Here is a 1,153,433-nt window from a genome sequence, read left to right on the forward strand (position 1 = left end):
CTCACAGCTGCAAGGGAAAAGAGACAGTTAGAGCGCTTGCATTTACTTACGCATTTCCAAGCGCTTCATTCCAAGGCTCTGGCTCCAACTTCGGCTCTCTTCACACCATCTCCTATCTCAAGAGCCCTGCAAGACAAATAGGAAAAAGCATTATACAGAGTCCTGTTCTATATTAACGTGCCCACACACCTATAGACTATAAGGACTAAAATGGTGTCCGGAAACTCACCGCTCGTGCAGTTAACGACGGTAGCGATCCTCTGATGTCAAGAGGCCTATGTTTCACCAGTGAAGGAACTGGCAACGGCACCCTGCACCAGACGCAGATGGAGAGTCCAGCATTCCCCTATCTAAGGTGAGCACGTTGACCTGGGGGCTCTACGGAGAAGCTAGGAAGAGAGAGAGAGAGAGGGACATTCAACAACCCAGATCATTAACCCCCATATTCTTTCACCTGCAGAAATCTCACTCTTCGAGTTCGACACACAGTGCGAAGAGGTTCGGCCCCAGAAGCAAATCGAGTCCTGCACATCACTTTTCGGGTCACAGACACTTTCCTGCCAAGACCAGCGTCTCCGTGGGAATCAGGTGAGCGTTACAGGGATGTCGCGAGTAATTATGAAATTCAGTTATTCTCCTTCTAGGGGGGGGGTCTTGATCGGTTGTTGACTTCCGATTTGGCATAGGACCCTTCGGTAAACGTTCTGGATCCATATTGCTTAGTTTTTCGTTGTGTCGAGTTTTCGTGTTGTTTGCAGGGCTTTTGTGCCATTGTTGAGATCTGGATGATTCATCTGGTGAGTCGAGTCTATCCTTGTAGCTGGTAACTCTTCTCTCATCCCTAACAGATTCCTTTCCGTAGTGGATGGCGAGTGGCCTCCTTTCGTCAGTATCCTGTGTTCTGGTTTCTGGATGGATTTTATGAGATGTATAATGTGGGATTTGGTGACGCGTAGGCCCGTCCGAGTGACTCTCGAGCAGCCTCCTTTCATCCAAATCGTGTGCTCTAACTCCTGAGTATGTTTTTAGGGGTTCGTAATGTGATGCTCGAGATCTTGCAGAGCTTTCTGTCTTATCAGTGGGAACGGGTTCCTTGCTTGGTATGTGATCTCTCACTTTTGATCCTTGGCGAGAGTTCTCCTTACCACTGCTTTTTTCTTCCAGGTAGTAACCTAGGTCTCTAGGGGCTCTGGACTCGGCCTTGAGCTTCCGTCTCGTGCTTGATGAAGATATGTGGATGTATACACTGTCTATGGAGTGAGGACTCGATAAATTCAATGACATCGAGATGGTCTGATGTTATTGATCTGAGAGACGAAACTTGATGAGGTAGGTCCATTTTATTACGGATCTATTTAGAACCTGGTTGCTCTTTGATTTGTAACTAGGTTGCAAGAAGACAGAGCGGGTGTCGGTTGTTCTATTGAGTCTCGTTAGACAAGTACGTTTCCATTCTCTATCAGAATACTTTGGCGGCGGCGTCCAGTTGAGTTCCCTTTTTTGATAGTGGTCCCTGGATTCTCTTTTTTGTTGCGTAATAGCTCTGGATTTCCACCTGTTTGAAGTGTTTTTCTGGTTGTTAGGTTTGTCCGTTTTTTGATGCTAGAAGCGTGTCTTTGTTTTGACCAAGGGGAGGTCTTTCGTTCTGAGTCATCACCCACATGGAACGGTGTAGTTTTAGGCTCTAGGAGTCTGATTTTTTTAGGAGGTGTATCATTAATCTGGTTCCGATCGAAGGAGACAGTTTTTCTTTTAGATTGGCAGTTGATATCAGATTTTGGGTCTTTGGCCAGCCATTGAGAAGAGAGTTCCAGGGCGTTTTCCATTAGGTCACTTTCAGTGGGAGAGAGAGATCTGTTGCTGTTCAATTTGACATGGTTGTTTTGAGTTGCGTTCTGTTTCAATGATTTCATTGAGATTTTAATGTACTTTCGTTTAGTTGAAAGTGAAGAGTTTTGCGAGGCCTTGACATGGTCTGTTGCCAATTTGGGCTGCACATTTATCCCGGTCTTTGGCTTCGTGGCTAGTGCTGAAGATGTGGATGGACCATCAGCAGAAATTCTGAGCTCTAGGTCTTTATTGTTAATTATGCAGCGGTTGACTGCCTTTGTCTTGCTCGGTGGCAGTGTTAAGAAGTTGAGAGTGGTTTGATTTCCGTGGGTTTGGCCTTCATGGATTTGGTTTGTCGATTCTGATGTGAGGCTTAGCAGAGAAAGACTTAAGTTCCGCTTGTCCGGCGTCACGGTCGTTCGGGAACTCTTGGCTGATACAGCCGGACGAGAGTTGCTTTTTTTGTCAGTGGTTCCTGCTTTGAAGTGAAATGTTTTCTCTGGTGGGAATTCGACTTGGGATTGTACAGATTTTGTTTCCAGGTGTTGTTGGTCCCTTGTTTGTGTACTGACTTCTTTGGTGATCTTTCTGTTTTCTATTTTTGAAGTAATGAATACTTCTAAAAAGGTTAATTTTGTCTGTGCAGAAGCTGCCAATGTTACTTGGTCCTTTACAGAGTCGTTGAGTGATTCGTACAGTTTAGTGAACGGAGCTAGGGCTATAGTGATAGCTGACATTATTACCAGTAGATCCGTTTTTTTGTTTGGTGTTTCTTTACCAGGGTCTCCAATGATTTCACTTTGTCTCCTGTTCTTTGGCGGTGTACTTGGCGTGGATTAATTCGCGATTTGAACTTCTTGCAATTGGTTGGTCATTGGCGTTTTGGACAGCGTCAAATGTTCCTGGTGTGGAATAACCTGCGTAAGTTTTGAGGGCAAAAGTTGCGTTGTAGGTCTCTCAAATTTTGAGTTTGATGGGTCCAGTTTCTTGAGTGCTGGACAGGAGTTTAGTGTCTTGCTAGATAGAGCTGTTGGTTCTAGCACCCCATCATGTAGCAGATTTTCATTAGGCATGTTTAGCTTATTAAGGCTGTGCATTGGTGAAGGGTACTGTGAGAAGTTTCCTGGAGTGTTAAGTTCCAGGTCCCTTGATGCTGGAGGCTTCCCAAAATGCCATCTTTTATTAGTAAGTAGTTGAGGGCTCTAAGCATTTGGGTTGGGAGAGTTTATGTTGAAGTCTAGTCTCATTGGAATGGCGGGGGAGTCAGTGTGATCGTTTTCTTCTAGAGTCCCTTCCAGAAGTTCTGCATTAGAAATCTCACATTTCCCTGTAAAGACCTTTTTTCCTTGTTTACTGAAAAGATTATCAAAGGTGCCCACTGATGGCTTCTGGGCCTCTTTATTCCGATTTTCTGGGGCAGACTGCAAGTTGTTTGTTGGTTGTCTGCACATGAGAGGTTTAGTTTTGCCTGGTTTTGTTCTTTCTTCCTTCGTAGGCGAGTGTTTGGCCTTCGTTGGGATTACGTTTTTAGGTGACGTTTTGTTAGTTTTGAATGGAGGGTCCTTCTCAATGGCCCCCAATGGTGCTGCCTTTAAGGTTGTTAAGGGGGGCGTTGGATCATGGTTTTTGGAGCTGTCACTTTCTGAATCCTCAATTGTTGAGTAAGAGCAATCTCCTGACCAAACAGTCTCCAGGTTTCCCATGCTAGGTGGGGGACTGGCTAAGTCCTCCCTGGCCACCACCGGATGGATCTCAATATCAATTTTTTTTCCCCCGTAACTGGAGGCGTCGTTGTTGCTCAATTTTATGGAGTCACTGGCCGTGTTAATGGTAGGTATGGTGGGACGTGTAGAGTTCCCCACCGAGTCTGTAGACGTCGTGGGATCTGGCAAGGAGTTTTCTCCGTCCGATTCGGGGAGAGGCACTCCTATGCCTGCTCCCGTCAAGCCGAGCTGCGCTGGTGAGCTCCCTCCCCCTCTCACTCTGTCTGCTGCTTCCGGGCCAGGAGGGCCGTGCGGAGGCAGACCACCCTCGAGGTGGAGCTCCTCACCACAGGCGGCCCCCTCCCCGAGAGGAGCCCCAGCCGCATCCGCTGCAGGCAACAGAGAACGCGAGGAGCGCCCCGTGGGAGAGTCGTGAGCGCTTGGCTGAACGCCGTCCAGGAGAGGTTGAGCCAGAGCTCCCAGACCAGACAGTGAGTGTGGGTTTGTCAGGGTAGCCGAGCGATCCTTGTTGCGATTGCGTTCACAGGTCACTGCAGCTGGCAGTGGCGCTGACACTCCCAAACCCGTCGTTGAGGTAGGCTCAGCCTGCGTGCTCGAGGCTGCCTCTGCAGTCTCCGTACCTGGCTCCTTGTCTCCCAGCGGTCGAGCCAGCACTCCCAGACCAGCCGGGGGGTGGAGGGGAGCCGGGGGTCTTGAGTTGACGCCATCCTGGGCTCCCTCCTGTTCCTCCGTTCCTGGGGGTCGAGCCGACCTCCCAGACCTGCCAGAGCTTGTAGGTGTAACGCTCACCTGATTCCCGTAGAGGCGTCGGTCTTGACTGGGCGTATACCGTATCTTCAAAGGTGATGTGTAACACACGGCTGGCTCTTTGGGCTGGACCTCTGTGCACTGTATGTTTGACTCGAAGGGTAAGATGTCTGCAGATAGAAAATATGGGATTAATGAACTGGGTTATTGAATGTCTCTCTCTTCTTCCCTTTCTCTTCTCCTGTAGAACCCCGAAGGTTAACGCTCTCACCTTAGGTAAGTGAACGCCGTGCTCTCCATCTGCCTCGGGCCAGGGTGCTGTAACCAGTTTCTTCACTGGATAAGGGGAGCAGGCCTCTTGACTTCAGAGGACTGCTGTCCGTCGTTTACTGCACGAACGGTAAGTTTCGAGTAATTCTAATGTCTTTAAAGTCTTTAGTAATGATGTCTCTTGTTTTGCAGGGTTCCGGCGATGGTGGATGACGGGCTGAAGTGAGTTGAAGATGGAGCCCGTGTGATGAATAGAAGCGCCTGGAAGCACGTAAGTAAGCGCTTGTTTCCTGCTTCACGATGCGCTCTAACTGTCTTTTTATTTTGCAGGTACAAGTTCGGAGCGGCTGCAGGGTGCCGGAATACCCACTGGGTTAGATGTGGAAAGGAGTAATGGCACGTGAGTATTAAAGTTCCCCAATGTCTTTAAACGCACCTTGTTTTGTCTTTCAGATGCGGGATGCAGCACCGAAGGCCTCCGGAGCGTGCGAAGAGTTGGTAAGCTTTTGTCTTTCAGATGCCGGAATGCAGTGTGAAGACCTCCGGAGCGCACGAAGAGTAGGTAAGCCTTTGTCTTTCAGAATGCAGCGCGAGGCGTTGGTGACAGCCGATGGCCCAGGTAAGTGAAGAGCTGTCACTGAAGACCGTAATGCTAACCTGTTCTTTCTTGTCTTTATAGGTGTTGCTGAAGACTGGATTCAGGATGGTAAGCCTTTTTCCTTAGGCCCAGGATCAGATGCAGAAGACACGATGAGCGTTCTGCTGCAGAGGATGCAGAATAATGCAAAGCAAGATTCATCCATCGGGTGTGGTTTAAATAGCCTCCTGTAGTCCTTAGGTGTCTCCTTCCACAGCCACGCCTAGGTAAGAAAAGAGTTCCTGCTTTCCAGAAGCGTTCCAGTGTTCTGAACCTAGGGAGTGGCTCCTGCCCCACCCAACAGGAAAAGTAGTTCCAAACAGAAGAGGATCAGAGGCTCAACTGGCAGGCAAGTAAGCAGCATGGTCTGCTGCAGGTAAGTCCACCCAAGCATTATGAGCCCGTCGCTTCCAGCGCTGGGACTGGGCATATTTATGAGCCTGGTGCCACTGGCGCCAGGACTGGGTCCAAAAGGTCCCAATTGGGACTGGTTGGCACTCAGAACCTGGGTTATGAATCTGCTTCCAAGGGAGTTGGGAAAACCCTGACCTTTTGGAAGCAGAGATCATGACAGTAGGGGAGCCTGGCGTGTCAGATCCTCGTGGGTGATGGTGGCTACCTGACCCGGTGTTGTTGAAGGTCGAGCTAGCGCTCCCAGACCTGCCAGGGGGTGAAGGGAAGCCCGGGATGGCTTAGCTGTCCCGGCATTGTTGTCCTTCCGCCGCGTCGCCCCTAGTTGGTGGGGAGATATTCCCGATCTCCCAAAAAGAGAGGCGCGACTTGCGGCCGCGGGGTCACGGGGAGCTGAGTATCCTCTGCTTTTCGTCCCTCTGTTGGTCGAGCCGATGATCCCAGACTTCCTTGACTTTGGGGATTTGGCAGAGGTTTGTGAGTTTGTTGAGAGGCGATGAGTGGTCTTGCAACTTGTAGTTTCTTGCTTCTTGAAAGGTTTTTGTGGGGGCTGCGGTGCTCCAGCCCGCTGTCTTCGCTGCGGGTTCTATGGCTTCTTAGCCAGTGCACCTCCTCTTCAGGAGTGGGAATGGCACGGTTCATGTTGCCAGTATCAGTGCTAGAGTTGTAAGGGCAGTCCCGGCGGTCCTGGCTCGGACTGCCACGGACTGCCTTGACTCTGCAGCCTTGACTCCGCGGATATATGGGTGTTTTATGGACACACCTTCACTAGTAAACGGCACTGTAGAAAGACTGCCACGGACTGCCTTGACTCTGCGGCCTTGACTCCTCCATCTCTATTTATGTATTTCCTAAAGGGGTGGGTATGCTGAACTATACTAAGCACACACCCTCGGTATTCTATTGGTTAGGGTATTTCTTCTCCCTTGATTTGAGAAGAAAACGGAGTGTCATCATGACGATGTGTTTTATGATCCAGGGAAAACCTCCCCTTTGTCTTTGCATATGAAATCTATTTTTCCCATAATGCATGTTTACAATTTTCGAAACTTGTTAGCAATAACATCTTTATATCACAGATTTTGTGGAGCAAGAATTCATCCAAGCCCCGTCGCGGTGAGAGCTCGGGTCTAGATTTGGAAATTCTTTGCACTTTTGGTCTGGTACACAATGTCCGATGTGTCCACAATTTGTGCACATGATATCTGGGCATAATCATATGAAGTTTCAAGTTTCTGGCATTAATACAATTGCTACAAAACCACAATTTCTGCAGTCATGTCCCTGAACACGGAGTACTTTTAAAATGTGACCAAAAATTTCACATTAACAATACTGTAATTTTACAATTTTTACAAATTCGCACAGTCCTTTGTCAGTCCTTTTCAAAAATATACTTTTCTGTGCTTTAAGATCAAACAAAACTGTCTGTTCATGCCCCCAAAGTTTCTGGTGGCTCAGGAGCAATCTCTGCCTCTTTCCTCTGGCAGGGGATTTTGTTAACACTTGCATCTGCATATCTTTTCATTCAAGGAAGTCCTTTGTCTCTCCCAGGAGCAGCAGCCCAAATCACCTCCCCTCTTCATTAACACCTGACTGTGAGTTCCTGGGCCAGAGAGCAGAAGGGAGGTGCCTTTTGTTGGGGCCAGCTGTGGAATTGGCTTTGTAGTTCTTTGGCTGGCATCAGGTTTACATAAAAATCACTTTGTTTACATTTTTTTTTTATGAAATAAGCTTACATTTTCAAAACAGGCAAACAGAAGTCTAATTCCAGTCTTTTAAAACATAGAGATTAATTAGTTGAAAACTATATTGCCTTTGATAGCAAGTCACTTAATTCCAACCATTTGATTTTAACTGCACAAGTTTAAGTTTCCAATTTAATTAAATGACAGCTGTCATACAGACGGCCGGTGGTATCGCGCCCATATTTTGACAGATTTTCACAGACATGCACACTTTTTAATTTGGGTATTCTGATGATGGATTCTGATTTTCCTGACATTGTGTGCTCATGTGGATTCCTTAAATAAGGTGATGGGTAATACCCAGCAAGTATGTTGGATATTGTCTGATGTTTGGAACCATTATTTTGTAATTTCAGCAACCAAGGAAAAGGGGATTTCAGAGCACTTCTGGGTTTCCTTGCAATAAAGCACTGCCTTTCATGTAGTTTACATTTTCACTCTATGGGCAGCCCAGTGACTGGTTTCACCAGTGTGGTCTCCTGTTCCACCATGTGGGATGTTTTACCCATGCATCCAAGCCCTAGCATAAAACTGTGCAGTACTGGCATGGAAAACATCATGATGGCCAGAACTCCCCAGAGAGTGCACAGGGAAAACATGAAGAATAGGCTGCCACCCATTTTTGCCTACGTTGTGAGCACAGGAGGGCACTGCCTAAAACCACCATTGGGCTACACACACAGTAGCCTGAAACTATTGGGAATGGTAATGCTGATTGCCAAAAAGCAACTCAGAACTGTGGGGAATTCATTTTCTTAATCCCAAAAATGGTTGCAATACCGGTACTCACCACTATCAGAAAGCCGGCGTTTTAAAACCACCAGACTTTTGTGTAAAACTGAACAAAGGAACCAAAACCAGGCCAAGGAAAGACTTGCTAAGAGGTGGACACAATGTAAAACTATATTCTGAAATGACTTGAAGGAAGTAATTATTTAATGTATATGTAAAAATTGTAAGTTTTGATTTAAACTGGGAACTAAAGTGACATTTAGCTGAATTCTGCCTGACAACTACCCCCAACAGGAGTTGAAACTTGATCAAACTGCATTCCCAGGCCTGGCTGCCTCCCGCTTCCCCGCCAAAAGGAGATCACACCTCCCTGATTGAATTAAGGGAGGGGACCTGCAGACTGCCGGAGGTTGAACAAAGCCTTGTCCTGGACTCAGGCAAATGTTATGTTGTGGGGGCCGTAAAGTGGCTTCCTCTTGGGAGAACTGGGAGGGGCAGTGCCTCTGCTAGCAGCTGAGCTTGGGGGAAGTTGATAAACCAGTTATTCCACCCTGTGATGTGGGAAGCCACACCCCTTTTTGACCAGGGCATAATTTAAAAAAAAGATGGATAATTCATAGTACGGACTTGTCAGAATTATATAAATAATATCATTATTCTTGTGATTTTTCTGTGCACGTTTTAAGAGGTGTTAGGACCCTGTGGTGTATTCTGGGGGGTTGCTAGCGGAAAATAGGGTCTTACTCCAAATGTCTGCATGTTTAAAATCTGACACTTTATCATCTGAAACCCATCTCCCTGGTGCACATTTGTGTAAAATCTGGAAAGGTTTAGAGGTCGTTATCTGGATGAAAAGGGGAGAATTCTGTCATCAGTGGACACGACATCGTACAAAGACAGGGATCGGATGGTTTGGTGTTACAGAAAATATGTTAACTGGACCTATAATACTAGAAAAATGGTACATAGATAAATATGTATTTGGGTCAGAAATAGATTTTTGTGCAAATTGACCAGGGGAGGATCCTCTGACCCGTAAACAGACCTCATCATGATGACAATCCATTTCCTTCTCCCAATCATGGGAGAGGGGAGAATTGGGCCAATGACAAGTAGAGAGGGGCAGGCTTGGCTAGGCCCAGGCACACACCCATTTTCAAAACACATAAAAAGAGACTGCTGGGACAGGTAGAGACATTCAATTCCATTTGCTGCGGAGCATGCTGACCGACGACTTCACATCCAGAGATCCAACACTTAGACTTCAAAGCTAAACATAGACTACAGAACTTTGAACTTAGAAGGCCCACTGCAAGCAAAAGTATTCTCAGCAGGCCTTCAGAATCCAGCAAACCTAACCAAACTATTCAACAGCCGGGCGGGCTGTTTGAATTCTGTGCCAAGAACTTTTGTCAGTACCCAGAAAGCAGTGTTACATCCAGAATCCACTTGATCCGGACCGGAAGCAGACTAGAGATCCAGAGAGACCCAGACTGCTGTGAGCAGAACCAGAGATCCGGATCGCTGTGAGCAGAACCGGTGCCTGATTGACCCGCCGAGCAGAGAGAACCGAAGTCCAGTCCAGTTGACCAGATCCGTGACGAGGCCCATTCATTTCAAAATTAGGAGTGACGAGGCCCATTCATTTCAAAATTAGGAGTGAGTATCCGCCAGAACTGTGCAGAAGCTAATCTCTTAGTTAAAATAATCAAATTCAAGCTATTTTAACCTAATTAGAACAGCCTCCTAGAAATCGTGTCATCTGTCATTTTTAAAGCTGCACAACTGTCACCTGTCAATTTTGAGTTTTACTTTAAATCCGAAAATCTACCTTTATTAAATTGTCCGTATCTCTTGAACCGTTTGGGCTAGGAACGAAATTTAACTTACATCTGAAATCTTTGAATCTATGCTTTCTACTCCCTATACTTTTCCCGTAATCGCGAGTACGCACTCGCAAAATTTACCGCGATTTGCGATTTGGCCCGATTTCTTCATCTGTAGAAATCAGCAGCTTTTTGCTTCTCTTTGCTAAAATTCGTTTGCAATCTGCTAATCATTCATAGAGTATTGTTAAAGTGAGCCTGAGCTAATATAAAGTAGCCATCACCTACCCTGAACCTCTAGAGGGAATTAAAAGTAATTTTAGCACCTTTTCACTTCCTTGCAAACCACATTAAAGTAATTTGCCTGTGTTTAAAACTCATCCCTGTTTTCTCTAAGCTTGCTGGGGGAACTGGGACTGTGTATTGCATTATAAAGTGTGATTTGTTGGGATTCTTGAAGACTGTGTTCTCTCCTTCCATTTCTTGTATTGCATTGGTGGGAGTGAATTGTCAATGAAAAAGTGATCATATTACCTTTTGCTAAAATCATACCAAGTTATTTCTGTACTGCATTTTATTCCACCTTGCATTTCCTTGAAACCATCAAGCATTTTCAGCTACCTCATCCTCTACACTACTCCTAAGTAACCAAATCAGTGTACCCCTGTAATATTATCCATTGTTGATCACGGTCATATTCTGAAGTGTGATATCAGTTATCAATTTATTTATAAAGTGTGATAGATATATATATTGTTGAATTGTCCAAATCAACCTTTTAATTTGCAAAACAAACCTACTTCTTGGCTCAGTGGGGTCAGGGGGATTCTAAGAGGGGGGTGTTATACAAGGGTTGTCATCCAGAGTACTGAACTGGATATAAAAATACATCAATAAGGGTTTTCCTCAGCATCCCAGACTAGGCATTGACTTAGCTGTAGTGTTGATTGAATATCGCTTACAACCACTGACACAGGCAAAGTAGATTGGCAGATATCTTTTCTGATTTCATAGCGCAATTTTCATAGGTTTAGCGCGGATAGGGATTTTTGCAGCCATTTTGCTGGTTCTGGTGCCACCAGCACACAGTGATGTCATAGGGCTGAGACTAGTGGGTCAGTACATCCCACAGTTCACAGACCCATGGGTTACCCCTATGGCACCCATAGGTGGGGGTACAACCCTGTGCCCCTAGTGTATGTTTTTGGGTACCTGTATTGTCGGACGGTAAATCATATTGTGCCTCCTATACTGTGTGAATATATGTATATTGACCTACGCCAAGTCGCTTTGCGAAGAAATTCGCGTTACAAGGTCTTGACCTTAGATCAGTGTAAACCGCCATTTTAGGTCCATCCGCCTTTTTAGATTCTCTCTCTAAAGTCACCCTGTGTTCTAAGATGGTGGACAGTGTCATCCCGAATGTAAACATGGCCGTCTTGACCTCTGTGTACAAGCTAATATGTAGCTTGCCTGCAGGCCACATGTTGGGGTCATGAACTGAGACCTTGGGCCTCATTACGACCCGGGCGGTAAGGGAACAACCATGCCGGTAAAGGATTACCGGCATCGCTTACCGCTCCGGACGATCATGACCCGCCAATCCGCTATTAGCGGCACTGTAATTAACGGTGCCTCTAATAGTGGCATGGGTGCGGGCACGCGACCCTCCATGTCGGCAATACCGGCCTGGCATAAACAGGAGGACATCACAAGTCAGGCGGCCATGCAAATAACGGGCCACTGAAGGCCGAAAAGTACCTTACCGGCATGGAGCAAATACCGGCATCGCGGCCCACCCATAAACGGCCATGTGCAGTGTTCCCAACTGCCACAGGTGCACACAATCAGCACAGGTGTAGGAAATATAGACTGGGTCAGCACAAAAGGAGCACACCCCACCCCTTCCCACAGCCAGTCACACACCAAAATTATTCCCATACTACTAGCAATGCTGGGGCTGGAGGACATGATTGCAGTGGAACTCCAGCTACAACAACAACAACAACAACAACAACAACAACAACAACAACAACAGGCAGCCCAGAGGAGATGCAGGAGGAGAATGAAGGTTAGGCAGGCCCAGCATGCACCACCAGTGCAACCAGTGGTACCACGCAGGCAGCCCCCAATCCCTCGCATCAGAGCCAGTCCATACAACCTAACCCATGAGCAGATCCACACCCTGTACCGTCTGGACCGGGACTCACCACCATTGTGGACATGATACATGACGACATTGTCATCCTGGTTGAAACATGCACTGCCATCCCACCCCTACTGAAGGTAGTGTCTGTGCTCCACTTCCTGGCCACAGGCACCTACCAGCACACAGTGGAGCACATGCATGGCATATCACAACCATTATTCTCACGTACGCTGAACCAAGTGCTTGATGCCCTCCGGAAGCACACAGCCGACCACATTTACTTACCACGGACTGCCCAGGAGATCTCAAACACCAAAGTTGGTTTCCATTCACTGGCCGGCATCCCTGGTTGCATTGGCACCATCGACTGCACCCATGTGGAATTGGTGGTCCCACATGCCATGGAGGTAGCGTACCGCAACCGTAAATTATACCACTCCATCAACGTGCAAATGGCATGTGACTCAAACAAGATCATCACACATTGTTGTGCCCGATTCCCTGGATCAACCAGGGAATTCAATGGTCCTGCGTAACTCCACGATACCACGCTACATGGAGCAACATGCAGGGCAGAGATCCTGGCTTCTCAGTGAGTTGCATGTTAGGCCCATGGAAATGCGATGTGGGTAGGTGATTGGGGGAGAGATGCATACTTCACCTGGCTGAGATGGGGGGGAGAGATGCATACTTCATCTGGCTGAGATGGGGGGGAGATGCATACTTCACCTGGCTGAGATGGGGGGAGAGATGCATACTTCACCTGGCTGAGATGGGGGGGAGAGATGCATACTTCACCTGGCTGAGATGGGGGGAGAAATGCATACTTCACCTGGCTGAGATGGGGGGGGATGCATACTTCACCTGGCTGAGATGGGGGGAGAGATGCATACTTCACCTGGCTGAGATGGGGGGATGCCTACTTCACCTGGCTGAGATGGGAGGGGAGAGATGCATACTTCACCTGGCTGAGATGGGGGGAGAGATGCATACTTCACCTGGCTGAGATGTTTATGAGATGTAAAAATGTTTTTATTGAGGGATTAGGGATTCATTTGTGTATAATGTGGGACAGATTAAACAATACAGATCTCCCACAAGGGTTGAGGGATCTGAACACCTTAACATACTCTAGAGACACTGTGGAGAAAGGACAAGAGCATTTTGAGAGGGTATTTGAGTATAGAAAGGAGCTGGAAAGGTTACAGAATGAGGATGAAGATGAAGATAATTTGGACATTATGTGTGTACAGAAGCGATTTTTCCCTTGTCGTAAATCGATATATGAGGAAATGTGTATTTGCATGAAGGACACGGTTAGATGGATCTCAGATTCGTCGATAACTCCAGTTGAAGTATATGACACGTATAGTCAGTATATGCCAGAAATCCAGAGGAAAGTGATACAGGTAATGGTAGAGTACCTACAGGATGAGTGTGTAAAAAGAAAGATTAGTTGTCCCACAGAGTTATTAAGTATTTATAAGAGAGCTTTTTCACTTGACACTTCTTTGGCTGCTTTAGCGCTCGATTTGCCTCTGTTGCTTAGTAAGCGTTCGGAGTTGCCTACTTCTCAGTTGCCTATGAGTGAGGTTCCTCCGACACTTGTCCCAAAAGTCGGGGTTCCGGCGGATGTTGGAACAGGTGCGCAGGCCTATGAAATTCCTGCACATTATGTGTCACGGTTTGTTCGCGTCCCGTTTTCGAGACAGGAGGTGAACACTATTAGACAATCTATTCCCGACATTAGGAAAAATCCGACAGGGTTCTATAAAGAAATAGAGTCTGTTCTGCAATCCTCAGTATTCACTTTAAGTGATATTGATTTGTTATTTCCTGTACTCCTGACCGTAGATTTGTGGAAACAGGTTAAGACTATAGATGATGTAGCAGGGTTAGGAGATACATGGGCTAACATAATTAGACTTGATGGAGAAAGGCCAGCTGGCAAGAGAACGCCTCAGGTGATATTAACTTTACCTGACAGAATTGTTGCGAAATTGAAAACTATAATTCCCGACAAGAGAATTATTTGGGACAAGCTTACGGCCTGTGTCCAAGGGAAGTCTGAGGGTGCTACCGAGTTCTTTAATCGGTTCGAACAGGTATTCTCAGAATTCAGTGAACAAGACTTTAGCACAGAGTCTGGGAAAAGGTTATTCATAGACAAATTTGTGCATGGATTGTTGCCTGACATCCAGTCGCAAATGATGTCTTCAGAGAGCGCTTGGCAGGCGAAGTCTCAATCAGAAGTACTGCACATGGCCCAGTACTATGAGAATCATGTCAATAATGAAAAGGAAAGAGTTGAAAAGAGAAAAGGTGATTTGAAGACAAAAGTATTATTACAAGAAATTGTTAGGGGCCCTAGAGGGGGTAATTCGTAAATTAGAGGTCAGTATGTTCCACAAGGAAATGTGCCCTTGGGTCCTGTAAACATTAACCAGTGTGCCTATTGTAGGCAAGAGGGTCATTGGCGTGCACAATGCCCGGTCCTCCGACAGAGGTCAAATACCACATTTGGAAATATGGGTAGACGACCTAGAGGTCGCCCGGGGGTATGGGGCCCTGCTAGAGGTCAGTTTGCACAGGATCCACAGCAACCTTTTTCGCAGGATAATCAGGCACCGAGTGTGGATACTAGAAACATATTTGATCATCCTTCTGCCGCTTACCTCTCTGAAGAACTTCCTTTCAATGATATTTTGTTTCGTTAGGATTGCCCTAAGTAGGGATTGGAACCTACGCCTATTCCCGTAAATCAGAAAGGTCCCTACATTGAAATGTTAGTGGGAAATAGGAAACATCTATTTTTGATAGATACAGGGGCACAGAAGTGTTCCATTGATCATTCTTGGGTTCCAAACATTCCACTGTCAGGGCAAACCAATGTTTCTGTAGGGTTTTCTGGCACACCAGTTGTCAGTCCAGTTTCTTCACCAGTACCTATCTCTTTGGGTCAGTTTACGGACCACTGTCCATTCCTTTTGACTTCGAATTGTGGAGAGAATTTGCTGGGGTTGAATCTGTTGAAGGAATTAAATGCAGTAATTCATTGTTCTTCGTATGGAGTGCGTTTGACGATTTCACCACAGCAACTTTCTGTCTCTCAAATCTTGACCAGACCTTTGCTGCCAGAATTTAGTGATGTTCCGGAGTGTTTGTGGGCAATTGATGACAATGATGTCAGTGTTTTGCGAATTGAGCCTGTTAAAATTGTCTTGAAACATGGAGTAAAACTGCCACGTATTCCACAGTATAAGATTTCAGTTGAGGGTGATAAAGCTTTGAAATGCATTGTCTCCGATTTTGTTCATCGAGGGGTGATTGAGGAAATTGCAGGTAGTTTGTGCAATAGTCTGATTTTGCCTGTGTACAAAAAAGGAGATAATGCGATTCCTTTTCATTTCACAATTGATTTACGTGCCATCAATAAGATCGTTGCTCCACAATTTCCAATTGTGCCTGATGTGACGACGATATTAACTATGATCCCGGCTTCAGCTACTTACTTTAGTTTTGCGGATCTGAAGAATGCTTTCTTTAGTATTCCTATACACAAGGACAGTAGATACCTGTTCGCGTTCACTTTAGGGGGACGTTCGTTCACCTTTACCTGTGCACTGCAAGGTTACACGGAAAGTCCTAGCATCGATAGCAGGGCTTTGAAAGAACAGCTTGATACTCTTGAATTGCCCTCTACCTGCACAATGCTTCAATATGTTGATGACCTGCTCTTAGCTGCCGACTCAGAGAGCTCTTGTAAGGAGGGTACTGTGTTGTTGCTTATTCATCTCGCTAAACATGGTCACAAAGCTTTGCTTAAAAAGTTTCAATATTGTTGCCAGGAGGTTGCCTATTTAGGCTATCTCCTGTCAAAGGAGGGAAGAAGATTGACACCTGAATGGATAAAACTAATTTCTAGCATGTCTGTCCCAAATACACAGAAGGAAGTTAGAGCCTTGATAGGTATGGCTTCTTACTGTAGGCAGTGGATCCCCAATTTCTCGTTAACGATTAAGCCGATGTTGGCTCTGACGAAGAAGGGAATTTCTTCGCCATTGCTGTGGAACATGGAGCACCAGCTTGCATTTGATTTGCTCAAGACTGCATTGTGCTAGGCACCGGTTTTGGGCACACCAAACTATGAAAAGGCCTTTGTGTTGTTTGTGCATGAATGTGATGGATGTGCTTTGGCAGTGTTAACGCAGGAACACGGAGGGCAGAATAGGCCATGCGGTTATTTTTCTTCCGCCTTTGATCCTGTAGCATGCGCTTTGCCAAGATATTTGCGAGCTGTCGCTGCTGCTGCTGCGTCTGTAAAACAGAGTGAGGAATGGTCCTAGGCCATGGTTTAACCCTGATGGTACCTCACTTTGTGGATGTTCCACTGAATAGAACTGAAACGCAACACATCACTTCCGCACGGTTGACAAGATATAAATTGATCTTGTTTGCTCCACACATACAAATTTAGAGGTGTTGTGTTCTTAATCCGGCTGAACTCTTACCTTTCCCGCAAGGTGCTTGCAGTGACGACAAGTCACATGACTGCCTTTACACTACCGAACAAGAGACAAAGGGTAGAATCGATCTAAAAGATGCTCGTTTGAACAATCCACAAGGGGAGCTGTTTTGCAATGGCTCCTGCTTCAAACTTCCAGATGGTATATCCACAGTTGCTTATGCAATCACTACATTGAGCATGGTCGTGGAAACCAAGAGAATCATGCATAACTCTGCGCAGGCCGCAGAGATTATAGCATTGACCCGAGCTTGTGAACTTTCCGAAGGGCTTACTGTGAATGTATACACTGACAGTCAGTATGCCTTTGGGGTGGTTCACAACTTTGGGAGCCTTTGGTCAGAAAAAGGATTCTTAACTTCACATGGTACAAAGATCCAGCATGGCTCCCTAATAGTACAACTGCTCTCAGCGCTTGCACTCCCTACTCAGTTAGCTGTCTTAAAATGTGCAACACATCAAAAGATTGTTGATGATATAGGAAAAGGGAACACTTTTGCTGATCAGATAGCTAAACAGACTGCCACTGATCTCTCTGCAGACATGTACACTTCAAAGGAGACTGTAAATGCCTATGCAATGGATGAGGGTGTTGACTCTGTAAGGGATATCCAAGCCGATGCCACATTAGAAGAGTCCAAGAAATGGGCTGAGGGCTTGGGGAAACTCGATGATGATGGGTGTTGGGTGGACATAGTTGAAGGGAAATGGTTACTTCCTGATGCATACATCATGATGATGGTCGTCATGGCTCGTGGCCCTACACATATATGTGCCTGCAAGATTACAAAAATGTTGGAGAAAGTTTGGGCAAATGACAAAATCTCTAAAATAGCTGAGTGCTATGTTCAGGACTGTATGATCTGTTTACAGCATAATGTGGGAAAGGGTACATCAACTCCTAGGGGAAGCTTTGGTCCACCTTCTGTCCCCTTCGAGGTCATACACTTTGATTTTATCGAAATGGAACTGTGCAATAATTTGAAATACGTGTTAGTTGTCATCTGTACTTTTAGCAAATGGGTTGAGGCTTTTCCTGTTAAAGATGCTATTGCCATGACTACTGCAAAAACTATGTTAAAGGAATATTTTCCTAGGTTCGGGCTACCAAGAGTCATCTGGTCGGACAATGGTCCACATTTTCTCACTGCTGTAATTCTGCAGCTATGCACGGGATTACAGATCGACAAACGGTTCCATTCGGCCAGACACGCTCAGAGTACCAGACTAGTAGAAAGACACAACAGCATTATCAAGAACATGCTCGCTAAGACATGTGCCGGCACCAAACTAAAATGGCCGTACGCCTTACCGATCGTGTTGTTATCTATGAGGACACCCCCTCAAACTAAGACTGGGCTCGCTCCCTTTGAGGTGGTAATGGGGAGACCTGCTAATATCTGGAACCTTCCAAAATGTCATTCTTTGAGAAATGTTGAAAATGTACTTCTTTCAGATTACTGTAGACGGTTGACTAAAAACTTGTATTTGATTTATCACCAGGTGCAAGAGGCTTTACCTGTACGATACGTGGGCCCAAGTCATAGCATTCGGCCCGGTGACTGGGTTTTGAAAAAGGCATTTGAGCGATCTTCTTGCCTTGCACCTTGGTTGCGGGGCCCCTTCCAAGTTCTGCTGGTCACACAGACTGCGGTGCGGATCGCAGGCCGGAAAAACTGGATCCACGCGACACACGTCAAGAGGATTCCACAACCAGTGTCATATGATACAGAAGAAACAGAACCCCTCACCAGTACTGCAACCAACGATCCCGAAGCAGTAAACAGCATTGAGAGTGCATCGGAGTCTCTCTCTGAGCCCATGAGGCATGGGGAAGCAGCCATTTTGTCTCCACACTCTCCAAAAGTTTTGTTTCCAGAAGCTATTGTTCCGGATCTTCCATCTTCACTTGCTCTTCATACGTCGCTTGCAACGGGAAGTGACGACACGCTGTTCTTGGATCAATCAGTTCCAGGGACAACGAGGTATAATCTGCATCCAAGGAAATAGACTTACGGCACGGTTCGGCTGTGCATTCGGGGAAGAAAAGAAAAATCATCAAGGGCTTGCTTTTTGCCAAAGTAATTGTTTGAAAAAGGGGATTCCGTTGACTAGGGTTTGTGGAAGGACTTAGAAGTTGCTCAGCCTGGAGGTTACCAGCAAAGTAACATTGGCGTGTACGTTTGAAGATTACAATGGCTGCAACCGCTACCGCTCGCACAGGACTGATAAATGGACGTGTGACCAGCTGTGAAAATGGACAAACTGTTTGGGCCCCGAAAATGTACTGCTGTTTTTTTATAATGTTAATTGGTTTTATAATAGTCATTGTTTTAGGCTTCGGGTATCTAGAAGAAGTGCATCCACTCGAAACCTTGTTACCGACTGAAAATGTACCCACTGTTTCTACTCCTTTTGTGCATTTGCATACTCTATCTCATAGGGACTCTCAGCATAGACAGAGATACCACAATAATACACTATTACTCATCATGAATGCTACACATGCTATTTTTAATAAGTCCAACTGTTGGTTCTGTTCATATTTACCGCAACACGGGGATAAGGGGCTAGGCTGGTATATTCACCCGTTACCTTTGACAACTGCTTGTTATGCCTCCCTTAGAGTACTGTTCTTTGGCCGATGGAACGATAGCATCTTGGGGAATTTTGACGGTACTAATTTGAATAATTATGAGAAACGCGCTCTTACTACCCTGGGATGCTCACTTTTTGCAAATAGGAGAAAGCTTAATGTTGCTTCTATTAGGCCTTCTGATAGACTGTCTCGTCCTTTCCAATCTTTGATTTCTTTCAAGATGGCTCCTATAAGGAATAACAATGCCACGCTTCCTTCTTACGCTTTTAACCATAGCCCCGATTCAGTTTCTTTCTGCATACAGAGGAATGGTACTCAGTCAATGGAAGATTTTAAAGGTTGCACCAACGTTGCGAATTTGACTGGGGAAGACAGACCTTTGTATGTAGGCGAAACTGTCTACTTTGTTTGCGGTAATGTAGCATTTCCATGACTGCCCAGGGAGTGGCAGTGAACTTGTTATTTAGGGATCCTGTTACCAGGGGTATTCATAACCAGTACTGTAGAGGTTTCAAAGGCTCGTCCGCGACAGGACGAGGATAGTGATACTCCAGAACAAGATTTTGGAGATGTAGCAAAATCCTTTGTGCCATTTTGGTGACAAATAATGAACTCTGAAGATATCAGGAGACTAGCGAGAGTAGGAGAGAACCATCAACCGGACCACTGACATAGGGCCTCATTACACGTTGTGCGCTAAAAAACGCAAATTACCGGCATGGCGCCCTTAACGTGTCTGCCCTCGCATGAGGGCGCTAATAGCGTGCCATTACGAGTACGCGGACACGAGCATCGCGCCATGCCGGTAATGCCCCTACTGCCATGCCGCTAAACTCCCCCAATAGTCCCTTACCGGCTTCGACGACAGTGCAGATAGCATCTCCGCCTTGACGCAGCATCCAAATAGCGGTCACCGCTAGTAGCGGTGACCGTTAAATAGCGGAACCCGGAAACAGGGTCATCGCACAGGAACGGGAAAGAGCACGGCGGCCATCTTTAAAAACACAATCCATTGCCATCCTCTGCACCCTGGACCTGTTTGTAGTACTTTGCTGCTGGAAATTATCTGGAACACCCTTACCATGCCCAAGGCTCTCGAAAAAACAACTGACCGCTAGCGGAAATAAATGTTTTCGACTGAGGAGCTACTAATGCTGACACAGACCCTATCTGAAAATGCTGCAGTGGTCTTCGCAAACGATATGCGTCGGGAGACACTCCTAAAAAAAAAAGCAATCTGGGAGGAGGTGGCACTGAAAGTAAGTACTGTGGGCACCAGCACCCGCAATGTACGTGAGTGCCGGAAAAGATGGGATGACCTTAGACTCCGGGTCAGAATGATCTTGGCAGAAAATCACAACATTGCCACAGCAGGTGGATCGGGGTCACCAATTAAACTAAAAGAATGGGAGGAGACATGTGCCAACCTCATAGGAGTTGAATGCATCGAGGGAGTCGGGAGGATGGAGCATGTCGTGGCAGGCACTTCGGATGGAGGTAAGTGTACCAATGAAAGCATGAAATGTGAATCTACTGGTCCCCGCAAATGTCAGCCCAGAATCACCTCATGGATAGCCAAACAGCCACACATGCATCCCACCCTGTCCATGTCAGTGCCAGACCAAAACACACACACATGCACACATCAACAGAGCCAAGTGCCACACACAACACTGCATGAATGAGCCACTGAACTGACACATAACCTGCATCCTTCACAATGAAGTCCAAATGCCCACAACTGCATTGATCATGTATCCTGCATTAAGTACAATCGAACCGTAACCAATGCCATCCCCCTTCTTATCCCCGACAGGGTCACATACAGACAGTGACGATGGTGGGAATGCATCCCAGGCACCCCCTGCGCAGAAGAAAAAAAGGCCACAGCCCACAGAGGACACCCCCACAACATCCAGGGGAAAAGGCACAAGGCTCCATTTGCAGAGTCTCAAACATCGTCGAGCGCCACTGCCAAGGCCACACCAAAGCCAACTGCCCCACCTCCGGAGGTCCACTCACCACACCGATCACAGCTACCGAGGGACCACCATCAGCTGCAGCCAGTTCGGCAGGAGAGGCGGCAGCCACTGCTCCATTATCTGATGTGGAGGACCCAACAGAATTCGACCTGGGCATGCACACCCCAAGCCCCCCTGGAATCCCCCAGCCATCACCACCGCACACACCTGGCTCCAACGTCACTGGTGATGAGACCATGGGAGCTTTCAGGCCAGCATCAGCCAGCGTCAACAGGGTCTCACTGTGCTGGTTGGGCAGTACCTGGAGGAGGCTGCCCGTCTGAGGGAGGAGATTGCGGAGACATCAAGGCAGTCCAGGGAGGGAATGGAGGCATGCACAGACAGGCTGTGTGGGGAGTGACGGGACTGTTGTGGGGGGTGGGAGGGAAGGGTGGTGGGATGTTTGGGGACATACACATTTTCCTGTTTAAGTTCATAAATACACTGGTGTTTGAGCAAAACACAGGCCTGGACTCCTTCATTGTGTATGTGTACTTTATTGACGCCAGGGTCCATTGTGAGCTCACAAACAGACACCAGTGCATTACTAGCCATATCCAGGTGACAGTACGAGAACATGTTACTCAGAATATTTGGTAGATCAGAGGCTGTCGCACGTCCCTCCGGCCATCCCCTCTTGCATGACCTGCCTCCCCTTCACCTCCATCCTCATCACCATCATCATCCTCATCAGGTGCTTCTATTTCAATGTCAGGGGGCAGTGGCACATTCTGTCTGATACACATGACACATGCCATGGTGATCTTGGCCACCTTGTCATGGCCATACAGGAGAGGCCACCAGACCTGCTAATGCACCTAAACCGTGACTTCAAAAGTCCAAAAGTCTGCTTGATCACAATGCGGGTACGGGTGTGTGCATGATTGTATTCCTCTTCGTGCCTGTTCTGTGGGTTCCGTACAGGTGTGAGGATAGCCGGCATCACCTATATGGGGGAAGGAATGGGGTCCTGTTACTGTTCACCTCAAGTGTGGCCTGTTCATTTCACAAACATTGACTTGGCATTGAGTTTCAAATACACAATTAACAGCATACATGCAAATGGTCTGTGTAACTGCAATGTGCAAAGGTGGGCTCAACCCTGCAAGTAGACATGCCCCATTAATGCCTCCAACAGTAATTGACATGTCCTGTGTGAGGCCAGGTTTTAGTTGTCCCTGTGCCCAGGCAGATTTGGTACCACACTGGTGGTGTACTGCCCTTCCAACATTGACGTTGCCATGCTGAGAGGCATCACTTCAGTGGTGCTATGGGTTCGTGGTGCATTGCTATGGCTAGGGGGTATCCCTTAGCATGCATTGAAGGGCACATTGCATTATTGATGTCGTGCTGGACGAATTCAGCATGACTATGTTGACGGCATGGATGACATTTGTGTATTTTGTGGCGTGGAATGTTGTGCAGTGTGGATGTGGTTTGATGTTTGATGTTTCTAGACTTGGATTGTCATCTGTGTTGTGTAGCATATACTTGCATGTCCGTTCATCTCAAGTACGCTGCGGCCCTCCCAGATGGACATTGGCTTACATCTGTATGTGCATTTGGACAACAGACTACAGGCTACACCCAGTTGGAGTATCTATCCCCCCCCAAAAAGGGGCCCCTAGGGGAACCTGATGTAACGCTCACCTGAATCCCTCGGAGGCGCAGGTCCGGGCTGGGAGAGTTCAGTGTCTTCTAGGGTCACGCGCAGGCCTCTGGTAACACCCTGGATGGGCCCTCTCCTCACCGTAATTTTGACCTGGAGGGTGAGGTGTCTGCAAGTAGGAGAACAAGGGGTTAATGTATGTCTGATTGGCCAATCTGACTTTCCCCTTTCTGGACTCCCCACGTTATTCGTAGGCTGAATGTGCTCACCTTAGATAGGTGAAAGCGGAGCTCTCCATCCTGCGTCTGTGCAGGGGCGCTAATGCCAGTTGCTTCACTGGTTAATAGCCCAGCCTCTTGCAGAGGATGAAGTCGGGGAGCAAGGCCGTCGTTAGCCGCACGAACGGTAATTGCTTGAATATGGAGTTTTATTTATATGTCCACTTAAATGTCTCTTGCCTTTGCAGGTCCGGTATGCAGATAAGGTAAGCGAGAAGAATGCCAGAGCTTGTGAAGGCACGTAAGCAAAAGAATGTTATTCGAAGTTAAATGCACTTCTTAATGTCTCTTTTCCCTTTTTCAGGTAGCTGTAGCAGCCGGCGTTGGAGATGGACGCCGAGGTACGTGCCGGAGTATGGGCAAGCAGATTACAGCTAGAAGGCACGTGAGTAGTGATGGGTACAGTGCCCCTAATGATGTCCTTCTTGTTTTTGCAGGTGCGGTTAAACAGCGCTTGGCGGAGATCGAGGCGTACGTGGCACAGGTAAGCAAAATTATCACGGAGGTTCACTAACCAATGTTCTTTGTTTCAGCAGGGTTGCCGGAATATGAAGAGTGCGGTACGCGGCCTCGGAATGCACCGATGGACGAGGCAAGTGCAGCGCTGGTTTTGCCTTGTCCTAACCTGGTGTCCTTGTTCTCTTTCAGACGCTGCTGAAGACTGAAGACTGGTTTTCCGGGAGGTAAGACTGAAGATTTCTTGTTCACAGATGCAGAAGCTGAAGATTCTCTGGAGCTGACACGGTGAGCGTCCTGCTGCTAGTGCAGAATAACGCGAAGCATGTTGCACTGATCGGGTGTGGTTTAAATAGGCCACTTGAGTGCTTAGGTGTCTCCTTCCACAGCCTCGCCCAGGCAAGAAAGAAGTTCCAGCTTCCAGAACAGTTCCAGTATCCAGTCCCAGGGAGTGGTGCTGGCCACACCCAGAAGGTAAGTAGTTCCAGCCAGGAATGGATGAGGATATCATCCTACAGGTAAGTGAGCAGCATGGTCTGCAGCAGGTAGGTCCACCCAAGCACCATTCCTCTCAATATGAGCCCGGCGCTTCCTGTGCCGGGACTGGGTTCCCTTATGAGCCTGGCGCCACTGGCGCCAGGACAAGGTCCAAAAGGCCCCTGTGGGGACCGACTGGTGCCTGGAATGGAAGTTGTGACCCTGCTTCCAAGGATGTTGGGCTGGATCTGACTCTTTGGAGGCAGCGGTCACGACAGCACCCCTCTCAAGGCCCCTCCCAAGCTTGTCTTCTCCGGAGGCTTTGGCTTGTTGGGAAAAGTCTGATGAAACTTCCTGACTAGACGAGGTGCATGGACATATTCTGAAGGCTCCCAAGATCTCTCCTGGGGGCCAAATCCCTTCCAATCAATCAGATAGTACAGTTTCGATTTGGAAATTTTGGAATCCAAGATGTTTCGAATTTCAAATTCGAGTTCTCCATCAACCTGGATTGGCTCTGGAGGTTTAGTCAAACGGGTTCCGGGTTGTATAGGTTTTAGGAGAGAAACATGGAAAACGGGATGTATCTTCATCCGAGTAGGTAGTTCCAATTTCACAGCCACCGGATTTATCACAGCCGTGATCGTGTAGGGTCCTAAATACCTTGGGTTGAAGGTGCGTGGTCCTTTTAGGGATAAATGCTTAGTGGACAGCCAGACTTGATCTCCTACTTGGTATTGAGGGGCCTCTTTTCGATGTTGATCCGCTCCTTTCTTATACATTTCCTTGGCTCGTTGAAGGTGGGCTGTGGCTTCCTTAAATGCTTGAGTTATTGTCGCATGCAGATGGTCTACAGCGGGCGTTCCGAGAGCTTGAGGTGGATCCAAATTAGAGGTTCGAGGATGAATCCCATACAGCAGAAAAAAAGGGGTTTTTCCAGTTCCTGAATGGATTGAATTGTTGTAGGCGTATTCAGCAATCCAAAGGACATCCTTCCAAGTGCCCTCCGATTGTTGCAACATGCAGCGTAGATATTGTTCCAGAGTTTGGTTAGTCCTCTCAGTCTGCCCGTCAGTTTGGGGGTGATGGCTGGTGGAAAGTCGTACATCAATTTGCGCTAAACGACAACAACTTCGCCAAAAATGGGAAATAAATTGGCTCCCTCGATCGGAGATTAACACTGAAGGGAAACCGTGCAACCGGACGATGTTTTCAAGGAATTCTCGGGCCAAAACGGGAGCTGTGGGTAAACCTTTCAGTGGAATAAAATGAGCCATTTTTGAAAAAAGGTCCACGATTACTAGAATTGTGTTGTATCCGGAGCAGGGGGGGTAAATTTGTGATAAAATCCATTGAGAGAGTATGCCAAGGGCATGGTGGAATGTCTATTGGATGTAGCAGACCTGCTGGTCTTTCCTTCTGACTCTTGTTTTGTGCGCAGATGCCGCAAGAATCCACAAAATCTTTTAATATCTTTCCTCCAAGAGGGCCACCAATAATGTCTTTTGATTTTCTCTAAGGTTTTGGCAACTCCCGGATGTCCTTCTATTAGAGAATCATGGTAGCAGGTGATGACCTGCTTCTGTAAGTCAACACATGGCAAATATAGTCTTCCTTGGAAATACAATAGATTCTGATCTATCGTAAAATCTTTTCCTTTCAGTTGCCAATTCAATGAATCTTCAGGAGTTATTAGTTGACTGACTTTCGCTTCAATATCTTCAAGGGATAGCGTGTTGATTACTCCCAGTATCTTTTGTTCGGGGATTATTGGTACCGGCTCTGGATTAGCTGTGTGTTCATCTACCCCTATTCGGGAAAGGGCTCTGCTTTTCCGTTCTTATTTCCTGGCCGATACGTGATCACAAAATCAAATTCCGCGAAGAATAATGCCCAGCGGAGTTGTCTCGAAAGATTGGGCATTGGCTGACTTTGGATACTGGAGGTTACGATGATCAGTGATTACAGTGACAGTGTGCCGGGCTCCCAGGAGATAATGCCGCCAGGCCTTAAAGGCGGACTTAATTGCCAGAAGTTCTTTGTCCGTAATTGTATAGTTGATTTCGGGGGCCGAAAATTTGCGGGACCAAAATGCCACAGGGTTTAATTGGTGTGTTTCGGGATCTCTTTGTGATAGCGCAGCCCCCATTGCGAGGCTGGATGCGTCTGTCTCGACGATATAAGGAAGTTCTGGACGAGGATGCTTTAAGACTGGAGCGTAGATAAATTTGGCTTTCAATTCTTGGAAGGCTTGTTCGGCCTCTGGAGTCCACTCGAATTTTTTATTCTTTTTCAGAAGGGCCGTGATGGGTTGAACTACTCGAGAGAATTCTGGAATGAAACTCCGGTAAAAATTAGCGAAGCCCAACATGCTCTGTGCTCCTTTCACGGAAGTTGGGGACGGCCATTTGGTGATAGCGTCCACCTTTCTTGAGTCCATGTGAACTCCATTGGGTGACAAGATGAACTCCAAGAATTCGACTTCCTTTACGTGAAAAGTACACTTTTCCAATTTAGCAAACAAACGGTGTTGGCGAAGTCTCTGTAGAACCGCTGTGACATGTCTTCGGTGATCAGCTTCTGAGGATGAGTATACCAGGATGTCATCGATATAAACAATTACAAATACATCAATAAGTTCTCGGAAAACGTCATTCATAAAGAACTGGAAGGCGGCCGGAGCGTTACATAGTCCAAAGGGCATTACTTGATACTCAAACAATCCGTATTTAGTGCGAAAGGCCGTCTTCCATTCGTCACCCTCCTTAATGCGTACCAAGTGGTAAGCTCCTCTGAGATCTAGCTTGGTGTATTTGCATGCACCTTTAACTTGGTCCAATAATTCGGGAATCAGAGGCAAAGGATATCTGTTTTTGACTGTAATCTGGTTCAGGGCGCGATAGTCGATACATGTTCTCAGGTCACCTTCTTTTTTCGGAACGAAGAACAAAGCTGAAGAAACTGGAGATTTCGAGGGACGAATGAATCCGTTAGCCAGATACTGGTCCAAGTATTGTCTGAGATGGAGATTTTCTGGCTCAGTGAGAGCATAAATTCTACTGCAAGGAGGAGTAGATCCAGGTATTAGGTCGATCTGGCAGTCGTATGACCGATGCGGGGCAAGTGGTTGGCCTGCTCTTTCTGGAAGACGTCGCGGAACTCTTGGTATTCTGGAGGCAATTGGGGGCTCTCGGAAGCGATGGCTGCTAGCCTGATATCGGGTCGAGGATAGCAAGTTGGGGCGCATTCTGGAAACCGGATTACCTTGGCTCGCCAGTCTATCTGAGGATTGTGCTTTTCCAACCAAGGAATTCCCAGGATTACTTGAAACTGCGGGGCCTTGATTACATCAATTACAATCTTCTCCCGATGTCCATCTTGGCATAGCAACGTCACTTCCATGGTGGTGTGAGAAACCGGTCCGGAAGCTATTTCTGTACCATCCACTGTAGTGATTACGTCTTTAACCATCTTAGAACATAGAGTCAGATTCATCCTGGTTGCCATATCTTGATCTACATAGTTACCGATCGCTCCGCTATCAATGTATGCTTTAATAGCATGCATGCGATCTGGTCGATCTGGACTTATGAGGACCATAGGCATTACCAAATGCGAGGTCAAGGAACTGGTTTTAACGCTCGGCAAGCGGACCTCTACACTTGTCGGGCGAGGTCGTTTCCCGATTCTAGTTTTCCAGCATTCTTATCGGAAGCTCCTACAGCCTTCTTGACCGGTTTCACTGAACAATCACGAAGGAAATGTCTGGAATTCCCACAGTAGAGGCACAGCTGTAATTGTCTTCTCCTTTCCCGTTCCTTTTGGGTTAATGGTCCTTTAACAACCCCTATCTGCATGGGCTCCACGGAATCTTTTCCTTTAGCGGAGCTCTGAGGTCTTGAAAATATTTGGGTTCCAAATCTGGAACGATCGGTCTTCCTGTTCTGTAGCCGGTGATCTAATTGGACTACTAGGTCGATATAATCGGAACAATCTTGCGGAGGATTCACCACCTGTGCTAAGACATCTTTAAGTTCTCCACGCAGCCCTCTGTAGAAAAGCGTGATTCTCTTATCCTCAGGCCACCTAGTCTCAACCACCAGTCTGTTAAAAGATGCTATGTATGCCAGGAGATCCTGATTCCCTTGTCTTAGTGATAGGAGTTCATTGTCCAAGGCCTGCCCCTGTGAGTGTCTTGCGAACAACTTTTCCATACTGGTCTGGAAATCTTGAAAGTTATGGAGGATCGGATCATCCTGTGTCACAAGAGGAATGGACCAATCTGCAGCACTACCGCTAAGATACGAAAGTACGAACGCTACTTTGGTTTGGTCAGTTGGGAATGCGGCGGGTCTACACAGAAAGTGCAAGCGCATTGATTGATGAATACTGCAAACCGTTTTGGATCACCTGAAAAACGTTCGGGCGGGGCCAAAGGCACATTCACTGGCAGATTAATTTGCACCGGATTATTTGAGGTTGTAGGAGTGTAGCTCCCTCCCGAGGCAGGCAGAGGCGCTTGTCCCGCTTGTGTTTGTAACAATTGCCTGGCCAGATCATCCGTTCGCTCTTTGGAAGCGATCAACTCCCTTCGTAAAGCATTTGTCTCTTGGCGGGATGCCTGTACTTCAGCTCTCAGTGCCCCAAGCAATTGGGCCAATTGATCTGTGTCCGAGGTTTCCATTGCGCCTGGGTGGGAAAGGTGCGGTAGGCTTCGCGTTCTGTAACGCTCACCTGAATCCCTCGGAGGCGCAGGTCCGGGCTGGGAGAGTTCAGTGTCTTCTAGGGTCACGCGCAGGCCTCTGGTAACACCCTGGATGGGCCCTCTCCTCACCGTAATTTTGACCTGGAGGGTGAGGTGTCTGCAAGTAGGAGAACAAGGGGTTAATGTATGTCTGATTGGCCAATCTGACTTTCCCCTTTCTGGACTCCCCACGTTATTCGTAGGCTGAATGTGCTCACCTTAGATAGGTGAAAGCGGAGCTCTCCATCCTGCGTCTGTGCAGGGGCGCTAATGCCAGTTGCTTCACTGGTTAATAGCCAGCCTCTTGATTGCAGAGGATGAAGTCGGGGAGCAAGGCCGTCGTTAGCCGCACGAACAGTAATTGCTTGAATATGGAGTTTTATTTATATGTCCACTTAAATGTCTCTTGCCTTTGCAGGTCCGGTATGCAGATAAGGTAAGCGAGAAGAATGCCGGAGCTCGTGAAGGCACTTAAGCAAAAGAATGTTATTCGAAGTTAAATGCACTTCTTAATGTCTCTTTTCCCTTTTTCAGGTAGCCGTAGCAGCCGGCGTTGGAGATGGACGCCGAGGTACGTGCCGGAGTATGGGCAAGCAGATTACAGCTAGAAGGCACATGAGTAGTGATGGCGTACAGTGCCCCTAATGATGTCCTTCTTGTTTTTGCAGGTGAGGTTAAACAGCGCTTGGCGGAGATCGAGGCGTACGTGGCACAGGTAAGCAAAATTATCACGGAGGTTCACTAACCAATGTTCTTTGTTTCCGCAGGGTTGCCTGAGTATGAAGAGTGCGGTACGCGGCCTCGGAATGCACCGATGGACGAGGCAAGTGCAGCGCTGGTTTTGCCTTGTCCTAACCTGGTGTCCTTGTTCTCTTTCAGACGCTGCTGAAGACTGAAGACTGGTTTTCCGGGAGGTAAGACTGAAGATTTCTTGTTCACAGATGCAGAAGCTGAAGATTCTCTGGAGCTGACACGGTGAGTGTCCTGCTGCTAGTGCAGAATAACGCGAAGCACGTTGCACTGATCGGTGTGGTTTAAATAGGCCAATGGAGTGCTTAGGTGTCTCCTTCCACAGCCTCGCCTAGGCAAGAAAGAAGTTCCAGCTTCCAGAACAGTTCCAGTATCCAGTCCCAGGGAGTGGTGCTGGCCACACCCAGAAGGTAAGTAGTTCCAGCCAGGAATGGATGAGGATATCATCTTACAGGTAAGTGAGCAGCATGGTCTGCAGCAGGTAGGTCCACCCAAGCACCATTCCTCTCAATATGAGCCCGGCGCTTCCTGTGCCGGGACTGGGTTCCCTTATGAGCCTGGCGCCACTGGCGCCAGGACAAGGTCCAAAAGGCCCCTGTGGGGACCGACTGGTGCCTGGAATGGAAGTTGTGACCCTGCTTCCAAGGATGTTGGGCTGGATCTGACTCTTTGGAGGCAGCGGTCATGACACCTGACGTCTATGGAAACAAGGCGAGTCACCTCACACGATAGAGACTCCAGACACAAGGTTGTATTACCAAAGCTAGGGTTTTATTGCAAAGCAAAAGTCTCAGTTGGCCAACTCGGTCTCAACGCCCCGCGACGTGTATCTCTAGACGTTGAGGGACGCAAGAGAGCGAATTAGGTACATCAGTTACATATATACAAAATGCATATCAAACAATCAGCTATGTCATGGTTAACACCCCTCTTCATTGGGTTTCTTTGAACTTGGTGTGACGATGGACATCTCTGGCCACTATGACACCTTCAAACATCTATTCTAGTAACAATTTGCAATTTGTGAGTGCTTAGGCATCTTTCGGTTATTGAATAGAACATGGCGCTTCTGTTCTTGGAAGCGAGCTACGTGCAGAGGGGGTTGCATTCCGGACCTTACTATCTATCAGGTGCTATTCGCGTCCTGGGAGCCGACCTGTTCTTAGCGGGCTCAGCAAAGGGGGGCCGTTAGAAAAGCATAATTCAAGCCTTTAGCGGTATTATTCTAACATATTCTACCATATAACCAGACTGGCTGGCAGCTGTTAAATGATTAAATGGCCTGCGGCTCTGCTTCAAGGCTACATTAAGTAGGGAGCTGGGCATTCTTCCTGGCGCTGCCTACGTTTGTGTTTCAGCGAAACTCTTGTTATCTTCTCGGCCCTGTGACCTTGTCCTTTTCATATACAGACAGCAATGGTCCACAGTCGAGCAGTGTAAGCGGAAAATATACTGCGAAGCAATAGGAACAGAAAGCAATGAGCAATGGTTAGAAAACAAAATGGCGATTCTTGTTACATTAAAATGGCTGTTCATTAGAACACTCGAAAACCTATATTCTGTCGTATCGTGCATGAGACGGTTGGCCCACGGCCACCAAAATACGTTTGCGGTCTCGAATTAGATTTCTAGACTGACAAACCCTCCTTTGGCCGTATGCCAAACGTCTCATCTATTTATTGAAACCTCCTCTAGTGATGATGAATCTGAAGTACTTATGTCAGAGTCTCGCATGTAATCGTGGACATCGCTGCCTTCAGTAATATCTATTGCCATCAACTCTTTCATTACTCTCATCTCATTTGGGTCTGGGCTAGTTCGATCATGAGGTTGTTTTTTCTTTGTTATCATTTGCATGCATCTTTCCGTACATCCCTCAGTTACCTCTGCACAAACTATGGGTAAACAATGGATACAACAACAACATGTTAGGAATATTCCGAACACCACTACTAGTATCGAGATCAGCTTCCATCCCCAAGATCGTAGTATTCCCCAAAACCAAGATCCTATTTCCCAGCTCCCTTCTCCCGTGGGGAGTTCAGAGCTTAGAACGTGCATTTTCTTTATTGCTTCAAAGATCGTGGGGGAATAGTCATCGATATAAACGCGACATGCTGATCCCACTATTTTGCAAATTCCTCCACGATCAACCAGGATCACATTGAGAGCCATTCTATTTTGCAGCGTCATTAACCTGATTCCTCTTTCTTCCAACGTCATGTTGAATAATATATCTGTTGTTGTGTTTATTGTATTCTTTAGGATTCTGGACAATTGCCTTATATTATAGAAGTTCACTATCTGTCCTAAGAATGGAACGAATGATTTTGCTACATCAGTTGCTATTAAAACACCTTTGTCAGTCCTTTTGACTCTAGTTCTGGATAATTTGACCATGGCTGCTGTTTCCAAGAGGAATACTCCTGGGAACAATAGCCCGAGATAACATGTACCTCCCCAGTTTCTGGGCAACCAAGGGTATGCTTTCTCTCCACATATAAAATAAACTGGTTCACCCACGTATACTGGTTCTATTTCCCATTTTAGTACCACAGTATTCATACAACCAGTATATGTTCCGACCGAAAAAGATCCTTTCTTTTTCAGGCAAAACGGGACAGTTCTTGGGCTATAATTCACTGTGTAAGATGGGGGAATCGCATCTTTGTTCCCTTCTGTTCTTACACGAAACGTCATTACAGATGTTTTTTTCTGGCGGGGACAATCTATCTCGTCTATTTTGTCGTGTTATTTAACGTGTGCTTTTCTTCGTTGGCTCTGGGGTTATTACTTGTGCTTTATGGAAAATGGAACAACCCACAGGCTTCATTATTATCTCCTCAAACTCATTCATGTTGGTTCTGTCTAATTGACCCGTATTACTCTTATTCCACTTCCCATAGAACATTGCACCTAAAGATGTACTTCATGCAGAACTTAATGGTAACGGCTGCACATATCACCCTATTCCTTTCCCAGCATGCTGCGGTAAATGGGCACATACCCAGCAGTTTGTTTTCTTCAGGATTGCATGTGTCATGTTCATGATTAATAATAATGTATTATTCCCAAAACCTTCCCTGTGTTTTTCTTCCATTGGGGGTAGGGTATAAGTGATCACCTGAACCGGGCTTTCAGTGGTGGATATATTAATTATTGGTAAAAACATTTCTAATGGGTATATTGTTTCTACCCACCATTATATTAGGGCTGTCGATATTGGTGCTATCACGCTAATAAAGCATATCAGTGTCAGCATACAATTTGTTTTACCATGCGTTTTTCTTAAAGTTATAGTCTTTATAACTGACTCATTTTCAGCAGTGCTGGTGCAGGAGGAGGCTGGGACTGGTCCCGGCATTTTTCTCGTCGTCCTTCTTCTTCCTTATCACAGTTCGTTGTGGATATCTCTCTTCGTCGCGTTTGCTCTGATGTCTATGAGTTCAATGAAATTCTCCCAGTTCAGTTTTGCCTGTCCTTTTTTTTTAGCCTGGATTCGATTATTCATTTTTAGGTGAGATCACTTGTCCCTTTTTATACTGCTCAGAGGACCTTTGATCAGTTTTTGACTCAGTATCATGCGCGCCCAGCTTGTCCGCTCTGGTTCCGGACACATGTACTGTTAATTAATTATCTCACTTGCCATAGTACCATGTGCGCCCAGCTTGTCCGCTCTGGTTCCGGACACATGTACTTTTATGATCGCACCGAGGAGCCGCGAGTCTTGAATTGTCCGACTTGCACAATTCTTACGCTTCTCTCCTCTACACCCCTGGTTCCTTCTCCGTCCATGAGCTGAACCAGAGGTTGACATAAACACCAAAAGAAAAAGAATGCAGATCACTTTGTCTTCTGAGGCCGCAGGTTGTATCGCCTTGCTCCTGGTATCGTATGATCCGTGAACAGTGCCGGTGCACTTTCAGATTCAGGCTTGAAGTCAGCCTGCAGCGCTTCTGCAGGTGCTGGTGTGCGCCGCGCCAATAATGCAGATTCGGTCTTTGGCGTGCTGGCAAGTGTTGGTGGGCGCCAAAGGGGTACACGATTTGTTTCTGCTGGTATTTGCAAGGCAGATTTCACGTCAGTCAGCAGTGATGTCGATTCTGCTGGGCAACGTTGGGGCACTCTTTGCCCTTCCCCCTCTTTGGCAATCGTCTCAGGCTTTGTTTCGAGTTTCACTTCATGTTTTGGCAGATCAGGTGGCTGCACACTGGCAACCGTTTCTTTTGTCTCTGCGACCACTGTCTCTTTCTAGTCATCGGTGTCAGGCAAGACTTTCAGTGCAGTTGGAATCTTCTTGGCATGGGTGGCATGGATCCACGACTTCCTTCCATTCACCCGGATTGCCGTTTGCGTTGCCAAAAGTACTTGATAGGGCCCGCGCCACCTGGGTGCTAATGATGACTTTCTTTCGAAGTTTTTTTGCAGCACCCAGTCTCCTGGCTCCAGCACGTGCCCCGGTCCGGTATACCGCACGGGTAATGCCTCCTTACCTGCTGATAAATCAAACGCAATTTCTGCATTAAAAGGCCACAATAAGTACTAAGCACAGGATGTTCTATCTCACTGAGCCGTTTTTGCTGAGGTGCGCACAATACATTTGCCGGCCTCCCCATTATGATCTTGTATGGGGAGAGCCCAGTTTTAGCCTGTACAGACGTACGCATGCATAATAGTGCTATTGGTAATGCATCCACCCAACTCAACTTGCTTCCCGCACAAATCTTGCTAATCTTTGATTTAAGTATCCCGTTGTGCCTCTCCACAAGACCGGCAGAACTCGGATGCCTTGAACTGTGGAATCTCTTATTAATCTGGAGACCTGCACATATCTGTAACACCACTGCACCCACAAAATGTGGTCCATTATCAGACCATAGGACACGGGGCAAGCCAAATCTGGAAAAATACTCCTTCAACATTACTTTTGCTGTACTCATCGCTGTGCAGTCTTTTAAAGGATATGCCTCCACCCACTTACTGAATGCACAGATTACCACCAAGACGTACTTTAAGTTTTGTCATCTTTCCATCTCTATGAAATCAAAACGACTACCTCAAACGTCATGGAGGGCAGGCCAAAACTTCCTGTTGGTGTCACTGTTCCCTTTCCTACATTGTGTTGTAAACACGTGATACAGTTCTGCACCAACCTTTCTGCATTCTTTTTTATGTTTGCATTCTGCCATACTGTAGACAGGTGCTGTATCATTTTCTTGGCACAGATGTGCGTAGGACTGTGGGCCATTGTGACCATTGCAGTCAAATATGAATTTGACAACATCCAGTTTCTAGTTTCCTTGTCCACCCAACAACCCTCCAAATCCAACTCAGCAGATCCCTCTGCCCATCCCTGTATTTCATTGGCCGTAGCCTCGGCCTGCATTTCTTTGACAGTCACAACTCCATCTTCTATCATACAGGGTACTTCCTCTGTCTGAACCGTCATCATCTTGGTATTTAAATCAGTGGCAGTTTGTTTCGCAATCCTGTCTGCAAACGCGTTTCCCTCTCCTATTTTGCATGTTACTTTTTTATGTGCCTCGCATTTCACTATTGCTAGGCGGTTTGGAAACGTGAGTGCAGACAGAAATCGTACAATCAAAGGGCCATGTTGAATTCTGGCACCATGTGATGTCAGAAACCCACTCTCAGCCCAGAGTCGTCCAAAGTTATGAACCACTCCAAATGTGTACTGACTGTCAGTATATATATTCACATTCACATTTTCAGAAATCTCGCAGGCTCTGGTTACTGCTATTATTTCTGCAGCTTGTGCTGAATTATAGGGGATTCTTTTACTTTCTACAACACTCTGTAGGGTAGTAATAGCGTATGCGGCAGTTGTCGTGCCATCTGGTAATTTAAAACATGAGCCGTCACAATATAACTCTCCTTCCGGCTCTTTCTGTGGAATATCACTTAAATCAGCTCTCCCCTTGGATTCTTCCTCAGTGACCATTAAGCAATCGTGGGGGGGTGATTCATTCTTCCCAATTTCTGTTATGGTTAATGGCATTAATTCTGCAGGATTCAAAGCGCTACACCTTATAATTTGGATATGGGGCGCAAACAAGATAATCTCATATCTTGTCAATCTAGCAGGGGTGAGATGCTGCATCTGTGTCCTATTTAATAGAACGTCTATGGCATGTGGCACCATCAGAATTAAAGTTTGCCCCAATACCATCCCTTCCGTTTGTTTCACTGATGCAGCAGCCGCCGCGACAGATCGCAAACATCGTGGTAGTGCGCGCGCTACAGGGTCCAGCACAGATGAAAAATAGCCGCACGGCCTATTTCTTCCACCTTGTTCCTGTGTCAAAACCGCCAATGCACATCCTTCACTTTCACACACAAATAGTCTGAACATTTTCTTATAGTTCGGCGTACCCAAAACTGGAGCCGAGCATAATGCAGTTTTCAATCCATCAAATGTTCTCTGACATTCCTCATCCCACTGCAAAGGCATAACCGCATCCTTTCTGGTCAAATTCACTGATGGTTTCACAATCAACGCAAAATTACCAATCCATTGTCGGCAATATGAAGCCATGCCTATTATGGCTCTGACATCTTTTTGTGTCTTTGGAATAGGCATACAAGAAATACTTTCTATGCGTTCTGGCGTTAGTCTTCTCCCTCCTTTCGAAAGTAGGCAGCCCAAATAAACTACCTCCTTTCGATTATACTGAAATTTCTTCAAACTAGCTTTATGGCCATGTGGCGCTAGGTGTGACAGTAGTAATACAGTGCTTTCTTTACAAATCTCCTCTGTGTCTGCAGCTAGCAATAAATTGTCTATGTATTGCAAAAGTACACAACCCACGGGTAATTCCAGCATGTCTAGCTGCTCTTTTAATGCTCTACTGTAAATACTTGGACTTTCCGTGTAACCTTGTGGAATCTGTGTAAATGTAAATGATCGTCCTCCTAATGTGAACGCGAACAAGTATCTACTGTCCTTGTCGACTGGAATACTAAAGAATGCGTTCTTCAAATCTACTACACTAAAATATTCTGCTGAAACAGGTATCATTGTCAATATTGCAGTGACGTCTGGCACTAAAGGAAATTGCGGATGTACTACCTTGTTTAATGCGCGTAGATCAATTATGAAACCGTATGGTCCCTAATTACCTCCTTTTTTATACACCGGAAATATCGGGCAGTTACATGTACTGCCTGTAATTTCCTCTATTACCCCTAATTTCACCAAATCGGTAACAATACTCTTCAGTCCTTTCTCACCTTCAACCAAAATTTTGTATTGGGGTATTTCGTGGTAGGGTAACACCTTCTTTTAAAATAATCTTTACTGGCTCTATCTGTAAACATCCCACATCGTTGTCATGCATTGCCCATATACAGGTTGGTACTTTACTTAGTTCCCCTGGTAATGCTTCGGACATGAATTCTGACACAGGGACATCGTGTGGCCATATCATTAGAAACACTCCGTCTGCGGTGCTATGTATAACAGAACCTAGTTTTTTCAACAAATTCAATCCCAACAAATTTTCTCCACAATTTTCTGTTAGAAGGAAAGGACAATGTTCAGTGAATGGTCCTATGGTAACTGGGACTGGTTTGGACACTGGGTTTATGACTGGTGTACCTGCGAACCTACAGAAATATTCTTTTGCCCTGACAGTGGTATTTTCGGAACCAAGTGATGGTCTATTGAACACTTCTGTGCTCCTGTATCTACAAGAAAGCGGTTCTCCTCATTCCCGACTCTCATTTCTACGTAGGGTCCTCTCTGATTCACGGGAATAGACACTGGTTCCGACCCCTGTCCTGGGATGTCCTATTGGGGAAATAACACATCGTCCGGTGTGTAATCATTACTATTACTGTAATACGTGTTTGGCTGTGTATCGAGAACATTTGCACTCTTCCCTCTATTTCCCCCACTCTGATTTCCATATTGTTGATTTTGCTGTCCCTGACTCTGGTTTGGGGCATTTTGGTTTTGGCCTTGGTTTTGATTACCTCCATTATTATGATGCTGCTGCATACTATTCCTATTTGGTCCATTCGCTCCTGGGTGTCCTCTATGCTGTCTCCGTTGACCAGACCCATTTCTGCTCTGTAAATGCGGGCATTGCGCTCTCGAAAAATGTCCTTCCTCTTTACAATATGAACACTGATTCGGCCCCACTGTTCCCCCAAACATATTCGAACTACTCCTCACTTGTGCGTTCCCTCGCCCTCTATCATGTCCTACTACTTGCTGCATTAATACCCGTGTCTTTAGATTTACCCTATCCCTCTCTTCTTTTTCTTTTCCTGCAGTCACTCTGCACTCATAATATTGGGCCATATGCAGTACTTTGCCCAACGTTTTTGCTTGCCATGCACTCTCTGATGTCATTATTAGATCCTGAATTGGAAGTCTTAACCCTCTCACATATTTGTCAACAAATAACCTCTTCCCTGCTTCTGAAACCACATCCTGCCCGCTGAAGTCTGTGAATATTTCTTCAAATCTATTAAAATAATCTGTAGCCAACTCATCTTTGCCTTGTACACATGCAGTCAGTTTGTCCCATTGGATTCTTTTCTCTGGAACAATTGTTTTTAACTTCTGTACTATACGTGCTGGTAATGCCACCAGGTTCAGTCCTGGTGTTCCTCCAACCGCTTTATTCCTATCCTCTATCATCAAATCCGCCCATGTGGTGCCAAAGGCAGTTGTGTCCTCTACCTTCCTTATTTGTTTCCATATATCTGCTGGCAGGATCACCGGGAATATTAGGTCTATATCACCCATGGTAAGCACGGATGACTGTAGGCAGGACTCCACTACCTTGTAAAACCCTGCAGGATTCTTTCTTATATCCGGAATCGTCTGCTTTATGTTGTTCACCTCTTGTCTGGAAAAGGGAACATGCACGTATTGGGCGGTGTAATGGGCTGGTTTTACCTGCGCCGCTACATTGCCCGCTGCAGGAACCTCCACTTTGGGCACAAAGGTAGGTAGGATCTCTCTCATAGGGAATGCCCCACTTACCGTCCCTCCCCCTTCTCTTAGATGCAACAATATTCCCAGATCCAATGATAGGGCTGTTTCTCCTGTTCCTCGTTCTAATGCTCTCCTATATACTGCCATTATTTCAGGCGGGTTGGCCTTATCGTTTTTTATATCTTTATCTAATAAGTGTTCAACCATCGATTGTAGCGCTTTTCTTTTCATAGGCATGGGATATTCATCAAATATCTCGTGTATCTCCATTGTGGGAATACTAGGACCTGACATCCATCTAGGCGCTTCTCGCATACATACTTTTAACTTGTCGCCCCTTTGTACTGATGACATCGAATGTCGTCGCTGTATATATGGCTCTACAGTTTCCTTTCTATTCCTCCCAATATCTTTACTCCTATGTCCGGGTGCAGTAAACATTTCGGCATAGTCATTATCTAATTCATCCTTTAACTCAAAAAGTCTATACACATGTTCTCTTACTTCTTCATACCTCTCCCTACAGCTTGCTAATGCATTCAGATCTAACAATCGCTGCGGTGGTAATTTCCCTATTAGCTGTTTTCATCTCTCCACCAAATATTCACCCATGCATTCCAACACTACCTGTCTTTCGTTGCTTCTACGAAAGTCATATATCAATATTGCCGTCCCATCATTCCCGTCTATATACATCTCTGCCTGTTGCTGCAATTCCACCTTCCTCTCCTTGCTGATTGCGCTGCGGGTTAGCCTTGTGCACTGCCGTTGTTCAGTCCCGCCTCCTGCCCCCGTGGTTTCAACTTCAACCCCGGGAGGAACGGACGGTACAGAGTCTGTGTCTAAGGCGGGAGGTGCGGATGGGACAATGGGAACAGCGAGTGTCTGTTGTGGGCTTGGTTGGCTAGTAGGAAGTGTTACGTGCGCGGTCTGTGGCTGTGGGAGGGCTTGAGCTACCAGAGGGGGAGCTTGAGCTACGGGCAGGGTCTGGACAATAGTTACTAACGTGTCTGGTCTTTCTTCTGATCTTGGGCCTTGTTTTGTATGAGTCAATATATTTTCTATCAATTCATCTGTCATGTGTAATTCTCGTTGTGGGTATATTTTTTCTATATTCAACTGGTCACGTCTGCCTGCCCTTCTTAGACTCTCAGTCCACTCCTCCTCTTCTTTTTCTTTCGCTACCTCACCTTTCGATTTATGCCTGCGCGCATGCTTTGCTCTGCTTTTAAATCGGAGCATTGCTTCCTTTCTCCAGTCTTTAATAGTTTCAAATGCCGCAGGATGCCCTTTCTTATCAACACCCTTTCCAAGTTATCTATCCTCGCCATCTTAAAACTACCAATAATCGGCCATTGGTGGTCTTGTTGCTTTCTGGTTTGCCTATGCCAAGTTTCACAGAATATTACCGCACCCACTCCATACTTCACATACATCTCATACGCCGGCGTTCCCACAGGTGGTACAATTTGGCCATCTTCCAAAGATTGTCTACCACAGCGGAAAATCCCTGCTAAGGTGGACAATACCCCAGGCATGTTTCAACCTTTCCCTTGGTTAATCAACCTAACCTTACCTAAGGCTTTTGATTTTGCTAAGTCAACTCTCAACCAATATCAGGATGCTATGAATCGGGGAATGACTCACCTGATAAATCAAGTCGTCTGTATACTGACGCACCAAAGGACGTCGTGTCTGCGTTTCTTGGCTTCCACCTCGTTTCGGGACCCTCGCCTCCTTTTTCTCTAGCCAGACACGTCGATCAGGGATCAGATGTGTGCAGATCTGCAAAGGAGTCTCTCATCACTTTTACAGGGCGCCCCGAACACCTCTTGATCCCGGATCGATCGTCCCGTCCTCGCCGTTCTTTGCCTTTCTCAATTACAACGTTACGCAAAGGAACAAGTGGGGGAGTGTCCCTATTCAGGCGCCATCTTGAAAGAGGCCCCTAAGGGACCCTTACGTCTATGGAAACAAGGTGAGTCACCACACACGATGGAGACGCCAGACACGTGGTTGTATTCCCAAAGCTAAGGTTTCATTGCAAAGCAAAAGTCTCAGTTGGCCAACTCGTTCTCAACGCCCCGCAACGTGTATCTCTAGATCTCGAGGGACGCAAGAGAGCGAATTACGTACATCAGTTACATATATACAAAATGCATATCAAACAATCAGCTATGTCATGGTTAACACCCCTCTTCATTGGGTTTCTTTGAACTTGGTGTGACGATGGACATCTCCGGCCACTACAACGCCTTCAAACATCTATTCTAGTAACAATTTGCAATTTGTGAGTGCGTAGGCATCTTTCGGTTATTGAATAGAACATGGCGCTTCTGTTCTTGGAAGCGAGCTACATGCAGAGGGGGCTGCATTCCGGACCTTGCTATCTATCAGGTGCTATTCGCATCCTGGGAGCCGACATTCTCTTAGCAGGCTCAGCAAAGGTGGGCAGTTACAAAAGCATAATTCAAGCCTTTAGAGGTATTATTCTAACATATTCTACCATATAACGAGACTGGCTGGCAGCTGTGAAATGATTAAATGCCCTGCGGCTCTGCTTCAAGGCTACATTAAGGAGGGAGCCGGGCATTCTTCCTGACGCTGCCTACGGTTGTGTTTCAGCGAAACTCTTGTTATCCTCTCGGCCCTGTGGCCTTGTCCTTTTCATATACAGACAGCAATGTTCCACAGTCGAGCAGTGTAAGCGGAAAATATACTGCAAAGCAATAGGAACAGAAAGCAATGAGCAATGGTTAGAAAACAAAATGGCGATTCTTGTTACATCAAAATGGCTGTTCATTAGAACACTCGAAACCCTATATTCTGTCGTATCGTGCATGAGATGGTTGCAACTTGGGATGCCTGCCAGTGAATAGAAACCGACTTTGGTGTTTGCAATCTCCTGGGCAGTCCGTGGCATGTATATGTGTTCAGGTGCATGCTTCAGGTGGGCATCGAGTACCTGGTTCAGTGTGCATGAGAATACTGGTTGGGAGATGCCATGCATCTGCCCCACTGTATGCTGGTAGGTGCCTGTGGCCAGGAAGTGGAGCACAGTCACCACCTTCAGTAGAGGGGGGATGGCAGTTCTGATGTCTATGAGGCTCACAATGTCGTGGTGTATCATGTCCACGATGCTGGTGATGGTCTCCCGGTCCAGACGGTACAGAGTGTGTATCTGCTCAGGTGTTAGGTTAAATGGACTGGCTCTGATCCTGGGAATTGGTGGGTGCCTCTGTGATATGGATAGGTGCCGTGGTGGTGCTTGCTGTGCCTGTCTTGCCCTCCTCCTGTTCCTGCGTCTCCTCTGTGCTGCCTGTTGTTGTTGCAGCTGCGCTGCAATCAGGTCCTCCAGGCCATGTAATGCTGTCAGTATTGGAACCATCTTGGTGTGGGAAGGGGTGTGGTGTGCTCCTTTTGAGCAGCCACAGTCTCCATTGCCTCCACCTGTGCTGATTGTGGCCACATGTGGAAGGTGGTAACACTGCACAGTTCTTTTAACGGGTGGTTCGCGATGGCGGTATTAGCGCCATGCCGGTAAGGGGTTTTGGGTGTTTTTCCATGCCGCTATTGGCACGTCCCCCTGGCTTGTGATGATATGCTAATAGCGGCATGGCGTAAATTACGGACGCGAGGGTCGCGCGCCCACGGACTGGCCGCTATTAGTGGCACCGTACTTAGCGGTGCTGCAAATAGCGGTGAGCAAGGTCATAATTTGGATGGGGATTTAGCGTTACCGGTATTCCATTACCGGTAACATTAAATCCCTACCGCCTACCGTGTAATGAGGCCCATACTCTATAATATAACTCTAGAACACAAAGCAATAAGGTTAGTAGCACTTCAGAACCGGATGGCATTAGATGTCATTCTGGCTGAACGTGGTGGAGTGTGTAAGTTAGTGGGGTCCGCTTGCTGTGTTTTCGTGCCAGATTCCTCCCCAACTATCTTTAAGGCAATACAAAATCTGCACGTCCTTAGTTCAGAAATGCACGTTCCCGAGGGAAATTGGGATCTTAGCGCTTGGTTCTGGGACTTCTTGCGATCTTGGGTTTGGAAGGTGCTTTCGGTCTTGCTGATCATTTTGGGAATTCTGTTGTTCCTTTGTTGCTGTATACAGTGTCTACCTAGTATATGTTCGATGCTAGGGGGATGTTGCGCACAGGTGCTGGGTACATTAGGACACAAGGTACACGTCCCAGACAAGAACTCCAATGAATATGTTTTGAAGGAAATTCTGGTAACTAATCTAATGGCGATTGATATTTCCGATGGTGATTCAGGGTGTGTGGACATTGAGACGTGGAAATATTCGTAAAGTGATTAGAAGTAGTTTAGCGCATTGGCATAGGCCAAAAGGAGGGTTTGTCACACGGGAAATCATATTGTGCCTCCTATACTGTGTCAATACATGTATATTGACCTATGCCAAGTTGCCTTGCGAAGAAATCCGTGTTACAAGGTCTAGATCAGTGTAAACCGCCATTTTAGGTCATTCCGCCATTTTAGATTCTCTCTCTAAAGTCACCTTGTGTTCTAAGGTGGTGGACAGTGTCATCCCAAACGTAAACATGGCCGTCTTGATCTCTGTGTACAAGCTAATATGTAACTTGCCTGCAGGCCACATGTTGGGGTCATGAACTGAGACCTTGTCCTTCATTGACCTGTGTATAGAGGATTACCTATGCCAATGAAGCTAATCCGCGAGCACAGGTTAATCATAATATATTCAAATACTGAAATATGAACACTTGTTTAACTGCATTGTATAGAAATGAATGAGAAGGTTAACGAGTAATCCAAAGACATAATGTTGCCATTGTAACTTGTTGGTGAATGTATTAATGGTAGACCCTAAATGTATATATGTATGAACTCTGCATGAACCATAGATCCGTGATGTATTAACTTGTAGGTGGGCTAGACATCATGTTCTGGACTGTATAAAAGGTGCGACTATTCTAATGTACAGTCCCACTCACTAAGCACACCGAACAGGGCTGGAGTTGGCTGTGTTGTACTGAGGGCCGATAGTTATCTGTTGCTTTGTCCTTTGGAACTGTTCAGTATAGAATAAAGATCTTTGTATCTTACTTTGTATCCCGCGTTTGGTGTATTTCCTTTTGGGGTACTCAGCCTCGATATCTTCTTTTTGATTTCACAGTGTGTGGCCCACAGAGCAGGGTATGGGCTGGTGGCAGCTCCATGCTGAATTTGACAGGTGCTCTGAGTATCCTCCATTTTGGGATACCCAGGCCCTGGCATTGGAATCAGTTGATTCCTGATAGGAAACAAGATGGCCCCTGTGGCCTCTTACTTTCTATTGCCGGTTACCTTGTTTTCCCAAAGTCCTGGGAAGCCCTGACTCTGTCCATTTCCCTGACTGGCTGTTGGGTGGAAGTTCCATATATGGTGTTCTTATGAAGTCCAGGCCAGACTGGCTGGAGCCTTCCCAGTGACTGTATGTTGTGGGTACACCCTGTGGGTGGGACCTGGGTGAATGGAGTGTGTGACGAATGCGCAGTCTGTTGGGGATGTCTAGTATCTGGTGTCTGAGACAGCCCTGCCCGAAACTGTTATGTATGCAGTGTGGAGCGTTGAATGGCCGGGTACTTGTCCCAATACACATAACTTATTGTTAGTGTCTGGGGAGAAGTGAATGGCCTGAATGCACTATGCACCTGATTGGCTGCCTGCCTGCATGAATGCCCTTCTGACCGATTGGTTGCCTGAGTGTGACCCAGCAGAATGAATGGAAGATCAGCTAGTATATCTGGGGGCCTCTCACTGCTAGAATTTGTGTTCAGAAGCTGAAGAGAAACTGGAGTTGAAACTGAAGCTTAACCTTGAAGCCCTGCTGGAAGAGAAGTCTTGCTGCTGCTCTACTTCATCAATCTGAAAGCTGCTGTGTCTCCAAGGACTGACCCAGAGAGGACCTGGTAAGGCGGCCTTTTCCCGAGCTAATAGGGACCATCGTGCACCAGCTGATCATTTCCAAAGCTCCCTGGTAGACAGACCTATGACAGGCTGCCGACCGGAGACGGGTCTGCCGCGGAATCCCAAAGAGAAGTGCCCGGACTATTGTCCGCCACCGTCAACGACTACCGTCACTGACCCAAGCACCTGTGCTCCTGTTGCCTAAGAAAGTTCGATTCCCAGACGCGTTCATCAGCACCGTCGCCCGCCTTATCCCCCTGGACAAGGCCAGGCCATCGACGTGCTGCAGAGCATCCGCCGGTGGGTTTCCCGCCACCTAACAACCACAGAGATGCCGGACGACTCGACACCCTTGCTGGGCCACAGTTCTTCAAACTCTTTGCGGTCCTGAACTATCGACATCGAGATGCCCTGCACGCCTCTTCCTTGCAGGACGTCTACGCTCCATCGTCGACGAGCACCTCTAGGAACAAAGCTACCACTTCACCGCCGTAGTTCACCCTGTTCCTCGCCGGACGTTCGACAACCCATGGCTCCTGCCTTAAAGGGAGTGCACTCAAGAAGGGCCGTCGATTTTCTGACGAGGAACTCTACAACACCAGGTACTTTGGGGTTGCTGAACTATTGGAAAGATTCTTGTGAACAATATATGTACTGTGCTTGTGATATATCTTTATTTTACAGGTTGCCCAGGTGGGGGATCTCCACACAGAACTGTGTCTAGGTAAACAGGGCCAGTATACTGACTATTGTTCTAACCAACTGCTTGCCTCTTATATCTATTGTTGGCTTCCTTTACAAACTGATTTGTGTGACATCTAACCATACAGTTGATGCACCTTAATGAGATCTAATAGTAATAGTGGTACCACATAGAACTATATATTTGCTATTGTAGATAACCAAGTACAAAGTGAGTTATCCTGGATATTGTACATAACCGTGAACATTAATTATATAAAGACTGTGCTTTAACTAATACAGTGTGTGGACATTCCTTTGTGGGGGTTTGGGGACTACACTGTACTTAAGAACCAGCCTGCATCACCTCCTAGAAGCTAGGCCTTGATTGCTCGTCCATTTCTACCTTATAGAGATACTTGGCTTGGGTCCTCTGTGCCTCTCCTCTACCATAAAGAGAGCAGAAGCACAGACTCCCCCCTCCCCCTCCAGTCTTTACAGTGTGAGGCTTCCCCCGTCTAGCTCTAGAGAGGCTCATATCACTGCAGCCTGTAACATGGTATTTGCTAAAAGTGCTTAAGAAAATCCTTCCTTTCTTACCTACGGACTGCCAGGCGAAGGTAGTTACCTCATTGATCATGTGATTGCTAGATTACTGTAATGGTATCTACCTTGGGCAACTGGCGTATCAGATTCAGCACTTACAAGTCCTTCAGAATTCATCATCACGGCTTGCTTTAGATGCACCAAGACTCACTCCTCATCTATCCATGTACGGCAGCTTCATTGGCTGCCTTTTAAAGCACGAGTTAAGTTTAAAATTCAATGCATTTTCCATCTGGTAATTCATAATACAAAGGTGGCTTATCTTCAAACTAAACTGGCGTGCTATCAACCCGCTAGGTGTCTTCGCTTAGCGTCTCAAATGTCATAAAGATTGCCATGCTATCAGAGAGCTCGGCTAGGGGGCTGTTCCTTCTTGGTTCTTGCCCCTATTTTATGGAATGCGTTGCCATCTTCCAAGCGCGAGATTGAAGGTTATTTCCATTTTTGGAAAGCGCTGAAAACACATCTTTTTCAGTCATATCCTATGGCTTTGTAGCCCACCAGGTTGTTCTTCATCAGTGCCTAGATGCTCTTGGGCCTTAATGTGTGCTCTACATATACTGCACTTTACATTACATTACTTTCAGGGAATCCATTCAGTGCTTTGTGGCTTTCCCGTATCAGCACCAAAGTAGGGTTCCTGGTGCATGGCTAAATTTCCTCTGCTAGACATAGTAGGCACTGGCAATGGCCTAAGGCCAACCCCAGTTGCTCCACCAGGAGATTGTGTGGTCCCCGGGTCAGAAACAAAGGTCTTGCCATAGTCAAAGTAGCCACTACTTTCCATGGCCAGAGGACATTCCCAGTGGGCGATTTGGTCTCTTTGTGGGCCCTCAGCATGACTGAATCACAGTTCAGTGTTCCAGTGGACACAATGGGTGACTTCGGGATGTGCCCGCAGTTGAGTACTCTTTATAGTAAAATGTACTAAAGGCCATGTGTCAGTGAATGATGCCAGTGAACGAGGGCACTGGCAATGTATGCTGACCATGCCCAGTTTCCACTTTGGGTGAATTGGTTGTCTCTAAGCATGGCTGTATGTCCATCCCAGGCAATGTGACCACAGCCCATTGTCTCTGGTAAATGTGGGTACATTGGGAGTCAGAACAGAGACTTCAGCCCCTTCAGGTGGCTTAGGTGGTTCTGAACACCACCACAGTACTTGCCTAAGCAAAGTGCTCACTGGCCATGGGCCTACACTATGCCCAGTGAGCCCAACAAGGGAATCAGCTCATAAAGGATGCACAGTGGCCACAGGGCATTGGCACAAGGCATGGTTAATGAGTCCATTGGGTTGCTTGGTGGTGCCCAGAACATGGGTGAATCCCCTTCCCCACACAAAGAGGACACAGTCCATGACCACGGGCAACTTGAATACCTTGTGTGGCAATGGCATGGCATTTAAGGCCATTAGGTGCCTTAGGGGTGTACAGACCTGCCCAAAGGTACTGTCCTGGTAGGGATCAAGTGGTTCTGGGTGCACACTGGTGACTGGGCATGGCTATAAGCCATCGAAAACCACTGGTCCATTGGGTAACTTTGCAGTGCCAGTTGCGTGGTCAAAGTCCATTCTCTGGGCAAAATTATCCACAGGATGTGCCAAGTGAATAGTGTAGGTTAGCTCGTGCATATCATGAACAATATTTAAATTTGGTGAAATTATATTATGGTTACATATTTTAAGGGTCAAGTACCAGATAATGGTGTCAAGCTAAGCCCATTGGCCACTTTGAGTGAGCTAGGGGCTCTGGACATGGCTGAAGCACACAGCAAGTGGCCTCTGTGATTGGCTTCACATTTCCCATAGCTAAATACCCATCCCAAGTAGCCACATTCCATGGCATGGTTGGGTGCGTTGGGGGCCATGGCATAGCCTACAGCCCTTTGGATCACTTATGGTGCCCAGAGCTGGACACAGGCCATGCTCTAGAAATGTGCCACCAGGCATGGCCCAAGGCCATGCCTAGTTAGACCATTGGGAGGCTCAGGTTCTGGGGCAGTGTGGCCCCTGGGCATCGTCATAGAACATGGAAAATGGTTTAATTGAGTGGCTTGCGGATGCCCAGGCTATGGTGAAAGGCCACACTCAGGCCAAAGGACCTACTCGACATGCCCACATGCCATGCTAATTGGATAATATAGGTAAATTATGGTTATTATTATAAAGCATTCAAGCTCAATCAAAAACCTTTCTTACACTAATGGTATGGGTGCATAACAAAGCATGTAAACCACATTAAGTTGTCTTTTGACATTCTGATATCGGCTCTATCTCAGCCACTAACATATTATAACTTTCATTCGCTCATTGTGATGCCACCCATGCCAATTGTGAGAAACCTGAGGGCACCCTCATATTTTCTCCCCTTGGATCCTCTGCCGAGGTGGCCAGGGAAAGGCCATCACTGTTGGATCCCAATCCTGGTTGTGGACAAGCAAGGAAGGATCACCTGGGTGGAGGGTCCTTGGGGATTGGGGAGAGGGTGCCAGATGGTTAGAGATGGTATACCCCTTTCACTTTCGAAAGTCAACCCAACCTCCCCCCAAGGCTTCATGGACTATTACAAATCATCTCTTTTCATTTCCCCACCTTTGTCCTTTAACAGTACTGTGACAAGGAAGAGGCAACTAGGAGTAGTGACCACTAACCATGTTCACTTTAACACTGGGACGAGGAAGCTGCCTGCTGAACGCTATGGGGGCAGGCATGTCCTCCTAATCAAAGTCAGGCAGAATTGAACAATGGTACACATCTGAAGCATATTGAAGGACCACCGGTGTATACATTAAGAAACCAAGAAGTGAACAGAGAGAGAGACCTGGGGAACTGTCGAGGTAGAGAGCACCAGGAAACCCCTGAAGACTGGAGGCAGCCATGGTGGGACCCAAAGTTGAGACGGGATGCCGGGCCACCGGCCAACATCCCGAAACTGTGAGGAGCTTCTGAGAAGAAGTGGGAGCAAATAGAGCTGTTGTGCAGCCAGATCAAAGAGGATGCCCTGTCCATCCTCATAGAGGCTGGGAAGCTGCCTGCGCCAGCCAAACTCCAGTCAACAGGCAAGCGTGGCTCACAGAAACAGAAGCTGAAAATGGAGCAGAGACGAAAAGAAGCTAGAGCCACCGGAGGAGGATGCTGGCGACCAGTGAGTGCTGGGGAAGCCACTCAGAGACCGGGGCACTCTGCACGGCTGCAAAAGTGTAGAACAGTGCCAAAGGAATGTATGCTTTACTTACAGATGGTTCTGTAATACTAAGTGAATGCAAGAAAGGCAAGTTGACAAGGCACAGTAATTCCCAATATTGATTAACAAACTGAAAGAAAGTAACAAATCAAGTCAACTTAAGGACAGGTTTGAAGTCAAGTCTGAGAAACTATTTGTTTGTTGAATAAGCAAACCGATGGAACCCTAACACTATGCTTAAAGGACAATAACCTGCATATTTGAAAGAAGCCAAGCACGAAGGGGGGAAAAGGATCACCTAAAGTGAAGTGTGAATAAGACCCTGAGATACAGTGAGACATGGAATGATTACCAAACAAAGATACCAACGGCGGGCTCAGAGATATGCGTTACTCTACGGAAAACCTAAAAGCCTGACACAAGGAATCTAAGCTAAGGAAACTCAAACAGAGAGGCAAAATACCTAGGAGTCTATCTCTGAGCAGGAGACCTAAGGCTTTCTGGTTGTGTGAGCTTTAATGGGTGGAATGTGTGGTCTAACAACTGCGCCCAGACCAGAGAACCCCAACATGTTGAGAAAGGTCAAGATAAATATGCAAAGTCTCAAGAAGGAATACTACAATTGCTGCATTCAAACCTTGGAGAAAGGGAACCCTGAGCTGTGAAGAATTGTTGGAAATTACTTTGAGGACAGAGCCTCAAGACCATTTCTTTTGTGATTACCCAAGACCTTCTGTGATGAGACTGCATTGAACCTGGAGAAGGGAACCCAGAGAAAGGTGTGGAGCTGTATTGCCCTGAGTTCAAGAGAAGGTAACTTGAAAACTATTGTGAACTTGTGTGTACTTGGGGAAGGGGATCTTAAGAAAGAGCACCAAGCCGCAAATAGCTCAGAACTTTACTTTTGGAGCACTGTTCAGTTTATGGTTGACATCCCTACACATTCTTTTGCTTTAGGTGTGAGGAAAAGCCTAGGTTTTGAACACAGACAGACTTTTAAGTTGAACTTACTGACACAGACGTTCCTTAGTTTCGTTAGACACAGACTATCCTTAGTTTCGTTAGGTAGGTAAATCCCACTTTAGCATAGGGCAAGTTAGGCCTTACACCATCCTGACATTTAAGTTAATAAAAGTATTTTTACTAAATAATGAATCTGTTGTCTTTGTTGTACTTCATAATGCCTTCACACAATACAAATACCTATCATTTACCTACAGTTTGTGTATGACATGAGCAACAAATAAAGCTAAGAAAAATGTAGTAGTATCTTAAACTGGGTAGGATACTTTGTATCAGATATGTAGGCCAACACCAAAGGAAATGTTAAACATTAGTTTGAAGACCTTACTTTGCATGTCCCTCAGAATCATGAGAGGTGTCATGAGCATGGTGGTGGCAAGTAAAGCTTGCCGTGCCAGTAGAGCTATGGCTGTTTTAAGAACCATGACTGGTGAATTTGTATGGACTTTAACCCTGTGACTATAATGTCCTTTTAACTAAAGTTTATATGTAAATTAAAGGGTCGGCAATAGCGACTCTGTAGTTATGGTTACGTTGGCTTTCCCATAGGAAAGCAGATTTGGTTCCTTTTAACGTGCGTGTATTTGAGGAATCCACCAGACAGTTGTAAGGGTGCCCAGAATCTCTGAAATTCGGACAGATGGGAAAAAACTGAATGGGAACAATGTTTGCTCAAAGCTACAGCCGGAATCACCAAACGTGCATGAGAAGTGGGGGCCTGTTCCCAAAAGCGTGTTTTTACAAATGTGGTGTTAATCCACCCATTTTTATTTTATTTAAATGTGGAAAAAATAGATAAAATGAAATGTGTGATGTGTTATGTTATGGTAATGCATTTGTAATGCGGAAACACGGGCCCGGAGGCATAGAGGCGCAGTAGAATGGAAAGAAGAAAGGAAATGAGGGAGGGCAGAAGTATCACTGATAGTAGACAGCACAAGGGATTCATCTAAACAGTTTTGCAGTTTCATGTTGGTTCCGATGATTATAAGTTCTATTTTCTCATCGTTTAACGTAAGACCATTCCTAACCATCCAAACCTGGATAGTATTATATACAAAATTAATAGTTTTAACATCCTTTTAGTAATTACCACATGGAGGAATCATACACTGTGTGTCATCTGCGTAATTCGTGAATACCAAGCCTTTCTCCTCTAGCAAGTGAAAAGGATGTTATATAAGGACGGCAATAAACAGGCGCCTTACGGTACACCGTAGTGTGGTTGCACAGGAATAGTTTAGGCATTTTTAATGCTGATTCTCATGAACCGGTTTTCTAAAAATGACTTAACCCGGTCTGCCACTTCCTAAGAAAACGTAGCCATTGTATACAATCTTTCGATTAGTGTAGGATGTTTGACTAAATTGAAAGAGGCAGATAGGTCTAATAACATGATGAGTACTAACTGACCTCTATCCGTTTGCTGACACATTCTGGATTTGAGGTTTAATAACACAGACTCCATTCCAAACCCTGGTCTGAAACCAGATTCACATTTGTTCAAAATTTGATTATTAACCAGATGATTTGAAACTTGTTTGGAAGCAACTCTCTCTAAAATGTGTAAAAGAAATGGGGTATTTGTGATTGGTCGATAATTCAGGGGAGTAAAAGGATCGAACCCTGGCTTTTTAAACAAAGGAGTGACCCATTAACATTTCGGGCGCATAAGATTCTCTAAAAGATAAATTCACAAACATAGTAATGGGGGCTAGGAGGGAAGGAAGACGCGCTTTAATTGTCATAGTTGGACATGTGTTGCATTTACAACTTGTGAGTTTAAGTTTGGTTTTAAGATCAGAAATCTCACTCTGCGTTACAGTTTTGAATTTAAAAGGCGGAGGAGTTTCCCTTTCGGGAAGACTCATTCCTGTCCTTATTTCTTCCATGTTCAACACCTGGGCCTTGGTCCTTATCTTCTGTTTAATATCATCCAATTTAATAGCACGGCTTCTTGAATTGTAGCACACCATGCTTCGTCTTCTATCAGTCCCTTTTTTATCTTTAGGGCATAGGTTTTCCAATTCCTTTAAAATTTAAAATATTTACTTGGAGTCATGTTCAGCATTCAATATTCTGTTATCATGCATTATTCTTTATGCACCCAGTAGGGCTAATTTATATGCTTTAGCAGCCCTATTATAATCTGATGTATCTTTCTTGGAACACGTTTGATTCCATTTTTTATAACTTTTGTTTTTGTCGACTTTGAGTTTTTGATGTTCAACTGTGTACCACATATTGGGCTTTTTACATGGCAGCAATCCGGTCTGCATAGGTGCAATGGTATTCATAGCCTTCTTAAGAGTTTCTCGGTAAGTATTAGCTATATTGGTGGCAAATTACATCTTGATAACTGATTTAGTTACTGGAAGGGTCCAGTTCTCAATTGGCTCTGAGGTGACTTTACGTAAGTTACGTGAAGCAATCCAATGTCTGGGGTTGTTTTTTCTAACTACTGTGTTAGAGCATAAGAAATCAAAGAAATAAAGGAGTGATCAGACCATGGGCACAGCGATACATCAATCCTATTTTTTTATTACTAGATTATGAATGGCAACTCAATCTAGTAAATTACCTTTAATATGAGTAGCACTGGTGATGAGCTGGTTAAGTTCCAAATCCTTGAATAATGTTCTTAGATCAGAAACTTTGGGATATAAAGTCAGATCCCAGTGCCAGTTAAAATCTTCTAAAAGGACATGTTTGGTAGAGACCTTAAGAATTGGCAATTTGGCATTTGCCAATTGATTTCTAAAGTCTGGCATGGAGTATGGTGGTCTATAAATAACAAAAATGTTAATTGTGGTATTGGCATCTGTATAAACTTTCATATGTAGGGTCTTGCAGCCTGTTGGACAAACTATTTCAGCTTCCCAGGCTTCGAGTTCAAATTTATGAATAAAAGCAATCCCCTTTCCATGCAGTCTGCCCATGCGCAATATTTTATAGGCATGTGGCACAGCCAAGGATAATGAAGGCCCAACCATCATGTAACTATGTCTCTGTAATAACGCAAATGTCCAAATCCTCTTGGAGTATCAGGCATGCCACTTCATAGACATGTTTTACTAGTGACCTAGTGTTCAGAACCAGCATTTTTACATTTTCATTTTGTGATTATCTTTATTTGAGGTAAAGGTATTAAACTCCAGTGAGGAATATGACTCTTCCTCTAATGTTTTCATTGTATCGGGGTTATTTCCAATACCTCATATTCCCTCTTCTCTTTCAAAATGGGTTCTGGCCCTACTCCTTTTAACTGATTTGTAAAGAAGGAGGCACTAGGTAATGGGCTGTCTACATACTCTAATACTACTTGTTGCATTTGTTTATTTCTATCTTCCATACTTGTACCACTAACATCTACACTGGATGTATTAGTGGATGATATACTCTCTATAGAGGTAGTTGGGCCTTGATCAAACTACTTGCCATATAATGTGCAACAATATTGGCTTGTTGTTGCTTAACATCGTCTGAAAAACCAATTTTCCAATATCTTGGTCCAGTCCGTGGACTCACTTCCGGATTCAGTGCTCGCTGATGCCTCTGGACCAATCAGGGAGCTACGTAACGTCAGCAAACATCAGACAAGGGAGTGGATTGGTAAAGTAAGAAATGTGACGTGCGTCAACATATTTTCAAACCAGTAGTTTATGCTGTTTTTCTGCATACACAATATTTAGAAAATGCACATTTAGACTTCTGTTGGTCATTAAAGCAGATGTGGGGAGATTACGGGTGGGTAGGAATGCCCAGAATATATGTGTTTTGGGCAAAAAAGAACTTTATGTTTTTTGTGGTGTTCTCTGTCTCGGTTTCATGGTCACAGTGTAATATGTGTGAGGAATATCTTGCTGTTCGTGGACAGCAACACATTTACTATGGTGAGAGTATTATTCCACATTTATTGTGACCTATTATTCTATAGTGATTTTTGTAGGTTGGGATGGGCTTTATTATGTTACACATAGTGAAAGGTGAGTGTGCATCCTAGTTTTGTTAATGAGGCGCAAAGATGACTTGCGGACATGACAAGTTGCTATATTGTTTGGGGGACAGGAGCGTGGTTTACAATTGGTCTCTTGGTATGGCTAGTGGTCTAGTCATGGCCATGAGGGATGATATAGGGGACTGAAGTTGTCAGTTGGGCTTGGCATGATGCAATGGATAATGTGTACTTTGAGATGATTAGTGGGATGTGCTATCTGTGGGGCTAATATTGGCACTGGAACTGGCATGCTGCATGGGCAATGTTTACTTTGAGATTCTAGGTGGTGTTTGCAAAATGGCTGATGGCATGCATCAGGGACTGTAGACAGTGGGCATGTCTGTAAGCTAGCCAGACAGAATGTGGAGACTGTCCATGGGTGCAAGATATGGGAAGTGGAAAAATGTCCCTGTGCCACAGAAATGGAAAGGTGAGTGTGCCAGATTGTTTGGGTATGGTAAGGGGGTGGACAATTAGTCTTCAGTCCTTGCCAGTGGCATGATTAATCTGGGTGCATAGCCAGTAGGTAGATTGTTTGGTGAATGTGAAGGGGGTGCAAGTTGGAATGTGAGTATGGCTGGTGGCATGCCCCAAAAAATCTGGCAACTGGCCATGTCCATGAGGGGTGATATATTGGATTGAGGTTGGCAGTGTACTGGCCCTTGCAAAGGGAGAGATCAGAAGGCCTGCACTACAGTCTGGAAGTCCTCTGGCAGGATGAAGGGTTTAATTTTTGCAAAGGGTGGAGATTCAGAGCCAGGCTGTTTGGGCCTTGTTGGCTACGTGTTTCTGGAAGGCCAGGCTGGTGTCAATGGTGACGCCTAATGAATTTGCTGAGTCCAAGAGCAGTGGATTAAATCTTTTTAGGTGCATATCATTGAGGCATTGTTGGACAAGTTGTGGTTTAGTGGGTGGACTGATGATTATTAATTCAGTCTTGGATGGGTTTAGTTTGAGTAGGCAGTCATCATCCGTGATTGGATGATGGCTAGGTAATCGCAGATATGTATTAGTAGTAGAGAATGACATCGAAAATATGCATACATTAACTTTTTTTGACCCCCTTATGTAGTACATTGTATGTGCTATGTTTTGCACAACACTTTGTTGTTGTATTAATATATTTCTGACCATACGGTCAAAAATCTAAAATGGACTGAAAAAAAACATTTTACTTTCAGTTTTAGTCAAGTATTTGATAATGTCAGCCATATTGGTAGCTTACTATGAGCTTACACTGTTCATATGTGTGCATTAACCAGTGCTACTACCACTTCTAGTTATTCTTTTAATTTTGTCCAACTGTTTCTGCTTTTTTTAGTCGGCAACTTTTATGGAAAGGGAGGACACTGTAGATAGTGTATCCCTGGTCCTTTCCATTTCTTCCATTCATTTTCAGATTCGGGACCTGAGGAGGATAAAGCAGTTTTAGCAGCAACCACAATCATGGCAGCAGTGGTGGATGTTCCTCTCCTTCTTGGGCCACCACCACCTCCCGAACCAGGCCTTGGAGGACATGGGGGTGGGAATAATAGGGGCAATAGGGCACATCACAGTGCCTGCTTTAGCACTTAGAAGTGGGCATTGAAGGTTTACACCTTATGTGTACACCTTATGTTAGCACTAATATTTGTACAACATTTATGTGTAGTACACAGTTGTTGTATTAACATATTTCTTATAATTGGGTCATGGGAAACAAACAGAGGGAGATTGAACAAATCTGTATTTTCATATTTGATAATGATAGCTATGTATTTTGTACTATGTTTAAAGTAGTTAGATACCAGATGGCGTATTTTGTTATTAAGAAATATATTTTGTAATTATAGGTTACCCTTTTTGTTTGATATGCAATTGTACTGGTTTCTTTGTTCTATCTATTGCTTTAGGTTTTAAAGTAGTTAGATATGCATTGCTGTATTCCAACCGTATCATAATAGCAGGTACAAATACAAAGTATACACTAATGATTGAATTTTCATTTAAGGAATATTAAGTGGGCATTCTGTAGATCTGCTGGTAATCATTATTTTTGTATAACTGAAGTGTCATTTAATTGAAATCAACCACTTATTCGTTTGACATGTGCAGTACAGTTGTCAAAGTGGGTGTGAGCGGTGCTCCTCTACTTTTTTTTATTACGTTTTACTGTTCCTATACTTTTATTTTAAAAAGAAACCATTCCACAATGGTTTTCTTTTAAAATACATACATAGGAAGCCGTTGAAATGTGCACATCAGTGCACTGCACTGAATGTTCCCTTAAATAATAGGCACATTTGTTTGGGTGCCTGTATTGTGCATGGGAGGGGTTGCGGTGATAGAGTTTGTGGGGAGTGGGGTAGGCCAGCAGGTACAATTTTCCACTACTTCTTTTCACACATTTCGACCACTTGTGCAGTATAGTGTCCTGAAGTTGTTTTGTCACCACAGTGGTCTATAATTCCTACAGTGGTGAATGCTTTTACACCAAGAGATTAGTGCATATGTAAAGTTGGTGAATTTACAGTTATTTTTTTGTTCCATCTGCTTTGTGTCTTAAAAATATCAATATAACATATTTGGTATGGTATCTGTTTTTATTGTTGAAAGATTGTCTGAATTGCAAAATGAGTACAACATGCCATGATTTGCATTATATAGAGGTTGCTGAAATGGTATAGTATCACGATTTGGTATAGATACATACACACATCATTCATTGGGAACATGGTCTCGTGAAACATGGTTGAGGAAACTGCGTGTATGTTTCTATGTGTATGGAATCTGTAGAATTGCATTTATATATATGGTTTCTCTCTATAGTCCTTCTACTAAGCCCATGACAAATTATGGGGTATCCTTTTATGTATTAATGGTGAATTTAACAGTTCCTGCACATTGTTCCATTACCTGTCCTTTACCTGATACTGATTAGTGGCAGTATTTTTTTGTCGGTGGCATTTCTCTGCAGCATGAAAAATTGTAAACGTGTGGTACTTATCCAAGTGTGGCGTATACCATGCACATAGTATGTTATATTCAAGGATTAAAGGGATGTCTGTTTTGACTTTTCTTGCATCAGAGTTAAGTAAAAGTAGACCTGTAACGAGTGCTATGCAACTTACACCTTCTTTGAAGGCTGTGCTGCCAATGTCTACAAGTGCATGGTAGAGGGTTAGACCTTGTCACCTGTGAATTGTTACGGTATATGCTAGAGAAAGACAGAATTGTTCTGTGTGTGTGTGTATACATACTTTTAAAAAGAAGGAAACAAGCTGTAGTGCAGGGGGTTGCATTCGTTCCTTCAAGTGTGATAAACTGTATTTCTTTTCATTTGGATATGTTCGTAAGCAAGCCACTGTTACCATTGCTCCATTAACTAAACCATAACCTACATCAATGTTGCATCTTATTATTACTCTGTAGTTGAGGTAGAGAGTTCATACTTTTTTCCAGTCCAGCTGTCCTTCATGCACAGTTTTCAAGGATGTTTAGGTATGCTTTGGCCTGTTGACATATAGGGAGTGCCATGTCATGGACTTCTAATTTGTCTATACAGCAGATGAGGACTATGGGTTGACCTTTGCTTTTGGGCACCTTAAATTGGGCATACTTGGCAAGGGTTTACTTTACATTCACACGTTGTTGATGTTGCTTTGTTAATTGTTCCATTACTTTGAGCCTGATGTGTTTTGTCCATACAGTTAATTTAAAAGACAACTTTTTAAGGATCCTTTTGAGTGTAAGGTAAGTTCACCAATTCATATGTTCTTTAGAATATGAGCATATGTTGCATTTGCTGACTGACGCATATTTTGTATAGGTTCTCTGTAGCATCCAGCATAGTTAGAGTCCAATAAGCCTTCTCAGGTAAGGTCAAGCTAGCCTGCACTAAGATCAACAACAGTTTAAGTATGGAAGGGCAATTCGAACAACTGGAGAGGACCACAAGTAAACAACCAAAATTTCAGTTCAATCCTATCGCTATGCCAGAGATGGAGAGAACTCTTAAAAACATGCGCCCCACCTGCTGCCTGGTTTATGTATTTCCATCTAAAGGCATCTTTGGATATATAAAGTCTTTTAGCCTTTTCCTTGTAAGATTTATTAACGCTTCCTTTGCACATAAATATGTCCCGACACTATCAAGGAAGTCAGGGTAAACCCATAGATACAAAAAACAAGCCTAAATCCTAAAGAGCTTTAAAATGAAAAATCCACACAATGTTAGCGCTTTGGTTCAAAGTGAAATTTGATTGTTATTGTAATTTAAACCCAAATGATTCATTCATACATCTAAGTACTTGCAAAGATTCCCATAACTAATTAACAGCAAAAATTACCAAATGGGCTAAATCAAAAACACAGTGTATTCCAAAGTCCTAGTACACATACCTAATAAAACAGAAATGAATAATTGCACAGCAATTGATATTGTAATTTGGTTCAAAATTATTCAATCATACATCTGAGTAGTATCAAAATGCTCACATCTAATTAATAGCACAAACAGTCAAATGACCTCCATTAACTCATTAGCGAGCATGTACTAATGTTTCACCCATCAGAGCTTTGTCCAGGTAGTATTTGTATCTATACATCAATAAACACATAAAGTGTAGTAACACACTGCTGTTACAGTTCCATCCCTACAATTCTTTGACAATTCCACTTGATCCTACATTCCTCCTGTTAGCACATGTATATAATTATAAACAATTGCACATTATATTTTTTATCAATCCAAAATCCTTTTATGGTAATATATATAAAGAAAGGGTAGAGAATAACAAATAGTTTTATGAGAAAAGAAAAAGAATAAAAGAAGGTAAGCAATAGGTTCTTAATTGGAAGAACAATGTCAAACCTATCCACACATGTCCAGAAATATTTTGGGAAAACTCAAAAATATACCTTGTTAAATTCACTTGAGGGTCAAACCATCACCACTGTCCTACAGCTCCCAAATGTGGACAGCATGCCTTATTGTATATTGACTTGTTACCCCTTGAAAATTGTGTAATCTTTCTGGTCCTGTTATCCTCTTTCTGAAATCTTACTCTAGGTGTTAACAACATACCTCTATCCACATTATCAGCTATTTTCTTGGCCTCATCCATGACATTTGTAGAGTATCCCCTTTCCATAAATCTCTTTATGATCAATAATTTTTCAGTGTTATAATCTCTCATTCTGCTACAATTCTGTTTGGCACGTAACATTCACCTTTTGGTATGTTATTTATCACACATTTCTTGCTACAGCTTGTAGAGTGTAGGATTGAGTTCACTTCAGTTTTGTTTCTAAAGGTCTGTGTATATAACTTGGCATCTTCAATATTAATTTGTAAAGCCAAAAAAGTGATATGATGAGTGATCATTTCCACAGGCAATTCTATACAAAACTGATTAGTAATGAGATATCAGTTGAATATTATTAGTTCATCCTCACTACCCCTCCATATTAACACAATATCATCAATGTATTTAGCCCAAATAAGTACTTTATTGGTCAATTCTTGTCAACATTCAAGAAGTCCCCCTCAAGTGAATCTTCCTCTGTAGATGATTCAAGTAATTCTTCCTGAGAAACAGGGGTCTTCTTCTTCTGGGTAGATCTCTGATCTTTATTGAGGTAGGGCCAGTGTCAAGGAGTAGTCACTATGCCCACCAAGAACACAAGCTAAGTCAAGAGACCACTGCCCAAAAGAACAGCAATGGAAGAGAAAAATCCAAATGGCTGTAAAAAAAACTTCAAACCTTTTGTAGAGCAAGTGCACAGGTAGTAGAGATGAAAGTCTCAGTATGTGACAAATGTATGTCTCAAATGTGACTCCACATGTGTCCACCACCATTGGAAAATCAGCGCTGTGCAACTCTTCTACCACCCCAGTGTAACCACGCCCACCTCTGCACCCACTCTCCCCATGGACCCCCCCTTAGCCGTTACAGAACCCCATCTCAAATGCGCCATGATCAACGCTAGATCCATCAACGCCCACGCTCTGGACATCCATGACCTCATCACCACCCATGACCTCGATCTACTCATGATCTCAGAAACTTGGCTTCACGAGGCCTCTGGCCCCACGCTCTCCCTTGCACTGCCCTCTGGTTACTCCATCACTAGACAGGATCGACTCTCTAAAGGGGGAGGTGTAGCAATCATTGCCAAAGATGCCCTTTCGATTAGAAAGGTAGAGAAATCCCTACACAACAACAGCCACTACCTCCAAGTCAAAATCAACATCTCTCCCCATTGTACCATTACTATTCACACTGTCTATCGCCCTCCAGGCCCAACAGGAGACTTTCAAGCTTCTCTCACCCACCTCCTCTCCGACAACCTCAAAAAACACTCAAAAGCCATTCTCCTTGGGGACGTCAACCTAGGCCTCCTGGACAGCAAGGATTCAGCAGCCAAATCCCTTGACTCAGCCCTCAGGGCACTAGGATACAAAAACACCATCTTCTGCCCAACTCACAACCAGGGCAGAACCCTCGACTGGGTCGCACAGCATAACTGCCCACTCATCATCACTGGAAACACTCCCACCCCCTGGTCTGACCACCACATCATCACCTTTAGCATCCTTACCACCAGCCCCTCCACTCCCGCACCACAACCCCTGCCTCCCTCCCTCGCAAGAAGCTCCCATCAGCTCACTAAGGAAAGGCTACTGCCCTTCCTCCAAGGCCCAGCCTTCAGCCACCTTTTTCCACAGACCCAGAAAGCCTCGCAACAGCCTTTGATGTTGCCATCAAAGCAGCTATCAACTCCATTGCACCACTCAAACCCCGGAAATCCAAACCAACTACCCACTCCAACTCCTGGTTCACCCCGGACCTTCTCATACTCCGCAATGAGAAAAAGGCTGCACTTACGCAGTGGCAAACATCCCACTCCGACAAAGATAAGCTGATCTTTAAAACCCGCTCCACCATATACAAAAAGGCAATCACCCTAGCAAAGTCCAAATCCTTTGAATCCAGAATCTCGGAAGCCCAATCTAGCTCAAAAAAAATCTTCGCCATCTTCAGGGAGCTAGAGACACCTACTCCCGCCCCCCAGAACTTCACCAAAGACAAAGCCTGGTGCGATGAAATACAAACGGCCATGCAAACCAAATTGAGGACTCTCCAAAGCAAAATACTGGCTACCAAACTAGCCCTGCCTAATACACACATCCCTGTCCCACCACCAGCCTCAGACCCCCCCCCCAACCTTTTTCCTTCAAACCCATACAGGAAAAAGATATCATCAACATAATGAGGAATATCAAACCCTCTAACTGTAAATGTGATGCATGCCCAGCCACCATTATCAAGGACTGTACTGAAGCGCTGGCTCCCTTCCTGACAGCCTTTGTCAATGCATCCTTTGCTACAGGGAAAGTCCCCGCCTCCCTCAAGGAAGCCTGGGTCCGCCCTCTCTTAAAAAAAACAACTCTTGACCCAACATCCCATAACAACTACAGACCTATCACCACTGTCCCTTTCCTCCTCAAAATATTGGACAAAGCAGCCTACCTGCAGGTCCAGCACTTCATTGAAGAGAACAAACTCCTGGGACTCCGTCAATCTGGCTTCCGCCCCAGACACGGGACTGAAACCGCCCTACTTGACCTGAAAAACCAGATGGACGATGCCAGAGACATGGGCAAACCAACACTTCTCCTACTTCTTGACTTATCCGCGGCTTTCGATCTTGTAGATCACGACGTCCTATGCCACCACCTCTCCTCCACTGCCAAGTTCTCCCCTGATGCCACTGCATGGATCACTTCCTTCCTACAAGACAGAACCATGCAAGTATTCTCTGACCTAGCCTCCGCCTCACCCTCCTTCATACTCTGTGGTGTGCCCCAAGGCTCCTGTCTCTCTCCCACCCTGTACAACATCTTCACACTGCCCCTCTTCCTCATCCTCGATGCTATGGGTATCTCGTACACTAACTACGCTGACGATACCCAGATCTTCCTTACCCTCACTGGCAACTACGACACTGACTCCTTGACCCTTAACAACCTTCTCAACACCATCCAAGCCTGGATGGCAGTCAATAGACTATGCCTCAATTCCGATAAGACCGAACTCCTCCTGATAGGTTCCACCGACACACTAAGAAATCTAGACTCCCAATTCAGTCACTTCACCGTCAAAATACCTGTCTCAGACTCAGTCAAAACCCTTGGAGTCTATTTGGATTCCAACCTATCCATGGACAGACAAGTCAATGCAATAGCCTCCTCAGCTGCATATCACGCTAAACTAATCAACACAGTCAGGCCCTTTCTCTCCAAAGAGAACTGCACAAACATAGCCAGAGCCATCACTGGCTCCAGGCTAGACTACTGCAATGTACTCTTTCTAGGAACCTCCAACAAAAATCTGGAAAGGCTACAAGTCATACAGAATAGTGCTCTCCAGGCCGCCCAAGGCATTGCTAAAAGAGAACACATCTTGGAGGCTAGAAAACTAACCCACTGGCTCCCAATTAAGGAAAGAATCGTCTTCAAAGCTCTTACACTGACCCACAAGTGCATTCACCTCACTGCTCCCGTTTACCTCTCGGAAAGGATCCACCCTGTCTCCTCCACAAGGCCAACCAGATCACCCTATAGCAACATGCTCTATGTGCCACTAGTAAAAAGAGCCAGAAGCGGGTGGTTCCAGCTTCCCATATCTTGCACCCACACACTGGAATGCCCTACCTCCCACTATCCGAGGTGAGGCCTCCCTCATCGCCTTCCGTAAAGCTATGAAAACCATCCTCTTCACATAAGGTCCCTCGCATCAGCATGAATACTATACATATGACCCACTGCATAAGCTGGAATGTAATGACCAATTACATAAGCTGTAAGTATTGTATTATGTCTGTAATATTTATAATGTACCAACGACTGCTACCATTCCTGTACCTCTGTAACTAAGCTCTCACAAGTAACAGCGCCTCAATGCCCTTGGGCTGCTTGCGCGCTACATAAATTTAAATAAATAAATAAATAAATAAATAAATAAATGTTTCCACAAAGTCTGTCCAGTGAAACAGATTCCTACTGCCGAGGTTGACTAGCACAGATAATCACAGTACTGGTGGAGGGTAATACAAACGGCAACGGGAAGCAAGAGAAAGATGGCAGCGTGAGGCAAAGACACACCAGGGCTAAACTGGAGTGTAGGGCAGCAGAATGCAGGAAAGCAGGAAGAAGGCAATGAAGGCTCAGGAAAGTACAAGCAGAGAAGCAGAGATGAGAGATCCACTTGAGGAGCATCAGATCCAGGCAGAGAAATGAAGAGTAGCAAGGCTGTGGAAAGAGCAAAGGAAATGTGAAAGGAAACATATTCTTACCCGAAAGCAAGGAGGCTTGGTTGCAACGTGCCACACTCAGTCCAGAGACTGCAATTGTAGAAAGGGGGCAGCGCCATCTTGGATGAAAACACAAGAGCGAGAAAGTGCATACAGGGGGAATGTGATGGCAAGCTAACATGCTCCCATCACCACGCACATGGTGTGTTTATACAGGGTATTGTCAAAAAGAAAAATATTATGATCCAAGGTAAAGGCCACAGATTCTTTAATCATTGTTACATGTTTCAGAAAGGAGGAAGATTTACTGTTAAAAAAGTAATTGATCGTTTTCAAAGCCAATTGATGATCTGTGGACGTGTAAAGCGCCTTTACATCCATTGCAGCACACATTAGTCGTTCATTCCATTCAATGTCCTTCCTTTAGGATATCTAAAACCTGCATGGTGTCTCTTACATATGAATCCAGTTTCAAAACTTCAGGTCTCAACATAATATCTATGAATTTGGACATATTTTCAGTTATCCAACCAATACCACTAACGATGGACGTACATTAGGCAGATCCACATACACCTTTTGAACCTTAGGGAGAAAATATTAATGCAAGGATTCTTACACATAAGAATGCCCACCTCATCATTTGTAATCAGTTGTATTTCATGCAACTTAACAATAAGCTCTTTATATACAAAAATGGTTCTTTTCACAAATTCTTGATGAATTTTTTTATAACAACAAGGTTGCTGCAGATGCATTTCAGCCATTTTAAGAAAGTCACTCTTGTTAAGAATGACTATATTTCTCCCTTTGCTTCTTTTATGATCAAATCATCATAGCTATGCAATTTCTTAGTGGCTGCTGTTTCCGCATGATCTAGATTGAAACCAAATGGGTTTCCGCTCTTCTGTTTGTTGTCTATAAGTTTGTGAATGTCATTAATTACGGCTGGATTAAATGTGTCAATTAGACAACTTTGTTGCATTGGTGGCATACATTTAGATTTTGGTTTAGGATTGGTCTTAATCATTACTGTGCTCTCAATTGGTAAATCATCCAAGATCAAATCTGGTATTGGTTCAGTATTATCTATCAAAGGCACTGTCAATGCAGTATTCTGTACACCCTTCATTGTAAGTGTGCTTAGTTCTGGATGACGACATTTATCTTTGTGCTTCCAAACTGAATTGTAAAATGTTCTTTGAGTTTGAGTTTTCTAATAAATGTATAAGTGTCAATTTGTGTATTAATATAATCACAATTCTTTGTTAGTGCGAAAAACAGACCTCGATTAAGAACCCTGAGTTCTATTTCAATAAGAGACCGACTTGACAAATTGAGGACCACAATGACCTCTTCCCTTATCTGTGTATTGTTCTGTCCTTATTGGCTTCTGAACTAGTTGTCATACCCAACCTGTTTCCTGGTTGACTTGTTAAGTCTTCTTCCTCCTCGTTTGTTCCTCAAGTGGGTCTTATTGTTGTAATATCTGTATGTACTGGATCCTGGAAACATACTTGTTTGAAGAGTGTACTGTTGCCTTTGTGATAACGTCTTATTTGATCTAAAAAACAATTTGTTGATAACTTTAAACTCTAAGAAGTTCAAAGCAGAATCAGTATCATGCTAATAAAGATTTGCGTCTTCTCATTGGATAAAGAACTAACATTGACCACTCAGAATTTTGTAGATAAATTAGTGTAATGGATTTATAATACAATTCTATTTATGAACAGCTGAGACCATTTGGTAGCTAGGTAACTATTTGAGCACTAAATTGGAGCACAATAATGGGTGGAGGTGTACAGTACCTTTTGAAATGTGTGGGGTTAAGCCATTTGGTAGTGAAAGGAACTCATGGTGGCAATCCTAGTGGCGTTGTATGAAAGTAAAAGGACCTATACTATACTATACTATATTATACTATAGTATACTATGAAACTCCTATTGCCAGTTCTTATGCTAAATACAAAAGGAAGTGTGTGATATGGTTTCCAATAAAGAAAGAAGTGTTTTCAAATAATAAGTCAGGATGTGATTGCCAGGGGTCTCCCTTCCCCATGTTTTCAGTATGGGACAAGGTGGGTTTCCTGAGCACAGCACACACTGGGGCTTTCCCAAGCATGAGCTGACAGTTTTGCTCCAGCTATCAAGCTCTCTGAAGTTTAAGTATCCTTCAATAAAAGTCTCTTGCTTTCGAGGCCTTTTACAACAAACAAACACAAAGTTCTACTCCATGTATGGCTTCAGGTGATAGCTTTATCAGTGGGTCTCCCTCTTCGGGTGCAGACCTCTTACAGTCATACTCGACTGCTCAACCAGTTCCATTCTCAATGAACTATGGATGGTGGTTTTTCACCCCTGGATCTCCCTCGGTTGGGCTCGGATCCCCAATTGACAAGCGGGACAGGTTACCTCTCTTTGTCTTACAATACTTCTTAATTCATGACTTTTAATGTCCTTTTGAAATCTGCAGGGTTTATTCCTGTTAGTCGGCGTCCCTCTTCTGGGTACACTCTGGCCACCTTTTGCACAATGTTTCCCTGTAGTTGTCCCTCAGTAGGTTCATTCCTATCAGTATACCATTCACAGGGACCTCAAGCCTCGCCCCTTCTCATTAGCATCCCTCTGACAGGTTCACTCTCACCAGCCTTCATGACACACAGTTCATGTGTTCACTTTACCAAGTGGGATTCACTTCCTTTTCTCTTCACGCTCATCTGTTCGTCACAGACTCTCGATCGTACAGAGGATTTTGCAAGATCCCTGTATGACCACTTTGACCCTATTATGCCTTCTTCCATGGCCTTCTGGTTATCATTGTTTTCTTCTTTCGGGTAATTACCCAGAGTCTGTTGAGTGAGCACCCACATGATGCCAGACTCCTCTGCTCCTGGTTTTTCCAGTTCTTATAACAGTTCTTTGTATTTCAAAGTTCAATTAACACTTCTGTTCAGCACAGTTCAGTTTCTTTATCGGTTCTCCCCTCCACTCACTGATTGTGATGAATGACTTTACTTTTCTGCCTATAGAGTCAAGGCCAGTATCATGGGGCCATGTGTATCTCCCTGGCTGTGAGCAGAGGAGGCGCCAGGGTACCATTGACATCTGCCGCAAGACACGCAGGCTACTGTTCAGAACCTTCTGATTCCTTCTTTTGAGGCTTTATGGGTCTCTGTCGATAAGGGCGAAGGTCACTTCTCGCCCTTGTCTCCTCTCGACTCTCGCTGTCTTTCGCCTCCTTTTGAACTGCTGGGTGGAACTGGCTCTCACGTCGTGCTGTCTGACTTGCTTGTTCTGTGCTCCAGTGCTCCACCTTTTATCCCTGTGGGGAAGGGAAAGGGCTGTCAGGTGTGTGTGATTCTGGTCAATTGATTGACCTTGCCTGACCCTTGTATTGGGACATATCCGGTAACCGGCTTTGGTGTTAGTCCGTTGTCTTCCGCGTTGTGCAATAGTGTTTGTGTACAGAAAGGGGGGTGGGCAGTGTTTTGAAATGTCCTACGTGGTAGGCTGGGGAAAAGGTGTTGGAAGGAGGGGGATACCATGTCTCACCTGTCGGTGTCCCACTCCCCAAGAAACCCTCATCCAGGTGATCTTCCCTCACCAGTCCACCCCAGGAACTGAATCCAATAGCGATGGCTGTGTCCTGGCCACCCGGATGACAGATCCCCAGGGAATAGCTAGGGAGACACTGTCAGGTCTCTCACATATCCTTGCCCTATGTGAGGTGGTTATACCTGATTTTTGGTTGGATTTTCTATCTTTAAGACTGGCCAAATAACAGGGTTGAGAGATGTCCAGGCACTCTCGCATATTCCACTGATTGGTGTTAACGGGTGGAGGTGAAGTTATTTTATCTGCCTCTCTACAGTAACATATGAATTGGGTTTCAGAGACTGTCTTTCTTGGGTGTTATGGGTTTTGAGTTCTCCCAGTCCCATACTGGAGAGTTCTGGGAATCGTGACCTTCCTGCCAAGATCTCTGTTGCAGAAAGTCTTAAAGTGGGGTGTGGTTTTTTTGCAAAAGATTAGAGAACATGTGGTCATCTCACCCCAGAACAACTTCTTCAGGTAGTCCTGGAATTATGGCTGATGGTATTTCACATATCTTGGCCCGTATTTTTATGTGCACTGGTATCTTAGGGTTGATTTTGCTGTCCCCATGTACACATGTTATTCGGACTAGGGTTACATGGTTTAGGTCATGAGGTGAAATTAAATCAGCCCGTATAGTGGTCTGCTTACTTCCTGAGTTGATTAAGGCCCTTACCTGTTTCCCATTTACCCAAGCCTTTTCATAGGTGAATTTGGTAGGGGTTTGACATAAGCAGATGCTAAAAGTTTTTAGTTCTTCTTCAGCTTCTTCCCACTCTTCACCCTTTAAGCAGCCTATTTCCAAAGGTTTTTCTTTTATATTCTTTGGACAGTGTCTAGCTAGATGTCCGATCTCTCTACAGGAAAAACAGACCAGAGGAGATGGTTTGGTTCCTTTTACTTCCCCCCTTCTGCCTTCATCTTTAGGTCTTGGATACATTTTCTTGACCTCTACTCTTTCCCGCAGTATTCACTCCCTGTCTCTGTATGCCCCCCCTTGTTTATCTATTCCCTGGGCTGGAGGGCGATGGATAGGTTTATGATCTCTTCAATCTTCCCATCAATGGTCATGGCTGGAAGTATTTGGCTGCATTTGCGTGGTTTGGTGCAGTTTCAATGGCCATAGCTAGTGTAGGCCGATTTAATTGAAGGACAGATTTTTGCAAAAAAGCGGATAAGGAATTTAGAAGTTTTTCTAAGGTAATCATCTCGTTTAATTCTTCTAGGGTTTTATTACTGGTCCATAGGATCAGCATGTTTTTGAATCGTTTGACCATTTCTAAAGAAGTTTCTCCCGGGTTCAACCTAATGGCTCGTAATATCTGTCGATAAAAATTGCAGGTTTGACCTACTCTTTTCAACAAACCTTCCTTGTTGAAGGCCCAGAGTGTGCTGGGGTAATGCCACTTCCGAATCGGCACAAATACACTGTGGGGTGCTGCAGGGTGCATGTTTATCCCCAGCCCTGTTTAATGTTTACATCAGAACCCTTTGTGACCAGCTGGAACACATGGGGATACAAATAACCAACTTTGTGGACAAAATTCAACTGTTGATATAGTTGAGTGGGAACTACGTGAAAGACTCAAAAAAATGGACTAATACCAAAACAGAAATTATTATTTATGGACATAGGCAAGTCAGAGCTAAAATTACACTTGAGTACACAGACTTTGAGGTGGAAGGCTGTTGTATTCCTGTGCCGGTTAAAGTGAAGATTTTAGTTGTCTTCTTGGAGGCTGATGCACATGTCGATGAACCCATAAAAACATCTACCACTTGAGAATACTAAAACAGATGAAACCCCTGCTAATAGGTAGGAATTGCAAACCCCTTGTTAAGGCTATTATTATGCCAAGACGGGACTATTGCAATGCAATACTCAGTGGTGCTAGCAAAGAATCCATCCAAAAGCTCCAAGTGAGGCAATCAGTATTGTCAGTACCAGGCCAAGAAGAGAACATATAGTTAGCACAAGGAAAGAATTCCACTGGCTGCCAGTGACTGCGAGGGTGCGTTTCAAGGTAATCACACTGACCCAGAAGTGCTTTTATGGGAAAGCAACACTGTAAATTAAACAGAACTTGGTACAATAGGAACTAAGTAGACCCTAACGTTCTAGGACCACCCAACCCCTAGCCAACCCGAGAGTTAAAATAACAAGGGGTAACAGCTGATATTTCCCTGTGCAAGCAGCTCAGGTTTGGAACACTCTGCCCGTGGACCTACGCCAGGAAAAAAATCTATTGATTTTTTGAAAATACCTAAAAACCCTACTATTTGAATAATTAATTAGTACTGGAGTTGACATATATGTCGTGTCTTGTTTCACTGAAATGACCATGTGTAGATATGCGGCCTGATGCATACGGGCTTTGGCGTGTAATAAATAAATAAATAAATAAATAAAACATAGTGAAATTGACTCCATAAATTAACTTTCCCTGTGCTGTACAGTGTGGTATATTTGTATACCTCATATTTGGCATATGGGTGGGCCTTTGACTTGTGTTAATTGTAGGAGATCACCAAACACCATGATATGTTTTCCTCTAAGCAGTATTTTGTATTAATTCTTAAGGACTTCTTGCATTTCATAGGTGAATTAAGGCATGACTTTGGTTAGACACCATGCTTCTTCATCTATTAGAAGAATCTTTTCATTTGCTCTAGACTTCTGCATACTTCAAATGCAGCTCTGCTGACAATTTGTGTTATTTGTGAGAAACCAAAGGGTGTCTCACTTGCTAGTCCCCGGGGATCTCTCTCTCTCAGGTGGCCAAGGCATGGCCATCGTTGTTGGATACAGACCCTGGCAGTGGACCAATGCGGTAGGATCACCTGGGTGGGGGGTCTTCGGAAGTGACGGTGAGGCAACCGATGGTGGGACGTGGTATTTCTCCCCTTTCCCGTACCCATACCCAATTCTATTTTGATAGGATTCTCCAACATCCCAACTCTTCCCTTTTCTTCACAAACCCTGAGCCGAGGAAGAAGGCGACTGATGGTAAAAAGGCTATCACTTGCATATGTCCCGCTAATCAGGTCATGCAAAGTCAGGCACTTGACTTCCATCACATACATCTGATGCCCATTAACTCTCTCCACATGGATAAAAGGCAGAAGATAGGGGCACACTCTGAGCAAGGTGGAACATGAGAAGGAACAGATCTTCAGGGTCGATGGCAAACTCACTGGAGCAGGACGACCGATCGAGGGACTGGAACAAAGGGTAGGGAAAGCCTGAAGATCCCTGCAGGAGGTTGTTGCCTCTGGGAAACTGTGACAGATATGAAGAGAAAGCCAAATCCCAGACAAGAACAAATCTGCATTGTTTTTCAAGGGCGCCTGAGACCCTACCGGGTGAATGACAGAGTTGGGGAGGCAAGGCCAAGCCTGTGGTATTGACCTTGACTCATGATTCAAAGCCGCAGAGACAAGAAAGGAATGCACAAGACATGAAAGGCCTGTTTGTGTCATGGAAAGATTGAATCCCCAAAAGTGTATCTCACAATTGAAGGTTGCGTGCTTGCTGATGAGATGTGAAAGAAAGCAAACCAGTAGCATTTAAGTTACCAATAACTGTGAATCCAGTGATACAGATTAGCAGAGTGGTCCGGTGAAAGGAAGTAGGTCGCTCAAAAGTCTCAGAAACATGTTTGATGTCTTGTTATGAAGCAGCAAAGTGAATGAACTCTGAAATGCGCAATGGTCAAGATGAATCCCAGCAAATGGGGAAGTGAAAAGGTGAATGCTTTAAGAGGACGATTTCTTTTAACTTTTGTGCTACTGGGGTATGGAACTACCAAGACCAAGAGACACTGGGCCAAATAAAATAAAGGGGGAGCTGAAGTGAAAGTCAAAGTGGTCCTACGGAGGTCTAGTAAAAGCCTCACACATTCGAAAGTCTTCGATATCAGTGAAAGATCCGAGCCCGACTGAGGGAGACATGGAATATGAAATAAGTTAGGGGAAGGGAACCCCTAATGAATGTGAATGAAGCCTGGGGAGGGGAACCCCTGCAAGTGCTTTGATTGTGAGGTCTATGCTAGACTGAGGGAGACTACGTTGAATCAGGTACATTTTGGTTGAAAGGTCTGAGCCCGAATGAGGGAGAGCTATGTGAACTGTTGATGCCTTGATAGGTCCGAGCTGATAGAGGGAGACCTATGTGAACTTTTGTTGAACAGTGAAATAACTTTTGGAAAGCTGGAATAAGTGACTTTAGCATGGAAGGCCAATCGGGCCATTACCCATCTTTTGAACTGCCTTTTGTTGATAACCTGAGCCAGAGTGTGTCACCCTGTTTACGGGGGCGGCCTTCCTACATGCTGTCGAACGTGGGGAGGAGAGCTGACTGAGCCACATTGATCCTTTAATGTTACAACACTGATTTTCCTTTGCACAAATATTCCCAATTACACACTTTTTGTATAAGAGATAGGGCAGGCATTAGGTTTTGTTAGTATAGGCCACTTTGTTTTGACAAAGACTGACTAGGACTGTGTTTTCCTTATTATTCGATGGTGGAGTCTACTTCCATCATAGCTATAGGGCAAAGTAGGAGTTTTTCCAAACCCGTAAAATTTAATAATGGTTTTGAAATGTGTAACTCTTGTGTCAGTGTCATACTTGTGATACCATGCCTCCCGTACATATTCTAATTTGTTCTGGTGCTGAACTGAGAGGAGCATTAATCGGTGTAAAGTAACACCTCAAATTGTGCCTGTTTATTCTTCTAAAAGTGTACAAATAGATTTAATTAGAAACTTTTTGCCCAAGCTAGCTTCACCACTAGAGCCGATGTGTGTAATTATTGGAATTGCTATATCTGTTTATCTTCTATATCTGCTTAATTTTGAATGATTGGTTCTACGAGTGATTCTTGGCTACCTACAAAAGATGGTTGACTCGCTTAGGGAGTTTCTTTACCAATGGCTCATTCATCTCTTCTTTATGCTAGACGTCCAGCTCTAGAATTACAAATATCAATGACACTGCTAACTGGAATAGCGCAAGACATCCTAGAACAAAAAAATTACATGCAAAATAAATATTTTGGTACTGAAGTAGAAAACGAAGTAGTGACCGACAATTCTTAAAAGGTAGCCTTCTTTCCAAAGCATACACAAAAGAAATACCAAAGTTTCAAAGTACCTCACCTAATTTATGTCGGTTGCCATAGACATTTCTACAATGTCAAAAACAGTAGACATGTCCCACAAATTGAAGTCAAAGAGGAAATCACAATGGTTCCTATTGGTCAGTTTGAATGAGTTGAACCAAGATGGACAAAATGCTTGACCACTACACAATCCATCCACTATCGTCAAGAGATACCATGGAAGATTCATTAGAAACATACCAAATGTGTCAAGGGTCACCAATGAATGTATGGGAAAAGAGTTCAGCAGCATGCTGTTTCCTATACTCTTCGCTGCAGGAAAAAGAGGAAGACATTATGAAAGACCTATTGAAATAAAAAATAATTGCACCAGACTATTGTTGTCTTAGAATGTATTCTGAAGATCCAAGATACCATAAAAACATGTTTCCATCTTTTTGTTTGAAAGTGAAACAATAGCTACTAAGTGCCTAGGAGTTGCACACAAACGAGACTAGAACCCATTTTACAAATATGTCAGCTAGTGAACTATTTCAAAATATAATAGACAAAGATCAAGTGTTAGAGCCAGGTATCTTGGCAATACTGATTCGGACATCATGCTGACATTCACTGCATGTTAAAGAACCTAGATCCCCCCACATGGTGTGTTTAAGTTGTGCAGAATATGCATGGGATGATTTGCATGACTTCTTGTGCACGGAAAATGAAAATAAAGGATATATAATAAGTACTAGATATAAAAAGCACAGGGGATCTCTGTTCCCTTCATTCTGTAAAAGTTTCACAATTCTTCCACCACTGTTTTGTTGCCATGTTACAATTTAACTGCCACATAAAATTCCCTCTACTTGGGGAAGTAGAAAACTACTTTTGGAGAAATGAATATCAGTCTAGAAAAGCACAACTTATTTACATGATTCTGTGGAGAACAATGCTCCCAAATGTGGCCATGACAATGATGATACTTTTTACAATTTATTGAAAAATACATTACGTGTAACATCCCTATAGAAGAGTCAAGAATGGACTGGTTTCAGTCAACAAACTTGTCACACTGTATATTTTATTTCATGCATATTGTTAGGAAATGTTAGAACCCAGATTGCACTTGTGTAAAGATTTGTGAGGTTGGTATGCATATGTGCAACACATTTCATATCAACACCTTCTTCTAGTAAAATGTATGGAAGGGCACTCCCTATTATTATATATCATTCTTCTCGATACACAGAAAAGGGAAAAGATTATTCCACCACCATTCAAATTCTCCTCCCTGTGTATTGACAGTCACCAGACTAATATGAATTATGACCAGGGATTGTGTTGCTTCCTGAGGTTTAATCAAAACATCAAATATATACAACAACAAACAAATATGTTGACAATCTGTGTTTTGTCCTTCTTTCGGGAAGAGGTTACTGAACTTCCTTAGTCTTTGATGTCCTTCATCAGGACACTTTTACAGGCCTCCTTTCTCATTACTTGTTGTGCTTCTATCACCATAAGTGAGCAAATACATCTCACTATGAAATGGGCATACTCGTCCTTTGTGATATCTTCACCTTATTCTTCTCTCCACCCTTCATTATTTTCAATTCTGAGCGAGTGTACGAGTGTACGACCAGATGCAGGGAATTGAGAAATTAACAGAGGCCTGTGTCACGTGTTGACAGGGCCTTAATAAGAAAGTGGGTATTCCCCTCTTGATGTTGGTACATACCTACAGAAAACAAACAATGACATACAAGCTCACATCTATAATATAGATGTTGAAAATATTGCAGAAGTTGATATAGCAACAAAGGGAAATATTTCACCAAATGTTGTTTTTGGAATCGCTAGAAAGGTTTGTACTAATGGTCACATAAATATGTTTATGTTTATTGGGTTTATATAGCGCTTTACACCAAAGCGCTTTACAATATAACAACAACAATACATGAGAAAGAAGCATATTTACACACTTGAAACAAGCCAGTGGTACAGTACATAGAACAATTTACTCAAAGGGAGAACAATTTACTCAAAAGGGGGGAGGGGTGTTCCAGGTGGTCATGACACTCACGGGTAGTTACAGCGGCCAATAAAAAGGCATCGGGAGGAGGGTGAGGGACGGGGTGGAAGGAGGAGGGGTCATGGGGGGAAGAGGTAGGGAAGGATAGTGAGGGGGCAGAGTGGAGAAGAAGGGCATTCATGGAGGAGCGGAAAGATGGGTATGTGGGTGAGGAGCGGATGGGGAGAGGTAGGGAGTTCCTGTGGAGGGGGGCCAAGAGTTGGAAGGACCGGAAGCGTGAGGAGGCACAAGGTGCAGGGGGTACAGTGAGAAGGTAAAGGTCAGCTGAGCGGAGAGAGCGGGAGGGTGAGTAGAATGAGATGAGTGAGGAAAGATGGGGGGTGAGGTCATAGAGAAATTTGTAGACAAGGCAGAGGAAGTGGAATTTCAGTTGTGAGAGGAATGGGAGCCAGCCGAGATGGGAGAGTGAGGTAGATATAGAGTCTCGAGGGCCGAGGAGGCATAGAGTACGGATGGAGGAGTGGTAGATGGATTTTAAGGGGACAGGTGTAAATAGTTTCATGTATGCAGTTAGACACATCTTGAATGACAAGTCTACAAAAACAAATATGACAATAAAAGAGACCTACATTAATGTATGTATTTTATTTATTTATTTCATTTGTTGGCAGGGCTCAGATGCTGAGGTATCACGGCACAAGTACTTCCTTGGAAGGATAAAGTTACTAGGAGTTGATGGATACAATGTTTGTAGGAGTCTTACAGAGTCTTGTCTGGCATTCTTAATTGTATTTGTTGAACAGCCATGTTTTTAGTCTTTTTCTGAACGCAAAGTAGGAGGGTTCTTCTTGGATGCCAAGGCGAAGGGTGTTGCATAGTGTGGGGGCTGTGACAGTGAAGCTAGTACCCTCTGCCCACTTTCTGGAGTATCTGGGTGTGGCTAAGGCCAGGGCTGCTGAAGAGCGCTGGCAGCGTGGTTTAGGCCTTTACGGTAATGCACTGGTTAAGGAAGGCTGGAGCAGTTTTATGAGTTATTAACACAATTTGAACTTAATACAGGGTTTGACTGGCAGCCAGTGGACCTCCCATCTTGCTTGAGACATGTGGTCAGTTTGCTTCATGCCCCAGGCATATTTCTGGATCAGTTGGAGGTTGGAGGAGGCGCTTAAGAGAATGGCATTACAGTAGTCTAACTTGCTACCAATGATGGCCTTGGCAAGGGTGAGAAAGTTGTCAGGGACACACATGTTCTGCTAAGGTTGATGAGTCTGGTGGTATAGACAACAGATGATGGAATGGCCTTGACATGTTTCTGCAAAGATAACTATGCATCAAGGTGGACGCCCAGTCTTTTAAGGAGGTGGAGTTGGTGATACTATTGTCATTGATGGTGAAGGAGCCAAATGCAGAATCAAGGTGTTTGAGCCAATGTGGGGAAAAAGCAATGAGGGGCTTGGTCTTGTCATAATTCAGGCCTAGATGGTGTTCCGATATCCAAGCCTGCATGATGCTGTATACTTGGTTGATTTTGGCAGTCTAGAGAGTGGTTAACGGTGAGTTTGAGTAGCATTTGTGTATCGTTGGCAAAGTTGCTGTAGGGGATTTCGAGATTGTCCAGGTAATCAAAAAGGGGTTTTGTGTAAATGTTGTACATAGTGGTGTGAGGGGTCAAAAATGTGAGGCAGACAACTTTGTGAAGATTTCTCAACAAACGCCATTTTATTATAAGATACAGTTGGTTGAACGCCTCACTATCCCTACCCTGATGATGATTTCCCAGCCTAAAATAAACTAAAGGAAAAAATCTGTCTCTCACACTTATACATACAGAAAACAAACAAGGAAATGTATAGCAATTCTCAACAAACAATAATTATTGAATATGTAATGTCACCAGACACTGGGCCTCATGACCGGCCCGGTGGTAACACTGCAGGTGCTACAGGTGAGTCGCCGCAGGACCAGTAACTATTTACTGGTACCTGGCTTCCCAGTGCCACCGGCTCATTATGATTCTGGCGGCCGGGAAGTCAGGTAAATTTGTTAATCCCCATTCCCCTTCAAGGTCTCTATGGGAATGGGGACACGGAAGCACCTGCACCATGATGGCTTTGCTTACTGTGACCGTTGCGCCTGGCAGGGTCAGAACTGTCGGGCACAGCAGCTCCGTCAGGCAAACACGTAGTTTGCTGGTCCGGAAACAAGAGTGCCAGTGAGCTTGCCAGCACCCTTATTTCAGGGTTGGCAAATTTGTCATGAGGCCCACTCTGTTTTTAACATTGGCGTATTCCACTTCTCCAAGTTTAAACATGATTCTTTTTCACGGTTCTAGAAAAGAGAACAACGAAATCCTGATCTTCAATAATGTTCAACCATAGTTTGTTTTCACTTCAATTCATCAATATAAATTTCAATTCAGTTTGAGATAGTTCCACTTTGTCAACAAAAGTTCCAACTCCACTTGGTATAAATTCAATTTGTCAACAGAAATTCCAAATTAGAAAATAGAAGGTTCCTTTCCTGCTTTGAACAATTCTTCAGTTCATCAACAGTTCTTTGCTATAGACCTCAGGGCCCCGTTATCTCTTTCCTATGGGGCTTGATATTTATCTTGGAACAGAAACACTACATCATTCTAATACAATTGTTTTGGGTGATTTTAATATATGGTGCAGTGAACCTGATAACTTGGAATATATACATTTTAAGGATATTATGCAATCCCATAAACTTTGGCTGAGCGACCATCTCATGTAGGGGGCCATTGTTTGGATGCAATAATGTTTAGAGGGAAAACTTTGTGCCATCAGGAGACCATTACCAGTCACATGGTCAGATCACTATGTGGTAACTTGTGTCATACCAGTGGGAATGACCCAACATGGAAACACCTTAGATGGCAACATCCAATTGGCACGCAGTAATAATGGATACCATTACACGTTCTCAATTCATTAATGGTTTGATTGTTCCCTCATCTTACTTAAAATGCTCAGAATTATACCAGACATTTATGTCTTGTTTACAAAATAACTGCAACATTTTTGAGCCTATAAAAACTATTAATAAACCTGGAAGTAGGAATATTCAATGGTATAATGAATCATTAAGAATTCTTAAAAAAAGATTATTGCAGGAGGGAAATGTTATGGTTAAAGACAAGGACACCTACAGATCGATAAGAGGATTGTTTCAGCTAAAGCCTCATGTCTTCAAAAACAGATTGATCTTGCTCAGAATAGACCAAAAGAACTGTTCGCAGCTGTAAAACATTTTGCATCCCCGGTATGTGCCAACTCCCAGCTTTTCTCTTCTTTGGCAAACACATTTTATGGGGTTTTTTGAAGAAAAAATGTATCAGATTAGGGCAAACATTGGGCCTCATTACGAGGCTGCCGCCGGTCATTTTTTTTTCCGGTGCCCAGAAATTGCCAATCACCCGGTCATTATGGCCTTGCCGGACCCGGTATTTGCCCATTCCTGGGCGGCGGAAAAAATTCTTCGCCATTCCCATTGAACCACATAGGGCTCAATGGGAATGGGGAAGCCGGATGCACCGGCACCGTTGTAAAAGGTGCCGGTGCATCCGACATGCCCTGCTCGCGGGTGCCGTTAAGGTTGCCAGGTCAGATCTGGCTGCCGCAATGGCACCTGCAAGCAGACCTCGTAGTTTGCCGGTCCGGGAACTACGGTACTGGCATGCTTACCGGTACCGTAGTTGCTGGACTGCCAACCTTATAATGAGCCCATTGACTCTCAGCTCTCTACCCAACAAGGGATTATGTCAAATACTAAGATAATTGTGAAGAAAGTTATGACGTGCCTGATGTTTGCACTTATGCCTGTGAATTTGGAAACAGTTTCCAATCTCTTGCTCAAACCCACCAATCATAACTATGATTCCCATCCTGCTTATTTAGTCAAGCAGCATGTGGTGGCCTTAAGCAGGCCTATCATGTCTGTTATAAATGCTTCCATGACACAGGGATTTTTCACTAAAGATTTGATAAAAACAATACCTTAAGCCACGTTTGAAGAAAAATACACTGGATCATAAGGTATTGTTTAATTATCACCCAATTGCAGGCTTGTCTTGGCCGTCTAAAATCCTGGAAAAGATTGTTACAGTGCATTTTTCCATCAGGATTTAGGCCAGGACATGGCACTGAGACAGCACTTGTGCCAGTTTGGGACAACATTTTGAAGCCTTTGATAAGGTTGATTTTGAGATTCTTATCCAAGACTTTCTACGGATGCTCGGGTGTCAAAAGAAACTTTGACATGGTATACTTCTTTTTTAATCAATTGAACACAGCAAGTCAAGTTGGGTTCACATACCTCTGATTCCTTACCTGTTAAATGTGGAGTTCCTCAGGGTTCTTCTCTGTCCCCTCTGCTATTTATCAGAAGTTTCCCTGGATTATCACTCATATGCCGATGAAACACCAATCTACGTTCGGCTAAAAGAACCTATGGAAGCTATGGACAGAGTGCTATCCTTTGCCAGTAAAATAAGAAGTTGGATGTTGGATTATAAACTCAAACTAAATCCATCAAAAACCGAGATCATAATCTTTGGGTCTAAAATAAACTGGCTAACATCTCACAGTGTGTCTACAGTCCAGACGTTTCGAGGTCCCAATACCATTCTCATCTAAGGTAAAAGACCTTGGCTGTATCTGGCAGGCACATTTAAATTGTAATTTGCAGCTAAGTGAAATTGTCAGAGCTGTTTGTTTTCAGCTTACATTTTTGAAATCACCTTTGCTACCACTTATCTCAGATAAAGAAATCTCAACGGTAGTCAGTGAGTTAGTCAACTCCAGGTTGGACTATTGCAATGCTCTGCTCATGGGCATTCCAAAGGGCCAAATACAGCATCTGCAGGTTGCTCAAAATGCAGCCGTTGGGCTTGTCTATTCGTTGCCTAGACGCTCGGCTATCTCTCAGTTTCGGAGAAATCTCCACTGCTTACCAGTACAGCAGAGGGTCTTGCTTAGCATTCTCTGTCTAATATTAAAAGTAACAAAAGACAAATGGTCTCCTAATTTAGGAAGCCCGCGTCCCCTGCACACTATCTGTGAGGCCAAAGCCTGTATGTATTTTAGTATCAGAGGTAGGGTCTGTAGTACTGTACTCCACAAAGAGAGTTGTGGTCCAGACCTTTCCTCTTGGTTTATAGACAATTACTTAAACAGTTCTCAAAATAGTTTTTAACCTTCTTATACCAAGGGGATTTTCAGAGATAGCACAATTAGTATATGACAATCCAGGTTGGATCTAAAACAAGTTTTTATTCATGTTAAAAAACACATTTTCAATTTGACTGGCCCAACGTATTTCGCCTTTACTTGTACTCTTCATCAGGGGCAAACATTATTTTTCTTACAAAAAAGTTCTATGAAGGAAAAAAAGTATATTTGAATATTAATTTACATAATTCAATAGATATTGTATTCATACATATATACATCTAAGCATCATTCAAAGGCAAATGAAAATGCAGTTGGAGTCCAGTGACTCACAGGCCGCTGTGCATGCATCCTCATCGACTTGAGTTGTTTGCTGGGGGGCCAGAGTTTCCCTTGGTCTGACCTGTTTGGCCGGTGTGTCTTTTTTGCAAGTGTGCCTTTATGGCACCGATTTGTTTGGGCTGGGGCTCCTGGCTATCTGTCATAGCGGGCTGCTCATCCTGTTCTCCGGCCTGTGCGCTCTGTTGGTGACTGGTCTGTGGTCTTGGAGTGCTGTTTTTTTTTTGGGCCAGCCCTAGACGTCAAAGGCCTAGTGGTGTCATTGTGCCTTCTGCCCAAGAGTTTAGGTGTTTTCTTCAGTGATGCGGCGTGGTCTGCATCACTGTCTGAATCCGTGCTTGTGGGGTATGAAGGGGCAGGGCATCAGTGATGGCTGAACTGACATCCTGCATACATCGATGTTGGTACAATTTCAGACATGTGCATTGTTTTATGCATATTGGAGGGGCGGCCATGGTACTTGCAGGAGTTGGGGGGGGTTCTTGTTTGGCATCCTTCTGGTGCAGCCATGATGTCCATGATGTCTGTTGGGTGGCCTATAGGTGTGTCGTGCCTTATGTGCTGTAGCCATGTAGCAGGGACTGTGTGGCATGTGCTGTTTGGTGGTGTCTCCAGTGTGTAATCGGTAGTGGATATGTGTGCACCATGCATTGAAATGGGACAGTGGTGAGGCTGGCATCTCGACGGTGATGTGTGTGTGTGTGCATGCATATGTTGTTTGTGTGTACAATTGTGGGCTCATGCGGTTAGTGGCATTGGGGTTTGTTGCGTGTTTTAGTGGCAGACATGTGGCATTACTATTAGGGCTGACCACAGGTGGGGCTGATGGGCCATGCATTTGCTTTCATCTACTTGCCATTTGGAATACATCATTGTACTTGGGACATCAGGTGTGTGTGGTGGCTTTTGTGTTGCGCAAAGGGTCACTCACCGTTATCGGCCGAGGATGGGACTCCTGTCTCCGCCTGCCCGACTCCCTCTATAGCCTCCATGTGGATCCTGGAGTTACAGGTCTCCTTCCACCATGCCAACTTGATGGGTGAGGAGGACCCTCCACCTGTTGCTTGGCCCTGGCTGCGGTTGGCAGATAAGATGTTATGCACACACAGCCGCAGATCGTCCCAACTCTTGAGGCAGTCTTTCACACTGCACTCTTGAGGCAGTCTTTCACACTGAATGGGGTTGTCCCCACTGCAGACACCTTCTGGGCCTCCTCCTCCCAGATGTTCTTCTTCTTGATTTGTGCTGCACGCTGCAGGTCAGAGCAAAAGACTACATCGGCATGCTTAACAAGGATGTCAGCAAGCATGTTTAGTTCCTCGTCACTAAACCAGGGCTTGCGCAGGTGAGGTGCACCTTTTGGGGTGGCCTTCTACATGGTCTACATGGCGGTGTACAGAGCTCTCAGATCCCGGTGCTGTAAGCAGAGGATTGCAATGGATTGTGTTTTTCAAAATGGCCGCCAGTGCAAATCCTGTTCCGGAGCGATCACGTTACTTCCGGTTCCGGTATTAGCGGTACCAGTATTGGCGGTGCCAGTGTGATTGGTGCCGGTGTGAACGGTGCCCGTCATAGCGGTATCAGCGATGCCGCCGGTGGTGTCTGCGCATTTGATGATGCTGCTATCAGGGGGATTGAGACCCTTACCGGATGCTGCTGTGGCCGTTACCGGCATGCCGGAATGCGCGTGCATGCTGACTCGGGATCTACCCTAGATTCCGGCAGCAATGCTACGCGGACACGGTAGCACCGGCATGCCGGTAATGATGGTTTCTTACAGCCAAACTCGTAACGAGGCCCATGGTATCGTTTGTTTGTTATATGTTTTGTATTATGTTTTTATTGACTACAAATGAGTTTATAAGTGTTTTTAATAATCATATAAATTTAAATGTATGTTTGTTAAGTGTTGTATAATTATTGTATTGTTGTAATATGTACTGTGAAAAGTTCTATGAACTGAAACACATTGAAATAAAAAATATTTTTTTTAAAAACTACTAATGGCCTGCACCTGAGGGTGTCTTTTAATCTTCTGAGTCGCTCAGTCGCCTTCGGGTGTGGGTAATCTGCATTAGTGAACTGACAAGTCCTATAATACTGCACCTCTTCAGTCATCTTCCTCATCCAAGTGCTTGAAGTCCTTTATGACAAAGTTAGTTTTTTTGTGAGTGTCTTTACCTTTCTTTGTAAGTGGACTGCGTCTCATTCCATGGAATCATCTCATTCCCCTGAGCCTTTTCTCCTCCCAGGTGATCCTCCCGCAGAACACCATCCTCAAGGACAGGATTAGAAAGCATCTGCCTTTCCCAGGCCACCTGGGAGGACACTTCAGGCATGACTTTAGTGTTGGATCCCTAGGATTAATCACAGTGGGCGAGATGCAAGAGACCTGAGGGACCCCGTATGGTATAGGGTTGGTGTTGGCCGCTTCAGGCCAGCAAAGACTCTTGATGAGTGCCAGCTAAGAAAGGCCATGACCCAGTTGGCCACCTCCATGGAGAAGTTGAATTTGGTGGTGAGGTGTTGACAGAGGATGTCATGATCAACAAGATCGAAAGCTGCAGAGAGGTCAAGAAAGAGGAGGATGGCGAGTTCTCAGGAGTTACATATACTATCGAGCTGGATCTTAAGGTCAAGGAGGGCGGGCTCCATACTGTGTCTGGCTCAGAAGCTGGAGTGGCGTGAGCCAAGAAGGCTATGGTTTTCCAGGTGAGCCTGGAGTTGCGAATATCAGGAGCGTCATATGGGGTTTGCCATGGGTCACTCTTGCAACCCATGAGGTCTCCTTTGCTTCTTTGTTGTCTCCCTTGCAACCCCTACAAAATAAACAATTTTAAAAAAACTTTTTTTTAAATTGAAGCTACTGGGATGTGGCTAGCACCATGTGATGTGGCTCTTTTTTCTGGAGTGGCTGGCTTTCTTGTTCAGGCCTCTTTAAATAAACGGGGGGTTCTACAAGTGCAGTAACTCTAAATAAGAAAGAATAGGGATAACAAATAATTTGTCTTTCTGGAATTCTATACAATAATTGCTAGATTTATTTCTTGCACACTTCTGGGGGTGAGTCACTGATTTAGTCTGTTCTTAAACCCTAACATTCACAATGCAGACAAAAACGTCCACAATGCATTTAGAGTAGAATAAGCATCAATTTCGGACTATGTATTTTCTTTTCACAAGTTGTAGTTTTAGCCTGTTTTTGTTGACGATGTCTCTTTTACGATCATCACAAGACATTCCATCTCAGTGTCTTTGATAAAATCCTTGTGCCTGAAACCTTGTGTACAGTGTAGAATTGTTTGACCATAGCACATGAAGTGGCCCTTGATTTAATTGTGCCACAATGAATGCTTTGTTGTAATGTGTCTATTTTTCCAATTCGCCATTGCATCCTGTTCAGGATGCTTGCATGCATGCCTGAGGTAACGGGTGCACAGAGTACGGGATGCCGTGTCAGTGCGCTGCTTTCCCTGCACTACTCTAAAATTCTTTAATACACAGTTATGAACCCTCTCAATGTTGACAGCTGTCGTTGATGAATTTGGTGATGATGAGTGTTTGGGGTTGGCAGACATTTTAAAATATGTGAGGGGTTGATGTCGCCTTTGTAGTTTGACGGTTTGAGGAATACAATCCTCTCATTGCATCCATTTGCAATGCTAATACAGTGAATTAATACATTTCAGACAATTCAGTTGCAGTTGCAATGTGTTCCACAGCCTTTCTTTACATTTGTATGTGTTTAAAACTAATATGAATATTTGTATTTTAGTTTGAATGCACTGTCAATTTTGTGTGACTGAGACTAGTTTTCTTTTGTAATTCACAAGTGAGGAGCATGACTTTTCAGATTTTTTATGAGATAGGTTAGAAATCTAAGAGGGAATAGTTTTTGCAAAATGGATTTTTTTACTGGGACTACATTAACAATTGCAGATATGATGTCCAGGTTTGTTGTGTTTGTTTGGGGGCTCATCTTTTCTTTAAAGTATTTTAGGATGTAATTGATTACCTTACTTTTTTGATGGAGCTGGAGGAATGGCAGTAATTCTGGTGATTTGTCTGGTTGAAATCTGCAAGTGAAGAGTTACTTCATCTCGTGTGTACATTTTCTATTAACTATTTTATTGGAGGATGAGTGTTTGATTATCCCTTGTTTGTACCTGCTCTAAGTTTTATTTTTTTTATACTGAGTTGAGTTTTAGATTGCATTGTTTTGTATCTGTTTGAGAAAAGAATATTTAAATCAAATACCAATCGAGTATGTGGATTTGAATGCTGTTAGATTTTGTTAGTATTTGGGAAGACATGGCTTTTCGTAAGATCAATTTTAATGATGAAGTTTGGGAGGAGGGTTGTACTTCCTTGTATTGGATAGTATGTTAACACATTTCAGAATAAAGAGTAGTGGGGTTTTACTTATCTGAGAGTGCTTGCTTTGGGGCCTTTTAAAAGTTACGGAAGCTGAATTACTAATAGGGCACTGGGATAATTAAGAGAGAGGTTGAGTCATGGAGTAGTGTGATGAGGATGATGAAGGCAATGATAGTGTAAAAGATCAGTAATAAGGTACCGGGATGAGGAAGAAGAAGGTGGGGTTAATGTAACATATTAATAGTTGAGTAGAGCGATGAAGAAAAGGGAGGATTTGGAAATGGCACAGATTACAAAGAAGGTAATGGGATGAGTAAGAGGGAGGTGGGAGTTCTGTAATCAATTTAGGAAGCAAGAGTGTTCCGGTTTGGAGTGCTGCAATGTGGTAAAGGGAGGTGATGATAATGAACAGATTAGTAATGGGATAATGGGATGAGGAAAATAAGGTAAAGGAAATGTAACAGATTTCTAATATGGTTCTGGGATGCGGAAGTGGGCAGTGGCTTTAATGTATGAGTAGTTTGGTAATGGGATGAGGAAGAGAGAGGTTGTGAGAATGCCAGAGATTACATATGTGCTACTTGGATGAGAAAGAGGAAGTATGCTTGATGTATAATTGTTAATGGGATAGAGGCATGAGGAAGAGGGAGGTTGTGAGAATGCAACAGACCACTATTGGTGTACTGTGTTGAAGAATACAGAGGTAGACGTTAGTGTAGAATACTATTTGGGTAATGGCACAAGGAAGAGGGAGCTGAAGGTAATGCCATAGATTACTATTGGATTATGGAGCGTGGAAGATGGAGATGGGGCTAATGCTACAGAATAGTGATGGAGCACTGGGACGAGGAAGAGGGGGTTAGAGTTTTGTAATGGATTTCTAATGGTGTAGCAGGATGAAGAAGAGTTTGAGTCTTGGAGTACTGTGATGAGTGCGTAGATCCTTCAGATGACATCACTTCTTCCCACAGGGGAGCCCCTCTCCATGAGGCTAGGGAGGTCAGGGCACTAACGATAGTCCCCCTAGGGGTGTTAACAGACAGAAGGAGCTCATGGGGAGGGTCTCCCCTCCTGGGACAAGGGCAGGGACATCATTGTACCAAAATCCCAGGGGTAGTGGAAGTGACATTACAATGCCATGCCCCAAGAGTGACATCACAGGAAATGATGCAATTTGACCATGCCCCATGTGATATCACAGGAAGTGATGTCATTTGCCCACACCCTCATATGACATCACAGGAAGTGGCATCATACATCCTTATCCCTCAGTACACTAAGAAAAATATTGTTACAATATCACTGTATTGTGACATTTCATACAAGAATGAACATCACATGTAGCAGTGTGTCAAATCCCATGTTGCCATGGGAAGTGTATGAACCCAAATCCCCTCTTTATGTCGATCCGACCTGTTATCTCAACAGAACTACAGCACAAAATCACATTCTGGGGAGACAGGGGCAGATAGGCGGGTATAGGGATAGGGGAAAGCCAGGATAAAAGGGGTGAGGCAGACTATTTCACCAGACAACATGTATTCTTCTAGTCGATGGCATCCACAGTTTTCAATGTTTTTGGCACTTACCCCTTTTTCTTCTGATTCGACACGTTACCTTCAGTGATGTGGTGTACTGTTTGCAGTTGTTTCATGTACTTCATCACTCCTGCACAAAACAGCCAGACGTCTCTGATTTTCAGCTCCTTCAGAACATAGAGCTAAGTTTAAAATTGGTTTTATTAGTGAATTGAAAAATACTGCTACCTGAACATATTCCTCTATCTCTTTAAAGTGCTTGCATAACTCAAGAGGAAAAAACATTTCAAGTGTTTGTTTCTATACACTACTACCATCACACTCTCACACTTTCAAAACAAGTATAATTTGTTTGTTTCAGGTACACATTCTACCATAAAAGGTCTGCAGAAGTTTGGTGCATTACAAAACCTGATTACAACATTGAAACCTGTTATTCAGTTTATGCATTGCTTCTGCATTGCCATTCTACTGCTGCATCCTTACGCAAAATCTGAAAAGGAGAGTACTTGGAGTAGTCTGCATGCAAACATGCCGTGTCCATCACACATTTCAAGGATGGGTAGGTATTATACTCACATCCAGAAAACAGATCAAGACTCCATCTTCCTCCTTGTACTACGCAAGCACCCATTTCAAGGCCAACCTCACAGCAAAACAAACAAGCACTCTAAAGGTTGGGAGCATAGGTCAGAGCCATTGCACATGCCTTGAGAACATGACGGTGGAACACGACATGGGTTTGCTTAAAAGATAGAGGGGTCTGGCATAAAGTGCTATATACACACCACTAATAATCAGGATAAAGCCAACAGCTTTGGCTTCTGTGTAGGCATGAAGTAGCCATTTTCCTGGCACTGCCTTAATGGTACGATGTGGCCGAAAGATGGCAAAAGGTGTTAGTACCTGGGCATATTAAGGCAGTGCCTGCCAAATGCCTATTCAGGTGTCAAGACTGTTGGTTTTGCCAAAGCTTGTTTTTAACAGGAAATCTGTGCGTGGAACAGATGAATGGACACACAATGCTTATAAGTAAAGCACTTGTTTAAAACGTTTTTATCAGACCATGTTCTGGTTTACAGCTGTACTATAGCCATTACAATCAGAAGACTGCTTAGAAAGAAAATTGGCATCCTCTTGAAAGCACAGCACTAGCTCAAAGTGATCCTGGTTTGGAGTTTTAGGCAGGTAGGGACTAACAGTGGGTCGGAAAAGCCACTGGAACTAGCATGGGCATGGTTGATCAAATAGTAAAGTCAAACAACACCAAGGTACTTTGTCACGCCTCACATCCCATCTCTCTCCTATCGTCACAGTACTTCCCATGCCAAAAGTGTTGGCTTCTCGGTAGTGCTTACAGTGCCATCGAAAAACAAAACTAAAAATATGCTTTGCTTAGAGAGGTGTGAGAAAGAAGAAATGTTAGAGCATAATCGATTTGACGACTTAAACTGTGGGCCACATTTGCAATGGTGGCAAGGCACTGAACGAAAAGCAGCCCTGGTAAAAATATACTAGCTCCTTTTTTCCCCACGCTTCAGATCAAGCGAAGCCAGTCCAGCACCAGGGGCCGAGGATTCCAGGGAAACAGAATTAGTGGACCTGGAGGCCATCACTTAGGAGATGGTGGGGTGGAGGCCATCACAGGGGTCTGTGGGGGGTGTGCTTTTATGCAGGAGAGGTGCCTGCAGGCCATCACACAGGAGAAGAGGGCTGGAGGCCATCATGCAGAAGAGAGGCCGGAAGGCCATCACGCAGGACTAGGCCATCAAGTAGGAGAGGCGTGCTGGAGGCCATCCCACAGAAAAGGGGCACTGGAAGCCATCACGCAAGAGAGATGGGCCTTAAGCCATCATGCTGGAGAGTGATCGGGATGCCATCACTCTGGACAAGGAGGCAGGAGGCAATCGTGTAGGAGAGGGGCTGCAGGCAATCCCACAGGAGAGAGGGGTTAGAGGACACCACTCCAAAGAGGGGATGTCATCACACAGAAGAAGGAGGATGAGGGGTGTTCTGTCCCTGGTGGATCTCCTCATGCCCCAGACTGTAACCGCTCTCCACACCATTCAAGAAGAGGTGGACAGCGGAGGTGGGGTGCAACACAACTTTAGATTTGCACAACTTCATGGGAACTGACCTTTCCTTTCCCCTGCTTGCTCCTCCCCTTCCCTCTGCCCCGGGGCCCTCCCCACGTGACATGAGGTGGTGACGACACCACAAGGGGCATAACACATCGTGGAGAGAAAGGGATCTGGAGGCTAGCATGCAGGAGCGGGGTGGAGGCCATCACGTAGAAGAGCAGGGCTTGAGGCCATTGCACCAAAGAGGTAAATGGAGGCAAACACATAATAAAGAAGCACTCCCAATCATAACTTAGTGGAAACATTGGATGGAGTGGAGCTGTAACCACACCGACACAGTCCTGTGAGTATCAAGGGTATTTCAGCGCTCACAAAGAAGAGAGCTTGGGGTGTGTGGTTTGGGTCGTAGATATGGGCAGGTGCACGGCAGAGGAGGATTTGCACACTCTGGCGTATAAAGCCAGTCCAGCAGCAGGGGCCGAGGATTCCAGGGAAACAGAATTAGTGGACCTGGAGGCCATCACTTAGGAGATGGTGGGGTGGAGGCCATCACAGGGGTTTGTGGGGGGTGGGCTTTTATGCAGGAGAGGGGCCTGCAGGCCATCACACAGGAGAAGAGGGCTGGAGGCCATCATGCAGAAGAGAGGCCGGAAGGCCATCAAGTAGGAGAGGCGTGCTGGAGGCCATCCCACAGAAAAGGGGCACTGGAAGCCAAAACTGCACGCAATGCACCACATCTTCCGAATTTACACCTGTCTTCCATTTGGTTGTGAAAACACCACAGTACCATACCACGAGTTAAGTGATTACGCGCAGAGGGAATGCAGAATTTGAAACACCGCGCACAAGGTCGCGCTAATAAATGGTCGAGGGAGAGGATACATCACGGGGTGGGGACGAGGGTATTTTACAGCGTTTCCGTTCATTTTTAGTTAACAAGCGATCATTTCATGCAGACACCCTCATGATACGTGTTGCACCCAGATGCTGTGAGCAATCACTGGGGTCACGAAAGAACCTCCCATTGAGACTGCGCCCAGGGGTGCACTGGCCTATAGGGAACTCTGGAGATTTCCTGGTAGCCTCCCCCCCCCCCCGGCCTGGGCCTCTTGTGTGGTATTTCCAAAAGCTTCCATAGGAAAAGGGTAGGGCTTGCTGAAAATGTGTAATATGGGGCCACTTTGAAAACGAAATATTTCCAGGGCCTCTTTAGGGTCCCAGTCCACTCCTGGCACCGCCTGCCAGATCGGAGGGCTCGCTCTAAAAATAGGAATGCAATTGGTTCCGATAATTCCCTACACCTATTTTTAGAGCAGGTCTAACTTAAGCACTTCGCTCTCTCTCTCTTTGTCCTCTAGCCCCCCTCCCTTCGCTTCCCCCCTCTCTCCACTTGCCTCCTTCATTCTCTCTCCGCTGGTCTCCAAGCGTGACTACCTCTTCACTCACAGGGTCCACATCTGATCGTTTGTGCCAAGGCAGCAGTTACCGATGCTGACCCCCAGTCTCCATTTCAGAATGCCGTGCCACGGCTTCCGGAGACGTCGCTGGCCAGGTTTGTTCATGCACAATATAGCATGCAATGAGGACGAGGAGGCTCCTTACACAGATGTACATGTGGGTCAGTACTCTTGTGCCTGTTTGTGTATGCGTGCATGGATGCAAGTGAGTGCTTATTTCAGTGTTACGTGTGTTTGTGTGTATGTGTAAGTGTATGCGCGGTAATGTACGGGCATGCTATGTTGGTTGCTTGAATAGCGCTTTATGCCACTGCCAGGCCTTCTCAAAGAGCTCTGGAGAGAGGGGAGGAAGGGCTAGTAGTGCAGTATGCAGCGCCATGGTGCCAACACGTCTGTTCCTGAGGGCTGTGGGGGCTGAACACCCACAAATGTCCAGCTCTAAAGGAGGGATACCTAGGTAATCCCGAACCCGTTTTCTGGTGATGGAGGCCTGCATACTATAGATTCCTTCTTGAGAATACAGCACCGAGGCTGCTGCCACCCCTTTTCCAACCATACGGCTTATGCTGTAGCCACAGGGCATCCTGCTCTTTGTAAAGCAGGATGCCCTGTGGCTACATCACGAGCTGCTGTGCCAACAGAATTTCTGGGTTTGTAGACAAATAACTGGTTTGGTGTTAGTGAAGTGCGCGCCCCCAGTTTGCGTGTGCCTGCTTAGGTGTCGGCTTGTGTGTACTAGGGGGGCTGAGGATAGCTATGTAACGCTTGGAATTAGGAGGGGATTCTCAGCCTTGAGAAATTTCCAGATATGCTGAAAAGAGGAGGGACACGCTCAGCCGGGCCAAGTGGGACAGAAAGAAAGGCAGGGTTGTTGTACAAAGCACCTGTATGTTTGCGCCTAGTTTGGGCATCTTTAAATTGCATTGGCATGCAGATATATTACACCTTTACAATTAAGTTCTACCTTAAAATCATAAAGGAAGGGTGGGCGCACATGAAGAATTGTTTACCCAATGCGGGTGTGGTTTTGTGTGCACATCGAAGAGTGCCTCCTGCTCAGGGGTGGACTGGCCTACGGGGAACTCTGGAGGTTTCCCCGTAGGCATCTGCACCCTGGGCCTCTTTTATGTAGTATTTTCACATTTTCTCATGGGAAAGGAGTTGGGCTTGCTGAAAATGTGTAATTTGAGGCCACTTTGAAAAGTATTTCCTGGGCCTCTTTTGGTTCCCAGTCCACCCCTGCTCCTGCTTGTGTATGTGCATGCTTGTGTGCGTGTGTGTGTGTGTGTGAGAGACAGAGAATGTGTCTATGATGGGAGAATCTGGGCGTATGGTGCACATATCTGGGCATATAACAACAACGTCCTGCATATGAAGTAAGTACCTGGACTTCCAGGATTGCTATTCATTGACGGTTACTGCCGACACCTATGCAGTTACAGTCACACATGTCAGCCGCAGAACTCGCCTGCAGCCGCGGCACACCCAGGCTGACCTGTGTGCTTCACTTCACCAACTGAACTCCCCTGCCGCGAGTTCAGTTGGTGAAGTGAAGCACAAGACAGCCTGGGACCTGCGGCAGCGCCGCGGCCGCAGGTGAGTCAGTGAATTTGCACACCCGACCTCAGCCTGGGCCTGCGGCGGCAGCTGCAGAGTTCAGTTGGTGTGGAATAGTGTGCACACAAGTCAGCCTGGGGCCTGCGGTGGCGCCACAGCCGCAGGCGAGTCAGTGAAACACACATGCATATGCGACCTCAGCCTGGGCTTGTGGTAGCGCCGGGGCCCGCAGGCGGGTTCAGTTGGGCAACACGCAGCAACTTATTAACAATATCACCAACCCCAACCCAGCAGTTCCTTACCCTAACCTCAGTCAGACTGCACACACTGACCCGACCTCAGGCTCACCATGTTTTTGGAAGTTGGCCTTGAACAGTAGCGCCACGCATGCAACAGAAACCACACCTGCTCCTACGGCCATGCCCCCTCCTCCGATTGGTGGAAATAAATGCCAGAGGTCGCAAGAGATTGACAGAGGTTGCTGGCCAATCAGCGGAGGTCACTCTTGCGACCTCTGGCGACCCCTAATGACATCCCTGGACAAGGACATGAGACTGGCCCCAGGACCTTTACGTCCATTTCTCACAGGGTAATAACAACACTCAACCCTTCCCTACACACTCTGAAGTCTAAGACTTTGGGGACTGTAATGTGGCAGTCTCACTATGATAGGTACTGGGATGAAGAAGAACTCAAGAATGCTACAGTGAAACATAAAAAGTGTTCCATCAGCTGTTGTCAATGAAACTGATGTTACCCTGGGGCAGGCCCAGCTACTTAAGCTAAACAGTAAAGAAGGGCAAGGAGCGCGACATCCAGAAGAAGAAGCCAGCGAGCTACAAGGCTGGCAAAAAGCCTGTGAGTTGGAAACAAGGCATTAAAAGGCTGTGCCAAAGCAGCAGTGTGAAGCAACGAGAAGGAACTGAGGGACGCAAGGAAAGCATCTTGTCAGTTGGTTGGGAGCCGACAACCTTGAAGCTGAGAGTCAGTGTCATGGAGGCGTGACCTGTGGTTGGTGGACCATGCGCTCCAAGAACTGTGCAGAGAGCACCAACACTAGCCTACTTTAGAGCCGCGTAAGCAATGAGGAACTGTGGTGGTTACGCAACCTGTAACAGGTGGACTGTTTGGTCTGAAACTTGCACCCAGACCGCCAATGAAAATGGACTGCAAACTCAAGCAGGCCAAAGAAGAGCAGGAGCAGAAAGAGGAAGGACAAACCTGCGATTTGTGGTGAAACTGGTAAATAGTTCACTGAGAGAAGGTAGCAGGAACAGTAATAAGTCTGGGAGGAGGCAGGCAAAACTTGAGAAGCACCTGCGAGTTATCGCCAACCTCGTAATGAGGCCAAAAATTGTCTTTAATTTGTACTTTAAAGAAAGTGCTTTCTTGCAGTCACATGTTATAGTTTTGATGCGATTAATTTTGCATACAGTAAACACGTACAAGTGTACTTTATTATTTATTTTAAATTTATCTGCTATATTGTTTTTTTCATACTTCTTTACTATGAAAATTCAAATATATCTATAGGCTATCTTGTTAGATGTTGACAGCTGTAGATCCTAGTCAGAGAAATCTGTAAAAGGTTGAAAAGTACCTTGTGATAGATAAGTGTCTTAAACACAGCACAAATGCACTCTCAGAGTTGCAAGGTACATCAAAACCCTTGTGCTGAGTTGAGAAGATTAGATGGGGGTTTAGTGAATGTGATTTGTGGTAAAAAGAGAAGAAGGAATGCTGTGTGCCCCTTGCTCAATGTCCGCAGACATATGCAGTTATTTGAGAACATATAACATGTGAAATTCTGGCACTTTTTCATGCCCTGCAGGGAAGAAGGACTGCAGTGCTCATGAAAAATATGGCTATCCACAGACATTGAAAGGCTCAGCCAATCAAGCTGTTAGTTTGTGGAGAATGAGTTGGTCTGCATGCACATGCTACATTTGTTTTTTCCATTGCTGAAAGTATGGAGCTCAACAGGATTACTGTTTGGATCATTGGCAATGCAATTCCCAGGTGTATTGGCTGGAGATGGATGCAAAGCAGCTTGGTTTCTCCTATAATTTTGATTTTAAAAATGTGGAGATGCAATGATTTTGAGTTTGTAGTCTGAAGTGGAATCTAGCCTTACCTGTATGCCAGAACATGTGAATTGCAAACACCCATAAATGATTATTGTTTATTGTGGAGGTAATAGTTTAGGGTATGTTACTGGAATATATTTGCAGATGGCCATGGGGGTTTGATGACTCTTTTTCCACAAAGCAGTTTTATTTTTTCTCGAATTACGCAAAGACAAGTGTGGTAAAGGCAAAACTATTTTGTCCACAAATTACAAATGCCAGTCATAATTTGAATAAAGCTGTCTGCATTCCTGTAAGATTGTGGTATAGCACCTTTTGAGAGCACCAACATTTGGCATGATGCACTGGCTATTTTATAAAAAGATGGAGAACATCTTACATATCAAGGACATTACCATTTTCTGTGAAATTTTCAGTATGCAGTGCATTTTATTATGTGAAAATCATATGTACAATAACCAATATACAGTGTCAAGGTCTAAATGTCGAACTTGCACTTGTAGATATTCGTAATACACTATTACAATACCCAAAAAGGCTATTTTAAGAGCCACCATTAAAGAGTTAAAAAGGAAATGTGTTGATATGGCTTCCATTCTCTGTTTTTTGATCATCTAGTCTGCAGACATTTCTGGGTGTCCCCGGACACTATAGAGGAGTACAGAGGAGGTTGCATTATTTGAGTAAGTCTGCTAACAATAAAAGGTGTTTCCTATTGGAATTCTTCTTCTTTTTCTTTTTATATTTTTTGTATACTTTCTTTTTTTGAGAGAAACTCAACCCATCAAAAAAGGAAGAGAAGGACAGAAGGAGGAGGGATGAATTGGGGTGCGTGTGATCTTAAAATATGGGAGGGTTCAATTCTTCTGTGTGCCTTCCCTGCCACCGAAAAGGCAGTACGAAATTGCTCCCCTAGCAAATGTACACATCACAATATATACAAAGGACAGTTATCCGTTGTATGTTTGGGTCAACTGCCTGTGGTATACGCTCTGAAGCTGCAGGAGTCACTCTATGCCCAACTGAGATGTTGCGAGTGTGGGTAGAGGTGGAAGGTGATGGCGATGTACATGAAGTCTGACTTCCCGTGAAAGGAATAGACTTTTTAAAGGCAGCCTGTTGGAATGTGTGGGTTTGGTAGCACATGGAAATTTTACAAAAAGATTACTGCCCTTTTTGCCCATGATTAAATGTGGTTTCACACTCATTGCAGTGCATACAGGAAACCTGAGCTTTTGCACGCCATCAACTGTCATGAAAAACGGCCAATCCCAAGATTCCTGCCATCTCAGGGACTTCTTCTACATCTTCATCATCCTCCACCTACTGTGGCTAATTTGCCCCAGTGGCCCTTTCGTTCCCTCCTCCATCTCTTTCAGGCAGCGGTGGTTATGGTGGCTGGTGAGGGGAAGGAACGGCCATGACAGCTGCCATCTCTCCTCAAGTTTAAAAGGTGCTCATGGGGTGTACAGTGGTCCTGGAAGTGCGGTCCGTGTTCACTGTACGTGGCTTTTTGAGGCTGGAAAAGGGCAGGAACAATTAAACAAAGTGGAGATAACAGCTAGAAATGTTAGAAACACCTATGCATGGGCACAGATTGAACTTTAAAATTAGTAGGAAGCGAGTAAGATGGCTTTATATGTGTCTGTAAACAACGGGAACTGATCTTGGACATAATCCTCATGACGGCAGCAACCACATCATAGTGTTCTTGGATGTAAGCATGCTCAGAATGACCTCAACTGCATGCGTCAATGTGATTACTGCTCCATGTTGGTATGCGCAGACTAATTAAAAGTTTGTCACAGGGCGCCGGACATTTGTGGCCATGCTCACTGTGGACATTGGAATATTGTAGAGGGGAATAGGTTGTGAACATTTTGTGGTGAAAATTTAAGAAAAATTGTCCAAGATTTGACTTTTTCAGTCACTTATTACTATTAGTCAATTTTAGTGTGGATTTGTTTACATGAATTTTCTATACTTTTACTATTTGCATTTGCACGTATGCCTTTTTCTCTTGCATTCGTGGACTACATATATTGTCCGTGGACATAAATCAGTGTTTAAAAAAAATATGCATATATTATATTAATGCATATAAATATTATTTTAAAAAAAGATTACAAAAGAATTAAAGATAAATCAACAAACCTTAAGTCTATAACAAAAAAAAAAATCATAACATTAAGGTAACATCATAAAAAATATATTATCAATACATTTAAAAATATGTTATTTATTTATTTTATTTTTTACATTTATAGCAGCATGCCAAACCATCGGGTATCAGAGCGCTAGTTACAGCATGACAAATATACATTCTTAAAAGTGCGATACCACTTAAGCGGTTGCAGCATGCAAGTGGATTCTTAATCGCATAATCTGGCATAGCCGCACCTCATGCTGCAACATCAGGTACAGTACAGTCTGGCAAAGCCATGCCTCATGGTGCATGGGGCTACTTCAGGTAACAGACAGAACCAGGTACGGTGGAGTCTGGCAAAGCCACGCCTCATAGTGCAGGGGGCTACATCAGGTATATACTAATAGGCAAAATCAGTTACAGTACAGTCTCGCAAAGAAATGCCTCATGGTTCGGGGGGCTACTTGAGGTATACCAACAGGCAAAATCAGGTACAGTACACTCTGGCAAAGCCACGCCTCATGTGCAGGGGGCTATTCTAGGAATGCTAACTGGCGAAATCTGGTACAGTACAGTCTGGCGAAGCCACGCCTCATGGTGTATCAGGGATACTAGCAGGTAGCAGTCAAGAGCAGGTAGGTCATGCCAGGTGAAATGCATACATATTAATAGTAGAGCATTGATGCAGAAGTTTTGGATAACATAACTGGCACTGGTGAGTATGCTGATGAGATGTTATGAAGTAAGTGCAGCGCTAAACGTGAAGCAAGACCAGCAGTTAATAATGAAAAAGAATGGCAGGCATGTTAGGGTGGATTAACTAGATAAGGTGGTGAGTGTGGAGGACTGTCGGAAGCGGCCTTACAGAGCTGTGCGTGCGTGACGGCTCTTGCGAAGTGCGGCTTGACGGTCTCTTTGGAATTACTCTAACCGGAAACTCGACGAGGGACGAGGGAATCAGAGGCTTAACGGCCGCAAGGACGCGAGCGGCGGAGAGTGAGCGGCTGCAACGGACGGCCAGCACAGCGGGTGGTCAGACCCCCGCGGATTCCCGCGGATAGTGACGGACTGCACGGACAGGGGCTGATTGCCGCGCTGGCCGTACGACGTGCAAGTCTCCCGTGGATTCCCGCGGATCGTGACTGATTGCACGGACAGGGGCTGATTGCCGTGCTGGCCGTACGACATGCAAGTCACCCGTGGATGTCCGCAGATTTCCGCGGATTCAGGGACACAGTGATATAGCGACACGGTAAGCCTGTTCTAATCGGGAGTGCTGGGGCACAGTGTACATTGCACAAACGGAGGGTGTGGTGGAAAAGTGGCCCCCTGTACAACCACCTTCGATTCTGCATAGAGGGGAGGCGCTACCTGCAGCTTAAACTGATAAAATACGCAATAAATATACATAGAGGCCCAAGGTCCAGTGAGCCTTTATGTGAGCGGTCCGTTAGTGGGCTTTCTTCCCCGAATATTGCACAGTACATGCGCATAGGTGTGAGTGCTGAGAGACACCGGCGGGGGAGACTGCTGGGGGGACAAAATCCCCTTGGATCCCTTCTGACCCAGTAAGCACCTTGGTGCACATTGCTGGGGGGTGTCCAGCCAAGCCTATCCCTTTCTGCCCAGTGTGAGCTTACTGGAAGAGGCCGTTGTAGGCATCCCGCTTTCATTGAAAAAGCGAGGGGTGTTTTGTGTTGGGACCCAGATAACTGGAGTGGAGCTTAGCCGTAATAATGCAACGAGGGAAAAGAGCTCCCCACTCCATCTATAACCTTTGGAAAATTAAGGTAAAACCTGTGAAGGAAAATCAAGAGACCAAAAAGAAAGGAGATAAGACCAAGAAGAACAATGGGGCACAAGGAGCGATCACTGATTTCTTTGTAGCAAATCCTCCCCCTGAAATAAACTCAACTATTAACGAGGAAACGGTGGTATCTGTGCCAATTAGTAATATTACCCTAAACTCTACTAACTTTGATGACATAGACAACAACTCGCTGCTTGACCTCTGTCTAGACATACAGAGAGGTATGCTTCTCAGATCCCCCCAAAGGTATCTAGCAGCATAACATCTCCCAAGGCTAACCCTAATACACATACAGAGAAACAAACACCCGAGGGTAATATCAGTCGTTTGTCCGCTTCTCCAAACCTAGCGATGGCATCTATGGAGGACGAACCTGAAAACGAGGTTGAAGATGATAAAAATTTACATCCAAGCATAACTGCGATAGCCGAGCTACAATCTTCGGTGGTCTCCCTCCAATTTGCGCTTAAAATACTACTGCAAATGTCAGGACGTATCCTGACAAACACTAACACAATCACCTGGGCGTTAGAACACAAGGATCCTCCTTACGAAGATTCAGAGAAAAATCTTTCTGACGCTGTACATTTTGTAGAAGAATCTGAAGAGCCTGAAGTCCCGCCTGAGGAAGTTGGGGAAGTCGACACGCCTTACGGGAATATCCCGGAGGGGGACATACCCTCAGCATCCGCTAAGGAACTGGAACCCAACACAAAGCCCCTGGCTACCTCATTTCTTACTCGGAAACAACGCAGACTGGCCAAGAAGGCACTTAAAAACAAGAAAGCAACTAAGAGTGACTTTATTCCTACTATAGAGCCATTGATGGCCCTGGAAACTCGCTCTAAAAAAACTAGGAAAAGACAAGCACGAGCAGGAGCCCGAGCGGCAGAAACTAAGGGTTCGCTCGCCGGATGGTTAGTACCGGGAGAGAAATCCATAGTGGTGGAGCCAGAAGATACCTTACTGGGGGACCCTGAGTTGGATCCTGACTCTAGCTTCCACGTATGCCCCGAAGAATTGTCGGAAATAGGAGCAGTAGTAGAACCATCTGAGCCTATACGGCATGCCCTAAAAAGTACGGTGGAGGAGAGCAACAAGAACCGCATCTGCTTCATCAAGAATCTGTATCCTAGTGGCAAAAACCCCTGGCTGTCACGCTCGGAGTTCCTAACTAGACTTCATTACATACCTCAACTCAGAGTTTTGAAATCTGATGACTTCTTGTTCATTGAACCATTACAGGTGCCTAACTCACACGTCTCGGCCATACACTGCACCTTTCTGGCCTCTGTGCAGCTAATTAGAAACTTTAAGGAAGAATTGAGGGCGGTAGACATTGCATAGACGTGGATCCCCAGGAGAGGGACCCTCATGACGATTCTGAGGTTACGGTTACACCGGCACCAGCTGCTATCGAAGCCAAGTCTGTAGCAGTAGAAAGCTCTGCCTTGGCTGAAATTCAGCTTGCACTCCAATCACTTCTGACATCCCTCCCTCGAGTACTTCAGAATCATTGATGTTTTTCTTTAATTTCTTGGAACTGTCGAGGTTTTACGCATCTCTTGAGGCCCGAGGGTTCAGTTGCGTTACTGTCCAAACATAGTTGCATCTGCCTTCAGGAAACTTGGTCCTCTGACCCCCTACTCCTCGACGGTTTTGTTACATATCAGTCATCTGCCAAAAGGGGTGACAAGGGCCGCCCATTTGGGGGTTTACTTACAGGGGTGGTGAACACAGTGACATCACGAAAGATAAAGTGTAAAGCTGAAGACTACCTATTAGCGGTAGAGATTGATTTTGTAAATGAAGGCGAGTTGGGTAGATTCTTACTGTTAAATCTCTATAACCCACCAGGTGCCGTGGTAAGAGAATCCTTACAAGAAGCAATTCAGGAGGTATTGTCCTATTGGGCACTCAGGCCCGGAAATACTGCAGTAGTGGTGATGGGGGATTTCAATTGCCATATGACAGGCGACCTCCTATTATCCCCTAATCCTGAACTCAGTGAAAGATGTGTGATGACGCATGGAAGAAGGGAGGGGGAAGGTTTAGGCTGGTTGCAATTGTTCGACTCTTGGGACCTTAGTATGATCAATGGTCGCACACTGGGAGACCGGCCCGGGAAACATACTTGGACTAATGGCAAAGTGTGTAGCACACTGGACTACATCTTCATGTGCCCTGAGATGCAGTCTAGAGTTGTTCTCTCCGTCTCCCTACTTCCTCTATCCCTCACTCTAATATCGAAAGCATACATACCAACTGCTCTGGTACCAGAATAATTTGGTCAGAGAAGAACATAAAGAAGGCTTCTGAAGCTCTTAAATCAGCTGACGTATGGGACCTTCCTCACTTCGAGCATATGACAGCGAATGATATAGAGGATTGGATTCAGGGTTTTACTGGCCTATATGCTACAACAAAAACTGGGTGCATGTTAAAGCCTAAGGGAAGAATTCCCTATTATAACAAGGGAATCCGGTATGCTAAGAGAGGATATAGAGCCGAAATAAGGGGGCTCAGGAGCATGAACATAGTGGGAGAGGAATATTATGAGAAAGTTAGAAGAGCAAAATGCAGATATAGAGCCTGTGTTAAGAGCATAAAAATGCCAGAAGGGAACAATAGACATCAAAGGCTCATACAAACTATCTGTACTAGAAATTCTCGTAATATATGGTCACTCCTAAACAAGAACAGAGAGAAGGTTAAGGGACCACTAGCTAATCCAATAGGCAAAGAAACATGGATAAAATCTTTATTAGGGCGTAATTCGGGAGAGGTTGAGACCACTAGGATAACACTAGAGAAGGTTCCCTTTCCCCCGCCTTTTGATGTCTCTTCCGAGGCCATCTATAATAAACTGGTTACCCTTAAGGCCTCCAGAGCCCCCGGCCCTAACGGGTTGGCTAATGTAGTTATAAAGAACTACCCTGCATTCTGGGCTCACCTCTTTTCCATTCTCTTTAATAAGATCCTAGCTCAGGGGACCATCCCCCGCTCTTGGCAAACGGCTATTCTGATACCTGTGTTCAAAAAAGGTAGCCGTACAGACCCCAACAACTATAGGCTCCTTTCTATGTTGGACATCACTGGCAAACTTTTTGCGGCACTATTGCTCAATGAGCTGCAGAAATGGGTGGAACAAACTAACATCCTCAGTAGGTTCCAATGTGGTTTCCGGCGAGACTATTCCACCTCCCATAACCTCTGGGTGATGGACATGCTTCGCACACGTGCACTGAGCAAGGGACAGCCCCCGCTATATGCGTTATATATAGATTTTAGGGCTGCTTTCGACACTATACCTAGAGCAAAGTTATGGGTGAAGTTGGAAAAAATGGGTTGTCCGCCGGGCCTCTTATATTACCTTAGACAATTACATCACAACACTTCTGCCTGCTTCAGATTAAATCAGGAAGGCAGTATGACTACACAGGTAACCCAGAATAGGGGGGTAAAGCAGGGATGCGTAACTGCACCCCTCATTTACAATCTATATGTTTACGACATCCCTGCAGCATTGGCGGAGACAAATAATTGCCCTCCAAAAATCGGTGAGGTTCCCTGTAGTGTCTTAGCATATGCTGATGACCTGGTCATATTTGACAACACCATAGCCGGACTGAGGCGTTCCGCGGTCACTTTGTGGGATTACGCTAAGAATAACGGCTTGTCTATAAATTTAGATAAAACAAAGGTACTCAGATTTACCAGGAGAAGAGCTTCCAGAGTGAACTGATGGGTATACAACAATCACATACTCTATGCTCCATCCTATAGATATCCTGGAGTAGATATTGAGCCACTAGGTGACTACTCCTTGTGCAGGCAAGGGCGTATAACCAGGGCTATGCAAGTAATAGCATTAATATCATCTTTCACAAAGAAGCAGGGTGGCTTTACCTTGTGGGGGACAAGACATCTATATTTACAAGTGTTCACACCCATGATTATCTATGGCCTGGAGACTCTTCTCACTACTGACCTCGCCTGGCTGCAAGTGATAGAGGGCAAATTCTGGCGCCAGATACTCGGCTTACCCTCTAGTGTCCCTATGGCCTTGATTAGGCTTGAACTGGGCCTGCCCTCTCTTAAAGCATTAGTACTCAAGAGGAGAGCAGGATTCTATCTTAAAATGAAGGATGGTACTTCCAACCAATTATTGGCTGTGATCCATCAAGAAGTGAGCAAAAAACATTCCACTTCCCCCCCTTCTGAAAGATATGACCAAACTTCTTGCGATCATAGGCTGGACGCATAGAGGAGAAACAGTCTCTAAGGAGGTGCTAACAGCACTTGGTAAAAAGGTGGATTTGTGGGACTGGCTAGAGAATTTTTCACACTTAAGCAGCCTAAACTCCTACCACTTTATTAAATATAGATTATATACCTTAATGCAACCACAAGCATATCTACATCTCTGCCCCACCAAAAGGCTTAGACGGTTCATTATTTTGTTCCGAATGGAGCAACTACCAACCCTGTATAACACAGGAGTCAGAGAAAAAATTCCTGCTAGTGATCGAGTTTGCCGTGTATGTAAATACCCTGAATGCGTGGAAACAGCGAAACATTTGTTAACTGAATGTATGATGTTGGAACAGCCTATACTTAAATATCTCAGGGATTCGTACACGACCCGTTTAACATACGTGGAACCTCTTTCTGGCGCTATTGCACTAATACTAGCAATATGCACCTGTTTATTGCATTGTACAATGTGTGGCAACAGATCGAAAAACACCTGGGTTCTTTACTCTGATCTGAAACGTCTGATTATGGTGGGGTAAAGATTGCCGGTGTTGTTTGAACTGGTTAGGTATGCCACATTTAAGGCACCCTTATTTTCTGGAATTCTACATCTACGGTACCCTGATCTACGTACTCTGGTTAGGATAGCAGTGGGGGAGAGATGCAATGCTCATACTTACGGCGCTGATTTTGTCAATATAATGGACAAAGAATTGTTTTAATGGAAGTCTTAAAATTTTATTTTACTATTAAAGAAACTTTGTTTGATGTCCTATTATATTTTCACACATATTCTCATAAATATTTTCATATATATGTTGTTGTTAGATTGATACTTGTATATGATATATGATATATTTGATGATCTTATTGTTATGTATGTAATTTATACTATGTGTAAAGTTTGAATTTATTTTCAAATCTATATCACATTAAAGTTATTATTATTATTAACTAGATATAACAGGAGAGTAGATGGCAGAGTAGCTAGAAATCAATATTGTGTAGTGTCAGTTATAGGAAAGAGAGCCAAGTCTGATGTGAGGGCAATTGTGTTTGCTTCAGGTAAGTGTCCAGCTGAAAACAGTAGATGGGGGTTAAAAGTGGCAACAGGATGGTAAGGTAGGAGAATGGGTCATAGGCAAGCCGGTAAAGCCTCCCTCCACAAGGCGGGGGCTACGTCAGTCATGTCGAGTAGGCTCAGAAGTGATCAAACCGGTGAGGGTCGGCAGGCCATGGTGCGGTTGTTAAGATGGGTAAAAAGTTGACTGAAGAAGCCATATGGGAATAGGGTGTCACAAGGTACGAGCGGGGTGGTTGGGCAAAGTGAATAAGGGACTAGGGTAACAAAGAGGCGGTAAGAGAAGGCAAGGTGTACACAGGTTCATACCCGAGGATCAGGATATCTGCCAGGCCCAGACAGGCACAGACATGAGTCATCCTTGTCCATGGTCCTTTGCTCATGGGATGCCGGCTCTGCCTGCCGGCAGTGTGTTGTTCCTTTATAGTGAAGCTGGCTTTGGCAGCCATCTTAACGAGTGCTTCTGCCCTGGTATGCTGATCACAAAGGCCACTTGAAAGGCCTTTACTGAGTGCACACTGGAGTCGCCCAGTGAAAAAAGGGGCTGCAGGATGATATTCAGTCACCTCGAGGATGGCGCAGACAGGTGCCATCCTTGCCCAAGGTCCTTGATGGTAGGATTCTGGATCTGCCTGCCAGGAATGCGGTTGTTCCAGTATAAATCCTACTGCAGCCACCCAATCAGGGTCTGCAGATGGAGGGAAGGTCGCAAGTGAATCGGCTTCCTGGATAGTGATGCTGGCAGTGACGGCCATCTTAACATAGGCTTTCAGCCGGTTATGCCGATCAAAAAGTCCACTTGGCAGGCCTTTACTAAGTGCACACGGTAGGAGCCCAATGAAGAAAGAGGCTACAGGATGATGTTCAGTCAGCTCAAATGTGGCACAGACCGGTGCCATCCTTGTCTGTGGTCCTTGCTCGTGGGATGCTGGCTCTGCATCTTGTAAGAAAGATTTGATTTTAATAAATATTTACTATTTAAAAGCATGCCTTGAATTGTTCCTAATTGAATTTTTGCAGTCAAGTAGCTACATGTGTTTCTCATACTGCAATTATTGTTCCACATTTCAAGCAAATTTAAAAAGAATACGCTTATTCTGCATCAATATTTGGTACATGTATTAGTGACACACATTCACCAACATAATGTTTTCAAACTTTGTTATTTCATTTTTCTATGTGTTTCTAAGAAGGGTAGTGGTTGAACGATTTTCGATATTTTTGTCTAAGTTACTTGTGTTTTGTAATTCTATTTCAGTTCCAAAATATTTACTTTGTCTTCAATTTCTCTTATCACTTCTGTCATATTTAGGGGCCTGTCATTGAGTTTTTATAGTACAGGAGTGGGACTTTTATCTTAGCACAGTATAATTTATGCACACGATTAGGCATGGTAGAATGGTGTATTGCTAATATTTTGACATGATGAAAGGTGCTATTATGAGATGCTTCTGAAATGCAGGCTAATGAATGTCCTGTTAGTCTAGTATGAATGCGCACTGAACAGGCGGTCCATGTTTTGTAAAATGTTGATTCTACTTTTGTATTTTATTTTAATGTATTGATTTAAAAATGTTTATGCCCACTGCATATTGAGCTGCACATCCATTTGTACCCTGGAAGAGCTGTGTGCACATGAGGAACATTTGGTTAAACATGTGTTGTGGAAGAATTTTCAGTTAAGGTCTGTTTTGTCATAATGGTATCTCCTACTATTTCATAGCACTTCCATCAGTATATATGACAATTGAGTTTTTGTTGTTGATTTATGCTTATTCATTGAAGTACTGCTCTGTGTTGCTAGTTTGACATCATTCACATGTGCAGAAGATGAAACAATTATCTATTTTAACATTGTGCATGTTTTAAAGTTTTGTTTGTAGTTTTAGTATTAATTTCGTGGTTTTCCTCTGTTTAAAACTAATATAAATAGTTTTGTTTTTAGTTTGAATGTGCTGTCAATCAGTGCTTCAAGTAACAGTTTTCTTTGGAAGTTTTCAAGTAAGGAATGTGACTTTTCACATTTCTTTATGAGATTGCTAAGGACTCTGTGACGGAACATATTTTGAAAAATCTATTTCTTTGAATGTTTTATTGTTGCTACAATAACATTGCTAGATATAGTTTGGGGATCATTTTCAGTTGGAAATGTTGTATTTTTTAAATGTTAAATACTGGAATAAGGAAGTTGGATGTTGCGATAAGGAAACAGATTTCTGTTGAGTATTAGGATTATGAAGATGATTGTGAAGGTAATCATTTGGATAGGCATTATTGTACTGGTATGAGGAAGAGTGGTGTATGAATAATGATTTGCATTGATATTGGGACATGGAAGAGTGGTGTTGGGGTGATGATATGGATTGAAAGTGAGAAGTGCTATGAGGAAGAGGGATGTATTGGTAATGGTAGCTGTGGGGCAAAACATTTGTAGAGTCACAAGTTGTAGACCCCGGGTCAACTAGGACGAGGAAGAGGAATATGGAGATATTGATATAGACTTGTCCCATGTGTGCCATAAGCGATGAAACAATACCCCATTTTATGTTCTTCTGCTCCGAATTATAAATTCTAAGATCATTTTACCTGAAGCCGATGTTCAGGGCAACTGGTATTTTAAATAATGTTGCATACAAACGGTTTGACTTCATATGGCACCTTTATTATCTTTAAGATGGGTATCTACAACCTCTAACATGGCCGGCCCAATCTCTTTCCTCTAGCCAACTGCTGAATGCTGGAACATACAGTACCATAGCATTTTCCCACCAATACTCCACAATCCACATTCTATCACCACCTTCTGAATCCATCCTCATCCAGCCACATGTAAGAGTATTAAATCTGATTCAGATGATTTAGACTATTTCAGAAGTTCATCGGCCCGGTGGTGAATCTGGTATCTACATATGTACATTGTGCCTTTTTATGAAGGTCCAGTATGGTAAAAGAGTACAACTCACTTGGTTTGTATGCAACATTTTATTAGGATGTGAGCAAGTAGCAACATGAACTATATTTTATATTAATCTTGAACCCTTGTGGGTGCTTTGTTTTCAAAAAGTTCAAGGATGCCTGCACTGATGTACAGGGATTTTATGAATTGTGTGGTTTTATGGATAATGTGTTTCTATTATTAATGAACTGTTATGTAATTGTAATAATGTATTTTTAACACACATCTGTATCGATTGTTTCACTTATGCTGAATAAAACAATATGAACTGAACTGATATAGATTATAATTGGGATGTAGGATGTGGAAGAGGAATGTATAGGTAATGGGAGCTGCAGACTAACACATTTTTAGAGTAAGAGATTGTAGACCTCAGGTGTAGTGGCATGTGAAAGAGAAGTGTTGGTGTAATAACAAAAGTGTGATGTATAAGGAAGGGAGAAATACAGCAATGAGTGGATTGCTGTTAGTATAGCGAGATGAGGAAAACCAGTGTAAGCACAATGCTATCGATTAGTGTTGGGTACAGAGGTGAGAAGGAAGGCTGTTGGGAAAATGTTATACATAGCATTTGGTAAGTATCATGAGGCTATGTATAGGAAATAGGAGTAACACCTTGTAGAACTCTGGTGTACTGGGGTGAGGAAGAGGGGTGTTGGGTTATTGTATGGATTGCAATTGGGAAGTGGTATGTAGAAGAGAAATGTATAGGCAATGGGGGATGTGTGTTAAAACATGTGTAATGTTATAGGTTGCAGAGTCAGAGTGGTAGTGTTACAGGATGAGGAAGAGCAGTGTGGTTGTGATAGAAAAGAGTGTAATTGCAGTAATGGGATGAGGAAGTGTGAAATATGACACAGTACAGTATTAATTGATAGTTTTATTAGGGTAATAAACAGTATAGTTACACTGCTACAATTGTAATGACATATGTACTACATTAATGTACTTACTTTTCAGAAAAGAAAGTGCCCACTTTGTTGAGTAGGTTTCTTTGGTAATGTTTCTGGAAATGTCAAGAAAGAATATCTGCAACTTTGCAAAATGTAAATGAGTGTATAGTAAATACATATTTTTGTATAGTCATAATGTGTACTGCAGGGAATTATGGTTTGCAAAAACAAAACAAGGTGTATTTGGTCAGACAAAGTTGTATATATTGCATTGTTAAATAAAGGTACGTTGTTTTGGGAGGAGGCAGTGCATTTATTAAACAAATCATAATTTTTTAAAACATTTTTTATTTACTTTGCTTATAATTGCTTTAGCAAGTTTTTACAAAACTGTTGCTGCTCATCTAGGCAGAGCCACATAAATGGAGAAAACCAGATGAAAGACAAACTAAAAGCAAGCAGACAAGGCGGACTTATAGTCGACCGAGCATGCATCCAGTTTATCGTGCCGGAGAGCGTTCCACTGCATGTCGGAGAGCGTACCACTGCGTGACTCTTTAATGGAGACCCTCTCACGTCAAGGTCTTAAAGAGCGAACGCCGTTGAAGAGCGAAGGGTGATCATTTCGAACGCGCTCTCCAGGATTTTTACAGTCGCTATAGTCCATCTCGTTTTCTCCCCTGACATCAGCCTGTTCCACCATGTTCAGTCTTCCTCTTCTAGAAATCCTGAATAATCTGTGCGAAGGTTGGTCAGGTATGTGGCTCTTACGTTTCTTAGCTCCGGGTATTTGAGGAGAAGATGTTTTATTGTTTCTGCCTTGGAAGGTTCCGAACAGAGACGACATGTATTGATATTTGATTGCGTCCTGATCGCCATAATTTCGCGCGTCGGAAGGCGATTGAAACACCCTCTCATATATAATTTCCTTAGCTGTTGGTTGGGGAATTTGGTACAGTATGGGATGGGTTCCTTTAGTCTGTTGAAGTTTGGCGGCAGATCTTTAGTCAGCTTATTTGTTTGTGCTTTGTCCAGAGTCTCTATCCAGTCTTGTGCCTCGAGTTTCAATTTCACTCTTACTGGGTTTGTTTTTAGATCCTCTTCTGTGCAAGCAATGTCAGTAAGCTTTTCTTTGAGCCTGTCCGTCCATTTGTTCAGTATGGTTAATTGACGGTTTGTTATTTCCTCGGCTATGATCTTATATACAGAAGGACTGTCTGGAATTAAAGTATTTCTAAACAGTTGCATTGCATTTTGGGCCACGGTCGCTTCCAGTGAGAGCAAGCCCAACTCTCTTCTGATGATATCCATCGAGGTTGAATTAGGCAGTCCAAGGACCGTCTTCCAAATCAGGCTCTCTAATTTCCGCCTGATGTCATTTGGCATGCTCAATGTTGCCCCCATGCCATAGGTTAGGGTTGGCACCACTTTCCCTTTGTAAAAGGATATTGTTGGGATTAAGGAGAATTTGCCGTATTTTCTGTCGATGATTTTCATTTGGGCGGCGAGATTTTTCGCTTTTGCCCATAGCACATTTTACATCGTTGATTCTTTTGCTGAGTGGTCAGTATAAACTCCTAGATATTTGAAGCTAGAGACCACTTCGATTTCAACTTTATCCAGTGCCCAAGAAAATCGTGCTTTGGTCTTCTTTGCACTTTTACCCAGGATCACTATTTTCGTTTTAGATTTGTTTATTTTCAGGTTGTTCAGTTCCATGTATTGCGCCAGGTTTGTAAGTTGGCGTTGAAGGCCAATTTGGGTTAGGATCAAATCATCTGTGTAAGGAAGACGCAATAGGTTTACCTTGCCCAGCTTGGGTGGAAACGCTTTGACTGAGTGTTCCGAGTCTTTCATGTCTCCTAGGAAAGCAATGAAAAGTGCCGGGGCCAGTGGGCAACCCTGATTCACTCCTCGCTCCGCTGGTATCTCTCGTGACAGTAGGCCTTGATTGTTTAGGCAAATTCTTAGTTTAGTATTGGTGTGAAGAGCCATCACGGGATCCAGTATTTCCATTGGGCAGTGCCATTTTTTCAGTTTGCTCCACAGCATTTGCCTGTCAACTCTGTCAAAGGCCTGAGATAGGTCTACAAATGTGAAAAATACAGTTGGTGAACCCTGCTTGACCTTCGCCTTTAGCAGATTGAGCATTAGGATGTTTACTGACGTACTCCCATTCTTCAGGAATCCCATTGACTGTCCCGGGATTTCCACTCTATACAGTTCCCTTCTTTCGTGGGGAGAACCCCCATACCCTGATCGTTCAGCCTTTTGTTTTTCCCTGGCTTCAGGTTCTGACCGTCTGTATCTTTCATTTCTTGCGTCCCGCTTTTCCCAATCATGGTCTCTGTGGTTTTCCTGTTCCACGCGATCATTAGGGACTTGCCTTTTTCTATTGTAGAGATCTTTTGTTCTGGATGTGTAATGCCGTTTGTGGTCCGCTCCCTCCTTTGACATCTTCGGCTTTTCATCAGTCTTCTGCATGTATATTTCCATCAAGGTGAAACCTGCTTGTTTTAGGTCCGTGTATGCTTCATCCGGAACCCCTTTTAGTGCCTTAGTTTGAATATGGAGATAGGGCTTTGCCTTTTGGTCTCGGTGGTCGGGTTCTATTAGTACGAAATCTTCAGATTCCAAATGTTTTAAACAATTTATTTTGCTTAGTATTTGCAGTACCGTTTTCCTGTTAAGTATCATATATTTGCTTTTACATGACGTTTGCTCTAATTTGAACACTCTCAAGTCTTTATGGGAACTGGACCGGTTTTTGGTTGTCTCTGAATTTCGTTTGTGTGGGTTTTCCCTCTTTACCCACTCTGATCTTGTACTTGTTTTTTCTTCGTAATGTTGTTGAGATCTTTGCTTCAACGGGGTTGGGCTTCGACTAGAGATCGTCATATCACATGCCTGATCTTTTTCCTTTTCAGCTTTTGCCATTGGATTGGTTAAAGTCCTGACTTTGCTTGGTTCCTTCCTGATCTCTGGGGTAGAGTTGGTTTCCTTTATTGTGTACTCATCTCCTCGGACGACAGAGTCTAGGTGTACTGATATGTCCATCAATGCGCTTATGCTCATAAATTCATTCCCTGTTCTTGGCGATTTTTCTATCAGGAGTTGGCTTTTTGGCATGTCTGTAGATTTGTGACCAGGAATTTTGGGACTGTAAGTTAGATTGATTATTTCCTCTTCTTTTTTAGCATAAGCGGACTCTGGTTTTGATTTATTAAGATGCCCAAGGGAGTTTTCACTTGTCAGCCGTAGGGCCACTTTTCTTTTGTTGTTTATCAGTGGGAGTATAGTCTGAGGTTGTGGTTCATGAGGGTCGCTCGGATTTTTCAGTTTTTGTTTGCTAAAAATTGGTTCCAATTCTCCAGTATCAATCTTCTCCGTTGTTTGGCATGCTCTGTCCATGTATTTTTTAGCCATCTTTTTTGGCGCTGCTGCTACTTTTTATTCGGTCTCTAGACTGAGCCATTTCTCTTCCCATGCTGCCCCCTGCTTGTTGTGTCTTGCTTCTGCGGCTGTGATGTAGCCTTCCAGAAAGTCTAGCTTGGATTGCATCTTGCACAGTAGCGTGGTGTTGTCTTTGGCCGAATCACTTATCGTTTCGTATCATTTGCAAAAAGGTGCAAGGGCAATTTTTAGTGCCGACATGATTGACGTCTTATCCTGTTTTTTGTTTGGTGATGGTTTTTGAGAGTCCATCACAATTTCACTGTGCCTTCTGTGCTTAGCGGGCATATTCTGATAATCTCTGCCGGGGCCAATGTCCGGTTGATGTACAGAGATATCAGCTGTTCCTATAGATGCTTCAGAACAGTCTAACAATGTTTTAGAAGCATTTGGATTTGGTGTGATTCCATCTTTGATTTGGCTCAGTGTTTTTTCTCCTCTTTCTGTATGTTGGAGGTGAATCTTTGACCACGATTGGTCGCTCATGTGTGCCCTTGAGCCAGGAATTTGCTCTTGGTGTCTTCATCCCTCCATATTTGTTCTGCCTCTTGCCTGGGTTTCAGGTCTTAAATTGTTTCTGGAGCTGTCAACGAGCTCTTGATGGGCCACCTGGTCTTTCCTTGGGATATCACATGATAGTAGACTGGGCGGCTTCATGTTGTTTGGTTGCGCACATACCTCTTCCTGATATATCTGTTTGTTGCGCCCGGTATTCATTGTTGTTTCAGACCTAGGTGGCGGAACTTCGATTTGTTTCGGACTCTCCACCAGGGAGATGATTTCCCTCCTGTCAGGGCTCGGGCAGAGCCTCGCTTCTTCAAGCCCCATTTGCTGTTTGCGGTGGTTATCGTTGGTTTTCGGCAATGTCTTGGATCGATCAGCCACCTTCCTTGGGGTGTCTGATATGAGGTTTGTTTCCCCTGGGGCTGTGTTAGAGTTAATGGGATCCGTCAGCAGAACTTTTTCTGCAATCTTCTTGGGAGCCTGAGTCGCCCTTTCTTTAGGGATGTCGTCGTTTGTCTGACTTATTGCGCCTGTGTTTGCTTCATTTTGGTCAGAATTTCTTGGGCTGTCCGTCCGCTTATCCGATGCCCTTTGCCCCTTTTCACTGTGAACGATTATAGGTTTGTTGGTTGTGTCCGTTATTTTAGCTTTTGTTGCCGGAAATGACCCCTCAATCACTTCTAAGATTTCTGCATCAGTGATTTCGTCATCTGCTTCCAATTTGCGTTTTTTTTATTGCGTCTTGAAGTAGGTAAACAGGGCATTCGAAATTCAGGGTTTTAAAGTCGTACAAGATCCTGCTGCCGATTTTTTCCCTGTCGCAGAATTTGGTTTGGTTGTGTCTTTAATAGCTAAGTTTTTCTGTTTATTAGTAAGTACTCTGTCGTCTAGATGACTTTGATTTTCAAATAGACTTGACGTTGTTGTTTTTCCTTTTTGTTTCCTGATATATTGTTGTTTAGTGCTGCCAGGTTTGGAGCTCTTTTTTGGCCCTGTGGTGGTTACATGGACTGGGGTCCCCAGATCTGCCCAATCTCCTGTGTCATTGTTCGAGCCATTTGACACTTGGTCAGTCGACACGGCCCTGGTCTCCATGGTCATACTCTCCTCTAATGACCTTGTTGGTTCGTTATTTAAATGGTGATTAGTCAAATCCTGTCTGGGGCTAGGTTCCCCTGTAAGATTGTACGGCTCATTCTTCGGATCAGCCGCCACCTGTATCGCCTTGGAGATGTGGACAAAGGCACTAGTTGAGGACACCGGCTTTTCTGTTAACAGTGGGGGCTCTGAATCTGTTAACTTTCTCTCTCCCGGCCTCATGTCTACTGAGCCTTCTGGTGAGGGCTCTGTGTAGCTGTTTGGTGGACGGCTGGATTCCGTTGAGTTCTTTTTTTCCCCAAATGTCAGACTGGTTTCCTTTTCCCCTTCCGTGATCCCTCGGGGGTACAGGCAGGAGGTCTTGTCTATGGACCTGTTCCCATGTGAGCCCCAGAGCAGACTTTCCCTGACCTCCAGGTCGTTCTGTGCCTCTGGTCGCCCCCCTCGGCGGTTGGTGCACAGGGCCAGAGCTGTAAGCGATATTCAATCAACACTACAGCCAAGTCAATGCCTAGTCTAGGATGCTGAGGAAAACCCTTATTAATGTATTTGTATGTCTAGTTCAGTACTCTGGGTGACCACCCTTGTATAACACCCCCCTCTTAGAATCCCCCTGACCCCACTGAGCCCAGAAGTATGTTTGTTTTGCAAATTAAAAGGTTTATTTGAGAATTTAAACAATATATATATATATCACACTTTATAATAAATTAATATCTGATAGTACACATAGACATATGATGTTGATCAACAATGGGTAATCTGGCACTAGCACACTTCTTTACAATCAATGAGGAGTTAGTATAGGATGGATAAAGTAGCAAAAATACTTTTATGATTTCAAGGGAAAAGCAATGAGGAATAAAATGCAGTACAGAAATACTTGATATGATTTTAGCAAAAGATAAGATAATCACTTTTTCTCTGGCAATTCACCCCCCTCCCCTATGCAATGTAAGAAATGGAAGGAGATGGAAAGAGGAGCACACAGTTCTCAGGAATGCAATCAAATACAATACGAAATTCAGTCCCCCCCCAGCAAGCTTAGAGGAAACAGGTAGGAGTTTGAAACACAGGCCCAAAATGCTTTGAAATGTGATGGCAATGGATGGGAAAATGTGCCAACTGATTTTAATTCCCACTAGAGATTCAGGGTGAGTGGGAGATGCGTGTTGGTATTAGTTCAGGCTCACTTTAGCAATGCTCTATGAGTTATTACCAAGTTGCAACGGATTTTAACAAAAGAAAGAATGGAGCTGCTATTTTGACAAGTGGAGAAATTGAGCCAAAATCGCAAATCGCGGTAAATTTCGCGAGTGTGTAAATCGTGATTGCAGTAAAAGTAAAAGGAGTAGGAAGTCTAGGCTTGTTGGACAGATTAGATTCCAAGCTTTCAGATGAGAGTTAAATTTCGTTCCTAGCCCAAACGGTTCCAGAGATACGGACGATTAAATAAAGGTAGATTTTCGGATTTAAAGTAAAACTCAAAATGACAGGTGACAGCTTGCAGCTTCAGAATTGACAGGTGACAGGTGTGCAGCTTTACAAATGACAGATGACACGATTTCTAGGAGGCTGTTCTACTTAGGTTAAAATAGTTTGGATTAGATTATTTTAACTAAGAGATTGGTTCTGCACAGTTCTGCTAGGTACTCACAATATAAATTTGAAATAGGCCTCGTCACGGATCTGGTCAACACGTCCGGCTGCGGTTCTGTCTGCTCGGCGGGTCAATCAGGCACCGGTTCTGCTCACAGCGATCTGGGTCAGCTCTGCTCTGCTGGTCTAGCCGCTCTGGATTCAGCGGCCTCTGGTTCTGGATACTGCTCTGCTTTCCGGTCCGGATCAAGTGGATTCTGGATGTAACACTGCTTTCTGGGTACTGGCAAGAGTTCTTGGCAAAAGAATTCAGACAGCTCGCCCGGCTGTGGAATAGTTTGCAAATGATTTTGAGGCCTGCTGACAAATACATTTGCTTGCAGTGGGCCTTCTTGGTTCAAAGTTCTGTAGTCTCTGTTTAGCTTGGAAGTCTAAGTGTTGGATCTGTGGATGTGAAGTCGTCGGTCAGCATGCTCCGCAGCAAATGGAATTGAATGTCTCTACCTGTCCCAGCAGTCTCTTTTTATTTGTTTTGAAAATGGGTGTGTGCCTGGGCCTAGCTAAGCCTGCCCCTCTCTACTTGTCATTGGCCCAATTCTCCCCTCTCCCATGATTGGGGGAAGGAAATGGATTGTCATCATGATGAGGTCTGTTTATGGGTCAGAGGATCCTCCCCTGGTCAGTTTGCCCACAAATCTATATTTGATTCAAATACATCTTTCCCAGATATACAATTTGTTGAAATTACATGTGCACATTATATATTCCTTATGGTCCATGCTTGTCCGCCTCTGATCTTCCTGGGTGCTTGCATTTAAAAATGACAACATTTTGCGCTTTTTAACTGGTTTTGCAATATCGGACATTTACCCAAAATTACACACATGTGCGCAAGGAGTATGGACATTAATTGATGAAGTGTCAGATTTTTAACATGCAGACATTTGGAGTGAGACCCTATTTTCTGCTAGCAACCCCCCAGAATACACCACAGGGTCCTAACGCCTCTCAAAATGTTCACAGAAAAATCACAAAAATAATGATATTACTTATATCATTCTGACAAGTCCGCACTATGAGTTATCTACCTTTTTAAAATTATGCCCTGGTCAAAAAGGGGTGTGGCTTCCCACATCACAGGGTGGAATAACTGGTTTATCCACTTCCCCCAAGCTCAGCTGCTAGCAGAGGCACTGCCCCTCCCAGTTTCCCCTAAGAGGAAGCCACTTTACGACACCCCCAATATAACATTTGCCTGAGTCAAGGGAGTTGCATTGTTCTGTTCCTTCCAGTTCCCAGCTGCTCCACCCCTAATCTAATCAGAGAGGTGACAACTCCTTTTGGCAAGGGGCAGCAGGATGCAGCTAGGCCTGGGAAGAGTGGCTGAACAGGTTTCTCCTGTCGGGGGTAGTTGTCAGGCAGAATCCAGTTTCACTAAGCCAGGTTTCAGCTAAATGTCACTTTTTGTTCCCAGTTTTCTACATTCAAATCAAACTGACAATGTGTACCTATACATTAAATAATTACTTCCTTCAAGTCATTTCAGAATATGGTTTTACATTCTTCTACCTCTTAGCAAGTCTTTCCTTGGTCTGGTTTTGTTTCATTTGTTCAGCTTTACACAAAAGTCTGGTTCTGAGTTGCTTTTTTGGCAATCAGCATTGCCATTCCCAATGGTTTCAGGCTACTGTGTGTGTAACCCAATGGTGTTTTTAGGCAGTGCCCTCCTGTGCTCACAACATAGGCAAAAATGGGTGGCAGCCTATTCTTCATGTTTTCCCTGTGCACTCTCTGGGGAGTTCTGGCCATCATGATGTTTTCCATGCCAGTAATGCACAGTTTTATTGTAGGGCTTGGATGCATGGGTAAAAACATCCCACAGAGCAAGGTCCAAGTCGGTCCACCCTCCGGTAGCCCAAGCTGGTGAACCTCTCGCTGAAGCGGTGCTCTGGTCCTGTGTGGGTTTCACACTATCCATAATGTCCGTGGTGTTATGCGGGATGGTGGCGGGCATCTGAGGGGACACTTTTTCATTTTCAGAAATGTTTTTTCCCATGGCTGTAGTCCGGAGTATATCCACACCCCTCCCATCAGCTCCTTTATGATGGAATTGAGCTGCGGGAGTGGTGGATTTCAAATATTTCGAGTCTGATGCGAGGGGCACAGTCGCCTTACCTCTTCTCCCCGGCGACCTTCGCTCTCCTTGGGGGAGTGTCTTGGAGTTCCTCCGCAGAGTTCTGTGTGGCTCCAGCGGCTCCGGCGGTTCCAACAGTTGCAGGGGATCTGCCTCCGGGTGGTGCTGAAGGTCACTCTCGGGCGTGCCAGGAACTCCTGCTCCCTACATTATTTCGCAGGTCTGCAGGAGGTCTGTGAATCGTGTACCGCAGAGTTCCTGGCAGCTTTTACAAGTGGGGGGGTTTCCCTCTTCCCCCCAAACCACCTGGCTCCGGGCTGCCCGGGACCACCAGGGAACACAGGAAACACTCGACACACTCCGCTACGCTCCGCTCTGCGTAGCAGGGTTTTTGAAGGCAAACTCCTCCTCTTCCTAGACGTGTCGCTTACTTTCACTAAAACATTCTCAGTTCCATCAATTTGCTCAGATGGCACAGCTCCTATTTGAAATTGCAGATTTTGTAAAGTATTGCCGATAACAGGTATTGTTGTATTATTTACAGTATTTGAATCTTCAGATTTAAGAACACTACTTTTAAAAATATTATATTCAAAACTTGACTTCCCTGCACACCATTCTTTTTTATGGCACTTTGTTGTTGCTTCTTGAGGGCATTTCACAAAAAAGCTGTAAAAAAAGAAACTCGGATGGTGAAGGTCAGTCATTGTGTTTTTTTATGTTTTCAATATATAACAAGAATTGTTCTTTATATAAAATGTATTCAGTATATTTAGGTTTGTAATTTAATACACTTTATAGGTTTTCCTTGGAAAGTGGGGTTTTCCATATTTAATGTCAGTGTATTTTGAAGAGGGTTCAAGCAGTAGCACATGTTATGCTATAGTTATGTATGAAAAAAAATACATTTCTCATATCAAATGTCCTTCCTTCTCTCTCTATACGTATGACATGGCATCTCTTATCATCATTCCTAAAACTGTAAAACAAATGGTCACTATCACCTGTACAATTACCTCAGGTTTCATGCAGTCTTACCATCTTGAAAATGTACTGTTCCAACAACAAAGGCATCACAAACTGAGAAACTCAGTTACCATCCATTCAGACTCTACTTTGCTCATTTTATGTACACTACATGCAATCTTTCACACATTTTCTCCAATCATATGAGGCCTATCTACAAACGGTATGTCAGCCTACTAGACAAAAGACATTCCTTCTTCTCTCTCTACATTAATTGATCACAGTATAAAGTGCGCATTTTAGGCCTGAGCACAGTAAAGATGGGATAAATTAGCATCATTTCTTAATTCACATTCTCCTCAAGGTGTTGCACGATAATCTGATACACCTCTTTGCTTTGATATACCACTGCCACTTAGTTACTCCACCCAGCTCCAGTGTTCACGCCTCACAAGCCTCTACTTAACAACTGTAGGCAACCTCCAGGCAGACAGCATTCAGTATTCTGCTGGTCACATTACTGGGCCCTGCCACAACCTTGCCCCTCCCACCACCCATTTAATCAGTCCTCCTTAGGCGTCCTCATCAAAGAGCATGCAAAGTCAAGCACCCCACCTGTTTGCTCTTATTCAAGCATCATGGGGGCAAAGGCATGACTCGCAATACTGCACTTCTTCTACAAACCAATCACTACTACTGCTATTCAGCAAAAGGCATAAGCATATATGTCCTCCCTCCACTACCCATCCCCCTCTTACTAGGGTTTGAATGGCCAAGTGCCCTGGGCAGCCCCAGAAAGCTACCCTAGCAAACCTCTTCTATAATACCCTTGCCCACATCCCACTAAACATTTCTTCAATAATACCTGATATACTGTAACCATAACCTCAGAGTACAATTCCCAAACCAAATCTAAAGAGAAGAAATGTTCACTGGAATCTTACCAATTAAAATTAACTTTCCCTGTAACATGGCATAATCCATGAATTGCCACAAATAAAATAAATAACATTAAACATCAAAACCAAGTTAGCATTTATCAGCTGCACTCCATCATAAGACTTGTCATATTTAAGGCCACATTCAACATCATTCACACATCTAACCCAACAGTAGTCACAAATATGGGATCATAGTGAATATCTTGCTATCCAACTTCAAAGCACAAACACAGCAGCAATTTATTTCAAGGGAAGAGGCATGCTGCTTGTTTAATGAAGCAAATTACTATGCACCCCTATTCATTTTACATCTCCCTATGTCAGTGAATTGTGTAAGAACATATGAGATTACATAGCATGAAACCCAAACAGGTTCCTGCCCTTCTAAAGCATACCATTTCCAAGCAAATTGTGAAACTGCCAAATGTGGTTGCTGGTTATCATTGCTAAATTGCTACCAACAATTAGATGCAAGTGTAAATACTGCTGTATTAAAGAATGCCCCATATATCTCTCTCCTATAAGTGGTTGAGTAATGTGGGATGCTATTCAGCAGCTCATTTAGAGTAAAAGAGATGAGAAAACTAGAGTTTCACTAGGTGGGCATCAGGTTTGTTGGGGTTGTGATATATCTGTGGTTGGCACAGTACATTTTTTTAATGATGAGCCTAAATGAAAAGTGAGCTAATCGTATATGCCAGAGTACCCATTTATTTCATTACCTAACAATTTCTGGTAAAACATGCACATATTAAGAGGAATATATGCATAAACCATGTTGTTTGCAAGCGCATACCCAAACATAAAGAGTCAAACACATCTCTGGTGTGTCCTTAATTCATGAGGAAGGTGATAAGAGAAGAGAGCTGCAAGATAATTTACTGCCAACTAGTTGCTCCACCCAGCTGCAGTTTTTACGCTTTACCAGCCTCTACTTAAGAACTATAGGCCACCTCCAAGTACACAGTATTGAGTATACTGCTGGTCACATGCCTGGGCCCTGCCACACTTGTTTAGTTTAGCTGAAATTAATTTTTAAATTAATGTGTGTGTGATAGTCGTTTGTTTTTAAACTCTTGTGTGTATTTCTGCTCCCTAAATCTTCCGTGCTTTCTTGGGTGACTATTCTGTTCACAGCATTTTATTATTATTAAACGTAGTTCTTGTACGCAGGGAGACCAGAGTCTCTCTTTCATTTCTGCACTTCTTGTGGTCACCTGACTGGTTCGTCACAGCATTTAGCTGTCGCTGCTGAGCAGGTCAGTTGTTTAGCTGCTACTTACGATTTTGCTGAAATTAATTTTTTAATTAATGTGTGTGTGATTCTCGTTTGTTTTCAAATGCTTGTGTGTATTCATGCTCCCAAAATCTCCTGTGCTCTGTTGGGTGACTATTCTGATCACAGCATTTTATTATAATTAAGCGTAGTTCTTGCGCGCGGGGAGACCAGAGTCCCTCTTCCCTTTCCGCCTGCCTGTGTGGGACACGGCTGGGTGGCAGGGACAGAAGTCCTGGTCCTTTATTAATGACCCAGCTGTGGCTCTGAAAAAACGTGATTCAATAATCACGTAAGGCCCTACAGTGACTTGATGGCCCCCTGGATTTATACTTAAATCTGCTGAAACTGTGCATGCAGAAGTGGGTAATTTGGATTGTTTGAACTGCCTATTGTGCAATGTGAGGTCCTTAACCGCTCATGTGGCTGATTGTTTTGATCTACTCTTCGATTTCAAGCCTGATTGTTTGCTTGTCAGCGAAACTTGCCTCTCTCCTTCGTCTGGACCAGCCATAGTTGCTATGCTCCCGGGTGGTTATGATATTCTCAGTGCAGATCATGCAGCTAGCCATCCTGGTGGTGGCACTGCCTTTATATACAAGTCTTCATGTGTTTCTACTCTATTTTACCTCTACCTCCCCTTTGTAGGCCGGAAGCACTTTTAGTGCGCATGACATTGTCTGGCTCTCATACCATTCATTTTCTCACATTTTACACCCCCCCTGGATATGTCATACATTTTGTTGACTCTTTTACAGACCTTTTGGCATCCCTCCAGCTAGATATGGGGATCTGATTGTTGCAGGTGACTTCAATTACAAGTGCAATGATCCCTTGGACAAAGCTGCCGCTAAATTCATTACTCCTATGGATGATCTCCTTCTGACGCAGTTTTTTACTGAACGGACCCATATTTTGGGTAATCAGCTTGATCTAGTCTTTGTAAAGTATGACTCCTTGACAGTTTCTTCCCCGATATGTATCACCTGGTCTGATCACTTTGTCATTCCTTTCAAACTGAATTGCACTGTTCACCCTCTACTTTTGATAAACCCAAAGTCAAGAAGCGCAACTGGCGTGCGGTTGATACGTCTATGATTGCTGCACTTAGTAATACCAGTTGCAGTGCTTTAACCTCTTTGGATTTTGATAATTTATCTCAAGTTTTCACCACTACGGCTGATTCACTCGCTCCTTTGCTGAAGATTCAAGCTCGTAGGCGGCCCTCTAAACCTTGGTTTAACGAAAATTTAAAAACCTTCCGCCGTAAACGCAGGCAAACAGAACGCAAATGGCGCAAAACGCAATGACGCAAACTGCTTTCTGTGCTACTACCTCTCTATACCATTTGGCCATTAAGCAAGTAAAACAAAAGGTTTTCACCTTTCAAATTGAAAATTTGATCACAGCCTAAAGTGCTTTTTATGGAGGTTTGCACTTTGTCGGCTAGAGAACCCACTGTTGATGTTATTCCTGCATCTCAAGATTGTTGTGATTCCTTGGCTAAATTTCTTATTTGCAAGATCGACAAACTCAGGGATCACATCTCGTCTGATTGCAATCTCTTGGTCGGCATGCCTGTTTCTCATGATGCTATCCCTTCGGGAACTGTGCCCTCTACCGCTGCATTGTGGGACTTTTTCTGTCTTTTACAGATAGTGATTTTATTACTGCGGTCACTAGCATGAAATCTGCTTCCCCTGCAGATGCTCTTTCGCTGTTTGTGTTGAAGGATATTCTCCCCAGGTTCTGCCTCACCTGACATCTGCAGTGAATCTTTCCTGCTCATCAGGGTTTATTCCTCCTGTGCGCAAATGCGTGACTGTGATCCCTCTTTTAAAGATGCCGGCTCTCGACCCTCTAGTCGGTACTCATTTCTGCCCCATTTCTCTTCTGCCTTTTGGTATGAAGTTACTTGAATCTTTGGTGTCCCCACTGTTGGTGAGGTTCTGTGAGTCTACATCTTTGCTTGATGATTTCCAGTCGGGCTTTAGACCTGGCCAGGGCATCGAGACTGTCCTGGTCTCGGTGCTTGACAATCTTATGCTTATTGCTTATCAGGGTGGTGTAGCGGCTCTGATCTTGTTAGATCTGTCAGTAGCTTTTCATACTATCGACCACTCCATCCTGATCAGTCAGTTAGCTGCTGCAGGCATGGCATGCCCGGTCCTAGCCTGGTTTCAGTCTTTTCTGTCTGATCGCTCACAGCGTCTTTTGCTCCAACCTTTTCTCTCTGCATTCTCTGCTCTGATGTGTGGTGATCCGCAGGGTTCGGCCCTGTCCTCCCCTCTTTTCAATAATTACATTCAGCCTCTGATCCCTCTCATCTGTGCCCATGGCTTTAGATGCTACTGGTATGCTGACTATATGCAGATCTTGGTTAGGCTGGATCTCCTTTATCCAGCTCATGCCACTCAGCTGCAAGACTGCTTATCGGCCGTGGGTTGCTGGATGACAGAAAATTGCCTTAAACTAAATGGAGACAAGACCAAGGTTTTGTTTGCGAGTTCTTCATCTGCCTCTTCTTCTTGGACTCCTGCTTTTTGGCCTTCTTCTTTTGGTCCCTTCCCCACTGCGGACCCAGTGGTCATGAACTTAGGTGTTAAACTCTCTGCCTCTCTGTCCATTGCTCCTCAGGTTGGTGCGGTCTGCCAAGCAGGGCATTTTCAATCGAAAATTCTTAGGAAGGTTCTCCAATTTATTCCTGACTGATAAGACTGGAGGGGGGTGTCTGTACTTCTGCTCTCTATATGGTAATGGAGAGGCATAGAGGACCCTAGCCAAGATTCTCTATTATTGGTACGTGGTCAAGCAATCAAGGCCTAGCTTCTCAGGAGGTGATGCAGGCTGGTTCTTAAGTACAGTGTAGTCTCCAAGCACCCACAAAGGAATGTCCACACACTGTATTAGTTAAAACACAGTCTTTATATAATTATTATTCAAGGTTATGTACAATATCACGATAACTCACTTTGTACTCGGTTATCTATAATGGCAAATATACAGTTCTATGTGGTACCACTCTTACTATCAGATCTCATCAAAGTGAATCAACTGTACGGTTAAATGTCACACAAATCAGTTTGTAAAGGAAACCAACAATAGATATAAGAGGAAAGCAGTTGGTTAGCACAATTGGAAGAATACTGGCCCTGCTACCTAGACACAGCTCTGTGTGGAGATCCCCCACCTGGGCAACCTGTAAATTAAAGATATATCACAAACCATGTCCATATATTGTTCACAAGAGACTTTACAATAGTTCTGCAACCCCAAAGTACCTGGTGTTGTAGCGTTCCTTGTCTGAGAAACGACGGCCCTTCTTGAGTGCCCTCCATTTAAGGCAGGAGTCACGGGTCGAGCTACGACAGTGAAGTGGCAGCTTCTTTCCCAGCGGTGCTCGTCAGCTACGGACCGTAGACATCCTGCAAGGAGGAGGCGTGCGGGGCACCTCGGTGTCGATAGTTTAGGACTGCAAAGAGTTTGAAGAATTGTAGCCCAGCAAGGGCGTTGAGTTGTCGGCATCTCTGTGATCTTTGGGTGGTGGAAAACCCACTGTTGGATGCTCCTCGGTGCGTCTACGGCCTGGCCTTCTCCGATGGGATAAGGGGGGCAGCGGTGTGGACGAGCGCGTCCGTGAATCGAAGGTTCTTAGGCAACAGGAGCACAGCGGCTCCGGCCGGCGACGGCGGTCGTCAACAGTGGCAGACGACAGTCCGGGCGCTTCTCTTTGGGATTCCACGGCAGTCCTCGTCTCCGGTCGGCAGCCTGTCATAGGTCTGTCTACCAGGGAGCTTTGGCAAAGATCAGCTGGTGCAAGATGGTCCCTCGTAGCTCGGGAAGAGGGCACCTTAATAGGTCATCTCTGGGTCAGTCCTTGGAGACACAGCAGCGTTCAGATTGATGAAGAAGGGCAACAGCAATGGTTGCTGGTTATCATTGCTAAATTATTACCAACAATTAGATGCAAGTGTAAATACTGCTGTATAAAAGAATGCCCCACATATACCTCTCCTATAAGTGCTTGAGTAATGTGGGATGATATTCAGCAGCTCATTTAGAGTAAAAGAGATGAGAAAACTAGAGTTTCACTAGGTGGGCATTAGTGTTGTTGGGGTTGAGATATATCTGTGGTTGGCACAGTACATTTTTTTTAATGATGAGCCTAAATGAAAAGCGAGCTAATATGCCAGAGTACCCATTTATTTAATTACCTAACAATTTATGGTAAGACATGCACATATTAAGAGAAATATATGCATAAACCATGTCGTTTGCAAGCGCATACCTAAACATTGAGGGGCCGATTCATGGAACAAACGTGTGCCGAAAATCCATGCGCAAGCAGGCGCAAGGAAGCGCCAGCGCGAGAAACGCAGCGCACGTGCACGTGTGCGATTCAAGGAAGACGCTGCGCGTGTTTCCCGCTGTCCGTGCGCCCAATCCAGCCATGGCGCACGCAGGCATACACGGCGTGCGCTACGCGCACAGCAAAAGCGCACATAGCGTGGCGCACACAACCAAAGGGGGCGGAACAGTGGGCGTAACACGCGGAATGGGGAATAACGCGTGAAAAAGAAGGCGTAACTGGGGAAGTACTGCAGGGAACTACACGGAACGCCCACACGCACGCGAACAACCCGTATTCATGGATCCGAATACGGGAAACCCGCGCACGGCAAAAGACGCACACAGGCGTCAACGCGTCCGCCACACGAAGGCAGGCGGAAGCATCCCCGCGCACAGTATAAAAGTGCGCGCAAACAACAAACACGTATATACAGCTACGATGAATGCCCCATTTGTCGCAGAACTGATCGTGGGACACCGCAGGAGGAGGAGAATAGCCAGGGCACGCATTTTCGCACCACGGACAAGCCTTTTTGGGATGCCTGACGACCAGGTCTATGGCAGGTATAGGTTTCCACCCCACATCATCCTAGACCTGGTCAGGGAGTGGGAAGATGACCTTACATCCCCCACCCTTTGCTCCCAAGCATTGAGCCCCTTGGAGAAGCTGTTCAATGTCCTGCATTTTTTGGCCACTGGGTCATTTCAGCGGACTACTCCCATAGTGGGGGGGATCTCACAGGCGACACCGTCACGCTGCCTACAACAGGTACTGGCAATCATGACAGCGCGCCCCTCAATCCACAGGCACATATACATGCCCAGAACAGCCGCAGAAAGGCAGGCCGTTGTCCTGGATTTTTTCAGGGTGGCACACTTCCCCAAAGTGCTCGGTGCCATAGATTGCACCCATGTGGCCCTACGTCCACCTAGGGCCACTGAGCACATCTACCGAAACCGCAAGCACTGGCATTCCATCAATGTACAGGTGGTATGCGATGCAAAGGGAATCATCACCTCTGTCTATGCAAACTACCCTGGCTCCACCCATGACAGTTTCATATACAGAATGTCCGCCCTGAGCCGGGCCCTGGAAGCTGGGCAGCATGGCGACACATGGCTCCTAGGTGAGTACAAATGCCCTTGCACATGCATGCTTGTCACACACACACCCACACACAAATAAACAAACCACAATAATCACAACCATTTACACCTCCCCAGGGGACAGTGCCTACCCTCTGAGCAACCACATGATGACGCCAATCCGGAACCCCACCACACCACCCCAGGTAAGATACAACGCCGCCCATATTGCAACCAGGGCCATAGTGGAGCGCACATTCGGAGTGCTCAAGTCACGTTTCCACTCCCTTGATCGCTCTGGCGGGCAGCTACTCTATGCACCACCAGTAGTGTGCAGGATCATTGTGGCAGCATGTGTCCTGCACAATGTTGCAACACGGCAGGGCGTCCCGGTGGACATGGTGGTGCCCCCACATCCCCAACCACAGGCACAGGCGCTGCCCATGGGAGGGGACAGGGCACGTGGCGAGGAAGCTCGAACCCAGCTTGTGGCCACATTTTTCACCTAAACTCCCACCCCTGCGGAGTGCACACAGGCCTGGCACATACCAGGTGACAATCGATGATGACAAAGAGACAGTCAACTGTCACAACCCTACCACCCTGAGATAGTTGCCATGGAAGTGCCACATTGTCTGCATCCCTAGCTACTTAAACACAAACTCTCCTGTGTGACCAAAAGGCACACATATGACATGACATGATATGGCCTATACACAAGAATTTCAAGGTGTGATGAGGCAGGGAGGGGGGAACAAGGGAAGACAGACAATGGTACAACTAGGCCAGGTGTCATTTAGATTGTGCAAGTGCAGGGGTAGGGGGAAGGGAAAGGTGCAAGGGGAAGGGGAGGGGGGGAGTGCAGTACAGGGGAAGTAGACCAAAAAACAAATACATAGGCCAGCTGGTGGCAACTGCAAAGGTAAGTGCAGACAAGTGATGGATAGGGGGGGCTGTAGGGATAGAGAGACAGTACCGCAGTGCAGGGGTTGCCAGGGAGGCAGTGCAAGTGGAGAGTGGCTGGGCCAGGGACCGAGGTCGGTGAGAGTGGCCCAGTTGCAGATCCAGTGCAGTTCCAGTGAAGAATTTTGCAAGGGAGAGGCAGAGAGAAAGCAGAAGCAAAGAGGAAGGTCTTGAGGTGCTTCCCGAACCGGAGATGGTTCCCCTCAAGTTCCGGTGAGGCAGGAAGGCTGTTCCAGAGGGAGGGCCCTGCCGCGGAGAGAGATCTACCCCCAGCTAGTTGCTCTGAGAAGCGGATGACCCTGACATGCAAGGTGTGCATCACACACACCTGCAAAACAGGCCATGGCCATCACTGTTATGTCACTCAAACCCTCCCAAACCACAACATGACATGGCAAGCAATACCCATACACCAACACAGTAACAATAAGGTACACATTGCCATGTCCAAAATGTACAGTGGCATCAGACAATGATGCCTGACCTGGAATCAGATGAAATGACAGACCAACAACCTCTCACCCAAAATAAGTAATTTCCAAATGCATTACAAGAGTTGTAGACGTAACATAACAATGAATGCCTGTCTACATGCACATTGTGCATTGCAAAATCAGCACTGCAGCTTCTGTGTGCTGTGTCCTACTCCTGCAACACACTGCTCAGCGCACATCACAGTGAACAGCCATTGTGTGTGATGCACACCCTGAGCATCACATCTAAGCGACAGACCACATCAAAAAGCAAATTAGGCATGTATAGGATCCATAATTGGTCACAGAACATGTGCTGCAGGACACAGTGGGCACCAGAAGGCAAACAGTGTACACATGGATATGCAAGGGTGGGAGTACATGTAGTGCATCAGAGTGCAAGTGTGTGGTTCTGCAAGGACATGCACTCAACATATGCATGTGCAATCAAGTGACCATCAGTGTTCTCTACACATCACATGTGAACATTCACCATGTGTACACCCCAGCATGTCAAACCATAACTATTCCCTTGCACCTGAAAGGTAAACACAACACATGAACAGGCATTGATCAGCAGAACACAACATGTACATAGGATACCACCATTACAATGTCAGGGTTCCCATTACACTGCAGGGCAAGGCAACTATCAACAACAACCCCCCCCCCCTCCCTCACAAATGACCATGACCCACTGAACAACTGCACCTGGGTCATAGAGCCTTCAACCCTCAATTCCACCAGGCCACAGGCTCACCTTTACCCTTCGTCACCATCTCCCACCTTGTGTGTAAAAAGGTGCCTGCACCCTCAGAATCCACACTCATTTCCAAAATCACAAAATCCAAGGCATAAAAACGAACCAGAACACCCTCCAGTAGATGACTTGACGTAGCAGTACCTCACAAAGTACAAGTACTACCACAATGATGCAACAATCAAGGTAGCACAGTAAAACAATGTCACAACAGGATGTGAACCATGTGTGGTACATAACATAGGATGATGCACCATGAACGGATGTGTACTGTCACAGGTCCCGTGTACAGGCGTGGGAGTGTCACGAAACAACCACCCCCACTGTGTCCCGGGTGCCTGCAAGGTCAAACTCAGATAGGCCCCTGAGACCCTGGTGGGGAAGGAGGTTCAGGGATATGCAGTCGGGACAGGTGTTGGCACACTGGATAACTGGAATGAGTGGCAGGAGAGGGGAGGAGGAATGACACATGAAAGTAGGGAATGCACGAAAATGTACTACCTGCATGAACACATACACAATCCAAACAAACTTGGACATCATTGTCATGGCCTTCTGTAGTCCAGGCTTAGGAGTGGTACGAACCAACCACCCCCTCTAGGGTTTTGGCGCCTGCAAGTTCGGGGCTTACACAGGCATCCGCAACCCCAGCGGGGAAAGAGGGTCAGGGAATGTTGCTTGGATAGGTACGGGAAGCAGGAACACCGGGTAGAGGGTACAGGGTTCAAAATTGCATAGGATTCCTTGTAATTAGGGGGAAAAAAACATACCAAATCGAATCACACATACATCCATGCATTAGTGCACCCCCCAGCAAGTCTATGCAGAGCAGTTTGAAAGAAAAACAACAAGACACTTAGCTCTGGTTTTGAGTGCTGGCCTCCTGCCTGCGTACTCTCAGGTCCGGTTACAGGAGCACTGCAATGCTGCAAAGAGAGCCACAGTCAACAACCTGTATGTGCCAATTACACAAAAACACACCACCAAAGATGCCCCATAGCATCAAACTACTCTACAAACAGACAATCTGGTGTAGATGCTTCATACCCATATATAACATTACCCCTGTGACGGGTCATACACAGTCAATGCAGTAAGTCAGCCACCGGTGGGTGCGTGGCAAATGGAACACCAATGTGTCACAATTCACACAACATGCAATGTTCCCTGGGTAAGCAGACAGACCCATATAGCAAGCCATGACTTCAGAGCAAGTTGCGTACCACCATGACCGAAACAAAGTTGGCAGTGCATTCATCATAAAGTACATGGAAATGAAATGCACTGCACCCGAGTATGTCCCTTGCTGTATGTCCCTGTGAGCTGCCCCTTTCCATGCCTCGGAAGGCTACATGGTCGATACAAGTGCCTCAATGGACCTTGGTGTACCGGAGGGTATGTGCCACTGCCCCTGCAGGTGTCCCAGACAACCTTACAATCAACAGCCATCAGTCCACCAACACATCTGAGCTGCATTGTGTGCTTCAACACCCATATTCGTCCAAGCTCACCCTCAGTGCTGTGACTAAGCCTGCATGTGCAACTCGCCTGGTGCATGCTTTGCTGTGTTGTGGCCCTCCTGTGCTGCTCACCTTGCCTGGAGTTCCTTGGAACACGTCAGCAGTTCTAGGATGTAGGTCTGCAATCCCTGTGCCTCTGCTTGTGCACAAATGTGCATGTGGGCACCAACAAACGTGTCCAGAATTCTGTCGTCCAATGGGCCATGTCTGCTGGCAAAGGTGCTCTGGAGGCTCATCCCCCTGCAGAAAGGGCATGAAACACATGATTAATGCTTCAAAGTCATCTGTGTGTGTCTCTTCAGGCATCTCATTACTTGACCATGTCAGAGAGTCACATCATAAATCACACCATCAGTCCGTCTTTCACATCCAAAGTGTGGAACACTATCTACAGCATGAATTGCAACAAGCACGTGTACAGTAAAGATAAGAAACATACTACACAATACATAGCAATTAATGTACACATTAATCATGAAACACCCCATCTAGCAAAAGCTGAACAGTGGACAATAACACCAAAATCATCCCCACTAGGGGTGTAAACACAAGTCACACAGCACCAGACATGCCACAGATATGACAGTCCAAAGCCCTTGTGTAAAAGTTTGTGACACCGAACCATCCTTGCAAGCCCATGGATAAGGGAGGCAGGAGTGGCATATGTGAGTCAAGGACCCCAAGCAGCAAACACATACACAAGACAAGCCTGAAGGGCCCAGCTGGAACAGACAGTGGATGCCTTCAAAAGCCACAAAGCACCGCAGCGTTACATGAAAGCACAATAGACAAGCAATTTTAAACTATATTAACTAATTACACCAACTATGGAAAACCTACATTACCTAATTAAACTAACTATCAAACAGAAACTTAACTAACTAAACTAAAAGAAAAATCAAAAATGGCCACATACTACCCGGAGGGGGGAGGTGAGGCACCCAGGAGGGGGGGGGGGGCGGTACAGGGTGCTGCTCAACATCCACATGCGATGATGCTGAGCCAAAAAAAAACCCTCCATGGGCTCAATGCCTGCACAGCCCGACCTATGTGGGAGATAGATGGTCGTCCGAGTCTGGCTCATCCTGTAAAGGAGGACGTGGCACAGTAGCCTGGCCACGCCTAGCCACAGCTTGCCCCTCGTCAGCAGCAAGTCTGCCGGACGGGTGAGCCTGGTTCTGTGTGGCGATGTGACATAGGTCTGCATGCAGAACCTCACGTGATACACGTGCTTCCTCTTGCAATGTAGTACGTGTAACACGGAGTTCCTCCTGCAAGGCCTGGCTGGACAACCGCTGCACCTCCCGGCAAGCCTGTAGCTCAGCCGAGATGGTACGCTCAAGCTGTGCAAACCTCTCCTCTGCCTGCTGCCTCTGGGACATCATAAGGACACCCAGAGTGGATCTGAGGGAAGCATACTCCTCCCTCAGGGCATTCATGTGCGCCTCTGCGTGAGCAGCAATTGCTTGACGCAGAGACGAAATTTCAGCCTGGCGTGCCCTGTCTGAGGCCGCCATGCCCAGCCTGAGCGAGCGGGCCGTGGACTGTTCCGTCTGCTGCTGGAGAAGCACCTGCCTAGCAGGGGGGAGCACAGATCGGGCCACACGCTCCATGCTCTCAGCGATGTTCTCCATTGCTGCCCCCTGCCGTTCTGAATTGGCAGTCATGTCTTGCTCCCACTCAGTATACTGCGGTTGCGCGCGGTGACGCGTTGCCGGGCTTGACCCCTGCGGGACCTAAGGACCGGGGGTCCTCGCTGTGTTGGCACCGCCCGCGGCTGCACGACTACATGCCCCGTCGACGTGATGTCCCAGGCACATCAGTGACTGGTGTGGAGGGTGACCCTGCGTCCTGATCCACCACGGGCGGAGCAACCAAGACTGTCTGATCCCTCAGTGCAGGTGTCGCAGACAGAGGAGTGTCCACATCAGAATTACTCACCCCTGACACATGGACTTGATGCTCATCCAACTCAACATGGACGTCAGAGTCGTCATCAAGGCTGGACTCATAGGCAGCCAGAGACAAGATGGACTGTAGCACTTGGGGGTTTTTGTGGCCTACCACCCCACGACCCCCACTAGTGCCGGGTTGATGTAGTGGTAACAACCCTGTGTCTGGCATGACAACACCATCCTCTGCCTCCATTGCGTCATCACCTGAAAAATAGAGAGAAAAAAGGTCACTACACGTGTCAGAAGCACACATCACACACACACACCGACAGCAAACGCATCAGGCAGACATGTGACACACAACATATAACCTGAAGAAAGTTGTGGGGCTTATTTGCAAAGTTGCTCACGCAGGCGACTCCTTACAATCCCTGTTGTTTACCACGTGTTAATATAGTAGATTCACTGATTCCTATTTACTTGTCGCTGGTCACCGGATTCAGACGGGTATTAAGCCCATACCGTCCAAACACATCAGAAAAACCACAAAAGATTCCAGGACTCAGCGCCAATAGTAAGGGTTGTTTATTAGCATAAGCCCTCTACTTGATAATGCATTTCGGCTCCCACGAGTATTGTCAAATCAGGGCCAACGTAATTCTGAAAAGATCCGTAGGACTGTTGTCCGATATACAGTAATAGGGACAAATCCCAAAGACACAAACTCTGGAAGAGGGAGGCTCTGCGGTGCTCAGCAGACAGGAACTGGTGAAAAAAAGGTTATATAACATATAACCTGGCATGCATGCTGGGTCAACTTTGAATTGCTTTTGTGATCAGACCTGTTGAAAGGTGGCAGTTTCCATGGAAGTGGGTCTATGCAGTGCAGAAAATGTGTACGCCACTCACTACCTACATGTACAAGGACTCCATGGTGTGTGCCAGGAAATGTGAAGGCAGTGCAATGTCAAATTCAGACATCACGTGCATTGTGCATTCAATGTGTACCATATCTAGAAGCCAAGCACCCCTCCACCCCAGTACCAAAGCAGGGATGCCTAGCATGGTATCAAAAGGCTGACCATACACCTGTGTATTGACAGGCAGTGTTGACTTAATGTGATTCAAGTGACAACACTGCAAATGATGCTGGGACAGTAAGCAGGACACATGATGAAAACTCTGGATTCCGCCCATGTGTGAAGAAGACACAACAACAGTTGGACAGAGTCATTGGCCATTGAACAGGCTGAGGCCTGTGAGCCACACAGATTGTCAGACCCTAAACATGTGTGCAACGCAGGACTGAGCCACAGTTGACATGGGAAGGCTGATGAGATGGCAGGCAATGTATGTAACCAAGGACTTGTATTACAGTGATCATCCAGTCAAGGACACATAGGGGCATGCGTGCAATGCACATGGAGCATAAATGGGCACTCATGTCCCTGCGGGACATCTGACCTATGCACAGTACAAGTGAGATACCCTGCATCCAGTACTAAGGCTGTACCACACAGCATATGTTTGGCAGATTCTACGCTGGAAGTTAGCATCTACACAGGACGCATGAACAAGAAAGTACACATTGGCAAGATTGAAGAACACCAGTGCAAAGGTGGAACTGGGGTGCAGAGTGGCAGAGGAGGGGCAAGGGAGCATGCCTACATGGAGTCCCCGCATGCAGGCAGAGGAGACATGCATGACGGAAGCATTGCATTACTTACACATCAAAACCATGTACACGTCACATGTAGCGGCAATCATGCACAACACATCCCACAAGTGAAACACACACGTCCTCAACAAACACGCATCAACACTCACTGGACTGGGCATCAAAGTCCAGCATCTCTCCCACTCCTTCGACCAATTCAGGTGGTATGAACTCTGCAACGAGTGCCTCATGCGGAGTGAGCTCTTCCTCCTCTGGTGCAGGCCCACCGCCCGTCACCAGAGTCAAGTTGTAATTAGAGGCACGCTTAGCCTTAGTGCTGTCATTCCAAAGCTTTCTGCACTCTTGCGCCGTGCGCACCTCATGGCCGAATGAACTGACATGTTCCGCAACATGCTTCCAGTGGGTGTCACGTTAGGCAGCCGTAGTCTGACTATTGGCACCCACTAGCATGTCACGGCTGTGGCCCCGCACGTAGTCCACGAGGAAGTCCAGTTCCTGCTTACAGAAAGGCTTCTTCCTCGACGTGCAGGAGGTCGTGGCTGTGTGTGGGGTCCAAGCCTGTGCTGCAGGTGCAACCTTCCTCCTCTTGGACTGTGGCGCAGACCCTGGCTGGTTAATGCCGCCCTGACCAGTATGGCCAGTGGGTTCGGTGGATTGAGCCAAGGGATTGGCAGGTGGAGGGATGACCAAAGGCCTGACTTGTGTCAGTGGCAGCTGGGTGCCCACTAATGGACCCTGCGCAGCAACATCAGCTGTGGAAGGGTCATTGACGGCAATGGTCCTGGTTGGCAGACTCACAACCGGGATGCTGTTGGGTGCATCTGCCCCTGCACTTGCCAACACCCGGCTGTTCGGGGCAGCAGATGACATGACTGCCCCAAGGACACGTGTCTTGGTCTGAGCAGCCCGGCCTGCCCCTATGGTTTCCCTCCTGGCCTGTTGGAGATCTACCAAGGGCTCCTCAAGTGCCAACGCAGCCTGCGCTGGCAGACCCCGAGCCTGGGTGGCGGTGTCCACAGCTGCACCTGCAGCTATCACTGCCCTTGGGCCCGTGGCAGTCGATGGAACGGACTGCCGGGTCACACGGGCGCCAGTGCCAGATGCAGAAGCTGCATCCCCCGGAAGCACACGGGGTGGTGGCATGACTGCACCGACACATGGCACAACATTGTGCTCAAGTGGCACACCCCTGCCTCTTCCCCCTCTGTGGCCACCCTGGACACCCTGGAGTCCCCCTACTCCCTGGTCACCACAGCCACGATCCCGACCATGACCGCCAAAAGGAGGATGCCCAGCTGAGGCGTCCCTCAGCTTTGGTGGACTCCCAACCATGGCACAGATGTAGTAGTGCCTGCACAGATGGAGTGGTGCCAATGGGAGGTGTACACCACAAGTGACCTGGGCAATTGGGGTGAAGGGGGTGGGAAGCAAGATGTTAACAGCCCCCCTGCACCTGCAAGGCTGTATATGACCCCGGTGATGTAGTGATGGGTCACGCAACGCTCAGGCACCCCAAAACTGCAGTAAAACCGTGCACGCAATCCTGCAGCCTATGTGCGTGGATTCAACCTCCCGCAGTACGCGGTGGCACCCAGTAACACGAATAACGCGTACGCGTGGGACACGCAGGCTACTATGACATCGAAAATGGGTGCGATACACAGGGGCTCCCGCAGTGGGAAAAAGAGCGTGTGCGACTCACCGTCTGACTAGCACGATGCAGAAAAACACGTGTAGCCAATACCCCCGCCAAAAGAAGAGATACGTCCTTGATAGCTGTGAAGTTGTCATGGCGCGCGAAACAACAGGAAGCTGCAACACACGTCGGTCTCCACGAAAGGCACGTACAGCGAACTGCTGGGCCCGCTCACCTTTAACCCGTGCTGAGGGAAACGCACGTGCGCGTCACATCACATACGCGCATGGGCCCTTTCCTCGTATTACACGCGGACGTGCAGTTTTTCACGCGCGCTGAAATGCCCATGCACGCCTGTGCGCGTCACGTCACAGGGGCGCTTGCGCTTGAGGGGCCTTCTGTCCAATGAAATTGCGTATGCATGCAGACGCGCTTACGTGCTAAGGGCCTTTCCTCGAATTACACGCTGACATGCAGAATTTTCACGTGCCAAATCACTCCGTATCAAGCTGGCCACGCGTAAGTACACGGAAGACCACGCTCCTGCCCAGAAGGCCGAATTACTGCCCCCCGAACCCTGAGCACGCTCCCACCTGCCATCTGCTGCTGCCTGACTGCCTGCTGCCCACATGCCCTGCCATTTGCTGCCTGCACATCAGCCAGGGGTGCTGTTGCTGTGACCACCCCTGCTGGAGCCGAAGACTCCCGACTGGGATTCCATCGCTCCACAGCCCAGCCCCAGGACCCAGTTGCCCACCCACTCCTGCCTCTGGGGTTGTCATGTTGGGCACTGCAACATCTGGCACCACTGACAACCCCCGGCCAGAGAGGCAGGGGGGCACCAGCTTCAGTGCCAGGGAAGTTGGTGTCCTGGTGGAGCAAGCCTTGGGGCAGTATGATGCTCTCTTTGGAAGTTCCCGCGCCGACAAGGAAGGACGGACTCGGATCTGGACTGACATCGTGACTGCCATCAACATGGAGGGGGTGGCAGTCCGCGACTTACAACATGTCAAGAAGCACTGGGAGGACTTCAGGTCCAGGATCCTGAACAAGGCCCGGCGCCTCTTGAAGGCAGCGGATGCTAAGGGGCGCCGGGGCCACTTGTCGGAAGATCAGATGAGGGTCCTGGAACGCATATCCCCAGCGCTCCACGTCCAGGTCCTTGAGAGGCAGACCCGTCTGGAGTCGAGCAGTAAGTGTACATGCATCATGATTGTGAGCTGTGCGTGTGGTGATGTTTCAGTAGTGTGCAGGTTGCACATCTATTTGTATGGGGTCGAGTATGGGTGGGGGTGTACAGGGCCGTGAGGCTAACACATGCGAGGGCTGTAATGTTGAAACATGGATGGTGCTTGTGTGTGCAGGCTTGCATGCCAAATGCAGTTGTGTGGGCACACATGTTTGGATGAATGTGTATGTAAGTAGACATATTCGTGATGTCACACATGTATGTTGTTTTCAGCTGCATGTATCAGCAATGTGTACATGTGCATTTGTGTGTATTTGACAAGGGTGCAACAGTGATGCAACATGGATGCATGTGACAGCGGGATGTGGAAGCCTGATTGGCAGATGTGACATGGATGCCCATCTGAACACTGAGACACTTGGCAGAGGTGTACACATGCATGCAAGTGTGGTGGTGTGTGTACATGTGTAGTGCACTTCCTGTGTTGCATGTGATGTCTGGCTCAGCTTTGCCTGCTCATGCTGTTGTATGTGTATGGATGGTGCTGGCAGTTGCGATATGGCTGTGGTATGGCTCATGTGTGCGAGTTGAAATGACATGTGTGTTGGGGATTGCGATGGCATGTCTGAGGTTTGCCAATGCCACTCATGTATAACTGTCATGTGTGTATGTGTCCATTGTACAGTGCCCTGATGCCTGTGTTTTATTTCTCCCTGTCTGCAGCGTCAACTGATGAAGAGGGCGGAGAAGGTGCTGTGGAGCACAGCGGCGGGGATCCCACCGCCAGCCGGAGACGCAAGGCCCAGCTCCCCTCCCATGTTGTGATCTCGTCGGGGAGTGAGGAGTCCGGTGACGCGTCCCAGGCCGCAGCTGCCGGAGGAGGTCCAAGAGGCGGAGGTTGGAGTTGGACTCCTCGGCAGCAGAAGGGGCATCTAGGACCCCACAGGGCCCAACGGTGGAAGATGGCACGGAGTTATCCAGGTTGGTGGGGGGTTTGGTGGAGGAGGAGGCCGTGCAAGCAACAGAGACGGGGTCTGGAGGTGGGGATCCCACTGGTGCTAGTGGTGCAGTGCAGGACCAGGGACAGGAGGCAGCACAGGCCGCCGCGGAGGTGCCTGTGTGCAATCCTGTCCCTGATCCTGTCCCTGCATCATCTTGCACCAGCAGGGATGCCTATGTCCAGACCCGTTTTCAGGCAGGGGATGAGCTAACGACAACTGGCCTTCCTCTGCCTGCGGATGTGGCTATCCGGGTCCGGGTTGAGCCTGTCCTGACTGGTGTTGCGTTGCGTCAACGGGCCATGCGAGGTGACCTGCAGTCTTTTCATGAGGAGACTGCACGTCATCTCGAATGGCTCGTTGACCGCGTCGGCCTACTGGGACAGGTCACCCAGGGCGGATTCCTCCGTTGGATGGGGCTTGCTACGACCCCCTCCTCAACTGAACCCCCTATGCGCCAGTCGTCCTCCGTGCCATCTTCCCACCCATCAGTCATCTGGGTGCCCTGTGGAGCTGCCTCTGAAGGTGCGGCCAGGCTGGTGGAGGAGGCATCCCTGCCACAGTCGGGAGTTGGACGTCCAGCAGGGGTGGCCACATCAACGACTGCACCCCAGCCGGTGGAGGATGTGCAGGCAGCAGGAGGCAGTGCACGGGCAGAGGCACAGCAGCAGCAGCAACGTGGTGGCAGCCATGAAGGCTCGGGGTCTTCAACATCGGAGGGGCAGGCATCGGCCGGAGGGCAGGAGGACCCAGGACAGAGAGTGTCTTCCGTGTGGCAGCGGTTGGGCCACGCCATAGATGCGGAGCGGCAGCGGGCGGAAGAGGCACGGCTCACAATGGTCAGGGCGGAGAACTCCATGCAGAGGGCCCTGAGGCGGGCCGAGTGCCTCGAGGCAATCCGCAGGGGGTTGGAGGTGGACACGTCGGCGGCTCTGCGGACCCTCGGGGCCATGGAGGAGGACCGCCTCCGGGACATTGAGCAGGAGTTTGATGATGCCCTGGCCCGGGACATCCAAAAGTGAGCCGTCAGACTAGCCCGCTGCCCTTTTACACAGTTATGTAGTTAGTGTTAGGTTTCCTTTGTTTTTGAATTTATTTTGGACCTTTTGGACAATGGGCCACATTTGTGTATATAGTTTTTTTTATTAGTTAGTGTTGTTAGATAGGTTTCATTTCTTTTGTTGGGATAATGGACTCTGGCTTGTTCGTCTGTACATAGTTCACTGTTGGATTTTCTTTTTCTTTCACAATTTACCCATGGAGCAATGGCTTTCAATTATAATTTTCCATTGGATTTTCTTTTGTGGACTGTGACTTTGGACACCATTCCTTTGGATTATGATTTTTGGTTTTGCTTTTTTTCACGGAAATATTTATTTTCATTTTTGTACATTCCCATTTCTGTTTCTTTATTTTTGATTCAATTTATGTTTCCTTTAATACATATTTTTTGATCGAACTTCAATGTGTAGTATCATCTCATTGGTTTAATGCATATCATGATATGGGTTTTGAGATTCACTGACACCTATTGGGTGTATGTGAGGGACATGTGTTTGTTTCCAAACTTGAAATTGGTGTTCTGTCATGTTATTGCCATTTCTGAGTGGGTGGATGCAATACTCGGATGGGTGTTTTGCATTTGGAGGCTGACCATAGGGACCAGGGATCTAGATTGTGATGACATGTTGGCTGGGGAACATGAGTTGGGGCCTGGTGGAGGCTGCCCCTGCACTGCTGGGGCGTGGGGGTGCAGGGGAACATTAGTTGGACATGGATGGGGGCCTGGTGGAGGCTGCCCCTGGTGGCTGGGGGGTGGGGGTGATAGGGGACATGAGTGGGGGCCTGGTGGAGGCTGCCCCTGGTGGCTGAGGGGTGGGGGTGATAGGGGACAGGAGTGGGGGCCTGCTGGCAGGTGCCCCACAGTGCTGGGGGGTGGGGGTGCAGGGGAACATGAGTTGCACATGAGTGGGGGCCTGCTGGCAGGTGCCCCACAGTGCTGGGGGGTGGGGGTGCAGGGGAACATGAGTTGGACATGGGTGGGGGCCTGGTGGAGGCTGCAACTGGTGGCTTGGTGGTGGGGGTGATAGGGGACATAAGTGGGGGCCAGGTGGAGGCTGCCCCTGGTGGCTGGGGGTGGGGGTGATAGGGGACAGGAGTGGGGGCCTGCTGGCAGGTGCCCCACAGTGCTGGGGGGTGGGGGTGCAGGGGAACATGAGTTGGACATGAGTGGGGGCCTGCTGGCAGGTGCCCCACAGTGCTGGGGGGTGGGGGTGCAGGGGAACATGAGTTGGACATGAGTGGGGGCCTGCTGGCAGGTGCCCCACAGTGCTTGGGGGTGGGGGTGCAGGGGAACATGAGTTGGACATGAGTGGGGGCTTGCTGGCAGGTGCCCCACAGTGCTGGGGGGTGGGGGAGCAGGGGAACATGAGTTGGACATGGGTGGGGGCCTGGTGGAGGCTGCTCCTGGTGGCTGGGGGGTGGGGATGATAGGGGACAGGAGTGGGGGCCTGCTGGCAGGTGCCCCACAGTGCTGGGGGGTGGGGGTGCAGGGGAACATGAGTTGGACATGGGTGGGGGCCTGGTGGAGGCTGCCCCTGGTGGCTGGGGGGTGGGGGTGGTGGGAGACATGGGTGGGGGCCTGGTGGAGGCTGCCCCTAGTGGCTGGGGGGTGGGGGTGATAGGGGACATGAGTGGGGGCCTGGTGGAGGCTGCCCCTGCACTGCTGGGGGTGGGGGTGCAGTGGAACATGAGTTGGACATGGGTGGGGGCCTGGTGGAGGCTGCCCCTGGTGGCTGGGGGTGGGGGTGATAGGGGACATGAGTGGGGGCCTGGTGGAGGCTGCCCCTGCACTGCTGGGGGGTGGGGGTGCAGGGGAACATGAGTTGGACATGGGTGGGGGCCTGGTGGAGGCTGCCCCTGGTGGCTGGGGGATGGGGGTGGTGGGAGACATGGGTGGGGGCCTGGTGGAGGCTGCCCCTGGTGGCTGGGGGGTGGGGGTGATAGGGGACATGAGTGGGGGCCTTGTGGAGGCTGCCCCTGGTGGCTGGGGGGTGGGGGTGATTGGGGACAGGAGTGGGGGCCTGCTGGCAGGTGCCCCACAGTGCTGGGGGTTGGGGGTGCAGGGGAACATGAGTTGGACATGAGTGGGGGCCTGCTGGCAGGTGCCCCACAGTGCTGGGGGCTGGGGGTGCAGGGGAACATGAGTTGGACATGGGTGGGGGCCTGGTGGAGGCTGCCCCTGGTGGCTGGGGGATGGGGGTGATAGGGGACATGAGTGGGGGCCTGGTGGAGGCTGCCCCTGGTGGCTGGGGGGTGGGGGTGATAGGGGACAGGAGTGGGGGCCTGCTGGCAGGTGCCCCACAGTGCTGGGGGGTGGGGGTGCAGGGGAACATGAGTTGGACATGAGTGGGGGCCTGCTGGCAGGTGCCCCACAGTGCTGGGGGGTGGGGATGCAGGGGAACATGAGTTGGACATGAGTGGGGGCCTGCTGGCAGGTGCCCCACAGTGCTGGGGGGTGGGGGTGCAGGGGAACATGAGTTGGACATGTGTGGGGGCCTGGTGGAGGCTGCCCCTGGTGGCTGGGGGGTGGGGGTGATAGGGGATAGGAGTGGGGGCCTGCTGGCAGGTGCCCCACAGTGCTGGGGGGTGGGGGTGCAGGGGAACATGAGTTGGACATGGGTGGGGCCTGGTGGAGGCTGCCCCTGGTGGCTGGGGGTGGGGGTGGTGGGAGACATGGGTGGGGGCCTGGTGGAGGCTGCCCCTAGTGACTGGGGAGCGGGGGTGATAGGGGACATGAGTGGGGGCCTGGTGGAGGCTGCCCCTGGTGGCTGGGGGGTGGGGGTGATAGGGGACAGGAGTGGGGGCCTGCTGGCAGGTGCCCCACAGTGCTGGGGGGTGGGGGTGCAGTGGAACATGAGTTGGACATGGGTGGGGGCCTGGTGGAGGCTGCACCTGGTGGCTGGGGGTGGGGGTGATAGGGGACATGAGTGGGGGCCTGGTGGAGGCTGACCCTGCACTGCTGGGGGGTAGGGGTGCAGGGGAACATGAGTTGGACATGGGTGGGGGCCTGGTGGAGGCTGCCCCTGGTGGCTGGGGGGTGGGGGTGATAGGGGACATGAGTGGGGGCCTTGTGGAGGCTGCCCCTGGTGGCTGGGGGGTGGGGGTGATTGGGGACAGGAGTGGGGGCCTGCTGGCAGGTGCCCCACAGTGCTGGGGGTTGGGGGTGCAGGGGAACATGAGTTGGACATGAGTGGGGGCCTGCTGGCAGGTGCCCCACAGTGCTGGGGGCTGGGGGTGCAGGGGAACATGAGTTGGACATGGGTGGGGGCCTGGTGGAGGCTGCCCCTGGTGGCTGGGGGATGGGGGTGATAGGGGACATGAGTGGGGGCCTGGTGGAGGCTGCCCCTGGTGGCTGGGGGGTGGGGGTGATAGGGGACATGAGTGGGGGCCTTGTGGAGGCTGCCCCTGGTGGCTGGGGGGTGGGGGTGATTGGGGACAGGAGTGGGGGCCTGCTGGCAGGTGCCACACAGTGCTGGGGGTTGGGGGTGCAGGGGAACATGAGTTGGACATGAGTGGGGGCCTGCTGGCAGGTGCCCCACAGTGCTGGGGGCTGGGGGTGCAGGGGAACATGAGTTGGACATGGGTGGGGGCCTGGTGGAGGCTGCCCCTGGTGGCTGGGGGATGGGGGTGATAGGGGACATGAGTGGGGGCCTGGTGGAGGCTGCCCCTGGTGGCTGGGGGGTGGGGGTGATAGGGGACAGGAGTGGGGGCCTGCTGGCAGGTGCCCCACAGTGCTGGGGGGTGGGGGTGCAGGGGAACATGAGTTGGACATGAGTGGGGGCCTGCTGGCAGGTGCCCCACAGTGCTGGGGGGTGGGGATGCATGGGAACATGAGTTGGACATGAGTGGGGGCCTGCTGGCAGGTGCCCCACAGTGCTGGGGGGTGGGGGTGCAGTGGAACATCAGTTGGACATGGTTGGGGGCCTGGTGGAGGCTGCCCCTGGTGGCTGGGGGGTGGGGGTGATGGGGGACAGGAGTGGGGGCCTGCTGGCAGGTGCCCCGCAGTGCTGGGGGGTGGGGATGCAGGGGAACATGAGTTGGACATGAATGGGGGCCTGCTGGCAGGTGCCCCACAGTGCTGGGGGGTGGGGGTGCAGGGGAACATGAGTTGGACATGGGTGGGGGCCTGCTGGCAGGTGCCCGACAGTGCTGGGGGGTGGGGGTGCAGGGGAACATGAGTTGGACATGAGTGGGGGCCTGCTGGCAGGTGCCCCACAGTGCTGGGGGGTGGGGGTGCAGGGGAACATGAGTTGGACATGAGTGGGGGCCTGCTGGCAGGTGCCCCACAGTGCTGGGGGGTGGGGGAGCAGGGGAACATGAGTTGGACATGGGTGGGGGCCTGGTGGAGGCTGCCCCTGGTGGCTGGGGGGTGGGGGTGATAGGGGACAGGAGTGGGGGCCTGCTGGCAGGTGCCCCACAGTGCTGGGGGGTGGGGGTGCAGGGGAACATGAGTTGGACATGGGTGGGGGCCTGGTGGAGGCTGCCCCTGGTGGCTGGGGGGTGGGGGTGGTGGGAGACATGGGTGGGGGCCTGGTGGAGGCTGCCCCTGGTGGCTGGGGGGTGGGGGTGATAGGGGACATGAGTGGGGGCCTGGTGGAGGCTGCCCCTGCACTGCTGAGGGGTGGGGGTGCAGGGGAACATGAGTTGGACATGGGTGGGGGCCTGGTGGAGGCTGCCCCTGGTGGCTGGGGGGTGGGAGTGGTGGGAGACATGGGTGGGGGCCTGGTGGAGGCTGCTCCTGGTGGCTGGGGGGTGGGGGTGATAGGGGACATGAGTGGGGGCCTGGTGGTGGCTGCCCCTGGTCGCTGGGGGGTGGGGGTGATAGGGGACAGGAGTGGGGGCCTGCTGGCAGGTGCCCCACAGTGCTGGGGTTGGGGGTGCAGGGGAACATGAATTGGACATGAGTGGGGGCCTGCTGGCAGGTGCCCCACAGTGCTGGGGGGTGGGGGTGCAGGGGAACATGAGTTGGACATGAGTGGGGGCCTGCTGACAGGTGCCCCACAGTGCTGGGGGGTGGGGGTGCAGGGGAACATGAGTTGGACATGGGTGGGGTCCTGGTGGAGGCTGCCGCTGGTGGCTGGGGGTTGGGGTGATAGGGGACAGGAGTGGGGGCCTGCTGGCAGGTGCCCCACAGTGCTGGGGGGTGGGGGTGCAGGGGAACATGAGTTGGACATGGGTGGGGCCTGGTGGAGGCTGCCCCTGGTGGCTGGGGGGTGGGGGTGGTGGGAGACATGGGTGGGGGCCTGGTGGAGGCTGCCCCTCGTGGCTGGGGGGTGGGGGTGATAGGGGACATGAGTCGGGGCCTGGTGGAGGCTGCCCCTGCTGGGGGGTGGGGCTGCAGGGGAACATGAGTTGGACATGGGTGGGGGCCTGGTGGAGGCTGCCCCTGGTGACTGGGGGGTGGGGGTGGTGGGAGACATGGGTGGGGGCCTGGTGGAGGCTGCCCCTCATGGCTGGGGGGTGGGGGTGATAGGGGACATGAGTCGGGGCCTGGTGGAGGCTGCCCCTGCACTGCTGGGGGGTGGGGCTGCAGGGTAACATGAGTTGGACATGGGTGGGGGCCTCGTGGAGGCTGCCCCTGGTGGCTGTGGGGTGGGGTGGTGGGAGACATGGGTGGGGGCCTGGTGGAGGCTGCCCCTGGTGGCTGGGGGGTGGGGGTGATAGGGGACATGAGTGGGGGCCTGGTGGAGGCTGCCCCTGGTGGCTGGGGGGTGGGGGTGATAGGGGACAGGAGTGGGGGCCTGCTGGCAGGTGCCCCACAGTGCTGGGGGGTGGGGGTGCAGGGGAACATGAGTTGGACATGAGTGGGGGCCTGCTGGCAGGGGCCCCACAGTGCTGGGGGGTGGGGGTGCAGGGGAACATCAGTTGGACATGGGTGGGGGCCTGGTGGAGGCTGCCCCTGGTGGCTGGGGGGTGTGGGTGATAGGGGACATGAGTGGGGGCCTGGTGGAGGCTGCCCCTGGTGGCTGGGGGGTGGGGGTGATAGGGGACAGGAGTGGGGGCCTGCTGGCAGGTGCCCCGCAGTGCCGGGGGGTTGGGGTGCAGGGGAACATGAGTTGGACATGAGTGGGGGCCTGCTGGCAGGTGCCCCACAGTGCTGGGGGTGCAGGGGAACATGAGTTGGACATGGGTGGGGGCCTGCTGGCAGGTGTTCCACAGTGCTGGGGGGTGGGGGTGCAGGGGAACATGAGTTGGACATGAGTGGGGGCCTGCTGGCAGGTGCCCCACAGTGCTGGGGGGTGGGGGTGCAGGGGAACATGAGTTATACATGAGGGGGGCCTGCTAGCAGGTGCCCCACAGTGCTGGGGGTGGGGGTGCAGGGGAACATGAGTTGGACATGGGTGGGGGCCTGGTGGAGGCTGCCCCTGGTGGCTGTGGGGTGGGGTGGTGGGAGACATGGGTGGGGGCCTGGTGGAGGCTGCCCCTGGTGGCTGGGGGGTGGGAGTGATAGGGGACATGAGTGGGGGCCTGGTGGAGGCTGCCCCTGCACTGCTGGGGGGTGGGGCTGCAGGGGAACATGAGTTGGACATGGGTGGGACCTGGTGGAGGCTGCCCCTGGTGGCTGGGGGGTGGGAGTGATAGGGGACATGAGTGGGGGCCTGGTGGAGGCTGCCCCAGCACTGCTGGGGGGTGGGGGTACAGGGGAACATGAGTTGGACATGGGTGGGGGCCTGGTGGAGGCTGCCCCTGGTGGCTGGGGGGTGGGGGTGATAGGGGACATGAGTGGGGGCCTGGTGGAGGCTGCCCCTGCACTGCTGGGGGGTGGGGGTACAGGGGAACATGAGTTGGACATGAGTGGGGGCCTGGTGGAGGCTGCCCATGGTGGCTGTGGGGTGGGGCGGTGGGAGACATGGGTGGGGGCCTGGTGGAGGCTGCCCCTGGTGGCTGGGGGGTGGGGGTGATAGGGGACATGAGTGGGGGCCTGGTGGAGGCTGCCCCTGGTGGCTGGGGGTTGGGGGTGATAGGGGACAGGAGTGGGGGCCTGCTGGCAGGTGCCCCACAGTGCTGGGGGGTGGGGGTGCAGGGGAACATGAGTTGGACATGAGTGGGGGCCTGCTGGCAGGGGCCCCACAGTGCTGGGGGGTGGGGGTGCAAGGGAACATCAGTTGGACCTGGGTGGGGGCCTGGTGGAGGCTGCCCCTGGTGGCTGGAAGGTGGGGGTGATAGGGGACATGAGTGGGGGCCTGGTGGAGTCTGCCCCTGGTGGCTGGGGGGTGGGGGTGATAGCGGACAGGAGTGGGGGCCTGCTGGCAGGTGCCCCGCAGTGCTGGGGGGTGGGGATGCATGGGAACATGAGTTGGACATGAGTGGGGGCCTGCTGGCAGGTGCCCCACAGTGCTGGGGGGTGGGGGTGCAGGGGAACATGAGTTGGACATGGGTGGGGGCCTGCTGGCAGGTGCCCCACAGTGCTGGGGGGTGGGGGTGCAGGGGAACATGAGTTGGACATGAGTGGGGGCCTGCTGGCAGGTGCCCCACAGTGCTGGGGGGTGGGGGTGCAGGGGAACATGAGTTGGACATGAGTGGGGGCCTGCTGGCAGGTGCCCCACAGTGCTGGGGGGTGGGGGAGCAGGGGAACATGAGTTGGACATGGGTGGGGGCCTGGTGGAGGCTGCCCCTGGTGGCTGGGGGTAGGGGTGATATGGGACAGGAGTGGGGGCCTGCTGGCAGGTGCCCCACAGTGCTGGGGGGTGGGGGTGCAGGGGACATGAGTTGGACATGGGTGGGGGCCTGGTGGAGGCTGCCCCTGGTGGCTGGGGGTGGGGGTGGTGGGAGACATGGGTGGGGGCCTGGTGGAGGCTGCCCCTGGTGGGTGGGGGTTGGGGGTGATAGGGGACATGAGTGGGGGCCTGGTGGAGGCTGCCCCTGCACTGCTGGGGGGTGGGGGTTCAGGGGAACATGAGTTGGACATGGGTGGGGGCCTGGTGGAGGCTGCCCCTGGTGGCTGGGGGGTGGGAGTGGTGGGAGACATGGGTGGGGGCCTGGTGGAGGCTGCCCCTGGTGGCTGGGGGGTGAGGGTGATAGGGGACATGAGTGGGGGCCTGGTGGTGACTGCCCCTGGTCGCTGGGGGGTGGGGGTGATAGGGGACAGGAGTGGGGGCCTGCTGGCAGGTGCCCCACAGTGCTGGGGGGTGGGGGTGCAGGGGAACATGAATTGGACATGAGTGGGGGCCTGCTGGCAGGTGCCCCACAGTGCTGGGGGGTGGGGGTGCAGGGGAACATGAGTTGGACTTGAGTGGGGGCCTGCTGACAGGTGCCCCACAGTGCTGGGGGGTGTGGGTGCAGGGGAACATGAGTTGGACATGGGTGGGGGCCTGGTGGAGGCTGCCCCTGTTGGCTGGGGGTTGGGGGTGATAGGGGACAGGAGTGGGGGCTGCTGGCAGGTGCCCCACAGTGCTGGGGGGTGGGGGTGCAGGGGAACATGAGTTGGACATGGGTGGGGCCTGGTGGAGGCTGCCCCTGGTGGCTGGGGGATGGGGGTGGTGGGAGACATGGGTGGGGGCCTGGTGGAGGCTGCCCCTGGTGGCTGGGGGGTGGGGGTGATAGGGGACATGAGTCGGGGCCTGGTGGAGGCTGCCCCTGCACTGCTGGAGGGTGGGGCTGCAGGGGAACATGAGTTGGACATGGGTGGGGGCCTGGTGGAGGCTGCCCCTGGTGGCTGGGGGGTGGGGGTGATAGGGGACATGAGTGGGGCCTGGTGGAGGCTGACCCTGCACTGCTGGGGGGTGGGGGTACAGGGGAACATGAGTTGGACATGGGTGGAGGCCTGGTGGAGGCTGCCCCTGGTGGCTGTGGGGTGGGTGGTGGGAGACATGGGTGGGGGCCTGGTGGAGGCTGCCCCTGGTGGCTGGGGGTGGGGGTGATAGGGGACATGAGTGGGGCCTGGTGGAGGCTGCCCCTGGTGGCGGGGGGTGGGGGTGATAGGGGACAGGAGTGGGGGCCTGCTGGCAGGTGCCCCACAGTGCTGGGGGGTGGGGGTGCAGGGGAACATGAGTTGGACATGAGTGGGGGCCTGCTGGCAGGGGCCCCACAGTGCTGGGGGTGGGGGTGCAGGGGAACATCAGTTGGACATGGGTGGGGCCTGGTGGAGGCTGCCCCTGGTGGCTGGGGGGTGGGGGTGATAGGGGACAGGAGTGGGGGCCTGCTGGCAGGTGCCCCGCAGTGCTGGGGGGTGGGGGTGCAGGGGAACATGAGTTGGACATGAGTGGGGGCCTGCTGGCAGGTGCCCCACAGTGCTGGGGGGTACAGGGGAACATGAGTTGGACATGGGTGGGGGCCTGGTGGAGGCTGCCCCTGGTGGCTGTGGGGTGGGGTGGTGGGAGACATGGGTGGGGGCCTGGTGGAGGCTGCCCCTGGTGGCTGGGGGTGGGGGTGATAGGGGACATGAGTGGGGCCTGGTGGAGGCTGCCCCTGGTGGCGGGGGGTGGGGGTAATAGGGGACAGGAGTGGGGGCCTGCTGGCAGGTGCCCCACAGTGCTGGGGGGTGGGGGTGCAGGGGAACATGAGTTGGACATGAGTGGGGGCCTGCTGGCAGGGGCCCCACAGTGCTGGGGGGTGGGGGTGCAGGGGAACATCAGTTGGACATGGGTGGGGCCTGGTGGAGGCTGCCCCTGGTGGCTGGGGGGTGGGGGTGATAGGGGACAGGAGTGGGGGCCTGCTGGCAGGTGCCCCGCAGTGCTGGGGGGTGGGGGTGCAGGGGAACATGAGTTGGACATGAGTGGGGGCCTGCTGGCAGGTGCCCCACAGTGCTGGGGGGTGCAGGGGAACATGAGTTGGACATGGGTGGGGGCCTGCTGGCAGGTGCCCCACAGTGCTGGGGGGTGGGGGTGCAGGGGAACATGAGTTGGACATGAGTGGGGGCCTGCTGGCAGGTGCCCCACAGTGCTGGGGGGTGGGGGTGCAGGGGAACATGAGTTGGACATGAGTGGGGGCCTGCTGGCAGGTGCCCCACAGTGCTGGGGGGTGGGGGTGCAGGGGAACATGAGTTGGACATGGGTGGGGGCCTGGTGGAGGCTGCCCCTGGGGGGTGGGGGTGGTGGGAGACATGGGTGGGGGCCTGGTGGAGGCTGCCCCTGGTGGCTGGGGGGTGGGGGTGATAGGGGACATGAGTGGGGGCCTGGTGGAGGCTGCCCCTGCACTGCTAGGGGGTAGGGGTGTGGGGGAACATGAGTTGGACATGGGTGGGGGCCTGGTGGAGGCTGCCCTTCGTGGCTGGGGCGTGGGAGTGGTGGGAGACATAGGTGGGGGCCTGGTGGAGGCTGCCCCTGGTGGCTGGGGGGTTGGGGGTGATAGGGGACATGAGTGGGGGCCTGGTGGAGGCTGCCCCTGGTGGCTGGGGGGTGGGGGTGGTAGGGGACAGGAGTGGGGGCCTGCTGGCAGGTGCCCCACAGTGCTGGGGGGTGGGGGTGCAGGGGAACATTAATTGGACATGAGTGGGGGCCTGCTGGCAGGTGCCCCACAGTGCTGGGGGGTGGGGGTGCAGGGGAACATGAGTTGGACATGAGTGGGGCCTGTTGACAGGTGCCCCACAGTGCTGGGGGTTGGGGGTGCAGGGGAACATGAGTTGGACATGGGTGGGGGCCTGGTGGAGGCTGCCCCTGGTGGCTGGGGGGTGGGGGTGATAGGGGAACATGAGTTGGACATGAGTGGGGGCCTGCTGGCAGGTGCCCCACAGTGCTGGGGGGTACAGGGGAACATGAGTTGGACATGGGTGGGGGCCTGATGGAGGCTGCCCCTGGTGGCTGTGGGGTGGGGTGGTGGGAGACATGGGTGGGGGCCTGGTGGAGGCTGCCCCTGGTGGCTGGGGGTGGGGGTGATAGGGGACATGAGTGGGGCCTGGTGGAGGCTGCCCCTGGTGGCGGGGGGTGGGGGTAATAGGGGACAGGAGTGGGGGCCTGCTGGCAGGTGCCCCACAGTGCTGGGGGGTGGGGGTGCAGGGGAACATGAGTTGGACATGAGTGGGGGCCTGCTGGCAGGGGCCCCACAGTGCTGGGGGGTGGGGGTGCAGGGGAACATCAGTTGGACATGGGTGGGGCCTGGTGGAGGCTGCCCCTGGTGGCTGGGGGGTGGGGGTGATAGGGGACAGGAGTGGGGGCCTGCTGGCAGGTGCCCCGCAGTGCTGGGGGGTGGGGGTGCAGGGGAACATGAGTTGGACATGAGTGGGGGCCTGCTGGCAGGTGCCCCACAGTGCTGGGGGGTGCAGGGGAACATGAGTTGGACATGGGTGGGGGCCTGCTGGCAGGTGCCCCACAGTGCTGGGGGGTGGGGGTGCAGGGGAACATGAGTTGGACATGAGTGGGGGCCTGCTGGCAGGTGCCCCACAGTGCTGGGGGGTGGGGGTGCAGGGGAACATGAGTTGGACATGAGTGGGGGCCTGCTGGCAGGTGCCCCACAGTGCTGGGGGGTGGGGGTGCAGGGGAACATGAGTTGGACATGGGTGGGGGCCTGGTGGAGGCTGCCCCTGGGGGGTGGGGGTGGTGGGAGACATGGGTGGGGGCCTGGTGGAGGCTGCCCCTGGTGGCTGGGGGGTGGGGGTGATAGGGGACATGAGTGGGGGCCTGGTGGAGGCTGCCCCTGCACTGCTAGGGGGTAGGGGTGTGGGGGAACATGAGTTGGACATGGGTGGGGGCCTGGTGGAGGCTGCCCTTCGTGGCTGGGGCGTGGGAGTGGTGGGAGACATAGGTGGGGGCCTGGTGGAGGCTGCCCCTGGTGGCTGGGGGGTTGGGGGTGATAGGGGACATGAGTGGGGGCCTGGTGGAGGCTGCCCCTGGTGGCTGGGGGGTGGGAGTGGTAGGGGACAGGAGTGGGGGCCTGCTGGCAGGTGCCCCACAGTGCTGGGGGGTGGGGGTGCAGGGGAACATTAATTGGACATGAGTGGGGGCCTGCTGGCAGGTGCCCCACAGTGCTGGGGGGTGGGGGTGCAGGGGAACATGAGTTGGACATGAGTGGGGCCTGTTGACAGGTGCCCCACAGTGCTGGGGGTTGGGGGTGCAGGAGAACATGAGTTGGACATGGGTGGGGGCCTGGTGGAGGCTGCCCCTGGTGGCTGGGGGGTGGGGGTGATAGGGGACAGGAGTGGGGGCCTGGTGGAGGCTGCCCCTGCACTGCTGGGGGGTGGGGGTGGTGGGAGACATGGGTGGGGGCCTGGTGGAGGCTGCCCCTTGTGGGTGGGGGTGCAGGGGGACATGTGTTGGTGGGCAGTAGTGCAAGTTGACATGTGGGTTGGCTGGGGGGCATGGCCATGGTGGATGGGGTGCCTGCAGGACATGTGCAGGGTAGGCCCCTGTGGTGTGGGCCACCTGCAGGGGCCATGGAGGGTGTAGAGGGATCACCTGGGAGGACCCACACGTGCAATTCATGTGTGGTGCTCCCCGCGCACCCCTGTAATACACGTACCCTGCTGATATCGCATGTGAAACTTCCCACGCACCCCGAAACACACGTAGCCAGGACATTCGCGTGTGTAACTTCCCGCGCACCCCTGATATACATGTACCCTGCTGATTTCGCGTGTGAAACTTCCCGCGCACCCCAAGATACACGTAGCCAGGACATTTGCGTGTGTAACTTCCCGCGCACCCCGAAATAACGTAGCCAGGACATTCGTGTGTGGAACTTCCCGCGCACCCCTGATATACATGTACCCTGCTGATATCGCGTGTGAAAGTTCCCGCGCACCCCAAGATACACGTAGCGAAGACATTCGCGTGTGGAACTTCCAGCGCACCCCTGGAATACACGTACCCTGCTGATATCGCGTGTGGAACTTCCCGCACACCCCGAAATACACGTAGCCAGGATATTCGCGTGTGGAACTTCCCGCGCACCACTGATATACACGTACCCTGCTGAATTCACGTGTGAAAATTCCCGCGCACCCCTGATGTACACGTACCCTGATGGAATCGCATGTGGAACTTCAAGCGCACCCCTGAAATACACGTACCCAGCTGAAATGACATGAGGTACTTCCCGTGCACCCCAGTGATACACGTAGCCCGCTTGCCGTGCTGGTACAGGGTTAGTGCAGCCCTTTGCGCTGGGTTGGGGATTTTGATGCTTTTCCCTGCGCGAGAGGCGTTCTTGGGGGCGTAACTGGCGCTGCTGCAGGGTCGCTGCGCCACTGTGTGCCACGGCTGGTTTTGGTAGCTGGAATCCATGAATACGCTGTGCGCGGAAATGGGTTTTGGCGCACGCGGCTGGCGCAGGGATTCGCACGCAAATTCAAACACATCTCTATTGTGCCCTTAATTCATGAGGAAGATGATAAGAGAAGAGAGCTGCAAGATAATGTACTGCCAACTAGTTGCTCCACCCAGCTGCAGTTTTTACGCTTTACCAGCCTCTACTTAAGAACTATAGGCCACCTCCAAGTACACAGTATTGAGTATACTGCTGGTCACATGCCTGGGCCCTGCCACACTTGTTTAGTTTAGCTGAAATTAATGTTCAAATTAATGTGTGGGTGATAGTCATTTGTTTTTAAACTCTTGTGTGTATTCCTGCTCCCTAAATCTTCCGTGCTCTGTTGGGTGACTATTCTGTTCACAGCATTTTATTATTATTAAGCATAGTTCTTGTACGCAGGGAGACCAGAGTCTCTCTTTCATTTCCGCACTTCTTGTGGTCACCTGGCTGGTTCGTCACAGCATTTAGCTGCCGCTGCTGAGCAGGTCAGTTGTTTAGCTGCTACTTACGATTTTGCTGAAATTAATTTTTTAATTAATGTGTGTGTGATTCTCGTTTGTTTTCAAATGCTTGTGTGTATTCATGCTCCCAAAATCTCCTGTGCTCTGTTGGGTGACTATTCTGATCACAGCATTTTATTATTATTAAGCGTAGTTCTTGCGCGCGGGGAGACCGGAGTCCCTCTTCCCTTTCTGCCCGCCTGTGTGGGACACAGCTGGGTGGCAGGGACAGAAGTCTTTGTCCTTCATTAATGACCAAGCTGTGGCTCTGAAAAAACGTGATTCAATAATCACGTAAGGCCCTACAGTGACTTGTTGGCCCCCTGGATTTATATTTAAATCTGCTGAAACTCTGAATGCAGAAGTGGCTAATTTGGATTGTTTGAACTGCCTATTGTGCAATGTGAGGTCCTTAACGACTCATGCGGCTGATTGTTTTGATCTACTCTTTGATTTCAAGCCTGATTGTTTGCTTGTCAGCGAAACTTGCCTCTCTCCTTCATCTGGACCAGCCGTAGTTGCTATGCTCCCGGCTGGTTATGATATTCTCAGTGCAGATCATGCAGCTGGCCATCCTGGTGGTGGCACTCTCTTTATATACAAGTCTTCATGTGTTTCTACTCTATTTTACCTCTACCTCCCCTTTGTAGGCCGGAAGCACTTTTAGTGCGCATGACATTGTTTGGCTCTTATACCATTAATTTTCTCACATTTTACCGCCCCCCTGGATATATCGTACATTTTGTTGACTCTTTTACAGACCTTTTGGCATCCCTCCAGCTACAATATGGGGATCTGATTGTTGCAGGTGACTTCAATTACAAGTGCAACGATCCCTTGGACAAAGTTGCCGCTAAATTCATTACTGCTATGGATGATCTCCTTCTGATGCAGTTTGTTACTGAACGGACCCATATTTTGGGTAAGCAGCTTGATCTAGTCTTTGTAAAGTATGACTCCTTGACAGTTTCTTCCCCGATATGTATCACCTGGTCTGATCACTTTGTCATTCCTTTCAAACTGAATTGCACTGTTCACCCTCTACTTTTGATAAACCCAAAGTCAAGAAGCGCAACTGGCGTGCGGTTGATACTTCTATGATTGCTGCACTTATTAATACCAGTTGCAGTGCTTTACCCTCTTGTTACGCTCACCTGGTGTCCACGGGGGAGTTGATCTGAACCGGCCTGATGTTACTTCTTCCAGTGATACACGGAGCGCCGAGATGATGGAGTGGACCGGGCCACCCAGCTTGGTCTGTGTGGCTCGTATGAATACTCTTCTGTAATGCAGAAAGGGGGAATTAACCACCTGTGAGGTTTAAGCTTAACCCCACCTTCTCCCCATGAATTACTTTGGGACTCCTTTAGATTCTCACTTGATAATCTGGAAAGATGAACTCTCCATCCTGCTTCAAGTGCAGGGGTGCGTAGATGACCAGTTGCCTCACTGGTGTGGGAAGTTGTCGAGTTGCAGACGGTGTTGACTTCGTAGAGGTAATAGTTATAAAGAGTTCAAAACGTCTGGAATTCACTCTGTCCAATTCCCCTAGGTTGCCCTTATGGATCTGGAAAGAGTTCACGTGGCAACCAGAGATGCGCAGGTAAGTGTTTATAAAAGCTGTTTCGGAATAAAGAGGGAAGCTTGCTCTAACCTGTGGTCTTTTCCTTTTCAGGCATCCATTCGGAGGAAGATCCGTGGATTGAAGCGTTTACCGCAACCGGGTAAGTCTGTAGCGGAATGTTTCCCCATAGGGGCCGGGGTGCGGCGGAGATGCGGAGGAGGTCGCGCCAACCAGAGATTAGGTGAGTATCCCCGGTGATCTCAAGTAAGTCTTAATATTTGCCTTTGTTGTCTTAGATAACTCTCTGTTGCTCACCTTATTGTTATTATGTCCATAGGTGATGAAGAGCGGCCGCGAACTGAAGATGCGCGTGATGGAATGCTGAAAATGGCAACAGGTGAGTTCAGCGCGGCGTTGCAGGAGGTGCGGCAAGAGCGTCTAATGGATTCTTTCTTCCAGGTCCAAGTCGGGAAGATGCAGGATTCAGGTGAGTATGAATAAAACTCTTGCTCTAACCTTTCCTTCTGCTTTCCTTGCAGGGTTCAGGAGCTCCGGAGTGTAGACGGGCGTGCCTGAAGACTAGAAGCTGCTGCAGGCACGGTGAGCGTTACGCTGCTACTGCAGAATAACGCGAAGCACGTGTGGCTGTCCCGGCGTGGCTTAAATAGCTTTGGAAGAAGTCCCAGGTAAGTATTCGTCCACTGCCCCACCCAGGTAAGAAAATAGTCCCTGCATTAAAATAGTCCCTCCTAAGCCTCATTTGGCTTAGGTCTTCATGCAGCATGGTCTGCATCAGGTGAGTTAGCAGCATGGTCTGCTTTAGGTAATTTATCATTAATGAGCCTGGCGCCTATGGCGCCAGGACTGACTTTGTCCTTATGAGCCTGGCGCCAAAGGCGCCAGGACTGCACCCAAACAGCCCCTAACTGGTGCTTTTGGGCATGCTCCAAATGGCGTGATGCCTGCTTCCGGGGCTGCTGGGCCTGGTCTGGTTTCCCGGGGGCAGGCATCATGACAGCACTCCCCCTCAAGGCCCCTCCCAAAGTCGTTCCTCTCCTTGGCCGTGGTTTGTCTGGAAATTCCCGGTGGAACCTCTTCACCAAACGAGGTGCATGCACGTGGTCACTAGGTTCCCAAGACCTTTCCTGCGGACCATAACCTTTCCAGTCAATTAGGTAAAAGAGTTTATATCTCACTCTTTTTGAGTCCAAAATATTCTTGATTTCGTATTCGGGTTCTCCGTCTATGAGGATAGGTTCAGGTGGGTCGGTTAGCCTAGTTCCCGGTTGCACTGGTTTCAAAAGAGACACGTGGAAGACGGGATGGATTCGCATATGAGCAGGTAGTTCCAACTCGACAGCCACCGGGTTAATAATGGCCTTGATGGAGTAAGGCCCCAAATACCTGGGATTAAAGGTCCGTTTTCCTTTGAGAGGAATGTGCTTAGTAGATAACCACACTTGGTCCCCTATCTGGTAGTGTGGTGCTTCTCTTCTAAGCTGATCAGCATTTTTCTTATATTTTTCCTTGGCTTTTCGTAAATGTTCTGTTGCTTCCTTAAAGGTTTGAGTAATGACTGTGTGAAGATGATCTACTGCGGGCATCTCTAAATGCTAGGGTGAATTCAAATCTGAGGTTCGAGGATGATGTCCGTATATGGTAAAAAAGGGACTGTGCCCAATTCCTGAGTGTACTGAATTATTGTACGCATATTCAGCGATCCATAGGGTGTCCTTCCAATTGCCTTCAGACTGATGTAGCATACAACGTAAATATTGTTCGAGAGTCTGATTTTTTCTGGTCAGGGATTATGGGTACAGGTTCCAGAGTCACTTCAGTCTCTCCCATTCCTATTCGGGATAAGGCATGCACTTTAGCATTTTTACAACCGTGCCGATAAGTTATTACAAAATCAAATTCGGCAAAAAACAATGCCCAACAGAGTTGACGTGAAGACTGGGCTTTGGCTGTTTTTAGATATTGTAAATTTCGATGATCGGTGATAACCGTGATGGTGTGCCTGGCTCCGAGTAGATAGTGTTGCCAAGCTTTGAAGGCAGACTTGATAGCTAACAGCTCCTTATCAGTAATGGCATAGTTTGATTCAGGAGTCGAGAACTTTTTTGACCAAAAGGCAACTGGGTGAATCTGGTTTGTTTCGGGATCTTTTTGAGAAAGGACGGCTCCCATTGCTAAACTGGATGCATCAGTCTCCACTATGTACGGGAGATCAGGACGTGGGTGTCTTAGGATCGGTGCAGATGTGATTTTGGCCTTTAATTCTTGAAAGGCGCTTTCAGCTTCGTCTGTCCCTATAAAGCGTTTGTTTTTTCTCAAGAGTGTTGTGATGGGATGAACAATCTGCGAAAAGTCTGGAATAAACCTGCAGTAGAAGTTGGAAAAACCAAGCATGCTTTGTACCCCTTTGACAGAGCTTGGCGAAGGCCATTTGAGAATTGCGTCCACTTTTTGTGTATCCATCCTGATTCCTCCCGGGGTTAAAATGAATCCTAGAAATTCCACTTCAGTGGTGTGGAAAACGCATTTCTCCAATTTGGCATATAGTTTGTACTGGCATAGCTTTTCTAACACTGCTCGGACGTGCTTGATATGATCAGATTCTGATGAGGAGTATACTAAGATGTCATCAATATAAACGACGACACAAACATCGATAAGTTCTCTGAGGACATCGTTCATGAAGAACTGGAAGGCTGCCGGCGCGTTGCATAATCCAAAATGCATCACTTGGTACTCAAATAATCCATACTTCGTGCGAAAAGCAGTTTTCCACTCGTCGCCTTCTTTGACACGTACCAAATGATACGCCCCCCGGAGGTCTAGTTTAGTATATATGCGGGCTTCTTTTACTTGGTCAAGTAATTCCGGAATTAAAGGCAATGGATACCGATTCTTAATGGTTATTTGGTTCAGTGCGTGATAGTCTATGCACGTTCTGAGGTCGCCTTCCTTTTTTGGCACGAAGAACAAAGCAGAAGATGCTGGGGATTTAGATGGGCGAATAAAACCGTTAGCAAGGTATTGGTCCAGGTATTGACGTAAATGAAGATTTTCGGGCTCCGTAAGGGCATAGATCCTGCTGCAGGGAGGTTGTGCGCCTGGTATGAGGTCTATTTGACAGTCATATGATCTGTGTGGGGGCAAGGTATTTGCCTGTTCATTTTGGAAGACGTCTTGAAACTCCAGATACTCTGTAGTTAGTTGTATGGTAGCTGGAGTTACTGAAGCCAGGACCATGTTCTGAGATTTTCTTGGGTAACAGTTGTGCGCACATTCTGGGAAGGTAATTCTCTTCTCTCGCCAATCGATACTATGATTATGTTTTTCCAACCAAGGTATCCCCAGTATTACTTGAAACTGCGGAGCCTTGATTAAATCAAACACCAAAGTCTCTCGGTGCCCATCCTGCACCAGCAATGTCATTTCTGTGGTGGAGTGAGTTACGGGGCCTGAGGCAATTTCCGTTCCATCAACTGTGGTAATGACATCTAGAGTGGGTTTCTGGGCGAGAGGCAGGTTCATCCTGGAAGCCAGTTCACTGTCCACGTAGTTTCCTATGGCTCCGCTATCTACGTACGCTTTTACCGCGTGCATCCGAGATGGCTGTTCCGGATCTACGAGGATCATTGGAATGGTGAAATGCGAGGTCTGAGTGTCCTTCTTCGAGCTCGGCAAGAGGACCTCTACGCTTGTCGGGCGGGACCGTTTCCCGAGTCAGAGTTTTTATCCGCAGCCCCCACCACCTTTTTGGGCAGTTTTATGGGGCAGTTCAGCAAAAAATGACCGGAATTCCCGCAATATAGGCATAGCTGCATTTGTCGCCTTCTATCTCTTTCTTTCTGAGTTAAGGGTCCTCTCATCCCTCCGATTTGCATGGGTTCTGAAGTCTCTGCCCCCTTGGGTCTGATATGAGTTCTGACCAAGACTCTGTTTTCAAACCTGGCTTTATCGGCCTTCCTATTTTGAAGTCTATGATCAAGTTGGACCACCAAATTTATATATTCGGTACAATCTTGAGGCGGGTTCACGATCTGGGCCAAGACATCTTTGAGTTCTCCTCGAAGCCCTCGATGGAACAATGTGATTCTTTTTACTTCTGGCCATTCAGTTTCCACTATTAATCTGTTAAAGGTTGCAATGTAGGAAAGAAGATCCTGATTCCCCTGTCGTAGGGATAAGAGTTCGTTATCCACGGCCTGACCCTGGGAGTGTCGAGCAAATAGTCTTTCCATGTTTGTTTGAAATCCCTGGAAATCCCGAAGAACTGGGTCATCTTGTTTAACTAGAGGAATGGACCAGTCTGCTGCGCTGTCGCTGAGGTATGACAGCACAAAGGCTACCTTGGCTTCATCATTCGGAAAGGCTGCAGGTCTGCATAAGAAGTGTAAGCGGCACTGATTCATGAATACGGCAAACTTTTTTGGGTCTCCGGTAAAACGTTCGGGTGGAGCCAATGGAACAGCCCCTGGTAAGTGTATTTGAACAGGGTTGCTCGATGACACAGGAGCTGGACCTGCCCCGAGGCCAGGCAGTGGCGTTTGCCCAGCTTGGTTTTGCAATAACTGTCTGGCTAGATCATCTGTTCATTCTTTCGAAACTATCAGCTCCCTCCTAAGGGCATTAGTTTCCTGGCGGGCGGCATGCACTTCAGCCCTTAGCTCCCCTAATAATTGGGCTAATTGATCCGTCTCTGAGGTCTCCATAAGGCCCAGGTGGCTCGTTGTGGGTAGGCTTCGCGTTCTGTTACGCTCACCTGGTGTCCACGGGGACGTAGATCTGAACCGGCCTGATGTTACTTCTTCCAGTGATACACGGAGTGCCGAGATGACGGAGTGGACCGGGCCACCCAGCTTGGTCTGTGTGGCTCGTATGAATACTCTTCTGTAATGCAGAAAGGGGGAATTAACCACCTGTGAGGTTTAAGCTTAACCCCACCTTCTCCCCATGAATTACTTTGGGACTCCTTTAGATTCTCACCTGATAATCTGGAAAGATGAACTCTCCATCCTGCTTCAAGTGCAGGGGCGCGTAGATGACCAGTTGCCTCACTGGTGTGGGAAGTTGGCGAGTTGCAGACGGTGTTGAATCCGTAGAGGTAATAGTTATAAAGAGTTCAAAACGTCTGGAATTCACTCTGTCCAATTCCCCTAGGTTGCCCTTATGGATCTGGAAAGAGTTCACGTGGCAACCAGAGATGCACAGGTAAGTGTTTATAAAAGCTGTTTCGGAATAAAGAGGGAAGCTTGCTCTAACCTGTGGTCTTTTCCTTTTCAGGCATCCATTCGGAGGAAGATCCGTGGATTGAAGCGTTTACCGCAACCGGGTAAGTCTGTAGCGGAATGTTTCCCCATAGGGGCCGGGGTGCGGCGGAGATGCGGAGGAGGTCGCGCCAACCAGAGATTAGGTGAGTATCCCCGGTGATCTCAAGTAAGTCTTAATATTTGCCTTTGTTGTCTTAGAACTGAAGATGCGCGTGATGGAATGCTGAAAATGGCAACAGGTGAGTTCAGCGCGGCGTTGCAGTAGGCGCGGCAAGAGCGTCTAATGGATTCTTTCTTCCAGGTCCAAGTCGGGAAGATGCAGGATTCAGGTGAGTATGAATAAAACTCTTGCTCTAACCTTTCCTTCTGCTTTCCTTGCAGGGTTCAGGAACTCCGGAGTGTAGACGGGCGTGGCTGAAGACTGGAAGCTGCTGCAGGCACGGTGAGCGTTACGCTGCTACTGCAGAATAACGCGAAGCACATGTGGCTGTCCGGGCGTGGCTTAAATAGCTTTGGAAGAAGTCCCAGGTAAGTATTCTTCCACTGCCCCACCCAGGTAAGAAAATAGTCCCTGCATTAAAATAGTCCCTCCTAAGCCTCATTTGGCTTAGGTCTTCATGCAGCATGGTCTGCATCAGTTGAGTAAGCAGCATGGTCTGCTTTAGGCAAGTTATCATTAATGAGCCTGGCGCCTATGGCGCCAGGACTGACTTTGTCCTTATGAGCCTGGCGCCAAAGGCGCCAGGACTGCACCCAAACAGCCCCTAACTGGGGCTTTTGGGCATGCTCCAAATGGCGTGATGCCTGCTTCCGGGGCTGCTGGGCCTGGTCTGGTTTCCCGGGGGCAGGCATCATGACACCTCTTTGGATTTTGATAATTTATCTCAAGTTTTCACTACTACAGCTGATTCACTCGCTTCTTTGCTGGAGATTCAAGCTCGTAGGCGGCCCTCTCAACCTTGGTTTAACGAAAATTTTAAAACTTTCCGCCGTAAACCCAGTGGTTATGAACTTAGGTGTTAAACTCTCTGCCTCTCTGTCCATTGCTCCTCAGGTTGGTGCAGTCTGCCAAGCAGGACATTTTCAATTGAAAATTCTTAGGTAGGTCCTCCAATTTATTCCTGACTGATAAGACCGGAGGGGAGTGTCTGTACTTCTGCTCTCTATATGGTAGCGGAGAGGCATAGAGGACCTCAGCCAAGATTCTTGGTGTCGATAGGGGCACCTCGGTGTCGATAGTTTAGGACCGCAAAGAGTTCGAAGAACTGTAGCCCAGCAAGGGCATTGAGTCGTCGGCGTCTCTGTGATCTTTGGGTGGTGGAAAACCCACCGGTGATGATGCTTGGCGCATCTACGGCCTGGCCTTCTCCGATGGGATAAGGGGGGGGGCAGTGCGGACGAGCGCATCCGTGAATCGAAATTTCTTAGGCAACAGGAGCACAGCGGCTCCGGTCGGCGACGGCGGTCGTCAACAGTGGCAGACAAAAGTCCGGGCGCTTCTCTTTGGGATTCCGCGGCAGTCCTCGTCTCCGGTCGGCAGCCTGTCATAGGTCTGTCTACCAGGGAGCTTTTGCAAAGATCAGCTGGTGCACGATGGTCCCTCGTAGTTCGGAAAGAGGGCACCTTACTAGGTCCTCTCTGGGTCAGTCCTTGGAGACAAAGCAGCTTTCAGATTGGTGAAGAAGGGCAACAGCAATTCTTCTCTTCCAGCAGGGCTTCAAGGTTAAGCTTCAGTTTCACTCCAGTTACCCTTCGTAGTTTGGACTTCAGCATCTGAACACAAATTCTAGCAGTGAGAGGTCCCCAGATATACTATTTGTTCTCCCATTCATTCTGCTGGGTCACACTCAGGCAACCAATCGGTCAGAAGGGCATTCATGCAGGCAGGCAGCCAATCAGGTGCATAGTGCATTCAGGCCATTCACTTCTCTCCAGACACTCACAACAAGTTATGTGTATTGGGACAAGTACCCAGCCATTCAACACTCCACACTGCATTCATGCCAGTTTCGGGCAGGGCTGTCTCATTCATTGTGTCAAACACCAGATACTAGACATCCACAACACAGAATGCGTATTCGTCATGCACTCCATTCACCCAGGTCCCACCCACAGATGTCTGGCCTGGACTTCTAACAACACCATATATGGAACTTCCACCCAACAGCCAGTCAGGGGGAAGGGACAGAGTCAGGGCTTCCCAGGACTTTGGGAGAACAAGGTAACAGGCAATAGAAAGAAAGAGGCCACATCGGCCATCTTGTTTCCTATCATGAATCAATTGATTCCAATGGCAGGGCCTGGGTATCCCAAAATGGAGGATACCCAGAGCACCTGTCAAATTCAGCATGGAGCTGCCACCAGCCCATACCCTGCTCTGTGGGCCACACACAGGTGACCAAAAACATACACTAGGGGCACAGGGTTGTACCCCCACCCATGGGTGCCATAAGGGTATCCCATGTGCCTGTTCAACAAAACCAAAAAAGAGAGCTGCACCGCCAGTAGTCCCACATGAACTCCTGCACAGAAAACACAACAGAACACACGATAAAAGGCAGTAAAGAACAAGGATATAAAGCATTTCCAGCATAACACTGACCATCTGCATGCTCCAGTGGTCTCTGCTTTAGTTCTCAGCAAGATTGACTACTGTAACTCCTTTTATCTGGCTATATCAGATTACCTGATACAGCGCCTGCAGGTTCTCCAGAACGCTGATGCCCGCCTCACCATTAGCACCCCTTATCAGGAATATATTTTTCCAGTTCTGAGATCCCTCCATTGGTTGCTGGTGGCCAGACGTGTTAATTTTAAGTCTTTATGCCGGGTGCACATGGCGTTCTATGGTGTAGGCCCGGAGTACTTACAGAAAAATTCCAGTCATATATTCCTGTCTGCACACTACGATCTGGGGGCCGCTCTCTTCTGGCTTGCCCTAGGGTTCATCGTGCGAAAACTGGAGACCGCTCTTTCTCGGTCAGAGCTTCTGCTCTTAGGGATGCTCTTCCTGCCACCCTGCATATGGTATCTGCCCATCTTCATTTCTGGAAGGCTCTTAAAACTTTACTGCTCTAAGCCGTTTCTTACTTTTTCTCGTGATCCTTGGTTTCAGCTTTAGCACCAGGTTGCCTTTTGGTGTTGGTTGCGCTACACCCTCTGGGGTGTGAAAAACCATAACATAACATAACTTTTTTTTTTTTATTTTTATTTAAAGTGCATATTGGTTAATTAAAACCTAATACACTAACAAAAATAATTACATCAATAACAAGGAGCATACATTAATTTCATATTATCCATACATAAGAAGAGATGTTGCATTAACATAACATAACAACATAATACACTCTTGCTTTTCCCACCACACATTTAATCATTGCTCCTTAGTCGTCCTCATCAAAGAACATGCAAAGTCTAGCACCTCACATGTTTCCACCTTTTGAAGCATCATAGGGCCAATGACCTGACCCACTATCCTGCATTTCACCTACAAACTAATCGCTACTACTGCAACTCAACACATGATATCAACATGTATGTCCTCCCTCCACTGCCCACTCTCACTACGTTTTGAATGGCCAAGTGCCCTGGGCAGCCCCAGAAAGCTACCCTAGCGAACCTCATCAATAATATCGTTGCCCCATCCCACTGAATATTTCTTCAGTAATATCTGTGTAACCATAACTTCAGAGTACAAGTCCCAAACCACTTCTAAAGAGAGGAAATGTTCACTGGAAAAAACATGGGATAAATTAACATAATTTCTTAATTCACATTCAGGTGCTGCAAGATAAACTGTTACAGATCTTTGTTTTGATGTACCAACCTACCATTCATGCAACTCTGGTGTGTCCTTAATTCATGAGAAAGGTGATGAGAGAAGGGAGCTTAAAGATAATGCACTGCCACTGAGTTCCTGCACCCAGTTCCAGTTTTCATGTCTTACAAGCCTCTGCTTAAGAACTGTAGGTCAACTCCAGGCAGAGAACATTCTGTATATTGCTGGTCACATAACTGGCCCTGCCCCACCCTTGCTTCTCCCACCACCCATTTAATCAGTCCTCTCTAAGCGTCATCATCAAAGAACATGCAAAGTCGAGCACCTCACCTGTTTGCACCTATACAAGCACCCTAGGGCCAATGGCCTGACCCGCTATCCTGCATTTCTCCTACAAACTAATCACTACTACTGCTACTCAACAAAGTATATCCGCATCTATGTCCTCCCTCCACTGCCCATCTCCTCGCTCACTAGGATTTGAATGGCAAAGGCCCTGGGCCAGCCCCATAAAGCTACCCTATCGAACCTCATCTATAATACCCTGCCCCCCATCCCACTAAAGATTTCTTCAGTAATACCTGACATACTGTAAGCGTAACTTCAATTCCCAAACCATTGTAAAGAGAAGACACGTTCACTGGAGGAAACTTATCAATTGAAAGTTACTTCCCTGTAACATGGCATAATCTATGAATTACCACAAATAAACAAAGTAACATTTGCCGTCATCACAATCAAGTTAGCATTTATCAGCTGCAATCATAAGACGTCATATTTAATGCAACATACAAAATCATCCACAAATCTAACACAAAAGGAGTTAAAAATATGGGATCGTAGTGAAGAGCTTTCTCCAACTTCAAAGCCCAAACACAGCAGCAAATGTTGAAGGGGAAGAGGTATGCTGCTTGTTTAATTATACAAATTACTATGCACCCCTATACATTTTACATCTACCTATGTCAGTGCATTGTGTAACAACATATGTGATTACATAGCATGAACCCCAAATAGGTCCTTGCCCTTCCAAAGCACACCATTTCGAAGGAAATCGCGAAACTGACAAATATGGTTTCTGGTTATTATTGCTAAATTACTAGCAACAATTAGATGGGAGTAGAAATACTGCAGTACAAAAGAGTGTTCCATGTATACCTCTCCTCTAAGTGTTTGAGTAATGTGGGATGCTATTCAGGAGCTCATATAGCATGAATAAGATGGGAAAAGTAGAGTTTCACTAGGTGGGCATTACGTGTGTTGGGTTGTGATATATCTATGGTTGGCACAGTACATTTTTGAGTGATATGCCTACATGAAATGTGAGCTAATGTTATACGCCACAGTGCCCATTTCTTTCATAACCTAACAATTCATGGTAAAGCATGCACATGTTAAGAGATATGTATGCATACACCATGTCATTTGCAAGCTCATACCTATATAGAAAGAGTCAAACTAATTTGATATATTACTGCATAAAAGCTGAAATGCAAACTGTAAGACCCTACCGTCTTAGCCACTATGAATTCACCTTCTTCACTTTGCTTCATCATTTCTCAGAAACCGTTTACCTTGTGTATTTTCCCTGAAATGCAAAAAGATTTTCATAATACCTGGCCTACTCTAGCCATAACTTCACAGTACAATTCCCAAACCACTTCTCAAGAGAAACAATTTTAATTCCTAATTTACCCGTTCAAATTAACTTTCCCAATAATCTAGCAGAATCCACAAATCTCCACAAAGAAGCCAAAGAATATCGTCGAACATCATAACCAAGTTTGCATTCGTCAGGTGCACTGCCTCATACAACCTCTCAAATTTAAAGGCACATTCACACACTTCCACAATTCTAACAGAGTAGAAAACGATCAACATAGGGTCACAGAAAATACCTTAATATCCAACACACACACAGCTGCATTATTTGTCACGGTTGGGGTAATGCTGCTTGGTTGACAGTAGGGTTTCTTATGCACCCCCCATTCATATCACATCTTCCAATGTCAGAGAGCACAACTGACTACTTTCAAATATATTTCTTGTCACCCATAGCCATAGCATAACATGTGATACCTCTTCATCACTCTCCTAAAAAACACTGAACTAAAATATGAAAAACCCTACTTTCCATACAATAGTTATAAACTTGACTAAATCAGACACATAAACATACTTAATTTATCTTAGAAATACAATTCATAATAAACATAAAATATAGAAAAACACACAATCAGTCACCTTCAGCTCCTCCAAATAATCAATAGATCTTCACAATAGCCAAACACAGAACACAAATGTCGAAAATTCACAAAAAGGTCACTTTCATAGCTTTCAGAAATCAATAGGACAAAAAGGACTGCAGAAAGCAAACAAGTAAAATGCCCAAAACATTTTTATCACAACCTGTAACCATCCATAAACCTCAACACAATCCTTCCAAAGAATACATTGTACAGTATGTGCAAACACAATTAAATAAAACATATTGTTCTTAATTTAACAAATTACTTAACTACACCTGTAACCCTGGATTCCACGGTGAGGACCCTCCTATAGACGTGTTTGCAAGTACACTTTTCAAATGCACTGGAAAACACATATTGCAAAGGTTTCAAATTTAAATCACACATGCCTTCAGGTGAAAACATCCAAACAGAAACATACAAATCTGTGCTAAAATATCCATGAAATCATATGATCACTGCCCCAAAATACAAACACCCATAACCGAGGGTACAATGAGCAGGTTTATGCCTGCGGCTACCAAAGCCTGCCACAGTACGACATATGATTGGAGCATTCATAGCCACGGATTGAGTCAACCGCCAATAGTCATGGCTACCCATAACATCTTTGCAGATTCAAAAAGCCATATTAACAAGGTGCAACAATTCAAACAACATAAAGGTACAAATGAGGGCATAGAATCAGGAACACACGTAAAATTGTGTAGTGTAAAATCAGTGATATAACATAACATGATTAATGCACAGAAATTGATATTGCCATACATGCAGCGAAGGCGATAGTCATAGACGTGGCTACACTGCCAAAAATGCATGATGTCCAATTGGCTTAGTGTACCTTGCGGCTATAATCCATCTGACAGGGCACAGCATTTCATTAGCTACTATCGTAACTGTGGTTATTAAAAAAGACATCAAAGGTATTAACCTTTTCCAATATACTTAAAAGGTTCTCTAGGTGGCTCTTTAAAGAGCCTTTGGGCTCTTTTACATATATATAACCAAACAATCTATTTTCAATCAGAGAAACACTCTTCATCTCTATTACAATTAATGAAATCATGGAACATTTCTCTGTGCTCTTCCTTTAGATGGAACATTAATTGTCTTTTCCCGAAGAGAAATAAACTTGTGCTTCCTATCAAAAATAGTTCTCCACCACTGCAGCATAAACCTCTCATTTCAAACACACTGTCTGAAATATTATTATAGAAGCAAAACAACTTTGTAAATCAATGCTTTGACAACACACAACCTCTGTCTTCAACATCACTATGAACTCCATTCTCAAAATTCTCAATTCTCAAATTCTTCATAGTCTTCTGGACAATAAAAATCATCTTCTTATAAAATTGGCTGCACTTTTGAAATATCAACTCCAACAAAACATATACCCAAAAAATAGCACAATCTCCTAAAACTACACCTCATTCTCAAGTAATAAAAATGTACTATGTAGAAACACTCTTAATACAAAGAAACAATATAATCTACAGTTTTATTGGCATATATAAACATCACGCAAAATATTACATTCTCACATAGGTTTGTCAATTCAACTGCATCTGAGGTACTTGACATCCTATTGGCAGCCACCCACCACACAGACAATGAACAACCAATCAGAAAGTGAATACAAACATTCCACCTTTTTTCCTCACATACTCTTCCTCCATTGCTAATTCTAATATCTGAGTTGACAAGCAGGTTTTCTTTCTACCACACTAAAATGGAAAAGAACATTCTATGGCTGGTGGACAATTATCCTACAGAGGAAGACATGAAAAAAGGAGATGCTAAAGAAAATACACCAGAAGAAAATACACCACATTCAGGATTCTGTAAGTTCATTCTTTATATTTATGTAAAATGAGACCAACAAAAATATTTTAAGGAACAAATATCAGTCACCGCACAGATATACTTTATCTACCTACTATCAAATGTCTATACAACCAACACAAATATTTTTAACCTGTTTTATCTTCAATTGTTTACAAATGTTTAAAATATTTTCAAACAGTTGAAGAAGTCATTCAAGTATGAAGAAGAAACAAGCAGAAAAGCACCACAAGAACTACCCATAAAACTAATCATGCATCCATTAAAATAATTTAAACAACAATTAATGTTCAAAAAGAAATACAAACAATGAAAAAGGACATTGAAGATTTAAGACATATGATGGACAGTAAAAATCCAGATAATTAGGCTAAAGAATCATGTGTCATGTGTTCCAACTAAAAGAAAAAAAAACACACCCCTATCCCCCTAAATAAACACGTTTTTTTAAACAGAACTTGTTTATTTATATACCTTTTTCAAGTATGTACACTTATATGTATTTCAAATGTTAAAATAATTGTTTACAAACACTACACTCAATGCCGGCCACATGTAATTTTTTTCCCAAACATTTTCCATAGCCATGGCTACACAACCCAGCACATATACCAATGGCGCTCCATTTGTAGTAACAGTAAAAAGACTAAATAAAAAGAGTTATGTAAAGTACATAATAACTCATCAATCATAGCCGCGGCTAGATTTTATTGACTTTCTTCTAGCCGCGGTTACAATATGAAACTTTACAGGGTAAGTCACATAGACTTTTTATTGTTAATATATACATAATAGATCAGTTTTAGAAAGGACTGTTCTGGGTATAAACAGCCTACTCTTTCACACATTGAGGCCTATAGCTCTGGGTATAATCCAGCAAACTCGTGGCTACGACCCTCTCCAGTCGTTGCTGTGATTAACCGTGCCTCCACAATTCAATTGGGCTACAACGTAGCTGCAGTCATTCATCTATATATAAGATACTAAATTTGTGCATGTAACACTGTTGTTCTCTTTTTCTCTTTGCACATACTTTTCTGGCCCCTTTCTCACTTGAAGCTAAGCAGGTCAGTCCTGGTTACTGCATGGCTGGGAGACATTCCACAGTCTGGAATGCTGTGTGTTTTCCGAGTTTTAAATACATAACACACAGCATCCGCATCATTTTTTTTCAAACCGAGCTACTGTCAGTCCTTGAAAGTTTTGCACTCATAGCCCATTTCTTTTCCTTTTGCTAAATTGCTTTCTGGCATTTGTAGTGTCCCAGTCAAGATGGGGGGATTGATGCCAAAATTGTACACTTTTTTCCTAACATAGTTTTATAAGGATTTATATACTTGAGTGACACTAAGGTATGTGTAATGTTCACGTTATCTTTATAAAGCAGAGTATTATTGAAAGCCAGACATGGGGGTGAGGAGGGGGAAGGATGAGAAGCCAAGTAAGTCATGAGTATTTGCCCACGATTTTGCAAGAAAGTTTGCAAACCTGGATAATGGTGCGGTTATTTTCCCCTGATTGTGGCTGCTTTTCAGGGCACCAGTCAAGGGCACATGTGGGTGGGCAGCATAACCTTTCTTCAGATGGTGGACGCAAACCCTATTTATTTATTTTATACGTCAAGCTTGCTTAAGTATTTGGATACCAGGATTGTATTCAGGTTGTCATGTTCCCAGTGCAGATGCATACTCACAAGATCACAAGCACAAGCACTTGTTTCATACTGGGATTGTTTTCCAGGGAATATTTCATGACAGATTGCTGGGTTTAAAATGTGAGCACCTTTTATACTTTGCCTGTATATTAATTGGAACATTTCCTCTCTCAGGCTATTTTTCTGGTGTCACAACTTGCTATTTTGTCTTGTGCACATTAATCTAAGGAGTAGGTCTATTGAACAACTTTTGTATATTTCACTTTAAGATATATGTTCACTTACTGTCCATATATTCATGGGTGTCAGCATTTGATTTACGCTATTGGGGCAAAGTACTTGGGCATATGTTATTCTTGCACCCTTTTATCTGCTGCTTAAATGTGGTTAGTTGGGGTTGTGAGATGTATCACAGCGATCACCAAGAGACCGGCCATAAAACAAGGCACTTGTAGCACGCTGCTTAAACAAGGTGTGCGATTCTTGGCAAATAATTTAATTTCTCAGGGCCGTCACTAAAAACATTGGGAGTTCTCAAAGCCTGAAATCTTTTATACAAAATTAAATATATATTTTTACAGTACCAGTCACATCGGGGGTGAAAGATCACTGCTGACCCGGTTCTTCCATCAATACAGTAACCAGTATGAACCCCGCTTAGCTTCAAAGTGAAGAAAAGGCCAGTCCCCTGGTCCCTTATAACTGAGACAACGTTACAAGACCACTTAGAGCAACACAGCCTGAGAGGGCCGCCACCTTCTTCACTTTGGAACTAAGCAGGGTTGGTCCCGGTTACTGCATGGATGGGAGACATTCAACAGTCTGGTGCTGTGTGTTTTCTTCGTTTTAAATATCTCATGACACAAATACATCACATTTGTTTCTTTTTTTTTAAACTGTGCTACTGTCAGTCCTTGAAAGTATTGCACTCAGAGACGATTTTTTTGCTAATTGCTGAATTGCATTGTGGTATTTGTAGTCTGCCAGTCAAGAAGGGGTAGTGGGATAATGGCGCACTTGTACACTATTTGCCTAACATAGTTCAATAAGGATGTATATATTTGAGTGACACTATGGAATGTGTACTTTTCAAGTTATCTTTATAAAGCAGAGTATTGTTGAAAGCCAGACATGAGGGTGAGGAGAGTGAGGAGGGGAAATGATGAGAGGGTGTTAGGCGGAAACCTGTGCAGTTCCCTCTGGGACCACTGCAAAAGATTTAGGAGTACAGGTGTTTGGCGGTGAACCCACTTGGTAGCAGTCTGTACCACACAGATTCACTTGGTAGCTGTGGCTGAGCAGTCAGACTCCCCTCAAGAAGAGTTGAGCAGTATGTGGAGTATACAAGATAGGGCAATTCTTCCCAGCAAGACAAGCAAACACGCAACGAGGCTTAGTGTAAAGATATTAAGGCATTTATTTATAACGAAACATCTATGAAAAACACCATGACACTTTCACGGCAAACAAATAAAAAACAATTACTCTACGAAGAAGAAACGATCAATCACCCTAACAATATCTCGACAAGTCTAGGTTCTACGGGCACCACTTATTTACAGACAGAGGTGTATACCTCAACCTAGATGGCACTCGAATATTAGTTAGGACGGGAGAGAAAAAGATAGGCAGGTTACAAAATCAACACAGTTCAATACTTCACGGGCAAAATGTATGGTAAGAAGGCAAGAACCACAATAGATCATAAAGTTCAGAGGCCAGGCCCACTCGGAGAGAGGCAAGGCGATATGTCCCAAAAAGTCTCTAGTGGAGATGCATTCAAGTCTTTGTAGCAAATTGTTATTGGCAGATTGAACCAGTTCAGAACAATAAATGAGAAAAGCTTGGAGGCGACCCAACGGAAAGGAGAGGTTTAAGACACCTCACTGAAACCGATCAAAAGGGAAGCCAGTTGGACACGGTACCTTGTTGTGGAGGGCAGCTCCGGCGGGGGCAGTTGTTCCTGGTGGTGGATGCACGTTGGGTCTTTGCCAAGAGTAGAGAGGTTCTCGAAGTCGAAGAAAAGTAAAGTCCAGTGCACCACCAGGGAAGAGACCAGCCGCAGAGTGCTCCGTCACAAGGCACCACCTTTTGGTCGCAGTACAGGGGTAGTGGCTATCCGGTTGCCGAGGTGCGCTGCACGGGCAATTCGACCCCTGCGTCCTAAGTCGAATAAAAAGCAAAGGGGACTGGTTGCTCCCACCAGTCAGGGGAAGAGACTCTCCGGCAGGGAGATCTCCTCTGTCGTCGGGAAGTGGTGAGTCGGCTCAGCAGGGCTCCACCGGAGGTGTCGCCATTGCAGGTCGGCTCAGCGTTACCCTCGTCGGATTATTAGGTCCTGTGGCGACTTCTGAAGATCCAGTCCCAAAAGCCCTGCTTTTATGCAGAAAACCCCGATTCATTCAGCCTAGCTGTCAATCAACACATGCTATGTGGTGATTGGGGAGGCTCACCACTTGGGCCAATCACTCCAGAGTGCGACCGGAGTTGGCAAGGCAACTCGGTCCAGGGTGCCTAAACCCCCTCCCACACCCCTGTGGTAACCCAGACAGAATGGCACCACGTTGGAGGGTCTCTGTACAGAGCCCGCCAAAAGTGGAACAAAGGGCTCAACCTTTGGTTTAGGAGTCACAGAGACAAACAGACGCCATTTTACAAACCGAGTTCTGGCAGAAAATACCATCCGATAAACCTATTTAAGATAAGTAGATCGGTGGTACATTAGAGATTAACCCGAAAAAGTATCAATCTCCAACAATGGGACGAATCTCATAGGGTTAGGTTCGGGGTCGAACATGACAAGTAGTTTCCACTGCCAAAAGCCAAAACTCGACGAGGGGGGACGGGACAGTGCCCCCTCGAGTAACAGATCCAGGAGTAATCGAATTACCCCTACTAGTACGTCCACAATAAGATGGTTTCTACTAGTCCTGTTAGTAAATTTAGGTCTAGTAAAGCCAATGGTGACTTTACATGCCCGGGGAGACAGTAGTCAGCCCCCGGGTATGGAGTCTATGGTGGGGGTCCGCTAGGACGCCCCAGTGCTACGGCACATTGGTATCAGCCAACGGGGGTAGAAAATGCAGTTTTCTCCTTGGCATGGTCTGTCAGGGCTATTATAATAGCCTGACGTCAAGTCAAATGTGCTGAGGAACTTGGCGGCGCCAAGTTTATCCACCAACTCATCTGTTCTTGGCAAAGGGTGGGCATCAGTCTTGGTGACTGCATTAAGAGCTCTATAATCCACGCAGAATCTAAGTTCTTTAGATCCGGCGTTTGGTACTAACACAACTGGGCTAGACCATGGACTAGTAGAGGGCTCTATTACCCCGAGATCAAGCATCTTGCTGACCTCACCTTTGATGTGGGTTTGTACGTTTTCTGACATGCGGAATCCTCTTCTTTTGACTGGCAGACAGTCACCAGTGAGTATGTCGTGCTGGCCCCAAGGGGTCAAGCCTGGTGAAAGCGAGAACAGAGAGGCAAACTGATTCAACATAGATTTGCACTCTTCTTGTTGCTCGGGTGTCAGATTGGAGGAGAGATTTACTCAATTTTTTCATCTAAAGGTAAGCCTCTGAGGAGATCCGGAAGAGCTTCACTCTCTTCTTCTTCCTCGGATGACGCTAGAAGCAACGCTCCTACATCAGGTCGCGAGACATACGCTTTAAGTCGGTTGGTGTGAAAGACTGTCAGAGCCTCCTTGGGATTGCCCAAGTCCACCAGATAGTTAACCTCTCCGAGTTTACCCACGACTCGGAAGGGTCCCATCCACTTATCTTGCAAGGCCCTCTGCCTTGCTGGGATCATAACGAGAACAAGCTGGTCTTGAGCGAACTCAACCATGTTAGCCTTTTGATCGTGCCAGTGCTTGACCAATGCTTGTCCAGCTTTCAAGTTATTGCTTGCTTCCGTCATCATTTGCGACATTCTCCTCCGGAGACCTATCACGTAGTCAGTCACTCTGACTGGCTTGGGGGAAGGAGCACTCTCCAACCCCTCCTTAATCAGGGCCAATGGACCTCTGACGGGATGACCATAGAGTAGTTCGAAGGGCGAGTAACCTACGCCTTCCTGAGGGACTTCTCTATAAGCAAAGAGAAGGCATGGCAGTAGAAGGTCCCACTTACGCTTAAGGGGTTCCTCTAATGCACCTATCATGCTCTTCATGGTTCGGTTGAACCGTTCTACCAACCCATTGGTTTGTGGGTGGTAAGCTGTTGAGAACTTGTAAGTAACTCCACAGGTTTTCCACATGGCTTTCATGTAGTTGGACATAAAGTTTGACCCCCTGTCAGAGATTACTTCCTTAGGAAACCCGAACCTAGTAAAAATACCAAGGAGGGCCTTAGCCACAGCCGGAGCTGTAACAGACCTCATAGGAATTGCCTCAGGATACCTAGTAGCATGGTCTACTACAACAAGTATAAACCTGTTGCCTGAGGAGGTTGGAGGATCAAGGGGACCAACAATGCCAATCCCTACTCTCTCAAATGGGACTCCCACAACTGGGAGAGGCACTAAAGGTGCCACATTCTTGGTGCCAACCTCACCAGAGATCTGGCAGATGTGGCAGCTCCTGCAGTGTTTTTCTACTTCGGCCCCCATCTTCGGCCAATAGAAGTAGAGAGAGAGCCTTTCCTTAGTCTTCTTGAAACTCAAGTGACCAGCCAAAGGAATCTCGCGGGCTAACTGCTAGAACTGTGGTCTGTTCTCTTGGGGTACTACGAGTCGTTTGTAGTCTCCAGGTGCAGACTCGGTCGGTTCACTGTAGAAGAGGCCATCTTCCCAGTGCAACCTGTATTTCCCAGGCTCTTGCCCTTCAGCCTGAGCTTCTGCCTGGTGGCGAAGACCTTCCAGAGTTGGACATTCTCTCTGTCCCTTACTGAAGTCTGCCCTGCTGGGTCCACCTTCTGCCAGTAAAGACTGCAGCTCAGGATGGTCAACAGGATCCAGATCTCCATGAGTTCCTGGCCCTCCATTAGCTCTTCCTCAGTGTCTAATTCTACCACACAGGGTTGTACCTCCCTCTCAGCCTCGGCTGGAGGTGGAGTTACGGGTGTAACTTTGGACAACCGTGGGGAAGTCCGTGCTAGCTGCACTGGAATGCTGGCTGCTGGTTTCGGGATAGAAGCCTTAGGTTTTCCTTTCGCTTCTGATTACTTGGAGACAGCGGCCGACAATTCCAGTGGAGCAGGAGTGATTTCTTTCTTCATCATCTCCTTGCGAGTACTGCGCATGGTCCTCTCTCTTGCAGGTCTGGTTAGCTCCTGTAACCGTTTACTAGGAGGTCTGGGAGTATGCGATACAACTCCGAGAGTTTTCAAATCGTTACCCAACAGTACGCGTCCTGGTACCTCACTCTGTATGCTGACAGGTATCTTCACAGTCATGTCGTTACACTGGATGAGAACTGGTAATTGGGGAAGCATCTGCACAGGCCCTCCAGCTAACTTGGTGAGGCGTTTGGGTGCCTTAGCAACATCCTCAGCCTGAAAAAACGATTTATCCACCACAGTTATGCTGGCCCCAGGAGTCTCCTGACCATTCACCTGGACACTGTCCTTATAATACTCTTTAGTATTATAGGGGATAGAATTATAGACATCTAAATTCTGTTGTTCCCACAACCCCAGAGATACTAAAGAAACGCTGGCTGAGACTCCAATGGGTTCGTCAGCTAGCAGTAGAAAGTTTCCACTTGCCATTTGGACTTCCTCCTCTGGAGCGAAGGCTAAGGAGACAAGCTGGACCCCTGAAGGTTTACCCTTACATCTGGGATCTCCTTTCATGTGATCAGTCTAACCACAAACAAAGCATTTACCAAATGCTTTCTGGAATGGTGGCTTGTTCTGACCTCCTAGGGTCCATAGGGTGCGGTGTAACACACATAGAAAAACATATGAGACCCTATGGAGTAAAAGACCCCATAGCCCATAGAACACATTGACATTCAAAGGAATTACACACATACAGGTCCAAGAGTGGGAGGAAAAGAGTCTCACTGTTGGCAGGATGGAAAAAAACAAACTCCTGAAATCCAGCAAAGCTGCTGGGGGACTCACTAGGTTAGGAAATTCAGCCCAAACAGAGAATTCTCCCTAACAGAGGGCAAGTAATTAATGAGTATCTTCCCATTATGTGGCAAGAGAGTTTGTAATCCTGGAAATTGGTGCAGTTATGCTCCCATGATTGTGGCTGTATTTCAGGGAACAACTAAAGGACACATGTGGGTGAAGAGCGCAACTTTTTTTCAGAGGTCGGATGAAACACATGGGTTTTTTTGAGGTTGGCAAGCTTGCTCAAGAATTTGGCTACCAGAATTTTACTCAGATTGTCATGTTCTCAGTGTAGATGCTTACCTACAAGACCACAAGCACTTGCACTTGTATTGGGATTTAGTTTACCAGGGAATAGCTCATGACAGATTGCTGAGTTTAGAAGCTGAACACCTTGTATACTTTGCCATCATATGTATTTGAATATTTCCTCTCTCAGGTAATTTTTCTGGAGTTCATTACTTTTTTTAAAAAAAGCCCAGTGCTATTTTGTCTTCCGCACTTTCTTCTAAGGGGAAGATCAAATGAACTACATTTGTATATTTCACTTTAAGGTACACTTACTGTAGTATATTCATGGCTGCCAGCTTTTCACTATGGGTGCAGAAAGTACCTGGTCATGTATTTCCCATTTAAGTGTTGCTTAAATGTGGTTAGTTGCAATTGTGTAATGTATCACAAGTCACTAAGAGACCGGCCATAAACCAAGGGAATTGGAGCATGCTGCTTACCAAAGAGTGTGGTCCATGACAAATGATTTAATCTACCTGCGCTTTGCCTAAAAACATTGTGAGTTCTCAAAGCCTGCAATCTTTTATACATAACAATACCACTGTCAAAACAGGACAAAATCAGTTTGTGATTGATGAACATCTTTGAGGCATGGGGCCTCATTACTGGTCCGGCAGTAACCATGCCAGTGCTATGGGTGAATTACTGGCAGCTGAATTCCCGGTGCCACTGGGCTATTCCAAGTACAGTGGCCGGGAAGTCAGGCGCTGGTAATTTCATGAATCCCCATTCCCACAGAGTGCCATAGGACTTTATGGGAGTGGGGACACAGAAGCACCGGCACCGTTGTTAACAGTGCCGGTGCTTCCGTGAAGGCTGTGCCCGCCATGACCGATGTGCCCGGCAGGGTCAGACCTTTTGAGCACAGCGGCTTCGGCAGGCAAAACTGTAGTTTGCCGGTGCGGAAACAAGGGTGCCAGTGAGTTTACCGACACCCTTATTTCCTGACTGGCAAACTTGTAATGAAGCCCATGGTTTGAAAGTGTTTTAAAATATAGAGTGGCCATCCCCACCGGCCATGGCCGAAGGTCATGACTAGTAGTTTGGTACTGTTCAGCCGTGCCCCTCAACCATGGGCAAAGACCATGGCTAGTGGTCTGGTATAATTTTAAAGAAAATGCAAGTGATCTGGAAGCATTCTAAAAATCTATGGAATGACAAAACCCTTGTAATTCAAAGAAACAACTTTAGTTGCACGGACATTAAGGTGAGCAATACAGTGTAACAAAACCTTTGAAATTCCAGAAAAAACTTTAGGTGCAGGGACGTTAAGGTGAGAACCTAACACAACTAAACCCCTGAAATCCAGCTAAGGCCACCTTAACTATGCACCCCCTGTTGCGCAGCCTATGACCACAATGATGACATCACAGATCACATCACTGATGACCTCACTAATTACATGTTGTGTGAGAACACTGATGAAATTATGTATCACATTACTGATGCCGTCACTGGTGACACCACTAATTACATTGTATATAACTGATTACATCAATTATGGAATTAGACATAAGATCATTTATAGGTTAGCTCATGAAAACTTGTTTACCTGAATAACAATTTAGACCATGCACTTGGTCCTGACAAAGGCTGTGGTCACTGGCTGGCATCAAAGGTTATAGCTAGTGGTCGGTTAGTGTTCAAGAATACCAATGTGCATGGTTAAAAGCCATGTCTAGTAGCCTATTACTGTTTTCAAATATACACTGGGCAACGTTGAAAGCTGTAGTCAGTGGCCATAGCTAAAGGCCATAGCTATTTCCCATTAATATGTGAGAATATACAGTGGGCACAGCCAAAGGCCATTGCTAGTGGCTGGTTAGTGCTGTATAATACGCAGTGGGCACAGCAGAGGTTTATCCCAAGGGGTTGTGTTTACAATATTGGTAATAAGATGTCAGGGGTGATCAGGAGACCAATCATGAAGTACTTAATGGATTAAAGAAGGTACTCATCTAAACAAAATATTATGTTGGAGTGTTGTTGTTAATACAGGAACCCATTCATACATACACATAAGCAATGGCTGCAGCTTGCACCATAGAAGTGAAATATTTTTAAACTGGTAATTGTGGCTAGTAAAATATTAAATGCTACGTTATAAGAGTTTTGAGTAATGTCAAACATGGAACAAATAGCTAATAATTGAAGACTGACTACATACTTGTGTTAGTATAAACAATACATATAAAGGCCCACAATGCATACACATTAGAGGCACATACAGGAAGAAAGAACCAACATCACCAGAAAATGTCCATAACATTAAAGTTCATCATCATGTATGTAAATAACGTGTTTGAGGCCTGGTTATTGCCCCATATATCAGCTGAGACCAAACCGTAAGGGAAGTACCTTAAGAACATACAAGAAGATTAACGTCTAGATATATAGCACTGTTTAAATTTTCATATGTTGACTGTCAGTGAACAAAACCGCATGGCTTACATATGTCAGTGTAGAAAATAAGTGGCTCAGATTTGTGATGTCATCAGTGATGTCATCAATGACATTTGTGATGTCATCTTTGATGTCCTGGGTGTTAGTCCTAGCAGTACATGGTGCTGGCACGAGTTATGGTTGCTTAGCTTACCATAAATTGTGAATTTGTGTGGTTTTTCGGTTTTACTTGTAACGATAAAATCCCTTTAGCAATGTTTTTTCACAGAATGGCATAGGTTTTTATTTGTGCAACTTAACCATAACATCCCTTTAACAACGTTTTTTCACTGAATTTTAAGGGTTTTTACCAGTGTACCCTAATTTGCTATGACTTCCTGATATCATACTTACCCCCAATATAGCATCATTTTTGGTCGATGTAGAAAGTTTGATCTTAAAACTATGCGCTTTCCCATCTGCTTTCCCATAGCTTATCTAGGAAGCTTCAAGCTGAACATTTACCCTTGCACAGCTTCTAGATCTATTTTTACTCATTATCCATTTGCAATCTAGGACAGAGCACATGTTTGAAAGAATATTAGCAGAACTGCTGTTTATCTTCAAAAATGACATCAGCTACTGACATCCCTTCTCCCCACGAGCTACCACCACCACCAGCTCAAGGGCCTACACAACAGAAGAAGAGCAAACATGCAGAAAACAATCAAGAGCACCAGGAAGATAAAGTAGAGGAAATGGCTAACTCTAGCACCCAGAGAGAAGCCTGGGTGTAGCAGTTCATTACCACCGTTAGGGGTGTATCAAAGACTAAGGCTGTCAAGGTGAAATGCACTGGGTGTACCAAGTCACAGACAAGCTGGACAGTATTCCTTTGGGACCACCACCATGTACCACCACACTAAATCCAACTGCTGAAATGCTGTTAGAAGGGCTGTTCCTTTCTCAGGAAGTAGTACGCTGTCTTCCTCTACCTCATCTTCCTAAACCAATACGACCAACACACAGGCTACTTGTGTGGGGCAGAAAATCCCACCAGCTACTTTGCAAGCCATAAAATAATCTGTTGATCCATATCTTCCCAATACAACAGTATTGTGCATATACTTCAACACAGCACTTTGCAGAGGGGAGCAGTTTTGAAGTGCTTTCGAGGCTGCAATCAAGGAGCATGAGAAACACTGTCCGCTACCGTAAAATGAACGCACACCCAACATCTTCCCCTGTCAACCAGCCCCTCTATATCTGTGGTTGATGTCCCTTCCCTTATTTCCCTCCCCCCAACTTACTTCCTAACCTCTCATGCAAAAATAAAAGCAAAAAAAAACTAAATCCAAAAACACAAATAAAGGTTCCTTTAGGCCACCTTTCACAGTTTAAAAATTGAAGTAAAAAAATAAGCTTATAGAGTCCATCTACTTTACATTTTTCAGTAAAGTAGTTAGACTCAATAAGATACTCCAACATTCCCATTAGCATTTTTATAATATACTATTGGAAATAAAGGACAATTGTATAGTAGAGAAAAAGAAAAAAGGACAGAAACAATTATCAGTCCCAAATATTTTTCTCTAGCATACAATAAAGACCATAATCCATGGCCATCTATGACTATCTGCAGTCTCTGCAGTCCCCTCTCTAGGCCATGCATTATTAAAACCCCAGATTGCATGTGCCCACCATCGAACAAAGCAGTCCTTCTACCATTTTTAATGTTTTATTTGTAGCACTCCCTCATTGCCTGTTTTGAAACACTCAGACATATATCCACCAATAAGTTAAAAAACTCTACATATAACCCTATCAACATGTTAAACTTGCACACAACGACTGCCACTTAGAAATATTCTACAAATCTGTTGCATTTGCATTTCCCTTGTTATTCAAAAAGTAAAAGAAGTGCATACATGGAAAGAGGAGTAGGGATTACCAAGTGCTCAGAGGAGCCCAGAAGTAAAGTGCAAAGGGATGCCGAGATGGGAGGCTACTAGGTTCTAGCTATGTGCTGGGGCATCCTTGTGCAAAGGGGGGGGGGGTACACAGCCGCTAGTTGGTAGACCATCAAGGGCAGTGCTGAAGGGAGTGGGTGTACTGGTGTCAACTAGATATAGGGCCTGCAACCTGTAAGGTTCATGAAGGACCAGGCCACCAGTTCAGTGGTAGGGGTATGAGTTAGCATGGAAGGGATTAAGTAAAACAGGAAGCAACATTTTCATAAGTCTCCAGAACTTCAGGAACTCTAGCTCAAGTATAAGAGGAGCAGGAAAGCTGTTTGAAAGAGAGGCACCAGCCTAAGACAGAGACATGCCTCACGCTCTTTGTTTCAAAAAGCGTTTGACAATCACAATATGGGCGTTATTGCAGCAGAGGGCTCTAGCACGGCAGTATTTAGGCAAACAAAGTTAGACATATTGCAGTCCATGTAATTAGCAGAAGCCAATGTACACATTGTAGAGCTAAAGCGATACTTTATGGATCGCCATCTAGAGGAGTTTAGATACCCTCAAGGTACTGCACAGAATAGGGAGTGGGGAGGAACTTCTGGGGAGCCTTCCTCAAAGGTGTTAAGACTGGCTAGCTCTCAGCCCAGCAATTCCACTCAGTCTTCACTACACCACACACTCGAGATCCCCTCACAAGATCTATATATTCTTTACCTTTCTGACCTGCAGGATCGCATGATGACCAGTACAATCAAAGTCAAGGTAAATTTTATGATGATGACAACCCTAACAATTACATCATGCCGTCCCTGGATGACCAAGATCAACCTAGCCGTTTTATTTTATTACCTATCAGGACCCAATATTTCACCACTGATGGATATAGGGAATTTTAAACAGAGGCAGGCGGGATTGTGTAAATCTAGGAATGTCCAAATGTCTTTGTCTCTACTAGTTTAAGACTAAGGAAGACATCCATGCCAGTGATTAGAGATGAGAACATAAGAGATTTTGCAGTGGACCACAGGAACTTTATCATTACCAACATTTCAAGCCATGTGGTAAAGAACCGAGAGTCACTTTAAGGAATAAAGTTTTAGTCTGGCTCCGTCAAAGAACTGGGCCGGGAGGTGTTAGAAATTCAGACTTGAAGATCCAAAGAACTCTTGAGATTGTCGATTGGTGCACATTGAGAAGCTGGGACTGATTTGTGCTAGGATGTGTGGCTAGTAACCTGCATTTTTTTCTTAGTCGTTGTAATTACTTGCCCAAGGGCTCTTAGAATTTAAACCTTATTGTGGATTAGGTCTCTGACTGTATACTTGTGCCTTGGGTTTTAACCACGCTTAATTGCAACCATGTTGGCCATGTTTTTTATGTTTGGTTTCTGTTGTATGGTTCTTGGTGCTCAACTTATTGCATGTACTTTTTCCTTTAAGTTTTCTCTTGTACAGCACTATGATGCCTGCAGGCTGTCAGCGCTATATAAATAAATATATACATAAATAAATACAAATCCCTGTGCTTTAGGCCAAGGTTAAGTCTTGCAGCCCTATTCTAGATTAGCCAAAGGGCGCATAGCCATCAAAGGGGGAAGTTAAGGAAGATGCTGTAATCAACCCTACACAGTACCAGGGATTTACATACGTTCATCTTCTGGGGTAAGGTGAGGAATAGTACAATGCCTGTAAGGAGGGAGAACTAAAAGCATGGGCTTTTTTACAATCTGCAAAATGTAAATAGTAAAGGAGAGAAAGGACTTAAAGATGACCACACGGTTTTTGGCCTCTCAGGGTGGTGAGAGTAGAGAGCTCAAAGATAGCGGCCAGAGGATAGGAGAAAAATATGGCACCAGCATCAAAATAAGAAAGATCTCTGCCTTACTGGTGTTGAGAGTGAGATTGTTAGCGACTCACAATGCCTTGATGGCGATCAAACAATCAGGGGTAAAAAAATGAGGATAACAAATCAGTTCAGTGAAGTTTAAGGAATGCTGTGTGTTATTAACATAACACTGGAAATGAGAAAACAAGAAATAAATCAGGTGAACCAGAGGAACAAAATAGATATGGAAGTGCCACAATTAAAGGATGAAACCCTTGAATACTCTACTGGTTCACAGTGAGCTGGTGCAGTACAAACAGCCCAGTTGCAGTTGGGAAGGGCAGTTAGTGTGGAAAACAAATCAACCAGTCCTGTGCCTGAAATCAACCAGTCCTGTGCCCGGTCCATGATGCTAAAGGTATCATGATGATACAATAGTTCACGGTGTGAAAGGTGGAGGAGACATCAAGGACAATATCCTCAATTGTACTATAATCATAAATACCATATACACTTTAATTATATTATTTCACCATAATACAAATACTGTATACTCCCCCTAGAGTACCTATAATTACTATACACATGTTACTATACTACGTGTTGCCAGTGGCCAGATCTGAAAAATATGACGCACCTCACGCTTTTCACCATGCAATCAGCAGGCATGTGTGATTTCTGCGGACATCACGTCTACCCCGGATTGGTCCAGAGCGGTGTCTGTGGACCAAATAGGGAAGTGAGTTTGTGGACCAGACCTAGATATCACTAATGCTTTTTACCTACTTTTTTGGCAGTTTTTAAAACAATTACTGGACAGATTTACACCAAATTTACAAAAACACGCTTTCGGGACCAACCCGCCGCTCAAGGCGCAAATTTGGTGAAAACCTGTCCAGCGGTTTGGGCTGTAGGTGTGAGTAATTTCCTGTGCCCATTGCGTCTATGAGGATTTCCAAAAATGTTTGTACCACCCTATAACCTTGCCCACTCCTTTGACAAATCCACACCAAACATTGCAGCACTGTTGCACAGGGCCATATACTTTTTTGCAAAGTTTGGTGAGGATTCATCCGGGGGTGGGTGGCAAAGTTATAAGCCACCTAAAAAGTGCTCTTTCTATGAGTTCAGCAACTTAACCATAACTACAGGGGTGCAACTGGAGGCCCTTTTATATGCCCCAATATGGTTTAAAGATCTTCTGCATTCCCAGTGCTCTGTGCGACAATTTATTTTCCTTTTGCTGAATTGCGTTGTGATATTCATAGTCTCCCAGTCAAGATGGGAAATGATGAGAGGAAAAGTAAGTCATGAGTATTTGGCCAATATGTAGCAAGAGAGGTTGCAATCCTGGATACTGGTGCAGTAATTTTTCCCTGATTGTGGACTTTTCAGGGCACAAGAAAAGGACACACGAGGGTGGGCAGTGCAACTTTTTTCAGAGGGTGGACTCAACCCCTTATTTTTCTTTAGGTTGGAAAGCTTGCTCAAGTATTTGGCTACCAGGATTTTACTCAGGCTGTCATACTCCGATTGCCAGAGCTTACCAAAAATACCACGTGCACTTGTCGCATATTGGGATTTAGTTTTCATGGGAATATTTCACTATAGATGGCTGGGTTTAAAAGGTGAACACATTTAATGCTTTACCAGCATGTTTATTTGAACATTTCCTCTCTCAAGTTATTTTTCTGGTGTTCATTACTTTTTCTTGAACATTTTCGTTTGAAGAATTATGTTTTGGGAATACATGTGAAATTGTTATTAACAACTCCATAGCTAATGGACTGGACGGAGTTGCAAATAGAATATTCAAAGATGATACTGTGCTATGAGCAGATATTCTATTCAAACTCTTATCACACATTGCTGCCGGAGGACACTGTCCCAGCTCCTGGCAGAGAGCCCTATGGGTACCCATATTCAAAAGAGGCGATAGAGCTGATCCATCAAGCTATCTTCCAATTGATTCATCACCAGAAATCATTGCCAAACTAGCATTAAAAGACTTAATTACCTGGGCTGAATCTACTAAGTGACTTAGTCCACTACAACAGGGTTCAGGAAGGGCGTTGGGACCCTAATGAGTGCCTTAGCAATTTGTACATGCACTTCTGACATAGATGGGAATTTTGGCAAATCTGTAAAAACGTGGCTGCGATTGGTTTATCAACCGCGTTGATTACATTGATATTACCAACCTCTGGCGGAAACTAACTAAGTGGGGCATCATCTTGGGCCTCCTGCATATGATTCGGTTACTATACACTGGAAACTCTATGAAAGTCAGATTGAACATTTTAGGAGACCTGGTCAGGGACATTTCATTAACAAAAGGAGAACATCAGGTTGAGTTTTAGCTCCCACCCTCTTTAATCTTTATTTGGCGGACCAATGGGATTAAAGTAAACTTGGAAGAGTTGTGCCCCAAAATGGTCAGTTCTTATGGTGAACATCATAGCCTACACTGACAATCTTGTACTGCTGGATTATACTCCAGCAGGACTGCAACGGCTCCTAGATGGTGTCGAAAACTATCTGAGGGATAATCAGCTGACGATTAACTCCTCAAAATCTTATGTAATGACATGCACCACTGGGTTAAAAAAAAAAAAAAAAAAGTGTTTGTTTGGATATTGAATACGATCCCCGTTACAAGGGTACATTCAACTGAGTTACTTGGGCTTCGCTATATCAACAAAAGCCCATTTTAAAATCCAATAAGAGATAATGGTGCGAAAAATGTAATCTTACATTTCACTAATGAAGGTGCTAAAATGTAAATTGTGTGCCTATTCTCTGGCTCCTTTAATAGAGTTCTATAGCCTAAAGGAAATTGCAATGATCTTGTACAGGTACAAATTGATTGAATTTAAGAACAGGACATTCTTGGATTGTTGAAGGTGGTCATTCCCCAAAATATAAACATATACTCATAATAAAAGGCCACACCCCAGTAGGGAATGAGACCAAGAGAAAGGTTGTAAGTAAAACAAAGATTTATAAAGATAATGCATGCAGAGGACTCTGCTGCCTCGAGAGTGCTCTGCCAAACAATACAAGAACAGTACATTATAAGCTTTGGAAACGTCACTAGTGATGTGTCCCTATAGGTACATCAAGATGCAGTGGAATTGGTAGAAGACATAGATACAGTATGGCAGTATATGGGCCGGCTCCACATGATTGGCTGGTGCAGGATTGTTACTCCGAGCGGCACTTAGTGAGATGGGCTCATCTGGGTGGTGTGAAGGTCAAGTCTTTTCCACAAGGAGAGGTCACTCTGTCTAATCTAAGCTACATACTATCTCCAGACATGCATTGAATAATGCAGGATATAAACTATGTACTAGAATGTGGGGGCACCTCTAAATCGTAGACACTTATTTAGACATTCCTGCCTTGGGTCTTTGTAGAAAAGAGTGAGATGAGGGTATTGCCCTCCAGGTGCTTTATCAGTGGGTTTGATCTGGGATTTATTTGCTATGGCGCTCCAGTGCCTGAGTGAGTGGATTGATAGGTGTTGGTTTGAGGCGGGATATATGATGACATGAGACAAGTTGTATTGAGGGCACTCTAGGGTGGAGGTCACACTTTTGTTACATCAAAGAAACCATCGAGGGGCAAAAGGTTATACCAGCAATAACGTCCAATGGTCTGGGTGAGAGGAGCAGGAGCAGATTTATGAGGACGGTTGGCCCACAAGTTGAAATTCACTCCTGGTCACACACCGAGCAATGAGCTGAGAGGAAGGATAAAAGAATACAGCTTCTGTTTGCAACAATTCACGCCAGTGCTTCCGTGGGAAATGAGCCTGGATGGCACAGACACGGGAGGAGGAGGTGGGGGCTGACAGTGTGCATGGTGTGCGGCCCTGCATAGGGGAGAGAAGCCTTCTCAGAGCTTGGAGTGGGGTCTAGTCCGCAAATGGAGTCTGGAAGTACACAAAATGGAATTCTAATGTGTCTTGCAGTAGCCCCTCTTCCGCTATAGGAGGACATCTCCCCACTATTGCATGAGTATTAAGTCTCCTTTATGTCGAATGTATGGGGGGGCAAAATTACCCTTCCTCCCTTATATTGTCTGGAAGGGAAAATCTAGAAATCAGTTCTGTGTCTTCCTAAATCCATCCCAATCAGCATGATTAGACTCAAATTGGGCATGACACCTTGGTGGGCACAATACAAAAAAGAAGCATGTCCTATCTAAATGAACTAATGCAGTCTGAAAAACCCACTTTGGATATCTAATTGTATGACTTTCTAATAGAAAGGCCTGATTTGAGTGCCTTTCTTACTCAATTCCATAAAAGATGTCAAATTTTTCAACAAATGATTGTCCTGGACTTATTGAACTCTGAATATATAACGAAAAGGAAAATAAAGCATTAGGACGAGAGGATGGATTTCTAAAGGATCTGGAAAGGCTAAAGCTGTTCAGAGAGAAAAATAACTTCTTCCTGCCTGCAGACAAGCTCAGATCCTATCTATCCAAATTTCCATCCCAGAAACACAGGTTGTGGTGTCTGAAATGTAATCTTAACTGTCTTCCTACGCAAGAGGTCATTGGTCCCAAAATAGGTCTGCCTAATGACAGTTTATTCACTCAATTTCTCAGCTCCTGACCAACTGTCTATGGGGTAACCTGATGTTAACCTCCAACCAAGCTCTGATCTTAGCCCTGACCCAACTATTGTTAAGGATTTTTTCAGAGCTTAACAGGGCAATGCAACAGGGGGATGGTGATTGGTGTTTGGTTTGGGAGGACTACGTTTATAGTAATGTGTTTATGGTAGTCCCCTCATGTATGTAACCTGATTATTTTAGCTGAATTTGTGGCGGTTGCCAGCCTTCGCTATCTGATATGAAATAGTAGAGCCAGTGGGATAAATCTCTGATTAGGACCGATATGATTGTTTTCTTATTTTACGTATCTGCTTTTTTCTTTTGTATAAACCATATAATTGTTTATGTTTTATGTGTTTGACAAATGAGTGTAAAATGTTTCAATGTACACTGAAAACACTATTTCTTTTAAGAAAAAAAAGTTTTTACTTTTGGAAGACCATCTGTACATTTCTGCTACCACAAAATTACAGGGGCTCTGCACTGAAGTTCATAGGTGTCCAAAACAATACATAGGTTGTGCTTATCTGAAAATATGTGATGGTTTCAAATTGCTCGAGAAACATTTGCATTTAGGAATGGCCTTAGAAATTGCACCTGGCACAACAAATGTTCACAATTATTTCAAATAATGTATTTGTCAGATGCTGTCTCAATAACAGCCCCACCTTAGAAATATTTTAAAGCAGCACTCGGATAATAATTATGGCTTGCAGCTCCCTCCTGCTCATTCTTCTTAAACTGCGTACAATTGGTGACAAATAATGTCTTTTTGACAGCTGTTTATTAAGTGCTTTCTATATTGAATACTTTAAAACCAGGAACAAGTATGAAACTGTTCATTAAATGTTTACACGCTCACAGTATTTTAATGATGCTCTGCAGAAAGAATCTTGGAGTTCTCCTTTTGACCTCTCTTGGCAGCATATGATTTGGGAAAGAGGTATCACATGAAGCTGGTTGTTTCAAATGTACTCGACTTTCTGGTGTTAAAATAATGCTAAGTCCTCATTTAGTCTTTATTAATGTTTCTGTCTGTTTCTCTTTGCAGTCATTCTGTGTCCTGTCAAAAAGATTCAAAGATCAGTACATGTTTCGGCTCAGCTGCAAGAAGTCTCTATTTCTCTTAGGACATGAAAATATTATTAGAAAACTGGCGGTGAAGACAATGACAAATCAATATCCTTTAATAATCAGAATATCAGACTAGAATATCTACCATGTTTGCTTATGATACAAAATGTAACAATAATATATTGTGCTCTTGTGTTCTTATAACTGTACTATTTCTTTAGATATGGATGAATCATGTATACATATATAGCAGGCTAATGCATAGCAAGTTAAGGCTAAGAGTTCAGACACATTGTTTAGGACGTTTCAGAAAATATCATTAACGGTTTCCTGCAAGTCTGTTTGTCGGCTACAGCTTTATAATGTAGGTTTTCTGAATATTTTACATATCGGTACATTTCGTCACAACTGAGTTTGATGTTAGTTTTTCTATGAGTAGTATAGGTTGTACACTACTTTTTACTATGCAAGTCTGTTAATTGCTTTTGACAGGTGGTTTCCTAAGGCATAGGGGATGGCAATGTGTCAGGGGTCCATATAAGAATGTACGTGGTCCATATAAGATGATAAGCTTTCTATATGTAATGTTATGTTACATGGCATTTTTACAGCATCTAATGCTGTTGGTATGGCCTTAAAGCCCTGTGGGTGAAAGCACTTGGAGGAACTTGATATGAAATTGTATGAAGATTTTAGAATACATGTGTGCATTTTAGCCAGTACGAAGGTAGGTAGGGGCGGCAAAGTCCCTGCTAGCGAATCACTCTGTTCCCTGCTTCCACCAGTGTACTGCAGCATGGAATGGGACATTTCACTTTGCTGGATTTGCGCAGCAAACTTTCTCTTTTTTAAAGTTTCACGTACTCGTACTGCTGGTATGCAGGTGAGAGACAAGGTTCAATGTAACCAGTGTCCCACCCATCCCACCCCCCCAAACACTAATGCTTGGCCACCCATCTGCACTGCGAACGGCTTCCTGTGGCACTCCTCCATAATACTGCCACCGAAATGGTACCGTATATGTGTGCCACTTTAACGCACATTTAAAAGCGTAGGAGTGCCACAAGAATAAATGGCAGGTAATGAATGTGGGGGTTGTTAGGTTGGTTTCCCACCCATCCTACCAACCACCACATATATTCCAAAAGTGGCACATTCCTACCGATTTCGGAAGAATGCGTCATCTTCTGAATAGGTCTTATGTACTGAAAAGGTCGTTAACGGTTTTTACAACCTTTTCACAACCTTTTCCGTCCCAAAACACCACTGATTTACTATAGCAAGGATGTGAGCTAACTAATATTTAAAGCTCCTTTTGCTACCATCTTAGAAGGTTATGTCTGTGCCCCATGTAAGTGTCAGCCTACGCTCTCTCAGGTTGCACTGCTGGACAACGTTCCATGTCAACTAAGCCAAACTCTGGGACAGCAGGAAAGTCATAATTATACCAGTGTATTAGATTGTGCTGCACTAGAAAGCAATGCAGATTTGCTTGGATCAAATAGTAGGAGTTCCTACAACACGTTATTCCTAGGTAGAGCCTAACTGTGGCACATGTGTATTGAAAAGTATTGATTTCATCTAGATTTCAGAATTTTTTAGGACAACATGAGTTTGCAATGTGTTTAAATGTGAAACATTTCACAACTAAACAAATGCCCACGTGGAGGCCTAGCGTATTTATTGTGAACAGACCCGAAACCCGGCATGGAATTAATGATTGTAAATCACCTATCATGGTGCAAGATCTCAGTACGCTTCCCTGGCCCTGTCTGCTTTTTTAGGACATCAGATTTCCCTTGGACCTCTAATATGTAGTCCCTTTACTTTAGTCTATGTTTCAATGCCATGTACACTTCGCCACACGTATCTAGTTGTACTCATTTAAATCGTAGGTTAAAAAAAAATGCGTGCTAAATTCAGAAAGAACTGTATATTTCCTTAAGTAAATCCTACAGCATTTGATCTTTTTATTGTTATGACAATTTTCATAAACATGCTTTTATTGGCAGCAAACATAGGTTCCATTGTTACAGAGTAAGTTTGTCAATCTTTTATGATTTTCTTCTTCCTTACACACGTATGCATATTTTTATTTGGGGCACATGAAAGCACGAATGTGGATCAATATTTATTAATGCTAACATTGAAAATAGCCTATTTTTACTCCAATGACAGTGCTGTATGCTGAATGAGCGACAAACTCCAAAAAGGCTCGTGGACTTGCCTTACTCCCTCGAACTAACACCTTCTATACGCTGTGATGTGTGGAATGCTATGCTATAGAGGTGCTGTAAGAGCACTGCAATATTTGTGTATATAACTGATTGATTATTCGATAGTAAGCCTGACTGTTAATTCATTTTTTTCTTTATTGTTTTATAGCCGATAAATCGACTTTGACAATATTTTTTAGTGTAGAAAAATACAAACACAGACTTCTTGCATATAATTTGTTACGCCTCAACATGCATACACATTTAAAGCCAAGACACATTTCGCACACAGCATCAAAATAGAATCATTCTCCTCTCTCGTTCTTCAGAATCATCACATCTGACTAGACTAATCAATTATACAAACTCATGCGTTTTCAGAACCCTTGTAATCTGGGTTGTCAGGAATACGTCTTCGTCTGTGATCAGGCTTTCCTATAACAATTCAGAGGTGAGCCTATCTAGGTCGTCAACAAGGATTGTTGGTTGTCAAAATCATACAACAGGCATGTCAGGATTTACCAATGTAAAACGTAATCAGTGGAATTATTGAGAATTTGCAATATGAGACATACAACTTCTTCATTTGACATGAGAGATGTAGCGCTCTATTCTTCAATTCCCCTAAAAATGCTGTCACTGTGGGGGATGCATATATAGTGAAGCCTGAATACTTGACCTCTTTTACCAAGGCTAGAGAATGACCTTCCAATTGCCATTTCAATTTGGCTGCTCTCTTCCCAGGGTTCTTAAAATACATCATTTTGGTCTTACACAGGTTTCTCAAGAGCTTGTTGTCTGCCGCATACACACTCATTGCAGTCAGCGATCTTTGCTGTCCCACCGCGGTATGGTCCATAAGGACTATACCATCGGCATATGCAATCCAAGTCCATGAGCATGTGCCAATCTTGGAACTACCCAAAGGATGAGGAGACAGAGCCATACCAAGGTCATCCATGTAGAGATTAAAGTGGATTGGGGCTAACATACACCCCCGTTAGACCCCTCTCTCAACTTCAAGCTGATTTGATAAGTGGCCCTGTGAATTGAGTCTAACTCGTACTACCGTATTTTCGTGCAATGCTATTAGAGTTGCCAATAATTCTCTGGGAAATCCCCCAAACCTGGAGTTTGGCCCGAACTCTGTCCCTGTTAAATGAACCAAAGTCCCTTGACAGATCTATCCACACCCCGAACAAGACTGGCCACCCCCTCTTGCCAGAATTCTTACTAACCACCAACATTGGCAATCCATTCAGGCCCGTCGACAGACTCCTGTTGGGAATTTAGATAGACTATTGTTTTGGAATGTCCCTAAATACAGCTCCAGTAGAGATCTTGCTTTCTACATCAAGAAGGGAGATCGGGCGATAGTTGCTTGATCCGCCCGGTCACCTCACGTGTAAATTAGGACTACCATAGAGGACTTCCATGAAAAGAGGAATTGACCTAGGTCTTAATGTCCCTTTTAAGAGTGCTTCGTACTATGTTTCCCTTTAGAGATTGATTGGCCAGGCCATTTGGGACTGCAGCTCTGGATGAGGAGCTCTTCACTATGAAGTCAAGTCTGACACCAGATGTTCTGATAATGTCACATGCCATGTTAATGAGTTATTTGGGGGTGTGATGACATTCGTCTCTTTACCATATATTTCTTTGAAGTGGACTTGCCATGCTTCTTCTGATACAATACACTGTATGCTTAATTGGGATTCTTGCTGATGGTTTATTATGTCCTAAAAGCTCAGTGAAGACTTGTTCCTCAAGGCCTCTAGCATACAATCTCCACTTCTCTGATGGTGAAGAAATCTATGGCTGCAGAACCAATTCGTATTAGCTTGTTTCAAGGTATTTCTCTGGAAATTATTTTTTTCTAACCTTGTAGCTTTCCTTAATTCACTCTTTTTCTCCTGGACAGCAGAGTCAAAGGGATATTTATGCAAGCCCTTTGGCCACATATGGGCCTGTGGCCAAAGGGCCTAGCCTCTCTAAATTCCACAATTGGGAAAAACCTTCTGGAGTGCCGATATCTACAAAGTTTTGATCTGGCATAGTATCCCTCAGATTCTGCAACGCTTCAGTCAATTTAGCTCCCCCCTTCTAAATGTAACAACTCAATTTTTGACAGTATTTATCAATAGGGCGGTACATGTATCATCAGAGATCACATGAGAATTCCAAGAATAAAGACCCACCACCGGGTAGTGTTCACTTCCCTTAATTTTAGTTATGGAGAAGTGAGCACAACGTACTAACAGGTCCTGTGACATAAAGAGATAGCCAATTATTGTGGACACGTACTCCCTTCCCCAAGTTGACCTCGGAGGAATATCTCCCTTCACATTTCCATTTGCCATAAATAGGTTCAAGCTTCTCATGAACAAGAGCCACTGGATTCCATCGGCTGAATTCTATCTTGGTCGACTAACTCTCAGTGCAGTTTGTGGTAATACATGAGGAATTTAGATCTCCTGCCACCATCTTACTATGTGGGGCTAGCAATAGACGACTCTGCAGAAATATATCAGACAATGCTTCACAGAAGGAGGCCGAAGATATCCAAACTGGATTCCAGTACACACTCACTAACATCATGGGTAGAGTAGAACCTCCATTTGTATAATATTGCTATATCACCTTGGCGTAACAATACAGTGTAGCTGTGAACTATTGCATCGGAACATTTTCTATAAAGATATATTGTTCTATATGTTAAACATTCAGTTGATAGTATATGCATTGCAGGTAAAAGCAATATAAACAATCATTGGCAAAGCCAACAGTTTGGGATTTTGCATAGGCATGGAATTGGCATTTTCCAGGAACTGCAATAATGGTACTAGCTGCTTATATGTTCACATCAAATGGCATATAGAGTTTAAACAAGGACATATTCTTCCAGTTAATAACCCTGACCACAGTCTCCCAGTGCCGCAATAAATATTTACGTTTATGAAACTTTACACTAGATTAAATATATTCCAAAAAGAATAAATTGCCCATTCATTACACACAAATAAATGCATAAATAGGAACAGAGAAGGTGTAACACATTATTTCTAGCTTTTTAGTATGGTTAACAGTAAACTTAACAAACAAAAATTCAATAGATGAATATTCACAGTGTTTAGTCAGTTGATTCTTGCAAATATGATGGCAAAACAAAAGCCCTTTTGATAATCTGATCCAAATAAAACAGAAAATAATCTTCTCATTAGGTTGATCCCTTTAAATGTTTACAGTTGTGATCTCCGGACCACAGGACTTAAGCGCGTCAAAAAAAACAAAAGAGAGTCGTGGATAGGCCACTGCACACACTGCGTCGCTCTTCAGCCTTGTGTGGTAGGATCTGTGATTGGTAGAGATGCGAAGGCCCTGAAGATAAGCTGAGGGAGCACTGGTATGCTGGGGGAGAGGACAGGTAATGGCAGTGCAGGGCCACGTAGTTGGGAGAGGAGTCGGGGACCTCACCAAAAATGACCAGAGGAATCGGGGAAAAAACAAGTGGCCTTGTGGGGGGTGACTTTTACTGGGTAAACTTCTGCAACATCACTCTTTAATGTGCAAAATTGAGACTTAGATCTGATGTTTAATTAATGACTCAATGCGTTCCAAACCAATTCCTGTCCATCTTGAGAAGTAATTTCCTGTAGACAAAATGAATGTTTTTAATATATGCTATATTCTGGCTAATTAATGAAAATCTCAATCCCAAAATATAAACAGAAGCCATTAACCTTAGAATGCTGGTATTGTAAAAGGTGGTCACAAGAATAACCTACTCAATCATTGTGCATCTAGGTTCACTGGGCGTAGTTGTATGATGAAATTACACAAAGAGTTTAACACTCAATCTTCAATAAGAAACCATAATAAATTGTTAGTGTTTAGCCAAAAAATTACTTAATAACCTAGACATAGTTAGGTATTAGCATTAACTTAGTACCACACTTTTAAAAACAATATCCAGCTTGTCACATACCTAATTCTTGCTGTCTCGAGAGTAATGATCAGGAAAACGCTTGTTTAATCTTTCATCTGTTTGGGTAGTTCAGGCTGGACTGCCCCTTCCTTGGTGGGACCAAGCTTGATTTGCATATGGTTTTTCCTCTTTCTGTAATGGCTCAGCAGGCATAGAACAATGTTCGGGAGGGTCAGCCAGAGCGATGGCAGAGGTTAAGATTACTTCTAAATCTTCCAGCTATCACCGCTTTTGTTTTGCTTTAAACTTTGATATGATACTGAAATGTACCCAGCAGGAGTGGTAAATAAGGTACTCCTTAAATCTACAAGAAATAAAAGGGCAAGCTATCCATTAAAACATTTTAGCTTCCCATTTAACATTAAATGGCAATAATGTAAATTATGCCCTTGTTCAAATGTTCTGACCCCTGATGTTTTGCATCTCCATCAGTGTCTTCCAAAAGGTTGTTACTGAGTCCTTCTCTGCACTCTCCTTTTAAGGATAGAAACTGGTCACGTACCAGGTCACACAATCGCCTAAAAGAGCGAATATGTTATCTTTATCTATGGGCTATTATCCTTTACCAGCGGGCATGTTGGTTTTGTCAAAGTTGCAACTTTACCTTTTAAGCTCAAAACTGTTTGTTTCACCAATAATTGTGGATGGTTAGGGATTGTGAATTGTGGGTGAAATGGGCGGTAAAAGTCATGTGAATTTACTATGCCGAGGAGGATGCCAAAGCACTGGGAACCTCACATGAACTTAGAAGGCATAGGAGGAGGCCAAAGCACTTAGAACCCCATATGCATTTACTAGTCATAGGAGAAGGCCAACGTCCAGAGAACCCCAAATGCATTTATTAGACATAGGCAAAGGCTAAAGCACTAGCCCTCCATTCATCTACTAGGTGTAGTAGAGGCCCAACAAGCTGAAAATCTGAAGGGAATTTACTTTGGGGAGAAGGCCAAAAGCACTGAGCCAACCATGTGCATTTACTAGATAATGGAAAAGGCCAAAGCACTTGGAACCCCATGTGCACTTCTTGAAGGGAAGTTTCTATTATGTCTACTTGTCTTAATTCACTGCAGGAACTAAACATGGTAGTAGATGGGGTAAGGATGGCGGAATATATGTCTGTTTGTTTATTTATTCACCTGCTGCTGTTTGCAACAAACATGTCCAGATGATACTTGGGTCTATAAGCTGGATTTGCCGGTCAGTAGCCACAGATCTCTTCCTCTGCAAAGAACAGAAGTATCTGTCTGAGACGAATCTGGTGAATCTGGAATAAATGTAATTTTGTGTGCAGTGCATTTGTACATGCATCAGGTGACGGAGGATGAGGTTTGGGAGGAGAAGTTAAGCCAACACCAAGTGTGATATGCTATGCCACCAATTTAGCAACAAAGACAGCAATCTAAGACAGAGGAGGAAGAGGCAATTCCTGAAAATTCCCGACCTCTGATCCCCTTGGAAACAGATGACAATGGAGAACATGACAAAGATTAAGCTCCATCCCACTTCTACTTTGAGGAGACACCAATAGTGAGGGTGCAAGCATTGAAGAACCCATACAATTAAGTGCAAGCACTGTACAAAGGAGGTAAGCTTCAGACACTCCCTTTGCGCCATTGCAGTCTTTTCCAAAAATGATCCAGAAAATCCATGCTAGTGGTAGTACAACTTTGCAGTCAGTCACATTAACAGCACTAACTCCTCAGTTGCATACACCTACAAAGCATACAATGCAAAGCACACCAAGCACACTCCAATAAGGAGGACCCATCTCAGACCTTCCAAAATCAGGAGTGTGGACTTATTTCACAGTGGAAGAGACAAATACATCTGCAGTTAAGGGGATAAACTTTAGATGAGAGGGATGTATACAACTAAAATATTTGAGTTGAGGGAAACAGAAAATTTAAATAGTTGAATAACAGGTAGAACATGGAAATAAGATTTAGTTGAGCACCTGGTTGAATGTTGAGGGATAGGTAGGCACTATAAAACTGAAATAGAAAAAGCCACTACCGAATTACTCTATTACATCCCAGTGATCACCTTCCATTACATAAACCTACATGATAAGTCTAGACAATGGGCCTCATCACGACTTTGGCGGTAACCCTTAAATCCGGCGGTAGCGCTATTACCGCCGGATTTAAGGGTCTGCCAAAGCAGGACTTCGGCGGATTTCTCCCCAGCTCTGAGCTGGTGGGAAATCCGCCGAAAATTCGCGCTATTACTGCCGGCGGGAAATCCGCCGGCGGTATTAGCGCAAAATTTCCCCCATTGAGCCCAATGGGGAATGGGGCATTCCCGAATGGGCTCAATGGGGAATGGGGATTGACATTACCGCCGAACTCGTGATCCGGCGCTATTAGCGCCGGGGAGTTTGGCGGTAGGGCTAATACCGCCCGCGCTAATAGCGTTACCGTTACCGCCCAAGTCGTGATGAGGCCCAATGTAAGAACCCTCCCCGTTTTATACGTGCAATAAGGATAAATGAGACACACCCCAGACGGGGAATGAGGCTAAGAGGACAGGTTGCGAGAGTTCAAAATCTTTTATATGGATTTGGCATCCAAACAACTCTGCTGCCCGAGAGTGCTCTGGCAAACATTTCATTTACACAGCATTATGAAGCGACAAATCATCATAGATGACACAATCAACATAGGGTACTAAGTCAGTGCAGGATTGGATAGACATTATAAGACTATATATTTGTGGAGGCACTGTCTCATCCGGATTGGTTGCTCCTTTGGCGGGAGAGTGAGCATCACGTGGTCCGGCTGTCAGCGTCCAGGAGGGGTGAAGGTCAGGTCACTGCGAAGCGGGGGTGGCCACTAACTAAGCTAACATAATACATCTTAGTGAAGCATGCACTAAATAATGATCATTGCAACTCTTTTGAACAAATCATTGTAAACCTATAACCTTCATTCGTCTATTTACATCATTACTGCGCCCTGTTACCCCCCGGGTATGACACACATTATAAATAATAAACAAACAAACAAACAAACACACTTATTGAGGCCAATATGATAACATTGATTGAAGCGAGGATCTGGACTTGTAAAGAATCTAAGAAGGTTGGTGTTTGTTAGTAGTGAGAGACAATATACTGCAACAGAGGTTTACTGTTAGCTGGGGGCCCGTTAGGTGAGCATCATGGCGAGGCCACATATCTAGTACATCAAGTGAATACCTTACAGGGGCACAGGGTTACACTGGCAGTAATTTTCCAATAGCGAGAGTGAGGGGTCATGAACAAATTTGTGAAGATGGATGACCTACAGGGCCTGGCTCAAGCCGATTCACATGCGGGGCAGTGATCTCAGAGGAAGAGTGAGATGTTACATTTGTTCTTTGTTGCAATTACCTCCGGCTTGAGCGTGAGAATGGAGCCGCAGAGTTTTCCAGACACAGTGAGAGAAAAGGTGGGGGCCATGTGTACGGTGTGCACAGTGCTGCAAAGGGGAGAGAAGCCTTTTTGTATTATTGCAGTGAGGCCCAGTTACCAAGATGGAGTCAAGGGGGCTCAAAATGGATGCCACATGTCCTGCACAACAGCCCCATCTATGTAAATTCCAGCCAATGCTGTTATTATATAAGGACAACAGGGGCACTCCCCACCATTGGGGCACATGGTCCAAGTCTGTACGGAAGGAAAGGAGGGATGGGGGGCATACTGGCCCCTCACTCCCACACAACAGTTCCAGGAGAAAAGCACCACAATAAAAATTGTTACATTTGTTGGGAGGCAGAATGAGATTCTATTCAGCATCTTTAGCTGAGTAACGTGTCTTTTAGTGAACACAGCAAATACTAGTTTCAGGGAAAAGATTTTATATGACTTATATGTCTTAGTAGGCAGAAGAAGAATATATCGATTGACTTTGGTCATACCAATTACTGGTTACAGAGAAAAGGTCTTACATTGCTTGGTATGCAGTTCAGATAATATCTGGTTGATGTGAATGAGTCAGTTGTCTTGTATTGGCCTGACCATATCAAACTCTAGTTGCAAAGGAACATTCTTACATTTCTTGGAAGGCTGGACGAAATTATGTTGGGTGTCTTTGATTGAGGGTAATGGCTTTAAGCGGCTATACCAAATACAAGTTTCAGAGAAAGTGGCTTAACTTTATTGGTAGGCATGAGGGTATTATATTCAGTGCCTGCAACAAAATGGTCTTGAAGTGACCATATCACATATATTTCTTATTAGTCAAGAGTAAGTTACATTCAGCGGTTGTACTGAATTGTCTCAGCTTTTAAAGGCCAGACAAAATACATGCCATGATTTGTCAATAATACATCTTAGAATCCTTTAGAGGCAACATAAAGCATTTAGTGTTATTGTCTTGTCTGTTCATGGCCATGCAAAATACACGTTTCTAATTAAAAGTCTTATAAATCGGCATGGGAGGGCTGTGAGCCATGCACGATGGCAGACACTCAATATTTGAGCTCTGAAATACATTGAACCACATCATGGAAAGAAGTGTCTCTGCTACTCCTTACCTGCTGGCAACTGCAACCACTGGCTGCAGGAGGCATGACGATCTGTGTGGTGCCATTAGTTGAGGCTCTGGCGTGCCCTCCATGGCAACTGAAGAACTGAGCTGCTTTTGCCTGCAAACCGGTCTGGGTCTGTTGCTAGGGGTAGGAGGAGCCATTGGCATCCCTGACTGGGCTGGAGTTGCTGGGCCCTGCTGATTGTTCCCACTGGGTGGTGGAATCTATGGGGGGGTTGTACTCTACATCCTGCGGGTCCCCCTAGGATGGATGAGTTCTTCTGTCATCTCATGTTCTGTCCTGCATCTCCCAGTTGGGGGGACCATGCCAGCTCCCCTTGGTGGCTAGGCACCAGGCTGGTGCGTTTTCCCTGCTGGGCGCAGAACATCCACAGTGGCTCTGTGCTTAGGGGGCTCACTTGGCCTTGGAGGCCCCCAGTGGGACTATACACTTACTTTACCCTGCCTGGAGAACTTGGCTGTGCACCCAGAGAGGCGATCAGAGCTAGATGCAGGCCGTGCCCTGCCCTGACTCTGAACCTCTATAGCGCCTGATGCCTACTGGCTGGTATTGGGAGGGGGCGTGCAGTACTATGAAGCCTCATACTTGACTGATGGAGAAGAGGCAGGTTGGTGCCAGAGGTTATTCCAACCTGCTAACCACACTCTGAAACCCATCTTTGTTCCACCATTCCCCATCTGACATTGGACTGCCAGCACAAGTGTGAGTGAAGCACTTGTGGTATGGCTTGTTTATAGCTGGTGCTGCATGGGCCCTTTGTTCTCCTTGGTTGTCGCTGGGGAAGCTGACACTGGAAAAGATGTGTAGCGCAGGTAAGAAGTAGGGCAGGCTTGATGCATTTGTAAGAACCATGCCTAAACCGCTGTTGCACCTCAACCTCCATGACATGATTTGAGCTCTGACTCGCCCCCTGAGGATCCTGCCTCATCCTCCCTCAGGCAGATATTTCAGAACAAGCAGGAGGGTTTATCAGTAAATAACTCTAAGGTTGATGGCATAACCACCAACATAAGCTCGCGCTGATAGCTAGGATGGAGAAGGAGGGCAAGTGCATAAATGGGTTGAGAGCCACATTGCGCAAATAGAGGATGACTGCAAGCTCATATGACATTTTATGACATCTGTCCTCAAGGAACTCAAAGTGGCTCTAGCCAAATGTGATGAGCTGGAGTTCTGTTCAAGAAGAAACAATATACAAATAGTAGGGGTACCCAAGAGCACACAAATTGGCAAATTGGAGAAGTTTGAGGTGGGTCTCTGTCACAGTGGAGCACTGAAGCCCAATGAGGCACCTCACCATGTCCCATTATCGCACGGCTCCTGAATTATAGGGATTGGGATGCCCTGCTGAAGCAAGCTAGGGATAAAGGCAAACTGCAGTTTGAATACAGCAGAATATGTATGTACCCTGACGTCTCCACTGTGGGGCAGTGTAACGCTCACCTGATTCTCGCAGAGGCGCCGGTCTTGACTGGGCGACTACCGTATCTTCAAAGGTGATGTGTAGCACCCGGTTGGCTCTTTGGGCTGGACCTCTGTGCACTGTATGCCTGACGTGTAGAGTAAGATGTCTGCAGATAGAAAATATGGGGTTAATGAACTGGGGTTATTGGGGTGTCCCTATCTCTTTCCTCTTCTCCTCTCCTGTAGACCCCCAAAGGTTAACGCTCTCACCTTAGGTAAGTGAATGCCAAGCTCTCCATCTGCCTCGGGGCAGGGTGCTGTAGCCAGTTTCTTCACTGGATAGGTAGCACAGGCCTCTTGACTTCAGAGGACTGCTGTCCGTCGTTTACTGCACGAACGGTAAGTTTCGAGTCATTCAAATGTCTTTTTAAAGTCTTTAGTAATGATGTCTCTTGTTTTGCAGGGTTCCGGCGATGGCGGATGACGGGCTGAAGTGAGTTGAAGATGGAGCCCGTGTGATGAATAGAAGCGCCTGGAAGCACGTGAGTAAGCGCTTGTTGCCTGTCTCACGATTCGCTCTAACTGTCTTTTTATTTTGCAGGTACGAGTTCGGAGCGGCTGCAGGGTGCCGGAGTACCCACTGGATTAGATGTGGAAAGGAGTAATGGCACGTGAGTATTAAAGTTCCCCAATGTCTTTAAACACACCTTGTTTTGTCTTTCAGATGCGGATGCAGCGCCGAAGGCCTCCGGAGCGTGCGAAGAGTTGGTAAGCTTTTGTCTTTCAGATGCCGGAATGCAGTATGAAGACCTCCGGAGCGCACGAAGAGTAGGTAAGCCTTTGCCTTTCAGATGCCGGAATGCTAACCTGTTCTTTCTTGTCTTTATAGGTGTTGCTGAAGACTGGATTCAGGATGGTAAGCCTTTTTCCTTAGGCCCAGGACTGGATGCAGAAGACACGATGAGCGTCCTGCTGCAGAGGGTGCAGAATAACGCAAAGCAAGATTCATCCACCGGGTGTGGTTTAAATAGCCTCCTGTAGTGCTTAGGTGTCTCCTTCCACAGCCACGCCTAAGTAAGAAAAGAGTTCCTGGTAAGAAAAGAGTTCCTGCCTTCCAGAAGAGTTCCAGTGTTCTAAATCTAGGGAGTGGCTCCAGCCCCACCCAACAGGAAAAGTAGTTCCAAACAGAAGAGGATCAGAGGCTCAACTGGCAGGCAAGTAAGCAGCATGGTCTGCTGCAGGTAAGTCCACCCAAGCATTATGACCCCGGCGCTTCCAGCGCTGGGACTGGGCATATTTATGAGCCTGGTGCCACTGGCGCCAGGACTGGGTCCAAAAGGTCCCAATTGGGACTGGTTGGCACTCGGAACCTGGGTTATGGATCTGCTTCCAAGGGAGTTGGGAAAACCCTGACCTTTTGGAAGCAGAGATCATGACAGTACCCCCCCTCAAGGCCCCTCCCGAACCGGGCTTCTCCGGGGGTTTTGGCTTGTCAGGAAATGTTCGGTGAAATCTTTTGATTAGGCGAGGAGCATGGACATATTCAGCAGGTTCCCAGGATCTCTCTTGGGGGCCGTAACCTTTCCAGTCAATTAGGTAGAATAGTTTAGATTTGGAGATCTTGGAGTCCAGAATGCTTTTGACTTCAAACTCGAGTTCTCCATCCACTATGATAGGTTTTGGAGATTTGGTTAGTCGGGTTTGAGGTTGCACGGGTTTTAATAGAGAGACGTGGAAGACCGGATGTATCTTCATGTGCGGGGGCAAGTCCAACTTGACCGCTACTGGGTTTACTATGGTAGTGATGGAATAGGGACCAAGGTATCTTGGGTTGAATGTGCGTGGCCCTTTTAGAGATAGATATTTGGTGGATAACCAGACTTGATCCCCTACGTGATAGTGAGGGGCTTCCTTCCGATGTTGATCTGCTCCTTTCTTGTATTGTTCTTTAGCCCTTTGAAGGTGAGAAACAGCTTCCTTAAAGGCTTGGGTGATTGTAGAATGCAGGTAGTCTACTGCTGGTATTTCAAGATCTTGGAGGGGATCCAACTCCGAGGTTCGAGGGTGACTGCCGTACAAAAGAAAAAACGGGGTTTTCCCAGTTCCCGAATGGACAGAGTTATTGTAGGCATACTCGGCTATCCAAAGGATATCTTTCCAAGTTTTTTCAGTTTGTTGCAGCATGCAGCGTAAATACTGTTCCAGAGTTTGATTGGTCCTCTCGGTTTGTCCGTCGGTCTGAGGGTGGTGACTGGTCGATAGTCTCACATCAATTTGAGCCGACCGACAGCAACTTTGCCAAAAATGAGAAATAAATTGACTACCTCGATCCGAAATTAGAACCGAAGGAAAACCGTGCAGTCGGACGATGTTTTCGAGAAATTCTCGGGCCAGAGTTGCTGCTGTTGGCAAGCCTTTGAGCGGAATGAAATGCGCCATCTTGGAGAATAAGTCCACGATTACTAGAATCGTATTGTATCCGGAGCATGGAGGTAGATCGGTGATGAAGTCCATAGAAAGCGTATGCCAAGGGCGAGGTGGGATGTCAATAGGGCGAAAGAGGCCTGCTGGTCTTTCCTTTTGACTCTTGTTTTGGGCGCACACTCCACAGGACATTATAAAGTCTCTGATATCTTTTTTCCAAGACGGCCACCAGAAGTAGCGCTTGATCTTTTCTGAGGTCTTGGCTATACCGGGATGACCTTCCATTAAAGAGTTGTGATAACAAGAGATTACTTTTTTCTGTAAATCTGTGCTGGGTAGGTATAATCGTTCTTGGAAATACAATAAGTTGTCCTTTACTGCAAAGTCCTTTCCCTGCAGATGCCAATTCTGTATATCTGCTGGAGTTACAAGTTGCCTGGCTTTATCCTTAACTTCCTCTATGGATTCTGTGGCGATTACACCCAGAATTCTTTGTTCGGGAATGATTGGTACAGGTTTAGGGTTGATCAAGTGTTCTTCCACTCCCATCCGAGAAAGGGCATCGGCTTTACCGTTCTTTGTACCAGGTCGATAGGTAATTATGAAGTCAAACTCGGCAAAGAATAATGCCCAACGGAGTTGTCTAGAGGATTGGGCTTTTGCGGTTTTCAAATATTGCAGGTTTCGGTGATCCGTAATCACAGTAACGGTGTGTCGGGCCCCCAGCAGATAATGCCGCCAAGCCTTAAAGGCAGACTTGATAGCCAGAAGTTCCTTGTCAGTAATCGTGTAATTGACTTCAGGAGGCGAGAATTTGCGGGACCAAAATGCCACGGGATGCAACTGATTGGTTACCGGGTCCTTTTGTGATAGAACTGCCCCCATGGCAAGGCTTGAAGCATCAGTTTCCACGATGTAGGGGAGTTCGGGGCGAGGGTGTTTTAAGATTGGTGCAGAGATAAATTTAGTCTTCAAATCCTGGAAAGCTTGTTCTGCCTCGGTAGACCATTCAAAACGTTTGTTTTTCTTTAACAAGGCAGTGATGGGCTGGACTATTCGAGAGAACTCGGGGATAAACCTGCGGTAAAAGTTAGCGAAGCCTAACATGCTTTGCACACCTTTTACGGAGGATGGTGATGGCCATTTGAGAACTGCATCGACCTTCTTTGAATCCATACGCACTCCGCCAGGTGATAATATGAATCCCAAGAATTCAACTTCAGTCACGTTGAAAACACATTTTTCCAACTTAGCGAAAAGTTTGTGTTGACGCAATCTTTCGAGGACCATTTTCACGTGTTTCCGATGTTCAGATTCCGATGAAGAATAAACGAGGATGTCGTCAATGTAAACAACAACACATACATCTATGAGCTCTCTGAGGACATGGTTCATAAAATATTGAAAGGCGGCCGGGGCATTGCAAAGTCCGAAGGGCATGACCTGATATTCAAATAGCCCATACTTGGTGCGGAAGGCCGTCTTCCATTCATCGCCCTCTTTTACTGGTACCAAGTGGTAAGCTCCTCTAAGATCCAGCTTTGTATATATGCATGCTTTTCTGACTTGGTCCAGGAGTTCAGGGATCAAAGGTAACGGATATCTATTCTTAACGGTGATCTGGTTCAGGGAGCGATAATCGATACAAGTTCTAAGGTCTCCTTCCTTTTTTGGAACGAAGAACAAAGCTGAAGAAGCAGGGGACTTGGAAGGACGAATAAACCCATTTGCCAGGTATTGATCCAGATATTGTCGAAGGTGAAGGTTCTCAGGCTCGATGAGGGCATAAATTCTACTACAAGGAGGAGTAGATCCAGGTATCAGGTCTATCTGGCAGTCATAAGACCTATGAGGAGGTAGAGAGTTAGCCTGATCCTTCCGGAAAACATCTTGGTATTCTAGGTATTCGGGAGGTAACTGGGGAGTCTCTGAAGAAATTGCGGCCAGTGCAACACCAGGTGGAGGGTGACAAGTAGAGACACATTCTGGAAACTGGACCGTTCTTGCTCGCCAATCGATCAGAGGATTGTGTTTCTCTAACCAAGGTATTCCTAGAATAATCTGAAACTGAGGGGCCTTGATCACATCGAACACGATCTTCTCATGGTGTCCATCTTGACTTACTAGCGTCACTTCTTGAGTGGTATGCGTTACTGGCCCGGAGGCTATCTCCGTACCATCCACCGTAGTAATGACGTCCTTTACAGCCTTGGGACAAAGAGTTAGATGCATCCTCAAAACCATTTCATGATCCACATAATTGCCGATGGCACCGCTGTCGACGTAAGCTTCAATTGCATGTAATCGATCTGGATTATCAGGGCTAATGAGGACCATAGGTATCACGAAATGTCACGGAACTGGTTTTTACGCTCGGCAAGAGGACCTCTATTCTTGTCGGACGAGGTCGTTTCCCTGCTCAGAGTTTGTAACTTTGGTAACTGCAGCTCCTACTGCCTTCTTGGCAGGTTTCACCGGACAGTCTCGAAGAAAGTGCCCTGAGTTTCCGCAATATAGGCATAATTGCAACTGTTTCCTCCTTTCCCGCTCCCGTTGTGTTAGAGGACCTTTCAGACCCCCTATTTGCATGGGTTCCCCGGAGTCTACTCCTTTGGAAGGAGTTGGCGGTTTGGAAAATACTCGAGCATCAAACTTGGAACGATCGGCCTTCCTGTTCTGCAGCCTGTGATCTATTTGAACGACCAAGTCTATGTAATCCGAACAGTCTTGTGGGGGATTCACTACTTGGGCTAAAACGTCTTTGAGCTCTCCACGTAGACCTCTATAAAACAGCGTAATCCTTTTGTCCTCAGGCCATTGAGTTTCCACTATTAGTCTATTGAAAGATGCAATATAAGCCAAAAGGTCTTGATTACCCTGTCGCAACGAAAGAAGCTCATTGTCCAAGGCCTGCCCCTGTGAATGTCTTGCGAACAGTTTTTCCATACTAAGCTGAAAGGCTTGAAAATCATGGAGAACCGGATCATCTTGATGAACTAGAGGGATCGACCAGTCTGCCGCATTGCCACTAAGGTACGAAAGTACAAAAGCTACTTTAGCTTGATCAGTTGGAAAGGCTGCTGGCCGGCATAAGAAGTGCAACCGGCACTGATTGATAAATACTGCAAACCTCTTTGGGTCACCAGAAAATCGCTCGGGCGGGGCCAGAGGTACATTCCCAGGTAGGTTGATCTGCACTGGATTCATAGAGGATTTCGAAGGAAGATTTGCCCCTGATGCGGGTAACGGGGTCTGTCCGGCTTGTGACTGTAGCACTTGTCTAGCAAGATTGTCTGTTCTCTCCTTGGAAATAATTAGTTCCCTTCTTAGAGCATTCGTTTCCTGACGAGTTGCATGCACTTCTGCCCTTAGTTCCCCAAGTAACCGGGCTAGGGGGTCAGTATCTGAGGTTTCCATAGCGCCTGGGCGAGAGTTTTGCGGTAGGCTTTGCGTTCTGTAACGCTCACCTGATTCTCGCAGAGGCGCCGGTCTTGACTGGGCGACTACCGTATCTTCAAAGGTGATGTGTAGCACCCGGTTGGCTCTTTGGGCTGGACCTCTGTGCACTGTATGCCTGACGTGTAGAGTAAGATGTCTGCAGATAGAAAATATGGGGTTAATGAACTGGGGTTATTGGGGTGTCCCTATCTCTTTCCTCTTCTCCTCTCCTGTAGACCCCCAAAGGTTAACGCTCTCACCTTAGGTAAGTGAATGCCGAGCTCTCCATCTGCCTCGGGGCAGGGTGCTGTAGCCAGTTTCTTCACTGGATAGGTAGCACAGGCCTCTTGACTTCAGAGGACTGCTGTCCGTCGTTTACTGCACGAACAGTAAGTTTCGAGTCATTCAAATGTCTTTTTAAAGTCTTTAGTAATGATGTCTCTTGTTTTGCAGGGTTCCGGCGATGGCGGATGACGGGCTGAAGTGAGTTGAAGATGGAGCCCGTGTGATGAATAGAAGCGCCTGGAAGCACGTGAGTAAGCGCTTGTTGCCTGTCTCACGATTCGCTCTAACTGTCTTTTTATTTTGCAGGTACGAGTTCGGAGCGGCTGCAGGGTGCCGGAATACCCACTGGATTAGATGTGGAAAGGAGTAATGGCACGTGAGTATTAAAGTTCCCCAATGTCTTTAAACACACCTTGTTTTGTCTTTCAGATGCGGATGCAGCGCCGAAGGCCTCCGGAGCGTGCGAAGAGTTGGTAAGCTTTTGTCTTTCAGATGCCGGAATGCAGTATGAAGACCTCCGGAGCGCACGAAGAGTAGGTAAGCCTTTGCCTTTCAGATGCCGGAATGCTAACCTGTTCTTTCTTGTCTTTATAGGTGTTGCTGAAGACTGGATTCAGGATGGTAAGCCTTTTTCCTTAGGCCCAGGACTGGATGCAGAAGACACGATGAGCGTCCTGCTGCAGAGGGTGCAGAATAACGCAAAGCAAGATTCATCCACCGGGTGTGGTTTAAATAGCCTCCTGTAGTGCTTAGGTGTCTCCTTCCACAGCCACGCCTAAGTAAGAAAAGAGTTCCTGGTAAGAAAAGAGTTCCTGCCTTCCAGAAGAGTTCCAGTGTTCTAAATCTAGGGAGTGGCTCCAGCCCCACCCAACAGGAAAAGTAGTTCCAAACAGAAGAGGATCAGAGGCTCAACTGGCAGGCAAGTAAGCAGCATCGTCTGCTGCAGGTAAGTCCACCCAAGCATTATGAGCCCGGCGCTTCCAGCGCTGGGACTGGGCATATTTATGAGCCTGGTGCCACTGGCGCCAGGACTGGGTCCAAAAGGTCCCAATTGGGACTGGTTGGCACTCGGAACCTGGGTTATGGATCTGCTTCCAAGGGAGTTGGGAAAACCCTGACCTTTTGGAAGCAGAGATCATGACAGGCAGAATGAGCACAAGGGATTCCTTGGAGTCAAAAAACTGCTGCAGACTGAAGCATCCCAGGCCAAGCTGAGGTTTCAGTTCAATGAAAAGAGTTATTTCTTCAATAATCCATCTAAGGATGCAATCTTCATCAAAAGCAGTATACCAATAGCTTCCCATTAGACGTGCTGGGACTGAGACAGCTGCTCTGCAGGGATTTTTCTCCAAGTTGCTGAAGCTGCGCTTCTTTCTGTATGTGATTAACCTTTCGCCACTCGTCAATCTAGGCTGTTCTCTCTTTAGATCTTGATGAACTTGTCAGCTGCTTTTGACACTGTCAACCACACTCTTCTTCTCCACTCCGTTTCGCATCTCGGTTTCCGCGGTTCTGTTCTAAACTGTGTTCAATCCAATCTTGCCGACCGTACTTATTCAGTCTGAAGGGCTGGCTCAATCTCTCCCGTTCTCCCTCTTCACTACTGTGTCCCTCAGAACTCTGTCCTCAGTCCCCTCCTCTTTTCTTCATACACCACTCCTCTTGCCTCTCTGGTTTCTTCTTTTGGTCTTCCTTGTCACTTTTACGCTGATTATACACAGCTCTTCCTTACTTTTTCTTCATTCTCCCCTTCTAGTCATGTGACTCTTTCCTCCTACCTTCTTGCTCTTCAGTCTTGGATGACAACTCACTATCTCCATCTAAATCCTTCCAAGACTGAAGTTGTTTTCTTTCCTGTCTCTACTTCCCCACTGCCTATGCCTCCCCTTCTATTATCCCCTACTCTTCTCTTCCTATTTCCTTCTCCACCAGAAATGGTGTTATTCTTGACTCTTCTTGACTCTTCCTTATCATTCTCTTCCCGCAGCTCTGCTGTTGCCCGCTCCTCTCACTTCCATCTCATCTTCATAACATTTGTAAGGCTAGACATTTTCTTTCTTTTAATGCATCTAAAATTCTTGTCTCTTCATTGATTTTCTCTCATCTGTTCTACATTTTTGATGTTATCTTTGATGTCCTGGGGGTTAGTCTTAGCAGTGCACAGTGGTGGTGTGAGTTATCGTTGCTTAGCTTACCATTGGCACATTTCTGGGGGTTTTCATTTTTTTTTTTTTTAAACACCAGCTCAGTGAACCTTGAAAGCAAGCTAACAGGATGGCGAACATTTGATACGACAGATTCTCCTGACCTATTTCCTCTTTCACAAACAGGTTGGTCAGCAAGCCATAAAAATTAATGAGGCTACAAAAGACCCCATTACCATAGCATAAATTAAGTTAGGAACATTTGTTGCACCCAACAATTTTGTTTTAGTTCTAGGGAATCCACAAGAGTTCACGTTAATATTCATTTTGAGGCAACATTTTCATTTAGATGTAAAGAATCCAGGAAGTCCACTATTGCACAGGTTAGTTTAACATTGTGACTCACAATGGCGTATGAGCACCAGCTCCGATTGTCGGATTCCACGGGTCGGAAACCTCCTAGGTGGCACATTCGCTGTGATGTTATTGCGGGACATCCAGTTATTAAGTGTTCTAAGATTTCAATTTCGACATTGTAAAAGCGACAGAGATCGTCGTTTACTTCCTTGAAATGCCGGCGAAATTTCATCTCCCTGGTCTTCAAAGCATTTAGGCGTAGCCTCAAAAATTGGTCACGATGATGTTGCGATGGACAATTTTTTAAATAGCAACACTGGACATTGAGCTTGTGTTCACTGATGCCCGATTTTAATGTAGATGGCATCATTTGTCGCAAATCGCAATTCTGAATCCAGCCCCAGGACTCAAACTTCTTTTTAACATATTGGGGTTGTGAAATCAGATCGGCTAGATTTATAGTAGCATTGGCTAAGACTCCCTTTAACGACGATCGCCAATCGTCTAGGAGACGTGGACTCCCACGACCTGGAATTTGTTCAAAGATTCGATACAACAGGGTCAAGGGATTCAGTTTCATCTTTCTCATCACCATCAATGATTTCCACATAACACAGATATGCATGGAGTTTAATGAAAGTCCATAACGGATTGAGCTCATCAAGATGTACAGTGGCAGCCTCAGTACCCAGCGCCAGAATATGCCTTCTAGCTTTTACCAAAACTGGGGTTCGATGTTCCAACCCGATTCAGACCCAAAGGTAATTGCCGGAAGAACCTTTTGGACATAAAAAATTAGAACTGGGGCGAGCGTGAATTTTCCGTAAGACTTGTTTATTTTCAGGGTTTGGATACTGAATTGCATCATTCGATTGACGAGGTCAATCTTCCAATAGTGTTCTCTGAGAGATATATTGAACTTGATGCCGAGATATCTGATGGAATTTACCAAACTTAGAGGAGTTCCATTGATTTTCCACTGGAAGATGTTAGACTTTTTGGTTCCTGTCTGCGTAAGGTCCATTAAGACGAGATCATCGGCATAAGTTATACAATGAATTTCCATGTTGTCGATTTTTGGCGGAAAGCAACAAACAGATTGTAATTGTATCGGGAAATCCGAGATGAACAGTTTGAAAAGTTCAGCAGCCAATCGGCAACCCTGCTTCACTCCTTTTTCTGTGGGTATTTTCTCTGATAGGTCACCCTGATTGTTTAGGCGTATCCGTATAACGGTTTTGGAGTGTAGAGCTTTTATTGGTTGCAGCAGGTTTTGAGGGCAGTTCCAGTTTGACATTTTCTGCCACAGCTTAGCTCGGTTGAGGCTGTCAGGTCGATGAATGCTAAGTATAGTTTTCTTTTTTAAAATTTTTTTTGCCTTCAAGGTTTCAAGTTTCAATGAGTTTAGTATCAGTAAGTTAACTTCTACTCCGACTCCCTTAGTAAATCCAGTTTGACAGACATCGTAGATCTGTTCTTGCGTAGACCATCGAACCAATTTGTGGCATAAAAAGGAAGCAAAGATCTTTCCAATGGTATCCAGCAAGGTAATCAGGCGATATTTGTTAGGATCAGCCTGATTGCCTTTCTTGTATATAGGAACGATGATTGCTTCACGCCAGGACTCGGGAACCAACATTGAAGAGGACAATAAAGAGCACAGAGCTTCGTTGAAGACTGACCATTGACCGATGTTTTGTTTTAACATCATATTTGATATCATATCAGGGCCTGTGGCGTGCAAGCTTTTCAATGGTCGTATTGCAATCATGATGTCATCACAGGGATTTGCAAGTCCCACAAAATTTGTTTGCTTTGTGGATCAGATGTTGGTTTGTTCTGAGGAGTGCTAAAGATGTTCCTGAAATGCGCCTCCCATTTGACTGCTTCAATTTCGTTTGACAAAAACGCAGCGTGTCGTGAGTTTCCTGCATTCAAGAATGCCCATATTTCACGTGTGTTCTTTTGAATCAGTTGTTTAATTATGGATTCAGCTTTGTCCTGTTCAATTATAATTTTTTGGGATTTCAACCAATTCCTGTAGTTTTGTCACCGTGATTGGATTGCAGCATTGAGATCAGAGCCACTCATCTTTGTAGACGAAGACTTTTTCAAGGCTCTTATGTCTCGTTGCATTAATCTCTTTTCATTTGTTATCAATGTAGACGAAAGACAATGTAGACGAAAGATGCCTGTGAGAGATGCCCATCACGCTGTCGGCCATTGTGATGGTGATAAATTCGACAAGAAGAGGAGCGTAATCAAGAGATGGGACTGCTTTTTGATTGAATAGTTGTCGGCTCATAGTATGGATTTGCGAGCCATTGATCCGCAGTCGATTGCCCCCTGCATTGACCAGTAGCGGGGTTGCATAAGTCGTTGTGTAATGTGTCCATTCAAGCCTACAGGAGAAACGCAAGAGGTCATGGTCGCTATTTGTCATCTTACATACTACCAGATTCGAATCCTGGCAGGAAAGGTTTTCAGATACCCAAAAATAGTCAATTATCGACCATGATTTTGAGTTTGCGCAGGGTGGTTGATCTCCATTCACGTTGTCATTGACCATTTTGCAATTTCGATTTTGCAGTGCAAGACTCCATGACTGACCTCTTGCATTTACCTCTTCGGTTCGTAGTGGCATAAAGCACTGAGTTGAGAGATCAATTTTGAACCATGAACAGTTCAGATCACCACAGCAAATTATAGAGATGTTCGTGCATGTCGTCAAAACCTTGTCGATCAACTGTGTGATGGAAATTAAGAAAGTCTTTGTACTAATTTTATCAGGATTCCAATATCCGTTTAGAATTAGTAGATGATTCCTTGAAGCTATATTATTGTCTCCGGTCCGCAACAGAACACCTTGAACAAAAGGGTTAGGACAGCAGGTATTCACAATTGACCACCAGGGATTAATTTTTATGAGTTTCAGGAGACTCCCTTTTGAGCTTTTAATGGCTGGGTTTAATAAGGAGACATAGCCATCTCTTGATGGGGCTTCAATTAACCAGATTTCCTGGAGACAGATCACAAAGAGTCTTTCCAAAGAAACATCAAAGTTGTTGAATAAATGAGAGTATCCTCTGGTATTCCAGGATATAAATTAACACAGTTGGTCACTTACAACCGATCGTGGCTAATTATAATTAACTGGATTCATTGGGTTGTCATAGGCATGAGTGAATCGCCTTTGAGTATTAATTTTTCGGTTTTACTTAGAACCATAACATTCCTTTAACAACGTTTTTTTCATTGACTTTAATAGGTTTTTATTAGTGCAACTTAATCATAACATCCCTTTAACGTTTTTTCAGTGAATTTCATGGGTTTTTACCAGTGCACCCTAATTTGCTACAACTTCCTAATATTATACTTACCCCAATATAGAAGAGATTTGTAGGTCCTGAGTTACAGTATTTACCAAAAAAGGATCGTAATGCATTCAGTTGTGAGCTCAATTTCAACCTTTACTAGTTAGAAATATGTGCTTGAAACAAAAAAACAAGACAAAATAAAGTTCCTTGTGTTCACTGATGAACCTCTTTAAAGTTCCAATAGTCTAGGTGTCTGGACCTCGACACGTGTTTCCCCGCCTTGCTGTCAGGCGGTTCTTCAGGAGCTGCAGTGAAAAAAATAATGCGGTGTCCCTCTATTTATTTATCACATTATGAGTAGGTTCATTCTTCATTTGTTTGTATATTAATTCCTTTCTCAAAACCATAAATGATGAACCTATAAACCAAGTCAAAACAATGTTGTGGGGCCACACTACTTATAGTAGTTTAAAAAGAAATAATCAAATTGGTAAGAAATGTATTACAAATGTTGCTTGCTTAGAATACAGAGGATGGTGTTTGTTGCCGAATAAGTAATCCTGTTGATGTATGAGTACATATATTTGCTTGTCCTGCAATAAACCACTTATTGGGTATCTTAAAATAATGGTAAAGTATGCTTCATAATGGATATTTGTTAGTTAAAAAGTAGCCTGGTTTAGTTATGTGAATTATGCCGCATTAATGCACTTACCTACAAGTATTAAAGGTGTAGCTCTGCGAGCATTTCTCGAATGGTGCGGTTGGCATTGCACTAGGCCTAAAATGGCTGTTATTTATGTACCCCAATATAGCAAAATTTGTATGCAATTTACAAAGTTTCACCTTAAAACTCTATACACTTTTTGCGTATTATTCCACTGATTTGCATTCGGAAACATCCGCGAACGTCTGATGTCATCGCATACTTTCTGGACAATGTCATGTGACCACGCACTCACACGTGGCGTGAATGCGTCCGCACTTCGGGATCCGGACTGTGCTCTGCGGACAGTTCAGGACTGCATTTTCTGCTGATCTAGAATCTAAGCTCAAAACGTACCCTTGCACAGCTCCTACACCTATTCGTACTCATTATCCACTAACAATCTAGAACAGAGCACATACTTGGAATATTAGCAAAACAGCTATTTATCTTAAACATTTCATCTGCTATTGACATCCCCCCTCCCCAAGAGCCCTCATGACAATGAGGAGGACCAAGAAGATGAGGTAGAGGAAGTGCCTACCTCTAGCACCCATAGAGAATCATGAGTGTTGCAGTTCCTTACCACTATTAGGAATGTACCAAAGGCTAAAGCTACCGAAGTAAAATGCACTGAGTGCAATGTTGTACTCAGTCATGAACTACCTGGACAGCACTCCTATGGAACCACCTCCATGCGCCGCCACACCAAATCTAACCACCACAATGCTCTCCGAAACGTTGTTCCTTTCTTAACAAGTAGTAGGCTCTCCTGCTCCACCTCAACTTCCTAAACCAGTGCTGTAACCATACAGCCTACTTCAGTGGGACAAAAATTCCCACCAGCTACCTTGCAAGTGAAAAAGGAAGCTATTGATCCATATCTTTCGAAGACAAAAGTCCTCAGTATGTGCTGCAACACGCCGCACTGCAGGGAGGAGCAATTTCAAAGTATGTTTAATGCTGTGATCAAGGAGCATGAGAAACAATGCTCCTACCTTAGATGCAAGACACATGCAACATCTTCCCCTGTCCGCCTGCCCCTTCATATTATTAGTTGGTGCTTATTCCCTCATTTCCATCTCCACCTTACTTTCTGACCACTATTGCAAAAAAAGGTTCCTTTAGTAGCCATCTTTCACAGTTTAAAAAGAGAAATAAAAAAAATAATCTTATAGACTAGATCTACATTACATTTCTCAATGAAGTAGATAGACTCAATAAGATTCTCCAACATTTCCATTAGCATTTTACGTTATGTTAATGGGAATAATGTGGCGGTCATTCCATGTTTCAGGGGCTGGAATAGGGGATAACGGCCCGGCAGTCCAGGGTACCGGTTCAAGCAAAGCGAGGGTGGATAGCAAGGGCTCAGAGATGTTATCCCCCGTTCTAGCCCCTGCAACAGGGCATGAAGGTCATTAGCACCACAGGTTTCCAAAGCAGAAAACCGGGGTGCTAAAAAAAGATTTTCCTTCCAAAAGCGAAATGCCTCTGCCGCCAAAATAAGGTAAATAGGGCGGCCTCGAGCACAGACTTGTGCAACAATTTTCTGTCCCAAATACTTTTCTCTAGCATACAATAAGGACCATAATCTATACCTTTATAACTATCCACGGTCACCACCGTACACGTTCCAGTCCATGGATCAATAAAAGACCCAAATAGCATGTGCACACCATTGCACAGGGCACCCCTTCTACCCTTTTTAATTTTATATTTGTAACACTCGCTCTATGTCTGCTTTCAAACAGTCACACATCCATCCACCAATCACTTCCAAAAACTGTTCAAATAACCGTATGACCATACTAAGCTTCCACAAATCATTTGCATCTGCATTTCCCTTACTTACACAAACAAATTGTACACAGTGCTCTTATAAATACACCTATGCATTGTGCAATGAGAGAAGTGCATAAACAGTATGGGCAGTATGAATGGGCAAGTGCTCATGAGAACCTAGGAGGCAAATGCCAAGGTGGGACGCCACTGGCTAAATACTGGAGCAGAGGAGTCTCAAGGGGGACATGCATTTTAACCGTACCATCATTATAACAAAGTTTTTTCTGTCAACTTAATAGGTTTTTATAAGTCAAAATGTTTCATGGTGTTACATCACTGTATATAAGTTATTAATATTTCCTCTTTTCCTATATATAAAAGAACTATAAACCTTCTTTAAGAAACATATTCTTTGCAACACATACTTCTTTCTGTCGTTATCGGCAGCGAATGCTGTGGATAGAAATCACCTTTTAATTACCTACGGCATAAGGCTCCACCACAATCCCAAACAAACCATACCACCCCTATCATTCACTGCACCTACCCTGTATCCTAGCTCAGTGTCCACTATACCCTTATAATGTAACCAATGGCCAGTGCTCATGGCTTGCAGCTGAACTGGGGTTACTCCCAGCCCTTTAACATGGGTTAGCAATACTTAGAGATGCACGGTGGATGCAGGGTTTACTCAGACATCAATGATAGAAACAACTCAGGTAGTTGGCAAAATGTACTGTTTTAATATCAATTATCTAATACAGGGAATACAATGGACATCAACAGGCATCCCTCATAATGATCTCTTTTGAAAAATCTCAAAGCATTTAATAAAAAATCACATTCTTATAGTAAAAATTCATCATGGGTGACGTTCAACCTGCTTATTACAAACGTCATCCTACATGGCAAATTACAAAAACCTAATGGTGAGTGTGATAGGTTCTACCAGGATCATCTAGGTGTACGCTCCATAATCGTTTAGGGCAGTGGAAGAAAATGATTCATTTCGTAACATCAGGTGGGGCAACTAAGCCCTTCCCCAAAGATGTGTCACTATGAACGTCACTAAATATACAATGTCTAATTGACTACACAGCTATAGAACCCTTGATCATGCGGTCCTCTATCATTGGTTACTTTCCAACCTCCGTCAGTCCCTTCCCAACCTACATTGGCAGTACGCAGGCTGAGAGTCTAGGTGCTGATGAGCTAGTCTTAACCATAACTTCCCACCAATTAGCATATCCATCCATCATCCCCTTCACTGTCAATTTGGTCTTTGGACTCAGAATTGAACATGTTCTTTGCTCCGGGGAATTCAGGGGAGTGAAGACACACTCTGCCCTCGTGCATAGGTATGACCATCATGCTCATCCAATTTCTTCTTCCCACGTGACTAAAGACCATGAAATGGAGCTTTCAGTGTATTAAAACACTATTCTTTAATAGACCTCTGACATCTTCTTGTTTTTGTCCATGCCTCTGAACAGGAGCTTCGTTCTTTCATACGATTCGTATCCAATGTCAGCTCACCCCAGTCTGATATGGCCTTGGCTTCTTGGCTCACCCAACTTTTCACCTGTAATTCACTTGTTTTCTAACTGCGACAAAATGAAAAACGGCCTTCCTTCTTTTGCTCAGCATTGCTATCATACGTAGTACGAACATCCATCCTTTATGACTCCATATTGACTATATGCGCCAACATATATATATGTTGGCGCATGCCAAAATCTATTCACCATAAAAGCTAATCTTTAAGGATACTGCTTGCGTTTCTCTGCATGTGTATACATATGAAAATAGCTTGATCTCTTCATTATGTCTGCAGCATAAGTTTATTCATCTTGATCTCAAGATGTCCTTTTATCTTGATACTTTCTTGATGCCTTATAGAATTGTGTGCATTCTCTGGTCTCTGCATCCCTTCTCTACACGCCAACTTTGTTCTGTATGACGGTGGTGGTGGTGATGACATCACCATTCTTTTTCATCATCCAGCCGTCCTGTTACTTCCGGGATTTAATTCAGATGACCATTGTATTGTCTTGTGTGCAGGTATGGTTTCCTGAGTGGGAACCTTGCTTCCCAGATTCTCCTAGGTATCAGTATCTTCACCAGTACCGCATGTGTTTCACACTATGGCATCCAACGTACAGGTGCTGTGAGCGAGATGGTTGAGGTGGGGTTATTTAGCTCCTTCTCTACACCACCATGGCCAATCTCCAAATCCGTGGAGCACAGGCTTCGACCATGCTGCGTTCACCAATAAGCAAATCAGAGTACACATTTGCGTTTCACGAGGGCCAGTCCCACTACCCACAAACCAAATGTATCACTAGTTTTTCTATTTACATTCTTAAACTGTTGAAAAACAAAACACGCCATATCTCCAAAAACATTAACTTGCAGGCTGTAACCACAAGCAGAATATTGTTTCCCATTCAAACCTACCGCTTCGGCCATGCTGCATGCCCCAATAAGTAAATTACAGTACATATTTCTCCATGCTAAAAGCCAGGCCCTTTACCCAGACACAAATGTTTTATCACTGTGTTGTGTACTTACATTTTACACTTTTGAAAAAAAATAAAACACGGGACATTTTTGCAAAACCATGCTTTCAAGTTCTTGCTGACCCTCCTTGTGCATATTTCTGCAATCCCATCCAGCACTTCAACCTATACCCACAAGCAGATTCTTTTTCCCCATTCAGACCTATCCCAATTTCGAAAAATGTAACCACATAGCTGGTCCCTGGTGGCCATTCCCACTGTTACCCCATTACTGGTCCCTCGTGGTCATTGCCAGTAGCCAGATTGTCTGGGTAATGGCCTTTGCCATGCTCCAGACAATCTGTCCACTGCCCTTGCCACCCGGCTATACCTCAATCACCAAAGGTATATCACTATTTTGTATGCCTACATTATGACACTTTTCAAAAAATAAAACATCGACAAATTTGGAAAACCATGCTGCAGGTCCGTTCAATGCTCCTTACACGAGTTTTCTGCAAATCTGCCCATGTTTTATCTTCAAAATGTACATACATAAAATATTCATATAACTTAGACCCCACTTGACAAAATCCATTCAGAGTTTGCACAAACATTCAAGGTTGGATCTATAATCTTTCTGAAAATATTTTGTCCACATTCATCAAACAGCAATAAAGTTATAAGCCATCGAAAAATGTAAATGTATGCCCCTCCTGACAAAATCCCACCAGACTTTGCAAAAACATTCATATGTTTCCTATCTAGCTCTACAGTCTTTTTGCAAACTGATGTGCAGATTTGTCAAATGGCACCACATTTATAAGCCTTTAACTATTTTAGGACCCCCCCTCTAATTTTGTTCCCTCTTTACAAAAAAGCGCCACACTTTGCAAAACCATTCAAGTCATGTCATGCAATTCCAATGAGTGGCACCAGAGTTAGAAGCCATCCCAAAACTGAAATACAACAATCCTTTAATGCGGAACTAGGAATAGGTGCCCCTGAACATCTCAGATGTTCGTCAACATCACAGGACTGCCCCAGAAATCTGGACTGTTTGGGATGTCTTGAGTTGAAAAAACACACATTTTTGGGGCTTTTTAAGGCCATATCCCATTGATCCTCATCACCCCTCAACTCCTCATAGATTGTTTCATTAGTTTGACAAATGCAATGTTGTGTTTTTTAATATGTTAACTGCCGCTGTCCATGAATCCAACATGGCAGGCGTTTCCAAAAAATCTGACACTCCTTGCGCTTTTCACCATCCAATCAGCCAGCGTGTCTGATGTCCCCGGACCTCACATTGCCCTTTGAGCAAATTGAGGCCCGTCCGCAGACCAAAGTGAGTCTGCAGACTGAACCCAAATATCATACATTTATTTTACCTACTTTTTGACAATGAAAAAAAAAATGAGTGGTCGGATTTACACCAAATTTACAAAAGCACGCTTTCAGGATCAAGCAGACGCTCCTGCCGCAAATGAATGAAAATCCGTCCAGCGGTTTGGTCTGTAAGCGTGAGCAATTTTTTTTTCCCATGAACTTTATGGGAAAAACACACATTTTGGTACCCCCCTATAACTTTGCCCCCCTTAACGAAACCTCACCAAACTTCGCAGAATCAATCTGATGGGACCATTTACTTGAACTGGAAAGTTTTGTGAGGATTTGGCTGGGGGGCGAAGCTATAAGCTGCCCATAAAGTGCTCTTCCTATGGGTTGAGCAACTTAACCATAACTACAGGGCCGCTACTGTACTATATATATAGCCTGAATACTGATGTACCTGATTAATTTCATGCACTACTTGCAATTTGCCACAAATCCCAAGATATTCCTATGGTATGTGGGGGGGACCTAAACATGGACCTAAACATGATTCTGGGCACCGAACTTGACTGCTCCAGCACCAGAGATTGCCAGCTAACTAAAGCCTCCATGCCGTCTTCATATGCATGTCGGATTGGGGCCTGGTTGATGCATGTAGGAGGCTGCATGCGGTGGACTGGGAGTGTATGTTATACTCCTCAGTACACCATGCTCTCCAGGATTGACAATTGGATATTGGCCTGCCCAATCATCCCAAATATAGCAGACTGTGCTATTTTCCTGTGCACCTTCTCTGCCAATTCCCAATCCCCCTGAAGCTGACATTTTCTGATGGGGCCAGAATTAGCCCTGCATGCGGTTTAAGCCCTCTGCGCTCTCCGATACAGTGTTTGAGCTAAACCTCCTAAAGCATATACACATTTATTTGAAAACTAATGCTGGATCAGTGGGCACATTGTGGCAGGCATTAAGGTCTATATCAGAGGGATAGCTATGAGCATGGAGTCTGGAGTGTTGAGGAACATATGCAAGGAATTGAGCACATCAGAGACTAAACGTAATGCCTTAGAACAACAGTAAGGGCGGCCTCAGCACATGGAAATTATAGCTACTATTAGTGAGGAGTTGGATAGATTCTGGGGTATAGTAAATAAGGAAATAAAATATTTTTCAGTACCTGCCCTGGCGAGGCTTTATAGGGAAGCAGTTATACGAAGGACGGCGCTATCAAAGTTCATCTGCAATGAATGTGGCCTGATACTGTGCTCTCCAATAGAGACAACGTTGGAGCAGTCGACACCAATCAAGCTGCTATCCTTATGGCAATTCCACAAACATGTATACACCTTTCACCCTGGCAGGACCAAAGCAGAGAATCTTAGGTATGGAAGAGCTTCCATTGTATATAGTTATATCTGTATTCTGGGATGTAACTGAAATCTCCAGTGGCGGTGGTGGAGATAATTGGAGCAATTAGTTATCTGCCCAACAATAATTCCCCTGGCCCTGGTGGCCTATTAGCTGATTTTTTATAAGCAGTGCATCAAATACCAGCCCCATAATTCGCTACAGGTGATCATTGGAAGAAGGGTACCACCCCCTCACGCAGAGAGAGTCTGTCATCACTCTGCTGTTGGAAATGGGCAAGCCACCAGTAGAACCGAGGTGATACCACCCCCTCTTTTTGTTGACTGTTGATACAAAGATATTTGCATGAGAACTGGCAACTAGACTATAGCCGCTCATGCTGTGTCTAATACACCCGACTCAGTCCGGGTTCTTCCCATGACATTCCACAGCATTAAACTTGAGGTGTCTCTTTAATGCCATAGTCCAGATTGATCCTAAACCATCTGCGGTGGCGGTTGCACTGGACCCAGAGATGACCTGTCACTATGTCTCCTTGGAGTTCCTATTTAACAATATGGAGGTTTATGGGTTTGGCCACTATTTTAGGCCATACATCAAGCTGCTTACACCCAACCGATAGCATGAATCAAAGTGGATCATGCACTGTCAGAGGCATTTCAGTTAGGGAGGGGCACCAGACAGGGTTGCCCCTCTACCACATACTATATTCTCTTTTATTGACGAACCATTTGTGGAAGCACTGAGAACGAGGCACAGCAGAAGGGGAATCTGGTTGAATGATTCTCCAGTACTGATATGGCTATAGGCTGATGACTTGTTGCTGTACATCAGGGAACCAAATGCCAATCTGGCACCAGTTATGGCTGATATTGGCAATTTCAACTCACTACCCTGTCACCACTTTTTTGCTATATTCTATAACATGGTCTAGGAAAATAAGCAAAACCCGCCAACTAATGCATGGGTCAAGTGGAAGATCAGCCTTGGTAGTACAATGGATGATGATAAATTGCGTAGAGCATGTTCACTTTACAGGGGAATTTTTGCTGAATTCGAAGTTCATATTGTGTGGGAAACCTGAGGGCTTCCTCACTTCTTTTCCTCATATTTCCTCCTCTCGGGTGTGCAGGGAAAGGACATTGCTCTTGGATCCTGAACCTATGGTGGATATTTCTTTATTTTTTATTCATTTAATTAATTTTTACTTGCGCCTAATACTGTACGTGAGTTCGGTTTCTAAGCGCTTGTCTGGGATTTGAACCTCTGTTGCTCTGCATGGTCTTGCTTCCAAGACCAGCACATTGCCCCTGTGCTATCCTCCTTTCATGCGAGGGAGGATCTGACTTGGGGAGTTGGGATGAGTTACCCTTAGGTGAGACATGGTATCCCCCATTTCACTTTCACAATGAGTCTTCTGTCACTCAAGCATTAATAGGCTCAAACCTTTGCCTGCTTTTCCCCAAAAACATTCCACAAGAAACACCTGTTTGATACTGGAATGAGGAAGAGACCAACTAGAGAAACCATGAGAGGAGAACTGGCATGACCAGGTGAAGCAGTTATATGAGTCCTTAGCTGCAGGAGAAGCATTGCTAGGTGAGCAAAGCCACAGAGAGCCGCTTGGAGACTAGGAAAGGCACTGCACGAGAGTTAGAGCGTGTGGCAGGAGGCCTTATGGAAAAGCCATAAGCTGCGACCGCTGAGTCTATCAAGCAGGGAGAATACTGGGATGGCAGGAAAGCATGCAAAGCTAGCAAGGTAGCGCGATATGAATGAAAGCAAGTATTTCTTTGAATACTGATCTGAGTGAAAGCAAGTTTAAGAACTTTTGAATACCGATCGGGGTGAAAGCAATTTTGTGAAACTTCCTGATAAAAGGAACTGTATTATATGAGAAAACAAGCTTTGGCAAAGGCCAAGAGAATACAATTAACTGTATGATATGAGAAAACAAACATTGACAAGAGCCACAAGAAACATTGGTGAACAAGTATTGGCAAGAGCCAAGAAAATTTAAGGAACTGTATGATATGAGAAAACTATCATTGGCAAGAGCCAGGAGAATATAAGAAAATGCAACAAGTGCATGATGGCAAAACAGGCCACGATACAATGTCAAGAGGTTATGATTTGCAAATCAATCAAGCACCACTGTCATGCTCGAGGAGTGGCAACATCCTGTTGGAAAAGAAGCAAGTAATGTGTATTGGTTGCGTGACGTGTAATGGGTTGACCGTATCGTCGACCTAGACAGAGTGCACCCCTCACCTATCCGGTCAAGTGACACAGCGAGTAGAGAGCTCGCTTTGACATCCGTGCAGAGCTTGCTAACGCAGGTTCGAATCCCGGCGGGGCCAATCTCGGCCTTTCATCCTTCGGAGGTCGATAAATGAGCACCACACACCGTGGGTAATAATAAGCAGTGCTCAGATACCTGAGGGTTCGTAGTGCTATGTAAAATGCCAAATTATTATTATTTATATTATATGAAAAGCCACTGAAATCGTTCGTAAATAAGCTTGTGTTTGAATTGCAAGGAACTGTTATGTGATTTGTAGTCAAGGAACTGAACTATATATATGAATTGGTGAAATGTAACCATATCAGAAGAGCTGGGAAGTGTCCCATGGAATTGTGTTGTTTCGGAAAGGGAACCCCTGTGCCTTGTGAAATTGAACTTGGGGAAGGGAAATCTGGTTACAAGCCAGGAGCTGGAAGAAGCTTTGAACTTTTATTTGAACACTACTTATTTTAATGCTGACATCCCTACACATTGTATACATTTAGATGTGAGAGCAAGTATAGGTTTTGGACACAGACAGACATTTGCTGCTTTGAACTTCATGAAAATGACTGTTTAGTTTTCTTTAGGTAGGGAAATCCCACCTTAGCACAGGGCAAGTTAGGCCATATTCCATCTTGCATTTTTAGTTAATGAAAGGTTATAGATCAAACTTGAATCTGTTGTCTGTGTCTGCTTGATGAAGCCTTCACAACTGCTGCAATGCAAGATCTTGCATATGTTGCCTTATCCCGCGGCTGGTTTACAGAGATTTGGCATTGAGTCAGATGATGGCTGCCCTAGGTGCAATAATGCACAGGCAGAATACTTACACATGATGTGGTCATGCCCTGCTCTCCATAAATTCTGTGTGGACCTATGTACTGATTTTTCAGTCAGGGTGGATGTAGTCATCCCTACGGACCCCACATAGGCCCTTCTGGGATGTTATGATAAAATGCCCGGATTGAAATGGAGATTTTTACACATTGGCTTGCTCATAGCTTAAAGGATCTTACTGCTGCACTTGGAGCGGTGGGACTCTCCTACACTTGCAGATTGGCTAAAGAATCTAACGTGGCCCAACAGCAATGAATATGTCTACATATTGCTCTGAGTCTTACGCCCTGCTAGCTGTCTAAAGGACATCCGTTTGTACCTTAAAGGGCATCTGCTACAGAAGTCGAAAGCTCAAGAGGATACTGCACATCTTAATGGCTGAACGGGGAGGTATACAGTTAACCTTTGTGCTGATGCTATAACAAGTGTGGAAACAGAATGAAAATGCCATCTAAACACTTGTCTAATGATATCACAAGTGTGCCACATTGTAAGTGTCAAGTGAATAAAATAAAATGTTATCATTCTTGCAAAGCAGCAGGTAATTATACTCAGTGGCTGTAACTGACCTCGAAATGTGCCATCTCGTTGTGGCTATGGAGAAGTGAAAATTTTGAGTGCCAACATAATTACTATTATTATTATGAAACATAATGATATTATTAGATTATTTATTGAGTGCAGATCTATCTTCGGGAAGCAAAGGAATGGAACATAATTGAAGATCCTAAAAGTGTCAAGTGGAAAGGTAGGCATACTGAAGAGTTTCAGCCCACTGTGTCTGGGGCTAAAGGTGAAGCAGATTTACAGAATGGGACTACTGAACAGCATGCATTAAGTAGTGCAGCGGTGCAGGCTGTGTAATGATCCTAGTCCAGCCCGCCCACATACAATGATGATGCACCTGAGGATTATGATGCTGATGACCAAGATAAAGGTAGAGTCATAGGCCCCAAAATACATGAGTTATACAATTAATGATACAGAAGAGAAGGAGGAAGATATTGACACATCTATAGAGGTAAGAGGGAAGGTCAACACTGTTATTTTATGTTTGTGCACAGTCTTTCCAAAACAGAGTCTTAGCATTTGCAAATTACCATGCCGGTCTCCAATTCTGGGGAGGCCTCTGTCACTGCTGTTCCCATTCTACATTTAATTTTTTTAAAACTGCCCAGTCACCCCACCCAAATGCAATGTCTGGTGTAGCTCTAGTAAAGGTGCACCAGTAAACGTGACTCTCGCCCACAGAAAAAGAGAAAGGCATAGACATAGAGTGAGAAAGAGTGAGAGCCTTAAGCCAAGGGACCGCATATCTCCTGCCCTAAAAAGTCTTTACTGGCTCCCGGTTGCTGCGCGGTTCAAATCAAAATCCCTCTGCATCACCCTAAAGGCTACCTGCGGCTGGGGACCACACTATCTGCAACTCTCCCTTACAAAATACTCTCCTTCTAGACCTCTACGTTCCTCTGCACCAACTTCTGCTGTGTAAAGCATTTTGCTAAACAGAGAGCAGGAGGTTGTTCGCGTTCCTCTGTTGGATCCCTCCCTTGGAACAGCCTCCCCTACCTCTACGTCTTCAGCAGGACCTTCTAAAATTCCAAAAACACCTCAAGACATTTTCTCTTTGTCTCCTCTTTCACTTGTTCCCTCTTCTGCTAATCTCACAGTTGCTGTGATTGGTGTCTTGGACCCTTATGCATCCCCTGGGCCCCTGACCCATCACACCCAATCTTCCCTGCTTCTGTCTACCTTCAGCACTTGCCTCAGGACACTCTCCACTATGGAGATGTGCACTTTTCCACCCTATGCGACTCCAGGCCATATAGCACTGACCATACATCATACTTGAACTTCATCTGTGTCTCGCCCATGAGCACAGACACCCCCGCACCTACCCCACTGCTCTTTTCCTTGGAGCACTTGCACGTTCTGAATACTCACAAGGCATAGCAGATTTGTTTGTTCCTTACCCACTGTTATATTTGTGTTTTTTAATGTACTTCAATCACATCCCCCCCAACCCCCCCTTGACCGGTGGGCACTTTGAAAAAGAATGAATTTGCTGTATAAGCGCTTAACAAGCAAACGCATACTACATAAATAAATAAATAAATAAAGAGAGAGAGAGCAGAGACAGCAGAGATTAGAGGGACAGAGTGTAAGCGCTAGACAGGTGTAAGGGATTGCCATCTGGCAAGGGTGAAGAAGGCCTGGCTTTTTAATGTTGTATTAATTCATAAAATGATGTGGGTAATTAATTCTCAAAAAGGGTGATGTGATGAATCCTATGGACTCCTCACTAAACCCCTGCCTAAAGTCTCCTCCCAGGCAGCCAGGGAAAGGCAGAAGCTTTCTGATCCTGGCATTGGGGGTGGTGTTCTGCAGGAGGATCACCTGGGAGGAGAAAAGGCCCAGGGGAATGAGAAGACACTGTGGGTTGAGACACAGTACTTGTCCAGCTACAGGGAGGACATTTTCTCAAATCCAAAATATTTAATGGTTTGTTCCCATAATAATGTGCCTATCCCACAAGTTGACCATCTTAATGTGAGTAAAAATCATCAGAAGCCCTTTTTCATTAAGAGAAACAAAAAACCTCTAAAAACCAGGAAACGCATAAAGCTTGAAGCGCCTCTACCTCCCAAAGGTGTAGTAAAGGGAGGTCCATGAATAATAATGGTTTAAAACCTGAAGAACTTAGTTACTCTTTTCAATTGAATTTGGTGACTAATTCTTATTCTATTTCCTTAAAGGAAATTACAGGGGACAGAAATAAGTTTAAGAAGGAACATTCAACCAGAAAAACAAACTTTTTCATTTTGGACTTCAAGTCCCATAAGTCCCTTACTACTGGGACAAACAAGAGGGCTAAAGAGAAACAATGTTGCAAGAGTGTTGAGATTATTAATGTAAATGACACACACCTAAGAGAGACTGGGAGGCTTAAAAGACCCCCTCTGGTGTAGGCCAAGAGAGAGCAGATGGAGCAGAAGCAGCAGGCAGAGGAGAGCATGCAGCCGATGCAGAAGCTGGAGGAGGGAGGTGACACTGGGACCACTATTAAGGAGAAGACAGCAGCGGTTCCTGAGAGGGTCTGTGTCTCCAGAAATCGAGAGTGCAGAGGCTGTATTGCCGGAAGCGAAAGCAAGGTAAGCTTTCTTAACCAGGAGGCTGTCTCCAGTGACTAGCGTGCGCCCGGAAGCCTCAGGAGCAAAGAAGGCTCCATTTCTGAGTGGTGCAGGCGGCGGACCAGAGGTAGCTGTTTGGTGGGTCACGAGAAGCCACAGTAGCAGAACACCTGAGAAAAGTGTGGGAATCGGACAGGCACGCCTTACCCAGTGGGTTCAACAGCTTACAATGACCCCATAGTGCTCTGAGACCGCTCATTACCCATATTTTGAGAAACATATAATCACTGCTGGTATAAACACACATTGCCAAAGCCAAGGAAGAAACAGAATAAGACCCTATCCATGTCAATATTTGGTTACTGTGAATTGGGGAAACGAGAGTGCCAAAAAGACTGCCCTTCTTCAAAAGGTTATTCAGAAGGAGAGGAGCATAATTTGTAGAGGAGTATTGAAGAGCACCAATGTGAAATGTTGTTTTCACTGAAGAGTTGCTAAAGGTTTAATGCTGCAAAACACTGAGCATTGTGAAGCTGTTGCAGAGATATTCTAAGTTGTTCTTTACCACAGAAGCACTTACTATTTGTAAAAAGCTGTCCAGGCAAGGGAGTATACCTGGATTGCAAACCCTTGAAGTAGAAGCCTGGTATCAGAGCAAACCAGGTGTGATTGAGGTAGTAAGCCTGGTATGGAAGTATACTAGGTAGACGTTGATGACATGCTGTAAAGTGATCCTGACAAATGCAATGCTTATTGTTTGTGGTGCTGAAGAAAGAACTGCATACAAATGCTGTAGGGAAATTGCATTCCAAGCAGACTACTCATTGTGGCAAATAATCCTGACAAAGGCAATTGTTGTGATCTTTGATGAACTACGAAACTATCCAACATGTGCAGAGGATAATTCTGAGGTTTGTTCTTGCTCAAGAAAAAGAACAAATCTTTGTTTTCTTTTTTCTTTGTTGAATCACTGGAGTGCTGGTACTTTCTGTTGTCAATATCTATATTGGAAATTTCTTGTAAACCAGGATTTCTTCAATTCTTTTTGGAACTGTGGATCAGAACCCTACTTGAATCTGGGGAAGTGGAACTCACACAGATTATAAGTAAAGACTATTGTTATATTACTAATTCAAATGTAATAGCTATATCTTTTTGTTACCTTTTGAACTGCCATCTATCACATTATTGATGGATTGTATCTATAAGTGTGAGGGACAGATATCCATTGTTAGAGTGCTTCCTTTAGTTTATTTTAGACAGGGACATTCTCATCAAGGTAGGGATAGTGAGTCGTTCAGCCAACCTTTTTATTTCACAAAGTTGTCCACCTCACATTTCTCACTACTCACGGTGATATGCTAACTAGATCTCTTTCATTAGCTCCACACCAAAAGCATTATGTACACTTGTGCCCTGCTGAATCAGTACCCTGATCTACAGTGACAGCTCTCCAGTGGCACATAAGATGTCCAGGGGTCACAGGTGTCCATTTGACATCTGCTGTGACAGCCAAGTCTCATCAGCACAGAATCTGCATTTAAAGTCTGCAACTCTGTTGAAATAAACAAATAGTCGCATCAGATTGATATCATGCACGTGTCAGCACTGTGAGCCCAGGGCAGCTCTGGAAGTATTCTGTATATTCTGGTCAGACAGTCTGTCCCTGGCACAGAGTAGGAGACCCTTTGTGAGGTCTTTTAACAATTCCCTCCAGCAGGACAGCCTCCCAGCATGAGCTGTCTTGAGAAACAGGAATCAAAGGACATACCGATTCCAAACAGACTAGCCTGACACCAGAAGCTGCATACCAAAGGGGCCTTTGATGCTATTAACAATGGAAGAGTGCAGCATTAGTGTAGAAAATGGGAGCTCAGTGTAGGTGGGGGAAGATTCCATCATCTTGTTTCTCTCCATATCTCTCTGTCGTTCCTGTCCCCTCCACTTCCTTTAGAACAATCCACTTTGGGTATGATGTCCAAATGCAAAGATCACTTGTCTCAAGGACATGGACTGGACCCCTTAAAGCAGGCTTGCTTTAGTCCAACCACCTCTGGGTTTTGACTATAAAAGATTGAGTGTTCCTCTCTTTGATTCATTCTTGAACAAACACCTAGGATGAATTAATTGGAAATCTGTTGGGAGAGTTGAATTTCCAAATCCCTCTGCCAGAGGTAAAGACTGAGTATCCAAGGCAGAGACTAACCATTCCCAGGGAAAATTGTAGTGACTATTACTAGTTAAAGCCATGCCTCTCTGACAGCCACACTGTCATCCAGGTGCCCACTGGGCTGAAGGTCTACAGGTGTGTGGCAGCCTCATACATGTTTGGAGCCAAAGAAAAAGGACACATCTTTTGCTTGAGTCCCTCGGTTGGGACCCACAACAACCTGAGAGCCAACAAAGCCAAGATCCCTTTGTTTTCTCTGTTGAACCGCTGCAAGCTGTGATTTTAGCCTTTTTGATCACATCAAACCAACATGACCCCTCAGATCTGCCATTGGCACTTAACTGCTCTCCTAGCCAGTGTACTGCCCTTTCAAACCAGTTTGCTCATCAGGCCATCTGAGTTTACCATGGCACCCACTACCTTCATACCTCTTTTCGAACTGCCAGCATCTTTGTTGCTGATTTTCATCTACAGTTAAATAGATCCTGAGGGCTTCATCGAACTGTGACCTTTGAAGGCTGCATCAGACCACCCTACTCGAAGTGTGAATCCAGTCACACGATTTTCATTGTTGGTCTGAGTGTTGAACTGACCCTGGTGACCCTCATGACCCGCACTTCATTGAATGCTGCTTCAAACTGCTTTTTGAACCACCAGCATCGTCATTACTGATTTTCATTTTCAGTCGAACTAACCTGCGTGGCCTCATCTGACCGTGACCCTCAAATGCCACATCGGACTGCCCAACTCGAACTGCACTTCAAATCACTGACATCTTGATTGTCAAAATGACTGTCGACGTGACCCTAGTGGCCTCCATGATCTACGTTTCTTTGACCTGAAATTAAGTAAAGCTCGACCTCAGCTGAACACCTGCTCCCTGTCTGGAACAATGTGACCACCACATTCAAGCCTGATTCAAAACACACAAACAGTTCGGAGAAGCCTGGTCCAACGCTGAACAGCAAAAGGCATTACTTACTGATAACTGTTCCCTAGGTCCATCATTGGCCCTAGAGACTGGTTTGGTCACCTGAATACCATTTGCAGACAAGAAAATATTCTTTTTAAGAACATTTCGGTTTTGTATTGCCTCTCACCCCTATTTTTCACTACTTAGCGGGCTACATCAGTCTATCTTTGCATATTCTTTGTTATTTCCTCAAAGGTGGGTTTTGTGCAGTGTTATTTCTAGTTAGTTATTATTGCAGATGGTGTGTTTACAATGAAATATACAACAACAATTGTTCTCAGTTTATTTCGGAAAGAATAAACAGACTTTCCATAAAAACACACATTAAAACACATATTATAAGACACAGACACAGAATGCAAGACAATCATTAACCACAACATCATAATTACAGTTAAAAGCAATCATGTGACTCCATGGATAAATTGGCTAAAAAGTTAAATACCACTTAAATAACAACAATGACCCTAGTGTATGGGACTATTTAAATGCTAGTAGAGTTTTTCTTTTACACCATGCACTTTTTAAATGCATTAGAGGTGCCCCTTTAGGAGAATCTGCCCAGAGTATATTATAGCATGGCGATATTGTGTAAGGTCTCTTAATATAGGTTTCAAAGGCGACTTCCTGACATTTTATATTCCAGGCACTAGAACAGGAAGTTGGCCAAGTCCTCTACTGCAGCTTGGCACAGTAGATATGCCTGTTCAGTACTATTGTTTCCTTACCTTTTCAAAGTTATAGCCCTGAGTGGTAAACAATTGAACCGTGTCCTGCTTACAAGTATTCTCTGGTTTTGATTGAAGACGCATAATAAGTATTTTTGGACGTTAAGTTCCATAATGATGGCATGTCTGCGGGTAGTTGGATGTGAGCATTCTAAAAGCACTCATCTGTCCTTGGCATCAGTTATTAATCTCCTTTTTAAAGTGCCAGCCACCAATTGGCTCAAAGTGTCTGGTGCATAAAATATAAAAGTGCATTCATTTCACAAAGCTTCGATTTTATATCGTTTAACCCAGGTATGCTTGCTGAGTTATCCTTTACCATTATCAAATTAATGATATCCAAGGTAAATTCTGCCTTACTATTATTCACTAATCGCAACCAGTGAAGCACTGGTTCCATGGACAACACATCCTTAATTTACATACAGCCTAATTCCATATGTACACTATAGTTCTAGCTGTACATATGTATTTATAGAACAAAATTGGACATTCCCTTTATTTTGGATTGTTAAACTTTGATGTTTGTTTTGCTACTGGATCACAATCACATCCCTCTTGAGAGCAGATCCTTCCCTCAGCTCACGTTACCACAACAAGAGAAGACAGTATATCACTTATCTGTGCCTGTTTCATCTTTAGGATTGGGATCACTCTTGTTTTGTAGCAGTGTGAGGACAGAGTAGGCACTTTAGCCATTATTCATTCTTTTACTCCTGCAGCGCATAAGTAATTTCATCACAATAGGTGTAGAATACACTGGGGATAGCTACTATAATTTGAAACAAGTGCTTCTGTCAGGCCATGATTAGTAATGTAATGGTCTCAATGTAATGTATCACTTTTCCATGATTTGAGAGATACCAGCAGATATGTTTGTAGAGGTTAGAACGGATAATGATTTGATAGTGCCAGGACATGGATGTGAATGCCATTCCACAGGGAAGGGACCCCAATCGAGACAGCCCAGCCACTCATGCACCATCGTTTCAAGGTCAGTACGATTTGGGTGTGGTGAGTTCGAGCACATATTGGCAGTTCTGCTGAGATGAACATACCAAAATTACTAACAGGCCAGTGGGTGATACATGGCACCTTGAAATTGAATTGTTACTCCACTAAAAGTGAATTGATGCATGCATCAACGTCATGCTATGAAGATTTCTGATTGTATTATGTTAAGTCCGTTTATTTATGTATTTGAGAGCAATTTTCAGAGTACCCACAATGTTGTTATTTATAATTTATTATTACTTATTTATATATAACTTTTAGCGTAAGTGCTTTACATAGAAAATGTTCATATACGATTATTATTACTCGATTCAGAGTGCTACTCATTTTATCGCCCTCGGAAGGATGATAGGCTGAATTGACCTTGCCAGGATTTAAACCTGCGACCTGCAAACACACTGATTGCAGCAGTGAGCGCCCAACTTGCTGAGCTATCTTACCAGCTTTTTATTAATAAGTTATTGGCAGATCCTATAGTAGGGCTATGTTAACTTTTTATAGACCATCCGTTATCTTTGTAAAGATTTATTGCATCATGTGGTGTAATGTGTGCAAATGTACAGCAACTATGCTGCACTATTGCAGCTATTGATTAATAAATGTTCTTGCCTTTTCAGTTATGTCTTCACGGCGATCTACTCACTGGAGATGATTATCAAGATTCTTTCCAGAGGTTTTGCTTTTCACACATTTTCGTACCTTCGGATCTCTTGGAACTGGTTGGACTTCTTGGTCATGTTGTTAGCGTAAGTGTTCAAGATTCTGACTATGACAAGAAAACAAATCCATCTGCAATGGCATAAAGAGAGCATTGATCACCAATGAGAGCTATAGCTCACCTACATTGTATTCTTTTCGCTGGCTACCATAAATACTCCGTTATATTTAGAAGAAACTGAAATATACTCACCCATCATGCTTATCTCAGATGGTCAGCAATTGTATCCAGAGGAACCAAGAGGCTTTGTACATTTCAAATGTTGTGCTTTATGAATGATGTACAACTTAATATAACACGTAACATTAAAGGTCACAAGATCATAAGATGGATCCTCTTTTATAATGCATTCGAATGCTCATTTATGGCAGACATGGGATGCACACACTATGGCACTATATTATCTGTAATTACCAAGGAAAGCAAAGAAATTATTATATCAAAATTGCACACATGGGCCACACCGCTAACACGTACACGTCTGGGGTCCTCTGAGGCACTTTTGATGAAGACATGGACATCGGGCCACTCCCAGGTTTCCATGTCTTTTTACACTCCTTCCCACAAACAGTCATTAATGCCACCCACCAAGTACATGCACTGCAGGGCCATCAACGTGAATCCCTGAGGATTTCATTTGGCTTTTGTAGGTTCAAAAAACGTTCGGAATGTATAGTGATTCCAGCCACTCCGCCGCCACGAGAAATCACGGAGATGGATTTGCAGCACAACGCTGCCGGGAAAGCAGGAAGCGGACTTCTGATTGACTGGCACAGAGCTAGTGAGTGCCCACCTGTACATGACCTCCCTACCCTTTCACCAGGCATGTATAGTTAGCCGCTCTGTTTACTATTCATGCTTGCACATTCTCCAAGCATCCACTAATGCAACACCGAGGGGCAGTGATACTGCGGTAGCCAAGAACATGCGTTAGATAGCCAAGAATATGCGTTAGATAGCCAAGTACATGCGTTAGAAGACAAGAACATGCGTTAGATAATGCCGTTTTTATGATGAAATATCTGGCACAATGTGTTATGTTCTAAATGATATGTCTTTGCATATACTTCATGTTACCGAATGGCTACATTGTCCTAATGATGTAAGAACGTTTCCTCTGCCACTTCCTTTTTTCAGTTACCTGACCCTGGCCTTCCCCTTCTTACCTGGACTCTCTGCATTGAGGGCTTTCCGAGCCTTGAAAATCATTTCCCTCGTCCCAGGTACGCTATTTATTCAGAGCAGAGGTGCTCATGTTTCTTTTCTTTGTGCTAAGAGTTCCTTGGGCTACCATGTACATTATATCCGATTCAGAGGGCCTGAAAGTGGAGCGGGAAAGTGAATGCCTAAATCATCACCGAGAGGTAGGTCCATGTGCTAATGTCATTCAATGGGATGTCTCAAGGCATCTCCAGCTTTGTTTGCATTGTTGGCGGCTTTCCGATGCAGGCATAAGTTACAAGGGGCAAATCTTAGCTGGCCATCAGCTTTGCCTCGTTTCCCCCAGGGCACACATTTGAGAATTCAATCTAGAGGTTCTGATCCACGAACGTTTTCTGTGCACATTGCACACACAGGTGCCACAAAACCTGCACACGGCCAGTTTGTGGTTTTCAACACTGCGACAGGCAACTATATTTGCATATTGCAGTTGCAGTTTTCTGAATGATGGCCCCAAACATGTGGCGACCTGCAGGAGAGGGTGTGTTCCACCAGCACCTGAAAGGGCACATGCATGCCTACTATGCAGCTCTTTGCAATGTGTCCATGATCCCTTATCAAGTCATAGGCACAGGAGACAGCACAGTGTGATCCAGGTGAATAATAGACTCCTGACAGAATTCGCCTTCACTGCATAAAAAAGCTCATGCTTGGCCTGCTTGAACGCTTTATTCTGGGTGGTTCAGGTGTGTGCAGTGAATAATCTGAATTACTCTGTAACACCAAGGAAACGCTGCACTTCTCTGCAGATAAGAGTAGGTGCAGTGGCCATTAACTGCTTTGGCACTACTAACGTTAACAGAAATGCTTCATATGAGATTTTTTGCTTTTCCTTTGTGTGAAATAGTATTTCAGATGTTTAATTCTATGCATCTGCGGTGCCCAGATTGAAGGTGAAAATAGTAGACCTGACGAAGGTGAAAATAGTAGACCTGACGAAGGTGAACATAGTAGACCTGACGAAGGTGAACATAGTAGACCTGATGAAGGTGAAAATAGTAGACCTGACGAAGGTGAACATAGTAGACCTGATGAAGGTGAAAATAGTAGACCTGACGAAGGTGAACATAGTAGACCTGAAGGCCGTTTGCAAATTGTGTGAGTCAAAGGTGACAGCTCCCATTTTGATGAACACTACACAGGACTTCAATTGGGTGCAATATACATTATCCATGTTCACAGTGCATAAGGATGGACATAGGGAAAACACTTAGACCCATGCAGATACAATTAGTAGTTCTCACATGTTTACCGCAGAGAGATATATACTCCTTTTGAGAGAAATACAATTGGACATTTGATCTCTTCCTACTGTGTGAAAAAATCTTGGCGAGGATAAACCATTTTAAGAACATATTTCCTAAATGCCAAGTTCAGAATCTTGGGTCGGGTAACACAATCATGTTCAATTGTATTAGTTCCACGATCTGTTCTTAGTAGATTTTCGAACATATCAATAAGTTAAACTGTTTAACACTGTTTGCAAATGGCCTCCCATGGTTATTTCAGAAAGCTATAGTCACACTTTGGCTTTTCGTTCATGCTTAGTTTACAGTGTTAAAACAACATTGGTGATGCGTTACTCCAGGTTTAAAATCACATAAGATGAGTGTTTTGATACCTTGAATTGAAGGAACTGAAAATACCACATAGAGACAGAGCAGTGCATTAGCTCTCAAAATCCCACATCCCTCTTCCTCAGATGTTGCAGAAACCCTTAGCGTGGAACTCTGCAACATCTGATGAAGACGTCTATGCGTCCCAGAAAGCTAACTTTTAGATTTATCTCTGCATAGTATTCTCCTTAATCCAATATAAGGTATTGCAAGGTATCAAAACGTGCATCTTTGTTGCTTAATTTACAGATAGGTTAAATGACTGCCATGATGCACTCTCCTGGATTATCTGTCCGAAAACACATCTAACTAACCCAAATTCAGTTTAAGAACTGCTACATGTGTTCACTTACCAATAGCTCCTTCATAGAGATGAGTGATTGATGTAGGGGGAACGTTGTACCTGTCTCTTCACAATCTCACATATTCATGGAGCATTTACAACTATGGTAACTCTGTGCCTGTTTGGAAAACCACAACAAAACCGCCTGGTAAATAGTCTGATAGACCCCCCTGCGTGCAGGCAGGATTTAAGAACTGATGTAATTGATCTACACCTTCACAGTTCATTGTCTTGGGAGGATAGCTCACCGGCAACGTGCTCGCCTTGGAAGCAAGATGACACGGAGCAACACAGGTTAAGCGCATTATAAATACCTATCTTATCATATCATTTACATATATGACCAGGACGTTCAGCATCCCATTTGCCAGGTTTCTGCATTGAAATGAGGGAAGCAAATGAAGTGGGAAGAAACATTATGGGGGAGGGATGTGAGACAGAGGGAATGTGTGATGGAAGGGGGGGGAAGGGAAAGGACGCGACAGGAAGGAAAGGCACATTTTTTAAATTTGCCCAAGAACAATGTGAAAAGCTGATTCGATACGTTTGTAGCATTACTTTGTGACAGTCCGACTTTACACATGCCAACATTTGCTAAACCCAAAACTGATGACTGCTTTTTGTTATGGTTAATAGCTTTTTATTTACATATGTTATATTTAATGACGCTGCACACTAACTGAAGGAGGAGATATATGTAACTCTAGAACATTCGCTCAGCCAACATTTACACAATTGATTCACAGACATTTGACGAGATGACCATTCAAAAACTAACTGTGCATCAAGATTACATATTTGGTCTAGTGTTGCCGTGTGCATGTGGCGGGACACACCCACAAACACACTTGAATGAGAGAATTGACAACCTAGAGGAATGTGCCCTCTTTTATCAGTGATTAGTCTATGCCTGTCAATATTTCATTCACAGGTCTCAAAACGATTGTCACCACCCTCTTCAAATCCTCAAAGCTGCTCTTGGACGTCCTCCTACTCATGCTGTTTGTGCTGGTCATCGTGGCATTGCTGGGGATTCAGATTTTTAAAGGAGATCTACGGCGCAAATGTGTTTATAACATAAATCCTACACTTAATGTAACGAGTAGAGAATGGGACTTATATGTTCGCAACTCATGTAAGTACGAAACAGACGTATGCTTTCTAATGTGGAGATGTTTCACACATAATGCATGTCTGTAGTAGAAAATAATATATTTCACTATGCTAGATAATTGTGGTTTTATTTAGCAAGTTGCATGCAAAAAAACTGATTTTAAAAGTTATAATCACAGTTTGATAAAAGAACAGTACAAAGGTGCATTTCTTTAATTCAAACATAATGGTTGTGGATTACAGGAATTTAGCCCAGGTGCGACTAAGCCCATAATTTGTATTCTACCACTTATGTAGAAATTGTAGAATCTTTTGTGGGTTCAATTATAGATATCACTAAACTGTATCCACTAATTTAACACCCCCTGCTACAGAATCCCACCATAGCATTCTCGGACGAGAAAAAGGCTGTATTTGGAGTTAAAATGTGCATTTATCTAAATAAAAGAGCACCAAATGTGGCCACCATACGTTTTGCTGGGAAAATACCACAGTAATATATATGTACATACCAGTTTATAAAAATAAGAATGGGCCTGCCTGTGAAAATCTTGGTTAAAGGAATAGTGCGCACATGTTATTGTCCCGAGTGTTCGAGCATGTGGTTTAAAGCAATCTGTGATCGATCGTAAAAACATTTCCTATGCACTTTACCTTAGTTTTCCTCATTTTTACACGTGCGAAATCAAGCATTGAGGCGCAGCCATCTTGTGCTAATCTTATCCGTTGCCACAGCGCCCTAAATTGAATTGCCCTCTCTGCACTAAATCATATCCCCTGCCCCTGAAGCTAACAGCAATATTCCTAGCGATATTCTCCGCCTATTTTCATGACGTTAGTGGGCAGCATAGCCAAACGTGCCCAGTCATCACCTACGTATAAATGTCAGTTGACGCAGAAACCGGAATATCAACACACACACATCCTCTCACAGCACATCCCAAATCGGAATAGAAAATAACATTTTTAAAGGAAACACCAATACTCCTCAATTTATAATGTGCTTTTGTTTCACAATAAATGCTCCGAGAACATCTGCCAATTTCGATTATCAATCACATTTTTAATTTTGTTCTGTTCGAGCATCAAATCTTTATCATGAGGCACACAGTGTTCCTTTCAGTAGAAGAAGCGCATTTGACGCACCTTGAATCGCAAGGCTTTGGCAACAGCTTCTTGCTAGACAACCGTAAAAGATGATAGGTTGCTCCTTGTTGCTGGTACTGCCAAAGGGCATATGGGTCCCGGGCGATCGTCCCACATCAGCGTAATAGTGATCCATCCGTTTAGGTGTATCTGCCACTGTCTGTTGAAGAAACCATCACTCTGTATCTGGAAACGATGACATTCTCAGAAAGGCAGAATGTAGCTGTGTAGAAAACATAACAAAAATATATTTCAGTAGCCTTTCTTTATTCAAATGTATCCATTTACCCTTTAATTCTGCACCGGGTGAAACCTAATAATGAACACAAACCAAAAACAATGGAAACATAGAGAATACATTGTGGAAAGTTGGAGTCTATGATGTGCTTGTGAGATTAGTGCTTTGGGGTATGTTTAGCTCGCAATGGGATGCGGAAGCTGACAGAAGAATTCAAACAACACATAGAAGGCATTATAACAGAATATTAGCAACGAACTTGGGGTTTTGGTGGAACCTGGGGGAACCCATATGTGGCCTGCCTGCTCACTGTGCTCAGAGAGGAACAGCTCCACCTCACTGATGAGGCACAACAAGGCTGAAACACGTGTATGGGGTTGCTGTATGTACTCTAGTTCAGAATGGTATTGCAATAGCATTTCGGTGTGGGACTGCTCATGTGCCCGGGACAAAGAAAAATACATACAGGTTTGTGTTTGCGTGTCATCATAATGTGCCCCAACCAACAACCCATTACAATGTAAGCAAGCAATACCGGTCAGAAAATGAAACTTTGACTTGTTTGTCTATAAACTCGTCTTCAGTAAAACCTGCATGATATTTGGTAGTTCCATTCTCTTGGCGTAGTAGAGTGTCCGCTCAGATCAACGGTTTTCATGAAATGAAATTACATGCTCCTTTGTCCAGTTTTATAATGGTGAACCTTATAATTTTGGCAGGTATTACACACCTCCCATCCTTCAATCCATAGCGAAACCTCCCTTTCTTCCAAGGACGAACAACAATTGAACCTTCTTTGAAGTGCCTATGCTAAGATTCATTTTGGTGAAGGAAAGCCACAAATCAAAAACATACTGTACAAGATGCGTCGGTGTGAACTCCCCACAAGCAACATCAAACACAGTGACCTTCACTCTGTGGGAGCGATTAGCCCATTCGACCAACGTGGCATTTGAAATATGTTCGAAAAACAAACAAATTGTTTGCTGGCATCCACCAATGCCGCACTATCGTGAATTCTTTCTCTTCTATATTGATAGTTATTTAGTTATTTTATGACAACAGTTCCAGTTAGGGTCCTCCCCATTGTTACGTTTGTGTGTGCCCTGTTTTCATGGAGGAATGTGCTCTTTGGACAACGTGAGACACTGATAAATCCTAAATCCAAGTGCCCTTCCATCTCCACTGAACTTCCCGTTCACTAACATATGTCAGAGGAGAGGTGCTGTATCCCGCCCCCTGCACCATTCTCGTACCAGGTAAATGATGTATAAGGTAAAGGGGGAGACATCTCCACCCCTCCTGTACCTATTTGCATCACCCATGTTTCATATAAGTGTATTAATGCTGTGCTAATGTGTATACTTTGAACTCCATTTTGTGTCCTTCAAAACGCCATCTTTTTCTAGGCCCTATGCCCCTCTGGTCAAATGTTCACTCTCTCTCTCTCCCAGCACCGCACACAGCAAGCTCCCACCTCCTCTGTCCTCTGTCAGCTCAGTGCGTCTCCTGTTCTCATGGACATGCTGCTATTCATTTTTGCATGTAGCGAGTATCGAGCCTGACTAAATATGCTCATCCAAGAATGTGAGACCAAGGCCTGCTCCAACCTTAGTGCCCCATCCATCTCTGCTGACCAACACATGCCCTCTCCACCCCCTCCCTGGCAGGTTGTGGTCCCCTGAACCCATGCCCCCTATTCCCTTTTAACGCATCTGGTCACCAGACCCTACCCCTGCACCACCTCCAGTTCACCTACCATAAACCTAATATAGAGTGCTCATATATTTTAGTAATAGTAACAACTATCCCCACTGTGTTTGAAATCGTAAGACTCCAACGACCCCTAGCACATGCCCCCATAAAAATATAGGTCAAAATGTACCTATTTCACACCAACAGCCCCCTTTCATGCAGTGTTTTGTTTACAGTCATTAGTTCATTTATGCCAAGTTTGGTATTTAGCTTAGTACTTCATCTCTATGGAACTTTGCTCGACCTTCACCCCACCAAGAGGAGCCCAGCTGACCCACGTGCTGCCTGCCGGATCACCAAGACACCAGCCAATCCTGTGAAGCCAGTCCCTATATCTCTATACTGTATCCATGTCTTCCTCCAATCCTGATGTAACATTATGCACCTATAGGGAAATGTCAGTAGTGACGTTTCGAGAACTTATAATGTACAGTTCTTGTAATGTTCGGCAGAGAACTCTCAGGTAGCAGAGTCCTTTGCTCCATTTATTTGCTAATATAAAATGTGGTTCCTTGCTATTACTCTCCTGGTCTCATTCCCTAGTGGGACGCGTATTTATTCTGTCTTTTTGGACCTTGCAGTTGTTTTCATGCTGATATCTATCTGACCCTCCCATGCCCTGATCAGTGAAGGACCCACAAGAGCTGGCCGAAAGCGGTAAGGGGGAAAAGACAGAGTTACACTGTATGGCAACCTCTAACAGGCACTTCTTGCAAAAAAAGTTGACAAAGAGGATACATTTGAAAAGACAATTTGGACGCTATGGCCACCTATGTTGAGCTTTACAGGCAACAAGCAACCACAGACATGCATGTTATCATTGGAGATATAAATTAATAATTCATAAACCGGATTAAATGTGCATAATTAAATACTTCTTAATACTTTTAATAGCTTTGAAAATCAAGTTAAATAGCATTCCATTGTTCATGTACAATGTACAAACATTGTGGAACATACACCCCACTGCTATTCATTTATACCAGGAAGTCAACTGTTCAATGAGGTCCGCTTTTGGTGGACAGGGCTAGGAACAAAATCAGGATCGACTCCATGAGTATGCATGGCCAACACAGTCAAAGTGAGATCTTTCACACAATCAAATTCCATTTCCTGGTATATTGGCTTGGCAACCCATTTTTTGCTTTGTTTAGCAAAGACCATTGGGTAACGAAGCATTCCAAAGTTTCCTACAGTTCTCGGTTAGTCTCTGCCTAGATGCTCGTTATGCGCTAATACGGCTAGTATTGCTCTAGATTGCATACTGTCTATGCTGAAATGCAACCTTTTGGGTCTGTACTTTAGGCACATATTGTGAAACACCTCCAAATCTCCAGTGTGACAGAATTCTGTGAGTCCCTTCAGTTCTCTTGAAAGAGTTTTATCAATCATGATCCTCTCAAGAGCTATATGTGGAGGTGAAGATGCAACCTGCTCCTCCGATAAAGGTCCATGTGCATATTCATGAAAATGTTGGTTTTCTGTCCATGAATGAACATTGGAACAGTGGTGCATCAATGATCACCATATTTCAAGTAGAAATTCCACAGACCCATCACAAGTTTTGGAGCTCCACCAAAGATGCTTGCTGAGAGACTGAGACCACTGTAAAATATTTTCCAAACCCTTTTTTTTAACCAGCAGCTGTTCTTTTTTTATTGGCTGATTTAGCAATGGGCCATACATCAAATTGATGGAAACTGCTCTTGCATGGCCATGGCTATTAAAACATGTCTGTCAGTGGCTATGAGGTCTATTTGCATTCCCCTCGATTGAAGATGTTTGAGGGACTTTATGAAACCATGCTTCTCCATGGCCACTGAGGATTTGCATTGGGACACCTGCACAACTTCTGATCTCACAATTTCTTTAGTTTCCATGTCCTGAAAGCAGTATGTGCAGTACTCTGCTGAAAATCCGGGGCTGTCACACTGTCCGTCGCCAGCTAGCCTGAACCGTTTGCCTGAGAATGTGCTTTCAATTGACATTTGTTCAATTTTCCAGGCTTGACTAATAGCAGGGAATAAGATTTCTCTTTGATATTTGTAGTACTTCATTTTTGCAAGGAACTGAAATCCCACAAATTGACAGAAACTTGACAACTTACTAAAAGTCGAGCCACTGAAAAGTAAAGCTGCTGAACACTCAACTCAACTGTGGTGGACAAATCGGTCAAATTAGACAAACTGTAGTCGAGATCTTTGGCAAGTTCCTCGGTCAATTGCATTGAAGCTTCAGTCTCTGTTAGTTCAGCTTGTGTTATTTGCATGCGAATTGGAGAAAGAATCAACGTCGATTGTTTATTGGGTGGACCTTTTTGTTGCAGGTGTAAATTGTGTCAAGTGGTCAGTGAGGAATTCAAAAGCATCTTCATCATATTCAGTTTGAACTTGTCGAGTTCTCGCATTGTAGCAACAGTCCAACATCACTTTGCTGGCTTCGCCGGTCACATTCAATTCAGTTTCTGGCCATTGGACATAAGCATTTTGAGTCTGCTTATTGAATGGACTACGATGTGCCTCAAATAGTAGTTGCTCCATGAAATCCGTGAAATCTGTTTGGCAAGCAGCATCTAGGGTTTCATTTGTTGTCTGTTGCTTTATACTTCTTTTCCTTCTGGGCCTCTGGGAGATGGGTTGTAACAACATGTTCAATGTAAATCACACACACTGAAGATAGCACTTTCAATAAAAAAACATGCTATGGAGAAAACACCAGCCCAAAACACTTCTAGAAAACAAAATTGTTTGTTACCTACCCTTGTTTTCTTGATTTTCTGTGAAACTGTGGTCTTCTCTGTAACGACTTCACCAGCAAACTGGTCCACCACCTCTGATCCATGTGCCACCTCTTCTAATTTGACACCCTGTATACATTCCTTGAATAGAATATTCATTAAAAAAACTCAAACGTATTTGAAATTCAAATCTTTCATTGCACACATCGCTTACATACATACCCTCGTAAACAGCGTACGTCATTTAGCCAAAATATACATTTCGAATTTCACCTGATTGATGGCAAGTGTACTCGATCAGAGATCAGCGTGCGCAAAACGTACTGATTGTAATTTTGCCCTCAAACATTTTGCAATGCATTCTGCATTAGGGAGGAATTGTAACATTAGGACTGAAATCATAATAGTTTGAAACACTGCACGTTTATATGAATGTCACTGTCTAATAGTATCCTATGTAGGATTTACTTTCTTTCATTCAAGGGGACTAACAGTATGCATACCTCATACTCTGGACCAGCTCCAAAGGATGATGTGATTGTAGTCGAAGAACCAGCATCCCCCTATAACACAGTACTTGTTTTAGTATGGATGAAAACAGCAAAATGGAACAGAGACAATGGGATGCAGACAATGGCACATATAAAGAGTAACCCATAAATGACACATAGTGTAAACAACAGACAGGATACATAAACAATTTCATGTTATTTTAAATTCCAAGCATAATACATTCTTATAATTGAAAAGTGAAATAATATTACCTGATAGGCGCTTGAAGTTGTTGTTGACTCCGGAAAAGAAATGGATGCAGAATATTGCTTCTTCATTTTCAGTGCATTGTCACAAAGTGGTTAAAGGATAAATTAGATTTGCATTAGATATGAGGCAAGATCCAACTGTCGATAATATGAACTTGTGCAAGTCTGTAGAGCTAACCATTGGTATACTGCATATGTCAGTGGTTTCTTCACTTGCAAGGGTCTGTGCTTCCGTCAGTATGCTCTCCTAAAAAAATGGACATGTCAAGCAACCGATTTCGAAAACATTATGATTCTTGTGAAGGGCACTATGGAATTGGTTTCCATGGTCATTACTACTTCATTTGAGGCTCCATAAACCAGGGACAGATGTATAGTAAAATGTGGTATAGTTAAAATGTAATACAATCTGGTAAATATGCAAACTTTAGTAAGACACATTTACACCGAAAGCACCAATCCGTTCATGGAGTTACCTGTTCAGTACCCCACCGCCTAGAGCTAATTCATAACCCGGGTCACACCTGAGGCAGCATGCGCATCAATAGAGTTGGAATTGCATTTGGAAGCAATTAACAAAACATTCTGGGTCGACCCTTTTTTGTGCTCGTCGATTGGTCGTACATATCCTGGCTAAAGTGCATTCTGCAGATGCGGAATAGATTGGCCCTCAAGTCTCCAAAGACAGGCTGGGCTCTACTTTCAATCTCTTTCCACCGCCTAAACCACAATGTCAAACCCATCTTCTTATTAAATGAATATCCTCGGGAATGTATGTATGATTGTGCCCTGACTTTTGACATGGCTCCTAGAACTTCAACCCAAAACCATACAAACAGGCATTCTTGTAAAGTCAATAAGATATGTATAAAAAAAGTATAAACAATTACAAAAACATGTTACTGAATCCATGAGATTGATGGAATTATATCACAGTTTTCTATCCCATGTGTGTTTTGTTCAAAGAAGCAAAACCTGTATAGCGTAGTTAAATACTACATACATACAGAGTTGAAATACATACAGAATTGATTGATATGGCGCTAATTGTAGCATGTTACTCGTCCGTTGAATGTACTTTCATGCATCAAAAGGAAACATTCTAAAAGACATGGTCGGAGAAAGATGTGATTCTATTACAATTGACATAGATAATTTACTATATATCGAGATCAAAACACTTGAAACAATAGACAATGGTAAAGTCATTGCAATGAATGAACATTACATTACTGAGTACATTCGGTCGAAATAGATAGAAATTGTGTGATCAGAAAGAGATGAATATAGTGAAGTTAAAAGATGACTTGCCATTACTTTGACTAACAAACAATTAGATTCAGCAAGCAGGGGAGTTAGTAGCAGGAGAACAGGTAGCACAATCAAGAGTTGACTTCCAGTGCTCACAGATGTTCACATGTAGCACGATCAAGAGTTGACTTCCAGTGTTCCAAGAGGCTCTGCAGATAAAAATAAAGGGGTTTATAAAAGATTAGAAAAGTGGGTGTGTATGTGCATGTTTGACATGTTTCTGATGTGGGCTGCTTCTAGGGAGCCTGGAGACACAGGGTCTGGGGAGACTGTGTGTTCAATGGCCCCTGTGCGGAAGATACCTTTGAAGTGTACATGGTTGTTTGGCTCCTTGGCCGTTCCCAACCTGCTAGTCCCATTGGGAGGGCAGGGCCATAGGTGCGAACTGCCATTGATAGTGGAGGGGGGATGAATGGGGAAGAGGTGGGCAGACAAGGCCTGGAACAATGCTGAAGGGAGACACACTTATGTGGATTGCAAGGGCGTGGTATGCCTCAGGGGAGCCTGGAGACACAGGGTCTGGGGAGGCTGTGTGTACAATGGCCCTTGTGTGGAAGATACCTTTGAAGTGTAGATGGTGTTTGGCACCTTGGCCTTTCCCACCCTGCCATGCCAGCCCCCTTGGGAGGGCAGGGACACATTTGCAAACTGCCATTGATAGTGGAGCGGGGATGGATGGGCAAGAGGCGTGCAGATAAGGCCCGGAACACTGCTGAAAGGAGACACACTTATGTGGATTACAGGGGCACGGTCTGCAAGAGGGGAGCCTGAAGACACTGGGTTTGGCACCTTGGCCATTTATAATGGAGGCGGGATGGATTTCTGCAGAGGAGGTGAGCATAAAAGGGAACCAACCACTGTTGCACGTCACTCATAGATAAGTGAGCGTGTCCCTGATTCAATGAAAAATTGAAACAACTAATGGTAAAAGATCATTTGTATTTTATTTTGTTGCTGACGTTGATGGCACAAATGTACTACACATTGTATACTTTGGGTGCGAAAATCCCCTGTACTGTCAGCTGTCACTGGGGAATTTGGCGCGAATGGCTCCAACGACACAGGCGGGTATTACTCGTTGAACGCGGTATCCAAGCCTCCCACGAAGCTACCATGTAAACGAAGGATAGGCCACCAGCCTTTACCACCTGTGGAAGAGAAACATACATACTGTATTTAAATGAACTTGATAAGTGTACACACCTTAGTTGAAAATGCATCCTGTATCCTATGGCATAGTTGCCTGAACAAATGTTACTTCATGGATCAATCAACTTGGGGTTTAAAGTGTAAACACATTACAAAAGTCAACACCCATGCAATCCATAATGTTTGGGGGACAGAGAAATATTGTTTCTTAGTTGAAATTGAAAGACACATAAGATGACCACTATGATCTCCCCAAAGTGCGAGAGATGTTTTGAATTGCCAGACTACATTCATTTGGCAGTGATAGATGAAAGTTACGACAATATAGGAGACAAACAAGAAATGTTAGTGGCCTCAGTGGTTAAAGTCACATCAAATCTAGAGTACACTTACTTGGATTGCGAGGGTGAACTGTTGCGCAAAGTTCATGCATAAGCACCATCATAATCCTCAACATGGACCGTGTGAGGCAGGCTGCCCTGAAGTCATGCAGCTCAGTAACGCATAGCGGCATTGTCTCTTCTTCTGATATGTAGGCCAAGCATCCAGAGTTTTCTCTGCAGTAGCAGTTCTCCTCTTCAGTTGGCATGTCCTCACACTGACTGCAGGTACACCAGGTGGAAATGTCTTTCATGTGACTAGGCGCTGGCTCAGGATCCAGTGATTCGTCTTCCCAACTGTCGTCCAATGCACCATCATTTCTGCATCTTTCTCTATCAACTAATTCCACCTCGGAATACTCTGGCTCGTACTGGTAGGGCTGTATTGTTGCCATTATATGACAAAATTAAAATCGATAGTAATGCTAGTACAAGGATCTGTTTGCACAGGCTCTGAGCAATGAAGATAGCTGAACAGAGCAGAAATGAGTCAGTCAAAGGCTATACAAAAAAAACAGTGAAATGATTGAAAAGCAACTTTGATGTTGTCTGTTGAGAAGCGGTCTGTTTATACTTATTGAGAAAAGATCACAAGCCTCAGATCTTTGCCTAGTTTGTCCAGCCAAACAGATCCCTCTCTGGGTGATTCTGATAGGAAGTTTGACCCCCCTGTTTGAGGCCTGGCTCATTTCTTCTTCCTTTGTGGGTTGTTCCAGGCTATGTGTACACAGAACATGATCACACTTGGAGGGTGTTTGGAAGGTGTTGAGTGCAGGCTTGCAGATTGTCTTTTCTTGAAGTTTGGTGTGTTTTCTGGTGTATGGTTGGTTTCCTTTGTTTTAGCGTTTGTTCAGTATATTTCTCATGATGTTCTCACAAACATTTCTCAATCAGCTTTGCAAATCCCATTTAAGGTTACTTGGCACACAATCCACATTGAGAGGGTAAGGGAAGAAGATTGCACAGGAGACAGAGGAGGAGGATCTACATATCTCCTCTTAGGAGGAGTATTCTCACATGGTTCCTCCATGATGTATGAGGCGAGAGAACCTCATACCTTTTTGTGGGTGCCAGCACACAAGCTCTAGACATGCATCTTTTCCAACTTGATGGAGAAATCTGAGGTACTTGGGGCCTCAGGAAAAGGAGTGGTAGATGAGGCAGGACATTGGAGGACGGCTTGAATACTAGCATAAAGTCTGGAGCGGCAGGGTATCTTGTCTATGCTTCTAAGGATGAAGAGTTTCTAGTGCATACAGCCATAGCGGTAGGGCAAGTGGAGGAGGAGGAGGTGTGCATGTTTCTCCTGTGGGGGTGGAGGCTACAGCAAGAATCCTGGAGGTGAGTATAAGGTGTCTCTTGTCTAGGTGGAAGGCATTGAGAAGAATCACCTCCATTTCACTTGGCCAGGGTGCTGCTGAGGAAAAGGTGGAGGTCAACCAGAAAATGTCTTAGGCTGTTGTAGTCTTCAAAAGGTGGGGCTCACCCACACAGGGGTACCTGGAAGAAGTCCCCCTTCCTCTCTACCTTTTTCTTCCAGTGCTTGTAATCTGGGCATAATCTTGACTCCTCCCTTTGCTTTTCTTTACATATTTCTTCTACTGCTCGATCCTGTCCTCTCGGGAGGATAGCTTAGGGGCAACATGCTCGCCTTGAAAGCAAGACGACATGGAGCAACAAAGGTTTGATCACCGGGTCCGCGCTTAGAGACCTCTGGGTAATAAGTGCTTTATAAATAACCTATCATATCATATCATGCTCTTTTTAATATTCATCGTGCTCGAGCCTATCTTTCTTTCCATGCCACTAAGTTTCTCCTCTCCTGCTTGCTTTTCTCCCATATCGATTATTGCTCATCCCTCCTCTTTGGTCTTCCTGCCCCTCATCTTCTTCTCCTTTGATCCATCTATAATTCTTCTGTTGGTCTACTTTTCTCTCTTTCTCCTAGATCTTTCATCACACCTTCTTTACTTCCTATATCGCTTCTTCCTTTTGAGTCTTGTCTCCTTTATGAGTTTGTCTTGATTGTCTTTAATTGTATTCATGGTCTCACCCCTCTTTATCTTTCTTCACTTATTTCACTATGCTCCCCTTACTGGCCTCTCCATTCCCAGAATCAGCTTTTTCTTTGTGTCCCTAAACCTCCATGTGCTCCTTCTTATTTTCAGACTTTCGCCCTTCTTGCGCCCAAACACTAGAACTCCCTTTCATTTTCTATTAGTTATTCTCCCTCTATTTGTATTTTTCAGTCTAATCTTAAAACAATATGTTGTGCCGGGAGAATAGCTTTGGGTCAACGTGCTCACCTTCTATGCAAGATGTCGCGGAGCAACACTGGTTTGATCCCCAGGTCCGTGCTTACAAACTTCTGGGTATTAAGCGTGTTATAAATAGCCTTTTATAATTATTATAATTATCTGCTCTTCCTAATAACTGAATATCTGTCTTCTGCCCTCCTCTGATTTTTTATCTGAAAATGTATTATTCACGCTGATTGTACTGTTGTTATTTTTATTTGTACCAGCACCTTTGCCAAAAAGCACTATATAAATTCATTACAATACAAATAAAAATACCACCAAAATCAAGTTAGAATCTACTCCCACAAACTGCCCTGAGGGATTCTTGACTTCTCTTCCTCCTCCTACCAGGTGTCACCTGATGGCTCGTAGGCCATCCACTTACTTATAGAGACAGAGATTGGCTGGTCTATCACCCCCAACCCCTGGACTCGAAGGCAGATTATTCTTTGCATGGAGCGTCTTCTGCCTGCAGTTGTCTGCTAGCTGCTGGGTGTTTACATTCTGGCTGTTTAATTATTTTCAGCTCCCACTGTCTTCTTTCCAGACCATCATGAATAGCTGGAGTGCATTATTGTACCAAGGTAGTTTAAGCTGCTGATTGGGCTTTCCCCTTTCCCATTGCGTGCGTTTGTAGGTGTTAGTTTATTCTTGTTTTCCCTATCCATCTTTCTACTCAACTCATCTAACTCCCCTCAAGTGTATTGAACCTTCCCTAAATGTCCTAAGTCGGCCTCCAGCAATGGGCACCTTTACGAGTCCAAGCCATGTACCAACCTTTAAGCCATGAGGTTGAATTTAGACCGAACCTTTCAAAATGTTTGTATGAAGTTTGAACTGTTTGAATTGAATCTCCTGACATTTGGGAAATGTGAGGTTTGTGTGGGAAAGTTCATCCATGTCTGATAATGATTTTGGATTCCTGTACTAAATAAATTTCCAATGACGAATGAAACACTAAAGACGAAGCACTAGGGGTTATAAAGCAACAATGTACATAAGGACCTCTAGTGTTTGTATTAGAGATGAACCAAAGTTTGAAAATCTGAAAATGCACTGTTTCACCCCAAAAGCAAAATGAATGTGGCAACAGAAGGAAATCAGGAAAAAGCTGACACATTTTGTTTGATTATTGAGTTATTTTCTCAGGTGTTCACGTTGTGATGATGAAACGTTTTGTGGTTAGCAGTTCGCACGATCAGCAAAGATTGATCCAAAAACCACCCGAAATATAACTTAATAACATGAATTCTTTTCAAATGTGGAACATGATAGATTTATCAGTGTTTATCCTGGAAAAAATGTCATCCATTAAAGGCCCACTTCATTTTCATTTGGAATGTGGTGAGCACTGATGTAGACCACTGTTCTATGAATTCATGTATAGCAGAATTTGATATATTTTTTAAAGGAATTCCTGTCGGGCTTTGTGAAAAATATTGAAGCATACATAGAGAAGTCAGCATTAACGGTGAGCATTTACTCTATTGGTTGGAGTCATTCAATGGTTCTGTGAAATCAGCATTGCCATTGTATCCTGACAACAGTCTTATTCGAATGTATCTGTACTCAAATAAGACTAGCATGTAGGATAAACTGCACAGGCAATCTATACTGATACTGACCATTATTATGTATTTGAATACAGTGTGACAAGGACAAGTCGGTAAGAACCCATTTCAGCAGGAGGCTGAATGGTGAGGGAGAAATCAAGAAGCAGCCTTAACCCTGAGAGTGGGAGAAACTGAGAGAGCCCCAATTCCTGCCACCCCCGTGCCAACATGTATCCTGCCAGTACAAATGGGTCTCACAACAGGCCTCTCATTTCTCTCAGCCCTACAATGGAATCCACGATCCAAGAATCAGTAGACCAGATCTGCTGCAGTGAAAACAACCCACCCACTTCTACTGGAGCAGCAGGCTGGAAGAATGAGACAGCATGAGAAGCAAACAAGCCGGTACAACTAACACTACACAGTGGCACCTGGAGCAGCACAGAGCTCCAACGGTTCGGTATCAACATACCTCCACCGACAGTGATTATACTAGACCATCAGAGACCACCAAAAGGGGTAGAGACCCCCACCAAAGATGGAATTACCTCAGGGGTGCCAAGTATCTGACCCCCTAACATGAACTGGGATAATCAGCTCCACAAGCCACCATCATTATTCCATGGCAGGTCCAACTAAGCACTTGCTGATGGTGACACCTCCAGGGTGGGAAAGACAGGGCTGAATTGGCACGAGGGGTGGGAGCATAAAAGAGCTGGCAGGACGCAGAAAGGTTTGGGTTAGGTCAGAGGAGGTAGAGGTGGAAATTGTGGCCTGCTATCCTCGGGCAAACACATCACTCAAAATAGTGCTTTTAAACACCCTCTCCTTAGTTGGTCACGCCACTGTGGTAGCAGATTACATTTTGTCAGCTTAAGTGGATATAATGCTCCTTACTGAGACCTGGTTGTCTGAGGCGAATCTACATGCCCTACTGCTTGCTACTCCTGTGGGCTTCAGAGCCCTGCATACGGCCCACAGTGGACAAAAGGGCGGGGGTGTTTCCATAATTTTTAAACATACTCTTAATTTCTTTTCGTTGAGTATACCATCACTGGATGCTTGTAGGGGTCTTTTAGTTAAACTTTATCTTAACCATACAACTGCCCTCAGCCTTCTTCTCCTCTGTCATCCCCCAGCCACTTTGTCAGATTTTCATGAAGAATACTTGGCATTTCTGGACCCTTACATTAAACCACTGTCCCCATTCATAGTAGGGGAGATTTTAATCTGTGGGCTAATAATGGCACTGATTTAGAGGCAGGATCCTTGTTGAACCTGCTAGAAAAAATGGGCTTTAAACAATGTGTTGCTGTCTCCACCCATCAAGGGGACAATACATGAGATTGAATATTGTCACGAAATCAAGTTATTTCACCTATAGATGTTGAAGTGTGTTGCTGGTTCGACCACCACTTCATTTCCTTTTCGATCTTCACACCAGATCTTATTGTGAGGAATGCTTGTGTATGTGTTAAACCTGTTCTATGCAAATGTACTCGTAATGCTGCTCAAGAGTTTTTTATTTCTATTATCTCTGCCTTAGTTTCAGTGATTGAGGAAACCAGCCCTCTAGATTCCTACACAGTTCATCTGCATAATATTTTAAATCAGGCTTTTGATAAGATATCACCAGTTAAAGCCAGTTATGGAAAAAACAAAGACACTTGCTCGAGTGTTAGTCAGTGGTTCTCCCCGATCGTCCCAGCAGCTCGACGGCTCAAACAAGCAGCTTAAAGAGGATGGCGTAAGTTCCCCAACAAAAACACGCTGGCCCTCTATAAAGAGGGAGCCGAACATTACAAGGATGTCCTAATAGGAGCAAAAAAAGCAAAGTTGGAGGAGGGTATCCTGGGAGCTAAATCCTGTACCAAAGAGCTAATTAGCATCTTAAGAGAGTTAGGGGGGAAGCCCCAGAAGCCTCCAATACTCATGAATGATGCATGATGTCAAAAAAATCCACAATAGCTTCATGCTGAAGGTCAAACAGCATCAAGGGATAATAATGCCAATCTGCTCTGATCACCATGCAGTTTGCACATCATCTGGTGTAGAAGCTTTGATTGCCAGCAGTGGTGAGATAAATAAGGACAAGGTATTTTCTTTCAGACAGGTTTCAGTCGAGGAAATGTCTTCAATTGTTGAAAATCTTAAAACCACCTCGTGTAAGGGTGATCTATTCCTCGCAACAATGTTAAAAAAATATTTTTCTAGCATAGCTAAATCGCTCCTTTTATGAAGGGGTAGTTCCTGAAGGTATTAAGGAGGCTTGGATCACCTCCTTCTTAAAAAAGGAAGAGCTAGATCCACAGGACCCCTTAAATTACCGCACCATAACCAATGTGCCCTTTCTCCTTAAGATCATGGATAAAATTGATTTCACACAATATGACACTTTTATCGAGGAGAATGGCATTTTATCCAGTGGTCATTCCGGTTTTCAAAAAAGCCACTCTACAGAGACAGCACTCATCGATGTTAAATCTATGCTAACTGGCATTGTAGATTAAGGCAGAGTAGCCATGCTACTGTTGTTGGACCTGTCCTCCGCATTCGATCTTGTCGATCATGATAGGTTGGCAGACAGGCTCCTTGAGGTAGGCAAATGTTCTAAACCAGCTGTTAACTGGTTCAGATGTTTTTTGGGACATAGGAGGGTTAGGGTAGCCCAAGAAGAGTTTAGGTCAGAGGTGGCTTTCCTTGATTGTGGAGTGTCTCCACTACTTTACAATATCTATTCTAAGCTCTTTTTTGACCTCCTGGACGGCCTGTGTGTCATTTATGCAAATTAGACATATAACACACAGATCGTCCTGGAACTAACAGGTTCCTATGAGGCTGATTACATGTTGGTCTCCAGAGTCTTTGATGCCATTAAGACCTGGATGAGAGACAACGTACTGGCAATTAACGAGAAAAAAACAGAGATCTTGATCGTGGGCAGTGCAGCCAAATGTAAGTCTCTCGAATCCCAATATGGAGCATTTCAAGTCAGAGGGGCCACTGTTCAAGTCTCTAGTCATGTCAAGATGCTGGAGTGGTCTTTGACTGTAACCTCAATTTTGATAAACACGTTGCTCACATAAGCTCCTGCTGTCGTTATATAACTCATCTGCTATGGCAAATTCGGCCCTACCATTCAGAGGCAAATCAAGCCTTAATAGCTACAGCGACTGTTAACTCAAAGCTGGATTATTGTAACGGATTTCTGGCTTGTACTACATTGACAAAAAGAAAGAAATTACAATCAGTTGAGAATGGAGCGGTCAGGGCTGTCTGTGGCATAGGATGAAGGGATCATGTCTCCAATTCCCAGAGGAAGCTGCACTGGCTCCCTGTCTCTCAAAGGAACCAGTTTGAAGCTTTGTGCTCGGTTTATAAGTGCCTTGCTGGCACAGCACCCAGGTACTGACAAGCTCGCATTAAGAGACTGCCAAACAGATGTGCCCTCCGCTCTAAAGAAAAGGACCTTTTCTTACAACCATGTTTCAAATTAAAGCCATATGGTGACTTGAGTTTTAACGCCTGGGGCCCAAGGGTCTGGAATGACTTTCCACTTTCCATTAGGCAACTGCCGTCTTATGCTCAATTTAGAAGGGTTATCAAAACCCACCTGTTTTATGGTGGTGGCAACTAGATTGATCTCATTTAATTTTCTTCCTATAAACTACAGATCTGGCTGCATTATATGTTCCTTCTCCCTCTCTTGCCTATTGGTTGTCCAACTGTTTATTTGTTTGTATTGTCTGTGAGCACTCTGAGGCCTGCGGGCGAGTCAGCGCTTTACAAAAATTGAATAGAATAGAATAGAATAGAATAGAATAGAATAGAACAGACCAGGGACAAGCAGGAGGAAGGACGGCATTGCTGTTTGTGTAAGTGTTCTATGGAAAAGGTTATGTATTGGATGGTGAGTGCAATTTGCACTGCGATGTGAGTGTGCGTGATAATATGGCAAGTGTGGTCAAGTGAGTTAGCCAAGAGGGTATCTGTGAAGTGGATGATACTGGGTGAAAGTTTGGTGTGTTAGTAGTTATAAGGATTATAAGTAGTTATAGTGTGGAGCATTGTGTGTCATGGGAAGCGGGTGTAGTTGTGTGAAATATGGAGTAGTAGCACAGAAGAGGGAATACTAGTGTGGAGTAGGGTGCAATGGTGTGGAGAAGGGTGTAGTAGTACAGAGAAGGGACTAATATTATGGAGGAATGAGCCATAGAGCAGAGAAGGCAGAAGTAGTGTGGAGGAGAGAATAATAGTTTAAAGTGGAGAGAGTAATAACATCAAGGGGAAGGTCAAGTTTAGAAGGATAGAGTGACGTTGGAGGGAGAAAGTGAAGAAAGGAGAACTGCGGTAGTTGGAAAAAATAGCGATGTAGTGGGAAGACAGGAAAGGGAAAAGAGACAGTGAACGTGGCTGATTACAACAGGGTGTCTAACAATGGAATAGTGTAGGGACAGTTAGAAAGTCACTCAGGGAGCCTTTCCAGACAACCTTTATGGTGCCACCTGGAGCACAAGACAGTCTTTAGAAGTAGGGGGTCAATATTCAGTAGCACTAACCCATGGCTCAGGATGCCAGGGCTATGGATGAGGTTTGTAACAAGACTAGAGAGGGAGGGATAGCGCTATGCCCCATTCAACATTCAATAAAAACCCTTGAACCATCTCAGAGATTTATAGTGTTTTTGTGCCATATGTCACACCAGGCATCAATGTTGCTTAATGAAATGTCCTTAACAATTATGCAGTTTTTTTTTAAAAAACCAATTATATTTCAAACAGATAGTGAAGGAAGGAATCGGCGGTGTAGAGTTCACAAGAGTTTTGTTTGTACTGTTAAAGTGGTCATCACAAATGTAAAGGTAAATCAACTTTTATACTGTACTATCTACTGATGTAATTCTCTATAAGCACTAATGCCTGCCCTCCAGGTCGGCAATTAATGCACACCTCTGTGGCACCCAGACTGGAATCTGAGGGAGGTTGGATTGAAGAAGGAGAAAGTAGGAGAGAAAAATAGGAGCAGCTATAGACAAACAGAGCATGAATTATTGATAGACTTGAAGGTAGGGGAATTCTTGTTTAAACTAACATGTGATGATTCAAGCCTTGGGTCAGGAGGAATATGCCAATACGTCCTTATCAATGCTATAGCTGACTTTAGCAGGGTGCAAGAATAGTGGCAATCAAATAGCACATACTGTTAGTGGGGGAGGGGCTGTTTGTTGGGCTCTAGATGTGATTGAACACTTGTTTGGTATAGGAGTGGATATTATTATTATTATCATTATTATTATCACTAATAATGATGATAATAATAATAATAGTAATATTATTGTAATATTTATTGATTAAGGACCAAGCTTCTGGAAGCAATACAGAGAGCTTTACAAGTCATAGAGCAGAGGAAACAGTGAGCGATGCAGACATACAAGGGAGCCGGAGCTAACAATGGGTGAGGGGGTGGGTGGTCAGTTTGGCAGTAAGGGAGGAAATTGGGTTGGAGCAGATCACTCAGTCTCAGGTTTGTAGGAGAGTGGTATAGAACAGCATTAAAGTAATCCTGAGGGTTCAGAGCCTTCGGCTGTAAGAGAGGATTGTGTCAAGTGGTGACAGAGTAGAAAGGTGAGTATGGAAGGGTGTGAGAGGAATAGGGAAGTCTAAGTATGATTATTTAGTTATTTATTTGTTGGTCACTTGTTAGGCGCTTATGCAATTAGCAAAACTGTTTCAAAGCACCCACAGAGCTACAAGGTGGGGACAGGAGATGGCAGTCAATGCATTACAACAAAGATTAATAATTGAATTAATAGTACAAACAAATAATGAGAATAATAGGGAGGGGTGACAAATCTACTATGCCTTGTGAGTGTTCAGAAAGTGCAAGTGTAGAAGGGAGGGGGTAAGGGATAGGTGCTTTGGTGCTCATGAAGAAGTGCTCAGGGTGAAGTGCTGTGAAGAGAAGAATATAAGTGCCACCTCTCTCGGGGAGGGTGAGCCTAAGTAAGTGCAGTAAATAGACAGCAGCTGGGATGAGAGATGTGGGTTGTCAGAGCTCCAAGGATACATAAAGGCCCTGTACATCAGTCACGCTACTGTATGATTAGCAGGGAAGAGAGGAGGAGAAAGAAGAAGTAAAGAGAAAGGTCTTACAGCTTTTTCGAACTTAAAATGGTCCTGCTCAGTACACAGAGGGAGAGGGAGGCTATTCCAAAGGATAGTGCCCACAGATGAAAGTGATTGACCCCGAGCTCTCTGTTTAGTAAAGCGCTTCACACGCAGAGAGTTGGTGCCAGAGGAGCGCAGGAGTCTAGGAAGGGAGTATTTGCTAAGGAAATGTTGACACTAGAGTGATTCCAGGCCCCAGAAAGTCTTGTGGATGACAGAGGGATTTGAATTGAATCTGTGCTGAGACTGGGAGCCAGTGAAGGCTTTGTAGGGCAGGAGAGATGCAGTCCCTGGGCTTGAGGCCAAGGATAAGTCTTGCTGCCCTATTCTGGGTTAGCTGGAGGGGTCTCAGGGTGGACGAAGGAAGATTAAGGAGGAGGCTATTGCAGTAGTCTAGCCTGGAGAAAACCAGAGCATGGGTAACATTGAGTCTCTGCTGGAAGTTGATGAATGGTAGAGTTCCTTTGAGAAGGAGAATAAGGTGCTGGGAGCCCAAATCTGCATACCAAACCCCCTTGGATACCATTGGAATACAGATTGTTTATGTTATGTTATGTCATGCCATGACATTTTACTTTTTATGTTATGTTACATAACATTTTCATCTTATATTATGTTTTGATATGTTGTGTTATGTTATTTTATGGTATGCTCTATGATTGGGAGTTATGCCGTGGCCTTCTTCCATGTGCATGCATCCGAACACTCATCTGGAAGAGAGAGGGGAGGGCTAGGCTATTGAGGATATAGGCAAAATAGCTTTTATCTCATGTTGATGCATGGAGACTCAAAGACCCTGAGATCTCCGTGTGGGTCTGTTTCTAAGTGTTTTGTTTCACAGGCATATAAGATACCCGAGCCCATCGGCGAGCCTTGTTTTCTCTTAGTGTAAATATGAAATGGTTGAGACTGTGATACATAAGTTGGGTGGAGAGGTGTAGCATTCTTATGTTTTATGTTTATTGAGAGAGGAATTCAATTTGTGAGGGTGGTTTAGTTGTTATGCGTATTATATTTTGGAATGTGGAAACGGAGCATGTTAGTGCATGAAGCAGTCACTTTAGACCCTGTTGGGCATCTGGGCATCCATACGGTGTGATCCTGCCAATTCCCTGATAGTAGGGAACCTCTGATAGGAGTAATTGTGAGGCAGGATGCTGTGGCATCTTGGAATGGACCTGTTTTCCTAGCAGTTAACTGCTTCTAGGGCTGGTTACTAAATCACATTGGGGGAGACATATGGGAGGAAGTAGCAATGGGTATAACATCAACAGTTAAGAGAACTTGCTCCAGGGAAAGATCTGTGTTGAGAGTGCCAGAATGCAATGTATTATTTTTAAGATTGTATGCTTAAACTTTAGATATATGCATGGCTGGGCAATGGCTTATCTCAATGCCATATTTCACTGCTACCATCCTTCAAGGTTACAGTGCTTGACCAATCTACATCTACTGACTATTAACATGCCATCTTGACCAAGGCAGATAATGGTCAGAGTGCTTATTAATTATGTTGTACCTCGGTGTGGCCTTTGACACTATACATTGTGTCATCTTACTGTCTTGGCTCCATAGTCTAATAGGCTACATTCTCTTTACTCCCACCACCCCAACCTGCACTCTCTCTCCAACCACCCAGCCTACCCCCACTCTATCTACCCCACTGTCTCTACTCCCACCCTCCCCCTACCTTCCCTCTCTCCAACCCCACCCACCCTACTGAAGGCATGCCCACAAACACTCACATCAGAAAAATACAATCAGCTACGGAAAAAAGGGCAAGAGATTCTAGCAAGCGTAACAAGTTATAATTACTCCCTGCCTATGCCTCAGTAAAATCTATTAGACATGAGCTTGGCCTCGACTCCCTATATACAACAATGCTATGGAGATCAATCAGTATTGTAAGGAAAACAGATTTAACCGATTCAGCACCAGCCTATAAGATTTTGTCTGCTCCAATGCAACGACCTCATGAAGGGCTGCTGAGCTGTTGGATCAACAAAATAAAGCAAATTGTTGATGCTGCCGACATCAAGTGGGAAACAGTGATGGCCACTCCACAAATAGCCAAACTAAAACTATGGCAATGGAGTTGGATACAGAACTCAGAAAACCGAGCTGGCTTGAAGACCACGTTGGATTTAGGACTAGCAGAGAACAGCTTAGATCATTTGCCTAAATATCTAAAGCAATTACCCTCCAGATTCCACTGAAACTAATTCCTGTGTCTACGGCTAAATATATATCATACAAAAGATGTGCTGTGGGTTAGACACAATGAAAAAACAAGTGACAATACTTGTAGATTTTGTCAAGTGTCAGTAGAATCCTTAAAACACTTAATAATGGAATGTGAGGAGTTGGTAGAAGCTTGTTCACTGTTTTTAGGAAAGTAAGCTCCTGTAAATGATAATGTTGATGATTGGTGGTATAGGATGTTGCCTAGCATCAATGTTCAGTTAACATGTGCGGTGATTAATTTCTTGGAAAAGATTATACCAAATGAAATAATGAAACCATCATCAGAATAGGAAAACATTGTGTTGCTGCATCATAATTATCTGTCTTTTTTTTCCTTTCCTTTCCTTTCCTTTCCTTTTTTCTGAGTTCTGTGTTTCGTGTTGCGTGTTTTTTAATAAAAGTTTGAATAAACTGCAAATTACAAATACATTTTTTTTTTAAAAATTACCCAAATCTTAAGAGTATGCCTGCAAATAACTCTGCTGCTCAATAACGTTCTGCCGAAACATAGTACAAGCAATGTTATAAGGAAACAGATCGCCATCAGTGACGTAATCATATACAGTAAAAACCTGCGTGGTTGGTTGGTGAGACCTTACACATGGTCAGCCTGCTCTATAGGAAATGCAGGCCTTTGGCCCCAGACCCGTCCATCCATCTTCCATCACGTGGAGTCTGCTGGGCTCATCATCTCCAGGGAACCAAGGTCGAGTTTGCAATTAGTTACTGTGTAAGACAATGGTACTCTATCGTTATGGTGTGCACCTGGGAGGCTGAGGGACTGTCACAGGAGGAGGCTTAGGATCGAGCTGACCCATACATTCGCTCATTCAGTATCAGACTATCCGCACCCAAGGCTTCCACCCTCGCTATGGACTATAATATGTTCCACCCTGTACCTCACATTACAAATCTTGTCATTTATGAAATAAGATGGAATGGTCATGTTCTATTAGATCTTGCATGGCCAGTGGTTTTATGGTTGGTGGTCTGACGTCACCTACTACCATGGAATTCAGTGGTCTTGGACTAGGACAGTTGTGGGTGTCATAACTCAGGGTTTTTTGGCTGGGGGACGGAGGCCTGCTTTGGCCTGGCTGTGATAAACATGCACTGTGAGGTGCCTGCTACTGTCTCGCAGCCTTGCAGGGCACATTCCTTCTTGGGATAACATGAATTGGCAACAGTTGTGGAACATAAAAAATTTCTCTGGAGGCCAGCAGCGTGGGTCTCTTTATCATCAGCGCTTGGGACTATTCAGGTTTCTTCGTTAGATTTGTGGTCACTGTCTAGTGCGCACCCATGCAGGCCCAAATGTTTCTACCATAACTACAAAATGGCACCTGTTTATATGTCCACACTAAGTCTAATCATCTACATTTCGAATAGTATTGTGTTGGTGCAGGGTTTCTTAATACACCCCATCCTCCCTAGCACATCACAGGTGTATTTATGGGATTCACCTTACTCTAGAATGCCTAGGGGGTGGGATAGGTTAATCTCCATCCCCACATCCCCCCCTTTTGTTACTTCTACAGTAACAAATTCCCTTGCATACATGAGTTCATTTTCCCTCCTCACTGCGGCCTCATATGATGTTGTTCCCTTTATTGGCATCCATGCTTTACATACTGGCCTAAGCCCCGCCCACCTGGTGCCTTCCTGCCTGACACTATTTTTCACCACTTAGCAATCCCCACCCAATTGGTGCCTTCCTGCTTGCCGCTCTTTTTCACCACTTAGCAAGCCCTGCCCACTGGTGCCTTCCTGCTTCCCACTCTTTTTCACCACATAGCAAGCCATGCCCACCTGGTGCCTTCCTGCTTGCCGCTCTGTTTCCCTACGTAAGGAGCCCTCCAGCTTCTTTTCCTTTGCAGATGGGGAGCAGATGCAAGTGGATCTAGGTCACCTGGCCTAAGCACTGCCCACCTGGTACCTTCCTGCCTGTTGCTCTTTTTCACCACTTAGCAAGCCCCACACACCTGGTACCTTCCTGCTTCCTGCTCTTTTTTACCACTTAGCAAGCCCTGCCCACCAGGTGCCTTCCTGCTTCCCGCTCTTTTTTTACCACTTAGCAAGCCATGGCCACCTGGTGCCTTCCTGCTTGCCGCTCTGTTTCCCTACTTAAGGAGCCCTCCAGCTTCCTTCACCATCACTGTCTTGTGGCCAATACTGGATTTGACTTTTATGGACTTCATTCATTCACAGTGTGTCACTCTTTCTCAACTCTCATGCTGGACTTCCTTTGCATCTTGTACTCATGGTGGCCCTGAATCATGCTATTCCCATCTTCATCTTGTATCCTGGCTTTCAATATTATCTGTTACTACTGACTTCTGGAATTGTATTTGCTCTCCACTCTTGCTTCTTGTAACGCTCACCTGATTCCCACGGAGGCGCTGGTCTTGGCAGGGTGGTAACTGTATCTTGAAAAGTGAAGTGCAGGACTCGATTGGCTTCCGGGGCTGGGCCTCTTCGCACTGTGTGTCTAACTCGAAGAGTAAGATGTCTGCAGGTGAAAGAATATGGGGTTAATGACCTTTGATTGTCGGGTGTCTCTCTCTCCCCTCTCACTTTTCCGTGGAGCCCCAAGGTCAACGTGCTCACCTTAGATAGGTTAATGCTGGACTCTCCATCTGCGTCTAGTGCAGTTTCAACCCAGTTCCTTCACTGGGTTGAAACGTAGGCCTCTTGACTTCAGAGGATTGCTAACCTTCGTTAATTGCACGAACGGTGAGTTTCCGGGCACCTTTAATGTCCTTACAGTCTTTAGGTGCGTGGGCACGTTAGTATGGAATAGGGCTCTGTATAATGTTCTTTTCAAATGGTGCCTTTTGTCTTGCAGGGCTCTTGAGGCGGAAGATGGTGGTTTGAAGAGAGCCGGAGTTCGAGCCAGCGCATAGGAATGAAGCGCTTGGGAGTGCGTAAGTAAGTGCCTGTTGCCTGCTTTCGAAATGCACTCCAACTGTCTCTTTTCTTTTGCAGGTTTGAGTTCGGATGCTGAAGAGACTCTGGAAAACGCCGGGGTATTTGCAGGCGCCTAATTGTGGAGGGCGCGATGGCGCATGAGTAAATAGCCTGCCTAATGTCTCTCCTTTTCTCTTTCAGGTGCAGGAATGCAGCGTTGATGAAAACCGGAATTCGAGGGGTGCCGGTAAGTAAATTCCCCACAGGAATAATTATGCTTTTCTCTTCACAGGCTTTTATAATGGCGGTGAGGAAAGCGCTGCAAGTGAAGGTTGCTGTGCTAACCTGTTGTTTCTTTGTCTTTGCAGGTGCTTCTGAAGGCTGGATACAAGAAAGGTAAGCTTTTGTTCTCACAGGTTCAGGATCGGAAGAATGAAGACTGGAACCGACACGGTGAGCGTTCTGCTGCAGATGCACAATAACGCAAAGCACGTTGCATCAATCGGGTGTGGTTTAAATAGCCTTGGAGTGATGAGGCGTCTTCTTCCACTGCCTCGCCCAGGAAAGAAAAGAGTTCCTGTTCTAGAAGAGTTCCAGTGTTGTATCCAGGGAGTGGAGCCTGCCCCACCCAGGTAAGAAACTAGTCCCGGCTCGTAGAGGATTCCCATATGGCTGGTAAGTAAGCAGCATGGTCTGCTGCAGGTAAGTCCACCCAAGCATCTTTATACATGTTATGAACCCGGCGCTTCCAGTGCCGGGACCAGTGATTTTGATGAGCCTGGTGCCACCGGCGCCAGGACAAGGTCCAAAAGGTCCCAATGGGGACCGGCTGGTGCCTAGGGTGAAGGTTAGAGGCCTACTTCCAAGGACGTTGGGCTGGTCCTAGCCCCTTGGAAGCAGTGATCATGACACTTCTCCACTCTTTTTGACTGCTTACTCTCTTTTCACTCCTCCTTGCCTTTCTCCCTTTTCCTATCTCCTCCCCTTACTTTCTTCTATGCACTTACTCTATCAGAATTGTCACTGGACCTAATATGATAGCAACCTCGTCTGTTTCCTCCACCCTCCCATTACTGTTTTTTCCTCCCCACCATCCCTCCAGCACTATCTGAAATGTCGTCAGGCCTAGTATGATAGTCGCTTGTTTTGTTCCTCCCCTCCCTTTCTGCACCCCTCTCCCTCACCTTTTGTTTTTCTCCAGCTCTACCAGAAATGTCGTCAGGCCTAGTACGGTAGACGCCTGTTGTTTCCATTTCCTTCCCACTCTCCCCCTCCCTTCCTTATCTATGTCTTAGCTCTTGCACTATCTGAAATGTCATCAGGCCGAGTACGATAGTTAATTTCACATCCTTACTGTTCATGGCCTGTAAGAATGTGGTTGTATTTTCCCTTGTTCCCTCCCTTGCCTTGAAGCGCTTTGAAACACATTGTGTATAGGCGCTATATAAATAAACAATCATATCATATCATACTGACCGCAAACCTCCTCCTGCTTGTGCATATTCTTCGGGTGTGCATGTCATATAAATACATCCCCATCTCCTGCTAGATCTACCCATACTTCCTCTTAGTTTTCAGGGTCGGGGATAGGACAATGATGGTGTGGTACAGGTGGTCTACTTCATCTCCTTAGTAAATAGGCACCATTCAAGGGATGGGGTGGTCGGTTTGTATTTCAATCTCTTTTGTATTGTGAGGTACTTTTGAAACACCTTTTGATACCATCATCATTAAGCTACTAGGCACGGCTTTGGCACAACAACAGAGTCCAATTTGGCAGGTGTATAAGATGTCAAGATGCACATGCTGACATGTACCAGCATCTTTACAATCACTCCTAACCCAGTAGGGGCCCAATCAACGACCAGATCAAACCAATCTACCCCCTGTATTCCTCCTTCTTTCTTCATGCAAACTTCCAATCAATGCACTGCTGCTATTATATGAGATAGTGACCCATTCTCTGCATCTTATTGGGGCACGAATGTGCAGCAAGAATCACCAATATTTCAGCAAAGACCTCCTTCCATCACCATCAGCATGTCGAGCACATACCTATTCTTCATCGTCATCAGTCTTAGTGCTCTTAGTTCGACTTTTATGACATTGAATCCATGTTCAGTGACATTTGCCAGCTGGACAAGTTCCCAGTACACAATTTGCAACCAATTGGCATTGGTTGCTGCTTGTAAACTGGGTAGCAGGAGCGAAGCAAAGAATCTCTCTGCTGAACTGAAAAGTCTGTATTGATCTGGTATCTCGGCGAGCAATGCAGATGAGTCTTTGGATAAATAGTTTGTCCTCTTTCTTCTATTTAGTTTCTCTTACTGCCCCCTTCTGGATAGGATACAGACTTCAGACGACAGTAGTGGGTTTTATGCTTCAAATGTTGGAAGTATGGTTGTGGCGGTATCTATGATCGGCCCCCCTTTCAGGTGTGCTTCTCAGACTACTAATTGCGCTGAGTGCAGCTTGGCCAGCGAACAATAGCTGCTCCATGATGGTGGGATGTGTAAGTATGCTTGTTGGCCACAGACCCGGTAATTGTCAATAACTGTAGCTGTGCCCCTTTTCAAGTTTGGAATCAACAATGCTCTGTTACACCGTTCGTTAGAGCAGCTGAAGAGCGTTCCCTCACTGTAGAAACAGCTCATAAATCTCTTCTCTGGCACTTTTACTGGCTTTTCCATTGTCACAATCCATGTCAGTTTTGTAATGTGTTCTGTCCATATTTGTGCACAGGTTTTTCCCACTGAAGCCACTACTTCTTTCTCGTACTGCAAAAGGCCTTCCGCTAGGCAGCTGAGCATTGTTTCTTGCCACTTGTTATTTACGTATTTCTGTTTGTCAATACCTAAATATGGTTGCTGTAAGCAATTGAGGTGTCTTGGTTTGTTGTTGCATTGCAGGTGATCTGGATCCACAAGATCAAGTGGCACACTGTGTGCCTGCAATGTGCCTTTTATTCTACATAGTGCAAGATGAAACAGGCATTATGCCTCTATAATTGGAAATTCCTGTGGTACTAAAATCTTGGTAGCCCCGATGTACGTGTTATTAATGAGCATACATAGCAACTGCCATTAGTTGTTTGTCTTCCTACTGCACTCATGTCAGTATACCAACTGTTGGATAGCTCAGGCTGCCTAATATCTTTAATAGCATCCAGGCCTAGGTCATGGTGTTCATCATATGTGGGCCTACCCAATTGCCTTTTCATTCTATCATGCCTTGATATATATCTTTTTGCTAGTGTACTACTGATAACATTGCTGCTGTTATTTGTGTTGCAAAAAATGTTTCTGAACATTGTAGGAAATAAAGTTTCTAATATTTTACTCACGCTCACACTCATCCATACAGATACATTTGCTTGTGTGTTAATACTGTTATTGCTCTCATACAAAATGTTATACATATGTACAGTGGCATTGCTTGATCTGTTTAGCAGTACAATTCCCGTTATGCCACCCCCCTTTTAGATGGATTTCCCAAATAAATCATGTACCCCAATACATTCCTAACATAAACATCAATATAGTAAATAGGAAGGAGCTACAATGTAATCCACAGGTGTAAGAATATAACTATCTAGAATTAGAATTACATGTAGTTAATTTGTTATTATACAATGATTAATTTTATGTCAAGGTTTCCATTTACTTTGCTCCTGTAGAGGAATCAAAAAGAGGGGTGGTGTGAAGAGGAAAAGAGAGAGAGATAGAGAGAGAGAGAGAGAGAGAGAGAGAGAGAGAGAGAGATTTTATTTTATAAAGTGCTGATGCTTTAATTGCTTCGAACATGTAGTTAATGTTATTAACTTTGAGGTAGACAGATAACATGTCTAGGGCAATTGTGAGGTATTTGGGGATGCTCTATGGACATCTGAGAGGTGAATCCAATATCGAAGCCCTTTCACTTTTACAGTGAGAGGGGTGGAAAACACTACTTCACAGGGGCTATGGAATCTGGGGTTATTCCATTTATGCACAAAGCTTATGACAAATTTTAGTTCTCCTGGCATCAGCGGGTGGGTGGCCGTGAGATCCATGGTTGGTTGCTCTGCAGTGTTCGGTGTGTCCTTTCGCCGGGATGGTGCAATCTGTCAGGACACATGTTTAATTCCACATATTAGGTTTGTCAAACAATCTTTGAATTCTTCCCCTAAAACAGCTACAGCCCTATGGGCATCTGATGCACTTTTAACTGGGGAGATGGGCGTATGCATGCGTCTGCCAGTTACTATTTTGTGGGGTGACAGTTTGTGCTCTTTGCTTGTTTGTGTGTGTAAGCTGGAGAGGGCCAAAGACAAGCAGTGCAGCCAGTTTTTCTTTAATGTGGTGCAGAACATGAAGAGTGTGTCTTTAAGGAGGTTGTTGATTCTCTCAACAATGTTGTTTGCTTAGGGGAGGTAAATTGAGCACATTTGGTGTTTAATGCCAAGTAGAGCTGCGATCTCCTTGAAGAGCTCATTGAAGAAATGGGTGCCATTGTTGAACTTCAATACATCACATATGCCCCATCGAGGGAGCACTTTGCGCACCAAAATATTAGCAGCGTATTTGGCATCCGGGGGTGCAAAATGGCCAGCCTCAACCCATCGTGAAAAGGGCATACTACTATGATCAGGTGTCAGGAACCATTGCATCTTTCCCCCATGTCTGCATAGTCTATGTGTAGCTCATGGAATGGCACAATGGGGCGGGGCATAGTGCCGTCTAATGTCCTGAGTGTCATGCCATTGACAGTTTGGCAGGTGGTGCAGTGTATAAGCATGTTTGAGAGATGTTCTTGAAAGTTTGATATAAACATATTTTCTTATATGCCTGCTGCAATGTGCTGCTTGGAGCTGTTGTATGGGTGGTGTAGCTGATTGAATGCAAGTGCTAAGAGTTCCACAGGCATAACTGCCCTGCCAGTGCATTCTTGTTGCCATAGTAGGTCAGTAGGGGATTTTTTACACCCTCTCTTTGACAAGGTTCTTTTTCTTCGTTTGGTACCTTGCCCTGCAGCTCGATGAGCAGTGTAAAGGGTAGCACTGTGTATGGTGTGTTTTGTTGATCATGTGATGGTGTAGCTATGACATACTCTAATATTACTGGGACAGGCAGATAGGCTGCCATTTTAGCTGCAACATCATCCGCATCATTCCCCAATGACATGTTGTCAATGTTAATGGGGTGAGTGGTACATTTAACGAGCACTACCAAAGAGGGTTGTGACAGTATGGAAATCAGTGTATCTAGTAGTGCAGGGTGTTGTACTGGGGAACCGTCTGCTCTGCGGAAGCCCCTTCTATTCCTTTGTGACAACCCGGCATGAACTGTTGTAGTGATGTATGCTGAGTCAGAATAAATGGTCACGTGGCATCCTTGTGATGCATGTAGCACCTCGATAAGCACCACAAGCTCTGCCGCTTGTGCTGAATAGTGCATGGGTAATCTCTTCATCACTAGTGTTTCATAGTCACCTCTCTCGAGGAGCACAGCTGCTGCACCCGTATGCCTTTGTCCTGTGTCTTGATCAATTGTCGCTGAACCGTCAACAAAGAGTACTTCTCCTTCCTCTAATAGGCTTTCTTTTGCTTTGGGGATGTCATCCTCATCCCCTTATTATGTGGCACAGACGTGCCATTGCAAGTCCTTGTCTGTACACACTTCACTTAGGAACGTGGCAGGATTTACTGTTTTGCATTGTACAACATGAATGTTTGAACTTGAGATGATAATCTCTCATGCCGATGCTCTGTGTGTGCTCAGGATAGACTTTGATCTTTCTAATATGGCGAATACAGAATGCTCCACGTACACCATTACAATTGTGGAGCTCTTTTAAATTGCAAAGGCATCTGCAGCAAGTGCTTGTTTGTATGATAACTGTCTTTGCATAACTGAATCAAGTGTACCGCTGTAATAAGCCAATGGCTTGTGGCTCATTTTACTCTTTGGGGTCAGTATGGTGGTCATAAGTGTGCCGTTTGAATGTGAGAATATGCAGAATTATTGTGTGTAGCTTGGGGTGGCGAGAACTGGGGCTGTGGATATCACTTCTTTCAAATCATTGAAATGTTGTACCATGTCTGCTGTCCATTTGAGGTTGTGATTGCTTTTCTGTGCTTCTTTGAGACACTGTAGAAGGGGCCTTGTGTGTTCTGCAAAATCTAGAATCCATGCTCTGCAGTAATTGCAGAGCCCTAGGAACTTTTCATGTCTTTCACTGTCACAGTTCTGGGCGTGGTGCACACAGACGCTGCTCTGTCTGGTATTATTCGCTTGGCATTTTCTGATACCAACTGCCCCAAGTACAGTACTTGCAGTTGGCAATAGTGGAGTATGGCTCTGTCAACCGTGTACCCCTTACGGTCCAAAGGTTGTAGAAGAGTAATGGAGTCTCTTTGTCAGCCCTGCTCACTGTCACTACAAAGAAGCAAGTTGTCCACGTACTGGATGACCATGCTGGGTACTTGGATTTTACCCAGGTCGGTGTGTAGTATTCTGCTAAAGCTGCTTGGGCTCTCGCAGTACCCTTGGGGCAAACAAGTGTATTCATAGTGCTCCCGCCATGGGTAAAGGTGGTGAGCTATTGTGAGTCAGGGTGCAAAGGAATGGAAAAAAAGGCGTTCTTTAAGCTGACCACCATGAAGTGGGTCGCTTCTTTTGGGATATTACACAAAATGGTGGCCGGATTTGGAACTGATGGACATTCTTTCTGTACGACATCATTTAGAGGGCGTAAATCCTGGATTATTCTCCAATTGCCCCCCATGGCATTTTTGAGAGGGTAGATCACAGTATTGCACAGTGAGGTGGAGGGCACTATTATCCCTTGATAAAGTAAGGCCTGTATCGTGTCTTTTATTTCCTCTTCTGCTTCCCTTGATAGTGGGTCATTTTTCACTCGGGGTAATACTGCTCCAATCTTTAGTGTAATGTGTACTGCGGTCGCTTCTTTTAGAAGCTCTACGTCATGTGGGTTGGTCCTCCATAGTTGTGCGGGTCCATACACCAAGTCTGCCTCAATGAAAAGAGGTGATGCGACAACAGCCATCAGTGGGCACTGCACCCTTCTATGCTGTACCCAAATCTCACAGGGGGTGCAGATCGCTAAGATGATTTCTCCGTCATTGTCATTGTTTTGTATCTGTTACTTCTTTTACAGGTATAGTGGGATTGATGCACAGCACAGTATGCCATTCACACCCTTGCCTGTCTGTTCGGAGGAAAACCACTCTGTTTGCAGATACCACTAATCCTTGCAGGTCCACAGATAAGATTGTACCTTCCACCAATTCTGGGGACAATACAGGGCGGAAAATAAAATCAGTTGGCACCCACCAGCAGGCCTTAGCAATTTGTGGCACTGCTTCCACTAGTACTGTTATGTCATAGATAAACATGCCTTTAGATCCAGCCCCTTGGGATGGACCAATGCTGGAGGATCACCTGGGTGAGGGGTCTTCTGTGAGTGGGGGTGAGACAGCCGATGGTGAGATGCGGTATTCCCACCTTTTTTTGTTCATCGACCCAATCCTATTTTGGAGTATTGTCCGAAGTCCCACTCCCCCCCTTTTTAACATACACTGTGCCGAGCAAGAGGGTGACTGAGAGTAACCAGACTAACTCTCTCACATCGTACTGGGCATGTTCCGTTAATTGGGTCAAACTCATGCACTTTACACTAAGTGCATGCACCCGATACCAGTTAGCTCTCCTCATACGAATAAAAGGCAACTCCTAAAGACACACACTGAGCAAGGCAGAACACAAGTATGATCCCAACTTCCGGGACAAAGGCACACCTACTGGAGCAGAGCAACGGACCAAGGGATGTCAGTAGTGGGCCGAAAACCCCAAGGGTTCCCTATTGGAGGTCATTGCCTCCGACAGACCACAAAAGATTGGTGCAGAAGGCCAGATCCCACAAGTGAAGATTGCATTTTGTTTGAAGGATGTCATCGACCCTCCCGGGTGAATACCAGAGTTGGGGAGGCAAGGCCAAGCCTGTGGTACTAACCTTGACTCGTGAATTGGAAATAGCAAAACAAGAAAGAAGCGACCCGAGAGACCATTGTGTGTTAAAGCAAATGCTGCCTGTGTTCATATGAGATGCAAAAAAATGCAGACCTGTGAATGAACTTTGAAGTAAAAGGCAGCTGTGAGATCAGCAATACTAAATATCAGAGTGGTCTGGTGAAAGGAAGTAGCCCATTTGAAAGTCTCTGGGAAAGGTACATTGTTTGAAGTTATAAAGTGTGCAAACAGCAAATGTGAATTAAGCGAGAGTAAATGTGAACTTTGAGTCTTTGAGTCGAAGTGGTCCTGCAGTAGTCTATAAAGAGAACCATGCACAATGGAAAGTCGTCGGCATTCGAAAGGGCTCCGAGCCCGATTGAGGGAGACCCAAAGTACAATAAGCTCAGAGAAGGGAGCCCCAAGGCTAGTTTGTGTTGAACTGTGACATGAGACATTAGACGTGAGAGGTCTAATCCTGACAGAGGGGCACTTACGTGAACTGTGTGTTTGTAAGGTCTGAGCCCGGCAGAGGTGGACCTTTGTGAACTTTACGTTGGAATACAATTTTGAAAGTCAAGAAAGAGACTTTAACGTTGAAAGCCAGGCAGGCCTCAATCCACAGTTTGGAACTGCTTAAAGTGTCAGAAACCGAGCCAGAGTGTGTCATCCTGCCTATGAGGACAGCCTTACTTTATGATTTTTCCTTTGCATACATTTCTCCTTTTTACATTTTCTGTACAAGAGATAGGGCAGGCATTAGGTTTTTGTTAGAATAGGCCATTTTGATTTGACGGACCCCACTAGGATTGTTTTGTTTATCGTTTGAAGGTCGAGACTAATCCCATCTTAGTTATAAGGCAAAATAGGAGTTTCTCTGGCACCAACATTTTCAATAAAGGTTTTACAAATTGTACCCATTGTGTCAGTGTCATACTTGTGATACCACGCCATCCCTGGTGTGGCACAGACAATGTCGTGATCAGCAAATGAGATCATCATGTTCAACTTGCTAAGCAGATCCCTGCCGAGCAGGTTGACAGGAGAGCTCTCAGAGTACAATAGGGGAGCTCACACCACATTCATCCTCACTTTCACATCTAAATCTTTAGTATACGTAACCATAGCAATAGCCTCAGAGAATCCCTGCATGTCGAGAGTTTTGCCAGATAATGGGAAGTCCTCTTCACTGATGCATGATTTCTCAGCGCCTGAGTCAACCATAAAAATGAATTGATTGCTTCCTATCTCTCCCCCGACCAAAGGTTCCTCTTTAGGGTTAAGGGTCATCGACAGGACCAGACATGCAAGTGCTCTGTGTGGATATCCTAATCAGGGTATGTATTTGTCCCCTGGAAAAGAGAAGGGGTTTACCCCGACCACGGTTGCGCCTTGGAATGGGGCAACCATAAAAATAAAAAAATAAATAATAATTTGGCATTTATATAGCGCTACGAACCCTCAGGTATCTGAGCGCTGCTTATTATTACCCACGGTGTGTGGTGCTCATTTATCGACCTTGGAAGGATGAAAGGCTGAGTTTGGCCCCGCCAGGATTCAAACTTGCGTTAGCAGACTCTGCACGGATGTCAAAGCGAGCGCTCTACTCGCTGTGCCACTTGGGCGCTCCGTTAAAGGGGTTCATGTTACCTGTCTGCTGGATAGAGTTGTGGGGCAGTTATTGTTGCATCTTTTGCTGTGGTTGCTGCTGTGAGGGAGGGCCTGGTATCTGCGGGGGCAACTGTGTGTAGGCTTGTTGTATTTCGTGGGTATGAAGCTCATTCAGGGAGTCAGCCCTTGAGGGGCTCCTTGAGGCAGCGTACCCTAATTTTGCTGACCATACAGTAACCCATCCCCTGTCTGCCTCTACACTCTCTTGAAAAATGCCCCCATTTTCCACAGATGCATCATAGTGATGCCCCATTCCTCCTCCCCTGGGACCCATTCCTCCAAATCCTGCTCCCCATTGTCCTCAGAACCCACTTCTTCCTTGCTGTTTTCCTACTTGCCACTCCGGGCCGGGGTACTGTGTGTTCACGCCCCACTGTCCTTGTCCTACTTCTAACCACACCACAGCTATTCCGGCATTCACAAACCTAGGGGTGTATCCTGCCACTTCTCTCTGTGTTGGCATTGATACTGATGCATCCACAGTGACCTCAGGTAGTTTATTTTGTACTAGTTTCACTTCCTCTGCTTGTCATGCTCCTCTACTCGTCTGTAATGGTGTACTATTATGCTCTGTATTTCAGGCTACCCCTTTGCCTCAACCCCCACAATTTTGTCTAGTGCCTTCTGCACCTCTTTGGGCAGGCCCTGTTTAATAATGGGTTATCCGTTTCTGCTATCCAAATCCAAATATCCTGAACTTTAAGAATTAATTGAGCAGCGTCTTCATCATTGGCCCGTAGAACATTGCATGATCGACTGTAAGTCGGATGCGTCAGGAAATGATCTCCACAGCACATCCCATATTTTCACTGAAGTCTTATTAAAGGATGCTCCATCATGTGTATCATTTCGCAGAGTTACTCATGGGTACCCCACTTTTACCCACACATCAGCAACCTGATCTCTGATAGTATCTACCAATAAGCTTTTGATGTCTCCTGCTAGTGACACTCCCGCCGTCTGTTTTTCAAATGCATAGATTCACTTCCCCACACCCGGCATAAGGTCCGGGAGCGCTTTTATTAGATTATTTGTGCCCATCTGTGCCCATGGCCCTAGGATTTTGTTTGGGTGCCTGTTCTGCCTCCTCATCCTCCTCATCCTCAAACTCATCGAATGTACTCCACTCGTCAGCATTGTCATATCCTTGGCTGACCACCCGTTCACTTCCCTCTCCCTCATTTTGTACATGACAATTTGTTATGGGTGTATTATCTATCCTGAATAGCAACTCTCCTGCTTTCCATCCATCTGGTGCCTGTTCTTCCTGTCTGCTTTCACTTCGTTTTGCACTGTTCGCAGTCTATTATATGCTGCTGTTGCTGAGGCCACTGCTACCTATAAATCACTCTTATTGACATTGGGATGCCCTGGGGCATCTGGAGGGGACACATATTGGGGCGGTGGGGCTGTCACTGCTGTCGCTGCTGTGGACACATATGTAGGGTTAGTATAGCCCGCAGTGGGGTGGGCTGTAAACGGGTATGCCTCTGTGCTCTTTCATTGCCCCACCCTCTTGTCCTCGGCAATCACCCTTGGTACCATCCTGTCCATCTTCCCCCTTACATTATTGTGTGTCTTTGAACATCTTCCGAAGGCCTAATATCTCCTTCTTCTTTGTAATGTTTCCCTTCGATTTAGCTGTTGGGTATATGGACATATGCTCTAGCATACCCTTATTGTGGGAGCCCTGCTCTGGCCATGAGTGGGGCATAACCCCTCTTGTTTCTGTCACCCACTGAATATGGTACTTCTCAAGTCGGTCTTGGTACAGCAGTCCTGGGCCTCCACCGTACACAATGAAAACACCAATAAAACAAGCTAAAATAACAAGCCAAAATAACAACAACTACTGTTCCTGAGCCCTCGAATTCTGAGGGACTCCTATATATTTCCTTTTTCCTCAGTTACACAGTATGAGTGGTGCCACCTTCTCCGCTCACTCGGAGAGGCTCCCTACTATTACATTTTTCTTTCCTTAATATTTGCCTCAAAAAATGAATAATACCAAAAACAAAAGGATCCACATACATGCTACACCCACAATTACAATATCTGCATGTTCACACTGTTCACACTCTCCCATACATCCATCCCTACTTATTATCCCTTGCAAGGCTATACTCACATGAGCCTGTTCACCCAAACTCCTTAAACAACACTGGCTTGCACTTCTCCTCGGAACCGTGCCCCACTCCAAATAGCAGACAGGAATTCTGCAAAGACGGCTCCTGCAAGGCCTCTGGGAAATATGCATTTTTTGGGACTGGTCGCTGTAGGCGGGCGCTGTCCCTCAGCAGGTACGGGGGAGGGAGGGTGATGGACTCACATCAGGGTCACCAAATGAAGGTAGGCCCACAAACACTCACGCCAAAAAAAATACAACCCGCTAGGGAAAAAAGGCCAAGAGATTCTTACAAGGATAATCACACAAAAATAAGTATACCAACAAAGAACTCTGCTGCTCAAGAACGTTCTGCCGAAAAATGGTACAAGCAGAATGTTATAAGGAAACACATTATCATCAGTGACGTAAACATATATAGTAAAAACATAAATGGCTGGTTGGTGAGCCCTTACTGTTAGGAAGAATCACATGAAGTACCCTTTGGGAACACTATATGAAATTAAGACTACAAGTGTCAGCACAATTTCACCTTTGGTACAAGCCTGTACTACACAGTTATGTGGCAGCAGTGGCTGAGCAGCCAGGCTTATCTCAAGAGCTTAGTGAGCAGTAGAACAAGTTACACAAAGGACCAACAATCACCTTGGTTCAAACAAACGCTTACTCAAGGTTTCTTGGTAAAAGAATATACATTTATTTACACAGTCAGTTGGAAAACATTCCACTAGCAAAAGCAGCTCAATACATACACTAATACACTACAATACACAACCAATAAGTTACTGAACATGTTCAGATCCCCTGAAGTGGGAGCAAAATGACACTTTAGTTACTTTAAAAAGAGGTAAAAAGACAAGGTTATAAGAAATGAAGCAGAAATATTTTCATAGGCAGGGCAAATGGTTTCAGTGAACTACAACCAACAATTCAGACTGTAGGCCTGGGCCAAAGTCAATGGGTCAGAGTCTTTGTATAGGATAGCACAGTTCTGGTAGTAAACGGTTATGTCTTTGCCATGGATTTTAGAAGAATTTGGCTAGGCGAAAAGTTTGAGGAATGTTTAGGGAAGGACAAGCCTTCAAAGAGGGGAAGGTTTCACAAACTTTCTCCGGGGTCGAAAAGATTTCCAGATCGCGTTTGCATAGTACCTTTAAAGTGAAGAAGAGCTGTAGCTGACGCAGTTGTTCCTCGCAGTTCGAGCAGATCTTGCTGTTCCTGAGCTTCAGTCGTGGGGACAAGAAGGAGGACGTCGAGAGGTTCCTGCACTGCCCAGGGAAGAGACTACAAGCTTGGAAAAATGTCAGTTTAAGGTGTGAGTGCCTTAAAGACCACAAACTGGTATCCTTCCCACTGGCTATCTGGTTTTCCACAGCACTCTGCAGAAACTTCGACCAGGAGGGGGCGGTGTCCAGGCAGCTTGTGAGTTGGTTGGTCACACCAAACTCAAGGAAATAAGTTAACCTTGAAGGGCTTCTCTGTCAATGGAGTTTCAGGCAATTTGGACCTGCAGCAGGGCTTCACTGGTCGTCCAGGAGTTGCAGCAGTCCCCTTCCTTCAACTCGTCTTCGGTTCTTTCGTTCCAGTGGTCGACTCTGCTTTCCAAGTCCCAGAGACCTGCTTTTAAGCAGTTTTCTCCCATTCATTCTAGCCTGGCTGTCCCTCACACAGCAGGGTGGCTGTCCTTGCCGGACAGCCAGCCAGCCAATCACACCAGAGTGCATTCAGGTCTCCTAGGAGACTAAGCATAGGGAGTTGCGGGCACCTCCCTCACATCCTGTCCACCCCAGACACTCAGGCACCAGAGGAGGGTTCAGCACTGAAGCCCGTCGAAGGCCAACAAACAAAGGGACCAAACCTAGTTAAACACAAGAAGGACCTCTCCTAAAAGAAATGGCGAAAAAAGTCAACCGGAGTGTGTTTTTACAGAGAGGTCTTGGGCACCATCATGAAAAACATGGCTGACCCGATTTTTAGCTACCGTTGTTCGCGGTAGGGAAAAGTCATGGTAGTTTGATCTAAACCACTGCCACCAGCCATTTAAAGTAGGAAAAGGTAACATTTGACTGTGACATGAGTGTTTTGACTCAGGGGAGGCTAGGCAACCCCTCCAGCACTCTATAGTAAGAGTGTGCTGGGTCTGTATATTTAAAGAACTGGTAAAGTCAATTTAACTTAACATACTCTGGGAGACAATAGTCAGTCCCAGAGAAGGTGGGTAAGCCTTGGGGGGTCTGAAAGACACCCGTGTGCCACAGCACCGAAGGTGCTGTGTGACACACAGAAAAAGATAATGCCTATGGAGCGGTTTTAAAACTCCATCACCAAAGAACACAAAAGTTAAACACCCATCGAAATACATGGAGGAGTGGCAAAAAAAGGCTCACACTCTTCCCAGGTAAAAATCAAATCCTAGAAATCCAGCAAAGTTGCTGGGGGTCTCAAAAGGTAAGGTAAATTAGCACATTTTGAGAATTCTCCCTAACACTCGTCCCCCCCAGACTAAACGACAGAAGGATTTATCCTGGGATTTGTCCCGGGAGGATAGCTCCGCGGCAACGTGCGCGCCTTGGAAGCAAGACGACATGAAGCAACACAGGTTTGATCCCCAGGTCCGCGCTTAGAAACCTGTGGGGGTTTAGGCGCGTAATAAATATGCAACTAAGACAAAAAAAAACAATTACGCAAAAAAAACTATTCCTGTAACCGCGCCTCGATGCCCGCGGGCTGTGTGAGCGCCTTAAAGATGTAAATATATAAATAAATACAAATTCCACTCCTGGATGAATCTCCTTACTCCAGTCGGTCAAACATCCTGGAGAGACCATCAGCATTTTGGTGGTGACAACCAGACCTGTGTTCAATGGTGAAATCAATCCCTTGCAGGATGATTGACCATCTCAGTAGTTTAGGATGTTCCCCTTTCATTTGCATCAACCATCTCAAGGATTGGTGGTCAGTCTGACTCACAAAAGTAGATCCATACAACTATGGTCTAAACTTCTTCAGTGACCACACAATAGCAAAACATTCTATTTCAATGGTTGCCCACCTTGTATCATGTTCCTTCAGCTTCCTGCTGATGAAGCAAATGGGGTGCTCCTTACCTTTCTCATCCAGCTGACTCAGAACTGCACCTATACCTGTATTTGAAGCGTCTGTTTGCACAATGAAGCTTTGGTTGTAGTCAGGAGCTCTTAGGACTGGAGCTTGACAAAGGGCTTTCTTTAGGCCTTCCAATGCTTGAGTGCATTCCTCATTCCACCCAACCTTTTTAGGGAATTTTGGAGAGGAGACTGCATTCAAGGGGGAAGCTATGGTCCCATAGTTCTGTATGAAGTTTCTATAGTAACCAGTGAGGCCTAGGAAGGCTCTCATCTGGGTTTGAGTAGTAGTGGTGTCCCAGTTTTGTGCAGCTTGTACTTTGCTAGGCAATTGCCCGATTTCATCTCCTCCTACCTCATGTACAAGGTAGACCACTCTGCTCTGACCAATTTCACATTTACTTGCCTTTATGGTCAGATGGGTCTGCTCAAGAGCCTGCAAAACATAACCTCAGTAGTCAACATGTTCTTTCCAAGTAGGGCTGAACACTGCAATGTCATCCTCTCTGACCGACCCTCCCAGGTCCAACTTGGATTCTTTTGTCTGTACTATCTTTTTCTGTACCTGTGGTGTTCCCTAGGGGTCTAACCTCCCTGGCTGTTCAACCAATACCTGGCACTCCTTGCCCACCACATTGCCACTCTCTGCCCCAACCTTCAGTGCTATGTGGATGACACTCAGCTCATTTTCAGGCTACCTTCGGCCACCTCTTCCCCATCACTCATCTCTGACTGTCTGTCTTCTATCCAGGAGTGGTGTGTCGCCAATGACCACTGCCTTAATGCTACTAAAACTTAGATTCTCCTCATCGGCACACCCACTCCCTCCTTTCCTGTAGCTCTCTGGCCGGCCTCTGTTGGCCCTCTTCCTGCTCCCACCTGCAAGGCTAAAAACCTGGGGTTCATCTTTGACTCCACACACTCTTTCTCACCTCACATCTCTGACGTCTCTAAGAAGTCACACTACCAGCTGCACCTCCTCAGAGGTATTCTTCCTCTCCTCTCCTTCCCCCAGAAGCTTACTGTCTCCAGAGCCCTGGTTCTCTCCAGGCTGGACTATTGCAACAGCCTCTTTTGAAATCTGACTGCTTCTACTCTATGCCCTCTGCAACTCATCCAGAACAAGACTGCGAGACTTGTCCTTGGCCTCAAGCCCTGGAATCTTATCTCTCCAGGACTGAAATCTCTGCACTGGCTCCCAGTGGCTGCTAGGATGAAGATCAAAACCCTCTGCATCGTCCACAAGGCCTTCTGAGGCATGGGGCCTCAATACCTTCAACTCTCTCTTCCTAAATATCTTCCCTCTCGAGCTCTTCACTCATCCACCTCCAACTCCCTCAGTGTCAGTCGCTTCTCCAAGCAATGAGTTGGTGGTAGATCTCTCGCTTCGGCAGGGGCCTCCCTCTGGAACAGCCTCCCTGAAACTTGAGGAGAACCACCTTCGGTACCGGAAGCACCTAAAAACCTTCCTCTTTGCTTCTGCTTTCACTCCCCGTCTCCCCTGCTGAATTCCATGCTGATAATGTGACTGCATGGGTTACCTGGCCAACCGGCTGATCTCTGGCTCTAGCCTTGCCAGTTGCACGCTTGCGCTTCACAACCCCTGCACCTGGGGACTGTTTTCTATATCCCTACAGTCCCCAAATCAGCACTTATGTCTGCACTCACCCTGCACTTGCCACCAGCTAGCCGTTCTTATTTATATTATGTTATTATTTATTATCCCATGTACTGCACTTTCGCCCCTGCACCCCTGCACTTTTCTTCCCCTTTCCCTTGTGCGATCTGAATGACACCTGGCCTAGTAAGATCGTTGTCTGTCTTCCCTCTGTTCCCCTCCCTTGACTTGTTGCGCCTTGAATCACTTGTGTATAGGCACGTTATAAATGTCATATCATGTCATATGATATCCAAGTATGCCATGCAGAAGTCCTCAACCCCATTCACAACCTGGTTAACCATCCTTTGGAATGTAGCAGGTGCATTCTTTAGTCCAAAAGGCGTTACCTTAAACAGGTAGAGGCCTGTTGGGGTTGAGAATGCAGTTTTCTCCTTGGCATGGTCTGTCAGGGCTATTTGCCAATAACCTGAAGTGAGATCAAATGTACTGAGGTACTTGTCCATGCAGTAATTATGTATGAGGTTAAGCTTGATATTTTGGATTGGTTGGGTGCTTTTGAATATAACCATGGGAATCAAGACGTTACACCAAATCAGCTGATTCCTTTGCTTTCTTCTAGGCTACCCCCTGTTGCAACTGATGTGGTAATGGAGTTGGGCTATATAGACAGAAAGGAGTATGAAAGTGTAAAACTAGCTTTGATAGCTAGGTTTGGGAAGACCCCTTCCCAGTATTTTAAGAGGTTTACAACCCCCAAAAAGCATGATGGTACCCCTTGGGCTACCTGGGTGACTGAATGTTTGAAACACTTAGATGGATGGGTTAAGGGTTACAGAGTTAACACTTATGAAGGTATGAGAAATCTGTTTATGTTGGAGTCTATTTATGATGCCTGCTCTCCTGAGCTGAAACAGCACTTGGCTGACTCTAAGGAAATTGACCCAAAGAAGTTAGCAAGGGCTGCTGACTTGTCGGTTGCCAACAGTGCTGCTCACAGGGATTATGGGGTAACTCAGAAGAAGGAAGGGGGAAAGCAGCACAAGAAAGATAACAAAGAGAATTCCAATACCACCACTCCAAAAGACGGACACAAACATAACAAGGGTAAGACACAAGGGAAACTGAATCAGGCTAGTGTACCTCCTGGTGCTAAACCAGAAGTAGGTCAGAACAAACCCCCATTCATAAAGACATTTTGAAAATGCTATGCTTGTGGGTCAACTGAACATGTGAAAGGGGATCCCAGATGTAAGGGTAAACCTTCAGGTATCCACACTGTCTCCTTAGCCTTCTCCGCAGAGGATGAAGTACCAATGGCAAGTGGAAACTTTCACTTACTAGCTGAGGAACCCATCTTTCTTGTGCTGCTTTCCCCCTTCCTTCTTCTGAGTTACCCCATAATCCCTGTAAGCAGCACTGTTGGCAACCGACAAGTCAGCAGCCCTTGCTAACTTCTTTGGATCAATTTCCTTAGAGTCAGCCAAGTGCTGTCTCAGCTCAGGAGAGCAGGCATCATAAATAGATTCCAACATAAACAGATTTCTCATACCTTCATAAGTGTTAACTCTGTAACCCTTAACCCTTCCATCTAAGTGTTTCAAACATTCAGTCACCCAGGTAGCCCAAGGGGTACCATCATGCTTTTTGGGGGTTGTAAACCTCTTAAGATACTGGGAAGGGGTCTTCCCAAACCTAGCTATCAAAGCTAGTTTTGCACTTTCATACTCCTTTCTGTCTATATAGCCCAACTCCATTACCACATCAGTTGCAACAGGGGGTAGCCTAGAAGAAAGCAACGGAATCAGCTGATTTGTTGTAACATCTTGATTCCCATGGTTATATTCAAAAGCAGCCAACCAATCCAAAATATCAAGCTTAACCTCATGCATAATTACTGCATGTTGGGGCATGCAAGACCTCTTAGGACTGGAAGACCTAGAGGACTCTGAGAGAGAACCAGTTTCAAGAGACAACTTTTTCATTTCAAGTGCATGATTCAACTCCATTTCTCTGAGTTTAAGTTCTTGATGTTTGCTTTCAGATTGTGCTTGTATTCTTTTAAACTCCAATTCTAGTCTTGTTATTTCCAGAGAGACAAATTCAGGACTTAGTGTTGGACCTGATGGGGTCCCTGTGGTCAAAAGTTAAGGCCTATGAGCAGGTAGAGGTAAAACAGGGCCTACATTTTGAGACTCTTCTGTCTCATCTAACTAATATATCACATTTGAGCTGGGCTCTGAAACATTATCATCCTCATCAATATTTTCCACATTTGATGCAGGGGTAGGGGTTCCAGACCCACTCCTCAGACTTTGATATTCCAACAACTTTTCTATCAGTTCAACCTTTTTGCCTTTTACAGTGAGATTGCTAGCGTTACACATATCTCTCAATTGATCAACTGTTAAAGTGACTGGGATCTCCTGTCTGTAGCTTTCCATATCAGGCATAATAAAACAATTGCTTCTCTAGTGTTGCTTAGCCTTGTGAGGGTTATTTGAACAAATGTAAGAGCAGCACTCTCAATGTAACAAGTATACTTTTACCCTCACCACTGTACACCAGTGTTAGGCAGAATCACATGCAGTATACATGTGATTCTGCCTAACACAAGTCTACAAGTGTCAGTACATGAAATTGTACTGACACTTGTAGACTTAATTGCATATAGTGTTCCCTTTGGTATAGGTGTACAATTTCACCTTTGGTATATGCCTGTACTATGCAGTTACGTGGTAGCAGTGGCTGAGCAGCCAGACTTTTCTCAAGAGCTTAGTGAGCAGTAGAACAAGTTACACAAAGGACCAGCAATCACTGTGGTTCAAACAAACACTTACTCAAGGTTGCTTGGTAAAAGAATATACATTTATTTACACAGTCAGTTGGAACACATTCAACTAGCAACATCAGCTCAATATCTTACACTAATACATTACAATACACAACCAATAAGTTACTGAACAAGTTCTGCCCCCCCAAAGTGAGAGCAAAATGGCACTTCAGTTACTTTAAAAAGGGGTAAAAATACAAGGTTATAAGAAATGAAGCACAAATACTTTCATGGGCAGGGCAAAGGGTTTCAGCGAACTACAACCAGCAATTCAGTTCATAGGCCTGGGCCAAGGTGAATGGTTCAGAGTCTTTGTATAGGATAGCACAGTTCTGGTAGTAAACGGTTCAGTCTTTGCCAAGGATTTTAGAAGAATTTGGCTTGGTGAAAAGTTATAGGAATGTTTAGGGAAGGACAAGCCTTCAAAGAGGGGAATGTTTCACAAACTTTCTCCGTGGCTGAAAAGATTTCCTGATCGTGTTTGCACAGTACCTTTAAAGTGCAGAAGAGCTATAGCGGAGGCAATTGTTCCTGGCAGTTCGAGCAGATCTCGCTGTTCCTGAGCTTCAGTCGTGGGGACAACAAGGAGGACGTCGGCAGGTTCCTGCACTGCCCAGGGAAGAGACCACAAGCTTGGCAAAATATCAGTTTAAGGTGTGAGTGCCTTAACGACCACAAACTGGTATCCGTCCCACTGGCTATCCGGATTACCACAGCACTCTGCAGAAAATTCAACCAGGAGGGGGCGGTGTCCAGGCGGCTTGTAAATTGGTTGGTCCCACCAAACTCAAGGGAAGAAGTTGACCATGAAGGGCTTCTCTGTCGATGGAGTTTAAGGCAATTCGGACCTGCAGCAAGGCTTCACCGGTTGTCCAGGAGTTGCAGCAGTCCTCTTCCTTCAGCTCATCTTCGGTTGTTTCGTTGCAGTGGTCGACTCTGCTTTCCAAGTCCCAGAGACCTGCTTTTCAACAGTTTTCCCCCATTCATTCCAGCTTGGCTGTCACTCACACAGCAGGGTGGCTGTCCTTGCCGGACAGCCAGCCTGCCAATCACGCCAGAGTGCATTCAAGTCTCCTAGGAGACTAAGCACAGGGGGTTTCAGGCACCTCCCTCACATCCTGCCCACCCCAGACACTCAGGTGCCAGAGGAGGGCTTCAGCATTGAAGCCCGCCAAAGGCCAACGAACAAACGGACCAAACCCGGTTTGGCACACAGAGTTAAACACAAGAAGGACCTAAAAGAAACAGCGAAAAAAGTCGACCAGAGTCTGTTTTTACAAATAGGACTTGGGTACCTTCTTGAAAAACATGGCGACCCGATTTTTAGCTACTGTAGTTTGCGGTCGGGAAAAATCATGGTAGTTTGATCTAAACCACTGCCACCGGTCATTTAAAGTAGGAAGGGGTAACATTTGACTGTTACATGAGTGTTTTGACTCAGGGGAAACTCAGCAACCCCTCCAACACTCTATAGTAAGATAGTGTGTGCTGGGTCTGTAAATTTAAAGAGACTACTAAAGTCAATTTAACTTTACATGCTCTGGGAGACAGTAGTCCATCCCAGAGAAGGTGTTTAAACCTTGGGGAGTCTGAAAGATACCCCTGTGCCATGCCACTGCACTGAAGGTGCTGTGTGACACACAGAAAAAGTTGATGCCTATGGAGTTGTTTTAAAACTCCTTAACCAAAAGAACACAAAAGTAAAACACGCATCAAAATACATGGACGAGTGGGAAAAAAAGGCTCACACTCTTCCCAGGTAAAAAATCTAATCCTAGAAATCCAGCAAAGTTGCTGGGGGTCTCAAAAGGTAATGGAAAATAGCACATTTTGAGAATTCTGCCTAACACTTACACATGGTCAGCCTGCTCCATAGGAGATGCCAGGCCATTGGCCCTAGCACTGTCCATCCATCTTCCATCATGTGGGGTCTGCTGGGCTCCCCATCCCCAGGGTACCAAGGTTGAGTTTGCAATCAGTTACTGTGTAAGACAATGCTACTCTGTCATTATGGTGTGCACCTGGGAGTCTGGGGGAATAGCACAGGGGGATGCTTAAGACCGAGCTGATCCACACATTCTTCACTCATTCAGTATTGTACTATCCGCACCCAAGGCTTCCACCCTCATTTTGGACTATAATTTATTCCACCCTGTAGCTCGCATTTCAAATCTTGTCATTTATGAAAAAGGTGGAATAGTTGTATTCTTGTAGATCTTTTATGGCCAGTGGGTTTATGGTTGGTGGTCTGAGGTCACCTACTATCGTGGTATTCAGGGATCTTGGACTGGGACAGTTGTGGGTGTCATAACTCATGGTTGGCTGGGTGGGTGTTGGATGCCTGCTTTGGTCTGGCTGCGATAAACGTGTACTGTGAGGTGCCTGGTACTGTCTCGCAGCCTTGCAGGGCACATTCCTTCTTGGGATAACACGCATTTGCAACAGTTGTGGAACAAAGGACCTTTTCTATGGAGGCTAACAGTGTGGGTTTCCTTATCATCAGCGCTTAGGCCTGTTCAGCTTTCTTCATTAGATTTGTAGTCTGTGTGTAGGCGCAGCCATGCAGGCCCAAATGTTTCTACCATAACTAAAAAATTGTGCCTATTTATATGTGTGCACTAAGGGCCTCATCATGAGATGAGCTGTAGCCCTTGAATGCGGTGGTAATGGTAGTACCGCTGCATTTAAGGGCTGGCCCTATCACAAGTTGGGCGCTAAATCGACTGCTTTACCTCCAGCTTTTTTCTGGAGGTGAAAATCCCTGTTTTTGGCTGTATTACAGCCGACTGTATTAGCCCACAGTATTAGCACTGAACATTCCCCATTGGATCCAATGGACCCAATCAGGAATATGGATTTACCGTTAAGGCCCAAACCCTGATCCAGTAGTAATACAACCGGACCGGTCGGTGCTAGGGCTATTACAGTCGGCGATATTACAGCCGGAAATACAGCCTAACTTGTGATGAGGCCCTAAGTATAAGAATCTACATTTCACATATTATTGTGTTTGTGCACGGTCTCTTAATACATCCCCCTCCCTCCTGGCACATCACAGGTGTATTTATGGGATACGCCTTACTCTAAAGTTCCTGGGGTGTGGGATAGGTTCATCTGCTTCCCAACACTTCCTCCACTCTCTCTAACCCAACCAACCATACCTCCACTCTCTCTAAGGCCACCCACCCTACCTCCACTCTCTGTACCCACACACATCCACTTTATTTCCACTATCTCGACCCCACCCTACCACACTAGCTCCACTCTCTCTACCCTCACCCACCCACCCTCACTACACTTTGTCTAACCCACCCATCCACCCTACCACCAGTCTGTCTACCCCCACCCACTCTACCTCCACTCCCTCTATTCCACCCACCCAGCCAACCTCCACACTCTCTAGCCTCACCCACCCTACCAACACTCCTTTTACACCCACCCACTCTACACCACTCTCTCTACTAAGCCAATCACCCACCAGCCCTTCCCCCACTCTCACTACCCCTCCCACACAGCCTACCTCTACTCTCTCTACCTCACCCACCCTACCGCCACTCTCCCCTCCCCTACTCACCCCCTTTACTGCCACTCTCTCTACTCCCACCCAGCCTTACCCTATGCTTGCTACTATCTCCCACCCACCCCAACCCCAGTCTCTCTACCCCGCCTACCCCTACGCTCTCTGCCCTCATCCACCATACCCCCACTCTCTACCCTCACCCACTCTACCCCACTCTCTTTCCCCAAACAACTAACACCACTCCCACCCACCCCAACCCATGCTCTCTTCCCACCAACCTTACCACCACTCTCTCTACCCACACCCACCCACCCTACTCCTACTCTCTCTACCTCAACCTCCACCCTACCACCAGTCTGTCTACCCCCACCCACTCTACCTCCACTCCCTCTATTCCACCCACCCAGCCAACCTCCACACTCTCTAGCCTCACCCACCCTACCAACACTCCTTTTACACCCACCCACTCTACACCACTCTCTCTACTAAGCCAATCACCCACCAGCCCTTCCCCCACTCTCACTACCCCTCCCACACAGCCTACCTCTACTCTCTCTACCTCACCCACCCTACCGCCACTCTCCCCTCCCCTACTCACCCCCTTTACTGCCACTCTCTCTACTCCCACCCAGCCTTACCCTATGCTTGCTACTATCTCCCACCCACCCCAACCCCAGTCTCTCTACCCCGCCTACCCCTACGCTCTCTGCCCTCATCCACCATACCCCCACTCTCTACCCTCACCCACTCTACCCCACTCTCTTTCCCCAAACAACTAACACCACTCCCACCCACCCCAACCCATGCTCTCTTCCCACCAACCTTACCACCACTCTCTCTACCCACACCCACCCACCCTACTCCTACTCTCTCTACCTCAACCTCCACCCTACCTCCACTCTCTGTAGCCCCATCTACCAACCCTACCTCTACACTCTCTACCCCCACCCACCCTACCCCCACTCTCTCTATCCCTACCAACCTCTCTCAACCCCATCTACCCACCCTACCCACACCCGTTACCCCTTCTCATACTTCCTCTCACACGCTCACATTATTTCTTACCCTCTCACTCTCAACCTTTCTCGCTCATATTTCCTCTTGCTCATCATCGATGGCACCTCTCTCAATCGATTCCTCCCTTATTCTACTCTCCTTCCTCTCATTCTCTTGCAGACTGACACCCCTTATGACATTTTCTTTGAAACTGTGCACTCTCCTCCTTACACCCTGGTGCCTATGAATGTAAAATGCAAAGAACAGCACTAAACACCAAAATTATTGGCTTTGCCAATGCTTGTTCTTTTACTGCCAGCTGATTTCTTGGCTGGCAGATTTGTTCTGAGTATTCTGGCTGCCATTATGCTGTTCCCTGTTCCGTTTATTCAAGATGTCCGTCACAAGTCTCTTTTAGGCAATGCATACTTGAGCCGTATGGTTGTTTTTCGTCTGCCACTGACCACAACCTGAGCAGGCCGATGCTTCTTGAATGTCTGAAATACGTTTGTCCTTAATTTGCCTGAACTGCTCACTAGATTCAAACCTGTATGCAAGCACACAACCTTTATTGCTGCTGCGCTGCCACAGAAAAAAAGACACAATTTACACGAGATATCAGAAGAATAAATACATCGGCTGTGTATTGACCTTTTGTCAAAGAATTCAATGCGTTATGAACATTATTATAAAACATCTTCATTTTACAAACCATTTAGTTTTCTGGTGCTTTGTGGTTAACAACAGTAGTGCCTAAATTAATAAGGCAGGTCAAACAAACAGTTCCTGGGGTAGTCTTGTACGAACAGACGCCATGGTGGACAAGACCGTTTGCTTTATTACAGTATTTTATTTAGCATTTCTATTTTATTAATGTATATAGTGCTCTCCTTATAGCGCTGCATAAAAACACATGGCACAAAACTTAAGGACAGAAAAAAGGAGAATTAAAAAAAATGTAAATACAATTGTGAGAGTGTAGAAGAGGATCTAATATCAAGAGGTAAAGAAATAAATGAGATGAGGAACAAAAGGGCATGCAAACTGCAAGAAGAAACTGATCTTTTGAACGCACAGAACACGAAGGGGCACATTGAGTGATCAGTGGGGAGAGATAATTAGGGCCAAGTACATGGATTCATTTAAAATAAGTGGATTAGACGATGAGAATCAAAAGGAAGCCAAGAAAGGTGTGGGGAGTCAGTCAGCAGGACATACGAATGGAAGAATTACATGCTGAGCAGAGGGTGTAGGGTAGAACGATAGGCAAGGGGTTCAATCTGGAAGACAGTCTAGACGAGAGAGAACCAGTGAGGAAAAAAGCTGTTTGGGAGAAGGGGAAAAGGGAAAGCATGTGCTTTGAGAATGTTGAAGAGTTGAAAATGATAAGAGCAAGCTATGTTTGAGATGTGTGCGGTAAATGAGAAAGATTGGGAGTGGGGGCAATGAAAGAGAGATTAGACAGGGGAAACGAAAAACGAGTGGGGATAGCAAAGGTAGTGGCAGGTAGGAAAACAAATCTCGGTTTTTGAGGCGTTGAGGTGTAAAAAGTGATCATGCATGCAGGGTTGTATCGCTAGAGGCAGGAAACAGAGTGCTATGTAGAGTCTGAACAAGAAGAGAAAGAAACATAGATTTGGGAATCATCAGCATAGAAATGAGAGAATTGCCGCCAAATTAGGAGACAACAGAGGAAAGAGGAGAGCTATACAGAGTACGTTAGTAGATCATTTATCAGTCCTGGAAATGGTAAAATAGAAGTTGGAACCACTGGTGTCCAGTACCAGAGAGACCCAGTGAGGAGAGCATGCAAAGGAGTATAAGGTTATAGACCATGTCAGAAGCAGCTGAAAGATCTCAAAGAATAAGAATGGAGGAAAGTTATGAATGTCAATCAGTTAGAAGGGAGTTGGTGGGCCATCTTAGTGGAAAGGTTAGTACAGAAACCAGATTGGTGCGTAAGAAGTAAAGAATTAATATCAAGACAGGATGCAATCCAAGAGTAGACAGCATGTTCAAGAATCTTAAAAGGGGTAGAAGAGATATGGTGCAGAAAGTAGCAGGAAGGGAAGGCCCAAGAGGGGGCTTTTATAGAATCAGCAATGGTAGATTTAAGAGATCAGATGTCAAGCAACTGATCAAGGAGAAAAACACTAGAATGAGAAGGAAGTAGATAAACAGCTGTTTCAGGAACGCAAAGAGGGACAACAATAGAGATGGAGTAGGAGACTGAGGCAGACAGAAACTCAGTGCAGTTGGGACTCGAGAAAAGAGAGGACCATAGATGAATGATTTGATTGGAAAAATAGTTAGCAATGTCAGAGGGAGAGAAGCAAGAGGAAAAGGAACAGTCAGGAGTGGGTGGTGAAAGTATGCAATTAAGTAGCTGAAACAGTGGCAGGCATAAGAACAATGAAAGAGAATCAGCTCAGAAAAATGTTGTTTTTTGCATTAACTTACAAACAATCAAAAGATTATAGAGGGTGGCAAGATATGTAGATGAATGGTGAGCCAAACAGGTGCGAACTCCGGGTGAGATGGTTTGCGTGATGGGTGACCGGGATGAACTGGAATGAGAGTGATGATGGTAGAGGTTGTAACAGTAAAGGCAGAAAGAGTGTAGTTGACTAAGGGAAGGGAACATTCCGAGAGGGGGGTGAGAGGCAAAACGATAGGAGGGAAAAAGAGAACAGATTGAAGGACGAAAGAGTACAGCGAGTGAAGGTGTTGTGGAGAATTAACAGGATGGGAAAGTGTGGCAACAGAAGATTAAATCGATAGTAAGAGGTGGTCTGAGGAAGGGAAAGTGTGGCAACAGAAGATTAAATCGATAGTAAGAGGTGGTCTGAGGAAGGGAAAGTGTGGCAACAGAAGATTAAATCGATAGTAAGAGGTGGTCTGAGGAAGGAAAGGGAACTGCAGAAATGGAGGCAATAGACAGAATGCAAGAGAGCATTATGGTCAGAGATGAACCGTATTTATGGTATTGGGTAGATGCATATTGAAATTGATGGCACGAGTCTAGTAGTGAGAGAAGAGGATAACACGCATATATAGTAAGAAGTGTAGATTAAACTCTTAAAGAAGAAGGAAAGGGGAGGACGAAGGAAAGAAAGCAGAATGAAGAGAATCAAGACCATTATAAAAGGAGGAGAGTGGTCCAGGTGGACGATACACAATCAAAAAGGAAATGGGATAAGGGCTGGACTAAGAGGAAAGATGAATTTCAAAAAGAAGAATGTGAGAGGAGAGATGTTTGTTGTGGATTTAAAGAGTAGGCGGTGTGATAGTCTATACCAGTGCCTGCACCTCTACCTGATTGGTGATGTGAATGAACAAAAATGTAAAAAAGTGTTGTAAAAGAGACAGGAGTTGCAGTGTCGATGGGAGAGATGCATGTCTCTATGCTAAACAAATGAAGATGAAGATAAACATAGGTATTGACAGCCATATGGGAATTGTTGAAGATCAATCACGGATTAAGAAGGCTAACGGGAATGATGGGGAAGGGGAGATACTAGTTGGAAATTATGTCAGCAAGATTGCATTCGTGGGAAGTAGGGACTTGGCGACATGTGCAACCACGTGGTTGCTAGGAGTGCATTTCACTGGCCTGTCTCAGTGCAATGACAAAAAGAGCATTTCCATCCCCGTTTGGGGGATAGGAATGCTAGTGTGACAGCCACAGTTTAAACCGCAACTGTCACACTTCAAAAATAAAATCATGGCAGGCACATGTGGAAGACTAATGTCTGCGCATTTTAAAGCGCACATCGTTTGAGAATTTGCAATGCTCTTTAAAATGTGCATAAACGCCCCCTTCTCCATGCAAATGCACACAGAGGGACAAAGAGAATATGAATGAGCAAATGCCCTTTGTGAATTGGCTGCCATTTTATTTTCGCACATGAAGAGATGCGTATTGAGGCGCAGAACCACAAAGCTGCCAGTGAGTACTTTATTTAAAGGCCTGCAGAGATATAGGAAGACACTCCCAGCTCAGGACCCTGCTCACAACCTACACGCTGACAAGAGACAAGCGTTCCTAAGCGGACGTGGCTCTGGCTCATGCAGAACACAACAATGCGCGAGCAAAAGAAATTGGAGGGTAGAACGAACTATGCCGCTCACCATTTCCCAAGGTCACTGGGCCACTAATTTTCGCTTCTAATGAACCCCAGGGCATCTTCAGATCTCTCTTTGGCAAACCAGAGGTCACGTTAGTATCCCCATTCCTGTTAGAGACTCATTTGAGTCTTGGAGATATTTTCCAATCTAAGGTCATTCACAGATGGCCTCAAGAACAAACTAACTCTCGAAGACAGTTAAAACGTTTTTTTTAAATGTTTGAATCGGGTCTCACTACTGCCATCCCTCTTTCTTGTCTCTCATGGGGTTTTCCCTTCCAAGCATCCCTAAAACCCAAGGTGGTAATGGGAGATCTGTATCCCCTACTATCTAGAATCTGGCTGGCTACTAGTAAGGGCCCAACGACAATCACATTATCTAGCTGCCCCCTCCCGCCTTCTGGGAATTTCTAGCTAGATTCTAACCTGAGCTCTCACAAAAATCAAAGATCTGAAGCAGTGGTGCCTTTCAATCACCCAGGTCAAATTTAGTTTGTACCTCGCACATGCATGTCCTTCTCGCCATGATGTTCTCTCATTCCTTTCTCTTGCTTGTATTTTGATGTTCTCTCATTCCTTTCTCTTGCTTGTATTTTCTTCCCTACGGTTTCTCCAGCTCTCTTCTTTCTCTTCCTCTCTGTTCCTCTCTTTGTCCCTCTGATGTTTTTGTGTAGGCTGCTACTCTCCTTCACTCTCTACGACTCTCTACTCAGACACTCTCCACTCTACTCTCTCCTCTTCACTTGACTACTCTCCCGTCTCTACTCTACTTCTCTCCTCTCCCCTTCTACTCTGAGACTACACTCCACTCCACCCCTCCTTCTCTCACAATCACCCTTCTTTCACTCTCTCATACTCCTGGTTCACTCACTCTCTCATACACCCCATAGTATTACATTTAATCTCAGTCACTCTCTTCACTCACCATACCTGCACTCGTACATGCCATACCACTTTCTACCAACAACCAATATCTCACTTTGCACATGTCCTTAATAATCCTCCTCAATGCTCTTCTGCAACGTCTTTCCTCCACTTGGTCTCTCTCGGTCTCCCATCTCCCCTATTGACATCACCCAAATGACTTTCACTGCTCTGTTTCCTATGTCCCCTTTTATGCTCCTCCTCCCCGTCCCATTGGTCTGGGTGGCCCCCTGTTCTCCCAGGCAAATTGGTAGCGTGTTATTCCCACAGGGTCCTGTCATGCATTTAAAATGCCTCTGAAACCCCATTCCCTATTCAAATGCAGCTCCGTCAGAGTTCTGCAATGGTGAATAGCTACACACATAGTCACTCTCGGGGTTCTTGTGTGGGTGGTCTTCAAATATGGGTTGCCAGAGATCCCCAGTGGTGGCCCACAAGAAACACAATCAGTCCCAAAGTGATTATGAGCCTGTTTTGAAGATTCCTGGTTGCCAGTCACTAGTCACTGCTGTCTAGCTTGCTGTTGCTGAGGTAAAAGGTACAGAGACTGGGGCCCTCACAAGTCCTGCACTCTGGAGCAGGAGTGGCTCTGGCAAACACCCTGGTAGGCTTCCTGCCCCACATAGAGAGAGGTCCCCATCCCATTTTGAGTGTATTAATCACCTTCAGGATCTTAAATGGCCTGCTAAATCTGTGGTCAAGTTTAGGGTAGTAGAGTAAACTAAGGTAATAACCTTGAAATTGCAGATATTTGGTTTATACCCATACTTCTTATACTAGCTTGAAAAACAAAAAAGAAATGTGTTTCTTATATTGCACTTCATGCCAGACTCCAGCCTCTAAGCACAGTACTGTGACTTGGTACCAAAACTGTGCTGCTCAAAGTAGTCTTGTTTACAAGACCCGATCACTGCCCCTGGCCTATATGTTGGGCATTGCACGGTAAAGCAAGAGCCTCCTGTGTCTTTTTGTTATTTGTACCACATGGTTTATTTTCCTTTCAGGCACGGATAACGTTCCCTGCCAAGGCGCGTGACTGGGAGCCGGTTACTCTGCACTCATGCTAATTTTTCTGAAGAGCTTAAGAAGGCTCATTTGGAGCTAAAGCAAGCTGAACGCAAGTGGCATTCATTTTATAAACCTAGGGCGAAAGCAATCTTTGGAACGCTTTCTAGCAATTATCATGGGGGGATTCAGTCAGAAAAACAGAATGTCTTCGCACTCATGGTTCAAACTGCCATACATTGCTCTAAGGAGCTAGTAGTCTCCTCTACTGCACGGTTTATATCGGTAGTAGCCCCATCTCAGCTACTCTGCGGCAGGTTAGATCACATCCATCTGGGTCATTCGAACATCACTTTCGTGTCAGGTAATCTGGATCAGCAGGCAGCCTCTAGCTGGTCAGCTTTTCCAGTGTTCTCGGATGAAGGTGTTTCTGCTGCCATATGAATGTGAAATCCGCGGCCCCTTCCAATCCTATCGTGCTGAGTGTCCTTAAGGACATTCTACCGGGTATGATCTCTTCGGTTACGCAAACTGTAAATCTATCCTGCCAGTCAGGACGTATTCCACGAGAACTTAAACAGGCCCTTGTGGTCCTTATTTTTTTTTAAAAACGTCACTGGATGATTCTGTTCTGGCGAATTTCTTACCTATCTCTCTACTCCCCTTTTTCATGAAACCTTTACAGTCTCTGGTAGCTAGACTTATTTCTTCATTTCTTCAGAATCTCTGCTTTTGCTTGATCCCTTTCAGTCTGGTTAGTGTCATGGTGTCTGTGGTGGATGGCTTGCCCAGTGTGGTTGATAAGGGAGGAGTAGGGGCACTGATATTGTTTGATCTGTCATCGGTCTTCAACACTGTCAAGCACTCTATACTTCTGTCCCGCCTGGCCTCTGCCGGCATCCTGGGTCTTGTCCTGGCTTGGTTTACCTCCTTTTAGTCTGACAGTGGCCAATCACTGTTTGTTCACTGTGGGGTACATTAGGCCCTTGCAGAAATCCCCTTCACACAAAAATCGCATGGAAATAATACAAAAAAACGGCTGCACTCTTCCTTCCATGGCGCATATGTGTGGCAAGCACTAAACACAAGAATGCCACCAAAACAAGTGCTCTGCATTGTTTTACCTCCATTTGAAATCATCTGAAAATGTCCTGCATGCAGAACAGCACCACATTTGCTGTTCTGTTTTCTGTATACTAAAGCTGCACACATGATGTCGGGGGGAAATTCTGCCGGGGTCGGCCGGACCGTCCGCAGATCTCCGGGCAGGGAGGACCCAACTCCTCCCGTATATCCCAAAAGAGATAGAGTATGAGACACACGCAAGAAGCAAGGTGACTCTGCTGTTTATTAGACAAAACGGCAGGGATGGGTCAAGGAGCGTACGCATCCGTCCTGACACACACACAATCGTGGGGCTCGCAGGCCCTTTTTACCTTAGTATGACGCGCTACTTGCGTCATCTTACAAAGTTTAGTAAAAAACCTATTTCCACTCTGGATTGGTTACTCGAGTGGTAGGGTTAGTATAGCATACATATAGAGAACGGTGTCAGTGGCTGAGGGTTAGTCAGGTGGTATACCTGGGCTGTCCCTTCAATTTGATACATGAAAATTGTTACATGAAGACCTCTGAGGATTGGTCAATGTTAATGGCGTCAGTGATAAGAGCCCCATGTTCTGATTGGTCCACTCGCGAGCCTCCCAGTCTGGGACTATCGCTGTTCCCAGCTCGCGGTGCACCTGTCATTTGCAACAATGTTTTAATATGGGTAGGTGTAAACAATGTGAGGATTTATTCATATGTTGGGAGGTCGACTACTCCCACTGCTGCAGATGTCCAATTAGTCTTTTAATTGTATCTGCCTGTGTCTTGAAACGTGGGATTCAGGCGTATCCTTTCTCCTAGGCTTGGCATCTTGTCAGGTTTGGCTTTGTCACGTGAGGTGGGACCGTGTTTGAGGCAAAATTCAACATAATTAATATTGTTTTTCCTACTGTGTGCCTGGTTTATCTTGCAGGTGCGACCTTGACGTTGGCTTGCAGCGTGCGAGACTGCAACATCGTGCCCTTGGCGTTGTGCTTTCGCTGGGCTCATTTTGCAGGGTCAGCAACCCAGTTCTTGCTCATTCAATGTTCATGGAAGCTTTTGCTTGCGGCCTACTTGGGCCTGGTGCATAGGTGGAACCGTTTGATGCAGAGCGCTTTAGGTTACGGTATCATATTGCTTTATCCTCAGTATCGTGTCCCCGTTATATTCTTCATTATGGTACATGGCTCTTAGAAGAAGCGTGAGCAAGCCTTTTTAGATAAATTCATGATGCGTCTTGCGTTTCTGCATTTTGAGAGCCTATGTGGAAAATAATAAAGATGCACGTCCGTGAGTATGTCTGTCGCCTACGTCATAGCACTGAGTATATTCTTCGAATGGATTGGTGTGGGAGTGTCCAGTGTGTATATTTGCACAGGAGTGCTGACCGTTGGCTAGGTCGTCATGTCATCTCTAACGACGTGTAGGTTTAGTCGAGTTGATCCGTGCCGCAGGTGTCGGCATGGACAGGGCGGGCTGCTGGGCAGGTAGATGGGCACATCCGTATGTTCCTGTACCATCACTTTCGTGTCAGGTAATCTGGATCAGCAGGCAGCCAATACCCTGTACCAGGGTATTTGATCGTCTGGTAGATAGGCAAACTCCTCTCGTGGCGGGTGTCTAGGCCGTGATCCTCTAGGCCAAGCGCGAGGGGGGAAGGGCGGGAGCCTGGTCTTCCATTCTCCCACTTCAATGACCTCCAAGATGACTTTGTAATTTGCTCTTGATTTCAATTTAAAACATCACGAAGATGTGCTCTTCTTGAAAACCCATCCTGGCCTGCTTTACTCCTGCTGAGTACTAAGAATTGAGGGAAAAATTTCAAGCACAGCTGATGTACTGGGAAATTACATGAAAGGCAAAGAATTTGGTTTTCCACTTAATCACGGCAGTGTTTTCTTTTTCTATAAGCCATCACATGCAAACTGCAGTAAATGAGAGAAATAACGCAGTTTTTCTTTTTCTCATGTCAATTTCAAAGCAATGCTTGGCAGTATATCTCTTTGTGTCCAGAAACTGACCATATCTGTAAAAGCACTCCAGAAAGTTAATTAATAAGAAACTGTGTGCTGCAGAAACTGCATTGGAAATATCAAAATGAACTGAAATAAACACACATGTGAATTTGCTCTTCTGAAAATCTGGAAAAATGTCATTTAAAGTTAAATGTCAAATACTTCACTATTGGACGCACAAGAAATATTATTGTACTTGGTGGTGGGAGAGCTGCATGTACATTATGCTTTTTACTCCAACAAAGACTTAAAGCAGCCTGGCTGAGGCCCAGGAATTGCCGTCAAACTAGTTTGGCAGGAAAGCTTGCCTCCCACTTTTTCTCACCTACCAGTGAACTGATGCTGCCAGTATATGTGCTCTGTTCTTAGTGGGCTGAAGGTGGGATAAATACTGGCTTTACCAGACTGGCCGGCAGGACTACCATCAAATACAAAGGAGGGGAGTGAAGACCTGTATTTAGCATAAAGGTGTGATTTCTTCAAGCACCCTCTCCCAGCAGGTCCATTGTGCAAGCCAAACCTGGCAGAAACATTTGGCTGTGGGGGTTGGAGGACCGCCCACATCTGTAACAAATCCAGTCCATTGACTTTAAGGAACATTTTATATTATGACTTTTTATTTCAGCACCCTAAATAAGAAACAAGTCGATGTTATGCCAGTATTTTATGTGATTTTTAAACAAGCAAAATGAGACCCAAGGCATGGTGCTAGCACCTGGAGAACTGAAATGGCAGGAAAAATGTTTTTCTGGGTGAAGTATAAATGATACAGGCATGAAACTTAGTAAAAATAGGCAAAATAGTAAGGGGCATATGTGTAGCCATATGCAGAAGATTATGGTTCACCTAAAAATGGCACAATTGTGACAAAGGCTGGTGCAACATCACATAGAGTTGGCGATCGGATTGTCCAATTCCCGGTGAAATACGGGATCTGCATATCGCTTTTTATGATGGTGACTAGTGCCAATATGAGGTTTTGTTCCATAACTCATTTTTGTAAAAATGTAGGTTTATGAGACAAAGGGAGTCATACAATGCAAACATATAAAATTAGGTCACTTCCCCTGAACCAATCACCACAGAGGGGGGTGGGAGGACCTATAGGCTAGCCTATCCTAGGATAGGACCAATTCCTGGGTACTCCCCCCAGATTGTAAAATTCTATGATGTCACTCTGGCTATTTAACAGGGAGACATGGAGACACAAGGGACATTCAACATTCAACATTAAAGATTCCAAGACTCCCAAACCAGATCCAGAAGCAATTGATCCAGATTCAGGCAGGACCACCCAGATCCAGGGAGAACCTCCCATCTAGATCCAGGCATACCCAATAATCCAGGGAGAAAAGAGGAGAGGCAGCTGATCACCTTTAGGAGAATCCAGTTGCCAGACCCATTGCCCGCTGACCCATACCCATCCCGCTGTCCACAGTGACCAGACCTTGTCCATCTGTTCCCATCCACGAGAGCCCAGCTGTACCCATCCAGGAGATCCTGCTGTCCAGAGACCTTGCTGGCTGTCCAAATTGCCAAACTCAAGTGAACCTTGTAAGTATCACATCACCCAGTAACTGCATATCCCGCTCTTTTAACCTTGCATCCTATTCAAATCCTTTAACAATCCCATTAAAATCCCACTCATATCCCAATCGCCAGTGTCCTTTGTTCACCCATTCCCTAGAAAAATATGTGTTAGTCCATATCTGTTATCATATTCCTTTTATAATTATTTCAGTTATCTGTGTAAGTCCTTAGTACCATTTTGAGATAAATTAATTAATTCCCCTATAAGGATGTATGCAGTGCTGATTGAAATTCGAAATAAACCCCCTTCCGTGCAGTGTCTCTCATTAAGAATATAGTCATTAAAATATAGCATCAGTAGAACCTGTCATTGTGCAACCAAAACCAGAATTGCCCATGTATTTTGCTTTTCCCAAAAAAAAATCGATTTCTGATTTTGAATGCTAAGCCCATTATCTTAGCTGTTTGCCTGTTTAAAGCATGTGTAAAATAAGGAATTGCAATTCTGCCATGTGTGTTTTCTGCTGTTTTCCTTCCCAAAATCGATTTTCTCACCTGTGTTCACGTTGCTTTAGTGCCCTCCTCAGTAGCCTGTAAGTTTCCTTGTCTCTTTAGAGCAGCCACCCAAATTTCGGTCCTAGCTATCCTACCACAAGTGTAAACTAATCTATAAGTAACCTGTAAAATCCGAGTGTGCCATTTTGCTCATTTTGAGGATTTTCATTTCATTTTTGACTTCCCATTCTGGGGCGGTGGGCTGAATTTTCAATCCAAATGTTCCCTCTTCTTTCTGACTCCTTGCCACTGTTTTCCATCTACACAGAATTTAGTCAGCAGGTGTTTGGGGGAAGTGGTGCAGGGGGAGTGACAAACCTATGTGCCTTATGTGATTGTGAAGAAAAGTGATTTTGTTTCCATTTCTATTAAAGGTGTATGCACTTAGTGTTAGAAGTTGAATTAACTGTGTTATAAGGTTTTGCATTTGTATTGCCACACCGTGATGGTTGCTGCCCTAAATTTTGTTTTGCTTTATTTTTCATTTGAATTCTAAAAATAAATAAATATTTCCTTGTTACACACTGCCTTGGTTCATGGTCCAGCGACACAGGGTATTTTTTAAGGAGGGTTTGAGATGGGTTGGGTGCCTTCTCAAGAAAGAACCCAGGGTTCAAATACAAATAAAAAGGCATTTTTTATTGTGAGCCACCTTCAGTGTTAGTGGAAGAAGTCCCTGGCTGGAGTGTGCCATGTCATAAAACGCATTGCATATTGGGGGATTGTGCCGTGATTGAAGTAAGTGTTTTCACCCATGGCAGCTTAACACAGCAGGCTAACTCAGCAAAATTAGTGATACTTTTACTGGTTAGAAAACTGTGTTACACTGTAAAAGCGCCATCCCAAAATGTATACCCTAGGTATCAGGCTTATGTGTAAGAATAAAGTAAACTTAACCCTAAACTAGTCAAAAGCAGAGTACAGATTTTTCCTTGCATAGATAATTAAATAAACGAAGAACACTCTGTAGAAATTAATATAGCTAGGCAGCACCTTCTGTCCAAGCTATTCGTTAGAGGGGAATGGGCAGAACAGGAGCAAGGAGCCTGGCTATCCAGCATGATGCAACGGCTTACCTCCATGAACATGGATGTGTGGCAAGACAGTGGCCTGTTACATCAAGCATTGTCTGAGTTTTACCTGACTCAGAATATTAAAGAAGAGCAGCTTAAAATGGACCGAATTACTGCCTACATATACCTCCACATGGTGGTTATGGAGGAAAAACATCAAGAAAGTATAACCCTGGTGTAAGAGAAAAACCAGTCTGAGCTCTTAAACCAAATCCAGAGTGAATTAAAACAGGGAGAAGAAAAATTGCAAAAGAGCCACAATTCTGAGGTAGAATTTGAAAACCACATCAAACAGTTAAAAGAGGAGTTGGTAGTACAGCAACAAACCAACTCAGAACAAGAGGCCAAGTAGCTAGATTAAAATAAGAGTGTCAGCAAAAGGTTGATTCCCTGAAAGAGTCACAACACAAATGAAATCAACAAATAACATATAATAGAGTCTGCTTAGAGGACATGGACCCTCTACAAAAACAGATTGAGAAATTGGAAAAGGAGAAAAATAAATTAATAATTGAAACAGCTCATTCCCAAACAGAATTTGACCAAGAATGCCAGAAGTTAGGCACTATAAAGCAACAGAGGGATAATCTGACTGAACAGATGGGTCCCCTGTAACAGGAAAAGGATGCCCTGGGCCAGGAGGTTTGCCAAATAGAAATAGTCCTACAGAAAAGAGAGTCAGACCTCCAGGAACTGATTGACCTAAAAACTGAATATGAAATGTATTGGGGCACATGAGACAAGTAGAAGGTGCTCTAGAAGAGACCACCCAAACCAAAAATGTGCACAGTTAGGAGATGTATCTCCTGCAACAAAAATGGTACCAGTGTTCCCGGGCAATGTAAGAAGCACAAAAAGACAATGAGGCCCTTTGTGATGAGAACAGGGGACTCCAGAACCAGGTAACAGCCCAAGGGAAGGTAATAGAGTCAAGCCAATCCGTGGTAGCAGAGTAAAAGGCTCAGGCCTTTGCCTACTATCAAGAGGTAGGGTCTGAGAAGGAAAAACTTGGGAAGTTAGAGAAATAATGTGCTAGGTTGAATCAAAACTTGAGGGACCCCAAACAGGTAGAGAGTGGCAGGGCAACTCCTGATCACAGTGTGATACACTCTGTGCCAAGGGCCTCAAACCCATTTACCACCTCGTATGCACAAGGCACTGCTGACTTCATGTCCACAGGTTCACATGAACCAGAAACCATGAGGCAGCTAGACATACATAGGCTTAACATGATTGAGCTGGCAGGTCAGCATCCATCAGAGACTGATGAGCCGGCATCCATGTTCAGATTCAAAAATGTCATAACTGATGGATCTGACCAGGAAAGCTCCTATGAGGAGAAAATCAGAAACATCACCCACAAAAGAACCACTTAATTTGCTTTGCAGAGAAACAGGAGTCTGAATTGAGGCCCCAAAAGAGTATTCTGAAAACCTACACCCAATCAGGCAAGTGGGGAGGGGGGATCTCCACCAACCGTGGAAGTAGGGAAGCGTCAGAAGACTACTCTCCTGTATGAAAGGGGGAATACAAAGGGAGTGACCTAGAGAGCGCAAGGCACAACAAGGGAGATGAGACTAGGTCCCATCATTCAGGGAGAAACTCACAAGCTCAAAGAATTAGGGAGCGCCTAGAGCAGGGGTCTCCAACCTTTGAGTTAGCTAGAGCTACTTGTAGTGGAGGCCAACAGTGGAGAACTACTAGCGTGCAATATCGGGGTGGGGATATTTATAAACCTCTGAATTTTTACAATTTTTTTTGCCCCAATTATTTCCTCTCTATAAACAGATGGAATAACATATGCCTTCACGATTATATTAAGAACTTCAAAAACCTCTTTGTTGCATTATTATTTATTAGTAGCTGTCTCAAAAAGACAGATATTTGTTGTAAATATCCTGTAATTTTTGTGCCCTTCCTTTGCATTTTATGCAGGCTTTCTACATGCTAGGCACACTATTGTTTTCCAAATGTGCATTTCACACTTCCATAAAAAAACAAAAGTAATTTCCAAATTGTAAAAATGCTGCTTGCGTTCACTAGTTTTCTTTGAGAAGTTTTTTTTGTCAGACACCACACATACTCTATTATTTGTGTGTCCCACTGTGTTTTAGCACAGGTTATATTTATGAAGATGTTATATGCTTGTCAAACTGGTTAATCACAAATAAATGCTTCTGTTGTACTGACATCAGTTTTTAGGAAATTAAACAGTGGGTTCATGAGTACCAACTTTTGATTTTCACTACAGGGGCAGAAATATCCCCACCTCCATCCTGAATATAAGCAAGCAACCAGCCCAACCCATACCCTGGCCAAACACATTTTATAGCACGTGTTCTATGATTCCAGTGCTATGCGGACGACACTCAGCTCATTTTCAGGCTACCCTCAGCTGCCTCTTCTCTCTCCCTCATCTCTGACTGCCTGTCCGCCACCCAGGAGTGGTGTGCCGCCAATGATCTCTACCTTAATGCCAGTCAGACCGAGATTCTCCTCATTTGAACACCTGCTCCCTCCTTTCCTGTCACTCTCTGGCTGGCCTTGCTTGGCCCTCCTCCTGCTCCCACCTGTGACGCTAAAAACCTCTGGGTCATCTTCGACTCCACACTCTCCTTCTCTCCTCACATCTCTAACATCTCTTAGAAGTCACACTACAAGCTGCACCTCCTCAGAGGCATTCTTCCTTTCCTCTCCTTCCCCCAGGTGCTCAATGTCTCCAGAGCTCTGGTTCTCTCTAGGCTGGACTATTGCAACAGCCTCTTTCTAAATCTGCCTGCTTCTACTCTCCACCCTCTGCAACTCATCCAGAACAGGACTGTGAGACTTGTCCTTGGCCTCAAGCCCAGGGATCGTATCTCTCCAGGACTGAAATCTCTGCACTGGCTCCCAGTGGCTGCGAGGATTAAGTTCAAAACCCTCTGTATGGTCCACAAGGCCTTCTGGGGCCTGGGGCCTCAATACCTTCAGCTCTCTCTTCCAAAATATCTTCCTTCTCGAGCTCTTCACTTATCCGCCTCCAACTCCCTCAGGGTCAGTCGCTTCTCCAAGCAACGAGATGGTGGTAGATCTCTTTCCTCGGCTCGGGCCTCCCTCTGGAAAAGCCTCCCTGAAACTTGTGAAGAATCATCTCTGGTTCCGGAAGCACCTCAAAACGTTTATCTTTGCTTCTGCCTTTTCTCCTCCTCTCCCCTGCTGACTTCCTCGCCGATACTGAAACTGCACTGGTCACCTGCACTGGTCACCTGGCAACCCCCCCAGCTCTCAAGCACAGCCCCCCCCCCAGTCACACACCTAGACTGCCTTCCTGGCAACCCCCTGCACTTAGAGACTGTTCTGTACCCCTACAGTTCCACCACTAGCACTTGACACCTGATGTCTGCACTACCCTTGCACTTGCCACAAGCTGGCCGGACGCTACTGATTGTTATTTATTATCCCATGTACTGCACTGTCCCCTTCCCCTCACCCCCGCACTTTCCTCCTTCCCCCTTCCCATGCACTTGTGCGATCTGAATGACACCTAGCCTAGTAGGATCATTGTCTGTCTTCTCTCTATTCCCCCTCCCTTGCCTCGTCGCGCCTTGAAACACTTATGATATGATATGATACCGCATTTAGTTTTGAATGTATAACATCTCAGCATTGGTCTGTCAACCTGCTGAGCTACCCTGGTAGGCTTCTACTGTACAGCGTGTCTATGGATCGCTTAATGTACTAAAAGTGGGTGTACCTGTGTCATGGAAGTGATTTAAAGTGGAAATGTACAGTGTGGAGTATGGAAAGAAGCCACATGAAAGAAATTGCACCATTTTTAAAATATTATTTTGAACATTTCCAGGAGAGCAGCAGTGCTACTGTGATATTTTCATTGCCTGGTCACAATGATCCCGCTCCTGCCCCAACCTCTCTGACATCTCTGGCAAACAAGAGCAGCTTGGTTAAGCAAGACAGTGTCGTGAGCGCACAAGGCCAACTCTGCTACTGCAGGCGGCCTGCAGAAGCAGATTGTGATACTGACATCTGTCAGGTAATTTACAAGCAGCTCCATGTGGCACAGCAGTCAAGCTCCCCGCCTGCAATTGGGACGTACAGGGTTCGGATGCTGGTCAAGGAAAATAACTGCAAAAACACAGCATTGAAATATTTAACTTAAAAAAGTGTTTCTTTTCAGTATTTCCAGCGTGGGCGACTGAAGAGGCTCAGGCGAGCTACTAGACGCCCGCGATCGACCGTTTGGTGACCCCTGGCCCAGAGGATAATGAGGGAACCTCAAATAGCAGGAGCTCTGAGTCTGAGGGTGAATGGACCAAGGTACAAACGCAAAAGAAGGCTAACAAGCAAAAGAAAGCTGTGGTGAAAGACCCCATTAAACAGATTAAAGCAATTAGGAGTTTCATGACCTTGTACAACAAGAATGCCAAATGTTCTGTCTGGGAGCATCTGGAGCTATATGAACAGATGATGACCTCTTTTGACATTAAAAATAACCAGAATTCCATAGAATTTGCAAAATGGACGTTCTCTCCAGAGTACTCCAGCTTCTTTGCTGGGCTGGAAGACCAGAACCATTCCAAGTGGTCCACCTACAAGGTGGCCATCTTGAAGCACTTCTCCACACATAGATACCCCCATGATGCCCGCAAGGCAGCCTATAATCTGCACTGTGGAGAGGATCAGGCCCAAGAGAATTAAAGCAGGAATTTGCATAGACTACTAGGCGGGTGTGCACGAATAGTAGGGAATTTATAAATACCTATTTTCATGCACTTCCAAAATATATAATGACACAGCTGGTAAGAGGTTTCCATGATGACAGGACCCTGGACTGGGTAATAGAGCAAGCTGCCCGGATCTGCGAAGTCCAAAAGCCTGTAGAAAACAAAAATCCAACCAAAAGCCCAAACCAACGAACACCCCAGCAGCTGCCAAGGTGGCGGAGGTGAAGGTTGACCCCATTTTGGACCTAGAAATGGGGGGGGCTAAAAATACACCTTCCCAAAACCAACTAAATCAGAGGCAAAGAAGACCCTCTGATCAATCACAAGCAGGTGGAAGTCAGGTAGGGTACCCCACAAATATGCCCACTAACTCTGCCAATTACATCAGCCCTATGTACAAGGGCAATAGATCCATCTTGGGGTACATGTGGACTCACCCGGCCCAAGGGGGGATCCAATCAGGTAAGTATGGCCCCAGGAAACTTATCTCCAAACTGCCCTCAGGAGGGCAGTCATTTCCCAAACTCTGGTTTGTTTTTTTCCCCTACGTACCCTCAAAACCCCTACATCCAGGACAACCCTTTTTACTCTCCCCGCTTTCAGGAGTCCAGATCACCAAACCCGGGAGAGCGGAGGCCAAGGGTGGAGGGTTACCAGGGAAACCCCCAATACACAGGTTACTCCGGGAAAAGGGATAGTTACCCTTCCTGAGAGATACCCAGAGTTGATTCCAGAACTCCGCACCAGCCGGAGCGGGTGTCCCAACTGCAGCGCCAGGTCCCGAACCTAACTCAAGATCTGAGTCGCATATTGAGGGCTCAGTATAACCCTCAGACGAACATGGCGGCTCAGAATAACGCAAACCAAGGGTCTGGCAACCTGGAATAATGACGGGGAGAGAACCCTGACAACCAGCTGGGTCCAGAGGAGGAGACACGGGAGGAAGAGGGGTGCAAATCCCTAGAGGAAGCTTCCTTCCTCACCTGTGAATAGTCCCTTAATACCCCAGAATTGGAACTTAAATCTCCTGCCCCTGAAAATCTGCTACCCAGGGAATAGAGGGTGGGGAGGAGAAACAAAGAAAAGAATAAGGCCCATTTTGTGGAGGAAGTCAGTGTCCTCCAGTTTGAAGGGGAAGAATCCTTAAAGGATTCTGGGAAAAATGTCTTCTCCTTCAAGGATGGGGCAATTCCTCCCAAAGAAAAATGGGTCCCAAAAGACCACAATCTAGACTGGGTAGGTGTGGGGACTGATTCAGAATCGCCCATCCCTGCACCCCAGAATTGTCATCCAGAGAACATAACGATCAGTGAGGGATCCTCCCCGGAAACTGGTTCTAGTGTCTGCAAGTAAAGGGGTACAGCACAGAGCTAAAGGAAAAAGGGGATTCCGAAATCCTGCATATTTCAGGATGCCAAATGTTCTTTATAGATTCCCAAACTCCGACACAGAAAACTGTCCGAAACCCCACAGTGTCAGAGCCCAAATTAAAGAAACTAACCACCCAGCTTTCCCAAAATGCCCATATCCTTTGCCCCTTGGAGGAGAAAGAAGGTAGGTTCTATGCCACCATCCGAGTGCAAGGGCAATGTGCATTTTTAGCACTGGGGGACACTGGATCCCAAGTCACTCTTCTGTCCAAAAGGGTCTTTGAGCAGCTAAATTCAGGAAGGAGGGAGAGACACTAGATCCCTCTCACCCCTCTTCATAGACAACTCCAGAACTTTGGAATTCACTAGAGAATTAAATTCCTGTCGAGGGCACTGCGATTCTGGAGATGAAAATTGGGTGACACAACATGAAGCACCCGGTAATAGTCGTGACTCCAGAGGGAACCCTCTGTCTATTAGGAAATGACCTCCTTCGGAGGTTGTCTCCCCTGATAGACTGTGTGAACAAGGTCCTCTGGACTCAGGCTAACCGGCCAATAAAATAAAAACAAAGCATCAACTATGTCAGTTTCAATGGCACATGCCACATGGTTGAACAACAATCTGACCAAATTGAGTTCCATTTTCAAATCAATCAAATACCGCATATTACAGTAATTGCTGCAGGACAATAAACTGGTGATGGGAACTCCTCTCCATTCCTGAAAATCAAGTTACTTCCAGTTTCAAGTGGCATTCCACACTGCAAGGGAATACCTTTAAATGTTATACCAATCCCCAATTTGAAAATGCAAGTCCTGTAGTAAAAAGTGATGAAGAGCCAGCTCAAAGCTTGGCTGATGTTCAGAAAATGGGTGAACAGCTGTTCCTCTCTATTCAGTTAAACAAGAAGAGGGAGCCTGTTCTCGCCATAGTGTGCCTGAATAATGGAAAAAGCTTCATCAGGAAACTCCCAAAAGATCCCACCGTTCCCACATTTAAATTGATTGATAAGCAGGAAATGGGCTTGGAAACTCCCAATTCAAATCATCTCCTGCCTAGCAGGTGTATGCTCAAACTTTCCATAGGTGATAAAAGCATAGAGCATAATTGTTGGGTCGTGCGAGATGTCCCCTCTGCATTCTATTTAAGCAGTGACATTCTCAATCGGTTCACAATTAATTTGGACCGCATGAATTACAAAGCGTGGTCTCGATTAGGGGGCACCCCTGTGGGCTTTTATAATTCTGAAAAGGCGTTTCGGTCAGCTCAATTTCTACCGTATGCAGTTGAAATTCAAATTAGAGAGGATGTCACCATCCCAGGACGGATCTGACAATTCCCGCTTTACTTAAAAATTAAGAGAGGACAGAAACTCCAAAATCTGGATGCTTATGTACACCTCAATTCCCATCTCCAACAGCAGGGGTTGAAGTTAAACCCAACACCATTAGTTGATTTAGAGCACAACACCATTCCAATATTGGTGGATAACAGCAACCCTCTGGGGGCAGACACCTTTATTGAAATGGTGGTTGATGACCAGCATTTTTCCATGGACTTAGGAAAGGAAATCATAGGACCAATCCCCAATGACTGCTATGACTGTGACAATGACATACCACCAGAAAGGATCTTCACCCAACAAGGGGGGAATTTCCTGGTGTACTCTTCCTTCCCTTACGGGGGGGAGGTGACCTGTGACATCAGGAAGGACAAGGTGATATTCCAGGTCCACAATGACGACCTCTTCTACCTGAAACCCTCTGTCCAGGTCAACACCCTCGCCGGAGATCTCTCCACATAGCTGTAGGAGGCCACTGAGATTGTGAAACCCGGGGTCTTCCCAGGCTTCACACAGATGGTTAAGGAACGTTAATGCCTGTGAGACTGAGGAACAAAAGCAAAAGTTGAAACAGTTGTTTTTGGATTTTCAAGATTTCTTTGCTGTGGACTCATACGACTGCGGTCGCACCGAGATACATTCTACCTCAATTCCAATGCACCCTGGAATGACTCTTGTATTTGTGAGGCAATATCATTTGCCACTAGTGTCTATGGAGTGCCTTATAGATATAATCAAAAACCTAAAGTCCCATGGGATAATTCGTCAAGTCCTCAGTACCTTTAGTAATCCGGTACTGGGGATTTTAAAACCAAGTGGCCAAAGGAGACTTTGCACAGACCTTAGGGAGCTGAACAAACAGGTCCACATGTCCCGATGGCCTCTTCACTACATTGATCAGGGACTGGCCCAGATCCAGGTGTCAAAGGTGTACACTGCCCAATGGATACTGGACAGTACCTTCAGTAGGGAGGACCAGTACAAGCTGGCCTTCACCTTCGGGGGCAGCAGTACACAGGGATCCGGACTCCCTTTGGATACATAAACTCTGGCAATTAATTCAACATCTTTCTACACAAGGCACAAGGCCATGCCCGACTAGGGTGAAAGGGGTAACCTGGCCTATTTGGATGATGTCCTGATTGAATGCTCAACTGTGGAGGAACACATAGTGGAAATCAAGTTTGTTCTGACCCAGTTGAGGGTTGCCGGAGCAAAACTGTACTTCCAGAAGGCACAGTGATGTAGGACCCATGTAAACGTCTTGGGACAATAAATCAACCCTGAGCATCTGTCCGCAGGCAAAGAAAGTCGAAGCACTACTAAAACTAAAAGAAGCTACAACTCTGCGTGACCTAGGCACTCCGCCCAATGGTGTGGACATTGAAAAATGACGGGCCGTTCATCCAGGGGGAGCACATCATTTTGGAGACTCCACACCAGCCTTTGCAATACCTCCAAAGTGACAGAATCCGGGCAGGAAATGTAAGTAATTCCAGAAGTACTTCCTGGATTTGGTCCATGCAATGCTTTCCTGTGGAGGTCAGATGTGATAAAAACAAGAAGAGTCCCTTCGTGCAAGGTTTGGCTGACTTGCATGATTGTGCGAGAGAAAACTGTCTCGAGGACAAAAGTCTCAAATCCCAAAACAACATGGAGGCATACCTGAATTCCCTGCACAAAGTCTATGAAGAAGACACGTGCCAGGGGATGCCCACAGTTTATGTGGACGGCTGCTCCTACCATGTTGACAACAACGGGGAAAAGGAACTGGTAGCCGGCATTGGGAATGCCCGGCTGGATGATGCCCCATAAACCTCCGCTGGGTACAAATTCGGTCCCTGCAGTAGTCTGGTGGCGGAGTTGGGAGCAGTTCACCAGGCCATCCTCACTGATGTGAAATACCAACTCCACAAACTGGTCATAATCACTGATTCAGATTTTGTCTGGAATGGGTTCGTGGAGCACCTGATCAGTTGGAAAACCAGAGGCATGCTGTGTGCAAATAATAAACAACTCAAGCATGTCAAACTCATACAAAATGTTGATGATTTGGTCACATCTAATGGGATGACCATCTAGTGGAAAACGATTAAGGGTCATTCCAGAACAAAGGGACCAGACAAAACTGGAAATGACCTGGCTGATCAGTTGGCCAAAACCGAAGCCATCCAGAGGGATCTCTTTGAGATCGAGTCCCTGTTGGGGGAAATCCAGGTCACTGCTGCCACCAGGTCCCAGACACTTGCTCACAATGAACTCTCAACTGCCCAGTGGAGTAAGGAGACCCCATATGCTAACTTAATTACGGCACAAAAAAGGGGATCTGATTATTGTCAAATTTTATTAACACATTGAGGACCCCATGAACTTTCCTCTGACAGAAACTGATTACATTGGGAAAGAGGATCTCAGGGTGTTGATAAAGTTTCCCAAAATGTTCCGGATCCAAGACGGTTTGTTGGTAAGGAGAGCCATCTCTGGATTTGATAAGTGGGTGGTACCTACCTCATTCCAAAGCCTGATGCTAAGTAACGCCAATGACGCAGCCACAGCCGGCCATCAGGGGTTTCACACTACTTTAGAAATCTTGCGGGAGGTTGCATACTGGCCACACATGGGGCAGGACCTCGACCAATATTTGAAGGTGTGTCTTGTATGTGCACAATTTCAGCCAAGTTCACTCACACACAAAGATCCCCTCCAGAAGAGGGGAATGCCACTGCACTGGTCAGATTTACAAGTTGATTTCATTGGGCCCATGATTCGCTCCTCTAGGTGGAACAAGTACATGTTAACAGTAACTGGTACGCTCACCTGGTCTCTGCGGAGGCGTTGGGGCACAGTTGAAGCCCTCACTGAACTTGAATCACCCCCTTCAGGCCTCTCCATCAGTAGAAAAGCTGTGAGTGGTGGTACATGGTGATATTGCCCCTGCATGAAGATAAGAGTGTGTGGGTGCGTCAATCTGTGATTGTTGTACCTCTCGAACCCTTCACCCCAAAGTATGGTTTCTGTGAGCATACGCCAGCCCATAAAGCTCACCTGTGAATTATGGAAGATAAGCTCTCCGTCCTCCTACTTCTGGCAGGGGCGCGTCGAATTGGATCTAGTTCCTTCACTGATCCCTGATAAGGATTAGTCCAGTCCAGCTGCAACTAAGCTTCTCCTTATGATTGGTAAGTCTTTCTTGATCTCTTGTGATGCTGTTCCTCTGTTTCATGTCTTTATATGTTGCTCCTATTTATGCCCGCAATAATGTCTCTCTTCTGTTTTCTTCCCTTAGATGGAAATGCGGCCTCAATGCAGGTGTGAGATGCAAGACGCGGCCGGATGGAAGATGGATGCTACCGCAATGTTCGGCACCAGGTAAGTGATAGTTTAAGGAAAAGCACGAAGTATGGTAAAGCACAACTTCAAACTGACTGTTTTTTCGATGTCTAACCTTGTCTTCTGTTTTTCCTTGCAGGAACTGCTGTCGACGATGGAGCGTGTCATGCTGTAGTGCCAAGATGAAGATGTTGGCGTTCTGGAAAGTGTAAAGATGAATACTTGGTTCGCCGAAGAGATGTACAGGTAAGAACAGTTTCGCCCAGTTGGTAAGTATGCTGGCAGGAAGCAGGATGTCCAGGAAGCAGGATCTTCAAAGGTAAGTCTGACCTCATGCGATGGTGAGCGTTATGCTGCTTGCAAGTGCAGAATAACACGAAGCGTCTGTCTTGAGGATTGAGGCAGTTTACATAGCTGAGATCGTGGGCACGCCCATTTGGGCCGGCTTACCAGTCACACCCTGCCACTCCTAGAGATTGAGCATGTGTGAAGGCAATCCATTAGCAGCCACACCCAAGAATGCACTTGGGGCTGCTTAATGGATGGAATGTTCAAGGTTAATGCATCTGAAGTGCTATGTCCATAATAAAAGCTTTTTGGTGTTAAATGGATGTTCTTGTTTAAATTTGTTCATGAGCCTGGTGCCAAAGGTTTCAGGACAGTGTCCACCCAGGTCTCCTGTGCATGCAACCCCTGCATACCTGTGCCCCTAACTTCATGACCATGACAGTAACATGCTTGTTTACCAAATGGGTGGAATGTCTCCCGGCCCCAAATTGCAAGACAGAAACAGCAGCTGCCCTGATTATCAACCACATCTCGCATTTTGGCCTTCCCCAAAGGACTGAGGAAGTCACTTCACCAGCGAAGTGATGACAACGATCTGGAAGACACTTGGGGTAAAAAGGAAACTTCATATTGTGTACTGCCCATCCTCTAGTGGGGGCGTTAGGAGGTACGATAAAACCATACTGAGCATTCTTAGGTTTGTGGAACACTGTGGGCCTTGTTGGGACATCCGATTACCGCTTGTCCTAATGGCCATCAGATCTAAACCATCTTCTACAACCAAAATGGTTCCATTAGAGCTAATGACTGGACAAAGAATGGTGCTACCCCAGCATCTGCTCTATAGAACTCAAGAGTAACCATTGATAAATGCCTCCACAACACATGAATATGTTGAGAATCTAAGAAAACACCTTCAGCATGCTTATGCGTCCGCTCAGCAGAATCTGGAGAAATCGGCAGAGGGGATGAAACCCACTATGACTTAAAACCAACTAAAAAAGAATACCAAGTAGGAGGCAGGGTCTACTTGTACAATTTTCAGAAGAACCAGACTAAGGAGAGAAAATTCATCCCGTCCTGGTGCAGTCCATTTCAAATTGTAGACAAAATGTCACCTGTCACCTACAGGATCCACATCCCCGAAGGAGAGCTGTCAGAAGAGAAATGGGTCCACATCAATCAGTTAAAAAGTTGTCACCCCAGACACACTTTGCAGCTGGTTGATAGGCCAAAGGAAAAATGCGAAGAATGCGAAGAAAAGAAAAGAAAAAAAAAAGAGGGAAGTATTTAGATGCATTTGTGTATCTATATAGCAGGGAGTATTTTTTGCGTTATTGTGAAAAAAAATATGTGAATAGAAAAATGTTATAAAAGTTAAGTTGCTGTTCATGTTTTTTAAATAATTTACCTGGTGATTGTAAAAAGTGAGAGAGATTTGGTTCACAGGAAATTGTAAAACTGCAAATCATTGTTCCGTTGTTGTAAATGTTCCGGGAATATCATCCATAAAATGTACTAAAACTAGTTTTTATCTATCTTCTATTAGATAATTAACTCCATTACCTCCTAGCTTGATGTGGACCACCGTGAGGACCGGGAAGAAAAGGAAGGAAAGAGGTTGAAGCGCCATACCCTTCAACATAAAGAAAGCAGAGTATCTGTGTGTGCTGCTTCCTAATGAAGAACTGTACCAAATGAACCCCAATCCTTTCTACTCTCCCTCAACCGAAAAGTCACGGGAGAGCAGGGGGGATTCTGTGGGGTACATTTAGGCCCTTGCAGAAATCCCCTTCAAACAAAAACCGTGGGGCTGCAAAGCCATGTACATTATGCTTTTCTCCCCACGAAGACTTCAAGCAGCCTGGCTGAGGCCCATGAATTGCAGTCAAACCAGTTTGGCTGGAACGCTTGTCTCCCACTTTTTCACACCTACAAGTGAACTGAGGCTGCCAGAACATGTGCTCTGTTCTTAGTGGGCTGAGGGTGTGATAATTACTTGCTTTACCAGACTTTACCAGACTGGCCAGCAGGACTGCCATCAAATACAAAGGAGGGGAGTGAAGCCCAGTGTTTGACATAAAGGTGCAATTTCCTTCAAGCACCCTCTCCAAGGAGGTCCTTTGTGCAAGCCAAAAGTGGCAGAAAAATTTGGCTGTGGGGGTTAGAGGACCACCCACATCTGTGACAAATCCAGCCCATTGACTTTAAGGAACTTTTTATATTATGACATTTATTTCAGCACCCTAAATAAGCAACTATTTGATATAATGCCAGTATTTTATGTGATTTTTAAAAAAGCAAAATGAGACCCAGTGCATGGTGCTAGCGCCTGGAGAACTGGACTGGCAGAACAAATGTATTTCTGGGTGAAGTATAAATGATACAGGCATGAATCTTAGTAAAATATGCAAAATAGTAAGGGACATATGTGTAGACATATGCAGAATTTTAAAGATTATAGTTCTCCTAAAAATGGCAAAATTGTGCCAAAGGGCGATGCAACATCACATAGAGTTGGCAATTGGATTGTCCAGTTCCAGGTGAAATACAGGATCTGCATATTTGCATTTTATAACGGTGACTAGTGTAAATATGAAGTTTTGTTCCATAACTCATTTAAACAAAAATAGGCTTGTGAGACAAAGGGAGTCATAAAATGCACACACATAAAATGAGGTCACTTCTCCTGAACCAATCACCCCAGAAGGGTGATGAAGGACCGATAGGCTGGCCTATCCTAGGATAGGACTAATACCTGGGTACCCCCCCCCCCAGATTATAAAATTCTATGATGTCAGTCTGGATATTTAAGGAGGAGACAGGGAGACACAAGGGACATTCAGCCTTCCAAGACTCCCAAACCACATCCAGAAGCAACTGATCCAGATCCAGGCAGGAGCATCCAGATCCAGGCACCCCATCTAGATCGAGGCATACCCAATAATCCAGGGAGAAAAGAGGAGAGGCAGCTGATTCCCTTTAGGGGAAACCAGTGGCCAGACCCTTTGCCCAGCTGACCCATCCCACTGTCCACAGTGACCAGACCTTGCCCAGCTGTTCCCATCCACGAGATCCCACTGACCAGAGACCTTGCTGGCTGTCCAAATTACCAAACTCAAGTGTACCTTGTAAGTATCACATCACCCAGTACCTAAAAACTGCATATCCCGCTCTTTTACCCATGCATCATATTCGTATAACAATCCCATTAAAATTCCACTCATATCCCAAATTGCTAGTACCCGTTGTTCACCCTTTCCTTTCCCTAGAAAAATCTGTGGTAATCCATATATGTTAGCGTATTCCTTTTATAATTATTTCAGTTATCTGTGTAAGTCCTTAATACCATTTTGAGATAAATTAATGAATTCCCCTATAAGGATGTACGTAGTGCAAGCTAGTTGAAATTCGAAATTAACCCCCTTGCGCGCAGTGTCTCTCATTAAGAATATAGTCATTAAATATAGCATCAGTAGAACCTGTCATTGTGCAACTAAAACCGAATTTGCCTGTGTATTTAGGTTTTCTAAAAAAACGATCTGATTTGCATTTCCCATAGAAACCCCATACTATAATCCTATAAAGAGTCATCCTTTCCCCTCAGTATCCCATCTGTTCTGTGCCTTTGTTTCTCATCCGAAACACTGATTTCCGATTTTGACTGCTAAGCCCATTTTCTTAGCTGTTTGCCTGTTCAAAGCTGTGTAAAATAAGGAATTGTAATTGTGCCACGTTTGATTTCTGCTGCATTGTTTTCCTTCCCAAAATCAATTTTCTCACCTGTGTTCATGTTGCTTTAGTGCACTGCTCAGTAGCCTGTAAGTTCCCTTGTTTCTTTAGTGGAGCCACCCAAATTTCTGTCCTAGCTATCCTACCGCAAGTGTGAACCGAGTGTGCCATTTCGCTCATTTTGAGGGTTTTTATTTAGTTTTTGGTCTCCCATTCTGGGGTGATGGGCTGAATTTTCAATCCAATTTTTCCCTCTTCTTTCTGACTCCTTACCACTGCTTTCCATCCACACAGAATTTAGTGATCAGGTGTTTGGTGGAAGTGTTGCAGGGGAAGTGTATAACCTATGTGCCATCTATGATTGTGAAGAAAAGTGATTTTGTTTCAATTTCTATTAAATGTGTATGTATTTAGTGTTAGAAGTTGAATTAACTGTGTTATAAGGTTTTCCATTTGTAATGCCATCCTGTGGTGGCTGCTGCCCTAAATTTTGTTTTGCTCTAATTTTTCATTTGAATTCTAAAAATAAATAAATATTTCCTTCTTACACACCGGCCTGGTCATGGTTCATTGCGACAAAGGGTATTTGTTAAGGTGGGTGTGAGATGGGTTGTGTGCCTTCTCAAGAAAGAAACCAGGGTTCATATAAAAATAAAAAGGCGTTTTGTATTGTGCACCACCTTTGGTGTCAGTGGAAGAAGTCCCTGGCTGGAGTGTGCTGTGTCATAAAATCTGTTACATCCTCCCTTTCTCTCATCTCCTTGCCTGCTCTCCGGCAGGGTTCCCCGGGGCTCTGCCTTGTCCCCGATTTTATTTAACATCTATGTTCAGCCCCTCCCATGAATTCAGGTGTTAGTCTTATGTGGACGAACCTCAAATCTTGGTCCATTTGGATCTTGACCAGGGTGAGTCAATGTGTCTTCCCATCTGCATGAGTGCCTGGTGGCTGTGAGGGGCTGGATGAGTGACAACTGTTATAACAACAGGGACAAGACTGAGGTCTTTGTGGTGGGTGCTTCTTCTGATCTGGGCTCTTGGTCTTCCTCTTTCTGGCCAGTCTCACTGGGTGATTTCCCTATTCCAGTGACGGTAGTGAATGATATTGGTGTCTATCTCTCTTCTTCTCTTTCTATGGCTCCTCAGGTGAGCGCAGTATGTTACACAGGACACTTCTTGCTGAAGGTTGTTCGCAAGGCTCTGCCTTTCCTGCCTGCTCACCAACATTCAGCAGTAGTTGCCTCACTTGTTACCAGCCCCCTAGATTATTGTAATGCTCTGTATTTGGCCCCACCCATTGGTCTGATTCATCGCCTCCAACTATTGCAGAACATGGCAGCACGGTTAGCTAATGTCACCCCTTATGGTTCTCACAATAGCCCGGTTTTGAAATCCCTTCATTGGCTCCCAGTGAAAAAGAGGATAGTTTTTAAATGTCTGTGCGTGGTCCATCAGGCCTACTAACAGGTAGGAGCAGATTTTTTTCAGGAGATATGTCTGCCTTATATTCCTGGTAGAGTGCTCAATTCCAGTAATGAGTGTCTGTTCGTGGTCCCTAGATTCCGTCTCCTCATGGTGGGGTGGGGGTGGTCTTTTGCAGTGGCTGCGAGCAAGTTTTGGAATGACCTACCAGCTTGTTTGAGGCATACTAGGAATCACTTGCAGTTCCGCCGTCAGCTTAAAACCTTGTTATTCTAAAAGCTTGTGTTTGCTATTTTTTTTTCTGTCTATTCTCGCACCAAGATGTCTTTGGGTGGACGTGCACGCTATAAATGCATATATACTCTCCATACTTGCTCTTCTTGCATGCCTCATCTCCTTTTTCTCCTCCAACTTCCAGTGTTACGCAGATGGCACACAGCTCTTCTTCAGACTCCCTGCTGACCCTCTTGCAACCTCTATCATCCCTGACTGCCTTTCTGCCATCCAGTCATGGTGTGCCTCCAACGATCTTTGCCTCAATGCCTGTAAAACTAAAATCCTTCCCATTGGGACCCCTGCTCCCCCTTCTTCCCTTCCATCTGGCCATCATCTTTGGGCTCTCCCCTTGCACCTTCAACTGAAGTCAGAAACCTTGGAGTCATCTTTGACTCCTACCTTTCCTTCCTCCCTCACACTCAGGACATTGCCAAGAAGTCCAACTATCAGCTCTTCCTTCTCAAAGGAATTCTACCTTTTCTCACTTTCCCTTAGAGGCTCATTGTTACTCAAGCCCTTGTTCTCTCTATACTTGACTACTGTAACAACCTCCTCCTGAACCTCCCTTCTTTGACCCCTGCAGCTTATCCAGAAAAGGGCAGCGGGATTTATCCTTGACCTCAAGCCCAGAGATCGCATCTCTCCTGCACTCAAATGTTTTCACTGGCTCCCGGGTGCTGCACAGATTAAATTCAAATCCCTGTGCAACATCCACAAGGCTGCCTGACCCCAGGGACCATACTATCTTCAACCTTATCTCTATAAATACTCTTCCCCTAGACCACTTTGCTCCTCTGGCACCAACTCTTTGTGTGTAAAGAGTTTTGCTAAGCAGAGGACAGGGGGTCGTTCACTTTATTATCTGGGCTCCCTCCTCTGGAATAGCCTTGCCCTGCACCTTGAACAGGATCTTCTCAAATTCTGGACGCTCCTTAATACTTTGCTCTTTTCCTCTTTCTTCCCTCCACTAATATCACAATTGCTGAATCGATGTACTTGGACCTTATGCATCGCCGGGCCGTGACCTACCACACCAATTCTTCCCTGCTACTTGCTTTCCATAGCACTTTGCATCATTATACCCTCCACTCTGAAGACTTGCACTTACACCTCCCTTAGCCAAGGCTTTTCACCACTCAACATTCAAGCACTTCGGCCATAGACCACCCATGGGCTTTGACCCCCCAGCACTTACCCCCTATTCCCTCTTCCTTTCTGCACTGCACGTTCTGAATTACTCACAGGGCATAGTAGGCTGTCCCACTACCTCTCCCCCCTCTTATATATTTAGGGAGTCCGATTTTCAGGGATTACTGATTTTCCCCAATATCTATACCCCGTTAATATTTATTTATTACTCTGGGGACTCCGATAAACCTTGGTAATTCATTCGAAGCTGTGATATCTTGTATTCAAGACACAAGTGTTGCCAGTGAGCTAACCTAGCAGCTCTATGAAAGAGTTGTATTTAATGCCTTAAGTGATTATGCACCATTGCCACCTTGTGGCCGAATGGTGAATTGAGTGCATTTTTGCAAACTGCTTTTTTTTTCCTCTGTCAGTTAGTCCCTTATTGTTGCGCTTATTTCTTCATAAGCGCAACAATAAGGGCACTTCAGTTTCCCTGCAGCTAATATCAGCCCCTCCCATCACAATGCTGGCAGGAAACTGCTAATGATGGGCCATTAGTCACTGAATGGTTTTGTGCCAGTGTTGTAATGGGAGCGGAGGTGCAGTGGGGTGTGGGGAGCGGGCGTGCATTGTAGGCAGCTTTGCCTCTCTGCAGGTGTGCAAGTGGCATGCCATGGCCAGAGGCAGTTACAGGCCTCAGCCATGGCCCTGTTTATTTATTTATTTGGACAATGTTTGTCTGATCCGTAGATCAGATTAATTTATTTATTTTTGCAATGTTGGTCCCGACCAACATTGTGGAAATAAATAAATTAATCGGGTCCATGGACCCGAAAAACATTGTCTAAATAAATAAATAAATAAGGCCGTGGCAGAGGAGCAGGATTTGGGCAGGACTGTTACAGCCTCTGTGGCCTTTGCAAGGGGGCACCAGAGGCAGTGACAGGCCTCTGCCACGACCTTGTTTATTTATTTATTTGGACAATGTTTGTCAGGTGTGTGGATCCGATTCATTTATTTATTTCTGCAATGTTGGTCCCGACCAACATCGTGGAAATAAATTAATTAATCAAGTCCACGGACCCGAAAAACATTGTCCAAATAAATAAATAAATAAGGCTGTGGCAGAGGAGCAGGATGTGGGCAGGACTGTTACTGCCTCTGGTGTCCCCTGTAAGGGGGCACCAGAGTGGTACACCCCCTTTTTGCGTGGCCATTTTGCCACGGGCCAGTTTGGCACGGCCAGTTGGCAGCAGCGGCCAGTTCGGCACGCCCATTTTGGCACGGGAGCCTTTCTGGCACCGCCGATTTGGCACGAGGGATGTTAGGACGTGGCTGACATTGCAGCCACGTCTAAATTCCCTCACGCCAAATTCCAAAGAATAATTCTTTTCAAATGCAGCACGTTGGCAGGAAATGTTATTGTGTTGCATTCAAAAAGAATTGTGGCTTTGGATTGATGTAAACAGCAACGCCAAAAGAGGGTGTACGACTCTTTCTGCTTATATTTCTGTCTTATATATATTTTTTTTTTATCAGGCTGTTGCATCATTATGGTTAAATATGTTATTTTGCTGCCTCAGGCACAAGGGCACTTTGGTCTTGCGGTTAAGTTCCAAGCCTCACAATCTTGCAGGCCATGGTTCGTGGGGACTGTTTCTGTATCCCTACAGTCCCCCTACCGGCCCTTGTCACGTGATGTCTGCACTTACCCATGAACTTGCCACATGCTGGCCGTTACTTATTGTTGTTATCTTTTCCCATGTACTGCGCTGTCCCGTCCCCCTCCCACACACTTGCGCGATCTGAATGACACCTGGCCTAGTAGGGTCGTTGTCTGCCCTCCCTTGTTCCCCCTCCCTTGCCTCATCGCACCTTGAAACACTTGTGTATAGGCACGTTGTAAATGCCATATCATATCATATCATACTGAAATCTTGCCCCAGGGCTGTAAGTGGGCCGGGGCCAGCCTGGGCTGGCCCCCTGCAGGCTCCGAAATTTCGTTTTGAGGCGGGGCCCTGCCAGGGCCCACTAATCTCCCCTGGCAGCCCCGGCCACTACACGAAAAGGCATTTTTTTCTACAGCCTGAAGCTCTCGCTCGTGTGCGAGAGCTTCAGACTTAAGAAAAACATGCCTTTTAGCCATAGTGGTGGTGCCGCACCTGCGAGACATCTCTTTAAGCAAGAGCACCATAATGGAGAAAACATGAGGCCACTGGAAGCAGAGGTCTCGTTTTCCTAATTCTGAAACTCCTGCGCATTCGCGGGAGTTTCAGTCCTCGGGAAAACGGCCTCAGCTTCCAGTGGCCTCACCCTTTCAGCCTTAATGGTGATGCTGCCCCTGCCCAGCTGGCGAGGGACAGCACCACCATTAAGGCTGAATAGGCGAGGGCTGACCCTGCCAGGCAAGCCGTTTGAACATAGAAGCAGAGATCAGCACCCTCTCCGCCATGGGGAGAGGGTGCTGATCTCTACAAACGGCTGCCTGGCAGGGGTGCCAGTAGCCCATTGAGCCGGACCCCCTCTGTTAGGCCACGCCCCCTCAATGAGCCCCGGCTCATTTTGTAGTGCCACTTAAGGCACTGTCTTGCCTTCATTTGCGCGCCCCCACAGTCACTGACACTTTTGGGTTGCACAAAATACTGACTTCCATCACTGCACGCAAGCAGAGCGGGGGTTGTGGGTGTGTCCCCTGCTCTCCTTCGGCGCAGTAACAGGAGTCGGGGGTTGCAGTGGTGTCCCCGGCTTACCATAAGCGGGAGAAATTAAAGTAAAAAAAAGGAAAGAGAAGAAAAGCACCCTGTGGATCAGCTCTGACCCACGTTAGTGGAAGGAACTGATGCCGCAGGGACAGCAGGCATAGGCGGCACACACGGAAGTGTGCTGCCATAAAGGTAAGTGGGTGGGTGGTGTGGGGGTCAGGAAGGAGAATGCAGGCTGGTGGATGCTGGCAAAGTGATCTATCCGATCACTGCACCACGACGTAAATGACATCGACATTTTTGTCAGCGCAGTTATGGGTGGCACAGTGATCACATAGATTCTAATGCTTAATGTATTTCCCTCTCTCCTTCTCTCCCTGCCCTGTGGGCACTTCGAAACAGTATGTTTGTATTGTATAAGCGCCTAACAAGCAAACAATACGCAAATAAATAAATAAATAAATAAATAAATAAATAAATAAATAAATAAGATAAGATAACATAACATAACATGGCATTCCTTCTCTATCTGCAAATCTTAACTTTTAATACATGCTTTATTACTTTCCTCATTGATTCCTGTATCCTTTTGAGATAGGAATCGAGCTCTGCGACCTCAGGTTGCCAATTGTTAACATTTTAGGATTGTTTTCAAAGGTACCAAACAATGGCGATAACTTCATAGAGATGTGTCTCAGGTTATTATATGACAATTCCACAAGAGGTGCAGAACATGCCCAATCATGCTGTACTTCTAATACAAAACAACAGAAAATGTGCCCCATACTTGTTTCACCCTTTCCATCTGATCATCCGACACGGGATGATAGCTAGATGATTTATTGGTCACAGCATGACATAGCGCTTTTCAATATATTGGCACAACCTGCGCCCACTGTCCAAGACTATTATTTCTGGTAGTCCATGCCAGCGTACTATCTCTGGCACAAAATCCTCTGTTAATTGAAGTGCCAAAGGCAATTTGCGAAGGCAACACAAATGTGCCAACTTGATAAGTGTATCCATTACCAGTTACATTTTTGTGAACTCTTGCGTCTCTGGTAACTCTACCACAATCTTCATTTATATTTGTTGCCATGGTGTTGTAATAAGAGTGGGAAGTGGGTACAATAGTTTTGCCCTGTCCTAAAACCATACATGTTGTTACATATTGTTTGGTACAGGAAAAATACCTCACCACCAATTCCTACATCCTAGCAACCCCCAGATGGGCCGATAAAGCTTCATTGTGACATAACTCCAATGCCCATGTCCTCAACAATACACCAGGCAAAACAGTGAGCCTCATTACAACTGACCCGGTATGGAAACAACGGTGGTGGTAAACCCGCCGCCACCATTGTTTCCATGCCGGGTGATCAAAACTCCTGCAGGTGGAGGCGTCAAACCCGCCAGGTCTGACACACCGCCCACCTGCAGGCGGACGAGGAAACACCGACACCATCACGTGATGGTGCCGGTGTTTCCAAGATCCCCGTTCCCATTGAGTCCTCTGGGACTCAATGGGAACAGGGATTAACGCCATTCTGCCTCCGGAACTCCTGGGACACCAGGGTCGTAATGCTGTGGTATTTCTGGGAGTCACGGAGGCGGAATGGTAATACGAGTCCGGCGGTAATCAGGCAGTTTTACCACCTCAGTTACCGCCAGACTCGTAATGAGGCCCAGTGTCTTTTCTCGAAATCGGATACCACCTTATCTTTTTTAATTTTGACTCCACAGTAAGTCATTCTTTCTCAATTATGCTGTGTAATCATTTAATGACCTCTGCAATTTGTACCTGATGAAAATCTACCTTCTGGCAATACCTTGAAGTCCCATTCCCCAGTGATGTTCTCCTCTGTCCTAATTCAGAATAAGGCCGAGGCATCCACCTTATTATGTTTGTTCCCCGACCTAAAACGTATTACACAACCAAACAGGAAAAAACAGCACCCACTGTGCATGCCAAAATTTGGTGTACCTCATTGTTTCCAGAAATCCGAAATTTCGTGGCCAATCCACACTTAGACATTGTCAACTGAATCCTCCAAGTAATGGCACACGTTACTAAATGCGTCCTATATTGCCTGTAGTTCTCCAACATAGATCGCATAATGTTGTTAATCCATAGACAAGATCTGTGAAGAAATGACAGTGACTGTATTTCTCCTTATGATTGTGTCTTCTGGGACAACATGGCTGCAATAGCTTCTGCCAATGCATTTGCCTTCACAATGAATGACAATGTTAAATACATGAGCCTTAACATCTGACCAATGTGAAGGCTTTCTTAAGAGTGTTGAAAGCACTTTGTCGAGTCATACCTACCTGAATTTAATATCCTTTTTGGTTAACTGAACAATTGGTGCTATTACTTCAGAGAAATCCTGAATGAACGGTCTACAACAGTTGAAGAATCCCCAAAATCTCTTATTATCTTTCACTGACATACTAATGAGCCATGTCAGCTCTGCTTCGATTTTCTTAAGACTCATCTTAATCCCTTTTGTAGACACTATAAACCCCACAATGTCAATTGGAGATGTTTTAAACTCACATTTCTTTTAGCTTAGCATAATAAATGATATTCTTGAAGTGGCCCAATTCTTTTTTTCATGTGTGTCAGTGTTCTATCAAATTTTCATAAAATACCAAGATCTCATCAAGATTTACTATCATGAAGGTTTCTAATAAATCCATGAAGTCGTCATTGAGTGATTAACAGAAGCAGGAGCATTGCATAGCCAGAAAGGCATCACCAGGTACCCAAAATGTCGTTAACTGTGTTAAATATTCTTCTCCATTCATCACCTTCTCTTATCGTCACTAAATTAAACACTCCTGGAGAGCCAATTTTGCAAAATGTTTTTTTGCTGCTCTTAGCTCATCCAACAATACTTATGTTTGGTGAGGGAAATCTATTCTTAACTGTGATTAAATTTAAATGTCAGAAGTTCGCACAGGACCCTAATTTTAATCCTGGTTTGGGTATCAAATTATTGGCCCCCTTACAGGAGAAGTGGAGTTTAGTTTAAAACTCTTTCATGTATGTTCTTGTAAATATTTACATAGTTCTTCATCTTCTTTTAACGTAAATGCACACATGCATCCATGTGGATTCTTGGATAATCGTATATGCAATGCAGAGGTAATTGCTCTGCCTCTTTCTCAGAAAATAGGTCAAAGAACTCCTTATATCGTGGCGGTGTCTCTCTTTTTATCTTTTACATAAACATCACATAGAGTTGGCAATTGGATTGTCCAGTTCCAGGTGAAATACAGGATCTGCATATTTGCATTTTATAACGGTGACTAGTGTAAATATGAAGTTTTGTTCCATAACTCATTTAAACAAAAATAGGCTTGTGAGACAAAGGGAGTCATAAAATGCACACACATAAAATGAGGTCACTTCTCCTGAACCAATCACCCCAGAAGGGTGATGAAGGACCGATAGGCTGGCCTATCCTAGGATAGGACTAATACCTGGGTACCCCCCCCCAGATTATAAAATTCTATGATGTCAGTCTGGATATTTAAGGAGGAGACAGGGAGACACAAGGGACATTCAGCCTTCCAAGACTCCCAAACCACATCCAGAAGCAACTGATCCAGATCCAGGCAGGAGCATCCAGATCCAGGCACCCCATCTAGATCGAGGCATACCCAATAATCCAGGGAGAAAAGAGGAGAGGCAGCTGATTCCCTTTAGGGGAAACCAGTGGCCAGACCCTTTGCCCAGCTGACCCATCCCACTGTCCACAGTGACCAGACCTTGCCCAGCTGTCCCCATCCACGAGATCCCACTGACCAGAGACCTTGCTGGCTGTCCAAATTACCAAACTCAAGTGTACCTTGTAAGTATCACATCACCCAGTACCTAAAAACTGCATATCCCGCTCTTTTACCCATGCATCCTATTCCTATAACAATCCCATTAAAATTCCACTCATATCCCAAATTGCTAGTACCCGTTGTTCACCCTTTCCTTTCCCTAGAAAAATCTGTGGTAATCCATATATGTTAGCGTATTCCTTTTATAATTATTTCAGTTATCTGTGTAAGTCCTTAATACCATTTTGAGATAAATTAATGAATTCCCCTATAAGGATGTACGTAGTGCAAGCTAGTTGAAATTCGAAATTAACCCCCTTGCGCGCAGTGTCTCTCATTAAGAATATAGTCATTAAATATAGCATCAGTAGAACCTGTCATTGTGCAACTAAAACCGAATTTGCCTGTGTATTTAGGTTTTCTAAAAAAACGATCTGATTTGCATTTCCCATAGAAAACCCCATACTATAATCCTATAAAGAGTCATCCTTTCCCCTCAGTATCCCATCTGTTCTGTGCCTTTGTTTCTCATCCGAAACACTGATTTCCGATTTTGACTGCTAAGCCCATTTTCTTAGCTGTTTGCCTGTTCAAAGCCGTGTAAAATAAGGAATTGTAATTGTGCCACGTTTGATTTCTGCTGCATTGTTTTCCTTCCCAAAATCAATTTTCTCACCTGTGTTCATGTTGCTTTAGTGCACTGCTCAGTAGCCTGTAAGTTCCCTTGTTTCTTTAGTGGAGCCACCCAAATTTCTGTCCTAGCTATCCTACCGCAAGTGTGAACCGAGTGTGCCATTTCGCTCATTTTGAGGGTTTTTATTTAGTTTTTGGTCTCCCATTCTGGGGTGATGGGCTGAATTTTCAATCCAATTTTTCCCTCTTCTTTCTGACTCCTTACCACTGCTTTCCATCCACACAGAATTTAGTGATCAGGTGTTTGGTGGAAGTGTTGCAGGGGAAGTGTATAACCTATGTGCCATCTATGATTGTGAAGAAAAGTGATTTTGTTTCAATTTCTATTAAATGTGTATGTATTTAGTGTTAGAAGTTGAATTAACTGTGTTATAAGGTTTTTCATTTGTAATGCCATCCCGTGGTGGCTGCTGCCCTAAATTTTGTTTTGCTCTAATTTTTCATTTGAATTCTAAAAATAAATAAATATTTCCTTCTTACACACCGGCCTGGTCATGGTTCATTGCGACAAAGGGTATTTGTTAAGGTGGGTGTGAGATGGGTTGTGTGCCTTCTCAAGAAAGAAACCAGGGTTCATATAAAAATAAAAAGGCGTTTTGTATTGTGCACCACCTTTGGTGTCAGTGGAAGAAGTCCCTGGCTGGAGTGTGCTGTGTCATAAAATCTGTTACATCCGCCCTTTCTCTCATCTCCTTGCCTGCTCTCCGGCAGGGTTCCCCGGGGCTCTGCCTTGTCCCCGATTTTATTTAACATCTATGTTCAGCCCCTCCCATGAATTCAGGTGTTAGTCTTATGTGGACGAACCTCAAATCTTGGTCCATTTGGATCTTGACCAGGGTGAGTCAATGTGTCTTCCCATCTGCATGAGTGCCTGGTGGCTGTGAGGGGCTGGATGAGTGACAACTGTTATAACAACAGGGACAAGACTGAGGTCTTTGTGGTGGGTGCTTCTTCTGATCTGGGCTCTTGGTCTTCCTCTTTCTGGCCAGTCTCACTGGGTGATTTCCCTATTCCAGTGACGGTAGTGAATGATATTGGTGTCTATCTCTCTTCTTCTCTTTCTATGGCTCCTCAGGTGAGCGCAGTATGTTACAAAGGACACTTCTTGCTGAAGGTTGTTCGCAAGGCTCTGCCTTTCCTGCCTGCTCACCAACATTCAGCAGTAGTTGCCTCACTTGTTACCAGCCCCCTAGATTATTGTAATGCTCTGTATTTGGCCCCACCCATTGGTCTGATTCATTGCCTCCAACTATTGCAGAACATGGCAGCACGGTTAGCTAATGTCACCCCTTATGGTTCTCACAATAGCCCGGTTTTGAAATCCCTTCATTGGCTCCCAGTGAAAAAGAGGATCGTTTTTAAATGTCTGTGCGTGGTCCATCAGGCCTACTAACAGGTAGGAGCAGATTTTTTTCAGGAGATATGTCTGCCTTATATTCCTGGTAGAGTGCTCAATTCCAGTAATGAGTGTCTGTTCGTGGTCCCTAGATTCCGTCTCCTCATGGTGGGGTGGGGGTGGTCTTTTGCAGTGGCTGCGAGCAAGTTTTGGAATGACCTACCAGCTTGTTTGAGGCATACTAGGAATCACTTGCAGTTCCGCCGTCAGCTTAAAACCTTGTTATTCTAAAAGCTTGTGTTTGCTATTTTTTTTTCTGTCTATTCTCGCACCAAGATGTCTTTGGGTGGACGTGCACGCTATAAATGCATATATACTCTCCATACTTGCTCTTCTTGCATGCCTCATCTCCTTTTTCTCCTCCAACTTCCAGTGTTACGCAGATGGCACACAGCTCTTCTTCAGACTCCCTGCTGACCCTCTTGCAACCTCTATCATCCCTGACTGCCTTTCTGCCATCCAGTCATGGTGTGCCTCCAACGATCTTTGCCTCAATGCCTGTAAAACTAAAATCCTTCCCATTGGGACCCCTGCTCCCCCTTCTTCCCTTCCATCTGGCCATCATCTTTGGGCTCTCCCCTTGCACCTTCAACTGAAGTCAGAAACCTTGGAGTCATCTTTGACTCCTACCTTTCCTTCCTCCCTCACACTCAGGACATTGCCAAGAAGTCCAACTATCAGCTCTTCCTTCTCAAAGGAATTCTACCTTTTCTCACTTTCCCTTAGAGGCTCATTGTTACTCAAGCCCTTGTTCTCTCTATACTTGACTACTGTAACAACCTCCTCCTGAACCTCCCTTCTTTGACCCCTGCAGCTTATCCAGAAAAGGGCAGCGGGATTTATCCTTGACCTCAAGCCCAGAGATCGCATCTCTCCTGCACTCAAATGTTTTCACTGGCTCCCGGGTGCTGCACAGATTAAATTCAAATCCCTGTGCAACATCCACAAGGCTGCCTGACCCCAGGGACCATACTATCTTCAACCTTATCTCTATAAATACTCTTCCCCTAGACCACTTTGCTCCTCTGGCACCAACTCTTTGTGTGTAAAGAGTTTTGCTAAGCAGAGGACAGGGGGTCGTTCACTTTATTATCTGGGCTCCCTCCTCTGGAATAGCCTTGCCCTGCACCTTGAACAGGATCTTCTCAAATTCTGGACGCTCCTTAATACTTTGCTCTTTTCCTCTTTCTTCCCTCCACTAATATCACAATTGCTGAATCGATGTACTTGGTCCTTATGCATCGCCGGGCCGTGACCTACCACACCAATTCATCCCTGCTACTTGCTTTCCATAGCACTTTGCATCATTATACCCTCCACTCTGAAGACTTGCACTTACACCTCCCTTAGCCAAGGCTTTTCACCACTCAACATTCAAGCACTTCGGCCATAGACCACCCATGGGCTTTGACCCCCCAGCACTTACCCCCTATTCCCTCTTCCTTTCTGCACTGCACGTTCTGAATTACTCACAGGGCATAGTAGGCTGTCCCACTACCTCTCCCCCCTCTTATATATTTAGGGAGTCCGATTTTCAGGGATTACTGATTTTCCCCAATATCTATACCCCGTTAATATTTATTTATTACTCTGGGGACTCCGATAAACCTTGGTAATTCATTCGAAGCTGTGATATCTTGTATTCAAGACACAAGTGTTGCCAGTGAGCTAACCTAGCAGCTCTATGAAAGAGTTGTATTTAATGCCTTAAGTGATTATGCACCATTGCCACCTTGTGGCCGAATGGTGAATTGAGTGCATTTTTGCAAACTGCTTTTTTTTTCCTCTGTCAGTTAGTCCCTTATTGTTGCGCTTATTTCTTCATAAGCGCAACAATAAGGGCACTTCAGTTTCCCTGCAGCTAATATCAGCCCCTCCCATCACAATGCTGGCAGGAAACTGCTAATGATGGGCCATTAGTCACTGAATGGTTTTGTGCCAGTGTTGTAATGGGAGCGGAGGTGCAGTGGGGTGTGGGGAGCGGGCGTGCATTGTAGGCAGCTTTGCCTCTCTGCAGGTGTGCAAGTGGCATGCCATGGCCAGAGGCAGTTACAGGCCTCAGCCATGGCCCTGTTTATTTATTTATTTGGACAATGTTTGTCTGATCCGTAGATCAGATTAATTTATTTATTTTTGCAATGTTGGTCCCGACCAACATTGTGGAAATAAATAAATTAATCGGGTCCATGGACCCGAAAAACATTGTCTAAATAAATAAATAAGTAAGGCCGTGGCAGAGGAGCAGGATTTGGGCAGGACTGTTACAGCCTCTGTGGCCTTTGCAAGGGGGCACCAGAGGCAGTGACAGGCCTCTGCCACGACCTTGTTTATTTATTTATTTGGACAATGTTTGTCAGGTGTGTGGATCCGATTCATTTATTTATTTCTGCAATGTTGGTCCCGACCAACATCGTGGAAATAAATTAATTAATCAAGTCCACGGACCCGAAAAACATTGTCCAAATAAATAAATAAATAAGGCTGTGGCAGAGGAGCAGGATGTGGGCAGGACTGTTACTGCCTCTGGTGTCCCCTGTAAGGGGGCACCAGAGTGGTACACCCCCTTTTTGCGTGGCCATTTTGCCACGGGCCAGTTTGGCACGGCCAGTTGGCAGCAGCGGCCAGTTCGGCACGCCCATTTTGGCACGGGAGCCTTTCTGGCACCGCCGATTTGGCACGAGGGATGTTAGGACGTGGCTGACATTGCAGCCACGTCTAAATTCCCTCACGCCAAATTCCAAAGAATAATTCTTTTCAAATGCAGCACGTTGGCAGGAAATGTTATTGTGTTGCATTCAAAAAGAATTGTGGCTTTGGATTGATGTAAACAGCAACGCCAAAAGAGGGTGTACGACTCTTTCTGCTTATATTTCTGTCTTATATATATTTTTTTTTTATCAGGCTGTTGCATCATTATGGTTAAATATGTTATTTTGCTGCCTCAGGCACAAGGGCACTTTGGTCTTGCGGTTAAGTTCCAAGCCTCACAATCTTGCAGGCCATGGTTCGTGGGGACTGTTTCTGTATCCCTACAGTCCCCCTACCGGCCCTTGTCACGTGATGTCTGCACTTACCCATGAACTTGCCACATGCTGGCCGTTACTTATTGTTGTTATCTTTTCCCATGTACTGCGCTGTCCCGTCCCCCTCCCACACACTTGCGCGATCTGAATGACACCTGGCCTAGTAGGGTCGTTGTCTGCCCTCCCTTGTTCCCCCTCCCTTGCCTCATCGCACCTTGAAACACTTGTGTATAGGCACGTTGTAAATGCCATATCATATCATATCATACTGAAATCTTGCCCCAGGGCTGTAAGTGGGCCGGGGCCAGCCTGGGCTGGCCCCCTGCAGGCTCCGAAATTTCGTTTTGAGGCGGGGCCCTGCCAGGGCCCACTAATCTCCCCTGGCAGCCCCGGCCACTACACGAAAAGGCATTTTTTTCTACAGCCTGAAGCTCTCGCTCGTGTGCGAGAGCTTCAGACTTAAGAAAAACATGCCTTTTAGCCATAATGGTGGTGCCGCACCTGCGAGACATCTCTTTAAGCAAGAGCACCATAATGGAGAAAACATGAGGCCACTGGAAGCAGAGGTCTCGTTTTCCTAATTCTGAAACTCCTGCGCATTCGCGGGAGTTTCAGTCCTCGGGAAAACGGCCTCAGCTTCCAGTGGCCTCACCCTTTCAGCCTTAATGGTGATGCTGCCCCTGCCCAGCTGGCGAGGGACAGCACCACCATTAAGGCTGAATAGGCGAGGGCTGACCCTGCCAGGCAAGCCGTTTGAACATAGAAGCAGAGATCAGCACCCTCTCCGCCATGGGGAGAGGGTGCTGATCTCTACAAACGGCTGCCTGGAAGGGGTGCCAGTAGCCCATTGAGCCGGACCCCCGCTGTTAGGCCACGCCCCCTCAATGAGCCCCGGCTCATTTTGTAGTGCCACTTAAGGCACTGTCTTGCCTTCATTTGCGCGCCCCCACAGTCACTGACACTTTTGGGTTGCACAAAATACTGACTTCCATCACTGCACGCAAGCAGAGCGGGGGTTGTGGGTGTGTCCCCTGCTCTCCTTCGGCGCAGTAACAGGAGTCGGGGGTTGCAGTGGTGTCCCCCGCTTACCATAAGCGGGAGAAATTAAAGTAAAAAAAAGGAAAGAGAAGAAAAGCACCCTGTGGATCAGCTCTGACCCACGTTAGTGGAAGGAACTGATGCCGCAGGGACAGCAGGCATAGGCGGCACACACGGAAGTGTGCTGCCATAAAGGTAAGTGGGTGGGTGGTGTGGGGGTCAGGAAGGAGAATGCAGGCTGGTGGATGCTGGCAAAGTGATCTATCCGATCACTGCACCACGACGTAAATGACATCGACATTTTTGTCAGCGCAGTTATGGGTGGCACAGTGATCACATAGATTCTAATGCTTAATGTATTTCCCTCTCTCCTTCTCTCCCTGCCCTGTGGGCACTTCGAAACAGTATGTTTGTATTGTATAAGCGCCTAACAAGCAAACAATACGCAAATAAATAAATAAATAAATAAATAAATAAATAAATAAATAAGATAAGATAACATAACATAACATGGCATTCCTTCTCTATCTGCAAATCTTAACTTTTAATACATGCTTTATTACTTTCCTCATTGATTCCTGTATCCTTTTGAGATAGGAATCGAGCTCTGCGACCTCAGGTTGCCAATTGTTAACATTTTAGGATTGTTTTCAAAGGTACCAAACAATGGCGATAACTTCATAGAGATGTGTCTCAGGTTATTATATGACAATTCCACAAGAGGTGCAGAACATGCCCAATCATGCTGTACTTCTAATACAAAACAACAGAAAATGTGCCCCATACTTGTTTCACCCTTTCCATCTGATCATCCGACACGGGATGATAGCTAGATGATTTATTGGTCACAGCATGACATAGCGCTTTTCAATATATTGGCACAACCTGCGCCCACTGTCCAAGACTATTATTTCTGGTAGTCCATGCCAGCGTACTATCTCTGGCACAAAATCCTCTGTTAATTGAAGTGCCAAAGGCAATTTGCGAAGGCAACACAAATGTGCCAACTTGATAAGTGTATCCATTACCAGTTACATTTTTGTGAACTCTTGCGTCTCTGGTAACTCTACCACAATCTTTATTTATATTTGTTGCCATGGTGTTGTAATAAGAGTGGGAAGTGGGTACAATAGTTTTGCCCTGTCCTAAAACCATACATGTTGTTACATATTGTTTGGTACAGGAAAAATACCTCACCACCAATTCCTACATCCTAGCAACCCCCAGATGGGCCGATAAAGCTTCATTGTGACATAACTCCAATGCCCATGTCCTCAACAATACACCAGGCAAAACAGTGAGCCTCATTACAACTGACCCGGTATGGAAACAACGGTGGTGGTAAACCCGCCGCCACCATTGTTTCCATGCCGGGTGATCAAAACTCCTGCAGGTGGAGGCGTCAAACCCGCCAGGTCTGACACACCGCCCACCTGCAGGCGGACGAGGAAACACCGACACCATCACGTGATGGTGCCGGTGTTTCCAAGATCCCCGTTCCCATTGAGTCCTCTGGGACTCAATGGGAACAGGGATTAACGCCATTCTGCCTCCGGAACTCCTGGGACACCAGGGTCGTAATGCTGTGGTATTTCTGGGAGTCACGGAGGCGGAATGGTAATACGAGTCCGGCGGTAATCAGGCAGTTTTACCACCTCAGTTACCGCCAGACTCGTAATGAGGCCCAGTGTCTTTTCTCGAAATCGGATACCACCTTATCTTTTTTAATTTTGACTCCACAGTAAGTCATTCTTTCTCAATTATGCTGTGTAATCATTTAATGACCTCTGCAATTTGTACCTGATGAAAATCTACCTTCTGGCAATACCTTGAAGTCCCATTCCCCAGTGATGTTCTCCTCTGTCCTAATTCAGAATAAAGCCGAGGCATCCACCTTATTATGTTTGTTCCCCGACCTAAAACGTATTACACAACCAAACAGGAAAAAACAGCACCCACTGTGCATGCCAAAATTTGGTGTACCTCATTGTTTCCAGAAATCCGAAATTTCGTGGCCAATCCACACTTAGACATTGTCAACTGAATCCTCCAAGTAATGGCACACGTTACTAAATGCGTCCTATATTGCCTGTAGTTCTCCAACATAGATCGCATAATGTTGTTAATCCATAGACAAGATCTGTGAAGAAATGACAGTGACTGTATTTCTCCTTATGATTGTGTCTTCTGGGACAACATGGCTGCAATAGCTTCTGCCAATGCATTTGCCTTCACAATGAATGACAATGTTAAATACATGAGCCTTAACATCTGACCAATGTGAAGGCTTTCTTAAGAGTGTTGAAAGCACTTTGTCGAGTCATACCTACCTGAATTTAATATCCTTTTTGGTTAACTGAACAATTGGTGCTATTACTTCAGAGAAATCCTGAATGAACGGTCTACAACAGTTGAAGAATCCCCAAAATCTCTTATTATCTTTCACTGACATACTAATGAGCCATGTCAGCTCTGCTTCGATTTTCTTAATACTCATCTTAATCCCTTTTGTAGACACTATAAACCCCACAATGTCAATTGGAGATGTTTTAAACTCACATTTCTTTTAGCTTAGCATAATAAATGATATTCTTGAAGTGGCCCAATTCTTTTTTTCATGTGTGTCAGTGTTCTATCAAATTTTCATAAAATACCAAGATCTCATCAAGATTTACTATCATGAAGGTTTCTAATAAATCCATGAAGTCGTCATTGAGTGATTAACAGAAGCAGGAGCATTGCATAGCCAGAAAGGCATCACCAGGTACCCAAAATGTCGTTAACTGTGTTAAATATTCTTCTCCATTCATCACCTTCTCTTATCGTCACTAAATTAAACACTCCTGGAGAGCCAATTTTGCAAAATGTTTTTTTGCTGCTCTTAGCTCATCCAACAATACTTATGTTTGGTGAGGGAAATCTATTCTTAACTGTGATTAAATTTAAATGTCAGAAGTTCGCACAGGACCCTAATTTTAATCCTGGTTTGGGTATCAAATTATTGGCCCCCTTACAGGAGAAGTGGAGTTTAGTTTAAAACTCTTTCATGTATGTTCTTGTAAATATTTACATAGTTCTTCATCTTCTTTTAACGTAAATGCACACATGCATCCATGTGGATTCTTGGATAATCGTATATGCAATGCAGAGGTAATTGCTCTGCCTCTTTCTCAGAAAATAGGTCAAAGAACTCCTTATATCGTGGCAGTGTCTCTCTTTTTATCTTTTACATAAAAATAGAGACCTTTCCTGATGGAAAGTCTTTAGGTGTGCAGGTTGTTTTTTGAGATTTGACAACAGTGGGACGATTGTTTAGATGGTTTGTGTGGCTAAAATGGGTACTCTCTCAATGAAAAGGCTGCCACAGTATTGCAAGTGGATGACTACCTGGGTCTGTAGGAGGGTTTAGGTGGAGAAAAATGTGAGGAGGTGCTGTATTTTTCAGATATTGAGCAGGTTGGCACCTGGCTGAAGTTTAAATAGAAGTAATGTAGCGGTGGATGTTAAGGTCGCTTTCAGAAAAGATCTGAAGGTTGTTTGCCTTATGGGAGGGGAGAGTAAGTCATGCACACGTGAGATGGGTGAGGTGGAGAATGATGTGTTCGGGGGTTGGGGAGGTCAATAGTGAGGTTACATGTGGAGAGCAAGGATGAGAGGAGGACAATGTTAAGAGCGTTTCCTTGAGTGAGTGGGTAGATTGTGGCATGAGGTATGGGAGTGGACCACAAAGGTCTCAAGTTTGGTGGGCGTAACATATTTTGGGGCAATTACATCCATGAGTACTATAGGGGGTTTCTGTAGGAATGGAATCAAGAATGATGTCCAGATTTGAGAAGAGGGATTTGGGGATATTGAAAGGGGTGGGTTGGGATAGTTGTGGAGCAGAGAATTAAATAAAGATCTCATAGAAATTTCAAGGGTGGAAGAGGGTTGAATGATGGGCCTTGTAGATCATGAGCTCAACCCCACATCCTCTTTTAAAGGAACAGGGAGTGTGAGAGAAGTCACCAGAGTTGATGTGTAAGGCTGCAGAGCTGACAGAGTCAAGAATGGTCAACCAACTCTTGTTGATGCCCCGGACTGTCAAGGGGGGGTCATGAAAATAACCCTAATTAAACATGAAGAAAGTTGGGTTACAAAAATATGTGCATTCCAAAACTCAGGTGTTAGGGTAGTGGAAGTGAGAGCAGGGATTGAATGCGTTCTAACACTGACGACTGTAACTAAATACGCAATAACAGAATGGTACTGTACCTGCATCTAATGACTCCTGCATGTAACTTGTTTTTGCTCCACTGTTACCGAAGAGGATTTTTCTGTACCCCAAACAGACTGTCTTGTAACTGCGCCACGATGCCTCAGGGCTGCTGTGCGCTATAACAATTTTAATAGATAAATAAATAAATAAATGTGTTCTAAAGGAAGCTGAGAATGATAGATAGGATTACACAGAGTAGGGCACCATGGAGGCTTTTGCGGGTGTTGCTAAGGGCTGTGACATGAGAGGAAGAGGGGGATAATATAATGGAAGAGATGAGAAGGATGGGCAATTTGGAGTTCATTGTTTACACTTTCTTCCTCAAGACACCACCTCCTCCTTGATCTCCTCTACTGCCACTACCTTCTCCTGTCTATGCTACCACCCTGTTGTTATCATTTCCTCTTTGATCTGGTTGACTGTGTAAATCTCTCTCAAAATGTGATGGGAAGTCCTGGAAAAGTGGTGCAAGGACTCTGTAAAGAAACACAGTTGTCAACCAGTGGACACCACATAGCAGTTGCCATTACAATTCAGTGTGCTACATGCTAGGTCAACATACAGACATGGAAAGCTACACAGCAGAATCACAGAACAATTGCAAGGTTTAGAAAAGCTGAGGAAATCTGCATCTCAGTGATTTGGAGATCTCAGACATCAAAATTGACTTAACTGAACGAATCCTGGATCATTGAAAGGTCCAAGATGTGTTAACTTTACTAGAACAGAACAAGGTTAGGAGTGAGCATATGAGACAGTCCTTAAGGCACAGGGGTGGGCGGACAAACAAGAATAATGGAACAATTAGATAGAGTAAAAAGGTTGAAGGTAGAAATGCATAAAGCAACTGGTTTGGCATCCTAACATTCTGGTAATGGGTCTGGATTCCCCATCTCAGGCGAGATTCTCCAAGGCTATGTTGAATGTGTATGATGTGATAAAGGATATCATTGCTTTTGATTCTGCTTGTTATTAAGGTGAGTGCTGATGATCAGGTACCCTTGTTTATCAGTAGGCTTCCCCAGAGTGGGTGAAATTTCCTTATGAAATTGGATGTGAATGATAGGAAAGATTATGCCAAATTGAACTGAAATGTAGAGAAGGCTAAAAGAAGATAATGTGTTGTGCGTTACTTTTGTCAGTGACTCACTGTATATATGTATAAGTGGGCTGTTGCCCTAATGGAACACCTTTTCAAGACGTAATCCATTTTGTCATGCTACAGCATATTTTGACTCATGTACCCAGGGATAGACTGGGAGCCAAAAGAAGCCCTGGAAATAATTTACGAAGTGGCCCCATATTACCCATTTTCAGCAAGCCCAACACGTTTCCTTTGAGAAGAATTTGGAAATACCACACACAAGAGGTCCAGAGTGCAGAGGACTACTAGGAAATCTGCAGAGTTCCCTATAGGCCAGTCAACCTATGCATGTACCTAGAGTAAACAAAGTACTTGGCTGATACCAAGGTGATAGATCTCATAATGTTATGAGTAGCTGCAGACTTGTGTGTGTCCAATTGGGTATTCCACAAGGATAAAAGAACTTCTCACAAATGTGAGGATGGAAGGTACTAAAAAGAGAAGGTAGGTAATACATATTACTCAAAAATGGCCCACAGATTTAGTGAGAGTGGAAAATTACATGTGCACAATAGTAGTGGTAGTGGGACTCTTGGTGCCAAAGACAAGTCTAGTCATAATAAGCCTCCATCCTTTAAGTAATATGGCACTTTTGTAACTTCTGGAACTAGTGACTATGTGAGAGGGGCCACAGATATCAGGGCAAGTCCTTGGGTGTCCACTCCGGGAACCTCTATACACAAGGGAAACCCGTAACTCAATTTGAAATTCTGCAATGCAATACAAAACAAGTAGTGTTTTTATCGGTATGCTAAAAACTAGTTAATGTCCATTCCAAAAACAGAGATTGGTTATTAAACATATTACACTTATATTCTTGGTCTCAAACTCAAATATTATTAATAATATGATTACATGTAAACACTGATCATAGTTAACTTATTCTCAATTTAAGGATTATAGTTGTGAGCAAAATCATTTATTGAAATGTCATAGCTATCATCATTTTTAAAGACAAATCAATTAAATTATTTAATCAAATGATATACATTTACAGAAATACAACATACAGAACTGGCAATTAATTACATACAACGGCAAATACTAAACAAAGAAAAATTACGTATATGACAGAAACACACTAATGTATAAACACACAATTATGTCATCTCAGCATCTACAACGTTTGACAGAAGCTACATCTTCAAAAAACAAGATATCAGATGTCTGTTCGCCCAATAGCTCCTTAATATCTTTGAGTGCAAATTAAATATGCATGCTCATTGATGTTATTAAAAGCCCTCAAGTACCTATTAAATGTCAGCAGATGTTCAACAGGTGTCTGCAGTAATGTCTCCTTGATAGCATCAAGATAATAGTAAAATGCAATATTCATTGATGTTATAAGGTGTCCTCAAGTATTTATTGAATGTTGATCAAACTCGGGCAGGTGTCCAAATGTCTATAGATGTTCCACAGGTGTCTATGTATGCTAATGATAGCTTATTATGTTTTGGCCTGGAAGAAATTACAAGCCTTCCTCGGCCAATATGTTGAACTTAACATAACACCTATTTAAATGTAAAATAGATATATGAGATACTATAGAAATTAATCTACAGCGCGATCTAATTAGAATTAATGTATTGAGCTACACGTTGCAAATTGGAACATTCTTATTGTAATGTTTTAGGTAAAGTGACACCTTAAAATTCGCAGTGTAGCAGAAGCATGTCGCAATTACTCGAGAGAATGTTGAAAATTACAAACAAATGCCACATACCTCATTCTTCTATGGGACATGAAATGGCCAATATGGCAAACATGCAAAAGCTAAGTATTAAGTATTCATTTAGAGAGTATAGTTTGTGGGTCTGCAAAATAAAAATAACTTGGGATGGGATGTATCTTGTATACAGTGTTAAGCAGGGTTTGTGTTCATAAAAAAACCTCTTAAAAGCAAAATTTGCCACATAGTGTTTATGTAGAAGGATTGTCAGTCCCAGAGTTGATTCAATATTGCAGAAATGAGTGATTCAGATGTAAAACATAAGTGGAACAGTTCAAAAAGCAGGCGTGTTTATCTAACCAGTCAAATAAGTTATGCTACCAGCCAACACGCTTACCAGTTATTAACAGGCTGTAACTTAATAGTCTGAGCTCCACCATGACACCACGCCTGACCATGAGTGGTCCGTTATTTTAGTTATGCTCATATAATTGCATGATGACGTCAATGCATTTCATGAGCGTTAAAACTTTTAATGCCAAAAATAGGATATGGTTGCCAATGACAACCAGCTCATAATGACAACCAGCTCAGTGAGATAAATATATCTGTAATTTGATCTCATAATAAAAGGACATCTTATGCTTTAGTAACACAAGATAAAATGATTCATATAACATCAAGTCATATAAAGAGCTAATGAGAAATCACCTAGTTTTCTGACTTAGCATTATTAGTAGAACATCGAATGGTAAAGTGCTGACTAAAATACTAATCACAGTGTATGGTTGACCATGCCATTGGATGGATGATGACAGCAGTTAATGTCATTCCAACACTTGCCATTCAAATTGGTTATAAAGCCACTGAACATAGGCCAACATCAATTGTTGCTCCTTCATCAATGTTTAGAATCTCAGTACGTATCAGTAATAGCAGCATGCACTGGCCACTAGAATTTATCATCCTCAAGGTTTTTATATTCCAACATAGTTTTAAAAAGTGGAGCCTCAATATTCTGACAGTATGTTCAGTAATTCTAATATTGGAAGATCTCAAATTTTGCCACTATATCTTTTTTTTTAACGTAGTGTATTACTGCCAATTAAGGATTTTTTTACATAGTACTAAAACAACTCATCCATTGAATAAGCATGTTCACACAATAGCCAAACCATGATTTAAAATATTAAAATAGCTAAAAAAGTGTTTAATGACATACCAAAATGTCGTAATAAGATATATGATCAGTGTATAATTGCCTCCAAAGTAGTGTTCCGATAGAAGTTCATGGGGGCATGTGTCACCAAGCAAAAAATAACTTTCCCTGTATCATGGCAAAAATCTCACAGTCCAGAAGTAGGTGGTTAACTGTCCAAATAATATTATTGCCACATGCCTATATGAGCGAGAATTGCTATTAATTCCGTTTCTAACACCCATGACTTCCAATGTTTCCGCCACATATATTCACCAGTGAGCCAGTTATTAGGAAACTCAATTAATCAACTCTGAGTCTTTCTGTGTTTTCAACATTGTTGTACATATTCACTACTTAACGATGTACTGGCCAGATTGACTATAGTTTGTTCAGCGTCAAACTCAAAGACCCCTCTTTTGGTTAAAGTAGTAAACCGAAAGTGAGAAAAGGCAATCAATGGTAGCACGCTGCCACCAACCACTGCCTGCACTTACCAGTCGCATCAAGCAGTTTTTTCTAAGACCATAGGAAACAGGCGTGATCTCAGGCCACTGCCCCCCACTAAGCAGTCCTTCTTATGCATACACGTATTCAATCTGTAGACTACAAGGAAGCTTAGTCAGTGATCTAAGACAAACGGTTTCCGGCCTCCTAAATTGCATGGAGTATTTGGGACTTATTAAGGGAATAGCCACCATATTTCCTGGAAAAGTCTCTGATTGCTCTGTGCTGTTGATGCACAGTGGCGTTGGTTTTGTCCATTTGAGCTCTCCAGGGTAGTTAATCATTCATGGTCACTCCCAAATGATCAAAATGGTAGAGAATATCCAAGGCAAAAACATCGGTTGGCAGAGAAAGTCACAAATCCACAGCACTTGTGTGTCTCAAAAATGGAGGGATAGTACAACAAGGTAGCAGGTATCTGGGAGGTGTGGTTGTACTGCCAGTACAAGACCACTGATAAAGTCCAAGAAAGACACGAGTGGGTCCCATTCTCTCTGCGCCAAGAAGATGTACAGATTGAGGAGTGATTTCCAATGAATTTATTTGAAGCATAGAAAAGAAAGCCTGACACATTTTTCGAGCCTGAGACAGCTCTTCATTTGAGGCTTAGATTCAGCTAAAGGACTTCACAGTGTAAAGTGGGACAATGCAAGAAAGTGATTCTCAAATGACCTCGCAGTTGCGGAAAGGCTGAGCGACCGTGGAATTGTGTCTACTGGGATTCCAGTGTATATCCAATGCATGCTTATTTAATTTCCTTTTGTTTTTTTTTCTGATCAGGATAAAAGGCATAGTTTTCGTTTTTATAGTAAGGCAATTTTTCCTAAAATAAGAGACAAAGATGTCAAGTTGATGTTACAGACATTTCTGTGTGCAATCTAAAGGAATTAAATCATCTACATATCTAAACCACTGTATGCATGAGACACATAGTTTAGGGGATAGGCGTTGTCTTTAATTAAATTTCTAGATAGTTCAGTAAGGTAAATGTTGAACAAAATGGGAGCTAGAATGCACACCTCAATGGGACCTTCAAAGGCTTGTATAGAATTAACAAGGGCAGATAAAGAAAGTCTTACTTTAACTTTAGTGCCCATTGTAAGGCAATGCTCATCCTAAGGAAACTGTGAGTAATGCCCCAATGAGACAGATCCTGCCACAGAATCTCACGATGTAGAGTGTTAAATGCAGAGCTATAATCCATAAAAGCAACATATATGGGTTGTCAATACAACCGCCATGCTGATTCGATGATGGTAAGTAAAGCCAAAACATAGGTGATTGTGCCAGTGCCCTTAGAGAAGCAAATCTGGTATATATGGAAGGATTTTATTTTCCTGTGCCCAAGTGTTCAACTCCATTAGTAAATATGGGCAAAGATCTTGGCTGGTGCATCAAGCATGGCCAAGAGTCAGTAGCTTTTGGGAATATTGTGCAGCTGCCTTTTATAGACAGGGACAATGATACTTTCTCACCACATCTTAGGAATTATACCTGAAATACTAACTGTACAGAACAATTCATCCAGCAGATTGGCCCACCTTACAGGAATCATACTGATAAGAGCATTACATAACCCATTCCGGCCCGGGGCATGAGAGTTCTTGATGGAATTTTATTATCAAGCTAAGATCCTGAACTCCCGCCTCTCTCCTCCCCACCACTCTCTCTCTCTCTCTGCCCCTCGGTATCATACCCCCGCTGTATATCTGTTCTGCTGTTACCTCTGTAAAGCGCTCTGTCATGCATCTGTACTGTTGAATACCTCAGTAAAGCGCTCTGTTATGTATCGGAATTGTTGTAGAGCTCTGTTGTTTCTCAAAGTTAGGTCTGTTCTCAATAATAATAATAATAATAATAATAATAATACTAATAATAATAATAATAATAATAATAATAATAATAATAATAATAGTGATAGCACTAAAATGGGGGACCATATTATATTGTCTAGTTGAGTCCCCATGACAACGTCCAGTCATCATGAGGAGTCTGTAGGAACTTAGCAATTTAGCCTACATTTTTCCACTAGAATCATGAGAGAAGATTATGGAACCCCTCCATAAGAAGAAAGATCAACGGGTATCTGCACATTAAATCACCCAGAACTAAAATAGGTAACCTACCATGGTAACTGTCCAGTAGGTCTCTAACCATTTCTGTGAGATAACAGTGTATAATGCAGCCAGTGGGATCATATATATTAATGATCAAAGGGGAGCATGGAGAACCCGTAGGAGAGTCCCATTTCATTAAATTCCAAAGGACCTGGTCAGATGGTACATCTAAATTATCCAAAAAGAAAGAGATGTTTACACTAAGTAATGGTCACACTTGGGACAACCCTCACTACCCTTAATGGCCGCCTTCACAAAAAGTGCATCTAACATCTATCTCAGGTGCTTCTACTAACCAAGCCTTCTCTAAGGCAACAATACTAAATACATTAAAACAATTAAAACAACCCATCCTCCCCAAATAGATGAATCCTTGTTTATTCCAGGTTGTAATCTAACAGCAAATGTTAAGGTCTATTCACATTGTTAGACTGGAGATGTGAGGGCAGCCACAGACAACTAGCACTGTCAATGAGACTAAGTCCTGCAACCTCATTCGCAAAACGCACTGTCCTATCCCCATTCGTTTCAGTCACAATCATGATATTATCTTTACTTAATAGAGGTGAACGTGCACCAGAAGCCTATCACAATATTTTCATTGCAGTAAGAGGCGACCTTGGTAAACCTTGCAAGAGGCAGGCAGAGTATAATGTCTTGCAGTCAGCAGATTTATGATTCAACACAACATCCACAACATCAAGGGAGCAATCATAACACAGACATCCCAATTCGTGGACAAAATATAATACAAAGTGCCAGAAGATATGTATTCTTGCCATCTTTAGTCATTAGTTAGTAGCAGAGTTTGGACAGTGGACATTTGATTTGGACTTTTGACGAACAACAAGCAACCTTAGTTAGTTTGGTCAGGTAGGGATCCTGGCCTTAGCGATCAGGCGAGTTAGATATTTTGTTATAATTTCAATAAGCAGCCCAGGAAATGTCCCACATGTGTCCAACTCCTTCTGGTCTGCCACAGTGGCCACTATGGACCATGCTGATGATAAATAGGCATCTAAATACATTTATACTTTGCCACAGGTAAACCTAACTGCATTAATGCACATGCAACAATGACTATCCACAACGATTAGCAGAACAAAACCGTTTTGGGGGATTTACAATATATAAATTAGTCTTTCTCCAGATTCAAAGAAAGGGAAAGGGAATTTCAAAGGTGGGGGCAGGCACCCTTTGGAGGAACAACCTTCTTCCCTCCAAATAGAAACCACCCTGCTACACATAAATAATTGTGGAACTTGCTGAAGAATTACCCATACTCATCCATATGAGCTAGACCAGGCTAGGCCAACTTCATAGTGTTTAACCTGCTGCCATGCTTCATCTGCCTCCTGATGTAAATATCTGACACATGATTGTGCTAGTAGCAATTTAAACAGAAATACAGCCCACCAATCCTTGTTGACTTCCTCCTCAGGTCCCTGATGAAGCAAGTGGGATAAGCAGTCTGCTACAACATCCTTTAGTCCGGGCATGTATATCACCTTCAAGGTCTATCACTACAGCCCTAAGGCCTCCTGGTGAATGCCAGTGAAGTTGCACTACCCTCCCTTGACAGAGTAGGGAGGCATGTGGGGCAGTTTTGATCTTGAAATTTCCTCTTTCTCACTCATGGAGAAATTCATGTCTGTGCCAAAAAGCAGCTCAAAGTGAAAGCCACCATAATGGTCCGCCACTGCATGAGAGCTACCCCCAGTCCAAAATGACTGGAATCGATGTTCAACATAGTATATTTATGGGGGTTAAAAATGAAGGTGTTGCTGCTGTGCAATATCCCTCTTATTAATAGAAAAGACAGCATCACACATTGCAGATCACACAAACCTCTTACGGTTTGTTCAAATATGCCAGCAGAGTTCTATTCCACTAAGCTTAAGAAGGCTTGCAGTTCATTTTCTTTTAGGATGTGTGCCTCCCTGACCATCTCAGGCTTGCTTTCAGTTGGATCCTACCTACCCTAAAGATGTTATGTTATGTTACCTTGGTCCACCTAAATGTACCCTTTTCATGTCTATTTGTCAATGCTCAACACATGTGTGAGAACAGCATAGGGCTGCTTAGTGTCCTTGACAAAGATAAGGATGCAGTCTAAAAACATCTGACATGCGTATCTCCTTAATTAATTCCTCCATACACTGCTGGAGCATGCCTGAAGTGAAAGGTAGCCCAAAAAGCCTGCCCTTAAACATGTATCCTCCCAGCAGTGTTATGATGGAGGTGAGAGCTCTTTATACAGGGCATGACTCTACCTGGTGGTAAATATTTGCTAAGACCAAGCATGAAAAATACCTGGAATCTTCCAACAAGGCCACATTTCCAGTACTCTGGGCAGGGGATACATGTCATTGAGGGACCTGAGATCTTGTCGGAGGAGCAGCTCGGGGCTCTGAGTTGCTGGGGGCTCTTAATTGCTGGGGGCTCTGTATAGTATGGGCTTATTAGTTTAGCACTTCCAAGTCGTTGTAGTGCAGGTCTTATACAGAAATACAGAAATGCTCAAGGCACATGATTGCCAATGCATTTTATTCCTGTAGTATAGTAAAAAAAAATGCTCACCACTATACCACAGGAATACGATAATTCTGTAAATACCGCAAGGTAAGATACCACTAAAATTACTGCCAATACAAGCTAACAAGATATGGTCCCTAAAATAGTGTGATACCAAACCCACCTTAAATGTAAGACTAGTTTACTGCCAAATTACCGCCAATATTTTTACTGTAAGAAAATACTGCCAAATCCCGAATTTAACCCAATAAGAAAAAATCTCCTACAAAATATGGTGCGTTGGCCGGGAGTATAGACTGTAGAGCATCTACTGAGCATGGCAGGTGTGTCTAACACTACCATATGTGCATTAAGGGGAGCTCATGTTATGAGAGCAGTGTGACACTGGAAGTGAATCTGAGAATGTCTCAAATGGAGGCCACATTCCCAGAGTTGGTGCAATATCTGGAGGCAAAATTATATGCACATGGAACATGGTCATCAAATAACGCCACAGAGTGGCATGACCGTATCTATGGGGAAGTTCAGAAAGAACCATTGGACAACATTTTTGAAGAAGGTAGCATAATTCAGGTCTGCCTTCTGAGATTATTAAATGCTGCTGATAAACATGCAGAGAAAGATTGGCTGATACGGCTATGTGACAAAACATGGTTAATTTTAAATAGGTCCCTGCGAATGCAAGAAAATGATGCCAAGCTGATTGGCAGACTAAAAGTTGAATTAGATGGAGCTAGTGAACAGGATGAAAAGTTAAGAGCTGAACTGGAGGTATGTCAAAAGGACATGCAATCAAAGTGTAAAGAAATCGACACATTGTCCAAAAGGAAGAAACAGTTTGAGGATAGAGAGCAAGAATTAAAACACTTGAAATGATTGGTAGGTCATAATAGACAAGATAAAGATGAGGTTATTTTGGAAATACAAATTTTACAAAAGAACATTTTCGAGAAAGAAGGTGATCTTCAGAATGCTGAACAAGAGATAGCTAAAGTTTTTCAAGAAAGAGACAAGCGAGACAAAGAGTTTAATGAATGCCAAATGCAAATGAGCGATATGCAAAATGTGATTAATAAGATGGGTGATGAAAACAATTACTTGCGTAAAGAGTCAGATCTTTTCCTTAAAAAGTGCAAGGATTTGGAACAGCAAATATGCACTTTCAGGTCCCATGATAAACGACAGGACACCACATTGAATGGAATTGATTTGAATTCCATTTCTACACGGGGAGATCGTGCCCCAGTGGCTGTGCCGGTGTCTGAGTTTGATTGCAGCGCCTTTGGGGGGTTTGACACACCCACTGGGGGTCGCCACCAATCCCATACACCTGAGAGAAGGGTTGGACCACAAAGTAGTGCAATCCCAAATATAGCACCAAGTAGTCCTATCAAGATAATGAAATCAATCAAGGCTCTGATCAAACCATTCAAAAAAGGAGGGGAGTGCTGTATAGGGGAGCACTTAGAAGCAGTGCTTCTAAGTGGTTATTTAAAGACCTCCATATACCTAAGGAACAATATAGACAATACTTTAATTTAACTCTGGATGCTCCCACAGCGAGCATCATCAGAGGATTAAATGAACAGTAGAACATGACATGGCCAGAATTTGAAAAAGAGATTAGATGTAATTTTTCTCCATTCCAGTCATTACAGGAGGCAAAAAAGGTTGCATACACGATTACAGCTGGGCCAAATATGTCCCCTCACCAATTTTTGCAAGACTTAAAAATAGATTTCTCTCGTTTTGATGTATCTTTTTATCCCAATTCCAATTAGTTTAAAACTGCCTATTTCTATGGTTTGCAGAAAGACATTATATCACAGTTAGTCCACAAATTTGATCGTGAGAAGACCCTTGAATGGATTGTGCACCAAAGTACAAAACTGTATGAAGTGCTCTACTGTCAGGGTAGAGAGAGTAATAAAATGAAAGATACCAGATCGAAATCTAAAGACTCCTCATCAACAGTAATGGAGATCAGGTCAGCTAAAATGGCAATTGAGTCCGCTCAAAGTCCAGGCAAAAATAATGTGAGGCCCGAACAAAGAGGTATTCCACAGAGGTTGCCGCCCTCTGCACCAATGTTTCAGTCACATGATCCTAGTAATAGGGAGAGCTACATTAGACCTAGATACTTAGGAGACAGGCCCCGGGCAGGATATCGATCAAACATGTCAGGTATGAATAATAATCAGAGACAAAAGTAAGACCAAAGAAGTAATGGTCCCTACCAGACATTGGGGACACAGATCAGATTCGACCCCCAACACCATGATATATGGTAATCAGGACAGACCCCGGTATGTGGATCGATTTACTAAAAATGGGAATCAGCATAGGGGACAATACTCACAAAATGAGAGACAGGACATGAGACAGAGTATGAATTATGCTCCACATCAATACAATCAATCACCGCCACCAGGGGATTACAACCAAAGAATAGGTACAGCCCGCTCCCCGCCCCACATGAATCAAGAGTTCAGAAATAACTCCAATAGGAATCACTCTCCTGAGAGATACCAGAATAGATTTAATCAGGGGGAAAATAACCAATATCGGCATAGGCCACAAAGAAAAGATTCTAGAGCGATGGAAAGATTCCAGTGTCTCGAGGCCCAAGTAATTATGTTGGCTGAACAAATAGGAAAGCTCTGTACGGCTCAAAAACAGTAATCAAAGGACGGGGCAGAAGGCCATAGTAGTGACCGGATGGCTTCCGATAATAAGTAACTAAATATTCATGACACCTGCAATGATAAAAATACAGATTTCCCTGATCTGATTTTGCATAATGACTCTGAGCTGTTTAATGATTTAAAAACGAAAATACATGCAAATGAACATGAGGAAGAAATTGCAAATACATCTAAAAAAGAGTTTTGGCGTAAACTGGAGTTGAAACAAATTTTTGAAACTTGCACAAATGAAAAAGGAAAACGAGAAAAACATGAAATTCCAAAAGAACAAAGAGACACATTTAAGAAAGACAACTCATGCATGGATACAATAATTGATCAGGGAGTAAGTGTGGATGTTAACACACCCTCCCTAGACAATCAAGATGCTAATAAAATACAGGCAGGAAGAATAAGTACTAAAAAGGAGGGTACAGATCAATCGCCTGAAGTGTTCTTTGAGCCACAGATTTTTGAGGAAGTTAAAAAGATTGGTACCATACCAAAAACCCACAAATGTCCAAAATTAGAAAATGACAACTTATCAGATGATGTTTATACGCATATTCAGTTGGAGGATTGTAGTGTGAACTCTGATGTTCGCCAGATGTAAGGGCGAACAGTGGCCACACTCCAAAGGACCTTTGAATATGGGGAGATGAGTAAGGTTTCTCAAATGGAAATGGACAGAAAGGAGGGAAAGATGTCCTTTCATCTACCGATGTGCTCAGCCAAGAGTGAGAAGAGTCTCAGAAAGGTGAATCCTGAAATCAGTAGGAATTCACACTTTTTGTGTGTATTAGAAGAAGTTGAAGACATGTATCATGCTCCCATTACTGTGGAAAAGAAGTGCAATACATTTGCAATGATTGACACGTGCACAAGCCACAATTATGTCTAAAGAATTGGTAAAAAGTATAAATGAAGGGAGATCTCCACAGAATCAGATTAAAGTGAGGCCGAGTGAAGGCCTGGCACATAATTTTAATGGTGAGGAGGTGCCTATCGAGGGTGCCACCGAGGTTGACATAAAGATAGGAAAACACAGAATGAAACAGGAAGTATTGATCACATCTATTTGTGAAATTCCATTCTTGATGGGGACAGATTGCCTGAAAAGATTGTCTCCTCTCATTAATGGGGTAAATGGAGTGCTGTGGTCTTTAACAAAAAAAACATTAAGGCCTAAGAAAATAAAGTCACAAAAGAGCAGTGTAAGAAATTGCCATACTGTTGCCAAATCAAATGATGCAGTGAAGGTGTACCTACAGAATAGCTGTGTGCCTAGTGTCACCGTTATTTTGATATGTCAGGACAAAACGCAAAATGAAAGGGAAAAACAACCCATGCAGATTTATTTGGACCCTGGCAAGAAATGGCAAACTGAAATAGATGAACACACGTTGCGCTTCTATTTAAAAGAGAAAAAGTGCAAACAGAACACTATTCCTGAAGCAGACACAGAAAAACACATCACCACCCTTGCTGAAATACACATGGAAGATGAGCAACCATGGATTCACATTGGTATACATTACCATTCTAAAATGATAAAAGCCACTTTGGCGCTTGAACAGGAAAGGAGTTTTATTAATGAGAAACTACTGCAGAGAATAAAAGAAAAGGGAGGAGATCCCGAAATTTAGAATTAAAAACCAATATATCTCTGGTTTGGAATAGCCAGATTTTGAAAATAGAATTGCAGGAAGGTCCATGCTAAAGATTAATGTTGGGCATAAAACTATCTACCACAATGTGTGGATAGTGAGTAGAACACAAAATGATTTTTATCTGGGCAATGATATCATGCACAGAATGTGCATGGTGTTAGATTTCCTTAACCAAAAAATATGGTCCCGGCTAGATGGGCCTGTGCCCAAATTTGAAGACAAGAGAAAGGCTTATCATTGTGCACAATTGGTCCCATATGCAATTGCATTACAGGTGAAGAAGGATATTACTATCCCTGCATTCACCAAACAGGTTGCTATAACACTAAAGTGCAAGAAGGGACAGCAAATGAAGGATTCTGGTGCATTTGTGTGCTTGAATGAATATATGAAACAGCAAGGGCTGGATTATGAATATACCCCATTGACAGATATTGGGGAGGGGTCCGTGAAAATGATGGTGGATAATAAATGATGTCAGGATATTAATTTAGAAGAGAATTCCTTATTAGGAATGGCCATACAAAAATCACATTATACTGCCGATTTCAATAACATGGTGATTGGAAATATCCCTGAGAGATATGTAGATTTGCAGGGTGTGTTGCCAGAGTATCTGGATTCTCAGCCCAAAGGGATCTTCAAAATTCAATCAGTGTACCCTTATGATTCTAATGAGACAGTGTGCTGTCACCGGGAGAATTGTATAGTATTTGACTTAAATAAAAATTAAACAGAAAATCAGCACATCCAAATGGAAGCTGATATGCCAAAATATTTAAAAGTGGCAGCGTTACTGAGAGATACAGCCACACAATTGGAAGAAAGCACAGAGGTTCCGCCACTGGAGGATTTCCCAGAATTTTCAAAAATGGTAGAGGAGCAGATTCTGTTAGCAGATGCATGTGATAGTGAAAAGGATAAGAATGAATTGAGAAAAATATTTATGGAATTTAAAGATTTTTTTGCCAAAGATGCATATGATTGAGGCCTAACTAATTTACATGTTGCCACATTACCGGAGGGGTGTGGTAGAAATCCAGTATTCATGCGCCAGTATCGATTGCCACTGGCATGCTTAGAGTCACTGACAGAGATAATTAAAAATTTGGAGTCGAGGGGAATTATCAGACCCATTCATAGTACCTCCAACACTCCTATTTTAGGTGTATTAAAGCCAAATGGTCAATGGCATCTGTGTGCAGACCGAGGGAATTAAATAAAAGAGTGCCAGTGTCTAGATGGCCACTTCCATTCATTGATCAAGGCCTTGCTTAAGTGCATGGGTCAAAGGTGTTAGATCTTACATTTGGATACCGGTGTGTGCCTTTGGCAGAGGACATTCAGAATTTATTTGCATTTTCATTTGATAAAATGCAATACGCTTGGTCTAGAACACCATTTGGGTATGTCAGTACTGGGAGTGAATTTGGCATATTTTTGAGAACGGCTATGCCAGATGCAGCGAAAAAGAGGAACCATAGTTTATGCAGATGATGTCCTGATAAAAAATGAAAACTTAAAAAGTCACTCTGATGATATTACAATGTACTTGACCAAATGCAAAAGGCAGGTGCCAAAGTATCTTTACACAAAGCCCAATAGTGCAAGAAAAAGGTGAACTTCCTGGGCCATGAGGTAACTGAGCATGGGCCAAATCCACAAAAGAAGAAAAGTGAGGAGAGTTGGCAGTTCATGCTGGGTTCAGGAGACAGACGTATGGGGCTATCTCAGAGGGTCGAGCGCTGACTTTGAATCTAATCAGTTGGCACTCCCCACACACGTACGGAGGATTTTCGCACTGAGAGTGAGACTGCGAAACACAACGAGGTCGTGCAGGGACTTCAAAATTACTGGCCTTGGTAAGATAAGTGCCAAGTGAAGAACAGATAGCATGCCGTACGTGTGTGGCTACGATTCATTGCAGTGCAGGGAGGTTAGAAATCATTGTATGTTTATTTGTCTCTCTCTATATTCAAAGTGTAGTAATGTAAATTCATAATTGCAAAATACATGTTTGTTTCTGCTGTTGTTTCATATTTTGCAGGTGATGCTGTAAATATCATGTGGTAAAATTCTGTGGTGTCTAACTATATTGTAATACAACTTGCAGATATAAAAAACCTGAGATTTTGGTGTCATTCATGCATCTGTGAATTTTTTATATAGGAGGCACAAAAGTGATGTTTATACCAGTGCAGTAGTGTATTTACGAATTTATCACTGTAGCTAAAACAGCAAACAATAGAAAGTCACTAATAGACATTTACAAAGTAGAAAGTTGTGTGCAATGTGATGTGTGATTCCTTCCTTGCATGCTGATGGGAAGGAGTGCCTAATCCGGCACATAGATTAATGGATGTACATAAACCAGTAACATCAGCCACAAACTATAGGTGGCGCCATGAATAAACTCTTTGGGTTCTCATTGGGTTCTCTGAAGTGTTCTAAGTGTTCTAAGTCTGGAGATTTCTACAGGCGACTAGAAGGCATTCTAATAGAAAAGAAAGGTTTGTTTTATGATGGGGTTATAGTAAGAAAAATGCTCCCCACTATAAGACAATTCTGAAAATACCGCAATGTAAGATATGTTGGGTATTTTGTGTAGATTTGGGGCCTGGCGGTATTTTCTTACCGCCAAAAATAATAATTTAGTAACGATCACTCCCTACATTCAGATTGGGCATGTACAACAATAACACAGTGGATATGCATTATTTCAGCACACAGACCTATTTAGATGGTATGCGCAGTTGGTATGCGTGGTTGGTTTGCGTGGTTGGTTGGTATGGTGGTGAGCATAATTCCTTTGGTTTATTTGTGGCCCCAATATCCAGAACCCCTTGTTTATGTTTAGTTTGTTCTTGTGATCACTAGAGAGACCTCAGGCCTACATTTCAGAAAATACCACATTTTCATTTTTAGTGTGCCACCATGGGCAATTCTCACTGAATTATCTACAACAATGAGCTACATGTGGTATTTTTCACCAACTTATATACGATAGTGAACTATGTCCCGGGCCTCCCTTTCTGCCGACTCATAGACCTCCGGCAGACTACAACACACACAGTTATTTATAATTGCTCATACTGAATGACATGCACACAGCTGCAGCCAAATCTTATTTTTAGCTACCTTAAAAATGACAATTGCACTGTCTAAACATCTCCCCACATCATCAGCACTGTATTGGTAAATATAAAACACACCACCCATCTGCTTTCAGATATTTTTGTGTATTATAAAAGTTGCATTTAAACTCGATCTCACTCTTTACAGAAATAAATGAAATAGCACAGTAACAACATTATTTGTGATACACTGAAAAGAGAGTGGCAGGGAACAAGAATTCAATTTGCAACATTAAACATGTGGGTAAAGCACAGAAATATCCTTTCCTACACTGACTGAATATTTCCGTACACACTCAGCCCCAACACCTCATCGAGATAATTACCAGGCTTTTTCAGCATGTAACTTCTTTGGCTGTTCGCCTTTTGGAGGGGTTCACCCAGCAAGGACAAGCATTTACTGTCACTCAAACTGGGACTTGTTGACTGGAAATCCCAGTCTCTGCAACCAAGTTGAATCTGCTTTAGGAATCAGGCATCCCCAGCTATCAACCCAGTCCTTCTTCGAGCTGTGTCAAGATGTCTCTCCCCTGCTCCTTCCTCGAGATTCTACAAGAAAACTCTGGTTACCTCTTACCAAAGGATCCTAACCAATAAAATTCTATCATGCCCTAACCACCCTCTGCACACAATGGCTTGGCCTATACAGTTGCAACTGTAATCAAACTGAATTCCTGCTTATTTGAGGTCTTTGCTTCCTGCAGTTACTGTGGACAGAACAGCAGAGCAAAAAGAAAAGAAAACTGAATGTGCATTTAAATAATGACTTTCAGAGCCTGTCATTTTCCATTCATGTTGCACTGAAGAACACATTATTATTAGTGGGTTATGATCAGGTTAGTTGTTAATGAGGTTAGTTTATTAATTTTCAAATGTGTCTCTTGCAACATAGGCATTTCAGGTGAAAAATAGTGCGCATTTTGAATGTACAAATGTGTGCTTTTAACTGTGAAAAAAAATGATTTGCTTTTTATATGTAAAAATCGTTTTTGACTGAATAACCTGCCCTCACTTATATGTCCATGTTACACTGCCAACACATAGCTTGAAACAATTGCATCATAGCAATGCATCAAACCCATGCAGTGCATAAAAAAAAAATCTTGCTACACATTGATCCTGTGCAGTAGTGCTGTACTCTGTGTTGTAACATGCTAAATAACCTTACATACCCTCCTTTTTTTTTAGAACTTGGCTACGATCCAAGCCAATTTTTAAAAAACAAGTTTGCACCCCATCCTTCTTTTAAAATGTATGTGTATTGGGATATCTTTCTCTTCCTGACGTAGCTACCAAAATCATCATCATTTTCAATATTACTGATAGCACAATCAACCAACCACCCATGATTAGCACCAGGACAGCCAAACCCACTATTGAGCGTTCCCCCCAGGTTCCCCAATTAAATCGTTCCACTTCTATTATCCCCAGATTACTAACTGTAATATTGTTTTTTCTCAGATACATTTTTATAACATGTTTATCTTTGTGATTCAATAAAAACTCCACATCCGGATCTATTGGAAAAGTGTCCCTTTGAAAAAAATAGATATTTTCCACTTGGCTTTCCCAAATATCGTTTGTTACATGAAACAATGCTAACCCTCCAATTGACACAATTGTATCCTTTGGAACCTGTAAATAAAAAACATTATATTTCACCTGTTTAACCACGTATGTTCCATGGTTCAAATGTACTACTGTCATGTTCTTTAAGCAGGTGCTGACCAACCATTTACCTCTGACCATCTTAGCCTGTGCCAGTTCCTCACTCCCCATATTGCTAATAATCACCTCACATCCTTCTGATATACTTGGGTCAGATTTCAAACCACAAATAGCATCTGTGGCATCAGGAACAAATGGTTTACCTGGACACATATAATTTTGTTCTTTAAATTTGACACATGTTTCCAAATTTGGTATTAAATAAACTTCAGGCTCCCATGACTGAAATGCCACCACTTCTGGAGTCTTAATCTTAATAAATTTGTCCTCTTGCCAAAACCCTACGTTGTGTACCCACTTCGTTTGATAAATAAGTTCAGGAGCTACATATGGTATGCATAGTAGAAATCCAATTTCCAACCTTTCCAGGTCCACATATAATGGCATCGCATTACCCATTTCAAATGCAATTTTTACATGTACTACATCAATTTCCCTCCTGGTCAGTCTTTCTATCATTTGATGAACAATATCCTGCGAAACAAAATACAAGGGGATATGTCCTTGAATCAATTATAAAACTGCAGTTTGAACTTCTCTCATATAATTCGTTAATAGTCTATCAACAGGACTCATTATGTTCAATATTTCATTTAAAGTTCTGTCATGCTTAATAATTAGCTTCGTTGCCCGTTGCATCACATCCGCTTGTTCATTTAGAATGATTGCAGTTTCATTTATGAATCTTACTTGTTCATCCAGTCCCCCTCTAATCCCATCTAATGTTTTTTGTATTATTTCTAGGTCAATACTCAGTTGTTGTGCTTTAGTACTCAGTGTTCCTACCGAATTGTGGTACCTATTATGGCTCCAACTATAGACATTACCAATGATATCGCAAGCATCACCGCACCTCTCTTTCCTCTCCTCTTCTTAATGTCTGCTGAATTCACAAATGTTTTCTCCAATTGCATCAATATATCTCTTATCGACTGCTTAGCGTCCACTTTTCTTATTTCCAGCCACTCTTCAGTCTGTTCAATTTTAATGCCGGTATTGTTCAAATGTTTTTCAATCAAAATCTCAGGATTCAATGGTATGTAGATATTTTGGAAAATCATCCTTCTATCACTCATGATGAATTCTGGTGCCTCTTCCACCGCGATACCAGATGCTGTTCCAGGTTCAATGACAACCTGTGCTTCTGAATTCTTGAAGATCCCTCCAAATAATATCATCATTAAACATATTGTTGGTGTCATCTTCAATGCTGATCGCTTTGCAGCCTTGGTCTTCGCCCCCCCTCAGGGCTTTCCCGGAATCCGTCCACGTGGGCTCCAGGATGCATCCTCTCCCGTGGCCTCCGGTATAAATAGTTAATGTTCTAAACCAAAATAGAAAAGAAACAGATTAAGTATATAGCACAATACTAACTTCACCCTTTTGCCAAAAATCAAACATTTTTTTTCTGAAATTAAACACAGGTTAAAAAGAAAATAAGCATACATGAAACAACATTTTTAATTCAATGCATTTTCATTCTGCACACCGACCATGAGCTTCCATTATATATATATATATATATATATTTTTATATTTTATATATATTTACATATATTACAGTGTTTATGTGCCATTATAATAATCAACTTTTTAACTTCTCTGTCACTGCCTCCTGACTGTACCCATGTATTTTATCTTTTTGTGTTCAAGGGACTTTCTGTTGTATTGTGTGCATCAGTGGGCAGTAGCCCCAGGGCTTTCTGTTTCTACATGCTCAAGCCGCCTGATCTCGTGTCTGGGATGGCATGGCTTGATCTGATTTACATGGACAAACTGCTCTATCGCTGTTTCACCTTCATTCTTCAAAATTTTATACACTACAGGAGAGATCTTATCTATAATTCGAAATGGCCCCTGCCAGGCTGCTAGAAATTTAGAATTTTTCTGTTTACTTTTTCCAAAATGAAACTTGTACACCTGCTCCCCTACACTGTATTCTCTCACTGATGTTCTTTTATCATAGTATGTCTTAGCACTGTCAGCAGCCCTTTCCAGATTTCTCTGCACAAAAGCAAATGCATGTTGCAAATGCTTCCTCAGTTCATCAATGTACTCATGAACTGTGGATGCACTCACAAGTGTCTGCTCATGTGTTCTGTACAACAGGTCAAGACCTCATGGGGGCTAACACCTGTTGCTTTGGCAGGAGTTGATCTGATTGCCATCAAAACCAACAGTAAACGTAAATCCCAGCTGGGACCTGCTTCTGCCACAAATTTCTTTAAAATATCCACAACAGACCTATTGCTCTGTTCAACTCCACCTGAAGAGGCTGCCCGATATGCGATATGTAGTTTCCTTTTCACACCCAGTATTTGCCATACCTTACTTATTAGAGTACTTGTGAAATGACTTCCTCTGTCTGACTCAATTCTTTGTGGCAACCCAAACCTTGAGAACACATGGTTCACCAGCAATGTGGCTGCTGTTTGCGCACTACAATCTAGTGCAGGAATACATTCAATCCACTTCGACATCAAACATATCACCTCTGCTCGACCTTTTTAAAGGGCCTACATAAGTCTATTTGCAAATCTGACCATGGGAGAGTTAGGCCTCTTTTCATCAATGGGGCTCTATGCATTGGTGAAGCAGGTTTAAATTGGGTGCATACTAGACACCCTCTAGTATATAATTCCACATCTTGGGACATATGTGGCCAGTAAGCAGTAAGCCAGTAAGCATAATCTTTTAGTATTTCCAATGTTTTTTGTGAACCTCTGTGGCCTGCAGTTATTGCATCATGTGCATGTTGTAGCATTAGCCCTCTGAATGAAAGGGGTACCACCCACTGTATCTGTCCTGTTATGGACTCTCTAATCATGAGTCCATCTTGTAATCTAATTCATTTTTTATTCTTTAATAGTACCCTCAACTCTTCTTTTCCCATACAATCATTTTCTGTTAAAGGGTTTTGTTCAGGATCTATCAAATGATTATAATAGATTCCCAAAATTCGATCATTCTTTTGTGCCTCAATCATATCTTGGTCTGGCGTGTCATGGCCCCATTGCACCACTGGTTGATCTACCTCCTTTGGTGCTTTAGAACGTGTTACTGCATCATTTTGTATTTCACCCAGTAAATCATCAATAGGTAGCAATTCTCCCATCACAGCCCCAATTTTAGCCAGTTGGTCTGCCTTATCATTTCCCTCCTTATCCTCTCCTGGTGTTTTTAAATGTCCACAAATTTTTCTCCAGTATATTGTCAAATCATTTTCTGACACCTATTTGTCTATGGCTTGTATCATTTTTCCATGTTTAAGTGGCTTTTTGCTGTATGTAACCATGCCTCTTACTTTCCAGCCAGGTAAATACTCCACAAAGCTATTTCGTGCATAGTCAGAATCAGTCACCAGGACAATTTCACTGAATTTATTATCAACTGCAGTAGCAATTGCTTTATAAATGGCCACCAATTCCGCCACTTGACTGCTTCTAGCTCCAATCCTCATCCCTACACTGGGGACGCCTTCACATTTCAACCAGACATTGCCTATTCCTGACACTAATTGTTTATTACTGTCATTTTCAATGTGAAAAGCACAACCATCCACATATACAGTTGGCAGATCCTTGCATGTTTTTTCATCAAAAGCTTTGTGTGGTGATTGTTCAAATTCCTGCAAACTAGGTTCCACTTCCATTTCGTTTGATACTTGTTCAGCTGCACAGTCATGTAAGTCAGCTAACCCTTGAGCAATTGGGCTCTTTTTATTTTGTCCATATCTCACTTCTACAGGAAAACCTTGTAATGCCAGCGTCCATGAAGTGATTCTGGACTGCGCTAGATTACCTGACCTAATTCCTTTACTCTCTAAAAACTGCAAAGGTTGATGATTTGTTTCAATAATCACCTTTTCTCCCTGAACAATAGGGCGGAAATGTTGTAGCGCCCACACAGTGGTTAATAGGGCCTTTTCACATTCATTGAATTTCATTTCAACTTGGGAAAATGCTTTACTTGCATATGCAATAGTTTTGTGATTCACATCATGTTTTTGTGATAACACTGCTGACATACAATGTTCAGAGAACCCTATTTCTACAAAGAAATCCCTACCCTTTATGGGATATGCTAAACATGGTGCCTTTACAAGACATTCCTTCAATTTAGCTACTGCCTCAGACTGCTCTTTTTCCCATATCCAGGGTGTATTCAGTTTAAGCAGTTTAGTCAATGGTTGAGTAATTTCAGCATAATTTTCAATGAACTTTCTGTTATAGCCTGTCATCCCTAATAAACTTTTTACCTCTTTCTCATTTTTAGGGTCCTTTAGTTTTTGTATGGCCTCTATTTTTTTCTTTTGTGGATTTAGCCCATGTTCAGTCACTTCATGGCCTAGAAAGTTCACTTTTTTCTTGCACCATTGTGCTTTTTGTAAAGACACGTTGGCGCCTGCTTTCTGCAAGTGGCCAAGCACATGTCTTATTTCATCAAAATGGCTTTTCAGGCTTTCATTTTTTATCAGGACATCATCCACATAAACTATGGTTCCTCTTTCCGCTGCAGCTGGCATGGCCTTTCTCAAAAATATGCCAAATTCACTCCCACTATTGATGTACCCGAACCGAGCTCTAAGCCAGGCGTATTGAGTCCTGTCAAATGTAAAGGAAAATAAATTCTGTATCTCCTCTGCCAATGGCACGCACCAATATCCAGAGGTGATATCTAATGTGGTAAACACTTTTGAACCATGTACCTGAGCTAAGCCCTGATCAATGAATGGTAGTGGCCATCTGGATACTGGCACTCTTTTATTTAACTCCCTCAAGTCTGCACATAGCCGCCATTGACCATTTGGCTTTAACACACCTAAAATAGGTGTATTGGATGTGCTATGAATGGGCCTGATGATTCCCCGAGCTTCCAAATTATTTATAATCTCTGCTAATGATTCTAAACATGCCAGCGGTAGTCTATACTGGCGTACAAATACTGGACTTCTGCTACACCCTTCTGGTAGTGCGGCCACATGTAAATCAGTCAAACCGCAATCATAAGCATCTTTTGCAAATACATCCTTAAACTCCATAAATATCTCCCTCAGATTGTTTCTATCCTCATCGCTGTCACACGCATCCGCTAAGGAGATCTGCTCTTCTACCATTTTGGAAAATTCTGGAAAATCTTCTGGTAAGGGAATCTCAGCGCTTTCCTCTAACTGTGTGGCTGTGTCTTTTTGTAAAGCTGCCACTTTTAAATATTTTGGCATATCAGCTTCCACTTCACTGGGCTGATTTTCTGTTTCACTTTCATTTAAATTACATATTATGCAATCCTCTTGATGGCAGCAAACTGTCTCATTTGAATCATAAGGATACACAGAATGAATTTTAAATATTCCTTTGGGCTGAGAGTCCAGGTGTTCTGGCAACTCACCCTTGGCATCTACATACTTTTCAGGGATATTTCCAATCACCATGTTATTTAAATCTGCCGTATAATGTGATTTTTGTATGGCCATTCCTAATGGGGAGTTTTCCTCTAAATGAATATCCTGACAACCTTTATTAATTACCATAATTTTTACAGATCCTTCACCAATATCTACCAATGGAATGTATTCATAATCCAGGCCTTGCTGTTTTATGGATTCATTCAGGCATACAAATGCATCAAAGTCTTTCATCTGCTGTCCATTTTTGCATTTCAGTGTTATTGCAAACTGTTTTGTAAATGCATGAATAATAGTATCTTTCCTCATTTGTAATTCGATTGCATAAGGAACCAGTTGTGCAAAATGATAAGCCCTTCTTTTGCCTTCAAATTCAGGTGCCGGCCCACCTAGGCGTGACCATATTTTTTGATTAAGGAAATCTAACACCATACACATTCTGTGCATGATGTCATTGCCCATGTAAAAGTCATTTTGTGCTCCATTCACTATCCATACATTATGGTAAATTGTTTTCTGCCCAATGCTAATTTTAAGCATGCATCTGCCTGCAATTCGGTTTTCAAAGTCTGGACTGTCCAACCCAGAAACATATTGGGTTTTAATCCTAAATTTCGGGAGTTCCTCCCTCTCCATTATTTTTTGCAACAATTTCTCATTAATGAAGCTCCTCTCCTGTTCAAGCGCTAAAGTGGCTTTTATTGTTTTAAAACAGTCAATTATACCAACATGAACCCATGGTTGCTCATCTTCCATGTGTATTTCAGCAAGAGTGGTAATGTGTTTTTCTGAATCTGTTTTAGGAGCAATATTCTGTTTGATTGTTTTCTCTTTTAAATAAAAACGTAATGTGTGCTCATCTATGGCAGTCTGCCAATTTTTCCTTGGGTCCAAGTATATTTGTACAGGTAGTCCTTCATTGTCGCTCTGCATTTTGTCTTGACACATTAATATAACAGTGACACTAGGTATGCAACTATTCTGGAGATATACCTCGACAGCATCATTTGTTTTGGCAACGGTGTGACATTCATTTATGTTGCTGTTTTTTGATTTTAGTTTCTCTCAATGGTTTTTTGGTTAAGGACCACAGCACTCCATTCACCCCATCTATGAGAGGAGACAATCTTTTCAGGCAATCTGTCCCCATCAGAAATGGAATTTCACAAATAGATGTGATCAATACCTCTTGTTTCATTCTGTGCTTTCCTATTTTTATGTTAACCTCAGTTACACCTATGATGGGCACCTCCTCCCCATTAAAGTTATGCACTGGACCTTGATTTTCCTTCACTGTGATCTGATTCTGTGGGGGTCTCCCTTCATTGATACTCTTTACCAGCTCCTTGGACATAATTGTGGCCTGTGCGCCAGTGTCAATCATAGCAAATGTTTGTCATTTTTCGTCTACAGTGATGGGTGCATAATATCTGTCCTCAACTTCCTCTAATACACATAAGAAGTGTGAATTCTTACTGATTTCAGGGCTCACCTTTCTCAGGCCTTTTTCACTTTTGGCTAAGCACATTGGTAAATGGAAAGACATTTTTCCCTCCTTTTTACCCATTCCTGCGCGAGAGACTTTATTCATTTCGCCATGATCAGAGGTTTTTTGGAGTGTGGCCACTGTTCGCCCATCCATCTGGGTAACATCAGGGACCACACTACAACCTTCCAACTGAACATGTGTAACAACATCATTCAGCAATTTGTCATTGTTTAATTCTGTGCATTTGTTATTATTTAGTGTGATACCAGCCCTTTCAGCCTCTTCAAAAATATGTGGCTCAACGAATTCTTCAGGTGATTGACCTGTACCCTCCTTTTGAGTATTTTCTTTTTCTGCCTGTGTTTGGTCATTGTTTTGCTTGCCCAGGGAAGGGGCTATAGCATCCCCACTTACTCCCTGTTCACTGGTATTCCCCATGCATGAGTCATTTTTCTTAAATCTGTCTCTTTGTTATTTTGGAATTTCCGGTGTTTCTTTTTTATTTGCACAAATCTTCAATGTTTGATTTAGTTCTAGGTTAAACTGTACCTCTTTTTCAGAAGTATTTGCATTTTCTTTTATTGGTGCTTTCACTTTTAAATCATTAGGCATCTCAGAGTCATTATGCAAAATTACATCAGGGCAATCTGTCTTTTTGGCACTGCAGGTGTCATAAGTACTTAGTCACTTCCCAAAAGCCCCCCGGTCATTGTTAGGCCCATCATCCCCCTCTTTAGATGGTTGTTTTTGCGCTGAATAGAGCTTTGCTATTTGCTCAGCTAACATTTTCACTTGGGCCTCAAGGCACTGGAACCTTTCCATCTCTCTAGAATCCTCTTTCTGTGGCCTAGGTCGATATTGATTGTTTTCCCCCTGATTGGATCTATTCTTATACCTCTCAGGTGATTGATGTCTGTTGGGATGGTTTCTGAACTCTTGATTCATTTGTGGAGTGGAGCGGGGTGCACCCATCCTTTGATTATAGTCCCCTGGTGTGGAATCATTGTACTGACGGGGATTGTAGTTCATGTTTTGCCTCATGTCCTGTCTCTCAGATTGTGGGTGCTGGCCCCTATGTTGATTTCCATTATCAGTAAATCGATCCACATATCGGGGTCTATCCTGATTACCATATATCATGGTGTTGGGATCAAATCTGCTCTGTGTCCCCAATGTCTGGTAGGAACCATCATTTCTTTGATCTTGATTTTGTCTCTGGTTATTGTTCATACCTGATATATCAGGCCGATATCCTACCCGGGGTCTGTCCCCTAAATACCTAGGGCTGATGTAGCTCTCCCTATTACTAGGATCATGTGATTGGAACATTGGTACAGGAAAGGGCGATCTTTGTTGATTACCCCTTTGTTCAGGTATCACATTATTTTTACGTGGGCTTTGAGCAGACACAAGGGACATTTTGGCTGACCTGATTTCCATTATTGTGGCTGAGGGTTCTTTAGATTTAGGTCTAGTATCTTTCATTTTATCACTTTCTCTACCCTGACAATAGAGTACCTCATATAGTTTTGTGCTTTGATGTACAATCCATTCAAGGGACTTGTCACGGTCAAATTCACGGACCAATTGGGATATGATGTCTTTCTGTAGCCCATAGAAGTATGCAGTTTTAAACTCATTGGAATTTGGGTCAAAAGATACATCAAAACGAGAAAATGCTATTTTTAAATCTTGTAAAAATTGGCGAGGGGATGTATTAGGCCCAGCAGTGATTGTGTAAGTGACTTTCTTTGCCTCCTGCAATGACTGAAAAGGAAAAAAATGACGCCTAATTTCTTTTTCAAACTCCACCCATGTCATATTCTGCTGTTCATTTAATCCAAAAGGCAAACCCTCCATGTCTTTCTCTGCAAAATCTTCTGTTTTCTAAAAGTATGTCTTTCCCGATCGTATGTCCCTGGTTGGCTGGTAGAGTGAGGGTTTGTGTTGGAGGAATTCTGCTCCTTGACCTTCAAGTGCTTTGTGGGTGATGCAGTGTACCTTAAACATGATACTTTTTTGATTGGTAGCTAGTGGACTGCTTTGATAGATCTTGTTATGTGTTCCCTCCTGTTGTCAGTAAGTAGTAGTCTGGGTGCTGTGTTTTGACTCCTTTGAAGTTTTTTATGTGATGAATTCTGGTATACCTAGGTAAATGGTGTTTGTGTGGTGTATTCTTGAAATAATCAAGGGGATGATGACCAGCCCTTCCTGTTTAATAGTGAGGTAGGGCATATGCTGTCATGTAGAGTGGAGATGAAAGAAGCACTTTTTGACTGTTGTGTTGACTTGGGCTTCCCGTTTGTGTACATTGTCCATTAATAAGGTTCTTGATCACTTTAAATGGTTTAGGGAAGTACTCATTTCCAAAAGCTACGGTAGAAGTGTTTCAGGTGTGGTGTGCGGTGAGATTAACATTCTTTCTGTGTTGTCTGCATTGTCTTAGGTAGTGGGCAGTAATCCATTCATTTGTTGGTTTGAGACAGTAGATGAGGGTGGTGCTGGAGTTTCCATTGTCCATCATGTTGTATATGATTTGCGTGCCATCCACATGATTCTGTGGGGGTCTCCCTTCATTGATACTCTTTACCAGCTCCTTGGACATAATTGTGGCCTGTGCGCCAATGTCAATCATAGCAAATGTTTGTCATTTTTCGTCTACAGTGATGGGTGCATAATATCTGTCCTCAACTTCCTCTAATACACATAAGAAGTGTGAATTCTTACTGATTTCAGGGCTCACCTTTCTCAGGCCTTTTTCACTTTTGGCTAAGCACATTGGTAAATGGAAAGACATTTTTCCCTCCTTTTTACCCATTCCTGCGCGAGAGACTTTATTCATTTCGCCATGATCAGAGGTTTTTTGGAGTGTGGCCACTGTTTGCCCATCCATCTGGGTAACATCAGGGACCACACTACAACCTTCCAACTGAACATGTGTAACAACATCATTCAGCAATTTGTCATTGTTTAATTCTGTGCATTTGTTATCATTTAGTGTGATACCAGCCCTTTCAGCCTCTTCAAAAATATGTGGCTCAACGAATTCTTCAGGTGATTGACCTGTACCCTCCTTTTGAGTATTTTCTTTTTCTGCCTGTGTTTGGTCATTGTTTTGCTTGCCCAGGGAAGGGGCTATAGCATCCCCACTTACTCCCTGTTCACTGGTATTCCCCATGCATGAGTCATTTTTCTTAAATCTGTCTCTTTGTTATTTTGGAATTTCCGGTGTTTCTTTTTTATTTGCACAAATCTTCAATGTTTGATTTAGTTCTAGGTTAAACCGTTCCTCTTTTTCAGAAGTATTTGCATTTTCTTTTATTGGTGCTTTCACTTTTAAATCATTAGGCATCTCAGAGTCATTATGCAAAATTACATCAGGGCAATCTGTCTTTTTGGCACTGCAGGTGTCATAAGTACTTAGTCACTTCCCAAAAGCCCCCCGGTCATTGTTAGGCCCATCATCCCCCTCTTTAGATGGTTGTTTTTGCGCTGAATAGAGCTTTGCTATTTGCTCAGCTAACATTTTCACTTGGGCCTCAAGGCACTGGAACCTTTCCATCTCTCTAGAATCCTCTTTCTGTGGCCTAGGTCGATATTGGTTGTTTTCCCCCTGATTGGATCTATTCTGATACCTCTCAGGTGATTGATGTCTGTTGGGATGGTTTCTGAACTCTTGATTCATTTGTGGAGGGGAGCGGGGTGCACCCATCCTTTGATTATAGTCCCCTGGTGTGGAATCATTGTACTGACGGGGATTGTAGTTCATGTTTTGCCTCATGTCCTGTCTCTCAGATTGTGGGTGCTGGCCCCTATGTTGATTTCCATTATCAGTAAATCGATCCACATATCGGGGTCTATCCTGATTACCAAATATCATGGTGTTGGGATCAAATCTGCTCTGTGTCCCCAATGTCTGGTAGGAACCATCATTTCTTTGATCTTGATTTTGTCTCTGGTTATTGTTCATACCTGATATATCAGGCCGATATCCTACCCGGGGTCTGTCCCCTAAATACCTAGGGCTGATGTAGCTCTCTCTACTACTAGGATCATGTGATTGGAACATTGGTACAGGAAAGGGTGATCTTTGTTGATTACCCCTTTGTTCAGGTATCACATTATTTTTACGTGGGCTTTGAGCAGACACAAGGGACATTTTGGCTGACCTGATTTCCATTACTGTGGCTGAGGGTTCTTTAGATTTAGGTCTAGAATCTTTCATTTTATCACTTTCTCTACCCTGACAATAGAGTACCTCATATAGTTTTGTGCTTTGATGTACAATCCATTCAAGGGACTTGTCACGGTCAAATTCACGGACCAATTGGGATATGATGTCTTTCTGTAGCCCATAGAAGTATGCAGTTCTAAACTCATTGGAATTTGGGTCAAAAGATACATCAAAGCGAGAAAATGCTATTTTTAAATCTTGTAAAAATTGGCGAGGGGATGTATTAGGCCCAGCAGTGTTTGTGTAAGTGACTTTCTTTGCCTCCTGCAATGACTGAAAAGTAGAAAAATGACGCCTAATTTCTTTTTCAAACTCCACCCATGTCATATTCTGCTGTTCATTTAATCCCCTTATGATGCTGGCCGTCGGGGCATCTAAAGTTAAATGAAAATATTGTCTGTACTGTTCCTTAGGTATCTGGAGTGCTTTAAAAATGTCATGAACCGCTTCTAAGTGATCCTCAATGCAGCATTCACCTCTCTTTTTAAATGGTTTGATCAGGGCTTTAATGGATTTCATTATTTTTATGGGGCTACTTGTTGCAATGCATGGAATGGCTCTACTTTGTGATTCAATCCTGGTTTCAGGTGTATGGGATTGGTGGCTGCCCCCAATGGGAGAATCAAACACCCCAAGGGCACTGCAAACAAGTTCAGTCACCGGCCCAGGCACTGGAGCACTAGCTCTTTGGGCAGAACTAGAATTCACCTCCACTCCATTGAATGTGGTACCCTGCCGCCTCTCTTGGGACCTGGGAATGCACATTTGTTGTTCTAAGTCTTTACACTTTTTAAGGAGCCTGCGTGCTTCATTTTGCAGATAGTTGTTTTCATCACTCATTTTATTTATTACCTCCTGCATGTCGCACATTTGCATTTGGCATTCATTGAATTCTTTGTTTCTCTTGTCTTTTTCTTGAATTATTTTAACCATTTCTTGCTCTGCACCTTGGAGATCACTTTCTTTTTCAAAATTTTCTTTTTGTAAAATCTGCATTTCTGAAACAATCTCATCTTTATCCTGTCTAATGTGGTCCACTAAGGCTTTTAAGTGTGCCAATTCTTGCTCACTATCCTCAAATTGTTTCTTGCTTTTGGATAACTGAGCATCAAAGTCTCTGCATTTTAATTGCATGTCTTTTTGGCATACATCCAATTCTGCTCTTAACATTTCCTGATTTTTACTTGCCCCATCTAATTCAGTCTTTAACCTGTTAATTAGCTGGGCATCATTTTCCTGCATTCGCAGGGACCTATTCAAAATAAACCATATTTTGCTGCATAGCCGTATTAAACAGTCTTTCTCTGCACTTTTATCGGCTGCATTCAATAATCTTGTAAGGCAGACCTGAATTATGCTGCCTTCTGCAAAAATATTGTCTAGTTTTTCTTTCTGCACCTCACCCTGAATGCGGTCATGCCATTCTAAGGTACTGTTCGACGACCACGTCCCATGTGCAAACAACTTTGCCTCTAAATATTGCACTAGGTCTGAGAATGTTGTTTCCCTTTGTGACATTCTGAAATTCGTTTTTAGTAACACACTGCTATTATGAAATGGGTTCCCTTTAATGTACAGATGGCAGTGTGAGACACAATTGCCACGCCCAGTAGGTACTCTGTGATCACTTTCCCGGCCTGCAACGCACCATAAATATGTTGGGTATTTTGTGTAGATTTGGGGCCTGGCGGTATTTTATTACCGCCAAAAATAATAATTTAGTAACGATCACTCTCTACATTCAGATTGGGCCATGTACAACAATAACACAGTGGATATGCATTATTTCAGCACACAGACCTATTTAGATGGTATGCGCGGTTGGTAAGCGTGGTTGGTTTGCATGGTTGGTTGGTATGGTGGTGAGCATAATTCCTTTGGTTTATTTGTGGCCCCAATATCCAGAACCCCTTGTTTTTGTTTAGTTTATTCTTGTGATCACTAGAGAGACCTCAGGCCTACATTTCAGAAATACCACATTTTAATTTTTAGTGTGCCACCATGGGCAATTCTCACTGAATTATCTTCAACAATGAGATACATGTGGTATTTTTCACTAACTTATATACGATAGTGAACTATGTCCCGGGCCTCCCTTTCTGCCGACTCATAGACCTCCGGCAGACTACAACACACACAGTTATTTATAATTGCTCATACTGAATGACATGCACACAGCTGCAGCCAAATCTTATTTTTAGCTAGCCTAAAAATGACGATTGCACTGTCTAAACATCTCCCCACATCATCAGCACTGTATTGGTAAATATAAAACACACCACCCGTCTGCTTTCATATATTTTTGTGTATTATAAAAGTTGCATTTAAACACGATCTCACTCTTTACAGAAATAAATGAAATAGCACAGTAACAGCATTATTTGTGATACACTGAAAAGAGAGTGGCAGGGAACAAGAATTCAATTTGCAACATTAAACACGTGGGTAAAGCACAGAAATCTCCTTTCCTACACTGACTGAATATTTCCGTACACACTCACCCCCCACACCTCAGCGAGATAATTACCAGGCTTATTCAGCATGTAACTTCTTTGGCTGTTCGCCTTCTGGAGGGGTTCACCCAGCAAGGACAAGCATTTACTGTCACTCAAACTGGGACTTGTTGACTGGAAATCCCAGTCTCTGCAACCAAGTTGAATCTGCTTTAGGAATCAGGCATCCCCAGCTATCAACCCAGTCCTTCTTCGAGCTGTGTCAAGATGTCTCTCCCCTGCTCCTTCCTCGAGATTCTACAAGAAAACTCTGGTTACCTCCTACCAAAGGATCCTAACCAATAAAATTCTATCATGCCCTAACCACCCTCTGCACACAATGGCTTGGCTTATACAGTTGCAACTGTAACCAAACTGACTTCCTGCTTATTCGAGGTCTTTGCTTCCTGCAGTTACTGTGGACAGAACAGCAGAGCAAAAAGAAAAAAAAAACTGAATGTGCATTTAAATAATGACTTTCAGAGCCTGTCATTTTCCATTCATGTTGCACTGAAGAACACATTAATATTAGTGGGTTATGATCAGGTTAGTTGTTAACGAGGTTAGTTTATTAATTTTCAAATGTGTCTCTTGCAACATAGGCATTTCAGGTGAAAAATAGTGCGCATTTTGAATGTACAAATGTGTGTGTTTAACTGTGAAAAAAAAATGATTTGCTTTTTATATGTAAAAATCGTTTTTGACTGAATAACCTGCCCTCACTTATATGTCCATTTTACACTGGCAACACATAGCTTGAAACAATTGCATCATAGCAATGCACCAAACCCATGCAGTGGTACTGCATAAAAAAAAAGAAAACATGCTACACATTGATCCTGTGCAGTAGTGCTGTACTCTGTGTTGTAACACGCTAAATAACCTTACAGATACCACTAAAATTACCACCAATACAAGCTAACAAGATATGGTCACTAAAATAGGGTGATACCAAACCCACTCTAAATGTCAGACTAGTTTACTGCCAAATTACTGACAGTATTTTTACAGTAAGAAAATACTTCCAAATCCAGAATTTACCCCAATAAGAAAAAATCTCCTTCATCAGGAAGGTGATCTAATATGGCATGATGTATGTCATCATCGTGGGCCGGTATAGATCTAGTGTTAAGGAGCAGGAGCCTAGATTACCTGGTCCCACTGACTGTGACAGAGGAGGATGGGCAGCAGTCTTAGTTGCAGAAGCTGTGGTGGTGTAAGAGGTCACCGACCCCATAAGGAAACAAGTGTCAGAAGGAGTCAAGGTAAGGAGTTCACACCAGGGGAAGGTTATAAGCCCTTTCAGCCCACTCATTGCATGGTCGGGCAGTTGTGCTTGCCTTAAGTGTGGCATCAGCGTGCTGACAGCATGCTTGCTGTGCCCGACCGCTGCACGTGCGTTCTCTCCGGCACATAAAGGCCGGAGAGGAAGACACATGGGTTCTAAGACCCACCACCTAGGAGACAGAAAGAGGACTATGTAAGTCCTAAAACACCATGCAATGATCACACGATCAAAGAATGCTCGTAAGTATTTTCTAGCAAAATAGAGTCAGGGCATCTGTGCAACACGACCAGTACAATTTAAAATGCAGCAAAACTTAGAATAAAAACATTAAGAGGCTTTATAATGGTCACGCTACAGGACCTCACCTCCAACCAGATCTGCGTTCTCTCTGGCATATAAATGCCGGAGAGGAAGACACGTGGGTTCTAATACCCACCTCCTAGGAGACAGAATGAGGACTATGTAAGTCCTAAAGCACTGTGAGATTTATGATGCATATTTCCTTTGGTAGCGTGCTCAACTGTTTGCGCACCATATGACAAAAGGCAAACCCTCCATGTCTTTCTCTGCAAAATCTTCTGTTTTCTAAAAGTATGTCTTTCCCGATCGTATGTCCCTGGTTGGCTGGTAGAGTGAGGGTTTGTGTTGGAGGAATTCTGCTCCTTGACCTTCAAGTGCTTTGTGGGTGATGCAGTGTACCTTAAACATGATACTTTTTTGATTGGTAGCTAGTGGACTGCTTTGATAGATCTTGTTATGTGTTCCCTCCTGTTGTCAGTAAGTAGTAGTCTGGGTGCTGTATTTTGACTCCTTTGAAGTTTTTTATGTGATGAATTCTGGTATACCTAGGTAAATGGTGTTTGTGTGGTGTATTCTTGAAATAATCAAGGGGATGATGACCAGCCCTTCCTGTTTAATAGTGAGGTAGGGCATATGCTGTCATGTAGAGTGGAGATGAAAGAAGCACTTTTTGACTGTTGTGTTGACTTGGGCTTCCCGTTTGTGTACATTGTCCATTAATAAGGTTCTTGATCACTTTAAATGGTTTAGGGAAGTACTCATTTCCAAAAGCTACGGTAGAAGTGTTTCAGGTGTGGTGTGCGGTGAGATTAACATTCTTTCTGTGTTGTCTGCATTGTCTTAGGTAGTGGGCAGTAATCCATTCATTTGTTGGTTTGAGACAGTAGATGAGGGTGGTGCTGGAGTTTCCATTGTCCATCGTGTTGTATATGATTTGCGTGCCATCCACATAGTTGAAAATAGCTCATATATGTTAAAGAGAAGTGGCGATAGGATTAATCCATAGTGTACTCCAGAGGCAATGGGTTGTGGGTTTCTATTGAGAGGGGGAGTTAGATGATTTCTGTTCGGTCCATTAGGAACAATCCCATCTATTGTGTTAAAGAGTGCGGTTTCTACAAGCCAGGTGATTAGTGTATTCTGCTTAACCAAGTCGAAGGCTACTGATATGTCGAGGAGTACGAGTGCTGAGTTGATGTTGTCTGTATTGATTTTGGGGTCATCCCAAATGGAAACTAGCACTGTTTCTGTGTTCTCATTAGTCTAAAATCAACTTGTGGGTGATCTAGTAAGCAGAAAAAGATAGGGCACTAGAATTTTGAAAAATGTGCAATTAAGAATCACCAATATACACAACATTGAGCATTATTACTTATCACGGTTTCCTACAACATCACAAACATTTAGTCTTTTTATCTTTTTCTACATCACAGAACCCTGTAATCAAAGGGAACTACAAACTGATCTAGCGCCATTGTGACACAGGTTCAATACCCACACTGTCTAATCTAGTAAGGTATTACACTCTACATGCTGCAAGATTGGGTTGTATACATATTTCTAGCTGGGTATGGATTGTATCAGATAGGATGAAAGTTGGAAGGGTCTTCTGGGTCTCCAGCTGTGATTTCTAGAAGTGGCTTGATGAAGGCAGTCTTGAAAATGTGTTGTACAATCCCTGTTTTGAGCGAGCAGTTCATTCATTTGTAAAAGTAGCAAGTGCGTGTTTCCTGGTTAATGATCTGTTTGTAGATGTTGAGGGGACAGAGCTCAATTGGAGAGCCAGCTGTGTTGCTACATTTCACCTATCTTTTTAAGTCTTGTTCAGAAATAAGTTTAAAGCTGCTCATTTGTGGGGTTGTAGGCTCAATGTCAATGAATAGTGTTTGAATGTTGCTTTCATTTCCGGTACTTATTACTGTGTTGATAACTTGCTGTATGTTTAGCGCGTTGCTTCTGAAATGGTTGATGATAGTTTTTGGATAGATGAAGATACTTTGCTGCTGAAAGTGGGCTTTCTCATCTCATTAATGATTTGGTAAAGTTCTTTCTTCAGATGAGGTGCATTATTGATTCGTTCAGAGTAGTAACTTGTTGCTTTAAGGGTTTCTGCTTTGTAGTGCTGGATCTGTCTTTGATAGGTTATCTAGTCTTGTGGGTTGTAGTCCTTCCACCATGTTTTTCCAAGTATTCAAATGCTTCTAGGTGTGGTGTGAACCGTCTTGCTGAATTCTTTTTTTCTGAGCGGGTCATACAATTTAGTGGGTTGAGGGTATCTAGTGCTTTTTTGAACCAGTTTTACAGTGACGTTAAAATGTCTTCCGGGAATAAGAGTTCTGGATCATTGGGTTTGGCCTTGGGCTATTCCATACAATATCTTTGTTCCTCCAGGTTTGGAGTTTTCCACCTTCTCTTGGTGGTGGAGGTTTGCCCTTTGTGAATTGGGAGCTGGTGCATTGGTGTGTTGATGGTAATCATTAAATGATCATTCTAGAACCAAAATAGGTTAGGAGGTGGTTATTAGGCCTGCTTTACCAAATACAGCATCGTGGGTGTAGCCTGCAGTGTGTGTTGCTCCTATGGCCATTTGTTTGATGTGAAAGCTGGCCATGGAGGAGCTTAACCTTTTGGGGGCTGTTTGTGTTTGCTCCTCCAACCAAATGTTGAAGTTGCTGAGGACCCTGAGATCTTTGTGTTGTAACACTAGGTTAGTAATTCGAACAGACGGGAAGGATGGAGTTGATGGATGGAGTAGATCAAATGGATGGAGTGGATGGAGGTGATAAATGAAAAAAACAGACGAGACAATGAAGTAGATGGAACAGATGGAGTATATGGAACAGATGTAATGGATGTAACAGCAGGAACAGGTGGAATGGATGAGTAGATAGAATGGATTGAGCAGATGGAATGGACTGAATAGATGGAATGGATGAAGTGGATGGTACAGACGAAGTGGATGGAACGGATGAAGTGGATGGAACGGTTGAAGTCAATCGAATGGATGGGAAGGATGGAGCAAATGGATGGAGTGGATCAAATGGATGGAGGCGATGAATAAATAGAACAGATGAGCGGATGGAGTGAATGGAACGGATGGAACAGATGGAACGAATGGAACAGATGAGTGGAGGAATGGATGAAGTGGATGGAACAGATGAAGTAGATCGAGCGGATGAAGTAGATCGAACAAATGAAGTGGAGGGAACGGATGGGAAGGATGGAGTGGTGGGATAGAGTGGATCAAATGGATGGAGTGAATGGAGGCGATGAATGAATAGAACGGATACGTGGATGGAGTAGATGGAACGAATGGAAAGATTGAGTGGACGGAACGGATGGAGTTGACAGAACGGATGGAGTGGACGGACAGAGTGGATGGAACGGATGGAGTAGATGGAATGGATGGAGTAGATGGAATGGATGGAGTAGATGGAACGGGTTGAATAGATGGAACGGATGAAGTAAATAGAAGAGATGAAGTAGACGAATAGACGAAGAGGACAGAATGGATGAAGAGGATGGAACGAATGAAGTGGATAGAACCGATGGAGTGGATGGAACCAATTGAATGGATGGAACGGATGGAGTGGATGGAGCAAATAGAGCAGATAGAGCAGATTGAGCGGAAAGAGAGGATGGAGCAGATGGAGCGAATGGAACTGATGGGGCGAATGGAACGGAATGAGCGAATGGAACGGATCGAGTAGATGGAACGGACCCAGTAGATGGAACGGATCGAGTAGATGGAACGGATCGAGTAGATGGAATGGATTGAATAGAAGGAACGGATTGAATAGATGGAATGGACTGAGTTGATGGAACGGATGAAGGAAACGGAAGAGATGAAGTGGACAAACGGACGCAGTGGACAGAATGGATGAAGTAGATGGAACAGATTTAGTGGATGGAACGGATGGAGTGGATGGAACCGAGAGAGTAGATGGAGTGGATGGAGTGGATGGAGTGGATGGAGCGAATAGAGCACATAGAGCGGATAGAGCAGATAGTGTGGACATAGCGGATAGAGTGGATGGAATGGATGGAATGGATGGAACGGATGGAATGGATGAGTAGATGGAATGGATTGAGTGGATGGAATGGATTGAGTAGGTGGAACGTATTGAGTAGATGGAACAGAGTGATTAGATGGAAGGGATTAAGTAGATGGAATGGATGGATGAAACGTATGGAGTAAATGGAGTGGAAGGGAAGTATAGAATGGACAGAATGATGAATTGGATGGAGTAGACAGAAAGGATGAAACAGACAGAATGGATGAATTGCATCGAACAGATGGGAAGGGTAGAGTGGATGGATGGAGTGGATCAAATGGATGGAGTGGATGGAGGTGATGAATGAAGAGAACGGATGAGCGGATGGAGTAGATGGCATAGATGGAACAGATGGAAAAGATGGAACAGATGGAACAGATGGAACAGATGGAGTGGATGGAATAACTGATACAGATGGAACAGATGGAAAGAATGAGTGGATGGAACAGATGGAGTAGATGGAACGAATGGAGTGGATGGAACGGATCGAGTGGAGGGAACAGATGGAGTAGATAGAACGGATGGAGTGGAAGGAACAAATGGAGTAGATGGAACCAGATGGAACGGATGAAGTCGATGGAGTGGATTGAACGGATGGAACGGATTGAGTAAATGGAACGGATTGAGATGATTGAATGGATGAAGGAAATGGAAGAGATGAAGTGGACAGAACGGACGGGGTGGACAGAATAGATGAGGTAGATAGAACTGATGGAGTGGATAGAACTGATGGAGTGCATGGAACTGATGCAATGCATGGAACCGATTGAGTGGATGGAACCGATGGAGTAGATGGAACCGAGGGAATGTATGGAGCGGATGGGATGAATGGAACAGATGAAGTGGATGGAATGGATGGAGTGGATGGAACGGATGGAGTGGATGGGACAGATTAAGTAGATGAACAGATGAAGTAAATGGAAGAGATGAAGTGGTTAAGCGGAGGAATTAGATGGAACGGAGGAAGTATATGGAACGGAGGAAGTGAATGGAGCCAATGGAGTGGATGTAATGGCTGGAATGGATGGAGCAGATGGAGCAGATGGAGTGGTAGTGTTAAGCTGGGTATCACGTGAGTGAAGCGTACCTGAAGACTTGGAAGAAGATCTTGACGTGGCAGCCAGACTGACGATGAGCGTATGACGCGAGGAACCGGCCTCTCCGCCACCCAAGGTTTTAACAAGGTGGAAGATGGACCGACTCCCAACGCCACGGGACGCACTCTCCTGATTTGCGTGGCGTCAGGACAGTGCAAGCACTGACAGGAGAGGCAGATGTCAAATGTCCAAAGTCCGAAGTTGGTGGTAGAGCCGAACAACCGCAACCACTGGAGGAACAAGGATGGCAGGCAGGTGGTAGATCCGGCTGGAAGCAGCTGGGAGACTCAATGCCCCAAAGGAAACAGGCGATGGCTCAGGCAGAGTGTGGGAACCAGACCCAAGAACAGGACTGGGAAACCAACCCAGGAACAGGACTGGGAACCCAACCCAGGAACAGGACTGGAAAACCAAGCCAGGAACAGGACTGGGAAACCAACCCAGGAACAGGACTGGAAAACCAACCCAAGAACAGGACTGGGAAACCAACCCAGGAACAGGACTGGGAAGCCAACCCAGGCACAGGACTGGAAAGGACTGAGAAGGGGAACCCAGGGAAAACGAAACAGAACCCAAGGGAAGAACTCAGGAACCCAAAGGATCCCCAAAACCCCAAAGGGAGAAGTACCAGAAAAGCTGCAGGGGCAGGAACCCAGGGAAGGGTTCAGACAGAAGCTGGAGACAGAGCAAGGCCGGAACTGGTAGGTAGCAAAACGAGCGAAAACACGATCAGGGCAAACCGCATTGAGACGCGACTTTCCCCTGATCGAGGCTCGCTTTATCGGATGGCCGGCACCCGAGAGAGGCTTGAAACGCAAGCCGCCTTGTTACTGGGTGCCGGCACATCCACAGCGCGGCTCGGAAAGCGAGCACTTGCCGTGGAGAGAGCCCAATCAACTGCGCATGCGTGGAATCGGGACCGTGGTCTCCCGCGCATGCGCAGAGGACTCCCGACGGGAACCCCAGAAGCTCTCCCCATGGCGGATCCCCGCAGGCGGAAGCGCGGGTAGATCCGCCAAGAGAGAGGAGAGCGAGTAGGAGCTGAGGACCCCGGTCTCCAGGTAAGTGGCGTGACAGGTAGGAACAGATGGAATAGATGGAATGGATTGAGTAGATGGAACGGTTTGAGCAGGCGGATCGGACTGAGTTGATGGAACGGGTGAAGTAAATGGAAGAGATAAAGCAGACAAATGGATGAAGTGGATGGAATGGATGAAGTGGATGGAACGGATGAAGTGAATGGAACGGATGGAGTGGATGGAACCGAGGGAGTGGATAGAACAGATGGAGTGGATGGATCGGATGGATTGGATGGAATGGATGGAACGGATGGAGTGGATGGAGTGGAAGGAACGAATGGAATAGATGGAATGGATTGAATAGATGGAACGGTTCAAGCAGACGGAACAGACTGAGTTGATGAAACGGAAGAAGTAAATGGATGAGATGAAGTGTACGAACAGATGAAGTGGATGGAATGGATGAAGTGGATGGAATGGATGAAGTGGATGGAACGGTTGAAGTAGATGGAACGGATGGAGTGGATGGAAAGGATGAAGTAGATGGAACGGATGAAGTGGGTGGAAGGGATGAAGTGGATAGAACGGATGAAGTGGATGGAACGGATGCAGTGGATGGAACGGAAGGAACAGGTGGAGTTGATGCAACGGATGAAGTGGATGGAACAGATGAAGTAACTGGAAGAGATGAAGTGGACGAACAGAGGAAATGGACAGAATGGATAAGTAGATGGAACGGATGGAGTCGATGGAGTGGATGCAATCGGATGAAGTGGATGGAGCGGATGGAACGGATGAAGTGGATGTAGTGGATGAAGTGAATAGAGTGGATGGAGCGGATGGGAATGGACCACACAGCCCGAGCAGACGGAGTGGTCGGAGCAGATGGAGTGAATGGAACAGGTGAAGTAGACAGAACGGATGAAGTGGACAGAATGGATGAAGTGCACAGAACGGATGAAGTGGATCGATGAATGGGATGTTTGGAGTGTGTGGATGGAACAGATGGAGTTGATCATGTGGATGGAGGAGATGAGTGGATGGAGTGGATGGAGGGGATGGAGGGGATAGGATGGAACGGACCGAACGGACTGAATGGATGGAGCAAATGGAACAGATGAAGTAGACGGAACGGATGAAGTGGACGGAACAGATGAAGTGGATTGAACGGATGGGAAGGATGGAGTGTGTGGATGGAATAGATGGAGTAGATGAAATGGATGGAGTGGATGGCGTGGATGGTGAGATGGAGTGGATGAAGTGGATGGGGTGGATGGACTGGATGGAGGAGAGGAGTGGATAGAATGGATGTAATGGTTGTAGTAGATGAAACGGATAAAGTAGATGGAATGGACGAAGTAGATGGAACAAATAGAGTAAGTAAAATGGATAGAGTAAATGGTACAGATGTAGTGCTTGGTCAATGCTACATTACGGATAACCACCATATCACACTACAACGCTTACTCTCTCCTATACACCATCACTCAACTAGAACACAGCTATACTATGACACATTCGGTATAGCTGTTCTCATACTAACATGAACCCACAATTCAACACAGCCAGCACATACTGCTAGCTTATATGTCTTCTCAGGCCTAACGCAGCCACCCTCCAGACTGAACACATCCAACTGATTTCTTCACCACCACAATTACCACTAAGAAGCAGCTATCATGCGACTACCACACCGGCTGCACACATATCTGGTGCACCCATGCACTATACAACACTCTCTCTCTACTGACTTGAACTGCGGTTCCCGAGGGCGTTCAACCTACCAGCGCTTTGACATCATACTAATGATACATAAGGCGCTATATAAATGCCAAGTAACATAACATAACATAACATAACATAACATAACATTACATCTACAAAATGTTATGAGCTGTGTATTGGTGGTATGTAAATAAGTACAAAGGAAGGAAAGTTGGTGTGGTGGTTGAGTGTGAGGTGGATCAGGAGTCCTCGAAAGTCTGGTAAATCCATGTGGTTTGAAGTCATATTTTGAGGTGCTCTGACGAGTGTTATGGCTGAGGTATAGCTCTGTCCCTAGACACAAAGAACATAGGATTAAAGTCTGGATTGCTTTACTCTAAATAACTTAAAATGAGCCAGCAATTCCCGAAATCCTCTACTGAGATAGAACACACGTTTTAGCACACACCTGAATGAATTGGATATTTTCCTCCATTTTGTTTTCTTACTGTAGATCATATTTTATTGCATCCACATGTGAATTTGCATTTCCGCAGCGATCGCCCCCCTCTCCTTGTCAATGCCTAAATCCCTCCTCTTATGAAACTAATTATGTTATTTGTAAAACTTACGCTGATGACACGCACCACTATGAGACCTTCCTATCCATCTGAAGAGGCCCAGGGCTCGCTCACCCCACCTCCTATCGGACATCCATTAATAATTGGTTGCTTGAGAATCTCCTTAAATTAAATGCAAGTCAGGAATCCTGGTTTTAGGACTACATCCTGAGATCTTGCAGGTCTCTATTTGGCCTGATGAATTGGCAATTGCGCTGCTCCAGCGACTCACATCCAAAAGCTAGGATTTATTTTCGACATTATTCAGATTATGGCAATCATACAATGTACTGTCGTAGGCTCTTGGCCTTGAGAACATTGATTGTGCTATCAGCCTCTATTTCGGTCTCCCTATCACCTGCATCAAAATGGTCAAATTCTACATGTGGCAGCTCAGGCAATAATGGCAGTCAGAAAATGTAATCATAGAACTTCTGTTCTTCTTACACTGCATTGGATTCCATAAACACATTGAAAGCCCTGATACGTCTCCATGAGATCATTGCAATCAGCCTTTTGCCCGGAGCTGGACAAATCAGGAAGTGTCACATCCTGTAATGGAGTTAGAGCTTTTACCTACCTCAGTCCTCGTGTTTGGAACTCTTTTCCAATCTATCTCAGCAGAAACCCCCTCTTTGCAACCTTCAAAAAAGGCATAAAACACTAATTTTTCTAGAGAACATTGATCATTAAACCTCGTCGCTTCAACAACTTAGTTAATTTGACACTCCTTCAGCACCACAAGTTAATTACTGGTGATAGTCTGCTTTATAAATACAAACGAATAATCTAACTTAGTACATAAGATAACATACCCAAAAACATATCAATTTTATTTTATTTTTCATCCCAATTCCATTTTTCAAGATAAGTTTGCCATTCGAAATACTCACATTGGATTGACCTGGCTTCTTCTAATTTATAGCATTGTTAGTATTTTTAAAAACGTTGTTTGTTTATTGAATCAAACAGGTACATCCTGAAGAGTTGATATGGGATGCGACACTTTACTTCTATGTGTACTTCAATTAAGTTTCTGTTGCTTTTTTTATTTTTTATTAGAAAAGGACGTTTTTAGCAAAGGAAACGAATTCTGACATGCACTGCCATTTTGTTTCAGAAGCTATTGCAATGCCAGCATTCACTTTTCATTTCAAAATGTGTAGAGATGAGTTCCCTCCCTAAAATGTATAGATTGTGTCTAGAAGGTGTGTATCGTTCATTGCTGACAGAGGTCTGCACATGCTAATGTTGCGTGCCAGGAACACAGTGCAAAGTAAACCTGCCCTAGCAGACCAATCCCCCCCTCCCCCTTCTCTTCACTTCCCCTCTCTCCACCTTTTGGACACTATGTACCTCTCAAATGGAAACCGGGCTCTCTTTTTTCACCCTGGCGCAGCTCCTGTTGGCTTGTATGCAGCTTGATTGAGGAAAAACATTCACCAAAGTGACTTGTTCCAGGAGAACTGAGCCAGGATGTTCGTGCTGTATTCTTAAAAAGGAAATCGCCATTCGATTAACATCGACAGCCCACACATGCTCCCTCCCTCTTCAAACCCAACACAGACCAATTCTGTAGTGGGTAGAGAAAATTTCCTCAGCTTGCTTTAATTAGCAGGAGTTAACTTACAGGCCTCCGTGAACGACACCACCTCTCAGGACTCTGCGTGCTGTCTGACGTCCTGACTCCCCCTGCTCGGACGCACTTGTTCCATGCAGGGGTATGTCCACTAATCTCCTAAAAGACCATCTCTACCCGTCAACTTTTTATTTACATTTTTTCTCTCTTGACGATTTTCTTGTCCCATTTTAATTTCCAGTGTTTGCTTCTCATAGTCTTTTCTCATTTTCTGTTGCCATTCTCTTAACCCATTTTGTATTAATTCTTATCCCATTCTTTCTGTTAATACATTATTTTTGTTTCCCATTTCCTGCTCTTTTCTTTCAATCCCATTGCTTTTTGTTCCTTTTGTTATCTGTCTATCCCTCCCCATTCTGGGCCTACCCAGCCAAATTCCGTTCTAATTCTCAGAATGTCTGCCCGCCCCAATCCACACTTGCATGTCCTTTCCATTTCTTTTTCCTAGCAACCTCCCCGGCAGTTCCAGCGCTTCCCAGAAGTCTAGTAACTCTAGGTGTCGTTTTTCAAACTGGTGGCCGCGCAGTAACCTTGTGGTTCATGGCAGTATTTTTCTATAGGGATGCGCCATGTAACTCCCGCCAAGACTCGCTCATGGTTCCCGTTGTCAGTGAGTTCCCCCGTGCATCGGAGGCTGAGGCAATATCCCTATTGAACCATACGCCTGACTGCTTTGACAGTGGCGAGTTGAGTGAAACTGCGCACCTTGGCCATGCTTTCTAAAGGAGGCATTGCGGGCACTGTGTACAATTCCAGCATCGAGAGGTATGATGCCATCTGCTTTTTCAGTGGCGAGTTGAGGTTTTTCATTTTCCTTTTTTTTCTTTTTTCCGTCCCCACATTCTATTATACTTCCTTTTCATTCTTTCTTCATACCCCTTTTCAACACACTCAGCACAAACAAGTGCCTGTTTTACCACTGGCCTTCCCTTTGATTACACACGTCTAACATGTCCAGTGAACCTGACCATGAACTATCATTGCAGTAATCTACTGCTCGTACTATTGGCTATTCACTCTAGAATCTTCTACTTGAGAAACACTGCATCCCTTTGTAGCTGTATATGGTGTCCCTGAGCCATGCCCTACTTTGTTCGCACTAAAACCCTTGCCACGTATCAGTCTCTGCATGTCCCTGCTCTTACTTCTCCACTAAGACCCAGTGAGCTGGAAAACGTGCGGCAATTACCTGCTGTTCCCACAAAAAACACCTCCCCCGCTCCCCAAGAATAGCTAATGTTCAAATAGAGCGCTGCATGATAGGTGCTGTGTGGTGTGCTCCCTGGTAATGACTCTGGACCCCACCTGTTCTACGCCACCTCTGTCTTACTTGACTTTGGTTCCAACTTAACCGCTCTGCCATAGTTTGTACTGCGGTTGTCTTTTTAAATTATGAATCCTTCTTGCTCCTCTCCCACTGTGCGTCTGAGCACCAAGCCGCCCCAACACAATCTCTTTTTTTACCCGGGGCACTCGGCCTTGCACGAGTCAGCAGAGACAGAAATGTCGGGTAACATTCTGCGGGTCAAGGAGTTCATTGGCTGGGAGTCCCTGGTATATGTCCCATTATTCCTGCTCAGCCCTTACTTTATTTTTTGTCTCTTACCTCTCTTTTTTTTCAATGGCAATGTTAACCGTTAGGGGCCATTTCTGACCTTCCCGTTCTTCTTGTACTCTTTCTCTGTGACATGCTTTGCCCTGAATTGCCGGAGTGAACAATTCCAGCAAGCACTGTTTTAATAACCACTACCACCCTCCCTGTTCTTCCGATGTTGGTGAATGAAGTGACATTTGCACTAGCCCTGACCGCAGTCCGCTGTGACAACCCGATGTTTCCACTCCTCTAAATCACTGCCCTGATCCTTCTGTATAATGCGCCACCCTCCACATGGGGATAATGGTTGCATAGAGTGGGGAGAGGTTGTAGACATTTGGGTTAGAGGTGTTTTCAAAGCATACTAGGTTTGCTGGCCTGGTTAGATGCGTCCTCACCAATGCTGTGGTATAAGCAACTAACCTCACATATGTATGTGATTTCTCATGGCTGCAGGACTGGGAAAGAATATACATGCTCTTGTTCTGGAAAGGGAGTACTAGCAATGGAGTTGAAGATGCATGTCGTTGTGAGTGGCAGCCTGACATGAGTGATGTTCATTTCCTTTGTGGGGCGGCGGTTGCAGTTGCTGGAGGTAAAGATGCTGCGCCATATGGTGGTTACGTTTAGCCAGACTACTGGCAGGCGGGATGGGGTTGTTGCGTTAAATTGAGACCACCCTTAACCTGGGGAGTTCCTTCCCACTCCCACTCAAGGAGCCCTGCAATACTCGCGTATGTTTTTTAGCGCTGGCCTCACTGGCCTCACTGAAGACTCATATAGGGTCACTGTACCCACAGTGAGTTAAGAACCAGGCCAGAGTATAGAAAGAATATCTATTTATTTTAATTGTAAACTCAATGAATAATAACTTTGTTCAGTCACAGCCACCACCTTCTTTGTAGCATAAAACACAGCTTCAATTACAAAGCACACTTGGTCTACATTTAATTTTGTCTCACAAACATGGAACATAGGCTAAATAAAATGTCAAAACTCTTTTCCCATGAATCCAGTGGAATGTTGAATTTCAAAAATATGGCACAATGCTAGTACATAATCTACAACACTACTGACTGAGAGGTTTAGTATCAAAACATAATCACCACTTTGGTTTTGTGAAAACTAGTTCACCTTCAAGGCTTGCAATATGGAGTTACCTGCACACTCAGAATGCTAGCAGTTTAAATCACAGATTTGTAACAATGCATATGGCAAATAGGACTTCACCAGAATTTAGCTTATGAATAGAGACAGGGTTAAATTAAAAACAAGACATACATCACATGTTCAGTGTTGAATAAATTAGGTCTAACTTTAGCAAAGCACTTCTTCCACAGACCCAAAACCCAAGCTTCAATGACATGCAGCACCCTTCTGTTCAAAGGCCAGGTCTAGGGAGTAGGGACAATTTAGAAGTTGGGTTTTTCTGACCCCCTTCACTTAAAAGCCCTTGTTGGGGAAGTTGGACAGTAAAATGAGGATGATTATTAATTTTGGTTTTTCGGACCCACCTTCACTTAAAGGCATGTGTTGGGGAGGTTGGACAGTTTAGAATTGTCTTTTTGTGGGGCCAAGGGCGCCCCTAGGTTAAATACAATGTTGATGTGGTGCCAGTTGGGAATTTCATTTTTAAGATAAGAATACCTTATATTTGAAACAAAGTTTGGGGAATGAGTTTCAGAGGGAATTTTAATTTTAGGGACAAGGATCTTTTGGTGTGTAAGGCAAGGTTTGGGGATGCTGACAGTTGTCAATTTCGTTTTTGGTGCAAGTATATCTTTTGTTTAAAAAACAAGCTTTGATAATGGGTTTAGTTGGTCATTTTGGGAAGGGACACTCAATTTCTTTAGAGAGGTCAGGGGTGAACAGGAAAATCAAGGCACCCCAATTACTTTAAATTACTATCTTGTATCTTCGCGCTAGGAGGGAGGGTGAATGTTTTGAATGCGTCCAAGGTCCCACCGGTGTCAAACAATTTGGGAGTTAATTAAATTATTATACAGTCAAATATACTAAAGGTCTACACAATTTTCCCCCCACCCAGTAATGGAAGAGAACTCACTCTGAAAGGGAATGGATGGATTAAATAGATTCCCCATGCTGACATTTTGTTGGACACTGTACTTACTTTTAGAAATCTCTGTGCTGGCACTCATGGACTGAGCATGGCTTCAACTCATAGATGAGAAAAAACAGGGTTCTGGCCAGTACTTCAGTCAATTGTCCACAGAAATCCTCCCTCTATGGCTTCAGGGAAGTCTCACAGCCTCTGTTTTCTAGTCTCCCCAGCAATATTTCCAACCTCATGAAATATCAGCAGATCTCCTTTTTTAATTTTTGACAGCTGTCCCTTGGTGATCTTTTTGCAGCTCTCCCCTTTTTCCATGGTGCAAGACCTTTTTACCCTCTAAGCCCCTCCCCTGGACAGAGACAATTAGGCTGTGCTACTTATGATCTCACAGCCTGGATTGGACATTTATATTTCTTTCCAGCCCCAAGTACAGCCTCTTTCTAAGGATTGGTTCAGGAGTATAGAACAGAAATATTGCAATTCCTTTTTTTCTCATGTCAGATTTTTGCCAAATGTACCTACATTGCAAAACTTTGTAATTTACTAATAACTGGCATGATATATATATATTCTGCTTCAACTTATCATGGGGATTTAATAAAACGTCAGCCGTGTTCACACCATGTTGCCTGCGTAATTGGTGTTTTTTTTCTCAATTACATGAAAACTATAGCAGTGATTATGATCAAACGTTACAATCAGATATGCAATAAATTTACCCAAGACTGTCTCAGGTTTCAGCTTCTTTCCACTTTCTGGGGAGCTGTGATCACTTTTTGGCTATGTACCAGAGCTCTGAAATTCTGACTTTTATGCGAATTACCCCCACAGAACCACCTTGAAATTAGCTTTCAGATGACGCCTCTATGGCTTTTCTCGCCATCAAGATAATGGAGAAAATCACACAAATGTGGTCATATGGACCATTTAATAGCAAAATACATGATACATATTCTCTCTCATTAATTCCACAGCCGGTTACACTTTAGCTATTAGGAGTTCCTTTCTTGGAATCCACGTGACACAGAGTCTGTTAGGCAGCCATGTTGACACTGTCTGCAATAAATGAAAGTGAATGGACTGTAGGTCGTAAATAGTTGGGATGCATCAGCCACACAGAGATTTCCCATTGCTAATAAGTAGCCGGGCTTGCCTTGTGATGTCATGAGGCCATACTGACATCTGGCATTATGTCCTGGTCATCTTGAGTCAACCACAATTCTGATCTCAAAACCTTCTATTTATTTGTATTTTTACCCACCAAGGGCTGATAGTCACAGATGTAAATATCTGGTATGCAGGAGCTTCAAAGAAATTCCCTTTCCAGATACAGAGGCCAACAGGCCTGCAGTGAGGGAAGTCATTTGTAAATTCTGCCCAGACACCCACATATTGTCCTTGGCTGAAATGAACTTGCATGTCAAACATCAGCCTTCATTCAAACATATTGTGTATTTTACTGATTGTGATTTCTTATTTCTTTGCACACAACATTGGTTTTTAAATGTGACAGATGAAAGTACAGGGCTGTTTATGTTAGTCATTCATAAATATGTTTATTTATCTGCTGTCTGTTTTTGTACTGAAAAGTGGGTCTGAGTTCTCATAGTGTACTGCCTTTTGATGGGTGGCAGTTTCACTGAAAAATGCTGCTTTTTAGTTCGACCTTTCCTTTTGAAATGAAAGATAGGCCTTTCAATTTCCAATGCTTGGCCATTCACAACTCTTCCTTGTGTTACTTGCAGAAACCCACACAGTCTGCCTTAATAGGGCCATTTGTAGTGTAAAGGTTTTGGAAGGATTGCAGTTCACTTTTCCAGTGGGCCTTTGTTAGGGGTTTGTAATGTGAGACCCACGACTGTGTTTAGTTTTCTCAAGATTGGACACTTTATTTTACACAAAATTATAAAATAAACACTAACTAAACCTACTTTACCAGGGGATTCCCTACCTAGTCTAGGATCTAAGGGGAAACCTCCAGGCATTCACAAAACTTACCCTCACACTAAACAACATAAATATTCAAAGCAACATGAAAACAACATAAATAAAATGTTACCAAACAACCAGTGTCTTGGATGACTTCTACTGGTCCGATCTTGCTCCCCCAGGAATATCCCAAAGTCAATTTCTTTCAAGGAAAAATAAGTCTTAAACAAAGTCTTGAAAAGTTCCAAAGAAACTAAAGTTCATACAAATAAAAATCCACTGGAACAGTTCTTCTTTGCTTGATGAAAAGATTCTCTTCTCCAGTTCCACAAAGAAAATAAGAAAACCAATGGGGATTCCTGGATGACTTCCTTCCAGGAAGGAACGAGTAAAGTTGAAGACAAAAGTACCACTTATGTTTACATCAACTCCCCTGATTTCAACTTCTTCAGCATTTTTTATACAGAGTTTTTAGGATGGTTCCACTGAAGGTTTGCTCTCACTACTGCAACTCCCTTCTACTGTTGACAACCACAGTTCTACTGCAGCTAATACATATTCTAATGTTGGGCAAATCTGCTGCTACTACTGCAACTTCAACTTTAGGCAACTTCACCAAGATGTCTTCAATCTCTACAGGTTGGCAAGGCACTCTTCTCTCTTGTATGCCAAGGAAGGGCAGCACTTTGCCTTTCATTCTGTCTTGCAGCTACCACCAAATCTGCCTCTAGCTGCCACACTATTTCTTCTCCACTCATACAGTCTCAGTGATCTAGATTTTAGACCAGCTCCCTTCCCCAGCTTCTCATACACCTTTTCCTCCAATAGCTAACCCCATTGCTGCTGTACCACTCTTACGATCACCCAGTCACCTTGATTTGAGAAAATTTGTAGGAAACAATAACTTCAATGACCCCAGAATAATGGTGTACAGTTCTTAAATAAGCAGGATTCACTTTCACAGAGTTTACTCTATGGGCTTAGGTAATGCTTGTTCTTTGTTCAGCTTCAGAAAATTCTACAACGTCTACTTCAGTGTGCTATATGTTACAAGATGTGTTTTTCCAAATGGAAACAAATTTAGGCACAGGCGATTTAGATTTAATCTTGAACTACCACTTTAAAAAGATGCATGTTCCTAACTTTCGGTCAGCTTTCAGCTTCCAAGGTATCGGGAAACACTGTGTCTTGGACGGCCTCTTTTAACTGTTCTTGTAACATTTTGTGAAAGTCTGTTCTGCTTCGGTAGGTTCACCAGCAATGTTCCCCTCGTTAATGGGAGTCACACGACCGCTCTGCAACAAGATATTTCAACTAATGGGGAAAAGAGATGGTTTCATTACACCCGGGTTACATTTCCCTTATTAGAAAGACTTCTCACTTCTGCAAACAACTTCTACTCACTTGGATGTACACACGCATGCAAATAAAGCTGGCTACAGTTACCGTCAAGTTATTTCTGTTGATTTGGAGTACAGAGCTTCCCTTTTCCGACTCCACAATTACGACGACTGTGGGCTGCTTCTGCTTCCCGGCTTGGCTCCTTCTCCTGCTACTGCTAAAGGCACTCTAGGGACCCACACCCCTCTGTTGCACGCATGTTCTAATCCAGACTCATTAAGGGAGAGTCTTCCACTCCGCAGCTTTCCTAGCCTTGCTTCTGCACACAGGCCTTGGGAGAATGCGCAACTTCAGCTCTGCATTCACAGCAAATTAGGCATGCCTGGAAAGACTGCCTGTTTCTTCCAGCTGCTTCCAATGCTGCCACAACCAAACAGCGTTTGTGAGCACTGGACCAACTCAGAGTCTGCAGGTGATTCTGCCCTTCCTCTGCTCTGGCGTCCCTTCTGTAATCACACTTCCTTGTGAACTGCCAGACTCATGTTCTGCTTCTTCTGCCTCTGCTAATGCTGACCTTCCAGCTCCAGCTTTTTTCTTCTGTTCCTCCCGGCTGCAGCCGTTGATGCCCTTCAGGTGAGTTAATTGTTTTCAGGTACAGGCCCTTAGGACCAATTGCCTGACCTTGCCAAAAGCTATTAGGCTTGCTTGCCTGACATTGACTCCTGCATGACTCTTTAGCCCTCTTCATCTTCACAGTTCCTGAGGGTTTCTGGGACATGTAGTCCACTATAGACAAATTCAATTTCTCTACTTCTTTAAAATGTTTAAAGATGGATTTTCCTCCCTTGATAATATTAAAAGAGGAATTATATAGTTTAACTCTTTGAGAGATAGAATGGGCAGGGAAAGTCACATGTTCACTGTTCCTGTTGGCATACCGTTGATATTGTGGGGACATGGGAACTATGGAGTGTGAAAGATTGGTTCCTCAGGTTTAACACTAAATGGAGTCACTCCTTCAGAATGTACCTTTTCAACCTTAGTAGGAGGGTGAGATATATTGACCCCTTAACTGCTGACCTTTAATCAAGTCTATGCAAAAAGGATGAACATATTCATCCCTAGCACTTAAGGGGTTCAAAGGGCAATATGTCAATTCCTCCTCTAAGCCTGAGGTAAAAGTATTCCTCTTCAAGGAAAACTACTGTGTCTCATCCTGCCAATCTCCCCACCTCCCTGGGCCTGGTCTCCACCCAGGTGATCCTCATGCAGTGCACCGCCCCCATGATTGGGATCAGGAAGGGTCTGCCCTCTCCTGGCCACACTCTAGGCAGGGTTTTAGTGGGGGATCCACAGGATTCCCTGCACCTTTCAGTTATGTTTATTTGGGCCTTTGATTAAACCCCACAGGGTTTCTTAGTAGGCCTCTCTGGGCAGGGGTAAGCAACTGCACTTTGACATGATGAGGGTGAAATGCTCATTGGGGAGAGGTAAGAATCAAAACAAATAAATAAATAAATAAATAAATGGTTCAAGGTTCAAACATTGCATGACACAGCATCTGGTGACACCCTATATAATTGTTGTTGTACTAATAAAACTCCCTTGTATCCTGTAAATATGGCTGCATGTAATTTTCTGACAGTTATAATGTACGAGTATATGACATTGCAAAGCCCTTGGGTGTAAGCGCTAAATAAACAAACATTCTTTCCCAATTCAAATTCTATATATCAATGTGAACAATTCGACCATATACACGGTGGGTGCACGCTTGCTTGGGCTTTTTAAAATGTTTCAATTAAATTGAATACTGGTAGAACAACTTCCAGGAAATGTGTGGGTCTAATCCGCACACATTTTCCTATGCTCACTTCACGACATACACATATACCTGTGTACTTTGAATGGACACAGCTTACAGATGCAGCCCCCCTCTCATTTGGGATATGAAAGCCAGGAATACACCATGTCATCTCGGAAGGAAAAGGGCTAAACCTTCCCCCTGTCATAGCCAGCCTAATTAACTAACAAAGGCTCAATTGTTCCCCCCTGTCCTTTAGTTGAGCCATGTAGCTGGTGGCAGCATTTGCAAACTAATCAGAGTTTCATTCAAACAGGCCCACATGGGGCCTGGCTGCAGGGCTAACAAAGGAGCCAGGAAGCCCCCAACACCCTTTCATATGCACTGTGTCAACCTGATGCCAGCTCCCGCCTTTAGTATTGATTGACAGGGAAATGGCATGTATACGACTGCACATTATGGTAGTCATCCCCACAGGTAGACCCCAGTCAGAAAGGAGGAGTATGTGGTTTGATGGAGACAGAAAGTCTGGTCTCACTGCAGCTTCAATGGAGACCTGCTGGTTTAATCAGGAACCACAGAGAGCTCAATTAACCAGAGAGGCCTTTTGATCCACAAAAGACATGAAGATGGGTGGGACTTAGTATTACATGTTTGAATCCTTTTATCTTTTCTGTTGCAAAGCACTCTGGTTAGGACGTCACGCATACAGGAGATTGATGGTGGGGGCCCAGAATTTGTTCATTAAGGTAGGCTTAGCCCACACCAATCACTGTGGCCCATTTGGATTTAAAAGAGGGCTGAGCACTCATTTGTCAGATCATCTGAAGACTTTGCAGGAGTAGCAAGAAGATCTCATCATTGGGCCCTGGCTGAAGGTACAGTCTGCCTTACATCTTCCACCAGTGAAAGAAGAACAGGACCTCTAAAGAGGGAAGCAATATCCCTCTGCTAAACATCTCCCAGGGAAAATAGGGAGATACTGAATACTGAGGACCCTCCACAGCTCCAGAACCGGTACCCAGCCAGCACACAGCACTCCCTGCTATGCTCTGCCGCAAGCTTCCTAGGTGGGAAGTGCCAGAGAGTCTCTGAACCAAATGAAGGATGAGGCAGCTGCCTGCATAACTCTCCTCAGCTTTGGCCGCCTACCGTAAAGGATGGCATGAGCCCACTGAAGAAGCTAATAGGAGTGCATCGACAAGCATCTACTGACATCCATTTTAAAGGATATTTTCAAGCCAGTCGAGCCCCTCAAGCAGCAACCGACTGCACGGATGACTGTTGTTATGCTGCAGTTTCTAAAGACGCCTCAACCAGTGCTTCAGAAATGCCAACCAGCACTGAGCCATCGATTCCTGGCCCTGAGTCGCTGTGTAGACCAGCCTGCAGCCCTCAGTCCACCTTCGCTCACCAAACTGCCTGCTGGCTGTTAACCCGCAGCTGTCTCCCATCTTGAACTCTGTCGCAAAGGCTGCAAAACACCCTGAAACTGAGTCGACCCTGTTAAGCACCAAGAACTCCTAGAGCACAAGGTACAATGTGGTTCTGTCCCCTTGGTTCTTCACCGAAGGCCCTTGGTGACATGTTTTGACCCATTGCTCCACTACTGGACAGAGTGCTTCTGTTAAGGACCCAAGCCATGCATGGTCTTAAATAGACCTCTAGCCACTTTGCCATCCCATTGTGCCTGATCTTTGGAAACCCAGGCTAAAAGAAAGAGAAGTTAGTGTATGAGAAGCACATGTGAGAGGGCATTACTTTCTTGGTAAGGAAAGTACCCTGGCATGCACCTTTCACAGCCTCGCACAAACAAGGTTTGTGTAAGGACCCATGGCATGAGGAAAGGTATCTCCGCCGGCAGTTTTTTTTCTGTGAATGGTCCGTCAGACACGATGCATTCATGTTCTTTGTTCGTTTCTGCATTTGGTATATGCAAGTAGGAGCATTCTTTAAGAAGTCAGAGCTCTGCGATATGCAGAAGTACATATTAAATTGCATTGTGTTCAATAGTGCCTCATCATTATTTAGGGTTAGGTTTTACGAAAAAAGCCTTGTACTGAAGTTTGAAAGAAAGAGAATTGTAAACATGTTTATTGGCTCTTGACTTTTTGAACTCTATTAGTGCAAAGCCTTCACCGACTTCATTGAACAGAGTTTTTTGGCAGGTGTATTTATTTCTCAGGCATACACTTGGCGTAAGTGGCATGAAGGAGGGAAACCTCAGGATCAACGCGTTTGTCTTGGATGCAAGACAACGCAACCCAACACAGGTTCGAATCCTGATCCTGCGCTTAGTAAGAACACATATAACTATAATTATGAACAATTTGCGTGCACTGGGTTGATGAGGGACATGGAGTGCGTGTTATGGATCTATCCTGTATATACAATAACACTGTGCTCCACTTTTCTCAACCTCATTGAAAACAAGCATTGCCGAAGCCAATCGTTTTGGCGTTTACTGCTGTTGTTTGCATTTTGCATTTATAGGCACCAGGGTGCAAGTAGGAGAGTGCAACGTTTTAAAGTAGGATGCAATTAGGTATGCGGGTGTGCAAGAGAATGAAAAGGAAGGAGAATAGAGCAAGGGTGTGAAACGACTGAGAGGGGGTGCCATCGATGATGAGCAAGAGGAAATATGAGCCAGAAAGGTTGAGAGTGAGAGGGTAAGAAATAAAGTGAGAGTGTGAGAGGAAGGATGAGAGAGGTAGAGAGTGGGGGTTAGATGGGTGGGTTAGTAGAAGAGAGAGGTGGTGGGGGTAGAGAGATTGGGGGTAGGGTAGGTGGGGTAGAGAGAGTGGTGGTAGGGTGGGGTACAGAGGATTTAGGATGAGTGTTTGGGGTGGAGAGAGTGGGGGGAGGGTTGTGGGGTAGAGATAGTGGTGTAAACTGGGTGGCAGTAGAAAGAGTGGGTGTACAGTGGGTAGGGGTAGTGAGTGGTGGTAGCGTTATTGGGGGTAAACAGTGGAGGTAGGGTGTGTGGAGCAGAGTAAGTGGAGGTAGGGTGGGTGGGTAAATAGTACAGTGGGTTGGTGGATGTAGAGAGAGTGGAGGTAAGGTGGGTGGGAGCAGAGAGAGTGGCGATACTGTGGGTTGGTGGGTAGAGAGAATGGAAGTAGGGTGTTTGGGTTGGGCTAGAGAGAATCGGGGTTGGGTGGGTGTCTGGGGTAGAGCGAATGGGGTTTAAATAAAGAGAGTGGGGTAGAGAAAGTGGGGGTAGAGTGGGTGGTTGGTATAGAGAGAGTGAAGGTAGAGTGGGTTGGTGGGTGTAGAGAGAGTTGAGATAAGGTGGTTGGAGGGGTAGAGAGAGTGGGGGTACAGTGGTTGGGTGGGGCAGAGCGAATGAGGGTTGGGTGGAGGAGTGATTCGTGGTAGAGAGAGTGGGGGTTGGGTGGGAGGGGGTACAGAGAGTTTGCAGGGAGGATAGCTCAGGGACAACACTTTTGTCTTGGAAGCAAGATAGCACAGAGCAACACCTGGTGTTAGACACGGTTGGGTTAGGGTGGGTGGTTAGGGGTAGAGAGAGTGGGGACTGGGGATTGAGTAGGTGACTGTAGAGAGGGTGGGGATTGGATAGATGGGAGTAGAGGGAAAGGGGGTTGGTTGAGAGGGTAGTGGTATGGTGAGTTGGGGTGGGTGGGTTTGCTCGATGGTAGCTGGTTGGGGCAAAAAACATGAAGAACAAAACAGCCCCGGCCTGACTTTTAAAAAGTAGCCCAACATAGCCCAAACAAAACCCAACAGCACACGTAATGGGGATGGGGGGATGGTCGGAAGATAGAGGGAGTGAATGTGGGGTGGGTGTCACACTGCAGAAAGCTAGTCTCAGGAGGACAAAAACAAGATCTGCTATTAAAATAGCCCCAAAACAGCCTAACTATCCATGAAATAAAATGGCCCAAAATAGCCCAATATGAAATCACTGCACAACTACAAAGCTGATGATTGGAGCAAATATTGTTAGGGAACTTCTCATTGGGCAGTACGATGGAGGAGATTGGAAAAAGAGATTTTAGTGTTTTGGTGGTTTATGCCATGGCATTGCTTGTTGCTATGTCAACCAGATATTCTCAGTTCTGAACCCCCATTCCCTCTCTCTCCATTCTGTAACAATAGTGTCGCCAACCACAAAAGCTTACAAAACCAAAAAAAGGAATGGGGCCCAAAATAAAATGGAGTCACAGGGATGTCCTAAGAAAAAAAAGAAAGCTATTGGGTCACAGGGTGGTACCATAGGTAAGTGGGAGGAGAGAAACTGTGCTGCACAGACCGCCAACCGTAATGGAGAGGGACAATTGTTGACCCCAACACAGACACAGTGACGTCACCAAGCAGTGCTGGGGATGGGGAAAAAGTGAACAAACATGCTGGGAGATGGGACAAGAGAGCAAGGTCAGGGGAAGCCAAGATGGCTTCAGATTGCCAGAGATGGTGTGGCGTAGATGGGACCAGAGACTTGAAGAGCTGAGTAAATAACAGCCATACAAAGATAGCCCTAAATGACCTGAATACAATTGCAACCTCCCACCTAGACTACGGTCTTCTGGGATGACTGCTGTTGTGCAATGCTGCCCTATCCAACTAATGAAATAGCTACAAGGCTCTAAGACTGCTATATGGGTGTAGTCAAGTGCCAGTAAGATAACGAACATGATCCATATCTTCAAACGTGATAACGAATGTGATGCATATCTTCACTCCACTCCCCTCACCCTCTTGTGAGGCCAAAAACCTTGGTGTCATCTTTGACTCCTCTCTCTCCTTCTCTCCTCAAATCATGGACCTTGCCAAGAAGGCCCACTATCAGCTGCACTTCCTCAGAGGCATTCTTCCTTTCCTCACCATCCCCCAGAAGCTTATTATCTTCAGAGCTCTGGTCCTCTCTAGGCTGGACTACTTCAGCCTCTTCCTCAATCTTCCTTGTTCCTCCCGTTGCCCCCTTCAACTAATCCAGAATAGGACTATGAGACTTACCCTTTGCCTCAAGCCCAGGGACTGGATCTCTCCATCACAAAATCTTTCCACTGGTTTCAGGCTGCTGCTAGGATCAAATTCAAGACCCTCTGCATCATACACAAGGCTTTCTGGGGCCTGGGACCCCACTACTTCAAACTCTCTCTAAATACCTCCCTGCTAGAGCCCTTCGGTCTTCTAGCTCCAACAGTCTGTGTACATATGTTTTTCTAAGCAGAGAGTGCAGGGTAGATCTCTCTCGTCCGCAGAAGCCTCCCTCTGGAATGGTCTCCCTGCCCCTTTCAGGCTGGAGCCAGATCTCTTCAAGTTCCAGGAGCTCCTTAAGACCCTCCTTTTCTCTTTCTTGCTTCCCTCTCCCCCTCCCCTGCTAACATCCCTGTCTGCTGCAATGACTAGCTGCATGGTTTCCTCTAAGTAATAAAGGACACCAGGACCCCCCACCAGCCAAGTCCTCCTCCTACTTAGCATGTGTACCTTCTCCCCCTGCACCCCTTTAAAAACCCTGCCACTTGCCCTCCTGGCCTCTCATTAGCACTTGCCTGCCCCTGTGCCCCCCCTCCTCCACCCGACCCTTTAGCTTAATCTCTCTCCTCTTTAACCTTCAATTCCCTTCCCACATTAGCACTTCGCATCTCGCGCAGACCGGCACTCTCCCCCCTCTCCCTCACACTTCTTGTTACTGCACTTGCCCAACCCAAATGTCACAAGGCCTAGTAGGACCGTTATTGTTATCTTACTCCCTTGATCCCCCCCACTTAATGTCTTGTGGTGCTTTGAAACACCATTTGTTTTATATGCGCCTTACAAATATCCAATAAATAAATAAATATTATCCTGATAAGTCACACCCATTGACATCCTCATGACTACGCTTTACCAGGCCTCTGTCATCAAAACTATACCTTGCTCTACGATTTCAGTGTCACCTGCAATGTAAAGGCATCTTTCATAGACTAGGCTCTCAGTGGGAAAGCTACACATAACTTAAAGGTGAATCAGCATATGTGGCATCACAAACACTCAACTTCTATAAATACTTTATCGCCAGCCTTAGAAATGGGCCGTAACAAGTCAGAGAGCACTGCCGGAACTCTGGTTTACTCTGCTTTATCCCAAAGCCGAGGGAAACTCTCATATCTGTACCAAGCTGAGCGTTGCCACATGAGAAGCCCAACCGCGAGAAGACTCGGCAAGAGAAACTTAATGCAAATAAAAACAGTCAAAGCCTCAGTTCCTGTTCTGAAGCTATCAAAAGTGGTATGTAGGTCCTGCAATTTATAAACATGTTTTGGTTAGAGTGAGTATTGTGATATTGTGACCAATAAGAAGAGCAGAATTCAACTTCCATTAGTCGCTCAAAAGGGTTTCTTACTGAATCCCTGCTACAGAAATGTTTCACATATGCGGACGAGGTTTCCAGACAAGTCTGATCTATGAAAGTCTCGTCAAAACAGGTTCACCCCTGTTCCTCCAAAACTATCAAGGACCGCATCGACTCCCTGGCTCCTGCCCTGGCTGACCTCTGCAATCACTCCTTCGCCTCTGGAGTCTTCCCATCCCCCCTTAAGCACTCCCTTGTGCACCGTCTTCTTAAGAAACCCTCTTGCGACCCCTCCTGCCTGGCTAACTATCACCCAATCTCCATCACTCCCTTCCTGGGCAAGCTCCTGGAGAAACTGGCCATCTCCCAGCTTAATCTCCATGCTGAATCTGTTGGTAGTCGTCATGACCATCAGTCTGGCTTCAGAGCTGCCAGAAGCATGGAAACTGCTCTCATGAACATCCGTGAAGACCTGCTCTCCAACCTTGACTCTAATACTCCATGTGTTCTCATTTTGCTCAATCTCTCTTCTGCCTTTGATACTGTCAACCATGCCATCCTGCTCAACTGTCTCCGTGATAACCTGGGTATCACTGGTCAGGCTCTGGCGTGGCTGACCTATTTCCTCTCCAATCGACCCTCCCAGGTGCAACTGGGGTCCTTCCTCTCTGACATCTTTTTCTCTACCTGTGGTGTCCCCCAGGTATCTAACCTCTCTCCCTGGCTGTTCAACCAGTATCTGGCACTCCTTGCCCACCGCATCGCCGCTCTCTACCCCAACTTTCAGTGCTATGCGGATGATACCAAGCTCATTTTCAGGCTACCCTCGGCCTCCTCTTCTACTTCCCTCATCTCTGACTGCCTGTCTGCTATCCAGGAATGGTGTGCCGCCAATGACCTCTGCCTTAATGCCAGTAAGACTGAGATTCTACTCATCAGCACACCCACTCCCTCCTTCCCTGCAGCTCTCTGGCCGGCCTCTCTTGGCCCTCTTCCTGCTCCTACCTGCAAGGCAAAAAACCTCGGGGTCATCTTCGACTCCACTCTCTCCTTCTCTCCGCACATATCTGACGTCTCTAAGAAGTCAAACTACCAGCTGCACCTCCTCAGAGGTATTCTTCCTTTCCTCTCCTTCCCCCAGACGCTCACTGTCTCCAGAGCTCTGGTTCTCCCTAAGGTGGACTACTGTAACAGCCTCTATCTAAATCTGCCTGCCTCTACTCTCCGCCCTCTGCAACTCATCCAGAACAGGACTGCGAGACTTGTCCTTGGCCTCAAGCCCAGGGACCGTATCTCTCCAGGACTGAAATCTCTACACTGGCTCCCAGTGGCTGCGAGGATTAAGTTCAAAACCCTCTGCATTGTCCACAAGGCCTTCTGGGGCCTGGGGCCAAAATACCTTCAACTCTCTTCGTAAATATCTTCCTTCCCGAGCTCTTCGCTCATCCGCTTCCAACTCCCTCAGGGTCAGCCGCTTCTCCAAGCAACGAGTTGGGGGTAGATCTCTCTCCGCGGCAGGGGCCTCCCTCTGGAACAGCCTTCCCTGAAACTTGAGGAGAACCATCTCCGGTTCCGGAAGCACCTCAAAACCTTCTTTGCTTCTGCTTTCTCTCCCCTTCTCCCCTGCTAAATTCCTGACTGAAACTGCACTGAATCTGCAACTGGGCCACTCTCACCGATCTCGGTCCTTGGCCCTGCCACTCTCCCCTTGCACTGCCTCCCTGGCAACCCCTGCACTGCAGGACTGTCTCTGTATCCCTAGAACCCCCTTCCCAGCACTTGTCTGCACTTACCTTGCACTTGCCACCAGCTGGCCCTTATTATTTATCTTGTTATCCTACAACCCTTGTACTGCACTTTCCCCTCTCCCTTTCCCCTTGCACTTTTCCTTTCCCCTCTACCCATGCACTGAGGCGATCTGAATGACACATGGCCGAGTAGGATCTTTGTCTGTCTTCCCTTTGTCCCCCCTCCCTGCCTAGTCGTGCCTTGAAACACTTGTGTATAGGCGCGTTACAAATGCCATATCATATCATATAACATTGTGGGCATTCTATGCTCCCGAAATGCTCTTTGCTTTTAAGTAAATGTGCCATGCTTGGGTTCCATGAAGTCTCCCCAGCCCCTCAAGGAGGAGAGGGTTCTCAGAGTAAATTGTCCCAATTTCCTCCACTGTTTATCACTTAGCAACATTAGATCGTGTACAGTTTCAAGTTTAGATCAAACAGATTGCCTGGGGTAGAAAAGAAAGCAGCAGAACAATTATTTATATTGCAGCTACTAAACTAAGTCCGTGAATTCCTTTGGAGAGGTGAAATCACTTAATAAAAGGTGTACTTCTGTGCAAAGCCCTGCAATCGTTCTTTCAGAGAATATGAAAACATTTGCTTTTCATCAAATAGAAAAATAAAAGAAAGTCTAGCGTTGGACCTACTGTACAAACCTGACAGAGAGCCGAGGATAAAAACGGTCTTAGTAACGTCCAGAGTGGAAGGCCATACATCTTTTCTTCAAGAAGAAGCCTCGTACATGGCGACGTGGCCTCGGGGTTCAATTGCAGCTCTCTGCTAAAAGCCTAGAGATAAAGCTCCTCTGGCAAGGCAAGGCCTAGATAGCTGCACGACTAAATCGTGGGTCTCTAAACAGTGTGCCTGGACTTTGGAAGTTTGGATACTGAGTAAGGAACAATAATACCCGGTTATTACAACGCCAACGAGTGCACGTGACTTTATAAGAGAAGACTATTACTTGGGTTTAAATCTTTACCATAGCGCCTAGAAGCGGGACACAAAAGGCGATATAATGATTCTCGGAGCTCACTTCATCTTAATGAACAGTTAATATGTACAACAAGCAAAAAGCTACCAGTCTGAAGAGGACATAGAATATGAAATGGGGGGGGTACAGCCCTCCTGAAAACAAATCAAGACCCAGCCGGTGCTTCGCTAATTTCATACCGTAAGCATCAGCCAGTTGCCATGCCAACACGAGACTGCTCCCGAACTCCCCTCTCTCTGTTACAGTACCAATGTTTTGGCATTAGGTGGTGCTAGCGCCCCACGAAATACACCAAAACCAAATATCATGGCCTTGAATGATTTGGAATTCGTGAGCAGAGTCAGATTGCAGAAGGACTCCGCCAGCATGGGGAGAACAAATAAAACTCATGTGCAAGATAGCAAACACCTGTCTGCTTAGACTTGTTGTAACAGATGTGCCTTTGGGACATGCCTGCATGCTACAGGACATACAGAATGTTTATCGGAACATATTCAGAAGGAAGTGTATCTTTTGCGGAACAGGTTTTAAGAACTGCACGTCTAGTGAACTTTCACAGTTGGGCGCGGGGAAAGTTTGCATTTCATCCGTGCTTTAAATCTGTATATTTAATCTTGACCCTAAAGTTCCAGGGCAATTTTATATTCCAGGCATCATGCGAAATCTCCTTTACCGGGTTAGGATCGCAGTAACTGACTCTGTTTAGTAACCAATATATGTGAGGTCCTTACTGCAGCTGATCAAGGCAACTCTGTTACTTTTGTACGACTAAACATAATGGAAACAGTGCTCAATTTCTAACAAAATAGGCGCAAGGGCCCAAATATCTTCTAGTATCTCTGTGGCATATCAGGGCGGGCGGCTCCCTCACACTACTGACACCACTCACGGATGCTCCACAGAGTGTCACCATATATGCGGTGAAAGCTGCAACTCCCACTGGCTCATCTGGGTGGTGGATGCACTGTGCAATTTACATATACGGATAGGAATAGAAATAACGTATTAGTTTATTCGTTGTGCTATCATTGCTATCATTTTGCCGTGATCCCATTGGTGGCAAGTGGAACATGTTAACCAACTATCCGTAGAAAAAAGACCAAACATGCTTTCCCTCTAAACTAAATTGATGGAGAAATGCAGGCAAAGTAGTTACGGAACTGATGAACCTGTCTGTCCAACCCTGCAGTAAGATCTTTTTGCATAGGTTGGACGTCATGACAGGCACTCCTCTTCAATATTGGCCTTTTCGTGACCTTGTCCCTGTGTTGGGGCTGCTAGCTGGTGACGGTCCTGTTGTTGTCAACCCATACCGTTATTAAAGAAGGGAATGTGCACTAGTCTCATGCAGGCTGAGTGCGCGGGCATGGCCTGCATCAGTGCCCATCATTGTCACCTTCCAACTCATTGTCATGCATGCCAACCTGGGTCATCAGTAGGGCTGGGCGAAATAGTTAGATTCTTTCCGCCAGCTGTGGAAGCAAAATCTGTTGGATTTCGATCTGCTTCACCCCAATCTGCCTTCCACCACCCCCACGTATGCTATATTTATGGGGCAAGAATGATTGCATAGGGTTCGTTCCAGCACCACAGCAATATACTTGTTTATGTAATTCAATCTAGCCCTGTCTATGAACCATATCATAGCAAATACATCCCTCCCCCGTTTAGCAATAGGTAAACCAAGAATCAGGCCCGTTTGTAGAAAGAATATATATATATATATTTATTAATATGTACAATTAATATTTCCACAAAATCACACGCCACGCCACATTCTCTGTGGCACCAAAAAAAGCTTCAATGCAAATAAGTAGAACATAATTTGCTTTTGTGGTTTAACAAAAAATCACAGGACCTAGAGCAGAATCACATATACAGGGCCTCATCACAAGTTTGGCGGTAGCCCTTAAATCCGCTGGATTTAAGGGTCCGCCAAATCACGGCTTTGGCTGATTTCCCCCCAGCTCTAAGCTGGGGGGAAATCCACAGAGATTTTGCCAATTTTCGGCACGTTTACTGCCGGCGGGAAATCTGCCGGCGGTAAAAGCACGAAATTTCCCCATTGAGCCCAATGAGGAATTCCCGAATGGGCTCAATGGGGAATGGGGATTTCCCGTTCCGCCAAACCCATGATCCGATGCTAATAGCGCCGGTGGGTTTGGCGGTAGGGCTAATAACTCCAGCGCTACTAGCGTCGGCATTATCGCCCAACTCGTGATGAGGCCCACAGTTTTCCTTACAGGTCAAAAAACACTTAAACTACGTTTGGTCGCTCCCAAAAATCCCTTAATGTCAAGAATTATGCAGCACCTTGAAATACGACAAGATCATATGCTTGGCAGTATACTTTTCAGGGGATTTAATTTCACTAAGATTCAACACTTTTCTGTTGGTAAAAGAAATTTTACATATGCAGGGCTCTTTATTTTTATCTCCCTTTGCTTTAACAATCTTTTAGCACAAGCAACTTTTAACGACAAAACACTTTTTTATATAGCTGAAACCCTTTTCCTTCACCACTATGCAATGAAGAATCTCTCTTCTATCAGGAGCCACTTTCTCACTCTCTATAAAGGGTATGCTTTTAAATCAGAGACTTCACTGTATTTAATTTGACAAGCCATTTTTGAGTCCCAACATTAACCCAGATACTCAGTTTACTATTGAAACCCTTCTACTTTAAGGCAGGGTCTGGAGAATGGGGAACAGTAAGACATTTACTTTTAAATCCACCCCTCCACGGAATTTTTGGGTTGGCAAAAATAAAATATGAGTACCCAATTAGTTTAACAGACTATCCACACTGGAAGTGATGTTGTTGATTTCAAACTTCAACAAATCACCCCGAGTCATTTGGCTGTTGGGGAATTAATTACATTATTATTTGTTAAGAAAATACACCCACAAAGTTTAAGAAGGCATTGAAAACCTTCCTCTTAGTACTACACTTTGTCTCTTGTGTTTCCCCCCCTCAAACACCCATGACTCCTGAGTTTCGCCCCCGGCCTTCTTAGCACATTGTTTTGTACTTTTTTTGTCTGGATTGTTTGTTCTTCCTTTTGTTTGCCTGCCCTGAGGCCTGTGGGCTTATGGCGCGATGGAATAAAAATTCTAAATAAATAAATAAATACATGCTAGGGATCTACTTCTGTACCCCACTCACTAAATAAGGGATATGTATTTACTCAATCAGATCCCTAAAATATCTCTGGTTGTTGTGATCATGAAATCACATCAATTCTCATGGATCATCTCACAGTAAAGGACAGTGACCTGGTCAGACTCCAATATCAGTCATGGATAGCCTCCAGCATCCATCCCTCTATGTGGCTGTCTTTGTATGGATCCCAGCCTCTGTCTCTTTCCCTGGTTTCCTCCGCCTCCCAGGCAATGCTGGTTTTCCAGCAATTCTTTCAGCAGTTCCGATTCCGGATTTCAGATAGTGCTCCCCTTTTTTCCAGTGTGCGTCCCCTTTTTAAATCTAAATCACACCACAAAAATGTCTAAATTATAAGGTGCCAGCACATTGGCTAGTGATTCGAATTGGACATCTACTGTCACCCCTTCAACAAAGCCTAGCCTCTTGTCTTTTGGTTTGGATCCTGTAGTTACTGAGCTTTATTTATGGGAGATATAACTCCACCCATTTGCAATTGCAATTTTGACCACTTCAGTTATGACTTAAAAATCTACAATATGGCAACTTTTTTCAATTTACCAATAAGAGTCAGAAACTATATATTTTTCAATTGGTCTAATCATCCAATCAAAAATTCTAATGACTACCATCCCAAAATGTTATATGTTAATGTTAAATGATATTTATACAGTGCACTATAACCATGAGAGGTACCCTGGCACTCTGGCGGCTCTGAAAGGTAAGAGGGTAGGGTAGTTTAGTGGGGCATAGTGGGACAAAAGGTAGAGTGAGAAGTTTTTGATGTACTGTTGGCAGCCTCAGTTCGGTTGGCAACGTTCGCAGAGCATGAGTGCGGTTTGTGCATCGGTAGACTCTCATGTGCTGTTGTGCGGGACTATGTGTGGGTTGTTTTGTTATACCCCTGAACAAAGGGGTATAACTCCACTCCTTGACATCATGTGGCAGTCTACAGTAACATGTTACTTGTCATTCTGCTGAGGCAGACCACATATTGACCTTTTCATTCTAACCATTTTCCAGAGTTCAACCGATTAAGGACTGCCTCTTTGTTTACACAGTTTTCAATACTTCGCCCTAATCATCTTCTTCCCAGGCTCTGCTACAGCTTCAAAGACATTGCCAGGTATTCTAATAAAGGTAGGGGGGAGATGAGCAGTCTATGAATTTCAGGTGAAGAGGTCTTTTGGGCTCAGCACAAGTGTCCATGTGCAGTCTGTTATAAAGTCTTCCATCATACAATGTGCATTTATTTTCATCTTCATTCTTGCAGCATAGCAGTGTAGTTTCATATTTAAAAGATTCCTTGTTTAAATCTGCAGAATACACACAATTCCATGGTCTCTCTGTTTTATCAAAGAAAACACTGTTTTCATTTGTTGCAGTTTGAAGGCCTTTTCTCTGTCAGTTCACAATGGCCTTTCAAATGATAAGAAAATGTTTGTGCATTTTTAGGCCCAATGTACCTACATGCAGTTCATTTGAGTCATAGATCTGAATTTAAACCCCACACTAGCATGAATCGAAAAGAGCAGCGCAAATGTTCTCATGATATGATATGATATGATATGGTATTTGTAACGCGCCTATACACAAGTTCTTCTGAGGATGCCCCTGCATGCTCCTGGCGTTGCTCATAAAAAAGTCTGAAGTTTCTTAACTCAAATGAACTGCATGTAGGTACATTGGGCCCAAAACTAGTATGGGTGAAAACAAGGCCCAGAAGTTTCTGAAGTCATTTTGAGTTCAGATATAATTTACCTTAATCAGGAATTCATCTGAAGAATCAATTTATAGTTATCTGCAGTCACGAAAAGCATTCATCAATTAGGGCATTTCTAGTGAAATTGTTTATTCTACATCAAATCAATAGTTATTTAATTATTATAAATTGCATAATATAAACAATTTCATACATCAACTGAGGTTTCACAAATACATTGTTTCCTCATAATTCAATAAAGATTCAGACAAAGACGAACATTACAGCAAAACATGTATTTAAACATACAAGAACAAAGTGAAAAGAGTCTAAGGGCCTCATTACGAGTTTGGAGGCAGCCATGCCCTCAATAAGGACATGGCTGCCTCCAGACTTAGGTTCGGGTCTGTGGTCCCTGAATGGGGAAATATCGGGCCATTCTGACTTTGGAGGGCCCAGTATTTCCCCAATCGGGGAACCCGGACCCGGACCAACCACATTCCCATTCGAGCCCCCATAGGGCTCAATGGGAATGGGGAGGGAGCTAACAACGAGCCCGTCAGGTTCAGAGCGGGTCCCGCAAGGGGACCTTGTAATAGGGCAGAATGGGTTTAACGGCGCTGGCGACTTTACCGACACTGTTAAACCCATTCCGCCTGGGTCCTAATGAGGCCCTAAGTGCTCGTAACAAAAATACACGTTCAAAATTATGATAAAAGAATCCAGGGTCGATGCTGACACTAAAGGATGAGTTTCTGGGTGAATTATCCTAGCACAGAAAAGCATTTCAGTGAGCATTGCAGCAAGCTGAGTTAATTCGCCTTCCTCACGACCAAACTACTCTGGTGAATACAGAAAACACTTGCTATTCAAAACTATCATCCCACCAAGACAAATAGAGACAACTACAACTCACCTATGGCTGAATATATAGAAATGTGTAAGTTTGTAAGTTTATGGACATCTTTTAAAGTCTATCAGTCAAAACACTCGACCATATGTTCAAGACACTGGACCTCATTACAAGTGTGCCAGTCCGGAAACAATGGTGCCAGTAAGCCTACCGGCACTGTTGTTTCTGGACTGGCAAACTGCAGGTTTGCCAGCAGCGGCCAGGGTAGGTAAGCCATCATGGAAGCACAGGCACCGTTAGCAATGGTGCCAGTGCTTCCGTGGTCCTCACTCCCATAGAGTCCTATCAGACGTTATGGGAATGGGGATTAACAGAATTATCGGCGCATGATTTCCCGGCCACCAGGGTTGTAATACCCCAGTGTTACCGGGAAGTCAAGCACCAGTAATTCTTTATGGGTGCGGCGGCAACCCACCGTTATAACCGGCAGGGTTACCACTTGACCCGTAATGAAGCCCTCTGTGTCTGTTATAGAGGCGTTTGAGGGCATACCTGTTGACTCTTCTGAGGATATTATTGTTACAATGGACATTCAGTCCTTGTATACAAGCATACCCCAAGATGAAGCTTTGAAATGTATGAGATAGCATTTCAACACACATATCCATGACAGAGTTCCCTCAGAGTTCATTATAGAACTAATTACCATTGCATTGCAAAACTTTTTTTTAGTTCAACACACACTTCAATTTGCTGATTAAGGGCATCGCAATGGTTGCTGCCTTCACTCTAAGCCTGGTAGTATGAAACATGGCTTCTTTTGAGGAGGATTTGATCTACTCTGTTAACCGCTTTTTACAGCATATCTCGATATGGAAATGTTATATCGATAATGTTCTACTGATTTGGCACTGTAACAGTGATTACCTCCCTGAATTTCAAGATTGGTTGAACAACTGTAACCCCAAAATTAACTTTACTTTGGAATTTAACACCCTTAAGGTCAACTTTCTCAATCTATGTCTTCTGAATGTTGACAATGTGATTAGGTGCCCCTTATATAGGAAACCTAGTGAAATGGAAACTCTCCAGCACTACAAGAGTTATCATCCATGAAGTTTAAAAGGCAACTTTCCTTTCAACCAATTCCTTAGGCTATGCCGCAATTGTTTGGTATTGATTTACTTCACTGTAAATGCTCAGATCCCGTATCTGAGACTACACTCTAGGGGCTATACCCACAAATTGATCAAAACATCAGAAAAGGGGGCTTGATACAGTCCTAGAGAATCACTGTTAGCTGTTCTTAATAGAGATAACAATTAATCCAGAATTACTTATGTTCTCACACACTCCCCTTTTACACTAGGAATCAAGACCATCATCAGGAAATATTGTCCAATTGTAAAATTGACTCTACAAGTTGAAGAAGTCCCTATCTTTGCCCTCAATCATGCACGGAATCTTAAAGACAAATTGGTGCACTCTAGACTTGTGAGCTTAGGCCCACGCATTGGTCACTACCCTGTGGTACGTGTTCTGTTTGTAAATTCAGTGAACAAATTATAACCTTCACAATAGGTGATGGGACCTGACATCTATGGGAATTAACTAATTGTAAAACACAAAGTTATTTACTGTGCAGGTTGCCCCTGTCATCTATGATACATAGGTCAGACCAAAAAAGCAATCCACACCAGAATCTCTGAACACAGACCCAGAATTAGGTCTAAAGTTACTACTGTTGAACATTTCTTACGTAGGAGACACACGCCAGATGATATTAAATGGTAAGTGGTTGACACAGTGAAAGGAAACAGAAACACTGAGCATTTGCTACTCCAGAAAGAATCTTGCTGGATTCATCACATGGGCACCCATACTCAAGGTCTAAATGAACAATGTATCCAGTTATTAGCCCTGCCATTGTCGTTTCAGTTGGACTATTTTCTGCGGTTTATGGTCATTTCATCTAAAACCATTGCATCTAATGCCATTCCAGCGAAATTTTTCCATCTATAAAATGTCCATCAAATGCATTTTTTTTCCTTTCAAACCCCTGTTTTTTACCGTTTCAAATGCACCTGAACAAACATGAACCCTTTAACCCCCAATAACAGAGATTAGATGGACATCTTTTAGATGGAAACCTTTCGATGGAATGGTATTAGATGGAATGGGTTTAGATGAATTGACTAGATACCACTTTCTGCCAAAGTGAAATTAGATGACGTATACCTATGATTCTATCCTGTTCCGTCATTGCGCTGTGCTTTACAGTCCTACTTCATGTTCATCACCTACAGTAGTTCTGATAATTTAGAATTGGCATGAGAGATGATGACGCTCTCATTATGCTTACGTTCCTTCTGGAGGTTGTTAATTGTACCTTTGTGTCTAAACTATTCATTTTGTATATATGAAAATGTGCATTGTAGCCATTATGCTTTAGCTTGTAACATATAATGATATACTGACATGTCAGTCAACACACCTTAAACAACTGTGTTGGCTTTAAACTTATGTATGTTCTTTGCAAAGCATTCCTCATTGCAGAATGTGTTGATGCCTTTAATGTGTCTAACACTACTCTTAACAGTACCATGTGATCATCAAGAGGGTACATCCCATTTATGTGGTCTGTTTGGACTTCAATGTATTCATATAGAGTAGTCAACTGATATCATCCCCGTGCACCATAACATTGTTTTTCCTTTCAGAAGACCATTCACATCAAGCATACCTAGTCACAGCGTTTTCACGTCCATTCGTGACGTAGGCACCACGGTAACACCTATGATGTCACCATGTCATGTTCACATAGTAAGCTTAGTTGACCAATATATGGCATACACCCCACACCATTTCACTGTCAGCATCAGTTGTGAATACTCGTCTGGGATACGTCTGTCCACTCGTGGGTAGATTAGAGCTTGCGCGGGGATCTGTCTCCAAGAGCAACCTTGTATTGCTTTGCTTTAAGTGATTGCTGCTAGCCACTCTTGTTTTCTTAGATGACAGAGTGACTGACACCAACCGGTGTACAATGGAAGCAAAAGCCTGGCATTAACCGGCTACTATCTACAGCACTCGAAATGTTTGGAGAGGTACGTTTTGGCTTGCTTCTTGTTACAAAATCTTTGAGTCATATGGCACATACACATAGAAACCAAATACCCCAAAACACTAAACTGAGCAATCCGGAATACACCTCTGGAAAAACTCCACTAAGAATTGGATGCAAACTTGAGTTCACCATGTTGCCCACTTTGCTGGCCCGGCGAGGCCTCTTCATGATGGCCACTCCGCTCGCCCAACTTGATCAGCTGATCTGAATCAGCCCACGTGACCACCGTCTGGTGCCCTGATTGTCTGGGAACTTTCCTTTTCACTGAAGCTTCGCCAGAGTCGGCAGGCGAACGCCAACCCCCTCAGGGCCCAACCTACTTAAGCTGCGTGAGTCTCGCATCTCAGCTGCTGAGAGCACCTCCATCTGCCCGCCCGCACTTCCCCACATAAGGTGACACTTCACTGCCCCGCTGAGGCCTTTTCATGATGGCCGCTGCACTCATACAACTTCCACAGCTGATCTGAATCAGCTCATGTGACCACCGCCTGGTGCCCGGATTGGCCGGACACTTTCATTTTCACTGAAGCTTCGCCAGAGCAGGCAGGTGAATGCTGACCCCTTCATTAGTCAACGTACTTAAGCTGCATGATTTTCACACACTTTCTTTACTTTAATCCCAGCTACTGAGAGAATTTCCATCTGCCCCCCCGCACTTCCCCACAGAAGGTGCCCACTTCACTGGCCCGGTGAAGCATTTTCATGATGCCCACTCTGCTCGGCTAACTTCCACAGCTGATCTGAATCAGCCCATGTGACCACGGCCTGGTACCCTGATTGGCTGGGTACTTTCATTTTCACTGGAGCTGCGTCAGAGCTCGCAGGTGAAAGCCGGCCGCATCTAAGATCTAAGGGCCATATTCCTCCATGCCTGGCCCTGTCCAGGGCTGGAGGAGCTAAAGGACTTAAAACATTGCATCCAAGTCAACCTCTACTGGTAAGTGCTCCTACTCGCCTTTCAACCATTGCACCAGCTGCCTGCATCCTCTCAAAATCCTTGAAGATAATTCCCACCCATGTGAAATGATCCACTGGCCATGTATCTCGCCCACTATTCTGCACAGGCCTGCGATTAGCACCACCTCATCTCACGCCACCTCTGCAACCCATCCACCATGTGGCACACATCCATGCTGTTCCTGTTTGAATGCCTCCGCCTAAGGCAACCATTAAGGCCATGCTAACCTTGCTGTTGTCACCTATCCTGCTCCCCCCTAACTTCCCAGCTCTCCTGCTACAATTGGGTCTGTCCCTACATGCATAACTCATCTCTCTTCTATGTCTCACCTTGTATATCTTACCATCTACTGCCATTCACACGTGTACCTATTACTCAAATGTTAATGCCCTCTCTTGCATTGCACTGCAGTGAGTGACTGATCTGCTGTATGTTCTGTCTCTAAGCTGTGCCTAACAACTGTGCATACTCCATTTTGTGCTGCCTTTTAGTACTCTATGGGAAATTCGAATTTAGGTGTACCTTTACAACTTTGCATCGTCCATTTTATGCTGCTTTTTGGTGCACTGTGGGAAATTCAAACTTATGTGTGTCCCCCTCTGAAACTGCCTGCTACTGTCTTGTCTCCTGTTGCTCTTCCTACACTCCTGAGCTGCCTGTTCCAACCTAAAACCACTTGTTGGAAATGTAGCAGCCTCCTCGGCTGCTAGGCTGCCTTGAGAGTCGCTCGTGCCTTTGCAGTCCCTGCCTCTCTCCCTGTATCCCCTTCTCCACTATGGCTCTATCCATCTCCCACCGATTCTTACTGTTATTCTATCACCTATCCTCCTTCTCTCACAAAGTCTGGAAGAAAAAGGTTAAAAAAGATCTCCTTTCTTCTAATCCTAGCTTACCTATCGCAGACACATGTGTCAGCGCAACGTCCAGGCAACATCCAGACATATCGTCAACCATTATCCTCTTTTCTGTCCCCTCCCCTGACCTATGGATCCCGCATAACATCTCTACTCACTCTTCTTTCTCTTCCTCCCCCATTAATAGTGGCACTAGATGGGAAGTACTCTTGGCTCACTTGTCATCTTCTAGGTGCATCATCAATGTATACCACAATGGCAGTATCATGGCTCAGGGTCCTCAACCCAATCTCCTTCTCATTCACCGGTGCCTGCCATCTCTCATCAACTTTCTTCTCACTCCTGATACCCCCCCCTTCTTCTATCTCTACTCCTCCTTCACCACATCCGATGGGTGTAACACCCCCCTGAACACCACCTTGGAAAATCTTCAAGGGTTGTGACTGGTTTGACTTAGCCACTCTTAATTAATCTGATATCTGCCATCTACTCTAAGACTTTCATCTCAAAGTTCTTGCTCTCACCAAGACATGGGTAAATGCCAGCTCAGTCACTGCTTTTGACTCCCTCCCTCACTGATGGCTACAAGATCATCTCCAAACCTCTCCCTAACCATGTTGGCGGTGGTGTAGCCCTGATCTTCCCTGAGTGGGTCCCTTTGTTAAACGGGATATCACATTATGCCTCCTTTATTGTATATATTGGCCTAAGCCCAGTCGCTCTGTGAAGAAATCTGTGTTGCAAGGTTCCGACCTTAGATCGACCTAGCCCCCATTTTGGGAACATCCGCCATTTTGATTTCCACTTCAAAGTCACTCTGTATTCTAAAATGGTGGACAGTGTTCTCCTGCTCGTAACCTTAGCCGTCCTGACCTTGACACAGGTTAATGCCTAAACTGCCTGTAGGCTAAATGTTTGGGTCGTGTAATAAGACCATGTCCTATGTTTGACCTGAAGATCAAAGGATTACTCACGGCAACAAGTCTGATCCGTGGGCATACATTGAATACAATGTTGTTTAAATACTGATTGTGAGCACTTGTTGAACTGCATTGTATAAAACATGTACTAAGGCTTAATGTCAAATTCTAAGATACACTGTTGCCATTATGACTTGTTGTTTTATAAACTAGATATAATCCACATGCCTATAGTTGGACTAACTAGAGGCGAACTTGGCACAAACCCTAGTCTGAAAATAATTAACTTGCAGAGGGGCTGGACAGTGCGATTGAGAATTGTATAAAAGATGAGAATATGTAGATGTCCAGTACCTCTCACATCTCACACCGAAAGGGCTAGTATTCATTGTGATGTACTGAGGGCCACATAGCTATCTAATACTTTGTTTCTTTGTAAACTGTACAGTTATTTGAATAAAGATCTGAGAATCTTTATAAGCCTGTGTTTGGTGTATTTCCTTTTGTGGTACTCAGCCTCGATATTTCTCTTTTGCTTTTACAGATGGCGCCCGAATAGGGACCCTCAAGATTGATGCCAGCTCGTTGAAGGTTGACGCGGCTATCGGACCGGGATCGGACGGTGTAAAAGGGGGCCCCTTTCTTGGATGAGACGTGACACCTCAGCAGCGCTGCACGACCCGATCCCTGGACGGTGAGCCCGCGGTCCGAGTCGGCATCTTGACGAGGGTCCATATATTGAGGCGGGCAGATTTGCCGAAATCACCAACCACGGGGCACCTTAGTTAGAAAAATTTGTATTCCGATCGGACCTCCTTAGGATTTGATCAGGTGAGTCGTGACCCGATTCTTAAGTATCCTGATAATTTGTTTTGGCGCATTACACTTGCAAGTGCAATTATTGACCAGGTAACACCAGTATTCTGATATGCATGGGAAATTGTCTGTCTGTTTCAGGGCGTTATTCCGCTGTGACAGACAATCTTTGGAATTTGGCCAACCGGCACCAATGGAGGGTTCACCGGCGTGTACTATGTACTGTAAGCATGGCATTGGTAGTATAGTATTTAACGATATTTGGCACAGACAAACTAGACATGCTTCCGAACTTCAGTGGCTAATTAATGGTAGTTTTGAAATCCCTCGTATTGAATACTTAGAATCTATATTATTGAAGAAAAAGGCTAGACCTGCAGCATTCGATGTATTACAAAATTGGAAGAAAGAAGCTATGCAGCAGCTTAAGAGTAGAGAAAAGCATGCGCGCCGTCACATGACGAATGCCGAAAAAGCGTTGTTATATGACCAGAGTAAACAGTCTGAGTCAGTTAGAAATATGGATAGGGCTTTCTCACTTGGTATCCAGAAAATGTATCCTTCTAAAGACTTTCATGTATCACTTATCGATAAACTGTTAAATGAACGAAGGCCTGGTGCCACTGCGCCACCTCTGTATGTTCCTCTTCCTGCTGTTATTCCTCCTCCCGTTGCTCCTCCTGCTCCTCCTATTGCTCCTCTTAATGTTCCTCTTCCTCCCGTTGTTCCTCCTCTTGTCGCCGCTCCGCCACCTGCTCCTCCACCTTTGCCTACTGTTACGGGTCCGGTGGGCTGGCCTGCTGCGCCAGCGATAGTACCTTGTATCCGGATGTTCAAAATGTGCCTACTCTCCCTCTTCCAAGTGGTTCTACACCACTTGTAGTAGATCAGGGAGCGGGATCGAGGGATGTAACTCGTAATACTGTATCTTCAGAGAAAAAGCATTAGTTAACTGCTTGGGCTAAGCATTGCATGGAGAAGGGTGACCAAGCTGATATTCTTGCCACACTTTATCATTTAGACAATTTTCCTGAGAAAAACATTTTTATTGAGGGTTTAGGAATTCATTTATGTGTAATGTGGAACATACTAAGTGATACAGATCTCCCATAAGGGTTAAGGGATCTGAATACTTTAGCGTTTTCTAGAAATACTGCGGAGAAGGTAAAAAAGCATGTTGAGAGGGTTTTTGGGTATAGAAAGATGCAATTAGGTGGATCTCAGATACATCAATAACTTCTGTTGAAGTGTATGACACGTATAGTCAGTATACGCCAGAAATACAGAGGAAAGTGATACAGGTAATTTTAGAGTACCTACAGGATGAGTGCGTAAAAAGAAAGATTTGTTGTCCCGCAGAGTTATTGAGTATTTATAAGAGGGCTTTTTCATTTGACACTTCTTCAGCTGCTTTAGCGCTCGATTTAGCTTTGTTGCTTAGTAAGCGTTCAGAGTTGCCTACTTCTCCGTTGCCAATGAGAGAGGTCCCTCCAACATTTGTCCCAAAAGAAGAGATTCCAGCTAATACTGTAGCAGGTACTGCTGCTCAAGAAATTCCTGCACATTATGTGTCGCAGTTCGTTCACGTTCCGTTCTTGAGACAGGAAGTGAACACTATTAAACCGTCTATTCCCGATATTTGAAAGAATCCAACAGGGTTCTACAAAGAAATAGAGTCTGTTTTACAATCCTTAGTATTCACCGTAAGTGATATTGATCGGTTGTTTCCCGTACTCCTGCCCGTTGATTTGTGGAAACAGATTAGGACTATAGATGATGTACCAGGGTTAGGAGATTCATGGGATACTATGACTAGTCTCGATAGAGAAAGACCAGCTGGTGAGAGACCACCACTGGTAATACTAACTTTACCTGATAGAATAGTTACAAAATTGAAGACTATAATTCCTGAAAGAAGGATTATTTGGGACAAGTTTACGGCCTGTGTCCAATGGAAATCTGAGGGTGCTACTGAGTTCTTCAATCGGTATGAACAAGTATTTTCAGATTACAGTGGGCAAGACTTAAGCACAGAGTCTGGGAAAAGTTTATTCGTAGACAAATTTGTTTGTGAATTGCTGCCTGACATCCAGTCACAGATCATGTCCTCGGAGAGCGCTTGGCAAGCGAAGTCTCAGTCAGAAGTACTGCACATGGCTCAGTACTATGAGAATCGTGTCAATAACGAAAATGAAAGAGTTGAAAAGAGAAAAGGTGACTTAAAGACAAAAGTACTATTGCAGCAAATTGGTAGAGGCCCTAGAGGGGGGAATTTGCAATTTAGAGGTCAGTACGTTCCACAAGGAAATGCGTCCTTGGGTCCTGTAAAGATTAACCAGTGTGCTTATTGCAGACAAGAGGGTCATTGGCGTGCACAATGCCCGATCCTCCAGCAGAGGTCAAATAATACATTTGGGAATATGGGTAGACGATCCAGAGGCCGCCCAGGGGTAGGGGGTCCTGGTAGGGGTCAGTTTTCACAAGATTCACAGCAACCTTTTTCACAGGACAATCAGGCATTGAGTGTGGATAATAGAAACATTTTTGACCATCCTCCTGCTGCTTACCTCTCCGAAGAACTTCCTTTCAACGACGTTCTGTTTTGCTAGGATTACCGAAGTAGGGTTTGGAACCAGAGCCAATTCCCATTAATCAGAAAGGTCCCTACGTTAAAATGTTAGTGGGCAATAGGAAACATATATTCTTGATAGATACAGGGGCACAGAAGTGTTCCATTGACCATTCACGGGTCCCAAACATTCCACTGTCAGGGCAAACCAATGTTTCTGTAGGGTTTTCTGGCACACCAGTCATCTGTCCGGTTTCTTCGCCGGTACCTATTACTTTGGGTCCATTTACGGACCACTGTCCATTCCTTTTGATCATGAATTGTGGAGAGAATTTGTTGGGGTTGAATCTGCTGAAGGAATTAAATGCGGTAATTCATTGTTCTTCTGACGGAGTGCATTTGACGATTTCACCACAGCAACTTTCTGTCTCTCCATTCTTGACCAGACCAATGCCGCCGGAATTTAGAGATGTTCCGGAGTGTTTGTGGGCGATTGACGACAACGATGTTGGTGTTTTGCAAATTGAGCCCGTTAAGATTGTTTTGAAACATGGAGTGAAGTTGCCACGTATTCCCCAGTATAAAATGTCGGTCGATGGTGAGCAAGCTTTGAAATGCATCGTCTCCGATTTTGTGCATCGAGGGGTAATTGAGAAAATTGCAGGTAGTTTATGCAATAGTCCGATTTTGCCCGTGTACAAAAAGGCAATAATGCAATTCCCTTCCATTTTATTATTGATCTACGTGCCATTAATAAGATCGTTGCTCCACAATTTCCTATTGTACCTCATGTGACAACAATATTGACCATGATCCCGGCTTCAGCTACTTACTTTAGTGTTGTGGATCTAAAGAACGCCTTCTTTAGTATCCCTATACATAAGGACAGCAGATACTTGTTCGCGTTCACCTTAGGGGGACGCTCGTTTACTTTTACCCGTGCACGGCAAGGTTACACGGAAAGTCCTAGCATCTATAGTGGGGCTTTGAAAGAGTAGCTCGATACCCTTGAGTTGCCCTCTACTTGTACACTGCTTCAATATGTTGACGACCTGCTTTTAGCTGCTGACTCAGAGAGTGCTTGTAAGGACGGCACTGTGTTGTTGCTTATTCATCTAGCTCAACATGGACACAAAGCTTCGCTTAATAAATGTCAATATTGTCGACAGGAGGTCGCGTATTTAGGCTATCTCCTGTCAAAGGAGGGAAGAAGGTTGACGCCTGAACGGATAAAAATAATTTCTAGCATGTCTGTCCCAAATACACAGAAGGAAGTTAGAGCATTGATAGGTAGGGTTTATTACTGTAGGCAGTGGATCCCAAATTTCTCCTTAGTGATTAAACAAATGTTGACTTTGACGAAGAAGGGCATTTCTTCACCATTGCCGTGGAACTTGGAACACCAGCGAGCATTTGATCTGCTCAAGACTGCATTGTGCTCGGCACCAGTTTTTGGCACACCAAACTATGAGAAGGCCTTTGTGTTGTATGTGCATGAATGTGATGGATGTGCTTTGGCTGTATTAACGCAGGAACATGGAGGGAAGAATAGGCCGTGCAGCTACTTTTCTTCCGCCCTTGATCCTGTAGCATGCGCTTTGCCAAGATTTTTGAGAGCTGTCGCTGCTGCTGCTGCATCTGTTAAAAAGAGCGAGGGAATGGTCCTAGGCCATGCTCTAACCCTGATGGTACCTCACTCTGTAGATATTCTATTAAATAGAACACAAACGCAACACCTCACCTCCGCACGATTAACGAGATACGAATTGATCTTGTTTGCACCGCACATCCAAATTAAGAGGTGTTGTGTCCTTAATCCGGCTGAACTTCTACCTTTCCTGCAAGGTACTGCTTGTAGTGACGAAGAGCCACATGACTGTCTTTACACCACAGAACAAGAAACTAAAGGCAGAATTGTCCTAAAGGACACTCCTTTGAATAATCTGCTGGGGGAGCTGTTTTGTGACGCCTCCTGTTTCAAACTCCCGGATGGTACATCCACAGCTGCTCATGCAACCACCACATTGAGCACGGTCGTGGAGACCAAAAGAATCATGCATAACTCCGCGCAGGCCACAGAGATTATAGCATTGACCCGAGCTTGTGAACTTTCTGTAGAGCTTACAGTAAATATATATACTGATAGCCAGTATGCCTTTGGGGTGGTTCACAACTTCGGCAGACTTTGGGCAGAAAGAGGTTTCTTGACTTCACATGGTACTAAAATCCAACATGGCCCCTTGATAGTACTTTCAGCTCATGCACTCCCTACTACGCTAGCTATCATGAAGCGCGCAGCGCATTAGAAGGTCATAGATAATGTAGGAAAAGGTAATGCTTTCGCTGACCAGATAGCCAAACAGACTGCCACTGAACCCTCTTCAGAAATGTATACTTCAAGGGAAGCCACAAATGCCTGTACTTTGGACGAGGGTATTGATTCCGTAAAGCATATTCAAGCCGATGCCATGTTAGAAGAATCTGAGAAATGGACTGAGGGTTTGGGAAAACTGGATGATGATGGTTGCTGGGTGGACAAAGTTGAAGGGAAATGGCTATTGCCTGACGCATATGTTATGATGATGATTGTTATGGCTCATGGTCCCACCCATATTTGTGCTCGTAAGGTCACTAAAATGTTGCAAAATGTGTGGGTAAATGATAAAATCCCTAAAGTAGCTGAACAATTCGTTCAGGGATGTATGATTTGTTTACAGCACAATGTGGGAAAGGGCACATCAACTCCTAGGGGTAGTTTTGGTCCACCTTCTGTCCCCTTTGAGGTGATTCATTTTGACTTTATCGAAATGGAGCATTGCCATAATTTTAAGTACGTATTAGTTAACATCACTGCCTTTAGCAAATGGGTTGAAGCTCTTCCCGTCAAAGATGCCACAGCCATGACCACGGCAAAGACCATGCTAAAGGAATATTTTCCAAGATTTGGTTTGCCAAGAGTCACCTGGTCCGACAATGGTCCACATTTTATCGCTGCTGTAAGTCTGCAGATATGCACGGGATTACAGATCGATAATCAACTACTTCATTTATCCAGACACGCACAGAGTGCTGGACTAGTAGAAAGACACAACAGCATCATCAAGAACAAGCTCGCTAAAACATGTGCCGGCACCAAACTAAAATGGCCGGACGCCTTACCGATCGTATTATTGTCCATGTGGACGACCCCTCAAACTAAGACTGGGCTCTCTCCCTTTGAGGTGGTCATGGGTAGGCCAGCTAACATTTGGAATGCCCCCAGGCCCCGTTCTTTGCGGGAGATCAATAATGCACTTCTTTCTGACTATTGTGGCCAGTTAACAAAAAATCTGTATTTGATTTATCACTAAGTGCGAGAGGCTTTACCTATGAAATACGAGGGCCCCGGCCACAGCATACGGCCGGGTGACTGGGTCCTTACGAAAGCATTTGAGCAATCCTTTGCCTTGCACCTCGTTGGCGGGTTCCGCATCAGGTCCTCCTGGTCACACAGACGGCGGTGTGGGTAGCAGGAAAGAAGAATTGAATCCACGCGTCACACATCAAGAGGATTCCATACCCTGCGCCACACGCTACAGAAGATACAGAACCCCTCACCAGTACTGCAATCAATGATCACGAAGCAGTAAACAACATCGAGAGTGCATCAGAGACTCTCCCTGAGCCCGTGAGGCATGGGGAAACAGCCATTTCGCCTCCACATTCTCCAACAGTTTCGTCTTTTGAATTTGTTCCGGATCTTGCATCAGATCCTGCTTTGGATTTGTCACTTCCAATGGGAAGTAACGACACGTTGTTCACCGATCACTCAGTACTAGGGATCACAAGGTACAATCTGCGTCCGAGGAAATAGACCTACTGCACGGTTCGGCTGTGCCTTCGAAGAAAGGTCATCAAGGGCTTGCCTTTTTGGCCCTATCATTTGTGTAGAAGGGGATTCTGTTGGCTAGGGTTTGTGAAAGGACTAAGAAGACGCTCGGCCTGGAGGTCACCAGCAAAAAAAACATTGGTGTAAATCGTTTGAAGAACAATGCCTGCAACCGCTCCCGCTCGTATGGAAAAGATAAGAGACTGTGTGACCAGCTACAGAAATGAACATTCAAATGCGTGGCCCCGAAAACGTATTGTGGCTTAGTGATAATGTTGATTGGTTTTACAATAGTCATTGCCTTAGGATTTTGGTATCTGGAAGAAGTACATCCTCTCGAAAGTGTGTTACCCACTGAAAATGTATCCACTGTTCCTACTCCTTTTGTACATTTGCATACTTTATCTCCGAGAGACTCTCAGCACAGACAGAGTTATCACAACAACATTCTATTGCTCATTATGAACGCTACACATACCATCCTTAATAGGTCTAACTGTTGGGTTTGTTCGCATTTACCGCAACACGGGGATAAGAGGCTGGGTTGGTATATTCATCCTTTACCTCTGACAACTGCTTGCTATGCTTCTCTTACAGCACTATTCTTTGGCCGATGGAATGATAGCATCTCAGGGAACTTTGATGGGATGAACTCAAACGATTTTGAAAGACGTGTTCTGACACCCCTGGGATGCTCACTTTTTGCGAATTGGAGCAAGCCAAATGTTGCTTCTATTAGGCTTTCCGACAGGCTGTCCCATCCTTTCCAATCTTTGATTTCTTTTAAGATGGCTCCTATAGGCAATAGGGATGCCATGCCACCTTTTTATACTGTTACCACAGCTCTGATTCAGTTTCTTTCTGCATACAGGGGAATGTTGCACAGTCAATGGGTGATTTTAAAGGTTGTGCCAATGTTGCAAATTTGACTAGTGAGAACAGACCTTTTTATGTAGGCGAACCTGTCTACTTTGTTCGTGGCAATGTAGCATTTCCATGGTTACCCAGGGATTGGCAGGGAACTTGTTATTTAGGGATTCTGTTACTCGGGGTATTCATTGCCAGCACTGTAGAAATTTCAAAGGCTCGCCCACAGTGGGACGAGAATGGCGATACTTCAGCACAAGTTCTGGGCAATGTAGCTGAATCCTTTGTGCCATTTTGGGGGCAAATACTGAACTCAGAAGATATCAGGAGACTAGCGAGAGTACTGGAGAGGACCATCAACCGGACCACTGACATACTCTATAATATGACATTAGAACAGAAAGCAATAAGGTTAGTGGCACTTCAGAACCGGATGGTATTAGATGTCATCCTGGCTGAACGTGGTGGGGTATGTAAATTAGTGGGGTCTGCTTGCTGCGTTTTCATGCCAGATTCCTCCCCAACAATCTTTAGGGCGATATCTGCACGTCCATAGTTCAGAAGTGCATGTTCCTGAGGGAAACTGGGAACTTAGCGCTTGGTTCTGAGACCTCCTACGATCTTGGGAATGGAAGTTACTTTCGTTCTTGATGATTATTTTAGGTATTCTGTTGTTTCTTTGCTGCTGTATACAGCGTCTTCCTGGTATATGTTCGATGTTAGGAGGATGTTGTGCACAAGCGATGGGTGGATTAGGGCAAAAAGTATACGCCCCAGAGAAGATCTCCAAAGAATTTGTGCTGAAAGAAATCTTAGTATCCAACCTCATTGCAATTGATATTTCCGATACTGATTCAGGATGTATGGACATTGGGACGTGGAGTTACTTGTAAAGTGACTAGAAGTAGTTTAGCGCTTGGCTTAGGCCAAAATGAGGGTTTGTTAAACGGGATATCATATTATGCCTCCTTTATTGTATATATTGGCCTAAGCCCAGTCGCTCTGCGAAGAAATCCACGTTGCAAGGTTCCGACCTTAGATCGACCTAGCTGCCATTTTGGGAACATCTGCCATTTTGATTTCCACCTCAAAGTCACTCTGTATTCTAAAATGGTGGACAGTGTTCTCCTGCTCGTAACCTTAGCCGTCCTGACCTTTACACAGGTTAATGCCTAAACTGCCTATAGGCTAAATGTTTGGGTCGTGTAATAAGACCATGTCCTATGTTTGACCTGAAGATCAAAGGATTACTCGTGCCAGCAAGTCTGATCTGCGGGCATACATTAAATACAATGTTGTTTAAATACTGAATGTGAGCACTTGTTGAACTACATTGTATAAAACATGTACTGAGGCTTAATGTCAAATTCTAAGATACACTGTTGCCATTGTAACTTGTTGTTTTATAAACTAGATGTAATCCACATCCATATAGTTGGACTAACTAGAGGCGAACTCGGCACGGACCCTAGTCTGAAAATAATTAACCTGCAGAGGGGCTGGACATTGCGATTGAGAATTGTATAAAAGATGAGAATATGTAGACGTCCAGTACCTCTCACTTCTCACACCGAAAGGGCTGGTATTCGTTGTGATGTACTGAGGGCCAGAATGCTATCTGATACTTTGTTTCTTTGTAAACTGTACAGTTATTTGAATAAAGATCTGAGAATCTTTATAAGCCTGTGTTTGGTTTATTTCCTTTTGTGGTACTCAGCCTCGATATTTCTCTTTTGCTTTTACACCTTCTTCTCTCATACCGCCCATACTTACACCTCCTTTGAATTCTTGGTCTGCAAGCTTGGCATCTCTCCGACTTCTTCTCTCACCATTGCCACTATCTACAGGCCCCCTGCACTATCTCTCCTTTCCTATCTGAATGGGCTGACTTCTCTTCCACTCTCCTGACCTCAACTTCTATACCCCTTGTTCTGGGTGACTTCAACATCCACCTCAACTACTCAGTAATGGCCTTCACCCTCTTCTGTGACTTCTGCACCTTTCTCTCCCTCTCCATTCTCTCTTCAGGTCCTACTCACTCTCTGACCCTGTCTTGACTCCACTTTCTCAGTCTGACCACTTGCTCCTCTCCTCCCATCTGGGAGCTCTCTGCCATCTGAATGTGCATCCCCAGCACTGCTGATCTCGTTTGCGGTCATCTGGTCAATGAAGCGAGTGTCGGCTGCTGCATTTGTCTCTACCTTCATCCCTCCCTCTCCCTCCCCGACTGTCTGTCCCACTAACTCTGCTCTCAACAATCTTCAACTTGCTATCACTTACACTCTCGACATTCTTGATCCTGTCATGAGGATCCATCTGAAACCTGTCACCAAGCTTAACAATTGGTACAACTTTGATCTAGCAGCTCTGAAACGCAAGTGCAGAGACGCTGAACTGAATTTTCAGACCTGAAGCTTATCCTATGATAAACTGGCCTGTAGCCTCCTCCAAAGGCAATATCATCTATCTACTCGCTCCAAGAAGATGGCACACATCCAGGCCTGGGTTTCTGGAGCTACTAATAACACGGCTGACCTCTTCAAAATCTGCAAGGAACAAGCCAATCCATCTGCACTCCCTACCTCGCCTCTGCCCTCCCAGGCCCTCTACACTGCACTGGCCACCCACTTGACTGCTAAAACATAGAACATCCTGACTTCTCTCTCCTCCTCCCATTCTCCTGCCCCTCCCCGCACCTTCCTACCTCACCTGGCACTTTCTCTATTGTCTTCCTCTTTCTCATACTTCTCTCCTATCACACTGGATGAGGTCACTGGAGTAGTCCGCTCTATGAAGATCTCATCCAAACAGGTCTCTCGCTGTTCTTCCAGAACTATAAAGGACAACATCTGTTCACTCGCTCCAGCACTCACTGATTTCTGCAACCAATTTCTTGCATATGGATCTTTCCCTTCCTTTCTCAATCACCCTCTTATGCACCCCCTCCTGAAAAAGCCTTCTGCCAACCCCTCGTGTCTGGCCAAATACTCCCCTATCTCTTCACCCCCTGCCTTGGGAAACTCAAGGAAAAGTTGGTCTTGCCCCAACTGACCCAGCACTCTGAGCACGTTGGTTGCCTCCACGACCATCAATCCGGATTCCAAGCATCCAGAGGCATAAAAACTGCTCTTCTAAACACCTGTGAAGAATTGCTTCCAAACCGTGACTCTAACTCTCCTGCTGTTCTCATTCTTCTTGACCTCCCCTCTGCCTTTGACACAGTCAACCATTCTATCCTCATAAAGCGGCTCCATGACTCCCTTGACATCTCTGACCAGGCACTGGACTTGACCTGCTTTCTCACTGACCATCCTTCCCAGGTGATTTTGGGTCCCTTCTCCTCCCCCAGCACTATTTCTACCAGTGGTGTTTCCGGGGCTTTATCATCTCGCCCTGCCTCTTTAACAGCTATCTCGCCTCTCTTGCCCACCTGATCTCCACCTTTTCCCCAAACTTCCAGTGCTATGTCGATGACACCCAACTCTTCTTCAAACTTCCTGCCACCTCTGTCATTCCTGACTGCCTCTCCGCTGTCCAATCTTGGCACAACAATCTCTGCTGAATGCAGCAAAAAAGAGATCCTTCCCGTAGGGACTCCTGTCCCTGTTTCCTCCCTTCACTCTGGCTGCCCTCTATAGGCTCTTCACAATCTCATCCTCTGATGTCATCTTTGACACCTCTCTCTCTTGTATTCCTCACATCTTGGATCTTGCAAAGAAGGCCCATTTCCAGCTTCACCTCCTTAGAGGCATTTTCCCTTTCCTAGCCTTTCCCCAGAAGCTCAATTTCTCTAGAGCTCTAGTTCTCTCCAGGCTGGACTACTGCAAAAGCCTCACCCTTAATCTACCTTCCTGCTCTCTCTGTCCCCTCCAACTAATCCAGAATAGGGCTGCAAGACTTATCCTTGGCCTCTGTCCCAGAGAACGTATCTCTCCAGCCCTAAAATCTGTCCACTGGCTCCCGGTTGTTGCAAGGATCACATTTAAATCCCACTGTATCATCCACAAGGCTGACTGGGGCGGGGCAACCTGTTATCTGCAACTCGCTATCACTAAATACTCTCCTTCCAGATCTCTCAGAGCATCTGGCTCTAGCACTCTGCTGGTCAAGCACTTCTCTAAACAAAGAGCTGGTGGCCACTCCCTTTCCTCGGCTAGCTGCTTCATTTTGAACTGGGTCCCTCTCTCTCTCCGTCTTGAGCCGATCTCCCCAAGTTCTGCAAGCATCTCAAGACTTTACTTTTCTCCTCTTCCTTCCCTCTCCCCCTCCAATGCTAATTCCCTTTAGTCGCTGATATTAACGGCCTGGGCCCTCAGGAGTTCAATTGGGTCCTGGCCTTCCGTCCAGTTGTCCACAGCACCCATCCCCCCTGCACTTGCCTTCAGGCCCTTACTGGCCTCTGGTTTTCCTCAGGTGGGAGCGCTTACTTGAATGACGGCTGACCTTGATATTAATAGTGTATTTATATTGCGCTCATACACAAGTGTTTCAGAGCATGACATGGCAAGTGAGGGTAAAAAGAGAGAACAAAAACAATGATCTTACTATGTCCAATGACATTGAGAACTCGCAAGTGCATTGGAGAGGGAACAGGAGAAAATTGCATGGAAGGGGGAGTAGTGGAAAGTGCAGAGCAAAGGAATACAGATAAATAATAAATAAATGAATACATAAATAAATAATAACAAGCAACAAAAAGTGGTAGTGCAGTCAATAGGTGGCAAGTGCTAGTTTTGAGGCAACAGACAGGCTTTGTCTGGTAATTGCAGAGAGAAATAAGGCGGGGGCTGTATGGTGGCCAGGAGGCAGTGTGAGTGGGTGGCAAGGTGAGTGGTACTTGGTCCCAGACGTCAGCAGGTAGGCCATGTGCACAGTGCCTAGAGAGAGCAGATCAGCAGGGGAGGGGGGGGGGCGAAGGCAGAAGCAAAGAGGAAGGTCTTGAGGTGCTTCTGGAACCAGAGATAGTTTTCCTCAAGTTTCAGAGTGGCCGGGAGGCTGTTCCATAGGGAATCACCAGCAAAAGACAAAGATCTACCCCCAGCTCACTTCTTTGAGAAACGACTGACCCTAAGGGAGTTTGAGGTAGAGAAGCAAAGAGCACGAGAGGGAAGATATTTACAATGGGGCAGCTGAAGATATTTTGGACCCAGGCCCCAGAAAGGCTTGTGGACAATGCAAAGGATTTTGAATTTAATTCTTGAGCTACTGGGAGCCAGTGGAGAGCTTTCATGGCTGTATAGATACGATCCCAGGGCTTGAGGACAAGGACAAGTCTTGCAGTCCTGTTCTGGATAAGTAGCAAAGGGCGGAGAGTAGAGGCAGGTAGATTTAGAAAGAGGCTGTTACAATAGTCCAACCTAGAGAGAACCAGGGCTTGAGAGACAGTGAGCTTCTGTGGGAAGGAGAAGAAAGGCAGAATACCTCTGAAGACGTGCAGTAGGAAGTTTGACTTTTTAGAGACGTCAGAGATGTGGGCAGAGAAGGAAAGCGTGGCCTCAAAGATGACACAGAGGTTCGTAGTCTCACAGGTAGGGGCAGGAGAAGGGCCAAGGGAGGTCGGCCAGGGAGAGAGAGGAAAGGACGGTGGAGGTGTGCAAATGAGGAGGATCTCAGTCTTGCTAGCATTCAGCCATAGGCCGTTTGTGGCACACCAATCCTGAATGCCAGATAGGCAATCAGAGATGATAGAAGGAGAGGAGGTGGCCGAGGGAAGCCTGAAATTGAGTTGAGTGTTGTCAGCATAGCATTGTAAGTGGGAGCAGAAAATGGTGATACAATGAGCGAGAGTTGCCAGGTATTGGTTAAAAAGCCAGGGTGAGAGGTTAGACCCCTGGGGAACACCACAGATAGACAGGTAGATAGATGAAAGGAAAGACCCAAGTTGAACCTGGGAGGGTCGATCCGAGAGGAAAGAGGTCAGCCAGGCCAGAGCCTGATCGGTGATACTCAGGTTGTCATGGAGACAGTTGAGCAGGATGGTATGGTTGACCATGTGGAATGCAGAAGAGAGCTAAAGTAGGAAGAGGACAGAGGGGAAATTAGAGTCAAGGTTGGAGAGTAGATCTTCACAGATGTGCAGGAGAGAAGTTTCCATGCTTCTGGCAGCTCTGAAGCCAGATTGATGGTCTTGGAGACAACCAACAGAATTAGAATGAAGGTTAAGCTGCAAAATGGCCAGCCTTTCAAGACTTTTGCCCAGAAAGGGGGTGATGGAGATTGGGCGATATTTAGCTAGGCAAGAAGGGTCGACTGTGGGTTTTTTGAGAAGAGGGGCACAACAGAGTGCTTAAGGGGGAAGGGAAGACTCCTGAGGCAAAGGAGAGGTTGCAGAAATCAGTCCGGGCAGGAGCAAGGGTATCAGTATGGTCCTTGATGGTTTTGGAAGAGCAAGGAAACAACTGTTTTAACCTTCCTGTCACCAGGTGGGTGATCTCCACCTCACACTTACCTGTTGCATCTACAATAGGCACTGTGGCACTTCTTCTTCCTTGGGGGGGCCCTCTAGCACTTATCCCCTTACCCTCTTCCCTCTCGCTCTGCACTTGCAAACCCAGAATGTCACAAGGCCTAGTAGGATCGCTGTTGTCATTTGCTTTCATTGTCATTTTCTTCACTGTTTGGTTCTGCTCCCTTATTCCCTTCCATTTTGCCTTGTGCCACTTCAAAACACTATTCAGCTGTATGAGCGACTTATAAATGACCAATAAATAAATAAATACATAAATAAGTTCTATTCTAATTTCCACTCATAAAAAGTGTATAAAACACAAAAAACTGTTTCCCATCCTTTCCTCTTTGTGCAACCCCTAAAAAGTATGTATTTGTATTCCTGATCCCATTTACCTGGGTGTTTGTCCTTGTAGGGTGGGTCTGCAACCTGCAGCTCTCCAGATGTTTTGGACTACGACTCCTATGACTCCTAACTATTGATTATGCTGGCTAAGGCTAAAGGCAGTTGTACTGCAAAACATTTGGAGAGCCAAATGTTGCAGCCACCAGTATTTTCCTACCCTCATTGCGAGTTTGGTGTTATCCTACAGTAAATCCACCCTGATACCATCAAACTGTATTACCATTACCACCACTTGGTCTGGCAGTAATACTACCAGGTTACAATTGGCGGTGAGTGTGTAAGTCCCCATTTTCTTTGAGTCTATAGGACTCAGTGGGGCATTTTTGGTGGAAAGTAATTCCATGGCAGTAATTCCACCAGAAATGTCAGAAAGTCAGTGTATTCACCTCCAGCTCAGATCAGGAGGTGTATCCTCCAACGTTCCGCCCACCTCATAGTTGAGTGGTGCTGTAATGTGGTGGTATATGGTAATACCGCAGCATTTTACCAGCACCACCCAACTCGTAATGAGGCTAAAAAATATTAATTTTATAGTCTTGCTCGTTTGTGAAACCTAAAAATCTTTGCAATTTGTGTGTGAACCAGTCAATTACTAATGTATTTTAGTAATGTTTGTTTGTGTCTGACAAACCTTTTCACTCACCTGAGTGATTTTGTGTGTGCCCATTTTCATGTCCTATTCAGTCATTTGACTTTGTTTTTTTCAGTAGCGTGGGCACTTCCTTAGAGCTGTCTACAATAAATTACAATGAAGGGGGTGTTGGTAGTTATGGATGTGTTGAAGGCTTTTTTATGTTGTATTGGTTAAATATGCATTCAACCTTTAACAAAGTTACTTTATACAAAAGCAGATGCAATTCAACTGTACATCAAGTAAAACAAAAGTCAGAAAAACAAAAACATCATAAAGCATAAAAAACCCTAAAGCATCAGTCAAATAAGAAAGAAGAAATATTTGCCAAAAATCTGATAATCTCAGTCAAAAAATAAAATAAAATAGGAGAACATTAAAACGTTATACATTCAGTTTTGGTGAAAGAGAGGAGAAGAAACCACTACAGCATTCACCATTGCAGTTCTTCTCCCAGATAGACAGTGTTCCCACTTATACTCATGACCCTGTCCTGTATTATCATGATGAAGTTTAAAATAAGAGGGCTCTCCGATCTGCCCAGGTGAGCTTAAGACTACATAAATGAATGATCTGGGTGACTGAAATCCACACACATTGATCACGTTGCCTAGGCCAAAGAGGTGAAATTGCTCTTGGTGAAAATGTTGGCAAAACACCTGTTTTTTTGTCACAATATTAATTAGTACAAAAAAGGATCTTGACAATTACATTTGTGGGATAGAACACACATTAATTAAACAGACTTTGTATGTAAAACATCAACTTGTTTGTGTGATCCAGTTCAATTAGCTGGATTTGAAATGGAGAGAGAACATGTATTGCCCCTTATACAAGAAGGGTGTGGTGAAACAATTAACATGTTTGTTACATACAGAAAAAATAGTACTCAATTGATAGTGTGAACAGTACACACTATATAAACAGAAAGGTAGTTGACACTACTCTGTTTCGGCCATTGATGCACTCTTTAGTGTGGCTGACATGTAGTAGGCCTTCATCAGGACGGAAAATTTGGTGGAGTTCAGGGTGTCCTATGGATTCTTTGCTGTATGCTTTTCTTTTCTACGGTATGGATTGGTTGCAGTGCTCCTGTACTGGATCTGGGAGGACCTGGCCATGGGTGTTGTGGTGCTACTTCACCTGCAAGTCTCCATTCTTGAACTTGAAGGTGTGGTGTTATCTTGATCCAGTTGTATCAAGATCCTAAAAGCTGCGTTGGGTGGACCGTCACTCCTGCGGGTAGACTGGTCATGGTGCCTTCAAATGGCTAGTTCCTTGGCTTGAAGCCGTTTTGTTGGAGGATTGCGGCAGAAATTATATCTATTTAAATGATAAACATTTACGCGTGTTGGTGAAGTTCATAACTTTTATCTTCTCAGGACTAACTGAGAGACAGTTTACAGTTCCAAAAGTATAAAAGGCATTTAGTAGACACTGGAGATGAATGGTGTAGAGTTGAAGATCCAAAAGTCATCAGCATATCCTGTCCACATTGGTCTCAGTATCAAGATCTTTGGCGTTGCCAGTGCGCTACCTGTAGTGAGTGATCCAGGTCGTCCATGTAGAGGTTGTACAGACAGGGAGCAAAAATGCATCCCTGTCTGACACCTTTAAATGTTTCAATGGGACGAGACAACTGTCCTTCCTGTTTTAAACTTTTTGAATTTGTGAGTGTTCATGCAGGACAATAAATGAACTTAACAGTCCCTCTGTTATTCCCCATTTGCGGTATTCTGGTATTCCCCATTTGCCGGGGGCATGAGAGGTACTCAGGCTATTGATTATGGAGTAGATCTTGAAGGGTGAAAACTCAATGTACAAGGACACACTCCAATAGCCGGCATCAATTTGCCCCAACAATGTTTCCAGGGACAGTGGGGCAGATATATTACTGTAATGTTTTATCCAGGCCACCTCAGATAGCACATTCACCATACTCCCAATATTTTCATTCTCACGTGCATTAATTATAGACCAGTATGCTCTTGTGTTTGTCACAATCAGTGAGCCTAACATATGTTCTGCGTCTAATTGCATTTGCGCCACTCTGGTACTCCTAAGCCAATTCTTATAACTCTGTTCAATCAATTTTGTTGAATGCTTGCATTGTAAACTTAGAACTGATGATGACAATGTGGCATAGAGCGCTGTCAAGAAGTGGCTTTCGGATCAGGAGTACTACACGCTACACAATCTGCGCCGAAAACATTTATTTTAAACTATGAATGACATTAGTATCTGATATCGATCAACAAGGCAGATCTTGTGGATATAATCCTGTTTCAGTGGGACAATTATGGCTTCTGCTATATCCTAGCTATCAACGATGTCCTATCTAAATAGGCCTATCTTGAGGCTTTGAAATACAAGAGGGGTCCCAGTGCAGTGACAGCTTTTAAATGCATATTTAACAGCGGGCGAGTACCAGCTAAACTACAGACACTGGTAAGGAGTTTCTAAATAAATCGCTACAGGTCCTTCTAAAACAATAAGGGGTGCATCATTTCATAATACACTCAAAAGCTGAAGCTGCTATTGTAGAAAGTGTTATGCAAACTTTTAAAACACGAATCTGGAGTTTCTTTACTGCTCAAAACAACTGTAGATATGTGGACACTTTACTCACATTTATAAATGTGTATAACAACATGCGGCATAGATCTATTAAAACCACCCCCCATCGCTGTAACACCCCTGAATGCCTTGGAGGTCTGTAAAAAATGGTATTCCAAAAGACTTTTGACTAGGAGAGACAAACTTCCCTTAAAAAGGGGGGTCAGGTGCGAATCTGAAAGCTAAAGACCATCTTTGCAAAGGGGTATGAGCAGAACTAAAGCAATTAGATCTTTATCATAGATGGAGTGGCTATCCGGGAAGGTCTTTATATATACAGACTAATCAATTACTTAGGGGAAGCTGCTCAAGGTTTTTTTTTAATAGGGAGGGGATCCAGAAAGTCAGCAAAGACCAACACTGAGTTTATAGAACAGAAAAAGTTTTAACTAGTAAAGGCTGTGGAGCTAAGAAGCAATATCTAGTGAAATGGTTTGGGTGGCTGGTGAAATTCACAGTTGGGTGGATGCCGGTTCGCTAGAGACCATGGGTGTATAGTGGGAAAGCCATGGAGTCTACACATTTTTTACATTATGCTTCCCAGCACTACCTCCGCAGGTACATTCCCAGATAACAAATTATCCAATGCCACCATGAAGCTGGCCAAACCTGTACATTTGAAGGACAGTGGAATGTGGTGCTCACAGAAGTTCAATACAGTAGTTTGTGGGATACTCTAGGCAGCGAGATGCCACGTTTATCATAAAACAAAACTATACCACCAAGGCTTTCACTGGGACGGTTCACTGGGGGGTATTACCCAAATACACAGGATCTAGTCAGAGTCATGAACAAAAGTATATCAAACATACCAGAGTATGGTGATACAGTGTTACATCTAGTCCCCCACAAGCAGAAGGTTTTTCATTAGCGACCAGATGCGCCTATCAGGTATTCAACAACGGGTTAACTGCGTAACATATTGGGAAATGTGCAACACGTTGGAAGTGTAGAACTGTGGGATAATACCTGAGCTGATATTAACATGGGCTTTTACGGTTTACTGATTTACAGCAATATAGTGGAGTATCAAAGGGTGGAGGATAGCTATACACCATTACTTAGAACCATAGTGATTAAAGGAAACAACACTGATGTTGTGCACATTCAATGCAGCAAATCCTATTATGTCCCTGTGTGTAAAAAACATTTCGACACCATCAACATATAGATAAGAGACGATCAAGGACAGTTTGTATCATTTAAATACTGACAAATATGGCTGTGGCTGTACTTCAGACTACTCTGGTTAAAAGACTAAGAAAACAGCATTACCATGGATGCGGAGATGAACTATGGGCACCCCATGGCCAATATGGAATATTACAGAAGCCAGGCTGGCCACAACGATCAGCCATATTTTTGTGAAAGCCCCATAATGTATGGAACGGGGCTCAGCAGTTATTTAGAACTCTCTAAATGTAAAAGTCTTTTCAGGCGTGCAATGCCCATCCTACAGTGTGGTTTTGAATTAGCTAAACCAGATGTGAAAACAGCTGCAACCAGTATTGCAAAAGGCATCATGGTGAGTGTGGCAACAGTGGTTGCCAATTGTCTTACCAAATAGAAAAAGGAGGGGCAGGTCGGATCAGGCTTAATTTATTGACCTTGTAGAAGAGTGCCACATACCATCTACCTGGACTACTGAAACCCATTAAGAAAAGAAGCTGTAGGTTTTGACGCAGACATCAGACTAAGAAGCGTGGAAGCCCTAAAAGACTCAAGGGCGGTGATATCTTCTAAAGAACAATGGCCTTCTTACACAAGTCCTCCAGGGAGTCTGTGAATTCGGAGCTTGATGTCATCACTGTCGACCCAAACCAGCATCAATAACAGTTTTTTCATGGAGGTGTTGCCTCTGATGGGGCTATCGCCGCTAGCCCCCATGAGAATTCTCTTTATCGGGATCAACCGACATGTATCTGGATTTGAACTAACTTGTAAAATAACAAATGCCTACTGCACAAACATCGCGGCTGGTACACAAGTGGCTACGATCGCATACCCCATAGCCACAAGGTTCAATCAGGTGGGCGTAACACTGGGTGACCGAGAGATAACACAGAATGATAATATGAACACCTATCAGGCCTTTATAGAGAGAATATTAAATGATGGCCTGGTGCCTTGGAATAGCAGCTCTCGGCCAATCTCTTTTAATGAGACACACTAGGGCAGTTCAACACCACTGTTATAGTAACGTTTGTACTAACCAGACAACCAACTGGGACATATGCGTCTCCTTTAAGGCCTAGGCGCTACAAAGCTATAGAAGGCAGGGTCCTCCTAGTAGCCTCAGGGGGTGGGTAATGAGTCTTTATAGCCTTTGGTTGATTGCCCTGGGTATATTTATAGGACTGTGTTGTTGTTGAGGAGTAGCGGGGCACCAGTTTTTAGCCTCTCCAGAAGGTGTTGTTGGGTAACATTGCCTGCAACAGATGTCAGGATATTTAAATCACCAACCTCTTGCATGAACTCGGTCCAGCCCCTGGGCACATTTTTTTTAATAGAAGTTGGCTGTAATACTCTGTACTAGATCATGGAGGTTCGAGCCCCTTATAACCAGACCTCTGTAGACAAATTCTCCCCTATTGGTCCACGCTGCCACATCCTTTTCAAGCTCCATTTTATGTAGCAATTGTTCCGCATTAGGTTAATAGCACTAGCTAAGTATATTCAACACGTACGCCACAACAGGGTCTACTGCCTGTGGAAACTTCATACTGCAAATTTCATCGGGGGGCATGTTTAATGTTAGTTTGTTCTTTTCTGCATCGCCGTGCTTAGCATGTTTTAAGTGTTTATGCAGAATATCTGCGTAGAAGGCAGCTCTATCATGAGACGTTAAATCAGGCAGTTTAAAACAGCCTTCATTTCCGAGTCTAGCCACATGGTGGCAACCTTCCATATATACCAATCCTCTGGGGGAAGCGCGGGTTGCAGGTTTTCTAGCGGGCTCTTCTCCACCAAATACATTTTGTGAGCATACTCCATCACCGACCCTCAAGCAATGTGGTGATTAACAACAGGCCTATGCCTATGAGAGATCGTTTGAATCCACTGATTTGCAAGACCACTTTTTGTAGCCTGTATCGATACCCACTTATTAACCAGTTTCTTGATAATGCCCTTATTCTTTTTTAAAACATTTACTTGGCAGTGTGTTAGGGGGTGGTGTCCCTTTAAAGTGTCTGAGCAATGCCAGAGGTAGCGGCCACCAGAGCGTCACGGACCATCGCTAGCATGGCCTTGCATTGTTGAACAGTGGCATATACAAGCATTTTGAGTAGAGCAATCTTTCTCTGTATGCGTGCTGACATTTTAAAAGCTCTAACATCTACTGACACAGTGTTGTGGTTATAGGTGTTTCCTAGGGGGTTTAGATGTATTTTTAAGGATGAAGATAGCAGGAAGACCGGGTGGGAATATATCGGTGCACAATCCATCCGTTAGGGTGGTCATTTTTAAATCAGTCAACAGATATCCGTAGGGTTGACTGGTAGCATTTTCAAAATCTTCCATGAAGAATTGTGTTTTGACATGTACATCTATCGAGCTATCACTGCTAGTTGTTGCTTATCATGAGGGGTTTTAAATAACACTATGTAACTATTGTTAGTGTTATAGATTCTGCACAATATAGCAAATGTTTAGATTGCAATGATGCGTGTAAAGGCTTTTTCTAGCTCAACACTCTGACTGCTTCAATATATATGATGATGTCATTGCTCCTTTCTCAGAGGTAGCCTCTCCTCATGTGGCCAGGGGACAGCAGCTGCTACCTTATCCTGACCCTGCAGGTGGCTATGTAGGGGAGGATCACATGGGGGAGGCAACCCTCAGGTGGAGGGACACGCATCATCAGAGGAGTCATGGTACCCCCTTTGCCTTTTAGGGATATCCCCTCCATTCCTTGATGGCATACTGTGATAATCCCCTTCAACAACCCGCAAAGCCCATTGACAGTATCCTTCAATCTTCTGTGACAAACACAATGACAAAGACTGAGATGAGAAAGCGGACTGCCAGGTCACTAGGCTGAACCAGATGGAGCAGAACTTGAAGTGGGAGTTCAAAGATGGAACAGCTAGCCACTTCCGGGGAAGCTAAGCAGTCAGGTGGACAAGTGAGCACGGAGATGTGGGAGAACCGTGGAGAAGACTCCCCAGGTCGGGCTAGGAATCCAAAAGGCAGGGGCGAGGCAGAGAAGTGTCACGTAGAAAGAGGGAGGCAGGGTCTGAACGAGAGATGCATTCCCGCAGGCAGGAGCAATGCCAAAATGGGATGCGAGGCAAAAGAGGAGTTTTTCACCGGCATGGGAAGCTGGAGCGATATGTAGACCGCAACCAGACATCCCCTAATTGGAACAGGAGGCAAATATCCTATGGCTTACACCACAAACTGATTTTCATAGTCCCAGTATTTGGGGAGACACAAATACACCAGTGACAAGAGAAACTTGGGGGGGAAACTACATGCCCTCAGATCTTGAAAGTGAATGAATATAGTGAGAGACCCTGGTATGGGAGTATACCAGGAGTTTTGCGAGTCCGGTAGTGCCCCACCACTTGCGGAACACTCCCCAATCGTCCTCGCTGGGGTCTGATGCAGATTACAGAGGGTAGCCGACCCCGTCCTATCCACTGCCTCGGAGGCACTGAAGGAGCCATCTTCCCTCCTTGTGTACCAGCCCACACCCTTAAGCATCATCCACCACTATCTTGCCAGCTCACATTGCCAGAGGTCACACATTGCATCAAGCATCTGCCTGCATTCCTCATTGCTATGTTTCAGCTGCTTTGCCCAAACGGCACCACATCCTGAATTCTACCACCAATAACTGCAGATTGCACTGCTAATGGTGGAAAGGTGACCCTGCTAATCAATGGTGCTACTGGGACAGGTTGTGCTTGGCCATACTAGGGTGGTTGGGAGATAGCTATGCTTGCCCAGAGACAGAGTGGGTGATAGTGGCTTACAATCCCTTGCTACCACTGCTTTAGGCACATATGCATCTACACAGCCTACAGTGTTAGCACATTGAAGAGATACCCAAAGCAGTCTCACTTAGTTTACCATGATTTACTTACTTCTGGAAGAGGTTTCATATTATACTACCTGCCTTCCACCTGACAGTCTCGCCAACCAGCAAGCTGAATTAGTCTTACACCCATGACTAAATGGGCGCTGATGCCATAGGTGGGTTTATGTTTTGTTCTGACCGCACCCTCTTCAGTAAAACCAATGCCTGTGCTGCCCCCTACGCAATGGCAGACAGTGCTACAGTGGCCCCAGCCTCACCCTTCTGAGGCATCTGCTTGCGGCCTGCTGTGGCTCCTCCATATGATGCTCATTAATCTTTGCTGTGGCACCAGAGCCTCCTCTGCTTTGTGCCCCTGATCCACCTGCACATCTGCTGCTACCTCTCCCTGCTATTTCTGGAATTCCCCTGATGCTCCCATGTCCTAGTTCAGGATACTCACCCACCTTCTGAAGGTATTCTTCGAGTGGCACTGACTCCTCCATAACCTCCTCCAGATGTGTAGCGACATAATGCTTCTCCTCATGCTGCCTTTCCCCTTCATTCCTCATCTCCTTATGCATCTCCCCTTCAAACAGCATCAGCCAATCTTCAACCGCTCAACCACCATCTGTCCTTTCTGGCCCACAGCCTCTCCTCTCTTAACCAATCTCTTTTCCTGTTTAACCATTGGCTCCCCCACCTCATGTTTCGCCCCAACCTCCTTTCCGCCTGTCCTTCTCGAGGACTGCCTTGCCCTGCTGATTTATACCTTTTCTCTCAGACATGAAGGAGAGGTAGTCCAGCTTCACATCTTTTCCCACCGGCACGTCCTCCAAATAAAATTACATGTCACCTAAGGACCCAACGCACAAAATACAAATGTGGCTAAGGTATCAGTGCGCTCAACATAAAACGAGTGACGAACAAAGGGATTCTCACAAGGCTCACATGATGGGCAAGGACGCTTAAAATGCACAAACAGTAGGGAAGATGATTGAGCACAGCACAGGGTCACTTCTCGGGTTCACACACACACAGGTTTCTCCACAAGAAAAGGAAAGGAAATGTGTTCAGAAGCATTTTTTGTTATTTTTGAAATGTGGTGCCATAAAGGAAACAGGAAGAAAGGTTAAAAGGGAAGCATAGAGGAGTCTAAAGAACACAAACAGACAAAAGAGAATACAACAGCAGTCAGTCAACATCCCAAAGCACCTCAAACACCTAGCATTCTCCTCCAAATCATTCCAAAACTCACCAAAACGTACTCAAAACTATCCAAATCTCCTCGAAAAACTGGAATTTGTGCACCTGTTGAACACCTTTTAGCAGTGTGACGCCCCTCTCGAGTCTCGGGTCTTGCAATTGGACAGTGGGCCTTGAACTGCTCCGTTACAATCGTGTCAGTGTTTGATCCTTGACAAATCCCATGAGTGGTTCCGAATTGTCCAAAAATGCATAACTTTTCTGCAGGTCACACTTTGGGAAGCTCAAGCACCTCTACTTTATGGTGGTACTGAGAGAGAATAGATAGCCCACTAGGGCTTTGTATGTTTTTACTGCCCCACCCTCGCAGTCTTGAAATATGACAGGAACTTTAACTATAGACCTCACATTTCACTAAAAACCAACACGGCATTTAGGATAATTTGTGTGTGTTTAAGATTTCAAACAGTTGAACTCATAAAAATAGTTTTTTAATAACAAATAACAATTAAAACGTAATGTGTAAAGCCCCATAATACCAATTCTAGGTTCTAAAAACATGTACAAAGCACTTACTATTCATCCTCATAGTTTATCAGCCCCATCAGAATTTGAGGGCTCCGATATGGTTTTCACAATTGATAGCTGCAAGCATCCAACAAATACACACAGTTCATGACGATACTCCTTGTACAGCTGTATTTAGGGCATTCTGTTAAATCCTAGAAGTTGGACCCAAGATTGTACAGCCCTCCCAAACCATGATTCATGTTTTAGGTTTTGGAGATATTTGGAGTCATTTCCTTTTTCCTCTGGATATTTTTTTTGATAGGGGGATTACGGCCCATGGCCAGTCTTGTACATAGTAACTTTTAACTAGCTTTGAGAGCCATGCTGAGGTCCAGCTCCAAATCCAGTAATGGCATCCCATGCCAAAGATCAGCGTCCATATCCCCATTTATTTCTTCACACTTTAGCAAGTCACAGTTGTTTACTTGAGCTACAGCTCCGGCCAATTCCCGAATCCAATTCGAGTTGATTAATTCTCTTCTGCCAATTTGGAGACATTACTCAATGGTTTCCATGTGTTTCTATGCTGAAATATGTGCACCAGTAGGGGGCTTCTGTAAAACAAAGCGGCCTCTTGCTTTTCTCTTCATTCACGTTAAATTAATCGGTTACAATTTCGTGTTTTACACGTATGGTATTCATATTTAAATATGTTGAAGACATCTGAAATGCCAGTTTAGATGCCAGCATTCCGCTTAATTAGAATTCCAGTCAAAAAACGATTGCCACTGCAAACAGTGAATGGCATAATGCCCTACTGCAGAAAATTAGCCACTGGCACAACATGTATTACATAATGGTAGTTGTGCTGGTGGCGCATAATTCAATGACACAATTGTCCAGCCTGCGGATTTTTGTGGTATCGTGCGAAAAATCTGTGATCTGGCATCTCGGACTGGACGGCCCCTTTTTGGGTGATTGGCATATGTTCTCCCCTCTTCTGTCAAGTCACAGCAGGCTGAAAAAGTATGGTTCGAAGGGTCTCCCTCATCAATTGCTGTGACTGATTAAAATTATTCTTTTCATCATATTGCAGTTTTGCACAATCCAAACCTGGCTGGCAGATGGCTTTCCCACTTCTGTGATGGTAGAGAAGGTGGGAAAATAATTGCTTGGAGGGTTGACCAGAAAATTCCCACTGATTGTTACAAAGGATCTACTTTGTGAGCCTAACCCTACATAGAGAGCCCAGAAGAGGACAAATAGGGTGGGACTAATGGAATAGATCCCTGACTTACACAAGGCACAACCCACTGTAAAGGCAGCACTGTAACGGTTTATTGAGAGGCCACCCTCAAAACAAGGAGTTCCTTCCTTCCCCAATCAAGGTGTCTGTCACACAACAAACTGTTGAATGGATTAATTGTTCTGCCCTATTTCAGATGCATATCATGCCCCTTGGATCCCTCCCCCTGTGCCACCAATGAGCCAAGAACCAGGCAGGTGTACAGAAAATATATTTATGTTTATTTAAATCAAAGGTAATGCATATTGCACTAAAACTACACATGTCACCTTCCCTGTGGCTCACGATTAAACTAATTTTTACATAAATAAATCACACAAGTTCGTTGGGAGAAATTCAAATCACAATACTTTACTTTATAGAGAACTCAATTGAAGGAATAATCAACACTGGCCAATGAGCAAAATCAGTTTACACATGCAGTGCTGTGCAATTTCGATTTCCCTACATGACTAGCAGTTTGGTCTACAATGTTGAATACATAAGGTCTCACTTTTGCAAGTACTTGACCACCCCAGTCCCAAAAACCCAAGCATGCAGCACCCTGCTATTCAAAGGCCAGGTCTAGGGAGTGGGGATAGTTTTAGATGTTTTGTTTTTCAGTCCCCTTCACTGAAAAGTCCTGTGTTGGGGAAGTTGAACAAACAAAATGGGCGTGATTCGGAATTTTTGATTTCCAGACCTCCCTCCACTAAAAGACCTTTGTTGGGGAAGTTGGACAGTAAAATATTGGGATGATTTAGGCATTTTAGAATTTCAGATCCCCCTGTATTTAAAGGCCTGTGTTGGGGAAGTTGGAAAGTAAGAATTGGGATGATTAGGAATTAGAGTTTTTCAGATGCCCCCTCCACTTAAAGGCATGTGTTGGGGAAGTTGGGAGTTTAGGCATTGTTCTAGTTTAGGGACAAAGACACCCCTCTTCCTAAAATAATATTGGGTCAACACGACAAATAGGATTACCCAATAAAATTGCACGCTATAGTTTTCAGCGTACCGTGGGAATTAGCTTTGTTGATTTCTAAGGTTAAAAATCCCCCCAAGTGTTTTACTAAATGGAAATTAATTGAATTATATTCAGTCAAATAGGCTTAGGATATACACAGTTTGCCCCCACCCACAAATGGAAAAGAACCCACCAATGAGAGGGAATGGGTTAATTAAATAAATCCCCCCGCTGACCTGTTGTTGGGCAATCTACTTACTTTTGGAAATCTCTGGGCTTGGCACTCGGCAACTGAGCAGTATTGCTTGAAGGGACAAACAGGTTTCTAGCCAACACTTCAGTCAATTGGATCCCACAAACCCACAAAGCACTTCTCTTTGTGTGGCTGCAGCAAAGAGTCTCAGCCTCTGCTTTTCTGGTCTCCCCAGCCATATGTCCACCCAGATGAAACTTCAGAAAATCTCCTTTGGCAATATTGGGGAAGCTGTCCCTCTTGGTAATTTTAGCAGCTCTCTCCTTTTCTCATAGTGCATTCACTTTATATAGGAGTAATTACACCATCAATAATTCAATATGGGCAGTGACCTGCAAGAATTCTCACACATTTGATTAGTCCTTCACATATTTCTCTAACTCCCAAGCCCATCGCTGTCTAAGGATTGGTTCAGGAATCTAGAACAGAAATATTGCAACGCCCATTTGAAATTTCACTTTTTGAATGTCAACTATATGGCAAAACGTCATAATTTACTAGTAACTTTCATAATATATATATAAATATATATATATTACACAGCATGCGGTAGCGGCTGTGTGGTTATTGTTAAGTTGCTAAATCCATAGGAAGAGCACTTTTTGGGCAGCTTATACCTTCGCTCCCCCTGGACGAATCCTCACCCAACTTTGCAGAAATAAGTATATTGCCGCTCCGGATTGATTAGTAAAGTTTGGTGAGGTTTCGTCAAGGGGGGCAAAGTTATAAGGGGGGTCCCAAAAATATAATTTTTTCCGTAGACATAATGAAAAAAACTTTGCTCATGCCTACAGCCCAAACCGCTGGACGGATTGTCACCAAATTTGCGGCAGGAGCGGCGGCTTGCTCCCGAAAGCGTGGTGTAAATCTTTCCAGTAGTTTTCTTGAAAGTAGGCTAAACAAAAGTCAATAAAATTAGTCATATCTAGGTTCGGTCCGGGAACCCATTTCCCTGTTCGGTCCGCGGACAGTCATCCGATTGAACTATCAGCGACGTGAACTCCACGGAAATCTGGCGCGCCTGCAGATTGGATGGGAAAAGCGTGAAATGCGTCAGCTTTATTGAAACGCCCACCATATTGGATTCGCAGACACCGCAGTAGAAAAAAGTTATAAAATGCAACATTGCACTTGTCAAACTCAACAATCTCTGGGGAGGTGGTGGTGATGAGGATGGGATGGGATATGACCATAAGAAGCCGCAAACACTCCAGATGTCCTGGGGCAATCCTGTGGTGTCCGCGGACACTTCAGATATCCTAGAACATTTGTGCCTATTTCTACATTACAGGGTTGGTGAAAAGCAGGTTTTGGATGGTTTATGACTTTGGGGCCACACAATGAAACTGCATGTAATTTTGGAATTATATTCTATACCTAATTCTGAATAGTTTTGCAAAGTTTGGTCGGATGCTGTCAAGAGGGGGCAAAATTAGAGGGGGGTCCCAAAATATTGTAAAGGCTTATAAATGTGGTGCCATTTGATGAATCTACACCACAGTTGGCTAAATTATTTTGGATCTAGCTATAAATGGTTTTGCAAAGTTTGGTGGGATTTTGTCATGAGGGGACAAAATTAGAGGGGGGTCCCAAAATAATGTAGGGATTATAAATGTGGTGCTATTTGACAAAATCTACACAAAAGTTAGCAAAAAGATTTTAGATCAAGATATAAATGTTTTCTAAAGTTTGGTGGGAATTTCTCAAGAGGGGGGAAATCAGAGGTCTCAACATTTTTAGATGGCTTATAAATTTGTTGCCGTTTGACGAATGTGGACAAAAGTTTTGATACATTTTAGATCCAACATTCAATGTTTGTGTAAAGACTGAATGGATTTTTTCAAGTGGGGGCTAAGTTATATGACTATTGTATGTACACACATTTTGACACTTTTGAAAAAATAAAACATTGGCGGATTTCATGCAAACTCGTGTAAAGGAGCATTGGCAAGGACCTTAAAGCATGGTTTTGCAAATGTGCTCATGTTTTATTTTTTGAGAAGTGTCATAATGTAGGTACAAAACATAGTGATATACCTTTGGTGACTGAGGTATAGACTGTGGCAATGGGCAGTGGCCAGATTGTCCGGGTCATGGTATAAGGTCATGACGCAGACAATATGACTACTGGCCATGACCGCGAAGGATGAAAAATGGTGTTAAAGTGGCCATGTCCACCTGGAAAATAGGATAGGTTTGAAAGGGAAAAAAAAATTGCTTGTGGTAATATGGCCATAGGGTTCTGCAGGCTGCAATGGAAAGGGAAGAAGGGCTCTGTAAGGAGTCCCACCTTCTCGTTCCATAGTGGCTATCTTGGAAAAGGATTTTCCTTCCTACAGTGGGGCGTCCCGTTGCAGGAAGGAAAATCTATTATGTAGCACCCCAGTATGCCTCTTTGGGAACCAGGGGTGTTAATGTCCTTTATCCCCCTTTGCAGGGGCAGCAATGGAGGATAATGGCCCGTAGCCCTCGTTATTTATTTATTAATAATACGTCGAAGCCCGCACGCATCAGGGCGCACACAGACACACTTTGCTTGGGCCGATAACTTATGCTGCCGGGGCGTTTTCCTCCGTTCCGTTCCCTAGAATGGGGGATGAATGTCACATGATTGCCATAAGCATAACACAAAATGCTAATGGAAATGTTGGAAAAACGTATTGAGTCCATGGGGGTCATTACGAGGTAGGCGGTAAGGGGTTAATGGCGCCGGTAAAGGTGCCTGACCCATCAACCCATTACCGCCTCATTACAAGTTCTGCTCTCGGGACCCGCTAAGGCCCCGTGAGCAGACAAGGGTGCTAACAAAGAGCCCGTTATTAACGTGCCCGTTGTTAGCACCCTACCCATTACCATTGAGGCCTATGGGGGTTGAACTAGGAATGGGGACGGGTTCCTTGAATGAGGAATTACCGGGCCCTCCAAGGTCGGAATGTCCCAGTAATTCCTTATTCAAGGAACCCCGACCCGGTACCCGTTAAGGGGGTAGGCTTGCCACTAATACCGGCATGGTTACCTCCTACCTCGTAATGACCCCCTATGTACTTTACTGAGAAATGTAAAGTAGATGGAGTCTATAAGATTTTTTTTTTGTTTTGTTTTTTTTACTGTGAAAGGTGGTTCCTAAATTAACCTTTCTTTTGTTGTTCTAAAAAAAAATGTTTTCAGGACAAGTTAGAACGTAAGGGGAGGAGGGAAATGAGGGAAGAGGCACCAAGCACTAATATGGAGGGGCAGGTGGACAGGGGAAGACGTTGCATGTATGATACTTCTAAGGTAGTGGGCAGTGTTTCTCTTGCTTCTTGATTACATCTTCAAACGCATGTTGAAATTGCTTCCTCCTGCAGAGTGGTCTGTTGAACAATATACAGAGGACTGTTGTCTTCCAAAGATATGGATCAACATCCTCTTTTATTGCTTGCGAGGTAGCTGGTGGGATTTTCTGTCCCACAGAAGTAGGCTGTGTGGTTACAGTATTGGTTGAGGAAGATGATGTGGAGGAAGATAGCCTATTATTTGCTAAGAAAGGAACAATCTCTCATAGCATTGCGGTAGTTGGATTTGGTGTGGCGGTGCATGAAGGTGGTCCCGTAGGAGTAATGTCCAGGCAGTTCATGACTGAGCACTCAGTGCATTTCACTTTTTTAGCTTTAGCCTTTGGTACATTCCCAACAGTGGTAAAGTACTGCCACACCCATGATTCTCTCTGGGTGCTAGAGGTAGGCACTTCCTGTACCTCATTTTCTTGGTCCTTTTCATTGTCTTTGGAAATACTGTGCTTTTTTTGTTGTGTGGGTCCTCCAGCTGATGGTGCTGGTGGCTCTTGGGGAGGAGGGACGGTAATAGATGATGCCATTTGTAAGATAAATAGCAGTTTTGCTAATATTCTTCCAAGTATGTGCTTTGTACTAGATTGTTAATGGATAATGAATAAGAATAGGTGTAGGAGCTGTGCAAGGGTACATTTTGAGCTTGAAAGTTCCTAGATCAGTAGGAAATGCAGTTCCGAATTGTCCCCGAAGCAAGGACCCGAACGCGAAGTGCAAGCACGTTCATGGACACGTCATCTTGCTGAGCACAAGCGCATGGCCACGTGGCACTGTCTGGAAGTTCCACAATGAGGTCAGACGTTCCTGCTCATCGATTGAAGCATAAACAGTGGAATTAGTATCGAAGTGTTAAAAATGATGCTAGAAGGTGGGAAATGGCAGAGTTTTAAAGTGAAATGTTGTAAATTGGACAAAAACGTTGCTATATTGGGGTAAGTATGATATTAGTCAGTTGTAGGAAAATAGCATGCATTGGCAAAACCCATGGAATTCTCTGAAAAAAAACTTTGTTAAAGAGACGTTATGGTTAAGTTGCACTAATAAAAACCTATACAATTCACTGAAAAAAACTTTGTTAAAGGGACTTTATGGTTAAGTTGCACTAATACAAACCTATGAAATTCAATGAAAAAGCTTTGTTAATGGGACATTATGGTTACAAGTAAAACCAAACAGAATAAATAAAGCAATATGTAAAAGTGAGGCCAGCTGGTGGCAAGTTCAAGGGTAAGTGCAGACATCAGGAGTCAAGTGCTCGTAGGGGGCTGTAGGATACAGAAACAGTCACCAAGTGTGGGGGATGCCAGGGAGGCAGTGCAGGGGTGACTGGTGGGGGAGGAGACCTGGGCCCAAGATCAGAGGGTAGCCAGGTGACCAGTGCAGTTTCAGCCAGGAGTTCAGCAGGGGAGAGGAGGAGAGAAAGCAGAAGCAAAGATGAAGGTTTTGTGGTGCTTCTGGAACCGTAGATGGGTCTCCTCCTGTTTCACGGAGGCAGTTCCAGAGGGTGGCCCCAGCCGAAGAAAATGATCTACCACCAACTCGTTGCTTGGAGAAGTGACTGACCCTGAGGGAGTTGGAGGTGGATGAGCAAAGAACTCGAGAAGGAAGATATTTAGGTAGAGGGAGTTGAAGGCATTGAGGCCCCAGGCTCCAGAAGGCCTTGCAGACAATACAGAGGGTTTTGAACTTTATCCTCACAGCCACTGGGAGCCAGTGCAGAGATTTTAGTCCTGGAGAGATACGATCCCTGGGCTTGAGGCCAAGGACAAGGCTTGCACCAGAGGTGGATGAAGTACTTCCAGCATCTAGAATCTTGGTAACTGAACAACCGGCATGCAACTCCTCATCAACTGCGAATAGCGCCAGACAAATTTCCCATCTTGAGACAACACAGATGTCAGTATGAGGTGAAAGAGAACAGCAGCCGGTACCTAGTAGTAATCGGATTTGTCTGCTCAAAAATATTTACCAAAACAATGACCAGGATTGGTTATCACAAACAGAATTCTTGACTTGATTGCATTCAATCCCACAGATAAGAATCCTCACATCTGACGATTTTGAATATATTGAGCCATTAAAGGTTCAAAACACAACGTATCGGCAGTCCATTGTAAATTTCAGGATACTGCAAATCTGCTGCGTATACATGAACTAAATCTGTATGAGGCCGATGTGGAAATCAATGCAGATCCTGGAAAAATAGATCTGGAATGCCCTAAGAAAGTGGTGGAAACAATGATCAAGACCAATACTCCTCAATTGCTGGCAAGCAATGTGGTACAAATGGCAGATGTACAGAACATTCTAAAGTGGTTAGCAGGATCTCTTCCAACGCTGCTCAAAAAGACTGAGGGAGTTGGATTCTGTCATGGAATAGCAGGGGTTTCAGTCACTTAATTAACTAGAAGGGATCATTACCCTATATAAGCAAGTTTACATGTATGTGCTTGCAGGAGGTGTGGCTGACTACCCCTGTGGTATTAGAGGGATATACAGTGTACCAATCTCTTGCCAAAAAAGGAGAACGGGGAAGACCTTTTGGGGGTTTGAAAATTGTCATACAGCATAATGTTAAGTCACGTCGTATCACAGTTAAAATTGATGATTTTGTGATTGGGATTGAACTTGTTCTGTATATTGGGAATAAGGCAGTGAATATGCTGTTGATCAACCTCTATAATCCACCTGGGGAAACCCAAACCAAATCTATCCAAGAGACCCTACATGACATTATGATCAAATGGACTTTGAGGCAGGGAAATGGATCTATAATGATAATGGGTGCCTTTAATTGTCATATGTCTGGTGGGGCGGGATCCACAAGTAATCTTTATCTAAAACCTGTGAGTATAATGTCCCACAAGAAAGTGGTGCCTGAGGGACAATACTGGCTGAGCTTCTTTGAACTCTGGGACATGGAAATGGTTAACGGCGGAACAAACAGTGACTGCCCGGGTCGCTTCACCTTGGAAGGTGGTGGCGCAAAGAGTACGCTGGACTATATCTTTGTAACAGAAAATATTGAGGGCCGGGTGAAAGACATGAGAGTGGCCAAACACATTTGGAGCAACCATGCTGCGCTTGAGTTAAACATAAATGTTGATGTTGTAAGCCATGTAACAAAATCTTTGGGAGACTTAATGGTTAATCATGCTGCTACATGTATCTCGTGGTCTGAGTGAAATATAGCTAAGATGGTTACTTCTTTATCAGCAGACTGTTATGGTGATTTTAATTCATTCCAAGCCATGTCGATTGAGGGGATTGATCATTGGATATCTTCTTTTGTAACATCACATGCTTCTGCTAGTACGGAAGGGGCAGAAACTTGTCGTAGTCGGAGAAATCCATATGATCGCGAGGTGAGAGATGCCAAAAGGTGAATGAGAGCTGATATCAGGAAGGCTAAGAAAACTTCTCTATCGACTAAATGTTTCGTTTCTCTATGTAAAAGACTTAAGGGAAAATATCGGTCTTGGTTAAGACAGAAAAAACATCTAAAGAAACTAAATCAATGGCAAGAGGCTTTAAGGATATTGTGTACCAAGACCACTGGTAACATCTAAGCTCTTTTGGGAGAAGTGAGAGGAAATAGAAATAATTCATTCTTGAATCCCATAGAGCACACAGATGGGAATGCCGCCTTAGAGAGCGCAACATCATGACTCACAGTAATGATAAGGAGGCTAACAACAGTAATCCCCCCGGGCCGGCATTTACGATTACGGTCGCTGCATTAGTTGAGAAAATAAATAAGTTAAAATCCTGTAGGGGCAAGGCCCTAACGGATTGGCCAACATCACATTCAAATGTAACCTCAGTTTTTAGGCTGGAGTATTAAAGATGCTATTCGATAAAATTATGCTTGAAGGGAGAATACCTCGCTCATAGCAAACTGCCACTCTTATTCCAGCACACAATAAAGCCGACAAGAGTGACCCAAGCAGATTGCTGTCGATGCTCGATTGCACCGGTAAACTTTTTGCGGATCTAATCTTAGAAAAATTACAAGAATGGGCAGAGAAGGAGCATATATTTAACTGTTTCCAAAGTGGTTTCGGCGGGGCTACTCAACGATACATAACCTAATTACTCTCGATACCTTGCGTACATTGGCCAGGAAAAAGGGGAGCCCTCCACTGTATGCGGTATACATTTATTTTAAAGCAGCATTTGATTTGGTCTGCAGAGATATCCTGTGGTCCAAACTAGAACTGCTTGGTTGTCCTAAGGGCCTATTATACTACCTAAAGCTCCTTCATCAGAACAACACAGTTTCCCTTAAGCTGGATGTACAAGGCAATATGACTGCCCAAGTCGATCAAAATGCATAATTTGTTTACATACGACCTACCTGCGGCTATTCTTAAGGCATATAGTTGTCCTCCGAAAATTGGTGATACACATTGCTCAGTCCTTGCGTATGCTGATGACCTAGTGTTATTAGATCACACATTTAGCGGTTTGCAGAGATCTGCTGAAGCCTTATGGCTATACGGTAACAGCAATGGACTTATAATAAATTTACAGAAAACACAAGTGATGCTATGCTAGTAAAAAGGAAGCATGTCAGCTTAAAGGTACAGAAACTGGAGATTCTGTACACCCCAAATTATAGATATTTAGGAATTGATATTGAAACGCAGTCCCCCTCCAGTGTAAACAGAATAGAAAGATCAGGGCAACCCAAATCACTTCTCTTGTATATCGCTTCACTATTACTCAGGCCGACTTCAACATATGGGCCGCATGACTGTTATACCAACAGGTCCTAGTCCCGATGATGATTTATGGCCTTGAAGCCCTACAAAACATGGGCTTAAATTGGTTGCAGGTTGTGGAAGGCAAATATTGGAGAAAGATCTTATGCCTCCCAATCTGCATACCGATGGCCATCATCAGGTTGGAATTAGGACTGATTTCATTAAAATCTCAAGTTCTTAAGAAAAAGGCCAAACTATACCTACTGATGCTGAGTAAATCAGGCAACCGGCTCATTGACATCTTAAGGGTTGAATGTTCTAAACAATCTGGAAAGTTTCACCTAAAAGACAAGGTTGACATATTCTGGTAAGAAATTGGGTGGAATATTCGAGCCGAGGCGTTCACTCAAAAAACTAGAACTGTACTCTCCAAAAAAGCGGATCTACATGATTGGATAGGAAACTACGCACATCTGGAGAACCTTAAGATCCATCAATTTACCAAGTATGTGTTATACTCATATAAAGAGGCGCAGTTCTTTCTTAACTTATGTCCAGCAGTTAGACTGAGGCACATTATATTGTTACTTAGGATGAACTATTTGCCGGTCTTAGCCTGCACCGGGGTAATAAATCAGATACCCCAGTCTGAACGCATCTGCCAACTATGTAAGAACCAGTCAATAGCAGAAACTGGGAAACATGTGTTATCAAATTGCCCTAAATTATTCATAACTCACCAGACCCAATACGGTAGATATTTTCATAGTCGTGATTTTACAGCAGAATTAGCTTTCTGGTGGAGCAGTATCATTCTCAGAATATGAGCCGTTTGATTGCAATGTATAACATTTGGTTAGTAGTTGAGAGTCTACTGGGAATCTCCATCTGAAACAACTTCATGTTACCCCTGAGATGCCAATATTTACTTGTGTGCTGTCCCCCAGAAACCTTTTGTTACCGAGAGTAGGAAGGCAATTGATTCTCTCTTGTTTGGCCACTTATGGGCAATTTCCAATTCTCAATGTATGACCTACTGCTCTTAAGTGTGGACACTTCTAATGTAACAGATATATGGTTATATGGAAATCTAGTTACTAACTTTTTGTGTTGAGTAGTTTAGTGAGTACTAATATGTAATAGTTAAGTATTTTGTATGTAAGAATTAATGTGTTTATCTTATGTGTATTTTTATGTGTAAAGTTTATTTATAAACTATATCACATTAAAGTAAAATAATAATAAGTTGCGTTAAGAAAAAACCTATCAAATTCAGTGAACAAACATTGCTAAAGGGATGTTATGGTTACATTGCACTAATAAAAACCTATCAAAACCAGTAGAAAAAGTGTGTTAAAAGGATATTATGGTTACAAGTAAATTTGAAAACCCACAGAAAATCGGCAGTTATGGTAAGCTAAGCTAAGCAATCATAACTCGCACCACCACCGGGCACTGCAAAGACTAACACCCATGACATTAAAGATGACATCACAAATATCATTGATGACATCACTGATGACATCACATGTGCAATTATTTTTCATGAAAAGTACCTACAAGGGGCTGTGAGTATCATGTTGGCAAAAAAGTGTCAGGGGTGATTGGGAGACATATCATGAACTACGTACTTCAATAAGGAATGTACTGCTCTAAACAACATTCCAATGCAGTGTTTTTTCTAGTACAACAACCTACTCATACAGAAACATAAGCTTTGGCTGCAACATGCACCATAGAGATGTCACAATGTTTACAATGTTGGATAGTGTAATGGCGAATGGTTCCGTATCAGACTTTTGCAGACTGTGTAACATGTAATAACTTGCTAATGATGCATCATTTACCACATACTTGTACTGCTACAAACAAAACAAAGAGACCACACTGCATACAAATCTGGGGCATATAGAGGGAAAATAAAGTAACCCAAAGAGAAGCAGTATCATCAGAAAGGGTTCATAACCTAAATGGTTATCTTGATGTACAGAAATGATAGCTGTGTTTCAGCCCTGCTTTTTCCCCCTATGTCTATGCATCACAAGATGCGACTGAACCCTAAGGAAATTACTGTAAGAACATATGAGAAGGGTAGTGTCTGCAAATACAGTACCTTTTGAATTTTCAGTTTCTGACTGTCAGTAAACAAAACCACCTGGCCTAGATATGTCAGTGAACAAAAAAACAAGGGGCCAGGCATGTGATGTCATCATTGATGTTATCATGACATTTGTGATGTCATCTTTGATGTCATGGTTGTTAGTCTTTGCAGTGCACAGTGGTGGCATGAGTTATGGTTGCTTAGCTTACCATAACTGGTGAATTTCTGGAGTTTTTCGATTTCACTTGTAACCCTAATATCCTTTTAACAAAATGTTTCCACTGGTTTTGATAGGTTTTTATTAGTGCAATGTAACAAAGTATTTTTAATGAATTTGATAGGTTTTTATTAGTGTAACTTAGTCATAACGACCCTTTAATAAAGTTTGTTCACTGAATATAATTATAAACAATGCACCTCACTATACATTGAAGTATATGCAAACAATAACATATAAAACACATTATATTTCATAGGGATGACTACTTCAGCGAGCCATCCCTTTTCAGTACATTTGGTCTTTGATACTGTTTCTGGTGGATGGGGGTCTGCCCCCTCATAGAAATAGTGGAAGTTGTGCTCCCAATCTGCTCTTCTGGGGTGGTCCCATCCACCACATGGGGCCACCCAATCTCACTGTGCATGCCTGCACACACAAAATGTCTTTAGGTGGCCGTGCCCACAGCCATTTCTTATCTTCTGGGTGGCCCCAGGCCCAGAGAAGCCATACATGAATACTTCCAAAGTCCGGCAGCTCTTCTTCACCTTCTGGGGTCCTCTGAAGTGATGCAGGGGGTTTACCTTCTTGGACTCCAGTTGGTATACCCGCCCACGCATAGCTCGTACTGGGGGGTGCTTCACTGTGCCAGGACTACCCTGCTGTCACGGCTTCAGGAGTTCAGATGCAGGAGTGGCACGAACCAACCACCCCCACTAAGGTTTTGGCACCCGCAAGCAAGAGCTTACGCAGGCGTTCGCAACTCCAGCGGGGAAAGAGGGTTAGGGAACGGTAGTTGGATGGGCATGGGGAATTAGGAACACCGGATAGATGTTTCAGGAAACAGTCTTGGATGGGACACGGGGTAAGTAGGGAAGACACATTTTCATGCACAATAAAAACTCTTAACATTACACTCATTCATGCACTCATGCACCCATTATTGCCGGTGTTACAAAACAAACCAGACAAACGCTGCAACAAGAGCTCAAGTTAGGAATGCACTGCACAGTTCTGATTTACCACAGTTTTACATGCGTTCATTCACTAAAGACTGTCTCATGCACAACAGTGTATCTGTTAATTCTAAGTGCTGCTCCCAGAAGTGCTGCTCCCAGAAGCACACGTGTTTATCTAAATGCAGCTATCCACAATGTTTTCGCTTTGGATGTGCGTTTAAATGAACCGTACATGGTTGTCCACATGCAACTGCCCACAATGTTTTGCTTTGGACCTGCGTTTCAATGAACCGCACGTGGTTCTGAATTTCTGGGCTTGCGACTTCCCAAACCCTAGGGTGTGGAATATGCGGAAGCCGCACATGGCTAATTAGTAGTCAAAACAAGCAACGGTAGTTTAACATGCGCTGCTTTAACATGCAGCGCGAAAAGATAGATGCAGTTCCATATGCCATGCACAGTCAAGTTAATCAATACATATGTTTTATGTAGCTTTCCGGACCACAGGGAGGTTTAAAACCTGGGGCGAATCCCCCTGCGCGTAATTCCCCTTTCACTCCTGCGCCCAGCAATATGCGTCCCTTCTCCCCTGCCAAGCATGCACCACTTATCTTTGAGATGCGAGGAGCTGGAATGGATGTTCCTTGGGTCGTGTCCCCTCGCCTTATCCCCTGAAGCTGGAGCTCTGAAGAATGCGACCATTCGCGTTGGAGTTCTGAGCACAAGCCCCGTGCTCGGAGCTTTGCGCATGCACGTTGCCTCGCCACACACAACGTGGCTTGCAGAAAGTAGTTCCCGGCCCTTGGGCTGCTGTGTATTGTAGTTTGTAAGTGTTTCTGCCTGTAACAAGGGTAAAGAAGCTTTTTGTAGGGTGTGCTACCGTTCCAAAGTCTCTTTTGTGGCTTTACTCCCTTCCAACCCTCACCTGTCACACTACCCACCTTAGTCAGACCTGACACCTGCACTGGTGGTCCAGGTTTTAAACATTGGGCCTTTTCGGTCTGGCTGACGGCATCGAAAATGGTCTATAGAGCCTGGGGGGACACCTGAGGCCACGACCCCCAACAGGAAGCTCCTCCTCGAAGCTGCTTCCCATCCTCCTTATGCTCAATGTTTTTTTCTAAAGTTTTTTTCTTTTTTGAATTCCTTTCTTCTCTTCTCAGCCCAATCCTAAGGCAGTGGATATCTGTTCTTTATTGTTCTTTTTTTCTTTTGTTCCTGCAACATTCCATCCATTTCCGTTGTGGGCCGCATGGATTAGTGCATGTCAATTCAAGTATAACAAGTACAACACATGCACACAATATAGTATTTTATTTACACACTCTGGTGTCCATGTCTTTTTTTCTAGATTTCCCTTAGGGGTAAAGTATGTAGCTCTCCCTAGTCCAGCCAAATGTGGACCATGGGCTACATTTACGCCCCCTCCCCTTCAGAAAATGCTTTGCTGTGAGGACACTGCAAGGCCTTGAAGGGCCTAGCCCATCCAAGTGATGCCTCCAAATGTAACTCTTGTTTTCTGACCCAGTCCAGGCTAGCAAATGTGCTTTCCCTGCCCTAGGTCAGGAACGGTCCCATGAGCCAAAAACTGCCTCCTATGAACCCTAGACCCGCTGGATAGCGAGGGGCACTGCAGCTGCAAATATAATTGCTTTTAACATGAGATCAGCTACATCCTAAATCCTTACGTTACTCCAAAGGGACACAAAAACTAAGGTCGAATATTTTAGGGATCCCAACAGGAACCCCTCTTTATTTGTAAAAATGCAAACGTTCTCGTTAAAGCAGTAGCCCCTGGTGTGAGTTATTTCAGAAAAGTATCTGCTCCATCAGCCCACCCATGCTAAGAGTCGTCAGCTGGCAAGCCATAGAGTGGAACTGACGGAACAGACCCCTGACCTGCACGTGGCACCACACATTATAGAGGGAGGGCAGAGAATGACCTCAGTTGGTGTTCCCACCCCTTGGGTGGCCTCTGGAAGGCCACCACTTTACTTACCTGTTCCATGTCAGGGTACAACCAGTCCACCATCTCTTCTGCCCCTTATCTACTTAACTCCCTACTCAAATACTGAAATGTACTTTACATTCATTTAATTATAAATGAGTACCAGACTGCTAGTTTAAATATACACAAATAATAACACATAAAACACATTATTTTACATAACAGTCACTGCTTCAGTCAGCCACCTCTTTTGAGTACTTTTGGTCTTTGGTGCTGTTTCTTGTGGTGGACGGGGTCTGCCTCTGATGAAAATCGAAGGTGTTTCCTCTCACAGTCGGCTCCTCTGGCGTGGCATGTGCCTGGGCAAACAAAATATCTTCAGGTGGCTCCCATGCCCAAATACGGGCCCACCGCACTCACTGCTGCTCCTGCAGCCATTGCTTATTGTCTTGGCAGCTCCATGCCCTAGGGCCACCCATGATCACCACTGCAACCTCATGCCCCGTTGCTATCTGCTTGGGCAGCCATGTGCCCTTCGGACTGGCCACGATCACCACAGCAGCCCAAGGGTCCTTTTTTACCCTCTGGGCATCCCCATTCTCTGGTGGGCTGTCCTCAATCACCACCGCGCCCACGTGTCATTTGACGCCTGGTGGCCCCATCCCCTCTGTTCATGGAGCCTGTGTGATGCAGAGTGGTGGTCGCTCCCTTTCTTGAGCTCCAGCCCATGTGTCGGAGCTTCCTGCTTTACCTGGGCAGCCCGACGTGGCAGTCCAGGGCTTTTTCTTTAACACTTCACCCCCTCAATCCTCTTCACTTGGTCTTCCCTATATGGCAGCCCTGGACTTCTTATTCATAGCTCCTTCACCCCATGGGCCAGTTGGCATACATCTCCTCAAATTCTGCATCATCAGGCCATCAGACGGGTTGCATAGGATACAGCCGGGTTGCCTGGTTTGGGTTGCCCACCGCATACAGCCAGGAATGGGTTGTTGCCCAGCTAGAGGCCCTTTGGGGTTTCAGGATCCCATCATGTGGTGTTATAGAGATTTAATGGTATACCTCTCATCTATTGCATAGTTTCCTTTTATCTCGGCTCTCTGTTGACTTGTTATTCCAGCCTGGGACTTCCCTCTGGTTCTCATGGCTCTTCAGTCCAATCCTACATTTTAGCCCCTTTTACATGCGGATCTACATCCTTGTCATTCAAAACCTTATTTTTGGTGGTAATCTCTAATGCTTGTCCCCTGGAGAAGATAGGATCCTTTCTGTCGTCAGAGCTTTACCTTTTCTTTCACTGAGATCGTTTTTTCCTTCCCTCTTTATTCTTATTACCTAAGATGGCTTCCAGATTTTATCTTTCCCATAAGCTGATCCTCTCCACTTTTGATCGAGGTCATTTCTCCAAAGACACAGTAGGACACCTCTTAGCTGTCAGTAGGATGATCAGCATTTAGCTGAATAGGACTGCTTAGTGGTTCTCATCTGAAAAATAGTTTGTTGCCTTTGGGGTGAGCTACAGAGTAAGGAACGCATCCACTTCTGTCCAACCTTTGTTTATGCATTTACTTACCTTACAAACATCAGCAAGATCTTTTGTAAAGGTTATACGCGATCATTCACCAGCTGGATGGTGCCTTCCTTGGTGAGCTGACAGCTGTGGAGCCGTAACTTGGCAATTTGTTTCCACATTCATCATTAATCACTAAAGTCTCCATGTTCCAGATTATGTTGTAAACTTCTGCACAACGGTTTTGAGTGCAGTCAATTGAGTTGTTTCTACTTCATTAAGAATTGCAGTATTTGTGTTTAGTCTTTTCATTGTGCAAAGCATCGTGCTACATGGATAAGGTGTAATGCTCTGATAGCTCGCTAGTTATTACACGGCCACAGTAGTTATGGTTAAGTTGCTGTTTCCATAGGAAGAGCACTTTTTGGCTGGCTTATAACTTTGCTCCCCCTGGACGCTGGACGAATCCTCACCAAACTTTGCAGTATATGGGCCACTGTGAATTGTTTTGCAAACTTTGGTGATGTTTGGTCCAGGGGGGGAAAAGTTATAGGGGGCGTCCCAAAATGTCTTTTTTCCCATAGACTGAATGGGGGAAAAACTTTGCGCAGGCCTACATCCCAAACCGTTGGACGGATTTTCAGCAAATTTATGGCAGGAGCAGCGGCATGGTCCCAAAAGCATGCTTTAGTAAATTTGGTGAAAATCCATCAAGTAGTTTTCTTTAAAAATGATTAAAAAGTAGGTATGAAAAAATGTGTGATATCTATGTCCGCTCCGCGGTCACACTTCCCTGTTCTGTCCGTGGACAAGAAATCGATTGGCTAATCCGTAGCGTCATGTCCGCGGACATGTGGCACTTTCACTGATTGGTTGTGGAACAGCGTGAGGTGCGTCAGATTTCTTCGCTGACTCTTTTGTTCATGTTTTGGTGTACACAGACATCGCCGGTAACACATACAAAACAAGACACCAATGCACTTGTTATACTTACAATGTTTTCAGATTAATATTGAAGTCGGACTGGCGTCCTATGTTTTGACATCTGAGGCCACCACCTGGAGTGTTTGATGGAAACAGTGGTTCTAGAGGCGTATGGGAGTAGCGGTTCTCATGATTGGATTGTCATATGTTGTTGCAAAGTGAGAATGTATTTGCCTTCTGAGTGAAGGTCAATTGATTTGCTTTTTTGGTTGCGAGCTCAGTAGGCCCACGCATCCAAGTCAATCCATAAGGGGCTATTGTTTTTTGACCTTGAGCGAAAGGGAAACTTCAAAAGCTATGCAAGGAATGAAAGCTTGGAAAAAATAGCATTTGATAAGGTTATGTTTTAAAAACATTTGTAAGGAACATGAAATATCAGTTCACGAAGATTCTTTGATGCGAACACTTTGCTGTCTGACTTTGCCAAAAACAATGGAGGCTGTCAAGATCATGTAAGATTAATATTGACGTCTGTACACCGACCCGCTTTTTTTTTATTTTACCAACCACTAATTGTGACAATGTAGCTGCAGTACTATCTTTTTGCGCAGTTGTAATTTTCCTCCAATAACAGAGAGTGCACATTGTTCGCATTTGCAGGCTATGACTAGAGTCACCCTTGTTGACTGTTATTTGTTTTTCTTTCAAATGTTATGCTTGCTCACATATTTTGTGTATCAGTTTGCACGTTCTTTTGGTGTTGTGTAACATCAAGACATGTAATTTTTTTCTTGCTTGTCCATTCATGCTGCCTTCATAACTGAATTACCATCTCACTGTGTAGTTGCCCTTTTTTAAACCCTCACGACGACTGCTGATTCTCATTGTTTGTAGGCTGTCACTATATGTACCCATGGTCAACGCTAATATTTCTTTAAAATGTCATGTTTGTCCACTTCCATTTGTATACTACTTTTCACAATCTTTGTGTCAGTTTTGGAATTTTTTCCTAACGGTTGGGTATTGACACACATTTTCTGTTATGTTTTCCACCTAGCTACATCTTGCCCTACTGTGCGTGCCATGGTTTCCAGATGCCGAGTGACGGCTTCTTTCAATGCCAGATGCAACTGCTCGTGACCAGCTGCCTGTCCATTATAATGTTATGGGATGACAGGCCAGACCCCCTCTGTCCCTATACGGAACTAGCTTTTAAGAGTGACATAAGATCATTTATGTTGGTGTAAGGCAAGGGTCATGGCGCCGTCTTGGAAATACCTGTGCAAACAAAGTGGATGCTTTAACAGACACGCATACTTTGTGTATGCGAAAATAATTGCATGTGTCTCACCATGAATATTTTCAATGTCGCCCTTAGAACCATTGCTACAATTTAAATCGAATGAGATTAGTCCGTTGGTCTCTGACAGTTGTTTGTTAAATAAAAGTACCTTACAAATTCTAAAATGTTAACGTTTTCTTTTAAAATTCTGTGTATCATTTCGAAATGTAAGGTACCACGTTATACGTCGCTGTATGTTTATGTACAGGTTCTGCGTCACGGCAAGTACTGTTGCTTTTTGGAGGCTGCCATGGAAAGCGAAGAGGGGCAATGTATGTAACAACTGCTTTCCCTTTATATGGTGGCCATCTTGAAAAAGGATTTTGTTTTGTAATCGCTGTATGTTTATGTACAGGTTCTGCATCCCGGCACGTACTTTTGCTTTTTGCTTGCTGCCATGCGAAAGCGAAGAGGGGCCATGTATGGAACAACTGCCTTTCCTTTCGATGGTGGCCATCTTGAAAAAGGATTTTGTTTTGTAATCCGGCCCACCGTACGTCGCTGTATGTTTATTTACAGATTCTGCGTCACGGCACATACTTTTGCTTTTTGCTTGCTGCCATGGAAAGCGAAGAGGGGACATGTATGGAACAACCGAATTTCCTTTCGATGGTGGCCATCTTGAAAAATAATTTTACCAGAAATCCTATTTTTCCGTAGCACACGTTAAAGCTTAATGCTTTGCACATCTATACTATTACTGACAAATCTTATTGCGTCTGTATGCAATTTAAAAAAATATATATATTTACACTGTGAAAGGTGGTTCTTAACGCAACATTTACTTTGTTAACAATGGCTTTCTTTTTTGGTAGGACAGCTAATAAGGCCATTTGCGAACGGAAATGAGGAAAGACTCATCAAACAGTGATATGGGGGGTGGGTGGCCGGTGCAAAAATATTGTGCGTTTGTTATTTCTAAGGTTGGGGCAGTGTTTCTCATGCTCCTTCATTACAGTAGTGCTGCTGTTTCTTGGGGAGGAGGGATTACCTTAGCTGATGTAATTTTCAGATAACTAAAACTTTAGCTAAAAGTATGTAATGTGTACTACATTGTTAATGGCTGACTACCAATACGTGTTAGCGCTGTGCAAGGCAAATGTTGCAGGTGGACATTCCTATATCAATATAAAATCTGTTCCCACATTGTCCTTGAGGCAAACATCTTACTGTTAAGTGTATACGGATATACACATTACCGTGCTGTACACCAGCATATTGTGAAGTGATATTCTACGCAAGGTGTTTAAATAACTCAGAAGATGCTTTACATTATGGTTATGTGGCACTACTATAAACCTGTGAAATTGAGTAAATCAAACTTTGTTAAAAAGACGTTATGGTTAATTTGGCCTACTAAAAACCTGTAAAATTCACTAAACAAAAATGGTTGCTTAGCCTACCATAACTGGCAAATTTCAGGGGTTTTTTGATTTTACTTTGAACCATAATGTCACTTTTATAAAGTTTTTTTAGTGAATTTCACAGGTTTTTAGTAGTTCAACTTCACCATAAAGTCCATCTAACAAAGTTTTTGTTAGTGAATCTTAAATATATTTAAACCTACACTTCCACTTCTCAGTCTTCTTACTACAGTCCTTCCTACGTAGGTTGCACTTTTATATCTATTCATGTGCTAGGTAAACACGGAGAGGCTTCTGGAAGGGGGGCTATTTGTTACTCCTGTGTGGAGAGGTTGATAGGCCAATTACCTGTAACTTGAAGCTACAGGCCTTTATGGTTATCTTTAGGGCAGTGGATGCCTCAGGGGTTAGGACTATGGCGAGGAAAAGTTGTTCTGAGGCCTGACTAGAGGGGCTGCTGATGGTACTCTTGTTCTATGGAGATTTGCCTAGCATTTGGGTTTTGGACTGCCTTTGTGGGTGGGCCAAAGGCTGATATGCAAATGGATAGTTCTCCTCTGTGAAGGGTGCAGTGTGCTAAAACATGTTTAGACCCCTCTGAGTGGAAGACATGCCATAGAACAGAGTATTTGACCTATGTTCATTCTCAGTAGAGGGGCTCCCACACTCCTTTGTTCTTTTTTTCCTGCCAACACTCTTCCTCCTCCTATTTCTCCTTCTTCTATTTCTTTTCACCCATCCCAGCTTCTTATTTCTTCCACTCCTCTGAATTTGGGGCTCTACTTTGATTCTGCTTTATCCTTTACCACATTACGCTGTCCTCGCATGCCTGTCGCTTACATTTATACAATAACCGTAAAGCTCATCCCTTTCTGACTTTTCAAGCTACAAAATAGTTGATATCCTCTCTGACTTTCTCCCGACTGTTCAATCGCTCTACTGCTCTACTGCTCACTCACTCGTCTAGCTCCCCTGAAATCTATTTCTAATGCCTCCATCTGTCTTCTTTCCTTTTGTGACTCTATTTCTTCTTCCCTTTCTTCTCTTGACTGGCTATCGTTCCAATCTCAACTTAAATGTAACTTTTTGTGTCTTGTTTTCAAGTTTCTGTATGATCATGCACCTGACTACCTTTCCTCCCTGGTTTCATGCTATACTCCTTCCCGATCTCTCTGTTCTTCTTCCCAATTTCTTCACGTAGGTCCACGTCCTCCCTGTGACCAGTCTCGCTTTTGTTCCTTTGCCCTCTTGGCTACCCTACACTGGAATGCTCTTCCGTATTCTCTTTGCTCTATCTCTGTCTACCCCTTATTTCGTAAGTCACTGAAGTCCCATTTTCTTCACCCTGGTTAACATGACTGATTGCTTTTTATCGCATTCCAGTTTTATTGTACCAATTTGATTCTTTGAACAGCGCCTTGGCTTACAATGCTATTTATAAAATACAAATAAACACAAATGACAATACAAATACACCTAAGAATGCATTTTTACCATTGTCGGCGATACAACTTGCTAAACTGGTCACAAGTGAAATCCTGCATTCCATGATCTGTTTTGAGTATGTGAAAGCTCCGTGGATGGCGCCAAGAGGGCCACCGAGAAGAGTTGCTCTCCTCTTCCCATGTTCGTTTCTCCTTTCCAGCTCCATTACTGTGAGACGCACGACCACCCCAGAGTGGACAGGGCAGCTGTAGTATGGACCAGGGGCAATTGAATTCTCCATTTCAATGATCGAGGTTTATGAAAAGAAGTAGTGGAACTGTATTCCCTACTAGCCTGTTTCCGGTCTCCACAAACCCCATCGCCACGCTCCCTCCCACGTACAATGCAAACCCCCAGACACATGCACCTGCTGTTTAAGGCAACGCGCAGTGCAAGCCAATGACAGTGCAAGTTTCAACTTCTTCCTAAACATTTTTTTTCAAAACGAAAGCATTCCGAAATGGTTTCTTTTTTACATGTAAGTATAGGAACAATAAAACGTAATAATAAAAAGTAGATGAGCACCCCTCCCTCGCACTTCGACCACTGCATTAACTTAAGTCCATGCCAGGGTCGGATTGGCCCCTCGGCCTTTCGGCCCGGCAAAATCGTCCCTGGAGAGTGGGGGCCGGTTTCTGGCCATGCCTGGGCCGTTTTTGGAAAAAAAGAAATGGAAAAATGTTTTTTTTTTCTCCAATTATTATTATTTTTTTCAAAAAGCCTTTCCTCCTTCTTAAGTCGATAAATGAGAGCTTAAGTGTAAGTGCTAATCAATAACATTTCATTTGGCCTTGGACGTCTGCTTGCATTCACAGAAATTTAGTGTACTTAGGAACAATACTATTTGATGCCACTTCCTGTTTTGTGCAGGGGTGAAAGGCCGTGTTTAATCGCTTCCCGGGATGTCACTTTGGGGTGGGGTCAAATGATGTCCTCAGAGGTCAAGGGTCATGAGGCTAGGGGTGGGCCACTTTTTTGAGGCAAGGGGTGGCCACATTTTTTTGGGTGACCGGGCATATTTCTTGTCCCAGTCCGACCCTGGTGGAGACAACCTCACTTGGCAGAAACATTGGGGAACAGCAGTATCAAGCCGCACAGCAGCTGCTTTTGAGTAGCAGAGAGAAGAGACTTGTGCATGATACATGTAAAAGAAATAGCAATGGACAAGCCCCCTCCAAGATGCAGAGAGATCCGAGACTGGCGCAGGAAACTACAATGTAAGAAAGCAATGACACCTCCAGCACGCGTGGCTTTGGGCGAGTGGGTGCGTGGGCACTCATGAAGGGACAGGCATATGCTTCATTCTCACACTAGTGTCAGAGGATGTGGGCAGACGGGACACAACAAAAATGGTGGAAGAATTTCTGGAGTAAACAGCTCCGAAAGACACACTCAAGGAGCCAGTTACTGCAAAGAGATCGTTTGCACAGCGACGTGAAAGGCGGCGAAACACATGTCTGATACTAAGGGCCTGATTCACATAAGTTCTTTATAATGGCACAATCCCATTGGAAAATGCTCTGTGAATCAGGTCTTCAATGCACAAATACAGATGGCTAGAGTGACCCAAAGTACTCGGGACACTGTGGACACATCACAGAAGTAAGAGAACAATTGAAGGATTAAAGGAGAATGGGTTCTGTAGAACTAAAGATGATTTATTTCATTGAGGCATTATTTTAATATGCTCACGTGGACAAGGCCAACATTCCACTCTTATTATTATGCATTTAACTACATTCAACGAACTGCCCTTTCCATTGACTCGGGACACAAAGTGATGCACAACCTAAACACATATTTCAGTTTTCTGCTGTACTCTCTAGACACACATTAAAATACGTGATGTGATAAGAGCACCTGCATGTAGCCATTTTTTGACACAGGCATGTAGCTTGTTTTTGTGTGTGAGGTGGAAAAAAAAGTTGAAGGGTTGCAAAAAGGGAAAATGTTTTTGCTTGTGTAAAAAGTAGACATTATGGAAATAAACTAAGAAGTTTGAAAAAAGAAAGGGGGCTTACTTTGTGATTCAATGTTGTTGTTTTAAAATAGCTAACAGGAGTGTAGTGGGGTTCTTTGAGTGCCAATGCACCCATTGGTGTGCAAATCACTCCAACATTCACAATTATTAGGAGGAAATATCATCTCAGTCGAAGAGGCAAACAACATTACATCACAATTAGTACCAGTAGATTGACAACATTGTAAGTAGGACATGCTAATAATACCCGACTAAATGCTTCCAAATACCCAATAAATAAATACATAAATAAAGATACATAAATAAAGAATGTAAACGTTGCATGTGTTCTATTCTTCCAGAGAACAGCAAAATGCTTGATGTGTTATTTATAACACACTTACTACCCAGAGGTTTCTAAGCGCAGACCCGGGGATCGAACCTGTGTTGCCCCATGTAGTCTTGCTTCCAAGAGGAGCACGTTGCCCTTGAGCTATCCTCCCGAAACATGCAAAGTAATGGATGAATACGAACAGTCAAAATTCTCCTCAAGCTAGTAATTCAAAAATATTCTATCCAATGTTATCCCCTCAAACTAATACTTCATCCACACACCAGCTACTTAAACATATGATGAAACAGAGTTCTCATATCATGTTCTACGTGCACGAGCATTTGTATAGCATGCCATTTGTATTCTGTTACAAATTGTAAACGCTGGACTACATGTACCAGACTGCAAAATGTTGTGAGCATAAATGCCAGGACTCATTTGTTACCTCCAGCCATACATGGCACAACTTGACATCTCCACAAACTACCCTATGGTTGTACCATTTTCAGACGTATGCAACAAAGATGAGCCTGTGTGAGAGTTACCTGCTTGTAGACAATGTTTGACATGTGCAAGTATCTTGTTACTATATAACGTTCATAACATTTATTAAAAGCCATTTCAACCGAGGGCCAGTTAAATCCCCCAGCTTGCTTTGGAGTAGGGAATATTCACAGTTCTTATTACTGGAATCAATGGGCCTCATTCCGAGAATGGAGGTAGCCATGGAGCAATAATTGCCATGGCTGCCTCCAATACCGGGTCCGGGTCCGGTCTGGTTGGATGGGGATTTACCGGGTCATTCCAAACCTGGAGAACCCAGTAAGTCCCCATTCAACCAGCCATTCCCCATTCCCATTTGAGCCCCCATAGGGCTCAATGGGAATGGGGAAGGCGGTAATTATGGGCCTGCTAATAGCAGGCCTATAATTAGCGCCCTGGTCCCTTAGCGGGACCCGTAAAGGAAGTGTGGTCAGACCACACGTCCTTTACGGTTCCCGCTAAGGGACCTCGGAATTGGGCGGCAAGGTATCCCTTACCGCCCAACTCATAATGACGCCCAATGTCTATGTTTTTAGCAGCTGGGGCTTTCTGAACAGTGTGTATCTTTATGTTATGTTATATTGCATTTATATAGCGCCTTATATACCATTGGTATGGTCTGAAGGCGCTGGTAGGTTGAACGCCCTTGGAAACCGATGTTCAGATCAGTAGAGAGAGTAGAGAGAGTCAAACGTGCGTGTGAGCATCGGGTATGTGTGCAGCCGGTGCGATATTTGTGTAATAGCTGCTTCTTAGCGGTAGGTGTGGTGGTTGAGAGATCAGGAGTATGTGTTTGTTCCGGCAGGATTTATCCAGTCCGAGTGTGGCTGAGTTAGGCCTGAGGAGAACGCATGGCTGGGGGGGTGTAACCAGCAGTGTTTACTTAGAATGATAGGGAGTGTGCGGCAGATGTTGGTATGAGAACAGTTATACTGAATGGTGTCATAGTATCTCTGTGTTCTAGTTGAGTGGTGGTGTAAAGGAGAGAGTAAGCGTGGTGGTGTGATATGATGGGTTATATGCTCTTTCAAAGGTTCTCTGCATTCCAAATCATACCATATACGTTACGCAATTCTATGAGTTCCAGCTTGTTCCATGCACTCCTATCCACTCCATGCACTCCAGTCCGCCCAGCGCGCTCCAGTCCACCCCACGTACTCCAGTCTGCCCCACGCATGCACTCTTGTCTGCCCCGCATGCACACTTGACTGCGCCACAAATGTACTCTTGTCTGCCTGATGCATGCACTCCAGTCTGCCCATGCATGCACTCCAGTCAGCCTCATGCATGAACTCCTTTCAGCCTCATGCATGCACTCCATTCTGCCACAGGCACTCCTGTCTGTCACACACACTCCTGTCCATCACACGCACTCCTGTCCGTCACACGCACTCCAGTCTGTCACACGCACTCTTGTCCATCACACACACTCCTGTCTGCCACACGCACTCAAATGCGTCCTATTTACTCCGATCCGTTTCATGTATTCTAAATTGTTTTATGCACTCCATCCACATATTTCACCCATACCATTCTATGTATTCTAAGTTGTTTTATGCACTCTGTCCACATTTTTTGCCCGTAACATCTTCATACTTCATCCTTTCCATCCACCTATTTCACACGTTTCATCCACTTACGGCACCCGTTTCATCCACATACGGCACCCGATCCATCCACCTATGGGACCTGATCCATCCATATACGGCACCCGTACTATCCACATATGTCAGCCGTTCCATCAACGTACGTCACCGTTCCATCCACGTCTGGCACCCGTTCGATCCATATATGTGATCAATTCCATTCACATATATCATTTGTTCTATCTAAATAGACTCCATCTACATACTTCACTCGTTCTGTCCGCTCTACGCATTCAGCAGCTCTACGTACTCATTAATTCTGCGTACTCATCACTACTGCATACAATCTGCGCTCGTTCGTTCTACTTACTCATCGCCTCTACGCAACTTGTCCGCTCTATGCAACACGTTCGCTCCACTCTAGGCACTCGTTCGCTCCACTCTAGGCACTCGTTTGCTCTAGGCACTCGTTTTCTCTAGGCACTCGTTCGCTCTATACCCTCACACGCACTATGCATTCACCTGTTTTGCTCACTCATCCCCTCTATGCACTCATCCCCTCTACGCACTCATCCCCTCTACGCATTCATCCCCTCTGCGCACTCATCCTCTCTGCGCACTCATCCCCTCTGCTCTACGCACTCATCTCCTCTACGCACTCATCCCATCTACACACTCATCTCCGCTACGCACTCATCCCCTCTACGTACCCCTTTTTTCATATGTACTCATTCGCTCATATGCACTCGTCTGCTCTATATACCTTTCGGCTCTACCCACTAGTCTGTTCTATGCAGCCCTCCATTCTACACATTCTTCCGCTCAGCTCATCAATCCCGCTCTGCTCATTCATCCGTTCCCTGCACTCATCCGTTCTACGCACTCATCAGCTCTGTATGCATTCCGCACTCATATGTTCTACATGCTTTTCCGTTCTATGCACTCACCCGGTCTATGTAACTCATCCGCTCTAGGCATTTGTCCGCTTTATCCCCTCGCATGCACTAGACTTTCATCTGCTCTACGCATTCACCCACCCTATGCTCTCACCTGCCCCCCGCACTCACCCGCTCCCTGAACGCACCCGCTCCCGGCGCTCACTCACTCTCCACACTCGCCCGCTCCTGGCGCTCATTCGCTCTCCACACTCATCCGCTCCCCGCACTCATCCGCTCCCCGCACTCATCCGCTTCCCGCACTCATCCACTCCCCGCACTCATCCGCTGTATGCACTCATGCTTTCCACGCATTCAACAGCAATATGCACCCATCAGTCTTATAAAGTCATTCGCTAATATGCAGTAATCCTGTTCTATATATTCATCTGCTCTCTACACTCATCCGCTCTATGCACTCATCCGCTCTATGCACTCATCTGCTCTATGAACTCATCCACTCTATGCACGCATCCGCTCTATGCGCTCTTCCGCTCTATACACTCATCCGCTTTATACATTCACCAGGTCTGCACATTCATCTGCTCCAGTGATCTACACACTCCGCACTTCCGTACTCATCCGCTATCCACACTCATGCGCTCTACATACTCATCCGCTCTACATACTCATCCGCTCTTCATACTCATCTGTTCTACACACTCATCCGGGTTACGCTCATCCGTTCTGCACATTCATCTGTTCTACGCACTCCTGCGTTCTACTCGCTTCTCTGTATTTACGCACTCATCCGCTCTACACACTCGTCCGCTCTACACACCCAATCACTCTACACACTCATCCGCTCAACATGTTCATCCATTCTATACACTCATCCGATCTACATACTCATTCGATTTACACACTCATTCGATCTATATAGTCATCTGTTCTTCCACTCATGCATTCTTCCACTCAGCGCATTCATCTGTTCCACACGCTTCATCCATTCTAACTATTTCATCCATGCCATTCACTTTGTTCACTCCTCATGCATTATGCCCATTTCAGGAGTTTAAATCTCTTTACTGTTCCCGTATGATTTATTCTTATTAACCACTTAACTGCTTTGATCTACTTTACTTGTTTAATTATGGTTGTCCTTCTAGTTTATATTAGGGGTTATTAGCTGTCAATTTCTTGCATCAGGTAGTTTGTTGGATTGGTGTCATTGAGATGCTGTTAGTCTGTTTGGGTTAGTTTGGTACGGGTTAGTTTTAGGGGAAGAGCCAGGTTTTCAGCAGTTTGCGAAAAGACGTTAAATCCTCAGTTAGGTGGATGTGGGGTGGGAGTGAGTTCCACAGCGCGGGGGCCAAGGCTGAGAATGATTATCCGCCTAACCTGACTGAGTTTGTCTTAGGTATGACTAGGAGGCCGGCTGAGCTTGATCTTAGGGTGCGTGGGGGGGTGATAGAGTTTTAGCTTGTCTTGAAGATATTGAGGTCTGGTTTTATGCAGTGCTCGATGGAAGATGCATAAGGTTTTAAAAAGTCACCCTTTGGGCTACTGGGCTCCAGTGAAGCGTCTTAAGGGCTGGGGAGATGTGGTCTCTTGGGCCAAGCGCAAGTAGCAATTTGGCTTCCGCGTTTTGTGCCCTTTGGAGTTTATTCAGTTGGTACGCGTGGACTCCGAGGTATAGGGGGTTTGCATAGTCCAGTCTTGAAATAACGATTGATTGGACCGCGGAGAGTCTGTTGGGGAAAGAGAGATATGGAAACATGCACCTAAGGGTTTTAAGGTGGTAGTGGCAGGACTTTGAGACGTTGTTGACTTGGCGCGAGAGTGTTAGGTCAGAGTCAAGGGTGCATCCAAGATTTTTCACTGAGTTGGAGGGGGTCGGTGAGTTGCCCATGGCGGATGGCCAGGGTATTGGGTGCGGAAGAAGTTCGGAGTTGCCACATACCGTGATTTCCATTTTGGAGGGGTTTAACAAGAGGTGGCTTTGGGTCATCCAGAGCTCTATGTCAAGGAGGCAGGAGGCCAGGTCAGGTCAGGAGTTGGGTTTTGAGTTCAGGAGTTTTAGAATTAGTTGAGTGTCGTCGGCATAGTTGTAACACAGGATGTTGTGTGAACGAATTATTGGTGGGAGGGTGATCAAGTAGAGATTGAATAGGCGAGCGGATAGGCATGCTCCTTGTGGGACTCCCGTGTCGACTGGTCGGGCTTGGGAGGTAAAGGTGGAGAGTATCGTTATTTGATACCTATCTTTGAGGAATGAAGATATCCATTTAAGAGCGGTTCCATGAATTCCTAGGGAGTGGAGGCGGTCTAGGAGGATTGCGTGATTGATTGTGTCAAAGGCGGCAGATAGGTCAAGAAGGATTCGTGCGGCGCATCCCGCAGAGTCTGCCGTCATTTTAAGGTCCTCCCAGATTGAGGTTAGGGTGGTTTCAGTACCGTGACGGGCTCTGAAACCTGATTTTACGGGGTCTAGGAGATTGCTGGCTTCGACAAACGCATTTAGTTGGGAGTAGGTGGTTCGATCAATGAGTTTGGCAAGGAACCTGGTGTTTGAGATGGGGCGGTAGTTTTTGGGCTCGAGATGGTCGATGGAAGGTTTTTTAATTAAGAGGTTTGACATGAACCGTTTTGAATGCGTCGGGAAAGATACCAGAGGAAAGGGAGGCATTTATGATGGATCTTGCGTGTTCCTCTGCGCAGGTGGAAGCGAACATTTCTTTGAGGGTTGTGGCTGGGCAGGGGTTCAGCGGAGAGCCAGATGGTTTGCGGGCAGATTAAAATTTGAGAAATTGCTCTGGTGATATTGTACTAAAGGATTTGAACGTTGGTTGCGTAGTGGTCGCAGCTGGTGGGCTGGCTGGTATGGGGAGAGTATTGCCTGGTGGATGTAAGAGAGCCAGTTTGGTGGCTAGAGTATTTGTTCTTTTGGGAGCTGTGGTGTAAAAGTGGAGGGAAAGTGAGTCACACAGTGATTGTGAGGGGGTCGGGACGGTCAGGGTGCAAGCTGGTTTGTTGAATTCGGAGATGATTTTGTGGAGTTCTTTGCTTGGGTTTTTGCAGTTTAGGATTCGGGAGATGTAGTGGGCTTTTTTTGCTTTCCGGAATTTCTGCCTTGTACTGATAAAGGTGGCGGGCCAAGGTGGCCCTGCTCTCCTGGGTTTTGTCTTTCTGCCATTTGCGTTCTAGGTATTTATATAGTTTTTTTAGTGGTCATCAACTCAGGAGTGAACCATCTGGGGAAGAGGCCATGGCGGGTTGATGGTTTGTAAGGGGGTGTGAGCCGCATCAGAGATGCGTTGAGCCATGAGTCAAAGGCGTCAGGGGTTAGTTGTTTATTGAGTTGGCAGGTAGGTGGTGGAGACTGGAGGAGTGCGTCGGCTAGGTCTGGGATGATTATTAGTTTTTTCCAGCATTTGCGTAGATTCAGAGGTTCAGATTCGAGTACAGGAAAGGGGTCGGGTGAGCGAATGGCAAAAAAGAGAATGAAGTGATCGGACCAGATGATAGGGGTGGGGGATTTAAATGAATCTGGGTGTTGGAGTTAAAGATGGCATCAAGAGTGTGTCCTTTATAGTGAGTCGGGCCATTTATGTGGGGTTGGAGGTTAATTGCATCTAAACCGTCAACGAGAGAGTGTGTCATAGAGTTGATGGGGATGTCGAGCCATATGTTGAAGTCTCCAAGAAGGGTGAGGTTAGGATGGTTTAGTTGAAGGGTGGCAATATAGTCGCAGAGGTTGTTTGCGAATTGTCTATCGTAGCCAGGAGGCCTGTAGATTATTAGGAAGCTGTGTGAGAGCGATGGGGAGAGGGATAGTTTAACGAGGAGAGATTTGCAGGAAGGAATGGAAGGTTGGTTGTCGATGATTGAGGCGTGGAAGAGAGACTTGAAGACGAATTCTACTCCCCCTCCTCTAGAGGGACGGTTCAGTGGGATGAGGGAGTAGTCAGGGGGGAAGGATTCATTGGCGATTGGGGCGAAGTTGTCAGGGAATCAAGTTTCGGTGATGAAAACCAGGTCTGGTTTGTCGGAGGCGAGGAGGTCAAAGATGCAGTGTCTGTTTTTTGCTACGGATTGGGTATTAAATAGGATGCAGTTCACATCGGCAGGCGAGGTTGGTCTCGGAGCTGGAACGGAAAGGGGTGGTGGCGGAGAGAGTGGAAGCTGGAGAGGGAGAGGGGTAGGGTGGGTGATGATCGATGGGAATAGTGTCATGATCTCTGCTTCCAAAAGATCAGGACTTGCCCGACTCCCTTGGAAGCAGACCCATAACCCCGGTTCCGAGTGCCAGCCAGTCCCAATTGGGACCTTTTGGACCCTGTCCTGGCGACAGTGTCACCAGGCTCATAAAGATGCCCAGTCCCAGCGCTGGAAGCGCCGGGCTCATAATGCTTGGGTGGACTTACCTGCAGCAGACCATGCTGCTTACTTACCTGCCAGTTGAACCCCTGATCCTCTTCTGTTTGGGACTACTTTTCCTGTTGGGTGGGGCAGGAGCCACTCCCTAGGTTCAGAACACTGGAACTCTTCTGGAAAGCAGGAACTCTTTTCTTACCTAGGCGTGGCTGTGGAAGGAGACACCTAAGCACTACAGGAGGCTATTTAAACCACACCCGATGGATGAATCTTGCTTTGTGTTATTCTGCATTCTCTGCAGCAGAACGCTCATTGTGTCTTCTGCTTCTGATCCTGGGCCTAAGGGAACAAAGGCTTGAATCCAGTCTTCAGCAGCACCTGTAAAGACAAAGAAAGAACAGGTTAGCACTACGGTCTTCAGTGGCAGCACATCTCTTACCTGGTCCATCGGCTGTCACCAACACCTCGCGCTGCATTCCGGCATCTGAAAGACAAAGGCTTTCCTACTCTTCGCATGCTCCGGAGGTCTTCGCACTGCATTCCGGCATCTGAAAGACAAAAGCTTACCAGCTCTTCGCACGCTCCGGAGGCCTTTGGCGCTGCATCCCGCATCTGAAGGACAAAAGAAGGTGCGTTTAAAGACATTGGGCAACTTTATTACTCACGTGCCATTCCTCCTTCCCACGCCAAATCCAGTGGGTATTCCAGCACCCTTCAGCTTCTCTAAAGCTCCGAACTTGTACCTGCAAGATAAAAGGGACAGTTAGTGCGCATCGTTAAGCAGGCTACAAGCGCTTACTTACGTGCTTCCAGGCGCTTCTATTCCTCACGCGGGTTCGATCCTCAACTCTCATCAGCCCCCCATCCTCCATCGCCGGAACCCTGCAAAACAAGAGATATCATTACAAAAGACTTTTAAGACATTTGAAGTGCCCAGAACTTACCGTTCGTGCAGTTAACGACGGACAGCAGTCCTCTGAGGTCAAGAGGCCTGCACCCTTATCCAGTGAAGAAACTGGTTACGGCACCCTGCCCCGAGGCAGATGGAGAGCTCGGCGTTCACTTACCTAAGACATCTTACTCTTCGAGTCAGACATACAGTGCACAGAGGTCCAGCCCAAAGAGCCAACCGTGTGTTACACATCACCTTTGAAGATACGGCATTCACCCAGTCAAGACCGGCGCCTCTGCGGGAATCAGGTGAGCGTTACAATAGTGGGCAAGCAGAAAAATAGGCGGGCTTCGGGCGGGATTGGATGGCTGCGTGTGTTAGGATGATCGGGTTTGACTCAGGGGATTTGAAGGTGGGGTGTGGGCGGTTAGGAGTTTCAGTTGCAGTTGATGAGAAATCGAGGGAGAGGGGTTTCAGGAAGGGTGAAGCCACGGGGGAAGGAGGTGATTGGGGGGATGAGGTTGTGGGTCGAGACAGGGTAGGCAAAGAGTGCTGAGAGATTGAGGTTTCTTTGTTGTGATTGGAGTGCGAGAGAGGGTAGTGGTTCAGAGGGGGAGAGGAATGCGCCTTCGGTTCTTGCTAGGGCTATGCGAGCAGTTTGTAGGGAGGGGAAAGGTTGCGGTCGGTGGGCGAAGGTGACAGGGGTTTGTGGGCAAGGCAGGGGGTGGATGATTGAGGGCGGGGTGTGCCCGGTATGATAGTGAGGGGAGCGGGCATGGTTAACATTGGCTGGTAGGTGGTGATGTTCGGGGGAGGAGTGGTCTTAGGGTGGTTGGCTCGCCATCATGCCCCTCTGGCTTGGTGTTTGGAGAGGGGAATGGTAGGGTATGGGAAGGAGGGTGGGATGATTTTGGAAGGGGGGACGGGAGGGAAGGCAGATCGGGGAGTGGGGGCGGTCCACGGTGGTCGTTTCTGACAAACTCTGGTGGAGTGGGTGCAGTCATGCTTAGTACGAGCTGTTAGGTATGGTTTCAAGTGCAACTTACAGTTCATTGGACTTTATAAATTCGGCTGTATCACTGGCTGAGAGTAGGCTTGATTTCACGGTTCTACGAAGCCGGGTGATATTATTCACTTACTCTTGGTTTTAGTCTACTATTTGTACTAGCTTGCAGATATCAGGCTGTTTTTGAAGTGTAGCTAGACCTTAAGATATGCTAATTAGGCAGCCTTTTTAGTTGTAGCTACAGCACAGTTGCTGATATGATAATTAGGCTGCCTTTGTAGTTGTAGCTACAGCACAGTTACGCTGTTGGGTAGGCTTTCTTCTAGTAAGCTGGAATACAGGTAAGCTATTAAGGGGAAATTGAATGTAGCAACACCCCATGTATGGTTTTAGTTGGACGCTTAGGTGTAGTTTAGGGGGGCTTTCTAATTGAAGTTCTAAATTCAGTGAAGGTACGCTATTAGGCACATTTCCAAGTTCAATTTGCACAGAGATGATATTAGACTATTAGGTGCACTTCTAGATTCAACTGTACACAGAGATGATATTAGGCTATTAGGTACTGTTAGGTACACTTCTAAGTTCAACTGTACACAGAGATGATATTAGGTCTACCTCTAGATTCAATTTTGTATAGAGATATTAGGTCTATCTCTAGATTCAATTTTGTATAGAGGGGATATTAGACTATTAGGCACAGTCTAGATTCTACATTACACAGGTGATATTAGACTATTAGGTGCACTTCTAGATTCAACTGTACACAGAGATGATATTAGGCTATTAGGTACTGTTAGGTACACTTCTAAGTTCAACTGTACACAGAGATGATATTAGGTCTACCTCTAGATTCAATTTTGTATAGAGATATTTGGTCTATCTCTAGATTCAATTTTGTATAGAGGGGATATTAGACTATTAGGCACAGTTCTAGATTCTACATTACACAGGTGATATTAGACTATTAGGTGCACTTCTAGATTCAACTGTACACAGAGATGATAGTAGGCTATTAGGTACTGTTAGGTACACTTCTAAGTTCAACTGTACACAGAGATGATATTAGATCTACCTCTAGATTCAATTTTGTATAGAGATATTTGGTCTATCTCTAGATTCAATTTTGTATAGAGGGGATATTAGACTATTAGGCACAGTTCTAGATTCTACATTACACAGATATACTATCAGGTATACTTCTAACTTAGACTTTGCGCAGAAGGGCTATTTAGGCACGCTTCTAACCTCAATGCTGTCATGCACAGTTTTAAATTGAACTAAGCACAGAGAGACTATTCTGGACACAAGTCAGTTCAACTAGTCCATGCTAATAGGCACACTTCTCTCAATTCGACTTTATACAGGGTATTAGGCATGATTCTAAAATCAACTTTGCACAGAGAGGTTATTAGGGAGATTAGTCTGTTCAACCAGGCATGGTATTCGACTATTAGGATATTGGGCACACTTCTAAATTTAACTTTCACAGAGGACATTGTGTACACTTCTAAATGCAACTTTTCACAGAGGATATTGTGTACACTTCAAAATGCAACTTTCACAGAGGATATTGGGCACACTTCTAAATGCAACTTTCGACAGAGGATATTGGGCACACTTCTAAATTCAACTTTTCACAGAGGATGTTGTTTACACTTCTAAATTCAACTTTCACAAAGAGGCTATTGGGCGCACTTCTAAATGCAACTGTTCACAGAGAGGATACTGGGCACACGTCTAAATGCAATTTTCACAGAGGATATTGGGCACACTTCTAAATTCAACTTTCACAGAGAGGCTACTGAGCGCATCTCTAATTGCAACTTTCACAGAGAGGCTACTGGGCGCGCTTCTAAATTCAACTTTTCACAGAGAGGCTACTGACTGTACTTCTAAATGCAACTTTTCACAGGGGATATTGTGTACACTTCTAGATGCAACTTTCACATTGAGGCTATTGGGCACACTTCCAAGTTCAACTTTCTCAGTGAGGCTATTGGGCACACTTCTAAATTCAACTTTCACAATGAGGATATTGGGCACACTTCCAAGTTCAACTTTCAACTTTAGAAGTTGAATGCTATTCAACTTTCACAGTGAGGATATTGGGCACACTTCTAAATCCAACTTTCACAGAGGATATTGGGCACACTTCTAAATTCAACTTTCAAAGAGGATATTGGGCACACTTGTAAATGGAACTTTCACAGAGAGGCTACTGGACACACTTCTAAATGCAACCTTCACAGTGAGGCTTTCGGGCGCACTTCTAAATGCAACTTTCACAGCAAGGCTACTGGGCACAATTCTAAATGCAACTTTCACAGAGGCTACTGGGCACACTTCTAAATGCAACTTTCACAGTGAGGCTTTCGGGCACACTTCTAAATTCAGCTTTCACAGCGAGGCTGCTGGGCACACTTCTAAATTCAACTTTTCACAGAGAGGCTATTGGGCACACTTCTAAATTCAACTTTTCACAGAGAGGCTATTGGGCACACTTCTAAATGCAACTTTCACAGTGAGGCTTTCGGGCACACTTCTAAATGCCACTTTTCACAGAGAGGCTATTGGGCACACTTCTAAATGCAACTTTTCACAGAGAGGCTATTGGGCACACTTCTAAATGCATGTTTCACAGAGAGGCTACTGGACACACTTCTAAATGCAACTTTCACAGACGATATTGGGTTCACTTCTAAATGCAACTTTCACAGAGGATATTGGGCACACTTCCAAATGCAACTTTCACAGAGGATATTGGGCGCACTTCTGAATGCAACTTTTACAGAGAGGCTATTGGGCACACATCTAAATGCAACTTTCACAGAGAGGCTATTGGGCACACTTCTAAATTCAACTTTCACAGAGAGGCTATTGGGCACACTTCTAAATGCAACTTTCACAGAGGATATTGGGCGCACTTCTAAATGCAACTTTCACATAGAGGCTACTGGGCATGCTTCTAAATGCAACGTTCACAGAGGATATTGGACACATTTCTAAATGCAACTTTCACAGAGAGGATATTGGGCGCACTTCTAAATGCAACTTTCACAGAGGATATTGGGCGCACTTCTAAATGCAACTTTCACAGAGGATATTGGGCACACTTCTAAATGCAACTTTCACAGAGGATGTTGGGCGCTCTTCTAAATGCAACTTTTACAGAGAGGCTATTGGGCACACTTCTAAATGCAACTTTCACAGAGGATATTGGGCACACTTCTAAATGCAACTTTTACAGAGAGGCTATTGGGCACACATTTCTAAATGCAACTTTCACAGAGGATAATGGGCGCACTTCTAAATGCAACTTTCACAGAGAGGCTACTGGACACACTTCTAAATACAACTTTCACAGAGGATGTTGGGCGCACTTCTAAATTCAACTTTCACAGAGGCTATTGGACACACTTCTAAATGTAACTTTCACAGAGAGGCTATTGGGCACACTTCTAAATGCAACTTTCACAGAGAGGCTATTGGGCACACTTCTAAATGCAATTTCACAGAGAGGCTATTGGGCACACTTCTAAATGCAACTTTCACAGAGGATACTGGGCACACTTTTAAATGCAACTTTCACAGAGAGGCTATTGGGCACACTTCTAAATGCAACTTTTACAGAGAGGCTACTGGGCACACTTCTAAATGCAACTTTCACAGAGAGGCTATTGGGCACACTTCTAAATGCAATTTCACAGAGAGGCTATTGGGCACACTTCTAAATGCAACTTTCACAGAGGATACTGGGCACACTTTTAAATGCAACTTTCACAGAGAGGCTACTGGGCACGCTTCTAAATGCAACTTTCACAGAGGATATTGGGCACACTTCTGAATGCAACTTTCACAGAGAGGCTACTGGGCACACTTCTAAATGCAACTTTCACAGAGAGGCTACTGGGCTCGCTTCTAAATGCAACTTTTACAGAGGATATTGGGAACACTTCTAAATGCAACTTTCACAGAGAGGCTATTGGGCACACTTCTAAATGCAACTTTCACAGAGGCTATTGGGCACACTTCTAAATGCAACTTTCATAGAGAGGCTATTGGGCACACTTCTAAATTCAACTTTCACCGAGAGGTTACTGGGCACGCTTCTAAATGCAACTTTCACAGAGGATATTGGACACACTTCTAAATGCAACTTTCACAGAGAGGCTGCTGGGCTCGCTTCTAAATGCAACTTTCACAGAGGATATTGGGCACACTTCTAAATGCAACTTTCACAGAGAGGCTACTGGGCACACTTCTAAATGCAACTTTCACAGAGAGGCTACTGGGCTCACTTCTAAATGCAACTTTCACAGAGGCTATTGGGCACTTCTAAATGCAACTTTCACAGAGGGGCTATTGGGCACACATTTAAATGCAACTTTCACAGAGAGGCTATTGGGCACAATTCTAAATGCAACTTTGACAGAGAGGCTACTGGGCACAATTCTAAATGCAACTTTCACAGAGAGGCTACTGGGCACAATTCTAAATGCAACTTTCACAGAGAGGCTACTGGGCACACTTCTAAATGCAACTTTCACAGAGAGGCTATTGGGCACAATTCTAAATGCAACTTTCACAGAGAGGCTACTGGGCACACTTCTAAATGCAACGGTTATTGTCATGTATTATGAATGCAACTATATCACAGATATGTTTAGAAATGCACACTCCAAGATGTAATGCTACCACAATATGAATATTTTACAATGGTTTAGTGTCTAGGTTGATGGTAGGGTAGTATGGTGGGAAGTAATTGCTTCCGACCCTGCCCTTGCCACACTTTACTGTCAGCTTCTTGCTTCTCCTGCGGATACCTGCAGATACAAAGTGGAGCCGTCACTGTAGGAGCTGTCCTTTGCCTCAGGGTCCTTAGCCGATGGGTTGCCAGGCAGAGGGCTGCCTTGGGAGGACCAGCAATGAAACAGGGAGCTTCTCGTCTGCGCCAATTAGGGCCAAGGAGCAGGCGGTTGGGCCTATCAGGGGTGGTGGGAGGCGGGACCAGGGACTAACACAGAAGGGAGACGGTCTGGCAGGAGGGATGGCAGGGAAGGCTGCACAGGGTGGAAGCGGGCTAGGGGGACAACCAAAAGGGTCTGCGGCCACGAGTAAGTTAGGCCTAAGAGGGTCTTACCAGCTACAAACACCCTCTGCGGTGTCGGATGAAGTGGGCAGCACGAGTGCAGCGCCGGCCGGTAAGCTCAGCTGCTCTGTGTTGGTAAACCAATCAGGGCCAAGGAGCAGGCGGTCGGGCCTATCAGGGGTGGCGGGAGGCGGGACCAGGGACAAACACGGAAGGGAGACGGTCTGGGAGTAGGGAGGGCAGGGAGGGTTGCAGGCGGTGGAAGCGGGCTAGTGGGGACAACCAAAAGGCTCTGCGGCCACGAGCAAGTTAGGCCTAAGAGGGTCTTACCAGCTACAAACACCCGCTGCAGTGTTGGATGAAGTGGGCAGCATGAGTGCAGCGCCAGCCTGTATGCTCAGCTGCTCTGTGTTGGTACACCAATCAGGGGCAAGGAGCAGGCGGTCGGGCCTATCTGGGGTGGCGGGAGGCAGGGCCAGGGACAAACACGGAAGGGAGACGGCCTGAGAGGAGGGAGGGCAGGGAGGGCTGCACGGGATGGAGGCGGGCTAGGGGGACAACCAAAAGGCTCTGCGGCCATAAGCAAGTTAGGCCTAAGAGGGTCTTACCAGCTACAAACACCCACTGTGGTGTCGGATGAAGTGGGCAGCACGAGTGCAGCGCGGGCCGGTAGGCTCAGCTGCTCTGTGTTGGTACACCAATCAGGGCCAAGGAGCAGGAGGTCGGGCCTATCAGGGGTGGTGGGACGCAGGACCAGGGACAAACACGGAAGGGAGATGGTCTGGGAGAAGGGAGGGCAGGTAGGGCTGCACGGGGTGGAAGCGGGCTAGGGGGACAACCAAAAGGCTCTGCGGCCATGAGCAAGTTATGCCTAAGAGGGTCTTACCAGCTACAAACACCCGCTGTAGTGTCGGATGAGGTGGGCAGCACGAGTGGAGCGCGGGCCGGTAGGCTCAGCTGCTCTGTGTTGGTACACCAATCAGGGCTAAGGAGCAGGCGGTTGGGCCTATCATGGGTGGCGGGAGGCGGGACCAGGGACAAACACGGAAGGGAGACTGTCTGGGAGGAGGGAGGGCAGGGAGGGCTGCGCGGGGTGGAAGCGGGCTAGGGGGACAACCATAAGGTTCTGTGGACACGAGCAGGTTAGGCCTAAGAGGGTCTTACCAGCTACAAACACCTGCTGCGGTGTCGGATCAGAGGGAAGGATATGGCTGTGCAGCTTCTGCGCGTGTATGGACAGCCAGAGAAGGGAAGTACTGCACAAAACGATATGTGGACAGGCAGAATTTCCATCCATGAGAGGTACAGGAAAACATAAGAACACTGGGCTTCATTATGAGTTTAGCAGTATTTCCTTGGAAAATACCACCAAATGCGTTGCCATTACTGCCATTCCCAATGTATTTATTTTATTTATTGGTTATTTATAATGTGCCTATACATCACTTGGTGTTTCAAGGCGCAGCGAGATAAAAATGGGGTGTGGGTAGAGGAACAAGGATGAAGAAAACAAACAAAAAGTTCCTACTAGGCCTTGAGACATTCGGATCGTGCAAGTGCTGTAAAGATGAAAGGCCGGGGAGATGGGGAGGTGCAGGTAGTGGAGGAAGGAGCAATGCTAAGGGGGGAGGGAGGAGAAAGGTACATAAGTGCACGTGAATAAGTTGAAACACAGCACAAGACTGGAATGAGGAAACAATGGGAGTGGGTACACAGATTGGAAAAGCCTCACCTCATGGTGTAGGGGGCTACAGAAAGTACACTACAGGCAGGCAAACAGCAACATCAACAAGGGTGCACAATTTGGATAGCATCACCTCATGGTGCGGGGGTACCACATCAATCATGCAGTTACAGGTAGGTTAATGGTTACTTATAACATGCTTGATACCAAGAGGTTTCTAAGTGCGGACCCGGGGATCAAAACCTTTGTTGCACCGCGTCGTCTACCAAGGCGAGCGTGTTGCCATTGAGCTATTCTCTCGAGACAAGGTAAAAGTGACAATGAAAGGGCTGAGTTAGATAGAGCCAACCCTCATATTGCACATATATTACAGCAAAACTCTCAAACCGTGTATAAAACAGTGTGGTCGAGCAGTTCATGAAGGACCAAAGGTACAAGGGACAAACACCAGCAACATACGTTGGCAGAATCACAGTAGGCAGTGGCAAGCCTTAGCAGCAGAAGTGAGGAAATTGAAAGTTAGGTAGGCTGCAGGTAGCATAGGATAACAGAGTCATAGCTGGTAGGGTGCAGAAGTTATTCAGTAGCAGCAAGGCTGTTAGAGTCACAGAACAAGTTATTTAAAAAAAAAAAAACAGTAGCGGCTGTTGCAGTCAAAGGTGCGTTGAAAGGAACTTGAGTTGCCACGCGACGTTAGGGATCAAGCGGCTGTGAGAAAAAGTCAAGGGGAGACAAGTGGAACACAGAAGAGGACAGCCTGGCTTGTGTCAGGGACAGAGTACGCTGACCGATGTATGAGCAAGCCAAGTGGCGAGTTAAAGAGTGCAATCAACGAAGCAATGGGACCGAAGCCGAGACAGCAGCATGGGCTGGCGAGGATTCACCACGTTGGAAGTGGCCGCATCAGCAGAGCTGGGCAAAGGATGCCCGGCGAAGGGTTGAGTGAAAAGATATAAGGCAGCAGGCCCTACCTGGCATCACAGGTGCAGGGAGACAAGTAGCGGAGCACAGGTTGTAATGGCGATGCAGCAGTACTTTAGAAAGGGAAGCATTGTAGACAGGAGGGTGGCGGAGTAAGTGGGTCATGGCAAGCAGGAACAACATTAAAATTCCTTCTATTGCCAGAGAGGGCCAGAAAGGAGAAGAACCCTCGGCCTTGTAATTGATAAGGTGAGGTGTGTCCGGCTCGTAGGAGGCATGAGGAGGCCAGAAGAAAGGTGCACACACTGATATCTTTTTCACATCATGTGGTAAACATGGCGGACTTCCACTGGTGTCTCATTGAGTCTTGAATGCAAGTCCTCCAGTAAATCGATGGATGAGTCCCTAGTTATAATGTTCACTCTCTCGTGTTCTAGGATGTGACATGCTCTTTCCTAGTGGAAACACCTCTCTTCTGAAAGAGAAGTGTTTAGGAACTATATTCAGTTCTGGCACTGGTTTCTTAATGAACCTCCGTCAAGTGGATGGCACATGTTGAGTGTTTAATACACACATTAAGTCCGTCAGACTATTGGTAGCTTAATTGAAACGTAAAGTGTGCTGTGAATAATACGAGCAATACGTAAGTGGAACACAGGAGCCAGCCGCAAGTCATTGGATTGTTAGGAGCACTTTAGCCAGTAGAGGGAGCCGGTGTACAATGTGAACTAACGACTCTCAATTCTGTTCTGTGTTTTTAGTGGGAGAAAGCATTAGTGTTGTGATGAAAACGTCCTTGTGTTAGAAAACGAGTTATTTCTTAGTGTGTTACTTCCTCATTCTCCATCAATGTATTACCATTTAAGTGATGGTACATTTATTACAGAGCCCGAACAAAAACATACAACTGCTGTTGTTCTTTCTATGAAATCGTAAAAACAATGCAAGTGATTTTAGAAGATATTTCGTAGTTTATATTTATTTGTCATTTGTATAGCGCCTTAAACCAAGGCGCTGTACAAAACTAATTTACAGCACAAAAAGAGATACAATAGTCAACAGTTGAGAACTACAGTGCGACCCTTAAAACACAGTAAAGATTCAATTAAAAAGTTTTCAGAGACAGTCGAAAAGTAGTACAAGAATTAATAGACCGCAGAGAAAGAAGGAGATCATTCCAATATAAAGGAGGAAGTAAGGAAAAAGAACGGAACCGCGAGGATGCACACTGAGGGCGAGATACAGTTAGAAGGAAATTAGACTGGGAGCGAAGAACACAAGAGGGAATATGGAAAGAGACGCGAGATGTGAGATAAATAGGAGCAAGACCATAAAGAGACTTCAATAGAATACAAAGAAAATCTCATTTAATTTCAGAATGGAAAGGTAGCCAATGAAGGGAGGTTAGAGAATTATAGATAGAGTCACGAATGGATAGGGAGTACAGTAGACAGATCGAAGAATTGAAGACAGACTTTAAAGGAGCTAAGAGAGAAGCAGGAAGACCGAAGAGAAGTGCAGAGCAGTAGAATAATCATGAACAAATAAGAGAAACGATTAAAAGATTAGGGGCACTAAACGTTAAGAGAAGCCTTACTTTGCGAATGTCAAAAAGATGAAAACGACAGGATCACAATGTGATAGAAATGTGGTAATTAAAAGAGAAAGCATTGTCCAGATGAAGGTCTCTTAAGAGGGCAGGTATCCAGTCTGTGTTTGAAGTATGCATTGAGGCACTACCATCAATATACACCTTGATTCTCTTGATGCAGCCTCTGGACTCTTCCGCAACCTCTTTCCCTCTGCATTCCTCCCTCCGGTTGTACTCACTCAGCCGGAAACACCTTAGATGCTATCATATCAGCTGACATCCCCATCTCCAACACTCTAACTACACCTATCTCCTGGTATGACCATGCTCTCTTGTCCTCTCACCTGGACTTCCTGGGCTAAGCTCCCGCCCGCCCTACCTGTCTCCCTCTCTGTCAATCGACCAATTAAGCGAGTATCAGCTGCTGCTTTTGCCGCCACCTTCATTCCCCCTCCCACTCCTGTCACTGACTCTCACACTGATACAGCCCTTACTAACCTTCAACTCGCCATCTTGAACACTCTGGACATCCTTGGCCCTGTCATGAGGCTCCGCATGAAGCCTGCCTCCAAGTGTAACACCTGTTATGACTCCGACCTGGCCTTTCCGAAAGGCAAGTGCAGAGCTGCTGTTGAGCAGAAGTGGCTGGCTTCAAGCACATCCTCTGACAGACTGGCCTGCTACTTGCTCCTCAGGCAATACAGACTACCCATCCTCTCGAAGAAGAGGGCCTATATCCAAGCCTGCATCTCTGGGGCCACTAACAGCACAGATGAACCTTTCAAAATCTGAAAGGAACTCGCCAATCTTTCTGCAGTCTCTATTTCTTCTCTGCCTTCCCTTGCCCTCTGCAGTACCCTGGACTCTCATGTCATTACTAAAACCCAGGACATCCTGTCTCACTCTCCCCTAGACCACTCCCCTCTCCCTCACCTGTTCTCAGGCCTACCATAGCCTCCTCTCCCTCACTCTCCTTCTCTCCTCTTTCTCTCCTATATCACCTGATGAGGTCTCTAGACAATTAAACAGGTGCTCTCCTGCTTCTCCCGAACTATCAAGGACAACATTGACTCCCTTGCTCCAGCCTTGGATGATTTCCACAATCACTCCTTTGCCACTGGATCCTTCCAGCTACTCCTCAAGCAATCCCTTGTGCACCCTCTCCTCAAAAAACCCTTTACTGACCACTCCTGTCTGGCTAAGTACCGCCCTATATCCATTGACACCTTCCTGGGCAAACTCTTGGAGAAGCTGGTAATCTCCCAGTTTATCCACCACACTGAATCTGTTGGTTGTCTGCACAACCACCACTCTGGCTTCAGAGCAGCCAGAGGCACGGAAACTGTACCTCTGAACACCTGTGAAGACATGCTCTCTAATCTTGATTTCAACTCTCCTTCCATTCTCATCCTTCTTGACCTGTCCTCTGCCTTTGATATGGTCAATCATGCCACCCTTATACATCGGCTCTGGGATACCCCTGGAGTCATGGACCTGGCTCTGGACTGGTTGACCTGATTCCTCTCTGACTGACCTTCCCTGGTTCAACTGGGCCCTTTTCTCTCCTCCATCTCACTCTCCACCTGTGGTGTCCTCTGGGTCTCTATCCTCTTGCCATGGCTTTTCAATATCTACCTTGACCCTCTAGCCCATTGGATTTCCACCTTCTCTCCTAACTTCCAGTGTTATGCGGATGACATGAAGCCCTATTTCAATCTTCCCTGTACTGCCTCTTCTTCTTCTTCTCTAGTTCCTGACTGTCTGACTGCTGTTCAGTAATGGTGCACTGCTAACAATCTCTGCCTTAATGCCAGTAATACTGAGATCCTTCTCATTGGTACCCATGCTCCCTACTTCCCTACTACACTCTGGCCGCCCTCCATGGGACCCTCCTCTCACCCTCCTGTGAGGCAAACAACATTGGTGTGATCTTCGGCTTCTCTCTCTCCTTCTCTACTCACATCATAGACCTTGACAAGAAGGCCCACTTTCAGCTACACCTCCTGAGAGGCATTCTCCCTTTCCTTACCTTTGCCTAGAAACTCAATGTCTCCAGAGCTCTGATACTCTCCAGGCTGGATTACTGCAAAAGCTTCATCCTAATCTGGCTAACTCCTCCCTCTGCCCCATTCAACTAATCCAGAATAGGACTGCAATACTTATCCTTGGCTTCAAGCCCAGGGACTGCATCTCTCCAGCCCTAAAATCTCTCCACTGGCTCCCGGTTGCTGTTAGGAGACCCTCTGTATCACCGATCAGGCCTAGAGCCTGGGACCATAGCTACATCCAACTCTCTCTCCATAAATACATCCCTGCTAGAGCCCTTCGGTCTTCTAGTGTCATGACCACTGTGAGGGGGCACAAGTTGTGCCACAAGCAGGCTCCCACCAGAATCCTGAGGGCCTTAAAACCACTGCAAAAGGGCTCCTGGAGCCAGTCCTGGCGCCGTTGGCACCAGGCTCATATGTAGGAAGGAAGGGCTGTTCAAACTAGGTCCCATTTATGTACATGGGCCTTTAAATCCAACATGGAAGCACCCACACAGTCTAGTTCTAAGAACCAAGCCATGCGGTCTAGTGTTTTGGGAGTGGCAGGCCTGGAATTACTTTCCCTGGTACTACTTTACCTGGGCTATATAAACCATACCCTGACTGTAGAACATGCTTCGTGTTATTCTGCAACCAGCAGCGTGATGCTCAGCGTGTCCAGCTCCTGGTCTTCAGCATCTTCCTGTAATCCTGCAAGATTATTCTGTTTTACCTGAGAAAACACCATCCAGCACTCAGCATCTCAACTGGGCTGCAATCTGTGGAAACCGAGAGAAGAAGAAACATCACTCACCTGTGAGTACTAGCTTAAGGACTTCCGGCGAACCGCTACCACAGCTGCTGTTCGAACATTGCGACCTGCAATCACGAGAAAGGGAAAAACAATATTAGAACGCGCGCTTCCAAAACATCGAATTCCATAAATCTTACCTGAATTCCATCGTGCTACACCACGCTTCCACCTGGAGCACCACAGTAACATCTGCAAAGGAAAAGAGAATATTCAGGTTCACTTTAAATATTAAACAACCACACAGCACTGTACTACCTTAACGGATTCCGGGGGCCTGTTTTTCATCGCGCTTTCATCCACTCGCAGCACCACAGCAGCCTGTGAGGAGAGGAAGAAGAAAACACAGGTTAGCTTCAAAAGACAATAAAGGCGCTGCGCTTCGCGCTTTCTCTTAGAAACGTGCCTCTCCAACCGGCATGCCAGTATCAACACCTTCACACCCGAAAAGAAGGAGATAAAGACATTAATGAATTCACACCATAAACAGAACAAAGACTTACAATTAACAAACCTACCTGCTACCAGCAGATTCGGGGACACAGCAGGCCTGGGCCTAAGGAAGGTGTACTGCACCAGTGAAGCAACTCGGGCAGCTCGCCAACAAATGTCAAGCGCCCCTGCACAAGAAACACAGGACAGATAGCTCACCCTACAAATAACTAAGGTGAGAAAAGAACCCAGTGGGAAGGGAATCGGTCAGAGGGAGGTGGGAGATTCACCCATAAGAGACAGTTATCACAAATCCTCCTTTCTGTAATTGCAGATTCGTTATTCAGCACTGGGCAACTACGCATCCAGGGTTCCAGATCTCAGAGCCTTCCAGATGCCCCCCGGGGATATCAGTTGAGCGTAACATCTAGCTCCAACTCTCTGTAGATCAGATTCTTTTCCAGCAGAGAGTGGGGGGTAGATCTCTCCCATCTGCAGGTGCCTCCCTCTGGAATGGCCTACATGCCCCTCTCAGACTTGATCCAGAACTTCTTAAGTTCCGGAAACTTCTAAATACCCTCTGTTTCTCTTCCTCCTTCCCTCTCCCCCTCCCTGCTAATGTCACCCTCTGCCTCTTTTGACTGGCTGCCTGGTTCCTTCAGATTCTTACAGAACACCAGCTCCTGCTCGCCCAGTCTACCACTGTGCTTGGTCTTCCCTGAACCCCCTCCTTAACCTGCATTTGCCCTTCCGGGATCCCTCCCGCTTGAATTAGCCTGGCTGGGTCTGCACCCCTTTGAGGCCTTCCAGCCCATCCCTTGCATTTAGCACCTGGACCTTATTTCCCCTGCACTCTCTGCATTCCCCTGGCACTTGTCCACCTGACCTCCCCATGGCACACGCATAACCCATGCGCCCTCCACCCTGACTCGCACTTGCCTCCTCCCCTCTCCACTGCACATCTTTTTTTAAAAATATATTTTATTAGTTTCATTGCAAACAATAACAAAGAGTAAAACAGGTATCAGTGTAAATGATTGAGCATATCAGAGGAAAAAAACAATTAAATCCCCAACTGTCCCCTACCTCACCCTCCCTCCCCTCCCCACCAAGACCACAGTGAGCACTAAATTCATCAAGAGTCTATGCTCGGGCCAGGGTCGCTTTCCCCAGCTGTCTCGCTCTCTTGTGATTCAGGGTACAGCAAGGGTACAGTTAAGGCCACCCATCGGTGTAGCTCTTCGCTGGAGTCAAGCCTCTGCACTTGGATCGCAGTCTCCCATGCCGCGGTTTCCGCAGCGATCCACTTTGTAAGGTCCCCCCACCATAGGGGTATAGGTGGGCCTTTGGGGCCCTTCCACCCCATGGCAATGCGCCTTTTGGCAGTTATGTAAATAAGGTCTCTGGGCCTGTTGAGGGGTTTGTTCTCCCTGCTGCGCCTAAATATGCCCAAGATGCATGCCGAGGGCTCGTCCACTTCAATGTCAATGTCTGCACCAGCCACTCTATCCCTCACTTGAATCCAGAATTCCCTGATCACTGGGCATCCCCAGAACATGTGGGTCATGCCTGCCTTGGGTTCGCTGCATTTGGGGCATGACTGAGTGGTCGCACCAGTGAATCTGGATATGGCTTCCGGGGTGAGATACGCTCTGTTCGTGACGTACAGTTGAATGAGCTGTAATCGGGCGTTCCGGGAGATTTTTTTATGGTAGTGGGTTATATCGCCCCATGCTTTGTCTTCGAAAACCAGATTCAGTTCAGCTTCCCATTTGTTTCGGCATCTGAGGTCCTCTTTGGTGGAACCCCATAGTAAGGTCTCGTAGATACGTGAGGTTTCGTGGCCTCCCTCGGAGGCATTAAGAATCGTTTCAATGCATTCATTTTTGTCAATCAGGTCGCCAGCGACGGGCCACCTGCTAGTTAGGGCCTGTATGACCGGTCTGTGCAGTAGGAATTGCCCGGCCGGGAGGCCAGTGGCGTCGCTAAGGTCAGGGAAGGGTAAAACCGTTTGCTCCTGGATCAAGTCCCCATGCGTGGCCACCCCCAGGGGCTCCCACTGAATACGGGTCTCAAGTTGCCCCCAGGAATGGACGGACATAAGTGCAGCAATGGGCATCTGTGGGGAGTATGGGTCTTCAGACCCGACCAGTTTGCAGGCCCTTTTCCAGAGTCGGTGTCCCAGCTTGACGAGGTAAGGGCAGTGTACGAGAGCCCCCTTCTTGGTCCACAGCAGATCCCTGAGCAATAGCTGGGGGAGGGCCGGTTGGAGGAGGCGGGTGTCTGTTGTGCTCTCGTCGGCCATCCACCGCACAATGTGTCTTAGCTGGCTGGCTAGGAAGTAAAGTTCGAAATTGGGGATCTTCAGCCCACCCCTCTCGTATGGGCTCTGGAGGGTCTCCAACGCCACCCTATGCCTGCCTCCCTGCCAGAGGAAGCCCCTACAGAGTTTGTTGAGGTCTTTAAAGAACGCCGGGGGGGATGTAGAAGGGAATGTTAGTGAAGTAGTGCAACAGGCGGGGCAAGGCGACCATCTCAAGGAGGCCCGCCCTCCCGGCCACCGAGAGCGGAAGCCGCCACCAAAACTCCATGGACCTCGAGAGGGAGTCTTTGGCCCTTACGGTGTTGAGTATGTGTTCCGTGCCAGGGGTCCGATGTATGGTTATCCCCAGGTATTTAAATGATGTTGGCTGCCATTCAAGATCTAGGGGAGGGAGGGACCTGTAATGATCACTGTGTAGTGCGGCTAGGGGGTAGAGGCAAGATTTATTTTTGTTAATCTGGATCCCGGTATGCTTATGAAAGCTATCCAGGGTTTCAAGAATGTAAGGTAGGAGGTGTTCAGGGTCCTGCAAATATAAGAGGGTGTCGTCTGCGTACATGGAGATGAGGTGAGTTGTCCCATCTATGGTGATGCCCCCGTCTCCATATTCCTGTCTCAGGTAGGCTGCTACAGGCTCAGCTGCAATGATGTACAGCATGGGGGGTAGGGGGCATCCCTGGCGGGTGCCTCTGTGCAGGGACCATTTCGCAGAAAAGGTTCTATTAGTTCGGACTCTTGCCGTGGGGTTGGCATAAACCAACTGGGTCCATTTTAGAAATACGGGACCAATTCCCATCTTTGCCATGGTAGCATATAGCCATTCCCACCTCACGGAGTCAAAAGCTTTGGTGGCGTCTAGTGATGCCACTGCAAGTTTCTGTGGTCTTCCCTCGGTACTATAAATAACGTGATGCAGCCTACGCAGGTTTGCAGTAATGGATCGTCCGGGGACGTATCCGGTCTGGTCTTGATGGATCAACAGTGGGATCACCCTGTGCAGTCTGGAGGTGAGTAATGCAGTAAGGATCTTGCAGTCTACATTTAGCATTGAGAGGGGCCTGTATGAGGCACAATCTGCTCCGTCCTTCCCAGGTTTGAGTAAGGGTATTATCACGGCCTCACTCAGGGAATCCGGGAGGGCGCCACGCTTGAAGGCCTCATTGTAGACCTGGGCCAGTATAGGGGCAAGTGTTTCCTTGTAGGTTTTATAGAACTCCCCTGGGAGGCCATCCGATCCCGGGGTCTTCCCAGCCGGTAGTGTTCTGATCACCACCTTGACCTCATCAGGAGTGATGGGCTCATCGAGGGTCTCTGCCATATGCGGGTCTAGTTTTGGCAAATCGATGACGTCAAGGGCGTCTTCAATCCCCGTGTCCGAGGGGGGGGGTCTCAGAGTATAAATTATGGTAGAAGCTGGAGAAGACCGAGTTGATTTCCAGTTGGGTATGCACAGTAGTGCCATCTGGTGCGAGTATGTGGCATATGGGCGGCCTGGGGGATTCCCTTTTGTAGAGCCAGGCTAAGAGTTTCCCGGGCTTGTCTCCCAGGGCATGGACTCTCTCCGTGTGTTTGGCGTAGCTTAGTTTGCCAAGGGCTTCCCAGTGCTTTAGGCAGGTTTGCCTAAGATCAGAAGTTTTAAGTAAATGATCGGGAGATGAGTCAGCCCTGCCCTCGAGGGTACGCAGGTCTCCCTCGGCCTGTTCCAGCAGGGTTGTGATGGATCTCTGGGCGCCCCCGGCTGCTGCGATCATCTCACCCCGCATGACCACCTTATATGCCTCCCAGGCGGTGCCTATGTGTTTAACGCTGTGCAGGTTGTTCTCCCAATATTCTTCCGTCTCGTCTCTAATGTGCTCTCTGAATGATGTATCAAGTAGAGCTTTGGCTCTCAATCTCCACGTGGGTATGGGGGGTCTAGGCGGGAGCACCTCCCAGGTAACCAGCAGGGGAGAATGATCGGACAGCACCCTCGGCAAGTAATGCGCATCAACAAACATGGACTGCTGTGTCTGGCTGAGAAAAATATAATCTAACCTGGTATGCACGGCATGTGGGGGGGAATAGAAGTAGTACTCACATTGCCCCAGGTGCTGGTCCCTCCAAATATCACTTAGTTGTAGCTGGTGGACTAATCTGGAAAGTATTTTGGCCGGAGGGGAGGGGCGGTCATGTTTGTTGTCGGATCTATCCAGCAAAGGATCGAGGGTGCAGTTATGGTCGCCCCCCCATATCATGATTCTGTCCATATACGGGGTGAGTCGTGTGTAGAGGGAGTGGAAGAAGGTAGTTGCGTCGTGGTTGGGTGCGTAAGTGCTGACCAGACACAGTTCTTTACCATCAATGGAACCACAAACCACAACCATTCTCCCCTCGTTGTCTGATTTGGTGCTGGTCAGCCTGAAGGGGACAGTGGGGGCAATCCAGATCAGGACCCCTGTGGCATAGGAGGAGTATGTGGAACCCACTAGGGTGCCGCGCCAAGTTTTGGCCAAGGCGTCTAGTTTTTTGGCTGACAGGTGAGTCTCTTGGAGCATGGCGATTCCGACCTTGCATCTATTCAAGTAGGACTGGACGCGTCGTTGTTTGACAAAGCTGTTTAGGCCTCTAACGTTCCATGTGACGATCTTAACTGTGTCAGCCATAGATGTTACGTAGTCGGACGAGTGGGGCCAGCAGGACTCTGAGTCTTATTGATGCTGAAATGCTTGACGAGTGCTTCCGTGGTCTTGGTGATTTTCGTTTGCGGTTCCCAACTGTGGTAATAACTCCCTGTTTCCCATCTTCTCCCCTTAACTGTAAACAACCCAAACATAGAACTAGCCCAGCGAGGTCACCCTTATTATGACAATCCCGTTTCCGAACCATAGGACCGTGCTTGGGTCACTAGGTGCCCTACGGGTGGGTATATACACCCAAAAAAAAACAAGAAAGGAAAGAAATTGCCAGGGGGAGGAGTGGGCCATGACTCGAATGTCTCCATATCAGGATCCGTTCAGCTGAGTAGGGGGCTCATTCCGCCCGCCAGTGGTGGGAGAAGGCTGCTTGAATGCTGTCGGGAGGAACGTTATCTAGGTTTCCGCTTTTTTTCTTCGATGTCAGGAATTTGCTGTCCATCCATCCAGTCTCTGGCCTGTGCCGGAGTTTCAAAAAGGTGTGCCCTGTTGTTGTGCAGCACTTTGAGTCTCGAAGGGTACAGGAGCATGTAGCGTAACCCAGCTGCCTTCAATCTGGCCTTAGTGTGTATAAACTGGGCTCTGTTCATTTGAACCTGGAAGGTGTAGTCAGGATAGATTGCAATTGTGGCAGAGTCTCGTTTGATTTCACCACCTGCTCGAGAAAAGGCTAGGATCACTTCTCGATCTCTGTAATTAAGGACTTTCGCGATCACCGGCCGGCGGAGGTCTTTTAGCGAGGGATCTGTGGGCCCTTTCAATGGAGAAGCTTTGGGAGAGCTTTGGGAGAGTTTGCCAGCTCCCACCTCTTGCAGCAGGAGGTTCTCAATATAGTTAGTGGGGTCGGAGCCCTCGATGCCCTCGGGTAGCCCAAGGAGACGAATGTTGTTGCGACGGGCTCTCCCCTCTGCTTCTTCCGCCCTGTCTTCCAAGTTCTTGACTCTCTGCTGGAGCTTGTCTACTTCTCGGAGGAGTTGCGTTTTGGATTCTGTATTTTCCTTGACCTGTATTTCGAGCGCGTCAGTCCTGCCGGCCAGGGAGCGGACATCTTGGCGCAGAAGGCCCAGGTCGACTGCAACAGCATCGATTTTATGCTCCATCGTTGTTTGTAGAAGTTTGATGGCCTCGAGGAGCTGGGTGTTGCTGGGTTCGGGTACCGCTTGTGCTGTGTGGTCCGAGTGAAGACTTGTGGGCACACAAATCATGCTCTCAGCGTTAGGGAATTCGCTGGTGGCGTATGTGTCCAAGGTGGTATGCCGTTGTTTGGGACTGCTACTTTTACCGGCCATCCTGTGAGGGCACAGTGCTCTCGTGCCAGGGGCGTTGGTGGTAGGCCGCCGTTAGGAGGCGGGCTGGGATTATTTGAGCTGTCGCCACGGGGCCCAGGGCATCCGAAGAGGCAGACGTCAGGTTTGAGCAGACCGGGGGTCCACCAGATCTTGTGGAAGCTGAGCGTCGGGCCGGAGTTAGCTTCGGTGACACTCCCTCAGTCGCTGGCAGTTGATCTCTCTCCCGACCCCTGTGTGGGCTGACCAGTTGTTCCGGCTCCCCGGCAGGCCCCGATGGATGATGTCCTCCGCGGTGCAGGCACGCTCGGGTCCCTTGAAAACCAGGACGCGGGAGCCGCCATTTTAATTCGCGGCTCCGGCTCTTCTAGCTCGACGTACGTCAGTGTTGGTTGTCTCCTACCGCCTGAAAGACGGGTCAAGCGACAGCAGATGAGATCGGGTGACAAATGGTGCAAGTTGCAGCTTTTAAAAGTTAGCAGAAAAGCATGAAAATCAGCTTATGATGGCACATCGATGCGGAGCTCACAGGAGACGCGTCCGCTCTACATGGCAGTTAGCCACACCCCCCTCCACTGCACATCTTGTACTGCACTTGTACTATCTGGATGTCACAAGCCCTAGTAGGATTGTTTTTGTTTTTCTTCATCCATACCCCCCACGACTTTTGCCTCGTCTGCCTTGAAACACCTTTTGCTGTATAAACACATTATAAATACCCAATAAATAAATAAATACAATAAATAAACCTAATATACAAAGCCACACTGCCTTGCCAGCAAGCAGCAAACAGCTTTAAGATGCCATTATCTTGAGACAGTAAACTTCTCATGGGGCTAGAAATTGGCACTGTGCCAAATATTACAGGTTCTACTACTACCCATGTTTTCATCATACATATTTATTTTCCAATGGAGGACTATTAAGAGACCCCATGATGTTTTTTTTGTTTGTTAGCCTTTCTATATTCCCTGTGCTGGTGACACACTGAGTTTATGGTGGTATCGAGTTTTTTTTTGCTTTTTTATTTCAAAGTTGTTTTAGTTGTAATACAACTTTTTCAACACAAAATATGTGCTTTGATTATTACTCGATTATTATTATTCGATTAAAACATAAAACATATCTACATTAGCGATTCATATTGCTAGATTTTAAAAATCTCTGGAGAGTTTTTCAGTTCATTAGTCATACGATTTACAACACAATGTATAAGGCAAGCCAACTTATAATGTACATATTGGCACAAATTAGCCTTGAGTAGCACCATTATTTACACATCAAGATGTTATGCTCCAAGTTATGCTCCAAGTTTCTAGAGGTCTCATTTTTTCAGGTACCTTATAGTTGCTAAATTTCCTGATTTTCGACATAGTGTCCACCTGTGGACTTGTGTTGCCCCTTGCACTTCTTTGGCTAGGGTAAGTGGATCCATCAAAGTACAGATGAAGAGTGAGCGCAACCTTTGCAGGGGATTTTAAATGTTTTAATTGTAATCCTTTTTGTTCCAGGGCTCCCGATCATTTTAGGCAGTTCTTAGTTAACTACTGATCGAAGCAATGGACCTTTTGGCATAGTTTCTAACCCTTTGCACCTAATGGGTTATACAGATGTTCGTCTGTATAACCTTACCAGCCACCTGGCTTGCCAAACCACAGCTTCATAATTGTGAGTATGATTTTAGCTTTTACTGTATGTGTTCATAGCCACAATGGCAACATACACATTGGTGATTGTTGGTAGGTAGTTTTAACATTTTAATAGAGTATGATGCTGGTACAGCACTATGCTCTGCCACAAAACCACCCACAGTGCTAGATGAGCATTTAGACCACTTGTGGCGTGGAGGACAGACTCTGGCATGCAGGACGTGATGTAAATTATGACAGTTTATGTCCATAATGTGTAAAGGATCTTGGGAATCCATACCAGTTGGCAGCCATGCATTGAAAATACTTTTTGGGTCATAGTAAGCCATGACCTTTGCAATCTATTACCTTAAATATCAACTCTAGGTAGACGTGAAATCAGGCACCAATTATATTAAAAATATAGGTCACTGAGACAATTGATCCCCTTAACATTTAATGGGTTCCAGGTAGCCCTAACAGTATGCTCCCAGTATCTAAAAGCATAACTTGAGAGTTAAAAATCTAGAACCTCGGATTAAAAATATAATTTTGCATTTTTCTGTCCCACAAAAAAACTTTGCTATGGGGCAGTTTGTAAACTCTCCTTATTTATGACAGCACTTAAACACTCCAAGCTGGCAATGTGCCGGCCTTAGATAAAATCGATAGTAGACCATTTTATGTATTTATTATTAGTATATAACAGCCACATGAGTGGCTTTTTATGTAAATTACATAATGTATTAAAATACCATTGCTTCCTTACAGTCTGATTACAGTAGCATCCCTTTACAGCCTCACTAATTCATCATGGTTGTTCATCAGTTTAAAAAAAGGTTAAAGTACAGTGCTAGTCACTGGTGAGCAATAGGATACAATTATTCTGAAATGCTATATATCAATTTCAAGAAAAAACAGCAACATTTAAAATACTAATGCTTGTCACAAATAACAATCAATACACATTACTGTGGACTTGCAGGGCAAACCAAAATGGGGAGGCCATGTGGTAGACCCCAGTCAGGGCCGCAGTTTTGTACGAGGGAGACAACAGACCCAGTGGTGGTGTGTTGAGTGTGCAGACGGATTGGGTCCCCGCTCTGACAATAACAGGCAGGCTACACTGAAAAGGGGGAACATAATGAAGGCACCAACAACTTTGTAGAAAACAGGAACAGATTTAATACAGGAAGAGGAGTAAACTCATTGCCAGCATGATAAATTAGACAGACTAGCTAGGCACACCCACTGGCAGGGAACCCATGGGCCTGGGAAGCACCCTTGGATTCATTGGGGAGCGGTGACCTGAAGGGAAGGGTAGGAGAGGAAGTGGGAGGAGGGGTGTGGTAGAAAGGGCTGAGAGAGGGAGGACAACAAGAGAAAGGAAGTGAGAGAGGGGATGCCCAGTGAGAAAGGTGGCCCCCAGTGTGAGAGGTGGCACCCAGTGAGAGAGCACAAACAGGGGAGACGAGGTAGAAAGACAGAAGGAGAAAGAGAGTGACACACAGAGATACACATGCATAGAGAGACACACACCAGAGACACAGACACACAGAGACAGATACAGACACACAGGCATACACACACACACACACACACACACACACACACACACACAGACACACACAGCAAGACACACAGACACAAACAGCGACACACACACACACACACAAACACACCCATACACACACACAGATACAGACACACACAGACACAAAGACAGAGAGAGAGAGAGAGAGAGAGAGAGAGAGAGAGAGAGTGGGAGAAAGAGAGAGGGTGAGGGAGGCAGCAGGCAGGCTAGGAGCGCTACCAGTGGAAAAATAGAGCAGGTTGAGGAGAAAAGGAGGGGAAGGTTAAAGAGGGAAGACAAGGGTACCTGAGGAAGGGGCCTCCAGATCAGCACAACACCAGCAGCAAACAAAAAAGGGGACGCGGTCCTTTCTCCGCAGGCTTATATAAGGCTATTGCTCCACCCATTCCAGGGCCAGACCCCCCCACCCAGGCAAGTGTTTGTTTGGTTGTTGCCAGGCATTTCCAGGGGAGATGGGATGCAGAGCAGGGCAAACACTTTCAGGCATTCTGTGTGATTCCCAGGACGGGGGAGTTGGCAGTTGGAGCCCAGAGTGAAGGTTAATTGTAGGGTAGGGGTAGATGAAATTATAGAGTGCAGAGCAGTTGGAGCCCCAAGGGGAGGTAATTGTCAGGTGTGGGACAAATGGCTTTCCAGAACCCAACACCCATGATGGACACAACAAGTGGAACTGGTCTGTTGGGCTCAGAAAGGACAGAACAATGTGGGGGTGGATATTACAGGGTAGAACAAGTGGGTAAAACAGGCAGGCCAGATTTCTGTCTCTGGAATTCTGGTAGCTGGGCAGGGCACTGTTTTAATAACTGGGATAATTAGTTTTCTTTGTAGTCCTTTCCCAGGGCTGGACGAATTTCACAAACCCCCACATACCGCATGTTTTTGGGACAGAGTGGACTAGCCCAATGGCACACACTGGGGAACATGCAAGTACTTGACAGAAATACACAGTGAGCATAAACAGTGCACCTAATATACAGTCATATTCAGTGCAAGGTGGAAAATACATTTGTGAAACATGAAAGTCACACAATACATTGGTAAAATGAAAACCCAAAGTAAACAAGTGACATATGGATACTGCCATTTTCACATTATGAGCCATCTTCGTTCTCAATATTTGCTCAAGACATAGTCAACATTGCATTGATCTAAAACTAGTAGTGCATAATTGTATGTATTATATATGAATCGTCAGCAGTCATTATTGTGTTCCATATGTTATTACTTTCTGCAGCTGCACATTGTGTGTAATAGTCAGGGGAACATGACATTCTTAGAATAATAGGACAGGTGCAGGATAGCAACAATGTTTCAGTATGGCCACCTGTATATAGCTGACAACCGCTACATTCTACTGAGATGTTACTCCATTTGCCTGAACTGTCTAAAGTAGAGAGCCTACTAAACATGAGACATATATAGTCTCTTCTAGTCCTCCTATTCGGAAATTCTGTCATGTATTTGGGTATATCACCCAGTTCTGTTAGAAAGGGTAGACATTCTTCTGTGGTGGATTTAGTGCTTACATCAACTTTGTTTTGCTCATATGACACTTTTGCAATACATGTATTCAGTTAAATTTTAGTTGCTTTATCCATTTTTTCCAAATACTTATCTAAGTACAATTGGCCCAACATACTGGCTCTTAAACTAATTGTGCCATTGCAGTGATAGTGTAGCCATTACCGGAAGTAGTGCATTCAAGTTGTACCTGCTTTAGTAGGGTGTTATCCAAGGAACAATGAATCTTACTTGATAGGCAAAGTTCTTAATCAGAAGAAATAGTAGAGATGTTAAACCGAATTCTGCCTTTATGAATTCACCTGGCAGGTTCTGAACACAGGAGAACAATTGTTTAAGGCAATAACCTTTCAGTCTAACAAGATTCTTCATTTGTGTGTGCCCTCAAATGTCCACCCCATATAAAATAATGGGAACTAACTTGAGTTTAAAAAACTCTCTTAGTGAGGGGAGAGTATAACTGCAATAGTTATGCCTGAAGATGTCGGGTTATGTTGGATTTTATCATCTCCATGTGTCTTTTACAGGACGTTTTTTATCTAAAGGAACACACAAATATTTCTATTTATTCACCTCTTCGAGTTTGTTGTTATCAATATACCAGGCATATTTCTAAATTTTATTGTAACTGTTAAAAATCATTATTTTGTTTTTGTTTTTATTAACAACCAGCGAATGTGATTGTTAGGGAGAATTCTCACCTAAGTGCTCAATTCCCTCTACCTTAGAGCCCTCCAGCTCTTTCGCTATATTTTGGAAGTTCGAACTTTTCATTTTCAATGTGTTTTACTTTTGTGGTCTTTGGATATGGAGTTTTAAAACAACTCGATAAGCATCATGTTTTTCTTGTGTGTCACACAGCACCTTCAGTGCAGTGGCACAGGGATGTCTTTCAGACTTCCCAAGGTTTAAATACCTTCTCTGGGACTGACTACTGTCTCCCAGAGCATGTAAAGTTAAATTGACTTTACCAGTCTTTTTAAATGTACGGACCCAGCACACACTGTCTTCCTATAGAGTGCTGGAGGGGTTGCCTAGCATCCCCTGAGTCTAAACACTCATGTAACAGTCAAATGTTACCCTTTCCCTCTTGAAATGGCTGGTGGAAGTGGTTTAGAACAAACTACCATGATTTTTCCCGACCACGAACACCGGTAGCTAAAAATCGGGTCAGCCATGTTTTTCAATATGGCGTCCAAGACCTATCTGTAAAAACAGACCCCGGTCAACTTTTTTCGCCGTTTCTTTTAGGAAAGGTCCTTCTAGTGTTTGTCTCTGTGCGCTAAACCAGTTTTGATCGCTTTGTTCGTTGGCCTTTGCCGGGCTTAAGTGCTGAAGCCCTCCTCTGGCTCCTGAGTGTCTGGGGTGGACAAGTCCCTGTGCTTAGTCTCCTAAGAGACCTGAATGTACTCTGGCATGATTGCCCGGCTGGCTGTCCACCAAGGACAGCCACCATGCTGGGTGAGTGACAGCTAGGCTGGAATGAATGGGGGAAAACTGTTTAATAGCAGGCCACTGAGACTTGGAAAACAGAGTCGACCACTGGAACGAGAGAAACGAAGACAAGCTGAAGGAAGACAAATGCTGCAACTCCTGGTCCACCGGTGAAGCCCTGCTGCATGTCGGAATTGCCTGAAACTCCATCGACAGAGAAGCCCTTCAAGGTTAACTTCTTCCCATTAGAATAACCAACTCACAAGCCACCTGGACACCGTCTCTATACTGGTCGTATTTTCTTCAGAGTGCTGTTAAAAACTGGATAGCCAGTGAGAAGGATACCAGTTTGTGGTCTTTAAGGCACACACACCTTAAACCGATTTTTAGCCAAGCTTATGGCCTCTTCCTTGGGCAGTGCTGGAACCTCCCAACATCCTCCTTCTTGTCCACACGTCTGAAGCTCAGAACAGCGAGATCTGCAGGAACTGCCAGGAACAACTGCCTCAGCTACAGCTCTTCTTCATTTAAAAGGTATTTGCAAGTGCGGTCAAGAAATCCTTTCTGCCGCAGTGAAAGTTTGTGAAACTTTCCAAACTTTGGAGGCTTGTCCTTCCCTAAACCGACATATAACTTTTCATCTGACCAACTACTTCTAAAAAGAGGGGCCAAGACTTAACCGTTTACTACCAGAACTGTGCTATTGTATCCAAAACTCTGAACCATTGACTTTGGCCCAGGCCTATTGAATTGAATTGCTGGTTGTAGTGAACTGAAACTATTTGCCCTACCTCTGAATGTATGTGTGCTTTAATTCTTTTAACCTTGTCTTTTTACCCCTTTCTAAAGTAACTGAAGTGCCATTTTGCTCCCACTTCAGGGGAACTGAACTTATTCAGAAACTTATTGGTTGTGTATTGTAGTATATTAGATTGTGACATTGAGCTGCTCTTACTAGTGTAATGTTTTCCAACTGACTGTGTAAATAAATGTATATTCTTTTAACAAGAAACCTTGAGTAAGTGTTTGTTTGAACCACTGTGATTGCTAGTCCTTTGTGTAACCTCTTGACGTAAGTGTGGCTGCTCGGCCACTGCTATCTCATTACTGTCTAGTACAGGCTTGTACCAAAGGTGAAATTGTACTTACACTTGTCGTCTTAATCATGTGTAGTGTTCCCAAAGGGTACTGCATGTGATTCTGCCTAGTAGTGATTTAGTGTATTAAGGTGTACGATCCATGATTATAATGTTGTCTGCATACCCTATCCATTGTCTTCTAAGTTGGCCAATTCTTGGAGGATATGCAGAATCTCCTGCATTAGGCATATCTGCCAAATATAGATTAAACAAGGTTGTGGCAAGGACGCAGTCTTGTTTAACACCATAGATGTTACAACAGAATCACTCAGACTGCCTGTTTAATCACACTAAAACTGTGTTTTTATGCAGTGCAACAACCATCAACAACAGGCCCTCTTGGATGCCCCATTGCTGCAGTTTAAGCTGCAGTAGATTGGTATCTAATGTATCGGATGTCATACTTTGATCTAAATAAGAGCCATATACACCAACGACCACTGTGGCAGTGTCATTCCAGTCAATCTCCTCAGACTCTATTAACTCAATGATGGCCCTACTAATTGAAGTATTATGTTTGCAACCTGGCAGGTCATGAATGTTTATCAAGAGAATTTGAGTGTGTTTTCCACTTGGTCTAGCTCTGGTAATTAGACCAGCCAGTATGAACTCAGAGCTACTGGGGGTAGTAATCTCCTTGATACATTATATGTTCTTAACACTCCCATCAATCCTCCCTTAGGTCCCCTTTTTGCATCTTGTTTTGTATTGTATTGCCACCATCGAAAGCAAACATTGACTTTACCCACGTTTCTTGTAAAGCTATATCCACAGTCTTAAATTCTACAATCAATCCCCCAGTGTTATTGTAGTGGGAGTGTCCCCTGGTATTCCAGGATGTTGATTTAAGCTCTCCTACAGTTTTTCTAATGTTAGGATTTTAGCTTAGGTGTGGTTGGTAGTATTGGGGCAAGCCAGTTCCATTCCATGTTTCAAGAGCTGTACTGTCTCCAGGAAGGTCAGGCATTATTATTTGTACCATCCTACGATCATTTGTTGCAGTCTTTATGTCTATTTGGATATCCTCCTCAGTGTGCAATGCTTCACTTTAGAATGTTTTTGTTCTGTCAGGTCCACTACAATCTTGTCCCAAATAGTGTAGTAGTCAAAATGGTTTCCTAAGTGCAAAAATGAGTGCGACTAAGACGAAATTATAGAAATTACCTCACTGTTGATAAAATACACAATGGAGCAATAAGACTCAGTGGGCCTCATTACAAGGTTGGGGTTCTGGTAATAACGATGCCTGTAAGGCATTACCAGCATCGTTTACTGAACTGGCCCATCACGACCTGCAATGCCGGTCCTACCGGCATCGACAGGGACCCACTGTGGCCGTGCACCACCATTCTGGCATGCGCGTGGGCGCCGTGCCAGTACACCAGCATGCCGCAAGGAAGAGGACATTCGGATCACCCGTTAATAGTAAACTGCTGTGTTCCCAACTGCCACAGGTGCACAGAATCAGCACAGGTGGAGGCAATGGAGACTGGCCCTGCACAAAAGGAGCACACCCACACACCACACCCCTTCCAAGACCAAAATGATCCCACTTGCAGTTGCGATACTGGAACTGGTGGACATGCCTGCACTGCTACTCCTTGAGCAGGCAGTGTACCAAGGATTACAGAGGAGACGCAGGAGGACAAGGAGGGTGAGATTGGCCCAGCAAATTCCACCAGTGCAGGCAGTGGTTGCCCACATGCAGCCACCAATCCCTCTCATAAGGGCCAGTCCATTCAACTTAACCCCAGCACAGATCCACTCCCTGTATCGCCTGGACAGGGACACCATCACCACCATAGTGGATCTAATACATGAAGACTTGGTCAGCCTGATCAACATCCGCACAGCCATCCCTCTCTGCTCAAGGTGGCATCTGTTTGCCACTTCCTGGCCACAGGCACCTACCAGCAAACAGTGGGGCAGCTGCATGGCATCTCACAACCATGTTTTTCCGGTGTGCTAAACCAAGTACTGGATACACTCCTAAAGCACGCAAGGGCCTACATATCCCTATCACGGACAGCACAGGAGGTGAATTACACCAACATAGCATTCCATGCACTGGCAGGCATGCCCAATGTGATTGGTGCCCTCGACTGCACCCACGTGGAGTTGGTAGTCCCGCATGCCGTGGAGGCATGACACAGACAACAGAGGCTGACATACTCTGACCGCACAAGAATGTGTAAATGTCAGATTCACAATCAGCGCACACCCCTGATCTTCTCCACTGGACATCACCTGCCCGTACCCACAGCACCACAATGCACCATCATGCAGTCACAAAGCTGAATACACATGACCTTATCGAAGCACCTCGCAGGTCATGCATCCATGAGTTCCCAATATAAATTCCCACTCAGGAAAATCCCCTGTCGCATAAGCCTCACATGTGAGTACATCATGGACCTTATCACTCCATCTGGGTGAGTGGTGATTCCAATGTCAAGGCCCCTAAATCGTGTACATCACCAAAGACTAGCATCGTGGATTGACAAGTTGTGTACAGTTGTGCAGATGTGAAGTCAATAGCTGCCATTGACGATATACTGCGTATGAGCATGAACGATGTACAGGCTGAGCACAAATGAAATTGAAGAAATGCCGTCACACATACCTTATTGTGATCCCATGCAGGTGATGCTGGCTATCCCCTGAAGCCGCGGCCTCTCACCCCTGTCATGAATCAGCAGAACAGGTACGTTGAGGACTACAATCTTGCTCATACACACAAATACACACACTTGTGTGGTCGTAGAGCAGCCTTTTGGCCTGTTGCAGGCACGGTTTCGCTGCCTAAACAGGTCGGGTGATGCACTCATTTACGGGCCTGAGAAGGTGGGCAAGATCATTATGGTATGTGCCATGTTGCACAACATATGCATCCGGCGCATTGTACCCTTGCCATCTGACCTGGACCAGCCACTACCGGATGCAGATGAAGATGATGATGTAGACGATGTTGCTCAATGTCCTGGTCATGATGCACATGATGGAAGTGTTGTGTGCCAATCATTGCTCACCCATTGTTTTTGATGAACTGGGATGACAAGGGATTTTGGGATGTTGGACTCTGGGCACTGGGATTGGGGTACTCTGGGCACTGTACACTGTCATGCAATGAATTAACACACACACAAGAAGCAATGTCCAGTCATGTGACATTCGTTTAAACACAACGGGTGTAGGGACCCCAAAATAAATGGAACATGAATGAATCCTCCACATGCAGTACATCTGACGCTACCCTCCCTCCCCTCCCAAAAACCCCACACACACACCCTCCCCCTCCAGCCACCCTCCAACACCCCCACATTCCCCCTACCCCCTACTCCACCCCCACACACCAAGAGCCCAATATGTGTCCGCACGGCCTGACAATCAACACGTCCAAGGTTCCCCTCCTATTGCCACCCCCTTTTTCGACTGAGTGGGTTGCATGTCTTTGCGGCACATGCTGCGCAGGGACCTGTGCACAGGACCTGTTTGGGTTGAGCTCACAGGTGTGGTTGTCCTGGATGTGGACGGGTCTGGCTCGGATGCTGCAGGACGCCATTGCTCCATACAATTGGCCATGCGTTCCTGTATATGTGCCGCAGATGCAAAGCCCTCATGGACCTGCTTTGCTGTATGGTTAACAGCCCGGATGATGGCCACAGTGTTCTCTCGGTTGGCCCTGCGTGTTGCCTCTACATCTGACACATATTGTTTGATCATGTCATGCATTGACTGTTGACGGGCCTCCATTTGCGATATCCGTCTCTCCATGTCCTGGATTGTGGTGTTCCAGGATGGTGGCATGCCTGGTGGGGACATGCACAACACGGGCCTGTCCTCTGGTACAGATGCATCCTCCTGGCTGAAATTACTTTCAGGCACATGCTGAGGGGTGCCCTGTGGTGTCTCCTGCGAGCTGGGCATGTGTCCACCATCACACAACATGCTGCCTACTGCATTAGGATCCTCCTCATGCCCCTCATCCTCGTTGGCACTGTGTTGTGCGGAAGCAGCAACCTCACCTACAGAACTTGTGGCTGCCGACTGCGTGTCATCAAGGTTGTTTGCCACTAATGTAGCCTCATCCCCGGCAATGTGTGTTTCCTTGGGGACCAATGAATGCATGTGGGCAGGCTTCCTACCAACGCCATCTTCATGCAGGTGTGCCTTGCTGGCACTGGTGCCTCCGGCCTGGTGCCCCTTGGCGAAAGGTGCAGGTGGCTACACAACATGTGTTAGGGGCAGTGCACCCGGTTGGGCACTGCTGTGTAAATCGTCAGCCCCTTTGCTCATCCTTGCTCATCTGGACGTGGATGGCCTGGTGCTGTCGTCCTGACCCCTGGCCTTTCTTGCAGTTGTCCTTGGCTGTGCCACTGCATCATCCTAGTTGCTGTCAGTATTAGTGCCTCTGGGGGATAGAGATGCATGGCATCAGTGATGGGGTGACATGCATCTAGCATGCATTTGTGTTGGTGTAGTTCAGGCCATGTGCTTCGTTGTGTGCTTTTTGGAGTGGCGGACATGGTGCTGGCAAGACTTGGGGGGATTGCATTGGCATGCCTCAGGTGCATACATGTTTTCCATGGTGTCTGTTGAGAGGCCTACAGGTTTGTTGTGGCTTGCGCGCTGTGTGACATGTGCTGTTGGGTTGTGTATGGGGGTGTATTGGGTATTGGGGAGGCATGCATCATGCATTTGGATGTGATGGTGGTGGGGCCATCTTCTCAACAGGGATGTGTGTATGTGTCTATGATGGTAATATACACAAAGTTATGTCAGTGGAAAAAATCAAGTTTAAGGAGGAGTCCGGCAACAAGGACAGGGAGAGGGGTCACCAAATACGGAACCACAGATCAGACCATACAAAAAAAGAAATAATTAAAGAACATGAACATTTTGTTTTTATTTCATTATACATTTAAAACATACATATTAAATCATGTTTGAGAGCTCATGTCTAAATAGCAACATTTGATTCACAAATAAAGTGCATAACCAAGCAGAATGCTTGTCTAAAATCACGGCTGATAATTCAATCAGTACCAACCTAATGTAGCCAAGCAATCTGAACAACAAGCCGGTTGAAGGGGATCATCCGGCTAGATGGTCAGAAGCTACGCCACACTAATTAATATACAAACAGCCACAAATACATGGACAAGGCAATTATAATGACTTCTTAAATTAGAACTCAAGCGGGGTGCCATACGTCAACTACTAGACTGTCATAACCTATTGCATATACCAGGTCTGGCATGAAAACATAAGGTAGTTTCGATGGTACAGAGCATCTAAGCTGTTTCACGAGTGATGCCCATCTTCTTCAGGACGATGCACTCCCATCAACATATATGCCACTAGAATTTACAATGTAGTACAATGCATACATAGAACAATGAATACGTTCAGCTGTAAAGAATTGTACAAGCTGAATCCATGATTTTGCCATTATCTCAACCTTTTCAACTGGTCACTTTTTCCCGAATGAACATCCTGAGAAATGAATGTAGGCCAGCAGGGCAAGTTCTCTACTAGTTAGAACTAAGTGTGCATGCACAAGACCAAATGAAATTCAAGCTTGGCATTGTGTTGCAGACGACAGTAGACTTTAATATGTCTAAGAAAAAAGGAAAGAGAAGATCCTGCCAAAACGGAATGATGTTCCACATAGTGTAGTGGGCATACCGATGACTTAACTGTGTTCGCACATGACCTTGCGAATGTCCTAGGTCCTGGAGCGTTCAAAGGGTCTTATGTGTCTATGATGGGCCATATATTTGCACTCATCGGATTTACATTTGCTGGGCAACTGTGTACTTGGGATGTCAGGGGTGTGTGGGGACTTATGTGGTACACAAAGCGCCACTCACTGTCATCATCTGATGAAGGGGCTCCATACTCTGCTCCTCCGACGCCTCGTATGGCCTCCACATCCATGATGAAGCTGCAGGTCACCTCCCACCTAGACTACTTGATGGGGGAGTTTGGGCTGCCAACTGTTGCCTGCCCCTGGCTGCAGTTGGCTGAGAGGATGTTACGGACTCACAGCCGCAGGTCATTCCACCTCTTCCTGCAGTCCTTTACCATGCGTGTTGTAGTCCCCACTGCACTGACCTTCCTGGCAACGTCCTCCCATATTTGTTTTTTCCACAACTGTGCTGGACGCTGCAGGTCCGCACAGAAAACAATATTGGTATGCTCCACTATTGTGTCTGAGAACATGTTGAGCTCATCATCCTTGAAGCACGGTTTGTGGATGCGAAAAGTGCCTTTCTTTGTCACTTTTGCAATTGTCATCCAGCAGGGATTGGGAATTCTGATCCACAGGTCCTGTCTGCTGAGTATTTCAATGTAGTGTGTTTTTTAAGATGGCTGCATTTCTCGGTCCGGCGCGATGACGTTACTTCCGGTGCCGGTAATGACTGTACCAGTAATAATGATACCGTTATTAGCGGTACTGTTATTTAGGTTGCCAACGATGGTGGAGGAGGTTTCAATGCATTCCTTGATGCAGCTATGGGGAGGTGGGGGACTATACCGGCAATGCGGTGCATCCATTACCGGCATGCCGGGACGCGCGTGCACGCAGAATCGTAATCGTAAGTTGTTTGCGGTGTGGGTACTGCACGGACACGTTCATACCGGCATGCCAGCAATGACGGATTTTTACCACCTTTCTCGTAATGAGGCCCAGTGTCTTCTAAAAGGTCCAAAATATCAATGTCATCTGAGCTAAGAACTCTGAGCTGTGGAAACATATGTACTAATTCAATGACATGCGATCTGTTGAATTACTTTTGATTACAATTACAAAATAAAGATTGGAATTTGATGGTGTTCTATGTGGTGTCATTATATGTATGATAATTGTGGCTACAATCATTGTGCCTAATGGCCTTCTTTAGTTTTCATTGCTCCCATAGTAGACTCTTTTAGCCCTTGCACAGTGTTCTAGTTGGTTGAAGTATGAGTGTTTGATTTGGTGTTAGAGTTGCTGATGGTGATTTTAAGTGAGCTCTCAAATTTGCTGTTGACCTGTCGGCAAACCAAACGTGACTCAGTCATTCAGTCATTGCTTGATGCCGAGTACAGGTACTCAGTCCTTGTTAGTTTCCTTGATGATTCTTCAATACCATCCCAAGAAGATGCAGTATCATCACCAATCTCTATAAATAGAATGGTTCTTTGCTTTTTTGACAAGGTATCCTCTTCACCCAAGTTAGGTTATAGATATGTTTGTATATCAGGTGTTTTCATTGTGTTTGTTTTGCTTTTTTCCTTTATTAGCTGCTTTTCTCTTTCCCCCACAGCATGCTTAGAGAGTGTATTTCTCCTTAACATCAACGGCTAACATAGTGCCTTTTGAGTTAGAATTAATTTTATGATTCTGTTTTAATCACTTTTTGTTTTGTTATTTAGCCTTTTTCTGGTTGTAGTTTCAATATTTTTGCTATTGGCTATGGTGCTAGGCTTTGCATGCGCTGCTTCCTTGTTGTTTCAGCTGAAGGATGGTATTTTTAGTGATACCAGATGGGCTGGGCCAAATTGCAGCTCAAAGAGCTAGGTGCTACTCATTAAATGCGCAGCACCCCGGCAGTAGTAGAGTCAATAGCAGCAGGTCAGAACTAGGAAAAACATGTTGCTTTTGTGCGAGACTGGTATTTGTAGTGATATCAGATGAGAAGCCATATCAGGGCTTAAAGAGCTAGGTGCTCTGCAGTCACTGCAAGTCACCCCAGCAGTAGTAGAGTCAATGGCAGTAGGTGAGAATCAAGAAAAAAGCAAGATTATTGGACCAAGAAGACAAGATGCAACATGAATATCCATACAATACAGCAATTATTCTGATCGCTAAACCAGATGGTGGTTATTGTTAAGTTGTACACTTCAAATTATTCACAGTTCTGGATTGTTCAGTAACATCCAGAGGTACAAATATGAAACCGTGTTAGTTTTGGCTAATGGATTCTTCACAAAACCTTTAGACCCAGAAAGTTTCAAATACACTGCATGTACCTTTCAATGGAAACATTACGGTTTCAAAAGAATTCCTTATGGATACAGAACAACCCAAGTAGAAGATAGAGCCTTCCAAAAATGTGTCAGTAAGCAAGGAATTGTATAGTTTTAATTGCCATTGAAACACCCACCTAGAAAAAGTGGATTTGATCATAACAGAATTGGCTTTTAAAATGACATATATTAATTTCTAGAAAATCTAAAATTGTACAAAGAGCAGTGACATTTTATGCTTTTCATTGACAGAGGAGGGAATGGGGGTTCTCCTTACAATTATGAGAACAATGTGTACACTTACTGAATTCTCTCACGCTCATGCAACTTCCAGCATTATAGGGTTTGCTAAACCATGGCTCCAGGTATGTACCTAATTTTGCATCTTTAGTAAAAAACGACTAGGCAGTAGGGAAAATGAATTTCTGTCCATCAGGCTGGAAACCAGAACATTCAAACATTCTGCAACACATTATGATCAAATTACTCAAAGAACTCCTCTTCAGGATAGGAACACTGATAAGGATTTAGAAGTAATATTACTTCCAAGTCAAAAGTTTTTTACAGCATATTTTCAGATATGATATGTTATGATATTTTATTTATATTGCGCCCATTCACAAGTGTTTCAGGGTGCGAAGAGGCAAGGGAGAGGTGCATGGGAGAACAACACAATGATCTTACTAGGCCCAGTGAAATTGAGAACACGCAAGTGCAGGGGAGAGGGAAGAGGGGAAGTGCAAAGGGAAGGGGAGTAGTGGAAAGTGCTGAACACGAGATAAAAACAAAAACAGGAAGTGCAGTCAGCAAGAGGCAAGTACAAGAATTAAACGCCGACCATGGGTGTCAAATAAGTGTGTGTAAGGGGACTGTAGGGTTGCAGATACAGACCCAAGTGCAGAGGGGAGAGGAGTAGAGAAGGCAGAAGCAAAGAGGAAGGTCTTGAGGTGCTTTCGGAACTGAAGATGGTTCTCCTCAAGTTTCAGAGAGGTAGGAAGGCTGTTCCAGAGGGAGGCCCCAGCCAAAGAAATATTGTTTACACAATAACAGAACAAAGGTTCACTCCAGAAGAGAAAATACTAAGAGCAGTACAGGTTATAGTACACAAAGAAAGGGCTCTAGATGCCAATAAAATTATACACCTGAATACTCCACCAGTTCAACTAGAAGCAGCAACACACTGAAGTATCTTGATTGCTAAAGCATTGCACTAGATGGAATCAATGGGGTGCTACTCAGGCTGCTACTCACCTGATGCTCAGTACCATTTCAAACCGAAGTTGAAGCAAATGTGTGATCTTGATTGGTCGTTGCAAACAGAAATAGAATAAGTTATACCAAACATTTAACCCTGGATTTTTTCTGAAGAATTCTACTGTGATGGGTCAGAAATTCAGCCCGTTAGCACAGGATTTACTTAGTTAGATTAATGTGCTTCTGTTAAGGGTAATTTCAACCAAAATAATGTCTTTGAATGCCTAGATACCAAAACAGAACACTTGGGAGATATGTCAGCCCAGACAGGTGAGTTACAACATACTCTAATTATGCTTCTACAGGTTGTTACACATAAGCCCCCCCTTCTTATCTCTGATTCAGAATACATAATCAGGTGATACAAATGTGACCCACAATGGTGGGTACAAAATGGTTTTAAAGGATCTAAAGGGAAATCTATAATATATAAATAGCTTTGGCAGAAGTTTCAGAACATCCAAGAGGGAAATCCTCTAGTTTGGGTAGTGCACACTAAAGCACACAGAACACATTATATGCACAATGCTGGTAATACACTAGCAGACTTCTCCGCTTGATAGCAGGCAACACGATTTGTGGTAGTAGCTTTAAAATGCTCCACATATTGATGAGGACATTAAAGGCTGCCTTTAAGCAAGCTATCCTAACCTGAAAGGATTCTCTTGGACATATTTTTTTATTTTTTTATGTTTTAATAGCATTTGGTTTAGAATATAAACCTTACAGCTGGTTATCAAAGCATATAAAACATTACATTAAGTATTGTGTAAAATTCAGTAAAATTCAATGAAAAGCAAAAACCAATATCATGAAACAGAGAAGGAAAAGCAAAAATGAAACATTTCACACACCTTCAAAGGTGATCATATCCCCCACCGTTCTTAATTGAGAACATAGAAAGAGAGAAGAGAAGAGCAAATAAAAAATTAAGTAAAGAAAAAAAGAAAATCACAGATGAATTCTCAGTTCCAATAGGCGCTGAACAATATTAACTAAGGATCTTCCTTTTTCTCCAGTAAAATGAAGACTTCCTTCAGAAATGACAACACCGCCAATGTGAGAGAGACTTGCTTCCCTTGAAGTATAACAGACCACCATTCAACTGGACTCAAAGTTGTACATCACAAATACAATTTACCCCACCATATTGTTCTTTGGAGTTTCAATTCTGGGTAGTCTAGAGATAGGTGGAACAATGTTTTTCTATGTAACTTTCATAGTCTACATTCATAGTTCCTCATGTTCAGAGCCTTTCTTACTTCTGTTATCTGTCGTGTTGGAAATAGATTTAATACAAATCGTAAAAATTGGCATCTGAGGTGTGCACTTGGGAATTTTTCCAGATACCTTAGGGGCTTTCCTCTCGGTCTGTGGGCCGAGTCCTTGGGTCCGTATAGTTTCAATTTTCTGATATAATCTCTGGTATTGAACCAATCTTGATCCAGTAGTTTGCATTTTACCTGGGCCGGGTTTCTCCTAAGAATATTTTCAGATAGGCCCAAACCTTGCAAAATAGACAAGGAGGCGTTTTTCCAGGCCACAAGAACTACTTCTGTGTTCTCATGTAACGCCTTATTCAGAACTTTAAAACCACCCTCTGGGGTGCCAGTCAAGCACTTTCTGAAAAAGACAGAGTTTTCCAACGAATAGTTAGTAACAATGAGGACAGGGATATCTCTTCTCTTTTCAACTGCATTGCAATACAAGCAGGCAGTGAGAAGACCACCCTCCAAAAAGAAAACCTCTAGTTTGGACCACAGTGATACTGGCAGAGCAAAGGAAGCCTCCGCTCCATACGTGACAATAGTAGTCACTTTCATTCTGTAGAACTGGATCATCAGTGTGAGCAAAAATATTGACAGTATTTGAATTGTTTGGTCGAGCCTGAGGAGCCAAATATGTGATTTTACATCTTAGGGACTCTTCTCTCAGGGCATCTATTGCACTGTTGTTGATAAGCTTTCCTAAATATGTAAAACTAGAGACTCTCATGATGTTTTCCCCCTTTAAAAACCATGATTGTTTAGAAGTGAATCTCTGATCTTTTTTGTCACAGAGAGTCAAAATCCTTGATGTATTTACATTTAATTTTAGCCCATTCTCGTCCACATATTCAGCTAAGGCATTTAGCTGTCTCTGTAGCCCTACTTGAATCTGGTCCAATAGAATGAAATTGCCTGCATAAAGTAGGCGGCCGACTGGCCCTCCTGCAATCCTTAGTTGAAAACCTCCGATATTTTCAAAAGAAGTGGAGACGTCCAAAATGAATTGGTTGAACATTGCTGGTACCAGTGTACACCCATGTTTCAACTGTTTAGAAGTTTTAATAGGCTCTGTGAGATTACTGCTCTTGTCCAATCTAACTTGTAGATTATTATTTAAGTACAAGACGGTCAATGCTTCTCTGACATCCCACGGACAATCCCATTATTTTAGCTTCTTCCAAAGTTTCTCTCTTTCAATAGTGTTGAACGACTGGGCGAGGTTGAGGCTAGGTAGACGTTCCCCCCCACCTTCTCCTTTACTGATGCTTTTATTAAATTTATTATATACAGGTTTAGTGAAGTTCCTATGCCTTTAACAAACCATGCCTGCCACTTATCAAATCAACCCGTGCTTTGACTCGGTTTATAGTGATAATGTCTAAAAACATAATGTCGAATGTCAAAATGTCGAAAACATAATGTCGGAAAAAAAAATTCAAATGTCTTTTTTTCTTTGTTTTTTGTTCGAAATGGGGGGTTCCCCTCAAACTCCCTTTTTTAAAATTTATTTTCTGTTTTAACTTTTTTTTTTTACTTGCAGAACCCCAAAAATACATGTAAATAAAAAAATAAAGCATTTGAAAAAATAAATTTCAACATTATTTTTTCGACATTTTTGTAATTCGACATTATGTTTTCGACATTATAACTGCACACCCTTTGACTCCATTCATTAAAGATAAGGGCTCCAACAATCTTGCCCATCAAATCCAGCAGGGCGATAGGCCTGTAGTTTCGAGGGTCAGACCTATCGCCCTTCATAAATATTGGATCTTTTAATTCCCAAGAACATGTCATGCATCACTTTTGACAATTTTTCTGGGTTTTCTTTCAATATACAATATGTAAGGCTGTCTCGCCCGACCGCCCTTGATTTACTTGCTGTTCCAATCATGGACTCTCTGTCAGATCTTTCAGTTGGGAAGGACTATGCAAGCTCCGACTTTATTTGGATTTTCATCTCTTTCCTCTCTGTTGTAAACAGAGCACTAAAGTGCTTGCACCATACCTCAACTGGCACTCCATTAGAGATCAGTTGTGTTATTAAGCACCCTCCAAATTCCAGCCATATTTTTTGATGCTACCAATCACAGCAGCAATTCTGCATCACGTTGATGAAGCAACCACGTATGCCCTCTAATCCAGTTCTTAAGCTGTTGTTTTAACTTTTTCATGCCAAAGGTGTCATTAGGATCTTCTCTCTGTAAGTCTCTTACCTTCTTTTAGCTCCTTTTTCTAAGGGCGACTTCCCCATTAAACAAGTGGTGATTGATGTAACTATGACGTTGCATCCGTCCCCCTATCTCCTTAAACCCTGTTAGGTTTAAGCCATTGTCCTGACCTTTCACCACATCCTTCGCAATTTTAACTCTATTGCATCCTGGTTCTACTTCAAGGGCGCTTTGTCTTTTTCTGGGCTTCACTCTCGATCACTCTTTATTAATATTGATAGAATATCGTGATCACTTGCATTTGTCTGTTTTATCTGCATATTTGACAAGTTTGCATGTAGATTTTCGGATGCAAATATATAGGAGATTTCCCCTCATTTCCCCTCCTCCATGCCACTTTGGCCGTAATATCACCATCCAAGTGCCCATTGGCGAGGGACATTTTTTTCTCATCCAGTTTAGCTCTCCAAGAAAGTCCTCTAACAAACTGTTGACTTGCTTCACTTGGAGTTTCAGTAATCAGGGACGCTCTGTTGTTGAAACAGTTTAAGATGTGTAGAAATTTCTGTTCAATATAATCCTGGCAAACCAGCAAGGCTTGGATCAAGGGTGAAGGACATCTTGCCTCGATTACTCACAGACTGATATTGTTTTTTAAAGCAAATAGTAGGCCGGCCATTGGGTGGCCACTAAAGCCCTTGATTGCTGGGTTAATATAGACTGAAAATCCCTCCAGTAGCGGCTGTTTATGGAAGGATATCTCCTGGAGACATATGATGTCGTATTCTTCAAATTGTAATTCTGCTAGTCCAAATAGGTGGCTGAAGCCTTGAGTATTCCAAGAAACCAGATAAATGACCTCATTCTGATCTTCAGGATACGCCTCTTAACCCAATTTTAAGCGCTATGTTGAGGAATTCTCCCCAGCAAGAGCTCCAGCCAAGACCAGTTTTCCTCCTTATTTCTCAATAGCAGGGGTTCTCTAATTTAATTCTTTTGCTTTAGACATCTTGAGCTTCTCACTGTAATTCTGAAATTCAATTTTTCACCCCTGCATTCTGAGGGTCGATATGATTGGTCTCTTTGTGTCTCTAAGTGACCCATTTTCTCAGCTGTGGGCTTGCCTATTTCCGGTCTTCTTTGCCTTCCAGCTTCCGAGGAAGCTCTGTGCTTTTCCTTCACCACATCCCCATTTTCGGTATCAGTATCATACGAGGACATTGAGTATCCCAAGGGCAGTAACCTCTTTGCCACTTGTAACAGCACATGTTTCTTACCCTGGGTTGCTACATAAAGAATAACTTTGTCCAACCTCTCCTCTTCTGGGAACTCGATTGAATGAAAGTCACGCAATTCTATGCCTCTAAGAGCTGGAAGGCAATGAAGTAAGTATCATATGATATGATATCATTGGTTATTTATAACACGCTTAATACCCAGAGGTTTCAAAGGGGAATAGGGTATTAAACATGTGTTGGTCTGTGTCGTCTTGCTTCCAAGGCGAGCATGTTGCCCCTGAACTATCCTCCCGAGACAGGTAAAGAATGTTGGCTGTATTTAGTACCAGGTTGTATTTTATCATAAAAAATGTTCCCACAATTATTCTATATGTATTATTGTCACTTACAATCTGTCTCTTTACACTTTCTGCATGCATGTTCAGCCCTTTAAAGGATTTATTGGAGGGCCAGTACTCACCCTTTTTAGATAAGCTATGGGATTTGGCTCTTTTCTCCACCATAGTTTGGAATGGACCTAATTTCTTTTGTGAACCCTTGTTAACTTTTAGTGGAACAAATTGAGTGGGACCTTCCTTCTCATCTTCTTCCCTTTCATAAGACCTATGTTTCCTTTTTTTCACCGGTGAAGGAGAGTCATTTTGAAATTGGACAATTTTTCTTCGGGGGCTTGCGTGCCCTGACGTTGATTTGTCCCCTTCGTCCGCTGTCAGTTCTTCCAAATCAGCTGTTCACCATGCAAATCCTTCCTCCCCATGATTACTATATTTCTACTTTCACCATCAGAACTACTTTCTTCTGCCTCTGTGATTGTATAAGTAGAAAGGTTCATAAGGTCCTCCAATTGATCACCATCCTTTATCTCTTCTGTTGGAGCTATCAAATTGGATTTACTTCCCTCCCATTCTTACATCGGAGTGTCGTCCCTTGATTGTATAGATAGCTGGAGATCTAACTTATTACTGTTTACTTGGCTTACAATGGCACCTCTCACCTGGTTATCTACTTTTCTTATCAAATGAGTCAGAGTTTGTTGTTTAAGAAAATCTCTGGGACTCTGGTGTGGAGATATTCCCTTTTTTGCTTTTTTTCTCTGTTCAACTTTGCCTTTAGCAATTCTCTTTTTAATTTTGTTGATTGAGATTGTCGCCCAACCTCACCCAACTTATCTCATATTCTTTTTTTGTGGGGACTTGAAGCAACATCCCTTTCTATCACTGACATCTGGTCACCTTTTCTTTTATGCTGGACCACTCCATTGGTCTTCCGTAGTCTACTTTCTTTTTCAGAAGTAACGTCTCTTTCTAACTCTGAAGTGTCGAAGTTCACAACTTGTGGAGTCTTCACAATTTCCCGAGTCGATGGGGCCAACTGACTCTTAGTTCTTATTTCCTCTGATCTTTGATGACCGGCTGCCCCCTCCAGCCCTACTTTGTCAGCCACTCTAACCTCTCGATATTCTGTTTCGCTTGGTGTTAAGACTTTTAGTTTTTCCAAGTCAGCTCTTCTTTTGTCCTTTTCTTGGATATTGGATATTGTGATCTATTATGCTATGCCAGATCCCAGTTTTCTGCTCTGTGTCCTTTCCCAAGTTTGTTTGTCTACCTGTGACAAACCCTTCAAAGAAGATCATCTTCGAGTGAAGCATGGCCAGAATGGTAGATTGATCTTTTATCTGGTCACATAGGGATTCATGGAGTTTCATATAAGGTGTTAATGTTTATCTAAGAGCCGTAATCAACTCGGCATCAATGGCCGGTTTCTTATGGGGCTGTACATCTATTTGTGTCACGTCCATGACCCTTAATAGATCTTCATCTGAGGATGACTCATTCGGGTCTGGTTGAAGTACTACCCTAGAGATTTCATTCAAGCGAGGATCGTTTAGCTCCTCATAAAGTCTTTTTGGGTTTTGACAGATTTTTTTCACCAGCCTACATATCGGTCCGCAATAAGCACAGATGGTAAGTTTTCCATGGTCTTTTGTTGGTTCCAGCAAGATATGTTCTTAGGACCTATTATGGTCTGTGAACCATGATGTTCTTTTAATTCTACTTCTGATGTAGACGGTAAAGGAGAAATCTTATTCTCATCCTGCTTAAAAAAGAACCTCTGCTTGGAAGTTAACATTTCCAAGGTTAAAGTCTGAGGTTTCCACAGTGTTTTTGCTTTAGAGTGTGGAGATTTTTTAGGGCGTGCAATCAAGTGGGAATTCCCAAATCTATAAAACGTGACTGGAAACTTATGGGATAAGGCTTTCGGCACATCTTCCACAGATTCAGTTGTTGTATCCTTCTCCGGTCTTGCTCCTTCAGTTAGAAAAAGGTTAGCAGTGTCATCTGAAGCCATTTACGTTAGTTTTGAGCAGGTATCAATGCTTGCCATAGATTGCATGTCACTCTCTAACACTCTTTCCTTATTCACCTGGGGGTCCTGGGTCATTTGCAGGGTATTCTCTGAAGAGGTCGTTACACAACCAATTTCCACTCTTATGTCTATAGGGCAACAACCTGCCACCGAGGCGCCTCTTACAAGTTCCTGCATCATCCCCTCTGACAATGTCTCACATTGACTGGTTCCCCTCCTGTTACAGAGGTCCCCGAAGTCAATGTCAATTGATCATCGGTCCGTTCCTCTGAATTGTGGATTCTTTTGTTTACCCTGTCATGCATACAGCGGGCAATGTCCTGGATGCTTGAAGGGCTTTCGACTCACAACATGATATCTTAGTGATGGATCTAAAGATCAAATATAATCACTCCAGTTTTTACCACACCGTAGCAGCTATCCAGGAGCGAAGCAACAGTGTAAACCACTGTCACCATCACATAGCCACACTCGGCTTCCACACGGACATCACGGTCTTCCAACAGGACCTGTTGTGCCTGCTCCTTTGCAGACTTGTGTAGATGTTGGCAACTATAACCCACAGATCCGGGGCCACAGTTATCAGTTTTTCTGAGCCGCCTATACAACTACAGCAGACTCTGTAATAGTATCTATTCCTCCATTCACCGCAACTGGAATCAAAGAGTGTTAACCCCACAATCGCCATGCGTCACACGATCACTTGGGTAAAGGAAAGTTTTGTGGATGTTAAATCCAAGCAGCCACAACGCACTAGATAGTTTGTAGGTTTCTTGTTTTCTACTATTTTCTACTGTTTGAAAAGATGGTTTGAATCAAACCTTTTAATTCCTTTTGATGATGAATACTCAGTTTGTTTCTTCCCCGTCGAGTCCTGAGGCTCATGGCTTATGACTCATGGCGTTCCCCGAAACCTGGCAATAGCTAACTGGGTCACTTTGCCCCACTTCGTGGCCCCTTCATGGTGTAGAAATGGTTTTGTCTGTGAGCCGGGGGGTGGAGCCCTTCTGCTCTCACAGCGTCCCCAGTGGAAGGAAGGAAAAATCAACTTGCAGCTTCAAGGCAATGAATGCAATACCAAGGCTGTATGTCCTCTGGCAAGCCGTTCAGGATCGAACTTGCACACTAGCAGGGAAGTAAAGCAGAAACAACGTGGCCAACTGCTAACTGCGTCACTTTGCCCCACTTCCCTTGGACCTATTCATATTGCCTGAAATACAACACAATACTAGTCATAGAACCTAAACAAGATGAAGGCCCTGGCGAAAGGGTATTCCCAAACAAGCAGGACAGATTAAAATGAATCTCTGCTGTTCATGCAGGAATGGAAAGAAACCAACTTTAGGATATTAGCAACTACTTTTGCTGGGCAGATATTGGTGGGCTACTCTGAGAAAAGGTGTAAAACAGTACATTTCCACTTGCTCAGCATGCATGTAAACCACTGTGTATCATATCAGTAAGCCGAAAGAACCTCTTCTGCTTCACCATTTGAAACCTTATTCATGGATCAGGGTGGTCCTTTGGTAGCAGTTAACAAATACAAATGCTCGTTGAATGTAGTAGACTTGTGTACTAGATTCACTCAGATGCTTCCCCAGAGGAAAGCTGACTGTAAAGGAGTCATACAAGATTTCCAATGTCTAGTAGCTATGACAGTGCCCAAAACATTCCAAGCTCACAATGTGCCTCCTTTTTTACCATGCAATTTGCAAAATCAGTTTCGGACACAAGCCAATGCGATTATTGAGACAGCGAATGGGATTATAAAACAGACCCTGACCAAATGAATCACTTCCTTTTCGGGTAACTGGATGGGTCACTTGCCTTTAGAAATGTGAAATATAGTTGGCATCGCTGAGGTGCGAGCAGTCAACTGCAGTCCCTACCTGTCTTCCTGCCTGCCTGCAGTCTTTATACAGTGCCAGTGGATAAAACTCCCAGCATCCACGCGGAGCGGCACGCAGAGTTGGCTCACTGAGGTGCGAGCAGTCAACTGCAGTCCCTACCTGTCATCCTGCCTGCCTGCAGTCTTTCTACACTGCCAGTGGATAAAACCCCCAGCATCCATGCGGAGCGGCACGCGGAGTTGGCTCGCTGAGGTGCAAGCAGTCAACTGCAGTCCCTACCTGTCTTCCTGCCTGCCTGCAGTCTTTCTACAGTGCCAGTGGATAAAACCCCCAGCATCGACGCGGAGCGGCACGCGGAGTTGGTTCGCTGAGGTGCGGGCAGTCAACTGCAGTCTACTGAGGCTAGGAAGTAAGGAGCCATGGACTTACAAGCAGACCCCAGAGCTCCCTAGAGCTACATACTCTAACATGGAAAATTTTGACAACTTGGCTCCACAGCCCCAGCTGAAAAGTCCTTCTGGTAGGGTGCTGAGGAGCAAATATGCCCGATTAGAAAATCGGAAAGACACGCGAAAAACCTGTGGCTTGAGAAGAAAATGTGGAAATAACTCCAGTCCCGGTGCTACCTCACAGAGAAAGGCGACTACTGCTTCAACGGTGTCTTCCAACACAACAGCTGCCTGCCTCCTTGAGGGGGCGGGCATCGAGTATGAGGACGCGCAGAATGGAGTGCTGCCCCGTGATTTGGAGGAAAGCACCGAGGAAGACTCGTTATCTATGCCAGCTTCTCCTCCCCGCATTGAATCATCACCTTCCCCCCTGCATTCTTCACCCCCACCATCTTTGAACATATCTGCGGGGGGACAGGCCCTGGCCTCACAGGCGGCTCACCATCCATGTCCTTGGGGGACCGGATCCCTCTGTTGCTGTCTGAACGCGTCCCGCAAGCCGCCGCTGTGGCAAGTGAGGTGGAGCCAAGCGGAGTCGAAGGACCCCACGAGGCCGACCTTAGCTTGCGGGCCGCAGATTTTACAGCCAGCAGGAAACCGGGCATTTCTCCAGCAGACACAGCGTTGGTGTGCACCGTAGAACACCCTGAACACTGCCTCCGATCATGGTGAAAATGAGCTCATGGACTCGGTCACGGATCGTGAAACAATTACTAGTCCATCTAACGTCTCTGCTAACGATCTCATCGCACAAAAAAGAGACATAGCAATGGCTCTACTCAAAAAAAGAGCACTGACGAAGAAGATCCTAAAGGAGCAGGGGGAGCTGCTAGATCAAGGATCCCAACAGCAAAAAAGGGGAGGTCGACAAATACCAAAAAAAGGTGAATTAGGAAAGCCAACTTTCCAGAATCCTCTGACATCTCACGCCTTGAAAGACCTTTTTTCCAAGCAAACAAAGAGGAAACTGGAAGCAGACGCAGAGCTTTCAGATGCAGAAATGCTTGATGCAGTTTTAGAAGTGTCTTCGGCCCCAAAACAAAGAAAAACAACAGAAGATCCTGGCCAAAACGTTCTGGTAGAGGCCCCTGGTCTACATGATAATGCTTCACTCCCTGACAGCCGGGGCGATCTCGATGCACGAATTAATGTTGCCAACCTATTCCCAAGGGGAGCTCGTACACTCACAATCAATCTGCTTGATGAAGACATTCCGCCACATCGTTCTGAGAAGTGCGACTGGGGAACAAACTATTAATGCAATCAGTCAACACCACCATAATCAACGGATTAGACCAAAGGAGCAGGCCCCATTCTACATTGGTTCAACTGGCTCAGCTCGGCCAAAAAACAAACTTTACTGATCTCCCACTTAGGAGGTCACTACCTCATAATGACCCCCCAAAAGACACCTCAACCCCAGTGAGAAACAGAAGGCCCAAAGACATGTTTGGAAATCTACCAGAAGATACTCCATCAAAAAAAACAGATCTGGTAACAATTATGTCTGCCATAACGGTGGGACTTGCACCATTTGTAAAGCTGTATGAGTCAATTAACGACACAATGAAAGACTCATTAACGCTTTCATCAACGTTGAATACCAAAGTAACTTTCTTGGAAGGCTTTATTACAGCCTTAAATCAACAAAATGTTGAGAAAGAAAGGCAATGGGATCAAAAAATCACCAGACTCGAAACCTTAATTTGAACCATAAATAATGCAAGTCGCTCCAGAGTAATCAAGCCTAATCTTCATACAGAACAACTCCTCTCATGAAATGGAAAGGAGGAAAAAACCAAAGGTTAAAATGAAAATTCCACTCTGAAGACTCGACGGCCGGATGCTAAATCACGGAACGAGATAAAAAACAAAGAACCTGTAAAAGTCCCCACAATTTTTAACATTGCAAAATCAACCTCATCAACCCTAATCAAACCGGCGACACCTTCTGTGACGTCTCAAGGCCCAGTTTCTCACAATATTTCGAGTGAACAAATGATAATTGAATTAGACAATTCTCGGTCTAACGAGGCAGATTCACTGGGGAACTCGTCACTTCTAGATCTCACTGTCCATCTGGACCAAGAGGACAATAATGCTCCCCTCGAAAACAATAAGCAAAATCTAGAGTTGAATCCAAATGATGCAGACAAAGCCATGACCCAGAAAGAAAATAAGAATTCAATTCTGACCATGTATGGATCAGAAACACACAGAGCTAAAGACATCCCTCGCGAAGGCGGGAGAGAAGTTATATCTGACCTGATAGCTAAAGAAACAAAATCAAAACGTAATCAAATATCAGAACAAAATGAAAATATCTCCCAAACGTCGAAAAGTAGCAATCATGAAAATACGAACCGGGAGCAGACAAGAACTTCAATGGATACTAGAGCAACCCCAAATCGAATTTTCAAGATGGAACAACTGGTGGCCCGAGAAAAACTTTCTAGTCTTAAACAGAAAGACGGTCTCAAAAATCTTAAGCAAAATACTGATCCTGAAATCTTTGAACACGGCAGATCTCATGTTGATCGAACCATATCATATGGACAAGAAGGCAAAGGCATATCTCCACGTCAAAAACGCTGTGAGCACAGACTTAAAAGACAACGTGATCCTGGCTTTGAACCAAATGGGTTTTTCCCTAGTGGAAATCTCCATACCAGAACCGGCTGCAAAGATTATATATCCCTCAAGTAAATCTACTGAAAAGCATCTAGATCATCGATCAAAAACTGAAGACCAGTACTCAAACACAAGAAGAGAGTTCTATATGGAGAAAGCGGAGCCACGTCGAGGGAGATTCAAATCGAAATTCTATTCATCTAACAACAACACAAACTACAGAAAAACACAACATATAGAAAATGCAAGAAAAAACTCCAGATGGGAGAAAAATCGTAGACATGCAGCACTGATTGACCAAAGTACTGATTGGTCCCACAACAAAAAACGAAAGCCATCTGGGCCGTGGAGATGGTTGAAAAAGGTGCTAAATCCAAACCCTCAAAATTAACAACGAAAAGGCTCAGCGACGCCGACCCCAAACCAGCGTCCCAAATCTCTCCCAACGAACCATCCAAAGACGATCACTATGTGCTCTTGGAATACAAGGGGCCATGAGCATCTGACTAAACCAGACACACTTGATTTGAGTTCATTCGATATCATCTGTCTTCAGGAGACCTGGTTGATGGATAAACCAGTGCTCGACGGGTATGAAATGTATATCTCCCCAGCGGTCAAAGGTATCTTTGGCAGACCATCGTCAGGCCTCTTAACCGCAATTAAAATTGGCTCAGGTATCTCCATTCAAAAGAAAGTGGCTGAAACTTATTGTATGTTAGCACTCCAAACAGAGTGGCATCACCTAGAGAACACCTTGAGGGGCAAAGTGAAATCTAATCTAGCTATTATCAATGTCTATTGGAACCTGCAGAGGACAAGTAACACAGAATTTTGTGATGCCATCGCCGAAACCCTAGACAAGTTTTCGATTGAAATGGCCACAGACTACATCATAATTTGTGGAGATTTGAACACTAGAGTTGACCAACTCTCTTTTACCACCCATCTTTGCCCCCCCTCTGAGAGAGGTGCCTTGTGGTCTGTCTTTATGGACACTAGAAATTTCCATAACGTGGCAACTGCTCGAGGCCAGCTTCCAGCGATCACAACTTGGGAACGAGCAGAAACCTCATTGACGCTGGACCATATCTTCATCTCATACTCCCTCCTGCCCTTTGTACATTTCTTTGAGGTTTACAGAACCAAAGCCAGTGATCACAACTTGCTGACAATGACTCTTGAGTCAGCAGGTACCCTCAAAGAAACCTATACATCTGAGGTGGAGCTATCACGGAAGTCTACGCGAATTCAACTCACAGCGACAAATATCAAGGAAATCACTAAAAAGTTCGATGAAGAAAACAGAAGTACTATGGACTTATCAAACAGACCAAACTATATCCCATTCTTCCTGACGCATAGGAAACAACAAGGCAACCGTATTCCATCAAGAGGAAATGGCGTACACGAGTACGATATCCAACTGGTCATGAAACGAAGAGAATTGCGTAAATTGAAGCACTTAGCCAGAGCCTCCGACAATAGTGACCAAAAAGACATCGCTAAAGCGGCAACAAAATCATATAGATCATGGCTGACACAACATAAAGCTATCATGTATCAAAATGACGAGGAGCAAATGCTTAAAACCTTAGTGTCAAGAAACCCAAGAGAATTCTAGGCCTTAATCAAAAACAATAACAGCGAGACAAATAACCAACTGTCCAATGTCGTATCGGAACTGACTTGGATAACTTTCTTTACATCTCAATTTGCAGCTCTACCGCAAACTCCAAGTAACCACACATGTCGCACAATGTCAACGTGGGTAGATCTTGCAGATCAAGAAGAGATCCTGGCGACGATATTGAAATATTGAAATTGAAAACAACAAGGGCACCAGGACCCGATGGTCTAACCAACTTAGATTGAAAACAACATCCCGAGGAATGGTCCGCCTTAATAACAAAAATTTTCAAGCAATATCAAGCCACTAAACAAATCCCTAAAACATGGACTGATGCGGTAATAGTGCCCATTTTCAAAAAGGGTAACAGAAATAATCCAGCAAACTACCGTCCCATCATGGGCAAGATCTTTGCAACTCTTCTTCTAACCAGATTCCACAGATGGGCAAGATCTGCTCCCTGCTCGGACCAACTCCAAACGGGCTTTGTCAAGAATGCAAGCACCAGTATAAACATCATGATTCTTAACATCATAAAAGAAAACGTAAGCAACGGTGCACCAAAAGTCTACATAGCATTTATAGACTTGACGCAAGCTTTTGATAAGATCAGCTGGCAAAAGCTGTGGGTCAAATTATCCAATTGGAACTGTCCTGCGGAAATCTTAGATCCAGTGATTGCACTGCACACGGATACAAAACTCAGAGTCCGTCTAAATAGGCAAGGAATGCTATTGGATCAGTTCCCATCGGAACGCGGTGTGAAGCATGGATGTCTGCTTGCGCCGGCCCTCTTTATTGCATTTACAGGAGATTTCCAACATACACAACCAGCGGTAAGAGCCTTTCCTCCCAAAGTGGGCAATACCCCAATATCTAGATTGTTCTTTGCGGATGACCTGATCCTCATGGATCAGACCCAAATAGGCCTTCAGCGCCAATTAACCAACTTGGCTAAGTACATACACGAAAACGATCTGGAGATAAACACCGCCAAATCCAAAATCTTGATTATGGGGAAAAGTCGATCAACAACTTCAGACAACGGACTCTGGTACTTGAACAATACGAAAGTAGAGACCGTCGCTAGGAATAATGATTGACTCAACAAGATCGGAAAAAGCAATCCATCAAGCGCTGTGGGCTAAAATCAAAACTTTGACAACCCAAGCTAACCTAGTAGACCGGAAATATGGGACATTTTCCCTACTACCTGCAATTCAATTTTACAAACAAAAGGTGGTTCCATCGGTAACTTACGGTATGGATGCGGCCCTAAATATCCATGATACTATATGGTCGAAACTGGAAGGTTTCTTGTGGAAAAGCCGTATTAGGCCTTCCCAAATCGTCATCAATATCAGCTATCAGACGTGAATTGGGCCTGCTATCGTTGAAAGCGTCAGGCGAACAAAGTCAGATGAGACTACTTCGGAAAATTATTTTACCAGACACTCTTCCGATTTACAAATTGATCCAGGCAGAACTTAACCAAGGACTGTAACGCACTGAACAAATGGGAACAAAAACTCATAAAAAAGCTGTCAGACTTGGCTTGCACGTCTGAGGATCTCATCCAAAATCCTAATAGGATAAAGACAAAAATAGCCCAAGAAGACTGGATCCAAACTGGTCAGACAACAATAGCAAATAAGCTATTCGCTCATTTACCCCCAACAACAAACAAGCTAAATCGACCTCTGAATTACTGTATAACATTTCCTAATAAAAGACTGCAGAAAATAGTTATGAAAATGAGAGTCAACCAAATGCCAACTCAAGAATACATAGCTATTCGGACTAAATCAGTATCAAGAACTTGTAGACTATGTGCTGAAACTGAAACGGTAGAAACCATAAGACACTTACTTTTGAACTGTCCTAGAACCGCGTTTTTACATGATGCTTACCTGCTACCCTTGATGTATGATGTATCGCTTCGAGAGGAAGACACATGGTGGTGCCGCCTGGTCTCAGGTGAAAAAACAAAATGGTCAACGGTGGCAGTAAAGATCTTGGAAGCTGCACTTAGATTACCAACAGACACTGCCAATTAAGCCAGTATAACTCACTGGACTTTGATTTAGATGACAAACAAAAATGAATAAGTGTGGCAATTGACAATGATCATATGTTAGAAGATAATATCGGTATGAAAATAGAAATGGGGAGAAAAGGAAAACAATGAATCATAACAAGAGAAAACAAAACAGCAGTAATTAAATAATATGTTAATGATTTAGTAAAAGTAATATGAGTTATTTAGGTCCGCAGATGGTGGAATTATGACAAATGTTAGGGAAAATCTCCCTTTCCCACAAACATTTGTACAACCATTTATACAACCAAACGTGCACTGTGTACATAACAAACATTGAGAGAGTGAATAGTGCATATCATAAAAGTCTGATGTACCAGAAATTCATTGCATTCCATGATTACGTAGTGCAAGTGATAGATGATTTAACTCCCCCACCTGTATGCCAATGTATAACCCTTATCTGTTGATCCGTAGAGTGGTCTGTGTAATATATTGCTATAGTGCTCAGTTTCTCTAATGTTGTACAATACATGATTTACCACTAAGATTTGGATGTATGACCATCTGTGAGCATAGTTCTCTTTCTTGCCTCTGTATATATTTCAATGTCAGGACCAGTGTTTAATTGAGAAATTATGGTGTTTGGGGTCAGTTGAATTGCAGAATTTGGCTGGTAGAGGTAATCATGTTTTGAACAAAAGGGTACTTGCCACATGTGAAGTCATTGTTGTTGCATCATGTGATGCTTACTTGGTTATTCAGAGGTTTGATTCTCTGGGCAAAGTGCCAGGTTGGCGCTGTAATTCTGTAAGGTCTACGTCTGTATACAGATAAAGTGGAATGTGAGAAGTGACAGTATCTTCTGTTCGAACATTATCTGAAGTGTTAAGTATGTTTTTAGCGTTGGTTTCAGTAGAACACTAAGAAAATGTATTTATGTGTTGCAAGCTAAAGCTATTATCCGTGGTATGTGGTTTGGCTGTACCTCTACCCTGCTGTTACCTGGTGTGGAGAAAAAACGTGGAGTCAAACATTAGCTTGCTGTGGGTCCACAGAGTAATGCTTGTAACGTTTGTTAATTGTCATCTATTGGCCGTACCACGTCATTCCCTCCTCTGCTTATCTCCAATGAATCTATTAATGGAGCAGGTCACGTAGCGTCCGGTGCTTTATTCCAGCGTGTTCATGTTCTTACTCTGCTTGAAGAAGTTTTAAATATACCCACTCTGCGTTTACTGTGTCACGATGTGTGGTAGCGTCATTCCGTTGTGAAGCTATCTAATTCATCAATGCATTCCGTACTAGGGAAGCCAAGTGCTATCTTGTAATGGTTTGGTTAGTGATCGCAAGCAATGCTATTCAGTTTGTTTGAGGCTCTTATGTGGTGGGACACAATACCAAAAATAATCAAATTGTATGGCTAAAAGTCGCAAATAAGAGTAAATAGAGCATGTTGAGAACCACAATCTGATGCAAGTAACTCCATGTTTAATCATCTAACTGTCAGGGTCCTAGTCGTGGTAAATGTCCTCATAACTAATGATTACAAACACAGAACAATCATAACGGGAGTGTTAAGCTAAACTGCTGTGGGAAAATCAGTTATGAACTGAAAGAATTCAACAAGGTAAATCAGTTAAACATAGGGTTTCTAGCAATACTCCTTATATCGCCGTATTCAGAATCTATGTACAGCCTACATGATGTTGGAATTAACCCTTAATTCGGTTAATTCGGATGCCTAGATATGTGGACCTTCTACATTTGATGTTAGCTGTAATAAACAGTTTGGCAATATTAACACAGTCATGTGTTGGAAATGACCCTTAATTCAGCTGATTAGGGTGCCATCATATGTGCACCGCCTACAAGAGATGCTAGCTGTAATAAACAGTTTGTTTGCAAATCAGTCATGTGTTAGAAAATAATGGTTCGGTGTACTGCTCCTGTGATAATCATTGTGTATGTCAATATTAACAGCATGATGAGTTTGAAAATTATGATTATGTGTACAAACCCTGATTAAAATCCATTCAGAGAGAAGAAAGTTACATGTGTACATACATGGTGACATTCACATAAAGTCTCTTCTTTGGTAGCTTGGTACTGATCGTGGATGTTGTGTATATTCTGGTAACTGTTTTACAGAGATATTGACATGTGTTTTATATTGAATAATATGTGTTTTGGGGGTTGTTTCTGCCTTTTCATCTTTGCTGTGCATTCTTTTTCTTGGCTTCTTTGTTTTGGTCACAAACCCTTTGTGTACATTTCTGTAAATTGCCTCCAGGTAAGTTGCATTTTGGGTGTGAGTTGGACTTACAACTTGCATCTTCCTTGGTAAATTTGGGCCTCATATATATTTGTATTGGGCTGATTCACTAAACTGAAAAAGACTATAGTAGAATATTGACATACAAACTGCTCATCACAGGAGCAGTACACAGAGCCATTATTTCCTAACACATGACTGATTTACTAATCTCCCAAAAAATAGTGTAAGTAGAATTTAAGACATTTTCTGGAGTAAGTGTAACTTACAGTATTTTTCTGTTAGCTTATTAAATCAGTCCCATATATATATTATTGGTGAACAAGCGCTTTGTAAAGCGCGAAACACGTCAATGCAGGACTGCTCTCATGGTGTCCTAACTCTGTTGTCTTTCAATGGTGTTTTTATTATTTTGACTTAATAAACTTGTAAGTAACTTTACCTCAAGTTTCTGGCTGATCTTTATGTGATTGGGACCCCGTGACATTTTAAAGACTTACAGTGCAGGTTAAACCATTACATTTTTATGGCGGTTTTCCTCTTTTTGTGTGCCTATATATGATATATATATCTATATATATCAAGGAAAAAAACGAAACTTTATTTGAAGGGACATTAAATTGAGAACGTTAAATTGAGAACATAACGCAACAAAACCCCTGAAATTCAGCTAAAGGCACCTTAACTACGAGCCCCCTGTTGTGCAGCCTCTGACCATAATGATGACATCACAGATGACATCCCTGATGACATAACTGATGACATCACTAATTACATAATTTATGACATTAAGGTGTCTTTAGGTGCCTTTAGCTGAATTGCAGAGGTTGTGTTGCAATGAGGTCTCACCTTAACCTCCCTACAGCTAATGTTTTTCCTTGAATTTCAAGGGTTTATTCCATAGATGTTTCCCACATACCAAGGGCTTTTGACCATGCCCACTGTCCATTGTAAAACACTACCAGACCACTAGCCATGGCCTTTGCAACCCATGGTTCAAAGATGTTCACCAATCATAGACTGATTTTGACCTGTTTTGAGAGTGCTATTGTTATGCATAAAAGATGGAAGGCTTTGAAAATGTACAATTCTTTTAGGCAATGGGCAGTGAGACTACATTATTTTCCAAGGATCACACACTTTAGTTAAGCAGCGTGCTGCAAGTCTCTTGTTTTATGGCCAGTCTTTTGGTGACTGTTGTGATAAATTGCACAACCCCAACTAACCACATTCAATCAGCATGGAAAAGGGAAAAGAATTATCAGCTGCAAGCATAGCATATGGCCAGGTACTTTTGCCCCCATAGGAACTTGGCATCCTCTATGGTGCTTGCTGTTTCTCAAATCTTCTCAAACTGCTACTCTCTCTCCTATCCTATCCCTCTCACTGGGTTTGGTAAGAAGAAGCTCAAACGGGACATCCTGGTTTCCAACCCAGGCCTCCAACCCAGGCCTCCCTATCACTAATACCTACACCAGCGCTTCCTCCAGACAGACCCTTTCCAACATCCGCATTGTTGTTCCCTCTCCAGGCCTATGGACCCCCCATATGGTCTCTGTTCTCTCCCCTTTTTCTTCCTCGTCCATTAATGCTGGCACTCGTCCCATCCACTCCTCCAAGACCATCATTAATGTATATCTGAATGGCACTGTCTTAATCCAGGGCCCCAGCCCAATCTTCTCCTTTTAGACAGGTGTTTTCTGTGACTTATCAACTTCCTTCCTTCTCCTGCTTCTCCTACCTACACCCTATTGACTCCTCCATGACCTCACTCCTCCACCACCTCTCTGGCACCATCCTCATATTCCCTGGCTACTCTGCCACCTTCTTCCTCTGCCACCTCTCTGACACCATCTCCATCCACTCTGTCTACTCTGCCACCTCCTTCTTCCTTCTCTGTCAACTCTTGGGTCCCTCTACCACCTCCGCAGGGCGTACCTCTTGTCTGTACCCCTACACAGAAGTCTTTCAAATGTGGCAATCTTCTCCACTCTCACTCTGCTGCCAAACACTCCTCCGACATCTGCTAACTCCTCAAATACCTTGATCTGGATGTCCTCGGTCTCACCTAGACATGGTTCATGGCCAGCTCTGTCACAAGTTGTGTCACTCTTCTTCCTGATGGTTACAAGATACTCTCCGGACCCAGAACCAACCACCCAGGAGATGGAGTAGCTCTGATCTTTCCAGAGTGGATCCCTGCTTTTGTCATTCCTTGCAGACCTACTCCTCCACTGAATGCCTGGTCTGCAGGCTCTCTATCTCCCCTGGCCACTCTCTTACTGTGGCCATCATCTACAGGCCACCTGGTCAGGTTACCCTCTTCCTCCCTGAATGAGCCGACCTCTCCCCCTCTTGCTCTGCCTCTACCTCTCAACTCCTCCTCCTTGGAGACCTCAACATCCATCTGGATGCTTTTAACCCCTCCTCGGGGCTCTTTCACAATCTCTGCAACGCTCTCTTTCTATTGGACCCTTGCATTCGACACACTCTGCTGGGCACACCTTGGATGTTCTCATCTCCTCTGATATCCCTGTCATCACTCCTCTCCCTTGGACTGACCACTGCTTCCTTTGAGAAACTGGCCTGTCGCCTGCTCCAATCCAAGAAGAAAGCCTACATTCAAGCAGGCATCTCTGCGGCCTCTAACAACATAGCCAAACTCTTCAAAATCTGCAAGGAGCTGGCCAATCCTGCTGCAATCTCCACCTCTCCTGTTCCCTCCCAAGTCCTCTGCAGAGCACTGGCTCACTACTTCATCATTAAAATTCAGGACATCCTGTCACCTCTCTCCTCTTCCCCTCCCTCTACCTTTCCTGGCCCCTCTCTGGCCGCCTCTTCCTCTCATCCCCCATTCTCCTCTTTCCGTGTGTTCACTCCTGACGATGATTCTAGACTAGTCCGATCTATGAAAGTATTGTCTAAGTAGGTGCTTCCCTGATCCTCGAGAACCATCAAGGACCATATCAACACCCTTGCTCCAGCCTTGGCTGATTTCTGCAATTACGCTTATGCCACAGGAACTTTTCCCTCCTGTCTGTCTACCCCCTTCTGAATAAGTATTCTGCCGATACTTCCTCTCCAGCAAAATACCGCCCGATCTCTAATGCTGCTTTTCTGGGAGAACTCCTGGAAAAGCTGGTCATCTCCTGGCTTACTCTCCATACCGAATCTGTTGGTTGCCTCCATGAACATCAGTCTAGCATTAGAGCAGCCAGAAGCACAGCAACTGCTCTCCTGAACACCTGTGATGACCTGCTCTCAAATTGTTTCTCTAGCCTTTCTTCTGTCCTCATCTCCCTTGATCTTTCCTCTACTTTCAACACAGTCAATGCTGCCATTCTGATCAATCATCTCTGTGACAATCTGGGCATCACGGATCAGGGCCTAGCCTGGTTGACCTCCTTCCTCTCGGATCGACCCTCCCAGGTCCAACTGGGGTTGTTCCTCTCCACCACCTCTCTCTCTCCTCGTGTGGTGTTTCCCAGGGCTCTAACCTCTCACCTTGGCTCTTCAACCTTTATTTAGCACCTATGTCCCATCTCTACCTTCTCTCTCATTCAGTGTTATATGGATGACACCCAGACCTCCTTCAGCATCCCCTCAGCCTCCTCTCCTCTCTCCCTCATTCCTGATTGTTTATCCATGATTCAGGAATGGTGTGCCTCTAATAATCTATGCCTGAATGCCAGTAAGACTAAGATACTTCTCATTGGGACCCCTGCTCCCGCTTTCCCTATTTCACTCTGGCTACCATGCTTGGGCCTTCTACCCGCGCCTTCCTTTGAGGAAAAAAGAATTGGTGTCATCTTCGACTCCACTCCTCACATCACAGATGTCTCTAAGTAGTGACACTAACATCTGCACCTCCTCGGAGGTATTCTTCCATTTCCCACTGTCCCTCAGAAGCTCAATGTCTCCGGAGCCCTAGTTCTCTCTAGGCGCAACAGCCTCTTTCTAAATCTAGCTGCCTCTACTCTTCGCCCTCTGCAACTAATCCAGAACAGAATTGCAAGACTTGTCCTTGGCCTCAAGCCCAGGGATTGTATCTCTCCACCCTTGAAATCTCTCCTCTGGCTCCCTGTGGCTGCAAGGATCTGGTTCAAGACCCTCTGCATTGTCCACAAGGCTTTCTGGGGCCGGAGACCACACTACATCCAATTCTCTCTTCCTAAGCACTTTCCTCCTCGAGCCTTCTGCTCATTTGCCTCCAGCTCTCTGAGGGTAAGTCCCTTCTCCATACTGAGAGTGAGCGGTGGATCACTCCCTCAGCTGGTGCCTCCCTCTGGAACAGCCTCCCTGCCTCTCTCAAACTTGAGCATGACCACCTCAGGTTCCGGAAGCAACTCAAGACGTTGCTTTTTGCTTCTGCTTTCTCTCTCTCTGCCCTGCTGATGTACGTGTCTGCTGCACAATCTGGCTACATGGCCTTCTTCTGAACCCTATGGGGACCAGGCTCCTTCATGACCAGTAGCCCTGTGCACTGCCTCCGGGTCTTCCGCGCACTAGGGACTGTATCTGCAACCCTACGGTCCCCTGCCTGCTTGAACTTACTTGAACCGGCGACCCCGGTAGCACTTGCATGATCTTGGCTTATTGCACTCTCCCTTTCCCTCCCCCTGACACTTCTCCTCTCCCTTCCCCCTGCACTTGATCTGAATGACACAAGGCCTAATAAGATTGTTTGTTTTGTCGTTCTTGTCCCCCCTTCCTTGTCTTGTCACACCTAGAAACACTTGCATACAGGCACTTTATAAATTACTTATATTATATATCGTAGCAAAAATCAGAAGCTGGCCCCCATGAATATACGCACATTAAGTGAACATATATCGTAAAGGGAAATATACAAATGTAGTTCAATTGATCTTCCCTTTAGAAAAAAGAGCGCAAGACGAAATAGCATTGGACTTTTTAAAAAAGTAATGAACATCAAAAAATAACCTGAGAGAGAGAATGTTCCAATAAATATGCTGCCAAAGTATACAATATGCTTACCTTTTAAACCCAGCAATCTGTAGTGAAATATTCCCTGGAAAACAAAATCCCACTACGAAACAAGTGCTTGTGGTCTTGGGGTAAGCAACTGCATTGGGAGCATAAAAACCTGAGTAAAATCCTGGTTTCCAAATACTTAAGCAAGCTTTGCAATGTCAGAAAAAACCAAAGGGTTGCATCCACCCTCTGGAAAAAGTTACGCTGTTCACCCAAATGTGTCCTTTACTAGTGCCCTGAAAAACAGCCACAATCAGGGGAAAATAATTGTAACGGTGTCTAGGACTGCAACCTCTCTTGCCACATCCTGGGCAAATACTCATAACTTACTTGCCCTCTTATCATTTCCCCTCCTTGCCCCCATGTCTGGCTTTCAACAATACTCTGCTTTATAAAGATAACTTGAAAAGTACACATACCACAGTGCCATTCAAGTATATTAGTTGCACTGAATTTCATAGGTTTTTATAGGTGCAACTTAAGCATAAACAAGGGAAAAAAGGTGTTTGTTAAAAAAAAAACTCCCAAAGAAAGGTACTTTTCAGAGTCATCACTACTGAAATTGTGTTTAGTTTCCCTCCACCCATTTGAGTGGCTGTGATGTCCATGGACCCTGTGGTAGTCTGTGGATGGCACATGCCACATCAGGGTCTTTCAAGGATGCCTGGCATGGAAAGGGGACTGTGGGGATTATCCAATGAGGTTTTCTGGTTGTGGTTTACAGGAAGAGAGGGTAGTTGGCGTTTTGATTGTTGTGTGTAGGGAAGATGGACATGGCTATTGCTGAAACAAGATCACTGTGTGGATGTTGGTAGATTGTGAGTGAATAATTTGAAAAGGTACACTGAATTGTGTCACATTTCTATTGCTATTTGTTTGGATGGAGTGCAGGTATGCTGGTATACCGTGTCTGGGCTAAACAGGGTGAGTTTACTATCATTTTGTAAGACTATGGCTCATTTTAAATATCCACATATTATTGTTGTTCATTGTCGAGGAAATAGTTTGTGGTACGTTACTCCACTATATTTCAGGTTGCATTAAAACATATGTTCCAAAAGTGAATGGAAATATTTCCATGCGCAAAGATTTTTTTTTCAGAATTACATCCAACGGAAGTTTGGAGATGCCCAAATGTGTTTTGCACACAACTAGATCAAAATAGGCACCTTGTAAATAAAGGTGTATGTGCTTTTTTTACTCATCTAGCTGTGACATCTTTTGAAAATGAAAACATCAAGTTGGATGGTGCAAACAATTTTTGGAGTGAAGAAGTGAATTTCACAAATTTTGGGAATCAGATGTTTCTTGTAAATATTCAAAATGCACTGAGAAAGTTCATGTGAAAATGATGTACAGTGCACACGAAAACAATTGTAAACAGTTTTAGGAAATACAAATCAGAAAAGCAAAAAAGAAATCAAAACTGAAAAGAACAGCTCTTTTAAGAGCCACCATTGTACAATGTATTGTTTAAATTAAGACACTGTGGTAGTCTGCGGATGGCACATGCCACATCGGGGTTCTTTGAGGATGCCTGGCTTGGAAAGAGGACTGCGGAAACCACATACAGTCATTGAGTCTGTGGACATCTGGGGTCACCCAATCAGGTTTCCTGGGTGTGGTGTACAAGACGAGAGGGTATCAGGAGTTTTATTAGTAGGTGTTGTGAGAGGATTGAAAATGGCCCCAGCAATGTCTTTCAGCAGGCAGAGTGTTTGGATTTTGCAGGGCTCTATGGTCTATTGGTTGAAGGTATATGCCAAGCATTGTGGAACAGACACAAATCTTGAATTCCCTGAATTGGAAGTTTTCTGGTATGGAGTTCGAAATATGAAGTGGGTGGACCTGTTCCCATTTTGTGCAAACATGGTTGAATTGAAACATCCAGACATTATTATTGTTCATTGTGGAGGGAGCAGTTTGGGGAATGTGACTGAAAAGCTAAAGGAAATGTTCCCTCATGCATTGCCCAGAGACAGATGTGGATGTGTTCCAGTTCATTTGGTACGCAAATGGGAAAAGCGAGGCACAAAGTCAATAAAGCTGTGTGTGATTTTGTTAGAGATATTGGCATGACATTGTTTCATAATGAGAACATGACATTTGATAGGGAAAACATTTTTCTGTGAGATGGAGTCCATCCTACTGATATGGGTGATCAGATTTTTGTGTAAAACATTCAGAATGCTTTTAAGAAGTTTTTGTGAAAGTGAGAAGAAATAATGAAATTCAGTGAAATGTTTTCTTAGTTCAGTTTGTAGATCCAAAAATAAAAAAATAATATGAAACTCAAAAATAAAAAAAAGGTTTCTTTTAAGCGCCATCATTTCTTAATGCAAAACAATTTAAATGTTTTAAATTGTCCCATGCCAGGAATTCTTTAGATGTCTGTGGACTACTGTGCTGCCCACGGACTATGCAGACTGGACAGGGGCCTGTGACTTTTTTCTCACTTCTATTTTTTAATTATGAAAGGTAGCTTTCAAAGGAACCTTTTTTGTGTTTTTTGCAATTTTGTATTTTTGGGCATTTTTTATTAGGAGAGGCAAGGAAGGGGAAGAAAGGGAGGGAAGGAGCACCAACCACAGGGACAAAGGGGCAGGTGGGGAGAGGAAGATGTTGGGCGGGCCTAATCAGGTAGGTGGCAGTGTTTCTCATGCTTCTTGACCGCAGCGACAAAAAGCACTCAAAAATTGCTCCCCCCTTCTAATTGGTGCTTCACAGTACATGCATAGCACTGTGACCCGCGAAAGGTAATGGTCAACAGCATTCTTTATGGCCTGTGAAACCGCCGCTGGGATCCTCTGCCCCAAAGGAGTATTCTTTGTGGTGACAGCAGCAGATGAAGATGATGGGGTGGAGGAACTCAACCTGTTCTTACCTGAGAAAGGTATTGTCTTTCTCAGAGCAGTTGGGTGGGTCGATTTGGTGTGGTGCCTCATGGAAGTAGTCCCGTTGAAATACAAGCCAGGATTCCTGTGACTGAGTACATGTTTGCAGTTAGTGTATCGAAACTTGCTTGCTCGAGACTTTGGAACATTTTAAAAGGTTGTAAAATAATTGACATACCCAAGACATCCTCTGAGTTCTGGTGACAGGTACTTCCTCCACTTCATCCTCTTCTTCCTCTTGATCCTCCTTTTCCATATCACTGTGCCTGTTCCCCTCTCCAGGCCCTCCAGATGATGATGGTGTTGGTGCTGGTGGTGGTGGGGGTGGCTGGGCAGAGGCAATGGCCATAAGAGATGCCATGGTCTCCAATATGCACAGCAGTGAAGCAGCAGTGACACTGGTGCTATCTACAAAACAGATCTGCAAAGCAGCCAAGCAGGAACTTAGAGACTGCAAGCAGGTGCTATCTCCTGGTTAGCCAGACTGAGAATGAAGAAAGGTGATGGGTGGGTCTCTTCTGAGCTGCTGGCCTGAGGGAGGGACCTCTTCGTCGCTTCGAAGATAAGCAGGTTCAGTTACTGCATGGATGGGAGACAGTCCACAGTGCTGGATGCCCTATGTTTTCTTAGTTTTAAATATCTGATAACACACTAAAAAAACACACGGCAACCACATTTTTCTTTTAAACCGTGCTACTTTCTCTCGTGGAATGTATTGCACTTTAAAGATCAAGCTTGTCATGAGGCCCACGTGAAACGTGCTTCTATCTCTGGCTAAGAAGCTGTGAATACATGCTGTCAAGTGCAAGGCAAACTAGAAAAAGCTTTTGTTATATATTTATATATACATATTCACTCAGAAAACATTGTTAAAGGGACGTTATGGTTAAGTTGCACTCACAAAAACCCCTGAAATTCAGTGAAAAAACTTTGTTAAAGGGACATTATGGTTACAAATAAAATTGAAACACCCCAGAAATTTGCCAGTTATGGTACGCTAAGCAGCCATAACTCACGCCACCTCTGTGAACTGATAAGACTAACATCCAGGACCTCAAAGATGACATCACAAATGTCATTGATGGCATCACCGAAGACATCACATGTGAAATTAATTGTGATAAAAAGTCTCTAAAAGGGATTGTATTTATGATGTTTACAATGTTAGTAACAAGATGTGAGGGGTGATCGGGAGATCTATCATGAACTACATAATGTATTAAAGAATGTACTCATCTCAACAAAACATAATATTGGAGTGTTGTTGTTAATACAGGAACCTAATCGTATATACATATAGGCAATAGCTGCAGCATGCACTATAGAAGTACAATATTTTAATCTGATAATTTTGGATAGTAAAATAATAAATGGAAGCTTATCAGAGTTTTCAGTAATGATAAACATGGAATAAATAGTTGATAGCTAATAGCTAATAATTGAAGACTTACATACGTGTGTTAGTACAAACAATACTCACCAAGACCTACAGGCATACAAATCTGAGGCACATACAAGGAAATGTAAGTAAGGAGGAAAGAAACAACGCTACCACCAAGAAATTACAGTAACATTAGACTTCATCATTAAGTACACACAAATGATTTCTGTGTTTGAGGCTTGCTTATTTCACCATGTATGTGTACCATGGGCGGAGGCTAAATCCTAAGGAATGTACCTTAACAACATACATGAAGGTTAATGTGTACATATGTAACGGCTTTTAATTGGTAAAATTGTCTCTATCAGTGAACAAAACAACATGGACTACATATGTCAGTGAACATATGTCCTCGGTGTTAGTCTTAGCAGTGCACAGAGGTGTCATGAGTTATGGTTGCTTAGCGTACCATAACTGGCAAATTTTACTTGTAACCATGATGTCCTTTTAACAAACATTTTTCACTGAATTTCATGGCTTTTTGTTAGTGCAACTTAACTACAACGTCCCTTTAACAAAGTTTTTTCAGTGAATTTAATGAGTTTTGGTTAGTGCCCCTTTAATCTGCTACAAGTTCCTTATATTATACTCCCCCGCACCTGGGGTGCAGCTTTGGAGTCTGTAAACAGCACAGCAGTCGGGAAGCATTTATAAGGCTCAGAATCATAGGGATGTCCCAAAAAAGATATACCCAGCAATCAACACACAGATATCCCTAGAATCACAACTAATGTTTACAATATGCAAATATACCGTTTTGAACAAACACCTACGTTAAAAAATACTAATAATTTTTTTATTTAACGCACATTACATTGGAATGCACCAATCACAAACCATAACTGTACTCTTCATAAAATCTCCTCACTACAACTCTACATACAGATTGAGAAACACTAGGTGCTTATTGGACAACACACTCTCACAAAATAGTAAGTGCATTGTATTTATTTCTCTATTATTAGCTTTCTTTACATAAACATGTGTTATAAGACAGAAGCCCTTCCTTTTCTCACAGAAATGACAAGCAGACTTGAATGGTTAGAGGATAACATCCCAAAAGAAGAAATGAGTGACAATAACATCTCCAATGGTATATAATAGATATTTTAATGTAAACAAATAATGTATTTTGCACACACCTTACAAAAATAGTGATTTCTATTTCTCTACATAGTACATAGTTTTCATGAAGAAACCACACCCCAATTTCATTATCCACGATCCCCAGAATCACAAAGAGAAGCCCTATTCCCAACTGTAAATAATCAAATCATGAACTTGTCTAACAAATTAGATGAACTTAGTAATGATTTCAAAGAACCTATACAGTATGTGAAAAATCATGTGATCAAAAATGTTTCCTCTCAGTGTCCTTCTCACACCTGTCCCCGTTGTCCCCAGCAATTATCCCCAGCCAATTCAGAAGGTTTGAATGTAAGACGCTTTGATGAAACCTCACTCCCTTCCTCCTTCATAAATATTGTCCAAAAGTTCCTTATTCACCCATTTATGTTTCCCATTCTTATACCCCATCCCTTCCTTGAACAAATATATATTTTGTACTATAAATGTTTTGTTTATTGTTGTGTGATGTTTCCTATTTTTTAAAAATCTCCCATTATGAGTCTGCAGACACTACGACTGTCTGGGTTGTCTGCACTCAAAATGGAGGTGCTCCCAGACAGGTGCAATGTCCAGACATGTCTTGTGACATACTTTAAATTAGTCCGCGGACACCACGCCTGTTCTAAGGACATCCAGCGCATGCGCCCTGCGATTCCCGCCCATGGATGATCACGGACGGCCGTCAGAACCATTCCTGATTGATCGGGCAACTTTTTCCAATTGTCAAGGTCTTTTTTGTGACTTGGTTGTCTGCGGACAGCACGAAGAGAAAAAAAAACCTATGAAATTCACTGAAAAAACTTTGTTAAAGGGACTTATTTTTAGTAAAATGATAAAACCTTAGAAATTCTCCAGTTATGGTAAGCTAAGCAACCATAACTCGCATCACCACCGTGCACTCATAAAACTAACACCCAGGACATCAAAGATGACATTGAAAATGTCATTGATTATATCACTGATGAAATTACATATTAAATTAATTTTAATATACAGTCCCTACAAGGGGACTTGTCCCTGAGCATGTCCTCACTTTGTGAACAGGTCAATGCTTCCCGAACAATTCAGAACAGCACTTTTCAGCTCATCTAGGAAATTTGAAGCTCTAAATGTACCCTTGCACGGCTCCTAAACCTATTCTTACTCATTATCCATTAACAATCTAGCACACAGCACATACTTGGAAGAATATTAGCAAACCTGCTATTCATCTTAAAAATGGTATCAGCTATTAACATCCCTCCTCCCCAAGAGCCACAACCACCACCATCACCAGCTGGAGGACCTACACAAAAAAGGGTAGTATTCCAAAGGCAATGAAGAGGACTAAGAATATGAGGTAGAGGAAGTGCCTACCTCTAGCACCGAGAAAGAATCATGGTTGTGGCAGTTCTTTACCACTGTTGGGAATGTACCAATGACTAAAGCTACCAAAGTGAAAAGCACTGTTGTACTCAATCGCGGACTACCTGGACAGTACTCCTACGGGACCACCTCCATGCGCTGCCACGCCAAATCTAACCAGTGCAATACTCTCAGAAAGTTGTTCCTTTCTTAGCAAGTAGCAGGCTGTCTTCCTCCATCTGATCTTCTTCAACCAATACAGTAGCCAGACAGCCTACTTCTGTGGGACAAAAAATCCAACTAGCTACCTTACAAGTGATAAAAGAGGCTCTTGATCCATATCTTTTGAAGACAACAGTACTCTGCATATACTGCAACAGACCACTCTGCAGGGGGAAGCAATTTTGAAGTGCTTTTGAAGCTGTAATCAAGCCCTGTGCAAAATTGCCTACCGTAGATGTAGCACACGTGCAACATCTTCCCCTACCCACCTGCCCTCCATATTTGTGGTTAGTGCCTCTCCCTCGTTTCTCTCCACACCTTACGTTTTTTTTTAATTAAACTTTTCGTTTTATTCAAACTTTTTGTTTGGCACACAATTTGCTTTACTTTCTTACAGATTTGCAGATTTACAAATTTCCAGATTTACAAATTTACAAATTTACCGATTTGTAGTGGCTACAGCTTTTTTACACACTCCAGTACAACACTAACACCTTACTGAAACCTGCTGATGTCATCCATATAGCAAACCACCAAGTTAGAACCAAAGTGTTTAGTAATCAATCACCCTTCATAATTTAGTCATGTAGTTAATTACAGCACAAGTCAGCATTACATTTTGGCCTGACATCACATATAACCACCAATCACTCATATTTCCATTTTTGGAGTGAATATATATAGACACTTAGTTCTTTGGATGGTTAGACCTAAATATTCGATTATCAAATGTTTTAAAGATTTAATTGCTGAGAAACAGAAACAACAGTTGTTGTCAAGAGTTCCAATATCCCGTTTCAGAAACAATATCTCTTTGGATGGGTATAAATTTAGCCGTAGCCTCAGAAACTGATTCCGATGGTATCGGGAAGGAAAAATGTCAAGGTACTTTGCTTGTTGATTTAGGCCATGAGAGCTAGCACCGAAACCGATGGCAGATTTCAATCAAGATCTAATTTATCTTGATCCAATCCAATTTAGATTTTTAAGTTTTCTTTTTACTGCACAGGGGTTGGACAAAAGTATGTCTAACTTGATGTTCACGTGTGCCAGTATTAATTCAACTTTCCTCTTCCAATCCAACAGTAACCCTGGACAGAAGTTTCTGGTGCTAGAAGCAAGAATCTGATAAGGAACTGCAGTCGAAGTCAGATGCATTTCCCTGAATGCTGCAAAAGATTTCCACAAAGATTACTGCAAACAGGAGCAATTACAAGCCAATTTCATAGCTGATTGCCGCTATTGATACATTGCAAGGCAGTTTTAGAACTTTTCGCCTGAATTGGCCCTCAAACATGTCCCAAAAGTTATGACTTACATTAAGACCTGCCTCGGCACCAAAAGTGACGGTTGCAACAACCTTTTGTACATAGAACAACAGAACTGGCTTTAGAGTGAATTTGCCATACATTCCATGCAGCTTTGCTCCTTGTAAAGCTAAAGTAGTCATATGGGTTTTCAGTTCTTGAGTCCAATCCCATTTACGCATAGAGCTATTAAATAGAATACCCAAGTAACTAATGTTTTGTACCTTCCCTAGAACTTTGTTGGCTATATGCCATTTCAAGGCCATGCCTTTTTTACCAAATTTCAATCCAAGTGCCAAAACCTCCGATTTGTTGACATTGATATTTAGATAATTCAGCTGCAGATATTCATGTAGTTTGGAAAAAAGTCGCTGAAGACCTATTTTTGTTGTATCTATAAGAACAACATCAGCGGCATATGTCATCCAGCTAATTTGGTTGCCATTGCTACGCGGAGGAAAGGAGCTTGTATTCCGAAGAAATAGTGGAAGGTCAGAGATATATAATTTAAAGATCAGGGCAGCCAGTAGACAACCCTGCATACCACCAATAGATGTTTCAATCCGTTCAGTCAGGTCACCCGCTGCATTTAGCCTGACTTTTTTTGAGGTATTGGAATGTAGGGCAATGATTGGTTGCAGCAGGTCTTGAAGACAGTTCCGGTTTTCTAGCTTGTTCCATATGTTTTGCCTATTGATACAGTCAAATGCTTGACGTAGATCTCCAAATCTGAGGAACAGTTTTTTGCCAACTTTTAAATAATGTACTTTTAACAGATTTAATATGATCAGATTTAATTCCGTCCCAACACCTTTTGTGAATCCGGTTTGTTGGTGATCGACAATGTCATTTACATCAGCCCATATGGCTAGTTTGTTTTGGAGAAAGGCAGCAAACATTTTTTCAATGACGTCCAAAAGGGCAATTGGGTGATAGTTGGACGGATCATCCCTATTGCCCTTTTTATAAATTGGAATTACCACGGCTGTTTGCCATGAAGCTGGTATTTCCTTTGACAGTGTGATTTTTATAAACAGCAATTCCATAAAGAGCGCCCACTGGACCTTGTTTGCTTTAAGCATGATGTTTGTTAAGCATCTGGCCCGGCTGCCTTTGAATTGTTTAGTTTGGAGATTGCTTCTGCGATGTCTTCATGTGTTTCCATTAAATTTCATGATGTTTTATGGTACGACCTCGGGATGAACGAGTACAGCTCTGAGTTTTTAAATACCAGAGAAAAATGTTTTTTTTCAAGCATCAGCACTTACACCACTGGACATTCTGGCATCTTGATTTAAGTAGCCTTTATTTATGATAGCCCAGATTTCTCTATTGTGGTGCTTACAAATTAACTTGAGAATCACTTCAGATCTTTCTTGTTCTCGAATATGAGTCTTTGAGCCAATTTTGATACTGTTGGCGTCTTTTTTTAATGGCATCTAAATTTGAACACATTCTCGATTTTTTGAGGATGTTGATATCTGTGTTCAATTTCTTCTTGGCCTCATGTACTTTGAAGCTAAATTGGTGAGTATTTACAAGATGGTCTGCTGTAAGCCTACTTTTTTGCGACTTGAATTGTGAGAGCAATGGCACGTAGTTTGTTTTAGAGTTGTTTGGACTTTGATTCACAGCTAATTGTTGTGTCAATGCTTAAATCTCATTTCTTTTAATGTCTGTTTTTAATCTGTTAACACTTTGGTTGATCGTCAGTTTCAAGGGATAGCAGTGATGCAATTTGGCCGGGACATCTATCCATGTTTTACGGTGTCATGATCACTGTTTTGTGTCTTTATTATATTCTACTGTTCAATCTTGTCTATTACATTCATCGACATCCACATATAGTCCAGGGTTTTATGGATGTTGTTACTATGCCATGTGGGAGCAGCTGGAATATCCCCTCTGGCAAAACATTTAACATCACTCAATTTCTCATAGTCAATTGTTTTAGCCATTTATTTCTGCGTTCTGTTCTTTTGGAGTGGAAGGGAGTAAAGGCTTTAGCATCAGAGACATTTCCATCAACCAAGGAAAAGTTCAGGTCACCACAAATAATGATTTGTGGATCAGCATGCTCAAGCATACAATTATCGATCATTGCGGTGACTGAAGATTTGAAAATCGCAGCAGACATCATCGCCAGATTCCAATACAGATTTATAATTAGTAGAATGTTAGGACAAGCGATGATAGAGTTACTTTCTTCTAGCCAAGTGCCTTGCACAAACATGTTTGGATTTACTGATCTTAGAATTTTCCATCTGCAGTTGCAATTTATCATTGTAACCAATCCTGAGAATGGACAACCCATTGTATTTTTCTCTGCAGCATTTAATACCACCACAAAACCATCAAAACATGGTGGTGAGCACAACCAAGTTTCCTGCAAACAAATTACAAAATAATCATGTTTGTTCAAATCTGTATTTTGAAATAGATGACGAAATCCACGTGTATTCCAAGCTAAGAGATGGCAGATGACTTCTTGATTCATATTGTCTAGCTAACGTTAGTTTCCTTGTATGCTATTTGAAGTCCTTGGATTTACTTGTTGCCGATTTCCATAATTCCTTGAGGTCCCTTGGTTAACATGATGCCAATTTTCATTGTAGGTGTCTACGTTTTCCGGCTGTTTCCTCAAGAACCATTCTTTAAATTGTCTCTCCTTTGCTCGTTAACAGTCTTGTTGGCTTTTGAGGCTGGAGAGTTGTTTGAATTTTCCCATTTTGATCTGACAAAGGGGAGTATTCGAATCCACAATGCAAGAGCTCTTTATATGCACCATAGAGCGTTTGTTCCACCAACTTTGAGTTTACATGTAAAATCATCCAATCTGATCGATCTTCTACTGCATATTCGACAATTGCTATGTCATCAGATGTGATAATACACACATATGGGATACTATGGAGTAATTTCATAATGTTTCTCCTGTTTAAATTGACCTAATTTTTCTCGCTCAATGGGCCTCATTACGACCCTTGCGGAAATGGAAAAATGATGGCGGAAATGCAATACCGCCATCGAACACCGCTCGTTGCGATCATGACCCGTCACCGTAAAGTACGATGCCATTAGCGACACCGCAGTGAACGGCAACGCTAACTGCACCAAGTACGCGCACGCGCGCCTTGCAAAACCGGAATCACCGCCATGGCGCAACGGTACGCGAATTCTGACCCTAGCGGACATGTACTGAACGCCATCAAGCACGTCGTAAAGTACCATTCCGCCATGGCGAGAAATACGGCAACGCGAACCAACCGTAAATGGCCCACTGAGTGCCTGTACTCCACTCCCTGGCCTCATTGCACAACTCCTGGCAGGCGCAATGTACACACACTATGCAACCAGTGAAATCCACTATTCACCCATGCATGCCAACGTAGAAAAGCATGCAGGGGCTCAAAGCGCCCCGTGAGTGGGCATCCATGTACGGCATGTCACCATAGCCGTACTGACGCAGCACAGGCATGTGAAGGTACAACACATCAAAATGAAAATCAAGAACACATGACACAAAACAACAGTAGTCCCCCATCGCTTGCCACCAGCGCAAGGCAACATCCACAACAGCATCCTGAGGGGGATTGCACCAGCCCTGTACTCATGCCAGTAAACAAACCAACCATCAGCAGAAGCATGTACCACACAAGTCGGCAGAGTGACTGAGCAGCCAGGCCCATCCCAAGAGGGGCCGATGGGAGCTGCAGGGCACAGATGGCATCAATACAGAAGCTATTCCAATGGACATGACCCCAGTCCCCCTCCAACAAACGCACGCAAACACAGTCACCTGTGACCAGCCACATTCTGAACAACCCATCATTCCACCAATCGACCTGGCTGACAGGCACCAGTCGGCCAAAAGCCAATCCCCCGCCCCTGAACAGCACATCATGTAAACAGACACAATGGCAGCCTCTATCCGTGACCATACTGTGCTACGTAGGCAAACGCGGCCAGTACTGTACCACACAACTCAACTCAGAAGGCGGAACACAAAGCAGATCATCATGCAATACATACCGCCACAAAGCGAAAATCGCCACATCACCTGCAAAGAACAACGCAACACGACAAATATCGGAATACAATTTAAATGCACATCCAAATGACAAAGGCCCCACATCAATTTGCAAAATCCCACCAAAACAACCATCATCGCCGAGGGCTGCATCTGCAATAATTGACCGGCTTCCACTTGTGTGACGCCCTGTACCATCATGGCACACAGGGCTTACATCAACGTTCCAAAAGGCAACATGGAAGCGGCAAGAACCGCAGGTCCGTCCCATGAGGCAGGCACTAGTCGAGCTGAAAGGCCGAAATGTTGCACCTAGCCACCAGTACAGCGTAAGGGCATGTGGCCCATTGGCGATCGTCCCATATGATCGAAATGGTGCTCCACTGATTCACCCGAAGCTGCAGGAGTCGAGAGTAAAAACCATCTGGAGGAGTGGCGTAGAGATGGCATCTGCAATAGGGCAGGAGATACCTGTCACCCAAAAGAAACACAAATCAACCGATTGCATTACGGGACTCATGATGCATTACAATCTTCATTCAACACACCAAATCCACACCCATATGCATGCTAGCCCACTCCAAAGGAATATACACACCCCTAATCCAGTATCGAATCACAACGAAACCAATCGAGCTAAATACACCATTGGCAACGTCGGTTACTGTGCATGCGTCCGTCAAGATAGAACCCATGACATGGGATTAGTAACGTGCCTAGACACAAGTGTATGAAGGCGCGTCGAGACAGGGAGGATCCGACAAGGGCAGAGAGACGTATGTCCCACTATGGCAGCCTTGCATCACATAACGCAGGGGAAGGGGAGTGAACCAAGAAACCCATGTACATGGCAGACCCTGAACGGATTCATCAGTCCATGCATCCACACATCATTCCCTCATCCCGCAATGAAAACGCATGAATATTCACTCACATAATATGTGAAACTTCCATCGCGTCTGTGCGTAATGCAGTCCGCAAAAACCACTGTGCCCCTGGCCGGATCTGTAGTGTTGTGAAGCAAGATGGATTTGGGAACGTCCTGCCTTATCGTCCACTACGCTATTGCGCATCCCATTCAATTCATATCATTCATTGCCTGCTCGTTATGGGCCATGTCCCAAGGACATTCTACAATAGAACGTTACATTTCCAGACAGACCTGTGGGCGTATCCTCGCCGCTACTTCAAAACCAAAAATGCTGGCCTTCGAATTCCTCACTTGCAACATTACGTCGAAAAGGCTTCTGTGGACGCTTGCATTCACAATTACATCAATGTAGTGCGGCTGTGTGTCATGATGCTAACTGGCTGCAATCACAAATGGGACGCCACGCCCGTCGGTGAAGTACGTTACTGTGCTGCATGAGGGTCGGCCATCGATCGAGCCCTACATACCACTGACTCTTCACAGGTATGGAAGCGGCTGCAATCATAGCATGTGTAACAATGGGAGCATAGCATGAAAATCAGTCAAAGTACATCACACTGCCATCGGGATTTGATACATGATTCCAATCCCAAGATGCCATGCGGCCAAATGCAGCCTTACGTGCGGGCCGTGCTCGACCAGAAGGGATTGCATCTGCCACAGATTCATTCAATCAGCACAGGTGGAGGCCATACAGGCCGACAGCACATATATTGCAGACCCAAACCCCTCCCACAACCACTCCCACTCCAAAATGCTACCGGCAAGACTAGCGATGTTGGGCCTGGGGTACCAGATAGCACTGCAAGTGCTACAACTACAAGAAGACGACGAACAACAACAGGTACAACAACCGGGCGCACAGGGGAGACGGAGGAGGAGGAGGAGGAGGAGGGCAAGGCAGGGTCAGCAAGGCCCACAAGCACTGCCACCACCACCACGCAGGCGGCCCGCAATCCCACGCCTCCGAGCCGATCCGTTCAACCTCACTGCTGAGCAGATCCACACCCTCTACCGTTTGGACCGGGACACCATAATCGCCATTGTGGACATGACACATGCTGACCTCGTGAGCATGATAGATAGCCCAACCGCCATCCCACCCCTACTGAAGGTGGTGTCTGCACTCCACTTCCTGGCCACAGGCACCTACCAGCACACAGTGGGACAGTTGCATGGCATTTCACAGCCACTGTTCTCACGGACACTCTTCCAAGTGCACGATGCCCTCCTGAAGCACGCCGACGACCACATCACACTACCACGCACGTACCAGGAGATTACCAACGCTAAAGTGGGATTCCATGCACTTGGCGGCATCCCGGGTTGCATTGGTGCCATCGACTGCACCCATGTTGAATTGGTTGTCCCACATGCCATGGAGGTCCAGTACCGCAACCGGAAACAATTTCATTCAATCAATGTGCAAATGGTGTGTGACTCCAACAAGATATTTACGCATTGTTGTGCCAGATTTCCAGGATCTACCCATGATTCTATGGTCCTGAGGAACACAAGAATACCACGCTACATGGAGCGACACGCAGGGCACAGATCCTGGCTACTCGGTGAGTCTCATTCCATGCATGACATCGTGGCCCATTTGATGCGTCAATGACCTTGCAGGGGGGGGGGGGGGGCTACTTAGCACTATCATTCCACTGACACCCTTTATTCGTCTCATACAGGTGATGCCGGGTATCCACTGAAGAGATGGCTCCTTACACCAATCCGGAACCCACAGAACGAGCATGAGGAGGACTACAACCATGCCCACTCACGTACCCGTGTGGTCATTGAACAGGCATTCGGCCTACTGAAGGCTCGTTTCCGCAGCCTCAGCAGGTCTGGCGGGGCACTCATATACAGCCATGAGAAGGTTTCTAAGATGGTCATGGCATGTGTCATGCTGCACAACATGTGCATACGTAGGAATGTGCCCATGCCCCCTGACGCTGTACTGCATGCACCTGAAGATGATGATGATGATGAGGGTGGGGATGTGGAGGCACCTCAAGGAGTCCATGAGGCACAGGATGCACGTGCAATCCGACAGAGCATCATAGATGCATGCTTCTAGCAACCACGCATGGTGCCTATTACACGGAAAGGGGACCTGTGGCACTGTGTGTGTGTAGTACAGGCACATTGTGGACTGTACGCCTATGAAGGCCTCGTACGCAAATATCAATGTCCACACATGTCATTGGATGATAATGAGGTGCTGTATTGTTAATGTGATTTGATTTATACACCCTATGGACCCGCCACCCAGTGAAGCCCAACACACCCCCTCCACCCTACTACCTCCCCCCCCAACACCAGTGTCCAAATATGCATGCTGTCCGTGGGTAGACGCTATTGCAAGCCCCCTCTACGGGTATCAGGGGCACCCCTGCCCGTGGAGCGCAGGTTCCTGCCAGATCTGCGTTGGGGGCTGCCCTGGACGGAACTTGCCACGGATGAGGTCTCTGCCTGCTCGCGTCCATGCATGTCTCTGAGGGTTTGTGAGAGCTCCGAGAGCACACGGCGCACAGCAGCAAGTTCAGCACAGACGTCTTTGGACGTCGCATGCAGTTCCCCCCTCAGGCTCTCGGTGCTTTTCTCCATTTGTGCTCTCAGGCTCTCGGTGCTTCTCTCCATTTCTCCCCTGAGGCTCTCACTACTTTTCTCTATTTGTGCCCTGAGTGTCTCGGTGGATGTTTCCATGGCTGCCCTGGAACCCCCGCATTCATTTGCATGGTCCTTGAGTAGCGTGGACGCTTCCTGCTGTTGCTCGATCAGCAGGTCGAGGGACTGTTGCCTCTGCTGGGCCATGGACATTTGCGGTGGTGTGACAGGGGGGCTGCTCAACACATGTTGCCTTGGCACAGGACTTGTGGGGGTTGGCCAGTCGTCGTCTTCAGGGTGCCCCTGCGTGGTTTCGTCATGGTGTAGGGGATGGGACATGCAGGGGGATTGGGAAAGGTCATGGATGGTACCTACGTCGCCAGCACTGTTTTCCGTGTCGGAGCATGCTGGCATGACAGCTGTGTCACCTATGGTGCTGCTACCACCAGAGGCAGTGCCATCAGATACGTTCTTTGGGGGGACCTGTGGTGCTGGGGTTGTGGACTTGCTGGCTGCTGGGGTGCCTGTTGCAGTCCCCTCCAGTGTGCTGCCACTTGATTCCTGCTGCTGCCGTGTCTTGATCCTTGCACCTGAGGTGGAGGCTCTTGGGACGTTGGTCCTGGCCCTCTTTGCAGGCGTGCTGGTAGGGGTGTCCTGCAGCTCGTCGTTGGTATCGGACCCTGTGGTGGAGTAAAGAGGGGCGAGCGTTAGTTATGGGTCTGTCGGATTTGGAATGGCAACGTATCAAATGCATTGGGGTGGTACATGAGGCTGATTTGGGACTGGGCCTTGGAGGTGGTCTCATTTCCGTGTGGATTGAGGATGCATTCATTTGGCTGCCTGCAGTTAGGGGGTGCATGCTGCACATGTAGGGGTTGTTTATGGCTTCTTGATTGATTTGTTTGTTCATTCTGACTTTTAGAGGGCGCTGTCAGGGCTAAGTATGTATTGCACTATGGGGTCACATGGTACTGCACATGTTCGTGGTTTGTGGATTTCGCATTGTTTCTCTTGGCCAACCTACCTGATTCTCCGGATGTCGGCACTCCTTTCTCCATCCCTCCGACTCCCTCTATGCTCTCCATTCCTATGGTGGAGGCGCAGATTTCCTCCCAGGGGGTCAACTTGATGGGCGACTCTGAACCCCCCCCGGTAGCTGTGGCGATGTTCCTGTTCGCAGAAAGTATGCTGCGTACGCGGATCCGCAGGTCGTCCCACCGCTTGCGACATTGCTGTGGCGTGCGGGGTGTTGTCCCCACCGCACTTACGCGCTGTGCCACCAGGACCCATATGGCCTTCTTGTTGGCAAGGGCCGTCCTGGTCATTTGACTGGAGAAGACGACGGCGGAATTTTCCTGTAGGGTCTCGGTGAGCACGGTCAGTTCCTCTCGGGAGAAGTGTACCTGCCGCTTGCGGTCACACGCTTTCTTGGCTACCTTTCCCATATTTATTTTTTTAACTGGGGTTGCTAACGGGTTGGGATGTGTGTCAGGGTCGGATTTTTTATGGTTGTGTTGGGATTCGGATTTTATAGTTGTGCGGCGTGCTGTTTCCCGTTCCGGCCACATGCTTTTACTTCCGTTTCCGTATATTTACGGTGGCCGTAATTTGCGGTGCACGCTCGTTACGGTGACCGCTCATTACGGTGACCGCTAAGATGGGTGGCGGTATTGCACCTGGTGCAGCGTACGGCGGCGGTAAGGGCCGTTTTGGGGTCATTTCCGCCATCGCAGCCTTTCGGATTCCGCCATGGCGTAATGCTCGTGCCCGATGGGTCGTGATTGGCCGCACTTTGCTCCTTCGTGCAATGGCGGAAACGCTATTTACGCTGTTGCGGTCCGGTCAGTCAATTTCCGCAAGGGTCGTAATGAGGGCCAATATGTTTTCCAGTTGCAATTTCCACCGTCTGCTGCTATTATCAATTCTATGCCAGGAGTTTTGTTCCACCAGAAATGTTTGCTGTTTATGAAGTTGAGCAGATGTTTGCTTAGGGTCAAATGCCCATAAACCTTTGTCAGCCACTGTTGCAGAGGAGTCTTGTGTGGTTTTTCATCTTTTCTCTGGAGAAGGATCACCATGAAATAGATCTTTTTGACACGATTTTCTCGAATCAGATGTAGGTGATGATCTGAAAGGGTGTGCTTCACTCCTTATGTTTAAAGGGCATATGGCCGGAGGGGCTCTACTCAAGTCATCAACATGGAGTGCGTTCTCCTAATCATTCAATGACTCATCATCTTGGATCAAGTACGTTGATAGATCAGCAAGGTCAATGGAATTAATCATCTGAGAACTTGGCGGGTCTTCAAATTCCACTGTATATCGTTTTTGTGGGTGACTGGGTTCTTTATTTGTTTGCTGATTATTAGCAGTAGAACCTTGAGCAGCAGTGTCTTTTGGTGGCACTGATTGTCTAATAGGTCATTCAAATAACGCCGTCTGAGTGGGTGATGGCAGGTTTCTGATGAATCATTTGGAACTATTTTTTTGGTATTTTGGCACTTGTAAATCCTTTCGCTTTTTGAAGTGGGGGCTCAGTAGTGTTACGCTGCACAGACTGAACAGATTTAACAGTCTGAGTGATTGTCTATGCAGAACCTCTAAAGATTTAGAATGTAGGTTTCACCAGGGTGTTGTTGGTTAAAGAACGGCCTCCATGACTGTCAACTTGTCCCACAACCTTATCTTGACTGATTAAGGCTGCGCCAAGATTTGTGCCCTGAGAAGACTCTTCGTTTCTCTTGCAGGCGAGCAGGCATGTACCTCGCTGATCCTTATCAGGTGCCGCCCTGGGCGCTTCAAAAGATCTAGCTGCTGGACCAGTCATGAGATGTAATTCTTTTGAAGATGATTGAGCTAGGGTCTCAGCATAGTCTGTGTTCACTCTAGTCGTCCTTTGAAGGGTGGATGGAATAATCATTGGAACAGACTTTGGGCCTCATTACACGGAAGGCGGTGAGCCATGGTGCTATTAGCGCCATGGCTCATGCCGATACAATACCGGCACCGCCTTGGCAGAAAGGGGATTTACCGCCCCATTCCAAGGTTGGAGGGGCGGGAAATCCCCCTTCCGCCATTGCCCTTCCCCATTCCCATTTCTGCCCCATAGGGCTCTATGGGAATGGGGAAGGCGCTAATTACGGCACCGCAATTTTGCGGTGCCATAATTAGCTCCGAGGTCCCTTAGCGGGTTGGTTTTTAACGCCTGCAAAAAGCAGGCGTTAAAGCACCAATCCGCTAAGGGACCTCGTAGTAAGGCGGTAATGGTTAACGGTCACCGTTACCATTAACGGTGGCCGTTAACCATTACCGCCTTCCGTGTAATGAGGCCCTTTGTCTTTTCCTTCTGCGACAAACGCAATTTTCCAGATGTTGGTTATGGGTCACGAACACAGTGCGGCCCACATGTTGACATGGATATAGTGATACTGTTGAAGAGGATTATGCGTGACTGTGTCATAGCCATTTTACTCAGTCTAAAATGGCAGACATCAGTTCTGACTTATAAGACAGCTCGTTCTGAGCTAGGTCGGATAGATGCGCCTACCATTTTGAAGAAGAGTCAGCTTCTCTATCCACTCGCTGTTGCACTCTTGATGAAAGACTGACTAAATGATTGAATTTCATATCAAGGGCTGCTAACATATTTCCTTGATCTTTCAGCGTTTCATTTATCGACTCATAAAGTTTGACAAAGAGATCGAGAGCAATTGTTGTGGTGGCAAGCACCTTGTTATGATTTTGAATGCCTGCAGCAACAGATAAGTTGCTTTTGTTGTAAAGTTCTGAGACTGCTTCATGCAAATTAGACACCGAGGAGGTATGGTTGGTATATTGAACTGATGGGGCTACTAGTACTAGGTCATCAGGGTTTTGTGCCCTGATTTGCTTTTTATTCTCAGCGTGTTTGGACCTATGGTCAGTGTTGTCTTGAAGAATACTTGCCACAGCGTTAAGTTGATGTAAAACATGTGGTGTGCTGGTCATTTCCTTATAAACACCACATTTATCACATGTTTTTTGGAGAGGCTCAGTATGACAGCACAGTTTTGCAGATGCTGAGTTACATTGACATGAATCATAGGTAGTGACGCTGTTTTCATTTAATTTATCTCTCAGATGTAAATAGTCCTTTTTAATCATTCTGTAGGTCGTGCCTCACATGTTACGGGATCCAAACTTATTGCATGATCATGTATTGAAACCATATGACTGGATAAGTTTTGTTTCAGAGCCACTCCATCCTTGATTTTGTCACATGATGGTCCTTTACTTGTAATAAGTGTGATATTAACTCATTGCACGTTGTTGAATTCTCACTTCGAATGGCCTCCAATACAGGAGGGATGTTTTCCATTTCCATTATATTACCTTGAGCCGGCGGCCTCGTCAGTGACATTTCAGTCTCATGGTCTGAATCAATAATCATTGACGGCATGCTGGATGAATGATGAGATATTTGTACATTTTCTGCCGCCAAATTTTCTATAACTGACCTGCAAACTCATGTTCATGATCAAAATTAGGGGTTACAGCAACGATATCGGACTCAATACTAGAAGCGCCAATTGCCTCTGCTATTAGTACTGTCGGCATTGCAATTTCTAGTAATTCTGTATCAGTAATGTCGAAATGGGAGGATAGGCAAGCTTCAATGTTCTCAGCAAGCTCAAGTGTGGTTGTGACCAATGTGGGAAGAGTGGGATGTGAATGAGCGGGCAGCGAGATATTTTCCTCAGTCTGAGGACAGCATACAGCCAACGACTGTTCACTACACTCTCGTTCGTTCTCCGTTGGAGCAGTAGAGATGGAAAAAGTTAACCAAAAAGTGTTTTTACTGAATAATTGCTCACTAATTGGTGCAGGTGGCAGAACTGAATTTACTGACCCGGGAACTGTTTTTTGATCATTTATTAATGGCCCCTCGGATAGTGCATCAAAGTGCTGTTCAGAGTCGAGACGACAGCGGTTTTGTAAAAGCTTGTGTTAACGGCCCAGCTGTCATACCGGCTCTGGTCGTTCAATCATCATAACGCTAGTCAATCACAATACCCAGAGAGGAGTTTATTAACTGTGCAGGCTGCTCACCTCACCGCTCACGTCCTGGAGTGGACTGAAGAAGACTGGACTTTCCTCAGGCGCGCTGTGCCCTTAGTCATCTTAAGTAGGAGGGGTGTCCAGTTAAAGGGGCAGTGTTCAGACTGCAAAGTAAGCAAACTAAAGCAACAGAAAAGTTCAAGCGTTGCTGCAGATCCTCACAGGGAAAATCAAAACGAAGACTGGATAAGACTGGGCTCTCCTCGGGACACCTTACTTTCTGACCACTCCTGCAAAAATAAGTAATCATTACACACCAAAAAAAGATTTCTTTATGAACCAACTTTCACATTTGAAAAATAGAATCACAAAAATAATCTTACAGGCTCCATCTATTTTACATTTCGCAGTAATGTAGTTAGACTTAATAAGATTCTCCAATTTTTGTATCAGCATTTTGTGTTATGGTGATGGGAATAATGGACAATTAGAGAAAAATATAAAAGGACAGAAACTATTTTCTGTCCCAAACAATTTTCTCTAGCATACAATAAGGACCATAATCGATAGACCTTTATAATTATCTGCAGTTTCCACAGTCCGCATTCCAGGCCATGGATCATTAAAAAGACCTGGAAATGCCAAGGGATGTCAAGGTGGGACGCCACTGGCTAACTACTGGAGCAGAGGAGTTGCAAGGGCGGGATGCATCTTAACCATAACATCCCTTTAACAAAGATTATCTGTCAATTTAATAAGTTTTTATAAGTGAAAATGTTTCATGGTGTTACATCACTGTATATAAGTTATTAATAATTCCTCTTTTCATATATAAGAAAGAACTATAAACCCCCTTTAAGAAACATATTTCTTTCAGCACGTACTTAAGTCTGTTGTTATGAGCAGCGCATACTGGGGATGCAAACAAAACCACCCCTATTATTCACTGCACCCACCCTGCTTCCTAGGTCTGTGTCAACTATAGCCTAATAATGTAACCAATGGCCAGTGCTCATGGCCTGTAGCCATGGCCAGTCTCCAAATCCATGGAGCTTCAGCCAGGCTGCATTCCCCAATAAGCAAATCAGAGTACACATTTGCATTTGCCAAGGGCCAGGCCCACTACCCAGCCACCAAATGTATATCAATAATCTAGTCCACCATTTCAGGCTGTCACCACAAGCAGAATATATTTTCACATTCAAACCTACCACTTCGGCCACAGTACACATTTCTCCTTGCTGTCGGCCAGGCCCATTGCCCAGACTCCAATGTTATATCACTGTGGTGTGTACTTAGATTTTCACACTTCTAAGAAATAAAATACAGGACATACTTGCAAAACCATGCTTTGAAGTTCTTGCTGACCCTCCTCGTGCATATTTGCTGCAATCCCATCCAGCACTTTAACCTGTACCAACGAGCAGATTTGGTTATCCCATTCAAACCTATTCCAATTTCCAAACGTTACCAAATGGCCGGTCCCTGGTAGCCCTGCCCACTTTAACCCAATTGCTGGTCCCTCGTGGTCATGGCCATCTGGACAATCTGGCCACTGTCCATGGCCACAGGCTATACCTCAGTCACCAAAGGTTTATCACTATTTTTTGTATCTTCATTATGACACTTTTGAAAAAATAAAACACAGACATATTTGCAAAACCTTTCTTTCAAGTCCTTGCCAATGTTCCGTGCATGAGTTTGCTGCAAATCAGCCCATGTATGTTCATGAAATAGTCATATGACTTAGCCCCACTTGACTAAATCCTTTCAGACTTTGCACAAATATTCAAGGTTGGGTCTATAATCTTTCTCGTGTCTTGAAACACTTGTGTATAGGCGCGTTACAAATATCATATCATATCATATCAAAGGTTTCGTCCACATTCAACAAATGGCAACAAAGCTATAAGCCATCTAGAAATATTGAGACCCCCTCTAACTTTGCTGCCTCTTGACAAAATCCCACCAAACTTTGTAAAGACATTAATATCTAGGTCTCTATCTTTTTGCAAACCTTTGTACAGATTTGTCAAATGGCCCCACATTTATAAGCCTTTAAAATATTTCGGGACCCCTCGTCTAATTGTGTTCCTTCTTGGCAAAACAGCACCAGACTTTGCAGAACCATTCAGAGTCAGGACTATAATGATATTCCAAAATGTCATGCAGTTTCATGGAGTGGCACCAAGGTTATAAGCCATCCAAAAACTACTTTTCATCAACCCTGTAAAGTAGAAATAGGCATAAATGTACTGGAACATTTCAGATGGTAGCGAACGTCACAGGACTGCCCTGGACATCCGGACTGTTTGCGGATGTCAGAATTGAAAAAATACTATTTTATTTGGCTTTTTAAGGTCATATCAATTCCCATCCTCATCACCCCTCAACTATCTAGACAGTTTGACAAGTGCACTCTTGTATTTTTAATATGTTTCATCAGGATATTTGCAGACAATGGGCACACTCTGTGAATTCAACATGGCAGGCATTTCCAAAAATCTGATGCATCTCACGCTTTTCACCACCCAGTCAGTGTGCACATCCGATGTCTGTGGACATCACATCATCCTTTGGGCCAATCGGAGGCCCGTCTGCGAAGCGAACAGGGAAGTGAGTCTACCGACCGAAGGCAGAAATCACACATTTTTTACCTATTTTTGGGCTGTTTAAAAGAAAGCTACTGGAAGGATTTACACCAAATGTACAAAAGCACGCTTTTAGGACCAAGCCACTGCTCCTGCTACAAAATTTGTGAAAATCTATCCAGCAGTTTGGGCTGTAGGCATGAGCACATTTTTGTTTCCATTGTGTCTCAACAGAAAACCCACACATTTGGGACCCCCCCCTATGATGTTGCCCCCCCGCACAAAATCTCACCAAACTTTGCAGAATCAATCGGATGGGGACATATACTTTTTTCAAAGTTTGTTGAGGATTCGTCCAGGGTGACAAAGTTATAAGTGACCTAGAAAGTGCTCTTCCTATGGCTTGAGCAACTCTTAACCATAACTACAGGCCCTGTGAGATATATATATACATATATATATATACATATATATATATATATATATATATATATATATATATATATATATATATATATATATATATATATATATATATATATATAATGTTAAAGTTACTAGGCCTTTTAAACACAATTATTTCTTCTTCTATGAATGCATCTATCTAAGCAACACAGTTTACTTGATGATAACATTGCCAATAATCATCCAGTGTGTATGCATGTTTAAATGGAACCATTTCAACGTTCTACATAAACTCGTGGTTTTCTCCAGTATCAAGACAAGCATGGTATCAGAGAAAAGATATTTCTACAAATCACATTCATAAATAAACATCCAATCTATTTGGCATTCCCTGTATAAGTGTGGGATTGTGAATGTATGGGTTATGCAAGTTATTTAAATATAGACAATGGTCATCTCGCTTATGTCTTCCACAGGTTTGTATTTGGAAAATAATACTCACAGGGATTTTGCACTCATCTCTGAACCCATGTGTGTGTAGTCTTCGCAGAATATGTGTGTGCAGTTTCAATGAACATGTGTGGGTGATTTTCAATCTATATGTGCATGCGCTTTTAATATATGTTAACAGACACTTTCAATTTACAAGTGTTTTTGGGTTGCACATTTAACATTCTCAAGTAACAGATACCAGGTTAAAAAACCATTTCCCTTTCACATTACATATAAGTCTGCCTTTGCATTTCAAGATAAGAGACTACAGGGGTATAATAGGTCATATGATTTTTTCTGTATTAAAATTATTCGCTAATTTCAGACGTGCACACAGCAAATGTATGACTCGCCTCACACTCATCACAACTAAACTATGGCCTGTGTGATTCTGTGTCAGGGTCAGGATAAGCCAAGGGTGCTATTTAGTGGTGCTTAATTTAAAAAAAAGTACTCTGAAATTAAATTGCAAATAATACTGACTGTTTTAAATTGCACTTCAGAATAAACAATTCACTGGGTTTTAACTGTATGCTCATTGTAAATAGGAAAGAGAAGACATTATATCTAACACTGCACCTAGGTCTCAGTCACATTAGCATTCCCCTTATTCCTGCCCTCAAATTCCCGATTTACCATGAACCATATATAGGGACAATTGGAATGTCTCAGTGTTCTACTTACATTTCAAATGTGGCTTTTAATTTCTGGTGAATCGGCAGGGACCCAGTCAGTCTGGAATTACTTCATCAGGAAGCTCTCTTTTCAAGTGGCTGTCTGTAAACCGATTTCCAACATGCATGCAAGAAGTTGCACTGCATTGTGTACTTCCTGAGATAATTATGTTTCCCAATTATCTCCAAATTCTTTTGTTACATGTTTTGGAAGCTATAACGTTTAGCTTTAAACTACAACTGTATTAAGTTGGTAGGAGTTTCCTTTCTAAAGATATGATTTTTCAAAGGATTACATTTTTGATTTCAATGGCATACAAAGGACTTTTTTCAATCTGACAATAACTAAAAAAAACACCAATTTTAGCCTGCTGATGGCACTGGTGGTGCAAGGGAAATGTACTCTTTTACATTTAATGACTCAGAAAGCTCAAATATTATTTTTCTTCTGGAGTAAACTTCCCTTTGTGAGGTCCTGGAAATAAAACAGTTTGAACAAGTCTTACTGGACCTGTTAGTCGCACTTGAAGTAAACAAGCCCCTTAACACACAATTTAGTTTTATGGCTGCATCCTTTGGGTTGGGGCTGCACTCATCCTAGCCAAATACAGTGACTTTTTCAGGCTTGTTCCATTTGAAGTTAAATAATACAGTGTGATTCCTAGTGAAGTGCATGCATGGAACATGCAATGGAACTTTTAATGATGCTTTTCCTACCCCACGTTTCACAACATTTTGGTTAAACTAAATAGATAGCAAGTACAGTCATTGAAAGGAAATGGACACCTTTTAAATTACAAATATTTATTTTCTCTACATGTGTCATTCAAATTTAGCATTATGATGAGAAATCAAGTTTTTGTTAAGCTTTATGGCTGCAAGCAAAAATAAGTGTTATGAGACCATATTCACACATGTTTGTTCTGCAGCCTATATAATTTTTTATGATGTGGCTGAACCACAAGTTTCCGGAATTTGTCGTTTACATGGGCCACAGTTCCAACTTCCATGCATTTTGTGAATGTCCTTAGCAACATTCAATTAAAAGGTCTTAAAATGGTTTCAGGTGGTGGAATTCACTTTTACTCTGTTAAAAATGTTTTGTGTGCTGTTGTTTGCATTTTACACTTTACAGGAGCCCTCTTTTCATCATATCAGTGAGCAAGAAGCACATAGCTCCCAAATAAAACTGACTCTTTTGGGAAATGCCTCTCTCGCTTTTTTAGATTTTGAATAAAAATATCTGTGTTGTATTTTCTAGCATAGTACTGTAAGTGATTTCGATCCGGCACCCACCCAGGTCAACGCCTAGCATGTAGTGCACAACTGAAATCCTTATTTATTTTTGTCTAAAAGTTCTTTATTCTGAACGATATACCACTCATATCACGCCCTTTTCCTGGAACCACCCTGGTCACACTGAACCAGGAATCAGGCTGGTTTGCAAAGGTAAATATTTATTTATGTATTTAAAATGTAATCACAATATGCCTTAAGAGGTACACAACAATCACCGATGGGGTGAAGTAACACTGAATAATCTCTTTAATACACAAGGAGTAAGTAGTGAGCAAAACAATTCAGCACAGAAATACTTTTGTGTGGGTTCAGATCAGATAGCACTGTGGTTAGCGGTTCCCCCTGCAGACCCCTCAACCCCCCAATAGGCAATGTAAAGAGATAGGAAGAGAGAGCAGCTATTCAGGAATGCCAGAATTCAAACAGAATATCAATCCCACTTTCCCTCTTTCAAACACAAGAGAAAACGCAATTGGCTGTCAAGCTGTCAGAATGGCTTTTAAAGTTATCTTTAGGATGAACTGGGCAAAAACATCAAATATGGTTAAAATTGCTGAAATTGTTATAAATTCTTATGGTAGCCACTTTGGATAGTTGTACACAAACACAAGCAATGATGTAATCCCAAGAAAACATTTGAAATCTTAAAATTCAAGTCGGATGCAATTAAAAGCTGTTTTACACGTGTAAAAATTTCCCAAAACGAACATTTGCGGAAAACTTTTCACTGCGCAATATTCATGATAACGAGAGAATCGCATTGATTTGGAATGTATCGGGTGCAATGGAAAGCTGTCGAAGTTAGCTACAAGCAGAAGTTGAAAGTTTGTTTCTATCACAAAAACTGAGGGCGTTACAGATGTTTTAGTGAAGGTCATTTTTCGAGATAGGCGCAAGAATGGAAAACAGGAATGTGCTTTTAAAATTGACAAATGGGTTTATTACACTAGAGGATGACTATGAACAAAACAGGAATACAGTCACTTGATCAGGGTGACTGCCTGCTAAGACAACTCGCCTTCTTCGTATGAGAAAAGGATCAGCGCAGAGATAGTTTTAACAATACTGTTTTGGAGAAAAATAGGATGGTTTGGAGAGAGGTTTCAAACAATGCAAAGATACTTCTAACAATACAGGTTCTGAATCCAAGATAGGATGGGTCTAAGATAGGGATAAGACTATGCAAAGTACATATGCCAGTGACACAATTCTTCCTATTTATACTCACTGGATATGTTTTTAAATGGGACCGTCAGTTTTGGTCAGGGAATTGGATCTGGTTTTGGAAAGGCAGTTTGGCACATCAGACTGGGCAGGGTCAGCAAGAAGTTCTGGTTACAGCACGGCAGAGGACTGGACAGGGTCAGCAAGGTGCTCTGGTCACAGCACGGCACAGGACTGGATCGGATCTGCCCTTCTTGGTTTTGAGAATATTTCACTTCAGCAGGCAAGCCCGGATGTATTACGATGCTTCCCCTTAGGCTTGTGGGGTTCTGTTCTGGAATTTGAGGTGTAGCTGAGAATGGTTCAGCTATGCAATAGGCCCTTTGCTTTTGCCAAGTTTCTGGAGTCTGGAGCAAGGAAGATGTAGAGTTCAGCAGAAGGGTGCTCCGCCAGCATCAGGATAGTAAGTGAATCTGTCTGTCCTTATGAGTGGTGAACTGTCTCTATCAATGCATTGAAATGACATCATAAAGGGGTGCGTGGGCCACTTTAGCCTAAGCTTGCCCCTTTGAAAGGTGATTGGGTTAGAGTCTACTCTCTGCCTTGATAGGAGGAGAGAAACGGAGTGTCATCTTTATGGTGCAATTTTATGAGGCTGAGAATCCACCCTTAGCCCCTGGAACACAAAATCTACTTTTGGCATAATACATATTTCCACATGTGCAACCTCTATAAAAATCACATATACAGATTACATATTTTACATAGCATTTATTCCTCAAAACCCCGTAGCTGTGGGATCTTGTCTCTGCTTTTCACTGAATTTTGCCCTTTTCAATGTCCAATTTTTAAGCAATTTTCTACAAGTGTGCATGTTTAACATGGGAATAAGTGTATAAAGTTTCACAATTCCAGCGGAAATACATTTTGCGTAAAGTCACATTTCTTGCCATTGCTGTCCAGAACATGTCACACAGTTCTCGCACCTCTTCATCCGTGCAGCCAGAAATTACATTAACAACTCTGTTATTTTTATATTTTCCACAATTTTGCAATTTTGACTAGTAAGTTATCATTCTTTTTAAAAATATGTTCTTTATCCATGTTAAGCAACACATTTTTGTTTAGCTCCACCCCTTGGTCTCTCCCTGGAACCCCAGTAGCCATCCACCATGTTTGTTCCTTGCAGAGGCCATTTACGACTGTCTTCACACTTCGAATTTGCTGAGCTGCAGCTTGTCATTGTTCCTTTTGACTCTGTAGACCAGGTTATTTCCTACCCTGTAATGAACACTTCTCCATGATTTCCTGCTGGGGGGAAAGTCCTACCTTCTGTGAGAAAAACCTGTTATTCAAGTTCTGCAGCTTCAGACAGGTTTAAATGAATTGTTAAATTATGCTGCCTTTTCCTTAGCACAAAACAAACTTTTGTATCAAATACTACTAGAATTCTCACTCAAGATTTTAAACCATGGGATCAAACAATTACAATATGGGTTACTATCAGTAACAGGCCTCTTAGATTGCAAATATTTGATTTTCAGTTTATACACGTTAAAGTTTAATCAGGCCGGCCCCTGACATCTGTCATCACTGTAGCCCTCTGCTGCACAGAGATTTTTGACAGATCCACAGGCAGCCCACTTTTGCTGTGAAAATCTCTCTATGTTTTCAGCCTTTCAGGACCCTGTAAGTTCACGATGATTTCATAACTAAGTAATTGTAGCACCCAGTAAGAATTTTGAATTTTTTGAAAGGTGTTTTGTACCGGCATTCTGAAGTTTCAGCAGCAAAGAAAAGGAGATTTAAAGCAATCTTGGAGTTTCATTTAGCAAAGCACTGCTTTTTCTTTCTGTACTCCACTTTCAATTTTTGTGGAGCCCAGTGACACATTTCAGTAGTGAGAGCTCTGTTCCACCACCGACAACATGCATGGCAGATTGGGCAGCCATCTTTTTGTGTGTGGAAAAATGCGATGTTCAGGGGTTTTGGCACGCACAAGGGTTTTGCGGCCATTTTGCTGTTTCTGGCACCATCATAACAGGGTGATGCAGCATAGCAGTGCAAAAGTGGGTCAATACATCCCACAGTACCCCCTCCTGGAACTTACATCTCCAGGAGAAAGATACAAGTTCAGGAATCATGGCTTCTTGAAAACAATATATTCCTACATATTTGACTGCCTTGTTGCATTGGCCCATCAACATCATGGCTCGGAATACCTCTTTATTTTTTCAGATTAGATAATCACCTCCTTTTCCTTCACTTGGGTGTACAATTAATTCCCTTTCCTTGAGTCTCACCTTTTGTCCCTCTTTTTGGTCTGACAGGATGGAATTAAGATGTGCGTCAGTTTGCTAGGGAGAGTGATACACGGTGGTTTAGTATAACATATTAACAAGGTTTCATATCATCTCACTCCTTGAAACTTCCTTTTCTACCCTACTTGGCCGGGAGGATATCTCAGAGGCAATGCATTTGTCTTGGAAGCAAGACAATGGCCCTCATTAGGACTCCGGTGCTAAACCATGGTGCTATTAGCACCATGGTCCATACCGGAGTCCGCCATGGAGAAAGGGGGAATTACCACCCCATTCCAAGGTTGGCGGGGCGGTAATCCCCCCTTTCTCCATGGCAAATTGCGGTACCATAATTGCCATCAAGGTCCCTTTGCGGGTCCCTACTTTAACGGCTGGTCCAGACCAGCCGTTCAGGTCGGGACCCGCAAAGGGAACTCATAGTAAGGCGTTAAGGGGTTAACGGCGCTGCAGCCTTTTACGGCACCGTTAACCCCTTAACGCCTGGGTCCTAATGAGGCCCCATGCATAGCAACACAGGTTCAAATACTGGGCTCGCTCTTTGGAACTGGTCTCAAGTTTTAAGCATGTTACAAAAGATTAATTCATTAATAATGAATGAATTAAATTAGGGTGACATTGACTCACCCATTCGGTGATATCCGTGATTCCTCAAGGCACACCATTTTACTGAGCAACAATATGATGGATCGGGTGAACCAGGTCTTTTGGACTAAAACTCACCACCCTATCAAATTAAAAAGAAGTGTCAAATTTGTCAGTCAGAACGGTACTCATCACTTGATTGAAAAACATGCAGACTCAGAGGAAATTCACTTTCAAAATACTCATGTCCATGGCATTGCTATCATATCTGCAAAGGAACAAGGTGATAGTGAAGAGACTGCCTCAGAACCATTAAAACATGAATCCCTCACCAGCTAATGAGTGATTCTCCACTGGGCATGGAAACACATTGAAGTTGTATCTGCAGTGGACCTCCATTGGGTGTCTCGGTCAACTGCTGGGTAACTCTATTGGCTACTATAGGAAGGAAAGGAGAGCTCATATTCTTCCTCATAGAGATTGATGAAGGTAAGAATCCATTTCTCTCAAAAGTCTGTTTAACTCCAGAAAAAGACTGTGAAAAACTGCTTACAGATAGATGAGAAGATTCCCACGTATAATCTAATAGATAAATGGGAATATGATCTTGATGCAATTAATTCAAAACTCCTGATTACTAACAGGTGTATTATAATGATTGCAATCTGAACCCAATCAAAGAATTATTGCTGGATGGTAAGAGATGTTGTTTCTCTTTTTATTGTTGGTATTAACATACTGCATTACATTAGAAATACACATGGATTTCATTAACAACAAAGTCTGGTCCAGAATCAGGTGAAACCTGTTGGATTTCAATTAGTTTGGCAAGGCATTTATGTCAGTTAAATTGCTACCTTATGCAGCTGATGTTCAAACTAGAGAAAAAGTTATTATTTCTGTGCCAGTGATAGGGGCAGTTATTTGCCGGTACGGACATGAACTCCCTGCAGGTCAGGCCTGCCAGAATTTAACTGGCCCTACCGGAAAACTCGGAGTGTGCCAGTCCAGTAAAAATGCCGGATCCAGCGTTACCAGCATTTTTTGGGCATTTTTAACAGACCGGCACACTCATAATGAGGGCCCATGTCTATTTACCAATCTGCCATACAAATGCTGGGACATATATGCCAGCATGGATTTTCATGCAGGCCGTAATGCAGAATCCATCTGAAATGACCACCTCGTAAAAGCAGGTGGATTCCTTAGAAATCGATTTTAAATGCTGCCTGAAATGTATACTTTATAGGCGCATGCACACTTGCGCACTCATCTGGTGGAGATGTGAAGAATAATGTTGATTAAGCCTTTATTGTATCCCGAATTTTTCACCAACTAGTGGATATTGGGAACATTTCTCAGAGGTACAGTTTTTGCAAAGGTGCAAAAGAAGTGGTTTGCTTCTGTGCAATTCATGTCAACTAACATGTCCACCTTTGAGTTAGCTCTATGAAGCAGCAACATCAAACTTAGAACTGATATTGCTTTTTCTAAGTAGCCTGCTGTGTAGTAATAGCTGAATTGCAGCTTTAAATATGCTACTAGTTTAATTCAAACATGTTAACCGAGGTGTGCCGTCAACCACTTGAGTGATATCTGTTACTCGCAGTGTACAAGGATTAGTCATTTGCCTGCCATCATATGCTCTCACGCTTTTAAACACGTGTGTAGGGGCGCGTTATGAATGCAATACCATATCATATCATGCTCTGGTAATTACCACATTTGACAGACGTGGCCATTTTATGGCCAGGTAAAACCACAATGCCTGGGCAACCCTATCATACGTCTTCACAAAAAACACTTGTGTTTATTTTGTTTTCTCAGTTATGCTTTTCCTTTTGCCTTTAAATAATATGTCGTCATCTTACAATTTGGTTTTAATATCATAGTCTCTTTACAGCTAATTGCTTCTCTTGTGAGCGACTGAGCTGTCAAGCAGTACATCAGTATCCATGAGCTAGATAAGTCCTGTTTTGTTGCTCCTATTTGTTGATGGAAGGACAGCCTGCTTCTAGTCGGAGCTTACATTGCCTGATTCAAAATGACAATACCTTATTTATTCCTCGAGTCCATTTCGAGCCTCCTCATTGGCTAAGGGGCTGTCACGCTCCTTGCCAGGAACAGAGTCCCCGACACGCATTAACGTACATGGGAATACCGTGTGGTATGGCTCGGAAAAGAGCCAATCCACACTTTGTATTCCCGATGCGCAGCGCGTCCCGGGTACTAATGCATGTTATTGTTTATGTAACCCACATTTACAAAATGCATTGGCCCTTGTGACGCGGTATAAACGTTAGGTTCTACCACATTGTTTGGATGAGTGTTTACCTCCATAACTGAGTTATGATGATAGTGAGCATTTCCGGAGCTGTGAATCAATTGGCTTAAAATATCCACTTATGCATTAGTACATCTGTTTTTTTGTGTGTAATATAGCAACCATGTTTTCCCATGTTTTGGTAGAATGAGCACACAAAGTGATCTGAAGTTCTATATTGTTTTTAAAACTGGGTAACATAATAGTGCGGGCAATTAACTTTGAGTACCAATAGCTGCCTTGCATCTCCTGTTTCTCTTGATTTCCCAGCAGTTTACATGTTTTGTTTTATAATTGGTTATTTTGTTTCATTTTGACAGCTAACTGGTTATTTCAAAGCTTCAACAATCCGTTTGTGTGTGGAAATGTGTCCGGCACAGGGTGAGTATTGAATCCAAGGGTTTGATGCAATATAGATTAGTGTGTCTGCCCTCGTCTAAAACCTGAGCGATTAGTGCTAGTGATCGTGGGGCTGATTTCCCAAAGCGCCCATTGTGACCGAAGGGCCTTAACACAAATTAAAAGATTGTCTCTAGAACATCATTTTTTAGGACTGTTTGATTATACATCAACTGTTCCTGTACATTCATGTTGGTTTTTATAAAATGCTTTAAAGCTTCCATGCTGCCGGGGTTTTAGCTCTGGGTGGGAACTTACAAAATAAGTCTCCACGTCTTTACACCAGTTGAGTGCTACATGTATCCATAACACAAATGTCAAAAACAATATGTTCGAAATCATTTAAAGATAACACAGTTTTGTTAATTGATTCATATATTTATATATTTGCAAAATGTGCATTTCATTTTTGCTTGTCAGGCTAGCAAATATAGCCTAAAACAGTGCACGATGCATTTATTTTAAAGAAAGTGTTGGTAACTCTTCGGGTCCTTTTGCCAAAAAGGAACACTCTCCCAGAGTCTCACATCTGTGTTGCTAAGCGGGCCCCACAATTCCTTGCAAATGGTTTCGCTTAGCTCATACTTTCAGAAAGTTCATAACACATGTGTGCTCCATCCCTGAAGGCGTGCAAGTAGCCGGGTTACACTATGGGAACTTCTTCCCTTGGACTCCTTCTCTATAGTTCTCCATTCAGTTCTACTCACTGTAATGTATCCTCTCCTAATCAGAATGTTACTTGCAGTCCTGCTGTTCTTGGGGTGGGATAAACTAGCTGCCAACCACAATAGGACATCCGAGCTTTTCTACAAGAGCGCACACTTCTGAAAGTTCAGTCCCATTCAGAATTTCCCAGTAAGGCGAGCAGCGTCCCATCTCAGGCAGTGTTTTAGAAATGTGATCCCACACAGGCAGGAAACACCAGACTCCATAAGAAATTACTTTCAGATCCGAAAGCAACTTTGTGGAAAACAAGAATCGATGTTATTCTTATTCCCGTCTCCCATTTAATGAAAAGGCAGTCATTTTAACCTACAGTATCTGATATCAAAATACAAGACCATTTTGAAACCACACGGTGAGATAATGGTCGCAAGCAGGGAGGTTTGCGTTTCTATGTTTTAGCAAAAGGCAACTCCTCAAATCTAGCTCGTATCTTAAAATGTGTTCTGGGTTGGGCCTCGCCATTTGTTGTGTCTGTTTGATGGAATGTGTGAACTTGGGTGGTGGTTTTATCGTGGCGTTTCCCAGTGGACTACCTTCCAGATGTCAGTCAGCTCTTCACAGGGAACTAAAAAGAAAGATTCATGAAGCAGTGTACGTGTTTCTGTTTTTGTATTTTTGCAATGCATGTAAGGCCATTAACAAGTGGTACTACGCTCACTGGGCATTATAACACAAGAACACATTTTTTTTTTATCAATTTCTACTGTGTTATGATCAAAACTATAATATTTCACAAAACACCAATTTATAGCAAAATTAATGAGCACTAATAATACAATTTCAGTGAAAAAGTATAACATAAAAAAAAATCCATATTACATGTACATGATTGTTTCCACTTCCTGATTCTATCCCTCCTAACCTCCTCCCACCCCGCCCTCAATGAATGATTGGTTGGCTGCCCAGCTGAGGTTTGGGCAGATGGAGTAGCCTCACCAACCCTTGGCTTCATTTTTCAAGCGGCATCTGCGGAGAGTGATCGTTGGGCCTGTTTAACATAGTGTTCCTTAGTGCTTATTTGCTGCCCTCACTGAAAGTAGCATTGAATTGTATTTTTTCTAATTCCCTGCATCGTGGCCCGTGAGCCCTTAATTGTTCCCACTTCCTGATTCCCTCCCTTCCTGCCCCTGTTGCATGATTGATATGCTGCCCTGCTTAGGTTCGGGCAGAGGGTGCACCCTTGGCCGATGCTTGGCTTCATTTTTCAAGCAGCATCTACAGTGAGTGAACTTTGGACTTGTTCAACATTGTGTGCCTTAGTTTGTATTTGCTGCCCTCACTGAAAGTAGCATTGAATTGTATTTCTTTGGAATTAGCCATATGGCGGCCTGTGAGCCCTCGATTGTTCACACTTCCTGATTCCCTCCCTCCTGCCCTCCTCCCACACTGCCCCTGTTGCATGATTGGTCCAGCTGCCCTATCTGAGTAGACCCACCAGGGCAGCACCCTGCCCATGCAGCCCCTTCGGCTAAGGGCCACGAGGCAAAGAGCAGCTCCTGCAGTAGCAGCTCCAGATTGTGTTTTCCAGTTTTTGCCGATGGAGCCTGCAGCGCAGCCATCAACCAGCAGTGACTGACAAGGTAAGCAAGGGGGATCAGCCATCACTGTTCCCTTTCAAACTGTCACACCTCTCTTATTACTCCTACTAGTAAAAAGCTTGTAGTCTGCTGCTCGCTGCCCACAATATATCTTATCCGTATCTGGCATTTCGGCCTTTGTATTAGTTAGCCATTACTAACCGGTGCCTAGCCTCTGGACTAGGACTAGCCTACAGTTAATTTTGCTCTGTTGCCAGGATATTACCGATCTACTACAATTCTGGAGTAGTCTACAATTGATTTTGCATTTCGTGCCTAGCCTATGATTAGCCTACAATTGATTTTGCATTTTGCCTAGCCTGTGACTACCCCACAATTGAATTCTAAGCCTGTGCCTAGCCTATGGAATAGCCTCTGGAATAGCCCATAGCCCACAATTGATCCTGCCCCATGTGCCAGCACACTACTGATGAGAATTAGCCCACATTTGTTTTAACCCTTTGCCTAGAATACTACTGATTTACTGCACCTAGGGACTAGCCTACAATTTAGTCCTGTCCGGATGCTCAGCCTGGGACTAGCCTACATTTGATCTAAAGTGCAGCTCACAAACATGTCTCCCTCACTCCCCTGCTCCTACAAGGTACCACCCACACCATTCCTACCGGCATTGACCACAAGCACAACCAACCTAAGTTGTCCTGACTCCTTGCCTAACCACATCATCTCCCCCCCAAACCACCACACAGCACACAACACCCACCCCATGCCTGCCCACCTGCGAAATCAGAGGCTAGGCTGCCGCTCCACCCGCCTCTCAGCCTCGTCTAACACTTTCCCTGCAAAGCACACCCCACACTTACCATAACCGACTACCATCCCTATCCCTAGATCATCCAGCCAAACCAACACACCCAACATCATCCCTGCCACAGCTAAACAAAGGGACAACCAGAAAGCACAGTTCCAATGTGCACACATCAATGCTCAATCCCTTCCAGCACACGCCGTAGGGATTCATGATCTCACCACAGATCTAGACTTAGATATACTATCACTGAGACCTGGCTATATGAAGCCTCTGGACCAGCCATCTACCAAACCTTACCACCAGGGTACATCATCCTACGCCAAGACAGAACATCCAGTAAAGGAGGAGGGTCAGCCTAAGTCTCAAAGAAAACCTCAATGCCAGGCAGCTAAAAACCACTGAGGCTGACAACTTTGACTCACGATCAGCAAAAATATCTCCCTCACCAAATGACTCCATAACTATATACATTGTTTACCGCCCACCAGGCCCAACTCTCGACTTCCAGTCCAACATCACTCACATTTTAGGCGACAACCTTAAAACAAACTCAAGAGCCATACTCCTAGGGGACTTCAACCTTGGCTTCAAAGATCCAAAAGTTAAGAAAAGCAAAGGCCTAGCCAAAGTTCTCGAAGACCTAGGCTTCACACAACGAGTGAACGAACCGACACACAATAAAGGTTGTATCTTGGATTGGATTGCGGACCACAACTGTGTGGCCAACATCAGTTCAAAAACCTCTCGCCCATGGACTGACCACCACCTACTACACTTCTTCATACCATCAAAAACAGGAAGGGGCCCAAACCTACCCGCACCAGCCACCAGGGCTAGATCAAAAAATTGCTCACTGTGGACAGGCTAATCCCTCTCCTAGAAACCTCAGCACTGGCACATCCCACCTCTAACGACCCTACAACACTTGTTGAGATCAGAAACACCACTCTCAAAGATATAATAGATGTCATAGCCCCAATGGAAGAGAAAAAAGAGAAACAAAGACTACATGCAAACTCTTGGTTCACTCAAGAACTCCAGGATGCCCAAACCGCTAAAAGAATAGCAGTAACCTCCTGGCAAACACATCCCTCCACTACCACAAGAGACACCTATCTCACCACCGCCAAACTATATAAAAAAGCCATCTCTAAAGCCAAAGCGGCCACATACAACGCCAGATTTGAGAAAGCTAACTCCCAATCCAAAGAGCTATTCGCCATCTATAACGAGCTGACAGCCCCCCCCCCACCTCCGCACAACCTACCGAATAAAACACAACTTGGTGTAACAACATCCAACATGCCATGCTAGACAAAATCAAAAAACTCCAGAACATATCAAAACCAAATTCGACAAACTGCCCAAAACTAATCCTCCACCACCACCTAAGCCTCCCATCAACACACCAAATGGTAATTCTGCACAATATTTCTCATTTAGGGAAGTTACAGTCCCCGAAGTCCTTCTAATCATGAAGGAAACCAAGCCATCCCTATGCAAAGGAGACATCTGACCAGCCAACCTAATCAAAGACTGTGTTACAGCCTTGGCCCCTTTTGTAACCACCTTCATCAATGCTTCTTTCGTCACCAGCACCGTCCCACTCACCCTTAAGGAAGTGTGGGTTCAACCGATGTTATAAAAACCTACATTGGACCCGAACTCCCCAAATGACTACCGTCCAGTCACCACCGTGCCTTTCCTGCTGAAGATCCTGGATAAGGCTGCATATCTTCCGATTCAGTCGTACCTGGAAACACACAACATCCTTGGAAAAAGGCAATCTGGCTTCCGCCCTTGCCATGGCACAGAGTCAGCCCTACTTGACCTTAAAAACCAACTACTGGAAGCCATGGACAAGGGCAAAACTTCACTCCTCCTACCCTTAGATCTTTTGGTGGCCTTTGACTTGGTTAACCATAAGATCCTGTGCAAACACCTCACTGACACAGCACACTTCTCCCAAGAAGCCACTGCCTGTATCACGTCCTTCTTGGACGGTCGAGCTATGAGAGTCTTCTCGGACCAGGCACCCGCCTTGCCATCACCCATCGGCTGTGGATTCCCACAAGGCTCATGCACCTCCCCCACTCTCTACAGCCTTTTCACTCTCCCCTTATTCAGCGACCTTGAAGACTTCGGCATAGCCTTTACAAACTATGCCGATGACGCACAAATTCTCCTCCCCCTAACAGGCAACTACGAGCAAGACCTCAAGACCCTCCAAGACACATATGTGTTTCAACATGGCTTGGAGAGTAGCAGTGTGTGTGATGTCATCAGATGGTGGAATGATTGTGTCAGAGTGTTTTGCTGGGTGACGTGAGAGAGAAAGCTGAGAGCTGAGAAGATGGGTGTGGGGGTGAGCCCAGTGTTTCCCTTGTGAACTTGTGTCTTCAGTGTCCCCTACCATCCCTGTGTTTATCTGATGGGGTACAGGACCAGGACAATAAATCACTGTAACTTACCTTTGGTCACCCGAACATCCACCTTGCTACAATATGCACACATCCAAGCCTGGAGGGCGGCCATTGGTCTATGCCTAAATGGGGAAAAAACTGAAATATTATTGGTAGGCACCAAAGAAGCCTTAAAAAAACTAGATGGAAACTATAGCTTTCATCATCGAGGACACCGTCATTAAAACATCAGCTGCAGTCAAAACCCTCGGAGTCTATCTGGACTCCACCTTATCAATGGATATGCAAGTTAGCGCCATCTCATCAGCAGCACTCACATCTAAAATCACAAATTCAGTGAAACCCCACCTATCTCCAAAGAACTGCCTCAACATCGCAAGAGCCACAATTGGTGCAAATCTTGAACACTGTAACATCCTACTCCTAGGCACTTCCAATAACAACATCAACAGATTGTAAATCACAGAAAACACTGCCCTTAGAGCTGCACTCAGCATACCCAGAAGAAAGCACATCTCCCAGGCAAGGAAAGATACCCATTGTCTCCCGGTCAAAGAGCGTATAACATTCAAAGCCCTCACAATCACACATAGATGCCTTGCCCAGACGGCCCCAGCATACCTAGCAGAGAGAATACACCAATCACCAGCCCACAGACCAACACATGACCAATACTCACAGCAACTCTCAATCCAAGCATTCAACAGAGCTAAAGCCGGCAGATTTAGCTTTGAAGTACTGGCCCCCAAAGCCTGGAACTCACTTCCGCTCAGACTAAAAAAGGAAGAATCCCTCACAACATTCGGAAAAGTTCTAAAAACAAAGCTGTTTAACTAAATTGTTTCCTCTTCTGCACTGCAACCAAAATTGTTCCTCTGTAACCTCGGAACACCTCTGTAGGAGGTTTTGTCTTATTGGGGTAAATTCGGGATTTGGCAGTATTTTCTTACCGTGATATTTTGGTGGTAAACTGGCAGTAAACTGGCCTTACATTTAGAGATAGTTTAGTATTACTCTATTTAGGTGATAATATAATATTAGCTTGTGTTGGTGGTAATTTTAGTGGTATCTTACTTTGTAGTATTTTCAGAATCACCTTATTTTTGTGGTATAGTGGTGAGCATGGATTTTATACTACTACCCCATCATAAAACACACCTTTCCTCTCTATTAGAATGTCTTTTGGTCACCTGTAGAGAATCCCCAAACCTATCACACTTCAGAGAACCCAATGAGTTTATTCAGAACACCACCTATGGTTTGTGGCTGGTATTACTGGCTTATGTACATCCAGTAATCTATGTGTCTCATCTGACACTGCCTTCTTTTCAACATGCAAAGAAGGAATCACCCAAAACATTTACACACACCTTCCTACCTTGCAGGTATTTATTCACTTTTCCTTGCTTGCTATTTTACCTACAGGGGTAAATTAGCAAATGCTTTACCGCTCTGGTATAAACATCAAACCCTTGTGATTCCCCTGTATAGAAATAATTCACAATCGCATGAATGACACCAAAATCCCAGCCTTTGTTTTTTAGTACACTCTGTATTATTATAACAATTATAAACAGAAATACATCTTACCACATGATATCAGAGCATCGCCTACAAAATATAAAAGAGAACAGAAAACAAACAGGTACATTGCAAAAAAAACAAATGTGATGTTCGGCACTTTAAACATAGAGAAATATGAACATGCAGTATTCTTTTTATAACTCCCTGCACTGCCAACAAATTATGTCATCCCATTGATTCTTTTTCCTCACTTGGCACCAACTCACCCAGGTCAGTGAAGTCCGAAACTCTCATTGTCAGGATTTTCTCCATACGACCTTGCCATTTTGCAGACCCAGTGCCAAGAACTCCTTCGCATGTGTGGGGAGCTGCCAACTGTTTAAGTTCGTAGCTAGCGCTCACACCCAAATGGATTCCAGCAGCATTTATTATGTAGCACTGTCTGTCTCTATGTCCCAGCACAATCTGAACTCTTCCACCTGGTTATTCCTTAAGATAATCCCTCCTGCCTATCCCCTCTAGGTCAGCCCTCTATTGACATGGATCATCCACCTCCAATTCCTACCAATTAGAATAAAAGAATGTGCTGCATTATTTCTTTGCCTGTTTAGAACAATGAAGACTTCAGCCCTGCAAAATAACTGTTTCATTTTCCGTTCCTGCTGGTGCATATTTCTGCTCTCCACAGAAAATAAAAACACTAACCTGGACTGAGTGTGCATCTCTTCATGGAAAATAAAGTGAATTTTAAACTGTGCATATAAAAACATAGAATGCATTTCATTGTGCACAAAAACTGCATTAATAATGTTAGAGGGGTTGAAATGAATATATTATTAAGGCAGTTAGTACAAGGTTAATTAATTATGTATTTCTAATGCAGTTCGCACACATGAAAACATCCAATTTATAAAAATGTGCACCTCTTCATTTTAAAATGACAGCACACTGTGGTGAAACATTTTTTTTACTAAATGCTCTGACAAAATTGCATGCTGGCTGTTACTGAACACTGCTGTGCACCTATTGTTCATCTATTTTGAAATGGCTGCATTTAGATATTGCATACTGCCCACAGACTAATTACTTTTAAAAATAATACCTGCAGTTTGAAAAACTGGGCCTGGCTGCATTTTTATACTCCATACTGCATACTGCATACTGGCAGTAAAATCCCCATAGATATCCTTGCACCTCCCTACAATGTCATCTAATGTCTATATCTGCTTCTGTAACTAATGTGATAACCTTCACCAAGTGAATACACTGTAACAGTGCTACAAAGCCCCGGGGCCGTTGGGCGCTTTATAAATCCAAATAAATAAATAAATAAACTGTCGGTTAGGCCTCAATCCTGGAGTCCTGACTGGGTGTTTTTGCATTTGCTGTGTTTTTAGATTTTTGGCCCGATTCATGGAATTTTTTTGCATGGTTCAAAGTGATTTTGTACTGCTGAAAAGTGACTTTGCACTGCAGACACAAACCCTGATTCTTGGACCTGTGCAAAGTGTATTTTTGCAGTGCAAAGTCAGTCATTCAAGAACGATCTACTGGTCTCCAATCTGGGCATGCACATCGCTGACACCTATATTAATGCTTCTTCCAGCCAGACCGTCACTGACATCCTAATGGTGCAACACTATGGCAAGTTCTTTTGGCATATTTCCCATGCTCTAGTGGCATCATTAATGTTTACCAAAGTGGTACTGTCATGGTCCAGGGCTCTCAGCCCAACCTTCTCCTTCTTGATAGGCATCTTTCATCCTCCATCAACTTCTTCCCTTCTCCTGCAACATCTCTTTCTGCCATTCCTCTGACACCTTTGCCACCACCAACGGGCGTACCACATTCATGTACCCCTCTTCGGAAGACCTTCAAAGGCGGCAACTAGCTCCACTTAGCTACCCTCAACTCTCGCCCTGCTACTTTTATGCCCACTTGGGTATACTCCTCCTTTGAATGCCTCATTTGCAGGCTTAGTGTCTCTCCAATCCTCTTGCTGACCTTTGCCACCATCTCCAGGACCTCAGGTCCTGTCTCCCTCCTCCTTGGAGACTTCAATATTCACCTTGATTCCCCTGATGCAGCCTCTGCACTCTTCTGCAGCGTCTGTGACTCTCTTTCCCTCACCATTCTTCCCTCTGGTCCGACGCACTCAGCCGGACACACCTTTGATGCTCTCATCTCAGAAGACATCCCCATCTACAACCCTCTTACTACACCTCTCTCCTGGTCTGATCATGCTCTCCTGTCCTCTCACCTGGATCTCTTGGGTCCCTCTGCTAAGCTCCCACCTGCACGATCAGTCTCCTTCTCCAACATTCGACTGATGTAATGTGCCAGTTGCTGCTTTTTCTCCACTTTCATTACCCCCTGACCCCGGTTGCCCCTCATGTTACTTATCAAAATGTCAGGTGCCGGTGCATTAGTGACTAGCCGGTCTTTGCCAGTCATCAACATGCTTTGGCACCTGGTGCACCACTCTCCTTATCCATACAGGTAAACTTCAGTTGTTTTCCTACTCCTACTTCACTCTGTTATATTACACACTTCAAAACAGGGTATTTAAAAGGGAAATCCTTAACACTGGCTCTACTTCGAGCCAATCGCATTTCCCTTGTTAACAGGCTAAAACGTAAGAAAATTGATGCTTTAGACATGCCACAGAACACAGTAACCATTACCTACCGGAACGCCCATACAGACATTCCTATTGAGTCCGGAAATACTGTCACTGAGTGTTCTATTCCACCTGCTGCACAGTATGCATCTCCTAACACTCCAAAAGGGCAGCATAACTCAAATTCTAACGAAAAGCTGCGACTCAATTCAGGCATACAATCGGAGTCCAGGGCAGCCATCGCAGATTGTGTGATGAGCATGAACCCTAAGTCCAATAATATGTCAGGTGCTACATTAAACATTGCACTCATTAGTACTAGATCTCTAACAACCATGCCATTAACATCCATGACATTGTGTGCCTTATCGCAACGTGGATTAAGGATACAAGTGGCTCAACCATCAGTCTAGCAGTACCATCTGGGTACTCTATTCTCTGTCAAAAAATAGGTAGTCGGAAACAGGTGTCAGGGTTGCTGTCATTGCCAGAACCCACTTAGGAGAGTTCACCTCACCAGCCTCTTGTCAGGACAGTGCTTGCTAAGATGACTCCCTCCCTCAATTGCAACTTGAATATTGTCCTAATCTCAGGCCCCCTTCAGCAATGCCTTGTTTCAATGAGGAGATAATACAGATCTTGCACTACCTAGAGGGTTCTAACCAGGCCACCCTTTTCCTTGACGATCTGAATCACTGGAAAGGGGATACATTGGACAAAGAAGCCATTGAACTTGAAAGATCCTTGAGCAATTTACATTTTCAAGTTATTAATGATGCTCCCACCACTGAAAAAAATCATATCCTAGATTGGGTGTTTACCAGAAATCTCATAGCGCAGGTCGACCAAACACAGCCATGCGTTTCATCAGACCACTATACCATTGGTTTTCATATTCAGTTCCCAGAGGGGTATTCCAAGGGATCAAATATAGCCAAGCTAGTCACCAGCAGGAATATTAAGAAGATAGATCCCAAAAACCTTGCATCCTGCCTCAATGTCATCATGTCGGAAACCTCTGAAACCGATTCAGCTGAACATCAAAGAAGGTTGACTACCCTTCTGGACAAGGATGCGCCAATCAAAACCAGGATAGTTAGAGATAACCCTGGCACCAAAAATGGCTCGGTAACAATCTGAATGCACTTAATTTAAGAGGGAAAAACAGAAGCTGGAATCCATGTGGTTAAATCATTAAACTAAGGATAACAAAGAGGCCTGGAAACAGGTGGATGTAATGCCAAAAATAAAGTGATCGATAGCAAAACGAAGTTCTATAACCACAAAATAATGCCAGCAGCTAACAGTACCAGAAAACTCTTTGAAATCTTAAGACTTCTTGAAAAAACCTAATGCTCTTCAAATGCCAATTTTACCTACAACTCTAGACACGGTGATAGTGCATGCAGCCTTTGAGGAAAAAAATCATTGAGGCAAGAGAGAATATATAGGTAGAGATGATGGCCAAGAACAGAACATCCAAAATCCCTTTGTATAAAGATCACAAAGTGCCTTATGTCTTTTAAAGAATTTTTTTATTGATACAGCTGAATTAAATCAACTTTTCACTATATAAAAATAAAAACAATTTAAACTGAACAAAACATGTATACATATTTGTTAAAACAGAAAGAAAATGTAGAGGATTTACAGAGGGAAAAGAAATTCAATTACATCGAATTATATATCAATTGATTGCGTTCTTGGAAAAACACATACTGTCTTTTGTTTCCTTTCCCAATTCTAAAGCATTTAAAAAACTGATAAGTGCAATCTGAATAGACATGGACGATGATGATAACAGCACTGTCAAATGATCATAATCTTCAAGCAGACCCAATGTATAGCAATGTTTGGAAAAATAGGTTCTTCGTGCAACAACAAGTGCAGGACAGAGTGATATTAGATGTTCCAATGTCTCATGGCATGATTGATCTAGGCAGAACCTACAAAAGTTTTCTTGTTGAGGTATTAATTTACGAGTGGCCAGAAGATCACGAGTTGGCCACAGATTCAACCGAAAATGTAGCATGGCAGAACGATGTTTTGGAGAAGGTGCTTTACATAAATAGTTGGCCATGACATGCATTTTTTTGGGGGCAAATCTTAATCAAGCAGATTGCTGATATGAGAGACATTTTTCAGAGTTCTTAACCCAGTCAGATTCATACGGCAATGTTTTGGCTTTGGTTGGATTCAATATAAACAAATAAAGGGATATGTCAGCACATACAAAGGTATGAATAATTCTGGAAGTCCACTTCTGAACAAACTGATGTGTTGATGAAAACAGATATGAAGCCAGAACTTTCAGCATGACATTATGGGGAGTTGAAATAAGACATTTTCTGAATAAACTACAAGTTCGCCATTGGTAAAGAGCATATAAAGTGGTTAGTTAGTCCCAGGTTCATACCGCAGCCAGGAGATATGAATACATTGTGGATGGAAGATACCCTCACAGCCATGAAGGCCACAGCATACTCTGAGAATACCATTGTGCCTAAAATAATTTTGGAACACTGGGTGCTCTTTGCCCCTTTCCTCACAAAAAACCCAACCTCGACCCCAAAGATCCTAACAACTTTAGACCCATCATCAACTGAAATTGTTTGCTTAAGATTCTCGACAAGGTGGCCTAGATGCAGTTTCAAACTTTTGTCGAAGTCAACTGTATTCTCCACCCTAGACTGTTGGGTTTTCGACCTAACTATAGCACAGAAACAACTCTAGTGGACCTTCAAGCATATATTCTCTGTATCTCAGAAGAGAGCAAAGCAGGCATTCTGGCCTTGCCGGACCCCATAGTGGCTTTCGATCTGGTGGGCCACGGCACTCTCAAACATAGCTTGCATCATCTAAGTCAATGCTCTGATAACTCTGTCGATTGGTTCCTCTCTTTTCTCTCAGACCAAAACTCACGCATTCGGTGGGGCCAGGCAACTGCCCCCACTACATCCATCTGGTGTGTAGTACCGCAGGGGGCTAGCTTGGCTAGCTTGTCTCCAATTTTGTTTAATCTATATATCCGGTCCCTGTGTTACCTCTTAAACAACCTGGGTGCATTTTTTTTTCTAACTATGCTGACGATACCCAACTGGTCATTGACGTAACCAGAGACTATCTTGCTGACTGTGCATTGCTTTCTGCAATATACCATCAAATGGAAGACTGGTTGTCATCATTTTCAAATTGGTGTAAGCTGTATTCCTGTTCTCAGCAAGGTGAAAACCCTGGACATCTACCTGGAGGCCTCCATAAATTCTGATGCCCATGTCAATCTTTTGACATAAAATTGCAATCATTGCCTCCATCTTCTCAAATATATATATGCCCATTTATGTCAAGAGACAACACTGCGACCATCACTAGAAGCTCTGTTCTTAAATGGTTGAATTATTGCAACTCCTTATTGATAGGAGTCTCATCCACCAACCTTAGGAAAGGTCAAGTGCTTTAAAACAACGCTGTGCATATTGTCAATAAACTTACCAGGTGGAAGCACATCTCAATCCACAGAAGCGAGCTACCTTGGCTTCCCATTCAGGATTGTATCAACTTTAAAGTGGTCACTATCATTCAAAATGTGTGTATGGAGCAGCCCCCTCTTACCTGAAAACTCTGGTCCCACAGTGCTGCCCGACCTTTCCAGGTCAAAGCGGTCGATTTCTGGAATTCTCTTCCCACCTGTGTGACACTGGATCACAATTACAGGACCTTTAGGAAATCCTTTCAAATTCTGCTATTTAAGTAATCCTGTGATCTTGTCCTCCTGCTGACCTTGTCCTGTCTCTTTTTGTTTATCTTTTTGTGTTCCTGTTACTCCCTGAAGCCGCAGGCTTCCTGTGTGTTGGAAATAAATACATAAAATAAGTCTGCATCTCTTGTGCCACTAACAACATGGCTGAATTGTTCAAAATCTGCAAGGAACTTGCCAATCCTACTGCAGTGTCCACGTCTCCTCTGCCATTCCTTGCACTCTGCACTGGACTGGCCTCTCACTTCTTAACAAAAACTCAGGAGATTCTGTCCTCACTCTCCTCTACTCCCCTCCCTTCTCACGTATCCGCTCTAAGGCGTTCCTTGGCCCCCCTGTCCCTTTGCCTCCTACTCTCCTCTTTCTCACCCATATCACTGGATGAGGTCTTTAGACAAGTCCTCTCTGTGAACGTGTCTTCCAAACGGGTGGTCACTTGCTTCTCCGTAACAACATTGGCTCCCTTGCTCCTGCCTTGTGAATGCATGCCCATAAACACTCACACCAGAAAAAATACAACCCACTGGAGAAAAAGGCCCAAGTGGATCTTGTAAGGATAACAAGTTTTAATCTCACACAAAAATGAGAGCAACCACAAAGAATACAGCTGCCAAGAATGTTCTGATGAAAAAAAAGGGTACAAGTGGAGGCTTCAGAGGAGACACATTGTCATCATGACGTAACACTATACAGTAAAAACCCACACGGCTGGTTGGTGTGCACCTATACATGATCAGCCTGCTCCATAAGGGGCGGCAGGTCATTGGTTACAGCCCAGTATGTCTGTCTTCCATCATATGGGTGCTGCGGAGAACATATTCTCACTTCATTATTATTCTGTGCATATGACAGGTTTTAAGACTGGCACAAGGAAGGTTCTGTGGCACTCTGACCTCCACACACACATTTCACTCACTCCCTCTCGCGCCATCTGGCTCCAAGGTCTCCAGCCTCATTTTGAACTATATTTTATTCCTCCCAGAACTTCGCAATACAAATCATATGATTGTGATTTAAAGATGCGCAATGTCCATTCTCTTTGACAATTCAGGACTTGGTACTTTAGGGTTAATGGTCGAAGGTCACCTGATGCCATGGGATTCAAGGATCTGGCGGCCTAGTCAGTTATATGGGCAGTCTTGCTCATGCCCTGCGCTACACTATGTCCTACCACCGGTCCCCTCCCCCTTGGCCTACGTAGTGCTTCAAATACAGCTTTCCTTATTCTAAAGTGTTTAGGGGGTTGGAACGGGGTCTCCCCCTTGCCAACATTCCCCCCTTTTGTTACTTCTACAGTAACAAATCCCTTAATTCACCTGCGCTCCCACTGTCTCCTCTCTGTTCCACGTATGGCTTTGTTCCCTTTATTGGCATCAAGCCCTGCATACTGACCGCAAACTCTACCCTCTAAGTGTGTATTCTTCAGGTGAGCTAGTCATATAGATGCAACCCCCACCAGGTCCACCCAAACCTCTGTGTAATTCTCTAGATCCGGGGATGGAGTAATGATAGTATGGTCTAGGTGGTCAACTTCATCTCCATATGGGATAGGGAGCATTTCATACTTAGGGCCACTCTGTGGGATATCAGTCTGTAGTTCACTATCTTTTGTCTTGCGAGGTGCTTTTGAAACCCCAATTGATACTATCATTCTTGTGCTATTGGGTGCTGCATTGGCACAACATCAGAGGCCCAGTTGGCAGGTGCAGAAGATAACTTTTGTGAACGCGATAATGGGCATCAACATCTACGTGATCACTCTGAGCCAAGACAGGGCCCAGTTAAATGCTAGGGTGAACCAGTCACTCTCCTGTACTCCTCCCTCCTTCTTCATGTGAATACCCAGGCCATGGACGTCTGCAATGATGTGGGATAACAATGCATTCTTCGCATCTTCAGAAGGCACAAATGTGCAGCAGGAATCGCCAACTTTTTGCAAACACTGCCTTCCATAGGTGATAACATGTTAATCACATAGCAGTTTTGCATCATCATAAGTCTTAATGCACGCAACTCAACCTTGATCATGTTGAAGTCGCTCTCTGTGTCATTCACAAGCTGGACCATCTCCCAGTGCATGATCTGCAGCCATTCGGCATTTCCTGCGGCCTGCACTCCTGGCAACATTACAGATGCAAAAAAAGATTCTGCTGAGCTGAAGTGTTAGTACTCAGAAAGCAATACAGAGGAATATTTGGATATATTATTCCTCTTTAGTTGTTGGAACGGTCCTTTCCCTGGCAGGATGCAGAGCTCTTGTCTAGGAAATTGATAATTTTCTTTTTTCAAATAGGGGGACTATTTGGCTACTCGGCATGCAGTGCTCCCCCTTCAGGGATTACTAGTAGTGCTGAGTGCATGATGGTGGGAGGTGCGGGTAAGCTTGTTAGCCACAGACCCAGTAGTAATCCATCTCAGCTGCCATTCCCCTCTTCATGTCTGCAATCAGGAGAGTCTTATTGCAAAGTTTGTTCAATCTTACAAATACCATACCCTTGCTGTGGAAACAAAGTTCAAATGCTTCTTCCCTGTGCACTTGCACCAGCTTTTCCATTGTTGCAATCCACATCAGCTATGTGATCTGTTCTGTCCATATTTGTGCACAGACACTGTCCACCCACACTATCACTTCCTTATCATATGTTACCAGTCCTTCTGCCAGGCAAGTTAGTGTGGTGTCCTTCTACTTGTCATTGACACATTTATGCCATTTCACCATCAAATAGGGTAACTCCACACAATTGATGTTTTTTGGATCGTAGTTGCACTTTACAAGATCTGGACCCACCATTTGCAGTTTCACATTGTGTGCCTGGAACATTCCCTTTATTCTGCATAGTGCAAGATGTACTAGGCATTGTGTCTCTATAATTGGGACTGCTTGCATAACTAACACCTTGGGAGCCCCTGACATGTGTGGAATGAGTGAACACACATAACAGCTCCCATCCACAACATTTCTTGCCACGCCACTTAAGTCAGTGTACCAACTGTTTGCAAACTCTGGGTGCTGTATATACTCAATGACCTCCAAACCCAGCCCTTGATAAATATTATACTACTTACATACTTCCATTTTAATTCTTCTATATATTCTCTTAGGCGTGCTGACCTTAACATTGCTATTGAAAATGCCATCATATTGTTTTGAAGCATTAAACAGTCCTTTACCCTCATTGCCAGTTGTGCACGCATGCTCACTTTTGTTTTGTTCCTGCTATAATCATCACCAATACTTGTATCAACACTATTGCTACTCCAATATGTATTTCCATTATTATTGTTAGCATTCATGTTGCTACTAATATATGTAAATCCACAAATATTATTAACATTTATATGTACTGTCCCGTTTAAGTATACAGTCCCATTCCTCCCCTTTATATGACCTGCCTCTATAACATACTCTCCCCAATAAGCCCCAAGAATACCATCATTATCATACATAAACCTGCAATAACGGTCATGCCACAGTTATATGCATAGGCCCGTGTATTATCATTTCTGCATTTACACTTCAGATCCCTACTTAACGAAATGTTATTTATGTTGGTGAGGTTCATCTGATTCTCTCCTGAAATGGAAGCAGAATACACAGAACAAAAAAAGGAGTGACATACAAGTCATACCTTTACACAGATAGACAAAGAAGGAGAGAAAGAAAGAAAGAAAGAGAGATAGAGTGAAAGAGAGAAAGAGAGAAATACAGAAAGACATAAAGAGAGAAAGGGCGCTCCTGAAAAAAGAAAAATATGGAGCTAGCAGCTGAGCTGTGGCCCATTAGAAGAATGTGACACTGCACGCTTACTGTGCATGCACAGGCCAGTGAGGTAGATAGGGTGCAGGTACTACTGCCACTCCTTTAAGATGACAGAAATGCCTACCTGCTATCTGGAGGTGCCCTGCGGATGTGCGAGATGTGGACCCAATATCGCAAGCCCTTTACCTTCACAGCGAGGGGAGTGCAAAACACCTTGTAGGTCCTGTGGAACCGAGGGTTGTTCCACTATGCACGCAGCGGTTGTGTGGTCATGGACTCAGGATCTGTCGCTGTTGTGGTTGCTACATCTGGTGTGTCTGTTGTCGCAATTCTGGGAGGTGCAATCTGTCGGGAGACTTATTTAAATCCCCTCGTTATTGTGATCAAATAATCTTTGAAATTGTCACCTAACACCGCTGCTGCTCTCTATGTGTGTCTGAAGCTCTCCTTACAAGACATATGGGAGGGGGCATACGCCAATGAGTGACCACCTTGTGAGGTGACAAACGGTGGTCTTTTCTGGACTTTGTGCGTAGACTGAAGAGGGCCAGGGGCAAGCAGTGCACCCAGTTCTTTTTCAACGTGGTACACAGTTTGGACAATTTGCTTTTGAGGAGCCCATTGATTCTCTCATCAACGCTGTTGGCCTGTGGGTGGTAAATTGAACACATCCAGTGCCTAATGCCAAATAGTGTGTGACGTACTGAAACAGTGCATTGAAACAATGTGTGCCATTGTCTGACCTTAAGACCTCACACACACCCCATCGAGGGAATCCCTTGCATACCAAGAATCTAGCAGTACATTTGGCATCTGGATGTGCACAATGCCCTGCTTCCACCCACCTTGAGAAAGGGCAAACAACTACTATGAGGTTCAGAAAGGAGATGGGCCCCAGGAAACGGTGGTGGCCGCACCTGTATTCAATAAATTAAGTTTGATTGCGTTGCACTTGCTGCTTTGTGCTGTGGGGATTTGGTAAAACTGAATCTATCCTTGTGGTTGAGAACATCTTGTTTAAGAGCACTCTGGGGCTACCTGGGTCTGCCCACAATTTTACAGGCCATCAAGAACTGGGATGTTGCTTTCTTACTGACCTGGTTGCATGGTTGCATCTATGCCTGCCAGTCATTGGCTAAGAATGTGGGGTAACACTAAAGCTATCTTGAGCCAGGAATTAGTCAGCTTCCTTGTGCATAGAGACCCCCATTTGAGGATTCCATGGCTCAGGTATGTGAAAACTGTGTTGTTGAATGTGAGTGTCAGTTACTGTTTTTCTACAGCAGCTCCATTACCCATTAAGGTTGGAAACTCTGCAAAAGATAGTGTACTTCAGTTTATTCAGACTAAGAGAGAGTCTTTGGATATTATGAGCCCATCCAATGGGTAACATTTGACCATTACGTCCCCTGGTGTGAAGAAGAATCTGAGCTGTGCACAGCATCCATCTCAACACATCCTTGTTTCCAGGGCCCCTTTTAACTGTATTCAATTAAGAGCTGTGGTGGCGGCTTGGCTCAAGGGGGATGTGGATCAATCATGTTTGCTTTGTGGCCTGCCCAAGGATGATTTGGCACATTCTTTTATGTCCTGTCTTTTCAGTAATCAGAGAATATACTTTGAAACCTGGATTGCTGCGTCTGGGTTTTTCAATGTTATGAACCAGCAATTTATTATCTACTGTGGGCGTATTCTATACAATTCAGTTGGGCTGCATGGATTTGTTTTAAACATATCTGTCTTTAAGAGGTATTTTTGATTAAGATCTGGTAGATTTTGAGTTTTGTTTTCATATATTTTCATGGTTGATGTTTTTAATCGCAACTATTTGAATTTTTTGCACATTGTTGATTGTGAATTTTTCAGTTTGCTTTGTTATGGAATGCTTTGTTTTACCACAATAGACGATGATGAAGAAATAATTAGTGTCCAAGTCAGGATGTCCAAAAGTAAAAGTCCTCTATCCTGTGTCTAAAACCTAAGCTGACCCTCACATACTATACTAATCATAAAATGAAAGGGTAAATATTATTTTCGCTGTGTCCTGCCACTATACTTTGCTTGTTCAACATAATATGCAAAAATGGTGCAAAAAGTTAAACAAACAACTAATGTTCCACAGCGATATGAATTGGGTACCCTTTCCCTAGAATTCCACAGTTTCTTTATTACACAGAGTCTTACTATATAAATAGAAATTCATATCTTTCTGGTTTTCCAGGGTACCAACGAAATAAATAAGAAAAATGTCCTCTTACCCACAAGGCATGCAGCGTCAAGATATAGCTTCTTCTTTCTTGACTATCATAAGTTTCAATAGATCAGTTTACATGGCTCACAACACAAGAGCTTGCTCTTCCTCTCTCAAGGAACAGAACTTTCTCTGTCTTAACCTCTCTTGAGGGAATGACGCCAATATGTACAGTTTTAATGTTTTTCAAAACAGTCTACCTGGTGTTCTCTCCTGCCAGGTTTTACTTAGCTTCTTAGTTCACGATTCTCCAGAACAACACACCTGGTATACTCTCCTGACAGGTATTACTCAATTTTACTTGTATTATACTTTACAGTCTTATATTCCATTCACATGCCTGATATGCTCTCCTGCCAGGACTTTGCCAAACTTCATAGAGATTTCCCTTCCGCCAATATTGGGTTCTTGCCCCTTTCCTATTGGCTATTGTCATTGCCTGATCCTGTCCCTGGGGGTGGACTCAATTGGGAGAGACACAGTATTTTTCTTCCTCTAAGGAGAAAAAGACAATAATACAGGAGTCTATAATGGACTATAGCCAGAAGACGCTCTTCTTCCCCAAAGCTAACCATTCCGATGGTGCTAAAACCCCTTCTGATCAGTCTTGTGTTGGCAGTAGAAATCATTTCCCCAAGGTTAAGAATAATTATGGAGGTGAAAGTTCTCAAGTTCAACAAGGGAATATAAAATATACATCTTTGAAAATTACCATATTAGATTCTTAAAGTCATGAATTCCCAAATGAGCAAAACCATGCAGTGTAATATAGACCTGGAAGATGAGTAGACCAGACAGAACACTTTTAAGTACTGTGGTATTACTAAACGTGTTGAAGAAGAAGTGGCAAGACTACCAACGCTCATGATTAAATGTTGTGGAATGATCTTAGTTGATCAACATTATTGATGACAGTGCATTATGACCTTTTGCAGAATCATCCTGACAGTAGTATTTTCATTGACATAAATGCACTGTGGAAGTACATCCTTTTGTTGCAAAGAAGTAATTGCTGATGAGAGTGCATTATGAACTATTGCAGAATTATTATGAACTATTGCAAAATTATTCTGACAGAAGTCTTTTCGTTGACTTTTCTACACTGTGGAATTATACCTATTTGTTGGCAAGAAGTTGCTGTGTGGGACTCTCTGCCACCAGTAGAGAGATAAAAGGCTTGGTGGGCAATTTTTAAGAAGTTGTGTGGAACTCTCTAGCACTAGTGGAGAGGCAAAAGATTATGGAACATTTTTGAGCTATTGGTTATTCACACGTGGGAGACTTACCACGGAAGAGGACATTTATTTGAACTTGGTTATAGTACCAGATTTCCTTAACCTTTTTAAATCATTGTTTGAAATCCTGATTGAATCTGGGGAACAAAAATTCACCCAGATTACAAGGTGGAACTATTATTGAGCTAGGTGTCCATGTGTGGATGACCCTAGGAAACCTAGGGTGAATAAACCTAAGTCTTAAAGGAAATTGCCATAGCATTCTGGTGCATGAAAAATGTTTGCAAAGAACTTGGGGTTGGTCACCCTAAGTTACCTGGGGGAACCCAGACGTGAACCCCCTGCTCACTGTGCTCAGAGAGGTACAGCTCCACCTCACTGATGAGGCCCAACAAGGCTGAAACATGTGTATGGGGTTGCTGTAGGTACTCTTGTTCAAAAGGGAATTGCCATAGCATTTCGGTGCTGGACTGCCCATGTGGTCGGGACAAAGACTGATATGCAAATGGATATTTCCCACCTGTGAAAGGTACAGTGAGCATAAAGCGATGGCTGCGGAATCTCAAAGTGGGAAAAAACCACAGAACAGGTCATCATGCCATGTTCTTTCTAGAGAGGGGCACATGCTACCTTTTAAAAACTATCTTATAGATCATTGTTTTTTTGTCATGTTGAAACTGCTATGCATTACCTTGTTGATTTTATTATATGTACAAGTATGTGGGACACGATCAATTTGTTAGAGGGTTTTTTCTGGCTTGTTCTATAGGTAGGGATATCCTCATTAGGTTTGGGATAGTGACGCAATTATAAAAACCCTTTTGAGTTTAATAACATTACATCCTTTACATCACAAAGTTGTCCGCCTCACATTTCTGACCCCTCATATGGCCCAGTGAAAGTTGGCATAAAATGAGAGATGCAAATGTATCATTGATATACCAGATAAGAAATTTGGCACTGCTGTATTCCTGGACCACAATTGGGGCTGTGCTTCAAAGGCCTATCTGTAGCTCCCTCCAAATTGGGGCTGGTTGTGCTCTGTGGTTGTAATAAGTATACCAGCTCTATTAGTACCTCATAGTGAAGTACAGATTGGTGATTTCGACTGAATGGATGCACACTTAACAAACAAAAGGTCCCTTACCTTTAAATGCATTAAAAGTGAAAAAGTGAAAACTACATTTCGGCTAAATCGATAGAGGCCTATGATGACATACCGGATGAGCATACATTCTTCTGTAGGACAGCAGTATTTTTTACTCCTGGTTTGCAGGCATTCATGAATGCAAAAAGGTTACAAATAGCCAGATGAGAGTTGAAAACAATACATGCAATGGTGAAAGACTTTAATGCCATAAAAGAGGTGCTGAGGTCAATAAGGCTTATGACCCTCCAGAACAGGGACATTCTCAATTTGATAATGTTCATGGAGGTGGGCATGTGTGCAAACATTAGGTCTTATTGCTGCACATAAATAACCCTCCCATGATGAGGAGAACTGAACCCTCACAGAGGCCACAACCACCTTAACAGAACTACACACACAAATGTTGGAGCAAGTGGTAGAGACTGAAAATGAGGACTGGTTTAGTTACCTGTTCTCCTGGATACCGAACTGGCTAGCTAATGCATTCAAAATATGAATAGCCATACTAGTACTGATACTACTGGCTTTCTGCATTCTAAGAATAGAAAAACATGGTTGCAAAAAGGCTACCAAAAAGGCAGTTGGAATGAATATAGTAATACATGTGAATGCTCACATGTATGAGTATACCCAAATAGATGACATATCCCACCTACAGGAGCAAAGTTTGCTCATCCTCAGGACCCTCTCGATTACACTGCGCACTGGGTATATTGCGTTTTCAATGATGAATGCTGCTATATGACCTGGAGTTTGGACAAACATGTTAGGCATGCATGCACCTGTGAGGGGGTGACTAAATTACGATACTCAAAGAAGAATAGGTGAGGAGGACAAGAAGTAGAATGTGGTCAAGGACTCAACCAGATGGGGGAATGTTGGAAGACAGATGAATTTGTCATCAATGCCTACTTCCCCTCCCCCGGTCCAATACCGTATAGGTGAGAAACATTACTCACTAAGGCAACCGTACTGCCCGTATCCCAGGCAGGACACAATCTGAGGTAAAGATGGCAAGAATAAACAAACTGACAATGAACAAAATATGTGTACATGCATTAGACATGAAGCAAATATGCACTCAACATGAATAATGCAAACACTAGGTAATACATGCATTCATACATGAAAAATATTAACATGGCATCCATAAGACATGAAGAACACTAATAATATATATATATATATATATATATATATATATATATATATATATATATATATATATATATATATATATATTCTTTTTGTTTTGGTTAAGAAAAACTTTCATGTATTTAAAAAGATATTTCACAATTACAGGTTTGAAACATCACTATATATATAAATATATAACCATTTATAAACATTATATACAAAGACATCAACAAAAGAAACAGAGTCACATCACTAAGATAACAAGGATCTCTATACAGCTAACTCTAGTCATTTGCATTGAATAGTACTAGAGCGTCTTTTTCCAAATATGGTATGCAGCAGACACAGTCACCAGTGATCTAGCGCTAAATATGGCATGCCAAAATTGGTCGGTGTCAATACTATCCTTCCTACTAACAAATTTAGAATAGCCTTTCAAATATTGGCTATAAAGTACTCTGCACTCGGTCAGTATGTGTCCACTGGTTTCACTTTCTACGTTGCACAGTCTGCATAAGCACTCCACAAGAGGAACGTCCCCCAAATAAATGAAGAGTAAAATATTTCCAACTGCGGTATCATCACACATGACCCATCATTGAAGAAAACTGTCTATTCATTAGCAAAGAACACGTAGAGGACACCTGCCTCACTCCTCACACATATTCCCAGACACAAGGTGCCACAGAAGGTCAAATTCAAAGAAATCATCTTGGCTGGTGGCCTAGGAATGAGGAATGGTATTTTCTATAATTGAAGGAAAGGTTATCTATGGACCTTTCTCCCCCTGCACCTGTCTGTCTCATGTCTTGATGACCTGTCAGTTGCCCAAGGTTGGTCAGTAGAAAGCCAACTAATCAAAATCAATGTTGGGCTGCCCAGTACATTTTATGCCAACCAATAGTTTATTATAGAGATTATTTTTTTTCTGTTATCAATTTGGTGGTGGTCTCAGGATGAGCCATCAGACAAGCATTACTCATTCAGAATGTTAACCCCTATGGAATGCATATGTAGTTACTATTATTATCCACTTCCCATTCCCCATAGGTTTTGTAAACTGGTATTATGTTATGACATCATTGATGACACATTTGTAGTATTAAAGCAACTATTTGGATAAGCACACTGAGAGAAATAACATTTTATAGTTGTATGCTGTCCCTGCTTTATTTGGATGGTAATAAAGTGGGGCTTTGTCTTGCACTTTGTCCATTATCATCATTAAGTCTGGTTATCTGGCTCCAGAACCTTTTGCGGTATGTTCCAGGCTGTCTTAACAGATTCCTGACTGGGTACACATAGGGAATAAATGTGTACCAACTGATTAAGTCCAACAAGGTTGATACATGTTTGAGGATGTTTGTTTAGTTAGTCAATTTCTGCAATGGTGCAGAAGAGCTAACATTATTGCAGTAAGGATAGTTGTCTAGAACAATGCCAGTACTTAAGATTACTTTAAGACATTTCAGCCAACTTTTTTAAAGTGTTTGCTGGAAATCGGAGGGTCATTTAAAGAAAAAAGCTTAGACAGTGTACTACTCATGAGTATGTGCCTTTGAAACCACTCCATGTGATGTTAATCCCTAGGTCAAAGGAAGTTTGCACCATAAGGCTCACCCCCATTATGTAAATATAGACTTTAGCAACCCTGATTCTGCATGGTATAGTTTTGCCAAAATGTGGAATTTCAAACAGTTGTGGGCTTGAGGTGTGGTTGTCCCCTTTGGGCCTTCTTTCATACCTCATACTCACCTGCTACCAGTAAAGTAGTGAAATTGTATTGACTGATGCCCATGCGGAACCCTTTGTCTCCTCTGGCAACATCACCTCCCTCTAACACCTCCCTCTACCAGTGTCCAGCCGCATACCTCACCATTGATGGCCATTATAACCACACTCAGCATCAGAACTGCCTCCAGATAGACCAGTCAGCAAACACTTGAATACAATCAGAATTCCTGAGCTATTCCAACACCATAGTTGTTACGAAAATCATGAATTGGCAGGGTGGGAACCCTCTACAGATGGAACATAACACGTGTTATGTGTGGCCCTAAGTTGCAGTGAACTAGCAGTTGAGAATGAGGCCAATGGTTAGCGACTCTCCAGCACCTGAAACTGGCAGCTTAATATCACCCCCATTTGACACCACCTATTCATGTAATTAGCTATTCTGCATGTATACAACATCTATGAAATATGCCCAATCTACTTCTCTCTGGACATTCCATGTATCCACTGCAGCAACCTGGTAACCTGTATCAAGAAGCAACGCACCTGATTCCTGAGAGTTAGACATGGCTTCACAGAATAGGCACTGCCACTCGGCAGGCACAGAATCGGAAGTAGTTTCACATGTTCCTGACCAAGCCAATTCCATCATCGGCCTGACCTGGGTACAGTGCTCCAATTATCACCACTTGTACTGGTGGTGTTTATTGTTGCAAGCACTTTGGCGCTAGCCCCAAACAAAGAACAGAAGCTCATTCCCCATGAGACACCACCAGAGAGCTACTAATTGGAAGTTGGGGGCCGTACTTCATGACAGGAGGAGGCTTGAACCCACAACCCAACCATTAATCTGTTCTCATTCATGCTATCCTGAAGCAGACACCATGGTGCACACATGGATGTACACTGCAGACGTTCCCAAAGAACAGTGCAGGCCTTCTCCAAAAACCTCACATGTTTTAGATGCAGATGTAGCAAGCACAATGATGGGCCTTTACAGCCTTCAACACATGTGCCATAAAAAGGAAGTTAGGTCTGTCTAGGATTTTTAAATCTGCCACTTACATGTGTGTTATCTGAAGTCAGAATGATTGGAATAAGCTTTGGGTTAACCAGGTCCTTTAGGAATAGTGGTTTTAGTACAGTCGCTCGGCTTCAAAGCACTCGAAATAAGAGGAGTTACTTCAGCTCAAATCACTAATAGTGATTTTCAAGACTTTATAAAGAAACAGGTTTTAGCTACCATCCCTGAATTTAAATGTGTTACCTGCAGGTTACTCACATGAATAAGTGGCTGCAGCACTGCCTATTGTTCCACTCAGGTAACACCATGAAAAATGCATGGCAGTGTGGCGTCGTACACCTTATACAAAAGTGCCCCCTCCCAAGTCTGCTGCTGCCGATAGGTCATCCCACGAGAGTTCCTGCACTGTACTTTTTCCCTATCAATTCCTCACTTGGTTCTCTGGCATCTCTGCATATGGGCAAAGGCCAGCAGTGAAAACACCTGCTGCCCGCATCAATGTGTAGCTGTGCCCAGAGTCCTGATACCACTTGCTTCACCCATTGCACCCTTAACCCTTCCACCACCCTTCAGAAAGTGTCAGAAACGGTTACCAAGTGACAAGGCAAGCCTGTTTGCCGTGCCACTGAGCTGTTGGGATGACGCCCAACACCTGACTGACACCCTGGGAGAAATGTTCCTAGGAACAGAACTCCAGAGTTCGATCAGGCTGACCCTCTGGCAGCCAAAATGGTTCATGGGTAGACACATAAATTGCACATGCGACACCTACACCCACCACCACAAAGAGAATGGCAATCATATCTGGATAATTTACTGATCAGACATTATAGGGCATTATTGGATCTCCTCCTTGCTTGGGTTGAGAAAAAGCCACCAGCGGGAGTGCAAAGGCACAATTCTCTACGGATTGGCTCAGCGCACCAGAACTGTACCAATAGACTGGAGGAAAAGGCGGGCACATGGGTAAAGTATCACATGGCTATACCGTTATCAGAAATCTAGCCATCACTATTCCATCAATCAGACCTCACCCAGACCTCCTTGCTAGCATAACAGGACCAACTAGTCTTAAAAAGTGTAATGCAAAAACAGATGTGTGATGTCCATTTTTACTGTCCATTAGCAGCATCATGAATTGGAACCTAGAATTAGAATATTCAAAAATATCTGCTGAGTACAGGCCCATTGTGCAGAAGGGGGTGCACAGGGCATCAAATGCAGCCCAGGGCGGGCGATCGTCTTCCTTTCCCTCCCCCAGCTCTGCCACTGTGGTTGTAAATTCTGGATACCTTGTTAATTTCGGACATCTCTTTGCTGAAGTCCTGTTTCTACTGATACCCTTACAAAGGGTTGGACCATAAAAGGAAATAAATTGTGAGAACAAGCTTAGTCTTGGGCTAATGCAGACACATAATGTGGATAGTAGCGTTTGTTAGGAATGTTGGTCTTTTATGTAGTCATTTTAAGCCTATTTCTCTTTTCATAAAATACCATACCTCTTGCTTCAGTTTAGTTTAGTTTAGTTTATTCATTTATATGGTGTGCACCAGACCCAGGGGTATGAGGGCTCACGCAGTGCAGATAATGCGATGCTTAATTAACAGGTTACATGGTTATGCAAAGAATATGGGAACAGTAATTACATTATAGTACATATAGGCATAGCAAGGTACAAAATATATCACATGTTCAAATCTTAGAAAATATACAAAAATATACAGTAGTAATGCCAGACTGAGGTACCGGCTGGAGGGCGTGTAAGATTAGACAGTTAGATGTCGTTGGACTTGAGCCAGTTAATGTAGCTGAGTCTGAACTTTGGATAGGATTGATCTTCCCTAATATGGTGTGGTAGGGAGTTCCATAGTTGGGCAGCTTTGACCTGGAAGCTGTTACCACCAACCTTGGATAGCCTAAATCTTGGAATAATGATGCAGTTAGTATTAGTAGTCTTGTGGGTCAAGTGGATGTTCTTCTTTGAACTCTGTTTGTGAGGTAACTGGGGGCGGCATTGTTCAGTGCCTTATGTGTCAAGGAGGCTATTTTTAAGTGGATCTTGTTAAGAGTAGAGAGCCAGTTCTTTTGTCGCCTTATTACTGAGATATGAGACCTTTTAGACACGCCTAGAGCCGCTCTAAGGGCATTGTTTTGAAGGGTCTGGATTTTTTGGGTGATAGATTTGTTGGCACCAATTGATAATGCATTGCAATAGTTGCGCCTAGATAAAATTGAGGCTCTTGCTAGGACAATGCAATTATCATCCGAGAGAAAGGGTTTTCCCGTTCTAATCAGCTTACATGTGTAGGCTGTGGCGGAGGCCAAGGCGTTAACTTGTTTAGTTAGGGAGATGGTGTAGTCAAGGTAGAACCTGAGGGTTTTTACCTCCTTAGCTACCTTAATAAGATAACCACCAATAATGAATGATGCGTAATCCTGTCCTAGTTTTTTTAATGTTGGCACGTGTGCCCAGTATGATGAATTCCGTTTTTTCATCATTCAGGCATAGACCATGAGTAGCCATCCAAGCCTGGATGGTGAGATACACCCTGTTCACCAAGGCCAAATCCTCTTCATAATCCCCGGAAAGAGGGAGAAGAATCTGGGTATCATCTGCATAGTTAGTGTAGGTGATACCAAGAAGATCCAGATCATCGAAGAGGGGCTTGGTAAATATGTTGTACAGAGTGGGGGAGACACATGATCCTTGGGGACACCGCACGTGATAGGAATAGGGTCCGCTGCCGCAGAGGGCCCAAAAACCCTCATGGTTCTGTCACTCAGGAAGGATTCAATCCATATTATTGCCTCTTTTGAAAAGTTGGCAGCTGTGTCTAAATGTCTGCATAGGACCTTGTGATCCACCAGGTCGAATGCAGCTGAAAGGTCTAGTAGTAGGAGGAGGGCCGTTTTCCCTTTGTCTCTCAGCTCATCGACCGGTGCCTTCAAGTCAATAAGGGCAGTTTCTGTTCTGTGTTGGGGTCGGAAGCCTGATTAACGTCCTCCTAGGAGTTTATGAGATTCCAGAAATTTTGGGATCTGGAGATAAGCCACTTTATCAAGGATTTTGAGCAGAAAGGGAACCGTTGTGATGGGGCGATAGTTGCTGGGTATTAGCGGATCTAATGTTTGTTTTTTTAGTAGTGGGAGCACCCATGTTTATTTGAGATTGGATGGGACGGTGCCAGATGCAAATGATGCATTAATCAATTTAGTAATGAAAGGGGCAAGATCTCTTGCAGCATCTTTTATCAGATGAGCAGGGCAGGTGTCTCCCTGACAGTCGGAGGACTTAAGTGAAAGAATTACTTTCTCAGCCTGATGGATAGAGATTTTGGTGAAATAGAAATGGGGGTCAAGTTAGCTGAGGAATCCTTTGAGAGGACTTTAGGAGCGGTTTGGTTGGGTAGGTGGTTAAGGGATTGTTTCTTTTGTGAAATTTTATTTTGAAGGGTGGGTACTTTTCGAGGGCCTGTTGTATGTCAGAACACCACGTTTTGTCCTTGGTGCAGATTTCGGGGTGATGATAGGGGATTCAAGTTCTATAAGGATAGAGAACAGTTCTTTAGTGCTTGAGTTGGCACTTGAGATGTGTTTGTTGTAGGAGTTGCGTTTGGCGAGGAAGATCTCTTTTTTATATTGGGAGGAGATGTCTGTACATTTTGTTTTATTAGAAGTGGATGGGAGAAGTCTCCATGTGGTTTTGCAGCTCCTTTTTAAATGTCTGAGATCATTGAGTTGGGGAGTGAACCATTTGTTCAAATGTGCTTTTGGCTTGCTGGGTCTGAGTTTAAGGGGTGAAATGCTGTCTAATGTGGTTAGCATAATTGTGTTATGTTCCTTACCAAGTATACTTGGGTCAAGGTTGTCATCTAGCCGATTGAGGGTAGGCAGGATGGCTGGGATCACTATATCCCTTGTTATGTTTTTTTTGTTTCTAGTTAGACAGGGGGGAGCGGTGGGTATAGTAGGCAGAAGTGGTCTGGTGGTTCAGGAATATAATATTTTGGCTACCATGTACAACTCTATGCTGATGATACCTAGACTTTTGTTTCAGTTCCTTCTTTCACTGATTGTCTTCATTGGCACATTTGCGTGTGTTGTGAGGATAGCTCAGAGCTATGTTTGTTTGTGAAAGCAAGACAACGCAGAGCAACACAAGTTCAAACCCTGGTACTGCGCTTAGAGAATGGTCTCTAGTATTAAGTGCGTTATAAAAGATTAACTGACTCATTAATCTTTCTCACTGTCTCTGTTCTTTTGAATCCAATTTAAGGATACACCTTCGATGGTTAACGCTTACAAAAACTGCAGTTTATTTTTCCCTGATTCTACTATTTTGATTCCTACCTCTATTCAGTTTCCTTTGTATTTATGATGCTGCTCATAATCTTAGGTTTACTTGTGATTCGGATCTTTCCGTTCAGATTGGTTACTTGATTTTGTCGTTCTCAACTTTTTGATAATAGGAACATTTTGTATTTACTTTTTTGGCCACAACATTACTTATTTAGACCTTGATACTTTCTTGCCTAAAATATTGTTGTTCTCTATATGATGGTCTCCCTAAATATGCTTTGTCACTGATTCAATCTTCTTTACACTCTGCTGTCCATATTATGGTAAATCTTGATTATTCATCATTTAATTCTCCTTTTCTTGCAAGTCTTCATTGGTTACCTAGTACTTCTAGGATTCAATTTCATAGGTTATTTTAAATTAGCACCCGGGGCAGGGAAGGCAGCTAATCAGATTGCAGGCTGAAAAGCATGATCTAAACCCACTTTCCAACCAACCTGAAGCCTACTCTCCCTCCCTGCCACCTTCTCTTCCTCCTGCCCCCTTCCCCTCAGTCAGTGGTCCCTTCCCACCCCCTAACCCTCTTAGCTGATTTCTTTGGTGGCGGTGTCCCCGCCGCTGCCTCACTGCATCCCTGCCTTATCAGGTTTTATTGCTATACTGAAACACACCACCTTCGGTTTCGGAACCTTTATTTCACTCACCTTCTCGTCAACTTCAATCTTCTCACCTATTATTGTTGGTCCCTCCCCCACCTTGCGCTGTATCACGTTTTCATTCTTTTCAGTTAATTTGTCCTAAGTTATGGAGTGCTCTTCCTTTGGAGCTAGGCATATGCTGTACTTTTGTCAGCATCAAACAATGGGCCTCATCACGAGTTCGGCGGTAATGCAGAGGTTTTCCTGTCGGATGTAAATAGCGCTAACACCAAGGCCCCTGGCGGATAATCCGCCAAATCACAAGTTCTCGTGCACGCGCACCGGGACATGGCGTTAGCGCAAATAGCGTGCAGCGGGTAGAACCCTTAAATCCGGCGCACTGTGCGCTACTGCCATATAGCGCTGATAGCAGTCCGTCGGATATCACATCCCCATCCATCCACCCCATCTAACACCAAAACATGTCACAGGAGCGCACTAGGGGAAAGACTGCCCTGGACAGGGTGAGAAAGCCCAAATTCAGCGACCAGGAGCTGGCTGTACTGGTGTAGGAGGCCGAGACACATCATGAGGAGCTGCAGCAGTGCACAACCAGTGGCATCCTCTCACAGCACAGGAGTGCAAGCAGGGGCACTGGAGGAGGGCCACCACCACCCCACCCTAACTCACACCTTCGAAGGAGAAGATGAGTGCCCTGATTGATATTGGCACCATCGAGGGAATTGGTGTTGCCGAGGCAGGCACTGGCATCGATCCAACTGCAGGTGAGACCCACCCCGAATGCATGCAACTTAAAGTACCACACATGCAGACCCTGAGTGAATGAATGTGAAGAAATGTGTGTGAGGAACTGCAGACACCCATAAATGAGCCCTGCATCCATTGAACCGTAATGCTACCTAGACGACCCTGCACGCGCAGTGCAACAATGTTAGGGGCAGGGGATAGACATCTATAGCCATGGGACATGCACGTAGAGTTTGATTGTGCACAAATACACCCCCAAGACCCTGAGCACAGTGCACCCCAACCATGCATGCAATCTTATCACTCAAACATTCCCATGCAGTGTACCTCCATACTCACTCACACCAAGCACCACATGGCAACTGAACAAATTGCAAGTTGAATGCATGATTAATACTGTCTGCAATCCCACTTGTTAGCATGAACTGCATTACACTAATGTAGGTAACATTTAACTCACACCACACCCTATGTACCCCACAGGCACACATCAAACACAACGGGACGAAAATGATGGGGAGGAGGCCACACCATCACGGCGCCCATGGCAGCAAGCCTCCACCAGCACCACCACCCCACAAAGAGGCCGCACTGAAGGGAGCCGACGCAGGCCACCCCCCACTTCACCACAATGCAGCCCTACCGTTACCACAGCAGCACCCACATGCCCGCAGGGAAGCCCCGGCCAGCTCGCCCCAAGCCACCAGGCACAGCCCCGATGCAGAGGGACTGACCGGTGGATCTGAGCCTGACGTGGGAGTGACACCTCGACGTGCACATCATGCAGGAGGACTGCATTCCCCCAGAAGCAGTGACGCAGGAGGGATGGTCACACCGCAGGGATCCCCAAGGCCAGGCACACAGAAAGCACAAAGTCCACATGTGCATGTGCGTCATGTCCGCACACCACAGGCGGACAAGGACACGCCGTCATATGGCAGCCCTGAGGACCGGCACTCAGAGCCTGGCAGCCCAATCCAAGCCGGCGCCATGTCCCCATGCAGCCCCCCCCGACAGCGCACAAGTGGCAGGCCGGCACCTGCCACACCAGGGGTGCACTTCATCACAGGGGCAGCAGTGATGGGCCGACTGGACGTGATTGAGGCCAAACAGGCCAAGGTAGAATCAATGGCCAAGGTGCACAGCCGGCACATCAAGGCTATCAGTGCATCCATACGCCATGGATGCAAGTAGATAGCGCGTGACAATGCGTGCACACGCAGAGTTGTAGAGCAATGTACTGCTGCCCTAACTGGGTTTGGACAAAGGGTGAGGGAGTTGTGTGAGGCAGTGTCAGCACTTGCTGAGCAAACAAGGGTAGGAAACAACCGCATCCGACAGCACATGCAGGCAACTGGGTCAGTCCCTTCGACCTCAACCACACCCACGGAGGGATCCCTTGAGCTATCTCCTAGGTGCCGGTCTATGCGCCACCTGAGGTCACACACACCAGAGGGGCCCAGACAAGGAAAGCGCCCACGACCATCCTAGTCGTACATGGCATCGTTGTTGGTGCCCTGATGAGACACATGCACCAACCTGCACAGTTGTGGGGAGTTCACTGGGGGGAGGGGGGATTGTTGCACTGAAAATAAATCACGTTTCAAAAATCACAAAGCATGCAAAAAGTTAGACAAACGCCTTGCTGTTCTAGAACTTTGGAAAATGTATGAACAGGGAAAGGAAGAGGACCCGCCAATAGATTGGATACTTAATGTATGCACAGAGGGGGGGTGAGACGCTTACCGCGCCACCCGCCCCATCCGAAACAAATGGTGAAGAAAGTAAAGACGAGGGATCATACCCACTGAGAGAGCTTAAAGCAGCCACGGGGTATAGCAACCCCGTATATGAGTCACCTATGCAAAGTAGTGATGAAAATCAAGGGAAATATAAGGCAAGGGATATTACCTCCGTCCCACAAGCGCATCTCTCGGCAAAGAGAGAAAAGGGAAGAGATTGTCATGAGCACTGCTCCCGAGAAGCCAAGTCAAGCCCAGCATCCCTGGAAGCAGGCTCACGACCCTCGTCCCCGGCTCCAGCAAACCCCTATTGGGGCCCTTTGGACCATGTCCTGGTGCCTCTGGCGCCAGGCTCATAAGGAACCTCAGTCCCGGCGCCAGGGGCGCCGGGCTCATAATTCTTGCAAAGGTGCTTGGGTGGACCTACCTGTAGCAGACCATGCTGCATACTCACCTTTGCAAATGCTGGCAGGATGTAGTCCCCAGCCTTCTGCTGGGAGGAACTATTCCCTGAACTGGGACTACTTTCTTACCTGGGTGGGGCTGGTGCCACTCCTTAGCTCTGGAACACAGGAACTCTTTTACCTGGGCGAGGCTGAGGAAGAAGACACCCAATCACTCCAACACTATTTAAACCACACCCGATTGGGAAAACGTGCTTCGTGTTATTCTGCATCTGCAGCAGGACGCTCACCGAGTCAGCTCCAGCATTCCAGTGACATCTCCAGCTTCAGCTCATCAACCTGTGGAAGAAAGACACGAGAACTATACTTACCATCCAGGAATCCAGACACCGGCAGAACCTGCAAGCAAAAGAAACATAAGGTTAGCAAGTTGCAACACGTTCGCAAACGCGATCGCTTACCTGATCCATCTGTGCTTTCACGGATTCTTTGCGGCCTTCTCTTCAGCAGCCTATCGGCACCTGTAAAGACAAAGAACATTGTTAAGTAGGAATCGGGTGAAGGCGGCCGCATTTACTTTTCTTACCTGCTTTTGTGCGCGTATTACGATCTCTTCAACCGCAGCAGCCCGCCACCTGAAAACAAGAAAAGACATTATTTAAGTGCCATTAAAGACTGCAAGAAAGCCTAACACTTACATGTGTCCCCATGTGCACCCGCGACTGGGAAAACGCCTGCAAGGTCCCGACACCTGCAAATAAGAAAAGAACATTGTTAGAGGTGCTATAATAAGGTCACAGATCATTATACTCACGTACTTCGCACGTGCAACGGCAACGGACGAACAATGCCCGCAACATCTCAAGACCTGAAAACAGAAAACAAGGGACATTATTGAGGTGTCATTGAAATTCCCATACCTACGTACAACCGCACGTGTCGCGCTCTCAGTGACCACGCCCTCAGCATCCAGGCACCTGAAAAAGACAATGCAAAGACTTCATTAAAGGTGCCCATCTCTTCAAGACTATAAACTCTTTATACCTACTGGCATCCGCTCGTGCAGTAACGGCGGCATCACCTTTTGGCACCTCAGCACCTGTGCCACTTCTAAGGCCACAAAAGACTTTGAGGACCCCCAGTGACGTAACTGGAACCCACGCACCCCTGCATAAGTCGCAGGATGGAGAGCCCAGCATTTATACGCCTAAGGTGAGAGCTCACCAGGACATTGGACTTTCGGAGAGTTGGCGATTAGTGAGGAGGAAGTCCAGCCAAACGGTCATTAACCCTTTTTTCTTCCGCCTGCAGAAACCTTACCCTGCAAGCCAGACAGTCAATAAGAGGAAGCCCAGTCCAGAGAGTCATCCGAGCTCTACGCTTCTCAATTGAAGAGACTATAACAGTTCAGCCGGGACCAGCGCCTCCGTGGGAATCAGGTGAGCGTTACAGAGATGGAAGGGAAATGAAGACAGAACTCATTGAAACTTGATGGCAAAGGCATTGATGACGCGAAACAAAAGGAGAGGTTAGCTGATGTACAGAGAAAAGGGAAAGAGAAGGAGTTAAGAAATGAAAAAATAAGAAGCACAGACAAAGGCGAGAACAGCTATATCGCGAAGAGCAAGAAAGAGAGCTTGATCGCAAACAAAGAACAGCAAATGATCATGACAGACAGGGACAGCAAAGGTCAGAGGAAGAGCAAAGCATACGAGAGAAAAGAATAAAGAGACGAAGATGAACATAGAAATGTAAAGAAAAAGGAAGAAGAAAGAGTAAGAGAAGAGGCGAGGAAGCGAGGAGAATTCGATGATGACATAGAAAGTAAGTGGAGACAGAGAGCACGTGATCTTGAATATCTGGGGAGAGAGGTTAGAAAACCCACTCCAGTAGTAGATTGGGAAGACATAGAAGAATTTTTTCCTGTGTACGATTCAGTACCAGGCACGTCTAGGGCAAATATGGAACATGACTTCGACACCAGAAGCATCGGAGAATCGATCAATAGAATATATGATGAAATGGTGTTAGAAAAAACACTCCAAGGGGAGGGGGAAGACGAGCACCTGGAGAGCACTCAGCTAAGGATGTCTCCCGAAGTAGTGGGAATAGAGACCTATCCTTGAATAGACTAGAAATAAGTAGGAACAAAGAAGACACGAGAAGTGGCACTAGTTGGGCACAGACACTGTCCGACTCGGAAAGGGAGGAGCATGAGGAAAATGAGGAAGAAAGACGGGGCGAAAGATGACTCCCAAGAGAGAAGGGAGTAAGATGGTCAGACACTAGCGAGTCTGCACCGAGGGCATCAGAGTCAGACACTCACTCAGACTGACATGAAGAAGCATCTCACGGCCAGAGCGGGGTGTCTTCACTGCCCTATATAGATAGGCTCAGGGCATTGCAAGGCAGAATATTACCCCTACAATAGACAGAACAATGAGAGAAGAGCGAGAGAGGGCTATGCATCCCAATTTCAGTTACTCGAGAAAGGGGGAGTAAGACCACAATATATTCCATGGCCACACATGGATCGAGAACATTTGTAAAACAAGCTTCCAATACTGACATCGGGAGCCGGAAAGTGGATACATGAGTTAGAAAAAATGACAGAGGGAACACGTTAGCCATAGGGGACAATAAGGGTCTCCTAATCGCCATACTTAGTGAGAGAGCAGACATTGTGTGGGCACGAGCAGGCTACCCTGGTGTACCTACAATTAATACCGTGCATTACAGAGCTCTATTTAACAATTGTAGAGCTGCAGTATGGAAAGCGCTATGAGTGCTATACCCAGACACTTCCGATATGGGAGCTATAATGACACGAAAAATGAAGGAGTTTGAGGATCCGTTAATAGATATACAGAATTTTCAAGACGCATGGGTGCTCGAGACTCATAAATCTTGGACGAAATCTATACCTGTGTTCTACCATAGATTGTGCCAAGGGCTGGGAGAGCCGGTACAGAAACAACTCAAGAAATTGGTGGGAATTGAGGCCAAGCCTTGGGCTGAAATACAGCGGACTATTGCACACTATTGCAGATTGCTGCAAGAAAAGAATCACAAAAAGGAAGCTACACGTAAGGTTCAGGAAGCGAAATTGGTGCAAAATATGCTCTTGAGGGAGCCATGATAACTAGCACAGCTGAATTGAGCATGCAGCAGGTGACTAATCCACGGCAGAATAATCCAGGCAATACAGGGATTTACCACAGGGGAAGACTATTTAGAGGAAGAGGATGGCAGACCAATCAGGGAGGTTTCCAAAATAATCCAGGAGGTTTTCAAAATATGCAAAATGGTAATCAAGATATGTCAAATGGGCAAATGATCCGACCACCGCCAGTATGTTGGTTGTGTGGAATGACAGGGCACTTAGCTCGCACATGCATAAACCAAGGCATGTTGCAGAATAGCCAAGGGACAGGAGCAGGCGTGGCAAATCCACCTGCAGCTTTACAGCAGGGTATTGCACAGAATCACTTGGTGCAACACCAAGTGACAGTAGCGCAACACAGCGTGCAACCTCAGAGCATGGGGAATTTTCCACAAGGACAATCCCAACAGGCACTGTTGCAACTATCGCAGATGATGAGCACGGGCAGACCACGAACCCTGGAATGGGAAGTAACAATGGGAATGGGGGAAATCCACTAGCAGACAGTGGGCCAAAATTGTATATGGACTAGGACAGCTCACTGGAAACCCCAATGTGTTCTATACTATCAGTGACACCAGACCCTCACAGGGAACTAGGGTGGATGTCATTATAGGGGATAAAGAAAATTCCTTACCAGTGGACGCGGGGGTACAACACGCTCGTGCATACGTGAAGGCAGGTTTTCCTTGTCCGGCAAGGCCATAAATACTCAGTTTTACAGGAGTGACAAGTCGTGTTCCCTTCACAAATGCACAGTCTCAATAGGAGAATGTGAAATGAATGTGCCTTTACTATATTCACGTCAGACACCAGTAAACATTTTGGGTAGAGATTTAATGACGAAGTTAAACATGACAATCTCGTTCATGGAGGAGGGCATAGTATGTTCAACTCCAGGAATGCACTATTCAAATGCATGCGAGATAATCAGAGCATACGCGGGACACACAGCCATGAGGCCTATACCATTACAGCTAGAAATATTGGCATATGGTATATGGTATGCGTGTGCTTATGGCAGGTTTGCCAGGCCTTACAGACAGAATCATGAGAACCCCTGATGAATTCCTGTTCAGGCTAAGAATACCGATGAACGAGGAAAAGGGACTGATTGAAGGTTATGATGACGAGGGCTGACAATGGTCCGCAGTGTTTGCCATTGAAGAAGGATATCGATTGACTGACGTCACTGATGACGATATGTTTGAAGAACAAGCAGAGATGGGAGAGACAATGAGGGAAGTGAGTCTCACCTTTTGGGTGAAAATGATCAAAAGAGACGTACCTCAGAGAATGATGTTGGCACGAAACCGTCCAGAATATTTTGATGACGTCATGGCCCAGGTGCCTGTCTCGGTGTGGACCACAGGCCCCTATGACGTAGGCCTTTTGAAGGGGGTTGGAGAAGTGAAGATTAAATTGAAACCAGGAGCAATTCACCCAAGATCCCGACAATATCCCATTCCAGAGAGGCAGATGAAGGGATTTTTAAGACAATTTCGGCTATGATGGAGCAGGGCATCTTAGTGACATCAGAATCATCATGCAATACTTCGGTTTATCCGATCAAAAAATGAAAGGGGGGGTCTTGGAGGCTAATCCAGGATTTACGCCCAATAAATGATACTGTTGAGGCTGAGTTCCCTTTAGTACCTAACCCGGCTACAATTCTATGTAATATACCTGTTGAGACAAAATATTTCACAGTGATTGACTTGAAAAATGAATTTTTCTCAACCCCGTTGCATCGTGACTCACAAGATCTGACATCATTCACATTCAGAAAGATGCGTCTGAAAAGCACGAGACTACCCCAGGGGTATTGTGAGTCTTCATCTATAGTCCTGCAGATGGACCTAAGCAATATTGCACTAAAAAGTATTGTCCTGCAATACGTAGATGACATCCTAATTTGGAGCACAACAGAAGAGCAATGCAGGTGCGATTCTGTTCAGCTATTGACTATACTGGCAGAGAAAGGTTATAAGGTTGACAAGGAAAAGTTACAATATTGCCAACAAGAAGTGCTGTACATAGGCCAGCTGATCTCACATGAAGGAAAGTGAGTAACTTCAGAAAGGCCTGAAGCCATACTGAACACGGCCAAACCACACGATAAAACAAATGCAGAGCTTTCTAGACCTATGCAACTATGTTAGGGCATGAGTCTTCGACTATAGTTCTTACACTAAGCCTTCACTTCAGGCCCTAAAGAAGGCCCAAGTAACGAAAGAAAAGATTGAATGGTCCGAGACCATGGAGAAACGATTTGTTGAACTCAAAAGAGCTATTTGCACAGCATCAGTTCTAGGGATCCCCAATTATGCAGAGGAATTTTACCTGTTTTCACACACAAATGAGTTATGACTGCAGTGCTCACACAGAGAACCACACTGGGTTACAAGCCCCTGGCATACTACAGTTGGAATTTGGACCCAGTAATGAGAGGTCATTTTCCTTGAGAACAAAGTTAAGCTGCTGCAGCGTTCACCATAGAGAAGGCTACAACCATTGTGACGGGATGCTCTATGGCGTTGTACGTCAAGCACTCAATATTTGCCATTCTAGAGAAACCAAAAGGTACATTGACATCTCAGAGAGCTTCTGCCTGTGGAGTGATCATATCAAATCCATCAATTAAGATAGTCCGATGCAAGATAGTGAACCCAGCTATGTTCATAGCTGAGCCAGTCACTGAAGGGGAGCCAACGCATGACTGTGCAAACTATGAAGAATTCTATGATGAAATCCCAAGGGTGAAAGAAAATGCCATGGCAGAAGGAGAGATCATCTTCATTGACGGTTCTTCAAGGATCGATCAAAGTGATGGCCAAAGAAATACTGGCATTGCTCTGGTGAAGCACAGCAAATGGAGAATTTGATGTGCTTATTAGGGCACAAATACCATCTCATTATTCAGCACAGGCTGCAGAATTATTGCCATTGATACTCGCCATTGAGAATCACGCAGACCAGGAAGTAACAGTGTACAGTGACTCTGCCTATGTGACGTCAACAGTGCATGCAGGCTTAGCACGCTGGAAAAGGAGGGGCTACCTCCGAGCGGACGGAACGCCAGTGCAGCACGCAGCCTTATTGGACAGGCTGATCAAGGCAGTACAGCTCCCAGTGGGCATAGTGGTCATGAAATGCGCCCACACGAAAGGGACAGATTTTATCTCATGCGGAAATCAAGCAGCAGACACGGAAGCCAAGCGTATGGCATCCAAAAGCGAAATGACCATGGAAGTGGAAGTTATCCATGCCAACGAGCGAATGATGGTTACACAAACTGCACCTGGAAGTTACAGTAATTTGGGGCAAACACAGCTAATGGAACTCCAAGGGGAGGCACCACAGGAAGAAAAGAACCTTTGGAAATGGCAAGGGTGTTCTTTAAACTCCTCTGACAGCTTGTAGCGACAAGACAGCACTGGTAAACCAGTATTGCCTGTAGCCTTATTAAAAATAGCGCTGGAGCATTTACATTATCCATCGCATATGACAAAAGAGAACCTAGCAGCAACGATCGCTGAAGACTGGTTCATACCAAATTTAGCTCAGCACATTGCATTTTTTTATAGTGAACTGTATAATCTGCCAGCAATTCATGGCTGGGCATACATTAAAAGTAATGAGAGGAGTCATCCCAAGGCCAAATGGGCCTTTTCAGCACTTGCATGTCGATTACGTTGACAGGATTCAAGTATGTAATGGGTACAGATACTTAATTGTCGTGGTGTGTCCATTCTCTAGATTGATTGAGGCAGTCCATGCACACACCCAGACTCTACCTGTGTGGCCACATTTTTAGTGAGAAAGGTGTTCCCCTGGTGGGGGGTGTGCGAAGTCATGAGATCAGATCATGGCCCTACCTTTGATAATGCAACATTCGAACAGATAAGCTTGCTGCTTGGTATAAAACACAAGTTCTCATCGGCGTCTCATCCGCAAGGTAATGGAATCTGTGAGAAGCTCAATGGCTTGTTAAAGGAAAGGAAAGCCAAGTTGAAGCTGACTCTAAGAAAGGGATGGTTGCACTGCCTTCCTTTGACAATGTATGCACTTCGAAACCAACCCGGTTCTGACCATCATTTTACACCACACGAGATAGCCACAAGAAGAAGAATGAGAACTCACTTGACACCCCGAGATAGAGCTAGGTGTGATGCCCAGTCAACAGGAGAAATTTTAGGGTCTGAAATGCAAAACTATCTGAACTGCATGACATTTTGCCATACTGTAATTTCAGACCAGCTGCAGCGACAAAGAAAAGGGTGCAGGGAGGCACGGAACACAGACAGAGATACTACTACAGCCACAGCTCAAGGACTTTGTGTTCCATCCGTCTTCGCTGGAGACACCGTCTTTGTGAGGAATCGTACAAGGAAAAAGTGGGACAAGCCAAGATTTAACGGTCCCTTCACTGTGGAGGATTGTACCCCATTCGCAGTGAAACAACAAGGCAGGAGAGCTTGGATTTTTCTCGGCGATATCAAACCCTACATCAGAGAAGGCCCCCTGCCTGCACCGCAATGAGAGGAGTCGACGAGCGACACGGAAGAACCACAGCACGTGCAGACGAGATCCATGACGAGGAAAATGGACGCATGACCAGCCAAACCAAGACAAAGAACATTTTGCAAATTGTGGCTTAAATTGGACACTTCCTCTAAGCAAAAAAGGGGATAAGGACATAAAAATGGACACTCTGTGCATCCTAGTTGTAGGGTGAAGAAGAAAATTGCATGTATAAGCCACAACACAGTCTGTTGACTTTGAACTTTGGACTGAGGCACACTTGAGCCTTGACGAGAAAAGAATATGCCAAATTTTGACCGAGGACACTTACATTGGAAGCAACTACAATATCCCGACTCATTTCACACCGGGACCCTATTCGGAATCAGTTATGGTATCCCACAGTAGCGACATTGCCAAGGATGTGGTCACCTATTTTGATCTAGTGCTAAGATCATACCCGTCATTGGTAGGGAGGTTCACCAATGTGACTGACTTTCTTCAAGATACTGAGAACGAAAATACAATAAGAAGACTGCTTACTGTCACTGCCGAACAACTTCTCTTACTTCCTGAGTACAGTGAGAAAGAACCAAATGTCCCAAACACAGATGGAAATAAATGAGCTTATCAACATATTGTTTTTTCGTGTAATCGAAGACTGTCCAGCTCTTCTCAGAAGAACAACAGACACACTCATGTTTCTTCGAGACCCAGCAAATACAGAACATTTAAGCCAACTTTTAAATTAAATCGTGATCCTAGTCGCACTCCACGCGACTGGACAGTGCAGACATTGGTTACCTCAAGGAAAGAACATATAATCCTACACCTCAGCAAGAGAGGATGGATGTCCCTGTCACCAGAGGACAGCAGGTTGGCTCACAACATCCTATTTCACCTAGTCACTGACTTTCCAGAACTAGTGGGGAGACCAATCGATGTTGACGTCCTCACATTCATCAGAGATCCAGCTAATGTTGCACAGATGGGCATGCTCTTGCATGGAATTGTGCTCCAAGTAGATCTCTCTAATCATCAGCAGAACTATCTGAAGAGATTCTAAAAGCCTTCCACCGAGAGACAGATCGAGGAAACCGTGTAAAGGACTTCACCTATTACAATTGTTGTTATTTTTTCCTTATTTCTTCATACTGATCAGCATATAATATGTCCTCAGGACTGAAGCAAATCCGAGGAGTGGACTAGGAGCTTACTTACTTTGAACATGTACAGTAAAAAGACTTACTGAAGTGTTATTTGATTTGATTTTTTCCATAGTCTAGCAAAGGAACTGTATCCTGAAATAAGAGACTATCCGTCACCCGCAAGAGGGGGGACACTTGTGGAGCACCTGAGACCCTTAACCACAGAGTCCTAAAGACAATATTGTGTAAAGGAATACAATAAAACATTGACATTTGGCAAATGATCGAGATGGGGGTCTAGAGCAGCAATCTGGTCCTAGCACAGGAGGAGAGACAACCACACTTCTCTGGAAGTAAATGCTGCCGTCTGACATACAGGGGCATAATGTATTTATGTATTATATTCATCATTGTTTTACTGTCATTAACAATCAGAACTGCATTTTATATTGTTGGTGCACAAAGCGTTCCAATTCTAGTGCACCCACCTAATGATGCACGCATAAAACCCACAAAAGCCTCCAGACTTTAAATAGTAATTCCAGTCCCTAGAAGATCTGATGGTGGAGTGAATGAACTTGAAATGGATGTGATTAGCAATGATACACACACACTTGTGGTAACAAACAAACAGAAAAGACGGAGACAGGGTCGGCAAAGAATGAATGAAGAAAGGTTACTGAAAACCACACGCATGCAAACACGGAATGCACACAAAACAGGTGTTGTGTCAATGACTGCAGAACCACAAGCCACAACAGTAGAAAAGAAGAGACTGCTTGCTACAAGAAACTCGACATCAGAAATTGTGGATAAACAAGAGGAATCGGAAAAGAAATCAACAGAAATGATAATGATAAACACCCCTGAGACAACACTGAGGGAGACAAAGACAACTCAAAGAAGATCTCACAAGCACAACTAATAGTAGATGCAGTATGGCCGTCATTAGCCAGAGAAAGGAAAAGACTAGAGGAATTGAAGAATAAAACCCTAGAGACAATAGTAACAAACATATGTTGCAACACAAGGGACAAGTACAAGTTCTACAACACAACCGTACATTGGACCTGCATCAAGATGTTTAGAATGGGCATCTGTAACCAGCAGGAGAAGGATGTATGAAGAGAGGGAAGGAGCTGCCAGATGTTTGTCCACTCAAATGGCGCAGATGAGGAAGCCTGCACCATGGACCAGGATACCTGAGAATCCTCCAGCAAGAAAGAGCCATACAGATGCATTTAGGGATGTCGTTATAGCAAACTACAGGAGAACACTAAGAATCAAGAGAAACATGCATGGAGATGACAATGAACTAAACGATTACCTGGACAGCACAGCACATTTGGGAAACAACATTTGGTACCAGCATATGAAAGAAGTAGGAAGACGAAATTCAGAAGGGGAATGCTTTATTTGTGCGCTCTTACCATACAGCATGGGGAAATCCAAGATCTTCGGAGCTCTAGAAATCGATGTTCAGACAGCACATTGTCTGTCACACATAGCAATGTGCAAGACCAGAGGCCAGTTCATGGGTAGTAATGCCTCATTAATATGGGCAACTGAAATAGCCTATCCCGACGAAGATGATTATGTTCAAGACATTAAGACAAGAAACAGAGCTCATACTAGGAATCATGTGATCAGGTACAAGAAGCCTGGAGTTAAAGGAGCAGGAATAAGATGGGAAGTGAACCAGAGACTAAATGTCCAAGAAAAAACTCCAGAGCAAGCTCAAAAGTGGAAGAATAGAGCCCAAATGGGAACAGTGCTTTCACCAGATGGGTGGGAAAAAGGAGTGGTGATTTGCAGAGCCTGGGTGATCACTGGACTGTACAAAGAAACTGTTGACATTGTGCAGAATGGCTGCAAGCCATTATGGCCGCAACTTGCAAAACTATTGATATGGGGCGAAAACAGAGGAGGACCCTTGCAGATAGTGCCACTAGAAAGCCCAAAATTCTACTTCAGGAATAATGGCACTAGAAAGATGGGAGAGAATAAGAACTGTGGATGAATTTTTGATGCTCCAGGAATGGTGCATGGAACTGTAGTAATTATGGATCACTATTGGGCATTTGGATCCAAGGCATACATCAGACTGCCAAGAGACTGGGGAGGTATATGCACAATAGTGAATGACCACGTTCCAGCAATGGTGATCTGAAAAAGTTACCTGAATATTGACCGTCTCCCAAAAGCAGATGCTCACCTGAGGAAGAAGAGATCTGTGGAACTGATAACTCAGATGAAGAGAGAGAATTACTTCTCTGCTAAATCAGAAGAAGCCTTTCATGCAATCCCATATGAACACAGGCTGTTCAGCCTCACCTCATCAGTGTTCACAAAGATTTTTATTTCAGGGATCCAAATTGAAGTAAATACTAAATGGTTGCAGATAACCAGATGGGAGTTACTGCAGATGATCAACACGACCATAAAAGGATTCAATTCGATCAAAGAAGAACTGAGAACCATCCGACTGATGACTCTTCAGAACAGATATGTCCTTGGCATGATCACAGCCATGGATGGAGGAGTTTGTGCAAAAAGCAGAGAATCATGTTGCAAATGTATACTATCTCACGATGAGGAGAATGGAACCTTAACAGAGGCCATAGTTATGCTGACAAACCTGCAGAACCAGATGATCTATGAAACTGATGAAGTTGATCATGACAGCTGGTTTGGATCACTGTTTTCAATCAGTCCCACAATGGATGGCAGACACATTCAAGTTCATGGGAGCCCTGTTAGTGATGATATTGCTAGGATTTTGTGTTATCAAGATAATAATCTCACAATGCTAGAAGATTGTGAAGAATGCCCTAGGGATGAAGATCATGATTGATGTCAAGCCAGGATGGAAGCACAAAGACCTAACTGCTGAAGCAATAAGAGACTTTGGAAAACCAGTATTCACGCACCAGAAGGAACAACGTTTCTCTATCCCAGGAAGGACAGAAATTATGTGGGAATATGGGTTTACTGTAGCCCAAATGGACAATGTCAACTAATGACATGGAATAAAGATGAACATGTAAGGACAGCAGGAAGCCTGAAAGCAGTAATAAAAATATGGACTCCAAAGTGACACTTCTTCAAACCATCATGTACAGACCCCAAAGATGAAGAAGGAATGAACCCAGGCGATGGAGTGAAGGTAAATACAGAAGAATCGAGTAAGTTGAATCCAAAGATGAAGGTGAAAGTGGTTGATGAATCGCCCAGAGGGGGGAGTGTAGAGGAGGTCCCAAATAAAACCTGCACTCCAGTCGCCCATTTTGAAGTACCAGGAACATTCACACAAAAATATGTGACGTATGATGAGCAGATAAATCAGCAGAGAGCCGCAGTAGGGCTCTGCCCAGTACCTGCCAGAAGAGCAACACCTATTGAAGTACCAATACCAAGAAAACCGTGGACAGTAAGGTACCCATTAAGGAAACTTTACCAGCAAATGAGATGAAATGAAGATTGCCTAAGTACAGTCCCGGAAGAAGCCAAAAAGGTCTTAATGGAAGATGAATGGTGATGTCACAAGGACCTGGACTGACGAACAAGTAGAAGAAATGACAACTCGAGAAAGACACTCAGAGACGAAACGCCATGAATAAGGATATTGTGAACCTAAAAGGGGAGAACGGTCTAGAAATATAAAGAATCTTAAGCTTTAAACAGGATGAAGATATTCAACCAGCTAACACTTGTACATATGCTTGGAACCATAAGAAAGCTAAGAAAACGATGCAGTTTGCAATGCTAAGTAGAAGAAAAGTGCGGCACGCGCCATTATACATAATCTACCTCAAAACAAAGCACAGTATTATAAGTGTAACTCCACTTTGCAAACAAAGCAGAATCATTCCAAGTTACTAAAGGCCGAATGAGCAGAGATTCATATTCTAGCAAAATGAGAAGAGACGGCTGAATCAAAACTCGGCAGATGCAACTCGTGCCAGGAGAGCCAAGGTCATACCAATAGAAGGAACAAACAGTAGCTACATATAACTGAAACTTAAGTACAGAATATCCTGTCTCTGAAAGGTCAAGATAAGTAGGCGTAGGCAGGTGGCAAGCTGAATAAGAATGAAATGCACAAATTGACAGAAACTAGACAAATTCATGGTGTGGGAAGCATGTGACCATCTGAGCGAGGAGTAGCACGAGTTCACACCTACGCTTTGCATCTGTCCAGGCAGACATTTTGGAACTTTCCCAGACAGATGCAGTTTTGAGGCCAACCACAGTAACATAATTGACACATAGTTTTTGAAGTGATGATTGATTGCAACCTTAATTGGAGAAAGGGTGGGTATCTAGGGGGCACCCTGCACCTGGCTGACCATTCTGCATGCTGCTAAGCAAAGTGGAAATGTATGCATGGGGTTGGTGCCAACCCAATCACAATGGACCAAATAATCTAGGGTCCTATAGTTAGTAGAACCAATGGGACGTCATACTTTTAGTGATGTCTACAGTAGACATCTTTCAATGAAGGGCTTAGACGCCCACCTGACAGTGTTTACCCAATCCCCTCACTCTGTTACCATATACAGATATAGTACCTTTATTAAAGTTACCTTTTCCTAACCAATAGAATTGCTTATTAACTTTTGAGTGTTATACGTCTACTATGACGAGTTTTCAGTATAAATGCTATGATTTTATGACGCTCATTGGAGTTGCAGCGAGAAGGGCGATCGCATCACTGCTGATTTCCATGACTCCCCATTTTTTGTACTTGTCATTAAACGGACTCCCTTTGCCAAACCATTGAGTTGTCCTTATTGATTGGTGTTGGAGTAATACATCTGCACCCCCATCCATATCAAGGGTGCATCTATCTCGTCTTAAAGTACTTTCGGAGCATACCTCTGCTCTATGGGCCAGCCGGGGGTCTCCGTAGTACACCATGCACTTAACCTAAACATGTCATCCATCCTATACAAACTGCTTTTCATTTACTCTTACTCTTACTCCTTCAGGGAGGTTCATAATAACCCTGTAGGTCTTATATGGGAGGGACCTACAGAACTAAAGGTACAACTATAGCTATCCGAATGGTGGAGTACCAAACCAAGTGGAATGTTCAATACTAGGAGGACAAGACCAAGGTCAGTTTCCACAGTTGTCTCGCTCTGCAGCCTCTACCTTTACAACTCAATGCACCTGACAGGGGAAGATCACGAATGTTCCATATCCTATTCCTTTGTACTATTTAATGTGTCTCCTGGCTCTTCATGACACCTTACACTGTGTGATATATCCCCTAGAATTCTTTGCTTGTATAAACTATGTGTTTTTTGTTCTTGCTTATTAGTAGGGGAAATGTGCACACCCACCCCTTTTACCTTAGAGACAGTGGACTAAACCTCATCATCCACCTCTGACAGAAATACCTGAACATACACTACTATCTCTCAAGCAGAAAGTGCTACTGAACGCGTCACTGATGCCTTCAATTCCCGGCACACAATGCTAGCCTCCCCTGTGCAGACAGCAGCTGCAGTGCTCGATTTGAAATGCCTTCTACCTGCATGTCTTCCCTTCCCCCTTCCTTGTTTAGATGTTCTAGATTTGATAGCACTCAAGTTGGTTATAATATAATATGTACCTCTTCTCTATGTGCGCTCAAGCATCTGGAGTGGCCACACAGATGATACACTCACTTACAAGCTGTTACAGCCACTGAATAAAATATACTTCCGAATCCAAAGAATTATGAGACTTTTGAAAGCGAAAAAGAAAATTTTACGTTTCATCAGTTCTTAATTCATTGCACAACCTTGGCCTCGAATAATTAGCGAGTGCCCCTAGCCATGTCGCAGGACACATTATGGACTCGCAAATCAAACACAGATAAGGTGGGTTCACCTTTTCTTATGCGATGGTCTTACCTTGCAAGTATTCCATTTATTTTTAAGATTGAAAAATTGGATAATCTTCAAGAAACAAGTCTAACCCCTTTTCTTTGCCCCTCTACACTACCACTGGATCAGGCTGCCATGGATCCAGGGTTAATTGCAGATGTTTTTTTTACCATAACCATTCCCTGGAAGTTAGTCAGCTGGCCTTGGCAATGTTTAAAACTAGAGATCACACTAAAGGAAATAAGAAGACCTGGTCCTCCAATGCTTTTAGACTAGAGAAAGACATTCTATGTACATTGGAATGGTCATAGAGGAAAGGCAGGACCAGAGTGCTCTATTCACCTACAAGAAGATGCTACATGTTTATAAAAATTGATAAGGCACTCAAAAAGGATCCATTATGTGGAACATGTATTCTCCAGTACTAATGTAGGTCATAAACTATATAGAGTCTCTGTATGCCAAACACGTTTACCAACAGTATTATCTATTGCAGGTTCTCTACGATAATCTTGCTCTCAGAGAAAATCATGATTTAGACTGATCTTCCTCAACTGAGTTATAGGATAACAAATCTGTATTAGAGATTAAATTGATTAATTGGACTCCACTGTTTACATCTCTTCAACCCATCTGAAACTGATTTGCTAGAGCTTATGGCAACTCACTGTCGACCAGCTCCCCCACAAACCTTGCCCAGTCATTTGTCATTTTGTTAACTGCTTGTTTGCAGCAGGATATATTCCAGAGAAGCTAAATATAGTAACTGTTACACCTTTAGTGAAGATGCCATCATTAGATCCTGAAATGTTATCAAATTTTCATCCAATCAGGCAAATACCTCACATGAGCAAATTGGTGGAATCCGTTGCATCCTCCCAACTCCAGTTATTTGTGGAAGAGCTAGACAATGCCCATTTGGGATTACGACCTGGGCTTAGTACAGAAATGGTAGTAGTGGCTTCAATAGGCGATATCAGAATGGTGGCAGATAAGGGTCACATTGGCATGCATGTTCAACTCGATCTGATGGTGGTGTTTGACACCAATGACCACATGAACCTTCGGTCCTGCTTGAAATAACTGGGTATCAGAGACATGAATCATTTAATTTCTCTCTATTAGATTGTAAACAGTGGTGCTGACTTCATACAAATTGTCTAGGAGAGCATTAACATGTGGTGTTCCCCAGGGTCATCTCTCAGTGCTCTGCTGTTTAATGAGACCGCTGGATGATTTGATCCATCCCTTTAGCATGTCCTTCTACATATACACAGATGATAACCAGCTGATGTTCCAGCTAGGACATACGGACAAACATAATGCTGCCAGGTTCAAAGGCTTCCAGGGCAAATCAATCTGTGAAAGATAGCTAATCGGCTGAAATTTAATATGTGAAAAATCAGAAATGTTAATTGGTACAAATTCAACACCAAGTTTCTGAGCAACCTCAAACCTGAATAGCTTGATTCTTTCCTCAGCCAAAGATACCTGGACCTAGAGCCCTTCTAGTTTGGCCCCATTCAATCAATGTATGGTTAGAACCTGGGAGTTTGGCAAGATTCTCCCTCTTGGTTTTGGATGCCCATATTAAAGCAGTCCCTCAATCTGATTTCTTCCAGCTGTGTGCTTTGAATCGATGTTTTGACTATTTTGCTTTTTCTCATAGGGTCCAGTCGAAAAATGCTTTTGTTTCCAGCAGGCTGTTGTTTTCGTGCAATTCTGCATCCTGGGTTTTTTAGATGTTATATTATGTTATTTTATTTTTAAGGCGCCAAAGCCCGAAGGCGTCCAGGAGCCATAAGAGAAGAGAGGAAACACTATCTAAAGGCAAGCAGCAGGTCAGAATCTAAGTAACTAGAAATGTCTTCAACTGTTTCCGATCAGCCAAGAGATTGGCTATGTTACGTAGGGGAGCCGGCAGGGTATTCCAAGCCTGTGCAGCCCGCACATGAAAAGCGCAACCGTTTCTGCAAGCTCTTTTAAAGCGATCTACTTACAGGAGGCAGTCCTTGGCTGATCGAAGTGGTCTTCTGAGGATATATAATCTCAGCTTGTTCTTGAGATATATGGGTGCGTCACCATAGACACATTTGTGACAAATGGTCAGAAGTTTGAACTGAATTCTGGCCGAGACTGGCAACCACTGGAGAATCCTCCTGGCTGCTGATGTGGGCTCAAAGCGCTTCATCTGAAAGACAATGCATACTGCAGATTTTTGAATCTTATGAAGTCTCTGAAGATCTACAATAGTCCACTCTTGGTAATATTGCAGCCCGGACCCATTTTTTACGGTTTTCCTCTGAAACTAGAGGTGGGGCACTTTTAGGTGATAATTAGTGCTTTTATAATTGCATCTACGTGGGCATTATTCTCTACATTGGCCTCCAGATACGTACCCATGGTTTTGACTTTGTGTACCACTGGTATCTGTTTTCCATCAACCAGGAAGCTGCTGTACAGGGGGTCCAGCTTCTCTCTAACCTGTTAAGGGCCGTACAGCATTAGGTCCGTCTTTGTGGCATCAAATCAAAGTCAGTTAGTTGTCATCCAGCCTTTCACCATTTGGTAGGCCTGATCAGTATTTGTTGGTCTTTGTTATGATCTCCACTAACCTACAGTGACAACTGAAAGTCATCTGCATAGTTGCAGAAAAAAAGATCTAATCAAGATCCCTACATAGTGGGATAATGTAAATATTAAAAAGCAAAGGGGAAAGGCAAGCCCCCTGAGTAACTCCACAAATGGAAATCTCAGCATCAGAGGCACTGTTGCCCAATTGCACTCGGGAACTACGCCCCTCAAGGAACGACTTAAACCAGGTCGTTGTCTCTTCTGAGATACACTTTAGATTATTAAAAATGCAGCTGCTAGTGTTCTCCACTAGCTGATTCACAGAGATAATATTTCACTGGCTCTGCAGCAATGATACAGGTTCCCAAAAGATACTTTGGGGCTCCATGTTCCTCCAAAACAGTTTTTTTTTATGGTATGCAACAGGGATAGGTCTTCGTTCAACAACGGTTGGCCTACTCATAGTACCAAAATTTAGATACACCAAATCAGGTGCTTGATCATTCTCAATAACGGCAGATAAATTTACGAAAACTTTGCCTTCACAGAAATGGCTAACAGCAAATTTACAGTGCATGATTGAGGTATAAACTGAAAACCTTTCTTTTTCCCCAGCAAGCTGTCAAAATGCATGGTTTTAGGTTTTCTGGTTCAACACTTATATGCTGATCCCAGCGGTTCTGTTCTGTACAAGAACTTTACCATACCATAACTGGTAGACAGGCCACACAAAGAATTCACACTCAGATACAGCCCCTGAATGCACTCAATAGATTACTACGAATTTTCATTTGAACAAAGCCTCATTGCAAGGTTGGTGGTATGCCCAATGGGAAAGGACTACATGATGTAATGATATGCAGACCCTTCAGTTATTCCTCATTTCAGAGTCACACTCAGCTAAACTGGGGAACTGAGGTATTACCGCATGCGTTAATACTGCATTGGTAAAACTGCACCTGTTAATGCTTTTCTGCAATGATATCTACCATGACGCAGAAACAGGTGGATTTTTGTGCTTTGCTTATGGTCGTTTTTGGGAAATCAAAAACTCCAAAGTATTCAGGCATCAAAGGTACCACCGAAGAGGTGCAGAAGCACACTCACAGACGCACCCACACGCACGAACCCCCACACACCTACCTACACATGCTAGCACACACTCACCCATAAATATTCAAACACACACACCAACACAAACTCACCCACAGAACACATGTGGACTGTTGGGAAAATGCAGTTAGTGTCTGTCAAATTGTGTTAATTCCTGTGTAACTGATGGCTATATCTATGAAAATGGTTGCTCTGCCTAGAAAGTCTTGTGAGTAATCCAAAGATGATGACAATAGTAGGCACATGATGTAAGTAACTTTACTAATGATGGCAATAACTTGGTAAGGTTGTGAGTATCTGGACACGTATTCCAATATTTTGCAAATGCTATAAGTACCTTTGTATAGGATAGCAAATCGTGTCACATGATTTCAGTACTAAAGCAAATGATAGTTGTTAATATTTCTATTTATATTTATATTTAAAATGTATAAAGTGCTACTAAGGCCAAAAAGGGTGTCTAGGCGCTCACAGGAGCGAGTGGGGCAGACTCAGAGAACTAGATGCCAACAGAATTAGCAAGAAGAAAAGAAGCGGTTTAACAGATGCATTTTCAAAACTCTCCTAAAAAAAGAATAATCAGACAGAGTTCTTAGATTAACAGGGAGAGTATTCCACACAGTGGGTGCCAGCACATAAAAAGATCGACCACCCAAAGTTTCAGACAAAATTTAAGGAGCTGATGCGACATTGAGCTCAAATTTCTTTCTGGGCAGTATTTTGCCAGTTTATTTTTCAAAAGTGGGGGACAGCATCATAAAAGGCTTGATGGATTACACATAGAGTCTTGAACTTTATGTGGGTGGCCACAGGAATGTTTATCAAAAAGGGCACCTGGTTGATGCCTCGCTCTGCCCAGGTAGGTAGTTGCGTATAAAGGAGAGAATGAGCGAGGTCATGGGGTGCCTGGCTGATTAGAAGGACCGGTGCTTACCGGAACTTAGGTGCGCTGTAACTTCAGCGGTTAGCAGTGTCAGAAGTACACTGGAGGATTTTTGAGGTCCTAGAAGTGGCCATACCGGTTTTAAACATAGCTGCATTCCTTCTCCGTTTGGCTAATCACAGCCTTTTGTCAATCCTACTCCCACAGGAATGGCCACTTCTAGGACCTCAAAAATCCTCCAGTGTACTTCTGAAACTGCTAACCGCTGAAGTCACAGCGCACCGGTCCTTCTTGTACTTAAACCTATACCTGTGCTAGATACTTACGTTTGTGCCCACTCCTAAATACTTCCCGTCTGTTTATTTCTACAGACCCCACAAGATACTCCACGCTTTGGAATATCCCGTCCTGATGAAGGCCACACCATCAAAGCTCAATTCAGCTCATTTTCTGGCCGAAACACTGTCTTGTTGACTGTTATATTGTCCCATGTTGTCTTTGTTCAACTCTACATTGTCCAGATGTATATTTGCTGATTGCTACATGCTATCACCTCACTAAATCCACTGGTCTCCTTCCCAAGGACCCCTCAGTGGATGTGCAAGCATTGAAAAGACGCTGCAAATATTCTGCATTTGCCATGTACTATTTGGTTACTAAACCATATATGTGTAAATACTGCTGTATCTTTTGTAAAACCTCAGTCAAGTGTATCTACTAACACAAAAACTACAGTTCCATTAAAATCTGACTGTGGTACTTTAAAGCGTCCTGATACATTTGTGTTAGGAGTCATTTGTACCCCCGTAGGAGTGTGTGCACTTTTCATTAATCAGCCAGGTACCCCATGACCTCGCTCATTCTCTCCTTTATACGCAGGTGGCTACAGGAAGCCAATGCAGACGGTATAGCAATGGCAAGAAAGGAGGCAGGCGGGGACCCCCAAGTGCCAGACAAGACGCAGCATTCTGCAAAACTTGCATCTGCTGAATCTGGTACTTGGGCTGGCCCAAGTAGATGCCATTACAGTAATGTACAGTGGACGTCACCAGAGTGATCTGGTTTTTGGCAGGGAGCAGGGGAAGAATTTTCCTGAGAGCCTTCAGTCTTCCAAACCCTGCACTGCAGATAGCTGAGATCTGGGCTTCTCGAGACCCATTGGGGAGAAGTTTGACTCCGAGACTCTTGACAGAGGCACAGGGGGAGAGACAGGGGCCAAGGGAGTCAGTCCAATAAAGAGAGGTCCAGAGATGGTCTCTCTCCTGATTGCCCACCACCAGCACCTCTGTCTAACTGCCATTCAATTGCAGCAAGTTGGTTGCCATCCAGATTCCCACTTTCTCGAGGCAGTCTCATAGTCTTTCAGCGGGATCGGTCTTTGGGGAGTCGAGACGGAATATGAGCTGAGTATCATCTGCATAGGAGTAAAAAAGTACTCCACATGCAGTGATAAGATCAGCCAAGAGCCGCAAATACGTTGCAATAGTTGAAAAGAAGGGGAGAAAGAGCTGATCCCTGTGGCACTCCACAAACTAGCTCTGCCTGAGAAGAGTGACAGGCCTGAAGAGAAACTGTTTGAGAACAGCCTGTCAAAAAGGAACAAAACCAGGCCAGAATGGATCCCAAAATGCCTGCCTGCTCAAGCCTGGTCAGAAGAATCTCATTCTCCACAGTCTCAAAGGCCACAGCGAGATCACGGAGAATGAGCACTCCAGTCTCTCCACGGTCCTGAAGCAAAGCAAGGTCATCGAGCAGGGAGATCATCACAGATTCTGTCCCCATCCTGGTGCGGAATGCAGATTGAGAAGGGTGAAGACAGTTATTTTCCTCCAGGAACAGAGAGACCTGAGAAGCAATCATTGCCTCCATCTGCTTCATCATAGCCTGTAGTTTGCCGTTGCTATAGGATCCAAGTTGGATTTCTTCAGTAAGGGGAGAACCACAGCATGCTTCAACTCAGGAGGAACCATCCCCATGGAAAAAGAGTATTGAACTAATTCAGTTAACATACCCATAAGTCGGTTAGGCAGAACCTGTAGAATGTGTAAAGGAGCAGCATCCAGTGGAGAGGCAGATTTCAGGCTAAAAAGAACCTTCCTAATAACCTCATATGTAATAGAAAGCAGTTCAAAACTATCCGTCGGGGGGGGGTGGCCAAGGAGCCACTGGTATCCTGAATCGGAGCAGCCGTGGCCTTCGATTGACGATTGCCAATAGCAGTACGAATGTCAGCAATCGTTTCCTGAAAAAAGCTACTGATCTCAACACATCGAGTCTGAGCATCAGGTTGCCTAGCAGATCTACCAGTGGGATATACTGATAGTTCTTCAGTTACTTTAAACAGTTCCCTAGAGGTACATGGGGCCTCAGTGATCCTAGTAGCATAATATTTAGATGTTGCCACGCGAATCAGCTGATGATAGCAGAGACTAGCTTGTTTAAAAGATTTACGTGAAGCTAGATCATAAGTCAGATGCCATTTTCTTTCCAAACGTCTACAAACTTGTCGCTGGGCTCTCAGCTTTGGGCCATACGATAGCTTAGAGGGTTTAGTGCGACAGAAATAAGAGCTCAGTGGGACTACTTTATGGGCCAAACTTTCCAACGCAGACAATAAAGATAAGCAGGTATCAAGGCCTCTCTTGCTAGGAAGTTGATGTTCCTCACACAAAGCCTCAGTCATACTCTCCACATCAACCTTGTGCCATTTTCTGCGAAGTTGTAGCCCATGAGTGGGCTTAGAATGGCATTGAATGACCTGGATCAAAAAAGGAACCAAAAAATTGACAGGCCAGGTTACTGGCAACAAGCACAGATGGACACCCTGCCGGACTCGGCAAAGATAAGGTCGAGTAGGTTTGCACTTTCATGGGCAGGGAGAGAGTTACATAACTCTAATATAAGGTCGGTCAGAGGGGTTACAAAATTCCCAGCATAAATCAAATTAGGATGGGTTAAACTAAGATTAGTCACTAGTTGTGCAAAAACAATGGCAAAATCTGTGCGTTTATGTGAGTATCTGGGAACATGATTGCAATACCTGGTAAATCGTTTGATGTTTTTGTGTAAATTATTACAATACCTCAAACATGCTATGAGTAGTGCAGTATATGATTACAATACAGTGTACATTATTCAATAACTTGGACATTAAATGACAGTTTCCAACATATGGTGTGAGAATTGGTATCTGGTCAATCCGTTGAATGCCATTGCATCTAACACCAATCCATCGAATTATAAGCATTGAAATGCCATTCCATTTAATGACCATTGTGTTGTCTATAATTCGATGGATCCATCGAAATGTGTTATATTGGATTAGGGTTAGGGTTAGGGGTTAGGGCTGGGGCTAGGTTTAGATTAAGGGTTAGATTAGGGTTATAGTTAGGGTTGGGGCTAGGGTTAGATTTAGGGTTAGGGTTAGGGGTTAGGGTTTGGGCTAGGGTTAGATTAGGGTTAGGGTTAGGGTTAGGGCTAGGGTTATGGTTAGGGGTTAGGGTTGGGGCTACGGTTAGATTAAGGGTTAGATTAGGGTTAGGGTTTAGTTTAGGGTTAGGGGTTAGGGTTTAGGGTTGGGTTTGGGTTAGGGTTAGGGTTAGGGTTGGGGTTGGGACTAGGGTTAGATTAAGGATTACATTAGGGTTAGGGATAGGGTTAGGATTAGGGTTGGGGGATGGGCGTGGGGGTTGAACAGCTGGGAGGGGGGACCCCCCACACAATATACATAAAAACGTAAAAACGTTACAAGGAGCAGGCCAGTGCTGACATTTCAGCACTGGACAGCTCAATGTAACGTTTTAAAGTTACAAAAAAGCATTGAAATGCTAATTTATTACATGTAAAAGTGCATTTGTATTGAAATCAGTCCATTTATATTTTCGATGGACTGGTTTAGATCGAAATTCACTTTTACATGTTAAAGATAGCCTGTCGATGCTTTGGCAGACAATGTTTTGCATTAGATGGTTTCGTATGTAGATGCTTTTTTTCGACGGATTGACCATAAACCTGAGTATTGGTCAATTAATACAATACCCGTCAAGCTGTATTTGTACTTGGAAATATGATGATTCGTACCTGGAAAATACTACTGTGGGTTTACAGGCATATGATGTACATATCTGCCAAATACTACAAGCATCCGAATATATGATGGTAAAGCCTGACAAATGATGCAGCTTTAGACTTGAAAGGACACAACCTGGTAAGTGCAGCCGTTTCATTCCAATGCCTTGTAAATGGTGTGAACATAATAGCATACAGTGTCAATACCTGACACATGCTTGGGGAATGTGGGAATATGAGGCAGATGCCTCGCAAATAGTGCAACCATCTGGATAGATCATAGCATACTTTTCATTAAAATGTGTCGTGAGTATGCTACTGTACAAGACCTGGCAAAGCAGTGGGTACATGGGCATATGGAAGTATAAGTAGTATGAAGGAGGGTTATTAGTTATATGCTGTCGATACCTCAGACTTTGTGTTTGCCTTTCATACAAGTCATAACCACAACATACGCTTCAATTCATTGTATTTTTCTACTGCAGTCATGAAATCAGTTTGTGATGTGATTGTTACGATCTTTTCAAATGTCAATGGTGACATAATTTTTGATGACATTGGTGATGGCATTTGTGAGTTTATGCGAGATGTCCTTTGTAAGTCAACTGTGACATCATAAGCAGTGCATGATGTAGGGTTGTGTAGCTAAGCTAAAATAGAGAAATTGTGGGTTTTTTGGTCTCATCTCAACATTACTTAAACAGACTTTTTAAATGGAATAATAGCAGTTATATTTAGTGAATCTGCAGTTATTCTTATGCTGACTTTATTCAAAAATGTTAGTTTGGGATATCTCAAAACAATGGACAGTTGCCAAAGTTCTGCTAACATTTTCACACATGTATAGAAACAGTTTTGAAAAAAACCCTTAAACCCAATTTGCACACCTTTTTTATTCCACAATATAGAAAAAGCCCAGCCAGCACGTGTTTCAATTCCTAATGGAGTATTATTGAGCTTCTTCAAGGCCATCATTCCTGTAGAATAAGTGTGCAACCATACCATTCCAGTTCCACTGTTTATTCATTCGTCATTTACAATCTGTTAGCAAGAAAATCAACAATTCATTTCAGCCAATGCATTTGGTTTTGTGAAATATATGCATTTCAAATCTTATGTTATTCAAACATGGCTATGAATTTAAGAGTTCAGTGGATTTGTTTGGTAAGGAATGGTTTCGTCCAATGAAATATTTTATTTAAAGGCATGAAAAGTGAATAAAAGAAGTTTGTTTGCCAAAAAAAACAATTTTCTACAATTCTCTGAAGTGTTAAGTAAAAAATGAAAAAGAAGGGGCGCGATAGAGTTGAATTAACTTAGGTAGAAAGCCCTTATAGGTAGGGGCATTGATTCAACCTATGCTGCATCTGTACAGAATAGGACGGACATTCGTAACAGAGGCTGTTTTTAGGATAATAAACGGACAAGTCAAGATTAGTTGTAGGAACCTGTATATATATGTATATGCTGTGATATTTAGAAACCTCTCATGCTTTAAAAAAAATAATTATGAAATAAAATTCCTTTTGGGAGGCGAAGAAGTTACAGGGGATCCCAAAAACGCAAAATCGTATTTGACTTTATCATTGCAAAAAAGTGTTTGACAAGTCGATATCGAAAGTGGACCAGTAGTTGGTGCTTATTCCAACTTGAAATTCGTGTTTAGGTTTTTCAAAAAACATTGGGGCAAAATATGTTTTTCTCGCTGTGAGTCTATGGTCAGCCCACACAATGACATTTGAATCGAAGAAGGCAATTGGTGGATTCCAGACGTAACATTTTGAGACAGCATGCCATCTTGTGGAAAAGGCTTGAACTCAGCTCTGCAGGCGCACTTTGCAAATACGTTTGTTACCTACAATTGGAGGGTGTTTAAATGTTGGTGGGCAGGGCCTGATGGGTAATATAAACAGAACCCTCTAAAGGAAGAAATATGGCACATTTGGCTGCATGACCCACTGGCAGAGAGTTGCAGGTGTGCCAGCATATGCTCCTACTTTCTAGATTTCATTAAGCCACATTGGACACTTTGAGACAGGGCGTTAACTTGTTTCGTAAGATATGGATCATGTAGGTTATCAGTTATTGAAATAATGTTTTTTTATAAAAGAAGACACATTTCTCTTTCAATAACCTTTTAGGTTTAGGCTTGACAGCACACAACCCTCACTATGCAGCTGTACATTCATTTGAAATCCATTGCTAATGTATTCATGATAAGGCAATGCAACTTTTGAGATAAATATCCATTATGTATTTAACTTACAGGATGTGCCCTCAAAATTACACCTGTCTTCCGAATGTTGGAGATAATCCAAACAATGGCTACACCAACTTTGATAACTTTGGCTGGGCAATGTTAACGTCCTTTCAACTTATTACACTGGATTTCTGGGAGAATAGCTACAACTTGGTAAGTGAGTATAATATGATATTTGTGAGCTTTGCTTTTTGCTGAAAGCCATCATAGATTACAAGAGCCAGTGGTCTCGATTCCCACAAAATTGCGATGGGGCAGGAGGTTCCTGGAGCACCTGATATTTGCTTTCCTCATACCTTATTCAGAAAGCCGGTAACTAAAGCCAAGCATCAGTGTGATGCCATCAAGTGAATCTTTGAGACGCACATTTGCAAATGGCCACCTCAGAGATGCCCCAACTCTATCCATATTGATCCAGGTGTGTGATAAAGCAGGAGCAAGTCTGAGAGACCTATGAGCAGCTCATCATTTGCTCCAGTGCCAACATTTGAGAATGGGGCACGATGTGATGCATAGGCACTTGCATCAGACACATTTTATTTATGTATTGATTGTTCATTTGTCAGGTGCCCACTGTGAGAACATTAACTTTGCAGGACCCCCAAGGTGGGGGGATGGATGAGAAAGAGAAGCGCAATTGAGAAAGATCAATTCCCAATAAAGGAGTTTAAAACATAATGAGATGAAAAAGTGCAATTGACATAGCCGTTAAGTGGTTTTCTCAAAGCTCGTGAAATGTTTATTTTTTGGAAACTAAACTTTTGCTTCCTGAATCTCAAAAGTTTTTTTTTTTTTTATGAGCCCTAAAGTAAGTAGACATATTGTTTTGATCAGTAGTACTAGCTCCTCCAAGGGCCACACCACCAAATCTCTTTGCTTGCAGATCCCAATTGTCTTGCTGGACAAAGCTTCCTAATTTTCTGCTTGATGTAAATCAGGGCTAATCCCCAGTAGGTACAGTGTACAAAACAAAGCAGCAATATACAAATCAATTCTCATAACTACTCTGGGTTCCATGTCATTTCATCGACACCCCTTTTTGGTGAAAAAACTCATCAACATTTTTATTATTATTTTTGGGGGTTCCCCCCTCAGGCACCCGTTCCTCTACTGATTTTTTGTTATTCCCGACCCCCCCAAACCTTTATATGCCCTTTCCCACCCCGCCAAAAACTCGTCATAAAACACCCGTCGTAAAAATGGGTGTTGATGAAAGGACGTCATACCCTACTCTGAATCAGTAAAATCATTTCACAACAGGAGTGAAATGATAGCACAGTTTTCCGCCCCTGGATAAGACTTGCTCTGCAGCAAATGAATTGGCTGTATGAAGCTTTTTGGCCAGTACAGGTGAAAACTCCTGTACAAGCCTAAGCTTCATGGCTCTAGCACTTTCAACATGATCTGGGGATGATGTGTTTACGCATGTGCAAGTGCAAGTGGGATTTTGTTGTTAGCTTATGAACTTTTTGAGTGCTATGCTCCTTGCAGTTCAGACAGGGGTCGGACAAGACCCTGTGTTCGGAGTCCGGGCAAACATGAGTGTAGGAGGATGGAAGACTCAATGGAGATAATCTTGGTCTTTGATGAATTGGGGCAAAAGGTGCCATCCATCATCCAGTCTTCGATGTGTGAAAAAAAGAACGGGATGTGTTAGGGAGAATTCTCAAGAATGTGCTAATTTCCCTTACCTTTTGTGACCCCGAGCAAATTTGCTGGATTTCTAGGATTTGATTTTTTACCTGGGAAGAGTGTGAGCCTTTTTTCTCACTCTTCCATGTATTTTGATGTGTGTTTTACTTTTGTGTTCTTTGGATATAGAGTTTCAAAACAACTCCATAGGCATCATCTTTTTTCTGTGTGTCACACAGCACCCTCAGTGCAGTAGCACAGGGGTGTCTTTCAGACTCCCCAAGGTTTAAATACCTTCTCTGGGACTGACTACTGTCTCCCGGAGCATGTCAAGTTAAATTACTTTACTAGTCTCTTTAAATTTACAGACCCAGCACACACTATCTTACTATAGAGTGCTGGAGGGGTTGCCTAGCTTCCCCCGAGTCTAAACACTCATGTAACAGTCAAATGTTACCCTTTCCTTCTTGAAATGGCTGGTGGCAGGGGTTTTAAACAAACTACCATGATTTTTCCCGACCACGAACACTTGTAGCTAAAAATCGGGTCAGCCATGTTTTCCAATATGGCGCCCAAGACCTATCTGTGAAAACAGACTCCAGTCGACTTTTTTCGCCATTTCTTTTTGGAAAGGTCCTTCTTGGGTTGGTCTCTGTGTGCCAAACCAGGTGTGGTCCCTTTGTTCATTGGCCTTTGGCGGGCTTCAGTGCTGAAGCCCTCCTCTTGCGCCTGAGTGTCTGGGGTGGACAGGATATGAGGGAGGTGCCCGAAACTCCCTGTGCTTAGTCTCCTAGGAGACCTAAATGCACTCTGGCATGATTGATTGGCTGGCTGGCTGTATGGCAAGAACAGCCACCCTGCTGTGTGAGTGACAGCCAGGCTGGAATGAATGGGGGAAAACTGTTTAATAGCCGGTCTCTGGGACTTGGAAAGCAGAGTCGACCACTGGAACGAAAGAACCGAAGACGAGCTGAAGGAAGACGACTGCTGCAACTCCTGGTCCTCTGGTGAAGCCCTGCTGCAGGTCCGAATTGCCTGAAACTCCATTGACAGAGAAGCCCTTCAAGGTTGACTTCATCCCTTGAGTTTGGTGAGAACAACCAACTCGCAAGCCACCTGGACACCGTCCCTAACCTAATCGAATTTACTTTGGAGTGCTGTTGAAAACCGGATAGCCAGGGGGAAGGAAAGCAGCTCGTGGACTTTAAGGCACTCACACCTTAAACCTCCCAACGTCCTCCTTTTTGTCCCCACGAATGAAGGTCAGGAACAGCGAGATCTGCAGGAACTGCCAGGAACAACTGCCTCAGCTACAGCTTTTCTTCACTTACAAGGTACTGTGCAAGTGAGGTGCAGAACTCTGTTCGGCGGCGGTGAAAGTTTGTGAAACTTTCCCGACTTCGAATGCTTGTCCTTCCCTAAACCAACATCTAACTTTTCGTCTGACCAAATTTTTCTAATATCTGTGGCAAAGACTTAACTGTTTACTACCAGAACTGTGCTTCTTATACAAGACTCTGAACCATTGACTTTGGCCCAGGCCTATTGAATTGAATTGCTGGTTGTAGTGAACTGAAACCCTTTGCCCTGCCTACGAAAGTATTTGTGCCGTTGATTCATATAACCTTGTCTTTTTACCCCTTTTTAAAGTAACTGAGGTGCCATTTTGCTCCCACTTCGGGGGAGCTGAACTTGTTCAGGAACTGATTGGTTGTGTACTGCAGTATATTAGATTGTGATATTGAGCTGCACTTACTAGTCGAATGTGTTCCAAATGACTGTGTAAATAAATGTATATTCTTTTACAAAGAAACCTTGAGTAAGTGTTTGTTTGAATCACTGTATTTGTTGGTCCTTTGTGTAACCTGTTCTCCTGCTCACTTTACTCTTGAGATAAGTCTGGCTGCTCAGCCACTGCTACCATATTACTGTGTAGTACAGGCTTGTACCAAAGGTGAAATTGTACTGACACTTGCAGTTTTAATTGTGGGTCGTGTTCCCAAAGGATACTGCATTTGATACAGCCTAACAGGATGGAACTGCTATGCAGAACTAGAACCCCTTGTCTGAACATGATCCGGGTGTCATCAGTGTACTATTATTGTACTCAGCACAAAAGGGGAAACTAAAGTGCAAATTCTCTCTCTCTCTCTCTCTCTCTCTCTCTCTCTCTCTCTCTCTCTCTCTCTCTCTCTCTCTCTCTCTCTCTCTCTCTCTCTCTCTCTCTCTCTCTCTCTCTCTCTCTCTCTCTCTCTCTCTCTCTCTCTCTCTCTCTCTCTCTCTCTCTCTCTCTCTCTCTCTCTCTCTCTCTCTCTCTCTCTCTCTCTCTCTCTCTCTCTCTCTCTCTCTCTCTCTCTCTCTCTCTCTCTCTCTCTCTCTCATATATTGGTTACAGACTACTAAGAAACCGGTGGCCATAGGACTCGATAAGTAGTTTATGTGGCCATACATGACTGAACACAGCTCCCCTTGTTTAGAGAGGCAACTTGTGTGCAAAATGACGGGTAGGGTTTTAGGCAGTGCCTTGCTGCGTGGGCACGTTTTGCATATCAGAATGTTGAGTAATAGTGTGCCATTGAATTATGCCTTCTCCACCTCCACACAGTTATTCCTGGGGTCTATGTTAATGTAAGGTGTACTTCGTAGTTTATAGTAATTAAAGGAGCCATCATCGTATGCTCCATACATATCTTTCACACGGTCATTTTTTTGCTGTAGAAATGCACAGATAAACAATCTTAATAAGGGAATTTCTTTTTCATGCATAACTCTACAACTGGATTGCAACGTCATATCATTTGTAGGGGACACAGGGTATCCCTTTTGTTATGTGGGATAGGATTTACCCCTTATGCCCAGAATGCCCAGCTTCTTGCAGGCACAGTTGGTACACAGGAGTAGAAAGAACGTATTACAAAAATCAAAGGGAATGGTATTTTTGTATGTACATGCTTATTTGTTGAGATTTACGCAATTTAAGTGCCCCACACTATTCAGATGCTGTTAAAGTCATACCTTTCTTGATAGTAATTTTGAAAGCAGTTACATTGCAAAACTAATGATTGAATATGTGCGCAATAGCCTTGACTTTAATCTTGTCATCACAAACTATGTGGAATGAACAAATCTAAATATTACATCCCTAACAACTAGCCAATTTTAGTTGTGGATACTAGGTGGCGCATAAGCACTGCCTAGAATAAAACTAATGCAATGGATGTGGAATGTGAGGAGTGACACAGCTTGTTTGTTTGTTTGTTTTATTATTTATCATGCGCCAGACCCGAGGTTATCAGGGCGCAGAAAGCTATAAGTAGATTTTCAGCTTGGTTACAGTGATGTACAAGTATACACAAATCCAAAACAAAATAGCAGTACAAATACAAAATATACAAAATGGAGGAAGTCAGAGGATAGATACAGCAAGGATAGAGGTCACCAGTATATACAGAGTGGGGTAGAGTGGGTTTATCGGTCATTTTCTTTAATCTAGTTGGTGATATTAAGCCTGAGGTGTGGGTAGGTTTGGTCAGCCCTTAGGGCCAGTTGTAGGGACTTCCAAAGCTGAGCAGCCTTGACTGGGACCCTCCAGTTTTGTAACGTTTAAATCTAGGCATTGTTAGAAGGTTAGAGTTGGCCCTTCTTGTTGGGCGATTAGTAGCGTGGGGCAGCATTGTTTAGGCATTTATGTATGAGTGAGGTCGTTTTTAGAAGGATTTTATCGTTAGTGGCGCGCCAATTGTTCAATCTCCTTATCTCTGAGATGTGTTTTTTTTTTTGCTATAACCAGCGCCGCTCTCAAGGCGTTATTTTGTAGAATCAGAATTTTATTAATAATGTGCTTGTTGGTCCCCAGATATAGGGCATTAAAATAGTCCAGTTTCGAGAGAATTAGTGCTCTGACCAAGGTAATACAGCTGTGCATGGAGAGGAAAGGCTTGGCAGCTCTTATTAGCTTACAGGTGTAAGCCATGGCTGAGGCCATGGCATGGACCTGTTTGGTGAAGAATAGGGTGGCGTCTAAATAAAGGCCTAATGACTTCTTTGGCAACTGTGATGGGTTTGCCATCAATATTGAAGCTGGAGTATTTGTGGCCTAGTTTGTTCAGGTTAGGAGTGGTGCCGAGGATAATGAGTTCAGTCTTGTTATGATTCAGGCATGGACTGTGAGTGGCCATCCACGCCTGGATGACGAGGTAAACCTTGTCATAATTTCCAGTCAGCGGTAACAGGATCTGGGTATCATCTGCGTAATTTGTGTAGGTGATACCAAGATCATCAAGATAATCGAAAAGGGGCTTCATCAATATGGTGTACATGTTCGGTGAGACACATGATCCCTGTGGCACCCCGCAGGTGATGGGGATAGGGTCGGCGGATGCTGATGGTGAGAAGACACGCATCGTCCTGTTATTAAGGAAAGATTGTATCCAGCCTATTGCTTCTTGCGAGAAGTGTGCAGCCGTGTCCATATGGTTTCAGAGGACTTTGTGGTCTACCAAATCGAACGCAGCTGATAGGTCAAGCAGGAGTAGCAGGGCAGTTTTTCCATTATCCCTAAGTGTGTTGATTTGGGCCTTGAGGTCTATCAGCGTGTTTCAGTTCCATGTTGGGGCCTGAAGCCAGACTGACGGACTCTTAGGAAATGGTTGTGTTCGAAATATTTCTGTATTTGGAGGTATGTGACCATGTCTAGTATTTTCAGCTGGAAAGGGACCGTGGTTATGGGTCTGTAGTTAGTGGGAATGGAGGGGTCTAGATATTGTTTTTTAAGGGGTGGGAGTACCTAGGACTCCTTGAGGTTGTTAGGAATGGTGCCAGTGCATAAAGATGCATTGACTCGCTTGGAGATAAAGGGAGATAGGTCTCTGGCAGCATCTTTAATGATTTGGGCAGGGCAAGGGTCTCCTCGGCAGTTAGACGGTTTTAGGGTGAGGATAATTTTTTTTACCTCTAGGATGGACACTTTGGTGAAGCTGAAGCGATTTGTCGGTTTGTGAGTAGACATAGGTTTTTGAGGTTGTGTGATAGGTTTGTGGAGGAGGTCTTTTTTTTGGTAATCTTATCTTGTAGGGTGGCTACTTTGTTGGTTAAGGCTTTTTGTATGCTGGTGCACCAGTTTTTGTCCTTCACACAGGTGTCTGGTACAGGGGTTAGAGTTCAAGTTCTTTAAGGATTATATATAATTATTTTATGTTTGAGTTGGCTTGTGAGATTCTCTTATTGTGTGTGTCTTGTCTGGCTAGGGTTATTTCCTTTTTGTAGTGGGCGAATATTATGCTAAGGTTGGATCTATTATCATCTGATGGTTGATATCTCCATGTGGTTTCACTCTTCCTCATTTCCAGTCTCAAAGATTTGAGGTAGGGAGAGAACCAGGAGTTCAGGTGCCTTTTAGGTTTGCTCTTTCTTGTTTTTAGAGGGGCAATGGAGTCTAGCGCTTCAATCATTACTTTGTTATATTCCTCGACTTGGAGGGATGGATCAGTGGAATCTAGTAGGGAGTTCAGTGTTGGTAGTATAAGGGGTACGAGTTTCGCAGCTGTAATGTTTTTTTGTATTCCTGGTGGGTATGGCAGGGGCCATTGGGGTGTTGTTGGCGGCTGGAATTGTGGTTTCTAGTGAGAAGGCTAGGAGGTGGGGGTCCGTCCAAGACTGTGGGGTGATGGACGTGATAGTGACGTTACAGTTGTGGTCTGCCACCCAATCAAGAGTTCTTCCTTTGGTGTGGGTGGGAAGGGTTACTCTTTGGCTAAAGCCTAGTTCTGCAAGGGAGCCAGCGATAAGTTCAGCTTGCTGATCTTTGGGGTCTTTAAAATCCAGGTTGAAGTCACCTAGAAGTAGGATATGTGAGGTATTTTTTAGGGATTCAGTAATGGCCAGGAAGTCTAGCTTTTCTGTTTGTATAAGATCCGCTATCTCCGTGGCACGAGCCACTAATGAGCGGGCGTTTATTAGGGCTCCCTTAAGGTGTGGGCATTCTTCTCTGTTGTAATTTTTAGTGGGACTTGGTTATTAGTGTTGTTTTTGGGAAGTATATTAGGTAGTTTGTTCTGCTGGCACTGCATTGTTTGGTGGTGAGGGGGTGAGGTGAGTGTTGTTTACTACGGTGTTGGTTAGTTTAGTAGGTGGGTTTGTGATACTGGTATTAGTGTTGCTAGTTGACCTGGCAGGAGTTCAAATAGCCTGGTAAGTCTGGCACAGAGTCTGAAGTTTCGGGAGGTGGTTTTGCATGGTCTAACTGTGATGTTGTTGAGTGATAATGAAATTGTAGGAGTAATCAAGCGTGCTGATAGTTGGTCGGTCATGGTCGGGCCAAGTGCTGGTAGGAGGTAAAATCTTGTAGTACTGGTTTTGAGTATCAGGTCTAGGATGGCCCTTAGGACAGTGTATATGCTGGTCCTATGCATAGTGATCTGGAATGGGTTGGCTGATTACGTGTTACTACCAGTGTGTGAGATATTGCTATCAGAGTGTGAGGAGGGGCAAAGCAGTTAGTCAAAGTGGGTGGGTGATTCCAGGTTGCTAACAGTGGGGTTGAAGAACACAATTTGGCACAGTGGGCGGATTTGAATTTGCTAAAGCTAGGCAGAAATAGGCTGAAGTTGCTTAGCAGTAAGTTGAAGAGCACAGTAAGGCAGAGTAGTAGTAGATACGAGGTTACTAGCAATGATCAGAAATAGTTGAAATGCGTTGCTAACAATGGGCAAAAATAGGCTGAATCGAGATTACTAACAATGGTCAGAAATAGACTGATTTAAATTGCTGATAATGCACATAAACATAGGCTGAATCGAAATTACTAAAAATGGGTTAAAGAACTAAGGGATTGGAGAGGTGGGCTAGGTCAGAGAGCACGCTACATTTACTTAGCAGACATTACTCATATGCGGAAGTAGGGATAGACTAGTTCACTTTACAGAACAGTCAGTACGTTGCTATATTACATATCATGAGCTCGCAAAGATCAAATAAGGTACTTATAGTGCAGACATTGGTGTTAGACATTGATATTGCATTGCTGTTGCGAGTCCCAAGTGCGCTGGACACTTCTTATCGGAGTGATGTGGTGGGCGAGGACAAAGCGAGTCAAGGTGCAGGCGAGCGTGAAGTGGGTGGCGAAGTTATTCAGTAAAATAGATTGGTAGGATGGCGATGTGTGAGCTGGGCAGTCAAGAGGGGGCAGGCAGAATAGTAGGTTGTGTCGTACTTACAGTACTCCGCAGGATGTTGAGTCGGCGGTGATGTCCGACGGCCGGCGGACCATTATTGCGAACAGGTGCAAACACCCTTTTGCTAGCCCTTCTGCATAGGGCTTCCTGGATGCGGCTTCCACCTATTGGTCTCTGTGTAGGATGTAATTGGAGGTGCCCAGCCAATCCACGGCTGGGGCACAAGATCAGGCAGGATAACGTGGAAGAGGTGTCGGGAACGTGGCGGCCATTCACCACGTTGTTGGTAATGGTGTCCGATGGAAGAATAATACGGAATTGGGGTTCAAGGGCTGTATTTGCACTAAGAGAGCTCAGGGAGCTAATGGGGGGCAATAGCAGGATTATGGTGCTAGTTTTGGAAAGAAAATCACTGATGGCAGCGCGACTCGTGTCGCTATGAAGATGGGCCTTTTACCCTATTCGATGCGGGTGTGGCAAGGGATAAGGGCTCCTCGCCATTTTGCGGCTCCTACTGATATTTGTGGGTGATATTTGGTTATTTACCCACCCATTGACGGCTTATAGGCATGCTACTCCCTATAGCCATTCCCTCCGACTACCTGCCCCTCCCCGCCCAAAAGACATCCTCCTGGGATCTCTTGAGCTAGCTATATCAAGCAGTAACATCAAACGTTGTCCTGTCAATGCTATTTCTTATCAGTCTGATGAGTGTTAAAGGCTTAATTGCAGCTGTACTGAGATAAAAAAGTTGTCTTCACAAAGTGTGTCTTCAGCCACTTGATTTCTTGCGCCGAGGTTCTATTAAACAAACATTGAAAGACCCAACAGTTTTGCTTGTGTACAGGTATTAAATAGGCATTTGCCAGGCACGTCTATCATATGCCCAGGTTATATATGTCACACCATCTTCCAGCTGTTGTCACTTTATGAAGAGCTAGTACCCTTTTAGCTGTACCTGGCAAATGCCGATCTCAAACCCACACAAATGGCAAAACTGTTGACTTTGCCAATGCTTGTTTCATTGGGCAAAAACACCATCTGCCTATGTACCTCAGAATGAATATACAGAAACGCAACAGGAACAGCTCTCCTTCTCATTGTTTACACCGGTTTTATTCAGATCTCACCCATATTCGGTTCAAAGTGTCGTTCCTTCTAATTCACAAATACTTGATTGCATTTTTCCTCAATATGTTAGATGGTACTGGATCTATTTCATCAACCATTTGATGACAAAATGGCTGATGCATTTCAGCAACCTTTCGATGAAAACATGTGTGCCACGTGGAAGAGGTCATGTTATTGTAATCCTCTCTTTAAGTGCATACATGTGCTCATCAGTATCATATCTCCACTAGCACGATATTATATGAAGAATGGCAAGTTCACCTAGTTGTATCAGTCAACCATTTGGTGCCTCTTCTCACTGTGACCCCGACTCAGAATCTATGTTATGTTATAGATGTTTTGTACTGTGCCAAATCTCCTTATTTGTGGACTATATTGTCTGCCAAGGCATGTCTGCATGTTTTTGCAATTTGCCCCTAGATGGGTTTTCCAGGCGGTAGGCAGTGAGGCGTGCATCGAGTGCTGAACCATGTGCAGAGTTTAGAGAGACAGTTACTTTTCTTTAGACTTATCGACGATGCAGGACAAAATAAAAAGCCATGTGGTAGGTGGCTTGCATAAGTATAGAGTATCTTATCAATACAAGGGGTGCTTTGGATAATGTAACACTGGTCTGAGCCCATGATCCATTGCTCAGCAAGACTCAATATGTTCTTTGTTTTTATTATTTAATTGCTGTATAAAATATTAGCCATTTCAGATAACTCACTTCTTGGTGCTTGGAGAGGAATGCAAGAAGGAGTGGAGGGTAAAGGGACGGGGTAGGGCGTTTAAAAGGAAAGGTAATGGTTTCAACATTGACACATAGATAGCTTCCCCGGTAAGGGTGATCTTGATTCTCGGAAGTACCCACATGCAGATACCAGATTATACATCGGTTGGATACTGCAGGTATGACCCAAGAGTACATAGTAAGCAGGCAGCGGCCTGTTGGTTGACCGCAACATGACAAACTGACATGCCAGACAACTTCCCTTACCACAAATGATCTACTATGGAGGGTGTTATTGTTGGTACCCTCACAGAAGAGGCCCTCCAGGAAATCTTCACAGCTTCCTGTGGGCCAGTCCAGCACTGGAGTTCAGAGAGGGAAAGTTCACCACATTTGGCTGTCTTTAAGGAAGAGGTGCAATTAAAGGATTTGAAATGCACTGTTAGTTTAAGCCACGGTATTATCATGTATTTCACGTCATACACTTATGTGAAACGCCCTCGCAGGAACTGTACCAATTTTATCTTTACCGTTTGGACAGGGCAGCATCTTCTCAATGTAAGCAAACATTTACCAATGCAGTTGCACTGTCATCTATTTTTTACATTAGGAACAGTGTCTGGAACATGACTATACCTGTTATCAGCATTTACATGTTTCTTCAACATCTCATGTGTGTCTCTGGAATGCTGAGCGTATTCTGAAAGCTTAGTTGGGTGCCACACTTCAGAATTTGCTCTGCAATTGTGTTGGCATGCTCCACAGAAGGCACCTGCTCTAGAATATACATTGCAATTTGAGGTGTAGATATTCCTGAATTGATATGGCTAACACATATGATTGTTGTACTATTTTTAGTTGCTAAACAATAACTTCCTAATTTCTTGCAGATGTTACGTGCCTCTGGGGAACAAAGTGCCCTCCTGTTTACATGTACTGTCATGTTTGGGGCATATTACATAGTGAATCTCGTCCTGGCGGTCGTGGCTGCGAGTTATGAAAAAGAAAACAGAAGACAGCAAGAAATTAAAGAAGAGCAAGCAAGGATACTGAAATTAAGAACAATGATGGAAAGAGCAGTAAGTGAACTGACAGTTCTCTGTATCATATTTGTGTAAGACGAGGACTTACACACAATTACATTCCTGTGCATTTCAGTAAGTAGGTGCAGATAAAAATGTTTTGTTTGTTAGAAATGATTGTGTGCCCTCCACTTAATGGGTGTTTTCTAGATGTGTAATACACTATTCTACTTAATCACATATTTAATATTTTAAGTCTGAGTCTGTACTGGACATTAACAACCTCATTAATAAATAACAATGCATTGTAGTAGAACATGCTTGACTTACAAGGCGTGTTTCAATCGGATGGACTGCACTGAAAATCGCATAATTTAAGTCAGTTGAATATGTTCGAATTGGCTCCACAAAACAAACAATACCAGTCCTAGTGTTATAATCTGGATAGTCACAAAACGTCAAATAAATTGCATCTAAAAAACAAATGTATAACTGGTACATACAGCTCCTTAGTGTTAGACCCACAACAACGACTACAAAGCAGTGCACATTGTACTATAAATTGGAGCCTGAGGTTTGGAAGAATTGAACCAATGGTGACCTGACTGTAAGAACAGGCGCTGAAAGAGGTTTCATGCCTGATGAGTGGAAAGCGTATCACGTTGATGATGGACACCGCAACCTAAGTTCATACGGAAAACAAAGATGCAGCCCTCATTTGAAAAATGTATAGTCTTGGGAATACACCCTAAAACATATAATAGACTAGGATCTGGACTGGAAATATATACTGAATGGAAGAACAAAGGGAGACTCACTTAGACAATTCACATATAGTATTCATCTAGGCATTACAGCGATGGAGAATGTGATCACCGATATTGCAACCAAATTCATCAACACATTCATCAACACAGTCCCGCTTCTCTGACCACAACAATATCATCCTACACCTAGATACATCTGAAACTGGAAAGATGCTGGCTAAGATATCCAAGGACCTCCACAATATCCCACCAAAATACAGAGGGACAACCCTCAGCAGAACCTAATGGGAACAAACCAACAATGATGGAAATATTGTAAGATAATAATATGTATTTCTACAAAATTAATATAGCAACAATCCAAGGGGGTCCAAATAGCCTCTGGGGATGTCACCAGTGATGGCATCTTATAACATACTGAACTGAGGAATCTCTCTAATCAAGGAACAAAGATCAAATAAAACAAAGTAGCATATCTAAATAACAGGAGAAGCTGAAAAGATTCACATGAATGATGCGAAAGAAAACAATACATCCAGGACACTTAACAACTCCTCAAAATTGATGAAGTACTGTCATACAACACATTCTGGAAGAATGGTGGAAGATGCATGAATAGATGGATACAACATGATTATTCCCCATAGCAGGGAACACATCACAACAACAATTAGACTTCCACAGGAATTTAAAGGGTTGCACCCTCTGGTGCCACAGACGTTTTAATAGAGAAAGAGTGGAGTGACCAAATTCGACCTTCAATAGAGCTGCAACGCCCTGATGAAAGTCCTAAAGAGTGTAAAGACTGATTAGATTGTGTGTGAAATCCTTGGGTGTTGTCACTTCTCCCAAAGGGCGAGCCCCTTCCCATGAGGCTACAGAGGTGAGGCTGCTAGCCGATAGTCCTCCTGGGGGTGGTAGTCAGCGGGAGGATCTAATGGGGAGTGACTCCCCCTCTAGGGACAAGGACAACCATCAAAGTGAACCAGGTTATTCCAACCCTATACCCCCTTCCCATACCTCACCATACCCCTCACCCTCTACCTCCATGTTACATAACCACCGCAAGTATGTGTAGGACCATAGAGTTGACCTCTACTGAGACGAGGAAGAGAAAAGATAACCTAAGTAAAACCTATGAGACCCCAACTGAGATGAAGAACAGGCACAGAACAATGCAGATTAGCTGACGGAATGGTAATCACCATTCTTCGTTTGCAGAGGCAGGACTGGAAGGTTAGGATAAAAACTGACAAAGGACTTACGAACTATCTGAGAGGCTGGATGTACTGCATTGGGTAGGGCCACAGCGAACCAGCAAATGAAGCAAAAGGACCTCCCAGCACACGAGAGTCTAAAGAGACACAGGGACGAAGATATCCCTCCGGTCTCAAAGGAACAAAGAACCCGGTTGTGTGGAGCGAGCCTGGAGCAGCACTGGGAGTGGCAAGCTGGCATTGGGAAAGAGAAGCAATAGGACCAGAGCCAGCGGGCAGAAGAGCACCCACTGAGCCTGGTGAAGGACCCCAAGCACTCGAGGAGGACCGGCATAACGTCCAGATGCCCACGAAGGTAAAGGGCTAGACACTGGTGTGAGTGGGGGCTTGGAAAGCAGGGTCTGGGACCCACACACAAGAATGAGTTATCTTCCTCATGACAGTATTTTGAGAGAGAAGTAGCCAAACTGGTCAGAACAAAATGGAAGAGAAAGCAAGGTCTGGGATCCACATACAGAAATTCAGTATCCAATAACAGTACTAGGAGAGAGAGAGAGAGAGCTATGTTGACCAGAATGAAAATGGAAAAGAAAGCAGGGTGTGGGTCCTGTAGAGGGTTTTGTCTTTTGGGGCAGATTCTGGATTTGGCAGTATTGTAACTGTAGTAATTTGGAGGTAGACTGGCGGTAAACTGGCCTTACCATTAGAGATAGTTTAGTATTACTCTATTTTGGTGATAATATAGTGTTAGCTTATATTGGCGATAATTTTAGTGGTATCTTATTTTTGGTGGTATTTTTACAATTACCACTGTTTTTTTCCCTCACTACAATTGTGACCCACTTTGTGCTGACTGCAGGTACTCCGTGGACCTATCACCTTTAGGGAACATAGTGAGTTTATTCAGAATGCATGTATTGCATGTAACTCTTGTTATTGACTTATTTACATTCAGTAACCTAGGTGCTCTGGGGCACCGCCTTCTCTTCCACATGCAGAGAAAAGCACATTCAAACACATACACACACATTCATACCTTGCATATATATATATATATATATATATATATATATATATATATATATATATATATATATATATATATATATATATATATATATATATATATTACATGGCCACGGTAGTGGCCATGTAGTTATGGTTAAGTTGCTGTTTCCATAGGAAGAGCACTTTTTGGGTGGCTTATAACTTCGCTCTCCCTGGACGGATCCTCACCAAACTTTGCAAAAAAAGTATTTGGGTCACTCTGAATTCTTTTGCAAAGTTTGCTGAGGATTCGTCCAGGGGGGGCAAAGTTGTAGGGGGGGTCCCAAAACTTTTTTGTTTTCCCATAGACTGAATGGGAAAAAATGTTTGCTCGCGCCTACAGCCCAAACGGCTTTACGGATTTCCACCAAATTTGGACCAGGAGCAGCGGCTTGGTCCCAAAAGCGTGCTTTTGCAAATTTGGTGAAAATCCGTCCAGTAGTTTTTTTTAAAATGACCAAAAAGTAGGTAAAAAAAAATTAGTGATATCTGTATTCGGTTCGCGGACACACTTCCCTGTTCGCTCCGTGGACAGTGTCCTGATTGGCCAATCATCTTGCGTGATGTTCGCGGACATGCAACGTGTTCGCTGATTGGACGGCGTGGAGCGTGAAGCGCGTCAGATTTTTCGGTAGCGCCCGCCATCTTGGGTTCGCGGACGTCCGCGGACAGCGCGGTGAAACTTTGTTCAAAATGTGTATTTTGTAGAGTGTGTTGGTGTGTAGTAGTGTTTGGGGAGGGTGGGAGTGTATGAGATAGGATGAAAGTTGTGTTTTTTATGTGTTAGATGTTCTTTTTGTGTTTGATCTGTTTGCGGACATCACGGGTGTTCTGAAATGTTCTAAATAAACTGACTGGGGGGTGTTCTAAGGACTCAATGGGCCTCATTACGACCCTGGCGGTAAGGGGTTAACGCCAGCGTTAGCTGCGCCGACCCCTTACCGCCAACTACGAGGTCCCTTAGCGCCATGGCGCTTTTAACACCTGCTTTTAGCAGGTGTTAAAATCCATGGCGCTAAGGGACCATGGAGTTAATTACGCCACCGTAATTTACGGTGGCGTAATTAACGCCTTCCCCACTCCCATTATGCCCTATGGGGCAAAAATGGGAATGGGGAAGGGTAAATGGGGATTGGGGACTTACCGCCCCGCCTACCTCGGAATGGGGCGGTAAGTCCGCCAACCACCATGGCGTAAACGTAGTTTACGCCATGGTGGTAAAGTCACGGCCCAGGCGGTAACTTACCGCCTGGGTCGTAATGAGGCCCAATATGTGTCCGTTTTGTTCGCAAGCTAAGAGAAACTGTTCTAAGAACACTCGCGGTGTCCGGGGAGTGTTCGTAGGGGGTGTCCTGAGGACGCTGTCCGTATTGTTCTCTGTCAAGTTGAATGTGTTCTAAGAACACCCGCGGTGTACTGAAATGTTCGCAAATAAACAAAATGGGGGTGTTCTGAAGACGTTTTTGAGAACACTCCCGGTGTCCTGAAATGTTCGTAGGGGGTGTCCTGAGGACGCTGTCCGTATTGTTCTCTGTCAAGTTGAATGTGTTCTCAGAACACCGGCGGTGTCCTGAAATGTTCGCAAATAAACAAAATGGGGGTGTTCTGAAGACGCTTCTAAGAACACTCGCGGTGTCTGGGGAGTGTTCGAAGGGGGTGTCCTGAGGACGCTCTCCGTATTGTTCTTTGTCAAGTTGAATGTGTCCTAAGAACACTCACGGTGTCCTGAAATGTTCGCAAATAAACAAGATGGTGGTGTTCTGAAGACGCTTCTAAGAACACTCCCGGTGTCCTGGAATGTTCGTAGGGGGTGTCCTGAGGACGCTGTCCGTATTGTTCTCTGTCAAGTTGAATGTGTTCTAAGAACACCCGCGGTGTCCTGAAATGTTCGCAAATAAACAAAATGGGGGTGTTCTGAAGACGCTTCTAAGAACACTCGCGGTGTCCGGGGAGTGTTCGTAGGGGGTGTCCTGAGGACGCTGTCCGTATTGTTCTCTGTCAAGTTGAATGTGTCCTAAGAACACTCGCGGAGTCCTGAAATGTTCACAAATAATTAAAATGGGGGTGTTCTGAAGACGCTTCTAAGAACACTCGCGGTGTCCAGGGAGTGTTCGTAGGGGGTGTCCTGAGGACGCTGTCCGTATTGTTCTCTGTCAAGTTGAATGTGTCCTAAGAACACTCGCGGTGTCCTGAAATGTTCGCAAATAAACAAGATGGTGCTGTTCTGAAGACGCTTCTAAGAACACTCGCGGTGTCCGGGGAGTGTTCGTAGGGGGTGTCCTGAGGACGCTGTCCGTATTGTTCTCTGTCAAGTTGAATGTGTCCTAAGAACACTCGCGATGTCCTGAAATGTTCGCAAATAAACAAGATGGTGGTGTTCTGAAGAAGCTTCTAAGAACACTCCCGGTGTCCTGGAATGTTCGTAGGGGGTGTCCTGAGGACGCTGTCCGTATTGTTCTCTGTCAAGTTGAATGTGTCCTAAGAACACTCGCGGTGTCCTGAAATGTTCGCAAATAAACAAGATGGTGGTGTTCTGAAGACGCTTCTAAGAACACTCGCGGTGTCCGGAGAGTGTTCGTAGGGGGTGTCCTGAGGACGCTGTCCGTATTGTTCTCTGTCAAGTTGAATGTGTTCTAAGAACACCCGCCGTGTCCTGAAATGTTCGCAAATAAACAAAATGGGGGTGTTCTGAAGACGTTTTTGAGAACACTCCCGGTGTCCTGGAATGTTCGTAGTGGGTGTCCTTAGGACGCTGTCGGTATTGTTCGTTGTTAAGTTGAAAGTGTTCTAAGAACTATCGCGTTGTTCTGAAATGTTCGTAGGGGGTGTCCTGAAAACGGTGTCTGTATTGTTCGCTGGCAAGTTCAAAGTGTTCTAAGAACACTCACATTTTGCTTTGTTGTATTTTTTTGGAGCAGTAACAGATTCTTCATTTGTTTTGATATTATAAAATTTTGGAGCAGTTAGATACCAATTGGCGTATTCTAACTGTCTATTTTCTTAATATATTTTAGTGGTTTTGATTTATCTATTTGGATATTGTTAAATTTTGGGACAGTTAGATACCAATTGGCGTATTCTAACTGTGTATTTTTTGGCCTAATTTAGTGGTATTCATTTATCTGATTAGTTGTTGTAGAATCTTTGAGCTGTTAGATAGTTTTTGGAGTATTCTAACAGTTTATATTATTTTAACACAAATTTATAATTTTGGGACAGTTAGATACCAATTGGCGTATTCTAACTGTGTATTTTCTGGTCTAATTTAGTGGTATTCATTTATCTGATTAGTTGTTGATATTGATATTGAGCAGTTAGAATCTTTGAGCAGTTAGAAAGCTTTTGGAGTATTCTAACAGTTTATATTTTTTTAACACAAATTTACTTAAAGGTTTAAATACAGTTTATTTATCAAATTTTGGTTTTAAGAACATCAAATAAGCGTTTGTAAGATTTGCTGGTAATCTCTGCTTTAGAGTAATGGTACTATCATTACATTCAAACCATCCACATTTCTTTTTTATATATGCAGTGTAGTGCCCTGAATTGGTTGTGGCTCCTGCGTGGTAGATTATACCTATTGTTGTGATGGTTTTCTTACCAAGTGATATTTGACCATGTGTGAATCCAGTCAGCTTGCAGTTGTTTTTGGTACCATCTGCATTGTAACCGAGAAGCATTAGTATTACGTATTTACTATGTGTTTGTATTACTAATGTGGAGCGATTATCTGAATTGCAGGTAGAGCATAATCTACCATGGTTTGCATTTTGTACAAGTTGCTGAAATGGAATGGATTCACAATTTGGTATTGATATATATATGAAGCGTTCATTGGGTATTTCTTCTTGTGTCACATTGTTGCAGAGAGTGCATGTATGTTTCCACATGTATGAAATCTGAAAGATTTCATTTATAGGTATGTTTTTGTTTTCCAGTACTTGTAGTAAGTACATTAGAAATTCTTGTGGATCTTCCTGTGAGTTTATAGTGAATTTCACCATTCCAGCACAGTAGTCCAATTGTTGTCTTATTCCCAAAACACTATATGTGTTGTCAGGATTGTTTGCTGCATTTCTGTGAAGTACTAACATTTGCAAACACAATGGGTCTGTACTGTGTAAGTAAATGTTGTCAACAATTGGTGTTAATTGAAATAGAATATTCATTGCTACATTTGCATAGCAATTTACACCAACTATATTTGAGAATTTAAATGGTCCAGGTAGTTCTGTATCTAACTGCTTTTTTTGGAGTTTGTCTTCCTTCTTTAAAGAAGTACCTGGTTTACTTTCTCTAATTGATTCTTTTTTGTTTGTGGTACTTGATGAAGTATTAGTTTCTTTTCCTCTCTTTGGAGGATTTGCAGTGACGTCCTGTTGCATTTCTGTTTGATTTAGTTTTGTTTTACAACGTTTTAGTTTTTGTCGAACAGAATATGTGTTTAGATGGGGAGTGTATAGTGAGCGAAGTCTATTATATTCTAAAATGCAAGGAATATCAGCGTTTCCTTTACTTGCATCAAAGTTGATTAGAAATAGACCGTCAAGTGTACATAAGCGTGATAGTGCTACGTAGCACATGCCTTCCTTAAAGACTGTGTTACCAATATCTATCATTGCTTTGTCTAGGGTAAGACCTTGTGATTTATGAATCGTGACTGCGTATGCAAGAGTTAGAGAAAATTGTTCTCTGCGTACATACATATCTTTGAAGAGAAGGAATCTAGCTGTTGAGCGTCCTATCCGTTTTACTTCTGAAAGTTTGTCAAAGAGAATATTGACAAACTGAATTTTGTTTTCACGTGGGTATGTTTGAAAGCCAACAACTGTACCCAGTGCTCCATTAACTAGTCCTTGGTCCACGTCAAGGTTACGTTTAAGCATTACTCTGCAATTTAAGGATAATTTTAACATCTTTTCTAAGCCTGCTGTGTTTGAGATTGATTTTTCTAAATTATTTAGTCTTGTTGTGGCTTGGTCACACATGGGTAGTGTCATACCATGTACATCTAGTTTGTCTGTGGCGCTAATTTCCATTATTGGTTGCATTTCTTTACTTAACATTATTTCATTGAATTTGAGACAGCTTGCAAGAGTTGGCATTAAGGCCATACAATTGACATTTTTGTGGGCTAATTGTTCCATAACAACTGTAGCACATGCATTATCGCCATAAAGTGCATTAATGTGCCGGGTTTTCAATGTTGCTTCTGCTTCTTTAGAAAGTATACACACTCTCAAACTTTTTAAAATGTTGGCATAAGTTAAATCTGCAGATTGGCGCATGTTTTCTGTTAATTCTCTGTATTGGAAATGTTGCCAAAGTTTGACATTTCCAATGCTGCCAACAGTTTTACGGCAGAGTTTGTGCCCTAACGTTTTAAAAATAGGTTCACCTTTTACTGGTGTTAATTGAAGCAGATCTCCAAAAACAATAATGTGTTTTCCTGCAAAGAGCTCTTCATAGTCTGTTTTGAGTACTTCTTGTAATCTGAGGTGAATCAAAGATAACATCAGGTTGGAGACCATGCTCACTTTATCTATTAGTAGCATTTTCATTTGTTTCAATACTCTGCGTAATTCCATTGCAGCTTCTGCAGAAAGTTTGTAATAGTCTAATTTGTTCTCGTGTTCTACTGGTAATAGTAGTAATCGGTGTAATGTAACACCACCTATGTTGTAGGCAGCTAAACCTGTGGGGGCAATGTCAACAGCTGACAGTTTGTTGTTTGTCAATTGTTGAAGGAACTTACTAATGATTTTGATTAGGAATGTTTTGCCATAACCAGCTTCACCACTGACGTACAGTAGTATAGGTTTATAATTATGGCAGGAACATTCTTTATTTTCATGTTTTACACCATGTGCAATTTGTTTTGTTACTTCTTGAAAAATGCTACTTTGCTCATTGTTTAGTTTTGATTGTAGTATAGTTAAGTCTTCCTTATCTTCATACTGACACATGGTGTTTTCTACTTCTATCATAGCTAATTCTGCCTCATTTGTTATTAGTGGTTCTCCCAGTGGTTCTTGGCTTCCTGTTACAGAAGGTTGACTACTGTCAGGAGTATCCTTATCTAGTTGGGCTTGGAGTTCTTCTTCATGTTGCTGTTCATTGTGCAACATTGTTTTGTACTGTGTAAAGTTTACATCAGTTATAGTGCTTTCATTTGCTTTGAAAGCATCCTCATATGAGTCATAGTTATCTAGTAATTGTTCTTCTTTTCTCCATGGTTTGAATAGTTGTAGCAGGGACATGTATTATACTGCTTTATGTTGAGGAGTCTTCAATGACAATTTGATATGATTAATTAAATTCGGTTTAGTGAGTTTAACTAAGCTGCCTTCACAGTCTGTCACTCTATATTTACCTTTTTTTGCATCAGGTTTGATATTATTTTTGTATGTGTAGTTTTGGGCTATTTGGTATAGACACATGTTTTCCAAAGTATTACTTCTGTTTGGGTAGTATGTGTCCAATAAATTGTTTTTTAAAATGTCTTGGCTGTTGGGATCATGTTTGGCTATTGTTTCAATATCTTCATATGATTTTAGAACTCTTTTTCTAGATTTAGCTGGACCAAGACTTAGCCATACTATTGAAGTGGGAGAATGGGACAAAAGACTCCCCCCAATCCCCTCGCGCCCCTGGCCTAGAGGATCGCGGCCCAGACACCCGCCACGAGATGAATTAGCCTATCTACCAGACGACCAAATACCCTGGTACAGGAACATACAGATGTGCCCACCAGCCTGCCCTGCTCAAGCCGACACCTGCGGCATGGATGAACTCGACTGAACCATTCAACAATAAATAAACACATCGTTAGAGATGCCATGACGACCTAGCCAACGGTCAGAACACCCGTGCAACCATGCACACTGGACACTCCCACACCAATCCACACGGAGAACATATTCAGTGCTATGACGTAGGTGACGGACACACCCACTGATGCGCATCTTTATTATTTTTCACATAGGTTTTTCAAAATGCAGAAACGCAAGACGCAGAAAGCACACATCTAAAATGCTTGCTGACGCTTCTCCTAACCCATGCATTGTGATGAGAAATGCAACGAAGACATGATACTGGATATGAAGCAATATGATACCGTAACTTAAAGTGCCGTGCATTGAACATCCCCACCCATGCACCAGGCCCAAGTAGGCAGCAAGCAAGAGCCTCCACGAACATTGAACGAGCAAGAGTACAATTGCTGACCCTGCAGAATGAGCCCAGCGAGAACCGACAGCCAAGGGGGCAATGTTGCAACTCGCATGCCACAAGCCGAAGCCAAGGTCACACCTGCAAACTAAGCCAGACACACAGTGGAAAATACAACATTAAATGTGCAGAATTCTGCCTCAACCACGGTCTCTCCTCACGTGACCAAGCTGAACCTGACAGGGTGCCAGACCCAGGAGGGAGAAGTCGCCTAGGTCCCACGTTTGAGACACAGGCTGCAACAATGAAATGACCCAATGGACACCTACAGCGGTGGGAATAGTCTGCTCTCAAGCATATGAGCAAATCCACTCATTTTCTGCACAAACACATAGTTACATATTGTTGCAAATGACAGGTACACCGCGAGCTGGGACCAACGATGGTCCCAGGCTGGGGGGCTCGCGAGTGGACCAATCAGAACATGGGGCACTCATCACTGACGCCATTAACATTAGCCAATCATCAGGGGTCTTTGTGTAACAATTTTTATGTATCTAATAGAAGGGACAACCCAAGTATACCACCTGACTGACCCTTAACCACTAATAACGTCCTCTATACGTATGCTATACTAACCCTACCACTCGAGGAACCAATCCAGAGTGGCGATAGGTTTTTTTGCTAACTTTCCCAGGTGACGCAAGTAGCGCGTCATACTGAGGCAAAAAGAGGCCTGCGAGCCCCATGAATTTCGAGAGTCAGGACGGACGCGTACAATCCTAGACCCATCCCTGCCGTTGTTCAATAAACAGCAGAACCACCTTGCTTCTTGTGTGTGTCTCATACTCATTTTTGGGATACGCGGGAGGAGTTGGGGCCTCCCTGCCCGGAGGTCCGCGGACGGCCCAGCCGACCCCGGGAGAATTTTCCCCCGACACTATATTTTCAGATTTACCATACAATGAAGTACCAGTTAAACGATCAGCTGCTTCATAAGATCCACATTCTCTATGGGTGAGCATTTTTAGGCCCAAGCTGTATAATTTCTGAGATACAGGTCATTCCAGAGGTCTTGGAGCTCTGTCTTTTCTGCTTTAGTTAAGTATGCTGTGACATATCGTGCAACTGCAGTAGAATTGTCTGCAATGTACTGCACATCTATGTTTGCATTCCATAAGTGGGCAATGATTGCATTATAATCATTGATATATTTTTCTTCTTCTTTTCTTTTTATGTAATATGTATTTTTAGGTGACTTACCTTTAACACTATGTCTAACTGAAGACATGAGGTTGTTTACTTGACCTGTACTTGTAACTGGTCTAGGGAAACCAAATCAGCATTTGGTGTAGTATTTGCCTTTGTTTTTGTATTTGCGACGACAATATTTTCCACATTTGTGTCTTTGAAATTGTAAAATTTGTGCATGAAGATCACTATTTGTGGCTTCTGATGGAATTTCACAAGTGACATATTTTTCAATAAACTGTAAAACAGTGGCATCACTGTCTTGACCAAATTTAGGAGCATCTTTAATCCATAAAAGCATGTGGATATGTGGTGCTCCTCTGGCTTGGTATTCTTTTCTCCAAAAGAAGTGTTGCACTTCTCCAAGGGGAGGAACAGTTTTATTACTAATAAAATGTAGCATAGCAATGAAGCGATGGTGAAAATATCTTGAAACATTAACAGGATCCAAAGAACAAAGTTCTCCAGGTGTTAGAATATCTATGTTTGTTTTGTTTTTATTTGATATGCGTAGGAAATCATGTAAATCTTCCCATGCATATTCTGCACAACTTAATGTAACAAACCAAGTGGGTGGGCCAAGGTTTCTGATCATACAACGTACATCTCCATGACGTCGAAACCAATACTCTTTAGCACCACGCATATTTGCTAATAGATTTGTAATATTTGATTGTAAAACCTCATCCTTTTGTTGCACTTTCTCTAATAATTGTGTAGCTGTCATATTTTGAAAGTGTGATCCTGATTTTAATATGTGTGCAACTCTGTAACATAAAGTTGCTAGTTCACTTTCAAAGAGTAGGTGGAATATGTATTCCACATTTTGTCTAAATCTGGGATCTTCAGAATACATACGTAATGAGCGGTATTCTGAAGCTGATATTTGAATAGGTCTATCATCATACCTTCCTCCTTTGCCAGTAGGAAAGAGTAGAGAAAAAGCACGTGCTTCTATACTTTTTTCCCATATACTGATTGGCGATCCTTTTGTTTGACGCATTTGGTAAGTTTCCAGTACATCTTGTACAGTGTCATTACAGTGCAAAGGATGAATTGTATAATGGTCTAAAGTATTTGATATTGTAGCAGGATCTAGTAGCTCAAATTGACCAGCTTCTTGTGTTTCTTGAATTATTTCAGTTGTATCTTTCAAGTTTTCTTCAATATTAATTTCTCTGTAATATTCATTATTTTCTTTAAGATATTGGAAGGCTTGTCTAACTTTATATAAATCTACCAGCTGTTGCCATATTTTTTTGTCTTTTGTAGGTACTCCATTTACTAATATAATTAAAGATTGCTGCATTGGACGATGCACTCCTAGAGTATGCACATTTTCTTTTAGATTTAATGGTAAATAAACTACTTTTCCACGAATGCCTTTTACCAATTCAGAGGGAGGTAATTTTGCTGTTTTTGTTTGAAGGCGTATTATTGCTTGAAATGGGTGTACTGTTTGAATTATGATGCTCTCATATAAATTAAGTTGTTGTAGAGGTTTTGGTACTGGGTATAATTCCAAATTATTTGTGATAGAACGTGAAGGAGTTTGGTTGTTGTCAAGTTTTGTAGTGCAATAACTTCAAAGTATTAAGGGCTCAGTTATTTCATATTTGTTTTCTGCTACAAGGTAGAGAGGTAATTCAAACCATTTAGAATCTTCATTGTCTTCTATTTTGTATGATAGGTCCACAGTTTTTGTGTTACTTTTATAAAAAATTCTACAGCAACATACACATACATGGTTTGGTACTTCAGCTGATGTACTTTTAAATTTTAGTATTTCTTTTGTGTATGTGTTTAGCAAAAGGTTGCTTAATTGGTTTAAAGCTATTTCATTCTGTAAATGGCTTTCACTTCCAAAATATTTTTTTCTGGATATCGTGAATTTCTTCAAGTAGGTCTTTTGCTGTACCATGTAGAAGGATGTTATTTAACTTTGCTAGTGCTAAAGCAGGACTTTTAGCATAATACAGTTTATAGACTAGATTTCTTATAGTTGAATGATGTGTTGATATCCTTTTGATATCATGGAAAGTGGTTTTACAAGTAGGTCCTGTATTGCAGGCCAATGAATGTCCTTGTAGTCCTGTGTACTTGCGCACTGGACAGGTATCTATATTTTGCAGTAATTTAATTTTGATTTTGTCTTTGCTTTTTGCATATTTATTGAGGAATTGGCGTAAAGATTTGAAACATTGTTTGGGAATGTTACACATTGACGTGCATGGCCATATTTACACTAGACGTTCTGATTCAGTTGAATGGAGGGGTAATTCTAAGTTTTCAGGGCATATTTTTGTAAGGAGTACTTCTTGTTCCATTATGGTATTATTCACTTTTTCATAACCTCGACCACTGCTATTTATGGCAATTGTATTTGTTTGCTTTTGTTTGTACGCTTCTTCATTAAAATATGGTTCTGTGCTCGTAGTGTGATTCCATTCACCACTGCAGATACTTAAGAAGTTCTTTCTGTTGACATTTCGCTTATTGAGAAGTCTTTTTTGTAATTTAGTTATTAGTTTTGTTAGTGGTTTCATTTTGTTTAACAGTAACATAAATAAATTTCTTTTGAGAAGAATTGCACTGTCCATCAATGCTTCTAAGATTAATTTCCTACGATAGGTTTTAAGCTTTGAACCTGATTTCTCTCCTGTTTTTATAAGATTTTGAAGGACTTTGTGACGGTATATTTTGGCTAAAATACTTTTCTTGGTATGCTTACTTTGCACTATATTAAAATTTGAAGAAGTAGTTTTATCTGTACTGATAGCTGATTTTCTGTTAATTGTTTTTTGGTTTGTTTTACATTTTGATAGAGGAAGCAAAGTTGTTGTACTTGAAACTTCTTGTGCTTCACTAAATGATTGTATTAGCTGTTTTGTTTCAACTTTTTTTTACAAATTCTGCTAGAGATGGATGCTTATGTTGGACACCTTTATTTTCATTTGCTCTACTTTTGCGTTGCTTTCTACGGACTTGACATTTGGTAGGCATTCTTTAGGGTCTGTTGAAAAAAATAAAGAAGATATGGGTTGGGGTGTTCTGGAATGTATGTGTGCTGTGTGCATGAGTGTTTGAGTAAGATGATAAAGATGTATGTAATCGTGTGTGATTGTGCATTGGGAACTAAAACTAGTAGGGATAGGTATTCTTGAATTTATGTGTTACTAAACTGGGGTTCAGATGACAAAAAAAGTAAGCTAGTGGTGTGGAAAAGTACAAATAGTAAATCTAATGTATACAATTAAAACAGTTGTTTGTTCTATAATACGAAAATTGTAGTGGTTCAGTTGGCTAATTTGTGTGTCCAAAAATAGAAATTTGTGGGCCATTCTGGCTGTAAATCGCTGTTTAAGACATGGACATTTTTGGACAAAATGGTACAAAATCTCTATTTTTAGAAACCGAAATAGCTCGTATTAATGTTATAGTATATTTGATTAATAATACAAATATTATGGTGATATTTTACTTACTTTTTTTTTAAATTAACAGGTAACTTCTTAGTTTTTCTTTCTTCTTCGAATTCGGCTGCTTCTTTTCAGGAAACTGGTCTTCACTGCAATTGTAAAAGCTTCAAATTAGTAACTTTGTTTGTATATAGCACTGTTTTTAATTTAGATATTGATTTTTTAATTGAAATCCTCAGTGCCTTCTGTAAAACAATTAAACTAATTTATTTACATAAGATACATTGCAGTACATATGATATGTTCTTAATGAACAAATTGTAAATATCTTTACTATGTCTTGTGAAATTTATAATATATTAGTGAATACTACTATTTCTGTAAGTAAACTGTTCTAGGTAATAGCGCCTCAATGTCATATCTAATTTAAAGTAATTAAATAAATAATAAATAAAAACAAAAAATATGAAATTGTATAAGTATTTTTATAAAGGTTTAAACATAGATTGTGTTTACATGCAATTGTGTTTGAATATATGTAGTCTATATATTTCATTTAAAAAATGTTAGTTTAACATGATTTGAGTGTGTGTGTATAAAGAAAGTAAATAGTATAAAGGTTTATAAGTGATAGTTGATTTTAGGAAATTGAAAAAAGTACAGTAAATTAATTTTACAGATTTTACAAGGTAAAAGTCTGTTTGAAAATGTGTTCATCTATAATCTATATTTACTATAAAGAAAATATGCATACCTGAAGTTTGTGTTCATGCATATGGATATGCATGGAGCTGCAAGTAGAAATCTTGAAGACTTGTACAGTATTTCTGGTAGATGCTGCTTGCCAATGATATGACACTTGTACTCAGAGAGATTCACAGTACATTTGCAGTGCTGATCTATGATGATGCAGTTAGATGTAGAGGTCCTGAATGTGATTGGTGCATGGTCATGTGATTTTTGAGGTACATACAATGAGGGAATGGCAGAGAGAGTGTAGTGGAAATGGTAGAAGCGCTGTTCATGTTACGATATGTCAGCGGACATGGCGGTAGTTCGCGGACATCGGGAGTTACATCTGGGGATTTTTGGGTTCAGAAGTCATGCAAATGAGAATAAGCACTGAAAGGGATTGGTCAGGAAAGTTTAGTGGGTGTGTTGTGCCAGGAGAGATTTTCTCAGATACTCTTTTTGCTGAGAGAACAAAAGATAGCTATGGCTGTGTGTTTCAGAAAACAGATTGTTTGGATTTTAGGAGGTTCGTGGATACATTGGTTGAAGGTGCATGCAGAAAGCTTTGGAGTAGCTGTAGATCTTGGATTCCCACATGTGGAAGTACACTGGCATGGAGTACTTGGAATGAAGTGGTTGGACTTGCTACCTCTCTGTGCTACTTTGGAGACAGAGCAACATCCAGACATAATTGTAATTCATTGTGGAGGGAACAGTTTAGGACATGTGACTGGAATTTTTTTGCAATTTGCTATGAAAGAAGGACTTAGGAAGGTTATTGACATGTTTCCTAATTTCCTAATTATCAAGTGATATTTTCACGGATTGCGCAGAGACAAATGTGGCTTCGTTCTTCTTCATTTGGTCCACAAATGGAAAAAGCAAGGCGCAATGTTAATAAGGCTGTTTGTGCCTTTCTAAGAGATTTTGGCATGTCTTCTTTTCACAATGAAAATATTATGTTTTGTAGTACATACATTTTTCGCAGAGATGGAGTCCATCTTACTTATGCTGGCAATCAGATTTTTCTGAGAAATGTACAAAATGCATTGCGACCTTTTTTGGAATTACAACAACGATTTTGAAGTAGATGTTAAGCATTTACAATTTTTGACTTACAAACACCACCCAAAGGCTCTTTTCAGAGCCACCACTTCTTTCCAGAGAAAATTACAATGTTTGTGATGGAGTAGCAACCCAATTTTTTTAATGTTTGCGAACTGTCCGCGGACTTCTAAAAAATACAAAGAGCCCTGCTTCATTTATTTTCACTTCTATTTTTTAACTGGGAAAGGCGGCTCTGAAAAGAGCTTTATTTTTTTTGATTTTTGTAATTTTGTATTTTTTTTTGGTTTTTCAGACACGACACACTAGGAGAGGAGGGTAAAGGGGGTAAAGGGGGGGACACCAACCACAGGGATAAGAAAGGGCCAGCTGAGAGAGGAAGATGTAGAGTGGGTTTTATTTGGGTAGTGAGCAGGTCTTCTCGTGCTCTGAGACGATAGTCTCAAAAGCACTCCGAAGTCGCTCCCCCCTCCAGAGTACTGTGTCACAATACATACATACAACTGTGACCCTCGAAAGGTAAGGGTCATCAGCATTCTGTATGGCCTGTGAGGCAGCTTGAGGAAGACGCTGTCCCACAGAGGTGGTCCTTGTGGTGACAGGATCAGAAACAGAGGATGAAGTAGAGGAAATCAACCTGCTACGTTCTTTGCAAGGTACAACCCTGCGAATAGCCCCGGAGTGAAATGACCTCAGGTGTCGCTTCATAGTAGTGGTCCCAAAGCTGTACTTACCGTGCTTCCCGCGACTGAGTATCATTTTGCACTCATTGCAGGTAACACGGTGCGCACAAGCCTTAGGAACATTACCATGAATGGTAAATAACCGCCACACCCAAGACTCACGCCTAGTGCGGGTAGTAGGGTTTTCCTCTAACTCATTCTCATCATCCTCTTCTTCCTCCTCCGCATCCTCACTCCTGTTCCCCTCTTCAGGCCCTTGGGGAGGTGGTGATGGTGGAGGGGGTGGGGGTGGTGCTGATGCAGGTGCAGCACCAAGTGGCAGTTCAGCAGCCAAGGATGCCATCTCGATGCCATCTCGATGTTGATGTAGTCTGCAGGTGGCAGCAAAAATCACTCTGTTCTGAAGAATAGCCAGAAACACAATGGGAATAAGCTCTTGGGTGTGGTCTTTTATAGGGGTGCTTGTGCGCGGTTCGCGGACATGCGCACTGTCCGTGGACAGATCGAACACAAAAAAAGGATCGGAAAGTTTCAAAAGGTATATAGAAACTCAAGATTGCTATGTGGGACTTGTGCCATGGTGAGATTTTATTGAAAAATACTATGGATTAACTGAAAATGTACTTTTACATTTTTCGGGGACACGAACAGTGTCCGCATTTCAGGACACACGATGAGCGTGGGCACGGTCATATGATCCATTCGCGAACTAGTCCGCGAAGGAAGCGCCTGTCCGCAGGACACCAGGTGCACGGAGATTGGTTAGCGCATGCGCATTGATGTCCTACGGACACTGTTCAGGTTCTGAAGTAATTAAAAGTGCGTCACACGTGAAACGAACATTTCAGGACACCGCCTGTGTTCTTAGAACAGTTTAAACTTGGTAGCGAACAGTAAGGACAGATATAGTGTTCTTCAGGACACGTGTAATTTAGTTTATGTAAGAACATTTCAGGACACCAATTGTGTTCTTAGAACAGTTTCAATTGGGTAGCAAACACTACGAACAGGTATAGTGTTCTTCAGGACACCTCCATTTTCGTTTACGTACGAACATTTCAGGACACCAATAGCGTTCTTAGAACAGTTTGAACTTGCTAGCGAACAGTACCGGACAGGTATAGTGTTCTATAGGACACTTAAATTTTTGTTTGTTTACGAACAATCAATTCAGGACACCTCGTGTGTTCTTAGTACAGTTTCATGTTGCTAGCGAACACTACGAACAGTTGTACTGTTGTTCAGGACACATCATTTTCGTTTATTTACGAACATTTCAGGACACCAATTGTGTTCTTAGGACAGTTTCAAGTTGGTAGTGAACATTACGGACAGATATAGTGTTCTTTAGAACACTTTAATTTTTGTTTCTTTACGAACATTTCAGGACACCACGTGTGTTCTTAGAACAGTTTCAACTTGCTAGCGAACAGTACGAACAGGTGTGGTGTTCTTCAGGACACCTCCATTTTCGTTTATGTACGAACATTTCAGAACACTCGCACTGTCCGTGGACACTTTTATTGTTTTAAAAAAAAAAAACGGAAGCTATTCACAATACAATATAAAAATTAAACTTTATTTAACATATATTAATAATTTATGACAGAGAAGGTGAGGCAGAAACAGAAACAAAAAACAGGAGAATTTGGGGTTTCAACATGATTGGTATTAGGTGAAGAAGGGATGGAAATCTCATCAAAACGTTTTGGTTATGGAGAGGGTTTGGGGATAATTGACTGGGATATGGTGAGGAGGGACAAGTACATGTGGGGCAATGGTACGAGGTTTTTGGTTTGAAATGATTTTCTACAAAAGTTTTTAAATTATTAAAATTAGCCAACAATACATCCATTTTTTCTTCTATATTGTGAAGACTGTTATCCATAACAGGGTTTTCTGAAGTTTTTTCTATTTTGGTTTGCTCTGTACAAAAAATATATATATATGTTAAATGTATATAAAAAAAAATAATAAAGAAATGGTTTATATTATAAAGTGTTTACCATTAGTTACACTATCTTGTGACATTTCAGTGATGTCATCATTTGTGATGTCATCTTTGATGTCCTGGGTGTTAGTCTTAGCAGTGCACGGTGGTGGCGCGAGTTATGGTTGCTTAGCTTACCATAACTGGCGAATTTCAAGGGTTTTTCGGTTTTACTTGGAACCATAACGTCCCTTTAACAAAGTTTTTTCACTGAATTTCATAGGTTTTTAGTAGCGCAACTTAACCATAACGTCCCTTTAACAAAGTTTTTTTCACTGAATTTCATAGGTTTTTAGTAGCGCAACTTAACCATAACGTCCCTTTAACAAAGTTTTTTCACTGAATATTTATATATATATATATATATATATATATATATATATATATATATATATATATATATATATATATGTATATATATATTACATGGACGTAGTTATGGTTAAGTTGGTGTTTCCATAGGAAGAACATTTTTTGGGTGGCTTATAGCTTCACTCCCTCTGGACGAATCCTCACCAAACTTTGCAAAAACAGTATATGGCCGACTCTGAATCTTTTTGCAAAGTTTGGAGAGGTTTGGGGCAAAGTTATAGGGGGGTCCCAAAACTTTTGTTTTTTCCCAAAGACATAATGGGAAAAAACGCCTACAGCCCAAACAACTGGACGGATTTACACCAAATTTGGGGCAGGAGCGGGGGGTTGCTCCTGAAAGCGTGCTTTTGCAAATTTGGTGTAAATCTGTCCAGTAGTTTTTTTTTAAAATGACCAAAATATAAGGCAAAAAAATTAGTGATATCTCCGTTCGCTTCGCGGACGGACTTCCCGGTTCGCTCCGCGAACAGTGCCCTGATTGGCCGGGCGGCTTGCGTGATGTCTGTGGACATGCGACGGGTTTGCTGATTGGACGGCGTGGGGCATGGAGCACGTTAGATTTTTTGTGGCGCCCGCCATCTTGCATTCGCCGACGACCGCGGACAGCGCAGTGAAACTTGGATTAAAAATTGTATTTAGTGGAGTGTGTTGGTGTGTAAGAGTGTTTGGGGAGAGTGGGGGAGTATGAGATAGGTTCAATGTTCTGTTTTTTTTTATGTGCTAGACGCTTTTGTTGTGTTCGATTTTTCTGCGGACAACACGGCTGATCTGAAATGTGCGTAAATAAACAGAATGGATTCGGTGTCAAGTTGAAAGTGTTCTAAGAAGACTCGTGGGGTCCTGGAATGTTCACAGGGGGTGTCCTGAAGACGTTGTCTGTATTGTTCGTTGTCAAGCTGAAAGTGTTCTAAGAACACTTGCGGTGTCCTGAAATGTTCGAAAATAAACAAAATGGGGGTGTTCTGAGGACGTTCTCCGTATTGTGTGCCTGCTTAGCTGTATCCAATGAGGGAATGGCACAGAGAGTGAAGTGGAAATGGTAGAGGGCTGTCTAAGAGTTACGCGGTCCGCGGACAGGGCGTGCTACATCCGGGGTTTTCCAGCAAGTCCAGCATGGAAAGAAGACTCTAGGGATCAGCCAATCAGATGTTGAGGTTGTGGATTTGTGTTCAAAGAGACTGTGTGTAGTGAATATGGCAGAAGTGGAGAAAGTCAGGGTGTTGGTGCTTGGAGATACGTTTGTGCATGGTTTACAACAGTTTGCTCAATGCAGGCATGTTGCAAAGAATTTTGATGTTAAAAGAGTGAAGGTGGTGTGGAGCACTGTGCCTGATTGCAATGTACAGGGAATTGTACAAGTTTGTGAAGATATGGGCAGGGTGAACAGTCCCCTTGTGGTAGTTTTGCACTATGGTGCTTTCCATTTGGGCTATGTCAGTGCCCTTACTTTGTTGGCAGATTTGGAACACTTCAAGCAGTATTGAACATCTTTCCAAATGCCAAAGTAATTTTTCTGGATTAGTACCTAGGGCAATATGGGACAATAGTTCAGTTTTTTGTCCTCAGCAAAACAATGCTAGGTGTGTAATCAACCGAGGCATGTGTGCCTTCATGCTTAGAGCTGGTATGTTCTTCTGTAATAATGAGAATATTGATTCCAGTAATGCTGTTTATTTTAAAGAAGATGGCATTTCCTTATCTTTCATGGGAAATGCCATTCTGTTTTGGAATGTAAGGGTTGCTTTGGAGAAGGTTATGGGAAGATTTTAGGAGTAAAGTAAGAAAAATAAAATAAAATACAAAATAACAGGTGTCTGTCAAGCATCTGCAAAAAACCCCCCAAAAAACGGCTCTTTTCAGAGCCAACCTCAAAGGGGAAATGGGGCACACTATTTAAATTTACATTCACCACGCTCAGATTTTCGATATGTCCGCAGACATGGCGGTAGTCCGCGTACATCGAAATCACTAGCTAGGGGTTCAGTATGTTCTATGTTACATGTATATAAAGTCAGGGATATTATGGTTAAGTTGTGCTACTAAAAACATGAAATTCAGTAAAAATACTTTGTTAAAGGGACGTTATGGTTAAGTGCGCTAATAAAAACCTATGAAATTCAATGAAAAATCTTTGTTAAAAGGGACGTTATGGTTAAGTTGCGCTACTATAAACCTATCAAATTCAGTAAAAAAAACGTTGTTAAAGGGACGTTATGGTTCAAAGTAAAACCGAAAAACCCCTGAAATTCGGCAGTTATGGTAAGATAAGCAACCATGACTCGCGCCACCGTGCACTGCTAACACTAACACCCAGGACATCAAAGATGACATCACAAATGTCATTGATGACATCACTGATGACATCGCATGGCTGGCTCTCCCTTTTTTTCCTTTAATGACATATCTAAGCCACATAGTTTTCTTCAGTAACAGTCAGGAAGTAAAAATTGAAAAGGTACTATATTTGTAGACTTAGGGTCAAGTCATATCATATGAAACATATATATAGCGGAAGACACATGCTTGAAAGAGAGCAATCCTTTCTGTGCATGAAGATAATCATTAGAGTTATCAACACTTTCTCATAGTTTTATTTTTATTACTATACCTTCCCTCTATATGCTCATATTTGTATACATTGTACTCACACTCCTTTCCTTAGGGTTCACTGACATCATTTGATACACATACATACAGTAAGTAGCAGCTTTGAAACAGAGCAATCATTTCTCTGCATAAAGATAATCAGTTAGGTTATGAACCCTTTCTGCTACTACTTCTGCTTTTTTGCTTACTTCTCTGTCCCTGTAAATACTCATATTTGTATGTGTTGTTGTCTCTTTGTGTTTTGTCTGTAATAATGTAATTATGTATTAAGTGGGTTTTATTAGCTACCTATTACATGTTTCACAGTACGCAAAATTTCTCTAATAAGAAAGCAGTTATCATTTCATTATTCTACATGGCAAGATTATGAATATTGCACCTTCATCATGTATACTGCACACACTGCCTAAGTTTCTGCATGAGTTGCTTAGTATACTGGATAGAACTTCATAATAGAATGCTATTTATATCGATGCATTGCTTAATGCACTAATTAGCTCATGATATTTATTCAAATGATCCTTGACACTTTTTGGTCAACATTATAAGAATCCCTCCTACATAGTTTTCATGAAAAGTAAATGCACATGTGATGTCATCAGTGATGTCATCAATGACATTTGTGATGTCATCTTTGATGTCCTGGCTGTTAGTGTTAGCAGTGCACGGTGGCACGAGTTATGGTTGCTTATCTTACCATAACTGCCGAATTTCAGGGGGTTTTCGGTTTTACTTTGAACCATAACGTGTCTTTAACACATTTTTTTACTGAATTTGATAGGTTTTTAGTAGCGCAACTGAACCATAATGTCCCTTTTAACAAAGTTTTTTCATTGAATATATATATATATATATATATGCTCTTCCTTGTTTACTACCTTAGGTTTGACGATAAAATGGCGAATGTTTTACCACTCTGGTATAAACATCAAACCCTTATGATTTCCCTTGAAAAATGACCAACAGACACATGAAATGAAACACAACGGAAAATCCAATTTACTTTCTGTACACAATGTATTACACAATCATAATAACAAGGTTACATTATGTGATGTTACAATCATTTGCTCTTACCACATTGGTCAAGGCATCAAACCTACAAAATATAATTTAAAAAAACAAGCACATCGCAAATGCAACTATCCAGAGAGAAATCTGACATGTTTTATTTTGTAATCCTGACTCTCTACACTGTCTGGGAAAAATAAATAATTTCTCATTCATATTTCAGCACCACTATCTCACCCAGATATGTGAAGTCTGAATTTCTTGCTGCCAGGACCTTATAAGCGCAACCTCACCGCTCACAGACACAGAGTTCGTAACTCCTCCGGTTCCAATACCAGCAACCTTTTTTTTATGGGCTGCCAGCTGCTTTTCAAGCTGCATTCACTGAGCCTCCATCCAAGGAGACACCAGCAGCATCCAAATCCCTGGAAAGACTTTTTCCATTCAGATCCCAAGCAGCTCTGCATATTTTCCCCAGTCCCGGTGATTAAAAAACTCTCCCTGTCTGTCACTCTTAGGTCAGCCCTCTCTGACATCAGCTCTTCCACCTCTCGATCCCTACCAATCAAATTACAAGGATATCCTGCACTAACTCCTTGCCTGTTAGAACAATGAAGGCTTCAGTGTAAAATTGTTTCATCTAGTTCCTGCTGGTGCATATTTCTCCAATATCTTTCCTCTCCATGGAAAAACACTACAATGGAATGAATCCCACTGTGTTTAATGAACTGCATTATATGTTAGGGGAACAGTTAATGGGTTAATGGGACAAATTAGTATAGGATTAGATAATTCTATATTTCCAATGCGGTTCCTCACAGATAAATCACCCCATCTGTACATATTCAAATTTTCTGCTTTTTAAAATGACAGCACATTGTGCTAAATAGATAAATGCTTCTGAAACTAAACCCATTTTGCTGGTTTGGCTAAATGCTTCCCCAAAGGTTAATGCTTGCTGGCTTGTTGCTAAAAAGAAAAACGTTTTACTAAATCCTTTTAAAAATAATGCTTTTCCAAAAATTAATGCTTGTTGGCCTGTTGCTAAAAACTGCCCCTCACACCCATTTTAAACTAACTGTAATTACATACTAACCACTGAAACCCCACCTTTGCTTCCATTTGAATCTGTACACGTGCTGTTGTTTGCACAAATATGTCATTCATGAATGTATCCCTACAGTCCCACAGACAAACACAAGGTATCTTTCTTGTCACAGTACTTAGCAAGTGTGGGGACCGATTTGGTCAAACTAAGGAGCAAGAGAGAGCAGGGTTGAGGACCCCACTTCTTCCTTGTGCAATTCTTGGTAGGGGAGTGAACCAAGTGTGCTGAGCCAAAGAGGGAGAGGAGTATCAGAGACCCCCTTAGCAATTTTGAACTGTGTAAACCAAGCCTCAGAAAGGGCATGGGGAAGGGAGTCATACCCTCTGGCATTGTGAACTCCAAACCATGCCTGGGAAAGGGCCAGCGGAAGGCAGTCATAATCTCTGTCATATTGAACTGAAAACCAAACCTTAGATAAGGCCATGGGAAGGGAGCCATTCCCCCTGGCATTGCGAATTGCAAAGAAAGCCTGGAAAAAGGCCATGGGAAGGCAATCATTCACCTGGCATTGTGAAAATGCAGAGAGCAAGATACCTGCAGAAGGGAGACATTCTTCAGGAACCCAGTCGGGAAGAAACAACTTCGGACAATACAGAATGTTGATGTTTGAGCCAGAACTTTAATCTGGAACATTGGTTGTTACCTGAACCTGGGATTGATACCCAGGGAAAGGAGTCATTCCCTCAGGTAAAGATTCCACTGAAAAAGCATCACTTTACCCTTTGAGTTGAACTGAGAACTTTGCTGCTTGTTGATCTTTCAACCTGAAACTTTGTTTTATACTTTAAAAGTGGATTGAGACCAGGGGAAGGGAGTCATTCCCTCAGATAAAGGTCCCAGCTACAATTGGAACTGTAATTTATTGTCCAGAAGAAGGGAGTAATTCCTCTGGACCAAGAAGTTCCACTACCTCTTTACTTTAGTTACAATTGTAAGGGACAGAAGCAGGATTTTGACACATGCAGAAGGGAGACATTCTTCAGGAACCCAATAGGGAAGAAACAACTATGGACAATACAGAATGTTGATGTTTGAGTCAGAACTTTAATCTGGAACATTGGTTGTTGCCTGAACCTGGGATTGAGACCCAGGGAAAGGAGTTGTTCCCTTAGGTAAAGATTCCACTGAAAAAGTGTCACTTTACCATTTGAGTTGAACTGAAAACTTTGCTGTTTGTTGTTCTTTCAACCTGAAACTTTGTTTTATATTTTAAAAGTGGATTGAGACCATGGGAAGGGAGTAATTCCCTCAAATAAAGGTCCCAACTACAATTGGAACTGTCATTCATTGTCCAGAAGAAGGGAGTAATTCTTCTGGACCAAGTAGATCCACTACCTCCTTACTTTAGTTACAATTGTCAGGGACAGAAGCAGGATTTTCCCTTCTAACCACTCCCCTAGCATGCAAGTGCTAACCCCACATCACGATTTCAATTACCTAAAAATGTATGGATATGAATGCAGGTGCTAACAGTGAAATTACTTCTCATGGCCATGCTAATCCCTATGGCAATTCTCACCCAGTTCCTGCCCTCCCCAACCAAAACACCTCCTCACTGGAACTCTTTGAGCTAGCTTTAAACATGCCTTGCCATCAAACGTTGCCCTCAATGTGCCTGCAAGTGTTTCCTCAAAGGAATCTCTGAGAATTCATGACTTCATTGGAGTTGTAAACACATAACTGGTGTAATAAAAATGTCTTAAGCAGGTCTGCCTTTGGTCACTCAATTTTAAAAACACCCTGCGTGTCTTTCACTGAAGTTCTTTTAAAAATAAGCATTGGCAAAGCCAACAGTTTTGGCTTGTGTATAAGTATTAGGCATTTACCAGGCACTGCTATTAGGTACTCAAACCATTTTGCACTGGCACTATCAATGGCCAGCTAATACCAATACAGAAGTGCCTTTCCCATGCCTACACAAGTGCCCAAACTGTTAGCATTGCCAGTGCTCTTTTTGCTTTACCCTTGATGCACACGACTATGCATCAAGGTTAAAACAAACATTCTACTTGGCTAAATTGGCCCACATTGAATGTAGGCCAATTTAGCCAGTAATAACACTTAGGGTACACAGTCAGCCTGCATATACTTTCTGTGGCATGGCATTTTTACTGGCTGGGAGTCCGTACATGGTAATAATGGCATATATTGATGCAGCCTGCATCGACATAATTAGAACAACCAGCATGAATATATTTTTATACTAGCATATCTCGTGTGGAAAGGTGGCATGAAATGTATTGGAAAATGTTCCTATGCACAATTTGTGATTTGCAACTATTGGGAATTTCCATGTGCTTCCATACAAAACCAATTGCAAATTGTATGGATTTCTACCCTATTTTGCAAAGAATGCATACTTTTAACCCAATGTTTCAAACATTTTCTTGGGAGTGAGAACCCCCCTCACGCAACTCTTGTTTGGTTTGGGCTCCCTCACAGTGCTCTGTTGATCCTGCCTAATTGGCACACACATTTAAGCCTCTTAAATTCAGAAATGTACCAGCCTCCAATGTACATCAGTTGTCACTGTTTATGATGTGTGTTTTAATGCGCACACAGGGGCAGGGTGCTCCTTAATGATATGATGTGGCATTTATAACGTACCTGTACACAAGTGTTTCTAGACGCGACAAGGCAAGGAGGGAGACACAAAAGAGTAGGACAAAACACAGATTTTACTAGGCCTTGTGTCATTCAGATCGTGAAAGATCAGGGAAGGGGGAGGGGAGAAGTGCCGAGGTTGGGGTAGGATGCAGAAGTGCAGGAACAAAGGAGAAACAAGAGTGCAGCCAACGGGTGGCGCAAGTGTGTAGGGTTATAGATGCAGACCACAAGTGCAGGGTAGCCAAGAGGCAGTGTGGGATTGCAACAGGGCAGGCAGGGACCTGGGCCCGAATTCAGAGCTTGACCAGGTGACCAGTGCATGGATCAGGCAGATGATCAGCAAGGGAGAGGAAGAGAGAAGGCAGAAACAAAGAGACAGGTCTCTGACTCAATTTCTCCACCTGTCAAAAATAGCTGTCTTTTGCTTGCAACTGCTGAAATTCATTTTCAACCTGATAATCATGCATGAATCCCTGATAGTGTTGACCTGAACCAATCTTTAGTAGCTATCACCTACCCTGAATATCCTATAGGGAATTAAAATCATTTTTAGCATATTTTTCACTTCATTGCAAATCACATTTACAAGTATTTCTGCCTGTTTTAAAGCATACCAGTTGCTCTAAGCTTGCTAGGGGGGAACTGGAATTTGTATTGCATTTGTTTGTATTCCTGAAAACTATGTGCTCCTCTTCCATCTCCTTATATTGCATAGGGGGGGAGTGAATTGTCAAAAGAAAAAGTGATCATATTGTCTCTTGTTGAAACCATATCAGTTTATTTCTGTGCTGCATTCTTTTCCATCATTGCATTTCCTTGAAAAAACAGTATTCTCTGCTACCTTATCCTTTCTATACTAACTCCTCACTGATTGAAAAGAGGGTGCAATTGTAACATTACCCATTGTTGATCAACATTATATTCATAAGTGTGCTATCAAATATTAATTTATTCATAAAAGTGTGATATATATATATATATATATATATAGTTTAATTTTTCAAATAAATCTTTTAATTTGCAAAATAAACCTACTTCTTGGCTCAGTGAGGTCAGGGGGATTCAAAGAGAGGGGCGTTATACAAGGGTTTATCATCCAGATCTATGAACTTGTCATAAAAATATATAAATAAGGGCTTCCCTTGGGCATCCCAGACTAGGCATTGACTTAGTCGGAGTGCTGAATTGAAGTCACTTAACAACCGAGTGAAATGGCATCCACACCAACGGGATGGTTTACCAAGTGCTCACCTGTGGGACATTTTAGCAGGTCCCTTTTTCAGAGAGACTCACTATAAATGCACCATACAAAATCTCTCTAGACAAAAAATCATACATTTGTAGGGGTAGATATGAATCTTACAGCCCAGCAGCCTGGAGAAGGAGGAGTGGCTGTTTGGAAGTAAAGCGATGAGGCTTGTAAGAGGTGCCTGTTCCTTTGGGCTTCCCCTCAATGCTGTAGGACTGGAATGAGGAAAGGGCATGATGAGGTCATGAACAATTGTACTGCTTCGGATGGACATGCAACACTCTTTGAATCACGGATGTGGTTTTAACTGTATCATTCTCTCCGATAACGCATCTACTTTCAGCAGAACATCTGCCTATGTATACACATCCATGTTTGTATGAAGGTTCACTTTCGGGAATTGATGCACTCTCTGAATGCTTGCAGTTCCTCCATTTATATGTTGTTTGTTTGTTTTTTTGTTTATTTATTTGGTAATGCGCACCAAACCCTCAGGTAGCTGGGCGCAGCAGTTACAAGAATATTTGAAGCTTAGTTACAACATGAAGGTACAATACATAGGGCCTCATTACAACTCAGGCGTTAAGGGTTAACGCCGTCGTTAACCCTTAACGCCTGATTCCAATTTTAACGGCTGCTTTTAGCAGGCGTTAAAATCCATGGTGCTAAACTGCCTTGGTGCTAATTACGGCACCGTAATTTACGGTGCCGTAATTAGCGCCTTCCCCACTCCCATTATGCCCTATCGGGCAAAAATGGGAATGGGGAAGGGTAAATGGGAAATGGGGATTTACCGCCCCACCCACCTTGGAATGGGGCGGTAAATCCGCCATCCACGGATGGTAAAGTTGGTGTACTTACCGCCTGGGTCGTAATGACCCCAATAGACCTGAAACAGATTACATTATATACAATTTACAGTCAGTCAATAGTCTGATACACAAAAGAAGCACGAGGATAGTCCTAGGGCCTATGGGGGAGTGGGAGGAACGGTAAGGTCATTTCTTAGATGTCCTTGGTTTGAAACCAGCTCAGCAAGGTACGTCTAAATCTAGAGTATGGCTGTTCCATTCTAAAGGCAGTAGGGAGCGCATTCCAGGAAAGGCCAGCTTTGACTAGAAAGCCATTCACAGACACAAATGGTGCATGAGCCTTTGTGAATTTGGCCCAATGTGTTCTTATGGTAATCAGCGATTGTTCCAAGACATATTTTTCTTGTTAAATAGTTGAAGTTACTATTTCCAAAAACACTCGCTTGGCTCATTCATAGGGCCCGTTTTATAGTCTATATTGTAATTATAACAGGCAGCATATTCTCCTTGTGTTACAGTTTTGCATTTAATTCTGCTTTTAACAACCTCGTTGCAAAGGTTGCTTTCGCTGGATAAAAATACTTTTGGTTGCACTGCAGGATAATCTATTTGGCATGCAATGCATATTTTTAGCTTCAAAACGACTCCATTATTCAAGCTAATATGCCTTCCCAGAAATGTTTTATTATTTGGCAGTCCACACACACGTGTTTTTATAATTCCTCGGCTTTCCTGACAGTGCCGACAATCACCTAGTTTACTATTTGCAAACTGATAATGTCTGCTAAATTATTCTTGCATGTTAATCCATAGTTAATTGTGTTATGTTCAAATTGAATCTGATTCAGTTTTTGTTTTTTTATAAACATGTTTTCCTCGATTCCTGGAGTTACTACGTGCCTGTCCACCCGATGGCCCTGGTCTAACATCTTCCTCAGAGCTACCGCTTGAGAAACTCCAAGCTGCAGGTGTATTGGGCTTCTGGTTTCTCCTTGGTTGTCGCCGGAGCATTGACCACAACGGTCTTTAGAAAACCCACAGACCGAAATTCTTTGCTACAATATTCTAGCTTTCACCCTAAAAGCTTGCGGGATAATCTGCCCTTCGGGCAGTTCCTCAGATATAGAAGAAACTGCTCTAGTCTACAAGAGTATGATGCTCAATCTCTTGTTTTGAAAGAACGTCTTTTGGAAAGAGGATATCCGACTAGAATCATTAGGCAAGCCAGAAAACGGGCGAGAAACATTCCCCGGGAAGTCACATTACAACAGGCCAGACGTCCGGAGGGACAACAAACGATCACTGCAATCTTTGGATACTCCTCTAAAATCAACCAAATCAAAAGGGAAATCCTCAAGCTCTGGCCCATACTGAATGTAGGGGCAGTAGATCTTGCCCCTCCACGTTTTGCCATCAAAAAAAGAAAAAAACATCAGGGACACACTAGTTCATTCCTATAGAGAACAGGGAAAAGATACATCTACCACCCTATGGAACACTACACCTGCTACGGGACACACACCATGTGGCAGCTGTAATGTGTGTGATCTGACCACACGCACCAAATCGTTAGAGCTGGGGCTTTGCATCCCCTGGAAACAGAACTCCCTGACTAATTGCAATACAGCAAACGTGATATATATGGTCACATGTCCTTGCAATCTGCTATATGTAGGTATGACTAGTAGAGCTATAAAAAAACGGATACAGGAACACATGTCCTGCATTAGAACTAGGCGGGAAAATGCACCTCTGGTAGCCCATTTTCTGGCCCTAAAACACAAACCCGAGGATATAAGATAGAATGTAATAGAAAAGATCAGGAGCCCACGAAGAGGAGGCGATGTTGCCAGCATGCTTCTTAAACGCGAGCAAAACTGGATTTTCCGCCTCAAAACCGACTCAAGGGGCCTTAATTAATCCATTCCCTAGCAGGCCCTCTCTATCATGATATGATCAGACAGGTATTTATTTACTCTACTATTAAAAAACAATATTAAAAAACAAAATGGGGCCACACCCTATTTGATTTCTGGCCATGTCCATCAAATTAAATTACACTCCATCATATATGCGATTCAGCATATAAATACAACCCACAAAAAGCTATTTGTGTTTTGGAGTATTGCCAGCAGAAGAACATCATGCCTACTACAAGTACATGCCGCTTCCTCCATTTGCCAGCATCGGCGGCATGAGGGATAGAGATAGTACATATCTGGGCATTAATATATATGATGTATTTATTTATTTATATATAGCTTTACCACCCTCGCTAGGGTGCACATATTGCGTGACTCACTGTCATGCACAGCCTTCCCTTGGTTCTTGTTTCCCTTTGTTTTGGACGCGTACACGAAGGAAAATCCGTACACAGCTGTTTCCTCGCTCGGACGCATACGCGAAAGGGAATACGCTCACGTGACGTAGGTCACGTGTCCCTGACATAGCGTCCATTCATCACAGACCCAGCTACGGCTTCTCCGTAGTTTCGGGGTTTGCAGGAGCGGAGCCGCGGTCTCTGGACAACAAGTAAGCATTCCGCCCAGTAGTGACAGAAGTTTTCCTTTTTCCTTTTCTCTTTCGCTCCCGCGTATTACCATCTTTTTGAAAACCTAGGGAGCGCGAGATCTTGATTTAAACAGAATCGAAAAAAAGAATACACACTCTGAGTGGTACCTGCTGTTTTCTCTTTCAGCCACCATCACTCGGCTATCTTGTGGTCTCTGCCTATCACAACATCGAATCAATAACCTTGTCAGGCGAGAAGGTTAGTACACGTGGCGCTTTACCTTCCTATCTAAATAACCAAAGGCTGTAGATCTACTTGTTTCTTGTTCTTGTTTTTTCAAGAATACTGCCCCGGTTTGGTCATTTAAGAGTAAAACATAAATATGCTTTTAATTCTTTCATTTCAACTGCTACCACATAAGGGAACCACAGATTTGATTGTCACACTGTCTGTTGGTTACCCCCTTTTCTTACATGTATCTGTTTTGTGTTATACTTGACCTTATAGGTTTGTCCCTGGTCTTATGAAAGGCGACACAGTGATTTCACCTGCAGTCTCCTAGCATTTAGTGCGTATGGCAGTCTTTGGGAGCTACTAAGGCTTTGTTGTCTGTGTTTTTCCATGGTTTCCCCTGGGAACTTTTTCCTGTTCTGGCATTGGAAGTTGGGGTAATATATAAAGAACAAACACTACTGGCAGAAACATGGTGATTGAACACCATGCACCATTATAGACTCCTTCCCTTTTGTTTTTAGAAGACTGTCCTGAAGAAAGTGGTTACACCTAAAATACACCACTGAAACCGGTAGACAGCGGTTGTGATGTGGCGGAGAACCAAAACATACTCTACCATGACCATGAACAACCTTTTAAGTCTTTTAGCATAGCCCTACGTCCCCTTCTACTACAAAAACACTTTACTCGAAGGGATTACGTAGCCTATATGTTTGTCTTCACTTGATCTACACCTGAAAACGGGTACATCCCCAATAGTGGGGACCTGCTGTATTCATAAATATGGGTTTCAGCAGTAGAATGACATTGTTCTAATACCTGTTTCCAGTATGGGGTCTTTTTATCTGTAGAGCCACCTTGGGAAATCTTGATCTGTCTATGGGATAGTAAAGTTATATAGTACCCGTAATAGACAGTTCAGATCTGTTACCTTGTATATGGATATTCAGTCCCAGGTGTAAACCTTAATTTTACTTTCACGTTGACACTCCACTTATGGTGACCAAGGACACACAAGAGTTGAACAACCTTTTATGTTGTTCCGGGGTTTCAAAAATGAATTCTCTTTGACCTCTTTTACTATCTCCCCCTTTTTGTAAGCGGCACATCAGCACTTCCTAGGGAAAGGTCCCTTGAAACCCTTTTGAGTGAGGTTAAGGGCTAAGGGATAGATAGTATTTTTCCTCTCTGTCCTACTGTCTTTCTAAGGTAACCTAGTGTCTCCTTTGGCCACAATCTGCACAGCGCTTTGGGTCCATACCTAATGGGTCTCTCCACTGCCCTTTTAAAATGATACATAGTTGTGTGTTGCCCTCCTTTGTTGTGTTACAATACTAGTCTGTTAGGGCTTCACCCTGCTTACTGCACTTGTAGTGCTCTTGATGGTTTATAACTATTCTTCTAACGGCGACAGCCGTGGGTGATTTTTTGTCTGGGTTGATTGAGTCCCCGGCTTTTCGTTGTTGGACCCTGAGGACGATTCCCGGTAGATCCCCACAGAAACATCGGACTGCTGGGGTTGATGTTTGCACATTAAGATACATTTTTACAGATACACAGTAACTTGTTGGCTGTTTTTTACCTCTCACCCCTGAGTGGGTTTTTCAGCTCTGTATTTTCATCTTCTCATACAGTGAATAGACATCATTTGCCACGCAAAATGGCAGACGTAAGCATAGATATGATGACCGAATCCAATTTTTTAGCCTATGCAGAGGAACTAGTCAAGACGATTTTGGCAGCTCCATCTTTAATAGGAGGCGTTCCAGTAGCTGACATTGTAAGTAGTAACAATGATTGGGATGAACTAGAAGGTCTTAGGAAGAAACATATAAGAACGGAACTCCATTGCCTCCTTATGACAGAGTACCTCAGAGCACAGGCAGCCCCAGATGGACTGATCATTCGTATCGAACTCAGGATCTTCCTGGACCAAATTCAGTTCAGGAAGGACTGGAGCTGCATTGCGAATAAATGCACTAGGGACTGGTTAATTTTGATAATCAATACAGCAAAATCAGTGTCTCTTAATCTGATGGCGGAAATAGAACTAAAGATGGACTCATTGAAGTCTACGCCCATTATAGACACGTTCAAAACTAAATTGGAAACCCTGGATGCTGCTCTAAAAGAATTCAAGGAGTTCAACCTCGCTAAGAAAATTCAGAAACTGAAAAAAGATATCGCATCTTTCTCCCATGAACGTACTTACCCATATGTCCTAGACAGCTACTACGGTGATCCTCCTACTAATCAACAACAACAATCGTCTTATCAGACACGAAAATGGCGACAACCAAGGAGAAACCAGAAGCCCAATATACCTGCAGCTTGGAGTTTCTCAAGCGGTAGCTCTGAGGAAGATGTTAGACCAGGGCCATGGGGAGGACAGGCACGTAGTAACTCCAGGAATCGAGGACAATCGGGAGATAGAAGAGTTCAGTTCCAGGATCAACATAATCAGAGGGGAAATCAAAGGAAGCCTTTTTTAGGACAAGGCGGCAGAGGAAAAGGCCGGAACAGAGGACACAATCAGGAATTCGACAGAGTCACGAGGAGCGGGGGAGAGGTCCAGTTGCACCGGAGCATTACTAGTGATTAATCTCTCCACTCACATACTTACCAGCAGTGAAACAAAGGTTCTACAAAGGGGGCTCAGTTTCGTACCCACGGCACGACATGATGCATTTCAGACGCGATTAGATCTGGCGAAACTAATGAGGAAAGTCCACCTAAAACAGCATTTTGGCACACAAGATATGGAACAGGATACCAATTCCAGAAAGGATACGACAGGTTTGCATCCGAAATCCAGGTTCTATCCACAGAACATCTCGGCAGAAGCAATCACTTTTGAGAAGGCCATTTTGAAAAAACTGGAGCGAATAGAAAGAAAGAAGGAAACGAACTTCCAGAATATCTCAAAGGAAGAACGTGAAGCACTTCGGGACCTCAGTGTGAACCAAACTATCATAATTAAACCAGCAGATAAGGGGGGCTCTATAGTCATCCTTAATACCGCAGACTATGAACTGATGGTTAACAAACTATTAGACAATAGAACCCACTATCAGATTCTACCTCGGGATCCAACCGAAGAGTTGCGCATTCGGATCACAGGGATTGTAGAAGAGGCGGCCTGTGAAGGCCACATAAGCTCCCAAGAAGCAGCATTTCTGTGTCCCAGTTTCCCGATACTACCAGCCTTTTACGCATTACCTAAGGTGCATAAAGGGATTTTACCCCCACCGGGTCGCCCTATCGCGGCGGGGATACAATCTTTCCTAGAACCCCTTTCAGAATTTGTGGATTTCTTTCTGAGGCCTGAAATCCAAAAGATGCGGTCCTACCTCAAGGACACCACGAGCATCCTGAAACTGGTGCAGGACCTACCATTTAATCCTACGACACAATTTTTAGTCACTCTCGATATAGAGGCATTGTATACCAACATCCCTCAAATGGAGACCTTACGTATAGTGGAGAGAGCTCTACAAGAAATGGGGTCAAGTTTGGAAATGCCAGCCCAGTTCATTTTACAACTAACAGAAATAGCACTAACAAAAAATGTCTTCCTATATGGCGAATCATTTTTCCAACAGTGCTCAGGTACTGCGATGGGAGCAACTTTTGCTCTGTCTTTGGCCATCTTATATGTGGCTCATTTTGAGGAAACATACATTTATCCCTATACGAACCCATACTGGAATAACATCACAGTATGGGCTCGCTACATTGACGACATTCTCCTAGTGTTTATGGGGGAGGAAGCCACCCTAAATGAGTTCATTCTTTGGCTTAACTCTAGAAACAGATACCTAAAATTCAGCCATAGTGCGACAAAGAAAACTACACAATTTCTTGATGTAGAGACAAGTGCCAACTCCGGAGCATTGACCACAACAGTCTTTAGAAAACCCACAGACCGAAATTCTTTGCTACAATATTCTAGCTTTCACCCTAAAAGCTTGCGGGATAATCTGCCCTTAGGGCAGTTCCTCAGATATAGAAGAAACTGCTCTAGTCTACAAGAGTTTGATGCTCAATCTCTTGTTTTGAAAGAACGTCTTCTGGAAAGAGGATATCTGACTAGAATCATTAGGCAAGCCAGAAAACGGGCGAGAAACATTCCCCGGGAAGTCACATTACAACAGGCCAGACGTCCGGAGGGACAACAAACGATCACAGCAATCTTTGAATACTCCTGTAAAATCAACCAAATCAAAAGGGAAATCCTCAAGCTCTGGCCCATACTGAATGTAGGTGCAGTAGATCTTGCCCCTCCACGTTTTGCCATCAGAAAAAGAAAAAACATCAGGGACACCCTAGTTCATTCCTATAGAGAACAGGGAAAAGATACATCTACCACCCTATGGAACACTACACCTGCTACGGGACACACACCATGTGGCAGGTGTAATGTGTGTGATCTGACCACACGCACCAAATCGTTAGAGCTGGGGCTTCGCACCCCCTGGAAACAGAACTCCCTTACTAATTGCAATACAGCAAACGTGATATATATGGTCACATGTCCTTGCAGTCTGCTATATGTAGGTATGACTAGTAGAGCTATAAAAAAACAGATACAGGAACACATGTCCTGCATTAGAACTAGGCGGGAAAATGCAGCTCTGGTAGCCCATTTTCTGGCCCTAAAACACAAACCTGAGGATATAAGATGGAATGTAATAGAAAAGATCAGGTGCCCACGAAGAGGAGGCGATGTTGCCAGCATGCTTCTTAAACGCGAGCAAAACTGGATTTTCCGCCTCAAAACCGACTCAAGGGGCCTTAATGAATCAATTCCCTGGCAGGCCCTCTCTGTCATGATATGATCAGACAGGTATTTATTTACTCTACTATTAAAAAAACAATATTAAAAAACAAAATGGGGCCACACCCTATTTGATTTCTGGCCATGTCCATCAAATTAAATTACACTCCATCATATATGCGATTCAGCATATAAATACAACCCACAAAAAGCTATTTGTGTTTTGGAGTATTGCCAGCAGAAGAACATTATGCCTACTACAAGTACATGCCGCTTCCTCCATTTGCCAGCATCGGCGGCATGAGGGACAGAGATAGTACATATCTGGGCATTAATCTATATATAATGTATTTATTTATTTATATATAGCTTTACCACCCTTGCCAGGGTGCACATATTGCGTGACTCACTGTCATGCACAGCCTTCCTTTGGTTCTTGTTTCGCTTTGTTTTGGACACGTATGCGAAGGAAAATCCATACACAGCTGTTTCCTCGCTCTGACGCATACGCGAAAGGGAATACGCTCACGTGACGTAGGTCACATGTCCCTGACGTAGCGTCCATTCATCACAGACCCGGCTATGGCTTTTCCGTAGTTTCGGGATTTGCAGGAGCGGAGCCACGGCCTCTGGACCACAAGTAAGCATTCCGCCCAGTAGTGACAGAAGTTTTCCTTTTTATTTTTCTCTTTCGCTCCCGCGTATTACCATCTTTTTGAAAACCTAGGGAGCCCAATATCTTGATTTAAACAGAATCGAAAAAATGAATACACACTCTGAGTGGTACCTGCTGTTTTCTCTTTCAGCCACCATCACTCGGCTATCTTGTGGTCTCTGCCTATCACAACATCGAATCAATAACCTTGTCAGGCGAGAAGGTTAGTACACGTGGCCCTTTACCTTCCTATCTAAATAACCAAAGGCTGTAGATCTACTTGTTTCTTGTTCTTGTTTTTTCAAGAATACTGCCCCGGTTTGGTAATTTAAGAGTAAAACATACATATGCTTTTAATTCTTTCATTTCAACTGCTACCACATAAGGGAACCACAGATTTGATTATCACACTGTCTGTTGGTTCCCCCCCTTTTCCTACATGTATCTGTTTTGTGTTATACTTGACCTTATAGGTTTGTCCCTGGTCTTATGAAAGGCGATGCAGTGATTTCACCTGCAGTCTCCTAGCATTTAGTGCGTATGGCAGTCTTTGGGAGCTACTAAGGCTTTGTTGTCTGTGTTTTTCCTTAGGTTTCCCCTGGGAACTTTTTCCTGTTCTGGCACTGGAAGTTGGGGTAATGTATAAAGAACAAACACTACTGGCAGAAACATGGTGATTGAACACCATGCACCATTATAGACTCCTTCCCTTTTGTTTTTATAAGACTGTCCTGAAGAAAGTGGTTACACCTAAAATGCACCACTGAAACCGGTAGACAGCGGTTGTGATGTGGCGGAGAACCAAAACATACTCTACCATGACCATGAACAACCTTTTATGTCTTTTAGCATAGCCCTACTTCCCCTTCTACTACAAAAACACTTTCCTCGAAGGGATTACGTAGCCTATATGTTTGTCTTCACTTGATCTACACTTGAAAACGTGTACATCCCCAATGGTGGGGACCTGCTGTATTCAAAAATATGGGTTTCAGCAGAAGAATGACATTGTTCTAATACCTGTTTCCAGTGTGGGGTCTTTTTATCTGTAGAGCCACCTTGGGAAATCTTGATCTGTCTATGGGATAGTAAAGTTATATAGTACCCGTAATAGACAGTTCAGATCTGTTACCTTGTATATGTATATTCAGTCCCAGGTGTAAACCTTACTTTTACTTTCACGTTGACACTCTACTTATGGTGACCAAGGACACACAAGAGTTGAACAACCTTTATGTTGTTCCGGTTATTCAAAAATGAATTCTCTTTGACCTCTTTTACTATCTCCCCCTTTTTGTAAGCAGCACATCAGCGCTTCCTAGGGAAAGGTCTCTTGAAACCCTTTTGAGTGAGGTTAAGGGCTAAGGGATAGATAGTATTTTTCCTCTCTGTCCTACTGTCTTTCTAAGGTAACCTAGAGTCTCCTTTGGCCACACTCTGCACAGCGCTTTGGGTCCATACCTAATGGGTCTCTCCACTGCCCTTTTAAAAAAATACACAGTTGTGTGTTGCCCTCCTTTGTTGTGTTACAATACTAGTCTGTTAGGGCTTCACCCTGCTTACTGCACTTGTAGTGCCCTTGATGGTTTATAACCTTGCTGTATAGTACAACATGCCTTGTATTTATAATATACATCTAAAGATCTAAATGGCAACTGGCACAATATTAGTGAATAACTGCAGAAAAATAAGACGAGACATTAGAAACATTTGGCCTCATTACGAGTTTGGAGGTATTCCGACAGTAACTCTGCTGTGACAGAATTAGTGTTGCCACTGTGTGGTTCAGTGGAAATTCTGCCGAATTACCAACTGGCAGGCGTGCCCACACACCAATTGCAGTAACGGTAATTCCGCCGAGCAGAGTTACTGCCGAACAAATCGTGGTACGATGAAATTCCACAAACAAAAACAGAATTACCCGAAATGCAAGAATCTCAAGCTATTCAATGGATTGTGATTTCCAAAATGCCCACTGCGGTATAAGGAAGCACTGCAGAAGCCATTTTGGAAATCACAATACAATGAATATCTCGCGATAGGAGTGCCATCCAGACACTCAGCTAAGGCTAAACATGTCTTCAAGAAAGGGCAAATGCCGGCTGCCCAATATGAGGTAACGGAAGCCTAAATTCACAGAGCAGGAGCTCATGGTGTTGACAGAGCAAATGGTAGCCACTCTGAGGAGCTGTATGGGGCATCACACAGGAAGACCAGCCAACAGCGCAAGAACAACATATGGGTGGAAATCAGGGAAAAGGTGGTGGCCCAAAGGCACGTCCAGCATGAGGTGGAGGACATGAAGAAGAGATGGAATGACCTCAAGGGTCAGGAGCCTCATCTCATCCACTGCTGGGAGACTGCTGCCACTGGAGGTGGGTCAGTGGAAACCTTGCAACAGAGACCAGGGGAGGACATGGTCAATGATATCCTGCACCAGGTCAGTATCAAGGTTGTGGGCACAGCCGTGCTAGGAGCCAGCAGCCAAGCTGCACCTTGTGAGTACGACAGTGACATATGCTCCCATTAATGGACAACCCTGCAGGCGTCCATGAACACACACACTGCCCTGCAAGTAAGCAACGTGAAACCCAGCAAGCAATTACCATCCATGTGAGGTACCAGGCCCCAATGACAATAATCAGTGGCTACAGGACCCCCCTGCACAGTGAACATAGCCACCATAGACCATACAACTTGTCCATGCCCATGGATCCACAACTTTGGATAATTGCATCACAGCCACTAGCCCCTGACTACAATGCCCCATGCACATACACATTGAGAAGTGCACATGTGACAGCATGGCCACTTAACCCATACACAACCATATGCACTGCACCCGCCTAACTGCACCACCAGATACCTGTCACCAACAGTCCTGATGCACCACTGGATAGGAAAGCCTGTATCCCAGCACATCCCAGGAATGCACCACCAAATTAAGCTGGCCCACCTACACCTGCCCATCCAGACACAATGTATTACATGTACACAGTGGCCAACACATGACGTCAGCGCCCCACAGGAGGCCCAACGCTCAGTGACAACATAGCACAAGTGACAGTGAATGTTGATTTGCCAACCACCTCATCAACAATGTGGTAACGCAAATACATATTTGTCCCAACAGAAATGCAAGATACCCAGGAAAAGATTGAGGAGGCAGGCCCCTCCACGACACTAGCACCAACCACTGCCGGCAAGCAGCCAGGCCAAGACAGTTCGGGGAGTAGGAGAGTGCCACCCAAGAAGAGGCACCAGGCCACTAGGTCACCGATTTACGCTCAGGCTGTCCAGAAGGACATGCCCACAGGGCCACCACAACCCCAATTGTACAATCTGGCCACCAGAAACAAGCCAGCACATGACCACAGTGGGTTCGACAGTGAATGCACAGGTGGTGCAGAGTGTGGACGGCAGCCTACAATCAGAGCAGGCCACTACAGGCATGGTAGACAAGCAGTATGAGGGAGCCTCCCCTGCATCTAGCCAGCTACATTCCCCCATCTCTAATTTTTTTCCTGAGCCCCCCGTGCATCCTCTCCCCACTGCACTCACCACCATCCTATCGTGATTCCCTCCTTGTCCAATGCTATGCAGACGACTCATCTGACAAGCAGGCCAGGAATGCTCGCCATAAAGGGCAGCATGAGGAACATGACGAGGACATTCACCACGGCCAGTGCCTGTCCCCACACTCCAGCCTATCTGGGACCGTCTGGACTGGATGGAACAGAGGCAGGCAGAAATGCCCGGCATTGCACAGGAACACTTGGGGCATGCTGAGGCCATGTGTGATTGCATCGAGGGGGCCTCAAGATGGTTGTGGAAGTCAATAGACCATCTTTGCAATAGCACAGTGACATGCAATGGAAGCCTGTGCCTCACACGCCAGAGGGTGCGGGAGCATGCTGAACAAATGTCCTCATCCCATGAGTCCATGGCCAGAGCCATTCATCTCAGCATGGACCATCTATGGGAAAGCGTGCGGAGGAGCTCACAGTCTGCACCCTTACTAAGGGGTTATTGGCGAGCACCCCAACCAGGCGCTCACAACAGCGTGCTTCATATGGAGCTAAACATGCGTACAACGGGGATAAGCACAAGTCTAATGGGAGTAGTACTTGGTGCTTTGGATGGGGTTGGTAGGTAGCAGTTGGTTTTGGGGATGGGCTTTCCTTGTTACCAGAAATAAACACACTTGAATCGTGATCAGTTTGACGGTTTTCATTCAATGCAATTTAGACATATGCATGCATTGCATGTATGGGTGGCATGTTTCTAGAGTGAACATTTGTTTTTCCATGAGCTCCCGGCAGAGCAACCTTCCCTTACTTCCCCATGTATGGCCTGTGGTGACCTGTTCCTTCCTCCAGCCTCTTCCTCGTCAGAGCTAGGGGGGGTTTACAAATGCACATGTTGTGCAGCATGGCAAGACCACTACGATTTTCACAATATTTTGGGGGCTGTACATCAGTGCACTGACTGTGTGATATAGACACCTCAACCTGGATTTCAGCAGGCCAAATGTCAGCTCGATACATGATCTTGTTCTCCTCTGTGCCTCATTATAGCCTATCATCTGTGGCATAGCAGGCTTTCTCATAGGGGTCATTAGCCATGGCAACTGCGGGAATCCAGCATCACCTGCAAAACATGAATGGACTGTGTGTGAAATGGTGGTGTGTGGGCTGCAGAACAAGTTATTGGTCCTGACGTGTATACCCCTATGTGCATGACTCATGGATGGGCACAGTGCACCTTGTGTGAATCGGGGTTTGTGGGGCATGGACTACACGGCAAACATGCAGCCATTCACACTTTGGGAGTCGGCAGTCATGTGGTTGCTATTACTGCTGTGGCATTGGTAATGCACTGGCCAACTCTGTTGTGGCAGAGCACCATGTAGGGTACATTGCAATGCTAACATGGGTTGTACAAAGCACTGATTGTGTGGTATGGCGTTTCATGTCTGGATGTTGCATCATGGTACTTGTAGTTCATTCACTTTACTACTGCTCACGTACCCCAGGTGTGTGTCAGTGATTTTGGCAGACAGGTCTGAGTGCTACTTACCCACAAGCCAAGTGTGCTGTCCTCTGTGCCTCTCCATGTGCACAGATAGGTTGCTGTTGTGCAGAATCATTGAATCATGTGTGGCCCCAGGATATCAGGCAGAGCAGTGACTGATGGTGAGGTTGGTGTCATAGGTCATCTGCGTATCCATCAAATTATATTGTTTCCGGTTGCGGTATGCCTGTTTTTTTGCCTGAAGGAATGAGGGGGGGGGGGCAACATCACATGGGTGAAATCCAATGCCGCAATGGTGTTGGGGAAATGAGCAATGTTGTAGAACCCTGTCTTGGCTGCATGCACCTGTGCCTGGGTGATAGGTATGGAGATGTACAGATGGGTGTGCATCATTAGGGCATTCAGGACTTGGTCCAGCACCTTGGAGAATGTGTGCTGGGACATACTATGTAGTGTCCATACTGTGTGTTGGTACAGAAATGTAGAATTGCCATAAGCTTCAGGAAGGAGGCTGTTCGGATGGACAATACACTCTGCAGTTGTGTCTGTGTCTGTGTCAGGGTGAGCAGTTCAGCGATAGTTTGACGGTCCAATTGTGGTGACTAATTGGCTGTCTGTGAATGTCCATGGGGAGGGTTATACATGTTGTATGGGTGCCCTCCGCAGCATGCTTCTTCTGTGCCTTTGGCACACCTATCTCCTTCCCTACTGTGGTTCAGCATGCTGTTGCAGCTCAATGTAGAGTAGCAGTTTGTGGAGCCCGTAATCTAGGTCTGCTTGTGGTTGCATGTTGCTTGGATATGTGTTGGGGGTGGGTGTGGGCATTTTATACTCCACCTGAGTGGATCAGGTGTACCTGGGCCTTGATGTGCCACACTGGTATGCATTTACCTGCACCTTTTTTGTGGAGGTTATTGTGCTGTGTTTTTGGCTGTTTTTTTCTGGTGGGAATGGATGTGTGTTCTTTGGCAGTGATTCAATCTAAGAAATTAGTCCCGGCTTTGTTTCTGCTGATTCCTGGCAGATTTACAGCTGGAGATAATTTCGCCAGATGTAATTCTGACAGAGGAATTACTGCCAATTTTTTGGGTCACTCGTAATTTGGCATAGTGGTAAAGTTGGTGGTAACAGAGTTACTGCCAATGTTACCACTTACCGCCAACATTTTAATGAGGCCCAATTGTGCTTTAAGACAGTAGCATCTTATTACTATGTGCATCTCTCATCATTAAAGGTAATAGGGTTGCATGTTAATGCAATCCCTCCCCCAATTTGCTATAAAAAAAGAAGGATATGCTACTATGGTCTACAATATGTGTTGTCTGGCCCCAGTGGCAGAAGGTGTTGCTTATCATAATGAATCCAGCTCAAAAGCAGATGGGTGTGTATGCATCTGAAGTGAGAAGCACTGACTTGTCTCCCATTGACAACTGCACAAGTACCATTAGGTGGTGCATACCATTAACTGCATGAGTGTTCAGAATGTAGTTGCTCTATAATTGTGAAACAGAAAGGATGTTTGCATTGGGGATTAAAAGAAAGCATTTCCACACCGGGAATGCTATTTCCAACTGGCACAGTGAAGAACTGTGAAAAGATTAGACGAAACAGTAGAAAACTTTGTACCATAGAACATTTGGAAAGTGCATCTGTCATGTTGCGAGGCATGTGGCAGTTAGCTTCATTTGTGATATCATTAGGGATGTCTTGTTTGTGGGTATGAGATGAGCATGATAGGGAGTGCAGGTTATCGTTGCACAGCTTTCCATTGCTGACGAGTGTTAGGCAGAATTCTCAGAAATGTGCTAATTTCTCTCTACCTTAGAGACCCCAACAGTTTTGCTGGACTCTAGGACTTTAATTGTTTTATCCTGGAGAGAGTGAGGCATTTTCCCCACTCCCTCATGTATTTTTCTGTGATTAAACACTGTGTTTCTTTTGGTTTTAGGGAGTCTGACGAACTCCATAGGCATCATCTTTACATTGTGTCACACAGCACCTTCAGTGCAGTGGCACAGGGAAGTCTCTTAGACTTCCCAAAGGTTTAAATACCTTCTCTTGGTGAAACTACTGTTTCCAAGAGTAGTGAAGTGAAATTGACTTTACTTACATTTTGTAACTTTCTAGACCTAGCACACATTATCTTACCATAGGGTGCTGGAGGAGTTACTTAATATCCCGTTTGTCTAGTTTGTACAGTAACATTTTTTATGTTACCCTTTCTACAATTAATGGCTGGTGGCAGTGATTTACTTTTTACTACCATTGTGTGTTTTTACCGTGGGCTACATTCGCAGTTGCAGTAAGGAACCCATGGGTGCCCATTTTGTCAAAATGGCCCGGTCTTCTTTTTCCCCCCATTTCTTGCTGGAAAGGTGCTTCTTGGGATTTACTCTGCGCATCAAACCCGGTTTGGTCCCTTTGTTTGCTTTGCCTTTGGTGGGACTCACAAGTGAAGCTCGCCTCTGGCTCCAGTATGTCTGATAGGGGCACGAAGTAAGGGAGGTGCCCGAAACTCCCTGTGCTTAATCCCCTTGGTTACAGGAATGCACCCGCAGGTGATTGGCCAGCGGGCTTTCCGGCAAGGACAGCCACCCTGCTGTGTGATTGACAGCTTGTCTGAAATGAATGGAAGAAACCTGCATAAAAGGTGAGGCTTTTTGGCTTGGAAGGCAGAGTCGACCACTGAACGAAGTAATCTGAAGAAGAACTTGGAAGAGATGCCTGCTGCAGACCATTAGTGAAGCCCTGCTACCGTGCTGAAGCTCCGAATTCACCTCGACTAGAGAAGCCCTGCAAGGACGACATCTCCCCTTGAGTTGATGCGACCAATCAACTCCAAAATGAACTTGTTTGGACATCCTCGCTAAGCTGGCTGTATTTTCATTGCTGCTGCTGCTGCCAGGGAACGGAACACCAAATGAAGTGCATCACTTTTAAGTTGTACCTGAGCTTGTGGAAGATCCTCCGGACTCCCAGTAAGCAGGACTGACCCAGTCTGAGCCACCTCAACAGAGTGCTGGACCCCAGATGCGAGGAAAGTCCAGAGTGGTATCTGAGTGTCCGCGGTAGGGCTCTTTGCTGTGATACAAGGAGCTGAAAACCGCTAAGTGCTGCTGAATTGAACTTTGTCCTTTTTGACTGCTGGCCATCCCACTGCAGTGCGGGCGCCCCCAGAAGTCCTCCCTCATGTCCCAACAACTGAGGCACAGGAACATCAGGATCTGCAGAGATGCACAGGAACAGAAGCCAGCTGGAACCATTTCTTCTAACCAAAGGTACTGTAAAGTTTGAGAGGACTTATCTCTTGTTGCTGTAGCCTTACTTGATCTCAGTTGAGACTTGCTTGGTTGCTTCTGTAGAGTTGCTTACATCTTCTACCTCTCACAAGCCTCCCTACTTGTTCTACAAAGACTTCTAAAACATTGTGCAAGACTTTTACTGACCTGCAAGAAGTGCTTCAGCTCACCTAGACTTTTGCCCAATTGACATTGGCTGGCCTGGCTCCCTGAATGACTCTTCTTACCTCTGACATTGTGTTTTACCTTTCCTTGCAGGAAGAGGTTTAACTTACTTTGCATTGGGGGGTTTATAGTACTTACCTGCTTCAGAATAATTGTGTGAGCTCTTGTTTTATTCTATAATCCTTTTCTTTGACATTCCTCTCAGTATTGCTCTAAATGTACCAGTGATATATTCATGTCTACAGTGTCCTAACTATTTAAGTCACATGAGGGTTTAGGAAGTGTCTTTGTGCCATCCAAAATGGGTACTTGCTAAGTTAGACAAACTAAGAGTATGTATTTTGGAGTGTATTTGTGTGTTACTATTACATTGCCCCTTCTGAAAAAGGCTTATTCAAACTGACTGTTAAATAAATTTCGCACGTGCGTTTTCCGCGATTGCGGTAAAACTATAAGGGGTAGGAATGTGATTCTTGGTGCGATTCAAAGCTAAGATTCTAAGCTTTCAAATGAAAGTTACTGCAAGTCTCTAGCACAAACGGTCGCGGAGATATGAGCGATTAAATAAATGTCGTTTTTCAGATTTGAAATTTTAAAGTTCAAAAAGACAAGTGCAGCTTGCAACTAGAAAATGACAAGTGACAGCTTTACAAATGACAGGTGACAGTTAGGAGACAGTTCTACTTAGATTAAGCTAGATTGAATTATATTATTTTAACTAGGAGATTGGTCCTGCACAGTTTTCTAGGTACTCACACTATATTCTTGAGTGAAATGGGCCTCGCCATGGATCTGGTCAGGTTTTAAACTCGCCTCTGGTCTCTGCACTTCACAGTGATCTGGGTCAGCTCTCTCTGGTTCTCTGGTCTGGGTCTCTAGTTCTGGATAGATTGAAGTCTCTAGTTTGGCTCTCTGGAGGTTTGATGGAGGTAAAGTATGGATTTTTCCGGCAGAGCTTCCAGCGGCAGATGGATTTGAAAGTCCCTATCTGTCCTGTCTGTCTGCTTTTATGTGTTTAGAATGTGGGTGTGTTCTAGCATCACTGACCCTACCTCTCTCTCAGCTTCTAATTGGTCAAACTTCCATTTCTCATTTGATTGGGGAAGGAAGTGTGTGTCAGCGTGATGTCATTTTATGGCTTGCAGAGAGTCCACTCCTCCTGTCAACTTACACACAAATCTAGATTTGAAACAAATACATATTTGCAGAGGTACATATTGCTTTAAAATCATATGCACCCATCATGCATTACAGGAGGTATACCCTGTTCAAACTCTGCTCTTCCTGGGAGCTTGCATTCAGAAATGGCACATATTTCACTTTTTAACTGATTTTGCAATTCCGGACATTGACCCAAATTTACACACATGTGCGCAGGGAGTATGGCATTAACTGATGAAGTTTCAGATTTTTAACATGCATACATTAATATGTAATATCCACTTTTCCGCTGACACCCCCCTGAACATACCACCGGTTCTAAAAACCTCTTAAACTGTGGGCAGAAAAATCACAAGAATTATGGTATCATTTATAAAATTTTCACATGTCCGCTCTATGAATGATCCATCTTTTTAAAGTTATGTTCTGGCTCCAAAGGGGTGTGGTTTCCTCTCAGCACAAGGTAGAAATACTGGTTTATCCAGTTCTGCCAAGCCAGCTTGCTCTCACAGGCAGTGCCCCTCCCAGGTTCTGCCAAGAGGAAGCTACATTTTACGACCGCTGTAATAAAACCTTTGCATGAGTCAAGACAGGCTTTGTTCAGAGCTCCTGTAGAGCACAGGTAATTCAATTATCAGATAGATGGCATATCCTTAGTGTGAGCAGCAAAAGGGCAGCTAGGCCTGGGAACACAGCTGTGACTCAAGTTTCACTCCTGATGGGGGTAGTTGCCAGGCAGAATTCAGTTCCTTAAGCCAGACTTTCAGCTAACTGTCATGTTTTTTGTTGCTTTTTAAATTAACTTGCAATTTTACACATGCAGCTAGAATGCTGATTCTAAGTGCAAAACTATGACATTTCAACAGTTACAAAGGCATGTGACACCAAACATAGGTCACTCATTTAATCTAAACATTTTCGATTTTAGTGTCTTTAAATCCAGTGCAACTTAAACTGCTGACTCCATAGCAGTTTTGTTATAAGCATTGTTTTGGGCTCTTCATTTCCCAGATTTTGTAAGCACACAAAACCTCATTCTGCCAAATGTCTGCTGGTGTTCAGTGAATATTTTGCACATATTGTAATGTTTGAAAATAGGCATTTTGAGCCTGCCTTCAGAGAAACACAGGGTGGTTTTAAAACGCCGGCTTTTGGGTAGTGGTGAGTACTGGTACTGCACCCATTTTTGGGATTTAACAATGAATTCCCCACAATTCTAAGTTGCATTTGGCAATCAGCATTGCCATTCCCAATGGTTTCAGACTACTGTGCGGGTAGTCCAATGGTGGTTTTAAAGCGCTTTGAAGCTAACCGGCGCTACTGTTTTTCCTTTGGCAACCCATTTCCCTCATGGCAACCCGGCCTTTCATTCTCGCACTGGTGGGTGGCAAGTGAGGCAACCATTTTGGTGTGCGCACAAACTGCGCAGCTTTCCTGGATTTCGGCGCACATGTGGGTTTTCCGCCATCTTGAATTTTCTAAACCCACAGCACCAAATGTTGCAGCATGATTACTTGCACGTGGGTCAAGACACCCAACAAGCCCCCCCACGCGACTGCACTTTGAATTTGAGTCGATGGGGAGTCGGGTGCACAAGGGTTTTGACCCACGCACCGGTCTGTCCGCATAATCTTCTTCCGGTAGATGGCACAGTTCAGCATCTTTTCCTCCATCCGGTCAGATCGATCGGTTCTCCTCGCCAGTCCTGATGGGAGTATTGGGCGGTCCACTGGGCCCATTGGATCTTCGTTCCCGGTCTCCGGATCGCCCTCCTTGGCCCGTCTCAAGGTCTTCTTTCTCCTAGGACGACAAAGGAAGAGCGGCAATACCTACTCATAGACGTTTTTCCACCACTGTTGAGATAGTGGGGCAGCATATGCATTTCATCATGACGAAACATTACATTCTTATTTTGATAAAAAAAAAAACAGTATAACTAAGAGACAGTTTCATGCAAGTCACAATATTTAGAGACTAGATGTGGTATGTTTTATGATTGGAACAGAATTAGTCTGAGACAGTACCCGCTAGGATTCCAGAGGATTCCTCCAGTTGTTGCAGAGCGTGCCTGGGATGGCAACACTTCAACTGGTTTATGTGTACCCACTTGTCTTCCCCCGCTGCCAAAGGACCTTTGGGGATGTGGATTTTGTAGGCCACAGGGGAGATTTTGTCGATGATCTCGAATGGTCCCTTCCATGTAGGCAAACATTTTCGCTGCTTGGCCTGGTTCCTTTGGAAGTTGTATAGATAGACCCGGTCTCCCACCTGATATTCCTTCCTGGAAGTTTTCAGGTCATAATGGGTCTTCATGCTATCAGCTGATCTTTCTAGATTCCGCTGAGCATAAGCAAAAGCATGTTGGAGGTGTTTCCTTAAATTCTCCACATACTCATGAGTAGTGGAGGCATTTATCAGCGTCTGCTCTTGGGTCCTGTAGAGCAAATGCTGAGGAAGCACCATCTTGCGCCCAGTCATCAACTCAAATGGTGACATTTTGGTTGCAGATGAAGGGGTAGATCTGATGGCCATTAGGACCAGAGGTAATCTGATATCCCAACTTGGCCCAGAATCTGCCACAAACTTCTTTAATATGCTCACAATGGTTCGGTTATATCTCTCTACTGCCCCAGAAGAAGCTGGTCTATAAGCAATATGCAGCTTTCTCTTGACCCCCAATATCTCCCACATCTTTGTCATTACTTCACTGGTGAAGTGGCTACCTCTGTCTGACTCAATCCTTTGAGGTAGACCAAAACGGGAAAAGATGTGGTTAATCATCAAGGCAGCTGCCGTTTCTGCCTTGCAGTTTGGGGCTGGGAGACATTCCACCCACTTGGTAAACAAGCATGTCACAGTCAACATGTACTTATTCCCCCTAGCCGAGCGAATCACAGGGCCTACAAAGTCGATTTGTAAATCTGACCATGGGAGTGTCATTCCCCTCTTTTGTAAAGGCGCCCGGTGCGTGAGGGATGATGGCTGAAATTGTGCACAAACAAGACACCCCTTCAAGTATTGGTCGAGGTCCTGCCCCATGTGTGGCCAGTATGCAACCTCTCTTAAGATTTCCAATGTTGTGTGAAACCCCCTATGACCGGCAGTGGCCGCATCATGGGCGTGACTTAACATCAGGCTTCGGAATGAGGTAGGAACCACCCACTGATCGTGGCCAGCTTTGGATTTCCTTACCAACAAACCGTCTTGGATCCGGAACATTTTTGGACATTTCATCAACACTCTTAGGTCCTCTTTCCCAATGTAATCGGTATCCGTCAGGGGAAAGTTCTCAGGGTCCTCAAGGTGCTGGTAAAATTTACAAATAACTGGATCCCCCTTCTGAGCGGTAATCAAATCAGCCTCAGGGGTCTCCTTGCTCCATTGTGCAATTGAAAGGTCGTTGTGAGCATTTGTCTGGGACCTAGTGATAGCAGTGACCTGGATTTCCCCCAACAGGGACTCAATCTCAATTAGATCCCCTTGGATGGCCCCGGTTTTGGCCAGCTGATCAGCTAAGTCATTTCCAGTTTTGTCTGGTCCCTCTACTTTGGAATGACCCTTGATCTTTTTCCAATAGATGGTCATTCCTTTCGAGGTGACCAGATCATCAATGTTTTGGATCAACTTCCCATGTTTCAAGGGTTTGTTGTTAGCACATAACATGCCTCTGGTTTTCCAATTAACCAGGTGCTCCACGAACCCGTTCCGTACATAATCCGAATCTGTGATTATGACCAGTTCGTGGAGTTGATGCTGGACAGCAGTGAGGATGGCCTGATGCACAGCCATCAATTCTGCCACCTGACTACTTCGAGGACCAATTTTGTATCCAGCGGAGGGTTCTGGGGACTCATTCACCCATGCATTCCCTACGCCAGCCACCAGTTCTTTTTCCCCGTTGTTGTCAACATGGTAAGAGCATCCATCCACATACACAGTGGGCATTCCCTCACACTTGTCCTCTTCAAAGACTTTGTGTGGGGAATTAAGGTATGCCTCCATGTTGTCCTTGATTTTTAGACTTTCGTCCTCGAGACAGTTTTCTCTGGCACAATCATGCAAGTCAGCCAGACCTTGCGCGAGGGGACTCTTCTTGTTTTGGCCATATCTGACCTCCACAGGAAAGCCTTGCATTGACAGAATCCAGGAAGTAATTCGGGAATTACTCACATTTCCGGCCCGGATTCTGTCACTTTGGAGATATTGCAGAGGCTGGTGTGGAGTCTCCACTATGATGTGCTCCCCCTGGATAAACGGGCGGTAATTCTTCAATGCCCACACCGTTGCCAGGAGTGCCTTCTCACAATCGTTGAATTTTTCCTCCACAGAGGATAAAGTTTTGCTCGCATAGGAGATTACTTTATTGACCTTGTCATGCTTTTGGTATAATACGGCCGTCAAGCACGTATTAGAGAACCCTGTCTCCAGGAAGAACTCCTTGTTTCTGACAGGGTAAGCTAGGCAAGGCGCTTGTGAGAGGCTTCTCTTGAGTTGTCTTACTGCCTCGGCTTGTTCTGGACCCCATTCCCACTTGACCCCCCCCTTTAGGAGATGAATCAGGGGTCTGGTGATCTCTGCGTAGCCCTCAATGAACTTTCTGCTGTAATTAGTCAGTCCAAGGAGGCTCCTTAGTTCTCGCAGAGTTGTGGGGTCTTTCAGTTTCTGAAGTGCTTCCACTTTCTTTTCCTGGGGACAGAGACCCTGAGGAGTAATCTCATGCCCCAAGAAATTAACACGGGTTCTACACCACTGTGCTTTCTGAAAGGAAAGTTTTGCTCCGGCGGCCCTCAACTGTGTCAGAACATAACGGATCTCTGCTATGTGTTCCTCCACAGATGAACTTTTGATGAGGACATCATCTACATAAGCCAGGTTACCCCTCGCACCCAGGTCGGGCATGGCCTTATGTAGGAAAATGTTGAATTCATTGCCGGAGTTGAGGTATCCGAAGGGAGTCCGGGTCCATGTGTACTGCTGGCCCCCAAAGGTAAAAGCCAGTTTGTATTGGTCCTCCCTACTGACAGGCACGGTCCAGTACCCATTGGTCAGGTCTATTGCAGTGAATACCTGTGACCCCTGAATCTGGGCCAGCCCTTGGTCAATGTAGGGCAGAGGCCATCGGGAAGTATGGACCCGTTTGTTGAGCTCCCTAAGGTCGGCGCAGAGTCTCCACTGGCCGTTTGGCTTCAATATTCCCAGCACCGGATTATTAAAGGTGCTGTGGACGGGACGGATTATTCCCCGGGACTCAAGGTTCTTAATTATTTCGGTAAGGGACTCCATTGATGCGAGAGGCAAGCGATATTGCTTCACAAACACAGGAGTCATGCCAGGGTCCGTGGGGATTGTTGTTGTGTGGATGTCAGTGCGACCACAGTCATATGAGTCTACCGCAAAGAGATCTTGGAAATCCAAGAAAACTTGTTTCAACTTTTGCTTTTGTTCCAGAGTCACACAGGCATCAGCTAGGTTGACTCTCTCTTCCACCATCTGCCTGAAGCCTGGAAAGACTTCTGGTTTGGCTATCTCCGCGGCCTCCTCCAGCTGGGTGGAGAAGTCCCTGGTCAGAGTGCTGATCTGGACCGGAGGCTTCAGGTGGGAAAGACAGCCCTCATGGACATGGAAAATCACCTCATCCCTCCTGAAGTCACAAGTCACATCTTCCTTTCCATAGGGGCAGGAAGTGTACACCAGGAAGTTCCCCCCATGCCGGGTAAAAATCCTGTCTGGTGTTGCGTGGTCCTCACTGTCACTGTCAACGCAGTCCTTGGGGATTGGCCCTAACAGTTCGTTACCTAAATCAATGGAAAAATGTCGGTCATCAACCGCCATTCCAATAATGGTGCCTGCGGCTAGAGTAATACTCTTTAAGTCGCTGTTATCCACCTCTATTAGAATGGTGTCATGTTCTATGTTGACTAATGGAGTTGGGTTTACCCCCAACCCTTGCTGTTGGAGAGAAGCATTTAGATGTATGTAAGCATCAGGGTTTTTCAACTCTTGTCCCCTTTTAACTTTCACTTCTAGGGAGAATTGTCGGGTCCTTTCTGGGATGGTGACTTCCTCTTTAACCTGAATTTCAACTGCATAAGGTAGCAATTGAGCTGACCTAAATGCTTTTTCTGGATCATCAAAGCCCATGGGATTATCCGCTAATCGGGACCAAGCTTTGAAGTTTATTAGGTCCAAACTAATGGCAAAGCGATTGAGAATGTCACTGCCTAAGTAAAAGGCGGCAGTGACGTCTCGCACGACCCAACAATTGTGGACTATGCTCTTGTTGCCAATGGAGATTTTGAGCATGCACCTGCTTGGCAGGAGATGTTTGGAATTAGGTGCTTCCAGGTCCATTTCCCATTTGTCTATCAGTTTGAAGGTGGGAATGGCTGGATCTTTTGGGAGTTGGCGGAACATGGCTTCGCTGATGAAGCTCTTACCGTTGTTCACACACACTCGAGCGAGAACAGAGTCCTTCCCATCATTTAACTGAACAGGGATGAACAACTGCTCTCCAATTTGCTGAATATCAGCCAGGCTCTGAGCTGATTTCACATCTTTCTGGACTATAGGAGTGGGAGTTTCGGATTGTGGATTGGTATAGAATTTCAGAGTGTTTCCTTCCAGCGTGGAATACCACTTTAGACTGGAAGGAAGGTTGATTTTCAGAAATAGAGAGGACCCCCCATCACCAGTCTGTTGTCCTACTGCTATTACTGTCACGTCTGGAATCTGGTTGTTCTGGAAGTGAAATTCTACTTGGTCAGATTTTTGTTCAACCATGTGGCAGGTGCCGTTTAAACTAACATGGTTGACACTCTGTTTTAATTTTATTGGTCGGCTAGTCTGGGTCCAGAGGACCTTGTTTACACAATCTATTAGGGGTGACAACCTTCTCAGGAGGTCATTCCCTAGTAAACAAGGGGTGCCCTCTGGGGTCACAACGATGACCGGGTGTTTCAACTTATGTCGCCCAATTTTATTGTCCAAATCTGCCGTCCCCTCGACGGGAATTTCCTTCCCGTCAAAGTTCTGCAGTTGTCCAGGAAGAGAGGTGAGAGGAATTTGGTAATTCTCTCCCCTTCCTGCATTCAGTTCATCAAAGGCCCTTCTGGACAGAAGGGTAGCTTGAGATCCAGTGTCCACCAGTGCCGAGATTGTACCCTGCCCCTGTACTTGTACCGGGGCATAATATCTTCCCTCCTTCTCCTCAAGGGGGCACAGATAATGTACATTTTTGGACAACTGGTGGGCTAACTTTCTGGTTTTGGACATTGCTAGCGAAGAGATTTGGGCAGAATTCTGTAGAGAGTCTTGGGAATCTGAAAGAAAAATTTGGCAACGGGAGATCAGAGCCATTGTGGGTTCCCCTGGATCCAGTTCTGGGCCGCCCCCCCCTTTTTGGAGGCAGTACCCAGTATGGGTTTGAACCCGGGGATTTTCTTGCTGTTGGTTCTGGGATGAGATGGTGGGCGGCGGTAGCTCAGTCTCCACATCTCCCCAGTCTGGATTTGCATTCCTAGGGACCCATTTTTCTTTGGGAGGAGTTCCCCCCTCTCTGAAGGAGAAGATCCTTTTCCCAGGATCCTCTGAGGATCCCTCTCCCTCAAATTGGAAGATCTGTACCTCCTCCTCAAACTGAGTCTGTTTGGGTCTTTTGTTTCTCCTACCCCCCCTCTGCTCCTTAGGAGGCAGACTTTCAGGGGCAAGAGATTTTGTTTCCGGTTCCTGGGTTTCCAGGGGCTGTTTACAAGTGAGGAAGGAAGCTTCCTCCAAGGCTTTACATCCCCCTTCCCTTTGTGCCTCCTCCCTGGGAACCGGTGAGTTATCGGGGTGCTGCCCCCGTCATTGTTCTGGAGCACCAGGTCCAGAGTTGGGTACGTTCTGCGCCGGCATGCCGATCTGAGGGTTCTGCTGAGCCCTCAGTATGTGACCCATATCCCGCGCCATGTTTTGAACCTGGCGCTCTAACTGGGAAACCCGCTCAGGCTGATACGGGGCCCTGTTTTCTCCCCTGGGCTGATCCCGGGAAGGGTAGCTGTCCCTCCTCTGGTAGTACCCCTGGTTGGGGAGATTTGGATACCCCTGGCTGGGAAGATTTGGATACCCCTCCACCCTTGGCCTCCCCTCTCCCGGATTCAGTGCTCTGGGCTCAGGGAATTGGGGAAAGAAGGATGGATGGTTTTGGGGCTGAAAGTCGGGTGGATATCTGGGGAAAAAGTTCTGCCCAGGGTTTGGTAAATTTCTGCCCTCCTGTGGGAAGTTTGGAGGGAAGTTCCCTGGGTTTGGTGCTTGGCTGGATCCCCCCCCTTGGGCTGGAGGAGTCCACACATAACCCAGGATGGGTCGATTTCCCTTGTAACGGGGACTTACATAATCAGGAGAGCGAGGGACCCCATTTGTGGGGCTGCCTCCTCGGCTCCCTGTCTGTGACTGACCCGAGGACCTCATGGGCCTAGCATTATTAGGTGCAGGTAGGTTTTTAGGCCCCCCCATCTCCAAATCCAAAACGGGGGTGACCTTTACCTCTGCCATCTTGGCAGCAGCAGGGGTGCTGTTGGCTTTGGGGTTTTTCTGGGCATTACTTTTGCTATCTACCGGTTTCTGCACCTCATAGATCCGGGTAGCCTGTTCAATGACCCAGTCTAAAGATCTTTTCTCGTGAAAATCCCTCACGAGCTGGGTCATGATATATTTGGGCAAGGCATGGAAAAACGTATTAATGAACTCTCTACTATCTGTGCGCACCCTTCTGGTGGTTTGCGCAAAAGCACGCTTTAACTCCTGCACAAATTCTTGTGGGGCCTGATCCTCCCCGCATTGCAAATTGTAGGCTGCCTTGCGAGCCTCTTGACGATTTCTGTGAACAGAAAAATGTTTCAAGATGGCCGCCTTATAGGTGGACCATCTTAAATGATTTTGGTCCTCCAGCCCCGCAAAGAAACTGGAGTATTCCGGGGAGAAGGTCCACTTTACATATTGAATACAGCTTTGGCTGTCCTTCAAATGGAAAGTCTCCATCATTTGCTCAAACAACTCTAAGTGCTCCCAAACAGAATACTTAGCGTTCTTATGGTAAGGCGTGATGACGCTCCTGATCGCCTTAATCTGCTTTAAGGGGTCCTTAAGCAAGGCCCTTTTTGCCTTATTGGCCTTTTTGGTTCGGGTAACCCTTGTCCATTCGTCCTCGGATTCAGAGGCACTGCTCCCAGAGGTTCCCGTCTGTTCTTCCAGGTTTTCCCGGATTCTGCGAGCCTGGGAATGGCTGGCAGAATGTGGGGACCTGGTCTCCTGTGTCCTGCGCAGTTCAGAGGAGTCTTCAGATTCCTCCTTGCTGCCAGGATTTGATGGGTACCCCCCCCACTGAACTAACTGGGCAGAGGTTTTCAGGATGCCCTTAATGGGTCTATTCTCCCGGGGTTCCCCACTGAATTGCACCATGCTTGGGTGCCCATGCCCAGATGCCCGCCCATCCATTCCTGGGAGGTACTGGCCTATGAGCCCCATGCTTCTGGCTGGATAGTAATCTGCCATCCCTGTGGCCCTGTGCTCATGTGCGCCAGGGGACATAGGGGTGGCAGAGTCCAGGGACTGAGAGGTATGAGGGCCTCTGGTACTAGGGTTCCTGAGGTTATGCTCCGGAGTTTCCATTTCCCAGCGAACCTCATCTCTATCCGCCCCTGCTCCCTGTTGCAATGCAAGAGCCTGCATTTGTGCCTTCAGTTCCTCAGTTAAGGCCTTACTAGACTCTATCAGTCTCTCCTGCATCGCTACCTGTTGTTGGAGCCTATCATTGTGTTGACAGAGGGCCTCATTTTCCCTCTGTGTTTCCTGATTGGTCCTGGAGCACTGGGCCAGTCTTTGCTGCAGGAGGGTTACCTCCTGAGCTGTGTCCCTATTGGCCTGCTCCTTTCTTGCTAGAGCATCCTCCACCCTCCTGGTGTGCTCTAACAAGTTCTGGTGTTCTTTTTGGAGGTCACCCAGTCCCTGGTGGGCCAGGTGATTTTCTTCCATTTTTCTTTTTAAATGGCAGACTTCCTGGCCTAAGGCGTCTCTTTCCTGACTAAGAGCCTGCATTTGTGCCGCCAGGTCGTCCCTCTGCCTTTGAAAGGCACCAGCTTTCTGGCGTTCTTCATCAAACTCTGCCTGGGTATCCAGGTCTTTCGAAATCAGCATGTTGCTCTCTACCTTCACTCTATCTAGATGACTTTGCAGGGTGGCTACCTGCTCCGTGCATGCCCTGTTAAAGTCTAATTGTTGCTCCAGCTTTTTCTGGCTCTGCAGTAAGGAGTCCAAACTGTCTCGGTGCTCCTTCTGCAGGGCCAGAAATCTAGTATCCTGGTCAGCCTTTTCCTGTTGCAGGATGCCCATATCCTCTTTTATTTTAATGATATATTGCCTACTATCATTTTCTGACTCCTGGCTCCTGAGCAGCCTCTGCTCAGAAGAGTCCAGCTCAGATTGGGCCTTCTGTAATGCCAGCAGTTGCCTACTCGCCAGATCTTGGCCTTCAGCACATTTGTCCTGCATGGCTCCCATATGTAAATATAAATATGCCGCTACCCTGGCAATCTTATTGTGTTCATCTTTGGCTTTAGGAGCCATATATAGTTCACTCAGGGCCACATGTAATGGACCCTGATCTCTCCATAGGTCTGACCCTGTTTCAGTGACCTGTCGCGTGATGGCCTGAAACCAGGCATCCTGGCCCTGTTCAGTCCATTCACCTCTCACAAATAGTTTATGTAAGAGGTGCTCTCTGGCTATTTTCATGTCTACTAAGGTCGTCATTCTAGAGATTGGTCTCTGTCCTGACTTACAGAAGTTTGTATTTTATTTTTGCAGAACAGAACTTTTCTTGGAGTGTCCCTTTTGAGGAGTGCTTTACAGCGTAATGCAGCGTGGTGATCCGACTGGATGTATGTATCCCGTCAGTTAGCACACTGTATTAAGCTGCACAAGTGGTATTCTAACCCAAACGTCCGGCCCGAGCCCCCAATTTGTAAGAGGATTCAATTCAGCACTACAGCCAAGTCAACGCCTAGTCTAGAATACTGAATGAAAACCCTTATTGATATATCTTTATGTCCAGTTCATGCGTTCTGGATGACTACCCCTATATAACACCCCTCTCTTGGAATCCCCCTGACCCCACTGAGCCAAGAAGTAGTTCTGTTTTGCAAGTTAAAAGGTTTATTTGATAATTTAAACAATAGATATATATATGTCACACCTTATAATAAATTAATAATTGAATATCACACTTAATCTGATATGATAAAGATTAACAACGGAGAATCTGGCACTAACACGCTTCTCTATAATCAATAAGGAGTTGACATGAAATGGATAAGGTAGCACACTGGTAAATAGGTACAGAAGTATAATGAGGTAGAGAATGCTTTATAGGGTTCAAGGAAATGCAAGGTTGAATGAATGAAATGCAGTATAGAAAATACTCAATATGATTTCAACAAAACAATGTAATCACTTTTCTCTGGTAATCCCCCCCCCCCTTGATGCAAGGCAAGGAAATGGAAGGAAAACACACAGTTCTCAGAAATGCAATCAAATGTGATTCAGTTCACCCCAGCAAGCTTAGACTACAGAAGTTTGAAAACACAGGCCCAAATGCTTTTATATGTGCTAGCAATGGATGAGAAATATGCTGGAAATGCTTTTAATTCCCTTTCAGAGGTTCAGGGTGAGTGATAGCTACTCTCTATGAATTCAGTATCACCTTAACAATGCTTTAGTAGTAACTAGCAGGTAAACGAAGTTTTTGGCAAGGAAAAGCAAAACTGCTGTCTTTTTACACGTGAAGAAATTTGCAAATCGCGGCAAAATTCGCACGTGCGTTTTCCGCGATTGCGGTAAAACTATAAGGGGTAGGAATGTGGTTCTTGGTGCGATTCAAAGCTAAGATTCTAAGCTTTCAAATGAAAGTTACTGCAAGTCTCTAGCACAAACGGTCGCGGAGATATGAGCGATTAAATAAAGGTCGTTTTTCAGATTTGAAATTTTAAAGTTCAAAAAGACAAGTGCAGCTTGCAACTAGAAAATGACAAGTGACAGCTTTACAAATGACAGGTGACAGTTAGGAGACAGTTCTACTTAGATTAAGCTAGATTGAATTATATTATTTTAACTAGGAGATGCACAGTTTTCTAGGTACTCACACTATATTCTTGAGTGAAATGGGCCTCGCCATGGATCTGGTCAGGTTTTAAACTCGCCTCTGGTCTCTGCACTTCACAGTGATCTGGGTCAGCTCTCTCTGGTTCTCTGGTCTGGGTCTCTAGTTCTGGATAGATTGAAGTCTCTAGTTTGGCTCTCTGGAGGTTTGATGGAGGTAAAGTATGGATTTTTCCGGCAGAGCTTCCAGCGGCAGATGGATTTGAAAGTCCCTATCTGTCCTGTCTGTCTGCTTTTATGTGTTTAGAATGTGGGTGTGTTCTAGCATCACTGACCCTACCTCTCTCTCAGCTTCTAATTGGTCAAACTTCCATTTCTCATTTGATTGGGGAAGGAAGTGTGTGTCAGCGTGATGTCATTTTATGGCTTGCAGAGAGTCCACTCCTCCTGTCAACTTACACACAAATCTAGATTTGAAACAAATACATATTTGCAGAGGTACATATTGCTTTAAAATCATATGCACCCATCATGCATTACAGGAGGTATACCCTGTTCAAACTCTGCTCTTCCTGGGAGCTTGCATTCAGAAATGGCACATATTTCACTTTTTAACTGATTTTGCAATTCCGGACATTGACCCAAATTTACACACATGTGCGCAGGGAGTATGGACATTAACTGATGAAGTTTCAGATTTTTAACATGCATACATTTAGAGTAATATCCACTTTTCCGCTGACACCCCCCTGAACATACCACCGGTTCTAAAAACCTCTTAAACTGTGGGCAGAAAAATCACAAGAATTATGGTATCATTTATAAAATTTTCACATGTCCGCTCTATGAATGATCCATCTTTTTAAAGTTATGTTCTGGCTCCAAAGGGGTGTGGTTTCCTCTCAGCACAAGGTAGAAATACTGGTTTATCCAGTTCTGCCAAGCCAGCTTGCTCTCACAGGCAGTGCCCCTCCCAGCTTCTGCCAAGAGGAAGCTACATTTTACGACCGCTGTAATAAAACCTTTGCATGAGTCAAGACAGGCTTTGTTCAGAGCTCCTGTAGAGCACAGGTAATTCAATTATCAGATAGATGGCATATCCTTAGTGTGAGCAGCAAAAGGGCAGCTAGGCCTGGGAACACAGCTGTGACTCAAGTTTCACTCCTGATGGGGGTAGTTGGCAGGCAGAATTCAGTTCCTTAAGCCAGACTTTCTGCTAACTGTCATGTTTTTTGTTGCTTTTTAAATTAACTTGCAATTTTACACATGCAGCTAGAATGCTGATTCTAAGTGCAAAACTATGACATTTCAACAGTTACAAAGGCATGTGACACCAAACATAGGTCACTCATTTAATCTAAACATTTTCGATTTTAGTGTCTTTAAATCCAGTGCAACTTAAACTGCTGACTCCATAGCAGTTTTGTTATAAGCATTGTTTTGGGCTCTTCATTTCCCAGATTTTGTAAGCACACAAAACCTCATTCTGCCAAATGTCTGCTGGTGTTCAGTGAATATTTTGCACATATTGTAATGTTTGAAAATAGGCATTTTGAGCCTGCCTTCAGAGAAACACAGGGTGGTTTTAAAACGCCGGCTTTTGGGTAGTGGTGAGTACTGGTACTGCACCCATTTTTGGGATTTAACAATGAATTCCCCACAATTCTAAGTTGCATTTGGCAATCAGCATTGCCATTCCCAATGGTTTCAGACTACTGTGCGGGTAGTCCAATGGTGGTTTTAAAGCGCTTTGAAGCTAACCGGCGCTACTGTTTTTCCTTTGGCAACCCATTTCCCTCATGGCAACCCGGCCTTTCATTCTCGCACTGGTGGGTGGCAAGTGAGGCAACCATTTTGGTGTGCGCACAAACTGCGCAGCTTTCCTGGATTTCGGCGCACATGTGGGTTTTCCGCCATCTTGAATTTTTTAACCCACAGCACCAAATGTTGCAGCATGATTACTTGCACGTGGGTCAAGACACCCAACATGAGTATGAGGGCCTGATTCACAGAACATTTTCCTATGGGATTGTGCCATTATAAAATGCGTTTGTGAATCAGGCCCTACGTGTTTATTTGGATACTTGTCACTGTGAATCTCTGTGTAACTCCCCTACTGCTCACATTAACCCCTCTTGAGATAAGCCTGGCTGCTCAGCCACACTACCAACCTGTGTAGTACAGACTTATATCAAAGGTTGAGTTCCTATTGCCAGGAGGTCAAGGTTGTTGTAGTGCACCCAAAGGGTACTGCACCAGATCTTGTCTAACAATGAACTTATGTTTTTTTAGATTTTATGCTGCAACCAAAACGTCCCTTCAAGTTTAGTTTTGTCAATGAATTAGTATGGTGTTTAAGCTTTACCACTGTGTACTATTTAATAAAGTGTTTTCATTGAATTACATAGGTTTATATAACTGTAGGGGTTTCATACTGTTACTGCACTGAATGTCAATTATTAAAATACACTTTTTGCAAAAAAAAAACTAACCATAACATCCCTTTTTCCTGAAGTTCAGTGGTTTTGAAATGATATACCTTTATCATTTCCCCACCATCAGAATAATGAGAGTGAATTGTGACAAATGAGTCCCTCACAATGTTTACACACAGCTGATACATAACGTGGAGCTTTTCCACTAATCATAAATATCTACTGCAACCAAAACATGTAGACTTCCTCTCTAAAGATCTTTAAACAAAGAGCAAGAAAAATATCAACTCCTAATCTGGATGCTGTATTATTAACAATCTACTGAAGGTGGCACAGGTATCCCTCTTGCCATGCCCAGGAACCGTATCCCAGAGTAAGATCCAGAGGTCCGGTGGTCAGGACACAAAAGCGGCACGTTCTGTAAAATGTGCCCTCTACATCATAATTCTTTGTAAAATGCCCATTCGTAATGGCACATAGCACCAGAGTCAAGTTCGCAGGAACACAGGATCCGACTTGATCCGGGAAAGCAATTATATATTACACAGAGTACTAGTGTTTTAATGTACACTTCCACCTATAGTTTCTTTGTAATATTACAACAATGAACAGGAATTCCCTGTGTATTTTCTGACATTGCTAGGTAGTCTCTGCACTGCCTGGTCCCATACTTACTTCGTGTAGACATCTTCACGTGTGTGCCTACATTCTGGGGGTTCAAGCAGAGGTTGTGCGGAGTAATTAATCACCTATTCAAGAAGGGGAATATTCTGAGAGCCAATACCAGACCCCTGTGTTTTCAGCATTATCCAAAGATTGGAAATGTTTTCATATCGAGGCATGACTTCTGGAAGCAAAAACCCAACTTGTGGTGTGTTATTTGTGAGATGCTTATGTTATATTGTGTTGTAGAGCGTGCTGCGACCCAATGGTATCCTGATGCTGTTTTTGGGGCCCCTAAACGGGAAGAGGGAATAAAATAAAATGATGTGACACAGCAAAAACCAAAAAAGAAGGAGTGATAGATTTTCCATTTATCCAAGATATGGGAAGGTTTTTAACAATTTCCGAAACTTGGAATGATTTTCAATCAACTTGAAAGATAGAGGAAGGGTCTTCCAAAGAGTCAAAGAGTGGGATCAGCCACAGAGAAAGCCCTACCACCTACAGCCACCTGCTAAATCTGGGGGACACGAGAAGACAGAGATTGGAGGAACAGAGATGTCTGATTGGCCTATAAGACATGATCTTATCACAAATATAGGAAGCACCCTGTCCATGAAAAGCTCAATGTACAAGCACAGAGATTTAAACGTTCACCTACTCTCAACAGGAATCCAGTGAAGTCCACCCAACACAGAGGAGACATGGACATTCTTATGTAGCCCAGCCACCAACCAGCTGCCAAATGTTGTAAGATGTGTAACCTATTAAGATATTATTTAGGTTGCGCCAACAGGGTAGCATTACAATAATCTATGATCGCCAAAATAGAAGAGGCAACCACTGGCCCACGAAGGGAATCTGGAATATAACTTTTAATGGTCAAGTTTACTGGTTGTTTTTGCTATTCTATTTCTTCCAACCAAACTAACTGCGTCCTCAATGTGGTATCTGGCCCTGGATGTCAGTGATGTGCCCCCTATCTAGGTCGAGGGGACAGAGAAAGGCAGACCCTATTACTTAGCTACAGTAAAAGAAGCATTACGACACATACATGGTGTGTCCATGTGACGAGTTCTAGCAGGACAACACAATTCCTTAATACTTAATATTTTAACATTATTCGAAAAATGTGTGCCATACTGGTGCACATGTTTATAACATAGAGTTTCCCATTGATATTATGAAATCCCTTATTGTTGATGGCCGACTGGTTTCAGTAGCTATGATAAGTGATTGCCACTTTCTTCAGGACCTTGAATGCTCTATTTCATGAAGAGCATTAGCGCATCTACTCTTGGGCTTCGGATTGGGATGTTATATTAAAACAGAACTTTGTTTCTGCCCTTGGTATCTCTGTGAACTGGCATGCCACTGTTAATCCAGAAAGCAGAAGACTTGTTGAAGGTGTTACCCTCATATGAATCCTTTTGTAGTCTGTGCTGCTTACTTTTGCTGAACACGAGGACACACCAATAGAGTTTTCAGGTTGCTCAGATCGTAATGTACTCATTTGACAACTTTCTTTCAGTTCTGCATTCATTACAGATAGCATTTACTTGTGCTCGTTTGAATGGCAACTTTCTTTCAGTTCTGCATTCAATATGGATAGTATTTTCTTGGGTATACTCAATCAGCAGTTTTCTTTCACTTCAGCATGCAATGGGCCTCATTACGACCCAGGCGGTAAGGGGTTTACGGCAGCGTAAACAGCGCCGACCCTTACCGCCTGAGTACGAGGTCCCTTAGCGCCATGGCGGATTTAACACCTGCTTTTAGCAGGTGTTAAAATCCATGGCGCTAAGGGACCATGGAGTTAATTACGCCACCGTAATTTACGGTGGCTTAATTAACGCCTTCCCCACTCCCATTATGCCCTATGGGGCAAAAATGGGAATGGGGAAGGGTAAATGGGGATTGGGGACTTACCGCCCCGCCAAGGTCGGAATGGGGCGGTAAGTCCGCCAACCACCATGGCGTAAACGTAGTTTACGCCATGGTGGTAAAGTCACGGCCCAGGCGGTAACTTACCGCCTGGGTCGTAATGAGGCCCAATGTGAGTAGCATTTACTTAAATGCAGGAGCTCTAATTTATTTAAAGTTCCTTCGGAGCACTCTGGTCTCCTCAGTGTCTCCTGACACTCACCGGCTTTCACAGCTCCTCCCAGCGGCTCTCCCCGAACAGGAAAACCTTCCATTCATTTGCCGGAACGTCTTTAGGCATGGGCTGCCACCTCTGCTATGATCCACATGCGGTCCGTATCCCTGCTGTCTTCCACAGCTCCAGCTGCACCCGAGCTTGGGCACGGATTGCTTTTCTTTCGCCTCTGCTACCTGGCAGTGCCTGCTGCACCCCTTCACATGGAGGGTTCCCGTTCCTGCAAAGCTCCTCTGGCAGGACTCTGGGAATCGTTGATGGTGTCTCTGCTCCTAGACTCTTTCCCAACATGGCATATTCTCTTCCCTCTCTCTCTGCTTTTGGGCTCCAGATATTATACTCTTTATCTTTATTAACAGGCTGCAGGTGAAAAAGGTTGGACTCAATTGCATGACCTTGTTTAAGCCTGTTATATTGACATGCCTGACCTTCATTACAAAGTGCATGCACGTCCCTCTTCTTTGTCCCAGTACCAGAGGGGTGTTCATAATAGGAAATGTGCATTATTCTTAGTTGCCTCGTGCTCGTCTCCGTACTTGATGAGAAATTATCTGACTGACATTATCCCATGAAGTCGGAGGGAGGGTTGGGTAGGTCAGTGTTAGTGATGTGGGGATACCATATCTCACCTTCAGACACCCTCTCGCCAATCCCCAAGGATCTTCCATCCTGGTGATCCTCCCTCTTTTGCCCACCCCCAGGGTTTATTTATTTGGTTTTGTAGAGTGCACTGCAGCCCGCAGGCATCGAGGCGCAACAAGATAAACTTAAGAAGGCTTGATTCAGGGTTACAGGAATGCCGCCCATCACAAGTAGACTTAGTGCAGGGTACAAGGTTACACATACAGAAATAGGTGACCACCAGGCTACTTAGTTACAGATACAGAATAATAGTCAGGAAATACATGCTGATTCAAATAAAGAGTCTGCATGAGAATCAATTAGCCTGATATGAGGAGGGAGGGCATTCCAATAGGTGGTGGTTGGATACAAAAGCAATGGCCCTTCCCAAGCTACCTGATCAGACGATCCCTGAGGCGTAGATGTGAGAGTACCTTTAGGTTTCTCACAGTGGGTAGAGAGTGGAAACAAATCGGCAATATGTGAGCCATGGAGACAATAGCACTTATCGTGGGGGAGCCACTAGCAAGTTCCACCAAAATTACAGGTGGAGTTGGAGGGACCAGATGGGCAGACTACCTTGTGCTGGATGCTAAAAAAGACTAGAGAAGCATAGCCACTATCTATAACATTTTTTCCAATTTCAACAGACAAAAATAAACAAGTACAGAAAAAGGTATTAAAACATCTAGTATAACATCTGCCAAACATTGCAGGCAGAAATACATAACTGCTTATGGATTCTTCTTCCGTGATGACTGGGATCTTTAATTTGCTACAAAATGTCTGCATTTACTAGTAAGTATTTAAAATAGCTAATGGTCAGTATTTACAACTACTAAACACATACTGCACATTAGCATTTAACATCATTATATAAATCACTTCTTCTCATTCTATATATACATTACAGGGCCTTCGCTAGTGACTCTGTAGTTATGGTTAAGTTGCTCAGCCCATAGGAAGAGGACTTTTCGGGCGGCTTCTAACGTCGCCCACCCTGGACGAATCCTCACAAAACTTTGCAAGTATATGTCCTCATCAGATTGATCCTGCAAAGTTTGGTGATGTTTCGTTAAGGGGGACACAGTTATAGGGGCGTCGCACAATTTGTGTTTTTTTCCATAGAGGTAATGGAAAACATGTTTTGCTCATGCCTTCAGCCCAAACCCCTGGGCTGATTTTCAACAAATTTGCGGCAGGAGTGGCGGCTTGGTGCTGAAAGCAGGCTTTTGTTAATTTGGTGCAAATCTGTCCAGTAGTTTTATTAAAAACCACCAAAAAGTAGGAAAAATAAATTAGTGATATCTGGGTTCAGTCCACAGACTCACTTCCCTGGTCACTCTGCGGATGGGCTGCCGATTGGTCCAGGGGCCGACATGAGATCCGCGGACAATGGATGTGCCTGCTGATTGGATGGTGAAGAGCGTGAGGTGCATCATATTTTTGGAAACACCCGGCAGGTTGGGACAGCGTGCTGGGGAAATGTGTGGAGAGGCCAGTGAGGTTGAGGCCAGTGGCCACAAGAATATATGCACTGCGCACAGCCATCACAGTAGTGATATGTGTATAGTAATTATGGGTAATGTAGTAGGAGTATGTCCAGAATCTCCATAGTAGGAATATGTGTATAGTAATTGTAGGTAATGTAGTACAAAGTGTTTGTAATATGGAGGAATGATGCAATTGAACTGTATATGGTACTTATGATTGTAGTACAATTGAGTATAGTGCTGATAGAATATGTATTTGGTTGTAATTGCTGTGGTTAATTTGTTTTGTAGCGTTAGGAGGCAAGAATCTCTGGTTTATTTTCTGTGAAAAAAAAAAAAACAGCAGAATTGGTTAAGCAGGATAGTTCAAAAGCGTAGTTGTATACAATTTTACTTATACATTGGGCCTCATTACAACTCAGGCGTTAAGGGTTAACGCCACCGTTAAACCTTAACGCCTGATTCTGATTTTAACGCCTGCTTTTAGCTAACCTGCCATGGTGCTAATTACGCCGCCGTAATTTACGGCGGCGTAATTAGCGCCTTCCCCACTCCCATTATGCCCTATGGGGCAAAAATGGGAATGGGGAAGGGAAAATGGGAAATGGGGATTTACCCCCCATCCACCATGGAGTTTACACCATGGTGGTACAGTTGGTGCACTTAGCACCAAGTTTGTAATGAGGCCCAAAGGGGCTCACAACAAGTTTGCCGGTCCAGAATCAATGGTGCTGGTAGCAACACACCGGCACCGTTTTCTGGACTGGCACATTGCGACCCATGATGGTAGAAACACTGTCACCGCAAAGTGACCCCCACGGTGCTACTGCACCCGGTGGTACCATGACCGCAAACAGCAGGATGATTCGATGGACATCCCTGAATTATCGGCATGCTGGTATACCGGGTACATTACGAGTACCACCAACACGGAAACACTGCCATAAAAATGGCGTTAGCACCATGACCACCGTGCCTGTATTACCGCCACTGCGGACCAGGCGTGAAACAGTACCAGTTGAGCAGCAACAGGACCCAGGTGGACAGAATTAGCCCTGCTGCACACGATTGGCCACTGGGAACTTACAAATGGACCACACCCAAGCCACCTCCCAATACAACCATGCTGGCAATCCGTCTAGCAGCAAGTGGTCTGTGGAACCTGCAAGCAGCTATGGAGTAAGAAGCAGCACTTGGGCAGAGGAGGAGGAGTAGGCGCAGGAGGCAAATGAGGTACCAGGTGTCCATCCCAGACATCATTCTGCAGCAGGTACCACCCCGCAGGCAGCCACCAATACCCTGCATCAGACCCCAAGCCAAATCCACATGTTATACTGGCTTGACAGTGACACCATTATATCAATAGTCACCCTCATCAATGATGACATCTGCAGCATCATAAACATCCGGACTACAATCCCACCCTTGCTGAAGCTAGTGTCGGTACTGCACTTCCTTGCAACCGGCACATACCAGTACACCATTGATGAGCTACACGGGCTATCACAACCCTGTTTTTCGAGGATAATGTTCCAGGTACTGGATGCGCTGCTGCGTCATGTGTCAGACCACATTGCCCTACACTGAACCCCTGCACAGGTCAATGCCTTCCATGCCCTTGCCGGCATGCCCAATTGCATTGGTGCATTAGATTGCACCCATGTGGAGTTGACTTTCAGACATGCCATTGAGGCGGTGTATAGAAATCGGAAACAATTCCACACTCTGAACATGCAGATGGTCTTTGATGCAGAACAACTCATTACCCATTGCTGTGCACATTTCCCGGGAACGACACATGACCCAAGGGTTTTGCGGACTCCATGTTGGCAGGGTACATGCCACATTACAAAACGGAGAGAGCACCTGGCTGTTGGGTGAGTGAAATGACCAATGCAGGGCCTCTCTGTAGTGGGCGGGGGGAATAGACACTCACCAGAGTTCACCCAGCTTACTGCTGCAATAGGTAAATGACAGTTTGCCATGTCGCGGAAATCCATATACTGGCTAACGGAAACACCCCCTAACCAAGGAGTGGCACACAATGCAATGGTGACATGTGAATATGAGTATCAGCACTAGCAAGAAAGTAGCATGTGCTCCCATGTGCACAATGCGTATTTCTCCCACTCTGCGCAGCAGTGGCTTTAACTCCTGTGTGCTGTGGGTGCTTGACGCTGATTTTGACAGCACCTTACAAGACATGAGGCACCTAGTGCGTACACAAACAGCATTGTACACATTTTAAGGAATAAGACATGTCGTTGCCTAGAAGGTATCATGAATGCAGACATTGAGCACGCCAAAAAGTCTCAGTAGGAATGAGTGAGCCAAGTGTAATATTGAAGAGCACATCAAGACCATTTAACAGGTTGCATTCTAAAATCTGTGGCATGTCCTATGTTGTGTGCTAAGAAAATACTTGAAACTGTGTACATGCTATCATCGCCAACACCAAATTCCCAACATAAACATCTGATCACCTTTCTGTCACTCACATGCAGGTGATGCTGGATACTCCCTCACGCCATGGCACATTACACCGATCAGACGACCGTGGAACAGGCATGAGGAGTCATACAACTGGGCACACACACGTACATAAGGCATCATAGAGCAGACTTTTGGACTGCTGAAGGCCAGGTTCCGCTGCCTCAGCAGATCCGGCGGGGCATTGATGTATAGCCCTGTAAAGGTTGGCAAAATTGTGCTGGCATGTGCCATGCTGTACATTATGGTTATACACCGGAACATTGCACTGCCCCCGGACATGGTCCCAGCAGATGAGGAGGGATAGGATGACGACGAAGATGATAAGATGGGTGTGCAACCAGGGGGGAGTGCCATGGATGGACAACATGCATGGCCCTTATTCACTATTTTTTCTGAACACTCATCACAAGCACATTATCCCACGTGTAATTTTGAACACTTGCATTAAATCATTCATTCACACACAGAAGAAGATTGTCCACTCGTTATTCTGTATATTATGCTGACAACATTAAACAGGTGCTACAACAATACAGGCCCAAACGTAGACCCTAACTACCTGTCCCAACTATGGACCCCCCTTCCACCTCCCAAAAGTACCCACTCTCCCCCCAAGCCCAAACTACCTAGCCCAACTATGGAGGTCTCCCCTTCCACCTCCCAAAACGTATCCACCCACCTCCCAGGCCTCATACCGAATATGCCAACATGTACAACAATTGTCAGTCAAAAATCACTACTTCTGACCACTCTTGGTCGCATATATGTCCCTCTGAGATGCCCCAGACAGCCGCGTGGACCCCCTCCTGGGGCTACCTGTCTGTGAGTTAGTTGGTGTAATGCTGGTGGAGACATTGTGGGGTTATGTGCGGGTAGGCACTTCATGATGGTCTGTAGGGCCAGCACCATTTTTTCCATTATGTTTGACTGGACACTGTTGCCCTCACTGACCCTCCATGCATATTGGATGTGGCATAACGCCCCAAAGGGATGTGCAACCCGGTGCCCATTGTTCTGGTTGCTCTCACATTGCAGCCTAGACTCCTCGAGGTACTGCTGGACCAGTGCATCCAGCATGTCCTGCCATTCCTCAATCCGTTGGAGACGGCTGCTGATCTCCTGCAAAGATGGGGTTAGGGAGTGCATGGGACTCCTAGGGCTCATGGGGCTAAATGTGCCCAGTGGTTCAGGGTTGTTCGGGTTCTCCTTGCTGGAGATTCTGGCTGCCTCAACAGGCAGTTCCTCTGGACTGCTGTCCATGCTATGGGACTCTGCCTGGTGGGATTTATTTATTCGCATTTGTTAAGCGCACATCAGACCGAAGGCATCGTGGCGCTGGTGGTGTTGAACGTCCCTTTGGGATTGTAGTGGCAGCAAGGATGTTGGGCTGGGGTGCTTGCTGTGTCACAGGGAGAGTAGAGGTGTTGTGCTGGGGTGCCTGCTGTGTCTCGGGCAGCAGGAGTGTTGGGCTGGGGTGCTTGCTGTGGCCCAGGGGCAGCAGGGGTGTTGGTCTCCTGGGTGTGGTGTACCTGGGCCATCCTGACTTTCCCAGTGGGCTGAGGTGCCTGCAACAGATGTTGACTGACGTTGTGCTGGCAGACGTGCACGTCTCGTCTCCCTCAACATCCCTGGTTGTCCGCCATTGGTCTCAGATGATGATCCTGTGGGTGAATGAAAGGCATGCTGTTAGTGGACTGACAGGATGTGTAAAGTACAATTACATGCAACACAGTCATCGAGCAACATCACATTGTGGTTATACATATTGATGTGTGCTGCATTGTCATGTGGATGCAGCCCATCAGACTGGCTGTGCACTGTATTCTGTGGGGGGGCATAGGAGTACTGGGTGTGCTTGCAGTGATGTGGACTGTGATATGTGTATTTCTGTGCGTTGATGGGGGTAGGGTGCAGGATTAGCTTGATTCAGCTTCATATTTGTGCCCTTTCTGTACTCACCAGCCTTGCCAGGTGTCTCAGCTCCTGCCTCCACTGCACCAACTCCCTCAATGCCCTTGAGGTGCATGGGTGGAAAGGTGAAGCACTTTTCCACCCATGGGAGCAGCTTTAGGGGTGTGTGTGATGCACTACCTGTTGCAATGCATTGACCTCTGTGGGCTGCCAGAAGGTTCTGCACCCAGAAGTGGAGGTCATCCCATCTCTTATGGCAGTCCTTCACGCCATGGGCTTTGACACCCACAGCTGTCACCTTCTGAGCAGCCTCAGCCCATATGACCTTGCGCCTCAGCGGCGTGCTGTACCGCTGGTGAGCGGCAAATAGCACCCCTGCATTTTCCACAATGTGGACAACCAGCATGGTGAGTTCTGCTTCACTGAAGCGGGGCTTGCGCATGCAGTTTGGTGGGATTCTTGTTGTCATGTCCCTCTGTGTGTTTGGCCACTCACCGTTGCTGGATGCCTTCTGGTATAGCAGGATCTCAGTGGATTGTGATTTTTGTAATGGCCACCGCTCTCTTTCCAGTTCCGGTGATCACAGTATTTACAGTTCCAGTGTTTCCAGCTCTGTGTATGCAGTGCTGCTATGCCCGGCATGCATGCGCCGTAGACAGATGCACTGCCAACATTTGTGGCGATACATCCGTCTCCGTCGGTGTTTCCTTGATGGCTGTGGCACTGGTTCCACGCATTAGTGATGCACACGGCTGCCAAGCCATAATCCTACCTTGTTTTCACCACCACACAGTGGCAGAAGCGGTACGACCGCCATCACGGTAACATCAGATTTTTACCACTGGACTCATAATAAGTTCCAAATTCAATAGTTTCTTCAATCCGGTTGCGTTGGAGATGCATTTTTCAAAAGCTATTTAGTGATGCTCTTGCTTGTAAACACATAGGAAGTATCATGCCGTGCACTTCTAGTTTGTCTATGGAGGTGGGTTGCATTATTTTCTTCCACATTGTCTTGTTGAATTGATTATAGCTTGCACGGATTGGCATTAAGGACATACATTTTAGATTTTGTTGAGTTTATTGTGCCATGACATCAGGAGCAGATGTGTTTCATCCATGTAGCACATGGATTAGTCTACTATTTAAGATGGATTTTGCATCTTTAGTAAGAAGACTAGTTCTAATGATTTTTAAAAAGTTAGCATAGGTGAGGTCTGCAGACTGGCACATGTTTTGAGTTAGCTCTCTGTAGTGAAAATGTTGCCAGAGATGTACATTTCCGATGCTGCCAAGGGTATTGCGGCATTGTGTGTGTCCTAATGTTTTGAAAACAGGTTGACATTTTACTGGTGTTAACTGTATGAGGTCTCCAAAACCAATAACATGTTTTCTTCCAAACAGTTCTACATAGTTGTTTTTTTAGGACTTATTGTATTCTGAGATGAAATAAAGCCAACATGAGGTTGGAAACCATGCTTGCTTTTTCTATCAGGAGCACTTTCATTTGTTTTAGAATTCTGCGTACTTCAGTAGCGGCTTCTCCGGATAATTTGTAATATTCTAATTTGTTTTGGTGTTCAATGGGGAGGAGTAGTAGTCAGTGTAAAGTTACACCTCCTATGCTATAGGCAGCTAAACCTGTGGGGCTGTGACTACAGATAAAAGATTGTTGTTTGTTAAGTTTTGTAGAAATGTGCTGAATATTTTAATTAAACATGTTTTACCAGAACCAGGTTCACCACTTACATTTTAGTTTCATGTTTAAAGCCATGTTCAATTTCTTGAGTGACTTCTAGATATATGGTGAGTTCATCATTTAGCTTTGATTCCAGAACTGACTTCCTCAGATTGTTTATATTAATACATGGTATTTTTCTATCTCAGTCATGGTTATTTCGAAGTGGTCCTAGGCTTCCTTTAAGGGAAGGTTGACTGCCGTCAGGAGTGTCTTTGTCTGGTTGAGCTTCAATTTCTTCCTTTTGTTGGCGTTCATCGTCCAACATTTGTTTGTATTGTTTGAAATTGTCATTTGGTATACTGCTTTCATTTGCTTTGAATGCAGCTTCAAATGAGTCATAGGGCCTCATTACAACCCAGGCGGAAATAATAGCACCATGGTCCATGCCGGTAACTTACCGACTCCGCCATGGAGAAAGGGGGAATTACCACCCCATTACAAGGTTGGCGGGCGGTAATTCCCCCTTCCTCCATGGCCCTTCCCCATTCCCATTTTTGCCCCATGGGGCTCAATGGGAATGGGGAAGGAGCTAAGTACGGTACCCAAATTGCGGTATCGTACTTAGCACCAAGGTCCCTTTGTGGGTCCCTACTTTAACGGCTGGTGTAGACCAGCCGTCAAGGTCGGGTCCCGCAAAGGGACTTCATAATCCGGCGCTAATGGGTTAATGGCGCTGCAGCCTTTTACGGCGCCGTTAACCCATTAGCGCCAGGGTCGTAATGAGGCCCATAGTCACCTAATAATTCTTTTTCTCTTTTCCAAGGTTTACAAAGTTGGAGTAAGGCCATGTAAAACAATTCTCTATGTTGTGGAGATTTAAATGATAACTTGATATGATTAATTAGAGTGGGCTTGGTGAGTTTGACTAGGCTTCCTTCACGAGTTGAGACTGAATATTTGCCAGTTGTCTCATTTGGTGTGACATGATTTGTCATCCCAGAGGTCTTTTAGCTCCGTTTTCTCAGCTTTGGTGACATATCTTGCAAATGCAGTGGAATTGTCTGCAGTGTATTGTATGTCTATGTTTGTATTCCACAAGAGGGCAATGATTGCATTGTAATCATTGATGTACTTGGATGCTTCCTCGATACTCATGGTCAAGAGAACAGTGTTTTTATATCTACTCTGTTTGTGGTGCATGCAAAGTCGTGCAAGTCATCACAAGCATACTCTGCACAACTTAAAGTAACAAAATGATATGGGTGGGTCTAGGTCCCTTAGCATAAAACGTACATTAGTGAGACGTTGGAACCAGTATTCTTTTGTACCACACATGTTACCTACAGATTAGTGACACTTAACTGCAAAACTTCACCTTTGTCTTTTATTTTTTTAAGCATTTGGGTAGCGGATATGTTTCAAAAGTTGGAGCTTGTTTTTAATGTGTGTGCAACTCCATAACATAGAGTTGCTAGTTCATTTTCGAAAAGGAGGTGGAAAATGTATTCGACATATTGTCTGAATCTGGTGTCTTCAGAATACATTCTTAAAGAGCGATATTGTGATAGTCTAATTTGCGTGGACCTTTCATCATATCTTCCTCCTTTTCCTGTAGGAAAGAGTAGAAGAAAAGAATGTGCTTCTACACATTTTTCCCATATGCTCTTTGGAGATCCTTTGGCTTGATACATTTGATATGTTTCTAATGCATCGTCAATTGTGTCTTGGGAGTGTAGTGGGTGAATTGTACACTGGTCTAAAACTTTGGCTGCAGTAACAGGATGTGCACGTTCAAATTGGCCAGTTGCTGGTCTTGAATAATTTGGGTGGTTTCTCTTATCCTCTATGTGTATATTTGTGTAGTATTCATTGTTTTCTTTTAGATATTGTAGTACTTGTCTAACATTTCTTAACTCGACTAGTCATTGCCAAATTATTTTGTCTTTTGTTGGCACACCATTAACTAGTATGATCAAAGATGATCTGTTGGCCATTGTTCTCCTAGAGTGTGTACATTTTCTTTTAGATCTAATGGTAAATATTCTACTTTGGCATGGATGCCGTTTAGTAACTCAGTAATTTGGCTGATTTCATACAACTTAAACTGTTGGAGAGCTTTCAGAAGTGGGAATGTTTCTAAGTTATTAGTGATAGCATGTGATGGCATTTGGTTATTGTCAAGCTTTGTGTTACAGTACGTGCAAACTGTTTTGAGGGGTCAGTTATTTTGTATTTAGTTTCTGCTGTTAGATATAAAGCTAATTGCAACAATTGGGATTCTTCATTGTCTTCTACTTTGTGCTCTTTTTGTAAAACATTCTGCGGCAACAGACACATATTTTGTCTGGTATTTCAGCAGATGTGTTTTGAAACTTAGCTATTTCTTTTTTGTATGTCTTCATTAGAACATTGGTCTTTATGTGGTTTTCGGTAATATTTTCTAAAGGTACAGAATTTTCTAAGTCACATTCAGTTCCAAATTTATTTAAATTTTGCAGTTCTAGAGCAGGACCTTTTGCATAATATAGTAGATGCACAAGATACCATATATTAGAATGGTGTGTCGCTAACATTTTGATGTGGTAGAAAGTGCTTTTGTAAGCAGTTCCTAAAATGCAGGCTAAGGAATGTCCTCGCAGACCACTGTGGCTGCGCATTGGACAGGAGTCTATGGTTTGTAAAGTTTTCATTTTACTTTTGTCTTTTAGTTTCGCAAAGTGATTGAGGAATTGTTGTAAAAATGTAAAGGATTGTTGGCATACATTACACATTGTGCTGCATGTCCATTTGTATACTGGACTGCTTGGGTGAAATGAACATTTGCTTAAAAGTTTGTTGGGGACTTTTTTCTATCAGGGTTTCTTTTGCCATAATGGTGTGTTCCACCATTTCATACCCTCGACCATTATTGGCTATGGCAATGGTTTTTTGTTGTTCTTGTTTATGAGATTTGTAGAGGACAACCAACAGCCTCTGCAGGAAGTTTCGCCCCCTACTACCTGTATATTGGAAGCCTGAAATAGTACCATGTTAGACACCAGCAGTTGTGACTATTCTGTGTCGAGTCTTCGAGAAAAAGTACCCACTGAGAAAACCCTATCTGATGTGCTCCTGAAGAGATGACAATCTCATGGAGGAGATCCCTGAAGGGATATAAAAAAGAGAGAAAGAGATGTTGATGATGTCACAAGAAACAAGCGTGGCACACTGAGAAGACTGGCTGACGAAGAGAATGGATGAGTCATAGAAACTGATGACAAAGTAAAGAATCGAATAAACCTTCATGTGTGAAATGAGGATTGCAGGTGTGAAAAGCACTGAAGAAAATGCAAGCCGTTTAATAATTGTACAGATGCAGCAACGCAAAAGACTAAGTGATCATATAGGCTGGCTATACATAGTGAATAGACTGCAGGCAAAGCCGGCATTATATAGAAGCTGGACATCAATGTCACAATTTTACTATGTTCTGACCATGAAGAGAAGGGTTGAAGATTGTGTCGCAGCAAAGGATTAGCTGGGAGCTTGAAAGAAGGGATAAGGGCTGTCTGGCCTTGTGTCAAGACTGAAGGCAGCCAAGAACTGGTTGTCTATCCTTGAAGAACAGTGAACGTGAGAAGCTGAATTATTACTCATTAAGGTGCAAAGAAAGAACACCATGGGCCTCATTATGAGGTTGGAGGTAGCCATGGCGCTATTAGTGCCATGGCTGCCTCCAAACTCGTTCCGACTCTGCCCTGGTGAATGGAGCTTTTACCGGCCCATTCCAAGGTTGGCGAGAACAGTAATTCCCTTATTCACCAGGGCCCTTTCCCATTCCCATTTGAGCCCTCATAGGGATCAATGGGAATGGGGAAGGCACTAATAACGGTAGCGCAAATTGCGGTACCGGTATTTGCTCCAGAGTCCCTCTGCGGGTCCCGTCCTTAACGCCTGGAAAAACCATGCGTTAAGGGAGGACCCAGAAAGGGAACTCGTAGTAGGGCGATAAGGGATTACCGGCACCGGTTCCCTTACCGGTGCCGGTAATCCCTTACCGCCCACCTCGTAATGAGGCCCCATGAGTGCCAAATGTATTAATTCAAGACAAATAAATACTGCAAAAGGAGCTGAATTGCGGTCTCCTGTCACGTGAACCAAGAATGGGAATAGAGTGGGCACGCAGTCCAGAACTTTGATAAGTGTGCGCCCGTACTTCTTTATATTCCCAGAGATGAGAAAACATTGCAAGGTCAAGTTCAAAGACAGTCTGCACGGCAGAAGGCATGGGTGATGAGAGATGGTGCGGTAATTGGGTGGGGAGGTACAGTCAAGTCTACCTCCTCGTACCTGGGTCTGAACTAACATGCTGCTAAGTGAATCAAATGTTCCAGAAGGGCACGAGCGTGCCAAACAATTGAAGAGGGCGGTATAACGAAGGACCTTATAGTTTGAGAGCCAATAGAGTACTGTGTTTCCACTAACTGATGAAGATGACTTGCACTAGGGGTGGGCATGTGTTGTCCACCTGACTGTAGAGACCCAAACACATCCCGACCCCTTATAGAAAGTATACTTATTTGTTCCCCTTGAGTCAACCACAATCCTCTATAGGTTTTACTTATTTTCCACGTAGTATGACTTCACGTATGATGACTTCTTGTTATAAAAATGTTGTTTTTTATGAAATGCTTCGAGTTGAGTTCGAGAGAACGCTGTGCAGCGTCCGTCGTAACTCCCTGTTTTAGATAATTGATATTAAAACAGTTAAAATACTTTACCTTCTTCCTGAATTGGTCTGATTATTGGAGTACAGAGGTATTCTGTTTCCCATCCACCTGCATGACACACTACCTGAACTAAGGCCCATATGGTCAGCTTCTTCATTGAAGTATGGTTCTGTGCTGCTTGTGTGAATCCATTCACCATCACAGAAGTTTGAAAAAGTTTCTATATTGACACTGCGCAAGTTTAGAAGTACTTATTGTAATTTATTGATTCATTTAGTTAGTGGTTTCATTCTGTTTAAAATCAATAAAAATAGTTTTCTCTTTAGTAGAAAAGCACTGTCAATTAGAGCTTGCAGGATTAGTCTCCTGTGGTAGTTTTTAAGGGTAGTTCATGACTTTTCAGATGTTTAGGTAAGTTTGTGAAGAACTCTACAATGAAACATTTTCTGTAACATCATTTTTTGGGATTGCTTTGCCATGACTAGGTTAACACTGGTAGATAGAGGGTTATGTTTGTTAGTAGGTCTAATTTTCTTTTTACATAATATTTAACTTTGTGTTTTTGCAAGAGGGGCCTTACCTTTTTTAGTCGTGGCTGGCTGAGTTTTGTTGAGGGAGGTTACTAGCTCTTTTGTAGTTTGGTGTAGTTTTAGTCTTATCTGCTCTATTTTTTTCTTTTTTGTTGTTGTGTCAGTTAGGAAAAGAGAAGGTTTGCTTTGGAAAGTCGTGCAGTGTATGGGCATGTATGGTGCATGGGTTTGTGGGAATAATTGTAGAGATGAATAGAGTGCTGTATGATTGTTTGATTGTGAGGTGGTATATTAGGTGTGGTGGGAAGGTTGTGAGAGTAAGAGTGTACAGCGGTGTGATGGTGTTGGGTTAGTGAGTAAGAGAGCGGTGGTGTGATGGAATCTGTAGGGGATTGTGCTGTTTGAGCATCACAGTGGGTGTTGCAATGGTGGTGTGTAGATGTGAATAGTAACAGTGTGAATGCCAGAATATAATTGGCTAGAGTGAAAGAAATATTGGTTTGAAGAGAGTAGTCTTGGATAATATATAATAGAACTATATTCATCTTTGAGGGCTGGAGCCCCAACATCTCTGCAGCCGCTGGAGCAGTCCTACTGAGCTGCCAACGTCTGGGAGAAGCACCCTGCTTTTCGACGCATGCCATACATTTGTGGCCGTTCTTTGAGCACATTGCCTCAATCCATGTGAAAAATATCCCATTTCAATTTCTGTTGCTGCTCGAGTACCATGCTGCTGGTGTACCACTTGGAGCACCTTGGTACCATGGTTCTTTCACCCTCGACATTCAAGCCTGCACCCCATTCGCTGCTAAGATGGCCACTGCACTCTTGCGCAAGTGGACACTGACATTATTTTGTATTTACTTGGTTGCTTAGAAACCGCTTAGATTGCTTCTTATTTCTTCTGATTGGCCTTCGCCGGCTGTCGGACAACAGCCTCCCATTGAAGGCCCTCATTCAAAGGCCCTGTCTTGAGCCTGTCGGAAGCCGAAGGCCAGAAATGATGCCTGACTTTTCATCCACCTACATTTCTCCCCCACCACATCTCATATTCGTCACACCATCAATTACCTTACCGCTTGTTGGACGAGCACTATGCTGATAATGTGCCACCACACACCACTGGTGAGCGCACTATCACAATCTATTGGCTCAAATATCCTTTAATGATTTCCAGCTGCCACATTATAGCTGCATTATGACTTTTATGTTTCTTTCATAGAATATGCATATCACTGTGTAACCATGTCTTATTGAACGTCTGCCTTATCGCTGCTAAACACTAGTAGGTGGCTTTGCCACCACCGCCTGCAATTCCCATTGGAAATGGTTTAAGTTTACTTGCTGCAAACTGAGTGCATGCCGAGTGTATTAACAAGCCTATGTGGGTTTGCATGCTTCACTTGGTCACAGACTGGTACTTATTCCATGTGTTTATTAAACACGCACCATGCCTACGATTACTCTCGATCTCTCACAGTCCGGTCACCATGATACGCGAATGGTCATTAAGTTAGCGGCACTGGCCAAAAACTGTTAGCTTACCCACGCTCAGCGCACCCTAAACTGTTCAGCCCAAGTATATGCACTAATTTTAGCTCACCTGAAATTGCTCAGCTTCTCACACCAAATGATGTTTTGTGCCTACTTATTGTTACATTGCCTATTCCATCCTACATACTCTGTGACATCATTGCATGCTGCATCACACCCAGTCTACGAATAACTTGTATGCATTTTGCCCACTTGGTGATAATACTGAATGCTGTTTCCTGCCCACCCTGTGTTAACCATGATTGTTATATCCTACCCATTCTTGTGTAAATCTGATTGCATCATCCTGCCCTTCTACTGAAATGTTGAACATAGTTAGTCTCCTTTCATAAATCCTAGAGTCGATCTTGTGCATTAAGAAGACCGCTAGCATACCATAATCCACCCTAACACAGCCTTTTGCAATCCTCTGCATGGGAATTGTGGCATCTGCATCTAAAACCCTAACTTAACGCGGCATGCATCTAGCCATGCTCATGCTCCTCCTTACCACTTCTCACATTCTCACTCTGGTCAGCTCAGTGCTCCAGACCACTATGGCTGCCTTTGAGCCCTGGAATCACCTACCTTTCCCTACGAATAAAGTGAGCATTACGACCAGAACCCCAAGTATTCTACTAGCTATGACATCGAGACTCCCCGCATCCAGTATCATAGCGCCCTCCACCTTCCAACATTCTTGCCTTCTGGAAGCCACTAAACTCACACCCATCACACAAAAATCCCCCTTCAATCCTCTCATCAACACACCAACCCATTGGATCAAACAATTTACTAGAAGAGCCACTCCCAACCAACCCTGCTCACTGATGAAAAGAAATAAAAGACTAGGCTCCAGATTCTCGCCAGTGCCCTCCAAACCTAACCTCAAATCCATAACCACAACTAAAGACTACTCTAGCAGAACTAAGATTGCCAACACAACAAAGAACTCAGGAAACTCCTCTACATGGCCCAGGGAAAATACCACGTATACTAAAAATATTTCTACCTCTATCAAGGGTGCTCTGATCAATGGCAGATCCTTGCTAGCCCACACTCTAGATAATGCTAATGTTATAACAACGCATGACCTTGACTTTCTAGCTATTACAGAGACATGGCTTCATGATGCGGCAGGGCCCTCTCTCTCACTTGCTATCCCAGACAAGTACTCCATCATCTGACTCGACAGAGAAACCAATCAAGCCGAAGGTGGAGGCGTCGCCTTCCTCTCTAAAACTGTCTTAGGCCTCAGGCTCATACCTAACCAATCATTCCAGTCAGCTGAGCTACTGTCTGCTGAGATACCAATCTCTGCCTAATGAACCATCTCCATCCACCTTGTATACAGATCACCAGTCCATGTATCTACCTTTGAAGAAGACATTACCCTTCTCTCTAACAATACCAAGCCAGGATCTCAAATTATCCTACTAGGGGATTTTATCCTTCAACTTCACAACGTAAAGGACATCAAGTACCATTACAGATTTAGGCTTTCTGCACCGCATTTCTGAACCTAACCACAACAAAGGTAGGACTATCGGCTAATTAGCCGACTTCAATTGCAGCATCAGCATCCTGTCCAACACGCCATGTGCTTGGTCAGACCATCACCTGATATCTTTCATGATAAAGGAAGAAAGCAACCAGAGTAACCTGCAAAATCTCGCCCCACCCACTCGCACTAGGAATATTAGTAGAATTACAGTGGAGAACTTGCTACCTCTACTTCAGCCGATTACCAATGCCTGAACCACTAAACACTCAGACCCAAAGGTCTTAGTGGACTTCTTCAACCATACTCTGCTTAATGCCATCAACACTATTGCATCCCTTAAACTATGCAAGGCTAAACCCTTCACACATTTAAACTTGTGGTTTACTTCCTACCTCAGATCATTGCGCAAATCCAAAAGAAGTGCAGAAGCACTTTGGAAGGGTATGCCAACAGCCCCTAACACAGAGAAATTTCGAATAGCCTCTCTCAACTACAAAGAAGCGATTCTACAGACTAAAAAAGAAACCTATCACAACGGCATCCTTCAAGCTAAATCAAGTACTAAATAACTCTTCAACATACTTATAGAGTTAGAATCCCTGCCACAACAGCTAGCCACCTGCATCAAAAACACCACTTGGTGCACTAACATTCAGTCAGCAAAAATGAATAAAATAACGATGCTACAAAATAAAATAGAATCCAAAAAACTTACGCTCTCTGATGTCACCTTCCGATCCACTATCTTTGCTCCATCATAAAAACACACAACCAATTTAACTTCTCTGTAACGCTCACCTGACTCCCACGGAGGCGCTGGCCTGGTTCGCGCTGCTGTGACCTCTTCTAAGGTGACTGGGCCGGGCCCCCAAATTTGGCTTGTCTGGCTCGCAGAAGTATCCTTCTGTAGGCGAAATAGGGGATTAACTGTCTGCGGTGTAATGCATTCGGCCTTCCACTTTCCCCTCTCACCCTCCTCGAAACCCCCCGTCGCGTCTCACCTTAGGGTCTGGAAGGACGAGCTCTCCATCCTGCTTCTGATGCAGGGGCGCGTTGGTATCCAGTTACTTCACTGGATTTTCGGATTGGTGAGAACCAAACTTGCTTGGCTTCCAGGTAAGTTTTTTGATAAGAGGTTCCCCTTGTGTCCATGGATTAATGTACTAATGCTAGTGTCTTTTTCCCCATAGGGGCCGGGGTACGGAATGCCGGGGAACAGGCACCGACCCGAGATGAGAGGTGAAATCCTTGTAGAAATCAGGTAAGTCTTTAATGAGCGTTTTTTGGTAATGTCTTTTCATTCGCTCATTAACGCTGATGTCTTTTTCCCCTTATGGGCTGGGGTCCGGAAATGCCAGGATGCAGCGCGGACCCGAAATGAAGAGGGAATGAATCAACAGGTAAGTCTTAACATGGAGATTTAGCTTTCCTTATTCCATTCTCTCTCTCACCTTTTGTTCTTGCCTTTTTCTCCCTAGGCGCTGGGGCGTGACTGCAAATCCGGATGATCGCTGCTGAACATGGAGGCGCCCTGTAAAGGTGAGTGGAATGCGGCGCTGCAGCGATCGACGCGATGAGCTTTTAAATAAAAGTCTTCCTTTTCAGGATTGTCGGCGAGATGTCTCCGGGATGTGGATTTAGCAGGTAAGGACTTTTCCTTCTTCTCTTCATTTGCAGGTGATCCAGGATGCTGGCAGGCGTGGCAGAAGTCAGGATGCAGGAGCAGACACGGTGAGCGTCCAGCTTCTAGATGCAGAACAACGCGACGCACGTGTGGCTGTTTGGGTGGGGTTTAAATGGCCTTGGAAGAAGTTCCAGGTATGTATCCTTCCTCCAATCAGGTATGTATCCTTCCCCAACCACGCCCGGATGGTAAATTAGTCCCACAGGTTAAGTAGTCCCTTTCAGGCCTCAAGGAGGCCGGGATCCTGCAGCATGGTATGCATCAGGTAAGTGCACCCAAGCACTCCCATAATGACCCTGGCGCCTATGGCGCCAGGACTGATGTCTTTTATGAGCCTGGTGCCATAGGCGCCAGGACACTGTCCAAAGGGCCCCTATATGGGGTTGCTGGGTCTTTCCTTGGGGACTGGATGTCCGCTTTCGGGGACGCAGGGCTTGAACCGGCTCCCCGGGAGCGGGCATCATGACAGCACTCCCCCCCAAGGCCCCTCCCAAGGTTGTTCCCTCTGGGGGTTTTGGTTTGTCTGGGAAGAGTCGGTGGAATTTCCTGACTAATCGAGGTGCATGCACATGGTCGCTGGGTTCCCACGACCTCTCCTGAGGTCCGTACCCCTTCCAATCAATTAGGTAGAACAGTTTTGACCTAAACATTTTTGAGTCTAAAATGTTCTTCACTTCGAATTCGGGCTTCCCATCTATTAGAATAGGTTCTGGAGGTTTGAGTAGTCGGGTTCCGGGTACCACTGGTTTCAGAAGTGACACATGAAAAACAGGGTGAATTTGCATACTAGCTGGTAAATCAAGTTTAACAGCTACTGGGTTAATTATTGCCGTAATAGAATAAGGTCCCAGATATTTTGGGTTAAAAGTTCGAGGCCCTTTGAGTGGTAAATGTCTGGTAGCTAAACACACTTGATCCCCAATCTGATACTGAGGTGCTTCTCTCCAATGTAGATCAGCATTCTCCTTGTATTTTCTCTTGGCTTGTTGCAAATGCGTAGTTGCCTCTTTGAAGGCTTGGGCAATTGTAGAATGCAGATGTTCTACTGCAGGCATTCCGAGGTTCTGAGGTGAGTCAAGGTTTGAGGTTCGAGGGTGATGCCCAAACAAAGTATAAAAAGGACTGTGGCCAGTTCCAGAGTGTACTGAATTATTATATGCGTATTCGGCTATCCAAAGAATGTCTTTCCAGTTGCTTTCAGATTGCTGTAATATACACCGTAAGTACTGTTCAAGGGTCTGATTTGTCCTCTCGGTCTGACCATCGGTCTGAGGGTGGTGACTGGTCGATAATCTTACGTCGATCTGCGCCATTTGACAAAATTTGCGCCAGAAGTGGGAAATGAATTGGCTTCCCCGGTCAGAGATTAGTATAGATGGGAATCCATGTAGCCGAACAATATTTTCAAGGAATTCTTTGGCTAGGACAGAAGCTGAAGGTAAACCTTTCAAAGGAATAAAGTGGGCCATTTTGGAAAGCAAATCCTTAATTACCAGAATAGTATTGTACCCCGAACAAGGAGGCAGGTCCGTAATAAAATCCATTGATAGGGTGTGCCAGGGTGCTGGCGGTGTGTCTAGAGGTTGAAGGAGACCGGCTGGTCTTTTCTTTTGACTTTTATTTTGGGCGCAAACACCACAGGACATCACAAAAGATTTAACATCTTTTCGCCAAGAGGGCCACCAAAATTGTCATTTCACCTTTTCCTCTGTCTTGGCAATACCGGGGTGTCCCTCTATTAATGTATCATGATAACCGGAAATAACTAGTTTGTGTAATTCCTTATGTGGCAGGAATAAGCATCCTTGGAAATAAGGTAAACCATTATCTATGGTAAACTCTGATTCCTTTTGTATCCAATCCTGTAAGGTTGTAGGGTCCAGGAGTTGTTTCACTCTGGCTAGAATGTCTTCAAGCGTCTGTAACGAAGTCATGCCTAAAATCCTCTGTTCGGGAATTATTGGTACTGGTTCTGAGTTTGTATCAGATTCTCCGATTCCAATTCGGGATAAGGCGTCTGCTTTGCCATTCTTGCAGCCAGGTCGATAGGTAATCATGTATCAAATTCAGCGAAAAACAAAGCCCATCGGAGCTGCCATGATGACTGAGCCTTGGCGGTTTTCAAATACTGTAAATTCTGGTGATCAGTGATCACTGTGATGGTATGTCGAGCGCCAAGCATATAATGCCGCCAGGCTTTAAAAGCGGACTTAATGGCTAACAGTTCTTTGTCAGTGATTGCATAATTAACCTCGGGTGCCGAGAATTTTCTGCACCAAAATGCTACGGGATGCAGTTGGTTGGTTTCGGGATCTCTTTGGGACAGGACAGCTCCCATGGCTAGGCTGGATGCGTAAGTCTCGACGACATAAGGGAGATATGGACGTGGGTGTTTCAATATAGGTGCGGAGGTAAACTTAGCTTTTAAATCCTGAAAGGCTTGCTCGGCTTTTTCAGACCATTCAAAACGTTTATTTTTCCTCAAGAGTGCAGTAATGGGTTGTACCACGCGTGAAAATTCCGGGATAAACCTGCGATAGAAATTGGCAAAGCCGAGCATACTTTGAACCCCTTTTACAGAGCTAGGTGATGGCCATTTGAGGATGGCATCCACTTTTCTTGAGTCCATTCGGACTCCTTTGGGTGTCAGGATGAAACCTAGAAACTCGACTTCTGTGGTATGGAAAACACATTTCTCCAATTTAGCAAATAGTTTGTGTTGGCGCAGTTTTTCAAGTACTACCCTGACGTGTTTTCTGTGAACAGATTCTGAAGAGGAGTACACCAGAATGTCATCGATATATACGACAACACAAACATCGATGAGTTCCCGAAGGACATCATTCTTGAAGTATTGGAAGGCAGCTGGCACGTTACACAATCCGAAAGGCATCACCTGGTACTCGAATAATCCGTATTTAGTACGGAAGGCAGTTTTCCATTCGTCGCCTTCTTTAACTCGTACCAGATGATAAGCCCCCCGGAGATCTAACTTGGTGTATATGCAAGCGTCCTTCACCTGGTCAAGGAGTTCAGGGATCAGAGGCAGAGGATAACGGTTTTTAACCATTATCTGGTTCAATGCGCGGTAATCGATACAAGTTCTAAGGTCGCCTTCATTTTTGGGCACGAAGAACAAAGCCGAGGATGCCGGGGACTTTGATGGGCGAATAAAATCATTAGCTAGGTATTGATCCAAATATTGTCTCAAATGCAGGGTCTCAGGTTCGGTAAGGGCATAAATCCTGCTACAAGGGGGTTGTGCACCGGGCACCAGATCAATTTGGCAATCGTACGATCTGTGAGGAGGTAACGTGTTGGCCTGTTCCTTTTGGAAGACGTCCTGAAAGTCTTGGTATTCCGGAGGTAGTTGCATGGAGGCATAGGTTACAGAAGCTAGATTAATTTTCAGGTTTTCTGGGTAGCAGGTTTGTGTACAATCCGGGAAGGTTATTCTCTTAGTTCGCCAATCAATTCGAGGATTATGTGTCTCTAACCAAGGGATTCCAAGAATAACCTGAAACTGTGGAGCCTTGATTACATCAAACACAACACCCTCCCGATGGCCGTCGGGACCAATAAGAGTCACCTCAGTAGTGGAATGTGTTACCGGTCCAGAGGCAATTTCAGTTCCATCGACTGTGGTGATGACATCTTTGCTGGTTTTAGGACGGAGAGGGAGGTTAATCCTAGAGACAAATTCACTATCCACATAGTTTCCAATAGCCCCACTATCGATGTATGCCTTTATTGCATGCAACCGCTTAGGCTGTTCTGGATCTACGAGAACCATTGGCACAATGAAATGCGAGGTCTGAGAGTTAGTTTTCAAGCTCGGCAAGCGGACCCCTACGCTTGTCGGGCGGAGTCGTTTCCCGAAACAGAGTCTTCATGGTTTTTATCAGCGGCTCCTACCGCCTTTCGAGGCGGTTTTGCCGGGCAATCTCGTAGACAGTGTCCAGAATTCCCACAATAAAGACATAATTTTAACTGCCGCCTCCTTTCACGTTCCTTTTGAGTTAAGGGTCCTTTAACCCCTCCAATTTGCATAGGCTCAGAGACATCAACTCCCTTGGGATTAGCATGGGTCTTGACCAACACCCGGGTCTCAAACCTGGACTGATCTGCTTTTCTGTTTTGAAGTCTGTGATCCAATTGGACCACTAAGTCTATATACTCTGTGCATTCTTGCGGCGGATTTACAACTTGGGCCAAGACATCTTTAAGTTCTCCGCGTAGGCCTTGATAAAACAACTTGACTCTTTTATCCTCTGGCCATCCCGTTTCCACAATTAGTCTATTAAAGGTTGCAATATAGGATAGGAGGTCCTGATTTTCCTTTTGCAGGGATAGAAGTTCGTCATCCAGAGCCTGCCCCTGAGAGTGGCGAGCAAATAACCTTTCCATGCTTGCTTGAAACCCTTGAAAATTACGGAGAATCGGGTCATCTTGAGTAACCAGTGGAACTGACCAATCGGCAGCGCTGCCGATGAGATATGACAATACAAAGGCTACCTTGGTCTGATCATTACGGAAGGCCCCAGGTCTGCATAGGAAGTGCAAACGACACTGATTCATGAATACGGCGAATCGTTTGGGGTCCCCAGCAAAGCGTTCGGGTGGGGCCAGCGGCATGTTTCCGGGTAGATTAATCTGCACAGGGTTACTGGAAACCACAGGAGCGGGGTTCCCTCCGGAACCGGGTAGAGGAGTTTTCCCAGCTTGACCTTGCAAAAGCTGTCTGGCCAGGTCATCAGTTCTTTCCTTTGATATTATTAATTCCCTCCTGAGGGCATTAGTCTCTTGACGAGCGGCATGTACTTCGGCCCGTAATTCCCCCAGTAATTGGGCCAATTTATCAGTCTCAGAACTTTCCATAGCGCCTGGGTGGGAATTTGTAGGAAGGCTACGCGTTCTGTAACGCTCACCTGACTCCCATGGAGGCGCTGGCCTGGTTCGCGCTGCTGTGACCTCTTCTAAGGTGATGCGCAGGGTTCGGAAAACGGACTGGACCGGGCCCCCAAATCTGGCTTGTCTGGCTCGCAGAAGTATCCTTCTGTAGGCGAAATAGGGGATTAACTGTCTGCGGGGTAATGCAATCGGCCTCCCACTTTCCCCTCTCATCCTCCTTGAAACCCTTCTGTGATTCCCCTTAGCGTCTCATCTTAGGGTCTGGAAGGACGAGCTCTCCATCCTGCTTCTGATGCAGGGGCGCGTTGGTATCCAGTTACTTCACTGGATTTCCGGATTGGTGAGAACCAAACTTGCTTGGCTTCCAGGGTAGTTTTTTGATAAGAGGTTCCCCTTGTGTCCATGCATTAATGTACTAATGCTAGTGTCTTTTTCCCCATAGGGGCCGGGGTACGGAATGCTGGGGAACAGGCACCAACCCGAGATGAGAGGTGAAATCCTTGTAGAAATCAGGTAAGTCTTTAATGAGCGTTTTTTTTGTAATGTCTTTTCATTCGCTCATTAACGCTTATGTCTTTTTTCCCCTTAGGGGCCGGGGTCCGGAAATGCCAGGATGCAGCGCGGACCCGACTTGAAGAGGAAATGAATCAACAGGTAAGTCTTAACATGGAGATTTAGCTTTCCTTATTCCATTCTCTCTCTCACCTTTTGTTCTTGCCTTTTTCTCCCTAGGATCTGGGGCGTGACTGCGAATCCGGATGATCGCTGCTGAACATGGAGGCGCCCTGTAAAGGTGAGTGGAATGCGGCGCTGCAGTGATCGACGCAATGAGCTTTTAAATAAAAGTCTTCCTTTTCAGGATTGTCGGCGAGATGTCTCCGGGATGCGGATTTAGCAGGTAAGGACTTTTCCTTCTTCTGTTCTCTTCTTCTCTTCATTTGCAGGTGATCCAGGATGCTGGCAGGCGTGGCAGAAGTCAGGATGCAGGAGCAGACATGGTGAGCGTCCAGCTGCTAGATGTAGAACAACGCGAAGCACGTGTGGCTGTTCGGGTGGGGTTTAAATAGCCTTGGAAGAAGTTCCAGGTATGTATCCTTCCTCCAATCAGGTATGTATCCTTCCCCGACCACGCCCGGATGGTAAATTAGTCCCACAGGTTAAGTAGTCCCTTTCAGGCCTCAAGGAGGCCGGGATCCTGCAGCATGGTCTGCATCAGGTAAGTGCACCCAAGCACTCCCATATTGAGCCTGGCGCCTATGGCGCCAGGACTGATGTCTTTTATGAGCCTGGCGCCATAGGCGCCAGGACACTGTCCAAAGGGCCCCTATATGGGGTTGCTGGGTCTTTCCTTGGGGACTGGATGTCCGCTTTCGGGGACGCCGGGCTTGAACCGGCTCCCTGGGAGCGGACATCATGACAGCCTCTCCCCTCACCGCTAAAGCACTAGAGGACATAATCATTAAGTTAAAATCTTCAAAATGTCAGGGAGACATCTGCCCTGCTCCATTCATTATGGAGGCAGCTAAGGAAGTGGCTCTGTTCATCACGTCCATTATCAACTCCTCATTTGAAACAAGCATTGTCCCCAACAACCTAAAAGACGCTTGGGTCCTCCCACTCCAAGAAAAGCTGACTCTGGACCCCAACATTCCCACACATTATAGACCAATCATCACAGTTCAATTCTTATTGAAAATTACTGATAGGGCAGCCTATCTGCAGATTCAAGAGTACCTAAAATCAAGCAACCTCCTTGAATTTAGCCAATCAGGCTTTAGGCCTACACACGGTATGGAAATGGCCCTTATTGACCTTAAACTCAAATTGAAGAATTAAAAGACTGCTTTTGACTTAGTAGACCACAAAGTCCTCTGCAAGCACCTAACCTCAGCAGTACACTTCTCTGCTAAAGCCATGTCCTGGACCCAGTCCTTCCTCAACAACAGATCAGTGAAAGTATTCTCTGCTTCGGCCTCAGCCGAGCCCACATCAGTCAGGTGCAGCGTCCCCAAAGGATCATGCGTGTCTCCTACCCTTTACAATGTCTTCACAAAGCCCTTATTCGATGATGTTAACTATCTGGTGTCACCTACACCAGCTATGCAGATGACACCCAGCTACTCATACCCATCAATGGAGACTAGGAAACGGACACTGAAGTACTCAATAACATGCATCATACAGACGTGGATGGCTAAGCATGGACTCTGTCTAAATGATGAGAAGACAGAGCTACTCCTCTTAGGCTCCAAACTAAAACTAAACAGACCAGATAAACAAGTTGACTCTTTCAATATTGACGGTAACTCCATCAGGGTCTCCAAGGATATAAAAACACTTGGCATCTACATCGACTCTTCTCTATCACTAATAAGACAAGTCGATGAAAACGGCCACCTCAACAGCATACACATGCAAATTAATCACAGCCAGCAGACCGTTTCTGTCCCCGTAGCCATAGACTACTGCAACGCGCTCTACCTTGGAACTAGTCAAGAGAACTTTAAAAATGTTGCAAGTTATTCAGGTCTACTTTGAATATCCCTAGATCCCAACAGATCTCTGCTTCCAGACGCAACCTGAATTGGCTTTCGGTGAATCAGAGGATTGCTTTCAAATCCCTGTCACTTACTCATAAGTGCCTTGTGAATCGAGCACCGAGATACCTGACAATAACTTTGCTTGCTGTACTTCAGACCGCCTGACTAGAGCGGCACAGGCACATTGCCACAAAATCCAGAGTTTCAAGCTTCAGAAGGCAGGGGGTTGTAGCTTTCCTGTCCTAGCAGCGAAAATGTGGAACACGCTATCTATTCCCTTGAGAACTGAACCTTCCTACCATCCATTCAGGAGAAATGTAAAAACGTGGCTCCTCTGACAAGAGTCATAGATCCACAGATAAACCTTCTGCATCTCATTAAATGATTGCATCAGCATCTGTAAGAACTGCTCAACTGTAAATATGCAAACTTGATGTGTACACGTGTAATCTTCAATTGTATTTTCTGTACAACTTGTAAATATGTAACCATTGCTTTTGTAAATTTGTAATCTATATTTCTGTCACTGCATACCATGTAACCTTGAAGTAATGCGCCCAGATGCCACAGGGCTTGGAGCACTATACAAATAAACAAAATACAAATACAAAAATACAAACTGGGCTTGTTAGGCAGAATTACATGCCGTACCCTTTGGGAAAACTACACACAATTAAGACTACAGGTGTAAGCACAATCTCACCTTTGGTATAAGTCTGTACTACAAAGGTTTGTGTTAGCAGGGCAGAGGAGCCAAGCAGGGGTGGACTGGAAATCAAAAGAGGCCCTGGAAATAATTTTCAAAGTGGCCCCATTGTTAGCAAGCCCAACCGTTTCCCTATGGAAAATGTGGAAATGCCACACAATAGAGGCCCAGGATGCAGAGGCCTACTTGGAAATCTCCAGAGTTCCCTATTGGCCAATCCACCCCTGGAGCCAGGCTTATCTCAAGAGGGATGTGAGCAGTACAAGGTGTTACACAAGGACTTGCAATCACAGTGGTTCAAACAAACACTTATTCAAGGTTTCTTGGTAAAACAATATTAATTTATTTACACAGTCATTTGGAAAACACTCCACTAGCAATAAGCAGCTCAATATCACACTATAATACACTCCAGTACCAAACCAATAAGTTTCTGAATAAGTTAGGCTCCCCTGAAGTGGGAGCAAAATGGCACTCCAGTAACTTTAAAAAGGGGTAAAAAGACACAGGTTATAAGAATTAAACACAAATACTTTCTCAGGCAGGGTAAATAGTTTCAGTTCACTATAAGAGGTCATTCAATTCAATAGGCCTGGGCCAATGTCAATGGTCCAGTGTCTTGGATAGGATAGCACAGTTCTGGTAGTAAACGGTTAAGTCTTTGCCAATGTTCTTAGAAGTAGTTTGCACGAAAAAGAGTTATATGTTGGATTAGGAGCAAACAAGACTCCAAAGTTGGGAAAGTTTCACAAACTTTCACCACGGCAGAGAGGATTTCTTAACCGCTTTTGCACAGTACCTTGGTAATGAAGGAAAGCTGTAGCTGAGGCAATTGTTCCTGGCAGTCCCTGCAGATCTCGCTGTTCCTGGGCCTCAGTCGTGGGCACAAGAGAGAGGATGTCGGGAGGTTCCTTCACTGCACGGGGACGGATCCACAAGCTTGGCAAGACGTTGGTTTAAGGTGTGAGAGCCTTAAAGTCCATAAACTGGTATCCTACTCACTGGCTATCCGGTTTTCAACAGCGCTCAGAAGAAAATTTGACCAGTATGGAGATGGTTTCCAGGTGGCTTGCGAGTTGGTTGTTCCCAACAGCTCAAGGGAAGAAGTCGTCCTTGAAGGGGATTCTATGTCGGGGGAGTTTCAGGCTATTCGGACCTGCAGAAGGGCTTCATCAAGCAAACCAATGGTCTAGGAGTTGCAGCAGTTATCTTCCTTCAGCTCGTCTTTGGTTCTTTCGTTCCAGTGGTTGACTCTGCCTTCCAAGTCCCAGGCACCTGCTTTTAAACGGTTTGCTCCCATTCATTCCAGGCTGGCTGCCACTCACCCAGCAGGGTGGCTGTCCTTGCTGGACAGTCAGCCAGCCAATCACGCCAGAGTGCATTCACGTCTCCTAGGAGACTAAGCACAAGGAGTTTTGAGTACCTCCCTCACATCCTGTCCAACCCAGACACTCAGGCTCCAGAGGGGGGCTTCAGTACTGAAGCACAGCAAAGGCAAACAAACGAAGGGACCAAACCTGGTTTGGCGCGCAGAGACAAACACTAGAAGGACCTTTCCAAAAAGAAATGTCGACCGGAACTGTTTCTACAGAGGGGGCTCAGACGCCATCTTGAAAAACATGGCTCTGGTGGATTTTAGCTACCAGAGCGTTTAAATGGGTTACAGTCGGGAAAATCATGGTAATACCACTGCCACCAGCCATTCTGAGATGAAAGGGTAGTTTTTGAGGGCTGCATGAGTTTTCTAGGCATAGGGAATACTAGGTATTCCCTCCAGCACTCTGCTGTAAGGCTGTGTTTGCTGGGTCTAACAATTTGAAAAGACTAGCAAAGTCAATTTAACTTTACATTCACTGGGAGACAGTAGTCAGTCCCACAGAAGGTTTTTAAATCGTGGGAAGTCTGAAAGACATCCCTGTGCCACTGCACTGAGGGTGCTGTGTGACACACAAGAAAAAGATGATGCCTACGGAGTTGTCTAAAACTCCATATTTAAAGAAAATAAACACAGAAAACAAACAGAATTAAAAAGTACAGAGTCCCAAAGTTCAGCAAAAGAGCTGGGGGTCTCTAAGGTAGAGAGGAATTAGCACATTCTGAGAATTCTTCCTAACACTCGTCCGCCCCAGACTAAGGGACAGGAGGATCTAATCCCCACCAGGATGGATCTCCTGTTGCAAGTTGGTTAAATGGCCTGCTGAGTACACCAGCAACCATTTGTAAGGAATTAGCACATTTTGAGAATTTTCCCTAATAGTGCTGTTGTAATTACATACATATACATAGTACATTAATGTACTTACTTTGTTGGATGCAAAGGGTATTCATTTTTCGTTTGTTGATTTCAGTGATGTGCTTCTTTCCTGTAATTGTAAAAGAAAGTTAATGGGGATATCTGGTTATGGTGAAGTACTTTTAGTAAGCAAGGTTCATATTTATAAAGGAAGGAGGATTGGTGGGGAAAAACTGTATCTGCATTTATAGAAGCTCTGTAACATTTTGTAAAAAAGAAGAAATGTTGAAGGAAAAGATTTGTAGTATACTTGTAAATGGCAGTTGGTGTGTGGAAGTTTAATATTTTAGGAATATATATGTGTAATTTCCAACATGATGCATTCTAATCTTTAAGTGTTTATGGGCCTCATTACAACTCAGGCGGTAAGGGTTTTACGGCGGTGTAAACAGCGCCGACCCTTACCGCCTGAGTACGAGGTCCCTTAGCGCCATGGAGGTTTTAACACCTGCTTTTAGCAGGTGTTAAAATCCATGGCGCTAAGGGACCATGGAGTTAATTACGCCACCGTAATTTACGGTGGCGTAATTAACGCCTTCCCCACTCCCATTATGCCCTATGGGGCAAAATGGGAATGGGGAAGGGTAAATGGGAAAATGGGGATTTACCGCCCCGCCAAGGTCGGAATGGGACGGTAAATCCGCCAACCACCATGGCGTAAACGTAGTTTACGCCATGGTGGTAAAGTCACGGCCCAGGCGGTAACTTACCGCCTGGGTCGTAATGAGGCCCTATGTATTCCTAGATTTTCTGTTTGCATTCTGGGACTTGTAGTTCCACTTTTCCCATTGTGAAAGTTGGAGTACAAGTCACAGAATGTAGAGAAAAAAGTAGGACTGCATAAGCAGCTGAAAGTTGGAATGGGTTATGCTAGGAAGTATATATATGTGCTGTCAATACATTAAACTGGCACACACTGAGTGCCAATTACAAATAATGTACACATCTATTTTACCTGTTTGTATTTTATTTTATGAAAAAGTGACACAGTGCTGATGTGAATGCAGATATGCATTTTCTTTTTACTTTCTTAAAAATGCTTCCAAAAACATATTTTGAAAGGCACAGCATTGTATATGTTTATTTGATATACATGTCACGGTTTCACATCTTGAAGTTCAGTCGTGTTTTTTTCTTTGCATTCTGGCACTTCAGTTGTATAATAGGAGAAGTGGAATAGGAAGAGACAGAATGCAAAGGGAAAAAGAAAGACTTGATATTCACCTACATATTGGAATGGGTGATGTTGGTATGTATGCATGTGCTGCAACACTGACAGACACTAAGTGCCACTTTGAAAATGGTATACAGATCTATATTATCTGTTTTCCTTTATTTTATGAAACAGTGACACAGTGCTGCTATACACGCACATATGCATTTTTTTTACTTTCATCACAAGGATTGTAAATAGAAACATTTTCAAGCACAGATCATTGCAATAGTTTGCTGCTTCATGTGAGCAGGTGATGAATGCTGCAATGCATGGTATTTGCTAATGTGGTTAAAAAGAGAATATGCTTATTGAGAAGTTTATTGCAGGGTAAATAGCAGGTACCCTTTCTGTATATATATATTTGTGAAAGAGTTGAAGAAAACATTTTTTTTAAATATAAGCATACCTGTACTATGTTTTGTTAGATGCAGATCATGTTGAAACTGGAAATAGTATTCTTGCACAGTTGAACAGTAGCTTTTGATGCAGATGTCTTTCATTAACAGGAGGTACGTACTCTGGGAGTTCAAGTTTACATCTGAAGTGTTGAAGTGAGATGACAGGGTTAGGTGTAGACGTTTTGGATGTGATTGGTGGATGTGTGTCACACTTTTAAAGCAGCCAATGAGGGAGTGTATAGAACATGAAATTTGAAAGGGTAGAAGGGCTGCCCCTCTGTTACAGGGTCTGCAGTGACCGTGGTAGTCCGTGGATGGCACATGCCACATCCAGGTCTTTTGAGGATGCCTGGCATGGAAAGGGGACTGTGGGGATTAGCCAATCCGATTTGCTGGCTGTGGTGTACAGGAAGAGAGGGTAGTAGGTGTTTTGTTTGCAGGAGTTGCGAGGCACTGACAATGGCTTTGGCTATCTGTTTTCGAAGGCAGACTGTGTGGATTCTGGGGGACTATTCAATTCAGTCATTGATGAAAATCATGGCATCCTTGGAAATAGTGTATTGGCAGACATGGATGTTTTCTGCCATGCTGTTTGTGGCTCGTACTGGGCAAGCTTGCTTTCATTCTGTAAGGGTATGGCTCACCTTAAATGTCCAGACATTGTGATTGTGCAATGTGGACTGGACAGCTTGGGGTTTGTGGCTCCAGTGTCTTTGCAAGTTGCCCCAAAGGATTTCTTTAGAAGCCAAATGCAGCTCTTTCCTGCTGCTCAGATTATTTTTTCTGAAATAAATCAGAGGCTAACATGGAGATGTCCAACACATGTTTTCAGTACACAAATTGAAGAATGAAGGCAGTTGTCAATACAGGTGTACCTGCTTTTTTATATGCTGCAGGGATTTCATCTTTTGAGAATGATAATATAAGTTCTGATGGTGTGAACTTTCTTTGTGAAGATGGAGTTCACTTCACAAATGTCAGAAATTCAATTTTCCTTTAATATTTTATGAATGCATTGAAATGGTTCCTGTAAGGAAATTGTAAAGGAAGATCTAGAGTGTACAGTACTACTGTACATAAAAGCAAACAAAATGAAAAAAGGTGTTTGTTAACAAACCTAAAAAAAGTTTATTTTCAGAGCCACCACTTAAGATTAAATAGCTTAAATTGTTAACCCATTTGAGTGGACGCGACATTTACAGACACCACGGTTGTCCGCAGATGGCACGTGCCACATCTGGGTCTTTCGAGGAAGCCTGGCATGGAAAGGGGACTGTAGGAATTAGCCAATGAGGTGTTCTGGTTTTGGTTTACAGGAAGAGTGCGTAGTAGGTGTTTTGATTGTTTTGTGTAGGGAAGATGGATGTGGGTAGAGCTAGAAAAGCTCACTGTGTGGATATTGGGAGATTGGGAGATTGTTGGGTGAATAATTTGAAAAAGTACACTGAGTTGTGTAGCATCTCTGGTACTCTTGTTTTGGAGGGAGTGGAGGTTTGCTGGTATGCAGTGTCTGGTCTAAATTGGGTGAGTTTACTATCACTTTGTAAGACTATGGCTCACTTTCAATGCCCACAATGTTGTACATTGTGGATGAAATAGATTGGGGTACCTTACTCCACTATATTTGCAGGTTGCATTAAAAGATGTGTTCCAAGGGTTAATGGAACTATTTCCATGTGCAAAGATTATTTTTTCAGTAATACATCCAAGGGAAGTGTGGAGATGACCAAATGTGTTTTGCGCACAACTAGAACAAGGTAGGCACCTTGTAAATAAAGGTGTATTGCTTTTTTGCATGGTGTAGGCATGGCATCTTTTGAAAATGAAACATCAAGTTGGAAGGTGCAAATAATTTTTGGATGGATGGAATTCACAGATTTTCGGAATCAGATGTTTCTTGTAAATAATCAAAGTGCACTGAGAAACTTTATTTGAAAAAGATGTACAGGGCATATGAACATTTGTTAAGCAATTTTAGGGAATACAAATCGGTAAAGCAAATAAAATCAAAACTGAAAAAACAAAACAAAATAAAGGCTCTTTAAAGAGCCACCAATGTATAATTCATTGTTTAAAATAAGGGTGAACCCCTCTAGCCTTCAATTGGATGATCTGTCTGCAGACACCACGGTAGTCCACGGAAGGCACGTGCCACATCCGGGTCTTTTAAGGTTGTCTGGCATGGAAAGGGGTCTGCAGAGACCACAGACAGTCATGGTGTCTGCAGACATCGGCGGATCAGCCAATCAGACTTCCTCGTGTGGTGTACAGGATGAGAGGGTAGCAGGAGTTTTGTTAGTAGGAGTTGTGAGAGGATTGAAAATGGATATGACAATGTCTTTCAGCAGACATAGTGCTTGGATTTTTGGGCACTCTAGGGTCCATTTGTTCTAGGTGAATGCTGAGCATTGTGGAATAGCCAACAATCTTGGATTACCTGAATTGGGTGCCATGAAGTGGGTGGACTTGCTCCAATTCTTGTCAAATATGGTTCAATTGAAACATCTGGACAGTATTATCATTCATTGTGTTGGGAACAGTTTGGGAAACGTGACTGGAATTTCATTGCAGTTTGCAATGAAGGACACATTGGGAAAGATGAAGGAAATGTTAAAATATTCAACCATTATTTTTTCACGCATTGCCCAGAGACAGATGTGGATGCGTTCCAGTTCATTTGTTCTGCAAATGGAAAAAGCGATGCACAACATCAATAACGCTGTGTGTGCTTTTGTTCAAGATGTTGGCATGACATTGTTTCATAATGAGAACATTAAATTTGGTAAGGCCAACATTTTTCAGCTCGACGGAGTCCATATAACTCATGTGGTAAATCAGATTTTTGTGGAAAACATTCAAACTGCTTTGAAGCAGTTTTTGTGAAAGTGAGAAGAAATAATGAAGTTCAGTGAAATGTTGTCTTAGATCAGTTTGTAAAACCAAAGATTTAAAAAAAATATAAAAACCAAAAACACAAAAAAGGTTATTTTAAGAGCCACCCTTTTTGAACACAATGCAATTAAAATGATTTCAATTGCCCCACACCTCGAATTCTTTAGACGTCAATGGATTATTGCATTGTCCACAGACCATGCAGGCTGTACAGGAACCTCTGACTTTTTTCTCAATTCTATTTTTTAACTGTGAAAGGTGGCTCTTAAAGTATTGTTTATTTGTGTTTTTTTTGGTTTTGCATTTTATTGGGCCTTTTTCAGGTTTTGTTGCAGGAGAGGGAAGTTAAGGTGGGGAAGGGAAAGGAGGGAAGGGTGTGAAGTGGCACCACCACAGAGATGGAGGGGCAGGTGGACAGGGGAAGATGTTGGGCATACCTTACATTTAAGGTAGGGGGCAAGGCTTCTTGTGCTTTTTGACAACTGCCTCAAAAGAACTGCAAAACTGTTCCCCTCTGCAGGTTAGTGTGTTGCAGTAAATGTAGAGCACTGTAACCCTCAAAAGGAAAGGATCTACAGCATCCTGTATGGCCTGTGAGGTAGCCGGTGGGATCCTATGCCCCACAGGAGTACCCTGTGTGCTGGCAAGAGTGGTTGAAGAAGATGGCACAGATGAAGATAGCCTGCTCCTCCTTGAAAAAAGGAACAGACCATAGCAGATGCCATGATGTTGTCCACAAGGAAAGTTCTGCAAAGCAGGTGCTGTAAGATGCTGACCCATGGATAGCCAGATTGAGAATGAGGAAAATGAATGGCTGGGCCCCTTTAGAGGAACTATCCACGGTCAGTCGTACTGTCCACAGACTGCCGAGTCATAAAATATTCTTTGAAATGTTGTAAAAAGTTGGCAGATCAACAAAGAATGGGTCTGGCAACTACTTGAATCACCCCAGATTGGCTTGAAAAGCACTTTTAAAATGACCGTAGCACCTGACATCATTCAGGGACACCACCATCGCGCACGGGTGTGGTCACATGATGGCCCTACTAACCATCTGCAGACACCCTCCAGGCAGGATTTGCAGGGCCCATGTGCTGGGTGTTTGTGGGGCAGGCACAGTGTCCGTGTACTAATTTAAAGTATGTCATGTGAAACCAGACATGTTCAGACATTGCGCCTGTGCGGGAGCACATCCATTTTGAGTGCGGACATTCTTAGTGTCCGTGACTAAATAATAGGAGTTTTTTAAAAAAAAATAGGAAATATCACACAACAATAAACAAAACATTTCTAATACAAACAATATATTTATTCAAGAAAGGGATGGGGTATCGGAATGGAAAACATAAATGGGAGAATGAGGAACTTGTGTACAATAATTATGAGGAGAGGAAAGGCGTGAGGGTTTATCAAAGCGTCTTTCATTACAGTGTTCAGAATTTGCCTGGGAAGACTGCTTGGGACAAGGGACTCAGGTGCAAGAAGGAAAGCGATGGGGAACATTTTCTATGACATGATTTTCACATACTGTATAAGTTCTTTCAAATCATTACTACTTTTATCTAATTTGTTGGAAAAGTTCATGATTTGATTATTTACAATTGGGGATAGGGCTTCTGTTTGTGATTCTAGGGATTGGATATACTTCAACTGGGGCTTAGTTTCTTCATGCAAACTATGTACTGTAAGAAAAAGAAACATTATTATTTTTTTAAGGTGTGTACAAATACATTATTTGTTTACATTGACATATCTATTGTATACTATTGGAGATGTTATTGTCGCTCATTTCTTCTTTTGGGAAGTTCTCCTCTAACCATTGAAGTGTGCTTGCCATTTCTGTGAGAAAAAAAGGGCTTCTGTCTTATAACACATATGAACTCTAATAATAGAGAAATAAATACAATGCACTTACTATTTAATGAGAACGTGTCTTCCAATAAACACCTGGTGTTTCTCAATCTGTATGCAGAGTTGTAGTTATGAGATTATATGAAGTGTACAGTTATGGTTTGTGATTGGTGCATTCCATTGTAATGTGTTTAAAAAAAAGAAATCTTATTTTTTTAATGTGTTTGTACAAAAATGTATATTTGCATGTTGTAAACATTGTGTTTGTTTGTTGGTTGCTGTGTACATCTTTTTTGGATCTCCCCTATAATTCTGAGCATGGTAAATGCCACCCGGCGTCTGTGGACGACCACACTGACTGCGAACTCCATATCTGACAGATTGGGGGAGCGTAAAAACCTATGAAATTAACTGAAAAAACGATGTTAACGGAACATTATGGTTAAGTTGCACTAAAAAATTTCAGTGAAACAACATTGTTAAAGGGGCATTATGGTCACACGTAAAACCGAAAAACATTGAAGTTCACCAGTTAGGGTATGCTAAGCAACCATAAGTTGCACCACCTCTGTGCACTGCTAAGACTAACACCCAGGACATCAAAGATGACATCACAAATGTCATCAATGACATCACAGATGACATCACACATCTGGGCCACTTCTTTTCATTCACTGACATATATAGGCCACAGGATTTTGTTCACTGATCGATTCAATTTTACAAATTAAGAGGTGTTACATATGTACACATTAACCTTCTTGTATTTTGTTAAGGCACTTTCCTTAGGATTTGGCTTCAGTTCATGGTACGCATACATGCCGAAATAAGCAAGCCTCAAACACACAAATCATTTGTATACTTCATGATATAGTGTAATGTTAGTGTCATTTTTTGGTGTTGTTCTTTCTTTCTTCCTTTCCTTGTGTGTGCCTAAGATGTGCAGGCATTGTACGTCTTGATGTTTATTGCTTGTACTAACAGATATATGTAGTAAGTCTTTAATTATTAGCTATTTATTCCATGTTTATCTTTACCGAAAACTCTGACAAGGTACCATTCATTATATTACTATCCAAAATGGCCAAATTAAAAATATTGTACTTCTATAGTGCATGCAGCAGCCATTGCCTATGTGTATGTATTATTAGGTTCCTGTATTAACATCACTCCAATATTAGGTGTTGATGAGATGAGTACATTCTTTAATACATTAAGTAGTTCATGATAGATCTCCTGAGCACCCTACACATCTTGTTACTAACATTATGAACACAACCCCTTTTAGAAACTTTCTATCACAATTAATTTAATATGTGATGTCATTGGTGATGTCATCAAGGACATTTGTGATGTCATCTTTGAGGTCCTGTGTGTTAGATTTAGCAGCGCATGGAGGTGGCATCAGTTATGGTTGCTTAGCGTACCCAAGTGTTGAATTTCAAGGGTTTGTCTGATTGACTTGTAACCATAACGTCCCTTTAACAATGTTTTTTCACTGAATTTCATGGGTTTCTGTTAATGCAACTTAACCATAACGTCCTTTTTACAATGTTTTTTTCAGTGAATATAGATATTTATATATTCAGTGAAAAAACTTTGTTAAAGGGACGTTATGGTTCAAAGTAAAACCAAAAACCCCCTGAAATTCGTAAGTTATGGTAAGATAAGCAACCATAACTCACGCCGCCACCGTGCACTGCTAACACTAACACCCAGGACATCAAAGATGACATAACAAATGTCATTGATGCCGAAATGTCATAACTGCCGAATTTCATTTGTAATGTCATCTTTGATGTCCTGGGTGTTAGTGTTAGCAGTGCACGGTGGCGGCACGAGTTATGGTTGCTTATCTTACCATAACTGCCGAATTTCAGGGGGTTTTCGGTTTTACTTTGAACCATAACGTCCCTTTAACAAAGTTTTTTTCACTGAATTTCATAGGTTTTTAGTAGTGCAACTTAACCATAACGTCCCTTTAACAAAGTATTTTCACTGAATTTCATAGGTTTTTAGTAGCACAACTTAACCATAATATCCCTGACTTCATATACATGTAACATAGAACATACTAACCCCCTCGTAGTGATTTTCATGTCCGCGGACTACCGCCATGTCCGCGGAAATATCGAAAATCTGAGCGTGGTGAATGTAAATTTAAATATTGTGCCCCATTTCCCCTTTTTTTTTTTTACAGATGCTTGACAGACACCTGTTATTTTGTATTTTTTTCTTAACATTCTCCAAAGCAACCCTTACATTCCAAAATAGAAAGGCATTTCCCGTAAAAGATAAAGAAATGCCATCTTCTTTAAAATTAACAGCATTACTGGCATCAATATTCTCATTGTTACAGAAGAACATATCAGCTCTAAGCATGAAGGCACACATGCCTCGGTTGATGACACACCTAGCAATGTTTTGCTGAGGACAAAAAACTGAACTATTGTCCCATATTGCCCTAGGTAGTAATCCAGAAAAAATTACTTTCGCATTTGGAAGGATCTTCATTACGGCTTGAATCAAGCGTTCCAAATCAGCCAACAAACTAGGGGCACTGACGTTGCCCAAATGGAAAGCACCATAGTGCAAAACTACCACATGCGGACTGTTCATCGTGGCCATATCCAAACAAACTTGTACAATTCCATGTACATTGCAATCAGGCACAGTGCTCCACACCACCTCCACTCCTTTCACATCAAAGTTCTTTGCAACATTCCTGCATTCAGCGTACTGCTGTAAACCATGCACAAACATATCTCCGAGCACCAACACCTTGACTTTCTCCACTTCTGCCATCTTCACCACACACATATGATTGGCTGATCCGTATAGTCTTCTTTCCATGTTGGATTTCCTGGAAAAACTCGGATGTAGCACGCCATGTCCACGAACAGCCGCAGTGTCCGCGGACGGCGTCCACTTTACTCTCTGTGCCATTCCCTCATTGCATACAGCTAAGCAATCACACAATACGAATAACGTCCTCAGAACACCCCCATTTTGTGAATTTTTGAACATTTCAGGACAATTATCATTTCATTATTCAACATATTAATATTACAAATATTATACTTTCATCTTGCACTCTACACACAATGCTATGTTTCTCCATTAGTAGCTCAGTATATTAGATAGAATCCCATAATACAATGCTATTTATATCAATGCATCGTTCAAAGCACTAATAACGGTATGATATTTATTGCAATATCCTTGACACTTTTTACGCAACATTATAATTAAAATCCCTAGTACACAAATTCCATGAAAAGTACATACACATGTGATGTCATCAGTGATTTCATCAATGACATTTGCGATGTCATCTTTGATGTCCTGGGTGTTAGTCTTAGCAGTGCACGGTGGTGGCGTGAGTTATTTTTCATAGCTTACCATAACTTGCGATTTTCAGGGGTCTTTCGGCTGTACTTAAAACCATAACGTCCTTTAAACAAACTTTTTTTAATATCACGCAAAAAATATACAAACATGGCGTGCAAAAACCAACTTCTACAGATGGCTTTACACAGAATGTTGCAAAGTAAGAATTTATGCTCGTTAACAGTGAAGGTCAGCTGCTTCCATTTTTTTCTCGGGCCCCGGAGAGGCTCACGAAGCAGACTATAAGGTTGTATTGTGTTTTGACCTTGACAGACAGAGATTGTGATGAAAGACTTCTCTTGAAGGAGTGTTGCTAAAATGTAAGAGAAGATAAGGATGAAATTTATGAAATGAAACCACTTTTATATATTATATCACTATGCGAAAGATCGTTGGCACACGCATAGTCGTATTTTGGGACTGCACCACTCGTAGACAATGGAAATTGCAATTGTACTGTAAGTAACCCTTTAGATTATTTTATACCAAATATAATTACAATAGCGTAGTATTAAAGACTGCTCAAGTTGAACTTGTTCGTTGAAAGTGGCATAATGTTTTCTACCGCGCACTATCACCGCCGAATTGATCCCCTGTTGTTTAGAGGGCTCTGAAAAAGGCAGACGACACAGGGTGGGTTAATAGAAATAATTTAACCGGTCTATAGGCGGTCAAGCGCTCTACTCGCTGTGCCACTTCACTGTAGCCTGTCAAATGGCTAAGCGAGTACAACGCTCGCTTTGACAACCGTGCACAGCTTGCTAATGCAAGTTCAAATCCCGGCAAGGCCAAACTCAGCCTTTCATCCTTCCGTGGTCGATAAATGAGCACCACACACCACGGTTAATAATAAGCACCGCTTAGATACCTCACGGTTCTTAGCGCTATATGAATGGGAAAATATTAGTATTTTATTTTTAACATACTCCGTTGCACTATCTTCGATAGCAAATAGTTTCACGCCCTAATAAATAAAATGATGATTTTTAATGAAGATCAGCTGGTGAGACTAATTTATGTTTTTTAAAACAGGTATGTGGCCCCATTTTGCCTATGTCACGATTTACAGACTCCAGCGGATGGGGTCTTCAACTGCCAGATGCAGGTCCAAATATGCAACTTCATGACCCTCACCATTTTATGGGACAATCGCCAAGGACAAATATGCCCTTACGCAGTACTAGCGGCTACAAACAACATACCAACCAATAGGGTGGTTTAATGGCTCGTTTTTGGAGCAACCTTCCGATTATCAGAGCGACCATTTACTGCTTTTATCATAAACCAACAGCCTATCTACCGCAAAGGAACAACGCGTGGCTCCAAATAAACTTTTGCTGATCGACAGCAGAGACAATAGCAAATCGCTGAATATTCACTAAACATTTCATGTGAAATAAATGTACTTTACCAAATGTACAATCCTGCTGTTTACTTTTAAACCACAGTTTCATATTCCGAATTTTGGCGCAATGAGTTGTAAGCTGATCTAACACCATCTGTACCGCAAAGGAACATTGCGTGCCTCAACATGAACTTTTGCAGATCGACAACAAAGACAAATGCAAATTGCTGAATATTCTCTAAACATTTGATGTCAAATAAATGTACTTTACAAAATGTATAATCTCGTTGTTTGCTTTTAAATCACTGTTTCATATTCCGAATTGTGGCGGGTTCTGTGTAAAGTCACTAAGGACTGGAGAGGACTGGGTGCGTTTGATGACGCACCCTGTAACGTCACGGAGAGAGGCGGGGAATATGAATGCTTTGAAAATATCAGGCTTAGGGGCGGGAGATATGATTTAGTGTCGCAAAAGCAAGTCAGCCAGGTCAATAGCGCCAGTCATAGAATTATCACATAATGTCGGCGCACACCAGCCGGATTTATGGTTTCTTTAGTGGACAAAAAGTCGATTGACACCCATAGGAAATTGTACTATTAGCGGACAAAAGGAGTGGTCTTAAAACACTTTCACCCTGACAACAAACAATACAAACAACGTTCTCAGAACACCCCCATTTTGTGTAATTGCAACCATTTCGGGACACCGCGAGTGTTCTTAGAACACATTCAACTAGACAGATTACAATACGGACAGGGTCCTGAGGACACCCCTAGTTTGTGTATTTACGAACAATTAAGTACACAGTGAGTGTTAATAGCTCATTTTTACCTTCCTTGCGAACAAAAATGACACATACTCTGTCCTCTAAACACCCCACAATTTAGTTTATTTACAAAATGTCAGAACAGCTGTGTTCTCCGTGGACAAATCGAACGCAACAAAAACGTCTAGCACATAAAAAAACAAAACATTGAACCTATCTCATACTCCCCCACCCTACCCAAACACTCTTACACACCAACACAGGGCACTAAATACAATTTTTTATCCACGTTTCACCGCGCTGTACGCGGTCGACGGCGAATACAAGATGTTGTGCGCCACAGAAAAACTGACGCGCTCCACGCCCCTTGCCGTCCAATCAGCGAACATGTCACATGTCCGCGGACATGACGCAAGGCCATGGGCCAATTGGGGTGCTGTCCGCGGAGCAAACAGGGAAGTCCGTCCGCGAAGCGAACACAGATATCACTAATTTTTTTGCCTTACATTTTGGTCATTTTTTAAAAAACTACTGGACGGATTTACACCAAATTTGCAAAAGCACGCTTTCGGGACCAGGCCGCCGCTCCTGCCACAAATTTGGTGTAAATCCGTCCAGCGGTTCCGGTTGTAGCCGTGTGCAAAGTTTTTTCCCATTCAGTCTATGGGAAAAAAAAAGTTTTGGGACCCCCCCTATAACTTTTCTCCCCCTTGACGAATCCTCACCAACTTTGCAAGTGGGCCATATACTTTTTTTGCAAAGTTTGGTGAGGATTCGTCCAGGTGGAGCGAAGTTATAAGCCGCCCAAAAAGTGCTCTTCCTATGGAAACACCAACTTAACCATAACTACATGGCCACTATCGTGGCCATGCAATATCTACAAATGGAAGAGAACACATGTCAGTTGTAATTGTAACTGGTTATTTATAACGTGCTTAATGCCCAGACAATTCTAAGCGCACAACCTGGGATTGGACCTGTGTTGCTCTGCGTTTTCTTGCTTCCAAGGTGAGCGTGTTGCCCCTCAGCTATCCTCCGAGACACTAAAGACTGCAATGTGGTTACCAAGTAGCATTTAAAGTATATTCCTTAGGCCATGTGTTAAAAACAATCTATTTGGGATTTCAACACAAACTACATTCCACACAATATGTGTGTGTTTATTTTGCAAAAGTAACAGGCTAGGAGAAAACAAAATAACTCTCTCAAACTTCCTACATCGGCCCAAGGAATATAGGGCAGAAAACCACAGCATTGACATAATTACAAAAAACAACATTTCAAAAATTCGAACATAGCATTGGCTACTCAAACCAAGACCCTATTGAACCTGTACATTAGAATCTACCATTGGCGAATCCACTATATCCAAAACAACACAAGTTCAACCCATCAACTATAATGTTATCACCATGAGCATCATTAAGTCACTGTTTGTTTGATTGATTGGCAGGTTTCATGCTAACAGTTATAGAAAATTAACACATTAACATACATAAAGGTTAGCACACTGTAGACAGTCCCATTTCACAGCACTAGAACCATGGCCCAACACTTGTTTCATGTCCACTAAGATACTTGTTCTCTTAGCTCAGAATTGGGTGCAATCATATTCATGTCAAGTTCATGCCCCTTATGAAAGAACCATTAGCTTTTCCCATCCGGACTCAAAAGCGTTTCTTTTGAAGTCGCCACTAAGGTTCAAAAGAAAAACTTTCTTTTACAAACACATGCCGTGATAATTGATTCCCCAACACTCTTGAAAATGAGAGAACACTAGTAGGTCATAAAACACAGTGCCCGCTCCCCGTAGTACTTAGCTTTAGTCCGGGAGCCCCTTGGGACTACCCGGACAAAGAAAACGCTGCATCAAAGAAGACAGTCTGGCAGTGTGTCCCCTCTCCGACCTGCATGTTCCTCTGGGTCAGTAAATCATCCAGCCGTTGGGCAGAGCGAAACCTCCTCCGTCCTCCTCCAAGACAGAATAAGCCGCACCTGTCTTGCGCCATTGCTGGCTGATAAGCCTTACTGATTGCAATCAGCTGGCAAGGCGCGAAGACAGGACTACAAAAATGCCCAGGGGCTGCCGGGAGTTGAAGTCTCTGCCCCTATAGCATATAGGTCTCCCTGGAGGTCTCCCTGGTGGTTTCGTAACAAAACCCATCCAAGGACTCCGGCTTTTTACATCTTACCGAAAATACACAAACATGCTACGAAACCACCAGGGAGACCCATAGTCTCCGCATGTGACTCACTACTGGAACCTTTATCCCTGTACACAGACTTCTTTATGAAACCCTTCATCGGAAAAATGGCATCCTACCTCAGAGATAGCACGGAAACCATCAAGGTCCTAGATACCATACAGCTCTCGACAGACTCCATACTGGTCACCATGGATGTCGAGGCACTATACACCTCGATCCCACAGCTGGAAGGATTACAAGCCCTGGCCATCTGCCTCGAAAAAAGGACAGACGTCTCCTCCGTACCTACTAACTTCCTGCTCGAATGCATCCGCATTGCGATGGGCGAAAACTTCTTCCTTTTTGGCCAACAATTATACCAACAAATCAAAGGCGTAAGCATGGGGGCCACTTTCGCTCCGGACGTCGCCAACCTATACATGGCTCAGTATGAAGAGGATCATATCTATCACAACGACAACCCATACAGAACACACATCAAGATCTGGCGCCGCTACATTGACGACGTACTACTAGTCTGGGAAGGAAGCAAAGACACACTTTTAGCCTTCCACCAATGGATCAACACACGCAACAACCATATTAAGTTCACCATCGAGTGGGACTACCAATCCATCAACTTTTTAGATCTTCACATCTATAGATCCGGAGAGAAATTGAAAACGGAACTCTTTAGAAAACCCACGGACAGAAACACTCTGCTCCACTTCTCAAGCTACCACCCTCAAGGATTGAAGTACAATCTCCCGTACAGCCAATTCCTTCGCATCCGCAGGAACTGCTCCGACACAGAAAAATTCAAATACCATGCGCAACAACTACAAAAACGTCTCGGAGAAAGGGGCTACCCTAGAAAATCCATCAGGAGCGCCAAGAAAAGAGCAGCCAACACGGATCGCTCGGTCTGCCTCACCACGAGAGAAAAAGATCCCATCAACAGGGTTGTCTGTGTCACCACATATAACCCAATCAGCAATCTCATAAAGAACACCATCAATAAACATTGGCATCTGATCAAAAACGATGGGAGCCTAGCCAAAAAACCTTTATTCGCTTTCAAGAAAAACAAAAACCTCAGAGACACACTGGTACACACCTACTTGGAACCAAACAGACCTACCTCCACCTTGTGGAATCTCCCACCCGTGGTGGGACACTTCAGCTGTGGACAATGTGTCGCATGTCGCTTCACCAAAAACAGCAAAACTTTTGTCCACAATAATCTCACTTGGAAATTGAACAGCCATACGAACTGCGAAAGTAGGTTCATTATCTACGCCATCAAGTGCCCCTGTCAATTGGTCTACATTGGCAAAACCATCAGACCAATCAAACAAAGGATTAACGAACACAGGTCCTGTATCAAAAACCAAGTCGAAGATAAGCCACTAGTTGAACATTTCGCCAAGGCAAAACACACCCACGATCAGTTGTTCTGGACGGTGGTCCAACAACTCCAGCCACAACGCCGGGGTGGCGATATCAATTTGGCTCTCACTAGACTTGAGCAAAAATGGGTACACAAATTGGACACAGTACGAAACGGCCTGAACATAACTGTCGAATGGAAACATTTCTAACCAAACACCTTTTTTCCATCTATAGAACATGACCCGTCCCTGTCACTACATCACTCCACGCTATGCCGCCATTCTGGTGGCAGTAGGGAACTACATTTCCCACTACACCACGCGATCGTGACCCACTCGACCAGCCCCTCGCGATTGGCCCCCGCGTCCAGGCCCTCCGCCAGTTTGGATTGGTCCCTGTCAGGCCCAGTTTAGCTAATAAGGCACCACTACTCTGTCTTCCTCACAACAACTACGGCGTCCAGAGGTCCTGGTACTACGTAGCGCAGCACCTGCGAGCTCACTGCGGTAAGCTACCCACTCCAGCTCTTCACCGCACTACTGCGACAGCGAGTCTCCTCTTTCCTGATAATTTCCATTCCAGGCACCGACACGCAGCCCACGACCAATAATCCCGTGCCCGGCATAGCTTTCACCTGGACAGATGTATATTCACAATAAACACCTCTGTCATCCCAGGGCCACCTTAGTCATGTTGCCTAGCCGACCATCACTCACCTCGGCACACCCAGGAGCACAGAGCCCAGGAGTCTTGCTAATGCAACCTCGAGCACCGCACCTCCACCACACTAGTGGGGACAGAGCCCTTTTTCGGACCACCTTCACCCAATGGGTTTTTATCCTTTACACGCAGCCGGGTTTTCATTACCCGCGTTTTATGTCCTTTCTCAGATTCAGGACCTATCCCGGCCTACATCAGTTGCACGGGACCCTGAGACGAATCGGCCCGTCCACCGAGACAGCCGACAGAACAAATGCCATTCGTGCACCGTCAATCCTGCATTTTTCATGGATGACCCTCATAACAGCCTCCGGCTACCACAATAGCAGGTACGCTGTTCTCAAGAGACACCACATGGTGTACCTCTCTGGCACCACTTTGCCCGTATTACATACTAATTAGTACTTAGTAAATTAACTCCCGAGATCCTCACCAATATGTTTTTATTCACAGACACAACGGACAGCACCGCCATAGGTGCATCTCCTGACGAAGGCCAGCGCAAAGACAGGCGCCATTCTAGCCTCTTTTTTGGCCGAAACACACCCCGTGTCGATCCCTGTGTCACAACTCCACCCCCCTTGTGTACGTTTCATGTAAATTGTGTTGTGTGCACCATGTGTTAATCATGCCTTGGACTGACGCAAGTCTAAGAGCACACCTTTCCCTGCCTACTAGGGTTGTTACCCCTTCCAACTGTGGGAAATCTGTTTTTGATTGAAGTTTTGGCCTCTGCAGTTTCGAGGTCTACACACATATGTGTTATCACTTCTCATCACTAAACCTTGTCCGTTCACATTGTACCTTTCGTGCTTATCGAAAGATCTGTAAAATAAATTGTTTTGATTACTTGAAAAACTTTCTGTGTTGATGCGAATAAACACACACACACAGAACTTGGTCTGGATCTCGTCATCCTGATTTTTTTGTTTATTATATGTTTACCTACCTGGGTAAATCAGGACCCCGCCAGGTGCCCTACCATTTATATTCTGCCCCTATAGCTACCCAACCGTGTTCTTCTCACGTACTGCAGCACCAATGTCTACCCCATCCTTTATTCCTGACAAGCATCAGTCAGGCTGCCATTTTGTACGTCATTTGCCAGCTCGAATGTTCAGCAACTTTTGCCTATTTTCACGCACATGGCCCCTTCCATAGCAGTGAGGAGGTCGAGCATGTATCTATTTTGGAGAGTGGTTAGTCTAACAGCCCTAAGCACCTCCATGATGGAGTTGAATCCCTTCTCAGTGGTATTTGCTGATTGCAGCAGCTCCCACCTTGTTATTTGGATCCATTTAGAATGTGCTGAAGCCTGTATACTAGGTACGAGCAGGGAAGTGAAAAAGATGTCAGCTTTGCTGAAAAACAAGCCTTGGTGGGAATTTCCACCAATCTATTAGAGGAGTCCTGTGGACAGTAATGTTCATGCTTGTTTCTTTGTAATGTCAGAGAGTGATGGGTCTGCTTCTTAAAATTCACTTAATTATTGGCAGGGTATTGAGTAATTTGATACAACTTGATTTTGTGTCACCAGAAGTGCCAGTGAGTGTAAATTGGTTAGTGACCATGAACCATTCTAGTTAGTTGGGAGCTGCGTATAAACACGGGTACCACAGAACCAATAGTGGTCCATTTGTGCTGCAATCCTGGCATGTCCATTTTATGCCATCACCCTATATTCTTACCCACGTTCACTGTTCCATTATATCTGAAACATATAGAAAGATGTGTAAGTCTCTGTATGTGGAACGGTTATTTCTTTTCATAAATCCAGACAAGTCATGTGGCATACTTTGTCTACTGAGCAAGACATATGCCATTAAAGTGTGCAACCGTTTCTTTTGCCAGTGTTCCCGTTGCCTCTGCTCTGCATCCTATTAACCCCTCCTCCCATCTCCCTCAGTGGAAAATCTCCACTATTATTTGTAACTGTGGCCTCACCCAACACCAAGGGACCCTCTTCCCTCTGAATCTGCACATTTTTTTATGATGCTCTGTGTCCTGAAATTCACCTCCCCCTATGTGTGCCCTGTAGTTCATAGTGGATTGCAATATTTTTTTATCCAAATCTATCTGTCTATTTTTTAATTTTGATCAAATCATCAACAAAAGCTGAGTCAACCTTTTCTACCCACTCCGTGTGCACCCACCATCCATGATATAAACCTCCTTGTCTTACATAACGCAAGATGGACCAGACAGTGTGCAGCAGGTACTGGTACCTCCTGCGGTATAAACAGCCTGGGGCACCCATTGCATGCAGAATGAGAGAGCAAAAGTAGTACCTCTCGTTTGATCTCTCCATTCCTACCCCCTGCATGTGTACATACAACATGTTATTGATATCAGAGATAAGGCCATCACTGGTACCACCCACAAACTTCATAGTTGAAAACTCCCTTTTCGTCCTAGCCACAGTTCCTCTCCTGTTATCTGACACATTTATAACATCAATGGCTTTTTATTACCAATAATCGCTTAAACTTAAATTCCAACCAAATAAAGTGAAAAAAGAGAAAACACAATAATTATAACTATACAAAGCACATTTTCCGTATGTCTTTCATATCTCCTGTGCTGTGGGAAAAAAAGAAGACAAGTCTTTGTCTGTAAAGGGACGAAATTAGTTAGAAACAGTCACATGAAACTGAACTATACCCCCCTTTCGCTTCCCTCACTGTTTCCCAAAAGGGGGGTGATGCTATTGTGTTTCTTGACATTGCTGATATCGACATATTTATTACGTCCTTGGTGTTTAACAGCAGTTGGGGGTTCAAACTTAAAGGTTCCCAAAAACCGAGGCTTGTTCAAGCGACTCACACAATTTCTAACCAGCACTCAATCTCCTGGGCAGAGCAGTGTTGGTATCAGCACTGTTAAGTCTGGAGGCGCCTCTTCTTCTCTGGCAACTGTAAGTGTTGAGGCCTGACCTGGTAATGCCCCTAAGATAATCGTGAAATGCCTCACCCGAAACATCTGCAGAGCCAAAGGCATCAGAAAGTGCACATGCAAGCGTAAGCAGAACATGCATTATTCTGCCTGTAGCTATCGCATGCAGGGTTAGGTGGTGCTCAGAACCTGGCTGATTCCACAGAGAGAAAGTGGATGCCAATTCATGCAAAGTATAGCACACAACTTCTCAAGGTGCTCTTTAGGAGTTGTTGAGGTGTTCCATAACTCCATTGACTTGGTTTGTGAAAAATACTGTCCATTGGCAAACCACAATACTTAACAAACCCCCTATTGGGGGAAACACCTCATGTATGAGGAATTTTTCTGCCGATTTGGCATCAAGGGGAGCTCAAGGATCTTCCTCAAGCCAATCGGAGAAGGGAAAAACCACAACAATCATATAGCGATAGTTGTTACATTTATTGATCATATCAATCTAATCAATATGGAGATGGTAAAAGGATCTAGAAGGGTGAGACAGTGTAGCTTTCACTGTGCTTAGGGTGTGCACTACATTATATTGCTGACACACTGCACAATTGGTGATAAATTGTGACACACGCACCTACAAAGTGGGAATGAACCAGTTCTCCTGTAAATCTGCTGCTACATACTCTTAGATATGTGTGAGAAATGATGTAATAGGTCAAGAGAAATTGTAAGCAGTTCTAATGGCATAATGGGTTTCCCTGAAATGTTCTGTCTCAAAATTAAATCTGTGGGTGATAAAGAATACCCCCTTTTTGTCCATAAATCTTGCTCTTGCTGGGGTGCATGTCCCTGTAGTTATTTTTGTCAGTGTTAAGGCATTATAAGGTTCAGGAATTTGCATTTGTTGTTGTGTGTTATTACTAGATTTCACTACTATCTCCAATACGTTTGGTGAATTTGCTGATTCTTTGGCTGCAGTGTCTGCTACGTCATTACCACATGTTATCATGTCTGTTGGATCGGCATAGGCAGTGCATTTTACCACTGCCACTGCTGAAGGGATCGATAATGCTTCAATGAATCTAAATAATAATTGGACATACTGTACTGGTGAGCTGTCAGACATTTGAGGGTGAGCCGCCCTCCTTTTGCATCAAGATAGTCCTGAATGTACTTTGGAGGTAACCTATGCAGAGTCAGATTAAACAGTTACAGGGTGGTCTTCATACATCTCTAATGCTTATATTAGTGTTATTTCCTCTGCCGCTTGCACAAAATAATGTGAGGGCAATCTTGCTTTTGCTACCACTTCATACTCCCTATCCTCACAATGTACCACTGCTGCTCTTGTATGTCTCAATCCAGTGCTCTGATTGATATTGATGACCTGTCAACTAACAAGATCTCTCCCCCTCTAAAGCATCCTCCTCAACATGGGGTATATCATCATAGATGTAAGTGTATGTGGAGCAATCATGTATTTTATCACTTTCTCCACTGGTTCTGCAATGAAAGTAGCAGGGTTAACATAATGGCACCTCACACTTTTAATCAAGGGATTTGAAAGAATCACCTCTGTAAGTGTCCCCAGAAACGCACCCCCCTTAGTGAGAGGCAATAATGGAGACACCCCAGAGGGGGAATGAGGACAGGACCAAGTGCGGGTAAGATCAAAAGAGCTTTATATAATTCAATATAGGGCATGCAAAGGACTCTGCAAACTCCGAGAGTGCTCTGTCTGACAATAGCAAAGACAGTTAGTTATATTACAAATACACATCATGCATGAGGTAAGCTATAGGGGCCACAGAGTCTCAGGAATTGGGTGGTGATGGCTAGATGGTATACATTGTATACAGTTACTTCTGCACGATTGGCGGACGTTGGTGCTGGGCCACGTGGGGCGGGAGGTCAGCTGGGCTCATCGGGATGTAGCGCTGGGCCGGACATGCCTTGTAACAACAATTCATAGCTAAACTAACATTTGCCCTTTTGCCCACACATTCCCACCCATTCATCACACTTCAAGTGTCCTGTTGAGTTGCAACTCTTGTAAGCGCTGACCTTAGATCAATACATGGCCAGGAACATTGATATGCGATCTGGAGTGTCGTTATACATCGGTTTGCGGGGCGCCTTAGGTTCAAACAATCAGGTCCCATGGGCGTAGTTAGGGGCATGGGCGGGGGTGCTTGACTAACCATCCCTGGCAATTTCGGTGAGGGATGGTATTATGATCTGTTGGTGCACGTCTGTGCGCCCCCCTTTCTAGGGTCATTAACTTGGGGTCGACGGAGGTACCACTGACCCGTGGGGGGCATGTGACTGGTGCATGAAAGGCGGCGAGATTTAGGACCAGGTAGCTCGTAAGTCACAGAGTCAGGCTGTGGCGGCCTCTGACACGGGGGTGGGTGGCGGATGCTTGAAACGGGTCCAGCAGGGTCAGGAGGGAAGGCAAGGCTTTGCTGTTTGAACACTGTCTATCGAGAGAGAGCCTGGGCAGGGGGAGGGTGAAATGGCCTTGCAGCTGCGTGCGTGGCATCTTGCACGAGGCGGTTTTACTGTTGTATGGGTGAGGGCCGACTAACAACACATGGGGTTCCTAAAAGCACTCATATGTATTTGTATTTACATGGGATACTAGCTGATGATCATACTTTTTTACATAGCATTTCACATTTACAGTTGACATACGAACATGAGGTAGTGTCAAGCGGGTGTGTGTAAAGAGTGTATTAAGAGAGCAACACAAGTTATTGTTCACAGTTATCAGCTGTCCAGTCTTTGTATATCTCTTCATTACATGTAATATCGGTTGCACAACTTTCTCTTTACCCATTTTCCTTTATATTAGCAGCTAAGGTTAGTCAATGAGGCACATATTACATAAATGGTTTCTGCACGTTGCAAGGGCTTTCGGGGTGGGTATGGGTGCAGGGCGCCACGCCGTCTATACCTGGGAGCTCGGTACAGGGGTCAGGGCCTGCAGGGTTTGGGCTCAGTTACATCATAGTATTCTCGTTCATAGCTGGGGCAATGATGTACTGCGGAAGGTCAACAGCTACAGTGTTTTATTTTGTTGTTCGCTCGCGTCTGGTGACTCGTGAGAATGAGTCTTCAGCGGATCCGCCATGCAGTGGGAGGTGGGGGAAGTGTGGCCTCTGTGAGCGCGGTCAAGTGGGGGTCACTCTGCAGCGTTCTGCCTTGGGTTAGATATGCACGTTTCTAGCAAGATGGAGATGGCTTAATACAAGATGGCGTCTATTCTCTGCCACATAACTTTATGTTGCAGCCCCACGTGTCGGCCAGAAGCCGTCCTGCTGCCTGGGCCCAGGAGGCCGGGGGGCTGCTGATGAGTCATGTGTCTCAACCAGGGTGGGGCATGCAGTGGGAGGGGGGTCCTATTGACCTACCCTTCCCTACACCTCATAGCCTGACATGTGCTGTGTGATAAGTGTACATTTAGATTTTTTCAGAATCGCAAAAAGGGTATGCTCTACATAAAGAGTCACTGAATAGCCCATGATAACTGTTGATAGTTTCTCTATTGTGAAGGCTGCTGCTGCCAAATCCTATTCACATGAGGAATGCCCTTGCATTACTATGTCCAAAAGGTCCCTATATTTGTTGGGTCGTGTGTGTGTGTGTGTGCAAACAATGGATACTCTTTAGCAATACCATTGCTTCCAGGAGTCTGCTCTAATAATGCCTGTTGATGATGAATGTGTTTTTATTTATCTCACCCATTGGGCCATATGTGAGTCATAACGTAATAAATGTTTGTATGGCCTTGGCACAATGTGTTAGCATGTCTTTAACTTGGATGTTCAATGCTTAACATCTCATTGATGTAATGGTTACTTCCTAATATTCTTTGATTATAAGCTACATCTCCAGTCATAAACTCTTGAACGAAATGGTCCATCTTAGTGCAAATGTAAATGCCCACATTTTGATAACATTAGTAGGATGGAAAGAGGATGCTTGGAAAAAGGCATTTCTGTCTGTAGCTTTTCAAAATAACAGACATGCCAATTTCTCATGCTGTTGGAACACAAAGGTGTCCAGATAATTGATTTGTTTGGATATTGGCTATGGAATTTGATCTCAGGATGGCTTGAGGTGAATGCTTTAAGGAACGAATACAATGTTTCTCATGAGACTTGCTGTAGTACGAACATCTGGTCAATGTAGCTATCGTCTTGCTTAATTATCAATGTCTGTTCATATTGTTGCATACATTTATTCACCAGGATCACTTGGGATTAACAAATTCACCCACGATAAAAAATATGTCGCCAAGTGTTGCACTAATCAGCATGATGGTGAATTCATTATGGGGCCTGTGGTATTTGATGAAGAAAAGTGAAAGATGATAGTTTTACTTTCATTTTTAGGAATGTTTGGGTGTTAAGAGGTAATGTTGAGTGTGACTAAAAAAACTGATTGGTATCTGACTCCTTTGAATATTCTAAATTAAATCAGTAGTGTCATTTGCTTTATGCTATAAGTGCTTAACTGTAGCAGAAAATGGCACTATAAATTCCACAGCTGTTCACACATGTTTTCAAATTAGGAAGCAATGGGTCTTCCCAGTTGTTTTGATAGATGTTTGCAGCTTCTGGGAGGCAATAAAATATGTGAGTTGTGAGATGCTTTTTGATGTGCAGTTATGCCATTGTTGAAGAAATTCTTTCTAAATCCTCAGATCTTCACTCCAAACACTCACTGGTGTAGCAGAACACCCCCCAGCCACTGTGGTGCAGGGGAGCCTGGCCATGCCAGGTCTAGAGGGGGCCCCGGCCAAGACCTCACCCATAAGGGTGAAGGATGGGATGGGGTCCAACACAGCTTGCAGCACAGGAAAGAGGTGCTCTGCCTTTCGCATCTCTGCACAATATTATACAGGAACCATGAAGCTCTCCCAGCTTCCTGGCTCCTGTCTGCGTGCAGCTTGGAGGAGTCGGATGCCTGGAGTGATATGCTTTCCAAAGGTTCAGCGGCAAACAGGTAAGAAAGCTTTTGTTTTGTATGTGAAATATGTGTATTTTGCGTGTGTGGGCTGCATCTTGGATGTATGTATATGGTATGGGTCAGTAACTGGTGTGTGAGTGAGTATGAATATTACAGTATGTGTTTGAATGCTCTGGGTGGGTGGCTGCCTGTGTGGAGAATGAAGTACAATTCACCATTCTCTGCTCTTCCACTGGCCCTTCTGCAACCACCCCTCCTCCCTCTCGGCCTTTTCCCTTTTCTCTCCAGACGAGGTTTCTAGACAAGTCCGATCTATGAAAGTCTTGTCGAAACAGGTTCACCCCTGTTCCTCCAAAACTATCAAGGATCACATCGACTCCCTGGCTCCTGACCTGGCGGATTTTGGCAATCACTCCTTTGCCACTGGAGTCTTCCCTTTCCCCCTGAAGCACTCCCTTGTGCACCGTCTTCTTAAGAAACCCTCTACTGACTCCTCCTGCTGGGCTAACTATTGCCCAATCGCCATAACTCCCTTCCTGGGCAAGCTCCTGGAGAAACTGGCCATCTCCCAGCTCAATCTCCACACTGAATCTGTTGGTTGTCTTCATGACCCTCAATCTGGCTTCAGAGCTGCCAGAAGCACAGAAACTGCTCTCCTGAACATCCGTGAAGACCTGCTCACTAACCTCGACTCTAACACCCCTTGCGTTCTTATCTTGCTTGATCTCTCTTCTGCCTTTGTCACTGTCAACCATGCCATCCTGCTCAACCGTCTCCGTGATAACCTGGGTATCACTGGTCAGGCTCTGGCGTGGCTGACTTCTTTCCTCTCTAACCGACCTTCCCAGGTCCAACTTGGGTCCTTCCTCTCTGACATCTTTTTCTCTACCTGTAGTGTCCCCCAGGGATCTAACCTCTCAAGCTGGCTATTCAACCAATACCTGACACTCCTTGCCCAACGCATCGCCGCTCTCTGCCCCAACTTTCAGTGCTATGCGGATGATACCCAGCTCATTTTCAGGCTACCATCGGCCTCCTCCCCTCCTTCCCTCAACTCTGACTGTCTGTCTGCCATCCAGGAATGGTGTGCCGCCAACAACCTCTGCCTTAATGCCAGTAAGACTGAGATTCTACTCATCGGCTCACCCACTCCCTCCTTACCTGCAGCTCTCTGGTTGGCTTCTCTTGGCCCTCCTCCCACTCCCACCTGCAAGGCTAAAAACCTCGTGGTCTTCTTCGCCTCTGCACTCTCCTTCTCCCCTCACATCTCTGACATCTCTAAGAAGTCACATTACCAGCTGCCCCTCCTTAGAGGTATTCTTCCTTTCCTCTCCTTCCCCCAGAAGCTCACTGTCTCCAGAGCCCTGGTGATCTCCAAGCTGGACTACTGTAACAGCCTCTATCTAAATCTGCCTGTCTCCACTCTCCGCCCCCTGCAACTTATCCAGAACAGCACTGCGAGACTTGTCCTTGGCCTCAAGCCCAGGGATCGTATCTCTCCAGGACTGAAATCTCTGCACTGGCTCCCAGTGGCTGTGAGGATTAAGGTCAAAACCCTCTGCATTGTACTCAAGGCCTTCTGGGGTCTGGGGACGGAATACCTTCAACTCTCTCTTCCTAAATATCTTCCTTCTCGAGCTTTTCGCTCATCTGCCTCCAACTCCCTTAGGGTCTGTCGCTTCTCCAAGCAACGAGTTGGTGGCAGATCACTCTCTTCGGCAGGGGCCTCTCTCTGGAACAGCGTTCCTGCCTCCCTGAAACTCGAGGAGAACCATCTCCGGTTCTGGAAACACCTCAAAACCTTCCTCTTTGCTTCTGTGTTCTCTCCTCCCCTCCCTTGCTGAATTCCTGACTGAAATTGCACTGGTTACCTGGCCACCCTTTCTGATCTCTGGCCCAGGCCCCGTCAATTACCCACCTGCACTGCCTTCCTGGCAACCCCTGCACTTGGGGAGCTTTTTTCTGTATCCCTTCAGTCCCCCTACCAGCACTTACGTCTGCACTTCCTTGCACTTGCCACTAGCTGGCTGTTTTATGTGTCTTATTTATTCCACTTCCCATGTACTGCACTTTCCCCTCTCCCTTCCCCCTGCGCACTTTTCCTTTCCCCCCATCCCATGCACTTGCGCGATCTGAATGACACCTGGCCTAGTAGGATCGTTGTCTATCCTCCCTTGTCCCCCCCCCTTGGATCACTTGCGTATAGGCGCGTTATAAATGCCATATCATATCATATCATATCATATCATAATGTGAGAGAAAGCGTATCGGTGAGTGACTGGTGGGTGAATGAGTATGAATGTGATTGTGTGTGCATATGTGTGCATATGTTTTGGGTGGGCAGGGGCCTGTGTGTCAAATGCAGTGTGAGTGGATGTTAGATAAAGTGTATGGGTGAGTGACTGGTGGGTGACTTTTTTCTTGAGCATCTATGATAAAGCAAGCTTGATAAGTGTTCTTTCAGGTCTACAGTTGCCTACATTGGAACCAGTTTGGACATGTTTTCTTATTGTGGCATGGCACTTACTGGAGTATGTTCTTTTATAGGGGTACTACCATATATTGGCAGCCCCAGCTTTTACATGTTTTCTATAGTGTCATTACTGGCATTATGCGCAAAGCGAATATGAGTATGTTCTTCTATGGGAATACTGGCATATATTGGTGGAGCCAGCATGGAAATTTATGGAAAAAGCCAGCATGAAAATGTTTTTTATACTGGCATACACTGCAGGGTAAGACATGAAAATGCATTGGGAAATGCTCTTGTGCACTTTTGGTGACTTGCATCTATTGGATCTTTTCATGAGATACCCTACAAAACCGATTGCAAAAGTTCAGGCTTTTTACCCAATTTTTCACAGAAAGTGTACTATATAATTCACCATTTTAACCCATTATTAAAAAACATTTTCTGGGGGGGATCTCCACAAACCTGTTTTTGTTGGTGCGGGCTCCTTTGCTACACTCGGTCACTCTCTCATACTTGTGGCAAATATTTACACCTTTCAATTAAACATTGCACCAGCCGCTGCTGAAAGCAGGTATATTTTGGCACCAGGTACCGCCCACTTCCTTCTATGCTACATGAAACATTTAAGCTTTGAAAAAACATCCTTACATCATTCACCTGGAGCAGTGCATGCCCCTGCAGCGGCATGAACATCATGTACATTGCACACACGCACTAGACCAGTTTAGCGTTGCAGTCTGGTGTGTCCCGTACTTTGTTAAGGAGCTTGGGGGAGCCCTAGAATGGCTTGCAGGGGGCCTTCAAATTGTGTGCTATGCCACTGCATACACTGAGAACTTCACAGTTTGTGCATCTATTGCTCTAGATGATGATGAGCTGTGCCACATTTAGAAAATGCTCTTGTTGTCCTTGAAACGGTGGGCTTTTCTTTCTAACAGAGATTTAGGGCCTAATTCATAGAAGCGTTTTATAATGACAAAACCCCATTGGAAAACGCTCTGTGAATAAGTGCCTTACTGTCGGAAGCGGCCGCTACAGCATCAGCACAGCCTCAGTAAGAATCTCACCTGAGCTGAGGCGGCACAGTGCGGTTTGATGCCTGACACTCGACATGAGCATAGGTGCTTTCCTCTAGCATGAAAATAGCCACAGCAGGCAGAGCTTGGAGGGTCTGTTGCCATGGCAGTGATCAAAGGGCTAAGATTTAAGGTACAGTTAGATGCAGTGGAAACGCCGGGAGCGACCCCCTGACTATACTCCACACATACCAGACCAGTGTAGAAGAGACGCAATGTAGACACCAGGGGCAGTGGGTCCATCCGAGGGAGAGCAGGAAAGTAGTGCCCTGCACTGAGGCTGTGCAGGGGAGCGATAAGGCTGGCAGGGAGCAGTGACTGAGCATGTTTTAAGCAGTTTCTTCTGTCCCCTCACCTGCTGGTATAATGCCTTGCCCATCGTAATAGTTTGATGTGCCGTGATATTTTGTACCCTTGGTTTGCCAGTTCAGGTTTATTTTTGGGCTGTCCTCCTCGGGCCGGCATTTATTTTTGTGAAGTGCATGTTAAGGCCATGGTTAAGTCACCCTAACAGGTCTAATTACGCACTTCGAAGTAAGTCTATTTCCCACCTGGGGGCAATTTGTTACGAGGATTGCTCTGTGAGCGAGGACACAGCCAAGTCTGCCCTGACACACCCTAGATGAGGAGGTAAGCTGGGGTCTAGTAAATCTCTACATATGATCCCAAGGGGGAGGAGGAACACCAATATTGACAAGCTATTTTCAAAAAATGCATTCCTAACCCTCAAGAGCTCGACTTCATGGCGCCCAGGTCACACCCGTATTTGGAAATGGGTGATGGTTCTAGGGTGGGGAGTAATAGGACCACTGACATTGATCCAGATTCTCCATATATATATATCGCAAAGCTTAGCAATGTATTGGAAAGCTTAGCAATGTATTGGAAAGCTTAGCAATGTGAAGTTTGCTTTCTCTTACGGTCTTTTGAGGACCTTGGAATTCCTAGTATTATGCTTCAGCATAGTTTCACTGCAGGGTTCCTCATCCCCATTCTTCTTTGAATCTACCTCTGACTTGGCCTTGATTCTAGAAGCTTCCAAGCAAACCCACAAACCCCCTTAGTGTGTTAGCTTTCCCAGTGTTCCCATATCACCTCTCGCCTCTAACCTGACCATACTAGGCAGTTAGTGTCCTTCTACTCTTTCCCCATTGCAGACATGACACCATTATCCCTTCCATTCGGGAGACACTAGTCCAGTCCTGGTATTAAATTTGCATTCTGTGACTTGTAGTCCTACATTTCCCCTTTATAAAAACAGAACTATACTTCCTAGAATTCAAACTTAGAAACAGGATTGCACTAGTGTCTCCCGAATGGATAAAGTTGCCATGCATGCTTTGTACCCTGAATCTGTCTGCAAGCCCATTCTTTCACTTTGTGTGCTGCAGATGTTTCCCTGCTTCTGTCTATCTTTGAATCATCCAGGCAACCGGCTTATGTCACTCCCATAAAATCCATTGGATGTTGCTGCTCCCGCTCCTGCGCTGTCCCCAACTGCCGCTGCCTCCCCTCAGCACCTGATTCTGGAAAACTGGTAAAAGAGGCAGCTCTTCCATTCACAGGTTGGACATAGTCTAAACGTTCTGTCATTGCACAGTGAGTACTATAGGATAAGCTATATTGCTGGGAGACCAGTTTCATTTATTTTTGTAAAGCAAACTTCTCAGATTGTTTGTCGTTTGTGCAGGAGCCGCGGCTGTCCCAGCAATGTGATTAGCGAGCTACCTCAATATGTCTAATATATATACAGGAAATGTAAGTCACCGTTAGCAAGCTTTTCATATATGTAGTGCTTCGGAACAATTTACAGTCTTAAATTGGTGGAAAATTTATATAAGGGAATATATTAACAACATATAAAAATGATGCCTACTTAAGTGTATTTGTACCAATCCAAGCCCAATGGATAAAATTAGCTTCCACTGAAATCACTGGAATGTTTGAAGTTGACATGAAGAACGACATCGCGGCTTCCGTAGTCCTGAGTGTTGATTCCACCAGGGTTTATGGAGATACGGTCGCCATATTATTGCCATGGTAATGGATGTGCCACAGTGCACTGCCTCCCAAACCACCAGGGATTCCCTTTAACGTTGTATTGTTGATTTCTGCAACATGTGCAAATGAACGTGCATGACTGGTTCGGATTTATCCCATTCCAGAAGCATTGTTATCGTGTCCATCAGTATTAGTGAATTAAACAGTTTTTCCTTTCTATATAGTGCTCTCCTCCTGTTTACCAGGCACACGTTATCCAGAGCACATTCCTTTCCTCTCATTCACGATAAAGGAGCATAAGAGAGAGACATTTGCACATTTACTGAATCACAACTGGAGTTCAAGGAATTTCAGTAATGCCTCACCTGTCATTTTTCCTTGAACGAGGTGTTAATTATGATCTCTGTAAGTCTTTTTCTCTTTTCATAAGATGCCGTCAAAGTTGGATTGAGAGTGTTTTGGGCCTGGGGCAGACCTATCACTGCAAAGTCTAGCTACCATTCACAGTTTACAGGCTGCCTGGAGTGTCAGCACATGCCCGACATATTGCCGTTGATGCACAGCAGCGGGACAAGGAGGCGGACAAGCACTGGCATCCCAGAATAAAGCAATAACAAACACACTACAACAAAATGTCAATTCACAAAGATTTCATTTTGTGACAGAAACCCATTTAGATGGTATTTTTCTTATAGCGGCAAGAGACCTGTTGTTAGTGGTGGGCACTATTAATGTGTGATATTCATACATGCACACTCTCTATACACTTTCTAAAGACCACTTCTGCCAGGATATCTAATCTCTAATCATGCCAATAGGAAGCTGGAATGTCCACCTGCAGATATCCAGTGAAACCACAATGACATATCACTCCTCCCCAACGACCATGCATTACTAAGAACTGCTCTTTCTAATTACGGCGAAGTTTAGCCCTTACATAGAAGTGACCAAAGGGCTATGTTTTTAATACGTATTGTACAGCAGGATATGGCAGATTGTCACATTTTCAATTGCTACTTTTCGAAGGAACTCTACCCTTCCTCACTTTCCCCCAGAGACTCAATGTTACCCGTTCTCTGGTTTTCTCCAGGCTAGGCTATTGCAACAGCCTCCTCCTTAATCTTCCTTAATCCACCCTGGAACCCCTCTAGCTCACCCAGAATTGGGCAGCAAGACTTATCCTTGGCCTCAAGCCCAGGGACGGCATCTCTCCTGCCCTACAACGCCTTCACTGGCTCCCGGTTTCAGCACAGATTAAATTCAAATCCCCCTGTATCATCGACAAGGCTATCGGCTTTCCTCTGGCACCAACTCCCTGCATGTGAAGCCATTTGCTAAACAGAGAGCTGGTGGTCGATCCCTTTCCTCGGCGTGCTCCCTTCTGTGGAATAACCTCCGCCCCTCTCTGCGTCTTGAGCCAAACCTCCTCAAGTTCTGAAAAAGCTTCAATACCTTTCTATTTACCACTTCCTCCTCATCCTCTCTTCCCATGTAATCATACAGTAGGGTTACTGATGTGCAGGGCCCTTACGTATCCTTGTGCCCTGACACCCCACATCTCTCATCCCAGCCGCTGTCTATATACTGCACTTGATTTGGCTCACCCTCCCAACGAGAGGTTTCACTTTTTCCCTTCTTAGCACTTTCCCCTGAGCACTTCTCCATGAGCACCACAGCACCTATCCCTTACCCCCCTCCCCTCTGCACTTGCACATTCTGAACACTCACAAGGCATAGTAGGCTTGTCTTCCCTCTCATAATTTGTTGTACTATTAATTCAATTATTTATTTTTGTTGTAATTCATTGTCTTCCTCTCTCCCCACCCCGTTGCCCTGTGGGTGCTTTGAAACAGTTTTGTTAATTGTATAAGCGACTAACAAGTGACCAATAAATAAACAAAAAATATACCAGCGTAATCTTTGGAAATTGTTAGCAGGAGGCTGCTGATAGCAGTGAACTTAAAATGAGCCAACCAGTATATAAGCAAGCACTGACAAAGCCCATCCTCAGCATTGCACGTGAAGAAGAGGAATAAATAAACAAATGTGAGGCTTAAGCATTGAAACACAGGTACTAGACCCACACAGGTTCAGTGATTTAATGACCTTGCCTGCCACATGAGCACTCAACTCAATGGTGTCTTTGCTAAAGAACAAGTTTAATTAACCTTTCATTGCATTTGCTTCTGTTTGAAAATATGGATAGTTTAAGTTAACAAAATGATGCATGTTTAATTTTCGTAAAGTACACATTTGTGAGGCAGAACCGTATGGATGCACCTTGTTCTCACTTCTAGTCCACTATTTAAAGAAAAAGCAGCTGTCAGTGTCAGCTCCTCGGCCCCCTTCTCTCGGGTATCTTTCTGCTGCCCCTTTGTTCAGGTCACAAGTCTATTTGGGGGTTGACAGCAGGGGGGTGGTGATGAGTGCAATAATAATCACTGGTAAAGTTAATGGTATAGACCATTGATTTGTTTCATTTCCTTGTAGAGCTTTCCTACACAGATGGAAGACGTTCCATTATACTTAATGCTCAGTGGTTGAAGTGGGCCACAGCCATCTTAAGCACTTTTGGGACCCTGGGCACGGACATCTATGGGGTCCCAATCCACCAAACCAAAGGAATTAAGGGATCAAGAATAATGGTTGCGCCCCCCTCCCGTCGCGCTCCCAACCTATAAATTGATATGCTATCTCGCAGCATAATAAGCATGTTTACTCCCTTACCTCTTCATTCGTGCTCTAATCAGAATGATAAACAAGTAGCATTTGAAGACCAACATTAGCAGTCTACGAAGAGGTTACTGTTCTAGTGCAATACAGGATAATTTGTATCTATAACATCCAGGAAGGTATGCAGCCTGTAGTATTAATGCAGGTCCGTATGTAAAAGGTACATGTAACCCATAGTAGACAGAGAACTCACATTCGCTGCCTCACAGAATGCAAAAGTGCTCATGCATGGATAGATGAGACCAATTGAAAGAAAGAAGAAAGCTACACATACCGTAGCATGGATAGTGGATGCAGATTAGAAGCCACCAGGAAGGTGTCCTTATCCAGACAGACTGAGATTAGATGTGGGATATGGTTTTCAAATAGTGTTGCCATTAGATATCAAAGGAACAAATGCCTGTGGTGTGCAATATAAATATGCTCACTATTAAAGTGGAAGCAACCCTATGGCCAGTGAAATCATGAATACGTCTTGTATGAAGTTCATACCATGAGAAGGAAATCACTCTGAAGGGCTGACAATTTTGAAAGGTTTGAGGACTGGCATATAAGATTAAATGAGATGCCCAGGATCACACATTGGTTAAGGGCTGAAGGGGTGAAGCTGCGATTTGTGCCAACTCTGCAATTTCTACATTAGAACACTTTCTTTTCCAGTTCTTAACATGAACTAAAACAATGTCATTTTATAAAAACAGTCTTGGAAAGTACACAAACCACATTACCAAACATGACCATGTTTAAACAAAGTATAATAGAAGGATGTTATGCAAAATGGGAATGGTTTTATCTTCATTCTCTCCATTATCAAGGGAAGTATATAAGTATCAGCATACCAATCAATGTGATTTAACACATTTAATCTAGGTTTGTCTTTTGTATTTTTAAGCTTCAAATACTTCCAAAACAACGGTTTGTGATATTTTCATTTATAAACGTGCATGAAAACCTTTGACTTTTACCAAAAAGCAAACCGTTTTTTGTGTCAAACAAGCAGACCTTAAAACATGCTTGCCTAAGGCCTGCAACATCTGGTCCACTCTCTTCTGTCTATCAACCCTTCCACTCAAATGGCCTACATAAGAAGAAAGATCAATTAACTGGCTAAACGATACCAGCGGCGTTCAAGAAGGCAAACCTCACAGAATACAGCAAAGTAATGTAAGATATATTAGATGATTTGACCAGGATCACTGTATTGTCTGCTGGCAAATCCAGGATACACGCATGAACGTTTTAGTTCCATAGTCTTGGATTTGTATATATATTCTCCTCTTGGACTAACAGTTTATGCCATAGTTGGAGGCGATTGTCTAGGTTTTACAACACCCCATCTGAACAAACCAATTTCTAGACCTTCACCATATGGATGATATGTTAGTTTTCATAGCATTCCCTATATGATGCAGGTACATTGCTGATACCAGCAGATGGTGTTCTTCAAAACCAAGTAAATATGCAGGAAGTTATATAAACCTCAGACATAGGAAAGGCTCGGCCAGCCTTGCTGGAATATGATATTCTAATTTTGCAAATGAACACATATCTCTGCATTGGGTGCTTCACACACTGAGCTAACTTCAGAACCATTGTGGCACCCAATTTATCAATATGCATTTCACCGTTGCCTATTGCACATGATCAACATAATTCCGACAGGAAGGAAAGAATGCTACAGAGTTGTGCCTTAAGGAACACACAAACTATGTATACCACAGTGAACACAGAAAGCAATACGTTATGAATTGATCAAGACTGAATGTACTTGTCAAAACAGAAAGGCAATGGGTTTAGAGCCTCAGCAGCACCCCATAACAAATCCTGACATGTGCTATTTAAGACTGGTGCGCACTGGAATCTTACTTCTTCAGATCAGGCAGCCTTGTGGGGCCCCCCTCCAAGGTGGCGGCCCTGAGCAAGCGCCCCTTTTGCCCTCCCATAAAAACGTCTCTGAAGAGGGCCAGAGCGGATGGAAGTGGTGCTCATCTACTATTATTTTACTAAAGTTTTTAATTCCTATACTTTTATTACTAAATAGAATCCGTTCCGGAATGGCTTAGTTTTAAAATAAAAGTGGAGGAAGAAGATGAAACTTGCACTGCAGTGAACACTCCCTTAACCAGCAGGCGCGTTTGTTTGGGGGTTTGGATTGCATGTGAGGGGTGCAGTGCTGGGGTTTGTGGGGAGCGGGAGCAGGTCAGCATGGAACATAGTTCAACTACTTCTTTACATACAGTTCTACCACTGCTAATGTCTCATGCCCGGGCTATCAGTTGAGTACAGATTTGGTTAGTTACTCCTATTGTTTATAAAATACTACTTCTGTACATACAGTTCTACCACTGCTAATGCCTCATGCCTGTGCAATCAGTTGAGTCCAGATTTGGTTAGTTTCTCCAATTGTTTATGAAATAGACATGATTTGGGCAAGCAGTTACACAAACTCTTGAAAGTACTAATGGAATTCTGCATTGTAGTTGGCCTGATGGATATACATGCATGCTTTCCAATATGCTGCTTTAAAACACTCTCTCCCCTACTAACGGCCCACTTCATGGAGATATTTGCACATAAAATTTGTAACTTGTGTGTCAAACCGAGTGCGAAACACTGCTCATCGATTCATGGAACCGACTGCGCTGGACTTCTGTAGGACTTCCGTGGAGTTTTCGCATGCTCGGCATGGGTCTGTGAGCGGGCGAGTCCCTTGTCTGAGACTCCACGCAGGAGGTGGGAATGGCCTGCGTAGGAGCCGGAGTAGGGGGCTTAACACGCAAAATGGGGAAGAACATGCCAGAAAGTGGGCATTATGAGGGACGGACTGCAGGCAGTCAATAGCACGCCGACAAATGCGCACAAAAATGCGTATTCATGGATGTGACCGTGCAGCCTCTCGCCTGTGAAATGCCCACGCAGTACCCTTGAAATCTCTGCCACCCGGAACCAGATGTATGGACTTGCGTGGTGGAATCGCAACTCTGGAGGTGAGTTTGCATGTTGGATTTAGTGGTGTGTGCATGCAGACGATCTCTGTTTGTAATTAGGGCTGTGCGACGCAGCATATGGGTGTGCAGGAACTGTTTACGGGGGTTTGCACACAGTTTGACCGGGAATATATATGCTTTCCGTGAAACTGTACACATGTCCTTGGGGTGGCACTTACAGTTACGTGAGACGCTGTGCAGGGTCCCCGAGATGCAGCCCCGTGTGTATTTGCACTAGGGGGTGCACGCAAGCATAGCTGTTCTGGCTGTTTTTGTTTTGCATGTGGGCGTTTTGGGGGTGTTCCGGGCGCGACTTGCTTATTTGGATACTTTGCACAGTCAATTCCATGAATACGCACAGTGCACATTTTTTCTTCTGCGCGCAGGCTCGCGCAGTGTCATTCTGGGTGTGCAGTAATTGCTGGAACATTGCGCGCATTTCCATGAATCGGGCTCTTAGTCTCCATCTCTATATTTAATTTTTCATTATCAATATATTATTCAAATGGTTAGGATAAATAGATTAATGTAGTCTTCTGATGCCCATGCCTGATGTAATTTCATACATTCTACCTACTTGCCAGATCATATAAATGTAAATGTTATAAATATAAATATAAATATAAATATAAATATAAATATAAATCAAATGTTGGCTAATACTTTCCATTGAAATCAAACAGGAAAAGCTCGTCACATATCTCAGTGGCCTATACCACCCACTACAGCCACCTGTGTCTAAACGGAAGGTCATAGTTGCAAACCCCAACAATGTTGGTAAGATGAAAATCTCACAGCCTGGCATCAAAGCCAATACTTTTGCATGTGCCTAATTTACTGCTTGAGAACAGCCTTCGCAACCCTGAGGAATTGGTTATCCTGTACTGCACCTTTTTCCCTGTCTAAAAATAGGATTCCCCAGACTGCAGCACACATTTTCGAAATTGCTAAAAGCTCAATGACACTTTACCAAGTTAGAAAAGCGCAGTCTTTTATGAAATGCTTGTACTGCCCTGATGCATATGTTTCTTCCATAACAAGAGATTTTAGGAGCTCCTGCTGCAGGAAATCACATCTCTCCTCCAATACTTCCACCCACCTCCGAATGGTGGTGCTGGAAACTCTAGGTGAGAATGTCACCTTTCCACACTACCTTTAGCACAAGCTCAGAATTGGGCCCTGAGTTGTGTAATAGTAATACCTGTTATTCCACTGCTTTGCGACTTATTTGATTAAGTGCTTTATAAGCGGCCAATTGTTATTAAAGCATAGATCACACCCACTGCAAACTCTCTGAGCTTTGAGACTGGCTCCTAAATGTTAGATCTATGCAGCAGGTATTCAACCGTGTCTGCTAAGTCACTGGGATGCAGTGCTTGCCCTACCAAGTATACATAGACACAAACATAATTGTTGCAGGGGATCAATCCAGTGAGTGGTGTCAAACTCTTTGACACTCTTTGCCTGCAACCACATTGGCAGCTCTGTCTTTGCTTTTACCTTATGAATATACTATGAATTTGTGGTAAATTAGATATTTATGCAAAGTGAGGATTAATAGAGCTGCTTATTTTCATCATGATGTGGCTGTCAACGTAAACCATTTTTTCCGACTGTAATATGCTTGTGTTTAACTCCAACTGTTCGAAATCCAGTCATCTCTACACACATTAAAAAACACTGAGGGCCGCCATGGAACAACACTTTTCTTTATTTGCGTTTGCATCTAAATTGTTTGATGGTGGAACAACACTTTTCTTAATTGCACATCATTCTGATTAAATCTCAGTCTGGTTTAAGAACATAAAATCTGCCATGGCTAGGTAAACTGCATCGGTTGCCCCTTACGGCATGGCAGCTCCCCTAGTGACCGTTACAAATATTGCACGGGCTGCACAAGTGGATTCTCCTTGCAGTGCACTTCCTTTGCATCCAAACAATCTGGTTTCAAATATGGCACCCATGATGTGTCGTAGTGAGAAGTGTAGCACTTTGGGGAGGATAATTAACAACGGTGCCTGTACTCCGCTCATCGTACCGGTGCGTGCTGTAAAAATGAAAATCACAGCAATGATGAGATTGATGATTCGACTGCCGCAACCTTCCCCAGGGTTCTTCTAGGAGGGGAGTAGCAGCTCACAAGTACAGCAGCTCCGAGGCACGAGACGCCTGCAACATTCTTCTTCTTTTGAACGTGTTGCCGAGGCTGACAAAGCTCATCGGCTCTTTCTGTAAATAAGAGAAGTGTAGTTCTGGACCGAAAGTGGGGCCCTGCACCCCAAAGGCCTGCACCGCTAGCTTTACCCATATCTTATGTGCAGAATGCACAACTGCTGCCCGTCACTCCTTGAGCCCACTTCAGCATGGTGGTGCAAGGAATTGTTGGGGAGTTTGTCGTGGTTCTACCCCACTTTCCCCCCCCCCCCTGAATTCAGAATCGGACCCCCGATCGGTCAATATCTGATCACTGGCAGCTGATTTCAGGACACACCTTTACAGGCTGCACAAGGGACTGCTCATTATAGAGCAATCATCATCTTCTAGCAAGGCATGTGATTCTTAATCAATGCACGAGATGGGGCACGAAACCATATTCATAGTGATAGTTTGGCTCCTCAGGTGGCACCTTAATGCCACCTATGAAGCCAAAACATTAAAGGAAAGGTGGGGAAATGCATGCTAAGGTGAATACCTCGCAACCAAAACACCGGCAGGATTGCCACAAGGAAGATGATTCTGCTGTGCCCATTGCAGCAATGCATATGCTGGAGCGGCATCAGTTGCTTTGGTTGCATGGATTTTACCCGCCTAGAAAATGTGGTTATTAAAAATATACCAACATAGTCAGTGCAAGCTATAGAGGAATGAAATGAACCCATACGGCCTGGAATATAATTGGAATGGGATAGAAAGCATTGTGTTTTTGTGTCCAATACTACTAGTTTGATGAAGAGACGCTGAGTAGAGAGATGAGCATGACCATGTAGGAAGACTGCCGGGTCCATAATGCCTCTTTCTAGTCTCCAGCTCCATTTCATACTGATTCAAAGGCAGAATGCGGACTGTGAGGAATTTCAATGGGCATGGTGATGATTAAAAAACAGATCCCAAGCACAGGTCTGCATTTTAGCATATCCCAGCTCCCATCATAATATCGATGCTGTTCACCTGATCACAAATCATGAATGAGGCACATTTATCTTGAGCACACCCTCTATTAACTTCAGCCAGTGCAAAGATCATGTTCCTCTCTTATGCCGTGGGCAAATGTTTGTGGTTTGTCTTGCCCAAGTCACCATCATGAACTAACTGTTCCTACAAGGCTCAGATACTTGTAATTCAAGCAGGGTCTATTTATGTACTAGGCTTGCATATGTAAGACAATGCCACCAAATGGCTCAATCTGGGCGGGATAAGTTCTTGCACTTGCACATTTCCGATTCCATTTGGGATTCTGGCACAGTAGCCCTTTGATATCTGCTCCAGGTCATAATCCAAGGACACCTAATTTAGAATGGAAAACGTTCACACCCACTACCGTCAACTAGAATGGGTGGGAAAACTACAGCTACAAGGCTTTGTTCTCCTGGGTTTCTAGATTCTGCATTTGAGAACGAAACTTGAAGACATCATTCTTTTGTATTTACTCTTGCAAACCAGATGTACCATTCAGAGATGCTGTCTACTATTACTCCCCAATGGGGCTGTTCATTAATCAACAGAGATTGAAGCACCTACAGATGCTTGTTCTCTCCACAACACACTGTTGTAAAAACCCACCAGCTAACAACAACCCCAGGACCAGCTAACAAAATATACTGCTTTCAAAAGACGGTGAGAGAAAAACTACTAAGTTTGATAACAGAGAGCAACAAGGCAGGTTCTCCAATGGACCCCTGCCCTCCACACATTTATAAATCTATCCTCGCACAGGACACATCAGCAGAATGCTACCTAAAACTCTTCAATAAATGCCTTTCACCAGGGAAAGTACTGAGAGCCTTCAAAACTGCCTACATCATACCTCTACTCAAGGGCACAAGGGGCGATGTGGAAGCCCACTGAAACTATAGACCAATCTCTAACATCCCATAACCGGTAAAAATACTAGAGACCTATGTTTATGAACAACTACTGGAGCACATTGAAAATAACCAGCTACTGGATCAGGCAAAAGTAGGATTCAGACCCTTGAGAGGAACTGAAACAGCAGTAGTCTCAATATGGGATGACCTTAAGATGAACGCAGACTCCAACAACAAATCAGCACTGATATTACTTGATCTCTCAGCTGCCTTTGATACAGTCAACCACAACATTCTAATAAAAAATATGGGAGAACTAGGGCTCACTAACACAGCACTGCTCTAGATCAAATCATCAACCAGATCAAATGGCATGGACTAACATGCTACAACTACGCAGATGATACACAAATCATCTTCAAATTTGGGGACATACAAGAAGGGAACACACTCATATGAGAGTATCTCAAGGAACTCTACCGATGTTTGAACACTACCAAACTCAAAATCAATGCTGAAATAACTGAAATCATAATTACACCGGAAGACAGAGGGAATGACAAACACATACCAAGGCTGGTAGAGCTGGGAAACCAACCAATGCCATTGAAAGCTGTAAAAAACCTTGGAATCCCCATGGACTATGAATTAACACTTGAACCCCAAGTGAATGCAATAATCTGGAAATGCTTCTTCCTCATACAAACGATTAAAACAAAATCTACCATTCCTCTCCTTCACACACTAAACATGAGCCATCACATTCCAAATTATATCCAGGGATGATTTGCGAACAGCATATTCCTCGGAATGCCGCAATGCCTAATGAGGAAACAACAACAAATACAAAACGTGGCAGCCAGACTGCTCCTCAAATTAATCAGAAGAGTCTACATCACAGCAGCGCTCAGGATGCTACACTGGCTCCCTGTTGAAAAGAGAATCTCTTTCAAAGCCCTGTGCATAATGCACAGAACAATACACGGCCAGGGAGCAGATTTTACCCAAAAGAAACTCTCCATCTATAAACCATCCAAAACCCTGACATCATGCAACAACATCCGTCTTTAACCCAAATGGTACCAGAAGAAAAAACTGGGAGGCTCAGCATTCTCCTGCTTAGCCTGGCTCTTCAACTCTGTACACAACAAAGCTGACTAAACGACATCCGCACACCTCCCCATCAACCAAGCACAGGAAAAGGAGAAGATACCAGGAAAAACAAGAATGAGGGATATGAATAGAAAGAAAACCCCCGACCCCCACACACCTCCCTGGCCAACACAGAGCCCCATAAAAAGAGGGCGATAAGCTAGAAACACTAGGACCATGTAAGTAGGCCAAGGAAAACCCAGGGATGGAAATGGGAAAGGGAGGCTGACCCCCAGGAATGCCACGAGTAAGGGAAACAGAAGGTAACTGGACTAAACACTAACTACACCCTACTACAACCTAAACCCCCTAGGCAATCCAGTTAAAAAACCCCCAGCAGTGATCACCCTCTGGGTTAGGAAGGGGCAACTAGTCAGAAACAGCGACAGCACTCGGAATTCAGGTAACCAACCAAGTAGCAATGCAGCACAAGAACCCTTCACCCAGAGGCAACTTTACTGATACAACTATAAAGGGCCCATTCAAGAAGGGAAGATACAACTAATGAACCTGAAAGGCTGAAAAAGATCAGCCACGGCCACTAACAACCTAAACTGTTACTAACAATCAACCCTCTGCAGACACCTCTCACATATTGCACTAGAACAACCAGCACTCCTTAGCACAGCAAACTGCACACACTTCCCAACACTGGATCAAAACATAGCACCACATGACGCCCGCCTCCCGAATCTCACTCCCAAGCTCAGTACATGGTACATCCGAACTGAAGCTGCCAACAGCACATTGCAGCTGCCTTGCTCTTTCTCCCGCTCCTCCCATTAACCCACCTACACCCCTTTTTATTTTCACAGAATTGCCACAGCTCCGAGAGACCACGCAAGTGTCACCTGTGTGTGGTATGAACACCTTAACATTAACACTGTGAGGAGGAGGAGAGTGTGACAGAAATGTTCATTGGCCGGATTTATAAAGCGTTTTCAATGGGACTTTCCCGCTGAAAAGTGCTTTTGTAAATCAGACCCAGTGTGGTTTTGGTGTCCATCGACTCCCATAATGTTGGTGCGCCTATAATTCTGTGTAGTGTGATATCCCTTAAGTCAATTGGGAACCAGGTTTTGATCGACTTCACCAATGGTAGTTTGTCACTGTACACAGTAGACATTTCATAGCATATTGAATTTTGTTTTAATCATCACCTAATTATATTATTTTAGGATGTTTGTCCTTTTAGTAAATTTGGAAAACTAAGCAAGTATGCAGCCATGGTTAAACTGAAACCTGGTGAAATGTGTGGACCTGTAAAGGAAGCATTACATCCAAAAAGCCCTTGGGATACAGGGGAGGGGCTGATGTTACAGGGTATCCAGTGGTTTTAACAAATGAACATTTAAAGAACGACATTTTAACAAATGAAAGCACATTGAGAAATACTGAATTTTAAAAATAAATATATGTAGGGGTGGGGTGGGGGGTAAATCTGGTGGGAAGGGATTGGGGTAGGGTTTTATACATGGTGAAACAGAGGGCTCTGGGAGATGTTAAAATCATATGGATCCATGTTGCAGCCATTTCATCTTCACATCCTAATCCTGAAGCTGTCTGAATCCAGATATGTGGTTGAATGTTACAAATATTTTTAATGTTAGGTTGAGTGTTATGAAAAATGCAATGTGCGCAAGGGCAGTGTGCATTATGTACTGATTCAAGCATACAACCCTTTTATCACAGACATATGTGTCACATGTAGAACTATGTGATTGCTCCTATGCTGCTAAAATGCTTGTTGTTTATTATATGCAAAGCTGGAAGGAGCCCTTCAGTTGCTGTTTGTCCACCTCCCTTTTCTAATAGGGGTACTTACTTCCAGACAATCCATCTTGGGATGAGAACCTTCCAATATAAAATAACGTACCTGGTTATTATAGGTTTTGATAATGTGCTTTTCTCAGTCATTCAAGTGAAAAAGACATCTATATTTTTAAAACAACACACTTAACGATATGTGTCCAATTAATGTCCTTTTTAATAGCTTATTTGCAGAAAATGCACACCATTCTGTCTTTCAAAAGTCCTTTGTCTTGGACGGGGTTGCGCTCATGATAAAACCAAGTCTTTTCATGTGTTCGCACCAAGTCATTGTTTCACTTTGTGGGCTGTCCACAGATTGATTAATTGTGTTGTGAACGCATGTATTTGTTAGAGTATGTACAAACACTAATAATGAACAAAAAATAGAAACGTGCAAAATGCACTTGCAGACACTGCAACACAGTTTTCTGGTCTCTGAGATTTTAACATTTTAAAAAGAGACAATTAACAATGCTAGCACAATTAAATGATTTCTTTAAATATATGTTTTTGTAAAAGAAATATCCCCTAGGTTGCTTTTTCTCTGATTGTGCAGCTGTCAGCATCAGTTGGCATGGCTCTAGCAAATGCACACATGACAATGGGACTCACACTCACAGAGAAACAGTCAGAGCCAAGGAATGCGATGGAGACAGAAAGTGAGAGACATAGAATGAAAAAGAGTGTAAAGAGAGAGTTAGCGAGAGTGTATGATCTGTGTGCCACCCACTGTGTACAGCTTGCTTATTGACATTTATTCATGTATTGTTTTTGTGTGTGTATTCTCTTTTTTGCCTTAAAGTACCATTTATAAATTTCGAAATTATGTGATGTGCACTCATTCCTGTGAATGTCTTTAGTATATGCCAACTATCTGCAGTAGGAGGTTGAATCAGGTGGAGCATTCAGGGTTATTTCATACAGATTTATTATAAACCTGGGCAAGGCTAAGACATTTCAGCTGAAAGTGCTGAAGCTTACTGTAAGCTGGTTTAACAATATACTGCATTTCCGCCTCCTCAGAACCAAGGTGCACCTTTTATCCGCGACTGTCTCTGTCTTTGTTTGTCTACCAAGACGCATTTTGTGCTACACCTAACTTCTGCAACTTGCAGGGCAATCTCTCCTCTTTCCCAACCCACACTTATTGAACATGTGCAAAACTTTACACCCATGTTTCCCTTTAAGCTCCGCTAGCCAGCTTGTTCGCAGTAGATGATCCGCTTAGCACTACACTATTTGGGTCACCCATCAACGATACTTTGTGCTGTCTTGCGTGGACCTCCAATAGAATGGTTGCTGACATGACAATGGTTCTGGTACTTCTTAAAACTAAGGGCGAGATTCCAAATGCCACTATTCTGGTCATTTCAAGCCTGAACATGTTGTCGGCCCAGACCCAATCTTTGAACGTCACCAATCTCTAAATTGAGAGCAAATAGCATCAGAAGTAAAATGTTCCTCCAACGGTCAAAACCAAAGCGTCCACTTCGTTGCAGTAATTCTTATATTTTCCATACCTCAGAACAGTATTAACTTGTACGTTGACTGCCCTTTTTCTACAATATTGGTCCTGGAAAGGTTTGATATGGGACACAGTACTATGTGTTGTGTTCTTCCCAATTATGAGGCTGTCATTCCTCTTCTATTGACATTGGAAGATATTGGGCCTCATTACACGGATGGCGGTAAGGGATTACCGGTACCATTAAGGGTACCGGCACCGGTACCGGTAATCCCTTACCGCCTTACTACGAGGTCCCTTTGTGGGTCCCTACCTTAACGGCTGGTTATACCAGCCGTTAAGTACGGGACCCGCAAAGGGACTCTGAAGGTAATCACGGTCCAATTTGCGGTCCCGTAATTACCACCTTCTCCATTCCCATTGAGCCCTATGGGGGCAAAAATGGGAATGGGGAAGTGCCATGGTGAATGGGGAATTACCGCCCCCGCACACCTTGGAATGGGGTGGTAATTCTGCCATTCACCATGTCGGACTCTGTAAAATACCGGAGGCAACCATGGCGCTAATAGCGCCATGTTTACCGCCTTCCGTGTAATGAGGCCCATTGATATGGAATTACAGCACAATGTGTGGTGTTTCTTTGACTTAACATTCATGGGAACCAATGAAATGAACATGCTGTATGTTTTTTTCCAATATTGCCAAGACCTCAGCTGCAAGGCCTGATTGGTGCCCATAAAGGGGCCCTGCACCTGTAGTGCTACCCCCATACCTCTACCACAAAGCTAAGCCAGAAATATAATGTACTACTTACCGGATATTGTGCACAGTGCACCTGAGACTGTCCAATAACAGCAGGCGAAGTTACACTGCGCAAACATCCAGCTGAGAAAGAGATGGAGGAGGAATGTCAGTGTTGCTCACAACAATCTCACCTGCACATCTTTAGCCATCACCCCATTACCCACTCATCTCTGCTCAACAACCTGCACATGACCTCTACTTTACCTCAGCTTTCGCTACCCTCCAAACAGGTCGGGCTGGTCACAATTTGGGGGCCTTCCTTAAGGCTTTCCTTGACACCACTCTTGCTTTGGAAAAAACGTAATTGCTTTGGTAAATAGTGCCCTTTATCATCTTGACCTCATTGCCCACATGTTCCCTATACTCAACCCAGTCTAGGGGGACATTTTGACTCAGAGTCTGGCCCCCTCTAGGCATTTGTGTTCTAGTAGTTTTCTGGAAAGTTTAGAAACTGTTGGGCCACAGTATTATATGGGGGTAAATGGTCTGTGCTGCACCAGCATGGGAGAAGCCTCTGGACTTCTCTCAGAAATATGCGCTTTGGAGAGCACGCACTTAGTATGGGGTGGATGATGCTTACAGGTCTGCAGGATTAAAGCTTGGAAATCTTATGCCCACTAATATTCAACGTCAGGTACAGTGCATGAACTTTTATTTGCATGCAAAAATTCATGCACAAATGTATGTGCTTGAATTTAGGAAAATGTCATGCAACCCTCATTGGAGTTTTCGTTTATTGTTTTATGTTTTATTATTATGAATGTAACTGTTTTTGTTATTTTGTACACCATGATCCTAATGTTCATGATTTTGTGCACCTAATAAGTGTGTTTGGTCATCCATATTCATGCGCCAAACAACATCACCCCCAGATAATTGTGTTTGTTAATGTTCTTGTTGCATCAATATATTTACATTAAAATGACATTAAAATCGGATATGTCAGGGTGACCCTGGAAAGATGGCTGCCTGTGCTTATCCACACCACAGCCACAGCAGCCATCAATGTCCAAATCATGCAGGTGCTGAGAGTTATAGTTAAACTGATTTCAATTTCCTAAATGTGGGGCACATTGCGGCATGTCCGCAGGCATCCCCCATGCTCCTAATGCCAGCTGCCACTCACAGAGTCAACTCAGGACAGATCAGACCTCTGCTCTGGAGGAAGAGCTATGTTCATCAACAATATATGATAAAATGGGGAGGAGGTGTGAAAATAGGGGTTGAACTGGTTGTGCTGGGATCTCATGGTGCTGATTACCACTGCTGCCAGTGGTGTAACGTACAGTGGTGGTGGATTGCATTGCCATATTGTGAATGAACCACCATTTTAAAGGACATGGTGAAGACCACATTTATAATCAGCTAATTTCATTAAATGAATGACTGAGTACACATCTGTTTGTATGGTCTGATGCAATGAACTTTGAACTTGGGTAGCTAAATCAGGGAAATGGGACTGATTAGTGGTTGCCATAAACCCTTAACACTAGTGGGGTACTTTTTTTTTAGGAAACACATATTTGACAAGACAGGGGGAGCACAGCACCTCACTTCTGTATCTGGTGTGTCGAGGTGTGAGCACTCCATAGGAAAGCAGCCATTCTAACTCCTCAAAACTGGGTTGTCAGATTTGAACTAAAATGCTCACAGTAGTAACGCCATTGCTTTAATATTTGATAGACTCATTACCATTCTCAGTAATGATGGATTTCTTAAAATAAAGGATACAAACGTTCTGCCAAACCTTACGTCCTAGCCTTGTACTAACCTCCATTCCCTAAGGGGCAGCCCTACATGCCAAGTTTCCTCTCCGGTAGCTTGCCAATCCACCCCTTCTTAAAGGCCATGGCCGAGGTTAAAATGATTAGCATACAACTTTCACAGGCAGCCACTTGGCATGGAGCAGTCTAGGCAGGCGAGTCTAGGTTATTTCTGTCCATCACAAATCTCCGGCAGAGCTGTTATCATCGGCATAACAGCAGGAAGACAATGGGCCTCATTACGAGGCTGGCGGTAAGGGGTTAATGGCACAGGTAAGGATGCCGGGGCCGTTAACCCCCTACCTCCTCATTCCGAGGTCCCTTAGCGGGTCCCACTAAGGCAGGCTGGTTTTACCAGCCGCCCTTAGCGGGAGCCGCTAATGCACCAGGGAGCTAATAACGGGCCGCTATTTGCGGGCCCGTTATTAGCTCCTTCCCCATTCCCATTGAGCCCTATGGGGGCTCGAATGGGAATGGGGAATGGTTTTCAGAATGGGGACTTACCGGGTCCTCCAAGGTTGGAATGACCCGGTAAATCCCCATTCCAACTAACCGGACCTGGACACGGGCTTGGAGGCATCCATGGCGCTAATAGCGCCATGGCTGCCTCCAAACTCGTAATGACCCCCAATGTACTTTAAACTATCAGAGCACAGGACCATAAACAGATGTAATGAGGGATCCGCCCTTGCAATGAGTAGAAGCACTACTCACAGAACAGAGAAAACCCCGAGTGGAATAAAGAACCTCAACTCCTACCACTTACCTAAATATCATTTATCTGGAGAACACAATGGCTAACTCAAAAGCAGTTAACAAGGACATCTAAACCCTTTTTACAATGAGATAAAAATGCACCTTCACTAACTAGGAGGGGCATGATGAAAAATATTGGATCCACTCTGTTCCAGATGACAAGGAAGGGGTTGATCCAACCGATTCTGCCACAGCATCCTAGCTTTACAAAAGGCACACTTACTAGGCCAATGGAAGCCACCTGGGCCATAATATATAGGTAGTGTCATTATCGTCAACCTGCCGTGGTCCACACAAGTATTTGAACTTCCAAGAGCAGCCACCATTTTGGCCAACTTTATTGCAAATGAGTCAAAATATCTCAGCACATTTCAGGCTCCACAACATAAACAAGGGTATTGTTTCCAGCCATGCATTTTACCCTGGCGCCTTTGGAAATCAAAAATAGTCTTCTGAACCTGGTGTGTATGATCATCATGCATTGGACCACTATAAAAATGTAAGGAGACCCAAATGACCTACAACAGTCAATCCATTCACGTTCACATGAGAAGATGAACACTGCTTCAGCTGTGCTCCCACCACGATGGAAAGGCTCCTGGGCACAGTGACTTATGGAACAGCTGATGATACTTCTGCCCTGATGGAATTTGTGAAGTGGCTGGGGCTGTCCTGTGGTCTTTGGCTGGCACCCTGTGGTACTTCCATGTCTGGCACCTTACATGTTTCCATTGGATATCTAGATTAGACATTTTCCACCCTCCCTCTTTCTCTTCTTCTCCTCATTCAACGATTGCTGCTGTATTCTCTGAAGTTCTTTGAGTCTCAGGAGGATAGCTCAGAGGCAACGTGATCACCTTGGAAGCAAGAGGACACAGAGCAGCACAGGTTAGATCCCCGAGTCCATGCTTAGAAACCTCTGGGTATTAAGCGCATTATAAATAACATATCATATCAAGTTACACTTGGTCCATAGGGATGAGGGATATCTTTCTTTTTATGAGTTTGGACATTTACACTTGTAGGGGGGGAATGATTTGGTTCCTTAGGCTTACACATGGCATCTGTTTGTGACCTATATCTACCTATGTATATATGGAATTTCTCGAAACAATATCCTGGATTGTATAGTGTTTCTTGACTCCTATTAGTGGCACCAATGCTCTTTTGGTACTACAAAAAGACAAATGCAATATAACGATACGCCATGAGACTGACCCATCCACTGAGGAGTCACAAAAACCTCAATGGGATTGGGTCTCATGTGTAGTATATTCCAAAAGCTATTGGGGGAAAAGTGGTGTGGCGATACATATTAATCTGTCTCAAGATGTCGGGGTAATCCATTCTGAAACTGACCCAATGGGTCACTGGGTACACTCCTTTCGCCCAAGCATTGATGACCACCAGTTTTGCACTTTGATACAAACTCTTCCCAGATAGGTCATAATAGAGGCCCAGTTGACCTGTCTGTATGCTGTCCTATTACTAGAGAACATACAGAGGTTGCAGATTGTGTGACATTTCCCATGGAGAAATTGCTTCATATTTTGTTTTACAAAAAAGAGCACAACATACGTACACAATGATTTTCATTGAATGCTAAGAAATGTTAATAATTGGAACAGAAGAAACTTTCTATATATGAAAGTGTCTATTAGAATAACAGAACATAAATCCAAAATCTGCAACAGGACACTTTCAGCCCCTTTACTGTAACAGTCTGTCAAAAACAAATACTCTGACTGTGAACTGGAATGGTCTGTTAAAGACATGTTGAAGCATGACATGCATAACTATTCGATAGCAATCATCCTTTATAGGCTAGAACAGCAATGGATATATTGGATCGAGACATATTTAACTGGCGTACATGAAGACCTATATTGGTTTAGACTGTGATATGGACTCTAGTAATAATTCAGCAGAAAGACAGGTCAATTGGGCCCCAAATTATAACCTATTTGTCCAGTGTTTTGATACCACAAACATGTTTACAGCTATATTCATTAATTCTCTGGATATCAACTGTTTTCCAATATGGCCTGTGTTGTAAAAAATGGCAGACATCATAGCACACATTGTTCAGTCACATGCTGTTTAGTTGATGGAGAAATCTGCAGTTAACATTAATATTTGAGTCTCCTGCTGGAGTAGATTCCAAACATCAAGTGCCTGTGAATATCACAGACATCAGCGTGCCGACCTTGTACATTTCTATAACCCCATTCCTTGGGAAACTCCTGGAGAAACTGGCCTTCCCCCAATGTACCTCACTGTAAGTGATTTCATTCCGGCACACACACAAGTCAACGCCTAGCATGTAGTGCACAACTGAAATCCTTATTTATTTTTGTCTAAAAGTTCTTTATTCTGAACGATATACCACTCATATCACACCCTTATCCTGGAACCCCCAGTCACACTGAACCAGGAATCAGGCTGGTTTGCAAAGGTAAATATTTATTTATGTGTTTAAAAATTAATCACAATATGTGTTAAGAGGTACACAACAATCACCAATGGGGTGAGGTAACACTAAATAATCTTTTTAATACACGAGGAGTAAGTAGTGAGCAAAACAATTCATCACAGAAAATAATACTTTTGTGTTGGTTCAAATCTGATAGCACTGTGGTTAGAGGTGCCCCCTGCACATCCCTCAATAGGTAATGTAAAGAGATAGGAGGAGAGAGCAGGTATTCAGGAATGGCAGAATTCAAACAGAATATCAATCACGCTTTCCCCCAGAAAACACAAGAATTGACTGTCAAGCTGTCAGAATGGCTTTTAAAGTTATCTTTAGGGTGGTCTGGGCAAAAACATCAAATGTGTTCAAAATTGCTGAAATTGTTATAAATTCTTATGGGAGCCACTTTGGATAGTTGCACAAAAACACAACCAATGATTTAATCCCAAGAAAAGATTTGAAATCTTAAAATTCAAGTTGGAAGTAATTAAAAGCTGTTTTACACGTGTAAAAATTCCCAAAACAAAAATTCATGGCAAACTTTTCACTGCGTGATATTCACGATAAAGGGAGAATCGCATTAGGTGTGATGGATAGATATGGATGTTAGCTACAAGCAGAAGTTGACATTTTGTTTCTATCCCAAAAATGGAGGGAATTACAAGCGTTTTAGTAGAGGTCATTTTTACGGGCTAAGCGCAAGAATGGAAAACAGGACAAAAGGGTTTCTTACACTAGAAGTTGAGTATGAACAAAACAAATACCACACAGGAACACAGTCACTTGATCGGGGTGACTGCCTGCTAAGGAAACTCGCCTTCTTCAGAAGAGAAAAGGTTCTGCGCAAAGATAATTTTAACAATACTAGTTCTGGAGGAAAGATAGGATGGGTTGGAGAGAGGTTTCAGACAATGCAAAGATACTCCCAACAAGACAGGTTCTGAATACAAGATAGGATGGGTCTAAGATAGGGATAGGATGATGCAAAGTACATATGCTAGCCACACAATTCTTCCTATTTATACTCACTTGATAAGTTTTCTTAAATGAGACCATCAATTCTGGTCAGGGGACTGGATCTGGTTTAGGAAAGATGGCTGGGCACATCAGACTGGGCAAGGACAGCAAGGCGCTCTGGTCACAGCACGGCACAGGACTGGATTTGGATCAGAAATGCGCTATGGTCACGGCACGGCACAGGACTGGACAGGATCTTCCCTTCTTGGTTCTGAGAATATTTCACTTCAGCGGGTAAGCAGTAACAGCACAGCCTGGCTGTAATATGATGCTTCCTATTTATACTCTCCCTCTCTCTTATTACATAGGCCATTGGTCCTATGTTTACAAGGTAAAACAAACCACATAAATACATATATCAATATGGAAAATGCGTGCATGTATCCATTAACATTTTATGTATGAATCATTAAAACCTGTGGTGGCACGGTAACAAACTCAATTGTGAGGAAGAAGGCGGGAAAAACGCTATCTTTCTGGCCCTATCTGGCTAATAAGTCACAGATATCCTCAATTTACCAATGTCACCTATTTCATGTTCTAAAATTAGTTATTCATGACCAAAAAACACATCCCTGCATGAAGCTATGTAGACACTTAGATTATCTCTCCCTAGACACGTACAATATCCTTATGACCAACTTAGATAGAAGACACACACACACTTTTACTACACAGTAACAGTAAACTGTACAAGAGTACAAATAAACTGCTTGCTGGCACTGAACGGAAGTAAGTAGAGTGGCTATATAAAACAAAATAGAAGCCGCAGCTGCATTGAAGCAAATGAGAACGCACAGTGACCGTACGAGAAAGCAGAGAAAGATATGACACACTGGCATCGCAAGAGAGATTCAGACAAGGCCATTTGTGTAGCCAGCACACATATTCTTGCCAAGTACACTGAGGGAGAGAAAGTTTCACATTTACAGAAGAGATAAGACACCTGCTTGTGTAGAAGCTAAAAATCCTCATAAATGGGAGCCGGAATATTAGGTGTGTGGTCCCTGCACACGTGATCAGAACCTGAGAGACAAAGCCTATTCATTCAATACAGGCAGAGACCACTGTTCTCACCCAACTGAAGACATACGATACAAAAGTAATACTAGAATAAAAGGTAAATGTCCTGTCTCAAGGTCTAGAAGATTAGAAATCGTAACTTATTAGGGACAGACAGCACCTTTAGGGCTGTTCTCACTACCTTGAATTGTTGCTCATGGCTGGCCACGTTCCAAAGTGCCAAGGCTGAGAAGACGCTCACTGACCAATCCCTACACACACTTCACACTACTTTTTTCTTTGTTGTAAGATCCGTTCACAATGCACTAACCTGGCATGCCTGTGTTTGCAGCATTTAGGAGGTGGTCACAGGTGGAGTCACCAGCCACCGTTTAGCCAATGAATGAGAGTACTAACTCTATATGCATCCTATATGTAGCCAACAACATAACCAATCCCAACCCTCCATAGAGTTTTTCAAAGTTTCATTTGTGTGTGATGTCACTATGTAGTGCAACTCCCTGACAAGCTTATAACCAGTGACAGAGTATTGCAAATCGTGAGATGTCCACAGCGGAATCTCTGTTCTTGGAGCTCTTAACAAACAGTGAGTTTTGTCACATATGTGAAATTGTCCGTTCTTGAGTGCAGGGACTTTCCCCCAAACCAGTTCCTCTTGCTTGTATTTGGGGAAGTTAACAGACCTTGCCTTAATTCATTGAGATGGCTTCTTGGGGAGAAGGGCCTTTCTTCTTCCCCACAACCAAACTAGTGTTGCCTCAGGTAAGGCACGTCACAAACGGATTGCAATGCTACCTGGTGCAGGACCTGATTGCTGAAGTTCAAGGACTGGCTCATGAGATACAATATCTCAAGGTGGAAAACAAAGTGCTAAAACAACCCATGGCAACCCACGAGGCAGCAGTGGAAGCCTCCCAGTCCCTGGGAGCCACTATTAAAAGATTCCACAGGATCCTAAGAAATGTAATTCTTAGATGCCAGCACTGTTGCCTTTGCTTTTTGACAATCCTCCTTCCCTATGGATAGAGCGAAGGTAGGATGTATGGTTTCCCAATTATCCAGAAGTGCTTTGGCATGGGCAAAACTCCTTTATTTACCTCAGGTAATCTCCTTCCGGATGACTATAGGAGATTTCTCATTGCCTTTTTAAGGGTTTTGATAGGCCTGGATTGACCTACACTAAACAAGATACACTTTGTTCAAGGAGGCAGGAATGTTTGACTTACACAACCAAATTTAAGCAGTTGACCCAACAGGCAGCCTGGTCAGAAGAAGCCTGCTTCACGTTGTTCCATCTAGGTCTATCAGATTAGATTGAGGATGAGCTAGCCGGAATTTTGCACCCATCCACATTTGATGAACTGATCAAAAGAATTGTACAAATGGATTGCAGGCTTTAACAAATAACAACTAAAGACTAGAGCAGGCGCAACCCTTTCAGTGGTTTCCAGCCCTCTAGTTCCTACTGAAGTCACCCAGGGTGAAGAACCAATGCAGATTGGAACAGCCTGCTAACCTCTTTCAAAGAAGAGAGGCTTCGTAGGTGCACCAAAGGCATGTGCACGTACTGCGGTTCCTCCACCCACCTGGTCCAATTTTGCCCTTTGGCATCTCCTCAAAAAAGAGGAAGCGCCATATCCCACTCTTAGAAGGGACACTAGTCCGGGTGAATCATTCCTGTCCCCAGGTGCATGGAACAGCTGAATCTCTGGATCAGAAGCCTTGTTGGTCATTAACATCAATCTATCCTTCTGCTAGAACAGTGTGGGATATTTCAACCCATGCCAATGCACCCTATTACACCCCTTTGCTAATGAGGAAAGAAAACTGCCAAACATTGATGCACTAACCCCTGTGTGTACCAAATCTGCAAAACTGTGCATGGTTCATAAACCACAAAAGAGCTGCACACCCTGCACCATGGGTCCATAAAAGGGGTATTCCTCTAGTTACCAAGACTGAGGCTATGCCAGTGGAAGGGGTAGATAGCAGGCCCCTAATCAATGGTCCTAATGTTGAAAAGACCAAAGACCTTGAAATGAACACCAACCGACATATTGAAACTTTTTCCATTGACTTGATCACCACTGCTCACTTTCCAGTCATATTCTGAATCCCTTGGCTGGAGTTACATAATCTGTATATAAATAGAGCTGCAAGAACCTTATTCCTTGGTTTATTTATTTAACTTATATATTTATTGTGCATTTGTTAGGCACTTATACAACAAGTAAATTGTGTTTCAAAGCGCCCACATGGCAACAGGGAGGGAACATGGCACTGAAAAACAATATATACACAGGATGGAATAAGATGAACCTACTATGCCTTGTGAATGTTCAGAATATGCAAGTGCAGAGATAGAAGAGGGGTAGGTGCTGAAGTGTCCGTGCTTGTGGGTGAGCAGCAGATGTAAGTGCCAAGTAGAGTAAGTGCTAGGGAGCTTTGAGCTGCAATAAGCGGGTAAGTGCAGACCTACATTGGCGTAATCCCATCGGTGCCAAGGCAAGTGATGTGTGTAAGCAGAAGCTGAGGTGATTGGGTGTTTCAAGGTCAGGGCCCCCGAGGATGCATAAGGGCACTGGTCACTGTTCACGGCAACTGTGAGGTTAGCAGAGGAGGGAAGAAGGAAAGGAGGGAATTAAAAGGAAAGTCTTGAGGTGCTTCCGGAATTTGATGAGGTCCAGTTTAAGACAAAGAGGAAGGGGGAGGTTGTTCTACAAGAGGGAGCCAGCAGAAACAAGAGATCAGCCTCTGGCAGTCTGTTTAGCGAAATGCTTCACACACAGAGAGTTGGTTCCAGAGGAGCGTAGAAGTCGAGAGGGAGATTATTTAGTAATAGTAAAGTTGCAGATAGCGTGGTCCCTAGTCCCAGACAACCTTGTGGATGATGCAGAGGAATTTGAATTTAATCCCTGCAGCAACCAAGTGCCAGTGTAGGATTTTTAGGGCAGGAGAGATGCGGTCCCTGGGCTTGAGGGCAAGGATAAGTCTTTCTGTCCTATTCTGGATTAGCTGGAGCATTCGTAGAGTGGAAGAAGGTATATTCAAGAGAAGGCTATTTCAGTAGTCAGGCCTAGAGAGAACCAGAGTTCTGGTGACATTGAGCTTCTGGGGAAAGTGAGAAAACTGTGAAATTCCTTTGAGAAGGAAGAGTTGAAAGTCAGACCTTTTGGCAATGTGCTGGATGTGAGGGAGGAATGATAGAAAGGAGTTGATGACTCCAAGGTTTCTAGCTTCAGATGAAGGAGAAGGGGGATAGACCATAACGGATGGCCTGAGGGAGGGGATGAAAGAGGGAGTAAGAGTCCCAATAGGAAGGAGTTCAGTCTTGCTGGCATTGAGACAGAGATCATTGAAAGTGTAGCAGAAATGGATGTCAGCTGGCAGTCTGGGATGATGGAAGAAGCAAGAGAGTCAGCAGAATCAAGTTTGCCAAACAGACCCTACAGAGTTCCCCCTGCAGCTTTGCCCTTGCAGATTAAGGCTGTCATGCCCACTCTCTGTTTGGTGGGTGAACCACCTCGGAAGGTCTCCCATTTGTCAGACCACAAATCCTGCCAATCTTCTGCTAAACAGAACGCTGTGGCGAATGCCAAACTTAAGCAGGTGACTCTTGGCAGTCTGCACTCAAGGAAATCACAAATTCCCAATATTGAGAACGCGATTACCAAAACCTATGTTATGGACCAAAGGAACTTTATGATTACTAAGATAAAAAAACTGGATGGGAAAGAGTCTAGAGAAACACTGCGAATTAAGGTGCTCACATATTACGACAAAGGACAGGGCCCGGAGTGATCAGAATGTCTGACTTAAAGATCCTATGCAGGATAGATTTGAGTGACTGCTGCTCTCAGCAAACCTGCGACTGTGTTCTAGTGGGCTGTAGGCTTAGTACTTTACCCTTTTTTTCAGAGTGTGTACATTTCTTCCTATGGGAGGTACAAATTGTAAACTTATGCTCTGAGGTTTCCGGCTGAATGGGTCACCTTTTATTTCATGATTAACTGACCCCTCCCTGGTAACCTATACTTTACCGACTCAGACTTCTCACCGTTTATGGCGATTGAGCTGCTTTTTATATTATGTATCCTGCCTTCCTGTTTATGTTTCATGTTTTATATTTTTTGCGATTGTTTGTTATCTATGCGCCATCATGCCTATGGGTCCATTGAGCACAGTACAAATGTAATAAAGTAAAGTAAAGTAAAGGAAGTTTAAAGGAGAGTTCAGTGTCATCTGCGTAGCACTGGAAATTGGGGGAGAAGGAGGAAATGATGCATGCCAGCAGAGCAAGGTAAGTGTTGAAGAGCCAGGGGGAAATGTTAGAGCCCTGGGGGACACCACAGGTGGTGAAGGAGGTAGGTGAGGAGAGGGTACCCAGAATAACCTGGGTTGGAGGATCAGTTAGGAAAGAAGTCAGCCAGTCCAGTTCCCACTCCGAGATGCCCAGGGTATCATGGAGTTGTTTTATGAGGACAGAGTGGTTGACTGTGTCAAAGCCACATGAGAGATCAAGTAGAATGAGGACAGCGGGACAGTAGGAATCAATGAATGCGAGTAGTTCTTCACGGATGTTCAAAAGAGCAGTTTTACTACCTATGGATGATTGGAATCCAGATTGATGGCCAAGGAGACTGACAAGTTTAGTGCGTGATGTGGGATGTATTGACCCACTTTTGCTCTGCTATGCTGCATCACTCTGTTATGATGGTGCCAGAAACCGCAAAATGGCTGCAAAACCCTTGTGAGTGCCAAAACCCATGGAACTCATGCTTTTCAATGCACAAAAAGATGGCTGCCCAATCTACCATGCATGTTGTCAGTGGTGGAACAGAGCCACTACTGAAATGTGTCACTGGGCCCCACAACAATTGAAAGTGAAGTGCAGAAGGAAAAAGCAGGGCTTTGCTAAATGAAACTCCAATATTGCTTTGAATCTCTTTTCTTTGTTGCTGAAACTTCAGAATGCCGTTACAAAACACCTTTAAAAAAATTCAAAATTCTTAGTGGGTGCTACAATTCACTTAGTTCAAGAAATCATTGTGAACTTACAAGGTCCTGAAAAGCTGGGAGCATAAGGAGATTTCCACAGCAAAAGCAGCCTGCCGTAGATCTGTCAAAAATATCTGTGCAGCAGAGGGCTGCTGTGATGACAGCTGTCAGGGGCCTGCCTGATTAAACTTTAAAATGTATAAACTGAAAGTCATATGTTTGCAATCTAAGAGGCCTGTTACTGATAGTTACCCATATTGTAATTGTTTGATCCCATGGTTTAAAATCTTGAATGAGAATTCTAGCTGTATTTGATATAGGTTTGTTTTGTGCTAAGGAAAAGGCCACAGAATTTAACAATTAATTTAAACCTGGCTGAAGCTGCAGAACTTGAATAACAGTTTTTTCTCGCAGAAGGAAGGTCTTTCCCTCAGCAGGAAATCACACAGAGGAGTTAATTACAGGGTAGGAAAGAACCTGGTCTACAGAGTCAAAAGGAACAATGAAAAGCAGCTGAGCAGGAAATTCGAAGTATGAAGACAGTCGTAAATGGCCTCTGCAAGGAACAAACCTGGGGGATGGCTCCTGGGCTTCCAGGGAGAGACCAAGGGGTGGAGCCAAACAACCGTTTGTTGCTTAACAAGGACAAAGAACACATTTTAAAAAGACTGATAACTTTCTATTTACAATTGTGAAAAATATCAAAATAACAGAGTGTTGATGTAATTTCTGGCTGCACGGGTGCAGAGGCGCCAGAACCATGTGACATGTTCTGGACAGCAATGGCAAGAAATGTGATTTTACGTAAAAAAGTTGTGAAACTTTCTACACTTATTCCCATGTTAAACACGCACACTTGTAGAAATTTGTTTAAAAATTGGACATTGTGTTCCTAGTGAAAAGGACAACATTCTGTGAAAAGCGGAAACAAGATCCCACAGCTACTGGGTTTTGAAGAATAGCTGCTATATAAAATATGTAATTTGTATATGTGATTTTTATAGAGGTTGCACATGTGAAAACATGTATTTTCCCAAAAGTACATTTTGTGTTCCAGGGGCTAGGGGTGGATTCTCAGCCTCATAAAATTGCACCATAAAGATGACACTCTGTTTCTCTCCTCCTATCAAGGCAGAGAGTAGACACTGACCCAATCAACTTTCAAAGGGGCAAGCTTAGGCTAAACCGGCCCACACACCCCCTTGATGATGTCATTTCAGAGCATAAATAGAGACAGCTCACCACACATAAGGACAGACAGATTCACTCACTATCCTGATGCTGGCGAAGCACCCTGCTGCTGAACTCTACATCTTCTTGACTCCCGACTCCAGAAACTTTGCAAAGAAAAAGGCCTATTGCATAGCTGAACCATTCTCAGCTAGGCCTCAAATTATAGAACAGAACCCCACAAACCTAAGGAGAGGGAGAGGAGGGGGCCAGAAACCAAGTCCACCTTTCATTTCTGTGATGTTGAGATGAGGGCGGGACCAGGGCAGCAAGGGCCATGTTGCTGTCTCCCTCTTCAATCCCCCCTCTGGTCGAGTAATCAACCACACTTGCTTGGAGGTTCTCCCTGCTGATGTATGGCTTTGGGAAACACCCCTTCACCACTCCTCCCAGGTGACCTCCATACTTCACTTGTTCATCAAAACCCCAGGTCATATAGCAGTAGTCTCCATCGGGCTTACACCACATCCAACATCCCATGTAGTTATGTGAATCTGGGGGAAAAAAGAACCTTGTGCTTTGATGGAAAAGGGGACATTATTTCAGGTGTGACTTTAGTACTTCGAAAGTGTATGTCCCCTCTCAGTTTCTGCTTCTACATCCAGTAGTACTTTCATCCCTATTGTCCTCTGGGTGGTCCCCTTCAACTGAATTATTGCCACTCTAATGACACAAAAGGCAAGGAGTAATAATACTAAGGCAGCTAATAGTACCTTCAGCCTGTTGGCCGCCCATGATGGCATCCAGGAAATAATGTATGTCAGCCAATCTTCATCTTACAGCGCTGGGCTTGTTACTTCCTCCATCTTTGTATGCAGTTCTGATAGCTGTATTATGACCTCTGTAAGGGGCCCATTATCTCCATCATTGGTGGTCATGTAGGTGCAGCAAGACATCTTTATCTTTGTGTACACACTTCCATCCATTGCTGTGAGGAGATGTATCTATTTTGGAGAGTCATGTGTCTTCCTCTTTATCACCATCTGTAAATGAAACAGAGGCTACCCCAGGAGTGCAGGTCCAAAGAGCAGTAAAGCCAGGGAAAGGACAACACCTGCTGAATGCAGTCGGGTAAATAGACAGGAACCAAGGTAGAATCCTAGTCCCTTGATGATGAAGTGATCTTGAAGGCAGGTTAGCAACATGCTTAGCTTGGAGGCAGCCTGGAAGCCAGCTGAATAAGAAACATGGAGCAGAATTAGTAGAAGATGGACCAGGAACAAGAATAGGTATGAAGGATACCAGGACACAGATATAGCAATACTAGTGTGAATGCAACTTAGAAGGAAAATTGTGACACACCACTTACCCCGTGTATGCTGCCTTTAAGCTACTGCAGCCGTGTTCTTCTGTGACGAGTCCCGTTGTCAAGTGCCATCTTGACGTATTGGAATTAAGGTGGACATTGATATGGACACCATCTTGGAATGGGATTCAGGACCCTTCCACCATCACCAAAGGGAAGTTGGCACAATGATCTGCAAGGCCTCGGTACGGCATTCAGTGGAATTTAAGGTTGTACATAGAGGAAAACCTGTGTAGGTTAAAGGGCTGTACCCCAAGCATAGCAAGATATAGCATTCAGGGGAAGGTATGGGATGAAGCCTGATACATCTGAAAGCTCAAGAGAATGTCATTGTGCAGAGCCAAGAAACATCATTATCCCATCCATAGTGAAAAAGAAGATGGCAGATGCTGAGAGAAAGTTGTTTATTGAGTTATATTTTGTTATTTGCATCCATTGTATACATCCTGTAATCTTGTCAAAATTGATGATGAACCGATACTATATCAGTGTACGATGCTTGAAAATAACTTTAAATCTGTCATCATAAAAACATGAATAAGATGAAGAACACCTTATTATCAATTTTGCTTCTTATAGTCTCCCTACTCTGTAGTCTAGAGGTTGATTGTACGCATAACCACTCCCAAAAAAAGAACTTCATGCCTGCTATTCATTTTCCCAGGAGGCCGCCGCTGACAGCAGTCTGGACCCCAACACCCCTGCAGACATTGTCAACGAAGATCACATGCAACCCCCCTGCAGCAGCTCAGATGAAACTATTCGGGTCCACAGTGACCAGTACTGGGGATCAAACAATGAGAGAAACCAGACATTCATGCCACCTGGAAAACTGCGATGGAATAATGTGAAAGATGAAGTAAGAAATAACATACAACATTGCAAAAGAGCAGTCTATTAAGGCATATTTTTTCGAAAAAAATATTTGCTTAGTCTTCAAATCCATCTTTGTTAAACAGAGCATCTCACTGGGCATGTGGCATCATGTAACAGGATTTCAAACATGTTAATAATCCAAAACCGGCCCCCCAAATGATTCCTCCCTGGATGCCATTGAAAAGTCTGAAATAGTCAAAGGATATTTTCAAATAAAAAAGAGGCAATAATTATATGCCCTACAGATATCTGATGTAATACCTTGTGCATGTAGATAGATGAGAGACATCCACTCTTTGGCCACTGGGATCATATTAGCTGGATCCATGTGGAGAGAAGAATCACACATGCACATTCAAAAGGATTTGTGTCTACAAATGCCAGTTTTCAAATATGCTCATTCTTCTTAATCTAAAGTCCTTCAGGTGTAACCTGATTGGATATAGCTGTTCTGGTTGGGAGGGGTGTAATTCACAGCATTCTCAGTGTTGGCAGTCTCCTTGACATCATAAGGCAGTCCCTAAGTGGTAGCCATCACTCCATTGATTACATCCAGCATGTCAGACATCTGGGTAACGTGGGTTTTGTTCAACAATACAGTAGCTTGAGTCATGTCAACAGATTCCTCACAGTGGGTGGATACACCTACCCACTCCTCAATGCAGGGCATATGGGGTGGCTGTGGTGCCACTGGCCTCAACAGCTGGCCGCCGCCATGGAGAAAAAACATCCAAGAGTGCTCTTCTCATCCAATGGACAAGGGGCATGGAACTGCCCCGACAATTAATACAATGTAGTATAACACATCACTCCTGAGTGTGGCAGCACTTCCCATGGTCCAAGGGGATGAATCAGGCAGATGAGGGATCAGTATCACATTTCAAATAGGTGTGTGGGGCAGGAAATGAAGAATGAGCATAAAAGAGTGGGCCTCATAGTAATGTGTAATAGCAATGTGAAACCACATTTTGAGGTGGCATAAAACACCTATAAGACCGACAAAACATTCACTAAACCTTCCTCCATGGTACCCTGGAGTGGCATAAAGGAGGCATCTACTAGCTTCCTAGGCAGGAAGGATAGCTCAGGGGCAACGTCTTGGTCTTGACAGGGGAACAGGACGAATCTATCATGCCTGTGTTGACTACCCACTCTCTTATGGCAGAATGTGTGGCTGTGCTTCCACACAGGGGCAACCAACATCATTGCATGTTCCAACATTCAGGCACGTATAGCGTGCCTTATTGGGTGGTAGTCAGGCGGAGGAGCAGTGCAGTCGTAGATGCTGTGGAAGCTTATCTTGTGCCCATCATCCCAATATTATGAGTAAAGTAAGCAAACGGAGCGAATGGTAGGTAGCATCTCTTTGAATATTTGGAAAGGAAGCAACTGTTTTGTAGCAGGGAAAGCGTGGCAAGTAATCAAGGTTGCAGCTCTCACATAGCATGAAGAATCAGAAACATAGTTGCATCTACTACTGTCACATACCATGGATACTCAGTTAAATCGTTGTGGTTGAAGCTGTCTGTGACCAAGCAGATAGGTCCAGATGACATGTTGTGGCTACATCTATTGAGAAGCAGCCGAACTCAAAGAATCATTCAAGGTTGCAGTATTTTGGAGGGAATACTAGAGAAATAGTCATGGCTGGAGCTAATGCATGACAGGGAGACCTAGAGGAATATTAATGGTTACTGGCATTGCACAGCAGGGAAAGCCAAACGAAATATACCTTTCTTGTGGTAGGGAGTCCAGGGACATTTCTTAAGAGTGTACCTCCCAGGGCGACAGTGAAAAATGTTCAGGTTTGTGGCTCTCATGTGCCAAGGAGAGCCTAATAATTGCTCAAGTCCGTGGCTCTTATACAGCAGTGGAGCACATGGCATTATCATAGTTGCATCTCTCTTGTACCAGGGAGAGCCTAAAACATTATCATGTGGAAACATTTTTAAGCATGTGACTCTCATGTTGTAGGGTGAGTGTTGCATGCTGTGACCTCCCATGCACCATTTCTCAAATCCCAATAGATAAACAATCGAGACACCCTGCAAAATGGTGGCAGTCAATTTCTGTAGCCTACTAAGTCTATTATATAGTACGTTGAGAATGAAGCAGGATTTGAGCTCTGCTTGTGCTCTGTAGTTGGCTGAGCTGCTTCTGCCGTCCTCAAACCCACAAGAGTGGAGCAAACAGTGAATTTATCCTCACCCGCAGTGAACCTGTATCTGCCTTATTTGAGTCATGTTGAAAGACGCTCTAGTTGCTTCGCCAGGACTACATGCCTCCCACCTGACCTCCTGCTGGACTTACCTTATCCATCTTAGCTACTGCCTATTAGTTTTCTGACTTCAGTCTATTTTACTCATTCCTCAATCATTCTGTTATGATTGTAGTAATGTCGGTCGGATATTGGACTACTTCCTCTTGAACTGCTTCTGCATTGTCTAGTGTGGCCCCTGTACTGATTTAATGACAGGAAACTGTTCTATTAAGAAAAATCGCCTGGGACAGCTTCTTTTTTTACCACTCTGGCCTTTCTTTCATATGTTATAACATGAGATGGCTTATCTGTTACTTATGTTTTCCAAATAAAAGTGAGAGTCCTGGACGCTACATTTTACGACATCCGTCTACTGGCTTTTGAGCTCTGTTAATATGGGACTCATTATCTTATGTTATGTTATGTTTTCTTTTGTTGTATTGCAAGTCTTGTATACTGCACCAAAACACTGCTTGCTGTAGGAGTCTCAGAGAATCTGGCCTGTCTGGAAGGTGGAGTATTTTGTCCCCGTCTGCGGTGTCTAGACCATAGTCTGCAGACAACAAAAGGAGTACACAGAAAGTGAGATAATAGAAGGTGGGCGTGGTGATTGCTGAATGGACAGGGTGTGACTCTCCTGAGCTCCGTGCTGGGAGCCTAATATCCATTCATTTATCCTGCAAAAATGTCCCCTTTCAAGCACTGAACGGTGTACATATGATGAGGGTCGCAACTCTCTGTGATTGTCGCTGCTGGTCCCGGAGGATTGCAGTCTGTTGGGGCGAGCAAACCATGGCAATTTTAGTTTAGGAACTCTGAGAAGCTGATGCTCTGTGACTCTGTTGTGCTGCAGGACTACCACTCCTAGACTATTGAGAGGGGATAGCTTTTTACGATCTGAGTGGGGGACTGATGCCAAGGCTTCTTCTAGCGCACAACCCTGTGGCTGCCATCGGCAAAGAGGTGCTGGAAAGGGGCTCCTGCCTCATGGCGCAGTGAGTTGAGGGGGAAGAAAGCCCGGCACAGTGGCTCCACCGGCAGGGCCGAGGGAGAAGCGGGAGGAACGACACCTGCATTCCTGGTGGGAGGTGAGCAGGCTGCTGCAACATGATTCCGCCTGCTAATCAAGCAACAGTCTGAAATACACACTCTGCCATTGATCTTATTGATACCAGACATTAATTTTATAATGTATCAAGCAGAGCTTTACAAAATTGCCAGATATAGGGCTGCCTCTTCTGTCGTCCCGCCTTCCCTTTGTTATGCAAATGCTGACTATTGTCTCAGCACTGAGATCCAAACAAACCAAGATCGATAGGTACGCGCAGAGGTTGATGCGACAACCTTCAACCGCACAAACTGGTTCTAGCAGAGAACCCACAGATAATGACAACACTCAGGCCTTATGTTCCTCTCTTGAAAACATGGTAGGAGCGGTTAAAGTGGATGTGTAACTCTTGTGCTAAGATCTGCGGAAACCTGGCTCAAAGGGTGGATAAACATGAAGAAGCACCCTACGTAAACAGATGTCTAAACTCCAGGAGCATACAAAGATACTAGAACTCAGAATGGAAGATGCAGAAGGACATGCAAGGAGAAATAATGTCAGAATGATTGGCCTCCTGGAAAATACGGAAGGGTTGGATCCCACAAACTATATAGAGAACTTGTTGCTCCAAGAGATTGGCCAAGGCACATTGAGCCTCATTTCAAGTTTGGCAGTATTTCGGCAGTAAATCCACCGGAATAGCACCAAACGGAATTACCATTACCACCACTTGGTACAGCAGATTGACCGCCGGATTACAAGTGGTGGTAGGCAGTGTTAGTTCCAATGTATTGGTGTCCACAGGACTCCACCGATTCTGCCGATTTACAGTGGCAATGTGTTCGATTTACGTCCAGTTTTTTGCTGTAGGTGAATCCTTCACTTCATCACTTAACTAGTAGTATGGGGTTGTGGCAATGCTCCGGTAATGGAGAAACCACTCCATTACTGTCGGTTTTAAAGCACTGCTGTACTCATGGTGAGCCTCATTGCCTCAAGGCTTCACAGTTGAGCAAGCGCACAGAGCCTTGACAAAGGAGCCTTTTCCAGGAGCACTGCCACACCCACTCATCGCAAGAATCTTGAATAAAGACAGGGAAGTATGGAGGCAGGATTCTGAGAGGTGGAAGATCACTGGCAATCTACCCTGACTGCAACACACAAGTACAGAAGTTGAGAAGCTTCTTTGAATCTGTGAAGTCCAGCCTGCGTCGAATCGAGATATGCTACATGTTGATGTTCCCTCCGAAATTGAAGGTAATACATAATGGCGCAACAATGTTTATTGCGATGCCAGAGGAAGCACAGACTTGGCTGAAATCTGCATATCCCAACGCTCCAGCGTGAGGAACCATTGAACAAAATGTAAAAAATGTATGTTCCTTTGAAAGCATGTGGATCGATTCATGTCGATCATAAATTTGGATTGCCCCAAGTACGTATATTCTATGAACGTTTAGAAACAACATAATATGTTGGCCATATTCAGTGATCAATAGGTAAATAACAACATGTAATACTTGGTGGCATGATGGGCGTGTTAAGGGCTCAAGCCACCCAGTTGAATTGTGCTGGATTTTAGATAGGAGCAAAAATCCGGAATAGTAATTCTGGAACTGCCAACCCTCGAAGTTAGGAATAGACTGTATGAAAGGTGAATGTAGTTGGAAAACAAACAAGAAGGTTGGGGTGCTAAGGATCAACTGGCGCATTCATGGATTGTTACAAAGCTGGCCCTTTTGGTTGTGAGAAGCTTTTGTGATCAAAAGCATATTCCTGCATTGATCACAGCTCATGCTGATGTAGTCAATTTCAGAGTTTTCTCTAAATGCTATGTTGCATGATCCTCTTAATGCACATTCTAGTTGAAGTGAAGGTGCATTGCGACAAGGAATTAGAGATGTTATGTTATGGCAACATGTCTCTACACTGAGCCAAATATCAACATGTGAAAAAAGAGTACAGGAACTCTAGCCACTTAAATTGTGCTAGCATTTCAACCTCAGATTATCTTTACATGATTTCTGCTGGGCAATCCTTGAAATGGGATTTGGGAAAATGCTCAGTGTGTAGGCCAGGTGAGGACCAGTCAAGAAGAAATTATGCAAATGTCAAACGTGCCTGGATAGCAAAGGTGTAGGATGGTTGCAAGCGGTCAGCTAGCACATTTCTGGATATATTGAAAGCCTACCCCATCTAGGTGTAGCAATGGGACCACCAAAGGTTTACTTAAGCTGCAAGAACAGAAAGAAACATTGTAGGAGGGACAACCAGCTAATACACACGTGTAGCAGAGAAAACATGGAAGCACTAGCACAGACTTCTCCAGCGCTTATAATTTTAGAACCTGAGCAGTAGTTGAGAAAACTCCACAAGTTTTTACTCGAGAATGTACAACCTTTCAAAGCTACATTGCCTGTGAGCCTTGAGTATTGTGGACTAAAGGTACATGGAGCAAACTACTTGTATTCCCTCTACTGTGTAGTTGAGGAATATAAGGCATGGAGAAGGCACATTCAGTGTACGTTTGCACCTGGACTTACTGAAACGTGTACAGAATTACAATAACTATGAAACAGAGGGATCCTAAAATATTCCTCTCATTGACCTACAGTATTTGAATGCAACTCCTCAGTATTGTAAGTTATGAAATGTTGCTTGATACTGGTACAGCGCCCCACTGCTGCTGCCATGACCTCAAAGTACCACAGGGTGTAGGCTCTTCCCCAGAGGCTGCAACCTGAACAGACTCATGGCAAAAGAAGCACCACCAAAATGCACAAACAGAACCCACAACAACAAGTGACTGGCTAGTCACCAGCCGATATGACCAGCTCAGTGGCATCAAAATAGACGCAGCGCGTAGAGTGGCCAGGTGGACTGCTGACCACTCGACCGCCCAACCCAAACCATGGCGGACCCAAGAACAATCCATGGATCACAGGGCCAAAACGGTGAGGGCATGCGAAAAATGCAGCAAAATATGTCTCTGACTTAGTTGCTAATGCAAATACAAACAGCGCTGCAGTCCTTGCCTGTGCTTGCCTTGCCTGCGTTGTTTTCCTCACTGCTTCATGTTCCACAGGAATCTCCCTTTGAAGGTGTGAGCGTCACAAAGTCCACCATTCGTTATGGCATTTCAAGATCAGGCCGTGAGGGAACTCGTTGCTTGTGACCAGCCTAGTCTTGAGGCCATCACTGTGGATCTTACATCTCGTCTTTCCATGTATCTCTTTTCCATTTTATTGTACTCATAGGACCTTTAATGTGGAGCTTACTGTGGCGATGTCTCACAGTTAAGCCCGGACAAACGTTATCTAAATGACGCTGGTGTAGCAGAAGCATCTTTTGATGAAGGTGGGGCTGCTGTTTAGTCTCTGGTGGTCACTTTCCTCCAGGGCAAAAATTGCAATTAATCAAAGTGCAATTCTTATCAAATGCAACCAGGGGCAGTATATCTTTGAAAAAACAGTAAGGTCAACTGCTTCACAAACAGCATGTCACCAAAGGAATGAATGAAGAATAACATTGAATAAAGGAGCAGTTATAAGAAAAATACCGAAGCATTGAAAGCAACAAACACTTAGTCCATTAAGAAATAAGACACACTGCCAATGTGGTTTGGTTTGAGTGGCGAACGAAAGAGCAAAAAAAAAGAAAAAATGTGCGCCCAAAGTCTGGTATCCAATGGTCCCTCATGAAGAGAAATGGTAATATAGGAAATGAAGAGCTGAAAGAATGGCTATTATGGGATTACAAATTATAATGAAGGAGCTGAAAAGCACTAAGCACGTTACAGAGATTGGCTCTAATAATCCAACATTACTTATGGCGTACATCAAATGATGCGACGTACGCCTTAGTTAAATTACCACCAGTGACGCATCTAAATCCCTTCTGAAGGCTTTCCCAGAGGATCTGAAAAAAGAAAGATTCTGTATAATAAACATGTCAAAACATTATAATGACAAGGTATGGGCACAGCAGAGGTGCTTACAAAAAGATATGGTAGCAAGAGCAAGCGCAGGGTTTCTATTTCTAGTTGCTTTCTGATTTTATCACTGTTAATGTTGCAGAGGATACCTTGTTACCGTACACTTTCTCACAGACTAAAATCTCCAATTCATCATAGGAACCAGGTTATTTGTGGGTGAACCCTCATACAGGCTAGACCATGGGTGAAAAGTCTGCAATATCCTGCTAAGTTGAATAATGGAAATATGTTACGTTATGTTGACTTATACCGGCACCACGACCACCCAGGGGCAGTCTCCAGGTGCTCAAGACCTCAGATGAAAATAATCACATGATATGGGCTTTGTGATATTTTATTTATTTAAATGAATGATGGGAGAACAACCTCTAGAAATTATGTGGGGCCATTCCTGCACATATTTTCCACGCTCACTGCACAGTAGAAAAATAGTAATGGACTCTGGGAGGACACAGCTTACCAGCGCTGCCCTCCCCTTTCATGTGTAGCTCACACCTGACAGCTATGGGTACACAAAAAGCCTCTGACCATGGGCAGTGTGATTAGCATTTCAAGTCCCCATGGATTTGCATCTCCATTGTTACAATTTGCTGGTGGTGGCAAATACTGATGAAGGAAGGCCTGGGTGCAGGAAGTGACAAAGGAGACCAAAGACCAACACCTCTTTGTAATGCAATGTGTCAACTTGGTACTAACACCCCTCCTTGGTATGAAAGAGTATTGAATGTCCTGTCTGGAACCACTCCTTTCAGAGCAGGGAATGATGTGAATTGTGGGAGAAGGTCTGCCGGCAACCCCCTACTTCAAAGGAGGCCCATGTTTTGACCAAGTGCCGCATAGGGTTCAGTTAATTAGGGAGACACTTTGATGTAAAGCAGACAAGAAGATGGGTGGGACTTAGAAGTATATGTTGTCATCCTTCCCCTGTCTGTTTCCAAGCGCTCTGAGTCTGACCTGAAGCATCATTGAAGATTGTTTGTGGGGATGCAGGATTGGTTCCATGAGGTGGGCTTAGCCTGCACTAATCACTGGGTCCCGTTTGGCTTTAATAGGGGGCTGAGCCCCTCACTGATCAGATCATCTGAAAACTTTGAAAGGAGTAAGAAGAAGGACTCATTTGGACCCAGGCTGAAGCTACAGCCTACCTTTCATCTTCCACCAGTGAAGGAAAGCCAGGAATTCTAAGAAGGAAGCAAGATCCCTCCCCTAAACATATCCCAGGGAACAGACGGAGATACTGGACTCAGAGGACCCGTCCAACAGCTCTAGAACCAGTACCCAGCAAGCAGTGTGCCCTGCTACGTTCTGACAGGAAGCTTCCTAGGTGGGAAGTGCTAGAGAGTCTCTGGACAAAGGACAAGGCTGATGCCTGCTAACACCCTGCTGAGCTTTGGGCCATCTGCCTTAAAAGCACAGAAGCCCTGCAAAGAAGCTAAGAGGAGTGCCACACAAGCATCATCCAGTGGCCATCTTTTTAGGGACAATTTTCGAGACAGTCGAGTCCCCAAACCACATCTGGCCACCAATGACTGTTGTCATGCCGCAGTCACTGGAGCTGTCCGAGATGCCTCGACCAACATTCCGGATCCGCCAAACAGAACAGAAACAATGATTTTTGGCCCAGAGCTGCCGTGCCGGACAGCCTGTAGACGTCCGCCCAACTTTGCTTGCAGAACTGCCTGCCGCCTGGTACCTGGAGCTGTCTCCCACCACTAACTCTGTCTCACGGGCTGCGAAGCACCCCAGAACTCCCTCAGCACTGTCAATCACCAAGACCTTCTTCAGCACCAGGTACATTGTGGTTCTGTCCCCCTGGTCTTTCTCTAAAGGCCCGTAGAGACAGTTACGACCCTTTGCCCCTTTGGTGTTGAAACCAAATATACTTGAACATTAAGACTGATTGCTTTACCAACTACCCTCCTGTCAGTATCCAGGGTGCATCTCTTTCCTTTGTGAAAAAATCTGTCCTATGCGTTCCTTTACAGTGTTGGTTGTAATTGTAGTGTGCTAGAACTGTCTGTTGTAGTAATAATAAAGTAGATATGGGTATACAACCTTGACTGGACAGTCCCTTTTATCATTGGGTAATAATTGTATGTTCGTGTGTTGCAACTAACCAACGATCCACAACCTTGCAGAGATAAGCCTGCCACACTCTTCCATGTGAACAGGTAGACCTAAGCATATCCAAACAGACTGCTGTCTCCATGTCAGAGCACCCTAACAGCCACAAATCACTCCATGAAATTACAGGCTTGTGTGTTTACCAATTCATCCAATCCCTGTTCTGGTAAAAATGAAATGGAATAGAAAATGCCAGTCAATTCCATGTAATGCTTCTGGTCTCAGGGTGGGTTCCCATGTCTCATGGCTGCATGCAAGCAAGCCAGTTAAAAGTAAGATGGAGGTGAAACAGAAATGCAAATTGGCTAAGTAGGCAGTCATAAAATATAGTACCTCACACAGAAATAAAGATGCATTAATAAAGAGAATGAAAATGGCAAGCAACTCTCCTTTACATTGAACACGTCTGAAAGTTATTAGAGGTTTTAGGAGGATTGATTGCCAGTGCAATAACTGCCTGTGGTAAATTCTCCTAATCCCCAATGGGGTCCTATGAACTCAATTAATGAGGACTAACAAAGTCATTCCACATTTTAATCTGGCAAATTTATCACCAGACCAAGTACCATACTGCCAAACTCATAATGCGGCCCATGGATTTCCCCAGATAATTCATTATGTGTGCACAGTCTTGATTGCTGTTACTCCTTCTATCAGCATTTTAACGAGGTCCCTGATACAGACAGTTATAGTTGTTTAAGGTAAATTGTATTGCTCTGTGTTATTTTGGTGAAAGGAATTCAGTTGAAAGAAAACCTCCAGCTTTGAATGTTGTAGCATGATGCAATGAAAAAGGAGGGTCTGCAACCATGTAGGACCAGACTGTTATGAAAATGGATATTTATCCTCTGTAAAGTTTGCAGTGAGCTGAAATGTGGTTTTAGCCCCTCCTGAGTTCTAGAAAGTCCACAGAACAGGGTATTTGTCCCATTTTCCAGACATGGAGCCCGTGCTCATGGTGCATAAGAGAGTATCAGCATCACCTCACTTAAGAGGCTCAACAAGGCCAAGACATGGTTTGGGGAATGCTGATGGTACTCTTGTTCAATGGAGAATTGCCTAGCATTTCGGTAATAGACTGCCCTTGTGGGTGGGACTAGACTGATATACAAACGGATATTTTTCCTCTGTGAAGGATGCATTGAGCTAAAACATTGTTGTAGACCCTCATGAGTGGAATAAATACCAAAGTACAGGGTATTTGACCAATGTCCATTCTCAGTAGAGGAGCTCCCACAAGCTTGCTTAATTTTTTTAACTTGGGGTTTCACCCTTAATAACCAAGGGTAATTCAGAAGTTAACCCCTTGTTCGTTGTGCTTTAGAGTGGTTCAGCTTTACCTTAGTGAGCAGACCCAACAAGGCTGAAAGAAGTGTCTGGTGTTGCTGGTGGTACTCTTGTTCAGAGGAGAATTGCCTAGCATTTCGTTGCTGTACTGCCCTTGTGTGTTGGACCAGACTGATATGCAAATGGATGTTTTCCTCTGTTAAGTGTGCAGTGTGCTAAAAACTTGGTTGTAGACCCTCCTGAGTGGAAGACATTGCATAGAACAGGGTATTTGTCCCCTGTTCATTCTCGGTGGAGGGACTCCCACACTCTTGTTTATTTACCTATATAAGACATTTTATAGCTTTATGATTATGGATTATGATTATGGATTAAAAGACACTGATGGAATTGTTGAGAATTACTATTTCTTGGGCAAAGGCCAAACTCATCATCAAATCAAATGTAACTGATCACATTTCTAAATTTAAAAAAAAGTGAAAACCTTTTTGTTATAGTTTGTTGTTTGATGTCCTTAATATTATCTTTGGTATAATAGTCAAGCCCTGAGAAACCCATTGGGTAATAATACTAGCATAAATAGACAACACAAATACAAAATACATATTTCATCCAAAAATGGTCACCTTCCATTTATATTTTATTGGATCGACAATTTCCCAATCTTAGCTCCTTTAGAGAAGCCACAGGAATTGGGAAACTACAAGTTACAATAACGGGAGGAAGCCCTGTAAAAAGAAATCATGAAATTGACTAATTAAAAGAATTGGTCAATGCTGAGCATTTCAGCATTCCTCCCCAGAAACACCTTGTTATTCCTAAATCTAGTTTATTGGTGGACTCGTTAATGCATCAGGTCTTTGACAATATATAACATGGTTGGAAACTGGCCCACTCTTTGGACCTATGCGCATAATTTGAATTCAGGGATCCTGGCTATCTGAGGGGATTTGGTGCAGCAGTAAAAAAGATTTTTCTGGCACACAAAGAGGGGATTATCTCTGTTGGTGAGTGAGAACTAAATTTTCATGTTCTGTAAACTGGCTGCCTTGTTCCCGTCCTAAAATGTTAGGAGCAGACATGAGACATAGATTGTGCTAATACAAACAGTAACATGGTAAAAATATTATTTTTAATATCTATTACCATTGAATAACCTCTACCGAAAGATTATGAACTAATTAAAGACGTAAGAACAATATCCCTGCAAAGCCAACATTTTGTTAAGCTTCTGATATATAGCATGAGACTTTTCACTGGTGTAGTTCATTCCCAGTAATGCAAAACGTTCATGTAGTGATGATCACAATGCTTTAATATGCAAAGTGAATTGAAATGTATTGATTAGTGATCAACCTATGTCTCTTCCCTTGGCTATGCACATTACTTACGTTACAAGGGTAACCTGGACTCCCAGTTCAATACTCACCCTGGCTGCCTGTTGTGGGGATTTAATTTTAATTTTGAAAGGGGATCTGATGTCTGCATTGTTTCTTTATTTAAACAGTTTTTAGCAAGGGATTTCAATGGAATTATGGAGGAAATAAATTAAAAAACACAATAAAAACTCTACTTCCCAAACTGCTGCAGCAAATCCTTGGTTTGAATAATAACTGCAAATTATGAGAACACTCATAAATACATTAGTTAGAAACTCCTATCTTACTAAAAGAAACTGCATAAGACAACTATATAAAAGAAAAAGCTACAACATCACGTATAATTCTGGGAGAATCTTGCAAGAATTGCCAAACTAAGGACCATAGAAACTGTTGGAGATATAGCGCCCACTTTATTGGTAAAACTATGCCTATGCGTCCCAACCAACTATCAGAAGTAGGGGAGTTATATGTAGACAATTTACATTCTTCCCACTCGACTTGGCTGACCATAGCCTCTTTGTTGTGCACAACTAAAGCATGCTTTAATGATGGTTCTAGAATAACCCAAAACCTTTCTAGCTCTACTACTTGTTATTCCCCAGGTGGACCGATGGACCCCACAACGCAAAAACGAGAACAGACTCGTTGCTGTTCAGACTCCTTTCTTTAGGCTCCATAAAGTAGCTCATGATCATGTTTGTCAAGAGGTAGCTATGACTATTCCAGACCAACCCAGATTTGGAGTATGTTTGGTCATTGAGAAGAGGAGAAAGAGAAAACGATGGTCAATAATATGCACAACGCCTCAGCAAGTTTGTATTAATACACTATATTCATTCTCTGTATACCTGGCTGATGTGATCGTTATGTAAACATTCCTGTGTGCACATTAAGATTACCTTTGTGCACAGGGCACATCTTTTTTGGCACAAGTGAAGAGATGGGCAGGCACATCTCATCACTTATAAAAAAAAAACATTTGAGAATCTGGCCTGAATCTTCCACGAGGTGACTGTTGAAAAGAAAAGAATGCCACCCTGTTTGCACAAGTAAGAGGTGATTTCTGTACTACTTGACGTGCATCCTAACTTAAAAAATGTAATGTGCTCTGAAATGTACAGAAAACAAACACATTACTGTGTGCCTGTTTGGAGAAGGCCCAGGTGTTTGTGCACTGTAGGAGTGGGTAATTATTGAGCCAGTCATCTACATACACACTCGCACGCACGCACTCAAACTCACACACACACACACTCTCTCTCTTGGGGACCATGAAGGCAGATTAGCTTCAGAAAAGCATGAGCATCACAATACTCAGAAATATTTCATAGGGAGCATGATGGTTTGGTTGCCTTTTCCGAAGAAGCTAAGATTCAGTGCAGATGCATTTATGCTTCAATGGCATGAACTAAAGGTACTGGCTTTAGGACTCATTCAACATTCCATGTCACCTGTTGTCTCATCTGTCTAATTATCATCTATATATATAAAAGCAAAAGTTTGTTTGTGGAAGGATTTAGGCTGAAGCATTGTTCCTTATACAATACCACACTGTTTCATCAATCTGCACAAAACTTTGAATAGTTGCCTGTTAGGACTCTCTGGTCATTACTGGATACATGCCATTTGGACACCCCACCCCTCTCTCCGGATTTCAGCAAAAGTCAAAATGTGTTTGTTGGTTTGTGGGTTTGTGACAAAGGGTTGTTCCTTATACAATTCCACACTGTTTCACCAATCTGCACCACATTTTGTATAGTTAACTGTTAGGATTATCCGGACATTACTGTCTGCATGACATTTGGACACCTCACCCCATTCCTTGGATTTCACCACAAGTCAGAATTTGTTTGTGGGTTTGTGGTTTGGCGAATTGTTTTTCCTTATCCAATTCTACACTGTTTCACCAATCTGCACCACCTTCTGCATAGTTATCTGTTAGGGACCTCTGGACATTACTAACTACCTGACCTTTGGACACCCCACCCCTTTCCCTGGATGTCAGCACCTTCACACAAGAGACGGTTGCCTGAAATCGGCGAAATATCAATGTGGTTGCAGAAGGACCAATCACAACACTAGGAACAAAACTCGAGGTCCAGACCCTAGGATGCCCGCTTTCCAAGATATTTTCACTGCAATGCACCGCAATAATATGCACCACACCAGGATGAGGTGATAGGTGGGGGAAGAGCACAAAGGTCACAGTATGCACAAGCACGCCAACTCTCGCTTCACCCCAATGTATGCTCTGGGGTATGTCAGCCAGCCACATGCACCCATTCTCAGTGCAGTTTACTTCAGGGTGCAACCCACATCAAGCAATAAGCGAATTGGAACACTGACCTTCAGGATCAGTGGTATCATGCCTCTCTACAGAACCCGTTAGGAGAACGGGTAATTCGTCTAGTTATGAATACAGGCTGAGGTAACATCAAACGTTGATATGTGTGTCATTAGATCAGTTATACTAGACATGCCTCCATATACACAATGCCAGATTCAGAAGGCACCTACAATTTGGTATGTATGAATTAAGGGGATGAACGGAAGACAAACCTTTGAACAATATAGGTTATATAAATGTCATAAAATGCTAACTGGCCTGTGCAATGCTCTTGCAGTGGTAAGAAATGTATCCCTATAAACACTGACCCCATCACCCTCACCTGGTCCAAAAATGGATCCAACCACTTTCCCCTAACTCGCACCATGGCAGACCATGAATGTAACTATGATCTCAAGATGAGCATTCAAAACCTTCCCAGTACACATCATGGAAGAAAGATTCCAAACCTCAAATCCACATATCCAATCAAACTAAGCTGGGTCAGGGCAAAAACCCCTGAGCCTTTGGCCCATTGTTGTGCAATTCAGCCATTAGAGAAGCAGCGATAGAAGGCACTCAAAGCAGAAGACATTATATCCACAAAGGTCCATCATTTGAATCTTTATAACAGAGGTCAAAGCTACATATTACTCAAACACATTGCAACAGTCTCTAAGTGGCGTAAAGCCCTCTTTGCAGCTGTCCAACCTCACTCCACAATCAGTGTTCCTAGATTCACATGAATATTGGGAGGCTATCAATGACTTCTTCATGAACAAAATCAACACCATCATTATGAACATTAAGTTGTAATTATTTTGCAGAGGGCGGACACAACTGCTTGGATTTTCTTGATGTTGACAAGCTTGCCCAAGTATTTGGCTACCAAGATTTTACTCAGGTTGTCATGTCCCCAGTGCAGACGCTTACCCTCAAGACCACACACTTGTCATGTTTTGGGATTTTGTATTCCAGGGAATATTTCACTACAGATTGCTGAGTTGATGAAGTGAACAGTTTTTATACTTTGCCAGCATTTTTATTGGAACATTTCCTCTCTCGGGTTATTTTTCTGGAGTTCATTACTTTTTTTTAAGTGCAAAGCTATTTTGTCTTGCACACTTTCTTCTAAAGGGATGGCCAATTGAACTACATTTTTATATTTCACATTAAGATATGTGTTCACTTACTCTGAGCATATTCATGGGTGACAGTGTTGGGATAGTTCCCCGGGATGCCAGAGGTCGCTCAGTATCTCTTGTTGCCTTACATTTCTGCGTTACTGCATTTGGCTAATGAGAACAATAATAAAGCTTTGACAGTATGTATATGCATCTGTTCTCTAGTTATAGAACTGTGTAAGCATGTGCTTCATGTATGCAAATGTGTGTTTGTGTGATGCAGTGCAGGGCTGCAAGTGTGCTTCATGATTAACGCTGCTGTGCGTGGTGTCACTAATGACAGCAGCATAATTGCTTCTTGGTGCTTAATCGAGGCAGTCCATCATGGTATTTCAATCCACAATCTCCACTGAGTCCCCTGTTCCACAAAGGGAATGCACTAGATTAGGTCGGAATGGCTGACTAAGTGGATACCTTTCTGTGTATGTGTCAGCCAGTGGTGCACTTGGGGTTAGTCTGAAATAGGATGGATGACTTCGAACATTCCTGGCTCTTTAGCCTGTCATGTTAATAGGGATGAGCATCCCGCGGACCCTCTCTTCATCAGCCTTTGATTTATTTTCGCTATAGGGCATATGTTTTTCTTGCAGCCGGTCATTTTATCCTTTTCCATGCTGCTTAAATGCAGTTAGTTGGGGTTGTGGGATGAATCACAACAATCACCAAGAGGCCGGCCATTGCCTAACGAAAGTGTGTGATCCTTGGCAAAAAATGTTATCTCTCTGCGCATTGCCTAAAAAAAGTGTGAGTTCCCAAAGCCTGCCATATTTTATACATAACAATACCACTGTCAAGAAAGGTAAAAACCAGCCTGTGACTGATGAGCGTCTTTGAGCAATGAGTTGCACGTTTTTTAATATGTAGAGGGGGCATGGCCAAATGCTGTGCCTACTGGCCATAACCAAAGGCCATGGCTAGTGATCTGGTATTGTTCTAAAATATACCATGGCCACTGGCCATAGTCAGTGGTGCAGAACAAATCTATGGAATAACAAAACCCTTGTATTTCAAGAAAAAAACTTAAGATGGAATCCTTGATGATATCACTGATGACATCACAGGTGACATCACTAATTACATAATATTGTGCATCACTGATGAAATATCTCATTGGAGTCCAACACTAGCTGGCTATGGCCAGTGCCCAGGGACTTTGGCTGTGCCCACTGTACAGTTTGGCACATTAAAGGGCCACAAATGATGGCCTTCGGCTATGTCCAGTGTATATTTTACCACATTAAGTGGCCACTAGCCTTTGAATGTATTCCCTGTTATGTTCCCCCAATATGTTTCTGTTACACCCAGTAGGTGGTCACGCCCTTCAGCTGTGGCCTTATGCATGTCTTTTGGGCCCACTTGCCTGTGCCTTTGACCCTAATCATGCCCGCTGTATATTTTAAAACACAATTAGGCCATTACCCATGGCCTTCGGCCAAATCCAATGTGCACGTTCCCACAATATGTTTCCTTTGGACCTTATACATGCCGTGGCCACTGTACACTTTTCACACACCTCTTAATAACGTTTTCATATTTTGATGAATTGTTCCAAAGATTTCCAGTTAGGGGTAGGCCCTTGACAATTCCTTGGTTTAGAAAATGTCATTCAAATCCATCCATCAGGTCAAATGTTATTAGCCTCTGTCAGCCTCTCTGCTGCAAAGCACCAATACCGATATAAAGGTTTTAAGGCTCAGGGGGCAACCTGTTCTCTGTCAAATATTATAAAAACTACTGGATGGATTTACCCCCAACCAGTCAAGGAAATTAAGTCACTAGTTTGTGCCTGAATTTATTTCCTATTTCGTCTATATCTGCCAAGTAGCAATCTTTCTCTATTGGAAAATGAATGAGCTGAAAACTGAAACATTTTCATTTTATAACGTATTGTTCCCTGCAGTTTGGGGAAGCCCATGACAAACCTTTTGTTTTATAAATTCCATCCAGCAAGTCAAAAGTTTTTAGCAATATCATTTTTGGGAAAAAAGCTGCTTTTTCATTTCTGAAAATCCTGTCGGCCTCTGCGCTACAAAGCACCATGGGAGATATTACTATAATTTTGGGAGAAGGGAGAACCCCTTTTCGATCAAATATTTAAAAAACCTCTGAACACAATAACCCCAGACCCTCCCGGAAATCGAGCCATTGCTTTGTGACCAAGTTGTTTAGTACCTTGTCCAATTCCGTCCAGCTGTTTTCATGGTTGTACTCGAGCAAACATTTCAGTTTTTCCTCTATGGGAACTGTGTTTTTTTTGTTTTCTTAATACCATCTTTATTTATTAATGGAACTTTCCCAAAGTTTCCAATCTGGGGACAGGGGGACGTTTTCCAGGAAAATCCATTGTAGGAATCAAAAGTTATTAGCAATTCATTTTTCAGGTTTCCTATGGTTCTTGATACTGCTGCACTATATCAAGAACCATTTATATGTCAACAAACTTAAGTTGAAAGAGTTCAATTGAAACAGTTTAACACAACAAAATCGTTTGAAATGTGGCAAGTTTTGCAAGTTATAGCACCATATCTCTCAGTCCTTAGGGACACTGCCCATGACCAATAGATATATGATATGGCATTTATAACGTGCCTATACAAAGGTGTTTCAAGGCACGAACATGACATCCCAGATTACCTCACATATGACATCACATATTACATTACCAATGACATCATTGGAAATTAAAGTACATTGGTGACATTACAAAGGATATCACTGGAAATGGCCCATCACAGTGAAAAATGCCCATGGTATACTTTCAAGACAAGTTCTCTGAGTGCTGGTAAGTGGTGGCAGGATCTGATATTGCCATACTCCACACTTGTAATACACAATATCCCTACTATTGTGGGATATCAGGATTTTTTAAGCAGGTTAATACTACAGTGAGACTACTTATGAAGGTGGAATACTTATTGGCGGGAAAACTGTGATGTCAGCATGACGAAGGATTGAGCAGAATGTTCATGCCTCATGAAACATACACTATTTTCGTGGTGTGTCTGAACTATGGTTGAATGGGTTTGAGGCAATTTTATTTATTTTATTTATTTGTAATTTGGAAGGCGCCTATACAACAAATGGTGTTTCAAGGTGCCACAAGAAAAAAAAGGGGGGGCAATGCAGAAAGATGCAATAACGGTCCTTCCAGGCCTTGTGACATTAGGATCATGCAAGTGCAGGATAAGAAGTGCAAGGGTGTGGCGGGGTGGAGGAAGTGCAGGTTTGTTCAAAAACAAAGTGCTAAGGTGGAAAGGGAAAAGGGGGAAGTGGTGAGGTGCAAGCAGCAGGGTTTGCAGAGTTGAGGGTTAATATGATAAGTGCAGGGAAAGGGGGGGAGATTGGGAGGGGGGCCTAGAACCCTGTAGTACTCAGAGGGTACCAGGCCGCCAGTCACTGAGGCACAAAAAAGGAGCTAGTAGGGGAGGGGAAGAGTGAAGGAATAGGAGAAAATAAGAGTCTTGAGTAGCTTCCAGAACTTAAGGAGATCTGGGCTAAGCCTGAGAGTGACAGGGAGACCATTCCAGAGGGAGAACTACCCCCCACTCTTTGCTTAGAGAAGCGTCTGAAATGTAGAGAATTGGAGCCAGCAGACTGAAGGTCTCTAGCAGGGACATACTTAGGCAGAGAGAGTTGGATGTAGCAGGCTCCTAGGCCCCAGAAAACCTTGTGGATGATGCAGAGGGTCTTGTATGTGATCTAGCAGTAACCAGGAGCCAGTGTAGAAAAATGTGGGCTGGAGAGATGTGGTCCCTGGGCATAAGGACAAGGATAAGTCTTGAAGTCTTGCAGTCCTATTCTGGATTAGTTCAAGGGGGCGAAGGGAGGATGATGGAAGATTGAGGAAGAAGCTGTTGCCATAGTCAAGCCTAGACAGGACCAGTGCTCAGGAGACATTGAGTTTCTGGAGTTTCATCAAATATAGTGATGAAGGAAGTTGCTCAGGGATGAGCATTCAAACTACAAGATTCTACCATCAAAATATTTGCCTCTTTTGTAATATATAAATCCTCCAGAAACATGTTGTGTCTTGGTCACTTTAGTACTGGGTTACGACTCCACAAGCTGGGAACACAAAGAATGAGCTGCATGCTCTGTTGCTCTAAATACTCCTAGTGGGATTTTTGAAAGCATCAAGCTTGGGATCAGTACGTTGGAAGCTTTGACACTTGTCTTCTCTGATACAACATTGTTGCTGCTAAATTCCTCTGACGCATTGGTGTCTTCAAGATTAAAGAGGATCAGGGCACTATGGCGCAATGTTGTGAAGTATTTTAGTTTTTTGTTTACCTAGAACTCAATACAATCTTCTTTACTAACTGGAAATAAGAAACATCTCTGCATGTTCAGTAATGGAAAACATGTTGACGTTTGGTTGGCCTAATGTTAGGATTGGTTTAAGGAGTCGACTAAAGCTGAAATTAAAGTAGCAGCACTGGCATACTGTAATGATAGTTACATTTTAGCCATAATGTAAGTAAAACAGGTAATAGGGACGTTGTGAAGTTGAGGGAATGATGGTTAAAAGGTTTCCAAAACATTTAATTCTCACACATCTCAGGAACATAGTAGGTGGCAGCACCAATACTTGATTGCTTGATGCACAGTGAATAGCAACTTGAAGTAGCTACAAGCAGGAAGGCACCAATAATTGCAATGCAAATCAATTTTAGACATGACTAAAGGTTACATAGAGGGACTATCCTTCTTATAACTAATAGAATGAGGAAAGAAAAACTCCAATTTCAACAGCCACAGTGTACAGAGTCAACAATAAATCTGCATCGAGTTAAACATCTGGGGTATTTGCCTCCTCTGCTGGTTAAGGACACAGTCACAGCCCATCCTATATAGCCAAGTCCTAGCTGAGGTGCATCAGATCATGAGCTTACTGTTTGCATCATTCATCTTCTTTTAATTTACCACCATGCATGCATTGGTAGCCAAATGTCAAGAAGTACAATTTGACTCTTAGCCTTTGAGGATGGATGTACACTGCCAGCTATGATATGATATGAGTTGGTCTTTATAACATGCCTTTACACATGTGTTTCTAGAGGAAGGGCAGTCAGGGCAGTAGGGTAGCATTGTTGTATAAAAACACCTTAAAGGATTCCAATATTCAAATGTATATTAAGCAATACAAGTGAAAGAGCAGATCAGGTGGGACCCTACAGGTATTCTTTCTTAACATCAGAATGCATGGAAATGTTGAAATAATCTGTTCCCTTTTAGCCTCAAATGGTTCTTCCTATTGCAATGCCTTGTCCTTAGCATCCTGTGATGGCCAGATCAACAGTAAGTAATGGTTCACCTTGTCAAAAGCTGTCACAAGTCCTAATATGGTCAGAGATCGGGCACTGGCCCCATTAACCTGAGATCTACAATCATTATAGATATCCTGTAATAGTTGAATTGTAATCCTGTGCTTCTAGAAAAAGTTATATATAGCATACAAAATCTCATGCATTCTTGTGTATTCCTTTCAAGAAACGGAACTATAGCACTATGACGCCCAGGGAGAAATTTCGAAAGCATGGAAGAAATTTAAGCCAGGGATACTCTATGGAATCTCCCCTGTCATGGGTCCTGGATACAGTTAGCACTGGAAATGGTAAGTCGAAAGACCTCTGAAATTGAACTGTATAGGTTGTATCTTGCGACCTTATGGTATCAAGTTAAAGCAAGGTAGGAATCCTATTGTGTGTGCCATATTTAGAAAATGTGTGCATTTTTCATTTTCTAGGTGTACACTACTTAATCCACTACTTCATATTGAAAATGTTACCCACCAAGGGACAGCATACAATACCATAGGCAATATTTCTCTGTACAGCACATGCCATAGTTTTATGCGGTTGTATTACTGATGAGCTGTATGTTATCTCTATTTTTGTGGCGGGCCAATATGTTTTGTAATTTTGGATAACACTCAACTCCTAGATGATTTTAATTTGTGGAAGATAGAATTGCCAGCAGACCGGCCAAAGAATTCACCACCCTCGCCACACAATGAGGGTACAGAGTACAAAACCGAGGAGCGACAAGGGGTGTGTGAGCTTTTATTGCTTGTGTAAACTGTAGTGTGCCTCTTCAAGAAAAGATATGAATCAACTTGCATGGCCTAGGACTCACTAGCTAATACAACCTGAGATATAACATTTCCAGTTTCACATATGCATGGCTCAAATCTACTGAAATACAGAAGGCATACAGGGTAGGAGTATGTCAATTATTGTTAATACAAACTCAAGCCACTTCAACACAATTCAAGCCAAAAGCCACCAGTTGGTCACTAAATGATATACTTCCTGTTCAAATGTTCTCAATAGTATCCCAGAAATTCATTAATGCCACGGAGATCGTCAAAGCGAGTTGTGCCAACTTTGAGCAGGGCCAAGCCAAGTAGTACTCTTCTTCTCTCTTGCAGAGGCTGGCATTCTGCTTCAAATCATTTCTAGTTTCAGCTTCAAATGATTAAAATATTTCTAGGAAATTAAAACCACCATTGTTTTGTTAGTGTTACGAATCCTGTGATGTCGTACTTTATCCCCGGGGGGAGGCCCATTCCATGAGACCAGAGAGGTGAGGCTGCTACCCGATAGTCCCCCTTGAGGTCGTGCTCAGTGGGGGATCTCATGGGAAGGAATTCCTCCTCTGGGATACATTGAGGATATCATGGGCCAAAGTGGTATTATCAACCCTCATCCCACTTTTGAGGGTTGATGAGCTGTATTTTATCTCTATTTTTGTGGCGGGCCAATATGTTTTGTAATTTTGGATAACACTCAACTCCTAGATGATTTTAATTTGTGGAAGATAGAATTGCCAGCAGACCGGCCAAAGAATTCACCACCCTCGCCACACAATGAGGGTACAGAGTACAAAACCGAGGAGCAACAAGGGGTGTGTGAGCTTTTATTGCTTGTGTAAACTGTAGTGTGCCTCTTCAAGAAAGGATATGAATCAACTTGCATGGCCTAGGACTCACTAGCTGATACAACCTGAGATATAACATTTCCAGTTTCACATATGCATGGCTCAAATCTACTGAAATACAGAAGGCATACAGGGTAGGAGTATGTCAATTATTGTTAATACAAACTCAAGCCACTTCAACACAATTCAAGCCAAAAGCCACCAGTTGGTCACTAAATGATATACTTCCTGTTCAAATGTTCTCAATAGTATCCCAGAAATTCATTAATGCCACGGAAATCGTCAAAGCGAGTTGTGCCAACTTTGAGCAGGGCCAAGCCAAGTAGTACTCTTCTTCTCTCTTGCAGAGGCTGGCATTCTGCTTCAAATCATTTCTAGTTTCAGCTTCAAATGATTAAAATATTTCTAGGAAATGAAAACCACCATTGTTTTGTTAGTGGTACGAATCCTGTGATGTCGTACCTTATCCCTGGGGGGAGGCCCATTCCATGAGACCAGGGAGGTGAGGCTGCTACCCGATAGTCCCCCTTGAGGTCGTGCTCAGTGGGGTATCTCATGGGAAGGAATTCCTCCTCTGGGATACATTGAGGATATCATGGGCCAAAGTGGTATTATCAACCCTCATCCCACTTTTAGCCCCTTGCCTTCCTTACCTTCCTCTCATCCCAGTTCTCCCATGTACTTATGCCACACCAATAGTACTTGTAGTACTGAGAAGAGGATGAATAGGGTTGACGCCACTGAACTGTCATACGACATATTGAGACAAGGAAGAAACTGGGAGCCATGAAGAACCCTTAAGACAATCTCTCTGAACAGTCTAGTTCTCGTAAGAGATGGAGCTTAAAGATGGAAGAAAGACTAACCAGAGTGTTTGGTCCTCCCTGGAGGCACTGTGAGTGAAGGACCATACCACAGACAGTGAAGCTGCAGCAGAAGCTGCTGCCCAGGATACATACGGTGGAACTACACCATCCCTCTTTGCTCTGCTGAGGTCCGGCAGTCCAAAACCTGAAGAAGCAAGTACTCCAGGCAGGGAAGAGTACCATACAACGTGATTGAGCCGAGGCATGCAGCCACACCCCAACAAAGTGCTGGGGTGCCATGTATGGCAGTGCACAAACAGGAAACAACTTTGAAGAACCATTCGGAAGATGCGTTGAAATCCAGAGATGGTGCGCAGCGACCGGAAGCCCATGCAAAAGGTATGGAGCAGCCTAGGAAACTCGATGGGGTAAGAGAAAACAATGTGAAGTGGTCTGGGCACCGAGAATGAAAATCCAAGGTGAAGCACATACTCAACGTTCTCCTACCACCTGGATACGGTATTGAACATACTGACCGGCAAGGAAAGACAGTTGGAAAGGTCGTTGTCACCCATAAGTCAGACTGGCCATGTACACCCTCGCCCTCATTCAAATCCCTGTCATTTTGATTCACCCGCCCCACAAGGAGTCAATCACATTCCATCTCATAGACCGCCTTCCCCAAGGGAACTGGTCATTCATGGAGGACCTCACCAACCTCATCTCCTTCGCATCAATTGCACACACCAGCAACATCCTCCTTTTGGACATCAACATCCCGGAGACACCACCCTCGAAACACCTACGTGACACACTCCACATGCTAGCTGACTCATGCAACCTCCAACAAATCATCCTCTCTCCAACCCACCCAGTCTGAACATTGTCTTCACCCCTCCGGTTCTCCTCTCTTGTGCTGAACCCATTCCACTTGATTGGTCAGACCACTTGGCAATCTCTACTACCCTGCAACACTATGAACAGCACCATTAAGGACTGAAAAAATGGCCAGAGATCACCTGCCAATCCTTCAGCCACTTCCCCGTGGACCTCCTTGAGACAGTTCTGGCCACCATCCCCACCATCAGACATGCTTCCGACCTCCTTGAAGCCTTCTCTCTTCCCACCACTGATCTGGTTAAGACCCACTCCCGCTAAAAACCACATGGATCAAGGCCAGACCATCTACCCCTTGGTATACTCTTGACCTCGGACCAACAAACGGGCAATCAGGCTCATGGAAAAACAGTGGTGTAAACGCCACCATCTCCTCATTCAAAACCTTGCAAACATGGCACAAAAAGCTTATTAGTGATAGAAAATTAGCTTAGCCACTGCAATTGAGGGTTCCCCTTACAGGAACTGAACCCCTTTTGACATTATCAAATACTGCAGCAGGCCTACTCTGGATCCAGAGGTCCCAGTGTTGCAGGAGAAATGCAATAGTATTAACAGCTTCTTCCTCTTCAAAATCGCCAAAATCAGGGACTTTATCAACTCTGAAAAGGCCTCACAGGAGACACCCCCCACCCTGCAATGGGAACTCCCCCCTTGGTCAGACTTTACCCCTCTCACCAGTAAGGACCTCTTTGACACCCTCGCATCCCACAAACCCACAGCCTACTCACACAAACTCCTCCCAGCCTCCGTCATCAAACAGCTACAATGCCGCACCCTCAACACACTCCTTAATATCGTAAATGCCTCTTTCACTAAAGGCTCCTTCACAGATTTTCTAAAAACAGGCTGTGTCACCCCCTCTTGAAAAAACCCTGACTGGATCCTGATGACCTAGCAAACTACAGACACATCACAAGCCTTCCTTTCATAGGGAAACTCATTGAAAAGGCTGTAACGAATCAGTTGCTGGCCAAAATTTAACAACTCAGCCTCCTTCTCAACTACCAATCAGTGTTCCACCCCAAAGGTAGCACAGAAACTTCCACAATTCAGATGATAGATGGCACACTTCATCTTATGGACAGAGGTGACTCCTGTCTCCTCGTACTCCTCAACCTTTCAGCAGCATTCAAGACAATCGACCACTCCACGCTAAACTCGATCCTCACTTTACTGCACGGATTCAGTCCCACAGGATGCAAAATTCCATTAAGGACATACGATGGGCCAAATATGACAATCATGATGCCCTGGCAGTGCCAACAGTTTTGTCAGTGGAGTTTCTTATGATAGATTGACAGTTATTAGTCCGACTGACTAGGTGCTCAGTACTGCCACTCTAAAATATGTGAACTAATCTGCGCCTTTTGCTTCTTTTTTATGTTGTTGTTGGAGTTTAATGGATTTTATTTTATTTAGTACAAGAATAAACAATTGCAATCTGAGTATCTATGAGCTGTCAATTATATGACAAAACATTCAAGATCATTGAAATATTTCTTGTAATGTAATAACTAAGAACAGGAATAGCATGAATTCATTTATATATGAATGAGTTACTCAGATTCATTGAAAAGACAAAGGGGACAATAAGGAGGATGAAAAGGGGAAAAGGGAAAACAAATAAAAAATGACATCAGATTAGACACAAAATAAAGTGAAATACCAGTACAACTGTAAATAGGATTGAGAATATACCGGTCAGTTAAGCCAAACATTTGCATTGTTTAAATAATCAAGAAAAAGATGCCATCTTCTGTCATGTCTGAAAGAGAGAGAGCGTGAGTTAGCGATACATTGCTCCATTCTATGGAAATTGCATATATTATTCCAGTCACCTGTTATGGAAATCGTTCCAGTTTGATGTAATTAAGCGTATTGCCAGAAGTATAAACAGGTCAAAGATAACAGAAGGCAACCTAATCGTGCCCTCAATAAAAACCAAACTGCCAAGTAGAATATTGGTTATATTCAAGAGACTAGAGCCTTTAAAGATCTGACGAAAGGAACGTCCAGAAATAGTTCCAGAATGTATTTACCAATGGACAGTCAAAAAACATATATGTCTAGAGGACCCAGAAGATGAATGACAGGACCGACCAGTAGAATTCATTATCTGCCAGTTTAGATAGAAATAGCTTCTTGGGTCTAATAAAGGCTCTATGCATTAAAAAGTAAAAGGTTTGGGTTAGGTTTGCCGATGTGGATATAAATGTAATATTGGACCAGATCATGGACAACAGTTCATCCCCAAAGTGTATTCCACACTCTTCTTCCAATTGCAATTCAGATGACCATAACTTATTGGGTGTTCTTTCTGACCTTACAACTTGGCAGAAGTTGGATGCTTTGATTGCATCAGGAGATTCTGTGATACACATTCTAACAGGGTCTACAAGTAACTGCTGGGAATCGTTTCTACTGCCAGCAACTAAACACGCATTAATTACATTAAAATATCGACTTGTTGGCAATAAGAATTTGTTTTTTAATTCTTGTACAGCGAGGATATCACCTCTCATAATTATTTGATCAATGATTTTAATTACTTTATTAATCCAGAATTTGTGGAAAATACGTCTATCATTTATGGTTACATATTTATAACACCAAATGAGAGGAGAGAGGGCCTATCCGGCTAATTAGATGAAACAGAAAATCCTTCAGATAAGAACTAGTGAGCCAAATCATTTTAGAAAAGCCCAACTTGTATCCATTGAAAAGATATATTGTATCTTTCATATCAAATGGTGAAACAAGAAATTGTTCAGCAATTAACCATGTAGGTGGGTTTATGTCCTCTTTGACGGGGGACCAGTTTTTGGCTTGTTTGAGAACAAAGGCTCTATGATAATTTTTAAAGTTCAGGAAATTGACACCGCCATTGACACATGGATATTTTAGTTTGTTAGATGCAATTCTTTTCTTTTTCTTAGATCCCCATAGGCAATCTATACGTATTTTGTCTATAGACCTTAAAAAGGAGGATGGCAAGGGAATGTGAAGCATTTGTAAGTAGTATAAAATCACTGGTGTGAACATCATTTCAATTGCCTCTAATGTTCTGTACTGTAAGAGGACAGGTACAAGGGGGACCATATGTTTACAGATGTATTTAATTTTGGTAGCAATTTCTGTAGGTTAATTTTCATAATTTGAGGTGGTGAAGAGGCAATTGAGATACCTAGATAAATAATCAATAGAAATAGTATTCCAACTAAGGCCAGAGTGGACGAAATCTTCTTTAATACAGTAGGCATTAAGCAGAAGCATTTCTGATGTATCCTTGTTCAACCTATACCCCCAAAACTGAGAAAGAAATTCAACTGTGTCTAGTAAATGAGGAAGTGTTATCGTCAGATTGTCAAGGAAGATCAAAATGTCATTTGCATCAAGTGAGTAGCAGGAGGGGAGTCACTTGCATTAACTCTGTCAATACACTCTGCACTTCCCTATTATGCCACAATGGTAATAAGGGATTTAGGATGCTACTATAACGGCAACTCTCCTTTGACATTCAAGTCTCAAAGTTTCCCAGCATTAACTATCATCTCAAAATGGTCATAAATATTACCTTCTTCCTTATAACTTGAGCAAAATTAAAAACATTAGAAATAGTGCTGCCAGCATGGCCCTGAACATGCAATCAAAAACATCAATTTCCACAAAATTGAGATCACTTCGTGGCTACTTGTGATAAGCGCCACCGGTAATAGCGCCGAAAGTCAATAAAATCGTGACGGGTTTACCCCCAGCTCAGAGCTGGGGGCAAATCTGCCAAGCCCATGATCTGGCGGACCCTTAAATGCGGCAGTAATAACGCTACCACTGCATTCAAGGTTTACCGCCAGACTCGTGATGAGGCCCTTAGCCTGTTACATTAACAACAGAGTTTCTAACAATACATCATGGGGCATGGCTGTACAGGACAAGCCACTGCGTGACCCTCTAATGCGACACAGACCACTTCCTCTCCAGGAGCTTTCCATGGCACCTACGGGTTCCAAATCTGTGCACAAAGCCACAACATGGTTATTATTCCAGTTCTCACACAGCTGAACCAGCCTTGGTGATTTAATGAGTGGTGTGTAGCTAGGTATATCTGGGCATCGGTTGATCCCTTACTTCCTTCTCCCACATCCTTATGGGCACTCAAGGCAATTATTTTGCACCACCAATTCTAAGCATCGCTGCAGTTCTTATGTCACAGCCAAAATGATGGCCACTGTTGTGCCGTGTCCGAGACTCATGTGCATTAATGGACCTAATGTAAAATGCTAACAGATTACACAGATGTTGGCACTGCCTTCCAGAATAAATTACACTACAATACCAGAAAGCTCATATTTTCTACCAGATCAAATTGTAACTCATGCACCGACTGAACAATTAAACATGCTGAAGCGAATCGCTCGCTCTGAAGATCTAAAAACCTGAAAAATGTTGGTGCATTGCAAAACGTACATACATGTATATATATTGGACCTTTTCAAAGTATGTTTCTGATGTGCGCATTCCATTATTTTGTGGCAGATGCACATTCAGATTTCCTTGGGTAAGTCGTCTAACTCCATTACCCCCAAATGTAAGTTTGAAAAATATTGAGCAATGTTAGAATTGCTAATACAGTTGACATATTGAATGGAAAAAAGTAACTCCTTTTGACATTTTTCAAATAGAATTTTGGTTTGCAGGATCATAGATATTTGTACCTTCATATACTAACTAACTAGGGCATGTTTCAATTGTCTTTTTCTTTAATACTTTCCGTGGTGGAAGCATTCACAATCAATCATGCCCTCTGTACAGTGCACCCAGAGAGGACCTGGGCCATCTTTTATTATGTTGCCTTGCTTGTTCCAGACTGAGAGAAAATTCGCTTTTATCCTCTGCAGCGGGAGATGTGGTTTACGAAACTGTAGACCTGCTTTGACCTATTTGTTTTGGTTGGAATCACCCCTTATGGGGTGGGCACTTCTGTCCTATTTGAAGAATGTATTATTCACGAGGAAACATTTAATGAACTCTATAGGACTGTGATCGGATCATTTGTATGTGTATTTTATGATTCTTATCTTGTTTGCATCTGCTTTTGTAACTGTCATTGTCATTTTATACATCTGTTTTTCTGGAAACTATTTGTGTTACTGAAATAAACGTACATATGATTATGATGATATACCAACCCTCTTGGAAAGGAAACAATTTTCTTCAAACCCATTGATACACCCATATTACTACCTAAGTCGAATTATTAGCACTTCATGTGTGTTAATAATAGGATGTCCTTTATCTGGAAATTATTTCTTTTATATTTTGAGAATATCTGAAATAGTTTTCTACCCGAACTTGTCACAATCCCTTTATGATTATTTGATATTAATACAATTGCCTCAAAATGAACTCAAACATTATAAAGCCACTTAGAATTGAACAACCTCCTGAGCCTTTGCCAATCTGGCTTCAGACCAGGTCATGGTACCGAATCAGCATTTATAGACTTAAAAATCCAAATGGATGAACTAAAAGACAACGGCAACCTAGTGCTTCTCCTTCTACTCGACCTATCTGCGGCCTTTGATTTTATTAATCATAAAGTCCTCTGTAAACACCTGACTATGGCAGCCCACTTCTCCACCAAGACATCTTTATGGATACATTCCTCCCTCTCTAACAGAACAATGAGTGTTTTCGCCCCAACTGCATCCGCTGAACCTGCCCCAGTACCTCACAGAGTTCTGCAGGTCTCTTGTGTCCCCCTACATTGTATAACATATCTACTAAGCCTCTTTTCAACCGTCTGGACGACCTGGTTGTCATCTGTATTAATTATGCAAATGAGACCCAAATCCTCATTCCGATTACAGGTTCCTATGACAATGACTCAAAACTACTTAATGAAATATACCAAAACATACAAGCGTGGATGGCTATCCATGGCCTTTGTGTTAACGACGACAAAACTAAGTTACTCCTTATAGGATCTCAGAATAAACTAAACAAACTTGACAATCAATGAAATTCCTTCAACATTGACAGTAGTACCATCAAAGTGTTAAAAGAAGTGAAAACCTTATGTATCTCCCTGGACTCAGCACTTACCCTTACTAGACAAATGAATGCTATGGTATCAGCAGCAGCCTACACATCAAAAATAATTAACGATGCAGACCCTTCCTTTCAGCAGACAGTTGCATCACTCTGGCCAGAGCACCTATACTATCGAGGTTTGAAAATTGCAATGCCTTGTACTTAGGTACAAACAGCCTCAATGTAAAAAAAATAATACAAGTACTACAGAATAATGCCTTTAGAACAGCACTCAGTATACCGAGAGCCAACCATATTACGTTTGCAGGACGAAATGCTCACTGTCTCCCAATCCAAGATAGAAATGCCTTCAAAACACTATCTCTGTCACCCAAGTGCCTCTCAAATACAGCTCCAAAATATCTAGTGAATACATTTACAATAAATGTAACAAACAGACCTACTCGTTCCATTCAGGTGCTCTTGCTGAAGATCCCTAGATTTAAACTACAAATAGCAGCTGGAAACAGCTTCCCGGTTTTAGCTGCCAAACTTTGGAATTCTATGTCACCCGCTCTTAGAGCTGAACCCTCCTTTTGGACTTTCAGAAAAAAATTGAAAACCTGGCTCTTTGCCCATGAGCGCTAATGTCGTCCACATCACCTGCACTGCAATGTACTGTCTCTGCTCAAGAATTTCTTTGCTTTACCATTATTGTAATGTAATATCTTTCACTGCAATCTCTCAAGTAATGTGCCCAGATACCTTTGTGTTAGGTGCGCTCTACAAATGAATAAATAAATAAATACATAAATAATTAAATTATTATTTCAGTCAAGGAGACTTTCTCTGGCATGGATAGTCCAATGCAATTGTGTCTGTCAAAGTAGTGACTGTGTTTGACACAATATATGCATTTACTGATGTGAGCGTAGATGATATCGCAAGTACAGAAAATTGGGACATTGCAGTGACAAATTGACTTCTGCCCTGCAGGAGTACAAGGCTGAGTAGAGTATAAAAAACGCCTGCACACTTCTGCAAACTAAGAGCCAACACAATCATAAAATTAACAGGCACAGTTAAGAGATATACCTTTTTTGCCTTTAATGGTATTGTGGGCCAAGGGAAGGCTATACTCTCAAGAGAGGTGTGAATGTGGTTCAGAAGCAACCAAAATAGCAACGTTTAACAGTCCAAAATAAATGATTCCATAGAAAAAGGGATACTTTAATGAAGCCCACATGTACAATCATAAATACCTAGAAAACACTATAAAAACCCCATCCCTGTTGAAGGAACATAATATATGCAAAGAGAGAATAGATGCAGCACTCTGGGTAATGAAACAGTGGAAGACTAGACAATTAAAAGAAAAACAGTCTCTTTGGCCAAGAAATGGACAAAGGAGCTTTTAGCAGTAAAATTATCCCTTTTTGGGGATCTTGGTGGTCTGGCAGTGCCGGAATCAGACTTCTTGGTGTTGGGTTCTAGGTGCTGAGAGTCCCAATTCAGAAGCTCAGCGAAAAATGGAGTCCTTTTTTCATGCAGCCCAATCACAGGGCAACTGGTACACAACTGCTGGTGTTCCTTCAACACAGTGACATCCTGGGTATCACAGAGGCTTGCAGAGAGGTAGGTTCTTGCTACAGCAGCATGTCACCATTTCGGTTGGTGTAAGTCACACTTCAGGGACTCAGGTACAAGATGGGCCCTTCTCCTCAGGTTCCCAAACATAGGGGAGGCTTGCACACAACTGCAGTTTTCCTTCAACACAGTGAGGTCCTGGGTACCTCTGTGGCTGGCAGAGAGGCAGGACTTGTTTGTCAGCAACAGGTTCCCCTCCAATTGTCTCTGGGGGTGGTTAGGGGACAAAGCCTGCCTCTTCAATGGAACACCTACCTTCACCTCACAACTGGAGGACTCTGGAAAGGGCTGTTTTCCAGCAGTACCCAAACAAAATCTTCTTCAAGTGTTGAAGTCCAAATTGTGATTCAAAATGATTTAAAGAAGCAGTGGGAGACCCCTTCTTTTATAGGAAAAGGTCTCCAGATAATTGGACAGAAGCTAGTCTGCTTTAGGGGTCCAATCCCTTCTCTTAAAATGAGGGGACATTTCTCTTCTGATGTCACACCCAAAGTGCTTTTCCAGAGGAAGTGAAGGAGACAGGAAAGAGAGAGAGAGTCAGAGAGATTGAAGGTGGTGGAAATAACCTTCCCATAAATAGAGTTCCCTTGACTACTCTAATCCCACCACCTTCCCTTCTCTCTAAGAACAAAGGCCTTTAAAAATGCAGCCCTGTGATTTGAGGTCTGGCTCGGTATGAATGGGTGTGCCCTTTGATTGCTGTTCCCAGGCCAGTTTCCTGTGGAGTGGCTGTCCCTCAAAGAAGGGTGTTCCCTGCTCTTACAAAGTGACACCAAGAGACAATCCCACCAGGCTACATTTCTACCAAGAAACAATCCCACCAGGCTACATTTCTACCAGTAGGGCAGGGTCTAGCCTGTCTGGGAGAAAACACATAACCCTTCCACCGTTGAAATGGGCCGACAGAATGACACTTGTGCAATATCAATTTAATGTGGCTGGGATACGTCTGAGAGATGCTGGCTACCATACTTTATCTCAGGTATCACTTTTTCTTTTACAGCTTAACATGCCCCCAGGAACGGATCTTCAGAGTTATGCAGTTTTATTAACTAGGGTGCATATGCAAAAGGCAGTGCCTGTGCTGAAGAAACTTGCATGTCCCTGTAGTTGTCAAGAGGGCATGTGTGACCTCTGAACCTGTTCAGTGCCACTTGTAGGTCAGGTTCTGTGAATCAGTACACTGATGCAGCAGGCAAGAAGTACACACTATGCTTTTTCCATGGAGCTTAAGAAAGGGTTATCTGATTAGTGGATGCACCTTTCAGAGATAGAATTACCTGCATTATTTTATTATTTAATCAAAATAAAAAAAGCCAGAGATTTCACACCCTTTCCAGATGGCAATTCCTCACACCCACATGATCATGATTCAATGTTCGATTAATGCACAATACAACATTTTCATTACTCACCCTTTATAAGTAAAAGAACATATTATATTTAAGTGCAAAATAACATGTTTTAAATAAAATCCTATGCAGGTTTTACCTCCCTTGTGTGTTATTCCTCTACCATTTTACATCTTCCACAGTATGCCCATATGTATAGAGTCGACAAAATATTGCAATACAGATTCCAGTCACTTCATGTTGTCGCTTTGCATACTAAATCAAACACTGAACACGAACTATGTAACTGGATTCTTGGGGATATTTTCATGAATCACATAATGACATAATGTGAGGTCCACCTTAGTAATAGGTAACCAGAGCCCAGGGGAAGGGGGCTGTAACAGATTGTCTAGGCCCACACCCAAGTTATGGGCGATAGGCGATGCTGAGGGTGCATAACGCGGGTAAGGGGCAATCTCATCTGTTACAGCCCTGCCTCCAGTAATGCCACTATTTTATCGCTAACTCTCGAACACAGGTTAAGAGAGCATTATAAATAAAACAAAAGAGTGGTGCTGAGCAGTGAGCGAATTGTTGGGAGAGAAACACGAAGCTGGGTCCATACATTCAAGTTAGATGGGACACCCATACCTAAGAACATATTTATTGACAATATTAAGGGCTTATTCCACAGTCTCAAACACCCTTGCAAAAACAATACAGCTTATCAGCCAAGATCTTATTAGGTTAAGACAATCGAGAATTCTATTGAGGACCAATCTGCCAAACGATTTGACTGCTGAGTCAATTGCGGAAATCATAGAATAACAACAAGGGTCCGAATTGCAGCCCTTCTTAAAGAATGAAACAATGATAGGCTCCCCCAAAATCAAAGGCAGAAAATGATCTTTGGCAATTACAGGATTATATTTCAAATGTCCAACAACATTGAGTCTTCACCTGGTGCTTCTGCACTTGATGAATAAGATAGAGCGTGTTGGACTTCAGCACAATTACAACTTGATGGTTTTACTGTCATTCAATACTTTAATTCTTTAAAACACACTAATTGCATCAAAGAAATATTATCAGCACTTTGAGCTGAAAGGTGGAACACAAATGAAAAAAGTGATTCACTCAATTACACAAATATGTTTTTTATATCACAGAATTGCTGCATCCCAAAACAATGTGACACAATTTTCCCAAAAGCTATCCAGATTCATTTAAAAACATATGATAATTGTATGCAGGAAACTAGCAACCTCGACCACCTACCTGCTGAAGAGTCCCCTGCATGCAGTTTTCAACACTCTCAACGTGGAGTGCAATCGTGAAGAGTAAAGCAAGGACAAATCACCTTTACTCTTTACTATTACTCTCCTATGTGAGGCAAAATAAAACACCACCTGCCCATGCAAATGCAAATCCAGTGTAAAACCAAATGCTCTTCTGGGTCAGAGGAGGAAAGCAAAGCAGGAGGTGCAATCACCCACTTGCTCCCCTCCCATGCTCAAGGGCGGCTATAAAATGAGCAGTAGCATAACAGGAAATGCGTGTATGCTTTCAAATGATGCTCCTGTCTACAGGGACGTAATTTCACCAAAATGCCAGGGGTAGCGGAAGTGACATCACACAACCCTTGAACACGACCTTTCAGCTGTTGACAAAACAAGAAGTGGCATCACATAGCATTGTACCCTACGAAAAATATGGTTACAATATCATTATAATGTGATCTACATTTCATACAAGAATGGATCACAATATGTATCATTAAGATCAGTGTCTATAGGCCCATATTACCTAATTACTGTGAATGCAAGCAGACGTCCATGACCAAATGATAATGACGTGTTATTATATAGTACTTAGGCTTAAACATTTTAGGCTGATTTGAGGCGTTTAAGAACAGACGAAATCAGTAACTCCCCCCCTGAAGTGTGCCTGAAATAAACCTTTAATGAGTCTAGCAATTATTGTATAGAATTCCAGAAAGACACAGGCCCTCATTCCGAGTTGGGCGGTAAGGGATACAGGGCACCGGTAAGGAGAACGGTGCCGGTAAGCCCTTACCGCCCAATTCTGAGGTCCCTTAGCGGGACCCGCAAAGAATGTGTGGTCCGACCACGGCAGGCCCGTAATTAGCATCTTCCCCATTCCCATTGAGCCCTATGGGGGCTCAAATGGGAATGTGGAATGGTCGGGTGAATGGGGACTTAGCGAGTCTGCACAGGTCAGAATGTCCCGGTAAATGCTAATTCACCCAGACCGGACTCGGACCCGGGTTTGGAGGCAGCCATGGCGCAAATAGCACCATGGCTACCTCCAAACTCGGAATGAAGGCCACATTATTTGGTATTCCTATTCTTTCTTATTTAGGGTCAGTGCTGAAAGTGTTAGACATGTGGCACTCCTGTTCTTCTTTTTCTTCTTTTTTTTTAAGAGGCCTGACCAAGAAAGCCAGCCACTCCAGAAGTAAAGAGCCATATGGTGCTGGCCACAGCCCAGGAGCTTGCATTACAGAAAAATCACAAGGGAGACCACCGGGGTTGCAAGGGAGAACTCAGAGGTCGCAGTTGCGACCTCTGACAACCCCTAAATGACGTCCCTGCCTGTCTTTTAGAAGATGACCCCCAGTTGTGTTTCACCACGACCTTTGCAAAGGCTTATACATAGCTGCTGATCTAGGAAAATGATCGAATCCTCTCCACAAAACGTCATCCTGCCTTCTCATAATATATAACAATGCAGCAACATTTTAAAGGGGTGCAGTTCAACACAGTTTTTCTCCACTAAATGGTATATGTGAACTTCAGTTCTCAGCAAATATATCTAGAGTTTGCATTTTATGATGGCAGCACCATTACCCCAAGGAGTGTATGGAATATTAGAAATAGGGCTGCAGGATTCATTAATAGATGTTAAATAATGTAACAGGCTGAGTGACTCTGGACAAAAGGTGTCAGAGGTCACCCATCATTTCAGAAGCGTAGGGTCGACATAGTTAAATAAGATATTCATTGTTTTCACACTTAGGATCCAGAAAGTTCATTCTATTGTAAGAAGAGATCAAATAGAAAAGCCTAGACATTAAAGAAAATCTTCTACCCTTACAACGAATCATAATACAAGAGAGGCACAACACCTGGAGCCTTGTCCATGGTCCACAAAGTACATGAAAAACAATAGTCCAAGAAGAATATTATGGTATGTTTGCTCCTGCACAAATGCAGTTTGCACATGCACAAACATTTTAGTGACTGTTATTTCAGCCTTTACATAGAAACTTCCCAATTGAAAAGCCCTGCATGTTTTGGCCTGGGGACACACTATTCACTTACTTGTCTCAAATAAATTCATGGTATGTTGAACTAATCCTGTCCATTCTCTACCATGGGGATGAAATATGATAATTGTACAGGTTGTATGGAATAGTATCAATGGAGTATACACATGATCACGTGCCAAACGTTCACTACTTTGCAGCGGAGGAAGGCAGTTTCTGCCTCATGGATCAGAGCGACAGAGAAAAAAAGGCCTGACATTGAGACTTTGCCAGGTTCTATAAGTAGGTATTAACTATCCACTTCTGGTAAGCTTTATCGATATCTGTCTCTGCTACATACCAATACCGGCCGTCATCACAGTGTCCCCACGTAATCCAACCACCCTCCGTGCTTGGAATCACCCTGAATGTGGCTTGTGGCTCTTAAGAAAATCAATATGTAAATAAATATATGTTTTATATAATAAGAAAAGATTATAAGTCAGAGACCTCACCAAGTTCAGCTGAAACTCATGCACAACCAATGTTTGCGCCTCTATCAATGGATTGATGACTGCAAGCACAGAGAGGTTTTGAGTAAGGTCCTGATGAAACTTCCTGATTCTGGTCACAATGAAGAGTGGAAAATTGCTGCACAAATAGAAGCAACAAAAGGTTACTGCTTGCCCCTTTTCCCTAGGAATGTTAACTTATCACCCAGATGACTTCCTTGTGATCCATAAAGTGTAGTGGCAAAGTATTCACATTCCTTTTTTTTTCCTTTGGGTCGTTTCTCAGATCTTTCCTAATAGAATGATATTTAATGACAGTAAATATTGCTCTGGTAAAGAAAATAGCTACCCAAAACCTGTTCCGTAAAAATAATCCAAACGGCCAAATAATCACTGCACCGCTTTACAAGGGAAAACAAGGTTTATGACATGCAGAAAGGTCTCAGATGGTTCCGTAGAACCAAACTGACAGGGAGCTCATAACTTCCCAAGAGGTTACAGGTTATTTAGCGATATACCACTAAATCTGAAAACATATGTAGGTGTGTGTTTGCCCTGGTTTATGGGAGTGAATGCAGAAGGAGGGGGAAATATTTTCTCCCTCAGCAACCAGCATTGATGATTAGGGTATGAGCAATCACCTTACCACACACATGCACGTGCTCAAAGATACGGGGGAGCCTGGGGAAAGATCTAATGAACACACCTCTACTGTACACTTCTGCGTGATCAAACGTAAGGGTACCCAGTGGGTATAGCAATGATAGTGTCCCACTCCTTGATTACAGATCCTCTCATGGGAGCGAATAAATAGGAGTTGTTCCCCGGTCGCCCCCTATTTCCTGACAAAGAATCCCCTACTGTTCTTTCCGTTGGCCGAATAAAGTATAAACCTTGTCTTGGTTAGGAATACCACCATGCACACACGAATAGGTTGAAACGGTCATGAACCAAGATTTACTTTCAGTTAACAGTGTTTAAAACCAAACAACATATCTTAATCATCTATTACCAGCTGGCTAAGCAGTAGTGAAAGAAATAAGGCACAAGTGAGGACGAGGTAGGCCCCTTGTCACTCAAATAAATACGCATATAACATCTATTTACTTAGACATCACATACACACGTTTTAACCAGTATTATTCCTTAATGTAGTAGTCGTGATCAACAGAACACATAACTATCGACCTCAGGTCATAGGTTAGGCAAGTTCTCAAAATGACACCTCCAGAACCTACTTATTTCTCAATGGTTTACTGATCGTATAGCCTGTGCGCAATTACCACATTTACTGAGCACTTCCAGGTTAATTGTAGAGTACATATCCCTGTAGGCATAACACTCTGAAACAGAATCTCACTGATAGCTGCAGTCTACCACATAACAACACTGGCGTTACTCACAGACAAAAATATAAAAATAACAAACCCCAACATGGACCACTAAGCCTGCATTTCAGAACAGTACCCTGCACAGGAGTACATTTCCCCAGTTAAAACGAAATGGCCCAAGCCGGAACTCCAATTAAGGGTCTTACACTGGCATATAGGGAAATAAAACATTTAAACCCTCTCTGATCCAAACAGTGCACGAAATAAACACATCATTCGTCTTCCCGTCACGCCTAGGTGAGACCGCCCACAGAGCAAGAACCTCCACTGGACTATGAGCGAACTAGCAGCATCAATTACTACCAAACCAACGTAGCGGAAGTGACATCACACAACCCTTGACGTCTGATGACCCCACCCTGAAGTGATATCACGGAAGCGATGGAAAACGCCCTTTCACCCCTCGACAAAACTCGAAGTGGCATCACATAGCATTGTTTTAATTATACTATCACAAATATGTTTACTATATCACTCTAATGTGATATACATTTCATACAAGAACGGATCACCATATGTTTATTTAATATCAGTGTGTATTGGCCCATATTACCAAATTACTGTGAATGCAAGCAGACATGTAAGGCCAAATGATAATAATGTGTTATTATATAACACTTAAGCGCTTTACATAGAACAAATATACATACAATATCCCACCCACCGACCAATTTATCAACCTCAGAAGGATGAAAGACTGAGTTGGCCTCGGCAGGATTCGAACCTGCGACCTGCAGATCAAACACATATTGCAGCTGCGAGCGCTCAACCCACTGAGTTATTTTACCAGCTATAGCCATCTTGCCGGCTATGTTAAAATGAGCAAATACATGTCTGAATGTTCTCAAAGTCAGAAAGCAAATTTCATTCGGTAGTGGATACCATTAAACTGGTAACTGAGATTCAACAGCAGGCCAGTTTATCTGGAGGTCTGGTGCAAAGTTGGCTACATATCAAGCTTGTGTTGATCTACTTTTGAGGCTTCAGAGGTTGCCAAAATACATACAATTGGGAGGGTTCATAACTGTGTATAATAGAATTTAGACTAGCGCATTGAAAGCAGCGCACTCACACGGCATCCCACACTCTGGGCACTCATACATGCAAACACACACCCTGAACAAGCACACCACGGAGATAGGAAAGATAGACACATTAAGACAAAGCATTCATTGTGGCACAATGAAAGCAAGGGCCACTTTATGGGCTATGGTCAAACATTTCTACACTGTAAACAATCTTTTAGGCACAAGGACTTTGTCAAGTGACCGAGGACACAGAGATGTAATGTCTTGTGATGATCGTAACAGAGACAACAGCAGAAAAAACATGCTATAACTGCAACTTGCGAAAAACAAAATTCATAGTCCAAAATGGATGCTTATTCTACTCTAAATGCTTTTTTGAAGTTTTTCTCTACATTGTGAATTTGAGGTGTTTAAGAACAGACTCACAGGCCCTCATTACAACTCAGGCGTTAAGGGTTTAACGGCGCCATCGGCGGCGTTAACCCTTAACGCCTGATTACAAGTGTCCCTTTGCGGGTTGGTTTTTAACGCCTGCTTTTAGCAGGCATTAAAAATCCAACCTGCAAAGGGACTTTGGAGCTAATTACGGCACTGTAATTTACGGTGCCGTAATTAGCGCCTTCCCCATTCCCATCATGCCCTATGGGGGCAAAAATGGGAATGGGGAAGGGCAAATGGTGAATGGGGAATTACCGCCCCACTCACCTTGGAATGGGGTGGTAATTCCGCCATCCACCATGGCGGAATCGTAACCTTAGTGGCATGGACCATGGTGCTACTAGCACCATGGTCCTCCGCCAAGGTTGTAATGAGGGCCACAGACTCAGTGACTCAACCCCTGAAGTGTGCCTGAAATAAACCTTTAATGAGTCTAGAAATTATTGTATAGAATTCCAGAAAGACACATTATTTGTTATTCCTATTCTTTCTTATTTAGGGTCACTGCTCAAAGTGTTACACTGTGGAATCCCCTGTGTTTTTTAAAGAGGCCTGATCAAGAAAGCCAGCCACTTCAGAAACAAAGAGCCACATGGCGCTGGCCACAGCACAGGAGCTTCACATTTGTATTGATCTGCTTTTTTTAATTAATTTTTTTAGGGGTAGCCAGGGAGACCACATGGTAGCAAGGGAGACCTCATGGGTCACAGGTGTGACCCCTGGTGACCTTCAAATGACGTCCCTGGACATAGCTTAGGCACAGAGTAGGCTTTCCCTGTGTGCACCGTTATCGGCTGCTGCAGTACACCTAATGCCTAAAGACACCTAACTCTACGGTAAGCATTACCAGGTAAGATTTGGAGCAACAAAGTCCTCTCCTACAAGTTTATCTTGTTTTGTTTGAACAAGCACTTCCATAAAATTGTAAAGAGGTGGAACCACCCTGCCCTCACTCCGTCGCCATGAATCCTGGGGGTGAGGTAAGAAAAATAAATGTACAGTAATAATTATGTACAACAAATGTATGCTCTAATGGGAGCAGCATAAAATCAAACCCTGTCCTTCCTGCAAAGAACTGAACAACCTCTTCGGGACTGTGTCGGACTGCCACAGTCCCGATAGGCATGCTCTTCTCCTACCTCTCTGATGCCACAAGCATGAGTGACAAACAGGTCCTGAACAGGAAACGCCAAAAGGGAGTTATACACTCGACCTCGGTGACCGTCAGCCATTGAAAAAGATTCCAGATTCTGCTTAGCCAACACCAAACCTATGTTCAAGGTTCCCGTGGCTGAACTCCAACAACAGGTTGTCAGTCACCACCAGAGATTTTTTTATGGGGTGGCCTGATGAGGCCACAGAAAATCTTGGGGTGGCACACCAAAACAAACACATAACGGACTTTCTGGAAATCTTTTATGCCGATGTAGTATATAGTCCAGCTGAAAACTATGTATATATGAGAGTTAAGGAATTGCATATTGATATAATTCCATTTATTATTTAACTGTTAACTAATTAATGTATCTGATGCTCATAGACTAATAGCAGTACGGTTAACAATTTGAGTTCCACAATCCTGTTTGTGCGAGACTTGTCCTTTGCATCAAGTACTGGAATCGTATCTCTCCAGCCCTGAAATCTCTTCGTTGGCTCCCAGTGACTGCAAGGATTAAATTGAAGACCCTTTGCATTGTCCACAGGGCTTTGTGGGGCCTAGGTCCAAAATACCTTCAACTTTCCCTCCGTAAATACCTTCCCACTCGAGCTCTTCGCTGCTCCACTTCCAACCCCCTCAGGATCTGTCGCTTCTTCAAGAAACTAGTTGGTTGTCAGATCTCTTTCCTCAGCACGGGCCTCCCTCTGGAACAGCCTCCCTGCCACTTTGAAACATTTGGAGAATCACCTCCGGTTTCGGAAGCACCTCAAGACCTTCCTCTTTGCTTCTACCTTCGCTCTCCCCCTCTCCCCTGCTGACTGCTGATCTGTCGGCTTTGGCACAATGCACCTGGTTTTCCCACTGCTTTCGGGCCCAGATCCATGCCCACCCAGCCACTCACCCGCACTGCCCCTGGCAACACCTGCACTTGGGTCTGTATCTGTTACCCTACAGTTCCCTTACCTGCACTTACCAGGCACCCATTGTCTGTGCTCAAAACATGCACTTGCCACCCTGCTGGCTGCAGGCTGCACTACCTTTTGTATTGGTGTACCCCTTGCCTAAGCACGTTCCACTTTTCCCCTCTCCCTTGCACTTTCCTCCCCCTTCCCTCCACCCTGCACTTGCGCCTTCTCAATGTCACTGGGCCTAGTAAGATCATTGTTTTGTCTTCCCTTGCTCCCCTCCCTTGCCTTGTCGCGCTCTGATACACTTGTGTATGAGCGCGACACAAATAAAATATCATATCATATCATATCATAGCCAGAGAATCCTCTAAATCCTCACTCACAAGTTTTTAATTGCCAACATGTCTATCAAATATGGTGCACTCAGTTTGACTTATGTAGGAATAGAATACTAGATGTATCTTGCCATTGGACTGCATTTATGATGGGAATGCACCCAGTGGTACGTTTTACGCATTGGTCTTCACAAAAGAATCTTAGGGAAGTCAGGTTGATGATAAGATGAGGGTCTACCAAAAGGCTTATCTTCAGTTTCTTAAATGGCAGCTCTTCTGCTATCCCCAATTTAGTTTTCAGAATGTTACTTGTAAGTTTGAGCAATACATCTTTCCTTTACTATTTTCTGTTTCACTGAGAACACAACCCAGGGAAAGTCACCACCTGCCAGTGTACATAAAAAAACCAGGCAGTTCAAAAGATAGACTTTCTTAGGAATACTGTTACTCTTCAGTTAGTGGGTGGGATTGGCCATAGGAATTAGCATGGCCATGGGCAGTCAGTGGGATGGTAAATAAAACGCCCTCAAGCGTCCCTCCTCACAAGTCCTGTCCTTCGTAATTGTACTCCAGTTCAATAGTTTCAGCTTACAGCAAAAATTAAAAATATAATGAAGCAAAACTAAGGTAAAAGTGGACCTCGCTGGTCAGTTGCCCCTCTGGTACTTGGCTGCTCTGGTGGACTCTCCTCTGGTCCTTGGCTCCCTTGCAGGTGAACCGTTGGTCCATCCCTCCTTTGGTCTTTGGCTATCTGGTGAGTTTTTGGCAAAAGCAAGAAGCCAAAAGCTTCAATTTTCTGTCAATTATACAAACAAGTACCTTAGCTACCTGAAACGCACATAACCAGTGCTCCACACAGCTGCCAAAATATCTAAAACCTTCACTGCACAGAGCCATATCTTAGAAGATCTGCAAACATCAATGTTGTAACAAAACAATCTTGGCCTGATCCCTCTGCTACTGCATTAGCTCCCTACCCTATTTCTTGCCGATTCTGAAGCTCTTAGAATGTGTGAAAGTGGCAGATTGTGTGCAGGGAATACTCAATATCGTAGAATAACAGGACATTGCGGAGTGTGGAGCAGTGCTCTGGACGGCACAAGCAACTTCAGTGGCTGGGAGCAACACGGGAGAAAATGTAATGTTGGTTCAACCACAGTTAGTCTGCTATACTAGAAACTCTGATGCACTGACTGGTTGGTGGGACTGTCTGCCTGTCAAATCAAGTGCTTGGAGACTGGGGGAGGGCCAGTGCAGTAATCATGCAATGACATGTGACAGCATTGGAGCCACTAGGAGAGGAGCACCAGGGTACACCGATTTCTCCCTACACTTATTAAAACTGTACTATTGTAAGGGCGAAACATAATCACTGATAAGCACTCTAATTTGTGCAGTTGAAGTCAGGATGAGATGGCATTATTTGCCCAGGATCAGACACTTATCCTAAAAAGCAAAGCAGGGATTTTAACCCACTGTTCAATTAAGGCACGACCACCTTCTTCTACTCTTTACTTGGAGAAATAATAAAGTTTTGGGAGTCAAGGCCTACAATAATACTGTTTTATAGGGTTTACTTGCAAAATACACAAATTGCATAATAAAGCATCATAGCAACATGTAAATCCTTATAGCAGCATATTGAGCTAAAATAATATCAGAGTACCTTTCTTTTGCACATCCTGAATGGAAAACTATAAGATGCAAAAGGCAAACTATCTATTTACCCACATTATTTTCAGCGCTTTAAGGCGCACAATAAAATAAGTTGTGTAGTAAACTCGCTTAGGTTTGGAGATTCGTCACAAACCTCCAGCGTGTTATCTATGGTTTTAAGAACATTCAACTAAGGACATCAATGCAAACTTTACTTTTGAGCAAAACAAGCTATTAGACATTATGGTTATGAACAAATTTCAAAGGGTGCTGTATTGTGTTGCTTGCTTTAACTGTCACAGATTTTCAAGGTGACGGGTGGTCTTTCAGTTGGAAATTCATCATCCTGCATAAGAAAGGCTATGCTGCTGAATGACAAAAGAAACGTGTTGTCCAGTTTATTTTGGCACTGGCTGCAGAGCCAGGGCCACAGCCTGTGTGTCTCAGTGGGGCTGTCACTCGGGGAAACGGCAGTGCTTAATCAGCCGAGCAGATTGTAGATTTGCCTCGGAGGAAAAACAATGAGCCCAGGTCTATGCTCCTGATCCTTTGAACTGTTCCCCGCCCGCGACTTCAGCTCACATTTCGGAGGGCAGGGGGGATGGCGCCTGATTAGCTCAATGACTTTGCGCGTGTGGTGCCTTATAACTTCAGACTGTGGGCCTCATTACGAGTCAGGCGTTAAGGGGTTAACGGCGCCGTAAACGGCGCCGACCCTTAACGCCTGATTACAAGGTCCCTTAGCGCCATGGTGATTTTAACGCCTGCTTTTTGCAGGCGTTGAAATCCATGGCGCTAAGGGACCTTGGTTCTAATTACGCCACCGTAATTTACGGTGGCGTAATTAGCGCCTTCCCCACTCCCATTATGCCCTATGGGGCAAAAATGGGAATGGGGAAGGGTAAAATGGGAAATGGGGATTTATCGCCCCACTCACCTTGGAATGGTAAATCCGCCATGGTGTAAACATAGTTTACACCATGGTGGTAAGGGTACGACCCAGGCGGTAACTTACCGCCTGGGTCGTAATGAGGCCCTGTATCTCCGACACACTCTGCTAACCTCTCAGCTCTGAAGTGCTTGCTGCAGGCTGCCTGTCTGGTGCAATCTCTCAGTACCGCAGCCCATGTCTCCTTTGAATGCAGTGGCTGTGCGACTGCCAATCCAAACATATTGGCAGTGTGTGTACACTACACACAGATGTGCTGCGCATGGGCTGGCACAACCTAAATTTAGACTGAGGAGAGAACCCAGAAATAAACACGGGCTGGAAGCGCAAGCCAAAGCAGAAATGTGCACATTCAGGTTCAGGCTGTGTTTTTTTTCGGGTCCCACCTCTGGCCCTGACTCCAGATCATCGCGGGGGGCATGGGCCACGGCAAAAAAGCAACAAAACAAAAAAACTTTTTTTGGGAACTGAACTGGGCATGTTATTGTGCTTGCTTTTTTGCGGGGTGGCTGATAGGGGGCCAGCATTTTCAGAAGGGTGGCCGTGGTTCCTCTGGCCAACCCCTTGGCGTCACCCCTGCAGATCGAACAGCCCCAAACCTTGTACTATATGTATTGAAATCACCTCCACTCCTCCTATGTCAAATCACAGAACTTTCTTCCAGATACAGCACCCCCTTATCTCCTTCAACCCCACATGTCCTGTTATGAGGTGACCGGGACACCACTCTTGAGTCTGACTTTCAGGGCTTTATTTGTTTTTAGTTATATGTGTGCCAAACGCTGAGTTCCTATTTAAGTCCACTGAATTGGAAGTTGAACTGCAATATCCATTTTATAAGTGCGGGGGTACACCATTCTGCATAATTCATGTCTATATTGTCATCCATTTTAATACTTGATCTTTTGCTTCATTAATGCCAGCGATGTTAGGGTTTTTGAGAAAGATAATCATTTTAGAACCAGTGCTGTGGAAAACACTAATGTGCAGCTTGCAGTGTGTTGCAAACGTATACTAAGCAGTTTAACACTATGCATTACATAGTGGTATTGTGGTTTGAAATAAGTGATAGCATGACCATGAACATCAAGTGCTCTGTGGTCAATGCAGATGGCCTTAAACTGGACCTTTTTTTTTTTTGCTTGATTGCCAGTGGAGTGCAGTGAGAGCCAGTGTTATGTGCTACCTCCTGTTGAGTCTGAGTAGGAATCTGGCTACTGTGTTTTGGGTCCATTGAAGTTTCTTCGTTCGGCAGTCCGCAAAACGAGGTAAATGTTGTTTGTTTACTTGATTCTTGAAAGTAAAGAAAGGAAGCTGATGGTCAGTCCTTTGTGCACAAAGGAGAGGTAGGGCATCATCCATTGGACAGAGCCGAGATGTTAGAAGCACTTTTTGAATGTTACGATGACATGGGGTTCTAGCTTGAGTACCTTGTCCATTACATGCCTAACTTCTTGATCACTCTAGGTAGTTACCCATTTCCAAAGGCCATGGTTGAGGTGTTTCAGGAGCACTGCACGGTGAGATGATCAATATTTCTGTTTTGTCTGGGTTGTGTTTTAGGTAGTTTGCCATCATCCATTCATTTATACTCATGAGGTAGTTGCTGTGGGTGGTGCTGGAGTTTCCATCGTCTGCCATTTTGTATATTATTAGCATGTCGTCCAGATAGTTGTAACATGTGAGCCGATACGATTTTATGACCTTCATCAAAGGGGTCATGATATGATATGATAGGTTATTTGTAATGCACTTAATACCCAGAGGTTTCTAAGTGCGGACTCAAGGATCGAACCTGTGTTGCTCCGTGTCGTCTTGCTTCCAAGGTGAGCATGTGGCCACTGAGCTATACTCACAGTCATATAGATGTTAAGGATAAGCAGCAAGAGGCTGATCCGTAGGGGATTCCAGAGGTAGTGTGCCAAGGCATTGACTTGAAAGGGTAGATCCAGATGGTTTCTATTCTGTCCCTTAAGAACATTCTAATCCATTGTAGAGTTATGCTATGGAGTTTAGTTTTTTCAAGAATTCTAATTAGTGTACTTTGGTTAACCATGCTGAAGGCTGCTGAGATATCAAAGAGTACGAGTAATGTTGTCTTCTGCTGCAATTTTGAGGTCACCCCATATGGAAACTACTGCTGATGCTGTGCCTCTCATAGGTCTCAAACTAACTTGTGAGCAATCTAGCACGTTATTACACACTATATGCTCCAAGAGTTGGCTCTATGCAAAGCACTCTAGAAATGTGTCTGGGTGTGGTATGTTTGAGAGATGGGACAGCTGGGCCACATTTTCCATGGTACTCAGCTGTGTGCTATTGGTTGCAGTGCTACATGCAGCTTACATGCACAGTGAATGATATGCAGTCACATGCAATAGATATTAAGCAGATATCTTACCTTTACTCAGCAGTGCTGTTGCAGCACACCTTACCTGAGGGGCTTTCCCCTTCAAGCTCCCATGTCTGTCTCCTTCACTGGGCATCTCATACTCATAGAGATGGAAGTCATCTTGCCAAACCAATCAGGCCACTCCACTGCTCTCATAGAAGTGACATCTGTGCCATACCAAGCCGTAGGCACCAGAGCCCACCAGTGGGAGGCTGGTGCACAGCTCAGGCACCCCCAACACCATCTTGTTGAGCTGCTGCTGGTAGAAGCCCACTTTCCCTTTCATCTTGAGCAGCAGTGGCAGTGTTGGGCACTGTGGCACCGCACACAGGTCTCAGGGGCAGCCGCACAGTTCAGCTCCTCCTCTGTCTATGTCTGCAGTGAAGAGTCCATGGTCTGATAGAGTGCAGTGCTTTGGGTCTGTTTAGCTACTGCGATAGGGCTAAAGAGGAGAGATTTGTCATCGCTCGGTTAGTGTTGCTGTTCTAATGGCTTGACCTGTGATGGCCGACTGAGGGGGTATGTGTGTGTAGTGTAAAGTAGTAGGAGATCTTAGAGAGGAGTTGGTTAGTTATGGGAAAAGTAAAACAGTCTGGAACCCTGCTCTCCTAAACCTGCTCATTTACAGGAAGGTTCAATTTCTTTAGCTCCCAAAGTCACCTCTTTCTCTCTCTCTCTCTCTCTCTCTCTCTCTCTCTCTCTCTCTCTCCTCTCTATCTCTCTGTTTCTCTTTGTCTCTGTTTCTCTATAATCTCTCTGTCTCTCTCCTCACTCTCTATGTCTCATTCTGAAATAGATACGTTTTACCCCTTGAAGAACAAAAAAAGCATCTGCGAGTGTCATATGAGGGAAAGGGGTGGCGCTTTGGAAACTCAGAAATTACTATGAGCTACCTACTCAGGGTTATGGGAGACACTAATTTTAGGTTCAGAGGAAGGGCTGCCTGAAATTTAAGGACTGCAGTCACCCATTTCACCTTTCGTAATATATTGGTTATCAGGCTGAGAGATGCCCCAGACCACACTCTAACATGCTCAGTGATATGAACAGTGGTTGCTGGGACATTTGCCAGTGAGAGGCACAGCCTATCAAGGCAGGGCAAGGTGTTTGTCAAGCTTTGGTTGTGTCTGGGTCCGAATCCCTTCTCATTTCGACCAGACATCTACCTGGATGTCTCCCACAAACTACATACTTTTCTCAAACAGTCCAAAATTAACACACCTCCCCAACAACAGTCACAACTCACCAGGTTTTGACATGGCACCAGGCCTTCAGTATCAGAGTTATGCTACAAGCATGGAGGGGTTCTTCAAAATAAATAGAGGAGCAGAAAAAATGGAAGGTGGAGTAAGTGGAGTAACTGTGCAGCACCTTGACATAAAAAGGGTGCGGCATAGGTGAATGGTGAATCAGGGCAAACATTACCAGGCTTTATTCATCCTAATTGTAAATGTTGTCCTTACAAGAATATGGAGAGGCTGTCAGGGATTGGCATATGCAAAAGGTGTGAGCTAGGCGATCACAGTCTGGTAACGTGACCTTTGGTAGTGGAGAAGTGAAACGGATCCAATTGAATGCCAAGTCATCTGTGAAACAAAGCAGCATTAGAGTAACTAACGTCAGACGCTGCACTCCGGCTTCATTATTGAGCAACCGGCAGAAACGAATTGAGATTTCAATCTTATCATGAGCGTGACACAGGAATAAGAGATCTGCGTCAACATCGAAGACACGCACACCGAACCATTGATTGCCCATTTATAAAGTACTTCCACGCATTTGGACGAAAATACCTAAATAGTGATTTTATCTTTTTTGAAGACCTGAAGATAGTGCATACTACCATTCATGAACGTTGGGTCCCCTGAAGAAGTTCTTGTGAATTGTATGTAAGTAATGAAAGAGCAAAACATGTCGGGTTTCGATTGGCACTGTTTTAGAAAACAGTGTTTTTCATTAAGATATTGATTTTGTTTAGAACACCTTTTTTTAAAGGATTCGCCCACGTGTCTACACATATGAGAGGGTAATGTAACCATTAATGAAATTGGCTCCCTATCCGCCATCCAACAGAGTTTCAGAGTAGTGCACCAAACTGACTTGAGCTAGTCAGTTGTCTGTTTCAAATTTTATAAAATTTCACATTTTGTGATTTGCAGGGCACTTGACACTTTGCTAAGGTGTGTGTATTGTTTACTAGATTTTATGTTTTTTATCTGAATTGTGTATGTTTATTAATAACATGTAATGAATTATAATGATGATGTTGAAATGAGAACAGTTCTTTATTTGTTGTATGAACTGTAGGTTTTTTGTTCATGGTAAAAAGAGAGAACACAAAGGCAGTGGTGTTTTGTAGTCATTGAGTGTCCATTGAATTCTGTTGGGGACAAATCCCATTGCCCTACATTTTCCCCACATCGCTGTTTGGTTTGTTGGCAAGGTGTGAGCTGCTCCCCATAGGTGTCTCCTCTCCTGGATCCAGGGAAGGTTCTGCACCACCCATTCTCATTTATTTACACTACAAAAGAGAGGACGGAAGAGAGAATCTCTTGGGCTGCCTCTCTGACGTATGTGGGGTTTTGACTGAATTGTGCTCTTAACATTTACAACTTTTACACAAGTTGATAAGATGTCTGAGTAAAAATATTGACGAAGGCACACAAGCCCCACAGTCGCTCCTAAACTGTATTGCTTCTGTGTGTGTCATCCCTCACCACAAAAGCAATGGTACATTTCCATCATTAGGTACCATGCTAACCCAGCTGAGACATTTAAAAACAGGATGTGTAACACAAAGATGGTAGGTCCCTGAAAATGTAGAAAAATAGCATGTGTCAGGATAGGGTCAGACATGTTGTAAATGCTTGCGTAAATTAGGTTGGGGGTTGTAGAATGCTCCCTAAAATCTCCGGTAGTCTACCCTGCGCAGCGTGTAGACCATTACACACATACACACATGCAACACAAAGAAGAAGCTTGTAGTCACTGGAAATTGAGTAAAACTGCAACTATTTGTTATATGTGTGTCCATATAGAATGTATTTTGTATGGCACAAGGCCTAGGTGCTTTTAGAACACTTTAGTAGTGAATGGTACAGTAAGATAAAATATATATGTGTATGTGTCTTTTAGGTACTATATCTAAACTGCAGCAGCTGTTCTGCTGACTTGACAGAGCACATCCCCCAATACTTCTAGAGGAGAAGATGTGGTGCTCCCTGCAGAGCCACGGGCATACCAGTCTGTGGGTGACTCCCTTGTTCTTGTGACCAAATGGCACATCACTCCCCTTTTTAGCCCCAAAGTATGGTTAGCAGTGCTACATAGGTGAAAAAGTTGAACAGGTTTCTGGATTCAATTTCTATCCCTGTTGGCTGGTTTGTGAGCCTACTCCAAATTCCGAAGTTTGAGTCTCTGGTTATGGTTATCATATGGCTTTCACTCCCTCGTGGGGAATTTTCTGAGTCAGGCCCTCATGGACTACCTGACCTCCGAGGTCATTGGCTGTTGTGATGCATTCACTCCCTCATTGGCTATTCTTTGGGTCAGCAATTGTGGGCTGTCTGGCTTCTCAGGCTATCTGGTTCAATGGTTGCATTCACTGGCTGGTGGGGTATTCTCAATCTCAGCTCCTTGTGGGCTATCTAGCCTCTCAGGTTGTCTGATTCTCTGGATGAATTCACCACCACCTTGGGTTTTACTCAGTCTCAGCCCATGTGGGCTGTCTGGCCTCTCAGGCCCTCAGATTCTCTAGTTACATTGAACCCCTCATGGGGTATTCTCAGGCTAAGCCCCTCTTGGTCTATCTTGGTGCCTCACCGTCCACCTTCCACGTCTACTAATCTGCAGTATACCTGATCTCCTGTGGTGGTGCTCATTGGGGAAGGTGTCTTCTCCATTCACTGCAGAACCACAAATCTGATGTTTTCCCAGCTGGGTCTCCTCTTCCAGTTCCAACTGCCTGCAACTGATAGGACTTTGGCACCGGAACAGCTGGATACCAATGTGCCACTCTGGCAGTGACTCGCTTCTTCATTGGCTCAGCAGCTCAGAGCATGCAAGGCTCTTCACTTTCCTGGGGACGCTGCAGTGTACTGCAGGCTCTGGGTTTCTCTGGGTTTCTTCTGCCCACCACATTCTCTGTGTGGTCCTGCTCCTCTACACTCCAATGCATGCTTCTGTCTTTCACCTTCAGGTTGGATCTCTCCACTTCTGCATGGGTTTCAGATTTTTTTAATTCAATCCCGGAATGAAAGAGGAGACACCATTGGGCTGTTCTTCATCAATGAGCGTTAACAGAACTGTGTCAGAAATCAAGCCAGCCACCTTTAAAGGGCCCTACACATTATGGTACTGCTAACCTGCCATATATCCAATAAATACTTGGGACTCTGAGTTAAATGGAGGTGTGGTAACAAGTTTACTTGGGGATTCCTTGTCCCATGGGGGAGGGGGTCACCACCAGTGAGATCTTGCTTGCACTTGGGGGGTGTTAGGCAGAGCAGGCTCCCCTCCCTAATCCCTAATGGGGTAGCTCCCTATTGGGGAGAATGGGCAAATTCCCTGGATTCATCACAAGATCTACTTCAGTCACTCCAATTCAATGCATGAAACATTATTTACTGCAATGTTTATCTGGAGTGTCAAACAGTGCACCTAGTTATCTATTACATCTTGAGGTCAGTCGGAGTTCTGTTACAGACCTGATCAGCTTTACACCATTTAAATTGTGGCTGAGACTCTGGAACAGAAGTAACCAATGCCTTGTTTCACTGGATTATTCACATCCTGGTTGCCTCTGATATTAGTCAATGTAGTCATTGGCTGCAATCATTGATGGAAGAATTTGCTATATTAGGTCTTATTGAAACATTGTCTGAACCATCTTTGATGGTTTCAGTAGCTACGTTGGCTCTGCATCTTGAATTCACCAGTGCAAAATCTGAACAACGATTTAATATTCCACATGGTAGGCACTCAGTAAAACATTACTCTGAGCATGAGTATGATAATATGCACAACTATCTTAGCTGGTTTTATGAACCCCATAAGAGGGGAGTTTTGTTTGATTTAAGGGCAAATCATCTTCTAATGGCTGCATTAGTTTATAGCTGGAATTGTAACAGACAGTCTTTCACCATAATCTTTGGACTGTTATCGGTTCCAAGACATCTTTGCTCTCTGCCATTGTGGTGTATCTTTTTTATTGAGAAAGCATTGCTTTTAAAGAGGAATTGTATTTTAGGTTAAGTGTGTGTGCTTATTATTTTGTTTTCGTTATTTGTTAAAATATGATTTATTTTACTTTATGGCAGTCTTATAATCATCAAGCTTAAATTGGTTAATTGGAACCCGAAAGTGGGAATGAGACTTGTTTTATTGTTATATTTATTGACAATGATGGACACTAAAACAAGCTTAACATACCTTTGACGAGGCTGTTGCCAAATTGTCTGATAAATTCGAATAGAGATAATCATCCTCATTACGAGTTTGGCGCTAAGTGGTAAAGTCAGCGGTAACTCTGTTTTATGAGTTTTACGAGTTTGGGCCTGGATTGGAGGATTTGCTTCCAGCATCATGCTGGAGGTAAATCCTCCCACTTTCCTGCAAAAATGGCAAAATTCCCCTTACAGTTCAATGGACTCTAAAGAAAAGGGGATTAACTTCGCCAACACCACTTTTAATCTGGCGGTAATTCCACCAGACCATGTGCCGGTAATGCTAATTCACTTGGGCAGTATTCCAGCGTATCTGCTGCCAGAATAACACTCAACTCGTAATTAGGCCCAACGCGCCTCCATCACACCGCTTGTTCATAATTTCTTATAGGCCTTTTTATTGCATCTGACCCAGGTCTGCCTCTTGTTCTTGTTTTTCGTGCATTGTCACAGAATTGTTACTGTGATGATACAGGATGTATGGATATGTGGAAACAAAATGATGTAAGGAATATTAAACAGATGGGCTGTAAGATAAGTAGACAGAAAAAGATGACTATTAAAAGAGCCAAACGTCAGAAAGAGACCTCAGGAGAGCAGGCCACGATCTCTGCCCCATTTTGAAATATGTCAGCACGTAATGACTGTGCTTTATTGCCATAAACCCTGATTGGCTCCTTAGGGCAGATGAGTCTTATCCCAGAGCTAAAGCCTACAGGAGCTGTTTCACAAGGACCCTCTTAGGTACGACATGTCAAAAGTGACAGGGGGCCAGGGACGTCAGAGGTCTCCCATGCTACCCCTGAGGTCTCCCTTGCTACCCCTAAAAAAATCTTTTTTTTAAAAAGTGTATTTTTTCCACTTCTTTTTTTAATGAAAGCTCCTGGGCTATGGCCATCGCCATGCGGCTCTTTGATTCTGGAGAGCTGGTTTTCTTGGTCAGGCCTCTTAAAAAATATTAACAGGGGTTCCACACTTTCGGCAGTGACCCAGAATAAGAAAGAATAGGAAAACCAAATTATGTGTCTTTTTGGAATTCTATGCAATAATTGCTAGACTCATTAAAGGTTTATTTCAGACACACTCAGGGGGTGAGTCACGGATTTAGTGTGTTTTTAAACACCTCAACTCAGCCTTGCATCCTTCTGAGGTCCATAAATAAGTAGCAACACAGGTAAGGTGATAGTGTATGTATATTTGTTCTATATAAAGCGCTTAAGCGTAAGTGCTATATAATAACACTAACACATCATTGTCATTTGGCCATGGACGTCTACTTGCATTCACAGTAATTTAGTAATATGGGCCTATACACACTGATCTTAACGATACATATGGCGATTCATTCTTGTAAGAAATGTATTTCACATTATAGTGAAATTGTGACCATATTTTTCGTAGTGTACTTAGAAACAATATTATGTTATGCCACTTGCTGATTTGTCAAGGGGTGAAGGGCTGCGTTGCATTGCTTCCCGCGATGTCACTTTGGGGTGGGGTGAAATGACATCACTGCCATTAGAGGTCAAGGGTCGTGTGGTGGCACTTCTGCTACCCCTAGCATTTTGGTGAAATGACTTCCCTGCAGGGGGCTCTGCTAAGTGATTGGGAAGGACATCTGGGGTGACCTTGTTTGAAAACCGTTGACCATAAAGACATAAAGGTCCATACGGCATCAAAACCATGCGTGCCACTTCGCCAATCGCAGAGGTTTTACTGACGTGCCTTTTTTGCCAGCTGAGTACGATGCAGTGAAGACCATTCTTTGACAGATTTCATGACTAACAGTACATAAGTTAGTCAATGGAAGAGGTAGTGCCTAATGATTTAAAAGCTCGAGTTTCTCTTGTTTCCTCCATCTTTTGGATGTGTTTACATATGTATGAGGAGAGAAAATCTTCCAAATGGCTTTCCTGGAAGCGAGCGCCCACCGTCACCTGGCACGCGAAAAGGTCTCGGAAGAGCAAATAAACACAAATCCAATGAGAGCAATAGAATTGACAAACAAAACTGAATTGCAAACAAATATTTATTTTTGAATACCTAATGACTTGACGTGGAACATTTCTTTATTTGTTGTCATAAGTCATACTCCTCAAGCTCCAGGATATGGGAGTTCCCTAGAGCGAGCAGTGTTTAGTTTGAGAATAGTTGTGGGTGTTCTTGATCGGATCTGCCCAGTAACTGGCAGAGTCATGTGGTCATGTGCTGTATTAATCTGTCCAGATCACACGGGTCATTCGAGAGCAAAGTACCGATGTGCAACAGCACAAACAATGGCATGAGCTTGCAAATAAACACACCACGCTACAGCCCATCGTTCTTAAAGCACAAGGCCAAATTATCTCCTCACGCTAGGCATGGCGACTCGCAATAAACTTGCCCACTGGCGGGGAAAATCTACAAACGTACATGAATACGTTTGCTATTAAATATACTTCTCAATGTTTCTCATTCCTGACACATTATAGAAGATATTCCCAAAGCAGTGGCTAATCATGGCATTGGTAAGAAATGTCAGTGGCTATTTTAGATCTTGGATTCAGTGCCAGTTCAGTAGTTTGCGAGGGCCTTCGGTTGCAAAAGATGTGTGGGCCCATCGAATATGCATACGTAATGACATCAGTGACATCACAAGAAATGATATCACAGATTCAGAATTAAATACTCGAGGGGATCTTGGGAAGCTACATAGTACATAGTATGACAACAGACAATCAAGTTTGTGATGTCCAGTACATGAATGTCCACTGTTTTTACCAATGTGGAGATATCAGCAGGGACGGCTTGTGATTTTTTTGATTGGACAGCGTAATGTCACGTTAAATTGAGACCACCCTTAACCTGGGGACTTCCGTCCCATCCCCCAATCAAGGAGCCCTGCAATACATGCGTACGTTTTTTAACGCTGCCCTTACTGAAGACTCATATAGAGTCACACAAATCCCCCCCCCCCTGTGCCCACAGTGAGCCAAGAACCAGGCCACATATAGGAAATATATTTGTATTTATTTTAATAATAGGTAATAGAAATCACACTAAACTACACAAAACACCTTCTTTTTGGCTCACAATTAACAATACTTTTCTTTCTACACATTTTAAATTCAATGATCATAAACACTGGTTCATGCATAAAATCACTTTACGTTTGCAATGCTGTACAATTTCGATTTTCCTGTGTGCTTAAAGGCTAGCATTTGGGTTACAGATTTGTACCAATGCATAGGACAATTATGATTTCACCCACATCTCTGCTCAAAATAAGCACAGAGTGATTTAGCAGTGGGGTTTTCAGACCCCCCCCCCCCTTACTTTGGTCTGTGTTGGGGAAGACAGACAGAAAAATGGGGATGCTTGAAGTATTTTGTATTTCAGACCAAACTCCACTTAAAGGCCTGTGTTAGGGAAGTTGGACAGTAAAAATGGGGATTATTTGAAGAATTTTGGGATTTCAGACCCCCTCCACTTAAAGGCCTGTGTTAGGGAATTTGGACAGTAAAAATGGGGATGATTGGAGAATTTTGGATTTTTGGACCTCCCCTTTGCTTAAAGGACTGTGTTGGGGAAGCTGGCAGTTTATGGATATTTTTATTTTAGGGACAAAATCACCCCTCTTCCTAAAGAAGTCTGGGTCAACAGGATAAATAGAATCACCCCATTAAATTACTATAGTTATCAGCGCATTGTGAGGATGAGCGTTGCCAATTTAAAATTTTAACAAAAATTACCCTGTGGTGTTACGCCAAGGGGAATTAATTAAATTAATATGTTGAGTTAACTAGGCTAAGGATCTATACAGTTTTGCCCCCCCCCACTATAAAGGGAAAGGATTTAGGCAAGCAGACTAAATTCTCGGTACCCTTGCATGCCCCTCTTCCATTTAATACTCATATCCTAGTGACATCCTGTAGTACTGGCGTCCCCCAATCCTGTGAGGTAGCTTTCAAGACCCTCGGGATGGAGGAGCCTCTACCACAGGTCCTTAATACCAACCTCTCTAATGTCACATTGGAAAATCCAGCACAGTCAAGCCAAGAGAAATTGAAATGTTTATTAAATACTCAATCCCTTGTTAAGCATGTAGTGGAGATGACAGACCTTATCCCGGAGCAAAACCTAGACATCATGTTTCTCACAGAAACTTGGATGACAGAAACCTCATATCATGCCCTGCTTCTGGCCACCCCTGATGGATACCTTGCTTTACAAACTATTCAGGAGGAAGGCAGAGGAGGAGGGTTGCCATTATCTACAAGCACAATTTAAAGATTCACACAATTAACAGCTCCAACCTGGATAATTATGAATCTCTAATGATCCTGTTTCCTCTATTACCCTCATGCCTCTTTACCGCCACCCAAGAACCACTCCTTTGTTTATAGAACAATTACTGGCCACCATAAGAGAGTTATTTAAGGACTCTAAACCTGTTGTTATCCTTGGTGACTTTAATTTTTGGTATAACAATCCTGTAGACGATGATTCCAAGGATCTCATAATGTCACTGGAATCCATTGGCTTCCAACAACAGATCTAAGCCACAACTAATAGTGGCGGTAATACCTTAGATCAGACTGTCACAAAAAAACAAGAAGTAATTGTCTCATCTGTAATGGATTGTGTTTGGTCAGATCATTACCTTGTAAACTTTGAGTCTCTGACACATCCTTCTCAGGTTGATCTGTTAACTAAGAAAAAACCTCTTAAGTCCTGGCACAACCAAAGGAATGTGACTAAGGCTACATTTAAGGAGCAGGTAACCCCACTCCTTCCCTCTCTCCAGAAGTACTCCTCCCTTGATGATTCAGGACTGCTATAAACTCTGCATTCGACTCATTGGCCCCCCTTAAATCAGCTAAATTGAATAAATCTACCAACCAAAATAAATGGTTTTCAGAGGACGTTTTGGCTGCCATACAGACTAAACGCGAAGCGGAACGAAGCTGGAGAAAAGCCCGCTCAGGTGAAACAATGCTCAGTTATAAACAAGCTGTTAAACACTACAAAGAATCAATATTTAATGCCAAAGAAAAAAAACTTAAATACAAGAATTCATCAAGCAAAGTCCCATTCTAAAGACATTTTCACCATCTTACAGGAGTTAAAAAATGCCCCAGTTAATAGCTAGGAACAAGAAAGTAATGCTTGGTGCCAAGCAATCCATGAAGCCTTCACCAGAAAAACCAAAAACATCAACTGGCTATTAAGAAACAACTAAGGATGTTCTCTAATGATGTCACAATACTAGAGCCCTTGCCCTATTCTATTCCATCTGAACTTTTACCTTTAATAGAGTCTCAGAGACAGAGGTTCTTGAAATCATTCACAAATGTCGACCCTCCTCTTGCAGTAAAGGAGATATATTTCTGGCTAAATTATTCAAGGACTTCGCTGATACCTTAGCCCCCTGGGTTGCCCATTTTGTAAACCAGTCCTTTGTTGAGTCCTATGTGCCAAGTAATATCAAAGAGGCATGGATCCCCCCACTTATGAAAAGGGATAATCTTGATCCTTCAGTTCCAGGTAATTTTAGACCCATCACAAATGTGCCTTTCTTGTTGAAGATAATAGATAAGATTGCCTATCAACAATATCAACAATTCATAGAAGAAAATGACAACCTTGCTTAAGAACAATCAGGATTCCGTGCCAATCACGGCACTGAGACAGCTCTTCTGGATTTACAGGCAAACATTGCATCTATCATCGAAAATGGTAACCCAGCACTACTCCTTTTGTTAGATCTCTCCTCGGCGTTCGATTTGATTGATCACAATCTACTTGCCGAAAGACTGATAACAGTTGGTAGATGCTCCCCTGCCACAGCAGACTGGTTTAAATCCTGTCTAGGCCCTAGAATGGCAGCTGTTGTCAAAGGGGACTTTACCTCCCTACAAATCCAACTGCTATGCGGTGTCCCACAGGGGTCCTGTTTATCACCCCTTCTTTTTAACATTTTCTCCAAGCGATTATGTGACATGTTACAAGACACGGGTGTCAAGTTTACAAACTACACTGATGACACCCAGTTGGTGTTCTCATTGTCAGGCGATTATGAAAAAGACATTCAGAGAGTCAACGAGGTGTTTTCAGCCATACAAAAGTGGATAGCCTCAAACTCCCTGGTCCTCAATGAAACTAAGACAGAACTCATGATAATGGGTACTCCCCAGAGACTAAAAACACTATAGAATCTATATCAAAACTTTAAAATCAACAATAGCACTATTACAGTGTCTGGTTGTGTGAAAACGGTAGGCATATTCTTGGATTCGCATCTATCTTTTAAAAGGCGCTCTTCATATATTAAATCTGCTTGCGCCTTTTTTACTAGCCTTCTCTGGCAAGTACGTCCTTAACTATCTAAGCCCTCTTAATGGGCACTGCAAAATCTAACCTAAAAAAAATGCAAACCATCCAAAATGGTGTGGTTAAAGCAGTAAATGGCCTTAGCCGACATTCTAGAACCTCCTCCACTAGGAGGAAACTTCATTGGCTGCCAGTTGCTCAAAGAATTAAGTTTGAGAGTGCAGTGATGATCTTTAAATGTCTTAAGGCTGCTGCACCAAAGTATCTTGCTAGAAAATTAATAAAACCCCCTATTAGGAGAAACTTGCATTCTGATAACAACCAAGACTTGCTGCTACCCGTCAACATTTAAAAAGAATTGGTAACACCAATTTTAATTTCTGGGCACCAACACTTTGGAACTCCCTTCTTCTTTAAACTGTGTATCTATCAACCTGTTCAAAAGGCAGTTAAAAACGTGGCTTTTTGATGAAGGGTTAGAGTAAGCCCTCACCCTTTCTGACCTGCCGTTTCTGGTTCGTCAACCTCTCTGCTTATCTCCTCCTTTGTGTTCATGTCTGTGTTTTCTGTCCCTGTGAGCGCTTTGAGGCCTAAGAGTGATTTAGCGCTATAGAAAAATTAACATAGATAGACATAGACAGATACATTTGCCCACCTTATTGTTTCCCAGGGCTCAGTTCTACTTACATAGAAAGCATCTGTTTAAAGTTCTGGAAAGCCATCTGCATTTCAGGTCCCTCGTGAAGGGTAGGGCAGGGTTCTGGTCACTCCATTCTCAACTCAAGGATGGCGCCCAGCACTCCACCATAGGACCAAGCGAGCTTGTAGGCCTTCCCAGAAGTAAACAGATCCACCCAGATGCAATCTCAGCAATCTCCCTTGGTGATTCCTTGCAGCTATTAGATGGTAAGTTTCAGCAGCTCTCACCTTCCTCATAGTGCATTCCACTTTATATAGCAGCAATTACATCATCTGTCACACTGCATCAGTGGAGCGCTTAGAGACGCTGGAGATTGACTTCTGCAATTGTGCTGGCACGTGTTCAGCACAGGATGAACAGCGGTCTAGTTGTTTCCCAAGATGCCGCCACCATCATATCAATGCTCCCAGAGTAGCGTTACCTCACATTGCAACCCTTTTCCTCCATTTTGGCTAAGACGCTAGATGCCTTTTCTTTGGCTCTTTCTGATTTGCTCTTTATACCGCCAGCTGATCTGGTGCCCTCTATTGTTCTACTTGGTCTCCCCACCCTCGCCTTGTTGCTGCCTTCTTTTTACTTGCATCTCCTTCTTGTTTCTCCAAACCATGTCTGCAGACATTCCTGTTGGGTTATCCGGCTGTCTTGTGGTTCCCTGTTGTTTATTTGTCCTCTGGAACGCACACTTACTCAATGACTGCCTTACTACTAGACTGCCACAGGGCTTTTTGTGCCAAAGTCTGCTTTTTCCCTGCAAGGGTTGCCTCCCTGGTGGTCGTCTGGTTCATGCTGTGTGCTCAGTCGAGCACGGTGGCCTCCAACAGAGCTTGACCCTACCTCTTCAAAGAGACAAACTCTTCGAGCACAAAAGGGAAAGAAGAAGAAAGGAAGGGAATGAGCGGCATCCCAGGAAATTCCAGGTGAGCCCTCTTGTGAAGACACTGGCGACCTTGAGAACATCAAGGTTACAAGCTTGGGGAGTACCCTGGAAGAGAGCTCACAAATAGGATTGGACAGTTAGCCTTCTCTATCCTCCCAACTCCAGCCCACCTCTAAGGATTGGTTAGGAGTCTGTAGCAGCTATATGGCAATTCCCATTTGTAATCACCATTTGTTCTATTGTCCAAATTTTTGCAAAAACTAGTTATGTATCAAAAATGTTGTGATTTACTAGTAACTGCCATACTATATATATTGTTCGATTGAGCTAATCAGGGGGAATTTAATAAAAACAACAGCCAGGTCCACACCATGTTGCATTGCCATTTGGAAAGTTTCTGCCATTTTCACAAAAAGCATAATAGGAACATGTAATGTATTACCCATATTCCTCATTTCACCCTCCACCAACATGCCAGCTCTCACATCTGGAACATGTTCAGATCAACCCGAAACCCATTTTAGATGGTCATTACAGTTCCCTGAGTTGCAGGTAGATGAATTTTATATCAGCAAAATATACTGGAAATTATCTAAAAAATTAAACATACATGTAATCAGTGCAATTTATAGTTGCTGAGGAAAGGCCTACATTATAATAGTCCTTTTAAATTAATAGTAAATCTTCATGTTGGGAAAATGATAGCTCGCCTAGCTCCAGGCCATTTGTCTCTCTGGGCCAGCCTGTAATCAGAGTTTTTATTAGTCTCTTTGTGTTGCAAGTTTTGCTGTTTGTGGCTGCAGATCGTAAATGGGGATACGTTTGCTACACAGAGATCCCCCTGTAGACAATGAGCCGGGCCAGCCCTCTGATGTCACAAGGCCTGTGTCTTGTCTGAAGGGGGCACCATTTCGATCTGAAAGGCATCAATTTCTCATCATCAAGTTCTCAAGTTCAGCTCCTCTTAATTGTAGCCCCAATTTTCACATTTCCCTCTACATTCCAGGCATGCAACATCCATGCCATTTGTCTCTGCACAGAGCCCAGCCTTCATGGACAACACCTTTCAGGCAGGCCACATTTTATTGCAGTTGTAAATAGCTGGGATGCAAGCCAGGCTTTCAGAGGGAGAAAGCCCTTTGTGAAGTTTGCCCATTGTCCCACCATTTGTCATTGGCTGAAGGGAAGTCACAGATTGCAATTTATAACATCAGCCTTTATTCTTTGACATACAGTATGTTTTACTGATCCGGGTTTACTTTGCTTTTGTGTGGAAAGTGCTGGGCTGTTTCTTCAGTCATTAATAAAATGCATTTTTTATTATCTGTTGTTTGTTTTTCTGCTGAAAAGTGGGTCTGAATTGTTACAGTGTACCCCCTTTTGATGGGTGACAGTTTCATCGAAAATGACTCATTTATTTCTCAGCCCACAATGTAATGTGCTTTTCGAATCTGCACTCGGATTACATTTTTGTTTTTGCTTTCTCTGGATTTCCCTTGCGGAAAGATAACTACATTGTCAGTCTAAATAGGCTCAATTTTGTGTGCAGGTTTTTGAGTGCTGACAGGTCATTTCCCATGAGCCTTTCAGTTCCGTCGGTTAGGGTCTTTGATTACACCCACAGTAAGCATTTCTATGAATATGTGGGAGTGACCAAGCTAAATGAGGGAGCCTGAAGCAACCAAGTGGTGCATGGGGAGTTCTCCCCACCCCCATAGAATATCTTTTAAATAATGGCTTGCAGTGGGGTATTTTACAGCAAACTTTCTGTGAAAAATGTGTTAAAAAACACACAGTTTACAATTACTTTACAATTCCTTTTTAGATCTAATAGATACAAATTCACTAAGAGAGCACAGGGACATTTTCCAACACATTTCCACAATGCATTTGCACACAATATATGCCAGTATTCTTTCAGTGTAAAAAACATGGTCGTGCTTGTTCTGTATGCTGGCTGGCTGCCAATATATACAAGCATTTCTACATAAGAGCATAGTCATGTTTGCTTTGGTAATCGTGTCGGTAATGAAAATATAAGGCACCTTTTCAATACTAGCTTTGCCAGTATATGTCAGTATTCCCACATAAGAACATACTCCTGTTGGCTTTAAACAGAATGCCAGAATGAAAATGTTATGCCATTGTAAGAAAACATGGCCACACTGGCCTGTGCACTTCATCAGTGATGACAAAGGTGCCATCAGGGAATAGAGAAAACTTTCTGACAAATGATTGAAAGCCTTCTTTTCTCAAAAGGGTTGGTGTATGAATGTACCCACTTCTACGTGTTAAATCAGTCTCCCTCGCAGGCTTCACATTTGGAGAGTGCATGTGAACATCTGACGGGATTTGCAGATGGCATAATTATTTCTCATGCCTCCTGGTGGTGGGTGTGAGGTGTCAAGAATTTTAAAGATGCAGCACACTCTAGACTATCACTCTTTCTACTGGCCAGGGATGTAGCGCACAATAAAAACGTTTTAACGTTTATTACATTAAGATTCTATTTCTGAGAAGGCAGCCAACCCATTTTACACCCCTATTAACGTACACCCTGTGTCACAATGGACCATGAACCAGGCCGGTGTGTAATAATGAAATATTTATTTATTTTTCATTTTGAATAAAAATCAAACACATTCAGTATAGGGCAGCAATCACCAGTGTTGTGATAATTACACAGTAAAATGATAGGATACACTTAGTTTAACCTTCTATCATCAGATACACACTGCACAAATGAATGAAAGCAAGATTACTTTTGGGTAGTATTTCAAATGCACCACGGTTAGGTGTTCCCCCTGCAACACTCCCTCCAACTCCTGTTAACCAGGTGTTGTGTGGGTGGAGAGGAGTAGCAAAGAGTCAGGTATACTAGGCAAAAATCAGAATGAAAATCCGATCTACCACCCCTGAATGGGAAGGCAAAATCGGATTGAGCTCCCTTGAAAAATGAGCAAAATGGCACTCGGAATTACTGAATAGTTATTTTACATGTGGGGTTGAACGGATAAGGCAATAATGTGTGTAGCTGTGGGCATACAGTTTAGAAAATCGACTTTGGAAGGAACAACAGTGCAGCAAGAATCACAGGTGTCAAAATTGCAATTGCTGAGTTTTCAGGGGTTGAAAATAGGCAAACAACTTCAGAAATGAGCTAAACAGACAGAATAAAAAATTGGTTTTGCTGATGAAGTACAAAGGCACATAACAGGTATCATACTTAGTGAAAAGATGACTCTGAATAATGACAGTATGCGATTCTTAAACTGAAGGGAAAATCAGATTTTTAAATGGGAAACACTTTCACAGGCGACTCGATTTTGTTAGAAAAAGGATTTATTCTACTGCTACAAAATTTTAGTGGCTAGGTATTTAAAGAAAGACAGTGAGGAGGTTACTTGCAAGGTTATCCTATCCACGTTGCGTTTATCTCTATGGGAAATTAATTAAATTATTCAAAATAGTAATAAGGACTTACACAAGGATTGAAATGATTAGGAAATAATTGCTCTAACACATGGAGACTAAGACAGATTTTTCTAAGGACAGGATACATAGAGGATTTTGTCAATTTGTGAGAAGTTACTAGAATACTTCTAGGATTTCTTATAGGGTTTCTTATAGGGTTGGACAAATACAAGGTAACAGAGCAAAGGATGAACCTTTTTGGTTACTGGGAAGGGTGAAACTTACAAGAGGCACATGAATTGGGTAGTTTGGACAACTAACCGGGTCTCTGGACAGCGGGACACGGGTCTGGTAACTGTGCAGTGGCAGGCACTCCCTTAATAGAACAGTGTGGCAACCGGGGTCTGGTCACAGTCGACAGCAGGGTGCATCAGCTGGGCAAGGACAGGTCCGGATTTTCTCAAAGGGGTCAGCAGCCGTTCCTCCTTTCTCCCTGAATTATTGTGATTTTTGTAGGGTTTTATTCTGGATCAGTGATTCTGCATGGATAGGAGTTTCTGCCTGGATAGGAGGTTCTGCCTGGATATAGATCAGCTACCTCTAGCCTGGCTCTGGAGTCTAGTGTCTTGCAGGGTGAATGTGGAATGCCTGGATCTCTGGATTGTGAAGGTTGGATTTTTGAATGTCCTGCATCTCCCCATGCCTCCTGCTGATATAGGCCGGATGACATCAGAGGATTTTTACTATGTGGAATAACCGGGACCTACCTCTAAGATGGGATAGGTCAGGCTGTGGATGTTGCCGCCTCCCTTTAAGCAGATTGGACCTAGGGAAGTGACTTCAGTTTTAGGGTGTGTGTTTTATGAGGTGCTTAACCACAGTTACTTTTGCCAAAATCAGTTATGAAACAAAACCCTTATATTTATAAATTACACCCTTATAAAAATTAGATAGGCAAAACCATATTTCAATTGGAGCATACTGGTTCAAACACCACGTCTGTACAATGCTGATTTGCCCTTCTGGCACTTTTTCACTATTTCTATTGAAAATATTTCCCCTAAAATTCAGAAAATTGATACATCTAAGCCTATCAAAGTCGGGCATATTTCCATAAAAATGTACATCTGTGTTATGTACGCTTTCCCCAGAAATGCCACTTTAATACCATTTGTGTCCCCCACATGCTAGAATAACCCACATTGTCTCATTTTAAATTTGCTGAAATGAATGTCTTAATATAAAAAGTGTTTTTAATCAAATGGATGCCATCTGTCACTGGAGGTGGTCCTTAAAATTTCCACAGCCAGCCTGCCCCCTCTGTGTCAGTTCTGGGCAGCAAGGTTACCATAGCACCCTTTGATTCTTGCAGATGCCGATGAGGAGAGGTGTCACAAGGATTTCACCCGTTGCTGTGAAGTGCTGATTCCCCTTGATCCATTGTCCCTTGCTGGGGGAAATGCCAGTCAGTCTGATGAGGTTGCGAATTCTCACACCTTGGCCCTTTCATAGTTTGTGGGGGGAGGGGAATTTCCTGCTCAGGCCCCTTTAATTTTCTGTTTTAAACACATTTTTTTGTCATCCTTACTTTCTTTCACAGAATCCAAGTCTTTAGTAAATACATATAATATACACTTAAACCACCCAAGTTCCACCCACAACATACTGTTTTTGTGTGAGTATCTGTGATGATTTCACATTTTCAGCTTTAAAAAGTATTATTTCACTGCCTTTGCTAAACGAATTTCCACATGCTCATTTTACATGGGGATTTCACAAGATGCGGCTTCTTTAGCACACATTCTCAGAAAAGCCTTGACAGATCAGATAAGTTTCAGGGCATGGAAAGAAGCTGGAAATAGTTTTCTTTTGTAATTGACACATAGCCAGGGAGAAAAAGCGTTCTTTTTGAAGAGTGAACGCTGGTTGTACCGCCTGAAATGGATTTCTCTGCTCTTCACAGATTTTGCTTGACACAACATGCCATTCAGTGAGCAATGCACCCATTTGCTGGTGCACAACCAGAATATGGATGAACATGGCTGTGTTTTACTACAACCCCAGCTGGGGGATGTCCAAAAATGAAAATAACACCAGTGCAAAGTCATTTCACATAGCACATTTTCTTTGGCAGTTTGAAATTGTTTTTTGCAAATCCCAGTACTGCAGCACTGAGCCAGGTTGCTATTGAATTCCTCTTTTTGGATTCCTAAGAAGAAAAAAACTGCAGCCATTCTCGGGGGGTCTGTGCTTCATCTCACCCCATATGTGCACAGCAGACACAGCACAGCCATGATTTCTGTAACTGCTCAATGCTCTTTTAATGCAAAGGAATATGTGCTCAGCCGTCACAGCACAGCCATTCTTTCTGTAACTGCTAAATGCAGTTTTGTGAGGCAGGGATTTCTGTTGGGCTGGTAAATGTACCCCACAGAGGGAAAGGTGCCAGTTTATGAGGCTCTCTATTCCATAGAGCATACCCTGCTTCTAAATTGATAGAATCTTCTGGGGTGTCTTTTTGAACTTGCCTCATAAAGTGTGCTTGGCGATTCCTGCTTTTATGTGAGTAATGCCCGAATGCACATGAGGGACTGCACCCTTCAAAATGTAGGTTAATTGTGCAACACCACATTTGACATTTTAGAAGGCCCTCCTGTAACACTGCAACAACGAATTGTGGTACAAGAGCCACACCTAGTGCAATTGTCATTTTGCACTTGTTCTGTAATGGCACATGGCCCGTACATTTCTGTGGTCTTTGTCCTTCATATTATGGTGTTCTATTGTTCCACAGTTCAATGTGGTTGACCATTTCACTGATTATGAAATATGTTTATTTAATTTTAATGTATTTAATTGGTTTTTATAACGTGCTTAATATCTGACTTTGGTTTCTAAGCACGATTCCGGGATTCAAACATCACTTGCTCTACGTGGTGTTGCTTCCAAAACCAGCACATTGTCCCTTTGCTATTATCCGTTTCAACTAGCTGTCTCCAACATATCATATGCTGATCTAGCCCGCTATTTCTCACACTCTCTCTGTATCTCTCTGCCTTACTCTAGGTCTCTATCTCTTTTTTGTGAGTGAGAGTTGCGTTGTCTGGTCTTGTAGACTGTCCGATCAGAGGGGATACAATAGATATCTTAGCAGGTATGGTGCAAGGGGCTGTGTTTTCTTTGCAAAATGAGCTATTAAAAAATTAACTATGTAATGGTACTAACATTGTTCACTGGTCTCAAAATGTTTGAATGTCCATTTTAGTCATAATGAGAACGTTAAACATCTCTTACTAAGTAAAGCACACAACGAAAACCTACAATAAACATGTAAGTCATTTTGTGATAGGAGGTCATCATTCAAGAATGGGCAGCCTGGCACTCTCCTGTTATACACCGCTGAAAAAGGGAAATAAGGCAAATAACACCAGTTAAGGGTTTACATTGTTTTGCATGATATCAAAGACATTTTGGGGACATCAGAATTACCATAGATCTTTATATATTTTTGTACAACAGTCATCTTAACATTAGCATGTTTTCAACATCGAACCATTTATCCTGAGATATTATATGTGTAGTTTGCAATATGTACCTTTCTTCAACTGTATCCTGAGATAGAATATGTATAGGAGGCAATATGAACCTTTCTTCAACTTTATCCTGAGATATTATGGGGGTAATTCATAGAAATCAGCCCACAAGTGGTGCACACGGCTGGCGCGCAGAGTGCGTGTGCGTCAGTCTGCGCCAGCCGCGTGGGTCAAAACCCATTTTAGCGCACAGAGTATTCATGTATACTAACATCGATAACCAGCCGTTGGCGAAGAGTGGCAGAGCGACCGTGCAGCAGCGCCAGTTATGCCCCCAACCCCACCCCATGTGCCAAAAAACATTGCAGAAATCCCCTACATGGCACAAAGGCCAGTGGACCAGCATACAGCCTCCCAACCATGAAAATGCATGGAAAACTCCCTGCGCACCCATCAGAATACGCGTACCCCGCTTGTGCTAGCGAAATCGTGTATTCCCAAGGGGTGCTCAGGGAGATTTACACACGATTTCGGTAGCGTGAGCGGAGTACGTGTATTCCGAGGGGTGCGTGTGGAATTTTACATGCGATTTCGCTAGCGTGACAGCGGTATGTGTATTCCGAGGGGTGCACAGGGAATTTTACACGTGATTTTGTTAGCGCGAGCGGGGTATATGTATTCTAAGTGGTGCGCAGGGAGTTTTACACATGATTTCGCTAGCGCGAGCGGGGTACGTGTATTCCAAGGGGTGCGTGTGGATTTTTACATGCGATTTGGCAGTGTTTGCCCTCCCGGGTGTGCCCCCCTCCCTATGCCCCGCAGGCAGCCCACACCACAGGGGACCACACCATACCCCTGGGCATGCCGCGCAGGCAGCACATCACCCCTGGGCATGTCCCGCAGGCAGCCCATCACACCTGGGCATGCCCCGCAGGCAGGCCACATGGTACCATGCACCTGGAAGACCCGACTCATGTCCCCCCACCCCCACAGACCCCCATTGACGGGCACCTGCCAGCAGGCGCTGACCTATGTCCCCCCACCCCCCCCACACACCCCATGCCAGCAGGCCCCGACTCATGTCCCCTCAAACCCCCACCCACCCCCATTGACGGGCACCTGCCAGCAGGCCCCCGACTCATGTCCGCCCCCCACCCCCTCACCCACACACATTGACGGGCACCTGCCAGCAGGCCCTGACTCATGGACCCCCCCACCCGCCCACCCACACCTATTGACGGGCACCTACCAGTAGGCCCCGACACATGGCCCACCAAACAACATGTCCTAACAAAACAGACCCATGGCCCTAATGCCAACCCAAATCCCCTTTGGCCCCCAGTACAAGCATGCAACCATCCACTGCACCCACTCCCAAATTACCCATGCCATGACAGTCTTTTAGGAACCACCATGCCCATGCATAAATGCCCAACAGAGCCACACAGTGGCAACACATGACAGAGGCAATGTTCATTGAGACATGCATGAAACCAATGATAATACACAACACCAATCATGAAGCTGAATAAATGTATTAAGAACATAATGAAATAACATGAAGAAAATCAAACTTGCAAATTAATAAATAATGAAAGCTATTGCCAAATAAATATAAAAATCCAATGATGAGCAAAAATCCCAGGCATGAAAAAAGAAAAGTGGTCCATCGCCAATGTCAATATGATGTGAATGACCCAAAAAACATTAATCCATGGGAAATGCAAAAAAAGAAAGTATGTACAAGTCTTCAACTATATACAAGTCCAAAGGGTCCATGAACCCAAAACAAAAGGAAACCTACAAAAAAGTCCTATGAATAAATAACTATATACATAAGGTGGAGCATTAACTCCAAATAATAAGAAAAAACAAAGGAAACCTAACCCTAAAGAACTATGTACAAAGGCGGCGGGCAAGTCCAACGGCTCACTTGTTGATGTTCAGGGCCAGGGCATCATCGAACTCCACGTCGATGTTCCGGAGGCGGGCCTGTTCCCTGGCCTTGAGGTCTCGTAGGGATGCATCCATGGCCTCCTCCAACTCGCAGGCACTCAGCCCACCTCAATGCCCTGTACATGGAGTTTTCCGCCCTGACCATAGTGAGCCATGCCCTCTCCGCCTGCCGCCTCTTGCCTCTATTTGCCGGCCCAACCGCTGCACATGGAAGACACTCCCAGTCCGGGGTCCTCCTGCCCCTCGGCCGATGCCTGCCCCCGGGGTGTTGATGGCCCCAAGCCATGATGCCTCCCACGCTGAGCCTGCTGCTGCCTCCAACGCAACTGCCTCTGCCACCACGACAGCCTCCGGGCTGATGGAATCCATCGGCGGCATCGTGCACGTGCCCTGCCCGATGATGCTGGCACATACTCCATCTGCAGTTGTTGGGGTGGCCACCCCTGCTGGACCTCCGACTCCCGACTGGGGCAGGGATCGGATCTTCACCGGGCTGGCTGCGTTGATTGGGGCAGATCCACAGTGGGCCCTAGTGGCATCTGGGCCGGAAGACGGCATGTAGAACGACTGGCGTATAGTGTGCACAGAGGAGGAGATGGCCACAAGACTGGCCGACACATGGAGGAAACCCCCGACCATGGTCCCTCCCAATTGGGCCACGATGGCACACGGCTCTTCGTGATGACGTGCGTGGTACCCCCGGGAAGCACACACGTCATCACAAATGTCACCTGTGCGCAACGTGACACCAATCAGGACAGACTCAATCCGGTCATGGGTCCCCTCGTCCGCAGGAAGAGGAGTGCCAGATGACGTGGACCTCCCACTACCTGTGGACGGGCCTGGGATGGGGCATCCCTGCTGGTGCATGGTGATGCAATCACAGTGTCAGGGACAGAGACATGCACAGGCACCTCCGCAGTGACCTGTGCTGCCTCCTGCCCCTGCCCCTGGACTGTCCCACTTGCGCCACTGGTACCACCCCACCAGGCCCCATGTGCGGCTCTGTAGCGGCCTCCTCCTCCTCTATACACACCAGCAACCTGGATGGCTCTGCACTGTCTTCTGCCATTGCAAGCCCCTGTGGGGGCTCATCCGCCCCTTCCGCTGCAGCCGTAGTGGCAGACGAGGCACCAGTCCCTGTGCTCCCGGAAGATGGAATTTTCTGGGAGGGTGACTGGGCCTTGCGTCGCCGGCTAGTGGAGGCATCCCTGCCACTTTCCTCCACAGCGCTGCCTCCACCCTCTTCTTCACTCGCCACTGTGTAAAGGGAGACATTGAACACAAGCATCAGGGAACTTAACTATAATCCCCTAGACAGAAAGCAATAGCACATGACTTGCACTGTCAAACGTCACTTCCATCATGTACCTCCACAACACATGGGTCAGGGCAGGCAACACACATGCAGGAACAGGCATGGCACATGCAACATACATTGGCATCAATGTCCAAGGCACCGTAGATTCATCCAATGGTGGGCTGATACTCACATGCATTATGGGACATGCTGGTCGCATGCACACACATCACCCGTGGGTCATGCATCTGGCCCTGTATACCCCCAGACACAGTGGATACAAGGATGACTAGGCTGTATCAGTGAATCAACACATCGTCACGGGCATGCATCCATGGCGCACACACTACTCAGACACACGGGCATGTACATCATGCATGTCCATGACAGCAGCACCCATCTCTCACACCCCAAACATGTCAAAGTACAGACACAGGCATGCATACATGTGTGCGTTCTGCATGCAGCTCCGCTCAATGCATTGTAACTTGTACACCATCCATGTGTGTCACGCCTGACTGGACTCACATGCATCACCATCATGTCCCTGCACACACATATCCAAACATGACCCATGTCACACATGCAGCCAAGTAGCTAACTACCAGCACACTGCAACATGCACTTTTTTAAAAGTGAATGCATGGCCACTTACCGCTCGACTCCAGATGGGCCTCCATCCTGAGGATCTGGTGGTGAAGCACTGGGCGAATGCGCTCCAGGACCCTCATCTGCTGGGTGGTAAGCTGGACCCTGGTCCCCATTGCATCCGTTGCTTCCAAGAGGCGGCGGGCCTTCTTGAGGGTCCTGGACTTGTAGTCCTCCCAGCGCTTCTGGACGTGTTTGATATCTCGGAGTGCCACCCGTTCTGCGGTGATGGCACCCACTATGTCCTTCTAGATCCTCTTCTGTCCTTCCTTGTTGGCTCATGATGGTGTAAAGAGGGCCTCATAATGCCCCAGAACTTGCTCCACCAGGATACCAACTTCCTTTTCACTGAAGCTGGTAGCCCTCTGCCGCTCTGCTGGGGGGTTGCCACTGATGCCGAAGGTGTTGTGTCAGACATTGCAACCCCTGTGGCAGGTGTGGGTGGGCAACTGGGTCCTGGGGCTGGGCTGTGGAGTTATGGAACACCAGTCGGGAGTCTTCTGTTCCATCAGGGGTGGTCACAGCAACTGGACCCCTGCAGATGGCAGATGTGCAGGCACCAAATGGCAGGGCTTGGTGGCAGCAGGCAGGCAGGCAGGCAGGCAGCAGCAGATGGCTCGTGGGAGGCTGCGTAGGGCTCTGGGGGGCAGTAATTCGGCCTTCTGGGCAGGAGCATGGTCTTCCATGTGTTGTCGTGTGGCCAGCTTGATACAGAGTGATTTGGCATGTGAAAAACAGCAAGTTTGCGTGAATTCTGAGGAAAGGCCCTTAGCAGGTAAGCACGTAGGTGACGTAACGTGCACGCAGGCATTTCCCTCGGCATGGGTTTACGGTCCCACGTGGATTTCCCTTGCTCTGTACGTGGTTTTCGTGGAAAGCGGTGTGTGTGTTTTCCAGACGTTGGGGTTCACACGCGATTCCTTCACAGCGGCTACAGTGCATACTTTTTCTTTTTGCGTGGGTGTTGGCTACGCGTTCTTCTTCCACACGCAAGGCAGGCGGTGAATCGCACAGGCTATTTTTCCTACTGCGGGTGTCCCTGTGAGTCGCATACCCCTTTTTTTGGGCATACTGGCCTGCGTGTTGATCACGTATGCATTTTTTTAGTTCCTGGCTGCCACAGCGTACTGCATTTGTTTTTTTACATGCACATGGGCTAAAGGGGTCGCATATCTCTTTTTCTTGCTTTTTTGGGATGCCTTACCATTGCATGACACGTCATTTCTCCTAGGGGCCACAGAATGGGACATTCATCGTAGCTGTATATATGTGCTTTGTTGTTTGTGTGCCCTTTTATACTGAGCGGGACGCTTCCTCCTGCCTTTGGGTGGCAGATGTGTTTAGGCCTGTGCGTGTATTTTAGCGTGTGCGTGTTTCCCCTATTAGATTCCATGAATACATGTAGTTCGCGTGTGTGTGGGCGTTCCGTGTATTTTACATCAGTACTTCCCCAGCTATGCCCTTATTTTCACGTGTTGTTCCCCATTCCTTGTGTTCCGCCCCTTTTTGGTGTGTGTGCTAACATTGTGCGCGTATAAGAGGCAATATGAACCTTTCTTCAACTTTATCCTGAGATATTATATGTAAAGGATGCAATATGTACCTTTCTTCAACTTTATCCGGAGATAGTATATGTATAGGGGGCAATATGCACATTTCTTCAACTTTATCCTAAGATATTATATGTATAGGATGCAATATGTACCTTTCTTCAACTTTATCCGGAGATAGTATATGTATAGGGGGCAATATGCACATTTCTTCAACTTTATCCTAAGATATTATATGTATAGGATGCAATATGTACCTTTCTTCAACTTTATCCGGAGATAGTATATGTATAGGGGGCAATATGCACATTTCTTCAACTTTATCCTGAGATATTATATGTATAGGATACATTATGTACCTTTCTTCAATATTTTAAGCTTAGGCTAAGCGATGAGGGAAGCTGAAAATTAAGGCAACCTTGTGCACATTATGTAAAGTATAAACTATGCAATATGGCTCATGTTTGCATCTTTGGGTGTTAGAGATCAATTGAACCCAGAAAATGACAAAAAGATGGCAAATAAGTTGCTGCTGCTCTTAAATCTCCAATGGACCAGTGCAGCCGGGCAGTTGGTCATGGTGGAGACTGAAGTGCTGCAACGTTGTTTTATTGGGTGACAGATGTTTTCAAGGCAGTCAGTAGTGACGCAGGAGATACTAAGAGATTTAGGGTAGATTGCTGTTGAGGGGCAATTGAGGAAATGGCACAAAGGGATGTTGTGAATATTGTTGGGAACTCACACTCTGGATCAGATAAGATCCTGGCAACCAAGAATAGAGCCAATTTAAGCTGATATTGTATGCACATAACAGCTGATCCTGGGGTATTGTATCATAACAGAGATGACACAGGGAGCCTATCTAAGGGATAATACTGGAGTCAGTTTAAGAATGTATCTTGGTCATCATGATAGTACAATAACCTTACAATTCACATTAAGCGGCAAGCTACGAATTAATACTAGGGGTATTCTCTGAATCGCTACTGGGATCCAATCTAAGAGCTGAAGTCGTTAGCTATGATGAGAGCTAGGAGATAATACAAGATACTATACATCCCTCTGCAAGCACTTGAGGTGTTCCTGAGGAGTTCATGAAGGCCATATGGATGCATCAGGCCACCTGTGCACCCTGACAGGTGGCCTTTGACATTGGCACTATTCTTACTATGCATCAGCAGATGGCAGCACTCTGCAATTGTCTGTGCGAACCCCAATTATGTGATAAACCCCATGGCAGTTGGTGGAAAGGAACAACTATACAAATATTTTTAAATGTAGCCGTCACCATTTCACTTCTTCCCCCAACTGTACAACTGCATAGCACTTGTGATGCTCACTGACCTGCTCATGAATGTGGTTTGTGATAACTATTAGCCTGCTTTTCCTAGGTACAGCTCACAACACAAGTACCTGTGCATTTTCCATTGTTTCTGCAGGCGGCCTCTTCAATTAGTACTTTTTTCTCTGTTCTACCTGTTTCTTTATTGCAGGTTTGAGGACCCGATTTTAGTAAATTTAGTGATTGTCTTCTGGGTCAGCTTAATCATGGGAAGCGGTCGGAGTGTTCAAACATACCTATTATAACTATTTACTGAATAGCCACCTAAGCAGGTTAAACAAATGAATTATAATAATATCATATTTCTAGAAAAATTACATGTGTAATTGTTTAAAACATTGTTTAGCAATTTGGAGTATTCCAAAGTCTATTAAAATACCCTGTTACAGGATGCCAGAAAATAAAAAGCATCAGTTCGGACATGATACGAAATGATAACAGTACTGTGTAGCTTCGCATACTTTCCTTTAGCAAAAACATATCTGTTAAAAGTCACTTTTGAAAGTAATTGCTCCCATGCTCATCCAAAATCGGTTCACTTGTTAATCTGCAATTTGGATCAATTGAGGGCAATGGGTTTGTGGCTTCTTTTGTGGCACACTAGATTGATAGCAGCATAGGAAGATTTGTAAAAGTACATGCTTACTTCCCTCACTGCTCCTCTTTGTACATTCACTTTTACATGTTTCATTCTGGCAAGAGCGAGCTTTGCTTGCTGCCAGAGCAGACAAGGACACATATTATAGAGGGGCACACTGTGACAGTCAGCTGCTCTGTTGCAGCAGCAGTCATTTTGTAGGAGAGAGTTTACAGTGTATGCTTATGAATTACATGTTGCATTTGAGGGCTTGTTTAGTTTCCATACTACGCCATGTTGATTGCTATATTCATGTTTTTGAAGATTTCAGCTGCAACACAAGACATTCAGGGCATATATAGTTGTTAGAATGTTGCAACACGTTTTGAGACAACATCAGAACATGCTTGCTTGTGACCTTAATTCCATAAATAGGCTCTATATCTGTGGCCAATGCTCTTGTTTGTTTGTTTGTTTGTTTATTTATTTGTATAGCGCAACAAACCCTTGGGTTTCTGGCGCATTACATATTACACATTTTTACAAGGTTACATATCATTGTACACAGATGGGCGCGTATGTACAGTGTGGAACACCCACATATGATAGAAATAGCAAAACAAATAGGTAAATCGTGGACTAGTACATACAGATTTATATACATTTACAATGGGCGATAGTTGTTATACAGAGTGCAGAATGCCCATAGTTCTTTAACAATCCAGAGAAAAAAGCCACGTTTTATTTTCCTTCTTGAATGTGTAGTGTGAAGGGGTGGATCTTAAAGCTGCGGCCATGGCATTCTAAAGTTGAGCTGCCATGACTGGGAAGCTGCTTCCTTCTGCTTTCTTCAGTTTGAAGTTAGGTACATTGAGCCAGTTTGCATGGGGAGATCTAATGGGACGTGCAGAGGTATGTTTAGTGAATGTGTCCACCAGATATTTTTGAGCCAAGTTGGAGAGGCATTTAAAGGTTAGATTCAAGGATTTGAGCTTAATTCTGTCATTAATGGCAAGCCATTTTGTAGAAAGTCTGACATTGGAGATTTGCTGCATTCAGTGCAGTTCTGAGGGTGTTGTTTTGTAAAGTTTGAGGTTTGCTAATGTTCTGTTTACTTGTACCTAGGTAGAGTGCATTGCAATAGTCTAACAGACAAGATAAGAGCTCTGGCTAAAGTAACGCCGGAAAGAAGTGGTTTGCATGCATTCATAAGTTTACATGTATAGCTAGTAGCTGAGGCAGTTGCGTTAACTTATTTGTTTAAGTTCAATGAAGAGTCAAGGTAGAAGGCAAACGTTTTGACCTCTTTGGAGATATTAATGTTTGCGCCCTCATTGTTGAAGGTCATAAATTGGTTGTTGCTTGTCTAGTCTAGCCGATGAGCCAATGCGCAAGAGCTCCGTCTTGTCATCATTAAGGCAAAGGCCATGTCTGGCCATCCAGGCTTGTATGGCAAGGTAGATTTTGTTGATTCTAGCCACATCAGTAGTGTAGTCACCCGTGATGGGAATGAGAATCTGGGTGTCGTCAGAATAAATAGTGTAGGAGACACCCAGATTATCAAGGTTGTCAAACAAGGGCTTAGTGAATATGTTATACATAGTTTGCGAGACGCAAGAGCCTTGGGGTACTCCACAGGTTACGGGTACTAGGTCCGCTGAAGCCGTAGAGGAGAAGACTCTCATGGAACGGTTGTCTAAGAGGGATTGGATTCAGGCAGTGGCTGGTTTAGAGAAATGGGCAGCTGACGTCAAATGGTTTCAGAGGACCTTGTGATCCACTAAGTCAAATGCGGTAGACAGGTCTAAAAGAAGGAGGATGCATAATGTCCCTTTATCCTTTAGCGCGTCCATTTGATTTTTTAAGTCAATAAGCACTGTTTCATTTCTATGTCTTGGCCTGAAACCTGATTGGCGGAGTCCTAGAAAATTGTTAGATTCTAAATAGGACTGAATCTGAAGACTGGCTGCCTTGTCTAATATTTTTAGAAAGGGACCATTGCGATTTGGTCTGTAGTTTGTGGGGATGCTGGGGTCTAGGTTCATTTTTTTAAGAGAGGGAGAACACAGGCCTCTTTCAGATTAGTGGTGACTGTACTTGAGTTGATGGAAGAATTGATTAGCCTAGTAATGAAGGGTTCTATTTCCGTAGCTGCTTCTTTGATAGTGGTTGCTCGACAAGAATCCCCTAGGCATCTGAGGGGTTTAATTGAGGAAATGATGTTTTCTACCTCCGTGATGGAGACAGGGGAGAAGTGGAATTAATTAGCTTGCTGCTTGTGGGGTGTGGGGTTTGAGACATTGGGTGCAATGGTGGCTTTTTTCGTTGTAATTTTTTCTTGTAGCATAGAGATTTTGTTACATAGGGCATCTTGGATGTTGGTAGACCAGATTTTATTTTTGATACAGGTATCTGTGGGGGTGGCAGGAGATACCAATTCTCTTAGGATGGTAAAGAGTTCCCTTGTGCTAGAGTTGGCTTTGGAGATTCTATCATTGAAGGTCTCTCTTTTTGTTTGAAGGATTTCTAGTTTGTATCTTTTTGAGATTTTAGTCAACGTTTCCTTGTTCTGAGCTGTTGGGTTATTTTTCCAGAGTGTCTCTGCCAGCCTTTTTTCATTACATGTAGTTTTGAGACTGGGAGTAAACCAGGAACTAAGATGGGCTCTTGGTTTCCCCTTGCGTAATTTGATGGGGGCTATTTTATCAATGGCCTGGTTGAGTGTGGAATTGTAAAGCTCAACTAGTGCCACTGGGTCTGTGCTTAGATCTGAAATATTGGTTATAGGGTGGACAAGAGGTAGCAGGTTATTAACAGTTATATTACGTTTATTTCTGGTCATGGCAGGGGGAGCCATTCCTGAACAAGAGTTTTTTAGAAGCTGATCTTGAATAGTAAAGGCAATAAGATAGTGATCAGTCCATGCAAGTGGTTCGATAGTGGTTATAGCAGTTGTGCAATTTAGGTCACCCACCCAGTCTAGAGTGCGACCTTTGGTGTGGGTAGGCACATTAATCCTAAAGGTAAGGCCTATCTCTAATATAGAGTTAGCTACGGTAGTGGTGATTATGTCATTGGGATAATTCAGGCCCAAGTTGAAGTCTCCATGTATAATAATCTGTGACCCAGGTGTCGTGTTGGTGGTCAGTAGGGCAGCAACGTCTTCATTAAATGAGGCAATAGGTCCAGGTGGTCTATAGACTAGGTGCATAGTGATGGTGCGGGATGCAGTTAATGGGAGTTTTACTGACAATAATTCTCCTGAAGGGAGCGGGGTTGTTGAATGATTCTCAATCCCAGATTGGTTTTGGTGACAAAGGCAGCACCTCCTCCTCTTGAGGTTTCTCTATCAAGTCTAACGATAGAGTAATTCTTAGGGATCACTAACGAAAGGGTAGGTCCTGCTGCTGGGTGAAGCCAGGTCTCAGTTATGGCCAGAAAGTATAACTGACTCACAATGATGAGGTCAGCGATGTCCGTCACATGGGCTATCATCGAACTGGTGTTGAGAAGTGCCTCCTTAATGTTAGACAGTTTCTTAGTCTGAAGGTTAAGGGGAGTAGGTTGTGGTTTCGGTACAGAGTGGCTGGTGGTCAATCTTTTGGATTTAACGTTGGCCTTCGTGTTAAGATTGGGTTTATCTTGAGAAGACATTTCTAGAGGTCTTAGTGGTATCGGTAAATTACGTGCGCTTGAGTGGGTGTAGGTGAGTATGAAAGCCTGGATCATAGCCTCAGAATCCCTTATACAGGTTGGGCAAGGATTGTTAGGTTTAGGACAATATGCAAGGCAATGGATCCATTGGGATAGGGTGATAGCGTACATTGGTAAAGTGTTATTTTGTAACCCAAGTATTGGATTCTCTGGACGTGGAAACAATGGAGGTAGGAAGTATGTGGGTCTAATCTGAACTGAATGGGGGAGAGGTCAGGAGCTGTTAGGAATAGTCATACTCATTTTAATAGTTCTGTTATCTAGCACAAGTGACGAAGATGCAGACTAAGCGTCAGTAGAGGGTCTCTTATGCGAGTAAAATCTATGTGCGCAGTTTGCAAGAGTTGTGGCTGATATCCACAAGGCTATAAGGTGCATGATTTAAGTGTAATAAAACGGTGTCGTCTGTGCATGGTAGGTTTGAATATCCAAAGTTAGACTCTAATTAAAGTAACAATTGGCAGTGCATAGTTAGACTAGCATTTAGTGGTACATTCAACAAGGCTGCAGTGCTTCAGATTGCACGGTTAACAATACGAGGTAGGTAAATAAGAGCATAGCAATGGTAAATACGAGGCCGTTAGGGCAGGCTCATCAATGGATCACGGCAAGGAAGCAAGCAAAATGGGGCATCCGAAATTCGAATTGGTACGTTACAATGCAATGAAAATCGGAGAAGTCATGTGAGTTTGGTTATTAAAACAGGATACAGATATACATTGCAGAGCACAGCACCAAAGTAAGAAGCACTTTAGATATTAGACGCCGGTAGGAGGGCGTACGTCCTTTGAGTCCTTCACAGAGAGGCTTACCTAGATGACAGAGGTACAGTACAGAAACTCTGGTTACTTAGGATATCAACCCTAGACCGGCAGAGATAGTGAGATGACCTCAGATTTGCACAGGCAGGGTACATTGGCCAGCTTTGCTACCAAATAGTACAGGCAGAGGATGATGGGAGCACTTGATGAGTTACTTGATGAGTTACTGAGTTACTCAGGAAGGATGGTTCAGGGGGGGTCTTGACCAAGACAGCTAGTGGCAGGTAAACACTGCGTGGTCGACATGCGAGGTGTGGTAAGTGTAGGTCAGCTCCTTAGATGAAGGGTAGTCTGGAGGTAGTGGGTAGACGGAAGGACGAGATCCTGAGGCCCTTCTGGCCATGACAGACACCTACAGGCCTTGGCCTTAAGAAGAGGGACTTTGGAATAGAGGCCGGCTCACGCCCTCCGGTGCAGGCGGCCGAACATATCACAGAGAGCAGTCAATCAGGCACACAGCTTGACACATTCTAGTTGCTTAGCAACTAGTACACAAATGGTGCGGCAGCCATTTTCTAGGGCAGTGCGCACACAATGCACAAGTTTTCAAAATAGGAAAGCTGAACTTCGTAGATCAGCGGTCAAGCAGTGGGGCAAGGCTAATTCTCTGCAATTATTCATCAGTAAGCAGTGATTTAATACCTTGGCAGATGAAGGATTGTGATCTCGGGGTGGCGTTCGTAGCTCGTTGCTTCGAGGCATGGGTTCATGCTTCTCCAGAAGCCAGCGCCAGGTGCAGGCTATGAGGGATGGGCTTAACGCACTTTTAAGTACTGTGAGTCTCAGGGGTTGAAGCTGGTTGCTTGTAGTGATCTTAATTTGATTTCCAGTGAGGACTTCTGTATAATATTAGTTGCAATGCGCCCAATTTTGTCCACATAAGCTACCCGCTGTTCTGTCCGAAAATATGCAGTCTACTTACGGCCTTCAGATATCCTCACACCAAATCACATGAAATCAATTTGGGAAATGATATTACCCTTACTGAACTCTGGGAAGTTTAGTGCCATTGGCAGAGTAGACTAGGGTCACGGGTGACTGGCAAAGAGCTATACTTAGCTTATTTTCAACATTTGTCCTGTCTGTGTTTAGACTGGATCTATACAGTGATTTACAGGGGAACAAACTTGCTACACAGAGTATGCGTTGGAAAAAGAAAACAATGGATGCACGAAAAAAGTACAGCAATGTGTCCATTCATTGTTGGGTTTGACTTTTTTATTTACATAATCTGAAGAGCAAGGCAACTGGTCTTTTAAGCGCAGATGATCAATGGGGCATGTGCACGCAGAGGTCCTTCAAAGTGCCATGGTTCGGGTATGACAGTAAGCAGGTCATTATAGGTTGGGTCGATTTCCGGGTTCAAGTTCCGCCGGAGGAAATGTCACTTTCACTGGCAGTATTTCTAAAAAACAACCATTACAAGTTAGTAACAGGACCAGTGGCAGTAGTAGTCCAGGAGTAAACCATGCTATTTGCTTTACATTTTTCTAATTCCCCAGATTCCCCATATTCCAGCAAAAAAGCATAAAGGACACAGTAACATATATTCATTAGAGAATATAAAACTGCTCTTTCTGTAGGAAGTGGCAGCTGCCCAGATTTTGGTTCAGGGCCCGTGTTCCTCGTCCTCCTCCTAGAGCTCAATGTGTTGCTCCTGGTGAATTAATGGGGAAAAAGGGGAGACAATGAAAGAGCAGTTCATAAACCATTCACTGGATGCATGGCTCCTTAGCTGTCTCCTGACCTGTACAAGATGAGAGCAGGGGAGCCCACGGCTACAGCATTGCCACACCCTCCTATGTGTTGCCAGAGTTTAGGGATAACAGGACAAAGAGGCAAACATGAAAATGGGGATGTAACCATGACCCTTTCCTCCGCATTTAAACTCTGGAATAGTGTTTGCACTTATTGTTTATTATCCTAGAGGACAATGGGCCTCATTACGAGTCCGGCGGTAACCGCAGTGGTAAAACCACCTGGTTACCGCCGGACTCGTATTACCATTCCGCCTCCGTGATTCCCGGAATTACCGGGGCATTACAACCCTGGTTTCCCGGCAATCACGGAGGCGGAATGGTGTTAATCCCCATTCCCATTGAGTCCTATAGGACTCAATGGGAATGGGGATCAAGGAAACACCGGCAGCATCTCGTAATGCTGACGGTGTTTCCTCGTCCGCCTGCAGGCTGGCGGTGTTAAACCCGCCAGGTCAGACCTGGCGGGAACATCACCTCCCGCCTGCAGGAGTTGTGATCGCCCGGCATGGAAACAACGGTGGCGGTGGGTCTACCGCCACCGTTGTTTCCATACCGGGCGATTTGTAATGAGGCTCCATGTTACAATTTGTCAATGATGTGATATGCACGTTAGAGGAAAATTCAAGCAACATGGTCGAGGTGTCTTCCCATTCATAAGCATCACATGATCTGGAAGAATATGATACAGGGCCCACATTTCATGTTTTCTAGCGTGGCGAAAATGTAGGTCTATTCTACTCTCTTCGGCCCCAAAGACGCGTGGCAGTGCCACACTGAGTAAAAGAAATGCTGCTGGTATACTTGGATATTGCGACATGAGACGGGGTATCTAATGATAACTAATGCATCATGCAAAACATAAAACATCTATAATGTGCTAGAGTCATTAGGACTTCTCGATCTCACTTATTTTGAGTCTCAAAGGTGGGACACAACAGGACAGCAACCATAATAGTGTTAATATCCCCATACTAATTCTATTCTCTTCTATTCGAGCGGGTTTGTGTATAGCGCCAGCACGCCCGTAGGCGATTGGGAAAATAAATCTATACATTTACTGAGGCGACTTTTCCAAAATCCCGACAGATTCCATAGTAGGATACTATGATTCCAGTTGCTTGGTCAATGTGAGTGCATTGCTACTGCTGGTATAATTCTGATGCTGGGGCAAATATCAGTTCCTATTGGACAAGACCACTGCTGCGTGCAATACCCCCCAGTCTAAACACATGTTTAGGGCAGTTCCAGCTGCCACCACTGACACTTGGTGCCATGGCAGATCATGTATGTGATATTGCTGCTAGAGGAAATGGTGATTCCTTGTATTGGCCCAAGGCAACTAGTTGGCAGTCAATGATTGCTACTGGGTCATTACCTACTACAGCTGGGGCAATTATTTTGCTAGACATCAATGATGAAGATCACAATAAATATCACTCAAAGTGGCTTATATAACACATGGGGATGTAACCATGACCCTTTCCTCCGCATTTAAACTCTGGAATAGTGTTTGCACTTATTGTTTATTATCCTAGAGGACAATGGGCCTCATTACGAGTCCGGCGGTAACCGCAGTGGTAAAACCACCTGGTTACCGCCGGACTCGTATTACCATTCCGCCTCCGTGATTCCCGGAATTACCGGGGCATTACAACCCTGGTTTCCCGGCAATCACGGAGGCGGAATGGTGTTAATGCATTCATTGTCACAATACATACAAGCACATGTCGCACATATGAAAGCAGCCCTTATGTATGCCATATGGTAAAATAAAGTAGCTGAATGAGAAAGACCAACTAGAAAAAACATAGCTTTGTTTGTAGAGGGAAGGTGGGGGAACTCAATACTTGTTACTGCTTAAAGAAAATATCAGTCATGGTTGCCTTATACTGGTGTGGAGTGTTTATCGCTATTAGATTTCTTGTGAGGATGTCTGTATGTTGTCAATGGTACCACCACTATTTTGTTTTCCTTTTTCTTATAATAATGAAAAAAAAATAATAATAATAATACAAAGGGCCTCATTACACGGACGGCGGTGGACCAAGGTGCTATTAGCACCTTGGTCCATGCCAGTAAAATACCGGCACTGCCTTGTAGGAAAGGGGAATTACCACCCTATTCCAAGGTTGGTGGGGCGGTAATTCCCCCTTCCCCCATTGTCCTTCCCCATTCCCATTTTTGCCCCATGGGGCATAATGGGAATAGGGAAGGTGCTAATTACGGCACCGCAAATTGCGGTACTGTAATTAGCTCCCTGGTCCCTTTGCGGGTTGGTTTTTAACGCCTGTAAAAAGCAGGCGTTAAAGTCTCCAACCCACAAAGGGACCTCGAATCAGGCGGTAAGGGTTAACGGTCACCGGTACCATTAACAGTGACCGTTAACCCTTACCGCCGTCCGTGTAATGAGGCCCAAAATGTACTGCAGACGTACAGGGATCATTAGTCTCTAAAAATAGGGTCTGCTATTTGCATACATGGTCCATGTTCTGGAACATCCAACAATATCCTATATATTGTATTTTAATCATAGGGAGACCTGCTTTTCCTGGCCCCAGAAGAAGGCTGCCATCCTTTCACAGCCGAAACGTCCCACGTCATCGCGTCTTGAACCTACATCATAGAGACCAATGACCTACATCATCCTTACCACCTTCAGGGTTGACGTCGCCTCTTAGCAGACACTATTTTTAGGTTTCTTGAAGTAAACATTGCATTGTACGATGTACTGGTTGCAAAAGTCTTGACAAATATGAAGAAATATTTTGGAACACAACACACAGGCAACACAACAGAGTAACAATATAGTATTATGGAGACAACACACTATAACACACAACACACTATACTTATCTTACCGATGTGTTCTTTTTTGAAATCTTGGCAGAGTGCCTATAAAAAGTCACTTCAGATTTTTGTACGATTTTAAGTATAACAGGCAGCATTTTGTGGCTTCTGTGTTAAACATTTGTGTCCTTGCTTTACAAAACCCAGCAAGCAGGTGACTATTTTTATTGCTTATCATTTATATGTAAGTCTTTCAGCTAGAAAAATTGAATTACCCATGCTGAAATATGTGACCTAAATAAATAAAGGTTTCAATAACTAGTTTTCCAGTTTTTCCAGAATTTGGATTTGTACTTTTCCCTCCTATGATGCATACTTATGAAGATGTATTTTACTTAATATGGAGATGTGTTATAATTGTTTCTACAGCAAACCATTGTAGATTAAATGTTTGAGGTCAGGACCACCCCCCTGTACTAAATACCATTGTATAACCAGACATTGCTTATATTTACAATTTAACACGCCACAAGGCTGACTATGGCACACACCTATTACATTTTGAAATGATGAATGCACATGTGCCTTTGCTGCCTCTGGAGTGCAGTTGTTGTAGATGTCAGCAGACAGTCACAGTAACAATACCATTTTGGCATGGAGCGTTATGAGAGGGGGATCTGATTAGCAGACCTCCCTTTCAAATCTGAATTCACCACTCCATTTTATTTCTATAGAAAAGTGGGTATTTAACCCAATGCAGATAGTATTACATCAATAATAATAATAATAATAATAATAATAATAATAATAATAATAATAATAATAATAATAATAATAATAACATTGTCTTCTTGTATAGCACTTCCTTACAGACTCGTCCATCTTCTAAGTGCTGTAATAACATGTGTTATTCTTTACCCAGTTATTACTGGTCAATACTTGACTTATCAATGTTGGAAGGATGACAGGCTGGAGGTGGATTTGAACTTGCAATGTGCAGGCTGCTGTCATTTCAAAGACCAACCTTTTGCAATGCTTCTATTCCACCATGGGATATGTCATCAATGTTGTACTTATACTGAAGGCCAACCAACGTCCTCACAAGAAATCAGCTGAACTCACTTTGGGCAATGTATAGTTCCCTGGTTAAACTGCTGTGCTAATAGCAGTCAAATGCTATTGGCATAGTGGACCCGGGTTCAGGATAGCAATAGAATATTTTCTGTTTGTTTACACTTTTTTCCTTTCTGTATTTAGAGTGAAAATGTAGATTGATCCTATGGAGGCTCAATCTCACTACACAGCTTGTGTAGTGGAAGTGTGAGAAATGCACATGTGAGAAACAGGTACAATACTGTGCATTTGTACTTGTGTGTGGCTTCTTCATTTATACAACACCTAATGTGAAGCAACTGGCCTTCAAAGCCCTGTTTATCAATGGGGTGGGTACATGCCGTTATCTTATCCACGCTCCGTTGTTAGCTTAGGGGGCTGCCATCTCATTTCAGTATGACACTGTACACCAGCTGATGTCACTTAGCTGCTGTTACCTCCTTCACCCTTCACCACAGCAGGTCCCTAATGCCAGGACAGAGCATTAACACCAGCACAGAGAGTTGACCTGCACCCGAGAAGCATAGTCGTGCACTTTACAAGTGCTCTGATTTCCCTCTTTCCGTCCCATTCATCCATCAATACAAATAACTATTATATCACTGTCTCACTGATCCATCCTTAAAACCATATTCACTCATTCCTGCATCCACTCATTCCTTCATATTACCAACTGATTCATTCACTCGTAAAACCAGATCAGCCCACTGATCCATGCACACATGAACTCTTCTGTGGATGTGTTCACTAATATCAGAAATCACTAATCTTTCATGTACTGTGTGTTTGTCTTAGCAGTGCACATAATTAGAGAATTTCTGGAGTTTTCGGTTTTACTTGTAACCGTGCACTCAGTTGCGGACAACCTGGTTAGTACTCCTACAGGACCACCAAATCCAACCACTGCAATGCTCTCAGAAAGGGTTTCTTTCTTAGGAAGTAGTAGGCTGTATTGCTCTACCTCATTTTCCTCAACCAATGCTGTAACCACATAGCCTACTTCTGTGGGACACACAATCCCATCAGCTACCCTGCAAGCAATACAAGAGGCTGTTGATCCACATCTTTCATAAACAGCAGTACTCTGTAAATACTGCAACACACCACTCTACAGGCGGGAGACATTTCGAAGTGCTTTTGAAGCAGTAATCAAGGAGCATGGGAAACATTGCCATCTACCTTAGATTAAGCACACACGCAACATCTTCCACTGTCCACCTACCCCTCCATATGTGTGGCCAGTGCCCCTTCCCTCATTTCCCTCTCCACTGTACTTTCTGACCTCTCCTGCAAATAAATGTATTAAAAAGAAACATAAAAAAAGGGTTCTTTTAGGAACCAGCTTTCACTGTTAAAAAGTAGAACTAAAAAAAGAAGCTTATAGACTCCATCTACTTTACATTTTTCAGTAAAGTAGTTGGATTCAATAAGATTCTTCAATATTCCCATTAGCATTTTCTACTATGCGAAAGGAAATAATGGGCAACTGTATACTATAGAAAAGGAAAAAAGCACAGAAACAAATTTCTGTCTGAAATTCTTCTATCCACTATACAATAAACACCATAATCCATTGCCGTTCACAACCATCCACAGTCTCTGTCTAGCCCATGCCTCATTAGAAAACCCAGATTGCACATGCACAACATCACACAATACAGCCATTCTACTATTTTTGTAACACACCCTCATTGCCTGCTTTAAACCAATCACACATATATGCACCAATCACTTATAAAAACTCTACATATAGCCTAGCAACATATTAAACTTCAACCCACCAACTGCCACTTAACAATGTTTATGAGTGAAATTTCTACATGTTACACTGAATTTGTATTTATTTACACTACATTTTTGGTCTTATTACTTTTTCATTGTTTTGTTTTGTTTTATGCCCACCCCTGGTAATCATTTTTAATGAAAGAAATGTGTGTGCCTTACTAAATGAATAATGCATTTTTTAAATATGATGTAAAATGAAACATTTCTATATCTAGCCTCATATGTGCATGACCATTTCTTTGCCACAGGCTATTAGATAGATAAGGCGTTAAACTCAGAGCACGCTTGACATTCTTACACCATTGGAATAGTTTAACTTGAATGCTTTATCATATGATTTGCCTGACGAGGCGACCCTTAACAATGTTCTACACATCTTTTGCATCTACATTTCCCATACCTACACCAACACATTTTGCATAGTGCTCCTATAAATGAAAATTTAGATTGTGCAGTGGCAGAACTGCATAATTAAAAGGCACAATACGGATGGACAAGTGCTCATGGGAACCCAGCAGGGAAGTGCCAAGGGATGCCAAGGTGGGAGGCCACTACTTAACTGCTGGGGCAGAAGAGTCCCAATGGTGGGGTACATCTTAAGTGTAATGTCCCTTTAACAATGTTTTTTCTGTCAATTGAACATGTTTTCATAAGTGAAAATGTTTCATAATCTTACATCACTGTATATGAGTTATTAATCATTCCACTTTTAACATATATAAAACAACTATAAACCTCCTTTAACAAACAGATTTATTGCAACGCATAATTATGTGAGTCGTTATGAACAACGTACACCCTAATAGGCAAATCAGAGTAGACATTTGTCCTTGCCAAACGCCAGGCCCTCTGCTCATGGCAAAAAAGTTATATCACTATTTTTTGGACATACTTTTCAACAATTTTAAAACACAGGACACATTTCCTAAAGCATCCTTTCAGGTCATTGCATATGCTCCTCGCACAACATTGCTGCAAACCCGTCCAACACTCTGGCTACAGCCACAAGCAGATCTCCCCTCACATTCAAACCTAGAACTTCTTCCATGCCGATTGCCCCAATAAGTAACTCAGAGTAGGCATTCATCCTTGCTGAACTTATCAATATTTGTGTGCTTACATTTGGACACTTTGGAAAAATAAAACCCAAAACAGATTTGTAAAACCATGCTTTCAGGTCCTTGCTGATGTTCCTCGCCCAGGCTTGTTGTCATTCAGTACAGCACTTCAGGCTGTAGCCGAAAGCAAAATATGTCTTCCTATTCAAACCTAGGGTTCGGCATGCTGCATGCCCCAATAATCAAACCAGAGTACACGATTATTAAGTAATTGCACGGTGGTAGAACGGGTAGATCATTGCGCTTCATCTAGTACTTTAAAGATATTACCCTGCTGCTGGTGATGGGGTTCTTTTGTGAAGGTGCCCTTTCTTCTTCAAGTGTTAGGTTTCGAATAGGAGAGTGAGCCCTGTTCACGTCAGCACTGGGTTATTCAATAAGTAACTGCAGTCGTCAAAACCATTCTTGATGTTATATGTATTGTTAGAACTGCTCCGACATGTAATTCGACTCTCTAGAATCTTTCTCAATGAATGTGGATTGTGGGCCAGTCATTGCTGCAAGGTTTGGGAAATGATTCCAGCATCCAATCCCAATATCTTGTCCCACTATGGTCACAAATAAGAGTGGGTAATGATTTCAAGGGGTGGCCTGGTGACCATGTGGACACCTGGTTTGGCCTGCTTAGTGATTATTTGTTGATAAGAATTGTCTCAGAGTGTATGCAGGGATAGTCACAGCGATCGGTTGATGCAATCCTGTGCAGCACTTTGGGCTGTAGCCACAGACAGAATTTTCGTCACATGTAGAATTTATTTTCCCATTCAAACCTATCTCGATTTTGAAAAACCTCACCTCATAGCTAGTACCTGGTGGGCATGCCCACTTCAACCCCATTGCCAGACCTTCATGGTCATTGTCAGTTGCCAGATTATCCGATTCATGGCATTTGACCATTACTTGGACAATCTGGCCTCTGCCCATGGCCACCGGCCACCTGAGTCACCAAAGGTATATCACTATTTTGTGTACATACATTATGACACTTTTCAAAAAATGAAACACAGACACAATTGCAAAATCATGCTTTCAGGTCCTTGCCAATGCTCCTTGCACAACTTTCATGCAAATCCATCCATGCCTTATTTTATGAAAGTGTAAAAATGTATGTTCATAAAACAGTCATGTAACTTAGCTCCCAGTTTACGAAAATCTATTCAGACTTTCCAATACAATTCAAGGTTGGCTCTATAATCTTTGTAAAACCTTTTGTGCACATTTGTCAAATGGAAACAAAATTATAAGCCATCTAAAAATGTTGGAACCCCCCTCTAATTTTGGCCCATCTTCACAAGAACCCACCAAACTTTGCAAAACCATTAAAATCTGGGTCTTAAATCTTTTTGCAAACTTTTGTGCCTGAATCGTGAAACAGCACCACATTTATAAGCCGTTCAAATAGTTTGTCACCACCCGTCTTCCAATGTTGTTGCCTCTTGGCAAAGCAACACCAAACTCTGTAGAACCATTCAAGGTCACGTCCAGAATGATATCATAGAATTTCAGGCAATTTCATTCAGTGGCGCCAAAGTTATACACCATCCCAAAAACTGTTTTTTAACTACCCTGTAATGCAAAAATATGTATGATGCCCTTGTACATCTCAGATGTTCATGAACATTACAGGGATGTCCCAAACTGTTCGCTAACTTCAAAGGTGGAAAACCATGTATTTTTTGGCTTTTCATGGCCATATCCCATCCAATTCTTCTCACCCCTAAACTCCCCAGAGATTGTTTCATTAGTTTGACAAATGCAATGTTGTGTTTTTTATTATGTTTTTACCGCAATGTTCGCAAACAACGGGCGCTGTCCACTAATCCGACATTGTGAGCGTTTCCCAAAAATATGATGCACCTCACGCTTTTCATCCGATCAGTGGGTGCGTCCGATGTTCACAGGCATCACGCCGCCCTCCGGACCAATCGGAGGCCTGTCCGTCGACCGAACAGGGAAATGAGTCTGCGGACTGAACCCAGATATCACACATTTTTTTACCTACTTTTTGCCTGTTTTTAAGAAAACTGATTTACACCAAATTTACAAAAGCACACTTTTGGGGTCAAGCCGCCGCTCCTGGCGCAAATATGGTGAAAATACATCCATTTGTTTGGCTGTAGACGTGAGCAACTCATTTTTGCCATTGCGTCTATGGGAAAAACCACAAATTGTGGTTCCCCACTATAACTTTGCCGACCCTGCACAAAGCCACACCAATCTTCGCAGAATCAATCTGACAGGGCATACTTTTTTTGCAAAGTTTCATGAGGATTTGTCGATAGGGTTGAAGTTATAAGTCGCCCAAAAAGTGCTCTTCTTATGGGTTGAGCAAACTTAGCCATAACTACACCTTAGCTACCGCAGGCCATGTAATATATATTGGGCCTCATTACGACCCAGGCGTTAAGGGTTAATGCCGTCGTTAACCCTTAACGCCTATTCTGATTTTAACGGCTGCTTTTAGCAGCCGTTAAAATCCATGGCGCTAACCTGCCATGATGCTAATTACGCCACCGTAATGTACGGTGGCGTAATTAGCGCCTTCCCCACTCCCATTATGCCCTATGGGGCAAAAATGGGAATGGGGAAGGGAAAATGGGAAATGGGGATTTACCGCCCCACTTACCTTGGAATGGGGCGGTAAATCCGCCATCCACCATGGTGTAAACATAGTTTACACCATGGTGGTAAAGTTGGCGCAATTAGCGCCTGGGTTGTAATGACCCCCATTGTTACTGTTTGTTTTGTTTTATACTTGATATGTGCCCCACTCAGTGCTTGAATTGGGCCGGAGCAGTTGGGAGAGCTGATCCTCTTCTTTATTTAATTGAATTTTACCATACCTATACTTTTATTTTAAAAAGCACCCATTGCAGAATGGTTTCATTTAAAAGAAAAGTGTAGGAAGAAATTGAATTGTGCACTTCTGTGCAGTGCACTGAATGTTCCCTTAAACAGCAGGTGCATTTGTTTGGGTGTTTGTATTGTGCATGGGAAGACACGTTGTGATGGGGTTTGTGGGGAGCGGGGGCAGGCCAGCAGGGAGCCTAGTTCTACTACTTCTTTTCGTACACCTCGACCACTGGACCACGGTTTGTACATCCTCATAAACTGACTGAGCATTTATTCTCTTCTTTAAACTATTGTACAGGTACCCTTCATGGCAATGCCTTTACCATCTGTTAATGTGTTATTGTAGGTCATTTATGATCTAAATCGACACTCCTGTTCTTCAAATAAATACAAGTAAAAACATTTAGCTGGTTTTAATATCATCAACAGGTTTGTGTTCTTTACCTTCATTTTTTGTAGGTTGTTGGCATTTTTCTCATAACACCAGTGACTGCTCCTCTTTCATTATCAACTGTGCATCCAATTATTGAGCTCCTCCCTCAATGACCACTGTAATGTCTCAATCTCTCTGTCTTTTGCTGGCAACATCACCACTATTCTACCTTACCTCTTCACCAGCAGGCTTCTATTCTTCTCTTTCTCTTATAACTCTTCACATTATTTATTTATTTGTATATGGTAATAAAACACACATTTCGATTAGTAAATTCAATTAAAATTCATATATAAGAGGCAATAATAGTTAAATAATACAATACAACACTAGATGTAGATACACATATAAGTACTATTACAAATGTATAAATACAAACACAATCACAGCAGCATTGTACAATGTAGCTCATACATATAAAAGCACATTACCTCAACTGCATAGTATCAGCACCGTGATTCACTGCAGTTCTACCATCTACACAATTCATAAAATTCAATAAATAAACTTAATATAAGAAATAGTTAGAAACTCTCATGTCCGGGGCACAACCTGCTTGTATATATACCCCTGTTCTCGAAGTTAAATCCCAAACTATACCATACATACTCTAAGGCTATAAAATTAGCAATAATTTAAAAATCATTTTCCATAGCCTGAACAGTGCAAGATGTATCTTTCTGTTATCTGTATTTAAGCAATATGTCCAGAACAAATCTGTCTGAATAAATTCATTATTGCATACAAAGCACCCAAGAATCTCCCTGGCATTCCATAAACAGATGTCTGGCAGATTCTAAATTGCAGGTACGCTCGTTATGAGGGATGTTATATCTAGGCCCATCATTCAACAAAATTGGGAGTTGGTTAGCCCTAAGCTTTAACAAAAACATTTGCAGGTCCCGACTCGGACAAACTTTATAAATCTTTGGGCTTTAAGGTATATATGAATGACATTCTTCACTTCAACATGAGATCGTAAACTATGCAAGTGATCGTAATTGATAGTCCAGTCCCACTGGCACAGCTTCTTTTAAATATATTCTTTAAATCTTTGAAGCAAGTACCGCGTCTAAAGTCATGGCTCCAGGGAATTTTCCCCAAACACTTTACAATCCAGCTATCAAAATCCCTACTTTTAATTTTTGAGATGTCATCAGGTGTATTTGCCAAAAGTGAAAGCAGTTCACATTGCGGGGGAAGAATGCATTTTAGGATATAGAGCCCCCTGCCTCATTATAGCTTGTCCTTTCAGTGAGAGCAAACCAAACTTCAGTCTGATATATTCTATGGACATAGACCGAGACAAGCCAAGAATTGTTTTCCAAAAATAGGCCTCCACTCCATCAAGCCACCACATGTCACTCATTCCCAGGGCGTCCAAGCCGTACAGTATCATGGGGCTAAAACATTGTTTATATAACACAGGATATCTTCTAATGAGTATTCAGCCATTTGGGATGCAACTTTGCGTATTAAATTTGCTACTTGCTTTGCTTTAAGTCTTTTTGTTTCCTTAATATACGCATCAGCTCTTGATGAACTCATCTCAAGCCCCAAAAAGGGATATTTATCAACCCTCTCGATTACTCCTAGACTGGTAGCTAAAACAAGATATTTAATTTGTTTCGCACCCACAATCATCAGCTTAGTTTTTTCCATGTTTACCCTTCATTCCACTAAAAGTAGAATTTAACAAAACAAGATTGTCCGCATATAACATGCATGGTAACAATCAAGCTCTATTTTAGGACAACAGCCCAAGGTTTCAGAAAATATTAGCGGGAGGTCGGCCGTGTAGATACAGTAAAGCAGGGGTGCCAGCATACACCCATGCTTGACCCCCACGTTGGTATATATGGGTGCCGAGAGTCCCCCCCTTATCATCCAGCCTGACACATACTGATGTCTCTAATGTTAGCCCAGAGTTTCTGCCTACATACCCAATCAAAGGCCGCCCTAAAATCCACAAATATGAATATATCACCTTACCACCCATGGCCGAGGTATCCCTATATAGGGAATCCATCACAGCAATGTTGTGAACAGTACTGCATCCAGGTCTGTACCCAGTTTGGGCAAAATTCTAAATCTTTGAGTCATCCACCCATTTTTGTAGGGCAGCTAAAACAAATGAACCAAAGAAATTTCCTGTCGAATCGAGCAGGGAAAGGAGCCTATAATTTGCAAGTGAGGAACGCACACCTTTCTTATAGACTGGAACCAGGAGCGCTTGTTGCCAAGATCTAGGAATACGCTGAGTGGAGCAAAATCTGTGAAAAAGAATGTATAATACGTTTGCCGATGTACCAGGATTCAGTTTAAATACAATGTTGGCCAGGCCATTGGGGCCAGGTGCCCCTGGAATTATTTAATTTCGAAATCTTTTCCTCTATAGCACCCTCACTTATCCTCAAGGGCCATCCTTGCAGGCAAAAACCAGGAGGAGATGGAGAAACACCAACTCCATTAGCCTTAGTAATATAATTAACCCATTCCCTTTCTTAAATGGGATTGAGGGTCTTGGCTTTATTAGCAGCCTCAGCTGTATTTAGCTGCCTCCATATTTCCTTCGGATTTCTCTTACTAAGGGCACCAATCATTTCTTGCAAACCTTGATTTTTAATAGAGAATTGCCATCGCTTACACCATCCCCTATGGGCATTCTAAATTATCCTGTTTGTATTCTTTTCTTCTCTAGGTAGAGTGGAGGCATTAATCCTCTTTATGTCCCTTCGCATAGTGCGTTTGGCATCCCAAAGCACTGGATCATAGGAATGGATATTTTTAGGGCATATCGCATATTGCCTAATACAACACTTACCAGAGGAGATAGCCATTTTCGTAATCCAGTCTTCAATAGCATCCCCACCGAAAGCCCCCAAACATTCAACATCTCAGTATCAAGGGAATCAACCATACTCCAATCTTACCCAGGTTCCTTTCATTCCAGTTTATGATATTCCCAGAGTGATTGGCCTGCACACCCGAGCACTATCTATTGGGGACCTTCGGGGGTCAGGTTTAAAGAGTAGTAGTCACTACATCCCAGTTCATTAACTAGAAGATGTCTAGTTGCCATCAATTGAGCCCCTCCCAAGTATAGTGGCCTGGTACATCACCCTTGGTGCGTCCATTCAACATTCTAATGTCCCATTGTTTGAAAAACCCAACCAGCTCCTTCCCTCTGTCATTGTCATCACCCTGCAGCATTATAATACGCAGGGAAACATTATAATACAATGGGCCAAGTGTGTTATCAACACATCATGCATTGAAATCACACCCCAGGAGAACTATTCCTCCATCTTCACTGTTTTTTTTTAGATTTTCTGCAAGCCTTCCTCCAGATTTTGCAGGAAACCATTGATTGACTTTAGGCTAGGGGGTAAATACACGTTAATTACCAACAAGATGGGACTTTCAGTACCAATTTTAATGATGATCTCTACCCCAAGAGCAAACGCTACGTCTTGGGTACGCCAGATGTCCCGTGAGCACAGCCTGTGGCTAACACCTATTATGAGCCCTCCAGAGGGCCTCTCCCTTTTGCATTTCCTGGCAAACAATTGGTACAGGTGGTAGCCTTCATAGTATACAGGACTGTCTAACCATGTCTCCTGTAACATAAATATATCATGGGCCGGAAGAGTGTGTAATGAGCCATCTTAATGTAACACATGCTTGTGCCCACGAGTATTCCAGCAGATCAACTCAATAGATCAATGCCTATCGGTATTATCCTGAAGATTGGGTGTGAGGAGAGCCCTTCCCATAATTGGTTTTTCAGTACCCCCGTACATGATCCCCATCACCACCCCACATTCACTATATGTAGGTTCCAGGGATCCTAATGCCCCTACGATGTTATGTGTGCCCTGTCGTTTCCCCACGAGAGGTCCATTCACTGTCTCACCACATACTAACAATCTCAGACCCAAGGATTCTAGGGTGTCAACATTGGCACAGAATAGGGCAGCCACCGAAGGGCTGGCCACCCACAGCAGCACCCAGTTAATGGGATTATCCCATACAGACAATCGCAATTCAAGAATGTCAGCGGATCTAATAGTACACAACCAAGGCTTTGTGGCCAATAAACGCAATGAATTAGTGCTGTTCAAGAAGGGGTTAGTTGGTGTTATTTTCCACTAGCTTAATCATACACCAAGGTCTAATCAACTTCACAGTCATATCCAAACTTGTTACCTTTTGATTAATACAAAGTTCCACCACCTTTTTTGCCTTTGGGAGAAAACGGATATCATCCTCATCAGGTAGCCCTTGCACAAACTTGACCCGGGAGGTATGTCTTATTTTTGTTATACTCCCGGGTGTGGGACTCCCCCTACCCACGTCCTGATTGGTCTGTGTGCTTGTCTTAATTACGCTATCAGGAGCAGATCTGAGCCCGGGGGTCCCACTCTCTTACCCCCGGCAGCGGCAGCAGTTTCTCCTGCCCCATGCCGAGGGAGTGTTCACTTGTCCAATGGGCCTCGTAGCATCACACTACTTCTGGTCCCATCAGCCAAGGTATGCATTACTCGCTTGTCTTTTACAAATCTCTTGGGACCTTTTGCTCCTGTCAAGGTAGTTTTCCTATAGTCATTCTGGTTCATAAGTATCAATTTTGACAGTGCAGGTAGTTTAACCTGATTTTCCTTTACCATTTCTATTGATTGCCTTTCAAGTGGTGAATGTTCAGATCTTCCCAAAGTGACATTTCGGTGCATAATGCTTCCAGCGCATCATCTTCATTTGCAGCTGCGATGGTAACTTAATCTTCTGTTCTCCATGTGTTCCCGGATCTATCAAGGGAAATGTAGTTATGACTTTCGTCTTCATCCTCGGTCACCCCATGCAACCCAACCTGATCTGTAATACCTTTTGTTACTGCTGCTGCATTGTATTGCTACAGTGGGCAAGGCGTTGTAATGTCCATGCCTTAATATGCAGCTTCAATTGGCCTTTGACCCAAAGCCTTAATCACAGCATCTACTTGGTGTTGAGTCCGGAGCTGGTGTTTCATAAAATTGGAACAGATTCTGTGCACATCATCCAATCTCTCTAATATGAACTTGTACTCAATGTTGAAGGAGCTGTCCACAACTGGCAGCGGCACTTCCCATCCTTTGTCTTCCTCTCTAAAGCCTTGGGGTGCCGTGGTACCAAATAAATGACTCATATCAGGACTGAAAGATAGATTATCTAAGGAACGTACTTCATTCCAATGGGGTGCCACTCCCAGCGGATTATTTTGCAGGGACTTTCATAAATTGAGCAGAGATCAATTGTTGTCAAGGGAGGGCATGGAGAATGAACAGTCAGCAATAATGGCCTTAGTGGGGTCCTGGGCATCACCAGCTCTTATCTCCAGGGAGACGATAGCCTGACCCACAGTCGATTCGATCTCATTTACCAGCACCAGGCTGGTCCTCTGCCCTGATGGCAAAACCAAGTCAGCCAGTGCAAGCTGTTCCAACATACCACCCATGCCACCTCCTTAGCGCCCCCTGAGAAGTAACCTGACCTGATACTGTAGGTTGCATTGAGTGGTGGTCTCTCTTCCCCCTTTTTCTTTTGGGGAAATCCTTAGGTTTATGAGTGGGTCCTTGACTCCGGAGGCATTTCCCCTTTAGGGGTACGTTAATAGTTCCACGTATTTTGCAGTTTTTAAATTCATAATAGGTACCCGTGTAGGGCCAAGTGATGTGTCTCAGCAAATCCCAGAGACAGTAGATGTCTCCAAACAAGGAGTAATAAAAACAAAATATACCTGATACCCAATTCACCACTACAAACAGGGGTTCATACAGACAGCCACAGGTCCCAAAGTCCATATGATAAAACCAGTAGGTGAATCACAGTGCTGACGCTGCTCGGCCGATGTGTTTAAAAAACAAACAATTACAAGTCTTCAGTGAGGGTGTTGAATATCCAAGTTACTTACCTGACTTCATGATTGCTATCACTGTGTGTGGAGTGCAGAGCTTCCAGCATTTAAAACACTCACTATAAGGGAGTTAAAATCTGAAGTCACACCTTCCACAGCCGGCTGGCAGCACGGCACTGTCAGAAACAGAGCGACTGCACAGACACTGTACAGCAGATCACAGGTCACAAGTCACTCTGCCGCACTCTGCCGCGGCTCCGCCGTGTGATGGATGTTTTATATGTTCTTTCCAAAGAACGTGAGTCAATCAGCAGGTCCGCCAACAATAGAGGAAGAGAGCAGACTCCAGGCTCCACGAGTCACTCTGCCACACTCCACTGCGGCTCCACCGTGAGACTGATGTTTCATACGTTTTTTCCAATGAATGTGATTCAATCAGCAGGTCTGCCAAAATTAGAGGGAGAGAGCAGACTCCAGGCTCCACGAGTCACTCTGCCGCACTCCGCCGCAACTCAGCTGTGTGATGGATGTTTTATACTTTCTGTCCAAAGAATGTGATTCAATCAGTAGGTCCGTCAACAATAGAGGGAGACAGCAGACTCCAGGCTCCACGAGTCACTCTGCCACACTCCGCTCTTCAAATGTTCTCTACTTTGTAATCCATACTTTCTTTACCCTTCCTTTTAGCAATTAGCAAACAGAGAAATCGAATTGGGTATACATTTCATTCTCTCCACAACACAGTACACTTCCTTGGTAAAGTATTAAGTTGTCTTTACTTTAATCCATGGTCCAATGTGTAGGCTGCTTGCATTCTGCATTTAGAGATACATGAACAAGGCAATGAGAGTTAACAGGAGGCTGCATTATTTGTAAATACAGCCACATTGCTGCTGGTGAATTTGGGATTTGGCCAATGCTATTGAAGGTTATCCAATGTAACCCCACTATATATGTTTACTTTAATAGAGAGAAAGAGAGAGATCCTTTTTAGTTGGATTGCACCATTAAGACGAAAAATACAATACCAACACACTACACAACTCCCAAAGCTTTCTAAATACAAACCACATCAATAATTTCTAAAATTGAATTAAAATTGTCTCTCAAGTCTTTTAAAAGATGCTTTCACAAAATAACACAGATCAACTATAATACTACTATCATCGCAGCACAATATAAATAACATTGCCTAAACTGTCGTCTAATATTGCAATACATAAAATGTCTCCTCAGCCACTGTCTCCTCAGATAGATCAACAAGTTGCCAATCAAAACAAAATGGGGTAAACATTCAATGGCTCCAGATCCACAGGAGCAGAGCCTATTATTAGACAACTATGATAACCATCCCCTTAGAGGTACAATATGGGGTGGCACCAATATAAAATGCTTCTGTAAATCAGGCCCAAATTCCTAACATTACAATTATTTGCCTTCATTTTCCTTAATTAATTATCCCATTTCCTTCAGCAGCCATTCTGCGGGCGCCGGCTAAATGTTTCAGGGAACTCAGGTTCACAATACAACTCATTGCATTGTCATATTCTAATAACTTGGCTCTCTTTTCTAGATCTAACTTATTCATACCTCCTTTCCTATGCTGTATAAGTGCTACACACGAGCTCTTACACATGGCAGCACACTTCTTAAACCATGGATTTCTAAGTGACTTCAATCCAGCAATCCAACTAAGTCAATGCTTAGGATGGGAAAATATGCTAAATCGATTTTAATTCAATAAAGAGATACAGGATGAGTGATAGTTACTTTAGAGTGGTTCAGGTCAACACTAGCAATGATTCATGAATGATTATCAGATTGAAAACGAATCTAAGCAGTTGAAAGCAAGAAGCAGCTATTTTAACATGTGGTGAAATTGAGCTAAATTGCAATTCACTGCACTTTTTCCGCGTGCGTAAATCGCGATTATGGAAAAACCATAATGGAATCTTAGCTTTAAAATGACAGTTAAATTTTGCTTCTAGGACGTGCGGTTCAAAAGATATGGATGTTTTTGTGAAAGTAGATTTACAGAAATAAAGTCAAGATTTCAGAATGACAGAAGGCCCTTTACGGATTTGGAATCAACAGGATGAACACAGAATTCTATAATGCAGTTCTTGATAGGTTGAAATGAATGGAAGAGGATTACTTTAAACTAGGAGATGGGTTCTGTACAGTTCTAGACTAGATACTCACTCCTAGTTTTGGAATGGAATGGAAATGGGCCTCATCACCGATCTGGTCAGGTTTGGACTTCACTCGCCACTGGACGGTCTCAGGCACTGGTTCTGCTCACAGCACGGCCTCTGATCGGGGTCTGACGGGTTCTGGATACAGTGCTGCTTTCTGGGTCTGGACCTCGGCCCTACCACAGGGTTCTTGGCTAGAATAGAACAGCTCAGCCTGGCTGTTGAATGTGAGAATCAGGTTGCTAAAGTTCTGAGGCCTGCTGAGAAGGATTCAGCTTGTGAAATTAGGCATTTGCTTCAAATTTCTGGATTCTGGATTCTGGATCTTGGTTCTAGAGTCTGGTCTCTGGATCTATCTGGAGTCTCTGTCTGGATATTATCTGGATCTGGAGTCTTCCGGCAGGGTGCTGCGCAGGAATCAGTGGAAGTGGAAAAGTGAGTCCTATCGGTCCTAAGCAGTCTCTTTTTATGTGTTTTCAAAGTGGGTGTGGAGGCTGATTCTAAATGCCCAACCCCCTAAGGATTTGATAGGTTAGAGAATTTCCTGTCGCCTGACTGGAGAAGGGAGTAGTGTGTCATCCTGTGTCATCAGGTGTCATGTTTAGACTTAAAGAAAGAACACTCCCCTTTGCTTTACCAAAAACATATTTCCCAGATACAAGTTGTTCATAATACATACACACATCACAAATTATTTAAGGTACATCTCTGTTCAAGTCCCATGTTCCTACGATCTTTGGTTCAGAAATGACAATTTATCCGCAATTTTGGTGGGTTTTCCAATATTGGTTCTGCACCAAATTTTACACAGACATACACACCCTCTCTGAGCATATTATTGTAAGTTCTTATGTTTCTAGCATAAACACTGTATCTACAATATTAATAAATCCTGGGGTTTGGTCTCAGAACATCACCCGGCGTCCAGCTTAGTGTTGAATTGTGAGTGAATTTTTCATATTAACCGTCTCAAAGTTTGACATTTTGGTCAGCTTGGTACAATATGTTAGAACCATTTTCCTTAAACATATATTTGGTGCAATGTTAAATCCACCTCCCAGTCTGGTCCGCCCCCAGAGCTGGGTGAGTCAGATGGTCACATGGCCTGCCTCTCCCAGAGCAGTTGTTGACAAGGCACACCCAAATGAGCATTTTCTATTCAGTTGAAAGACTCTATTGTCTCTTTCCTCCTGCCAGCAATGGAAATCTCCTCCTCTCACAACAGTTCTAATTAACATGTCCATGCAATATCCTCTCCTGTTGGTAGGAAGGCCAGGTGTGAAGTGTTCCCATGGACAGAAGGAAGCTTCTTTTGTCCAGGGGGGAGGTGTGGAATCTGTTTGATCCCAGTGTGGGAACACCTTTTAACTCTGCAAAAAATGTCTACAAATTGTCTCTTCTTCCAATATAACCCGCATTTTTAATACATCCATTAAACAATTGCTTCATTCAAGTAATTTCAGAATATAGATTTACATTGTCTCTACCCCTTAGACTTCTGATAGCCAGTATTTCTTTGGCATAGTTTGGGTTCAGTTGTTCATTTTTGCAAAGAATTGTTTTAAAACGCCGGCTTCTGGTAGTGGTGAGTACCGGTATTGCACCCATTTTTGAAAGCTGTCTATCTTTAAAAGGGGATTTAGATTGATAGCATATGATTCTTGCTGACATTGTATTGATGTGGATTCTTGCAGTAGAATAATGTGGAACACCCAACAAGAAGGTTGGCTCTTTTTGGTGATTTGTGTGCCATGATTTTAGCACATTTTTGACAATCAAAAAACGGATTCCCACACAGCTCTGTGTTGCTTTTGGCAATCAGCATTGCTTTTTCCAAGTGGTTTCAGGCTGCTTTGTGGATGGCCTAATGTAGGTTTTCGGCATTGATCTCCTGTGCTCACTACTATAGGCAAAAGTGGATGGCCGCCTATTTTTCAGGTTTTCACTGCGCATTTTCTGGTGATTTTGAGCGAGCAGCATGCTTTCCATTGGCCATTCTGATGTTTCTGCTGCCAGCAATGCCTAGTGATGTTGCAGGGCTGAGATGAGTGGGTTAATACATCCCACAGGATACTTTAAATGTGTGAGTTGAGACACCATTTCCCCCATTGCAATTGCAATGTTTTGGTTTTCTCAGCTCTTAGTGAAGAATTTAAAAAAAAATCCATTCCACAAGTAGCCTAGTATTTGGTGCTCCCAGTTCCATCTGCAGTGCCTCCCCTGGCCTGCTAGGCCCAAGACCCAGTATCTTCCTAAATATGCCATTTTGTATATCCAAACGGTGGCCACCAAATTAATAACAGAACCTAGTCAAGACACCCAATCCCACATGCATCCTTTTTTCCACAATACTAAAATGATCCTCATTGCTCCAGCATGGGCCAGGAGAACGTGGTACCCGGACCTTCTCGACATGTCCATCTGCCCACACGTCGTCTTCCCTACCGAGACGATCTGCTCTCACCGGAGGGGGGTCAGGTTCTCCATCCAGAGGTCAAGTCCCTCAACCTTCATGCTTGGCATCTGAAAGGTTGAGGTATAAGGATTAGGTCCTCCCTGAAGACGTGATGGAGGTGTTGCTTTCGGGCCGAAGGCCTGCAACGAAGTCCCTGTACCGTTGCCGTTGGAGAAAGTTCTGCGACTGCGAAGTTCTGCGACTGGTGGTCTTTTTTGCTTTCGTTAGCCCACAAAGGCTTGCAAGTGGGTACCATTAAACGTTATCTGGTGGCGCTGTCCATATTTAAGTGCTTGTCTGAGGAGTGTTCTTATTTTAAAATTCCTTTGATTTCTCCGTTTCTGAAAGCGCTTACTAATGTGTTCCCACTGTCTCCTTTTCAGGTGCCCGGTTGGGATTTGAACCTGGTTCTAAAATTCCTCATGGGAGCTCCGTTTGAACCTTTACATTCTTGCCCTTTGAACCTGTTGACCTTGAAAACTGTATTTTTAGTTGTGGTTACTTCCGCTCGCAGAGTGAGTGAGTTGCAGGCACTTTCCGTTAAGTCACCCTTCACAGTGTTCCATAAGGACAAGGTTGTCCTTAGGGTTCGTCCTTCTTTTCTTCTGAAAGTTGTGTCGGAATTTCATTTAAGCCAGAAGGTCATTCTTCCGGCATTCTATCCTCCTCCACATCCTGGTAAGGAAGAGGAGAGGCTCCATAGGTTGGATCCTAGGAGAGCTTTAAGTTTCTACATTCCCACACATCCCGGGTCAGAGTGGATGATCAGCTCTTTGTAGGATACGCTGGAAGGGACATGCTGTTACTAAACAGACTTTGTCTAGATGGATTATCTTGACAATTTCTGAATGTTACCGCTTGGTGGGTAAGGACCCTCCGGTAGGCTTACGGGCCCATTCTACTAGGGGTGTGGCTGCCTCTACTGCCTTACAGAGGGGTGTTCCCATTTGTAACATTTGTGAAGCAGCCACATGGGCTTCTGTCCATACTTTTGTAAAACACTACTCCCTGGATTCTATTCATGGGCAGATTTGGCCTTTGGCCAGGCGGTCCTCTATTCTGCAATTTAATTGGGCAGTCTAAAATTCTAAATTCTTTTCCCACCTACTTATATTGGTACTGCTTTGGGAGTCTGTCATAGATGTCATAGATGTGGAATAGGTCGGAGGAACCAATCCCTTGCGAAGAACAAGTTACTTTCTTACCTGGTAACGTTCTTTCCATGGGATGTTTCGACGACGTATTCCACACCTCTCCCTCCCTACCTTCCCCTCTACAGAATTTCTTATGCGATTGCAGCTTTCGTTTCCGCAAGGCTTTCTCTAGTCGTTTTGGCAGAAGATTGGTGCCACACGTTCTGGAGAAACAACTACAACTGAGGCTATGGGCATTGTGCCTCCTACTTCTAACATCTGGTGACGTCGGCTCAACGGAGGCCCTCGAGGACAGCATATCGACGTCATCGACACAGGAGGCAGATGCCAAAAATGTTCCGAAGCAGCACAGCTGTGGTGATTACCTGTCATAGATGTGGAATACATCGTCGGAACATCCCATCAAAAGAACGTTACCAGGTAAGAAAGTAACTTGTTCGTTGGCTCTATGCCCTTGAGTATTTCTATCTTAAAAGAACACCCATGAAATTGGTTTGTTACTTGCTCCAAAAATGGCTGATGTTAGGATTGAAACGCCCAAATCCTTCTTGGATTGAAAGGTGGGACTTGCTGTATGCTGGGCAATAAATGTAGCATAGGCATTCATTGTTGAAGGCACAATAAGCCACCTGCAAAGGTTGGGCGACTAGTGTTGGAGGTATGAATCTCTGGTCGCAGAAGTGTAGGACTAATGTCTGGCAGAAGGACTCCCAGGACCCCGATTGTTGAGTCACAGAAGTGTTGGACCATCTGGTCAAACAGGTCTGTGGGCTAATGACCCTGCTGCATAACCTGAAGGTCATATGTGGCTGCCTTAATGGGACTGACCCAATATCTCACTGTTCAAAGTGTAAAAAAAACTCGACAATCAAGAGGAATGGTAGAGGGAGGATATTGCAATATTTAAGTTTTGGCCACACTCTTTTTTCACTGCCAACAGAATGAACATGGCGCCTGGGTCTAATCTTGCTGTGAGCTCTACTTTTATGAATGGTTTCCCCAAGCTTGCACACCAGTTGGGTATATCAATAACAAATTAAAACAATGAGAGTTAATGATTGTAATGCTATCATTACTTTTGGAATCAAAGCTGTTGTCGGATGTAAATTGTCCATCCACGCCTGTGGTTTTGCCTTGGCATTATGGTACTTGCAGTTTTGCATTTTATATTACAACGACTGCAAGGAGAACAACGTAAATCCACAGACCAGTCAGATGTGAGATCCCTTTCTGTAATGCGAAAAATATTGCAGATTACAAACCAATGGACTGTTTTCGTGTAAATGTATAATGGACATTTACATTTCAGATCATGCGTTTTCAAATAAAATGTGGCCTAAATAAAGTGTGTTTTTGAATGTTTCCCATTTCTTGTATATAATGTCTAACTATTCAATTCAGTATGTGCAGAAAGGTTTTACCTATGTAAATGTTAGGACTTCAACCGTTTCAATTTGTTGTCCTCCTCAGTGTTTTTGTGTCCCCCCTTCTACACTCATGCCGTGTTTCTCATGAATAGCTTCCCTAAGCACATGACAACAGACGAAACGACTGGCTTTGACAATGTTTGCTACTAGTCTGTTGGGTTGTGCACGAGTCACCGAATGTAGGCATTACAAGTAAAGGCTGTTAATGACTCGGGACTGGGTGTGATTGGGCTGTAGTTGACTGTCATCAGTGATTTGGTCTGTTTTTGTTATCTTCGGCCGCACATTTTACTATGCCCCCTTCTGCATGCATGTGCAGTAGTGATAAATGAGTATGTTTAATGTGTACCCCGTGTATCAACCAATTAGTGGTGGTATCATGGCAAGTTTAGACCTGAGGTAGCACATGGCGATGGCCGTAAAGCCATCCTTACGGCTGTCACCTGCGCAAGTTTGTACCCTGACATATTCATACCCTGACTTCAAAATAAAATAAGCATTGGCAATGCCAACAGTTTGGGCTATTATCGCATCGTAAAGGCACTTGTCAGGCACTGCCATAGTGGTATAAACTTCCCAATGATGGAAACAGGTGCAATCTGGTGCGAGTACCTGGGTATCCAATAACAAACACTGAATACTTGTACACAAGCCTGAACTGTTGGCTTTGCCAATGCTTGTTCTACCAGGACTCCAGGGAAGGACACGCAGTGCTTTAAATCGAGTGACTGAAGGAGACCTGGTTGACATTTTTATTACACCAGTAGCTGGTTTACTCCAATTACGTCATTAACTCTCAGAAGACTGCTTTGAAAAAACACTGGCAGGCATTTGTAGTGCAAAGTTTGATGATGAGGTTTATTTAAAGCGAGCTCAAATTACTAGGCATATGTGCATTCACCAATAATGCATGCCTTACTGTGGATAATAATACCATTAACAATCTACTTGCCCATATTATACCGATTGTGACGGCGTATAGAGACAAATATGCCTGATGAGTCTTTATGGGATGGGATCTCTCATACAAATCCCTCATGTGTGGATACAGAAAATGAATGTTAAATTGTGAAGGCACTTATTTGGGGAATTTTGATGAGCGTTGCCATACAAATAATCTAGAGAGAGTTGGCAATCTTCCCTTTGGGAACTTTGGTTAGGGTTCAAATGTGTACATTTCATGTCACGACAAGACTGATTGAATTGCATACTTTGATGCAGCTGCAAGAAGTTGTGGATTTTGTATAGTTGAATGATCTATTTTTAAAATGCGTAGATGAAATGGTAGACTACCTGTTTTGTATCTCACAAAATAACTAAAACGCTAATACAAGTTATAGGACTAGAATGAAAACCTCCCATTCTTTGCCTCGAAAAAACTTGCTATGGAATACTTAATGAATGCATAGATCCCATGCTGCAAAATTGCTGACCTCCTACTCGTTGTAAGCTCCCACTCCCTTGCATCTCTGTCATGTTATGTTAAATGTATTTGTAGAGCGCGCACGGCGCGTACGCCGTAATGCATCATGGTGCGTACGCCGTAAGGCATCATGGTGCAGGAGGAGCGGAGGCACAGAGGCAGAAAGAAAGATGGCCTAAATAGTAATGTTTTCAGGGAGCGGCAGAAGACAAGATGGTCAGCAGTGGCTCGCAAGGCCAGCGGCAGATCATTTCAAGCTTTTGCAGCCAATACAAAGAAAGCGCGACGTCCTGTGCATAAATGTCTGGCACGAGGGACAGCTAACAGGAGGACAGATTGGGATGGAAGGGTGCGGGCAGGAGAATACTGTGTACATTTTTCTTGAAGGTATTCCGCTCCCAATTTATAGAAGGCCATGCACGTAGACTTAGAGTGAATCTGCTTTTCAACGGGAAGCCAGTGAAGTTGTCTGAGAAGCGGGGACATGTGCTCTCAAAAAGGAGAATGCAGAACAGCTCGAGCTGCGTTAGTAAATGGTTGTGCTCATAACCAGTGCGGTCACCAGCGGGGTGTGAAACTTGCCTAGGACGAACGGGAGCACTTTCCCTCAAATGCGTAATTTAAAGTGTCCAGATTTACACGCCTCAGCCACCTGCTCTGTCATATATGTGGCCGGATGCTAGCACCATCTGGGAACGCTTTCACACATTATTGTAATTTATGCTAAACTTGAAACCCTTCTTTTTACTTCTGTTTACTACCAATGTATTTGCAACCAACAGACCTTTTGTGTCATATGTAACCATTGAATCAAGCCTATGTACAATTTCCTGTAACAGCGCCTTGATGCCTCTGGGCTGCTAGTGCACTCTACAAATACAAATAAATAAATAAATAGATAGATAGGGAAGATGACATTTTTACCCCCAGATTTCTCACTGAGGGGGAAGGCAAGGGACACAGGCCCAAGTTTGTCGGCCAGAAATCCGCTGCTCAGAAGGAGTGAGGAGTGAAGGTACCGACAACAAGCACCTCTTACTACTATTCGGTTTAAGCCAGTTGGTCGCCATCCAGGCATTCAAGCCCACCAAAAATCTCCTAAGCCGGGTCGCAGTGTCTAGATGAGTGAGATCCAGATGGACCAGAATCTGTGTGCCATCAGCATAGGAATAATATCTAAAACCATGTGACAAAACGAGAAGAAGTGGTCTAATATAAATATTAAACAGGATAGGAGAGAGTGCGGATCCAGGAGGGACCCCGCATGATAGTAGTACCGATTTGGAGAAGAAGGGGGGTAAGCGAAACTGAATGGGACCGGTCTGTTAGAAAGGCAGAGAACCAGTCCAGAACTTGACCAGAAATACCGGCATCTGACAGCAGGGTGGGCTAATTGACCGTATCAAAAGCTGCAGACAGATCTAACAGTAGTACTGCTTCCACCCCACCTTGATCAACCAGGCGGGGAAGGTTGTCCAGTATTGAATTTAAAATGGACTCAATACCTCTCCCAGGCCTAAAACCAGATTGGAAGGGATCAAAAAAGCCAGAAGATTCCGAGAATGATCAGAGTAGGGGAGACATCAAGATCTCAATAACCTTCATGGAGAAAGGCAGAAGAGAGATGGGCCGAAAATTAGCCAAGACCCCGGTATCAAGGGACTGCTTTTTCAGCAAAGAAAGCATGAGAGCATGCTTCATGGGGGTTGGAATAAAACCTTCCTTAAATGAGGCATTTATAGCAGTAGTGATTTGAGGGATCAGAACTACTTCCCTCCCTGTATGCTTCAAACCATGACTTTTAAAGTGCTTTGTTTTGCCTTGGCTAGTCTAATCAAGGCCGCATAGAACCCTGTATATTGGAATATTCCATTGGCTAATACACTATCTCCAAAGCCATCCAAGTCCAACCCATCAACTATAATGTTATCAGTATGAGCATCATTATCTCACTATTTCATTTGTTGTTAGGTTTCATACTGACAGTGAGAAAAAGTGTTTGTGCCATTGGTTGGCACTTCTTAGGGTGGCTTAGGATGTTTCATAGCTTCAAGACAACCCAAATAGCAATTCTTGTGAACAGACAGATCCAAATATGGCTTCAAGAAAGACCAAATACTCCCATCTGACTTCCAATGCCGGGGAAAGTGCATACCTGGAAGCTGCAACCACCACACCAAATGGTGACTCTTCAATGGAACTGGGCCCCTATGCCGCCCTATCATCTCACTTAAATTCCCTCCTCTCTAAAGTGGAGGCGTTGTTCTCACTATGCACAAATTTGGCAGCAGAGCACAAAAACATATTATCGGACGAATTGTAGATGTCGTTTTGGCCAGCAGTTCGGACTTAAGCACACAAGGAATAACATCTACTGAGTCCCATACTCATCAGTCAGTAGAAAGGGCTGACAACCCTCACACTATCCCCTTTGCGTCCCCAGGAAGGAACCCGGCAATAGCAACGGAACCACAGCAATCAGATGTTTCTTCGACTCATCTTATCACTATGCATAAAGATAACCTAACTATAACAGTGTCAACGGAAGAACACAATCAAGGCCGAGCGCCTAGAGATGTCTCTACTAGGCTACCGACCCAAGCAGCTAAATAGCTATGGGAAAAGCTGGTGAAAGGCAAGAACACAACCGTTATAAAGAGAGTTTGCCAATGGGCTGAAAGGCACTGTGAAGCCCAGACGATTTGTCTCTCCAAACTGAATTACCATTGCAAAAGATCTGAGCAACGTGACCACAAGGCAGGTTGAATTTAGCGGCCCTACAATGCCACATTGCCCCAGCAGAGCTTTGCCACCAGTATGGCTCAAGCACTAGCTCACCATGCATATGACTTTGAACTGCTAAATCAAACCAAACATCGAATTGCCAGGACTTTGGATTGAAGCTCAACTCAAACGCTGGAGCCTAGGGTCACTCATTGACCTGAAGCAGCGGTACTCCTCATTTTGAACCATGATCAATCGTAACAACTGTTCCTGGTGATCCATTTGACCTGCATCGCTCAACACTACCTCAAACCACATGGAGCATCCACTCAAAAATGACTTCACACCACCTTGCCTCCTGGGACCATTGCGACTAAATGCTTTTGAAACCAGGTTCAAACCACAAGCAAAGCCGTCCAAAGCCTAGTCCAACACCGTCTAGCTGCTTAACATTTGAATCTGCAACTTTGAACTGACCCTGTCCCCCATGTCCACCTTTGTGTACCATAGTGACTGGTTAAGTCCCTTATGCACTTTTTTCCATCCAGATTATATTCTGTTAAACACACTATTGTGTTTACCTCCCTTACAACGTATACAGAGTGCTTATATATACATGTCTGATCTCCATCTTTCGTCTTTTTTTGCAGGGTTGGGTTTATTATAGTGTTTTTAATAGTTAGTTTTATGATTGATTTTTTTCAACTATATATAAAAAGTATTTTTATTAAGTCCAAAATGATACAACTGATCACATACTGTAAGGATACAATTGAAGATACAATTTCACGGTTCTTAAACCAATTTTAGGAATTGTTGTATTTTTAATTATTAAAGGAAATCTGTTTCTTTGAATATTATTGTTAATTATTGATGAAATGTGTTGTTGGTTTTTAATGTGTGCTTTGATGATAAATGCCGAAATAAAGCATTTCTAATAGATTGGTACATATTTATAAAGAACCCTGATGTGTATCTTATTTTATTTTGTAGCTGTGTATTATTTCTGTTTGGGTTGCCACAGGCTCAAATTCATACCCCTTCGGAGAGCATAGCCTTCAAACTGGGCTCTTTTGAGGTCTTGTATAATTTGCTTTTGTGTGAGAATACCCATGAAAGATTTGAGATTGAGTTATACTAGCATCTAATGGACAGGAGTATAACAGACCCTAGGGAGCTTGCAAATTCTGCTGATAGGTATGTGAGCACTCAAGATCAGAAAAAGGCTCAGGGGACTACATCTAACTAGATGACAAGGCACATGAATCAAAGGAGGAGAGGGAAAGGACAAATGTCTGCACCTTCCTGCTACAAAAACGTGAAGGGACATTCCAGCCACATGTTTCATCTGCTCCCACAGAAAGAACAAGTAAGCCCTAGCACTGGGGCACCCTAATTTTCAGCCCATTAATGCTGCCTTGTGTGTGGAGCCCCGGCATAAAGAACAGGAAATTCAGCTTGCAAGGGTAGACCGAGACTGGTGTAGTTGGTGCTAGTATCATGGAGGTGGAAGAGATAGTCAGTGTGGGCATCATAGATGATGGATTCCCACTAGGCCAGCAGCTGGACAGATTATCTCTTGTATATCTGAGTGGGAAAGCTACCAGTATCCAACTGAAACTGTGTGTCCGGCTTCAGCACTACATGGAGTGATACTGCTGACGGTATCACTGCTGTCTGATGATGATGGTGGGTATAAAAGGGCCAGAGCCTTCCTCGTCCTAATGAGTGGGATTTGATGGCATTATCTGATGCCCACTGGAAAATAGTTTAGTTGGAGACTGGAAATCTCTCAGTGACACATCTCTGTCAAGGACGCATATTGGTGGATTTGTCTGTTAGAAAATGACAAATAAACCATTGATGTGTTCGCTAGATGTAGGGTCAAAGAAGCAGCAAGTGAAGCAGATATTGAAGCCATGGGCCATGGGGCATTTCCCGGTAGAGATGGTGCTGCACAGTCCAGCCCTGCCAGAGAGGGCCAAGTAGCCACTGAGATGCCTTCTGCTGAAGAACCAGTGATCTCAGTATTGACTACAGGCATAGGTCATGACCTGGGATGGAAGACACATTGGTTTCAGGCATTGTGAGCCTGCCAGAACTGAGTTGTCCTAAGCTGGAGGTTCCAGTCAGGGTGACTTTCACCAAGTGTGAGACTGCCACACCCTGGCTGATCTGCGTGAACAGGTAGAGACACAGGCTCATGGGGAGCTTCTTGGATGTTCAGGTTATACAGGGAGAATCGCCTCCTGCACAGTTTGCCCAAGGGTTCTGACGCGGGGGCCAACCAGAGGTTAGTTGTGTCCCAATTTGTCTGGTCCTGACAAACTTGCTGAGCATACGGCAAGGTTGGTGGAGCCACACATGTCATCTTAATTCTACCACTAGTGGTTGGGTGGCCTTTCAAGAGGATAGGCTTGGAGCTTGTGTGTCATTTAGATCTGAAGACCACCATAAACAGCCAGTACATTTTGGATGTGGTAGACCACACCACCTGGTACCCCTGAGGCAGTACCTTTGCAAATTATCAAAGCTCATGTGGTGGCAAAGGCTTTAATAGGCATATCCTGTAGGGTTCCCTATAGGCGTTATTTCTGAAAGGGGATCCAACTTCATACCTATGTATATAAAGATAATGTGGATGTGAATTTAAGATACCACTAATTAACCTGTGGATATTAACAGGGGCATGGACCAAAGAGAGTTGTGATTGTAGGCAGAATCCGCTCCTGGACATAAGTGTGAGCGCTAGCACTGCGACATGGTGGTCAGTCATAATATCGAAAAAACAATGTCGAATTACAATAAATTCGAAAACGTAATGTCGAAAAAAAAAATCGAATTCTTTCTTTTTTTATTTATATTTTTTTTGGGGGTTCCGCATGTAAAAAAAAAAAGGTAAAAAAAAAAAAGGGAGGGTTGGGGGGAACCCCCCCATTCTGAATAAAAAACGTATTAAAAAAGAAATTTGATTTTTTGACTTTCAACATTTTTGCATTCGATTTTATGACTATAAACCCTGCGACATACCAAAGGGGGTAGGAACGGTAACATGAATGAGCAACCGAATAAGATGATAAAAGCCGAGCAGGCCTCAACACATGGAGGTAGGAAACCCAGATTTACCGATGCCACACTCCTACTAGATTTGGAATGCTTCCTGGGCTAGACTGCAAGGAACGCACATAAGCCTGCCCGCCCCGCATGCAAACAGGGCCCACGCAGACAGCTGGTTGCCCAACTTAGGCAAGATTATGCATATGAACGGATGCCATATTGGAAATGGACCGTGAGTGTCATACAGACCCTGAGCTGGACATAGACACGGAGGTGCCCACACACCCCGCTTGATTAGAATACAGAAATGTAGTGCCTCACTTCAAGACAGGAATGCCAACTAACCAACCCACTAACAACTTCACCCGCTCCATACACCTCTCAAATTCTAACCAAACACAACCACAAACTTACAACGCAGCAATCCGCACAAACTTCACTGCACTGCAACAACAAACAAAGCACACATAGACCCGCACAACAGCACACAATGTCTTCCGACAGTATAACACCCAAAGCCCAGCCGACAGAATTCCAGGCTGAGGCCGCCAACAGCACATCACTGCTCTCTTGCACTTCTCCAGCTCACCCCCACTAACCCCTCCAACCCCCATTTCTTTCAGAACCGCCAGAGCACCAGGAGACCACACCAGTGATGATAGTGTGTGGTACAAATATCCTTTAACATTAGCATTAACATAACTTACACATTCTCCACAGCCTTTCACCCACAAACCAATGGGCTTGGTGAGCAGTTAAACAAGACACTGAAAGGCCTGATAGGTGGCTTGGAAGAGCCTCTGGGGAGAAAGTGGGATTTTCTCCTGCCTTGCCTGTTGTTTGCCTACCATCAGGTGCCACATATCAGTGTAGGGTTTATTCCCTTTGAGCTCCAGTTTGGTCATACTTTTAGGGGTCTTGTACGGAAAGGATTGTAACTCACTCTCTTAACTTCTTCCAACAACATAGTAGGATATGTGCTTGGCCTCCAATCCAAAATGGCCAATTACAGAAAACATAGTACACAAAATCTGAAGCTCAGTCATGAGCTCATGAAGCACTGACATGACCAGATAGCCACAATGAATGTGTACATTCCAATGATAAACTAAGAGCAAGCTGCCCTGATTATGCTGACAGAATTAGTACAGGGCATGCACATTCTATAATAAACACAACCACCTCTGTTAGTCGGGTTAGAACCTAATTCAAGAGCAATAATGGAAAAACTCCAAATGTTCTTGGGGGTATTATCTCCTTGAAAAAACTTCCACTGATAGCACCTGATGATAGTTGAAATATCCATAACCAATGTTACTAGTAATACAAATTTCAATGTGGTCAAAAACATAAAATAGATCCAATATAAAAACCATACTCAATCTGTCTGTGAAACAAGTTATAAAGTCCTTGAACCCAAGTACACCCAGTGAGACCATTATTGGGTGCAGGTGATCACATGAATGCCTATCTACACCACATCAACTTATGATTTGTAAAAGAATGAATTCATTACATTGTGAAATAAAGGGTCGAAAAACGACAACATGTCATGTACACATTATCAGACCCATTAAAGCCTAACATGTTTCAATACCATAAAACAATTTTTGGGGATCTTCCTAAGGGGCAACACAAATTTTGTGGTGTACAGATCGATGATCAAGTACCTATTAATACCATAAAAGCAGTCTATTCCAATAAATGTGGTCACAGGAACTACCCACTTATTTCAAAATGTACAAGAAAGAGAAACCACTTTCTCTTACCCACGTCTACAGCTGAGGAATAGCACTAAAATAGTGCAATACAGGAATGAATTACGAAAGTGTTTTTGAATGGGAAAACCCCATTGAAAAAGGCTTTGTAAATCAGGCCCCAAGTGTTTATTGCAACATCAGACATGTAGCGGCTCATAAGTGCACATCCATCCTATAAGAGTAACAGGAAACAGGAACACAAAACGCCCAATTGATAAAGGGTGAACACAAGAAGAAAGTTGATATGCAAGGTAGAAAACACCAAAGGAAGTATTTATAGCACTTACCTAACATCGGTCAAAAAGGTGAGTCCCCATGGCCCACCTTAGAGGTGGGTAAGATACGTTGGTTTCTCAGGCGGTCTCCCATACCTTCTTTGATTCATTTTTTGACCATCCAGGACTTTCAAAGCCCTGAGACATTACATTGAACAAGGAGTGTTCCAAGGCATGCAAATTCTCTGCTCCCTACTCTGAGAAACCTGAAGGTGTCTCACTTACTAGTTCCCAGGGATCTGTCACCCAGGTGACCAGGACACGGCCATCGCTATTGGATCCAGTTCCTGGGGGTGGACCAGTGGGGGAGGATCACCTGGATGAGGGGTATTCGGGGAGTAGAAGTGGGACGCTGACGGGTGAAACATTGTACCCTCTTCCCTATAAAATCTTTTCACCATACTACCACGTAGGATATCTAGAAAATCTAACTCCCCCTTTTCCAACACAAACACTTTCCTACACCGTGACAAACAATGGACTAACAAAAGAGCCGTTTACCGGACATGCCCCAACACAAGGGTCGGGCAAAGTCAAGCAATTGACAATAATTACACATACTTGCCGGCGCTTTCTCTTCCCCATAGGGATAAAAGGCAGAGCCCGAAAGCACACTTCGAGCAAGGCCGAACGCACGAGGAAGCAGCTATTCTGGATGGGCAATTCAAACGGAAGAGGAAGGCGGCGAGACCTGAAAGGACGATGAGGTCGGGATTTGCCCTTGACCTTTTCAACTCAGAACCGTGAAGCCCCCGAAAATGGAATCATAAGACCGGGAAGTACAGCTGGCGTGTGGTGTGACAGGTGTCAGCAATGCACAGGATCCTGCCATGCTCGGAGCCAAGGCAGAGAGAAGTGCTTACCGCTGTGGTGCTGTCTGTCACACTTCGCAGTGCGCACAGGAGTTTGGAGGATTCCTCCATGCCACATGTTAGGCGCATTCACATACATCCTGGTGCACGGCGTAAGGTTGTCACCCTTCCTTGTGGTATGCGACACTTTGTGGCACCGTTTGTTGCCCGATGGAAACTGCATGGGAGAGCAAGGGAGCATATGTTGTAAATGGGACTACAATTCCCATGCTGCCTGGTCATTCTCACATGACCATTTCACGGTATTGCTGGAAAGTCTCCCAAATTACGTCTGCCTTTATAAACAGCTGCAGGCTATGCCTCGCTTCAGTTTGAAGTTGCTAGGTGAAGCTCCGTCTTCATTTAGTTTTCGGATTGCGTTCCCTCGTGGTTTCTGGACTTTCTTCTTGCTGTTCTGGGCTCTGACCATCTGTGTAACAGGACCTTTGCGTCTCATCCGGACTGCATTGCCTTTTGTTGTTGTCCAGAATTCTGCCCACCAGTGTACCAGGACTTTGCTTCCTTATTGAACTGCTCTGCCTTTCGTTCTGCTTCTGACGCCACCCGCTCGTGTATCAGGACCCTTGCCTGTTTACTTGGATTGCTTCATCTTTTGCCTGTGTTCGGTACCAGAACTCATTCACCATTCTTCTACACGCATTCCTGCATACTCACGTGTACAACGATACCTTCCTTCACTGCGCAGCGCTTGTGCATTTGCTGCTAAAACGGTGAGTCATTCCATTTTCTCACTAATTGGAAGGTGCTTCTATCTTTCTGTATAAACTTAAAGCACTCAGCGCACCCATGCCTTACAGCCTTCATACTACTGGAATCACCTTCACCTCCTCCTATAACCCTTAACTAAAGTACTGGAACTCCTTCACCCTTTCTATGTGCATATTGGACGCTATGCTAATTGCACCAACCCGGAACTAGAGCGCTATTTGTGCCGCCTGGGAGTAGTAGTACCCTTACTAAGCTTCCTCTTCTTATTTTATACTTCACGTTGTTTTCGTTAAGAATAATCCAGTGCTCCTTGTGGTAAGACACAACAATATACTTTTATACAGTCCGGTTCCCAATTTAGTTGTTACAGCACTATTTTATTGTGTTTTTGTTTATTAATAGGAGGGCAACAGTTGTCTCTTGTAGCCAGTCTAGGGGAAAATATATCAGGTATACTTTGTGAATCTATGGTTCATATGTATATTATTTATCACTTGTGGCTTACAATCTCTATCTTTCTTTGCAGCCGGTTACATGGCGGTGTGTTCTCCCCACCCTTTTAAGTTATTGGGACCTTTTTTTGCTGTTCATACAGTAGAGGGCCATATCATTGAAAAGAGTTAATTCCCTCATAGAGAGGAGGCTCGGGTAGGAGGCTCCAACCCGGGCTCTACAATCAACTACCAAACTTCACTGATGGGGTATACAGTCTCGGGCTTTACCGTTCGTTGAGTAACACTGTCCTTAACTCCCGAGACATTGGCATAATTGGTATATGATACCAGAGGAGTCTACATGGTCAGAGATTTGGTTAAGATGTTATAGCAGGTAGGGGAAATGCAAGAACCTTGAAGCACCCCACAGGAGATGGGTGCCAGCTGGGCACTGGCATTATCTGCAAAGACTCTGATTGATCTTTCCTCCAAAAAGGAGGCAATCCAAGCTGTGGCCTCTGGTGACAAGTTGGCTGCCGAAGAAAGTTGATGACAAAGGATCTTATGGTCAACCAGATCAAAGGCTACTGAGAGATCTAGAAGTAGGAGAAGGGCCGTCTTATCCTCAACCTTGGATATCAGCTAGCTGGTTCTTCAAGTCAAGCAAGGTTGATTCTGTTCTGTGGCCTGGCTGGAATCCAAACTAGCACATTGCCAAGATGCAGTTGGATTCCAGGTAGTGCTGGATTTGTATGTATGCTGCCCTGTCCAAGATTTTCAAGAGGAAATGGACGGTTATAATGGGTCAGTAGTTGTTGGGGCCTGTTGGGTCTAAGGTAGGATTTTTAAGCAGTGGGTATATCCACGCTTCCTTGAGACTAGAGGGAACTAGACCAGTGGCAATGGAGGGATTGATAAAAGAGGTGATGAAGGGGACCAGGGCAATCCTTAATTATGGAGGCTGGGCAGATGTTGCTTACATCTTGAAGTGGTCAAACCCTTTAGAATGCCAATCACTTCAGCCACAAGGACCTTTTTAAAGTGAAACAAGGGTAGATATCACCAGGCAGTAGATAGGGAGGCTAGCTTTCTGGTTTGTTGGAGAGGTTTGAGCGTGGATTATTTGAGGAAGGTTTTGCTATACAGGGTGTCAACTATATCAAGGAGGTCCATTTGTATGTTAGCGCACCATGGTGATGTTAGTAGCGGGTTGGCGGGTGCTTCCTACTCTCCAATGATAGTGAAAATCTCTCGAGTCTTGGTTTTGGAATTCTCTAATTTAACATTGTAAGTTGCGGATTTAGCATGTACCGTGGCTTGGTGTAGTGAATAGTCGTTTCTGAGTGTCAGAAGGTAATTATTTCCATTTTGACTCAGCTTCAAGTTTTTGGTGCAAAGCAATTGGAGATCCTTTGTGAACCACAAATTGATATGCACCAAAGGCTTTGTTTTTCAAGGTGTCAGGGGGCAATAGTGTTGGTACCTGTGGTCAGGGTCTTAGCATAGAGGTTTGCTAGCACACTTGGGTCTGTGATGTGGAGGTTGTCCCCTGACTAGAGTGGGCTAAGCAAATGCACAATTCTATATTTGGTAAGGTTCCTGGAGCCACGGGCAGATGGACACCTTGCCAGCAATCCAATCAAGGGTGTGTCCTTTGGTGTGGGTAGCGGCGTTGATACAATGTTTAAAGCCTAGTGCACTGAGTGAATTAGCCACAGAAATAGCATTTAAGTCATTTGGGTCATTGAGGCCAGGGTTTAGGTCTTCTAAGAGAATGGATTTGGATATCAATTTGATGTTGGTTCCCAAGGTTTGGAGGAAGTCCACTTCGAAGGAAGGATAGGGCTGGGCATGGCCTACAATAAATTACATTGACAGTCTAAGGCATGGGCTGGGATCAATCTTGCATCAAATAATGCACATTTTAGGGAAGAGATTTGTTGGTTAGTCATGGTAGTGCTTCTGAAGAGGTGAGCTGCGATTAGCCATATTCTTATGCAGGGGCAAGGCTGGGTGTGCAGTTGCAGAGGGAGAATGTTTAACAAGGTAATTTTTGAGAGGATGCCAATTTATATATTTTCTTTATTTATTGAGCATTTGTTAGATGCCTATACAACAGAATTTTATTTCCAGGTGCCAAAAGGCTAAATGGGGAGGGAACAATGGGAATGAATAAAATTGACGATACAGTAAATATACAATAGTGGTCCTACCAGGCCTTGTGGCATTCAGACGTGCAAGTGCAGTGAAGGGAAGTGCAGGATATAGGGAGGGTTGGGGGGCAAGGACTGAACAAGTGCTGATAGGGAGGGAAGTGTCATGGGGAGCAAAGGAGAAGGACACAGGCTAAGTGCTAGGGTAGGACAAATCCCAAGGGTGGGATACACAGCTGGTAAGCAGGGGCCCACATGTGGCAGTGCAGTGTGGGGGCGGTGCTGGTGTCAACTGGGTAGAGGGCCTGGTATCCTGTGAGATTCATGAGGACCAGGCCACTGATCTCAGCAGCAGTGGGGTGGTTAGCAAGGAATGGAAAGAGGTAGAGAAAAGCAGAGTTTTGAGAAGTTTACAGAACTTAAGGAGGTCTGGCTCAAGTCCGAGAGAGGCAGGGAGGCTGTTCCAAAGGTAGGCACCAGCTCAAGAGAAAGACCTGCCCCCCACTGTCTGCTTGGAGAAGCATTTGACAATCAAATAGTTGGAATTTTAGAGGAGCGGAGGGCTCTAGCAGGGGAGTGTTTAGGGAGGGAAAGCTGGAGATACCATGGTCACAGGTCCCAGAAGGACTTGTGGATGATGCAGAGGGTCTTGAATTTGATCCTCGTGGTCACAGTGAGCCAGTGGAGAGATGTGAGGGCTTGAGAGGTACGGCTCCTGGGCTTGAGGCCAAGGATAGGTTTTACAGCCCTATTCTGGATTAGCTGGAGTGGCCGTAATGAGGAGAGGGGGAGATTGAGGAAGAGGCTGTTGCAGTAGTCCAGAGTAGTCCAGCCTATAAAGGACTAGAGCTCTGGAGACAAATTGTGCTTTTGGGGGAAGGTGGGGAAAGGTTAAATGCCTCTAAGGAAGTGAAGCTAGAAGTGGACATTCTTGGTGACGGGTAAAGGAGAGAGAAGAATTAAAGATGACCCCAAGGTGTTTGGCCTCACAGGATGGTGAGGGTAGGGGGTCCAAAGCGGGCAGCCCTGGGGTAGGAGGAAAACAGAGCGCAAGTGTCCCAATGAGAAGGATCTCCGTCTTACTGGTATTAAGACGAAGATATTTAGCTGCACACCATGCCAGGATGGCGGCCAGCCAAAAGTGGATGAGAGAAGAGGAAGAGGAGGTAGTAGAGAGAATTTTGAAGAAAAGCTGTGTGTCATCAGCATAGCACTGGAAATGAGGAGGAAAGGAGGAGATCAGGTGAGCAAGAGTGGTGACATCGATATTGAAGAGCCAATGGTGGCAGGACTAGTTTTATGGCTCTGGATGATGGTAGAGCTGGAGCCTTGTTTTGGATCTGGGTAAGTGGTTGTATGGCCAAAGGAGTGGATGGTACGGGGTGCATATGTGCACACTCCTAGGTGAATGTTTCCCCTGGATGTGGACAGGACAGATAGAAAGCTTTGGATGTTGGTCATGTGTGTGGCTCATTTATAGGGAGCGATCGTGCATACATGGCACTGGGATTGGTAAGTTCCAATTCAAGGTTCGTGGATGGTGGGGGCACTGTAGTATGATAAGTGGAGTGCTTAGGTAGAGCTCTTAGTGTACCAGGTGGGGCAGTCACAGTCAAGGAAGTGGCTGGATTACTGGGAGAATATATGAGCTTCACAAAGGGTGCACAGGCATTTGCTGCCTGGGAGCTGGTTACATTCCGGCAACATGGGGTAGGGGGGTACCCCATGACACTGCAGACAGCAGCATTCATCTTGTGCAAGTGGAGTGCAGCTCTTATACAGGTCATTTTATGATGATAGGTTTTGCGGGCAGGCTTACTTGTGTGGCATCTCGTAGAGGGTTGCAGCTGGAGAGCCGTGTTAAGTGGTACATTAGTGGCTGTTGCAGAGGGTGGTAGTGGGATACAATTTGTGCATGCAACCCCCCTGTTGCAAAGTTGCAGGGGCTCTGAGTATGTCAGAGCAGAGCGCATACACAGATTGCTATTTCCCCTTGTGATCTCCACCAGGTGAAAAGAAGATGCGGACAGGAGGATAATCAGACCAGCAGACGGGTTTGTGAAAGTCAGTGCACTGCATCTTCCTATATGGTTGGTGAAGGCATGCTTGGTTCTGGCGAAGTCTTAACTTCTCAAAAGGAACAGTGCATTATGCAGGGTGCATAGTGGATAGGATTTGCCATGTGAGGGGTGCAGGAAGGTAACACATGGTCAGGGAGTGGCAATAACTTAGGCTGGAGTGGAATAGCACCAGAAAAGGTGACAGGGTCTTGCACAAACCTTGTGGCAGCTTGTAGCGTGAGTCCCTTGCGGGCCGGACAGGCACAAACATGCTCCTACCTTTACCATGTGCCTTTGCTGGGGGTCGCAGCTGCCGGCTTGATGAGCGTGGATGTGCAAAGCTACTCGGTACCAATCAGGCTGAATGAAGGACTGGGCTCCGGTCTACCCATTCAGGGCCTGCATCTGGGTATAGATGATGGTGGCCATCTTCAGGTGGAGCACAGGCTCTGTTTCAATTATGGATTTCTGTTTTGTATGCTTCCCCCACTTTCTTGATGCGGCAGGATGCTGCAGAAGGAAGCCTTACTAAACGTGGTGTGTTGCCTTGAAGCAAAGGCAAAGACAGGCTCCTGTCTTTTCCGTGTGCCTTCGCCGGGGGTTGCAACTGCCGGCGTCACCTGCCAGCTCAATGGGCCTGGATGTGTAAGGCTGCTCGACAGCCCATCAGGCTGAATAAAGGGCTGGGCTACAGTCTACTCATTCAGGGCCTGCATCTGGTTATAGATGACAGCAGCCATCGTCATCTGGAACACAGGCTCTGTTTCAAAAATATGAAACTAAGAAGAATTTTTCAAAATTGTTCTAAGCAACTTTATAAAATCTTGAAATGTTAGAAAAATCCAATGTTCAGCTGCAGGTCTCTTTGCCAACTAACAAAGACCTTACTCGAGTGCAACAACCTTTGAAGAGAAATTTCTGACTGCATGTGATAAGGTTAAAGCTGATCTATTAACTGATTCCCATCCTCAAATTGTGGGGCCACCTACTGATTCACCCATTTTTAAAGAACCTGTTCAGTTGGCTGATCACCAAGAGTTTTCATTTAGACTGTGGGGGTCATTCCGAGTTTGGAGGTAGCCATGGTGCTGTTAGCACCATGGCTACCTCCAAACCCGGGTCCGGTGTCTCTGAATGGGGACTTACCGGGTCATTCCAATGTTGGAGGACCCGGTAAGGCCCCATTCAGAAAACCATTCCCCTTTCCCATTTGAGCCCCTATAGGGCTCAATGGGAATGGGGAAGGAGCTAATAATGGGCCCGCAAATTGTGGGCACATTATTTGCTCCATGGTCCCTTAATGGTCGTTTCTGGTGGGACCCGCTAAGGGACCTCGGAATATGGCGGTGGGGGTTAACGGCACCGGCATCCTTACCGGTGCCATTAACCCCCTACCGCCATACTCAGAATGAGGCCCTGTAACTGTGTTAGAATTGAAGGAAGTGCTGAATTGAATGCATTTTACCTTCTGCCCAGGCGATGTCCTTCCTTCCAAATTGATTCTTGATAATAAGAAATTGTGTGCACGCTTCCTTACTCGATTTGTCAATGCATAATTTAAGTACATTGTCCTTGACAGTATTACAGAAGTTACAGTTACCCCATTAATCAAAAAAATATCATTCCGGGTGATGTTTCTACTTTTAGGTTCTTCGCACACTTGTATTTTCTGATGAAGATGGTTGCTAAAATAGCCACTAGGCATTTTCAGGAATATCTGGATCAAACTTCCACTTTACATGTCAAACAGTCCAGCTTTAGGCCAAACCATTGGACAGAGATTGCCTTGCTAGATCTGTAGACTAATATGCTTCATATTGTGGATAAAAGCAAGTCTGGACTGTTGGTGCTACTCGATCTGTCGGCAGCGTTTGATCTCGTGTACCATGATCTCCTCTTACCCTTAACAAGCTTGGGAAATGTTCTGGAAATGCCATAGAATGGATAAGTTCCGTTTTAACCAAAAGGAATTCCACTGTGCATTGGGGTGATGCTTGTTCCAAACCAGCCCCCATTTGCTGTGGAATATCCCTGGGGCAGGTTTGTCCCCTCCCATCTTCAACATCTATATCAAGCCTCTTTGCAATATGTTATCCCAAGTGGGTGTCCAATTCATGAACTATGTCGATGATACGCAATTTTTGTTCAAGCTTGATGATGACTATGATTTGGTTACTAAAAAAATGAATTTTGTATTTAAAAGCATAAAACAGTGGATGACAACCCATTGGATGTGGCTCAATAATTCAAAAACCGAGCTTATGCTTTTTGGAATACAACAAGTCAGGACCAAATCAGACTCACAGTTTTCAAGTTGTACTGTCGAAAACTGTAATATTGTGGTTCAAAACAAAGTAAAGACCTTATGTACACAATACCACATGAGATTACTAAGACAAATCAATCAGTTTGGCTCAGAAGAAAACGGTGAGACTTTGGCCAGATAAATGATCTTACCCAGAATTGACTGCTGCAATGCTCTCCTGGTGGGCGCGACTAAGGGTAATCTCTAAAAACCTCAAGTAATCCAAAATGATGCTGTGCACATAGTCAAGTCGTTCCTTGTGGAAAGCATATCTCAGAATCAAGGAAAGATCTCCATTGGCTACCTGTAACTGCCAGGGTGCAATTTAAAATCCTTACTCTAACACACAAGTACACTTACGGGAAGACTCCAGCTCATCTAAAAACTAAATCTAGCTAGCTATCAACCAAAAGTAACATTGCAATCAAGCAACAATCATACACTCTCCTGTTCCACAGCAAGATGAGTTAATGGGAAAGGAAGTCCTTCCCCTTTCTAGCAGCTTCTGCTTGGAACTCATGGCCTCATTACGAGTCCGGCGGTAACCTGCTGGTTTTTCCGGCTTGGTTACCACCGGACTCGTATTACCATTCCGCCTCTGTGATTCCCGGAATTACCAGGGCATTACAACCCCGGTGACCCGGGAATTCTGGAGGCAGAATTTGGTAAATCCCCATTCCCTTTGAGTCCCATAGGACCTGGCGGTAATGACACCTCCGCCTGCAGGACTCGAGATCACCCGGTATGGAAACAACGGTGGTGGCGGGTTTACCGCCACCATTATTTCCATACCGGTTGACTCGTAATGAGGCCCATTGTCATTGTTGATTCTGTGACAGGAGAAGAGTCTGCTGCCCTTATGAGAGCGACCAAAAACATTCAATTTGAGTATGTGTTCTACATCTTCTGCCATAGGTGTCTTGTGCTTTATGTTCTGTCATATGTGTCATTTCTGCACCCTAATGCCTGCCTGGATACAGCGTGTTATTAATAAATGAATGACTACAGAAATAAATAAATACATAACAAATACATTGCCAATCGATTCCTTTGAACCCAGGAAAACTTTCAAGCAAAACTTTCTGAAGCCTGGTTCAACACCATGGAACTGCTTAACATTGGAATCAAGAACTTTGAAGTGGCCTTGTCCCCCTGGGCCACCTTTTCTTTCCCTAGTGATTGGTTTGGTCAATTTTACATCTTTTTTCCTTTAAGAACATATCCATTTGAATACATTGCTGCATTTCTTGCTTGTTTCCTCCATGCCAAACTATCCACAGTGCTTATACATTTCTGTTCTGTATATTCTGTTTTCTTTTACATCGGTGGGTATTTGATCATGTTTTTAAAAGTTAGTTGTATGATTGATTTGTTTAATTATAGTATATATTTGTATAGAACATTGATTGGCCCTTTTTTATTTTGGAAATTTGTACTATTGCTGTTTGGATCGCTACTTGCTCACATTCAGACCCCTTTCCTCAGCCCATATTATCACAAACGGCAAAGGAGAAATTTCTCTTACCTCTGCCTGTTTTTGCTTTATGACTGGAATCACTGTTGGTTTGTACAAGTATGGGGGCTAAGGATACAGTTCAGCTGCTTCTCAACCTTGTACTCCTGGAGAGCAAGAGTAATTTCATCATACTCTATCAAAGTGACTGTTCCTCCTTTTTGGGTCCATCCACTTAACCCTCCGCTGTGTATATCCTTCCTGACTGTCTCCTATTTTAACATTTCCCCAGCCCTTCCCTTTGTCTACATTTTATTCCACTTATGTCTTTCAAAGATGAAAATGGTGCAATAAAGGTGCTGATTCAGCACCAGACAAAGGGGCACACCTACCAATTGCAGGAATACATGGGATGAACCAGGACAACCCATGCGGTGAAGAAAGGGGTCGCTGAAAGCTGCAGTGAGCCCCAGGGACCCAGCATGGAGAGGAATAAGGGGGGGACACTTTGTATATAACGTAATAAGGAACACAAAGGGACCTACTACATAAATGCGAGGGAGGCAAAAAAGCAGGTAAGCCGATCCATGAGGGTGCCACAGATGGGCCTCACGCAGTAGGCCAGCTCTGAACACATTGCCTGTATGCAGCGGCTGAGGGTGGGGGGAAGCTGAATGGCAGACGAATAAAGATCCGGAGGTCAGCACAATTATGTTATTACTAAGTGCAAACCGTTTGAGGGGTGGAGCGGGAAGCAATGTGGTAACACAATGGGAGGGGATGAGCCGGGAGAGGGTAGGTCCGTTTTGCTCCAATCATGTCCCACTAACGTATGTTTAGCTATAAGGGCATGACGTATTCTAACCAGTCAGTTTCATGAGAACAGAGAAGACGTGAAGTTTGAAGTGTAAATCTTTGTAACTGTACACCCATTGTATTAGAGGTATTAAGGTACTGTCCGCTGTGAGCCAGTTTGTCAGCTCTCATCAACCAGTTCTGCTCTACTGTGATGTTTCATTTGTGCTTGCCCAGCTGTAATAAACAACATTTCTTCATGCATGGTGTACGCTCTTCTTAGAATAATACTGATAACCTATTGATTGTGAGCTCTAGAGGACCCCTACTACAATGATCTGATTCAAAAAAGCCCCTATAGAGCTTAGCAAAGTCTCATAACTATGTGATTTTAGCAATCCATTCCCACTCCTACACTATTGTGAAACCACCCTTTTCCCTCCTCTAGATATAACTTTGAGCCCTTTTCTTTGTTGGCTTCGCACAATATTACCGTGGGAATTGCTCGCACTGCGCAAAACGAATTGTGCCTTTTCATTACTGTAAAGCCTCAGTGGGGCATTGAACCCTGGGAGCCATATAACGTTTTTTGGGGACCTTGGCACCCCTTTCTTCAACATAACTACTCACAGATTTACAGCACACCAAATTAAAGGAATTATTGTGACGCTTTGCAGCAAGCTTAATTTGTATTTGACACAAATCTGTCCAGCGGGGTGTGCTTGCATATGTTCAATGGGGCACATGTTTCTGTATGGGAAAATGAATGCGAGTATGTCATTGATAAAGCTGTCCCATCTGTTTTAGTTTGGAGGGGACCTGTGCCAGATATTTTTCTAGGAAAATCGTTAGGCACATCTGCACAGCAATTCAAAAGTTATTAGAAATAGGATTTGAGGAAAAGTTGATGCAAATTGGTTTTATTTTAACTATATGGCAGCGATCCACAGATCCAATATGCACAATTTGTTTAACTTTTCTTGGTGTCGTGAGCAGAAAAATACATCCCTTCTTAAATGGCAGCCACATGGGTATACGCGAATATCTAAGGTTCTGCCAGCAACTTATCACATTTCTTTATTTTCTCTCAGGCAAATGCAATTGAACATTTTTTTTCAGTTTAAATTCAGATCTGAAGATATTTAACTGACAAAATATATTAGGTTTCTTCAACAACAACAAGAAAACACTGGACCGATTTTCACCAAACAGAACAAACCTATTGAGTTTACCAGTGTTTTTTTTTTTTCTGTAGGTGAGAGAAACAATTCCGTATGGCAGTTGAATGGGAAATGCAACTTTGCTATCCCCCTATAACTTTGTCCCACCTGCACGGAGCTAAGCAATTTTTTTGAAACAAATCTTAGGGGCTTGTACACTATACATCATCAACGTTATAAGCATCCCGTCATCTTCAAAACGCTCTGCATTACTCACAAATGTTTGGCAAACGCGGCCCCAGAATACTTGCCCCAAATATACATGCGATCCAAATCCACCAGACCGGTGAGAGCCCTCCATTCGAACCACCTAATGCCACCAACTTTAAAGAAAACCAAAGGAGGAGGCTCCATTTCACCAACAACGGCAGTGCAACCTAGAATGCCCTCCCCCCTGCCTTAAGGGTAAAAGAATCTTACTAGCCTTTCGGTAAGGCACTGAAGACCTGGCTCTTTGCCTAACAAAAATAGCTGCTTATGATCTATACTTTGCCGAACTACCTAATTTGTGAGGTAAGCTGTATGCACCTCTTCTATTATGACTATGTTCTTGCATGTAACTGGCTCCATAACAGAGCCCTGATGACCAAGGGTTGATGCGCTTTACAAATGTAAAAAAAATCAAAAATAATAATAATTGCCTATATATACACACATACAAAGAATAACATATATGACTTTATAATTAAGTTGATATGAATCTTTACATCAGAACATTCCAGAATGTTTACCATTTTAACTTTTGTTCTCCTGTATGAAATTAAACTAAACGTGGCATGCTTCTGTTCTGGCAAAATTCATACACTCCTGCCAAATTTGTTTCCACAGCGTTTTCATACCTAACATGATTGCTGAAAGAAAGAAATCCTTTTTGCATGGGGATTTCCACCTAGTTTAAAATATGCACTATTGAGTATATAGTCCTCCGGGCCCAGGTACCTGCTCACTTTGCCAGCCTCCCGCACTGCCTCCAGGTCCCTCCTTGCACTGGGGTCTGTATCTGTACCCATACAGACCCCCCCTTTTTCTTTCTGCACCTACCCTGCTGCTGCCTTAAACCCAACACCTGCCACTTGCAGGCTGCACAACCACTGATTGCTGCCTTTATTATTAATGTATTAATATTTATCTGTTTCTCCTTTGCTCCGAACTTTTTCCACGTTCCACTTTTCTCCACTTCCATGCACATTTCCCCTCCCCCTCTCCCATGCACTTGCACGTTCTCAATGTCACTGGGCCTAGTAAGATCATTGTTTTGTTCTCCCCTGTTCCCCTCCGGTGCCTTGTCGCGCTCTGAAACACTTGTGTACGAGCGCAATAGAAATAAAATAGTTCAAAGTCCCAAAATATAGCAAAAGAGCTGGATGGCTCTAAGGTAGAGGGAAATTAGGATTTGGGTGAGAATTCTCCCTAACAGATAGAATTGTGAAGATTATGCATGCATCACACTTAGATAGAATCATGCAGTTTAGCCATGCGTCTCTTCTAGACAGAGCTGTGATGATTAAACATGCATAACACTTAGAGAGAATTATGAGGTTTAGCCATGCCTCACACTTAGATAGAATCATGAAGATTAGCCACGCCTCCCATTCAGATAGAAATTAGTTGATTAACCATGCATCACACTTCAAGTGAATTGTGAAGATTATGCATGCATCACACTTAGAGTGAATTGTGAAGTTTAACCGTGCACCACTTTTAGGTAGAAATATGAAGATTAACCATGCATTGCACTTAGATAGAATTGTGAAGTTTAGCCATGCATCACATTAGAGATAATTATGATGTTTAGTGATGTGTCACACTTAGCGTGAATTGTGAAGTTTAACCATGTGTCACACTTGAGTGAATTGTGAAGTTTAACCATGTGTCACACTGAGAGTGAATTGTGAAGATTATGCATGCATCACGGCTAGATAGAATTGTGAAGATTAGCCATGAGTCACATTTAGAGTGAATTGTGAAAATTATGCATGCATCAGACTTAGATAGAATTGTGAAGATTAGTCATGCATCACACTTAGTGTGAATTGTGAAGTTTAACCATGCACCACTTATAGGTAGAACTGTGATGATTAACCATGCATCACACTTAGAGAGAATTATGAAGTTTAGCTGTGGGTCAGACATAGATAGAATTGTGAAGTTTAGCCATGCCTGTTTATTAGATAAAATTGTGGAGATCAGTCACAGGTCCCATTCAGATAGAATTGAGAAGATTAACCATGCATCACACTTAGAGTGGAATGTGAAGATTAACTATGCATCGCACTTAGATAGAATTGTGAAGTTTAACCATGTATCACACTGAGATTGAATTGTGAAGATTACTCATGCATCACACTTAGACAAAATTGTGAAGATTTGCCATGCACCACATTCAGATAGAATTGAGACGATTAACCAAGCATCATACTTAGAGAGAATTATGAAGTTTAGCCATTTTTCACAACAGATAGGACTGGGTAGATAAGCCACACAGAATAACTTAGCGAGTAGCCAAAGCACTAACTACCCCGCTTCTACTTCCTTCACACACATCACCCACACACGATACACACCCATTGGGCTAGCCAACCTATACCCTATCTCACATCCAACACAAGCAACACACACTTATAACAAACAAACCCGGACACTGGACCTTACCCATGTGGACACAACAAGCCAGTCTGCACAACTTTAAACACCTGCCAAACTACACATAAAACACATACACACCCCAACATAAGAGTCACAAAGAAACATCCCTGGCATTGGACCATACCCATACAGATACAACAAGCAAGTGTGCACAACCCTAAATACCATAAATCTACACATAAAACACACACACACACCCCAACACAGAAAACAGCCACAGAGAAAACATCCCAGGCATTGGATCTTACCGGTACGAATACAACAAGCCAGTGCACGCAAGCTACCACTTGCAAGCCAACACACACAGATGCCAGTTTCTCCTGGTTCTAGACCTATTCTATCATTCTTCCCTCACTAACTAAACCTGTCCTCTTTCTTGGAGAGCCACATGAGTTCCTCGAGACAATCCTTGGGTGGTATCGGTGTGAGGTTTAAATAAACATAACGTTACATAGGGCCTCATTACGACCCAGGCGGTAAGTTACCGCCTGGGTCGTGACTTTACCACCATGGTGTAAACTATGTTTACGCCATGGTGGTTGGCGGACTTACTGCCCCATTCCGAGGTTGGCGGGGCGGTAAGTCCCCAATCCCCATTTACCCTTCCCCATTCCCATTTTTGCCCCATAGGGCATAATGGGAGTGGGGAAGGCGTTAATTACGCCACCGTAAATTACGGTGGCATAATTAACTCCATGGTCCCTTAGCGCCATGGATTTTAACACCTGCCAAAAGCAGGTGTTAAAACCTCCATGGCGCTAAGGGACCTCGTACTCAGGCGGTAAGGGTCGGCGCTGTTTACGCCGGCGTAAACCCCTTACCGCCTGAGTCGTAATGAGGCCCATAATGTTATTAAATTAAATTTAATTAGCGACGTTGTCTTTGGGTCAGATTTAAGTCAGCTCTGTGGGGTGGCTCAGAGGATTCCCTGTCATAATGTAATGAAGGTATTGGTGTGTTTTTTTTTAATGTGCTCTGAAGTATTTTCCTTCAATTTATTTTTGAGGCGTTGCATCCCTGATGTTGTCAGTGTAGAGACCTCCGTAGTTGGAATGTTGTGCCTAGCTAAGCTCGCACGTGCTCTCCGTATGCTTTTGAGCGAGAGCCGCGTGACCGGTGAGAGGCAGTTGTAGTTTGAATGAGTAGCGCTGGCTGCGGCTCCGGGGAGCTCCGTAATAAAGAGAACCTCTACCCCAAAATCTACGGTGTCAACGTGCCTCCTTCATTTGGCGACGAGGCACGGAGCTCGCCACGGAGCTGGCGGGGTGTCCCTTCGGAGAGGAGCAGTGTGAGCCGGGACGTCCGCGAAGAAGGCCGCGCAATACGGAGAGGTGTGGGGCCGCAGGGGGTCTGTCTCCGCAGCAGTTGACAGCGAGGTGCTGCAGGGGGATGGTCTCCGCGGCGGACGAGGTGTGTGGCGCTCTTCGCTATCCCTGCCTCGGCTCACTAAATAAAGTTTGAGCCTGCGCAGCTGTTCCGGATTGGTGCCGCCCACCCCAGCCTTCATTGGATATTAAGGTGAGGAGCAGAGGGGGAGTGGGGACTGGGCTGGACACAATCAACAAGAGGGGGATGTTCAACTGGAAGGACTGGTCACAGGACCACCTGGAAGATAGAACTGTGCTACCCAGAGGTTATGCCATAAAAAAAAAGAAAAGGAAAAGGTATAGTGCCATCTAGTGGACACAACTTGGATATAGGCGGTTTGAAGGACTATTGAACTGTAGCCAGAGCATACAAGGAAGCAGAGACATTGTGAGAGGAGGTTGTGGAAGGAAGAGCCAGTTAGAGACTGGCAAAAGTAGAGGATACAATAGGAAGCTCAAGTCTGTGAAAGTGAGCAGTGTAGTTAGGGAGTAACTACAACAAGATAAAATATAAAGATGGCTGCAGCGAGTATGTCACCACCACCCCACCGCCGTTCCTGTCAGAACCAGGTACCCCGCCAATAAGATGGGACAGGTGGAAGAAGTTGTTTGATACTTACCTGATTGCCATAGGAGGTGATACATTTGCATGTGCAAGGAAAGAAGCAATTTTACTCCACAATTTAGGAACTGAGGGCAGAAGCGTTTATGATGGACTGCCTGATCTTCCGCAGCAGGGCCAAGGAGAAATGGATGAATACTCTATGGCAGAGAGGAAGTTGGAAGTACATTTTGAAGCTAAGAAGAACATAACGTTTGAGAGGCATAAATTCTTCCAGAGGGTACAAGGTCCACAAGAACCAGTGGAGAATTTTATTGCAGCACTGAGGTCGCTTAGCCATACATGTGAGTTTGGACCGCTCGCAGACTCTCTGATAAGGGACCAATGTGTTGTTTTCTTTATTGTTCTCTTCTTATACTGCTTTTGGTTTAATTGCTGTAAAAGGGGGAAGATGTGTAGAGACCTCCGTAGTTGGAATGTTGTGCCTAGCTAAGGTCGCGCGTGCTCTCCGTATGCTGGTGAGCGAGAGCCGCGTGACCTGTGAGAGGCAGTTGTAGTTTGAATGAGTAGCGCTGGCTGGGGCTCCGGGGAGCTCCGTAATAAAGAGAACCTATACCCCAAAATCTATGGTGTCAACGTGCCTCCTTCTGTCAGCTTTCAATTTGGTGACAGTGTGCCTACAGGAATACGATTGGTGTGAATGTGTGCTTACAGGATTGCAATGAGATTGGTCTTTGGTGCAAACGTTTTGTTTATAAAGTGTGCGTTTGACTTCCCAGAGTCACTGCTTGAATGGGGGATCAAGCTCCATATATTTAACATCCTGTCCAATGAGGGAACAATGAGAATGAATGCGTGTGTGTATACATAAATGTTAGGTTGCAATGGATGGAGAACATGCTTTATGATCAAGTAACTTGTCCAGTGTCACAATGGGTCATCATTCTGTTGTAATTGTTTGAGTGACCTCAGAATCATGTCAGCATGATGGGATGCGAACATGTGATTGTATGTCACACACAAATGAAGCACTTAGCTTGTTGAGCTTTCGCATCAGCTTTTTTGGGGGGAAACCAATCATTTATAGTGTAGAACATGTGCAGTCAGAAGAAAGAAATACTATGGATTTCTAAACTAGACTGCAATCATCACAGCAGGCACATTTTTTGAACATTTTGTTATAAAAGGCAGGTTGTTAAATGCACCTACGCTGACACCTGAGTCATTGTGTGAAAGATAATTTGCCACTCTACCCTCTCCCCTCCTCTCATAGCTCAAACGCAGGGGGTTTCATAATGTGGGCCAGGTTTATGGAAAGCACATCTACCGAGAAGTCACAGGTTTGGTGGAATGAGGAACGTAGCACCGTTTTTCATATCAGTCAGGGGGTCCATCAGGAAAAATTCATAACTCTGCCCCTTTGCTGTTTTGTGCCCCAGGTATCACAGAATTGTTGACTTATTTTTTATGAGATGTGTGGCACACATCTAGCCAATGATTGAAGTAGTGCAACCCACAGTAAACAGCTACATTGGAGATACCAAACAGTATATCAATTCTTCTAGTAGGTTTTCAGTGATGTGACAATGTGATAGCCAATAACACATCCAGCCTCCTGCTTCAACCCACCACCCTCATAAATATGCTACTTATATAGACATACACAAAAGCATTAAATAGACAAATATGTGTTACCTGATGACAAAATCCTCAACACCACCTCACAAGCACTATCTCACACACCACCCAAACAGAACATCATGTAACTAATGTGCAATTTTAAAAGTTATGTTAGTTACACCGCATATTGAGTAATGCCTCAAAACACGTCACTCACTAAGCAATGTGTAGTACTACTGTGCCATTTCAAAGACATTATCAGCACATCAAAAAATGATTAGTCATTTTATTAAAATCCACACGTAACATCCCACACACTCCACCTATTTACATATCGAGGAGTAGGCACACATTAAAAACAAGCATTGGCAATACCAACAATTCGGCCCTTTGTGCATGCGTGTGAACGGCACTTGCCAGTCACTGCCATATTGGTATTAACTGGCTATTGATGGTAGCAGGTGCAAAATGGTGAGTGCCTGGGCATCTAATAGCAGTGCCTGGCAAATGGCCATTACACATACACAAGCCAAAAGTGTTGGCTTTGCCAATGCTTGTTTTTAACAGACTTCAGTGAAGGACACACATAGTGCGTATACATTGAGTGGCTGAAGTTAGACCGTGATAAGACATGTTTATTACACAAGTAGCATGTTTACAGAACCAATTAAGTGATTAAATCTCAAAAGACTGCATTAAACAAACACTAACAGGCATGCACTTCAAGTGCAAAGTTTGATGGTAAGGCTTGTTTAAAGTGAGCTGAAAGAGTTCCCATGAGGAGCCGTGTTGGGCAGGGAGGGGCAGGAACTGGGTGCAAATGGTCATGGAGATTATCTTGGCATGGGCAGTCAGTGGGTGGGCAAATAACCAAACAACGCCTAAATGTTGTATGTCCCTCCTCATATGCCATTTATCCCTACCTGTACTCTAATGCAAACGTGTTGGCTTATAGTTGGTGCTAAAGCGCGATCTAATAGCACTAACTAGGAAACACTAATTACTCAGCTAGCTGGAATCAATAAACTGAAAACAGGTGTTATTTAAGCAAGTGATATTGGAAATGAAAGATAGCATAATTCTAATTCAATTAGGGTTAATGGAACTGAATACATAAAACATTAAAAATATTAACAAATACGCTGTGTCAAAAACAACATGCAAATATCTCCTTCCATATACATTTTCATATTTGTCCCAGAATGCAATAAATCACCCAAACATCTGGTGGTTTCAATGAGTCGGTGTGCTGCAGTGAACCCCACATCTTTAATAGACAGTGAATCTGGTAAGTACAATTCATTATTTAAATGCAAACAGGGGTGGACTGGGAACCAAAAGAGACCCTGGAAATAATTTTTAAAGTGGCCCCATATTACACATTTTGAGCAATCCCAACCCTTTTCCTCTGATAAAATGTGAAAATAAAATCTAAAAGAGGCCCAGGTTCAGAGGCCCACCGGGATATCTCAAGAGTTCCCTGTAGGCAAGTGCAGCCTGAATGCAAACACACAAATAAATACAAAGTATGCAACCAAAATCAAAAACAAATATCTCCAATGTATGCCTTCAAGGTATCTTGTACCCGCAAGTGACCTTGACCAAGGGCATATTCATGATCATACCCCCTACACATCCATAACACCGCCTCCATGCCATAGCAGACAAACATCCCAACCTACCATCAATAACCACCACTACTCTCAAAACTCCACCCCCTCCTATAGCTGCAGATCAGACGTTGTGAGGACAATTGAATCCTGCAAGAAAACATAAGGTAAACAGAATGCCTATAACTCAACCAGCACAAATAAATAGAAAACAGGAAACGTATCTCATTTTGAAGAGAGAGAAATGAAAGCAATTGAAGTGAAATTGTAACAATTAAAAACAAAGATTGACACAATAGATTGGATCATTCGTGAGTATTGTGGATCAAATCTATTACTGAACAATTTTAAGTACTATTTTATGTGTGATTGAATGAGTTTTCAGTTGGCGCACTGGATAAGGGACACCAATGGTAAAAAGAATAAAAGAGGTATGACTGTAAGGCCAACGGCAGCCCCTCAGCACACGCTAAGACAGCTCATGGGCCCCCAGTTTGACTAAAAAAACAAACAAATTAAATATTACACAACATAGACTCCCAATCCCACATTCGCTGAGACATTCCCCGTGTTGTTGAGCGAAGGACACACATCACAAAGGAAAAGTCAGAATTAGTCATATGTTGCCTAAACTGCAGCCATATCATTAATTCACTGAAATAATCTTAGCAACAGTGCAGTTAAGTTGTCCAGATTTAACGCAACAAGACCCTTGACATTCAGCAGATGGGAAGTCATGACCAGCTTAACTTTTTTGTTCCCGTTGATATCCCCCCTAATGCCATGTGACCCATAATCGCATTTTTTATGTCATTGTCAATCCCTTCTCTGTAATATGTATGCACTCATGGACTTTGCAACAGGAATGCATCGAGCTAAACTGGTCATGACCTCCCACATCCACTGAATTTGAACTTTACTAAAAATGAACATAATTACACTGTAACTAAGTGTCTTTCAGTGAATTCCAAGGGTTTTGTTATACCATCGTTTTTTACGTCCCACTAGCCATGGCCTTGCTATTATGGAACACATGCCAATTACAAATTCAGTTGAAATCAGTAAAAAAGTGTTCAATTTAGGTCTCTCTATTTTTCTTGAAATTAAGTCACATTTTCAGTGGCAGTGTCTTACCAATCAACTGTTTAAAAGGGCCACCAGATATTAAAGTTTGTCCAAATGCATTTTCCTATTTCAAAAGTAAACCTAAACCTCACACAAAAAAGAGCACTAAAAACAGTTAAAAAACACACACAGGAAAATGCATACAGTATAATTTACATGCTGAGAAACATCAAAGCAATTGATCATTATTTCATCTTTTTATTTTGTATTTATTTATTTATATAGCGCCAAAAGCCTGCAGGCATAAGGGCACAAAAAAAGTCTAGAGACAGAACATGAAGCAGTGGACAGTGATGCAGGGGTACTCAAGCTGTTGTTATTTAAGCAGACAGAATGGTCTTTAGTTGCTTGCTTCCTTATGAAGAGTGGTCGATAATTTGTTCTAAGCCCTTTGCGCTGTTGTAACAAAAGATCATTGGTTGCCCTGGGTACGTCTTGCCTTAACACATGTGAGTAATGTAGACCCGGATGATCTCAGGATTCTACTCAGTTCATATTTTGTCAATTTCTCCATCAGATAACGTTGTGCAGAGCCATGTACACACTTATGTACCAATGTGAGTATTTTGAACTGTATTTGGGAGGCAACTGGAAGCCAGTGCAATTCTATCTGCAGCTCAGATACATTGGAGTTAAGGAGTCTTTTTTTTTCAATGTGGATAGCATCATTCTGGAGGACTTGTAGTTTTTTTGGCTAGCTTTATCTGCGCCTCCCAATAAAGCATTACAATAATCTGTTTTTGGAAGAATGGTGGCACGTGCAAGAAAGATGCAATTTTCTTCCGAGAGAAACAGTCTTACCTGTCTCAATAGATGCTGTTCTCTCTGTAATTAATATGGGCCTCTGCACATAAGGATGCTTCCAAGATGACTCCCAGGGTTTGGATCTTGTGGAAAACTGAGACTTTACAGTCCTCAATTTGGAAGGTGGTGTAGTCTGGTGTAAGCTCAACCCTGGCCTGATTCGAGCCAAAAATCATCAGCTATGTCTTGTTGTTATTAAGACACATCCAGTTTCTCGACATCCACTTTTTGATACTGCCATATAATGATTGGAGCTTGTTAGAATCAGTCTGATAAATCCCTTCAAGTACCCACAGAAACTGTGTGTCATCAGCGTAGTGTTTAAATGTCAGACCCTTCTTAGCAAGCATGTTCCAGAGTGGCTTGATGTTACAGTTAAATAGCACTGGCAACAGACTTGCATCCTTTAGGACCCCATAGACAAGAGGGACTGAGTTGGGGGAAGCCCTGCACCATCGCACTGTTGACTCTATATTGCTCAAGAAAGATTATCCAGGAAATTGCGTTCTCTGAGCAGTGACCTGATGTAGCAAGCTTGTCTAATAAAATATTGTGATCCAGAAGATCGAAGGAGGCAGACAGATCCAATAGGACCAGTAGTTCTGCTTTCCATTGGTCCGTGATATCAAACAGATTGGATTACAGGTCAATTAAGGCATTTTCTGTCCCATGATGTGACAGGAAGCCAGATTGCTTTGGGTACAAAAGGTTGGCTTTTTCTAGGTGTTCTTGGAGCTGTAAACAAGCAACATTGTCAATTATTTATAATAAGATGTGTGAAATAGTAATCGGTTTAAGATTCGATGTGTCACTTTTTACAAGTGGTGTCACTGTAACTTCTTTAATATTATCTGGTACTGAGGCATGATGGAAAGATGAATTCACAAACCTAGTCAAAAAGGGGGAGAAGATGTGTATGTTGTCCAGGAGTTATTGAGTTGGAGCAACATCCCTGAAACAAGTGGTCGGGTGGAATTTCTCTAACATGTGTTCCATCTCTGATATGTTAATTGGACGAAAGGTACATTTGTGAGTGGTAGGTAGTTGTTTAAGGCTCATGGCCTTCTCATCACTATTTCCTATATTGTGGCTGTTATGAGAAACACGCCAGAGAATTTCTGCCCCTTTTATTTTTTCTCTAGCCTTATCAACTTTGTCTGAGAAGGCTTGCTGGGCACTGATGCAGTGTGCTGAAGGAGGTATGAAAGGTTCTATTGCTGGGCACTGATGCAGTGTGCTGAAGGAGGTATGAAAGGTTCTATTGCTGGGCAGCACTGATGCAGTGTGCTGAAGGAGGTATGAACGGTTCTATTGCTGGGCACTGATGCAGTGTGCTGAAGGCGGTATGAAAGGTTCTATTGCTGGGCACTGATGCAGTGTGCTGAAGGAGGTATGAAAGGTTCTATTTGTACTTTTGGCTTTTCCAGGCATCTCATAATCTCATAGAGGTTTTTGAGTTGTTTTTTGGCTTTCGAGATTTGGATATGGTCACTTTATATGCTTGTGCAAGATGTTTCCATTTAAGATTATTGGCTTCCGTTTTGGAAGTAATCCAAGCTCTGGATGATGTTTTACTTCCTCGATAGTTTCTAGTTCAGAAGTGAAACAACATAGATGATTCACACTGTCTCTTGCAGTGTTCCATCTTAATGGCGCCAGCTGGTCCCAGCTATCTGTCAGGATGGTTTGATAGGAAGCAGCCAGATCGTCTTGAGGGTCTGAATCTTTGTTGGCATTTAATACTACTTCCGTGAAGTTACTAAGTTCGATGATTTTCAACTACTTACAGATTGTACTAGGAATTATTTTCGTTCGATTTACCCTTTTCTCAGCTTTATCAGGGAGGTCAAATGTAAATTCTAAAAATGAGTGTCTGACAACACACACAGTAGAGTCACTGTCAGTATCTACTAAAAAACCAGAACCCGATACAAAAGAAATTCTAGAACAAAAATTATTCGCTAATTAAGAAGCAAACAGGTCTTCAGAAAGATACATTGCAATGTAACACACCATATTCCAATCATATCATACCAAACGTAGTCAAATCACTAATGTTGTCATTAACATATATATATGACATTTCCATTGAAGGGCAGTCACCCAATCTATTTTAAAATCTTCAATTCTTGTTCCACTGGTGCTAAACAATATTTCAAACTAACAATTCAGATACTTCAATTTTTAAAAAATGTACTTATTGAATAATACACCCACTCATTCAATCACACATAAAATAGTACTAAATAAAAAGCACCAATTCTGCTCACTGATTACATTGTTAACCAATACTATATGACTACATCACCAAATGTCAATCCCATTCCACTGTATATTTCAAAAACCATATACATGCAGCTTGTTTGTCAAATCTTTCTGTGCACATGAACAAAACAATATGCCAAAAATGAACAGGGTTTTAAAGCGTTACTTCTCCAAACACATCTATCAACACATATTCCTATACAAAACCAAAAATGCAAGATATCAGTGTGGTGGGATTTCAAATTAAACATTTATTTTCTGTTGTGCAACTTCAAATAATTCAATAATGCTATGACCATCGCTCTCAACAGCATTTCTCTGCTTAAACTTAGGAACAGTAAACCAAAAAAGCACCTGAACTCCTGGTTCACACCCCACCTAAAAAACCTAAGACTTCAGAAAAGAAAACACAATACGGCATGAAATTTACATCCCAGTGCTGAAAATAAAACCAATCTAATAAACATCTCAATGCAATACAAAAAGGATATCATCCTGGCTAAACAAGAAACCTATAATAACAGGATTACCCAAGCCAACTCCAGCATGAAGGAGCTCTTTTCCATCTTAAAAGAACTGGAAACTCCTATCGTAGTACAGGATGACTCCATCAAAGATAAAACCTGGTGCACAGACATAAAGCTGGCACTAACCAACAAAGTGTCCAACCTCCAAACCAAAATTGCTCTAAAGAAAACCTCACTATCAGCCCAAACCCAAACACCCTTGAACACAACTCTGACACCCAAACCTAAAGAATCTACCTAATTCAGTTTCTCTAAGGTCTCAGTGATCGAGGTAGAGAAAACGATTCTGAGTCTTAAGCCATCCAATTGCAAATGTGACCAATGCCCAGCACAACTGATCAAGGACGCTGCTAGAGATCTAGCTCCCTTCATCACCAAACTTATCAATGCCTCCTGTACTGCGGGCACCATTCCGCGCAACTTAAAGGAATCCTGGGTACTCCCCCTTCTGAAAAAACAAACATTGGGCCCCAACATTCCCACAAACTATAGGCCCATCACTACGGTGGCTTTCTTACTAAAAATACTAGATAAGGTAGCCTATACCCAAATTCAGAACTTCCTTGAGGTGAACCAGCTCCTTGGTGCCCGCCAATCTGGTTTCTGACCTCAACATGGCACAGAGACTGCCCTTATCGACTTAAAGGCCCAAATAGACTCACTCAGAGACGAGGGTAAATTAGCTCTCCTCCTCCTACTAGACCTCTCAGCCGCCTTTGGCCTGGTGGACCATAGAGTCCTGTGCAATCACTTGGACTCTGCCTCCCACTTCTCAGGGGAGGCCATAGCCTGGATACAGTCATTCCTTAGTGACAGGACCATGCAGGTGTTCTCTCCCTCAGCGGCAGCGGACCCAATACCCATCACCTGTGGAGTGCCCCAGGGATTTTGTGTCTCGCCAACACTCTACAATATTTTCACCAAGCACTCTTTGACGATCTTGACAATCTGGGTGTCACCTACACCAACTACGCAGACGATACCCAGATTCTCCTACCACTTACTGGGGACTACGGAGAAGATCTGGCTTTGGTGAATAGAGTTTATAGCATCGTTCAGGCATGGATGGCCAACCATGGCCTATGTTTGAACGATGACAAAACAGAGCTTATCATCATGGGCACCGCAGCTCGCATCTCTAAACTTAACCGAAATTACTCAGAATTTATCATCGATGGGAACACTATTAAGGTCGCCAAAGAAGTGAACACGCTAGGTTTTTACCTTGGCTCGACCCTTTCCCATACCAAACAGGTGAATTGACTGGCCTCATCCACAGCCTATACATGTAAATTAATACGAGCCGGGAAACCATTCTTACAAGATGACAGTTGTCTTATCCTAGCCAGAGCCCTTATCTTATCAAAATTAGATTATTGTAACTCCCTCTACATAGGGTCAACCAAACAAATAATCAACATAATACAAGTACTCCAAAATTATGCACTTAGACCGGCCCTAAATATTCCCAGAAGAGCACATATGTCCGAAATAAGACAGAAATACAAATGGCTATCTACCCAAGAAAAAAACAACCTTAAAGCTGCTCTCTAACAAAACGATTTAATAGAAAAAAACCTTACTAGACCTACAAAAACAGTTAGCCCCAACTGCCTCTTAGTGCCCAGATTCAAACTAACCACCATTGGAGGATCCAGCTTCCCAGTTAAGGCAGCTCATTTGTGGAACTCCCTTCCTCCTGCACTTAGATCTGACCAAACGTTCAACAAATTCAGACAGAACACAATAAAATGTCTCACCGAGAATGCTATGTAACCTGCACCCTCCCCATGTACCGACCACATGTTCTGTACCTGATGGAGAATGACCTGCTACTATGTAATGCTAGCTCTATGATGACTGTTTGGCTGTGCTTCATCTGTACTTGTTTTTTGTTTTTTTGTTTTTTTTTTATTTGATTTAGCTGTGAAAACGGCCTTTCAAAAAGAACTGTATCATACAAGAACGAAATAAAACATTAAACAGATAAAACAAAGCAAACATTACATATGTACTTTTATCACCATAGATTTCACAAAAAAACTTGTAGAGTATTAAAATATCAATTATTTTTAAACCACATAATTTACGGCTTCTTGAGGTTGTCGAATTTGATACTACAATTGAGAGTTATTTACCAGCATTTCGCCATTGCCTTTACAGTCTTTTTTATTTTCGTTTTTCAACTTATTAACTAACCAGAGATATATTTTTGACCACACTTTTCAATTATTACATATTTTTCAATACACATGTGTCATTACATTCTTTCAATTTTTAGTGTCTCCACAAACATAAGTATAGCTATGTTCATTTTAGCCTTTTGGCTACGGTACAATTTGTCCCATAGGACATCGTGGTTGGTGATAACCTGATTCTTAAACAAATGTTTAAAAAATGTACATCTCTTTTCAATCAACGCAGGACAGACAGCAATTAGATGTTTTAAGGTTTCCATTTGACACGGCTCCTTACAAAATCTACAGTCCCCATTAGTTGTCAATTTATGCATGAAACGTACTTTATTTGAAGGATAAGCATTCAATCTTATTCTCAGATAATTGAATCTGCTTTTTGGATTAGGAAATTGGATAAGGTATTGCTCTGTTTTATGTAACTCCTTAATGGCAAAGGATTGGCATCTAAAGATCTTTAGTTTGGCACATGCATCCCTAGTCTTAATCCAGTCCAACATCCATAGTTTCTTCTTCGCTCTTTCTGGGTTATTTACTAAGAGCTCATCATCAATACCTGCCACTGTCATTTCTGATTGACTCCACTTTCACCACTTAGCAGTGTTATTGTTTTCTGTACTCAACATAAATTTTCCCATCATATACATCACACCATCATTTTCAGAAACCATCAAATACTTGCGATATAGACTCAATACTTTCCAAAGATAGATTGCATTTAAAGAAACCAAGCCCAATTCATGTCTCAATAGACACACCGAGACTGACATGGGAAGGCCACATACAGATCTCCAAAATTCGCCTTCCATTTTAACCCATATGGACTTTTTCATGATTTCTCTTGTTTCTGAAGCATACGTCAATATGGGGACCACCTTCTGTTTGTAAAAAATTACAGCTGGCAACAAGGAAAACTTGCCATATTTGGCCTGTATTATTTTTGTCTGATTTATTCCAGTTGTAAGTTTTTGTTTCAACACTCTATAATATGGTTTGTCAGCTGTATCATTATTGACTTGGAGGCCTAGAAATTTATACTCTGTTACTACTTCAATTTCTATATCTTGTATGGCCCATCGATAGTTAAAGTGAGGACTTTTTCTCTTGGGACTCAGTATCATAATTTTGCATTTCGCTTGATTTATTGTCAAAAGGTTTGCATCTGCATACTTACTCAGGGTGTCCAGCAGGTTGTGCAAACCCACAGGAGTTTTGGCCAGTAACACCAGGTCGTCCGCATAGAATAACCACGGTATGGGACGGCCTCCAATTTGAGGGGCATCTGCTCTACAATTCAAAAGATCACAACGGACAGCTGCCATAAAGAAGTTGAAAATGGTACTGGCCAAAATACACTTTGCTTAAGGCCTCTGAATGTCGGAATTGTTTTAGATAGTGTTCCATCTGAGGCCAATCTAATTTGCACGGTTGTATTCGTGTGCAGTTCCTTAATCCAGAATACTAAATATTCCGGACAATTGGCCTCGCAGAGTTTGTTTATCAACAATTTCCTGCACACAGAATCGAACGCCGCCTGGAAATCAATAAAGGCCAAATAGGTAATTTGGCATTTTAGCTGGTCATGTTTTTTGATGACTTCCAGTATGTGCAGATTAATTGCCGTCCCCATTCCCGGCATGAACCCAGTCTGATTTGGGTCTCTCAATTTTGCACCATTCAGCCATACATTCAGGTATCTTAACAACAATCTAGCGAATATTTTGCTAGGTATGTCTAATAATGAAATTGGCCTATAATTGGCAGGATTCTCATGGTCCCCTTTTTTGTAGATGGGTATAGTAATCGCTTTCTTCCAAGAGCTAGGTAGATGACGAGTTCTTACTATTTTCGAAAAAATGCTTAGGAAGATTTTCGCCCAAGCCATAGGATCTAATTTTATCATATAATTCGACAAGCCATCCGGCCCTGGAGCACGAGAGGTGGAGAGTTTTGAAATTTGAAACAATATGTCGTCGATGTCAAAGGAGAGGTCCTTGACTTGTGTCTTATCAAGTAGAGCAGTTTCCCCTTTTAAATTTATATCAGCATACAGGGACTTGTAGAAGGAAGCCCATACTTCTTCAGGTATGGGGTTCAACTGATGAATTATTTGGTATCTACACTGTTTATAGTTCAATAGGGACCAGATTTTAGCTGAGTTCTTTGACTTTAGTTTGTCTAACATATTTTCTGCATCCTTCTGATACAAAATAGCATGTTTCGATCTCTGCCAATTCTTATAGTTACATTTTAAAGCTCTGAGTTTAGATTCCCTATCGCAATGATTCAAATACATCACGTGTCTTCTATCTTTTCTATATTGTGCTTTCCGTACTGCAACTTCTTGATCATATGTGTGGAGAAACTTAATACCATTTGTTTTTGTATTATTCCTTTTAACAGCAAAAATGTGCATTTCTTCCACATAGGAGTGTGTAACAGTTTGAAAACCCTTCAATCTCTTCGACTCACTCATAATCAAATTGCAATTTGCCATGTGTAGAGATTTTGGACACCATTTAAATCTGTTTAACGCATTATTCAAGGACATATTTGTTGCCAGCGATTTTTCATACTGTTTCTCATGAACAGACCATGACCAGCTCATGGATTAAATATCATGATCACTTATAAGCTGGGGGAGAATAGAGAATTGTGTTATACACTTAAACAGTTGCTCATCTACAAAAGTATAATCAATCATAGCCGATTGAGTACCTCGGTGCCAGGTATCATGTTGGGGAATATCCCCCATTATGGCACCATTTAGTTTAAGTATATGACGTTCTTCCATTATTGCATTCCATTTCCGAGCAGCTGTAGATAGACATTTACCCCTCGAGCATGGCACGTTATATTCAGATCCCCCGTGATGATTACATGATCACAGGTTGGATCTAGATGGATCAAATTCAAAAGATCCTCTAGAGAGGTAAAAAGTCATAATCTGTGATAGCTGCGTGGTTCCAGTATATATTTATTAATCCTATAACCTTTGAATCAATTGTTATCCTTACCAACTGCAGAAAACTATTTGGAGAGACCCACGGTTCTAAGTGAACGTAAGGAGATATTTTTATGGCTACCATAAGACCAGCCATAGGTCTCCCCTTGACAGGCATAATTGCTGGAACTAAAGCTACAGTGTGATTATCCCAGACTGGAGCAGACGCTAGCCATATCTCTTGGAAAGCCAAGATGTCAAATTTTCCCAACACACTGTCCTTGCTTTTTGTTAGATGTTTAAAACCTCTCGTATTCCAAGAGGATAGAGAAAGAGAGATTAGCTGCTGCGATAGTTAATTTCTACATGGTCTCTCTTCTCTATCGTATTGTCCTCTTTCACTTTCAATTGATGCCTCTGATTGTCGATTTATAGACTGATATTGCACATCTGCGTGGGATTTAGAGTGATATTGATTCCTCAATATAGATATTTGTGGAGGATCTGCCATGGTATTGTTTAACAGAATAAACCCCAATTCGTATATGTCCATTCTAGCTTGCCAAAGTGCATTTTTAACAAAGCCCGATTTCATCCACAGCTTTACGACAGATAGGTCAGTTTGATGCAAAAACTCTATCTGCTCGATGTCAGCTGAGCATATTCCTTCCAGAGCTGGTACATCTGCAAGGATGTTCAAAACTGACTGTCTGTTAAGATCAAATGCATGGAACGGATGCGAGCGGCACTGCAGAATTAAGTGGTGTGTTGACACAGATTTCATTGGGGTTCGCAAAGCCCCTTTTGAAACAAAATTTGATTTGAGGTCTCTTTGATGTAACAATTTGTTAGGATAAGCTGAAGGACCCGTTTTGTTTGAGATATTTCTTTCCAAAGAGTCCATTGTATTCGTGTTATTTACCATGGAGATAATTCTTTGAATCGATTTCTCCATTTCTTCTTTCCATTCTTTCATTACTAATGCGTCCACACTCAGCAATTTTGCAGGCTCTACTGGCAAGGGTTCCTCAGCGGATTTCAAATTTAATGGCTTCACTATACTTGTAGAGGCAAGCTCCCCAGAGAATATTTCATTCTCTAATCGAGCTGGTACCACAGGTTTCTGCGTGGAGGCATTTTCATTGTTCTGATTATTTAATAAAACCAGACTATCTAGAGGTTCATACACCAAAGACGCTATTTTGGCCAATTTAGTTTGATTAGCTTTAAATAATAGCATATCGCGATATTTATTGGCGATAGTTTTCCTAGCCATTGTAGTTGCCGAAATAGGTTTTGATAGTGTCTGTATGAACTGTCTAGTTCCAGTGATCTTAGAGTTAGGAATGGATTTAATATTTTTTGATTTTTTTGTGGCATTAGGTATCAAAATTTGTTCTTTTTTAGCTTGTTTCTCAAATATGAGATAAGTAGTACCTTTAATTTCTGAAACTGGGTCTTTTGCAATTTCAACATCCTTAGTTTGTTGGCCACTCTCACTGGACGAAGGGGTCAAGGTTTCAACATTCTTCATTTTTGCCTTACTTTTTTTTGAGCATCTCTGTCCAGCAACACATTTATCCTTCACATTAATTTCAAATATAGAACTGGAAGTGGTCACATCATTTTTTTCTCTAGCACTTTTTCTCCTGTCTTTTCCACAGTTTCATTAATTTGCACCGGTAGTTTCTCTTCTCCTGCCTGGTGCTGTGACACAATTTGTTGGTTCTGTGAGCAGTCAATTAAAAGAACATCAGGGTTTTGCAAGTTATCAACATACTTTTTCCCCTCTTTCTCTTCACAAATTTTACTCACATTTGAATCACTGTTAGATTGGTTCTTAAGACAACCACATAAAGATTCAGTATTTTCTTTTTGATTCTGTAATAGTTTGACTAATAACACCTATTGCTCATTCATTTTTGAGTCTAAAGAATCATACACACGTCTCAATGAAAATAATGCTGCGTTCAAAGTTTGAAGAGAAGTCTCAACACCTATGATGAACGTCCCTTGAGAGGGATGATTATTTGGAACCGGGGCATTTTGATTGCGCCATGGAGTGGGGTTCCTAAAGGAGCAAGACAATACAGACGACTCATTAGGTGAAGGGGAGAACATCATTGGGGATTTAGATAAATTATGAAAGCTCTCTCCAGTTCCAGTCTCCAAATCAACCACATCATTGTGGTTAGAAGGGACCTCAACACACTCATCAGTATTCTTGAGTTTTCCTTGTTTGGTGTTACCATTTCCAATGCTACAACAGTGGAGTCAATTTCTATTATAGACTCGGCCTGCTCATTAGTTGTAAGGCCCATTAATGGTTTTGAGGGATTTACCATGTGTCCACCTTCATTCACCCCCCCCCCTTGTATTTCCAGTTGGTTTTCAATGATAGCCATCGCACCAGCAGCTTTTAAAGAATCGGGGGGTGTATTTCTCAAATCAACCACCTCCCCGTTTATTTCTTGTTGATCAGCATGATTAGAACAAAGTCCCCTTGATTAGATGGGAAGCTTCAGATTTTTCAGCCCCCCCCCCCATTTTAGCACCCAATTCACAAATTTTGCGTATATCAGGTAAGGGAGTACAAGATCTTATATTGGAAGCAGATTTGCAAGCGCGTACTAGCTGAATGGAGCGCGTGGATGATAAATCTTCAAACCAGTGGCACCAGCTAAATCAACAGAACTCAGAGAAAAAAAGAGGGTTGACTCACCATGCAGAAGTCCACTAAAGACTTATTCAAGGTCTTCCCCTGTATCACAATACACAAATTTTAATCTGTATACCAGAACATGAACAGTAGAACAGCAAACAGCCAACAGTACTTTTGTGTACTTTACATGTGCGCGCGCGAGTGCGCAGGGCACCCTGTTTTTGAAATTAAATGGGCGGGATCATAGGAGGAAGAAGGAATCACTAGCCCAATCAGCAGGTGCTGCAAAGAAGCAAGAGAGGGAGGAGTTTAAATCAGCCACAGATAGAGGGAAATAGTATTAAACATTCACGTTCTAATACACGTTCTAATACAAGGACTTGAGTCACTCTCGCTATTTATTTCTCTTTAAGTGGGTCAGGCAGCTTCCGTGTATCCTTGAAAGATGTCCGCTTTGCAGACAGCAGAAACACGAGCAAGCAGATTCAAGGAAAAGCACAAATGTCCATAGTGCAGTCAATTCAGCAACGTTCTCTCACAGCCAACAGTACTTTTGTGTACTTTACGTGTGCGCGTGCGAGTGCGCAGCGCATGCTGTTTTTGAAATTAAATGGGCGGGATCATAGGAGGAAGAAGGAATCACTAGCCCAATCAGCAGGTATTCTCTTTAAGTCGGTCAGGCAGCTTCCGTGTATCCTTGAAAGACATCCGCTTTGTAGACAGTAAAAACACGAGCGAGCAGATTCAAGGAAAAGCACAAATGGCCGTAGTGCAGTCAATTCAGCAACGTTCTCTCACAGCCAACAGTACTTTTGTGTACTTTACGTGTACTTGTTATTGTCTCACCCTGTGGTGCCATGTTCTCTAAATTTGTAACTTCTGCAACTAAGCTGTAAAACTACTTGTTCTCATGCGCCCTGCTACCTCAGGGTCCGGTGCGCATAATAAATAAATAAACAAACAAACAAACAAACAAAACGCATATGCCACAGTTGTTTTAAGGGTTTTTTAATTTGGCGTTTAACTTTGAGGCATGTCTTTTAAAGTTGCATATCAGCAAATTTATTTTTCAGTGTGTTGCTTTGATATGACAACTGTGAAATATGCCTTTTAATGTTGCACATTAACAAACCCATGTTTAGTATGCTGTTTATTTTGATGTACAAGTGTAACATTTGTCTTCTAACATCACACCTGAACAAATCTATGTTTCAGTGTTTTGTTTAATACACTGTAGATAACACATACTTTTTGTAATGTGTAAGAGACCTATGTCAAGACAAGATCGGATAACTAAATTAGATTTTCAAATGTGCAGCCTTAAAAACCATACAACATAGTTGTGCACTGTATTAGTGAACACACAATTAACATTACACCAAACAACACTAGATTATATATAATGTGCACTTGCCAAATAGATATACATAAGATTGTGTAACCAAATATGGTTTGATAAGCTATCACAGCAGCAGAGGGCATAGAAATGCACACCAAAATATTCCAACCCTCTGTACGCATTCACAGGGAATAATAATAGCTACACCTCGGCAGGGCGTGGCCTGGAGCGCTGGCTATGCAGTCGCTCCCGTGATGGCCTCCGTGGAACGCCCACTGCATCGCAGCTTTCTAAGGCTCCCATGCCGCGTTTTTCGAACCCAACTAGGTGAGAGGGTGTGAGAGGGTTTGGAGCCCTGCCGGAGTGCTGCTGGAACCCAGAATCGCCAAAATGAAGATAATCGGGCTCTTCTTATCCCGCGGCCCCTCCGCCGCGTAATCCAAGATGGCGGACGGGACCCAGCGCAACGATCGAGACGCGGCCTCGCCATCGGAGCTCCCTCTGTGAACCCTTGAATCGATCTAGATCCATGCGTCTCTCGCCTCACATGATCGGAGGGACCCGAGCCACACGTCTACACTCCAGCTGATACTCACGACGGCGCTTCGGGCGGCCATCTCGGAGAAGCACGGACGGCGGAGGGCGCGGTAGGTGCACCGGGCCCCGGGCCTCCTTGGTTTTGGCCCACCTCCCCGGACACCCCCAGAGGGATAGAACCCTGCAGCCATCCCAACACACGACACGCAGCCTTCCTGCTCTCGCCCTCTCATGTATCCCTCCGCCTCCACTCCGGAGGAGGGGGCCGGAGCCGGAGGGTTCTCGGGGGTGCACCGCAGAACACCCATGCCTTCAACTGTGAGGAGGCAGCAACACCCTACTGCCTCCGACACCTCTGCGGGAGTGGACCCACTGGCTCGTGGCTCCGGTCAGCGGCGCCGTGCTCTGTCGCCCTCTTTACTGAGCAATCCACCTTGAAATAGTTCGTCTACGGCCACCACCATCACCAACAGCCTCGCTAACTCCTGTGGCGATCTGGGTCCTCACCGTCCACCCCGAGAGACCATCCTGGACTGGTGTGCTCCGGCATTAAAATCGCTCCTTCTCATCTCCCCGCTGTTTCCTGGGGCGCCCCGGCCCACATTCACCTTCCCCTTGGCCGCCTTGGTCCCAGGGAGACCGGGACAACACAGCAACCCTCTTCCTCTTCACTCGCACTGAAGTCTCCTTCGCTAACCAAAGTCCAACCAAGACATCGGACCCTTATCACAACCCTCTGAGAGGCCTCAAACTATCGCCATCATTGCGACTGAGCCACTTGCAGCCGTTAACCCACTCCTGTCAGACCACACGATGTCTAAGCAATCGAAATCCACCAAGTCCTCAGACATAGCTACAATGCTAATGTCAGCCGACAAAGCGAAGAAACTGGACAATCCCCCCTCCATCTCACGAGAATCCCTGGACAACAAAGGACCTCTAGCAACTAAGGAGGACATCCGGGAATTCATGGCTGACATTAAGACCGAATTTCGATCATGTATGTCTGAGCTTACTGCCAAGCTGGAAAATACTGATAAAAGGGTTTCGGAGGTGGAACAGAGAGTGGGAGAGATTGAGGATCGCGCCCAGGACCACGCCTCCTCCCTGATTGAGATCCAGCGTTCCGTTGGGCTTCTGCAGGACAAGTACGAAATCCTGGAATATAAGCAGGAGGACATGGAGAACAGAGCCCGGCGTAACAACCTCCGCATTCGGGGGGTTCCCACTTCAGTCCCAGACCAAGGGCTAGCCGAATATGTAGGCCTTTTCTTTCAATCTCTTCTCCCCGATCTGGAGGACTCGCTATTGCTACTGGATCGCACTCACAGGCTAAATCCCCGTCGTGGAGTGGAGTCAGACGGCCCGCCTGATGTTATCACCAGGGTGCATTTCTTTATGACAAAGGAAGCCATATCGGCAATAAGTCGCTCCAACGACGAAATCACCTTCCAGGGGACCCCCCTTCAGATCTACCAAGACCTATCTCCGTTGACCCTTCAGAAAAGGCGAGCCCTCCGCCCACTAACCACCTTCCACCAAGCCCAAAAAATTCGCTACAGATGGCTCTTTCCCACAGCTTTGCAATTCTCCTATAAGGGTACCATGCGTAGGATCAAACATCTGGGCGATGCTGAAAGTATATTGCATCCCGACTCCGCTAACACCTCGTCCCAACAGGCCACTGAAGCGGCGGCTGACCCGGACCCTATAGCCTCCCCTAGGCCTACGCAAAACACATGGTCGAAGGTTCCGAGATTTAGGAGGAGGAAATGACCCGGAGCGACCCCACGAGGGACTCTTCGGCGCCCTGAGACCCGGCTTAGTGAACCCGGCGCTGTGGAGCCGACCACCACCTCTGAAACATGGATGATCTCCATCCCCGATGCAGCGGGCTTCCCCCCACGGCCCATGCCCAGCTCCAAGGTACATTCCACCTATGAGTCCTTGGAGCATTTCACTCAGACTATTTATACCTTTAGCCATGTTGGCTATTCTCTGTTACACGGCCCCGTTGGCCAGGGGAGGGCCTGACCCCATAACGGGTCCCCCTCCCCCAGTTAAACCTCAGATTTCCCGTTGGCGGTCTGAGAAAAAACCCCAAAAACAGGATAACAGATGGTCACATCTCCCACGACATAATGGCTGATTCTTCAGTAGCTCCCCCCCCTCCACAAGTCTCATCAGCGACCCCGGATCTCGCCCCGGACCAGCAGTTTTGGAAGTTTGTCTCTCTGAACGTCAGGGGATTAAACTCACTGCCTAAACGCAAATCAATTCTACAAAAACTTCAGAATGACTCTGCCGATGTGGCCATGCTCCAGGAAACTCACCTGCTCCCGGCAGACTTCGGCCGCCTACACTCTCGCGACTTCCCAAAGCAACTCTTCGCATCTGGAAGCTCCAAGCGGGGCGGTACAGCAATCCTGTTCCGGAGGACTCCATAAACTGCCCGGAGGGACGCTACATAGCAGTGAAATGCCTGCTAGCGGGACAGCTGTTCTCCTTGGTCTCCGTGTACGCACCGAACTCTGACCAGGCACCCTTCTATGATTTGCTAACCGCAACCCTCTCTCCCTTTCTGGAGGGCCAGATAGTGATCGGTGGGGACTTTAATGGGGTCCCGGACCCCGCAAAAGACAAATCGCATCCACCCTCCACCGGGGACTTCACTACGGCTTTAGCCCTTTTGCGATTATTTAGAACCCTAGGGGTGGTGGACTCATGGAGGGTACTCCACCCATCTGAAAAAGACTTCTCTTTCTATTCTTATGTTCACCGGACATTCTCTAGGATAGATCTTCTACTGATATCCCCGCAGATCTTCGCTTTCACTGAAGAGGTAACTATAGGCTCCAGAATCCTATCCGACCACGCCCCAGTAACCTTGAAAATCCGAGTCCAGGGACCCCCGGATCTCCAGAGGCGTAGATGGACTCTATATGATCCCATCCTTAATGAGATGCCACTCAGAGACGCAATCGCAACCACGATCAACAACTTCTTTGAAGAAAACTTTAGTGGAGATACCTCCTTAGCCAACAACTGGATGCAATGAAGGCAGTGGTGCGGGGAGAACTGATTGCCAGAGGGGTAGCCTATCATAGGCATAAACGACAGATTCGTCAGGGTCTTGAAGAGGAACTTGAGAGGGCGGAGAGGATCCATAAGGAGAGGGGCTGGACCCCTAGAACGCAGCGAGCTCTCCGAATAGCAAAAAAGAAAATTGAAGCACACTACGCTGAACATACCGCCCACCAAATGACGAAGGCTAAACAGTTCTACTATGCCAAAAACAATAAAGCAAATAAGCTACTGGTGGCTAAACTTGCCAAGACAAGAAGGAATAACACAATTGTGGGCCTCCGGGATCAGCAGGGCAAGACTCAATACTTGGATCACGACAAGCTTCAAATCGCATCGACCCACCTGACCCAGGTAATGACCGCCCCGGCCCGAGACGTCAAAGAACAGAGGGAGTACTTGCAAAGGGCGGCGCTCCCCCGACTGGAAAACGCAGCTCGGGACTCGTTGGAAGCCTCAATCACCAATGAGGAAGTCGATGAGGCGATAAAATCCCTTAAATCCCGAGCCCCAGGCCCAGACGGCTATACGACGAAGTTTTATAAAGTCTTCAAACCCCAACTAGTGCCACCTCTGGTACAGCTGTTTAATTCATTCAGGGACACAGGTACCATAACCCCGTCGATGCAAGAATCAATCACAGTTTTGCTGCCCAAACCTGGCGGTGACCCGAAGAATCCTGCGTCCTACAGACCGATTGCTTTGCTCAATATAGATGCCAACATATACTCCAAGATTTTAGCAACCCGCCTGTCCCGGATTTTGCCAGAGATAATCAACGCCGACCAAAGTGGCTTCATCACACACCGCTCTACCGCTGATAACATCCGCAGAGCTCTGAACCTGGTGGAACTTGCCTCCCGAGACTCCCGAGAGCTGGTGCTTCTGGCCCTGGATGCAGTTAAGGCCTTTGACAAGGTGGACTGGAACTTCATGAGGCTTACCCTCGAGCCTTTGGCTTTGGTCCAGAGTTCTGCGCCATGACATTGGCTAACTATACAGCGCCCAAGACCCTTCTCAGAGTCAATGGCATCCTCTCCCCCCCTATCGACCTGACCTGTGGAACCAGACAGGGATGCCCGTTATCGCCACTGCTTTTCGCACTAATTATGGAACCATTCGCCCAACGGATCAGGCGAAACCCGGCGATTAAGGGCTTCCAATCGAATACAACACACCACAAACTGGCTCTCTACGCAGATGACGTCCTACTAACTATCACGGAACCTCGTACTTCCCTCCCTCAGGCCCTAGCTGAGATAGAGAGCTATGGAAAGGTCACAGGCTTTGCTGTCAACTTCCAGAAGTCAGCTGCCATGGGGGTGGGTCTGTCCCGAGAGATCCGGGAGGCTCTGGCCCCACTATGTCCGATACAATGGACGACTAAGAGCATCAGTTATTTGGGTGTCCAGATCGCAGCTGACCCGGGGGAAGTCTATCGAGCAAACTTTCCCCCACTATTCACGGACCTCAAGGCAGACTTAAAGCGGTGGGCGGTACAGGGGATTTCACTGATGGGCCGCATCACGGCCTGTAAAATGAACTTGCTACCAAGGCTCCTATATGCCTGCTCTTCGCTTCCATTACCAATCCCGGCACCTGCTCTTCAGAATCTACAAAAGAAAATGTCACGGTTTATCTGGAAAGGGAAGAAGCCCAGAATCCCTAGGTCCACGATGCTGGGCAATGCTAGACTGGGTGGCCTCGGAGTCCCAGATCTACAAAAATACCAGATGGCAGCCCAACTCGCCTGCATCCGATCTTGGCAGATACTTACCAACCGCCCGAGATGGGTGGACCTCGAACAGGCGCAACTACCGCTCCCGCTACGTTTTCTCCCGCACATCAATCCCTCCGAGCGCCGACTGTGGCAGAACCTCCTGAGGACCACCAAACACATTATTGCTGTCTGGGATAAAGCGCTGAAACAAAAGAAAACCCCAGTGGGACTTGGCCCTTTCTCCCCGGTGTTCCTGAACACAGCTTTCTCCCCTGGCTGGTCCACCCGGAACTTCAGAGCCTGGATTGCGGAAGGCCTGGAGACACTGGGGCAACTATTCGAAGGGGGACAACCCTGCACCTTTGGGCGTTGTAAAGAACTCTTTCAACTTCAGGAACGGGATAGATTTACGTACATTCAGCTGCGCCACTGGTGCTCCCATCCTCAGACCCGCCAAGCTGCCACCCGCCCTCCCACAGCCATTGAACTGACCCTAAATGACCTCCCAACCAGGGGGAGAATCTCCACTCTATACAAACGCCTCCAAAATGACTTCCTAACCTCTAAAACCCGATACATGGCCCAATGGGAAGCAGACCTAGGCCACCCAATCGAGGACCAGCTATGGGTTGACATTTGGTCGCGGGCGCACACTTCCTCATCTTGCATTACGAACAGAGAGGGCGCATACAAAATCCTTCTTCGCTGGTATTATCCTCCCCTGAGACTACACAATATGAACCCCACACTTAACCCGAGCTGCTGGAGGCAATGCGGCCAAGTAGGGTATTTCTTTCATATGTGGTGGTCCTGCCCGAGGGCCCAGACCTTTTGGAAACAATGTCTAGCAACAATCGCAGACATCACTCAGATACGACTTCCCCTGGAGCCCGAGCCCATCCTCCTGGGAGCCCCGGTCCCCGGGATCTACCCTAGATCTGGCCCTATGGCCAAACTACTGTCCCAATGTCTACTGGCAGGCAGAAATGTAATAGCTCGCACTTGGAAAACCACAGAAGGACCACTAATGCCTTTTTGGTGGATTAAAATTTGGGACATCTTAATCGCGGAGAAGGTGACGGCTGCTGGGGCAGGCCGTCTACATCGCTTCGAGAACATCTGGGGCCCGATCCTGGACTTTGATCAGAATTATCCAGCCCTGACATACAAGCCCCAATTAGCCAGGAGAACCTTACGGGACGAGAATTCGCAGCTGGGACAGGTAGAGGAACATTAAGACCAAGGGGAGGGGAGGGAAGAGCAACCAACTGTATCGCTTTTGTACCATATGTCGTGACTGATTAAGTTTTGTATCACCTTATCCTGTTTGTTTAAAATAAATATTTAAAAAAAAAAATAAAAAATAATAGCTACACCTCACACTACACCACAACTAATTTATAAAATACACCATGACACATATGCAACAATAACGGCAATACATAGATAGCAGTACAACTGTGACATCACTTTCAAAGTTCTGCATTAGCAAATCCTTTTTTGGTGCACTGTTTAATGTGATATACAACTATGGGATATGTCTTATTAAGTCGCACATTAGCAAGTCCACATATAGGTGTGTGGCTTTACATCACACACACTTAATGTAATATACAAATACATACATCACAATTTTACAGCTATTTAAAAAATTCACGGACTGTTAAAAAACAGAGGTCATGATTGAACATTGTTTCATAAAATATAGCAGACCAACCTCAACATACCTAATGATTTCAAAGACAGTTTGGCATTAAAAAAGGCAGCCATCGCACTTCAGAATTGGAAGAGAAAATCCACCCAAGCTCTTCAGCTGATTCAAATTCACACTGAAAGATCCCAAGCATGTTTTATCACAGAGAGAGAAAAGGAGCAGAACACTTAGACATAAGAGAGGTCACAAAAAGGCAAAGAAGAATGGCACACAAGAAGCATCACAATAATTCATGTAGGTCATAAAACAAAATCATTTAAAGAGGTTGTTTAAACATATTCCTATGGCTTTACCTAACAACTATACTACTAAACCAGTGGTCTTAAAACTGTGTTCATGCCCCTAAATTGGGGCCCATGGGATGCCCAGTGGATGGGGTTAAGGCTTTTTTTTTTAAATGGAAGGCAGGTAGTTTCTTCCACTAGAACATAATCAGATCCAACATTTGGTGGGACCCCAAACACATTAATTTTACTTGAGGGGCCCATCTTGCAAAGGTATGATAACCATTATACTAAATGCTGTTAATTAATTTAATTAGTATCAGAATTATAATTTACAACAGATTGTATACCCAACTACAACATCAGTATGTATGTAGTCATATCATCTGGTGACCACAGAAGACACGAAGCAAGGTACCATAGTATTACACAAGAGAAGCCACCAACAACTGTCCTACATTCTCAAAGACCTGCAACTATGGAGACACTAAGAGGCTAGCACCCATAGCACCAGGAACCCTGACGCAGAAAAAAAAGATGCAATTTGTGCTAAATGAGCCCATTGTCAGTGTGCCAACCCCTTTAGATTGTAAGACACAAGTGAAGTCATGAGAAGCTGAAACAATAATTAGACACCACTATGATCTAGTTAGATGAAGGAATGCTAATGTGACAAAAACATTATACGTAGCTAGAGAATGGTTAAGAAAACAGTGCATTGTTTATTCATATCAGAACTGCTGCCAAAAGCCAACAGCAACTAAGGCACTATCAAGAGTCACAATTACACCACACAAGAGGAGGCACCAAAAACTGAGCTATAACATAAGAGACCTGCAGCCATGGGAATCCCTGTCAAGACACAGACCTCTAGAATCAGGAACCTTGACATTTCTGTGATATGTAGTAGGCGAGTCAATTGACATTATGACTATAGATTTAAAATCTGACACACAAGAGAAGATGATGAGAAGGTGAGCTAGTCATTAGACACTACTATAGCATAATTAGTTGAAGGCATGAAAATGTTACATTATTATACCTCACTATGACATGATTAACAAACAATACATTTCTATTTGTTAGATAACCTCCACCAAAATATCTAAACACTCAAGACATTCGTCAGGCCAACCTTCACACCACACACAAGGAGTAATCAACAACTAGGCTACTCCATCAGAGTTCCACAACCCTTGGAGACCTTGTGAAGACAAACACCTCTGATACTAGTAACCTTGTCACTGAAACACATGATTTAATTTGTAGTAACTGAGCCATTGACAATATGTATACCAAGTGAGAATGAGGCACCCAACTGAAGATATGAGAATGACAGTAGTCTGCAGATATAGCTTTAAGGTGGTTAGGTGAAGGCATACATATGTGGCAGAAATAGCATGCATCGGTGCAAGGTGGTAAAAAAATAATATATTGGGCCTCATTACAAGTTTGGAGGTAGCATGCCCTTAATATGGGCATGGCTACCCCCAAACCCGGGTCCGGGTTCCCTGAATTCGGAAATAACGGGCCATTCTGACCCTGGAGGGCCCGGTATTTCCCCATTCAGGGAACCTGGACAAGGTCCATCCCTATTCCCATTTGAGCCCCCATAGGGCTCAATCGGAGTGTGGAGCATGCTAACAATGGGCCAGTTAATGATGGGCCCATTGTTAGCATGCTGGGCCGCTCCCGGGACCCGCTAAGGACGTCTGGTAAAACCAGGCGTCCTGAGCGGGTCTCGCGAGCGGGCCTCGTAATGGGGTGGTAAGGGGTTAACAGCTCCAGTACCTTAACCAGCGCCGTTAACCCCTTACCGCCCTCCTGGTAATGAGGCCCATTATCTGTTTATTACAGAACTCCTGCTAAAACTCACTGACACTCAAAGGACCAGCCACATTTACCTTTCCACCACACACCACTAACAACTGGACTACACCAATAGAACCCTACAACACTGTGAGTCCCTGAAACACCAATAGTTGTAGCATCAAAACACAAGGAGGGATTTGTGGTCAGAGATACAATTAACAATATTTCTACCAATTTAGAATGTGACCCTTAAGTGATGGCATGAGAATGTCACAGGGCCATTAGACACCACATTAATGTGGTTGGGGCCAGGCATGGAAATATGGGAAAACCGGTCATAATCTGCTGAAATGTGGTTACTACACAATACATTGTTTATTCAACACAGAATCAAATCATTCCCAACATTCATCGACACCCAAGGCACCAGCCACAGATGCCTTTTCACTACACAAGAGAGGCCATCAATACTTGGCCCACACATTAGTGTTCCACTACCCTGGGAGACCAAAAGAAGCCCACACCACTAGCATCTTATATCTTGAAACAGAATTACAAACTGATATGTATGGCAACTGAGCACATTGACAATATGACAATCAATTTAGAATGTAAAACTCAAGTGAAGACATCAGAATGAGAAACAGCCATAATACATGACTATAATATGGTTAGATAAAGGCAACCAAATGTGATAACATGATAAATTACTATGACCGGTTTAACAATAACTACATTAGGCCTCATGGTAACCTTGCCGGTCTGGAAACAACGGTACCGGTAAGCTTACCGGCACCGTTGTTTCCAGACCGGCAAAGTTCAAGTCTCAAGACAAGTTCAAGTTCAAGTCTCAAGTCATGGAAGCACAAGTACTGTTATTACCAGTGTCAGTTTTTCTGTGGTCCCTATTCCCATAGAGTTCTATGTTATCGGCAAGCCAGGCACCAGTGACTGTTTACGGGTCCAGCGGCTACCTGCCGGTTTTACCGGAACGGTTACCACCAAACCTGTAATGAGGCCCATTGTCTGATCACTACAGAACTGTGGCCAAAGGTCGACAACACAAAATGCTGGAGCCAGAGACACCTTTCCATTAAAGGAGAGGTCACTAGTTACTGGTCTGCACATTAAAGAGCCACACACCTGGGAGAACATGAGAAGACCAACACCACTAGCATCCAATATCTTGAAATGGAAACATAAACTGATATGTGTGGCAAGTGAGCCCATTAACAATGTGTCAACCAATGTAGAATGTGAAACACAAGTGAAGCCATCAGAATGAGAGATAGTAGTAATTAGACACTACTATAATATGGTTAGATAAAGGCATACAACATGATAAATTATTATAATGGGGTTAACAAACAATGCATTGTCTATTCTTTGCAAAACTGCTGCCAAAAGATGACAACACCAAAAACAACAGCCAGAACCACCTTTTGAGTACAGAACAGAAGGTATTAACACATCTCCAACAACACACAGGAGGCACTACCTTGGAAAATACATATGAGAAGCAACAAACTAAGTAACGTAGTCAGAAACACACCAAGTAAACAATGTCTGCTTACTAAGAACCTACCACTGTAAATGGAACTGCTGATGATTATCCGTTAGAACCAGTTCCAAAGCCAGAAGAAATGGGCCTTTTCCGTTCTGGAACTTTTTGCCAATCACCCTTCAATGACAGGCACTGTTGTTGTCCTTTTCTACGGAATTGGAACTGCATCTCATTCATTAGGCATCATTCAATGTACCCCTTTTCTTGCCTATTTCACTGTTGTATAATTAACATCTGCACATAGATGAAATTAAGCCTATTTTGTTTCCACTGTTGCGTGGTATAACATACTTAAACAAAACATAAATACAACTGTACATCAAACAAACTGGATCTGAGTACATGTGTCATGCGTATCACATTACAGGTAATGGCATATAGACTGAAACGTTAACCCAACCAAAACCAAAGTGATGATTTGTAGCACCACAACCTTGAACCCTTCACCAATCCTGATGAAATGGGAACCTGTCCACAGCCAGTGGCAACAGTCAAAACCTGTGGCTCCTGATGGTGAGTTCCATTAGAATCTAACCAGAGGCTAAAGGCATTATACAAAGCTGCTACTGTCAACAGCAATCTGGTCCATCATGAATTATATGACCTTCCTGTCTGGCACCATAGCAGTCAATGCATAAGTAGGGTCAAGGCTGAACTACAGCAACAACCTCTACCTCTAGGGCTGCTTGAGATTCTACTGCAAAGACTACAATAAGTCCAAAATACAGCAGCTCTACTGCTTCCGATACTCCAGAGACATAAAAGTAGATCACCCCAGCTCTCCAAGTGTGTTTCTGGCTCCCGCTTAAAAGAAGGATATAACTCAAAACTCTATGCATCACACTTCATGTCTTCCATCGTAGTAGTCCGGAACCCCCAGTTCATTCGTCCACTACAAGAAAACCAGAATGCTGTGTTACAGTAGCATGACCTTAGTAACTTTGCCCAGTTTCAAGCAGAAACACCATGGAGGAATGTTTGTTCCAGCATCTGCACACAGAGGAAAACACGTAGCCTTCATAATATGTCTATTCAAATGACACATAGCCGGCAAGTTATTTAGCCCTTGAGGTTGTTTAAAGCAATAGAAATTGAGACCCCTGTGAAGAGAATTGGAATCGTGCAAGCGAGATTTGATGAGAGCTGAGATATGGGCTGACAGAGAAAAGAAAGAAGCGCAAGTAGTGGTTGTAGAAAAAGGCAAACATTAATGTTAGGAATCAAAATGTGCGTGTTGTCAAACCTGATACCAAAATTCTTTCCAGCAAGGACATGAGAGTGGCAAGCACCCAAAACAGGAGGTCAGATAGTGGAACACCAAAGAGTATCGGATGCACCAAGTCAATAGTCTTAGGACCTCATTACACGGAAGGCGGTAAGGGTTAACGGTCACCGGTAATGGTACCGGTGACCGTTAACCCTTACTGCCTTACTACAAGGTCCCTTTGCGGGACCCAACATTAACGGCTGGTGTAAACCAGCCGTTAAAGTAGGGACCTGCAAAGGGACCTGGGTGCTAATTACGGTACCGCAATTCGCGGTACAGTAATTAGCACCTTCCCCATTCCCATTATGCCCTATGGGGTAAAAATGGGAATGGGGAAGGGCAATGGAGGAAGGGGGAATTACTGCCCTGCCAACCTTGGAATAGGGCAGTAATTCCCCTTTCCTCCAAGGCGGTGCCGGTAATTTACTGGCATGGACCAAGGTGCTAATAGCTCATTGGTCCACCGCCTACCGTGTAATGAGGCCCTTACTTTGTCTGATCGGCTGAAGAGACTTTGGAGCTCATTTTAATCAAGCTTGTAATTTGGAAGTGGGTAGCCATTATGTGTAGGCATAAATGACTCCCCACCGCCAAATGGTGGTCATTTACACAGCAGAGTGCAAATGTTCCGGACACAAAGCAACATACACACCATGTAAATGATTAAACACTGCCTACCATGCCCGCATAACAGGTAGGGTTGCTTTTAGTTGTAATTGAAAATGCTGCCTGCCATACATACTGTTGAGCTTTTCACAGATACCATTTCCTTGCGGAGGATAAGCCAAAGAAAACTTATGTTTTATTCCAAGCAGTAAATTGATCTGCTCGAAAGCTGCGTTAACAAAATGCGGTCTGTTGTCCGATCTCATTACTTCACACAACCCCATCTGGGAAAAACTTCCCACACCAAAAATGTGGCTGCACAGGTAGAGTCTGGGTGTGTATATGTACCTGCCTCTATCCATCTAGAGAAAGGACATACTAAAACCAAAAGGTATCTGTCCATTACAAACTTGTATATGGTTGATAGTCGATATGCAAGTGCTGAAAAGGGCCGTTTGGTCTTGGGATGACCCCCCTCACTATCCATAGTGTATGCCCAGCCATGAACTGCTGGCAAATAATACAATTTACCATAGAAAATGCAACATGTTCCATTAGGTTTGGTACAAACCAATCCCCAGCAATGGTTACAGCAAGATTCTCCCTAGCTGTATGTGTTGGATAGTGTAATTGTTCTAACACTATCTTTAATAAACCTATAGGCATTACTGGTTTACCAGTGCAGTCTTGGTGCCACAATGCTTCAGAGGGGTTTAAAGAACACCCTCTTTGCTTCCATAATTTCTTTTCTTCTTGCGGTGCTTCCCCTTGGAGTTCTACTATCTGTGTTTTAGGCATGTGATTATATTCCTCGTCCATATTTAATATTACAACAGATCCCTGGTTGTCGCGATCAGAATTCTTAACTAGACTCCACTATATTCCTCAACTTCGAGTTATGACATCCAATGACTTCTTGTTTATTGAACCCCTACAGGTCCCCAACTCCCATGTCTCTGCCATACATTGGACTTTCTTGGCTTCTGCGCAAATGATTAGAAAATTTAAAGAAGAACTGATAGCGGTAGATATTGCCATTGATGTTGATCCACAGAAGAGAGAGTCAAGTGAGGAAACTGAGACCACTGATATACAAGCCCCCTTGGCCAAAGGATCCAATCTGGTGGCACTGGAAAATTCGGTGATGACTGAAATACAGCAAGCTCTTAAAACATTGTTGGAAGCTCTCCCGTGAATCACACAGAACCATTGAAGATTTTCTCTTATATCGTGGAACTGTCGAGGCTTTGTCCATCTCCTGAGGCCAGAAGGATCAGTGGACTTGCTGGCTAAGCATAGTTGCATATGTCTCCAGGAAACATGGACACTGAATCCACTACTGCTTGATGGTTTTGTAGTATATCAGTCACTTGCCAAAAGAGGGGACAAGGGTCGCCCATATGGGGGTTTACTCACGGGGGTGGTAAACACGGTCAACTCTCGGAAGATTCAGTCCAAAGCCGCTGATTACCTCCTGGCGGTTGAGGTGGACTATCCAAATGAAAATGGGCAAAGTAGATTCCTATTAATTAACCTTTATAATCCCCCTGGAGCGTTGTCAAGAGAACCACTACAAGAGGCTATCCATGAGTTATTGTCATCTTGGACACAAAGGTCGGGTAACTTAGCAGTAGTGTTTATGGGGGATTTTAATTGCCATATAAGGGGTGATCATTTGGTTTCTCCTAACCCTGTCTTGAGTGAAACATGTTTGATGTCTCAAGGGAAAAGGGAGAGCGAAGGGTTAGGGTGGTTACAACTGTTTGAGACATGGGAATTAACCATGATTAATGGTCGAACATTAGGTGACCGGCCGGGGAAACACACATGGTCCAATGGCACATCATTAAGCACTTTGGACTACATATTTATGTGCCCCAAAATGCAGTCCATAGTTACTGACATGAGGGTTATACCCAATAACTGGAGCGACCATGCGTTACTTCTTTGCTCACTCCGCCTCCCTCTCCCCTCCGCCACTTAGTTGAACATTGGCAATATTCAAACTAATTGTGCAGGAACCAGAATAGTATGGTCGGAGAGAAACATTAGAGTGGCTACTGAAGCACTTTCATCTCCCGCCCAGGGGTCTCTCCCTCATTTCGAACAGATGACCGCAAATGAAATAGAAAAATGGATCCTGGGATTCTCGGGTCTCCATGCCACTATAAAAAAAAGATACATGATAAAATTGGGAGGTTCTACTCCCCCTTATAATAAGGGTATACGTGACGCCAAGAGAGGGTTAAGAGCAGAGTTGCGGGGTCTTAGGCACTTGCACATAGCGGAAGCCACCTATTATGACAAAGTCAGAAAAGCCAAAAATAAATACAGAGCTAGTATTAGGAACATCAGAACAATAGAGAGGAATATCAGAAACCAAAAGCTTGTTAAAACCATCTGCTCTGGAAACTCTGGAAACTCTGGAAACTCCCGTAATATATGGCTACTATTAAATGAGAATAGAGAGAAGGTCAAGGGCCACTTAGATAACCCCATTGGAGAGGAAACATGGGTTACATTTTTATTAGACCGTAATTCTGGAGAGGCGGATGATCCAATTACATCAGTAGCGAAGGTTCCCTTTCCTCCGCCCCTTGATGTCTCGGAAGAGGCCATATTTAATAAAAATAGCCACCTTGAAAGCTTCGAGAGCTCCTGGCCCCAATGGGTTGGCCAATGCAGTTATTAAGAGCCATCCTGCCTTTTGGGCACACCTCCTCTCTCTCACCTCCTTGCTCATGGCAAACGGCTATATTAGTGCCGGTGTTCAAAAAGGGTAGCCACATGGATCCAAATAACTATAGGCTCCTATCCATGCTTGATACCACGGGAAAACTTTTTGCAGCACTTTTGCTTATGGAGCTGCAGAATTGGGTAGAACACACCAACATTCTTAGCAAATTTCAATGTGGTTTTCGCCGTGGCTTCTCTACCACGCACAACCTGTGGGTGATGGATACGCTCCGAATGCGGGCGCTTAGCAAGGGACAGCCCCCACTCTATGCACTATACATTGACTTCAAGGCTGCCTTTGACTCCATTCCAAGAGTGAGGCTGTGGACTAAGCTAGAAGCCATGGGTTGTCCGCCAGGCCTCCTTCACTATCTAAGACAGTTACATTATAATACTACGGTGTGCCTCAGATTAAATCAAGAAGGCACTATGACTAGACAGGTGAGACAGAACAGGGGGGTAAAACAGGGATGCGTAACAGCACCCCTGGTGTATAATCTATAAGTTTATGATATCCCATTAGCACTGGCCGAGGCGAATAACTGCCCACCCAAAATGGGGGAAGAACCGTGCACAGTCTTAGCATATGCAGACGACCTGGTTATCTTTGATAACACTATAGCTGGTATTAGGTGCTCTGCGGCGACTCTATGGGAATATGCTAAGATTAATGGTTTGTCGATCAACCTAGACAAGACAAAGGTGATCAGATTTACGAAGAAAAGAGTATCCCGAGTCGAGCTCTGGGTGCATAATAACAATATTCTATATTCCCCTTCCTATCGGTATCTAGGTGTTGAAATTGAACCGCTGGCCGATTATTCCCTGTGTAGACAAGGGCGAATAACTAGGGCGCAGCAAGTAACAGCTTTAATTGCGTCATTCACCTGCAAGCAGGCCGGTTTTACCCTATGGGGGACGAGACACTTATACATTCAAGTGTTTGCACCCATGATTACGTATGGGCTGGAAGCCCTTGCCTCATTCAACCTGGCCTGGTTGCAAGTGATGGAGGGAAAATTTTGGCGACGTATACTGGGATTACCTCCGAGTGTCCCTATGGCCCTGATTAGGCTTGAGCTGGGTCTTCCTTCACTTAAAGCACTGGTACTTAAAAAGTGGGCGGGCTTCTATCTCAAGATGAAGAGCAGTTCTCCTAACCCGTTATTGGCTATCCTACATCAAGAAGTGAGTAAAAAGGATACCACGTCTCCCCTCCAGAAAGATATGATCAAATTTCTCAGAGATTTAGGTTGGACACATAGAGGGGCAACTGTTTCCCAGGACGTTTTAACAGCGCTTGGTAAAAAGGTAGACCTCTGGGACTGGCTGCAGAACTTCTCACACTTGAGTAGTTTAAAGTCATGTGCTTTTGTTAAATATAGACTCTACAATTTTATGAAACCTCAAGCCTATCTGTACCTCTGCCCCTCCATAATGCTCAGACGGTTTATTACTCTATTCCGCCTGGAGCAATTACCGACTTTGTATAATTTAGGATCCAGGAAAAAGATCTCTACTGCTGAGCGAGTATGTCGTCTATGTAACCTCCCTGAATGCTTGGAGACCGCCAAGCATGTACTAACCGAGTGCTCTGTATTGGGATCCTCAATTACTAAATATCTTGGGGAATTTGTGCATGACCCGCAAACTATATGTGAAAGACAATTTTGGCTCTATTGTACTAATACTTCTAACATGCATCTCTACATTGCGTTGTATAATGTATGGCTACAGATCGAAAAAGTTATGGGCGCCTTGATTTAAAATGTCTTAATGAGAAGGTCTTACTAATATTCGAGTGTCTCTGATTGAGAAGAGGTAATTCTTCTCCTACACATCTAATGGGTATAGAGGCACGATGTCTCTGGTAGGGGTGTATAACTCCTGCATAACCATCACAACGTGTGTGCTAACAGGTAGCCAAGGATAACTGGCTACATAGCATTTTGTATTTCAATTTACTTTCTTTTTGAAGTAATTTTGATGTTTGTAAAGGAACTATGTACTGATGTATATATTTATGTTTATATATTTTTAAAGGGCTTATTTTTCTATGTAATTTGTAATATGTGTAAAGTTTGAATTACTTTCAATCTGTATCACATTAAAGTATTATTATTATTACAGTCATTCTTTCATTTACATCAATGGCGTGAACATTCATCATTTCTATATCTGTATTTGCTACACACTTGGCTTCAGCGTCTGCTGCTTGAATTCCCTGCAAGATAAAATCTGTCCCTTTTGTGTGGGCTGCACATTTAACAACTGCTATGCCCACTGGGAGTTGCAATGCCTTAATGAGCCTGTCCAATAAGGCTGTATGCTACACTGGCATGCTGTCCACTCAGAGGTAGCCCCTCCTTTTCCAGAGTACTAATCCTTTGTGCACCGTCGATGTCACATAGGCAGAGTCGCTGTACACTGTCACTTCCTGGTCTGTGTGATTCTCGACTGCGAGTATCAACGCCAATAATTCTGCAGCTTGTGCTGAATAATGAGATGTAATTGAGTACTTACAACCCTCGAAATTCTCCATTTGCCAAATGTTTCACTACCACGGTGCCTGTATATCTTTGCCCATCACTTTGATCGATTTTGGAAGAACCGTCAATGAAGAAAATCTCTCCTCCTTCGAGTACATTCTCCTTTACTCTAGGGAGCTCATCACAGAACTCTTCATAGTTTTCACAATCATGTATAGGCTCTCCTTCTGTGATTGGCTCAGCTATAAACATAGCTGGATTCACTATTTTACATCAGACTATTTTAATCGCTGGAGTCGATATTATTACCTCAGAGGCAGAAGCCCTTTGCGTAGTCAACGTGCCTTTTGGTTTTTCTAAAATTGTAAATAATGCAAGTTCAACAAATAACGTCATGGAACATCTCATCACTATGTTTTTTGCTTTCTCCATATCGAACGCGGCAGCTGCTAAACTTTGTTCACATGGAAAGTGACCTCTCATTACTGGGTCCAAAATTCCACTGTAATATGCAAGGGGTTTGTACCCCAATGTAGTTCTGCTGTCATAAAAGTACCATCTGTGTGTGAGAATAAAAAGAATTCCTTTGCATAATTGGTAATCCCTAAAACTGGAGCCGTGCAAATGGCTTTTTTCAGTTTGTCAAACCCTTCTTCCATTGCCACAGTCCACACAATTTTTTCTTTCGTAGCCTGTGCTTTCTTTAATGCTTGCAAAAGTGGCCTAGTGTACGAGCTGTAGTCAAAGACCCATGCTCGAACATAATTGCATAATCCTAGAAAATTCTCATTTGTTTTATCGTGTGTGGCTTGGCTGTTTTTAAAATGCCCTTCTGTCGGAATGGGGATTTATCGGGACATTCCGACTTATGCGGACCCGGTAAGTCCCCATTTCGAAAACCATTCAATGGCAATGGGGATGGAGCTAATAACGGGCCCGCAAATTGCGGGCCCGTTATTAGCTCTAAGGTCCCTTAACGGGTCCCGCTAAGGGCGGCTGGTAAAACCAACCGGCCCTGGCGGGACCCGCTAAGGGACCTCGTAATAGGCCGGTAGGGGGTTAACAGAACCAGCATCCTTACCAGTGCTGTTAACCCCCTACCACGAGGGTCAGAATGACCCCCTATGTCTCAACACCTCAGACATCAGAATGCTGCACAGACATATAACAAATTCAGGCACACTGGACAAATGGTGAGTATATAGCACTCACACCATCTTTTGACTCCTCCCAGCACCCACCCACATGCCTGACCGCATGGGTTGCTCTCTGCCGGAGCCCAGCCAGCCCAGCTAAGCCATATTTGGCCAAAGGCACACACGTATCTTAATTTTACTCCATGACCTCCAACACTCTGGACTTTGGTCCTCTGAGGACGTTCCCACTAACTGCGCACTGAGACTATATTAATGATAAAAGGCGCTATATAAATGACAAGTACAGTACAGTACAATGTATACAGTCTTGAACAGTATCCTGACTTGGAGTGGAAGCCAATACAGTTTGTGTAGGATGGGGGTCATTTGTGCAAATTTCCATGATGCTATAATAAGACATGTTGGACTACTTTTAGGGGAGCCAATTGAGCAGTTAGAAGTCCTGTCAGGAGAGCATTTCCGCCATCAATATGTGAGACGGCAAGGGACTGCACTATGATCTGGAAGTCCTGTGGATAGAGAGTCTGAGCCAGGCTATTTGGGCCTTCTTGGCTATGTTTTTCTGGAACTACAGGCTGCTAGTGAAGAGTAAGGATTTTGCTGAATCAGAGAATTGTGGATAAAATCCTTGTAGGCTCATATCATTGAGCCATTGTTGGAAGTTGTTTTTTAGTGGGCAGAGCAATGAGGACAAATCCAGTCTTTGGTGGGTTTAGTTTGAGGTAGGCAGTCGGCGCCCCGGACTGGGTGATGGCTGGGTAGTCGTGGAGATTATTAATGTCCTGTGTGCTATTTACTCTCATGTCCAACTGAGCATCACCCACATATTAGTGGGTTTCTATATTGAGATCTTTGATGATAGTGCCCAAAGGCTCCATGTAAAGGTTAAAAAGGATTGGTGAGAGAACAGAACCATGGGGGACTCCTGAGGAGACCTGTCATTTGTTAGAACACAAAAAAAATCATTTGAACAGCCTGATGTCTGTCTGAGAAGTAGGAGGTAAACCGATTCATGACAGTGCCAGAGAATCCCTCATGTCAGAAAGGAGGGAGAGATGGATGTGGTGGTTGATGGTTTTGAATGCAGCTGAGGGGCCAAGGAGGAAGAGGAGGCATGGGTCACCCTTATCTAGGATTTGGAGAGCATCATCCACTACCTGGACGGTGGCTGCCTCGATGCTACACTTGGGCCAGAACACTAACTGATAGTCATTTAGGAGGTAGAGTTGTTCGATTCTGGTGAGTAGTTGTGCTGCAACTACTTTTTCCAAGATGTTGACAATAAACAGGAGGTTTGTAATTGGCCTGTAGTTGACTAGTGTGAAGAGTCAGGAATGAAACCTGGACACAAGTTAGTTATGTTTTTGTTTAAAGACTTTTATTGAAAACATAAGGGTTGGGAAAATGCCTCTATGACCCTGCTCTAAGAGGAATTCCCCTACCTAAAACCAAAAACTAAGGATCTGTTTTTGTCAGGATGTCAAAATCAAAACCTTCCTTATGTCCAAAAGTTCTCTTCTGACCCTCACACTATAAACCAAACAATAAGGTGAAAAGGGAAATGTCTTTAACCATAGGTGATTGCAAAAGAGTTTGTAAATGAAGAATAAACAGCTCCAACAAAACATTCTCCAAGGGTGAAAAGGCTTTGTTCCATGGGGTGGCTCCTTTCCCCTGGAATTCACCTCAAGACAAATGGTTCTTTGTCTAACAGTTCTTTGTGTCTTTGTTGGCCCTCAACAGTACTGTTATTTACAAAGCTGCATGACTTTGTATTCCCACTTCTTTCCAAAAAGTTCCTTTTGTCTGGTAAGCTCAGTTATGTATTTCTTCTTATGACTTCTTGTAGACTTGCAACAGTCTGGTATATTCCGCTGACAGGACATCTCATTCACTTGTCTTTGCCTGGGACACTCTCCTGCCAGGGCTTCTTGTATTAACACGCAATTGTGATTGCCTGGTTTACTCTCCTTTACTCTCTCTTTACTCTAGGAAGTGACGGGCGCCCGGGCCCTGCTGTTGGGTACCCTTGACAGAAGAACCATCGCAGTTGTGGTTTGTGTATCTCCTGATCCCGCGGGTGTGGCGTGGCAGCGGCACCATGGCCGGCATTAAAGGGATATAGACTACATCTGGGTCTGTGAATAACAACATAGTGGACTGCATCTGGGATGCTGATGGCATCAACATTGTGGACTCCATTGGAGGTGTGCGACCTCACTGGAATTGTCGACAGTGACTGAGATCTCGATTGTGATAGAGTTCTGGGGTGGATTTACTCCATTGGCCAACCCGCCCTACTGTGAATAGATCATTGGGGAATGAACATTGGTTTTTATGGTTCCAAGAAGGGCTGAATTGCTATCGGGAGCCCTACGTCCTGAAGAAGGTCTTTGTGACCGAAACACGTGTCGACGACCTACATTGTACCTCTGGAATAATTGGAACACTAGAGTTTCTCTTTTTTGACACCTGAAATTATAGGCTGGGTCATAAATATAGGAAAACAAGAGCAATAAGTATAGTTTATATTGCCGTGATATGCCAATAGGGTTTTATCGTTGAAAGTATGGGGTAATGAATGAATGTGTGAGTTACGTATGTTGAATCTATAACATGTATTTGGTGGTTTTATGATTTTATATCATACATACACTAATGAAGTGAAAAATCTATATTAATGAAGTAATAAACAATTTGTATTAAAGCTAATAATCTATTGCGTCTTCCCATTCCACTGGTCCATTTCCCTTTGACTATTATGGTTTACTCTCCTGCCAGGACTTCTTATAATTACACATTATTCCTCTTTTACTTCCACAGTTGTTCATACCCTTTTTGGTATAGTGGTATTTTGGTATAGTGGTATAATCTCCTTGAGACATCATTAGATTTGAATTCCCCACATATTCCATTCAACCATATCTTGTTAGGGACCATATATTCGCAATATAGTTTCTTGTTTCTCATTCAGTCTCTTTACTTTCACTCCTCCCACTCTCTGCATGTCTGTGGTGTTGCCTGTCCTCACAGCATTTTTCCTCTCCCCTGAAGGTGAGCCACTCGGCTCCACCACTCTGAGTTGTGCTTCCAAGCTTCATAAACCTCTCAGATGAATTCACGTCTACCTCCAAACAGAGGCTGCTATGACTTGACCTCTGGTCTTTAAATCTCCTGCATAGAGGTGCACTTTGAAAACAACTAGAAAGCTCATTGAGCTTGTGGCTCCTTTTGTTCTGCATTGCTCTTTCCCTCTTTCTCGTCCCAGTATTTGGGTGATTATGGACAAAGGTGTGCATTGTTGTCAGGTGATGTAGATTACTTTAAAAATCACTTTCAACAGTTCTAAAGGATAAATCAGTTCTACATGGAGAACAATTAGAACTGGAAAAGGTGGTCTTGGCTCTTCCATATTTTAGACCCGGGATGGAAGTTTGGGGGTATAGATGTATGGCAATAGGCCATGAGGGTATTAGATATTAAGCGGTCACCTTCACAGGCAAATGGGGGGTACCATGTCTCATCCAATAAAGCCATGACATCTCCCCGGGGGCTGTTTCCTCCCATGTGATCCTCCCTCATATTGCCGTTGCAGGGTCAGGGGCAGATAGCGTCTGCCATCCCATGGCCAAATGGGAGGAGGGTACCATCCGGAGTCAGTGATGACTCAGTGGATTCATCACACTGCGTCATCTGGATCTAGGATTGGGTTTTTCAAAACAGGTTGTATGAAACAAGTTTTGACGGTGTCCGGGAATTATCTTTTTGCAAGAGAGGCATTGATTATGCTGAGGAGCTCATTGAGTGCCAGGCCCATCAATCGTTTAATGATGGAGGCCGGAATTACATAGTCAGAGAAAGAAGTAGGTTTGATGGAGGCAATCATTTTAGGAGATCCGGGGGGGGGTGAGAGAGAATTTGATCCAGAGGGGGAATGTGCATGCACCGGTTGCTAATACTGTGAGCGGTTGGCTGTGTGCACTTTCCAACCCATTTGACTGTAACTGTTTAAATACTTCATAAATGTATTCTTCTTTTCTTAAATGCACTACAGACAGCCACAGTTCTTAGCGAACAGAACAAAAGGCAGATTTTTCATTTCTGAAAAGCCTCTCGGCTGCATAGCACCATGGGAGATATCCTTAGTGTTTTGGGAGAAGGGGGAACCCCTTTCTCTGCCAAGTATGAAAAAACTATATGATGCAACAACCCCAGATTCCCCCTGGAAATCGAGTTAGCACTTTGTGCCCAAGTTGTGTCATACCTGGTTGAATTGCATCCAGCAGTTTGGGCTGTGCACTTGAGCAACAATTCAACTTTTTCCTCTAAGGGAAAATGAATGGGGACTAAGCCAAAACTGCGTTTTATTATTTTCTTAACAAAATATCTTTATTTTCTAATGGATCTTTCACATCATTTCCAGTGTGGGGGCCTGTAAGTACACATTTGTTTGCAAAATGTCAGCCGAATGTGTTGTATGAGTCAAAAGGTATTATCAATTCCTTTTTTTCAGGTTTCCCATGGAACTCAATACTCAACTTAACTATAGTGCAGCAACCGGTGAACTATAATATATATACATATATTCAAGGAAAAATCTTTAGTTGCAAAGTTGTTTAGGTGAGAGCTTAATGCAACAAAACCCCTGAAATTCATCTACAACCACCTTAACTTTGCACCCCCTGTTGTGCTGCATATGGCCATAATGCATATGTTACAACATTAACCGGACACTAGCCATGGAATTGGGCCATGCCCACTGTATATTTTACCACATTAAGGGGTTACTAGACATGGCCTTCTTCCATGACCAGTAGCCACGCCCTTTGGCTATACCCAATGTATATTATAACACATCAAGGGGCAGTAGCCATGGCTTTCAGACATGGCTAGTGCCCACGATAGGCCATAAAACAAAGGATTTGTTGCACGCTGCTCACCCAAAGTGTGTGATCCTTGCAAATAACTTAATCTCACTGTGCATTGCCTAAAACAATTGTGAGTTTTCAAAGTCTGCCATCTTTTGTGCATAACAATGCCACTGTCAAAACAGGTCAAAATCAGTTTATGATTGATGAACGTCTTTGATCGATGGGGTGCAAGTGTATTCAAATATAGCTTTGGCACAGCAAAGGCTGTGCCCACTGGCACAATATACAGTGGTGATAGCCAAAGGCCGTGGCCAGTGGTGCAGAAACAATCTATGGAATATCAAAACCTTTATAATATATGGAAAAAACGTCAGTTGCAGGGATACTAAAGTGAGAACCTAATACAACAAGACCATTGAAATTCAGCTAAAGCCACCTTAACTTGGTGCCCCCTCTTATGCAGCCTATGACCACAATGATGGTATCACAGAGGACATCCATGATGATATCCCTGGTGACATCACTAATTACATCACTGATTACAACTGTGATGGCAACAGTCATAACATAATGTATGACATTGCTAATAAAAGATTTGATTAACTAAATAACAATTTATGTTGTTGCCTTTGTCCCTGGCCAAGGCTGTGGGCACTGTACATGGCTCAAGGCCATGGCTAGTGGCTATTTAGTGGTCTACAATATACACTGGGTATGACCTAAGGCCGTAGCCACTGGTCATGGCCCAAGGCAATACATAATGGCTCCTTAATGTTTTACAATATACAGTGGGTCTGGCCGAAGGCTGGGACCACTGCCTATGGCCGAACCCATGGGTAGTGGCGATGTGTGTTGTAAATATACAGTGGACACGGCCAAAGGGCATGCCTAGAGGGTCCGGTAGTGTTTGAAAATACACAGTGAGCATATTGTGTCACGTTACAGGACCAATTAGAATAACATAGACCGAGGATGCCTCCCCCTTTCTTGCTTTGAAGCTATGCTGTGTCTCTCTTGATTACTGCACGGATGGGGACAGTCCCGGATCCTGTGCATTTTCTTAGTGTTAAATATCTCATAACACACTAAGAAATAACACGTCATCTGCATTCATTTGTTTAAACCGTGCAATTGTCAATGCTTGCAATTATTGCAGGCTTAAGGGCAATCCTGCAAACGTGCTACTTTTGCTTAATTGTGTTGTTAGTCGCTCCATCCACCAGGACTTCCATCCCTCGACATCTGAGCCCAAGTAATCTTTGATTCCCAGTTTGGCCAGGTACTGCATATGGGTCTGTGACCCTGCTTTATTTTTAAACATGCATCTTTTGTTTAATTGTGTAGTTAGCCGCTCCACCGTTGTGCATTGTGCAGCCTTTCTACTTCCCAAGGCTGCTTCCCATTTGGCGGTGTTCTCACCTCAGAGAACAGCTGATTGGGCTTGCAGCCCTGGTTTTTCCATCAGGGAGGACTTCCATTCCTCGACACCTAAGCCAAAGAATTATTTGCTTCTCAGCTTGGCCAGGTACTGCATATCAGTCTGCGACCCTGTTTTATTTTATTTTGAAACGTGCATTGTTTGCTTAATTGTGTAGTTAGCGACTCCATCCATGACGCGTTCCATCTCTCAACACCTGAACCCAAGCATTATTTACTTATCAGATTGGGCAGGTACTGCATATGGGTCGGCGACCCTGTTTTATTTTAAACTTGCATCATGTGCTTAATTGTGTAGTTAGCCGCTCCTCAGGTGTGCTTTGTGCAGCCTTTCTACTCCCCCAGGCTGCTTCCCCATCTAGCAGTGTTCCCGCCTCCCAGAACAGCTGATTGGGCCTTACAGCACTGTTTTTCCATCCCTCGATACCTGAGCCCAAGCATTATTTGCTTCCCAGCTTGGCCAGGTACTGCATATTAACTTAATGCACAGAGCTTCACTCCAAAGCCTAATAGCACTTATGTCTCAAACATTACAACTTTGCCAGATCTTGCCATCCACTGGGTATACACGGTGGTCTCTTGCCAGGTCATGTTACCTTGATCTGCCTGGGATGCCATGAATTCCTCCAGCAGGGCACAATATCAACTATACTTTGGTTGGAGTTGCTTTTGTACTACATTCTCCATTCAGATGAGCTCTTTAGCACACCTAGCTCTTGCAAGGGAAATTATGCAGTTTAATGTCACACTACAAACCATAAACTATGACCGGTAAACACTACGCTATGAACTTCTGTCGATTGCGGATATGCGCTACACTCTCCAACAGAAGAGCTCTTTAGCACTGGACTCAGCACTTAGTTGATGGACCTCTGTTCATCAACTGCCAGTATTCATACCTAGGATGTACTCGTTATGCCACTGAGAAGTTGTCATCCTATTAGCAACTGCAGTCTCATCGAGACGCACAGATGACCATAGCCACTGATGCTGGACCTTGGGTCCACAGAACACCAGTTACTGAAGCTAATTAGTACATGTAAGTCCGATATAACTGAACTGGATGTAACTCCCCTGCCACTTTAGCTTCAGTGTAGAAGGTGAATGAGTTCCTCTTTATGCTGCCCAACCCCATTTTGTTTCATTTGCTGGTGCTACGTTCCCACGCCTTGTGCACTCTTCCCGACCTGCTTCCTGGTTGCCCGCCTTCTACCCTCCTCCAGTCCTACCCCATGCTTCCATTGGCTGGAAAGACTTATAAGAGAACACCCAACCAGGGCAGCCCCTGCATGCTACAGCCCCCTTGACTAAGGACCCTGAGGCAAAGGACAGCTCCAGCAGAAACTGCTCCAGATAGTGTCTGCCAGACAAGAAGGGGGCAGGCAGCTGTCAACCAGCAGTGACACACAAAGTAAGTGCAGTGCAGTCAGGGGGTACAACAATCACTGAACCCCCTTCTACTGTACCCACTCTCTCATATCTCAACTTCTCCACCACCCAATAGCTTGCAGCTTGCATGTGCCTATTTCTATTTAACAACTGCTGCATCATATAGACTGACTGAGTTGTGAACTGTGTTGCCTAGCCATGTCCCATATCTAGGCGAACTGTGAGCCTGTGATATCTCACATCTAGGTGGACTGTATCCTAACTGCACTAGCTAGTCCATAAAAAATGTAAATGTTGGCCTCCATCAGATATAGACAGAAATGTGCATACTATCTTGCATCACATTTAGACAGAAATGTGAATATTGGCCATTTGCCACATCCAAGTGAAATCTGAATATTATATTGTGTCACATCTAGACAGAAATGTGCATACTAGCTTGCGTCACATCTAGACAGAAATGTGAATATTAGCTTGCTTCACATCTAGAAAGAAATATGCATACTAGCTTGCATCACATCTAGACAGAAATGTGAATGTTGGCCATTTGCCACATCCAGGTGAACTGTGTTAGATAGCCAGCCACCACATCTAGGTGAACTGCGTTAGCCAGCCATCTGTCATCTCCGGGCACACTGTGTTGCTTAGTCTCACTCACATCTGGGTGAACTAATATTAACACTCAACCCTTCGCATACACCTCTCACATACTGCACTAAAGACAACCAAAACTGCTCAGCACAGAAAACCGCACGTACTTCACAACACTGCAGCAACAAGACATTGCACAACACCACGCCATGGCTACCTCTGAAATCTCGCACCAGACTCAGTGAATGGTCCATCAGAACTGAAGCGTCCAACAGCACAAAAAAGCTCTCTTTCTCTTTTCCTGCTTCTCCCACTAACCAAACCCTCTCCCCTGCCTATTTATTTTTAACAGAATGTCCATTGTGCCGAGAAACCAGGCAAATGGCATCTTTGTGCGGTATAAAAACCTTTAACATTAAAATTTAATTTAACACGAAGCCCACACGAAAAGAGCAGGTATCTCTAGGTATGGACACGCAAAAACATAGAGAATTGCAAATGCAGCATGAAGGTGTGTGGCAAACTAGAATAACCTTTTTATACATATGTATTACACAGCCACGGTAGTGGCTGTCTAGTTATGGATAAGTTGCTAATCCCATAGGGAGAGCACTTTTTGGGCGGCTTATAACTTCGCTCTCCCTGGACGAATCCTCACCAAACTTTGCAAAAAAAGTATATGGCCCACTCTGAATTTGCAAAGTTTGGTGAGGTTTGGTCCACGGGGGGTCCCAACATTTCTTTTTTTCCCATACACTGAATGGGGGAAACACTTTGCACACACCTACAGCCCAAACCACTGGACGGATTTTCACCAATTCGTCCAGTAGTTTTCTTTAAAACGATCAAAAAGTAGGTCTCAAAAAATGTGTGATATCTATGTCTGCTCCGCAGAGACACTTCCCTGTTCGCTCCGCAGGCAGGGCACCGATTGGCTGATCGGCTTGCGTCATGTCCGCGGACACGCAATGTGTCCGCTGATTGGCTTGAGTGAGGTGTGATGTGTGTCATATTGTTACGATGCGCCCACCATCTTGGATCCACTGACAGCGCGGCGGCGAACAGAGGCAAAATGCAGTTTTGCTGAGTGTTTTGGTGTGCAAGAGTGGTTGGGGAGGTTTGGGCAGTAGGAGATGGGTGAAATACTGTATTTGTTTAGGTGGCAGGTGCTACTGATTTATTCTTCATGCCTGCGCTGTCCGGGATGTTCGTAATTAGAGAAAATGAGGGGTGTCCTAAGGAAAGTATTCCCGTCCGTGCTGTGCGCAGGCAAGTTGAAACTGTTCTAAGGACACGCGTCGTGTCAGCGGACGTTAAAATTGACTATATGCAGTAGTTAAAATATTTGATTCTATGCTTGTGATACTGAGTTATAAGCCACCATGGGTGTGATAGGCTATCGTGGTTGTGGCCAGGGCCTAAAGTCTTGGGTGCATGGCTACAGGCCGTAGGCCATAGGCCATAAACCCAAGACTGTAGGCCCTGGCTAAAACCACCGCAGCATATCACACCCATAGATCACACCCATAGATAACACCCATAGCATCGAATATCTATTAGGTGGTTGTGGACAGGGCCTAGAGTTTTGGGTTCATGGGCAAAGGCCATGCACCCAAGACCGAAGTTATAAGTACTGAAGTTATAAGCAACCATGGGTGTGATATGCTATGGTGGTTGTGGTCAGGATCTAGAGTCTTGGGTGCGTGGCCGAAGGCCACGCACCCAAAACCGAAGTTATAAGCACTGAAGTTATAAGCCACCATGCGTGTGATATGCTGTGGTGCATGCACCCAAGACCAAAGTTATAAGCACTGAAGTTATAAGGCATCATGGGTGTGATATGGTGCGGTGGTTGTGGTTGTGATATGCTGCGGTGGTTGTGGCAGGACCTAGAGTCTTGGGTGCTTGGGCAAAGGCCCTATGCCGTAGGCCATACACCCAAGACTCTAGGCCCTGGCCACGACCACCGCAGCATATCACACCCATAGATTACACCCATAGAATCAAATATCTATCAAATGTTTGAAATCTACAGTTTCTGTACTGTTTGATTTGTACAGTTTTTATGTGAAGTTTTGGCTACATCATGTTATTAAGATTGTAGAGTTTGGTAACAAAAAGTGTAGTATAACATATCCATGGAAGTGAACATTTTGTATTGTGGTGTATGGTTAGATGTTTCCTTCAATGGTTCTGTTATGTAGCAGTATGTATGTGTTCTATTAGAATATACTTACTGTTTGATTTGTTGAGATTGGATATATTTTTTTCATGGGTTTGGTAACTGGAGTACATATTCTTTTGCAATGTATGTGATAAAAGAAAAGAGCATGTTAGTGTATGTATTTTATAAAGACTTATTACATTGCATAATAGACATTTCAGCTTTTTTTTTACTCTCATATTTAGTTTACAAACCTGCATACTGTGCAATTTGCTCAGTTTCTGTGTTTATTTTTTGAAATCATTGGGTCTGTGGAAAAATAAAATCCATGTTGGATTAAAAAACCCTTCATTGTTATGCTACAGTCTATTTGTTTGTTCGTTTTCAGTGTTCACTTGTTGTTTCTGGCTAATGTTCTATCTGTTGGCTTGTTGCAGATTTTTGGAGCAGTTAGATACCTGTTGGCGTATTCTAACTGTCTACTTTTTGTTATAATTTAGTGGTATTCATTTATCTGTTTGGTTGATATAGAATCCTGGGCCAAATAGATACCTGTTGGCGTATTCTAACAGTTAATAGTTTTATAATTGAATTTTTGTTAATGTTTAAGTACAGATCAGGTATAAAATTTTGGTTTTAGTAAGATTAAATAAGCATTTGTAAGATTTGCTGGTGATCTCTGCTTTAGAGTAATGGTACTATCATTACATTCGAACCATCCACATTTCTTTTTTACATATGCAGTGTAGTGACCTGCATTGGTTATGGCTCCTGCGTGGTAGATTATACTTATTGTTGTGAAGGTTTTCTTACCAAGTGCTACTTGACCATGTGTGAATCCAGTCAGCTTGCAGTTGTTATTGGTACCATCTGCATTGTAAAGTAGAAGCATTAGTATTACGTAGTTACTATGTGTTTGTATTAGTAAGGTGGAGCGATTAACTGAATTGCAGGTAGTACATAATCTACCATGGTTTGCATTTTGTACAAGTTGCTAAAATGGAACGGATTCACAATTAGGTATGGATACATACACAAAGCGCTCATTAGGGATTTGTACCTGTGACATATTGTTGCAGAGAGTGCATGTATGTTTCCAGATGTATGGCATCTGCAAGATTTCATTTATAGGTATGTTTTTGTTTTCCAGTACTTGTAGTAAGTACATTAGAAATTCGTGTGGATCTTCTTGTGAGTTTATAGTGAATTTCACCATTCCAGCACAGTAGTCCAATTCTTGTTTTATTCCACGAACACTATACGTGTTGTCAGGATTATTTGTTGCGCTTCTATGAAGGACTAACATTTGCAAACACTTGGTCTGTACTGTGTAAGTACATTTTGTCAACAATTGGTGGCAATTGAAATAGAATATTCATTGCTACATTTGCGTAGCAACTTACACCAGTTATATTTGTAAATTTGAATGGACCAGATACTTTTGCGTCCAAGTCATTTTTTCAGAGTGTGTGTTGCTTTTTTGAAGAAGTACCTGAGTTACTTTGAGTAATAGGTTCTTCTTTGGTTCTGGTAATTGATGAATTATTATCTTCTTTTACTCTCTTTGGAGGACTTGCAGTCAGATCCTGTTGCATTTTTGTTTTAATTAGTTTTCTTTTACAACGTTTTCCTTTTTGTGGAACAGGATATGTTTTTAGATTAGGGGTTTATATTGAACGTAGTCTATTGTATTCTAAAATGCAAGGAATATCAGCGTTTACTTTACTTGAATCAAAGTTGATTAGAAATAGACCATCAAGTGTACGTAAGCGTGATAGTGCTACGTAGCTCATGCCTTCTTTAAAGACTGTGTTACCAATATCTATCAATGCTTTGTCTAGGGTAAGACCTTGGGATCTATGAATGGTGACTGCATATGCTAGAGTTAGAGAAAATTGTTCTCTGCGTACATACATGTCTTTGAAGAGAAGGAATTGAGCTGTTGAGCGCCCTATCCTTTTTACTTCTGAAAGTTTGTCAAAGAGAATATTGACAAACTGAATGTTGTTGTCACATGGGTATGTTTGAAAGCCAACAACTGTACCCAGTGCTCCATTAACTAATCCTTGTTCCACGTCAAGGTTATGTTTAAGCATTACTCTACAGTTTAAGGATAATTTTAATATTTTCTCCAAACCAGCTTTGTTGTAGATAGAATTTGTTAAGGTATTTAGTCTTGTTGTGGCTTGTTGACACATGGGTAGTGTTATACCATGTATGTCCAGTTTGTCTGTGGAGCAAATTTCAATTATTGGTTGCATTTCTTTTTTCAACATTGTTTCATTGAATTTGGACCAGCTTGCAAGAGTTGGCATTAAGGACATACAATTGGCATTTGTGTGCCCTAATTGTTCCCTAACATCAGTAACACATGAGTTATCACCATAAAGTGCATGGATGTGCCGGGTTTCTAATATTGCTTGTGCTTCTTGAGATAGTACACCAACTCTAATACTTTTTAAAATGTTGGCGTAAGTGAGGTCTGCAGATTGGCACATGTTTTCTGTTAATTCTCTGTATTGGAAATGTTGCCAAAGGTTGACATTTCCTATGCTGCCAACAGTTTTATGGCAGAGTTTGTGTCCTAAGGTTTTAAAAATAGGTTCACCTTTCACTGGTGTCAATTGAAGATCTCCAAAAACAATAATGTGTTTTCCTCCAAAGAGCTCTTCGGAGTTTGTTTTAAGTACTTTTTGAAATCTGAGGTGACTCAAAGGCAACATTAGGTTGGAGACCATGCTCACTTCATCTATTAGTAGCATTTTCATTTGTTTTAACACTCTGTGGAGTTCCATTGCAGATTCTATAGAAAGTTTGTAATAGTCTAATTTGTTTTGGTGTTCTGCTGGAAGGAGTAGTAATCGGTGCAAAGTGACACCGCCTATGTTGTAGGCAGCTAAACCTGTGGGTGCAGTTACAACAGCTGACAGTTTGTTGTTTGTCAATTGTGGAAGGAACTTGCTGATGATTTTGATTAAGAATGTTTTGCCTGAACCAGTTCACCACTGACGTATAGTAGAATAGGTCTGTAATTTTGGCAGGTACATTCTTTATTTTCATGTTGTACACCATGTGCAATTTCTTTTGTTACTTTTTCAAAAATGGTGCGCTGCTCTTTGTTTAGTTTTGATTGTAGTACAGTTAAGTCTTCTGTATCTTCTTCATAGTGACACATGGTGCTTTCTACATCTGTCACAGCTTATTCTGCCTGATTTGCTATTAGAGGCTGTCCCAGTAGTTCTTGGCTTCCTGTTACATAAGGTTGAGTACTGTCGCAAGTGTCCTTATCTATTTGGGCCTTGAGTTCTTCTTCATGTTACTGTTCATTGTGCAACATTGTTTTGTACTGCGTAAAGTTTACATCGGTGATAGTGATTTCATTTGCTTTGAAGGCGTCTTCTTAGGAGTCATAGTTATCTAGTATCTCTTCTTCTTTTCTCCATGGTTTAAAAAGTTGTAGCAGGGACATGTAATATAGTTCTTTCTGTTGAGGAGTTTTTAATGACAATTTGATATGATTAATTAAGCTTCGTTTGGTAAGTTTCACTAAGCTGCCTTCACAATCTGTCACTCTATATCTACCTTTTTGTTCATCAGGTTTTATATTATTTTTGTATACAAAGATTTGGGCTATGTGGTATAGACACATGGTTTCCAAAGTGGTACTCCTGTTTGTGTAGTATGTGTCTAGTAAATTGTTTTTCAAAATGTCTTGGCTGTTGGGATCATTTTTGGCTATTGTTTCTATGTCCTCATATGATTTGAGAGTTCTTTTTCTAGATTTAGCAGGACCAAGACTTAGCCATACTATATTTTCAGATTTTCCATACAAAGCAGTACCGGATAAACAATCTGCAGCTTTATAGGAGCCACATTCTCTATTAGGGAGCATTTTTATGCCTAAACTGTACAATTTCTGAGATAGTGTTTTGTGATAGGTCATTCCTGATGTCTTGAAGCTCTGTTTTTTTCTGCTTTTGTTAAACAGGCTGTAACATATCGTGCAACTGCAGTGGAATTGTCTGCAATGTACTGCACATCTATGTTTGCATTCCATAAGAGGGCAATGATTGCATTGTAATCATTGATATATTTTGATTCTTCTGTTCTTTTTTATGTAATACATGTTCTTAGTTGATTTAACTTTAACACTGTGTCTAACTGAAGATATGAAGTTGTTCACTTTACCTGTTCCTGTAACTGGTCTAGGGAAACCAAAGCGGAATTTGGTGTCGTATTTCCCTTTGTTTTTGTATTTGCGACGACAATATTTGCCACATTTATGTCTTTGAAATTGAAAAAGTGACATATTTTTGGATGAACTGCAAAACAGTGGCATCACTGTCCGACCAAATTTAGGAGCATCTTTAATCCATAAAAGCATGTGGATATGTGGTGCTCCTCTGGCTTGGTATTGCTTTCTCCAAAAGAAGTGTTGCACTTCTCCGAGGGGAGGAACAGTTTTATTACAAATAAAGTGTAGCATAGCAATGAACTGATGGTGGAAATATCTTGAAACATTAACAGGATCTAGAGAGCAAAGTTCTCCAGGTGTTAGTATATCTATGTTTGTTTTGTTTTTGTTTGATATGCATATGAAATCATGTAAATCTTTCCATGCATATTCTGCATAACTTAATGTAAGAAACCAAGTGGGTGGGCAAGGTTTCTTATCATACAACGTACATCTCTGTGACATTGGAACCAGTACTCTTCTTTTGTACCACACATGTTTGCAAACAGATTTGTAATGCTTGATTGTAAAACCTCATCTTTTTCTTGCACTTTTTGGATTAATTGCATAGCTGGCATATTTTGAAAGTGGGTTCCTGATTTCAATATGTGAGCAACTCTGCAACATAGAGTTGCTAGTTCACTTTCAAAGAGTAGGTGGAATATGTATTCCACATTTTGTCTAAATCTGGGATCTTCAGAAGACATTCGTAGTGAGCGGTATTCTGATGCTGTTATCTGAGTGGGTCTATCATCATCCCTTCCTCCTTTGCCAGTAGGGAATAGTAGAGGAAAAGCATGTGCTTCTATACTTTTTTCCCATATGCTCATTGGTGATCCCTTGGTTTGTCGCATTTGGTATGTTTCTAGTGCATCATTTATGGTGTCATTAGAGTGTAATGGATGAATTGTATAATGGTCCAAAATATTGGATACTGTAGCAGGATCTAGAAGTTCAAATTGACCAGTTTATAGTGACTCTTGAATTATTTCAGTTGTTTCCCTTAAGTTTTCTTCAATATTTATTTCTTTGTAGTATTCATTATTGTCTTTTAGATATTGCAAGGCTTGTCTAACTTTATGTAAATCCACGAGTTGTTGCCAAATTTTTTTGTCTTTTGTTGGTACACCATTTACTAAGACAATTAAAGATTGCTCTATTGGACGTTGCTCTCCTAGAGTGTGCACACTTTCTTTCAGATCTAATGGTATACAAACTACTTTGCCACAAATGCCTTTCACTAATTCAGAAGGAGGTAATTTTGCTGTTTTTGGTTGAAGGCGTATTATTGCTTGAAATGTGTGCACTGTTTGAATTATGATGCCCTCATATAAATTGAGTTGTTGGAGGGGTTTTGGTAGTGGGAATAATTCCAAGTTATTTGTGATAGCACGGGAAGGAGTTTGGTTGTTGTCAAGTTTTGTAGTGTAGTAACTGCAAAGTATTAAGGGGTCAGTTATTTTGTATTTGTTTTCTGCTTCAAGGTAGAGAGCTAATTCAAACCATTTGGAATCTTCATTGTCTTCTATTTTGTATGTTAGGTCTATAGTTTTTGTGTTACTTTTGAAAAAAGTTCTGTTGCAACACACACACACATGGTTTGGTACTTCAGCGGATGTACTTTTAAATGTTAGTATTTCTTTTTTGTATGTGTGTAGTAGAAGGTTGCCATGTGCAGAATTGTTGCTAGTCTGTTGTAAAGCTATTGTATTTTGTAAGTGGCTTTCACTTCCAAAATATTTTCTCTCGATACGGTAGATTTCTTCTTGTAGGTCTTTGGGTGTACCATGTAGAAGAGTGTTATTTAAATTAGCAAGTTCTAAAGCAGGACTTTTAGCATAGTAGAGTTCATAGACTAGATTTTTTATAGTTGAATGATGTGTTGATATCATTTTGATATCATTTTGATATCATGGAAGGTGCTTTTGCAAATAGGTCCTGATATGCAGGCTAATGAATGTCCGTGTAGTCCTGTGTATTTGCGCACTGGACAGGTATCCATATTTTTCAGCAGTTTTATTTTGATTTTGTCTTCACCTTTCACATACTGATTGAGGAAATGGCGTAAAGATTTGAAAGATTTTTTGGGAATGTTACACATTGACGTGCATGGCCATCTGTATACTGGACATTCTGGTTCAGTCGAATGGAGATGTAATTCTGAGTTTTCTGGGGATATTTTTGTAAGCAGCGTTTCTTGTTCCATTATGGTATTATTAATTTTTTCATAACCTCGTCCACTGCTATGGATGGCAATTGTGTTTGTTTGGTTGTGTTTGTATGCTTCTTCAATAAAATATGGTTCTGTGGTCGTGGTGTGACTCCATTCACCTCCACAGATATTTAAAAAGTTATTTTTGTTGAGATTCCGTTTATTGAGAAGCTTTTTTGCAGTTTAGTAGTTAGTTTTGTTAGTGGTTTCATCCTGTTTAAAACTAAAATAAATAACTTCCTTTTGAGAAGGATTGCACTGTCTACGAGAGCTTCTAGGATTAACTTTCTACGGTAGGTTTTAAGGGTTGTGCATGATTTCTCTCCTGTTTTTCTAAGATTTTGAAGGACTCTGGCAGAACATTTTTGCTAAAATACTTTTTTTGGTATGGTTACTTGCTAGTATATCAAGATTTATAGGAGCAGTTTTAGCAGTAGTGGTAGTCGAATTTTTGTTAAGCATTTTTTGTTTCGTTTTACATTTTGATAGAGGAGGCAAAGTTTCTGTACTAGAAGCTTGTTTTGTTTCGCTAAATGACTGTATTAGCTGTTTTGTTTGAATGTTTTGTAGAAACTCTGGTAGAGATGGATGCTTTTTTTGGAGACTTTTATTTTTATTTGCTCTATTTCTGTGTTGCTTTCTACGGACTTGCTTTTTGGTAGGCATTCTTTGGGGTCTGTTGAAAAAAAAAGAAGGTATGGGTTGGGCCGTTTTGCAATGTATGTGTGCTGTGTGCATGAGTGTGTGAGTATGATGGGAATGATGTATTTGATGGTGTGTGATTGTGCATTGGGCGGTTACAATGAGTTGGGAAGGCTATTCTTGTATTTGTGTGTTGCTATACTGGGGTTCAGATAACAGTAGAAAGTAAGCTAGTGGTGAGGAGAAGCATTAATACTAAATTTAATGGTGTAGAATTAAAACAGTTCTTTGTTCTGCAATACTAACATTCTGGGGGCTGAGATATGTCATTTGTGCGCCGAAAAACAGGGATTTGTGTGCCATTCTGCCTGCAAATCCCTGTTTAACAAATGGGGATTTGTGGGCAGAATGGTTCAGAAATCGCAGTTTTTTATGTGCACAAATTACATGAATGAGCCACACAGTGTCTTTGAGGAACAGTAAGAATATTAAGGTAGTATTGTACTTACTTCTTTTTTTGTGGAATGAGCAGGTTTCTTCAGATATGTTGTTTGTAGTTTAGATACTGCTGATTTTCAGGAGGGTGGTCTTCACTGCAATTGTAAAAGAAAGAAGTTAGTAATTTTGTTTATTTATAGCACTGATGTTAATGTAGACGTTGATTTTTATGTTTTTGTGGTAGTATTCTTATTTGATATCTGAACATAGTGTATGCATGCGTTTCATTTGACTATGTGCAGCATTTATATTTTATTTACAATATGTTAGTTCAACATGCTTTACAAATGAGTACAATTTTAAGTGCATGAAATTCACTTGGTTTCTTAAAGCTGTGTTGTAGATAGCAGACAGGTTTGGAAGTGATAGTTAATTATAGTAGATGGGAAAAATTTCAATAAGTTCATTTTATAGGTAGACATGACAACAATCGGGAGCCCCAGAGATGGAGATTTCAGCACAGCAATCGGAACATTTATTTTTCTCATAGGATTGCATTGGGATTAGCATTCATTTAGGCAGCTAAATCGGGAGGGTTGGCATGTATGTATAGGTTATGCGGGTTTAGTGGCATTACTCTGTTTGTATGGATTCATAAGAGTTGTACATGTGCTCTGAATAAAATATTTATACCTGTAGTTTGTAATCATGCATGTGGATATGCATGGAGCTGTAAGTAGAAATCTTCAAGACTTGTACAGTAGTTTTTGTAGTAGGTGCTTTCCAATGATATGAGACTTGTACTCAGAGTGATCAACAGTACATTTGAAGTGTGGAACTCTGATGATGGAGTTAGATGTAGAGGTCTTGGATGTGATTGGTGGATGGTTGCGTGACTGCTTAGCTGTATCCAATGAGGGAATGGCACCGAGAGTGATGTGGAAAGGGTAGAAGGGCTGGCTAAGAGTTACATGCCGCGCGGACACTGCAGCTGTGCGCGGGTAGGGCGTGCCACATCCAAGGTTTTCAGCAAATCCAGTATGGAAACGGGACTGTAGGAATCAGCCAATCAGATATTGATGTTGTGGATTTGTGTAGAAAGAGAGTGTGTGTAGTGAAGATGGCAGAGGTGGAGAAAGTCAGGGTGTTGCTGCTCGGAATATGTTTGTCCATGGTTTACAGCAGTATTCTCATTACAGGCATGTGGCAAACAATTGTGATGTTAAAGGAATGGAGGTGGTGTGGAGCGCTGTGCCTGATTGCAATGTAGAGTCAATTCTCCAGGTTTGTGAAGATATGCATAGGATGAACAGTCCTCATCTGGTAGTTTTGCACTATGGTGCTTTCCATTTGGGCTACATGAGTGCCACTACTTTGTTGGCAGATTTAGAACAGTTGGTTCAAGGAATAACGAACATCCTTCCAAATGCGAAAGTAATTTTTTCTGGATTACTACCGAGGGCATTATGGGACAATAGTTCTGTTTTTTGTCCTCAGCAAAACATTGCTAGGTGTGCAATCAATTGAGGCATGCGTGCTTTCATGCTTAGAGCTGGTATGTTTTTCTGTAACAATGAGAATATTGATTCGAGTTATGCTGTTTATTTTGAAGAAGATGGTGTTTCTTTATCTTTTTTTGGGAAATGCCATGCTGTTTTGGAATGTAAGGGTTGCTTTGGAGAAGGTTATGTGAAGATTTTAGTTGTAAAGTAAGAAGAAACCCCCCAAAAAAATACAAAATAACAGGTGTCTGTGACGCATCTGCAAAAAAAACAAACAAAATTTCTCTTTTCAGAGCCCCCCTCAAAGGGGAAATGGGGCACACTATTTAAATGTACCTTCACCACGCTCAGATCTTCGATATGTTTGCGGACATGGTGGTAGTCTGCGGACAGCGCGTATTACATACAGGGATTCTGGGGTGGAGAGGCATGCAAATGAGAATGAGCAGAGCTATGGTTGCTTAACTTACCATAACTAGCGAATTTCAGGGTTTTTTCAGTTTTACTTGGAACCATAACGTCCCTTTAACAAAGTTTTTTTACTGAATTTCATAGGTTTTTAGTAGTGCAACTTAACCATAACATCCCTTTAACAAAGTTTTTTTACTGAATTTCATAGGTTTTTAGTAGCGCAACTTAACCATAACGTCCCTTTTTTACTGAATATATATATATTTATAATATGCCCCAATATGGTTTAAAGATCTTCTACATTCCCAGTGCTCTCTGAGAGACCATTTTGTTGCCTTTTGCTGAAGTGCATTAAGTTATTTTTAGTCTCCTAGTCAAGATGGGGGGACTAATACCAAACTTGTGCACCATTTTGCCTAGCATAGTTCTATAAGGATTTATGTATTTGAGTGACAATTTGCTATGTGTACATTCAAGTTGTCTTTATAAAGCAGAGTATTGTTGAAAACCAGACATGGGAGGGAGGAGGGGAAATGATGAGAGGGCAAGTAAGTAATGAATATATGCCCAGGTTGGAATCGTGACACTGATTGTGGCTGCTTTTCAGGGCAAAAGTAAAGGACACATGTTGGTGGACAGCGTAAATATTTTTTCATAGAGCTGACCCAACCCCTTGGTATTTTTGAGGTTGGCAAGCTTGCTCAAGTGTCTGGTTACCAGGTTTTTACTCAGGTTTTGATGTTCCCAGTGCAGACAGGTACCAACAAGACCACAAGCACTTGTCTTGCATTAAGATTTTGTTTTCCAGGCAATATTTCACCACAGATTGCCGGGTTTAAAAGGTGAGCACTTTGTATACTTTGCCAGTATATTTATTGGAATATTTCCTCTCTCAGGTTATTTTTCTGGTGTTCATTACTTTTTTTTAAAGTCCAATGCTATTTTGTCCTAGGCACTTTTTTCGAATGGGAAGGTTAATTGAACTACATCCCAAGTATATGACCCGTTCATGGCACCACTGACATCCAAACACCTGATGGTGCTGGCTGTGTTCGCGGCGGTGCAGATCACACACACTTTTGTCAACTATCACGATCCTGCTTCCCCCTTAAATGCCACTAGCTGAATCGCAGCACTCATTTTTGTAATGTCACAAGGTTGATGAATTACTCCACCAGGCATGTACGTAAAACAGGCAAATCATATCAATAGTGGTAGAAGCACAGTGATGTGACAAAACCACCACCATCATGACCGTACAGATTGGGATGCACTGCAGGGAATTAATGGGAAGTCGGGCCACCGTGGCCATATCCCGAACTAGCAGGTCAGGTGAGGGTCCCCTGTGCAACAACACAGGGGGGAAATCAAGAACCAGCTCTGCATCAATCTGGAAGGAATGGGGGAGGGGGCAGGTATTGCGCAGATATGAACCATGGGATGGGCAGCCCATGTAACGATACCTCCTTAAAATGATCTGTAAGCATTCAATATCTGGGTATACTCACCACCCAGGAAAAGAGGGGCATGTATTGCTACATGCCGACCCTTAGTGCACTCCATAGTGCACTCCAAGGGGAATTCAATCCCAAATCAGTTGGTGTTGCAAGCACGTGGGGTCTGAGGTAGGTCCCACTGCTTGCAATTCCAGGTATCAATGTTGTTATTGTTACATAAGTTAAGATTTACAGCAATGAGGTTGGGGAAGTCGAGATAAGTGTCTAACCCCAGATTTAATGTTAGGTTACTGAAAAGTTTTACATCACACATTTAGTTCTATTCAGGGGTATATAGATTGATATATCAATAAAACCAGTTTCTTGACACAAAATTTCACAGAATTAAAGAAAACATTTCACAGAATTTAAAGAAAAAAGAACCATCTATGGGTAATTTTAATTAATAAGAGTGCACAATTTTTGTAAGCATATTAGATAAACACAACGAATGGTAAAGCACAGCTAGTTCAAATCACAGGCTTTGTTTTACAGAGTCTTAATTGTACCACCCAACCCGCATATAAGAATCTGGAAACACAACCCATGAGCCTCCTATCGCAAATAGTTGGAGCATAGACTGTCGCTGCTGCTAAACATTTGTATCACAGCTGGAACCGACAGAAGAAGCCAAGTATCTGAGCGGGTGCCCCAACAACAAAATGCCATCAATGGCGGCAAGGAACGTATAATACACCACTCCATTGGCCACAGGAATAGCTATCCACACACATCAGTAAGGACCATGACAAAATGTGGTTGTGCTGTTCACATAATTCGCTGCCTACTTATACCAGACTATACTTCAACACCTCCGACAGCAGAATGCAGCGCAGACCTATGACAAATTCTAGCACGCTGGACACATCAGGAGTCTCTAGCACTAACGCCACCCCTACTCCTCTCAGCACCCATCCACATGCCTGACCTCATGGGTTGCTTTTCTACTGTGACAGCCCTGATAAGCCTTTTTGGCCAAATGCAAACACGCATCCTACTCATACCCCATGACATCCAACACTCTAGACTTAGGTCCTGCAAGGGCGTTACCACTAACAATCCATTGAGACTATGATAATGGTAAAAATGGCACCATGCTAAGTGCAATACAATACATTTGTATATTTCACTTTAAGATATATATTCACTTATTGTGCGTATATTCATGGATGCCAGCGTTTAATTTTTACTATGGGGGCAAGAGTACCTGGACATATGTTATTCTTGCAGCTGATCATTTATTTCCCTTTTCCGTGCTGTTTAAATGTGATTAGTTGGGATTGTGCGATGTATCACAACAATCACCAAGTGACTGGCCATAAAACAAGGCAATTGTAGCATGTTGCTCAAACAAAGTGTGTGATCCATGGCAAATAATTTAATCTCACTGCACATTGCCTGAAAAAATTGTGATTTCTTAAAGCCTACCATCTTTTATACAGCGTTTTAAAATATAGAGTGAGCATGGTCAAAGGTTGTGCCCAATGCTAGTGGTCTGGTCGTGTTTTAAAATGTACAGTTGGCCGTGCTCACTCGCCATGGCCTAAGGCTGATGGTCTGGTAGTGTTTTCAAATATGTAGTGGGCATGGCTGAAAGCTGGGCCCACTGACCATGGCCAAAGGGCATGGCTAATGATCTGGTAGTGTTTTAAAATGGACAGTTCTCAAAGTCTGCCAACTTTTATACCTAACAATACCACTGTCAAACAGGTTAAAATCAGTTTGTGATTAATGAACATCTTTGAGCAATGGGTTGCAAGTGTTTTAACATATAGAGTGGTTACGGCCAAAGGCCATGGCTAGTGGCCTGGTAGTGTTTTATAATGGACAGTGGGCACAGCCAAATGCAACAAATCCCCTGAAATTCAGCTAAAGCCACCTTAACTTCGTGCCCCTTGTTGTGCAGCCTATGACCACAATGATGACATCTCAGATGACATCACTGGTGACATCACTAATTACATCATCTATGACATCTCTGATTACATTACAACACTTACTGGCTATGGTCAGTTTCCACGGCCTTTGGCCATGCCGTATGTATTGTTTAACACAGTAAGGTGCCACTAGCCATGGCCGTTGGCCATGCCCACTATATATTTTACTGCATCAATGGGCCACTAGCCATGGCCTTCATCCATAACCAGTGGCCACAGCCTTTGGCCATGCCCACTGTATATTTCACAAAACTAACCAGCCACAAACCATGGCTTTCAGCCCTTTGACAATCCCCCCTGTATATTATAACACATTAGGAGGAAGTAGTCATGGCCTTTGGCCATGCTCACTGTATATTTGCCAGCACTCACCAGCCTTCGGCCATAGGCAGTGTCCAGCCTTTGGCCATGCCCACTGTTTATTGTACAACACTAACCAGCCACTAGCCATGGCCTTCGACCTTATACAGTGTCCACAGCCTTGACCAATGCAAAGGCCACAGCCTAAATTGTTATTTAGTTAATCTAAAGTTTTCTTAGCTAAATCATAAATGATATTATGCCTGATGCCATCACAGATGTCATCAGTAGTGTTATATATGATGTAAACAGTGATGTCACCAGTTACTATATCAGTGACATCACCAGTGAAGCCATCAGGGATGTCTTCATTGTGGTCATACACTGCAAAACAAGGGCATGAAGTTAAGGTGGCTTTATGTTTATGTTTATTGGATTTATATAGCGCTTAAATCCAAAGCACTTTATAATATAACAACAAGATACAAGAATATTGAAAGAAGCATATATACAATCATGAAACAAACCAATGAAACAATATAAAACACCATTTACCTGGATGGCAGAAGGTGAGGGGAAGGGTGGGGAGGAAGGGAGAGAGGAGGTTGTCAAGGGAAGAGATGAAGTAACACATTTCAATTATCATATTCAATTTTCAAGGGGGAGGGAGGAAGGGGAAAGGGGGAAGCGGAGAGAAGGAAGGGAATAGGAAGGAGAGTGGGGAGTAGGAGAGGAGTGAGGTAGGCAAGGAAGGAGGTCAAGGGGGAGAGTGGAGAAGTAGAGATTTCAAGGAGGTGCGGAAGGTGGTGTAGGTGGGGATGGAGCGGATAGAGAGAGGTAAGGAGTTCCAATGTAGGGGGGCCACGATTTGAAAAGAACAGAATCACCTTAATGTCTCCACAGATTTTTCCTTGAATAAACATATATAGAGAGAGAGCTAGAGAGAGAGATAGGGGAGATGAAGGGAATTAGAAAATAGGAGGGGTGCACATGGAGTATGAGAGTGGGGATGGGGAAGACTTTTGAACTGTCACGTGTTTTTTCTATTACCACAGTAATCAGCAAATGATGCATTACCATGAAAATGGTTACCAGGCCCAATCACCAGGCCCAATCAAGGTCACCATACGGATGCTTCAGAATGAGTTTTATGGGAGTGGAAACTGCCCCTGAAATGAAAATAGTAGGGTGAAAAAAGGGAATGGGCCAATGATTATTACTCATGAAATAAAATTGTGTTTGTCTGACAACGACAGTGCCCGTGAACAGTGGGATCTGATTTAATAGTGACAGAGATCTGGGCTCAGCTGTCGTAACCTCAGGGGTGGACTGGCCTAATGGGAACTCTGGAGATTTCCCGGTGGAACTCTGGAGATTTCCCGATCGGCCTCTGCACCCTGAGCCCCTTTTGTGTGGCATTTTCAAATTTTCTCATAGGAAAAGGGTTGGGCTTGCTGAAAATGTGTCATGAGGGGCCACTTTGAACATTATTTCCAGGGCCGCTTTTGGTCCCCAGTAATTATTTCCAGGGCCCCTTTTAGTTCGCAGTCCACCCCTGTATAACCCCTAGGTATTTGTTTGCTTGTATATATATGCATACCTCCTCTTGGATTTCTGCGTGTGCAGAGGGTGCCAGAATACCCATTTTATCTCCCCAAATTTGAAATTCTTCGACTGTTTCAAAACCAAAGGTCGAATCATTGTGACCGCTATATAAGAATGCTTCGGCGTGAGCGGCGTGTAATGAAATATTGAAAGCTGTTTTCATGTATTTGATTTAACAATTGCACATGTTGGCGACACTAATTATGGGTGATAAACCGCACAGGAAGTGCTGGGCTTAACAGTTCTACCTTGAGTGGTAAGAGATCTAGTAAGAAGTGACCTGTTTTGGTGGCAGCAGCTAGAGGTCAGTAGCATGTGAAAATGCAAGGTCACTGTAAGTTCAATTCTTAATGAAAGCTACAGAGCAGAAAACCAAATCGGGTTAGTACGTCTGAGGCACTTCCAATTGAAGTAATCCATGTTTCTCTGTTCCTCGGCTGCTCAGGACCCAAGAGTATTTGTATTGCTGTAAATGAGAGGTGAATCATATTAATAATGCATTCAACATTAACTATAATTTGTCTAGCAGGAAGAAATCTAGTTTGGTCCTTGACTCCCCGGGTTGGGTGGAGAGGGTCTAGACACATGTGCAGTGCCAGTGCCTTGCTTAATATCTTATAGCGTGCATTAATCATACAAATGGGTCTGCACCAGGCACATAAAAGGGAGAGATTTCCCGGTGGCAGAAGGCATTGTGTCATCTTTCCTGGACTCTCAGATCGCCCCCACCACCCATCTAATAGTTTTCTTTTTAAGTGAGCAAACAACTGAAGACAATCTGGTGCGAAACGGTGATAAAACATCTCCCGGAAGGTTGTTTGTATTCAAGCCTCAAATGACACATATGTTATTGGACGACGTCAGCATTTTATGTAGCAGTACAAGTTCGATATCACCCTCCAGTTCTGCATACAGCGGTGAATAGAATGGCCAGGCCAAGAATCAATAAGCAGCTGCATCAGAATGCATTCTTTTTGATATGGAGATTAGTAGTGTTTGACTGCTCCCAGTTGCCATAGTCCGGATCATAGAGTTGAAGCAGGTATCTCTGAAAGGCAACAACAATGATCTGACCGGATGTTCAGCGCAGACAAGAAACCGAGTTTGCAAAACGTATTTCTTGCCGGATCCAGTATGCAGTGATACGTTAATGAGTGCAAGAATGTGTTCTCCTGCAGTTTTGTATTACCACTCATGTATTTATTTATTTTCCTATTTTACACGGAGCCAAAGGTATTCGTTTTCGGCACTTGAAAGACAGAGACGTTTTTTCATGTGGGCAGAACTGGGTACTTTTCTGTACTGTCTAGATGTATTCCCTGGCATGTGAAACGCTTCCAGTCGCACAGATTGGACACAGCACTAAGAGATCACCTGTTCGCATTTGTGCTCTCTATAAAACAAACACCACTGTATAGCATAATATTTAAAAACAAAGGTTAACTTAACATAACATAGCATAATATGATGTAATGCACACGTGTAAAAAGGTCCTGCTGGCTGTCTACAGCTAGGTATTTGATGATACTATGTTAGTCCCTGACTGTATAGGTGTTTCCAGATGCAAAGAAGGAGTCACCGGACCACCCAGTTGGTTCTGGCAGAGCCCCCTAAGAGTGGTATTTAGTGGAGCTGTACTGAATCGTTCATATATTATTTGACTGAATATACTGTGAGCTGAATAGTAGTTTTTTAAACACCGGTTGCACAGAGTTTTGAAAAGCAAAACAATAAGGGATTTGCACGGGCAAGGCCTGATGACCCCCCAATTGGTGGAGACTGTTGGGGCGGTCGATGGGCCTTGCCCTTGTGGCCCCCATATATTGTTGTCTTTTAAAACTCTGAGCCACAGGGGTCATCATGCCTTGCCCCAGATGCCCTATATGCTACTTTTTAAAAAACAACTTACCTGGGAGTCTGGGCAAGTCCTAGCGACTTCCCAAGTACCAATTACGGTGGTTATCCGGTCTTGAAATGATTGCGCCATTGCAACATTCATTTTTTTTAAGTACTTGGGGGGGTGCCAGAATATGACTGGCGATCCCTCCAGCAGAAATTGCGGGGTTCACCGGGTCTCGCCCTGGTGTCCTCCACCGCTGCATTTTTTAAATCACCTGGGGGATCTCCAGGGCATGGCCTGGTGCCCTCAAAGCAACAATTGCGGGAATCGGCAGGTCTTACTCTGGTGGCCCCCACTGCTGCATTTTCTGCTGCACACAGGTGGGGGGGGCACCAAATTGTTCTGTTTTTTAAAATTCTGTGCAACAGTGGCCATCTGGCCTTTCGCCATCTGGCCTTTCCCCAGATGCCCTGTTATTAATTTATTTAAACAATTACCTTGGAGTCTGTGAGGCAGGGTAGGTCCCTGCCACTCCCCAAGCAACAATTATGGTGGTCATCGGGTCCTCCATGGCTGCCTTTTCTAAATCACCTGGGAGACCTACAGGGCAATGTCCGTCGACCCCACAGCAGCAATTGCAGGCATCACCATGTCTTGCTCTGGTGGCCCCTGCTGCTGCACGTTTTAAGAAAAATCACCTGGGGGGCCTCCAATACCAGACCTAGTGACCCCCTAGCAACAGGGTGGGGTGCCTCTCTTACAGCTCTGGGGGTCCTCGTTTCTGGCAGTCCGTTGGGGAGGTTCCTGCTTTCTATGATAGGCAATTTCTCTGAATGAGAGATAGTCAATCTTAGAAAGTGGAATAGACTTTCAGATTCCAGTGAGAACTCTACAAGGTATTCGGCCAAAGCCAAATAGCTGGATTTTGCCTGAATTTCCACCAAATACTCACTTGAAGCTGAAATTCGGTACACCCCTAGTATTTTGTAAGGTGTACAGCCAACGCAACACCAAGGTGCTGGACGCAAACTCACCTTTAGTGCATGTGCATCTGAAGATTTACTGTGATCTCATGCAAAGAGAAGGCACATGCACGTATTTCTATGCATGTACAAAGTAGAATCCTGTGGTAAAACAAAATAATGTATGCAAATCGGCATCCCCAATGCATGGCACCACACATCTGTGCTTATTGTTTGCATGACTTACCAGTAACTATGAAATCGGAAACGTGTAGAAAACACTTGTTTGTGGCTGTTGTTTTGAGTTCTGTTAGCTTAAAGTCTTCAGTAATACTGGACCTGTGCTATGTCTTTATAAACTGGGCCGTTTATGGATGCAAAGAAATGCCAAAAGGTTGGATTTCTCTATTCCATGGCTCTGAAGGAAATTCCAGAGTATGTCTTCCTTACCTCTGCCATTTCATCAACATGCTCCATTGACTTCAATTGTCCTGCACAGATTGTCATGGATTTTCTGCAGCTATGTAATTTCAATCATCTGTCTGTTAATGTAGCAAACCCCAATTACAAAAAATGGCACGGCTTCCAAAAATATTGTTGTCCTTTGCTGCCAGAAGCTGTGTGTATGGTATAGAGTATTTTGGTATAATTAGTAGTACATAAACCCACATGATGTTTTAATGAAAAATTATGTGCTATTTTCACCAAAGCGCTTTTCATATTTACATCCAATTTCACCCAAACGAAGTCTTCCAAGGATATAAGGCTGAGTTGGCCTTGATGGGATTCAAACCTGCTACCTGCAGGTCACGCACAGATCGCAGCACTGATCGCTTTTAATTAAATATGTGCACCCATAATATCATGTCCCTCTTTGTCGTCCCAGTACTTAATTTTGAGGCCCCACCCTCCACGTCAGAAGCCAATCAAGTGTTCTACCACTCTCTTGAGGAGGTAAAGTTATTCCCTTCACTCATATCTAAATGGTTTCTATCCTACATTCAGGGTCCTTCTGGTTGTTGTGCTGTGCTTCTGAGGTGCATTGTTACCAGAACTTTAAATATTCCAAAAGGTAGTTAGAAAATCTATCAACAGTTAGACCAAATAATACGAGTCTCTAAATAATCACAGGAAAAAATATTAATTCATTCAAAAATCATTAATCTAAAAAACAACAAAAAAAGTTTTGCTGTTGATACAAATTGTCAAATGTAAAACACAATAAAGCACAAGACTAATAATGACAAAGTATCCTCAAGAAAGGAGGGTGGTGTTTAATTAGTAAACACAATTAATTCACAACTTTCAAAGCACGTGCGATCTTTCAGTTGTCGAACTCAATAATGGAGTCTACTACTTATCTCTAGCAGAACATTATACTAGAACTGGGAACTCAACATATTTCTGTTTCTCTTTCTCGTTAGGAGGTAAGTCACATTAGTTGTGGTAACAATAAAACAAACAATTCACAGCATCAATTTTGAGCATGTTTTTTTGAAGAAGAAAATTTCCAATTCGCTCTGTGCGGTGTAACTGTTGAGAGAAACACAAAAAGAAGGGAAAGCTTTGATTGCTCAATTGCTTCAGCTTGTTTTCATTACATCAAAACTCAAGTAAGCAAATTAATTACCTGCTTTCGCGTGGAGTGGGTCATTAACAGATGAAGTCCTAAATTAAGCAGGAATTGTTATCTAGGGGCATAGTGCAGTGGTATTGACCTACAATTTAAGTAAAAAGAACTCAACCTTTAGATGTCAAAAAAATAGCCTTCCTCCATTGATTCTTCATCAGAACCTCTAATGTATAGAGTGTTTAAAACATACCTTTACATGATCAATCTATAATGGAGCCAAAGGTAGATGTGGTAGCTGATAATCAGCTAGCTCACTGTGGGAGTGTGCCAGTCCCCAAGTAGGAACTGGAGGTTGTAATTTTCAGATTGCTGAAACTAAACGTACACTATTCTATGAACACTCCATGACAGTCTCTATGTTCCTAAAGTCAAACTCAATATACTACAGTTGGAGTTTACCTTCAGTGTCTCTGTAGTTGGGGATGAGTCTCCAAGAAAAAGCTCTACAGCTTTATTCAGTGTTATGCTCTTCAGTTTTCACGGAGCTCAGGAGGATCCATTATTGTGTAGCTGTTAGTTAAAATGATTTCTAGTTAGTCTTATGGCTAATGCACCTAAGATTATCTGTTGGTGCAGCGTCTCAAGGCGAGTATGTGTTATCCACGAGTCTGAAAACATCGTCAAATATGGATCTTACCTTACTCTCAGTAACATCAAAAAGAGACTGTGGGCTATTTAATGGCACAAGGGTTCTGCCCATAAAACATTCAAAAAGTCAAAACCAAAGAACCAGTGTGTCTTCTCCTTAAAACCTCCTACTTCTCTTGTTGTAGAATTCTTCAAGACCATGGACCAAATAGGTGCTAGGTATCACACAAATGTGATTGTACAAAATTAATTTATTATTTAATATGTATACCTCAATCAACAATTTTACATTTTTCACAAATATACACATGTATACGAAAATACCATTTTTATAACCCAGTGTGGTTAAAAATATTCACAATACAGTATAAACAATCATAAAAAGAACACATATTATTGATTGTACCTTCAATAAGTACCTCCATTTGGTTGATTATTCCACAGTGGTCAATTGTCCACTATGAATGAATCAACCTCAAAAGTGCAAAGTGAACAGTTGTATCAAAAAATGTAGTGCAAAACTTAGCGTTGGTTTTTTACAGTTAGAAAAGGAACCCTTTTGTTTGGAATAGGAACTTTTAGATCTTTTTGTTAGGGTACAATATCTTCCTCCTTTCTTCTGAAAGGTATCTCATAAAGAATAATTTAAATCTTATAACACTGTTAATAAATCACAGCGCTCCATACCCAACATGTTTCGTTCTATTGGAGCACTTTCTGCTCTAAGTATGAGAACTTCTTCAGGGGAACCAACGTACTCCCACCACACACTTAAAACTTGGGACTTGAACCATTCAAATCCACATTAATATTGTATTCTACAAAACAACCATTGGAATACAAATGTGACTCCTTGTTCCCCTACTGGAAATATAATTCTCAGGTTAATTTTCTTTGAATTCTTGGAATCCGAGAGGGGATAGCTAGTTCATGCATGCCCTGATTGGATTATAAATCCTGCGCATGGGAATATCCGGGTGTCCTTTCACTGGACTGCTCCCTTGTATCCACAAAGGGTTAAATCTGCGGGTAATGTGAACTCCTCTGTCAGTGTTTATATGATGCTGGTGCCTGCCCCTCCTCCCGGGGATAGCTTCGTCCTAGTTCGGCGGCTGTGTTAACCTGCACTGTTTGCCACTGCGTCAATATCTCCATATAGGACGCATGTTAGGGGTTTGTCTGTCTTTTCCTCACCATTGGGTTTCGTTACCTTACTCTCGCCAGAGGGTGGAAAACTGTGCGTGCGTCTGGTATCTGGGAACTAGATGTATCAACAGACCAAGTTAATCTTTGCTTGCACTGCCGTTCGGTAAAACAAACAGTGTTTTGCACCATTTTAGGAAGTTATAAACCCACTGTTGAGTCCTTTCTTTGTTTTATAGTAATACTCTATCATAACTCTCGACACACCTTTATTAGTTCGAGTGTTGGTCTAGGAGTACTTTTACGACCACTACAAAGGAGTTTATTAAAATGTAATAAAGCGGACAGCTACAAAGTGTCACTATAATTTTTAGTGAATATTAAATGAGCCAAATTTTAATATATCCAGTATATCAAAGGAATACACTGGTTCTGGTCAATACTAATAGGGCTATCTATAGACTGCAGATGGAATTGCTGTATCTCAGGCTACAAATCAATGTTATTCATCCCCAAAGGGGCAGAGATTCACCCACCATGGGTATGTGTGCTGTGTGAGAAAAATCTAATTCGTTTTTAAGCCTAAAGGACGGCACTATTCGAAATAGTAACCATAACATATTTATGGACTTTACATCTTGTGCCACTCTATCGCCTCATTAAGACCTGCCTTGTTGCTTCGTGTTTGAAAGATAAGTTGTTCTTAAGTCTGCTGTCATTACCTTGAATGGCAATTAGAACTGTCCATTGGAATTCTTCATACCCATGATTCTTTTCGATAAAATGTTTTACCATTAGGGCAAGCACCGTCTTTTTTTTTATACAGCTTCTATGTTCAATAATCTGGGTCTTGATCTTCTGGATGGTTTTCCCTATATATGTTCGCTTGCAGGGGCACGTTATCATACACATTGCATGATCTATATTTCAATTTGTAAGTAAAATTCTTCTGTCTCCATGGTTTCTCCAAACCAATATCAATCTGTTGTGATTTAGATGTCAATTTACATATGGTATACTGTCAACAGGGATAGTGGCCTGTTATTTCTTCCAAACCCCATGATCTCATTAGGCTTTCTGTGACTGGTCTGAAGCTTTTGGGTTTGCTGCTGCTGACTCTGGTGCCTATAGTGGTGGATTTGTTATAGGCAAACAAAGGGCATAGGAGCCTAATGGGCGATTTTTAAAGATTTCCCATTGTTTTTTGCCGATATTATTAATCGTCAGACTGACATTAGTAAAGGTGTTAACAGACATAATCCTTTCCTCTGGGGACTTCTTAGTTGTGTCTTCCAGGAGTGCCTCTCGGTTGTTATTATATTCTCGTTTGGCAGCTTTTTTAATTAGTTGTTTAGGATATCCTCGTTCTTTCAGTTTCTTCTTAAGAATTGTAGCTTCTACTTCATAGGTTTCTTTACTACTGCTGTTTCTTTTTAGCCATAGAAACTGTCCATAAGGTAAGTTGTCTTTGAGGTGTCTCACATGATGACTATGTTATTGGAGAAGGCTCTTTTTATCCGTACTGTTATGGTGGGTATAAATGTGTTTCTTTTCGAAGAATTCAACATAAAGATTTGCTAAACTTGGGGCCATGTTTTCCCCCATCGCTGTTCCTTCTGTTTGCTGATAGAAACATCCTTGAAATTCAAAAACAATCTGAGTGAGGAAAACCTCTATACACCATAGCATAAAGGACGTGGGTACAGGGTCTTGGTCGATACGGGTAAGCAGAATTTCTTCTATGGTTTCAATAGTTTCATGTTGATCTAAACCAATAAGATATTGGGTTTCCTCATCATATGGGAGATGCTCAAATCGTTTGATAACTAATTTAGCATCTTTGAGATTTGCTCTCATTTGTACTACATAGTTCTTCAGATAGTGATCAGCAAAAATAAAGAGGGGTTCAAGTATTGAATTAATACCTGCCACAATTGGTCTTCCTGGTGGGTTGGTCAGTGATTTGTGGATTTTTGGAATACAATAAAAAGTTGGAGTAGTAGGTTCGGTATTAATAAGGAACTGACATTCCTATCTGCTCAGCCATCCTTTTTCTTTTGCTTTTGTAGCTTTCAATTCAATCATGCTGAGCAGTTCCTTCGTAGGGTCACCCTCTAATCTTTTGGAGTATTTCCTATTGTTAAGTTGAGTGAGGTATTTGTTAATGTAATAGGTTTTATCCAATATAACAATGCCTCCTCCTTAATCAGCTTTTTTTTTAATGATTGCATAATTTCTCGCCAGTAAGTTCAATGCTCCTGTTTCGACTTTGCTAATGTTGTGGAACATCGGAGTGTTCTTATTTTCAAGTTTTTTGACCACTGCCAAAACTCTTATTTCAAAGATCACTGATTCTGAGGAGTGAGTGTGTAAAGGGGGCAAAATGAAGATGGATTTTTAAGCCCTATGTAGTTCATAGTTTGTACATCATTAAATTCCTGTATTTTATCTGTTAACAGACCGATGTGTCTAACTTCAGCTGCACAAGGGTGAGAGCAAGACGAAAGTATTGTGGCAGTACTCCTGGGCTACCCGCTGAGTGAGGGAGCCTGTTTGAGTAAGGAGGTAGAGTGCAGAGCCCTTGAAGTTGCAGGCCCCGTGGGATGGATAATGCATGAATCTTTCCTGGGATGGGGAGTTGCTCTGCACAGGGGTAGGAGATTTGCTGTGGTACTGCAGTCTGGCCGTCTGGCCCTGGGGGGGAGTTTTGCTTTTTGCATTATTTTCTGTGCACAACATTTGGACTGATCAGGTGGGGGGGCTGGTGTCCCACTTGGGCTGGGTCAGCATGGCAGAGGGGTGGAGTGGGGCTTTGCACTCTTGCCCAGCATGTTTATTAAGTGGGGGTGCACTGGTCTATACAGGATGGGTCTGGAGTACCATCCAGATGAATTTCTACAGCTTGTGCTTTGTTGCTCTGTGCACATAGTACTTCATGTAGCAGGGGGGTTGTGGGGGCAGGCCTTGCTTTTAGGCATGGTTTAAATATGTCAGTTTTGCTATAGGGGGAAGGCTATGTTTTCAGTCATGTGAATTGTTCTAGGATGGAGCATTCCAGTAAATCTATGTGTTTGGTAATGGTTTCTGATGTGGAGTCTGGATCTGCTATGCCTTGCTTGGGGAAGAAAGATGGGAGAAGATTGTCTTTCTCTGTGAAAAGGGTGCAGAAAATAATAATCTGGGCTCTGAAATAGACTTTTGGATATGGGAAGAGAATCAAGAAAGTAAATGTTTCCTTTTTCCTCATTCAGACAGCTGCTTCATCTGACCCTTTAGCATCCAGGTGTTCTGATTCTTCAGAAAAGAACCATGGGTTATCAGTTCCCAGAGTCTTATACCTCCTGGGGGAAAGGTGAGAACACTTGATTAGATTTGAATGGCTCCTGTCTAGGGGGCCTCAAAACTAAGTACTATGATGTTGATGATTAGGACCAGCAGTACGGGCTGAGTTTGTTTTTCATAAATGGACTAAGGGCTCTTGTTATTGTCACAGTGGTCTACTGAGAAGCTGTTATTATGATGGCGTTTGCCCTCCGTAGGCACTTTGCATGCATATGTACTTATTTTGATTTATTTAGCATTTGTAAAGCACTCTTAACTCGTGGGTATCTGGGCTCTGGACAGATATTTACAGACATGTTTTGCAATTTCATCGAGATGAGCCAACATGTGATATAATTTACAATGTACAATAATTACAGTTAATACAGATATTTATAATTTGACAAGGTATGTTCTAGGATCTAAGGGTGCTACCGTTTGAACGTGAGTAGACATTTTTTGTGCGAAGGGTCAGTTCTGATGGCTGACAGGAGAGTGTTCTATTCATATGCATTGCTATTTCTCATCTCAACTGTACAATAACTGATTCTTTAACCAAATTCCAACAGACCGTCAACCACAGTTTTTAAAATTAGGTGATGGAGAAAGAATTGAAATGTGCTTAGAAAAAATTAAATAACACGTTCTGATTGTAGAGATGATCTGCAGTTATTTTGCAACGGTGCTGAGCATGTGTGACTCTGAGATGACGTGACAGCAGGGTGAATGACCCAAAACCTGACAGATAACAACAATCAAAAATAGGCCAGATAATCAATGCACCATTTTCAAGAAAAACAATGTTTTATTACATGCAAAAGTATCAGATGGTCCTGTAGAACCAAACAAACATGGAGCTCACCTAACCCAAAGAAGTTAAATCTATTGTAGCGGAAAAAAGAAAATTAACAGAACTATGCATACGCAAGTTTACAACCCCTGGACCTCACCTTTATCACAGCACTTCTCTGACTCCATCCCTTAAAACATAATAGGGACTCAACTATTAAATGCAAGATATATCACCCTAGCTTTAATCTCTGAAACTGCAATGTGAATACATTGTTGCTCTCTGTATGGCTATATGATGTTTCTAATATGGGTGAAATCTAACTACAAGTGGGTACATGTGCATTCTACTGTGCCCAATGAGAACTGCTAGCACTAGGACGCCTGCTAATGTAATTTTCACAGACTAAGGGCATCATTACACGGTAGGCGGTAAACCATGGCGCTATTAGCGCCATGGTTCATGCCGGTAAAATACTGGCACCGCCTTGGTGGAAAGGGGAATTACTGCCCTATTCCAAGGTTGGCGGGGTGGTAATTCCCCCTTCCACCATTGCCCTTCCCCATTCCCATTTTTGCCCCATAGGGCTCTATGGGAATTGGGAAGGCCCTAATTACAGTACCGTAATTAGCTCCACTGGTCCCTTTGCGGGTTGGTTTTTAACGCCTGCAAAAAGTAGGCGTTAAATTCCCCAACCCGCAAAGGGACCTCGTAGTAAGGCGGTAAGGATTTACTGGTACCGGTAAAATACTGGTACCGGTAAACCCTTGCCGCCTACCGTGTAATGAGGCCCTAAATCTCTTTGCCTGACTAGGACATTGCACTTGCATCCCAACACTCCCCCCTTTAGTTAATATTCCACTAACTAACTCAGCTTCTATTTTTTATAATTGTCATATTTGGGCTACCAACCATTTGTACATGTGGTGTAAACTTTCACCCATCTCGGTATGTTCTTCTGGGGTACTCATCATGAAACAAAATCCCCCATCTCCTGCCAAATCCACCCAATGCTCCACATACTTTTCGTAATCAGATGAGGGGGTAAAATGTTTCTACTCTTACCAGCCTGTGCTCGATTTCACCATACCTCTTCTCTGTCTGTGTGTATACATGTTTTGTGCAGGGAGCATCCTTACCTGTTATTTTGAACAACGCCATCATCATTGTACTCTAAGGCAGTGACAAAATACTATGATAGGAACCAGCACTTTTACAGCTATCCCCAACCAACCAAGATGGCCCCTATGGCATGGGTCAGAGATCCATTGTATGCATCATTAGGGGATATGCATGTGCAGCAAGAAGATCCTATCTTCTTGCACATGCCCCCTTCTATTGCCATAAGTAAATCGAGAACATACCAGTTCTGGAAGGTCACAAGATAAATAGCCACAATTCAGCTTTTATTGAATTGAGACCATGATCTGTCCTTGAGATCTGCAACCACTTTGCATTTGATGCAGTTTGGTTCAGAGGCACAATGAGGGAAGGAATACGCAAACTCTCATTGCACCTTTCATTTGTGCCTATAAATACAGTCCCATTTCTTCTGAAGCAAAAAGAGAAGTACATCAGTATCTGCACTTTAATGGGCTTTTTGCTCAGTTCCATCCAGGTGAGTTTTAACACATAGGTGCTCCAAGTTTAAGAACACTTCAGTTTGGCACAATTCCAACACATCCTCAGAGAACCCCAGTAGACCCCCTGCTGTACATCTGACTAGTCATTTCACCCATCTGTCATTGGAAAAAGCGCACCTTTTCAATTTCAGTAGTGGTCTTATTTGACAATGTTCTTGTTTTTTGTTCTTGGGATTCTTACGTTCATCTCTGTCCATCATCACTGCCTGGACCGTGTGTCCTTATGCCATGCTCATACTATGCAAAGGGCCCAGTGCACTAAACATTGGCCTGTAATAGGGCACATTTCTTGTGGGATAAACAGTTTGGGTGTGCCTGTAGTATAATAGAGCAAATGTAGCAGCTCTCATTTCACTTTGTTCTTCCCATCTTTCTCATGTGGTTGTACCACATAGTATCTATTTCATGGTGGTAAACATCTGCAAAGGTATCCAAAATAACTCCTTTTCTGTTTCCATTTTATTTCTTGTCATTCCTATACCTAATATTTCTGTCATTGCTATACCCCCCTTTTATAAGCTCAAACCATATAAAATTGCCTACAATAAAGAAAAGGAGAAGAAAGAAACAGAAGTATCCTATATATAACAATATAGGCATTGCACTACTTCTTAATCCTGGAAGCCGCGAGGAAGAAGAATACTGAGTGTCGTGTGCCCCCGGGGGCTCATCATTTGTTGCAAGAATGTCACTATAAAGGTTACCACATTAATTGTTTAATGTCAGAGTTCTTGAGGGACTGTAGGAGGTGGGGCTGTGCCAGTTGCTTTTTGAATGTCAGATAAGTGGACCCAATAACACAATCCTTTTACTCTCACTTCAGGCAGAGTGGTATACACCACCTCAAATGGGTCTTGGTACTGACAGTTGTTCCACTTCCTCACAAATGACCGCAAATATATGAAATCTTCAGGGTAGAGCTGAGGCACCTGTAGAGACATTGGGTCGACTGTAGGAATGGCAGCTATTTCTTTTCTCCTGGGATAAAGCTGTCAAGATATACTCTTGATAAATTGTTTAAAACCACTCAAATATCACTGAAACTCCTCCTCCAAAATCTCACTTGCTCTGTGTGCATCTGATGCAGTGCGTGCAGGTGTGAGTGGTGCATGTAAGCTCTCCTGGTCACTATCCGATGCAGGGACAAGTGCTGGTCCTTACCTGGATGGTTCCTAAGGCTGAACAGAAGACAATGCAGCCAGTTCCTCACTTGCAAATTGTATAACTTTGACAGTTTTTTGTTTCAACAGGCCCTTAAGGCGTTCCACATTCCTGTTGGCTTGAGGCTGTAAATCAAGCTCAACTTATGTTTGATCCCTGATAGGGAAGTCATCTCTTGAAATAATTTGTTGAAAAAGTGAGTCCCGTTGTCTGACTTTATGACATCACATATCCCTAAGTGCATACTAAAAATGTGCACACCAGTTTAGCATCTGTTTGTGCATAATTGACCACCTCAATCCAATGAGAAAAAAGGCAAACGACAACAATAAGATTACAATAGTTACTGCACCTGTTTATCATGTCCACATACTCTATGTGTAGTTTTCGAAAGGGACCTGTGGATGCGCTAATATGCCACACAACATCCTCAGGGTGTGTCCAGTGCTGTAGAGGTGGCAGTTAGTTCAGTTTGACACAAATTTATCAACAACAAAAGTTGGGAACAAACCAATCCTCCTGAATGTCAGCTGCAACATACTGTTTAGACATATGTGTCGGGTAATGCAGTTGCTCACCATACGCAATTCGTGCTGCATTACTACTTTACCTGTGATGTTTTGTCTCCAGATAAGATCCATCAGTGAGAGTGAGCACCCATGTTGAACCCGCATATCCTTCTGTTGGGGTGTCTGACCATGCAATTTAATTATCTGAGTGAGCAGGACTGTTGTGTAAGGCACTGCTAGCTACAATTGTTGTGTGGCTACCTCAGAACTTGCCATGACATCCAGCATTTCTAAATCTACAACTTCTTTGGTGGCCTTTTCTGCAGCATCATTGCTGAGTGAAACAAGGTCTATGTCCATGGTGTGGGCAGCGCCTTTCACCTCCACTACTACAGTTGGGTGGTATAAGGCATAGATTAATCTTTCTAGCAATGCTGTATGCTGCACAGGCATTCCATCAGATCTCTTGAGACCTCTCCTTCATGATCTGGACAACCCTGAATGTACTGTAGCTGTGTTGTATGCCAAATTGGAACATATAGTTACTACTTGTGATGCTTCAATTAATGCAATGAATTCTGCTGCTTGTGCAGAATAATGTGTCAGTAACCTCTTGTTAATTGCTACCTCGTACTCCCCATCTGTGAGGTGCACCACTGCAACACTGGCATGCCTTTTTCCTGTCTCCTGATCAATCGTCGATGAACCATCAACGAAGAGTACCTCCCCCTCTTCAAGTTCATCCTCCCTCACTTGAATTAGGTCATCCTCAGAACCTTCATATGTAACGCAGTTGGGTACCTCCTTCCCTGACTGAACGGGTATTGCAATGAATGTAGCAGGGTTCACTGTGCGACACTGTACAATGTGAATGGAAGGATTGGAAAGTATGACCTCAAAACCCGACACTCTTTGGGTAGTGAGGGTTGATTTGGACCTTTCTAGAATGGCACAAACATTGTGCTCGACATATAATGTTACTGAACACCCCATGGTTATTGAGGACAATTATCCAATCACAAAGGCTGCAGATGCTAAAGCCTGTTTGCAAGAAAAATGAACCTATATCACTCAGTCTAAGATCCCACTGTAATAGGATGAAGGCTTCTGTCCCATAGATGTTATCTGGGTCAACACTGCTGTCATTACCTCCCCATTAGAATGTGAGACCAAATAGAATTACTTTGTGCAATTCGGGGTTGCTAACACAGCAGCTTTACTTATAGTATTCTTAAGTTCTTGAAAACATGTGAACATTTCTCCTGTCTATATGAGTGACCCTTTAACTTTGTGTGCTTCTTTAAGTCCTTGCAACAAGGGCTTTGTGTAGCTAGAGTAGTCAAAAATCCATGCTCTACAATAGTTACATAATTCTAGAAACTGTTGCATCTCTTTCAAATTGGTAGGTCTTGGTGTGTTTAGTGCTGCAGTTTCTCTCTCTGGGGTCTCCCTTTTTCCTACTAAGGATATAATGTGCACTTAGCATACCATTTCCTTCCAACAACAACGCATTTTGTCCTTGTCTACTTTGTATCCTTTTTCTACAAATAATGTCAACAGTGTCACTGAGTCCTCGCTACGCTGTTCTTCAGTGTCATCTACAGACTGAATGATGATGCTCTGAAAGTGCCTGTTACCTAAATCCAAACTCAACAACGTTGTTCAAATATTGGGGGATGGAGAAAAAAAGCCTTTTTAAAACCAATTACAGTAAAATATGTTGCCTTAGTGGGTATGTTACAAAGGATCATGGCAGGATTTGGTGCTACTGGCAATTATGTCTTTACAATGGTATTCAAAGGACAGGGTATCATTCTCCAACTTGACCCCTTCGCTTTCTTGACAGGATATATAGCTGTGTTGCAGGGGGATTCTTATGATACTATTATGCCATGCTGCCATAGTGCCACAATGGTAAAATACATCCCTTCATCTGCCTCTCTGGCTAATTGGTATTGTTGTATTCTTGGTAATTCTGCACTTTACTTCAGCTTTTTGTGAATGGCCCCTATGCTCTTCAATAAATCTACATTATGGGGGTTACTAGTCCACAAGGTACTGGGTACTTTTGCCATGTATTCCTGCAAGTGAGAGCTTACTGGTCTAGCAGCAAGTGTAATACGCGGTACTTCTCTATTCTGCACTATGACCTGACAAGGTATACATATTTCAAAAATAATGTCTTCATTATTTTCAAATTGACAAGGGGGGTCCTGGGATTCTCTCTGCCAGACATTAGTCCTGGTTACGAGAAACTTACCCAGATTCTTTCGCTCACTATCTTTCACAGAGAAGAAATATCCCAAACATATCAGTGTTTGTCCTGCCCTCTGGCAGTCCAGCACGGAAATGCTAGGCAATTCTCCTCTGAACAAGAGTACCAACAGCATACCCAGACACGTGTTTCGGTCTGGTTGGACCTCATCAGTAGGGAGGAGCTGTGCCTCTCTAAGAATAGTGAGCAAGGGGTCCACGTCTGGGTTCCCCTAGTAATTTAGGGTGAGACCCAAAGTTACTTAAATATGCAAATTGACAAGGGGGCTCCTGGGAGTCTCTCTGCCAGACCTAAGTCCTGGTTACGAGAAACTTACCCAGAGTCTTTCGCTCACTATCTTTCACAGAGAAGAAATATCCCAAACATATTAGTCTTTGTCCTACCCTGGGGCAGTCCAGCACCGAAATGCTAGGCAATTCTCCTCTGAACAAGAGTACCAACAGCATCCCCAGACACGTGTTTCAGTCTGGTTGGACCTCATTAGTAGGGAGGAGCTGTGCCTCTCTAAGAATAGTGAGCAAGGGGTCCACGTCTGGATTCCCCTAGTAACTTAGGGTGAGACCCAAAGTTACTTAAATATGCAAATTGACAAGGGGGTCCTGGGAGTCTCTCTGCCAGACATTAGTCCTGGTTACGAGAAACTTACCCAGAGTCTTTCGCTCACTATCTTTCACAGAGAAGAAATATCCCAAACATATCAGTCTTTGTCCTGCCCTGGGACAGTCCAGCACCGAAATACTAGGCAATTCTCCTCTGAACAAGAGTACCAACAGCATCCCCAGACACGTGTTTCGGTCTGGTTGGACCTCATCAGTAGGGAGGAGCTGTGCCTCAACATCTTCAAACAACTCCTCATCAAACAACCCCCTTAATGGCTGGGTGGGATCTATACACAAAACTGTGCACCACTCAGCTCCTTCCATATTACTCCCTAACAGTACTACCTTATCTTTTTTTATTATTACCACTTCTAAAAAATAAAAAAAAGAAGACATTATTACCGCTTCAAGATCTAGTGTGAGAATGGTACCGGGGACGTATTCCTGAGAGACTGCTGGCCTAAAAAAAACTCCACTGGCTCCACTTTCCACATTTTGTCTTTATTCCTGGTACCTATCCCACCAGAACTGTTACTCCATATCGGAACATATCTGCATGTATAGTCACCCCTCTTGTAGCGCCATCACTGTAAATTGCTCGTATGATCACAGCGCCCCTACCCGAATATAATCCTTGGGTTGAAAAAAACACCACCATGTTCAAATTGCTCACAAAGTCCCTACCTAGCAAGTTCACTGGGGTATCTTTTGAAAATAATAATGTGGCTTCCACCTCCCATGATAGGTAAGTCTTCTTTAAACAAAACCAACTTTATGGACCCAGACAACCCCTGCATGTCCATTACTTTTCCTGAATACAGGACTTTGTAGCTCCCGTGTCTACCATAAAGGTGAATATTTTACTATCTATCCTCACACCTACCTAGAGTTTCTTTTCTGGGTCATCAGTGACTGACAGGACTGGGTATGTCAGGGCTATCTATGGGCAGTCATAATGGGGGATAAGTGTTCGACACCAGAAGTGGAAAAATGCTTCCTCCTAGTAAACTCGCTCCAGTGTAATGGGTTACAGTACCATGTGCAGGGGTACTTGTCCCTGGGCTTAGATGGGGACTCTGGGGACTACTGCTGCATATACACTGGTGTGGAATTTGGACCTGGGTTCTGCATTTGCTGGTGTAGGGGTGTCAGATACTGAAACTGTGTTGATTGTGCAGGGTTAGGCACTTGTGGGGACCTGAGGCAATTGGGGCATCATCTTCTATGGAGGATGGTATGTAAGATCGAACACAGGTTCACTAGGATAAGCCTGGGGGTCATAGGAATATACTGGTCTGCTCCTACACACTCACACACCTGTCCTGCCGCAGGTCCAACATGGTCCCAGTCCCCCAAACCTCGGCCTCACCGCCCATATCCACCTCCTCATCCTCCCTAGAAACCTCCTCTTCCCCTCTGATAAACGTCCATGTCTCTTCTATTTTCTGGGTACTCTTGCTAACCCTCCATCCATTCTGCTGCTTGTCTTGTGTCCTGCTGACCCTCTGGGGAGCAAGTAATCACTCTCCTTCCACACTTAACTTTGCCAAGTTCTTCTGTACTAACTTTGCTTCATCCTTCTGTGCATGCTCCACTGTTTCCTTTTCCTTCTACCGCCTTCTCCTTCAATGATGCACTGTGATTGCCTGAATCTCAGCCAATGCCTTCACCTTCGCTTCAATCCCTACTACTTTACATAAATCATTTTTCACATCCTTGGGGAGTCCCTTCCATAGCATATGATAAAATAGCACTATATTCTTCTTCCAGGGTACCCCTGTCTCTGCCCTCTACATTTCTTGAATATGGTTTATATACAATGCGGGATCTTCTGCTAACTTTGTGGTACAGGCCATAATCAAATTGATATCTGGTGTGTCTGGGTATGCTGACATTAACATGTTCCATCTTTTCGCTCAACAATCATTAAACTGTGATACATAATGATTGTCATTATTCATCTGTACCCCTGGGTTCCCCACCTCCTCCATATGTAATCTGGATGTTGCCCTAGCAGCGCGGTGGATAAGCCTTTCATGTCCACCACTGCCAATGTAATCCCTGCAGTCTGTTTTTCTAATGCATATCCATTTGCCGGCTCCTGCTGTAAGTGAGAGTAATGCCTTCACTACATTGTTTCTGTCAATCTGTGGCCATGGCACATATTGTGGCCTCCCATGTCCCTTGTGAAGTAAGAGAAGCTGTGTTTCTGACTGTTTAACCTATATCGTTCTCCCTTCTCTCTTGCCTTTTGCTACAGCCATTCTACCTGGTTGTGTCCAAAGCCTCATCCTCCATAGGTTCTCTACACTCAGTGTTGGTATTGGTGGTATCTCAACCTATTGATTCTCCCCCTGCTACTCATCTGATGGCAACTCATCTTCCTCCTATGTGACCTCTGCATCTCTGGCCATTTGAGCCGAGGCGTAATCTACACTGATGTCACTCAATGGACCCTCTGGTTCCCCCCCCAGTATCGTGGTTATCTTTGCTTGGATGTCCCTAATAATTCTACTGTCAATTTGAAACAGAATGTCACCTGCTCTCTCTTTGTCTTCACCTTTCGCACCCTCTTTCCCTCCCCCTGCGCTGTTCGTGCTAGCTCACATAAGTTCTATGGAGAGCTGTTTCTAATTCTCTCTGCGCCCTATGCATCCATACCTTTCCTATCCCCAGACAGCTGCCTCACCATCGCACGAGCCACTGTAGGTTCAGGCTTGTGGATTGAAATGCCCTTTTTGCACTGATGTCAACATTCAGAAAATGCAGGTAATCCAAAACAATGTCCTCAGGGCAGCTCTGAATATCTCCAAAAATGAACATATCACAGTGGCAAGAAAACAAGCCCAATGGCTCCCCATACAGGAGCAGATTCTCTTCAGAATTGTCTCCATCACTGACAGATGCTTGTCCAAGGATACCCCGCCATACTTATCTCAAAATATCACAAAGGCGGCATCTACCAGCCCCACCAGAGCATCCTACTCCCATGGCATCACAACCCCAAATACAAAACACACCAAAGCTGGAAGATCTAGCTTCCCTGCCATTGCGGCCCAACATTGAAGCCTACTCCTGCCTACCCTGCATGCTGATCATTTCTACTGGACATTCTGAATAGTGATAAAAACATGGTTGTTCGTCTAACTGGAACAAGTAGAGATCAATGTATGGAATCATATGTACACCATTTATACTATATTTGTATTGTCTTTGCAAGTAACTGGTCAAGCAACAGTACCTTGATGCCCCAGGGCTTAGCAGACTTTACAAATGTAAAAATAAAAAAAATCGTTAACAATCGTGTTTATTTATTTGTTTGTTTTATTTGTTTATTTATTTATTACATTTGTTACTCGCCCAGACCCTTAGGTATCATGGCGAGATTACAGACAGCTTGAAAATGCATACTTCCAATAGGCCATTGTGGCACAGTTATTTTGACAAGAGACACATGATATAGGAACAGAGGAACACAGTAGCAAATATTAACAGCGTAGGGATATAAACATAGGAGAAGGCAAGATACATATTTACAGGGTGTTGAGCTGGCTATATTTGTTGCTATTGCTTAAATAGCCACATTTTCAACAACCTTTTAAATGGTGACTGGAAGAGAATTCCAGTGTTTCGGGGCTAGGTGTTGGAAACTAGTGCGCCCTGCTCTGGTCTTCTTGAATCACGGTAATACCAATAGTGATTAGTTGTTAGATCTTAAGGGTCTGGTATTCATTTTTCTTGAAATTACCTGATTAAGGTAGATGGGAGCATTTTCATGGAGGCATTTGTAGGTGATGCATAATGTTTTAAAGAAGACTCTGTCTTTGATAGGTAGCCAATGGTGCTCTCTTCTCGTTTTTGGTATATGATCCGATTTTCTTATTCTGAGGGAAGCCCTCAAGGCTTTATTTTGTATCAGCTGCAATTTATTGAGGTTGGTGGTGGTGGTGCCTAGAAGTAGTACATTACAATAATCAAGTCTTGATAAGATCAAGGCCCTGGCTAGCGTGATGCAGTTGGTGGGTGTCAAGAATTGGCGGCTGAGAGATATAAGTTTAGAAGTGTAGGATGTGGAGGATGAAAGTGCGCTGATATGTTTGGTTAGGGAGAGGTTGGAAGCCAGATAGACTCCTAAGGTTTTTACATGTTTGAGTACTGGAATGATGGTGCCGTCTATGTTGATGGCAGCGTAGTCGGAATGAAGAGCGTTTGTTTTGGATTGGGAGCCCACAATGAGAATCTCTGTCTTATCATTGTTAAGGATAGGCTGTTTAAAGCCATCCACTTCTGGATTATGGAGTAGATTTTTTTTATGGTCAATGTGTCTTGGATTTAGTTCCCTGATAAGGGGATAAGGATCTGGGTGTCATCTGCAAAGTTGGTGTAGATGACACCCATGTCGTCCAATGCTGAGAAGAGAAGCTTAGTAAAAGCGCTATAGAGTGTGGGTGATAGACAGGATCCTTGCGGGACGCCTATAGGGACTGGTATGGGATCAGCAGCTTCTTTGCCTATGGACACTCTAGATGTGCGTTCAGCCAGGAACAATTTGATGCACGTGGTGGCATTCTTGGAAAAGTTGAAATCTTTGGCTAGGGTTGCACATAGTTTGCTGTGGTCCACCAAATCAAACGCTGCTGATAAGTCTAGTAAGAGTAGGATACAGAGCTTTCCTGAGTCTCTGATAGTGTCCATTTGGATTTTGAGATTCGGGGGGCTGTTTCCGTGCTGCGTTTGGGACGGAAGCCAGATTGTCTGGTGCCAAGGAGTTGATTCTGTTCCAGATGTGCTTGGACTTGGTTGTACGCTATTTTGTCCAGGATTTTCAGATGAAAAGGGACCGTGGTTATAGGCCTATCATTCGTGGGCACACTGGGTTGCAGGATGTTTTTTTTTTTAGCAACGGGGTAACCCAGGCTTCCTTAATATTAGCTGGCACCACGTTTTTGTCGAAGGAGGCGTGTATGAATTTAGTTATGATGGATGTCAGTGTGTATGCGCAGGATTTCACAACTTTAGCAGGGACGGAGTCTCCCTTACAATTGGAGGATTTAGGCTTGGATATGGTATTAAACACTAATTCTTGTTAGACTGCAGTGAACTGAAAAGTTGGTTTGGTATTTTCATTGAGGGTAGGCAGGTGATTATTTGCGGCATGTTTATCTCCTAGAAGTTGTTTTTTCACTAGGATTTTATTTTGTAGGAGGTTAATCTTGCCACCAAGAGCATCTTGTATGTGTTACACCACTCTTTGCTGGAATTGGTACAGTTGGTGGTTGGTGTTGGATTTTCCAATTCTTTTAGGATTGAGAAAAGTTCTTTAGAATCAGATGCAACCTTACTGATCCGAGCATTATAGGCATTGGCTTTATGGGTAATGATGTTTTATAAGTTCTATTTGCTTCCTGGTAAGCTATTTCGGTTTCTGTTGAGGGTTGTTTTCTATGGGTGTGTTCATAGGCACGTTTGGTTCTCCTGAGTGCAACAAGTTTCTCATTGAACCAGAAGCACAATCATTTTTCTGAACATTTAGTTTTTGTGGTGAGTGGGGCTACTGCATTAATGGTAGACGTGAGACAATTGTGGTAGGCATTTGCTAGGTTATTAGGGCTGTCATCAGAAACAGACAATGGGCCTCATTACACGGACGGCGGTGGACCAAGGTGCTATAAGCACCTTGGTCAATGCCGGTAAAATACCGGCACCGCCTTGGTGGAAAGGGGAATTGCCGCCCTATTCCAAGGTTGGTGGGGCGGTAATTCCCCCTTCCCCCATTGCCCTTCCCCATTCCCATTTTTGCCCCATAGGGCATAATGGGAATGGGGAAGGTGCTAATTACGGCACCGCAAATTGCGGTACCGTAATTAGCTCCCTGGTCCCTTTTCGGGTTGGTTTTTAACGCCTGCAAAAAGCAGGCGTTAAATTCTCCAACCCGCAAAGGGACCTCGTAGTAAGGCGGTAAGGGTTTACCGGTACCGGTAAAATACTGGTACCGGTAAACCCTTACCGCCTACCGTGTAATGAGGCCCAATGTGTTTAACGACTTGAAAAGCAGAGGTTCTAGGTTTTCTGGGAGAGTTTGCAAGGGTTTCTGGTTTTGTAGGAATTGTAGATTTTAGGGGTGTTTGCAGGGGGTTCAAAGGTATTAATGGTGAACATGATGCTATGATGGTTCTGCATATTGCACACCACTGAAAATGCCAATAGCATGGATTCTCTCCTTTCTCTCTCTGTCTTTCTCTGTGGTGTTGCATGTGTCATCTATCATTGTTCCCTACCAACCGTGTGTCTCTATCAGTCTCAGCAATCTCTCTGTCTTCTCTGTTCTTTCTGTCTGTCTCTCGGTCTCTCTCCTTTATTTCCAGAACTTCCTGAATATGTCCTGCTATCTGGTGACATATGCTCCACAGGCGGCCCTACAGAAGCTCTGTAGGAACTGTACCTGCACCATTAAGTGGGAAGGCCACCTGTCTAAACTACACAGTAGACTAATGCTGTGACTTTTCATCCTGTGCACATGCCACAAAGCACACAGGATGCAGCACATGTTATCTGACCTACAGGTTCACATAAGGCTTTGCAACATCATGTCGATAGAATCCACCAAATCAGTCACAATTAGAACTTGATGGCTCATGAGAAAGGTAAGGATGCCAAAAATATATACCAATGTGAGAATGCATAATAGTTTACAGAACTTCAAAGAAAATCAATCCATTCACTCTGTTTAGGTGTTCAGGGTTAAGTGCTTGGTTACAGGACTGAAATATGAAACAAAAATGCTCATTAAGACCTAATGAGAAACCCACAAGCAGTCACACAGGTGTAAACCCAAGTATCATTGCAGACATATATTTCACCTATTTAATATATGGAAATTAATAGAAAAAATGGTTTAAATTAATATGTACAATTTGACTTCAACAAAAATAGATTCATAGAAAATCAATTAATTCAACACAAATTGACAGCAACAACCCTCCATGTTCCATCAAGCAATATATCTGTCTTGCTGGGTGTTCATATACATAAGTTACAGATGATAATAAGTCATCTAAAATCACAGAAATGCTCTCCTTTAGATGAAAGGAGAATTACAGGTAAATTAAAGTTCGTGTATCTTTAACTTTTCCGTCCTAAACTTCCCCAAAGCGTTTTGGATTGCATATCCTTTTTCAGAAGGTTTAAGCTTTGCTTCCTAAGATCATAAACATACATCAAAATTAGAACTAATCAAAGTAAACCTCATTTCATACACTCCAAATTAAACAGCATAAAGTCAATGACCTGACTATTAGTCCCAAAGACTCCACTTTCCCATCTAACAGTGAAAACCTGAAACCAAAGAATGCAAATCTCACCAATCTGGATTATGGAAGGATTATGTGCAATTTTATGTAAGACTTAAAGCTAAAACATACCTTCCATGACTTCAAAATGTAGCTTTCAGCAAAAGATAGACAATTCCTTTTTCCAACAGACAAGGCAAACACATCCCTCTAGTTTTCTAAACATCAAGGTTAAACCAAAATCTCTGGACAAAATATGACAGCCACTTATTCAAGGTACTGCTACTTATATCTGGGATCTGGCCATTTTTGGGCCAAACTGACAAGTGTTAATTTTGTAGAGAATGTTGACATCCTGTTCACTATGGATGTGACCAGCCTCTATAACAATATTCCCCATGAAGCTTTCTTGGAAGCAGTGGAATCTTTGCTTTTGAATGCTGAACATTATCCTGTTGAAGAGGTATTTCTGCTTTCGGTTTTGAAAATAATTGTGCAGAACAATGTTTTCAAATTTGAAAGTAAATACTTTCTGCAAATATCAGGCACCTCGAAAGGAACCAACAATAGATCCTAGTTGTGTCAATGCATTCAAGTCATTTTTAGAAGTAAAGAATGTTCTGGAAAATCCTAAATGGATGGGGTATACATTGATAATAGTACTGTGGAAGAGCTGCTGCTGTTTTTTGAATATATGAGCACGATTCCCCCACGTATCAAATTTACAACTCAGTTTAGCTACACTAATGTGCAATACATTGATGTGGAGATATATTGTAAAGAGGAAGACCTTAATACAACCGTGTATTCTAAACCCTCAGATAAGAATAGCCTTATGGTAGCTACAAATTGCTATCCACAGAGAACTCTAGATAGTATTTCATTTAGCCAATTTCTATGGTAATGAAGAATCATTTGTAGTCATGTGGAATTTCACAAGACGTCCAGTGAGCTTAAACAAAAATCTGCAGAGAAAATACAGAGAGGAGGTGATTGACAAAGCAGTACAGAAGGTACAGCAGGTTTCACATGAGTCCTTATTGGTATCTACTCCTAAGAATGAGGATCCTGATTTCGTTTATGTGACAACATTTTCTGCACAGAGTTAAAAGATAAGGAGTATTATCAAAAACAGTGGGATGTCATAAAGCTGGATCCTGCATTGGGTTGTTTATTGCTGAGTCCTCCAACCTTTGCATGTCGCAAAGGCACTGCATTACGAAAACATGTTGGTTTGAGAAGATCACAACTCTCGAGCGTTGAAAGGTATAACATATCTTTGTACAAACCAGTGTCGGAATTGCCTACATTGTGCTAACATTATGAGGGGTAATTCAATCGACCATCTGTACACAACAAAGCTCATATATTCCTGCATCATTCTGTGATTGCATGAATGTAACATATGCAATGAATTGTCCTGGCAGCATTTATTATGTAGGCATGACTACTAGGAAGATCAGGACCAGGTGGACCGAACACAAGTCCAATATTCATACAAAAAATATGAAGTCGCCCATAGCCATAAACTTTATGAAAGCCGGTGATACTATAGCACCAACAAAAGTAGTAGTTTGGAAAGTGGTATAAATGCTGAAGAGGGGAGGAGATCTCAACACAATCATGTTGCAGAATTAAATATACTGGATTGAGAGGGTGGATGCGATGTCTCCTAGGAGGATGAACATGAAGTGGGACTTTGCATGTTTTCTATGAAGACTGATGTTTACATTTGTTTCAACTTTGGTATTGGTATCTATATTTACAATATAGATCTTATCATCATGTAACTATGTTATGTACTGTTTGAGATGATGAATGTAACCATGGAATTTCACATTACGCATGGAGGCCAATGGTGATTTAATGTTTAGGTAAGGGTATTAAGTAAATGAGACATGACTGATGTTTGCATAGCAGTTTAGCTTTACTAACATCATGTACAAGTATCAATGGTGTCTAGTATAGGCATGTTATATCTGATTAGCAAGCTGACGATGTGGCCCTAAAATGCACCTGAATGTCATGTCGCAGAGGAGCCTCAGGGATAGGACCAGCCAGCAAGTGGAGAGCAAAGAGATAGAGGAGAAGTATTGCCTTGTGTCTGCCAATGTAGAGGGTGCAAGACAGGCACTGAAGTCCCTGACGAGACTGATGCAGGGAACAAACCCCTCTCCCTTGTCACACATCATGATAGCATATGTATAGTTCACTCCTTTCAAGAGGAATGGTATCTCCTTCCTCTTTATATATCTGCTACTTTCTCCCAGAAATAAGAAAGTGTGCAGCTCGCACAGCCTGCTCCCCAGGGAATCTATTGCCCCCCCACCCAAGTGCGAAGCACAAGCTGGATACAATTTTTCTTTTCTCATGGCACATTTTTGTTTACATTTATCTATCGACACGTAATGCCTTTTATCTCCTAAATCTGAAAATCAGTTGTATTTTTTCCAGAGTCCTACATTCATCACACAATTGCAATTGTGTGTCTCTAACAATCATCCAAGATGCTCTCACTGTTAGTAAATCCCTCTCGCTAGACTCAACTGATGGTGTCTGTGTTGTTCACCAACTTCAAATCACTGATAGACACAAGGCATATACTAAAATAGTCAAAGCCAATCCATAGAAACTAAGTGATTTCAATCCGGCACACACTTAAGGTAATGCCTAGCGTGTAATGCACAACTGAAATCCTTATTTATTTGTGTCTGAAAGTTCTTTTATTCTGAATGATGTACCACTCATATCATGCCCCTCTCCTGGAACCCCCCCCCTCGGCCACACTGAACCAGAAATCAGGCTGGTTTGCAAAGTTAAAATATTTATTTATGTATTTAAAATGTATCACACAATATGTTTAATAGGTACACAATAATCACCAATGGGGTGATGTAACACTAAATAATATCTTTAATACACAAGGCGTAATCATGAGCAAAACAATTCAGCACAGAAATGATTCTTTTGTGTGTGTTCAGATCAAATAGCAGTGTGGTTACTATTTCCCCTGCACACCCCTCAACCCCCCAAAAGGCAATGTAAAGAGATAAGAGAAGAGAGCAGGTATTGAGGAATGGCCGAATTCAAACAAAATATCAATCCCAATTTCCCCCCAGCAACACAAGAGAAAAACAGAATTGATTGGCAAGTGGTCAGAATGCTTTTAAAGTTACCTTGAGAATGGATTGGGTAAAAACACTAAATATGGTTCAAATTGCTGAAATTGTTTAAATTCTAATGGGAGCCACTTTGGATAGTTACACACAAACACTAACAATAATTTGATACTAAGAAACAATGTGAAATCTTAAAATTAAGGTCGGAAGCAATCAAAAGCTGTTTTACAAGTGTCGGAATTTCCCTAAAACAAAATTTGCGGTAAACTTTTCAGTGCACGATAATCCCGATTACGGGAGAACTGTATGGATTTGGGATGCATGTGCAATTTGAAGCTGTGGATGTTAGCTACAAGCAGACGTTGACATTTTGTTTCTAGCACAAAAACTGAAGAAGTTATGGTCGTTTTAGTGGAGGTCATTTTTAGAAACAGGCAGAAAAATGGGAAACAGGAATGCACTTTTAAAAGACAAATGGGAATTCTTACACTAGATCATGACTATAGAAAAAGAGAATGCCACACATGAATCTCCACAGTTCCTGGCCATGGAACCATTCACTTTAGTTACTCACAACACTAATGACTTATGATTTTAGAATACAAATAAGAGAAACTCGGCGCAAGAAAAGTTCTAACAATTAAAAATACTCCTAACAATATCAGGTTCTGAAGACAAGATAGGGTGGTTTTAAGATGGGGATTAACAATGGACAGTACATATGCTAGTGACACAGTTCTATCTATAGGTACTCACTAGATATGTTTTTACACAGAAGCGTCAGGATTCTGGTCCGTCAAGATTTCTGGTCAGGGAAGGGAATCTGGTTCTGGGACAGACAGCTGGGCACATCGATTGGACTGGGTCTGTTCACAGCACGGCACAGGACTGGTTCGGATCTGCAATGGCTCTCGTCACAGCACGGCACAGGACTGGATTGGATCTTTTGGTTCTGATGATAATTATTTCAGCAGGCAAGCAGTACAGCACAGCCCGGCTGTATTTTTGATTCCTCCCCTTAGGTTTCTGGGGTTGGTTCTGGTTCTGGAATTTAAGGCCTAGCTGAAAATGGTTCAGCTATATAATGGGCCTTTCAGATTTTCCAAGTTTCTGGAGTCTGGAGCAAGTAAAATGGATAGTTATGCAGCAGGGTGCTCCACCAGCATTTGGATAGTGGGTGAATCTGTCTTTTTGAGTGCTGAGCTGTCTCTATTTATGCTTATCATAAAGGGGTGTGTGGGCTGGTTTATCCTAAGCTTACCCCTTTGACAGGGATAGGTCAGGGTCTCCTCTCTTCCTTGATAGGAGGTGAAAAACAGGGTGTCACCTTTATGGTGTGGGTTTATGAGGCTTAGGATCCACCACCAGCTCCTTTAACACAAAATCTACTTTTGGTACAATACATATTTCCACATGTGCAACCTCTATAACAACCATATATACAGATAACATATTTTGTGTAGCAAATACTACTCCAAGCCCCATCGCTGTGGGATCTTGTGTCTGCTTTTCACAGAATTTTGCCCTTTTCATCCGGAACACAGTGTCCAATATGGGAGCAAATTTCTACAAATGTGCGCTTTGGACATGGGCATGCGTGTATAAAGTTTCCTACTTCTATCAGAAATACATTTTGTGTAATATCACATTTTCTGCCGTTTCTTCCCAGAACATGCCACAGAGTTCTGGCGCCCTTTCACCTGTGCATCCAGAAATTACATTACCAATGCCGTTATTTCTATATTTTTAACAATTTTACATAGTAAGTTATCTGTCTTTTTAAAATGTGTCTTATGTCCTTGTTAAGCAACAAATGGTTGTTTATCTCCTCCCCTTTGGTCTCTCCCTGGGACCCAGGAGCATCTCCTCCATGTTTCTCCTGGGCAGAGGCCATTTACGACCCTTCATACTTCGCATTTCCTTTAGCTGGAGGATGTCCATTATCTTCTTCCCCCTGCAGACCAAATTCTTCCCCCACCCTATAATCATCACTTAGTTGTGATTTCCTGCTGGAAAGGAGCTGCAGGGAGAGGCCTTGCCTATTTGAGGAAAGCTGTTATTCCAGTATGGGTAGCTTTTAGCCAGGCTTAAATTTAAATGTTACTTCTGTTGCATTTTTTTCTTAGCTCAAAACAAACTTGTTATTTCAAACTAGCAGCTAGAACATTTATTCCAGATTTTAAACCTTGGGCTCAAACTATTACAACATAGTTTACTCTCAGGAACAGGCCACTTAGATTTCAAACATTTGATTTCAGTTTATACAGGTTTTAAAGTTTATCATGCAGGCTTCTGACAGCTGTCATTCAGACGGCCGAGGGTACTGCGCCCAGATTTTGACAGATTCCACCGACAGGCAACCTTTGCTGTGGATGTTTCTTTGATACTTTCAGCTTTTCAGAACATATTATGTTCACCATGGTTTCTTGAACTAAGTGAGTTGTAGCACCCAGCAAGAATTTTGGATGTTTGAGGGTGTTTTGTGCCGGCATTCTGCAATTTTTGCAACAAAGAAAAAGGATTTAAACCATGATTTTCTGGTTTCCTTTAGCAGAGCACTGCTTTGCCTTCTGTACTCCATTTGCACTTGTTGTGGAGCCCCGTGACATATTTCAGGAGTGATATCTCTGTTCCACCACTGACAACGGGCATGGTAGATTGAGCGGCCATCTTTTTGTACTTTGCAGGGCACGATTTTCACAGGATTTGGCGTGCACAAGGGTTTTGCGGCCATTTTCATGTTTCTGGCACCATCAGAACACAGTGATGCCGCCTGGCAGAGCAACAAGTGGGTTGAATCATCCCACAGAGCCCCCCTCATGATTTGAATTTGACCGCCCGTCAAGGGGAAGTCGGGAGATTGGGATGTTCTTTCTTTCTTTGGTCCAGGTGGAGAAAGTCGTCTGCTTCTCCCATCAGTGCTGGATCGACAGGTTCTCCTCGCAGGTTCTGGCTGGGAGTATGGAGCGATAGTCTAGGGCCCCTGGGTCTTTCCTCCTGGTCCCCGAGTGGTTCTCCTTGGTACTTAGAATCCTTGGTTTCCGTGCTATGAGACAGAACAGAGCATGGTTATGGAAGTTTCCCCACTACTATTCATGTAGTGGGGCAGATGCATACATTGAATACAATTTACAATGTTCCCTGTCTGTAATTCCTAATGATTTTGACAGGCTTAATGGCTTTACAGTGGGAATTTTCTAGGGGGCCGGAATATCCCCCTCTGGGTTTCCGGTTGGCTCCTCTATTTGCCACAAAGTATGCCTGGGATGGCAACTCTTCAGCTGGTTGATGTGGACCCACTTGTCTTCCCCTTCTGCCAAACTGCCCTTAGGGATGCAGATTTTGTAGGCGACTGGTGAGTTTCTGTCCACAATTTCGAAAGGACCCCGCCAACTTGGGAGAAATTGCGCTGTTTGGCTTGGTTAATTTGGAAATTGTGAAAGTAGACCCGGTCTCCTACTTGGTATTCTTTTTAGTTGACTTCAGGTCATAGTGAGGCTTCATAATATCTGCAGATCTTTCTAGATTCCGCTGAGCATAGGCAACAGCATTTTGAAGATGTTTTGTGGAGGCATTTATCAAGGTCTGCTCTTGGGTTCTGTACAGCAGATGCTGGGGAAGCACCATCCTTCATCCAGTCATCAGCTCAAACTGAGACATTTTTGTTGCAGAAAAAGGGGTAGATCTGATGGCCATCAGGACAAGAGGTAATCGAATGTCCCAACTTCGCCCAGAATCTGCCACAAACTTGTTTTAATTTGCTCACAATTGTCTTGTTGTATCTCTCAACTCCACCATCAGAGGCTAGCCGGTAGGCAATGTGTAGTTTCCTTTTGACCCCAAGTATCTCCCACATCTTTGTCATCACTTCACTAGTGAAGTGGCTACCTCGGTCTGACTCAATCCTTTGGGGTAGTCCAAAACGTGAGAAGATTTGATTTATCATCAGGGCACCTGCTGTTTCTGCCGTGCAATTTGGGGCCGGGAGACATTCCACCCATTTAGTGAACAAGCATGTTACGGTCAACATGTACTTGTTCCTCCTAGAGGAGCGAATCACGGGCCTGATAATATTGACTTATAAATCTGACCAAGGCAGTGTCATCCCCCTCTTTTAGAGGGAAGCACAGTGTGTGAGTGATTTTGGCTGAAATTGTGCACACACAAGACACCCCTTCAAGTATTGGTCGAGGTCCTGCCCCATGTGTGGCAAGTATGCAACCTCTCGCAAGATTTCTAGTGTCGTATGAAACCCCTGATGACCAGCTGTGGCCTCATCATGGGCGTGACTTAGCCCCAGGCTTTGGAATGAGGTGGGGACCACCCACTGGTCATGGCCAGCTATGGATCTCCTCACCAACAAACCGTCTTGGATTTGGAACATTTCCGGACATTTCATCAACACTCTGAGGTCCTCTTTCCCAATGTAATCGGTATCCGTCAGGGAAAAGTTCTCAGGGTCCTCAGTGTGTTGATAAAACTTACCAATTATTGGATCCCCTTTTCGAGCCGTAATCAAATCAGCATCTGGGGTTTCCTTACTCCATTGTGCAGTTGAGAGTTCATTGTGAGCATTTGTCTTAGACCTAGTGATAGCAGTGACCTGGATTTCCCCCAACAGGGACTCAATCTCAAGTGGATCCCCGTGGATGGCTCCGGTTTTGGCCAGCTGATCAGCTAGGTCATTTCCAGTTTTGTCCGGTCCCTGTACTTTAGATTGATCCTTGATCTTTTTCCAGTAGATGGTCATCCCATTCGAGATGACCAGATCATCAATATTTTGTATTAATTTCCCATGTTTCATTGGTTTATTGTTAGCACATAACATGCCTCTGGTTTTCCAGTTAACCAGGTGCTCCACGAACCCGTTCCGTACATAATCTGAATCAGTGATGATGACCAGTTCGTGGAGTTGGTGTTGGACAGCAGTGAGGATGGCTTGATGCACAGCCATCAGCTCTGCCTCTTGACTACTTAGGGGACCGATTTTGTACCCAGCGGAGGGTTCTGGGGCATCATTCACCCAGGCCCTCCCGACGCCGGCCACAAGTTCTTTTTCCCCGTTGTTGTCAACATGGTAGGAGCACCCATCCACATAGACAGTGGCCATTCCCTCACACTAGTCTTCTTCATAGACTTTGTGTGGGGAATTAAGGTATGCCTTCATGTTGTCCTTGATTTTAAGACTTTCATCCTCGAGACAGTTTTCTCTGGCACAATCATGCAAGTTAGCCAGATCTTTGCGAGGGGGCTGTTCTTGTTTTGGCCATATCTGAACTCCACAGGAAAGCATTGCATTGACAGAATCCAGGAAGTAATTGGGGAATTACTCACATTTCCGGCCCGGATTCTGTCACTTTGAAGATATTGCAAAGGTTGGTTTGGAGTCTCCGATATAATGGGTTCCCCCTGGATAAACGGGCGGTAATTCTTCAATGCCCACACCGTTGCCAGGAGTGCCTTCTCACAATCGTTGAATTTTTCCTCCACAGAGGATAAAATCTTACTCGCATAGGAGAATACTTTATTGACCTTATCATTCTTTTGATATAATACTGTAGTAAAGCATGTCTCCAAGAAGAACTCCTTGTTTTTGACAGGGTAAGCTAGGCAAGGTGCTTGTGAGAGGCTTCTTTTGAGTTGTCTTACTGCCTCTGCTTGTTCTGAACCCCACTCCCACTTGACCCCCCCTTCAAAAGATGGATCAGGGGTCTTGTGATCTCTGCGTAGTCCTCAATTAACTTTCTGCTGTAATTAGTTAGTCCAAGGAAGCTCCTTAGTTCCCGCAGAGTTGGTGGGTCTTTTATTTTCTGGAGTGCTTTCACTTTCTTTTCCTGGGGACAGAGACCCTGAGGAGTTATCTCATGCCCCAAGAAATTGACACAGGTTCTGCACCACTGTGCCTTTTGAGAGGAGGGTTTTGCTCCAGCAGCCCTCAACTGTGTCAGGACCGCTATATGTTCCTCCACAGTTAAGCTTTTGACTAGAACGTCGTCTACATAGGCCAGGTTACCCCTTTCACCCCGGTTGGGCTTTGGAAGTTTGGGTACCCCTCCACCCTTGGCCTCGCCACTCCCGGATCTCCGCAAAGAAGCTGGAGTACTCAGGAAAAAATGTCCACTTTACATACTGAATATGGCTTTGGATGTCCTTCAGATAGAAAGTCTCCATCTTCTGTTCAAATAATTCAAGGTGCTCCCAAACCGAATATTTTACATTTTTGTGGTACGGCGTGATGACGCTCCTAATACCCCTTATTGACTTTAATGGCCTTTTTAGTTCGGGTCACCCTGGTCCACTCATCCTCTGACTCAGAGACACTGCTACCAGAGGTGGCTGTCTGGTCTTCTAAACTCTCCCGGATAATGCAAGCTTGGGAATGGCTGGCAGAATGTGGGTGCCTAGTTCCTTGGGTCCTGTGGCGCTCAGAAGAGTCTTCTGACTCTTCCTTGCTCCCTGGATTGGTTGAGTACCCCCACCACTGTCCTTACTGGGAAGAGGTTTTTAGTATGCTCTTAGTGGGCATACTGAGGATTTATCTCATGCCCCAAGAAATTGACACAGGTTCTGAACCACTGTGCCTTTTGAGAGGAGAGTTTTGCTCCGGCAAAAGTTTTCCTCTCAACTGTGTCAGGACAGAAGGAATCTCTGCTATATGTTCCTCCACAGTTGAGCTTTTGACTAGAACATCGTCTACATAGGCCAGGTTACACCTTTCACCGAGGTCGGGCATGGCCTTATGTAGAAAAATTTTAAATTCATTACCGGAGTTGATGTATCCGAAGGGAGTCTGGGTCTACGTGTACTGCTGCCCCACGAAGGTAAAGGCCAGCTTGTATTAGTCCTCCCTACTGACACATACAGTCCAGTACCCATTGGTCAGGTCAATTGCAGTGAATACCTTTGACCCCTGGATCTGGGCCAGCCCTTGGTTAATGTAGGGAAGAGGCCATCCGGAAGTATGGGCCTGTTTGTTGGGCTCCTTTAGGTTAGCACAGAGTCTCCACTGGCCGTTTGGTTTCAAAATACCCATCACCGGATTATTGAAGGTGCTGTGGACTGGACAAATTATCCCATGGGACTCAAGGTTCTGATGTGAGAGGCAAGCGATATTGCCTCACAAACACTGGAGTCATGCCAGGGTCCGTGGGAATTGTTGTTGTGTGGATGTCGGTGTGACCACAGTCATATGAGTCCACCGCGAAGAGATCTTGAAAATCTAAGAAAACTTGTTTACATTTTTGCTTTTGCTCCAGAGTCTCACAAGCATCAGCTAGGTTCACTCTCTCTTCAACCATCTGCCTGAAGCCTGGAAAGACTTCCAGTTTGGCTATCTCAGCGGCCTCCTCCAGCTGCGCGGAGAAGTCCCTGGCTTCAGGTGGGGAAGGCAGTCCTCGTGGACATGAAAAATCACCTCATCCCTCCTGAAGTCACAGGTCAGATCTTCCTTTCCATAAGGGCAGGAAGAGTACACCAGGAAATTCCTCCCATGCCGGGTGAAGATCCTGTCTGGTGTTGTGTCATCATTGCTATCACTGTCCTTGGGGATTGGTCCTAACAGTTAATTACCTAAATCTATGGAAAAATGTCGGTCATCAACCGCCATTCCAATAATGGTGCCTGCGGCCAGGGTGATACTCTTTATTGGAATGGTGTCATGTTCTGTGTTGACCAGTGGTGTTGGGTTTACCCCCAACCGTTGCTGTTGGAAATGAGCATTGAGATGGACATAGGCATAGGGTTTTTCAGTTAATGTCCTCTTTTAATTTTTACTTCCAGTGAGAATTGTCGGGTCCATTTTGGGATGGTGACTTCCTCTCCAATCTGAATTTCAACTGCATATGGCAGCAGTTGAGCTGACCGAAATGCTTTCTCTGGGTCATCAAAGTCCATGGGATTACCCGCTAATCGGGACCAAGCTTTGAAGTTTATTAGGTCCAAACTAATGGCAAAGCAATTGAGAATGTCACTGCCTAAATAAAATGGAGCAGGGACATCTCGCATGACCCAACAATTATGGACTATGCTCTTGTTGCCTATGGACATTTTGAGCATACACCTGCTAGGCAGGAGATGTTTGGAATATGGTGTTTCCAGGTACATTTCCCATTTGTCTAACAGTTTAAATGTGGGAATGGCTGGATCTTTCGGGAGTTTGCGGAACATGGTCTCGCTGATGAAGCTCTTACCATTGTTCACACATACTCGTCCGAGAACAGAGTCCTTCCCCTCATTTAACTGAATGGGGATGAACAACTGCTCTCCAATTTTCTGAATATCAGCCAAGCCTTGAGCTGATTTCTCATCTTTTTGACTATAGGATTGGAATTTTCTGATTGTGAATTTGTATAAAATTTCAGAGTGTTTCCTTCCAGTGTGGAATGCCACCTTAGACTGGAAGGAAGGTTGATTTTCAGAAATAGAGAGGACTCACCATCACAAGTTTGTTGTTTTATTGCAATTACTGTCACGTCTGGAATTTGATTATTCTGGAGGTGAAATTCTATTTGGTCAGGTTTTTGTTCAACCATGTGGCATGTGCCATTTAAACTAACATGGTTGACACTCTTTTTCAATTTTATTGGTCGGTTAGTCTGGGTCCAGAGGATCTTGTTTACACAATCTATGAGGGGAGACAACCTACGCAGGATGTCATTCCCTTGTAAACAAGGTGTGCCCTCTGGATTCACAACTATAACTAGGTGCTTCACCTTATGTCGCCCAATTTTAATGTCCAAATCCGCAGTCCCCTTGATGGGAATTTCCTTCCCGTCGAAGTTCTGAATTTGTCCAAGATGAAGGGTGAGAGGAATTTGGTATTTCACCCCCCCTTCCTGAATTCAGTTGATCAAAGGCCCTTTTAGACAGAAGGGTAGCTTGGGATCCAGTGTCCACCAGTGCCAAAATTGTATGTTGCCCCTGTATTAGGACCATGGCATAATATATTCCCTCCTTTTCCACAAGGGGGCAAAGATAATGCACATTTTTGGCCACCTAGTGGGTTAACTTCCTTGCTTTGAATACCGACAGAGAGGTGATTTGGGCTGGGTTCTGTTTGGGTTCTTGGAACCTGTAAGAAAAAGGTGACAGCTAGATTTGGGGGAAGTTTTGGATTCCCCTGGTTCTGATTCTGGGCTGCCCCCTGACCCTCTTTTTGGAGCCAGTCACCAGGATGGGTTTGAACCAGGGAATTTCCATGCTGATCATTCTGGATACTGATGATGGGCGGTTTTAACTCGGTCCCCACATCTACCCAGTCTGGATTTGGATCCTTTGGAACCCATTTTTCTTTGGGAGGAGTTCCCCCATCCCTCAAAGAGAAGATCCTTTTTCCAGGATCCTCTGAGGATCCCTCTTCTTCAAACTGGAAGATTTGTACCTCCTCCTCAAAACTGGCCTTTTTGGGCTCTTTATTTCTCCTACCCACCCTCTGCTCCTTGGGTTGCAGACTTTCGGGGGCAGGAGATTTTGGTTCTGGTTCCTGGGTTTCCAGGGGCTTTTCACAAGTGGGGAAGGAAGCTTCCTCTAAGGCTTTACACCCCCCCTTCCCCTTGTGCCTCCTCCCTCGGAACTGGTGGGCTGTCGGGGTTCTTCCCCGTCATTGTTCTGGAGCACCAGACCCTGGATTTGAGGAGTTCTGAGCCGCCATGTTCATCTGAGGGTTCTGTTGAGACCTCAGCATGCGACTCAGATCCTGTGCCATTTTCTGGACCTGGTGCTCTAGTTGGGACACCCGCTCTGGCTGGTACGGGGTCCTCAATCTACCCTGGGTTGATCCCGGGAAGGGTAACTATCCCTTTTCGCAAAATACCCCTGCTTCGGAAAGTTTGGGTACCCCTCCACCCTTAGCCTCCCCTCTCCCGGATTGGGCTGTCTGGGCCCAGGAAAGTGGGGATAGAAGCATGGGTTGTTTTGGGGGTTGAAGTTTGGCGGGTACCGGGGAAATAAATTTGGTCCGGCATTTTGGGGATTACTGCCCTCCTGGGAAAAATGAGGAGGGAAGTTTCCTGGGTTTCCTGGTGTCTGGTTGGATCCCCACCCTTGGCCGGTAGGAGTCCACACATAGCCCAGGATGGGTCTATTTCCCTTCTAGCGTGGGCTGATGTGGTCAGGGGAGTTAGGGTCCCATTTGTCGGATTTCCTCCCTGGCTCCCTGATTGGGATTGGCCCGAGGGCCTTCTGGATTTGGAGTTGGTTGGATTTGGCGCGGGAAGGTTCTTAGGCCCCCCATCTCCAGATCTAAAACAGGGGCACCATTCACCTCTGCCATCTTAGCAACAGCAGCAGGGGTGTTGGTTGTTTTGGGGTTTTTGCTACTATTTTTATTTTCCAACTGCTTCTGTACTTCATAGATGTGCATTGCTTGTTAAATGACCCAGTCTAGTGATCTTTTCTCATGAAAGTCCCTCACTAGCTGGGACATAATATACTTAGGGAGAACATGAAAGAAGGTGTTCACATATTCCTTTCTGTCAGTGTGCACCCTTCTAGTGGTCTGCGCAAAGGCACGTTCTGATTCCTGAACAAATTCTTGTGGGGCCTGCTCTTCCCCACATTGTAAGTTGTAGGCTGCCTTGCAAGCCTCTTGAGGGTTCCTATGAATGGAGAAATGTTTCAGGATGGCCGCCCTATAGTTGGACCATCTGGAGTGGTTCTGATCTTCCAGCCCCGCAAAGAAGCTGGAGTACTCAGGAGAAAATGTCGACTTTAAATACTGAATACGGCTTTGAATGTCCTTCAGATGGAAAGTCTCCATCTTCTGTTCAAATAATTCAAGGTGCTCCCAAACCGAATATTTTACATTTTTGTGGTACGGCGTGATGACGCTCCTAATAGCCCTTATTTGTTTCAGGGGATCCTTGAGTAAAGCCCTTTTGACTTTGTTGGCCTTTTTAGTTCGGGTCACCCTGGTCCACTCATCCTCTGAATCAGAGGCACTGCTACCAGACGTGGCTGTCTGGTGTTCTAAACTCTCCCGGATTATGCAAGCTTGGGAATGGCTGGCCGAATGTGGGGGCCTAGTCCTTGGGTCCTGTGGCGCTCAGAAGAGTCTTCTGACTCTTCCTTGCTCCCTGGATTGGTTGAGTACCCCCACCACTGTCCTTACTGGGTAGAGGTTTTTAGTATGCTCTTAGAGGGCCTAGTCTCATGGAGTTCCCCACCAAATTTTGCCGTCTGATCTCTGGGTAAGTTATATTTCTGAGGATCCATTTCTCTGATTCTCCCCTCACTGGAGTCTCCCTGATCAGAGAAGATGGTTCTACTACTTGGGAACCTGTACATAGATGCCTGCCCATCCATTTCTGGGAGGCGTTGACCTATTAGCCCCATATTCCCTATTGGGTTGAAGTCTACCATCCCTGTGGTCCTTGGTTCATGTGAGCCAGTGGACATAGGGGTGGCAGAGTCCATGGAATGGAATAGATTAAAGTCTCTGGTGCCAGGGTTCCTGAGGTTGTGCTCAGGGGGTTCCCTCTCTCATCTGACCTCATCTCTCTCAGCCCCTACCCCCTGATGGCATGCAATAATCTGACCCTTTTGTTCTTCTATTAAGGCCTTACTGGTCTCTATTAGTTGTTCCTGCATTGCTATTTGTCTACGGAAGCCAGGTGATTTTTCCACCTTGGTTTTTAAATGACTGACTTCCTGGCCTAAGGCATCCCTTTCCTGAATTAGAGTACCCCTCTATGCAGCCAGGTCATCTCTATTTTTTCTAATGGCACATAATTTCTGGTGCTCCTCATCAAAATATGTTTGGGTGTGGAGATCCTTCACTATTAGTTTATTATTTTCCTCCTTCATTTCATCAATCTGATTTTCTAGAGCAACTATCTGCCCTGCGCAGGCTTAATTGCTGTTCCAGCTTTTGTTGGCTCTGTAGTAGAGAATCCAACCTATGTTGGCACTCTTTTTTCAGTGTCAGTAATTTGGTATCCTGCTCTACCTTCTCTTGCTGCAGGAGATCCAGATCTTCTTTTACTTTTATCAGGTACTGTCTGGTTTCTCTCTCGGAATCTTGGCTCTTTTGTAGCCTTTGCTCTGCAGATTCCAGATCAGTTTGGGGTTTCTCTAGTGATTGTACTTGCCTTTTTGCCAGATCTAAGTTTTCGGCATATTTTTCCTGTATTACTCCAATATGGAGGTACAGGTACGCCACTATTTTGTCAATTTTACATTGCTCTTCTTTTACCCTTGGGGCCATATACAGTTCACTAAGTCCCTGGTGTAATGGACACTGGTCCTGCCATGTATCTAATTCTGTGGCAGTGGCTTGTTGTTTGATTTCCTGCAGCCAAACATTCTCATCCTGCTCACCCGATTCACCCCTGACAAACAATTTTTGCAGTAGATGTTCTTTTGCCATATTAATTTCCACTGGGGTCGCCATTCCGGAAATATTAATTTCCTTCTGACCTATCTCAGGGTTATTTTACCTTTGCAAACAGGCCCAGCTCAATTGAGTGTTTCTATTGAAGGGTGTTTTTACAGTGTAGCACAGTGTGGTAGCCCGACAAGGTGTACGTACCCCGTCAGTTAGCACGCTGTATTAGACTGTCACAAGTGGTATGTCTAATTCAGGATCTCGTGACGAGCCCCCAATCTGTAAGTGATTTCAATCCGGCACACACCTAAGTCAACGCCTAGCGAGTAATGCACAACTGGAATCCTTATTTATTTGTTCTTTATTCTGAACGATGTACCACTCATATCACGCCCCTCTCCTGGCACACACCCCCCCACCCGGTCACACTGAACCAGGAATCAGGCTGGTTTGCAAAGTTAAAATATTTATTTATGTATTTAAAATGTATCACAATATGTTTAATAGGTACACAATATTCACCAATGGGGTGATGTAACACTAAATAATGTTTTTAATACACAAGGCGTAATCGTGAGCAAAACAATTTAGCACAGAAATTATACTTTTGTTTGTGTTCAGATCAAATAGCAGTGTGGTTACTATTCCCCCTGCACACCTCTCAACCCCCAACAGGCAATGTATAGAGATAAGAGGAGAGAGAAGGTATTCAGCAATGGCAGAATTGAAACAAAATATCAATCCCTATTTCCCCTCAGCGACACAAGAGAAAAACAGAATTGATTGGCAAGCGGTCAGAATGGTTTTAAAGTTACCTTGAGAATGGATTGGGTAAAAACACTAAATAGGGTTTAAATTTCTGAAATCGTTTAAATTCTCATGGGAGCAGCTTTGGATAGTTGCACACAAACACTGGTAATGATTTGATGCTAGGAAACAATGTGAAATCTTAAAATTAAGGTCAAAAGCAATCAAAAGCTGTTTTACACGTATCAGAATTTCCCTAAAACTAAATTTGCGGCAAACTTTTCAGTGTGTGTTAATCACGATTACGGGAGAACCATATGGATTTGGGATGCGGTTGTAGGTGCAAATTAAAGCTGTGGATGCTAGCTACAAGCAGACATTGTTTCTAGCACAAAAACTGAAGAAGTTATGGATGTTTTAGTGGAGGTCGAAACAGGTGCAAAAATGGAAAACAGGAATGCACTTTTAAAAGACAAATGGGATTTCTTACACTAGGTTATGACTAAAGAAAAAGCGAATGCCACACATGAATCTCCACAGTTCCTGGCCAGGGAACCCTTCACGTGGTAGATACTCAATTTCTTTCTGGGATTCACTTTAGTTACTCACGACACTAATGACTTATTATTTTAGAATACAAATAAGAGAAAATCAGCGCAAGAAAAGTTCTAACAATTCAAAATACTCCTAACAATATCAGTTTCTGAAGACAAGATAGGGTGGTTTTAAGATAGGGATTAACTATGGACAGTACATATGCTAGTGACACAGTTCTATCTATAGATACTCACTAGATATGTTTTTACACAGAACCGTCAAGATTCTGGTCCGTCAAGATTTCTGGTCAGGGAAGGGAATCTGGTTCTGGAACAGACAGCTGGGCACATCGGATTGGACTGGGTCTGTTCACAGCATGGCACAGGACTGGATCGGATCGGCAATGGCTCTGGTCACAGCACAGCACAAGACTGGATTGGATCTTTTGGTTCTGATGATAATTATTTCCGCAGGCAAGCAGTAAAGCACAGCCCGGCTGTATTTTTGATTCCTCCCCTTAGGTTTCTGGGGTTGGTTCTGGATCTGTTATTTAAGGCCTAGCTGAAAATGGTTCAGCTATGTAATGGGCCTTTCAGCTTTGCCAAGTTTCTGGAGTCTGGAGCAAGTGAGATGGATAGTTCTGCATCAGGGTGCTCCGCCAGCATTCGGATAGTGGGTGAATCTGTCTTTTTTTGAGTGCAGAGCTGTCGCTATTTATGCTTATCATAAAGGGGTGTGTGGGCTGGTTTATCCTAAGCTCGCCCCTTTGACAGGGATTGGTCAGGGTCTCCTCTCTGCCTTGGGAAGATGAGAAAAACAGGGTGTCACCTATATGGTGTGGGTTTATGAGGCTTAAAATCCAACCCTAGCTCCTTGAACACAACATCTACTTTTGGTACAATACATATTTCCACATGTGCAACCTCTATAACAACCATATATAAAGATTACATATTTTGTATAGCAGATACTCTTCCAAGCGCCATCGCTGTGGGATCATGTGTCTGCTTTTCACAGAATTTTGCCCTTTTCATCCGGAACACAGTGTCCAATTTAGGAGCACATTTCTACAAATGTGCATGTTGAACATGGGCATACATGTATAAAGTTTCCTACTTCTATCAGAAATACATTTTGTGTAATATCACATTTTCCGCCGTTTCTTCCCAGAACATGCCACAGAGTTCTGGTGCCCTTTCACCTGTGCATCCAGAAATTACATTAACAATGCCGTTATTTCTATATTTTGCACAATTTTACATAGTAAGTTATCAGTCTTTTTAAAATGTGTCTTTTGTCCTTGATAAGCAACAAATGGTTGTTTAGCTCCACACCTTTGGTCTCTCCCTGGGACCCAGGAGCATCTCCTCCCTGTTTCCCCTGAGCAGAGGCCATTTACGATCCTTCACACTTCGCATTTCCTTTATCTGGAGGATGTCCATTGTCTTCTTCCCCCTGCAAACCAAATTCTTCCCCCACCCTATAATCTATAATATATAATATATAACTTGGGTGTGATTTCCTGCTGGAGAGAAGCTGGAGGGAGAAGCCTTGCGTCTTTGAGGAAATCTGTTATTCCAGTTTGGGTAGCTTTTAGCCAGGCTTAAATTTAAATGATACTTCTGTTGCATTTTTTTCTTAGCTCAAAACAAACTTGTAATTTCAAACTAGCAGCTAGAACACTTATTCCAGATTGTAAACCATGGGCTCAAACAATTACAACATAGGTTACTCTCAGGAACAGGCTACTTAGATTTCAAACATTTGATTTCAGTTTATACAGGTTTTTAAGTTTATCATGCAGGCTTCTGACAGCTGTCATTCAGGCGGCCGAGGGTACTGTTCCCAGATTTTGACAGTTCCACAGGAAGGCAACCTTGGCTGTGGATGTTTCTTTGATACTTTCAGCTTTTCAGGACATTGTATGTTCACCATGATTTCTTGAACTAAGTGAATTGTAGCACCCAGCAAGAATTTTGGATGTTTGAGGGTGTTTTGTGCTGGCATTCAGCAGTTTCAGCAACAAAGAAAAAGGATTTAAAGCAAAATTTTGGGGTTTCCTTCAGCAGAGCATGGCTTTGCCTTCTGTACTCCATTTTCACTTGTTGAGGAGCTCCGTGACAAATTTCAGGAGTGAGATCTCTGTTCCACCACTGACAACAGCCGTGGTAGATTGGGCAGCCATCTTTTTGTACTTTGCAGAGCGTGATATTCAGAGGTTTTGGCGTGCACAAGCATTTTGTGGCCATTTTGGTGTTTCTGGCACCATAGGAAAACAGTGATGCTGCCTGACAGAGGAACAAGTGGGTTGAATCATCCCACAAAACCTTACTCTCTGAGTCTTGATTACCTCTCCATGCCCTTCTTTTTACTCAAATATTATTAAAAAGTCCCTACTTTTAGCAACAGCGTTCTGCTTTTCTGACACCTGTCTAAGAAGGAGACTCCGAACACTTGTGCAAGGCATGCTGACTTCTTAAAATGTGCATCTGAAATTATACCTAGAGGAAACCTGTGAACGCTGGGCGATTTGATGGCCACCCAGTCAATTTACCGAAAATACGTGGTACATTTCACCAAAGTCCACAATGCCAAAAAACACTGAAAATATTAACTAAATATATATAGGGTACTGGGGTAGTTGTTAAAATGAGTCGGGATGAGGTTTGGGTGGTGTTATAAGGGTAGAAAATCAGGGTGATTGGGAGGGACCCCCAAATAAATAAAAAAAACAAACAGATTCAGGCCCATATTCTCATCTTGGCGCAGTGAAGGTGCTAAACAGCACGATTCACTGCGCCAAAAGAGGAAGCCCAGGCTCCTCTGCTATTCTCAAGAGCACGACAGTGTATACACCCGTGCGGTGTATATGAACACTTTAATTTAAAGCGAGCAGCTTCAACGTTGCTTCCTGCAATGTTGAAGCTGCTCGCTTTGGTGTAAATGAAAGTTTTCATATACACTTGTGCGGTGTATATGAACACTTTCATGTACACCAAAGCAGCAGCTTCAACGTTGCAGCAACGTTGAAGCTGCTTGCTTCGGTGTACATGAAAGTGTCCATATTCAACACGGGTGTATGGACACTTCCATTTACACCAAACAAGGCTTCTTGTGGCACTCCTCCAGTTTAACGGCAATAAAAGGGTACCTTAAATGTGCGCTAGTTTGGCGCACATATTAAACTGGAGCAGTGCCACAAGAATAGGCTTCCAAAAAGCTGGTTTACGAATGTGGCGGTTGCTATGTTGGTTTCCAACCCATCCTGGCAACCGCCACATGTATTACGAAAGTGGCGCATTCCTTCCCACTTCGGAAAAATGCGCCACCATCAGAATAGGTCTTAAGTACGAAAAAGGTTGTTAAGCCTTTTAACGTCGTTTTCGGTACTTAACACCTACTTGAGTGTTTTCCGGTATTTTGGTCGCAGTGACATGTACCACTCGTAATTTTCAGTAGGTGAAATCTCAAGTAACCATTTGATGTTTATCTGGGATAGTTCCTCCAGGACCAGTGCTGTGCCACCAACACTCACCATTTCTCTGAACAGCTTTTATCAATCTACAAACATGCTCATTAATTTGCTATTTGTTTCGTTTACATCATAATAAGTAATTATATTTCCAGTGACAAAATATATATTTTCCCGAATATTTTGCATTTTCAATTACAATTGGATTGTTCATTTGCAGTTTGGTAAAGCATTCACTGTGAAAACATGGCTTTCTGACTGCAGATGTGATGGTAAAAGGAAGGTCTTGTTTACTTCCCGTCCCGACACCAATTGGAGTGGGCATAGAAACAATACAGGCGTGCTACTAACTTCTAATAAAGTACCCACTGTTACAGAATGTGCTCTTTACAAGATCACTGCTAATGCCTCCTCCAGCCCGTAAGCAGTACATTGACCCCACGTTGATCGCAAATGAGTGAGTCAGGTACAAATACATGACTCACTCGGGGCGCCATTAGGGTGCGCAGTGGATGATGCAGATGCAGTGGATAAACAGTGACTGAAAAAAACACAATCACAAAAGGCCAACAAAATAGTTAATTGCTCAAGACAGCTTCTATCAAACACCAATCCTTGGGTATACCATTTAGAAGCACTGTGCTTCTTCGACGCCTTCATTAGATGCTCTTGCAGGCATACAACAAATGGATTCCTATGGGATCCTGCTCGGTTCTGCCCCTGGTCAAGGTCAAGACTATTCCTTTGAAATCCATTGTTAAAGCCACATGCCAAGCATATTTGTAAGTGGCGTTTAGATTTACACGAGACGGCATGAAAAAAAAAAGAAGCAAAATGTAGAATTACATGCAGAGGTCCTCACAGCACATAAGTGCTAATAATGGTTGGCCCCTTCATGAAATGTATGATTTTTTTTTAATTAAGGTGATTGCTGAAAGTACTGGTCAATTACCAGCTTCATTTTAAATGTAGTAAAATCAGTCTTGATTTACCTCTCTACCCTATTTTGATGCAGTGACAAGCCAGTGGAAGGGCATAGAGAACAGATAAGCAGGGTAATTCATAGATTCCCGGGCAGAAGTAGCACACGAGGCTGGCGCAGAGAGGGAGCGTGCGCCAGCTACGTGCGCTAAATCCCATTTCCACGCACCGCGTATTCATGGATTACAACATCCATATCCAGTAGTGGCGCAGCGACTATCTAGCAGTGCCAGTTACGCCCCCAACCCTGCCCCTTGCACCAAAAACAGCAGCACATATCCCCAATATGGCGCAAAGGCCAGTGGACCAGCATACAGCCGGCCAACAATGTAATTGCACCGAAAACTCAAAATCACCCCTATCGTGCCAGCCAAATCGCATGTAAAACTCCTTGCGCAGCCCTCGGAATACGCGTACCTTGCTCGTGCCATCCAAATCGCGTGTAAATCTCCTTGCGCACCCCTCAGAATACACATACCCCGCTCGCGCCAGCCAAATCACGTGTAAAACTCCTTGTGCATCCCTCGTAGCCTGTGAAAAAGTCTGTGCATGATCAGAACACCTGCAAACACACCACGCAAGCAGCCCACACCACAATGGAGCCTCCATCACCCGTGAGCATGCCAGCATGCAGCCCACACCACAACAGAGCACCCCAACGACAGCAACCTGCCAGCAGGCCCCGACTCATGTCCCCCACCTCCACCAGTGACGGCAACCTGCTAGCAGGCACCGACTCATGTTCCCCCACCCCCACCAGTGATGGCAACCTCCTAGCAGGCCCCGACTCATGTCCCCCCACCCCCACCAGTGACGACAACCTGCCAACAGGCCCTGACTCATGTTCCTCCACCCCCACCAGTGACGGCAACCTAACAGCAGGCCACGACTCATGTCCCCCCACCCCCACCAGTGATGGCAACCTGCCAGCAGGCCCTGACTCGTGTCCTCCCACCCCGGTGATGGCAACATAGACCCCAGCATCGTATGCACACCCAAGTGTAACCCCATATCAACCCCCACAATGCAAATCCATGACCATCCATTGTTGCCACTCCCCAGCACATGCCTCACCCCACGTCAATCACAGAAGCACACGTGCATGCACCCCTAGACATGTGCAACATAGGCACACAGCAGTGACACATGACTGAGCCAATGACAACTGACACATGCATCAAGCAAACAATAGCAGACCACACCAACACTGGACATGAATGAAATGTATTAAATACAAAAATATGACAAAATGAAAAAGAATTATGACTATGAATGAACAAATAATGAAAATGTAAATGAAAATAAAATCAGAAAGAGAAAGAAAATCCATGAAAAACATGACAAAGAAAAAAATGGTCCAATGTCCTTCACCACTTCTGCATATCCACAAGGAAAAATTAAATTAAAAAAACATTACCTCATGGCAAATATAAACATGAGATCACTGAACATCCAACTGTGTACAGGTAATGTCCACAAGGGTCCATGAGCCCCAAAAAAATGAACAATCCAGGAACAAGGTCCATCAAAAATCCAACTGTTTACAAAAAGTGGAGCAATGTCTAGTAACTCCAAAATAAATTAAAAAAAAGGAAACTATTTTCAACGGTGACAGGCTAGTCCTACTGCTCACTTCTGTTGTTAATGTATCTGGCCAGGGCATCATCAAACTCCATGTTGATGTACCAGAGGCGGGCCAGGGCTCTGTCCTCGAGGGCTCGCAGGGACGTCACCCTAGTGTCCACCAACTCCCTGCGAGTCTCCTCAAGGAATTCAGCCCACCTCAATGCCCAGCGCATGGAGTTCTCCGCCCTGACTGTCGTGAGCTGTGCCATCTCCACCCGCCGCCACTCTGCATCTGTATGCTGGCCCAACCGCTGCCACACGGAAGACACACTCAGTCCCAGGTCCTCCTGCCTGTCGGCCGATGCCTGCCCCCGGGATGTTGTTGGCTTCAAGTGCTGATGCCTCCCACGTCGAGCCTGCTGCTGCACCAATGCCATCTGCCTCTGCCACCACTGCGGCCTCCGGGACGATGGAATCCCCCGGTGCTGCTGTGCACGTGCCCTGCTCAGAGGTGCTTGCACATCCTCCGTTGGCAGGGGTCCAGTTGTTGGGGTGACCACCTCTGCTGGTCCTCTAAGTCCTGACTGTGACAAGGATGTGATCTACAGCAGCCTGGCCGCGGTGGATGGGGCAGGTCCACAGGGTGCCCAGGTGACACATGGGTGGGAAGACGGCACGGAGGAAGACTGGCGCATAGGGTGTGCAGATGAGGAGGTGCCCAGCACACGGAGGAACCCTGTGCCAATGCCCTGTCCGAGCAAGTTGCAAGTGTCACCAATTCCTTACCTTCAAGGCCGCTCAGCTCCTCATGTCTTCTCTAGTCTTTTCCTACCTTTTTGATTGTTCTTCTCACCTTCTTGGTGTCCTTGCGTTTCAACTCGCCCCTCTCCATTCTATCTATCATTCTTCAGTTCACACTCTTTGTAGTCTTGCCCCTCGTGATTTCATCTCTGCTGCTTTACTTTCTCTGCATTTGTTATCTTTTGAATCCCACCTGCAATTTAATTTTCACTCCATTGTTTTCAAGTGTCTCTAAGATCTATCACCCACTATTGTCTTCCCTCTTCTTTTTTTACTCTCTACCTTGTGTCTTCCATTCCCAATGCCCTTTTCTTTTGTCCGTTTCTCATCCCCCTTGTGCTATTCTCGATTATGCGCCTCGTCACTTCTAGCTCCTAAGCATGGGAATATTCTCCCACTGTCGTACGCTCTATTTCCTCTTCTACTCCTTTCAAATCTCGTCTGGAGCTCTATTTTCTATCTAATTAACTCCCCTCCTTTTTATATGAATTTACTTTGCCATTTTGATTGCTATGAAAAATACTTATGTATCAAGTGCTATCAAATCTCAGTACATATAAAAAAGTCCATGATACATTTTATGTATATCAATATATGTATAAAGTTCTGAATACCAATAAACATTAAAATTACACTTCTGCCACTTGTTGGTTAGTATATCAAAATCCTTGACTTCACTTTAAAACGTTTCCAAATTACACATGAAGTTATATTTGCAAAACATACAAAAACTTTGCTTTCCACAATGACACATCTACATGCTGGAATCAGAGAATTATGGCATGTCTTGCGTTTGACTTATAGAACTGTCACTGTGGGCTACTAAAATGTGTGGGTAGTTTAATATAGGCATACAAGAACTTAAAATTGAATTCTACTGGTTTTGGGTTAGATATGTAATGATTTCACAGACTGTTTTGACTCCCCCAACCAACCCGAGAAAAGGGGTTTCAGATTGATCTGAACCAATTCAATTACCCCTTCCCTTTCACAAAACGTATGAATCTCACTGCCTAATTTCAGAATAAAGGGCTTCATGGGATTTACATTCAAACATGTTATGGGAATATACACGACTCCTTTGATCATGCTCTCATTTTTTAATTTAGTTTAAGTAACTATGGCCTTCACAGAACATATATTATCAAACTGAACCCCATTAGGCTCAGCTATGGACATCTTAATCGTCATGTCACAGCCCAATGTAACTATTGCTGTGAAAACATATTGGGTACAATTTAATGAGATTATGTATTTAAAGTGTTGGTCACCGAAATAAACAGAAGTCCTATCTATACCATTGCACACTCAACTCAGAAAGGTATTAAATTGGATGGAATAGACATATCACTTAGATTTGTATGCAGTGAAATTAGACTATTCATTTCCCATTTAAAACAATGTATTTTGATGAGACCTTTGAAAACAACCCCCTTTTCAGGACTTAAAATAGCTATAGAAAGAATATGTCAATTCTTTTGTGGAAATCTCGTACTCAAGTTTTGTTAGTTTTTAGAGACAAAAATCTAGGTGAACCATCATGTATTCCTAGGGCAGCCTCGGCCTTCATCAGGCTCCGTTCTCCCGATCCCTTTGTGGACAGGAGTCGTCCCCTGGAACAGGAGCTTTCCCATCTTCAGCCCGTAAATTGGTCTCCCTCGTTAGCCCACCCAATAGGAATAGGCGGTGTACTTTCCTGCAACTCTTCCAAGTGTCAGAATCCCTCTCCTCTGCACTCACACTGATTTAAAGTGTTGTGTTCCCACCTTATGACATACAAGTTGTTTCATCGAAATACCTCATAGTTAGACACTCCTATTTAAAATAAACCCCCAAATCTACAATGGATAGTTATTATTTCTATATTTCCCATCAGAAACGGTGGGGAGCACAAACTACTCCAAATACTTTTGACTGCAATTTTGTTTGTATTATATAATGTATGACAATAATATGGACACTTAATGAAAGCAAGATGATTGGACTCTGTATTTGAGATACATGTGTGGACATGGAACACAACTGTTTGGCATATTGCTTCATAAAAGTAAAAAGTATGATTGTTTTCTCATTTCATGAATTATTAAAAATCATAGACATAGAATTTCTCAAAATGAAGAGGAGTCATTGATCTTTAAAACACATATGGTTTTGTGTTTCTAATTCTTCTCAATCAAGACTTATGAGCATTATGTGCTTTCTGCATGTAAAGGCAATGGTAATTAAGTGCTGCTTTAAAATAAACTGAAATATACATGCCCAAAGCCTGCTCAGTAATCCCCTTGGGAGCCTAATGCTCCGTAAATGAGCCCTTGGTTAGTTATTAATATGAGTGACTCACCTGGGTTCTTTTAATATTATTGCATTAGTCCAATGATCATGTTGTATTTTATGGTGATCAGGGTAATTAAGTTTTTCATATTTTGCCTTTGAAGCTGGCCATAAAATTGCACATGCTCATACTATCGGATAATCCCAGATCTCAACCTTGTTTGATGTCCATACATTTTATATTCTTGGAATTCCAATTTATTTCATTTAAATAATGTGTAATAACATTGAAAGGCTACAATCCACTTATCAATTAGTTGGACTTCATTTAAAGCAAATAAAAAGTTACTTTATAAAATCACCGATGAAGGCATTGGCTGGTGCATTATTTTGACATATATATTTCAACTATGCAGGCTGGGTTTATTTCCTTGCTGATTCAAATTTAAACACTTGTGCCTTGGTATTTTTGAATGCACAGGCACAGTTCTCCATGAATACCCATTCCACTTAAAGGTATTCAAACGTAGTCTTTGGGTTAAGTGTACTCAAAGGTCCAATATGCTTAGAGTTATCTCACAGGTGCACAGTTGAATACTCGGATACCGTAGTTACACCCATGTCCTGGTGGGAAGCTAGAGCCATAAATCATAACTCAAATGCTGCATTTCTCATTCTGCACCTATCTCACTTGAACGTGTTCTTCCAAAACTTTAGCCATCTGTAACACACTTAAAAGGATTAACACAGTTGGAGGTTTGTCGGCATAAGTTTGCTTTAGAGAAATAATCTTGGTTCCATTTATTCAGCCATCCTTTTACTTTGATTCACCCAGGGGTGAGGCTGGCCCATTTGTTAAGGGTGTGTGCTATGTATGTGCCTCTTTGAAGCATGGGTTCCTGGATCTCTCCTGCTGAGTGTGTCATGTGCTGGAGAGAGGTATTACCCAACCTCTCAAAGGATATAAAAGAGACAGCTTTCCTGTCTAGTGCCCTGCTGGCTGCTGCAGAGACAGGCAGTGTGGCTATGAATCCATGTAGTCCTTTAAAGCTGGAATGAACTCAAAGATTGACAAGAATATAATACAAATCAGATTTGGCTTTATTAGCTTGGTGTACTATCAGTCACCATACCAAGATTACTCTGACACCAGATGTATAGTCTACAAAGTGACTTTGGTGTTACAGCAGCTGCCAAACATGCCACCTTCAACCTTTGAACCTGCTCTGTGTCCCTGAAGAACAAGAGATTCAGATTAGGAGGCTGATTGAGCAGGGCACAGGACCTCAGTATATTTTTGGGATGGAGCTTTCTGAAAACTGGGTCTGTTTAGCAGATCACTCTATCTGAAACGGATTACCTGCATCATCATATTATTCATAAAAATCAAAAAAGCTACATCTTCCACATCCTCACCAGATGGCAACCATTCACAGCGGTGCCACTGTCAGACCTGAGCTAGTCCAATGCAGCCCATTGCACTACTATGTAGGTCTGGCAATGCAAGGAATCTACATGGAAGAAGTGCTTTGGCAGTGTAGACTCTTGCTCTATACCTAAACTTTAAATATTCCTTGCAATGTGGCAGCTCCTCTACTCTCAAGAGCGGCTACAGCAGTATACATGGTGGTCTATGGGCGTGTAGAGATAGACAAGGGACAATGGAGTTTGTATGCTACAATGATGAACCAAGATACTATATACCCTGGTTTGAAATGTTAGTGACACATCAAAGAGAAGAATATGGTGATAAGTAGATTTGTATTTGCCAAAAAGGTCTAGCAGGAAATAATGCTTTAAATATGGAAATCTACTTTTAGTTCTGATTTGTATTTCTGTAACAATATAAGAGAAGACAGATTCATCTATGTGTATTGTATTTTAGCAATGATAGTGTGCTGTTGTAAAATTGTGAAATATCTCGCCTTGAAACAAGAGAAAACTACTAGGACCCTAGCATGAACATCTTGTATAAGCAAGCTCTCAGACAAGACAGAAGGCACAGCCAGGTGGGAGCCCTTACAGTGTATAGACAATGTACAGTCCCAGCAGTGGCCTATGATCTGGAAGCCCTTTGCCTATTAAAAACTAATGGCTCCATAAAGGAGAAGGTTGCATATGGAGACATATCTTGGGTCTTCCCAACTGTATACCTATCCAAGCGATTCGACTGGAAATGGGTATTACCTCAGTTGTTGACCTGATACATATAAGAAGAGGCATCCTCTATATAAAAGCTGAAAAAGGAGCCCCCCTGCCTGATGTTGGCCTGCATGGGGGAAATGATTAATAGTCAGAATCAGGAAGACCTAAAGGCCTTCAGCCGACAAGTAGAAAACCTGTTTGAGAAAGTCGAGTGGACCCCTGATTGGGAGAAAGATGAATATAGCCTGATTAAGGAATTTACAGCAAAGGCTAAAGTGTGGGACTGGGGTTAAAATCATATTCACCTAGCCACACTTAAAACCTATAGGGTACTTGCCCTTATACAAACGAGCTATCTTACTGCTCAATGATAAATAACCAAATGCCCCTCTCTGGCTATGAGAAGGTTTCTATTACTTTTGGGATTGAATCCACTACCTGTAATGGAGACAGTGGGACCAAGAATGGGGAAACCATGGAATGAGAGAAGCTGTAGGTTATGTCAACAGAGCACATCCTCTGACAAACTGGCATGCCACACGCTCCAAAGGCAATACAGACTTTCTGTCCTCTCTAAGAAGAGAGCCTACATCGAAGCCTGTGTTAGGGAGAACTCCCAGGCAAGCAGGGTGGTTTGTTAGGAGTTCACAGACATCAAACTCATGGAAGAGCTAACTCCTTCCCACTCCCAAAAAGAATGCAAGTCCAGACAGGTAGCAAGTTCAACTGTGGTTTATTGCAGCCAACAAAACATCAGGGATTAGCACATGGATAGAAGTCCAGGTACACTCAGTGAACACTGGCTCGCAGGCCTGTTTTTGGGCAAATCCACTTCACAATGACATCAGGACCTGGTCCCTTCTCCAGCAAACCTATCATCAACTATGATTGGGTGTTGATTGGTAGTTCCTTTTTATCGGTCCCTATAGAGGTTAGCTTACTGGTACTCCCATGTCAGGTGTCAGGCCTGTCAGCTCTGAAAAGTGTTACTTCTAAATTTTTCAGCATGCGGATCCAATGATTGGTTGTTGGCCCCCGTTACCCACCCCTAAGGCCATAAATTGTGAATGGTCGAGCCACTAGCCCCCAGGCCTGGGACCCAAGCTGCTTCTCAGCTCGAAGTGTACCTGTTCAAGTTAACATCTGCAACTATGTGTCTGCGTTATACCCGCATGTGAACCACCAAAACTATGAGAGTGCTGCTTTCCCATTGTGTAACTTCGGCTGTTGGTGTAACACATTTTTTGCCAGACACTGTCTGGCTCATGAGACCTCTGCTCATCTCAACCGTCAATTCTTGGCTCACCGTCAGCTCTAGTGGACCACATGTACAGAGACCATGTTTGTGAGCTCCTGGAGCTCTGAATTAGTCTGAATTTAGGAGGATTATTCAGGTCTGCCACTCCTGTGTTACTTCAGTGCAGGAGAAAGAATGACATTTGCAACAATGTGACCTTGCAGTAGTCCTGTTCCACACATGGCAGCTCTCTGGTTCGTGCTACATTCAGCTTAGCTTCAGCTTTCTGAGATCATCGTGGCCTAATGTGACTTCATGAGCCATGGTCTGGTTTCTACTGTATGTGCTTTCCCATAGTTTCCATAGGTTAGTGGGTTCTGGCTTTGCTGAGTCCCCTGAGTGTTCCTGTTGTCTGTAGGGTTAGTTGCATGTGAGCATCTGCAAGCATTTATACAAAATCTTATTTGCTTCTTGCGGTTTCTGTATTAATGCGACAAGCTAGTGACAAAATAATAAACGTGTAGGCAGTATGTACATGTTACTGTCCTTTACCCTTTAGAACTGTACGCCTCTGTTCTTCATATGTTTGGGTGTGTGACTGTGTCCTGATGTGCGGGTGGCACACGTGCTTCATGTCTAATGCTGAAATGTCATGTTGTCTCTGACTAGATGCATGACTTCTTGGCGCTTTAGTCAAGACTGTCAATGGAGTTGTCTTTGGTTACATCCTGCAGGGCTTTGTCCACCTTGCATAATGTTCACATTGCTCTTGGATTGTAAGGTTGATTAAGAGGGCATCTTTCATTGTATTTGTCCATCGTAGGCACTGTGGGTGTTGGTGCAAGCTTGTGTGATTGGCGGCCATGTTGTCTTTGATTTTACTTCCAGTTCCAGTATTTTACGGGTGGGGGAACAGGGCCAGATTTTGACCTTCCCTCTACAGTCTCCCCTCTTGTAGACTTGTCGACCACATCACGATAAAACCGGGGATAGTCTATCAACCGCCATATCTTTGTGATCCCTGCAAGGTGTCCGTAGAAGTTCACATGATCGTCGAACCACCAGTACATTTAGGCGCTTCCTCCTTTGGGTTTGCATCATACCCACTTCCCTTCATACGTCCTTGGGTTACGTCGTTTGTCTACCTCTATTCCATCTGGAAACAGATCACACGTTGTTATCCTTTCTCTCAGTCTGCCCCTTTCTTTTATTATATCATCCATTGTTCCTTTGATGTTCATATCCATGAGGATTTGCATCCCTATTGCGTCTTATGCTGTTTTCTTGCACCTTCCGATACATATTTTGATCCCACACAGGGATGCTGTTCCCAGTGCCAGAGCTCCAACTATCACCTTCAGTCCATCTGCCATCAAAGACGGCATCCATGACCAGAGATATGCTAGACAGCTTTTGTCCTTGCCTGCTCCACGTGCTTTGTCCTCCATTTTCACATGCATCTAGGCCAATTGTGCAACTGTGTCTGAGAGTGTTCTGTTATCTTCATTGTTGGTAGGTAGTAACGTGCAACATGAACTTCCTATCTTTGCGCAAACTCCTCCTTCCATCACTGTGAGAAGATCCAGGATGTATCAATTCTGGAGCGCCACCAATCTTATTGCTCTGAGTTCTTCTTTTATGGCATTGAACACATTCACTGTTGAGTTTATAGTTACCATCAACTCCCAGTGAGTGATTTGTAACCATTTGCCATTAGTGTACATTTGTATTCCAGGGATCATTGATGCAAAGAACATTTGTGTTCTACTGAACAGTCGATGTGATGCTATCATTTCATCCAATGCGGCTTCTGATTTGCTGGAGAAGTAATTCTCCCCTCTCTTCACTCTGCTCAGCTCCTTCTGTGTCTCTGCATTATTAGATTGGGATGGTGGCACTGAATTTAGTGACCTTTTTCTTCTTCGGTTGTTTTCCATTTTTAGGAAGTCATCAAGTTTCACGTCTTTCCTGGGTACCACTAGTGAGGGCATGTTGAGGTGTATGAGGGAGTATATTCCTCCCAAGTCAGGTGGCAATTTGTTATATGCTTTAGAGCCACAAGCCCAGTAATGGTCCATCAGCACTGCTGTTCATGCTCCCATTTCCGGGATTGTTTCAATCCTTTTACATCATTTGTTTTCCCCTACTTCTTCATCTCTTTTTTGCTGATAACACAGGGCTGGTGTCTTCAGGGGAATTATTGGCATTGGCACAACTTCGTTATCCACCCAAGTCACCAACTCCTTTTCCTTTCTTTCAGGAACTTGTCATTTTCTTCTTGTACTTTGTTCACTGCTTACTTTGTTAAGGCCAGTGCCTTGCTTCCCACCACTCCGTCTTCCCAACCATCATTAGTATATACTTCTCCATAGATCAATGCTTTAAGTCTCTCTCAGCAGCCTGGTTCTCCTCCTATTTCCTTCACTCTAGTTCATGGACATGGCAAGTCTTTCAGTGTGATCGTCTTGGTGTCTCCCTTTTCTGGTCCATCCGTTATGTACTGCAGCCCTTCATGGAGTTGACAGTAATTGTTCATCATATCTATTGTCTTGATGTAGTTATTATCATAAGGGAAGGTCCCCTTGGACATCAACCTCAATGTTGCTGTTCTTCCTTGGGCTCGCCGTCATGTCTGGAACATCTTGAGATACATCAGACATTGTGCTCTAGCTTTGGGCATCTCTGTTGCAACAAAGGTTCTGGAGGCACTCATGACGTAGGGGATTAAAGAGCATACATAACAGCTCTTCTCAGTGCTATCCCTACCAACTTTGAACATGTGCTTGTACCACATGTTGTTTGTTACTCATGTTGTGTCTGTGAGATACGTGTCGAATCCTTTCATGTCTGTGTCAACACTGCGCTTACCCCTCCATACCTTATCAGCAGTGTCTTCTCCTGCACCTGTTATGGTAGTTCTAACTGCTTGGTTCGGGGGAACGTTAGTATGGGTCAAAGCAGTAGCATTCATTGAAAAATACAATTGCCATAGCACAATACCCATTATTCCAGTGGGAACTAAGAAACACACAAGTCAATATAATGTTTATTTTGTCCATTGTGACCACTTACGCTGCTTAGTCGGAGCAGCTGATGGGATGATAAAGTTGTCCGCCTGATAATCGCAAGAAAAGTATTATTGTGTTAATATTTGTCAGAACTTTCAAGCTCCGCGAACTAGATAATCACTTAGGGCAAAGGCAAATACTTCCTCCCAGACTATTTTTATGGATGGATCTCTTACTGTGGGCAGGACGGCGTGTGTACTCTGTTCAAGTTGGGGATAGGCTTGGGTCAAGTACACAGTACATGAATGCTCAGAAATATACTTCAGGAGTTTGGGCTCTAAAAAGTCTGGGTCTCCGAATAGAGTGCACAAATTGGTTGGACAATGCTTCAGGATGGTCAATGAGAGGCAACATTAAGGAAATTCCCTACACAATTCTAACAACATACGCAACAACATGCATGTGTGAGGAAAAGAGAGAGATAACAAAGCAGTGTTCCAGCTGTCAGGTGCGCAAAATATCAATTACTGCTCCACAACCTGCGTGTGCGGGAAAAGGGAAAAGGGTTAGGACACATCAAATGTGTTTCATCTGTCATGTGTGGAAGAATTGTTCAAGTAGCAACTTTATAACTTTCAGATGCTGGAGGATTAGACAATGAACAATGATTTTTACTGGTTAGGTTGCACCAGTTTTGTTGTTGCTGCTTCAGCCGCTTCATCATGGGGTGGCCCGTAGTATCTGATTAATGGGCATTTGCACTACCTTTTAGATCATCAGTAGTCGCAGCGTTGGCCCTGTCGATCTCTGCAGTTGTGCTTCTGGGCGGGCCGATGCTTTGTAGGGCTTGACGTCTTGCAGGTGGTTCCAGGCAGTTTTGCCTTCTAAGCGAACAGCCCGATCGGTTACAGCCTCCACTCTATGAGACCCTGTGAATCTGGGCGCATTCCAGTGCCATACAAAGTTCTTCAGGAGAATTAGATCTCCTATTTGCACTACGGGTTCTTTCATTGACTCTTGTGCTGAGTCGTTAGAGTTTTCTTGCTCGTCGTCTTCTGGCCTGCTCTGTGTCCATTGTATCTGGCGAGAGATAAAAGAAGCACTACAAACCAGTGAAGTGACATAGTCGTACATTTCTTGACCCAAAGTTTCAGCAATATTCTCACAATCTTTTAGCGCTCTAGTGGGAGGAGCCAATGGGAGATGCATGACCTTCCCTGTCACCATCTCGTGGGATGTTAAATGGTGGTCGGACCCTGGCTTGTTGCACATTTCAATGGCAAACAGTGAATGCAGTTTTTCTTGGTTCTCTTCTGAGTTTTGACAATGCTCTCCTTTAGGAGGCCATGGAGGCATTCACACACCCCGTTTGCTTGCAGGTGGTACGCACATACACATTTGTATTTTATTCCTAGTAGGGTAGTGATATGTTGGAACATTTCATTGGCGAATAGAGTGCCATTGTCAGACCGCAGGGCCTCACAAATGGCCCATCTTGGGAATACCTCCCAGACCTGGAACTTGGCTGCCCTCAGTGCGTCAGCATGTTAACATGGTCCAGCCTCTATCCACCTGGAGAATGGGCAGACAACCACTATTATATATCGGTATCCTTGACATACCTGGATCATGTCCACATAGTCAACATGGAGATACAAGAATGGGCCTTTGGGTCTGGGTATGGCTCCTCTCACAACTGTCAGAGTGTGGCCCACCTTGAATTTCTGACAGGTCAAAAAGTTACTAATGAAATTTGCAACCTGCTCGCTTAAATTTCGACAGAACCATGATTTTCCAATGCATGCAGCAATTACCTCTTTCCCTATGTGTGTTGAATGATGGAACTGTGTTAATGCTGTTTTCAGCAGTTCAAGTGGCATAACCAACTTCCCTGTGTTGTTCTGTCACCATAGGGTGTCTGTGAGAGACATAGGACACACACTTTTAATCTATATTTCCTTTTCCTCCTTGGGTGCTGCTCCCTGAAGTTCCATAATCTGAGTTTCAGGTAGGTAATTGTACCAGATAACCCTTTCATAAACACAATGCCAAAAGCGTAGTGTACACCTGTGCACCTGCTCTTCAGTTGCACAGAGCAGGTACAGGGGTCACAGGTGCCCTCTTGACTGCTGCAGTGACAGCCAAGTCACTTCAGCGCAGTGGCTGCATTTAAGATATGCACCTCTGTTCCCAAACCACATAACTTTGATAGTTACTATCCTGGTGACAGTTATAGACATTACAAAATAAGCCATAACTGAGTTGAAGGTATGGTCGCTAGTATCCCTCATACCTATTAAAGCCACATCAAATTGATATCATGTAGGTGTCAGCCCTGTGAGCCCAGCTCAGCTGTGGAAGGGAGGGAACTGTGTTATGGCCAGAAATTCGGGCCCTGCCAGCTTGCAGGGTAGGAGAATAAATGACTGGGTCTCTCCTTTGATCCTTTCTGAGATCTGATAACACCTCCTTCCAGCAGGGCAGCCTCCCAAATTGAGCTGTCTGGGGAAACAGGAATCAAACGTCACACCCATTCCAAAAGGACTAGCCTCAAAACAGGGTGCTGCATACCAAAAGGGCCAGGACAAAGGATAGGTAGCAGAGTTAATGCAGAGAGAAGGAACTCAGCTAAGTTGGATGAAGATTCCACCATCATGTTTCTCTCTATACCTCTCTTTCCTTCCCCTGTCTCTTCCACTTCCTTTAGCACAAAACACTTTGGATATGATGTCAGAAGACAATGGCCACTTGTTTCAAAGGCAAAGATTGGACCCCTTGAAGCAGGCTTGCTGTAGTCCAATCAGGTGTGCATTTTTGCCTACACAAGAGGGAGTCACCCACCCCTTAACTAATATCTGGACTTCAACTCCTGAATAAGAATTAATTTGGATCCTGTTGGGAGAGCAGATCTTTCCATGAGCCTCCATTTTTGAGGTGAAGACAGATAGTGCAAGGTAGAGGCACCTGCCCCCTAATCATCTGCAGGCATGTGTGCCAGCCTCCTCCATGTTTGGGAGCCCGGGAAAAGGACCAATATTGTTCCTGAACCCCTGGATTAGGACAATAAGCATCTGAGAGCCAATACATCCAGGATCCATGTGTTTTCGTGGTCAAACTACTGCGACCTGTGATTCAACCCTGACAAACCAACAGGACCCCTCGAGTTGGAACTCGACTCATCTTCGAGATGTTGTTGCCTCAGCTCAAACTTGAAGCTCATTGCTGCACCCACCACATTCGCCATTATCTTTGTTGGTGATCCATATCGACAATCGTACCAACCCTGGTGGCCTCATTGAACCGTGACCTTTGAATGAACTAATAGTCTCAAACTGCAACCTGTCATCAGCATCTTTGTCATTGAACTGAATGTCAAACTGACCATTGTGGTCCTCCTGATCTGCACTTATTCGAATATCGCTTTGCACCGCAACAATCTCCAACCCAGCACCAGACCTGCATCCGCTCCCAATCTGTATTGACACAATCACTGCACCGAGAAGCCTTGTCGAACTTCCAAAAACAGCAAGTAATATTGACTGATAACTGCTCTGTGGTCCGTCTTTGGGCCCTGGTGACTGGTTTGGTCACCTTTAATCCCTTTTCTCACACAAGAACTTATCCGTTGCAAATGTAGTAATGTTTTGCCTAACCTCCCCTGTTTCATCATCCATAGTGTTGCATCTTTGTATCTTTGGATATTCTGTGTTCTTTCCACTGGTGTGGGTTTTGTGCAGTGTGTTTCTATTATTTATTATTGCACATATTATTTTTAATTAAAGTATACATATATTTTTATAGGACCATTATTGGAAATTCCTTTAGTTTAGACTTGTATACTTTTCTGTTTGGATTGCTACTGTTTCACATTCACACCCCTCATGAGAGTATAGCCTTTCGTTGGCACACGTTACCACAACTGTGCCTGTGTTATCTTTATCACTCTTAATTTGTAGAAGTGTGAGGGCCGAGTAGGTGGTTTAGCCACTACTCATACCTGTACTCCTGCAGGGCAGATGCCCTTTCGCCACAAGGGTGGGCAGATATTTATTTATTTATTGTTGATTTCTATGGCACCGACCATAATGCCAATATTCTTCATTGGACACTAAGGGGGAGATGATAACAAAGACAAAGGAGGGGTAGACCAGTATAAGAGCAGGAGAGGGGGGAAAAGGTTGTAGTGCCCCATAGCTCACAGAGCCCTAGCATCTGAATGTGCAATCGCAGGAGAAATAAAGTGCAGTGTAATAATACTAAAATTCGGGATGAGACAGTAAGTAGATTGAAGTGTTAAAGACTGGGTCAAGTGCTACGAGCTCCCGCAGATTCATAGACAGTGAGGATCAGATTGTTAACAGGGTAACCAATAGTCATAAGAGCAAAGGGGACGGAAGCCTAGTATGACCCTGACATCATCCCCTTGGGCGCAAGCAGTCCACCTAAAGGCTGTCTTTTAAGCATTAGGTGCGGACAAGCAAAAAGGTTAAGCAATCTGGAGGGATAATGTGTCAGAAGAAATTATTTTGAAAATGTTTTCAGAATTTCACTTGATTATCCTTAGACTTAATGTGCAGTGGTATTTTGTTTCAGAGCGAGGCATAACACATTCAGTAGACCTCAGCTCAATTCTATTTTTTCTTGTAAAATATTAAGGATATATTTTTTAACCACGGTGGACCTTAGCTAATATGGTAGTTTGCACTTGTTGATGTAAGGTTTGAGGTAGGTAGGGCAACACCCCATGTAGGATCTTTGTGTGTTACAGAGAGCTTTGATGGCAATCCTTTCCTTTAGAGGATCCCATTGAAAGCAAACAGTGCTAGTGTTATGTGGTCTGGGGGCGTGGAGCGGAGGGGGATGGGGCGACCCATTGTAATCTGTCAGTCGAAAAACAGAGTACTAGGACCGCAAGGGCTCCAGCTCTTAAGCATTCACGGAGAGGAAATATTATGAGTTATCTCAGCAAGGGTTGAGATTTTAAGAGTAATTTGCCTGTTTTTCTGAAGTGACAGTTGAGAGGGTGTGGTGCAGCGTGAAATCGAGGTTGAGGCTGGTGCTCTGTTTTTGCACTGTAGTCAGGTACTCCGATTGTGAGAAGGCAGACCAAGGCTGCGAGGAGGAGGCTGGAAACGGGGGAAGGTGAAGTAAAGTGATGGGGATCAGCAGTGGCGGTGTGACACGGTTGAGTGATGGAGAAGTACTAGCATCACACCCTCTGTGAAAGGCTCAAGGAGACACTATGGGGGTCATTACGACCCAGGCGGTAATTATGCCAACTTTACCACCATGGTGTAAACTACGTTTACACCATGGTGGATGGCGGATTTACCGCCCCATTCCAAGGTGAGTGGGGCGGTAAATCCCCATTTCCCATTTTCCCTTCCCCATTCCCATTTTTTCCCCATAGGGCATAATGGGAGTGGGGAAGGCGCTAATTACGCCACCGTAAATTACGGTGGCGTAATTAGCATCATGGCGGGTTAGCGCCATGGATTTTAACGGCTGCTAAAAGCAGCCGTTAAAATCGGAATCAGGCGTTAAGGGTTAACAACGGCGTTAACCCTTAACGCCTGAGTTGTAATGAGGCCCTATGTCTCCAGGCAGCTGAGACCGGAACTGAGTCTCGAAACTGTGTTTTCTGGTTTCATGCTGTAGCCAGTACAGAGTGTACGTGAGTGCAGTTCATATTTTAAGTGCACATTAAGTATGCTGTTGTAAGTACACTTCAAGCCTCTGCAGCATTTTGCTCTGTTTCGTTGGGTTGGGCGGTGGTCTGAATATAGCAGGTTATTTCGGCTGCTTGGGTTGCACCGCTAGATCCATCTTCCTGTCTGGTTACGACTATTGCACAGCTCATTAGTTTTTCTTTTAGCCTAGAACAAATCCTTAGATAATGAAGAGCATCACTTGTAAGAGTTAAGTGGTGCTTGCTATACCTATCTCGCATCAATCACTGGCACGATCCAATAGGTCACCCGCCAGTAATCATTGGCTAGATGCCTGTGTTTTATTCTTTCTGTTTGTTACTTAGTAGCATGTGCATAGGTTCACAACACGTGTATTGCCACTAGCAGTATGATACTGGCGTACAACATAGATTAGAATGGCACTGATGGCCAATAATTACCTGTTGTGCTTTTTAATAGTATTTGTATATTTTATTGTTCAGGTATTTGGAATGTAGGTTGGATGATTGGAGCTTGCAAGTGGATGGATGTTTGACATTATGGTTTTGGTGGGTGGTTCAACCAAGGGAAATGTGTCGAGGTAACAATGTTGATGAAATGTTGTGTTAACTTTTGTTTATATAACATTTTCTGTCCAACTTTTGTTCGCGGGACACCAAGTTGCATTTGTTGAATAAATGGAACCTGAGTCATTCTTTTTGAATGCTTGCGTCCTACTTTTTTTTTTATAATTACCTATGCATATGAATTGTCCAAGTGTTGTTTTTTGTTGACATACTTATCTGAGATCGCATGTGTACCAGTACAATCGGATATGATAATTTGAGGATACGCATGCTCTTATAGTGCCATGTTTGAATATTGATACAGAACAAGAACTCATTACTGATAATAATGATGTTTGTAAATGGAAAGCCAAAGAAAAAAACAACATCATATTTTAAACCTAACAAAGACCAGAAACTGTGAGTAGTGAATATCAACAGAAAAGTGTAAATGGAGCGTGCATCTCTACCACACCATGTTTAAATCATTCCTCACAACAGGATATCATGGGATGTGATGTAAATGGAGGCCAATAACTCCTGCAAACGAGAAGAAGGGGAACTGGGCCATGTGTCTACCGAGAGCAGTTGCTGATCTGCAGAGTAACAAAAGTGAAAATGATTTGACTGTGGATTGCATTTGTTTCTTTAGAAACTCTATTAAACATGACCAACAATAACGCTGCCCCTACGTGCTCTTTGAAAGCCTTTCATTTGGTGTTAATCTCAATTGGGCAATTCTTTGAGCAAATGTCAGAGGAGGTAAGGGATTGTGGAGATACCCTTTCGGTGCATCCTGGAATTCTGGAGCTACCGGCGCTCGGTGTTCTCCGTCAGGCCTAGTTAAGAGCCTCCATTTGGTGATTGAGAATGCTGGTGAGGTAGAGGCTCTAAACACAGCAGTAAGTGATGGGAAAGGGTGAGCAGCTCACAAAGGAGGGCTTTTGGCTTATAAAGTTGGCCCATAGCAATGAGAAGAAAGCCTGCACATATATATTACAAATGAGGTCAGATAGCACCAACGTTAGGAGGAGTGAAAGGAAAATGTAACGGTAACATGCCCTCAATCATCTTGGACATAATGTCACTTCCATGCACACTAATACTTATGGAAATTCAAAGATCATGTTTGCATAATGAGAGTAAATTGGATCCTACATGTAAAGAATCAAAAAAGTCACACAAGTAAGGCAGCTAATGATACTAAGGTGTTTAAAGAAGAGATACAAGCAGGGGTATGTGAATCATACCTCTCTGGTTTAGAGACTATGGGGCTGATTTACACACATGTTTTCAAATGGGAAAGTCCCATTGAAACGAATTTTGTAAATCAGAACATATGTGTACACATACAAGGAGAAACAAATCTATAATAATTAGTGATTCAGCAAATGTAAGTTTAGTGACAAATTATTGTAGCCGTTTTGATTGGATAGGAAGTCACATTTGTATTTTTTTGCACTTTTTTATCTATGTGTATTAGTTCCCAAGGAACCTTTCACTGAGCAACCATCAAATCATTAACATTGATAAATACATACAAAATACAAAAACCTCAAAAAAAGAAAAAAATGCATTACTATGAATCCCTTATCGGAAATTAAAAATGTAAAACAAATATTTGAAATTTTAAATTTAATAATTATTAAACCTATACATTTTTTATTATTTATTTGTTAAAAAGGTATTGAAACTTTATCATAAGTTGTTTACCTTTACACTATTAAAAAGGAGAGAGAGAATTCAAACACTCTTTTGTTCAATAATTGAGTTGCAAAGTTCCCTTATCGGTGCCTATGTGGGATGTATTGACCTACTCCGCTATGCTATGCGGCATCACCCTGCCAGATATGGGGAAAGAAACAGCAACAATGGCGGCAAAACCCTTGTGCGTGCCAAAAACCTACAAAAACCTACAAAAACCGTGTGCTTCAGCAAACAAAAAGAGGGATGCACAACCTGCCACCCATGGTACATGTGCGGTGGAATAGAGCACACCCTGCAGAAATGTGCAGTGGACTCCGTGACCAGCAAACAGAGTGCAGAGAGAAAAGCAGCACTTTGCAAGCGAAACCCCAAAATGTGCCTACAAATGACATTTGTTTTGTTGCAAAAAAACTCCAAAATGGCCATAACACAACACTTTTCAACATTCACAATGTTGCCTGGTGCTAAAATTCATGTATCAAATGAATCATTGTGAAACATACAACGTCTGTGAACTGACAGCTTATGCCAAAATCTGGGTGCAGTACCTGTGGATACCTGAATGACAGCTGCCAGAGGAGTATTGAGGAAACTTTAAAAGGACCTAAAACTAAAAAGTCTGCTGGATTAGCAAACATAAAAAGGATTGTTGCCAAAAAGGAATACAGATTTTAGTTGTGTTTTTCCCACAGATGTTAAGGCCAAGAAACAAAATGTATTTATGTTGGTGTAACAAATGTGGGTTATAGAAACGAAATTTAAACTCCTACTTGTACCTAACATTCATAGCTATCCATATAACGCAAAAACTTTTTATTTCAAAACAGTGTGATTCTCCTGTTATCACGAATATCGTGCAATGAAAAGTTTGCCGCGATTTTAAAGATCTGAAAGGTTTACACATGTGAAATAGCTCTAAACTGCTTCCAACTTGGACTTTAAGATTTAAAATGTTTTCTTTGGACTAAATCATTGCTTGTGCTTGTGTGTAACTGTTCAAAGTGGCTCCCATAAGAATGTATAACAAATTAAGTATTTTTGACCACATTTGGTGTTTTTGCCCAGTCATTTCTAAAGACAATTGTAAAAGCCATGCTGACAGCTGAAAATTCTGTTTTTCTCTTGTGTTTATGGGGGGAAGGTGGGAATGATATTCTGTTTAATTTGTGCTATTCATGAATACCTGCTCTCTCCTCCCATCTCTGTGCATTGCCTATTGGGGGTTGTGGAGTGTTGAAGGGGGAACCTCTAACCATAGTGCTATCTGACCTGAACCAACACAAAAGTATGAATTCCTGTGCTGCATCTGTTTTGCTCCTTACTTATTCCTAGTGTATTAAAGATATTCTTCAGTGTTCTGTCACCCCATTGGTGATTATTGTATACCCATTAAAACATACTGTGATTAAACTTTCAATACATAAATAAATATTTACCTTTGCAAACTAGCCTGATTCCTGGTTCAGTGTGACCGCAGGGGGTGGGGGGTGGTTTGGGGGTTAGTTCCAGGAGAAGGGTGTGATATGAGTGGTATATCACTCAGCATATTGAACTCATAGGCAGTTTCAGTTGTGCACTACATGATGGGCTTTGACTTGGGTGTGTGCCAGATTGAAATCACTTACCCCTATTGCCTTACGATGGGTCATTCCACTTCATTGATACACTTAAAACCTTTCTCTATATAAGTGACTAGAGCAATGAAAAAATATTTGTAATAAAAAGAATGTTAAGCTCTGATTTCATCCATCATAAAATACCATGTAGTATAAAACTTCATAGAACAATTTATACCCCCTTTTAACACTCAATCTTAGCACCATCTTGAAAACAATTATTTTAGAAAGCACAATGCAGCAAGTCTCCAGCTATTTGATTTATCTGTTAAAATATACTGCCAAACAAAGTCAGATGATGAAACGCTATAATCCTGAAGAAGATGATTAAAATATAATGCTCAATGAGACGTTAATACATGGCATTCCAGGAGGAGGTGGTAAATTGTTTCAATGGTTCCTTCCTCTTTACAGTGCCTTCAAGTCCTCAGTGCACGTTTGATCCCCACCCTTCCTCCAGTAAACTTTTCAGTTGGGAAGACATTGATATGGATATTTAATTTCTATCGTGCTCGTACACAAGTGTTTTAGAGTGCATGAAGGCAGGGGAGGGGAACAGTGGAGAACAAAACAACGATCTTACTAGGCCCTGTGACATTGAGAATGCACAGGTGCATGGAAGAGGGGGAGGGGAAAAGTGCATGGAAGGGGGGAGAAGTTTAAAGTGCGCAGCAAAGGAGAAACAGATAAATGATAATAAATAAATAAATAAATAAATACATTTTAAAGGCAATGTAAGTGATTTCAATCCAGCACTCCAACTAAGTCAATGCCTAGTATGGGATGCCTAATGGAAACCCTCATTTATATATTTTTATGTCAAAGTTCTTTTAATTCTGGATGATGCACCCTTAAATAACGCCCCTCTCTTTGAATTCCCCCGGTCTCACTGAACCAAGAAATAGGCTTGCTTAGCAAATTAAAAGATGTATTTCAAGAATTTAACAATATATAGATTACACTTTTATGAATATGGATAATATCTGAATATCCCACTGATGAATATGAACAATGATCAGCAATGGGTAATATTACAGTATCAACAATCTCTTTAATCACTTAGGAGTAGGAATAGGAAAAATAATCTAACATAGAATACATTGCATGGTTCAAGAAATTGCAATGATAGGAAGAAATGCAACACAGAAATAAAACTTGATATGACTTCAATCCAAAGACAATATGATCACTCTTTCCCCCTGTTGTTACACACTGCCCCCAATATGCAATATGAAGAGATGGAATGAGTGCACACAGGTGTCAGGAATAACAATCAACAGTGCAGTGCAATCCCAATTCCCCCAGCAAGCTTAGAGAGAACAGGTATGATTTTAAACAGGTCAATTGCTTTTGAATGTGATTAGTAATGTATGGAAAAATGCTAAAAATGACTTTAATTCACTATATGGATTCAGAACTAGTGAGAGTTGCTTTGGATTGGTTCAGGTCAACACTATCAATGACTGTAGAATGATTAGCAGATTGAAAACGAAATTCAGAAGTTGAAAGCAAGAAATTGCTATTTTTACATGGAGTGAAATTGAGCCGAATTGTAAATCCGCAGCAACTTTTCCGCGTGTGGGGAACGCAATTATGGAAAAACTATAAGGAATTTTGTTTCTAGGACGTACGGTTCAAAAGTTACAGAGGTTTTTGTGAAGGTAGAATTTTCAGAAACAGAGTCAAGATTCAAAATGAAAGATGCACTTTAAAGATTAGCAACCAAGTTGGATTTATACTATGGAGCTATGAAAGTACAAGATACCCAATGGGACAACCACCAGAACAGGTCGCCTTCCGCTCTTATTGTTGTGCGCCAGGACACTTGACTTCCTTCAGAAAATATCAGTGCACAGATGATTATCGCTACAATTATCACAGACTATATAATAAGAAGAATTCAGGATGGACACAAGATTCTATAATGCAGTTCTGGATAGGTTGAAATGGATTGAATAGGATTACTTTAAACTAAGAGATGACTATGGACTGTTCTAGACTAAGTACTCACTCCTATGGCTTTGGAATGGAATGGACCCGTCAAAGATCTGGTCAATGGTTTGGACTTCACTCACCACTGGACAGGTCTCAGGCACTGGGTTCTGCTCTCAGCATGGCCCTCTGGTCTGCGTGGCCTCTTGGCCTCTATCTGACGAGTTGGTTCTAGGTACAGCTCTGCTCTATGGGTCTGGATCTTGGTTCTAGCACAAGGTTCTTAGCTAGAACAGCAAAACAGCTCAGCCAGGATGTTGGATTTTGTGGTGCCCCTTGGAAGTTTAGGGGTTACATCAGTTTTGCAAGATTTTTAAAGGCCTGCTGAAAAGGGTTCAGCTTTTTGGATTAGGCCTCTGCTTCAGGGTTCTAGAGTCTGGTTCCAGAGTCTGGATCTGGAGTCAGGGTCTTCCTGCAGGGTGCTTCGCCAGGGGATCAGTTAATGAGTGAGAAAGTGTGTCTTTCTGGATCCTCAACAGTCCCTATTTATCCATTTCCAAAGTGGGTGGGGAGGCTGATTATCTATGCCCAACCCTCTAAGGATCTGATAGGTCAGAGAATTTCCCCTCTCCTGATTTGAGACAGGAGCAGTGTGTCACATGTGTCAGAGTGACACTGTGTTATGGTCCAAAGGAAATCCCTCCCCTTTGCTTTTACTTAGGAAATCTAGTTTCCCCAAAAAAACGTATTTCCAAGATGCACATCTTGTTAATAATACATAATTACATGACAGATTGCTTAAGGTACATTTCTGTCCAACTCTCATTTTCCTACGAGCTCTGGTTCATAAATAACAACTTTTTCGCACTTTTGGTGGGTTTCTCAATTGTAGTTCTGCACCAATTTTTTACATGCACACCCATCTCATCTGGGCATATTCCTGTAATTGTTCATGTTCCTAACATAAACACAATGGCTACAATATGAATAATTTCCGGGGTTCAGTCTCAGAACATCGCACAGATTCCAAATTAGTTTTAAACTGTGGGGGAATTTTTCAATTTAACAACCTATAAGTTTCATAGTTTTGTCAGTTCAGTACAATTTGTTATAAGCATTTTTCTAAAACATACATTTACTTCAACTTCAATCCACATTTCCAGTCTGGCCCGCCTCAAAGCTGGGCTGAGTAACAGGGTCACATGGATTGTCTTCCTGCCAGAGCAGTTGTTGTCAGTCACACCCGAATTAGCATTTTCTATTCAGTTCAAGGAACCCATTGTTTCTTGCTCAGGGCAGCAGAGGAAATCTCCTCCCCTTCTGATTAACATGCCAGGGCGAAATCCTCTCCTTTTGGTGGGAATGAACAAGGTGGGAGGTTCTCAGGGAAAGAAAGCCTCTTAGAAGTTTCAGCTAAATCAGGTTACCTTATGGTCAATTGTGACATAGTTCCTTGTGAAAAATTACATTTATAAATGTAAAATAAACAAACATATCTTTAATTCTAGTCGTTTTCAACATGAAATCAATGTGTGGCACTTTATATGGCATTTTGATGCAAATCCCTTTTTTGGCATATTTAGCTTTTGACACAAGTTTCTCCTGTCAGATTTAGAGATCGCCAGCATCTGTCGGAGGCGAGTAACGGTACTGCACCCATTTTGACAGATTTATTTCCATCCAGTATCTTTAAAAGTGGATTTTGTTCTGATAACATATGATTCTTGCTGACATTGTAATTGTATGGGTTCTTGAAGTAGCGTGATGTGGAACACCCAACAAGGAGGTTGGATCTTTTAGGTGGTTTGTGAGCCATGATTTTTGCAACTTTGATAACCAAGACAAACAGATTTCCAAACAGCTTTGTTTCTTTTGGCAATCAGCATTGCTTTTTCAAGTGGATTCAGGCTACTTTGCGGGTAGCCCAATGGTGGGTTTTGGCAGTGGTCTCCTGTGTTCACTGAGATAAGCAAAAGTGGATGGCGGCCTATTTTTCTAAATTTTACTGCACAATTTTGGGTGATTTTAGCAAGCAGCATGCTTTCCAGTGGCCATTTCTGAGGTTTCTGCTGCCAGCAATGAACAGTAATGTTGCAGGGCCTGGACTAGTGGGTTGAAACATCCCACAAGCCCCCCTCTTGCGATTGGCGTTGGTCGCACATCAATGGAAACTCACAAGACTGGGATGTCAGCCTCATCTCTTCTGATTCCATCAATGGCAAAGTTCAGCATCTTTTCCTCCATCAGGGGTGGATCGATCGGTTCTCCTCGCCAGTCCTGATGTGAGTATTGAGTGTTACTCCGGGCCCATCGGATCTTTCCTCCCGGTCCCCGGGTAATCCTCCTTGGTTAGTCTCCATGGTTTCCAATCAACTATAGGTTATCTCTCTCTCCTAGGATGACAAAGCAAAAACATATATCTAGACATTTCCCCACCACTATTAATGTAGTGGGGCGGACACATACATTTTTATAAGTCAGGAGACATTTGTATTATTGTATTTTATAGGCTATATGTGGAATATTTTATAGTTGGAATTTTATGGATCTGGAGTCGCCCCCTATGGGGTTCCAGAAGACTCCTCCAGTTGCTGCAGAGTGTGCCTAGGATGGCAACACTTTAGTTGATTAATATGGACCCACTTATCTTCCCCTTCTGCCAAACTGCCTTTGGGGAAGCAGATTTTGTAGGCCACTGGTGAGATCTTGTCTACAATTGCAAAAGGACCCCTACAGGTAGGCAGAAATTGTCACTGTTTGTCCTGGTTCCTTTAGAAATTGTATAAGTAGACCCAGTCTCCTACATTGTATTCCTTTCTGGTAGTCTTTAAGTCATAGTGGGTGTTCATGCTGTCTACTGATCTCTCTAGATTTCTCTGAGCATAGGCAAAAGCATGTTGAAGGTGTTTTCTTAGATTTTCAACATACTCATGAGTTGTGGAGGCATTGATCAATGACTGCTCTTGGGTTCGGTAGAGCAGATGCTGGGGAAGCACCATCCTGCGTCCAATCATCAGCTCAAACAGTGACATTTTAGTTGCAGATGAAGGGGTAGATCTGATGGTCATTAGGACAAGAGGTAATCGAATATCCCAACGTGGCCCAGAATCTGCCACAAACTTTTTTAATATGCTCACAATTGTTTTGTTGTAAATCTCCACTCCACCACTAGAGGCTTGCCGGTAAGCAATGTGTTGCTTCCTTTTAACCCCAAGTATCTCCCACATCTTTGTCATTACTTCGCTGGTGAAATGGCTTCCTCTGTCTGACTCAATCCTTTGGGGTAGTCCAAAACGCGAAAAGATGTGGTTGATCATCAGGGCAGTTGCTGTTTCTGCCTTGCAGTTTGGGGCCGTAAGACATTCCACCCATTTAGTAAACAAGCATGTCACAGTCAACATGTACTTGTTTCCCCTAGAGGAGCAAATCACGGGCCTGATAAAGTCGACTTGCAAATTTGACCATGGCAGTGTCATCCCCCTCTTTTGGAGAGGCGCACAGTGTGTGAGGGATGTTGGCTGAAACTGTGCACACACAAGACAGCTCTTCAAGTATTGGTCGAGGTCCTGCCCCATGTGTGGCCAGTATGCAACCTCTCTTAAGATTTCAAGTGTTGTATGAAACCCCCTATGACCGGCTGTGGCCGCATCATGGGCGTAATTTAACATCAGGCTTCGGAATGTGGTAAGGACCACCCACTGATCATGGCCAGCTAGGGATCTCCTTACCGTCTTGGATTCAGAACATTTTTGGACATTTCATCAACACTCTGAGGTCCTCTTTCCCAATGTAATCGGTATCTGTCAGGGGAAAGTTCTCTGGGTCCTCAATGTGTTGATAAAACTTACCAATTATTGGATCCCCTTTCTGAGCCGTAATCAAATCAGCATCTGGGTTCTCCTTACTCCATTGTGCAGTTGAAAGATCCTTGTGAGCATTTGTCTGGGACCTAGTGATAGCAGTGACCTGGATTTCCCCCAACAGGGACTCGATCTCAATTAGATCCCCTTGGATGGCCCCGGTTTTGGCCAGCTGATCAGCTAAGTCATTTCCAGTTTTCTCTGGTCCGTCTACTTTGGAATGACCCTTGATCTATTTCCAGTAGATGGTTATCCCATTCGAGGTGACCAGATCATCAATATTTTGGATTCATTTCCCATGTTTCAAGGGTTTATTATTAGCACATAGCATGCCTCTGGTTTTCCAATTAACCAGGTGCTCCACGAACCCATTCCGTACATAATCCCAATCAGTGATTATGACCAGTTCTTGGAGTTGATGTTGGACAGCAGTGAGGATGGCTTGATGCACAGCAATCAACTCTGCCACTTGACTACTTCGGTGTCCAATCTTGTACCCAGCGGAGGGCTCTGGGGTCTCATTCACCCATGCATTCCCTAAGCCAGCCACAAGTTATTTTTCCCCGTTGTTGTCAACCTGGTAAGAGCATCCATCCACATAGACAGGCAGCATTCCCTCAAACTTGTCTTCTTCAAAGACTTTGTGTGGGGAATTAAGGTATGCCTCCATGTTGTCCTTGATTTTTAGACTCTTGTCCTGGAGACAGTTTTCTCTGGCACAATCATGAAAGTCAGCCAAACCTTGAGCGGGGGGACTCTTCTTGTTTTGGCCATATCTCACCTCCACAGGAAAGCCTTGCATTGACAGAATCCAGGAAGTAATTCGGGAATTACTCACATTTCCGGCCCAGATTCTGTCACTTTGGAGATATTGCAGAGGCTGGTGTGGAGTCTCCACTATGATGTGTTCCCCCTGGATAAACGGGCGGTCATTCTTCAATGCCCAAACCATTGCCAGTTGTGCCTTCTCACAATCGTTGAATTTTTCCTCCACAGGGGATAAAGTTTTGCTCGCATAGGAGATTACTTTATTGACCTTGTCGTGCTTTTGGTATAATACTGCAGTCAAGCATGTATTTGAGAACCCTGTCTCCAAGAAGAACTCCTTGTTTCTGACAGCGTAAGCTAGGAAAGGCGCTTGTGAGAGGCTTCTTTTGAGTTGTCTTACTGCATCTGCTTGTTCTGGACCCCATTCCCACTTGACCCCGCCTTCAAGAGATGAATCAGGGGTTTTGTGATCTCTGCATAGCTCTCAATGAACTTTCTACTGTAATTAGTCAGTCCAAGGGGGCTCCTGAGTTCCCGCAGAGTTGCGGGGTCTTTTAATTTCTGGAGTGCTTCCACTTTCTTTTGCTGGAGACGGAGATCCTGAGGAGTAGTGTCATGCCCCAAGAAATGTACACGGGTTCTACACCACTGTGCCTTTGGAAGGAAAGTTTTGCTCCGGTGGCCCTCAACTGTGTCAGAACATAACAGATCTCTGCTATGTGTTCCTCCACAGTTGAGCTTTTGATGAGAACATTATCTACATAGGCCAGGTTACCCCTCTCACCCAGGTCGGGCATGGCCTTATGTAGAAAAATGTTGAACTCATTGCCGGAGTTGATGTATCCGAAAGGAGTCCGGGTCCATGTGTACTGCTGCCCCCCAAAGGTAAAGGCCAGCTTGTATTGGTCCTCCCTACTGACAGGTACAGTTCAGTATCCATTGGTCAGGTCTTTTGCAGTGAATACATGTGACCCCTGGATCTGGGCCAGCCCTTGGTCAATGTAGGGAAGAGGCCATCGGGAAGTATGGACCCGTTTGTTGAGCTCCCTAAGGTCGGTACAGAGTCTCCACTGGCCGTTTGGCTTCAATATTCCCAGCACCGGATTATTGAAGGTGCTGTGGACTGGACGGATTATCCCACGGGACTCAAGGTTCTTAATTATTTCAGTAAGGGACTCCATTGAGGCGATAGGCAAGCGATATTGCTTCCAAACACTGGAGTCATGCCAGGGTCCGTGGGAATTGTTGTTGTTGTATGGATGTCAGTGCAACCACAGTCATATGAGTCCACCGCAAAGAGATCCTGAAAATCCAAGAAAACTTGTTTCTACTTTCGCTTCTGCTCCAGAGTCTCACTGGCATCCGCTAGGTTGACTCTCTCTTCAACCATCTGCCTGAGGCCTGGAAAGACTTCTGGTTTCGCTATCTCAGCGGCCTCCTCCAGCTGGGTGGAGAAGTCCCTGGTCAAGGTGCTGATTTTGACTGGTGGCTTCAGGTGGGGAAGGCAGTACTCACAGACCTGGAAAATCACCTCATCCCTCCTGAAGTCACAAGTCACATCTTCCTTACCATAAGGGCAGGAAATGTACACCAGGAAGTTCCCCCCATGCCGGGTGAAGATCCTGTCTGGTGTTGTGTTGTCATCACTGTCACTATCAAAACAGTCCTTGGGGATTGGTCCTAACAGTTCTTTGCCTAAATCTATGGAGAAATGTTGTTCATCAACCGCCATTCCAATAATGGTGCCTGTGGCTAGAGTGATAATCTTTAAGTCGCTGTTATCCACCTCTATTGGAATGGTGTCATGTTCTATATTGACTAGTGGTGTTGGGTTTACCCCCAACCCTTGCTGTTGGAGAGAAGCATTTAGATGAATATAAGCATCAGGGTTTTTCAATTTCTGTCCTCTTTTAACTTTCGCTTCCAGGGAGAATTGTCGGGTCCTTTCTGGGATTGTGACTTCCTCTCCAATCTGAATTTCAACTGCATAAGGTAGCAATTGAGCTGACCTAAATGCTTTCTCTGGATCATCAAAGCCCATGGGATTGTCTGTTAATCGGGACCAAGCTTTGAAGTTTATTTGGTCCAAACTAATGGCAAAGCAATTGAGAATATCACTGCCTAAGTAAAAGGCGGCAGTGAGGTCTCGCACGACCCAAAAATTATGGACTATGCTCTTGTTGCCTATGGAGATTTTGAGCATACACCTGCTTGGCAGGACATGTTTGGACATGATTGTTTCCAGATCCATTTCCCATTTGTCTATCAGTTTAAATGTGGGAATGGCTGGATCTTTTGGGAGTTGGCGGAACATGGCTTCGCTGATGAAACTCTTACTGTTGTTCACACACACTCAGGCGAGAACAGAGTCCTTCCCATCATTTAACTGAACAGGGATGAGCAACTGCTCTCCAATTTGCTGAATATCAGCCAGGCTCTGAGCTGATTTCACATCTTTCTGGACTATCGGAGTGGGAATGTATGATTGTGGATTAGTAAAGAATTTCAGAGTGTTTCCTTCCAGTGTGGAAGGTTGATTTTCAGAAATAGAGAGGACCCCCCATCACCAGTTTGTTTTTCTACTGCTATTACTGTCACGTCTGGAATTTGGTGATTCTGGAAGTGAAATTCTACTTGGTTTGATTTTTGTTCAACCACGTGGCATGTGCTGTTTAAACTAACATGGTTGACACTCCGTTTTAATTTTATGGATCGGCTAGTCTGGGTCCAGAGGACCTTGTTTACACAATCTATTAGGGGTGACAACCTTCACAGGAGATCATTCCCTAGTAAACAAGGGGTGCCCTCTGGAGTCACAACTATGACCGGGTGCTTCACCTTGTGTTGCCCAATTTTAATATCCAAATTCGCAGTCCCCTCGACGGGAATTTCCTTCCCGTCAAACTTCCGAAGTTGTCCAGGAAGAGAGGTGAGAGGAATTTGATAATTCTCCCCCCTTCCTGAATTCAGTTTATCAAAGGCCTTTTTGGACAAAAGGGTAGCTTGGATCCAGTGTCCACCAGTGACAAAATTGTACCCTGCCCCTGTATTTGTACCGGGGCATAGTGTCTTCCCTCCTTCTCTGCAAGGGGGCTCAGATAATGTACATTTTTGGACAACTGGTGGGTTCGTTTTTTAATTTTGGACACTGAAAGAGATGAGATTTGAATGGAATTCTGTGGGGAGCCCAGGGAATCTGAAAGAAAAAGGTGGCAACTAGAGATGGGAGAGGTTTTGAGTTCCCCTGGTTCTGGGCCGCCCCTCCTTTTTGGAGGCAGTCACCAGGATGGGTTTGAACCAGGGGATTTTGATGTTGTTGGTTCTGGGGTTGGATGATGGGCGGCGCTAGCTCAGTCCCCACATCTACCCAGTCTGGATTTGAATCCATTGGGACCCATTTCTCTTTGGGAGGAGTTCCCCCATCTCTGAAGGAGAAGATCCTTTTCCCAGGATCCTCTGAGGATCCCCCTCCTTCAAATTGGAAGATTTGTACCTCCTCCTCAAAATGGGCCTGTTTGGATCCTTTGTTTCTCCTACTGCCCCTCTGCTCCTTGGGTGGCACGCTTTTAGGGGCAGGAGATTTTGTTTCCATTTCCTGGGTTTCCAGGGGCTTTTTACTAAGTGGGGAAGGAAGCTTCCTCCAAGGCTTTACACCCCCCTTCCCCTTGTGCCACCTCCCTGGGAAACAGTGGGTTGTCGGTGTGCTGCCCCGTCATTGTTCTGGAGCACCAGGTCCAGAGTTGGAGGCATTCTGTGCCAACATGCCCATCTGAGGGCTCTGTTGAGCCCTCAGCATGTGACCCAGATCCTGTGCCATATTTTGGACCTGGCGCTCTAGCCGTGAAACCCGCTCAGGCTGATACAGGGTTCTCATTTCTCCTCTGGGCTGATCCCGGGAAGGGTAGCTATCCCTTCTCTGGTAATACCCCGGATTGGGAAGATTTGGGTACCCCTCCACCCTTGGCCTCCCCTCTCCCAGATTAGGTTGTCTGGGCTCAGGGAATTGGGGAATGAAGGATGGATGATTTTGGGGTTGGAAGTTTTGTAGATACCTGGGGAAGAAGTTCTGTCCAGGATTTGGGGAGTTTCTGCCCTCCTGGGGGAAGTTAGGTGGGAAGTTCCCTGGGTTAGGTGCCTGGTTGGATCCCCCCCTTGGGCTGGAGTAGCCCACACATAACCCAGGATGGGTCTGTTCCCCTTGTAGCGGGGACTTACATAGTCAGGGGAGTGAGGGATCCCATTTGTGGGACTACCTCCTTGGCTCCCTGTCTGTGACTGGCCCGAGGGCCTTCTGCAACCTTTACCTCTGCCACCTTAGCAGCAGGAGGGGCTGGTTTTTTTGGGGCTTTTTTGAGTATTCTTGTTGTCTATGGGCTTTTGCACCTCATAGATCCGGGTGGTCTGTTCAATGACCCAGTCTAGTGATCTTTTCTCATGAAAATCTCTCACTAGCTGGGTCATGATGTATTTTGGTAGAGCATGGAAAAAGGTATTAACAAATTCTCGGCTGTCCATGCGCACCCTTCTGGTAGTCTGCGCAAAGGCATGCTTTAGTTTCTGCACAAATTCTTGTGGGGCCTGATTCTCCCCACATTGCAAGTTGTAGGCTGCCTTGCGAGCCTCCTGGGGATTTCTGTGAAAAGAAAAATGCTTCAAGATGGCCCCCCTATATGTGGACCATCTTGAATGATTTTGGTCCTCCAGCCCCGCAAAGAAACTGGAGTATTCTGGTGAGAATGTCCATTTCACATACTGAATGCAGCTACTACTGTCTTTCAAAAGGAAAGTTTCCATCATCTGCTCAAAGAGCTCTAAGTGCTCCCAAACAGAATACTTAGCGTTCTTATGATAAGGTTTGATGACGCTCCTTATTGCCTTGATTTGTTTTAAGGGGTCTTTAAGCAAGGCCCTTTTTGCCTTATTGACCTTCTTAGTTTGGGTAACCCTGGTCCATTCATCCTCTGACTCAGAGGCACTGCTCCCAGAGGTGCCCGTCTGATCTTCTAGGTTCTCCCGGATGCTGAGAGCCTGGGAATGGCTGGCTGAAAGTGGGGACCTAGTCTCCTGTGTCCCGGGGCGCTCAGAGGAGTCTTCTGATTCCTCCTTGCTCCCAGGATTTGATGGGTACCCCCCCCACTGTCCTAGCTAGGCAAAGGTCTTTAGGATACACTTAGTGGGCCTACCCTCCTGGAGTTCCCCACTAAACTTCACAGTGCTTGGGTACCCATACCCAGGTGCCCGCCCATCCATTGCTGGGAGGTACTGGCCTATGAGCCCCATACTTCTGACTGGATAGTAATCTGCCATCCTCATGGCCCTGGGCTCCTGTGCACCAGTGGACATGGGGGTGGCAGAGTCCAGGGACTGGGAGAGATGAAGGCCTCTGGTACTAGAGTTCCTGAGGTTATGCTCAGATGTTTCCCTTTCCCAGCGAACCTCATCTCTATCAGCCCCTGTTCCCAGTTGCCATGCAAGAACCTGAGCTTTCTGTTCCTCAATCAAGGCCTTATTAGTCTTTATCAGTCTCTCTTGCATGGCTACCTGCCTGTGGAGCTTGTCATTATTCTCACGGAGAGCCTCATTATTTCTCTGTGCTTCCTGGGTTGCTTTTGGGCCAGTCTTTGCTGCAGAAGGGTTACCTACTGAGTCCTGACCATACTGGCCTGTTCCTTCCTTGCCAGAGCATCTTCCACCCTCCTGGTTTGCTCTAACAATCTTGCCTGCTCTTTTTGGAGGTCACCCAGTCCCTGCAGGGCCAGGTGATTTTCTTCCAGTTTCCCTTTTAAGTGACAGACTTCCTGGCCAAAGGTGTCCCTTTCCTGCGCAAGAGCCTGCCTCAGCCGCCCTACACTTACGTTTAAGTGTAGCTAGATTAGAGTCACACCAGGAATTGCACTTGGCTTTGGACTTCAAACGGATCCTCGTGACAGGGGCAAGAGCATCCAGAGTATCAGAAATTGAAGTGTAGAGCAGAGACAGGGCTGTGTTAGGATGTGAGACAGCCAGAGGTGGAGGGGGGTAGAAAGTGGCAGCAAACGCATCAACTGGCACCCACTTCATGGGCCGGATGTCCGAGAAGGTAGGTGGCAATGTTGGGGTAGACTTGGCGGCAAGAGAGGGAGAGATGAGAGGAGAGGAGAGGAGGGAGTGATCATTCCAGAAGAGAGGAGTGGTCAGAGGGATGGAGAGGGGGAGGTCAGAGGAGATCAAGACACCGATTGTGTGCGAGGTTGAGGCGCAAGGGTAAACATTGCCTGCGCCATTATTGACCTGAAAACCTTTGCAGATAATGAGCGAGAACACAAGAAGTCCTAACATCTAGTAATATTCCACCATATAGATGATACCCATGCACCTACTCAATGATGGTTATCCCGTTAGTCTCCCACGATTTTTGTTTTGCTCTACCCGGTGCTGTCTGCAGCAATTCAAGACTCAAACCATACTGTGCGTTATACTCCTGGCACTTTGACACCCACTTATCCAAAGTTCTGATAATCTGTTTATCCATTAGGTGCCTCAGGTACTACCAAATTGAGGCCTCTTCTGCAAGAAAAAACATTTCAATGGCATCATCAAGTTCTTCCATAGTGCTACCAGAGCATTGGACAGTAATCCTAGTTCATACCTTATTACTTGGGCTGGGTCTCCTTGGGGAAGCTTTAGGACTCTCCTCCAAAATAAGGCCTCAAGTTTTATAACAACAGTAACTACTTTCTTGTATAGTATTCATTTGTTGGAACTAATGATAAATAACTGTACTTCCTGTTAATCTGCATTGCATGTGCCGACAATTCAGTAATGTTTGATTGTTTGTGTTTTAAAAGTTCAATTTCACTCTTGGATTTGAATAGATACAACCTCAAGTATATAACATTGTCCACTCCTTCTAATGCTTTGTTCCTAAGCACCAATTTACATTAACATAAATCTGTTTCCTCACAGATCTAAACAAGACCTTTTTTTAATTACATTGATTTTTAAGTCATTTGCCTTTGTGTACGTTTCCAGATCTGTCAATTGGTGCTGCAGGCCTAAAGGACACATTTGAAAAATCCTAAAGAAAAGAAAACGTGGAGAAGGGTTCTAATTTGGGGAGATTTTACAGTAATGTGGGGTTCAAACTGTTTATAATCCGTGTATTCAAGACAATTGTATGACTAGGCCACCCATTAATCCAGATGTATCTTTTTTGGAAGTTTATGGGCCTCAGAGCAGGATTGATACCTGTGGCTTGTAAAGAAATCCAAACTTTATCAGCAACTAAGTTAAAAGACAATCAACAGTGTACTTATGTGGGCTCCATGTCACAATCTTCAGTCATAACTATGGAAGAACTTGTTCCCGAAGACCAGTCACTCCCTTTAAATCGGTGCAACATTTGAACAGTCTTTAGGTGAGTTCTACCATTAAGGCTGATACTATCTTCACATATCGATGTAATTGAATGTGTTGACTCTGAGCCCTGATTCATGGATTATTTGCGCCGAAAAAAATGGGATTTGTGCGCCATTCTGCCCGCAAATCCCCATTTGTTAAACAGGGATTTGCAGGCAGAATGGCGCACAAAACCCGTTTGTTTCGGCGCAAATAATCCATGAATCAGGGCTGAGAGTACTCACGAGGTTAAAGCATAGTGTATTTCTGTCGAGATTACATTGGCCTTATTAAAACAAGTAGATCATTTCCTGCATTTGGGGTGTCATGATGGCCTGTGCCCCATATGGGAGTGCTCATGTGAATCAAACTCAAGCCAGGGTTAGGGTACTGAGTCTGCCATATATCTATAGTCAACAGTAAATAAGTAGCATTTGCAGATTAAATATATGTGGGATTGTATTTATTCTAGATCTGTTTGTATATTTATTTATTTATTTAGATTTGTAAAGTGCACTGCAGCCCACAGGCATCGAGGCGCTAAAATGAGCTTAAGAAGTCCTGATTATGGGTTACATGAGTGCCGCCCACGGAGGGTTCTTGAACATAGTAAAGGTTTCTACAACATATGAGTGACATGCTGCCTGGTTACAGGCGCAGCAGTGGTCAAATCAGGTTTGCACAATATATTCAAACAAAGAGCCTGGTTTTGATCGCTTTACGGAAGGCTGTGTGCCTGAAAAATGTGAGAAGTCCTAAATTAGAGGAACATTGGTGAGGTTTGGTAGCTACATTTCATTTGGAGACCTGTATTTGTCTTTATAGCAAAATCTAGCAAGCAGGTCCTGTTTGTCTTGTGGAACTCAAGCGGGTATCACCGTGTATTTAAATCAATACTTACTTTGGATATTTTAGCTAGACATGATATTGTTCTGGTACAGGAAGTGTGGCTATGTAATACAATATGAATAGATGGATGAAGGTTTTTTCATAATCCTGCCCAGAAGGGACCACAGGGTAGACCAATTGGTGGGCTTTTGACAGCGGTCAAGGGATCTTTAATTTTGTACATTTATAAAGATTTAAGTGCATTAAAATGTCATGAAGACTAGTCATAAATGTATAGTATCCACCAGCGGAAACTACTACAAAGCAACCAATAAATATCGTAATGGGAAACTTGGGCACTACGAAATGAAATATGAAGCAGCTCCGGTAAGCAGATTTGAATGAAAAATGAGCCCACCCCACCCAGTTCCTACTTAATTTAATGATGATGATGTGAATTAAAACTCCCTTATTCCAGTGACAGCTTTGAAACAAAAGGATGTGACGCCCTCGTGCTAATGGTGGTGTGATTCCTTATGTAGCTGGAAGTTATTTTCACTCAGTGGTAGAATCAAGGGTGGCCGTCCAAGAAGTTCTTTTGCCCATATTCAGTTTGGGTTTGTAACCCTACCTGATTTATTATTTATGCATAGTGCATTATTTCATCCAGTAATTTATGTCTGTGGACCACTCAGATGAGAGTGACCACTCCTAGTTAAGAATGAGTTGGAGCCAAAAGAGTAATACATTTGGGGGGGCAGTGGTAAATGAATTGTGTAAACTGGTCTACTTAAAAAAAGAATTATTATCTTAGTCCTGCACACATTAATTATTCAAATGAATTGGAAGAGCCTAATTTAGTGCCTTCCCTTTTCTTTTCCAAGTGGCTTAGGAACGATTTAGCGGATTGGGCCAAGTCCCAGGTGTCAGCATTGCTGACCGAGACTTACATGTGTATGCATTTCCTGCGTAGCATCTGATGTTGATTATCTTCCTGCCCCCTATGTCACTGGCTTTCAATATAGAGCACATTCCCTGAAACATTGCAGGTGCCGGAAGAACAGATAGCAGGGCGTATAAATGCACCTTCCATCATAGAAACACACCATTTCAGGTAGTGGGTGATGTTACCAGGAGCCCACACACTTTCCATGGGGAAAAGGTCCAACCTTGGCTTTAAGTATCTTTCTGAATATTGTCCTGCATGGATGTTACCAGGAGCCCACACACTTTCCATGGGGAAAAGGTCCAACCTTTGCTTCAAGTATCTCTCTGAACATCATCCTGCATAGAGTCTGTGGGAGATGCCACTACAGTCCTTTGATTTTGCGCATTGCTTCATATTGAGTGAATTAGCCAGGGTAGAATGGGTTCCACGGCAATCAGGAGTTACTTTGAGACAGGCGTGCGCCCTGGCACATTTGACAGTATTGTTTTGCAAAACAACGGCTTCTGATGCAAACCAGAATGCTTTTCCAGTGTGAGCCAGTTACATGTTTTTCCTGCAGGGGAATAAAACTGTTTCTGGCTACTTTACTACGATTAAAATTATTGTATTGCTGCACAAGCCCCCCTTCATACGTGTCTCAATTATAAAGCTTTTTAGCCTATATAGTTAGAAGAAAATATAATGCAGCGTTTGACTGTATTTCCTGACATTTCTAGAAGCTTACTGGCTCTACTTACTCGTGTGGCGGCACCCCTCTTCCCAAGTGGTGGCTGGCCCATAATGGGAGCCAGGGCACAGGCCTGCCAACCATTACACAGGTGCCAGATGGCAGGGTCAGTGAAAACCGAGTGATCCCTCGACTGCAGACGCATCTGAGAGAGTGATCCAGGCCAGCCCCGTGTTGTGAGGAAAACCTGGTTTCCCATTGTGTAAGTACCCCTTCATTGCGTAGACATTGGGCCATGCAAGACCATAGGCCTTTAACTACCCCCATCTTGAATGGCCCATTGGACAGGCAACTGTCGTACTCCAGGCCACTAGAGCTCAGAGGGAGCTTCTGTACATCTGCACCCTATAGGCCTGCAAGCGGTACTGGATTACTGGTGCTCCCTGCCGAGCTGCAGGAACCAGGACTCAGGGAGAGTTGTGATTGATCCCTCTCCCTGTTTCCTGACTCCTGCGTACAGATTTTCCAGGATGGATGATCTGGGAGGAGACTTTTAACAAACAAGTCCAGAGTTCAGAAGACTGGCCAGCGTCCCCACATTAGAAATGGAGAACCAAGATGGGAATTCCTTCCCACGTGGTTGTAGAATGTATATAGGCAGGGCTGCACATTACTTCTGAGATGTGCTGAGAATATTTGTGTTGGATTTCAATGTGTTTTAAGTTGCATAAAATAAATTGGTGTTTGGAATGGTTTAAAATAATGAGCATTTAAGAAACAGGGTTGCTACCTTTCCGAGGTGAAGAAACATGGTTGGGGTAGGTGACAGATGTTATATGTCAGACCTCGGCCAAGCCAATATTTCATTCAATGCGTGTGACCAAAGGACACCATGTTGGTGTTTGTTTATTTATTACTGGGCCATTTTCCTTCACTGTCCCAACCAGTGCACAACACTTACCCGAACACGTATGTACCTTTTGTGGGGCACCAGTGAAATGCCAACATGGTGGGCACCTATGTGGGTTGCTTGTGATCTAATGCATGAGGGAAATAAAACGATCTGGACGGCCGCCCTGAGCTTTGCCAGTGGTTGCGAGTAATTCCAACCCTTCCACATATCACTCTTCATTGGTGTGAATGTGAGTAATTAGAGGTCAAGCTACTGATTTTGGTTGTAAGTTATCTTTTTACATTGATTAGCTGCAACTTAAAAGGTTTTCCAACCGCAGTAAGTTACACCGGTTATGAGGTCTAAGCAAGAACCGCATAAAGGCGTAACATACAACTGTCGTACCGTACACGATAAAAAAAGTTGTTCATCAATCTGACTTGTGGTTTCTATATCATGTTTCTTGATGTGATTGTAGTCCATGTATTACTCCTCCTTATCATACAACTTATGTCAACAGGTGGGCATTTATGAGGCATGCAAATTGTATGTTCAATAAACCATGGCAAACTGACTTGCTGTGACAGGAGGGAAGCACAGCATGCATGTACCTGTGTACATACTCTTAGATATGTTTGCATTAGGCTCTTCTGCGGAAGTACACGTTCATCGACAGAAAAACTGTCTGCGATTTTAAACTTCAAAACCAGAATATGTTTTTAAAAAGGGGAACAGAATGGAAAATGGGCCGCACAACCGCAGGTTGAATTAGAACTCAACGCCTGCTTCGCCAAATGCAAACACACCAGGTACCACTGAAGAAGACAAAGCAGAAAAACAAGTAGACACATGCTGAACTGTATGCAAGGAAATGCAGAAATGCAGCAGTCAATGGCAGAATAGCGCAAAATCGACGTGCAAAAATAGGCCCTTTCTCCAGACCACTATTAGCATACCTCGGAGCACATTACAGAGGCTGCACCAGTACAACTGCACTTTTGCACGGTATTTGCACTAGGATACACGTATGCATTCAGTGTTTGCCCGAGTGATAACATTCCATATTAGCAATAGGGCCAACTTTGCCCTGGTGCAAAAATTCACTGAAAGCATCTGGTTTTTTTTTTTTTTTTGGTTGCATTAAGACAATGAGCCTCATTCCGAGTATGGCGGTAAGGGATAGCGGCCACCGCTAACGAGAGCGGTGGCGGTAATCCCTTACCGCCATACTCCGAGTTCCCTTTGCGCCATGGAGGTTTTAACACCTGCTTTTAGCAGGTGTTAAAAACCATGGCGCTAAGGGACCTTGATGTTAATTACGCCACCGTAATTTACGGTGGCGTAATTAACGCCTTCCCCACTCCCATTATGCCCTATGGGGCAAAAATGGGAATGGGGAAGGGTAAATGGGGATTGGGGAATTACCGCCCCGCCAACCTTGGAATGGGGCGGTAATTCCGCCATCCACCAAGGCGCTGCCGGTCTGGGTACGGCGTCAACCAAGGCGTTAATAGCGCCATTGGTTAGCGCCGTACTCAGAATGAGGCCCAATGTTTGCCCTAGAAATGTACACTTGCACCAGTGAGAACCCCACCACACAAATGCACTGTCTATGACCTAAGGCATTCAGATAAAAAGTAGCTGGAATAACCGTGTGCAGATCTGGAAATTAAGTCAATTGCTGGAAGATGGATGCAGCCAAATGCACAGCAGAGAATTGCAGTGCACGGAGTGGGAGTCATTTTAAGGAAAGTGCAAATTGTATGCAAGGGGCTTCCACTTTTAGCACTTCTGCTCTGTTGAACCCCTTGCATGCAATTTTAAACATTGGCAAGACAGAGTTTACTTGTAAAGAGGAAAACAAGGCAACATCGCCTTTACTCCGCAATTTACGCCCTGTTTCACAAATAAGAAAAGACCACCTGCAAATCCTGCTTCTCAGGCAGTCTTCATTCATGGGTTGCTATGGAATACACCTATTTATTAGAAGGTGCAACTTGGTTTTACGCCTGCATGAATACAATCGTGTGCTCTTTCAAGAGGGGAATAGCAAAGCAAAGCAGCGATGGAAACTGGTGTGTGCCCTCTTGCACCTTGGAAGGGTAGGCACAAAAATGAGCTGGACTGCAAAATGAAAGTGCAAAGGCATTACACTTTCATTGTACACTCCACCGAGTATAAAATGAACCCCAGGGACGTGTTGAGCATTTCCAGTAACAAATAACACAGTATATAGATGACAGCACATGCCAATGGCAGACAAATACTGACACCACATGGCAGAAGTTACACCTTTACTCAATAAAAACATTCGTCTACAATACATGTGACTACTGCATGTAAAACAGAAAGTGTGACCTCAACACGAGACAAACACTTGGGAACTATGAACATGTCCTGTTACTCAACGTTTACTGACAGCAAGGCAATGAGAATATGGAATCAACAGTCAAAGCAAGGTCAGATGAGCACAGATACACATCCAGAGGGGTGGACGTGGCATGAAACTACCAAAGCTCAAGTTAATTCAAGAGTTGCAAGGATTTTTTTTAGTGCTCAAAGGGGAAGGAACCTGTTCAGGAGCTACATGTGCAAATGGCACGCAGCCCATCATGTTCACACATGCACTCACGCAAGTACACACTCTCACCCTGTAACTATCCTTCATTCACTCTCCTCGACTGCTTGGCAGAGGTGGAAGCGTCAGACTCCTACTCTCTTCCCATCTCAATGTCTCACAATTCTCCAATCCCGCGTCATCTCCTACATCTTTTGAATTCAACATTTCCACTATTTCTCGGCCTCACTCGGTTCACATCATCTCCATCTATCGCCCTCTTGGTGCCACTGGACCATTCCTTAATGATGTTAGTGTGAGGAATTCGACCATCAGCACAGGCAGAGTGCGCTCACCTGGGTTTTTTTTATTTTTTATAATGAAAATGAATGATGGGAGATCAGCCTCTGAGAAATGTGTGAGGCCATTCCGCGCACATTTCATCTGCTTCCTGCACAAAACTCATAGTCATGTGTACTCAAGGAAGATACAGCCTACAGGCGCTGTACAGGCTCCCCTGTCAGATTCAGCTGGAATGTGACAGCCTCGGGTACATAAATACATCTCAAGTAGGGGAAAGGCACACCTTCCTCCAGCCATGGACAGCCTAATTTAAATATCAGAGGCTCCATGGACCTGCATTCCTTTTGTCTAATCTGGCTGGTGGCAGTGCATACTAATGAGATAATTGAAGCAAGCCTTGAGGGGCTTGTTTTCCGGATAGACAACAGGAAAGGCGGGGCAATGTGTCAACTTGAAGCTAGTTCCCACCTCTCTGTATGAAAGGCTGTGAATGGCCTGTCTGGGTGCAGCAGTTACCACAGGTGTCCATGGAGAGCAGACCCCTTTCAGAGGGGAGACATTTGTGATTTGGGGAGACAAGAAGTCTGCTCTCGCCACATACTCCAAGGGAAAACTGCACTTTAATCAAGAGTCACAGACAGCTCAGTTAACCAGAGAGACACTTTGATCTAGAGCAGACAGGAAGATGGTTGGGATTTAGATATTTGTTGTCACCTCTTGTCTGTCCTGTTGCAGAGCACTCTGGTCCTGACCTCATGAATAGCAGAAGAGTGTTGGTGGGGACCCAGGATGGGTTCATTAAGGTGGGCTTAGCCTGCACCAATCACTGGAGCCCATTTGGCTTTTAGAGAGGGCTTCACCCCTCACTTGCCAGGTCATCCGACAACTTCAAAAAGAGTAAGAAGAAGGACTCATTTGGACCCGGGCTGAGGTTACCTTGTACCTTACATCTTCCGCCAGTGAAGGAAGTCCAGGAGTTCCAAGAGGGAAGCAAGATCCCTCCCCCAAACAATTCCCAGGGAACAGAAGAAGATACCAGATTCAGAGGACCCATCTAGCAGCTCCAGAACCGGTACCCAGCCAGCACACAGCATGCCCTGCTAGGTTCTGACAGCAAGCCTCCTAGGTGGGAAGTCTCAAAGAGCCTCTGGACAAAGAAAAAAGGCTGTTGCTTTCAATCACTCTCCTGAGCTTTAGGCTGTCCACCTTGAAAGGATGATACAAGACCTGCAAACCTGCAAAGAAGCTAGGAGGAGTGCCACACAAGCATCATCCAGCATAAATCTTTTAAGGACATTTTTGAGACAGTCAAGTCCTCGAACTGCCTCCAACAATGAATCTTTGCACCGAGCTGCCACGTCCGTCCAGCCTCGCTTGCCGAATGGCCTGGCCCACCACAGCTGTCTCCCACCACTAATTCTGTCTCAAGGGCTGTAAAACACCCTGCAAACTGAGTCAACGCTGTTGAGCATCAAAAACCTCTTCAGCACCAGGTACATTGTGGTACCCTTGAGACAGTTACGACCCTTTGCTCCCTTGGTGCTGGAACCAAATAACCTTGAACAATAAGACTGATGACTTTCCCAACTACCCTCCTGTCAGTATCCAGAGTGCATCCCTTTCCTTTGTGAAACTGTCTGTCCTCTGTGTTCCTTTGCAGGGTGGGTCATATTTGTAATGTGCTAGAACTGTGTTTTGTAGTAATAATAAAGTAGATATGTGTATACAACGTTGACTGGACAGTCCCTTTTATCATTGGGTAATAATTGTATTTTTGCTGTGTTGCAACTAACCAATGATCCACTACCTTGCAGAGATAAGTCTGCCGTTCCGTCCACGCTACCAACATTGGACAAGGAGGTCTTATAATTCACTTGTATTCGAATCTGTTTGGATCACTTCTGGTGTACTAGAGGTGTGGGGTTGATTATGGGTTAGAAACCGGTATTCATTTCCGGACCACTTGTGCCCCGGAGGTTGATTTGTCACACTTGGGCAACTCCTTGAATCTCTTTCCACTAAACATCACCTAATTCTCTTCGATGATTTTAACCTTCCCTCTCCAACCACTTCTCAGAAATCTGAACCACATCCTCCACTTTAGCCATAACCTATCTACCCACACAGCGGGTAACTCTTTGGATCTCTCATTCATTTCCCCCCCTCTCTCATCCACTAATACTACATTCACACCATCCACATCTGATCATTCAATAGTTTCCACCGCTGTCTCCTTTCCACCCTCTGACCTTTCCCCACCACTTGCTTCACCTAATACTAAAAGGACATTTAAACCTTCTGCCATAACCCCCTATCTCTCCAATACCAATACCTCTTCCACCACATTGCCTTCTCCAGCTTCCAATGCCTACTATATGACTCATTCTCCTCGCACTTCACACTGCTTACTTTCACCCCTTAATCTGAAAGTCCTCAAAAATGGGTCACCCCATACATATGCTATCTCTGCGCAAACATGTGTCGCTGCTGCGCAAATGGTGGTGTACCCACATGCATGAAGACCTACAACTCTACCTCTCTTCTCTGAACTCTCTCAAGTCCACTCTTTATAGAGCTAAAAGGGAATTCTACATAAACCTCATTGATTCTCACTCCATCCATTCTCACCGGCTGCAGGGCTCAATCCTATGTCCTCCCATGAACTCCACTCTCAAAGCTAATGACATAGCTGAATATTTAGCTTCAAACACTTGCAAAATTAGAGACTCTCTCCTGACCTTCCTCACACTCCCTCCTCCTACATTTTACACTTTTCCTACTCTACCATTATCCTCTGCCTTTATCTAGCTCTTTAGTCACACTAACACTGGCGAATTGCTATCTCTATTGATGAAGGCTAACACCTCTTGTGCCCCATTAGATCCTCTTGCTCCTCAGCTAGTCAAGCCTATTGTCCCTATAGTGGCTTCTCACCTCGATGAATTCTTCTAACTGGCCATTGACTCCACTTGCTTTCCCTCTGTTTTCAAAACAGCCATGGTCATCCCTCTCCTAAAAAAGCAAGGGGCTGAACTGAACCTTCTGGGTAACTTTTGCTTTGTTACTCTACTTCTGCACTGCTCTAAAGTGCTTGAAAGGGTTATGTTCAACCGTCTTATCAATTTCTTTGACACTTGCAACTTTGAAGTCCCCCTACAAGTAGGCTTCCGCTCCTGTCACTCCATGGAAACTGCTCTCATGAATGTGTCCAACTTCATCACATCTGCTAAGCACTCAGACCTATTCTCTATTCTAATCTAATTCTCCTTGACCTGTCTGCTGCCTTTAACACTGCCAATCACTCTGATCTCCTTATTTCTCTATTTCTTCTTGAGATTCACGAGCAAGCCCTTGACTCGATTGAATCCTACCTTTCACCTCACCAATTCTCTGCCTCCTAGAGCACACCTCTAAACTCCCTCCTCCAACTGTTGGTATTCCACAAGGCTCTGTCTTAGGTCTGCTCCTTTTTACACTCTACACTTCTTCTCGACACCCACATCTTCTTCTTTTTTCCTGTACTCACATCTGATCTCTCTTTCAAAATGTCCAACTGTCTCTCTCCCATTAAATATTCCATGGCTTTCAACTGGAAAACTGGAAAAGCAGCTTGCCTCAACCTCCTAAATATTAGCAAAATCAGGCATCTCCTTCCCTTCCTTTCAGCAATGCTAAGCATCTCTTAACCACTGTTGTCTTCTCTAAACTGGACTACTGTGCCAAAACCCTCTTTGATCTCCCCAACTATTCTTTCTGTCCTCTCCACAAGATCATTACCTTTGCTACCAGGACTCTCTGTGAATTCCCCACCTTCACACCTACTTCCTTGTACCATCACCAGGCTTGAAGGCTGATGATGCAAAACAGGGATAGATTTAGATTTCTTCTCCTGGTTTACAAATCTATCCACGGTAAGGCACCATTGTATCTATCCCCCTCTATCCAAATCTATAAGCATTCTTGTAGTCTCAACTCTGTCTCCTCAAATGCCCTTGTGGCTCCTTGCCCTCCATGTTCTTCCTCTTGCTTCCAATCTTTATATCTTCTTGCTCCACTTGCATAGAATTCTCTTCCCCGGACATCCGAGAAACAGTCCACACGTCAGATTTGTTCAAAACCAAAATAAAAGCCTACCTCATTGCCTCTGAGTCACCCTCTTAACCTACCTCTCATAGCCTGCCAGCTTACATTTTTCCCTCTCCATTAACCTGCCTCTGTCCCATACTTCCTCTTTCTCCATTCTAGCACTTTACACATCATGGTCACATCCCACACACAGCTGGCTGTAAAACCTACCTGCACTTAAAAATGTCTAATGTTGGTTGTCCTAATTCTTTGTATGTCCAGTTTTGTATTGTACCCAGTGACTGTTTAATTTACTCCCCTCCACAACAACCTGATCAGAATGTTCCTCATACTCGCCCCATTGTAAGAATTTGATGGCTTCCCATCAAATCTGATTTCTTATTGTACGTTCTTTTGTGATGAAAAGAGTATTGCTCCTCCTGTATATAAACACATAAACTCTCTCACTTACATGGCCCACAGCCCATCATACTCATGCCCACTAATGCATTCACTCACTCATGTTTAGCCCATTATACCGACACTCACTCACACACATACTCACTCACGTCACTCACATAATATGCAACCCATCATAGGTATTTATGTATTGCGTTTTATAAAGAGCACATCTAGCATGGATGCTCTGTATCTCAAGGGGATACACGAATATAGATAGAAGCAGAGGGATGGTACAGTAATGGTACACTATGAAGGATATAAGGAAGTGATACAGAGGGTTACAGGAAGGGAAGGGAAGCATGGACCTAGTCTGTTTGCGAGGGGGCCTGCACATAATTGGTTCTTGAAATGCCCTTTGCAAAGATGAGCCTTCAGCTCCTTTCTGTGCAAGGGGAGAGAGGCGTCTGACGTCAGGCAGAATTGTGTGTTCTGTATTCTTACTTGGAGAAGATTTGCTTCCTGGTTTTTCCCTTTTTGCATTACTTGGTTTGCAATCTGGTGATGCCCATGCTTCTGGTCATATGCTGTCCTCCGGATTTGTGAATGAGATGTGTGGGGGCCTTGGTGGTTTATGCCATATATTGCATACAGTCTGTTTTCAAGTTGGTGTGGGAATTCAGTGTAGCTTAATAAAGCCACAATGTGATATGATATTCGCGCCTTGAAACACTTGTGTATAGGCGTGTTATAAATGGCATATCATATCATATGGCTGCACTTACTCAGTGCTTTGAGTAAAATGGCTGGACCAGGCAGGAGGCTCTTGAGGGGTGCCAGAGTGATGTTGTGGAAACAAATAATTAAGTCATTACCATCATGCAGGTGATAAATCACTTACCTATGGGTGTTGGTTATGAAATACACTTCACGAAAGCAGGGTTTCATCTTCTAGCGAAGGAACAGTTAATACCAAGCATTTGTAATATTCATGTTGATGTGAACCTCGAAATATATGTTGCAGTTAATGTGGAACCCTAGTTTTGCGGCATGGTGGGTTAGGTGGTTGCTGAGCCTGTAGATGGTGATTAGTTATGTTACTGAGATTTAACCCATACATCACTGCCATTTGCATAGTCTCTGAAATGTTAGTGGTGCGAGAGAGAAATTGCAGTATAGCTTTTCATTTATGTTATTGTGTAAATAATGGAGCTATGCACAAAGGCAGAAGTAATTGTGTCTAGACTGGAGACATGCCTGCCCATGATTCTAGGATGCATGTGTCTTAATGTTTCAGGACAGGGTGCTCGTTGGTTTAATTGGATTCTCTGGGTGAGCATTGTCAGGTTCTGAACATCCAAGAAAAGTAGTGTCTTCAGCTCTTTCCCAAAATGAAAATGGGCTTCTTGGCATCTCAGGGAGATTGAGAGGTTGTTCCAGGCCATTGGTCTTGGCACTCTGAAACACATGACACTTCTTGGTGTCCAGTGGACCTTTGGCACACAGATGAGACTAGTGTTGGCTGAGCTCACATTCCTGGAGGAGTGTACCATTGCATCACCTCAGTGAGGTAGTTTGGCTCTTCTAATAGATAGTTCGATGATACAAGTAGATGAGTTGAACCTTCATTCTTTGAGCTGGTGTATTCTGAGGTGTGTCAATTTCAGGATTCACATCAGAAAAATACCTCTTCCAATAGACCCACAGCTCCAATTTCAAGCAGCTTAATGTTGAACTGTGACATCCCACGTTTCCACTTTAACCTACCTTGCCCAATGTCTATCAGAAGACTTTGCCAGCACCCTCCCCCCTTTGCTTTAATGTCTGCATCTGAAAGCAAAATACTTGTTTTATCATGTGCTCTATGGCATCACCAAAACTAATGTCAGTGTATTTTTAGGTGGCATCAAAACTTTCGCATAAGAACCCTTCTCTCCTTCTTATCTCCATGCACAGTGAAATCTAGAAGGGTGGTATAGGGGCGTATCAACGAGACTGTGCATCAACAAGGAAGGTCTTCATCTGTAGTTTTTCCACATTTAAATAGAAAATCATACTCACACATTCTCGCACACAGAACTGACCCATCAATTACCACGTGCACTCACATAAAATGTAATGCCCACTTCCAGTGAGGCATTTTTGATGTTTGGTGTAGAGATGCTGCAGTGTATAGCATATTTACTCAGTGCCAGTTGGCTGAGGCGGGACACCAAATGCCCTGCACCTATCTGCTATGCTAAACAAATAAGTGATGTATTAACTCGTAGGGCAAGTGTACGACAGGTCATGTATGTTAGAAGAGGGTGCAGTAAAGTGCAAATTCATAGAGAGGTGCTATTGACATTTGGAGTCCTGGCTTCTAAGCAATATGATTTTTTCCCCTGATCCACTTGTGACTGCCCCTGAAGGCCGATACCCTTCTCACTGAATGAGCCCTCTCTCTGACCCCTTTCTCTTTCACCCGAACTCCGATATTAAGATGGTGGCATTGCTTTGTTAACAGTCTGGCACTATTGACATGTGACTTCCTCTTATAGTAGCATTGCTCTGGCTAGTGTACAGTAAACTAATGCATCACGCTTTTATTTCCTAATGTAACTTCCCTTTACTGATACTCGCCACAAATGTAGCATTGAATATGAATAGAACATAAACGCACAAAGGAGTCTGACCTATTCATGTCCTAATCTTGGAGAGTGTCATTCGATTCACAAAGAAGTTACTATGAATAACTTCAATGTACTCCTGACTTGCGAAGGTTAAGTCATGACTGAGTCAGAGTTACTCATGGTAACTTGAAAAGGCCATCTCTAGGCTCCCGTCCAGGGTCAGACACGCTAACTTCTTTGTGAATCCAGGTCTGTGCCTTAGAGTTAGGTGCAGTAAGTGGCTGTGTGCCAGATCCAAGGTCATTCCCATGACATGCATTAGCATTCGCATGCATTTGCCCTTGACATCGTGTGCTAAACAGTTTAACATGCTTACTTACATATCAGGAGTACCTGAGCGTGACTACAGGCATCTTTGTCTGAATTCAGCCCCTGGAGTATTGCTGCCCATTAGAGTATTGCGCGTTTATTATAGTATTGCAGCTTCCTGCCATGGCCACAAATGCTCTACAAGCGAAACGATTGAACTATTGAAAACGCATGTGGACTAATGTTGATGACAACTACTACACCTAAATGCAATAGTACATGCACACATAACCTTTGGTCCCTGGCGCTGATGTGGCCATGTGGGATTTTGAGGCAGGACGGGTGACTGTGCTGGCTTTGCATTTTGGCATTAAACACAGTATTTTGTTTAGAGACACCCTGGCTACCAGAGGGGGGCAGACTCCAGTGTGGGCTTCCTTGTTGGATGGTTTCCCATAGGCCAGGGAGTGTAGCTAATGTAGTTTGTAACTAGTCTTTCTAACTCACCAGGCAAGGGAGGAGCTACCGGCTGACCACCAAGTTGAGCCAAGGCCTGCATAGAGGGTATGTTAAGAGCATACATTGTCCTCACTTACTTTTCCAATTGTCATGAACTGAAGTTCCTGCTGTGCACAGGAGGCGTCAGTGAAAGAAGTCACAGATCCTTTCACCTAGTGCACGAACTGTCACATTTCCAATGGACAATGTTAAAACAATCTGTTGCTTTAACAAAAAATAAAAGTGTAGGAGTTGTAAATTCATTTCTTTAGTTGTCTTTTTTAAATGTGTTATTTTACTGAGAATTGATTTGTAACAAACCTTATATATCATACAATCCATGCCAATAAACATTTAAAACCACACATTTCTGCATCACTTCCTACAGCCCAAAAACAATCTAGTTCATTTTATCATATTGTATTTTTTAGTTGTCTCTTGGCACGTGTCTGCTGATTTCATAGACTCACAGACAGACATGCCCAACATCCGAAAAAAGGAGTATCGTAGCTTCACAAACGTAGGCGAGACTTCACACGCCCCCTCATGTACCGCGCGCACCTTGATGGACGCCTTGTTTCCCATGCCAGCTAACAGAGCGACTTACCTTGGATAATTCCGCCAGAGGCCAGGAAAGAGATCCGCGCACAAAGGCCAAGGCTGCTTGAAAGGAAGTGTCTCGAAGATTTTGCTTTCATAAATGTCAGTGACACACATGAAATGGTATCGCAGGCATGCAGACAGGCGTATACCTAATTACCTCCACGCTGACATGACAGCACCTGCCTCAGTGAAATCGCATTTTGCATAAGTCACTAAATCAGCAAAATCATTTAGCCTGTCTGTCAGCAGGATGGAAGCCAAATGCGTGGAGGTGTTTCTTAAGAAAAGCCAGAGGACAAAGCAGAGCAAATGAAAACATCCCTGCCACTCAGGATGCAAGCAGGGCTCCGCGTCACTCTCTGCAGCTGCAGAGGTTGGGAAAGGGAGAAGGTCTGCCAAGTGTGTGTGTGGCACAGACATCAGCCGTGGGCAAAATGCCAGGCACAGCATGCCAACATTACACACGCACACACACACACACACACACACACACGTGGAATATCCGGTGCGATGTGTTAAAACTTGTATGAATCAATTAGCAATAATGCTGACATTAAGCAACCGACACAATTATATTTACATTTTAAAAAGTGTAATATAAAACGAATATTTTTAAAAGCCTCCACTTTAACCGTACATGGTGGTGGGTGTCGATGACGCACTTGTTCTTGTTCCCTCCCTTGCCCTTCCTTGCTGGACTCGTACCCCCTTTTGCTCACCTCACCCGCCATGGTCATCCGTTATGCATAGGTTGGCAACACTAGATGGCGGAAGTGTCCCATTGTCCTCTATTTTCTCATCAACCCATCTCCTCTGTGTCCCTTATGCTCATGTTTTCTAAGTGTGCCCTTATCTTTTTAGGTATTGCTGAAGAGACAGGAGTATTCTATCTAGAAAAAAAACACATTAAACACATCTAGAAGGATTCCTACTGAATGTGCACAAGTTATCGTGTGTCTTCTTCCATGAAAGAGTCTATATAGAAAGGTAGGAAGGCAAAGTCAAGAAGGCAACAGGTCCACTCTCCAATGGTTGACCACCTCCTCCTGCTTTATCTGAAAGAAGACAACTCCTCTTTGGACAATGCATTTCTTACCCTAGGTCCACCACATATACCACAACCAATGGATAGGTTTATAAGCAGGACTGAGTAGGGTTGGGAGTGTTGTGAGGTCCCCTGTTTTGTCTGTGGTGCAACAGGCTCCCTTCTGGGACAGGTGGATTATGCAACATACGAGTTGGGTAGAGCACTAGAATATGCAGAGAACTGATCATTGTAGTAAGTTAGTAGAACCTGTTGCCGGTGAGGGGTTCTTAAAAGATGGTGCTCTTGCGTCTTGGCAAGGTTTAGAGGGGTTTGAGTAAGAACCGAGTCACCCATGCGCTGGCTGAGAGATTTTATTGTTGACTGTGTAACTTAGATTGACCTCTTAAGAATAAATTAGAAATCTCGTCACTTCATGTTTAGGGTGATTTATTAACACACTTAAGCCGACACGTGTTTCAACTCAACATGGGTCTTTTTCAGGGCTTTGGTGAGGATACAAGGTAAAGTGTACACATGCAGTACTAAGCAAACACCCCCATGGGGGGAACCAACGTGATTTTGATGGAGGTGAAAAGTGTTGGGGGTTGGTGATAGTGTGACATTTGAATATAGGTACGCCTTTTTGATGCACGAGGCATGTTTAGGCATGTTGAATGCATTGCATTGGTGATTGTGATTGTGGTGGCAATAAGTGAACACAATATACATCAGATGAGATGGATGAGGCAATGCATGAAATTGCAAGTTGTTACAGTATAATAGATGTTGGCATGATTGAATCCATAGTTACAGCAGTGGGAGTGAAAATGCACAAGTCAAATGAAGCGTAGCTCCAAAGAAAAGGAAGAAGGAATTTAAGGGATTATGTTAATAAAGTGGGTATGAGGACCCGCACAGGTTGGACCAATGGAGATGAGTGCGGTGTGAGTATGCTCCCTGACTGTGTGTGGTGAGCACATATATATAAGGTGGTGGTGAGCTCAGCGTGAGGCACTGGCTGGTTAACCTGTGGGGGGAAAGTACAGATAACTTATGTAGGTGTTAGGCCAGTAAGTACCGGGCTGTCAAGCATAGATGCTGTTTTTTGCGTGGCGAATATTCGATTAGGGGTGCGCCAGGGAGCTATTGAGGTAAGATGTGATGCTGTATGAATGTGTGCTAGGAGGTCAACAGGCAGGCCTGTGGCGGGAGTCAGGACATGGGTGCTCAGAGAGAAGTTAGGAGTTGCCGTGGGTGATTCCAGGGAGCGGTCACGGGTGGTGTAGTGCTGCATTGTACCAGCTGCTGCAATTTCTTTGTAAGTATTTAGGATACAGTGACTATACCGTGCATGCCCACGCAAAGGTGAGGGCTGGGAGGGCCAACAAGTGGGGCCACCAGATGGGAGAGAGGCAGTGGGGGTTGCCCAGGTCCGGTATTGATGGGTGGTGTGTAATGGGGTGCATGTAGCAGTAAAAATAAAGAAATGGTGCGCTTACTTCTCCCTACATGAAAAGTGTCATGCATAGCGGGTGAGTACCTTAAGAAGTGGCGGTGCACTAACTAAGAGGCAGTGACAGGCCTGAGTATTGGGTACACTTTGGGGGCCTGGTAGAAGCAGGTTGATGCCTGTGTTAACGCTGTAGTCAATAGTCTGGCCAGACAAATGAAATAAAAAGGCCTGTTGGCACAATTCCTACAGTCCGAGGGAAATGCGGGATTTATATTGTCCAAGAGGGCAATTGAGCAGGTGATACTGGGCATGCACTTACCTGAAAGGCCTCTCTCCCATATGGTGGCCCAACTCATTGACCCTACCAGCTCTCACATTTGCCTGGGCACGCACAGTATACTCACTGTATCGTGAACATTTTTACTCAGGCATCAAAGTTGCCGTTGCAACAACGCGCTACACCAACCTCGAACGCTCCTTGGAATCACCCACGGCGACTCCTGACTGTGCTCTCTCAGCACCCATGTCCTGACTCTCCGCCACAGGCCCACCTGTTTCCCTACCAGTACACACTCATAGAGCACCAAATCTTACCTCAATAGCTCCCTGGTGCACACCCAATCGAATTGACACTGTTTATTACATGGCACACGCAAGCCAGGGATCTCCTTTCCCAACAATGAATGTGGCGCACAATAAAACACTTTGATTTCTATACTTCAGGTCCTTTTTTGATAAGGCCTCCAACCCGTCTCGCACACAACCCCAATGAATACCCATTGTCACAATGGGCTAAAAACCAGGCAGGTGTGTATTAATAAGATATTTATTCACATATTTGTTTAATTAAAATTAGAACCACCAGCAGATTACATCAGCCACCAATGTTGTGGCAAAACAAAGAGTAATGACTTCTGTAAAGCGACCAGGTTGAGATATACTGTCACAAATACTTCCTTTTAAATCACTAGAGAGAAGAAGAACAATTCACACACAATGATAGCACAATGGCTAAATGCTCCCCCAGCGACCCTCATCCCACAAACATCAATTGGGCTGGATTCCTTTGAATGGAAGGCAGTGGCAGAGAGTAGGAATGCAAAGAGAAAATTGATTTTTGTGTGTTGCTCACAGAAACAATATGGGAGACAGAAAGGACAGGCGACAATTCATTTGGCACAGCACAATGGGAACATTTTTTAAAATTATTTATCACAACTGCTATGGGATAGAATAGAAAGGAAGGGAATTCATTCTGCTTATACTTAGAAAGATAGGCAGGACTTTAGAGAATACTAGTCAGCACACAAGGGAAATATTGGATTTTGGAAGACTTAATCACAACAACATTAAAGAGCCACACCTGACAATAACACACGGCTTTAGGTCTATGATCAGAACAGAATGGGAAACCCAATTTTGGGATGTTTAGCACAATTTCAATGGGGAATGAAAATGCACATGGGAATTTGTTTTTACCTTACAATGGGGAAATAGGAACAGAATGGGAAAATCGATGTTGGGAGGCTTAGCACAATTTCAAGGTGAGAAAGAAATCCAGTGTAATTTTTTTTTACCTAATGCTGAGAAAATCAGAACAATTCTGTTTTGCAACTTACAATGGGACACACAGGAACAATTTCGTCGGGCACCTTACAATGGGGCATACATGAAAACAGGGCTTTTTGAAAGTTAAATCTTTAGGCCTATACCAGCACACAAAACACTGGAAAAAGATTGTTGGTTTCAAATTCCAACAATACAGATCCAGTGAATTGCATTGGGGGAATTACTTGATTTACTTTGATAAAAAGACTAAGGATCTACACAGGCAAATGGGGATTCTTCAATGGGGAAAGGACTGAAATACAGACAAATGGGATTTTGCAATGTGGAATTATCTAAGGCAATTCTACAAGAATACAGGACCTACACACTCTATGGGTTTTGGGGTTTAGTTCTACTACAGGAGAGGTATGGATTGAACATCTTGGAGCATCAAGGCACTGCTGGGATAGCAAAAGGGGTCAGTCGGAGTATCTGATGAGTCCTCCAAGGGGTTCCAAGTCAGCTTCTAAATCTCCTGGCTTCTCTGCAAAGTTTAGGCCTCTCACTTCTGGGATGTTTCTCCAAATTTTGGCAGTAGACCACCTGATGGGACTAGTGGGAAAAGAAAGTCCTGCTCTGAGGCGGGCAGACTTAGTTATAGTGCAAATTACATCACAGACTTGTCATAGTTCCTGCAGAAGGGATTTGTTAATGCTCTAGTAACCCACTCCCACCTGTATGCTGCTCAGTCCAGAAAATGTGGCAGTGCTTTAGGACACCAGGGGAGGAGTTCACTTCATCATCTCACTTGACATGGGGGCTTGGTCAGGTTTTGCACTTAAAATCTCACTACCTTGCAAAAACCTTTAACTTGCATGTTTTGGCAAATATGAATGCATTTTCAAAAACTAAATTTTGCTGCAAATCAAATGACACTACTCAGGAGTCTGCATGTCATTCCTGTGTAGAGCTACTTATTTTCTTCATTTACTCCGGACTCATATCAGTGAAAAACATGGCGCTTTATGGGCGCCATACTGATCATATTGAACATGCTTTATCAATTTTTTGCATCACTAGTAAACACAATAATGCCCTAATTACATTTTCCTGAATAACTTTAGTTGTCTTTACCTCACAACAATCGTTTTTGGATGACCAGAAAGGGTTAACTGTCACCTGTCCAGAAATCCCACAATGACATTTGGGCTATAAATATTGTACATTTTACACAATAAAAAGCATTTCTCCCCTTTTAAACAATGGCCCGCACCCTTGCTCTCCCAGTTTCAATTTCCCTGTTCATGCCTGTGACATTAAGAAAGGGTTCTGTGTTTAGATTAGCTCAGCCCTTCAAGAGCTGATGAGCACTCAAGCACTTTTTATTGAGGCCTGTGTGACCTGGAGGTCGTAAATGCTGGAGACAGACCTGTATTTATCTTGTCCACCCCTTGGATTTGATCTTACAGTCTCTTTAAGTTGTATATTTCAGGGAAGGCACTGGGGTTTGAAGTTGCAGGCCCAGATCTCCAGGGCAACGAGGACCCTGGAATACAGTTTCACATCCTGAGGAAAGAGACAAAAAACAAATGGCAAGCAGCACAGGGCCTTTCAAACTCAGCCGTACATTGCCTTTTAACTTCACATTTTCACTTTAAAATGAACTCTTGGAAAGCACACAATTTTACATGTGTAAGTGTCACTACAAAGTTGTCCCCTGTATACAGTGGTTGAATGAGAGCATCACAATCACACTTTTAGTGGCTTTGGTGAACATTCTGTTTTGCAGATTGTCACTTTGGAGGAAACACGAAAGAACATTTTCATTAGTTCACACATGAGAGAAACTTCATTTTACTGCAGCTGCTTGAAACATAATCTTGGCATTTTCCTTTGAAATACTGTGAACTGTGGTTTCCTGGAATATCAGTGCAGCTCTCCATAGATTAGTCAAACTATCCTCTCATGTGTCTTTTGCTTCCTTTGTGAAAGGCAGTTGGTATCTTTCCATATTTTGCAATTTACCACATTTCCTTTCCTTTTGATTGAAAGGTGCAATGCCTTATGTTCCACATTATTTCAGGGCAGGCCTTTACTTAGGGGCATGACCCCCATGACTCCAGCCTCTTTATTTATGGCATACAGGGCTATTTCATGCCACAAATCCCCCCTCCTGCTCGTTGATGTCTTTCAGAGAGAAGAGCAAGGAGAGAGTGGGGTATCCATATCACGGTGGCCTGGGTTTATCCCGGGGATTTTGTTTAGAGCCGGTCTGCTCTTTTCCTCATCCTGATGGAGTGCTGCTCTGGTTGGTCCTCTGCTCTTTTAGGATTTGTATTTTTCCGTTAGGTAAGGTAGAGGTGTGGAGTTGATTAATCTGCCAAGAAGAAAGGAGAGATTAAGTATTTCTTACAATACTTTTTTCCCAGGTAGGGACATGCAAGATGACTACAAAAGAGCAAGTGACACATCGCAGTATCTAACATTACCAAAATTATTTTACATGCCAATCATTTGCAATCACTTCAAAATAAGAATAATTATTCTACTTCTTGTAAATGTATGATTTTCTTCATCTGGGTTCCAATTCTTTTACCTTTACTCTTCAGACGGTTCCTGGGCTCTGGGTTAGACAAAACTGTATAATATTTTCATAGAGCGTATGTTTTAATTCAAAGTGTAAGATAGCTTCATCCTATTTTGAAGAAAAAATGTTAAGTCTGCACTGCCATGGTCCCCAAATGCATTAACTTACAGCATAGGGAACTTAATTTTCATTATTCTTGCCTACATAGGGAATATGTAGTGTTTTAATTACTTGACCTAATACTGACAAAAAATCAATGCCTAATGTGCTGATAGTAGGTAGGGATAAGTGTAAAATGTGCAGTAGTCTCAGGGGCTGATTTATGGAATTTCACACCACTAAGTTACATCAGAACCCTAATTGAGTATAACACCCCAGAATCTTACATGCGACCCCACCTGCGTGCTGAAAATCCTACGCACAAGTGTACTTATACCTGCCTTTGGGTGGCAGATTGTATGAAGGACTTGTGTGGCTATAGCCAATCTGAGACGTTGCACGATCAAATCCATGAATATGTCACATGCCGCACAATAGTGGACATGCGACGAACTGCCTGCAGGCTGTCCCTTAGAACGCCCACTTTTTTTGTAAGTTCTTCCCTGTTTTTGGTGTTCCGCCTCCTTCCCAGCCTTCTGCACAGGCCACACCCATGATCTGCTTGGAATCTCACACAAGGCCCTCAACGGCTCGCACAGACGTGCTGAGCCAGAATGAAATCCACGCAAATCTAGGGAACGTACCACACATTCGGTTCCATTAATTGAGAAAGGCGGATTTGCACGCAGTTGTGCACGCAAGTACCCTATTATCTGTGCATATAATTCCATGAAATGGGCCCTTAATCCGTTCCAGGCCACATTTACACATTAAATCATATTCCTCTATTTTTTTTTTCTATTTGCCCAACAAAGGCACCACTGAGAGCACCTCCTGCTGAAATGTTACATACAATGATTACCCTGATTTGTGCTCATCTAATCAAAATAGTGTTAATTTCCTAGCTCATTCTGAGCTGGAAGATATTTAATCATGAAACTGGAGTCCATTGTGAATGTTGTCAATTTTCTGACCACCTATCAAATTGCATAGCCTGTAATAGCTACCCCACACCCAATCTTAGGTCTTAACAGTTTCAGCCACAGAGCATACATGGAGAATTCCTTCTCTCACCAAGCACAACTTCACCTGCTTTTCCAATGGCAAAGTAGAGGCTCTGGATAAACCTGCAACATTCTCCCATAGTATTCTGTATGGATCATCCATGGTCGCGCCCATGTTCCAGGTCAGGGCATGATGGGTTTTAAAGGGACATTTGCATTAATTTCCTTGTCACCACTCTCAAAATGCATCTGGTTTAGAGTCAAACAGGTATTTTGGTTTTGATGTCATTTATTTTACCCCCTCCCTCCACACCACCACCTTCTATAGGGCCATCCCAGTGGGCCGCATGACTCACCCCTAACACATATTTATTTGGGCTCTGAAGTCTGTCTGCCCAGGCAGCAGTCGAAGGGCAAAGGAAAAGGCAAAGGGCAATGCCTGTTTGTCTTTTTATCTTGGTGCCTGAGCTGGGATCCCTCAAATAACCACACACTGGAAGAACACTTAACTCAATGCATAATCTACTAGAACAATTCAAAAAGGAGCCCAAGACTGGAGAGAACAGAGTGTTAAGGATTTCAATCAGGCGACACACATCTTAGTCTCAGCCCAGTATGCAGCGTGCAATTGAAATGCTTATGTTTTAGATTTGATTCAATACTGAGATGGTATACCACTCATATCACACTCCCTTTTCAAATACCCTGGGTCACAATGGACCATGAACCAGACTGGTTGATAAAATGTAATATTTATTTATTCATTTTAAAATTCAAAGGAAATCATACAATTTTTAATACTGGGGCAGCAATCACCAATGGGATGATAAAATCAATATGAATGTAAGCAATGCACTTAGTTTAACCTTCTATTGACACAACTACAAAACACCAGGGAATAGGAGCACTTTTTGATTTTTGGGAAGATAGCGCTGAAGTTAGAATTTCCCCCTGCAATGTTCCCTCAAACCACAAATAATCAATTTTAAGTGGATAAACAGAATCAGCAGGTAATCAGGAATGAAAGACAAGAAACATAATAGAAATCTGACTTTCCCTCCCCAAAAAAGAGAGAAAAACGGATTTAAACCCTGGCAATGCTAAAATGAAACTCAGCAATGGATAAACAATTAATGTGTCTAAAACTCTTGAAACAACAACAATTATTTACTGGAGCAACACTGGAAAGATACTAGCAATCACAAGCAATGGATTGAGCAAAAGCATACAATTCGAAATTGAATGGAAGATTGCAAACCGTTTATAACCAAAATGACACGTTGTAAAATTAACACAATTTTGCAAATCCCACCTGAATTTACCAAAACGGTTTTTAATAAAAATGGGTGAAATATGGTTACTCGCGATGCGGTTGTGTTGGGGTGTAGTTATGGATCAGAGGTACAATATGAAAGTGAAATTAGGTCTCTAGCTGTTAAATAGAGTGAGTTATGCAAAATCTAGTGAGATGCGTTTTTGAGAAAATGAAGGCGTGAAAAAGGAACAAAAAGGACAGTTTTACTCTACACTAGGGCATTCAGTCTAGGCTACCAGATTGATACACAGTAAGCTCCGGGGTTGATCCGTGGAATCAACCCTAGCAGCTCCATGCCCGCCCTGGCGGATCCATTCCAATCACCCGAGGGAGGACTAAGGGTTTAGGATTTCACAAGAGATAATTATTACAGAAGTTGGCACTAGCACGAGGAACCAAAGGCAGGGTTTCAAGAATGATTTTTGATAATGTTATAATTATCAGGATAAGTATATAATGACTTAGAGATTGGAACTAAGGACAAGGTAAGGCAAGGTATACTATGATTTTCTAGGGTTCCTATTGATACTCACAGTCCACTTTTAGTTTGGATTTTGGACAGTCAGTGCTCTGGATCACCAGACAGATCTGATATAACATAGGACAGCCAGACTTGTGGACTGGCAATTCTGGTTACTGGAAAAGAGCGGGCATCAGGGTCGCAGGATAGCAGCAGCATGCAGTGAGTGGCAAGCCAGGTTAGTTCAGGATGTTTCCCAAAACATCACAGCGTTTCCCTTGGTTATGGGGATTATTTTAGAATTGAGGCCTAGCTGAAGCAGATCAGCAATGCTTGGCCTTGTGGTTGGGATCTGGGGTTTAGCTAAATACAAGATGAAGACAGGAACAGACAGGAGCAGAACGCCAGCAGAGGAAATCAGGAATCAGTGTTTATTTATAAAGCCAGGTGACATGATCACATTATAGGACAGGGGCAGGCTTTACTGCACACACTCCTAACAATAGGATTGGGCAAGGGCAGTAATCTCCGCCTTGCTCTCTGCTGGTTGGATTTCTAAGGGAATGATGTTAGGTTTATGAGGTGAGGTTTACAATGTCCAGAAACTCCCACATTTACTTTCCTGAAAATCTGATTTTACCAAAAACGTATAGTTATACACTTGAAATCTCTTGGCAAATTATACCCACAGGTTACATATGATGTGCAGCACAGATTAGTCCAAACCTCCAGTCTGTGCGACCTTGTTTCGCCTTTCTTACACATTTTGGTAATTTTACACCATAAAGATTTGGCCTAAAATTCCACATTTTTAAACACAAATACAAATTGTCCCCATTGATGTGTGTACAAACTCTTATATTTGCCACATTAATACTTTCCTTAGTATTGGGTATATTTCATAACTTCTTTTCCCCTTGCGGCAATGAGTCCTACCAAGTTTTCAAAGATGGCCCACAGTATTACATTAAAAACTGTGAATTTTTAAATTTCTGCTAATTCTTGTTACAGAAATAAGAGTCTTTAAAGTTTCTTTGTAACATAGTCTCTGGCACCAAAAGGCAGTCACTTTGTTACTTGATCCTGTTTTTTCTCCTTGCTTCAACTGCAAGCAGCTGTCAATTCATTCCAGGCAAGGGGGTTTCCAGTCTTAATTGAAGGTTGTATTGCCCTTTCACACTTGGCAGGTGAGTGACCCAGGACTGCTATTGTCCCAGCCTGGAGCACAGATGAATGTCCGATGAGCATGTGAACTCTCATTGTCCTAACCCATTCAAAATTTTTCAAGCTGGCACTTTGCAACTACGTGTCCTGGATTTAGGGTGTATCTCCCTTCATAGGAGGAGTTTCATAGCTGACAACTGGAATAACAGGTTTTTCTTAGAGCTTGCAACTCCAGCCTATGTCTTTTAAACTGTTTAATTTCTTACTTTGGGTCTTGAATTAAAGCAACCTATGACAGAAGATATCCTATGTGTGTATTGTCACCACTAACATAACTCCTTTACATTGCTAATTAAGCAGGCTTTCATTAACATTTGAGTTTTAAACAAGTATTTTTTTTCTCTTCAGTCAACACAGCACATTTTTCCACATGTGTCAAAAACTGCTATCATTTCTTTCTTTAATTTGGTTTGCAGCTCCTCAGATTGCCACTGTCTTGGCAGCTGTAGTCATTTTCCTTGCAGCAGGACTCTTATATAATGTATAGATACATTTCTCCTTGACCTAGCTCAGAGAGTAAAAAGTCTCTTTGAACTGCTGCGCCTGGATACATTTTGTCAAGAAATAAACACATATCTCCCATGCGAGTGAAAAATGAAGTTACTTTTGATTTCTCTGAGAGTTGGTTTAACTGGGTCTTTTTACTCACAGTGGTTTCAGAATGACAGATCATTTGAAAGGGTGAAAATGGTTTCATTTTGAAGGGGATTTTGGCTTTTGCAGCAATAGCAGGCTTTCCTTTTCACTTGATTCCATATATATTTCAGAACACACTGGCATATTTTTCAGTGTGTCCCCTTGTTCCATTGTGCCCAAAGTGTGTGAGGCAAGATGGTGCAGCCATTTTTCTGTTGTTGCTGCCAAAAGAAGTTTTGAGGTACTGGTGCGCACAGGAGGCAGCACAGCCAGGTTACTGTTTCTTGCGCAAAGGTAGCTCAGTGATGTAAGGCAATGGCGTTGAGTGGGTCAAAACATCCCACAAGAGTCAGGACACCAACATCTCCTAGTGGAGGAGAGAACCTGAATATACAATAATAATTAGTTAACTATAAGAAAAATTGAAAGACATTTATCGGAGCCATAGAAAAGTTTTGTAAAAATAATTTATTTGATTCAAACAAATAATAATAATAATAATAATAATAATAATAATAATAATAATAATAATAATACATATTATTATTATTATTATTATTATTATTATTATTATTATTATTATTATTATTATTTTGTGGTATTTATGGAACGCAAACCTAGCTTCGAGAAGAAATAGAGTGCTTTACAGAGCTATACACAAATATAGATACATAACAGAGTGCTTTTCAATGGTAACAAGAGAACAGATTTACAGAACTGTAGGAGCGTGGGGGCGAGTCTGATGCCGACGGGGAGGGGGTTCCATAGTCTTAGGGAGCAAGGAGAGAAGGCTTGTTTTCTGGTCTTTTCTTTTTGCAGCATTGGATTTCAAGTATGCATATGTCCTGGCTTCTGGTGGTCTGCTGTCTTCCAGAGATGCAGAGTTTCTCCATTAGGTAGCTTGGTGACTTGAGGGCGACTGCCTTATAGATGATGCAGCAAGACTTGAAGGTGATTTGTGCATGCAGTGGGAGTCAGTGGAGGTTATTGAGCACCAGGATGATGTGGTCGTATCTGCATAGACCATTGATGAGGCACGCGGCAGTGTGTAGGACACTTCTCAGGGGTACAAGGGAGGATGATAGGTGGCCTTCGAGGAGTGCATTGTCCCCATCAAGGCGGAATAGTACCAGTGCTTTAACGGTGGATCTAAAGCTGTCTGGGGGGAGGAAGGACTTGGCATTTCGCTGGAGGGAGAGCTGATACCAAGCTATCTGAGTTTCCTAAGCTATGTGTGTCTTGAAGGAGAGGTGTTTGTCGATGTGGAACCCGAGGGACTTGGCACAGGTTGTGATCTTGGATGTGAAGTCCTCAGAGGTCATTGTTGATAGCCAGGTCTGTATGTCTGGGCGTTCAGTGTTGTTGGTGAGGAGTAAGAATTCGGTCTTGCAGGGGTTGACCTTCAAGTAAGCACTGGACATCCAAGACTGGATAAGTGAGAGGCAGGTTTTGAACCTATGAATGTTGTTCAGGGAGTCGATCTTGAGGTATAGCTGTGTCACCTTGTGGATGTGGATGTTGTGTGTGTGTAGGAGGGCTCCCAGTGGCTACATGTATAGTTTGAAGATCACTGGTGAGGGATTGGGACCCTGCAGGACTCCACAAGTGATGGGTAGCATTGATGATCCAGAGGAGTCCATCTGAACAAACTACTTGCGGTTGACGAGGTAGGACTTTAATACAGAGGACAAGACTAATTCTGATGGCAATAGACATGCAAGAGAATGGGACTCGCTGGCAGATATGTAGATACACTGCATCGTGATCAACAATTATTCTATGTTCAAACACAGAACAGAGATCTACGCATTCTTAGGTGAAAGAGCCACCAGCATATTACTCACCATGGACACCTGGCTATGAGAAGTCTACAAGATCGCAGATCATGAGTCCATCCCAATCAATGTCAAGGTCCTCAACCTTAACCAAGCAGGGAAGAGAAGAAGTGGAATGTCTTGGTACATTTAGCAGCACCAACCCTGGATACCTACGAATGTGAATCACTCCTCATCCACCTAAATCCCAACCACAAAACTAATGTATGCTACTGGTAACATACAGACCTTCATACAACCCTAAATTCACAGACAGATTCTCAGTCACTTTTGCCAACCTTTTGTGGATCACTAGCATCTAATATTACTGAGTGATTTCGATATTTCAATTGAAGTTAAAAATAAAACCACAGATTAAGCTCAAGAGTCTGTGGGGTAACACAATTTTCGAACTTATCATCAGTGCTGTTAAATATCTACATGTTCTCGTTAATAAGAAAGAGATGTTCAGAAATCTTCAAGGAGATGGGAAACCTAAACTCAACAGCAACCCTACTCGCACGCAGTAACTATGAAACAATATCACTAACCATTTCCAAAACAGGGAGAAAAACATCCAGCAAGGAATAGATGCAGCACAAACTGACAAGGAATAGAATGCTCAATGCAACAAATGCACATGATCAATCGCATAGTTTAACCAATTGAAACGCTTCACCGAAGTGGATTTCTTCAAATTATGAAGAAGATTAATAAGCCTTGCACAACTACCATCCCCTGGACATTGGATATATACAAGTATATCCTTACCAGGGAAATACCACACTTTTTCTACCAGGAGCTTAAGAAAATGTCACTGTTAGTTGGAATTGTACCATTAAGTTTCAGGAGAGCCTACCTTAATCTACTCAAAATCTCTACAGGAAACCCGTAATATCTTACAAAGTACCAACCAATTTCCAACATACTGTTCTGTGCTAATATCCTGGTAATGGTGTATATACAAATCCTCCAATACAAGTTAAATTACATACTACATCACACCCAAGTAGAATTCCAAGCAATGAGTGAAACCGAATGATCACTTACATATTTGTGATGGCCTTAAAATCAACACAAATGTTTCCATCACCTCAGTTGTCTTACTCTTGGACATATCAACAGGTTCAACACTATCAGTCAAGCATCACTAATACATATTTGTGATGAAGTAGAATTGTTCAACACTGTGCTACAATGCATGAGGTAATTCCTCACGCACAGAATAGAATGTACCTGTCTACCCCAGCACAGATTAAGCTCAAGAGAGTCTGTGGGGGTAACGCAATTTTCAAGCTTATCATCAGTGCTGTTAAATAATTACATGGTCTCACTAATAAAACTCATACAAAAGCACAGCCTCACTGCTACAACTAAGAAAACAAAATGATTTAAAAGATACTACACACAAAGACACAGACCATGTGAATTCATGGATAACAAATATTCTAAAACGTAATCCATGCTAACAGAAATCTGGATCTGCTTTCCCAATGCCAAAACACAAGAAGCATTCTCTTGGCCTACATGAATAGACCCCTATCTGGAAACTTTGAAAGTAGTAAAGAGCCTATGCATTTTGAAAGAAAATGGACTAATCTTAGAACCATTAAATAACACATTAATAATTCTCCCAGCTATTCTTAATCAAGTAGCTAATGTCCTCTTCACTTTCCCAAACAGGACCCTTATTGTCATATCCTTTTTGTTTTCAGAGACTATGCGAGCAGAACATTCTTTCAAGATAAAGAAACTTCAACACATTAACAAAACAGTGCAATATTATTACTAAGCACCAACAGAAGGGAACATATTGCTCAAGCTCCAATGGCATGGTACTGACCAATCAAGAAACAAATCTACTTAAAAAGCAATTAGCATTTCTCACAGAGCTCTTAAGAGCAGTGAAGTCGAAATCATCTAAGGGAAAATCACCCTATACCAACAAATGAGAATGCTGGCAGCCATTAGTTACATACTAGAGTACAATCCTGTGATAAATCAGAATGAGAGACAGAGGAACCTGCTGACATGATCTCAAAATTGTACAATTCACCTCTAAAAAGAATTCATACAATTCAAGATCACCTCATGTTCTGGAAAATGCTAAAGACCTGGCTCTTCAACACACATTAACTAAGCCAATGTACTCAATCTTTTGCCAACAAGATTTCACACTAGAGCCACCAACAATGTGTCACTCCCTTGCTCTGCTCCCTACTCCCTTGTATAATAATTTTGCCAGATAAATGGGCAGCCAATGATAAGCTCACAAGAACGGGTCTAGAATACACACCACTAACTTATAGCTCACAGAACAATTCCTGGAAACCCACAATAGAAACTGCGTTCTCTTTTAAGCCTACTCTGCATGCCCCTCTGGCATCAACCTCAATCATTGTGTACCAGATATCTACTACAATATGTTCTACTTGTTTACCATCATCCACTGTTCATGACCAGCCATTCAGCGTCACCTACTGCCAAAAATTTCAGCTCACACTTGGACTCTCAAAGACATCACTTTTGAACCACTAATGACAAACTGCCCCAAATACATAGGAAGGATGCATAACTTGTCGACCAGGCCCTCGACCAACATACACACATTTCAATGCACATATGATCTATATGTAGGCAGGAACCACATTTCACCAACATGCCAGCGGTAGCCGAAATGACATCACATGACCCTTGACCACTGATGACGTCATTTGACCGCGCACCTAAGTGCCATCACAGGTGGTGATGGCACATGGCCTTTCACCCCTTGACAAAAGCAGAAGTGGAATTTTTCCTCTGTACACGAAGAAAAATATGTTTACATATCACTGTAATGTGATGTACAGTTCATAGAAGAATGGATCACCATATGTAGCATTAATATCAGTGTGTAGACCCATATTACCAAATTACTGTGAATGTAAGCATTTGCACTTACCTTGACTTGCCAGCAGTTACAATCATCTTGAGGTTCCGGTCAAGGTAATACAAGCTGCTCCTGCTTAGTGTTTGTGTGTTCCGGCCGTCCTGCTCCCAGTCCTGTGCCACAGGATGCAGAAACCTGGCATAGAAGAAAATGGCAAAGCGTGGGCAGGGCGCACAATTACACTTAAACTAATGCAACGTGCACCTAACGAAAAAAGAGGCAAAGCAGCATGCAGCAAAAGCAACACCAAATCTTGACTATCTGTAATTCCCACAGTGTTGACATATTTGGATTACACTACACCTCGCACCTGCTCATTGTGGTTGATTAATGCACTAACTATTGACACTATCACCACTTCATGATTAAAGTGAGTCTGACACAATATGTGCCAGGATGGGACGCAGGCAAACACAATCACAAATTAAACACTGGTGCTCACCTGACTTTCCTGTGCTGGAAAAAGAATGAGCAGTTACCAAAGCGAAAAATGCATTTAGGTGGTACGTATTTCAAGGGATAAACACTCCAGCATACAGTCTGCTACTTCAACTCAATGAAGTATCTCGACATCCCCTTTACATATGTGGCGTCTGAACAGTGTGCACAACAAAACACCTCAGAGCAAGCATGCTTTCTTTGCAGGACCCAGGCAACATGATGTCGCTTTCTGTCCTGTTATGAATGTGCAGTGCAGGGACTGGATCCTGCATGGACAACCCCTGTATTTGACAACTTGCTGATTAGCGTATGACAGACTGGCACATTAATGCCAACATTTTATCTAGAAAACTGCATTCTGTTTTTGAAGGGACACATGAGCGCTCGACGTTAGGTGACCTGTGCAGGTCCGAGCACCTACCTCCCCACCTTGTACTCCTCACAGATCTCTTTCTCTCGGCCCCGGTTTACTAGACTCGGAGACTACCGCACACCCCCACAGCGGGAAGACGATGTCAAACTCTATCCTGTCAACAATGTGCGTGTGTCTCGGTATCCTGCCTTCTGATGACGTTATGCCACTCCATGCTCTTAGGTTGGAATAACATGGCGGCTAGCTCCTCACTGATTCCAATAAAATGTCTTAGATACATGTATTAAGAAAAATATGAACAGTAGAAGCACACCCTATTGCCAGAGATATAATCAACTCTAATTAGTACTTAGTCAGAGGGTTGCTAATTGCAAAAACTATTCGAGGTGCAGAGGAGAGAGATGCAACCTTGACACCTAGGTTGCCTAAATACAGAAAAGACAAACAAGTTCCCAAGTCGGGAACTCACGTCCCCTGCACACTATCGTATGTCTGAAATACCAGACCAAAAATTCATCATTTAACTGGAACTATTAAACATCTGCCCCCATTCTTCTGGTCGGCATCCCTCAAGGGTCAGTCCTTGGACCTCTGCTCTTTACCCTCCCTACCTCTGCCCTAGGCATACTTATTCCCTTCTTTGCCTTTCACTATCACTTCTTTGCTGGCAACATCCCAATATTCTACTTTGTTCTCTCTTTCACCCCTTCCATCTCTGAATGATTGAGCAGTTTCATTGCAATCTGTCACTGGATTTGTCTGCTGACTCATGCCAAACTCTACAGAAATATAAGTCATCTTCCTCTCAGCTTCCAATGTCATGCCCCCTTCATTCTTCTCCCCAACTGATTACTTGCCCCCTCTATAAAGTATCACAACCTAGAGGTACTCTTGGATAGTGACCTTTAGCTTCAACAATTCATCACTACCACAGTATCTGCTGCTTGTATTAACCTTCTTAACATTCAGACATTTTTCAATGTCTTAGTCACCACCAGAAAACTCTCATGTCCACCCTCATGCTCAGCCAACATGATTTAATGATCATGACTACTCATTGGCCTTCCTCTCTGCTCCTTCCTCCCTCTCGACAAAGTCCTTAAATGTTCCACCTGCACTACCTACACCCTACCCAGTTCCTTCCCCACTTCTACCTATCAACAGCATGATGGTTGGTTTACCTTGCACAATCCCTCACTTTTCAAGCTCCTTCTCCAAGTTTACAAACCAATCAATGAGCTTGCTCCTTGGTAACTGCGTGGCTATATTGCTGCCTACTTACCATCTCATTCCCACTGCTCCTCCTCTGTGGTCAACCTCACTGTTCCATGGCCGCTATTCCTCTTCTTGGTTTCGCTCATTATCCTTAGTCAAAGCCGGCTCAACTTTCTTTCTCACTCTCCACCTTTTCTTACTTTGGGTCTTGAATTAAAGCAACCTATGACAGAAGATATCCTATGTGTGTATTGTCACCACTAACATAACTCCTTTACATTGCTAATTAAGCAGGCTTTCATTAACATTTGAGTTTTAAACAAGTAATCTTTTCTCTTCAGTCAACACAGCACATTTTTCCACATGTGTCAAAAACTGCTATCATTTCTTTCTTTAATTTGGTTTGCAGCTCCTCAGATTGCCACTGTCTTGGCAGCTGTAGTCATTTTCCTTGCAGCAGGACTCTTATATAAAGTATAGATACATTTCTCCTTGACCTAGCTCAGAGAGTAAAAAGTCTCCTTGAACTGCTGCGCCTGGATACATTTTGTCAAGAAATAAACACATATCTCCCATGCGAGTGAAAAATGAAGTTACTTTTGATTTCTCTGAGAGTTGGTTTAACTGGGTCTTTTTACTCACAGTGGTTTCAGAATGACAGATCATTTGAAAGGGTGAAAATGGTTTCATTTTGAAGGGGATTTTGGCTTTTGCAGCAATAGCAGGCTTTCCTTTTCACTTGATTCCATATATATTTCAGAACACACTGGCATATTTTTCAGTGTGTCCCCTTGTTCCATTGTGCCCAAAGTGTGTGAGGCAAGATGGTGCAGCCATTTTTCTGTTGTTGCTGCCAAAAGAAGTTTTGAGGTACTGGTGCGCACAGGAGCCAGCACAGCCAGGTCTTACCTCTCTCCCTGGTTCTTCAACCAATACCTTGCACCCCTTGCCCACCGTATTGCTTTCTGCTCTCTGTTACAACTTTCAGTGCTATGCAGATGACACTCATCACCTCCTCTCCCTCCCTCATCTCTGAGTGTCTATCTGCAGTCCAGGAGTGGTGTGCCACCAATGACCTCTACCTCAATGCCAGTAAGACAGAGATCCTTCTCATTGGCACACCTGCACCTTCCTTTCCTGTCACTCTCTGGCTGCATCCCTTGGATCCTTCCTGCTCCCACCAGTGAGGCGAAGAACCTTGGGGTCATCTTTGACTCCACGCTCTCCTTTTCTCCACACATCTCTGACGTCTCTAAGAAATCAAACTACCAACTGTACCTCCTCAGGTGTATTGTTCCTTTCCTCTCCTTCCCCCGGAAGCTCACTGTCTCTAGAGCTCTGGTTCTCTCTAGGCTGGACTACTGCAACAGCCTCTTTGTAAATCTGCCTGCCTCCACGCTCTGCCCTTTGCAACTCATCCAAAACAGGACTGCAAGACTTGTCCTTGGCCTTAAGCCCAGGTATCATAGTTATCCTACCCTGAAATCTCTTCACTGGCTCCCAGTGACTGCAAGGATTAAATTCAAGATGCTTCTCGGGCCCTGGTCTGCAAAACATTCAACTCTTCCTCCGGAAATACCTTCCTACTCAAGCCCTTCACTTCTCTACCTCCAACTACCTCAGAGTCAGTTACTTTTCCAAGCAATAAGTTGTTGGTAGATCTCTTTCTTTGGCTGAGGCCTCCCTCTGGAATAGCCTCCCTGCCTCTCTAAAACTCGAGGCGAACCACTTTCGATTCCAGAAGTACCTCAAGACCTTCCTCTTTGTTTCTGCCTTTTCCCTTCCTCTCCCATGCTGATCTGTCTGTTTCTACATTGGGCTCTTGGTTACCCTCTGTATTCGGGTCCAGATACCTGCCCACCCGTCTGCTTACCAGCACTGCCTCTTGGCGACCCTTGCACTTGCGTCTGTATCTGCAACCCTAAAGTCCCCTTACCTACACTTATCCGACACTTGATGTCTGTGCTTACATTCTGCACTTGCCACCTGCCGTCTTCATTACCTGTTGTTGTTTTAACTCCTGTTTCAGCACTTTCCACTCCTGCCCTGCCCATTTGCACTTTCCCTCCTCTGGCTCCCCTGCACTTGCGTGTTCTCAATGTCACCAGGCCTAGTAAGGATGTTGTGTTTTTATTGTTTTTTACTCCTTTGTAGCCCTCCCTTGGCTTCGTCGTGCCCTGAAACACTTCTGTATGGGCGTGATATAAATAAACTATCATATCATATCAAAACTTTGCATCTCTTCAAAGCTTGGCTTAAAGTTCACATACTGGCCAAAGAGGGAGCTCCTTCCAACCATCGCCCATCCTCCCTAGTGTACCCACCACTCCATCTGTGGCACATAATGTAATTTTCTATATTTGTACAGTACTGTTCTTTAGTTTGCAGCACTTGCCTCTTAGGTTTGTGAACCAACCGATTTTTTTGTTTTGATTTTTCTTTGTCCCTGGTTTATGTCCCACTTTGTTAACACTCTAACTGGCTCACAACTTGTTCTCATATGTCTGCTATTGTATAGTAATACTTCTTAGATATGCACCTGCCCAGTGTTGAGGTGTTTATTGTAAGTACTTTCTGATAAAAATGGACATCCCTGTTCGGCAAATGAACATGAATATAAATGAAAATGTGCTTAGACCTTTTTTATCTAAACCTTCGTCCTCAATAAGAAATGTAAAATAGTTCCATTTCTAAATAACCTTTCTTCTCAATTCCTGACTCGAAAAATCAGACCGCAGGTGCTTTGCAGAACAAATATCTTAGTGTGACAGTTTCTTAATTAATGCGGTTGGCAAGCAGTTAGCTCTGCCTGCACATTATCAGTGTTTTGTAATTCCCGTCTTTACAGATGTGCCAACTCATGTTGCAACTAGACTGAGGTTTCGTCATGATGGGTGCTCCATATTTTCAAGTACATGTATCTTACCTGCACCTTTGCATCACAGCATTGCCTAAGTGCTAACGCGTGTTTACTACACCACCCACATTTATTTAATCTAAGCTAATTTGTATTATCATAGTGTAGATACAGCAAATATGTATGTGATGAAATACTCTCAATTGCTTTCAGTGGCAGCTTGTTGCTACGGATGGGGGCCACCACACCCTCACTTGAGTGGCAGGTAGCACAGTCCATGAGAGGACTGTGCATGTAGCCTCTGAGCAGGGGTCTGCCCCCCGATACACCATAGCACATACTAATTGCAGGCAGTGTCGCGGTGGAGGTTTTGGTCCTACCATCTCACATTAGCACCCTGGGAGGCGCCCGTAGCTGATGAAAATGCTCGGAATGTGGGCTGTATTCGCAAAGGAAAGCCTGCATTCCGAGCACATTCATTAGCGCTGGGGACATCCCTTCCCTGCACCCCAATCCCTTCCCATTAGCACACATGTAGATCGCTACACGGGTGCTAATGGTGAGATATTTTTTATTTTGTTTAAAAAAAAGAAAAATGTACCTTTATCTCACCGCATGGCACCGCACAAAGCCATCTGGCAGGCGGTCCCCTCTTCAATGTTGATGATGACAGCCATCAACATTGAAAACAGACTTCCTGGGTGAAGGCACTGTGCAATGTCAGGCAGCGAGATAAAGGTACGTTTTTCTTTCTTTTTCAAAATAACAAATAATAAAAAAACATACGTACCTATGTAGGCATCTACATGGGTGCTAATGGCAATATGCCACTTGGTGGTGGCTGGGCCCACCATGTATGTATGGCCCGTCACCCTCGTTAAGGGACCCTTGCTGCGCTTGGAGCATTAACTTGGGCGGTTGGCCGTTACCTAGATGGTGGGCCCACCACCTCGGGGCATATTGCCTCATTATTGCATTGGAGACATCCGGTCCTACATGGCGGTGTAGTGAGTGTTGAGGGTCCAAGCAGATAAGGTAAGTGTGTTTTTTTTGTTAAATGTGGTTGGCCCTCATCACGAGTTGGGTGATTGCCCTTAAATGCGATGGTGACAGTGTTACTGCTCCATTTACCGCTCCGCCCAGTCTCAAATCTGGTGTGTTTACCACCAGCTCATATCTGGGGGTAAACACGGCAGAAAAATTCCAATTTTCAGTGCATTTACTGCTGGCAGTATTACCGCACAGTCATTGCGCCGAAAATACCCCAATGGGGAATGGGGAGTAACGTTTAATGCCCAACTCATGATCTGGCAGTAATACCGCCGGACGGGTGGGCGCTAACGCAAATAAAGTTGGATGGTATCCCAGTCGGGATACCGCCCAACTCGTGATGAGGCCCTGTGTATGTTGTATGTATTTATGTTAAGTTTGTGTGATGTGTGAAAGGGAGAGTGAAAGTGTTGTATGTTAGCATGTTTCTGTGTGTGTGTTTGTGTTAAAGGGGAGTGGGCCAGGTAAATTCAGTACTGTGCATCAATTGTAACACACACATGATAAGGGCAATTACAAGTCTAGACTGACCTCCATTCAATGCAGGACAGTCTAGTGTAGCCACATAACACTTACATTGTTTGCTTTGCATTGAGGATAAAGAAAACATATTGGGCCTCATTACGAGTTTGGCGGTAGCCATGGAGCTATTAGCTCCATGGCTGCCCCCAAAGCGGGCTCCTTTACCAGGTTTCCAGGATGGGAAATTACCGGGCCATTCCGAGTTTGGAGGCGCTGGTAATTCCTCCCTCTGGGAACCCGGGACCAGACCTTCCCCATTCCCATCTGAGCCCCCATAGGGCTCAATGGGAATGGGAGAGGGAGCTAATAACGGGCCGATTACGACCGGCCCGTTGTTAGCTCCCTCTTCCTCTCGTGGGACCCGGTAACAACGCCTGGTTTTACCAGGCGTCCTTACCGGGTCCCGCGAGAGGACCTCGTAATTTCGCGGAACAGGTTTAACGGGCCCACCTCCATTAGCGGAGCCCGTTAACCCGTTCCGCGAAGGTCGTAATGAGGCCCAATGTGTTATTAGACTTCACACACAGTACTGTGCATCAAAGGACAAACAAACTTGACATTTGTCGTTACTTGGCTACATTGGCCTGCATCCAATGTAGGCCAGTCCAGTCACATAATAACATGTATCATGTTTGCTTTACCCGTAATATACAATACAATATTTACTGTGCATTAAGGGTAAAGCAGGCATGATACATGTTATTACGTGGCTAGAGTGGCCTACATTCTGGACATTGAATGGAGAAATATCTAGCCACGTGATAACACTTATGTTTGCTTTACCCTTGATGCAAAGCAAATATGATAAGTGTTAGTGCATGGCTACACAGGCCGACATTCAGTGTAGGCCAGTCTTGTCATGTAATCAGACTTATCATGTTTGGCATATGTTCTTGGAAAAGGCATCATGAAAATGTGGGGGGACGCTGTTTGTTGGGTTCAGGCTCCCTTGCTACGCTCGCTCGCTCCAGCACATTCAGCACTAACATTTACTGCCCTTCACTTTAAAAATTCACCAGCCACCACTGATTGCTTTTGTCTTTTATGGCAATCTATTTTCGAATGACAAATCATTGAGATAATCTGGGCATCTAGCAAGCTGTACACTCCCATCTGTCCTTTTTCTATCTTCTGTTGTTTAAATAGGTAACATATATCGCAAAACCTTTGGCAGGGCCAAATACCATGAGTAGATTGTTTGGAAGTAAACGCTGGATAAATCAACATTAAATTAAGTTATCTAAGAATGTCCTACTTCTAAAATAGGGGCAAGTGTAGAAAGTGAGAGGAGAAAAGGAACATTACGGTCTCCCTTTCAGTCACTTAGTTTTTATTTAGGATGATATGACTTATCTTGCTTTGCAGACCTTTTGGAGTTTTTCACACACCATCAGTCATAAAATGATTGCAGGAAGGCCTGCTGAATAAACAGAGATGTCATGGTAACGGCAGGCAAGGTTGTGGAGCCAGTATCATGGTAGGCCAATGGCAGAATGGAACAGGTAGGTTTTCAGACCTTAGAAAAACTAGAAAGTCTAGTCTGAGTTGGAGTGAGTCCGAGAGATCTCCCACCAAAGCAATTACATTTAGCGAGATTGATGTCTGAAATGATCTGGGACCTCACATGTCTAGATGATCAGTAAAGAAGGATGAGGAATTCCAGGATACTTCCCTGGATGGCCACACGGGTATTATTAATAATTGTGAGTTCTAATATAGTGCTTCATGTTGAAATTCTCCTGGTTATGTGCTCTGCAATAACAGTTGTTTTTATAATCACTTTTAAAAGTGTAGTGCATAGGGTTTGGAATTGGGGCTTGTCTTCCATTAGTAACCAATGGAGAGCAATCATGGCTTTGTTGACAAAGTCTTGTTTTTTTAAATTTATTTTTTAATTGAAAATGTTCAACAACTTCCAGTAAAGGATGGCTTTATTTTACGATCTGGGTCTCTCTATGAAGGCTAACTGAAATAAATGTGTCACTTCTTTACAACTTTGCAAAGGCTACCAAGGATCTCACACATAACACGGTCAGAACAACCAAAGCCACAAGAACTTCCTTACCTCCCTGAAGCCATCATGAGGATTCTAAGATAATGAGCTGCAGCACCTGCAGAGAGTGACATGATAGCTATGTGCAGATGACATTACCATAGTCAATTCCTGATGTGGCCACTTGAATAACAGGGATATCTGGCAGAGAGCTGATGGAAAGCTACTGCTTTCTATAGGTACTTCAGCTACTTAAAGTAAGTGATATGAGTTTCAAACTCATATTGATGCATCAGAACTGCTAATTTCGGGTCATCCTGTAGGTTGCATGTAGCATTTGTTTGTCGGCCTGTCAAGGTTGTAAATGGTGAATCATTTTAGTTATTTGGCAGTAGGGTTTACTGTTGGGGTGGCGGGATAACACACCGTGAGAGTGTTGACGTTTGACTGAGATCATCAAACTATATCAGGGGAAGGTTGGTGCATTGCCTGAAGCTCAATAATAGTTAAGTTCCAAAAAAAGAGTTCGTAAGCCAAAGCATACAATCCATTCATCCCAAACCACAAATCATTACAACTCTTTGACATGCAATCAATGTTGACAATGTCGATATGATTCATTGTGTGTGTGCTGATAATATTTCTCCCTTATAGTGAACAGGTCACAGCACACAAGTTACCAAGCTAAAATAAAAAAAATGATCACTATATATTTGAGGTAGGAGTGTAAATCCATATTGTGTTACAGCAGCAGGTTTTACAAACTAGGCCATCTGCATCTACGAAATGGCCATAAAAGTCACGCAAAACCATCTGTCTCTGCATGCATGCACAGAATCGTCGCAGATCATTTAGGCACAAGGCCCCAACTCCCCCAAACTCCCAGCAGAGTCTGCTGGCATACTGGTCCTAGCAAATGAAAATATATGATGAAGTCCTGTATCAGACTATTGCATTAGTCCTCACAGACAAATTAGGCTTATGTGCACCACAATCGACCCACGTGTGTTGAACTCCAGGCCTCGGGTGCAGCAACTATGACTTGTTTCCAGGCTATTCCTATTAATATGCATGCGATGGATTATCACTCCCCAGGCAACACAACATTTTAAAGTGACTACATAGGGAGTTATTGACAACTTGCTGTTCGACTTTCTGTCTCTCTCTGTCACTTTCTGTTTTTCTGCACTGTCTTTCTCTGCCTCTCCCTCCCTTTGAGTGGCTATGTTTCACTCTATTCAGTCTATTTCTCAGTTTCTTTCTTTGTGGGCAAAAGTCACATTGTCAGGTGTGCGTTTTCCAAAGCCACAGCCAGATGTTGCTGGCAGAACCACAACCAGAGAAAGCCGTATTTGTTTTGGGGCAAGAGGGAGCTTGTAAAAGAACCTGTCAACAAAAAGAAAAAAAGGAAGTTATTTCATTGAACTAATAGTGTAAAGTGTCTCTTTGAAAACATGTGTAATGTTAATGTTAATTTCTAATGATCAATTTCAGGTCATATTGTTACATAATAAGAATGCTACATTTATCTTACTGAGCGAAACACATTATCAAAACCTAGAGTAACCTTATATATTATTTTTTAATAGAAGGCTATCATTCTTAGATAGACACTAAATTACACTCCTTTTGTAGTCTTCTAAAATATCCTTATGAGAAAACGGAAGGAGGCAAAGAGCACCAATGAGAGTTCCCTGTTGATTTGCATGAAATGAAAGAACATTTTGGGAGCATAATAATGATCACAGGTCTTTATAAGTGATAAATATGCCTGTGATAAAAGGGTTTTTATTATTGAATGTCTAATTACATATTTCACACTGGCCTTGGTGCACATTTTAATATTCTCTGCCCTCACCCTAACATTAAAATATTTGCACCCATGAACCAAACATAACGATTCCTACAGCATCAGAATTTCGAAGTGATGATAAAAAGGCCAGAGAAAATGTGTCTTTGCCCCTTGTGTAATATTAGTTGAGGAGGGGATGAGCAATGACAACGGGAGGCTGTGCACATGCTCAGTCCCCAATGTATAGACATCCATAGGGTCTTATATATGACAGAACGCTTAACGATGTATAATCTAAAGGACAACCTGTATTTACTATAGTCAAGGTTACTTTTAAGGGGACATCTTTACCTACATTTGTCCAAAAGAAACGTAGGCATATGCTATAATACATTTCCGCATTAAACTTTTCTTTAACACTATTTATTCCTACACACGGTTTAGGCCGAATAATATTTAGGAACAAAGTTCACAAGTACAAAGAGAAGGGTGGACTCCAGTAAAGTCAGGCAGTCAGCCAAATTCGAGAAGACGCCATGGGTGCATTTAGGAAACCAGGTAATATGCATACCAATCCCCTGCCGGGGGGGGGGGGGGGCAGGAATTGCAGGTGCATTAGCTCAACCCCTGAAGCATGTGCTGCTATGAAGGTTGCTAGGTCCAAAGTCAAAGGCACCATCACTGTGTCATACATGCCAACAGGTGGTACCGAAGTCAATGCAGCATAGGGAGCCGAGTCTTCACAACTCCCTCACAGATGAAGGATGGCATCTCAATGTATGTTGTCAGCCAGGAGAGGTGACAGTTCGTTCGGAAGAATGCAAGCAGACTACCAGCATGGCTTGGAGGAAAGCAGTCAGCATGGCATTTTAGCAATCTCTATCGCTCACACGCAGCCCAAATGGAGGCGTGGCCAGGTGAATGTGGTGAGAGGATCATTGTGCACCCCTCTTGCAGGTCCGACACCCTGAACACCGTCCCCAGCCTTAGCCATACTTTCTTCAGAGGGAATGCAGCTAGGGCGTGGCAGCTGTGCTCCGCTGCCCCAGACTGCCCCAGACTGCCCCAGCCTCCTGCATCTCCACCCTGTCTTATGTGGTTCAGCATGGGTCACATTGGATATATATCAATGCACATCATTTCTTGTGGCTATTTTACAGTCGGAGGGAATGTAATCTCTCTACAGAATGCAATTTTTTCAAGAAATTGTGCCTTAAAATAGTGAATGTGTTGTATGTCTATTTGAACAAATCGATTAAATATTTTGATGAACCTTAAACTGTAGCATTATGATTCAATCATGCTTTACTGGAAGACAGACAGACATACCTGAAGCATCCTTAGAAATAATGGTGCATGACAGTGTAGACATGGCCACCAGAAAACTCTTGTTAACAATATCCCTGGATTCTGAAGAGGCTTCCTCGTCATCGTCTGCTGTGGCCCAAAACCCAGCGCCAGAACATGTGCCTTGAGCACAGTGGAGCCCCTCCATATTAATACTTATTTGGCAGTACTTCAGGCAGCAACATGTAAAACCACAGGTTTTGGGGCCGGATCCTCGATTTGTTTGACTGAGCTGGAAGTGACGGCTGACACGAGTAAAGCAGAGAGTACAGCCCCCAGGAGCCATAGAGTTAACTGCCAGTAGCAACACCAGTGGGGGCCTGCCAATAGGGGCCACTCTAGCGCCCTTATGATTTTGATGACCCTCTGGATCCCGATACATATTTTACAAAAAAGAAGAAAAAAATGTTTGCTGTATGGAGGGAGTGGCTTTTACTCATTCTATTCATTTTAACGTAGTGTTTGTATTTGCAAATAATCTAAACATATTTAGATTCTCTGCAAATGCAAACACGTGTGTTGTGTCCCTAATGCCCTTCATAGTGATGGCAGTTACCAAAGCTGGGGACATGAAACGCCCATGCCCCAATTCAAGCACATTCTGTGAAATCCCTTAGGGAGACTAACATGACGTCACATCATTAATTTTTCCCAGTGGACGCTCGAAGGACCGCCCTGCTGAGGAAAGTGATTGGCTCTTCACTGCTCCCACTCTCTGCCTGTCACATCCCGGGGGTGTGATCAGAGTTCTGAGCCAGACACTGGTCTGTGACAGCCAGGGAGTGGGAAGGGTGAAAGTGAAGGCTCCTAAACCCTGACCTGCTGCGTGCTGCTGTCCTCTGGAGAGTGGAGCTATCTGAGCCAAGGTAAGTGTTTGAATTATGTCTGAGTGTGTGCACGTCTCTGCAAAAGTATATGCACATGTGTGTGTTTTTTGTTTGAAGCGTTTGCATTTTGTGAGTTGTGCTGTCCAGGCAGGCCTTGCCTGACAGCCAAAACCCACACAGTCTTTCACGAGCTTTGCAACAAGGAAAGACGGACAGCCGGAGCTGGTACAAACACGATTTTATTCTTCTATCACAAACTGGAAACTAACTCCCCTCGCCTCCCGCCCTCCTGTTGGGGCGCCTGCTCCGGATCACCGGGCAGGCCCCATGCACAGGTCGGGAACACCCGACACAGTCTGTTTGGGCGGCGATCACGCCGCGGATCAAGGAGTGGGGGTCACCCCACTCGTTCCAGGTCACTGGAGCTACACACATGGCTGGGGGCACCCAGCACACGACGGCCCCGGCTCTGGGGTCACCCATGCATCGTCCTGGGAAGGCGTTGCCCAGCAGGGGCACCGCCTCGTGCTGGGCCCGTCCTTGGGCCCACAGCACGCGGTGTAGCAGCAGCATGGTGCCGAAGAAAAAACACCAGAGTCGTGATGATTCTGACTGACGAGCCAGAAACAGCTCGTACCTTTTATGAACTTGGTCACATGGAAAACCATGAGACCAAGACAGAGAGACACACACACACACACACACACACACTGGGAGATACCATGTCTCCCTACAGGGGGTGACATGCAACACTCCTCCTTTTTAATAATGAAATAAATGGAACACCATGACACAATTCACACACTAACTCTATAAACCATACCTCCCACACACATGCACCCTTTATTAACCTGGGTGAGTGGGTCTCATATCACTAAACGCCACCAACAAGGGCTCCTGGCACCCCATAAAGCATTCCACATATACTGATGTTCATCGCTTTACATTGCCCATTGACTGGGCCAGTTTACGCAAGTCCAAAGCCTGACGGCTCCAAGTCTTACTGTGAATATTTGTGGTTTCCATCTTGCGTGCCTGTGGAGTGGCCGGAAACCAGTTTGCACCCTCGCCAGAGTTTGTTTAGGACAGTAACAACACAGTCACAAAGGCCAGCAAAGCCGCACCTGGGTAGGCCCAGGGGCCACATCGGCCAAGTCCACAGTCTGAGGGGGGGCACCTATGATGGATAACTGGCACCATGACGGTAGGCCACTCATTACACTTCCTCTCCCTATTGGAGGCGGGTGGTAGGAAACACACCGGTGGTAAGGTGCCTGAGCTGCTGGCCTATAAGGACGTACAACTCACCAACACTTGTGCAACCCATTACTTTCCATTCTGCTTGCTCTGTGGGCTGCTGGCAAGATGACACTGGTGCAGTGCTATGAGCCTGGCCTTCTTCCTTGTTGCTGCCAGGCCACAGAGCACTCTGCTCTCTTTCCTCAGGGTACCCCTTGCTTGCCTGCCCACATGTTCAATTGGATGGCTTCCCTACCCCACTTCACGTTGGCCTCACTCTCATATGATGGTAAATGAAGGAGGTGCTACAGGCACCACAGTTCCCATCACCCTCCTTAACAATACGGGCTGGGTACCTTCAGTAAACTGTGGGGCAGGGTAACCGTTGTGCCCCCTTTCTTTGTTAATGTCGGGGAGCGCGACCTCCCCTGTCCAGTTCTCACATTTTTTTTCCTTGCGGGCCCATTTGGAGTTGGGCCTGCCTCATTTTCCTCCTGCTCCGCTCTGGAGCACTTATCTTCAATAGCGGGCCCGGTGGTAACAGGGGTGGGGGGGGGAACTCGCTGTTGGACGGCCCCTGTGCCGCTCCTGGACTGGAGTTGCCTCAGCTGTTCGGCAACCCCCACTCACTTCTGCCTCCTGTCCTGCTCCTCGGAGCAGGTACCCCTCGCAGTGCGGGCCCCCCGTCACAGCCAACGCCGTGGTGAAACTCCTCCTCTGGGGCTGTTCCCCTCTCCAAGGCCGATGCCACATGTAGGTCGCTTCATTGGGGGAGGTGAGGGGCAACCTCACCTTGCTGCGGCTAGGGGCTGCTGGGCATCTCGTTGCGGCCAACGCCGCCCTTTCTTTTGTCGCGGCCGAGGGCATTCCTCCCCCACAGATGGGAGAGGGAGCAGCAGCTCACGCGTCCAAACGCTGCCTTCACGGTGCGGCCGACGCCGCAGGTCCTCCCTCACATGGGGGCGGACAGCAACTCCATCTGTGTTTCCTTTGCAGGCCCAGTTGGAGTTGGGCCTGCTACATTTGTTTTTCATGCGGCGATGTTTGCGGCTCTTCGTTTCTGCGGCTCGCGGGTGGGGTAGGGGCAGAACCTCCTCTTTGCGGCCGATGACGCGGGGCACTCTCACTCCCCACGAGGGAGGGGGGGACAGCTTCCTCCCTCCTGATGGCGATGGGGGGGCAGACTACCTTCCTCATGGAGCTGACCCGCACACCTCAATGTACGGCGGCCGCTGACGCTGCCACCATTGTCTCCACTCTGTTGGGGGCCTACTCCGGGTCACCGGGCAGGCCCCATGCACAGGTAAGGAATACTCGACACAGTCTGTTTGGGCGGCGATCATGCCACGGATCAAGGAGGGGGGGTCCCCCCACTCGCTCCAGGTCACTGGAGCGAGACACGTAGCTGTTGGCACCCAGCACACAACGGCCCCGGCTCTGGGGGCACCCAGGCCGGAGTCGCCACAACAGCTGGGATCACCTGGCTGCTGCATCGTCCAGGAATGGCGTTGCCCAGCAGAGGCACTGTCCTCATGCTAGGCCCCGTCCTTGGGCCCACAGCACACAGTGTAGCAACAGCATGGTGCTGGACAAAACACACCGGAGTCTTGATGATTCTGACTGACGAGTGGGAAACAGCTTGTACCTTGTACCTTTTCTTAACTTGGTCACATGGGAAACCATGTGACCAAGACACACACACACACACACACACTGGGAGATACCATGTCTCCCTACAGGGCATGCAACACCTCCCCTTCCCATTGCTCCCACTCCCTCCCCACGTGACATGGGAGTCTTTGTATTTAAAGTAACAACGTTACACCCCCACTACTAAATGTAAAGATGCATTCTAGTTAATTACTTCAATTAGTTGGTGATGCCGGTTCCTAGCCCTCTGAGGCTGAGTGCTTGCTCGTGGAGTAGGACTGTCGGCCTGACTTTCTATAGCATGCGGAGCCTGTTCCTCACCAGAGTCTTCGCCGTCGCCTTCGTAGGATGGATCCCACCCATGTGTCGTAGCATCTGGAGTAAATGACTTGGATACTATGATCCCTGGCATCTTCCTGAAGTGAGAGGAATTTCTGGTTACAGTTTTGTTCTCTCCATCAACAGAGACAAGAGAGCCCTTTACTTGGGTGACCGTTAAGGCTCTTCATGGAATGCAGCCATGCTCTTTCAGTTCTGCGGCTGGCGCACTACCACAATGTCCCCTGGCTCTAGTTCATTGTCTCGGGCCCTTCGGTCATCATCAGCATGCCTTTTCATTGTCTCCTTGTGCCTGGCATCTGGGTCCCTCATCTCAGTGTCTCCTTGGTACCTCTCCTCTGAGCTGGTCTCGTGGGGTACCCTTGTCTGGATGTTTCGGCCAAACATTACTTCAGATGGAGTCTTCCCTGTAGTACTGTGAGGGGTTTTTCGGTAGTCCAGCAACAGCTGGCATAACACCTTCTCAATTCGTTCCCTCATCATTCGGGCAATTTGCACACTCCTTTTTATATTGCTCATGACGGACTCAACAGTGCCATTCACCTGGGGCCACAGCGGTGTGATACGGCGATGGGTGAACCCCATGTAGTCAGCAAATGTCTTGACGTCTTGTTCCGTGAAAGGGGGTCCATTATCTGACTTCAGCACTTTGGGGATGCCATAGGTGACAAACATTCTATCCAATGCGGGTATGGTGTGAAACGCTGAGGTGGAAGGCACAAGCTGTACATCAGGGAAGCGGCAGTATTCATCCACGGCTGCCCGTATGTGTTCAGCCCCTTCCAAAGGTCTGAAGAAGTCCACTGCAATTTCATCCCATGCATTTTCAGGGAGTTCTGTCATGCGTAAAGGCTCAGGCCTTGTATGAGGCTTTATCACCGCACAAGTGGGGCACTGTTTGAGGAGGTTTTCTACCTCCAAGTCTAGGTCAGGAAGCCAGACCTTTTGCCTGAGAATTCTCTTCGTAGATACGATTCCCCTATGACCCTCATGTGCCAAGTCCAGCACTTTTCGGCGTAATGTGCAGGGAATTACTAATTTTGTTCCTTTGAGTAGTAACACTCCTTCTGTTCTGGTTAGTCCTTCCGAGAACTACCAGTAAGCAGCTGATGTCCTGCTTAGTTTGCCTACAGGAATTCTCCCGCCGTCTGCTTTGCCTGCTTCCAGTGTCTTTTCTTCAGGCATTTGAGTATTACTTGTAAGCCTGGATCGTTTTCTGTTTCTAGTGCAATTTGGTGTGGGTCTAATCCCTTTGGAGTGTTTCCATGTACAATGTAGAGAATGTACTGATCTGCAATGGACATAGCGGGCTGAGTGGACAGGAAGTCAGCCGGGTTGTGTTCCTTTCCGGGCCGGTGAACTATGTTAAAGCTGTAGTCCTATAATCTTAAGGCTCATCTGGCAATTCTCTGTGGCATCTTTGCTTGCGGGTTACTGTAAATGAATAGTAGCGCCTGGTGATCCGTGACCACTATGAATGGATTTCCATAGAGGAAAAGGTGGAAGTGTTTGCAGGCCCACACCACCGCTAGTCCTTCCTTTTCTGCCTGTGAGTAAGCCTGTTCAGTCTTTGTGAGGCTCCTGCTGGCATATGAGACGACATGACTTTTGTGGCTGTCCTTGGCATCAATTTGTGTTAGGATAGCACTCTGGCCTGCGCGGCTGGCATCCACTATGAGCTATGTTTCCCATTTTGAGTTGAAATAGGCCATGTTTTTGGCGTCTGAAATTCTTTGTTTGATTATCTCGAATGCCTGCTGACACCTTTCGGTCCATTCAAAGTCTGTGTTTTGCTTTGTTAACGCCCTGAGTGGCTCAATTACTGACGCAATGTTCTTAATGTAGCAGGTACATCAGCTGGTGAGCCCAAGGAACAAACGTAGGTCTGAGATGTTCTGAGGCGGATCAGCGTCTGTGAGCGTTGTGACTTTCTTGTGGTCTGAGGTCATGCCGTCAGATGAGAACAAATGTCCAAAGAAACTTAGTATTTGCTTTCTAAACCCACATTTTTCACTGTTTAGCATGTGCTGGGCATCTTCTAGGGCAGACTCGAGTGAGAGTGTTGTCGTGTTGCTCCTGGTCTTGTCCGAATACCAAAATGTTATTGCTCTAATTCAAGCAATTTGGGATGTGCTTGATGATGTTGTGTATTTTAGATTTGAATATTTCAACAGCTGAAGAGACCCTGAAGCTGAGGCACTTGTAGCTAAAAAGCCCTAGATGAGTTACGCATGTTGTGATATATCGGGAGTTTTTGCTCAGTTCCAGCTGGTGGTTGCTGAGGTCTAGTTTTGAGAAAACCGTTCAAGAAATGTACCATATCAGTGATGCGGGGTGCTTGGTGGCGTTCACATAGTATGGCCTCATTTGGATGCCGCATGTCTATGCATATGCAAATGTCGGTGGATTCTCTTTTTGGCACTGGCACTATGGGGGACACCCGGGGGTGGGCCCTTCTGCAGGTTCAATAATGTCAGCTTCAAGGAGCTTGTGCAGTTCTTCCTCTACCTGCTTCTGAATTTTTATGGGTATTCCTCTGTAATTTTGTGCTACAGGGATCACCTTGGTATTAATATGTAGTTTGATCTGTTTCCCTTTTAGCTTGCCAAGGCCCTTGAATAATGCTGGGAATAGTTATTCAATTTTTGCAGCTGGGTCAACGTATTTATGAGCCATGTGTCTGTATAACACGTGGATGAGGCTCATGTCAATGGACGTCTTGTAGCTCAGAATGCAACCACTTTTTGAAGCCCTCTTCAGAACATGCATAGGAATTTTCATTAACTGTCCTTTGTAGGAGCACAACGTCATAAAGTACCCTTTGCACGGCAGGGGCGTCTTCGTTCCGTACGGGTAAATGTTAACTTATGCCTGCTTGAGGCGAGGGGCTTGTGGTAAATTATCATACACTTCCTCACTTATAACGTTCACGGTCGCTCCCGTGTCCACTAGGAATTCAGCTGTTGAGTTGTTTGCTTGCATTAAGAGGATAGGGGTGCGGTCTTTTGCTGTCTGGTTACCTAGAGCATATAAATATCCTCTCATCTTTGAATCTTCGCTGTGTTTCTCTCTCCTTCTGGCATCTTCTTCAGATGACCCACTCGACCGACTTTACATCTGTGAGTGTTCAACCAGGTAGCGTATATATCTCCTGCGTCTTCTCCTTGACCTCACAGATGTTGGGGGTCATTACAAGTGCAGCGGTAAGGGGTTAACGGCACCGGTAAGGATGCTGGTGCCATTAACCCCTTACTGCTGCATTAGGAGGTCCCTTAGCGGGTCCCGCTAAGGGCAGCTAGTTTTACCAGCCGCCCTTAGGGGAGCCGCTAAAGGACCAGGGAGCTAATAACGGGCCCGTTATTAACGGGCCCGTTAATAGCTCCCTCGTCATTCCCATTGAGCCCTATGGGGGCTGGAATGGGAATGGGGATGGGTATTTTGAATGGGGACTTACCAGGGCCTCCAAGATTGGAATGACCTGGTAAGTCCCCATTCAAGGAACCCAGAACGGACAAAAGTTTGAAGGCAGCCAGGGCGCTAATAGCACCATAGCTACCTCCAAACTCGTAATGACCCCCGTTGACTTGTTGTCTCTCCAGTCTCTGGACGCTCTCTCTTGTGTTCTTTTGTCAGATCTTTCATCTCGGTTTCTTCATTGAGGAGTCTCTTGTTGGTGGTTCGATGACCTGGGGGGACTTAGTGCCTGTCTTCCTCTGCCCTGATGTGCCCTTCCTCCCAGTCCTTCCCATTTTATCTGGCTTCTGTACATGCAGCACACTGCTTTAAAATTATTGTCTCCTCCACGGGCTGAGCATTGCTGGCCTATTGCGGGGCATGGGCCTTCATGCAGGTATTCGTAGCCACATCTGTAACAAAATGGTTCTCCATTTCCTATGGACGTCAGGTCCAGCTTATTGATGCTTCCGCCCTTTGCCATGAGGCCGCATCAGAGCATGCGAGGCGTAGGATCTCCTCCAGCGTGCACACTTTTTGTAGTAGTCTCCCTGCAATGATTTGGGAGCTTAATGCCTCTTAATTTGAGTAATTGTTGAAGTCACAATGTTTCATTTTCAGTCTCAGTCACATCACAAAAGTGTCCATGGACTCCCCTTTGATCTGTTTATTCGTATGGAAGATGTGTCGCTCATAATCTACATTCGTGTGAGGGGTGAAGTAGTCCGTCACTGTGGCCTTGAGATTTGCATAGGTGTTGATCGTGCCCGCAGGGCGTTCATCTACTATGTACCTGATGTTGGGGCCAATGGACAGGGTGAGGAGGCTGTGTTTCTTTTCTTCATCCAGAGGCCCAATGGCCTTGATGCACACTTTGAAGTCCCTGACCCATCTTTTCCACCAGGGTCCCAGACTGCTGGATTCTGTTAAGTAAAAGTGTGTGGGAACTTGTGTGATGAGGATGTCTTGGATCCTGGATGGTAGAGCGGGAGCTGGGGTGAGGGGAACCGTGCATGTGTCATCATCCTCTGACATTTTGGAGTGTTAATATGATAGCTTGCAGGACTTAACAGCTCCCCTTTTATTTTTCTTTATTTTTTTCCATGTAGGTTTGTGAGTAACTAACCTTTCTTTGTGATATCCTGTTAGCATGTGACAGTAGGGGTGCTTGTGATGTGGCCTAGAATATAGAGGAATATGCAGATTAACAAGGGGTGTCCTGAGAGTCCCTCTGCCAGACATTAGTCCTGGTTACGAGAGACTTACACCTTGCTCACTATTCTTAGAGAGGCACAGCTCCTCCCTACTGATGAGGTCCAACCAGACCGAAACACGTGTCTCGGGATGCTGTTGGTACTCTTGTTCAGAGGAGAATTGCCTAGCATTTCGTGCTGGACTGCCCCAGGGCAGGACAAAGACTGATATGTTTAGGATATTTCTTCTCTGTGAAAGATAGTGAGCTAAAGACTCTGGGTAAGTCTCTCGCAACCAGGACTAATGTCTGGCAGAGGGACTTCCAGGATCCCCCCTTGTTAATTTGCTAGAATATAGAGGGGCATGAAATGGTTGCTCCTTTGTTGGAATTTGGTGCTTTCACTTCCTCCATGAGCCACGTGTCTGCCAGCACGTGTTGTATAATGGGCGCTGTCTTCTTGGGGCTGCAGCCTCCTCTGGGGTGAGCTTTGTTGCTTTCTGGAGCCATGTGCTGCTCTGGCGGTGACGCTGAGTCCTTTGGTGGGCAGAGCCAGCGCTCGTACGCCCATTCAGCGAAACACAAGATTTGACGGTAGAAACTCGCTCATACCTTTTCTGTGCCCTCGCGAAACGGGGCAGCCTTGTGAGGCCCAGCACACCTTGGGCGCTGCACGCGCCGACAAATTAAATTGTTTCCTGTTGGGCCAAATGTCCTTCGAGCCCCAACGGCAACCGTGGCTGCTGCACCTTAAACTCATGCCTGTGCGAGCAGGATAATTCTGGCACCGCAGGCCCACCCCCCGCCTCGTCGCCAAATGTGCTGTCCAGGCAGGCCTTGCCTGACAGCCAAAACCCACACAGCCTTTCACAAGCTTTGCAACAAGGAAAGGCGGACACCAGGAGCTGGTATAACACAACTTTATTCTTCTATCACAAACTGGAACTAACTCCCCTCACCGACCGCCCCTTCCCTTCCCGTTGCTCCCACTCCCTCCCAACGTGACATGGGAGTCTTTGTATTTAAAGTAACAACGTTACAGGTGAGGAAAGTGATTGGCTCTTCACTGCTCCCACTCTCTGCCTGTCACATCCCGGGGGGTGTGATCAGAGTTCTGAGCCAGCCACTAGTCTGTGACAGGCAGGGAGTGGGAGAGGTGAAAGTGGAGGCTCCTGAACCCTGACCTGCTTCTTGCTGCAGTCCTCTGAGGAGTGGAGCTATCTGAGCTAAGGTAAGTGTTTGAATTATGTCTGAGTGTGTGCATGTCTCTGCAAAATTATATGTAAATGTGTGTGCTTTTTGTTTGAAAAGTTTGTGTTATTGAGTGAATGGTGAATATAGTAACAGTGTTATGAATGTGTGTGCCTAAACCATGTCTGTGAGTGCGTGCATGTCTCTGGAAATGTATATGTGCGTGTGTTTTTGTGTTTGAAGCATTTGCATTAGTGAGTGAATGGTGAATGCAGTGATGGTTTTATGAATTTGTGTGTATAAATTATGCTTTACATTGGTAATTGCCAGGCCTTTGTTAACAGCGAAACCCATGGACTGTTTAACATCTGCATACTCTTCTGTCCAGCAATGGATTTAACGCTTCTAAAGGTCAGCCAGGTGGGGTCAACATAGCCCAAGATTTCAGCTGGGGGCGCTGAAGCCCGGTCAGCTCAATGGTGTTGCGCCACTGCTTGTGTTTAATGGCTTGATTACTTATTGGTAATCTTCATTACTCTTAGTCCCACCATTGCTCGTCCCAGTACTTACCTATGAGGCAAAGTGCCACATACGTAAACACTTGGAAAAGGAAGAGGGGTATGGAGGTAATTCTGGGCCGAGGAGCTGATTTTGGGGGTTGGGACGGAGAGGGGATGAGTGGGGGGCTGGGGTGCGGATTGTGCGATAAATCATAATGGCCATCCATGACCAGGCTGAGCAGGCATGATATGTGGTATTAGTGGCTAGAGAGGCATTTTGGTACAACCAGTCTAGTCATGTCTTAGTTTGGCTTGACTTTTTTTAACTGGGCAGACTAATGCAAAGCATTTCACATTTCACTGTTAGTACCTGCATTTATAATTGTCATTTTTAAGGCAATTGAAATCATAATGTGGGTTTAAAACTTGCATTCCATGGGAGTGATTGGAAGGGTGGAGAGGGGATAGGAGGCCGCTCATTCTCACAGAAGTACTTAAGTGGGTGCTTTCAGACGTAAAGGATAGAGTTAACTGCTTGTAACATTGAGGATGCACTAGAATAGCCTCATTAGAATGCGTAAAGTAGTTAGATGCCCCCACACAAATAAGTTTCCCCTTCCCCCAACCCCTCTGAAGTTAGTACCTTCTCCAACATTTGAAGGCTTACCGTAGACCACTGAAATGTAGATTCTGCTGCCCCTCGGAACACAAGCACACAAGCATGCACACCATTCACCATACTCACACACATACACCCACAACCAGCCATGCATACATTTAAGTGTGTACCCTTCCACAATAGAATCGCACAGGCACACCCAGCTAGCCACCCATACATTTAAGTGTGTCCCCTTTCACCATGCACTCACGCAGGCACACCTATGCAGCCACCCATATGTCATGCACTCATGTATTCATGCATATTACATTAGATACATATACACACACACTTACATGCATACATACACATTTAAAGAAAGTACATGGTCTTATCTTTAATCCATTGGCCCAGGAAATGGGGCCTTCAGCTCCATGCAGCAGCCAGGAATGTGTGTTCCTGTCATCTTCACAGGATCTGGAGGCCTCCTTGTCATGGTGTGGAGGGGAGTCCTATTTCTTAGAAAATAAATGGTTTCTTTTTGAAGACACTCTGACTTCATAAAGAAATGATTTCCATTACAGGTCCGAACCTTAATGGAAATAATGTCTTTATGAAGGCAGAGTGACTTCAAAAAGAAACAATTTCTTTTTGAAGTCATAGGGCTCCTTCCATCCCATGACATGGAGACCTCCATCCCTGAAGCTTCCATGTCATGGGGTGTAAGTGTGTGGGGTCTTTTTTGGAAGCCTTTATGCTAAAGAGTGAAGAGTGAATTCAGTGGTTGGTGGTCATGTGTGTGTATTTGTGTGTGTGTGTGTGTGTGTGTATGTGTGTAGTAGAATTAATGTTACATTAGGTCAGGTCCTAGGTCGAGGGAACTGGTGCTGTCAGATCTCCAAAGTCCTATCCAGCAGCTTGAATGCAAATGCCAAGCAACCCCATTGACATTCACATTTTAAAAATTCCAATTGTTTCTATTAGTTATTTTTAACTCATAAGTGGTCCATCTTTTATTTTTTAAAAAGAATGCATTATTATGAAATCAACCCTACAAAAGAAAATGTCAAAAACGTGGAAGTGGCATCTAATAATCACTTCTTGACATATAGAAGTGATGTATAACACGTTCATGCATGCGTCATTCCGGGACGTCATTTCACCAAAATGCAAGGGGTAGCGGAAGTGACATCACACGACCCTTGACCTCTGATGACATCACAGGAAGTGATGCTATTTGACTCTACCACAAATTGATATTGCGGGAAGTGATGGAACACAACCTTTCACCTCTTGACAAAACAGGAAGTGGCATCACATAGCATTGTTCCTAAGTACGCTATGAAAAATATGGTTACGATATCACTATAATGTGATATACATTTCTTACAAGTATAGATCGCCATATGTATTGTTAAGATCAGTGTTTATAGGCCCATATTACCAAATGTCTGTGAATGCAAGCAGATGTCCATGGCCAAATGATAATGATGTGTTACTATATAGCACTTATGCTTATGCACTTTTCATAGAAAAAAATATACATACAATATCGCCCAACCTGCGTTGGTACTCATTTAATAACCTCAGATGGATGAAAGGCTGAGTTGAGGTGTTTAAGAACAGACTAAATCAGTGACTCACCCCCTGAAGTGTGCCTGAAATTAACCTTTAATTGGTCTAGCAATTGTTGTATAGAATTCCAGAAAGACACATTATTTGGAATTCCTATTCTTTCTTACTTAGGGTCACTGTTGAAAGTGTTAGACTTGTGGAAACCCTGTTCTACATTTTTTTCTTTTTTTTTTTGGAGGCCTGAACAAGGATGCCAGCCACTCCAGAAGAAAAGAGCCACGTGGCGTTGACCACAGCCCAGGAGCTTGCATTAAAAAACAAAAACAAAAACAAAAATGATTTTTTTCTTTTTCTTTTAGTGGTAGCAAGGTAGACCACAGGGGCGCAGGCGTCATTTATAGACATTGGAACTAAGAAACTCAGAGTTGTTACTTTATCGTTTTAATCTGATCTCTGCAGGTTGTGAAAACAAGTTATGCAGTACTGCGTTAATACACTGAGCTATATTACTGAAAATTCTATGTGTAACTGATAGGTTGGTCACTAAACCGTTCTCCATTTGCATTTAACCAACTGTCTTATCTAACCAGCTTTTTGTGAGATACTAGTGGATTAAGACGTTTGGACACTGGTAGAATGGCTGCATGATGTTGTATTGCATAGCCCCGACCTGTGAGGGCAGACACTGGGCACTGCACCACCACAGCCTTAGCGAGGCTGGCCTACCTGCATCCTTACTATGGCATGTCACATTTTACTGGCAAAGCAAACAGGAGGTTGTTCATATATGTTCATATAGTTCATATATGCTAACATTGGCATATTTTGGTAAAGCCTGCATTATATTAGCACAGCCAGTGATAACATGTTTTTATACTGGCATATATTGTGGACGAAGGTATCATAGAACTGCATTGGAATATGCTCCAGGGACTGTGGTTGACTTCTATTGGATTGCTCTGTGTTACAATATAAAATTGGAAACTCTGTGGCTCTTTCCCCAATTTTCACAGATGGTGTGCTGTAAAATGCACCATGTTAACTCATAATTTAAAAACAATTCTTGAGGGAAGAACCCCACACAAAACTCCCTTGGTTGCTTTGGACTCCCCCCGTTACGATTCTTGGCTGCCGCATATTCATGGTAAATATTTGCACCCCCCACCAATTAAAAGAATCTGCAGCTGCCATTGAGCAACTGGTCAAAGGGAGACCTGGACAGGTTGCAATGGACTGACAAGAGCAGGTAGGAGATGCACAGAGGAAGGAAGATGCAGGGGCCCGGGAAAGTGTAGAGGGACTATACACTATACAGACTAGGAGAGCCAGACAGGAACACTGGGAATAAAGGAGGAGCAGCGGGAGCCGCAAGCAACCTCAAAACGCATAGAGCGGCAAGGCAACACCGACACCTGTTACCGAAAATGCTAGGATAGTGATTGGATCACAGGGTCCCAACCTACCAGACCACATTCTCAAGCGGCAGAGGCTTGAGTTCGATTTTTCTAAATGGACAGATGTCCGGTGAATCACTACTGTCCCCCAAATAAAACGGATTATGGCGGATTCCTTCATCTAGTAGATGGGTCTGCTACCTACGCTCGCAAGATGTTTTGGACTCCCACGATCCCTCACTGTAGACTCTGCTGATAGCGCCGATGGGTGTTGTAGTCTAACAAAGCTGAAGAGGCAACCATTACAGACCTCTGATCTTAAACAATGCAACTATCGGTCAGCCCAGCACAATATGTGATTTCCTAAGCGAGGAGGGCCTGTGATCACCTAAACTTAAGCATGGTGTTCATGAAGGGCAACATGGACTAAACAGTGCTTTGCAATACATCGCCATATGTTGTAATGGTCACATTTGAATGCTGCCAATATGTGTTAAACCTTCAGTTATTGCTTCTGCTTCTCGTCTCATCCACGACCGATGCTTCTCATGAAGTCCTGCACATGCCTTCTCACAGGCAGGCTTTACAGAAACTAGAGGGGGGAGGAGGGGCTGGGGTGGGGAACAGCATTCTTATTTCATGTTGAACACTTACGCTAGAGCTTTACTTTACGAAACTAAAAATGCATAAATAATGCTGGCCCTGGGAGTAGAAGGGATTAATTTGCCTGTAAAGGTGATTCATTTCTGCGTTTCCTGCCTTCTGCCTCTTGTCTGGTTAACATCTTTGCACGTTCTTGTCGAGTTAATTGTCAGTATAAACGAAAGCATTAGATCACCCGTATTCCAGTTTATATAAACTCCGACTTACCCTCTGGCAGAGACGTGGGGATTGCCAAATGTACTAACGCGCCGCTAACCACTGTCCGGATCCAGATGAAATGTTCTGCAGAGTGTCTTGCGCAACTTAAACCACCTCGGGCCCAATCCAGTGACGAGGAAAGTCACCAGCAACTCGTCAATTCAAATTGCCAAATCAGAACTGCATAAAACAAAAAAAAGCATTTGGCTGAAGTAGAACAACGCTGCATTGTGTAACTCTACAAGTGTCGCAAGAAAGTACAAAGCTGATGTGTAACTATACGAGCACACATGAACTCTATCATGAAAAGCCACACACGCCATCCTGAGGTGTTCTCCATGCAAACACTGTGCTCGTGCTGCAGATGCAAACACACATGCCCAATAACACACGCCTTCACACTTCCTACTCCAGAGACAGAGGCACAGACACACACACCCTGACACAGACACACACACACACACACACACACACACACACACACACACACACACACACACACTCATGTAACTCAATGTATGTAGGAAAGTGTTTGCTTAGAGCATGAATTGCTATTAACATAGTAAGCTGCTTCCTCATAGGACGATTTACCAAAGTGATATCTTTAACTTATCGACACAACCGGGTGCCTGGAAGGCATGTTTCCAAAAAGCAGATTTGCAAGTGTACTGATTTCTTTCTATGCCATGGTATGGAAATACATGTGCACTGATGTACTGCCAGGCCTAAGAGATGCATGTTCCTGTATCTTGTATTGTTTACGTCATGGTCTTATTGCTCTGGCCAATAAGCTATTGTTGACTCTGAGTCAGAGTTGTATGCCGTCCTTGAACCGATCACATCAGAGGGAAGTATTAGGAATGAGCAGGCTACACAAATAAAATAAACACTAACGGAAAATGTGCGAGAAAAAAGGCGACTGGTCCCGGACGCGATGGTTTCCAGACAATAGCTGTAGAAGTATATGCCCTACCAGCAACCCTCCCACGTGTGAAAAGAGACACAGAGTGCAAAACCTGTGTAATTATATCCTAATCAGTTCTGTCCAGTAGAAGATTAATACCCTGGATCCATGACAGACAAGAAAGGTAGCCCCTAACCTGATCCTTGCATATATAATTCCACTCCAAGGAGGCTGGGAAAGGAGTCAACAACCCCACTGCTTGTTCTTCTTTTAAGCACACACGCCCACATAGGGATTAAAAAGAAGAAGACATATAACATGTGTTAGGATCGAGGAATCAGATATAGGAAGCTTTATAAGAAATGCCTTACTTCATGGGGATGAGGAGAGATAGAATCCGGGGGCAGGGTGCACGGGGCAGAGAATAAGAGGAGCAGAAACCCAGGGTAGCCGCACAAGAGAGGCCCATGATGCAGAGGTCCACCGCAATATCTCCCTGTAGGCCAGTTCACGGCCGGGCTAGACGGTCAAGATACCTGGACACCTTTACATGTCTTGCTGGTAGAGTGTTCCATAGCCTGTCCACTGCCCATGCAGCCACCACTTAACTTGAGTCCTTGTGTTAGGAACCAGGTGCCTGCTACTGCAAATGTTCTTGTGTGGCCACTGGAGATCCGAGGACATGACACGAAGGGCATGGTGGAGGCGCGTGAGGCATGAAGATCCTAGACACTATCCGTGACACCGCTGATGTGGTCGGCAGCTCTAATCACATCATGCAACCCTCAGACTGAGGAAAAAGGGGATAGTGGGCAGCCCATGCTTCAACCTTTGACTCTTCTCTTATGATAAGCCCATGATGAAAGCTGCGGTGCCAGAGGCTAATCGTTCACACCACTGTAAGATTTTGCACATTTCGGGGAGATATGGAAAGCATAAACTTAGGTTGGATATGTAGAGTCTCAAAATGAAGTCGGTTAGATCTAAGCACTTTTACTAATACACACATTTTCCAGAACTGGAATAAGCCCTAGGTCTGAAAACTCAGTTGCTATGATTAGACATGCTACACATCTATTTTACTTACTAAGACCATCCTCTTGTAGTGGAGAAACCCTCATATAACTTTGTGGGTGCCCATGAACAAAGGGTGGACAGAAGTCCATGCCGCAGGCCAGCGAAGAAATACAATTCATCTCGGTGCTAATTTTGCTATCAATAAAAATAATCAATTCTTAAAGATAACGATCACAGAATTAAAATGACCTCCGAGGAATAGAAATGATGCTAGACAAATAAATAACAAGTACTATGAGGGGCAAGTCATCCTTCAGAGTAAGCGTTTACATGCAGTCCCATGTATTTTCAAAACATAATTATGTGAGTTCTCATCATCGACCTAACATGAGGAATAAAACACGTAGTCAGCAAGAGAGGTGCACAAAATGAGACGAATATCAAGGAGAAAAGGTGAAACGTGAAGATTCTGTGGGGGAAAATTGTTCCAATACAAATTGGAAAAGAATAATTACAGAACTAGTTTGTCAAATTGATCATGCAATGTCCTAGGAAACGTTGTACATTTTGGAAAAAGACTACCCAGATATTTAAGCTTTTAGATTCATATTTAGGACCAATGCTATACAACAAACATGGCAAGATGGATGGAAATGGTTCAAGTCAAGCAAACAAGGTCAAAAGACCCAGTGGTGATGAATACACCATGCCTATGTGGCCAAGCAGTCAAAGCCAATTGCATCTATAGTGAAGCAGTGATTCCATAGTATGATACCTAAATGCAGGAGGGTAGAAAGCATCATGCTGGAATGGACATGCAACCGGTGGAAGCAGAGCACACAAGATATGAATCTGCCACCGGCGAGTGATAAAAGAAGCATCCGCTGCTTACTGACAAGATGATCCTCATCTGTGACCATTATAGATATGAAAGCACAGCAGCTGCTCAGGTCTGAGCACACGGAAATCCAGATGTGCTCATCGGGTCCCATTTCAGACCAAATACCACCAGTCATACATGTCCACACTGCCACCATTACCACTGTGTAGGGGAGGTCATGGCAATGGCATTCATATTCTGCTTTGCCGATGGTGGTAAGTAATTACCACTATGGATAAACCCAGCTGGACCTATGCAATGACTACTATTTATAAATGCTGCTCGTGTAAAAATACCACTAGCAAAACATTTATTTTTCAACTTTTTAAGAAGTACAGTGAGTCTCGCTCTCAGTAAAAGGGTAGCCCATGTGGTAAATCAGCTGTAACGAGCACAGGTGCAGCCTCTTATTTTTAAGAACAGCTCAAAGCTGATCTTTTGTTGGTGTTAAATACCATGGCACAAGCCTCTAGTGGAGCCCTCCCAGAGGTGGTTCCAGGTGGAAACGTAAATGCTCTAGGCTGTACACATTTCATGTACACACAGGTCTTCTTATCAAGATGATATTACGGGCAACAACATCGTCTATGCTGGAGGTTAATAAATGCGTTCAAGGTCCCATCCATTGTTTAGCCAAAGCTTCACTGTGTAGATACCAAGACAAACTGATTGGAAGCAAACCAGGGGACTGGAATGTCTGTGAAATACACGCCATGGGAGACTTATTGTGTGAGAAAGGTAGAAGTAATTGGACTGTCTCGCTGTCAAGTTCACCGTCTCACCACAAGGGTACTTCCACTGTCCATGTTGTGAGTTCTGTCTGGGAGTTATGACAGCGCAGAATGATGCCCTCTTCCATTCAAAGATGGCGATGGTTATTGGAGAACGAGTGCTGGGACAGGCATGGCGTCCTTGCATAAGGCTGTGTGCGATAACTGGTTTGGTGCTCCATAGGCTCCCCAAGGAAAATGAGAAAGTATGACATATGCAGTCACGAACTCTTGAGAGACAAAATGGAAGAGCAAGGCTATTGATGCTGGATCCCTATCACCGTCCCAGTTGCCACACAGAGCGCTGCCGTCCTAGGCGAGGTTATGCAACTCTAATTTAATCTGAGAATTGCAATTCCGGCTTCATGCAAACACAGTGCAAATGCCACTGTTAAAGGTCTGCTGGTCGTCTCAGATGTACGATATTATTAAATGTATCCTCCCTCTATAATGTAACGTCTGTTCACTGCTGGTTATTTCTAAATCATCATTTTACAGAATACTCTTCATTCTCGGGAGTGTTAATATCCTATTGGAAATCTACCGAGTCAATATCAGCACACGTGTGGTGGGCATGGATGGCCTTTCCTACAATGACGATCACATTATGTCCCACATAGGCTTCAGGTGGCAGTAAACGAACTATAAACACCTTGTGGGTGCATGTGTCTCTATGTTTCTATCAATGCATTGGGAGGTAAGAATATCTCATGAGATGAATCTTCTGCAATGGAAACATCGCGAAGGTTATTGGTTATTGGTACACTCCGGGACTGTGAATTAAGAGGATTGGAAGGTAATGTGATACATAAATATTGTTTGCAATAATTTAATGTAATTATCGTGACTAATCTTGGTATATTCGTCTTTGTGTTAGCCTTATTCTTCCGCCCGACCTCCCGAATTGATTTTCATTATGTCTTCTACATCTCGTTCCCTTCTTCCGTCTGTTCTGCCTCTCCTTCCCCATCCACTCTCTACCTCTTCCTCTCTCTCTATTATTCTCTCTCCGCTCACCCCTGCCCCACCCCCTTATAAAATGAATGCTAACACTGTCTGTCTGCATTGGACTAATACTTTGCACAGGAAGAATGTACCGAAGTAAAGTTGATCCTTCGTTTTCTGTATATGTATTTCAATTGCAATAAAAACGTATGAACAACAAAACATAGAGAGAGATTTAAAAGATGCCATTTAAATCGACCGAACAATGCAATCCTCCTAAATGGCTGCAGCTGCTGTATGGCAAACAGTAGTTCGATGGAACACTCCATGCGCCATTTTACTTCACATTATAGAGTGGGCCAAATGTACTAACTTGCTAGGTCACAGTGCCCAATTAACAAATAATAATAATTCACAAATTGAGAGGTGCAATGATGAATGCGTAAAATAGAGAGGGAATGTAGACTATAAAATGTGTATAGTGGTTGTGAAGCACAAAGAAGTAGCAGGTACACGCTAACTGTGTAAACTCAAACAAAGGGTGTTGCTACACCAACCCCCTGCTCCCCAAGGCTCTGGAAAGCATGCGGCCTCTGTGTGTAGAGTAGGAGCATGCATCAGGAGCAAGCTGACAGCATGGGTCGGTCCTAGACATGCAGACCTCACAGAGCAGTGCAATGTGTACAACATGACCTCAGCAAAAATTACTGGGAATCCTGCTCAGAAAAGCAAGAGGTAAAAAGAGGCCCTGTTAGGATGAAATGACTCTCCATGTAGAGCAGGTGGCCATAGACAACCATAATCACTTTGGGAAAAGCGCCCGGAGCCTACATCAGGAATCAATGACCTCTAGAAGAAATGGTACTGCATATGATGACGTTCCAAGAATGCTTGTGAATGAAGTGTGACAGGCAAAGGGCTATCCGAATTAATAGCGCTGACAGCAACAGATACCTTTGTAGCTCATGGCCCAAAAAGGGCCCGGCTAGTAAGTGCTGCATGCTTTTCCCCTAAGGGAAAACCTAGAAAGAAAGGCACGGACACCAGGGTTAAATTAAGTATTTTCTTAAATGCAGTGTTGTTTGTGTGTGTGTGTGTGTGTGTGCGTGTGTGCGTGCGTGCACGCGTGCGCGCGCATGTTTCAAAGTGGACTAGTCCATCCAGCCCACCACAGGGTTGAATGGAATGTGAAGAAAGAAAAAAAAAGAAGGAAGGAACAAAGACAGAACTCCCGTGTCAAGAATAGTTTGGAAAGGAGATAAAAACAAATCTAGGAAGGATATGAAAAAAGAAAACAGTTAAAAGGGCCAGTTACAAAAAATAGCTAAAAGAGGATAGAGAAGCAGAGGGAGAGAAAAGAAAAAGAAAATAACTCCCTGGGGAGGCACAAGTGCTGCCTCTTGTGCAACCCCCCAGAGCATCAAAACATCAGAACAATGGGTCGCACATGTGTGGGGTTCATACCAACAAGTGATCCATGGTATGGCAGGAGTCGTCCACCTGGGGACCAGACCAGATAAGCCCAGACAATTAAAGGGCCCAGGTAGCATGAGCAGGGCTGCCCAGGTTGAAAATGAACATCTCATTCTAGGCGGCATGTTCTGGACGACCGGCACCAGGTTGCCTGGATCTGCCCCAGTCAATCTGCCTTATGGCCAGTGAGGCATGCCCTTTCTAAAAGTCTTCCCAGGCCACGTATGTCAGGTGTCCCGTGAGGTGAAGAGTGAAAACCTGCTCTGCTTGTGAAGTTGAAGTCCCAGACTTCCTCGCCAGGCAGCTCGGGTGAAGAGTGGGATGCTGGAAGTCCTGATCTGCTTCCAGGCTGCTGAACAGGCGAAGCTTAGGTGGCCCGCCCCCTGTGTACCTACAGCATATTGCAGAGGGGCTGGGCCAGAAGAGGAGCGCAGTGGTGATCAAGATGATGCCCACGCGAGCTGTGAGTTCAGCAGCTCCCACACAGACATGGGATGCTGCCGGAAGTCAATATTGGGCCAAGAGGCTGCATCGCTGATACAGGAAGTCCCCAAGCCAACAGAGCTGCTCGGATGTTTCTAAATTTGGCTGTGGGTGTGGTGGTGACTACAAGTGGCCCCACTTGCTAATGGGGCCACCTGAAGATTCGATCCTGTGATGTTTTGGTGAGGTTTCGTCAAGGGAGGGCAAAGTTATAGGGGGGTCCCAAAATGTGTGTTTTTCCCATATACACAATGGAAAAAAAGGTTATTCATGCCTACAGCCCAAACCGCTGGATCGTTTTCACCAAATTTGTGGTAGGATTGGCAGCTTGGTCCTGAAAGCGTGCTTTTGTAAATTTGGTGTAAATCCGTGCTTTAGTTTTCTTTGAACTGATGAAAAAGTAGGTAAAAATAAAAGTGTGATATCTGGGTTCGGTCCATGGACTCACTTCTCTGTTCGGCCCAGAGGGCAGTGTTAGGTCTGTTGACATCGGTTGCATGCTTGATTGTATGGCCAAAAGCATGAGGTGCAGCAGATATTTGAAAACAGCTGCCATGTTGGATCCACGAATAGCCACTGCTGCTCGCAGACAGTGCGTAGGAAAAAAAGTCTGGAAAACACATTTTGGGTTATTTGCTGGTAGAAAGAGCAGCTGGGAAGGGTGGGGGGTGGTAAAAGATGATGTGAGAATATTGTGTAGGTCGAACAAGGCTGGGCAGGTGTCATAGCTGTCCACGGACACTGCAGTAGTTCACAGACAGCACCCTTAATGGGTGGCTTGAAAAAGACATTTGGGGTTATTTGATGGATGAAGAGGGCTTAGCAATGGTAGGGAAGTGAAATGAAGTTAATGTGGAGCTGTTTATATAGGTGAAAAAAGGGTTTGGAAATACTGCAAAGCCCACAGTCTTTTTCAGTGTCTGCGGACATCATTGCAGGGGCTAGGGGCGAGTTTTATTAGATGCCAGAGTATGGTACGTACTTCTTATATAGTTCATTGTATTGTGGTGGTTGAGGCCAGTGGGCAGATAGATTCTGGGGGGCATGGCCACAGGCCATGGCCCCAAGAATATGTGAACTGGGCACAACCACCACAGCAGTAATATGTGTATAGTAATTATATGTAATGTAGTAGGAGTATGGCCATAATTACATTGGTAGCAATATGTATATAGTAATTGTAGGTAATGTAGTGGGAGTACAAAGAGTTTGTAATATGAAGAATGATGTAATGGAACTGTATATGGTACTTATGATTGTAGTACAATTGAGGATAGTGCTTATGGAATATGTATTTGATTATAATTTCTGTGGTTACTTAGTGTTGTAGCATTATGATGCAGACATTTCTGGTTTGTTTTCTGTGAAAAAACAGTACATTTGGTTAAGCAGGATAGTTCAACAGCTGTAGTTGTATACACATTTAAATATACATTTTCTTTTTAGACCCTCATAAACACAACTTTCAAAGTACTATGTTTGGTAAAACATTAGTGTATGACACACTGATGTTGTATTGATATTAAATAAACATTGGGAAAATAAATATGTACTGGATTAAAAAGCACTGAGGGATGTCCATTAGGGATGTAGTCTTGTGAAACATTATTGCAGAGAGTGCATGTATGCTTCCGTGTTTATGACATCTGGAAGACTTCATTTATAGGGATTTATTTTGGTTTCCAATACTTATAGTATAATATGATATGATATTTAAAATGCACCTATTCACAATTGTTTAGTAAGTACATTAGGAATTCTTGTGGATCTTCCTGGGTGTTTATGGTAAATTCTACCATTCCTGCACAGTAGTCCAATTCTTGCCTTATACCTGACACACCGAAGTGTTGTCAGGATTATTTGTGGCATTTCTGTGAAGGACAAGCATTTGCAAACACAACTGGTCAGAGCCGTTTAAGTAATGTTCTGAACAATTGGTGGAAATTGAAACAGAAGATTCATTGTCATGTTAGCATAACAATGTACTCCAGTTGTGTTTCTGAAATTTAATGGACCAGGGAGTTCTGTTTGTGGATCGTTTGATGGGCCTGGAGATGTTTCTGGAGAAGAGAGATTTGTGTGTTTCTTTCCTGATGGATGTGCAGTTAATTTTGTACTATACAGTTTTGTGGTTGTATTGTTTGATGCAGAAGGAGTTGGTCATTGTTTCCTTTAGTGATATTGTTGGGAAATCGGCTATAGCTTCTTTTTCTATTATTTGACTTTACAAAGATTTTTTTTGCGTTACAAGGTACATATCTAGATGGGGTATATTGTGGCCATACCCTGCTCTATTTCAGGATACAAGGGATGTCAGCATTGACTTTGCTTGCATCAAAGTTAACTAGGAATAGACCTTTGACATGAAAGTGCTATGTAACTCATACCTTCTTTAAAGACTGTGCTGCTAATTTCAATCAATGCTTGATCTTGGGTTAGACATTGTGATTTTTCGAATAGTGACAGTATATGCAAGAGATTGAGAAAATTGTTCTCTGCGCACATACATGTCTTTGAAAAGAAGGAAACGTCCTATTCTCAGGCCAATTTGTTTAACTTCCACAAGTTTGTCAAAGTGGATGTTGACAAACTGAGTGTGGTTGTCACGCTGATATGTTTGGAAGCTAACAACTGTACCAACTGCTCCATTAACTAAACCTTGTTCTACATCAAGGTTATGTTTTAGAATAATTCAAGTTAATATTTTCTCCAATCCAGCTGTGATGGAGATACATTTTTATAAGCTATGTAGTCATGCTGTTGCTTGTTGACACATACAAAGTGTAATGCCATGAACTTCTAGTGTGTCTGTCGAGCTGATATACAGTATGGGTTGCATTTCTTTTTTCAACATTGTCTCATTGAATTGAGTACAGCTTGCAAGGGCTGGCATTAAGGAACATGCATTATACATTTTGTTGAGTTAACTGTTCCATGACATCAGGAGCAGATGTGTTTCGACCACATAGCTCATGGATTAGTCTAATATTTAAGGTGGAGTTTTCATCTTTAGAAAGCAGACAAGTTGTAATGCTTTTTAAAATGTTAGCATATGTGAGGTTTGCAGACTGGTGCATGTTTTGAGTAGGAGTGTAACGAATAGTTAATTTACTAATCGGCCGAATACTGAATAGTTGGTCCAACTATTCAGCTGGAGCTGAATAGTAAGCCGAATAGTTGTTTTTTTAGGCAAACATGTTGTAGGGCATAATAAACAACATTTCAATTAATAAACTAAGGAGGCATTCTATTGCATGGGTATTCATATGTATTAATTGGGCACATCTCTATAAACTGATGGCAAAGACAAAAATAATTACAAAACAGATCTGGAAAAAGCCCTCACTCCTAATAAGAGTAACCTGTAAGGGGAAGGTTATATTTTAGAAAAACAAGCCTTTCAACATTTTCTGCTAAGAGGCTAATTCTATGCTCAGAATAAATATCTACAGCTGTACTGAACACTCTCTCACTGTCCACACTGGTAGGAGGAGATGCCATGTATACAAGTGCAACTTTTGCAAACCCAGGAAACCGAAAACACTGTTCATGTCCCACCACTGCAGGGGATCTGCCGTTTCAGGGAGCAGCGTCTCCCTCAAAAAGATAGTGAGCTCAGTGTCCATGGAACTTATTGATTGACTCACACCAGCCGTGTACTGCTGAACAACACTATCCCAGAAGGCCCATATGCCACATGCTTGAACCCCATTTTTTGGTTATTGTCTCGTCCTCTTGCAGGTCAGGGTATGCATGTTGCCCCTCAGGAGGGTGGGAGGTCTGCTTACAGAGGGCTAAGGCAGTAGAGTGCCTTGCACATTTCACATTGTTGGCAACAACATCATTACTGAAATCTTTTAATTTGAACCGCCTGTCACCACACAGTAGATAGGTATAGCCTCAATGTCTTTGAACCTTGCCTCTACAGCCTTCAATAACTATGTTTTCACTAGTTTCACACCAGTTTGCCTAACCACACCAGAGCTCAGGTAGGACCTTAAAGCTTTCACAGAAGAAACCACCAAGGAGATGCTTGATGCATGGGAGCAAATCCCCTTTGTGAGCTCTGCAAAGGGTGCTAAAAAAGATCAAAGATTTTCTGCCAAAAGCCACTGGCAGGCAGAAAGATTTGACACGTTATCGTCCTCCGCACAGTACAAACTTACTGGCCGCCTCTGCCCTTGCAGTCACCGCAGCAGTAAAAAGGACGAGTTCCACTGTGTTGACACTTCGAGAATCAACTGCAATTCAGGGAACCCAAGATCTTTCTGCAGTGCATGCAAGCGGGACATGGCAGAACTAGAATGTTTGAAGTGGCCAACAAGTTTTCTTGCATGTGCCATCATGTCCGGCACAGATCTTTGCACAAAAAGGCCACCATGGACGCAAAGCTGTAGGGTGTGTGCAAAACACCCAACACTAACTAAATCTGCTTCTCTGAAGGCCTTGCACATGTTAACTGCATTATCACGAAGAATGACTTGCACTTTTGAATGGCTCATTTACCACCTTTCAAGCATTTCTTAGAATGCTAATCTTTCTTTGGCACCAGTATGGCTTCCACCAAATGCCTCGCACTGCAGCAAAACTCCATGCCTTTTCATGTTGCTGGCCAGCCAATGTCCTGTTAAGCTCATAAAAGATTTCACAGTGTTATCAGAGGTCCAAAGGTCTACAATAAACACAATTTTCTCAGCCCTCTGAACCTTTGAAGCAATAAACTGGCTCACTTTATCATACAGGTCAGGCATAAAACGAGTCGAAAAATATTTAGGTGATGGTACTTTGTACCTAGGCTCCAACTTATGGAGTAAACGCACAAAACCTACATCCTCAACAACAGAAAACGGGTGCAAGTCTAATGCTATCATTTCGCCAATACTGTGATGCACAGCATGTGTGGAAGGGCTGTCCAGAGGCCACACATTTTTTTTGTACAGACAATCTTGAATGGACAGCTGTGACCATGCCCTCTTGCACTTCACAGGAGTCACATTGCTGTTGATTCTTCCTACAACTGCCTCTTTTTTTCCTTTAATATTGCACATAGTCATTGTGATGTTTGGACCGCAGATGATTGGTCAGTGCTGATGTGCTGCAGTGTCTCGAGTTTGTAGAACCATGAGACAAAACCGCAAGACACACACAACACATCGCCTTGGAGTTATCATCCATTTTAATGGTAAAGTAATCACACACAGCGCTGGTTTTCTCCTTGGTGCTACTCATGCCGACAATGACGGGGTTCTGATGCTCTGGGCGAGGGATAGGGTTTCTGCTGGGCACGTCTCCTAGCTGTTGCTTGTGGGCCTTTATATAAATCAGTGATCTGCATCAAGGTGGTGGAAGGCAAGCCGGTCTCGGAGACGAGCTTCTTTGGTTGGTGCTGCGTCTTTTCTGGGCAGTGGTACAACTAAAGTAAAGTAAAGGATTATGGGCCTCATTCCGAGTACGGCGCTAACCAATGGCGCTATTAACGCCTTGGTTGACGCCGTACCCGGACCGGCAGCGCCTTGGTGGATGGCGGAATTACCGCCCCATTCCAAGGTTGGCGGGGCGGTAATTCCCCATTCACCAAGGCTCTTCCCCTTTCCCAAATGAGCCCCCATAGGGCTCAATGGGAATGGGGAAGATGCAAATAACGGTGACCGTTCATTACGGTCACCGTTATTGGCTTGGAGGCCACTTTGCGCCCTCGACTATAACACCTGCTCAAAGCAGGCGTTAAGGGCGAGGGCGCAAAGGGAACTCGGAGTATGGCGGTAAGGGATTACCGCCACCGGTCTCGTTACTGGTGGCCGCTATCCCTTACCGCCATACTCGGAATGAGGCCCTATGTTACTTATGTGTGAGTAGCTGAGAGTGCACCCTTGTACTCCTATGACAGACCCCAAGCGCTGACCAGAGGCCAATGCTGTCCCGTGTGACACCCCAACTTGCAAATCAATCCCCTCTGGCATGCAAGTCCTCCTAACACTCCCTGGCAGCTTAAATATTATTGAGGCCAAGCAGGTGGCCCCAGATCCAAGTCTGGAACCAAAACCACAAAAAGCTAGCATGGACCAGTGTCAGAAAAGGAATGAATAGTGAGGCACTGTTGGGGAGTGGGCAAGAGGGCAAATGCCTGAACCAAAAATACGAAAAGCGGTGTGGACATGTTTTCAGGAGTCATCGTTTGGCACTTTTTGGGGTAATCTGGTGGACCTGTTTGATGAGTTACTTCGCTATGCGCCTAATCAGTTTGACCAGTGTTGCAGAATTAATAAAATGCACAATTTGTCTACTCTTCACATTTTATCACAAAACACCCCCTTGGGTAGTACTAATCAAACAGTGTCAGAAAATGAATGAATAGCCATTTGCAACATCAGTGGGGCACTTTTGGAGAGTGGGCAATAGGGGCAAATACCTGAACCAAAAATACAAAAAGCCCCACACTCTATACCCTCACCCACCTACCCTCACACTATACCCCTGCGCACCCTACTCCCTCACTCTCCACCACCACACATACCCCCACCCACCCTACCTCCAACATCTCTACCACTACCCTCCCTAGCCCTGGTGGGTGATTGGGGTGGTTGGGTAGGGAGAGTGGGAGAGGGGCTAGGGACACAAATGATCACAGTTCAAGGGTGCTGAAGGCGGTAGGTGGGGTGTGAGGAAGGTATGGTGGCAGGTAACAAGTAAGACAGTCACAAATGATCACAGTTCAAGGGTGCGGAAGGGGACGGGTGGGGTTTGAGGAAGGTATGGTGGCAGGCAACAAGTAAGACAGAAACAAATGATCGCAGTTGAAGGGTGCTGAAGGGGGTGGGTGGGGTGTGAGGAAGGTATGGTGGCAGGCAACAAGTAAGACAGACACAAATGATCACATTTCAAGGGTGCTGAAGGGGGCGGGTGGGGTGTGAGGAAGATATGGTGACAGGCAACAAGTAAGAAAGACACAAATGATCACAGTTCAAGGGTGCTGAAGGGGGTGGGTGGAGTGTGAGGAAGATATGGTGGCAGGCAACAAGTAAGATAGACACAAATGATCACAGTTCAATGGTGCTGGTGGGGGGCATCAGCAAATTTCGAGGCCGCCGGGGTGGACAAGGTGCCCTGGCAGCCTCGTGAGTCTGGAGGCCGCTCCTGGACAGTGGAGCGGCCCCCGATTTGTGCAAATAATGTCAGGCCACCGGCTTTGCACCGGTGGCCCGATCAACATGAATGCCATTTCCGGTGAGGCCACAGGGCGGCAGGGCAGGGCACCCCAGCAGCCTCACCATGCTTAAGGGGAAGGGGGAGCCGCAGCAAATTTGGAGGCCGCCGGGGTGGACAAGGTGCCCTGGCAGCCTCGTAAGTCTACGGTCGACCCTGGACAGTGGAGTGGCACCCGATTTGTGCAAATAATGTCGGGCCACCGGCTTTGCACCGATGGACGGCCGACATTAATGCCATTTTAGTCAGGCCATGGGGGTGCAGGGCACCCCAGTGGCCTCACTGTGCTGAAGGGGGTGGGGGAGCCTCAGTGAATTTCAAGGCTGCCGGGGTGGACAAAGTGCCCCAGCGGCCTTGTGAGTCTGGGGGGCTGCTACCCAGAGAGTGGAGCGGCCCCCAAATTATCCATAGATGCAGAAGCTTTTTTTGAAGATGTGCGCACTTACCTGGGGCTGATGGTCTTTCCGTTACTGGCATCTGCTGGTGTACTCTGTTGGCATAGGAAGCGAGGGAAGGGAAGAACTGTTCCCTTCCCTCACTTCCTATTTCAACATGTGCTGAGGCTGTTTCCTTTGTGGTCAGGCTGCAGAAGCCAATAAGCAAACAGCTTATTTGGCTTCTGCAGCCTAGACACTGTAAAACTTTCTATGATTGGCTGTCATCTCCCAAACAGGAAGAAGACAGCTAATCACAGAAAGTGGACTTCGGCATAGAGTCACTACGCAGAAACTATTCTGCCGAAGCCGGATAGCTGTTTTTCAGCCGAACTTCGGCAGAATAGTGACTGGAAGACGAAGTGCGGTACACCCCTAGTTTTGAGTTAGTTCCAATGCTGCCAAGGCGATTGCGGCATTGTATGTGTCCTAATGTTTTGAAAATAGGATGCCCTTTAACTGGCGTTAACTGTAGGAGGTCTCCGAACAGTTCTTCGTAGTTGGTTTTTAGAATTTCTTGCATTCTGAGATTAATAAACACCAACATGAGGTTGGAAACTATGCTTACTTCATCTATCAGGAGCACTTTCATTTGTTTCAGAATTCTGTGGACTCCAGTAGCAACGGCTGCTGATAATTTGTAGTATTCTAATTTGTTTTGGTGTTCCACGTGGAGGAGCAGTAGTCAGTGTAAAGTTACACTTCCTATGCTATAGGCAGCTAAACCTATGGGGGCTGTTACTACATATGTTACTACATATGACTACCAAGAGGAACTATGTTGGTTTTTGTAACATAACTGTATGTATGTATTTTGGCCATACCAACAAACTCCAGGCCTCGAGGGCTGGAAACCTGACTGGTTTTCAGGGTATACCTCATTAATATTCATGCGAAACAAATTGCATACATTTAGAATCATTGAATGCAAATTTATCTCATGAATATTAATGAGGGTTTTCCGTAAAATCCGACATGGATCTGGCTCCCGAGGCCTGGAGTTAGACAACCCTGAGCTACATCATGAAACTTCTCGTGAATCTGTTAATTTTAACATATATATTTCTTCACTGGATGGAGACTTAGCAATTTCTGAAATTGAAGATCATAAGCAGACCTGACTTTCATGCAGAGTCCATTTACTTCAGCTTCTGAAATATGAAAAGGAATGGCAGGTGCCCCGGGCCAATGGAAATCCCTCACAATGTTGATATGTCACCATCTGCAGTGCACACCGCTGGGTTCCATGTACTCTCATAGACTACAGTGCAGCATCACTGAGGCACAATGGGATGGAGCTTTAATCGATAGTGCTTCAAATCAGTAGATTAGCTGATTAGAACACTATGGCACGAGAACACAAAATCAGTGGGCATGTAACAATTGCCATCTGATTTTAAAATTCAACCACCACTCTCAGAAGTTGCACAAAGAGAATTTATGTTCATTTTAACAGAGCCAACGTCAAAGCCTTGGGTCAGTGAACTTGAACGCACAAACCTTTGTAGTGCCTGGCTTGTGCAAGTGCAAGTGATAAAAGGAAACCTCAGCAACAAAGAGTTTGCAGTATAGTTTTTAATTGTTTATATGGTGAGGACCTATGTATATTCTATTACCGTTCTCATGTGAAGTCACTAAGCAAAATAAAATCCAAGCAAATATCGATCAAAAACATTAAACACTGTTTTTCCCCTAAAACCTAAGTGTGGCAAGAATATGGTAAAATACGCTAAATACTTTACTACAAATCCTAAAGAAAAGAGAAAGCACAAGAAGCATTACAATATATGTGGCGGTCTTCCTATGGCTTGGATCCAAAAACATATATACATTTCATTTTGGTATCTATGAACAAGCCCTTATTTCCACCAGGAAGTAATATTATTACAGTAATTATAATATGTGACTATAGATCTTCGGATTTGCTGATGACATTACTTCTACACCAGCCTTGTAAAATAATGTTGCTTTGTCAAACGAAAACTGCAATCATATAGCTAGGTTTGTTCTAGAACAAATGTGAGACATACAGGATTGTACCAGATATAGGGCTGCTATCTCCCTATTACCTCCAGGGGAGCAGCGACTAGTAACGATGATCATCCCTTACTGAACTCTCCTCAGTCCCCAACCAAGATATTTTGGCCTGTATCCCTACTTTATAGTCAGTGGCACCTATGGACTTGTGCTCAGTCTATTCATGGCTATGCCCATATTCTAGCCCTAATCATAAATCACATTGCAAACTGTTCTCAAAAGGCAGGTTTTGATGGTCCCCATGCTTAGAGCATGATATATTTAAAACTCTGCTTTAGAATCAGCCCCGAGACCCATATAAAATGGAAAACATGAGGCCAATATAACTGCTTCCCTCTGGGGAAAGTTGTTGGAAGCTGTGATCCTCCAGATGCAGAACCTCATTGAGCCCTCTGACTTACTTTATATACAACAGGAAGGATTTTGACCTGGCAGCATTATCAAATCAGTTCTTCTATTGGCACTGGATGTCCGATGACATACAATAGATGAGGATGATGTTGCAGCCCTGCTGGATTGAAAACATCAATCACGACTTCCTCAGATAGTGACTATGGGAAGTGAGGATTGAGGTTATGGCCCTGGCCTGGATTACCTACCTTCTGTCAGACAAACAACCATCAGTTTTCCTGGGTCCTCCCAATCTCTAACTTTACTCCATTACTTTGCACAGAGTTCCACATTACATCTCATTAGTGCTACCTTTTTAAATACAACCGTTGCCAAAATTGGATTTGTGCTTTCCACCCTGTGACTAATCAGGAGTATTTGTCCATTCTCCCTAAGGGGGAGCCACCCCCTTAGAGGCTATGAAGGTGACCCCGCTCTGCAGGACCCTCCTAGAGGTCTGGACAAGTGGAACCTCAATGGGAGTGACTCCCCCTTTGGGGACAAGGACTCCTGGTCTCACTGAGAACTTCTAGACCAACCATCATATCCACAAATATGGACCTGCCTTCCTTGATGAATACTGTGTCATCCTTCTGTGTTGCTTCATGCAACGGATCATCAAACAAAGACAAAGAGAGTATCTCTTTAAGAAAAGACTTGTATTTACTGAGACAAGTGGATCCCAAGAAGAGAGAGACTATGGTGCACAAGGTGAAACCCCTTGACGTAAACACACCTTGGAGAGGCAGAACTGGAGAAAGCCACAGAGCCCCCAGTGATTGAAAGCTGCAGATAGCCAGCACGAGATGCAGGAGAACTGGCAATGAAGGCAATAGGGAAACCATTGTAAAAGTAGAGAGAGAATGCATGTAAGACGTGGTGGCATGACTGGTGTCCTATCATTGTGGGTCAGGCACCCAGTGAATAACGTCAAAACCATTACCGTAGGGAACGCTGACAGCTCCCAGCTGCCAGTGTCTGTGGAACACAACCTTTCACTCAGACGGCGAGAACGAGTGGAGCCAGGGATGAAGAAGGCAGAAAGCAAAACTGATTACCTGAGTGAGTGACAAACCCTCCCAGATTACGCTGGAGAAACACAGGTACCCCGGTGAACTAGAAGAGCGGGAGGTCACCGGGGCAACCAGATGAGAGAGGTGGAATGTGTGAAAGCCAGCAAGGTGATATTTCCCATATAAACCAGCATAACTGGAGATACGAAGAAATCCTAAAGAATTTGATAAAACGTGCAGTTTGGGAGATAGAGGGAAAGTGGATAATGAAACCCTGAGAAAGGGGGAGAAGACAAATATTTATTGCCTTAAAGGGGCTGGTCAGGCTGGTGCAGCGTACTTTTAGTGAAAATAGAAAATATAGGGTTTCTAAACCTTTGCCAGATGTCAATCCGTCACTTGCAGCCCTTCTGATGCACCCTGTATTGTTTAATCCAGCACTGAATCGGACAACCACCGTAACCACCGTGTCAGTTATTGGTTCATACCATCTGACACATCTACTAGCAGATTCTACCTTAAATAATTTCTTGATGCAACTGAATTTCTTTTGGTTTGCCAAATATAAGGTGAAGGGTAGATCTGGTAGAAGGATTCCCCCATTGTATACAGAAGCCTTTCTCCTATGGCCATTCCTAATGCATTAGTATTCCTAGGTGACCCTGCCGCATTTGAAAGCTTTAAAACAAATTTAATAGGTGTAATGACGATATTTTAATAGCATTTGTGTATTTAAAGCATATTTGGGTTACCATGTTTTCAAGTCCGAGAAGATTGTTAGAACTTGGAACATGGCGGTGCAACAGTTGAAATTGACGTAAAAAATGAAACTCATAATGCCATCTCTGTGGACCTCGTCAAGGATACTGACATTCCATAAATAGTGTCCAGGCAACACAGGCTGGACCAAGCTGAAAACCTGGGTTAGAGATGGCATACTTATACTAGTAAATCAATTGTTGAGTAATGATAGTCGGTATGGTAAATACAATCTGAAACCAGCTGTCAAATATTATAAAGGGAAATTAATCCCCAAAATCCTATATGTTATGGACATTTACTTGTTTTCCTTACTGGACATCATGCCTTGTCTTGAAGCTCTGGCCTTGCGTAGGGTGTTGAGGATGCCTAATGCAGTCCCCATTGATGCCATCCTTTATGATCTAGGTATTACCTTCCTGACAGCACGTGTACAGTGGACTTTTTTGTCATTATTGAGGAAAATGTTGAGCCCCTTGAAGGGTTCCCTGTTTGAAGATTTAAAAAGTATCCTGGCGGCAAGGAGCAGTACATGGGTGAATGAGGTACATGACTACAGTAGTTCTCTGCTAAGGAAAGCGACTATCTCACTGGAATTGTGTGAAAGCCCTGAGCAGGTCAAGAACTGCTTAATTGAACAGGACTGGATTGCAGCCACGGAAAGAATGCATGGATATTCATCCCTTTATCACCTACGGTGTGATTACAAGAAATTAGGAAATGTAGCCACGTTTCTGACAAAGGAAATCATGTCCAGAATGGGTTAGAACGATGGGGAACAGTTAGGTTGTCCGTATTGTCAGAATGAGACCATGTATGGAACCTTTAAGCATGTATTTCTTGCTTGTCCCACTTTAAGTGATTTAAGATCGAAATACATGTTTCTACCTTCCCTGATGTTCGGGGACATCGAGGTGATCTGGCCATCCTGCTTATCTGGTCACACATCCTCCACAGTTATTGCAATGATCATATTCCAAAAAGCACTGAGGTTGGTGGAGGAAAAGCAACTGTGTCAAACTAGCTGATTAAGAACGGATTAGTTACCTTAACAAAGTCCCCAGGTTGCAATGAAGGGATTTTGCTTTTTATTGTGATTAAGTGTACAGCATTGATATGATCTAGGCTGAAACACAGTTGTTTATCTGGTGAGTTTAAAATTGTGTGTTTTATTAATTATGAACTCAAAATTGGTGTTTCAAATATCTGATGTTAGCTGTAATTTTTATAAATTGTCTAAGTAAAGAGCTTGTTGTCTTTTTCTTTTTTCTTAATTCTTTTTCGGTTGTTTGTTAAAGGTTAACTTTGTTTAGCCTTTAAAACAATAATAAATAAATAAATAAAAAAACAAACATCAGACCTGCACTTGCCCAGCGAAGGAACTATACCAGCTAAGGCTTGAGATGATCATTACACAGTGGGAAGAGATATGATCTTCTGGCTTAAGTGCTGAACTTCCAAAATTGGGACTCTTTGTTTGAATGCCAATATCAGCACTTGACCACAAATCGTGTGATTCTGAGTAAATGTCTTAATTTCCCTTTTCCTCAAATTATTTTTATGTGTAATGCTCATCTACATTAATTCTCTCTCATCATACAGGCTCTCTCCTTCTCTGCACTCTCGCTTCATCTCACGGATCAGTAGGACATGGCAATAGGTCCAAATCTCGATCAGCACATAACAAATAACCTACTAGTTTTTGGTTTTGCTTAAAATGTTGAGTAAAGATGTTTTTGTTCTGTACCCTTTGTACAGACATTAAAAACAAGCACTGCCAAATCTAATAGATGAGGTAAACAAATGTTGTATACCACTATGAACTGGAGTCATTTTAACTTTGACTATTCAATCACAAATTCACTGACATTTGCTGAACTTTTAAAGTGATAACTGAGTTTGTAGGGCCCTAATATTTATTACATGAAAGACTACAAATGTAAAATTCAATAAAAAATTGTAAATGTCAAAAATATGTTTCAAGCTAACACTCTTTTCAGGGTTTAAGGCAGATCTCCAGACAACCAGACACAGGAAAAACAATCCTCTGAGGAAATAGGTCTTGGTGCACCTCTTTGCAAGGAGAACATATTTACTTTGTAAACAAAAAGGAAGAAGGGTGCTGTAGAACTCAACTGCCACCAAGCTCTCTGAGTTAGTTTAAAGGAGGCAGGTCATTATAAAGGAAATCATTGTTATTTGTGATGCACACAGGATACAGTTTTCACCCCCACCCTCATTGGCTACCACCTATTTACATACTACCAGTCTCCTATAGTCCCTTGACCGATTTCCCACACTCTAATCTACCCCTGCAGGCTAACACATGGTCTTCTCTCCGTCACCATGGGTTTTTCCCACCTGATTGGCGGGTCTCTGAAAATGTTACCCTCCCCATGGGCCTAGTCACCTGGTGTGCACCTGGTTGTTAACATGAGCTCAGTAGATACCTCTGAGATCAAATTGGCCCTCTGGAATAAAGAAGCATGTCTCTTGATCCCAGACATGCGAGCGCCTCCACCATTCCTCCCCGTTGCGTGTCTTCATTTGTTGGCATCGCCTCTTGCTCCTCATAGTACAAATCAGGGGATGTTTCACTTCTTGTTCCCCCCTTATCAGCTGCCCCTCCCTGGAGCTTCTACTGGGTCTCCCGAGGACCACCCTAATCAGCAAGATTTCAATAGATTTAGGTGTTCTGTTTGCGGGCATTTGGAAGTTCAAATGGGATGGCCTATATTATGGGGGCACAAGTGCCTTAAATCTAGTCCAGGCCTTTGGCAGCTCAAGACCCCTGACCCCATGAATTTGTCCTTCGGAACGGTCATAGCCCTGCCCATGCTCGCTAACTAGCATTCCTTTCTGGTTTTTGCAGGCCTGCAACATGATACAATTGTATTTTATCACTCAGGCCTAAAGGCCTCTATGTTTGGTTTCCCTGCTGGGTCTTGGGATGGGAAGTTGATCCAAAATTCATTGCCATGCTATGATGCTGCTTTCACCATGGCAGACTAGGTCTCACTTCAAATATGCCGGTGCTTCAATGTTTCTCGCAGATGGGACCAGGGCCTATGTTTACATTAATATTCGTCACATTAATTTCTACTATTGTACTCTAATGTCACAACTGTCCTATACCAGGGCCTACCTACATTTCCACAACTGCTACAGCAGACTACACATGTTCGACCTTTTTTACATGTTTCCCGCTCCTGCAGCCATGAACGTTCATTTCCTTGTGCACTAATATATGTTCCTCAACGTTTGGGGGTACTAATTGATTGGCAAACTTGTCAAATATGGATTTAAAGTTGGATTTGAATGAATGGGTAAAACACTGAAAATTGTTTTAATTCACTGAAATTGTTGAAATACTAATGGGAGCCACTTTGTATGGTTTCAGACAAGCACTAGCAATGATTAGAGAGTAATAAGCAAGGTATCGCCAATGCCTACACGTATGTGGGAAGCCCCCTCACACCTTGACTCACCATGTTTTCCAGAAGTTTTCCTCCCACAACCTGCTCCTCACTTATAACTCAGAGAGCTCCATCCCTGCTCAGCTCTGGTTCTGCCAACACTGCCAACCTACACCACCATCCAGGCCAGAAACAGTAGGGTCTGCCAAAGAATAAGCAGCGTTTCTCCCCACTGTCAGCATTAGGTTATTAGTTAGTTAGTCACTTGAGGCTTCCATTGACATGTGACTGTATTGATTACCCGCATTCTTTTTATATTCATTAGATTATTCAGAAGAACCTCAATGCGGATAGTACCATACTAAAAAAAAATCTTGTATACAATCCCCTATACTAAAACCCTCTTTTTATGCCCCAACCATTCACCGTGGATGAGTGAATATATACAAAGATCTGAAACAAAACTGACAGATACGTACAATTTTGACATTATTACACAATGGTTGTGATGAGCAATCAACAAGGGGTGAGAAGAAGGGGTTAAAAATGCAACTCTCATTGAATTGTTCATATTCCTCAATGCAGCAATGGTAGTTTCATAATAGTGGACGAATTTCACAATAAAAGGAATCCTATTCTTTAATACATTGTTATTTGTTCCAAAGGAGCTGAGGTATAGAAGGCATGTATTGAGGTAGAGGATCGCTTTGAATAATAAGAGAATATTACTTCATTCAGTCTGACAGAGAATTTGGTGAAGGAGGTGCTGTATGGGGAGCCTTTCGGATATCAGAGAGGTGTACCCAATAACGCAATACCTTAACTTTGACAGCCAGTGGAGTAACATTGCTGAAAATGTTGGGGGTCACATGACATCTGAAGAAAATAATGCCCCAGCCAAATGAATGGGGACGACATGGTGTGCCAGGAAAGTTGGGGGGGACAAACACCCCTGTCCCCCCTAGAATTATGCCCATGTTGACAGCAAATGCAGTGGCATAGATGAGCATGTAGGGCCTATTATAGCGTGGCTTACTCCATCTGCAGACAACATTTCTTACAAAAATAGTGTCTCCTGGCTGCAGCTATAGAGGTGGCATGTTCGCATTATACAGTACAGCTCTGTTTACTTCTTCTGTTCTTCTGGGTGCAATCTGTCGAGAGAGGAACTTTATGGCTTTTGTTAACTGACACAAGTATGCAGTATATTAATCTTCTAATATGGACACAGCCCTCTGACCACCAGAGGCACTACCCATGGGTGAAAGTGGTGTATGCATGCACCACCTGGCAGGGATGGTCATTGCAGGGCTGTTCCCGCAAACTGAAAAGGGTCAAGGGCAAACAGTAGACCCAATAATATTTTTGCGTAATAGACAATTTGGATAATGTTGCCTTTTAGAGGCCATTGATCCGCTCAACAATACCATTGATGATGATAAATTGAGCATATCTTATGCTTGATTCAAGTGTTTGAACTCGAATTTGAGGAGTTAGTTGACTCATTCATCTCAAAATCATTAGTTGCTGTATTCATTAAATTGTCAGGATTCAAGTTAGGTTATCTGCTTAATGGTGAGCTCAAATCGATGTTCTTGTTTAGTGGTTTAGTGGTTCTTCATCTCACTTTTTCTTATGTTCACTTTTGTGGTCACTTTCCTCTGAATCAAGATAAGCATTGATGGGCATCTCTTCTCGCGACATATTAGGTTAAATTTTCGAGAGTCTATTTTGAATATGGGCTAGGCTCCTCCTCTTTTTCTCTCAGTTAGAATCAAGAGATCTTTAACTAGTTGATCATCAAGGTTAGAGTTCTTACGTGGTTGGAATACGTCTTGGTGCTCAGTGGCAGTTTCTTTAGTCTTAAAATGTATCGTGATTACATGCTTCTCCAGGGAATGTCTATCCTGTGAGGTCTCTGATATATCTGCCTCGCGTTGAAGGGTTGCCTCTTTAACGGTCACAGAGGCACTGTCCGAATCCTTTCCTTCTCACTCAATGAAGACATCGTCAGCTATTCTTTTATCCATCTCACAATTCCTTTCGATGACTTTCCGGTTTTCTGTTGATGTTTTATTTGAGACTATGGGGGTCATTATGAGTTTGGAGGTAGTCATGGCGCTGTTAGCGCCATGGCTGCCTCCAAACCCCGGTCCGGTCTGGCTGAATGGGGACTTACCGGGACATTCCAACCTATGCAGACCCAGTAAGTCCCCATTCAGTTGACCATTCCCCATTCCATTTGAGCCCCTCAGTCACTCCTGAGATCAAAGGGACAAGCCCCACAGTCTCTCAGAAGCTACGCGTTCTTGGTGACAGATGAGATACTTAAAAGAAGTAATCTTGATTGCGCGTTACTTATAGTTTATCAGGGTCACTCATTGCTCACAGGCCTTGATGCTAGGCACTGGGGGTTCCCAATACAATGGCAGTCGCCGGCAGTGGGGAGCCGGAGCCGCTCCCTGCTAACTTCCAACTGCCACTTTACCCCACTTCGCTCCGCTTCGTGGTCGGAAGGGGTTTTAACTCCTTGATGTTAGGGGGAGGAGCGCTTCCCATGACATAGCGTTTCCCAGCAAAATTAAAGTGAACGTGTCACTTTCCAATGTTCGTTTGCCATTTTCCACTGTCTTCTGTTGTTTTTGACAGGTTCTGTCAAAGAAGGTTAAAGCAGAGCTAGGAGCATGCAACACGCAGCAGTGTCAAACAGTATATTTGGCTGGCAACTGCCACTTTAACCTACTTCGCTCTGGCTATACTGTAATTCCTCCTTGGTTGAAGAAAACAGTAAAACCTGACTGTTTTGCGGGCTGGTTTAGGCAAACAGTAAAACCCAACTGTTTTGCTAGTCAGTTGAAGCAAACAGTAAAACCCAACTATTTTGCTGTTTTGTTGTTAATGTTCTCCCGGGATCAACACAATCACAAGCCTCCCCACTACCCACCCACCTCCCCCGGGAGCAGCAAATTAGCAGAGTGCACTCACTAAAATATTACCGTTGGGAGGACAGAGCAACTACATCGCTTACCTCAGCACAATCCTCTTACTCTACGGGGTTCTGTTGAAGTCGGCGTCTAGACACCGCGTTCCTCCAGGTTACCGCAGCCACTATCACTCACACAAACACTCTGCCCACATTCTGCTGCTGCACCACAACAGCACCAGCACCGGCATTCCACGAGGTTCCAAAAGGCTAGAGGAGTGAACTGTGAGCCGTCAGGCCGCACTGCGTTGCACACCACGTAACACTGAAAACTTGAAATGTTACTGCAGGCGCCTTCGACAGCTTCCAATCCATATTTCAAATACATTAATAAAATCATTATTAAGATGATCTTTGACATTAAACATTATCTAAAATAGGTTGCTCAATTTCATAAACTTTAATAAAGCAATCACTCTAATTGGTAAAGACATAGGCTGGCCTCTCTGCATACATCTCCAAAAGAAATCAGAGTTCAAAGAATCAGTATCATGTCCAAACATATCAAATAGTTCCTCGCTTTTTACTTGGCGGTGCAAGTATTTTACCATCAAGTGCTTCAATGTTTCTGGATTTCCATTGCAGAAGTAGCATGCCATTGACTGTGTTGCACCTCTAGTATATAAGATCTCTTTGGTATGACTAAGATTAAATCGGATTCTTAAAAAGGTGTGTAAAACTCGACAGTCAGAGCATTAATATAAATAATTCAGTATACTACCCCTTTTATTTCTCCAGGCACAAATCAGAATAGAGCTTATATTTCGTTCTTCCATCACAAATACCACACCAATCCATCTCAAACTGTTTCTGCTTCACCATTACTGGGTCAGATGCCAAATAAACATACATGTCCATACGTTTGGTGCATCTCTCTTTACAGGTAATGAAACAGCTCTTATTAAAATCTTCTAGATATTTACCCACCGCCGGTATAAGAAGTCGGGATCTGCAGAATAAAGTTTTCTGTACAGTGCCAGTTGCTTCCATGAATCCAGACAAGACAGTGAGGTCAGACCCAACTCGTATAACAGAATTCCTGCCGACACAGTTAGGCAGCGACAGGAATACTTTTTTCTGATATTCAGGAGGTTGAGTCTTGCTACAGTGGCAGATTTGAAGATGAAGAGCAAGAAGTTGTGTGATGGTAGTCTTAATGGAGTTGAGCATGAGCGAGTGATACTCCATTGAATATTTGATGGCAGAGAGAAAGTTGTATATTTTTGACAACAGTTTGCTGGATAAGGAGTGAAAGGAGAAGAAAATCTGAGTGTTGTTAGCAAAGAGTTCATTGGATAAGCTGTAAGAGGAGATCAGTGTACCAAGATCTATAGTATATATACTGAAGAGAAGTGGACCAAAGACAGACTCCTGGGAAACTCCAACAGTAAGGTGGGGGGGGGTTAAGGGGGAAGGCTGTTCCGGGACACCTGAAAGTGTCTAGGGGCAAGATATGAATCAAACCAAGTGAGGGACTTATCTCTGATGCCAACAAAAGATAATGTGGAGAGAAGGTCAACATTGTTGACAGTATTAAAAGCAGTAGTGAGCTAGAGAAAAATAAGAATCGATGGTAGGTTAGCATGATGAGCAGAAGAGAAGAAGTTACTGACACTTAGAAAATCTGTCTCAGTGGAATGTAGAGGTTGAAAGCCAGATTGAAGAGGGTCCCGGAGGTTGTGAGTATCAAGGAACTCAGTGAGTCAAATGAAAACTAGTTGCTCTACGATTTTGGAATAGTGTGGTAGACCAGAAACAAGGTGACAGTTGGCATGACAATTAGGATCTAGGACAATTAGGATCTAGTAAGGAGAGGGATGCCAGCAGTTGTCTTGTAGAATGAGGGGAAAGTGGCACTGTTAAAAGAGGAGTTGAAGAGGGAAGCAAGATGTCGAGCAACACTGTTATGTGCTTCACAATATGTGGGGAACTGGGCCCATGGGGGCACAGGAAGAGTTAGCCCTCAGGAATAGTGCAATAATCACATAGAGTTGCGGGAAGAAGGAAGACAAAGAGGTAGGAGTGTTGGGGAAAAGTGAGCAGGACAAGGGGATAGAAGGTAAATCATGAGGTTATAGGAAATGGTAGACATTTCAGAAGTAAATTAGAGAGCAATATCATTTGCAGAAAGCATAGAGCTGATGGAGGTGGGTATAGAAGTGAGAGAAATGAGAGATTATTGGAGGCACCTAGGTTGGGAGGATTGAGATGAAATCAGAGAGAGATAGAAGTCACATTTGGCAGAGTCAAACGTAGAGAAGTAGATTTGTAGAGCAGTGAGGTAGAGTTGGAGATCAGAGGAGTGTCTTGACCTTTGCCAACTGCAAAGCTTTTTTCTCGTGGTTGTTTTCAGGGTACGGAAGAGAGGTGTAATCCAGGGCTATGGAGGGGAGGATTTAGGATTGAGTGTAGCAAGGGAGTAGTGAGAGGAGAAAGAAGCATAAAGAGAAGTGTTAAAGTTAGTGAAAGCTTCTTCAGTGGATGGGAAGATGAGTTCAGTGTAAGAGGAGAGAGAGTGGTGTAGGTCAGAGAGGTAATCAGGGAATTTGGAGGGGGCAACTTGTGCTTAGTAATAGTTGAAGTAGATAGAGAGAGGGGAAGAAACAGGAATGGAGATTGAGGCAGAGGTGCAGCTAGGATTGGCAAACAAATGGGGCCTGAAGCTAATGCAGTTGGGCCCACTGCAGTGAGATTAACATCTGTAAATGTCTACACACTGCTGCTAAGTGGGCATTTACATATTTCGGGCAGGCCTTGCCCTCTCAGACCCTATACCCTGTCTACAACTGAGGCAAAGACGATGGAGTGATCAGAAGGAGAATGAGTGATGGAAATATTAGAGAGTTGAGAGGACATGAGAATAAGGTCAAGGGAGTTTCCATTTAAATGGGTGAGCAAAGAGTGGGCAGTTAAAGTCTGTGGAAGGAGCAGCAGCAGAGAAGGGAAGGTTGAACTCACCAATGCCAATGAGGTGGTGATCTGAATGGAGAGATTCAATTAGTTGCAATAGGTGATCCATGAATTGATCTACCAGAACAGGTGGCAGGTATAAATAGATAATGTTCATGCCATAGGGGGCAGTGATTGTGGAAATACTGTGCTCTAATGAGCAGGAATTAGTGGGAAATAAGGGAGTGGGAGAGATAGGACGTTTAGAGGATGAAAACAGTCCTATACCACCACCCCTGCTAGTGGGGCTGGGAAAGTGAGTGAAGATGTAGGACGGGTCACTCAGAGGGAGAGACGTAGGTTTCACCAAGGGCAATGAGGTGAAGAAAAGGAGAATGAGAAAGGAAGAAGTCAGAGGCAAAGGAGGTGTTTGCTGCACACAGACTGTGCATTCTAAAGAGAGTGAGATGTAGAAATATAGCAACGTTGAGTCTGAGAAATAGAGCGCCGCTGCGGGCAGATGCCAGAAGAGGAAGTGTAATGGAAGGAGTGGAGGAGAGTGAAGAGAGAAGGGAAAGGAAGAGATAGCAAGCATGGAAAGTGCAGCCAAGTAGCATTACACAGCAAAGCAAAGGCTCATTTGCGAAGAGAGAAAGAGGCTGGTCAACAGCTGATTTTCACCGATCACTGTGCCTCCCTTAACTGGGACGCCCCTGGCTGGATGCCCATAGGGAGTTCAGAAGGGATTACACACACTGTTGTCATCTGATCGCTTCATCCATCAGTGGTTGGTCTCACTAATTTTTCCCTGGTGTTTCTGGGATGAGATGATTTCTTCCTAATTGATATTCCCAGTAAATAAATAAATTGCCCTGAAGAGAACGTTTGCTCAAAACACCTGTTGGCAAGTTAATTAATCATATACGTTACGACAGCAGACATGTTAAAGCAATGCATAACCGCTAAATAGTGGTTCAGAATTTGAAGCCACCAACAGTTTATGGCCATTAATAAACAGAAACATCAAGCTCCAGTAATCTTTTAGAAGCAATGGTATGCACATGTTTCAGGAATCCATCACTGCACAATTAAGCAATACAGGGATTTCTGGTGTTAGATCCCCCAACGACCGCCAAGACTATAGACTTTGCCAATGCGCGTGTTTGTGTCACTATACACCTTTAGCACATGATTTTATATGGGCGCAGGTGCATATCCCGAAGTGGAAAATCAGAGGTTCTTCATTCGTGCACTTTCGTTAGAAACGAGCTTTCTAGTTTGGAGCAGGGAGTATTAAATTATGCATGTCTAAAGGTTTTACAAGGCAGCCTTTATCAATCTTTGTAATGTCGACATAAAATGAAAGTCCGGGGTGAAGCACGGCGGGTCTGTGCTCGCTTGTGCTTTTAGATGGGAACCGAATGAGTCTCCCCCTTATCCGTCCGGCTGCACAAGCAGAGGCGGCTACACTTCCTCACTACTCCAAAATGGACGGCGTGTTCTTCATTATCGTTTCATGAGCTATCTGAAATCATCACTGGAGGCGTTCCTCCTTCTTCTGACAATGCCTCGAAAATGTGAGATTTAATTAGTCTGGACAGAGTGCTACAGCGTTTTAACTTTTAAAAAAGTGAATTATTTTTCTAAGGACACCCTTGGGAACCGATAAAATGTTCACAGAGAGGCAATTACTTTCATGGGAAGGAACAAACTGGAACTTTGAAAAGATGTTCTCATAATCAGATTGTTCCTGTGATAGAAGTCATAATAAATGGAATCGAAGTGTTCTGCTGCTTTCCTGATTATAGTTGCGTAGGGTGACGTAGCCAGGCTGAAGAATAATTTAGTGGCCCAACTTCAAAAAGTTGTTTTTTCCTTCATGGCACACAATGGAAAAATAAATAATATTCTGCGAAACAAAAATTGTTTACAACTTTTATCAATTAGGCAAAACTGTCCAAAGTACTTAATGCCCTTTGGTAAAGATTTTGGGACTGACTTACTGCGGACGTGCATTTTGTGTCTGACGTATGTAGCAGGGCCTTTGGCACAGGTGTGAAATGCATCGTTCTCAGGGAATGATTCAGTTAATCAGGAAAGTTTTCAGTGATGTTTAAAGTTATACCAGATAGATGAAAAATGATTGTGTGGCCAATTCACAAATGTAGGGCTACCGTTACTTGCGTTCTCCTCTACCTCCCTTTAGCGATGCTGGGAGATTCACGGGATGTAAAAACATCTGTAGAACACAGTCCACAAGCAAGAATATAAAACTATCCAAGTGCCATATGTGAGTTTCATTTAGTTGAAAGTTCACAGACATTTGTGCAAAGCCCTTGTTCCATAAAGTAGGCTTGCACATCCCCAGGGCCTGGCTGTTGTCTGCAAGTATGCACAGCTATACTCCTTGTAAATATGTTTGAGTCTGGATGCGTGCCTAGCTCCTGCATTTTCATTTGGTTTCCATGACAATGTAAGGGAGTGATGACCTCCTGGAGAGAGAACTTATCTCTCAGCAGCATTCACAAAGATCCCCTCCTGATGCATAGTTGCCCACTTATTTAGAATTCGTTTTGTGCAGCCAATATAGGTGTGGGTAGACACACCAGAAGACCTTGATGTTCATGTACCCTGGTCATCAATCACACCTCCACACTGGCTGGGCTGTGCCCTATCAGCCCTTTGACTCTGCAACCTTTGCTTTGACTAGTCATCAACTCCTTTGCATCTTCAGGCCACCAGCAATGAATTCTTTCTAGCAGCAACAGTAGTCAGAACATCTGATAACATAGCTCTGTTGCAGAGGTCGCACACTGGAAATAGGTAATGGATACCATATGGAATTACCATGGGGGTTAATGGAAGGAGCGTAACAATGATAACCACAAACTTCCTCACTGAGTATAGAGGGGTACTTCTTTGGAGAAGTTTGCTTTCAGAATATTTAGGCTCCTTCTCCCAAATTCGAGTTTGGACAATTGGGGACTAAGTTTGTTCGACAGCAAGATGTACTGTGCCGCTCTGCCACTTGACCAGCATTCGCTCGCTTTGACATCCAGTGCAGAGCTTGCTAATGCAGGGTCGAATCCCGGCAGGGCCAAAATGAGCCTTTCATCCTTCCGAGGTCGATAAATGAGCACCACACACCATGGGTAATAATAGGGAGCACTCAGATAACTGAGGGTTCGTAGCCCTATATAAATGCGAAATTGTTATCATTATTATGGAAATTGCAGAGATGCACTGTGAGCTCCACAATGCCAAATCTATGAAGATGCTCATTGACTCTCTTTAGAGATTGCTTGATTTGGAGTCTTGCCATTTTACATGGCCTACCAATGGTCACCACTGCCACTCGGTTGGCTTGTTTTACTCTAACCCAACCCAGGATGATGGCGTCATTTGTCAACCACCATAGATAAACCTTCTGTTACCCAATCAGTGCCAGGATCAGGCTATGGCTAATGTTCTGCACCCACTGAGGGAGTGATTTGGGAGGGTCTGTGAAGAAGCTCTGTGTCACTCCCAGCTGTATTCTGTGTCAGTCCCAGCTTCAGCCTCAGCAAAAGTTGCCTCCTTGTTTCATACGCTCTGTTTTTACTTTTTGTTGCATGCTACTATCATAATTCACTGAATAAACTTGGTTACTGGGACGTTATGGTCAAGTTGCACTAATAAAAAGATATAAAATTCAATGGAAAAACGTTGTTGAAAGGACGTAATGGTTACAAGTAAAACCGAAAAACCCCCAAAATTCACTAGTTTTGGTAAGCTAAGCAACCATAACACATGCCACCACTGTGCACTGGTAAGAGAAACACCCACTAGACGAAAGATGACATAACAAATGTCATTGATGACATCATTGATAACATCACATATTAAAATCATTTTCATGAACAGTCCCTAAAAGGGGTAGTGTTTAGAATGGTAACAAGATGTCAGAGGTGATTGGGTAATCTATCATAAACTACTTAATGTATTAAAGAATGTTCTCATCTAAAGAATGATACACATAGGCAATGTCTGCAGCATGTACCAAAAACATTTTAATCTGGTAATTTCCGATAGTAAAATAATAAATGCTACATTATGAAAGTTTTGCGTAATGTTAAACATGGAATAAATAGCTAACAATTTCAAACTTATGACATACTTGCCTTAGTACAAAAAATACATATAAAAACCCACAATGCATACACATTATAGCCACATACAGGGAAACTAAAGTAAAGAAGAAAGAAACAACAGCACCAAAAACTGACAATAACATTACAGTTGATTATCATGTGCGCAAATACACTGTGTGTTTGAGGCCAGCTGATTGCCCCATGTAAGTATACTATGAGGTCAAGTCAAATTCTATGGAAAGTACTTTAAGAAGATATGAGGATAATGTATATATATATATCACATTTTCAATTGTTAAAATTCTCATTGTCAGTAAAAATAAAAACTAGCTTAGACATGTCATTGAACAAAAAAAACTGGCTCAGATATGCGATGCTATCAGAGAGGATAGCTCAGCGGCAACGTGCTCGCCTTGGAAACAAGACCACATGAAGCAACACAGGTTCGATCCCCACGTCAGTGCTTAGAAACCTCTGGGTATTAAGTGTGTTATAAATACGCAACTAAGACATATTCCTGTAACAGTGTCTCAATGTCTCTGGGCTGTGTGAGCGCTTTAAAAATACAAATAAATAAAAGAATAAAAAAATCTGATGTCATTAATGACATTTGTGATGTCATCATTAATGCATTGGGTGTTTGTCTTACCAGTGGACGGTGGTGGCTCGAGTTATGATTGTGTAGATTACCATAACTGGAGGATTTCTCTTTTTTTTGGGGTTTACTTGTATCCAAGTCCTTTTAACAAAATGTTTTCATTGAATGAGAGGGAAAGTAGGAACCCGGTATGTAGTGGGCTGGATCTGTGAGTGTATAATCATGTCTGTTCAATTTCAATAATGAATAGTCAAGAAAATGTGCTTGTGTGTTAAGTCTGATTTAATTGGCACATCATTGCCAGTGGCAGCCGGGCACATGTAGTGCTGATCACAAGTGAAAAGCCAACACGTGTTTCGACCACTGATCCTTAACGGGAATGCTGGATTGCCTACTGACGGCCCCAGAGTTCTGTATAAAGAGGCTGCGCGGTCACGTGATCTTCTTTTTCATTGAATGCCATAGCTTTTTATTAGTGCAACTTAACCATAACGTCCCTTTAAAAATGTTTTTCAGTGACTTGTATGGGTTTTTACCAGTGCACTCTAATTTGCTACAACGTACTAATATCATACTTACCCCAATATAGCAAAATGTATTTCCATTTTAGAAAGTGTCACCTTAAAATTCTGCCATTCCCCACCTTCTAACTTCATTTTTTAACACTTCTATACACTTTTGGCAACTTCTTCCACTGTTTTTGTGTCATCGCAGACTTTATTCGGACAGTGTCACTTGACCACGCGCTCAACCATGGCATGATAACGTGTTCATGAACACGTCCACATTTCGTGGACGGTTCCGGAACTGCATTTATCAGCTCATCTAGGAATCTAACAATTTACCCTTGCATAGCTCCTACATGTATTCCTACTCATTAGCCATGAACAATCTAGCACACAGCATATACTTGGAAGAATATTAGGAAAATGACTATTTATCTTAAAAATGGCCTCAGCTATTGCTAACCGGCCTCCCCAATAGTCACCACCACCAGCTGGAGGACCTACGCAACGAAAGAAGTGCAATACTTCAAAAGACAATCAAGACGACCACGGAGATGAGGTAGAAGGTGTGCCTACCTCTAGCACCCAAAGAGAATCATTGGTGAGGCAGTTCTTTACCACTGTTGGGAATGTACAAAGGCTAAAGCTACCAAAGTAAAATCACGGACAACCTGTGCAGTACTCCTACGGGACCACCTCCATGGGCCGATGCACAAAATCCAACTACTGCAATGCTCTTAGAAATGCTGTTCCTTCCTTAGGAAGCAGTAGGCTGTCTTCTTCTACCTCATCTTCCTCAACCGATCCTGTAACCACAATGCCTACTTCTGTGGGACACAGAATTTACCACCAGCTACCTTGCAAGCAGTAAAAACAGCCTGTTAATCCATAACATTCGAAAACAACAATACAATGTACATACTGCAACACACCACACTGCAGGTGAGAGCAATTTCCAAGTGCTTTTGAAGCTGTAATGAAGGTGCATGAGAAACACTGCCCTTTACCTTAGATTTAACACATGCGCAACCTCTTCCTCTATCCACCCGCTCCTCCATATGTGTGCTTGGTGCCCTTTCCCTCATTCCCCCACCCACCCTACTTTCTCTGCTCTCCTCAAAACAAAAACAAAAAAAGATAAACAAAGGTTCCTTTTGGAACCACCTTTCACAGTTAAAAAATAGAACTAAAAGAATAAGCTTATAGATTCCATCTACTGTACATTTTTCAGTAAAGTAGTTAGTTTCAATAAGATTATCCAACATTCCCATTAGCATTTTCTACTATGCTTAAGGAAATAATGGACACTTTTATACTTGAGAAAAAGAAACAAGTACAGAAACAAATTTCCGTCCAAAATTCTTCTCTCTAGTATACAATAAACTTCATGATCCTGTGCCATTTGTTAACTATCCAGTCTCTGCATTCCCCTTTCTACGCCATGCTTTATTCAAAAACCCGAAATGCACACCATCACACAAAACAGCTCTTCTACTCTTTTTAATGTTATGTCTGTAACACTTCCTCATTGTCTGCTTTAAACCATTTTCATATATATCAACCAGTCACTTAAAAAAACTCTACATATAGTCTATCAACAAATTAAACCTCTACCCACCAACTGCCACTTACCAATGTTCAACACATTTTTGCATCTACATTTCCCATACTTATACCCAAAAATTGGACATAGTGCTCCTATAAATGCCCATATGTATTGTGCAGTGAAAGAAGTACATAAATAAAAGGGGCTGTACAGATGGGCAAGTGCTCATGGGAGTCCAAGAGGAAAGCGCCAAGGAACACCAAGGTGGGAGGCCACTAGCTAACTGCTGGAGAAGAGGAGTCCCAAGCGTGGGGTACATCTTAACCGTAACATCCCTTTTTTCTGTCAATTGAATACATTTTGATAAGTGAAAATGTTTCATAATGTTACATCACTGTATATAAGTTAAAATAATTCCTTTTTTAACATGTATGAAACAACTATAAACCTTCTTTAACAAACATATTTTTTGCAATGCATACTTATGTGAGTCGTTCTCAGCAGCGCATAACCCACAGCAGAAAAATGAGGTCACTATTTTTGGTACTTAGGTTTCGACATTTTCAAAAAAGTAAAACACAGGACGGATTTCGAAAAGCATACTTTCTGGTCCTTGCTGATGCCCCTCGCTCAGCTCTGCTGCAATCCCATCCATCGCTCCGGATGCAGCCGCAAGCGGATTATTTTTCCCATTTAAAGCTACAGTTTCAGCCATGCCGCATGCCCCAATAAGTAAATCAAAATAGGTATTCATCATTGCTGAGGGCCAGGCCCATTGTCCATGCACCGAATTTATATCACTATTTTGTGTGAAACTGCTAAAAAGTTATATCACTATTTTTTGTATTCGCGTTTCCACACTTGCAAAAAAATAAAACACATGACAGATTTGCAAAAGCATCTTTTCAGGTCCTTGCTGATGCTCCTTGTGCAAGTTTTCTTCAATCCAGTCCATCACTCCGAACTGCAGCCCCAAGAAGAATTTGTTTTCCCATTTCAACCTTGAGCTTCACCCATGCCGCGTGACCCAATAAGTAACTCAAAGTAGGCATTTGTCCTTGCCGGGGGCCAGGCCCATTGTCCATTTGTGCTTACATTTTGCATAAATAAAACACAAAACAGATTTGCAAAACCATGTTTTCTGGTCCTAGCTGATGCTCCTCATGCAGGTTTGTTGTCATTCAGTACAGAACTTCAGGCTGCAGTCACAAGCAAAATATTTCTTCCCATTCAAAACTAGGATTCGGCCATGCTGCATGCCCCAATAATCAAATCAGAGTACCTGATTATCAGGTAATTGCACGATGGTAGAACTGTGCTTCATCTAGTACTTTAAACAGATTACCCTGCTGCTGGTGATCGGGTTCTTTTGTGAAGGTGCCCTTCCTTCTTCAAGTGTTAGGTTTCAAATAGGAGAGTGAACCCTGTTCAGCTCAGCACTGGGTTATTCAATAAGTAACTGTTGTCGTAATGAAGCAGTCTCCAAAACCATTCTTGACACTATATTTATTGTTTATTTTCAAGGCAGGTGGATTGTGGGCCAGTCATTGCTGCGAGGTTGTGGAAATGAGTCCAGCATCCAATTCCAATATCTTGTCCCACTATGTTTGCAAATAAGGGTGGGTAATGATTTTGAGGGGTGGCCTGGTGATTACATGAGCACCTGGTTCAGCATGCTTGGTAATTATCTGCTTATTAGCATTGTATTGGAGTGTTGGGAGTGATAGTCACTGTGATCTGTTGATGCAATCCTGTGCAGCACTTCGGGCTGGAGCCACGGACGGAATTTTAGCCACAGGCCGATTTTATTTTCCCATTAATACCTATCCTGATTTTGAAAATCTTCACCACATAGTCAGTCCCTTATGGCCATTCCCACTTTAACCCTGTTTGCAGTCCTCATGGTCATGGCCAGTAGCCAGATAATCCCAGTAATGGCCTTCGACCATTACTCAGACAATCTGACCACTGCCCATACGCTAATACATCATGTGTAGGACATAACATAAGTATAGTGTTACTTAGAATGATGCAGTTTGGAATTATCTATGAATTGGAAATCAATGGCTTTTGATACAGTGATGTATGGTGCCCCTTATGTACATGTTCATACAATCGATAGCTCCTACCATGTCAAGATTTGCATGCTTCGCTTAAAGGCCCTATCTGCTGCCTCTTTGTTCATACCCTGTGTGTGGCATTCCTATCTATAATCTCTCACGTGCAAGTAAATTAGTGTCCTGTTCGACAGCATGCCTGTTGTGAGATGACTGTACATTGTGCATCAGTACATTGGAAGGCACCAGTGGAAGAGAGGTGTGGCATGGAGGTTTACTTCATGTGGAGTGGTATGCCCTCTCCCATCTATTCATTTGGTGTGAGGCCCTCCTCAATCCCCTCAAGCATTCCAAGGATTATGTGTGGATTGAAGCCATACATAGTGTTTGCTTGCCCCCTACTCCTTCTTAAACATGCTTCTACTCACCCTGGGGATCCAGGTAAATTGATGACTCTTGGCCACATGTACCCAGACCCTCTTTATTGCCAATTACTGATCAATCATTGTGTTTCTGTCCTTCTGACAAGGGCATTTTATGTGCTTTCATCTGGGGTGGGTACAAGGTCAGAAATGATCAGATTTGACATCATTGCAATGTGGTCTTTGTTGATGGGGGCTTCATGTGCATGCAGCTTGCAATATATTTGTCTACAAACATTTGGGGCCAATTACTCTGTACTGAGCATATGGCACAGCATCTCTAATGTGAAAATCTCTATTGCCAAAAGTGCTAAACTCACTTGATCCTCGCTGTCACTGCCCAGTACTCCTAGCCAACATCACCCACTGGACTGTGTCACTGCCTCCTTGTCCTGATATTGCACTGATTGTCAGGTGCGTCCAACAACTATCTGCCACTGCAGATACAGGTTGCTCTTTCCCTCACCCACGCGCACCTAGACAGTGGTTTGCCATCTTCTGTGCGAGTGCTATTGCAGCCTCTACTTAAATCTGCCACATCTAGGTAGTGTTCATCTGACTTAACTCTATGTCAATATTGATTGTGCCAGCTTGCCCAATGCTGTGTTACTAGGCCTTTTTAATGCACCAATGCTCATTGTATTACATTTTTGCCTAAACCCTGTGATATTGCACCATCTCATTGCACCAATGTTGATCATGATACCTTACCCTACGCTGTGATCATTGTTTATCGCTACCTCTCACCACTGCCTGCTGCATCTCACCTGTTCCTGTACCTATCTGCCCCTATACATAGATCATAAACTAATACCAAACCATGCTCATTCTTCAGATTATCACCACCTACCTCCATATAGTGCTGAGTTAATTTGCTTACCTTACCATGAACACCAGAAATACCAGGTACCACCACCTGTTGCCTTCTCTCAACAAGAGTGCTATGCTTAGCATTCCTCTAGCCTTACTTAAGAGGCTACCAGCACCAGTCAGCTCACCACGTTCCTCATTCGTGCCACAGTGCCTCCTAGCAGCCCCCAAACTTTCCATTAACATATCTGAGTGCCCTAACAATCCTTACATCAACTCTCCAGACCGTTGGATCCAACAACCCACCAAGAAACCTACACCTAACCAACCATGCTCTCTGAAAACAAGAAATGAAAGGTTAGACTCTAGACTAGCGTCTTCTCAACTTCCTAAGAACCAAACTCCCTCGACCACTTCCACACATTGACCACCAACAACACTACAACTCTTATTAAGAGTGCACTAATCAATGCCAGATCCCTACCAGCTCATGCCCTGGACATTGCCGACACCATTACATCACTCGACCTTGACGTCCTAACGGTCACTGATACATGGCTTCAAGCTGCTGCTGGCCCCTCACTCTCGCTCGTCATCCCAGACAAATATTCCATTATCAGACTTGATAGAGATTCTAACTGCGCCAAAGGCAGAGGCATCCCTTTATCCCCAAAACTGTACTATGCCCAAGGTCCATATCTAACCAAACACTCCCATCAGCCGAACTACTGTCCGTCAAACTTCCCATCTCTGCCTCCCGAACTACCACCATCCACCTCGTATATAGACCTCCTGGGCCCACATCCACATTTGAAGATCTCACTCTTCTCCTCTCTGACAACTCCAAGCCTGGCTCACAAATGATCTTACTCAGGGACTTCAACCTAGGGTTCCAAGATACAAAAGACAACCAAGGCTCTATCCCTTGCCAGCTCAATGACCGAACTAGACTTCACACACCGTATCTTGGAACCCACCCACAATTAAGGCAGGACTCTAGACTGGCTAGCAGACCTCAACTGCAACATTAACATCCTGTCCAACTTACCCTGTGCCTAGACAGACCACCATCTTATCTCTTTTACAATAAAGGATGAAGGCTATCAGAACAATGCCCACAACCTCGCCCCCTCCACTCAAACTAAGAATACTCGGAACATAACAATGGAAAAGAAGCTACCTCTACTCCAACCGATTATCAATGCCACCAATACCAAACATCAAGACCCTACCATTTTAGTGGACTTGTTTAACCAAACCGTACTAACCCCATGAACACTATTGCTCCACTCAAACTGCGCAAGGCCAAACCATGCACGCGCAAGGCCGACCCTATGGCCCTATAGCTTTAACATTCATACAATATCCCACCAAACTATAGACCCATAACCACAGTGCCATTTCTTCTGAAGATCATTGATGGAGCTGCTTATCTTCAGATTCAAGAGCACCTAGAAACAAATAATCTCTTGGGCCTCAGACAATCAGGCTTCAGGCCATGGCACGGTACCGAAACAGCCTTAATGGACCTAAAGACACAAATTGAGGAGCTAAAAGACAAAGGCAAATTGGCCCTCGTCCTACTACTAGATTTTTCAGTGGCATTCGACTTAGTAGACCACAAAGTCATCTGCTCGCATTTAACCTCTGCAGAACTCTTCTCCGACAAAGCCGCCACATGGATCCAGTCATTTCTAGATATACATCAATGAAAGTCTTCTCTCCCACAGCCTCGGCTGACCCCGCACCAGTCACGTCCAGTGTTCCCCAAGGCTTGTGTGTGTCCCCCACCGTTTACAATTTATTTACAAAGCCGATGTTCGATGACTTGGACAATCTGGGTGTCACCTACACTAATTACGCAAATGACACCCATATACTCATCCCTGTCACTGGACACTATGACACAGACACTAAAGTTCTCAACAACATCTACAGCATCATCCAAGTCTGGGTGGCTAAACATGAACTCTGCCTCAATGACGAGAAGACAGAGCTTCTTCTCTTAGGCTCCAAGCTTAAACTTAACAAACTAGGCAAACATTTTGAAACATATAATATTGATGGCAACTCCATCAAGTTTTCCAAAGATGTGAAAAAACCCTTGGCATCTATATAGATTAATTCCTAAACCTATCTAGACAGGTTAATGCCTCGGCCTCCTCTACAACATACACACGCAAATTAATCACACCCAACTGCATTTTCATTGCAAGAGCACTAGTATGCTCCAAGCTAGACTACTGTAATGCTCTATACCTTGAAACTAGCCAACAGAACTTGTGAAAGATGCAAATTCTGCAAAATACTGCCATCGGGGATGCACTGATCATTCTCAGAACTCAAAATATCTCTGAGGTAAGACGCAACCTGAAATGGCTCTCGGTCAAGCAAAGGATCTCCTTTAATACCCAATCACTCACCCACAAGTGTCTCGCTATCCGAGCACCTAGCTATCTGACCAAGAGCTTCACATGCATCACTGTAAACCGCCCTATGAGATCGGTGCAAGCACAGGGCCTAAAAGTACCTGACCTCAAGCTACAAAAAGCAGTAGGGAGTAGCTTTCCAGTCCTTGCAGCCAAATTATGAAACACATTACCACTCCTACTAAGAACTGAACAGGCCTACCACCCTTTCAGAAGGAATGCCAAAACCTGGCTCCTAGCTCAAGAACCTTCGATACCCTTCTGCCATTCGACTCGGCTGTAATTTGTAAATATCTAACCCCAGACAAATGCTCCTTTTGCAATGTGTAAGAAATGCACCTATGTGATTATGTCAATCTTGTATATCTATGCTCTTCTCTTCATGTAAATTGTAATCTGTAAATTGTGTTAATTACCTGCCATTGTACCTAATGCAACCTTATGTAAGAAATGCGCCCAGATGCCTACGGGCTGGGAGCGCTATCCAAGTAAACAAATACAAATACACCACTTTAAACGTAAGGCCATCTTTTCAACCTCCCAATCGCCAGCCCTATGTGTTGTCCCATATTCTGCTAATTTATGACACAGTAATGAAGGATTGACAATGCGGTGGTAACTTTATTCTGAACAGTGCTGCTGTTTAACACTTTCTTGTCTTGGCAGGCAGGATTTTCTGAGGTTTTCCACTGCTGGGGTTTGGGGGGCAGGGACGGAGGCTACTATTGTACCACTGCAGTGTCACACCACTTTGACTGGTGATGCACATGCTGCCCCATTTTAGTACAGTTTTGAGATAACCCAGGCAACAGTTTAAAGAGACCTCAAGTGTCCCATATCATAAGTGAAATATTCGATCACTCCTGAGTCTTAAGCGTCCATCACTTTACTTCTGGTGGGCCCTTATTAATATACGTAAAATAAAACGAAACGTACTACACATGAATAACAAAGATCATGATCTAAAATGCCAGGAATGTAGAAAAAGCAGTCTCCTCAGCTGTTACTTCACATGCAGATTGCCACTGTGTGTCAGAAGAGAACATATTTACTAATTTACTAATGACAAGGCTTTCATCACATGGGACCACTCTCAGGTCAAACACATGTATATATCGGAGACCCATGGCGATATGTGGTGATCTTTATGTAAACTGCATGTTCATGTTCTAATTTCATGAGTGCAAGCCCTAGCCTTCCCACTGGTAAATTGTAAATACTGTTATTTGGAGTACTCTGAATTGCAGAGCTGCAGGGTCAATTATATTGTGGCACTATTACCCGAGGAAGCAGGCCAACCCTGATGGTAATGGCCCACCACCCAAGTTAAGGGCCTGAGCGAAGCCTGCTGCTGATGGAAATATCGCCATTAACACCCGTGTAGTTCCCATACGCAGTGTGGTCGTGGTTGCAGAGTCCATTTTATATGTTGACGACTGCACGGAACAGGGCCCCGCAGCAAGGTACATTTCTTACTTTTTAAATACACACTCATAGCACTCACGTTGGAAACTACACAGGTGCTAAGAGGTGGGGGGAGCGGGTAAGGGGGCACTGACTAGCAGCACCCAGGCTGCTTAGAACGTGGGCTGGTCCCAGACAATACAGCCCATGTTCCAAGCAACCTGATTGGCCAGCGCCCCGTTCCATGGTGCTAATTTGCAAGTGGACCGTGCATAAAAAGGTGCACACATTGCTTTATTTACTCTAGAGAAGATGCCCATAATTCTCAAGCGCATGCATTTTGGACGCTGATGTGCAATGCATGCATGAAACACCCCAAAACACAGGAGCGACAAGGGATACCAGGGATATCTAAGTACTAAGACCTGACCTGGATTGAACATATGCAAAGTAAACATAAAAGATCAGAGTACTGTTGTGTTCAGGTGGCACCTGCCGGTGTAGAATCAAACTCACATAATCATACTGGTTTCTAGGAACACTAAACAACCAAAAAGTCAGTGCGTCTATCAAAGAACAAAACACTGAGGTGAAACAATTAAATTCAACCTAGTAGACGCTCAAATAATTAAGTGTTTTTATTAACATTTATTAAACAGATCACTAAAAAAGATTATTTCATAATGATAAAAACATACAGCAATATTAGTATCAAAAATATTTCATGTGGATCAATCCTTTCAGCTCATTATTGGACTGATCTGATACATCATTCCCATCTAAAAACCGCATCCAACCACACTTCAACCATACCACATACATACACAAGCCATTCAACAATTTGTTCACAATTCATTCAGTGATAAAACAATATCTAAACAGTAAAAATCAAACAATCTAAAACATCATCATACAATGTCTAATCCATTGTTAATATGAACCTTAAGTTTCACGCCACTGAGCCTTTTTCATGTTATTATAATCTATTATGGCCCAGGCAGATATGACTTCTAACTTGTTCAAAAAATAACAATACATTCCCCGACCCGGCATGTTTCTTTCTGTATAATATCCAATGAACAGAAATTCTTCAGGGGCATTAAGGTCCGGTGTAGTCAGATGGAATGTAGATGGAAACAGGGGAGTATGTAGAATACACTAACAGGGCTCACCTAAATACAAACATAGGAACACAACATCAATCAGGCTAAATTCTTAATTTTCGAGATTGATCATTACTACCACCGTCTTATCAATAAACGGGGCGTAGACAAGGTGATTAGCACCTAACAACTTCCTTCAACCAAGGGGGACAGTGAGGGGACCATGATCCACAAACCGGAAGAAGACACCATATCAATTGGTACCTCTAAAATCTATCCACCATCACCAACACCTCGTGACACCTCCAGAAGTCCAAAATCAACTAGGTTATACCTCACCGTGTAACGAAATCGCCTGTGGCCCGAAAGTATACATAATCGGCACACCCAGAGATAGAAGATAGCTCAAAACAAAAAATGGTTTCATAAGAACCACTTACATTCAATCTCCTGTTTATTCTGTAGGGGGAAAACCCAAACGTGGGTCACCCACACGGGCACGCCGTCGCCAAAACAATCACTCAGCGTGCAGTCTTCAATTTAACATGAAGGGCCTCCTCCTAGGCTCAATATATGAGTGGTGGCAGCTTATCGTCTGCCTACAAACACAAGGGCAGAGAGCATGATGAGTAGTCTGAAACTCAGAGGCTCCGTAGAGAACACAACATCTAACGTCCCTTCGTGACGTGATGTGTAGAGGATAAATATATTCAGTTCATCCCTACATAGTGATATCACCACCACACGTACCCATTATGCAAAAGGTACCTTATTGGCAACATGCTTACCTATAACGAGAAACCAGACGCTTTCCAGTCTCTGCGTGTGTTTAGACCGTGTCTCAACAGGACTCGTCCTATCGGGTAGCGTCCGCCACGACAACAAGAAATGGTCGTGACCGTGAAGGTATCAAAACCTGAGATACACAAGGAAAAGACAACAACGGAAAGCCAGTAAGCCCACAGTAATAACCCTGCACAGTGCTTGGTTGATCACAATCAAACAAATCGTGTTTGAGCATTGGGCGCCCTGCACGTAGGGACTGTCAGGATTATGCACAAATAAAGTTTCTGACATGTGCTCAAATCTACATGGAACACCAGATGATCTGGGTCGTAGAAAACGCATTAAATACAGAGATACCATGACTATCCCGAATCTCTTCTATGTACGAGTACCCACAAACGTGGAGTCATGAATCAACAATGCGATTAGCGCACGCGACTCACAATGTCTACATAGAAAAAGGCATCTTAAATAGTGACCGCCCCGTAATCCTTCTTACCTCCGTAACGTTTCTAAATCCACCGTGGGTGGCTGCGAAAATCCAATCTGCCGGCATTTCCAACGGTCTGTCTCTGGGGTTCCAGTTAATGAGCACCATCACGTTGTCATGTGACTAACACGTGACTTGCACGTAACGTGGCTCATTTAATGATGCACGCCCCCAGCAACTCGGTACAGGCTCAACCAACTCGTCAAACAATTAAATCCCGTGTAGTCGACCACCCGACACACGAAAAAAATAAAAATTAAAAAAAGGGGAAAGTAACAATAACCAGAGTTGCATGAATCAAACACCCAGGTTGTCAGTAAAACCAGCGTGACTGATCACAGATGCTAATACATGAAAGCTAATGTGGAAAACGCTTGAGTCCACGCCTACTCAAACTTCCAGAAGCTGGGAGACTGAAATGTATATGAGACGGCCCAATCCGGTCATAAAAGGGGGGAGAGAGACAACAAAATCTAGGCCCTCAATAAGGCCATCTAATAAGAGAAAAACACGGTCAATTGAAAGTTAAAAATTCCAATCTATCGCCTCATTTAAGCCAACCACATGGCTTTTGCTTAAAAAGATCAATTTGGTCTCCTCCCTAGACAAAGTATGTTTGTCCATAGAGACGTTGTTAGTAGTTGCGATCTTTTTTAATATTGTCCATCTCAAATCCTCACAATTGTGATTCCGCATTACAAAATGCCCTACCATCGGAGCTGTTAAGTTCCTAAGTCTGATACAGCTTTTATGTTCGCTGATACGGACTTTGATTTTTCGTTCGGTTTTACCAATGTAAACCTTATGGCAGGGACACCAGATAGCGTATATCACAAAACTCGAATTACAATTTGTGAAGCCTCTTTGTTCCCAGAGTCTGGGGAGTCCAATATCCACCTCGGTAGTGCGTTTGGCAAGGGGACAACAAACACACATGCCGCAAGGAGCATGTCCCCTTAATTTGGGTAACCCCCACTGTTGGGTGATGGTGGCTTGTTTGTTAAGCTTATTACTGATATCATTTCTGCACACCATCTCTTTAACATTGCGTCCCCTTCTAAAGGCGCATCGTGGGGATACCAGAGGTATCTTAGCGTGTGCGAGAAGATGCCAGAGTCTTTTAATAATCTTAACCACATGGTTGGAGAGATGGTTGAAAGTACTCACAAAGTCTAGGGAATCAGACCCAGAAGGACTGATTTTTGGTCCGTATTCTAATAGAGCCTCCCGATGATTATTGGAGGCTCTCTTCAAGGACCTCTTCACAATTTTCTTTGGATAACCACGTTGGATCAGATTATGACTGAAATCAGTGGCTTCTGACTCAAACCTTTCTTTCTCACTGCTGTTCCGTTTGAGTCGCAGAAACTGCCCAAATGGTAGATTATCCCTCAGAGCCTTAGGGTGGAAACTGTCATATCTGAGAAGGGAGTTTCTGTCCGTAGTTTTGTGAAAAGGTTTCAGTCCCAGTAAATTACTGGAGGGATTGGAATAGATGGTTAGATCAAGAAAATCTATTTCTTCCCTGTGAAAGTTCATTGCGAACTTCAAAAAGGGATTCATCCTGTTTAGCCACTGGAAAAAAGATTGTAAAGTGGTTTCATCACCATGCCAGATTAACAATACATTGTCTATGTACCTCCGCCACAACGAGATACATTCTTTGAAGATATTGTGTTCACTATAAACACTCATGTGCTCTACAAAGTCCACATAAAGATTGGCTAAAGAAGGTGCCACAGCCGAACCCATGACTGTACAACGGACCTGTTGGTAAAACCGGCCGTCAAATTGAAAATAATTTTCAGTCAATGCTAGCTCTGTGCACCATAAAATGAACGAGTTAGGTGTCATACCGGAGCTACGTTTGGTTACCAACAGTTCTTCGATGACATCCATTGTGGAAGACTGAGGGATTTTGGTATATAAGGAGACGATGTCCATAGTGACAAGAATATCCTCATGGGGATTAAAATGTAAATTCTCAACCAGCTTGATCACAGCCATAGAATCTTGAACATAGGACTTCATTTTACTGACAAATCCTTTCAAAAAGGAATCGGCAAATTTAGCCAATGGTTCCAGTACTGTATTTGTGCCTGACACTATGGATCTGCCCGGTGGATTCAATAGTGTCTTGTGGATCTTCGGTAGGATATAGAACAGAGGACACTAGGATCTCTCTTTACTATATACTCAGCTTCCTTCCGAGTTATCCAGTTCCTATCCTTTGCCTTTTCAACTTTAAGGGCAATAATGTTCATCAAACGTATCGTGGGGTCCTGTTCCTAGAAACCAGTGTGATTATGTGAGTTTGATTCTACACCGGCAGGTGCCACCTGAACACAACAGTACTCTGATCTTTTATGTTTACTTTGCATGAAACACCCACCTGAATATGCAAGCAGAGAAAAAAGGTGTATTCACAAAAAGTAAGAACATGATTTTCTAAATTAAATTCCTGTTCACAACAGACTCCAACCCTGAACTAGAGCAAGTGGGCCAGAAAAGCGATCATGTGGTTTGCTGCTAAAATATAACTACCACAGCATTCACCAGTCCTGACTCACAACAGAGTAGAAAAGACCAGCCTGTAGGTACAAATATCCAAAATGACTCATCCACTGGGCTTCATTCTTCTTCCTCAACTCATGTGCAGGAAGCGGAGAAGGGAAACAGGAGGAGAGTGGCAACCTGCAGATAGGAACATCTGTGTGAGCTCCCGCTTCCCCCTTCAGGCCATTATCTTCAGTCTGACACACTAGTAGCAAGGCCTGGCTGCCACTACCAGGTGGGGGAGGTGCGGTTCTTTACGAACCATCGTGAACATGGTAGCAGTCCTGCATTTCATCAGCCCTGGCTCCTTTTGGAGAACTAGTGGCATCAGAGAGGAGATATTATTGTCCTTGCAGTCATGAGCACTACACCAGGACCTCACAGTGAACCTGACATCTGTCAGACAAAAGGCCCTATGCCACCTGTATAGGTTCAGGAAGTGCCCATGGCTTCTGTGACATATCTGGGTAACCTGGCATCTGCCGTGCCATCAATTGCACCCGTTGGCATTGGACCAAACGGAATTTCACCAAAATGTTGACGAAAACATTCCGACAAATTATTGTGCATTTTTGCCGTACACAAAGTTCGACTCCCATTACACCGGAAAAGGGGAGCAGGAGTTGCGGCGGTGTCCCCCGCTCCACTTGTTAAGCATAATGGGCCCGGAGGTTGCAGGGCTGTGCCTCGCTTCCATTACATGGATAGTGAGGGACAATAAAGAAAAAAAATGTTAAAAAGAGCAAGAAAGCAGGACCCTGCGGCACCAATTCCGACCTAAGTTAGTGGAAGGGAACTGAAGCGGCACGGATAGAGGGGAGTCGGCGCCACACACAGATGTGTGCTGCGGAAAAGGCAAGTAGGTAGGGGGGAAGTGGACAGGGGGATGGGGGAACAAGTGATCTATTTGATCACTGCGTTGAGCCATAATGGAAGTAAGCATTTTCTTAGTAGACATTTTGGGCGGCACAGTGATCACATAGATGCGACCAAACCAGTCCACAGGATATGTGAACAGAAATAGAATGCTCTGGTACTGAGTACATGTTCAGATGATGTGCGATGCAAGCAATAGCATCCTGAATATGAATACAAGTGGCCAGGCTTCCAAGCACAGCAGTTGTGTCTACCAATGCATGCCAATTTGAGGGAATATGCTATCCCCTGGTTGCTTGGTAAGTTAGCATGCCTACTAGGACGGATATAAACCCAGTAATGTTTGTGACACAGCTGGCAGAAAAGATGTGTCCCAACAGAGGGCAGTAGGTACTTCCCGAGGAGGCACCTACAGACCCCTTTCTGGAACTCAGAAGGTACCAGTGGGATAACTCAGCACTCATACACACCTGTAAACCTGTCTAGCTGATCAATTGGATCCCCATGTTTCAGTTCAGATACCCTGGCTGCACTGGAAGAGTTCTCCCTTACAACCACGTGACAGAGCATAAGGGCATTATTGCTTTAGTACCAGTTTAATGACAATAGGCCTCATTACGAGTCCGGCAGTAACCGTGCCGGAAATTCCGGCAGGTTACTGCCGGACTCGTATTACCATTCCACCTCCGTGATTCCCGGAATCACTGGGGCAATACAACCCCGGTAATTCCAGAGGTGGAATTCTGTTAATGCCCCTTCACATGGAGTCCCTTAGGACTCCATAGGAATGGGGAAGTGGAAACACCGGCACCATGCTGTAATGGTGCCGGTGTTTCCATGTCCGCCTGCAGGTGGGTGGTGTTAAACCCACCAGGTCAGACCTGGCGGGAGTGGCACCTCCTGCCTGCAGGACTCTTAATCAGCCGGTCTGGAAAGAACGGTGGTGGCGGATTTACCACCACCATTCTTTCCGGACTGGCTGACTTGTAATGAGGCCCAATGTTTTGCTTGATGCGCACTGCCAGGCCATTGAAGCATACTTTGTGCTTTGAAATATTAAATATTGAGTGAGCTCATTTTCCAAACATGCATAATACGTCTTCTTCCGATGATACACTGAGAAGAAACACTTTCCCATCACACATCATTCCTTTTTGTTTCAATGATTATTAGAGTTTGCATGGATTTCATTTCCTAGCATTTCGCTGAAGGATTAATAGACTTTGAACGGAATTGGGTTTTCATAACATTTATCTTACGTCATTATTTCAATGCATCATCCCCGTTTCTCTCAATGAATAATATACTTTAAATGGACTTTGTTTCATAACACTCATTAAGCTTGGCTCTGTCAATGATTGTTAGACTTAGAAATGGATATGAACCGGTCCCCACAACATGCATTAAATGTTAAAGTCTCTTCCTTATCATTCCTATTAGTGCTGCACCAGGCACTGGACTATGGACGGGATGCATGATCAATGGTCCCCAAGCCGTGGTTATCATTTTACTCATCGGATGATTCAGGATTCAGGATTTGGTTACTTCTAATGATGGATGCTACAGTCCTTGGATGCATTTCTAAAGCGAGAATGTGCTATGATGGGCCTCTCTGAGATATTTTGTGAACCACCTTCAGTCGTGCCAGTTGATAACAATCTGTTAAGCACTCAGCACAGCATTTGTTTGAGCTTGATTTATGCTACTGCATGGACAATTATTCTGATTTCACGAATTATGCAAGAGGGATGTTGTGTTCAATCTAAGGGCACATTCTAGTGCCTTGCCAACCTGTGTTTGTGGCATGATTGCAGAGGATGATCGTACACATGTTCTATTCGTTTGTCTATTTTGAATTATTTAAGGAAAACATTTCTCATACCAATACTTAGAGATGGTTATCTAAGTTCTGGAATTGCTGCCAAAAAGGAATGCCTTCTCTTCCAGCCAAGAACGTGACTCCTTCTGTATATTTCTTTATTGAGAAAGCTTGCTCTTTAAGAAGGAATTTAACCTTTTAGATTTTGTGTTTATAATATCTTTTTTGTGTATATGTCATAATGGAATTCGTTTTGCTTTTATGATCTCTTATTTATCGAAATACAGCTCTAGTGAAGTGCATCAAGGCAATGTTGGCAACATGTGCATTTTGTGGGCATGAGGAATTCTAAGGCACTGTTAGGCACACAATCATTTTTAAGTGGAGGAGAATTCCAAGGCAGTGAGAAACACGTGCATGTTGTGGGCTGTGGGAAATGCCAAAGCAGTGTAAGGCATTCATGCATTTTGCAGGTGGTGAGAAGGCCAAGCCATTGGGAACCCCACATGCATTTTGCATGCGAAGGCAAATGCCCAGGCAGTGAGAACCTCATTTGTGCTTTGTAGGTGGAGGAGAAAGCGAAAGAAGAGGAAGACACCCATTCATTTTGTAGACAGGGGAGAAGGCAAACGCCGTGAGGTACACATGTGTATTTCGTAGGCAGAGGAACATACCAAGGTAGTGTTAGGACTACAAGCATTTTCCAGGTGGGGGATAATGGCAAGGCAGTGAGAACCGCACATGCATTTTTGAGGCAGATGAGAAGTGATTACCCAACATGAATTTTGTTAGCAGAGGAGAAACCAAAAACAAAGTTGCAGCCACATGCACTTTGTAGGCAGATGGGAATGTTAAAGCAGTGAGAGCCTTACATGTATTTTGTCACTGAGGGAGAATATCAAGGCAGTGTTGGTCAGTCTTCATATTGTAGATGGAGGTGAACACAATCAACACCTGTAAATCTATTGCATTGCAGAGAAGGAACCAAGTACCCCCACCTCAAGCATCTCACCCATATAGCCTATATTTCGGGAACCAGTGTGAAACACGTGCAGTACCAGTGAAAATACTGATAACAAGGAGAATCCTGGAAGCAAGGTTTAGGTTCCCATCGAGAACTGCATACAAGACAGTATGATGGCCATTTGAATGAAATCCCAGATGAAGCATGAAAAGGGAGCAAAAGAGCAGATTGGTGACGTCATGAAAAGTAAAAATGATGCACCTAGAAGAGATGAAGAGACACAAAGTCTATAAGTCATCAAGAAAGTATTAAAGATAAGAGACATCTCAGGCTCGATATGAAGAAGAAACGTATGCTACAGAAACGATACAGATATCAAGTTATTTTACATGTGTACAGATGCAAAGAAACAAAAGCAGATGAAGTATTCTTATGGCTAGGTATGTAATGAATAGATTGCGGCAAGTACCAACGTATACATATATAGGAGTAAGTAAAGAATGGATATTTCCACTACGTGTTATAGCAGAGCTGGACCAGAGACAGAAGGCCTTCTCCAGTGTGTCACAGTTGAAAAAACAATTGAAATACAGAAGGGAATCTCAGAAAGGCGAGGCTGGATCAGCCTCAAGAAGCCATAATCTTATCGGACTGGGATGAGCAGACATTAGGTACAATCGTGTGAAAGAATTAAACTCCTGTTCAGAAGGCATGGACGAAAACAAGGAAGACGTCAGAGGGTTATTAAATAATAGTATTTTAAATGTACCAGAGTTCAAATTTGTGGTCTTCAGTCATGTGGATGGATGGAACTGGGCATCACTCGGCTAAACTGTAAACAGAGGCCTAAACCCACAAGCACAGACATCCAGTGTCTGCCAAGTTTATGGCCACAGGCTGGAAACAGCAACTGACCAACACCAGTCCAACCAGAAAAAACGATGGTCTGG

Source organism: Ambystoma mexicanum, chromosome 6p, assembly GCF_040938575.1.
Source record: "Ambystoma mexicanum isolate Mex_15411 chromosome 6p, UKY_AmexF1_1, whole genome shotgun sequence".
Lineage (NCBI taxonomy): Eukaryota > Metazoa > Chordata > Amphibia > Caudata > Ambystomatidae > Ambystoma > Ambystoma mexicanum.